The 1,153,433-nt window shown below is 36.8% G+C and overlaps 4 protein-coding genes and 4 pseudogenes across 9 annotated transcripts in view; 7 read left to right on the forward strand and 1 right to left on the reverse strand.

The window, feature by feature from the left end:
• Positions 1–3,559: 3,559 nt before the first annotated feature.
• Positions 3,560–3,853, forward strand: LOC119515283 (28S ribosomal protein S36, mitochondrial-like). Its single transcript, XM_037811150.1, has one exon. It carries the CDS (start codon positions 3,560–3,562, stop codon positions 3,851–3,853), a length of 294 nt encoding a protein of 97 aa, XP_037667078.1.
• Positions 3,854–159,114: 155,261 nt separating this feature from the next.
• Positions 159,115–710,891, forward strand: CHRM3 (cholinergic receptor muscarinic 3). 6 transcript variants are annotated; one of them, XM_037821920.1, is made up of 5 exons: positions 159,115–159,907; positions 332,808–332,919; positions 435,710–436,002; positions 466,240–466,357; positions 707,580–710,891. In XM_037821920.1, the coding sequence occupies exon 5, from the start codon at positions 707,599–707,601 to the stop codon at positions 709,369–709,371; it is 1,773 nt and encodes a 590-aa protein (XP_037677848.1). In that variant the 5' UTR covers positions 159,115–159,907; positions 332,808–332,919; positions 435,710–436,002; positions 466,240–466,357; positions 707,580–707,598; the 3' UTR covers positions 709,372–710,891. The 6 variants fall into 6 exon arrangements, 4 of the variants coding, with proteins under 4 accessions (XP_037677848.1, XP_037677852.1, XP_037677842.1 ...); XM_037821924.1 differs by having other exon boundaries at positions 332,808–332,915; XM_037821914.1 differs by having other exon boundaries at positions 332,808–332,915; positions 435,710–435,772.
• LOC119523162 (protein Churchill-like) lies at positions 621,593–621,928 on the forward strand. Its single transcript, XM_037821947.1, has one exon. The coding sequence runs from the start codon at positions 621,593–621,595 to the stop codon at positions 621,926–621,928; it is 336 nt and encodes a 111-aa protein (XP_037677875.1).
• Positions 710,892–772,641: 61,750 nt separating the features above from the next.
• Positions 772,642–772,962, forward strand: LOC119511175 (annotated as a pseudogene).
• A 35-nt stretch (positions 772,963–772,997) lies between these two features.
• Positions 772,998–782,774, reverse strand: LOC119511180 (annotated as a pseudogene).
• A 16,904-nt stretch (positions 782,775–799,678) lies between these two features.
• The window catches only part of FMN2 (formin 2), a 408,121-nt gene continuing 54,366 nt past the window's right edge, over positions 799,679–1,153,433 (forward strand). Inside the window, exons 1-15 of the mRNA XM_037821962.1 lie at positions 799,679–801,496; positions 839,640–839,806; positions 897,005–897,152; positions 915,587–915,642; positions 936,630–938,584; positions 938,960–939,104; positions 978,099–978,186; positions 1,026,760–1,026,821; positions 1,060,838–1,060,929; positions 1,061,086–1,061,215; positions 1,062,275–1,062,421; positions 1,064,906–1,064,965; positions 1,065,116–1,065,236; positions 1,101,453–1,101,545; positions 1,132,021–1,132,072. Of these exons, the coding sequence (XP_037677890.1) occupies positions 799,915–801,496; positions 839,640–839,806; positions 897,005–897,152; positions 915,587–915,642; positions 936,630–938,584; positions 938,960–939,104; positions 978,099–978,186; positions 1,026,760–1,026,821; positions 1,060,838–1,060,929; positions 1,061,086–1,061,215; positions 1,062,275–1,062,421; positions 1,064,906–1,064,965; positions 1,065,116–1,065,236; positions 1,101,453–1,101,545; positions 1,132,021–1,132,072 (4,898 nt within the window). The 5' untranslated portion in view covers positions 799,679–799,914. The remainder of the gene's footprint in view (positions 801,497–839,639; positions 839,807–897,004; positions 897,153–915,586; positions 915,643–936,629; positions 938,585–938,959; positions 939,105–978,098; positions 978,187–1,026,759; positions 1,026,822–1,060,837; positions 1,060,930–1,061,085; positions 1,061,216–1,062,274; positions 1,062,422–1,064,905; positions 1,064,966–1,065,115; positions 1,065,237–1,101,452; positions 1,101,546–1,132,020; positions 1,132,073–1,153,433) is intronic.
• LOC119523178 lies at positions 878,433–879,248 on the forward strand (annotated as a pseudogene).
• LOC119523171 lies at positions 1,075,476–1,076,957 on the forward strand (annotated as a pseudogene).

Raw genomic sequence — 1,153,433 nt, forward strand, 5'->3', positions numbered from 1 at the left:
GATTAAAGGGTTTCCCCTTGGAAAACCATCTAGTACAAGAAAGGATGCCTACAGGTATTTATGTGTATTTATCCCTCAAAGAAAAGGCCAGATCACCTTCCTGTCCCCTTTATAGTAAAGTCCTCCATGCACTTAAAATTTCCAATCTTGTTTATAATTTTTCAAGCCAAATAAAAACAAACATTAGAGGGAAAAATTGTGAGATCAAATCAAATAGATCAAAGAGTATATCAAAAGAGAAAATGACAATACAAGAAGAAAATTTAATAATTAGAACTGAGATGTTTTATCCATTACAACAGAAGAAAATATGATAAAAAGGAACAGCAAACAATAAAAATGTTATAATTCAAATATGATAACTAATTTAAAACTTAGTAAATTAAATGAAGCTGTTATTGAGGGATTCTTCCAAAAAGTGGATCTACAAGGGAAAAAAGACAGGAAATAGGAGATCATATGCGGTTATAGAATAAACACATTTTCAGACATGCAGTTTCTCAAATATTAACCTCAAAGGCACTATATTCATTCTCATGAAGGTAAAGAAAAAATGTATTCCATTGAAACAGTGTACCAAAAAGATTATTACATAGAGGCAGTAAAGAGAGGATACAACAAAGGATTGAAACAAAGGAATTCCCTGTAGGTGAATGGCAGGTAGAGTCAGAGAACAGATGTGTCCTTTGGCTAGTAAACAGTTGGTCCATTTAGGAACAGAGGATAGAGGCCTCCTAGAGGAGAACTGCAAGAACAAAAATGGAATCAATATTTTACTTTATGAGAAGAGTTAAGAAATCCATAGGAGAATTTGTGGTAAGTTCATAGAAAATTTAGCGCATAAAGAAAAGGGTGGAAGAATATAGACATATAACTTATAAAGTGTTCACATGCAGTTAAATAAAACAAGAAATGAATAATCAAACACAGCATAATAGATAAATGGTATGAAGGGATATTTCACAAAATTGTGAACCCAAATGGCTAATATACATAAGAAAACTCACTGGTAAATAGAGAAATAATTACTTACTGAAATTAAGTTCAAAGCAAAAGTGAGCATCATTTCATACCCATCAAATAGCTAAAAATGTAAAAGTTTGATAATATCAAGTGTTACAAAGAATGAGGAAAAATGGGAATAATCATATGCTGGTTGTAGGAGCATCAATTTGTACAGTCACTTTAGAAAGCAATTAGGTATTATGTAGTAAAGTTGAAGCTGTGCATATTCTTTAACCTAGGATTTACATACTGAAGAATTCTCACAGATGCACAGTGACATATGTATAAAAACATTTACTACAGGGATAGCAATATAATGTGTTGTTTCTGGATACATGCACATTTGTTACAAGTACAAAAACAGGCTTGGCATAATAAACACCAAATTAAAGATCAAGGTTAATTGGGATGAGGGGAAAGGGAAAGGAATAGAATTGTGCTGGGGTGTGGGGCATGTCAACTGAATATGTGAATGCTGTGAGGCAAAAATAGCAAGATATTAAACTGGGTACAGCTACATGGTTGTTTATGATATTATTTTCCATACTTTTATGTATGCTTGAAGTAATTGTTAATTTAAAAAGGCAAACACAGTAAGTAGATCATGACCAAATTGATGTTTGTATCAAAACAGTCTTAACAATGTGGATATGGAAGGAAAGAGTAGGTAGCGTGAGCCAGAAGATTGACGGCAACGAATTGACTCATAAAATATTTCCCAGAGAGGTGAGAATGCCAGGCTCTATTTCAGACAACAGGAAGAAAATAATGTTGAAAGCAACAGAAAATGACTTCCAGGTCACAAGTGAACTTATAAGGATGTGAAATAGTTTCCTCCCAACAATGCCCTGTGGTTAGTGGAAAAATCTCAGGATGGTTGAGCGCTTTCCTGGCTTTGTCCTTCAGAGGTGAAGGGTAACGAGAAAGTTGGTATGTCACCCAAGTCAGTATCCTCAGCTGTAAAAGACTAGTGAGTTCTAGGATACTTAAGTGCTGTAACATTTGCTTTAATGGATTTGTGGCTTCCACCTTAAGAATACACGGAATTACTCTTAGTTAATTAATTACACTGTTTGATTCTTTTAATTACAATAGCAGATTATCAACTACACTATCCACTACAGTATTTTTTCTTCCTAGTATCTCCAGAACAGCATTTTTTAACCTTCTTCTCTTAAAATTACTTAGCCTCTATTCATTTCCAAACTTCGTTTAATTCTTACTTTTTCTACACTAAACAAAATCCACTCTTCTACCTTTTTTTAAGTAGTTGTTTAAATATTTGTTTCTTAAATGCTTGTTTAAATGTTTAAGTGTCTGTTCCAGTACATTAGCAAGAGAACAATTTCTAGAGATGTCTTGGAAACAAATATAAGGAATGGGGTCAAAATACAATGCTACTATTACTCATAACCTGAGATTGACCTATATTCTCTAATCTTGTTAAAAAGAGGATTGTATTATAATTTTATTATGTTATATTGATATCAGGTATTTCCTGTTAAAGGCAAAATAAGCATTAAGAAAACTAGTGTCCTGAGAATTTATTCTGATTTGAAAGATAAAATCAATTCAATCACCAATTAAATTCAACAACAGCTAGAAAAAATATTGTTTACAATTGAAGTGTTGTTTCAAGTCCAAACCATTTGACTTGGGTAAAGTGACATAGAATCTTGACAAACAGATTTCATCCCAACAATTCAAGAATGGTTTTAAGTTCAATATTTACCAAGTTAACTGTATTATTCTATTGGTGCTTCTATAATATACATAAAATATTTGTTTTGCTGTGGTACATACTAAGATGTATATCTGTCAACCTTTTTTAGAATTTAGCTTAGCATTTTCACATCTTCAGACCTTTGTACACATTGGAAATCAAAAGCAAAACAAGCAAGTAAAAAGTGATGAAATGTAACCTAAAAGGACAGCTTCTTTCTTACAAGGATGAATGACGTCTTTGAATAGAGGCTAAACCCCAGTGAAATAAATAAAAATAAATTAAAATAATAAGATTCTACTTAAAGCCAAGAAATTATTTTCACATTGCTTTAGTGATAGTGAGAAAAATATATAATTATAATATTTGAGACTGTGTAATTGCAATGAAGTCTCTTCTTACTCTGTCTGTTTAAACCTCTGTCCATTAGCAGTATTAAGCACCTTGCTGTAGAAACTGTAAATCATTAGGTAAATGAAGTAAAGACAGAAGTACAAGTGTAACATGGATGTAGAATGAGCAATGCAGTGAATTGGTAAGCAAAGAAGAGTAGAAATACTCTCTACTGCTGAATCTCAGACCAGTTTACCCACAAGGGATACTGACTCTCAAGCATTTCTTACCAAGAAGTTTGAAAGTCAGAAAGTTTAGTCATCCAGAATACTCAGATGACTTCTAGAGTTGGCAGCCAATTGAGTGTTATATGTGAACTTAATACTGGGCCTGGTTATATACCATGGAATTCTGTTTCTTTAGATGAAACAAAGGATCAGAAATCTTTAGGCAGTGACAGTCTTTAAAGTGAGTTGACCAGCAGCTTAGTCGGGGGTCATGATGGGCAGCAAGATGGTGTCTGCCAGCAGGGTCGCTCAGGTAGTCAAGCCACATACTCCATTAATAAGTTTCCCTAAACCCAATATATCAGAAGCTCTGAGATCAGCAGGAATGCCATCTCACTCTTCTGCAATTTCACAGCATTCTGTGGGAAGTAAATCACCAAATTTGCTAATGTATCAAGGTTCTCCAGATACTGCAGAAATAATAAAATCATTACCTCAGAAATATAGAAGGAAACCTATGTCTCAAGAAGAAATTGAATTTATCCAACATGGAGGTCCAGAATAATCACTGACAAGGCTGCTGTTTATCATCTGACAATTATCTTTACAATAAAGGACTTCCAAGTGACAAGCAAGCTATTGTACATTAAACAACTTTAATAAAATATTCTGTAAAAAAATGAAAGAAAATTTAGATGGACACTTGTATTTCTTAATTTATGTATCCTGGTCAGCTTCTCCACAAGCTTATCTAAGTATTGATAAGCTTTATAATTATTAAGGTTTACATTTTTGAATGCTAGCCTGTTGTTTTACTCTTACCAAGCTTTACCACTATTGAATTATTAAAAGCACACAACGTCTGGAAAAATATCATAGGTTTCCCCTAATTTCACTTTTCTTTCAGGTGCTGTTTAGATGGAAAAAAATTATCAGCAGAATTGCTGCTGATAAGTATCAGTGAAATAATGACTCCATTATTTGTCCTTAATTCTTTAATGTTTTTACATTGACAAGGTTACTGGAGTATAATTGGCTTAATAAGCATATAATACTCTAAAGGATAAAAATATAGCCAAGGTAAAACAGGTGATTTGTGGTATTGAGATGGTAGAAATAATGCACGAGATTATTATTTGTAACCTATATTCAGAAAAAATGTGAAACAGTATAAAATGGAAAATAAATTGAGTTCAAAATGAACATAGCATAGGAATAAGTGACTAGAAATTGCAATTACATTTTGGTGAGTGTTAAAATGTCACATTCTTTTGGTTTATTTTACCTTTTTGATTTTGATCATATATGCAAATCCTGATAACCAGTAACTTTTTCAAACTTAATATTTGAAAGCCTCATAAAATCAACCTGAAGATTTACCTTATTAAAGCAATTTATGACACTTTAATAAGGTCTTCCTGTGCCAAGAGTATGTTATTATTGTGTAAGTAAAGGCTCACACACACGCAAAAAAGTGAGTTGACCAATAATTATTAATGTGCTCAGTCATTTCTTTGGATTAGAATCTACCAAGAGTCTGGGAATGTTAGAAAAGAATATACGGAAGTATCAGAGAATCAACTACCTTATCTATAATTGCAATGTCCAATACAGTAACCACTAAGTAAAGGTGGCTATGTAAATGAATTAAAATTTAAAAAATTAAACATACAGTCCGTCTGTCACATTTACCACATTTCAAGTGCTCAGTTGCTCTCTAGGCCAATGGTGATCATATTGGACAATGCATATATTGCACATTTTCATCAACTGGACAGTGCCGATCCAGAATCTTGGTACTCAGGTGGTGGTCCATGGATCATTAGCCCTGGCATCGTCTAGAAGGTTTTCAGAAATGCAGAAACTTTTGCCCCACCCCAGACCTACGGAATTAGAAATCACATTTTAATGTGATCTGTGTGCACAGTAAAGTATAAGAAATTCTGGAATGCTCATTCCAGGACCCCAATCATTGAAAGATAAATGGCATGCAAATCAGGAAGCTGAGGCAGAAGTCTGGTCATAATGACTAGGTAAATTGTGTAATGACTATCTATAAGTACAGTTTACTCTGGGTTCATCCAGATAGCACTGGGTATCTGATTTACAGTTTTACAGGTATATCTACTCTTTGTGGAGCTGAGATACCTAATATTCTGTCTACTTTGGTCAGGACTGGCTAGATAACAAATATACAAACAAACAAATAACATTGGCTGAGCACTTACTATTTTCCTGACACTATGCTGGGTGGTTAACAGACATTGTCTAAATTATTCTACATAAATGCCCTTTAAGCAAGGTCCTTTAGGACCACAGTTTTACAGATGATATAGCTGAGCCTTAATGAGGGTGAGAAATGTGTCTAAAATCACACAGCTAATAAATGGTAGAGCCAAATTTGAACAAAAGTACTTTCTTTTAAAAACAACGGAGCATTGGGAAATATTCGTTGTTATTTTTGCTTAGAGGCCTAGCATTTCTATCTATAATTACTACTATAGCAAGAATGAATGTTTATTTGAGAATCAGTACCAAGAAAATATGTTTCAGAAAGATATTGTGCCTGCCTTTAGCAATGGTGAAAGGAAATACTTATAATTTCCTTAAGAGCTTTTTGTCTTCTGAAGAGACTGTAATCTGCATTAGCAGAGGTTCTGCCCTTGGAGTGAAAATCAGTTTTCTCCTCTGAGTATTTAGAAATGTGAATTTCAGTTTCTCTCAACCTCACTTCATGGAGGGCCACCTTTCTGCATGCAATATTAAGTTTAAATCATTCTGTTGTTTCCTCAGAATCAGATACCACTGTGATCTCTCATTAGCTGGCAGAACAGGCTGCAAAATCTTAGTAGTACAGGCATATTGAATATCCAACTGGGAAGCATAGAATTTGATATTGCTACCAAGCTATCATTTCTAGACAACTGTTTGGTAAACATGGTTGTAACACTCTTCAGATGGACCATCATAGATGCTGCTTGTCTGCTTGGCTTATTTATAAAATTTACCTTTACCCAAGTTAAAGTATATTCATTCTTTAAATCGCAAAATCAGCAACCAAAGCTGGTCTTTTACAAGTGACTTTTTAATTTTTAAGCAAAAATACCAGAAAGTATTCTCTCAGTAGAAAATTTCAAGAAACCAGAAGAATATAGAGTCAAAAAGAAAATTTAATGAAGATTAACTATGAAATTCTCGTTAAGTATAGAATAATCCCATTAAAGAATGTGTTATTTGCCCTAAACAATTTATTTCATGTTTCAAATTGTCTTATCATATATTTTGAATATATTGAGTTGTTTATGTTTTTATGATGTATTGCAAATATTCAATATTTTAAATATAAATTTATGATTTTTATAACAGTCAAGTTAGAAGTGGTAGTGTATATGTTTTTACATTGTATACTGGAAATATAATTTCAGAAAGTATCCTTTGTTGACATAAGACAATCAAGTTTGTTGATGAGTTCTGAGAAGTGACTGGGAGAATTAAATATTTTTAGTGAAAGAACAAACCTAAGTTTAAATATTTAATGAACTTTCATGTGGAGAAACTTTGATTTCTTCATGATGTAGATCTAAGATCTGTGAATGATTAGACAATACTGGAGACAAATTCTAAAACAATAATTTCTGGTTTGCTCTTTTAAAAATTGAATAGACTCTCTCTCCAAATAAGTTAAAAACAAACTAGAAATTATTTAAATGTTGGAATTTTGGTCACCTGCTAACCCCTTGTGGGAGTTCATTTTATTCCATCCTCAGGGAGATGAGCTGAAAGACCTGCAGTGTGTCAATGGGCAGGATTTTAGGGGCAAGGATCATAGGAGGGCTAAATGTTCTTCCTTCTTATTTTTGTTCCTTTCCTGTCCTACTACTGTTATCATAAGATTGACCTGAATATTGCTTCTGCTTGTGGTATTCTTACCTTTGGAAGGTAAATGAAGCGGCCCAGTACAAAGACCTAATGTATTGGAAATTAGTTCCTCAGCCTAAGGAGAAAGATGTACGTAATCAATGTGATTTCCAAGGCAATTTGCCTGGAGTTGGCTTCCCTGGCCAACTTCTTGTCCAGGCTTTAAGATAAAGGCAAAGAATAGTCATTCAAGTTCTTTTTATATTGCCTGGCATGTCTTTCCAATGTTAAAAGCCAGTCAAAAAATCTGAGACTGGAACACTCTCTAGTAATAAACAGTACACATTTGCTGAGTATCTATTTATTATGTATTATTTGTTAAAGAAGGAGTCAACTGAAGTAGGATTTGGGGGGAACCTTTAATTAGGGATGATAACCTATTCTATTATCTTTCCATCAGATTATCAGGAAGCATACCCAGGATGGAGTAACAAACAAATTTATGTTCCTTAGTGAAACAGTTTTAAAACACTATATATGAAATAATGGTTTTCGAGACATTGGATATAAGGGCACAAAGGACAGTGACTTTGGGATGGGAAAGATAAGGTGAACTTGCCCCTGCTTACTGCTTGAAGGGAGATTCCAGGCTGTAGTAAAAGTAGGAGAAGACAGGCAGAGCTGGCAAACTCCCTAAATGAGGAGATGAAGCTGAGCATGTCAGGAGACTAAGTTGATTAAAGTTCATAGGGCAGAGTAACGGAGAGGAGAAGTTATACAGGGAGAGAGCTTCAGAGATCTACAGTTTCCCCTGTAATCTTCAGCTAAATAGTAATCAACACATGTGTGAGGAAACTACCTGAGGCTTGTGAAAGAAATACATGGAAGGATTAAAGAGAAATATTCTCAGAGTTCATATGGAGTTGGTAATAATTCCTGTCCCCACCAGCCACATAGGAAATTTTATAATTCATGGGGCATCAGGTAGTGTACTTAGAAGGGTTTTGCCTCATTAATGGAGCAAAGTTAGTCTCAGCTAAAGTTCTTCTTGTCCCAAGTAGCAAAACTTGAATGCAAGAACCAAAATGTCAAACTGTTTCCAATAACCTGACTACCCTCTAAGATGAAGCTCAGGAATATTTATAAGAATACAAAAATATTCAGCACCCACAGTATCCATTGTGAATTGTAAAACGTTGCCAGACATTCAGAGAGGCATAAAAATGTGACTCATGATGAAGATAAAAATAAATAAATTTAAAACAATCCCCAAAGACACAGATGGTAGAATGAGTAGACAAGAATATTAAAACATTTGTTATGAGTGCATTCCATATATTCATAAGTTAGGGAAAAGATTGAGTATGCTAAGTTAAGATATAAATGTATTAAACACATCCAAATTAAGCTTCTAGAGATGAAAATTATAATACATGAGATTTTTAAAAATACATACCAGGTGGAATTATCAGCAGGCTAGAGACTAGAGAAGAAAAGATTAGTGAACTTGAAGACATAGCAATAAAAGTTACCAAAATGAAATTCAATAAAAAAAAGAAAAACAAGCAAACAAAAACTACAGCCTTAGTTTCCAACATCTATAATCAGCCAAAAACATATCATGAGCCGCTGAAGGTGAGAGAACAAAGGAGAAAATATACTTGAAGAAATTATGGATTTTCTAAATTTGATGAAAACTACTAACCCACAGATACAACTTAAACAACTCCATTATAAGAAATGTGAAACAAATGTACAAGGTACATAATAATCAATTTGTACAAAATCAGTTCTAAAGAGAAAATATTAAAATCAGAAACATTTTAGGTACAGAGAAACAAAATAACAAATTAAAAAAATCTCTCATCAGAAAAAAAGGTATAAGACAATGGAACAACATAGTTAAAGTCCTGGAAGAAAAATATCATCAATCTAGATTTATAAGAGGAAAAAAATATTTCAAAAATGAAAAGGAAATACAGATTTTCCAAACATACAAAAGCTGAAAGGATTCATAACCATTACACTTGCCATGTTACTCTACTTTGAAAATTCTACAGAATATATAAAAGATCTATTAGAAATAATAAATGAGTTTAGCCAGATCATAAGCTATAAGATTAAAATACCAACGCCTATTTTATTTCTATATACTACTGTTTATGTTTTCTTGGCTGTGCAAGCAAATACCATGAAATGGGCTGGCTTAAGCAATGGGAATTTTAAAAACTCATGGTTTTGAGGTTAAGAAAAAGTCCAAATCAAGGCATCATCAACACTTTCTCCCTGAAAACTGTGACATTCTAGAGCTGGCTGCTGGAGATCTGTGGTCCTTTGCTTGTCACATGGCAAGGCACATGGTGGCATTTCCCAGTCTCTCCCTTCTCTTCCAGGTTCTGTTGAATTTCAGCTACAAGACCCATCCTTATTGAGGTGGGCCACACCATAACTGAAGTAACCTCATAAAAATGTTCTACCTACAGTGGGCTCATGCCCACAGGAATGTATTAAATTTAACACCATGTTTTTCTGGGATACGTTCAGCTCCAAACCACCACAAATAGCTATAAAATAATCTGAAATTGCAATTTAAAAAATACCATTTGCAATAGCATAAAAAGTATAAAAAGCTTAAGGTTAAATTTGTAGAAAGATCTGGAAGACGTGTTCTGGAAATTATAAAACCCTGTGGAGATGAGATAATTACCTAAATAAATGAAGAGATATATCTTATTCATGGACCAAAAGATTCAGTAATTTTTATGTGACAATTCTCCCCCAAATAATCCATAGATTCATCATATCCCAATCAGTATATCCCTTCAGACTTCTTTGAAGAAATTGACAAGCAATTTAAAAATTTAAAAATTCATGTGGATCTATAAGTCTTTAGTAATCGTGACTGTGATATTTAAATTAAAAATAAACAGATAAATAAAAAGAATGAACTGTTATTGGTATAAGCAATGATACGGATGAATCTCAAAATAATATTGAGTGAAACACACAGAAGATTACATACTATATTATTCCATATATATAAAAATCTAGGAAATTCAAATTAATCTCTAGTGGCAGAAAGTATATCAGTGATTGCATAGGGATGGGGTAGAAAAGCAGGGTGGGAGGGAGGGACCACAAACGGACATGAGGAAACATTTGAGGTCACACTTAATGTTCATTTTATTCATTGTTGCAGTGTTTTACTTGTATAGACATATCTCAAAACTTATCATACACTTTCAGTACATACAGCTTTAATAAATTATGCTTCACACATAGAAAGAAATGTTAAGTCTTTACACTTCACACTTCATTTTTTTTTAATTTTTTATTAGAAGAATTGTGGATTTACAGAACAATCATGCATAAAATGCAGGATTCCAGTATACCACCCCACCACCAACACCTGCATTGGTGTGGAATATTTGTTACAATTGTTAATAACACTTTTTTTTGTAATTCTAGTATTTTTAACAGTAGTTATATTACAATTGATGAAAACTTATTAAAGTAATACTATATCTATTGTCAATAGTTTACATAGAGGTATTTTTTCCCCATATTCCCAGCCTATTATTTTTTTTCATGCATGTCTTTATTTAATTACTAATTGTGCTAGTTTGGATATATCATGTCCCACCAAAAGCCGTAGTCCTCACTATAATCTTGCGGGGGCAGACGTATTAGTGTTGATTAGGTTAGAATATTTGACTAGGTTGCTTCCACGGAGATGCGACCCACCCAACTGTGAGTGACACCATTGGTTAGGGTGTGACCTCTGATTGTTTCCATGGAGGTGTGGCCCTGCCCATCCAGCCTGGGCCCTGATCAATTCACTGGAGTCTTATAAAGGGGTTCACAAACTGAAGGTCCTCAGAGCTGCAGCTTAGAGAACATTTTGAAGATGGCTGTTGAAAGCTGACACAGACATTTTGGAGGACGCCATTTTGAAACACAACCTGGGAGCAAGCAGACACTAGCCATGCACCTTCCCAGCTAACAGAGGTTTTCTGGATGCCAATGGCCTCTCTCCAGCGGAGGTGTATTTGGGTGTATTTGTGTTGATGCCTTAATTTGGACATTGTCACAGCCCTCAACTGCAAATTTGTAGCCAAATAAACCCCCTCTATAAAAGCCAACCCATCTCCGGAATTCTGCAAAACAGCAGCACCAGCAAACAGGAACACTAATCTACCCATACACTGGATAAAGGGAGTGTCAGTCACAAGGTTTTTACAATCACATGGTCACAAGATGAAAGCTATATAGTTATACAAGCATTATCAAAGATCAGAGCTGCAGGATTACAGTTCAACAATTTCAGGTGTTTCCTTCTGGCTCTTCCGATACACTAGAAACTAAAAAGAAATATCTGGATAATGAGTCAGTAGTCACAGTCATTTGTTAAATCCTAACTTCTCAGTTACAGCTCCTCCCTCTCATTTGGTCTTTCTCTCAGTCTTCAGGGATATCTGGGCAGTGACCATTCTACCTTCTTTGTGCTGAAAAGGGGTGTCAATATTATGGGGTAGAAGAATGAAACTAGTTGATATTCTTGGAGAGAATTATACCTCTGGGTTTCAGGGCTTATCTGGCATAGGAGCCATCTGGAGGCTTTAAGTTTCTGAGAAAATGAACTTAGTAGGTATTCTGGTTTGCTAAAGCTGCTGGAATGCAAAACACCAGAAATGGGCCGGCTTCCACAATGGGGATTCATTAGTTCACAAATTCAGAGTTCTAAGGCCATGAAAATGTAACCAATCAAGGCATCAACAGGCCAATACCTTCCCTGAGGAGAGGCCGATGGCACCCGGGGTTCCTCTGTCACATGTGAAGGCACATGGCTGGAGTCTGCTGGGCCTCCTCAGGGTTAGCTTCTGGTTTCTGTTGCTTTCTCCAAAATGTCTCTGGGATTCTGTCTTAGCTTCTCTCTCTCTCACCTCCTCTGCATCTGTGCTTGTTTCTCCCAGCGCATTTCTCTCTAAGTATCTGGGGGTCCTCTCTTAGCTTCTGTGGGACAAACTCTGGATTTCATCTCTTAGCTTCTCTCCTGGTTTTGGTTTCAACGGCTGTCTCCAAGATATCTCTGAGCATTTTCTCTCTATGCATCTCTGAGCTCTCTTCAAAATGTCTCTGCCTTTTATCCTCTCATAGAGGACACCAGTAAACCAATCAAGACCCACCTTGAATGGACGGGGTCACATATCCACGGACACAATGCAATCAAAATTTCCCACCCACAATTGGGTGGGTCACATCCCCATGGAAACAACCCAACCGAAAGGTCCCACCCACAATAGATCTGCCCCCACAAGAGTGTGTTAAAAGAACATGGCTTCTTTGGGGTACACAGCAAACCCAAACCAGCACAATAGGTAAAACTTTTATATCATCTTAGATACAGCCCTGGGTATTCTTTAGGGTTTTTAGGAATACTGTTGGTTGGAGCTTGGTATACTGTGGCAATTTGCAGTATCTGGCTGAAGCTTACAAGAGTAACCTCCAGAATAACCTCTTGACTCCATTTCAAGTCTCTTGGCCACTAAAAATTTATTTTGTTTCATTTCTCTTCCATCTTTTGGTCAAGAAGTCTTTCTCAATCCCACGATGCCAGGGCCAGGGTGTAAGTCTTCCTGCCATTTTCCAGGGAGACTTACACCCCTGGGAGTCATGTCTCACATAGTGGGGAGGGCAGTGAGTTTACCTGCAGAGTTGGCTTAGTGAGACAGGCCACATCTGTGCAACAAAAGAGGCCCTCTGGGGGTAACTCGGAACAATTAATAAGTAGGCTTAGGCTCTCTGTTGCAGCAACCAGTTTCATAAGGGCAAGCTCAAGATTGAGGGCTTGGCTTATTAAATTGGGAGTTTCTAAGTAAGCATCTTTTTTTTGTTTTGTTTTTCTAGAAAGCCATCAAAGCAAGTATGCTGAAATCTGTTACCAATTCTCTCCTAACTGCCCCATTTTTCCAGGACAAACACTTCTTATTTGGACTGCCCCCCACCCCCACTGGATCCTTCCTCAGATTGAGTTTTTTGTTTTGTTTTTTTTCCTTTTTTTTTTCCTTTTTAATTTTTATTGGTATTGTTCAGATACCATATAATTATCCAAAGATCCAAAGTGTACAATCACTTGCTTCTGGGTACCCTCATACAGCTGTGCATCCATCACCACACTTAATTTTTGTTCAATTTTTAGAAACTTTTCATTACTCCCGACAAGAAATAAAATGAAAGATGAAAAAAGAAAAAAAGAAAAGGAAACTCGAATCCTCCCCTATCCCTAACCAACTCCCCTTAATTGTTGACTCGTAGTGTTGGTATAGTACATTTGTTACTGTTTATGCAAGAATGTTGAAATACTACTAACTGTAGTATATAGTTTGCAATAGGTATATATTTCTTCCCTATATGCCCCTCTATTATTAACTTCTAATCGTATTGTCATACATTTTTTCTGGTTCATGGAAGCGATTTCAGTATTTGTACAGTAGATCATGGACATTGTCCACCATAGGATTCAGTTTTATACATTCCCATCTTTGATCTCCAACTTTCCTTCTGGTGACATATATGACTCTGAGCTTCCCCTTTCCACCTAATTCACACACCATTTGGCACTGTTAGTTATTCTCACATCTTGCTACTGACATGTCTGTTCATTTCCAAGCATTTAAGTTCATCCTAGTTGAACATTCTGCTCATACTAAGCAAACGCTCCCCATTCTTAAGCCTCGTCCTATATCTTGGTACCTTATATTTCATGTCTATGAGTTTACATATTATAATTAGTTCTTGTCAGTGAGACCCTGCAATAATTGTCCTTATGTGTCTGGCTTATTTCACTCAGTATATTGCCCTCGAGGTTTTGTCATCAACCCATTTTTTTTTATATGGTTTTGTTCACTCACCATACATTCCATCCTAAGTAAATAATCGATGGTTCTCTGTATGGACATATATTTATGTGTTCACCACCTTCACCACTATCTATATAAGGGCATCTACATTTCTTCCACAAGGCAGGAGGGAGAGTCAAAGAAGGTAGAGAGGCAAAAGAAAGAGGAAAAAAAATGACAGCTAGGAAGCAGCAAAAGGAAAAATAACCTTAAATCAAAGTAGAGTAAAGAATCAGACAATACCACCAATGTCAAGTGTCTAACATGCCTCCTCATCCCCCCCCCCTTAGCTGCATTTACCTTGGTATATCACCTTTGTTACATTAAAGGAAGCATAATACAATGATTCTATTAGTTACAGTCTCTAGTTTGTGCTGATTACATCCCTCCCCCAATGCCTCCCCATTTTTAACACCGTGCAAGGTTGACATTTGCTTGTTTTCCCTCGTAAAAGAACATGTTTGTATATTTTATCACAATTGTTGAACACTCTAGATTTCACCAAGTTACACAGTCCCAGTCTTTATCTTTTCTCCTTTCTTCTGGTGTCTCACATGCTCCCTACCTTCCTCTCTCAACTGTATTCATAGTTATCTTCGTTCAGTGTACTTACATTGTTGTGCTACCATCTCCCAAAATTGTGTTCCAAACCACACACTCCTGTCTTCTATCATTCTGTAGTGCTCCCTTTGATATTTCCTGTAGGGTAGGTGTCTTGTTCACAAAGTCTCATTGTCTGTTTGTCAGAAAATATTTTGAGCTCTCCCTCATATTTGAAGGACAGCTTTGCTGGATATAGGATTCCTGGCTGGTGGTTTTTCTCTTTCAGTATCTTAAATATATCACACCACTTCCTTCTTGCCTCCATGGTTTCTGCTGAGAGATACACACATGGTCTTATTAAGCTTCCTTTGTATGTAATGGATTGCTTTTCTCTTGCTGCTTTCAGGACTCTCTCTTTGTCTTTGACATTCGATAATCTGATTATTAAGTGTCTTGGTGTAGGCCTATTCATATCTCTTCTGTTTGGAGTATGCTGCGCTTCCTGGATCTGTAATTTGATGTCTTTCATAAGAGATGGGAAATTTTCATTAATTATTTCCTCTATTATTGCTTCTGCCCCTTTTCCCTTCTCTTCTCCTTCTGGGACACCAATGATACGTACATTATTGTATTTTGTTTCATCCTTAAGTTCCCGGAGATGTTGCTCCTATTTTTTCATTCTTTTCTCCATCTGCTCCTTTGCATGTAGGCTTTCAGGTGTTTTGCTCTCCAGTTCTTGAGTGTTTTCTTCTGCCTCTTGAGATCTGCTGTTGTATGTTTCCATTGTGTCTTTCATCTCTTGTGTTGTGCCTTTCATTTCCATAGATTCTACTAGTAGGTTTTTTGAACTTTTCATTTCTGCCGTATACATGTCCAGTGCTTCCTTTACAGCCTCTATCTCTTTTGCAATATCTTCTCTAAACTTTTTGAATTGATTTAGCATTAGTTGTTTAAATTCCTGTATCTCAGTTGAAGTGTATATTTGTTCCTTTGACTGGGCCATAAGTTTGTTTTTCTTAATGTAGGTTGTAATTTTCTGTTGTCTAGGCATGGTTTCCTTGGTTATCCAAATCAGTTTTTCCCAGACCAGAACAGGCTCAGGTCCCAGAGGGAAGACATATTCAGTATCTGGTTTCCCTGAGGGTGTGTCTTAGAAAATTGCTTTTTCTAAGGTCACTGTGCTTTTCTGCCCAGCAGGTGATGCCTGTTAGCCTATAATTCTTGACTGGTGTGAGGAGGTATGTCTGTGTTCCCCCAGGCTCTGGGATCTGGTTCTGAATGGAAAGGGCCCCACCCATTTCCTCTTAGGAAAGATGGACCCCCTAGGGGGAGGTCATTAGCATTTCAGTGGTCTCTCTCTCTGCTTGTGCTGTCTCCACCCTTCCCCGAGTCAAAGCCCTGGAAACTGAAAATGACTGGGGCTTTCTCCACTGAGCCAAAAAAGAAACAGATAGTCCCCTTCAGACCCAGTCCAAGGCGACCCTCCGGCTCTCCAAGGTCAGTCGCCACCCAAGGCCTCTGTCTGTTTTTTGGGGATTTGTACCTGTAGTGAGCAGTTCACACTCACTACTTAAAACCCCAGTTGGAGCTCAGCTGAGCTATATTCACTTGCTGGGAGAGAGCTTCTCTCTGGCACCACGAGGCTTTGTAGCTCGGGCTATGGGGGAGGGGGTCTCGCAACTTGGATCTGCAGGTTTTACTTACAGATTTTATGCTGTGATCTTGGGCATTCCTCCCTATTCAGTTTGGTGTATGATGAGTGGACAGTCTCGTTTGTCCCCCCGCAGTTATTCTGGATTATTTACTAGTTGTTTCTGGTTTTTTTTAGTTGTTCCAGGGGGATGACTTAGCTTCCACTCCTCTCTATGCCGCCATCTTGCCCAAGCACTCACACTTCTTTTTAATGAAACTGCCTAATTATGCTTTAATAAAGCTACTAAAACAAAAGATAGTCAAACAATTTGAATTCTTAGATAGGAATTTAGAATAGATTACCTAGAATCATACAATTAGTCCACAGATTTATGTGATTTTTGAATTTTCTGTACAACATCATGCTCAGAGGATTGTATATTTCAGGTTTAGTGGACTTACCACCTTCCAAGAAAACTCATAATGTCCTGACATCCTGAAGAGTTTGTCAAGGATCCATGAGTGAAAGCCATAGAGTTCATTATTTTGGCTCCTTATAATCAAGACTTTCTCAAAATTTCTAAAAACTGTCAGACATTTTTTATGTGTGAAATACATTAAATTTAACTTCTTCAAATGTTTTCTAGAAAAAAGAATGACTCCATGAGTTTTTCTTCCATAGAATAAACAGTTCCAGATATTTCATTCACTAAAAATGTATTGATCACCTATTGTGTTCCACACTTTTTCATGGCACTGGAAATAGAGTGGTAATAAAAGAATATGACATCTCTGATATCATGAAAGAGAAGATAAAGATTAAATAATTAATGAAATTTAATGACTGATAGTATATGGGATAAGAGCATGGTCAAAATGATGAGAACATATTACAATGTTTAGAATCTAGTCTAGGGGTCAGGGAAGGTCTCTCAGAAGATGTCATGTTTAAACTGAAACCTGAAAGATGAATAAAAGCTATTCATACTGAGATGGGTTTTAAGAATGTTCTAGCCATTGGATACCATAAGTGAAGGTATAAATGTAAGAGAAAGCAAAGAAATCTAAGGAATTAAAATGAATTTTCTCTAAACATATCTTATATAAAACAGCTTTTAGTTCTTAAAATATCTTACACCTCCATTTTAGCATACACCATTACTTTCTACATTAGCTTTAAAATGAGAATTCCTTTACTGAGACTATATACTTTTCACTTAAACTTTTATTCACTCATTGGTGCCCAGATTTGATTACTAATATTTGGTAATAAATTTTCATTCTAGAATCCAGCTGGCTTTGCTGTAAATCCTTGTGTCTTTTAACATGTGTTCCTGTTAAGTTACGTTTCTGTTATCCTGTAATTATGCAGTTTTATTAAAAAGGAAATGTAAGGTTTGAAGACTTGACATTTCCTCTCTCTCTCTCTCTCTATCTGTATGTGAATACACAAACATACACACATATATACATCCAAGCATTTAACTGAAGTTATATGTTTATATGAATATATTATTTGTATTGTCAATGTACCACATGTGATACTTAAGGTCATGTGTCAGCTTGGCCAGATATGGTGTCCAGTTGTTTGATCAAGCCCCACTGGCCTGATTGTTACTGTTAGGATATTTTGTTGATTTAAATTATTAGTCGGTTGATTGAGTGAGTCTATGGCTGATTAAATCTACAATCAACAAGGGAGCTTACATTCAACAATGAGAGGTCTCATGCATTCAGGTGAAGGCCTTACAAGGAGAGCTGTTTATTTTAGCAGTCAGAAAGAAGAATTTCTCTATCTCTACTTCAGCCAGTCAGCTTCTCCTAGGGAATTGACGAAAATTTTCATCAGTGTTTTCAGCTTGTGGCCTGCCCTATGGAATTTGGACTTGCCAGTCCGCAAAGTTGCATGAGCCAATTCCTATGATAAATCTCATAACATTTACATATGTATATATAATTATATATCCTTTCAGTTCTGTTTCATTGGAGAACCGAACTAATACATCACATTTTTCTGGTATTCTGGCCAGGTCAATTCTAATGTTAATATTTAATGTTTATTAATTGAAATTTATTATTATTCTTTGTATGTGTATACTACCAAGTTCAAAAATTATGCAGAACTAAACTAGTTCTTTTATATCAGTTCCTTATAAAGGCGAAGTTAAATTTTTATGAATATATAGGTATTCAACAAATATCAAAAATAAATTCCATAATTTACATTAAATACATTTAGCAGTTCAGAACATTTCATAACTTATATTAAACAATACATTTGACAGATCAGAACAAGGTACTATGCATGTTATTTCTCATTGTATTGTTTCCCAAGTATATGGCAATTACAAATATAAAGTCATTGTCATATTGCTGAATGTTCTTCCCATTTATAAAAGACATTATCATTTCATTGTATAGGCCTTAGTAAAGTGTAGAAGTTCAAATGCATTTGTTTCTAAAGTAATCACCCCAAATTACTAATCATTGATTATATTCTCTGAATAACTGATTAATTCATTTATTAAATTATTGTGCAGTTGATTATACCACAGTTTTGACAGGGAGTTAAGTAAAGACAGTAGCCATGTGGAAAAAACATTAAAACATTGCAACCCTTTCTCAGTTGCCTGTCATCAGTATTGTTAGTCAGACTTAGAAATAGTTGAGTTGGTTGCATTTTTATATACAAAGTTCTTTGTTTAAATAGCAGACCACCCACTAGAGCATATCTAAATTCTCATTTGATAATTTGTAAGTAAAAGAAAATGAGGGCAGTAGAGTGGCAGCTATGAGAAAATAGAAGACATTTACAACAGTGGGACATTACTAACTGCTTAATATGCATGACATTTACATGTAACATACATTAATGTAATTGTCATAACAACTATAGGAAGAAATTATTATTATTACCATGTTCAACTGAGGCTAGAGTCTGATTGCTATATTTGCTGGCTTGAACATACTATGTCCCCCAGAAAAAGCCATATTCTTTGATGCAATCTTGTGGGGCAGACATATTAGTGGTGATTAAGTTGGAACATTTGGATTAGGTTGTTTGCATGGGAATGCACCCCACCCAACTGTAGGTGATAACTCTAATGAGTTATTTCCATGGAGGCGTGGCCCCACACATTCAGGGTGGGCCTTCATCAGTGGAGCCATATAAATGAGCTGACAAACAGAAGGAACTCAGTGCAGCTGTGAGGGACATTTTGAAGAGGCACTACAGCTAAGAGGGACACTTTGAAGAATGCACAGAAGCTGAGAGAATAGCTGCAGATGAGAGACAGTTTGAAGAAAGCCGTTGAAAGCAGACTTCTGCTCCGGAGAAGCTAAGAGAGGACAAACGCCACAAGAGCAACTGAGAGTGACATTTTTGAGGAACTGCAGCCTAGAGAGGAATGTCCTGGGAGAAAGCCATTTTGAACCCAGAACTTCGGAGCAGATGCCAGCCACGTGCCTTCCCAGCTATCAGAGGTTTTCCAGACACCACTGGCCATCCTCCAGTGAAGGTACCTGATTGTTAATGTGTTACCTTGGACACTTTATGGCCTTAAGACTGTAACTGTGTAACCAAATAAACCCCCTTTTATAAAAGCCAATCCATTTCTAGTGTTTTGCATTCTGGCAGCATTCGCAAACTAGAACACTATAAGACAGTGTTAAACTTAAACCCAAATATCTTAACCCTAAAGCCCATACTCTCAAAAAACTTGTACTACTGACATCCAATCAGCATTTCGTTATTGATATTAACAATAAGGATGCCTTCAAGATGGGCAAATGAATAAAGCAAAAATCTATGTAAAACTAACTCTTAGGTATTGCAGAAGATACTACAGACCACACACTGAATGAGTTAATAGAAGTCATATTTTTTTGTTTATAGAAAGGTTAACTGTAGTTCCACTTCCAGTAAAGACTCAGGAGGATATGAAAGACTTTCACTCCATGGTAGCAGCAAGACAAAATTTGATATAATAAAGCACATAATTTTATAATGCTATTGAAGAACAGTGGAAAAAGGATGACTTGATGAAATAAATTGCTGAGAGGGATGAGCCTTTCATAGGTGATCAAAGTGTCATTTCAACAGCTGGTGTCAAGGGCCGTGTGTGGGAATCAGTAGGTAGAAGAGTGGGCCTGCCATAAACTGAGAGCCTTGCAGAGACAAAGTGAAACCAGCCAATTTTATAATGAAAGATCGGAATAAGAGAAGTCTCCAGTTAACAACAACAACAAAATCTTGGGCTGTCAATTCTCCCACTCCCCTTTTGAGAATATTGCTGAGTAAATGCAGTGGATATTAGGCTGAAAAGGAGAAAATCTTCCATCTTGTGCAGCTACATAGTACTTACATTCCAAGGATCACCTGGAATAGACTCCAACAGAGAATCAAAACTACTTAAAAGTACAGTCCAATTCACTCCCACCTCCAATCCTGACAAAAAAAAAAAAAAAAAAAGCTGAAGAGTAAGAGAGACTGTCTTAATCCATTTCTAAACCAAAGGTTTTACAATCAATTTAAGATTACAGGACACACAAACTCAAGTTAACTTTTTATAGAATCTGAAAAAATCATCAATTATATTACTAGCCTCTGAGAAGAATGGGTTTGAACTCTTTAGGAAAGATGATAGTAACACAAAACAACAACAATACTATATTTCAATCTCTACTCTTTTTAATGTAAATGCCCAACATAAAATTAACAGAAAAATAAGTAGAGAATATTGCCATAAAATAAAAGATAATCAACAGAGGCAGACCAACAAATGACCTAGTAATTGGAATTAGCAGGCAGAAATTTCAAATAACTGGTAAATATGTTAAAGAATTTATACACACACACACACACACACACATGCACACAAAGATAGATACACTGGGTAAAGAGATGGGGAATTAATGAAGAGAAAAGGACATTCTAAAAGTTAAAAATACAATATCTGAAATGAAAAACATTTTTAAAATGAGAAGCTTGTTGAATTCCCCCTCCAATCCTTTGTGATATTTTTGCATATAGTTTGAACACAGCAAAAGAGTCAGTGAACTTGCGGAGAGATTGTTAGAAGTTGTCCAAATTAAAGCACAGAGAAACAAGAATAAATTTTAAAAAGTGGATAGAGAATAAATGATCTGTAGGAAAATATCAAATTATTTAACCTATGTATAATTGGAGTCCAGAAGCAGAGAAGAGTGAGAATGTGGCAGAAAAAAAATTATGAAATAATGACTAAAAATGATGCATATTTGCTATAAAAGGTCAACATACATTTCCAAGGAGTATAAGAAACCCAAACTCAGTAGATATATAAGCACACCTAAGCACATCAAAGTCAAACAGCTAAAAACCTAAAATAATTTTAAAATTTTGAATGAGGACTTTGAAAAAAGGACACATTGTATAGAAAGGAAAAGCAATAAGAATAATTTAGCTTTTCATCATATACAATGAAATGAAAAGAAATCAACCTTTCACCCAATACTTGGCCAAAATGTCCTTCAAAAATGGAGGCAAAATAAAGAAATTTTCAGATAATCAAAAGCTGGGAGAATTCGTTGGCATCGAAACCAACCTAATAAAATATACCAAAGGAAGCTCTTCAGATCACCAAGGGAATCCAAAGTTATCTTTAAAATAATACAAGAAAGTCCAGGAGACAAGACTAATCTACAAAAATTAATTGCCTTACAGCATAAGAGCAGCAAATAATTGGAGAATGATTTTTTTAAGAGCCATGTAACTTAGTATCAAAATATAAAACATTTAGAAATAAATTTATTAAATGATATACACAAACTCATCAATGACATATACAAAAATATTAAAGTTGGCTTAAATGAAGATATGCCATGTTTATGAAGTATAATCATTATTGTTAAGATATCAATTCTCAAATTAAATTGTAGATTTGATGCTATCTAGATAAAAACCCCTTCACCTTTTTTGTATAAATTGAAAACATGCTTTTAAAATTTATAGCTAATTGGAAAGGATCTGGTATCTCTAAACTAAAATAATCTAGAAGAAGAAAAACAAATTTGGACTGCTTTCCCTACTTGGTTTCAAGATAGCATACTAGATCATAAGATACATTTACTTCCTAATTGCAATTTATACAATAAAATGACATTAATTTTGACAACATGATATTGTCGTAAGGATAGAGAAAGAGATCAATAGAACAGAATATATGGTCATAAGACCCAGTGAAATTCAGTGAGAAAAGGAAAGTCTGGCATAAATGGTGTTGGAACAAGTGAGCACAGAACCTTGGCACTTTTTCACATCATTCAAAAAGTTAATTCCAGATGGATCATAGACCTGAGTATAAAAGTTAAAAAATAAGCTCTAGAAGAAATCTTAAGAAAATATTTTATCAATCCTGTTGTAGGCAAATATTTTGTAGATACGGCATTAAAAACCATCAACTTCAAGAGAAAGAGTTGAAATACTGCTTATCAAAAGGCACCATTAAGAAAAAAAGAGAGGAAAAGCCACAGAGTGGGAGAAAAGGTTCACAATACCATTTATCTAACAAAAGGCATATCCAAATTACATAAGGAACCCCTACAACTCCATAATACAGAACAAATAGCCTCCCAAAATAGGCCAAAGACTTGAATGTCAGTTCCCCAGATAAGATATACTACTGGCTAATAAATGTGCGAAAAGGTGCTCAATATCATTAGGCATCAGGGAAACCCAAATTTAAGCCTGCATCAGGATACTACTTACACTAAAATAAAAACTATTAAAAAGGCAGTCATTAAAAAGGCAGTCATAAAATAACAACAATAAAAAGTTGTTATTAAGGATATGAAGCAACTGCAACTTTCACGTATTTCTGGGGATAGAGTTAAAATAGTGCAATCATTTTGCAAAACTCATGGACAGTTTCTTATAAAGTTAAACATATAGTATGTGCCAGCAGTTACTTTCTAGGTATAAACCCAGAGATATGAAAGGTATAAATGGACAAATGCAAAGTATAGCAGGAAATATCCATCAATAAAGAATGGTAAGTAAGTAGAATGCAGTACTCAGCAAAAAAAAAGAACGAACTATAGACACAAAAGAATAAATGAATCTTGAAAACATTATGTTGGCTAAAATAATCTAGAAGTGAGAGTATACACTGTGTTATTATATTTATATGGAGTTCAATAAAAAGCAAAATTAAAGTATAGTGATAGAATTCAAAATAGTGTTCACTCAAGAAGTCAGGGTTGGCCCTTGATTGAAAAGACACAGAGGAAATTATGTGGTGATAAACACATTCTGTCTCTCGATTAAGGTTTTAGTTACATGGATTTTTAAATTTGCCAAGATTCGTCAAGCTATTCATTTAAGATCTGTGCCTTATAAAAATTACAACTGAATTTTAAAATGCCTGAAAGATTACTTGGATGAAGGGGTGAGGGGCATGATAGGGATGCAGAGCCCCAAAAAACAGGAGTGACTCCTTAGAAAATGTCCAGAACTAGTCAAATCTTATTCTTTATTATGTCCATCCCAAGTCTTCTTGCTTAAAACTGATTTGAAAAAAAAGAAAAAGAAAAACAACAAAAACAAGCAGTAGGTTAACAGGTTATGGAAAGCCATTATTAAAAAATTAAAATTTAAAATATATTCTTTTTAGTATTTTGACTTACTGCAAAATCCCCCCCAAAACACATTTGAGATTACCAATCCTTCCCTGTAGGGCCTAGATCCCATCTAGCTCCTAAGTAGTGGAAATTTTGATTCTTTTAGAAATTCAGTATCACGTCATTTAGTCTTCACACTAATCCTGTTTGGGTCTAGTATTTGGATTCTGCCTATTTGTCTATGACTAATAAGACTCATTCTTTATCTTTTACCCTCAGTTTCTAAAAGTTTACTTAATTTCAAAGTGATTTAGTTATCTTGTGCTCAAGTTTCATTCAGGATTGAAATTTTCTCTACAGTTCACTTGACAACTGTTATGAGTTTACTTTGTGCCAGACTCTGTATAATAAGCACTGGATATACTTCAGACAATAAGAGACAGACATACATCTACTGTCTAGTTCCTAAGGAAAAGGAATTAAGTCTTTGAATGGAGAGTGTGCATGTCTATTTGAACAGTAATCTTTATTCATTATAAGCACATGAAAAAAGTCAGGCCTCCAAACCATGAAGAGAAAATTGCAAAATCAAAATGAACATTCATTTGAATATCTGTAGAATGAAACAGTTTCATCTGTAGTTGTCAATTTACTATTCATTAAAGTGCAATAAAGATAGTCGGCGATTTTTAGTTTAAACTTTTACTTTACAAAAACTCCCAGGTTTATATTCTATGAAAAGAACATATAGCCAATTTATATTAAAGATGTTCATGTAGACATACTTTTAAAATCATAGTCATAGAAATCCTTTCAAAACTTTGTAGAAAATATTTTAATATGGAATGTGTATTACATATAATATGGAATGTCTTTTAATATGCCTGATATGTTGGATTAGTTGGGGTAGGCTAGGCTGAAGTAACAAAAGGGGCCAGAAATGTAATGAGTCAATAAAATAGAAGTTTTTAATTTTTATACATTTTAACAGTCTATGGTGATTTTAGCTTAGTGGGAAAGTGGAGGGGAGTTTAAACTGCTTTATTTTAACTGTCAGAACAGGACAAATAACATAAGCCATGCACATAGGATTGTTTTTAATGACTCGTATCACTTTGGTCCATTCCATTGACTAGAGTTCAGTCACTTGGCTTCACACAGGCTGGGACATGAAGACTACCGTGTACCCAGGGAGAACAGAAAACAGAGAAGGGTGAACAGATTAGTAGTCCCTAGGCCATGGGGCTGCCCTAGAGACAAGAAGGCTGTAAAATTCCCTTACTGACTGTTAACACTGCTCTTTAAATCATGCATTTTTTTATTACCTCTGTCTGAGACTTAGATATATTTTCCATCCCTTTTTATAACAGAAATATCTCATTGTTTTCATATTTTTAAAAAGGAGTAGATAAGTGAATTTATGTTATACAGTTCGTTTGTGTTATCACTGAGTAAAAATAATTTAAATCTCTTCATACTTCCTTAAAAATGAAACAGACAAATAAACTTAAACTCATGTGTGTACAGAATAGGAGACTACATCTTAAACCTACTTTTCCTTCCACCAGCCCAGGGCCCTATTCCCATAGTGATATTCCTTAATGTTTGTTAAACAAATTAGCATTGCCTGAAGAAAGCAAGCTATGTGATGTCTTCAGTGATTTTATATAATAAAACTACTTAAGAAAATCATTGTCCATCTCCAAGGATGATCAAAAGTGCTTTTTATTATGCAATATTATTTTATTGTTTGTTGTCTACAATATGCAAGACACAGTGCTTGATACTAGAAGACATGCAGAGACCTCTAAGACATTGATCCCTGAACTTAAATAGTTCACTGTGGAAACCAGCAAGAATGCTGGTTTGATTATAACAGTGAATTAACAGTTGAACAAGTTAACAAGAAGGTGTACAGTTGATGAGAACATTTTTAAAATAGAATATTAATTACCTGTCTTAGAATTTGTAGTCATTTGCTTCTCTGGAAATAAAACTAGTTAACTTGTGAATATCTCATTAATTCCTGACTCTAAGTATTATAAAATGCTGTTCCATATTTTGAAAATATATTCCCAAAACTTTTCTTCCAGTTGACTTATTATAATGGTTAGACCACAAACCCACATTCATCTCAATTATTTCATTAACTTGAAACACATTAGGAAAAGCATATCTAATGAAGTCATCAAAAGAGACTCAATTAATGGAGCAGTAGTTCATGGGATTGCATTAAAAATTATTTCTCATTTAAGTGCTGTTTAATACAGGGTTTGCTTCAGTGAGGGAGAAAGAAAATGGACTCAAAACGGAAGTGCTGGTTCTTTGTCCTTAGTAGTATTCCAATAGCAATAAATTATTTTTGACCCTTGGTGTTAATACTGATTCAGGAATCCCTAGTGAATCACAGGTGCAAGTAAAAACTCATAGTGTATGATAGATTACAGACAGCTGCAAATTATCATTCCTTCTGAGACATGGAGTTTTGTTCACTTCCCGTTGAATCTGGACTGACCCTATGACCACTTGACCCTTCAGACAGGTTTTGCCTGTGCTTCTGCCAGGTGCCCCAAGGTTTTCACTGACCAAAACCATTTTATGTTTCCTTTTGCCCATAAGGCATCCTGAATAATTTAGTATAAATTTACTCTATTCTCTGTAAGACACAGAGACATGATTATGTTTCTCACAGGACTGAGGCAGCTTAACAACTTCCTGGAATGCTTTGTTCTATTGAAGGTACAGCACTCTAAGAATCTTACTACAGGGGTGTCAGTTACAAGTGCTGCCTTACAAATATTAAAGGCCCTGTCTCCTCTCCTGGTTACTGGTCAGGTAACTTCTAACTCTTTTTAGGCCTTCTGTAACAAATCAGCTCACCTCTTACTGCTTTGTTTGCTTGTTTGTTTGTTCGTCCAGCTCTGGCACCTGGAAATTTATGTTCTTTATATTTTTTGTTATTAAGTTATCCAATCATTCTAGGTGTTTAAAGTAGGAGTTTTAGCTTGAATCCACCATTTCATATCAACAATAAGTTTTCCTGACATACTTTTTGATTTAATTATTGCTGCTGTGTGGGAAATAGAATAAAACAAGTTAAGAATAATATTTGAGGAAGTAAACCCTTTTCTTCAGTGTGAATGAATGGTTCAATAATTTCTCAAAGTTCCATGTTTTTATGAAGCTTACAATCAAGGCAGTAACCATATTATTTTTTAAGTCCTCTGACAATTTAAGCATAAAGACATATGCCTGCAGGTTTTAGCCAAATTTCATAATGGTCAATTTAATCATATTTTACCTGTCTGTTTCACTTCCTGGGCTTGAAATAATGTGCTGCTTTGCTTGCAACATGACAGATGATAGGATTTACTGCTGGTGCAATATAGCTATTATTAAATTAACTCCCCTTAGTAAACAACTTCTTAAAACACTCCTGAGAGAAAAAAGTTGTACAAGTTGACATGTATTCTAATTTTAAAAATCCGAATGTAAAAGATATTTAAAAAAAAATTCCTACTGGTTTCTTTGGCCAATAATAATTAAATGAGGTTGCTGGAGAAGGTGTGGCCCTTATGTCTCTGGACAACTGGGGGACTTCAAAGGTATTATTTTTGAAAATCTTTTTGTCTCTTTTCTGTGCTGTATCAAAGAATCATGTAGTCCTTTCTCATGTCCCTTCACTATCTTTATCTAGCAAGAGTAGCCTTCAGAGATAATAAGAGTTCTATCCAGGAGAAATGGAGTTAAAGGATTTGCTTCTTACATAGTGTAGGAAAAGAGTTCTGATGAATTTAAGGATATATTAGTGACAGACTCTTGATATAGTAGCCAGAGCATGGAATTAATAGTAAGTAGTAAAGATGTTATAGGAAGTCTACAGAGGGATTTAGCATTTTTATCCCAGGTTGAAGGAAGAGTATTACTAAAGGAGATCAATGTTTAACTTTGGAATTTTAGACATGCTAGTGATTTTCTATCTCTTCCTGTGATTGTGGTTCATGATTACAAATAGTCATATATAATATGGAGGTAATCATGTGTTTCCCCCTGAGAACAAAGAAAAACCCATCAGATGAAATTGAAATGGAGCCCATTGGTAGCTCATTTAGACATGAGAACTTTGTGTTTCTATTTAAATTCAGTCAAGAATACCAGAATTATCCAGGAATTATTACTAATTCATGAAAAAAACAGGAAATTTAGAACTTTTCCCTGTAACTGCAGTGTTTAATCAAATGGTTCAAGTAATAATATATAAAAATTAATACAGAATATATTGATTGATAAGTTCATCGTAGAAAAGATGAAGTATTTATAGACTTAGCATAGTGTCTGGCTGATAGCAGCTGGTTAATAATTATCAGTTGCATTAGCAAATTAGTCAAAAAACTAATCAACAAATTATTGAACTCATAGGTCCCAGAAGATGGTACAAACAAACATTTAATTGTTCATAATAGGTGCCCAACAAATTTTTGTTGAGTTGATTCGAATTTAAAGCTCCCTATGTAATGACATATCAGGCAACTTCAAGCAGTGTTCCTAATTTCCACATCTGGGAGCACTTAAAGCCCCAAAGCTTTGGAGCCAGTACCATTTGTAGACAGGGAAAAACGGAATCCCTTAGTTACTATTTCATTGCTGAACTTGAAGTTAGCTTTACTCTTGGTGCCTTTCTAATCATGTAGCCCAGTTCAATTTGAATAATTATATTGTTATATTTCCCTTGTGACCCACTTCCCAACTTTATTCTATTGTTCTTTGTTTTAGTTTGCTAATGCTGCCAGAACGCAAAACACCAGAGATGGATTGGCTTTTATAAAAGGGGATTTATTTGGTTACACAGTTACAGTCTTAAGGCCACAAGGTGTCCAAGGTAACACATCAGCAATCGGGTACCTTCACTGGACGATGACCAGTGGCGTCCAGAAAACCTGTTAGCTGGGAAGGCACATGGCTGGCATCTGCTCCAAGTTCTGGTTCAAAATGGCTTTCTCCCAGGACGTTCCTCTCTAGGCTTCAGCTCCTCAAAAATGTCACTCTTAGTTGCTCTTGGGGCATTTTTCCTCTCTTAGCTTCTCCAGAGCAAGAGTCTGCTTTCAACGGCTGTCTTCAAACTGTCTCTCATCTGCAGCTCCTGTGCTTTCTTCAAAGTGTCCCTCTTGGCTGTAGCTCCTCTTCAAAATGTCACTCACAGCTGTACTGAGTTCCCTCTGCCTGTCAGCTCATTTATATGGGCTGATCAAGGCCCACCCTAAATGGGTGGGGCCACACCTCCATGGAAATATCCAATCAGAGTCATCACCCACAGCTAGGTGGGGCGCATCTCCAAAGAAACACTAAAAGAAATCTAATCAAAGACTACATCAAAGATAATGGTGTTTGGGGGACAATACATTCAAACTGGCACATCCTTTAAACCTGAGAACCAACAGATAGACTAGCTTTCAGAATTGTTTTCTTTCTAGCTCCAGAAGCAAAAACATCTATCAATAATTAGTTACTGGACATTTTTATTATCCATAGTCAGGGGAACATTAAATACGCCATCATGTGACAAATCTTTAGGGATACACCTTTTTCACTTCAATGAAAATATTAATAAATTTTACTAATTTGCCTATAGTTAATTGGATAAATAGTTTTGGTCATAAAGCATACTAGTAGGCCACTGCAGGTCTCAACATAAACTGGAAATAGAAGGTGAAACATGATGTTTTCCTGTTTCTCTGGAATTGCATCTAAGGCATGAAGTTGAGAGCAACAGGAACTAGTCATAAAATCCTCTTCAAATTTTATGGGGTCAACATTTTCAAGAACCACCAATTTTCTAACCTATAGTCTCATCCAGCCCAGGTTATATGAGGAAATTACAGAATGGTGACAAGGTGACTGAAATTCTGGAAAGTGCAGTGAGCATGGAGGGAAGATATTTAATAGATACAGGGAGGGAAGCTGCAACAGAGTTACTCTTGGAGATTGGACATGCATATCAGGAGGATTAAATGGTATTTCTTTCATCAGACTGGATTTCTGATTACCAAGGACTTTTTGATACAGCCAACTGCTATCTGAGAAGAGGAAATAATCATTAGTAAGAGAAGGATTGGTGGGGCTTACCAAGCAAAGTGGAAACCAGGATTGGCATCCCTAATCCCCCACTGTCACATTGAGCAAGATGATTACTGCTTGACAGTTGACCATTGGATTTGTTGGTTGGTTGGTTGGTTGAGAGGTAAATCAACAGAATATGCTTTTCAAGAATCACTGCAGCATTGATTGGGGAAGTGGGAGGGAGTTGTAAATGTGGTGCATATGCCAGAGGGATGTTGCATGGATCTGTACCTGAAGCGTCAGTTAGAAGGGGTGATTAAGTCTTGCAAAAATGGAAAGTGCTTATAGAATTTGCATAGGAATGACCTTAATTACCAGAAGGAAAATATTCTAGCAACTAAAGGTGAGTGAAATTTTCTAGAATTTGACCAAGATGTTGTTAAGAAAAATGGTAATGAACAAGAAATAGGGAGCAATATAGGGCAGGAGGGGAGCAGTTATTGGAACAAATGGAACACTTTCTTGTTTATCTCATCATATTGAGATTCCTCATTAGATTGATTAAAAGTTGGAATGTGTTCTTATGCCAGACAGGATTAGAGGTAGGATTTATAAGTTTTAAAGATTTCAGGTTGATCCTAAGAAGAGATTGACTTCATGTTTGATTTTACTTGTTGTTATCAAGGAAATGGGGAGTATAGAATCATTCTACTTCCGTAACTAGAAATTATTGCAACCAAAATAAGCTTCAGTCTGCTGTAAAAGCATCATTTAATTTACCATATATTCTCCCCTACTTCATCAACCAAGGATATATTTCATAGAGCCCTCTCCGTTTTCTTTCCAAAATACGTGATATGGCTCTAATACAATAAAGAAACAATCAGGTGATTTATGGAAATTAATCTCAGTACTTTATTCTCATTTCTTACTATTTTTTTCACCTTGGATTCAAGTGATGACTTTAATGGAGGCTTTGTTTGTTTCTTTGTTTTGCTTATGAATCATAAGATTTCAGAGCTAGAAGAACCTTAGATTTTATTGTAAATATCCAAAAGTCAGTGAAAAAAGTCAGAGTTGGTCAGATATTTATTCATTCACTGGACAAACATTTTTCACAAACTTCTATAAACAGTGTACTAGGCCAGACTCTATGGGAGCTTCTTTGAAGAAGCAATTATTACAAATTTAGTGGATTAAATTAACAATGTATGATCTCAGTTTCTGTGAATTAAGGCATAGATAGGAGCTGGCTGGTTCCTCTGCTCAGGGTCTCAGTAGACTGAAATGAAGTTGTTGGCCTGGTCTGTTTTCTCAACCTGGGCTCAGGGTCCTCATCATTGACAGAATTCAGTTCCTTGGGGTTGTAAGAATGAGGTCCCTATTTTCTTGCTGGCTTTTGGCAAGGAGTTGCTCTCAGCTCCTAGAAGGCCTCGGGTCCCAGCCATGTGGCCTTCTCACAATATGGCATTTTATAACTTCCAAACCAGTCAGAGACTCTTTTTTGCTTAGAACCTCTCCTCCAGAATGCCAAGTCAGAGTCTTGTATGATGTAACCTAATCAAGGTTTTGACTGTCCATCATGTTCAGATGTCCTGCTCACGCTGAAGGTGAGATCATCACACAGCATACAGTACAGGGTATATTTACAGATATCTCCTATCAGCTCTATTTCTCTAGAGAACCCCACTTAACATAGGGGGGTGGAATCTAAGGTGCTCTGCTTCACTGACTATTAAAACACTTTCATGGCAAAGGAAAGAAGAGATTTTCCTAAACAGCCATGATGTAAAATCCAATCCCTGTATTGGTACGTCCTTCCTACATTTTCAAATAAAACAACTCAATGTGAGCATTAAATATTTAAAATATAATCATATATATATTAAATGCACCATAGTAATTAAGCAATTATTTGCTAAAAGTTGAGGCTAACATATTTAATTGTTATGCTATTTCTTCAAACTGAACAAAATTCTCTGAACCGCAGAATAACGGGTTCTTCTTGCTCTAAATCTTCTTGTCCTCTGCCTGCTAAAACTCCTAATTCCTATATATGCTCACATTATAGATCTGTAACTTTCTCTGTGCATGGATGGATCTGATGAAGGACAGCCTGTCTTATACACCTTATCTTAGGGCTGTCACTGCAGCCACTAAATTTGTTGAGACTTCAGCTGACATGGTCTAGGCTCTCCCCTGGAGAGCCTTTGGTTCTCCATGCAGTACAAACTCTTCTTCTAAATGCAGACACCTAAATTTTTCTCCTAGCAGATTCACCTCATATGAAATCCTTTAATTGACTGCTTCCCACTTGATATCCATTAATGTAATTCTCTCAATCCAACCATAATCCTTCCTCTCTTGGAGGAAAGTGAGATCCATGACTGCTTGTCCCTCATTCAAGAACTTCCTACCCCTTCGATGGATCTCAGAGGCACCCCCCCCCTCCGAAGTCTGGATCTGATTCTTTTCACAGATGGAGCTTACCTTAGGACTGAAAGAGGTAACTGTCACAGGGAGTAGGCTACTTCCCAGAAAATCCGGAATGTACACTTATCTGAGGTTAAGTCAGCCCAGGTGGCTGAATTAATATCTTTGACTAGAGCTTATAAATTGGCAGACTCTCAGAGAGTGAATATATACACAGATAGTAGATATGCCTTTGATGTAGTCCATGACTATGGGCATATGGCATATGGAAATAAAGGTGATTCATGACATCTGCAGGAACGCCCATAAAAAAATGGCCTTCCAGTAAATGACTTCCTCAAGGCTCTAAAATACTCAAGAGAGGTATCTGTTATAAAAATAGAAGCTCACTCAAGTAGAGACACAAAGGAACATAAAGGAAATTCTTTGACTAACTTCTATGCTAAAAGGAGAGCACAAACAACAATGTTGTTATCAACAGCTTATGATTTTAAAACCTGTACACACAATTAAGAAGGATTTCAAGGGTCACTGAGTACAATTCAACAATAAGCTTCTGAAATTGACAAATTTGTCTCAGAGCTGGATGTACCCTCCACTCTGATGGGCTCTGGTGCTCCCAGGATGGACACCTGGTAGCACCTGAGTCCCTAAAATGGCCCATAACCAAGATCTTATATTAACACACCCATCATTTCCCTAGTTTAAACTCTAAAAATCATTTGTAGGGAGACTTTAAACAAGAAACAAAGCAAGTATATGAATCATGCTCTATCTGTTAATTACATAACCCTGGTAAAACTGTAAAAGTGGAACAAGGTCAAATATCTCAACTGAAAGGGCCCTTTGAACATCTTCAAATGGACTTTATACAGGTACCGCCCTCTATGGGATATGAATAAGTCCTTGTCATCATATGTCTAGTCTCTGAATGGATAAAGGCTTTTCCTTACTGTAAGGCTACTGCCCTCACAGTATCTAAAAGCTGTTAGACATTGTTTTCCCCACTTGAGAAATTCCTGCTAATCTCTCAAGTGATAGAAGCACCCATTTCACTGTAACCATATTCACAGAACTTTGCAAGATCTGACACATCAACCAAATGTTTCACTGTCCCTACCACCCTCAGTCATCAAGAAAGTAGAAAGAACAAATGGTGTCTTAAAACTTAAATTAGCTAAATTATCTGAATCTCTCCCTCTGTCTTGACCTAAGATTCTTCCCTGAGATTTGATGGCCGTGAGATTTAGTCCCTCAGGAAGACACCATATGCCCCCCTTTGAAATCATAAAGGTAAGACCCCTGAGGCTCATTAACTTCTCCTACTACACCAGGCTCCAATCTACTACAATATGAAGTTTCTAGTTATTGTAAGTGACTATTAGCATATACTCAGTTCCATCATTCACAGATCCAGACTGGCTTTCCCAAGATTTCTCTCCAGGAGACTCTATATGATCTTCAACCCAGAGACCTGTTATATGGAAGGGTTATCAATGAAGGACTGCTTTAGAATCTAGATGGAAAGGACTTTGTCAAGCCTTATTGACCATCACTACAGCAGTAAAACTACAGGAATGACCCCTGGGTCTACATGTCACAACCAAAATGTATTCTAAGCCCCTGGGAGGTCACACCCATTTTGGACCTCGAACGAAAATTGATATGAGGGTTCCAGAAGCAGACAGCATCTGATGAAGTCAGCTTCAGTCCAAGATTTTGGAACAAGTAGATGATGCCCATGATCCCTGCCTAGATTTCCCTAACTTATTCCCTGTCTGTTCATATCACCATCTGCCTAAACATTCTATTATTCATTCTATACCCCTTACACTGCTCAATCTCCATCCCCACTAATATCCTACCTTCACAATGATTTTCTTTTATATCTTCTCGGCCTTTTTCCGTCCTATATATACTTCCTTGAACACAATTCCTTCATCCTTCTAGCATATAAGATAGCAAATGAAACCAGTCAGAGTAACTGTGGGTCTGTGCCAACCCTTCACTTAATCCCAAAACTGGCATTCCTTTAATAACCAGCCTCTCTTACATTTGTAGATTTGTCCCTGACAGGAAGCATCATAAATACCCATCAGATAGATCTCCTTTTTAGAATGACTCTGGGTTGTGCTTTAAAGGTCCACAGGAGTGCAATTAACAATGTGGTCAAGGAATGTGGTGTTCTACTAGAAACCAGACAGACAATAATGGCCACCATGTTAGGCATACTAAATGTTCAGTTTCTATATGGCAAGACTCCTTTTACTTCCATGAGACAGGAGCGTACTATAGCGGCCAAATCCCCTTTAGTGACACCATTTTTCTCTAAGCAACCCCAAGGTTTTAATAACATAAGAACTTACCTGGTGGACTGAAGGGTCAAGCAAAGGAAGTTTTTGGTTAAATGGGACCAAGATATCAGATAACAATGAAGAGGATGATGGTCATGATCTTCCTTGTGGAGTTTACATGCAACTAGCTGTATAAGCCACTATCCCATTCCTTACAAGTAATAGATACCTTTTTATACTCTTCAAAGACATTATTTTGCATGTGTACACAAGGCATACAAAGTACTACCTGCAAGGTGGTTTGTATTTTTTACGTGACTTTTCTGTAAGCCTACAACCTCTCTAATTAAAAATAAATAATTTTTAAAAAGCCTTAGGCTAAGTGCAAGAAACCAGACAAAGTACTACATATTGTATGATTCCATTTATATAAAATGCAAATATAAATAAATTTACAGAGACAGAATTAGATTAGTGGCTATGTAGGGCTAGGAAAGGATGGAGGGATTGAGAAGTGACTGATAAGGGATATGGGCTTTTCTTTTTTGTAGTAATGAAAATGTTCTAAAATTGACTGTGCTGATGAATGCACAGCTCTGTGATACTAAAAGCCATAGGACATTTTGGATTGATTGTATGGTGTGTGAATATATCTTAAAAAAAAAAAAACTGCTTTAAGAAATAAGTACCACCCATTAATTGGGTTGGTTCCTGTTATATAGATAATGCTGTTCCACAAATAGCTATTTATTATAAGTTTCCAAATGGTAAAATTAGAAAAATGAGGATTCTTATGACCTATTCCCATACTAGGGAAACCCAGGAAGAGACTATTATCAAGCAAAAGACAGTTCAAATGGATCATGGGAAAAACACCATTAACCCAGGCTAAACTTACAGGGTGTTCTGTTCTTGGTATTGTTCCCCTTGTCACTGGAGCACCTATCTCCAGTGTTGGAAGATACACTATAAGGCTACAGATCATATTAGAAAAGGTAGCTTTAGAGTTAGAAAAATCTGTCTCCCGCCTAAGGCAGGCTATCTACTTACTAGCCAATAAGGTATTATAACTTCCTAAAATGACTAAAAAATCGATGGACACTAGACTATATTCTAGCTTCCCAAAGAGGGAAGTACAAAGTAGTGGGTACATAGTACTGTGTATTTTTAAATGACAGTCAAAAGGAAATTTACCAAGCGGTAGTGGCAATAGAAGCCCATGATAGAGAAGCAGCCAGATCAGCTTATGCACCTCCTAAATGTGATTGGTCTGATTCTAACTGGCTTCTAGGCTCCTGGAAACCTTGGCATAAAGATGGCCTAAAAGGGGCAATTGCTATCCTTTTAATCATAATATTCATAATATCCCTCATTCATTATCTGATCTCTTGACTCTAAATGCTACTGCGCAGCCACTAGCTGCAAATGACACGACTAAAGATACAAAACCAGCATGAACGGGATGATGAAAATCTTGAACTTCAGTTAATTCGTGAAACCAGCAATGATGCACAAGAGACTTTAGTGGTGAATGAGAAGCTAACATCATCTTTGGCAAAGCCCTTGTAACTGAGGGAATGGCCATAAAAGGGAAAATTTATCAAGTTGCATGGAGACCCCTCAGAAACAAAACAAAAATAAACAAACAAAAATCATGCCCTTCTTCCTCTTTGAATGCCCTCTTAAGTTTATATATATTTGGAATTTGAAATCTCCACCAAGGTGAGCCACCTAGATAGCCAGTCAAGCCCTAGTTTATTTCCTTGGCCCAGTAAAAATTATAGCCCACCTGCCCTAAACCAATCCTTGTAAGATGGACAAACTCCTATCCAATCAATAAGAATCAAGTTAACTTCCTTTTTATGGGTATAAAAATTGTTTGCCATTCTAGAAGATCAAAGCTACTTCAGTTTTTGTGACTGATCTTGTTTCCTTGATGAAGCAAAACTTTAGGTATCCCTAATAAAATGCTGTAATCTGCAAACATGACTGATTTTTTTTTTGAAACTAACTTCTGGTGATTTGCTGACAATCCCTTGGTTTCAAACACTGCCTCAGTTGCCACATGGCATTCTCCCCTGTATTTTTCTCTCTCTTCATGTGGCATTCTCCCCTCCTGTGTCTGTGTTCAAATTTCCTCTTCTTTAAGGACACCAGTCACATGAGATTAAGAGCCCACGCTACTTCATCACGACCTCATTTTACCTTGCCTGATACCATCTACAATGACCCTATTTCCAAATAAGATCAATTTCTGATTAGGACTTCAGTGTATCTTTTGGAGAGGGGGACACAGTTCAACCCATAACATAGTTTTATTTTCTAATTTAAATATTTGACTAGATAAATTCTCAGCACAGGTTAAATGATGTGACTATTTTATGGCTATTTGTATGTATTGTCAAGTTGCTTTACAAAAGTGCATACCAGTTAGAGTAGCACCAGTAATGTACAACTGGGAGAGCTGGTAAGTCACTGCTGTTGTCTAAGTTTGGAAAAAAATCCTACATGGCAACTTATGTTAAAAAAAATTACTGAATGATCATGTGCCTGGCCCCATGGAAGTATTGAAAGGGATCTGGCAATTCATCAGTTTCAGTGTCTTAATTCTACAGGTGAAGAACTTGAATTGTCAAGAGGTGTAATGTGACTGTTCAGTGTCACACAGCTAACAGTTGTCAAATACAGGATGAAAAAGTAGCCCTATCATGCTCAGCCCATTTCCTTTACATTTTGGAAGTGCTTCCCAAACTTTGGTGGCCCTCAGAGAATTTCTTGGGGGATTTTTTAAAAATACCAAAGCGAAGGGCCTACTCTTATGGATTCTGAACCAATAAATATGTTCTGTGGAAGCACACATCTGATTTGGATACAAACTCAGCCACTGCACTCAGTAATTTGCATCTAATAATCAAACGATTATGTATCTGGAGAAATACCAAACCACTTAAGTGAGAAAAAGAAATGACACCAAGGTTTGGAGCCAGCCCTCAGTTTAATTTAGGATTAATTTCATTTTTGTTTGTTTTCTTCCCTAACAAGTCCGGGTAAAACAGATTTAATGTATTTATTTATTTTTCTTGTCTTAAAGACAGCAGAAATATTTCTTGTTTTCTTATCCAGGTAACACAAGTTAGTTATAACAAATTTCAACACGATAAAATGATATTAAGTGGGAAAAAAAAAAAAAGAAAAACTTCTTCCTACCTCAAGTAAGATTTCCCAGAGGCAACTTCTGTGAACTGAATATCATTTCTTCTTTTAGGCATATTTTCTCAATAAATGCTGGGAGACTATATGAATTGTTCTGCAACTCCCTTTTCCCAACTTATATTTTAGACCTCATTTTAGTGTAAGTACAAATAGGTGTATATTTTTCTATAGTTGTATAGTATATGGATGTATCATAATTTTTTATACAATTTTATTGAGATATATTCACATGCCATACAATCATCCAAAGTGTACAACTAATTGTTCACAGTATCATCATATAGTTGTGCATTTATCAACACAATCAATTTTTGAACATTCTCACTACTTCATTAAATAAAGAAATAAACAAAACAATCAAAATATAAATAAAAGTAGAAAAAAACACTCAAAATATCCCATACTCCCATACCCCCAAATTATTCATTTACTTTTTGTCCCTGTTTTTCTGTTCATTTGAAATGTAAGTTTGTTCCTTTGGGCCATATCTTCATTTTTCCTCATGTGACTCATAACTTTTTGTTGTTTAGCTATCTGGTTTCCTTGATTACCTCATTCAGATTTTCCCAGACCAGATGGGCCTAGGTCTCGGGAGAAGAGAGTAATCAGTGTCAAGTTTCCCTGAGAATTAGACCCAGAAGACTGTCAGATTTTCCTGTGAGGCCTCTAGATTCTGTATCTTTCTTATCATGCCCAGCAGGTGGTGCTTGTCAGCCCACAGAGGTGTAGTGCCTTTAATTCTCAGCAGACCCTGTCCCTGTGAGGGACCAAGGGTGAGTCAGAAGCCAAGCTTAAGATGTTTCTGCCCACCACCCCTCCCCAGGCTCTGGTGTCTGAATTCTCTGACAGAGAGCTGCCACTTGAGCTAGACCCTGTCCCCCACCCCCCACCCCCCTTTTAGGGAAGATATACCTTTTAGGGAATTAGCTCCTTTACTTGACTTATTTCTTTGTCTCTTACTATCTTAACGCCACCCTTGCCTTGGGTCAGCACTGGCAATTGAAAGTGCCTTAGGCTTTCTCTAATGAGATACTTAGAATGAAAGAGAAAAAAAGAAAAAAGAAAGAAATCCCCTTTTCAGAGCCAGTCTCCACCCCCCAGTTTTGCTAGTTAAGAGCCTGAGTTGGCACCTGGTTCTATGGGCCCCTTTTGTTAGGACACAGCCCTTTTCCAGTATTCTGAGCTCAGCTGACTCCAAAAGCCTCTGTTTTTATTTATTTATTTATTTATTTTCCCATCAGCCCCACCTCCTCTCTGCTGGGAGAGACCTCAGGTTCCCTTCCTGCTTGCTCTGTGTTTATCCGTGCTTGTAGCTTGGACTCAGCAGTCCGTATTTGTTAATTAAAACCACAGTTGGAGCTTGGTTGAGCTACCTTTCCTTATATTTGCCCAGTTTCTTCTTTATATCCTTCTTCTCTTTTGCTATATCTTCCTTCAACTCGTTGATTTGATTTTTGAATTGATTTAGCATATTTGTTTGAACATCTTTAATTAGTAATTTCAACTCCTGGTAGAGACAGCTCTCCTTTCCCACAGGGGAGTATTCCAACTCACCCTGCCATGCCAGTGGGGTAGGGATGCCAGCCTCTGCCTTCTGGTGGGGGGGGGGGGGGAGCTTTACTTACAGTTCCTATGCTGAGATCTCGGCCATTCCACCCATTCCTGACTGGTGTACAATGTGTGTATGGGTTGCGGATGTCCCCCAAACAGTTGTTTCAGACTATTTACTAGTTGTTCCTGGCTACTTAGTACCTAATCCAGAGGACTAACTAAATTCCACACCTCCCTATGCCACCATCCTGCCCCACCTCTTCCATCTTAGTTTTTTAACCAGTGTCCTGTAACTATATGTTCAGCCTTTCTTCTCTTCATTTTTGGTTATTACAAACAATGCTTTAGTGAATATCATCTTGGACATTTAATTTTTAGTTTTGGTATGAATATAATAATTATATGGTATTTTTTAAAGTAGCATATCTGGAGGTCAAAATACATATTCATTTAAAAATGCCATGAAAAAATCAGCTCCAATTTCTAATGCAGTAGTATCTGAGAGTGCTGTTTCCTTTCACCATTACCAATATAGAGTGTCATCGATCTCTTCAATATGTATCCTTATGGTATATGTAGTGGGTTGAATGGTGGCCTCAAAAAAATATGTCCAAATCCTAACCCTCAGAGCCTGTGCATGTGATCTTATTTGGAAATAAAGTCTTTGCAGATGTAATTAAGGCTCAAGACGAAATCATCCTGGATTTGGCATAAGTCCAGTGACAGGTGCCCTTATAAGAGGAGGGAAGGACACAAAGAAGAGGGTGATGGGACAAAGGAGGCAGAAGGTGTGGTGACGTATATTCAAGCTAAGGAACACTAAGGATTACAAGCACTAGAAACTAGGAGAGGGGAATGGAATGGATTCTCCTTCAGATTTTTTAAAAACAACCAATCCTACCAAATCCTTACTTCCAGACTTTTGGTCCCCAAAAACATGAGAGAATAAATGTCTGTTGCTTTAAGCCACCCAGTTTTTTGTAATTTGTTACAGCAACCCTAAGAAACCTACATAATTGGTAAAATGTGTCATAATAATGATAGCTTATGCAGTACTCATCTGCTAAACATCTCATAAATGCTTATGAATATTTACTTATTTAATCCTTGTGCTGCTTTGAAGCTGTTATGTACCCCAGAAAAGGCCATGCTCTTTTAATCCATTTCTTTGGAGGCAGACCTATTGTGGACAGGACCCTTTGATTAGGTTGTTTCAATTGATTTGTGACCCACCTAATTCATGGTGGGTCTTAATCCTTTACTGGAGACCTTATGAAGATAAAAGAGAGCTCAGAGAGAGAAACACCCAGAGAGCTGGAGAGAAAGCTCCCAGAGGAGCTGACGGAAGGAGCCACTGAAGCCAGAAAGTAAGAGCAATGAAACCCGGGAAAAAAGGACCAGGAGATACTGGTCATGTGCCTTACCATGTAACCAAGATGTCACAGATGTCAAGAGCCTTTCTTTGACTCCAAGTAGCTTCCTGTTAATGCCTTGAATTGGACATTTTCATGACCTAAGAACTTTAGTTTGCAAGTTAATAAATCCCCATTGTAAAAGCCATCCCATTTCTGGTATATTTCATTCTGGCAGCTTTAGCAAACCAAAACAATCCTCAAAACACTCCTACCCTATAAGTTGTTATTATCCCTGTTTTGCAGATGAAGACTCTGAGATACTCTGGTTTGGTAGCAAACCAGAAAAGGTAACTGAGTGGTCCGAGATCATAAGAACAGTTAAGCTTTTTTTAAAGCAGTTTTATTGAGATATATTCATACACCATACAATCCATCCAAAGTGTACAAAATGAAGGAGAGTTTTCCCAGATAAAGAATTCTTGGCTAGCAGATTTGTTCTTTCAGTACCTTAAATTTATCATACCACTGCCTTCTCACCTCCATGGTTTCTGATGAGAAATCAGTACTTAATCTTATTGCAGTTTTCCTGTGTGTGATGAATTGCTTTACTCTTGCTGCTTTCAGGATCCTGTTTATCTTTTGCATTTGACATACTGATTAGTATGTGTCTCAGAGTAGGTCTACAGAGATTTATTCCATTTTAAACAGTGGCCTGTCCATGCAGGGTTAAACCACAGGCTCAAAGCCCTGTCCCTAGCGATCACAATTTGCCAATCAAAAGCCGTCATCAGTACACAGCCAGGCCCTCTGACCACCCTTTCCCTTCTTGGGGAAGAGGTCTTTCATGTCTCTCTCCATCCGAAGCAGCCAACCAGGGACTATTTCAAGGCAAATAGCCTTAAGAGTGGGGTTGAGCACTGGATGTCGCTGCTGAATGCTTTACTCACATTTCTATACTGCAGTATCTCAGCCTTTTTGTCCCGCTCTACCTGGATGCTGTACAATGCTCCCCTAGCCTCCAGAGCCCAAGAACATTTGTTTCAGTTTTTGCCTGTGCACTTGCTGTTTTGGGAGGAGAACTGAGTACTTTAGCGCCCTACTCCACCATCTTCCCCAGAAATCTGAGCAGTTAAGTTTTAAAGTTAAGATTTCTACACAGAATGTCTGATTGTCTTACTCCAGAGTCATTACTTTTAATAACAGCATTATAGTTAATTTGAATTTCTTAAATTTGGGAATAATATTTTATAAACTTTATAAAGGTTCAAAAACATGTACTTATTCATTGAACTTTTCTTTCGATTTTTCTCTTTGAAATTCCTATTCCTGTCCTTGCCCAGCTTTACGCTTTTATCAGAACTCTCTATAACTAAGGAAACTAGAAAATGTTCCCATTTTTAATATCTCTTTTTATTTTTCTTAGGCTAATTTTTTAATATGCTCATTTGAAAGTTTTATTTGTCTTATCATCACCTTTTTCTTTGACATCTCAGCTTGTTTTTACATTATAAAGATATTCATTTATGTTTTTAATATTTTTAAATAATTTCAAGTTTCACTTTTAAATAAACATTAAAAACACATATTTGTGTGTTAACTTCTATTAATAGAAATAATGGCTTAAAAATAGGTTACAAGTATTTTGTTTTAGTCAAATATTGCTATCTATATGACCCAAAAGAGGATTCTGGTATACAATATGTAATATTTCAATAGTAAATTCAATATAAATTTGATCTAATATAATTTAACTATGTAAATTATATTATTGAGAAAAAACATTTGAAGAAATATAACTTACGACAACGTTTTATAATGATGGGATTATGAATATTTTTTTTTTAATTTTCACCTTTCCTCCCACTAATTATTTCTAATATTTTGAAATGCCCTCAACTTTTCAGTTGATTTTCTGATAGTAATGTAGATAGAGGGAAAAAAAGATTGCTTTTTCTTAACTTGTAGTAAATGTCATAGGAATATATATAATTATTCTCTAATAAATGGGTCTCAAATAACTATGTTCTTAATACGATGTCTAAAAATATGAGGTGCAGTATAATTTTCCTGTTACTTTTCTGCATTCCCTGAAATAAAAGTCTGTTTATAAGTATTTTTAAATAAAAATGATATTTACTAAAAAGGAAAATATAACAAAGAGATTGTAATTTAATATAATATAAGAGCTGTGTGGCAGAGTGAGGAATGCTGCAGACCAGCCTTCCGACTAGAGACCCAAGCCAGTGGTGCCCAGTGTCAGGACCTCAGTCTTAACATAAGCTGGCCTCTGCGACAGGCACTAAGCAAAGAGGCAGTTTAAAATGATAGCTGCAAAACGCAGAGTGACTTTAACAAGGTCACCAAGTGTCATATTCCCTTAAGAAGAACATATTTTTTGTGAAGTAGGAACATGCATCCCCATTCTCAAGAGCAGCAGCTCTATTGGAAGTGAGAAGTTGTTTTGTTGTTCTTAAAGAAGATTCTTAAAGAGCACAAGACCTCAAAATATTAGATAAGACATACTTATTTTAAAATAGTTTACATATGTAAAAAGATATATATATGTATATGATTTTTAAGGCATGCATATATATATGAGTAAAATCTTTGCATTTTTTTCTTAGCCACCTATATAACTCCATTCTTGCATGTCCAAGTGACTTTTTCTCTCCCCATTTATGGAATTTTTTTTTTTTGTCTTTTCTAAATATTTGAGATTTTTTTCTTATGTGACCTTATTAAATATTTCTCCCATATGTCAGTGGCTCTATTAAATGGGTTAACTATCCCTGTGCTAAAGTGAGAAACATATAGATCACTAATTTAGTGAACTAGAGTAAAGCAAATGTTAGTAAAGTCATTGCTGTCTTATTTTTTTCCATTTATATTTTTCACATTTGATTAGGTAAGAGCAAAAGTTCTTTCACAATCAGTGTAAATTTCCACTGTCACTGGAAAGAACAATAAGACTTTGGATTTACCTGTTTTATAAGGAAAATTCTTGGAATATGGTAATCAAATCCCCAGGCTTAAAACTAATACTAGGTCAACAGGATAACAAATGTTCTAGGAGCCCAAAGCAGCAATAGCTTATTTGGTCAAGACAGTAAAAAATATTACAGATTTCAAATCTCCCACATATGTCCTCCTTCATTAAAATTTAGCTTCTTTGTGGCTTAAGTCCCCTTGGTGCTATGTGCCCGAGCCATTTAAGTCAACTTGACATCTGCTTAAAATTAGTCACCAGGCACACTAGGTCTAACGATGTATTCACTCAAGTGGAAAGCAAGCAGTCTTCCTAGATATAGTTGTATTCTACTCTATTCTGCCTCTATTCAGGGCAGAATTGCCTCCCAAAACAGCATATAGAGTTTCCAAAGACTGCCCTCTCAAAAATGTGCAAGGGTAAAAGTTAACTGAGTAAAAGTGCAGCTTCCCCCAGGGTTTGAGTCAGATCCTGAAACCACACTCCATTACCAACATTTTTAAACATATTTTTCTCATCAATATTCACTGAAAATAATGAGATATTAAAAAATAAAAAAAAAAAAAAAAAAAAGAAATAAACAAGTGCTGCCTTTCACTGCATCCAGGCCAGCCTAATTAGAGAAATCTTGTGGACTGGGTAAACAAATCTAGGCACTCACAAAATTATTCACCAGCCTGAAAAATGTTCCCTGATGGTGTCATGATGGAAGACCGATAGCCTTACTATATGCTTTGGCTTAAAAGTCCCTCTGCCTACAATGATTATCTCCACTGCCGGTCAACATTGATTGCTTAATGTCTTTGGAGTTTGGATGTTATCAGTTCTTAAGGATTCTTTATTAAAGTCAACTATGTGGGGCTATATAATGCAAGCAAATGGATATTAGTTATCAGCTACCGCTTTAAAGGAATGGCTTACTTCTACCAGAGCAAAGAGGCACAGAAATAGTGGGCACAAGATGCAAAACTTAGATGGGGGAAAAAGTGTTTGGATGGAGCAAAAGTTTTGAAAACTTGGAGAAACTAATGATAAACCAAACCTACTTCACAAGTTACCTTGATATGTACTCACCTTCTTTACTAGAACAGACAGCCACCACAAGAGTTGCTAAAGGGCACATCTCCCATCATTGACTTTAATGTTCTAGCTCGATCAAATTGAAGTCTGGAGTAAAATTTTAGAAATCTGGCTTGGGTCCTATTATGAAGATTAGTATGATAATTTGGTACTCTCAAAGACTAAAATTTAATGTGGATCTTAGAGTAACCCTGAAACTCTAAGGTGACCTAAAACCATCTAGAATCATGAAGTTCCTTCCAAGAGGAAAGGAAGTTTGAAATGTTGATATATAGTCACACTGGCATATTAAAATGCAGACCAGAGCCTTCTCAAATGTACCGAATCCTCTAGATGGGGATAAGGCTACATTTTAATTGCTGTTTGCTCTGAAACATTTTTACAACATGAAGCCCAAGGGAAGTTTTTAATGTATTTCTCATATGTACAAATTCCAATGAAAACATATATAACTAGTAAAAATGAGTGATAGTTAAAAGATTTGAAGGGCATCCTGGCAAGATATTCAGTAAAAGCACCAAAAATAGTGCCAGTGAGGACTGTAAATTATTAATAGAAATCCTGCAGGTGAAGCTGTTATTATTGGTTAAGTCACTTTGTAAAAGATTTAAAGACTATTTGTTCTTGTAACTTTGAAAAAAATTAGCAACCCCTTTTTGGGAATTCTACATCTCTTTCTATCAGGTGTTCTTCCAAAAGTTTACTTGCAAGACTAGAAAAGTGACAACGGGCTTACTCAAGAAAGCAACTAACTCTTAGGTTCTAATAAAAACAAAACAAAACAAAACACAAAAAAACTGAAACACTCCTTTTAAACCCACCTTTGTTTGCCATATGTTGCCAAATAATATATGATATGATATACACACACACAGATAATCCTTGGTGTTCCTTGGCTTGTGGCAGTATAATTCAAACTTTGCCTCTGTTACATAGCTGTCTTCCCTATATCTCTCTTTCTATGTTCAATTTCCCCCTTTTTGTATGGACATGATTAATACTGGATTAGGGTTCACCATAAACCAGTTTGTCCCAATTTTAACTAATAATATTTTCAAAGATTGTATTTCTAAATAAGATCACATTAACAATATCAGGCATTAACCTGTAAACATGTCTTTTGGGGGGATCCAGTTCAATCCATAACATCTATTAATGTGGTAAATTGCATTTATAGATGGTGCTAATGGCCAGAATGTATATTTATCACAAAATGTTTGCAAAGGTTCATAAAGAGACGTACACAGATCATCACTATATTTTTGCGTGTGGTATGATACTTTGAAGCAATCCATAAATAAGAAACTGATAAATACAATGTGATAGATTCATAATTGAAAGAGTATGTAGCAGTACAAAACATTGAACTCAATGAATACATATTATCATGGCTGGAACTTCAAAACAGCATTGTATTAGTCAGGATTCTCTAGGGAAACAGAACAGACAGGAGATATATCTGTAAATATTATGAGATTTTATAACATTGTCTCACACAACTGTGGAAATGAATGAGTCCAAATTCCATAGGGCAGGCTGGAAGCTGGGAAACAGATGGTTTTCAACAAATTCCCCAGGAGAAGCTGGCCAACTGAAGTAGAAATGAAAATGCTCTCTTATCTCTGCTGGAGTCATCACTTCTCCTTTTAAAGCCTTCAACTGATTGGATGCAATGCTCTCATTGCTGAAGGCAGTCTCCTCAGTTGACTGCAGATGTAATCAGCCATAGACGCAATCAACTTACTGATGATTTAAATCCAGTAATAGACCAGTGCTTGCTTGACCAAACAATTGGGCACCATTACCTGGCCAAGTTGACACATGAGCCTAACTATCACAAGCACTGAGGAATAAAAATAGAAAACAGAATGAAAAGTATAGCACAATATGATATATGTTAAAATATATACTTACATAAATGAGACTTCATGTATTTAAAGGATTCATACACATCGAATATAATACATATCTTAGGTATATGATATATGGTAAATCTATTGGGAGGGGTTTCGGGGTTGGTACCAGTGAAAAACGGGAAAAATAAAATCACAAGCCAGTATCCTTATATAAAATAAAGAGTTGATATACTCTGAATTGAGGAGTATGCAAATTCAACTCTCTGAACTTCAGGAACACAAAAAATTTTTAAACGAAAATAAAATGGGAAGAAATGCCATTTCAAACTGTACTCAATCTCCCTTCCTCCTGTACTTGATAATTTTCTACAGACCTTTAAAGGTACATTGTATTACAACATTTTTAAATTTCTCTTTATTCATCTTCAATATTATGCTCTTATGGAAACTTGAGATGCAATTCTAAATGTTAATTTGAGTCAACCTCCAAATCTTTACACTCAAAAAACAACCTACAAAATTATGAACAAAATTATCAAGACATCAGTGGTGAATTTGGGTTAAAGTGACACAAATCTCAAGAAACCAAATAGGCTCTTTTAATTGTTTTTATACTACTGTGAATCAACCAGGCTTCAGATTTCTGACATTGCTGTAGAAAGGTGGTTTTATGTATGCATCTGTACTCAGAGATTTACTTCATTTTGTGACTATTATCTCAATTCATCTTCTTGGGAATTAGTTTATTTGCATATATCTTCATAGATGCAAATATGTACAGTGAGTAGATAATTTTAGGTAGACAATTGATAGGTTCATATGGGAATAATAGTTTATTATTAACAAAAGTTTTCTCAATTTTTATTTAGTTGTGAACTGCTAACTTTAACTTGTACTCTTTAATACACTTTCAGTAACTATAACTCATTCATTTTAGCATGCTCCTGTTTCAGACATGCTGTAAACCTTAGTTTTTCCTTATAATTTCCAAATATTAAGTCAACTTTCTCAACAAAACAATACTCTCTCTAATGCCCCTTGGGGAGTTTGGACCACACAGTCAATATTACATTCCTTTGAAATACCAGTTTTGCTGTTTGAATATTTAAGCCATAGTGGAAGACGTCAAAAAAAAAAAAAATTAAAAATTAAAACATCAGCTAAACTTGTAAAAAAGCAGGTAGGTGATATTGCAAATTTGTAAGTTTTGCAAAGGAATTTCCCCTCATAGTTCTTTTCTACTTTCCTCCTCTCCCATCTGTGGTTTAACATGTGTGTCTGGGAATTAACTAGACTTCTTGACTGAGTTTACTTGCCTGATCCCCTGTTGTCATTTGCATCACCTTTGATCTTGGCCCCAGAACACAAGAACCTTTATTTCTCTCAGCACTGTTAGCTCTTCATGAACCTCACCACTTCCACTCTTTCAAGTTAAAAGGCAGTCTGACCAACTGTCCTGGAAGGCCACCCACTATGCACCTTTATATTTCAGCCACTTTAGCCTTCAATTTTTCTCTTTCACAGATAAGCAAATGTGTTTGCCATAAAACTTGCATACTCTTGAAACAAAATATTTTGAAAGTGTATGCATTTCCATGTGCATGTATTTTATCATGTTTTCTTCTAAACAGGTCTTGCAATGTAGGCAAAAGGACAGTAAAGACTTAGATAATTATATTAGTAACACAAACAAGACTCTTTATTCCCCAAATCATATAATCCATGAGAAAAAAAGTCAAAGACCTTTATCAGCTTTGTAGTCTTGGATAAATTCTTTAACTCTTACCATCATCAGTTAAATACAGGTGATAATATATTTTGCGGAGTAATTTGGTGATTATATAGGTAAAGTGGATGTACAAAAAATGGTAGCTATTACTGTCATTAACTTTCCCTCCAGGAAGGATTAAAGAACATCATCCCAGTTGATGATCTCTTCTGTGTGACCCACAAACCAGCACTCCAGGATAAGCAAAGAAACCTCAACTCTCTCCTCCTTCAGATTTTTCCCTTCCCATAGGAGAAATGCTTTTAGTATTCGGTCAGCTTTGTCCCTTGCTGGTTGTTCAAGGGTCTTGACCCTGGAATTCAGGTACAAAGTCACCATCATTATCTTTCCCATGAGAATTACTCTATTTGGATTTTGATAACATGAAATTTTCCATGTAAGCATGCAAATTAGACAATCCCACTCTCCCTAAAATATATTATTTATTTATTGGAAGCATGTATCTTGAGATTTTGTCTTTCAGTTTTTCACTGAATTGAGACATGTAGGTAGTTGAGCTTGAGCAGATTTTTTCATATCCCTACTAAGAGTGCTACCTAAATGGCAAAGAAGTCAGCAGCAAAATCCAGGAGTTGGAGATGAAATAGGGTGGTAACATAGAGTTAGAGCCAGATCCTGTTGCCATGTGGGCACCTGCTACACTGAGAGAAACAAAAGGGGTGTGCATTAACTGGAGTAATAGAGACAGCCAACACACAGTGGACTAGGCCTTACTCATTCAGTAGAGAAGTTTGCCCTTTCAAAGACCTGTCCCTCTTCCATGCCTCTCGATTCTGGAGGAACTGGAGTGTGATAGAAGAGAGGACTTGTTGAGAGCATGCCAAGTCCCTCTCCAATCCAAGCACTTCCAGCTAGCCCTCAGAAGGGGAAGAGAAGGGCTTTGAATTGGATATTAAGTCAGAATTTTAAATGAGTGAACTATTTCAATAATAAAAAAATGACAGAGGAGTTACAGAAGGGATGCTTGATGTCAACAAGGTGCTTGGGACCCAGCCCGGAAGAGAGGTTTGACACAGTAGATTTGAAAGCAATGATTGAAACAAAAATAAAATGTTTCATGTTTGTATCCCCAAAGTAGTTGAGATGCCACCATAAGCCAATTGGTCATATAATCAATCCTACTATTCTAATAAATAATATTCATCATTATGTATAATGCCTAAAAGCAGGATCCAAAATATTTGCAAATTATGATTACATTTATGTAAAATAGGCATAAAGTAGGAGTTTCAATTGAAACAAATTAATGTTCTTAAAGAAGTTATGTGTGGATAGTAGGATTCTGTTTGTCTTTTTTTTCCATTGATCACATATTACATAAAGTGGCTATATTGGTTTTTAAAGTAAAATATAATTTTAAAAATAATAAGGATCATTTAAAATTATTTAATCCTCTCACTTGAGTTCATTTAACTGACATAAAGCCTCTATCCTAACCTTCTTACCCAAATTCCTTACCCTTGCTCTCTCTACTTTTCCCATTCTCATGCTGACTCTAGCTTTTGCCTTTGAAAATGTACACAGCCTATCTCTTTTTAAGACAGCTTTATTTTTGTATAATTCACATTCAATACAGTCTATCCATTTAAAGTATACAATTCAATGGTTTTTAATATATTCACAGAAATGTGCAACTATTGCCACAATTCTAAAACATTTTCATTACCTGAAAAAGAAACCCCCTACCCTTTAGCTATTGCAACACTATACCCCCATTCCACCAGCCTTAAGCAACCACTGATCTACCTTCTGTCTCTATACATTTGCCAATTCTGGACATTTCATATAAATGGAAACCTATGTGTTTTTTTTCGCATGTGTGACTGGCTTCGTTCACTCAGCATAATGTTTTATTTATTAGAGAAATAGTAGGTTGACAGAAAAATCATGCAAAAAATACAGAGTTCCCTTATTACCCATCCCACAGTTTTCCCTGTTACTAAGGTGATGATATCACTATTCTCAAACCATTCCATAGCCACAGGAGTAACAGTAAATCTGACCATGTCCACTCTCCTTTTCAAAACCTGTCAGTGGTTTCTCATTCCCATATTATAAGGACTTTATTCTTTCATTTGAAGTATCTCTCTCTGTCTCTTGCTTGCTGGCTCTCACTCACAAACTCTCTAGCATGCTGTCTCCCTCCTTTTGATCTCTTTCCTGCCTGACTCTTTAGCCTCACCACTCACCTCTTCTTTTTTTTTTTCAAAATATTTGTTCCAATAACATTGGTCTGATTACACAGTTACCTTCAAACATTATCAGACACATTGCTCTATTTTCCTTCCATACTACAGAAATGTTTCCCTTCTTGCAAGGAATGTTCCTGCCCTTCTCTTCTCTTCAGCAAGATTTCCTCAATCATCTTGAGAGTTTGGCTCATCTAGGAAACCTATCCTGAGTCTCAAATGATTGTTTAAGTGCTCTTCCTTTGTGCTCCCATTTCTAGCACTAAAATCATTACAGAATCATTATTGTTGCTTTGTTTGTCTGCATCCTCCACTGGACTACAACCAGTGTAAGAAAAGAGATGATGTCTTATACTTCTTTATATCTCTGGTGTTTAGAATATGGCCTGACACATAATAGAATTTGGGATTTTTTTTTTAATTTAATTTTGTTGAGATATATTCACATATGATACAGCCATCCACAGTGTACAATCAATTGTTCATAGTACCATTATATAGTTGTGCATTCATCACCACAATGTATTTTTGAACATTTTCATTACTGCACACACAAAACAATAAGAATAAAAGTTAAAGTAAAAAAGAACACCCAAAACATCCCATACTTCCCATCCCTCCCTATTATTCATTTACTTTTTGCCCACATTATTCTATTCATCTGTTCTTAAACTGGAGTGGGCGCCACAGAGTTTTCACAATCACACAGTCACACCATATAAGCTATATAGTTATACAGTCATCTTCAGGAATAAAGTCTACTTGTTGCAGTTCAACAGTTTCAGGTATTTCCTTCTAGCTTTTCCAATACACTAAAAACTAAAAAGGGATATCTATGTAATGCATAAGAGTAACCTCCAGAATGACCTTTCTACTCTATTTGAAATATCTCAGCCATTGAAACTTGATATTTGCTGTATGGGGTAATGCTGACATTCATAGCTACTGGATTCTGGCTCTGTCTCAGGTGTCAGATACCCAAAGTTCCAGGGACTGACCAGGTTATATACAAAGAGCTCAGCATCTCAGAATTTAGAAATAGCCATTACAACTCAGGAATAGATGTAACTGCTGTTAAGAGTTTACAATCTAGGAACCTTTACAATAAGCCTTCCCCTGAAAACCTAGGCTCTCAGACTCAATTCTGAGAGTTTGCACATTACATTTAGTCCATATTAATGAAGCATTATAATGTTTTTCTTTTCAGTTTTGGTTTATTTCACTCAACATACTGTCCTCAATGTCCGTTCACCTCACAACTTCACTCCGTGTAGCAGCTGAATATTCCATTGTATGTGTACACCACAGTTCACCATTCCATTCATCAGTCGAGGTACACTTAGGTCACCTACATCCACTGCAAATCATGAATACTGACACCATAAACCCCACTGTACAATGTCCATTCATGTCCCTCTTTTCCGTACTTCCAAGTATATACCCGATAACCAAGTTGCAGGACATATGGCAGCCCCATGCTTGGCTTCCTCTGGAACCACCACACTACCCTTCACATGGGCTGCACCATTCTACTTCCCCACCAATGGTGAATAGGTACATCCCTTTCTCCACATTTTCTCCAGCACTTGTATCCCATCCTTCTGTTTATTTTTTAAGATGGTTTTATTCACACACCATACAGTCCATCCTTAGTAAATAATCAGTGGTTCCCTGTATAGTCACAGAGTTATGCATTCACTACCACATTTACATTTCTCCCACAAAGAAAGAGGAAGAGGCAATAAAAGTAAAAAGAAAAAAGAAAAGAAGGAAAAAAAATGACAACTAAAAAGCAACAAAAGAAAAAATAAAATTAAAATAAAATACAATTAAAAATTCAGACACCACCACCAATGCCAAGAATACCATACCCCTCCCTTAATCCCCCTCTTATAGACATTTAGCTTTGGAATATTGCCTTTGTTAGAATTAATGAAGGCATATTGCAATGCTGCTGTTAACTACAGACTCTAGTTTGCATTGATTATATTTTTCTCACCAATACCACACCATTTTTTAACACTTTGCAAAGTTGACATTCATTTTAACACCTTGCAAAGTTGACATTCTCCCTCATGTAAAAACATTCTTATATTTGTACCTTTAATCACAATCATTGATCACTCAAGGTTTCACTAAGTTACACAGCCCCAGTCTTTATCTTCTATCTTTCCTTCTGGTGTCCTACATGCCCTTAACCCTCCTCTTTCAACTGTACTCACAATCATCTTTGTTCAGTATACTTAAAATATTGTGCTAGCAAAACCCAATATTTTGCTCCAAACTTCTCTCTCCTGTCTTTTCCTATCTGCCTGTAGTGTTCCTGTAGAGCCGGTATCTTGTTCACAAACTCTCTCAGTGTCTGTTTGTCTTAGAATATTTTAAACTCTCCCTCATTTTTGAAGGACAGTTTTGCCAGATATAGAATTCTTTGTTGGCAGTTTTTCTTTCAGTATCATAAATATGTCATACCACTGACTTCTTTCCTCCGTGGTTTCTACTGAGACATCCACACATAGTCTTATCAAGCTTCTCTTGTATGTGATGAATCAGTTTTCTCTTGCTGCTTTCAGAATTCTCTGTCTTTGATATTTGATAATCTGATTATTAGGTGTCTTGGAGTAGGTCTACTCAGATCTATTCTGTTGGGGATACGCTGTGCTTCTTGGATCTGTAATTTTATGTTTTTCATAAGAGACGGGAAATTTTCAGTGATTATTTCCTCCATTATTGTTTTTGCCCCTTTTCCCACCTCTTCTCCCTTCTGGGACACCCATTACATGTATATTCATGTGCTTCATGTTGTCATTCATTTCCCTGAGATGCTGCTCATATTTTTCCATTCTTTTCCTTATCTGTTCTTTTGTGCATAGGATTTCAGATGTCCTGTCCTCCAGTTCATGAATTATTTCTCCTGCCTCTTCAAATCTGCTCTTATTTGTCTTGATTGTGTTTTTCATCTCTTGTATTGTGCCTTTCATTCCCATAAGCTCTGCCAATTGTTTTTTCAAACTTTTGAGTTCTTCCTTTTGTTCTCCCAATGTTTTCTTTATATCCGTCATCTCTTTTGCCATATCATTCCTCAACTCATTGATTTGATTTTTGAATTGATTTAGCATATTTGTTTGAACATCTTTAATTAGTTGTTTTAACTTCTGTATCTCATTTGAAGTATAAGTTTGTTCCTTTGACTGGGGCCATGTCTTTGTTTTTTCCTAATGTGACTCATAATTTTTTGTTGTCCAGGCATTTGGTTTCCTTGATTACCCCAATCAGTTTTCCAAGACCAGAAGGGCCCAGGTCTCAGGAAGAAGTGTGCTCAGTATCACATTTCCCTAGGATGAGACCCAGCAGTTTGTCAGACCTTCCTGTGAGGACTGACTCTGTGCTCTTCCTATCCTGTCCAACAGGTGGCGCTTGTCAGCATGCAGCTCCCCATTGGTGTAAGGAGGTGCAGTCCCTTTAATTCTCAGTGGACTCTTGTCTTGGCCAGGGGTTGAAGGTGTCAGAAGCCAAGCTTAAGTTGTTTCTGTTTTGTTCCCCCTCCCTCCAAGACCTTGGGTCTGAATTCTCTGAGGGAGGCAGCCACTTGAGCTGTGCCCTGCCCCTGTTTTCTTAGGGAAGACACACTCTTTAGGGAGTTACCTCCTACACTTGAATTCCTCCTTTGTCTCTCTGACTCTGTTAACTCCGCCTTTGTCTGGGTCAGTGCTGACAATTGAATATGTCTGAAACTTTCTCTAATGAGCTACTTGGAGTGGGAGAAAAAAAAGGAAAAAGAGAGAAAGTGCCTTTACAGAGCCAGTCCCCAGACCCCCTGTTTCGCTGGTCAGCCTGTATTGGTATCAGTTCTCTCTGCCCCTTTTCTTGGAACACAGCCTTTTTCCAGTTTTCTGAACTCAGCCATCTCCAAAAGCCTCTGTTTTTATTTTTTATTTTTTTTCCATCAGGCCTGCCTCCTCTCTGCCAGAATAGACCTCAAGTTTCCTTTCCTGCTTGCTCTGGGTTTATCTGTGCTTGTAGCTTGTATTCAATAGTCCACATTTGTTAATTACAACCACAGTTGTAGCTTGTTTGAGTTACTTTCCCTCGCTCCAGGTAGCTACTTCTTTTTTCCACAAGAAAGTGTTACAACTCAGCCTCCTGTGCTGCTTAGGGGGAGGGGTGGCAGCTCTGCAGTTTGGGGGGCTTTACCTACAGTTCTATGCTGTGATCTCAGCCATTCTTCCCATTCCTGACTGGTGTACAATATGTGACCAGTCATGGATATCCCCCAACAGTTGCTCCAGATTATTTACTAGTTGTTCCTGGCTATTTACTATTGCTCTAGAGGACTAACTAAATTCCATACCTTTGTATGCCACCATCTTGCCCCACCTCCCAGAACTTTGGATTTTTGAAATGAAAGAATTTAATCATCAAATAGCATTTGTAAGATGTATTTTAGTGCAGCCACCTTGATTTAGCAACATTGACCTGCACTAATGCCCAAAGATATTGGAGGGAAGCAGCCACTTGAGGTGAGGGTGGGAGTATGTTTTCCTCTGTCTTAGAGTCTCCCACTTGCCTATCAACCATTCCAGTGCCAAGAAACTGGGCTGGTTTGGATAAAGGCTAGGCTGTGGTCTGGGTTGCAGAACTATGCTTCTGGGAAGGTAACTGGACTTCACCCTTCTTGCCCTTTACACTTTCCTCAGAGTGGAATGGGGGAAAGTTCTTGGTATAATATTAAATGGGAAAGATACAGGTTGAGATGTCTTCTTTGGGGTGAATCTGGAGCTCAAAATCTTTTAATCTTTTGTCTTTTGACTTTTTTGCTGCCCTCCAGGTGACTGGGAATAAAGATTAGCATTTTCTTGCTCTTAGAGGCAGTGATTGCCTCACCAGTTCTGCCTCAAGAACTGGGTGAATAGCTAAATCAAGACTAGCCTTTTTTTTTCATTCAGATGCTTGCTAATCCTGCTTTTCTTTCTACTGCTCTCCCTTTTACTCTGGGCAGTTAAAAAATGACACATATTATGTACATTCCTATGAATAAAGACTGAACAAAAAAGAAAAATAGGATACATTCATTCTGCTACTATGAATTTGCTTAAGAGTACTGTCATATAGCTTATATTTTGGTTTATGATCCAAAAAGATCTCAAAATAAATTTCATTAGATGCTCTGAGGTAATGGATGGTGATGATAGCACAACATTGTGAATGTAATTAACAGCACTGAGATATGTATCTGAATGTAGATAAAAGCAGGAATGTTACATTTTCTATACACACACACACACACACACACACACACACACACACACACATATATAGAAAAAAATTAAAAAAAACAATCCAACTGCACTATACAAAGATCCCTAAGTTAAGCCATGAACTATAGTTAATAGTCAGTTATAAAAATGTGTTTTCATCAATTGTAACAAATGTACCACACCAATATATTGTGTAAATAATAAAGTGGTATATGGGGATCCTGTATTTTATGCATGATTGTTCTTTAAACCCACAACTTCTCTAATAAAAAATAGATAAATAAAATGACAACACTCTGACTATATTATTCCCTCATGTACCACATTAGAAACTCCATTGAAAGTGGAAATGATCAGTGTCTATTTTGATCCCTTACATGGCCCAAGTGGGACCCATTTAACTGTTCCTTCTACATCCTGCAACGTGATTCAAAAACATGAACCTCGATAAAGAATGTGAATCATCTTTTTTCCGTCCACTTAGCGTTGGGGCAGTCCATTTCTACTCTCCCTAATTTGAGACTCCTCTCCTCTTCCAGTGGAAATGACTTAATCTCAACAAGGATTTAATAATGGGGGATTTTCCTTATTCTTTGTAAACCCTTACCATCTATCTTGGGCAGTAATTGTGTGTCTTACACCTGTGATTTTTCTTGTTTCTTCTCTTTTTACCAAACCTTTATTTAGGTGGTTAATAAAGTTCATAAATTCTTCCCTAGAAGTCATTGTTGGCTCTTACTGCTACCCTTCAGTGTTTCCTGTAGCACTCTTTTCTGTACTCTTTGCTTTGCCATTTAAGTGTTCTTCCTATTGACAACCAATGGTGTGTGTGTATGTCGTATAATTCCAAACATAGTGTAGGGCAGGGATTGTAGTCCACTATTGTCACTCTTACAGTGTATTCATTCAACAAATATATATTTTTTCCATTTTTCAGAAATCATGTTTTATGTTCTTACTGTGTGCCACCAATAAGCTGGGCTTTCAAGGTACAAAGATGGGGAGAAACTGGAATGTCATAATGAATAACATCTCAGCTTAGTTTCCCTCAAAAAAACATAGCCAGAGACAAGGGATTGTATAGAGGTAGCTTATTTGTGGAAGTAATTTCAAGGGACAAAAGTGGGGTCTGGGCAGCATGAAACAGGGTATTTTTTTTTTGCCCTAGGGCTGCTATAACAAAGTGCCACAAATTGGATGGCTTAAAACTACAGAAATATATTCTCTCACAGTTCTGGAGGCTAGAAGGCAAAATCAAGGTGTCAGCAGGGCCATGCTCTCTCTTAAGGCTCCAGGAGAGGATCCTTCGTACTATTAACTGGGTTCTGGCAGTTACCAGCAATGGTTGGTGTTCCTCGGCTGTGCCAGCATCACGCCAGTCCCTGCCTTCTTCTTCACGTGGCCATCTTCCCTCTGTGTCTGCCTGTGTCCCTGTGTCCACACTTCCCTCTTCTTATATGGACTCCAGTCATACTAGCTGTAGGGCCTATCCTAATCCAGTATGGCCTCATCTTAACTAATTACATCTGTCAAGGTCCTATTTCCAAATTAGATCACATTCCCAGATACTGGGGTTTAGGTCCTGAATATATCTTTTAGGGGACACAGTTCAACTTCAGCAAAGAGAAAAAGAGTGAAAGCCAATCCAATGGTGTGGTTTTAAACTGCTTACTGCTGTGGCAGTGGGGGTCAATTCCACTGGGTCTCCTCAGAATCATCCATCTTTGTAATGGAAGCAGTGTGTAATTATCCATTGATTCCTGCCCCCTCACAATGAGTAAGGGGTTCCTCACAGTTCTTGGTTTGTTCTTACTTCAGAAAGGCTTAGTGGGTTCCTGCAGGCACCCATGTGAGGGCAGCACAGAATTCTCAACAGAAAAAGTGAGAAATCTGTGATGCAGCTGCAGCCAAGGCACAGTATTTTCAGGTTACACCTGCCGAATGGTGACAACACAAAGACTAGGATAAAATAGTGAATGAAAGAAGGTGAAGTGGGGCAGAAAAGGTGTCTGAACTAAGCTATCATGGCACATGTCTTGTGTTCAGTGGGAGAACAAATGAAGAAATGGTCCATCTCCCTAGGGCAGGGAAGGACAAACATTGCAGATGGAGTGATGGCTTTTTTGCACAAAATATCGGCTTCAAACTCAATGAATTAGTGTAGTACAGAATGAAATACTTTGGCAAAGTCAATGAATAAAATGGAGTAATTTTTATATTTCCCTTCTTCAGCATCTTACTTACAGGAATAATTTCATTTTGCCTCTGCTTAATGAGTTTTATGACCCTGGGCAAGTGAACAACTTGGCTGGACTCCAATTTCTTCATTTATAAAATGAGATGATCACTGAGCTCCATTATGGCTTTAACATTATGATTCTCTGAATCTATGTTTACAAAATACATTAGAGCTGAAATGTATTTCTAGAAGTATGCACATGTGTATTATTGCACATTGTTGTCCTGTTGGATTCTCTGCTAGCATTTTTCCAGGACCTGGAGATGACACTAAGATTCATTTTTCTTTCTTAGGTTCTACATGCTGATTATAATAATAGGTGAATTGCTTTTGAATTTCCTGAATATATATAGTAAAAAGTTTATAAAGAATATAGCCATGAAAAAAAATAGTTTACATGGATATCATGAAAACCTTAGCATGTATGCTTTTGGAACTGTTGACTTACAGTTGCACGCTAAATACTAAATTTCCAGAGCTATCCCATGGCCACCAGATTATACAAAATCTGACTGACTAACTCTGCTCCCTCATTTCTCCTCTTCCTTTCCTAAGTTCTAGCCACACTGGCCTGCTTTCTTCTCCTTGACGATGCTTAGTGCATCTTCTCTTTTAGGGTCTTAATATTCATGTTCTTCCTGATTGGAGCACTCAACTGTGTCTCCTCCTTCTCACCATTTGTCCCTCAGAGTGAGCATCACATCCTCAGAGAGGCCTGACCTGGTCATCTCGTCTAAATTTGCTCCCGTCACTCTATTACTTTACTTTGTTTTATTTTTCTTCCCAGGCTCATCACTGTTTTATAGATTTTTAGTTCAATGTATGTATGCATTTAATTATTGCCTATCCCTAGTAAAATATAAACTTCATGGAAAGGGGATGTTATCTATGTGGTCGTCATTGAATCCCCAGTGTCTAGAAGAATATCTGGAACATGACAGATGTTAAATAAATATTTGTTGGACAAATAAATGACTGCTGAATGGCACATGGTCAATATTTGAACAAAAAAGAACAAGTACTGAACTTGAAACTAGAACTCTTGTTTAAGCTATTTCTGATATGAGAATAATAATATCCGTCCTGACTACCTCATAGGTTATTGCATAAAGTTTAGTTATCTGAGATATTTTACTTCCAGAATATTCTAGAGGAATTAATTCATTCTTTCAGGTTTTATGCTTTGAGAGATAAGTATAGTGGCTAGGAAAATGGGCTTAGATTCTGAAACCCAGCTTCATTTGCTAGCTGAGAAAACTTGTGCAAGTTTTGTAACTTCCCTAAGCCTCTGTTCCTCATCTATAAAACAATAACAACAATACCTACCTCAGATATAATATCCAGATTATTTAAATAGCACCTGATACATAGTAAGCATTATAAAAATGTTAGCTACTATATTTTTCATTATGTATCAGCTCCTTTCCCTATTAATAAATCTGATTACTCCTAACCATCCTTTGAGGTGGCACTGGCACTCAAATACGAGGTCTTCTGTGAAGCCTTTCCTCATATCACCATTTGCCTTTTCCTTCCCCAACCATAATCTAAAGAGCATTAATTTTTTACATTCTATTCTCTTAGTAAACCCTTCAATACTTGTTTGTTTGCTTATTATTTAGTTTTGTAACAAAGACTTAAGTATCATAAATTTTTCCAGTACATTCTTAATGCAACTTTATTTATGGATAAATATAATTTTCTCCCAATAGATGGAATTAAACCTCACTGCTTCAATTTACCAAAAGAAATTTATTTTAAAAATTTGTTTAAAACAATCCTCTTTGTGATCATCATTGGTCTTCATGAATAGAGGAGTAAATATCATGTCTATTTTTTTTCAAATCATTATTTTCCTTTGACTTCAAGATACTTCAAAAACAGGTGCATTCTTATTGGACTAGAATTTATTTATTAGAATTCAGAAAGAGAATTTTGAAGGAAAATGTTATTGAAGTTAATGAAAAAAAAAATTCTCTATGTCTGATCTCAAATGGATGTGTGTAAGTTGTTTTTTGTTTTTTTTTCCAGAGACTGTCAACTTGAAAAATATATTAAACTCAATAATTTCAGGGTATTTCTTGGTAAAGGAAAAATGCTTTTGGCAAATAATCAAGTGCTGAGCCAAATATTATACCAAAATCTTAGCTTACCTATAATTTTCCAGTTAAAATCAACAGTATTGATTTCTTACTAAGAACTTCATATGCTTCATTTTCAAATAATAGGAATATAGCTAAAACTTCAAACAAATCTCCTAAATGTATTTAGAAGATGAACAAACATAAAGCCATCATTTATTTCAAATCGACTATCTTTCCCATTTACTCTAATAACTGATCTAAACCTTTATCACTTACCCCAATTTCCCAGCTATATATCTGCAGAGACATTCAATTGCAGATAAACTAGGACCATCAGATATAAACCTTTCTATTTCCCTCTGCTTCTGGTCACAAAAATCTCTGTATTCACTTATATTTACTTTCTTTCCTTCTGTGTAAGATAAAACAAAGATATCTTATTTTCAAACCCAACCCCTTCTACCACTTGGCATGGGAGAGTAAAAGAGTATTAGTGTTGGATTTGGATATTCCTGAGTATGAATCACAGTGTATGGGAAATGGGCAGATTATTGAAGTTTTCTGAGTCTCTTCTTTTCTTAAGTATAAACTGAGGATAGTAAATACTACCTCATAGAATGTTTATTGTAAATAATATTATAAATTATATAATATGTTTTAAACAACCAGCATTGTACACACTCAGGCCCTAAATAAATTGGTTTCCTTCCCCTGCTTCCTTTCTCTCTTAAACTCACAACTCTCTAGGGCCTTAATTGTCATTGTTTCTTAGTCGCTGCTCAAGTGGGGAAATTCCTTTCTCTTTTGTTCCTCTCTAATATCTTCAGTCTCTCCTCTTATCTTCATTTTGTCCTTCTACAAATTATGTCCATACCTCCTCTATCCTAAACTTAAATTCAAACAAGGACCTTTTCTTACCCCTTCTCTCCTTCGTGTCACAGCCACATTTCTCAAAAGAGAACGCAGTTTACTTTGTCTCCATTTCCGTACCTCCCATGCATCCTTCTGGGTACTTTAAGCTGGCTCACACACCAGTCATACTATGGAAACTTCCATTTGCAGGATTAGCTATGATCAACTGCCGTTGATTACTGTTTTCTTTTATTACCCTTCCTACTGCTTTCTCCTTATCTTTGAGGGCTTTGATTATATGAGGTCATTTTTTCCTCCTAATTCAGTGAATTTCCTTAATCTCACTCATTGGCTACCCTACCTCTAATCATAAATATAAGTATGCTCCAGCATCTTGTTATTTATCTTGTTTGTACCATACCTTTGCTAATTGAGGAATATCGTTAAGTTCCCATAACATGATTAATTTCCTATCTGCTGCTGTCTTCTAAATAAAACTCTACAGCCAAGCATAACAACTGGTTAACTGGCATTTAACCTTGAATATTCTGTATGACACACAAATTAACATCTAGAACCATGATCTCTCTTATTCCCTTAATCCTATTGCTCTTACTTTTCCATATATTGATTAAGGGAATAAATAGCTCTCAAATGCCCAAACCAGAGGCAATGAAACTTCCTAGATTGCTCTCTGTCCATCCCTAAGCCCTGTCTATAGTAAACTGTATCTCATAAACATCATTACAGTTTTGCTTTCTACTTTTTTCTATTACTTAAATTTAAAGGCTCAGTATGTCCTACTCATACTGTTGCCATAGTATCTCATTTGATCTCCTTAACCTTTAATTTCTTTTACTGGTCATTCTCCACAATGCTACCAGAGTGTTAACATTCTAAAAGACATTTTAAAAGTAAAGTCCTTTATAAACTCTAATAAATCTGAGTTCGTCAATGGCCTAATATATATTAGTAGAGTCTGGTGGGTCAGAAAGAAGATTTGAAGAAAACTATAAATACTTCATGAGAAGCTCAAAAATATATACACTTCTAAGAAGTTCAACAACTCCAAACACAAGAAAAATTAAGGAAACCACACAAAATTGCTTAGAAGTAGTGTGAAGAAAACATCTGAAAATAAGCAGAGAAAAAGTTCAAATAGCATACAAATGAACAAAGATATGGATGACAGAAAATGTCTTGTTGGATATTAATGAGAGCCAAAAAATGGTGAAGAAAAATATTGATGGTACTGAAAGAGAAAATTCCCATCAGCCTAGTAGTCTACATTCAAGAAAAATCATAATTCATAAGCAGAGACAAAATAAAAACTTTTTAAGACCAGTAGCCCTACACTACAAGATATGTTAAAGTTACTCTTTCAGGAAAAAGGCAAATAAAATAATAAGAATGGATTATGGGTTTTATAACATACATCAAAGGTAAAATGTATGACAAAAAAAGTGCAAAGAGCAGGAAGGAAGGGAGAATCTGCAATATACTCTTGTAAGGTTCTTATACTATAGAGATAGTGGTATAATCTCACCTTGTGGTAGACTGTATTAAGTCAAAAGTATACATTATAAACCCTAAAGCAACTATTAAAATAATGCAACAAACTGTTATAGTTCAAAATCTTACAAAGGACATGAAATGGAGCCATAAAAAAAATACCCAAGGAATCAAAAAGATGGTGGGAAAAGAGGAAAATTGAATAAAATGCACATGGGTAAAATAGGAAATAAATAGAAGGATGGTATATTTAAGCTTAACAATATCAATAATCACATGAAATATAAATGGTCTGCCTGCTCATTGTAAAAGGCAGAGAATTTCATATTAGCTAAAAAGCATGTCCCAATTGTATACCACCTAAAAGAAACCCATTTTAAATGTAAAACACAGAAGGGTTAAAAGTGAGGTATGGGATGTTAACACTAATCCAAAGTAAGCCAGAGTAGCTACATTAATATCATAAAAAGTATACTTCAGAACAAAGAATAGTACCAGGAATAAAGAGGATCATTTTATAATGACAAAGTAGTCAATCCATAAAAAGAACATAAAATCCTAATGATTATGCACCTAATAATAGAGCATCAAAATTTACAAAAGAAATTCATGAAAGTGCTAACAATTTTAAGAGATTTTGAGTCAAAGTATGTTCTCTGATTGCTATAGAATTAAATATTAAATACTATACATCACATATCTGAAACAAATTTGTATCCCAAACATATACAGAACTCTCAGTCTCAACAGTAATATAATAAACAAACCAATTAAAATAATGGGCAAAGGATTTGAACAGATAATTTCCTGATAGAAGCATATGCATGGCAAATAAACACATGAAAAGATGCTTAGCAGCATTAGTCACTAGGAAAGTATAAGTTAAAACCACAATGATATATCCCTATATATGTATTTAAAAGGCTCAAACCAAAAGAAAAAAAAAAAAGCTTCTACCATACCAAATGTTGGCTAGGCTATGAAGCAACTTGAATTCCCATACATTCCCATACACTACTTTGGAAAACAGTCTGACAGTTTCCTGAAAGTGTAAACAAACACCACATGGTCTTACCATTCTGTTCACAGGTATTTGTCTAAGAGAAATGAAAGCATATGTCTATACACTTGTACATGAATGTTCATAGGAGCTTTGTAATAGCCCCAAACTGGAAAAAAAACACACACATACCATCCACAGTTGAAACAATACATAAATTGTTAAATACACATATGAAGAAATACTACTCAGCAATAAAAAGAATGAGTATTGATATATTTGAAAAACGTGGATGAATCACAACATAATTATGCTAAGTGAAAGAAGCCAGAACAGCAAAATTCACATATTCTGTGTTTCCATTTATTATAAGATTTTTTGAAAATGCAAATGAATCTATAGTAACAGAAGATCAGTGGTTGCCTGAGAAAGAAGGTTAGGGCTTTGCAGGAGGGAGGAATTACAAAGGGACATGAGGAAATATTTTCTTTATTGTATGGATGGTTTCACAAGTGTATACATGTGTCAACATTTGTCAAATTGTACACTCTAAAAATGTTTTAAAAATTAAACTTTGGACGTTAATTTTACCCCCAATAAGGCTGTTAAAAGTTTCAGTTTTTGGGGGTTTTTTTTTTGTAAATTCTATGGTGAAGTTTCTCAGCATGTTATGAAATGTGCTGTCCTGCAGTTATAGCCCTAACTGCTAGTTCCCGTATGCATACACCTAATACTCTAATCACACTACATCACTTCCTGATTTCCTTGCCACTCTTCCTTCATATCTAGGCCTTCTTTCTAGAATAGACTTTACCCCTTAATTGGAAAATACCCAATTATCCCTCAAGTTTCAATTCAAATGCCAATGACAGAGCACAATCCAGACAGTAAACAATATTAGTGGGCAATGTCTTGGTCTGCCCAAACTGAGTCCCACAGTCTTTACATTAACAAGCAATGAAAGCCTAGCCAATCCATAACCAAATCTAAAGGGTTCTTTACTCTGAAATTTTTAAAGGCAAGAAAAATATCAGTTGAGAATGACTAACTCCCCACTAGGAATTAATACAATAGAGATTTTACTAAAGAACTAAATTACACATACCTGTAGAGGTAAATTTTATAGAGTAAGTATTGTGTCCTGAACACAGATTATTATCTCACTTAATGCAGAAAAACATTACATTAGGTATACATTTTTATTACATGCATTTTATAAACAGGTAAACTGAGGTTTAAACATGTAAGTTGGCTTTCCCAATGTCTCATAGCTAGTGAAAATAAGAAAACTGGAATGTGCACCTAAATAGCCTAAATTCAGAGATTTCAATTTTTCACAATACCCTGACGTTCAGCAGTGCAGTGGATTACAGTGTGGTTCTGATCAGAATTTCTAAAACCTCTTCACTCAGGAATTGGTGAAACCTGAAGCCAGGTATAGCTAAGTGAAATGTCTCTGCCTTGGTTTTTCAGGAATTTGTTAATTTCCTGTTCATATTCTACATTATGTTCCAAACTTTTTGTTTTCCCTTATGCCTAAATGATAGAATGAGATTTTCTAGTATTAGGGCTACTGAACTAATTTTAGAAAGTTTTATATTTCTGTCTGCTCCAAGTCAAGCTCTGAATGTGCATCCCTCATTAACTGCATTCACCTTGTTTCACATATCCCTGTCTCTCGTTGATACTGCATGAGTCTACGTAATGCCAAAATCTCCAAAGTTTCCTCTGCAGCATGCCAGTGTCACTTGCCTCCTAGATAAAGTCAGGCTCTATCTGTCTGGATGTACTCAGCAGCACCCAGAGCAATATTAATGACAGTGGGAGGAATTTTGTGGTCATCCCAGCTTTAAACAGGAAAAGAACATCTTCCAGACTAAATTTCACTAGAAAAGTCTCCCCTACTCAACAGAAAATTTATTTGTGGTCACTTACTGCATAATATTTTCAAATATTTGCCTTAGCTCTTAACAGTTTTTCATATCAGCCCTTAAATGGTTATATCACATTTTCTCTGCCCTCTTTCCCATCCCCTCAGTCAGAATTACCACCCATCCCCTCTGTGTTTTCCTGGCTCTGTACTCATAACTCTTTAATAAAACTTTCCATGTTGGAGTCTACTGGAGAATTAATTACTTACTCCCAGGGAAGGGCCTTGTCTCATTTCTTTCATATGGTAAAGCCAGTGGTGATTTCTTATTTGAACTACCAGCAGCATTTGAAAATCTTGGTTCTCCTTCCTCCTTGAAACACTTCCTCATCTGACTTTCATGACACCACACTCTTAGCTTCACTATTACTGACCCACCTATTACTGCTTTTCAGGCTCTTTATTGTCCAGGTGAGTGACACCTGCTGGAGTTCTGCAGCACAGGGATCAATCCTTTGAGCATTTCTTATTCTATTGACTTTAATTCTTTTATGATCGTATTTGGTTCTGTAGCTTTGCAAAATATCTGTATACTTTACAAAATATCTGTTTACCTCCAGCTCAGACTTCTCCCCTGAAACCAGCCTCTTATATTTATCTACCTGCCCGACATTTCCATTTGCACAGAATAAGCATCCCAATCTTTACACTACTTAAACTGAGCCCTCAATCTTCTCTGCTCCCAACCTTCCCCTCCACAGGCTTTCACGTTTCAGTAAAAGCAGTTGCATTTCTCTAATTGCACAGGCTGAAAGGCCCAGCATCATTTCTGACTCCGCTCTTTTGTCTCATACAATATAGCCAATTCATTAACAAATTCTCTTAGTTCTATCTTCAGATTATATTCTGAGGCCACACACTTTACACCTCCTCCACTGCTGTCAGGTTGGGCCAAACCACCATCATCTCTGACCTGAATTATTGTAGTAACTTCCATATTTTCCCAGCCAATACCCTTCCTATCTTCAACCTACTTTAAACAAGGCAGCTAAAGTGATCCTGTTGCTCAGAATCCACTCATGGCTTCACATCTCACTGAGAGTAAAAGTCAAATTATGGCAATGGCCTAGAAGGTCTTTCAGGATTGTTCCCCCATCTCCAGCCCATTTTGTCTACTCTTCCCTTCCTTGCTCACTCTTATCCACAATGGCTTCCTTAGTGTTGTATGAACACTCCCGGCACAGTCCTTTGTTCTTCCTGTCCCCTCTGCCTGGAACACTCTTCTCCCAAATATCTACACGGCTCATTCTCGTTTTCTGTCTGGTGAGAGAGAACTCACGGAGAACTTGAATTTTATCTTCTTCGAGGCCTTCCCTGATCCTCTCTAACAAGTTGAGACTCCCCTAACCACCTTTTTCTCCCTTTCTTCTTAATCTTTTCCATAAAATTTATCAATGTGTAGCCTTTTATAGATTTTATGTATTTAATTAAGTAAATGTATGTATTTATGTATTTAATTAATTTGTCTCTCTCCTCTCTCCAGAAGGCAGCGACTTGTTTTTATTCATTGTTGTTTTGCCAGCACCTGGAACAATGCCTAGTGCATAAAAAACACTCAAAAAGTATTTGTAGAATTTGTAAAAGTTGAAGCGAGTGAATGAATGTGTAATTTCCAGGACTTAAGGCCAATCTTACAATATGTAACTAACTCAGCAAATATTTATTGAAATGAAAAGGAAAGCTCAAACAAATAGGTTATTGAGAAGTTAAAATGAGGAAAAGGAAGTGAACAATGGAGGAGGACAAAAGTAAAATACAATATTATTTTCTTCCTGGTCTTCACATCTGATTTAGGAAAAGGAGGATTGTTTCAGACAACTTATATTATTCTTTATTTCAGCACAAACACTGACTTTTCCTTTCATTTTCCAAGTTCCCTGTCATCTACTTTCTTTATGTTTGCAAATAACAATGGTTCGCCTCTTGAGTTGGCTTCTGTCAGCTCTCCTGACCTTTGCTGTTTGAGGGACCCTACCATGCTGAGAAGACATTTAGATTTAAATCTCTGCTAAACAAGCCAAGTAGAATAAGACAGTTTCTGTCTGAAGAGATTATATATTGTTCTCAGAGAATAAAAGAGAAAAACTATTTAAAGGATAGTGGAGAAATAACTGTTTTCTCTCTCTCTCTCTCTCTCTCTCTCTCTCTCTCTCTCTCTCTCTCTCTCTCTCTCTCTATATATATATATATATATATATATATGTATAGTTTCTTTTTACCTTTATCTATAATCATACTTTAGCCATGGGACATCAGGAACATTTCCAAAAATTTTTCCTCACTTCACAGAAGTTAGGTTATCAGGATTTTAATAGAATAAAACTGAAGATGAATTCATCTGTGCTTGTTTGACCAGGTTTGTAGAGACTCTCATATTATTACTACAAAATCCAGTCCTTTATGAAGAGCATACTGTATGCAAACCTCCTGGTATTTCTGTAAGTTAGAGGATATTTTAGCTATTTCCAACTTGATTATGATTTGAAGATGTTCTGTCAAAGCACTAAAGAAAATTACTAGTCAATCTGCAATTATTTATTGGGCAGAGCCTGTGCCCCCAATGAGCTAATGATCCAACATATTTATCAGCTATATGCCTAGGATTATAGTATTCAGATTCATAGCACATTGTTATTACAAACAGAAATGCTACTGTAACCCATATGTAAGTGGACATGAAACAGAGGTTACCTTGCAACCCCACTGAGACAGCAAGAAGGCAATTTCCTTCTACCGGGAGTCTGGAGTAAAGCACAAAACTGATTAAGTTAGGGAATAACCAAAAGGGAAACAGATAATTGAGTGTATTTGCTATTAAAACAGGGGTCAGATGAAAATTAAGGCTCATCTAAAGCCCGAGAGGAGTGCAAACCACCCCTCCCTCCCATGAAAAGACAACTGAGCCATTCACAGGCAGCACTGTCTTAATTTGAAGAGGATAAAATTTGCATAAAGGGGAAGAATGGAGACAGTCTGTAGTAATGGGAAATAACCAGTCTGCAAAGAGGATCCTGACACTGAGGCTGAAGAAGGGAATTCACCTAAGGGACTGACCTGAGAAATTCTGCCTCCTCCCAGGCTCTTATTACTTGGAAGACTCAAGAATCAGGGGACTCCACAGGGCATTGTGTTCCATCTATTTTTCTTCTGACTCTGCTTTCCCCTGATGGGTTTTGGGGGAACAACAGGATGACCTGGGTGTGTATGCCTCAGAAATAAGACTGGGCACTAGTGCTAACGTAGCTTCCTGTCTTTCAAGTCATTAGAAATCTCACATCTCTGAATTGTAAGATATCAGATCTATTCTCTGCCCATCTCCTGCTCTGTTCTACATCTCAGGAAACTATATTTTCATGCTCCTTTGTCCACTGCCTGTCTCAGCCTCCCCAAATCTCCTCAGTAGCTTCATCTCACAATGGATTGACCTGTCTTTGTGATCACCACTCCCACCAGGCAGCTAACTTCATGTTCTCTGTTCTTGCCTGTCTTCCCTGGCTTCTGAGATCTCTTAACACTAACTCTGCTTGTATTTCCAGTCTTAGGGCTGGGAGGGCTTCATATCATACCTAAATTATGGGTTGCCTTATTATCTTTCTTTGGCTCATCAGGTCTTTCATCATCTATGTTAGCAAATTTCTTGTAATAAGTTATTTTTATTTAGAAGGAGTTTGTGTCAATTCTATTTTGATGCTGGAGACTGGTTTACAGGTAGTCAATCAAGTTGGATCTCTTCAACTTTCTTTTCAGCTGGAGTGGCTAAACCATAGGAGAGGGCGTATTAAATCTAACACTGATTATTTTCTCAATCCAGAAAATCTCAACACTGTCTAATGGGTTATAAGCCTTGCTGACTATAGGTTTTTTCTTTTAGATTATCTTCACAACTATTCTATAAGATGGTTGGCAGAAGAGATGAAAGAAAATGTTAGCAACATTCTTCTGGAAACCAAAGTTTTTTAAATGTCACTGGTCACCCTGATGCCATCTTCCTTAATGGTCATTCCTAATTTTAATCAGTCTTATAAGGACTCAGCCTGAAACAACTTCTCTCTCATGCTCAGCCTAATTTCTTGGTCTCCCATTTCACAAAGAAAATAGAGTCAACTATTGGTGAATTTCTTGAATTTCCTATCCTCCCCCTAACCTCCACAAAATGTTCTAACCCTGTATCCTCAGAGAATGTGGCATCTGCTCCAAACTTCTGTATGCCTAACCGTTCTGCACTTTTTCTTTTGACTCTTCTCAGTCTAAGAGGGTTCAAGTCTTCTCATCTTTAAACAGATGTTTACCTCGGCTGTGTGTCCCATCTCCCTCTCTCTTTCCTTTTAAACACAAGCTTCAGGGGCTAAAAAGCACGCTTTCTAGTTTGTCACCACTTGCTCCATTGTAGTCTGGTTTATGCCTCCTCTTTCTACTAGCTATGGTCTCGGATCACCTCCCAGTAAACTGCTTTGTAAATGTTTTTCTGCGTGTGCAGTATTGAATGCCTTCAACTACCCTCTCTTCCTTGAATTTAGGTAACATTACCTCTCTTGAGTTGCAGATTGCTTCTTTTTAATCACCTTCCTTGTTTCCTCTTCCTCCCTGTTTGTTCTTTGAATTTTGCAGTTCACTGGGTCTCTTCCTTTGTCATTCTCTAAAATGCATTCATCTACCTTCCTGGCCAAAAGTAGGCCCCTCCAAATTGCCATCCTTAGAGTTATACCATTGGTTTAAGCCAGCTTTCTTCAACAGGTACAAAAGGTAAATATATGCAAATATCTACACTTGCAGAAATGCCATAAAAGAATCTTTTCTTTGGTCAGAGAAGTTTGGATAACAATTGACTAGAGAAACGTAAACAGAAAGCATAACTTGGATGCACCATTTCTAAAAATTATAGAGAGAGAGAGAGAGAGAGGGAGAGAGAGGGAGAGAGAGAGAATGCATTATCATCTTTGGGCAGTACTGTCATGCAGAAGCCAGTTTAGGAAATGCTGGTTCATAGCACTCTCAGGAGGAGCACTATATAAATTTGCACTAAGATACACTCGTTTATTAGTATTCTCTAATAAACATCCACATCCATTGTAGGCAATAATAACACAGTGTCTATTATACTGGAACATTTGATAAAAAGGAAGACACAGGCCTGAGTCAAGGGAGTATCATGAGAAGACACCGAGTTGGGTTATCAGTCTCAGAACTTCAGAATGCCAAATGCCTGCAATGAGGTAGCAGACAAGCCAAAGGAATGAAAGATTGAGTACAGAGTATTATTCTGGTCCAGTCCTGAAAGAATGAGAAACAGTTAAAAATAAAAAATAAAAAAAATTTTTTTTAATTTTGTGGGTTAATGAAAGAAACCTTTCATACTATGTACAACTTCTCTCCACCAGTTTCATCCAAAGGTAAGAATAGTAAGAGAAAACCTTTGAAAAACTAAAAAGTGCCTCTTTTCCTTATAAACAATTTTATTTTCCTTCACAAATGATAAGGGTATAACTAATTCAATTTACAAAAAGAGAAACACAGTTTTGAAAGATGATTGAATTTTTGATATTATATCCACAGAACTAGTTTTTGTTTTCCTTGAAGGCATGATTAGAAATAGGAAACTGTAGAAACAAAATTGAATTTTAGCTAAGGAACATATGAAAGTTTTCGTTATAAACATTTTGTATGTTGTCCAGCTTCAAACTCCAGTGAATACTTTTTAAAGTTATTGCATTTGTTTTGGACTGGTGTTTATGGAGTGTTGCCCAAAATCCAAGAACAGGTAAAATTTTTAGAATATCTACATCTCAACTTGACATAGGAAATTTAGTTTTTAATTGTCCCTTTTCAAAATTGTAATAAAACTTATCAATTTTTTAAACCACTATCATTTAAACAATTACACAAAAATACAACAATTATAAATATCATCTTTTAGCTTTTCCACTCCAGGCATACACAACATTAGGATTTATTTGTTGACAGGGAAATGCCCATTTCAAATTGTGCTATTAAAAAAAGCAGAATATGGTATTATATATCTCATAAAAACATATCCCAGATATTTCAAGACAATATTTATGGAAATTTGTTTATTTCTGATGACATACACATATGCTTTAAATGTATGATGCTGACTATGGGGTTCAAACATTACATACTTTGCCATATAAATGTTTTACAACTCTTTTAAGTGTATGTATTAAAAGTTTACATGACATTTTAAAGTTTAAAGAAATATTCACTCAGTCAGCATTACTAAAATAAAAAAGCACTAAAATGCATGGGCATTTTCATTTCAAATTTATTTATGAAAGAAGGTTTGCTATCTGTGCCGGTTTGAAACTGTTATGAACCCCAGAAGAACCATGAACTTTTAACCCAATCTTTTTGGGTGGAACATTTGATTCAGTGTTTCCATGGTGATGTGACTGACCCAACTCTGGGTGACAACTTTGATTGGATTATTTTCATGGAGGTATGGACCCCCGACCACTCATTTATTAGTTCACTGGAGTACTTAGAGCTCAGGAGCCAACACAGATGCTGACACTTGGAGATGCAGAAAGAAGGACATTTGGAGATGCTAATCTAAGAGATGAAGCCCACAGTTTGCCCCAGAGAAGCTAAGAGAGGATTCCCAGATGCTTAGAGAGAAATGCCCCAGGAGAACCAAGAAGAGAGCTGAGAGAAGCTAAGAGAGACAGAAGGCCAGAGACATTTTGGAGAAGGCCATTTTGAAACACAAACTGGGAACAAAGGACCAGCAGACACCAGCTATGAGCCTTCCTAGCTGACAGAGGTGTTCCAGACACCATCAGCCATTCTTCAGTGAAGGTATCCTCCTGTTGATGCCTTAGTTTGGACAATTTTATGGCCTTAGAACTGTAAATTAGTGACATAATAAATCCCCTTTATGAAAGCCAATCCATTTCTGGTATTTTACATAAGAGTAGCATTAGCAAACCAGAACACTATCCTTTCAAAATTTGGTGGTACTATTCTCAAAGGACAAATTACTTCTCTTAGATCCCTTCTGTGAGTATCTATCTACTTAGCATCTGTCCCTGTTCCCAGCTTCACTCCTGAATGTCACAACTTCACTTATGTTAAAATATAACATCCTTCCCCCGGCAATGCAGGATATGACTCCCGGGGATGAATCTGGACCAGGTACCATGGGATTAAGAACATCTTCTTGACCAAAAGGGGGATGCAAAATGAAACAAAATAAAGTTTCAGTGGCCGAGAGATTCCAAATGGAGTAGAGAGGTCCCTCTAGTGGGCATTCTTATGCACTATATAGATCCCTTTTTAGGTTTTAGTGTATTGGAATAGCTAGAAGTAAATACCTGAAACTATCAAACTGCAACCCAGTAGCCTTGACTCTTGAAGACGATTGTATAGCAATGCAGATTACAAGGAGTTACAGTGTGATTGTGAAAACCTTGTGGATCGCACTCCATTTATCCAGTATATGGATGGATGAGTAGAAAAATGAGGACAAAAACTAAATGAAAAATAGGGTGGGATGAGGGGGATGATTTGGGTGGTCTTTTTTTACTTTTATTTTTTATTCTTATTTTTATTCTTTCTGGTGTAAGGAGAATGTTCATAAATAGATGGGAGTGATGAATGCACAACTGTATGATGGTACTGTGAGCAGTTGATTGTATACCATGGATGATTGTATGGTATGTGAATATATCTCAATAAAACTGAATTTTTAAAAAAAAGTAGGCCACAGGCATAAGGAGAGTCATTCTCAGGCACCACAGCCACCAGGAAGAGCAGAAAAAAGCTATACACTGTGCTTGTACCTTGCTCACTGAGGCTGAAATGTCTATGAAAGAAAATGAAAAAGAAGAAATTTGTGTTTTGTGAACACGGAATAATTTGGCCAACCTGTAATCCTTCAGATTATGTAAAATGTTAAGCTACTGCTTTACTCTGATAAACATGTATTTGAAGATGGTTTGATGGAAATATTACTGTAGAAACTCTTTAATTTATATGCTACTGGTTGACTCTTAGAATCACCCAGAATTCTCCATTCTCCCTATATAAATACTGATACAGTCCTAGTCACCTGAGGCCTGATGCCAGAGCCCCTCTGCTCTCATCTGTTTATACCATCTACTCATTATTTTCATTATGCATTTTAATTAGACAATACAAAATCCAATGAAACATAGGTGTATAAAGAAAGGGATTTTCATCAAGAAAAGTAAGTTAAATACTTAGCAATTTAGGAAAGGCAAGTTCATGTTACTCTCCTCTACTACCACCTCCTAAATTTACTTATAAAGTGAGTTATGGAAGATATTAACTGTAAAATGTGAGTAAACATTGTAAAAACTTGCTGAATTCTTTGCACAATTTGCTTCACAAGTTTTTATAAGCTTTTACTTGATATTTAAAAATTAAAAATGGAAATTTTTAACAATGGTTGTGAATATGGTTACTGCAAGAAAGACCAAGAGAAATCCATCAGTGGATGTCTGTCTATTCAAAGACTTTGATCCTACATCAAAAGATGGGAAAATGAGGGTACACTGATATCTTTTAAGGTACAAAAAGATGTTAAGCCACTAGGTCAGGCTATTTTGTTTATTGCCTCTACACTTTGAATCTGGTATAATTATCCCTATTTTATAGAAGAGAAAAGTTCTGAAAGGACAGAAACTTGGCCAAGATCACATTAGGTAAACTCAGATTTGAATCAAAACTGCTTGAATCCAAAACCAGTATAGGCAAATGTTGAATTTCTTCCTTAGATGAAAAAAGACTATGATATATTCATATCACTGACAGTGGTTACTTTGGAAACAAGTATACGTAAATAGAAAACATACATTCTCTCAAGAAAACCATGTTGATTTTAACTTTGGATTGCTATGAATCAAACAGAGGAAAAAATCATTTTAAGATTAATATCTGTTACCAATTAAATTATAATGATTTCTGTTGAATTGGAATACATTTATTTATATCCTGGATAATAACGTATTTACTAAATATATACAGTTGCTAAGGAACAGATTAAATGCAACCCACCTCAATGATTCTAAACAATGGATACTTGTCACCAGTTTTTAAATAGAAATTGTTCAATAACATAGGGTGCTCAGCTATTGGATCTTGAGTTGCATTATGACTGAAAAACTTCTCTTTTCAACTTTCCAGCTATGAAAGCTGTCCTCTTTTCCCCAGCCTTCTTATTTGAAATAGCATTTCCTTTACCTTAATATCCTCCTCATATAAGAAATCTTAGATATGTACACAGAAAAAATGTGAAGGCTCTTTAGCAGAAATTATTGCTTAACCATGGAAAGATTTTTAAGACCAAATGGTAAAAGATCATGTATTCATCTTGTTGGAGATTAAAAACTTATTTATTTTTTATATAAATTATTTTGTTGTGTCATTCAAAAATATCAAATATTATTAAATAAGATAAATAATAGTCCTTTCTCACTTCAAGCTGTACATTTTTTGCTTATTTCCAATAGACGTATAATCTTAGGGTTTAAAGACCCATACCATAAGATATATATACACCTTCTTTTTACTTTAGAAATATTCCCCCACTGTATAAGAACAGTAACTTTTTAATTAAACAGTCTCTTTACCACATTCAATGGCTATTTAGCAAGATACATTCATATTGCTTTATTGAGAAGTCTTATATCTCCCAGAGTTATGCCTCATTTTAGGAAAAAAACATTTTGAAAAACCACCAGTTAAGAGAAAACGATAACATGTACATAATACTCTTGTGCAAGTCCAACCAGCTTCTTAATTATGTACAAATCTGTAGCTTATTACAAATCAATAGCGGCAAATACCCTTTAATGTACTATCAGCCCCACAGACTGTAATCAAACAGATGACAATTAGTATATTTACATTAAGGAACAAAGGGCCCAACATTAGTAGGGAGGCCAACTGCTTTTAACTTGTATGTTTGGTTCTTAAAGAATGCTTAGTCCAGATAAGACTTCATCTCCAAGAAAATGCACCTTTGTATTATGTTTGTTTCTCTGTTTCTCTTCTCCTTCTCTCTCTCTTCCTCCCTCCCTCCCTCCCTCCCCTTCCCTCCCCTCCCATCCCCTCCTCTCTCCCTTTCTCTCTCCTCTCTCTCTCTCTCTCTTCCTCTCCCCCCTCTGTTTCTCTCTCTTTCTTTTTCTTTCTTTCTTTCGAAAACTACTTAGTTTTGGCTTCATTCTTGGTTAGGTTTATATTTTCATCCAGAGTAAAATGTATTTGCTTTGTAGGAACACATTTCCATTTTTATAATGAAACTTAGTAAGAACTTAAATTTTCAGATTTTTTTTTTTTTTTAAAGTTAATTTAACATCTAGCTGTGCTCGAACAAGTCTCTCTCTACATAGGGATTGATACCACAACCTGATGAATGACTTGGAATTTGATTTCACTACAGAACCTGTACAGTTTAAATTTACTGTCACTCTCACTCTTCTTGACTTTGCATGTGCAGATTTTGGGGTTGGGGAGGTTAATTCCAGACATGAAGTTGAAGACTTTTCATAGTGCCCAAGTTATTCAACTGTGGTAAATTTTTCACTTTTGAAAAGCGCCTTAACTCTTTCATACCACTGAGAAGCTGCTTCGGAAATAACTTCTGCATTTAAAACGGATACATAGGGAATGTTTCTGCCTCACCTGTTACCTGAATAGACAGCTCAGCTATCACCACTAACTTTCTAATCTCCACATCCCATGGCCTTTTCAGTCTTCCCCTTCCTCAGTCCTTTGCATCACTTACCCCTGTTGATTATCCTTTCTTTGACATTCCTCCACAAGCACTCTCTAACACTGCTTTTTTGTCCCTGTCAATCATTCTTGTTATCCCTTATATCCCCTAAGTGGCAGTTCTCCCAGTTTCTTTCCACCGCCTTTTATGCTCCTGATTTCTTATTCTGTGAGGTCTTCCCTTCCTGTGGCTCCTACTGTGTCTTTTATGCAGATGATATCAGCCCCACATTCCACATCCACATCCCCAGCTTTCCTGGAGGTTTCCTTAACAGCTCAGACTTGGACTTCTTCACAATCCATGCACTCCTTTCACTCTTTGCTCCCTACCTTATTCCATGCTTCAGCCAAACTGAATTACTCACCATTTCGTAAACACAGCTTATTCATCCCTTTGACCTTTTGTCCACTCTGTTCTCTCTGGTCATAATGTTTTGTGAATTCTCTCAAATAAATCCTTTAGACAAAATGTTTCTGATCAATGCTCTGTAATTCTGTAGTGTTTCCTTTGTAAACTCCTTAGGTCCTCATGGTTCTCTGCTTTCATTATGAATATTTATGTCATGACATCTTTTCTGATCAAGAGCCTAAGTTTCTTGTGGGCAGGAAACTTCATTTCCTCCACTGTGCCTTGTGTCAGGTTCTCAACAGATGCTGCACAGGTAAACAGGGAAATCCTCTCATTGCTCTTGAAACAGATGAATTCTCTTCTTGCTTTGGAAAACTGAGCTCCACTCCAAACTCTTTGAAAGAGAGAATTCTAATGGTAACCTGAAAGAGTAAATTTGCTTTCAAAATCCTGTGATAAATCCCCAAGGAGGGTATACTGTACCCTGAGATGTTCTGGCTCAGTATTTAAGATTGAAAGCCATTATATTTGCATTTGCATTTTTAATTAAACTACTGTTAAGCTACACATTTTCATATGCATAACTGTTTTAGAAAAAATCATAGCTGAAAATACATAAAAGCATGCTTCTTCTACATAATATTTAGTTTCAAGCAACATAGCTTTGTTTAGGCAGAGTAATGCTTATTGTCCAAATTCCAGAGCAACCAGTTTTATTTTTATATTGCAGAAATTTAAAGAGTGCTAATTTTCCTTATCATTTTCAACAGATCTAAAAATATCATTTTCAAACAAATTATTATGAAATATCCAGAGAATTGGGGAAATATTTACATCATTTGAATGCATCATACAAAGTTCAGATACCTCAGCAACATCTGAATTCATCATTTTTCATTCGAAGGAATAAATTTCCATCAAAAAATAAACATCATCTAAAAATCTTAAATAGCATTATACAGGTTTTTAAGAGACAGTGATTGGATGATTGTAATTGTTCCCATAAATGTTGTTTCATATTATGTACTATATTATTCACCAGGTCCTAATAATTTAATATATAATACACTGTTTATCAGAGTTCTGGTTTGTGAGTCACAGTTTTATTTTGATATTTTAGGTGCCCTAATTTTTTTCTCTGTAAACTGATCTCTTCAAAAAGTTCTCTTTCTTTCTTTGTTTTTCTTCAAGAATAGTGGCAGGCTTTGAAGTACATGTAAATATACACGATTCCTATTTGGAATGATGGAAATGTTTTGGTGATGGAGGGTGGTGATGGTAGCACAACATTGTGAATGTAATTAGCAGCATTGAAATAAATATATAAATGTGATTAAAAGGGGAAATGTTAGCTTATATATATGATAACTGAATAAATTTTTTAAAAAAATCCATGGAATGGCACTACACAGACAGTGAACCCTAAGTTAAACCATGGACTATAGTTAATAGTATAGTTATAAAAATGTGCTATCATTAATTGTAACAAATGTTCCACACCAATGCAAGGTGTTAATAATAGAGTGGTATATGGAAAGCCTATATTTTAAGCATGATTGTTCTGTAAACCCATGACTTCTCTAATAAATAAGAAGAAGAAGAAAAAAAAAGAACAGTGGCAGACTTGAAGTTCATGTGGGAGAAGAATTTATGGGAATCTGTGACTTTTTTCCCTTTTTTTTCTTGATTTGTAGCAAAAGAATAAATAACTTCATCTTGAGAAAAGATAATGTTACATATTTTCACTGCAACCTAGAAATTAAGTCTCCTGAATTAGTGTTCCTGTCCATAAGAGAAAAGTTATGTCAAGAGTTACAAACATGCTTCCAGCTCTAGAGGGCGACCAAGACTTCTCCACCTTCCTCCATATCCTTACCTCCGAGGCAGGACATTGGTTACTGACTTGGTTCAAAGCCAAAGATGTGATTGGTGCCAGAGCACGGAATTTGGGGTGGTGGTGGGGTAGAGTAAAGGTTCTAAAACAAATTATTCCCTGTTGTTTTTAGGAGCAACCACTTTGAGGATTAATCTCTTGGGCTCTACCTCTTTTGTAAGCCTTCCCTCTTGAAGGGTTCTTTTGGATTGCTGCTATTTCTTCTCCTTTTGTCCCTAATCAAGGTCACTTCCTGCTGATACAATGCATGCCACTCATCTGTTTAGAAAACCACGTGGGAAATAGGGTGACGGCCAGGGAAAGAAAACGTGGGGTAGGAAGCATAGGCTTGTCTCTACTCCTGACAGTGGCAATTCCCCACTCAACATGTAGTTTGTTCCAGTTCCTTAAATAGAAGTTCTCCTCAAAATTGGAGGCCGAAGCCAAAATGTTAAAGTTAATTTTATTCTAGGGTTTCCCATATGTCCAACTCACTCAAAAATTAAGAAATTTTAGTTAGCTGAAGGGGGCTTAGGTATTCCGGATGCTAGCCTTCTGTCTTTACAGACTCTACTCAGGAAAAAGATGAAGACCAAGGGCCAGAGTCATTTATATGAGGGAGCCTGGAGCAAAGAGGGAAAGAGCTTCTGGGGATTAGAGAAATTTGGAGACCTCAGGCTTAGTCTAGACCCTCTTATATGAAGGGAAGATAAAGCTCTAATACTAAAGCCACCCATGATCTGATACAGGGAGAATTTAAGAGTGTACAAAGAGAGCTGAAATGGACCATGCCAAATGGACCCTTCCCGAATGTTCAGGGAATTCTTAAAGGGCCCCGAAAATGAGTCTAAAGCAATGTTAATTACCCTGATATTCTAAAGATAGGTCCCCAAATTGGAATTAGATGTATTAAGAGCTTACTTAGAGGTGGGGGAATGAACCCTGTCAAACCCAGTATCACCTCAATCCAACAATTTAAAAGAATGCTGAGACATTGAGAGAAGGGAAGAAGTCATCAGGACTCCACAGACAAGATGCATCTTCTAATCCTCTAAATAGGAGAAGAAAGGAGGAGGAACTCTCCCTCCCCTCTGGAGTCAAGTGAGGGTAGCTCCAAGAGAATTCTTTATGAAGTTTGGAGATGCCTTCCAAAAAAGGATCCTGCTATCTCATTCCCCCATGTGAACATCACACTGGCTGAGTCCCTAGCTAAGCAGGGGAAGGGTATCTGGAGAGAGATAACAGTGCAGTCTTGGTGGGATCAAGTTGTTTAAGTGTACCAGCAGCCAAGGGTGATTGAAGAAAGTAGACAATTTTTCCAGAGGCAAGAGGTGGCAGACAAAGAAGAACTGGAGTAAAAAGGACCAAACTGGAGCTAGATCTCCTACATCAGGGAAGAGTTGTGGGGGGCCCTGAAGAACTTACAAAAGGGCCCCACAGGTGAGCTGGCATTTGAGCTCTTGCCCCAAAAAGTTGGCAGGCAGTGGGTATGAGCCAGACAAGAAGGCACAGCATCAAGATGAGTACTCTGATAGTGGCCTGTCCAATAAAGCAGTATTTTTTTCTTCCCTCTTTTCTCCTGGCTCTAACTTACTGGAGAAACTTAGCTGGAAGAGGGAGGGCAGGGAGAAAGTGTCTTAGGAAGAGGGAGCTTGACCATGCCTATCTCCTTCAAGTCAGTATTGCCACTGGTAGGAAGAGATTATAATCAAGTTTGAGATTGAAATTTTTAACTAGACTGAGTTATACTAACATGACTAAAAACGTTCAGAGTCTTACAAAGTGTCATTAAGGGACAGGAAAGCAATTCAAGAAAGTTGAGGGGAAAGCAATCACTATAGAAAAATAAAGTTGCTCCAGTTATAACCTTTGAGTTTAGAATGCTAGATAGACTGGTTACAAGTAAAGACTCAGAATCTCAAACCAGAGTAGTGTCCTGCTATGCAGCTGTGGTACATCCCTGCTCTGACTAATGAGTCTGCCATTTATAAACCTGAGCATAAAGCTTCCTAGGATAATTCAAGAATTGATGGATGGAAAATAGATGCTGGAAGTATAGGTTTTCTGCAGCCAGAAAGTGAGGTACATCCTCTCCATTTTCTTTTCTAGGGCAGATCTCAGGAGGGGCTTTGGTTACAAAGCCTCATTTTGGAGAAATGTTTTCCAGCCCTGAAAGAATTTGACTTTTGACACCTAGTTTGACCTCAGTTTCCCAGTAGGTTCTTGGACCTCCTTTTGCAGAGGCATGATTTGGAGAAAACATTTTGAGTGATTAGGCAAGCATGGCCTGGTAGAGGATACTTACAGATTCCATTGTACCAAATTTCAGCTAATAGAGCTGTCAGATGGCCAGAAGACTCTTAAAAGAGGGAATAGTTTGGCGGTCCACCTGATATTTATTCCTCATAAACTAATGCTAGTAACATTAAGATGATTAACAACTAGCCCCATATCTAAAAACAGTGAATAAAAGATAATTTTCGGAATGTATCACTGAAGCCGTTCTTAAAAATCAATCAAGATCAACATAAAATTCTTACAGTGATAGGGTCAAAGCCAAAGTGATGTTGAACTTTGTAATGCCTATCACTAAATTTGTCTCACTTACTTTATAAATTCTTAGAAATGCTTACTTACAAATATCACAAAGAGCAGGCAACAAAATGAAAAACTGAACTAGTTGCCAAGACTGTTTTATCTCTTCCTTTTATTCCTCCTTGTTTTCATTATTCATGTCAAATTGTCATGACTTACATGGATTTGCTTTCGATAGAGTTAAAACTCATAGAATAAACACCTGACTTGCCGCTTTACTTTTTGTTGTATAATGTTTATTTATGGTTGAATTTTTAAAAAAGGCCTGCATTAAAACTGGAGTGGCCAATGACTGTTACTAAATATACAAATATAAAAATGTTTTTTCATGTGGGAAAGCAAATGAATGTCAACCATGTAGAAATTTGAAAAGGGGATGGTAGTCAGGAAAAAACATAATCAAAGCAAACTGGAGTCTATGGTCAACAGTAACATTGTAATATACCTCCATTAAATGTAACAAAGGCAGTATGCCAATGCTAAATGTATATGAGAGGGGGATGTAGGGGAGGAATATGGGATTCTTGGTAGCAGTGTTATTTGCTGTCCTTACTAGTGTATTGTATGACATGTTATTTTTCTTTTTATCATTTTTTTTCTTATTGCTAAAAAAAAAACAATTTTTCTTGTAGTAATCAGTATGTTCAAGTGCTGATTGTGGTGATAAATGTACAACTTTATGATGATACCATGAACAACTGATTGTACACTGTGGATAAATGTATGGTATGTGAACATAACTCTATAAAATTCTAGGAAAATATATATATAGGAGTAAAAGTGTTGGAGAAAATATGGTGAGAGGGATGATGCCTCACCAATATGGACTAACTACAATGTGTAAACTCAGAATTGAATCTTAGAACATAGCCTAACGTGGACATAATAATTGTAATAGTCCCTAGATTGTAAGCTCTTACAGCAGTTAACTCTATCCCTGAATTGTAATGCCTTTCTCTAAACTTTGAGATGCTGATCCCCTAGCGTATAACCTGATTGGTCTCTGGAACAATGCATATCTCTGAGACACCTGAAACTCAGAGCTAGAGCTTGGCAGATATGAATGTCAGTATTAGTGCATGCAGCCACTGTCAAAAAAAAAAAAAAAAAAAAAAGCTGAAAAAGAGCCCAGACTTCAATTAGTGATATGAATGAACCAGGTCTGGTTAAGACCAGGGCAAGCCAGGACAAAGGGTAAAGGTTGAAACTGATTGTGTTTTAAAACTTCAACTTCCATATGAGACCAAGGGAATAGATATCTATTTGGTACAGGATCTAAATTTTCTAAATGGTACAACTCTACAGTCGATTTGTTCAAACACCACAATTGCATGGAACTTTGAATAGGAAGTGAGATATGGTAGGTTAGTATAGGCTGGAGTGAAATAGTGACACATCCCAGAGTAATTTGGGCAGATAATAAAAATATATTTACAGCCTCCCCCTCCCCAGCCCCAAGGATCTGGGGGAAGGTGCGGATGTGTTGGACATCCTCACCTGGGCTGGTGTTGATGTTGTCACAAACATTGGGACTGGCGGTTTGATGTGCTGAGCCCTCCAGCATGGGACTTGCCCTTATGAAGCTCATTACCACAAAGGAGAGTCTAAACTTGCATGTAGTGGTGCCTAAGAGTCTCCCCGAGTACCTCTTTGTTGCTCAGATGTGGCCCTCTCTCTCTCTAACTGAGCCATCTCGACAGGTGAACTCGCTGCCCTTCCCTCTACGTGGGACCCGACCCCCAGGGGTGTAAATCTCCCTGGCAATGCAGAGTATGACTCCCGGGGATGAATGTGGACCTGGCATCGTGGGACTGAGAGTATCTTCTTGACCAAAAGGGGGATGCAAAATGAGACGAAATAGTTTCAGTGGCTGAGAGATTCCAAATGGAGTCGAGAGGTCACTCTGGTGAACATTCTTATGCACTATATAGATAACACCTCTTAGGTTTTAATGTATTGGAATAGCTAGAAGTAAATACCTGAAACTACCAAACTCCAACCCAACAGTCTGGACTCCTGAAGACAATTATATAATAATGTAGATTACAAGGGGTGACAGTGTGATTGTGAAGACGTTGTGGGTCACACCCCCTTTATCTAGTGTATGGATGAGTAGAAAAATGGGGATAAAAACTAAAGGATAAATAGGGTGGGATGGGGGGATGATTTGGGTGTCCTTTTTTCACTTTTATTTTTTATTCTTGTTCTGGTTCTTTCTGATGTAAGGAAAATGTTCAGAGATAGATTGTGGTGATGAATGCATAACTGTTATCATACTGTGGACAGTGGATTGTATACCATGGATGATTGTATGGTGTGTGAATGTATTTCAATAAAACTGAATTTAATGTAAAAAAAAAAAAAAAAACAGGCCTGCATTAGGTTTTAGATATTATTAGATATTGTTTAGATATTGTTCCAGAATCAGAGTTCAGTGTTCCGTTCACTGTAAAAACTCAATAAATGCCTATTGATAATCTCAAAAGAGGTAGTGGGCCAAGTAGTGTACTTGGATTCAAGTCCTAGCTGACAATTATTTGCTGTGAGGGCTCCACCATGTCATATGACCTCTCAGGTGTTTCCATTGTAAAATGAAGAGAATGAGCTCAAACGTCCACCTTGAGGTGGCAAACCCTACATTACTTGGAGTGTTTTTCTCAGTTTAAGAGGTCCAGCCCAAGCATTTTTCCAGGGTGGGCAGTGTCTTAGCTGAATCTCTAAATACCAGGTTATTTATATTAAATATCAGAATCCTTTCTTATACTGGTGAAATAAACACAATTTAGACTTTATAAAAAGAGCTGAAAGTCTGCTTTACCTTGGCCCTGGAATAGGCTTCTCCTTATGAACCTACCAGGACCATCTCTGGTTGACTAAGATGAAGATGTCTCTCGAAAAAGCCACCCTTACCTTGAGAACAGAGTACACCAAAACAGTGATTATCAATGAATTCTTAATATCAGTGAATATCAATCGAGCAAATCATATGTCTGGTATATTATATTGAAGAAATGGTATTGGGAATCTAAGGTGAGTGGAATTAGAAATATCAGAATCCTAATACACATTTTCTGTTGATATATATCTGTATTCTTCCTTTACTGAATTTTGTTTCCTAACCTCCAAAGAAATGCTTGGCCATTTTTAGTAAAACAAAAAATACAATTTTCTCTGGTCAGTTCTGCCTTTGTGCAATCAGTAATTCACATTTGGATTCTTTCTCCCTGAGCATTTAAAAAATTATATGATACCACTACCCTATATTGTAAATATGATTAATTATTTAGTTATATATTTTGGGAAGGGAAAATAAATTGTAGTATATAAACCCAATTGATACTTGTTTGACAGCGACAATATATTTGACTACCATCTGCTGATGGTGGTTTGCTTGATGCATCCAATCAATGATTTCCTCTGTCCACATTAACCTTTAACACAAAACTTGCCTTGGTATTTGTTGGGTTAAGACTGGCAAAAGCACAACTTATTTGAACATCTCATTTCTGCTTATTAACCAGCATAGACATCTTCCTAAAGATATTTTCCTAAATCTTTCTCCCTGTAGAAAACTCATTCCTTGAAAAGATTAAGAAACCAAGGAAACTATTACGAAATAATCTCGCTTCTTTAAAGTAACACCTTAGAGTTTAAAAAAAAAAAATTAGCCATAGAATGCCATAGAGAGTTCCAGTTGTGAATAATGTTTGAACATAAAACCCTATTTTTCTGAGACCACTATTATGGTCTTCATAAGACCACTTTTATTATCTTCATTATCTTCATAACCCTCAAATTTATTCTTTGACCACATCCCACAAAAGATAATTTGTTTAATGATTAGAAAAAGGGAAGTGTGGAATGAGTTTCACTTCAAATAACTGTCCCACATAGCACTGACCTGATAACTGGTTATCGAAAGCTACAGGTCTGAGCTATTAACAATTAACTAAGGTAGGCTGCAGTTGTGACCTGTGATAAGAATGACCTTGTTTAATAATAGAATTCACAGGTGAGCAGTAATGATTAAGTAGCTCTAAGTTTGGAATAAGTTCCAAATAAATACTAAGATATGTGCACATAAAACTTATAATATGCAACAACTTTATTGAAAGATTTACAAGAAATTTTATTATTCACTGACAGTATCTGTCATAAGGAAGTTTATTTTTGCATGCTTGGATTTCATAAAATAATATCATCCACTATACTTCCTTATATGAACTAAAGTAAGTCTTTGTGGAGTGACTTCAGGAACACTACTGCATCTGAAATATTTGGTCTTCAAAAGATTTTGACTCCCTCAAATCAATTATTTTTTTGCATTCCACAGTAAGAATTCAATTAAGCATTTCAAAACATCCTCAACATCTGTTCTTTCTACCATAGACGTACAAAGGGAAAATCATAAATGTTACAGCATTTGTTCAATGGCCAAAATGAATCACCCAACCTGACACTCTATTTTTACATTCTGACTTGAGCAATCATCCAGATTTTGATTGATTAGATATTTTGAACTGCAGTGATGATTTTTCACTGCAGAAAAAAAAAAAGGAGTGAGGACCTATTTGCCATTTAAGAAATTTTAAAAGGTGAGTATCTATTCTTCCACTGAGTCACTTGAGCAACCACGCAAGGACCATAATACAAGATAAAGTTACCCAAGTACCAGGGGGTCTCTGTTCTGTGCTTACTGAGTATTTACAGGGGCCGTGAGAAGATAGATAAACAAAGACACCAGCAGATACCCCAAACGTGTTTTGAAAACATTGGCTTAAACAGGTTTCTGTACTGCAGGATTTTTGAAAGCATTTAATATGCTTTGTGTACTTATCTCCAAATGGAGGATAGAGCAAGCAGAATCCTAAAATTTATGTCCAATGGAAACATTTTTTGTTGCTGTTGTTGAATTACTGTTACTATCTTGAGGAACACTAGCATTCTACATATACAGTTTGGGGAATGCTGGGGCTAGAGATCGGTATTTGGGAGTAATCGATACTCATGTGGTAATTAAATCCTTGTAATTAAAAGAGATAGCTCATGGGCAAAAGACAGACAAGAACAGAAACTTGCAAAGCATCAAAAGTTAAGGGAGAGGCATATTATTATATTGAATTAATTAGGCACACTAGTAGACTCATAGAGTTTTTAATTTGAAGTAAGAATAGAGAGCATATAGCTCAACTACCTCACTTCGTATTTAGGGCAATTAAGAACTGAGAAATTAGATTACTTGTCTAAAGTTACATAGCTTGTTTCCTAGTTGCTAGTCATATAGAAAATACATTATCCTAAGGAAATTTGCCCTGAACAAAATCAGCCATTTCTTGTAGTAAGTTACTGCATATGTTACATATGTACAATATGAAGGACTCAACTAGGGCCTCTGTCTTCATGTAATTTTTCATAATGAGGGAGGAATTGTTTTAGTTAACAAAGTAGACCAAAACCGTGTTGGAAAAAACCACCCAATGAGAGTGCTCATGTCCCTAATAAGGAAACAAAGAAAGAGAAAGTCCCTTTGGTTTTTAGACTTATGGTAGCCTTTTGTTCTTTCGTTCCAGAGCATTTTATGTAAAAGAAAATAGAGAAATAGAGTAATTAGGTTTTGTTTTTCCTCATTAACAATTACAGTCAACTGATGTAGGAGAAAGATTTTTTTCTTTCTAGCAGAGGTCTTTGTGTTCAGTGTATTTATATTGCTGTTAAAAAAATGCTTTACATAAAACAACTGAAAATTATATGATAACCACTTTCCAGCAGCATTTTATTCCCATTTTCACATTCATACGTAACAAAAAATAACCGATGACTTGCAACCTATTTAACATACCATTAAAAACCACTGTAATTTTGGTATAAGAAGCTGTTGGAAATCTAGTTTCTTGTTCTCACAGTTAACAATGTTTGCTCCAATAAAACAGGCCACTGCACCTCTAATTGCTTCACAACTGTACCTTTGATCTGTTCTCATTTTCTGTCTAATTAAATGTAAATATTATTTCAAATTGTAAGTCAATGGAACTAGGTGTCAGTTTTCCACCATTCTCCTCCACATCCTCTTTACTTCCTAGAACAGGTGTCATAAAAGACATTCAGTACAAATGCCTATAAAATTGAGATAACAATAATATCTCCCCCATAGGTTTATTGATAGGCTTAAGTGAGATAATATATTATATGAACATACTCTTTGGAAAGAATAAAGCCCTATTTAATAATTATGGATTATGATTGTGATTACTAATGTTAACATTAATTACAAGACACTGCTGTAAGCATTGTGATGAATATTAAAAAAAGAATCAGCGCATTTATAAAACAACAGTAACATTGCTTGGTATATAGTAATTCCTCAAAAATACTGGTTGAATCAAATATAAAATCAATATAGTACAAATGGAAGGCAGTGATCTGGGGGTACAGTGAAAAGGATGGGTCAGAGTCCCATAAATAAATGTGAGAAATGAATGTTAAACTAATTTTAAAAAGGGTGAGAGACATAGACTCATGATTTGGTGGAGAAGATAACATAAGGAAGATAGCACTGGCAAAACCAAAAAATGGCAGTCGTAGTTATGAGCAGGGACTTACATGAACAAGGAATCAAGCAGTAATTAAAGTAGCATAATCAAGAAAACTGTTTGTGATGATAAAGTTGGAAACTTCTGTGATGTAAAGGTAAGATAAAAGAGGTAAGGTAATTCAGTAACTGGAAACAGCAGTGATTAAAAAGCAGTGATCTTCCACACAAGTGTATCAATTCGGCCATCTTTTCACTTTAAAGGTAGTGTCTCACTTATTTTCCAGTCCAGTCTCTCCCTTTAAACCAGAATTAGACATCTAATTACATATTAGCATCCACATTTAAATGACTAATATAAACCTCAAAATTAACATATCCAAGAAAGAACTCTTGATTCCCTGCACCCAAAACCTTGGCTGTCTGAGTCTTCTCTGGCAACACCATTCACCTAGTCATTCAGGCTAAAATCTTTGGAATCCTCAACTCTTTTGTTTTGCTTATACCCCAGATCCAAACCACCAGCAAATTCAAATATTTTTTATCATCAAATTACATCCTGAATCCATGAATTCATCATTTTATTCTTTATTCCTCTACTATGGTTCTAGTCAAACCCATAAAATATATCAGTCTCTTGGTTTTCCCTCTTGCCCCACTACTGTCCATATTCCAAATGATAGCCTGAGAATACTTTTTAAATGTTAAAGAGTTAATGTCACTCTCCTGCCCACAGCATTGCAATCACACTTAAAGTCCAAACCTCTTACCATAGCCTAAATAACACATGAACCTGAACTTTGCTTTCCTCTCTTACCTTGCCTCCTCTACCACTGTTCACCCCTTAGCTTCTTGCTCTCAGCCACAGTGGCCTCCCTCGTACTCCTAGAGGACACGAGGCAGCACCTTCCCACTTTGGGGCCTTTTCACTTGCTTTTCTTTCTGTCTGGCACTCTCTTCCCCCAGTCAGTCACATGCTTCCTACAAGTCCTTGCTCAGATGATACCTCTTGAGAAAGGTCTTCTTTGATATTTCATCTAAATAATAACCTCAAACAGCTACTACTCCTTTATCCAGCTTTCTTTTTGTTCATTGCTTTTATCACTACAGATCTTGCCCTATGTAGAATTTGTTTATTTCCTTATAGCAGGTTTCCTCCACTATAAATTAAGATCCACAGAGGATGTCATCTGTCTTGCTCATTGCTGTATTAAAAGCAGCAGTGCCTGGACTTTAATGGGAACTCACTATATGTTTGCATAATGACACTTATTAGTTCCCAGAATGCTACCTTTTATTGAAGACAATAAGTGTTTGACATTTATGATTGTTATATATTACCATCATTTGGAGAAGAAAAAAAAAACTAACTGAATTCTGCAAATTTTCACCAATACCCGTAGGGCATACATTAAGCTCCTTCAGTAGGGCTCTGGATCATAGAAGTCAGTCATTATCTGTCCTCTGCCACACACCCTTCTAAAAGAATCCGTTCTCACCATACAGTTGTGTGAACAATTGATTGTATGCTTTTTATGACTGTATGGTATGTGACTATATCGCAATAAAATTGAATTATCAAAAAAAAAAAAAAAAGAATCCATTCTCTATACCATTGCTTGTGCAGAGCAAAGTTCTGTACCACATGAACCTGTGGGCCCACCAAGGCTTATTGTCTTAGGACTGGTCACTGGACCCATAGTCAGCCCCACACATCACCTGACTCAAAAAGATAAGCAGAACCAATCATATTCATCTCTTGAGAGTTTACAAATGGGAAATTGTTAGATTGAAATGAGCAGAGCTGAATGATTTTAAGCTGTAATAAGAGTAAGGTCTTGTGCAAGCAACCACAAAGAATAGGATAATGAGCAGATGTGCTGAGAGATGCCGAGATTCTGAGTGAGCTTCCAGGAAAACTCTACGAAGGAGACAGAAAAGAGGGCACCTCTTCTAGATTCAGTGTCCCAATTCAGCTCCAGCATATGTTAATCTTGAAAATTAATCCCCTTTTTCTTTAGGCAAGAGGACTTTTCTAGTGTACCTGAGAACTATGTCATAATCTGTCTAATTATAGGCTAAGGAATGCAGAAGAAGCAATATCATCTTCTTTTGCTCTCAACCAAGGGCAATTGCAGAGGTTAAGTGGCACAGTCTCAATGACAGTCTATCAGCGCTGATGCAGCTTCAAGTTCACGCATAGTCACACAAGACATTTTACCTTCCTTCTCGTTGTACATGAACTTAAATGATGTGTTCACCTTATAAAATATAGATGTTTTATTCACCTTATAAAAATATAATGAATTAGCTGCTGATTAAAGTTCCAGGAATGAATGTTTGATTTGGAGTGTATCAGGCTATTTGCTGCCTTAAGCCATGCTTTCCTAAGTTAACTTTCAATTAGCAAAGTATGGATTCAAACCAATTGTCTGGATAATTTAAGCAAAAACATTGCTTTGACTTGAAGTGCCTGGATAATTGCAAGTTAGTAATCTCTTCAGTATTGACTTCCTAGCAAGTCAATTTTCCAGGTAATAGACAAAAATCATGGTGGTAGCTTTAAATATCCGGTCAATTGCATGCTTGCTCTCCTCCACCTTGTCAACAAGACCTGGCTATGAGGTAAAACACTTTAGTGAAGAAGTGACATGAATTAATAGCAAAGGCCAGGCCTATCAGTAGGAGGTGAAACACGCACAGGGAAAAACTCAAGAAGGCTTTGTTAGGGTATACAAACTGTCCAGAGCACCAGGCACTGCTCAAGAAGTGGGCAGCCATGAATGCAATGTGAAGGTAATGTCACTTTATGGGAAAGGGGATGGGGAGGGAGCACGGTGGGGATATTCTACTGATGAGATATTTTCGGTATTTTCATAGATGGGAGATATCTTGGTGAATAGAATGGCCTTTTAAAACCCCAAAGAGTCATTATGCTACAAGTTTAGCTGTTAACACAATAAAAGAATATTAAGGAACCCCTAAATTTGATATAGTATTACTTTATGGCCTTAGGCATTTAATAATATAAAGTGAACAATTAGTAAAATTCTACTCAAGCTACTAAAAGCATGAAGAAACATTCTGCACTAATATCTTTTTTCCATAGACCTGTTTTTTAGTACGATTTCCGCAATCAACCTCTCTCCAAGGCCAGCTGTAGGAGGTGGAAAAATAAAGTGAATTTTAAATATGAATAATCTGTCCTTTATAATTTAATAATGACTACATTTCCACAGCTGAGTGCATTCTACTTATGAAATACTGACTCTACACCTATATTGCTTTAAATCAAGTTGCCAGTAAAACAGTATCTACTGAAGGGCTGTCCTGCGAGACTCGGGACATTTATATTATGAAGGTTATATATTTTAAGATTAATTTATTAATTTATCATATTCACTCAAGAAATTTTTATTACACACCTACAATGTGAGAGGTAATGTGCTTTCCTGTTTATCTCCTGCATTTATTTGCACCACAAAGCAAGCTGTATATCATTGTTGCCTCTCACCATGTACTACTTTATTTTCCATTCCCACAGCTATAGCTTCTATATTAAAATAAAACAGAAATCAAAACAAGACAATGATATATGGGAAAGAGAACTGGACTTTGGATATTAGTTCAAGCTCTGCCAATAACTATGTTTTCTCTTCAATACCATTAGTATGTTGATATATAATGTTTAAGTTATCCCCCTACTAAAAATTCTGACTCTATCCCTTTATTATTCATAAATCAACAATAAACTGTGTGTTATCAATGTCAATATTTTTTATTTATAATCTTGCCTAAGTCTTTTTCCTAACATTTGATGAGTCCAGTGAATCTATATGACCCCACTGGCAACAGATCTGCTTCTGTGAAAGAATGATTTTGTGAATGAAATCTAAAATATGTGATTAAGAGAGTGGTTTGGAATTACCTTGAGATTTTGGTTGGATTTTTAAGACTCGTTTCTGCTTCTAATTATTAGGTATCTTATCAATTATAGTATAATGGAAATTTGTCCAAATTACTTATATCACAGTATGATTTAGACCTATGCCTTCCTCTTGAATGGATTAGTCTAAATTGCCAGTGTTCCTTACCTTTTATTTTAGAACACATATATTCATGTTTGAGGACTCATATTTCAAATGTAATGTTCCTGTTTAATGCACACTATATCCAATATTGATACTATGTGGATGAATTACTCAAGGTCGTGAAAACGGCTATTAAGGGCAAGCAGTGAAACCTTATCAGGGTAAATCAGCAAGGCATGGCACAGCTTTGAGTTTACGAAAGAGGAAGCAGAAGGGTACAAATAATTGATATGCCAAATCAGGTTAGGAATCAGCTCTAGAAACCACAGTGCTCTATATAAACAGCATGTGTTTGTTCAGACGTCTGTCTTGATCATTTTCCTCCTTTTTTGTTCAATGGATGCAAAACCTTCAGGCTGACTGATCCCAGGAAGGAAGTCAAATGGGCTGTATGAACTACTTTGTGGTTCAGTTACTAATACCACAAGGGCAATTCAAGTCAATTAGGTGCCACTGATCAGGTCGTTTCTACTGGCTCTTTTAAACCTCTCCTTTCTCTCTCCCCTTCTTTCTCTCCACTGATCACTGACTGCTCTGTAGTTTTCTTATGTAGTCACGCTCTGCAGTAGGCATTTATGTTGGCCCCTGGCATTTTTGTTACATTGAACACTCTGTCAACATTTTCATTGTGAAACCATTTGAAGGCTTTATTAGGAAGGCATTCACATTTGCATTTGTTTCAGTTTGGCTCAGACTAGAGACACGATTGTTCTTAGATTTTATTTTAACTGCTCTTCATGTTGCAGAGGAAGTTGGATGACATTTATTTTAAGTTGTCTATTTTTTTCTCCCTAGAGCAGCAAAAGGAAGGATACTTTTAAGAATAATTTTTTAGATAATGATATCTACAAGCAAAAGCTTTTTCATATTTTTGAATAATGGCCTTTGTAAAGTAGATTATTTAACTTTGAAATATAGCTACTATACACACTTAACTACTTTCCATCGCAAATTTTTACTGTATAGGCTGTCCCATGCTACATACTATTTTATAAAAAGACTAGTATTCCTCAAAAGTCCATTGATAACCTAAAGAGTTCTTGGAACTATTAATGAAAAATACCTTTCTCTTCCCTAATTTTTACATTGAAAACTATCATGAGACAAACTGACAAAAGTAAATTTTGAGCTGAATTTTACATCTTAGATCTATAATGGATGCTACATTTGTTTGTTTGTTTAAGTATGACATTTCATTTTCCTTGTTTTTCTTCAAATATTTGAGCAGCTGCTGTGTGCAAGACTGACTCTGGTACACAAAGGTTACAAGTATACAAAACGTACAAAATATATACATTCAGTCTCAATCCTCAAGGAATTTATAATCTATTATGAAAAATAAACTATATACACAAATACCTTGCCTTCAGGCACACAAAATAAAGCACAATATGAGAATAGGAGTATAAATGAGGAAAAGATGACTTCTAAGTGGAAGATCTGAGGAAGATTCCTAGAGGGTATGATATTTGAGCTAGAAGATAGTTAGGATTTCCACATGTGACAGTACAGGTTGGGACACAGAGGCACAGAGACTAGCATGAGCATAGTGGTTCTCTGATTGATCAAATCTGAGCCTCCTACTCAAATCTGAAATCAGGGGTGAAGTCAACTGCATTCAAAATGTCTTGATGGAAACTGGGAAGACATGCTTCCACAAAGAAAGATTTGGTTATTCACAAAGAGAAGGATACATGGATTCCAGGATAGGAAAAAAAAAAAAAAAAAAAAAAAAAAAAAAGCCTATCAATATATGGAGAAGAAACAATCAGTAGGATGTAATGAGGAAACTGTCAGGAGCTGTTAGAGGTGGAAGACAAATTTCAAAAAATAAATTCAAGGATACATCAGAAATAGAGGCAGCAAGAATAAATTAATTTGGATGTGTTTGAAGAGAAATATATGCCAAATTTTTGCACATAATTTTAAATACTGAGTTACTCCAGTCATAAAACTCCTTGCATTTGAAGGATGAATAGTAATAAAAAGGATAAGTTGGCATTTATTCAATAATTGAAGATTTCATTCATTATTTGGGTAACTTCCATGGGCTAGATACCATTCAAAGTATTGGAGTAGAGTAGTGAACACAACAGGGTCAAGGAAGATAGAAAATGAACAAATACATTATAAAGAGATTGTATATTAATGGTAGTGGTAAGTGCAATGGAAAAAACAATGCAAGGTAAGAAAACAAGGTTACAGGGGACAGGAGACATTTTAAAGAGGATGATCAGTGAAGGAAAGCCTAAGAAGCTAACATTTCAACAGATATTTAAAATAAATAAGCAATTGCCCTTGTGAATACCTCGGGCAGGAGCCCTGTAGATAAAAGGAATAGCTAGTGTAAAGACTTTGGATATTGGATATTCTAGGAAAGCAAGAATAGTAGCCAGGGTGGAGGGAACTGGTCAATTCAAAGTGTGACAACAGAGGGTTTGGAGATATAGGCAGAGACCTTTTGAGCTAAGGAGTTTCTGATTTAGCCTGACTGTGATAGGAAGCCATGGATATAGGGGTGGATTTTTGAATTGAGGAAATTCACTGGATGCTGTGTAAACTGCAGGTGGGCATAAGTAGAAGTAGTTTATAAGTTAGGAGGCTAATGGGATATTCCAGGAAAATAGATCATGGCAGTGTGATTTTTAGTATAAAGGAAGGGTAAAAAGTAGTCAAATTCAGAATGAGTTCTGAAGATAGAACTTACAAACTTGGCAATGAATAAGTTGTGAGTTGTGAGGAAAAGAGCAGAATAAAAGAGGACTCCCAGGTTTCATGCTTAAGTAATTGGGTAAGTGATGATGTCGTTATCCAAGATGGAAAATACTGGAGAAAATTGAGAAGGATAGGGATTTGAGGAAAATAAGAGTTCATTTTTGGGCATAAGTTTGAAAATACTATTACACATCTAAGTAAGTAGACCTAGGAGGAATTTAGAGTCCAGAAAGGAAATTGAAATATGAAATATATATATAAATATAAAGAGTAGAGGATAAGATAAGATGGGATAAAGGGCATGACAGCAACATTTTCAAAGTTTATTTTCCTTGAAATAAGTTGCCTTTTTTACATAAAATATCTTGACTGGGCTATTTGCAATCTTTAATCCCAGGTTTAAGTAATGTATAACATAATATAGACATATTCCAGTCCTAGATTATCCAGCTAGAAGCAAATAGAGGAGAGCAGAGTCCTCTCCTACAATTAATGACCTTGCCAAATCATGTTCTTCTACAATTAAGCCTTGCTGAAATACCAGGGCCTAATTCTCAATTTCACTTGCAGTCTGTATGAATTGGATGCACTGACTGAAGAGTGATGTCACAGCAATGGATTACAGAGTTCTGAAGCTCGCCAAAGAATTTAGTGACAGTGACCTCAAGATCCCAAGTACCCTTCTGGGTGGTGACTGAGTAGATAATGGGTCTCATAGTGAAGTACAAAAAGCCAAGGAGATTAGAAAAAAAAGACTTCATGCCACCTCATTCAGCCTTGAAATAAACACTGGTGGGTGTGATCAATCCCAGAGCAGACAGACACTATATAAGTTTTGTGGTATCAATTAATAGCAAAATGAATCCTATAGGATTTCCTGGGAAGATGGCAGAGTAGAGTGCTCCAGGACTCTGTTCTCCTACCAAAACAACTATTAAACAAGCAGCAACTGTCTGAAACAACCAGTTTGAAACTCCAGAGGCCAGAAAAACACTGTGCAGCATCCAGGGAAGAGCGGGAGGAAGAGGCCGATACATTATGGTAAAGAACTACAAATTGTTCTCTCCATGCAGCAGTGTCTGGCACCCATCCCACACTCTTGTGGAAAGCCCCTGCAGGGTGCAACCCCTGGCTAGCTCTGCAGACATAAAGGGACAAGAAACTCCTCTTTCCCAAGAAAAGGCATGTGCACCGATCATGAATTTTGATTAGCAAATTTGGATCGCTGGGTCCCAGCTTTGAGGGCAGCCATTGTTTCAACCCCACCCCAGACAGGGGTAGAAATGGTAGAGATTTAAAGCTGAACGGCATCCTCAGGGTAGTGGGGAAAGGTTAACTGAAGAGCTTTATTTGCTGGGCAGATGAGGAAGGCTCAGCTTTGAGGAGCCATTGGAATAGTTTTGGCAACCTTCCTGACCCAGCAAGGACTCTTGGAGCCAATCTGCACCCCTTCATGAGTCATTGGTATTGCTATGGCTGGGAAAGACCAAATTGGGAAAGTTCCCCCGGGTAACCCTACTCCCCCAGAATTTGCCCTCTCAGCAAAAACAGTGTGAGACAATGAAAGGAATGTAAAAAAATATAGAGGCAGACAGGCTGGGACAAAGGCCTGCTGACTTCAAATACATGGGAAAGGGAAGTTTGTTACCTGAGAAACAGAGTGGACAACCAAACTCCTGTAAGTAGGAGAATTCCAAAACAACTAACAAGCAAAAGCCCAGGAAAAGAAAGATGCCCAGTAAGACAGGGTAAACCCAGCATACTGCATCACTTTGGGCAGACTTTCCTGATAGGAGGGCAGAAGCTCCAGAAAATCTCCATCTTATTATCAGCTGGTTACACAACCAAGAACAGACATCCCAGGGAGTAAATCCCAGGGTGTGTGAGGGAAGGGAATAAAACAAAGAAATGGGAAATGATGCCCCATCCAAAAGAAGAGGATAAAAATATAGAAAACACCAATGAAGAGATGAAAATGTGGACATACTGAACAGAGATGTAAAGAAAATGATCTTAAAAATACTTAAGGAGATGAAGGAAAAAGAACTACAAAGAAGCAAAAGAACTACAGGATAATAGGAAAACAATGAAAGAACAATATGAGAGTCTAAGTAAACAGACAGAAATTTTATAAAGGAGCCAAACAGAATTACTGGAGTTGAAGACCACAATAACTGAAATGAAAAATTCCTGGGAGGGTTTCGAGAGCAGATTTGAGCAGGCAGAAGAAAGAAATAAGTGAACTTGAAGATAAGAACTTGAAATTAGTCAAAAGCAGAAAGAAAAAAAAATACTAAAAGCTAAAATATCCCAAGACAGCCATGGGACACCATCAAGTGCATGAATATACAAGTTACGGGAGTCCTGAAAGAGAGAAAGGGACAGAAGGAATAGTCAAAGAAATAACGACAGAGAACTTCTCCAACTTAGCCAAAGATATGGATATGCATATCCAAGAAGCTCAGAGAATACCAAACAGGATAAACATGAAGAAAAATACAGCCCAACGTATATCAATTACACTGTCAAATGCAAAAGACAAGGAGAGAGGTCTGAGAGTTGCAAGAGAAAAGCAATCTGTTACAAATAAGGGAATCCCAATTTCTCATCAGAAAGCATGGAAGCAAGAAGGCAGTGGGTTGAAATACTTAAATTATTAAAGGAAAACAACTGCCAGTCAAGAATTTTATCTCCAGTGAGACTTTCTTCAAAAATGAGGGAGAGATTAAGACACTCTCAGATAAACAAAAGCTGAGAGAATACATCTCCACTGACCTTCCCTACAAACAATGCTAAAGGGAATTCTTTAGTGAAACAAAGGGACACTAGACAGTGGTTCAAAGCACCATAAAGAAATAAAGACCTGCAGAAAGGCTAACTGGGTAATTATAAATGCCAGAGTTATTGTACTGTATTATATGGTATGTAACTCCACTTCTAACATCCTACAAGTGCTAAAATGCAAATGTATAAAAAGTAATGAGAAATCTAGGATTTTGGACATACAGTGTACAAAGATATAAGTGGTAACAAGTAAAAAAATGGTGTGGGGGGAAGACATACTGGAAAAATATATGTGCCTGCTATCAAAGACAAGTTGGTATCAAACCAAATATAACTTTTATATTTAGGAGATTAAATTTCAACGTATGATTCCACAAAGAAAAGAGATGAAAAACATATCCAGATATAAATGAAAAGGCACTCAATATGGTACAACACAAGAAAGCAAATAAGTGTAGGCTTTAACAGAAGTGAGGGACAAAAAAGATACGACTTACAAAGACTAAGTAGCAAAATGGCATAAGAAAGTCCTGCATTTTCAGTAGTGACTTTAAATGTAAATAGATTGAACTCTACAGTCAAAAGACAGAGGTTGGAAGAATGGATAAAAAAGCATGACAAAAAAAACTCTGCTGTCTGCAAGACACTCACCTTAAAGTCAAAGATACAAGTAGGTTTAGAATGAAACAATAGAAAAAATTGTACCATGTGTTCCAGTTTGCTAATGCTACCATTTGCAAAACACCAGAAAATGGAATGGCTTTTATAAAGGGGGTTTATTTGGTTACAAAGTTACACTCTTAAGGCCATCAAGTGTCTGAGGTAAGCCATCAACAACAGGGTACCTTCAATGAAGGATGACCAATGGCATACGAAAACCTCCATTAACTCAGAAGGCACGAGGTTGGCATCTTCTTACTCCCAGGTTGCATTTCAAAATGGCGTTCTCCAAAATGTGAGCGTCAGCTTCTAACAGCTGGCTTCAAAATGTGTCTCTCAGCTGTAGCTCCTCCAAAATGTCACTCTTAGTTGCTCTGAGATCCTTCTGTCTGTGAACTCTTTTATAGGACTCCAGTGATTCAATTAACACCCACCCTGAATGGGTGGGGTAATACCTCCATGGAAGTTATCCAATCAAACATTTCACTCACAGTTGATTGAGTCACATCTCCATGGAAACACTCAATCAAAGGATTCCAATCTAATCAACACTAATACATCTGCCCCCACAAGACTGCATCAAAGAACATGGCATTTGGGGAGACAAAATACATCCAAACTGGCACACCATGCAAGTACTAACCAAAGAGCAGGCTGGCTATACTAGTATCAGACAAAATGGACTTTAAGTCTAAAACAGTTATGAGGGAAAAAGATGGTCATTACATACTGATAAAGGAACAATTCAGAAGAAGATGTAACAATTATAAGTATACATTGACCTAACAGTATATGTGTGTGTGTGTGTGTGTGTGTGTGTGTGTGTGTGTGTGTGTGTGTATGTATATACACACACACACACATATAGTTGGGGAAGTATTAGATTTTATATATGGTAAAAATGAAATTTTTTTAAAAAATACTTGGAACTACACTACACAAACAATGAACCCTCAGTTCAACCATGAACTTTTAATTACTAGTGAAATTATAAAAACATGCTATGATCAATTGTAAAAAAATGCTCCACATGAATGCAAGGTGTTGGTGGTGGGGTAGTATATAGGAATCCTGTGTTTTATTCACAGTTTTTCTATAAACCCACAACTTCTCTACTAAAGTGAAAAAAAATGAATCCTAAAAATGTAAATGCCAGAAAAGTGTAAGATTTTGTATAGTCAATGACAGGAAACATACCTTAAACTAGGGGGAAACTAAATCGTACTTGTTTCAAACCAATAAATTTACAAGCCTCCAGTCCTTAGGCATTGCCAAAGCCCAGGTAGAAAGGATGTTGGCATAAATTTTATGTGAACTGTTAAGGAATGTTCCCCCCAGGACAAGTTGTGAAGGACACTAGACAAGATAAATTCTCTACTAGGCAGAATTGAGAATGGGAAGATATGTTCACCAATGAACTCACACTAATGCCATAGAAGTCTCAATGAACCAAACTGCTTGTCCTATCATTTATTAGTCACCAACAAATTCATTAATCCAACAAAAAGTATTTGAGCATGCACTGTAGATAGAATAGTTAACATAAAAGACAAAATTCCTGTATTTGTGGCCTCCTTTCTAATGAGATGTGACAGGCAATAAACATAATATATATAAATAATGATAAGTAAATTATATGTTAGAAGAATAAGTACTGTGTAAAAAATGAAGTAGATTGTGAAATGGGGTAGAGTTGGGGAGGAATTAGAATTTGAAATAAGAAGAGTGAGGGTGGCCTCAAAGAAAATATGATATCTAAGCAAAGACTTGGAGAAGGGGGTGCAAAGTGTTTTGCACTATAACCAACATGCTCTAGTAGGGATTTTATCGTTTTCTTATATTTCTCTACCATATTTACTTAGGTGAGTTTTGTGTAGTGTGTGTTGAGGTAGTTAAAATTACTGTTGTCTTCAAAAGACATGGCATAAAATGGGACAATTTTGAGGTCACATGAGAAAAGATATCATCATTTAGATATGGTGGAATCATTCAGAGTGACCCCAGGGCACACTCTGAACACAGAAACTTGATTAGAATGTCTCATATTAGTGGGAGAGCAGTGAACTGAATTTGACATTGTTCATGAGATGGTTGAATAATGTTGGAGACGAGCATCTTTGGATGCTTGCTGGGGGTTGGGCACAAGCAAGCAAAGTGACAGCCCAGTCACCTTTGAATCTGATAGATCTCATTTATTTGAGAAATACTTTCATTTCTCAGAAATGGGCCCCTGGTGCCCTGTTTTTGCGTGCCCATGCATTGAGGCCATTGCTGGGTAGATGAGCAAATAGGGATATTCACATAACCCATGCTGGGGTCATCAGAATCTCTCCAGGAATTTGGATTTGGAATGTCTCTCATATGGTTAAACACAAGCATTTATGAAATGGGGAACTAAGGAATATCCATGTACTTATAAAAGCAAACATAGTCCACAAAATAGGAAGGATAATAATGTTATACAGAGAGAAGAAAAGATTAAGATATCACATAACTATAATAAGAAAGAGCTTGAGAAAGTTTTAGTCCTTCATAGCATTTATATCCCACTTCCCACCCCTCATAGAGCCCAGCAGCATAGTCTACCCAAAGGACTGGTTTATCCTTGTGTCTATTTAATAAATGCACACACAGGATCATATGTCATAACTCTCCCTTTTCTTTTCTTTTCTGTTCTTTTCATCTTTTATTTTATTAAGGTATGTAGAGCTTTTTTTAACTTTTGAATTTAGAAACATGGATAAGAACAGAGATGAAAAGGGACTCTAGTCAAGCACTTACATACATATCTGAATAAATAGCAATGGCTCTTAAAAGCAGTAAATGAAGAAAGGCCAAAGATATTCAGTGCCATATATGGCATGGTGTAAAGGTCTGAAGCTAAAGAGTAAAGGAGGCTAAGAATAGCCAATAGGAAAATGGAAAACATAACTAGTGGAGGGAAAGTCATTTGGCACATTTCTGCATTACAGGGTCTTCTGCCAGAATAGAGTGTAGCTGTCAGCTACAGCATTTTAGAGTATGACAGATTGGATCACAACATCTCAGCGTTGAAATCTTAGATTTTAATTTTTTTTCATGTGTGTGTTTTTTTAGGTAAAGGAAAGGGTTTCTAAATGCATCCTTATTTAACAAAGGTCAAAGAGAGAATGTGATACCTTTTAAGCTCTATTGACAACTGAATCCTGAGGCCATTTCAAGATGATACATTAACTATAGAATGAATGTGGTCTACAAGAGTTCTCAACTTTTAATGAGCATAAAATAACCTGGGGAACGTGGTTAAAATGCTGTCTTCTTAGACTTCAGTTCCATACAATTTGATTTAGTAGATCAGGTATGATTTAAGAATCCCAGCAATTCTGATTCAGGGAATCCTTGAACCAAGTCTTTGATGTAGGGTGTAATCACCAGCCTGCCTGCCAGAAGTTACAATGTTTCTGAGGCTATTTATTCATATTAAGAAATATCAATCCCATCCTTCTCATCTCAGTTATTGTAAAGTTAAAATAATTTAATACATGGTGATTATTATATTCATAGATCACTGTTATCAAATCATCAGAGTGAAAACATAGTGATTCCATAGGAAAGTGTTCTGAATATCAAAGTACTACTTAACTGCAATTGTGAACAGGTATGAATTAGTAAAATCAGATGTTTACAGAAGAAAAGAAACAACTCATTGTTTTGATATGAACTTGGTTTCCTTTCTCAAGCCCCATACTTTCTCTATGGCCAAGGGTTAACAAAACTATGACATTTCCAGGTATTCTTCTCACTTGGGGAGTTTAAAACTTAGCTTCCATTGGGTAAATATTCAGTAAAATTCAAGTATTATTATTTCCATCACTATCCACAGTGCCTTCCTTCCTCCCTGTCTCAAGGTCTTACCCTCCTGGTCTTCTTTCACAGGGCCCCCCGTGTCCCATCCCACTCTGGTTGCAAGCAGAAAAGAGGAGTCTGTGAATGTGATTATCCTCCCTTCCAGGAATGCTACTGCATATCTTTTCTGTGAGATCCTTTTGTTTTCTGCTGTCACTGTCCTGAGCCAGTCTCTGGGATAGACAATGCCCAGTTGCTTCTCTTAGCCCGAACGACATCCGAAACTGGCTTCAGCACATGGAACATTCTGTGTCTGTAGACCCAGCTGGGCCCAGTGCAGCATCCTAAGAAAGCTTGGCTGCCTTCCTCAAAATCCACTCCAGGAAGAGTTCTGTCCCAGAGCCTGTCATGATAGAGCTCCCTTGGTACAATGAGTAGCCCAGTGTGGTGCTGGGAAGATGGCTCATCCTTCCATTTCTTTTTTACAGGCTACCATGAACCCATTGGAAACTATTATTCTCTACCAAGCCGTATTATCTCTGTAGGAAATTGAGTTATCCTTGTCCTTTTCCACCAACTTATGTCTCTCTCCAAACTCTGCTCTCCACATTCCCAAATTACTAGACTTATCTTATAATTCATGTTCTGTTGCCAAGTACTCATTCCTGGACACCAGTCGCATATTTCCAGAATAACTCCACCTAATGTCCAGATAGTGCCTTTAGTGATCCCCATTTTTAAGGAGAGTCATGCTGAATGCTTTTCCCACAGGCCCCAAGAAAGTTTCTTTCTCCAACTTTCTTCTCTACTATTTTTCTTTTTCCCAACCTAGACTATATTTTTCTTTCTTGCTGTAATAAAATAAAAAGAACAAATTTTGCCTCATTCCAACTGGGTATGAATCATGGGCTTCTGACACCGGTCTGGGGTCTTCTTTGAATGTTAAAAACTATTCTTTGGAAAACCTGTTACTCGTAATTTCATTTGCTCCAAAAGCCTCTATTCCACCCTTCACCTTCTCACAATTGCTCCATCTTCTTGCCTCTGTGCTGCTGCTCGTGGTGGTCATTCTGCCAGCCTTTCTCAATTCAACCCCCAACTTCTACTCCCCAGCATGATACAGTACTTCCTCCAAGGAAGCTTCCCAGAAGCCCACTATATTGTTCAGGGTTCTTCCTGTGAACTCCTGAGATACTCCCAACATACACCTGTCCATGTCTCTATAATTGTAATCAGCACATTATGTTATGTACTTACAATGGAATTTACAGAGCACCATGGAGAGAAAGAAGGGCAAACCTTACTCAGGCATGCAAGCGAAACATTTACCCAGAGAGCAGACTTAAAGATGAATAAGAGTTTGCCAAAGTAACAGATGTTTCAGCATGTGTCTATGCAGGGAGATGATAAAAAGCCCAGCATGTCTGAGAATCACTGAGGGCTTTGGTGCAACAGGGACATGATTTATGTTGGCTTTGGCAGAGGGATAAGGTGGGAAAGAATCTTCACATGACACACAAAGCTAATAACAAAAAGAATATTATCGGTTCATTTATGAGTGCCTACCATGTTTAGGAAATTATGCTGGAAGTATATGCTATGTGTTTATCTTTACTCAGTCTTCACAACAACCATGAGTATCCATTGACAGTTTATGTAGATGAAAGTTTTAGGCAGAGATTAAGTGCATTGTCCATCATTACACAGCTACTAAGTAGCAGAGCCAGAAATTGAAACAAGGCTCCCTGGCTCCAAAATCAATTCCATCTTGGAAGAAATGATGGATGTCATGAGGTCATTTAGAAAGACATTTGTCCTACCCACTTTTTGAGTCACCTTAATTTATCAAGAAACATTTTTAAGGACTAATTATTGATGTCTACAAAGTGTTTTAATGCTGAGTGAAGTTCTTGGGAAAGATTTTCGTTTTCTATTTTTTTTTTTTTCCAACTCTCTGTACCAGTGTCATATCTTAGAAGTACACCATATAAGAACCTATCTATATTTGTAGTGCAGATCTGTGGGATATATGCCTTTAAACAACCTCTTTCAATCCTACTTGCCTTCAATACAGCTCTGATACTTACAATCCCATTAACAGATAATCCTCACCCTTATACATTCACCATCATTAACATATCTGAACATATTACTTGATCATTCCCCCTCACTAGCTTCTGTCTATCACTAGGTCCCGAATATTCTACATAATAAGACATTGATTTTACGTGTACAGGAGTTTCTAGAAATGGTATGAACTTTATTTTTTCTCCTAAGGCTCAATCTGTACATCTGTTTATTGGGAAAACATTTCTTTTATTAAGGCTTTTTTAAAGAGTAACTTGGTTAATTGAGTAATTAGTTTAGTCATACTGAATTATCTAGTGTTGTTCTATTGGTGAAATACAAGAAATCTTAGATTTTTTTCTTTTCTTTAAAATAGTAGTCTCTGAGGTAAACATATTGATCATATAATGTGACTGGGTGCACTTGAAAGAAAATTTATTTGATGTGTAAGAGGAAAGCTGAAGAAAAGACAAAATTTCCCTTGGTAGTTGCATCATCAATTATCAAGAAATAGAATATCATGTTGGGGAATTGGCGGAAATTTGTAATTCAGACTATACTTCATAGAAAATTTAGATCAGAATGGAAGATTATTGGAGACAATATGAGTATAGTTTTCTGCATAATTTTTTTCATTCTCTTTTCTATGTCTGCTCATGTGCCTGTCTTTGCCCCATTCCATGGCATCAAACAAAAGTTGATTAATATTCATTAGGTTTATTGATTATGTAAATTCTGACTGTCTTTATACTTCAGTTGTGATTGTTAAAAAACCTGAAGGCTGCAAGTTCATCCCTTTCTAGCTTTCAAGCAATTAAGAACCAATCCTATGAATACATATGAGTCCTAGTCTCACCTTTGAATGAGATCTACAGAATTTTGTAGAATCTTTGAAGATCATCCTAGATTATCCAGGTGGGCCCAATGTAATCACAAGAGTCTTATATGAAAAAGGTAGGAGATTAAGAGTCAGAACAGGAGATATTATGATAGAAGAAGAGGTTGGAATGGTGTGCTTAGAAGATAGTGGAAAACCACAAACCATGAAACACAGGCAGCTTCCAGAAGCTGGAAAAGACAAGAAAACAGATTCTCCCCCTGGATCTTCCAAAACACAGTCCTGCCAATATTCATTTTGAATGATCTCCAGAACTATAAGAAAATAAATTTGTGTTTCTCTAAACCAAAAAAATTGTGATGGTAATTTGTAATAGCAGCAATGGAAAATTAATACACTGCTACGTCTTGCTAAAAGAAAAGCAAATGAATGTTATATAGGACAGAAAAATACTTCAACTGTTTAAAGCTTGTTTTAAAAGAGAATTTACAGAATTCTACTTCCAAAAATTACAGTAACTAGTACTGAACTGGCCAGAGTATATGGTACACACTTTCAACTGCTTCAAGCACTGAACCATAAGCAGCATAAGACTATAATCCTCAAGAGAAGGGAAATGTAAAATCTGAGATACACTGGAGTTCCATCCAGCATGAATGGTACAACTTCACCAAACACCTGGGGAATTCAAGTGAGAAGTCATAAATTTCATGACTTAGGAGTAAGGGAAATGTGCTAGAAGTGTTGTCCTAGAATATGAGTCATACTTAAGGGTGAGTTTTAAAATGAAATAATCACACCCAAAAAAAAAAGAATAAAACAAGCCTGACAGAAAAATATATAACTGCCTCACATAACAAAATTTTTATCTTTTAAAGGCATATGACAGAATCCAGACCCCCCACAACATATCATACACAATATGCAGCAGTCACAATTATTCAGGAAAAACAACATATCCTGTAATGTAGGGGGAAACAAAGCATCCCAATATAAACTGACAATGATATAACGCAGATGTTGTAATTAGTTAGCGAGAATTTTAACAGCTATTATAAATATGTTGAAGGACTGAAAAGAAAAGATGGCCATAGTAAAGAAACAGACAAGGAATGTTAATACTGATATGAAAATAATATGTGAAAAAAGGAAATTCTAGAGCTTAAAATTATATTATTTGAAACAAGAAATTCACTGGAAGGAGTTCTGTAGGTAGCAGGCTTCAGGAGAATGGATTTGTGAATTTGAAGAAAGGTCAACAGAAAATATCCAATATGAAGATGATAGAGGTTAAAAAAAAAGAGCCTCATTGACATAGTGGAAAATATCAAACAGGTTATATGTTAATATATGGAATTGGAGTACCATTGTTATTGGAGAGAAAGAGAATAGGACAGAAAAAATTTTAAGAAATAATGACAAAATTTTGCAAATATGATTTAAAGCATCCACTCAGGTATCCAATAATCTTAGCAACCTTGAAATAGTATAAATAAAAAAGAGAACTACACCTAAGGGACATTATATTTGAAATGCTTAAAACAAGAAATGAAGAGAAAAATCTTAAAATGAGCCAGAGAGGGGAACAAAAGTGACATATTACACAAAGTGAAATAAAAATATGAGTGAGACTGGTTTCTCATTAGGAACAGTGAGGACAAAAGAACAATGGAACAATGTATTCAAAGAAATGTAAAGGAAAAAAATGCTGTGACCCAAAAGTCTATGTATAGGGAAAATATATTTCAAAAAATAAGTAAAGAAAAGCTGAGATAATCTATCATCTGAAGACAGAACTATGTGAAATCTAAAGGAAGTTCTTCATTCTAAACTGAATGGTGCCGCATTAAAACTCAAATCTACAGTAAGAAATGAAGATACCCAGAATGTAAGTATGGAGTACTTACATTAACAATAAAGGAATATTTGGAAATTAAACTTCACACTATCAAATAACTCTTTAGTAAAAAAAGTCACAAGAGAAGATAGAAAGTATCTGTGAGTGAATGATAAGGAACACAAAAGCTTGGTAATGGATGGTGGTGATGGTAGCACAACATTGTGAATGTAATTAACAACAATGAATTATATATTAGAATGTGGTTAAAAGGGAAAGTCTTAGGTTGTACACTAGAATAAAATTTTTTATAAAGCCATAGACCAGTGACCCTTCCTACGAGGACATGGGAGAGACTGTGTGAATCAAGAAGCTACGCCCCTTCTTCCCCAACCGGTGGAGCAGTGAGGAGTGTCTAAGACAGATGGGGAAACTCCTGACAGAATGCTGGGCTCATAGTCTTGCCTAGAGGCTGACAGCCCTCCGTGTTAAGGAAACACTTGCAAAAATGTCCGAGTCCAGGATATTAAACTCTGACTTGACAGGAAAAGTGAGCATATCCTAAAAAAAGCCAGTAGATATTTTTCTGTTTGTGGGCAGAGCAAAAGACGTTAAAGAAGCATCCATAGTGTAAGCCTTGAACATCGTCCTGCTTGACAGTGGGTTCAGACCTCACCTCTCAGGGAGAGCCCTGGGCAAAGACAGAGAAGTTCCCATAAACATAGATTCATCCATGTCTGCTTGTAGGAGGGAGAAACCACTGGGGTAACTTGTTCAAGATATGATGCATGTTGCTTTCTGAGAAAGCCCTATATTTTAGGATTGCCTTTTGTTTTTAATTTTAAGATACTTTAATTTTGCCAAAATAAAACAAATAATGTAAAAAAAAAAATCCATAGGACTGTTCACAAATAGTAAACCCTAATATAATATAAATCTGGACTATAGTTCATAGTACAATTATAATGGCATTCTTTCCTCAATTGTAACAAAGATACCACATTAATGCAAAGTGTTAATAATAGAAAAGATGGTAGATAGTAACTGTATTTTCCGCATGATGTTTCTGTAAACATACAATTTCTCTAATAGAAAAATCATAAAAATGACTGCAATGAACATTAAAAGTAAGATTAGAGGGACATATATAGCTTTTAATGCTTAAATTATTATGAAGAGAAGAAAGATTTAAATCAATTTTTTTAACATTTCACCTTAAGAATCTATGAAAAAAAATGAGCAAGTTAAACCTAAAATAAGTGGAAGGAATGAAATAATGAGCGTAAGGATACATTTAAATGATATAGAAAAGAAAAAAACTAATAAAAATATCAAAAGTCATTTCTTTGGAAAACTAATGAAATTAATAAACCTCTTGTAAGAGTCTGCTGCCCCCATTCAAAAAAAAGGGGAAGACAAAAATTACTGGTATTTGAATGAAAGAGGGGGTATCAATTCAAGCACTAAAAGCATTAAAAGTCATTATTAAACCAACATTATGTAAAAAATTTGAAACTTTAATGCACATATTCCTTGAAAAACAAAAATTGCCAAAAATAAAATAATGAATAAAATATCTAAAGAGCCCCATATTAATTAAAATAATTAAATTAGTGATAAAAAGCCTTTAACACAAAGAAAACTACAGGTGCAAATAGTTTCACCAGTGAATTTCTAGCCAACATAATGGAGAAATAATTCATTATTACACAAACTCTTTCAGAAAATAAAGGAATTATTTTCCTCTCATTTTAAGATGTCAGCAATACCCTGATATCAAATCCAGAAAATATAAAAGGTAAGAAACTGTAAACCAGTACCTAAGAAACATATGCAAAACTCCTTAACAAAATATTAGCAAAAATATTCTAGCATTATATAAAAAGGAAATGCATCAGGATAAAATGAGGTTTCTCCAGGAATGTAAGGTTCATTTAACATTACAATAATCAATCAATTTAATTTACCACATTGATTGAATAAAGGATTAAAATAATTATCAGATAAAGCATCTGATGAAAAGATTACAGGATGCAATTTAAAAATACAAAAAACATTTGTATTTCTATATAGAAGAAACAAGAATTGAAACATTAAATAAAACATAATTCATTAACAGTACCAGCAATTATATAAAATACTTAAGATTAAATTTAATGAAGATGTGTAAGACTTCTAAACTGAAAACTAGTAAACAGTGATGAAATAGTTTTAAAAGGCCTAAATAAATTAAGAGCTATACCAAGTCAATTGAATCAAAATCTCAATATTGTTAAAAGGTCAGTTCTCTCCAAATTATATTTATAAATTCAATACAACCCAATCAAAATCCCACCAGATTTTTGGTTTTAGAATTTCATATATTGATTCTCAAATTTCTATAAAAATGTGAAGAAACTAGAAATACCAAATCAAAGCTATCAGAAGCCTCAGTCAAATTTCAAATTCTGTTATATATCTGCAGTAATTATGACAGTGGATTTTGTAACAGAGTAGACAAATGAAATGAAATAGACTCTGGGGTTAGGCCTATACATATGAAGCAGCTAGTTTTCAAAAAAAAAATGAAAGAAATTCAACAGGAAAAAGAAATTCTTTTCCCAAAGTGGCCTAGAACAACTGGATAAACATATGGAAAAAATTAAAATTGAGCCCTGAATCATACCATATACAAATATTAATTCATGATGGATCATAGTCACTAAGATTAAACACTAAAACTATAAAGCTTTTAGAAGATATGAAAGAATAGCTTCATGATTTGGGGTTAAACAAAAACATTCTTAGTATGAAAAAAGTATTAGCCATAAAATTTTTCAAATGAAAAATTAGATTTCATTAAAACACCTGCTAATCAAAAATATGCCATTTAAAAATGAAATGGCAAATCATAGGCTGGGAGAAAATACAATAAATACATATGAAAAATGACTGATATCCAGAATATATAAAGGAAGTCATCAGAAGAAATAATATAAGGAAAACTTGTATTCAGAATATATAAAGAATTCCTACAAAGAAATCATAAAAAGAAATAAATAATTAAAATTGGGCAAAATATTTGAAAAGACACCACAAAGGAAGATATATAAATGTCCAATAAGCACATTAAAATGTGTCCAACATTATTAGTCATCAGGAAGTGAAAATTAAAACCAAACTTAGATACATTTGCCAACCACTCAAATGTCTAAAGTTTTAAAAGGAGGTCAACGTCAAATATTAGTACTATATAGAGCAACTGGAACACACATACATGGCTGGAGGCGGGGGGGTGTAAATTGGTACAAACACTTTGGAAAACTTTATCAGTTTTTTTTAATTAAATATGCATCTACTAGAAAACCTACGATTGCCCTCCTAGAATCCACAAAAGGGAAATGAACACACATGTCCTCAAAAACCATTGTAATGTTCATAGCATCTTGGCTCATTACAGCACAAAACTGGAATCAACCCAAATTCCCATCAACAGATAAATGGATAAACAAATTGTGGTGGAGCCATCCAATGAATACTACTCAGCATTTAGAAAAGAATGAACTAAAGTAACTCTCCTCAAAGTACTTCTTAATAGCAAAGGGCAAAATAATTCCACAGAAGAAAGACTGACATACACCATTTTAACCAGGTATTCAGTTAACTTTGCAAATAGTAGGACAAAATGACATCATCAGCTTCCTGATATGGTGCACTGAGAAGAATACAAAATCACGTCTGTAATATTCCTGCCCCCCAAAAATGCATAGCCTGAATCTAAAAATTCGGAAATATCAGAAAAACAACAAATTTCTCTACTCTTAAAAAAATGACCTGGTTATAAAAGAAAAAAGTAAAACTGAGGAAAGTTTCCTAATACAAAGATAACTGACAACTAAATGCAATACTTGATCCTGTATTGAATCATGAACCAAATACATATATTTCTATGAAGGACAATGTTAGTGAATTTGAATTTAGTGAATATGAAAAGGTATCTAGATTAGATTTTAGTATTGTATCAGTGTTGTTTTTCTGACTTTGATAATTGCACTGTGAGTCCTTAAGAGAATGCTGTTTCGAGGAAATACACACGGAAGTATTTAGGGGTGAAAAAGCATAAGTTCTACACCTTCCCTCACATGGTTCAAAAGGAGAAAGTTAGAGCAAATACAGTAAAATGCTGACAACTGGGAACCTGGTTGAATGGTGTACAGTAACTATTTGAAATATTCTTGCAACTTCTCTATACATTTGAAATAAGTTTTTTAAAGAAAAAAACCGATACACACAATAACATGGACAAATGACATACTTATTACATTGAGTGAAAGAAGCCAAACACAAAAGTGTATACCCTGCATTTCAGAACAAGCAAAACTAATCTATGGTGTTAAATTCAGACTAGTATTTTGCTATGGGCATTGGGGGTTGACTGGAAAAGGGTACTAGAAAACTGAGATAAAAACAAATAAAATGGGGCCATATCAGATCATATTTTTCAATAAAGCAGGAAATTAGAAGGTACTAAATCAAGCTCCTCTCCAGACCTACATTAACTAAGTTAACTGTTTTGTGATAGTTAATCAAATAGAATAGCTGTCTTTTAAGGTTGTCACATACAGCTAAAAGATACTGAAGAATTTCGATGTTTCTTATCTTACTGGTTTCAAGTATTAATTTCTCAGATAAATGAAATTGGAGAAGCTGTTTTTTCCCTAAAATTAAATATCTTTAAAAAGGAAACAAGTGCTTTATTATGTGTAAAACATTTGAACACCCCCTTCTTCCCACAATTCTTTCTCATTCAGTTTCCATGACTAAATTGATTCTCCTTCTGTCTCCCTGATCATCCCTTTAATGTTCGTCACTGATTTATTTTCTCTTGTCTCCCTCTTAACATTTACATACCACATATTCAAGTCTCTTGCTTTCTTCTCCATTTTTGGGAGTGTGTTCGTTCTCACTGCTAAGTTGTCCTTTTGATGGAACTGTACTAGACAGCGGGTCAGGACTGATCTTTGAACCTTCTCTGGGCCTCAAATCTTTTCATTTGTCATTGATGAATATTTATCTTTAAGGTAACTTTTAGCTCTAAAACGTTAAGTTGACACTGAAATCAGCATTTCTGATACTTCCAACTGGCCATTTGCACTTAGATGTTCCACTGCTTTTTCAAATCAACATGACTAAAATCAAGCCCTTCTTTCCCCTCCTAACTTTTATCTCTCCAGTTGACTCCACCATTACTTCCTCTCCCTGTTTTCCTACACCTATACTCTCTCCCATCTGTCCTAATTTTCATTAAATATTGTTTTTGTCATGGTACTTTGCTCCCCCAAAAACTCAATTTACTTCATATTGTTAAAGACATTGAAATTAAATGTTTTCTCACCTTCAATACCTGCTGTAACCTGGTCACAGTATATATGTCAAATAAGTTTTCTACTATTGCCTTTCATTCTCTGCATTTTTAGCACCAATTCCCGAAACGCTTAGAAACATACTCTTGTTCACCCCTACTTCTGTAGTTTTGCTTATATTATTCTCATATTGTTCTCCTGTCTGAAATTCTCTCCAATCCCCTAGTTATCTCAATACTGTATTTAAAAAACTTTTCCTCCATGAAATCTGCTTAAACTGATCCTGATCTTCAATCATTCCACTCTCTGAAATCCTGTTCAACTAGTGCTTAACATATCAATTATTGCTAAAAAGAGTTTACAATTCACATTTTAGGACTCATTTTAGGAATTGTGTATTGTCTTGAATGGTTTGCTAATGGTTACATATGAGTGAGTGTGCATTTTCCAATTTCCTTAAGGCCGTCTGGGAGAATTTCCATGCTATTGTTTCTATCAATTGTCAATCACCTGTTATTCACCAGGCTCCAAGCTAAATGGAAGCATAACTAGCAGCAATGCTTTCTAAAACTAGGTAAATTGATATTACTTTTCAAAAATGTTATTGTTGAAAACAATGAGGTTCGGAGAGATTGGGTGATTAATTCAAATTCAGACAGTGACTAAGTGTGAGAGCTAAAACTTAAATCTAAATCAGCCTGACTTTAAAGTCCAGACTTTAGCTTGTTGCTGAACATAGTAAAGAGCCTTGGAAAACACTCATTGATTGAATAGTGTCACCAGCTCTGTGTACCCATGGAGAGCAAGAGAAACATAATGCAACTCATATAACTGAAATTCTTTTTACTCAGAAACAAACTTAAACCTAACTTGAAACTATAAGTAGGAAATGCCTCAATATTGCCAAATAACAAAACATTTTTAGTATTTCAAAAATCGAGTCTATGTCAGCTTTTGACTTATTGGACAATATAGTGATGCTTTTGTCTTAAGAGTAAATTCATCTTTTTATAATATACCATTTGCTCTATGCTATGAATAAAGGAAGGGGGAAATAAAAAATCAGGTTCACAGAATTATTAGTGCACAAATATGATATATTAAATATGTGAAAAAAATACCATCTCACCTGATAAAATTGTAGTTAAAGATTTGGAAGAAATTTTAGTTATGCAATTAAAAACTTCTGTAAATATGTGTATGTAAGAGGCACAAATATATATCAAAGTCAAAGGTGTTATATTTTGTTTAGGGCTTCTTTTTTATCTTCTCTTCATACTTCTTTCGTAGCCATCCTTAACTTAGTACAAAAATAACACAGACCAGTTTTATATTAGGATCCAGTAGCCTACGTTTCAGATAAATCATCTATGAAAACATCTGGTTTGAAAAAGAAAATTATGACAACAAAAATAGAGCTTTCTTTTGTATTTGCCAGTAGGGACAATGAGGAGGTAAATGTGAAAACTCAAAGAGGGTATAGGATTGTTCAGTATCTACTGACACCTGGAAAAGAAATAAGAGGAAGCTGACATAGCAAGCGATATCGCCACTGAGTCTGAGCTTCAGCTCCTGGTAGATAGTGATGTTGGCCAGATTTGTTCATTCGCTTTCTTGAAAAGATCACATAATTTGAATTAGGGAACACAATTTACATAGTTAATGCACCTCTGTCAGAGCAAATGAAACTGAAGTGAATTTCATACCAATGATCTTAGAAATCTAACTCTGCTAAGAAACAAGTTATCATATAAAATCTGTTTATTCACTTCAATAAACACTGGGTGAACACCTATTCTGTGCCAAATGCTATATCAAATGCTGTTGATGGGGAACATTATCAAGACTGGACCTCGCCTCAAGGATCTCACAATCTAAATGAGAAATTAAAATGTGGATTATAAGGTGACTATACTATGGGAAAAGATATAGCAAAGGAACTTGTAAGCAAGATGAATAAACTAATTCACTTCTTATGGAGTCAGGATTTGAGCTAAGCGTTGATTGAAGAGTAAAGGTACTGAAGAGAACTTACTAACATGTTTATAGTGAAATGTATATCTTGCAGAATAGTTTATAATACAATTACTATTACTGTCATACCAAGTTCAGTGTTACATGCCCAGTAGTATGAATAAAATATTTTCTCAATGTAGTTTTTATCCACATCCTCTCTGGAGATGCAGGGAGATACAAAGTGCCTTAAATATTTAGGCTTACATTGCACAGTGTAAAAGGAAAATTAAGCACATTTGATAATCATAACTATGTTCATAAAGCACATTATGGCTTTCAAACCAAGTTAACGTATAATTTTCACCAAAAAATGGCATATGAGTAATTAGCAAGAGAATAACAAAACACTTTCAAGAGCGTTGGTAATTATGGGATAGTATAGGAATTCAGTCTGTTATCAGAAGATTGAAATGAAATACCACACTTGCCACAAATAAGCCACAGGCCTCTGAGCATTCCACCTTTATGAGGTTCAATATCCTGGTCATTAAAAAGATGATATAATATATACATTGCAGGGTTGTTGTGAGAACTAGGAGAAGGGGGAAAGAGGGAGAGAGGAGGTTGGGGAATCTTACATATGTCTTCTTATGCATATCTTAACAAAGTTAAAAATACAGTTGCTTTTCAGATCCTGAAATCTGATGCTATTCTAGAAGCAGATTAATTATTTTTCAGGATAAAGAGATCACAACTTTTCTCCATTTAGTAAAGTATCATACTCTAGGTAAGCGCTTTTGCCAAATATTTGAAATATAACTTGTTTAAAATTGAAGACATGAAATCAGTGTCTAGTTGAGTGGGCTGTCTTCACTTCTGAATAACACAGGAAGCAAGTAAAACATTCTTGAACCATTTCTCCAGTACTTTATAAACATTAGTATTTTCAGCATTCACGTTGGAAAGAACAATAAGTATGCATCTCACCTATGAAGCTTGTGCAAAATTTGGGTATAAGGACATGAAAGGAGAAAAAAGCGGGCTGGGAGCGAAGTTTTATTCTGAATACTAAGTTTTAAAAGTAATAACAGTAAGATGTCCAACATGTCCCAAGATTGACCAACTCCTAAACTATGAAATTAAAAAAAAAACCTATTCGATCCTATTGACAAATTTAGGAATAGAACATATGCTTCACATTCCTGGCATTCAGCACTATGAAACCCACATTCTTGTAATGTTGGCTCAGACCTTTTTTCATTCAAGACTCAAACACGTTTGCATGGAATTAATAATTCTCACATTCTCTTGTGAGGGGGAAGGAGGCACAACAGTACTTACGTACATCTTACAGGGTTGGCAAGGTTCTGTTATAATGTTATCCAAAGCTGTAGAGATTGTTGCCAAGACTATAGTTGATATTAGAACTGCAGTTAAATTGTAGTCATTCTGACTCTAAGAATCCTCTGTGACTGTAATCATCTCAAAATAAAAAAATTTGTAATTAAAATTTTATCCTGCAGAAATATGGTAAAAAAATAATTTTCTTAGCTGGGCAACCAATATGCTTGAGTAAAAGTTGTTCATAGTAAAACTGAAAAAGTTAAATCAAAATCCTAAAATTAGAAACTGAATATTTTATTCCATCCCCAATATTAATTGAAGGTCTTTTATAACCTATCCCCCAGCTTCAAATAGCGGAGATACAGAAACTCATATAAACCTTATGGATTTATGGTGAAGTTTAGAGATAATCTAGTCATACAAAGGAAAAGATAACTAATGGTATAAGACAGTAATAATAAGAATTATAGCTTTAATTTGCAGTGTTCCTATTATGTCTAGGTGTTTTTAAATCATCATATTGTTCAATCCTCACACTGACCTTTTAAAATAGGCCTTTACTGCACAATCCAGATGAAGAAATGAATTTATAAAGGTTATGTAATTTGCCTAAGTTCTTGCAGTTAGAAGTGATAAAGCCCATATCAAAACCAGTTCTGTTGGATGAAAAGACCTGATTTTTTCTGAATAGACCATGAGAGGTATTTACATACATGCTATCAGACATTTTAAAAAAAGAGATGTTCAAACACCACAATTACAAGGAACTTTGAATAGGAAGTGAGATATGGTAGGTCTGTGTAGGTTAGAGTGAAATAGCAACATATCCCAAAGTAGTTTGGGTAGAGAACGAAAATATATATTTGGGGCCTCCCTGAGGAGCTGGGAGAGGATGCGTAGGTTTTGGACTTCTTCACCTGGATTGCTGCTGATGTTCTCACAAATACTGGGGACTGACAGCTTGACATGCTGAGCCCTCTGTCTTGGGGCTTGCCCCTATGAAGCTCGTTACTGCAAAGGAGAGGCTAAACCTGCTTATAATTGTGCCTATGAGTCTCCCCCAAATGCTTCTTTGTTGCTCACATGTGGCCCTCTCTCTCTCTAACTGGGCCACCTTGGCAGGTGATCTCACTGCCCTCACCCCTGCGTGGGATCTGACTCCCAGGGGTGTAAATCTCCCTGGCAACACAGGATATGACTCCCAGGGATGAATCTGGACCCGGCATCGTGGGATTGAGAACATCTTCTTGACCAAAAGGGGGATGTGAAATGAAACAAAATAAAGCTTCAGTGGCTGAGAAATTTCAAATGGAGTCAAGAGGTCACTCTGGTGGACATTCTTATGCACTATATAGATAAGCTTTTTAGGTTTTAATGTATTGGAATAGCTAGAAGTAAATACCTGAAACTACCAAACTCCAACCCAATAGCCTTGACTCTTGAAGACGATTGTATAACAATATAGCTTACAAAGGGTGATTGTGAAAACCTTGTGTATTGCACTTCCTTTATCCAGTGTACGGATGGATGAGTAGATAAATGGGGACAAAAACTAAATGAAAAATAGAGTGGGATGGGGGGGTGATTTGGGTGTTCTTTTTTATTTTTATTTTTTATTCTTATTCTGTTTCTTTCTGGTATAGGGAAAATGTTCAAGAATGGATTGGGGTGATGAATGCACAACTGTGTGATGGTTCTGTGAATAGTTGGTTGTACAACATGGATGATTATATGGTATGTGAATATATCTCAATAAAACTGAATTTGAGAGAGAGATAGAAAGATGGGTTGGTTACCTAAGGCCTGAATTGAGCCTTTATAAACAGATAGGAGACATATATATAGAAGAGTTTCCAGCTGGGGATACGCTTGAGCAAAAATATGAAGCATCCCTGTGACTTCACTGCAGCAACTCATGGTGTCTCCACAAATGGTTTGGGAACCTTAGGATGAGTGATTAAAGATCAAGCAAAAGGCTTCAATAGGAGATATTGAAATACAAGAAGTTAAATCATGGGCACATGGATTAGTTTGGTGGTAGTAATGAGAAAAAAGGAGAGCTGGCAAAGCGGAACATTATGAAGGATTAAGGTCTTGGTGATAAGTGAATAACAACAACAACAAAAAAAAAACAAGAAAGAGAAAGGTGTTAAATGTTTCAGTTTTCTAGATTTTCCCCCTACAATGTATTTATTGTTCTGCTTTTGTTCTAACAGAAGAGGTATTTTTTAGATCGGGAATAGTCACTTTACCTCTTTTATCTCAAGAATAGTCACCTGTAAAATGAAGCATTTGGTCAAAATAATCCTTACAGATGTGCGTTTCAATGATGTTTTGCTTAGAGGGTGCTCAACAAATATTTCTTGAATAAATGCTATCTCCCCCACCCCCCACACATGTGGGAATTCATTATAAATGGATATATGTAAGACATTGAACCAAGTACAGGGAGATTTCAAATAATGGTGAGTGTGTTTCAGAGCACTGGAGCCATTTGCCTTTCAATGAGCAAAATAAATTAGAGAATTCAAAGTAAATTATAAGGCATGTTAAATTTCATATTTAATAGGAATAAACAAGCAATCAAAATAGCACTCATTTCAGGATCAGCTCTTTCTTTTTGTAGATTCAGTGGTTTTCCTTGGCAGAGCTGCTCCTATTAGTAGTAAATGTCACTCAAAAAAGTCACTGTATGATTAACAGCATGGAAAATGACATCGAACTATTCATCAAAGCACTGAGATTCCCAGTTGATAGTGAAAAAAAGTTACAAATAAAGAAATTATAAGAGTCAAAGACTTTGTCCCAAAGCATAAATTCATCTCTTCAGCTAATTAAAACTCAAAGAAAAGCTGAAATAAAATGGATGGAAATGATCATAATAATCCCATGAATTTTACCCTCTGAGAACAAAGTTCTATAGGTAATGCTATAGATGTTTATAATATTGCCTCAGCGATGTTGGTGTCCTTTCAGAGTTTTCAAGAGATTTTTAAGGAAAATTAAGAGACATAATAGTTGATGAAAAGAAAAAAAGAACTTGGGTTGCATAATAGTTAAAGCAAAAATTTAGCAGTTAAAAATGGCAATGGGAATGGAAAAAAATAGAGTCGATGAGAAAATCAGTATTATCTTTTTGGTAATATCAAATACACTTAGGGGGTCACCCAATCACTTAAGTATTGGGTCAGTGGAGCCTTTGTGGGCAAACCTGGCTTCTTAGAACAACTAAAGCAACTCTGATACTTCTACCATTGGTTACGAGGAATGCTGTAAAACAGAATGGATTTGGATGGTTCAGATCATCCTCAATATGAACGAAGGCATGCTCTTATAATCATCATTGATGACAGTGATCTGAAAATCCTTGAATGTTAACCAGACTTACAGGATTCACCTCATATATTAGAAGAGCAATATATGTATGTATTATTGAAAATACCAAGAGTAAAGGCAAGTAGAGATCAGAGTTCTACATAATTCTTGGTGGTTTGACTGATGAGGGTTTCAATGAGAATTCTCACTTGGCTTTTTTCTATCTTAAAAACTTGCATAACATCTCTTTAAATACGTAAGAGAATTGAATTAAAAGAGAAGTCTCTCTTCCTTGTAATTAATCAAAAGCCTGCCTCCTTTTATTACTTTATCTCCTAATTAACTAATCAGTCTTTATTACAGGGAACACTGTAATACATAATGGAGAACACACTTCTTTCCCATCCAAAATGGCAAGGAATAAAAGCAGCACATTCTTTGTAGTGCATGGTTCAGTTTATAGATCTTGGCTTTCCTTCTGTACTTTGTGTAACTGTTACTGAAGCCTTCAACCTTTCCATGACCATGCAAGGAAATATCATTTTTCAATTTAATAGAGATGTAATTCTATTTTAACCCTACAGTGGAACCCTACACAATTCATATCAACAATCCAATCCTCCTCTTCTATATTCCTTCCTTTAAAAAATGAGAATATTAACTCAAAATTGCTGATAAATTGTCATTTCTAGTTTACCAATTACAAAAGTCTATCTCAAATCATAAGGCAAAAATGATAATAAGAACAGTGTAATAATTTTCATAGCTTCTATGATATCCTGGGCACTGATCTAAATTCTAAATGCTGTGTTAACATATCTGGTACTCAAGCTCATTTAATCATTGAGAAACTAAGGAAGTAAGTAACTCACCAAATGTTACACAATTACACAGCAGAGCCAGAATTTAATCCCAGGTACTTTGGATCTGATTCTGTGTTCCTAACCACTATTGGACTGCAATGGGCAATGTGCCAGTTTGAATGTATTATGTCTCCCAGAAAAAGCCAGATTCTTTGATGCAATCTTGTGGGGACAGATATATTAGTGTTGATTAGATTGTAATTCTTTGAGTGTTTCCATGGAGATGTGACTCACCCAACTGTAAGTGATAACTCTGATTAGATAATTTCCATGGAGGTATGGCCCCACTCATTCAGCATTGGCCTTGATTAATTTACTAGAGCACTATATAAGCTCAGACAGAGGAAACGAGCTTGCTACAGCCAAGAGGGACACTTTGAAGAATGCATGGGAGCTGAGAGAGGAAGATCCTGGGAGAAAGCCATTTTGAAACCAGGACTCTGGAACAGGTATTAGCCACATGCCTTCCCAGCTAAAAGAGGTTTTCTGGACGCCATTGGCCATCATCCAGTGAAGGTACCCAATGTTGACACCTTATCTTGGACACGTTATGGCCTGAAGACTGTAACTGGGTAACCAAATAAACCCCCTTTTAAAAAAGCCAATCCATTTCTGGTGATTTGCATTATGGCAGCATTAGCAAACCAAAACAGGCAGCTTAAGCAAATATCAGAATTTCAAGGCCCAGATACTACTTTTTATCTTAAGAGTGGGGTGAAAGCAGGCACTCTTAAGAACGTTATAAACATCAAAAAATAAATGAGTGTGTTCCCTTTTATTTATTTTTGCGAAGGAATAAGTGATCATGAGGTTTTTCATAAAGTTAACTGTTATAATACATTTTGACTCCTCATTATAAATACCTAACAACCAGAAATTTAATTGAAAAATAATCCCAGCTTGAGAACTTTTGTAAGTCCCTGATTATTCAGGTTTATTTTTTATTTCTAATATAATCAATAGAGGAATTCCTTTATAATTGGAAAATAATATAATTTGTACTAGGCCAAACCTGTTTGAAATTCAGTAGAATATTTGATATCATGTTTTTAATTTAGCCTTTGCTTTAGATTAAATATCAAGAATTTGTATTTATTATCACTAATTTGGGGGCCAAAGTTAGATTTCTACTCATTTCTGTGTTTTTTTCTACAATCTGCATTCTTGGCCTTGACCTATTTTCAATCTAAAGAGGAAAAAATTTTATACAGTTGACCAAGGTGAGCTTCAAATTTTTCTATAAAGTAAAATTCGCTAAAAGGAAAAAAAAAGAATCTAGAGAAATGACAGTATTCAGGCCAGGCCTAAAATGAAGAACAACAGCAGCTCTAATAAGTAAGAATTTCAGTAGAAATAGGAATCACATATTTAACAGTAGTCACAGATGATATGGGATGACTTTGATATGTGATAGCTCAAAGTCTTGTGGACGGCACTGTTTAATTTCTCTAAGGTTGTTTCATATTTTTGAGAATGAAAGAGAACCACAAGAAGGTAAGAATTGAAATGGTGGAACTGTAACCTATACATCCTTTGAGATTTGTTCTACAGGTATTTATTAAATTGTAATTTTAAAGTTATCACCTTTTTGTATGTATGTTATATTTCACAGTAAGGAAATAACTGAAACTATGGTACTGTAACTCATAGCATTTTTGGAAAAAGAAAAAAAAGGGAGCCACAAATATCCAAAGGTTTAAATTCAGATAACCCAGAAACAAACACAGCCCTATTTATGTAATTCTGAAAAGGTAAAAAAAAAAAATTATTGTATTTCTCACTAAAAAGTACTTGCATTGTTTCTGGCTGATCTCAAGAGCTATAATTTAATTCCAAGAAATATATATGTTAAAAGATATTGATAAATAATATCAAGTTAGTTCTTCGTGAACAATGTCATGTGCAGGGCAATGAAAATTCAAGATATATAAGAACCTTTCCCCAAAATGTGCCACAATAAACCATAGGAAATTGATTAAATTTCTCATTATTGACATTACAAAATATTGGATTTACTATAACTTATGTAATGTCAACCAAAGTATTTTCTGTTATCCTTCATGTTGGCAGATTTCAGAAATAACTAAATGAGAATAATGATCCTTTTATTAATCTAACCATGTTCTTATATTCTCTAACTTAATAAATACTGTGTTTTCCTTATTAGAAGAATAACTCAAATGCTTTGGCAGGACTTAATAAATTGAGGAAAATACTGAAGACCCAGTTATACCATACTGTATTTAGTTTTTATAATCATATATAGTATTTTCAAGTGGGTCAGCTTGACCTTAAACCACTTAAAAAGTGGTTCTTCCATGTTTTAAACACAGCCTAAGATTATGTCAGGAAGAAATGCTAACTGGAATAACCAACAAGAAGACCCCATGCTTACAAAGGAATCTAGCTTCATTTCCTTTCTAAAAAACAAAATGTATAGGTAGATATGCCTGCCAGAATATTGTTTAGCTTTGTCATATTATTTCACTAAAATTAGAAATGTGACACAACACTCTCAGTGGAATGAAAACCTTCTTGTTTAGTTAAATATTCCTGTTGGTCAAGTATATGTCCTCACTAAGCCATTATTTAATATACAATACCATGGTTTTTACTACTGCACATAAATAATCATAAAGAAAAATGCTTAAGTAGTTAAATGTGCTATACAGTAATTCACTATGGCAATATAAATAACCTTTGATTATGCACAGAGTATATGTACATTTACACTTTGGGAGAAACAAATAATGTAAAATAAATGTGAGAAATCAGAAGCCAATTTATTCATTTTTTCTTGTTACAGCACAGAGTGTCAGTTTACATAGATGATACATTAAAATCTTTGTTATTTCTTCCAAACGAACACGAAGAGCACCTAATGCTCGGAAAGAGCATGCAGGTAATTATAACCACCATTCTCCATATGAGCTTCAGAAACAAAGAGTAGTTTCCTAACTACCCAAGAGTCATTGGTCATTTGCACTTTTCCATGGGGATGGCAGGAATAGAGAACTATCTTTTCATTTCTGCCTAGTGCCCTAGCTTCACTAAAATTAATACATGCTACTTCTTACTATATTTGAAAGGAGACCAAAAAAGAGAGAAGGATCATTGGAAGAATAAGAGAAAGAACTGGAGTATGAGATGACATGAAATGGAAGCCAAGAAAATTGTTTCAAGAAGGCTGATGTTACCTAGTCTAGAAAAAAAAAAAAATGCCCCCTGAAACTTAATGGCTTAAAAGAGCAACCGTTTATTTTCTCATGGTTCTTTGGGTTGGCACTTTGGGCTGTACTCAGCAGGAGGGATTGTCACTGCTCACTCTTGTGTTTGGTCCTCCGTCTGGACAGCTAGGATGACTAGGGCCTCTCTCTCCTTGTGCTTTCTCATTCTCCATGAGGCAAACCTGGGATGTTTGCTTATTTTGTTTTATTTTTTAATGGTGCAATGGTATCAGATGAGAGCTTCCCCCTTGACCAAGTCCTCTTCAAATATCTACTGGCATTGCATTATCCAACATCCCATTGGCCAAGCCCAGAGTAAATGTAGGAAAGGTTCACACAAGGGCATGAGTGAGGGGAAGCGTGAGTCATCGGGTGTAGTTATTTTAACAATCTACCTCAGATGATAAAGATCACATGGTCATAGGCTGAGAAAAAGGTTTAAATAGGTGGAGGCTGAGAAATGGTCACTGGAACACAGAGACAAGTTTTAATAGTGAGAGAGAGGCAAAATCAGATTATGTATCCAAAAAAGAGAGAGTGGGAAGGGGTTCCCAAACAACTAAGAATATGCTCTTCTTCTGTTAGTAATGTGGTGACAAAGGAAAGAAAGAAATGTGACAAAGCCAGAATAGACAGAAACATTAAGGGAAGGTTTGTCAGTTTGCTTATTTTTTTTTTTTTTATTGTTTATTTAGGCTGAAGTGATTTCAGCAGTCTTGTCTGAGAAGAGACATGTTCAGGAAGACATAAAGTTTCAAAGAAACAAGTGCAGATATTCCCTTCTCAAAGATTGTAGATAAAACAAAACAAAAAAACAACTAGAGGTTTAACTTCAGGCTCCTGAAGCCCAGCCTGACTGAAGTGTGAAGATCTGGAAATTGTATGCCTACATGTTAATGATTAGATGTGGTAATAATGTCGGAAGGTGTTTATTTGCACTGTGTTATAACTGGCACTCAAAGAAGCTTCCTTGGATATCTCCCTTACCGTACATCTCTTTGTAACTGTGGAAGTCTCAGCAGCCCTGGGAGAATTACCTGACTTGCCATCTGCCATAATTGGATTATCAGAAGCAACAACATTATAAGGCCCTGTCCGAGCAGTTTCTCGGGATGATTTTCGATTTACTGTCTTCCTGATTGAGGGAAACACCCGAGTTTACACTTGGAAACTTAAGGAAATAGTCTCTCTTAAAAAATAACAAAATAAAAAGCATATATGTGGTATTTATGTATTTTCAGTTGGCCTAAAAGTCAAGTATCATTTATCATTAAAAATAAAATATGTTTAGTGTTTTACACAATATAAATAGCTTAACTTTCTTAGTATCACATTTCTTTATCCCATCAAACACTATTGACACTATTGTTAGTAAACTACATGAAAAAATAAGACCTGGTTCTTGCCCTTTGATGATTTGGAATGTTAAAAATAGGGTGTTGGTTGATCACTCTCCTGACACAAGGTTTACATAACTATCTCCCACATTTCCCATGCAGTTGTGATATGAATAGCTTCAGGAAAAAGATCTAACTCCTAGTCAAAGTATTTTGTAAAATCAATAAAATAGCATAATCATTTTTTTTAAGTGGAGTGGGTGAGACTAAAGAAAAGAAATTCACCTTGTCACTATGTGTCAGAAAATCTCTCTATCACCACTTTTGTTTCCAAAACTGGAGAAGCAAAATGAAAAACCTAGAATACTGTTTCAGAAATGAAAAATCCCATAAAATTCCCAAAAGTAGCAGGTTAAAGCTATAAAAACCAAACCTACATGGAGGAAAGAAAGCATCATTTTCATCAATATTTAAAGCAATCTGAGAACCCTTTTGCATTTCAAAAAGTGGCACCTGGGAGGGTATAGAGCAATATTTTTCAGATTTGCTTAGGCACAAAAAATATATAAGGACCATGTTTGTAAAAGTGGTGATTTCTGACCCCCTCATCCCCTTCCTAAAGATTCTGGATTGTTGAAAGCACCTTTAGTAATTATATTGAAGGTGTTTCTAGGTCAGAACTTTGAGAAATGCAAACTAAAAGTGAGGGAGAGTTACTTCAATATGCATATAAGCATTTGCTCCATTATTTCCAAGTCTACAGCTTGAAGAACATGAGGAGCTCTTCAGATATTTAATGACCGCACTGGGACTCTGCAGACTTTGCAATGGAGTGCTGAGGCAGATGCTCCACTTGCATTCTTTTAGGAGTTTTATGGTTCTTCTCTTTGGGCCTTTCATCTATTTGAGATGATTTTTGTAAATGGTGAGAGGTGGGGGTCTACCTTCCTTCCTTTGCATATGGACATCCAGTTTTCCCAGCACCATTTGTTGAAGAGACTGCTTTCCCAATTGAGTGGACTTGGCACACTTGTCAAAAATCAATTGGCTATATAAGAGTCTCTCCCTGAGTGCCTCTCTGTTGCTCAGATGTGGCCGTCTCTCTCTAACTAAGCCACCTGGGCAGGTGATCTTGCTGACCTCCCCCCTACATGGGACCTGACTCCCAGGGGTGTAAATCTCCCTGACAAAGCAGGATATGACTCCTGAAGATGAATCTGGACCCGGCATCGTGGGATTGAGAACATCTTCTTGACCAAATGGGGGATACGAAATGAAATGAAAGTAAAGTTTCAGTGGCTGTGAGATTCCAAATGGAGTCGAGAGGTCACTCAGGTGGACATTCTTACACACTATATAAATAACACTTTTTAGGTTTTAATGTATTGGAATAGCTAGAAGTAAATACCTGAAACTACCAAATTCCAACCCAGTAGCCTTGACTCTTGAAGATGATTGTATAACAATGTAGCTTACAAGAGGTGACAGTGTGATTGGAAAAAGCAGTGGATCACACTCCCTTTATCCAGTATATGGATGGATGAGTAGAAAAATGGGGACAAAAACTAAATGAAAAACAGGGTGGAATGGGGGGAATGATGTGGGTGTTCTTTTTATTTTTATTTTTTATTCTTATTCTGATTCTTTCTGGTATAAGGAAAATGTTCAAAAATAGATTGGGGTGATGAATGCACAACTATATGATGGTACTGTGAACAGTTGATTGTACACCATGGATGATTGTATGGTATGTGACTATATCTCAATAAAAATGAATTTTAAAAAATCAGTTGGCTATGGATTGGAGGGTTTATTTCTTAAATCTCAATTTGATTTCATTTTTCTATATATCTGTCCTTGTGCCAGTACCATGCTGTTTTGATTACTATAGTTTTGTAATAAGATTTAAAACCAGGAAGTGTGAGTTATTCAGCTTTCTTCTTTTTCAAGATGACTGTGGCTATTGAGGGCAACTTATTTTTCCATTTAAATTTGATAATTGACTTTTCCATTTCTGAGAAGAAGGCTTTTGTAACTTTGTTTGGTTTGCTTTGAATCTGTAAATCACTTTGAATAGAATTTGCGTATTAACAATATTTAGTCTTCCAATCCATGAAAATGGAATATCATTCCATATATTTAGTTCTTCTTTGCTATCTTATAGCAATGTTTTATAGTGTGCTCTATACAAGTCCTTTATATTCTTGATTAGCTTTCCTAAATATTTCATTCTTTTAGTTGCTATTTTAAATAGAATTTATTCTTGGTTTCTTCTTCTGATTGTTCATTGCTAGTTTATAGAAACCCTTCTGATTTTTGCATGTCAGCCTTGCACCATACCACTTTGCTCAATTTTTTTATTGTCTCTTGTAGCTTTATTGGCTGTTTTTCAAACTTTCTTATATTGAATCATGTCATCTTCCAATAGGGAAACTTTTATTTCTTCCTTTTGAGTTTGGATGACTTTCATTTCTTTTTCTTGCTAATTACTCTGGTCAGAACTTCCAGCACAATGGTGAATAACAGTGGTGACATTGGCATCATTATTTTTTTCCTTATCTCAGGGGGAAAGCATTCAGTCCTTCACTACTAAGTAGGATGTTAATTGTGGGTTTTTCATATAAGCTCTTTACCATGTTAAGGAAGTTTCCTTCTATCCCTAGAGTTCCAAGTGTTTTTATCAAGAAGGGGTTCTGGTCACTGTTTGGTGGTGCTGTGAACAGTTGTTTTTACAGGGTGGATGATTGTATGGTGTGTGAATGTGTCTCAATAGAACTGAATTTTTTAAAAAAAGAAGGGGTACTGGATTTTGTCAAATGCCTTTTCTACATCAATTGTGATGATCATGTGGATTTTTTCCTTTGTTCTGTTACTGTGTTGTACTTCATTAATTGATATTCTTATATGGAACCACCTCTGCATACCTGGGATAAAATCCATTTGATCATAGTGTATAATTCTTTTAATGTGCTGTTTGTTGGATTCAATTTGCTAGTATTTTGTGAAGGATTTTTGCATCTATATTCATAAGGTATATTCTGTAATTTTCTTGTGTAATCTTTTTCTGGCCTTGGTATGAGTGTAATGTTGGCCTCATGGAATGATTTAGGGAGTGTTCCTTCTTCATTTTTTTAAAAAGAGTTTTAATAGAATTGGTGTTAATTCTTCTTCGAATTTTGGTTAGATTCCCCAGTGAAGCCATTTGGTCCTGGGCTTTTCTTTAATGGGATATTTTTGATTACTGATTCAATCTCTTTACTAGTTATTGGTCTGTTGAGGTCTTCTATATCTGTTTGTGTCAATGTAAGTAGTGTATGTGTTTCTAGGAATTTGTCCATTTCATCTAGGTTATCTAATTTATTGGCTAGAGCTGTTCATAGTATCCTCTTTTAATCCTTTTCATATCTGTGGGGTTCGTAGTAATGCCCCCCCTTTCATTTTTAATTTTAGCTATTTCTGCTCTATTTTTTTCTTTGTCATTCTAGCTAATGATTTGTCATTTTATTTTTCCTTTCAAAGAAACAACTTTTGGTCTTGTTGATTCTATCATTTTTTTTAATTCTCAATTTCATTTATCTCCTGTCTAATCTTTGTTATTTCCTTCCTACTGTTCCCTTTGGTTTTAGTTTGTTCTTCCTTTTTTGCATATTCTCCAGTTGTGAAGTTAGGTCACTGATTTGAGATCTTTCTTCTTTTTTACTGTAATCAGTAGAGCTATAAATTTCATTCTTAGCACTGCCTTTGCTTAATCCCATAAATTTTGGTATGCTGTTTTTTCATTTCAATTCACTTCAAGATATTTCATAGATTTCTTCACTGACTCATTGATTAAGAATATCTTGTTTAATTTCTGAATATTTGTGAATTTTCCAATTCTCTCTCATTGATTTCTAGCTTCATTTTATTGTGGGCAAAGGAGATATATTGCATTATTTCAATATTTTTTAATTTACTGAGACATGTTTTGTGACCTAACATATGGTCTAACCTAGAGAATGATCAATGTACACTAGGGGAAAATGTGCATCATGCTGTTTCTGGGTAAAGTGTTGTATATATGTCTGTTAGTTATATTTGATTTAGAGGTATAAATACCTCTTGGAATAAAGGCTTATATGCTAATAGGTGCCATAAAAAAGTAGAGTTTTAATACTTGCAAAATGTCTGTGCAAAGAAACAAATGTGTAAACACATTACTGCTACACTAAGTTTTCTATTTCCTTACTGATCTTTTGCCTATATGCTCTTTCCAGTATTGAACATTGTGTATTGAAGTAGTCTACTAATAATTTAGAACCATCTATTTCTCCCTTCAAATCTGTCACTATTTGCTTCATATATTCTAGGGCTCAGACATTATATGCATATATATTTATAATTGCTATGTCTTCTTGTCAAATTGACTGCTTTATCAGTATATAGTGACCTTATTTGTCTCTAAAAAGTCTTTTACTTAAAGACTATTATATCTGATATTAGTATAGCTACTCCAGCTCCCTTTTGTTTACAATTTGCATGGTATATCTTTACCAGCCTTTCACTTTAAACCTATTTGTGTCTTTGAATTTAAGGTAGTCTCTTGTAAACATCATATAGTTTGTCATACTTTTTTATCCATTCTGCCAGTCTCTGCCTTTTGACTGTAGGTTTTAAACCATTCACATTTAAAGTTACTACTGATAACGCAAGTCTTTGTTCTTCCATTTTACTATTTAGTCTTTGTAATCTTAGACCTTTTTTAACACCCAATTCTTCCATTAATGGCTACTATCCTATTTATTTGATGTTTTACATTGTACTATTTTGAGTCCCTTTTCATTTGTTTCTGCATATGTTTTTCATATTGTTCCTTTGTAGTTACCATGGGGCTAAAATTAATATCTTAAATCTATAATAATGTTTCATTTGATACCATCTTAACATCAATATCATATACATATGCTGTTCTTATACAGCTTCCCCCCCACCTGTTTTTGCATTTGTTACAAATTATATCTTCATGCATTGTACATTCAAAAACCATAGATTTGTCAGTATGTTTTATGCTTTTTCATTTTTGAAACTGTAAAAAGTAAAATATGGAGTTACATGTTAAAATGGCAATACGAAAGTACTGACATTTATAATTACCCATATGGTTACCTTTACCAAAGATGTTTATTTCTTTATGCAGCTTCGGTCCACTGTCTGGTGTTCTTTCCTTCAGTCTGAAGAACTCTCTTTAGTATTGCTTGTAGGGTAGTACTAGTGATAATGAATTCCCACAGCTTTTGCTTATTTGGAAATGTCTTAATCTCACCCCTATTTTTGAAATAAAGTCTCACCAGCTATAAAATTCTTGGTTGGCAATTTTTTTTTTTTTTTCAGCAATTTAAACATTTTGTTCCATTACTTTCTGGCTTCCATGGTTTCTGATAACAAATTTGCACTTAATCTTATTGAGATTCTTTTGTACAAAATACATTACTTTTCTGTAGAAGCTTTGAGAACTTTCTCCTTGTCCTTCACATTGGATAGTTTCATTACCATGTGTCTGGGCATGGTTCTCTTTGAGTTTATTTTGTTTGGGGTTTCTTAGGCTTCTTGAATATGCATGCTCATGTCTTTTGTTAAATTTGGGAAGCTTTCTACCATTGTTTCTTTGCATAGTCCTTCTGCTCCTTTCTTTCTTCTCCTTCTTGGACTCCCATAATATACATATTGGTACACCTGATAGTGTCCCACAGATTTCTTAGGCTCTGTTCACTTTTCTTAATTCTTTTTTCTTTATGCTCCTTGGCCTGAATCATTTCAATTATATTGTCTTCATGATCACTGATTGTTTCTTCTACCAGTTCCAGTCTGCTTTTGAAACTTTCTAGGGAATTTTTCATTTCATTTATGGTTTTCAACTCCAGCACTTCTGTTCATTTCCTATTGTGAATATCAAAGAGATCATCATATTGTCAATTCATTGTTTTCCTCATATCCTTTAGTTCTTCCTCCATGTTTTTCTATAGCTCCTTGAGCATATTGAGAATCATTTTTGAAGTCTTTTTCTTGTATGTCCATTTCCTATTTCTTTGTTTGTCTTTTAATCTTTTGTTGCATACTGTATATTTTAATATTTTAAAGTGTTAACCCTGGAATTTAGCCCCTAAGATGACTGTTTCTTAAGTTTCTTAAGTTTATATTCAGCTAGTGATATGACAGAATTTCCTTTAATGCCAGGAGCAAACCAAAACAAACCAAAGTGAAAAGCATCCTTCACAGTCTTTGCAAATTGGCTCTGCCTTGGCTGGTAGTTTCCTTTAGGACTTAGCCCTGCTATCAAGAAGATTAGCCCAAGGTGAATGCAAAGTGCAGGACCTCTTTCCTAACTGAGCCTGTGGAACGGTGGAGATTGCTTCTTCTTCTAGGCTTGTGGCCTCTTGTTCATGGCACCAGGAATTTTCCTGTTTAGAGTTTACAGGAGTGCAAATCTCATCCCCCAGCCCCTTCCACTTCCTTTGAAATAGACTCTTAACACTTCTATATGCCCTGTTATTTGTTCTCTGCTTCAGAGCACTTCAGTCCATTTATTTTTTTCTTACACTTCTCTAACTGTTTTCAAGTTGCTTCTTTGCCTTCAGGACAAATTCTGGGAAGGCAAGCCCTAGACAAGTTTCGTGGTTCAGTCTTTAGGCTCCCAATGTATAGACTGGCACAGACATACAGGCACCTCAGTATGCACATAGGAGCTACTCTCCTCCCTCTGGAACATGGCCATGGACCCACAATGAGAACACAGGCTGACTCCACATTGCTCAGGGAGGGGTGGAGAAGATTCTAGCAAGGGCACTATGAGCTTTGCCTAACAATGTCCAGGCTATTTTTTCATTATTTGGCACTTGCCCAATTGCTGCAACCCCTTAATTATTTTCCAGAGTTTTGAGGAAGAAGGCTCTGCCAGTTTTTGCTAATTCTGTGAGGGACAGCACCCACCCTGGAGCACCTTACAGTGCCATCTTGGTCAACACTTGTCCCAGTGTTATTTGTCCTTTTTTTTTTTTTTTTAAATAATAGGAAAAAAGAGAATACAAAATATAAATAAGTCCCTTATTAATCTTTTCTGATGTGTATGGTTAAATTGATTCAGTTCTAATTTAGAGTCATGTGAGTAAAAAATGGATTTCCCCAACTTAAGAAAAAAGTGTTTATTGAAATGTATCATAAACTTGAGGACTAAGACACATTTTAGAGAAGTTTAGAGCCATCTAGTTTTTCTCTAGCCCTTGAATTGTAAATTTCAAGGAATATCTAGTTGTATTCTAGGTATATTAAAATATATATCTACTTACATTTGTATACACACACGTTCACATTGGTGAAGTGGCTGATCCCAGGACTAGGGCAGCTGAAGTGCCAGAAGAGCTTGGAGCACCTTGTGGAACTGGAAAGTAAGAAAGTGCTTAAGAAGAAACAGGATGAGTACATGTCAAAAGGCATAGGGAGCAACCTAAGATAGTCTTCAATAGTCAAAGATGGAATAATTTGAACCCTAAAAAATAATAATAGTACTGAATCATAACCTTTAGAATAAAATAAATATCCATGAGTACTTAGTAATATAAATAAATGTGGGAGAAGAATGATTCTTCCTTACAGAAAAATTCCAGTAATTAAATATAAAAGGAAGGAGAGAAATAAAAAAGATCACTATAAGAACACCACAGTAGTAATTTATGCAGGCAAGATTAACTGATGATGCTAAAATTAGTGGGCAAATGTTTGAAGAAAAACATATATTTGCATAGTCTAAATATCTCCCCCAACATATTATTAATTACATTAAAAATATAGTATTTTCACAGTGGGGAAACCTGTGTAGCAGACATGACCTTCACCAAGTGATCAAATTTAAGATAACCAAGAATAAGGCATAGTGATATCTTATAGCTCTAAGAAGATTGCATCACTTCTGTGGTATTCGCTAAAAATGCAAATACTTAATCTAAGCATGAGAAAACCCCAGACAAATCCATACTGACAGACACTCTCCAAAACAACTTATCTGAGCTCTTCAAAAGTATTAGTGTCACAAAAGGAAAGACTGTGGGATTGTCACAGATTAGAGGAGACTAAGGAAACATAACAAATAAATGTAATATGGAATCCTGGATAGGACTCTGAAACAGCAACAAACAAACAAAACAATAACAACACAAAAATAGAGGACATTAGTGGAAAACCTGGTGAAATCCAAATAAGTCTATAGTTTGGTTAACAGTATTGTACTTTGGTTAACTTATTGGTTTTACTAACTTACTGTGATTATTAAGTCTTTACTATTGGAGGAAGCTGTGTAAAAGATATACAGAAACACTCTATACTATTTTTACAACTTTTCTCTAAATACGAAATTATTGAAAAGAAAAAACAACAAAAAACTAATCGGGTGCAGATAAAGCACAGAGGGCCTCTACAGCGGCTAATACGTATTCTCCATGTACAGTTGCCCGTGAAGCACAATGCCTCCCACGCAAAGCTGGAACCGCCGTTAAAAGTGCAAGTCTTGGCAGAAAAGAAGCTTCCATGAAGGAGTGTTCCCAGACTCAGCCAAAGGAGAATTTGAACCTAAAATTTAGGAAAATAGATCATTATGAAGGAGACTTTAAAGGAAGTACACATCAAATGTTTAAAGGAGTTAAAAAAAAAAACAACTAAAAAACAAGAGAAGAATGGGAGATGATGAAAATTTAAGCAAACATAACAAAACCAAAAATAAATCCAGAAAGAAAAATAAAGGAATTTAAAAACAGACCTATACACACACGCTCAACAGATAATCTAGTATTTTAGTCAGAACTGAATAAATAATAATTATAGCAATTTAATTAATATATTTTATACTGTTTATATCTTCATAAAACATTTTGCAAGTCTCTCACTGTGTATGTGTGACAAAATAGCATGTTAATAATGGACCTCTTAACGGGTAGAATAGGAGAAATTACCCATTCATTTGGTAAAAAGAATGTACCTCACATAATACATTAATTATTCCTAAATATAGGAGAATTTATTCATGATCTTGGAGCAGGTAGCCATGAAAGGACAATTTACAATTTTGACAATATAAGATTAAAATATTTGGTTCAGCAAAAGAAAAAGAAAATGCTGGGGGAAAGATTTTTTAAAATGGCAACAAAGGATAAAGGCCTGGATGGCTGAAATCCCTTATGTATAAATCACCTTCTAAGACATTGATTCACTTATTCAACAAATATTGGGAAGTTACTTTGTGTCAAGCATGGATAAAAACACTGGAGGTGCAACTGTGAAGAAATTACACATGATCTCTTTCCCTTATGAAACCTAGACTTTGTGGAATAGGCATAATTATTTTTAAATAAAAGAGTGACTGAATAAGTTTTAAGAGAGAATAAAATAAGTATCTGAAAAAAATAAACTTCACAGGAGAACCCAATAGGTAGGATGATCTGAAAAGTTCTGTATGAAGCAGTGGCAATTTAGCTAAAAACAAAATAATAAAAGTATCCAGCCATCTGAAAAATGGAGGGAAGAATGTTCAAGCCCCCTTGAACAGCAAAGTTCCCAAGGCAGTCAAATTTTGTTTTGTTGTAAGAATTCAAAACCAAAATGGTTGGAGTGAATTAAAGAAATGATGGCTCATGTTTATTGAGAAATAGGCAGTTACCATGTAGGATATGGTAAGTCTGCATTTTACTCCAAGTGCTGTGGAGAACTATTAAATGTTTTAGGTGTGGCAGTGGTTTGATGTGGTTTTCCTTCTTTTTTCTACCTGTGAGGAAACAGGATTGGTGGGGTGGAAGAATGGAGACAGGAAATTCGGCTAAGAGACTAATACAGACATGTGTTGTGGACAAAGGTGGTGTGAACCTTAAGGTATATCTTGAGGATTGAATCCACAATGGTTTTTGATGAACATGCTGTGTAAGAATGTACCTAGGTTTTTGGCTTCAGTATAAATGTATAAGTAAAAATAATTTAAAATAAGGCAAAGGACATCGTTAGATTAGTTACAGGATAGGAAATATAAATGCTCAGCAAACCTATTAATGAATCCTCTACCTTCTAGTACTAAAAGTATGATAATTTTTAAAAAGATACGTTTTCCCAGTTACCCCCCCAAAAGTAAAAATAAATATAAAAAGATTAATAGTATATAATATTGACATAGATGTAGAATAATGGGCATTCTCATATAGGAAGTACAATTGGCTTAACCTCTCTGGAAAATAATGTGCCAACATTTATTTGATCCAGCAATCCAACATCAAAAAATTTATTTTAGTAAAATAAAAGTCTGTCCATAGCCTATTTACACAAAGGTACTTATATTAAAAAATATTTCTTGCAGCATTGTAGGACAAAGGGGAAAAATGGAAAAAGTGTGAATACCTATAAATAAGAAATGTCTGAATAAAAATGATGTTACTTTTGTATATAGATTAAACTAGGTTTTGAGACAGTTATTACAATGGTTCAAGAAAATTTCATTTCTCTCCCTTCTGGGCATGAGGTATACTTGTTCTTTCCCACCTCCTTGAAGGCAGGCATTGCTATGTCTTCTTTTGGTTAATGAAAGAACTGATATGTTCGTCAGAAGTCTTAAAGCCTGTGTACAATTAGTGTTTTCTTTCCCTCTGCCACAGATGTAGTTTGCTCCATCAGCCTGAGTCAGGACAATGTGGAATAGAGCCCCAGGCAACCTTAATAAATATATAGTTGAGCAAGAATCACTCAAATTTGGAAACGGTTTATTGTCTGTTTCTGAAGAATAATCTAGCCTCGCAAAACTGATAAAAGTCTCTTGATGAACTTAAAATATGGTCATGATATATGAAAGTGAAGAAACAAGTTGCAAAATTACATGCATATTAGGATCCCATTAAAAAAATAGAAAAAATATATGTTTATATGAGATAGGAAAATTTATGACAGGGTAGACATGAAAATGTTGACAGTTGGTAACCTCTGGAATGTAAGAAATTTTGAAGAGGAGATGTAGAGTATTCACTTTTTCCTATATACATCATATTTTTAGTTTTTAAAACAAGAATCAGGTATCATTTCTGAACTTTAAAAAATAGTTATCCTCACCCTACCAGACAACAAACTGCACTGTATTTCTATATTTATTGAACTTATTGAATATGTATAAAAATTAAAAGATCAGTGAAGTTAAATAGGGAGTACAGAAACAGACTCAAATAGTTTGAGTACGTGATAAGTTTGTCATTTCAATTCTGTGCAGAAAGAAATGGCTATTCAGTGAATTGTTTAACCATTTGAAAGAAAATTAAGTGATATCAATACCTATCCCTTTTAACAAAATAAAGTTCAGATCAATTACAGTAATAAATATAATAAAATAATAAACATAGACAAATGGTATATGCCTAGTGGATTGGGATATATTTCTAATTATGATGTGAAGGCCAGAAAGAATTATGAATAAATGTGTATAAAATAAATAAATAAACTATAAAATAAATAAATAAACAGAAGGAGAGAGAGACAGAGAGAAGAGGAGGAGGAGGAGGAAGAGGTGAAGAAGAAAGAGAAGAAAAGAAAATAAGATCACATAAGTGTTCAGTCAAAACTGTGTGAGTCTACCATATAGCACAGCAATTACGTATCAATGTATAATTTACCAAAGAACACAGTATTTTTTTTTGCACTGGTGGACCATTAGGGGCAGTCTCTGTGCCCATCCCTGTGAGCCTAGAAACATAAAATGTGATTAACTGACAGCATAGAATATTTTGCTAAAGTCTTAGGCAATCAACTAGATATATACCTAGCAATATGGATTAATCTTTTTATGAACATAGTGAGGAATGAAAAATTGAGAAAGAGAATGCAATCTATTACATAACATATTTATCTAAAGTAAGTACAAATGTACACAAAACAACAACACATATCCAGGAGCATGTAAAAAATCTGATAGACATTAAGTACTTGAGAAGAACGTGTAGACAGAGATGGGAAATATGGATATAAACAAAACAAAACAAAACAGGAATTTTTTTTTTTTGCAGACACCAATGATAATAATGTGCATTGCCACTGATGAATACAACTGACTCAACTCAGTACACCTGAAGTTCAAAAAAGTATGTATATATCACCACTATTGAAAAGAAAAAAGGTTAAGGATGTGTGTGAATAAAATAGTAGGTAAGAAATATGAATAGGTAATACATATATGAAAAAGTGTTCACTCTTACTAGCAATTATTTACATATTATTACGAAAATTGATACTTGCTCATTTAATTATTGATTAGTTCATTGAGAAATGTGGGGGAAAGATATATAGTAAAAAGTCTCGTTCCTAACCATTGCTAATAGCACTAAAAAGTGGTACAGCCTTCAATGGACCATTAGCACAAGTACAAAGCAATACTTGAACAGAAGTGTTTATTGCAATATTGATTATAAATGCTAAAAGTTGGAGGGAAATATGCAACACTTGGACTTTGGGCAAACAAATTTTACATCAAACAATGGAATATTATATAGCCATTTAGAATTGATTAAGTGGATGTATTTTGTTCTTTGTCACTGTATTCTTAAATCTTTCAACAATTAATATGCATTGTCTTCTACAAAATATTTGTTAGCAATAAGTAGATCAAATTTATGATAAAATAAATATTAGGATGCTTCAAAAATGGATCTCTTCTAGAAAAAAAACTATGGTTAAAGTCTGGTCTATGACAAAGTAAATGTTATAAGTTTAATGCATTTTATTTTATTTGCGTTTTACATAGATAACTTTAATTTGGCTTTAGTAGCTTGTGACTGCACACATTCACATCCCACAATTAAGAATTAATTGTGATTGCTATTAAAACTCTACATACATTCATACTACAGCTAGATGGAGAAAATAATTGCATTTTTATGTATTTAAAAGGATTTTTAAAATATGTACTAAACCAGGCTAAAAAGTTTCTTGGACAAGAAATGGAATAAAAGGGTCCCCCCCCATTAAATTATTGCAGCATTATATTTTGATAAAACACAAAATAAAATAATTGTAAGTTTGAAGTATTTAATGTGAATTCTTTTTGGGGGGTAAATAGTAAAATTTATGACCAGCAATAATTTTCCCCTAAATCTAATCAGGATCTTCAGGTATCTAATATTGAATATCCCAAACCTTAATAACTATTATTGCCTATGATATGGAAAATATTTTTCATTCTGAGACAAATGTGAAGAGACTTTTTGCATGTCTTTGGCTTTCTCATTCTATTTGCCAGTGAATGTGTCGTTTACATGGACAATTGTAAATTGTCCAAACAAGGCTGTATATCCTCTGATATAATTCCCTTTTCCTGATGTTAGATTTATTTACTCTTTAAGATGTTTGTGCTATTTCCATTAACACAGTCTTCCTCAAAGAAACAGATAACTAAGCTGTGTATAAAAGATCCCCAGATGGTAGAGTGGGCTAGCTGTGTGAGGCGAGGAGACAAGAGCAGACAGGCTGGAGCAGAGTTTTGTCCTTATGGGAGAGGTTATGCCACCCCCCCTCCACCTGCAGCTATGAGGAATGAAGAATTCACTCTATTTGTGGTCTGATGAGAGTATAAAGTTTTACTGAGGATGTGGTCATGCAATGGTAATCTGCAACCCACACACAAAGCATACCACTAAAATCTTTATAATTAACTGCTATGATTTAGCAGGGTCATTTGCAAAGATGATTCATCAGCAGTAGGTGTAAACTGGTTCACTAAAACAAATGCTTAGAGCAAAGAAAAGATAGAATAGTTTCTTTTTTATGTATTTTTTATTGAAGAAGTATCTTTACAGAAAAATCATGCAGAAAATACAGAGTTCCCATATACCCCTACTCACATACAGAGTTTTCCCTATTATTAATAATTTGCATGAGTGTGGTACCATGGCTAAAATTGATAAAAAATGTTATTATAATTACACTATGATTTATATTCCATAGTTTATATTTGAGTTCACTGTTTCTGTTGTATCATCCTATGTTTTTTAAAAATTTTATTCTACCAACATATATAAAACCTAAAATTTCCACCTTTAACCACATTCAAACAAATAATTTAGTGGAGGTAATTACATTCACAATATTATACTACCACCACCACCATCCATTACCAAAACATTTCCATTACCCTAAAGAAACTCTGTACCAATTAAGCATGAACACCCCACTCCCTACCCTCACCCTGACCTTGGTAACCTGAATTCTAGTTTCTGACTATACGAATTTCCTTATTCTAATTATTCCCTATCAGGAAGATCATACAATACTTGTCCTTTTATGTCTGACGTATTTCAATTAATGTGATGTCTTCAGTGGTTCATCTATGTTCTCACACAAATTAGAAGTTCATTCATATTTACAGCTCAATACTATCCGACTGCATGAATATACCACATTTTGTTCATCCATTCATCTGTTGGTGGACCTTGGGTTACTTCCATCTTTTGCCAATTGTGAATAACGCTTCTTTGAAAATCAGTTTGAAACTGTTTGAGTTCCCGCTTTCAGTTCTTTTGGGTATGTACCTAGAAGTGGGGTTGCAAGGTCATATGGTAATTCTACACTTAGCTTTGTGAGGACCCACCAAACTGTCTTCCACAGGGGCTGCTTGAATTTATATTCCAACCACCAATGAATGGTGTTCCCATATCTCCAAATCCTCTCCCATCACTGGTAATTTTCCATTTTTTTTAATAGGAGCCATTCTACTGGGTGTGAAATTCTATCTCAATATGATTCTGATTTGCATTTTCATAATGGCTAAAGATGTTGAACAACTTTTTAAAATGTGTGTTTTAGCCATTTGTACTTCTTTGAAGAAATGTCTATTCAAGTCTTTTACCCATTTTTAAAATTGATTTTTTTGATGTTGAATCATAGGAGTTACATATGTATTCTAGAAACTAAACCTTTGTTAGATATGTGGTTTCAAAATATTTTCTATCATTCTGTAGGTTGCATTTTTACTTTTATGATGATGCCCTTTCATGCACAAAAGTTTTTAATTTTGATGAAGTCTCATTTATTACTTTTCTTTTGTGACTCATGCTTTTGGTGTAAAGTCTAAGAAACCATCGCCTAACACAAGGTCCTGAAGAGGCTTCCCTATGTTTTCCTCCAGGAGTTTTCTAGTTGTGCTTATTATCTTCAGGTTTATCCCTATGGTTTCTTCCAGGAGTTTTATATTTCTGGTTATTATATTTAGGTGTTTGATATATTTTGAGTTAATTTTTATATATGGTATGAGGTAGGGGTCCACATTCATACTTTTGCAAGAGGTTATCCAGTTTTCCCAGCACCGTCTGTTAAAGAGACTATTCTTTTGCCATTAGGTGGACTTGGCACACTTGTCAAAAAATCAATTGCCCTTAGGTATGAGGGTTTATTTCTAAACTCTCAAATCAATTCCATTGATCTATATGTATGTCCTTGGGGCAGTATCTTGCTCTTTTGATTACAGTAGCTTTGTAATAAGATCTAAAATTGGAAAGTGTGAGTCCTCGGTCTTCATTCTTTGTTTTCAAAATGGTTTTTGCTAGTCAGGGCCCCTTAGCCTTCCATATAAATTTGATTATTGGCTTTTTCATTTCTGGGAGGAAGGCTGTTGGAATTTTAATTGGAATTGTGTTGAATCTGTAAATCACTTTAGGTAGAATTAATATCTTAACAATACTTAGTATTTTAATATGAAAATGGAATGTCATTCCATATATTTAGGTGTTCTTTGGTTTCTTATAGCAGTGTTTTATAGCTTGTTCTGTACAATTCCTTTACATCCTTAGTTTTCCTAGATATTTGATTCTTTTAGTTGCTATTTTAAATAGAATTCTATTCTTAATTTCTCCTTCTGATTGTTCCTTTCTAGTTTATAGAAACATTTCTGATTTTGTGGTGTTGATCTTGTACCCTGCCACTTTGCTGAATTCCTTTATTAGCTCTAGGAGCTTTGTCATGGGTTTTTCAGGATCTTCTGTGTATAGGATCCTATCATCTGCAAATAGGGAAAGTTTTACTTCTTGCTTTCCAATTTTGGTATCTTGTTTCTTTTTCTGTCCTAATTGCTCTGAGTAGATCTTCCAGCACAATGTTTGAAAACAGTGGTGACAGTGGACAACCTTGTTTTACTCCTGATCTTAGAGGGAAAGCTTTTAGTCTTTCACCATTGAGCATGATGTTGACTGTGAGTTTTTCATATATGCCCTTTATCACATTGAGTAAGTTTCCTTCTACTCCTAGTTTTCTAAGGTTTTGTTTTTTTTTGTTTTTTTTTTTTTTAAATCAAGAAAGTGGTGCTTTTTGTTGGTTCTTTCTATTGTTTTTATTTTATTCTTAGTTTCATTTATCCCCACTCCAATTCTATTTTTCCCTTTGTTCTGCATTCTCTGGGTTTAGTTTGCTCTTCTTCCACATCTTCTAGTGATAAGGTTAGGTCCCATATTTAAGAACTTTCTCCTTTTAAAATGTAAGCATTTTGAGCTATAAAATTCCTTCTCAGCACTGCTTTGCTGCATCCCATAAGTTTTGATACATTGGTTTTTGTTTTAATTTGCCTCAAGATATTTCCTAATTTTCCTGTTCAAAGACACTGAAGTTAAGAAGTTAAGGTGAGTTCCTTGTAAGCATTGGTCATGCTTTGTTTAATCCATTCTGCCAACATCTTCCTTTTTAACAGATAGTTTAATCCATTTACATTTAAATAACAACTAATAACATAGGACTTTATTCTGTCATTTTATTATCTGGTCTTTGTAGTCCTATACCTTTTTGGACCCACAATTTATCCATTAATGCTTATTTTTATATTTATTTAATTTTTTATATTGCAACATTTTGAGTCCCTTCTCCTTTCCTTCTGTAAATATTTTTCACAAAATTTCTTTGTGATGGCCATGGGGCTTAAATTTATATCCTAAATCTATAAAAATCACATTTGATTTAATACCAACTTAACTTCCATAGCAGAGTCATACTCTGTTCCTATAACCCTCCATCCCCCCACCTATTTGTTTTGACACAAATTATATATTTTACATTGTATTTCCCAAGCCATAAATTTTTCATTACTTTTTGTACATTTGATTTCAGAATACATAAGAAGCAAAAACTGGAAACTGCATGCCAAGAAATACAAAACAATGGTACTGGCACTTATAATTACTCATATGTTTTGCCTTTACAAGAGGCCTAATTTCTTTATGCTGCTTTTACGCATTGTCCAGTGTCCTCTCTTTTGAGTCTGAAGAATTCCTTTAAGCATTGTTTGTAGGGGAGTTCTGGTGGTGACAATCTCCCTCAGTTTTTGTTTATCTGAGAATGTCTTAATTTCTCCCGCATTTCTGAAAGATACTCTTGTTGGATATAGAAGTCTTGGTTGGCAGTTGTTTTCTTTCAGCACATTAAATATTTTGTCCCACTGCCTTCTTGCCTCCATAGTTTCTGATGACAATTGGCACTTAATGTTGCACACCCTTGTATATAACATATTGCTTTTCTCTTGCAACTTTCAGGACTCTCCCCTTGTCCTTGGCATTCAATAAGTTGATTACTATGTATCTGGGCATTGTTCTCTTTGAGTGCATCCTTTTTGGGGTTTTTAGGGCATCTTGAATGTACATATCCACGTTTTTTCTTAAGTTTTGGAAGCTGTCTGCCATTATTTCTTTGAATATTCCTTCTACCCCATTCTCATTCTCACTCTCTTCTCCTTCTAGAACTCCAATAGTTAATATATTGGTATGCCTGATAGCGTTCCATAGGTGTCTTGGGCTCTGTTCACTTTTTTCACTTTTTTCTCTTTCTGCTCCCTCAGTCTTAATGATTTCAATTGACTTGTCTTCAGGTTCACTGACTCTTTCTTCTGCCAGCTCCAATCTACCTTTGAAACCCCCTAGACAATTTTTCATTTAAGTTATAGTAATGTTCTTCAATTCCATTATTCTGTTTGGTTCCTTTATTATTTCTACCACTTTATTAAGAGTCTCATATTGTTCATTCATTGCTTTCCTCATACATTGGCTCTTTCTCAATGTTTCCTTTATCTCCATGAGCTAATTGAAAATCCTTTTTTTTTTTTTTTTTTAAGTCTTTTTCTGGTATGTCTAAAGACTGGTTTTCATGGTTGAAGTGTTTTTTTGTTTTTTTGTTTGTTTGTTTGTTTTGGATTTTTATCTCATTCCTTGAGATGGACAATTGATTGTTTCCTGTTTCTTTGCAAGTGTTAACTCTTGGATTTAATCCCTGAGCTATCTGTTCCTTAAGTTTTATCCAGCTAGTGATATGACAGGAGCTAGCAACAGCAACAAAACTGATGCAAAATACACCTTCACATTCTTTGCAAATTTGATGAGTTGGTTGATGCTCTTTTTCAGGATTTAGCCCTCCTACCAATCAGATCAGTCCAAGGTGAAAGTGAAGTGCAGGTTCCTCTCTATCTTTTCTGAGCATGTGTTCCCTCCTAATCTTAGAAATTTCCCTGTTTACAGGAGTTAGAACCCTTTCTATTCCCTAGGCAATAGACTCTTCCCCCCTTCAGGGTACTATATTGTATTTCTTAAATCAGAAAATCCTTTGCACCAGGCTGCTTCAATTTATTTGTTTCTTATACTGCTTTATCTGTCTGGAAATTGTTTCTGCCTGCCAGGAAAATTCTGGTAGGTTGAACCAGATAGGAGTGGCCTGATTCAGTCTTTCAGGTTACTACCCAATGGATTGCCATTGATATATGGGCACCCCTGTATGTGCTTAGTGGTTTACTCTGCTCACTCTGGAACAGGGCCATGAACGCACAATGGGTGCACAGGCTGACTCTACACAATGTTGGGGAGGGCATGGGGAAGAGAACAGCAAGAACAAGATGTGTTTCTCCTACTATTTTTAAAGCTATATTAGGCATGTGCCTAGTTACTGTAACTCTTTAGCTATTTTATGGAATTCTGAGCAAGATGGCTCTGCCAGGTTTTGCTAGTTGTTCAAAGATTCTGTCTGTGTAGCTTGGAGTGTCTTACACTGCCATCTTGATGACCAGTGAGCTAGAATAATTTTTTCTTTCCATTTTAGTCTCATAGGTAATACAGAATACTTAAGAGCCTTGATTCAGGCAGACTTCATTTCTTACCACTCATAGGCTGCCAGAGTTTCATGCCAATCATATCATCTTTCCATGCCTCAGCTATGTAAATCTCTAAAATAATCTTTCTAACAGGGGTCTTGGGTCTGTGTATAAGCCCATGCCTGAAAGTACTTTTATTTTTCTTCATTTTACTTTGGATTTGAATGCATCTGATTTTGTTTAGGTATTTTTCCCCAGTTTTATTGCACATTTTGACAACATTGTGAAGTGAGCACTACTTTTCTTTGCTGCCTTTCCATCTCCTTGCTGATTGGTACAGGCCCAATCTTCTTTATGCCACCTGAGCCCTGGGAGCTCAGAGAATTCAATTATGACAGAATAAAAAGTCATTAACCTTTTCTCTATAAACTCTGCTTTCAGCAAGCTGCCAATTACAAAAGCTCTGAAAATCTCATCCTCTAAATTGTTAGTAGTTCACCATAATTCACTATTACTCTCCTCAAAAGACTTTGCATGTAAAAGAGAATGGAACCTTGACTTTAGGCAGTGTTCCCCAGGTAAGGGCAGCAAAGTCAAATGGAATGAATTTTTAGAAATACAGAATCCCATGGTTGACTGATAGGTTTGTACACTTTCAAGAATCTCTGGCATGAGAATCATTTGCCTATAGGAATCAGAGACTCAGCCACAGATTTAGGGTAAAGATTTTTGTAGATGTCACAGACTGCCAAAAGAGAATCTGCTAAGGCATAGAGATTTTGGCATCCCTCAAATAGTTTCTACCACATTTCTTTAACATGTTTTGTATCTAATGTATATATCATATCATATGGGTGCTATAATTCGGCCTTAGGCCAAATGCCAAGGAGAATAAAGTCAAATGATGAGCATTATCCTTCCATTGCAACCTCTGAGATAAACTATATCTATGGTCAGTTTAGGTTTAAGTGTTATAACATCCCATTGAATGTATATTGCAAAGTGGCTAAATATCTTATTTTGAGGAAATTACTTTTTGTTCACCACTACAGTTACACTTTTTTGATACCACTGATCTTCTGGAAAGTCCAACATGCAGTGGTTTTTCAAATTTTTGTTACTGTCAATGTTTGTATTGGTACTGGTATTGTTTTCTATTTCAAAAGTAGTGTATGATTTTAGAATAAACAGAAAATACAATAGAATAATCTCTGATATTTCTATTACCATTCTCAATATTTTAATGATTATCCTTTCATTCATCCATTCATCCATTCAACAAATATTCTGGGCACTGCTCTAAGCCCTGTGAACAAGCCACATAATGCCTCCATACTTATAGATACCATTCTAATATCTGTGTAGGGAGAAAGAGGTGTTAGATAATAATGAAACAAATAAATAAAGGCCACAAGACGATTCTTTCATATTGTCATAAATTTGATGAAAAAGAAAAACTTGATTAATGGGACTAAGTGGGTTTAGGGAGGGAGTGCTACTTTCGATTGGTTGGTAATGGGGTCAGGGAAGATATTTTTAAGAAGTTAGTAATTGAGCTGATATAGGAATGATGTTAAGGAGCCTGTTCAGAGAAGCTCTGGGATATCAAAGCCTAGCTATAGGAGCTGGCAATACAAAAATACCTAAGCTGGGAATAAACTTGTGGAAAGTTAATATTTTAGTTCAATAATAACTGGTTTCTTAAAACTCAAGAAATTTGAAAATAGCCAAACTGAAAAATGTAAACCCATTTTAGACAGAATAGTAAGAATAAATTTACTAGCTCAACTGTAACTGGGCCCAATCAAGCTTCAGATATAGATTGTCACATTTGAGAAACAGAGGAAGGTCAGTTTGGCTGAAGTATGAGAAAAGATGTGGAGATGGATAACAACCAAGGTGGAAGAAGTAATTAGGGCTAAATCACATTAGAACTGTGCTGTCCAAAAGGGATCCACTAGCCATGTGTGGCTACTGAGCACTTGAAATGAAGCTAGCTCCATTTGATATGTGACCTAAGAACAAAATAAAAATACACCCTGGGTTTTGAAGACTTAGTACAAAAAATTATATAGGTCTCACTAATGATTTTTATGTTGATATTATATTGATGTAGTAACTTTTGGATATATTGGGTTAAGTAAAATATATTAATTCACTTGTTTTGGTTTATTTTTTACAGTGCCCACCAGAAAATTTTAAATTATATATGTGGCTCACCTTGTGTTTCTAAGGACAGTGCCAATGTAGAACTTCGCATGTCCTGGGAAGAAGTTTGACTTTTGTTTTAAGAACTATTTAGAAGATTTTAAGGAAGTGCTGCAATGTGATTCATTATTCTTAACACTCACGGATCCATTTCAATCTCGAGACTCATGTCCTTAATTTTGGGGAATTTTCTGTTTTTTTGTTGTTTGTCTGCTTTTGTTTTTTTAATTTCCTCCTCTTCAATGTCTATTTTCTCTCATTCTGAAATCCCTCTTATTTGGACATTGCCTGAATTGTTCCTACGGTGATCACACCTTTCTTTCTATTCCATTTATTTGCCTTTATAGTCTCAATTTCTAAGAGTTTTCCTAGACTTGAATGCCAAAAGTTTTTTGCTATTTTAAAAAAAGTTTAACATGTTATTCTTTTATTTCCTAGTGCTTTTGAGTCCAAAATTTCTTATGTCTCTGAGTATGTTAATTACAGTTTCTTTGAAGTTTCCTTTCCTTTCAAGGTTGCCCCTGCCTCTTCTGAACTAACTGTTTATTATTTGTTGGTTTCTACTTTTTATGTTGGAGGCTTCCCTAAGTTGTTTTGAGATACTTACCTATATGTCACATTTAAAGGTAGTTTTACGTTCTGAGTTATTGGCAAAGCTTCCTGACTGGTAGGGGCCATTAGAGATCACTAAATGGCAGTCTCTAAGTTTTCTCCCTGGGGTGGCTCAATTTGTCTAGGAGAGGACCTCCCAAACTTTTGATTTCTTGTGTAAGGCAGACTACTGGTCTCTATATCCAGGTAGGAGAAAGAGATGAGGGGCGGGGGCAATTAATCATTTACTGTGTGGATTCCATCTGACGCTCCTGTTTTAATCTTTCACTTCACTCCTACATTTTTCTGTGCTGGTTTCCCTTAATCTTTGCCTTTCTGGTTCAATTTCTCCAGATAACATGTTTACCATTCCTGCAAAATCTGGAAAGTTGTAGTTATCTAACTGTGTATGAGGTGGAGTTATGACCCAGGGATCTGACTGTTTCTTATGTACACTTCCAAATTATCCCTGGCTTACATCCTTTATTCAATCATATTCCTTTCTATAGGCATGGTGACTCAGGTTCGTAAGACTTTCCAGGATTCTAAAGAACAAATCATCTTTCTTCTCACTGGTACCCCCTTTGCTAAATTACCTTGCTCAGTAGTTTAGCATTTCTACATATTCTTTCCATCTTTAGACATTGTAGAATTATAGATTCTTTTTAGTTAAATAACATAGGAAATCATCTTTTCTTTTGAAGGAAGCAGAAACATTGTGAGGTTGACATCTTTTACTAAGATTGATTACCTTTCAGAAAGATTAACTTATTGCTAATATTTTGAAGTGTTCTACCTCCCCATATCCATGTTTAGTATTAACATTTATTCTAAATGTTAGTCAGTGTAATAGGCAACGAATTGCATCTTGTTTGAATTTGGATATTTAAAATCTAGATGTGTTTTTTTTCCTAGAAGAGAAAGAGAGAGAAGGAAGGAAGGAAAGAAAAATCTTTAGAGCCAGAGTAGAAAGCAACTTATTCTTCTTTCCTGGTGAAACAAGGAAGATGTCATAAAGGAACTTATCTTTGACCTATATCTTGAAATATTTACCTACATTTTTTATAAAGGCATTTCAAAAAGAGGGAATTATATACCACAAGGGAATATAAGCAAAAAGGGTGCTCAGAGAATGGTGAGTAGTTTAGGAGGGCAAAAAGAGATAATGCATGAGACAGGATTTTGAGAAAAGTAAAATGTTTATTCAAAGAAACATTATTTTCATTGATATTGATTCTAGCTCCTTCCTGTAATGTTATCAATGAGTAATATATATGCATAATGGTCTAGTTTACATAGAACCCACAAATCTACTTTAAGAGAGCCCTAGAAGAGATTTCATTCCAATTGCACAAGAATTACTACTTGATAAAGAACTCATGAAAATAGTCCTTTGTTTTTCACAGTTGAAAAATAGGCTGTAGCCAGTGCATTGTGCAAAATTCTCTGAGCCCAGCCTTGAGGGAGCAAAGCAGAGGGGCACTCATGATATAAGACCCTGGCAATGTGCATGGAGCTGTGTGTCCCTCTGCTTTGCTCCCTCAAGGCCTTTTTCTAAGCAACTGGAGGCCACTCACCTGTAAGCCAGCTTGAACTGGAAAGGTGGAGGATAATCCTCCGGGAGCAGTTCTCAGCAAGTGAAAACAGCAGTCTTGATAAGTGCCCCCAGTCTTCCCATCCTCTGAGAGGACATATATTTAACAAATATGCACCTCTATTCTTAACCTGTTCTTATCAACTCTACATCATTTGCAGGCACTCAGCTTTTCCATTTCTTTATCTTAAAGACTGAAGAATAACTAAAAATTATCACCAGTTTTTTTTTTTTTTTTAATTTGTTCGTTTTGATTACTTATATTTTGGAAGGAATATTTGACAGTGATACATAAAGCAAAAACACTCAATTAAAACAAACAGATTAAAAAAAACAAAAAATTTTAGTCACAGAATTTAGTATCTAGTAATGAGACCATATGAAAATCGTTTTATCTCTCTAAATCTGTTTCCTGATTTATTGAAATGAAGGAGCTGATTCAAAAGATTATTCTGAAGCATTGATTTTTTTTTTTTTATTCCATAAACTTAAAAGGGATTTTTAATTAGACAAAGCTTTAGACGAAGCTGTAAATTCGTCATGTTAATACATGGGCACTTTTGGAGTTTTGCTGTACCCATGGCCTGCCATTCTTATGCCTGGAGCCACATCCCACTAGCATCTGGGCTGAAACTATCCTGTACTCGGATAATCCCTAATGCCTCACTAGCCTATGGTTTTATATGTATACCTAATTAAATTATGTAAACCTCAGTTTTTGTCTGCTTCTAAAGATGATTTCTAATATAACAAAGTAAAACACACTAATAGGAAATTAAGTAAGGAGGACAAGCTCAGAGGTCTCAGGCTAACTCCAATTTCTTCTTTTCTTATACAACCCTCTTAGGTGACACACATGAATGTTAAGTGTGATCTTCTCCATACCACTCACATGACTTTGTATTGTTACTCAATAATGACTCCAAAGGTGAAGTTTCAAGAGAAAAGGGAGGAGGAGAGGAGTGGTGGGGCGGTGCTTTACTGCACTTTCCAAATCTTCCCAGCTAATTGGTTGCCAATTTGATTATACCTAGGACAGGCTCTGACAGAAGGCATTAAAAGGACAAAGTAAAATAGTTCCTTTGTTCTGACTTTAGAAATGCTGAAAGGAAATTCCTGTTAAGAGCAGGTGATTAAACCAGGTTTATTGGAGGCCACTATGTGGCAATAGTCACTGATGATGCTTTGTTGCAATAAAATATTTCATTTTCCCATGTTTTGCACTCTCAACTTTCAAATAATATTAACGAGATTTATCAAAAATTTGTTAACTCCAAACTGACTGCCAGAATTCTATATGGAGACTTTTACAACTTGTTCTCTTACAGCAGTAAAACTCAAAGTTAGCCACCAAATATCCCTTAAGACAGAGTAGAATGCATTTGTATTTTGAGAGGCTGACCATATTGCTCCAAGTGTCTAATTACAAACATGAGATTTCTCCAAAGTCTCTCCTTCACCTTAAAAATTCATATGAATTTTGCCTTCTATTCAGAAATAAGCCTGAACTCATGTGAATTTCAACATAACATATGACATTATTTACCAATTATTTTAACTACCGCCATCAAAAATTTTAAGGAAGCATATGTAATTTGGAGTTTGTGTTTTCTTCTTATATTTTTCATCTATCTTTCTGAGTAAAATAGAAATGTTTCTCTTTCTTCTTGTGATACCTCTAAACTATTCTCATAGTAAATATTTAGCCCAGGAGATAGACTTCCCTCATTAATTATACGGCATGTTTTTCTGCATCTGAAATCCTATACCATTTCTAAATATGAAATTCATATGTCAACTCCATTATCCTTGCCAGAGAAACATAAGGATAAAAATTGTCTTTATATCTTCAGACTTCATAACTCTTAAATGTTTAGTATGATATCCTACACCTGTTGACAAGCCCAGAAATTATGTTTTGCTCCCAAAATCTGAAGTCTTGAAATATCTTGGGTAAGGTTCTAGGTGAGCAGAATGTGCAAAGGAACACTCATTTCTCTCCCTATATTCCTTTTACTTTCGTTTATACCACAAACCCATTCTTTCACTTCACAAATTATCCTTACTTTCCTTCTCCTCCTTTTATTTCATAAATGCATCACTGCCCTCTTCAGAGCACATATTTTTTTGTAAATTTTTTTCTACTCTACATTTTCCCTCTCTGATAGAAATCATCACATTTCCTTGTCTAATCAGTTATTACCCTGTTATACATAAATTAAGTAAATTTGATGGCAAAGATCTGCCAGGTGCTTTTGGTATCACAGAATTAAAGCCCCTATATAAATGTCTGCTATGATTTCTCTTACAGCATGAAAACACTTTAGGATATGTTTTATTGGCCCATTAATAAATGACTTGAGTGGTTAAGATATCTGGCTAGAAGCCCTGGTTCTTGCAAGCAAAAAGATGTGGTTTAATGGAACAATTTAACATACTTTAATGTCTCAGGACTGTAATAGTATGGGATAAAGGTAATTGAACTACTAAAAAGAAGAGACAAATGTAAATACAAAGAAATAAGATTAACTTTTGTGCATGTGGTGAGGAATTATATGATGGAATTTCAAACGTTGGCATTTTATAGGGTACCCGAATTAATCTCTTTAAACCTTTCCTTCTCAAAATCATTATCGTCTTTTACTGAGGCTAAGGAATCATAACATGGAGAAATTATCCTCCAAATGAAGCAGACAACAGGCCAGTATTAGGGAAATAGTGGTCAAAAACATTTTAAGGAATGTTAGGGCTTTTTGGATTATGACCCATTGTTGTAATAAGGCTATTGTGAAGTCATTGAAGACTTTGGGGGTTTCTAAAATTAAGTGCAGGTAGTTCCTAAGGACACCATGTTCTTAGGAAGTACAGGATCAAGTCTTGGCCATTGTTGTATCACTGCCATCTTCCACAGGGTTGCCTTGTAGTGCTTGTTTGCCAAATAAATGTTTGCCTTCTTCTCTGCCCAGTTTCAAAAAAAAAAAAAAAAAAAAAAAAGAAAGAAAGAAAAGAAAAGAAAAAGGAAAAAATAAGACAGGAGAATCAATAGAAGAAGAGAATCAAAATAGTATCTTGATCTTTGGCCATGCTAAGTTGGAGGATGAAGTTTGATGTAACATTTAGCCACCCTGACCTCAATAGCATTACTCCCAGAACTCTCACCTTCTTTGTCTCTCTTCCTTTCCTCCCCAGCTTGTTTCTAATGGCTGAACATTTAGATTCCCATCTCTTCAGCCTTCCTGATTCCTTTACACTCCTGCTTCTACCATCGAAGCCCAGACTAGAAGCTGAGGGTTGCTACAAATAACTACAAACCATAAGGGTTTGCAGTATTCACACTTAGCTGAACCCTCAGAGCAATCTCTAAAAATTTTGCTTTTTTTTTTCCAGCTTGTTCTCCCATTTCCCTCAATGACTTTCCTAAAGGTTCCTTTCCTTTATTTCTCTCCCTATACTCCCTATTCAAATTCCATCTTCCACACCATCAGTAAAAACTTGTCTCTTACTTCATATGAGTTCAGTTTAGCCATCATAGATTATCTTTTACCATGTTCATCCCACCAACTACAAATTGTTTGTATGTGTATATAATTGGCTTAAGTTCAGTACTAAAGGAGTTTGGTAGCCAAAAGAATCCCAATGTTTTGTTCAAGAGCATTTGCTATCTATGCAGAATTCCCTAGAGGAAATAGTAAAATGATTATAAAAATAGCAAAATTTCCTAAAACTTTACCAAATCCCCACTAATCTTTATAGCTACTGTCCCCAATTCTCTCTTTTCTTGTTCTCTAAAACTTTTAGCTTGTTTCTACTTCCCCATTTGGGTTAAGACTACCTCTCCTGGAATATCACCATGTACTTGAGTAATTCAGTTAGTGAGGATGACACTTCCAAACCACACTGCAAAGAATCCTTGAGGCAAGCCATGGAGCTGGCAGAAGTTTCTTCATATAGTGGAATGACAATAGGAAGATGTTATGAGTATTTAAGTTTCTCCATTCATGCTTAACTTTGACTTTCCTCCTGTTTGTTGAAGACAATTTGCCAGCTCCTTTCGACCAATCCCACCCTCTATTCCCATGACCACATGCCTTTCTACCTCTAAGAAATGACTCTTTCAGGATTCTTCTCTGAGCCCTCCATACTCAGAATATATAAAGAGTTTGCTAAACTCATAAATAAGAAAAAAATAGGCAAAATAATTGAACTGATATTTCACCAAAGATGGCAAAATGCACATGAAAAAATGCTCTATCTCAATAATCATAGGGAAATACACATAAAAACCACCATAAACACCACTACACACCTATTAGGGTGCCTAAAATTAAAAGGTCCGACCAAAATCGAGTGTAGGTGAGCATGGGGAGGAAGTGGAACTCTCTTACACTGCTGGTGGGAATGTAAAATGGTACAAAGAGTTTGGCAGTTTTTAAAAAGTTAAACATGCATGTTTTGAATGATTAAGCACCTTCCATCCTAGGTATTTAGCCTAGAGAAAATGAAAGCATATGTCCCTAAGTGGAGCTGTACACAAATGTTCAAATAACTTTTGTTGTAATAGCCAAAACCTGGAAGGAACCCAAATGTCCATCAGCAGATGACTAGATAAACAAATGGTGCTACTCAGCTCTAAAACAGGAAATCAACTATTGAGAAATACTACAGCATGGATATATCTCAAAATACTATGCTGAATGAAAGAAGCCAGACCAACAAGAGAGTACATACTGTATGACTCTACTGATACAAAATTTTAGAAAATAGGTCTGTGGTTGTCCAGGGACAGAGTGGGGTGAGGGACAAAGAGGGGCAAGAGGGAGGTATTACGAAAGTCAAGAGGAAACTTTTGAGAGGATAGATATGTTCATTCTCTTTATTGTGGTTATGGTCTCATGGATACACACATACATATATACACATATGGGTATATTTACATAATGCACATACATAGACATGCATATATGCCTATGTATGCATACATACACTAAACTTATCAAATAGCATACTTTAAATATTAACACTTCATTGTATGTCAATTATACCTCAATAAATCTTTAAAAAAATTTATGTACACTTGCTTCTCTGTTCATTTCTTAACCCATTAAAATTTTTTATATATATCCATATCACTTTAAACAGTTTCAATAAGATCTTCGATAATGTTTGAATTCCCAAAAAAACAAAACATTTTAAATCCTTGCTTTACTAGACATCTGTACTACATTTTATACTGTGATTATTCTCACTTCTTGAATTGCTTTACTTGGCTGGTTTCTGTGATACTGCACTCGTCCAGTTCTACTGAGATCTCTCTGAGTTATATCTGAGTAATATCTTTCTAGTTTTTAAGAAAGATACAGAATATCTTCCTTCTGTATGTACTCCCTTCCTTTTCTGACTTGTGTACTGTGGTTATTTACCGAGATTCCACTGACACATCATTTCAACCTAAACAATCTTCTTACGTATTCTCCTCAACTCTCATTGTTCCATCTGTCGCATTCATCCCAATCATCCCCACATCTACATTCCTTAGTATGAGACCTCTAATTTTCAGTTTTATTTCCAAATGCTTGATTGGCATCTCCTCTTTCATTTCCTGAAGAAAACCTGACATGACAAGTTAAAACTGAATTCACTGTCTTTACTTTTAAACAAAATCATCCTCCAGCACTAACAGCCCAGGTTTGAAGTATCATCACCTTCCTATCACCAGAGGAATCATCCTTGAGTTTTCCTTTTTCCTCACTACCCAGTTCCAGCCAATCACTTAGCTCTGCCAAATTTACATGCTCTCTCTATTGATTACTATCATATTCATGCCCTCCTTCTGTACTGACCCTATATTAGCTCCCCATTTCTTCTTTATATCACTGAAACAGTTTCCTAAGTAATCCCTCTGCTTCAAGTCATGCCATCTTCAAGTCCATATTCTATATAACAGCTGCCCATTTTATCTCCCTGCAAAAACCCTCTGCCTCTCTGAACCACAAGATGAAAACCAGATACCTTATCATGGCAATCAAAACCCAACTCTTCAAAAGTCTGGCTCTTATCTATCTTGTCAGCAAACATCTATATTTACTTTCTGCTGCAAATACTCTGCTCTGGCTATATCAAACAGTTTTTAGTTCTCCATACACACGGTGCTACATATTACTACCATGCCAACATTCCCATTATCCTTCCTGTCGGTAATGCTCTTTCATTTTCTACTTTTCTGGATAACTTCTACTTTTCTATTTAGATGAAGAATAGCTTTAACTACCCCCAAACCCTTGCTTTATTACTCATTACTTCAACCACACCACACTCACATCTGTTAGGTTCAGAAGTCATTTTCAGTGCTCCTAAAATATCTAAACCACTCTACTAGTTATTTAATTGTGATGTAATAAATTTTAGCATTTAATTATTTTTATTGGTAATATTTATTTCATCTTGGGTACTGTGATAATAGCTGTATAGTCAATTATTCCTCAAAACATCCCCTTGAATTAAGCATCCCCATTTTTTAAGGAATAATTTAAGAAATTGAAACTTAAAGGGGTTAATTAAATAACTTGACCAGTTGTTAGGTGGGGGGTATGAGATTTGAACTCTTGTCTATATAACTGTAGAAACTAAACTCTTAATCATTATTCTATACCCACTCTTCTTTCTTTCTCTCTCTCTCTCTCTCTTTCTTTCTTTCCCTCTCCATCATCTTCTCCCTCTCTTGTAAGTCAGAAATCAGATCTTCATCTTAGTAGCTCCAGTAATAGGGCCTAACACAGCTGACATTCAACAAGCATTTCTCCAGTGATGGGTCAATTTTGACTTCTAGTTCAATTTCTTTCCAAAGCATTATTTACTGCCATTAGAGTAAAATTGGAAAAAAAAAAAAACAAACTTTTATTAGGAACAACTCTGAAAACTTATCTGGTACAATTTGGTCACAGTTTCATATTAAGTAATGAAATTAATATCAATATTTCTGAAAAATTTCATACTTCACTGACTCCATTCATTCCTCAAACTTAAAAATGGAATAATATGGCATGGAACAATATGAAGAAATCCCAAATAAAATACATTCTGATAACTGGGAAGGGACTGAAAATATAATGGTTTCTGCTAGATTGGATCATGTTAAGAAGGATTAGCTGGTTGCAGAATTTGGGAATGGGTATAGAAATAAAGAGAGAGAGAGTCTGAGAAATTAACACTGAGAAAGGTTGGGTAAGACAATGTCTTAATATCTTAAGAAACATTCGAAAGGTCTAGCAAACTTCAAGGAAGTTTAAAAAAAACAAATTGACTCAACATGAAAGAATGATATGTGGTGATGTATAATGCCAATAGTGTTTGTGAATCCACATACTTTCCCCCAAAATCTTGAAGCAGTATGCCTTAACTGAGCTTGAAAGAGTTCAGAGATAAGAAATTTTGTGAGTTTTGAACATTGTTTTATCTTTGGTTCGAAGAAAATTTAATTTTGACCTGTAGTGAAAGCTGACAAAATGCATATAGCTATACATGCTTACTAAAAGGTACATTTCTTAAAAAGCAAGCCCATTGCATTGCAGAAGGTACAAATACAGGGCTAAAAGAATCAGCTGTTAATGTTAGAAAACTCAGGTCACTAGTATCTGTGATAGCTCCTCAACTTCTGAGAGCCTTGAAAGAATTTCTGCTCTTTTACAATTAATTTGTATTTTCATTTTTCATTATGACTACTTTTATTGATTATATGAGAGTTGAGAAAGGTAAGGTAAGCCATAACCATTGTCATTGACAAGTGTAATAGCAACTTCTTTTTAAGCCTCCCCTATATGATGATAATCCTTAATTTAAAATGGTTTTGGACTTGTTGAATACATGACCTTCAAATATAAAACTCCATTATTGACTTCCATAATGGAATCAAACCAACATTCCGAAGGAGAACAACTAAACATTATAGATACGATTTTTAAAAATTGAAAGCATTAAACTGTTTCCAATGAAACCTGGACTCAGGGACCAAAATCACAGAGAAGAGGAAAGCACATTTAGGTGAGTTTGACATGCTGCACCACTTTTCACTTATCTGTGTTTGCTGATTACAGTGTCTCCTGAATCAAGTAGCTGAGAGCTGTGCAGAAATCAGGGTCTAAAAAGTTAAGTAGTAGAGTGGAGTTTCCATAAATCTCTGCTTGCTGGGAAAACTAAAATTCAGGTTCAGGGCTGGCCAAGTAGGAGAGTCCCTGGTAAACATATCAAGCATTCAGTTGGAGTCCCTGTAGGACTAAACTCTAGAAGTTACGGCAAACTGGAAATAGTGAAACCTTTTCCAAGGTTGAAACTGAGCTTCAAATCAACTTTAAATCAATGGGCATAGAATTCTAGTTTGATAGGTTTTTGGGAGGAGGGGTTGTTCCTTTCAGTAACTGAAACATGTCTTTCCTATTGTTTTCTGGCTTCCATTGTTTTTTTGTTGAAGTCAGCATTCATTCATATTGTTCACCTGAAGGTGACTTTTTTCTTCTGACTGCTTTAATTTTTTTCTTTATCTTTGGTTTTCAGAAAGTCAACTATCATGGGTCTAGGTGAGGTTTTCTTTGCTCAGGATTCACTGAGCTTGAATCTCTCAGCTGATAGCATTCAACAAATACAGAAAGCTCTTGGCCACTATTTCTTCAAGCATTATTTCTGTTCCATTCTCTCTCCTCTTTCTTGATTTTTCTATCGACTTGCATTTAAGAGTGTTAATCCTGTCATCTTCTAGCCAGCTTTTAATCCTATCTAATTAGTTCTTGATTTAGTAGTTCAACAAAGTTCATTGATTCTTTTTTAAAGTCAGTCTGCTGAAATACTCTCTTTTCATTGATTTGCACATTTCTATTTTATTTAATATATTATTAATCACAGTTATTTTCAAAGTCCTTGCCTACTAATTCCAATATCTAGATCAGTTCTTGGTCTCTGTCTTTTGACTGTATTATCTTTTAATCACTAGTCACCTTTATCTGCCTCTTTGTAGGTTTAATAAGTTTTTATTGCATGCTATACTTGGAGAAGTTCTAACTTATGTTTTCTTCCTCTAAAAAATTTTTAGTTGTGTTCTAGCAGGTATTTAGATTATTGTTGAATCACCTTGATCCCACAAAGGCCTGGTTATAGTTTTATTAGGGCAAATCTATTTCAATTTTGTTCTTTCTCCTAGAATATCATCCCTTACATCTAGTGATTGTTCTTCACAGATCTCAACTTACTGTCCAAGATGTTCCCCAAGTTTTTTCACTCTCATTGGGACTAAACTCCAACATGTTCCCTAAACTGTGATTTTCAGAATCTACTCACATCTCAGTTTCTCAGAGACCTGTCCTCCTGACCCATGCCTCTGTGGACATTCAGCCAGGACTTTCACTAAGGAACTGAGGAGAATTTCCATATAGAATTCTATGGTTTTTCTCTGCATACCCTCCTCTTTGCTTCTGTGCCTCCCAAATCTCAGCTACCTTGGCAGCTCCCAACTTTTTGGCTATCCCTCTTCTGCCTAGTGAGAATGCAGCTCCATTCCTGAGCTCAACCTCCCTATGCTTTTGCTGTAAAAAAAAATGTTCCCAAGGAAAGAATTGGGAAAAACAAGCTCATCTTCTATGCCTCCTGTCACTCAAAGATTGCAGCCCATTTGTTTACTGTTTATAACTGTAAATATTACTTTATATATTTTGACTTAGTTTCAGAGTTATTTAAAGTAAAAGGGTAAGTGTGCTACTAGCTAACTCTCTTGGCTGTAAACAGTCTCTTTTAATAATTGAATAAATTAACAAATCCTAGGCTAATCCTGTGAATTAAAAAAAATAACTTAAAATGTAGAATTTCAAAACGTATTTCAGCTCTAGTTTATCTCTTTGTTTTGGATGAACTTCCAAAGTGAAATACAATTTGGGTTCTGATTTTTGGCATCTTATAAATTAGCATTGCCCCTAGTTTGGTTCATTCTCAAATCTAATATTTCCTGTTTATATTTTCCTCTAACTTTCTAAATCTGCTGGACACCAAGCTCAGAACCAAACACTGTACTGCAACCCAGCATAGATCCACTTTTCAAGACATTTGGGCCAGCTGTGTTCAAACCGTTAAGTTTTGTAGCTTGTTCAGTACAAAGACGCAATTTACATATATCTTGCCCATAATGATAATGGGAAGATTGTCTGGAATTGGGAAGCACCGTATTTTTATCATTGACTTTACCTAAGAGTTTAGGGGCTATTTACAAAGAGAAATGAGGTTAGTCTGATATTTTTGCAAAATGCTAGCTGTTTGCTTTTCTTTTATAACTACTCAAATTATTCTATGATCTTTTCTAGAATATTGTTGCCAGGGGTCAAGTAGATACCAAAATCAAACTTTTGTTTTTGTTTTTTGAAAACTAGAATTTTTCTGGCCCTGTGTCTACTTTATATGGGCTCACCACTTTTTATGGGCTCACTACATCTTTATTGAAGGTACAGCTGTCTCCATAGGCAAATAGGAATCCTGTGTCATGAAAAAGATACTGTTACATTTGAATTCATGTTCCTTTTACTACTGTATAATGGGCAATTTATTTAATTCCTTAAATTCTTGCCTTTCTCCTTTATTAAATGGGGGATAAAATATTTGTTTGAATGTTTGCTTTGAAGCTTAGGGAAAAAGATGAGGCAGCTAACATATTGCTACCTGAGATGTGTCCAAACAGGATAGTTACTATATTAATGTTATTTTCATTCCAGGACCATGCATGTAATTCACCAGACCCTGAATAATTGAATTAAAGTAGCCACATACTTTGTCACTAACTGTTTTCCATATTATGACCTCAATTCTCTCTAAATATCATTTAGTTTCTTCTCCACTATATAAAGATTGTTCTACTTCTGTATATCTATTCTCTTAACATTCCTAATTTTTCAAAGAGCAGCTCTTTTCCTGTTCGTCTTGAGCCAAACAGAATTAACAAAATCATTTTGATGCCTTTACTATGTTGTTAAAAGTTTCAGTTCATCCTGTGCTCTAACAACTTTTCCTTTTCTTCTCCTCCTCTTCCTTTCCCTTGTCTTCCTTCTTTTTCTTTTTCTTTTTTATAATGACCATTATCACGTGTGTCCTTCCTTATGGGATTCTCCCACCGAATTTCCTTACATGTTCTTTTTAAAAATAGGGGTAGCTCTTTGCATCTCCATGTTTTCCTTATTTGGTTAGCTCATAATAGTATAGTAAGAAGTTAATGTTATTATTTGGAGCTTCTCATTCCTTTTGAATTATAGATGAGCTTTAAAATCCTCAGGTAGTAAGATCATACCTTTAATTTTCTGATTTAAAAAATTAAGTGGGTGAGTGTGTCTGTGTATGTTCGTTTGTGTGTGTATGCCTGTGTCTTTTTCATGAATGCTTTTCTTATTGTCTTTCTTTCACTCTTGTGAAATTGTCTTGCAATTCCTAGGGATTGAAAACCAAACGTACTCTACTACCTTGTTCTACATAAAGGAACTTTTTCATTAAATGTCAAAAAACGGACGCACCAGTCCCCTCGGTACAGGAGGTTTCCAATAGGGTAGTATATTAAAACTGAGCTGGGTTTCTCCTCTCATCAATAAGTTGTGTCCAAAGAATTGACTTCCTTCCAGTTCTCTAAGCAGTCCAGGAAAACCAAGCCAGAAAACAGAACTAAACTAACCAACAAAAATCTGCCCTTGGAGCACCAGAGGCACAATTTGGGAACACGTGTAGCCGTGCTTGGTGGGTGAGGCTCTCTGTCGAGCTTCCTCTGCCTTTAGAGAGCGCACCCTCAGGGTGCTCTGGGATCTCCCACAGCTCGGACTGAGAGACAAGGAGCGGAGCAAGCACTCAGGAGTTGAGCGAGTCTCCCGCGACGCAACTGGGCATGCTCAGAAGCCGGGCAGGTTTGGGTCTCAACCAGGCGGCTTGTGCATTACACCAGCGTTAGCAGCACTGGGAGGAGGAGGAGGAGAGAGAGGAAGAAGGGTAGGAGGAGCGGCCAGCAATAGCCACGATCGCCACCACCAGGCAGAGGAAGAGTTTTGGGGCAGGAAAAGACCTTTCTTCCACTTACAGCGCCTTGTGTCTTTTGGGAGGAAAAAAAAAAAAGCATACCAGCAGATAAAGGAGGAGACGGAAAGAAAAAGAAGAGGAGGAAGAAAAGCGTGTGTGTGCAGGGGGAGACAGAGGGACAAAAGAACGTGAGAAGAAAGGGCCGGAGTGTGCAAAGGGAGCCCGAGGCGCGGGGGCGGTAGTGCGGAGCCGCGAGCGCTGTCGCTTGGGCAGGTGCCGCCGCCGCTGCCGGGAGGCGGCATGTGACGCGCGGCCTCAGCTGCCGGCGGGCGGAACGCTCTCGGACCCGGGAGTGCACACCCGGGGCAACTCCGTGCCAACCCGAAATCCCGCGCACCTCGTCGGTTTGCTGTAGCTGTAGCAGCCCTTCTGGAAAGACCCGCGATGAACCTAAGGGCGGCTCCGGGCAGAGGCGCGCGTTCCTAGGACATTCGCTCTCTAAAAGCCGACCAGGAGACGCGAAGGCACGGTAAACCCGGAGCCCCCCCGTCTGTCAAGGAACCGCGAAGGAACGCTGTGAGACGGCCACCTGGAGCGCAGCTGCCAGGTAAGGACGGCGCCCGCCACCCGGGTGCTGGGCAAAGCGGGTGGCGGTAGCGGCTGACCTGGTTTCTTGCCTTATCGCGTTGCGAAAGGAGGAAAAAGTTTTTTAGCGCCGGTAGTTTAAAGAGGGGACTGGAAAGGACATGAGAAGCTCCTCTGTTAGTTTTGGGCCTGGGGGGTGTGGGGAGCGGGGCTCGAACCTCGACAGCGCGAGCTGGTGCAAAGTTGGGGCTCCCGAGTTAAGGGTGGTGGATCCCGGGGTGACATCAAGTGCCGGGAAAGGGACCGGAGTGATGCGAGCTGTGGTCGCGGCAGAGCCGGGGATGCCCCATCTTCTTCTCCTCCTCTTTGATTATGTCTCCCCCAATACCCAATCAAAGCACCAAGTGTCAGGGCAAGAAAGGCTGCTCCGCGCAGTGTGTGCTTGCGTGTGCGCCCCGCCGCCACATTTGATTTCCTACTATTTTAAAGAAGGCTAAGGCAGAGACCGGCTCATTTCGCTGCAGGGCCTCTTGTTCATATTGCATTTGAGGGGACAAAGAGGCAAATTTGGCACTTAGAGTAACACCTGAGCGAAGGTTACACAGCTTCGGTGCGCGTCTTTACTGACCCCGAGAGTTTAAACTAGCGAAGCAGCGTTGACTGCACCAGATCCCTTATCTGGAACCCTTTCCCAGCGCAGCCTCTTTACGGCAGCGTTAATTTCTGCGTGTTTTTAAACCGGCGGGGGCGGGTGGTAGGCAGTTAACTCGTGCAGCAACATTCAGTTGCCTGCCCGGCGCTCTGCGTGTTGGGATTGTGAACCTGTTCTGCATGCTTGTGCGTGTGTGCGACGCTCCTTACACGCGGGTTGAAAGTGGTAGAGGAAGCAGGGGTTTGCGAGTTGCATCCATATGGACAGATTTCAAGAATGCATGGGGTCATTTGTCTGCAAGTGTTATTTGAACCTCTCGGGTGGCTATAAGGATATGTTTCCCTCCCACCGCAGGTATTTGCAATGTGCAAGGATGGCTCTCCTCCTTAGCAGGGAGAGGTATTTATCAGAGTGATTATGTTAAGGACACAGGTTATTTCACTTTATACTTTTTAAGGAAGGATCTTTCATCTCTCTCTTGGCTTCTTAGTTCCGTCTAGACGTATAATCAAATCCCTCATTTTGGCGCTCTTTCGATGTTACTGTTTGAAAAATGTTTTTTTTAAATGTGTTTAATGATTATACAGTCCCCGATAATTTTTATATTATATTATAACACATAAACCATTTATCACAAGTCTTTGTATTTAAAACAATGCCTATGTATTTACTTAAGAGAGATACCCTGCTTAAAAATATACACTTCAGAGATGGGAGAGCTCAACCTACAACAAATTCATGCAGGTAGGTAGGATTGTAATGGAAGCATATTAATAAAAAATCTGAAAATGGCTTTCCATTCCAAATATCATAGGATAGATACTGTGTGGGATGCACCCTCTTGTTATAAGAGCCGGTATTGTGAGGTATAAATGTAGGTAGAACATGCCTGGAGTCTCTAATGTGTGTTCCAGCATGCAACAGTAATGTGATTTGGCTCGTGTACTCTTAGCTCTGAATAACCTATCTTCAGATTTTGTTTACTTGGTTTGTCTCAATTAGCTTAATATATAATTAGCTGTTGTTGAGTTAGAGAGCACTTTATTTCTGAAATTGTTTCCATATGGAAATATAACTTTAGCTTAAATTACTAATTTAAATTTAATTAAATTGCAATTCTGATTTAGACTGTTTTCTGTAGGGTGTTTCTAAGTACTGACTTCTTGTTTGGGGTGATGCAGTCAGATTGTATTTAGCATGAATTAGATGCATTAAACACTGTTGTTTTTAAAAATAATGGCAAATATTATTCAAATGGACCTGAAATTTGAAAAAGAAAATCAGAAAGTAAATTTTAAAGAAAACTGGCTAAGTAAATCTTTTGCATTGAAATTGTAAGAGAAAAGTGTACTTCAGCAAAGAGAAGCATGTGTGGAATTGCTCAAGATTTAGAGAAAGGCTGAGAGTTTTATAATAAGAGTAGCTCTGTATTAAACCTACATTTAAACTTATTTAGGAAACATTCATCTAAAGTTTAGGAAAGGTATGACTATTCATTATTCTTTTTCTTCCAGAGGAAAAAAATAAAATGTCATTTTTAAAGTATTATTTACTTCTAAAGATTATTTAGGCATGCTTAAAAGTTCTTTAGAGTGTATCTTCTCATTTTCTTTTCCTTATTATAAAAACAAGTGGATTATTTTCGTACAAAAAGAAAATTTGCTTTTTATTTTACTCTATGGCATGTGAAAATATGGACTTCATTTAATGTTAGTTTAGCTTTTCATTACAGGCAACCTGTTGAAAATGAGCCTGGAAAAATGTGAAATTGGCAGAAATAGAATTGCTTGGATCCAAACCAGTAATTTGAATAAACAGAAAATTAAACGATATGATTAAAAGCAAAGTTGCCTTTTGTATATGAAAATTATAAGGTAATAAATTTCTTTCAGATTTTCACCTAAAATTTCCTCTGTAATTTCCTGAGCCAACATATTGTTCTTGCCTGATGTTAACATTGGCAGAATTAGTTGCTTACCCCTAAATGGCCCGGACGTTTTCAGTGTAAGTATTAAGAAACTGGGTCTTGTTTGCTGTGCAGGGAAGTTTATATTGAGAACAGCTGTGGTGTAGTGGCACTTCAGATGATGAGATGAATGAACCGTGAATCATAGGAAGATGGAGACTCTGATCGGTCTGCAGAGAAATACATCTGTCCTTCACTTATGAAATCTAATTTTATGTTAAACATATTATGACTAATAGCATTATTCTCACATTGTGATTTTGAAGTATCTGTGAGTAATTGGAAATATTTACTTCATACAATGCATTTGTGACTTTGAAATATGTTTTCTTTATAGAAGAATATGAATAAGATATATACGGTTCCAATAAAAAAAGTTACTCAAATTCTTCCACCTTGTTGACTTTAAAAAAATCAATCAACATAATGAAGTGCTTAATAGAGTACTTTCATTGATATGATGTCATCAAAGTGCTTTGGAATCCCTATCCTGCAATTCTTATCCTTTGGGATATAATTTCAACCTCATTGGAAAGTTCTGATTTGGGGTAAAAATTATGAAGAAATTATCTCGTCAATCTGACAAGAGACAAAGCCAGTCAAATTACACGTTAATTTCTGGTGTCTTCCAGATCGTATCTTGTCCTTTAAGGAAATAGTCCTTGTTCAGATTGATTTCAGAGCAGATTCCCTATCCTAAGTCATAAAATCATTGTACTTCGCCCTCCACCGGCACTCCACGTAAAGGCTGAGCAGGTGAGAAAAGCGCGCCATTAAAGTTGTAGAAATAGCACCTGGAGGGCTCTGTTAGAATTCTACATTCCCTAAATGTTGCATATTCTGCTGTATGCATCTCAGTTAGCATTGTCTTCAAACAATGAAACAAGAATAGTTTTTTTTTTTTTTTTTTTTGCAGTGAAGCTATTGAAAATAATGAATCACATTGTGTCTTATATTAAAACTCCTGAAGCAATCCCTACCCCACCCCACCCCCACACCACCCATTGTAGGAATGGAGATAATAGCATTTACCCTGTCCAAATCACAAGATGGTTTTGAGGGTCAAATGACATAATGCATGTGGAAGTGCTTTTTTGAACAAACTCTAAAGCACTATGAAAATGCAAGGCGTGATTTGAACCCACACCCACCCCAGCATTTCTTGATGTGGAGCAGAGAGAGCCAGTGTGTAGGTGTCCCTCTGGCTTCATAGTTGGATGCTGTGTTTTCCTTTTTGTCTAGAAGTTTGGCATCTTGCAGAGTCCCCAAGCATCTGGCTGGCTCTTCCCTTCAGGCTGGCAATTTGTGTTCTCCCACCTGTTGAAACTTCCTGCTCATGCCTTCTTGGGGGCCAAGTACTCTGGCTGATGTTCACCTTCTTAGATCTTCATGGCTGAGGCTGCAGCTGCTGCCTGCCACATTGACAGACCTGGAATCTGCTAGCTATGACAGGAAGCAAATTGAAGGAATTATTTGAGCCACTGCCATCTTCTCCTCACCAATTGTGCCAGCTTATCCTGCAGCCAAGGAGAATATGAACAGTTTGAGAGGAAACAATGGTAGAAAAAAACTACTGAATAGAAACTAGACAAACAGTAGCAAGTAGATGCATCCTGGACTGTTCCTGTGAGCCCTTGCCTTCCCCAGCCCTGCTCAGCATGAGACTTTGGGCCCTGGCCTTCCTGATTCTTCAGCCAGAGCAGACTGCAAATGAAGGGAGTCCAAGATTGGTTAACCTGCCTTAAGTCTAGTTAGCTCTAGTAATTTCCATGCCCATCTAGACTCAGTTTCTTTAATTCCTATCATATTTGCCATTTCTGAGGAGTAGACTCCTCTTGTGTTTTCAATTTGCATTTTCAGTATTGAACTAAATTCCTGTTGGAAAAACTTTAGCTATGACCTTGACAGCATTGCTCTTGCCAAGAACTTCTCTCCAGGAGCAAGGACTTCTCCCCATTCTATCTATTCTCAGCTTCTGATTCATCCCCAATGTGGACAAACCTCCCGGAACTCTAAGGCACAGCCACCCTCTGACAGTGTATCATTTCTGCCTGGAGACTTGTGCTGCCAAGTTCCTCTTGACAAATAAAATCTCCTTGTCTCTCGTTGGCAGGATCAAATCACAGTTCTCCACACCCCTTCTGGCCACTGTAATTTGAGTTGCTGACTATCCACTACAGAATTAATCCTTCATTAGGTCATTTGTTCTAGCCCAACCTGCCTATTTCCTGTCCCCACTGTTCCCTTGAAATCCGGCATACAGCTAAGCCATGAAATTATCTACCTTCAGTCACCTCTACCACAGGAAGTGGTACTAGCTTAGCTATCCCAGGTCAGGCATGAGATACTCCAACTGGGGCTGCGCAGACAAAATTCAGGTGAGTTTAAACAAAAGCAACACAGTATCAACCTGTTTCAGAGAGGATGTGTCTGAACTGCAGAGGACCTTGCATTTGGGGTTGCTAGGTACTCTGAGGTTTCTCTGCTGAAATCTTTCTAATTTATCACAGGTAGCTATGGCCATGGAATTAATATTCATAAAAAAATAAGCTGTCTGTAAACCATGGGAAAAAGGATATGCTGACAACCTTTGTCTACATTTTTAACTTGTCTCTTTGGAGTGTATTCGCTCCTCACTAGAATTGCCTGTGGGATCGATCCAGACTGGAGAGATTTCTGGTGTTATGAACTGAGTTGTGTCTTCTAGAAAGACATGTTCGAGTCCTAACCCCTGTTCCTGTGAATGTGATCCTATTTGGAAATAGATGAAGATATACTTAGTTAAGATGAGGACAGACTGGATTAGGATGGGTCCTAATGCCATATAGCTGGTGTCCTTAGGAGAGGAAATTTGGACGCAGCCAGTAGGAGGCAGACATGAAGAAGATGGCCATGTGAGGGAGGCAGAGACTGAGTTATGTCACAGATTGCTGGCAAGCCACCGCCAGAACCCTAGGGACTGCAGAGGGAGCATGGCCTGCAGACGCCTTGATTTCAGAACACTAACTTCCAAAACTGTTAGACAAGAAGTTGCTGTTTCAAGCTATCCGGTTTGTGGTACTTTATTATGACACATAGTGCAAACTAGGACATCTGGTTACTCCTCACTAAGCACCAGTCCTTGTCACAGACATTTGAAATTTTTTCAAGTCTTCAAGTCATCTCCATTGGATCTCAATCTAGTGTTATTTAATAGACTCAGAATCCATAAAAATTTCAGGTATTATTGAGTTCTGTGTTTTAAATGTATGTATATATGTATATTCACACACACAGAATTATATCTATATTAATTGATATGTATATATAGTCATTCATAGTAATTGAACTCCAATTTTTTGTGACTTTGAATTTTCTTAGTGCAAAATTGTCTAAAAGCACAACTTCTATCATGTGGAGATCTCTCAGATCATTTACATTGAAAAGAGATTCTCATACACAAAATGGATGAGATGTATTCTCCTGTCCTCTCTGTTTGTTTTTTCTCACATACAAAATAATATGTGCTACATGCATTACCTTTTGTGAAGGGAGAGGTGAAAGGGAACTTTGGAATTGTCATGATGTTTCTTTTTCCTCTCCTTAGTCCAAATCCTTTCCATCATGCAAGGGCCAGTCAGCTTTCTCCAGCTTTCCTTGACCGCAGCCATCACTCTGCTTTTTCTGTGATAAATTACCTAATATGCTTAATTAATTTGATTATTAGAAGCTGAAAACTTATCTGACTAAGCAACTAAAGTTATATTTCTCTCCTCTGAATTTTGGTTGTACTTACTATCTTTAATATTAAATTTGAAACTCATGGATAACCCAAGTTGTGTTTATTTAGATTCTGTCCAGTGAAGTTAACTTCATGAGCTAGAGTTTATAATAAATAGATTTTTAATGAATACTTGTTTGATTTGAGTGAATCTGAATATATTGACATATATTATACATGTGTGTATGTGTCTGTATATATGTGTTTGTGTGTATATATATATATATGTAATGTGTGTGTGCATGTCTAACATAGTATATCTCTGTAGTAACTCTCTCCCGTTAGCATTATCTAATGCACAGGCACTATGACATTCTGTTTTAAATACATAGGAAGAGTGAGTCAGGGTCCCTGCCCTCCAGGAGCATATGATCGACATGAGATAAGAGCAGTTCAAAAAAATCTCAGCTGTAATAGGATATGAGATGTCATCATTGAACAACTTTTTACTTTGTGATCCCCCTTGGTGATCTTCCAAATGCACAGTCTGAGTACTTTGAGAACCTTAATGTTTACAAAGTGATCCGTTCCATTTTCAGAGAGCAGTGAGAAGCAGATCTTACTTACGTTGAGCCAGAAAGCTAATTCTTATCTACTGTGCTTGTTTGCCTTCTTAATAATTCTGAGAATTATAAGAATATTTCTGATCCTTCTTCCATAAGAAAACTACTAAAATTTGAAAGTTTAAAGTCATTTCAACCTTGTCTTCCTTGTCTTGTGTCACTTGTACATTTTCATTTTCATCCTTACTCTTTTATACTCGGTGAGTGGCATTCACAACCCCTAATCTTATTACCCTCTGATTCTAAGCCTTTGCCTCCAGGCTTACATCCTCACAAGGCTCACAGAAACCACTTTTCCAAAGGTCATTGGTAACCTCTTAGTTATAAAATGAGTGATCCTTCCTCAGGTATCATCACCTTTAATCTCTCAGCAACATCTTTAACTTCTCTTAATTCTCAAAGCATTGTACTTCCCCGGTTCTCCTCTCCCCTGTTTCCTTTTCCTCTTTCCAATTTCCCCACCCTATCTCCTGCTCAAAGTGAGGCTCTCCAAGAATTTTTCATTGGTTGTCTCTCACATTTTTCTCCCTTTCTCTCCTTTTGTAAATCCACCTGTTTTCAAGGTTTCAACTCCCTTTCAATGTGGATCATATTCATTTATTTTTTTTATCTCCAAGCCTGACTCGGCTTCTGCAATGAGCATATTTACCTGCTTGTTGGATATATGGCACGGCCTTTGTATGCTTCCTCCTATATCTGTTCCTTTCCTAAAATTTCCTATTTCTGTGAATAGCATGGCCATCCTACAGCTCAAAATTTCTGAGTACTCTTGATTTATTCTCTTCCCTTGCCTCCTACATTTAGTCAGATACCAAATTCTAATAATTTACCGAGTCGTATCTCAAACCTCTCTTCTTTTTCTTTCCTACTCCCAATACCTTAATGGTTCTCAAACTTTAATGTGCATTCAAATCTCATAGGAATTTTGTTAAAATGCAGATTTTGATCCATTATTTTGCAGTGGAGCATTTCTACCAAGCTCCCAGGTATTGAAGATGCTGATGGTCGGTCCTCAGACCACATGTAGTAGAAGTGCCTTAAGTCGTACCTTTATAACTCTCTCTGAGCTTCTCAGATGATGTCAGGGACTATACTTTTTCCTTCCAGTCCATTCTATACTGATTAATCTTATTGAAGACCAAACCTGATAATTTTTCTCCTAGCTCAGTAACTTTCTTTATTCCCTTTTATTACCCATTGAACAAAGACTTACACCAGAATTCAGTTGTTCCATGGCTTGCCTTTACATTTTCATTTTCACATTTTAAGATTACCCTTCACTTTACCTTCAGTACTTGCTGTTATGTTTATTCTCTGCCATTTTCTTGACTTCACATATTTTCTCATGCATCTTAGAATGCTCTTTCTTCCATATCTTCATGAATTCAGATTTCAGCAGTTTGTCAAGGACTGCTTGAAAAGACACTCCTCTGTGAATAAATCTTTGAGTAGTTTATCTGAATCTTGGTTAGACACTGATTGCATTCACTCTTGTATTTCTTTTTGCACATTCACTGTTTCAAATACCATATAGTGAAGTCCTTGAAGTTAAGATGCCATGTGCAATTTGTCTTTAATTTCCCTAAAGCATCCAGCATAGAATCTTCCCCATAAACATTTAATATATTCATTGACATATAAAATATGTTGATATAGTGTTTTTTGCTGTTTCCCTCACTATAAAAATAATATATATTACACAAAATTCAAACATTACAGAAATCTGTAATGTAGAAAACAAAAGTCCACCATGACTTAACGCCCCTAAAGATAATAGGGTTAACATTTAATTCACAGTTCTCTGATATTTTTCTTTGTATATCCTAACATTTACTTTATATAAAACTGGGATTATAACAGACTGTTGTAACTTGACTTTAAATGTAAATCTGCCTTATTATTTTAAAAATCTACAGTGTGTTCCAAAAGATTAACTTATGTAACTAAATAAAAATATAAAAAGCAATCCACTCAAAATAGTTCAGCAGTATAGAAATATGTTTGTTTTGAATTTCTAATCAGTTAATCACATCATTATTCTGTACTTCCTCTTCACCTAGGATTGTGCTATACACTTTGGTTTGTAAGAGTAAGACACAAATTGTGCCCCAGAAGTTGTAAGCTATTCTCATATATTCAGGCTAATCTTGGGTGATAGATCCATGAAGAGATAGTTATCACTCATCTTTGATACCAGATTAAAATCAAAATGCTTGATGACATGTATTCTCAGATTGCTGAATTTCTGTTGAAATTTCAGCTTTCAAAATCTTTAGATTTGTAAAAGACAGGTGACTCATTTTTTAATTCTGCATGTGTATATGTTTATATTTTTATCATAATATGCACACTAGTTTTGTTTATTGAATGAATACAAACTTGGGGAAAAACACAGATAATCTTTAACAAAAAATTAACAGAATCCTTTTATGTATTAAACAAAGCTACAACTTTGAGAGAAGCAATGTGAAAAACAAAAGTAAAACATCATCTGAGCTGTGTTTTTGAATGTCAATAATTGAAGGCACAATATAAGACTTTTATTGAAAATAAATATTTATTATTGCTACCCTATTTGTAATTTTTCAGAAAATTAATTTTCTGGTAGAATTCTGGAAGATTGTTTCCTTTGTAGAAGGAAGGCAGAGGTATCTTTGACAAACCTAGGTTTGTCTGCAAAACTTGCCATGTTTGTGGAGAAGAAATTGCAAACTAGAACACCAGATGATAAGGGGCTACAGCTTTGAAATAGTATCAGACTTTTGCTGTATAGGTTAGAGAAATTATATAAAGACTAGTATATCATAAATATATATAAATATTATATAATTATATTATGTAATAGAGCCACTGAAAACATTAGCCATCATTTATTTGATATCTCTTTCTTAAGATGTCATATAATTTTTTTTTTAGAATTTAGTACCAGTAAAAAGTGAACCTCTTTTGGAATAAAGGAAGCAATTATCAGATAATGAAATTAAGCCATCTTTTTTTTTTTTTTCTATTTTCATATTGGCCACTAGGAAGCTCAGACCTAAAAATAATACTCAAACACAGTAGCCAGATATGCCCAGTTATTAAGGTAAAAAAATAAATAAATAAACAAGAGAGTGAAAAAAAATAAACTGAAAATAAATAATAAAATAAATAATATTTTTAAAGCAAATCTAATGAGACAAAGAAGTGTGTTGAGATCAAGGCCTCTTTGGAGGCTCAAAAAATATAGCATCAACCATGGACAAAGGAAGTAATTTCTAGGTCAATGCAGAATATCCTGAAGAACATCAGTTTAATAACAGTGATTATGATGACAATAATTGCTGATATTTTGTAAAGATTATTATTTTCAGACAATCTCTCATTCAATCAGCAACTCTTTAATTTGTGATTGTTATTATACGCTTTTACACGGAAAAGGAAACTGAAACTTATTGAGATAAGGAACTTGCCCAGTTTAATCAGCTAAAAGGGAAAGAAGGTTAATGAATCCAGGTCTTATGCATTATCTTGCTTTTCAATTCTTTGGCATAATATATAGACATGTGTTCCTCACCAGAAACAAGGAACTGGAAAGGAAAGAACAACGCAGGGATCTAGGCTTGAAGAGAATATTAAGAAGTAGATTCTGGGAGGGATTAACATATTTCTACAATCTTGGGGACAGGCTAGTCCTGGTTAAATCATTGATGAAATTCTGCCCTAGCCATGTCAAGCCTCAGTTCATATCAGTCTGGGAAAAAAACTGGTATTCAGGTCAGAAGGCTGTGCCATGTCATGTAATCTGTTGCCCGTCTCCAGCTCCTTCATGGAAAGGAATCTGTGTTCCATGACACTTTCCTGAACCTCATAACTCCTACTTCCCACCTTGTATTTTCCGTGTGTTCCTCTCTTCAAGATGTTTTCCCTTTGACTATGATGTGTTTCCTTTCCCTTTTTCAAAGCACCTTTCCTTAGTCCAGCAACTTTTCAATTTTTTATTCTATGTTTTATCTTTTCTTTATTCCTAAATTTCTCTTTCCATCTTTCTTTTTGTTTTCCAGTCCTATGTAACATAGACACTCTATCACTCTTTGGGATTTATCACCTGATGCTATCCATTCACTTTTTGGAATTTATCATCTGACGGTATCCATTCACTCTTTGGAACTTGTCACCTGATGCTACACATTAACACACTCATTGACAAAGTTAAAATTCCCCACCCAGTTATCTTCCATCTTGAGCTCTCCACAGCATTTCCCCTCCTTTCCCTACCTGTGGTTCTCCTTCATTCCTTGACTTCTGAGATGATGACTTCTCATGGCTTCCCCACCTCTCTAATTCTCCTTTTCAGTCTCCTTCACCAGTTCTTCTTCCTTTACCTTAAATGTACACTCTTAATAACATCATCAAATTTAGACTTTAAAGGGATGTTTGAGATTATCTAATTTGGGCTCTTAATTTATATGTGAGGAACTGAGATCCCAAAGTTTGAGTGATTCATCCAAGGCCACAAAATTAATAAGCCTGGATCTTTTGACCCTTTTGACTCTCTGCGTAGGCTTCTCTATTCTTTCATGCTAATTCACTTCCCACGGATCAGCTCTCCTCTTTTCTCATTCTACATTCTCTCTCTTGGTGATCTCATCTATGCTCATGGCTTCAAGTGTTAGTAGACACAGAAATCTCTTGTCTCAGCCTCTTCGTCTGAGGTCTAGGTATCCATTTATGGCACACTATTAGACATTTCCACAAAGTATATCAACAAGGCACCTCTAATGTACCACTGTATTTGGACATTGGAACCCATTACTTTGTCTCCAGAATATACTAGTCCTCGTAAGTTTCCTATATCGTTTTATTGCATCATAATCATCCTAGCATCTCAGACTTGAACCCTTTTGATTCTTCATTTCCTTCCCTACCCTCACTATTTACATGCAGTCCTAAATCCTTTTGGGTTTCCCTGAACTGTCTCACATCCATCTCTTCCCTTCTATAAACTGCTACCACTTCCTTGATTCAGGTCTTTTCTTATCTATGCCTTGGATGGGTGCTGTAGCATTTACTTGTCTCCTGCTTCCAGACTCTTTTTGCTTTCATCTATTCTACAATGAGATCAAAGTCATTTACAGTTTTACTTCTACCTAACTTTGAGTTCCAGCTCCCTTTGCTACCTCCGCTATGGCACTGTGTAGCCGCATCAGCCTACCTGGGGTTCCTTGGATGTACCCATAACTCTCCTGCTGGTAGATTTCTCTAGAGACCCTTCACAGTTTGAAATGTGCTCTCTCTAGCTTTGGCTATAGCAGTCCTACAAATATTTATAGTAGTATTACAAATATTATGAGTCAGTCTTTCCTAAGGAAATTCATCTTTTCAATCTTCATGCACCTTTTAGTATATTATTTTCATATCTATTATAATATTTACCACACTTGTTTGTATTAGCATGAATTATGTAAATAACATTCTTTTTCGTTAGATTTTAAGTATCTACTTAGGAGCCACCCATTATTTATTTCTCTATGCCCAGTACTTTACACACTGTAGAAGCTCACTGAATGGAATCATGCTTTAGACCCCTGTGAGGACAGAGATTATTATCTGCTTTACTTACTGATAGGTCTTAACAGCCTAAAACAATGCTCGGCCCATAACAGACTCTCAGTATGTATTTGTTGTTGAGTGAGTTCCTTCTTATTATTCCTTCTGGGGGATAAAAGGAATCTGGGTTTCACAGTTTTCAATGTATCTTGATAATGATAAAATATTTAAAATATTAGGGAACAGTAAGCTGTACATGATGAGTGTCATGCAGAACATAATAGAATTATTCTGATTCAGACTCAGAGCTTCACTTGACTAGATGATTGTATAGTTATACAATTATAGTGGTGACCCTTACTTTTTTTAGAAGGGTGGTCCTTTCAGAAAACACCTACCAAATTATGACAGCTCTCATCAGCTAGTTCCAATGGCCAATACTTGGCCAGTAGTCATTATTGGTTGATCATCAGCTGCCACAAGTAGCTAGATCTTCTGAGGACTTCCTAGTAACCACTGGAAAGTGTTCTATCACAGGGATTTAGGTGCTGTTTCTAAAACCATGATCCAGGATTTTATAAACCAGAATCATTTGGGGAAGTTGTTAAAAATGCAGTCTTGGAATTCAAACTAGAGCAGCTGAATCAGAATGGGGGAGGGTCTATTAATCAGCATTTTAAATAAATCCTTCAGGTGCTACTTATGCTTGCTAAACTGTAAAGGCCCACCTATTGAAGAATAACCAAAAAAGGGGGGTGGGGTGTACATGGGGAGACATTTTCTATTTTCTCTGATTTAATAGCCTGGATTGGCAAGGGGTACATTATCTGAGGCCATTCGCTTTGGTAAGATGAATCATATTCAATTTAGGGTGTTTTTTCAGGCTTTGAGGAAGGGTGGAGTGCTCTTTCCCACTGGAAACACAATTGAATAAGGACTGAGATTTCAGGTGTTGAGTTAAGATGAAACTCTTTCCATCAAATGTACCATACTCTAGTAAATATATAGTTTTTTGAAAAATATAACTAGTAATGTTCATAAAGTGGCATAAAAATAGAAGTTATCTCATAGGCAGTCCTTAATATTTTTTGTTTCTTGAGTTATGAAGCATATAATTGTAAGCAGATCATATTTTTGCATATGTATAATGCTATATTTAAGGGTTACATTTCTGAGAAAATATCACATGTATTATTAATATGAACAATAGGTTGTCAAGAAAGCAAAGATAAAATTATCTAAAACTGCTGCCTATTATATATTAGTTCCAGTTTATGAATGTTCTAAAAAATGGGCATAGATTGGATTTGGCCATCAATAAGAGGATATTCTGTATAGAGTTTACACGAAAACATAAATAAGAAAAATCATATCTAATACAATTAATACTGTTTCGCAAAGTTAATGTTGAATAGTACTATATTAATTATGTAGTAGATAGTTAATTCAGTAGGATATTTTTTAAAGAATTTAAAAAATTCACAATCACTCTGTTCTTTAGAATTTTAGAAATTCCAGAAAAGACCCTGCAGTCAGGTCACCCACATTCTGGTCTATTTCCCATTCTGCCTCTGCCCATTCACTTGTTCATTAAATTTATTAAGTTCTTGAACAGTGTCAGGCACTATTCTATATGCTGGGGATAAAGGGATGAACAAGTAAGGCAAGATGCTGCCTTCATGGAACTTATATTCTTGTGGAAATCCATGGGACTGGATTAAATTTCCAAGGGAATTTCTAATCAAACATGTTCCTTCCTTGTGTCCAAGCTCAGAGGAGATGGGTGCATTTGGCTGGTGTGGCCAACTAGATGTGTGAACTTGACCTTCCTTAGATCTTGCTTTCCCCCCACCTCTTAAACGTGCGGCTCAGATTGCATTTTTCTAAAAAACAAACTAACAAAATAAATCCACAATTGACCCTGCTTTCTAGAAAAAAAATAGACTGCTGAGCTGATTTTTGCCACTAGATGGCAGACACCTGCATTTGCATGTCTAGTGAGTGAGTCATGTTTTGAAAAATTAAAATAAGGTTCACAATGAACCACTTGGAATGAAAAAAAAATGTTATCAGTTTCACATGAGTGAGAGGTAGGAATTGCTGTTATGTTCCATGGATTCTAAAAGACTTATTGGGAATAAATGTGTTCTCAAACTCTCCTTTTTTGGTTGTTTCTTTTGCTATCTCATCAAAGAATTTTTGTGCTGTTAACATGAAATTTTTATTGTTTTAAATATGATCATTCATTTACTTCCTGACGCTTTACTTTCAATTGCGCCACCTTTTCCGTTCCTTTTCATACGGAGAACACAGTGAATCTCTTTTTGAGAGTTACATGGATTCCTAAAGTTGACGTACAATAGAGACTCTCCAATGAACCTTGACAGTATTCTATTTATATGAAAAAGTTAAAATAAACTTTGAAAATTGAGATATAGATTAATATACTTGGTTGTTCTAGGGAATGTGCTACTTCTCAGATAAACGAGAAACCATTGTTTGATTTTTCTGTGGTGAGAGAAGAAACAAAGATACTAGATACTCTCAGTCAGAATACTTAACTTGATACACTGTTAGTACAGGAATCCAAAGACAATTGAAATATGAACCAAAGATATATCGGACAAGTCAGAGGTACAGACCAAGATTTTCATCACCATTACAGAACCAAAAGCTGGCCCAAATCCCATTGAGGAGCCTGTGCAAATAAATAATCAATCAAAGCAAAAAGCTCAGCTTGTTTTCTGAAAGGCTGATGGCATCGTATTGTGTGTTTTACAAAAAATACAAACCAGACTAAACCTCTGAAGCAGTAGTGACCACTGAGTTGGTGCTGGTAATCCCACAGCAACTACATATGTTGCTTTGGCTTCTTAAACAGCTTGACCAAGATCTTTGTAAGGCACTTAGCTTCAGTTGAGGCTATAAAAATTTGTGGCAAATTCTTTAACCTAGATGGTATTTATATTCTATTAATATGTTAAGTTGGAAAATAAACGTTATCTGAGCCAAGTTGTCCTTGAGACTCAAGAGATGGAAAAGTCAAATCTTGTTGGACAAATACCAGGAATTTCTTCTTTTAAGGATTTTCACTTGGAAGATACTTTAAAGGAGGGGAGGTGTAAATAAATGGAGATACAGGGTAGAATATACAGGCAAAGCCTATCTTAACGAATGAAAGCATCCTGCTTTTCCCTTGTCGTCGTTTTACTATACCAATAACATTATACCTCAGGGCCTTTGCACTTTCTATTCTATCTATTTGAAGCACTAATTTAGAAATCTATGTGGCCTGCATCCTCACTTCCTTTAGACTTTTCTCAAATGTCACCTAATCAATCAGGGCATTTCTTTGTGATCACCTTAGCTAAAATAGTGTGCATTCTGTTCCATCATTTGCCATCTCAACCTGCTGTATTTTCTTCTTAGCATATATCACCACCTGACATACTATGTATATATTTTTATTTTTTTACTTACTATCTGTTTACCCCCACTAGAACATAAGCTCTATGAGACAAAGGGCTTAACCTGTATTTTTTTATAATTGCTAAATCTCCATTTCTTAGAACACTGCTTGGCCCAGGATAGACTGATAACAAATGCTTATTGAATGCATGAATACTCAACATCACTTTTTTAACCTTATGCAGAAAGAAAAACTGACAAACCCACCTGTATTAGTTAGGGTTCTCTAGGGAAACAGAATCAATATGAGATATTTGTAAATATAAGATTTTATAAAGTGTTTCATGCAACTGTGGGGATGCATGAGTCCAAATTCCATAGGGCAGGCAACAAACTGGCAACTCCAGTGAAGGTGTTCATTGAACTCCTTGGGCAGCAAACTGGCAACTCTTGTGAAGTGTTTGATGAACTCCTCAGGAAATGCTTCGCTGGCTAGCTGAAGAAGAAGTGAAGGTCCCCTTTCTTTCTTAAAAGTCTTCAACTGATTAGATTAATTCCAGCTGATTGAATTCACTCATTGCAGAAGACACACCTTTCATTGATGTAATCAGTCACAGCTGCAGTCAATTGACTGATGACTTAATAAACCAGCCCTCTGGCTCATCAACCAGCACAGATGTCCTTGCAGTAACAGGCCAGTGCTGACTTGACCAGACACCTGGGCACCATCACCTGGCCAAGTTGACACATGAACCTAACCATTATACCACTCCATACTGTCCTTTTACCCAATGCCTCTTCCTTTTCACATTCATATTGAAATCATCACGAATATTATCATTTACAATGAATTATAGGATTATAGTCCTGAAGAACAATAAAGTGAATTAGTACATTCAAGCAAATGTATTTGAACATGCCTAGCATTAATTGTTTCAATAATGCTATTTTAACCTATTTTTTCTATAAGGAGTAGATAGGAGAGAACCAATTTGTTACCTCCTAATTTAAAAAAAATCTAATTTGTAAATGCTCAGTTGCTTAATTATGACCATATGCATTAAAAAGGAGGTCAAGAATTTCCTCAGATCATAAAATGGAAGAGGAAGATGGAGCAGGGTTTTTATGAATTTGGGATTCTGTGGCAAACGTTAGATAATCAATGGTTGAGTACCTAACGTGTTGCTCAGGAAAATGTGATAGGTAATCAAGAGTATGTTGACCTGGGATGCTCTTGATAAGCCACAAATACTTTAAAACTTTGTCAAATTACTCACTAATATGATTTCTAGGCTCTGAGTTACTCTGAGGCACTTTAAAATAACTAAATATTATACTCTATTAGATCTTGCACATTAAATCTAGGTCTAGGTATATTGCTAAATGAATTTGAAATAATTCATTTTTATTTTATTTAAAAATTTTTCATTCATCAAATATTTATTGAGCACCTATTAAGGCCAGGATCCTACACTATACCCTTGATTCAGTGATGAGGGAAAAAGACAGGTTCTTGCCATCCTGGAGCTTAAGGTTTAGTGGGACTTCAGTGGACATACTAATTTTACTGACTATTGAGAAGTAGCTTAATAATGTATATTACAGTGAAATAATCTGGTTTGAAGGATGCTGAAATGGGCACCATAATCTGAATTTAAATTATACATTGGTGTGTTAGGATTCTCCAGGGAAACAGAACTGACTGTGTGTGTGTGTGTAAATATTGTAAGATTGTTGTAGGCATTGACAAGTCCTAATTCTGTAGGGCAGGCCAGAAGCTGTGAACTCTGATGAAGTTTTTGATGAATTCCGCAGGAGAAGCTGCCTAGTTGAAGTAGAGAGAGAAATGTCTCTTTCTGACTGCTGAAATCAATTCTCCCTTTAAACCTTCAACTGATGGAATGAGACCTCTCACATTGTTGAAGGCAGTCTTCTTTGTTTATTGTAGATGTAATCAGCCATAAATGCAATCAGCAGACATGATTTAAATCCACAAAATACTCTTACAATAACAATCAGGCAGGGCTTGCTTGACCAAACAACTGAACATCATAACCTGGCCAAGTTGACATATAAACTTAACCGTCACAGCTGGTTTCCTTTAATAATGTTCCACATTTGTTTGATTCAGTCAGCTCCTTCAATGTATTATGAATGAACCTATCTAACATAAAAGACAATGAGTGGCTGTGTTGAAACAAAGAACTCACTTGTCTAGGTGATTTATTTATTTACATGAAAAGGCTCAAGGTCAAGAAGGTTTTGATGTTAGTTTGCAACTGGTGTGATTTTGAAAGCAGAGGATACACATTCACACACATGTACTGGTTTTTAAAATAAAGAAATAAATTTTAGTTTGTTTTTCATTGTCTTTGTAAATGTTTGCTTTGGTGGTCTTAAATCACAATGAGGATAACAGAATAATATAGATCCAAGTGCGAGGTTTTGTAGAAGAGAAGCCAGGGTTCCTGATGAAAAGAATTTGAATTTTAGATTTTGCTGAGCCCTTGTCCTTTGTGGTAATTTTATAAGCAATCCCATGTTGCCATTTGAGATTAGCAACAGGTGCTGTCTCTACAGTAAAAAAGCTAAATGTGTTTGTGTCTGAATGTTGGGGCACTAATATGCCTCATCACTGCTATGCTCTTTGTTTCTTCTACTCCTTTGCCTTCTCCTCTTCACAACTAATTTTGTATTGAAATGCATGCTTTGATGACAGTTAAATCCTTTTCTTGGACATACATGAGAAGAATAATACTAAACTGAGTCACACAAGTGGTCTACTTTCTATTTAACTGGTAATCTCTTCCTCAGTTTGATTTCAATCATCTTAAGTAGCTTTGAATATTCATTTAGGTTGTATCTACCTAAGGCAAGTGTTTTCCGCAGTTTGATGTTATTTGGAACAGACCATTTTCCTTCCTTTTCAGTCTGTCTGTGCTATGTGACATTAAGCAAACAACGTCACCCTGTCCCTTATGTTTGTTCCAAAGCAGGTAGTAGGAAATCTGGAACAGAAAAAAAATTCTTAGCTCAGATAACCCAGATTTTGAAAAGCTAGCCTGGCATAGACAGTCTGCTATATTTTAGATATTTCCTTAAATTAATTCCAGTTGAGAGTAAGGATGATGAATTTAATGTATGAATTAATTAATGTAGAATTAATTCTACCCTGAAGGAGCATAAGGCTAGTAATGGAAATACAACCAGAGCATATAAAACCACAGTTCTAGCATTTTATACAGAAAAACAAACTAGTAATATTATCAGTATTAATATTTACAAAATTGCATGATTGCTCTACATCAGAACAGCTGTAAGTACTTGTCTTGTAATATCTCATTTAATCCTTAAAGCAATATTGCAAGGTGGGTATTATCTCTGAGTATAATGAACTGCAGATAGGCTAAATAATTTGCCCAGACCAGGTTTCAAACCTGTAACTGACTGACTGGTTCTGGTTAAAGGTGTTTGTGGTTTCTGGACTAAAAAAAGAATCTCACGGACAGAGATTAAAGGAAAAAAAAATCCAAGTCATTTCATAGATGATACTTTGTAAATTCCTTATAATTTGTTGCAATAACAACTCAATGAAGTAAAAAACAAATTAAGAGCCAGATAAAAATACAAAAAGTAGGGAAATAAAGAAACTGGAGGAAAAAATATAGTTGTAAACAAGTCAGGGACCCAGATTTGCTCAGGGAATTTTTTAATGTATCTAAAGTTGTAGTTCTTTATCTACCTTGCTGTGATATTTTCAACATTATCGCTTTTCATTAGCAAATGAAACTAGAGCAAGAAAGACTAGTAACTGCTTCAGCAAAGTAGCTAGAGGGAAAAAAAAGTCTTTAAAGTTAGACATATAACAAGATTCCGATAATGTCATTTTATTCATCTAAGTAGAGTTATTGTATTAAGTGAAATGTGCTCTCTGTACAACTTAAATATTGATGTAGTGGTATTATGTAAATAATGCATTGTTGATATAAAAGATGACAGTAGAAATCTCCAATTTCTGTCTGGCATAGATTTTCTGAGCAAAGATTAAGGGAAGAAAACTAAATTTTGTCAAATTTGTACATTTGCTGGTGGGACACTGCCATTCTGTCTAGCTGCTATGATTACCAGCTGTTTGATCTGAATTTCAGATATTTGATCTGAATTTCAAAATGTGTTTTAAAGAAATAAAACCTTAGAGACCACATTTCATAACATTTTCCAATGATCATAGACTGGGTTTTATCATAGAATAGTTTTATTTTGTGGGCTTGTTTTTTTAGCAAGCTCTGACACTGATTTTTCCCCTGAAGTTTAGATTCAAATAAGTGACAGTATATTATTAATACAGGAACTACCATTGGTGTATGTAGTAAAGTAGAGGATTTTTCTGCCTTGATAAACAGAGAGAAGATTTCTCTGTTGAACTCTGGAATTAGGAGTAGAGCATCTGACAGGCAGTTCATTCACTTTTCATCAAATCTTACTGTTCTGAATGATGATATTCAGCAATGTGATCTAGAATGAAATATACTTGTATCTTCTTTCCAATGAAAATATATTGGTCTATATTAATGACTATGAGATGTGAGTAGCAGTTTTGAATTTGGTCTTTTATTTTTTGCTGCCACTTTCTAATTAACATTTTCCTTTTTTTCAAGAAGTGATTTGAAGGATTGTTCATTTGTAAGCCAAGGCAAGATGAAGCAGGTTTAAAGTGAAGAAAAATACAATTTAATAAGGAATATTGTTTTAGATTTCAGACTTATTCTATAGTTGATGGAATAGCAGACACTCTATAAAGGTCTGTATATAATTTTCCTCCTCTCCCAGTAAATTAGAAATATATACGGTTTGGCAGCCCAGATTACTACCAGACTGTAAGCTTCTTCAGCTCTCTCTAGGTATGAGGATGTACAGGAAAATAAAATGATAAACCAGACCATGGTCATTGTGGATGAGGGTGAGGCAGGAGCAACAGTGGAGCAGAAAGTGGTTGCAAAAATTATTTCATGGATTAAGGGTACACTGGGATAGACCATGAAGTCTTGAGAATTTTGGGGGCTCATTTGCAAGAAAAAAAAAAAAACCAGCCTGAAAATGACAGTATCCCATGGTATCAAAGGCTAATTAATAACAGACTAACTAGGTTATTTTGGAATAAGCCTTACCATCTGGTTCTGAGTTTAGAAAAGAAGGATGCATGTGAACTTTTCATCATCTTTCTAAGATGTGAAGAAAACAATTTCAGCTGTGAATATGTGTTGCTCACACATGCTGTTTTCAAAAGCAAAAATGTGTGAATGGGGATAAATTTTATGACATGAAATTCATAGCCTTCATAATGGCATAAAGAATATACTCTAGTACATTTTAGAACAAGTAGTCTGTGCTTCTGGGTAAATTTTGACTTTGCTCCACTTGGTTCTGTAAAGAAAAGAAAAATAATAGTTCCTGCGTGCTCTTCTAAATGGCTCCCTCCTACAGGCCAGGCATCACATCTTTTACTTCAGCAGTTTACTATAGGGGTTGATGAAATGTTAGCTTCATAATGCATAATAAATGACCATTTTATTGTGGTATGTTTGTTATCCTAGACACTCATCAGGTATAAGAGATTGAGAAATTAAGTAAAATCAATTTGTGTTCTTTTCATAATTTATATACTTATATATTGATATATTTTTAGAATGTTATTTGGTCTCAGAAATTATTTTTGACTACCTCAAGACCATGGTTTCAGATATTCCTAATTTTAAATCTTCAAAGTCCACAAGAAAATATTTTATTAGTCTTGATTCTATAATTTTCCCTCTTTACACTAAAGACAATTTTAAAAATAGAGCAAGTCTTGGACTCTGGACAAATGAATGCAAGGAAAGAAAAAAGTAATTAAGGTAATGAATTTTGTTATAACTGTTTGATAGAAGATAACCAATTATAACAGATTTCTTCTCTTTTCAGTGGAGTCTTTATTTACCATCATCAAACATTTGCTTCTGAGGTTAAACCTACTGAAGATAGAAAACTGTTTTAGTTTGCCAGAACTGTTAGGACAGATACCACACCCTGGTTGGTTTAAACAACTCCAGTTTATTTTCTCACTGTTCTAGAAGCTAGAAGTTCAAAATCAAAGTGTCAACAGACCATGCCTTCTCCTAGAGCCTGTAGCCTTCTGGTGGCGGCTGTCCTCTGTCACGTGGCCATCCCTCTCTCTCCTTGAGTCTGCTGCTCTGGCTGCTCTGACCGTAACAGGGTTTCCTTTCTTCATAAAGCTTGTAGTAAAACAGATTAAGGCCCACTCTGATTCAGTTTGGCCACACCTCAATCAGATCTTAGAAGATCCAGTCACAAATGAGTCTACACCGTAACTGTTAACAACAGCTTCAAAGGTCCTGTTTATAATCGGTTCACACCAACAGGAATGCAGATATAGACGAGCATGGCTTTTGTTGGGGAGGTCATTCAACAGATGCGAATATGTTTCTTTTTTTTATTTTTTTTGTACAATATTATTATTAAATTTTCAAGACCCTATAAATCCCAACTCAATGAGAACACTTGGGATGCTCAGTCTGAGTTCAATAGCAAGTACACTAATTAAAGCTGTACCACTAAAATATCATTTTCTTAATAATCCTTGCTTCACTAGTTATCTGTGACCCCAAGTATATTGAAATTATATTCCCAAACCTAGAATTGTTAAAGGTCTTTTCACCTATAACACCGGTACATAATAAAGATAAGATTTAAGACATCATTTTTGATTAAAATATATATAGAATGTATCTTAAGGTATTACCTTAAAAGTACCAATTATGACATACATCTGAAGACTTTCAATTTAGTACATGATGATTTGAAAATTTGAGTGTGCAATGATGGCATGAAATATTAAATCGTACTGTGCTATAACCTATAAAGATTAGAAGTGACATATTTTAGTGTCATTAACAATTAACTTTTTTTTTTACATTTCTTCTTTTATTCAGGTATAGATAGTGAATTTTAATGAAAATCTTAATTGAAACATGACCATGGGAAGCAGGTTCTGTATTGTAAAGTGTTTTTTTTTTTAACTGCCTTAGTTTATTTTATGTTTTTTTAATTGAGATTGTTCACATACCATACAATTATCCAAAGATCCAAAGTATACAATCAGTTGCCCATGGTACCATCATACAGCTGTGCATCCATCACCACAATTATTTTTTCAATTTTTAGAACACTTCCATTACTCCAGAAAAGAAATAGACAGAAAAAGGAAATTCAAATCTTCCCGTAACCCTAACCACCCCCCCTCCATTATTGGTTCATAGTTTTGGTATTGTACATTTGTTACTGTTGATGAAAGAATGTTAAAATACTACTAACTGTAGTATATAGTTTGCAATAGGTATATATTTTTTTCCTATATGCCCCTCTATTATTAACTTCTAGTTATACTGTCATATATTTGTTCTAGTTCATGAGAGAGATTTCTAATATTTGTAGTTAATGATGGACATCATCCACCACAAGATTCACTGTTTTATCCATTCCCATCTTTTAACCTCCAGCTTTCCTTCTGGTGACATACATGACTCTAAGCTTCCCCTTTCCACCACCTTCACACACCATTCAGCACTGTTAGTTATGCTCACAACGTGTTACCATCACCTCTGTCCATTTCCAAACGTTTACGTTCATCCTAGTTGAATATTCTGCTCATAATAAGCAGCCACTCCCCATTCTTGAGCCTCGTTCTATATCCTAGTAACTTATATTTCATGTCTATGAGTTTACATATTATAATTAATTCATATCGAGACCTGCACTATTTGTCCTCGTGTCTGTCTTATTTCACTCAATATAATGCCCTCAAGGTTTCTTCATCAACCCATTTTTTATAACGACAGTTTTGTTCACACAGCATACATTCTGTCCTAAGTAAACAATCATTGGTTCCCTGTATAGTCACATATTTATGTATTTAGCCACTATCTATATAAGAACATCTCCATTTTTTCCACAAAGAAGGAGGAAGGGTCAAAGAAGATAGAGGGACAAAAGAAAAAAAAAGAGAAGAAAAAAACATGACAGATAGAAAGCAACAAAAGGAAAGATAGCATTAAACTGAAGTAGAATAAAGAGTCAGACACCACTACCAATGCCAGAAGTCCCATACCCTTCCCCTACATCTCCCCCCGCCATATGCATTTAGCTTTAGTTTATTGCCTTTGTTATATTAAAGGAAGAATACAATGTTTCCATAAATTATGGTCTCTAGTTTGCATTGATTGTATTTTCCCCTCAATCCCACCCTATTTCTAACACCTTGCAAGGTTGACATTCATCTGTTCTACCTCATGTGAAAACATATTTGTACCTTTTATTACAATCATTGCACACCCTAGGTTTCACTGAGTTATACAGTCCCAGTCCTTATCGTTCATCTTTCGTTCTGGTGTCCCACATGGTCCTAACCTTCCTCTTTGAACCATGCTCACAGTCATCTTTGTTCAGTGTACTTAGATTGCTGTGCTACTGTCTCCCAAAATTGTTTTCCAAACCTCTCACTCCTGTCTTTTCCTTTCTGTCTGTAGTGCTTCCTTTAGTTTTTCCTGTAGAGTAGGTATCTGGTTCACAAACTCTGTCATTGTCTGTTTGTCAGAGAATATTTTACGCTCTCCCTCATATTTGAAGAACAGTTTTGCCGGATATAGGATTCTTGGTTGGTGGTTTTTCTCTTTCAGTATCTTAAATATATCACCCCACTTCCTTCTTGCCTCCATGGTTTCTGTTGAGAAATCCACACATAGTCTTATCAAGCTTCCTTTGTATATGATGAATCGCTTTTCTCTTGCTGCTTTCAGGATTCTCTCTTTATCTTTGATGTTTGATAATCTGATTATTAAGTGTCTTTGCGTAGGTCTATTCAGATCTATTCTGTTTGGGGTATGCTGCACTTCTTGGATCTGTAATTTTATGTCTTTCATAAGAGATGGGAAATTTTCATTGATTATTTCCTCTGTTATTTTTTCTGCGCCTTTTCCCTTCTCTTCTCTTTCTTGGACACCAGTAATATGTACATTCCTGCATTTTGTTTTGTCCTTAAGTTCCTGAAGATGTTGCTCCTATTTTTCCATTCTTTTCTCTATCTGTTCTTTTGCGTGTAGGCTTTCAGGTGCCTTGTTCTCCAGTTCCTGAGTGTTTTCTTCTGCCTCTTGAGATCTGCTGTTATATGTTTTCATTATGTCTTTCATCTCTTGTGTTGTACCTTTCATTTCCTTAGATTCTGCCGGTTTTTTTGAACTTTCGATTTCTACCTTATGTATGCCCAGTGTTTTCATTATACGCTTCATCTCTTGTGCCATATCTTCCCTGAACTTTTTAAGTTGGTTTAGTATCAGTTGTTTAAATTCCGGTATCTCAGTTGAAGTGTAAGTTTGTTCCTTTGACTGGGCCATAACTTTGTTTTTCTTAGTGTAGGTTGTAGTTTTCTGTTGCCTAGGCATCTGGTTTCCTTGGTTACCCTAATCAGATTTTCCCAGACCAGAACGGGCTCAGATCTTGGAAGGAGGGAATAATATCCAGTTTCCTTGAAGGTGAAGATTGGTAAACCTTATGAGGTCTCAAATCACTGTGCTTTTCCACCCAGCAGGTGGTGCCTGTCTGCCTGCAGCTTCAGACTGGTATAAGGAGGTATGGCCCGTGGCTGTTTTTCCCCAGGCTCTGGGGGCTGGTTCTGGATGGAAGGCAGGTAGTAGAGCTTGGTATCACCTTCTTTCTCTTAGGGAAGATACACCACCTAGGGAGAGGTCATTACATTTGAATAGTCTCTCTGCCTGTGCTGTCTCCACCCTTGTCTGGGTCAGAGCACTGGGAGCTGAAAATGGCTGAGGCTTTCTCCACTGAGCAGAAGAAGGGACAAAAAGCCCCCTTCAGGGCCAGTCCATGGCCACCCTCTGGCTCTCCAAGGTCAGTCATCACCAAAAGCCTCTGTCTCCTCTGTCTCCTTGTTGGGGGATTTGTAGCTTGTATTGAGCAGTCCATGTTTATTAATTAAAACCCCAGTTGCTTGCTCAGAGAGTGCTCCTCTCTAGTGCCACAAGGCTTTGCAGTATGGGCCGGGAGGGGAGGGGGGAGATTTTATGCTGCTATCTTGGGCATTCCTCCCAATTCAGGTTAGTGTATGATGAGTGCACAGTCACATTCGTCCCCCCGCAGTTATTCCTGATTATTTACTAGCTGATCCTGGTTGTTTATTAGTTGTTTCTGGGGAACAAACTAATTTCCACTCTTCATTTTTAATCATTAACATTTTTAAAACATACAATTTAATATTTTTAACTTAACATTTTTTAGAAAGTCAAATTTCTAAACCCTCGACATTAATGTTCATTTCAAAGGCTGTGCTAGTGGGAAACCAAACCTTGTATACAGTACAGGAGAAGAGTTGAACAGCTTTTGAACGGCTTCTCTAAAAAATGACTTGTTGGTCAATTATCCTTCATCTTGCTCTGTGCTTTAATTTTGTTTGCACTGCAGTTTTTCACTGTGGGACCGCCATCTTATCCTGCAGCTCCTCATTGACTTTTTTAAACCTTATTTCCTAGCAGTTTCCCCTCCAAACAGAAACCATCGCCAGCTAGCTTTCTTGATTCTTGAACACCCAGGCATTCTCTCTCCTTGGGGACTTTCTATCAGCTATTCCATCTGCAACAACTTCCACCAGTGTCCTGATGGTCTCACTCCCTCATTTCCTTCAGGTCGTTACTCAAGTGTTACTTTCTAGTTAGGCCTTCCCTCATAATCCTATTTAAATCTGTACCCAAGTACTCCTAATCGCCCTTCTCTGCTTTATTTTTCCCCAGTAGAATTTGTTTTTGTTTATACTTTGCTCCACCAGCTAAAGTCCATGAAGGTATGAATGTAAATTCATAAATAAATAAATGAATATATGGACTAGTATCAGGTCCAGCTATCACTGAGCCTTAGTTAAAAGGGCATGAATCAACAGAGAAGGAACAAGTTTGTAATTTTACCCTCAAATACCTCTTTATAGCAAGCATCAAAGCTTAAAATGATATGCAAGTCTGTTCTTCAATAATTAGAGAAAGTCACACTAGAGCACTTTTTATTCATAAATAAGACCCTATAAAATTAAAAGCAGGTAAGCCCCCATTTTAAAGAAAGGGACTATCAGCAATATGCCATTTAAAATTGCAAACTATTTTTTTAATGAAAGAGAGATGGGAGTATGCCAGCTTCTCAGATTTCTGTCAAGCAGTGTAATGAATACACAGTCATACGATGCCACCACTTCAGAATTTCCAAGTTGCCTCTGAATATGGGTGAAGAGCCCAATTTATTCTCTTCTGGAAAAGGTACATCATCAAATATGAGAACGTAACATTCAGATCCCCACCCCCCCCCCCCCCACGGCCACACTGCAGAAGTAACTACCATGCCTCCTTTTATGCCTATGTTTGCAGTGTGTATTCCAACTTGTATTTCCCATTCGGATTCAGTAGTACTGTTAGTTTCATCATCTCTTCCTTCAGCTTCATATAGAAGAAGGTGATAATTGCACACATCACATTAAAGAGGCATTTCAGCTTGGTCATTAGAGATGCTTCAGATGTACTTGATTTTAGTTTTAAACGGAAGAGTCTCCTGGAGAGTTTTGACTGTGGTGCCACAGTCATGAGGATGGTAGAAAAACTTGTAACCATCTGGTACAACATAGGTTACAGAGCAGTTATCTCTTAAAAACACTTTTCTGGGGTCCATATACAAATTGTGAAATACTGTGGTTTTAATCCTGGCATAGAACCAAAAGTTGATGCATTTTACTTGCATGGCTGACCAATCCCCATCACAATTCCATATCAAGGACAGAAGGATAAACAGCTCTCTTAACCCTAGAAAAGTCTTCATTGTCCCAGCATGGAAGCCAGATCCCACTCAGGAAAACCTGCCACTGTGTTTTGATAAAAATTAAGGCTGACTATCAGATTTCCTATATTGTAATGCCTGCTTTATTAACTAAATGTTATGGAGAGGGGTTTGATGAAATGTATACATTTAGGAGTTGAAGCGGGGTGCTAAACCCAGATACGTACAGCTGTGAGACAGTGGGCTAAGTGAGGTGCAAATGTGCCCCTGGGAGAGAGTGGGGACTTGGGCAAAGCAGAGAAGTGGTATGCCCTTCTGAAAGTGACACACTGCTGGCCTGAATCTGTCATTGCAACACAAGATTGTTGACCCTGTTTTCTCAGATCTTCTGTGTTTTCAAGCAACACTTAAAATCAAGTTGTTAATATAAATTTAACAAATTTTTAAATAAAACTTAATAAGTAATAGATTTTTTTTAATTATTAGAAAAATATCACATGGACAAAGAAATTATTTCTGTGGTATGGATGTATCTGCTGGACAGCCAGTTTGTCTACTCTATCTTAAGGGACTAATAGCTCTGTGTAGTCTGTGAGACTGCACACAAAATGTTCTATTACTTGGACTATAACCTGTATTTTAGAAGCATTTGTGAATTTGAATCCATTGATCTTTGATATTTTGGTGAGGAATTTGAGTTTTTAATGATTATCTTTCTGGTGTCTTGAAAACCTTGAAAGGTTTTTAATGATTAAAAATGCAGTTCTGAAACATCTGTTGGCTTTTTAGAAAAATACAGAATCTAAAATTTTCAATATATTCTTCCTTTTACCCCCAAACTGTTTCTCAGGGAAAAAAAATTGTTGATATTGATATAGCGGTGGGGTAAAATTTAACTCTTGAGAAAGAAAACATCACCAATGATAATCAGTCATTTGGATGGCTGGTTTCCTTATCGCTGCTTCATGGGACAGGGGGATGTGACCTAGTTCTTTAATGAGATATGCATTTATGGACAGAAACAGCAAATCCATTGTGTATTAAGCATGAATGTGTCATTTGAAATAGACCTTGGATTTGTAGGCTTTCACAGGCAGAGATGTTGTTTATAGGGAAGGGTATGCAGAGAGGCTATGGTAGGTGTGTTTGGGGAAGGAATGTAGCTCAATTTGTGTAAAACACAGACTAAAAGTCTTAGGGAAGGAAGTGAAAGACAAGACTAATAGGCACATGCTAGTCTAAGGCCCTTGTATTGCTTCTCTCTCTAGTTTCGTGTGTCTCTCTGACTGGTTATATTTTTGAGGGCAGATACACCTATAATTTTTTCTATCACTCAGTTTTGCTTCAGTGAATTTGTTGATTTGACTTGTTCTGATTTTAGATGTACAGCTCTCAAGGGGGGTTTTGTAAGTACAGTCTACTGACGATGGTCAAAAAATTTTAGTACCAATAATTCCTGCTACCTTTTAATATGATTTACCTTATTTGGAAGAGTTTGGGAAGAACACTAAAATTATGCTTCTTATATCTTTAATCCTGTGGAGACATAACTTGTGCTGAAATTTGGATTTTTCTTTAAGTTTGTAACTACGTGTACAAATTGGATTTAAGAGTCGACGTCAGGAAATCACAAGGAAAGAAGACATAAGGTTGTTTAGTTGATCTACCTGTAATTTTGAAGGATGCTTATTAAAAAACTGATCAGATTGTGTATGATTAAAACTTTTAGAAGATTGTGGAAAGATGGTGGAATAGGAAATTCTAGAATTCAATCCTTCCACCAGAATATCTATTAAATAGACAGGAACTGTGAAACAACTATTTTGAAACTCTGGGGGCCACTGTATAGCATCCAGTGAAAAGCAGGAGGAAGAGGCTGGTAAATTGTGCTAAAGACCAGTAAATTGCTCTCTCTGTGTGACAGCTACCAGTGCCCATCCCCTACTTTCATGGCAGTCTGCCTTGGGGTCCAGCCCTAGCTAGCTCTCTGCTGACAGAAAGGGAAGTAAAAATTCTCTTCCACAAGACCAGGGGTGGGCATGGCCAATTACTGATCACAGCTTTTGATTAGCAACTTCAGATCGCTGAGGGCCCTGCTCTGAGGAAGGCCGTTGCAAAGACGCTAAGCTTCCTTGGGACAGGGGAGGACAGTTAGTTGAGGGCCGCATTTGCTGGGCAGGTCAGGAAGGCTCAGCTGTGGGGAGCCTTGGAAGAGATTCCTGGTGCCTTTTCTGATCTCCTCCCCCAGGGAAATTTGGAGCTGATCTGTGCCTCCTTCATGAGTCCCTGGCCCTGTTTCAGCTAGAAAAGATTTACCTGGGAAGATTCTCTCCATCGTGCCTCCCCACTCTCAGAATTTGCCCTCCAGGAGGAAGCAGTTTGAGACAATGAAAGAAGTGTAGGAAACTATAGATGCTGGCAGTCTAGGGCAAAGGCTTGCCTGCTTTAAACACTCTGGAGAGGGAGAGCTGCCTCCTGGAAAATAGAGGGGACATTCAAACTCCTGTAAACAGGGGGAGCTACAAAAAAATGAACAACCACAAGCCCAGGACAAGACACAGGCCCAGAAAGAGGGAAAACCCTGCACACTGCGCTCTCCATGAACAGACCTTCCAGATAGGGGGGCTGAAGCTCAGGAAAATCTGTTTCATACCCAACCAGTTACAAAACCAAGAACTGTACATCTCAGGGAATAAATCCCAGAGTTAACTTCTTAAAATATTAAAATATAAGGTGTATAAGAAAAGTGTACATGGCAAACAAAGAAACAGGAAATGATGACCCATCCAAAGGAAAAGGATAAAAATCCAGAAAACACCAATAAAGAAAACTGGAATGTGAACATACCAAACAAAGACTTTAAGAAAATGATCTTAAAAATGATAAATGAGATGAAGGAAAATACAGAGAAAGAACTAAAGGATATCAGGAAACAATGAATGAGAAATATAAGAATCTTAGTTAGAGGCGGGGCAAGATGGCAGACTGGTGAGCTGTATGTTTTAGTTACTCCTCCAGGAAAGTAGGTAAAAAGCCAGGAACTGCGTGGATTGGACACCACAGAGCAATCTGTCTTTGGGCATACTTCATACAACACTCATGAAAACGTGGAACTGCTGAGATCAGCGAAATCTGTAAGTTTTTGCGGCCAGGGGACCCGCGCCCCTCCCTGCCAGGCTCAGTCCCGGGGGAGGAGGGGCTGTCAGCTCCAGGAAGGAGAAGGGAGAATTGCAGTGGCTGCTCTTACCGGAAACTCATTCTACTGATTCAAACTCCAACCATAGATAGACTGAGGCCAGACACCAGAGACTCTGAGAGCAGCCAGCCCAGCAGAGAGGAGACAGGCATAGAAAAAAAACAACACGAAAAACTCCAAAATAAAAGCAGAGGATTTTTGGAGTTCTGGTGAACACAGAAAGGGGAAGGGCGGAGATCAGGCCTTGAGGCGCATATGCAAATCCCGAAGCAAGGCTGATCTCTCTGCCCTGGGCACTTTTCCTTAATGGCCCTGGTTGCTTTGTCTATTAGCATTTCAATAACCCATTAGATCTCTGAGGAGGGCCGTTTTTTTTTTTTTTTTTAAATCCTTTTTGCTTTTTCTAAAACAATTACTCTAAGAAGCTCAATACAGAAAGCTTCAAAGAATTGAAATTTGGGCACATCAAGTCAAGAGCAGAACTAAGAGAGCTCTGAGACAAAAGGCAATAATCCAGTGGCTGAGAAAATTCACTAAACAACACAACTTCCCAAGAAAAGGGGGGTGTCCGCTCACAGCCACCATCCTGGTGGACAGGAAACACTCCTGCCCATCACCAGCCCCATAGCCCAGAGCTGCCCCAGACAACACAGTGTGACGGAAGTGCTTCAAATAACAGGCACACACCACAAAACTGGGCGTGGACATCAGCCTTCCCTGCAACCTCAGCTGAATGTCCCAGAGCTGGGAAGGGGGAGCAGTGTGAATTAACAGAGCCCCATTCAGCCATCATTTCAGCAGACTGGGAGCCTCCCAACACAGCCCAGCAGCCCAGAACTGCCCTGGGGGGACGGCACTCACCTGTGACATAGCACAGTCATCCCTCAACAGAGGACCCGGGGTGCACAGCCTGGAAGAGGGGCCCACTTGCAAGTCTCAGGAGCCATACGCCAATACCAAAGACTTGTGGGTCAGTGGCAGAGACAAACTGTGGCAGGACTGAACTGAAGGATTAGACTATTGCAGTAGCTTTAAAACTCTAGGATCATCAGGGAGATTTGATTGTTAGGGCCACCCCCCTCCCCGACTGCCCAGAAACACGCCCCACATACAGGGCAGGCAACACCAACTACACACGCAAGCTTGGGACACCAATTGGGCCCCACAAGACTCACTCCCCCACTCACCAAAAAGGCTAAGTAGGGGAGATCTGGCTTGTGGAGAACAGGTGGCTCGTGGACGCCACCTGCTGGTTAGTTAGAGAAAGTGTACTCCACGAAGCTGTAGATCTGATAAATTAGAGATAAGGACTTCAACTGGTCTACAAACCCTAAAAGAACCCTATCAAGGTCAGCAAATGCCACGAGGCCAAAAACAACAGAAAATTATAAAGCATATGAAAAAACCAGACGATATGGATAACCCAAGCCCAAGCACCCAAATCAAAAGACCAGAAGAGACACACCTAGAGCAGCTACTCAAAGAACTAAAGATGAACAATGAGACCCTAGTACGGGATATGAAGGAAATCAAGAAGACCCTAGAAGAGCATAAAGAAGACATTGCAAGACTAAATAAAAAAATGGATGATCTTATGGAAATTAAAGAAACTGTTGACCAAATTAAAAAGATTCTGGACACTCATAGTACAAGACTAGAGGAAGTTGAACAACGAATCAGTGACCTGGAAGATGACAGAATGGAAAATGAAAACATAAAAGAAAGAATGGGGAAAAAAATTGAAAAACTCGAAATGGACCTCAGGGATATGATAGATAATATGAAACGTCCGAATATAAGACTCATTGGTGTCCCAGAAGGGGAAGAAAAGGGTAAAGGTCTAGGAAGAGTATTCAAAGAAATTGTTGGGGAAAACTTCCCAAATCTTCTAAACAACATAAATACACAAATCATAAATGCTCAGCGAACTCCAAATAGAATAAATCCAAAAAAACCCACTCCGAGACATATACTGATCACACTGTCAAACATAGAAGAGAAGGAGCAAGTTCTGAAAGCAGCAAGAGAAAAGCAATTCACCACATACAAAGGAAACAGCATAAGACTAAGTAGTGACTACTCAGCAGCCACCATGGAGGCGAGAAGGCAGTGGCACGATATATTTAAAATTCTGAGTGAGAGGAATTTCCAGCCAAGAATACTTTATCCAGCAAAGCTCTCCTTCAAATTTGAGGGAGAGCTTAAATTTTTCACAGACAAAGAAATGCTGAGAGAATTTGCTAACAAGAGACCTGCCCTACTGGAGATACTCAAGGGAGCCCTACAGACAGAGAAACAAAGACAGGACAGAGAGACTTGGAGAAAGGTTCAGTACTAAAGAGATTCGGTATGGGTACAATAAAGGATATTAATAGAGAGAGGGAAAAATATGGCAAACATAATCCAAAGGATAAGATGGCCGATTCAAGAAATGCCTTCACGGTTTTAACGTTGAATGTAAATGGATTAAACTCCCCAATTAAAAGATATAGATTCGCAGAATGGATCAAAAAAAATGAACCATCAATATGTTGCATACAAGAGACTCATCTTAGACACAGGGACACAAAGAAACTGAAAGTGAAAGGATGGAAAAAAATATTTCATGCAAGCTACAGCCAAAAGAAAGCAGGTGTAGCAATATTAATCTCAGATAAAATAGACTTCAAATGCAGGGATGTTTTGAGAGACAAAGAAGGCCACTACATACTAATAAAAGGGGCAATTCAGCAAGAAGAAATAACAATCGTAAATGTCTATGCACCCAATCAAGGTGCCACAAAATACATGAGAGAAACATTGGCAAAACTAAAGGAAGCAATTGATGTTTCCACAATAATTGTGGGAGACTTCAACACAACACTCTCTCCTATAGATAGATCAACCAGACAGAAGACCAATAAGGAAATTGAAAACCTAAACAATCTGATAAATGAATTAGATTTAACAGACATCTACAGGACATTACATCCCAAATCAACAGGATACACATACTTTTCTAGTGCTCACGGAACTTTCTCCAGAATAGATCATATGCTGGGACATAAAACAAGCCTCAATAAATTTAAAAAGATTGAAATTATTCAAAGCACATTCTCTGACCACAATGGAATACAATTAGAAGTCAATAACCATCAGAGACTTAGAAAATTCACAAATACCTGGAGGTTAAACAACACACTCCTAAACAATCAGTGGGTTAAAGAAGAAATAGCAAGAGAAATTGCTAAATATATAGAGACGAATGAAAATGAGAACACAACATACCAAAACCTATGGGATGCAGCAAAAGCAGTGCTAAGGGGGAAATTTATAGCACTAAACGCATATATTAAAAAGGAAGAAAGAGCCAAAATCAAAGAACTAATGGATCAACTGAAGAAGCTAGAAAATGAACAGCAAACCAATCCTAAACCAAGTAGAAGAAAAGAAATAACAAGGATTAAAGCAGAAATAAATGACATAGAGAACAAAAAAACAATAGAAAGGATAAATATCACCAAAAGTTGGTTCTTTGAGAAGATCAACAAGATTGACAAGCCCCTAGCTAGACTGACAAAATCAAAAAGAGAGAAGACCCATATAAACAAAATAATGAATGAAAAAGGTGACATAACTGCAGATCCTGAAGAAATTAAAAAAATTATAAGAGGATATTATGAACAACTGTATGGCAACAAACTGGATAATGTAGAAGAAATGGACAATTTCCTGGAAACATATGAACAACCTAGACTGACCAGAGAAGAAATAGAAGACCTCAACCAACCCATCACAAGCAAAGAGATCCAATCAGTCATCAAAAATCTTCCCACAAATAAATGCCCAGGGCCAGATGGCTTCACAGGGGAATTCTACCAAACTTTCCAGAAAGAACTGACACCAATCTTACTCAAACTCTTTCAAAACATTGAAAAAAATGGAACACTACCTAATTCATTTTATGAAGCTAACATCAATCTAATACCAAAACCAGGCAAAGATGCTACAAAAAAGGAAAACTACCGGCCAATCTCCCTAATGAATATAGATGCAAAAATCCTCAACAAAATACTTGCAAATCGAATCCAAAGACACATTAAAAAAATCATTCACCATGACCAAGTGGGGTTCATTCCAGGCATGCAAGGATGGTTCAACATAAGAAAAACAATCAATGTATTACAACACATTAAAAACTCGAAAGGGAAAAATCAATTGATCATCTCAATAGATGCTGAAAAAGCATTTGACAAAATCCAACATCCGTTTTTGATAAAAACACTTCAAAAGGTAGGAATTGAAGGAAACTTCCTCAACATGATAAAGAGCATATATGAAAAACCCACAGCCAGCATAGTACTCAATGGTGAGAGACTGAAAGCCTTCCCTCTAAGATCAGGAACAAGACAAGGATGCCCGCTGTCACCACTGTTATTCAACATTGTGCTGGAAGTGCTAGCCAGGGCAATCCGGCAAGACAAAGAAATAAAGGCATCCAAATTGGAAAAGAAGAAGTAAAACTGTCATTGTTTGCAGATGATATGATCTTATATCTAGAAAACCCTGAGAAATCAACGATACACCTACTAGAGCTAATAAACAAATTTAGCAAAGTAGCGGGATACAAGATTAATGCACATAAGTCAGTAATGTTTCTATATGCTAGAAATGAACAAACTGAAGAGACACTCAAGAAAAAGATACCATTTTCAATAGCAACTAAAAAAATCAAGTACCTAGGAATAAACTTAACCAAAGATGTAAAAGACCTATACAAAGAAAACTACATAACTCTACTAAAAGAAATAGAAGGGGACCTTAAAAGATGGAAAAATATTCCATGTTCATGGATAGGAAGGCTAAATGTCATTAAGATGTCAATTCTACCCAAACTCATCTACAGATTCAATGCAATCCCAATCAAAATTCCAACAACCTACTTTGCAGACTTGGAAAAGCTAGTTATCAAATTTATTTGGAAAGGGAAGATGCCTCGAATTGCTAAAGACACTTTAAAAAAGAAAAACGAAGTGGGAGGACTTACACTCCCTGACTTTGAAGCTTATTATAAAGCCACAGTTGCCAAAACAGCATGGTACTGGCACAAAGATAGACATATAGATCAATGGAATCGAATTGAGAATTCAGAGATAGACCCTCAGATCTATGGCCGACTGATCTTTGATAAGGCCCCCAAAGTCACCGAACTGAGCCATAATGGTCTTTTCAACAAATGGGGCTGGGAGAGTTGGATATCCATATCCAAAAGAATGAAAGAGGACCCCTACCTCACCCCCTACACAAAAATTAACTCAAAATGGACCAAAGATCTCAATATAAAAGAAAGTACCATTAAACTCCTAGAAGATAATGTAGGAAAACATCTTCAAGACCTTGTATTAGGAGGCCACTTCCTAGACTTTACACCCAAAGCACAAGCAACAAAAGAGAAAATAGATAAATGGGAACTCCTCAAGCTTAGAAGTTTCTGCACCTCAAAGGAATTTCTCAAAAAGGTAAAGAGGCAGCCAACTCAATGGGAAAAAATTTTTGGAAACCATGTATCTGACAAAAGACTGATATCTTGCATATACAAAGAAATCCTACAACTCAATGACAATAGTACAGTCGGCCCAATTATAAAATGGGCAAAAGATATGAAAAGACAGTTCTCTGAAGAGGAAATACAAATGGCCAAGAAACACATGAAAAAATGTTCAGCTTCACTAGCTATTAGAGAGATGCAAATTAAGACCACAATGAGATACCATCTAACACCGGTTAGAATGGCTGCCATTAAACAAACAGGAAACTACAAATGCTGGAGGGGATGTGGAGAAATTGGAACTCTTATTCATTGTTGGTGGGACTGTATAATGGTTCAGCCACTCTGGAAGTCAGTCTGGCAGTTCCTTAGAAAACTAGAGATAGAGCTACCATTCGATCCAGCGATTGCACTTCTCGGGATATACCCGGAAGATCGGAAAGCAGTGACACGAACAGATATCTGCACGCCAATGTTCATAGCAGCATTATTCACAATTGCCAAGAGATGGAAACAACCCAAATGTCCATCAACAGATGAGTGGATAAATAAAATGTGGTATATACACACGATGGAATACTACGCGGCAGTAAGAAGGAATGATCTGGTGAAACATATGACAACATGGATGAACCTTGAAGACATAATGCTGAGCGAAATAAGCCAGGCACAAAAAGAGAAATATTATATGCTACCACTAATGTGAACTTTGAAAAATGTAAAACAAATGGTTTATAATGTAGTATGTAGGGGAACTAGCAGTAGAGAGCAATTAAGGAAGGGGGAACAATAATCCAAGAAGAACAGATAAGCTATTTAACGTTCTGGGGATGCCCAGAAATGACTATGGTCTGTTAATTTCTGATGGATGTAGTAGGAACAAGTTCACTGAAATGTTGCTATAGTATGTAACTTTCTTGGGGTAAAGTAGGAACATGTTGGAAGTTAAGCAGTTATCTTAGGTTAGTTGTCTTTTTCTTACTCCCTTGCTATGGTCTCTTTGAAATGTTCTTTTATTGTATGTTTGTTTTTTTTTGTTTTCTTTTTAACTTTTTTTTTCATACAGTTGATTTGAAAAAAGAAGGGAAAGTTAGAAAGGAAAAAAAAAGAAGACAAACAAGGAAAAAAAAAAAAAAAAAAACGATGTAGTGCCCCCTTGAGGAGCCTGTGGAGAATGCAGGGGTATTCGCCTACCCCACCTCCATGGTTGCTAACATGACCACAGACATAGGGGACTGGTGGTTTGATGGGTTGAGCCCTCTACCATAAGTTTTACCCTTGGGAAGACGGTTGCTGCAAAGGAGAGGCTAGGCCTCCCTGTATTTGTGCCTAAGAGTCTCCTCCTGAATGCCTCTTTGTTGCTCAGATGTGGCCCTCTCTCTCTGGCTAAGCCAACTTGAAAGGTGAAATCACTGCCCTCCCCCCTACGTGGGATCAGACACCCAGGGAAGTGAATCTCCCTGGCAACGTGGAATATGACTCCCGGGGAGGAATGTAGACCCGGCATCGTGGGATGGAGAACATCTTCTTGACCAAAAGGGGGATGTGAAAGGAAATGAAATAAGCTTCAGTGGCAGAGAGATTCCAAAACGAGCCGAGAGATCACTCTGGTGGGCACTCTTACGCACACTTTAGACAACCTTTTTTAGGTTCTAAAGAATTGGGGTAGCTGGTGGTGGATACCTGAAACTATTAAACTACAACCCAGAACCCACGAATCTCGAAGACAGTTGTATAAAAATGTAGCTTATGAGGGGTGACAGTGGGATTGGGAATGCCATAAGGACCAAACTCCACTTTGTCTAGTTTATGGATCGATGTGTAGAAAAGTAGGGGAAGCAAACAAACAGACAAAGGTACCTAGTGTTCTTTTTTACTTCAATTGCTCTTTTTCACTCTAATTATTATTCTTGTTATTTTTGTGTGTGTGCTAATGAAGGTGTCAGGGATTGATTTAGGTGATGAATGTACAACTATGTAATGGTACTGTAAACAATCGAAAGTACAATTTGTTTTGTATGACTGCGTGGTATGTGAATATATCTCAATAAAATGATTATTAAAAAAAAAAAAAAAAAAAAAAAAAAAAAAAAGAATCTTAGTTAAAAGGTAGAAATTTTAAAAAGGAACCAAACAGAGCTGTTGGAGTTGAAGACCACAATAACTGAAATGAAGAATTCCCAGGAGGGTTTCAAGAGCAGATTGGAGCTGACAGAAGAAAGAATCAGTGAACTGAAAGGCAAGACGATTGAAATGAGTCAGGCTGAGGAACAGAAAGAAAAAAGAATTATAAAAAGTGAAAATAGCCAAAGACATCTCTGGGGCACCATCGAGAATATCAATATATATGCATTATGGGAGTCCCAGGAGAAGAAGAAAGAGAGAAAGAGGCAGAAGGAATATTCAAAGAAATGATGACAGAGAACTTCCAAAATTTAGTAAAAGACATGAATATGTACATCAGAGAAGCTCAGAGAACACCAAATAGGATAAACATGAAGAAAAATACACCCCATCATATACTGATCACACTCTCAAAAGCTAAAAACAAGGAGAGTTCTGAAAGCGGCAAAAGAGAAACAACATGTTACGTACACAGGAGTCCCAATTAGATTGTGTACTGATTTCTCATCAGACACCATGAAGGCAATGAAGGCAAGAAAGCATGAGGTTGAAATACTTAAAGTGCTGAAAGAAAACTGCCAACCAAAAATTTTACATCTGATGATACTTTCTTTCAAAAATAAGGCAGAGATAAAGCCATTCCCAGATAAACAAAAGCTGAGGGAGTTCATCACCACTAACCTGCCCTATAAAGCAATAATAAAGGGAATTCATCAGACTGAAAGGAAAGGACATTAGACAGTGGTTCAAAGTGGTATAAAGAAATAAATACATCTGGGTAATATAGAAATAACCATTTGGGTAATTATAAATGCCAGCATTATGAATCGTTTGGTAGGTAACTCCACTTATTACTTCTTACAGATGTTAAAATGGAAATGCATAAAATGAAATGATTAATCTATGGTATTGGCCATATAATGTACACAGATATAAGTGGTAACAAGTACAAAAATGGTGGGGGATGGAAGGTTATAGGAAAAGTATATGTGTATGCTATTGAAGTCAAGTTGGTATCTAGCCAAATATGATTGCTATACATTTAAGTGTTAAATTTTAACACCATGGTAACAACAAAGAAAGTATATGAAAAATATATACAAATAGAAAAGAAAAGGCATTCAATATGCTATGACCCAAAAAATCAAATAAATATAAAAGTAGGCATTAATGGAAGAATTGCAGGCATAAGATTTACAAAGGCAAAATGGTAGAAGAAAAGGCGCATTATCAGTAGCAACTTTAAATGCAAATGGATTAAATTCTCCAGTCAAAAGGTGGAGATTGGCAGAATGGATAAAAAAGCATGACTGAACTATAAGGCTGTCTGCGAGAGACTCGCCTTAAATTCAAAGATGCAAGTCGGTTGAAAGCAGAAGGATGTAAAAAACTATACCACACAAGTAGTAACCAAAAGAGAGCTAAGGTAACTATACTAATATCAGATAAAATAGACTTCAAGTCTAAAACAATTATGAAGGAAAAAGAAGGTCATTAATTACCAATAAAGGGATCAATTAATAACAAGGTATAACAATTATAAATATATATTTACCTAAGAGCAGAGCCCCAAAATTTATGAAGCAAATACTGACAGATTTGAAGGAAGAAATTGACAGTTCTCCATCACTGATAGGAGACTTTAATGTATCATTTTCAATAATGCATAGAACATATAGTCAGAAGATCCATAAGGAAATATAAGACTTGAAAAATGTTCTAAACCTACAAGACTAATGGGCATATACTTCATAACACTTAACCCAACAACAACAGAATACACATTCCTTTTGAGTGCATATGGATCATTCTCCAGGATAGACCATATGTTAAAGCAAAACAAGCCTCCCTCAATAACTTCAAAAATATTGAAATAATAAAATGAATCTTCTGTGACCACAAGGGAATAAAGCTAGAAATAAATAACAGAAGAGAAATGGAAAACTCAAAAATATTCAGAAATTAAACAACATACTCTTAAATGACCAATGTGTTTAAAAGGAAATCAAAAGGTAAATTAGGAAATATGTTCGGGAGAGTGAAAATGAAAATGAAAATACAACATACCCAAACCTATGTGATGCAGCAAAGGCAATGCTGAGAGGCATATTTATAGCTTGAAATGCTTACATTAAAAAAGAGGAAAGAGTTCAAATCAGAGACCTAACCTCCAAACAGGAAGAACCAGAAAAAGAAGAGCTAACTAAACCCAAAGCAAGCAGAAGGAAGGAAATAACAAAACTCTGAGTGGAAATAAATGAATTAGAGAACAACAACAAAAAAAAAGATTGAGAGAATGAACAAAACCGAAAGTTGGTTCTTCGAAAAGATCAATAACATTGACAAACCCTTGGCTAGACTGACAAAGAAAAAAAGACAGAGGATACAAATAATGTAAATCAGAAATGAAAAGGGGAACATTACACCTGCCCTTGTTGAAATAAAAAGGACTATAAGAGGATACTATGAACAACGGTATGCCAACAAATTAAATAACCTAGATAAAATGGACAAATTCTTAGAAAACAAACAAGCAGCCTACACTGACTCAAGAGTAAACAGAAGATCTGCACAAACTAATTACGAGTAAAGAGGTTGTATCGGTATTAAAAAACCTCCCCCAAAAAGAAAGGCACAGAACCAGAGGGCTACCAGATACAATCCCAATCAAAATTCCAATAGTCTTTGGAGAAATGGAAAAGCCAATCATTAAATATTTATGGAAGGTAAGGGGCCATAACTAGCTAGAGCCATTTTGAAAAAGAAGAATGAATGTGGAGGACTCACACTTCCCATTCTTAAAACTTACTACAAAACCACCGTAATCAAAACAGCATGGTGCTGGCATAAAGACAGACATATGGACCAATTGAATCAAATTGAAAGCTCAGATATCAACCCTCCTATTTATGAACAGATGATTTTTGGCAAGGGGCAAAGACCAGTCAATTGGGAAAAAATAGTCTCTTCAACAAATGGTTCTAGGAAAACTAGATCTCCATTTGCAAAAGAAGGAAGATCCCTACCTAACACCTTATATAAAAATCAACTCAGAATGGATCAAAGACCTAAATGTAAGAGCCAGAACTATCAAACTCCTAGAAGAAAATGTAGGGAAGCATCTTCAGGACCTTGTGTTCAGCAGTGGTTTCTTAGACTTTACACCCAAATCACAAACAATGAATGAAAAAATAGATAAATGGGACCTCACCAAAAAAAAAAAAAATCTTTTGATCCTCAAAGGACTATCATGAAAGTACAATGACAACCTACACAATGGTAGAAAATATTTGGAAACCATATATCCAGTAAAGAATTAATATCCAGTATATATAAAGAAATCCTTCAACTTAACAACAAAAAGATAAACAAGCCAATTAAAAAACAGGCAAAAGACTGAAACAGACATCTCTCCAAAGAAGAGATACAAATGACCAGGAAGCACATGAAAAAGATGCTCAAAATCATTAGCCGTCAGGGAAATGCAAATTAAAATCACAATGAGATACCGTTTCACCCCCATTAGATTGGCTGCTATTTTTAAAAAATGGAAAATTATAAGTGTTAGGATGTGGAGAAAGAGGAACACTCATTACTGCAGGTGGCAATGTATAATGGTGCAGCCACTGTGAAAGATGTTTTGGCAGTTCCTAAGAAAGTTAAGTATAGAATTACCATATGACCCAGAAGTCCCTCTACTAGGTATATACCCCCAAAAATTAAAAGCAGGGACTCGAACAGATATTTGCACACCAATGTTCGTAGAAGCATTATTCTCTCTACTACGTAAGAAATCAAAATTACAATACCTTCAGTGTTTTCATTCTACATTGTGTCATTCTTCATGGTATTATTTTTACCATACTTTATCTAGAGAAGCATTATATGGAACAAGCACATCTTGCATGGTGCCAGTAGCAATTTTTATTTATGTCTTTTCTCCCATTGCCCCTTTATGTCATCTTAGTGAAACTCAGCATTCCCCTACCCCTCTATGAAAATTTAGGAGTCCAATGACTTTCTGGTTCTCCTTTTGTGTACGTGGTCTCAAGTTAATCATTAGGCTGTCTAGTCCATATAGTGTTCAAAGTTCTAACTGGTTAAAAGGCTAGGTCTTCTCTTCTTTAGCTCAGGCCTGTTCAGGAGCAGAGAAGCCTCTAGTCAGAGAAGGAGAGTGAGTAAAGCTTCTGTCGACAGAAGTTCAGAGACTTGAGCTCTCTCTCGCCCCACATTTGCTTCAGATGTCCTTCTTCATTGCTCCTGAGAATGTTCTGTTAGCTTACCTCTGCCTTAGCAGATAATGCTGGATTATATCCAACTCTTTCCCCTCTTAAAGGACTTAATTAGTCTGCATCCTTGTACAGTTACATCCTTTAATGTAATGTTTCGGTATCCTTAAATAGTATCTGGAATGTGGTAGATACCAGGGAATAGACTCATTACTGTAGATCTCAAACCTCTTGTGGAACTTTTAAGAAATTCATATCCCCTGACACCATCCAGGAGATTTTGAGTCAATAGATTTTTAAAGTTCCATGGTGGATTCTGATTCACAGCAGAGTTGAGAGCCACTGAGCTAGGTGTTTAATTTTTGTAACTTGGAACATTTCAATTTAACCTAAAAAATGGTTCCATAATAATAAATATCATGAGGTTTTTCCAGTTCTTTACTCATTCTGAATAAGACTACTAAAAATACCTTCTTTCTTTTAAGACTGATAGATAGGTATTTGTTTTAGTATAAATCTGCCAGAACAGCTACCCCACCTTTCACAGTTACTCCATTTTAATAACTTTTATGCTCATTGTTCAAAATTTTAAATGTATTTCTTATTTCAGTATATCTTTATTTATTAGGAAGTAAAATAAATCTTTTATAACCTGATGATATTAAAATATTAAAACACCAGCATACTATTATGCAAGTTGTTTACCCTTCTCTTACTTTGAGAGTGCCTATAGACCTGTGTAACAATTTTATAACACTTCATCTAATCTCTTACATGTTATTCTACTTTTTAAAGAATTCACATTTTTAATGGGAAAAAATGCAAAACAATCCCTAAAGCTTTCATAAAAAACTCTGGAATAGATGTTATGCTAGGTAGAGGTAGATTGTTTTGTTTTTAAGGAAATGAATGATAATGTATCCCAGATTTATTGATTCTTTATGAGAAAACCAACATTTCTTTACTAACTTAACAAATATTCATGTATCATTAAGGCATACTATACATTTGGTTGTCGTAAAATGGCAGGGTTTTGCTAGATGTATAGAATGCCTGCTAAAAAGAATTCTTGATTTTAATGCTTTTTATTTTTGGGGTATAGTAGGCAGTTATCTTGGAAACATGCCTTCATAGTTACATGTAGTACAACTTCTATGTCCATTTCATTTTCTGACTCCTTTATATAAAACACTACAGTGTTTTAAGTTTTTATTTGGTTGTAATAGTGTTTCTGTTAGAGTAAAATGACTCAGGTATAAATTTGCATTCAGTTGTATAAGCTTAACTATCTATTTACTAATAAATATGTATTATTTAATTAAATTTAAATATAAAACTCCATCTTAGACTACCCTGTAAATAATGTTAGCGTTTTAAACTGAACTTATTTACTGCCTTTCATATGTTTGCCTAGCTTTGCTACTTATAAAAAGTTTATTTGCTCTCCAAAGATGTTAACTGATTTCTCATTCTTGATTTGACCTTCAAAACACGATTTAGGAGCTATTAAATATTCTTATCCTTTTATACAAAAATCCCAGCTATCAGTATGCAACTTGTGCTGTAGAATGCTTCATCTCTAATGTATTCTTTCTGTCCATTTCTCTATATTAGGTCAGTTTTATAGTCGCAAGTCCTCATTGCCAAACCACACCAGATTTTGTCTTGGACAAAAGACTATGCTTAATTAGTTTTTCTTTTGTTTTCCTTTTAAGTTGTCTAGAATATAGGTTATGATTTATATTACACTGTGGAATGTGCAGAAATTAAATAATTATAAGATAGCCAGATGTATTTCTGCTCTTTTGATGACATAACTTAAGTTATAACGCACACCACGTTACAGGAAAGTGAGGGCTGTGTGATGCCTTAGCCAAGAGATAATAAATGATGGAAGAAACAGCTTACCTAGTATGGCAAAAGAAAGTTGGAGTTTATCTTTCTTTTATATTTTATAAAATGTTTTTACTTAACGCAAGAATAAGAAATGATTTTAACAATACTACTGAATGGAAGTTTTGAAATTACAATATTTAGGCATAGACTATATTTTTCCCATGGCATACTTGGCCAAGGTTTCAGAGTTTTACTTTGTGCAGCAAACTTCATGTTGTAGACTCTGTATGTCCTGTGAAAGTTAAGTGTCCAGTACACAAATTTAGGGAGTTCCTGGGAGGTCACTGTCATTTCTTTTAATTTCCATTTTGTTTATTTCCTATTTTACTTTTTTTCTTCAGAACAAGCATTGGAAAAATATGTATTTCAGTTGGACTATGTCAAGGATCACATTTTTATTTTTTAAAGAAAATCTCATGCAATTAACAAGATAAAAATTTTATATTGAAGATAACTTGTTTATGAAGCATTTTGACAAGCATAACACCCATCTGGCGCGTTAAATTAGTGATCATGTAGAAAAGCATTTGGAAGATAGTTTCTCAATGAAGGAAATATAAGTATGACGGGAGGGGATGGGCTTTGAGATTAGAAAGTTCTGGGTGCCAGTCCTGTCTGATCGTGGCCAAGTTTCATACATTTTGTTTGATCCTTGGTTTTCTGATCTGTTAAATGAAGATTACAGTGTCAATCACAGAGGACTGGAGCTAGGATCCAATAAAGTAAAGCAGGTTTTGAATTATCTGCACACTGCCTGCATGTAAGGATTTCTGGGAAATTGATTGAAATTCCAAAGAAAGTTCATTTCTTCCTCAGTTTTCCTTGGTCTTTTTAGGACATGCATTGAAAAAAAATATGTACAGCAGGTGCGTAATGTTGATCCTCATATTTTTGCATTTAAAAGAAAATCACACCCAATTAAGAAGTTAAAATTCTCATGATAATGATAACTTGTTTATGGAACATTTCGGCTGGAATAGAGCCTGTCTACCACATATGCTCAGAGAACACCTGGATTCCATTTATTCAAAGGTATATATTAAACACTTAGCTTGGATCTAGCACTGCAGTATGGAGGAGGACAGAGTGGGAATGCAGATGTTAATACAATATCAGATTGCAGCTTTTGAGCAGTATTTTGGGGAGCCAAGTCATTGTGTGAAAACAAGTTAAATAACAATTATGCACTACATATTTGAGTGGAATTTTATTATAAGACTGCGTTTCTAAATTTAGAGTCAAAAAAGCATTAGTAAATCTATATAAATCTCTCTCAGAGTGACTGATACAGAGTAGAAACTCTACTAGTATAGGGATATACATATATAAATATATATATACATATTTATGTACATATAAAAATCATAATTTTTCTAATAAATAAGAAAAGTTTTAAGAGGGAAGCCTAATAAACCCAGGCCAAATGCTTGTCCTTTATAATGCTTTATTGATTATTCAGACACTATTAATTTACTTCTTCATTATGCTTCCATATATTAGCTATACCTCACACATAACATTACAATTAATGGTATATCTTTTTGGCAATACTAGGCATTCCTCAGGGGTGCTGCAAGGATGTTATGTAGATGTATAGTCTGTGTCCCTAACAAAGGACCTGGAACATAATAATTTGTTAGTGAATATTTTTTGAATGAAATAATGGGTTTAAGGCTGAGCATGGAAAGAAATGTTAGATTTGAATTGATAGGGGGAAAAGTGAGGTCACTTCAGGAATGAGAACAGTCTTTAAGGATGTGGAGGTTGAAATGAGTGTGGCATTTTGTTCATTCATTCAACAAACACCTATTATAAGCAGCTATTTTGTGCCAAACACTTGAGTTAAAACAGATATAGCCTCTCCCTCTGGGACTTAGAGACCAGTGGGAAAGATAAACATTAATCAAATAATTTTAAGAGTAAGTACACATTTACAACTGTGGTAAATTCTACAAGGGAGAGGTCCATGGTGCTCTGAGATAGGGTTGACCTCATCACAGAGGACAGAGTATATGTGGAATTAGGAGACAAGGAAAGGAAAGAGGGTTCCTACCAAGAAGTGGTGTATGTGAAGACTATTTGATGGGTGAGAGCAAGACAAGCACAATGGCCTAAGCTACAGCTGGTGGCCGCACAAGGAATTGAAGAGAGGGTGGTGGAATGTTAGACTGAAGAAGGTGTAGGGACCAGAGCATATAGGGCAAAACATTAAGGAGTTTTGACTTTACTATTAGAAAAACCTAAACCATCAGGAAACCCTAAATCTTAAATGAGTGATATAGATATGGGGGAAAGCATCATATTTTCATATTGGAGTTTTTAAAAGGTCACTCTGGCTGCTGCATGGAGAATGCACTGGAGTTGGTCCAGGATGGATTCTGACAGAGGGATGAAGAGGCTGTTGACAGATGATGGAAACCTAGACAAAAGTTTTGGTAATGAAGACAGAAGTAGACGGATGCAGTAGCAAAAATTAAAATTGATAACTTCACCACAAGTGAGTTAGGAGTACTAAGAATTAAGTTTGAATATTGAGACCAGGTGATGAAGCACTTAGCCTGTTATGTCTGGTAGATCAAACCCAGTACTCACTGGGTTTTCACATATCTTTCACATCTCTGCCTTTATGCAAGTGTTCCTTTTAATTCATTCACTCAGTGATTTATTTATTGAATCATTTATTTAATTATTGATTCATTAACTCAATGAATATTTATTGGCTGCCTAGTATGAGCTAAGCGCTATACCAAGTGCTCCTGGTTAACCATGATTACCCTTTCCATTGTCTCTCAATTTATAACAATTGTTCTCACCAAAGTGGAGCCTATTCTTCCAAGAGCCCTTTGCCAGTTTTCCAAATAAGAAATAAGTGACCTTCACTGACCCATCCCCCTGTGCAGAAACATTATATTCCATGTACCTCTCAAGCATGAAGTAGTTTTCTTTTGCCATTAGTTGCTGCACAAATAACTTCTTCACATTTGGTTCCTCACATTAGAACAGAGACTCAAAAGATACAGGCACATGGTAAATGATTGTTCAATGGGGTTAAAAGAAATTAAAGAATACAAAGCTGAGAAACTTCATGAAACAAAAACAAAATTAACTTGTCTCCAAATGAGTATCAGATTCTGATGATGCCCCTAGCTATGTGTGTGTGTGGGTGTGTAGGGATTAAATTAGCATATATATGCGTATGCAGGTAGCAGTGGTTGGGTACTATTTTAATACCTATCAGAAAAAAGTGAAATTCTGTTATTTTCATTTTGCACTTCATTCATTCAATGATTTATTCAACTAGTGCACTTACTGGTGCTTTTAGCAGGCATTTAGGCCTCTCTCGAGTTGGTGGCAAACTAGTTGTTAAGAGACCAACAGGGATTCCTGTACTAAACTAAAGTAGAAGCTGTGCAGCTGGAAAGGAGAAGTGGTTTATAGGGGGTAAAATCAAGAGTACTTGATAACAGGTGAGAGAGGGTGAGGAATAGAAGATAATTGCCAAGTTTCTCGATTGTGCAGGTGGGTGGATGGTTGTCTGTTCTCTCGGATGAGAATATAGGCAGAGAAATGGGTTGAAGGGAGGTGTGGGTGTGGCAGGCAGAGGTGGGTAAAGGAGATGAATTCAATTTGGGGCATGTTAATTTGATGTTATCTTAGAATACTTGAAGGCACTTTGAAATATGTGTTTGGAAATTGGAAAAAAAATTGGGCAATGGTGATTTTAAAGTCATCATCATGTGGTGGTAATTAAAGCAGAATGAGAATAATATGGAATATTTGTCAGGCTCCCCACAGGAAACGTACCCTATTCAAATGGAGTAATTAAGGAGAATTTGATCAATGAGACTATTCATAAAAGTTATGGGCAGGATTAAGGAATCCAGCCAGGAAGGATGAAACACACTGAGGCTAGCGACAGTGGAGAGCTGTTACTTCTCCAAGGTCTGGAAGGCCAGAAGGAAGGAGCATTTAGAAGATGGAAAAGCAGACGAATCAGTAGGTGTGGCTGTAGGAGAGGTTTTCCCAGTATGCCTTGTAGTATTCAGTAGAAGACTTTGGCCACTGCCAGCCAATGGCCTAGCCTAAAAGGAGCCAGGGCAGTAATACCTCTTGTGACTGCCCTCTATTCCCACCCCCCGATGGCAGCCACCCATTGGCCACATCCAACATGAAGCCAAAGGGCAAGGAGGTGCCGTGATGCCCCCTAGTGGTTTACCTCCTGGGTCACAGAGCAAAGTAGAGAAGGGTGGATGGATAATGGGTCTAGAATGGCAAATGAAAAATAACCAGTGAGATGGTCTTAAGAGACTGAGATAGGACAGAACCTTGAGAAGCACCAATATTTAATGAACAGTAGAAAGAAGGTGCCTGAGAAGTGGCATCCATTGAGATTGGATGAAAACCAGTCTTTCTGAAAGAAAGAGAACATTTTAAGAGGAGGTAATCCACACTGTCACATGTAAAAGGAAAGTCTACTACAAAAAACAAAAACAAAGGGTGCCCAGAAAATTAGCCATTTAGGGTCTTTGGTGACTACTTTAATTTCATATTGAGATGTGCACAAGTGAGATTATTAAATTAGGGGCAGCCACAAGGCACAGATTTGCAAAACTCAGTATCATGTTATTTTGTCTAGCATGAAGAGAGGGTTAGAAAGTTTGTCACCCTAAATGGTGGACTCCGCCTCACTCTCTGTTCTGCCTGTTCCATCTATGGCACTGACTCCAAAAGTACATTCTTGAAGGATTATGAGGAGAATGGGGTAATCACAGATGCAGTCAGCCACCACATTATCCAAGAAAAGAAGTCAGAGGCAACATGTTGCAAATACAGTAGCCTGTTCCTTTCTGCAGTTCTCTTGGAGATTGATAGCAGCAGAAAGAAGAGCAAGAGATCAAGTATTTTCCATTTCAGAAACAGTAAGTAGTGAGTTATTTTACATAAATGATTTATGTTAATTTATCAAACTTAGATGCAGTAAAATTTAGTCATAAGAATTCTTTATAGTAAGAAAATGTTTTCATCTTACACTGTTTGGCATCCTATCAGATGTTTTAGTTTCTTAGGCTGCTCAAAGCAAATACTATGAAATGGGTTGGGTTAAAATTGGGAGTTATTCACTTATGGTTTTGAGGCTGGGCAAATGTCCAAATCAAGGCATCATAAAGGTGATGCTTTCTTCCTGAAGACCAGCCGCCAGCAATCCTTGGCTCCTCTGTCACATGGCAAGGCTCATGGCGGTGTCTACTGGTCTCTCCCTTCTCTTCTGGGTTGCCTTGATTTCAGTTTCTTGAGTTTGTGGCTTTCCCCCTTCTTTGTGAATCTCATTCTCTTATAAAGAACTCCAGTGAAAAGATTAAGACACATCCTGATCGAGGTTGGTCACCCTTTAACTGAAGTAGCCTTATCAAAACGGGTTTACACCCACAGGATTGGATTAATTTTAAGAACATGTTTTTCTGGGGTATATATAGCTTCAATCCACCATACCAAAGGATTACGAAAAGTAGCATTTTGTTTTTTCTATTATAAAATATAGCTCCATTAATGAAATAACTACAATACAAATTTCCAACATGCCAACATAACCATATTTACCACTTTAATAAAGTTCTTTCAAGACTTTTATACTGTATGAGCTCTTTTCCTACATATTTTAAATACAATAATATATTGTATTTCCTTACTCTCTTTCCATGATGGGCAGTCTCCATTTTACTTTACTACTATCATTTTTAGTGGCTGAATCATAGCCCAACTAGTAAATGCCTTATATGGTGTTCTTAGCTATTGCGCTGTTACTATTTATGTTGTTTCAGGTTCTTCACTTTTATAAATATACATGTGATGAGGGTCTTGATACCCAGAGTTTTTTCCCACTGAATTCGGGTTGTTTCCCTAGGAATCTGTTCTTTTGGATTGCCTGGAATCAAGTTACTATGTCCTAGAGCAAAAGAATTGTTAATGGATCTTAATACAATTTAAGGCAGTTTTGATATTACTGTTTCTTAAGTTCGCCTTTAATTTCTTTAGCTTTTTGCATGTCAAACCACTCTCTCCCCTAAGCAAACCTAGTCATTTTATCTATGGGCCTGCTAAATGCAAATGATGGTAGTTCTTGGTAAGAGGGAAATTAACAGTCACTCAAGACCCATTATACCTTATGTATAAAGTTTACAAGTGTGTTGATTTTTCATACTTGGTGTTTTTATTTGGTTAAACTGATGGCATTTTCCCTCTCTTTTCATTTCTAATTTTTTAGTCTTTTCTGGCAGTTTTTATGCCCATGTTCATCAATTTTGAGTTTTCTCCATCTGACATCCCAGTGGCAGTTCATTTAAGTTTTCCCAAACTTCTTACGCTCAGATTCTGCCATTTTTATGCTTCTTAAACTTAGGTAAAAATAAATAAAATAAGTAACTCAAATTGCACAAACTATTTCCCAGGTATATAAAAATAGTCACAAACAGACCATAATTGGCCAATATTCTGGGTACCCTTTTGTTTTTAGATTTTTCTCTTCCATATGATAGTGTTGATTACTTCCTCTTAAAATGTTCTCCTTCCTGTCAACCAAAGTAGTCACTCTGGTTTTCATGTAACCTTTCTGGATGTCACTTCTCAGTCATCTTCCTTCTACCTGTCTTTTAAATGTTGGTGCTTCTCAAGGTTCTGATGAGTTTATCTTTAATAATTCTTTAAACATTTTTCACTGTACAAAATAGGTGAAATATTTTACTTTACACATTTAAAAAATGTTCACTTTTGATTTGAGGAATTAAGTAAATAAATGCCCCAAATGCATAGTTTTGTAAATTCTCACAAACTGCCACTGTGCACAACATTGTGTAAATTCTCACAAACTACCACTGTAAAACATTTACAAGTTTATAGGTATAGTTTTCACATAACCATTGGACAGTTTATATTCATTACATGAAGTGTCATAGGAAAAACCACATTCAGCTGAATCTTGGGAAAACATTGATATAGATAACTGGCTAAGCATTAAATTTGGTAGACTCAATTTTTAAAAAGCAATTGCCATACCTAAAATCGTAAGTTTCTTTATATCACTGTTAAAAGGTGGCTTGGTATCTGGCCCACCACTATTTTTATTATTATTAATTAATATTACTATTTTGCATTAGGATGTTGCCTAGTACATTGATTTTTTTCTACAGTGAGTAAATTTGCTGTAACACAGGAGTTTTCAGAGCATGAGAGGAGAGATGGCAAAGGAGATCTTGGTTACTTTTTTAAAAAAATGTTTAGGGAGGCTTTATTCATAATAGCCAAAAACTAGAAACAACTCAAATATCCATCAATGGAAGAAGAGATAAATAAATTGTAGATTATTCATACAAAGGAATACTATACAGCAATATCAATAATCTATTTGTACACTCAATGGCATGGATGAATCTCACAAACATAAGGTACAGAGAAAGAAGAGACACAAAAGAATATATACTGCATGACTCCAGTAACATGTTCTTCTAAAACAGGCAAAACTAACTTATGGTAGTTACATTTAAGGGAGGGTATTTACTCAAAGAGGGGTATGAAGAAAATTTTTGGAGTGCTGGAGATGTATACCTCCATCTGGGTGGTAGTTACAAGGTAGTATTCATTTGTGATACTTCATTGAGTTGTACACTTAACATGTGTTATACTTCAATTTAAAAAATATTTATCAAAAAAAAGTTGCATCTTTTTCCCTTTATGTGCCACAGAGATTTTATTTTGGACAAAGTATTGATAAAGAGCCTATGCTGCTTCAACAACTTCCATATGTTGTCTCCGATAGAACAAGGTCTGTTTATAATTTAAGCACGTTACCTGCTGGTTCACTTTAACAAAGGAGCAGATATGGCTCTTCACAATTATTCGATAATTTGGGGGTGGATATTGGAGGCCTCCAATAGTCACTGGTAGGGGAGGGCTTTGGGGCTCCACCCAGCAACCTCACTCTCAGGTGGGTTTTTTTTTTTTTTTTACAATGAGTGCGGGTCTCAGACAAGATTCCACTACATGTTAAAATATTCATTAGTAAGTAGATATACAAACAATTCTACAGCCCATTCCTGAAGCTCAGGGCAGCCTGGATTTCTGGCTTTCAGGCATTGGAATACACTGTGCACATGCAAAATAGAAAAGTCTAGTGAGCCCAGCATCTTTCAGAGTGGCACTCTTGGCCTGGAGCTTTGATTAACTTGAGTATTCTGCCACTTAGTGGTAGATTCTATTGTATGATACTAGCCCAAAGGCTAGAAATTTGTTACATCTGCCTTGCATAAGCATTTCATGCATTTATCCCCCCCTCTAATATTAAAGTTCAGATTGGAATGGCATCTCCACTTTGAAACCATTTGAGCTGGTATGACACTCCAGGCTGCTGAGGACTCGGGTTCTTTCTTTCTTATTTGCTGTAACTATGGTGTTACTTTCACTTGCTTGGTCCAATTTTGGACACTACCACATCCACATTACAGCTGGTAGGAAGAGGGTAAAGGAGGTAAGAGAACAATCTCATTCACTTTTAAAATGAACTGGAATTTGTGCACATCGGTTCCAGCCAGAACTTAGTCATATTGTCTTACTTGGCTACAAGGAAGGCTGTAAAGTGTAGTTTTTATTTCTGATTGGCCATGCACTTGGTTAAAGATCAAGAGTTTTATTCTTACAGAAGAAGGAGAGAGCCTATATTGGGGGATAAATAAGTCTCCACCATAATGACGAAATTGGCTTAGGTCAGTCTGGAATCCTTCTCAGCAGAATTTACTCAGTTTGTTCCTTGAAACATGTCTCCTTTTTAGCTTCTGTGGCTAAAGGGACTCTGCTTACTCAGTGTTTCAGTTTCCTTGGCTGCTCAAGCAAATACCATGCAATGGGTTGGCTTAAACAGTGGGAATTTATTGACTTATGGTTGTGAGGCTAGGAAAATGTGCAAATCAAGGTGTCATCAAAGCGATGCTTTCTTCCCAAAGACTGGTGTCCTGGGGCTGGCTGCCAGTGATCTTTCGTCCTGGGCTCCTCTGTTACATGACAATGTGCATGGCAGCCTCTCCTGGCATCTCCCTTCTTTTCCAGGTTCCGTTGACCTTCAGCTTCTTGCTTTCCATGGCTGTCTTTCTGTCTGAATATCATTCTGCTTACACAGGACTCTAATAGGATTAAGACCCATCCTCATCGAATTGGGCCACAACTTAACTGAAGTAATCTCATCAGAAAGTCCTACTTCCAATGGGTTCATAACCACAAGAAGGAATTAAGTTGAAGAACATGCTTTTCTAGGTCTCCAAACCATTATACTCTGCCGTCTATACAGGCTTCTTTTCCTCTATCCAACATCCAAAATGTTAGAATATGAGAGGGTCATCTTGGAGCCTCATCTTTTCTGTCTATATCCTGTGTATTAGAGTTCATCTAAAATGCCATGACTTTAAATGTCTTCTATATCTAGTAACTCCACAATTTCTATTTCCAACCCCTACTTGTCTAAGTTCCAAACTCATAGGCGAACTTTCTACCTGACATCTCCAAATGGATGTCTAATAGGCATTTCAAATTAAATGTCTCTATTAGAACAACACCATTACTCTGCACTAATTTTTCTGGGGTGGGGGCTGGAAACCACCTCTTTTTCATTGGAAATGTGGGGACAATTTTTTATTGCTCCAGTTACTGGGGTTGCTACATATGTCTTGTGAAACGTCCTTTTTTTACAAAAAGGATTTCATCCATGTCAATGCATGTAGATCTGGTTTATTTGTTTCCATCCTTATATTGCTTAATTAAATCAGAATTTAGTTACCCATTGTTTTGTGGTGAACATTTAGCTGATTTCCAATTCCTTGCGTTATACACCATGCCATTATCAATCTTCTTCATTTTGCTATTGTTATTTATTTATCAGAGAAGTTGTAGGTTTACATAAAGGTTGTGTGAAAAATACAACATTCCCATATACTTTGCATTGATGTTGTACCTGTGTTACAATTTTAAAAGAATATTAAAAATATTACTGTTAATTGTAGTCCATACATTAGGTATATTTTCCCCTCTAACCCCCTATTATTTTTTCTTCACTTTTTTTTTTTGGTTTTTCTTTTGTTTTTTTATTCAATTTTATTGACATATATTCACATACCATACAATCATCCAAAGTGTACAATCAGTTGTTCACAGTACCATCATATAGTTGTGCATTCATCACCCCAATCTATTTTTTGAACATTTTCCTTGTACCAGAAAAAGTGAAAATAAGAATAAAAAATAAATGTAAAGAATACCCAAAACATCCCCCCACCCCATTTTTCATTTAGTTTTTTGTCCCCATTTTTCTACTCATCCATCCATACACTGGATAAAAGGACTGTGATCCACAAGGCTTTCACTATCACACTGTCACCTCTTCTAAGCTACATTGCTCTACAATTATCTTCAAGAATCAAGGCTACTGGGTTGCAGTTTGATAGTTTCAGGTATTTACTTCTAGCTATTCCAATGCATTAAAACCTAAAAAGGGTTATCTATATAGTGCATAAGAATGCCCACCAGAGTGACCTCTCAACTCCATTTGGAATCTCTCAGCCACTGAAACTTAATTTCATTTTTGGTCAAGAAGGTGTTCTCAGTCCCACAATGCTGGGTCCAGATTCATCCCCGGGAGTCATATCCTGCATCGCCTGGGAGATTTACACCCCCAGGAGTCAGGTCCCACGTAGAGGGGAGGACAGTGAGTTCACCCACTGAGTTGGTTTAGCTGGAGAGAGAGGGCATCTGAGCAAGAAAGAGGTACTCAGGGGGAAACTGTTAGGCACAGTTATAAGCAGGTTTAGCCTCTCCTTTGCAGTGACAAGCTTCATAAGGGCAAGTCCCATGACAGAAGGCTCAGCATATCAAACCACGAGTTCTCAATGTTTGTGAGAACATCAGCAACAATCCAGGTAAGGAAGCCCATCCTCAGAAAGGCCCTGCATATATATTTTTATTCTCTGTCTAAATTACTTTGTCTAACCCCCTATTATTAACACCTGATAATGGTGTTGTATATTTGTTGTAGCTCGTCAAAGAACATTCTTACATTTGTACTGTTATCCACAGTCCCTTGTCCACAAAAGGACTGTTATACAGTCTCATGTTTTATCCTGTAGCTTTTCTTCTAGTAACATACATGACCTAAAACTTCCCCCTTTTAACCATATTCACCAACATAATTCATCGCTGTTAATTACACTCATAATAATGTTCTACCATCACCATTATCCATTCCCAAACATTTACAATAAACCTAAAAAGAAATTCTGCACAAATTAAGCACCAGCTCCCCTTTCTCTACCCCCATTTTATCCCCTGGTAACCTATATTCTAAATTCTAACTCTATAACTTTGCTTATTATAATTAGTTCATATCAGTGAGATCATACAATATTTGTCCTTTGGTTGTCTGACTTATTTCATGCAACATAATATTCTCAAGGTTCACCCATGTTGTTGCATGCATCAAGACATCATTTCTTCTTGGAACTGAATAGTGTTCCATCATACATATACACCACATTTTGTTTAACCATTCATCTATTGGGGGGAAACTTGGTTTGCTTCCATCTTTTGGCAATTGTGAATAATGCCGCTATGAACAGCAATGTGAAAATGTCTGTTCAAGTTCCTGCTTTCAATTCTTCTGGGTATATACATAGTAGCGGGGTTGCTGGATCATATTGCAATTCTATACTTACTTCCTAAGGAACCACCAAACTGTCTTCCACAGTGGCTGCACCATTTTACATTCCCAACAGCAGTGAATGAGTGTTCCTATTGCTTCACATCCTCTCCAATGCTTTCAGTTTTCTATTTTTTTAATAGTGGCCATTCTAGTAGGTGTGAAATGATATCTCACCATGGGTTTGATTGGCATTTCCTTAATAGCTAGTTATGTTGAGTATCTTTTCATCTGCTATTTAGCCATTGTATTTCCTCTTTGAAAAACTATCTATTCAAGTTTTTGCTCATTTTTAATTGGGTTGTTTGTCTTTATTTTTGAGTTGTAGGATTTCTTTATATTCTGGATATTAAGCCCTTGTATGTGTGGTTTCCAAATATTTTCTCCCACTGAGTAGGTTGCCTTTTCAGTTTCTTGACAAAGTCCTTTGAAACAAAAAAGTTTATAATTTAGAGGTGATCACATTTACCTATTTTTTCTTTCATTGCTTGTGATTTGGGTGTAAAGTCTAAGAAACCACCACCTACCACAGGATCTTGAAGATGCTTCCCTATATTTTCTTCTAGGAGTTTTATAGTCCTGGTTCTTATATTTAGGTCTTTGATCCATTTTCAGTTAATTTTTGTATATGATGTGAGATAGAGGTCCTCTTTCGTTCTTTTGCATATGTATATCCAATTCTCCTAGCACCACTTGTTGAAGAGACTATTCTCTCCCAGTTGAGTGGACTTCACTGCCTTGTCAACTCTCAATTGGCCATAGATGTGAGGGTCTGTTTCTGAACTTTCAGTTAGGTTCCATTGGTCAGTATATCTAGATTTATGCCTGTACCATGCTGTTTTGACCACTGTAGCTTTGTAATATGCTTTAAAGTCAGGAAGTGTGAGTCTTCCAACTTAGTTCTTCTTTTTCAAGATATTTTTGGCTATTCAGGGTCACTTACCCTTCCAAATAAATTTGATAATTGGCTTTTCCATTTTGTAAAGTAGGCTGTTGGAATTTTGATTGGGATTGCATTGTATCTATAAATCAGTCTGGGTAGAATTGACATATTAACTATATTTAATTTTCCAGTCCATGAACACAGTATGTCCTTCCATTTATTTAGGTTTTCCTTGATTTCTTTTAGCAGTGTTTTGTAGTATTCTGTGTATAGGTCTTTAATGTCCTTGGTTAAATGTATTCCTAAATATTTGATTCTTTTTGTTGCTTTTGTAAATGGAATTTTTTTCTTCATTTCTTCCTTAGATTGCTCGTTACTAGTGTGTAGAAACACTACTGATTTTTGCATGTTGATCCTGTATCCTGCCACTTTGCTGTACTCGTTTATTAGCTCTAGTAGCTTCACTCTAATGTTTTTGGATTTTCTGCATATGGAATCATGCTGTCTGCAAATAGGAAAAGTTTTACTTCTTCCTTTCCAATTTGGATGCCTTTTATTTCTTTTTCTTGCCTAACTGCTCTAGCTAGAACGTCTAGCACAATGTGGAATAGCAGTCGTGACAGTGGTCATCCTTATCTTGTTCCATATCTTAGAGGAAACAAGTATGATGTTAGCTGTGTGCTTTTTTCATTTAAGCACTTGTTGAGAAATTTTCCTTCTATACCTACCTTTCTAAGTGTTTTTATCAAGAAAGGATGCTGAATTTTGCCAAATGCCTTTTCTGCATTGGTCGACATTATCATGTGGTTTTTCTCCTCCAATTTGTTAATGTAGTGTATTACATTATTCAGTTTTCTTATGTTGGACCATGCTTGCATACCTGGGATGAAACACCCTTAATCATGGTATATAACTCTTATAATGTGCCTTTGGATTTAATTTGCACGTATTTTGCTGAGGATTTTTCCATCTCTGTTCATCAGAGAAATTGGTCTGTAAGTTTCTTTTCCTGTAGTATCTTTATCTGGCTTTGGGATTAGGGTAATGTTGGCTTCATAGAACAAGGTAGATATTATTCCCTCTTTGCCAGTTTTTTGGAAGAATTTTAGAAGGATTAATATTAATTCTTCTTAGAATGATTGGTAGAATTGCCCTGTGAAGCCAACTGGTCCTGGACTTTTCTTTGTTGGGAGGTTTTTGATTACTGATTCTGTCTGTACTTGTAACTGTTCTGTGGAGGTCTTCTATGTATTCTAGAGTCAGTGCAGGTTGTTTGTGTGTTTCTAGGAATTTATCCATTTAATCTAAGTTGTCTAATTTGTTGGCATATTGTTGTTCAATAAATGTCCTCTTATAATCCTTTTTTTTTTCCTGTGGTGTCAATAGTAATGCCCCCCGTCTCATTTTTAATTTTATTTATTTGCATATTTTTTTCTTTAGCAGTCTAGCTACAGGTTTGTCAATTTTATTGATCTTTTCAAAGAACCAACTTTTATTGTTTTTTTAATTCTCTCTATTGTTTTTTATTTTTAATTTCATTTATTTCTGCTCTAATATTTGCTATTTCTTTCCTTCTGCTTGATTTAGGATTAGCTCTTTTTCTAGTTCCAACACATGTGCAGTTACATCTTTGATTTTAGCACTTTATTCTCTTTTAATGTGGGCATTTAGGGCTATACATTTCCGTCTCAGTGCTGCCTTCACTGCATCCCATACATTGTGATATGTTGTTACCATTTTTATTTGTCTTGAGATATTTATTAATTTCTCTTGCAATTTCTTCTTTGACCCACTGATTAAGAGTGTTGTTTTACCTCTCTCTATTTGTGAATTTTCCAGTTCTCTGCCTATTATTGATTTCCAGCTTCATTACATGTGGTCTTAGAGAGTGCTTTGTATATTGTCAGTCTTTCTACATTTATTGAGATTAGTTTTGTGACCCAACATGTGGTCTATCCTAGAGAATGATCCATGAGCATTTGAGAAGAATGTATGTCCTGCTGTTGTAGGGTGTAATGTATATCCAACTGTTATAGGGTACAATGTTAGTTCTAGTTCATTTATCATATTATTCAAGTTCTCTCTTTCTTTATTGATCCACTGTCTAGATGTTCTATCTATTGATGAGAGTGTGTCTTGAAATCTCTGATTGTTATTGTAGAGATGTCTCTTTCTCCTTTCAGTTTTGGCAGTGTTTGCCTTATGTATTTGGGGCACCATGGTTAGGTGCATAAATGTTTATGATTATTATTTCTTCTTGGCTGATTGCCCCCTTTATTAATTTATCATATCCTTCTTTGTCTCTAATATCAGTTTTGCATTCAAAGTCTATTTTGTCCAATATTGGTATAGCTACCCCTGCTCTTTTTTGGTGACTTTTTGCATGGAATAACTTTTTCCAACCATTCACTTTCAACCTATTTGTGTCTTTGGGCATTAGGCGAGTCTCTTATAGATGGCATATAGTTAGATCATACTTTTTTATCCATTCTGACACTACTTGTCTTTTGGCTGGGGAGTTTAATCATTAGCATTCAATGTTACTACTGTAAAGGCAGTACTTATTCAACCATTTTTTTCCTTTGATTTTTATATGCCATATATTATTTTTGTGTCTCTTATTATCCTTTTAGTTACCCTTACTGATAATCTGTGTTTCTACACGCTCGCTCCAGTATTTTCCTTTCAGCCTGCAGAACTCCCTTTTGTATTTCTTTTTGGGTAGGTCTCTTGTTGACGAACTGTCTCAGTTTCTGTTTATTTGTGAATATTTTAAACTCTCCCTCATCATTGAAGGACAGTTTTGCTGGATAAAGAATTCTTGGCTGGCAGTTTTTCTCTTTCAGTACTTTAAATGTATCATACCACTGCCCTATCACCTCCATGGTTTCTGATGAGAAATCGGCACTTAATTGGCAGTTCTGTTGTATATGATGAATTGCTTTCCTCTTGCTGCTTTCAGGATTCTTTCTTTATCTTTGGCATTTGACATTCTGATTGGTATGTGTCTCAGAGTAAGTCAGCTTATTCTAGACCTTTAGAATTGCCCATGTTTGATCAGATTTATTCAGCTCTTCATCTGATTCTTGCCCTGGGTATGCAATACAATTTTTAAGATTTCACTGTGCAATTGTTTCAGCCCAAGGAGAAAACTTCCTTTCCTCTGTTCCTGCTCTGGGAATCTTGATCTGCTCTGTTTCATTGTTTTGACTCTATAGTTTTACTTTTTTACTCTCCTTTCCTTGCATCTAGCTGCTTTTTCCTGGAGAGCAAATTCTAGGAGGACAGTCACCCAGAAAGGACTTTCCCAAGTTAGTATTTCCCATCTAAAAAAGGTCCATGGACCCACTAAAGGGGCACAGATCAGTTCCAAAGAGCCCTGGGGAGAGGGCCAGGGAAGACACCAAAAAAGCCTGTTTGACAGCTCCCCGAAGCTGCACTTCCCTGGCCTGCCCAGAAAATGGCACTGTTCAGCAAACTTTTCCTCACAGCCCTAAGAAGGCCCTGCATCTTTAAACCTCCACTGCCTTTGCTCATGTAGGGTGTGGGGTTGAAGCAGTGGCCACAGCAGTCCCTATCCGGGGCTGGCTAAAACAGTTCAGAGCAGGACCTAGTGATCTAAATTTGCTGGTGAAAAGCCATGAAAAGTACTTGGCCTTGTCCCACCCCCCATTCTTGGGGAAGAGGGCTTCCATGACTCTCTGTGTCAGCAGCCGGCCCAGGATGGGGCCTAGGAGCCTTGCCTCAAGAGTGGGGGATGGGCACTGGCAGCCACCAGAGAGCAAAATACAGTTTTTTACCACAGGTTTTCTTCTCTTTGTCCCACTCATCCCTGGATGCTATACAGTGCTCCCCTGGCTTCTGAACCCCTGAACAGTTGTTTCAGGCAGTTTTTGCCTGTCCACTAGCTGTTTTTGGAGGGAGATTGACTCCTAGAGCTCCCTACTCTGTCATCTTCCCTGGAAGTTCTCTTCTCAGTTACTTTTAATAATAAGTAAATAATGAAAAACTATTCTAACATACTGTAAATCGTAACAGCTGTTACTTTTAGTTGGCATCGGAGTGTGTTTTAAACCAATCTGCCTCCGATCCATTCAACATTATCCTTGTTCTTGTACTTGGCACTACTGTGCCAGTCTTTCACTGTGAATGAGAAAGTAGAGCCTCCATAATCTTTACATATTGTAAAGTCTGATTGAATGCATTCATTTATTAACTTGTTCAAAAATTATAGGCACATACTATGCCTGTAAAATGCTGTAAGTTATATAAGGAGTAAAATTAATTTATATAATAAATCTATGCAAATTATTTTATCTTCATCCTAAAATAAATTAATAAAGTTCATAAGGATCATATAACCTTTTTTTTGTTCTCTCTTTCCTCCACAGATTATCAGATCCGCTTCATTGATTTTCATTTTCAGGAAAAAGATTGTTAAAGGCTATAAAATAGATATTAAAATGCCCGAGGATATAACTAGGCATGCCAAATAATGAAATTCCAAGGTTCAGTGAATCCACATGACACAATGCCCTCTTTATTAGCAAGGAAATAAATATCCCTGAAATGTACTATGTGATGACTTAGATTGGAGCAAAAATAAACTCAGTGTTCAAAGTCAGACACTGCTCTTTGAAGGGATACCCTTTCTGTCTGTTAGGGTAAATTCCCTGAGGTCCCTTGCCTTTCCCATGTTCTTTATTTTATAGCAAAGGATAATGTCAGTTATCTCTTGAGTGATCAATAATTCGTTTTATTTGTTTCATGCTTATTAAGTACTATGAGATATATAAAGACATGGAGTATATAGTTTTGTTATTCTCTTAAGAAATTAAGCTATCAAGGTACCTTTTCCTAATCTAGGGATTTTGAAATGCTAATTAGCTAACTAAACTTCTGGGCTCTGACCCAAACCAAATTTTATTTCCATCTTCCTGGATCCACATACTTCCCCCTGCACCCCCATAAGCTCGAACAATTGCCTGATTAGGGTGCTAGAAACTGTAGCTATGAACAGACAATAAAAACTCAGCAGGCCCCTGTTGTGGGTGGAGAGTGGGGAACAGGGCTCTACTTAATGCTTATACAAGGCACACCCATTCCTTATCACCATCTCCCTCATCCTTGAAGAATGTTGAAGTGAGAGTAATCACAAAGGGAGAAAATGTCATCCTGAGATGGTTTGTGGATGGTGACTGTCAAGGAGGGTCTTTATATTCTGATTATATTTTAAAAACATTCTGGTTACTTAGAGCCATCTCCATTCAGACAAGGCCAGAAGACAAGATGGGAAAGGGGAGGAAAATAAGTGGGTTTCAAACTCAAAATGGTATTAGGAAGAGCCACCTTTGGTGATTACACACTCAGTCATCCCTCATAAGCACTTTTCTTATCTGTTGGTAAATTCTTGGACCATCTTGTTAATGGTTGATAACTTCTCAGGGGCATTAAGTCAACCAGTTTCTGTTCCTGCTGATTTGACATGATCGATTTGAAAGGTAATTCTTTGTTTATATTGAAATGTATTAATCATCCTCTTTAGTGATCTGGGTTTCATTTGTGTTTAATCTTACCTAATTAGTTGGCAGTGTGCTTGTTGCTTTTTGCTGTATGAAGAGTGAATGGAGAAAATGTGATATATGTCTATTGTGAGCAGCCTTGTTTTTACAAAACTGAACTAATATGGGCTTAAATTGACCCCAACATATGTCATTTATTGTGTTTTGTTAGCACATCTGCTTTGTTCACTTTGGTTTTGATACTCATTATGAAAATATGAAAATGTGAAAGGATAAACAAGATAAAAGAATTTATGCAAGTCAATTATGGTATCATTTAATCTTATTTTAAGAGAAGATTGAATTTTCTTTGGCACTTCAAAATTGAAAGAGAAACTGTCAAGTTAAGTCAAATGTATTTGGATCCAAAGATGATAACAGTCTTTTAAATAATATACATGTTTCACTTTCTCAACTACTTTCATGGGTTCCTTTATTTTCAACTATTGGTACTTCAAAAGATATTATTCTTGGTCATCTCAATAATTCAACAATTATTTATCCATTTCTGTCCCTTTTCCCTGCTGTCTCTGGGATGGCTTATCTCCAGTCTTGATTTTATCAACAATGGCTTCAGCTCTGCCCTCATCTCTATATTTGTGTTCCCCTCTGTCCACTGGACAGACCCATCATATGCCCCAAACCCCCAGTTTAAACTCATGACCCTGACTTTTCCCTAAATACTAGAACCTATATTTCTACCTTATCCGTGGTTATAATAAATGGAACTAACACTTCTCAGGTACTTGATTCAGAAAACTCACAGGCAGCTTAAATCCCCCATCCCCCACTGTTCTTTCCTCCCCTCTGCAGTCATTCAACCTTGCCAATTCTATGTCCAAAATGTCTCTGTTATCCACTCCCTTTTCTTTGAAATCACCTGAGTTGCCTTTGTTCATGCTCTTCTCATCTCTTATCTAAACAAATGTAATTAATCCCTAATTAGGCCTTAGGCTGCCAGTCTTTTCCACTCCCAGATCCTACTTCAAAACTGACTTCTGAATCTTTCAGCCTGATCTGATTACTGCCTTGTTTAAAATTCTTCAACCTTTTCCCATCAGTTATGCTTGAGCCCTAATACCTGATAACTTTTGTCCCCTCAGGTCTACACAAGTCTGTCTCTAGTTCAGCAGACAGTGTATTGTGATTTCATACACCTCCATTTCCTCTACTTGAAAGGCCCTCTCTTTCCTTGTTTATCTAGTTAATTCCTACACTTCTTTCATAACTCTCGACAAACATCATCTTTTCTTGGATATTTCACAAGACAATCCATATACGTGAAAGTAGAATTACTACGCTGCTCTTTTGTATTCCAAGAACATTGTGTGCATGCCTCTTATAATTTACCACATATATTTATATGATAATCTTGTCTGTTTCCTCAAATAGATAGTGACTGCCTTGACTGCAGGAACTGAGAGTGTTTATCATACTTTTCCCAATAACGGGCATATTCAGTTCAAGTCAACAAATATTTATTGAGCACCTATTATGTGCCAGACACAGATTGCTTGCAACATATCAATAAACAAAATGAACAGAAATTCCTGCCTACATGAATTTATATTGTAGCATATAAAATTTGCTCAGTCTTAAGAGAGAGAGAGAGGGAAGGAATGAGGGAGAGAAAATAAGATGGACTGAGATTGAATTATAAGATTACAATTGCTTTGAACGGAAATAATAATGGATATTCTGACTAGGTATCTTAGGTTTCCAAACCATCAGCCTATAGAAGGGGACATAGGCCCCTGTGAGGTCTATTCAAACTGTTTTCTTCTCATAGTACCTATTTTTTTCATAACTTCATTACAGGGCTGTACTTCCTGTAGATGCCAATACTGTTCCCATTTCTTTCCTATTAATATATGTTTCTAAAAAACAGTAGTCTAATTTTTAAAAATTAAATAAAATTAGTTAATAATACTCAACAATTTTAAAGGTATAATAAAAAGTTCTTCTGCTATTACTGGTGGGATTGTCCCGTGGTATTATCCTGAGGAAATACTAAGAAATAAATGAATGAATGCCTGTATTTACAGCTTTTCCTCCAAATCAATATCTGATGCAGGTTAGGCATTTTGAGGTTTTGAATTTATTTTTGGTAAGCATCCATACTTTTAGAAATGCGCTCAGTGTTTTCCATGCATTAGAGATATTGTCCTAGTGGTAGTGAATTCCAACATGGTTAGAAACAGTGCCTTGATTTCATTTTGAACTCAAATGAACTTTGCTATTCCAGGAAAGTGTTTTATAACCATGATTTTTCCTTTTCCACATTTCCATAGTGTGACTTTATTTTTTTGCACTGTTAGGGCTATATGGCATTGTTGGGAAGATAGTGAATTAAAGGCATATGGTATTCATTAAACAAATTTGAAAGACAGCATAAATGATTATCATATGAGACAAATACCTTTAAAAATGAATTCATGTATGTGTGTGTGCATACACGTATATGTTCGTGGGCACATAGGAAAGAGAGGCAGAGAAATCTTGGCTATTTAGCTTAGTACTTTAAAAGGCAGTAAAACTGGTTCTGGAGAGTGTTCTTGATAGTTTTCCATTAGATTGCAAATACATTAATTGAAGAGGTGCCACTTTGGGCCAGTCAAGGCATCTGTGAGCTGGCAAATCAGAGGGATACAAGCTGCTTGGAATTAGGAGGTCCTGATGTACGTCTGCCTGGGACTTTCCGGAGCAGGGGCTGCAGCTTGTGCTCCTGCCTTCCTCACCATAAACAGTGCTGTGTGTTCTTTGCTGCTCTCACTAGACCATTAATAAATCAGTGGGCAAGTTGCCTCTGCTCCTTCACATTTTAACTGGGGCCGTGCAGAAGTGTGTGCAGTCCAGAGATAACATGGTTTTATTTGTTCCTTTGTATCTACTGCCTAGTTGTTCATCTATCTCACCAGCTGTCAGAGCCAGCTGGGGGATATTCACTGGTCCTTATATTGACTGAAAGCAGGGAAGCTTTATGAATTTCTCTCACATTCTTTGTGCTTAGATATTTTTTCTGTATGGCGTTATGTGGAGCCCTTTACCCTCAAATGCTTTACATTCAGAAACCTCAAAGTAATTGAGAGTTACTTTTTCTTGGGCAAGCATATTAATTTTAATAGAAGTGTGAGGGTCTGTTCTTTTCCCCAGCACACCTCCCAAATAAAAGTCTCACTTGAGTGTTGCTATTAATTCATCTTTTGGGGGAATGCACTTTACCTACCCATTTTCTGTTGTTTTTATCATTGAGGTACCCCCAAAGAAGTGACCTCCCATGGGATTTTCAATTCCAGACCTACACATGAATGACTCACCAGGCACAGCATATCTCACAAAGGGGCTTTAAATAATAATAATAATAATAATAATAATAATAAATGCCCTGACATATACAATCTAGTGAGCAATGAAAGTTTTTGTTTCCTTTCCAGTTACATAATTATGAATGCCTTTGTAATGTTTCTTTCAAAGCTTTGACATACTGTCTTAGTCTCTTTTCTGGGATGCTGTCTGCTGCCCTAATAGTGCTGGATCACTTGGGGTTTGATTCCATAGAGAACCTTTCTTATTTAGACCTGTGCACACCATTGAAGTGCAGGAAGAGGAAAGTTGATAAGATAGAAATGAGAGTCCAAAAGGTTCTCCAAACTACTCTGGGAATTTGAGACTGAAATATGAAATTAGGGTCCATTGATAGGATTTATTAGCTGTTACTAAAAGAACAAAGAATCTTATATGGATTTAAGATAAAAACTAGAAGCATTTAAAATTATACTTGCAAATTTCTGGGGTTTTTTTTTTATGTTCCTAATGCTTTACCTAGTGAGTGACTGATCTTCATTGGGAATATGGAGTAATTTGACATAGAGAATGGAAGAACCGCATGGAGAAGATCACATATAACAGAAATGGCAGGTACAACCATAGACCTTAAAACCCATTAATGGGCTTGTTCACTGCATTTTTCCTTCAGCTGTAATAAAATTACATTTTAAAATACAATAAAACATGCTAGAGTTCTCACCTAAACCATTTTTCATTATAATACATTTTAAGTACATTTACATCTCTTAATAGTTAAGAAAGATTTGCTCTCTAAAACTATAGCTGAAGTCCTGCACAGATATAGGCACCAGTCAAGGGAAGCTAGCTCAATGTTTGATTTCAAGCCCACATCTGACTGAAAATGGAGTTGGGCTGTATAAAGCAACCAGAAGGACAAGATTCTGCTCTGATTTAGTAAAGCTAAATGGGACATGGGCATGGCCACTTGATGTTACACTGCTCTATCTTGGCATGTTGACCCTGGTAGGGTCCGTTTCTATACCACAGCTTGTCATATAATCTTCATTGTTGAGGTTTTTCCTTGTGATACGGAGTCACAGTGAACCATGTGGTTACTGTGAACTTCTTTTTGAGATTCAGGAAGCCTTAAAAGATCTCTCTTCTAGAAGAGATAATGCTGCTCTTTATGAAATTATGAATCCATTGTAAAGAATAATGAAGCTTTCTGATTAGGTATGCAATCGAAGAAAAAGATATTTTTCTGTACACTATGTTTCAATAGTGAGGTCCTTCTGAGATCTATTCAAGAATCTGATATTACGTAAGCAAAATGTTGCTAAATGTACCCCAGGCATCAAAAGATAGAAAGCCAAATGGAGATGTCTTAGGGATTCTGGAAACAAAGAATATTTCGTATGGCATGCAAAGTTCAGGTCTAAGGAAAGTTTCCTTAATGAACATAATAAACCCCCTCCTAAATAGTTGTACAAGTTGGGCCTGGTTTCACATCCAATTTCTAAAACAGTTGCAGCAGTATCTTCTATTGGTATACTTAGTGTGAAAGTCTACAGGTTCATGTAACTTAGTGACAGGTACTGAAGAGGCGTTTTGTGCCCTGGGTTGACTAGTAATTCTACTAAAGGCCACTAGACAGAGGACAGTAAAAATACAGTTTTGAAGCATACTTCTTGAGTTTGTGTTGGATTGTAATTCCTCAGTCGTCCACCTAGGACATTTCTGGGTAGGAACTATCTAGTCAGTTCAAGATGGGAACTTATCTCCTGACACCTAAATTTGAATAGCTCTGCTGACATTAATAATAATAATGACACCAGCATGTCATAGCTTTTCTATTTAATTACCCATGGGAAAATGTAAATAGAATCAAAAGAGGAGAATATTAGAATTTAAAGTACTTCTGAGGAAAAGTAGCTCTGATGGAGGGTTAAATACAGAGCTTTGAACTAGAAGGAACATCAGGAAATTGTACACCTGAAAGTTCGTAAGAGCAATGAAGTGGGGGATAGGGGGATTGGAATAGGATACAAAGAAGGCTAAGCGAGGACTTGGACAAATTCTGTTTATTTATTAGTTTTTCTTAGAATGATGGAGAAAGCCATCAGCCAATGTACTACTAAACTTTTCTATTAAAAAACTATGTTATTACAATTCCTTTAAACTCAGATTTCATTGGTTTATAATGTAATATGGTTATTGCAATATTCTGCACCTGAATGTTGTGGCTTGGTCAAGTCTAGGTCACAGAGCTCTAGCTAACCAACAAGGCAGAGTTGTCAGTATAGGGAACGTTCACTAGGGAGCAATAGGCAGTCATCATGCCCTTCATTAGGGCGTGGCATCAAACTATTAGATTTTAAAAAATAGTGTGCAAGAAGATGGTAGCAGGAAGCTTAAAGGACCTCTTTTTGGGTCCAGGGATTTAGCTGGAGCCTGGCAAATTTAGTTAGGCGTGAGTGAAAAGAGTAGCAAGTGGTTCTTGATAGTATTTCACAGTTGAAAGAGAATAGAGAATAGGAGACCAGAAAATGCAACTAGGACACTGAGCTGTTGATCTTGGCCAATATACATATACCCTGTTTAATAGAAGTACTAGAATTAAGGGCAGTATTGACTCAGGGGTTAAGCCATTCCAACTTGGAGATTAGATCAATACAGAGCGATCATTTAAGTGATGGTTTAGTTCGATCTTTCTTGTTGAAAGATCCAACTTTCTTGTCTCATTGTAGATACTCAATATTTTGTTGAACACATTATTTTTCTAGAACAGGTCTTTGCCATAGTTTCTTGCTCAGTTAACAAATATATCCTTTATAACAGGACTAAAATGGTACAATCCCTCAAATGTACCTAATTTCTTAAAACTTGTCTGGAAATCGTCAATTTTAGCTCAGGCATCTTTGTGGTTCAACTATATAAAGAGCTGTCTGTCATAGATGTTTGAATTTGCATTTACTGTTTGTAAGGCAGAAGTGATTCTGGGTGCCATTTCACTTTGACAATCTTTCGATGTGCTTAGTACTTCTAGTGTTGATAGCTAAAAAAAAAACCTTAATTTTTTTTTCTGATAGCTACTGATTAATAATTAGTGATGGGTTAACCAAAATTCTTGGTTGTTATTTTAAGCATGTATGATCATTTGTTGATAAGTAGATCTTAAATTTTATGTATATGAACATTTATAATTAGGGTAAAATTATTCAAACCTTTGATTCCTGGCTGAGATAAACAAAAGTAAGACAAAACAATTAAACAAAAACAAAATTATTACCTAAATTGGAGCCAGTGTTTCTGCTTTTCTATGCCATTGTAAGATCCTAAATACTTTCAATTAAGATGTTTTAAAATCTCTTGTTTCTGTAAAAAGTCAGCGGGTGAATTGGAATTTCCATTGCTTCATTTTTCATTCAAAACTTCCAGTGTTTTCTACATTTGAAAAGGATTTAATCCACAAAGGGAGGGTGCAGAAATTAACAGACTTATGGTTGGTCTATCTGTCTGCAAACCAGTAGACTGGGCCTGTTCAAATGCTGAGCTAGGGATGGTGTTGGGGAAAGGACACTGAGACCATCCAAAACCAACTGCCAGCACGTTTTGAAAAGGTTCATTGACAATGTCAATGCTGTTTCCGACTTGTGATAAAGTAATGAAGATTCTTTGAAATAAGTCCTTGTGGGAATTGATAAAGACTTTCCCAAGTTGTTAGTGTTTCGACTTTTCTGTTCGAGCTAATAATTTTAAATAAAACAAAGTTTTCTTCAAATCTTGCCATAACCAATTTGTTTATGAAGCTGTTTGTGTGACAAAAATCTGTACACTTCTCATCAGCTGAACTATTGCTTCATCTTGCCATGCTCGGATGATGGCTTTTAAATCCTAGATAACAAATAAATTTTTAGTGAGAATTAAGATAAAACTCCAAATGTACTGTTTCTGTTTCTAGCATACAATTTATTTAAATATCATTGTATACCTAGAAAAGAGACAGCCCTTATATTAATTTTCAAACAATATGTTTAATATGTATTTTTTCTGAAATGCTTTTGATTCAAATGGCAGGGTTGAATTTCAGGTTCTCCGAGGATGTCACGTAGCATTAAACACAGATTAAATATATGTTAGCTGTTTGTATCATGTATGTATATGTAGAGCCTTTTTTTCTTCTTTGTATTCTTCAGGTTGAAGCACTTTTCTGACTGAGAGATATGGACTGTCTCTGGAAACAAATGTTTTCAGGGGCAACAACTGGTTATGTTTCTTCACTCTATAAATAGTAACTTGAAGCATAAATGGAAAATTTGGGTTGGACTCTTGCAGGTTGCCTTGAGAGAGGACGCTGTCACTATTTTGTTTTGCTCTGATTAGAAAAAAAAAGAGAAAAAGTATAAGCAAGAAACTTTAAAAAGTTGATTCAGCTTATGACCCAGGTTTTATTTTTGAGTTTGGAAGGAGCCTGGAAGTGGCAGAGGCTTAAACTTTCTCACATGGACAACAGACACAAGAGGAGAAAATTAAAAACATTCATTTCATACTTAGAGCCCATTGTAGGTTCTTTTCTAGTGAATTTTCTGTGTTATTCACCTTTCTTTACCTGGCAGTGGACCAGCAGTGGTCACTATGAACAAATCCTTGGCTGCAGGATGGAAAAAAAGATGGCTGCATTTAAATCAAGTCTGAGGGGGGAAAACATTCACAAATAAGGATGAAATACTGATATTGGTAGATGCACCTATCCTTAACATTTTTATTTGATAGTGCAGAGTATTGCTGCATGATGGTTTTATGTGTTTATTATGAGATAACAAAGCTTATTTTATTCCATTTAATGGTGAATTACAGATGTCTGAGGTAATTGTCCTCACTTATAAAAATATTTTAAGTGAATTTACAATATTTTTCTCCTTCCATACATGACTTGTAACTTTTGGTATTCATAGAGGATGAAAGTCATTTATGGAACAGTCGTGTATTTGAGGAATTATGTCACAATTGTATAATTTATCATTAGTCATCTAGTCTGCAATTATGGTCTTAAAATGAATATTACTTATTCATATCTTTGGCAGTTTACTAAGGAAAGATTCTCTTTGTAGTGTTATGAATATAAAATTATCAATTTCTTTACATAAATGAGAATATCAAAACGGGAAAAGTACCAAAAAATTGCATTTACGTAAGTACAAATGAAGTTGAAATTGCAGTGATCACATCAAAGTGTCTGAAAGAATTATTATTGTTGGATAATTTTTCTCAAGATGTTTAAGGTGTGACATTGAAAAGCTACATATAATAAATCCAGAGTATTTTGTAGGGAAGTACTTACTTTAATGAAGAATCTGAAGAAATGATTAGGAAATTACAATGGTAGGGAAAATATTTTTCTTAGTTTTAGCATTGGTCACAAAATTATTTTAACTCCTCAAAAGCTAGATATAGCTAAAATTATTTGAGTGAAACCTCAGTCCTTAGAGAGAATTTGAGACTGTAATGAACCAGATCATGGAAGACATGTCATGATAAAAAGTGCATTTGATTCTTTGTTACCAGAGAATTTGGGGGGTGGGGGGAATCAACTAGATGATATAAGTCGAATTTTAATTTTGATGAAAAGATATGAAATGTATTAGATGAAAAAAATAAATCAAAGGGACCATAGAATATTGCATGAAAGGAAGAAGACACTTCTTAAGGTAGAAGGGATTTAATTTGATAATGTTTGCTTGTGAGGGTAGTCATTAGTGACAGGGAAGACAGAAGGATTTGCAGGTTTAGGGGGATAGAGGGTGATTTTGGTTTTGTGCAGCCGCCAGACTAGTGGATTTGGCAATGAACAGATCATTAACATTGGAGGAAGTATCTTAATAAATGCTGCTCAGATTGTAATGTTGAAGAATATATAAAAGTTGGGAAGTCAAAGCATGTAGATACAAAGTTTGTTTAAGAAGTTGTCTAGCTTGGCAAAAGAGATAATGATTATATGGGCGATGTAGCAATGCTAAGTGTTCTACTAATAATGATGATGTTGATGATAATGACTAATAATTATTGAGCACTTGCGAGGTCCCAGGTAATACCCTTAAGTACTTCCCCATTTACTTCTCCTAGGGTCCTTATGAGGTAGACTATATTTTTTCCCCTTCCTACTGATGAAGGAAAAAAGCCACAGGAAACTTAATGGAGAATTATCAGCCATATGACATTTTTCAAGATGAAGGCATCTGAGCCTGGGGGTAAGAAAATGGATTCGCAATAGGAGCAGCATTAGATTGAGGATGTCATTAATATTTCATAACCCTTTATGTACCCCTCCACTTTACAAGTGCTGGTGGACAGAGCAGCCATCATCTGAGAAATGAGGTGGAGAAAAGTTTTACAAGAATCCTCTAGTGCCCCTTCACTAATTACAAAAGCAGGATCTATAAAGTGGAGTTCTGACTCTTTCCCAGAGAGTGTGCTATATAAATTTGATTAAGAATAGAGACTTTTATGAATCAATGAGTAATTACTTATAAATGTTATTGCAACTTAATGAATAAGAAGCCATGTAACTATTAAGCATTATTATTATTACCTTCCTAGTCCTTGTGTCAATCCATATAGCCACTACATATGGGATGCTATTTACTATTAAGAAATCAATAAGCATCTCATTAATTAGTGTCAATATATGTGACCAGCCATTTAGTAGGTAGGAATCAAGATGTCTAAACAGAACCAAAAACATAACAACTTAAACAACAATCAGAAAAATACAAATTAAAGCCATTGTGGGCTAACTTTTAATTCTGCAAATTAGATACACATTACAAAGAAATTCTCAGTGATTGCCAATGTGCAATGAAGTGGGCTAGCTCACGTCTAACAATAGTATAAATGGTATCATCCTTTAAACAAACAGCTTGGCAACATGTAAGTCTGCATTTGAGGGCCTGTTCTACTAAAATAATATTAAATATGGTATGAAGGCAATATGCATTTTCCTTTTAGTGCTGTAAAAATGGGGTAAAATTGGAGGACTCTAAATGTCCATCTAGAAGTAGGAATTGATTAAGTATTCAATGGCTCCAAAGGGCCAATTAAAAGGATGTTAGTAATGTTTATTTAATAGCATGGAAATTTCTCACATCATAATATTAAATAAATAATGCATGACTAAAATAATGTCTGTGAAAATGACTTAAAATATAGACATTGAAAAAAAAGATAGGATTTTTAAAAATTTGCCAGTTTTAGGTAGGAGGTCTATAAGCTCCTTTGTTTATCTTTCAGTTTTTCCATAATTTATAAATTTTATATGATTGGAATCAGACTCATAAGTGTAAAAGTATGAAATCAGTTTCACCACCAACTTGTATTTATTAGAATTTAATAATATTCACTAAATTATTTCATTTTGATTTTTCAGAATAACTTGTTCATTAGATAGGGCTGACATTGCAATTTCCTTTTTAGTGATAAAGAAACTAGGGTTCATAAATGCCTAATATTAAGGAATATTATTTTTTTCAAGTCTTAAGAATCTTTAAGGTAAAAAAGAGAGAGAGAGGATTAAGTGTAAGGAAAAACTTTTCCAAGTTATTTTCCAGGTATCTCTTAGATTATCCCAAGAAGTGAGGGGAGCGGGGAAAGAAGACAGGGCAGAAAGGAAAGTACTAGAGGAAAAATAATGTGTGGTTGGTTTTCTTCAAAAGCACCTGGGTGCCGGAAAAACAAAGAAATAGCAACTTTTGGTTCACATAGGAAAGGAGAGCCTTAAAATGGAAATCAGTTTATTATTGAGTAGGCATTGTTGGAGTTGACATTATGAAGTAAAGTGTTTTTCTTGGCATCAACAACCCTTTTATTATTGTCTTGATTTTGCTGAGTTTTGTGTGTAATCATTCAGTGCTAGATCCATCCCAGCTACATTGCTGAGTGTAAATCCAACCCAGCAGTGTCCTTGAAAAAATATGCATGTCAGGTCAGACAGACACGGATTCCAGTCAGGGATGTGCCATTTTATTGTTAGATGGCCTTGGGCAAACTGTTCAGGCTCTCTAAGCCTCAGTGTCTTGCTTTTAAACGGAAGACACTACCTAATAAAGTGTTTGGGGGGATGGAGTAAGATAACATAGGAAAAGATTTAGCTGTGTTTTACACATAGTACATGCTTAAACAAATGTGCCTTTCCTAAATCAGCCACTTGTGTTCCTGGAAGTGGGTACATTGTTCCTATATAATTCATTTTCTACAACAGTGTCTTGGGAGGTTGAATCAAATTATTCAATTTAATACTAAATCATTGTAGAGAGACTAAAATATGCTTGGTAATTTATTAATACCTTAGGTTGGAGTCTAGCATATATTTCATTAAAGAGTTCTCAAATTTAGTGAATTATGCCAAGTTATTGAGAAATGGCATGTAATGTCTGTTATCATATTTGGGTAAAATATCTGACTTTTAAAAATACGTGACCCCATGATAAATGTACAGCTTTATGATGATACCATGAACAACTGATTGTACACTGTGGATAAATGTATGGCATGTGAATATAACTCTATAAAATTGTAGGAAAATATATATATAGGAGTAAAAGTGTTGGAGAAAACATGGTGAGAGGGATGATGCTTCACCAATATGGACTAACTACAATGTGTAAACTCAGAATTGAATCTTAGAACATAGCCTAACATGGACATAATAATTGTAATAGTCCCTAGATTATAAGCTCTTACAGCAGTTAACTCTATCCCTGAATTGTAATGCCTGTCTCTAAACTTTGAGATGTTGATCCCCTAGCGTATAACCTGATTGGTCTCTGGAACAATGCATATCTCTGAGACACCTGAAACTCAGAGCTGGAGCTCGGCAGATATGAACGTCAGTATTAGTGCATACAGCCACTGTCAAAAAAAAAAAAAAAAAAAAGCTGAAAAAGAGCCCAGACTTCAATTAGTGATATGAATGAAGCAGGTCTGGTTAAGACCAGGACAAGCCAGGCCAAAGGGCAAAGGTTGAAACTGATTGTGTTTTAAAACTTCAGCTTCCATATGAGACCAAGGGAAGAGATATCTATTTGTGCAGGATCTAAGTTTTCTAAACGGTACAATTCTACAGTCAATTGGTTCAAACACCACAGTTGCATGGAACTTTGAATAGGAAGTGAGATACGGTAGGTTAGTATAGGCTGGAGTGAAATATTGACACATCCCGGAGTAATTGGGGCAGATAATAAAAAATATATTTACAGCCTCCCCCTCCCCAGCCCCGAGGATCTGGGGGAAGTTGCGGATGTGTTGGACATCCTCACCTGGGCTGGTGTTGATGTTGTCACAAACATTGGGACTTGCGGTTTGATGTGCTGAGCCCTCGAGCATGGGACTTGCCCTTATGAAGCTTGTTACCGCAAAGGAGAGTCTAAACTTGCATGTAATTGTGCCTAAGAGTCTCCCCCTGAGTACCTCTTTGTTGCTCAGATGTGGCCCTCTCTCTCTCTAACTGAGCCATCTTGACAGGTGAACTCGCTGCCCTCCCCTCTACATGGGACCCAACTCCCAGGGTTGTAAATCTCCCTGGCAATGAAGAATATGACTCCCGGGGATGAATGTGGACCCAGCATCATGGGACTGAGAGTATCTTCTTGACCAAAAGGGGGATGCAAAATGAGACGAAATAGTCTCAATGGCTGAGAGATTTCAAATGGAGTCGAGAGGTCACTGTGGTGGACATTCTTATGCACTATATAGATAACACCTCTTACGTTTTAATGTATAGAATAGCTAGAAGTAAATACCTGAAACTACCAAACTCCAACCCAGCAGTCTGGACTCCTGAAGACAATTATATAATTAGATTACAAGGGGTGACAGTGTGATTGTGAAGACGTTGTGGATCACACCCCCTTTATCTAGTGTATGGATGAGTAGAAAAATGGGGATAAAAACTAAAGGACAAATGGGTGGGATGGGGGGGATGATTTGGGTGTTCTTTTTTTCACTTTTATTTTTTATTCTTGTTCTGGTTCTTTCTGATGTAAGGAAAATGTTCAGAGATAGATTCTGGTGATGAACGCATAACTATGTTATCATACTGTGGACAGTGGATAGTATACCATGGATGATTGTATGATGTGTGAATGTATTTCAATAAAACTGAATTTAATAAAAAACAACAACAACAAAAAAGAGTGTGTGACCCCAAATGCAAATATTTTATCAAGTTTGCTGCAGGTATTGAGCCTGGTTTTAACTTAAATGAGAAATATTTAAATAAGTTGTCTAAAATTTGAAATAAATGTTGCTTATAAACATTCAAAATGATGTATTAACAAATTTCCCTCTTCATGACTATAATATTGCTCTTGTTACAAGATAATTTTAAAAGAAGAGAGTATTAATGATAATAAGAATTAGTATAAAATACACAAGTAGTTTTATTACAGGCAAAAATTAATTTTTTTCAATCTGGTTCCAAACTCAGCTAAACCATGAAAACAAATACTTCATGGTGGACTAGATGTAAAAAAATTACATCTAGTAATTAGGCCAAAATTCTTTATAGATTAACACAGTATTAGGAATTGAGGACCTTTCTAGTTTTAAAATACTGTGGTCTGTGAGTCTTCATTATCACACTGCCTAAGTTGAGGAATATCAGATTCTTTTCAACCAGAGGATGAACACTGAGTCTTCTATTTGATTTTAACACAAGGGCTCTGTTTATTATAACCGTTTGTTACCATAAAAGTATAAACTGAAAGGTAGCAATGATGGGTTAGTGTAATATATTATGTTACATAAACTTGTCCTGTGTGCAGTACATGGAAAACTCTGTTTACATTACAGTAAGCTGTTTTCTGCTGCATTTACAATTCTGCTGTGCAAATAAATTAAGAGGTCTTATGATAGCTACATTTCATTTGTCTGGTTAAACCCCAAAGTCATTATTATTATAATTTTAGCATATTTAACTCATTTTGGTACTTAATAATGCAATAATCAACCTCATATTTTTAAAGAAAAAAATGTTTTAGCTGATCATTTAGAAAAAGAACAAAAGTTATAGAGATTCCAATGACCACTTAAAATTGCTGGATGAAAACTTAGAAAATATGTTCCAACATACATCAAACTTTATATTCAAAGAAGGTAAATATGAAGTAATGAGCTTGAAGGCCTTAAAAATGAAAGAGTTTGTAATATATACAAATATTTTTTCAGACTCCTTTCCACAGGCTGATAAAGGTAACAACTTTGGCTTTGCCCCACAGTTAAAGTGGGCAAGGGTGGAGATTGCAAATGGTTCTAAATTCCCTTTTGTATTAAGTAGAATAAATGCAACTAATAAAAAAAAATTCCTTAATTACAGTATTTGCTAGACCAGACTTAATTTTCTCAGTTTTTATGACTTAGGATGTTGTCACTTTCTGGTTTATGTATAATTGTAACTTAGAGAGGCATGGCTTGTTTGGTAAAGGAAAACCCAAATTCAAGTCCCTGCTCAGCCTTTCTGTTAGGCAGGTGATCATTTCAGCAATGGAAATTATTGGGGGCTTAGTTCAGTAACTCAAATTCTGTTAACCCAAAAGTATTTGGGAAATATGGGCAAACTGGGCTGGTTAATCATATTGGAACCTGTGCAACTTATGAATTTGTTGTCCTTTTAAGTCAATATTTTTTAAGTTGCCCTCCAGCCAAATAGATCATGTCTTCAGCATCTTTTTTACCAAGATCACCTTTCTGCCTTCTCCTTGGGGTTTCTGTCATTTGATGCCCATCTCACACATGCCCTCTGTTCTAAAGCTTTTCTCCAGGGCAGTTTTAGTTATCTCTTCTTTTGCTTAAAAAATAGTATTTACTGATTATAAAATATAAGTTTACTGATTCTACATATAAATTTTAGAAAAATACAGAAAATAAAAATCCATCATAAATCCCATGAACCAGGATACATATCATTGATATTTTAGTATATTTCCTTCCTATCTTTATTTTTGGTATACCCATCCCCTGATTGGTACAGGGATTTTTTTGGCAGTGATGGAAAAGTTTTAGTAATGGGCATGGTGATGCTAGCACAACATTGTGAATGTAATTAACAACACTGAATTATATATTTGAATGTGGTTAAAAGGAGAAATTTTAGTTTGTATATATGTTAAAAGAATGAAGTTTTTAAAATAGGACTAATATAAACTGTGAACTATAGTTAATAATATAGTTATAATAATATGGTTTCAGCAGTTTTAACAAAGGTATCACACTAATACAAAGTGTTAAAATAGAGAAAATTGTATGTGTGAGGGGAGGTATATGGAAACTTTGTATTTTCTGCAAGCCTATAACATTTTTAAGAACAACAACAACAAAACCTGGAGAACCGATGTGTATATACTTTCATATTGTGTTCCACTTAATACTAGAACATGTGCCTTTTCTCATATCCTTATATATTCTTGGAAAACATGATTTCCATAGCTTCATAGTAGGCCATCACACATGTAGAATATAATTAAGGTAGCAGTCTTTTCCCTGTTGGCCATTGAGGCTGTTTAAAATGCTTTGCTTTTATAAGTCATCCTTATAAATAATTCTGGTGCATATCTAATACTACTTCTGGTAGAGTAAATTCCTAGAAGAAGAATTCCTGGGTATGTACATTTTTAATACCTTTAAAATATACTGCCAAATAAGTCTCCAAGGAGACTGCATCATTTTACACTTCTGCCAGCAGTATATGGTAGTGCCTATTTTCACAGGCTCTTCCTGCAAGAAGAACAGTACACGTCACATTAGATTGTAATGATTTATTTACTTGTCTCTCTCCCTTAATAGACTGTAAACTCCCAGGTGACAGGAGCTGTACCTTACTCATTTTGAATCCTAAGGTCTGACACAGAGCCTGCATAAAACAAGTGCTGAGTCAGTATTTGTAAGATAAATAGTAAATTTCCAATTTTTTCTAAATCTATGTAGTTTATACTTCTGTGGGATTCTTCTTGACTGGTTGTAGATGATACTAAAAATGTGCAATTCTACCATTTCTGCCACTTCACTGATCAGCCTTTTAATTTCAATGTGTTAATATTGGGTCTGGCTTTGTTCTGGTCTAGGACATGAGAAGTCCTCTCCTACAGCATGTAGGAGAATAAATATGATCATATAAAGTATGTGTCTATTCCACAGTCTATTATGAAATTTTAGAAAAAAATTCATGAGACTAGATATAAAAATACGTATTTTTAAAAAAAGGGTCTAAACTTTCTTTATAATGCCTGGAAGTCTCATGCTGATTATTGGGTGAGTCCACGTAACTTAGGCTTGTCAACTTCCATACTGGTTATACATTACATTTCATCCTGTAGAACTGTAAGATATTGATAATTTACCTTTCGTTAGTTGTCTCTTCTTAAGTCTTTCAATCATTCTTCTCAAGCTAGTTATAAAATGTTAAAACATTTCTAGATCTGATCCTAAAAATTACACTACAGTGATGAATTGATAGATAAATTCAGTTTTCAAGTAGCAGTATCATTTTTTAATTTGTGGGTTGTATATTATAGGCCTCCAAATGCTCAGTGAATAAAAGAAGCACACCATAGTAGTCTGAATTTGAATTAAAATAAAACAGATTGTATTTCATAGTTCTGAAGAATTAGATTAGTTAACTGTATAAGACAACCATATCATACAATAAGAAGAGTATTAGTAGGAATGAATATTAAGGCAAGAAGAGTCCTATCAAGTCAAGAATGTGGAGAGCTGGCTCCTCAGTGGTAAGAGCGCAGGCTCTGGAGCTGATTGCTCAGATTCCCATGCAGGAGCTGCATGGCCATGGGGCGTTACTTTAGCACTTGTGCTTTAGTTTCTTCATTTGTAAAAAGGAGTAATGATAATACCCATGCACAGGTATCATATAGATTAAATGAATTCATGCATGTACAATGCTTAAAACAGTGCATGGAACACTTTTTTTTAAATCAGGCTGTTTCAGATTTTATACTGAATCAAGATTACAAACCTCAGTACGATAGTTTTAATAAATTTAACCTGGCAAACAGTTGGAAAACATCCAGCCAAGGGATAGGAGAAAGAAAATAAAATGTATTTTAAAATGCAGTTTTATCAAATTTGAAATATACTAGGAAAGTAGTTCAAAATAACATAGTATGACATGTTTGATCTTGTTTTCCTAACTTCTATTGCCTTTCTAATTGAATACTATATCTTAAAATATATACTTACAGATTTTTTTAATAAAATCATTAATGAAGTGATTAAATGTAACATTTTGAGTTAAATATATGGAATTTAAACAGATTATCCTGTATCTTTATTTGTATTCTTGTATGCACAACATTGCTACTTAAAGGTACTTTCCATGAAATAATGTATTAATCCTTTAAAAGATGATGCTTATCTGTTTCCCAAAAATATAAAATACAAACTGACACCTGAATGTATAACCTCGAATACCCTACATTTTATCTTGATTTGGGCCACATAAAGAAAAATCACATGTTAAAATAATTGTAAACACAGAAGTTTGCATTATTTTAAACTTTGGTTTGAATTCTCACTAATGTAGCAGATATCACTGGCCATTTATAGGAGCTAATTTTGATTTGTTTCTTCACAAGTTTATTATTAAGCAATTAACAATTACTGTCATTATCCAACCATGGCTATCCATAGCAGTAAGTAACTGATGACAGGTGTGCTGGTTTGAAACTGTTATGTACCCCAAAGAAGCCGTGTACTTTTAGTCCAGTCTTGTGGGTGCAGACTTATTGTGGGTGGGATCTTTCGATTAGGTTGTTTCCATGGAGATGTGATCCCACCCATTCAAGGTGGGTCTTAGTTTACTGGAGTCCCTAAGAGAGCTCAGGGAGAGAAAGATAGATCTCTGAGCCAACACATTCCCAGATGCTTAGAGATGCAGACAGAAAGATGTTTGGAGATGCTAAGAGAGAAACTGAGAGAGACATTTTTGGAGAGAAGCTAATATATGTAAACCAGACTTTGCCCCCAGGAGAAGCAAGGAGGACCCACAGGAGTGAAGAGAAGCAAAGAAGGACACTTAGACAGAAATGCCCTGGGAGAAACAAGCAGAGAAGCTAAGATATATAATTCAGAGTTTGCCACTGGGAGAAGCTGAGACAGAAGCTAAGACAGAAGCTCAAAGACATTTTGGAGAAAGCTACAGGAAACAGAAGCTAAATCCGGGAGAGAACCAGCAGACTCTGGCCGTGTGCCATGTGACAAAAGAAACCCAAATGGCATCAGCCTTTCTTCGGAGACGGTAGCATCCTGTTGTTGCCTTAATTTGGACATTTTCAAGGCCTTAGAATTGTCAATTTGTGAACTAATAAACCACCATTGTAAAAGCCAGTGCATTTCTTGTATATTGCATTTCTGCAACTTTAGCAAACTGAACCAACAGGTTCTGGGGTAGGGTGGAGGAAGAGGGGGGTGAGACTAGAATGAGAAAAAGACCTAAGGAATTCTAGAAATCAATTGCTTCATTAAGTACAGATTTTAAAGGTGGTTTCCTATTTTAAAAATCACTCCCGAAGAACCACTAAGCTACTAAATATGTTCCAACATTTCCAATAACAATTTTAACTGTAACCAAGCTATTTTACAAAAATGTAAGATCATTGTAATCATGTAGGATTAATCAGAGTATATTACTTGATGTCTGCAAGCAAAGCATTAATGGATGTGTCAAACTCATTACCCAAAGGAAGTATAAATCTTAGCAAAACTCTAGATTAATGTCTGACAGTCATATTTTAAAAGAAAGTCATTCCAATTCACAAAAGCAATGAAAGTTAAAAAGATGAGGCAAGCTCTTTCAGTATTTAGGCTTGCTTCTCATTAAACGGTATGGGATGATAATAGAAACTAAGAAGACAGAGAACCAGTTCAGAAGTCCTTAAACTTCAAGCTCAATATAATATCATAAAGATCATTTATTCTCTCCATCATATTTCAGCTTCACTAAGAAATAAGAAAGAGAAACCCTTAAACTAATAATCTTTTATTCCTACCTCACAATGTTTATCAATATGCAATTATAGCTAATTCAAAATAATAAGTGAAAATGGATTTCTTGCTATCCCATCAGTTATGGTATCAAAAGCTAAACTAAAATGCTTATTTTTAGAGATAGATTAATTTCTTTCAAGTTTTGTGGTTTCATCTAAATATATTCCAGTGTCTACAATAGCACCCATACTCTTATTTTAAACTGTATCTTTGTAGAATTGTTCACAAAATTGTTATGCAAACACATTTTCTGTCATGTTAGAAATAATTCCTGATGTGGCCTCCTTGTGTTTCCACACAATGAAGATGGTTTTGTTCTAATTTGAATAAGGTGCATCAAGATGTTTGATGCAATAGATAAAACATCTTGATGCACCTGTAACAGAAGAATGCAATGAAGATATAAATTATGTGTTGTATTAGACAATCTTAGATACTGCAAAGGTTCTAAAGTAGTTAAACGTGTTATTATTCTCTTTAGCAAATCTGTCAGTTCATAAGCAGGTACCAAGATGGAATTATATGTATGAGAGATTTATTGGGGGACATAAAACCCTTTGAGGGATGAAGGAGGAGAGGTAAGGAGTTGGCAGGAAAGGGCTGCAAACAGCAATGCAAGTCTGGTGTCTGAAGGAAGAGGGGAAGGAATGATTATAATGGAAGAGTTTCAGATGGTAGCACAATTTAGAGAAAGTCTCACCAGGCTGATGGGGAGTCTCTAAGCCAAAGTGTTGGGCAGGAATGCCCTCATGCTAGTCCCCTGCCTTGCTCAGTCCTGGCTGAGAGTCCTGGGAGTAGAGCAGTAGGGGGCTAGGGTTGCTGGAGGAGATTGTGGCCTGGCATGAACACCAGGCAGGTCCAAAAGGACAGCAGATAGAGGCTATCAAGCCACTATCCTTCATGAAGTAAGTTCTTTTGAAGGGAGCTTTGAGTGGGGCCCCTCCGTGGCCACTTTACTTACCAATATGAAAAAGGTAAAAGTACATCTTTTCCACATGGTCAACACTTGAAAGTTTATCTACCTCTAACTTTCTTAATATGTATTTATAGATGTGTACCTTCACTTTTTGGTTTGATGCCTGTTTCAGCTGTCCCATTTCTGGGGCTAGCAATAGATCAAACATCTTGATGCTATTATTCCACAGAACTCCTCAGCTTGATGCATCTTTGACATTTGTGTTAATCTTTCACAGTTCAAACCAGTGAAATGCTTGGGATCTCAAACAGCTCCCCACTCGTCCCTTTTTTTGTGTGGCCATAGGCGGGTTATTTAACTTATTAAACTACATATTTCTCCACTGTAAACTAGAAGTAATAATGTAATCAAGGGTTTAGGGTGGGAATTAGATGAGAGAATACAAATAATCCTCTCAACATGATGCTTGGCCTATGTTGAGCACCTAAAAATATTAGCAATTATGATTTTGATTTAATTTCTGAATATCTTCTCATCTCTACATTTTATACCCTGATCCAGAAATAGCTGGGTTCCCATATGTATTGCATCCAGTTGAGCTGACATGCCTTGTTTTGAAAGCTCTAATTGTGTCCTTCAATTTAATGTTAAGTATAGAATAAATGGTGTCAGACATCTGTGAAGTGCCAAACTAGACCTTTGTCTAAAGCTGTGGATTTCATATTTTAGGTTTTGCCTATTCAAAGGCAAAACCAAAGTTTCCTGACATATGTTATGCTTTAATATTTCTGAGGCACAAAAGTAAAGTTGAGGGCAGTGAGGCTGATAAAAGGAAGCAAGTTCCAGTCTCGATGGTGAACAAGACACCTGCACCTCAGAGATGCCTGGTTTACTAATCGAGAGCGAAAACATTCCCCGTAGGAATAACTGCTTGAGAGTGCTCTTGATGGATAGGAGAAAAAGTGAAGAAGTTTAAGAAAGAGATTATTTATTTTTGTCAGAATATGAAATTTAAGATAAATTTAAGAGTGGGATTGAATAGTTTTTGACATAGATAAAAAAAAAAAAACAAACAAAAAAACAAAAACAAGTGATGTTTAAAACTAATTTGCATGGGCCAGTGATAAAATTCCTCCTCATGTGAAAACATAAATTAGTGGGTATCAATTGAATTTCAGTGATTCTGCTTTGTGTTGTCAAGGAAATTACATTCCACAGTGATAGTTGAAGATTTGTGGCTCAAAAATAACCCCAGCCCTCAAGAAGCTTACATTCTAGGTAAGAGAAGGCAGAAAAGGAGCCATATATATATATATATATGAGTAGAATATATAGAATGCTAGGTTATGATACACGCTTTGGAGAAAAAAGCTGTGGAAAGCCTTTATTGTAAAGTATTATTGTAACACTTCGTTAGTTTTTCACTTTATAATGAACAGATCTGATGATTTTGCCAGGCATACTCAAGCCACTGGATCTGAAGTCCCATATTTCCAAGACAACTGGCTAGGGTTAGGGATGTGGTGTGTGACTGGGAAACAGAGCTATTTACTTGATTGGGTCTTACTGATATCAACTAATTAATAGAACAAGTTGCAGACTATATATATATATATATATATATATATATATATATATATATATGCCAGTTTGAATGTATTGTGTCCCCCAAACGCCATTATCTTTGATGTAGTCTTGTGGGGCAGACATTTTGGTGCTGATTGGATTTGCTTGGAATGTGCCCCACCCAGCTGTGGGTGATGACTCTGATGAGATATTCCCATGGTGGCATGGCCCCACCCGTTCAGGGTGGGTCTTGATCAGTGGAGCCATATAAATGAGCTGACTCAAAGAGAAAGAGCTCAGTGCAGCTGTGAGTGACATTTTGAAGAGGAGCAAGCTTTCTAAAGAGGAACATCCTGGGAGAAAGCCATTTTGAAACCAGAACTTTGGAGCAGACACCAGCCACGTGCCTTCCCAGCTAACAGAAGTTTTCCGGACGCCATTGGCCATCCTCCAGTGAAGGTACCCGAATACTGATGTGTTACCTTGGCCACTTTATGGCCTTAAGACTGTAACTGTTTAGCCAAATAAACCCCCTTTTTATAAAAGCCAATCCATCTCTGGTGTTTTGCATTCTGCAGCATTAGCAAACTAGAACAATATATATATTATTTATGCCAAAGCGGAAGTCCCTACTATTTGAGTACTAAAACAAGAAATTTAAATACATAGTATATTTAAAATTAATACAAGAATGAAGATACATTGGTAAAGTAAAACAGACTAATTAAAATAATAAGGCACCATATTTCTAAATTCCATAAGATATCATAGATATACAAGCTTTATAAACCAAAATGGTTTATTTCATGTATTTTGAAGGAATTTCAACATTTCTTAAATCCTTGACTTAAAGAGTGACTAATTTTAGCCTGCATTAATTTTTTTCTGCAAGGCCCTCATTACAAAAATTATGACATTACTTGCTGTGGTTCTGGAAATACTGATCACGGACTCAAAAATTTAAAATGGGACTCTGCAGTTTATTGCTAATCTGTATATGGGAAGAAATGAGAACAGCATTGATCAGGATCAGCTCCTTAGGCTACTTGGTACCTTATTTACACCCTAATGCAGAAATAGGGTCTTGTTAGAAGAATTACTTTCACTTGTAGGTAGAAGTCTCTTCCTCTCCCTCCACCCTATTAACTTGCCCCTTGACCCCCACCTCCTTCAGTGATTAGGGTTGTAGGATTTCTTGTGACACAAGGGAGTTCTGGACAGAGTATTTTGCAACACAGGCCAGTAGCTGGAGGTGTGGTATGTGTGTGTTCCTATTAGTTTGGCTTAATTCAAAGATAAAATTTAGAGAAGAAAATTCATGATTATATTCTCTGACAAACACTTGAAGCCTAGAAATTGTGTGCCAATGAATAAAGACAGATTGATATGGTTTATAGGTTCTGATCCAGACTTTCTGAAAAATTAAATGCTTATTTTTCCTTTATTACATCATGAGATCTTTATAATTTAGGAACTGTATATGACTTCTTCTGAGAGGAAATATAAACTGGTATATATATTTTTGATAAACATATATAGAAATGCTGCGTTTGAATTTTAAGCCATCTCAGAAAGAAATAAAGACTACAGGATTTGCAGAACCTGATGTTTTATTTATTTTATTTTAATTTTATTTTTTATACATATAAAGTTTGGGAGGTCTGGCTTCCTTTACACTGTCATGATTCCTTAACATATATTTTCTTTCTCTAGTGTTTATGTCTAATGCACATTCTACAGAAGCAAACCTTTAGACAGACAATATGCATGTCTCCATGTATGCAGAAAATTATATCGTTCCCTTGAAAACATTTGCTCCTCAGGTGGTATTTCTGGTTAGTTTGCAGTGCAACTTCAAACATATGCTTTTTCCTATGGAAGGTCACTAATACCATCTTCTAACCTCCTCTTCTCCCAACCATTGCCAAGATTACAGCATATTCCATCTCTTCCTGTCTCATTTGGGGCATCTGCACTGGTTACACTCTCCCTTCATTCTTTTCAACATCTCCCTTTCTCCTAGTGCTTTATCCTCAGTATTCTCAATTATCTCTCATTTTCAAAGGGTAGTGAGTAAAGCAACAGGAAAAGATAACCCTCCAGTGAATCTGTGCCCAAGCCCCCCAGGTCTGAGGTAATACCATTTCTTTCACAGCTGAGTAGAAAGATTAATTTTTAAAAACATTATAAATGAATTTAGTTATGGGTTAAGATTCTGTTTCCTGTATACATTTAAATGGTAAAGAATTGTGGAATTTCTTGTCCTTTTCTCTGAAACATGGAATGTATTTAAAAGCGTTCTTAAATTTAGTCTATTCCTGTGGGCGTGAACCCATTGTAAGTATGACCTTTTGATGAGGTTGCTTCAGTTAAGAAGATGTGGCCCACCTCAATCACAGTGGATCCTAATCCTATTACTGGAGTCCTTTATAAGTGGTGTGAAATTCAGATAGAGAGAGAAAGTCGTAGGAGCAAGGAGCTGAAATTCAATGGAAACTGGAATAGAATGAAGAAGCTGCAATGTGCGTTGCTCTCTGACAGAGCTAAAGGACCAAGGATTACTGGCAGACAGGGAAAGAAAGCCAGGGAAGAAAGAAGCTGAAATTCAACTGAACCCAGAAGAGATGAGAAAGGCCAGGAGAGGCCGCCATGTGTGTTGCCACATGACAAGCTAAGGACTGAGACTCACAAGCAGCCAGCCCCAGAACGTGAGAATCTTCAGAGAGAAAACATCACCTTGATGATGCCTTGATTTGGACTTTTAGCCTCAAAACCACAAGCAAATAAACTCCCATGTTTAACCTGACCCATTTTATAGTATTTGCTTGAGCAGCCTAGGAAACTAAAACACTGAGTGAATAGAAAGTGTACATTGAGTTACACCAGTTTAGTCCTACGAAGGAACCAGTATTTGTTACCCAGAGTTGGTTTATTTCAAATGTCATGATTCTGAAACCTCATTGGTCATCAGAAGAAAAAAGGAAAAGTTTCTTGGATTTATGTTCTTGTGCCTGAACATAAATGCTTTTTTTTGTTTTGTTTTTATAATATAATGCACCCCTAGAATATTAAAAAAAACAGTCAACATTTCATTTTGTATGTTCACACTTTTAAAGCTGCTTGCAGGGTATGTGTAAAAATAACTTGACTAAAAGTTCACTTTTCTGGCAGATTAAGATATCAAAATAGATGATTGATATTAAACTACTCAGAAATTCTATAAAGGAGATATTTAAAAATATGTAAAATAAAATTTTACATTAACTTTATGTAAATACAATGAATTTGAAGCTACAAAAATTTTGTAAGGTTTTAGATTTATTACTCAAGGTTAGTTGACAACGATTTCTGAAAGCCATTTTCCTCATACTCACATTATATTAGTACAGTACTTTAAAATTCCATAGTGTGAAATTTTCTCATCAATGCTCAAGATTTTAGTAGATGATGGGAGGAATGGAAAAAAAGTTGAGTCATAATTCCAGCAAAAGGCAATTTATGCCTGAGTAGCTAAAATACAAGGTTATATTTTTATAAGATTCCAGGCTGTATAACTAATTAATATATTGAACAATGCAGATTATGAAAGCTACAGAATATTACTATAGGGTGGGATCTCAGAGGATCAAAGAAGTTAGGATACTTGAGGTTTGAAGACTAGAATCATAATATCTGGTTGGGAAGGGACCCTAGATTAGGGTTGTTTTAGATTTAAAAATATCTAATAATGCAAGTCTGACTCCTTTTTGAAACATGTATCCCTTTTACAATATCCCTAATAGTATCAAGTCTACTTTCGAGTTATATCCAGACTCCAATAGAGGTTATTCCAAACAAGGAGAATAGTGCCCCCATGGAAAGGAAGGCTAGAATGTGTACACGGCAGTAGGAAGATTAAGTACACCATACGAACAAGATAAGCCAAGCAGAAATAGAGAATGTGCACCGATGAGAAGTAAAATAAGAGACATTGATTTTTCAAAATTCTAGTTTTGAGGACAGATAGGCGATACCTGAGTTTCCATTTGCTGAGAAGAGGCAGTGTGAAAGTAATATTTGCAAAATACTAATACAGTAGTGAGAGATCAGGACTCGGAGAGGCAGGATTCAGAAAGGTCAGCTAGGGTGTATTGGCCTCAGCATTCAATGGGTAGCAGAGTAAGCACAGTTCATATAGGAAAAAAAGAGAAGGAATGAGCAAGGAGGAATAAGGAGAAGCAGGATGGAATATTGTCAAGAAAGTCTTTCAGTGCACACCCTTTAAACTTCACCAAGAAAAATTATGAAAATTAGATTATGTGTAGAAAAATTTTCTGAACTTGATGCAAAAAGAATGCCTCATGTAATTGCAATTCTAATATAATCAGCTACTGTTTGTTGTTTGTTTATCCATCTATTGACTATCAGTGTCGATTAAGTGCCATACTATATGCTAGGTGCTTAGTATTATTTCATTTCATTCTCACATCCCCTAGAAGGGAGGTGGTATTATTCCCCAATTTATAGATGAGTAAATTGAATCTCAGGGAGATTAAGTGTCTAGACCATGGTCCCACAGTTTTGAAATCATATTTGCCTAACCTCATACCCCCTGCAATTTCCATTTTAGTGCACTGTGTCTCCTTTATTGAATGTCTATATGTCAGACATTATGTTAGGGACCTTATATACATTGATTTTAATCCTCACAGCAATTTCCAAGATAAATAAAATTTTATCCATCTTGCATATGAGAAAATAGAGGTCAGATTTCAGCCCAAGCAAGCCATCTATATTCTGGGCTCATTTAGGTTGTGGTGGATTCATCTGTATAAGATCTAAAAGATTATTTGGTGGCTCTTCTAAGATTCCCTTGTCAATACTTTCATTTTCTTAAATTTAAAGAGTCCCCTCATTTTTATATTGTAAACCTCCTGGCTTGTCTTGATCTAGCACTAGTCACCTATCTTGTTTATGTGTGTCCTGATACTACCTGATATGGGTGATCCTCTGCATGCCTGGATCCAGCAGAAAACATTGATTCTGTTAATTTATGCTTCTTTGGAAAAGAGCAGGATCAAGGCCATATTCCACTCTGTAACACTAGTCACCTCATTTTGCCTTATTTCCTTGCACCACAATTCACAGTGGACCAAATCAAGGGCAGAGATTGTGTCTCATTCATTTTTATGTCCTTAGAATGAAGTGTGGTATCTGACAACTGTGGTGAATATTGACCCATGTGCCTAGACACAAATTCCTACTGATTTGAAATCATAGTTAAAACCACAGGGGTTGGGAAATATGAATGATGGGAATTATGGAAAACAATAGAGAGAATAGAGTCTTCTTGATTTTTGTTAATGGATATTTCCCCAAAATGGCAATTTTAAAAAAAAATCCCTCTTTCCTTTCCTTAAGGTAAAGACTGCAATGTGTTCCTGACTCCATCATGTTTTTATTTAAATCTTTCCCTAAAGCTGTGGTCTCAAAGTAGGGTATACAAGACAATTTATTTGGGTGTGGGAAGTAAATACTAGAATATGTACTGTTACTAATTTTTATATGCTTTTAAAATTATATTTGGTATATAATTTATAATATAGTTATACCTGGTTATAATTTATGTATAAATGTACATTCATTTGAGGTATATGCATAAATATTTTTGATGATAGAGTTTAATTGTTAAAAAATTTCAAAGTTCAGGGACCTGAACACTCTGCTTCTATATGTGTATTTGTGTACGTGTACTCCTAAAGGAAGAAGCAAAATTAACTTCTAGTACAGCGTTGTACAGCGTTGCCAGTTCCTGAAATGTAGAGAGGAGCCAAGGAAGGTCTCTCCTTGCAGAATTTAGCAATTCTCAGAGAAGCAACCATCTACTCTATGCTTAGGACTTCCAAATCTCTGCCTCTATTTCATTTGTTCTCCAAAAATTTAATTCAGTTTCTTTGGGTGGTGTGCTGGTTTGGATATATTATGTCCCTTAGAAAAACCATGTTCTTTAATGCAATCTTGTGGGGACAGACTTCCTAGTCTTTTGATTAGATTGGAACCTTTTGATTGAGTGTTTCCATGAAGATGTGACCCACTCAACTGTATGTGAGAACTTTGATTAAATTATTTCTGTGGAGGTGTGGACCCTGCCCATTCAGGGTGGGTCTTGATTAGTTCACTGGAGTACTTAAGAGAGCTCAAGGGCCAACACAGACGCTGATGCTTGCTGACACTTGGAGATGCAGACAGAAGGACATTTGGAGATGCTAAGCTAAAGATGAAGCCCAGAGTTTGCCCCGGAGAAGCTAACAGATGAAGCCCCGAGTTTGCCCCGGAGAAGCTAAGAGAGGAAACCCCGGGTGCTTAGAGAAAAACGCCCTGGGAGAAAGAAACAAGGACACATGGGTGCTGAGAGACAGGAGTGAAGACAGAAGCCCAGAGACATTTTGGAGAAAGCCATTTTCAAATGCAACCCGGGAAAAAAAGACCAACAGATGCCAGCCCCGTGCCGTCCCCAGCTGACAGAGGTGTTCTTGACGCCATCGGCCTTTCTTCAGTGAAGGTTTCTCTTGTAGATGCCTTAGACTGAACACTTTTATGGCCTTAGAACTGTAAATTTGTAACTTAACAAATCCACTTTATAAAAGCCAATCCAGTTCTGGTATTTTGCATAACGGCAGCTTTAGCAAACCGGAACAGGTACTTACAGAATTTTTTTTAATGAATGTTTTACACTTATATGAAAATGTAAAATGGAAATTTGATGTTTTCTAAATTTTCTTTATTTTTAAAGTGAACAAAAAATATTGAACCACCATGATAGGTCACTTTAGCACTGTGTTAAATGCTGACTAGAAAGGTGCTGACTTGCAAGGTGAGACTCCCATCCCTCCTTTCACAGACCATTAGTAAAAAAAAGCTAAGTTCTCCACTCTCTAGAGATAAGTGAAGTAATAGAGAGAACTTTCCAGGCTTATGGGATGGCATAAGGAAAAGCAACAAACTGCTAATGACCTAAGACATTTATAAACCAATGAGCTGTTCATTCGGGCTAAAGCACAGGATATGTGTAAAGAAAAATTCACCCTGAAGTTGGAAAGATGAGATAGAAGTAAGGAGTCCTGAATGTCAGGATGAGTAGCTTAAATCTCTCTTCATATGCAGAGTGGCTCTGACCCAGCCTAGCAAATGCTTTAACAGGGTGCTGGCTGTGATATTATAGTGCTTTGCTCATCAGTGTCCCTATGTATGGTCTTCTCTATGTTTGTCAATTGGTAGTTAATGCTTGTCTTCTCTTTCACAACCAAACTAGGAGGTGCATAACATTAGGGGTCACTTTTTATGCTTCCATATCTCCATGGCCTCATTGCTGAACAGCTAACTCAGATTTAGGTATGCCAGGCTGAGAAATCCTGAACTTTGGAATCTGTGTGTTGAAATAGATTTCTGAGAATACTGTCTCTTCCTTTCAACAAAATAATTATTTAACATTTTATTATTTTAAATTATCAATTACATTTATCGTCAATTTATTTGGGTTAATAATAATTTCATAATTTGGATCTGAGAATGGCATTGTCTGCACTGTAAAAATGAGGAAACCAGGCCAAGAGATTTCAAAAACCTTCTCATGGTTACTTATCTAATTAAGTTTTAGAACTGGTAGCTCAGATCTTTGGATGCTGATCCCTCTGGTTCTTCTAATACATCACCAGTCAGTCATAAAGAAAATCTAATCCTGGTGAAAGAATAATTTTATTTTTGTAAAAATAATAAGGAAGTGTTTCATTGTTGGCTTCTTTAAATAGGTGATTAAGTATACAGAATTCTTTTCCGGTTATTTTTAATTTTTCCTCCACATAGTACACTTAACAATTAAGAAAAGCATAACTTGCAAATGTGTCTGCTTATTTATTTATTTTTTAATTCTCTGTGATGCACAGGCTCTAATGATGAATGACTGAGTATAGATTGTTGAATTTAAATGTCTTTTGATCCTGAGTTAGAGAACACAAACATAAGAAAAAAAATTAGAGGAAGGTTATTGCTGTGGAATTGTATATATTCCATAAGCTTTACCTATTGCTTTATTTTAAAATATGGTGGTAACAACAAATAACATATACAATTTTTTGATGGGACAGTTTGAATCTTAGGTGAATGAGTTTTGATTAATGTCATTCTCTTCTCTTGCTTATGATCACTTTTATATTCTATACTTCTCAGAGTGTCATCCTTAAAATAGAACTCATCATTTTCCCTACCAATCTTCCCTACCCCCTCCCAACTTTATTCCAAAAGGAAAAGATGACAAAATGTGATCATTTGTTTCCTGAGAGTCTGAGGGTGTTAAAGAACTCTGAGTGGTAAAACAGATGGAATTATGCTAAAAGCACATGGTCCCTTATAATTTTTTTTCTTTAAAAAGCTCCCACATTTTGTCTTAGTAATGGAATAGGCTTTGTTATTCCTGTGTAAGGCATAAAGAAATTTCTTTGTCTTCCCATTTTGACTCAGTGTTGTGGTTCAGAAATGTAAATTGCCTCTTTTGCATCAGTTATTGAAACATATACTCTCGTTGCCATTTCTGACAAAAATGACCATGACTTCTAGTTTTATTGGTAAGGGAACTAACGTGTATCAAGTTATAAAATTATTATTAAGCTTTCTTGGAATATTTTGAATAAAGAGAAATATTGAGCTGCCTTTCCCCTTGGAATATGTTTTAAAATAATTCAATTTGTACTAATTTTAAAGGGTGTCTTTATTCCTTTGGAAAATTAAATTTACTGAAGTTAATCTTTGGTGTTATGTTTTTGGCAAAATGAAAGTGATAGCTGCCAATTCACATGAATGAAATCTGCTATTTTAGTAGGAATTTTTGTTAGCTCCTTGAAACAGCAGTCAGGTGTTAAATTCTTTGCTTTAGATGCTGTGCTCAAGTATTTGTAACAGTACCATTGTACTGTTTAGCATTTGATGTATTGAAATTAAAAACAGTAAAAATTGGATTCCATTCCTATGACTTTCTCTTCAAATTTAGTATCATAATATGCTTTAAATGATTAATGTGTTGGGATTTTATATCTTCTCCTGTACAGAAAACACTGTAAGGATTCAGCATGACTCTGCCACTTTAAGAACTCTTATCTGTGGGGACTTCAAACTACAAAACTCCCATATTTACTGTGTATCTTTTTAAGTCCATACTTTTAGCTAGATTAGGAGAGATGTGAAAAGGAGACCAAAGAAAGCAGGAGACAACTCTACACAAACCTAATGCATTCTTTAGCAGACCACTATTAATAAGTAATGTTAATGTACTCATATTTTCCTACAGAAGAAAAATCATATTGAGGATATGAAAGCAAAATTTCATAAGAGAAGACCAGAGGTCACTAACCCCTATGAAAGGCAAATGGTAAAATGGAATATAAATTAGACTAGGGGTGAAAAGTCCTGAGGTCTAGTCTTTAATCACATATTTCCAGCAGGGAAATATGGGTGATTTATTCATATACATATGTATCACAATAGTATAAAAGCAAAAAAAAAGGACTATTGCATATAGAAAGTGGTATACACACACACACACACACACACACACACACACACACACCTACACATATATATGCATATGTGCACTGTATGTGGGTGTATATGTTTGCATATTTGTTTTGTTTACTCTTTTGTCACATGTCATCAGCAACTGGCATAGTAACTGGTGCCTGGTACTGCTCAATGAGTAATTCTAAAAATTATTTCAGAATATAATGAGAGTCACATAATTTAAAATAGAAACAACTTTTAGAATTAATGTAATTTTTCAAAAGTGTAAATGGATACAATTTTATAATATTAGACTTTTTAAATCAAACAAATATAACTTAGACATCTAAATAAGTTCATAATACTAACACTATGCTATTTTAGGCTACAAGGAGAGCCAGTGACACTGCCTACTCACGAACATTAGATTACACTTTATTTTTACTTTTGTATTTGTTTGGGGGCACCAAATTTTGAGACAGATATATACAATTAAGTGGTGGTTAATTAATTAGGAAAATGGGATGATTTAATTCCTAAGTAAAATTAAATTGACAAAAATTGTGTAGTCTGGCTAAGGAATAAGTAAAAAAAAAAATCATCCATGTTGTATCTGTGAAGGTTAGATGCAATTAAGAATATGATATGCTGAAAATAAAGCCATATTAGTAAAAGAGGATTATAAAAATTAATAGTTGTATCAATATCAATAGTGATAAATCATATTGGTTGTATGTTTGCTTGATCTGATGTGATGAAAATGGCTCTGTAGTCTTCCTCCCCCAAACCGCATAACCCCATTCTAATCATGGGAAAAACATTACACAAATTCCAACACTGGGGCATTCTACAAATTTTATGATGAGTACACCTCAAAACTCTCAAAGTCAGCAAAAACAAGGAAAATCTTCAGAAACTGTCACAGCTGAGAGGAGCCTAAGGAGACATGACAGCTAAATGTAATGTGCCCTGGATGGATCCTGGAACAAGTAAATACATTAGTTAAAAACTTAAGACATCTGAATGAACTATGGACTTTGGTTAATAATGTATCAATATTGGTTCATTAATTGTAACAAATGTACCATACTAATACAAGAGGGTTAATAATAGGGAAAACTGGGTGAAGGGGGTGTATGGGAACTCTGAATTATCTTCTCAATTTTTCTATAAACCTAACCTGTTTCTAAAATAAAAAGACTATTTAAAAAATTAATAGTTATGATATTAGCAACTAATTGTAAAGTGTTTTAGTTTGCCCATTGTATTTTCTTATTGTATAGTGAAAGTTTATTAATTTCAATATTGAAAATTAGGTTATAGTGTGGGTGGTAAGAATATAAGATTCTGTGGTTGAGGATTGTGGGGAAATCATCCTTTAGAACTTTCACCATCGTTGTTTATATTTTTCCTTACAAATGACCATTTAGTCTAATGTATTTTATAACATATCATGGAGAAAAAAATGAATATAATTACTTTGGATTCTAAAAGAACAGCAGCTGCTAAACATTTATTTTTCTTATCCAAATCAAATAACAGGGGAACTAAGTTGGCTCCAGTCAGTGGTTATGCTATGGTATACATGGTCTTAGAGTTACTGGTCTTTCACATCCTGAAGACTTCTTAGTAATAAACAAAATGACTTGATCCTTTGTCACATCTGTCATCACATTTTAAAAGTCTATGCAGAAATCCCCTAAGTGAAAAATCTCCCTTCCTAAAATCTGTCAGTGAAGATGTAGATATAGATGTAGCTATGAACAAATTGTTATATACAGGATGTATTAGTTAGGGTTCTCTAGGGAAACAGAATCAACAGGAGATATCTATAAATATAAGATTTATAAAAGTGTCTCACGCAACTGTGGGTATGCACGAATCCAAATTTCTTAGGGCAGACAGCAGACTGGCAACTCCAATGAAGATGTTCGATGAACTACTCAGGCAACGAACTGGCAACTTCAGTGAACTCCTCAGGAAATGTTTTGCTGGTCAGCCAAAGAAGTGAAGGTCCTTTATCTGTCTTGCTTAAAAGTCTTCAACTGATTGGATTAAATCTAGCTGATTGCATTCTCTCATTGTGGAAGACACACCCTTGGTTGACGTCTTCAGTCACAGCTGCAGCCAATTGACTGATGATTTAATAAACCAGCCTTCTGGTTTATTAAGCAACCACAAATGTCCTTGCAGCAACAGTTAGGCCAGTGCTTGCTTGACCAGACACCTGGACACCATCACCTGGCCAACTTGACAAATGAGCCTAACCATCACACTTCAAAGTTGACCGTCAGGATAAATTTACTTTGAAAATATATGTTCATCACATTTTCAAATAATGTGTTCAATATATTTTTCTTCAACCTCCAGATTATTTCAGAAGAAAAAACTCTAAATTTAATAAGTGTTAATCTGAAAGTAAATAGAATAAATAACTACAGAGTAATAAAAAAAGTCTGGAAGCATAAGGAAAATAGAATGATTTGCAAAGGAGTGGAGGGTATAAAGGGCTGCTAAGAGGATAGGATAGTGATTTGGGTATTGGAAGATGAATAGGAATTAGACCCACAGATAGTCCAAGGGAGGGTGATCTGGGCTTTGGGAATGGCATATGCAGTGTTGCTGAGGTAAAGAAGCAGGGCAAACTCAAGGAAGCCCACCAAATTCTGTGTGACTTAAGCTATGATTAAAACAAGAAAGTAATAGTTGAGTAGGTTAGTGCTCCTTAGGTTAAAATCCTTAGTCAACCACTTATTAGCTATTTGAATTGTGCAAGTCATTTAATCCCTGTGTGACTCAGATTCCAACTCTAAAATTGAGGCAAGGCTACTAACAATCCCATAAAATTATGAAGATTGGATACGTTAATATAGAGAAAGCACTTAAATAAGTACCTAGGGAACTTCTACATCAATTAAGGTTTAGAAAATCATAGTCGACTATTGCTACAACCCTAAAAATGAGAATGATCTCAATAACCTATATCATAGGTTTTTAAACCCACGAAAGACTGAGGAAGCAAAGAAACTTAAAGTAACAACACAAAGAGTGATGAAAAGAGACCACCAGCTTATCTCAGCCTTAGAGAAGTAGCAAGAGGGGGAGGAATCTGTTCTTGAGATAGTGAGAAGAAACCAGCTACATTTTCAATAAACTTTTAAAAGCTGCATGGGGGTTCATATGGTGGTATAGAATCTTGAGGAACCATAGCTACAAAATGTGTCTGCATCTACATGCTGACTCTTTCCTAGGGCCTTCACTAATTATACAGGGCCCTGCCAAGTACAAGGTTGAGGCATGGCTGGAAAGCTGAGAGAGATCTTGGAAAGCTGAGAAAAACCCCATTATAGAACCCCAGTCCTTCACTGAGAGCCACACAGTGGATGCTTAAGGGTAGAGGAAAAGTATAAGAGCTCAGAGAGAACTTCTCAAGGCCCTTCAGAACTTTATTCCCTATTCTGCAGACACTGTTAAAGCTGGGGCATGGCAGAGAGAGATGTTCCAAAGTGCAGTAAGCCAGAAATAGGACTGGAGAGAAAGTGAATTCGTCAGTGACACAAAGAGCCGATAACAAGGCTGTAAAGCAGAGAAAGATTCCTCATGGGTAGAAACCAGTGGCTAGGCTGTAAGCTAAAATAATTGTCTAAAGTATTAATGGTGGTAAGTTCCTAAGTTTTCCCAAGTCCTCCTGAAAGGAAAGTTCTGATACCACTCTAAGGAAGTAACTGAAATAAAACTCTAAAAAGCCCAAATAAAGCTCAAATTCAGATAAGACTGACTCAAACCCAAACATAGCTGCCTAACAGAATAATGGGTGTACCCATTTATGTGAGAATATGTTGTTACCCTTACTCCCAGCTCTTTTTTATTATACAGAGATGCAAAATAAAATAGATAATTACAAAATATTGGAGAAGAAAGGAAATGTGATAGATGACCAAAGGAGGAAACAGTCAATAGACACAAACCCTGAAATTTTCCAGATTTCAGAATTATTAGACAAAGAATTAGATGTACCTATCTTAAATATTTTAAATGATCTAGTGGAAAAGGTAGACAATGTGAATCTGCACTTGTGGAATTTCAGCAAAAAAATAGAAACCAAAACAGAACCAAATGGAATTGCTGGAGTTAGAAAATATCATATAAGATATAAAGACTACATTCCATGAGTTTAGCAGATTGGACATAGCATAAGAAGGAACCAGTGAATATTAAGATAGATCATTAGGAATTATTCAAATTAAGACACAATTTGGAAAATGAAGAGTGAAAAATATCCAAAAAAAATATCTGAGAACTGAGGGATAATATCAGTCTTACATTAATATAATAGTAATCCCTTTAGGAGAGGAGAGACAGAATGAAGCAGAAGAAATAATTTAATGCATAATGGCTTATTTTTTTTTAATTAAACAAAGACAACACACAAATCCAATATGCTCAGTAAACCCCAACCAGATGACATGCAAGGAAAACCATGCTTATATACACTATCATCAAACAACTGTAAACCAAAGATAAGAAAATCTTGAAAGCAGCTAAAAAGAAGACATATGACCTACAGGAGAACAAAGATGAGAGTGGCAGCTAACTTCTCAACAGACACAATGGAGGCCAGAAGGTGATGGAATAACAATTTCATAGTGCTGAGAAAAAAATTATGTCAACCTAGAATTCTACATCTAGGAATAAAAAAATACCCTTCAAACATGAGAATTAAAAAAAAGGTTTTCAGAAGGACAAAAATTAAGAATTTTTTACAGTATATATACTCTAAATGAAATACTGATGAAAGATCTTTAAAGGAAAATGATATCAGATGGAAGCTCAGCTCTATAGAATAAAATGAAGTGCAATAGGAGTGACTCAGACCACCAAGGAAACATCTTGGGGTTCAGTTTCCCAGACCCTGGTGCTAATTCCACATTGAGGATTGGGCTTTGTCCCTGCAGGATCCACTGGGGAAGTGCCCACAGCTCTGGGATATCTTGGCACTCTACATAACTGAAAACCCAGAGGAAGATAGCTGTCAGCTGAGCTATTGGCAATGCAGGCACGGGGGATAGTGAACTTGAAAGATGTAGTTATAGACTTCACCCAGGAAGAGTGGTCCCTGATGGACACATCTCAGAAAAAGTTGTTCAGAGATGTGATGCTGGAGAATATCAGTCATCTGGTCTCAGTGGGGCATCTGACCTTCAAATCAGATGTACTTTCCTACTTGGAGCAACAAGAGGAACTGTGGAGAGAAGGAATTGGATTTTTCCAATCCCAGAATTCAGGCAGGGAAAGTTGTCTTAAAAAAACAAGAAATGCTATCCATACAACAGAACTGCAGGAAAGACATGTCTCCCATTATGTCATTGAGGCAGAATTCTCCTATTAAAAAGAATGGCATATGTAGTGAATTGCTGGAAGATTTTACTTATAGATCAAGAGTGACTCAACAGGTGTTACCTCACAATGGAAAGAAATCCCACCTCAGCAATCACGTTGGAAAAGACCTCAGTGACCAGTCATCTCTTAATAAACAAAAGCAAATATGCACTAAAAATATGTCATACGAAGGTTATCTAATTGGTAAATTCTTTATTGAAAGCTCTGCCCTTACACCTTGCAGTGAAACTCACACTAGAGAGAAACCGTATGAATGCCATCTATGTGGGAAAGCTTTCATGCTATTTTCTGCCAAGAGACAGCATGAGAGAACTCACACTGGAGAGAAACAATATCAATGCAATCTATGTGAGAAAGCCTTCATCTGTTGTTCTATGCTTAGGAAACATGAGATGATTCACACTGGAGAGAAGCCCTATGAATGTCATCTATGTGGGAAAACCTTTTCTAATGCTTCTAACATGAGAGAACATGAGAAAATTCACACTGGAGAGAAACCATATGAATGCCATCTATGTGGGAAAGCCTTCAGGCTTTGTTCTTATCTTAGACAACATGAGGAAATTCATACTAGAGAGAAACCATATGAATGCCATCTATGAGGGAAAGCCTTCTGTCTTTATTCTTTTCTTAGACTACATGAGTGAACTCACAGTAGAGAGAAACCATATGAATGCCATCTATGTGGGAAGGCCTTCACTCATTATTCTAGCCTGAGAGAACATAAAAAATCTCACGCTGGAGAGAAGCCATATGAATGCCATGTATGTGGAAAAGCCTTCACTCAGTTTTCTACCCTGAGACAACACAGTAATATTCACACTAGAGAGAAAACATATGAATGTCACCTGTATGGGAAAGCCTTTAATCAATGTTCTGCCCTGAAATGACATGAGAAAATTCACAGTGGATAGTGATCTTATGAATGTCACCTTTGTGGAAAAGCCTTCATTTTAATCCACCTTTAGAAAACTTGGGAAAATTCAATCTGCAGAGATACCAGAGGAGTATCATCTATGTGGGGAAACCTTCACTTATTTCTGTAAACTTAGCATAAACAGAAACAAAACTGGAGAGAAAAACTGTGAATTCCATACATGTGAAAGGCTTCAGTCAATATTTTTAACTTAGATGACATGAGATAACTAATACTAAAAAGGTTTTTTATGTGGATGAGATTTCAACCCTTCAGTAAACCTTTAAAAATGTTAGAAAACTCACACACTGAAAAAAAAAAAAAAAAACACTAATCAATCAGGTAGGGCTTTTAGTCATCCTGACTACTGCATCAATCTAAGCCAAATTAAACTGAGAGGATCAATGTAAATATCATCTCTATATAAAAGCATTTAGTATATGGTAATACAGCAAGGGGCAGGCTTACATAAAGTTTCCTAGATCGTAAGCTCTTACAGCAGTCACATTTATTCATGAGTTGTAACAGTTATTTCTAAATTTTGAGATTCTGAACTGTTTGTGTGCAATGTGGTCAGTCCCTGGAGCTTCGGTTGTCTGTGGCATCTGGGACTCAGAACCAGGATTCTGCAGCTGTGAGTGTTGGCATTGCCCCATGAATCAACTGTTAAAAGAGGCTGAAAATGAGATCAGACCTCAATTGGAGATATGAAAGAAATGGACTTGGTGAGATTGGGGTAAATCAGACTAAAGAGGAGAGGATGATATTAACTGTGTTTTAAAACTTTGTCTTCTGTGTGGGACCAAAGGAAGAGATGGTTATATGGTGCAAAATCTATATTTTCTGTAGCACAGTATATAATTAAACTTGTATGGTCAGTTTACTCAAATGCCATAATCACATGGAACCTTGGCTAGAGAGTAACACATTTTTGTTTGTACAGGTTAGCATGAAGCTCCAATACAACCCAGAGTAATTTGGACAGAAAATAAAAAGTATTTGTAATGCCCCCTTGAGGGACTGTAGGAAAATGTAGCACTATTAAAATTCCCCAGCTGGGGAATTCCTGATATTCTCACAAGCATCGTGGACCACCAGGTTAGTAGGCTGAGCCCTTGATCTTGGGGCTTGCACTTATGAAGCTTGTTACTGCAAAGGAGAGGCTAAGCCTACTCATAATTGTGCCTAACAGTCATCCCCAGAGAGCCTCTTTTGTTGATCAGATGTGGCCTGTCTCTCTAAGCCAACTTGGTGGGTAAACTCACTGCCCTCCTCCCTAGGTGGGTCATGATTTGCAGGGATATAAATCTCCCTGGCAATATGGAGTGTTACTCCTGGGGATGAACCTGGATCCTGCATTGTGTGATTGAGAAAGCCTTCTGTACCAAAAGGAGGAAGAGAATTGAAACAAAATAAAGTTTCAGTGGCTGAGATATTTCAAGTGGAGTTGAGAGGTCATTCTGGAGGTAACTTGTACACATTATATAGATATCCCTTTTTAGTTTTTAGTTTATTAGAATAGTTAGAAGGAAATATCTGAAACTGTTGAGCTGCAATCCAATATCCTTGATTCTCAAAGGTGATCATAAAACTATATAGCTTATATGGTGTGACTGTGTGATTGTGAAAACCTTATGGCTCACACTCCCTTTACCCAGTGTGTGGACAAATGAGTAGCAAAATGGGGATTAAAAAGTTAATGAATAACATGGATAAGGAGGTATGGGACATTTTGGGTGTTCTTTTTACATTTATTTTTATTCTTGTTTTTGTTTCTTGGAGCAATGACTGTGCTCAAAAATTGATTGTGGTGATGAAGGCACAACTATGATGACACTGTGAACAATTGGTTTAAACTTTGCATGATTGTATGATATGTGAGTATATTTCAATTAAAATTTTCAAAAAGTAAATGAAGGGGGAGGAGAGGTATGGGATACTTCGAGTGTTCTCTTATTTTATTTTTATGCTTCATTTTTACTTTTTGGAGTAATGAACATGTTCAAAAATTGATTATGGGGTTGAATGCACAACTAGATGGTGAAACTGTGAGCAATTGTTGTACACCTTGGATGATGGTATGGTATGTGACTATATTTCAATTAAAACGCATTAAAAATACAAGAAAAAAGAAGTGCAATAGAAAGAGTATGTGGATAAAAACAAAGGGGTGTTTTGAATTTATATATATTTCTGTAAATATATACATATTTATATATTTATCTTTAAATGTTATTAGCTGTTTACAGCTCAACAATATACTGTGAGATTCATAGCATATAAGCAGCATCTCACATAATATTTAATATGATCCTAGAAAAATGAGAGAGATCCTTTTTTTTGAGTGTCACCTGTGTGTCAGGTACAGGGTGTTTTATACCTTTTAACTCAGATAATCTTACCATAATCCTTATTATATAGATGAGTTAAGCAAGTTACCTAATATCCTACAGCTACTAAGTTGCACAGCAAGAATTTCAGCCTTTGCTCCCATATACTCCAAAATACATGAAACAAGTTTATAATATTGTTTTTATGAACAAAATGGAGGGGACAATCTACTGTCTACCAATAGGAAACTGTTTTATAAATTATGGTGTTTCCATTCAATAGAATATCATACAGCTGTTAAATAGAATGGAGAAGATACAAATGTGCTGACCTGGAACAATATCCAAGACATCGTTTTAAGTGGAAAAAGTCAGTATGAGTATATTAGAATAATGTATTTCCACATATATATGTACATATATTTATGTGTTTATGCACAAGCATATCCAAATACATGCAGAGAGAATATTTCTTAAAATATGTAAGAGCTGCTAATAATGTTTGAGAAGTATTTTATTTTAGAACTGGGGGTTCAGGGTTGGAAGAGAGACCTAATTTTTACTGTGCTCACTTTTGTTGCTGTTCAGGTTTTTACTAAGCCATAGAATTTTTTCAGTTTTTATTTTTAAAAGCCTGGTTTTTAAATAAATAAAAACTTTGCGCAATTCACTACACTAAATCGTTGGAGGACTCACGCCATAAGCTTAGTAGGAGAAGAGGCCTTTTTTTTTTTATTTATTTCCTTTGTACCACCCAATGGCCTGTAAATAGGCAGGGATATTTGTTTAGATGGCTGTTAGAAGGACATTTGGTGATGATAAAGAGTGAAATTTCACTGAAATTAGTATGAGACAAATGCAGAAATAAATAGGACTGCTCAGAGTAATATTTAATTAGGAGATAATTTGTGAGCTGACTCTTATTGGATGGGTAGTAAGATAGGGGGCCAAAATATGAAATATATCACAACACATAGCAAGAATGATGCACACGTAAATGGGGAGGCAAAAAGTGTAATTAGGTGTTGGTGAAATAGAATGCTTTTGGGGAAATGAGCTGGGAAAGTTAGGTTGGTGCCACATTGTGGAGTGGGATGGTCATTGATAGGTTTTGAACGAAGTGTACCTTAAACGTAACAGTGCTTTAGGAAGATTAATCTTACAAGTAATTCTTTGTTTGGAGCAAATTTGAAGGGCGTACTCTTTTCCATCATAAAGACTCTTTTTTCATTTTCTCTTCTTTCATATTTTTCCAGTATGACCCTCATATCTTCTTATTTCACTTCCTTTTCCTCTCAGTCTCTCTTTTTCTGACACTTCTGTCCCTGCTTTGGGTATGCCAGTAACAGCCTTGTGATACCCACATGCTTTTGTAAACTGCTGTGGTTACTCACAGAACAAATATTTTCTCACACTACTGTGGAATATATCATTTCTCTTTTTGCATGCCTTGTTTGTTAACCTCTGTTCACATGGGTATGCAACTGTGATGGGAAACACTGTGGCCCTTTAGGGGAGAAAAAAACCCACGGGACTTGAAGCCAAAAATAAAAAAAACTGTTTTCAAATTTCTACTTTACAAAATAACAGGTCCGAGTTGGAAAAAATCACATACTCTGGTTGAATGACAGCTTCTTTGATCTGAAAACACAAGATAACCTCTTTGTCTAGAACTTCACCTTTCTCGTTCTCTCCACTCCCACTTCACCTGGCTAACCCGTACCCACCGTTCACATCTCAGAGTAGATAGCACCTCCTCCAGGGAGCCTTCTCTAAGATCCCACACCTGTGTGCTCCTTCATAACCCTGAACTGTACAGTTACCTTATTTCACCAGGGTGCAATTGACTGTTTGTATTCTCCACTAGGCTATACATTTCATTGTCTTTCATCATATCTGTCATATTCATCTTTGTATGGTTAGTACTTTCTTAGTAGTTGGAATATAATAGACTCACAGTAAATATTTGTCATATCAAAGAATGAATGAATGATAATATGATAGAAAAGTAAAGGGAGGTATGCATTATTGTTTTCATTAAACTAAATTCACTAGAACTTTTTTCATGTCTTTGGCATTATTTTCATGTGATTCTAAAGTTGCTTTTCTCCTCTGCAATACTGTACACTGTACTTGATGACAATGTCATAATCATATTTGCAAAGGGCCCTATTTAAATTGAATGGATCTTTTTTGGTTTGCTCTTTTGTTTTGGTTCATTCCCCTTTGAAAATAAATTTGAAGGGAAAAGGAGGTATTTTTGTCAGTAAGTGTTAAAATATTAATAATTAACAGTGTTACTTTACTGTGTCAACATTAAATGTCTTAGAACTATTGCATGTCTTTTATACATTTTCTACATTCTAAGTATTCTAACCTTCATTATACAGGAAGTTATCAAAGATTTACTGATTAAGATGAAGCCCAGAGAATTTTTCCACAGTAGAAGGCTCCTCTTCAGGAGCTGTAATAAGTTCTCGTTGTAATTCTAAACTGCCCTTCTGTAAAATTAAGTAATCATGCTGTCATTGAGTTCCCAGTTTTGTTTCTCCACTCCTGCCTCATCCACCCCATCCTGGAAGAGGCTCTTCACTTTGGGTCTTTCCTATGAGATTGGACCCAAGAAGCCTAAGATTTTCTCCCCTCAGAAGATGGATGGGAGGCCCAAACTTGGGCTTATTTAAGCAAATGGGGCTGATTTGCCTTTCTTTTACAAAGCTTCTTCAACTATGAGAGAGTTTTGACAAGATACTTCGTCACATGCTTGACATCCTTTTTTCTGTTTTTAATGAGGAAGTGACTGGAGGATAATTTAATCTGAATGCTGCCACCTATACAGATAGAGATTAATTGGATTCTGTCTGTAAAATTGTTTGAGCACATCAGAGTCGAAGTCTAAGTAAACAGAAAGTGGTATTAATACTGTAGAAACAAATCATGACTTTTCCATGGCTACTTAACCAGATTGTGGGTAAACCGTTACTCCTACTTTTTGTCTGTCCTTAATTGGATAAAATGTTAATTTGGTATCAGAGCAAATGTAGATTTTATACAACCAGGATGTTGTCTCTTTCTAACAAAGTTATTAATTTGGCTACCTTTTCTCTTGGAGGCTTATTTTGTACAGGAAGGAAAAAATAATTTAACTGCAATGGACTTAGTTGAAAAACAATATTGCTAACAAAATAAATGTTTAGTCTTTTCAGCTTTGAAACATCCCCTCAAGATCTTGAAAAGAGCTATATTTTAAAGTGTTTCCAGGATACAGTCTAACAAAGAGCATAGTTATTACAATAGAAGGTTAGATGTGGAAGTAGGAGACAAGGGTGGACATTGCTTAGGTGGCTGGACATTTGCATGGACAGTCGGAGGCAGGAGCCAAGAGATGGCTGTCATACTCACAGTGAGAAGCTTGTATCCTCAGGCTGATGTTTTGAAAAGCCCAAAATTAAAATCTGAAGGGCTCTTATAACAAAGCTTTCCATAAAATAAAACATTCTTGTATGGCAGCAAAGATTATTGTGCCGGTTTGAATGTATTGTGTCCCCCAAATGCCATTATCTTTGTGGTCTTGTGGGACAGACGTTTTGATACTGGTTAGATTTGCTTGGAATGTGCCCCACCCAGCTGTGGGTGGTGACTTCGGTGGGATACTCCTATGGAGGTGTGACCCCACCCATTCAGGGTGGGCCTTGATCAGTGGAGCCATATAAAACATGCTGACTCAAAGAGACTGAACGGAGTACAGCTGTGAGTGACGTTTTGAAGAAGAGCAAGCTTGCTAGAGAGGAATGTCCTGGGAGAAAGCCATTTTGAAACCAGAACTTTGGAGCAGACGCCAGCCACGTGCCTTCCCAGCTAACAGAGGTTTTCCGGACGCCATTTGCCATCCTCCAGTGAAGGTACCCGATTACTGATGTGTTACTTTGGATACTTTATGGCCTTAAGACTGTAGCTGTATAGCCAAATAAACCCCCTTTTTATAAAAGCCAGTCCATCTCTGGTGTTTAGCATTCTGCAACATTAGCAAACTAAAACAATTATCATTAAATTTATGAGTTTTATAAACTTGTACTTCCACTTATCCAATTTTTTTGGGAGGGGAGGTAGTGCATACCTATGTTTATGGGAAGTCTTGAAATCAAGTTGATTTTTGCTGAACACTTGCCCTGTGCATTATGATGTTCAAGTTCAACAGTGGACCCTTCATATTTTCTTATTATTCTGAAATTAGCATTATTAATTTTAATCTGCATTTATCTGTCTTATCAAGCTATGAAAAGTTAAACTTTATAGGCCAACCCAGCTATCTTAGAATTGCCTGGGACCCCAGCAGTTGCCTACTTCTTTTTCTGGGTCTTGCATAAATAGGATTAGGGTGCAAAACTTCAAATGTTTACATGAGAATCTTATTGTAGGCAAGAAGTTTGCTATTAAACAGGTAACACTCAGGTTTTTAGTCTCAGAGAATATACCACATTCAGCTTTCTTGAAACATGTGGCAATTATGGCCTGTCTTTTTCCTTTTTCTCATTTGATAAGGGATGTGGGAACAGAAAAATACTTCTCTACTAATGAAAAATATAAATTCCAGCTCAGTGAAATAGCAAATGGCACTTGGTCTCAGGGTTTGGGACATAATCAAGGAATGGAGGGGGCTGTGGCACAATGAAGGGTACATGCCCATCTCGAGGGGTGGTTACATTCAGCTCCCACTTGTAACTGCCATGCATGAACAGTGTGCCACGTGGCCAAATCTCCCAATGATTGCATGAGAAAGAGAAATCAGGTTTTCACTTGAAATCTCCTGATTTTATAAGATTGCCCAAGAAAGCATCTTGTGTCAACTATAAGGAATCTCTGCTTAGGTTTTTAGCCTCAGATTCTGTCTAGCTCTGTATTTGCAGGTGTGTGATGAATGTTTTCACTGAGCCCTCTTTGCTTTCATCTGAAATTTAACTTCACTAATGCTAAACTGACTAGTTACTGTCCAGTGTATAAAATCTGCCTCTCCACCTAACGCCTTTATTTCAGTCAATGATCCCACAGTACTTCTTGTAATTTTACTTCCAAGTTCCTCAATATTGTCAGGCAGGGCCTTTATATTTTCTTCATAATTGTCTCAAAAATTATCTTTTCCGTTCCATCTCCACTAACACCCACCTAGTTCTACCATCATTAGTTTACTCCTAAACTAATGTGATCACTTTGGAATTTTTATTCATTATAAGAGAGAAATTCAGGGTGCTCACAGCATGTAAGACCCTGTGTGAGGCTGGGAAAACAAAGATGAATACGCCACATTCCCTCGCTGTAAGGTCCTCATCTAACTTTTTACACTGGTTCTCTCATTCGTCTGTTTTTAAAAATATTCCTACATGGATGTTAGATTTCTCTTTCTTATTTTCTATATTGATCATGCCCTACCTTCTACCAAAGTCTATAAATCCCTCCTGCTACCAAATAAAATCTAAACAGCTGGGAGGAGCATTCAAGGCTTTGCTCAGTCTGCTGTGGTGTGTCCCCTGGTTCAGCCTACGCATATCACAGTGCCCTCTGTGGAGAAGGCTGTCTTCTAACTTAGCTCCCAACCTGCTCCTCCACCAATGCTACCCACTCCCAATCCCTTCTACCATCAATTGCCTTCCCCACCAAACCCCCACAAACAATGGAAAATATCTTTGCGGTAGATTGAATTATGTATCCCAATTTAGAAATGTTCTTAATTTTAATCTTCATTCATGTGGGTGTGAACCCATTATAAAGAGGATCTCTTTAAAATGTTATTGTTAGTTAAGGTGTGGTCCAACTGAATGAGGATGGGTCTATTCCACATTACTGGAGGCCTTATAAAGAGAAGAAACTAGAAGCCAGAAATCAGAGAAGGCCACAGGGAGAAGCTGAAAGTTAGTGGAAACAAAAGGAGAAGACATTGCCCTATGAAAGGAGGCAGAGAGGCAAGCCATGGAGCCCCAAGGACGGCTGCCAGCCAGCCCCAGAAGGCCACAGACTGCGAGGCAAAAGCAGAGCTTTGCCCATGCCTTGATTTGGGACTTCTTTAGGCAGAACCAATAAATTCCTGCTAAGTCAAAACCAGTTAGTAGTATTTGTGACAGCAGCTCTGGTAGACTAAGGTGTTGGTGTTGTTTCCTATCTGTCCTATTCACTTAGAACGGGTGTTGACAAACTTTCCCTTTAAAAGGCTAAATAGTAAATCTTTAAGGCTTTGAGGGCATACAGTGTCTGTCACAACTAATCACCTCTGCTGTTGTAGCACGAAAATAGCCATAGACAAAATGTAAACAAATAAGCTGTGTTCCAATTAAACTTTACAAAACAGGTGGTTCACAGTCCATAGTTTGTCCACCCCAGATTTAGAATATCCTTCGTTATTTCTGTTTTGAACTTTCTGCTTTCTGATGCTTTCTCATTACTGTCACCAGAAATGATCTCTTGTTTCTGATCACCTATGACATTCAACACTTATTGTCTACTGTAGTGAAGATACCTCCTTAACAAGATGGCAAATTCCTGGATGACATGGCTACATTTTATTCTTCTTTATGTCTCCTGTATTCAATAATATTGAATGTATGAAAAAATGAAAAACCATTTATGTCATTGAAATTTCTAGTTTTGATGTGTATTGCAATTCCCAACTTCTAGACTCTACTGTGGGAGAAAAGCAACAGTAGTAATTGATGCAGAGCACATTACACTATTTTTATATTTTATTTTTCTCAAATATGAAAGTAAGTAAGGAAAAGTGCAGTCACCTTATGCAGAACTTTTTAGAGTCAATAAAATCAAAGTAGACCTGAGAAAAGCCCTTGTTTAAGATGCTAGGGTGTAAAAGAAAAGATAGATATTTTCTATGATTTTTGTGCATGATCATTAAGGTGAAGAATATTCAAAACCCCAGTCAAAATGTTCTAGCCTTTCAAATTAACTATAATATCATCTTTATTTTCACATAATATTATCCTCAGCAAACCTGGACACCCCAGTATAAACCAATGAAAGAAAGGAGGGAATTTAGTAAAGGGTCTAATTTTTTAAATATGTGTGTATTTTACAGAATTTAGTAGTTTTAAGATACACAACAAATAAATGCTTAGATTTGTGTAGGAAAGCTCCCATGTCTAACGGCAACTGAAAGGATAGAATACCTAGGAATAAGTTAAATAAGAAATGTGTAGGAGCTATATAGAAAAAACTTCAAACCTCTGCTGAGGACATAAAAGAATGAGTGAATAAATGGAAACACATGGGATGCTTTTAGAAAGGAAGGTTCAGTATTGTGAAAAGGTCAATTCTCCATAAAGTACTCTAAAACTGTATTGTATTCCCAATCAAAAAGCAAAAGAATATTTTATAAATGCTTACAAAGATATTAGAAAAGTACACATAAGATATCAAATTTATCAATAAAATCAAAGTTATAAATCAGTATATAAAGGAATATCTTATTACTTTAAAAAATCTTTACTACTAAAAATACAAGGCAAATGACAGAAGCATGCTGGGAATAATATTTGTGAAAAGAAAGAAAGAAAGAGGAAGAAAAATGTCCACACCATATAAAGAGTGAGAGTGTAAATTGCTGCGAACCCTTTAGTAGAAAATTTGGCTAACTTTCAAAATTTGAAATGTGCATACCCTTTGATTCCTTCTAGGAGTAAAATTCCCTTCCTAGGAAGATTTCATACTTATGTATTATTAAAGGTGCAAAAGGTATTATTGAAATTTCAGTAGACACAATCTAATTGTTTATTAGTAGGGGACCATGGTAGATTGAATCGTGCACCCCAGTTTGGACATATTGTTTGTCTTGGTTCACATTCTGGTGGGTTTGGACACATTGTAAATAAAATCCCTTCAAGATGTTACTTCAGTTAAAGTATGGCCCAGCTGATCAGGTTGTACTTTAATCCCTGTTACTGGAGTCCTTTGTAAGTAGAATGAAGTTCAGAGAGAGAAAGAGAGAGAGAGAGAAGCCATGGAGAGCAGCTGGAAGCTGGAAGACAAGGAACCCAGAAGAAAAAGAATAGGATGCCGCCATGTGCATTGTCATGTGATAGAAAAACCAAGGACCAAAGATCACCAGCAATCAGCCCCAGAATGCCACAGTCTGGGGAGAAAGCATCACCTTGCTGATGTCTCAATTTTGGACGTCGCCTAGCCTCAAAACCATAAGCAAATAAATTCTCTTTGTTCAAACTAACCCATTGTATGGTATTTGTTTTAAATTATGGTTAATCTCTACTGTGGAAAACCATGCAGTTGTTAAAAAGATTCAATAGTTGGTAGTTTTGCAGTTTTGCATGTGTGTGTTTTTTTTTTTTTCCTTTCCAAACAAACGCTCCCCCTTTCCCCCACCCTCTATCCCCTGGTAATCTTTAATCTTTCTATCTCTGTGAATTTGCTATTTCCAGTCATCTCCTATAAGTGATATCATGCAATACTTGTCCTATATGCCTTGCTTATTTCAATGAGCTTAATGATTTCGGAGTTCTTGCATGACATATATGTTGATATAGAACAATCTTCAAACTATAAAGTGAAGAAAGCACAGTACAGAACTGTACATAAGTAACAATTACCTCCATATATGTTGTTTTAAACCTTATGATCATAACAATTTCAGAAGAATTGATAAGGAACTGATGTCTGTAGTTACTTCTTGGTAATAGATTAGGAGAGCATATGGACACTTTTTGTATCTAAATTTATGTGTCTGTTTTAAATTATATTCATATGCTATTTTTGTAATAAAAATCTGGTTCCAAATAAAAATTATCATGATTTTCCTAGATCCTTTGCAGCTATGGAAAGACAGGATAAAATTTTGGAGAACTTGTTTTGAATAAGAAAAATATTTGATAGGTTGGTAACAACACGAGTTTCTTATCCTGGGTATCAACCGTATCACACTAATAAATGCAATCTTAATCTTGAGTTATGTGGAGGAACAAGACATTCAGGCCTTTAGAGAATTTGCCTTCTACTGACATCAGTCGTATTCCAAGTTAATGATAGTTTATAATTTTTTGCTATGTATTTAGTCACTGAGAATAACTTTGGAACATATATGACTATTAAAGGACTAACTGCAATTGGGCCTTTTTTTTCATTCTTTAGCTTTCTTAACCTAGAGGAATGGTATGTCATGTTTCCATGTTTTCAGTGCATGAGTGCAGAACTTATTTGTGAGGTTTTGTTAATAAGAAGTGGTGAAGGTTTCTGACTTTCCTTCTGATTTAGTGTGCAGATGTTTTTATGGGGAGGAAAGGAGAAAAGAATCTGTTCTAATCTCATCCTATACAGTAGACTGTAGCACTAAGGAGAACAGATACTGCAGGTACACTGCCTGGGTTCAATTCCCAGCTCTTCTTTTTCTCCCTGTGGGAATTTCAGCAAGTTATTTAGCTTCTCTGTACATGTTCCCTCAATCGCAAGATATGAAACTATTTTATCTATCCCCTAGGGTTGTCATAGGGATTAAATACGTAAATAAATGCCAAGTACTTGGAATATTACTAGTACATTAATAAATGCTCAATAAATGTTAGCTTTCCTGAGTATTCCTTTTACTGCTTTATCAATTCCTGGTTGAATTTTATTTCAAAATGAGAGTTCTGGTTGTTATTAGCATGCCTTCAGTAGGAATGAAAGTCTAGTGTGTGTTAAGCAGTTGTTTACATAATAAACCTGACTGAAGAGTACTCTCTTGGTGAAAGATCTGGTTTTATTCAAAAGTTTCTGGATGGATTTAAGAAGTAAGTAAAAGGAACAAAGAAAACTCAGTCCTTAGTGGGAGACACCTTGAGACCCCTCTGCTCAGTAGAGATCCATTTACTTACCCGTCACCTCCACTCGAAGGGCAAGGGCTGTTACACCTCCAGTATTGAGCATCATACCTGATAAACAATAAATAGTTCTGGACTTGAGTGCATTTCTGTTTCTGATGCTTTTTTAAACCCAATCTATGTCCTGTGCTTCCAAAACCTTCTGGTTTGTCTTGAAAGCCAGGTAAGAGGGACACCAGAGGAGATGATGTGAAGCAAGCGTACAACAACAAAGCTGGCATACACATACCTCTTGCTAAGTGCTAGCACTGTTCCGAGTGCAGAACGCCCACTAATTTGTTTAATCCACACAAAAGCCCTTTGAAGTTGACAATGAAGAAACTGACATGAAGATATTAAGATGCTAAATAACTTGCTGACGTACACATAGCTAGTAAATGCTAGAGAAAAGTTGAACTCTGGCAGCATCTGTATTCTTAGCCACTCAGCTATGTTGCTTTTCAGGACCAAGAAGTCAGCCAATAACTACCCACCCTGGTGAGCTCTGTCCCACCCGATCTGCATTTTTCACTTCATTTTTGAAAACTTTCCGTACCCCCTCTCTAATTACATGTTTCTCTGCATAGTAGGTTGACTTTGTCAGATATTAAACCCAGGTACTTGTCCCTAAGAAGTGTCTTTACTGTACCTAAGTTTTATTGATCACAGAGAAAGGAAATCATTTGGCTTGGTTACACAGGGCTGACTCATTTAAATAGGACTAACCCATCCTATTCGCTGGATAAGGCAGGAGTCACAGGTAATTTGTTAAAGGAAAATGTTGCTTCCCTAATCCTGATTTCCTTCCTGGAAGAGATATTTTACCCAAACTCTCCTGGCCTCACTCTACCTCCACACAGTCTCCTCCCCCCAGGGAAAGAGTGACTTGGTTGATAAGAAATTTGGGCAGAATAACCTGGCACTTTTTGCTTAGCAGCTCTCTCTCTTCTCTGCCTGTTGAGAGCGGAGCCTTTGCCTCTCTTGGCCTGGCTATGAACTTAGTCCTGGAGCTCCTGCCCTGACTGGGTGTACCTCCCAGGGCTGCATGTGACAAGGTGGGCAGAGGCAGCTTCATTCTGCCTGTTCTCCGGGCCAGTTTCTATCAGTATTCACGGTGGTACAGGCTTCCACCTGCTGACTCTTTTGTCTTACTTCTAATTTGTCCAAAATTATCTGAGTCGGCTTAAAACTATTAAAGAACTATAATGGTCCTGAGAATTCACTATTGCAAACCCAGCAGTTCATGGGTGAAGAAACTGGGACTCCAAAAAGTTTTAAAGTGTGTACAGTTTGAGACAGCTGAGCTGAAACTAGAAGCTAGAGTTGCTACTTTTCCAGTAAGTGACATATTTTGCAAGGAAAAACTAATACTAAAAATCAAAGACTCTTAGGATTTATTTATATTAATGTAACTAAATATTATAAACATGCATTTGATGAAGTTACACACTGATGTAACTTCAAACAAGTTGACCAATAAAATTTCTGTGTCAGATCTAGAGATCCATCTGGGAGTTCCCCAGTTACTATCCGGAGAACTAGACACAATAGGCTAGGCTTTGACTTGGCAGGTTGTAGCCTTTATCGCAACCGTGTCAGATGAATTTAAAAAAAAAATTTGTATCCATCCAGTACTGAAAATATCTCAGCTAAATTAATCTTTATGGGAAGTTGCTCTTATCACATATTTCTAAAATGGAAGTTTATTTATAGTCAAAATTTCTTGAAAACTTTATTTAAAAAATAGATTTTTACAGAAGTTATCTGGATAGACTGCCAAGCACACAGTAGGAATTCCAAAAGCATTAAGGCCAATTAAAATAAGAGTTTTGTGTTTAGTAAATAGGTTCCTACTGAGCAGAATATCTAAATCCTCTACTTTCAATGTTGTTTAACTCTGTAATTATGCATAAGAAGAGATAGGAATTCAAACCATGGGCATTATTTATGCTCAGTTGAAGTCAACTAGCCCAAATACTACTCTTGACTAGTATCCACTAGAGTTCTTAAGCACAAACTACATAATACTACATTATAATGATAAAAACAATAGTTCAGTCTGATGGAATCTATGCTATGTGCAGTTGGGTAGACAATTAACTTAATATTGAATATATGTGTGGATATATATACATATGACACCTGAACAAGTTACCAAAAATATTTGTATAGTTCAGAATTTTACTCCATCTCATTTTCCTTAGGGAAAACCTTTCTCAAAAATAGTTAAGAACAATATCTTTTTCCTGGTTCTCTCTGCATCTTCTTTTTTAATCACCCATCAATTGTAGGACAAAAAGCCAAAATCAAAATAGCAGGCCTAAGGAACAGGCAAACATGTAGATCTCTAGCCATACCCCTCCTTCCCTCTAATTCACTGTCCTTTTAGCCTGCAAGCTTCCCTACCACACCCTAGTGTGTGCCAAGTCATTTGACTCTCTCAGTCCAAGACCCAAAATGCTTATGTTTACTTATCCTAACCTGTACTGTGAATGTGTTTATGCTGTGTGGTCACAGCTGGGATGGGTGATAGGCTTTTTCAGGAGCAGAATACAGTACACACCTGAGAGTCAGCCCACCTACCTTTGAACTGTGTACCAGGTATGTGACCCCAGTTATGTCACTTCAATGCTGAGCTTCAATTTCCTAACCTATAAAATTGAGATGATAACTGATTTTGGAGGGAATAAATGAAAAAATTCATGTAAGGTTCCTGATACATGGTTGAACACTCAATAGATATTAGTTGTTATTATTATTATTATTATATTATTTTTGTACTGTTATTGTTAGTTCCTGAACACCCCATTTTGGATTTCCCTTCTTCAACTAAAGGGCAAACATACTCCCTTCTAGAGTTCATGTCTTATCCATTCCTCCCTATTTTTAGCAGCTTATAAAGTAGTATTACTAGGGCAAAGGAATGGAACACATATCTACTATTACTGGGGAGGGAATGGATGGTGGAACCAAGGATTTTGTAGCAGTATTCCCTGTTACTGCTAAACTGATGCATTATTCTGTGCTGTGTTGGGATTGAAGGAAATTCACTGTCGTTGCATTCTCTAAAATAATGCCTCCACTGCTGCTCATTTTTTTGATATCTATGTGTATTTTTCTTATTTCATAGACATATAGGTGCATAAATCATGAAAGGGGCAAACGAGATGAAAATAGCATAATGGTGTCATCTGAGGGAAGGCTAGTAGAGCTGTCCTTCCATAGGACAGATATTAGTACCATTTTAAAGTTAGCATGTCAAGCTTGGAGAGGCTGAACCAATTACCTACATGCAGTTTCCAGCCCTACATTGCTGGTTTTATGCATTGATTTAACGTTTCCAAGCCTCAGTTTCCCCCTTTGTAAAACATGTATAATACCTATTTTACAGATTGTTTGAGAGATTGAAGAAATATCTGTAGGCATCTATATATAGTAAGCATCTATGCAGAACAAATAGGTATATAATAAAGTTTGCTAAGCTATGGCAACTCTTGTCTCTCTGTTATCTCCAGATTTTACCAGATATTAATCTCATTCTATTATAGTTTAAATAACTTAGAATTTTCTAAGATGCATGGAGTGTTTTGAAAATACCTTTACACAACTTGTATGTGCATACAATAATAAGTTTGAAGGGTTTTAAATTTATTTATTATTAACTTTCTGTAGTGTAGGCTGATGAATCTGCACTGGCATTCTGTGCTGAAGAGAAACTGATGCTGAATCCATTCTCCCTATTCACATTGCCTTTGAAAATTCTGCTTTCCCCTGCCAGTCCTTATCTGTATATGCACAGATGCCAAACTAGACTGCTTATGCTTTTAGTAAGGAATATTTTGGGTTGGGCGTGTACTAAAATTACTAGGCAGATCCAGAAAGTACAGTTGCATTAAAGTTCCCAAATATGGTTCATTGAAAACAGTAACCAAAATCATGTAATTTGGAGAGTAAGGTTTGAGAGAAATGTTATCCCAAGGAATGTCAGTGGTGATAACATTTTAGAACTTTGCCAGATATGATGAGGATGATCAGCATGGTCTTTATTTTTATTAGTTTGGATAAGGGCTCAATGCCCGATTTTCAATTATTTTTCATTTTCTCCAGAGGCATCCAGGGATTGAAAAAAGATTGATTAATGGGCATTCAATTTTAACTGACTTTGATAAAAATAAATCAATAAATACAGTATGAAGCAGTTTTCCAAGGGGTAGGAGTAATGGCAGACAGTACTAGGCAACCCAGTACCAGAGACCGTTTATCACTAAATTTCATGGTATCTATTTGTGCTTCTTTCATTTTCTCATTCCTTTGCTTCCTCATGAACTGTTTCCCTATCACTTCTACTGGATGAGGGAGAAGTAGATCATGGTGTCTATTCTGAGACCTTCTGTTCCTTTTCTAGAAGTTATTGTCTTGAAAGAAAAATGGAAGGTAGAGGGGTTTTTATATACTCTTTTGTTCTTTCTTGTCTCCTCTTTACTTCACAGAGGTGCCAAGAGGTAAAATGGAGGTATAAGACTAGGGCAGAGTAAGGGGATGAAACCTGGCAAGGAAGGAGGCCGCTGCCACTGCTTTGAGAAGATCAGTGGGTTGAAACTGATTTTGGGTAATATATACATTATTTCAAACCCCTGGAATAGTATAGGCAGCAACCAGTCACAGTGGACACAGGCAAGACGGTGGAGCAGGGACCTGGAGGGCTCCCCCCACCCACCCACCCACAATGCTGCTCATTTGATCTTCACCAGAAAAGTTCTAGGTGTCCCAGGATCTGAGCCAGTCTGGGTAGCATGGGGGCAGTTGGGATGCTCGACCCAGTCAGCAGCTGTTTACTAACTGGTTTAAACATATTTTAATAATTTACTCACTGATATGGCTGGATTAGTGCACACCAAATGAATATCAGTGACAGTGGAGGGCATAGTGTTTGGAACTGGTAATATAATATGGACATTCTGTATTGTTGATTTGGGAAATTACCTATTTGCTTTATCCAATTTTTTACTTTATTATTGACATGTAATTACATATCAAGGTATTTGCCTGGTAGAACTAAAAATCTGTCACATATCAGGTTTTTACTGTGCACAGTAACAATTCAATTTGTGAAGATGTGATTTAGAGATTTTGAAATACCTAGTATATTAAATATGATTATTAGTCACATGCATCCTTGCCTTTTGTAATCACCGTATTTATTTAATTTAAATTTTTTATTGCAGTAACATATATTTGTATTGTTTATATATATTATATATATAATACAGTTTGCCATTTTGGTCATTTTTAAGCATACAATTCAGTGTTGTTAATTACTTTTGCTATGTTGTGCTATATCACCACTGTCTATTACCCAATTGTTTGCATCATCCCAAACAGAAACTGTATACATTAGGCAATAACCCCATTCCACCCTCCTCCTGGCCTCTGGTAACCCCTAATCCACTTTTATCTCTATGAATCTGTCCATTCTAGATATTTCATATTTGTAGAATCGTAAAATGTTTGTCCTTTTGTGTCTGGCTTATTTCTCCTTGTATGTTTTCAAGATCATTCATGTTGTAATGTTATCAGAACCTCATATATGGCAGAATAATATTTAATTGTGTATCTATACCGTATTTCAGTTATCCATTTATCTGCTAATGGACATGAGTTGTTTCCTCCTTTTGGCTATTATGAGTAACACAGCTGTGAACATTGCTGTACATGTATTTGTTTTTAAAAATTATCTAGTAATCACAAAAATAGATTGCAGAAACATCTGTTCTATAAAGATGACTTTAATTTAGAAAAACTAAATGTCTACCTAATGAATCCTATATCTTTTTTTTCTGTGTAATTTAAGCTTTCTAAAGGGCAACTGAACCGGCAGAAGACCCACCTTTGTCTTATTCATAAAGCAGAGCAAAGGAACATAAACCACACATATAGACTTTCTGAGAGCTTACAAGAAAACTGTATCTCTGTAACTGATTAATAAATTTTTAATCAGTGGTGTAATGGACATCATCTTAATAATGTGACCTGAAATGTAGGTATCTGCAAAGCATGATGTAGTTTTGTATGTAAACTAATTTTTAATAGCTGCATGTAAAACGTGTCTTTTCCCTTGTGCCTTGCTAGAGAAAAGATAGATAATAAAACCTAAATAGATTAGTTCCAGCTTTTAAGAGTTTACAGTTGCACCCTTGATAGTTTGATCTCTGCTTCCAACTCCCACACCCACACCAATTCTCTCCATTCCCAGGGTATGCTCAACATATTTAAACGTATTTAGAATGTTCCCTTAAAAGCTCTTCTTTTCCTAATAAATGTAAAAATGTGTACATTATAATTATTACATGAGTATAAACCTTTACTTTTATAATTTCTTCAGTGCCTAGCGAAAGGTCTTTACATGTGGAAGCCTGGAGTTCCATGTTCCCTGGTAGGAGTGGCTGGAAGCCAAGTGGGAACATCCGCAACTTGGTTTGTTCCCTCGGATGATCCTACGGTTCAGGAGAGATTCAGCTTCTGGATTTAGGAGATAATGTGGTGGTACTTCATGCCTTTAAGGAGGTACAGATAAAAGACTTATGCCATTCAGACTGCGAGGTTATTTCCAGCTGGAGGATCAGGATTGGCCTTTCAGAGGACATAATATTGGAAATATAAGCTCTCAAGTCAGAATTTCCAGGGTCAAAGCTTGACTCCACTGTGCACCAGGTCTGTATTTTGGGAAAATTTTTGACCTCTTTTGGCCTTGATTTCTTTAGCTTTAAAACTGGGGGTCTCGCTAGTGCTTATGTCTTAGTGTTTTGAGCAATAAATGGAATTAACATATTGAAAAGTGTCTAATGCACAGTAAGTACTCAATAATGCTGTGATGATGATGATGATGTGGATAATGATGATGAGAGAGAGAGAAACATAAGAAGATCACCTTTACATGGGATAAATGTTTACTGTATTATTTTTCCAATACTATGTTTGTAGGCCTGCTTACATGAATAGAATAAAATTCATTGAATTTAGGGAATCAGTCTCATTTATTTTTGTATGCCAAGCACAGCTGTGCTTGTTGGACTGTTTGAAGAACAGGCATTAGAGTGAAAAAAAATTCTATTTTGGACATGTGGGTTTGAGCATGTGAAGGGATATCCCTATAATTTATATAGAAGTCCCTGCAAATGTGAGATTTGTGTATATGAGAAAAGCAAAGATTTGAGTGATAATTGAAGGCACAATTGGATAAAATCTCCATGGTATATGACTGATGAGAGTACAAGCAGAATGCGAAAAGTATTTCAAGCAAAATGCTTGCTATGGAGCCTGAGACTAAAATGATTAATTCTGCCTGGGAAGACAGAAGAGTTCACAGACAAGGTGACACTAGAGCAGGTGTCTCCTTTAAATCTTCAAGAGCCATTGGGAATGAGTGTTAACTATATTCAAATTTATTCCAAAGAAATTAATTGGATCAGCTCTCCCCAAGTTAGTATTCAGAGAAAAGTGAGAGGTGAAGCTCCACAGTTTTGTTTAAGAGTGGTTTAACAGCTGAATTTTGAAGGTCAATTATGAAGTTAGGCAATTTTCTACAATGAAAAGGGGCTCAAACTGTATACCTCAATATTTTCTGGAATTTCGGTGAATTGTCATGATGGTCCCAGGTTCTCATTAAAATGTAAATAATATATTTCGCACCAAATATGAACATTAAAAAATTCTTTGCATTTTTCCTTTGGCTACATCAGTAACACTATTTTAATCCTTTAATTATTTGTGTCCTTGTTGTTTGCAGTTTAATAATTGAAATAATTTGCTCTTTTCAAAGATTTAGGGTAAAAGTGACTCTACATCTTTGGTCTCTGTAAGGAGCTCTCTGAAGTCTGGCCTCTGCCCTTATGACTGCTTAGAATACAATTATCCATAACCTCATATTTGTCATATCCAATGGACACATGCTTATGAAAAGGTCTAGAAGTTTTCAAAAAGGACAAGAATAAGCCCACATTGATCTTACTTCTGAAGTGTGAAACTTAAAGTGTTATAGGACCTCATGAAGAAAGCAACACTAGCTATATTAATGATCTTCTACAATCATATTTCACCTTTCTCCTTTGCTAATCATCTTTCAAAATATTTATCAAAAATATTTATTGAGCATTTTAATATGTGTCAGCATGGTTTTAGCACAAAGGGATTGAATAGTTAGCAAGGCAGACAAGGTCCTTAATGTCTTGGAGCTAACACTTTCGTTTTCTTAAATTTGATGTTTATTACAGTCACCCGGGCTGCTTGTTTAAAATGCAGATTTCTAGGTCTCACTGCAGATCTCTTGCATCACAAACTTGGTATTGATGCCAGATAAACCTAATGGGGAGTTCTGATGTATTAGATCCCCAAACTCTGAAAAATAGGGCACACTCTAAGTGTTTGAATTTGACTTCCATTTTCTTGGTATAACCAACTCACATCTCCCTCTGAGATATTTTTTATGACTTGGGATAGGTCACTTCATCTCCTTCAACTTCAGTTTTCTCGTCTATTGAACTATGTACTCTTTAGGTCCCTTTCAACTGTTTATGGTCAGATGATGGCTTAGGAAATGTGAAAAATATACCAACTCGCAATTTTATGCAGTGGGAAAAACTAGAAGAATTAGGGATTTATTTTTTTTTTATTTTCCAAATAAATATACTAGATAAACAGTAAAAGACTAGATGTCCACTTCACACATACCAATATGTATTCTGCTGTATAAAATGTTTCCAGCTTAACAAACATTTATTGACTATCTGAACGAGGTATTATAATGATAAGGAATTTGTCACTTTGGCGCCAACCACAAGTTCTTCAGAATCAAGCTAGTAGTTTGCTTTCTTGGTTTAATTAAATGATCCAGTGAATATTTTCAAATGAAGAGTAAATATCTTTGATTAATATTGTTTATTGAGAAATATTCCTCCTTGTACCTTCTCTTCAGGGATTCGTTATAGCAAGAATTTTTTCTACTCTTTAGTTACTACAGATCCTATTATAGTCTTCAAACTATTTTAATAGTCTATCAATTAAAGTTATCAGTTATATGTTATTTTTATTTATATGATGAGGAAATTAACCTAGAATTTCCATCCAACAATTTCCATGCTTTGAACTCTGATAAAATTTCTGTGTAAAATGCTTGCAAATGTTCTCCCCAAGGTGCAGCTGGAGCTGGTTTCCATGTGTTCACTCTAACAAAAAACTATAGGAGGCAGACAGAAACTATTTTAAAGGACAGCATGCTTTTCTGAGCTTTGTTTATGCTATTGTAATGCCTATAAGAATAACATTAAGTATTTTTCATGTGTTTTGGGCTAAATTCAGTGCATAAATATATTTCTATGTATTAAATTACTTTCTGATCATTTTACTGCTTAGGAATTATATGTGTTTGTGAGTTTATTTGCTTAGTCAACAATTTAGAAGTTTTAAAAAGTGAAAGCTGTTTACCCTTGTGTTCTAGTTTGCTAATGCTGCCAGAATGCAAAACACCAGAAATGGATTGACTTTCATAAAGGGGGTTTATTTGGTTACACAGTTATAGTCTTAAGGCCATAAAGTGTCCAAGGTAATGCATCAACAATCAGGTACCTTCACTGGAGGATGGCCAGTGGTGTCTGAAAAACTTCTGTTAGCTGGGAAGGCACGTGGCTGGTGTCTGTTCCAAGTTCTGGTTTCAAAATGGCTTTCTCCCAGGATGTTCCTCTCTAGGCTTCAGCTTCTCTCCAAAATGTCACTCTCAGTTGTTCTTGGGGAGTTTGTCATATTTTAGCTTCTCCAGAGCAAGAGTCTGCTTTCAATGGCCGTCTTCAAACTGTGTCTTATCTGCAGCTCCTGTGCTTTCTTCAAAGTGTCCCTCTTGGCTGTAGCAAGCTCGCTCCTTCTGTCTGAGCTTATATAGTGCTCCAGTAATCAAGGCCCACACTGAATGGGTGGGGCCACGCCACCATGGAAATTATCTTATCAGAGTTATCACCTACAGTTAGGTGGGTCATATCTCCACGGAAACACCCAAAGGATTCCAATCCAGTCAGCACTAAAATGTCTGCCCCACGAGATTGCATCAAAGAATATGGCTTTTTCTGGGGGACACAACACATTCAAACCAGCACACCTTGTGTAAGAATTCCGAGATACCATAGAAGAAGCTGTAGTTGTCATTGTGGTCGACTCCTCCAATTCTAGTCTACTCCCAGATTACTAGTAATAGCTAAGGAAGGTAATTCCATTTTCCCTGCTGAATGATTGCTTTAGAAAGGAGCATGGACAGAAATCCAGGCCTGTGAGATATGAATGGAATCAGTGGGGAGCTTCTAGAAATTTTTCTTGCTCTTTAGAAGCAGAAATAGGAAGAAACTGCTCGTTCTTGTTCCTTTGGGTGTTGGGGCCTGAAAATGCTACATCTGTCTTGTAGCTGTGATGGAGGAGCTCATGTTCTGGACGGCACAGCTAAGACAAGGGAACAATCTGGATCTTCGGTAGCATCAACAAGCCTGAGTTGGAATGTGCCTGCTGACCTTTACCCTGAACTTCTTGTAATGTGAGATAATAAATTTCAGCTAGTTTGGGTCTGGTTGTCTTTTACTTGCAATTGAAAGCCTTCTAACAGATACAGAATAGATAATGAAACTTTAAAGGTGAAAGAGAATAGATAAAAAGAACAAAATGAAACAACAGCAACAAAAATGGAAATAGAATATTTAATGTGGAGAGAAATGCCTCTATATGAGAAATAGAATGAAATACCCAAGGACTAATCAAAGAAAGATACTAGATGCAAAGGGTTGAAAAGTCGTCGTCAGTGAACAGCATCACATGTTTATGTGATAATGGTTTATGCACTGTAATGCAAGGTATTGGAGATTGATGTTAATCAAATTCACTGCACACAGCTTTGTTTTACTAACAGCTGTGAATACGTGCTAGAATCATGGATGCAACTTTCTAGATGCTACTAATGGTATCTTTAAAAAAAAATTACACATAAAAATAAGTGAATCATCTATAGCTGTGGAGTTACTGATTACTGTTTCCAGTGTTCAACATTTATTGCCTTGTAGTTGCTTTTAAGATCAAGGCATTGTAAAGGTGAGATTTAGGAATTGCTCTTGTACTTTTGTTAATATGTAACTGAAAGTAAATATTCATTTTCCTTTGGTGAGGTTGTTTTAAAAGATCCAAGTGTAATAATGTCAAATCTAATTTTTATAGTTATTTTCCTCTTTAAAAAATAAAGTTCCAAACGATTAGATCTGTTTATTCCATTTTTTTGTCCTTACTTTATGAAATGATTTCCGCTATGCGGTATTTAAAAAATAAATCAAGCTCAGTTAATTTAGGAGTAGGATCAGATTGAATTGTGAGAAGAGTTTGGAGATTTTTTGCCTGGTGTATAACAAATTAAAACTTTATTTTGATTAACTATAATTCCATGAAATTGAGGCTGATACTCTCAGAGTTATTTCTTGATTGGAATGAAGCATGTTTCATGGGAAATTAAGAGGAAAACCAGAAAAGTTCAAGTCCTACCATTACCAAATGAATGCATCAAGGAAGCAAATGAAATTGTAATGAAGTGAACACTTTGAATTTTTATTGCAAGTATATTTTAAATTCCCTTATTTAAAAAGGAATAATGTAAAGATGTTAATTGGTTGCCATGCGTATGTGGATTGGAGGGATAAGATTGAAAGAAAAAAAGACGGAAGGAGGTACTTATTCTAGATGAGGGTTTGGACAAGGTTATTGACACGGCAACTTGAAGGGAGCAACCAGTGTGAGAAGTGCAGGATTGAGGGCAAGTGCAGGATTGAGGGAGGAATGGAAATACAGAAAATAGACATTTCAGAGATGATGTGTTTTTGGTGGAAATCCCAAGTTACTCTTAGACAGACATTGATATAAAAATGGGATAGCCACGTTGACGCATTCAAGCTGCAGGTAGAATTCAGAGCTAGCAGTCAGGAGAGTGATCAAGAGAGATTTGGGAGTTATGTGAATTCTGGTGCTACCTAAAGGACTTCAATTCAGCTCAACAAATTTTAACTGAAGGAATGCTTACTCTGTTAGGAGATCTCACAAGAAAGTGGCTCAAAGTTAAGGAGGGTGAAGCAGAAGCCTGAGCCTTAGGACTATTTTGCTGACCACCCTTATTTGCTGACACCTCCACTGTTTGCCAAGAATAGAAGGATATTGTTTTGTTTGTTTGTTTGTTTTTAATTAAAATTTCTTCCTGAGTGTTCTTCAGTACTGACTGTAGGGGATCTCTGTCAGCAAATTTTCTCTTCTTTTGAGATCCTATATATCTTGATCTCCCCTTGGGGTCTCTTTCCCAAGCTGCATTCTTGGGCTTCCAACTGCCTAATAAATACAGTTTCCTAATAATGCCAGAGATGCCTCACATTTAACATATCCCAAACTAAGTTATTATCTTTTGAGAGAAACCTTCCTTTTAAATTCCCTATTTTAGCGAGAAAAATTAAAGTCTGCTGGATCCCTCATTGTCTCTGATTTCTACATTTAACTGGTCAGCAAATAATATGATTACACCTTGGAACTGACTTCTGTATGCCATCCTTTCTTGGAATTCCAGCTGGTACAGCATTAGTTTGGAGTCTCATCACTTCACACCTAGACATTAGGTTCGCTGTAGCCACCTGAGTGGGAAATGAGGGTATCAAACAAATAATAGGATCCCATCTTCCCATGTTTAAGGAGTTCCCCAGCTCTCCAGTCTGACTGAATTGAACAAGAGCCTTTTTACCATGTTGGGAAGCCTCTTCACCTGATTATTTCATCACAATTTCTCCTTCCCCTACCCTACCCTATTACACATAGCACTCTCATTTACATTTCTACAATTTCTACATTTCTACACCCCAGCATCTGCAAGGCTCTGTTACCACTGTTAGCTCCTTTCCATTGCCTAATGTGTGGAACTTTGCCTCCATCACCAGAAAAATTGTTTCCTCATTCTTCTGTAAACTCTGTTGGTAGCTTTTTCTTTACCCCTGTTATATTGGCTAGTTGTTACTTTTCTTTAGGAATAATGTGGATAACTCCATAAATAGCAAATTCACCAAACTGTCCAATTCATTGTTTAATTTAATGATTTATAAGGTTTATGGGTACTCATTTTTGATGGGATGGTTTTAACAACTTCTTAGGATCTTGGCAAAGTTATCACCTCTCATTTTGTCTTCTCATCATTTTAAGGAATGTTGAACTTCTCTCTGACTCAGGACCCTTTTTGTCAGAAGGAAAGATGGAGATGGGAGTCAATAAACAGCACAGCACACTGCAGAAGTTGCCTGTCCCAGAGTGGTGCTGCCTGAAGGGCAAAGGACAGAGGAATTGAGAGGCAGCCAGAGGGAGAAGGGTGGGCAATAAATAGGGGATGGTAGGGAGCTAAAAAAGAGAGGATGACTGAAGGGCAAGGAGAATGGGGACAAAGAGGACGGGGAGAGAATGAGTGCAAGAAAAAGAGGGAGACTATACTATACGGAGAGGAAAAAGTTTAGGAAAATTGGGTGAGGGACAGAGAAGGGGAGGCTGGGGGTGCTAAGCAGCATATATCAATAGGAACATAGTCATCATTCATATACCTTTAATTGAGAAGTGTTAAAATGCTTAATCGAGGTGTTACATGTGCATAATTGAAAGTCAAGATTTTGTTCAGAAACCACTTGTATTTACTCCCCTGCCTTTTACTATCTGCCCCGACCATAAATTTGTACATTTGTAAATTTCTCATTCTCTCAGTATGGATATAGCTTTGGTTAGAACAATTTTCAGTGTTGTATATTATTTTATCAATATAAATGCTATTCTAGAAAGAAGTTCAGATATATCAGGAATTGTAATAATTTCTTCTTCCAAAAGAAATCTCTCTCAAATCCTTCTAACCTACTGAAATCTGAACAGTTCCCCTAGACCCCAAACTGATGGATTAGGTTTCTAGGTCAGAAGTAGTTTTCCCACTGAATTTTGAAGACATCGTTCTTTTTTCTTCAAGCTCTCACCATTGCTGCTGAGAAGTCTGATGCCATATTATTCGTGATTTTTTTTTTTTTAAGCCCATAGCCTGCCTATTCTCTTTGGTAGCTTATAGATATTTTTTTCTTTATTTTGTTTTTAATCTTTTCTGTTTCTATTGGATAGACTTTTCCTCCTGCCCTGTTTTCTTGAAGATAAAACTGTCAAAAGGACTTGGCTTTATGTAAAGGTTTCAATTCCAAATCCATGCCTGGGTGGGCTCAGAATTTAACTTCTTTCCCTGAGAAATTAATAGAACCAAGATTCCTGTTTGAAGAGTGAGGCGGATGGGCTAGGGTAGCCATGAGTTTTGTGCCTGCTTATCTGCCCAGCTGTCAGTTTCCTCTATACTTTTGGCTCTGATGATTTCCCGTACTTTTTTGTGATGTAAGTTATGCATTTGGGAAATGTGTATCATATTTTTTTCAGTCCCCAGCATTGATTTATGATTGTTGGTGGGAGGAATTTTACATTTTAAATCATATGGCTTATGTCAGAAATCCCGATTCTGAAAGTTAGTTCAATGCCATCTTATTTTTCAATGATATATTCTTAAATATTTTTATGGATATTGTAAAAAGACGTTAGAAGAGAGCAAGCAGGGTACACTACTAACATTTGCCATCTTAACCTGATCCGTTTTTGGTCTTAATTAGCTTAAAGTTGTCTGTTTTTATTTTGTATTTTTTTTCAAAATAACTTCTTTGTTTTATATATTAATTAATTGATGCTTATATTTTTCAATTTCCTACAAAGTTTCTAAACTTTCTAAAAATTAAAACTAGAAAATTTCATATAGAGAAAAATAAAAAATTTTTAAGTTATCTTTCTATAAATCATTGTTATTTAAAACATTAATTAATTAAGCAATTAATTCAGTCAGTACATTAGTCACATAACAAATATTTATGGCAGCGGGAACAGAATGTTCTAGGCACAGGAGATTTAGTTGTGAACAAACTTCTTGATATGAGGGTGCTTTACATTCTTCTGGAACCAGCACATTTTTACTTTGTTCAACTAGAATTTGATTTCTAAATGAAAATAATATCAAAACTATAACTTAAAGATAACTCCGTTACTAGGTGCATTTTTAAAGCTTATGGTTTCTGGCATTTTCCATGTGCAGAATTTAAATGTTTTGTATACATCACAACTCAGTTTCCCCATCCACTCTGACTGCTCTCTGCTGAATTTGACCTAGAAGACTATTTGGAGGCAGAAATATTTCATTGTTTGGGGTTGTATCATGACAGGAAAACAATTTTGAAATTTGAAGGACTGTCTCAATCCAGCATGTGGTCTTCTCTAAATCCAAATATCACCTGCCAAAAATGAAGATTAAATTAGTCTGTTGAATGTTTGAGAACACACGAATATTTTCCTTTGTCACCATCATCTGTGTTTTTAGATGGTGCTCAAGTGGCAGAATAAAAAGTATAAAGCTTTATTTTTGCAGACTATTTTCTTTCTTCAACAGTGCTATGAAGATATATATATATATAGTGATAAATTGCACCTGAAAATATACTGATTTTCTCCATTAATATATGTGTTTACAGGTAATATTTTTAATGCTGAAAACGGGGCCAGTGTCTGATTACTGTGTATGTATTTCCCTATAAAGAAACTAAATATTTAAATACAAAGTTCTTTAAAGTGCTAATTGAAATGTTAAATAAAATTTTTGTTTAAAAATCAAAGAAGAATACATCTGGGTTATAAATGTTATATTGACTTTGCAAATAAGCATTACGTTAAATAAAATTGTAAGACTCAAAGGCAGAAAATATGTCATATCTCTGTAACTTTTAATGTGGCATCTAGAATAATTTGCTATTTACATTTTTAAAAATTCTCAGATACAGATAGTAGAGGGAGAATATTTTATCTTACCTTAAAGAATTTCACAATACTTATACTTCAAGAAGAGCAATGACTGTTTCAAACCCTCCTTTTTTTGACAGAAAGAAAGGAGGAATTATTTCTCTGGTCTTTAACTTATTTATTTTTCCAAAAACATGATGCATGGCTTCAAAAGTATTTTAGACAATTATTGTGAGAAATGAGAAGTGACATACCATATTTTTAGGCAGGCAGAAATCTGCATCTTGAATGAATAAAATATGATGGAATACACTGAATTCTGACTCGCATCACTTTGAGAAATGGTACGAAATGATTGTGGTTTATTCATTTCACTGTGAATAAGAGCTTAATACCATTAATGACCAGTTACATATCTAAAATGCACTATATTTTATGTTTATTATTTTAAGTTTATCAAAATAAAATCACTGAAATCCTCTGAACTTCTTAGGAGCATGAGTTATAAAATTAAGATTCTACTGCTCTTTGGCTAGCTTGTTGAATGGAACCGTTAGGGGTAATCTTCGTTTTAATAGCTATCAATAACTATCACCACTTTTTCCTCTTTTTCTGTCTAGTTTGCCAAAAAGCTCCAAGGTAATTTTTGTGCTTATTTGTAACAGCCATCCATAGGCTACACATTCTTGTATAATGTTTCCTTCTATTTATTAGGTAAGGTTTGAGGGAATTTGCCATATGAAAAGGACATTCCCAGCAGGGGAGGCATTATAAGCAAACATATTAAATAAGGTGAAATAGCTATTTGTGTTAAGAGATTTGCAAATAGTTTCTGCAACCTTAAAAATGTCACTTCAAAGCTTTGATCTTTAACCTCCTTAGCTGTAAAATGGGCATCATAATACTTACCTCACAAGACTACTGTGAGAATTAGTGTTAATATTGCCTGTGACGATGTGTAACATACAAGATCTCCTTGATAAATATTAATGATATCTACCTTTGGAGCTTTTTTTTTGAGCAATTATTTATTTATCAAAGACCTTTGATACTCCTGTATCAAAGAGTATGATTAAGCCCAGATTGGCTTTCTAGTAGCGGTGAGTTTGTTGAGGTTTCATAACCTTTGAAAGCTTCAGTTCCCTACTTCCAAAATGGGGAGACCACTGCATCAACCTCATAGGGCTTTAGGTGTCTAAAGGAGACTATATATGTAAAACAGTTAATCCTGAAATTGGCACACAGTAAGTGCTTGAAAAAATGCTTGTATCACCAACTATAGTATCTCAATAAATCTTTGACACTTGGGGGTGGTAATTTTCTTCAAATCATAGATGTGAAAACTGAGCTAGAGAGAGGCTAAGGAACTTGCCCGAATTCATAGCTCCTAAGTAAGCCAAGAGTTAAAAGTTTCCCCAGTTTCAAAACCTTGGTTTGCCCATTTATTTTGTATCAGTTGCCATTGCTGTTATTTTCATTTAGACCATAAACGAATTAACAACATGGATTTATGATCAACATAATGTACCTTATAAAGTTGCTCCAGAATTTAATGAAGTGCAATGCAAGTGAAGTATAATTATCAGTTAATGTTAACATAGAGAGGCGTAAAGTTTCAGACCCTCAAGTGAATTCATGGGATTAAGAAAACTTTACATCCTAATTCTATTTTTTATTCCCTCAGAGGCTACTTTTATCTTTAGGAATGAAACATTTTGAAGGGCACATTTTAGGAAGCATTTATTTTGGCTGTCTGTCTTGTATATTCTACACTAAAATAAAGTATGGCAAACTTGGGATAAATAAACAGTGCATCTGATAAGACAGTTTCCACACACATCTTAATTTAATTGCTTTTTAAAGAGCATGAGGGAAGACTAAACAGTCAAATAAATTTTCTAGGCTATCTGTGATAAACAGAAGTAATCAGCTCATTAAATATATGCAGGAGAATAGCAAATATAAACAAACCATTCCCCCGTTTGTGAAAGAGAATCAGGGGAACATGGGTTTCAGCCTATCAAAGTCCATTCTTCACTTAACCCTACTATCCTACTCTGCCACTCCAAAGTATTTCCAACTTAATAAATGGACTGTATGCATAATATAAGTGCAGAAGTAATTTGTGTGTTTCAGTAATGCATTATGCTGTACAGGCTTCCAAACTGAGGTCCACAATACACAGTCCACAAGGGGCTCTTGGCAGGGGATGGAGAAAAGCAGTGTGGTCAACTATAGACAACTGGTCAGCTTAGGTTAAAGCCCTTTCAATTTTTCTGTAGGTCTAAATTTTTTCAAATTAAAAGTTTAGGGGAAAAAAGCAGATGCTATTTCCATGAATTAACTAGTGTTAGAAATTAGCCTGTAAATGCAACAAAGACAGTGGCATCGTTTAGAGTCATCATGGCGAAATCTATACACCAATACTTATGAGGGGAAAGTTTGTGTGCGTAGTTCCCAGTGAGTTTCATTGTCTAAAAGACAAGAGGGATGGTCATTGAACCCCTAAGATACTAGTTTGTCTTCCTTTCTAAAGCTATCTGCCCTATGTTATTCCTTCTCCTCCTCCTGAATTTAGCCCAGTTCATATTTGATACAAAGGCTTCTATGACCACAGAATAGTGGACTAATGGCATTTGCATCATAATGATTTGCCTTTGAAGAGCCTTAAACATATATTTTTGTTTGAGTTGGTATTATTTAAAACTTGAAAAAGCATCTGTTGACAGGATCAAAGAGGAAAAGGTAAGAAAAAAAATGCTATTGACTATGTAAAGGGATCTGGGCAAGTGGAAGTGAAGTGTTACTCGGTGTATGGAACTATGTGTACATGGGTTTTTAGGTTGAAGTAATATCTTTTGCTTTATCTCTTTAGATTATCTCTTTCTTAAGGGTATAATTTCATACTAATTTGAATTTAATTTCTTTGATATAAATAATATAAAAATATTGTGTATTTTTTGTAATTAGGTGAATAGAAGAACATATACAGATTCTGCTCTGTTTTAATTTAAATTGAAATTTTTGGGTTACACAATGTAGTTCAAATAAAGCATCCTTTTTGAGGAATTCTAACCAAATACAGCCTCTTTATATGTTCAAGACATGACAAAATTAAAAGCAAATTTTTTTGTAATTCTTTGATATCAGAAATATAGTTCTTTGTGTTTGACACTTCAATTTTTAGTGATTCATAGATTAAACAGTTCATTAATTGGGTTAAGACAGGCATAAATATTCTTTTTATCTGCAAAATAAGGCCTGTTTTGAAATGAGTCTAAACAATTGTTAACAGAGATGTTGGGAGTAGATAATATTCAATGTTAAGCAAATTTATTTTGACTGTTCAAATATGTTTTTCTTAAGAGAGTTATTCTTACAGTTTCCTTGACATCTGAAATTACTTTGACATTTTCACATGGTTAAAAATGAATTCCTTGGTTCTTATTCTTTTACTTTCCCTATCTCCCAAGGTTCAAAATGTATTGTTTCAATGCAATGTACCAAATTTTTTATTTTATTTGGGCTCAACTGTTGCTGAGGAAAAAAAAATATTTTGTTTAATTCTCTTAATGTATTAATATTCTTATATTCAAGAAGTGATACAAATCTTTAAATTTAAATCAGGAATACTTGGGGATATAAATGTTTCATTATCCTTAAGTATTCTAATACTTAACAGTGATAATAGGAATGTCGTATTTTCAGGCAGATTAATTCCTAAAATAGCATTGTAACCAGGTTCTTCTTGTTCTTACAGCAAAAACCTCTTCTGAGCAGAACCAATATTGACCCCTTTGGGAAAAGCTTTTAGGAAAGCTTTGATGTATTTGCCAAGGCATTTGTTGACTTTCAAAAGGCAACTTCAATTCAAGGCATACAGGGCATACTGTTAGTACAAACTTACGAAAGGTTTAGAATGTATCCTGATAAAAATTATTATCTTTGGAGTTACATAATTATAGAGCATAGGGGAGAAAAACCCAACAACAGTGATTTTACTCAATATGAGCCTGAAAGGATCAGGGTTAGCAGTAAGAGTGCAAAAATGTACATATGCAGGAAATTCTTTGCAATATATTTTGTTATCCAGGTTTGTTTTAAAAGGCATTGGATTAGTTGTTCCTCCCACACTTCTGCAGAAACACATAAAAGTCCAGTCACAAAGACACACCTAGACTTCAGCTGGCAACCAAGGACTGAAGACCCTCCTTTGTAGTTGTCAATGCATAAATCGGTTTCGAGCTCTCCAGTGGGGTTGGCAGATGGTCTTTGCTAGGCTCACTGTTAACCATTATCACTTCCCTTGTGACCTGCAAAGTGACCTATATTCCTGGCCATTAGAAACTCAGAGTTACCACTTCGGTGAAACCAGAGGGCCATGGGTTGTCTTCATGGAGGTCTCTGAAGCTGCAGGACTTCTCTGTCCCCCTGAAAGTAGTTTCCTTCAGAATAGCTAACAGAAACTTTGTGCTCCCCAAAATTCTCTAGAATTCTCAAGTTAACTTGATTATCCTTTCACAAAAATAAAATCAATATAAACTAAGCATTTTTTGTTATTCACTAAATGATTGAACTAATTTCTGATGGGGAAGTATTACAGCATGAATTCTACTAAATTGTCAAAGGATTTTATTAATGTGTTAATTTTATAGAAAGGTAGTGAGATTTCATTGCATGACTATACATATATGTTGATTATATGTTTTGCCCATGGGAGGGATATAAATTGCTTTGGTCGTAGTGCTGCTCTTACAATGTAATGTTGAAACAATTCTATCAAAAGGTGGGAATATGTTCCCTCCCCTCTTACCCTTCTTATATGGACAGACCCTTATAACTGCCTCAACCTATAGAATATGGTGGTTAGTGACTTCCCATCCATATCACCAAAGGCTTTGCAGCATTCACCTTGCTCTCTTGGATTGTTTACAATTAGGGAAACAGACATCATGCCATGATGGTATTGAAGCAACCTTGTGTAGAGAGAGGCCCATGTGGAGCGGAACTGAGGCCATTGGTCAACAGCCAACACCAGTTTGCCAGCCATGTGAGTAAGTCACCTGGGAAGAAGGAGCTCCACCCCAAGCCCCAGCCAAGCATTTAGTGGATCTTTCAGGCCAACCCAACATATGACTGCAATGCATGAAAGACCCGAAACCAGAACAACCCAGCCAAACTCTTCCCAAGTTCCTGTTCAGCTGAAACCACGGAGGCTAATTACATGATTGTTATTGTTTTAAGCCACTATGTTGTGGAGTGATTATTTTATGCAGCAGTAGATAACTGACATCTTGGTTAGTCAGGGCCTGGGATTTAAAGCTCTGCTTTTGTACCTGTGGGGAAATGGGCTTTCTGCGCTGCTGAAAATCAGGAGTTAGAGACAGTGACCAGATAGATGCCTTTAGGCTTTGACTTCATCTTTCCCCTTCTAGGAAATATGTGGCTGTGTGAATGATGAGCTTGGTTTGAGAACAAAAAGATCCCAGCGTTTGCAAACATTCCCCTACAAAAGTTCATATGTCGTTAGTGTAAGTCCTTGTGGAAAGATCATATAAAGCCACAGCAGAAAAAGGTAGTGATCCAACAAAAAATTTGAGCTTTCCAGACCTGGTAACACCTTTCTTAAGTGTAAATCATTACTGCAGCTGGTGGCCTCCATTATGGAAGCCCAGGCTTAGGGAGACTCTGCGGAGACAGGCTGAGTCTGCTCCAGCCTTGTCCTGTTGAGATGGGGCAGCCTTTTTGACTGGATCTGATGATTACTCTAGCCCTCAGTGGGTGGTATTGTATGGATGCCCTTCCACCTATCTAACCCACCTAAGAAGCAACAATGAAAATGAAAATGTCAAAAATAAAATTTTTGCATCTATTTGTGTGTGTGTTTTATTTATATATGCACATATGCAGATAGAAACATGAATATGGCCCTTTATTTTATACACCCCCCACACACTCACACACACCCATACATATAAAGCTTTCACTTACCATTTACAATATACAATATATATCCATTTCCAGTAAGTCAGGGATTACCATACCACCTCATTAAATTCTCTCCAAAATCTAGATAACTACTATTTACATATTTTATAGATGAAGAAACTGAAGCTAAGGAACTTATCTGTACTAGGCCCATCCCATGACCAGTAAGTGTCAGAGCTATGATTTGAAACAAATTGTACATCTTTAAAATCTGCCTGCTATGCCTCAGAAATGTGGATCACTCAGCATCGAGAGATAAAACTGTGTTCATTGGTCTCTTTTAATAAATTTAGGAACTCTATAATATAACTGTGCCTAGCACATAATTGACATTCAAGGAACACCTGTGGAAGGGGTGACTGCGTTTCAAATAGATATGTAATGAAATGTTTTGTATCAAAATCATTCTGAAACATAGGATTAACTTTAGAGAGTAGATCATAGAAAGTATCTTATTCCAAAGCTGTACCAGCTAACTGCCATACCAGAGTAGACATTGATAATGACATCTTAATAGTGATCTGAAGTTCCTTCAGTCATCAAAAGATTTATGTCATTTAGTTTTACTGTTTCATACATTAGATGCTTTACAAATTATTGGATAATAAGACATCTATTTATATAAGGCAGCTTGCTATTAATGAACTGTATTTGATTAAAATATTTCGAACTCTACTGATTCTAAATAGAAGCAAGTATAGTCATTTTTAAAATATTAAAATATGAATAATACCTGCACAGAGCTATGCAAATATTATCCAAAAATTTGCCACAGCTATCTTTTGTGCATTCCGTGGTAGAAGAAATAGGAAATAGTTAAATGAAAATATCATGCTGTTTTCATTTGCAAGTCATTATTGCTGGCTTCCAGAAGTTTATGCACTGCCTTACATGCTCATAGATTTTGCCTTCCACAAATGTGCTAGAAGATAACTTTAAGAAAAGTTAGGTATTATAAATTACAGTTACATTTGGAGTATCTCACTGTCTCTGTAAACTCAGCATATCAAAATGTGATCAGCTAATTCTACTAAGAAATTACAGACAATTCTTCTGATCCAGTTAATTTTCTTTGTTGCCTACATTTCTGAATCTTTCAGTCTGGGGCCTTTTATGATATCTGGCAGTTAGAATGACAGTGGAGGAGTGAATGCAGAGCCACAGAGACAGTCACACAGGATCTGTGTGCTTGTTCAAGTTCCCATTTCCTGGAAAGCTTTTCTTTCGCCTCTTCACATTACTAGCTCACTGTCATCTTTCAGGATGCTGCCCAAATGTAACTCCATTAGAAAGGAATTCCTGACTTTTCCACCTAAAGATACCCCATCCTCTGGTGCTCTATCTCATCTCCCTGTTTACTTTCTTCCTATAACTGTTGAAGTATTTGTTTGCTTGTGTATTGCCTAGCTTCCCCACTAGTATGTCAGCTCCACATCATCAGGAACAAGTGCATTTTATTCCCTATATATCCCTAGGTCCTAGTCGGGGGCCTGGTACACAGTGGTACTCAACACATATTTGGTGAATTAATGAATGCTTGGATTGTATTTGAGCCTGTTGTTTCATGGACTGGGTTATTTTCCAATACTTTATGGTAAACTGAGCACTTCTACTGTATACTGGCTGGGCCGTTCTCACTAAGGAAGGTGTGACACTAAGAATCTTGGTTTCTAGGATCTTGAAGCTTCAATTAACCTTATGATCACTTTAGTCCTGTGCTGTCATTTAATGGCTGAGGTTACAGATGTTTATAAAGGTAAAGGAACTGCTGAGGATGAGGACACCACAGCAGAAGCACAATACAGCGCAAAACAAGGTTGCCTAGCTCACAGGCCAGTACCTCAGATGCCAGCTTGACACTGGGAAACTTCTCAGCAGTGATGTTTTGCAAATGAAAATACCCGTTAAAATTTACAGATAAGCTGATGAATACGAATAAGCAGAGTGGCAGATGTGGTTTAAGATAAAAATAAAATCTGGATCCATTGTCCCCAGTGTGTGAAAATGTTTTATGTTGTTTCGTGTATCTTGGTGATTTGGGATGTAATGTCCTGTATATGTCTGTTAAATCTAATTCATTTATCAGATTGTTTAGGTTTTCAGTTTCCTTATTGGTCCTCTGTCTGGTTGATCTATCTATAGGAGAGAGTGATGTGTTGAAGTCTCCCACAATTATTGTGGAAACATCAATTGCTTCCTTTATTTTTGCCAGTGTTTCTCTCATGTATTTTGTGGCACCTTGATTGGGTGCATAGACATTTACGATTGTTATTTCCTCTTGTTGAATTGCCCCTTTTATTAGTATGTAGTGGCCTTCTTTGTCTCTCAAAACATCCCTGCATTTAAAGTCTATTTTATCTGAGATTAATATTGCTACACCTGCTTTCTTTTGGCTGTAGCTGGCATGAAATATTTTTTTCCATCCTTTCACTTTCAATTTCTTTGTGTCCCTGTGTCTAAGATGAGTCTCTTGTATGCAACATATTGATGGTTAATTTTTTTTGATCCATTCTGCGAATCTATATCTTTTTATTGGAGAGTTTAATCCATTTACATTCAACATTATAACCGTGAAGGCATTTCTTGAATCAGCCATCTTATCCTTTGGTTTATGTTTGTCATATTTTTCCCCTCTGTCTATTAATATCCTTAATTGTACCCATACCGAATCTCTTTAGTACTGAACCTTTCTCCAAGTCTCTCTGTCCTTTCTTTGTTTCTCTGTCTGTAGGGCTTCCTTTAGTATCTCCAGTAGGGCAGGTCTCTTGTTAGCAAATTCTCAGCATTTGTTTGTCTGTGAAAAATTTAAGCTCTCCCTCAAATTTGAAGGAGAGCTTTGCTGGATAAAGTATTCTTGGTTGGAAATTTTTCTCACTCAGAATCTTAAATATATCGTGCCACTGCTTTCTTGCCTCCATGGTGGCTGCTGAGTAGTCACTACTTAGTCTTATGCTGTTTCCTTTGTATGTGGTGAATTGCTTTTCTCTTGCTGCTTTCAGAACTTGCTCCTTCTCTTCCGTGTTTGACAGTGTGATCAGAATATGTCTCGGAGTGGGTTTATTTGGATTTATTCTATTTGGAGTTCGCTGAGCATTTATGATTTGTGTATTTATGTTGTTTAGAAGATTTGGGAGGTTTTCCCCAACAATTTCTTTGAATATTCTTCCTAGACCTTTAACCTTTTCTTCCCCTTCTGGAACACCAATGAGTCTTATATTCAGACGTTTTATGTTATCTATCATATCCCTGAGGTCTGTTTCGATTTTTTCAATTTTTTTCCCCATTCTTTCTTTTATGCTTTCATTTTCCACTCTGTCATCTTCTAGGTCACTGATTCGTTGTTCAACTTCCTCTAGTCTTGTACTATGAGTGTCTAGAATCTTTTTAATTTGGTCAACAGTTTCTTTAATTTCCATAAGATCATCTATTTTTTTATTTAGTCCTGCAATGTCTTCTTTATGCTCTTCTAGGGTCCTCTTGATATCCTTTGTATCCCATACTATGGTCTCATTGTTCATCTTTAGTTCTTTGAGTAGCTGCTCTAGGTGCTGTGTCTCTTCTGAGCTTTTGATTTCGGTGCTTGGGCTTGGGTTGTCCATATCGTCTGTTTTTTTCATATGCTTTATAATTTTCTGTTGTTTTTGGCCTCTTGGCATTTGCTGAACTTGATAGGGCTCTTTTAGGATTTGTAGACCAATTGTAGTCCTTATCTCTAATTTATCAGATCTACAGCTTCGTGGAGTACACTTTCTCTAACTAACCAGCAGGTGGCGTCCACGAGCCACCTGTTCTCCACAAGCCAGTTCTCCCCTGCTTAGCCTTTTTGGTGAGTGGGGGAGTGAGTCTTGTGGGGTCCAATTGGTGTACCAAGCTTGTGTGTGTAGTTGGTGTTGCCCACCCTGTATGTGGGGCGTGTTTCTGGGCAGTCAGGGAGGGGGGGTGACTCTAACAATCAAATCTCCCTGGTGATCCTGGAGTTTTAAAGCTGCTGCAATAGTCTAATCCTTCAGTTCAGTCCTGCCACAGTTTGTCTCTGCCATTGACCCACAAGTCCTTGGTATTGGCGTATGGCTCCTGAGACTTGTAAGTAGGCCCCTCTTCCAGGCTGTGCAACCCCTGGTCCTCTGTTGAGGGATGACTGTGCTATGTCACAGGTGAGTGCCGTCCCCCCAGGGCGGTTCTGGGCTGCTGGGCTGTGTAGGGAGGCTCCCAGTCTGCTGAAATGATGGCTGAATGGGGCTTTGTTAATTCACACTGCTCCACCTTCCCAACTCTGGGACAATCAGCTGAGGTTGCAGGGAAGGCTAATGTCCACGCCCAGTTTTGTGGTGTGTGCCTGTTATTTGAAGCACTTCCGTCACACTGGGTTGTCTGGGGCAGCTCTGGGCTATGGGGCTGGCGATGGGCAAGAGTGTTTCCTGTCCACCAGGATGATGGCTGTGAGCGGACACCCCCCTTTTCTTGGGAAGTTGTGGTGTTTAGTGAATTTTCTCAGCCACTGGATTATTGCCTTTTGTCTCAGAGCTCTCTTAGTTCTGCTGTTGTCTTGACCTGCCCAAATTGCACGTCTTTGAAGCTTTCTGTATTGGGCTTCTTAGAGTAATTGTTTTAGAAAAAGAAAAAAGGATTAACCAAAAAAAAAAAAAAAAAGGGGCCCTCCTCAGAGATCTAATGGGTTATTGAAATGCTAAGAGACAAAGCAATTAGGGCCATTAAAGAAAGGTCCACAGGGCAGAGAGATCAGCTTTTCTTCAGGATTTGCATATGAGCCTCAGGGCCTGAGCTCTGCCCTTCCCCTTTCTATGTTCACCAGAACTCCAAAAATCCTCCGCTTTTATTTTGGAGTTTTTCGTGTTGTTTTTTTCTATGCCTGTTTCCTCTCTGCTGTGCTGGCTGCTCTCAGATTCTCTGGTGTCTGGTCTCAGTCTATCTATGGTTGGAGTTTGGATCAGTAGAATGAGTTTCCGATAAGGGCTGCCACTGCAGTTCTCCTTTCTCCTTCCTGGAGCTGGCAGCCCCTCCTCCCACAGGACTAAGCCTGGCAGGGAGGGGTGCGGGTCCCCTGGCCACAAAAACTTACAGATTTCGCTGATCTCAGCAGTTCCATATTTTCATGAGTGTTGTATGAAGTATGCCCAAAGTCAGATTGCTCTGTGGTGTCCAGTCCACGCAGTGCCTGGCTTTCTACCTACTTTCCTGGAGGAATAACTAAAACATACAACTCACCAGTCTGCCATCTTGCCCCGCCTCCTCTATGTTGTTTTTTTTAAATTTCCATTAGATGCCTCTCTGATATTGTCATATTGTAATTCTGATTTGGTTCTATTTTCTGCATCAAAACAGAGAGCCAGGAAAAAAAACTATGTACCATAGTGCTATCCAATAACAATTTAGTGAGCAACTATTGTATGTTTGATGGAACAGTATGTTACAGAAGAGCTGAAAGTATAGCTGAGGTGCTAGAAGATACAAATAAAATTAATGGGGAATAGAATAGTGTATGGAATCAAATAAAACATTTTGGTTTATATTTTTATGAGTTAATGCAGAGGTTACAATCAGAAAAGTAGTGGTAAGTCAGGAAATTGAATAAGTAAAAGAATAAATTAATGAATGAAATATTCACAATGTGAAACCATACAGTATAACAAATCAATTAGGTTTATTAAAAAGTAGGGTCTATATGGTGGAATTGATAATAAAGAGGGTCTGAATTCTTGTCTTGTAAAATTTAAAACCGTATTTCTCAGCTTATTAAGTATTTAATACAAAATATCTATCCAAAAAAAACAAACAGAAAAAAACACCAAAAACCCCTCACCCCACCTTTTTAACAGTTAAGGAACCCCAAAAACCCTTCGTAGATTAATTCTAGATTCCAACTGATTTAAAGAATATATACTCCAATGTCTTACATCATTTGCATTTTTTCCTTTTTTAAAAAAACAGGCCTTCTGTAGTTTTTAAAATAAGTACAAATTTTACTGACAGCATATATTTTTATCTCCTCAAGAAGACAGTTCCTTGTCATTGTTCTTTCCAACAATCTGCCATTGGATTTAAGCAACCTATTCTCCATTTTATAACCCTTGAGCTATCATTCCAGCAAAATTGCTGTTTATCACTATAGAATGATGTTTTTTTTGAAAATATGGACAGTGAGTTGTTGCCAAGTTTATTCTCAGGGTTGGTTAACAAAATACCCACCTAAAATTTGATAAATGTGACTAATAAACTGTTGTAGAAGTTTTTATATTAAATACAATCAGTGAATTTCACAGACTGGATTTTAGAACCTGAGTATAAAAACCAAGTTTCCTTTCCATTTTACAATTTAATCAGGCAAACCATACCTTGCCCTAAAAATAAGAGTAAATAAAATTAAATTATTAAGCAAACATAAAAAGTTTGAAAAAAGAAAATAAGATAAGCTGATTCTTAGCGTTTCCGCTTCTTCATTGTTTTTCCTGGTGATCTGGCGTATGTCAGAGACCTGGTCGAGAAAGATTGCTTGTAGCCATTACTCTAATTTTTCTTAAATCTATAATTTTTTTGAAGCATGCAGTACAATTTCTTTATATTTATCTTTACGGTATATTTTCCAAGCTTCAATAATTAAATGTAAATGTTGGTGGGTGAGTATTTTATGGATTACACAAATAGAACTATGAAGAAAAATTCCTGGTGGTTACCATTTCTTCCTGATATTTGCTGGGGTCCTTACACCAACCACACTTTTATCTTCCTTTTATTATCATAGTCTATAAAAGGATTTTTAGTTTATGCAATAGATATATTATTTTAAAGTGCATATGCATATATAATTTATATTAATCTAATAATTAAAGTATGTGTTGTAGTTCTGTGGCATATTTTTTAGAAAAATTACTATCTGCTATTCTAGTATTTGGATAAATTTGGAATTGTTTTCTATGCTGAGTTTCTGTAAAGTGAAAAACAGAGCAAGTTCAAACATTCCAATCTGTTAACATACAGATCCTTTACAATGTAATCAGAATACGTTATTGTAGACTTTGTTTCATTTTTCTTATACAAATTTCCACCTGTTAAGATAGTCCACACAGTTTTTACTTTCACAGCCACATAATATCATGTTACTGTATCCTAATTTGATTAGCAGTTTTTGTATTGTTAAGCATTTTGGTTTTCTTTTTCTCCCTTCCCTCTGCTTTCTTTTCTTTTCTCTTTTCTTTTCTCTTTTCTTTTCTTTTCTTTTCTTTTTTCTTTCTTTCTTTCCTCTCTTTCTTACTGTTAATCATATATAATATGAACACCTATGTATAGATTAAGGCATTTTGGGGGGATTTAATCCCAAAAGTTTAACACAAAGTTGAAGAATACCAATTATAATATATTCCCAAATTGTTCTTCAGAAAAATGAATTAACTGGCGATATATGTATATATACCAATTTGCTTTCCCCCATTCACTATGTCATTTCCGTTTAAAAGTTTTTATTTTCATGCCTTAAAGTACATAAAATTTTTGTTTCTTTAGTTGCTCTCCAGGTGACACATTTTTCACAGAACAATTTTCAATAGAAAGTAGGTGGGAAATGAGAATACAGTCGACAATAGATTCCCTATCCCAATGATCCTCAGTTTTGGCTACAAATTATAATCAACTGAGGAGCTTTTAGAAACCTCAATACCTAGGCCATACAATTCCAATTAAATCACATCTGCTGAAGGTGGAACTCAGGCATCAGTAATTTCATCAATAGGCTTGCTGAGGCCACTTGGGTCGGGTTTGGGAACCACTGTGCTAGGTCCACCCAGGGGTCTCAGTTGAGTTTGATGGGTGATAACAAGGAGATAAGTGGTTTTAGCTCCATCATTACTGGGCAGTCAGAAGTAAGCTGTGCTACTTGTCCCGCCTGGATATAGTCTACAGAAGCAAACCCTGTGACAGCCCTGGATCTGCTCTTATTCCCTACCTCGTTGTCTCTCTCAGCCTCCTCATTTTGGAATACCCCATGAGACTGGTCTTCTGACCTAATCTACCCTACAGTCAGTCTCATTAGTGCCTTATCTCCTACATACTTGCTTTTCTCAGTCCCTTTCTCTATAGAACTAAATCTTGCTTCCTGGACGTCCGAACTCTGGCTGAAATTGTACTCTCAATGGATAGTTCTTTGAGTTGCAACAATTCCACTTCATCCTTGATGTTTTTAACAGCTACTAAATTCAACCTCTGTGCTGGATACCAACACTGACCTGGGCTGCAGTACCTGCTAGAGGCCCGTGGCTGGGTTGGTCCCTCAATAGCATTAGCAAGCAAGACTCCATCTGGCCTCAGCAGGCCCACTGCTGCTCTGATTCCTTTACCTCCCTTAATAAGGGCAAGTGAATGTATCACATTTTGATGCTGTACTTGCTAGGCCCAAATTCCTGGAACAGAGAAAAGAGCCCTTTTTCATATTAGAACTTTTTTTTTTTTTACATTTTATTTTCCACAGCTGCAGACCAACTGGATCTCTTCCGTGATGACAATAACCATATTAATAAGAATAACTAGATTTCACTAGTTATTATTATATATTATATTATTACTCGCTAGTTATTAATTAGTTTCACGTTTTACATGTAAATACCATCAGAAGTGCTGTCTCATTTACCACTAACAACTTATGAAATAATATCTATTCTTATTCCCGTTTTTCAGTTGAAGAAATAGTGGGTAGATGATGTTTCTTGTCCAGGGTGACATATTTAATAAAGACAGAGCTTGATACAAATCTACAAGTGTTTAATTCCCAGAGTATGAACTGTTAGCCATTGTGTTATAAAAACTGGATTTTGTAAAATAAAATACATAAGTCCCTTAAAAACTCTAATCCCAAACTATGTTTATAGCCTTCTGTGATGTAAAGTTTCATGTGTTAACTTGGCCAGGTGATGGTGCCCAGTTGCCTGGTCAAGCAAGCACTGCCCTAATGGTTACTGCAAAGATATTTGTGGTTGGTTAATAAACCAGAAGGCTGGTTTATCAAATCATCAGTCAATTGATTGCATCTGTGGCGGATTACATCAATGAAGGGAGTGTCTTCTGCAATGAGAGAATTCAGTCAGCTGGATTTAATCCAATCAGTTGAAGACTTTTAAGGGAAAAGAGAAAGAACTTTCATTTCTTCTTCAGCCAGTCAGCCTCTCCTGGGAAGTTCGCAGAAGACCTTCATCAGAGTTGCCAGCTCGTCGCCTGCCCTACAGAATTTGGACTTGGGCATCTCCACAGTTGCATGAGACACTTGTATAAATCTCATATTTACAGATATCTCCTGTTGGTTCTATTTCCCTAGAGAACCCTGATGAATACACCTCTATGCTCTCATGTACTCACATTTTCACCTACCCTTTCCTCAAGAAATACTGACTTACTAGTTGTTCCCTGAACTGTGAGAATTCCATGTCTGTTGACACATATACTCAACTGCATAGTTAGAGTAAGCATTTGAAAAACTATTAACCATTTTTTTCTCTCACCATCTCATTGTACTATAATTTATTAAAAATAATTTTTCTCATGGTTACTTTCTACAGGGTAGGCATTACTACGTACTTATATTTTGTATTTCCATATTTTATATAGTGCTTGGCACAGAATGAAGCCTTGTAGGCCCCTCCATCTCTAAAATGAAAATTCTTAAGGGTTTGGTATGAGGATTAAAAGAAAACGTAAAACTGATTAGCATAGTACCTGACACAAAGAAAGTCTTTAATACATGTCAACAACAATCATTATTTAATAAGTTTGGTAAGTAGATGAATGAATTCAAGAAAGAGTAAAATTCTTTCGTGTCACTACTTTCTCTTATACCGAGACGATGGCTAATTAGTTGTCGTGTCAGTTATCTTACAGAGAGATTATCTGTGGGTGGTGGGATATGTGTTAAAGTTTTGTCTTATTCATACTCAGAAGAATTGATCCTGCTGTTTCTCAGGAAGTAATGTGTTGATCAGTAAGAGGTCTGGCAAATCTTCCTGACATGTCTCCTCTGACAATTGGATAAACACTTTCCATGGATCCTTTATGTTCTGTGCTGGACTTTTGGCTGACCGTCTGTTTGAAGGTGCAGTGCATTATGATGACAGAGTTAATTAGATGACTTTCTGCAAATTCTGGTGATCCAACTATGGTAAATGTTGAAACATGACTAAACAATGAATCTGACAATCTGTTTCAAATAGAATCTTCAGGTCCTGAAGTAGCAGAAGTGGAAGATGAAAATAAAAGGGCAGTAATTAAGTTTGGGGTGGAGGCAACCATAATAAAATCTTTTTCTGAAATGACGCCAAAACCAATATGGATATTCCCATCCTCATCTAGGCTTCACTTGTTGGATCCGCTTCCTCATGTCCCATTGACTTTTCAACCCACTGATATCTTTTTCTAGTACTTAATGGAGTGGTTTGGCAATGGCTGCCTTTTGGAGAAGAGAATAAGATTTAAAAATTGTAGGTAATGAGGAGTTACAGCTTAAATTGTACAGAGTTTCTATTCAGTTTGATGGTAACATTTTGGTAACGGATGGTGCTGATGGTAGCACAACCCATGAAACTAATTAATGCTAAATCACATACTTTAATGTGGTAAAATGGGGAAATTTCAGGTTGCATATATATGTTACTAGAATCAAAATTTAAAAATAAGCATAACATAAGACCCTACATCACAGTACACCTTATTGTAAATGATGGACTATAGTTAAGAGTACATTTATAAAAATGTTCTTTCATGAATTGTAAGAAATGTACTACACTAATGCAAGTGTACCACTAATAGAGTGGTATTTGGGAGCTCTGTATTTTATGCATGGTTTTTCTGTAAACCTATAGTGAAATTGCTTTTCAGTATAATTCATTAGTTTTAAAGAAGCTAAATTGTTTCTATATTTTTGCAAAATAATCCCTTAATGAAAACCTTAAATTAAATAATTTTAAAGAATCCTCTAATTGTCCACAACACTCTGATGTAATTAATATATTTCGAAGCATTAGACTCATCCATTCAAAAATATTCAGTGAGCACCTACTCTGTGCAAGTTGCCGAGATACAGCAGCGAACAAGATCCCTGCTCCCATGCAGCTTGTAAATGTTAGGTGACTCATTCAGCATTTGCTGTCTGAACTTGTACAGCTTTCTTTCACCAAGTAAGTATGGTTTTAATCAGAACTTCAGAAGTTGAATTAATTCTAACACCAAATGTCCCCAGGGCTCTCACTTTTTTTTTTAAAAAAAAAAGTATTTATTCTTTTCAGTTTGGTAACATATATTTAAAAAGAAGAGCTCAGCAAAAATTCAGTGAAAATTCTGAGGAAAGGGAGGTAGACAGAGAAAAATTTGGCATTCATTAGGATGCAGTCAGTCGGTGACTGGCCAGAATCCACTTCCTGTGGATTTAAACTCAAGTGGTAGAAATCTTCTAAAAAAGGTCATATTACTATTATGCACTTATCCTATTTGGGGCAAATAGCTACCAAGGCATGCGATCTTCTCTCACAGAGAGTGGAGCTCATCTACCACCTTATGAAGTTTAGAAAATTGTAGTGGTGCCCCAGTCACCAGTTCGTACTTGAGAGATCTTTCTTTCCTTTCTAGTATGTTTTAAATCTTTCATTTTCCTTTTTGCCTTTAGGCCTCGTGTTTTTGGCAGTGCTCTGTGGGCTCTACCTTGTGAAAATGCTTTCACGCTCTTGTGAGCAACTTCTTCAGGCTTTTGTGTTGTATTTGGCTTTTGCTTAGACCTGAGAAACCTGTCCTAGAGGGAAGATATTTTTTTCCTCATCCCTACATTTGTTTCTTCTTGGGAATCTCCCTAAGATTCCTGACTTGAGCTGTTGGTCCTTGTGACATTTGTCCCCCAGGGTTAGTCACCCTAAGGGAGGTCATTGGCTGTTTATGGGCAGAGCCACAGTTTAGATGTGAACAAAGGTGTGAGTGGCTAAAGAGGCTGTTGACTTGGGCCTTTGGACATAGGCTGCTGCAGCTTGACCTTAAACCGGAGAAATGCTGCATGGTCTGGAATTGCTGGTGAGACTGAAGGAGACTAGATATTTTAGGCATAAGTAGTTGAACAATGAACACTGCTTTCAAGCTGCAAGCCTGTGGAGTGTCAGAGTCTACTTGCTCTCCGTCTTTGCATTACTAGTTCTAAGTCCAGAAGACGGCTTAAGTTTGTTGTCCCCAATTCCATTCTGCATTTGAAGTCAAGGAAGCAGGGAAAATACTGGAGATAGTTGGATGGATAGATAGAGAGATGATAGATTAGAGAGAGAGAGAGATGGGCTGACGTAGAATATATTCATGCTTTCAAGTTTGCTATGATTGAATGAATTACTTAAGTCCTAACCTTGGTTTTGGTTTTCCAATTTCTAAATTGTACAGTGTCCTGAGGAGCATGTGGCCTAAGTACCTTCCATTCTACCTTTCTAATATATTTAGAAGTTCTATCTGGAGGACATGGTTACTCATAGTCTCTTGACTGAAGAGTCATTCTCCTCCTACGGCAAACAGTTTTTATTTACATGGAGAACTTAATTTCAAGATGAATACCTATGAGCTGTGAATGAGGAAGAGGGCAACTTTGCAGAGATTGCAATCAATCAACTGACCCTGGCAGTTAATGGTGAGGGTGCCAATTAGTGTTTGTATGTCCATCAGGCAGGTATACACTTTACGATATTCGGTAGATACCTGTGATGATGAATAATCTTCATAGCTGTCTTCACTATATAAACACATAGCTTCTGAACAGCCCATACAAACAAGCATGTGGTGGAGGAGTTCCTGTCCAAAACCTTTATGCCTCAGCACTTTAAGACTATCAGTTGTACTTTGTTTCCTAATTCGTTTCTAAATATCAATTTGTAACTTACCTAGAAACCTACTTTCTCTAATACATAAGTGGAAAGGACTTCCTTTTATCCACATTTAGAATAATATTTCCCTTGCTTAAATGCTATAGATAGAGAGGACTTGGACCAAGAGATAGCTGCTGAAGCTTTATGCACTGAAACCTGAAATGCATTTTTCCATAGGCAAAACTTGCTGCTGTTTTAAGCTATGAGGATGTCTTCTTTCTACCCTGAGAGCAGTGTCCTATTGTCCTGTGTCAACACAGGCTTTACTGTGACTGTAGTCTTCCTTACTTGGTGAAGAGAGTGCTTCTTACTGCAGTTTTATTTAACTCTGCCCTGACATTAAAGGGTTAGCTTAAAAAATATTTAATTTGTATATATTCTAATTCCAAGACATACCTGAGACACCTCTGTAGAGAAAATTCTAGTAAACTATCATCTTTTTGAAAGTCAGTATATCCGCTTGAGGCAACTGTTTGATTCCTGGATCATACATCATTTATTTCAAAGATAAAACTAGTAAAGTATCCACAGCCATTTATGAAGATAGCCACCTAAATATCCAGGCTGGTAATGTTAAAACACAAGAAGCCAGCCTTAATGTTTTCTATGTTCTTTTGGCTGCCTTCCCTCTTTACTGTGCTTCCAGGAAAACCAACACCTTTTCAGGTTTTGGAATCACCCTGTGCACTGGGTTTTTGAATACTTGAATCATGCATTCTAGTGGGCAGTTTAGGAGGGGTTGTAAGGGGACCGTATCTATTTCCATGTAACATGCATATTTTGCCGCTGTTGAAGTATTCCGGTAGAAAGTTCCAGCCTTCCAGTAGTGGTTTCCATGAGGTCCTAGGATGATAATTAAGCTTGTTTTTATTTTGTTTCTTAGGCTTCAAAGATGGATTTTTGAGTTTCCTTTCCTTGGGCTCTATCCTGGTATGCCTAGCAGAGTTCAAGTGGCTTAAGGTATTCATAGAATGATGGCCAGTTGTTGTTGCAGTTGCTGAAGAAACATGCCTTTCACCACTCCCAGTCTAAACATCCCCTGATCTAGGGACAGTCGTGTTTCTTTTTATGGAACTAAATTAACTGGCACTTTGGCACCAGTAATGGCCTCTCCTAACATTAAGGTTCAGAAATTAATTACGTTTTTCCTAAGTTTTATTTGCTTTTATTTTAAGAATGTTTAGTCAAGTAGCTCTCTAATATGCAGCTATGTCCTCGAGGGAAGCTTAATTCAGCTTCCAAACTCCTACCTTTCTGCTGCGCCCACTCCCCCATCCTCATCTCTTACAGGCACTGGGCCTGTGATGCTACACTGGCTTCTGTATTCACAGAGTCCTACTCCAGGGAATCTTTCTTTTATTGATAAAAGAATCAGACAGATTACGGTTTGATTCCTACCTTTGCCCACTCACTGGCTAGTTGACACTGAAATCCAATTTATATGAACCTCCATTTCTATGAAGTAAGTATAATAATGACTGTGCGGAGGATTATGAAAAGATAAAACTATACATGGAAAGCATCGTAAAGTACTTGGGGCTTGGGCAGGTACTTGGACAATGTTGATTATGCTATTACTCCTGCTGAAAAGGATGGGGAGAAAGAAGAGAGAGAGGAAGTGAAGGAGGGGGGGAGAAGCAGATGTCGAGAAAAGGGAAGCAGCAGCAGCATGCGATGGCTGACAAATGATATTTGGGGTCAGGCTTTTGGGACTTTTTCCCAAGCACCCTTCCTTTATTTACGTAGTTTTCAACTTCAGTTCAGTTACAAAGCATGAGGTGAATCTCTGTGAAAGTTTTTTTTTTTTCCCCCTCAGGAGGATTCTAATAGAAAATGCTTCCCACTTTCACTATGGTGGCCTTTTGCCCTAACTTCTGTCCTCCTTTCTGCATTAGCTAACCTCCACCATGCCCCTCGATCAAACAGTCTGGTCATTTCCTACCGTCATGACAGCTCCGAGTCACAAGGCAGCCGTTTATCTACTGTCTGCCAAATGGATGTTTCAATGCAATTAGATAATCTTGGAGTTAGATTTAAAATTTAAATAGATTCAGAAACTGCTGTCTCTATTTTGTAAATTATATATGTAAAAAAATCCACTGATTTTTGCCTAGTTAACCTAACTGGCCTTACTTAAAATTAATAGAGAAGAGTAATTGGGACACCAGGACAGCAAGTGTGGAATAAACATAGAAGTTAATTTTCAGCACAACTGGTCTTTAAAGTTAATAGCCAATGAATATAAACACGAAGTGACAGTTGCCTCATTACAAATGTAAATAACATATAAACCTACCCAGCAGAAATTTGAAACAGACTTAGAAATACACCTCCTACTTTGATTATGCCTGAGCATTTTTCATCAAGGATATCTTTCTCTTTGATTTATTATTTCCTGTCTCACCACAGTGGCTATCAATAATAGGTACTAAAATCGTTCTTTCTAATGAAAAATAGCTTTAGGATCCTAACATAAAAAGGAAAAAAAAAAGTTCAGTAACCATTTAAATTACAAAAACTCAGCTGAAATGTGGATTTTCATCCAGAGTATTGCCATTTGTCCCTGGAGCTAACCTTTGGTGTCTTGAACAGTGGACATATCAGGTGTTATCAGCCATTGTTGTCAGAAAGAAAAGCCGCCCCTTCATGCTGATCTAGTCATGCTTCTGATTCCCTGATGAGTGGGTTTTATAGCTATAAAATCAAGGTCACTTTTCTGCACTTTTTTTTGATAGAAGGTGCTTTTGATTAAACAGAATTCTTTCCATTTTTTTGTGCCTTTGTTCCATTATAATGTGAAAAGAATAAGAACATAGGTTGCTTCATGAGTTAGTGACACCAGTTGCAACTGCCTTCAGGTAAAAGTCTGAAGTTAGATAAGCTGTGAGCTGTACTTCCCCTAGCAGGTTTCCTTTGGTTAGTTATCTGAGCACAAATCAACTCTTTGAGTCTCTATTGTTGGCTCTTGTCAATTATCCTAAGCGCTTTTTGTGAAAAGCTTTTGTCACTATTCTTTTTGTGGTTCTTCTAAAATAATGTGCACTCTTTCTCTCTCTTCCTCTCTTTCTCTCTGTCTCAGTGTATGTATATGTGTGTATGTGTATGTGTCTGTGTGTATGATGAAATAAATTACTTTTCTGTATGGTTGATTATTTTCATCTTGACAAAATGTTAACCTAATTTAACCTTTGTGTACAGGAGTTAGCGTCATAACATGTTGATCGTTTATTTTAATGGAAACATTAAAGTAAACCTTGTAGATTTTAAGTGGAATAGATGGTTTATATGGCTCCATTTCAAAGAAAACTTCATTTCAGTAATTATATTTTTTAAATCTGCCTCTAAATGCTTCCATTCCCAATAGTTAATGAAATAAATAAGTGGACAAACAAATACCTCTTACTAAAACAACAGTAATTTATTATCTTGCCCAGAGAAGAAAAAAGATTTCAAATGTAAAGGTCTGGGATGTTACCATCACATTTGGAAATTTATACACTTTACTGTTGTGTTGTTCTGATTTTTTTTTCAAGATAAATTTGGACTCAAGCAATTTGCACTTTTTCAAAGAAATTGATGCATTTCAAATAAGTTACGCAGAATCAAACATCTGTGATTATTTTCATCACAACTGTCTTCGATTTTTTATTAATGTATCATGCGTGAAGTTGCCTGTAATTTAGTTAGCTTATACACAGTATTTTGTATTTTTCTCTATTATACACATTTCCTTATGTCAGGGTAACTTCCATATGCATTATTTAAATTTAATGGTTTAACATTCCATAGTGTTAAACTGCTTCCCTTTTATTGGGTTATGCTGTTAATAATAGCAAAAAGGACAACTACCTTTTATTGTTTGTTTGCACATAAATGTTCTAGTAACAGCATCTTCTAACAAAGTGGAGAACAAGCTTGGTTTGTTCTATGGAAATGCCTAGACTTTAGATTTCTGCTCTCTATGTCGAAGTAGTTGTTGAGAACTACTCTTAAAGTTGATTTACTCAAATCTATGAAATGAAGAATTTTATACTATTTTGTGCATATTTCCAGATGGATCACCAGGATAATTATACAGGCAGAGCTACTAGCAATAAGCTAAGTGCTCATTTTTTATATACCAATTCCTCACCATGTTTTCCTGTTTTCCTTTCCATCATTCATTTTTTTGTTCATTTTTCATTTATTCCTTCAACAAATAATAAAGAGCCTGTTGTGCACCAAGCAGTTCTGAAGTCACTATTGGATCCCAGGTTGAGGCTGGGATGAAGGAGGTGCCATTTATACCTACCAGCAGTTCTCTTGCCATTGGTGGGTTCAACAAGAGAGAAAAGACCCTTGTGCATTCTCCATTCGGCTAGGATACTGAATAGGCAGAAATATACTCACACACATTATTTTTATGTTTGTCTTCTCTGTGAGGCCATGTCCTGGTTATCTTAATATATCATATGATATTTCATATCAGATCATACCATTCTATCATGTCAATTGTATTATATCATATATAATATCATATCATCATGTATCATTCAAGATGAACAAGACAAGGCCTCCTAGGAACACGGACATAAATTGGTAATAATACAATATGATGTTTAATCATAATAGATTTAAACACATTATATTGTGGAAGTATATGTATGCCTAAGGCATTAAGAATGGTTTTCAGAATTTATTTCTGAATTAAATTTTTTTCAAGTTAATACCAGTTTACCAATTATCTGGGAAAGGATTAAATTCAGAAGGCTTGGGATGCTCAAACCCTGCACATTCTAAAGAAGGCCTTCTTCAGGACTGACCCCCCGCCAGGTCCTGGGAGATAATGTCTGAGACCTTGGAAAATTCTGCCTGTTATGAGTGTTTTTCATATGCCTGAGGCCTTAGACTCTGCTGTATTTATGGTGACTGCTTGTGGTTTTTTTTGGGACCTGCTGTATTAGTTTGACCAAATATGTTTATCCTAACAATGTGATTTATGGTGAACATGTGTCTTTGCCCTGGAGGGAACTGGACACCGAGGCTCAGGTGAGCTTCCCTGGTGGGCAGCACTCTGCATGTGTCGTAACATATGATCTCTGGGAGAATTAAGTGCATCCCTATTTAACTCCACTGGGAGGGGACCCCTGGAAACTTGGACCTGGTTTCTCTTGGACTTGACCCCATGTATCTTTTCCCTTTACTGATTTTGACCTCAATCCTTTCATTGTAATAAACCTTAATAGTGCATGTAATAGCTTCTGAATCCTGTGAATCCTTCTAGAAAATCATTGAGCATGAAGGTGGTCTTGTGGATCTCCAACATACCAGTTAAAAAAGTAGAGAAGGGTCCAAAGTTAAAAGGTAGAGCCTGCCCAGAGAAAACAGAAGGTGCAAAGTCAAGTATGAAAGCATGGGAGACACCTGCATGTTCTGGCAAACATTTTCTTATAGCTGTAATAATTATGGTGAGTGGATAAGGATTAGAGGATGAGGGTGAGAAAGTAGGTTGGGACCAAACTTGAAAGGTAAAAGGGGAAGCTGGAAAATACTGTACCTCCCGTGTGGCAGGCAGAATGCCGGAAATTAGATGCATGTTTTGTCATATAACTCTCAGCATTATCCTATTTTAGAGGTGATGGATGTGAGGCTTTGACTCTTAAGTAACTTGTACAAGGTCATTCAAAAAGAAAATGGGGAAATTGGTATTCAAAGCCAAATCGTCTAGATTTTTTTTAAAATCCCATCTTTTTTTCACCAAGATGCAGTTAATACTTAAATGGAAAACCACATAGGCGTCCTCCCATTTATTTGGATATAATTAACTTCTCTGCTCTGAAGATAAATCTTTGGAATTTTTTTTCTGTGTTGTCTCAGATTTTATTGAGAGCACAAAGCAGATGCTCTACAAAACTTATTTTAATTTCCTCTGATGTCTTTCAAAAATAAATACTTCTCCATAAAGGGGGATATGCATTCCTTGTGTTACTTAGCAGATTCTTTTTTACAGCCTTCATGCTTTGTTGGTTTTGATTCTTTACTCTTTTATCCATCCTTAGATTAGGCCCACTATTTGCCCTTAAGTGGAGGTGGGTGGAGTCTCTTTTAACCTGCTTAGGGTTGTGCTTTTTGCTCTTTTAATATTCTTTCTCAGACCTTCAGCAAGAGGGCTGCCCATGGTGGCCCAGCTTGTATGCCAGATTCGGGATGTGGCTGAGTCTGATCTCCTTTTTGGTGACTTCTCCAGGGAAAAGCCTCTCTGTCTCTGTCCCCAGAAAAAGCCCTGCCATGCTAGCTATAGCTATTGCACTGCCACTGGAGCTTTTGATCCTGTAAAGTGATCTCGATCACCTGCCATAAAACACCACTCTCTCCTCTACCCCAATACCTTCTAAATTGGGAACTAACAATCCTCTAGGCCAGAGGTCAGCAAACAGTTTCTCTAAAGGGTCTGATGATAAACAGTAAATATTTTAGGCTTTGTGGTCCATATGGCCTATGTCCCAACTACTTAACTCTGCCATTGTAGCATGGAAGCAGCCACAGACAGTAGTAAATGAATGACTATGGTTGTAGTCCAATATAAATTTATTTATAGACACTAAATTTTAATTTCATGTAATTTATATTCATCACAAAAAAATTCTTTTGATTTCTTTCAACCGTTTAAAAATGTAAAAACCATTCTTAGCATGGGCTGTACAAACATAGGCAGTGAGCTGCAGTTTGCCGACTCTTGCTCTAAACAGCTAGCCAGTGCTACCACACTGCTTTCTCTGCAGGGTGAATTGGAATCTGACCATTGGTGTCTCCAATCTGGATGCTTCTCAGTGGCATCTCCAATCCAGAGCAGATTTCCTGCTTCCTTTGTGTAGTCATTCCACTTGGGATCTAGGAATAGGGAAGATGTTTAGGTCCAGTTAACAAGCTGATATCTGATCTAGAAGTAAAAGATGGATTTGATTTCTCTCTCTGGAACATTGCTTTGTGATTTACTTTTATCTATGTTTCAGAACATCTTTTGAACTAAATTAAACTGAGTACTAACTAGTGTGTAAATTTTTTAAATGAACATAGAACTTCATTCACATGATTTTTCAAATTATTCTTCCTATTCTTCTTAAAATCATGTTGCCTACAGGGACATAACTTTGGCAAGTAAATTAAAGACTTGACCAAAAAAAAGGTGTGAATTAAGTAAAACAAAATATACCAAAGTCTGCTTTTTTGTTGTTATTGTTCATTCAATCATATACCTAATCAAATATTTATATGTGCCAGACACTGAATCCCCAAGTGAGATCTCACTTTATATCTTGACTGCCAAAGATGAATAGCATACTATGCTTGTTTTCCAGAGAACTATAGGGGAGACAAAGAACCAATGAGAGATGCCTTTCTATAATACCCCTTGATATATATTACTCACAATATAAGACATAGGAAGCACAAGTAAGCATAGAAAAACAGCAGAGGAAGTGCATGCTCTGCACAATCCATACGATATGGTGAAGGAATATGAACTGGAGTGTTAAAAGAGCCTTGGGCAAATTAGCTTTGGGTAAATTGCTTTACTCTACCCTAAGCCTAAAATTCGCAAAGTATGGTGATTATCTACCTTGCAGCTTTCTTGTAAAGATTAAACAGACTTACTATAGTGTTCAACATATAGACCCTTAAAAATTTCATATTTTCCCAATGACTTTCATCATTTCATTAAAGTTATATTTTCACTGATTCTTCAAAACTAAGTAGGAATTAACTAGAACTACAAGTGGGTTATAAAAAGAATCTCCTTGGTTGACCAAAAGGGGGAAAAAATGAAACAAAGTAAAGTTTCAGTGGTTAAGAGATTTCAAATAGAATCAAGAGGTCATTCTGGAGGTTATTATTATGCAATATATTGATATTCCTTTAATTTTCTTGTATATTAGAATAACTAAAAGGAAATACCTGAAACTGTTGAACTGTAAAGAACTAGCCTTGATTCTTGATGATGATTGTATAACTATATAGCTTTTATCATGTGACGGTATGATTGTGAAAACCTTGTGAATGACACTCCCTGGATCCAGTGTATGGGCAGATGAGAAATAAATGAAACACACAAAAAAATGTATAAATAATAGGAGGGATAAGGAGTACAGAATGTTTTGGGTGTCCTTTTATATTTATATTTTTGTAATTTTGTATTTTTTATTTTTGGAGGAATGAAAATTTCTAAAGATGATTGTGGTGATGAATGCACAACTATATGATGAAACTGTGAGTCATTGATTGTATACTTTGGATGGATTATATGCATATAAAAAAATCTCCTTGATTATCTTTTAACAGGCTAAAAATGTAAAATGTAAAAATGTAAATTGTTTTTGTTTTTTAATGGGCTGGCTTTATTTAATTGTAATTCTAAGCCCCAGTTGGCTCACAAAAGGCCCTGAGTTTATGTGTACACATAGGTACATATAAGACATTAAGAGTTGGTAATTTATATTTTTATAAAAACGTGTAGTTGAGAGGTAGGAAGCCAGGAACTGCGTGGACTGGACACCACAGAGCAATCTGACTTTGGGCATACTTCATACAACACTCATGAAAATGTGCAACTGCTGAGATCAGCAAATATTCTAAACAACATAAATACACAAATCATAAATGCTCAGCGAACTCCAAATAGAATAAATCCAAATAAACCCACTCCGAGACATACTCTGATCACACTGTCAAACATGGAAGAGAAGGAGCAAGTTCTGAAAGCAGCAAGAGAAAAGCAATTCACCACATACAAAGGAAACAGCATAAGACTAAGTAGTGACTACTCAGCAGCCACCATGGAGGAGAGAAGGCAGTGGCATGATATATTTAAAATTCTGAGTGAGAAAAATTTCCAACCAAGAATACTTTATCCAGCAAAGCTCTCCTTCAAATTTGAGGGAGAGCTTAAATTTTTCACAGACAAACAAATGCTGAGAGAATTTGCTAACAAGAGACCTGCCCTACTGGAGATACTACAGGGAGCCCTACAGACAGAGAAACAAAGAAAGGACAGAGAGACTTGGAGAAAGGTTCAGTACTAAAGAGATTCGGTATGGGTACAATAAAGGATATTAATAGAAAGAGGGGAAAAATATATATGACAAACATAAACCAAAGGATAAGATGGCTGATTCAAGAAATGCCTTCACGGTTATAACGTTGAATGTAAATGGATTAAACTCCCCAATTAAAAGATATAGATTCGCAGAATGGATCAAAAAAAAATGAACCATCAATATGTTGCATACAAGAGACTCATCTTAGACACAGGGACACAAAGAAATTGAAAGTGAAAGGATGGAAAAAAATATTTCATGCAAGCTACAGCCAAAAGAAAGCAAGTGTAGCAATATTAATCTCAGATAAAATAGACTTTAAATGCAGGGATGTTTTGAGAGACAAAGAAGGCCACTACATACTAATAAAAGGGGCAGTTCAACAAGAAGAAATAACAATCATAAATGTCTCTGCACCCAATCAAGGTGCCACAAAATACATGAGAGAAACACTGGCAAAACTAAAGGAAGCAATTGATGTTTCCACAATAATTGTGGGAGACTTCAACACATCACTCTCTCCTATAGATAGATCAACCACACAGAGGACCAATAAGGAAATTGAAAACCTAAACAATCTGATAAATGAATTAGATTTAACAGACATATACAGAACATTACATCCCAAATCACCAGGATACACATACTTTTCTAGTGCTCATGGAACTTTCTCCAGAATAGATCATATGCTGGGACATAAAACAAGCCTCAATAAATTTAAAAAGATTGGAATTATTCAAAGCACATTCTCTGACCACAATGGAATACAATTAGAAGTCAATAACCATCAGAGACTTAGAAAATTCACAAATACCTGGAGGTTAAACAACACACTCCTAAACAATCAGTGGGTTAAAGAAGAAATAGCAAGAGAAATTGCTAAATATATAGAGACGAATGAAAATGAGAACACAACATACCAAAACCTATGGGATGTAGCAAAAGCAGAGCTGAGGGGGAAATTTATAGCACTAAATGCATATATTAAAAAGGAAGAAAGAGCCAAAATCAAAGAACTAACGGATCAACTGAAGAAGCTAGAAAATGAACAGCAAACCAATCCTAAACCAAGTAGAAGAAAAGAAATAACAAGGATTAAAGCCGAAATAAATGACATAGAGAACAAAAAAACAATAGAGAGGATAAATATCACCAAAAGTTGGTTCTTTGAGAAGATCAACAAGATTGACAAGCCCCTAGCTACACTGACAAAATCAAAAAGAGAAAAGACCCATGTAAACAAAATAATGAATGAAAAAGGTGACATCACTGCAGATCCTGAAGAAATGAAAAAAATTATAAGAGGATACTATGAACAACTGTATGGCAACAAACTGGATAATTTAGAGGAAATGGACAATTTCCTGGAAACATATGAACAACCTAGACTGACCAGAGAAGAAATAGAGGACCTCAACCAACCCATCACAAGCAAAGAGATCCAATCAGTCATGAAAAATCTTCCCACAAATAAATGCCCAGGGCCAGATGGCTTCACAGGGGAATTCTACCAAACTTTCCAGAAAGAACTGACACCAATCTTACTCAAACTCTTTCAAAACATTGAAGAAAATGGAACACTACCTAACTCATTTTATGAAGCTAACATCAATCTAATACCAAAACCAGGCAAAGATGCTACAAAAAAGGAAAACTACCGGCCAATCTCCCTAATGAATATAGATGCAAAAATCCTCAACAAAATACTTGCAAATCGAATCCAAAGACACATTAAAAAAATCATACACCATGACCAAGTGGGGTTCATTCCAGGCATGCAAGGATGGTTCAACATAAGAAAATCAATCAATGTACTACAACACATTAACAAGTCAAAAGGGAAAAATCAATTGATCATCTCAATGGATGCTGAAAAAGCATTTGACAAAATCCAACATCCCTTTTTGATAAAAACACTTCAAAAGGTAGGAATTGAAGGAAACTTCCTCAACATGATAAAGAGCATATATGAAAAACCCACAGCCAGCATAGTACTCAATGGTGAGAGACTGAAAGCCTTCCCTCTAAGATCAGGAACAAGACAAGGATGCCCGCTGTCACCACTGTTATTCAACATTGTGCTGGAAGTGCTAGCCAGGGCAATCCGGCAAGACAAAGAAATAAAAGGCATCCAAATTGGAAAAGAAGAAGTAAAACTGTCATTGTTTGCAGATGATATGATCTTATATCTAGAAAACCCTGAGAAATCGACGATACAGCTACTAGAGCTAATAAACAAATTTAGCAAAGTAGCGGGATACAAGATTAATGCACATAAGTCAGTAATGTTTCTATATGCTAGGAATGAACAAACTGAAGAGACACTCAAGAAAAAGATACCATTTTCAACAGCAACTAAAAAAATCAAGTACCTAGGAATAAACTTAACCAAAGATGTAAAAGACCTATACAAAGAAAACTACATAACTCTACTAAAAGAAATAGAAGAGGACCTTAAAAGATGGAAAAATATTCCATGTTCATGGATAGGAAGGCTAAATGTCATTAAGATGTCAATTCTACCCAAACTCATCTACAGATTCAATGCAATCCCAATCAAAATTCCAACAACCTACTTTGCAGACTTGAAAAAGCTAGTTATCAAATTTATTTGGAAAGGGTAGATGCCTCGAATTGCTAAAGACACTCTAAAAAAGAAAAACGAAGTGGGAGGACTTACACTCCCTGACTTTGAAGCTTATTATAAAGCCACAGTTGCCAAAACAGCATGGTACTGGCACAAAGATAGACATATAGATCAATGGAATCGAATTGAGAATTCGGAGATAGACCCTCAGATCTATGGCCGACTGATCTTTGATAAGGCCCCCAAAGTCACTGAACTGAGTCATAATGGTCTGTTCAACCAATGGGACTGGGAGAGTTGGATATCCATATCCAAAAGAATGAAAGAGGACCCCTACCTCACACCCTACACAAAAATTAACTCAAAATGGATGAAAGATCTCAATATAAGAGAAAGTACCATAAAACTCCTAGAAGATAATGTAGGAAAACATCTTCAAGACCTTGTATTAGGCGGCCACTTCCTAGACTTTACACCCAAAGCACAAGCAACAAAAGAAAAAATAGATAAATGGGAACTCCTCAAGCTTAGAAGTTTCTGCACCTCAAAGGAATTTCTCAGAAAGGTAAAGAGGCAGCCAACTCAATGGGAAAACATTTTTGGAAACCATGTATCTGACAAAAGACTGATATCTTGCATATATAAAGAAATCCTACAACTCAATGGCAATAGTACAGACGGCCCAATTATAAAATGGGCAAAAGATATGAAAAGACAGTTCTCTGAAGAGGAAATACAAATGGCCAAGAAACACATGAAAAAATGTTCAGCTTCACTAGCTATTAGAGAGATGCAAATTAAGACCACAATGAGATACCATCTCACACCGATTAGAATGGCTGCCATTAAACAAACAGGAAACTACAAATGCTGGAGGGGATGTGGAGAAATTGGAACTCTTATTCATTGTTGGTGGGACTGTATAATGGTTCAGCCACTCTGGAAGTCAGTCTGGCAGTTCCTTAGAAAACTAGATATAGAGTTACCATTCGATCCAGCGATTGCACTTCTCGGTGTATACCCAGAAAATCGGAAAGCAGTGACACGAACAGATATCTGCACACCAATGTTCATAGCAGCATTATTCACAATTGCCAAGAGATGGAAACAACCCAAATGTCCTTCAACAGATGAGTGGATAAATAAAATGTGGTATATACACACGATGGAATACTACGCGGCAGTAAGAAGGAACAACCTCGTGAAACATATGACAACATGGATGAACCTTGAAGACATAATGCTGAGTGAAATAAGCCAGGCACAAAAAGAGAAATATTATATGCTACCACTAATATGAACTTTGAAAAATGTAAAACGAATGGTTTATAATGTAGAATGTAGGGGAACTAGCAATGGAGAGCAATTAAGGAAGGGGGAACAGTAATCCACAAAGAACAGATATGCTATTTAACGTTCTGGGGATGCCCAGGAATGACTATGGTCTGTTAATTTCTGATGGATATAGTAGGAGCAAGTTCACAGAAATGTTGTTATATTATGTAACTTTCTTGGGGTAAAGTGGGAACAGGTTGGAAGTAAAGCAGTTATCTTAGGTTAGTTGTCTTTTTCTTACTCCCTTGTTGTGGTCTCTTTGAACTGTTCTTTTATTGTATGTTTTTCTTTTTTGTTTTTTTTTTTTAATTTTTTTTTCCATACAGTTCATTTAAAAAGGAAAAAAAGGTTAAAAAAAAAAAACAAGGAAAAAAATACGTAGTGCCCCCTTGAGGAGCCTGTGGAGAATGCAGGGGTATTGGCCTACCCCACCTCGATGGTTGCCAACATGACCACAGACATAGGGAACTGGTGGTTTGATGGGTTGAGCCCTCTACCGTAGGTTTTACCCTTGGGAAGACGGTTGCTGCAAAGGAGAGGCTAGGCCTCCCTATATTTGTGCCTAAGAGCCTCCTCCCGAATGCCTCTTTGTTGCTCAGATGTGGCGCTCTCTCTCTAGCTAAGCCAACTTGAAAGGTGAAATCACTGCCCTCCCCACTACGTGGGTTCAGACACCCAGGGGAGTGAATCTCCCTGGCAACGTGGAATATGACTCCCAGGGAGGAATGTAGACCTGGCATCGTGGGATGGAGAACATCTTCTTGACCAAAAGGGGGATGTGAAAGGAAATGAAATAAGCTTCAGTAGCAGAGAGATTCCAAAAGGAGCCGAGAGGTCACTCTGGTGGGCACTCTTACGCACACTTTAGACAACCCTTTTTAGGTTCTAAAGAATTGGGGTAGCTGGTGGTGGATACCTGAAACTATCAAACTACAACCCAGAACCCATGAATCTTGAAGACAGTTGTATAAAAATGTAGCTTCTGAGGGGTGAGAATGGGATTGGGAAAGCCATAAGGACCACACTCCACTTTGTCTAGTTTATGGATGGATGAGTAGAAAAATAGGGGAAGGAAACAAACAAACCAAACAGACAGAGGTACCCAGTGTTCTTTTTTACTTCAATTGCTCTTTTTCACTTTAATTATTATTCTTATTATTTTTGTGTGTGTGCTAATGAAGGTGTCAGGGATTGATTTAGGTGATGAATGTACAACTATGTAATGGTACTGTGAACAATCAAATGTACGATTTGTTTTGTATGACTGCGTGGTATGTGAATCTATCTCAATAAAATGAAGTTAAAAAAAACGTATAGTTGAATTAAATTCTATTCATTTAGCATTGTTTATAAATTAGAACTCTTAAAGAAAAGTGAGGAGGATCTAAGATGGTGGCATAGAGAGGAGTGGAAGCTAAGTAGTTCCCCTGGAACAACTGAAAAAAAAAAAAAAACCGGAAACAGCTAGTAAATAATCCAGAATAACTGCAAGAGGACAGACGTGAACATCCAATCTTCATACACCAATCTGAATTGGGAGGAATGCCCGAGATCACAGCACAAAATTTGTAAGTAAGAACTGGGGATCCAAATTGGGAGACCCCTCCCCCATAGCCCGAGTTACAAAGCCTCGTGGTACCAGAGAGAAGTTTTCTCCCAGTGAGCGAATATAGCTCAGCTGAGCTCCAACTGGGGTTTTAATTAGCGAGTGTGAACTGCTCACTATGAGGTGTGAATCCCCAACAAGTAGACAGAGGCTTTGGGTGACAAGTAACCTTGTAAAGCCAGAGGGTCGCCTCGGACTGGCTCTGTTCCTTTTTCAGCTCAGTGGAGAAAGCCTTGGCCATTTTGATTTTCCAGTTCTGTGACCCAGACAAGGGTGTGGCACAGGCAGAGAAAGACCATTGAAATGCTAATGACCTCCCCCTAAGGCATCCATCTTCTCTAAAGAGGAAAGGGATGGGGCCCAGCTTTACTGCCTGCCTTTCATTCAGAACTTATACCAGTCAAGAATTATAGGTTAATCTTTGCATCAGGCAGACAGCGTCCTTGCACGGCCCGGCAGCCCGGGGCTTCCTTGAGGGACGACGTACACAGCCTTCCCTTAGCAGAGGTCCTGGAAGATCACAGCTGAGAAGGGGGGCCCGCTTGGAAGACCCAAGGATGCTATGTCAATGCCAGTGGTATGTGGGTCAGTGACAGAAAATCTGGGGCAAAACTGAAATGAAGGCTTAGACTCTTGTGGCAGCCTTAAATCTCTGGGAACCTGGGGGATTTGAATATTAAAGCTGCCCTTCCTCCCTGGCCACCCATACACACACCCCACATTCAGAGTGGACACACCCAAACTGAGTTCTCCAACTGAACCCTACAAGAATCATTTCCCCACATACCACAGAGACAGAGTTGGGGATAACTGACTGGAGGCATACAGGTGACTCGCAGATACCATCTGCTGGTTAGTTAGACAAAGTGTACACCAACAAAGAGTGTTTCTGAAAAATTAGATCGGTATCTTTTTTTTTACAACTTGAAAGAACCCTATCAAGCAAAGCAAATGCCAAGAGGCCCAAAACAACAGAAAATCCTAATGCATATGATAAAACCAGACAATATGGAGAATCCAACTCCAAACTCCCAATCAAAATATCGGAAGAAACACAGTAGTTAGCAAAATTGATCAAAGAACTACAATCGAGGAACAAAAACATGGCAAAGGATTTAAAGGACATCAAGAAGACCATGGCCCAGGATATAAGCGACATAAAGAAGACACTAGAAGAGCATAGAGAAGACATTGCAAGAGTAAATAAAAAAATAGAAGATCTCATGGAAATAAAAGAAACTGTTGGCCAATTTGAAAAGACTCCATACAAGATTAGAGGAAGTTGAACAACGTCTCAGTGTCCTAGAAGTCCACAGAACAGAAAATGAAAGAACAAAAGAAAGAATGGAGAAAAAAATTGAAAAAATCAAAGTGGATCTCAGGGATACGATAGATAAAATAAAATGTCCAAACTTAAGACTCATTGGTGTCCAAGAAGGGGAAGAGAAGGGTAAAGGTCTAGAAAGAGTATTCAAAGAAATTGTTGGGGAAAACTTCCCCAACCTTCTACACAATATAAATACACAAAGCATAAATGCCCAGTGAACTCCGAATAGAATAAATCCAAATAAACCCACTCCAAGATGTATTCTGATCAGACTCTCAAATACTGAAGAGAAGGAGCAAGTTCTGAAAGCAGTAAGAGAAAAGCAATTCACCACATACAAAGGAAACAACATAAGACTAAGTTGTGACTACTCAGCAGCCACCATGGAGGCGAGAAGGCAGTGGCATGACATATTTGAAATTCTGAGAGAGAAAAACTTCCAACGAAGAATACTTTATCCAGGAAAACTCTCTTTCAAATTCGAGGGAGAGCTTAAATTTTTCACAAACAAATGTTGAGAGACTTTGCCAATAAAAGACCTGCCCTACTTCAGATTCTAAAGGGAGCCCTACCAACAGAGAAACAAAGAAAGGAGAAGGATATAGAGAATTTTAACAGACATATATAGTACCTTACGTCCCAAAGTACCAGGACACTCATTTTTCTATAGTGATCACAGATCTTTCTCCAGAAGGAACCATAAGCTGGGACATAAAACAAGCCTCAAGAATTTAAAAAAAAAAAAAAAATGAATATACTCAAAGCACATTCTCCAACCACAATGGAATACAAATAGAAGTCAATAATTTTTGAACTGTAACTCCACTATTTACTTCCTACATGATATAAATTACACGAACTCTAATGACAAATCAGTGGTTTTGAACTCAGTGTAAAATATGTAATTTTAGACAACTATATAAGGTGGGGGAATGGAGGAGTATAGGAACATAGTTTATGTGTCCTATTGAAGTGAAGGTGGTATGAAAGAAAAACAAAACTAATATGGATTTAAGAGATTAATTTTAATCCCCACAGCAAACATAAAGAAACTATCAGAGAATGACCATAGAGATGAAAAGTAGAGTTTGGGTTAAGAGAAATGGGGGAAGGGGCAATGGGGAGTTAAGAAATGAGTGTGGAGTTGCTGTTTGAGGTGAAGGGAAATTTCTAGTAATGAATGGTGGGAAAGAGCATTACAGCATTCTAAATGTGATTAATCCCACTAATGGAAGGCTAGGGAGGGGGTGGAATGGGAAGATTTAGGCAGTATATATGTTTCCACAACTGAAAAAAAAAAAAAAGTCTAAATAGATGACAATTGAATGCCAAGGATGAACTTGGATGGGATTGGAGGATAGAGGACAGGTGGCTCAAAGGGACACAGTTGAGACATAAGGTAAAGGAAATATAGAATGTAAGCTTTGTTGCATTGTTGAATCTCTTGTACTTCGTAGCTGTGCTTAATGGGATTTCATGAAATCATGTTCTTATTCATAGGAAGTGTATACATGAATTATAGTGTATGTTCAACGATGTGTGCAGCTAGCTTTCATATGATCAGAAGACAGCAATAGATGATGGATGATGGATAGCAAGGGAGGAAGGGAGGGAAAGAAATAGCGACGTGACAGTATGTTAAAGTTGGTGGATTGAGCTATCGGGGGAGGGGGGTCAGGATATGATGGAATTCTTTGTATGGGGTTAGTATTGTTTTTGCAACTGTTCCTATAACTTTGAATTTATTTCAAAAGAAAAAAAAAAAGAAAAGTGAAGTAGTTAGCACCAATTTTGTCATTCATGTGCCGTTTTGGAATTTCTCGTGTATTTATTATTTTATTGCTATATGTTTAACAATAGAAATGGAAAAACTATACCATCATTTTAACAAATATTCAGCTCAGTACAGAATTCTGAGATTTGAAATGTTTATCTAAGGGCATTTGTTTTAATTATAAAGGATATTTTTAAACAGATAGAACTGTACACAGTTCATGCATACTTTGGCATATAATAGAAAAGCCTTCAAGATGATTAGAACAAATATGTTTTTCAAAAAAGAACAACCCAAAGTCAAAACATTTTCAGGAACATGTTTCAGCAATTCTACTTTATAGCAATATTAAATAAACCTGATAATTTTTTGTTAACACTAGATTTTTTTAAAAAATAGAAAATCTTTTTTGATGTAAACTAAATGGTGTTTATCGTATTTGTGTTATATGTGGATTTGATGCATTCTATGTAATTCCGTTTGTTTTTTCCTAAATACCAGCACATATTTCTTTATGTTGTTTGCCATCTGTGCCTTTCCTAAATGTTTGTTACTAATATACATTGAACTGCACTTAAAAAATTGATGCATCTTTATAAGCAATTATTTGTATGCTAGTGAAACCTGTAAAGAAGAAAACAATGTTCTTATCCTCAGCATGCAGAAATTAGTGTTAATATGTCAATATATTCTTCCCTGTCTTTTCTGCCTACATTACTTTTTTTTCACGCATGTCTTTATTACTCTTCTACCCATACACTGGATAAAGGGGGTGTCAGTCACAAGGTTTCTTAAATCACACAGTCACAAAATAAAAGCTATACAGTTACACAAACATTATCAAAGATCAAGGCTACTGGATTACTGTTCAACATTTTCAGGTATTTCCTCTGGCTACTCTAATACACTAGAAAATAAAAAGAAATATCTATATAATGAGTCAGTAGTCACAATCATTTTTTAAATCCTAACTTCTCAGTTACACCTCCTCCCTTTCATTTGATCGTTCTCTTAATCTTCAGGGATATCTGGGCAATGACCATGCTAATTTCTTCATGCTGTAAAGGGGTGGCAACATTATGGGGTACAGGAATGCAACTGGTTCAGGAATACTGTTGTTTGGGGCTTGGCATACTGTGGCAATTTGCAATGTCTTCTGGAAGTTTGCATAAGAGTGACCTCCAGAAAGACATCTCAATTCTTATTTGAAAACTCTTAGCCACTGAAACTCTATTTTGTTTAACTTCTTTCACCCTTTTGGTCAAGAAGACATTCTCAATCCCATGATGCCAGAGCCAGGCCCATTCATGGGGGTTACAACCCATGTTGCCAGGGAAACTTACACACCCGGGAGTCATGTCCCATGTTGCCAGGGAGATTTACATCCCTGGGAGTCATGTCCCACGTATGGGAGAGGCAGTGAGTTTACCTACCAAGTTGGCTTAGAGAGAGGGCCACATCTGAGCAAAAAAGAGGTTCTCTGGGAGTGACTCTTAGGCATAATTATAAGTAGGCTTAGCTTCGCCATTAAGTTTCATTAGTGTGAGCCTCAAGATCGAGGGCTTGGCTTATTAAATAGAGAGTCCCTAATGCTTGAGAGAATATCAGAAATTCCCCAGGTGGGGAAGTTTAATGGCTCTCATTTTTTTCTGCAGTCCCTCTAGGGACTTTGCATATACTTTTTTTATTTTCTGCCCAAAATATACACTGGAATTTATCAGGGTATTACATTAATCTGTACAGAATAAAAAAGATCTCATTCCCTTCTCTAGGTTCCATGTAATTAGAGTGTTTAAAAAACTGACCAGATAGGTTAAGTTAGATAGTGTGCTACAAGAAATTTAAATTTTGGACAAAATAAACATCTCTTATTTTGGTCTCACACAGAAGTTGAAGTTTTAAAATACAGACAATATCATCCTTTACCCTGTATTCTGATTTACCTAAATTCTAACCAGAGTAACTTCATTCATATCTGTAATTGAAGTCTAACCTCTTTTTCAGGTTCTTTAACAATTGCTGTATGGAGTAATGCTGACTTTCGGGCATCAGACACATACCCAAACTTCCAGGGAACTACAGGATAGACACAGAGAGCACAGCATCTCAGAATTTTAGAGATAACAGTTAAAACTCAGGAATTAGTGTGACTGCTGTAAGAGCTTACAATCTAGGAACCTTTACAGTGAGCCTTATGGAACATTCTGTACTCCTTAATCATTGATTGACAATCTCTGCCCACTTGCTGTCTCCTGATAACCTACACTCTTGAATTTAATTCTCAGAGTTTGCTCATTATAGTTAATACTAGTGAGACCATACAATATTTGTCCTTTTTCTGGCTTATTTCACTCAGCATAATGTCCTCAAGGTTCATTCACCTCATTGCATGCTTCACAACTTCATTCCTTTCTGCAGCCACTCCATATTCCATCATATGTATACACCATAGTTCACCCTTCCACTCATCAGTCAATATACCCTTGAGCCACATCCATCCATTAGCAATCATGAATAACACAGCCATAAAAACCAGTGTGCAAATGTCTGTTCATGCCACTGCTTTCAGTTCTTCCAAGTATATTCCTAGTAACTGGATTGCAGGATCATATGGAAACCCTATACTTAGCCTTCTGTGGAACTGCCACACTGCCCTCCAGATGGGCTTCACCATTCTACTTACCTGCCAACAGTGAACAGGTATATCTCTCTCTCCACATCTTCTTCAGCTCTTGTGTCTTTCTGTTTACACACCATATCATCCATCCTAAGTATACAATCAATGGCTCCAGGTATAATCACATAGTTATGCATTCACCACTGCAATCTATATGAGAACATTTCCATTTCTTCTGCCAAGAAAGAAGGAAAAGAAAAAAAGAAAAAGGAAAAGAAAGAAAGAAAGATCTCATATCCTTCCTTTGTATCCCCTTATTAACATTTATTTTTGGTATATTACTTTATTACAATGAATGAAAGAATATTACAGTATTACTGTTAACTATAGACCCTCATTTGCATTAATTGTATTTTTCCCATATACGTCCCATTTTTAACACCCAGCAATGATGACATATGTTTCTTCTCGCTCAATGTAAAACCTTCTTATGTTTGTACATTTAATCACTGTCATTGTCATTAGGTTTCACTAAGTTTTATGGTCCCAGTTTTTATCCTTCTGGCCTCATACACACCCTTAGCCTTCCTCTTTCAGCTATACTCACAATCAGCTTTGTTGAGAGTACTTAAAATATTGTGCTACCATCACACAATACTGTGCTATCCATTTCTGGATCTATACAATCAATCTTGTAAAACATTCTGTAGACCCTGATATGTGGATACTTTCCAAATATTGTCTCCCATTGAGTAGGCTGCATTTTTACTTTTCTGGAAAAGTCCTTTGATGCACAGAAGTATTCAATTTTGAGGTGATCCCATTTATCTCTTTCTTCTTTTATTGCTTGCCTTTTTGCTGTAAGGTCCAGGAAACTACCTCCTACTACAATATCATTAAATATTTCCCAACATTTTCTTCAAAAAGTTTTACATTCTTAGCTCTAATGTTTAGGACTTTGATCCATTTTGAGTTAATTTTTGTATGAGGTGTGAGATAGAGGTCATCTTTCATTCTTTTAGATATGGATATCCAGTTCTCCAAGCACCATTTGTTGAAGAGGCTGTTCTGTCCCAGTTGAGTGGGCTTGGTAAGGGTCTATTTCTTAAATCTCAGTTCAATTCCATTGATCAGTATATCTATCTTTATGCCAGTACCATGCTGTTTGACCACTGTAGCTTTGTAGTATGCTTTAAAGTCAGGTAGTATGAGACCTCCCACTTCATTCCTCTGTCTCAAGATATTTTTTGCTATCTGAGCGCACCCTGTCCTTCCAAATGAATTTGATTTTTGGTTTTTCTGTTCTGCAAAGTAAGTTGTTAGGATTTTGATTAGTATTGCATTGATTCTATAAATCAATTTGAGTAGAATCAACATCTTAACTGTATTTAGTCTCAATCCATAAATGTTGTATGTCCTTCCATATATTTAGATCTTCCTTGATTTCGTTTGCAATATTTTGTAGTTTTCTGGGTATGAATCTTTTATATCCTTGGTTAAATTTATTCCTAAATATTTGATTTTTTTAGTTGCTTTTGTAAATGGATTTTTTTTTGTTGATTTCCTCCTCAGATTGCTCATTACTAGTGTATAGAGAAAATCAACAAAACCAGAAGAGTTACTGAGTTTTGCATGTTGGTGTTGTATCCAGCCACTTTACTGTATTTGTTTATTAGCTCTAGTAGTTTTACTGTAGATTTTTCAGGATTCTCTACATATAGGGTCATGTCATCTGAGAACAGTATAAGTTTTACTTTTTCCTTTCCAATTGGATGCCCTTCATTTCTTTTTCTTGCCTAGTTACTCTAACTAGAACTTTCAGCACAATGTTGAATAACAATGGTGACAGTGGGCATTCTTATCTTGTTCTAGATCTTAGAGGGAGAGCTTTCTGTCTTTCCTCATTGAATATGATGTTAGCTGTGGGCTTTCATATATTCCCTTTATCATGTTCAGGAAGGTCCCTTCTATTCCTATCCTTTGAAGTGTTTTCATCAAGAAGGGATGCTGATTTTTGTTGAATGCTACTTCTGCATCAACCAAGATGATCATGTGTTTTTTCCCCTTTGATTTATTGATGTGATGTATTACATTAATTGATTTTCTTGCATTGAACCACCTTTGCATACCTGGAATAAAACCCACTTGGTCATGGTGTATAATTCTGTTAATGTGCTGCTGGATTTGATTTGCAGTTATTTTTTGAGGTTTTTGCATCCATTTCCATTAAAGAGATTGGTCTGTAATTTTCTTTTCTTGTAATATCTTTGTCTGGCTTTGGTATTAGGATGATTTTGGTTTCATAGAATGAGTTAGAGAGCCTTCCCTCCTCTTCATTTTTTTTGAAGGGGTTGAGCAGGCTTGGTACTAATTCTCTCTTGTATGCTTAGTGGAATTCACCTCTGATGTCATTTGGTCCAGTACATTTCCTTCTTTGTAGGTTTTTGATGACCAGTTTCTTTTCTTTTGATTGGTTTGTTGAGGTCTCTTCTATTTCTTCTCAAGTTCAATGTTAGTTGTTCATACTTTTCTAGGAAATTGTCCATTTCATCTAGGTTGTCTAGTGGTTAGCATATAATTGCTCATAGAATCCTCTCATTATCTCCTTTATTTCTGTAGGGTCAGTAGTTATGCCCCCGCTCCCATTTTTTATTTTGTCAGCCTAGGTGAGTGTCATTGATTCATTGATTTATTGATTTTCTCAAAGAATCAACTTCTGGTTTTGTTGATTTCCTCTGTTTGTTTTCATGTTCTCAATTTCATTTATTTCTATACCGACATTTGTTCTTTCTTTCCTTCTGTTTGCTTTAGGGTTAGTTTGCTGTTCTTTCTTTAGTTCCTCCAGGTGAGCAGTTAAGTCCTCAATTTTTGCTCTTTCTTTTTTCATATAAGCATTTGGAGCAATAAATTTCCCCTCTCAACACTGTCTTCACTGCATCCCAGAGGTTTTGATATGTTGCGTTCTCATTTTCATTTGCCTCAAGATATTTACTGATTTTTCTTGTAATTTCTTCCTTGACCCACTGGTTGTTTAAGAGTGTGTTGTTTAGCTTCCATATACTTGTGAATTTTCCATCCCTCTTCCTATTATTGATTTCCAGCTTCATTCCATTATGATCTGAGAAAGTGTTTTTAATAATTTTAATCTTTATAAATTTATTAAGACCTGCTTTGTGACCCAACATGTGGTCTAATCTTGAGAATGACCCATGAGCACGTGAGAAAAATTTATGTCTTGCTGTTGTGGGGTGCCATGTTCTGTAAGTATCTGTTAAGTTTCGTTCTTTTATCATATTATTCAAGATCTCTGTTTCCCTTTTGATCTTTTGTCTAGATGTTCTATCCATTGATGAGAGTGGTGTATTGAAGTCACAAGCTCTTATTGTAGAGGTATCTACTTCTCCCTTCAGTGTTGTCAGTGTTTGCCTCATATTTTTGGGGGCACTGTACCTAGATGCATAAATATTTATGATCGTTTTTTCTTCTTGATGAATTGTCCCTTTTATTAAAACATAGTGTCCTCCTTTGTCTCTTTTGTTTTACATTTGAAGTCTTAATTTGTCTGATATTAGTATAGCTGTTCCCACTCTTTTCTGGTTGTTGTTTACATGAAATATCTTTCCAACCTTTCACTTTCAACCTATTTTTGTCCTTCTGTCTAAACTGAGTCTCTTGTTGACATAATATAGATAGATCCTTTTTTTTTTTTATTTGTGGTCCATTCTGCTAATCTATGTCTTTTAATTGGGGAATTTAATCCATTAACATTTAATGTTATTACTGTAAAGGCAGTACTTTCTTCAACCATTTTTCCCTTTGGATTTTATATGTCATTTCTTTTTCTTTTCTCTCTTTTTAACCTGTTACCCTTACTGATAGTCTTCATTTCTAAACTCTTCTCCAAACCTCTCTCTCCTGTCTTTTCCTATCTGCCTGTAATACTCCTCTTAATATTTCTTGTAGAACAGGTATCTTGTTCCCAAACTGTCTCAGTATCTGTTTGTCTGAAAATATTTTAAGCTCTCCCTCATTTTTGAAGGACAGTTTTGCCATATGTAGAATTCTGGTTGGCAATTTTTCTCTTTCAGTATCATAAATATATCATACCACTGCCTTTTCACCTCCAGGGTTTCTGTTGAGAAATCTTCACTTAGTCTTATGGAGCTTCCCTTGCATATGATTGACCATTTATCTCTTGCTGCTTTCAGAATTCTCTCTTTGTAAGGGACAATCTCATTAGTAAGGGTCTTGGAGTAGGTCTATTTGGATCTATTAGGTATGGGGTATGCTGCACTTCTTGTACTTGTAATTTTATGTCATTCATAAAAATTGAGAAATTTTCAGTGATTTTTCCTTAATTATTCTATCTGTCCCTTTTAACATTACTTTTAAAATGTTTTTTTAATTTATTTCCCTTTTTAATTTGATTTTCCTTTTTATGCATTGATAGACAATCATTGTAGAAAAATAGAAAATTTAAATAAGCATAAGGAAGAAGTTACACATAATATTCACTGTGAAGTAGCTACCATTAATATTTTTTACACCTCAAATATTCTTTTCCTTCATATACATTTTTATGAAAATGAATTCCTTTTGTTGAAATTTTACAACTTTTTTAAGAAGTCAATAATTATCATGAACATTTAGGAAAGAAAATATTTTTTAGATGTTTACTATAATTTAAATAATTTTATCATGCTAGGTATTTGTTAGAAATAATACTGCAGAAAAATCCATTATAACTATTTATGTATTTCTTACTGATAAATTTCTAGAAGTATAATTGCTGGATCAGAGGATATTAATTTTGTTATTTCTTATTGATTGATTTATAGCCTTTCAGAAATGTCAGGCCAGTTGGCTACTAAATTTATTTCTTAATCAGATTTAATCAACTTTTACTGACTATATAGTATGTTCCCATCGCTGCTGTAAATATTGTTTGGAAAGTAGAGGTGTGTGATAATAAGGTTCTCCTATTGGATTGCTCATCAATTATCTGTTTTTAAACTTGCAATATTTATACAATATATAATGTCTTGTGTAAATGACAGTAACATTTATTGACTGATTTTGCCATCTTTTTTGTGTATCTATTTAGATATGAAGAATAATGGAATATATTTTGATTACAACTTGCTCTGCGGATCTAGTATTGAATGAACTGTATCAATCACAACATGATGTACAACATCAAAGTTCTTCACTAGTAGGTATTTTCTACTTAATATTTACATGGTTATATATTGCAATTTTTAGCAGAGTTTATATTTGTAATGGAAAAGTATTCATGTTGATGCTATAAAATAAGTCTAGATTTAGTATGTTTATTGACCAACTAATTGCAAAATGAAGGACTACATTAAAATGTTATCTATTTGTGTGTGTGTGTGTGTGTGTGTGTGTTATTATTGTAGTATTTATATATCTATATAGCCTCTCTTTTAATTAGAAAAAAAAAGTCACTGGAAGGTTCATCATCTTCTTGTTCTTTAATGTACAGATCTGGCTAGCCTCAACATAGAACCCAAATTTTGACCTAGTTTAGTATTTTCAAACAGTTCTATTTTATTGCAATTTCATTCAACAGGGTATCTGCTGGGTCTCCACTTAGGTATGCATATTATGGATTTTTGACATATGTTTCAAATTGTATGATATGTATGGTGTAATGGAAAGAGAATTATACTCAATGTCAGAAGGCCTTAATTTTAATTCTAGGTTCAAATTTATCATACTTTTAATTCTTTAATCTATAGGCCTCAGTTTCCTCATCTGCAAAATGAGAGGAATCCAATTCATAGGATTACTTTTAAGGTCAAATGAAGTAATTAAAGTGAAATTATTTATTAACTGTAAAATCCCATAAAAATAGATGGCATCCTCTATGGCCAACTAATATTAGAAACAGGGAGCTGGAAAAAAATTGTTACTGTAATTTTTTTAATTGATTAATGCAGTTTTATATTTTGTAAGTTATTCACCTAAGAGAGAAATGATAAAAATCATGCTTAATTTTAATTCATGACCCAAGTCAATTTTGTGTATTGGAGAAATTATATTTAAATAAAATATGAGGAAAACACTTATTTCTCACTCACACATATGCATACCAATCCCCACCAACCACAAAGAGTACGTTTCTGCTTCTGCTCTCTTACTAGATTTTATTTATTAGTTATTTGCACTTGGAAGAGAAAAGAGACATTAGGTAGTTTACCATGTATAGTTTAATTTCAGGATACAAAAGGAACAATGTAGAAATTAGATCACATAGTGTTCATTCAGCTTAATATAAAATTTAATTTCCTCCGTCACTGAAATCTCATTAGCATCTCATGTGACCATTCTCTTTTGCTAAGAGAATACAGCTGTCTTGTTTAAAATAAAGACTGAAAGTGAAAATCTTAAATAAGTTCAATAATGTAGAAACAGACTCTTCCACAAAAATTAAATAAGTTATTATATCACCAGGCCCATGCAATGAAATTGGTTTGCAGATTATTTCCCAGAAATTAGATGTTTTGATTAAAGGGGTGATGTCTTACTACATGAATAGCATGTTTGTATATAAGTGAAACAAACAACTTAATAAAAGGTGATATATACTCCCTTGCTGATATTGCAGCACAGAACCTAAGTATGCAGGGCCTGGGGTCAGACTAACTGAGATTGCAACCCAATTCTACCGTTTTCCAGTTTTGTAACATTCAACACTTCGTCTAAGCTCTTTGAGCCTTAGGTTACTCATTTGTGTAATGGAGATAATAATAAGGGTAACCACCTCCTGGAATCGATCATTGTGTGGATTACATGAGTTAATATGGTCAAGTGTTTAGGAACACCGTGTGACACTTAGAAAGTAATCGATCAGTACTAGTGATTATTATTCACTGGGTGATTGTGGAATGCAAACCCATTTATTAATTAATTGTGGGACCTAAAGTAAGTTAGAACCTCTTGAAGTCTCAGTTGCTCAGAGGTAAAATGGGAATAATTATAATGTGCCCCCTTCTGCTTTTGTTAGTATGGCTTAACACAGCATTTGGCAATGAATGGTAACTATTATCTTCATTGAAACTTGTAAAGACAAATCACAAATTATTATATAGTGCAATTTTAAAGTAATGTAAATCAAGGATTATCTGAATATGAAAATATCCTTGTCATATCTTATATTTCAGGGATTTTTAAAAATGTGCCCAATTGTAACATTTTTGTGAGATCTAGAATTTCAGAAAAGACAAACAGATAATTGAAATCAAATTAAAAACACAAGCATAACTTGAATATGGTATCCTGATTTGAAAAAAATAAAAATTACAAAAATCCATTGGCTTTTTTTAAGACCTATCCATGGAATATCATAGCAGTGCTTATTTTGCTATGAAGATTGGGCTGTTACCATATTTTTAATGAGCTTTTTATTTTCAGAAAAAAAAAAGGGAAAAGAGAAAGGAGGTGGATATGTAGAACAAGTGTCACAAAGTAATGAATGTAGTATGGGCTTGAATTTCCCTTTTTATAATAATGTGTTCTAAATCAGGTTGTATACTTGTTTTTCTTACGAATAAACTTAAGGTATTGTTTTTGGGGCTTGTATTGGACAAAATTCAGTGGTTACAATGGGTGGAGTTTTTCAAATGAGTCATAATTTGTTCCCAGTGTGGGAGGTACTGATAACTTAGGACGATAACCTCAGCCAAGAGGGTGAGCTCATATATTATGTCCATCTCTCCATTACAGCTGATAGCCTGGCTGATATGTATCACACAGACCAGAAAGCTGAATCTCTCACATGTTAATTATAAACCAATCTGAAACAATGACGGTGTTTAGTTTATGTCCATCTATCTGTCCATCCATAATCTGCAACCAGAGAGTCATTCTAACTTGTTTTTATAATTCAGATTATACGTCATCTAATGCTGTTTGCACACTCCTTTTGATTCTTTCTATTATTTATTTTTGCAGTAGCTTTATCCTTGGTAGAATTTGCCCATGTTGACAGTAGTATTGGTTGAGGGGAGGCTTTTGGGGGTTAAGTGTCTAGTAGTGTTTTCTAGGAAAGAACCTACGTAATGTAGACATGGGAATGTGACCAGGTGGCTGCTGCACTTGATCAGGAGCACCTGGAGAACCTGGGTAAGAGATGACAGTAGTCTTTATTCTGCCCTGTTTCTCCAGAGCCCTGTATTATTCTATAACATTAGTCCTTCATTATGACAAGCATCCACTAGATTTTCATGTTAGGCTTTAGGGTACAATAAAAACGCAAGGTAAAGTCATGGTGTATTTGAATGCCAGCCCTACTGTAGATTCTCATGGTTTCCCACTTATTTTCATGATTTTATGGCCATTATATATTTGTACTGTTGACCTTTAATATTACTTGTGACTTTAGAAGTATCTCCAAAAACTAAAGTGTTCCACTCAATATCGCAATATCAGAGTTTGGAGGAGACATGGGGTATTCAGACCTCAAGCCGAACATTTATGAGTGGACCTTTAAGAATAGTTGGGCTTAGATAGGCCCAAACTTTAATCATAATATAAACATGGTAAGAAGAATAGTGTAAGCCAGGAACAGAGTTATGAATGAGTAGGATGTGTTGTGGGACAAGCAAAAGATGAGTCCTTTAAGCCAAGTGCCTGCTTAAGAGGGACTGGAAGTAGAATTAGATGAGCTGTGAATGTCCAGACAGGTTTATGGGACCATCTCTGGTTTGTCTGCTGTAGATCTCCTCTGTGTCTTTGCCAACCATGCCCCACCTGCAACTGTTCCTGTCTTACCTGAGTGTCAGGACACCATGGGCCTCCATGTACTTGCATATACTGTCCATCTAACAGGAGTTTGTTCAATCAAACTCCTGTTAATCCTTCCAAACTCATTTTATATGCTCTGTCTTCTGTGAAAATTTTTCATAATGTTCTTTTTAAAATTGACTATTCTCTCTCTTTTTTTCCATCTCTTCACTCTGTACATACCTCTATTATAGACCAAATTAATCTGTTTTGCAATAAATCATTCACATAGGCATCTATCCATTACACCGTTGGCTTACTGAGAGCAATCCCTGTTCTATTCAGCATCATATTCCTGGTGTCTAACATGAAAAAAGTTGTTACAGATTAAATTAATGATTGAAACAATTGATAACATCCTTTGTTCTCAGATTGAACAGGAAGAAATTGCAATTGCTTTGTTAAATAAATTTCTTTGAAATGTCTTTCAATATGGATATGAACTTAAACTTGTTATTAATGTAAGCCTGTATAAAGTATAACCAGAAAATGAAAACTGGCAACGTTTGACATGCAATGATATTTATATCGTTTTTAACATTTTTAGCAAAGATAACAGGAGTTTTAAAAATGTATAACCGACTCTATTAACTTCCTTATTAGTTTATCAAGTGTATTATTTTTAGACCAGCATTTCAACAGGGATGAGAAATTATTTGACTTCATGTTAACTGAGGGTAGAATCATAATAAAGCTAACTCCATTCCAATAGTAACTTCCTCCATATGAGTAAGAAAAAAAAAATAAGGAAAATAATTCTTAAGGTTTTATTTTATAATAATTATTATATTTATTTCAATTAATTTTGTCCAACACTCGAGACCTGAATTCATCATGAACTATTAAAAAGTGTGTGTTTGTGTATGTGTGTTTGTGTCTATGTTGTATCCATGAAAGGACCCTACTATTAATCTGAATTGGGAAAGGTGGATAATGTGTATGTTAAAATGTGCTGTGAGTTTGAGCTGCTTTAAAAAAAAAAATAGAGACAAAACCAACCAAACCAAAAAAAGCTCTCTAAGTCAATAAATAAAACCCTAATCACATGACCCTTGAAATGTTATCTGAAATTTATTTTGGTATCTGTATGTCACTCAGAGGAGGACTTTAAATGGTTTAATTTAAAAAGTTATTATTGAATTGTACCGTTTCAACAGGAAAGACTACCGAATTCACTAAAATAGTTTTTGTGTTTTTTTTTTAACACTCTTCACTCTTCTTTATTACTTATCTGACGTCATCATTTACACTGGAGTCAATAGGTACTAACTAGGTAGAGTTGTGTTTTTTTCTTATTTGAATGGGATTTTTTGTGTGTGTGAATTTTAACATATATACATAACAGTGATAACTTTCAAAGTAAGATTTCACAAGTAGTTAGAAAGCAAATTTGAAAGAATGTCATGGGTCACAGTTCCACAACTTCAGCCATTTCCATTGTTGTAAAATGTAACATACCTCCAGAAAGGTGTCATCTCTTGATGCACAGCACAACAAGCAGTCATATAGGTAATTTCAAAAATTGTGATGGGTTACAGTTCCACAGTTTCAGTTCTTTCCTTATTATGCAATACAACGTATATACAGAAGAAAATCTTCAAGGCACAATTCAACAAGCAGCTATAGAGCAAATCCCAAGGGATGCTATAGGCTACAGTTCCACCATGTCATTTACCTCCTTTCAGCCATTCCAACACCCGACATCCAAAAAAATATATATAATTATATAAAGTTTCATTATTCATAGACCTTTATTAAATCTTACCTTCTTTGTTGCTACCCCTTCCTCTCACTTAATCTCTTTCTCCATCCTCAGGGGTATCTAGGCTGTGAGCACCCTAGCTTGTTCATATTGAAAGTGGTTGTCAACAGCATGTGGAAGGGGCTGCATCTGTTAATTGATCTTAAAGAGGCTGTTGCCTCTGGGCTTTAGGACTTGTCTGGTATAGGAACACTCTGGTGGATTTGAGTTTCTGAAAGATAAAACTTAGTGAGTGCATCTTTTATAGAATCTCAGGTAGGGACCTAGGTATTTGGGGCACGCTTTTGGTAAGGGCATGGCATACTGTGGCCATTTGGGATATCTAGCTGGAACTTATGTAAGAGAAACCTCCACAATAGCCTCTCAGTTCTATTTGGGATCTCGCAGCCACTATGAACTCAGCTTGTTACCTTTCTTTTTTTTTTTTCCCCTGTACCTTTTAGTCAAGTAGGCATTTTCAATCCCTCCTGGCAGGCTCATTCCTGGGAATCATGTCCCACGTCACCAGGGAGATTCACTCCCCTGGGAGTCATGTCCATCATGGGGGGTGGGGGAGAGGAGGTTAATGAATTTATTTGCCAAGTTGGGCTTCAAGAGAGAAAGGCCACATCTGAACAGCAAAAGAGGTTCCCTGGAGGTGCCTCTCAGGCATAATTATAGGAGGGCTCAGCCTCCTATTTACAACCGTAAATTTCACAACAGCAAGCCTCAAGTCTAGGGCTTGATATATTAAGTAGTGGGTTCCTAACTTCACTTAATATATATTCTAACCCAAGATAAACAGCCAATTTCTTACATTATCTTCACTTAGTTTAACAATCATCACCATTCTCAACTTTAAACAATTATCATAACATAATACATACCAGAACTCTTACCAGCTGCTAATTATTCATCCCTAGTATTAGTATAGATTGGTAAGATATTCCTATCAAATGCAGTCATTAATACATAATGGGTAGTTTTTCCATACCACTTTGTTGTTAACCCTCTACACCAGTGTGACACCTTATAAGTGTATCATGCTAACACTTATTTAGGTTTGTGGTGCTACTCTGTGGGTTGCATGCCTTTAAACAACTATTTATGAACATTTTCACCTTCAATGAACCATTGATACTTATAATCCCATTAACGAACCATAGTCACACCTGACCATTCCCATACCATTATATTCACCCTCATTGTCATATCTGTACATATTAGATTATCATTCCCCCTTCATTAGCTTCTGACTATCTTTAGGTCCCCTGTATTCTAAATTATAAGACACTTAATTTTACATTTTTCACAGAGTTCATATTAGTGGTAACAAATGATATCTCTCCTTTTGTGTCTGGCTTATTTCACTCAGCATCATGTCTTCAAGGTTCATCCATGTTGTCATATGTTTCACGACCTCATTCCTTCTTACTGCCGCGTAGTATTCCATCATGTGTATATACCACATTTTGTTTATCCACTCATCTGCTGAAAGACATTTGGATTGTTTCCATCTCTTGGCAATTGTGAATAATGCCACTATGAACATTGGTGTGCAAATATCTGTTTGTTTCACTACTTTCAGATCTTCTGGGTATATACTGAGAAGTGAAATTGCTGGATCATAGGGTAACTTGATATTTAGTTTTCTGAGAAACCAACAAACTGTCTTCTAGAGTGACTATACAGTCCCACCAGCAATGAATAAGGGTTCCAATTTCAATACAGCCTCTCCAGCATTTGTAGTTTCCTGTTTGTTTAATGGCAGCCATTCTTACTGGTATGGGATGATATCTCATTGTGGTCTTAATTTGCTTCTCCCTAGTAGCTAGTGAAGATGAACATTTTTTCATGTGTTTTTTAGACAGATGTATTTCCTCTTCAGAGAAATGTCTTTTAATATATTTGCCTGTTTTATAATTGGACTATTTGTACTATTATTATTGAGTTGTACAATATCTTTATATATGCAAGATATCAGTCTCTTGTTGGGTACATGGTTTTCCATTGAGTTGGCTGCCTCTTCACCTTTTTGACAAATTCCTTTGAGGTACAGAAGGTTTTAATTTTGAGGAGTTCCCATTTATCTGTTTTTTCTTTCGTTGCTTGTGCTTTGGGTGTAAGGTCTAAGAAGCAACTTCCTAATACTTGGTCTTGAAGATGTTTCTTCTAGGAGTTTTATGGTACTGTCTCTTATATTTAGGTCTTTGATCCACTTTGAGTTAATTTTTGTATAGGGTGTGAGGTAGGGGTCCTCTTTCATTCTTTTGGATATGGATATCCAGTTCTCTAAGCCCCATTTGTTGAAGGGACTGTTATGTCCCTGTTCAGTGGACTTGGGGACCTTATCACAAATCAGTCAACTGTAGATCTGGCGATCTAATTCCAAATTCTCAATTCAATTCCATTGATCAATATGTCTATCTTTGTACAAATACCATGCTCTTTTGACTACTGTGGCTTTATCATAGGCTGCAAAGTCAAGAGAGTAAGTCCTCCTACTTTGTTTTTCTTTTCTAGAATGTTTTTAGCAATTCGAGTCATCTTTCCCTTCCAAATAAATTTGATAACTAGCTTTTCCAAGTCTGCAAAGCAGGTTGATGGAATTGTGATTGGAATTGCATTGAATCTGTAGATCAGTTTGGGTAGGATGGGCATCTTAACAACATTTAGCCTTCCTATCCATGAACAAGGACTATCTTTCCATCTCTTTAAGTCCCGTTTTATTTCTTTTTGCGAAGTTATGTAATTTTCTGTATAGAGATCTTTTACATCCTTGGTTAAGTTTATTCCTGGGTTCTTGATTTTTTAGTTGCTATTGAGAATGGAATATTTTTCTTGAGTGTCTCTTCAGTTAGGCCATTTCTAGTGTAATGGAACATTACAGACTTATGTGCATTAATCTTGTATCCCTCCACTCTCCTAAATTTATTAGCGCAAGTAGCTGTGTCGTCAATTTCTCAGGGTTTTCCAAATATAAGATCACATCATCTGCAAATAATGACAGTTTTACTTCTTCCTTTCCAATTTGGATGCCTTTCATTTCTTTGTCTTGCCAGATTGCTCTGGCTAGAACTTCCAGCACGATGCTGAATAACAGTGGTGACAGTAGGTATCATTGTCTCATTCCTGATCTTAAAGGAAAGGCTTTCAGTCTCTCACCATTGAGTACATGCTGGCTGTGGGTTTTTCATATATATCCTTTATCATATTGAGGAAGTTTCCTTCAATTCCTACCTTTTGAAGTGTTTTTAATCAAAAAGGATGCTGAATTTTTTCAGATGCTTTTTCCACATCTATTGAGATGATCATTTGATTTTTCCCTTTTGATTTGTTAATGTATTGTATTACATTGATTGATTTTCTTATGTTGAACTACCCTTGCATGCCTGGAATGAACCCCACTTGATCATGGTGTATAATTTTTTTAATGTGTCTTTGGGTTCGATTTGCAAGCATTTTGTTGAGAATTTTTGCATCTATATTCATTAGGGAGTTTGGCCTGTAGTTTTCCTTTCTTGTAGCATCTTTATCTGGTTTTGGTAAGAGAGTAATACTGGTTTCATAAAATGAGTTAGGTAGTGTTCCATTTTCTTAATTTTTTGAAAGAGTTTAAGTAGGATTAGTGTCATTTCTTTTTGGAAAGTGGTAGAATTCCCCCTTTGAAGCAATCTGGCTATGAGCTTTTATTTGTAGGAAGCTTTTTGATGACTGATTGGATCTCTTTTCTTCTAAGTTGGTTCTGTTTCTTCTCTGGTCAGTCTAGGTGGTTCATGTGTTACCAGGAAATTATCCAATTCCTCTAAATTATGTAGTTCATTGGCATATAGTTGTTCATAGTATCCTCTTATGTTTTGTTTTGTTTTTTAATTTTTCAGGATCCACAGTAATGTCTCTACTCTCATATATTATATTATTTGGGTCTTCTGTCTTTTTGACCTTGTCAGACTAGCCTAAGGGTTTGTCAACCTTGTTGATCATCTCAAAGAACCAACTTTTGGTTTTATATATGCTCTCTATTATTTTTTTGTTCTCCATATCATGTATTTCTGCTTTAATCCTTGTTATTTCTTTTCTTCTACTTCCTTTAGGATCATTTTCTAGCTTCTTCAGTTCCATTAGTTCTTTAATTTTAGCTCTTTCTTCTTTTTTAATGTATGCATTTAGAGCTATAAATTTCCCCCTCAGTACCGCCTTCACTGCATCCCATAAATTTTGATATGTTGTATTCTTGTTTTTATTTGTCTCTATATATTTAGCAGTTTCTCTTGCAATTTCTTCTTTCACCCTTTTTTTTTAGGAGTGTGTTGTTTAACCTCCAGATATTTGTAAATGGTTCTAGATCTTTGGTGGCTATTGACTTCTGCTTGCATTCCATTGTGGACAGAGATGTGTTTTGAATAATTTCAATCTTTTTAAATTTATTGAGGCTTGTTTTTTGCCCCAGCATATGATGTATCCTGGTAAAAGTCCCATGAGCACTAAATAAGAATGTATATCCTGGTATTTTAGGATGTAATACTCTATATATGTCTGTTAAGTCTTAATTTGTTTGTCACATTGTTTAGGTTATCAGTTTCCTTATTGGTCCTCTTTATGGTTGATCTATCTATAGGAGAGAATGATGTATTGAAGTCTCCCACAGTTGTTGTGGAAACATCTGTTGCTTCCTTCAATTTTGCCAATGTTTGTCTCATGTACTTTGGAGCACCTTGACTGGGTGCATAAACATTTATAATTGTTATTTCTTCTTGTTGAATTGTCCCTTTTATTGGTATATAGTGTCTTTCTTTATCACTTACGACATCCTTGCACTTAAAGTCTATTTTATCAGAAATTAGTATTTCTACCCCTGCTTTCTTGGCTGTAGCTTGCATGGAGTATTTTTTCCATCCTTTCCCATTCAATTTTTTTTTGTGTAGCTGGGTCTAAGATGAGTCTCTTGTAAACAACATATTGATGGTTCATATTTTTTAATCCACTCTGCCAGTCTATATCTTTTAATTGGGAAGTTTAGTCCATTCGCGTTCAATGTCAGTACTGTGAAGGCAGTTCTTGAATCAGCCATCTTATCCTTTGGTTTTTATTTGTCAGATGTATTTTCTCCCCTCTCTCTTTATTTCCTTTAAGGTACCTTTACTAAAACTCTTCAGTTATGTGTTCTTCTCCAGACCTCTCTCTCCTTTCTTTTTTTCTCAGCCAGTCAAGCTACCTTTAGTATTTCTTGTAGGACAGGTCTCTTGTTAGCAAATTATCTCAGCATTTATTTGTCTGTGAAAGTTTTAAGCTCTCCCTCAATTTTGAAGGAGAACATTGCTGGATAAAGTATTCTTGGTTGGAAATTTTTCTCTCTCAGAATTTTAAATATTCCATGCCACTGCCTTCTCACCTCCATGGTGCCCACTGAGCAGTCAGTACTAAGTCTTATGTTGTTTCCCTTGTATGTGGTGAATCACGTCTCCCTTGCTGCTTTCAGAATTTTCTAATTCTCTTCAGCATTTGACAGTCTGATCAGAATATGTCTTGGAGTGCGTTTATTTGGAGTTCATTGGGCATCTTTGATTTGCATATTTATATTGTTTAGAAGAGTTGGGAAGTTTTCCCCAATAACGTCTTCAAATACTCTTCCTAGCCCTTTACTCTTTATTCCCCTTCAGGAACACCAATGAATTTTATATTTGTGCACTTCTTGTTGTTCATGAGTTCCCTGAGATCCATTTCAAATGTTTCAATTTTTTTCACCATTCATTCTTTTGTGCTTTCACTTTCCAATACCCTATCCTTGAGTTCACTAATTCTTTCCTCTTCCTGTTCAAATCTGGTGTTATGTGTCTCAAGAATCTTTTTAATTTGATCAAGAGTATTTTTTATTTCCATTAGATATGCTATTTTTTAAATGTACTCTTTCAAATTCTTCTTTATGCTCTTCTAGGGTCTTCTTCATGTCCTTTATATCCTGAACTATGATATTGACATTTGCATATACTTCTTTGATTAATTGCTCCAAGTTTGGTATCTCCTCTGGCTTTTTAATTTGGACGTTTGGGTTATCCATATCTTCTAGCTTCTTCATATGCTTTATAATTTTCTGTTGTTTTTGGCCTCTTAGCATTGGCTTATCTTGACAGGGTTTTTTTTTAAGGATATGCAGGCTTATTTGAACATTTATCTATAATTTGGAAGAGCTACAGCTTTGTGGAGTGCACTTTTCCTAACCTACCAGCAGATGGCATCCTGAACCACCTCTTACCTTCAAGGCAGTTCTCCCCAACTTCATCTGTGCAGTGAGTAGGGGTCCAAACTATGGGAAGGTCCAATCAGTGCACCAATTTTCCATGTGCACTGGGGACCACCAGCCCTGTGGTTGGGGGGGGGGGGCAGGCATGCCCTGCACAGTTTGGCAGGGAGTCTGCTCCAGGACACATGGTCCCAGCCATTCCTGGAGCTGCAGGTGGAGTACTCTGAGGCTGCGCAGCTGCCTCACATTCCAGCTCAAATGTCCCACAGTCCCTCTCTGCCATGAGCCCACAGGTCCCTGGGATTGAGGAAGTGCTCCTGGCACTTCCATGCGGCAACCTGGCCCTTAGGCTGTGCACACCACGGTCTTCCATGGAGGAAGAATGGACACTGTCACAAGCCCGCTGTATCCCAAATTCCCTCAAGAAAGCTCTTGGCCATGGGGCTGTGAAGGTTTGTCTCCCAGTTGGCTGCAAAGATGGCTGCACTGGGCATGGAAAGCTAATCCATTCCACTATCATCCACCTTCTCCAATGGCCAGTCCCAGGATCAGGGGCTCCTGGCTATGGGTTTGTGAAGGGTTATCACCCACACCAGTACTGAGGAGGGTGCCCGGGGCATGGAAGGTCACTCCCCTTCCATCATCAGCTGGCTCCAGCCACCCATTCCCCAGCAGCGTTCCAGGATGAACACTCACCCATCGATAAATGCAGCCTCTCAGTTTCTCCAAGTGCACACTCACCATGGGTGTAGAAGTTCCTGCCTAGCCAGTGGAACCCTGGGACTGCTGTTGTGGAGCACTTTCTGTCCTTTATCTAGTGTTTTTCATGGAGGAGAATTTTGCTCTCTCTCTCCTAATCCACCAACTTGGATCCTCAGGTAGAGTTTTAAGTAGCACAAATTATCTCAAGTGACTCAGCTTTCATGAATGGCTGTAGATAGGAGTGGAGACATAAAGCTAATAAACCTACTCTAAGAGAGGGAAGTGGATCTTGACAGTGCTCTAGTTTTCAATACATGAGCAATTTTAGACTGACATGCTTCAAGCAAAAGGGGCAATGTTTGAACTATATATCAAGAATATTCACCCAGCTGTGTAAGTAGAAATGTAATGGGGTAATGTAGGTATTATCACATTATTAAAGCTTTGATATGCTCAAGTAGGTAAAGCAATACAGCAAGAATAATGGGTTATTGAAAGAAGGGGAATTTTCATTATTCCCAAAGGTGACACTTGACAAAATACCAGGTTGTTTCTTAACTTTTTCATTTTTTATTTTATTTCTTGGAAGATTAAGCTGTCTTGTTCACACTGTCTAACATTCTTTTTAGCTGAAGTCCTTAACATTTGTATGTTGAAATTTAATAACTAATGACTTCCATTTACTGAGCTTATAAGTGTGTATGGGGTTTCCCCTGCCACATCATCATTTGACCTTCACAACGGCTCTGCACAGTAAGCATTATATTCTTTTTACAAATGAGATGTATAATGTGTGGTGTACTCTAATGATTCACATGCATACTTATATAATCTAAATTAGTAACATTCATTTCAAAATGCTCCATAAGAAAATCAGCCTCACCACTCTAACACAGACACCTAAATATGGAAGTATATAATATTTTATATGTGGAATTAGAAATTGCCATTAATTTTGACAATATAACATGCATAAAATTTTAAGTCATGCTTATTTAATATCCTGAAGAACAAATAGCTTATAAAATTATAATTAAGGATTTCCCCTTAAATAATTCTTCAGTAACTGATATGAATAAAAATGAGTATCTGCATATATTTGAGACACTTCCTCAGTAGCAGATACAAGCAGATTGTCTTTAAGGAGAATAGATTAGTCATTTTTATGATTGGACAAATTAACTATGAAAATCAAATAATAATTTAACCTGTTTTCTTATGTCTTATTTCTTTCACTTTAATGGTGAGTGTAAATGCCATGGAATCAGTGTGCACGTCATGTAGCTGATGGATTCCACACAGTGAAGACTGAATTACTTGGTTTCAACAAGTGCTTCCTGTATGCCAGGAACCATGCTAGATGCTTTCATATTAACTCTCCTTTCAACATAAATTAGTCAAAAAGAATTTTGTTGATTCACCTCATATTTTGCTTATCCCAGTAGTTGACATTTTTCCTGGGGTTTTACTGTCTCATCGGTGTGCACCCCACTGTGCCATTTACCCAGACATTAGTGTAGGAACACATAAGCCCAGGCAGCTGAGACAGTTTTGAAGAACTAATGGTTTTGTAACTGGCATTTTAGTAAAGAAGGTAATTGCAATATTTTGAAGTCATTTGAAAGTTGAGGGAATTAAATTATCTGAAAAGAAATCATGTTTAAATTACTTACTTCAGTTTGAATAATTGAAGCAAAAAAACTCAGGTTTTTTATTTAATTGAAATTTATTCATTAAATAAATATTTATTGACCACCTACTATGTAGTATGCCCTGAGGCAGTGAACAAAATAGATAAAATCCTTGTCCTTGTGGAGTTTACATTTCCAGGTAACTGGTGGATAGAGACTGGGAATGGGAATGATGGGAATAGAAGATACACACACACACACACACACACACACACACACACACACATAGTTTTAAATACACATATATGAAAGTAATGTATATGGAAGTAGTAATGATTCTAATTTTATAGCAAAAAACAAATTCTTGTGTTCTACTTTCTCTAAAGTATAATTTTAGATTTCAAAGTTTGAAATTTTTATTCACCAAAACATCATCTTTTGATCATTTCCAGAAATGAAAACTTTAATAAATCATCTTTGTCTTTGTTTAAAATTGGTTTATGTGTTTCCTATTTTATTTTCATTATTCATTCTAATAATATTTGTAGGTGTTCTAGAATGTAAAGGAAAAATATCCAAGACTGTTTTGTACATCATCAGATTGCACTAAGATTTGGTTATGGGGACTTATGGGAGCTAGAAAAGCTGAACAGTTTAAGACCTAAAAGGGAAAAAATTGTAACCATTACGCCAAAGGAAGAGAAGCAAATCCCAAACTTTTGTGTTTTTTTACCTGAATTTTAAAACCTGTCAGTGATGAAGCATGGATTTTTATTATCTAATCACATCAGAGTTGGTTGTGGACCCAGACTTGTTGATTCATGTACACTGCTTAATTAGAAATATCATATGTGATTGGGCTTAGAGCTTGTGACAAAAGGAACAATTCAAAAATTAGAAAAATAATATGCCAGCCATGCACTGTACTGAACATTGCACTGAATTTTCCAACTAGAAATTGAAATAATCTTTCTTAGTGATTTTTGAACATAATATAATTAGTTCTTTATTAATCTAAGCAAGTAAGGAGGTATCAAATGCTGTTTACTTAGTTTGCAATGATAGATAAATTAACTCATTCCTCTTAGAGCAAATGAAAAGTATAAGTATATACATACATTTTTTTTTAAGTTCACCTTCTTACCGTGTAGTACAAATTCATGCTTGAACATTTACCTACTTCTTAGGTTCTTTTTTTTTTTTAATTAAATTCAGATTTATTGAAATACATTCACACACCATACAATCATCCATGGTATACAATCCACTGTCCACAGTATGATAACATAGTTATGCGTTCATCACCACAATGTATCTCTGAACATTTTCCTTACATCAGAAAGAACCAGAACAAGAATAAAAAATAAAAGTGAAAAAAGAACACCCAAATCATCCCCCCATCCCACCCCATTTCTCCTTTAGTTTTTATCCCCATTTTTCTACTCATCCGTACACTAGATAAAGGGGGTGTGATCCACAAGGTCTTCACAATCACACTGTCACCCCTTGTAATCTACATTATTATATAATTGTCTTCAGGAGTCCAGACTGCTGGGTTGGAGTTTGGTAGTTTCAGGTATTTACTTCTAGCTATTCCAATACATTAAAACCTAAGAGGTGTTATCTATATAGTGCATAAGAATGTCCACCAGAGTGACCTCTCGACTCCATTTTAAATCTCTCAGCCACTGAAACTATTTCGTCTCATTTTGCATCCCCCTTTTGGTCAAGAAGATACTCTCAGTCCCACGATGCCGGGTCCACATTCATCCCCGGGAGTCATATCCTGCATTGCCAGGGAGATTTACACCCCTGGGAGTCAGGTCCCACGTAGGGGGGAGGGCAGCGAGTTCACCTGTCAAGATGGCTCAGTTAGAGAGAGGGCCACATCTAAGCAACAAAGAGGTACTCAGGTGGAGACTCTTAGGCACCATTACATGCACGTTTAGACTCTCCTTTGTGGTAATGAGCTTCATAAGGGCAAGTCCCATGCTCGAGGGCTCAGCACATCAAACCTCCAGTCCCAATGTTTGTGACAACATCAACACCAGCCCAGGTGAGGATGTCCAATACATCTGCACCTTCCCCCAGATCCTCGGGGCTGGGGAGGGGGAGGCTGTAAATATATTTTTTATTATCTGCACAAATTACTCTGGGATGTGTCACTATTTCACTCCAGCCTATACTAACCTACCGTATCTCACTTCCTATTCAAAGTTCCATGCAATTGTGGTGTTTGAACAAATCAACTGTAGAGTTGTACCATTTAGAAAATTTAGATCCTTTACCAAATAGGTATCTGTTCCCTTGGTTTCATATGGAAGCTGAAGTTTTAAAACACAGTCAGTTTCAACCTTTACCCTTCGGCCTGGCTTGCCCTGGTCTTAACCAGACCTGCTTCATTCATATCACTAATTGAAGTCTGGGCTCTTTTTCAGCTTTTTTTTTTTTTTTTTTTTGACAGTGGCTGTATGCACTAATACTGGCATTCATATCTGCCGAGCTCTAGCTCTGAGTTTCAGGTGTCTCAGAGATATGCATTGTTCCAGAGACCAATCAGGTTATACGCTAGGGGATCAGCATCTCAAAGTTTAGAGATAGGCCTTACAATTCAGGGATAGAGTTAACTGCTGTAAGAGCTTACAATCTAGGGACTATTACAATTATTGTGTCCCCGTTAGGCTATGTTCTAAGATTCAATTCTGAGTTTACACATTGTAGTTAGTCCATATTGGTGAGGCATCATCCCTCTCACCATGTTTTCTCCAACACTTTTACTCCTATATATATATTTTCCTACAATTTTATAGAGTTATATTCGCATACCATACATTTATCCACAGTGTACAATCAGTTGTTCATGGTATCATCATAAAGTTGTACATTTATCACCACAATCAGCACTTGAACATACTGATTACTACAAGAAAAATTGTTTTTTTTTTTAGCAATAAGAAAAAAAATGATAAAAAGAAAAATAACATGTCATACAATACAATATACTAGTAAGGACAGCAAATAACACCGCTACCAAGAATCCCATATTCCTCCCCTATATCCCCCTCTCATATACATTTAGCATTGGCATATTGCCTTTGTTACTTTTAATGGAGGTATATTACAATGTTACTGTTGACCATAGACCAGTTTGCCTTGATTATGTTTTTTCCTGAATAGCATCCCCTTTTCAAATTTCTACATGGTTGACATTCATTTGCTTTCCCACATGCAAAACCACTTTTATATTTGTATATTTAGTAACAGTCATTGGCCATCCAGTTTTTGACACGTTATACAGTCCCAGTCTTTATCATCTATCTTTACCTCTGGTGTCATACATTCTCCTATCCCATCTCTTTCAGCTTTACTCACAGACATCTTTGTTCAGTGTACTTACAATACCGTGCTACCATCACACAGTATTATGCTATCTATTTCTGGATCTATGCAATCAATCCTAAACATTCTGTAGTCCTTCAGCATCAAATGGCTGGTCTCTGCCCTCTTTCTATCTCCTGGTCGCCTGTGTTGTCAGCTTTTATCTCCCAAAGTTTGTTCATTAATGTCTGTTCATATTAGTGAGACCATACAGAATCTGTCCTTTTGTTTCTGGCTAACTTCACTCAGCATAATGTCCTCAAGGTTCGTCCACATTCTTACACGATCCATGTCTTTGTTCTGTCTTACAGCTGCATAATATTCCATCATGTGCATATACCACAGTTTGTTTATCCACTCGTCCTTTAATGGACATTTGGGCTGTTTCCATCTCTTGGCAATTGTGAATAATGCTGCGATAAACATTGGTGTACAAATGTCTGTTTGTGTCTTAAGTTTCAGTTCCTCTGAGTATATACCTAGCAATGGAATAGCTGGGTCATATGGCAAATGTATATTTAGCTTCCTGAGGAACCTCCATACTGTCTTCCAGAGTGGTTGCACCATTCTACATTCCCACCAACAGTGAATAAGTGTGCCCCTTTCTCCACATCCTCTCCAGCACTTGTCATTTTCTGTTTTTTGGATAATGACCATTCTGATAGGTGTGAGATGATATCTCATTGTGGTTTTGATTTGCATTTCCTTAATAGCCAGTGAAGTTGAGCATTTTTTTCATATGTTTTTGAGCCATTTGTATTTCCTCTTCAGAAAAATGTCTGTTCATGTCTTTTGCCCCTTTTTTAATTGGATTGTTTGTCTTTCTGTTATTGAGATGCAGGATTCCTTAATATATTTGGGATATTAAACCCTTATCTGATATGATATCTCCCATTGTGTAGGTTGCCTTTTTACTTTTCTGACAAAGTCCTTTGATGTACAAAAGTGTTTAATTTTGAGGAGATCCCATTTGTCTATTTGTTCTTTGGTTGCTCGTGCCTTAGGTATGAGGTCTAAGAAACCACCTCCTATCACAAGATCTTTAAGATATTGCTCTACATTTTCTTCTAAGAGTTTTATGGTCTTGGTGCTAATGTTTAGGTCTTTGATCCACTTTGAGTTAATTTTGGTATAAGGTGTGAGATGGACATCCTCTTTCATTCTTTTGGAAATGGATATCCAGTTCTCCAAACACCATTTATTGAACAGGCTGCTCTTTCCCAGTTGCTTCAGCTTCACTGCCTTATCAAAGATCAGTTGTCCGTAGATGCGAGGGTCTACTTCTGAACACTCAGTTCGATTCCATTGATCTGTATATCTGTCCTTATGCCAGTACCATGCAGTTTTGAACACTGTAGCTTTGTAATATGCTTCAAAGTCGGGTAGTGTGAGACCTCCCACTTCATTGCTCTTTCTCAAGATATTTTTGGCTATTTGGGGCACCTTACCATTCCAAATAAATTTAGTTATTGGTTTTTCTATTTCTGTAAAGTAAGTTGTCGGGATTTGAATTGGTATTGCATTGAATCTGTAAATCAGTTTAGGTAAAATTGCCATCTTAACTATATTTAGTCTTCCAATCCATGAACATGGTATGTTCTTCCATTTTTTCAGGTCTTGTTCAATTTCTTTTAGCAGTTTCTTATAGTTTTCTATGTAAAGGTCTTTTGTGTCCTTGGTTAAGTTTATTCCTAAATACTTGATTCTTTTGGTTGCTATTGTAAATGGGATTTTTTTCTTGATTTCTTCCTCTTGTTGCACATTACTTGTGTATAGGAACACTACAGATTTTTGCTTGTTGATCTTGCAGCCTGCTACTTTGCTGTATTCATTGACTAGTTCTAGTCGCTTTGCTGTAGATTTTTCTGGATTTCCTACATATAGAATCACGTCATCTGCAAATAGTGAAAGTTTTACTTCTTCCTCTCCAATTTGGATGCCTTTTATTTCTTTTTCTTGCCTAATTGCTCTAGCTAGAACTTCCAGCACAATGTTGGATAACAATGGTGATAGTGGGCATCCCTGTCTTGTTCCTGATCTTAGAGGAAAAGCTTTCAGTCTCTCCCCATTGAATGTGATGTTAGCTGTGGGTTTTTCATATATTGCCTTTATCATATTGAAAAAGTTCCCTTCTATTCCTATCCTTTGAAGTGTTTTCATCAGGAAAGGATGTTGAATTTTGTCAAATGCCTTTTCTGCATCAATTGAGATGATCATGTGGTTCTTCTGCTTTGATTTATTGATGTGGTGTATTACATTAATTGATTTTCTTGTGTTGAACCAGCCTTGCATACCTGGAATAAATCCCACCTGGTCGTGGTGTATAATTCTTTTAATGTGCTGCTGGATTTGATTTGCGAGTATTTTGTTGAGGATTTTTGCGTCTATATTCATTAAAGAGATTGGTCTATAATTTTCTCTTTTTTTTTGTAGTATCTTTGTCTGGTTTTGGTATTAGGGTGATGTTGGCTTCATAGAAAGAGTTAGGTAGCTTTCCCTCTTCAATTTTTTGAAGAGTTTGAGCAGGATAGGTACTAATTTGTTCCTGAATTCTTGGTAGAATTCACATGTGAAACCATCTGGTCCTGGGCTTTTCCTTTTTGGGAGCTTTTTGATGACTGACTCAGTCTCTTTACTTGTGATTGGTTTGTTGAAGTCATCTATTTCTTCTTGAGTTAATGTTGGTTGTTTATGCTTTTCTAGGAAGTTGTCCATTTCATCTAAGTTGTCTAGTTTATTAGCATATAGTTGCTCATAGTATCTTCTCATTATCTCCTTAATTTCTGCAGGGTTGGTAGTTATATTTCCTTTCCCATTTCTGATTGCATTTATTTGCATCTGCTCTCTCTCTCTTTTTTTTTTTTTTTTTTTTGTTAGCCTAGCCAGTGGTCCATCGATTTTATTGATTTTCTCAAAGAACTGACTTCTGGTTTTGTTGATTCTCTCTATTGTTTTCCTCTATTGCATTTATTTCTGCTCTAATCTTTGTTATTTCTTCCCTTCTGCTTGCTTTGGGGTTAGTTTGCTATTCTTTCTCTAATTCCTCCAGGTGAGCAGTTAACTCTTCAATTTTTGCTCTCTCTTCTCTTTTAATATAGGCATTTAGGGCAATAAATCTCCCTCTCAGCACTGCCTTTGCTGCATCTCATAAGTTTTGATAAGTTGTGTTTTCATTGTCATTTACCTCGAGGTATTTACTAATTTCTCTTGTAATTTCTTCCTTTACCCACTGGTTTTCTAAGAGGGTGTTGTTGAGCCTCCACATGTTTGTGAATTTTATGACCTTCTGCCTTTTATTTATTTCCAACTTCATTCCATTGTGGTCTGAGAAAGTTGTTTTGTATAATATCAATATTTTTAAATTTGTTGAGACTTGCTTTGTGACCCAACATGTGGTCTATCGTATAGAATATTCCATGAGCACTTGAGAAAAAAGTATATCCTGCTGTTGTTGAATGTAGTGTTCTATAAATGTCTGTCAAGTCTAGTTCATTTATCATAGAATTCAACATGTCTGTTTCTTTAGTGATCCTCTTTCTAGATGTTCTATCCATTGATGAGAGTGGTGTATTGAAGTCTCCAACTATTATTGTAGAGGTATCGATTTCTCCTTTCAGTGATCGTAGTGTTTGCCTCATGAATTTTGGGGCATTCTGGCTTGTTGCATAAATATTTATGATTGTTATGCTTTCTTGATGAATTCACCCTTTTATTAATATATAGTGTCCTTCTTTGTCTCTTTTAATTGTTTTTCTTTTGAAGTCTAACTTGTCTGATATTAATATAGCTCCTCCTGCTTTTTTCTGGTTGTTGTTTGCATGAAATATCTTTTTCCAACCTTTCACTTTCAGTCTATGTTTGTCCTTGTGTCTAAGGTGAGTTTCTTGTAGACAGCATATACATGGGTCCTGTTTTTTAATCCATTCTGCCAGTCTGTGTCTTTTTATTGGGGAGTTTAATCCGTTTACGTTTAGTGTTATTACTGTAAGGGCAGTACTTTCTACTACCATTTTGTTTTTTGCAATTTATATGTCATATCTTATTTTTTCCTCTCCTTTTACCTTTCCTGATAATCTTCATTTCTGCACTCTTCTCCAACTCTCTCTCTCCTGTCTTTTCCTATCAGCCTGTAGCACTCCCTTTAGTATTTCTTGTAGTGCTGGTCTCTTATTCACAAACTCTCTCAGTGTCTGTTTGTCTGAAAATGTTTTAATCTCTCCGTCATTTTTGAAGGAAAGTTTTGCTGGATATAGAATTCTTGGTTGGCAGTTTTTCTCTTTCAGTATCTTAAAAATATCATGCCCCTGTCTTCTTGCCTCCATGGTTTCTGCAGAGAAATCTGTACATAGTCTTATAGACTTTCCCTTGTATGTGATGGATCGCTTTTCTCTTGCTGCTTTCAGAATCCTCTCTTTTTCTTTGACATTGGACAATCTGACCAGTAAGTGTCTTGGAGTAAGCCTATTGGGATCTATTGTATTTGGGGTATGTTGTACTTCTTGAATCTCTAATTTTCTGTCTTTTATAAGAGTTGGGAAATTTTCAGTGAATATGTATTCTGTTACTCTTTCTGCCCCTTTCCCCCTCTCTTCTCCTTCTGGGATACCTATAACATGTATATTTGTGCGTTTCATGTTGTCACTCAGCTCCTTAAGACCCTGCTCATATTTTTCCATTTTTTTCACCATCTGTTCTTTTGTGTGTATGAATTCGAATGACCTCTCTTCCAGTTCACTGATCCTTTCTTCTGCCTGTTCAAATCTACTGTTGTGTCCCTCCATTGTGTTTTTCACCTCCTCCATTGTGGCCTTCATTCCCATGAGTTCTGCCATTTGTTTTTTTAAGTTTATGAATTCTTCTTATGGTCATCCAGTGTCTTCTTTATATCCTTCAGCTCTTTTGCTATATCTTACTTAATTTCATTGAATTTATTTAGCATTAGTTGCCTCCACTCCTGTGTCTCAGCTGAGCTATTAGTTTGTTCCTTTGGCTGGTCCATGTTTTCGTGTTTCCTGGTGTGGCTTGTTATCTTAAGTTGTCTAGGCATCTGATTTTCTTGATTAGTTTATTTTGGAGCTTGTTTTCTATCTTTTACCTAGTGGTTTTCTTGTTGGTTGGCTTTGTTCTCTGGTCTCTGTTATTCAGTTCAACTTATTCTAGACCTCTAACTTAGGTTCTATTTAGTTGATCAGAATTTTTCCCCTCTTCTTTTTTCTGTTTCTTGCTCTGCCTCTGTGTAACCTTTTTTGTGAGTGGGTCTCCTCAGATATGGTCGACCCTAGTCATATTTTCCCAGTCTAGTGAGGCCCAGGTCTCATTGGGAGGGTATGGAGTTTTCCTGAGAATGAGACCCTCCTATGAGGCCTTTAGAATTGGTGCTTTTCCTCTCCTGTCCAGCAGGTGGCGCTTGCCAGCCCACAGCTCCCCCATGAGTATAAGGAGGTATGGAGACTTGAGTTCTCCTGGTGACTCTGATCCTGTGGGGCACGTGGCTGACTGAAGCCGGAATCTGAATTCCAGCCCCTGGGGTCTGAGTTCCCAGAAGGAGGACTGCCAGTTGAGCTGGACCTCCCTCCACTCTCCCAATCCTCAGAACTCCAGTTTTCTCTCATGGGCACTATTCCCTTCTCCCCTCTCCTCTTTGGGGCCTGTCCAGGTAGATTCCTTGGTCAGCCTGAGTTGCCAATTAAAGACGGGGTGGGGGCCTTCAGTAGTGAATACGGAACTCAAAGACACTGTGGGTACTCTGTCTCCCCCCAAGCCCAGCCTAATCCCTCAACCTGGGCTTTCCGATAGAAAATAACCACATATATTACTTTTAGATTAAAAAAAAAAAAAAGAAAAGAAAAACAAGAAAAAGACAAAAGAAAAAAAAAAAAAGTCTCTTTTAAAAGTCTTTCCCCAGCCTGGAAGTTCTGTCAGTGTCATAATAGAGCATTTAAAGATATGCTTTGGGCTATTGTCTGATAATTACTCTCCAACAGCTTCAGTTCCACCCCTGTGGGGGGCTATTGAAATGCAAAAATAAGGGATCAGTGAGAAGCCAGAAGGGACAAAATGTAGGGGGAAAAAAAATGGCTTTTTTGGAGTCTGGGAATGGGTGCCCGCTTTTACGTGCCCCCACTTCTCAGAGCCCAGCCCTTCTTTAGCACCCCAGCTCCCAAAATTAGTTAATTAATTTGTTAATTAATTCTGCAGTTGAGGCTGGGTTGAGCCTCCCTTCTTGCCCTCAGCAGATCGCTGTTTTTTGGTTTTTTTCCCCCCCCCCTTTCAGGGAGCCAGCAGCAAGACAGTCTGTGAGGTCTGGGTGGGGAGGGGCGCCAGACCCCTGGTCTGGGGAACTTACAATGTTCGCTGCGATCTCAGCTTTTCCTCCAATTCCAAACTTGTGTCCAGTGTGTGACTGGTTACTGGAGACCCCGAAAACACTGTTTCATATAGTTCTTGGGTAATTGACAGCTGCTGTAGGGAGAGATGAAATTCTGCTCCTCACCACTCCGCCATCTTGCCCCACCCTCTTAGGTTCTTAAATATATGATTTTAGTGATTTTCCCAAATGAAATTTAATTATCTTTTATTCCATTGCTGTAAAAATGAGTACTTGATATACAAATGAACTTCAAAAGATTTTGGCCTCATTATTTATAATTCACATTTTTTTTTAATTTTAAATTTTAAAACCCAGATTTTTTGAAGTATAGCCAAAGGATAATGGTTAAGGCTTTTTGATGATGGGTCAACACAGTGTTGGGATGGTGGAGCACAAATAGTGTCTCAATGTTGGTATTGGCTTTTTTCCTTCTATTCCGCATAAGGAGTAAAAATAAAAAAATTTCTGGCAAAGTAAATATTATTGGCAAAGTAAGAATCATTGAGTCCCCCGAGTAAGTACTGTCAGTCAGGAAAGTGCAGCACCCTAAAAATTGTGAAATTAAATATCCATTCAGGGTCTAATTACTCCTAATATTAAAGTTATTAAAAATACATGAAACAGGATGTAGTAATGGCAGACACCTGCTGATGCTGGAGATTACCCACACCTTTCTGCTAGAGAGGTACATCAGATAAGTTGCAAGTTAGAAATGCTATGAGTCTATAGCAAGGAAAAAAAAATTATATCTAAAGCATTTTAGGTTATTTGTTTATTTCAGCTTTATTATTTGCTCCCCCTGAAAAATTAGCACAAAGCAGGGCACATAGGAGGAAGCATATTAATGTTAGTTGAATTGAATGGAATCCAATCAAATTGAATTGCACTAAGCGGAATTGGATTGAATGATGCTCCTATTTATTAATTTCTTTGAGAGGTTAGTTACAAGCTTAGAATATATTATTAAATAATCTTTTTGCTTTAAAAAAATAACTGGATCATGGGCTTTAATCTCATTCTGGCCTTTGTGCCCAGGGCTAGGAGACTCTTAAGGGTTGTATTGAGTAAGGTAAAGAGTACTCAAGCCCAAGAGGGAGTCATCTTCCTTTGTTCTGATTCTCTGGTTGCCTGCAAATGATAAAGGCAACTGATTGCTTTGCTCCTGACAGGCAATCCTCTGTGTTCAGCAATCTGCCAAACAAAATTAGTCTGTCTACCTGAGTTTTCTCTGTGTTGTTCAAACGTCAGGGGATAACCTATGAATCAATCATACAATCAATTTTGTAGATTGCTGTTCCAGGTTGCTAATGCTGTCATTACGCAAAATACCAGAAATGGATAGGCTTTTATAAAGGGGATTTATTAGGTCACAAATTTACAGTTCTGAGGCCATAAAAGTGTCCATACTAAGGCATCAACTAGAGGGTACCTTCACTGAAGAATGGCCTATGGCGTCTGGAACACCTCTGTCAGCCGGGAAGGCACGTGGCTGGTGTCTACTGGTCCTTTACTCCTGGGTTGTGTTTCAAAATGACTTTCTCCAAAATGTCTCTGGGCTTCCTCTTGTAGCTTAGCATCTCCAAACATCCTTCTGTCTGCATCGCCAAGCATCTCCAAGCATCAGCGTGCGTCTGGGTCTGCTTCTAGCATCTCTGTCAGCTCCCAAGCATCTCTTATAGGACTCCAGTGATTTAATTAAGATCCACTCTGAATGGGAGGGACCACACCTTCATGGAAATAGCTAATCAAAATGTTTCACCTGCATTTGGGTGAGTCACATCTCCACAGAAACAACGTAATCCAAATACCCCACAGGACTGGATTAAAACATGGCTCTTGGAGGACATAATACATCCTAACCGGCACAATTGTCATCAACATTTTAAATGAAATAGAATAAAATGAAAATAGTGTATTATATCTTTTTTATGAAATTTTCATTTCATTTGTGCATGTATATATGTGTGTTCTGGGTCACCGTGTAAATTGTCATTCTTATTAAGGGTCACAGTCAAAAAGGTTAGAAAACCACAGTTTTTGATCCAGTCCATCTCATTCTTCTGAGTCCTTGTCTTCTTAAGTTAATTTTTCATTTGAATCCCATACTTTTTCAAAATCTTCATCTTCATTTACTCTTTTTGTCAGCTTAGCTCTGCAGGTTTCTTGGTATCTCCATTTTTGTATCCACATAGTGCTCACTGGTAGAATGTGCCCACTAAATATTTGCTGTTTGAAATAATGAATAAATGGTATTCTATAAGCAGTAAAAATTGTATAACTGCAGTGTCAATTTATTTTTTAATCCCACCCCCTTCATCTTTCCTTAAACCCTATTGTGACTAGTACATTAGTTATCCCATTAGACTTTCTGAATCATTTTCTAAGCCCTCTTGCCTCTGTCATGATAATGAGTGACCAATTCAGGGGATTCTATTACTAAATAACTTTTGAAACTATCCCTTTCTCTGCCTTGCCATGACTACTGTTCATTCCTGTGGTTTTACTCCAAGACTATTGGATCTAACTTTTTAATGAACTGACTCCAGCATTATTCCCTTCCAGTATGTCCTTTCCCTTGCCATAAGAGGTCTTTTCTAACAAACAAATCTGTATATTTTACTCTGTATAAATATCCTACATTGCTACACTCCCTTTGCATTGAGATTAAAATCCTAGAAACATTTGAATTAGAATGAAAGGTCCTACAATATCTGATTTCAAAAAATTCTAATTCATATCCGGTCATGCCCTCTCACACACCTGATATTTGACCTGGGTCACCATTCTCAACAATCAAACAAACAAACAAAAAAAGCCCTTTTTTTGTTTGTTGGCCCTTGGACCAGCCCATATTCTTCTTTTGGCCTTCCCTTTCTCTTCTGCCTGTCAAATGCCTGCTCACCCGTTATACTGGTCAAAAATTTTTGCCTCTGAGTCACCTGAGTCAGCTCCTCTGCTGTTACTTACTTATTATTTAGGAACTGAAATAATTTACTGTCTATATATTTATATCCCTGCCCCTAATTAGACTCTGAGATCCTCTTGCATTTATATTGCCAATTCTCCTTGTAACCCTAGATTGGACCTGTCATAGTTCCCAGCTCTTGGAGGATGCTCAGTTAAGAGTGTGCAGAGTGAATTCTTGTACCAGGAACATCTAGGACATCTACTAGTCTTCCTCTATCCATATGGACTTCCTTATTCCCACTTCTTACCACTGATATAGATTCTTGCTAGACTTATGATATGACACAAAATGGTATGCACAACATACCATACTATCAATTTTCCTTATCTTAAGTCTTTTTCATCTTAGTAAAAGGCTCATCTTTCCCAGGAGCTCGTGGCAAAAGCCTACATATTGCTCTTTAATTTTCATTTTCCCCCATTCTCTACATTCAATTAAAGAGTAAATTTTATTGAATCAGTATCTGAAGCACATCCTCAACCTACCCTCTTTCTTCCCACCCTCCCAGTACCATTCTCGTCCTAGTCCTGACTACTATAGTTGTCGTGCACCTGCTCTTCCTACTACCACTCTTGCACCTTCCTTGATCACTTCTGCATGGAGCAACCCATACGAAATTTTAAGACCATAAATCTGACCATGTTAGCCTTTACTTAAAATCCTTCAGTGCCTTTCAGAATAACACAATAAAATCCAAACTCTTCTAAGGCCAACAGGGCCATGTATGACCAAGCCCCGCATGGCATCCCGCCTTCGTCTCCTACCACCTCTTCTCACATTATGCATTTACCACACCAGCTTCTTCCTGCTCTCACAACTTCAGATGCTCTCGCCTCCCTTTTATTCAGTGGAAGTATTATATGCTCTCAGAGGCTTGCCTGCCTACCTAGAGTGAAAAGAGCTCTCCAGTCACTTTCAAACAGACCTCCACCTTTAGTTTTCTTCATGGCACATATTATCTCTTAATTATTTACTTATTCCAAATGGGTTCACAGAATCTTGGTTTTTATACTGACGGTGATCCAAGTTCAAGGAAAGAGGCAAAAAAGTTCACTGAAAAAATTGTGTTTTGTGACTTTTAATTAAAGGAAGGTAGGTATAGTGAGCTGGGGGGTCTCTATTTGTGGTTAAATATGTGCAGGAAGCTAAGTACACATTTGACAAGAGGCTATTTGTAGGAGGCTAATTTTGAATGGAAACAAATAGTTGTGAAAGATGAGGAAATCCTGCTTGAAAAAAAGTGCGGCAGGATCACATCAAATAAGAGTGTTAGAGTAATTTACTATTCTAGGAAATCCAGCAGCTGGTTTATCTAAAGCATTCCTCTTTTTCATGAGCACTGGAAAAAGGACAGGAAATGGTTCAAAAACACATTGACTTTAACAGATTTCTCTAAAAGTTTAACAGCATAAAGCAATTTTCTGAAGCTCAATTCTTATACTTTTGGGGGACTTTTTAAAATGAAAAAAAAAAGAAACTTAAAAAAAAGAAAATAAATAAAATGAAACTGCATCTATTTCTAACTTTAGTTGGTTGGAAGTTATACTAGAATGAAGAATTCCAAATTGCAGGAAGATAATGGGAAATAAATTTCTGCTTATGTCATTCATTTAAAGTATACTATGTTGAACATATCACTTAGAATTAGTTTTACAGAATAATATTTAAGCTAAAATTGAAAAAATAATTCAGAAACCTAATGTAAAGTAAAAACTTACCAAATTTTATAAAACTGCACTTAATTGTTCTAAATAAGGAGATAGTAAGACAACATTAGAAACTTGAAAAGGTACATCACGAAAAGATACAAGAACTAGTATAGACAAAGAAATCATACTTAAATTGCACAATTTAAAAATATATCTAGAGGGAACCTAGAAGTAACAAAAATTCATTGCTGATTGGAATTTTAACCTTTGTCTTGCTCTAGATTCATTAAAGAGATACAGCTATGCAAGAAGAAATGTGAACATTTTCTAAGAGGTATACTACTACTCAAACAATATTCTTCTTGATTCTACACTATTTTGGTTAGGAGGAAAAAAAATAAAATGCTCACATTAGTTTCTTATTACCACTTTTTCAAATTACCAAAAACGTGATGGCTTGAAACAACAGACATTCTGTTCTTCCACAGTTCTGGAAGCCAGAAGTCTGCAGAGTGTCAGTAAACAGGACCCTGCTCCCTCCAGAGACGTGCTCGGGAGAATCGATTCTTTGTCTCTTCCAGTTCCGGATGGCTGCCGGCATTCCTCGGCTTGTGGCCAGATCCCTCCAGTCTTCACGTCACCTTCTCTGTGTGTGTGTAGTCAGATGTCCCTCTGGTGATGGCATTTAGGGCCCATCTGGATAATCCCACACCATGTCCCCATCTCAACAACCTAATTTAATCACATCTGAAAAGACCCCTTTTTTCCCCCAAATAAGGTAATATTACAGGTACCAGGGATTGAGACCTGATATCTTTGGGGCCATTACTCAGCCCATGAAATGCTGTAACATGTTGTATACTATTCTCTAAAGGCTTTAAATCTAATGGTGTTTGTGGAATATATTGGAATGCAAGTGTTAACTAGAGTTGTTAGTTTAATTGAACTTATCAAAGCTACCATAGTAGCAATAGTCCAGGATAGAAGGTATTTTGGGTGAAAAAAATTAGATTGTACCTAAATGACTTTGGACTCCAAATACTTTATTTGGTCTCAATATAGAGATCATAGTATAGAAACTCTAATGTTCTATGCTAATTAAATGCTGCAGAAATCACTTTTTAAATGTTTCAGTAAAAATCAATTTGTTTTTCTTTTAGAAATTTCTATTACAAGGTTTTTTGTTATATTTTGCTTAAACTGTCCTTGATATGTATATTAGAAATACAATGGAATACTGGCTATTGGCATCTGTCAAGTTCCACAATTAAGTGAATTATTCTTCTTGTTTGGGAATGATAATTTTTCTCACATTCAGGTAATTTGTTAACACTATAGAGAAATTAAGAAGATAAAGTAACAGCTCTGATCTGGCTCTGTTTTATAGTATGCCCAACCGAGAAAATGAAATTTGTTTTAAAAACTACTTGGGCAAAACACTGTTTTCTTTCCAAGTTTCTTTAATTTTGATTTGGCAGCATGTCTGCGAGAGCAGACCAAGCTATAGATATTAATATGAATCCGGAGATTATGTCATTGTTTCTGGTATTATGTTAATCAGCTTAAGTGAATTACCAATGTCCAGAAAGACATTACTCACTTTGGAATGCATTCCACTAGCAATTTATCATGGTAATAAGAGGTAGAAAAGGCATATTAGTTCCTTAAGGGGCAGCAATTATACCTGCTAATGGAGAGGGAAACTGTAGTTATTAAAACCCATTATGTATTTTGTGTCAGAGTTGTTCATCTTTACTTAGAAGCCTAATTTCAGTTCTTTTTTATTCAGACTCTTCTGTTTATGTTGATTTTGTTTGAAGAATTATTTGGACTCAGGTTAATTATTTACTTTTTATCCTGAATTGAAGTTAAATTCTATGGGATATTAATTCCTGGTGGAGTATGATGATTTCTCCTAGGAATATAGATATGAAGGGAATTTTGAAGAGATTTCCATGCTTCCATGACCACCTTTCATGGAGAGATGCCTTCACTCTAGTGTGGAATTTGGGGGTCTTCAAAGCATTACCAGGCACCCACAGCTAAATGGAATGGTAGATCCAATAACAGAGAAAAAGCCCTAAGAAGATGCCCTAAAAACTCAACTTTCTCCCAATTAAAATATGATTCCTTCCACTAACCACAAATGCATCCTGGCTCCAGTGTATTCACAATAACTGATTCACAAATTTTGTGCAAAATTATACCAAATTTATATGGAGTTAGATTAACTGGATCTGGATCTTCTGTAGTCTGAAATGACTGGCTTATGCTAAGAAAAATAACTCTTTATTTGAATGACTGAATGAAATGATTGTAGATTCTATAAGTCTTTCAGGAATTTAAGATTAAGCCTTTGCCAAAATTTTATGATTGCCCTCTCCCATCAGTAAACAAAGTTGGAATATCCTATCAAAGAAATGCTTAAGAATGACTATTAGGGAGAATTTAGCCAGCCTATAACCTCGTTAAAACTGATAGCCTCTCTTTTCTCTCAAATTTCCAAAAACAACTTGATAAAATCCTCTGTGCGATGCAGTTAAAACTTCCTCAGTACAATGCAGATGTACAGAGAAAATACATTTCCCTCATTTTGGCTCTAAACTGCTGGTAAGAGGGAAAACTTTTTTTTAACTTTTAGATTTATTGCGTTTAAAACTTATTTTGATGTAATAATTTGAAGGCTGCCTTAAGTACCACTCATTCTCTAGGGGAAAGGTCAGTCTGGAGCCACCCTAGGGGACAAGCTTGCTTCTGGGTGTGGAGGCAAGGGTATGTCCCCCATTGCGTCTGAGATATATGATGCATGTCATTGGGTACAAGGGCCTTCCATTGGCTTCATTTGACCCCAGGATGCTGTCCACACTTGTCTGTTGGGTTGAAGGATGAAATTTAGATAAGTGGTAACAGAGAGGCTGGTGTGTTTGGGCTTGGTCAGAGCCTGGTGGCTCTCTCTGACTGATTGTACCTCTCCTTTGGCACCTGCCGGTGGGATCTGTCTAGAACTCCGTAAGGTCTGTGCTTTGATTCACTCCGCTCACCTGAACTCACACTCTGTAGTCCCTTTGCCCCTCCTGTGACAGTCTGCTCTGGCTAATGTGCAGCCAACCTCTCAGCCACTTTGGATTCCTCTCCACCTCACAAGAACTGAGGAAGTCCAAGCAGTGTAAACTTCAAGGTCTCTGTCACCCAGTCATGTTGGGCAACTAAGCTTACTTTCGTATGGCTGTACCCCAGGTTTGTGAGGACAGCCTCTGGGGCAGCCTCCTTCCAGAGTCCCAACTGGGTGAGAGGGGCAGAAGCCTCTCTCTGCCTTTGGGGATTTGCTTTCTTCTTTAACCTCATCTCCCATTCCAAGGAAAAAGCCCAGGGAAGGAAACATAGGTCCATGGATCACTTACCGTTCTTTCCTTCTCTCCTTTATCTTTGGCCTCCCTTCTTCCACCATTCCCCAGGACTCACAAAAGGACAGTTATTCCTAGATCATATATTTATTATTCTGGGTATGTTTTAGGTTTAAAAACAAACAAGGAAAGATCAGATGGTGCTTCACTAAAATGTAAAGGTCAGCAGTGCCTGCTCTCCCTGGTGTGAGGGAGTGATAAACGCTCCTGCTCTCCCTCGTGTGATAGATGTAGAAAATCTCCTCCATTTACTTGCTTCGTGTTGGTTACTAACATCAAATGGCATAGTGGTTTGTGAATGGCCAATTTGTTGATGTACTCAAGTATAGATTAATGCTTTCAGATTATTTTTATTTGCTTGAGGCTGAGCATTGGTTATGTCCATTGTTTCAAGTAATTGACCACAGAAGATGCCTTCCAAGTAAAAATGATGAAATGATGCAGGATATTCACTAAATCATATAATCTGTTAGAAAATATGAGGTAGTCTTATGTTAAATAATCTCTGGAGAGAAGTAAGTTACTTAGAGGTTGCCTTGGTAAATTGTGCACATTTATTTAGATCATCTGAACCAGTAGTTTTAAGATAGCGGAAAGATATTTCCAATCATTTCTCATCTAGAGAATTACTTGCAAACAAAACAAATAATAATAAGTAAACTAAAACTCCCTTTTCTATGAAATTAGGAGATACCAATTATTCAGGGAAAATGGAAGGAGAAGCAGGTGCTTGATTAAATACAGAGGCTCACGTCAAAGTCTGCAGGGTGGACTTTGAGACATCTGCCCAGCCCCAGATGTCCATAGACAACTGACTGATATGGGGATGCTGGGAAATCTTTCTCTGGATAAACTGGATATACCCAGAGAAAAGACCTAACACAATGACAACTAAGGAGCCATCAGTTAAAATTCTGTCTGAGCCTCTAATCTCCCTACCATGAAATGGACAAACCCCAGCTATGTGACAGACCTTCCAATCAGCTTGTTAGAGCCCTGCAAGTAAATAAAAACAGTCAAGGACCACCAGCTATTTGAGGGAAGCCCTAATATAACCATTCCAGAAGGTTAGTGAAGAGGAAATTGGGATGGAAAGGGGGAGGGAGGAATTTAACAAAGAAATAATACAAGAATATTGCTCAGAGCTAAAGGACATGAGTCTCTAGATTGAAAGGCACACAAACTGTCCAGCACTTTAATTTAATTAAGTTCCATGCTGAGGTACACCATGGTGAAATTTCAGAGCACCTTGGACTCCTAGTCTTTTGGGTGTAAAGCAATCTTAGAGCCATGTCCTCCCTTGAAACCTCATTGCCTGTTTTTAGGATGGCTAGGTCATGACAAGGTCTACCACCAGCTGTCTCTTGCTCCCGGAGTAATAATCCCTGAGGCCCCTGTGTCCTTGTACCATGTCAAAACACTGCTTTCAGCTGTTTTTGCTCTTATGGCGATTTTTGTCTCCCACATTTAGTTAATCTTTCTTGCCCTTGTCAGGGCAATCCCCATCCATCAAAGAAGTCTCCAATATATCAAACTTTGAAGAAAAGCAGTCAGAGCTCCAGTTCCTTTTCTCTTAGAAGTAGCTTTTGCACTTATACTTCTATGCAAATAGAAATATAAGCATTGGGCATTTGCATATTTCTTCCTAACAGAATTCAACCTCTTGATACTGTGGAACTTATTGGAGCAGGGTGGACTTTTTTGACTCCTTCTACCTAGCCCTGACTCAGCCAGTATGTCTTTTCAACTTTATAACCATTAAGTTATAAAATTACCATGCAACAGATACCATGGTAAGTAATTTATGTGTAATATCCAAATAATCTTCATTAGCATTCATGAGCTACAGGAGGTTCATATGAGTTGCACCATAGGACTTACTTGTGTCCACTAGAATCCAGATGCAGGTGCTAGGAGGAAATGCTTTTTACCCATGATGATTTTGGGTGCATTGGATTTTTATAGTGACGACTGCAGAGTTTCTGAACCGCACTGAAAAAATGGAGAAGAGATTCCAATGTAAAATTTTTTCAAGGATTCTCTCATCTTCAGGCATTTAGGTGGAAAACAGATAATGCTCATTTTCTGCATGAAGCTGAGAAGCTTGATTCGTAATTTTTAGACTGTAAGTAAATTTTTATCAGAAATGTGACATTGATAAAGGTAATATTGCATGAGATTTCCTAATTCATTGTAATCATGCTTCGACATAATTTATGTTTTCCACCCAGTGTCCATCATAGTTAATAATCATCAGCAAAGAGCAGATCATTAGGCTTATATTTGTCTTCATTGCTGTTTTAAACCAGTTTATTTAAATAATAGCTTCTGCTTCCATTAGGTAACATATTTCAACTCTCTTTTCGCAAGGATTACTGGATTTTTGTACATCATTTTGACATAATGATGTTTCCTGGTCCTATAGTTAAGTAAATAGTGACCACTAATGCCAGTCCTTAAAGGATGTGATCTGGGGTGAATATTTATATAATATAATTTATCTTTCAGATAACAAATAAAATCATGTTATTAAGGATTTCACAAAACATTTCAAAGTAAAAACAAATAATGAATAATTTACATATAGCTCTCCCTGCCTGTGATTATTTATTCACATCCATCTTAGAATTTAGCTTTCAGTTCCAACACTCTTTAAAACTTTCTTACTTTTTGCTTTACTTAGTGGGTATTGATTATCCTCATATTTTCTCCCAAGCTTCCAAGAGTTATTTGGCATTTGGGGGACTTTGACTTGACCCTGTGTTCCTATAGGCATATATGGCACAAATGGCCCCTAACTTCTCTGCCATTCCATGCTCCTTTCCATAAGGCTTGTCTTCTTTTCCAGCATTCTTTTCCTCCTGCCATTTAGTGCCAATTCTTATCCAATGTTTGCTTCCCCTTTTCTACCTCTGATCCCTTCTGCCATTCAATGCTTACGCTGATTAACTAACCTATCGTTTTTACTGAGAGCCTTCTGTATTATGAAAATCAAAGTGATGAGGATGCTGACTAATATAATATTTTGTTGAAATATAGTCAAGGACAGATACTCTGGAAAAAGTTCCTTTGGTTATTTAACATTAATGCCTCCCAAGGTCAAAGCCATGACCTGCTGTGTCCCCTGAAATTCTCTTCCTTAATTCATGTTCTTTTTGGATCTGCTACTAAAGCTCTTTGATGATTTTCTACATGGGATAGAGTTACTGAAATAAGAAAAAAATATTAAATGCACATAGTCTATATTAAACACAAACAAAAATAAACTTACAGAGCCCCATACAATAATGTGTTGGACATCCCCGTAGACCATGCTTTTTATCCCCCATTACTTCCATCTGCTGGTAGCTATTCTGGCCAAAGTCTCTTTTAGCTGGCTCCCAGGCCCCAAATGAAATCTGTTCACTCTATATACATCTTGTTCTTTCCCAAACAATACTGGGTTTTGCTCACAGCATTTCTCTGAGTTAAAAATCCCCAATTTTGTAAGTATATTAATCTTATTCTTTTAAATTCAGATTTCTGAACTCACAGTTTCCATGTAACTTTTTCCCCTTAGCTTCTTCTGGACCTTGTCTTCCACACTAGGTCCCCCTATCACACTTCAGAAAGGCTTCTAGTCAGTTAAGTATTTAGTTAGTTGTGAAGGTTGGATCTGATCTCTTATCTCTTTGTCTGCTGCTCTTTGCAGAGTACAGTTATGAAACTAATATTCTCATATCTAAAAGCAATCCACACTAACTTCCCTGACAGTTGAAAATTAGTCCTTTATCTACACGCAATTATTTCTTGCCCTATTTTAGTTTATTCTCAGCAAAGGGGCCAAAGTGATCCTTGTAAAATATAAACTGGCGCATGCTACTTCTCTGCCCAAATTCCAGCTGTGTCTCCCCATTTCACTCCGGGTAAAAGCCAAAGTCTTTACAGAGCTCTGAAGGCTGACATGATTTGGATGTCCATTTCCTATCTGTCCTCCTCTCCCACTTCTGCCTTTCACTTCTCTCCAGCTTTCCCATCCTGCTGGTCTTCATCCATGCCATGTCTGCTTTCACCTCAGGGCCCTTGCTCCAGCTCTCGGCCTCCAGCACACTTCTCCCAGTTGTGCACTGGACCACTTCCCTCCCAGATCTCACCTGCTTAACGAGACCTACCTAGACTACCCTACTTAAAAGAACACCTCCCTCCCCTTCCTCCCCATCCCAGGCACTTTTCCCAACAGGTTTGACTAACTCTACTTTTTTTTTTTTTTTTTTTGGTTATATTCCTTATCACTGTCTGACATACTTTGTAATTTACTTTTTTACTGGTTTTACAATTTCTTGTCTTTGTTCATTCACCATGCCATAATTCAAGTTCAATGAGGGCAAGATTTTCGTTTGCTTTTTATTTTTATTTTCTATTATTACTATTATACTGTAATTATTAATTTGACCTGGAACAGTGCCTGGCATATTAAATGTTCAAAAATTATTTGTTGAATGGAATAATTAATCTTACCCAATTGATGATCTGGCCTTGATGTTATCTGATATGATGAAAAGCGTCGTTCCAGAATTTATTAATGCTGATTTTATAGTGGCAGAAACTAGGCCTGGATTCTGATGCAAAATAAATGTCAATATAATGGAATCCTTTAAATCTCATATATCCTAAAATAAGGGCTAAAGGACCTAAATTAAGGAGACCAAGTTTTTGTTTTGTTTTTGTTTCCCAACTGGCATATCTTTATATGTGTGCTTAAGTTTCTCCTTCTGTAAAAAGAGATTGGTTTCTCTTTTCAGTTGCGTAGCCTAAAGAGGTGTTTATGGCTATTGCTTACACCTCCATTTGACCAAAATCCTCAGCCTATTGTGAATGGAGAGAGAAAAATTGCCAGTCTTAATAAAGGACAGGGACAACCAAGATACTCTGTATTATTTTATTCCAAATATCCTCCAAGAATCCCGGAGCAGGAACCAGAGTATTCATTTGACTTATTGTGTGTCTAAATCCATTGCATGTCACCAAAGTGCTGCTAGAGAAACTAGAATACCTTTGAGAGCAATTTAGCTTCACTTCATGCCCTGGACATCTGGTTAATTCTGATTCCTGATTTAGGCCCCTGTTCACTAGATGTAGGTCTGAACCAGAGGGTCCTGAATGCTTTGTGGGGGTGTCTTGCAAAGCAGACACTGTTTTCCTCAAAGTTTCTAGATCAGAGATTTACTATTCCATGCTTGACAACTAGAAGCTATGCTGTTGATTCCATTCTAGGGGTTTGGAAGACCAGGGAATATCAGAGTCAGAGAGGTTCCTGGCATATCCAGGAAGGCCTCCTGTCCAACACAGACAGCTCTAGTCAGCGCATGCTACAGGGAGCCAGCCATCCACCCAATCCTTGAGTGGGACAAATGTGCAATGACATGCAGGATCTTGAAAACCCATGTTTGCTGTTGCACAGGGTTTTCTATCTTTAAGTTTGTGAGGCTGGAACCAATAAAAGTCATGGGATTTCCCAACCTTTCTCCTCCAACTCCACCCTGGCTTCCCAGGGATCATAGTTAATGGCATGTGTAAATGAAATTATAGTGGTTATGTGGTGTGGTTGAGGTTATTCAAAAAGTGACATCAAGAGAGCATGAGAATGAGTCCTATTGTAAAGTGAGATTGAAGGAAGCAGCTGGCAAGCAGTTTGATTCATGTTGAGTAAATATGAACATTCACCATTTCTGCACAGCTACTATGGGTTACAAGTATTTTGTCGCAGCAAAGAGATCAACAGCCCCTCTGTATGTCACTCTGAAAAACGCACATTGTGCAACGCAGACACAAACAAAGCCCTTCTCAGTAATGGTTAAATGCATAAAGATTTTAGCTTTAAAACTGTTCTACTTATTTTTCCATATAAAAATATTTCCAAAGGAGGAAAATTGCCCAAACAGTCCAGCATTCTCAAGGACATTTTTGAGGTATTTAAGGTAAAAGGAAAATATTGAAAATTTAGTGATTGTGTCTCTAGAATTTGTAAAGGACTGGAATCCAAAGGATTTCTGACTAGGTTCTGTTGTGTTCATCTTGTCTTGCCTTGCCTTTTCTTTCCTTCTTTCTTTTCTTTCCTTTTTTTCTTTTCTCTGTCTTCCTCTGCCTGCCCTTCTTTCCTTCCTTCCTTCCATCTTTATTCAATGTTAGCATTATAGTATGAAAATGAGAAATGCTTCATTATTGATTCAAATTCATTTTGAAAAAAAAGATAGTGGAAAACAAGCTGTTCAGAGAAAATACATAGTGAATGCAGTTCTCAGATCTGAGATAAGGATGGGTTAAACCTGTGAGGCAGTCTCTGTTGGGATTCACACATAACCTTCTCGTGCAAGTGGACAAAATGGCAAGTGTTTTTCCATCACGACCACATGTTTTATCCCCTCCCTTGCCTTGTAGTTACAGAATGATTGGTTATATAAATGTTTGCAATTTTGCAAGTGTTAACTATTGCTTCAGAGCACAAATTGCTTTATGTTTCATTGGTACCGAATCCTTTAATTTGGGTGTAGCATCCTAATGTTTTTTCAAAACAAAGGCACTACCATCTTGTCAGATTTACATATTGGTCACCATTTCCTGTATGCCTAAGTCATGCATTATTTTGAAGGAGGAGAGTGCTGTTTGCAGTCCTCTCTCTTATTCTTTCATAGGTGTTGCCTAAAGTGCCCATACAGGCATTCTGATCCCTTATGAGAATCATTAGACCTCTAGCAAAACCCTGCTCATGAAGGACATGACAGACTTATTGATGTGAAGGCGTGAATACCTGAGAGGACTTATGTCATTCTTCTCAAGGATATATTTATTTTTGTAATGGTCAGTGCTATAACCCTGAGGAAGGGAAAACTAATGTTTAGATTTTGAGAGTCTACAGTAGGCCAAGAAAATGAGATATTTTGTAAAGTGAGGCTCCCGAGAGCCCCTGAAGTCGTATCACGCAAATGGTTGTCTCTATAGACGACCAGCTAGGCCTGTTGGTACATTCCAGCCATTTACAGCTCCATCTGTGTGTACAATCATATTAAATAAATTCATGAACCTGTGCTATTCGACCTTGCAATTACTTGTCCAAGAAATGTGTTGCCTACTGTATGTTTATATGTGTGAATACATGTTTCTATTTACCAGAGGTATTTACTCAGTTTTACAGAGATAAACTATATATATTGCAGTTATGCTACGTTGTTCAGAAAAATCATTACCCAGTTGATCACGTGCCTTATTCATCTCATTTCATTCTTAATAATTTTGGATTATTTCTAAAAATCAAATCCATCAGTTAGGGTCAAGATTTACTATCGTGGTCAACATTTAAAAGACAACAGTGAAGAAACTGAAGGCAATTCCAAAAGAAATGTTTTATGTTTGAATCAAATGATATTGTGTTTGGCATTAGTGTATAACCCTTCCTATGTGATTAGAAAAAAAATGGATACCATTACCACAGGATTATGCCACTCATTAATCATTATCTTTTCAGATATTCCCAAACCCAGATGAATATCAAAATCACCTGAGGAGCATTTTGCAGTAAGAAATAACCAGGATCTCCCCAGAACCCTGAACCAGAACCTCCAGCTCTGCTTCCTGGAATGCTTTTTTTAAAATTGGTTCCCCAAGTGATTCATATACAGCTAGCCTAGCACCTATTGGTAGACCTTGGGGAAAGAACCATTAATTTACACAGTTGCCCCAGTTCAGAAACTTGGTGTAATCCTAGACTTTCTCATCTGCCTTCTATTAAGTAACTAGCTCCTACTAATTTTATGTCTTAACCATTTCACTGTCCGAGCACTACATTTATTAGCATCAATATCCCACTACTCCTCTTAAATATGGGAGTCTGGTTGTCTTATAGCATAATTTTAGCATTTATCAAATATTTGTTGAAGGAATGATGAAATTAATTACTGAAAGAATTGGAACATGTCATTTTCCAGAATTGTAGTTTCTCTTGGTGTTTTATATATTGTTTTAAATATCACCAGCCATAGCTAAGTATTTTCATTTGTGGCTTCTCTCAGTATCCCCAAAGGTAATTCATGTGAGGCTAGGGTTCTGAGGTTTAGATTTCAACACAGTAATTTTCACATTCATCCAGAAGTTCTTTCTTCTTGACAGAGAAGACAAAAATATATAAGTGTTAGAGGGTTTTCACTTTCTATTTTTCATCCAGTAACATAACTCCATTGGCCAAAGTCAGGCAGTACATTTGGGCTTTCTTACTTCAAGCAGGATTTTTCTTGCTTTCTTGTGGGCATTGTTCTTAGTGCCTTATATGTATCAACTCTTTTAAACTTCACAAGAACATTATGAGATAGGTAATTTATTATTAGCACCATTTTACAGCAGAGTAAAACAAAACCCACTTAAATTAAGCAATTTTCCAAGGATCCTACAGATATCTGAGTTGAGATTTGAACTTTGATAGTCTGGCTCCAAAGTCAGTATTCTTAACCACTACACCAGACAACCTCTTTGCTTAGTGGTCCTCATTTATGAATTAATGAAAGCTATCATGACAGACCTTGCTATGTCTGCTGACCTCCAGTTTTATTATAGTCAACATTTCCCTAGGTTACTAGTGTACCATTCTTAACAAAGAAAATAATTAAGTTAGTTTGACATATTCTGGTTTTACTCATTCTAACTGGTTCTTAGGGATTCCCCAGTAACTCATCATAATACTTGCTGTTGTGCCAATCCATTATAGAATCATTTCTGAAAAATCTTACACACATATTTGGAAATGGCCTTGCTTTTAGAGAATTGAGACATGTCATTTTGCATCCATCTCTTGGTAGTATGTAAACTCACTGAAGAATTCCTTATGCCTGCAGGTGGTTTGATTAATTACCTACACCTTCCTCTTTCACTACAAGAATTTGTGAATACACAGACAGCATTACTTCCCAAGTTTCTTGCACCTGGTCTTGTGCTTTACAGAAAGCACACACAAATCCACACACACACTCATTCTCTCTCAGACATACACAACATATTGTAAGTTAAAAACTAATTGTCCTAATGTATTCAGAGATTTATTATTGCTAGTTTCCATTTTTTCTTCTTTTAATCAAATTGTTAGTGTGTTGTTATCTAACAAGGAGGAAACTAAAATTCCTCCATTCTGTTCACACTTTTCAGCTATTTATATAATCTTCTGTCTTGGCAAAGAGTTTAGCCATTGTTTATTCCTTATTGGAAAGTCGCTGTTATTCTCACTCAAGAAAAGAAAAAACTGTTACGTGATTGATTTGTCATCTAGAATTTATCAAAACTACTGGTACAAACAGGTGTTTCTGATCTGATCTCCGTATCTATTCTCAGAATACCCACCAGTGTTCCTTGTTGTTATTTGTATGTGATTTTTGATGTGTAACTTTGCCCAATCATAAAATACTTAGATATAGTATGCAGTACATGCATTGTTGAAAAACAAGTCTTACACAGTTTTAACATGCAGACATTTTTAGGGTGTTTCTTCTAATTGGTTTTTAAGATTGGCACATTCTACAGTGTTGTAGACAAGGAATCTTTGTCTATAGGTTATTTGGCTAACTACATGTAGGCTATTTGGATCCTACGTAAGGTGTGCAGTACAGAGGAGTTGGCTGGGTCCCAAGGAGATAGACAGCTGGGATGGCATGACACCACCACAAGTGACAGGCTCCTTGATATGAACACATGCATGGAAACCATCACCCTTTCCACAGACTTCAAGCTACTACAAAGTTGCATTTAGTTAGCTTCTTTTTTTTAATCTTCTCAAGCTGACCCTTGGTGTTCATTTTAAATTTAGGATTTTTTAGCAGAAAGATAGAATATGAGCCATATATTACCAATATATAGATGCAGACCCTGCATTTTTATATGTATGGTTTTGTTCCTCAAATAATAATATTAAGAATGTGAAGAAGAAGCAGAATGAGAAGGAGGAAGAGGAAAGAGAAGGGAAGAAGAGGAAGAACGGGAGGGAGAGAAGGAAGATACATTGAGCACTTATAAAAAAGTGATCATAAATTTTGAAATATCCTTTCAAAGTAGATATTGTTATTGTTATTTTAAAGACTGGGAAATCAAGCTTAGAGGGTAAGGACTTGTCCAAACTCTCTTGGCTACTAAGTGGTGTGCCTGTTTGAATGTATTATGTCCCCAAAATGCCATTATCTTTGATGTAATCTTGTGTGGGCAGACATATCAGTGTTGATTAGATTGTGATTCTTTGAGTGTTTCCATGGAGATGTGACCCACCCAACTGTGGGCCCGCCCATTCAGCATGAGTCTTGATTAGTTCATCGGAGCCCTATAAAAGCTCAGACAGAAGGAGCGAGCTTGTTACAGCCAAGAGGAACACTTTGAAGGATGCACAGAAGCTGAGAGAGTAGCTGTAGATGAGAGACAGTTTGAAGATAGCCGTTGAAAGCAGACTCTTGCTCCAAAGAAGCTAAGAGAGGACATACACCCCAGGAGCAACTAAGAGTGACATTTTTAAGGAGCTGAAGTCTAGAGTGGAACGTCCTGGGAGAAAGCCATTTTGAAACCAGAACTTGGAGCAGATGCCAGCCACATGCCTTCCCAGCTAACAGAGGTTTTACAGACACCATTGGCCATCCTCCAAGTGAAGGTACCTGATTGTTGATGTGTTACCTTGGACACTTTATGGCCTTAAGACTATAATTGTGTAACCAAATAAACCCCCTTTATAAAAGCCAATCAATTTCTGGTGTTTTGTGATCTGGCAGCATTAACAAACTAGAACAAGTGGCAAAGCTAGTATTCAAATCCAGATCTGACAAACACCAATGCTCTTTCTTCTTAGGGATGTTACTGCTGAGATTAGCCTGGTGTATGTGTGTGTGTGCGTACATGTGTGCGTGCATGCGTAAAATGCATACAAGGTTTACATTCTATAATATTTATTATTGGGAACTTGCAAAGTTGAAATCCTGTGCTGGTCACCTTTTTGGTTCTGAGGTGATTAAGAATCAACAGTTAACTGAACAATTTACAATGACTAACCATATGTTGAGTAATTTATATGTGACCAGCACTATGCAAATGTGTTAAGTACATTATCTCATTTAATCCTCACAGTAATCCTAAAAGGTAGATGATAAACTGAAGTTTTGAAGATTGTTACTATGCCATTTCATAAATGGCAGAGCCAAAGCTGGATTTGAATTCCAGCTTTGCCACTTAATAGCTCTGCCACTTGAACCCAGGTTGACTGACTCTAAAACCTGGGTGTCTATTTTGAAAAGGAATTAGGAAAAAACTTTCATAATTTCAACTATTCTACAAATGATTTGTGATAGCTTTCTTTTTATCCTATTTCATGTCTGCCATAATGTTTAACAATAACATAAAGAATATATGTAAATATCCAATATTTGTAGGATTTTTAACCTAAACAGTCTGCTAATACATGACATATTTTAAGTAACTAAAACTTTTTTTTCCCCTGACTGCCTTTTTTTTAAATTCAGTTTTACGGAGATATATTCACATAGCATACAATCATCCATGGTGTACAATCAGCTGTTCACAGTACCATCATATAGTTGTGCATTAATCACCCCAATCTATTTTTGAACATTTTCCTTATACCAGAAAGAATCGGAATAAGAATAAAAAATAAAAATAAAAAAGAACACCCAAATCATCCCCCCATCCCACCCTATTTTTCATTTAGTTTTTGTCCCCATTTTTCTACTCATCCATCCATACACTGGATAAAGGGAGTGCAATCCACAAGGTTTTCATAATCACACTGTCATCCCTTGTAATCTACATTGTTATACAGTCATCTTAAAGAGTCAAGCCTACTGGGTTGGAGTTTGGTAGTTTCGGGTATTTACTTCTAACTGTTCCAATACAATAAAGGCTAAAATGTTTTATCTATATAGTGTGTAAGAATGTCTGCCAGAGTGACCTCTCGACTCCATTTGAAATCTCTCAGCCACTAAAACTTTATTTCGTTTCATTTTGCATCCCCCTTTTGGTCAAGAAGATGTTCTCAATCCCACGATGCTGGGTCCAGATTCATCCCTGGGAGTCATATCCTGCATTGCCAGGGAGATTTACATCCCCTGGGAGTCAGGTCCCATATAGGGGGGAGGGCAGTGAATAACTAAAATTTTTAAATGTGTTGTTAGAGGGCAAAGTGGAGCTAAGTTGTGTGCTGAGTAAAACCATAGTTTATGTACTGTAGACTTAGAATACTATGGAGTAGTACAAAGTTTGCCGAACTGCTAACCTTTATGATTTTTCTTGTTAACCATAGAACTTTGAAGTAAAGAAGAGGACTTTAACTGACCTTTAAGCTTAGAGAATTAGTAGGCTCTCAAACTATGTTCATGGTTAGTGTAGATCTCCCAAGTGCCAGAATGGTATATCCAGTATTTTAGTGTCTGGCACCCTTTGTGAGTACACAAAGGGTCTCAAAATCAAACACAACATATCCAACGCTCACCATGTAGTTTTCTCCCTTCCTCTCAAATTAATATCTCCAATGCCGTCCTAACCCACAGCACCATTTTCTCTCACTTGAATTATTGAAACAGCAACACAGCCAGTCTCTTAACTATGTCTCTCTACTCTAGATCATTCTTCACCCAACTCATGTGGTCTTTTCAGTGGGATCAAGCCATGAGTTCACTTTTATCTCTTCAGTGTCTTCCACTGTGATCAATCCAGTTGCTTTGGTTTGAACATAGGCACTCTGATGTGGACTCCAGAAAGCCACTCTCCCTCTTCTGTGCTATACCCCACCAGTCTGCACTTTGTTCAGTTTTCTGATGTGGTGCTCACTCAGACTTGTGCTGTGGCATGAGCTGGCGGACTGCTCTGGCTAACTCTTCCCATCATCATATAAAGTTCCCATACCATTCATTACTCACCATATTTTGGAGTCATTGATAGTTTAATATCTGTTTTCCCTGGAATGAACCTGTATGAATGTATGAATGAATGAACCATATGGGTAGCCCATATGTTAATATTGTTTGTGTATTTTTTATTAAAGATGCATATTTATTTGTATAAAACTGAATTATAAATTATTTTCTGAGTGTATTAAACACAGAACTAGTCAAATATATTATCAGTCTCAAAGTATGTTTATTAGGTGCTTACTAAATGCTAGACGTAAAAAAGAATACATTTATTCAACAAATATTCAGTAAATACCTCTATTTTGCCAGGTATTGTGCCATATATAACAGATGGAAGGCATAGTCTGTGTCTTCAAAGTTCTGAACAATTTAGTTGGGAAGACAGGACATAAAAACAAAGAGCTATGCTAATGTTGGTCAATTTAATACAGTGGTACTAGGTCTGAGAATGTATTCCTTCTGAATACTTCCTTAGCTAAGAACTGCTTTGAAAGTCATTTCACTAATTTTGACTTGCTTCTCTCTCTTTCTCCTCCTGCACACCCACTTTTCTGAGCAGAAATGTGAGATTTATTTAATATCCTTCATTTGGCATCATGACAGCATAAAGTCATCAGTGTAATCACCATAAGAGGACTTTGTTTTATTTTTTATCACCCAGCACATTTTTATTGTCAGAATAGTTACTAATCATTCATTTTTATTTACTCTAGCTGGGGAAGTTTAGCAAAAATCTTGTGACTATTTAGAAAAAATGCTTTAAATTATGGGTTCTCTCCTACCCTGCTGGCCAGTTCAACATGCCACAGCCTTAAACCTCCTGCATCCAGTAGATGAGGGCTTTGGTTATGGGCAAGGTCTGCTTCACCCCTTGCCAACTGGGGCCCCCTGATCCCGGAGCCCCTTTGCCTCCATCCAGACACATGCTCTATATCAGAATGTCAGGATTGATTGGAATAGTCATCCTTGGAGGCAGAAATAGAAAACAAGTAAAGATCCGGATGATTAGGGTCTATTATAAACTCTTGGACTCTTGATATTTTTAAAAAATAAATGTTTTATACATTTGTTAAAACTGAATTCAAATATTTGGTTGTGTATTTAATAGAATATATAAGAAGAGAGAGCTAGGATAAGAGTAAATAGTAAATAGACTTTTACAAAGCTGTGAATTCTCTGGAATTCTCTGGAGCTGATGGTGATGAATAAAACCTTGCCTTAAGACTAGAGCCAGGGAGACTTGGGATTAGAGAGATGCTTGTTCCCATTTAGATCATTGGTCATATCTGGATCATTAGTTTACAGATTTAGCCAGCTATAAGTGCCAAGTGCAGGGAGGTCTTCTCCCTTTAGCTTTTTTAGGATGTGTTTCTCATAATCTGGGTCAAAATGCCAGTTTGAAAAATGCCTGTTGGTTGTGTAGACATTGTGTTGGCTGGCAGTATGTAAATTGTAGCTCCCGATACTCATGAAGCTCATCAAGCCTTCAAATTTATGTTCACTAGGATATCAATGTTATCATCTTAAAGCCAAATTAATTTTGTGTACTTTGGAATTAGGTTCTGGTTAGAATGATTCAGATAGGCCAATGACTTACCTCTATAAGAGGCAATAGTTCTTCAAGCAAGCAGCAAAATAAAACTTGAAAAATTATATATATGTGTGTTTGTGGATTGTATGGAGATACAGTGAATATATATAAATCTAGACATACTTTCTTATACATAAGTACACACAAAGACTAGTGACTTTTGATACTAAGAGGATAATAATCTGGAAATTTCACTTGAATAAGGGATGGTTGTCCTTCCTCTCTCTCTCAGTTGCTTTGTCTTGGGGAAAAAGAGATGCTCACTACCTTCAAGAGAGAAGGGTTTATCAAACTGGTATGAATTGAGGGATATTTGAAGCTGAGGTTAAATAGCAAAGAATTGGAGAAGTTGTGTCTAAGATAACTAGAGGAAGTGACTAATATTATCAAAGGAATTGAAGATGCATTGCAGTCATGGAAAAGGATCTTCTGTAACTATTTGTAAGTCAAAGATGTTTAAGAGAAACACCTCACCTTATCATCTTGTCCTAAAGGTCAACCATCAGCTTTTCCCTTGACAGCAGTATCAGAGAGTAAAGATGGAGCTGAAGGGCTCTAATATAGCCTGTATCTAACGATCACAGTTTAATGTGGATGTAAATGCTTGGCAGTATATTACTACTCTACTTATCAGGCCAAATGTTAAGGAAGACCATGGAGATTTGCATTTAAATAAGTCATTGTTCTTTTAAAAGGAGAGATACCATATGAATTGCAAATGGCCATATAAGGATTAATTTGGTTTTTAAAACACAGTAACCACCATCTATCAAATTTCACAAAATATGCAAGGAGAAAGGAAAAGAACTAGATGTTAATTTGCACTTATTACTTTCCAGGCACTTTCCTTTGATTATTTTATTTTATTTTATTTTATTTTTCCTTTGCAATTTTGGTTTTATTTATCATTCCCATTTTTAAGATGAGACTATTTAGCCCTATTGGAGTAAAATAACCTTGACTAAGGGCACTCAATTAATAAATCATGATGCAGATCCCAAGCTGATGGATCCACAGCCCCTCTTCCTTCTACTCCACCATGCTGCCTCTCTGAAAGAATAATTTCTGTCTCCTCCCTGCTCTTGCTCAGAAAGCAGACAGCACCAGTGACCTCTGTCATCTGTGAATTAATGTGCTAAAGATGTTTAGATTCTTTATAAAACAATATCTGAGGCCAACCTGAGTCAGAACTGATGGAAAGTTACATAGGTGTTTTTTGTTGCTGTCTTTTAGTGGATTTATCTCTGGAATTACACCAAAACCTATTAATATATAACTGTGGTCCACACAGCCATAAAGGTCTCTATGTGAAAGCTGGCGGAGGTGAGCTTGGACTGCAGCCTATTTTTTGCAGCATGGAAGTTTCTCAAAGCAAATGCCAGGGCTTTGAACACTCATGAATCAAAACACAGACAGAAATAAAATTTTAGATACCTCTTAGAACCCAAAGTAGAAGCCAAAAAATAACCCCCTTCCCATCCTTCAGTGTCTCAAGGAGATTATTCTTAAATTCACGTTAATTTATCTGTAAAGTATTCAGCTGTGCCTTGAGGAAACATTTCAGTTCTTTTTATTTTATAATTTTAGACATTATAGAGGAGACATGTTTTACAATTTCCTCTGATTTTTGTGTGAAAACTGTAATTTTGACGGTCAAACAGAAAACGGTGCTATGAGACTCTTTACAATTTTGAGTACATTAAAATTAATTTCTTGCACTGTATGTCACAATCTCTGAGTTGCCGCCAGTTCTGTGGTTGATACTAGAGCTTTGGGGTACCCATGTTGTTGCTTCTTCTCCTTTCTAGATTCTATCTGATACAGAAAAAGAGAAAAAGGGAGGCTGAAACTTTAGCTTCACTTATGATAGATATTGTGCATCTCCCAAATTACAGATCTTTCTGGTAAAGCTGAATTTGAAAACATGGGTGGTGGAGAAAGCTGAGGCTGCAAAGCAGAGTTCCTAGTAACTCCTCAAATCTGGACCCTATGTGTGTGGGGACAGCTGAATGTGTGTCCTTTTACCTGGTTGGGGAGAAGGTTGACCTCAGGTTTTCCAACCCTAAATGGCAAGCAACAAAGTCATTTTTCCAGGGCACAATTCTGGAATTATAGCCAAGTTACAGAACTATGTTTTGGCAGAGAAAAACATTTTCTCAGACTCAGATATAAGGACACTTTTTCATTTGCTAAGCAACAAAAGAAGCTTTATATTCACCTAAATTTTGCAGATATGATTTAACCAATATAGTTTTCTCACACACGCTAATTATACTTTTATTAGAACAGTAAACAAGCTTATGTGTTCTGATTATATTCTTTTTATTATTTCACACAAAAGTTTCTGAAATTTGGTTTTTGAACATTCTGTCAGACCAATAGATATTACACATCTCTGCTCTCTTAATTCAAAACATGCAGCTAATTTTTAATTTCATGTGAATGCTGCATAAGAATTTTTGAATACATTATGCCATTTTCTAATTTTAAACAAACTTGATTTAAGCATGTATGCAGATTGTTGCCTTTGCTAATTAGAATACCATCCCCATAGTTCCCAGTGAGTAGATGAGCCTAGGGACAATGTTTATGAAACTATAGTTTAGAATATTGACCAGCCTTTATACTGTCCAATTTACTGTGTGGTCTGTTGGAAATGAGGTAATGTTTATGAAAGTGCTTTGCAAATCATAAAGTGCCTCTTTACTGTACAGTGGTATTTTTATTATTATTAACAAAATTTCCAGTTCTAGAATTCATAGACCTCCATCCAGTATGTAGCACAGTGCATGGCACATGAGAGAAGCTCAACAAATAATTGTTAACTGAATGAATGCTTATTACTCTCAATGGCCATAATCAAGACCCCAGTAGAAACACTCATGCCCTTTTCATTTTACATTTTCAGAAGCTGTATTGCAGTGATTTAGTACATAAGCATCTTACTTCTGTGAATTGAAGACAATTTTGAAAATTAAGAGGAAATTAAAGAGCAGTAAGGCACTTTAAAAATATGTATTTTTAACTGTGTCTCAGCGTCTGCACTGTGACAAAAGGACCATAAGGCTGGCTGTACCTACCGTACAGGCTGCACTGCCTGGAGAAAATGCTGCTAACAACAGGTACAATTTGTATCTGTATAGAGCATTGCCGTGTATAAAATACTGTGCACAGGTTTTGGATATTTAGAGCAGTGGAATGAATATACACACACACATATATGATATTTAACTAATACTCAGAACACTGTAGAAAAGGAAGTCACAGTTTTTAAAACCACCTTAGACCTGCAGGTGTTACAAGAAAGCAAAAAACTGTTTCCTAGGTTAATTACTGAAGCATCTTTAAAAGTGAAAACTGAAAAGTGTATTAAATCTTATAAATAGTCAATGTGCTGATTACAATGGAGAACCAAATTTAATATCTAACTAAATCATTCAACTGAGTGAAAACAGCCTCCTCATGTGTAGACAAAATCAATATTCAGTATTCAAAATATCAATATTCAAGATGCTAAATGCAAGCACTGTTCATGAAAAAATTACATATTAGTACATGAAAATGATATGAAACTATGTATTTTGGATTTTGCATCTGAAGTACTATATAAGTCCTCCTTAAACACACAAATTTAGAAACAAGAGCATTTACATTTGAATGTGATAAAATGCCTTAGTGATAAATATAAAATAATAGGAGCGCTTTTATTTTTATACTGAAAACCCACATTTTAAGCATTACTATTTTTAAAATCTTCTATTATTTTAAAGTTCTCTCTAAGGCATATTGTGATGTTTAAATTTTAATGGTCTTGGACCTAAAATCATTCATGTAATGGATCCACAGGCCTCAAAGCCCCTCCCATACATCATCTGGTCTGACTCCACCCTTCTCATCATCCCCGCAGAGGTCAAAAGCGTGGCTTTGACCCCTGGAATTCTAGCTCTGCCTGGTGCATAGTAGGGGCTTGTTGACAAAATTACTGAATTCCTTCCTCTCATACAGCCCCTTCAGTGCATGCATTGGTTTAAGTCAACCATTAAGCATTTGTTTAAGTGCCCATTATATACCTGGGGATATAAAAACTAAGAAGATGTGATTCCTGTCCACAAGAGCTTTACAGTCTAGCAGAGATGGAAGACAAATGAGCCAGTATGACAATGCATATTATAGATATTACAGCCTAGGTATTACACCCAAAGGAAGGGTGATCAGCTATCCTTGAGTCAGGGATAAAAGTTTCTTTACAGGATTATGTTTTAACCATTTTTAATATGATGAAACTTTCTAATTAAAAAAGTTGAAAAATAGAAACCTGTTCCAGCTTTTCTGACCCTTCCTTTAAGAAATTCTTTATATCTTACTCAAATCCTTCATAATACATTTTTAACTGAAGTTCCTTAGTTTCTCCAGGGAAGATAGAAAGCAACTGATTGGTATCCCTTATTTAGCAATCTGAATTTTTGGCAGGCTGAATTGCTGGATCAAAACCAAAAAGATTAAATATAACAGGAATAAACATAAAATCCTATATTTAAATTAAAGTTTTTATCATACAGATAAAAGACAACAGAAGCACTGATAAATGTAGAAAAAGGTCTGACGATTTTAGTTGGCTACAAAATAAAATAAAAGCCCATTGTAAGATGTGGCTTCTAAAAACCTAACTCAGTCTCTTGATCAAAATTGACGTTTATGGAAATGGGGCCTGAAACACAGTATCATGTTCATTATACTGGGAATTGGTCAGAACACATTTGAAAATTAATAGGTTTGGTTCTGTGTGTTACATTTAAAGTTATAGACAAACCTGAAAGCTTCTTATTAAGAAGACATCCAAATATGGATCGCTAGACTCCTGCCCTCCATCTTAATATTAAGTTTCAACCAACTGCTAAGCATCTCACATTCTAATTCATAACAGTTCATATTCTTTAAAATTGAATTGATCCTCCTTCTCTGAGAAAAGCTCCTCTCCCTGGAATGTGATATGTGTGTGTGTGTGTGTGTGTGTGTATATATATGACTAGCCCTACTGCTCTAATATCTACCCAAATGGAAAACCTTGATTTTTTTTAACTTCTTCTCCTTTTCCTCTAATTTCCAGTCTCTAAAGCCAGGTTGAATCTTTTGGAGTCATATCTTTTGCATCTGCTCCTCCCTTTGCATTTTATATCTCCTCCTTATTTCAGATTATTACCTTATATCATGAGATTTGAAATAGGTTTATGATGACCTCAGCCCTTCTATGTCTTCCTAATAAATTTCTTCTTTTACACTGCTTCCACATTATCTCATGTGCAATTGTGGTAGGATAAGTCACTTGATCAAAAAACTTTAAATGACCTTCTATTACCTATCACAAAGTCATCATTCTGAAATTCAAGACAATATACCTAAGAAATAGCAGAAGTCTATCATGGTAGCTATCCAATATGTCTCCACTGACAGTGGTATCTATGCTGAAACCAAGTAAATGCAGTGTTTTCTATTTCTCAAATATCCCCCAAATGTTCATCAGCCTTCTCTCTATACATCCTTCACATGCCATTTGATGCTTCCTCCTCCTTAACAAGAAGTAGGCTTGTCCCCTATTGCGACAACATAGCACACCATATCTTCCTACCTCTGGTAAAGGATAAGTTCTTTGAGGTCAAGTAGTATCTCTGTATCACCTAGTGAAGGCCTCTTATTAATTTAAAGGACCTCACTAGTGAGGAGCCTGACATCCTTCATAAAGGAGAAATAGGTTAAGGACCATTCTCCAAGATGTATTTCAAGTAACAATGGTCCCATGAAATATGCATGTGTTTCGGTGGTCATACAAGTCTGGGAAACATAGCATATTATATTTTCTTCTCTGAGAAGCTCTAGAAAAGGAAACTTGATTTACTCTTCTCAATCCAGTATTTCCCAAACAAATTTGCCCTCGGAATACTGTTCTGGATTAAAACAATGATTTCAACCTTTGTGTCCTGCTTCCGTATAAATGAAACCTATATGACACTCCTATCGGTAACAGCTCTATCACACAGGGTAATTCTCATTGACATGAATGTCACCCTCCTGGCGCTACCTGCTTCCCCTGCCTTGATCATTTTGCAGTATTAATTCTTCAGTCACACCTACTGAAGAGTTACTACTTCTCAAATTGGGCTTTGAGAAATACTAAGTTGAAGAAACTGAGAAGTAGTATTTTGACAAATAGAAGTACAGAAAAGGTGTAATTGTTGTCTTTAAATATTTTAGAGGCTGCTCTGTGGGAGAAGGAATAGTTATTATATTGTTCCAAAGAGCAATACCAGGACTAAAGGGAGGAAAGGAAAAAAGATTTCTGGAATTTTCCAATAATTAATGTTATTGAACAATAAAATATGGAACCTGATGAAGCAGATATCAGAGGACCCAACATATGTCACGTATGATTCCTACTCAGGGAGAAACTGGATTTTTGTGACATCTCAAAACACATCTAACGTTAATATTACATCATTCTCAATTGCCCTTATTTTGTCTTTTGAATCCTAGAAGTTATTTATTCTCGGAACACCCCCAAATAAGGATAACTGAATGTGGACAAAGAAAAGCCTTATTTAGAATTCTCAAAAATTTCTCACTACACCTTGATCAAACTGAAGACGATGTTGTCTTATTCCATTTGAAAGGAAAGATAGCAGGGAGGGAGATAAGTCAAATTGAGTGCATAGCCATGGACTCAGCTAACAAGGCAGACATAAGGAAGTGAGGTCCTCAGTTCAGCATTTGTAATAACTATTGTGTATTAAGCTTTTCATATATAGTCATCACTTCATACCCATTACCTCATTCAATCCTCACTTTCTATTATCTACAAGTGAATAGCAAAGTCAATCACTCTGAAATTGAAGAAGATATCCATATGATATAGCGGAAGTCAAGTTTGGTGATGCCTGGTGTTTCTATCACCTCCATTTCACAAATGAGCATACCCAGGGATCAGAGGAGCTAAGTGCCTTGCATAAAGTGACAAGCTTGTGTCTCACATCGTTATAGGACTCCGAGTTGACAGAGGGGACAGAGTACCACAGTCGAGGTCTCTGGAGCGTATAGTCGTATAGGAACCAGTAGAAAAGTTTCTGCCTTTAAGGAAAACTGTTTCTTGAGCCCCTTCCTTCTTGGCCAGTACTTTTTGAGATGAAGGATTCATAAACATGTTATCGGCCCAGGCTTCCTTTCTTTCAGAATCTGCTAGCCAGGATGGATAAGGATGCAGGCAGCCATGTCTTTTGCTCCCTTACTGGGCAGGGACCTTGTTACAGGGGGTGCTACAGAGGCTGATATAGCTCTTCTGACATTCCCTTGTACCAGAGATGGGGCTCACACACTTCATCATTTTGCTGATAGCTATAATTATCCTGTTCTTTTATCTCTTGTCCAAAGCTAAAGTGGAAGAAGATACCCAAACCATCTCAATATGCTAAAGCAATGACTTAAGTTTACATATTTGGAAGCATTCTTTCTTCTCATTTTAAAGTAAAGACTGCAGCAAAATTTACCTTGCATGAAGTCTTTGAGGAAAAAAAAAAAACAGAGAAAAGTCACTCTGAACTGTATTCTAAACTGTAATTTTCATAGCCATTTAAGTAAATATATGGGCTGACATTTGAAAGTTCAGAGTAATTGAGTTCCTAATGTTACTGGACCATGAATCTGAGAATGTAGTAAAGTAGCACAGTTTGAAATGTTATTGAAGTAGTAGAAACCTGCCACCAAATTTTATGTCCTGAAAAGTGATAGCACTTTGTCTATTTTTATAAGGAAAAGGGGTGCCATTTCCATTAACTCAAGAGAGAGCACAAGAAGTGATATGGCAGACAGCTGCCTTGGTTCAGGCCTAGGAAGGAAAGGTTCAAAAGCTTTGGAAAAGTTCAAGGCCCTTGGTTGCTAGCCCACTTGGAACCCTGGATCTTTGCTCTAGAGGTCTGAGTTGGCAGAAAAAAATTGTTCCATGATTCCAGAGTTCTAGTCTGTTATTTTCTCTGTTGTGAGGTGGCTTGCTTTCTTAAGTGGTGCTTATTCATTTGAATTAGACCTTCTCATTGTGTCTTTATTAAAAATAGATGAATCCATGATACGTGACATCAGTACATACACTTAGTGTCCTAGATATTATATTGTTATGGCTATATTAAAGGTGAATTTTACTCTCAGAAAACTATTTCAATGAATTGGTCTTTGCTCTTTTCATTAAAAATATAGCTCATGTGAAAATATATGCCCTTATAATTTTTTGAGCATGAAGTGATCTACCATGATTGACCTTAAAACCAAAATTTTTCCAAAAACAAATGGCCATGATTTTGCTTAATTTTCTTTTATGTTTGCAAAATTTTTTAAGAGTAGGTACTTAGGGACCAATGCATAAACAGAAGATCGCTATTTTCAACTTGTTGCCTATTTGTAGCTGCACTCTAGAGAACATAGGCATTTCTTTATCAGGCTAAGAATTTCTTCAGAAACATATGTTAGAGTAATTCTGAGTTAAATGATGAATAATATCAGAGCTATGAGTAGTCCAATAAGGTAGTGTTTCTCAACTTGAGTGTGCAGTGTCTCTTTCCCAGTGAACCTTGCCAGGTAATCAAAGCCTCCCGATACAGGTCATCACTCAGTCTGAAGGAGAGCAGAAGTCATTCATGTATCTGACATGTTATTACCATTGTTCATTACAAGCTTGTTCAGTATCTATCCTCAGCATTCCTATAACCCTTCCTCAAAAGCAGTCACCATTAAGTTTTAAATAAATCTTCAGAATTGTAATTAAACCCTGATGTTCAAATCCATGGATATGCAGGTTCATCATTTACTGCTGTATATAACCATTTTAATTGTGCTCTTAGGTATTTTCCATATTATTAGCATCCTTTTTTTTTCTGCTGAGCGGTATTAATGATTATCATCAGTCATGAATTAAGCAACATAAGCAGATAATCATATTCTCCCTTTTAATGTCTAAACTATTTTGCTAGTCATAAGTTGTTTCTGTATTCTGTGTTATGGCAAAATTTAACATTATTAGCTTTAACTTCTAGGAATCAGAAGTGAAGTATTTTTCTAATGACTAGTTCAGTTTATCAGCAAGGGAACAAAACTACATTTTTAAAGGCAAACACGTTTGATTAGCACGGTTATAATACTTGGCAATTTGTTGACTTTTGTTAAGGGGGCCAGAAAGCAGCAGTAGCAAAGTTTTCTCCAAATTATTGGATTTTTCCATATGTAGTATGCAGTATGAGACAAAATAGCAAAAAATGTATTTTGCAAGATGGTTTGTGTTTATAAGAAGCACTGTTTGTATCCATATGGAAATATCCTTATTGCAAACATAGTAGTGATATTGTCATACCTGTAGATAAATTCCAGTCTAAAATTATGAATTCCTTGTTATGAAATCAGTTTGTCATTGGTTAAAAAAAAAAAAAAGGGTCTTCTTTTAAGTTCAAAGTCTACAGTGAGACTGTCTTCAATGTTTCAAACTTTTAAGGTGTTTTGAGAAAGTACAATTTTTTTCTGCCAACTCAGACCTCTAGTTTGATCAAAGTCTCAATATTTCATTTTTGATAGCTAGAATTCCAGTGGTATGAAGAAAACTGATGGAATAAATGATTAAAAGAAAGGAAGTGTTATAATTTTGAGTAACTGAAAGAAAAATGTCTTCAGGAATGTATTAAGGTATTAATGTATTAAACTATACCTCTACTTTCTTAATCATTTATCTATGTTTTCTTAACGAAATGCAAATCATTGGATTTATTTAAGTATTTGGAAAGCATGTATTTCTTAGACATTTGCTTACTTTTTCTGTGTTACAACAGAGGATTTTCTGAACTTCTCTCTCAATTCTCTAATTCTCCCAAGATGGTGAGCATTCTAAGTACTCTGGAAATAAATTCAGAATTTGCTTATTTGGGCAGAAGAGATTAAAATTTTCTTTAGACAAACAAATCTAACCCTACTTTAACCATTTCACTCTGAAATGGTAAAATTAGCTCCAGTGTTGAAAACTGAATTGTGTACCAAAAGAGAGATATTCTGATTTAAACATCAATGCCAAAATTGAGTCCTATTATTCTCTTTTATTCTTTATTTCTTTAATTTGAGTTGATTTTCAGAATTCTTCAAGTTTTTGCAAATAGTCCCATAATATTAAATACAAAAAATACTATTAGAACAGTTTTTTTTTTAATTATATGTGATTAGTTTTTCAAACAGCACTTTGCCTAAAACATATAGCAATGTTATACAAGAATTAGTGTTAATTCATGCTTATTATTTTTAATTGGAGCAATAAAATATACTTTAAAGTGTGTTTCACCTGGATAGATTTGGAAAATTTGAAGTTTAAGCAATTTAATACCAAGTATTTCTCCCAGGTATTTTCTCTAGACTCTTTCAAGTCTCAGAGAAAAAATCAATGTTGAAATAACCCTTCTTCTGCCTCCTTTTTCATTCTTTAAACCTAGTAATTTTCCATCTCTGTCTCTTTACGTGAAAAGTATTTACTGCTCCTAAGACATATCTGTTGACACTTCAGAAACCTCCAACTCTGTGTAGGTGTTTTGAAGTAAATTTGAAACATGGAGGTGGAAGAAAAACCATATGTCCCTAAAAGTTTTATTATTTTTTTTAAGTGAGAGGAGAGTTGCAAGTATGAAAGGAAAGCTGGTATGCAGCTTGTACAATGAGGAAAGTATCTAAAATAGGAACTAAAGTAAATTCTATATTGTTTAAAAAATTCTTAGAAAAATTATAAACCACTGTTTTGCTAATTGAAGAATATGACAAATTAAAAAAATAACTACATAACTATGCTTTGTTTTTTGATGGATAAAAATGTATCATCAAGGGTGATAACATCAATTAATAAATTGATTGATTTTAACTCAGAAAATGGACTCTGGGTTCAATCATCATGCTTTGAGAAGGATGCTGTTGTGCAATAATGTATATTACAGTGTTCCAGAATATAAAACACATCTTGAGGACACAGATGTGGTCTCTGGGATGTGATAATTTTAAAATAGGGTAATATGTAATAGATAAGTGGGCACAAAATGGAGTTTCTCTGAGTATCTGCACATTTATACAAATACTATACATACTTGTAAATGCTGCCCAAGTGACCAAAACATATTTTTTAAGAAAGCACAGGACACAGTAAGTAAAAGAAGCTTCATTTTCTATATGTGCCTATGAAAGGAGAGGGGCTAGATCTGAGAACATGAATCTTTTTAAAAAGAAAATAACTATTTAAAGAGTTTCCAAATAGCTCAAATTTAAGCAGAGGAATAAAAACAAAAAGCAAAATAAATACATTTAAATCAATAAAATGAAATAAGCCAAAAAAAACTTTATGGACTAAAATTTGTTATAATTCACTTCAACCTATGTTATGGGGGCTATTCTTTTTATATCATCCTACTGTTTTGCAAGCCTCATCAAATTGCATTTTTGGACATTTAATCTGAGGTGGGCACTGGAGATACAAGGAATGTAGGGTATGTTGCCATTCTACCCTCTAACCATTCTGTCTGATTTTTCATATTACAAAAAAAAAAAAAAAAAAATTTGCACCTTCGTTTTTATTTTCAGTGGTTTTATCAAGAGGGGAATATATTTCTGAATACTAAAGTGGTATATAATAGCACAGTCACCAGTAGCTAAACTAGCAGATGCTGATACTCTTTCAAGGTACAAACTGAAACCACAGTTAAAAAACTATGGTTTCTGAAGTTTCTGATCTGGTCATTTTCCTTTTCAATGAAATGGCTACAGTTACCTTTCTCATGAATTGTTTCAAATTATATCCTTTGATTTTATTCTTTCATCTCTTAATAAAACCAGGTCAAATTATTGTTTATTCTCCCTACTTTCTCTTTGACCCCTCTTCAAACATATAGCCCTGCTTCAGTCAGTATATTCTTACCTTCAACATTTTCTTCATCTTCTATAATAAAAGCCCGACCTTGCTGATGGGATTTTGCTACTGTGTATCTGTGACTGCAACAAGAGGAGAGGAAAAAAAAAGATTTGTTAGAGCCTTCCCATCCCCCAAAATAAAAACAAAAAAACTCAGACAACTGGGGTCTCTGAGAACAGAGGTCCCTGTGTAACTCAGTGCAGTGTCAGGGGACATGGCAAGAGTGCAGAGGAAGTGCAGTTCCTAATCATAAAAATAACTTCTGTACCTAAACAGAGCACAGAGAAGACAGAGCTCTTGACCTAGCAGGAAAACCAGTGCAGACAGATCACAAATGACTACCAGGTAGATGAGCCTCTGTCTTTTTTTTTTTTTTTTTTTTTAACTTAAGAAATTTTGGGGGGGGTTACAGAAAAATCATGCTTAAAATACAGGGTTCACATCTACCACCCTCCCTATTATTAACACCTTGCATTAGTATGGTACATTTGTTACACTTCATGAAATAACATTTTTGTAGTTCTATAATTAACTAAAGTCAGTGATTTACCTTAGGGTTCACAGTTTGTGTTGTATAGTCCTGTTTTGTTTTTTTGCTATGTGTTGTTTTTAATTTTTATTCTTCTAACATAAATACAGCCTAAAAATTTCTCTTTTAACTACATTCAAATGTATAATTCTGTGCTTTTAATTATGCTCACAATGTTGTGCTACTGTCACCATCCATTACTAAAACACGTCCACCATTCCAAATAGAGACTCTGTACAATTTAAGCCTTAACTCTGTATTCCCTACCCCAATTCCATCCCGTGGTAATCTGTATTCTAGATTCTGACTCGATGAGTTTGCTTATTCTAATTATTTCTTATTGGTGAGTTCATACAATATTTGTCCTTTTGTGTCTGGCTTATTTCATTCAAAATGATGTTGTCAAGATTCATCTGTGTTGCTCATGTGTCAGAACTTCATTTCTGTCCACAGCTGAAGAATACTCCATTATGTTTATATACCACATTTTATCATATTCATTAGTTGATGGACACTTGGGTTACTTCCAACATTTGGGAATTGTGAATAATGCCTTGGTGAACATCAGTGTGAAAATATCTTTTTTGAGTCCCTGCTTTCAATTTTTTTTTTATATACCTAGAAGTGGGATTGCCAGGGCAAATGGTAGTTCTGTACTTACCTTTCTGAGAAACCACCAAACTGTCTTCCACAGAGGCAGCACCATTTTATATTCCCACCAACAATTAATGAGTGTTCCTGTTTTCTCCACATCCTCTCCAACACTTGTAGATTTTCTGTTTTTTTTTTTTTAATAGTAGCCATTCTAGTGGGTGTGAAATGGCATCTTGTTCAAGTTTTGATTTGCATGTCCCTAGTGGCTAATGATGTTGAGCATCTTTTCATGTGCTTTATGTCCACTAGTTTATCTTCTTTGGAGAAATGTCTGTACAAATCTTTTGCCCATCATGTAATTGGGTTGTTTGTCTTCCTGTTGTTGAATTGTATTATTTATTTATTCTGCATATTAAAACCTTATTAAGTATGTGGCTTCTAAATATTTTCTACCATTGTAAAGGTTGTCATTTTACTTTCACGATAAAGTCCTTTGAGGCACAAAAGTTTTAAATTTTGATGAGATCCCATTTATCTATTTTTTTTCTTTTGTTGCTCATGCTTTTGGTGTAAAAGTCTAAGAAACCATTGCCTAACACAAGGTCCTGAAGATACTCCCCTAGGTTTTCTTCTAGGAGTTCTGTAGTTCTGATTTTTATATTTAGGTCTATGATCCATTTTTAATTTATTTTGTCTATTTGGTGTGAGGAAGGAGTCCACCTTCATTCTTTTGCATATGGAGATCCAGTTTTTGCAGCACCATTTGTTCAAAAAACTATTCTTTCCCAGTTGAGTGGTCTTTGCATCCTTGTCAAAAATCAGTTGGCCATAAATATGAGGATTGATTTCTGAACTCTCAGTTTAATTCCATTGTCTATATGTCTATCCTTGTGCCAGTGCTGTACTTTTTTAAATATTGTAGCTTTGTAATAAGTTTTAAGATCAGTAAGTGTGATTCCTCCAACTTTATTTTTCTTTTTTCAATATGGCTTTGGTGATCTGGGGACCCTTACCCTTTCATATAAATTTGATGAATGGCTTTTCCAGTTCTACAAAGAAGGCTGTTGGAATTTTCATTGCAATTGTGTTGAATCATTTTAGGTACAATTGACGTCTTCATATTTCATCTTCCAGTCCATGAACATGAATGTCCTTCCATGTATTTAGGTTTTCTTTGATTTCTTTTTGTAGTTTTCTGTTTATAAGTCTTTTACATGCTTGTTTAGATTTATCCCCAGATATTTGATCCTTTAATTTGCTATTGTAAATGGAATTTTTTTCTTGATTTCTTGTTCCAATTGTTCATTACTAGTGTATGGACATGCTACTGATTTTTGTTTGTTAATCTTATGCCCTGCCTCCCTGCTGAATTCATTTATTACCTCTGGGAGCTTTTTGTGGATTTCTCCATGTTTTTTGTATATAGGATCATGTCATCTACAAATAGGGAAAGATTTACTTCTTCCTTTCCCATTTGAATGCCTTTTATTTCTTTTTCTGTCCTAATTGCTCTGACTAGAAATTCCAGTACAATGTTGAATAACTGTGGGAACAGTGGACATCCTTTTCTTTTTCCTGATCTTAGAGAGGAAGCTGATCTCATCACCAAATCCACTGGACATTTTTCCATCCTTATCTTGTTTCAGTTGTCTTTCACATGTGACACTGTAGATTACCCTCTCCTTCCATGGCTTCTCCTATTTCTCATAATTTTTATTCTCTTTTGCAGGCTTCTGTTGTCTTTTTTCTTCTCCTGGAAAAGTAATTTTTCCCAGGGTTCCTCCTTTACCCTCTTCTTTCTGATACTATATCCAAGGGATTCTCATCCTTTCCCTTGACTTTAACGTCTATCCATTTGTTGATTATGCCCAGTATTTGCCTGTAACACTGACTGAGGGTGTGCAAAAACCATGACCAGTATCTTACAGGATATGCCCACTTGGCTGTACCACAGGTTTCTCAGATATAATATACATATGTAAGAAATAATTTTTCCCTTCAACCTGCATTTTAGCCTGTGTTCCCTCTGCTGATTAAAAGCATTGCCACAGGGGACTCGGGCAAGATGGCGGCATAGAGAGGAGTGGAAGCTAAGTAGTCCCCCTGGAACAACTACAAAAAAACAGAAACAACTAGTAAATAATCCAGAATAACTGCGGGGGGACAAACGAGACTATCCACTCATCATACACCAACCTGAATTGGGAGGAATACCCAAGAACACAGCATAAAGTCTGTAAGTAAAACCTGCGGAACCAAGTCATGAGACCCCCTCCCCCATACCCTGAGCTGCAAAGCCTCGTGGTGCCAGAGAGAAGCTCTCTCCCAGCAAGCGAATATAGCTCAGCTGAGCTCCAACTGGGGTTTTAAGTAGCAAGTGTGAACTGCTCACTACAGGTACAAATCCCCAAAAAACAGACAGAGGCTTTGGGTGACGACTGACCTGGGCAGAAAAGCACAGTGACCTGAGGCATCAAAGGGTGGAGCAATTTTCTAAGACACACCCACAGGGAAACCAGATACTGAATATTTCTTCCCTCTGGGACCTGAGCCTGTTCTGGTCTGGGAAAACCTGATTTGGATAACCAAGGAAACCATGCCTAGACAACAGAAAATTAAAACCTACACTAAGAAAAACAAAGTTATGGCCCAGTCAAAGGAACAAACGTACACTTCAACTGAGATACAGGAATTTAAACAACTAATGCTAAATCAGTTCAAAAAGTTTAGAGAAGATATTGCAAAAGAGATAGAGGCTGTAAAGGAAGCACTGGACATGTATATGGCAGAAATCAAAAGTTCAAAAAAACAACTAGAAGAATCTATGGAAATGAAAGGCACAACACAAGAGATGAAAGACACAATGGAAACATACAACAGCAGATCTCAAGAGGCAGAAGAAAACACCCAGGAACTGGAGAACAAAACACCTGAAAGCCTACACGCAAAGGAGCAGATGGAGAAAAGAATGAAAAAATATGAGCAACGTCTCCGGGAACTCAAGGATGAAACAAAGTACAATAATGTATGTATCATAAGTGTCCCAGAAGGGGAAGAGAAGGGAAAAGGGGCAGAAGCAATAATAGAGGAAATAATTAATGAAAATTTCCCATCTCTTATGAAAGACATAAAATTACAGATCCAAGAAGCGCAGCATACTCCAAACAGAAGAGATATGAATAGGCCTACGCCAAGACACTTAATAATCAGATTATCAAATGTCAAAGACAAAGAGAGAATCCTGAAAGCAGCAAGAGAAAAGCGATCCATTACATACAAAGGAAGCTTAATAAGACTATGTGCAGATCTCTCAGCAGAAACCATGGAGGCAAGAAGGAAGTGGTGTGATATATTTAAGATACTGAAAGAGAAAAACCACCAACCAAGAATCCTGTATCCAGCAAAGCTGTCCTTCAAATATGAGGGAGAGCTCAAAATATTTTCTGACAAACAGACAATGAGAGACTTTGTGAACAAGACACCTGCCCTACAGGAAATACTAAAGGGAGCACTACAGGGTGATAGAAGACAGGAGTGCGTGGTTTGGAACACAATTTTGGGAGATGGTAGCACAACAATGTAAGTACACTGAACAAAGGTAACTATGAATATGGTTGAGAGAGGAAGGTGGGGAGCATGTGAGACACCACAAGAAAGGAGGAAAGATAAAGACTGGGACTGTGTAACTTGGTGAAATCTAGAGTATTCAACAATTGTGATAAAATGTACAAATATGTTGTTTTACGAGGGAGAACAAGCAAATGTCAACCTTGCAAGGTGTTAAAAATGGGGAGGCATTGGGGGAGGGATGCAGTCAATATAAACTAGAGACTGTAACTAATAGAATCATTGTATTATGCTTCCTTTAATGTAACAAAGGTGATATACCAAGGTGAATGCAGATAAGAGGTGGGGATAGGGGAGGCATGTTAGACACTTGACATTGGTGGTATTGTCTGATTCTTTATTCTACTTTGATTTAAGGTTATTTTTCCTTTTGCTGCTTCCTAGCTGTCATTTTTTTTTCCTCTTTCTTTTGCCTCTCTACCTTCTTTGACTCTCCCTCCTGCCTTGTGGAAGAAATGTAGATGCTCTTATATAGATAGTGGTGAAGGTGGTGAACACATAAATGTATGACCATGCAGAAAACCATCGATTATTTACTTGGGATGGAATGTATGGTGAGTGAACAAAACCATATTAAAAAAAAAAAAATGGGTTGATGACAAAACCTCGAGGGCAATATACTGAGTGAAATAAGCCAGACACATTAGGACAATTATTGCAGGGTCTCACTGACAGGAACTAATTATAATATGTAAACTCATAGACATGAAATATAAGGTACCAAGATATAGGACGAGGCTTAAGAATGGGGAGTGGTTGCTTAATATGAGGAGAATGTTGAATTAGGATGAACTCAAATGTTTGGAAATGAACAGGGGTGTTGGTAGCAAGATGTGAGAATAACTAACAGTGCCGAATGGTGTGTGAATGAGGTGGAAAGGGGAAGCTCAGAGTCATATATGTCACCAGAAGGAAAGTTGGAGGTCAAAAGATGGGAATGTATAAAACTGAATCCTATGGTGGGCAATGTCCATGATCAACTGTACAAATACTAGAAATGGCTTCCATGAACCAGAACAAATGTATGACAATACAATTAGAAGTTAATAATAGAGGGGCATATAGGGAAGAACTATATACCTATTACAAACTATATACTACAGTTAGTAGTATTTCAACATTTTTTCATAAACAGTAACAAATGTACTACATCAATACTACAAGTCAACAATTGAGGGGGGTTGGTTAGGGATAGTGGAGGATTAGAGTTACCTTTTCTTTTTTTCTTTTTTCATCTTTCACTGTATTTCTTGTCTGGAGTAATGAAAAGTTTCTAAAAATTGAACAAAAATTAAGTGTGATGGATGCACAGCTGTATGAAGGTACCCAGGGGCAAGTGATTGTACACTTTGGATCTTTGGAAAATTGTATGGTATCTGAACAATCTCAATAAAAATGAAAAAAAAAAAACAAAAAAAAAGCATTGCCACACTCTGTTTAAGCTATCTGTATGCCTTCCCCATGCAAACCACTGTGGAAATTCATAAGTCCTCTTTCAGATTGTGTTACTTAGGTCAATATCCTGGTAAAGGGATGGAAACCAGAAAGATGACCTGTCTCCTCAGAAGATTGTTCCAGTTTGCTAATGCTGCCGTTAAGCAAAATACCAGAAATGGATTGGCTTTTATAAAGGGAGTTATTTGGTTACAAAATTGCAGTCTTAAGGCACAAAGTGTCCAAGGTAAGGGGATATCTTCACTGAAGGATGGCCAGTGGTGTCCAGAAAACCTCTGTTAGCTGGGAAGGCACGAGGCTGGCATCTGCTCCAGAGTTCTGGTTTCAAAATGGCTTTCTCCCAGGACGTTCCTCTCTAGGCTGCAGCTCCTCAAAAATGTCACTTTTAATTGCTCTTGGGGCATTTGCCCTCTCTTAGCTTCTTCAGAGCAGAAGTCTGCTTTCAAAGGCCGTCTCCAAAATGTCTCCTGTAAGCTGCAGCTCCTATGCATCCTTCAAAGTGTCCCTCTTGGCTGTAGCAAGCTTGCTTCTTCTATCTGAGCTTATATAGTGCTCCAGTAAACTAATCAAGGCCCATGCTGAATGGGCGGAGCCACACCTCCATGGAAATTATTTAATCAGAGTTATTGCTTACAGTTGGGTGGGTTGCATCTCCATGGAAGCACTCAAAGAATTACAATCTAATCAACACTAATATGTCTGCCCACACAAGATTGCATCAAAGATAATGGCATTTTGGGGGACATAATACATTCAAACTGGCACAATGGTGAATTAGAAAAAATGATGGGTTACTCACTGAAGCTTAAGAGGAAAGTATTTTTTCACATATGCAGCAACCTCTGTCTCTGTCAAAGGATTATTTCTCCTCTCTTCCTTCCTTCCTCCCTTCCTTCCTTCCTTCCTCCCTTCCTTCCTCCCGTCCCTCCTTCATTCCCTCCCTCCCTCCCTCCTTCCTTTCTTCCTTCTTTCCTTCCTTCCTTCTTTCTCTCCTTCCTTCCCTTCTTTCCTTCTCTATCTATTCTCCACTTTTCACTTCCCATGAGTCTCTGGATATAACTTAAGTGATAATTTCCCTCATTATAGTACAGTGAAGCATGTTTAAGAATTTTAAACTCTTTGATTTCAAGTATGTGGGGGAAAGAGAAATTTTAAAGCCAAATGATAAGAGGGAGGAATGTTCTTTTATATTTGAAAAATTACCTTAGAGGATCAGATGGAGAAGCTTGTGTAATTTCCTTAAGTGGATCTTCATATTTCAGGAATGATATTAATTGTCCTAAGGGAGAAAATCCCTAGCTGGAACTTTCCTTTTAGTCAGTTCCCCTTATCTTCCACTCTTAAATCTTATGTCTTCCCCAGTTAATTTGCTGAGGTCCAGGCTGGTTGGTGATTGATGGGAGGGTTTTAGAGAGGAATGGAATGTGGTGATGGTGATATGAGTAATGACAATGTTGGGTTGCTTCCTGATCCATAAAACAAGGAAATAACTTTTGTGGCCTCCCTGGTCCCCTCTGATGGAAGTGGTTTTAAAATTGTGTATTCTTAAAAGAAATATCAATATGCATGAAAATCTGTTGGGACTTATTATTGAGTAATAAAGTGAAAAGGAATGCAAATGAGGTTGGAGCCAGAAAAAGGGCATCATGTTAGAGAAACTTCTAGGCCTATCACAGATGTATCCTCAGAGCAATTAAGAAAAAAATGAATGGTAGTTTCATGGATACTGTGGTAGTTTGAAGCTATCTGTACTCCAGAAAAAAAACATGTTTTTAAAATTAATCCATTCCTGTGGGTGTGAGCCCATTGTAAGTAGGACCATTTGATGAGGTTACTTCAGTTAAGGTGTTGCCCAGCCCAATCAGGATAGGTCTGAATCCTAATGAGATTCCGACACAGTAAAAGAAAGCCCCAGAGAGCAAAAGGCTGGACATTGATGGAACCCAGAAGAGAAGAGAGAGACTAGAAGATGCCGCCATGTGCATCGTCATGTGGTAGAGGTGCCAGAGATCCCCAGCAGCCAGCCCCAGCATGCCAACGTCTTCGGGAAGAAAGCATCACCTTGATGATGCCTTGATTTGGACATTTTTCCCAGCCTCAAACCATCAGTGAATAAATTCCCATCATTTAGCACAGCCCATTTCTTGGTATCTGCTTTTGAGCAGCCTACAAATCTAGAACAATTTTTGTAACAGGAGAATAGAGTGCTGCTATTGCAAATACCAAAATGTGGAAACAGCTCTGAAATTGGGTAATGGGTAGAGGCTGGAGGAATTGTGAGGTGAGGTGGTTCATAAAAAGAGGCCTACATTGTTTTGAGGAAACCGTTGGTAGAAATATGGATGCTAAAGGTCCTTCTGATAAGGACTTAGATGGAAATTATGAATGTGTTATTGGAAACTGGAAGAAAGGTGATCCTTGTTTTAAAGTGGCAGAGCATGTGGCAAAATTGAGTTCTGATATAGAACGGAAGGCAGAACTTGAAAGCAATGAACTTGGATATTTAACTGAGGAAATTTCCAAGCTTAGTGTGGAAAGTACAGCCTGTTTTCTCTTTGCAGCTTATAGTAAAATGCAAGAGGCAAGGGATCCCTGGGCACAAAGAATCCAGACATTGATGGTTTGGAAAATCTGAGTTTCCAGAAAGTGAGTACGCAGAGAATAGTGCTCTAGGTGAGGGTTTAACTAAACATGGAACCGGACAGCAATTTCTATGCCAGTCAAGATTGGAAATGCAGTTATCCAGGAAGGATCTGTGGAAGGTCATAACTGTGTGGTGGTGCAGGACCCAGAGAACTGCATGCAAAACCAACACTTTTTTTGCATATTTTGGTTGAACGGAACAAGCCTGGACTAAAAGGGGTGGGGAAGGGACAAAATGAAGGAAAAATCACTTCAAGGGCAGAACCATGGAAATTGAGGTCTAGATCGAAGACATCTTCTTGGTTCAAGGGAGTAGGCCCACCCATATATGTAGAAAGGATGAGTCTGCCCCAGTGCTTGAAGAGTGCAAGCCTTCCACCCCATTGTTCAGGAAGATTGTTGCTACCCCAGTACTCAGAAAGGGTGGAACCTGTGCCCCGGGGACTGCAGAGAGCCTGGCCACCATCCCACTGCTCAGGGAGCTTGATGCCTGTTCCCCAGTATTCAGGGTTAATATGGCCACTGTGCAAGCACTTGGAGGGGGTAGGGCTGCTGATTAATCAGGACTGACTGGAGACCAAAACATCATTCCGTTGATGACTCTCAGACCTTGAAATCTAATGGAGAGTGCCCTGCTGGGTTTTGGAATTGTTTGGGACCCATGACCCCTGTTTTCCTTCCAGTTTCTCCCTGTGATGTTTATCCTGTGTCTGCCCCTCCATTGTATATTGGAAGCAGATAACTTGTTTTCTAGGTCCACAGCTAGAGGGGAATTTTGCCCCAGCACAAACCACATCCATGACCAATTTTCATGAGACTCTGTAGTAAGCATTTTTTCTGAAATGACTTAAGACTTTTGGGATATTATGATGGAGAATGTATTTTGCATCTAGAAACATGGAAAGGGTGGGGTGTGATGGTTTGTAGCTGTATGTGTCCAGAAAAACATTTTCTGAAATTTAATCCATTTCTGTGGGTGTGAACTCATTGTAAGTAGGACCCTGTGATGAGGTTACTTCAGTTAAGGTGTGGCCCACCTCAAACAGGATGGGTCTTAGTCCTATTACTGAAATCTTTTTTAAGTGTAATGATTTTCAGACCTTAGGAGACAAAGCCATAGGAAGTAAGAATTTGGGCATCGGCGAAACCTAGAAAAGAAGGAGAAGACCAGGCGATGTCATCATGTGCCTTACCAAGTGACAGAAGAGCCAAGGATCTCCAGAAGCCAGCCCCAGAATGCCACAGACTTTGGGAAGAAAGCATCGCCTTGATGATGCCTTGATTTGGACTTTTTCCCAGCCTCAAACCATGAGCGAATAAATTCCCATTGTTTAACCCGACCCATTTCATGGGTATTTGCTTGAGCATCCTAGGAACAAAAAAGACACCAATCCTGTGACATTGGATAAGTTACTTAAACTCTCTGGGCCTCAGTCCTATTTTTTTAATAGGGGAAATTGCCTACTATTTGTATTTATTTTGATTAAATAAAATAGATAACCTGTCAAATATCTAATAGAGTGCAAAACATGAGTATTCAATAAGCAGATAAATAGTAACTCCTGCTGCCGTGCCTGCAGCTGCTGTTGTAACTATTATTTAGAAATTTTGTGCTTTTCAGGATTTTCTGTTTCTATCCTTGTCATGTAAATTTGGCCAACATCCCTTTGTTCTCAGTTATGCAGTAACTGTTTTCCACCCGGTTTGTTTTCAGTTTAGGTTTCCATAGTGTCTTCCCTCTTTCTTCTCACAATGCCTTAAATTTATAAATGCCTACATTGTCAATAAATTGGTCCCTTTTATTTGTTTTGTTTTGTTTTAAACCATGTTTTCAGTAAGAGAAGCTACTTCTGATTTTAAGGTTATAATTTTATAATAGAAACCCATTCTAGTAACAAATCTGGGCAATTTTAGGCTTTGTTAGATTGAAGTGTCCATTTCAGATCATGAGTTTTGATATGAAAAGAATGTAAATAACTGTTTGGGAGTAGTTGCACAGTGGAATGCTGAATTACCAAGGGGTTTTCATTAGTGGCGAGTTTGGATGGGTGAGGACAGATTGTCTACCTGGCCTGAAGAGTCCAAACTAAACTAGACTAAACTAGACTAAACTTAAACCGAACTTAACTAAACTAAAGTAAACCGTCCATTGATAGACCTTTAGTCAATAAAAAGTAGCATTTCAAACAACAGGCACATAATAGGTGCTTAATAAATATTTGTTGAATTAATATTCACTGAACAAATAGTTACCTAAGAAGCCTGTGGAACTCATGCCTTTATAGGACTAGAAGCACTTTACTAAAATCTATGGAAAAATTCATATTTCAAAGTCATTTGCAATAACAGTGTAGGGAACTTTCATCTGGTCTTGAATGGTTAGAAATCTTTTTTTTTTTCTACTTTTATTTTGTGTTTTTATTTTCATCAGAAGTCTTATTGCATGCATTCTTATGAAATCATCTGTCAAATTTACATTTAAAATATAGAATTCTTTTTTTAAAATTTGTATTTTAATACATTCTACAGTGAACATCATGTTAACTTTTGTTTCTTTTGGGTTTTTTTGTTATAATAAACTGGTAGCATAAAAATATTTAATAGTCCCCTATCACAATAGGTTAATATATTTTTAAGTCTAATGCTTCTTAATTTATTCATCTCAAGTCTTTTTAATGCAAGGAATCCCTATTATTGAGGAATTCCTATGAAAGGCTAGAACTCAGACAATTTGGGAATAGTTAAATAAAGCAAGATAGATATTGAAGCAATAATTTCAACAGTATCTAAGTTTTTCTAAACAGATGCCACCCCTACCCCCTTCAGTGCAGGCTGCATATTCTGGTGGGCATTCTGTTGCCTTGCACAAAGCAGACACAGGCTATAATGGATGGGTCATTACCATGTTCTCAGTTGTAGTTGGTAGTTCAGTCTGCCTGAGCCTTTGGGATGAAATTTGCTCTAAAACTAAGTAACATGTATAGTCAGAGCCAACAAGCTATTAATTTAAATCAGTACCATTTAAATACTGGTACTAAAAATATTGGTTTTCTTGCTTGAAAGCACTTCAATGGCACATTTATTTGTTCCCACAATTCTATGTGGGACCTCCAAATAAACTGTTGTGTCCCTAAGTTGTGATGATCCTTCGAACACACCCAATCCAGCTTCAACATTTAAAAGAATAAGGAAATTGCAGTGGGTTCTAGGTGGTTTGACATTTTTATAGCCAAGGTTTTTTGTTTTGTTTCTGTTTTTATATCTGGATCTAGAAACTGACCCTCTTCTTTTTCAGCAAAAATATATTCAGCGTACCTTGGGAATAGCTTTATATGATAGTGCACAAGGGAGCTCACAGGGGACTTCAAAGGTAATCTGAGTCTTGGGTGCATGGGTGTTTATTTTTAAATTCTCTAAGTTTTAATTATTCATTATGGACAGTTTGTAGATATGATAAATTCCACAATAAAAAAGTTAATAGCTTTATATTAAGTTCTGTTTAGGGTGAAGGTAAAATAATTTTCAGTAGTTTAGTCATTTCCTACTATGGTGACAGTATATTATGACCCAAATTCTATTTCATTTTCTTAAGTTGTATTATGAAGTTTCACTCACGTGGTAGGAAAGGACTTTTTATTTATTTATTTATTTTTAGCTTTGTCTATTGTCCTTTTATTCAATAAACAAGCAGGGTGAAGTGCACCACCAAGTAATCAGAGTCATTAGAGAATCTAGCAACACAAATAATATTTCAACAGTCCTGAGAAAGTCCTGCTATGCTGTAGGCATGTGCTAGCCTTTGAGTATACAAGGTCGAATAATAAAGTCGGTCCTGTACATTGAGGACTCATGGCTTGGTGGGTGAAAACAGACACAAATAGCTTACAGCAACTCTTTCCAGCCATTGGAAGGCTTTAGTATTGAGTATCCTGTTAGGTTGGTATTTCTCAGGTTTGTTTTCTGAACACTGACCACAGAATAATGTGGCTTTGGCTTTATATCTGAGTCTCTGGTCCCTGGCAGCACCTTAGTCTAACACAGAGATCTCTTTCCACCTCTTCGTTGAGTTTCTATTCCACCAGCCTAACTAATCCCCAGTTGTCCTGGAAGGCCCTGTTTTGTACTAGTAAGTCTCCTTCTAACTACCCAGTGTTGGTGGTTCTGACCTAAACTCCATCCCACTGTCTGGCCCTGATACCCTTTAGACACACCTCACTGATTCCCACTGCCCATCTGTCTGAACTCTTACACACTCCCCACTCCAATTCACTTTTTTTTAATATTCATTTTATTGAGATATGTTCACATACCACGCAGTCATACAAAACAAATCGTACATTTGATTATTCACAGTACCATTACATAGTTGTACATTCATCACCAAAATCAATCCCTGACACCTTCATTACCAGGAAAGGACTTTTATAAGAACCACAAGGTACCCAGTTTTATGTTATTTTGAAATGAAGATGGTTTATAAAATATAAAATTAAAAATTTAATTACAATAAAAAGTCTGTGCTGGTTTGGATGTATTATGACCCCCCAAACCCCGTTATCTTTGATGCAGTCTTGTGGGGGGTGGTGCATTAGTGTTGATTGGGTTGGAACCTTTTGATTAGATGTTTCCATGGAGATGTGACCCACCCAACTGTGGGTGATAGCTCTGATTGGATAGCTTCCATGGAAGTGTGGCCCTGCCCATTTGGTGTGGGCCTAGATTAGTCACTGGAGCCCTATAAAAGCTCAGACAGGAGGAACTCACTGCTGGAGCAGCTCTGAGTGACATTTTGAAAAGCAGCTGCAGTCAAGGGAGGACAAAACGCCCCAAGAGTAACACTTTGGAGAACGCCATCTTGAAATGCAACCTGGGAGCAAGCAGACGCCAGCCACGTGCCTTCTAAGTTAGCAGAGTTTTTTCCGAATGCCAATGGCCATCCTTCAGTGAAGGTACCCTGTTGTTGGACACTTTATGTCCTTCAGACTGTAACTCTGTAACCAAATAAACCCCCTTTATAAAAGCCAATCCATTTCCTGGTATTTTGCAAATGGCAGCATTGGCAAACTGGAACACTTTCCATATGTTGAGCCTTTCCCTTTGAATTAAAAATGCTCTTTTCTGCTTTCAAATTTGAGATTTAGATGATAGATTTAACATATTTCATGCCTGTGCTTTTGTATTCCATGGGTTAAAGGTGGTAATTATTTAAAAGAATTAGCTTTTATTAAATTGGAAATTTAATAAAACTTAAAATAGGTTAGAAAACTCAGCACATTTGAAGACACTGAGGTTGGATTTTTTTCATGGTACCCACAAAAGCAGTCTGAAAATAAAAATTTCTAAATACAAATTTAGGATATTGCCATAATGTTCTTTCATTCTATTTGTTGCATCTCCCCCATTTCTATACATCTTGGGCTAGAAGAACTCTTAAACACATTCTTACCTCTCTTAGAATATGACTGAAATTATTAAGAAATGGAAAATTTTTCTACAATGTCTTACGTATGCTCAACAGTATGCTTATTTCCCTGAGATTTAAGTCCAGAGCCAAGTGAATCGCAGCTGCTCACTGTGCCCCTGACACTCAGTGTGTCAGGTGGCAGCTGCCCTCTAATGAAATGACAGACTGTGGATCTCCAGGGACTGGGAGTTACTTTCTGTGGCTTACAAATAATCCAAGAGAAATAGGTCCCAACATAGATGTCATCTGAAACTTTTCAACCTGGGAATTTTCAGATACTTTCATTGTTCTCTTAATCTAGGGATTTGCAGATATTTTTCCTCTAAAGCCATATAAGCTCAAGAGAAAGGAAAGTCAACTGATATTTTTAAATTTCGATTTCCATACTTTTTAAAGATTGTTAAACCATTTCTTGACTCTTTAATTTCAAAAAGTAAGTTTTTTTTTTCCATTTTACTTTCCTAATCAATGATAATAAGGGTTAATTTCATTGAGGGTCTCCTTATTTCCAATCAAAATGCCATATTTAAGGAATAATATTTTTAATATAAAAAGTATGATTTAACATTATTTTTTATAAAGTTAGGACAAATTATATACCTCCTGAGATCATTTATGGGTTGAGTTACACCAGGTTACCCAGAAAGAACCACATGAGCTATCCAAAATTCAATAGGTAACATTTTAAATATCCATATGTGTTGTGTGGTCCAGATAATATGAATGAAATGAAGTATTGCTGTCCAGTTGAAAGGTCTTAAGGTAAGGAGACATTTATATATCTTAATATCCAGATATATTCAAAATCCAATCAAGCCATCAGACTGTGTGAGAGTTTCAGACTTATTTGCATAGAAGGAAAAAATAGGTTATGTTCATAATTGAATTTCAGGGCCATGGGCTACATGTTTTCTCCGCTCATGGTGGTATGGGGTAACTGATATAATGACTATGTAGGGGTTTAGTGTTTCTGATTACAGCAGTGACCAGAATCTCAGGAGAGCCTTGGCCAAAGGAGCAGGTCAAAAGGAATCTCAATTAGCTGAGAAGGTAATTGTCATCCTTACAAAGAAGTATAGGAATGTTTAATAGAATCAAGGCCATAGTATTAATATTTTTGTTTGAAGAATCTGTGCATATTTGATAACTGACAGATGTAATTTTAAGAGAATTTGTCCTATTAGAGTTATCATATGATAATTCCAATTTAAAATGTATAATCATGTAATTCATTTAGACTAGATTTTGAGCAGCAAAATCCATTATTGAGCAGCAAAATAGTCTATGTTCTCCATTAGAATATTTGAGATTACTCAAGGTTCATGGCATTTCTAAGATTAATTTATTAGATGTGTAGTAACTATTTAAGTGCCTAAGAAGGGGTTCCATTCAGGCATTTATAATGTATATGAAGAATTATGCATATCAATTGGTAACAAGCGTCATTCAAGATCATGTAAGGATCAGTTCTTGAAGTGTGCTCTAGGGACTCCTGGGGGTCCCGTAGGCCCTTTCAGGTGTTTCACGTGGTCAAAACTATTTTCACAATACTGCTAAGACATTATTTGCCATTTTTACTGTCATTTTCTCAAGAGTGTACAGTGGACTTGCCCAGAAGCTACATGATGTGTGATGTTGCAATAGATAAAACGCAGAAGCAGATGTAAGAATCCTGTTGTCTTCTGTTAAGCCAGACATTAAAGAGATTGGCAGAAATGTATAATAGTGTCACTCTTCTTACTACATTTTGTTTTCTTTTGGAAAATATGGTTATTTTTCATAAAAATATATTATTTAGGTTAGTGTATAATGGATTTATTATTTTAATATAAATAAAAGAAATATTTTTAAATTTTCTAGTTTTAATTTCTAATACAGTAATACCTATAGCTGTCAAATACATAAAGAAAAGCTCTGTTGAGGCCTCAGTAATTTTAAGAGTGTAAAGGGATCTTGAGACCCAAAAACTTGAGACCCACTACTCTAGGTTGAGTGCTAAAATTACCAGGCTTATAAGATGGCACAGGCTAGCATAAAGTCTAAGGAAGTCATGGTTTTGATTTATAACTTTAATGAATTGAAAATTATTAAAACCAAAGTAAACCTCCAAATAATCTCTTCCGTGCACCAAAAATGCCTGTAAGGGCATTAAAAATGTCTCACCACATAAAACAAGCAGCACTCAAGATTTCAGCACCCAGTCTCTAGCCCTATTACATACTCCCCAAGAGGGATGTGGGGGTCTCAGTCCTCTCTGCCGGTCTCCACTCCCTTTTGGTGGTGAGCTTCCATGTAGGTGAAAATGTGTGATTTTCTAAATGAAAATAGCAGAAAAAGTTTCCCCATAAAACAATGATTAATGCTGTTGTGGGCAAGACTGGCAGCCTAACCCTGTTCTTTCCTCAGGACAAGTTATTTAAATTATTTATCACTCTGTGCCTCTATTTTCTTAATAATAATACCTAAATCACAGGATTGTTGTGAGAATTAAATGAATTAATACATTTAAGGTATTGAGAAGAATGCCTAATAATGCCAACTGCATGAAAACAGTTAGATGTTTTTGTGTTTTTTTTGTAAGTTAAAAAAATAGTTGCCAAATTTTATTTTTAAAAACTTACAAGCATTTGATGGAACAACTGTTTCTTGGATTGGAAACTGCTTGTAGTCCTTGCTTTTATGTCCCTCAGGAATATAAAGCACATATGAAACTGAAATTAATAATGGTTTCCATTTTTCAATAGTTTGTAGTATTTACAAATAAAAACATCCTGACTCAGCTTTGTATTTACCATAGGAAATTGATTTTTTAATCTCACTGGAATGTCATCAATATATGAAAAACTAAAAAAAGGCTTAATCTAATCATATATACACACACACACACACATTTGTGTATGTTTGTATATGTGTGTATATAATAGATATATATGTATGCATATATAACAATTGCCCAAATTAACTTTGGACGTTATTACTTACTTGACCTTAAAATTTCACCAAACCTAACTTATACTCCATTGAAATGCAAAACATGGTTGTACTATTTCAAAATTATAATGCTTGTGTTTTTGCTTTTATTTATTTAATAATTAAAAATGCTCCACATTATATTCTGCATTCTGCTTTCTGTTTTAAGATTATTTAGTTGGCATTCATAAGGTAAAGCTTTCATTAGTGAACTACTCATTGCCTTTTAGAAGTTTATGCCTTTTAAAAGGAACATGTTTTTTTTTTCCACTGGAAGGAACACCCAATTATTTATTAAGAAGCAAAGCTGTTTTCTTACTTTTTGAAGTCCTAAATGACCTTATTTTTATAGGCCCCACCTGATACCATAATATGATAAACTGAACCCACACCCAATACTAGATATAATTTTTGTTATAATAAAATTTGAAAGTTTATTTATAATTTCGTTTTGAATTTATTTAGTTACAAATGAATCCATTTCTTCATAGTAGATGTAAGATAAAACCCAAGCATTCTGCAGCCTGAGTCATTGTGTACATGTCAATGTCTCCCTATTGTTAAAAGTTTGCTTTTAAAAATGTTTCCCACATACTAATTGTTTAAAAGAACTTTTGTGGGCTTTAATAAATTAGAGTTTCTGAAAAGACCTGTTCTGACAAAATTTTTATTTGCAAGGATATTTCCTCCAATGTAACCATCTATTTTAATTGTTCTGCGTGGCCTAAAATAAGCAACATGAATAATTTTACATGTAAGAAAGTGCTGTAGCAACTCTTGCAAAAACCACAAAACGTTAAACCTTGATATTCTGTATTTTAGAAGATTGAAAAGTTCCTTCCTTATATTTGAGCCCCACCTTGTAAATGCAGTAGAATGGCAATGCTACTGCGAAACCAACAGCACACATGAGAACTTCAACGAAAATCAACATTTGTGAGTTCTAGTACTTAATTCTGGGGAGAATGTGGTGCAAATGTTTTAAATATACAACTATGGGACATAATGTTCATTCAAACAAGAATTTTAACTTCACAAATAGATTAGAAATGCTATATATGGTATTCAATGAAAAGTCGTTTTCCTTGTAGAACATTTTTTTCTTTATTTGCTGTTTTTATTAATTGAAGAATATTGATAAATACTATACCTTGATGCACACAGCTGGTTTATTGGTGTTTTTTTACAACTTTATTGAGATATAATTGATAATACTATAAATTACATGCCTTTAAAATGATTTGAAGCGTTTTGACATATGTTTACACCTGTATTGAAACCATCAACACAAGCATGATAAAGAACTTTTCATCACTTTGTAATCCTTTCCTCCATCCCATCCCATGGCAACCACTGATATGCTCTCTGCCCGTATAGATTAGTTTGAATTTTCTAGACTTTTATGTAAATGCAATGGGACAACATTACTTTTTGTCTTTTCTTCTTCTTCCTTTTTTTTTTTTGAGTCTGGCTTCTTTGGTAGTATTCCGTGATACCAAATATCATAATTTGTTTATCCATTCACCACTTGATAAACATTTGGCTGCTTGCAGTACTGGGCTATTAAAATAAAACTGCCATAAATAGTCGTGTGCTTGTCTTTGTGTGGACAAATGCATTTACCTTTATACCTAAATACCAAGATGTAGCATGGCTGGGTGGCATGGTAGATGTATGTTTAATGTTTGGGGAAACTGCTACCCTGTCTTTCAAAGTGGTCTTGGCATTTTACTTGCCCAGCAGTAGCACACAGAAGTACCAATTGCTCAACATCTTTGCCAACACACTGTATAGTCACTGTTTTTAATTTTAGTCATTCTATTGATGTGCAGTGTTGCTCATCGTTGTTTTAATTTGCATTTCTCTAATGGCTAATGATGTTGGGCATCTTGTCATGTTTTCTTTACCATAGATCTGTCTTCTTTAGTGAGGTGTCTGTTTAAATCTTCTGTCCATGTTTTCTATAGGGTTATTTGTCTTCTTCTTATTCAGTTGTAAGAGTTCTTGAAGTCCTTTGTATTTATATGGGAAAATTCCATAAACTGAAACATAAAGCTGATTTGTTGCTGTTTAAATGGCCCTTATTTATCCATGCAATTTATCAAATTAAATTTCTGAATCCTATAAAATTGACCTTAAAAGAATGATCCTAAATGTGAATCAATTCTAGTATTGCTATCCCTGCTTATAGGACTGTGACATCAATATATGTCCTCTTACTTTTTAAGATACATGTCTCATATTCACATTAAATTATAAATTATTTTAAATGGTATATTACTGTCCCATTTCTCACTTTGTCATTGGGTAAATATGTTATGGTTATCGTGTTCTCTCTAATGCTCTTCCTGATCTGGAATATTTGTATAAAACTGTCATTTTATATAGAAACAATAATAGCTAAAACTAAATAGCACTTTTTTTTGCCAGTCACTATTCTTAGCCCCCTACAAACATTGAAAAATTTTATCTTCACAGAAAACTGAGGTATGGAAAGGAAAGACACAACTAAGAAATAGCAGAGCTAAGATTTGCACTGAGACTGATTCCGTAATCCACACTCTCTGCTTCTTCTGAAGGCCTATAATTTCTCTTTAAAAATGATCTGGACAATAATCAATTTTTATCAGCAAATTATAAATTGTGACTTAAATTTCCCCTCCAATTTACCTTTGTACAAATCAAATAAATAAATTTCAGTTCTAACATTCTATCTTTTTAGCAATATAATTGCCAAAATTTATGAAGTAGGACAAAAGAAAAAAATTAAACTTATTGCAGAATCTATAAATTAGAAGCTGAGTTACCATCCATTATATTCATTGAGTGTGCTACACTCTATCCTCATTTTTAGAACATGGGTTTCAAGATTATAATTCTGTATGAACAGACAATCAGTTAAACACTAGTTAAATCCAGGATATTATAAGTGACATTTTTTGTGACTGAGAGAAAATTTAAGATAGGTCTTTTCTCTCTGAATGGTAAAATTTCTGTACACTCCTATTAGAGCTGTGACAAAATTCTATAACGTGGTAGGTTCAGACAAATCTCCCTAAAATTTATTTTAAGTGGGTTGTAAATAAAAGCTCATGATATTAATGTTGATGAAAATGAAGTGAAGGGAAAAATTTTGATAAATTTTAATAATTCTAAAAACAGCTTATAAAATTCTAATTCCTGTAAATGAATTCATACACATAGACACATTCACAAATTGACTTAGCTATAGGGTCACAGAATTAGCTTGCTCTGTGACTCTAATCTGGCTCATTGCCTTCATCTCCGTATCAACCTGGGAATAAATTTCTCTCTCTACTTGAACATATTCAGGGATACAAACACCATGCCCTTTTTTGATCATAAGTTGAGTATTTCATCATATCAAAGGAACAATCACAATTTTTCCTGCTCTAACCTTTGAAGAGGGTAGACTCTTAGAAAGCTTGGGCCAGATTCTTTAATTGTATTTTAATTACTATGACCCAAGACATAATACCACATATAATTCAGAACTATTGCTTAATTTTTATTAAATAATTTTATTAGTACATAACTGTAGTGTGCATTTTTATTGAATTGCCACTTTTATAAACCAAGGATAGCAACACCTTCAGAGTTTTGCAGAGTCCTCTTTATGACTTAAAACTTTCCATTAAATCAGAAAGTATCTTTTCCCCCGTTGAGTGAATTGCATGCCTTCTTCTTCAGACAGATAAGGAAAAGCAGTCAACCCACAGATGAACAGAAACAGGCCCTATTTCTCACTGCCTGCCAACCTCACTCTTCATCAAGCACTGAGAAAGGTGTAGTTGAACAGGGATTATTCTGGCATTCCCAGAAGCCATTTATTTCTAGTTGTTGTTTTCTTCTTCTCCAGTATTTCTTTTCCCACTTCCCATAGGCATGCACCTGAAAGGATGTTGGCAACTGTCTCACACTTCCACCAACCCACCGTGGAGCTTACTCCCAGCTTTATGTTTCTTTGTGAAGTGAGGTGGGATGAACCTGCCAGGCAGCAGGGTAGAATAACCTCGGTGATCAGGAGCCCCAGCTCTGCAGCTGGACTGCCTGGGTTCAAATGCTACCACCACCACTTTCCCCCTGTGCTCTTGGCGAGCTTCTCAACCTTTCTGAAGCTCAGTTTTCTTGTCTGTGGGTGATGGTCACAGGCAATATCATAGGAGTGACAATAATAGGACATTCACCAGAGTTATTGGGAAGATTGCATGAGGTCATCCATGAAAACTTCCTGGCATAAGTAAATACTATATATGTGTGCTATTTTTATCTTTTTGACCTAAACTTCAAATTAGGAGGATATGGCCTCAAACTATGCAACAAAGGAGGCAGGTGTGAGTTGAAGTGTCCTATTGTCATCTTCCATGGGGCTCTTCCAGCTCTCCTAGGAAGCCCTAAGCAGGCAGTGACAAAGTGATGTGATATTTCATGAAGCCCAACATGGTGCTAAACCAAGTCCAGGCTGCACTTACTGTGCACCAGCTAAGGCTAAACGTTAGATCACTCTTAAGGATATTTCTTTGTCATGCTGTGGAGTAAACTAATGACTTAGAACAGATCAGGCAGTTTAAGAGCATGAAACTACTCTGTGTCTGTGTTTTAATAGAATTAAGACAATGTACATCTTTATGCATTTTTAAAAACAGGTTTTGTAGTTATAGAGAAATGAGGATCCCACAGCTTGTGGATTGGGTAAGCCTCTAAATCTCAAATACCTCATAATATATCATAATTCATGTTCAGCCCCTCCATACACACGCAACAAGTAGAAACCAAAAGAGGTACAGGCCCTAAAACAAGTAATGTTCGATGGTGGAAGATCTGTAGTTGAAAGAAAAATGAAAACAAAAGAGGCCATAGTGTGCTCAGAGAAGAAAAGCAAATACCATTTTCATGCATGTATCTGTCTGTCTGTCTCTCTCTGTCAGACTTGCTTTCTCTGTGTGTTTCTTATTCTTTATTTCTCTGTTTCATTCTGTCTCACTCTCTCTTTATTTGTGTCTCTCTCATACACATGTGTACATGCACAGATCAGAAATGTAAATGATGACAGCAATAATCAAGAACGGTGCAATACCACTATTAAGAGAAAAAGCAGAAAAAAGAGTAGGATAGTAATGTCCAGTTACAGAACACTTTCTACATGTCAGACATTTGCTACACACTGTATATGTGTTATCTTATTTAACACATCAAATGTCAAATGGAGTAGGTATCCAACTCTGTTTTACAGAAACTGAGACTCATAGAAGTTTTACTTGTCCAAGGGCACACAGCTACTGCCGGATTTTTCAGTGCCATCAGGTTAGTTTGATTCCAAAGCCTGTGCTTTTAATTACTCTGCTCTGCTCTCTCCCACTGTTTTACCTTAGTTAATTTAGTGTATTTTGCTTTTTTTCCCTTTGTATTTATTATTTATAACTGTAATGTGATTAGGGTTTTGTTTTTTCCCCTTTTTTTTTTTTTTTTTTTTAATCACCGATAGGCCCTCTGAAGAGGCTAGGGTAGTGACTCCTTATGTGTGTTTTTACCACACCTGACACTATACCAGGCAAGCAGTAGGCCCCTGGGTCAGTCAGGCTGAGGAAAAAAACTGAAGGCCCTTTAAGTTGGGAAATTTGAGAAGAGCTATTTACTATTTGTGGCCAGACTCAAGAGAAAGCACCAAGTGCAGTATCCGAAGGCTAGAAACTGCTCCCAGGCCTGAGGGAGTAATGGGAGGGAGTAGTGAGAGAGAGGGGGTGGGGGGGATGGGGAATGGGAGAGGAAAGGGAAGGGAAGGGAGAAGAGAGATATGGGCAGTGAGAGGAGGGCAGTGGCCGAGAGGAGCTGGGGGAAACTCGGCCAATTCTCAAAAATGAGTCAGGGAATAAATACCTCAGTCTTCCTCTCCTCCCTCCCTCCAGAATCCTGCTGGAACCAGCCAGGAGGCAGAAAGCAAGGGATCCCCTGTGGCGTGCCTGGAGGTCAGCCTTTGCAGCACCGGGCAGGGTGGAGAAGTGTGGAGAGTGGATCCATGCAGGGGACAGATGGATGGTCCCCAACACAACCCCCAAACCATTCTTTGAATGAATGAACCATTCTCTCCCTTTCCCTACTGTGTAGATTTGCTAGTAGGGGAGGTTAACACAACATTAAAGGAAGGAGTTTCATGTATTCTGAACCTGGTTAATTCTCCAGGTTAAAATGATGAAACTTTTCGTAAGGCAAAATGTATTTAATTTAAAAGATACTATTATTCTCAGGTTATGTTCTTCCTAATTCTTTATGTAAAAATGTGTATTATTTTACAAAGTAAGTGTCATTTTTTGATATATTAGAAGAAGGAAAAAACAATTGTCTGTATGTAATTTTCCATTTTATTTTTTGGAAAATCTCATCTTTTTAATCTAAAATCCAGGTGGCCCTCCAGTTAAACTGTCAAGATTTAGTAGGGCAGACCTGGACACTTCCCTGATGTCAGCTTTAAATCAGGAAAAAGCTCCACCATTGGCCCAGCCCTGTGGTGCTCCGTGGGGGAGATGACACTTCCTTCTGTTGAAAGAACTCTTTGCTCATCCAGCATTGAGACTGTAAGATACTCCAGAGTGCTTTTGGTTAGAAAGACCAGGTTATGGCCTTGGTTATTAGAATGCATTGATTGTTCAACCATAAACACAGGCCAAAGCAATATACAGTTTTGTTAGTTATTTGTAAGATTTTAATCTGGGAACTCATAAATTAAAGAGAATCACAATATCTAACTGGGAAAGAAAAATGGTACTACACTAATAAAACATCTCCATTGTTTAATGCTATATATACATATATAATTGACGTTATCTTTTTGCTCTGTTACTTAATTCTATATATCCATATGTAATTGACATTATTTTTTGCTCCATGACTTGAGACCAAATTGATGACAGTCTTTCAGACTGTATGCAGCATTTCTTTCTCTAATCTCTGGCAGGATCCTTTCCTACATGCCAGTTTCTCACCCTTATGGTGAGATGTTGGACTCCTAATACAACATCCAGAACCTTCATTCTGTTTCCGTATTTTCCTCTCCAATAAGCAACATAATCTTTTAATTAATATGCCTTTGCCTCTTTTTTAAAAACCAAAAAAGAAATGTCTTTTTTTAAACCAATGAATTCTCACCGTGAATATTTGAGAAAATAAGTGGAAACATAAAAAAAAAAAAAATCATTATTCTACCCCCTAGTGATAACCACAATTAAAGTTTTGATCTGCAAGTTGAACTCCTTGAAATTGCTGGTACTTGACTGTTTTTTGGCCTGCACAAACAGCAAGTTCACATGATTAAACTTGGAATTTTCTCTCTTTTAAAAATATTTTGTGTATATATTTGTGTTTATAAGATGGTGGACATGTCCGCTTAATTTCATATCAAGTTGCTTTTTTTCTTTTCCACTTAATGTAACATAGAGGACAGTTTGCCATGTAACTATTCTTTTAAAAACGTAAGTTTTAATTGAGGGTTTCTTTTACGCCACTTCTCATCTGTGCATTTCCTTTGTAGATACGGGGTGCCCTGGAGTCCCAGTAGGCTGTTATTCGGCACCACATGTTAACCATTTACCAACCAAAGGTGATTTCTTTACCCACTGGGGAAAATAGCTATCATAACTCAGGACATTTGAGCATTGCCTGAAAGATATTTAACAAGAAAAACTCCAGGAAAACCAATTAAATATGTTATTTACACCACTAGTTGGTGTTATATTTCCTAAGAACAGCGGTACAATACGAATTGCCAAAATTATAATTCATCACATCACAATTGACCTTTGCAAATATTTAAGAGGTTGAAATTTTAGCTATGTGCAGTTTCCAGGAGCTCATTAGATTTTCAAGAGTGTATCTAAGAATGTCATCATTGCATTTCAAAATGTGGTATTAGAAAATATGTGTTTCTAAGTGATGCTATCAAATAGTTTTTTTATATCCCAAATCAATTAGTATTTTCAGTTTTTCTTGTGCAACATGGTATGCAAGATTTCCTTTTTAGTAAGGTAAATTGATTTTCATGATATTGTAGAGTCTATGAATTTTAGGGAAATACTTATCGTGACTCAAAAGCAAATTCATTTTCAGATTAGGCTAGACTCTGAAAAACAGATTTTTCTTCTCTTCTAAAGTAGATAAGAATCCTGTGCTGTTTGTGCAATGCAGCATTTCCCACTAGCATTTATCTAGTTCTCCTAAGAAAACTTCCCCGGGTCAAACAAGAGCAGGAAAAGCCAGCATCAAATATATCAGCCTTTAGGAAATTCACAATGAACATCTCAGTTTTAACATTTCTCAGTAATTCTATTTTAAAGATAATGGCATGGCAGTATTTATACCGGTACTTCCCAAATTTATTTGAGCATCAAATCCCTTTTTTGAATCTTGTAGAGCTTCCAGGACATGGAATACAGTCTAGAAAATATAGTCAAGACCTAGGATGTGTCTTGCAAAAGCTACATTACTTGCTTTTGCCTACTCTACACAGTAGAGTTCTCTACACAGAGTTCAGTTTTGTCAAAATGATAGTGTTCTGTTGAAAAATGTTGAATCTACAATATGACTTTAAAGTACCTATAGTTTTACAATAAGCACAATTACAAAAAACAAACTGTAACATATGCAGAGTTCCAATATTAATTCCCAATGCCTTCCTCACTCACAAAAAAATTGGTAACAATCTATAGATAAGATGACCACTGTAATTGTCTGCGAGAGGTTTCTTTTGTGTCTGTATTGAATAGCTTGTGACAGTCCCTTTTATGTCCCCATACTATTGTTGTTTCATGGCAGTATCTCTAACTATCCCTGTTTATCTAGTATCTTATAATATCATTTATAAATCTTCAGAGTCTCTGCCTGCTGTTGTTCAATTTTTTTTTATTTTTTTGTCTAGTATGTTCCTAAGCAGTATAGCTTAGCTGCAGTACAACCAGAAATGCCTGCAGCTGAGGATTTACCAGGCATGGATTCTTTTATATTATTTTATTTTTCCTTTAAATTTTTTATTGGAGAAGTTGTAGATTGATGGAAAAAGTCATGCAGAAAATACAGAGTTCCCTTAGACCATCCCCTCACACACATAGTTTAACCTAGTATTAACATTTTGTATTAGTTTGTTAACGCTTATTTTATACTAGTAAATATAGTGCATACTATTAAATATACATTAGGATTCACTGTTTGGTTGTACAGACTTATGGTTTTTTTAATTTTTTTATTCTAAAAAATTTAAATTTTTTATTCTTTATTTTATTCTAGTGACATATGTACCACCTAAAATTACCTCTTTTAACCACATTCAAATATGATTCAGTGATTACATTGACAATGTTGTACTGCCATCACTACCATCCACTACCAAAACTTTTCCATCACATCAAACAGAAACTCTGAACCAATTATGCATAAACTTCCCATTTCCTACCCCAGTCTGGCTCCTAGCAACCTGTATTCTAGTTTCTGACTCTAAGAATTTGCTTATTCTAATTATTTCCTGTCAATGAGATCATACAATATTTGTTCTTTTTGTCTGACTTATTTCACTCAGTATGACATCTTCAGGGTTCATTCAGGTTCTTGTATGTATCAGAACTTCATCCCTTTTTATAATTGAATAATATTCTGTGGTATGTATATACCACATTTTGTTTATCCATTCATTGGTTGATGGACACTTGGGTTACATCCATCTTTTAGCAATTGTGAATAATGCTACTGTGAAAATCAGTGTGTAAATAAATATATGTTCGAGTCCCTACTTTCAGTTCTTTGGGGTATATACCTGGAAGTAGAATTGCCATGTCACCTGGTAATTCTATATTTAACTTTACGGAATACTGCCAAACTGTTTTCCACAAGGCTGAACGATCAGTGATGAATGCATGATTGTATTTCTCCAGATCCTCTCCAACACTTGTTATTTTCTTTTTGGTGTTTGCTTGTTTGTTTTTCATAGTAGCAATTCTAGTGGGTGTGAAATGGTATCTCATTGAGATTGTGATTTGCATTTCTCTAATGGCTAAGGCTGTTGAGTGTCTTTTCATTTGCTTTTTGATCTTTTGTGTATCTTCTCTGAAGAAATGTCTGTTTAAGGCATTTGCCCATTTTGAAATTGGGTTGTTACTCTTTTTGTTGTTGAGTTGTAGGATTTATTTATATATTCTAGAAATTAGACCTTTATCAGACATGAGCTTTTAAAATATTTCCTCACATTCTGTAGCTTGTCTTTTTTACTTTCATAATGAAGTTCTTTGGTGCACAAAAGTTTTAAATTTTGATATAGTCCCATTTATCTATATTTTCTTATGTTGCTCATGGCTTTGGTGTAAAGTCAGAGAAACCATTGCCTAACACAAGGTCCTGAAGGTGCTTCTCTAGGTTTTCCTCTAGGAGTTTTATTGTTTTGGTTCTTATATTTTGGTGTTTCATTTGTTTTGGGTCAACTTTTGCATATGGTGTGAGGTAGGAGTCCACTTTCCTTCTTTTACATATGGATATCCAGTGGCCACAGCACCGTTTGTGGAAGAGACTGTCTATTCCATATTGAGTGAACTTGGCACCTTTGTCAAAAATCAGATGGCAGTTGACATGAGTGTTTATTTCTGAACTTTCAATTCAATTCCATCAGTCTATATGTTTATCCATGTGCTACTACCATGCTCTTTTGGTACTGTAGCTTTGTTAATAAGATTTAAAATCAGAAAGTATGAGTTCTCCAACTTTGTTCCTCTTTTTCAAGATGGTTTTGGCTATTCAGGGCCCCATACATATCAATATAAATTTGATGATTGGCTTTTCCATTTCAGCAAAGAAGGCTGCTGGGATGTTATTGGGATGGTATTGATAATGTTGGATAGAATTGGCATATTGACAATATTTCATCTTCCATTTCATGAACACAGAATGTCCTTCCATTTATTTACGTCCTCTTTGTTTTTTTTTCGGCAAACTTTTGTAGTACTCATGTATAAGTCCTTTACATGCTTAGTTAGATTTATCCCTAGATAGTTGATTATTTTAGTTGCTATTATAAATGGAATTTTTTCATGATTTCCTCTTCAGCTTGTTAATTATCAGTATATAGAAACCATACTGATTTTTTGCATTTGATCTTATACCTCGCCACATTGCTGAATTCATTTGTTAGTTCTAGTAGTAGCTTTGCTGGAGAATTTTCAGGAGTTCCTACATATAGGATCCTGTCCTTGGAAAACAGGGAAAAATTTACATTTCCCTTTCAAATTTGGATACCTCATTTCTTTTTCTTGCCTAATCACTCTGGTAAGAACTTCCAGTAAAATGTTGAATAACAGAGGCACATTGGGCATCCTTGTCTTTTTCCTGATCTCAGGGGGTAAGCTTTCATTATTCATCATTGAATATGTTAGCTGTGGGTTTTCATATATGCCCTGTATCATGTTGAAGTAGTTTCCTTCCTAGTTTCTAAAAGTTTTTTTCAAGAAGGGGTGTGTTGGATTTTGTTAAATGCCTTTTCTGCAACAATTATAATGATCTTGCATTTTTTTCTGTCATAGTATTAATTTATTGTATTACGTTAGTTGAGTTCTATGTTGAAAAACTCTTGCATAACTAGGATAAATTCCATTTGATCATAGAATATAATTCTTTTAATGCACTGTTGGATTTAGTTTCCTAGTATTTTATTGAGGATTTTTGCATCTATATTTATAAGGTCATGTTGGTCTGTATTTTTCTTTTCTTGAGTTATCTTTATTTACTTTGCTATTAGGGTGCTATCGACCTCACAGAATGAGTTAGGAAATGTTCCCTCTTCTTCAGTTTTTTGGAAGAGTTCAAGCAGCATTGGAGTTAATACTTCTTGGAATATTTGGTAAAATTCACTAGGGAAGAAGTCTGATCCTAGAATTTTCTTTGTGGGGAGGTTTTTTATTACTCATTCAAACTCTTGTTATTGTTATGTTAAGGTCTTCTAATTCTTCTTGAATCAGTGTAGGTAGTGTGTGTTTCTAGAAATGCATCCATTTCATCTTGTTTATCTAATTTGATGGTGTAGAGTTATTCATAGTGTCCTCTAATAATCTTCTTTATTTCTGTGGGATTAGTAGTAATGGTCCCCCCTTTCCTTTCTGATTTCAATTTAGTTCTTTCTGTCCTCTCTTTTTTTCTTTGTCAGTCAAGCTAGCAATTTATCTATTTTATTGAATTTCAAATAACCAACTTTTGGTTTTGTGGATTCTCTGTTTTGTTTTTTATTCTCTATTTCATGTATCTCCACTCTAATCTTTGTTATTTCCTTCCTTCTGGTCATGTTGTGTTTAGTTTGCTAGTTCTCTGAGGTTTTGAGACTAGGTCTCTGATTTGAAATTTTTTTCTTTTTTTAATTGAGCATTTAGAGCTATAGATGTCCCTCTTGGCACTGCCCTTGCTGAATCCCATAAGCTTTGGTATGGTGCATTTTCATTTTCATTTACCTCGATATATTTTCCTACCCTTGTGATTTTCTCTTTACCGTATTAGCTGTTTAAAGGTACATTATTTAATTTCCACATACTTGCAGTTTTTCCTTTTCTACCTCTTTTAAGATTCCTAGCTTCTTTCCATTGTGGTCAGTGAGGGGACTCTGAATGATTTCAGTATTTTAAAATTCATTGAAACATGCTTTATGACCTAATATATGGTTTGTCCTGGAGAGTGATTTATGTGACTCAAAAAGAATGTGTATTCTGCTGCTGTTGGCTGAAGTTTTCTATATATGTCTGCTAGGTCTAGCTGATCTAGTGTCACAAAAGTCTTCTACTGCCTTGTTGATCTTATCTCTACATGTTCTTCCCATTATTGAAAGTGGTGTGTTGAAGTCTCCCAGTATTAATGTAGGAGACCCCCTTCAAATCTGTCAATATTTGCTCCATATATTTTGGAGCTCTACTGTTAGGTGCACTTATTTTTATAATTGTTATGTCTTCTTGTTGAATTGACCTCTTTATTGGTATATATTGATGTTGTCCCTTATAACAGTTTTTTGACCTAAAATCTACTTTATCTAATATTATTATACTTATCCCAGCTCTCTTTGGTTACTATTTGCATGGTATATATTTTTTCATCCCTTCATTTTCAACCTACTTGATCTCTGCCTTTTGACAGTTGAGTTTAATCTATTTACATTTAAGGTAACTGCTGATAATGCAGAACTTTCTTCTGCCATTTTGCTATTTGGTCTTTATAAATCTTATACCTTTTTCGTTCCTCAGTTCTTCCATTAATGCTTTCTCTCATATTTATTTGAATTATTTTTAGTGTTCCATCTTTCTCTATATATTTTTAATATATTTTCTTTGTGGTTACCATGGGGTTAAAATTAATATCCTAAATCTGTAGTCATGTTTCACCTGATACCAAGTTAATTTCAGTAGCACATGCAATCACTGTTCTTATATCCTTTTTGTCCCCTTATCTTTTTGTTGTATTCATTACAGATTATATCTTTTACAGTGTATGTCCAAAACCATAGATTTATCATTACTTTTTATGCATTTGCCTTTCAGCATCTGTAAGAAATAAAAAGTCATGTTTCATATCAAAGAATACAATAGAACAGAATTGGCATTTATAATTACCCATATGGTTTCCTTTTACTGGAGGTCTTTATTTCTTTGTGCTGCTTCAATGCATTGTCATTGTGCTTTATTTTCAGTCTGAAGACCTCCCTTTAGCATTGCTTTTAGGGAAGGTCTAGGGGTGATGAATTCCTTCAGCTTTTGTTTATCTGTGAATGTCTTAATCTCACCCTCATTTTTGAAAGACAGTATTGCTGGATATAAAATTAATGGTTGGCAATTGTTTTTTCAGCACTTTAAATATTTCTTCCCCTTTCCTTCTTGCCTCTGTGGTTTCTGATGAGAAATCAGCAATTAATCTTTTTGGGGCTCCCTTGTATATAACACACTGCTTTTCTCTTACAGCTTTCAAAATTCTTTTCTTGTCCTTGGCATTCAATAGTTTGACTACTGTTCTAGTTTGCTAATGCTGCCAGAATGCAAAACACCAGAGACGGATTGGCTTTTATAAAAGGGGATTTATTTGGTTACACAGTTACAGTCTTAAGGCCATAAAGTGTCCAAGTAACACACCAGCAATTGGGTACCTTCACTGGAAGATGACCAGTGGCGTCCGGAAAATCTCTGTTAGCTGGGAAGGCATGTGGCTGGCATCTGCTCCAAAGTTCTGGTTTCAAAATGGCTTTCTCCCAGGACGTTCCTCTCTAGGCAGCAGTTCCTCAAAAATGTCACTCTTAGTTGCACTTGGGGTGGTTGTCCTCTCTTAGTTTCTCCGGAGCAATAGTCTGCTTTCAATGGCTGTCTTCAAAATGTCTCTCATCTGCAGTTCCTATGCTTTCTTCAAAGTGTCCCCCTTGGCTGTAGCTCCTCTTCAAAATGTCACTCACAGCTGCACTGAGTTATCTCTACCTGTTGGCTCATTTATATAGCTCCACTGATCAAGGCCCACCTTGAATGGGTGGGGCCACACCTCCATGGAAATACCTAATCAGAGTTATCACCTACAGTTGGGTGGGGCACATTCCATGGAAACACTCAAAGAATTCCAATCTAATCAGCACTAAAATGTCTGCCCCACAAGATTGCATCAAAGATAATGGCATTTGGGGGACATAATACATTCAAACTGGCACAACTACCATGTGTCTGGCTGTGTTTCTCTTCATGTTTATCCTGTTTGGTGTTTTCTGGGCATTTTGGATATGAATATTTATATCTTCTGCTAAGTTTGGGAAGTTTTCTGTCATTATGTCTTTGAAAATTCTTTCTGCTCCTTTCTCTCTCTCTTTTCCTTCTGGGATTCTCATAATGTGCATATTGGTGTGCTTGCTGGTGTCCTGTAGTTCTCTTAGGCTTAGTCACTTTTTTTCCATTTTTTCTTCTTTATGCTCCTCAACTGAATCATTTCAATTGTCTTGTCTTAGAGTTCACTGATTCTTTCTTCTATCAGCTCCAATCTGCTGTTGAAACCATCTAAGGAATTTTTCATTTCAGTTATTATTGTTTTCAACTCCAGTATTTCTGTTTGGTTCCTTTTAAAACTTTCTCTTTATTGATATTATCATATTGTTCATTCATTGTTTTCCTGATATCCTTTAGTTATTTCTCTGTGTTTTCCTTTGTATCCTTGGAGCATATGGAGGATCATTTTTGAAAAATGTGTCCAGATTATCCAAAGACTGGTCCTCTTCATTGATGGTCTCTGGACTTTTATCTTGTTCCTTAGGTTGGGCCATCACTTCTGTTTCTTTGTTTGTCTTCTAATCTTTTGTAGCCCACTGCACACCTAAATATTTTAAATTATTAACTCTGGGATATAGTCACTGAGCTGTCTGTTCCTTAAGTTTTTATCCAAGTAGTGATATGACAGAGATTTCCTTGAGTGCCAGGAGATAATAGAAACAAACAAACCAATATGAAGAATGCCTTTCAGTCTTTGCAAATTATCTCTGTGTTGGCTGGTGTTCTCCTTCAGAGTAGCAATTTGAAAGTCCTCTCTTCTCCCCATGCAGTAGATTTTTCCACCCTACAGGGTGCTCTATTGTATTTCTTAAGGCTGGTAATCCTTTGCCCCAGGTAGCTTTGACTTTAATGTCTTTTACACAGCTTTAGCTGTCTGCACGCTACTTCTGTTTGCAGGACAAGTTCTGGGAGGGTGAGCCAGAGATGAAAGTTCCGGTCAGGCTTTCAGGCTGACACCCAATAAATGGGCCCTGACCTACATGTACCCCTATATGTGCATAGGTGCGTCTCTACACCCTCCAGAACAGGTCTGGGGATCCACAATGGGAACATAGACTGGCTCCACCCATGCAGGGAGGGGCTGGCAAGGGTTCCATGAGCTTCTCCTACCCTTTATAAAGCTCTATTTTCTTGATTTGACACTCTTCCAGTTACTGCAACCCTTTAACTGTTTCCTAGCATTTTGAGGAAGATGGCTTTGCCAGTTAATGTAGTTGGTCAACGATTCTTTGAGGGAACAGAAACCTGGAGCATTTTATGCCACTGACTTGGTTGACCAGAAGCTCTGTATTATCCAGTCTTGATTTGTTTTTCTCTGGTCTTAGCAGTATGTCCACCTTGTCAGAAGTGTAGCTTAAAGCACTTCTTTCAGGCACGTAGTTCTTACACTCAATCCTGTGAAAGAAAAAAACACATGGGTAGATAAATTGCAATAACATTTATTTACAAGGAAAGTAGTATATCATAGAAGTAACCTAAAGCACAGAAGTGAAGTGCATTGAGAGATAAAATTAGCATGGCTGGCAGACCTCTCTAACATGGAGAGGAGTTTGGGCTTCATCTCATAGCTGATTTTTTTAAGTCACTTTTTCATTAGAATGTAATGTATGCCCATTCAAAACAAAACAAAACAAAGCTTGGGAACAAGAATACTAGATAGAAAAAAGGAATCACACAGTTCTCAAAAGTTAAAAAAAAACAACAGCCAAATTAACGTTTTGATAGAGTACTTCCTGTCTCTTTTTTTATAAGGTATAATTATTTTATTATTCCTCAGAGGTAAGTTGATGGTTTTAACTTCAGTCTATAGATGAGAAAACCAAGGCACAGAATCTGGTGACTGTCCAAAGTCCAGACTAAGGTATTGCTAATTCAGCATGGAAATTTTCCGTCATAATATAATAAAGAGTGGAAAAAGAAAAAAGAAAGAATAAACATTATCCTTTTAATCAAGAAAATCCTTAGTTTAGATTAAAAATCTACCTTCATTTTTTATTTTAATTTTTAAGAATATATTTCCCTAAGGTGTTTTTTTTTAAAATTCAGTTTTATTGATATATATTCACATACCATACAGTCATCTGTGGTGTACAATCAGTTGTTCACAGTACCATCATATAGTTGTGCATTCATCATCCCAATCTATTTTTTGAACATTTTCCTTATACCAGAAAAAGTAAAAATAAGAATAAAAAATAAAAGTAAAAAGAACACCCAAATCATCCCCCCGTATTTTTCATTTAGCTTTTGTCCCCATTTTTCTACTCTTCCATCCATACACTGGGTAGAAGGAGTGTGAGCCACAAGGCTTTCACAATCATGCTGTCACCCCTTGTAAGCTACATTTCTATACAATCTTCTTCAAGAGTCAAGGCTACTGGGTTGCAGTTTGATAGTTTCAGGTATTTACTTCCAGCTGTTCCAATACCTTAAAACCTAAAAAGGGTGTCTACATAGTGTGTAAGAGTGCCCACCTGAGTGACCCCTTGACTCCATTTGGAATCTCTCAGCTGCTGAAATGCCTAAAGTGTTTTAAATTGAGTCAATAACAAGACTAATTCTTCATCTCTTAATCAATGCCGAAGTATGATTGGTGAGAACAATTACAAAGGAGAAATCTATGGCTGCAAAATTCACCCAGTGGTCCTTTAAAACAAAAGTATCTTATTGAGAATTTAAATAACATGTACATTTTTTTTTAAATCAGTTCCTCAAATCCCTGTAAACACTAATGAAATATTAAGTATTTAATCAGCTCTGTAATACCGATTTGACCAAAAACAAGAAATCTTTCTTCCTTTCTTTTACATTCATATTATGTCCTAACTTGAGATTAGAGGTGGGGGGGGGGGGAGGAATAGTCTGCTGAATTTAAAGACTGTAATTATAAGCCACCTGAGTTGGGACTGCTGCAAGGTTACATGAAGAAAAGGGTGATTAACGTTTCTGAGCATCTGAACTGAACCAGCTCTGCCTAAAAGAGTTGCATTTTAAAGTTGTAATATTGTTTATAAAATTAAGGAGCTTCAAGCCTGGACCTTTTCCTTTGTTACAGATTTTCTTTTTTTTTTTTTCTTTTTTTTTTTTTTTTTTGAATTTTAAAGGTAAGAGGAAACTATTTAATGAGTTGGATACTTATTTAAATTGTGGTTTTATGGGGAAAATAATAGCACTGACTTTTAGATCACAATGTCTTTTTCCATCGAGAGCAGCTTACTGAATAGGGCACTTAGGGAGTTTTCATTCCATAGGGCACAAGACTTTTTAAATCTTGTCTCTGAAGAGTAATTACTTTGGCTTTTCCCAAAATATGTTTTTGCAAGGGTTATCTCTCCTTCATGCCACAATATCAGAGCATTGGCCAAAGCTTGTTTGTTTGCCCTCAGTACACAGCTGTCTCTGAGGCCCCACAGACAATAAATAGCTACTGCTGAGAACAAGATTTTTCTTGTCAAAAATTAGATAGGCAGATAGAGATTAAGATAGCTAGCTAGCTATTTAGATAAAGAGATTAGAGAAAGAAAGGAAGGAAGGAAAGAAGGGATGGTGGGAGAGAGGAAGGAAGGAAGGAAATAAGGGAGGGAGGGAGGGAAGGAAGGAAGGAAGGAAGGAAGGAAATCCAATTATTGCAAGGAAAAAGAAAAAAAAATTCTACAACCTTTTCTGATATCTGGCAATGTGCACTAAAATTTAAAATATGAATGCCCTTTGACTCATAAATCATATTTTTAGGAAAAAGTCATTAAAAAATTAATGTACATATACACAAGGACTGTTATTGCCATATTGTTTATAATAGACAAAAAGGAAACAACCTTAACCCCTTAAAGAGTAAAAGGATTGAGTAATTGTTGGTGCACAGATGCAAAGGTAGTTTACTAGCTTTTACAAAGAATGAGTTAGAGCCACATAGATTAACAAAATGTGTTTTATCCTTTAGTGAGAAAAGGTATGCATGGTAATGTGAATGATAGGATAATTATAAAGGAAGTGGGTATATTTGAATGATAAGAGAAAGCATATGAAAAGATAAATATCAAACTGTTTTCATTCAAAGGAAGTATTTGGGAGTGAGAATGAGGGAAAAGAAAGATCAATTTTTTCCTTTATTTAACTAGGTATTGTTTAGTTCATTTAATGAACTTGGATTACATTCATAATTTAAAAAGTAAAAAGAAAAGCATTTTATAATGTATTATTGTGATGGTTAAATTCATGAGTCAACTTGGCTAGATTATTAGGTCAAGCAAGCTCTGGCCTGATTATTAGGGTAAGGTTATTTAGTGGGTTTAAATCATTAGACAATTGACTGCATCTATGGCTGATTACATCTACAGTCAACAAAGGAGATTGTCTTCAACAATGAGAAAAGTCTCATCCAATCAGTTAAAGGCCTTAAATGGAGAACTGATGATTTCAGTAGTCCGAAGAAGAATTTCTATCTCCACCTCAGGCAAGCAGCTTCTTTTGGGGAATTCATCTGAAACCTTCATTGCTGCCAGACCTTCTGAATTCAGAGTTGCCAGTCTCCATGATCACATGAGAAATTCCTGTAATACATCTCATAATATATGTATACATGAAAAAAGTCAACCCTGGGAGGCAGTAAGCCTTCTAGACTCTGAAACCGTGAACCAACAATTCCCGTTGTTTAAGGCAACCCATTGTGTGGTATTTGTTTTAGCAGCCAGAAGACTAAAACAATTATTATACTTTTGTGTTAATTTTCAAAGTTGTTGGGTTGCCTAGAATTCAGGCTGACAGAGGCTAAGTGAAGACCCAAGAACAAAAGGTTAATGTCAGAATTAAGAGAATCAGTACAGTCTCTTGCCCCACTTAGTAATCTTTCTGTCCTGTTTCCATAGTCCCCTTAAAATTACAAATAAGTGAGTTTTTTAGACGAACCCATGAATGCATGTGTCAACTCATAAATAGATGTATATCCAATGAGAATAAGAGGATAAAATGTAATAGTTTGACAATATGAAAGGAAAAGTGAAATGGTATAAACCCATTCCTCTTTCTTTCCACCTCATTTCTACTAGTAATACTGATCAGCTACCTTTTGGCCACTTTATCTCACCAGTTTTAGAAAATATCATGAGGAATTAGATGCAGTAAATGACTCCTTCACTCTTTAATTCAGATATAGACCCCATAATGTCCAATTGTTTTCCTATTAATTAACGCTGGGACTTGGACTAGGTGATTCTTGGTGTCTTTTCTGCTCAATCATCTTACAACTACATGTGGATGTAAAGGTAGAGATTATCTCCTGTTGGCTTTTGTTCACATTAGAACTGAATGTCAAATTGGGAGGAAAATAAAGATAAAATGCTACAGGATACTAAAGGCATGTGTATTTTATTTTATGCTAAGTTTCTCCTTTCTGAATTTTTATATTTAACATATGTGACATATATGCAAATGTCTTTCTAAAAAGTGATATTGAACTATGTCATTTAAAAAAAAAAATTCTCCTGCTTTTAAAACAGCTTGATGCTGAAGAGAACTGAGTAAAGCTTGGTTAGATGCCTGATATCATCAGTTTCAGTTATGTAACTGGCACTGTAGAAATGCTAGTTATTTGTTTTAAAATATTTTTGATTTTTTTCTAATTTATAAACAAAATTACATGGACAAACACAGAAATCACATGTAATTATGGAAAAAGCCAACCAACACACATTAATATAGCTGGTGACGTTCCTTTTAGCCACTTTTCTATGCACATAGGGTGAAATGCAAATTTACAAAGTTTGGATAATTCTTTTCACACTGTTTTGATAATTCTTTTCACACTTTGGTTTGATCACCAAGTTTGAATTTTTAAAGTCTTACTACCCACCACTTTTTATCTCAACAGTATGAGATTAGGTCTGCTGAAATTGAACAGCCAGTCCTTTGCCATGTCCAAGGGTAAAATTTTCTCCTCCCCTTACTACTTTCTGCCAAAATTGAAATTGAGAACAATGCTTTTGTTTTCATTTATTGTCTGTTGACACTGCCTCGAATTTCTAGAACTCTTATGAGAGTCTTGGTATCCACCCCATGCAGGCCTCAGCTCCAGGGAGGTCTACGGAGCTGTAAGAATTGAAGGCTGTCAGCCTGCAGACTCAGCCCTGCCCAGTCTCTGAGCAGTAAATAGGGAGATTCATCCCCTCCAGCTGGTGGATTCTGAGAATTGTGTAACCTCAAAGATGTATAGAGTGGGGCTGGGTGAGCCAGTTAGAATTCACCTCTTCTTCAAACCCTTGTTTGCTCTCTCCATTCTTATTTAAAATAGCCCCACCTACCACCCCTAAAGGTCAAGACCCTAAGGATCTGCTTCACCATTACCAGTTGCTGGGGATTGAATAATACTCCCCATGAAAAGACATGTTCATGTCTTAGTTCTCATTTCTGTGCATGTCCTATTTGTAAATAGGACCTTTGGAGATGTTATTATTAGTGAGGGTGTGGACTCATTCATGAATTGGATCTTCCAAGATTCTATATAGATTAGGCCAAATTGAATTAGGATGGACCTTAATCCATACGGCTGGCATTCTTATAAGAAAAAGAAATTCAGACACAGTCAGAAAAAAACAGAAGTGAATGGAAATCAGGAGTAGTCATAAGGAGAGAGAGATCACTGTGTGATGGAGGATTGCCGAAACGTTGTAGATTCCAGGAGAAAGCAAACTCTGCCAATACCTTGATGTTGGGTTTTTAGCTTCCAAGACCGTGAGACAGTAAATTTCTGTTCATTGAGCCACTGCATTGTGCAGTATATGTCATAGTACCCTTGACAAACTGAGTCACCTGTCCACTCATCCCAATATGCTAAATCTCGCCTGTATTCCCGGCTGCTGTGTTCTCATCAGCTTATACGGACCACTGAGTCTGCCTCCATCCTGATGACAAGCATTGACTCTACCTCAAGACTTCTGAAGATGTTTTCCCCATCCCCCAAACTGGTTCATTAAACGTCAGCCTGGTTTGCTGTATCTCCTTAGACACTGCACTCAAAGATGATGGCTACACTCCTTGAGAGAAAACCCCTAAACTGGATGACTTTCTTTAGCTCTAGAATGCTGTCTTTTCCCATTTACTGTCTTCCCCTTCTGGGTCAGTGTAGTAGTCTCAGAAATACTCAGGTGGAGCCTATGTATCTTAGGACATTCATTATCCGTTAGGAAGAGCTGCTGTGCTGCTCTGACCAAGGCCCATTGAATATTAAAACAACTGGAAACATGCAATGAGGTGAATGGATCCTGTACGCAGCATTTGAATGAAGTGTGCCAGAAATAAAGGCAGACACTATAATGCCTCACCAATATGGACTATCTACAATGTGTAAACTCAGAAATGAATCTTAGAACACAGCCTAACAGGGAAATGATTGTTGTAATGATCCCTAGATTGTAAGCTCTTATAGCAGTCAACTCTATTCCTGAATTGTGATTGCTGTCTCCAAACTTTGAGATGCTGATCCCTTAGTGTATAACCTGATTGGTCTCTGGAACATTGGATAACTCTATGACGCCTGAAACTCAGAGCTGGAGCTCGGCAGATATGAATGTCAGTATTGGTGCATACAGCAACTGTTGAAAAGAAAAAGAAAAAAAAAATGCTGAAAAAGAGCCCAGACTTCAATTAGTGATATGAATGAAGCAGATCTGGTTAAGACTAGGGCAAACCAGGCCAAAGGGTAAAGGTCGAAACTGACTGTTTTAATACTTCAACTTCCATGTGGAAACCAAGGGAAGAAATGTCTATTTGGTGCAGGATCTATATTTTCTAAACAGTATAACTCTACAGTCAGTTTGTTCAAACACCACAATTACATGGAACTTTGAATAGGAAGTGAAATACTGTAGGTTAGTATAGGTTAGAGTGAAACAGTGACACATCCCAAAGTAATTTGGGCAAGAATAAAAATACATTTACAGCCCCCCCCCCCGCCACCCCCCAGGAGCTGGGGAAAAGTGGGGAAGTGTTGGACTTCCTCACCTGGACTGATGTTCATGTCACAAACATTGAGGATTGGTGGTTTGATGTGCTGAGCCGTCTATCATGAGACTTGCCCTTATGAAGCTCGTTACTGCGAATGAGAGGCTAAACTTGCATATAATTGTGCCTAAGAGTCTCCCCCTGAACCTCTTTGTTGCTCAGATGTGGCCCTCTCTCTCTCTAACTGAGCCACCTCGGCAGGTGAACTCACTACCCTCCCCGCTATGTGAGACCCGACTTCCAGGGGTGTAAATCTCCCTGGCAATGCAGGATATGACTCCCGGGGATGAATCTGGACCTGGCATCGTGAGACTGAGAGTATCTTCTTGACCAAAAGGGGGATGCAAAATGAGATGATATAGTTTCAGTGGCTGAGAGATTTCAAATGGAGTCGAGAGGTCACTCTGGTGGACATTCTTACTCACTATATAGATAACACCTCTTAGGTTTTAATGTATTGGAATAGCTACAATTAAATACCTGAAGCTATCAAACTCCAACCCAGTAGTCTGGACTCCTGAAGACGATTGTATAACAATGTAGATTACAAGAGGTGACAGTGTCATTGTGAAAACCTTGTGGACCACTCTCCCTTTATCTAGTGGATGGATGGATGAGTAGAAAAATGGGGACAAAAACTAAATGAAAAAATAGGCTGGGATGGGGGGGTGATTCGGGTGTTCTTTTTTACTTTTATTTTTTATTCTTATTCTGATTCTTTCTAATGTAAGGAAAATGTTCAGAAATAGATTGTGGTGATGAATGCATAACTATATGATCGTACTATGAACAGTTGATTGTACACCATGGATGATGGTATGGTATGTGAATATATTTCAATAAAACTGAATTTAATTAAAAAAAAACAACTGGAAACAAATTCTCAAAAATTTAGAGATTACTGGACCAATTGACGTCTACCCATTCAAACCTAAAGATGTGTTAATTTTCAACCTTAGGGGAAGTAAAATGAGAAAGAATGGACAGAAAAGGGGAATGATGAAATGGAGAATGATATAGTAAAACCATGTTTGATCTCAGTAATCCCTGTAGAGCTATGGTTTTTCTGACACAGTGCAAGCAAGTATCTATTTCTTCCTCTATAAAATGCACAGAACAATAGTATCTACCTCATAGAGTTATGATGATTAAATGAGTGGTTGTAGGTAAAGGACTTGGAATAGTTCCTGAAATATGGTGAGCACTCAGTAAATATTAGTTGTTGTTTTCACTACTATTACTGTTTGGAATAAAAGGATCCAAGCTTACATACTGGCTTTACCAATTATATACTGGTAACTTTGGCAAAACTATTTACCTCTGAGCCTCATCTGCTCAGATATAGGCCCCATAATAATAGCCCAGCACACGGAAAACAGTTCTTATTTTCCCAATACCCTTCACCAGCTATTATTTTTATTTCCCTTAGTTACAATAGGAATGAATGAAGAACCGTTTCATGCCTTAAGTATTTCTGTCTCCCTCTGTTTAGATGGGATGACTAAAAATGAATTGATTTACACTGATGGGTCCAAATCAGAGCATAACATGATATCTGAATAGGTGCAGAAATTTAGCGAAAGTGGTTTTTCAATAAAAACTTAATGTAAACCAGACTCAGAGGAATATAATACATTTCTTGAACTATATTCATCCTATTCCCATAGAACAGGCTGTCAGGCTTAACTTTGTCCAAGCACTTGCTATTTTGATCTTCAGATAAGGCAGCTAAGAATCTAAAGGTATATTCTGAAATTAAAAAGGAGAATGTTGTACGTCATCCCTAAGAATCTGGAACCTAATTTCAGCTGAATACAAGAAATAAAATTAGTTAAGTTTATTTATTTCAAGACTGTGAACAGGTATAATTGTGTCTAAACCAGATGGCTACAGATTCATTTATCACTTAGACTGTGAAACCTATCAGGCCAAAATAATTAGACATCAGGCACATGTGATTTTTAGGAAAGTTTTAGGGAAATGGAACTGTTCAAGTATTATCACTCTAGATGTCCAAAACTGCAAAATTATCAGTTGTTCAACTCAGAGTCAACACTCCCCAAATACCTGATGGTCTATCAGAAAAAAACTACTATTTGAAAGTGATTAACAAAATATCCTACCTTTTGCTGTATACATCTTGAATGATAGTGATGTTTTTTATTGGCCTATTGAAACAAGTCTCCCATATGGCTTTCCATAATTATTATTCTGTGTGTAGTTTTGTTTTCCTCTTTATTTGGCTAACAGCATAATTATGACAACAATCTCTGGAGTTGCCAGTCATTTTTTGATTATGTAACCTTTTGAAACACACTCACTGGGATTTGGAGACGTCTGTCATCTATACTCGGAGATTTGAAGCTCATCTGTAAATGAATGCCATATAAATTTAATTCGCAGTATAACAAATTAGAAGCTAGGACAAAAGCCATTTCCTTCACTGGTTTTCAAAATGAATGCTTTGCTCCCGACTCTAATGCTAGACAAACTTAATCAGAGAAACTTCAGTGTGTTTTCAATCTCATTTATTGTTCTCCAATTCATTTAGTGATCCAGATATTTATATTAGCAGACAGTTTAATAACTGAGTGAGAGAGATGTATTTACTTAAAATTATCTGAATCTCCACATGTAGGCATGTTGGCACTGCCAATTATAAATTAGACAAAGGTGTTTTATATGTTTATTATTTTAAATTATAAAATCCATGTAGTAAATACTTAATGAGAAACTAATATGTACAAGGCAGTTAGTAGACTGCTGTCAAAGGATTGGCAAGTACTTAAATGGAATTGAGTACTTCCTCTTCAACTTATTAGATTCTGTAAGGATATTTATAGTGAAAGATGAATTCCAGGCTCAATAGCATTCCCTATATGGCAGGCAATGTCTATTTGTTAGCTGGAGAGGAGAGAGAGAAATGATAATATCCTCCCACTGAAGTATTGTTTGGTAACTTTCCTTCCTTACATATGATTTACCCATCACTTCCTCTATTAATAATGGTTGGGTTGATATGGTTGAGCTTGCTCTTGAAGTTCCAGTTGTGTATACATTATTTCATGAGGAGGTGCTAGTATCTCAAGGAGACAGAGTGGTTAGTAGAAAGAGTCAGACAGAATTGGATTCAGGTTCTGGTCTGTGGTCACTTATTCCTCAGCCTCAGTTTCCCTCATTTCTCAGGAAATGATCAGCTCCAGTCCTTTTTCTGCCTTCAGACACACTTCTCAGATTGGGGCCCCTGGGAGAGGATCTCCTGAAAGGCCTGTCTTGAGTTAGGTGCCCTCCCTTTGTCCAGAGGGGAAGAGGGACCTTTGATTGTTTCACCAACACTGGAAGCAACACAGAGGAAGAAGCCCTAAAGGAGGAAGTGATACTGTGATGGCAAAAACAGCAGATGTTCCCCAAGACAGAGCTTCTCAAACCAATGAAAGACCAATGGTTTTTCCTTAGCCTTAGCAGACTGATACTTCAAACAAATAAATCAGTAAATGAAAAAAAAAAAAGACATGCAAAATACAAATCTATTTTTTATTATCAGTTTTAACAGAAAAATTACATTGCCCACTTGCTATATAAGTTTCTAAACATTTGCTCTCAATCTCTGTGCTTATCATGTCACCCATCAACGACAGCTTCCGAATTGGCACCTGTCTGTGGACCACACTAGCTGAGGCTGCACTAAGCTCGTCTCTCTGAGAGAAATCCCCTACATGCCCCTCTAGGGGCCTCTGCTTCCTTAACTTGCAGCCTCTTCTCGTCCTCTAGTAATCTGACTTCATGTCCAGCGCTCTGTGGAAACTGCAAGTCTTCCTTTTAAAAATGCGGTGGTGTCTTATCAGGCCTCACCCTGCATTCTCCCATAGCCCTTAGTGTTCTGTTATCACATTCTGTCCTCAGCCAACGTCCTTCACAATACCCTTCCTTCCTTCTCCTCTCATGGAACTTGGCTCTTTTTCTTTCACTAGGTCAACCTTCTGAAAGAGATGCTTTTCTAAGATTCTGGTCTACATGTATGGTTTTGTACACTTCAAATAGGTGACCATCAGTGTCCAAAATGGGGTTAGGAGATTTTCTTTAAGATGTTATTAATACTGTCTGGGAGAAGATGGTGGGCTGGACCATCTGAGGGATCACACCCCTCTGAAAGTAGACAGCACTAACGTTCACTAAAAGGAAGCCACCAGTTACTAGATGTAGCATTAAGGAATGAGCAGCTTCTTTTGTTTTCTCGTATTCTCACTGTACGTCTCTTTGTTATGAAGCAGCTGTGGGAAGTTCTGAGGAGTAAAGCTATATAGAAAGTCTCTTTGGTAGGAAGTCAATAGGTAAGTTTCTATTTCTGATGGCAGCAGGTACCTTAACTTCCCTGACCCTCGGGTTGTTCAGTTATATGAGGGGGTTAAACACCATGTTCTGTGAGGTTCTTTTCAACTTGAAAATTCTGTAATTTTCTTTCACTCTCTTAGACTATTAAGAGTGTAAACTATTGATTTTCCTTTTTCCAGAACCTTCATTATATGCTAATCCCATTTTCTGGTTCTTTTCTAGCACCTGTGTTCTGATTAGTGGCCAAATAAATGACATATAAAACTTCAGCTAAGGTACTGTAAGGTAAGAGTCTTTTTCCAGTAAAATGCTTTGCTTGAAAAAAATTTTGACGATTTCATCTGTGAGAACAAATTAATGAGGAATAAGAACTTACAAATGGTGTTTTTCAACATGATTTGCAGTTGCTACTGTGTGCATCTTAATATGAACATACAGTTGTGCTCTAGTGTTTGTGTCACTTAATGAAGACATGATGTGCCCATTTGCTCTTCAGATTCAAAATTAGAATGAAGGTATGTTTACTGAGATTTGAAATAAACTTATTTTATTTCAAATGCTCATTTGTATCTTAACTGTAGCAGTGTGAAGTTGTTTTCAATCTGTGTAAATATCTGAGCTTTTAGCATATCTATTGGACCTTGTGGGTTGTCTGATTCTTAGAAGTGTTAGTATTATTCCTTGATTTATATTGCCTTTATTAAGAATGCCATGCAAAATCTGATTGCGAATGTGAAGAAAGAGCAACATAGAGAGTATTCCAACACAGAAAGCAATCCTTTCTAGATTTTATTATACAATACTTTCTCTATTCAGCCGATACTGCTAATAGCCTACCCAATATCTGTTCTCTCTTTCTTCCTTCCTAACAAGATCCTGATATTCTGAAGGGCTGCAGTGTGCCCAGTTAAAAAAAAAAGCCCTTGTCTTTTTTATTCATATAGATATTCACAGCTGGCTGTGACCAAGTGACTCAGTTCTGGCCAGTGAGCTTTCAGTGATTGGCCCTGAAGGGAGCTTCCCTTATTGATTTAATACAGCAGAGCATCAAGAGGAGAATTTTTTTTAACTTTATTTTCTTTGTGCTCACCCTACTTTTCTACCTGGAAAGAACAGCCCCCTTCTTGCAATCACAAGGACAAAGCCACAACTAACAGTAATGGAACAGGGATATAAAAGAGCTTGACTGCTTGAGCTCTGGTGTGGGCTACTATCATATTTTTTATGACATGAGACATTTGTCAGGTCTTCTGTCACTCAGAGCTGAACATACTCTTAGTTAATTCACTAGCATCAGAGATCTGGACATCATGCTAGGCAAGTGGATGAACCTTAAGTCATCTACACAACAGTGCTATCAGGTTCGCTATCGTTATCCCCCATTTTACAGACAAGGAAACTGATGATCCGAGATGTTAAGCAACTTGTCCTAATGGTAGTAAGTGGCTGCAGTGATGTTTGAATTTGGATCTGTCAGGCTTACTTCCCTGTAGTCTGCTGGGTTTGTCCTGACCATGCCAGGAGCCTGAGCTGTTGCTGATTACGTTCTATCGCTAGTCAGTGGGCATTCTCAGTTCACCCACCCTCTGAATATAATTCAATATCTCAGATTTTCCATTAGACTATCCATTTATAAAACGAAGTGAACTGAGTATATTCCATATATGAATAAAAAAAGGACAGGAAGTGAAACCTCTGCTTGATTTAGGTAAATTAGTATGACTTGCAATTATCTGCGAAAGCAAATGAAAGTAATATTAATTCTGAGTGGCTTCTGTTTTTTTTAAATAAAAGTTTAGAGCTAATGGTTTAAGTGTGATCACCAAAACCCCAGCTTTTATCTGACAGTCCTAATTTTAAATACTGTCCTTCTAAACAATCTCCATTACTTCACCTATGCTTATTAGATCAGAGAAAAAAAAAAGTAATAAAGTCAAAAGGTAAGTTATATAATGAAATTCCTTTCTAAAGAAGATAATGCAAGGCATTGAGTAAGTTGCTGAGCTGAGTCAGGGGAGAGGAAGTGCTGGATAATGGAAAAATCCGTGAACTAGAAAATGAGAGACAGGAAATACAGGTGAGAGCCCAGCTCTTTTGTGGCTTAAAAAAGCCATTTTACCTTGCCAGACTGTTATTCTTTATCTATAAAGTTGAGGGTGTAATACTGGATGGTCTTATCACTTCCCTCTAAGGTAATCTGTTAATATAAACCTCCCTGGGTCTCCTTTGCTAATGCAGGGAAATGCTGTTATCTATTCATGCCAAATTTTTCTTTATGGCTATTGACCTTAGGAGTTATCAGTTATTTTCCTTTTCCCTCATTTTCTTCCAAAATACATCCTGAACTTCTTCATTTCTTTCTATCACCTCTGTTACAACCTAGTCCAAGCCATCTGTTCACCCACCTTCCTTTCTTGACATACCCAAATACATGCTGTGTACAATATTCACCATAATCTTTGGGAAACATAAATCAGATCATATTGAAAAGTACTCAAAACCCTTCCATGCCTTCCCCCTACATTTAGAATAAAACCCAAATGCAATACTATGACTTATAAACCCAATATAATCTGGTTTCTATTTGTACCTTTCCTCCCTTGCTTCTTAACCTCCAATATCCCTGGATTTTTTCCACCTGTTCCCTGCATATTTCTTTCTGTTCTTTCCCCTTTGGGGCCTCAGGGCCTTTGCACTGCACTCCCCTGACTCCTGGTGCTCTGATCTCGGCAGTTGGTTCCACTTGGCCCTTCCCGTTCATATGTCAGCTACTGAGAACTTCCTTAAGAACTCTCAAAGCAAGCACCGTATCAGGCACCCAGGTTTAATTCCTTTTAAAAACTGAAAGTTTTATTTTTAAGCATATTAAACTTCCCTCATATCAACAAAATACTTACATATATAGCCTAAGGGATTTAGGCTAGACATGAAGAATTCCATTATATTGTTTATATTTTATCGCCATGATATGAGCTAAGCTCCATGGAGGCAGGGACTGTCACTCTTTTCTTTGCTGATGAAACCAGGATGCCTGGCTTCCAACAATGCCTTGTCCCTGGGAGACTGGATGAATGGATGAATGAATGGATAAAGAGTCAGAAAATGTCATAGGTCAAATGTCCCCCCAAAAATAGAGCAGTGCTACTGGATGTCACTGACATGTCTATTGCATGGACAGGAAAGAAGACAAGGAAAAAAATAAGTGAAAAAAAAAGAAAGAATCTGGAAAGAGGGACAGTTGGACACACAGAGGTGCAAACAGATGATAGCGGTAAATCCTCAGAGGTGCTGCTTCAGGTGTTTTTACTTAGTGGTATTTCTGGTCTTTGATGATGGTCGACAGGGCCCAATTCTTTGGTTCTTACACAGATTTATTGACCAAGACTGGCACATAGACAATGTTTGTTGGGTGAAGGCCTAAAAGAATGAAATAATAAATTATTGAACTGCTAAGAGTGAAATGTTGCCTCTCTCTTTTTTTTTATGGACATCATAATATTCCTTTGATGCCAATATGTAGCCCATGTTAGTAAGATACAATCAAAATATGAGTGTGAAAAATGTTCCGTGAAACAAAATTCAGTTACTGTGTTAGGAATCTCCCTTAGAGCATTTCAGAGTTTATTCCATCTTCAAGTAAATTGTCACAGTGAATATACAGAATGGCACACCGTACAAATGTATTAAAAATGCTGAAAGGAAAATGGAAACTAGGAAAATGTCTTATCTGTCAATTAAATGACTGTAGCCTCATGGTTAGATTACGCTATTCGGGGGCTTTTTGTTTTCTATCAATTGAGATTTGACAGCTGTTTATAAAATATTTACATTCTGATTTCAGTCACATTGACAGCACTGTGGGTCTTTGGAACATGATAATTATATGTTAGGGAAATGTTAAAAAATTTGAAGCTAATCTGTTGAGGGAAAAATCTGTTTTTTTTTTTTAAATTTTGCAAAGGAAGGGCACCCACTTTATTGAAGGATATACTTCAGAGAAAATCAGAAATAGTAGACATTGGTGATCCAAAAGACCTGCTACATTATAATAGGGAGTAATGTCCTTTCCAATCCTGTCTGTGCTGGGTACTCACCTTTCTTAATCAGCTCTGTCTAGATGGATACATGCTGATCACCCTTTTTCACTTCATGGTACACATTAAGATGGTAGTATTTGTATGGTACATTGAATGGAAATTTTTGGTATTTTTATGAAATTTGGTGAAAAAAATTCAATGCACATTCCTAGTATTAGAAGAAAAGAAAGAAAAAGTAATGGGTCAAGTACTAGGTATTGAACTTATATAAGAAATTCTGAAAAAAATATTTCCAAATGTTTTAATGGGTAATTTAAGGTCATATATAACTTTCGATTATCAGGTTATTATATTAGAAATGGTGACCTGCAATTCTTGATCAATGATCACTTCAAAGTCTTGATAGTCATTCTCTATGGGATACTTTGCAAGAACAAATAGATGATAGAAAATTTAAAATCATTTTTATAGCCAGTCAAAAGTATCCAGTATTTGAAATTATATTTAAAGAATCTAAGCACTATTACTCTTCCTTCATTGACAAACTTAATGTTGTCATTTCTTAGAACAAGGCAAATGTTCTGGAATCCAACCTAACTTTTTCTGATCAAATATTTCAAAATAATAACAAAGTACTCATTTGTGGAAAGCATACACTTTTTTTATAGCTGTCACCCTGCACATAGCTTGGACCCCACTGAAAGGGCATATTAGCTACAAATGGACAGATATGGGCTCTACACTGACAAGTATGGATACCAAAAGCAAGAGTGCAAATGGAGGTCCTTGGCCCACCCTCACCTCCCTTCCATCCCTGGCCATACCGTCCACCAGCGGTCTCAGCTTGGTGCTTGCATATGGACACCCCGCCTGGAAATCCAGCATACCTCCAACCCAATGGGTAAATAGCTGTCCCTTGGCCACCTGGGTCCAGTGCACAGAGCAGGATGCTCCTGGGGACAAGACCTCCATACTACATGGAAGTGAGCAAGCTCTGTGATTTGGGTCAGGGGCTTTGGTGGGTTCTAGGTACCTGAATCATGGTCTACAAGGAAGCCAACTCTCAAGGGGCATGGCCAGAGGAAGGTCAGAGTGGGCCCTCTGATGCAGCCCTTGTCAAACAACAATGCGTGTGTGTGTTCAATTACCTGTTAAAAGTACAGGTTCAGATTCAGAAGGAATGAGAGTGGGCCTAAGATTTTTGCCTTTTGAACAAGCTCCCAGATGAAGGTGATGCTGACCATCCTTTGAGTAGCAAGACCATAATACCCAAAGTCAAGGCAGTATTGGATGGAAGTATTTGCTTCAGTTGAAAACAGAAAAGTGGAGCCACTATCCAGAGCTGCACTTACCAAGAGCCCTAGCTTGGATTTCCCGCCCCTTACTCCTTATTCTACACGTTTGCCCCTTGGGAACCTGTGACTCCGGTTCCTCCACCACCACACAGATGCTTATATGTACTGGGCAGCAGCACACTCTGTGGCCGGGTACTCAAATTGGAGCCTGGATGGGCAAACGAGTGTGCCTGGGCTATGCTCAGAACATCAAGGGGGAACAGTAGGTGCCAGGTGTCCCCATCATGCTTGAAGGCTGAGACCTGGGCACAGCATCAGACTCCCATGAGCCTACGCCTCCATCTCAGGACCGGGCTGGTTCAGCCAGAGTCAACCCAGTCGGCCCAGTGCCCCCTGCTCAGACCCAACAGGCCACACTGAGGTCTGAGCACAGCCACATCTCCCTTGTACACCAGGGCACTATGGCACACGTGCAGAAAGCTGTAACATTAGGTTCTAAAGGACACCATGGCAGAGTTAGTCAATTTAACAGTTCTCTAGCAACATTTGAACACATTACATGAGACAGATTAAAAAGCAAAATTAAACATTTCAGAAATGACCCAGATGAAACAGAAGCATCTTCAAGAAACCATGCTTAAATTCTCAGAGCAAAGTTTGGACTAAAAAAGAAAGAAAATACAAACCAGAACAAAAAATAAAACAAAATCATATGGACAGTATGTTAAATGAAAGGAATATTTGAGAAACAAATATGTGTGTTATGCTACACAGAAAAGAAATAAAATGCAAAAAAACACAAAATATATTACAGAATAGTATTAAAGAACAAAATAGTATCAGAATATGAATATCAAAAATAAAAGAAATTTTGTTGAATGACTCTAAAAAACTTTAATGAATGAGCAGTTATAGAAAACCAGGAATAATTATAGGCTATTAATTTCATAAAAAATCTAAATTTGGAGTTTGTAGATGATAATCGTTTAACTAAAAGAGAGTTTTGGCAGTTTAATATACTATATTCCAGGAGAAATGAGAGAGGTCTTAGGTTTACAATGGAAAAAAATTAGAAATGGAAGTGAAAATTAGAGGCACAGCTTTCCCAGCAAACATGCAGCATACAAGCATGTACAAGAAGAAATAAATTCAAACACGTGTAAAAATGCCTTGAGAAAAAAGCTTGTAAAGTGATAAAAGGAAAAAGCTGTGGAAGTGCTATATTTATTTACATTCTACCATATCATGGAAAAAAAGAAAATTTCAATTCAGGCAGTTTCTTACTCTGAGACTGCATGTACTATCCAATTTTGACATGTCCTTTCAGCAAAATAGTTACTCGGTTTCTGCTGTATGTTCCCAAGATAGAAATTTTAGATGATCGGTATTAACATTTTCATTACACAGCCTCTATCCTCCAAGAGCTTACAGTCTAGTTTGAAGAACAAGTTACACACATTTTAAAATGTTATGAGTGTTAAAAATAAGACCAGATACAAGTGACATAACTAACAGTTTAAGTACCAAAGACACCATGTCTTTTGGTTGGTATGGACTATATCTTTATCTTGCTTGTATCCCTGATGCTTTCCACAGAGCATGGCACAGAGAAACATTTGGAAAATGTTTATGCAAAGGATGTATGGATGACATGCCAAGGAAGTGTAAAAGGTGATACTATTATATGGCTTCAGGGCCATAGAGAGACCCATCTATAAAAAGGAGCACCATAGTATGAGATATTGAAAAAGGGTCAGATTTAGATAGACAGGTAGAAACCAGAGGGCACTGCAAGGGAGCATGGGTGTGAGTTGGAAGGCAGTTGAGAACTTCAGGATTATGGTGTGTGTGGATGTGGGGAGAGCTGAACATAGGGATGCAAAGGTAGGTAAGACCAGATAAGAAGGGCGTGGAATGTGTTTCTAAAGGAACAGGACTTCATCACTGAAAGAACCTGAGCAGAGAAATAGCCTAAGGAAGACTGATTGGGCAAAAATATGTGGAAATTTACTGAAGGTGGGAAAATATGTAGATCCCTTTTTTCTCAGATGAGAAGACATTAAAGCCTAAACAAGAAAGCTGCCAGTAGGAGAGAGAGGGAAAAACAGATTCAAAAGGCATCATGAAAAAGTCTGGATTTTATTCCTTCCTACATCAGTTTTGTGTTTGCTCTTTGCTGTGTCTTCAAACTTTTTAGTTCTTTTGCCTTCCATGGGTAAATGTAAAACGCATTCAAGTCATAAAGAAAAAAAAAAAAAAATACCTTGGCCTAGGTTCTCTTGGAATCTGTCTCTCCCTCATTCCCTCCCACCCTCTTTGCTTCATCTCCTCATCTTTTCACTCCTAAACTTGCTGCAGTCTGGCTTCCATCACACCACTTCACTCACACTGCATTTTACCAAAATGGACAGTGATCTCCTTGTTGATAAACTCAAAGAATTTTGGGTCCTTCTCTTTCTTGTCTTCTCTGCAACAGATTTTACCATTGACCTTTTGGAAATTTTCTCTTTCTTTGGCTTCCAAAGAACCTCTGTCTCCTAAATCTTTCTACCTTGCTCTTCATTCATTGTTTTTATTTTTTTCTTTTTTTTAAATAATTCAGTTTTATTGAGATATATTCACATACCATGCAGTCAGACAAAACGTACATTTAATTGTTCACAGTACCACCATATAGTTGTGGGTCCATCACCAAAATTAATTTTTGAACATTTTCATTGCTGCACACACGAAAGTAATAAGAATAAAAATTAAAGTGAAAAAGAACAATTAAAGTAAAAAAGAGCAGTGGGTGTTTTTTTCTTTTTTTGCCCCCATTTTTCTACTCATCCATCCATATACTAGACAAAGGTGAGTGTGGTCCTTATGGCTTTCCCAATCACATTGTCTCCCCTCATAAGCTACATTTTTATACTATCCCCTTCAAGATTCAAGGGTTCTGGGTTGTAGTTTGATGGTTTCAGGTATTTACTGCTAGCTATTCCAATTCATTCAAACCTAAAAAGGATTGTCTATATTGTGTGTAAGAGTGCCCACCAGAGTGACCTCTCGGTTCCTTTTGGAATCTCTCAGCCACAAAACTTATTGCATTTCATTTCACATCCCCCTTTTGATGAAGAAGACATTCTCCATCTCACAATGTCGGGTCTAGATTCCTCCCCAGGAGTCATATTCCACGCTGCCAGGGGTATTTCCATGCCTGGGTGTCTGATCCCACGTAGAGGGGAGGGCAGTGATTTCACCTTTCAAGTTGGCTTAGCCAGAGAGAGAGGGCCACATCTGAGCAACAAAGAGGCATTCAGGAGGAGGCTCTTAGGCACAATTGTAGGGAGGCCTAGGCTTTTTCTTTTTGCTACTTTCCTTTTTGTTTTTGTTTTTTTTTTGTCTTGTTTTGTTTTTACTTTACTTCTGTCTACTGCTTAAGTGTACCCTCTGCCCCCTGCTCCAAGTTTCTGTTCAGAATTCTTATCTTCTTAATTCATGTGATTTTCAGACTTAAACTAGGACCTTTATTCCATTGATCTAAAGTTTGGGCCTCCAGTCCAACCTCATTTCCTAGCCCACATCATATGTCCAACTGGACAACTTCATATGGGTTTTTGACACATACCCCAAAATCAAAACAGCAACACTGAACTCCTCTGCTGCTCCTGACCCTCCCCACTTCTCTGGCTTTCCATTCTACCCTTAAATGCATTATGCATTTGTGGTCTTGAAACGCTAGGCTTCTATCATTCAGAAATGAAAATCTAATCAAAATTCAAATTGAACCACTTCCTGGCCTTGTGACCTTCAGAAAATTGCTTAACTTCTATCTTTCTCTGTTTTCTTCTCTATTCAATCACAAAAATAATAGTTTTTACCCCCAGAGCATGAAGATAACTAGCACATTGTAAGTCCTCAATAAATATTAACTATTTCATTACTTGTAATAATCATTCTATTGTTGTTAAAAACACAAATTAGTGTTCTTAGCACATTAAACATCTTTGTTGTGTGATTTGCCTAATTCTTAAACTACATTTCTCACCATTTCCTAACTTTGTCCCTATCCTCTACCCTTAAAGAAAGAATCCTCTATGATGCGATGTTCCATCCCCCACCCCCACCCCCAAGCTTGGTGTGCCTCTTCTTGTTGCTAGTTTATGGCTTAGCCTTGATAATTTTCATTGATCCTCCAAAGAATATGTGGAGTATCTCTAAATTAGTTTTCCCTCCTAAGCTCTTAGAGAATCTTTATCTAAGAGATTGTTTGCTCTGCATTGCCATTGTCTATGCAACTTTATCTGCCACTCTATACTATAAGTTCCTTGATGGTAGGGGATGCATTATTTATCTTTATGTGCAAATGGTATTGAGGGGAAGAACAACTTTAGGGTGTGGACAGCAAAAGAGAATAAGCAGTAGGATGTACCAGTTGTACATCTATAAATGGCTCACAAAGCAGAGGTGAGCCAAGCCCTCTTTTTTCATCCATTTAAGTTTGGGACTTCTGAAGAGAAGAGGAGAAAGCAAAAAGGAATATGGTGATATCAAGGAAAAGCTAAGCTTTGGTTAAAACAGACACAAAGGAAAAAATTGAAGCCAGTTGGTATTTTGTTCACAGTGGATTAAAGATTCCATAGGCACAGAGGAAGGGTCTAACAAAGGAGCAGATGGCGAGAGAAGAACTTTTGCTGACCTGGTTTTCAGTCTCAATAATGCGGAAAGTTCAAGATTAATACATAAATCGATAGCATATAGAAATCAGAGACAGTCATGTAGACATTTACACACAGTTGGAATGAGTCCACAGTATTTTCTTGTTATGGATTATATATACTTATGTTTTTACATATATATGTATATGTGTATTTATATGGGTATTTGCATTTATATATAGTAACATAATAGCATATATTCAATGTATCTTTTGTATATTTTGATTATAAGAATAGCACAATGTTTATTATAGAAATGTTGGCAGTCATAGAAAAACATAAGTCTGACTTGACGTGGGGTTAAAAACTATGGGAAATAAGGAAGTAGAATCAGCTAGTATAGACAATTTTAGGTAAGCTTGATTTTAAGAGGGAGGAGGAAAAATGTGATGCAGTAGTTGTGGTAGGGATGGAAGAGACAGGACCAAGCAAGGATGGAAGCGAGGGCTTTCTTAAGCTATTAGATATGAAAGCCTGTTTGTCAAATGATGGAAATAATCCAAGAAAGCAGGATAAACTGATGATGGGTGAAAGAGTGGTACAATTGCAGGTGCCAAAGACCTTGAGCAGATGAGAAGAAACAAAGAACCTTGTGAAGACCCAGTGCGGGGCATAGGGGAACTGGGAAGCAGGTTGGCTGTAAGTAGGTGCAGGGAGGGAAAGCAAAGTACATAGGCCCAGAAGCTGGTGGGTTAAAACGTAATGATGGTCAGAAAGGGAGGCGTTTCTCAAATAATTATTCCCTTTTTCTTTTTTCCCCCCAACTATGAGAGATTGGTCAGTAGCAGCATCCTGTGCCACATTAAGCTGAAACAAGATAAAGATTGAAAAGTACCCATTGTATTTAGAATGGCTTTGAAGAAGGAAAACTGTGTGTACAATGATTAAGCTCAGGGTCTTTGTTTTCAGACAGACCTCTGTGTGCAGCCTTGGCTACCTTCCTCCCAGCTGTTGGGACCCTTACCAAGTTAGCTAGGAGGCATAGCGGGTAAGAACATGGAGATTATAGTGTCTCCTAACTCATAAGTTGGCCTAAGCATTAAATGAGAATGCTGTGAAATTCTTAGAATCGAACCAGCTATATATAATTTGTGCCCAATATATGTTAGTGATTATTGTTTAATCTCTCTAGGCCTTAGTTTCTATCTGTAAAAGGGGAACAGTAATGTACCTGTCATACATGGTAGTGGTGAGAAGAAAGGAGAAATTGCACATAAAGTTCCTAGCATAGAACAAGTAAATATAAAGAAAATAAAAGCATGAGCAAGTACCAGGAATGGTTTTTCTTTCACCTTGAAAGAAAAAAAATCATATTTACCTCCAGGCATGGACTTACAGATTGATCTAATAATCTGATTGGTGTCAGCAGGGCTTCTGGGGGAGAAAATTTTGCTAGTTCGCCTTATGGGAAGGTGTTACAGTCTTCTTGGAGGAAATAGCACAAAAAGAAACTGAGGCAGAAAAACTTGAAGCCTATGCAGGGACAAGAGAGAAGATAACTTGGGAAACACCAGATTGCACAAGGTTGGTGAAGGAGAATGGGTTATAAAGGTAGGTTGTTGGGATCAGAATTTGCAGGAATTGATGGTTCTTTTCCTAATTTCCCTATAACCGCTAGTGATAAACTGGTTTTGAGCTAGGAACTGTCATGATAAGCACTGTGACTTCAGAATATTTATCAGGCATCTATGTGTGAGTTGGAATAAAGCAGGAGTAAGTAGGGAGACAAAATTAGAGGAGATATATGGCCCAGGAAAAGTATTAAGATCCCGAGCTGAATTTCTAAATAAGAATGGAAGGAAAAGGACAGTTGGAAACACATGCCTTTCTAACAGGTTCACATTGACTCCTTCATGTCAACAAAAAGTCTCAATATTATAGGAAAATAAAAATCACTTCATACCGGGCTTTATTCTTGCCAAGTCCCATCTTTAGATATTTTTTAAAAGTTGGTGTGAGTTGAAGTACTAATATATTAGTTTTTTGTTCTATTTTTATGTCCCTGTGCAGGGAAAGAGGAAAAAGGAAGAGTTCTATTCATGTGTCATACTCTGAGACTTATGGTAGTTTGCTAATTATAAGTTCTATTGTCTTGGTCTCAGAAGGAATTCAGAAGCTGAACCAAGTATAGTAAGGTCTTCCAGACCCCAGTGATTACACAGCTGCAAAATTTGTAGCCGAAATGTCAGCCTGCCTTAGTAGTTTTGCAGGCCAAAAGGCCAAGTAAAGAAAGTCAAACTGTTTCTTTTCTTCTTACAAAAATTTGCAAGATCTAACAATAGAGCTCAAGACTGAATCCATAACTTTAGTCCCTTTTTTTGACCTCTTGGACTGTTGGTTGAGCCCGGTTTTTCCATCTGTTGAATGGAGGATAATCCTACTTTCATCTATCCCTGCCTTTCTTACAAAGCTTTTTGAGCTCCCTGGTTTCAAGATATTTTCATAGAGTCCAAAATTAGAAAAACATACTTTGGATATCCTCATACACATGGCTCCTGGTGTAGTTCCTTCAGAGAAGGATTGGCTGCCTTCATCTCACTTACTCTCAGTAGTTAACTGCCCACCTGTCTTCTCATCTCTGAAGTTAGTTCACTTTCAGGCATAATATCAGTGTTACCTTGAAATGCTTCGTCTGTGTCGTCAGTCTTTCTATAGGCTTCCCAAGTAATACGAAATGAGACAAATGACTTAATGCCATCCCTGTTTTGTAAAAATAGATATTATGAATAGGTGATTTTTTTTAATGTTTGTATTTTTTCTTTGTTTCAAAATCCCGATAATGAACAAATATTCCTTATAAGAGTTTTAAAGTTTTAAAAATTATTTTAAAACACATTTTTTCTAATCATACTAAACATACTTCATAGTTATAGCATCTGTATTTTACTTTTAAAATACATATTCCTTGAAATGTTTTGATGATTTTGTGTATCAGAGATGCTGTGTTCTATGTCAATGGTTCTCAAAAAATTGGGGTTTCAAAATAGCTTAGGAGACTGAGACAGAATTATGAATTTTGGGTTTTGAAAATGAGGGTCATAAAAAAGCAACTACTCTTTACTGTCAACATTTTTGAGAAAAAGGAAGGATTTTATAACACTATTATAATACAAGGACCTAAACTTAGAGTAGAAAAGGGCCTTTCATAAGAAGCCAACAGGCAGCACATTTGCACAAACATATATGTATGGTATAGTCATATGTGTATATAAAATTTCAAATCCAATAAATTTCTCTTTAATGATATTATAATGCATAGAATTATTTGGGGGGGGCAGCCATTTCACAATGGAGCATGAAAGGGAGCATTACTGACCCAAAATATTCTGATGCTCTCTCTGTGTCACTACCATTATACAATTATACAGCTTTATGTAAGCATAATGAGGAAAATGGAAGCAATATTCTTAATACTTTTGCACTCAATTTAGAATATTCCAGGTAAACTGAGAATTACCAAGGTACAACCAACCATCCTGCCAAATTTTCTCCCTGCAGAGCCTGGAACTAAGGAGCCAGGGTGGGCTTAGCAAATGTGGCCCCTGAAGACACAGCTTACATGAGAAGTACACATCATACCTGTGAACTGTTGATCAAGGTCTGTCCCAGAATAGGCATTTGAGAAACCTTTTTCTTCCCTAATTTCCTTTTTGTACTCTGACATTTTTTTCCTCTCTCAGAAATATATTCCAGATACTAAATCTTATGATAAAGCCATTTCAACACCATTTTGATTCTTTGGCTTTGAAGCATAGACAGGTGAGTCATAAGACCTCAGAAAATGTTCACATTGTTAGGTTGCCTTTTAAAGTAAAGTAAAATCCTGTTAATAACATTATCTATTTCCAATGCCCTTGAATACTTTTGTGGACTTCATGTGTCCTAGTATATCCACATACTTCCTTCACCATTCTTAGGTGACAAAGTGTAATTTTTCCTTTTTCTCTGATATCTTTGTGGTGGCATAATTCCTGAAAAACTAAGAACAATAGAATATACCTTATTGGGGTTACTTTTTTTTTACTTGATCCTGTCTGTGCCCCTCTTGTTAATTTTAATTTGCAACTCTTAACTTGCTCCGATTATGGCTTTACCTGTCAGAAAGGAAAAAGTCCCTGAGAACCAGAGTTAAGTATCCAAGAGAGTTGAGACTAGCTATTGAGGTCTAGTTTTTTATTCTGCATGATGGATTTTGACTCTTTGCACTTCGATGAGTAAGATGAGTTTATTATCATGAAATAAACCTGCAGCTTGACCATGGGCTTCCTTTGTAGTCCTCACTATACGATTCTAATATTAGTTTTGCCAGATTTACAAATAGTTTTTACTTTTCATACTAACTGTAGGTTGAATAGTGAGTGTTGTATTGAAAAGGATCTCAAGTTTTCTTTGGACTCCACCATCAAGAATGTCAGGATTGGTTGATGATGTCTAAGGGACAAAAGCCATAAATCACAGTATAAGTGCCAGGAGAAGGCCATACCTAACTTAAGATAGTATTTTAAAAATGTGATCTATAATTTAGCACTTGGTTATATTTTTCTTTAAGTCTTTCCTGTAAGTCCAAACTCTCCAACTTGATTGTCAATTTTCTCAGAGTACCTGATATATGGGAACCCAACTAATAATAACAATTGACTGGTCAATTAATGACTATTCATATTAACAAAGATTTTGTCACCTGAAAGTCACCAAGTCATAAAAAGCATCTTTATACCTTCTAGTGCAACCTCATGGCTTCTTCAAGATAATTTTACTAATTCGATTTTCAACAATTACATTCATTCCAGATCCAGTTTATAAAGTACCAGTCCAGTCTCACTCCCTCATTCTTAATAGTTGTTTCCCCTCCTGATCCAGGTTAACAAGAATGAGTTCCTGCATCTTCAACTCTAAATGCTTTGTTTCTGTACATGTCCTCTGCTCCTTACATCTCTGGCAAGGAGGGTACTTTTCTCCTTCACCTCAAAGTTCATCGCTCCACTACTGTTATCTTATTCTGTCCCTCCTGTTATCTTGCTACTTCAGTTGTTCCTAGGTTTTCTAATAACTGCAATATGTTCCTGTTGTCTGGCCCTTCCCCCCTCCATAAGGCTACCAGTCTCTTCTGTTTCAGCACAAACTTAACGACACCTGGCTGTTATGTCACTCACCTCCAGCTACCGTCCCATTTCTGCCCTTTCATAGGGACACCTCTAGCATTTAGATCCTCTAGGCCCCAGTGCCATCCAACAGAACTCTCTGTGATGACAGAAATGTTCTGAATCTGTGTTGCCCAATACAGTAGCCACTAGGCACACAGGTTATTTAGCACTTGAAATTCAACTAGTATGCTTGAAGAATTGAAGTTTTATTGTTTTCTTTTAATTTAAATTTTGTAAACACTTTATATTGTATAAAATTAAATTTTAAAACAGCCACATATGGCAAGAGGCAACCATATTGGGCAATAGCTAGACTTTCTCAATTAGTGTTCTTCATCAGAGCATAGAACACAGAAAACTATCTGATTGACTTCTTCTTCTAAGGATGTTACTCTACTGGCATTCCAAGATGCCTAGAAGAGAAGTTAATTCATTACACGCAATGGATACATGGGGGCATTAGGACTTTATTCTCTCTGCTTAGGTGAATCTTTCTTTCATGCCCATTGAAAGAGGAAGTTCAAATATCTATCATTTGCAAAGATCAGTAGTGACCTTCTAAAAGGCTGTTTAGTATAAATTTCTCAATTCTAGCCCCTAATTCCCTGACTTTAAACAAAGTGATCACTGTCCTTCAAATGCTACTTACACTTTTCTACTTTTCAGCCTAGTATTATGATATCTCCTCAGCCTGTTGTATCTTTCTTCTTCCCACTTGCCAAATCACATGCATTCTTCAAGGCTCATGACTTGGCTTTTCTAAGAAGCTTCCACAGACCAAATAAGGTCATGAAAATTGCAGTCCTTTCTGAAAGCCTTCAGTCAATCAAAAAAAATACTTATTGAGTTCTTACTTTGTTCCAAGCACGCACTGAGGAATGCGTAATTTCAGTTAATTCTCATAGATATTAATATTGTATAAATCTTACAAATGAGGAGACTGAGACAAAAAATAACTTGCTCACATCTCATGATTAAAAAGTGACAGAAAACTCCTCCTCTTATAGAGTTTATATCATGGCCCTTGCCAATTCCTCTTATCTGTCAATAGTAATTAAAGGATTCCTATTTTGTCAGATCTCTTTTATTTTTTGTTTGTTGTTACTTTTTTGTTATTAATATTTTGTTATTTGACAGTTCACATATGTAGATCTCTCCTCCCCAACAAAATTCTAAACTTCTGGGTATTTGTCCCAAAAGCATCTAATTATTTCAGGCAGTATTTTTTAAACAATCTATTAATAGGTTTGAAATCAGTTTAGTGGGTCCATAACTCAATTTTTTAATGGAATAGAAAGTAATAGAATAGAAAACATCTAAGCACAACATACATTGTAGGAATAAATGTTGTTTCAAGAAACACTTGGGTTGCAATATAATATATTCTTACTATATATAGGATGTCAGAAATGTTTGAATGCCACTGGTTGAGAGATATATTGTAAACATGCAGTATCTATTTGCTAGCTGATTGAAAAGGCGTCTTAGAATTCTAATAATGATTGTAAACCTGCCTCACTTAAGTAGGAACAATCATTTACCCATGGACTTCAGTGAGAATGAAATGTAATGGGTGTAACATATCTAGTTTCTAAAATGGTTGACTGTGACAGTTAACAGGAAAATTTTATGAAAACCTTTAACCGTGCAAATAAAATTAACCCAAAATGGGTATATGACAAATTGATTTTATTCTCTACCTCTTAGGTTCACTGATATTTTACTTGATATATTTTTTAGAGGCAGGACATTTTTCCGTGTTCCTGTTTGGGTGTGGTAGCTTCCTATTCAAGTTTTGGTAAAATGTTGTGAATGTCTTGATTTTTCCTTTTAATTCAGCGTGACTGTCTTATAAACTCAAAACAATAATAGTGTTTAGGAAATGCTTGAAATATACCATGAATGTGAAAACTCTGTTTATTTGGTTCACACTATTGCCTCCCAGTCTTGCTCAAGACAGAGACTCAGTAAATATAAATCCACTTTTTTAAGTGACTCAAGCTAGTAGTTTTCTGCAATTGTCATTAATAAAGTATGAGTGTTATTTGATGGATTTATTGTTTTTGATTTTGTTTTTAAAGCATCTCTCTTGGATTAGTGTGTTTGGGGGGCAGAAGTTCTTAACCTAGTAGCCATGTGCCCTCTTACGTTGGGACCACATGCCTTTCAAGCTTACTTCTTTTGTTCTACCACTTTTTTGGGGACTCTTTGAATGCACTTCACTATATGAGCTTTGGCTTTTACCTCTGCTAACTTAAGAGGATAGCAAAAGAGTTAATACATTGCATTTTGTGAACGTTTGCTAAACCCCTGGAACCCACATAATCCACACTGAACTTGCTCAAATGCCCTTCCCTTGCTGCACACCCCCAGGAGAGGGAAACAAGAATGCTTTGCTGTGGCAAATATACTGAAGATAGTCTCTTGACATCTCAATCCATAGTAATCGATGGAATGAAATCTTAAGAAAAAAAATAGAACATACGTTAGGAAATTAATTTTTAGATTATTGTCTAGTTATCATTAGGCCTGTTTATATTTTTAAGAAGAATAACAAAACTAAACCCTGCATATAGTATGTCCAAAAGAAATAAAAGATAGTCTTATGTCAGTGACTCAAGATGAGTGATGCCAGTACACTCTTAAATTTTGTACAATGCCAATCAAAATATACTTATTTTGCACTTTGTTAATTATAGTCAGTCCTTACCAGTAGTACATTCTTTCAGTATTCCTTTAGAGACTTTTTGAAAAATACAGATGCCTGTGCCCTATCCCAGGCTCCCGAAATAGAATATCTGGAGATAGTACCCAGAAATCTATTCCTTTAAAGGAATCTCTGGAGAATTCTGATGAGTTAGCCAGGCTAGGGAACTGGTGGTATATAATTTTGGTTGGTAAATGACAGTCACTTAAAAGTCAAAACAATTTTCCAAACTTCTAATAACACTTAAAGAAAAAATTAATTTTTTTCCTTAGTCCTGAAGCTGAGTACCACACATAAAATATTTACTCAAATTTATCTTCTAGGTCTCCTTTTTGGTTCTCATGAAGAATTAAAAGGTATAAAAATTGTAATGTAGTCTTGATTTTTTAATATTTATATGACAATAGAAAGCAATAAATGACTAAAAATCCTCTGTCTGCAAATATTTACAGAGAGTTATTTCCTACTAATCATGAAGCGGTATTTTCATGTAAGTCATCATGTTAAATCCAACACTATTCTTGTACACTGCCTGGGAAGGAAATTAGCTTTTATTCCTTTTTTGATTTACCACTGATTCACTAGTATCAAAGAATTTCTTTAAAAATTCCTGCTTGTGTGTGGCCCTTGTTTTCTGCAAAGAAAGTTATAGGGATACTGATCTTGCTTCCTTAAAACTAGTAGGTCCTTCTCTCTTTATATATGCATATCTGAATTACTTACTTTCCAAACATTTTATTTCTTATTCTGTGAAATGGAGAAACAGTAGCCCTTGTCCTTTTCAAGAAAGAACTCATAATTTTTGGAAAAGATTATGTTTTTTCCTCCCATACTCCATATCTTCTGAATTTCCCCTCATGAATTCTGGGCTCCTTTTCCTCCTCAAAGTCACCAGTAGAGACTTGGTGAGTCCCCTTCTGTCCACAGTGGGTCCCTTGTGCAGCTCCCTCAGTGATACCCTCTCTGATACTCCAGCCCCTCTTGCTCCTTAAATCCTCTGCTGGGCTCTCACTGTTTCCCCCCTTGAAGCCTTCTCCTCTCATCTTTTGGTGTCACAAAAGTTTACTGGAAAGGGTGCTCTCTCTGACTGACATGTGAAACTAAGTGTCTGTAGACTGGCTCTGAAAGGGGGCTTTCTTTCCCTTTTTCTCTCTCTCAACCTGAGTGGCTCAGTGGAGAAAGCCCCAGACATTTTCATTTCTCAGTACTCTGACCCAGACGGGGGTGGAGTTAACAGAGTCAGAGAGACAAAGGAGGAATTCAAATGCAGAAGATAACTCTCTAGGGGTATATCTTCCCTAAGATGAAGGAGGTAGGGCCCAGCTCTAGTGCTGGCCTTCACTTCAGAACTCAGAACCAGGGCCTGAGGGAAAACAGTCAAACAGAAACAACCTAAGCTGAGAAATAAGGGGGCCACACCTCCTTACACTAGTCAGGTTAGGAAAAGCGCAGCAACTAGAGGCCCCACAGGAAAGTCTGTCAGTCTTCTAAGAAACACCCGCAGGGAGACTTGACACTGAATATAGCCCCATTCTGATATCTGAACCCATTCTGGTCTGGGAAAATCTGATTGGGGTAACCAGGGAAACCAGGTGCCCAGACAACAGAAAACTACAAATTACACTAGGAAAAATGAAGATATGGCCCAAAGGAACAAATTCACACCTCAGTTAAGATACCATTGAGATATTGTTTCACTTTAATGAAACAATCAGTTAAAGATTTTCAAAGAAATATGCTAAATCAAATCAAAAACCAAATCAATGAGTTCAGGGAAGATATGGCAGAAGAGATGAGTGATATAAAGGCAACACTGGGCGAACATCAGGTAGAAATCAAAAGTTTGGAAAAACAACTGGCAGAACCTATGGAAATGAAAGGCACAACACAAAAGATGAAAAACACAATGGAGACATACAACAGCAGATCTCCAGAGGCAGAAGAAAATACTCAGGAACTGGGGAACAAGACACCTGAAATCCTACACACAGAAGAACAGAATGGAAAAATATGAGCAACCGCTCAGGGAATTGAATGACAACATGAAGCACATAAATGTATGTGTCATGGGTGTCCCAGAAGGAGAAGAGAAGAGAAAAGGGGCAGAAACATAATACAGGAAATAATCAATGAAAATTTCCCATCTCTTATGAAAGACATAAAATTACAGATCCAAGAAGCGCATACTCCAAACAGAATAGATCTGAATAGACCTACGCCAAGACACTTAATAATCAGGTTATCAAACTTCAGAGACAAAGAGAGAATCCTGAAAGCAGCAAGAGAAAAGTGATCCATCACATTCAAAGGAAGCTTGATAAGACTTTGTGCGGATTTCTCAGTAGAAACCATGGTGGCAAGAAGGAAGTGGTGTGACTTATTTAAGATACAGGGAGAGAAAAACCACTAACAAAGAATCCTATATCTGGCAAAACTGTCCTTCAAATATGAGGGAGAGTTTAAAATATTCTCTGACAGACAATGAGAGAATTTGTGAACAAGATACCTGCTCTACAGGAAATACTAAAGGGGCACCACAGACAGATAGGACAAGACAGGAGTGAGAGTTTTGGAACACAGTTTTGGATTATGGTAGCACAGCAATCTAAGTACACTGAACAAAGATGACTGTGAGTAAGGTTGAAAGAGGAAGGTTAGGAGCATGTGGGACACCAGAAGGAAAGAGGAAAGATAAAGACTGGGACTGTATAACTCAGTGAAACCTAGAGTGCTCAACAATTATGATAAAATGTACAAATATGTTTTTACATGAGGAAGAACAAATGAATGTCAACCTTGCAAGGGGTTAAAATGGGGTGGTAGTGAGGAAAAAAAATACAATCAATACAAACTAAAAAAAAAAAAATGTTCATTGGAGAAACCCACAAGCCTTGTAGACAAGGCCCGTTATAAATGTCTTCCTTGCTTTCTCATCACACATTGTTTGCTTTTCACAATTGACTTAGTCTCCTCTTCACAGTGGATTTGCCAGAAGTTTCCTCTCACTTCATGCCTCTAATTCTATACATTGCTCTTCAAACCAAAAGTCTCTTAGATGACCTCATCGCCTGCTTTTCTGAGAAACCTAGAGCCCCCACGTACAGCTGCACTCAAGTCCTGCCTCTATTTTACTCAGTCTTTCATCATTCCCTCTGTGTCTGAAGAAGTAATATCCCTTCAACTAAAACATTAACTTTTCCACCTGAACTCTCCACTCTTTCTCTCTTGCCTTCACCATCTTCTCTTTTAGTCCATTTATTGACTTCTTTCCCTTATATTTCAAACAGGCATATATCTCCTTGCTCTGAAAAAATGTTCTTGACCTCACCTCCCTGTCTCCTTTTACTCATTCAAAAATAGTTGCCTGCCCACTGTGTGCAGAGTTATGTCTCTTTTAGTTAGTGTATGTTTTTGTTCTCTCCTTTCACTTTTCCAATTCTTCAGTGTAGTCTGAACCTACTGCCTGCATTTCCCTGTTGTCCCCTCTCATCTTTAATTCTTTGCCAGTTTGCTTCTACCCCTAAATGATCCTGAAACGTCAGCTTAAAGGGTATCATCAAGCTCTTCTCTTTTTGTTCTATTTCTTCTTTCAGTTTTCTACTTGGAAACTTCTTAGATCTTGATGCCATTGCTACTTGTGACATTGCTCCCCCACTCCAAATCAGGAATGCCTCAGGATCCTTGAGGTCTTCCAGTTCCTCTTCTTGTTTCCTGTGTTTTGTGCTGGATTTTTCTTTTCCGACTCTGTTCCCCTGAAATAGTATTCCCTAAGACTTAATCCTCTGCCTTTCCTGTTCTACACTCTCTCTTCTTCCCATTCTACATCTCTTTTCTCAAATCACTCCTTTGCATCTGAATATTTTAATCTTTAAGCTTATTCTCTCCAAAACTTAATTTCTGTTTTTCACTTGCTGATATCCCTAGCTGAATGGACCATCCTCACACCAATCTCAGTACCTCTAAACTACGTATTTATTTATGATCATTCCCAAAGTACACACACACACACACACACACACACATATACATTCATGCATTTCCTTATTTCCTTTCCCTTTATCTCAAAGGAATTACTATTCTCCTCATTCATTATCCTTTAAAAAATGTGAATATTTTCCTTTTTCTTCTATATGTAGTCAGTTAAGAAGTCTAGTTAATTCTTTCTTCATGATGTTCTTTGACAACTTCCCCCTAGATTCCAACTTTACCTCCAATATCTGTATCCCTGGCCATGTCTACTAAATTCCTTCAAGACCTTGTCTTTTCTTATGACTCCCACCATAATTGTTCCTGATCACCCTACTTCAACACTCTCAGTTACATATTATCACTCAACTTTCTGACAGGTCTTCAATGTGAATCCAAACCAATGAAATTTAGAGCTCTATCAGAAAACTGAAGCCTAAAGGAAAGAAGTAATTTTCTCACAGAAGTATCCTTTCTTTCTCTCCCTCTACATATATATACACCTCCCTTAAGTGTATATGCAACAGTCAGACTACCTGAAAATGTTCTCTGCTGCAGGCCTTTGTATGCTTTCCTGTGTGTTTATCAATGTCTGAATCCCCCTTTTCCAATCTCCTCTTGGTCTATAGTCAGATCCCTTTCCTTGGATGCCCTTAACTTCTTTTAAATGTGAAGAGTTTTACAAGAAGATAAAGTTAAATTTCAAAGGAATTGTGTCTGAGAAAAATTAGAGTTCTACAGTAATAGAATTATGTATTGCCTCTGTACAGCCCGGACTCTTAAATATGCTGATGTTTTGCTGTTCTAGAATAACAGTAAAAAGTGTTCCCACTTCATCAATAATGTGTTGTTTTCTTGACAGCAAAATTCTAACTTATTAAGTCAAAGTGTGATTGCAGAACCTGTGTTCTTTGCTGGTTATTAAGTACATGTTTATTGTCCAGGCTTGCTCCTTAGAAAGACAGTTTAGGGTCTTATTCAGAGAAAGAACAGGTAGTTCTAGAAATAATAGGATCAGGGAGAAAATGCCATATTCCATTTTCTGCAGTGTAACAAAACTGAAAGAGACATTAATTTCTCTAAAGGGCATCCCTGCCTACATAGTTGATCACAACTCTTTATATCCTAAGTCATTTTCTATTCTGACTGACTTCATCCTGAGCTTCAACATCCTGAAGAGTCCACGAGGCACTGTCAGCATGGGGCCTGTTCACACAGGTGGGGCTTGCAGCCCGGAAAGGGTTCAGCCCCTCTGGATCCCTGCCCCACTCCTGTGACTAGGAGCCTGGAGCCAACTTTCCCCCAAATTAGGCAAGAATTCCAGTGCCTTGAAAGGAAAAGTAGGGTGAATATAATTAAGTCTAATTTCCCTTCTTTTTTAATTTCTTTATACTGTCTCCATCTTCATGGTCATTGTGTTGAATTGGCTTCTTTTTTCTGATCAAACAACTTGCAGGCAAGCCTGTTATTCACTTCAGTTAATAAAGTGGTGTTTCTCTACATGTTACTTCGTATATTCCTAAAAAGGATTCATTCAGAATGCCAGAATTTACTGTTTGTTTGTTTTTTTAATAATCTGCTAAATGAAATCTTCAAGGGCACTGAAATTCATTATTATTTAATATAAAGGATCAGACCCAGATTTAACTACTTTCTTTAAATTGTTTAGGTCTTGACCTATTCATGTCACACAAGTTGATTCTAAGATGAAAGCTGTTGTAGACTAAATCAATCAAGGGATAAAAAGAAAAAAAATAAGGGATGGCATAAAAAAAGTAAGAAAACTTTAGAAAGAGCAGGAGGTATTGGGATTAGTGGACGGAGAGTGTTGGTTAAAACAGATTCTAAATCTAATTGATATACTAATGATAGTATTTAAATTAAAGAAATACAACCCACTAGACTTTTTAAACTTTTTAAATAGAAAAGTTCAAACATACTAGAAAGTAGAGAAAATAGTATGATTAACCCCTCTCCCCTGTACCCATCAGTAATTAGCAACTCATGCCCAATCTGTTTCTTCTCTTGAGCACCCCCGTCCCACAAACACTGGATTATTTTGAAACAAATGCCAGATATATCATTTTACCTATAAATATTTCAGTATGTTCTTAAATTAATATTCTAAAATAGAAATTACTTTTTAAACAAAATATTGAATTTTTAAGAGATCAGCTCTGATATTTAAAAAAGAATAGGATTATTCAATATAATAGGCTGGCAACCCAGGTAAAGTTTTATTTTAAGCAAGTATGCTGTATAAGGCACAATAAAATGCATCATTTGCCATGTGCATTTGGATGAGATTAGACACATTGAACCACCTATGTTACTATGACTGAATCAAGTTCTAGTGCATTTAAAACACCTAGAAATTTCCCTTTACTCCTTCCCAGTTAATTCACCACCACCCCATACCCTAGCACGGGACACTGATCTGCTTCTGGCCCCAGAGATTTCTTTTTTCTAGATTTTCATTAAAAATATGTATTTTTGTGTCCAGCTTCTTTTGCTAAGCATAATATTTTGATATTTATCCATGATGTTGTGAATATCAGTAGTTCATTCCTTTGTATTGCATTTTTTAATGCATTGTATGGCAATATCAAGATTTGTTTATCCATTTCACCAGTTGATGAACGCTACCATTTTTTGAATTTAGGGCTATTATAAATAAAGCTTTTGTGAACACTCATGGACAAGTTTCTGTGTAGATGTATATTTTAACCTTTCTTTGGAAAATAATTAGGAGTGTAATTGCTGAGCTTTATGGTAAGTATATATTTAACAGTTAAGAAAAATGAGAAACTGTTTTCCAAAATGGTCATACCATTTTGCATTCTAATCCATAGTATATGATAGTTGTAGTTGCTTTATATCTTTGCCAAAATGATATGGTCAGTCTTTTTAATTTTAGCCATTCTTGTGGGTATGTGGTGCATCTTGTGGTTCTGTTTCCCTAATGGCTAACATTGTTGAGCATGTTTTCATGTGCTTATTGGACTCCTCACACTTGAATCTTCATCTCATCAACTCCAGGAGGCAGCAAACCTCTGCTTGGATTTCACTTCTTGTGCCCACTTTCCAGAATTTCCTTCAGGTGGAAAACAGATGTTTTCTCATTGACTCCCCTTCCTTCAGTCATCACAGTTTTGTACGGCCTGTTGTTCAATTTGTGGAAGGAGTTATTATATTTTATATAATTTTCTAAGTTTCTTTTCTGGAGGGTGGGGTAGGGTAGGGAGGTGGTAGGTTCAAGTCAATCTATCCTTTATACTCCGTCATGGCTATAAATGGAAATAGAGGTTAGTTTTTAAGAAGGAATTTTCTAGACTTTTTGGTTTGTTAGTAGCCAAGCCAGGAAAACTCAGGTCATATTGTAGAGAAGAAAATCCTTCAACTGTCTGTATCTCAGTTCATTTTTTGGTAGTAGGAGACTATGAGAACAAGGAAGAAAAAGAAAAGCATGCCTCTTTTCTGAGTCTGGGGAATTCAACAAAACAAGAACATAGGGAAAGGAAGGAGAACAAAGCAGTCTAAAACATGCCTCCCAATTTTCTCACTTGGAGTTTTAGACCAAAGAATGAGAGGTGGGTTAGTTAAAATGAGGTGTGCACCAAGAGAGGGGACTGTTTGATATGCAGGCCTCTACCACCATGGTAGTGAACTTGGTAATTCAGCTTGGTCAGCTGGAGGGAAGTTTTGAAATTTAGGTTCTGGTGTGGCATAGATAGGGCTTTGGGGTAGCTGGTGAATTTTTCCGCGGGAATAGATGCCACAATATGGGTGAAGGTGGTTCTTAACTGAGAGTTACTTCATTCCGCACAGCCCAGAGCTCACAAGAGGTGTCTTTATTAGCAGGAGGCAAGATGAGGCTGAATTAAACAGGGAGTACTACTAAACTCTAAAAGATCATGAAAAAGCAAATGCAGGTGACACACTTAGCCTTAAATGCCAGAAGGACTGGAAGCACCCAGGTGGATAAGTGACCTGTTTCACAGCTTGGAGGGAGAGAAAATCATGTCTGGGCACCCAGACTCCTCCTTCTGTTCATGAGTTCATTTAGGCTGCTTCTGTCTCCACTATATATATATATATATTTTTTTTTTTTGAAAGAAAGAGTGAGAGAGGGGAGTTAACAGAGAGGCTAATTTACCCAAAAGAAATTGAACAGTGCCTGAATTTGGGTTTTTTTAAATACATATACATAGACAGTGCAGGGAGTGGAGTGGCAAAGGATGTGGTTTTGTGAATGTCTGATGATTTGTGAGATTTATAAACTTAGGAAGTTCCTTTGTTCTCCAAAAATTATTGACTCAAGGGGTGGGCAACAAAGTTTCTTCAGCTTCGTTTCCCTCCTAAAAGACAGGAGGTATTGAGGAAGTGAATGCTAGGAATTTCCTGCCTAAAACCATGTAGGAGACCAAGAATATACAGATGAATAGAGACCTTTATGAGAGAGATGATGAGCACTCCTTAACTCACCTTTATGTTTAGAAGCAAACAGGTAAAATTAGCTTTGGATTCTTCAAATGTACCTTCTGCCTACCCAGCCGAAGACAAAATGGTTTCCCCAAACTGGAGGAGACCTTGCTGAGAACACGGGCTATGTCTTAAAGCAGAGAATGAAGGAGTGGAACAATTCTGCAGCTCAGCCATTTTCTTTAGCTTCCCCTACCCAACCCCCGAGAAAATAGGATGGAGGGAAAGTGAGAAGATGAAAACCTGTGGTGTAGGGTGGGAGAGACTGTTGGTCATGGATCTGTTTTAAATCATATTCAATAGCAACTCTGACAGCAAATCTTCATGTTTTTGAAAGATTATCTTATTTTTCTATGCACTGCTATTATTTATAAAAACTGACTCTCTTCGTTCTGCTTATACTTATGTTATCCCAACATTACACTAAATGTATCCCCTTCACTCTTCTTCCACTAGCAAATCACTAATGACATAAAAATATATTGTGTATGCTGGGAACCATTTAATCATGTAAACACACCCCCCATGTTTATCACGCTTGTGTGTCTATATTTTCATTCAAAAGATATTTTAAATGAGTACAGTTTAAAAATATGTTGTTAAAATGTGATTTAAGATTTCTTCATACATTCATTATCTATCCTGGCACAACTATTTTCATTTTCTCTACTCTCCCTGCTACTGTTTATTCATTTATATATTTCATATTTATTTATAATCAAAGCATACACTTTTATATTCTGCTTTCAATATGATTATCTATATTGCTACTTATTTGTTACTTTAATGGCTCCTTAATATACAATGCAGTTAATCTACCAACATTTTCTTAAATGTCCCTCTGTTGCATGCACAAATAGTTTCTGGTTTTCACTGTTACAAATTATGCTACAATGAACATTTTCCTAAGTATAACATTTTCTAATTTTGAATTATTTCCTTTTGTTTGATAGTGAGACAGTAGGTCCAAAGCTACCTATTGTTTGCTGTTTTATAATTAGTTTAGCTTAATTAGAAACAACACAAGTATCAGATAGGCATAAGACTCAAATTCCAACTCAGTTCACTTCCTGTTGTGTATTAAGGGAATTAGCCTCTCACAAAATAGATTTTTCATGTGTAAAGTGCTGACAGTGGCATCCACTTTACAGGTTGTTGCAGTGATGAGATTAGTGGCCACTGCCTGGTGAGTTAGTGGTCAAGCAGGAAAGTATTACTTCTCTCTGCCCTCCATCTCTGCCCCCCTCATCTACCAGCCCTCTCACCCCTGACTTCATGCATGGTGTCTTGGTTTGCCAGGTCTGCTAGAATATACACCACAGACTGCCTGGCTTCCACAAGAGGAATTTATTGTCACATAGTTTCGGAGGCTAGAAGTCCAAAATTAAGATGTCGGCAAGACCATGCTCTCTCTGAAGTCTGTAGTGTTCTGGGGTGGTGGTTCTGTGGCAATCCACAACTCAGTCTGTGCCTCTGTCACACGGCCATATCTCTCCCCATCTATCTCTTACTACTGTGTACAAGTTTCCTCTGCTTAAAAGGATAACAGTCACACTGCATCCTCCCTGATGGAGTTTGGCCTCATCTTAACTAATAGGATCTTTGAGGATTCTGTTAACAAATGAGTTCACATCCACAGGACTGAAGTTTAGGGCTTGAACAAGTCTTTGTGGAGGACGTGATTCAATCCTTAGTGCATGGATTATCTATTCAAGTTCTTTTGGTATAAAGTTTCATAGAACATGCTTTCTCATTCTAGCTTTTGCATCTACAAGTGCAAATTATTAATATTCTCTAGAGACATGATCTCCATCTTGGCAGCAATTGAATTAGATTGCAAATTTCTGAGGTCTGATCTGTTGGGCTCCATGAATTGATTCAAGTGCTCATACAACTAAATGGGAAATACATTTGAAATAAACATTTTCCATAAATTGACTATTTTAGAATTCTGTAGTATAGTCCAATTTTTCTTGTAAATACGTTTTGCAAGTTTCCTCCCATTAGGTTTCTCTGTGACATTTTGATTTGCTTATTTGCTTCTTTGTTTTGGTCTGAGGTAATACCTTGGCTTAATCTTCCATATACTGCTTCCTATTCCACAGCAAGCTTACTTCTTGTGGTAGTGTTAGTTTGTCAAGCAACTGTAAGACAAGGTAATTGTCAGAAGTTGCATATCTGGATGGCGTTGCCGCCCAGATTTTGTCTGACTTTCACCTGTGTCTATATTCAAGGCATCATTTCTCATTTGTTGCTTAGAAATTGGTTTCTGTCTTGAGGGACTTTGCCTTTTTAAGCAGTCGGTCTACTTTAAAGCCAAAGTAATTCCTAATATGTCCTAAGGTATCGGAAAGCCTATAAAAGACATACATTTTCTCAATTGGAAAAGCATTGAGAATATATATTTCTGCTTTCATTCATGAGGGCAAGGCAGTTTGGGGTTGCCAAAAGATTTTCCAGTCTCTCACCTTCATGATGAGAAATTGAATTGAGTAAGATTATTCTAAGCATTTCCACTTCAGAAGTTTAAAGGAGAGAAAGAGAAAAAAATAAGAGGAAGAAGGAGAAAAATAATCCTCTACAATCTTTCCCAGATTCAGCAACTTTTTTTCCTGATTCTCTGGTGAATCCCTCAGGCTTCTTTAGATTTTTTCTCCCTTATATAAGCCTCCCCTTTATGTATCATAGACTGGGTTTCATAATTTTTACATTATTAAATCTGTTCTTCACTCATCTCCATGCCCACTCTCCCCCTCCCCTCCTTTTTTTTTTTTTTTTTTTTACATTTACAAATAAGTGCAGGCCTCTTTTTTCCATCTGAATAAATATTAGAGTCCTACCTTATTATCTACATCGAAACTCCTTATCCCCACAATACACCAGCAAAGTTATTAAAGAACTGACAATTTCAGAAGCAAAACCACCAGGTCTGAGAGAAGCTCATACGTAAAATTAAGTCCAAGGCAGAATTTGAGAATCCGAGCTAGAGTTAGAGAGAAAGAGCAGTTTCTCCATTGTTGCTGTACTGTTTTCAGTAGCCAGATGCGTCTGCAATATGTCTGTACAGAGAAGTCTATTACTGAAAGTACCTAAAAGTCACAAGTTGAAAACATCAGGACCAAATCAGTCTTGCATTTTTCGCCCTATGCTTTCATTTGTGTAACTGGAAATAGGGAGGGTGTTAGTGAAAACTGTCCCTTTGTGCCCAGAGCCTGCTCTGCAGTACACAACAGCAGAGCACTTTCTGTCAGGAAAGAGGACGGTGACTGTAATGGCCTCGTGGGCTCGCTTCTTCCAGAACCTTGGCCTCACAGCTGTCCCTCTGGCAGTTTTGTGGAGATGGAGACGCGCTCTCAGCAATGGCCTGCAGGCCCAATTGCACTAACTCACTTTATGATCCTGAGCAAGTCCCTGAACCTCAGTTTCCTCCAATACATGGTGGAGGTTGTGTTCCCCTGTCCTACCTCCCAGAGAGATTATGAAGCCAGAAGAAGGTAAAGTGTGTATAGGATTTTGGAAAGAGTTTCAAATTCTATCAAAATATTTGGGTAGATGCTTTTGTGTATTGTTAGGCCTGTTTACAGTAATTTAAATCTGTAAAAGGGTGTTCTGCCATTGCATTTGTGTACTTTGTTTCCCTCTCATTATTTGCCATAAGCCCCATTGAGGCAGCTTTCGGAACATGCCGTTCTCCCTCACAGCTTCCTACATTTGATCATGCTGCCTGAGTTTCTTTGTCCTCCCTCCCCGCCCCATCTCCCTTTGTCCTTTGTCACTCTCCCACTCAACCTCAAAGACTCAATTTAAAGACAGTCTGCTCTGCTGCACCACCTCCTGTACCCTCACTACCATGAATGGGCAAGAGCTTAGCACTTGTCACCCTGTAATGGGATGAGCTGTTTCCGAGTTGGCCTGCCCCACGTGCCTACAGTTGAGCTTTTTTGAGGGTAGGACCATATCCCATTCATCTTTTTAAGCAAATACCTGGTTATATTGGTGGAACTATTGAGTGGCTGTCATATCCTCATTGCAATGAAATAAATTGAATTAGTAAGATGAGTGAGATTCCTAAATTATTGGCTATAAAACTTGTGAGGGAAAATTCACACTTAGCTTTATATGTAATATAGATATGTATATTATGTGTACAGAGTAGCGGAAACACTTATATAGTACTCCCTAGTTACTGAAAGTGTCAAGCTGAGGGTATGTGACCATATTAACAGAGACCATAAGATGTGGCATTCACTCAAATAGCAGGATTTTAATAGGCACTGTAGAATAAAAAGGTTCTGGATAAAGTAAGTACATTTGGAAAGTGCTGGGCTAAATCTCCCTTTATGAAATCTATCATTTAATTAAAATTCCCTCTCACAGTTTAATGATCCAAGTGTCCTACATGCTCTTTTATCTTCTTTTAGATTCATTTTCCCCCTCCTTATTTGTTTGACGTTCTGCTTTTGTGGTGATGTGCTACAAGAAAAGTTCAGCACCTAGTACAGTCCACATTGAGTTGGTTTGATGATCCACCTGGAATAGGTATGTAAAACTTACAATATACACTTATGATACATCCTTATGTGTCATACCTGTGGATGTATAACCATTTTTATTGTTGTTGTTGTTTTTGTTTGCCAAGAATGGAATTTGTTCTGAGGAGTTAAATTCATGGGTCAGAGATGCCGTCTGTCCCTTCTATTGAGTAAGAAGTGTTTTTATTATGACATCAGAGATTCCCGCAAACCCTTTCATTTTCTGTATTTTGTGATAAATGCAAATTTAAGGATACATTCATTCCAGGGCATGGGGCAAATTTAATTGTTATATGATTTTGAAAATAAGATTTTTCCACAACTCAATGGAAATCAGATATATGAAATATGACTGACACTCTGGTATGTTTATAATAATTGTAGTATCTGTAGTTTAAAATTCTAACAGAAAGAAATCAGTTTTTAAAATTTTTCATAGATTAGTGCAGGCTTAGACAAAACTGAGTACTAAATTATGGGCTAAATGACTACACAAGTGCAGTAATTATTGATCCCTTGATCTTCACGATTTTGACAATTACTCCCTTGGTGTATCATGACATAAACATGACATAAAAACAGAAAATATAGTTTGACAGTTTTATAGTTCCAGGACCATAAATGAATCCTCTTGAAGGGAATGGTCTGAAATTATACTCTCATAATTATATAAGCCTTGTAGCTCGAGTTAGTACCATTCAGACTGTACTGAGACGAGCACTGTATATGTACATTTGTATGGTATCTATATATATATATATCACATTATATATATATATATATGGGTGAGTTCGCATGTATGTGTATATGATGTATAATGACTCAGTTATACTTTCTTACAAAGTTCATTGATTCCTTCTATTTAACTTCTAAAATATGATTTGGAATATTAAGAGGTTTGTTGAACTGTTGACACATTTTAAAAAGGGTCCCATCTATATAAATTGTATGTCCAAAAATTAAACTTGATCACAATTTTTCTTCCCCATTCCCCCATCCCCCTCCAAAAAAGTCTGCTGAAAACCACATTTGTGAAGTAGCAAAGACTTGAAACTTACTCAGATATGAGTTGAAAACCTAGCTCAGCTACTTATTTACCCATGACTTTTGGCTAGAAAGAGTGTTATTTAATTCCAACAGAAATGAAGGAAGGAAGGGAGGGTGGAGGGAAAGGGAGAGAGAGACAGAGAAACAGAGGCGAGGATATGAATCAATCCACAATTGCAGCATCCCAAATGCCCCAGGCCACCTTTATTCTTAACATGAGCTATTAGGTACTTAATGGATGTGTTTCCAAGGAGCTCCAAAGATTTTCACTCCTACTTGCTGCCAGAGTCCTAAATCCTTAACCTCTCTGATTTAAGGCAAAGGTACAACCGATTATCTATATGTTGGATCTGTCTTAGTTTGTTTTGTCGATTTTGTTTGTTTGTTTGTTTGTTTTACTTACCCAGAATTGAAATGTATGGTGTTAAATATTTATTTATTGCCAAATCAAAAGATCAAGAGAGTTTGCATAAAAAGCCTGGGTTCCCAGTCTTCTCTTTCTCTGCAAATGGCACTGCGAATAAATAGTTGCTCAAGCCAGAAATCTAGTTGTCATATAAGATCTTTCCCTCTTCTTCACCTCTCAACCTCTAACCCATTAAGTCCTCCAGAGCATTATCTCTGACCCAGGGTTCTCAACTCTTGCTGTGAAAAGATGTTGATGTTCAGGCTTCATCTTGGAATATTAAATCAACACCTCTGAGGATGGAGCGCAGGCATCAGAATTTTTTAAAAGCTCCTTAGATCATTCTCATGTGCAGCCTGGGTTTAGAACCACTGCTCTCATGTCTTTGTTTCTCCCTGTCTCAGCTGTCATCACCTTAGTCTAAGTCACATTCATCACTTTCTCCTCTCGCCAGCCTTTTACAATAGTTCATCAGTTATCTCATTTCTATTCTTGACCCCATTCAATCCGTTCCCCACCCAGGGTAATTGTTTATAAATGAAAAAATACCAGGTCAGTTTCCTGCTTAAACCTCTTCAATAATAATAGCAGTAATAATAATAACCTATAATGATCACTTATATATGGATTAAATAAAGAATCTGAGCTCAGACTTTGTTGAAGGATCAAGGCAATGAGACATTAAGTTTCAGGAACAAAAAGGGGGAAAGAGCATGAAAGGAATATCTGAAGATACCAAGGCAATTTTATTCTACTCCCACGTCTGGCCTGTTGCCTAATCTGATGGTCCTTCTGCTTGGTTTGCCTCCTCCAGGCAGTGACCCATAGGTTAAAATTATTGCTGACCTCTCACACGTTGCCAGCCCCTCATTGTACTGATCTCAGGTGACCAAAGGGATTCTATAATTTGACAGTGACACCATTATGAGATTAATTTTGCAGCATGGCTACTGACGTTTATTAAATGTCACACCTTCACCATTTTCTCAAGATTCAGCAAGCAAATAAATTGATATTGGTAGATTTTAGGCATAATAGCAGAGTTAGAAGTGGAGGAGGGAGATTTTATACGTGGTATTTCCCCTTGCTGCTCAAACCATATAGAGGACCTTCCTTTTCACCAATAAATAATGTAAATCCAGTTGCAGTGAAGACATTTTTCTCTGAATGACTGCATGCATCTATTGTTTTAGACACTGAAATCTCTCCATTAGACTTTTATACACCATGTAATTGTAGATGTTGCCCTTCCCATTGAAAGGGAAGAAGATGGGTGGCATCAGAAAGGTTTCATTAGAAAAGACATTCTTAGTGGTATAGTGATATTATTTTAATCAGGCTTTGAAAGGAAATCAATAAATGCATACAGCAGTGAAGCCGACAGGAAACTTGAATCCGTGTCAGTACCCTCTGTACATGGTACAATCAGCCTTTATTTTACACTGTTGACAGTTTTTGTTTTCAATATAAAACTGTCAATGTTTCACCATTTAGACTATGAAAAGTTCAAGGCCCTATGTTTAAGAACACAACAAAAATGTGCACATGACATTCAGGTAATTGAGATTAATGAAGGTATTATAAACTCAGTTACTTAGGCATCAAATTAATGCTGGAAACAGAGTTGATTTCTTTACCCTAAACTATTTTCATCAGTGAAGGTAAAAGGTGTTTGGGGACCTAATTTGCCCAAACAATATGTTTGTGCAGAGCTATCCTAAATTTAAGAAAACAGCTGATGTTTTAAGTTTACAGCTAAGTATTTATTTGGGAAAAAAAGGAAACAAAATACACAGAGAGACATATAAGCATAAGCACACCGCAGCATCCTTAGATTAGAAAATAGTACTTATTAATGGATGCCTTTTGTTATTTCCTTTGGAGGTCATGGCATCCTGGCCTTGTGTTCAGTTCTTTTCCATGATGAGTAGAGCTGTAATAAGGTTACAAATTCTTCATATGCCATTTTAGGAATTTCTCTGAGAGCATTCAGGCAGTGATACCCCTTACATTTTAGGGTATACATTAGTTTGAACAAAACTTTTCAAATAACATAAAGCCATTTTTCTCAATTCCCTGTATCTCTGAATGTCTGGATTTAGGACAGAGGGAAATTAAAATCTCTAGAAAATCCATCATATTGCCCCCATATGAAATAGCTACTGAGAGAGAAATTAATAGTATCTGAAATGAATCTTGGTTTAAGTGTACTTCACCTTGCATTTTCTGCTACTTTTTTCATTTGCCTTTAACGAGAGAGAGTCCCTTAAACTGACATAGAAATTTGTTGTTCATTTAAAAAAATCTAATGTAAAAAATAAATGTGTTTTGTAATTATTATAGGGCAGACACAATATAGGAACTTGATAATATCAAGTTTATTGTGAAGATTTGTATTATTTTATATTAATAGATCAGATAGCTCTAAGATATACATGCTTGTGCTTGCTATAGATATCTACTATTACATCAAGCCTTTTTTATCCCTATCATTTCTCAAGCCCCTTGTGTTTACTCTTGAGTGTGACTATTTTGGAGCAAAGGTAATATTCTTTTGGCATCTACCCTGCTTGGACCATATTAGACTTCAGTAAATATTTGTGGAATAAGTGAATGTATAATTAAAATGCATTTTTATTTTATTTTAAGCACAAGCAAATGAAATTACACCAAAGCTAGGAAGCTTACTTAGCCAATGAACTTTATACATAAAGTAATGTGCAATAAAAATTGTAATTCATCAGACTATACCTGGTATGCTCTGCTGAAGCAGAGATTAGCATCTTTTAAAAAAGGATTTGAACTAAGTCAGAGGACCAACAAGGCTAACATTTTGGTTGGCAGCTCATCCTGATTTTATTAAGAATGGCTGTGTTCTCTTCCCTTTTCCTTCACCATTATTTCCATCTTTAATTAAAAACTTTTTTTTTTCCACCATGTTTAGGACACTTTGTAGTTTTAAAGACTTCTGATTGAGGAATCTTATTTTTAACTTTTCTGGAGTTGTGAAGGCAAACATTAAGAGGTAAAATACTACAGCTTCATGGAAAACATCAGCCTATTATAAAAACAGCTGCACTTGTGAATAACTGAATAGCTTCCAGTGTTGCCCAATCAGCTGCTGTGCTGCCCAAACAGACTCTCCAGATAGCACTCATTCCCATGCCCTTGTTTACAGATCTATTAAATCTCTGACCTATTTTCTCAAACCCAATTAAGATGATAAGATTTACATTGCTTTACTTTTGCACTTTAGAAAGAAAAAGTAGATGGTTCAATGGATGTGATGGTCTTATCAACATAGTATCAGACTTTCATATGTAAAATTATTTTTCTCAACAGTGTGTAATCATTTCACATAGAAATTAAATTTCATTTCTTGGTATAAGAAGATAATATGCCTAGAGAATAAGTAATTCATGTATTTAGAATTCTTCAATCACATTCCCGTAATGGGGGTGGGGGGACAGATTTCAAAAACAAACTATTTTTTTATCATAATATTAATAATATGACTAATGATAAATTTGAGTATAAGAATCTGAAATCAAGAACTTTCCCCAAATTTACTTGGCCATTCTATTTTTCAAACATATTTTTCTTTAAGTGTTTTGAATATTTTACTTTAAATATTTTACTTTAAATATTTAAAGTAGTATTTTTATTTATGTGTCTCTCCCCTGCCTAATTGCACAAAAGATTTCAGGTGGGTTACAACAAAAATAGAATGCAATAATTGTAAATGAAATAGAATATTTGGACAGGAGAAAAATCAGTAAAACTGGAAAGTCAAGAGAGATAAATAAATATCAGTAGAATTAGGCAGCCAGAGACCAATGGTTGCTACTGTTAATCTTCAGACTTGACTCTAAGCTTCTTAATAGCTAAAACAAAATTAGGTTACATAATATTGCCATCTTAAAAAGAAAAAAATCTTCAAGAAAAACAATACTTCACCTACCATTAACATTTCATTCTGTAATGAAGAGAAATTGTACACCTGGTATGAAAGGAGTAATAAAGAATACTGAGGATATTATACGGCCATTGGACTCATTTTCAAGATTCACCCTAATGGAAAAGAGATATGGCCTGTCCTGAAACATGAGTATTTATCATCAGTTCTTTTTTATCTGTATGTGTAGTCATGTTTTATCAGTTAATGTTTCAAAGAAATCCATTAAAGTCAGAATTTAATATATTGAATTCCACTGTCATTTTAACCTCAATGGACTCAGAAGTCTTGCTTTTATTTTCTCTTCTGTACCACTCTCAGCATTAAATTTTGAATAGTGTTTTATGGAATTGACTTGAACTTTCAAAATTGATGTACAGGTTCTCATGAAAGTGGGTAGTTTTACCATTTCAAATCTTGTAGTTTATTTCATTTGATGTAAGAATGTCAGTTTGTCTGACACCGCTTTTACTTATTACATTGAATACCAGTAGATATATCTGTTTTTAATTTTTTACTCTTTAAGCTGTTGAAAAAAATGGGCATATCTTTATTTCTTCTTTTATTGACAGAGACAGTTGAACAAGCAAACTGCTATTTATTTTCCTAAATTGCAACTTGGAGTAATGGCACTAACATTATATCACTATTCTGGTTTTGAAGTCTGCCTTAATTTTAAATCTGTCAATTGCATTCCAATGTAAAAATGCTGTGGTTGATTCTCATAAAAGAATAACACATGATTTTTTCATCTTAAAAAGGAAAAAAACAGAATCACATAATTTTACAAGCAACATGCTATAAGATAAAGGATTTAGAAAGCCCTATGCCTGAATTCTGATTTTAAAATATTTAAAATACCATTTTCAATGTAAAAACTTAAATAGAGGTGGATCTGTAAGAAAAGGAAACAGCCCTCTCCTCTTGGGAAATGACTTGTATAGCTATATTAATGTATACCTTATTTCCAGATATGTATTCTGATCTACACAAACTATTTAAACAATGGTGGCAAATAAGACCAAGTATGAGTGCCAGAGATCTTAAATTTATCTTCTTCCATTAGTCAACTGTGACTTTGAACATATTCCTTAACTTCTGGTTGCAATAATTTTATTTCCTGTTTAAAATACAGAAAAAGGCATTTGAGAGCCAGTCTCAAAGTTGTAAACAAAATGTCATCACAGTGATGCTGAAAGCTGTCCTTCTGGGACATTTTTCCAAGTAGTAAAGTCCATTTTAAAGCAAACAGATTACTTGTGCACAGCAAAGCAATTAACGAAATTGAGTCTCCCCTTTAATCAATTCAACTAGCTCACATTTACAGGGCACAGTTGTGCGCTATGCACAAATCCCTATATGTGGACTGTTCCTTCATACTACCTAATTTAATTTTCAAAGCAGCCCTGTGAGGTAGGTAATATCATTCTCACTTTATATTTAACAGAAAAAAAAAGTCATGAGTAATTTCCCATCTACTTTCCAAGAAGGTTAAAAAGTGTGATAAATGTTCCTTTGGGAATGTAAAGCCATTGTCCTCTAAATCAGTCATTCTCAGCCAGCAGTGACTTTGTCCTCTAGGGGATAGTTGATGATGAGTGGGGACAGGTTCGGTTGCTGCTGAGTAGAGAGATGCTACTGGGAAAGAGTGAGTAGAGGCCACGGGTGCTGCAAACATCCCACAATGGCAAGACAGCCCCCACGACACGATGCCAGTAATACTCAGGAGAAACCCTGCTCAAAATACTTGCATTAAGGGAAATATTGAGTAATGGATGAAAGGATACACGTGAATAAAAAAGGAAGGTATATGGAGAGAGGGTGACAATATTCTGAACAGGGACCCTGGTGAGAGTGAGACTGGAGATGGTGGGGGAGGGGACAAAAGAGGTGGCCCTTGCCAATGGAGCCGAGAAGAGCCACCTGTGAAGAGATGTATAAAAATAATTGTTTTTGTTTTTGAATACAAGAATGCCAAGATAAACAAGACATGGTGTCCATCCTTAACACTCTCATATCCTTTTGAGGGAGACAAATGTAGAAATAGTCTCTCTCCATTTTTAACTCTTCTCATTTGGATGATACTATTTCCAAAAACTGGACTATTCCTACCTTCGTTCATATCTTTGGTCGTGCCCTTCTCTTGTCCCACCGCACTCGCCGTTTCACTGGCATCGTTCTTTTTTCCTCTGCCTATCTTCTCTGCTTTCACAGGGCAGTTAGGATCTAACAGCTGTCATGATCCATTACACATTGAGTGGCTCTTACTCAACAACACTTCGGTTGTAGCAATCGTTAAACCCCAGCCAGGACCTTGGTGGTTATATAATTTGAGAAAAGATAATTAACTTCTCTGAGCTTTGGCTTCCTCATTTATTACAATGAAAATAATATTTTCTTCTCAGGATGGTTATAAGGAATAAATGGATATTTACCACAAAGCAAATTCTTCTTAAATATCTTATCACCTCCATTCCCTTTAGGTGGTATTTCATTGATTTTCTCAGAAGAAAGGACTGTAACCAGCAGTTCTCTGTATTTTGTCATGCATGCTCATGTGTAGGCAGAAATGATAATAAAATAAATTTAAAAATGTAAAAAAGATAATAAAACTCTCCTGCTCTTCCCACAATCTGGGTCTTGGTATCTCTATAACTTTTGTTCTATCTTTGATTCACGCTGCAGTGCCCTGCTTCTGCTACTGCCTCATCATCTCAATTGAATGATTGTAATATCCTCTTCAATAATTTCCTTAATTATCTCTCTGGCCCCAGTTTTACCTCACATTAATCCTTCCTCAACATTGATTCCACCCAGAATGATCTTTATTTTTAAAAATGGACTGGATAATGTTACTCCCCTACCTTAAAATCTCTGTTGACCCAGTTGTATCTTTAGGCCTCATAAGATGGTAGACTTTCTATGCAAGCTTACCTTTACCAGCTCCCTTCCATGATTCCTCTGAACGCTCTTCCACTCTAATGTCTCGCTATTTCCTGAGAATTATCCAAACACTGCGCTTGCACTTGCTGCTCCTTCTGCCTGTAGTACCCTGAATTTTCTCTGCTGGCAAATTCCTATTTATTTTCAAGATCCAGATTAAATGTCACCTCTTCTGTGATGCCATTCAGCAGAGTTAAGTACTCCATGTTTCTTCCCCAAATCTCTTCCTTCGTATCTACAAGAGTACTTACCATTCTATGTTGTAACTTACTGATTTCCTTGACTGTTTCCCCTTCAGACTTTATCTGCCTTGAGGACTGGGACCTCCACCATATTCATCATAATATTCCTAATGGGCAGTAGAAAATGGTCACTAAACAATTCATTGTTGAGCAAATGCTAAGTGATCCATTACTGTCTCCTGATGTATCGTTCTCTTACAGCTAGGGAAATGATGCAATATATCAATTTGCCCAACATTCTGGGGCATCCAGAGGATTAGCAGTGAGTTTCACTAAAGTGGGTTCTCTTTTATTTGGAAAAAGTTCAAATAGAGGAAACTGTAATGTACCCTCCTCCTGGAACTTTAACACTTTTTATAAGAGGAGGTATTCTACAATTTTCTTCAGATTTTGTTAATGGAAGTGCTTAAGGAAAAATCTTGGATACTGTAATAGTCTCTCAAAACAAAAACAAAAACACAGCTATCACAAATGTCACCTGTCACCCATTTGTTCACTAGATTCAATATTGATTGGCCAATATGTGCCAGATTATGTGGAACATTATTATTTTACTAATACTGTATTCATAATATGAACCAGGATTTTACTTTAAAATTAGTAGATGTATCCTCTAATGCTAATATATAATTTATTGATTCATATTTACTGATAAGTATGCACAAGGTTTATTTTTATTTATATTATATTTAAATGTATTTGTTAATAAACTCCTTTAATGGAAACTGATGCTACCTGTGTAACTCTGGTGCTGGGATCAGACATTATTTATCACTATGATTTATGAGTGAAAACATTCCAGGACAGCATTATGTAGTACTGGCACAGCAGCATCTTTCTGAGTAAATTGCATCATGTTGATATTTAGAAATATTGGGGAAGAAAGATCAGTTCATTGCATAGTAATAAGTAAGTTTCAATAGTAAATTTCAAACTCTTCAACATTAAACTAATTTAGCACATCTGTGGTCTTCATATCACAAAATTCCAAAATGCCACTTTTCATAGATAAGAATGTGACATATTGTAACTTGTGCAATTGAAAGATACATGTATTGGAGTTTGCAACTATACTCTTACCACCATCACATACTACTGTTATTAGTACATCATGCCATACTAGTCGTTTGATATTAATACACAAAACTGTCTGCTCTTAAGGTAATTGACAATCTGAAAAAATAATTGAAAGTTTTAATACTTTTTATTTTTTTCTTTCATATATATTTTCATTGATCTATTTCCAGAAGAGATTAAAAAAAATAATAATTCTTTTGGTTTTCCCAAAGTATTTTACCATACTGCTTTTCAACAAAGACTTAATGACTTTCTTGAACTTAATTCAAATTATGTCATCAGTACATGTTTAATACTTTAGGCACTGGTATTTTTTAGTGTTAAGATTATTCAAACCCACTTACATCATATCATATTTGTTTTTACACGTGGCTGTCTTCCTCTAAGACCAATATCTTATGGTCATGTATTCATGATTTAAAATTACTAGCTTATAGTAGTATAGCATAGTGATTATGGGCATACTTAGCAGCCCTGAGTTCAAGTCCTGAATTAAAACCTACTTAGCTCTGTATCCATGTGTCTTATCTGGCCCGCTGCATTCCTGTGCAGCAATAAGGATAATAAGGTCCATCCTACGGACCACTGAAAGGAGTGAATGAGGTGAGGTGTATAGAAAGAGCTTGGCACTGTGCCCGGAGCATGGTAAGAGTTCAGAGAGTCGTGATGTTAATTTGACTTCCCAGAAGTCATTACTAGTTCAATGCAAGTCAAAGGAAGGGAGGAAAAGAAGGCAGAAGGGAGGAATGGAAGGAGAGAGAAAGAAAATGGTGCCCACAGAGATTGTAAGGTGTCTGGCTCCAGGTCACACAGCTTTGGGGTCTCAGGGTGAAGGCTACTCACCCACCCTGGCCACTGCCACCAGCCTGTGAGCTGTGGGGGGGCCTGACTGGTCTTTACATCCTCTACATTCTGAAACATAGGAAGAACTTCAGAAAATAAAATTTACCAGTTTAACAATTTTAAGAATTCCTGTTGAGAATGAATAATTTTAAGAATTCCTGTTGTTGAACCACCCAAGGGCAGTCTGTTGACTTCTTGCTGAGATTCTGTTGTTCCCACACTTCAAGGGTAAGAATCCTCAATTACTTGTTTTTACATTCCGGTACTTAAGATAATGCCTAGTCAGTAAGAAGGAACGGTGTCATGAAACATATGACAACATGGATGAACCTTGAAGACATAATGCTGAGCAAAATAAGTCAGGCACAAAAAGAAATATTATATGCTACCACTAATGTGAACTTTGAAAAATGTAAAACAAATGGTTTGTAATGTAGAATGTAGAGGAACTAGCAATAGAGAGCAGTTAAGGAAGGGGGAAAGATAATCCAATAAGAACAGATAAGCTATCTTGGGTAAATTTAACGTTCTGGGAATGTCCAGGAATGATTATGGTCTGTTAATTTCTGATGGGTATAGTAGGAACAAGTTCACAGAAATGTTGCTATATTAGGCTACTTTCTTGGGGTAGAGTAGGAACATGTTGGAAGTAAAGTAGTTATCTTAGGTTAGTTGTCTTTTTCTTACTCCCTTGTTATGGTCTGTTTGAAATGTTATTTTATTGTATGTTTTTTTAAATTTTTTTTATTTTTTATACAGTTGATTTGGAAAAAAAAGAGTTAATTTAAAAAAAACAAAAAACAAACAAAAAAGATAATGCCTAGTGTAACGCTCAATAATGTTTGTTTGAAAGCTCAATAAATAAACAGATGAATGTGAATAATTGAGAATTGCTTTAATAATTTTTTTTTAAATATCATCTAACTTTTTAGCTACTAAAGTTTTCAAAATAATGTATGCTTTTGGATCTGTTTTTATTCTGAAGTTTGTATTCTTCTGTTCAACATTCAGTCTAAAATTCTACAATGACTGTAATTTTTTCCTTAGTTTTTCCTTTTATTTTTCTTGTTTATAAACCTCTGGTCTTATCTTCTCAATATTCTTAATATTTTTAATCTTTTTCTTAAGATATCTTTGTGGCAATAATATAAAACTTGCCCGATGTACACTAAATTAATAGCCAGCCCAGAGAAATTTAGAGTTTTTGTTTGGTTTTATACATATGATGTAACTCAAATTCAGGTAACAAAGTATTGGGTTGTCAGTGGTGCTTTTCAGGAATCTGTATTAATTGGTGAAAAAGAAAAAAAAGAAAAAAAAAAGAATGGTACTCAAAGAGCCTAACAACTTTGGATAGGGATGCTTCTAAAGTACTTCAAATCATTTTTTATTCTTAGGCTAATTAAACTTGTACTGCAATCTTATTTATTCTCTTGTTGTTGTTTTTTTTTTTTATTTTAAGATGAAGGAATATATCATTTTAGTCCCCAGTACTATTAGACATTTTAATCAACAAAGTCACAAATAAGGGCTGCGATTCAATGATTCAAAGACAAAAAGTTAAAGATAATATTTAATAGATTTTTTTTATGTATTACTGCTATGTTCATTTAAAAATTATATAAAACCCTCCAATTCTTTCCATGGAAGTCTTATATAACAATTACAGTGAAAAGCTGAGCTGTTTAAATTTTACCAATTTGTTTTGTTGAAAAAAATAGAGATGAGATGTTTCTCAGTTTTTTTTGTTTTTTAAAGGTGAGGATTCTATATTAAAATGTCAAATTTAAGATGCAGGAAGAATGCTGAGTAATAAAATATTAATGGAACCAATTGCTGCCTTGGCTTTGAGCACATCTCTTGTGTACAGAAAAATTTACATTTGGGCTTAGTCTATGTAAACCTTTGCATAAAAAGGTGAAAAGAACACATATAAAGATGTAAATTTTTCGGATTAGAGTGTTTTTTAGAGTCAAAAGAATTGTAAAATAGTCAGGCTTGTGAATTAGATTTTTGATAATGGTTCACATTTAAAAACATAAAATTGTAAAACTAATTTGTGAGAGTTTTTTCTCTGTACTCCATCACCTTGCAGTGTGTCTTCAAAGTGAATATGCTTCCTCTTTCTGAGATCCTAAAACAGGGATATTTTTTAACTACATACACCATGCCAGTCTCCCTTTTAAGCACTGAGGCTATGATGCAAATAAAACAGTTAATTCTGTGTCTTTACGGAGGTTATAATCTCATTGAGGGACAGAAAGGACAGAAATATGCACTTAAATATACAGTGTCCAGGGAGGTAAATCTTGGAGAACAGAGAATCATGGTGGGGAGTGTGGTAGAAAGTGTTTTTTTATATATGTGTTCAAGAAAGTCCTTTCTTGTAAGGTCACACTGGAGGAGAAACCAGAAGAAACCCTGGTAGAGGAACCAGCAGAGCAGGCTTGGGGTGTTGGAGGAGTGCCAGGGAGAAGCCAGTGTGCCTGGAGCAGAGACCAGAAGGTTATGAGAAATGGAACCAGATGGGAGATTTTCAGGGAGACCACAGATTATACAAGCCCAAGTAGACCATTCTAAGGACCTTGAATTCTTACACCAAGTGACCTGGGAAGCCATTGAAGGACTTTAAGCAAATGAGTGACCTAATCTGAGGATATTTTAGAAGGGGCATTCTGGCTGTTCTGTGAAGAATAGATGGGGGATAGGGTTGCAATTGATTAATAATGTATGGCAGTGTGAGAAGTAGGAGTGAAAATGTATCTTTCTTGCATAGTTTTAGCTTCAGAGTCCCTCAGTTGCAGAAACCCCAGTGAGTGCTGTGAGTTGTAAGGTGTCTTAAGGCTTTTTTTTTTTGGTTGGAGGTAAAACATATTGCAATGAGAACTGGGAACTGCTGGAGATCTCAGAAAACAGGGTATTATTGTAATTTATTTTCTCACTCCAAATACATATATACCTTCATATCTTATTTTTATTCATAATTTTGTCTTCCCTCTCCTCCCCCCATCCCCAGCCCCAAATTATGTAAGTGTCAAGACTCATAAATTTGCATTTGTCACTATCTGGTGTATGCTATTACATGAACAATTTCTGTTTAGCAAAATTCAATGTCTCTGGCAAAATCCTGGTCTCAGAAATGCTTTAATAGACACCCTTTAAAAGAGTGACTGTTTTTGTTGATTTGTAGGTACAAAGATGTTCTGTTTTTTCACTTATCCTCTTTTTTCCCCACTTATCCTCATTTTCTGATGATAGGGAAAGTCCCTAAATTGGAAATTTCAACTTCAGGGTCACCATGAAGCTGAGAGAATCCATGAAACCCCCAAGAAATCATTTATAAAAGCTGTGTGTGTGTCTGTGTATATGAGTATGAACATTTTTCTTTACCAGCTCATGGCTCCACCGATAAAGTGGTCTCAGTGTGTTCTATTTCTGAAAAATGTTTGGAATCATTGCTCTAAAGGCTTACCATTTCACTTTTTCATATTCACTTTTCTTTTAACATTAGGCAAGTATCAAAAATGACAACAATATAAAAAAACAAGAAAACTAGGTGACAAATTCATTTCCCCTTTTGAATCATAATACATATTGGGATTCAAATTTTTTTTTAAATGTAATGGCCTAATTCTTCTATGTTTCTGACTCAGTCGTTCCTCGGGCTTAAAGAAAAAAAAATGTCCAGAAGTTCTTAAGTCCTGTTTTTGAAGAATCCAACCAATTGTTACATATACTTATTAAAATATGAACATGTTTACTCTAAGGCACAATGGGGTGTTTTTCTCACAACCCAGAGACGTTCATTGTCTTTCCTAGCATCTTTCCCTCCATCAATCTAGTTCTTTACAGGTACTAGTGGGATTGAATTTGGAGCCCACAGTTAATACTTCTTAGATGTTCTGATTCATTGGCCCTTTTCTTAGAAAAAAGCCCTAAAGGAACCAAATTTGCCTGTCAAAATATAGAAGCACATTGAAACATTCTCTTACTCCCCTCAAAAGCTTTTGGCTGCTTGCCCAATTAGTTCAGATTGCAAAAGTTCAAAAGCTATGTCTGTTCCTGACCTAAGCCAAAAGGAGCTGTTAGTGCATAGATGGTGGTGTTGGGTTAGGTAGAATATTGGGCCATCTGTTTAATAGGGTCCCAAATAAAAGGAAGTTATTTCTCTCTCACATAAATGTTTAAGGTAGAAGACAAGCCAGAGTGGTAGGTTGCTCTACATCATGAGATTATCCAGGAACCCAGTCTCTTTCCAATCTGTTTGCTCTGTCTTCCTCTAGGAGCTTGACTCAGCCATTGTTGGATGCTTCCAAGGCATCTGGGAAGGGAGAAAGAGCAAAGTTTCAGTGACTGAGAGACTCCAAAAGGAGCCGAGAGGTCACTCTGGTGGGCACTCTTACACACAGTATAGGTAACCCTTTTTAGGTTCTAATGAATTGGAATAGCTAGCAGTAAATACCTGAAACTATCAAACTGTAACCAGAACCCTTGAATCTTGAAGATGATTGTATAACAATATAGCTTATGAGGGGTGACAATGTGATTGGGAAAGCCGTATGGACCACACTCCCCTTTGTCCAGTGTATGGATGGGTGAGTAGAAAAATGGGGGGAAAAAAAGCTAAAGGAAGAATGGGGGTGAGGACAATTTGGGTGTTCTGTTTTGCTCTTGTTGTTTTTATTCTTGCTTTCACTTTTTCTGGTACAAGGAAAATGTTAAAAAAATTGATCAGGGTGATGAATGAACAACTATATGATGGTAATGTGATCAATAGATTATATGCTTTGGATGATTGTATGGTATGTGAATAAATCTTAATAAAAAAAATCCTTTAAGCTTAAAAAAGAAAAAAACATCATTTAAAACAGGTGCATGTGGTTGTATTTGTAGTATTCCTAAAAATTCAAAATATTTGTGTGACATGTAGTGTCTGAGATTTTAAAACATATTTATTCATCCGCTAGTAATAAAATATAAGCTTATATGTATACTGATCCAAGAAGACAGGAATCCGGAGGATTAATAAAAAGTTGTAAAATGTTTTAAGTTGAAGTGATTATATGTTTGGATCCCAGCTGAAGGTAGCAGAAGCAGAACCCTTTGGTTAGCTCATGGCCTCTAGGCGGGACCAAGGGAGCTAAGGAACCAGCATCACTGAGGAAAGTTTACTTGCTCTACAGAGAGGCTGGTTACCAGGCTTGGCTGGGAGCTGTAATGGGCTTAGATGGAAGAAGCATCTCTGGGGTTGGAGAAGCTAGGAGAAAGTCCCGTTCAGGTGACAGTCACAGAGCATGAACTAGACAGTGAGAGCGTTGAAGGTCAGACTAGAGATTTCTAGGAATCAGTTGGCTTTTATTTTAAACTTGTAAGAGCCCATCAATGTCCAAAGAGAGGATATTGGCAAGTACAGTTAAGAACTTTCAAAGATTTGGTTCTGTTACTAATTATTTTTAAATATTATGGTTATGATTTTGTTTGCTCTAAGAATTTTACTTAACATGTTGTTAGAACATTTTCCTGATTCTTACAAAAAAGAAAAAGAAAATATTTTAAAGTTCAAAGGCTACAGGCTTTTAATCATTTAGCCCAGAGACATGGATAATATAGTCCGTGCATTCAGTTTAATTTAAATAAAATGTCACTTGAGAGAGTACCTACTAAGCAATTATCTGGAGATAGATCAGAGTGACATTAAGCCGCGTCTCTCGTGCCTATCTGAGGATTCATCCATTTTATTTAAATATTGTTGCTAGGGAGAAAATAGTTGGTCATAATTTTAAATGAACTCTAAATGTTTTATCCTGTAGTAACCTTTTCTCTTCAGTCATGCTAATGTATCCTAATTTGGATATGTATATATGTAGTGGATGAAAGCCCTCTCCATTTTTTGATGTGAAATAGAACGTCCACCCTTAGACTCCAGGCTTAAACAAACCATCGGAGGATTTTCCCCCAAGACCAAATGTCTAGAAAGATCAATTGTGAAGTAATGAAATCAAAGAGTACTTATTTCAGTATTTTGACAAGGATCCTGAAGGAAGGGACCCCAGAGGACCAAACTATCTCAAAATGAATTCGCAATTTCAAATGTCAGTGTATTTTACATCAGTTCCCTTTAGGCTAGTTTCCTGGAATCTGCCTCAGGTTCTTTTTCTTGTTTCTGAAAGATGGTCTTGCTTCTAGGCATCTTGACTGAACAGTAATAATCTTCCAATAGATATTCAGAGGCTTGAATCAGTTGGGCAGGGAAAGAAGCTTGGGTATCCATCTTGAAGAAATTGGCCTTGTTGATGATGGGAGCTTTGTATATATATATATGGACTGAGCCATTCTGTGAGGCAATGTGTCTACAGAGCTTTAAGAGGATTAAGGTCCAAGAATCAACACAAAGGAATTATCTAGTTAGAGAAGATTTACATATCAAAAGTAATTGACAACTTGTGGTTAGATACAACTTCGGAAAAAAAAAAAAAAAGAACCCTCCTTGAATAAGAAATAGCAGCTGAGGTTAAGTAAGGAACTGTTGTGCCTTGCTGTTTTGAAATTTTGCCAGCTATTTTCAAAAATAGCACGGACTGCAAGATAATCCTGCTGTTATGTTCAATACTGATGAGACCCTAATGAGTATATTGGTTTCATAACTCAAGAGGAAGGTGGAGAATTTGCAAAGGTTTTGAAAGATAATCACAAAGATGAGTAACAACAAAAGGCAGGGAAAGTTATGAAAACTGAAGTGTTCGCCAAGAGTAAATTCAACAGTCTTTAAACTCATAGCTACTTGACAGTAGGTGATCTTTTACTGCAAGGGACAAAACAGAAAGCAACCATAGGCTTGAGGAATTCAGAATGGAGGAAGGAAACCGTCTCTAGATAGTGACAATTGTGAAACAGAGGTGGGAGCTAAAAGAGATTAAGTTTAATTGTCAAAGATTGTGGTGAGGGGAAGATTTATTTCCATTTGTTTGCTTTGGCCTCGGTAAGTTCTCACCAAAGTTACAAAGGTAGCTTAGACTGCCTTTTTAATCTTTGCTGACCATTTGTATGACTTTTGATGCGTGTTGTCCAGAGAAATGAATCTTAGGTACATTTAGGAGTAGAAATTGAATGTGCACAGTGTTCATATTTTTATTCTGCATTCATCCACCTCTGTTTCCTCTGTATTTCTTCTCACAGCTTTGTAAGAAAAGTTCTGTGATTGTTACTTTTGGCTCGTTTCAGAATCATGATCACACAGTTCAAAATAGACTCTCTCCACCCCTTTTATTTCTCAAGGTTATATTTGTTCTTTGACTTTTCAGAGGAAAGCTTATTCCTTAACTGTCATAATCTCATTAGTCTTGAGTTGGTTTAATTAGAAGGAGCCTTAGAAGCTAGAGAAGTCTTCTCATAATTGTATCCGTAGAGGTGAGAAATGGAGGGACTAGTGGCAGTGGGGGGAGGATGACAGTGGTGAGAAAGGCTTGAGGGTGGTCACCTTCAACTGCTTCTCTCCAGAATAAAAACAGAGGCTTGGGTTATGCCATACAACGGAAGTGCTGGAGCACCCTTTAAACTGGACTCATTTAATGCTTTGGTGGTATTAGATCAGGAGATAAACTTATAGGGTTTCCTTCTATTTTATACCCGTGGGGCTTATTTTTCCAATATTAAAAAATGATGGGTAAGCCTCCGGCCAATTTGTGAGTAACAGAAAACCATATTTCAGAAAGACGATTTTCTGTCTCTTTCACATAGAAATAATTCATATACTCGATACTGGGTATTAGGATGATGGAGTCTAGTTTGTACTGTTTGCATGATATGCAAGTTTCAGATCATTAAATATTAATGGAGTTTAGGAGAATTAAGCGCAACAATTCAAAATTCAGGAAATTAAAATCTGATTAAAGAAGATGGACATATCAAAAATAATTGAAGATTTGTCATTGATAATAGAAGATAAGTGATGTGATGCCTACTTCCAGTATAATAGGAAGTTAGCTAAAGAAGGCATTAGTTAGGAATAAAGCTGTTTGGAAGACACTTGAATTTAGCCATATTTTGCTTCCTCTTTTTTTTTCTCACTGTTTAAACATTCTGTTCATATATTTAAGTATTCTTGCAGATCAAAATAGTTGCTCACTAAATGTATTACTTGAATGAGTGAATGTCCACAGTGAAAGACTAAGATCAGTAACAGATTTCAGTATAAGAGCTGACTCAAAGACCAGTGATTGGCTACAAATGCTTGTTATTTAGTGTAGAAAATTCTAAACACTGGTTGGAGTCAACATGATATGACAAATTTAGAGAATTTTCAGGCTTTGCATTTATTGAGCTCTGGAAAATTCTAAGTTTTGCATTTATTAATTTCTCTTTTCCTTTTAGTGGGCCTCCTATGAGGTAAGCCCTGTTATCGTCATGCCAATTTTTCAGCAGAGGAAGTAAAGGCCTGAAGATAAGATATTGCATTTGGTGTAAGGTTACGTATCTAGCAGGTCTCAGTGACAGAAGTTGAAACCACGCGTTCTGAGTTGATGCCTGTTCTAGTCCATATGCCTCACACCAGCCCATGAACTTCCTTCTCTGCCTCTTAAATTTGTCTTATTTGTAGATAATCAGATCAATATGAACCCGAAAACTTATGGTTTTGCTAAGAAGACAACTTTACACTATTTTAAGGTATAAAGTCACATAAGGAATGCAAGCTCCTCTTCTACCTCCCTGTCCAGCAGTGTGCTTGTGAGCTCCACTGGGTCAGAAAGAATAAGGAATGCATCCTTTGCTGCAGATTATGGGGAGCTCCACCATAGCAGCATATAGTTGTGCCTCACCTTCAACACAGTGGCCTTGTGTAAATGACCCATCTAAGTTCTGAATTTCTAAAACAAGGTTAGATATTCTAGGAAATAAGAAAATTATAATTACTGAAATTATTCTAGAATATAAGTTTGCTCTTTCTAAAGTACCATGATGGCATGTTAATATTTTTCTGGTTGATGTTAGAACAGTAGAGATTATTTCCCTCCTTCTGTTTTAAAAAGTATTGTACTTTGTTTTACTTAACTATATTTTATTATTTTTACCTTGAGACTCTGAACTTAAAATCAAAAGAATTAAAGTATTCTGTTCACTTGCCATGAATGAGCATATAAAAATGGAATTGAAGAAAAAAACACTAGTATTGATTTGTATTTTAACATAAGCGTAACATCCTAAAATTATCACAACGGATCTTGATTTGCATCCTTAATGTAAAAAAGCGTCATTTATTTCATCACCCTACTCTGTGTTCAACTACAGTCATTCGCTATCAAGCAGTCAAGGCTAAAACTCCTATTATGAGCTTTAGTGATAAAAATTCAAGCTTGTGCCACAAGAATTTATAAAACCTACTGTTTTGTAATACTTATTTGAACTGATTTTTCCCTCAGAAATGAAAATGAATTTTCTCTTCATACATTTTAAAAAGTATTTTTAAGAATCAGAAAAAAAAATTATTTTCTTTATTTTGGACTTCAGCTTTGCTATCCTGTAATTAAATTTTGAGCTAGCCATACAGTTATTTAACTTCACCTGTTTAGGAACATGCTAAAAAATACACACAATTCAAGTACCTTAATTGCTTCTCTATCATTTATCTTGATTACTTTTTTCTTTTTTAGTGAATGGATTGCCTCTGTAGGCATCATAATACATGAAAAACATTACCTCTAAATTAAACATCTTTTCCACCCTTTCTACATTATTAACATATTCTCCGTGAGGAACAGTATTTAACACAGAGACAACATTGAAACCATCTTTACCAGGTGGAATATAGAAAGCACGCATTTGAACTTGGGGCCAGAAGTTCTGATGTTTCTTCCTGCTAAATGTCTGACCTTGGGTAAGGCGCCTTTACCTCCCCAAACCTAGTTTCTGCATCATTAAAATAGAGCTAATGACACTTGCCCTGTGGCCCATATAGAATTCTTATGTCTGAAATACAAGTCCTCTATTTTGTAAACTGCAAAGTACTGTAAAAATGCAAGCTTTCCTTGGGAGACAGTGTAGATGTGGTGGCTAAAGTATAGACTTGGTGCTCACCTACTAGGAACTATCTCTCACCTCTGACCTTGTGACCTAGGGTAAGATCTTTAACCTCAGTGAATTTTGGTTTCTCAGTCTTTAAAATTGTGAAAATACCACCACACAGGCTAATGTGAAATTCAAACATGTAAATGCATGTACAGCTCTTATAGAAGTGCCTGACACGTAAACAGCATAATATAAATAAAAATTGTTAATATTTTCTTCTTTTAACATTCTTTTAGCATTATTTGGCTGAATCTGACATGTTTTTGTAGATGGCATTTGTAGTACATGCTCAGAGTAGCATGTGTGGTAAGCAGGAAAAGAAAAGATGATCTCTAGTTTTGATTTTTATAATATTTATTTTCTCTATTCATTAAGTAATACATATTTGCTGTGAAAACTTGGAAAATAAAGAACTACATAAAGAATAAAAAAATCACCAGCAAACCATTTAAAATGTAATTGCTCTCATATTTCAGAAGGAAATACTTGAACAAAAATGATTTTAGGGAAAATAAAGGTGCATAGATGATAAAGATAGAGCAATGGAGGATTGGGTTGCAGAGAAACTGGCCCCTAAGAATGGAAACCAGTGAATAGGGAGAAATTCAGGAAGTATAAGAGAGGGATGCAGTAGAATTTTACAACTGTAGTAATTTTAACAAAGCTAAGAATTACTCTGATGTTTCAGAGTCTACATAAATAAAACATATACCCTTGCTTAAGGTGGAGGCACACTGATTTCTCTGTGGCCCCCCATAGTATTCAGCTAGCTTATTAGCAGGGAGGTCTCCAGAGCTGGTTTATAGAGATACCCCCATGCACAGAGGGAAGGGATCAAGAGATACACATATAGTCCACTTCCCAGTCCTTTCCGAAGAAGAACAAAATAGGAAAATAAAGATGACTTAATTCTGCTGAATTGTTCCCTTCGTACTTGTGGCATCAGAACCCTGCTCTGACAGATGGTGAGAGAGAACAGACCACATGAAAGACTACAAAGAGAAGGTGACTCAATTTAAGTCCTTGGCTTTATACTTACGGAACTGGAGAATGAAATACTCATACACAGGCACAATTCTAAAAAGATTCTAAGAAAGAAATGACAAATCTGATTTGTCCAATTCATCTTCTAAAAACAGGCATTAAAAGGTTATTATTTTGTAAAAATATGCACCATGACAGGTATTTTGAATGCTTTGTGGTATCTACACTTGACGTTACATTATTAGGAATAAATTATTTTGAATCTTAAGAAATCACTCTCCTATTTCCTTCTCAAAGATCATTATTCATAAGTCATTAATCTAAAATGAAATATTATGATATTTGAATAGTATATGTGAAAATAGCTTGAAATTTTAAATCGGGTGTATTCTGTACATGCCACAGTAATTTAATTTACAGTTGTGGATCCCTCAAAGGACAGAATCATGTCTACTTAATATGCCTCACGTTAGGGAATTCTACACAACACTTCACTGACAATGAGTGAGGTGGAGCAATTGTGTTTTTGTTTTGGAAATGGAATTCATATGGCCCTAACCCGTCAAATAGCCAGAGTCACAGTTGTCTGTCTCTCTTGCTCCCTAGAGCTAGTCGTACCACAAAGAACAGGTAGCACAACCTCAATCAGTTCCTCTTGCTGAGCTGATTAGCTGGTGTATCTCCAGTAAACTAATTATTTTAATGCAATTTTAAAGTTGTATATACATGAATAATATGTTACATCTGCATGCATAATTTTATAAGTTGTATATACATATATACATAAAAATCTGGAAAGTACAAGTTTTCAAAAAAGAAAAGAAAAAAAAAAAGTTAAAAAACTTTTCATATGATAAATCTTATCATACTAACACAACCACATTCAGTATTTTGGTGTCTTTCTTTGAAGATTTTCTTTTTTTCTTTTCACTGTGTCTAGATGTTTTTACTGTTATTTAAATTTTTTTTTGTTAGAGAATGTGTGGGTTTACAGACCTATTATTATTATTATTATTTTCATGTATGCCTTTATTTTATTACTCATCTACCCATACAATGGATAAAGGGCGTGTCACTCACAAGGTTCTTAAAATCACGCAGTCACAACATAAAAACTCTACAGTTATACAATCATTATCAAAGATTAAGGCTACTGGTTAGAGTTCACACAATTTTAGGCACTTCCTTCTGGCTATTCCAATACACTAGCAACTAAAAAGAAGTATCCATATAATGATTCAGTAGTCATAATCATTTACTGAATCCTAAATTTTCAGTTTCACTTCCTCCCTCTCCCTGGATTTTTCTCTCAGTCTTCAGGGATATCTGGGCAATGACCATTATCACTTCTTCATGTTGGAAAGGGTTGTCAACCTTATGGGGTAGAGGAATGAGCCTGGATGATGTTCTTAGAGAGATTGGTACCTCTGGGTTTCACGGCTTATCTGGCACAGGAAGAATCTGGAGACCTTAAGTTTCTGAAAAAATTAAGTTACTAAGTAAAACATTTATAGAGTCTTAGGGCACAGGGTCTTCTTTAGGGCTTTCAGGAGTACTGTTGGTTGGGGCTTGGCATACTGTGGCAATTTGCAATGTCTAGCTGAACCTTGCATAAGAGTAACCTCCAGAATGACCTCTCAACTCTATTTGAAATCTCTTAGCCACTGAAACTTTATTTTGTTTCATTTCTCTTCCCCCTTTTGTTCAAGAAAGCTTTCACAGTCCCACAATGCCAGGGCCAGGCTCATCCCTGGGAATCATGTCCCACGTTTCCAACGAGATTTACATCCGCGGGAGTCATTTCCCACATAGGGGGAAAGTTATTCACTGTGATTTTAATAATATTTTATGTATAAGTTTTGTACCCTACTCTTTATTTAATATATATCAAAAGTATGTTCACTTTTGTTACATTAAACTTGTAAAACTTATTGTTGAGTGGCTGTATCATATACTGTTATGTAATTTCTCATTATTAACAATTAATATCATTGTGATGAACCTCTTTGCACATAAAGTGTTTTTCTGTATTTTGCATTACTTGTGCCATTTCTCAGAAGTGAAATTATTTGCTCAAAGACCAGAACACTTGCTAGGGGTTTATAAATTGGTTGTACCAAAGTACATAGCCAAAGAGAACATGGAAAAAGCATCTTTTCAACCACATCCTAAACAGCATTGAATGTGAATGTAAACATGACCCAACTCTCTGCATACGAATTAGGATATCAGAACTACATCCAAGAGCAGTCATAGAAAAGTAGGAAAGAAATTTAGATTTATTTTCTGTTTTCTCTCCTTTCCCCTACTCTCAGTTTTCTTCCCATTCAGCACAATTTTATTTTCCTTCACTCTGGAAGGAAAAAAAAATCTGGATCCCTGTACCTTCAAGTTTTTAATTTGTTCTTTCAAATGAGAAAGCTGATATCTGACAAACAGATTCTCAGGGAAGAAGTACGAGATAACAGCTACTCAGCTGTTTCCTCAACTTCTGTACCCTTCTGTCAGGGTACAGATGTCCTTTTCCATTCTCCCCCAGTTGAAGCCTTGATGCCACCTAATCTGAGAATCTTCGATGTGGAAAGGATCTTAGAGGCTATCACCCTAACTTCCTGTCTAATATGTATTATTTCCTCTCTAACCTCTTTAGCCAATTATTCATTTAAACTCAGAGTGAGCACCTTCAGTGATAGGAAGCTCTCTGTCTCACAAGTCAGTCTGATTTACTGATATTCACCTCTGCCTCTCGGAAAATTGCCCCAAGTATAAGTCCAAAATTCTGAAACTTCTGCCCATTAATACTGGTACTGCCCTCTGCTGGGATCATGAAGAAAAAACCTAATTCCACTTTCCCTTGCAAACCCTTCAGAAATTTGAAAAAGGGCTACCAAACAAGCCTTCTGGGTAAATATCAGTTCATCCCCTGTCCCCTAGGTGAAATGACTTTTAAGTCTCATTTGTGAAAGTCCTGCCACATTCTGAATGCTGTCCCTATGCTGCTAAAGCAGAAGTCATACCCTGCAACCCACCTTCTAGTCCTTGAATATTTTGGAGGGAATAAAGAAAGAATATGATGGGATTTGTCTTTTTACTTTGACACACTTCTCACCCCCCCTGTTTTCTTACTCCTGGAAATTTTTACCCACCTAAGTTACCTGCCTGATTCCTGGGAGGATTTCAGTTTGTGACATCTTTCTTAAATGGCAGCTCCCTCAACTAAAGATGACTCTAGCTGTGATCTGAGATCTTGAAATAAAAGGAAACTATCATCTGCCTTATTCTAATTATATTCCATGAATGGGTTAAAATCATTAGCAGCTGTTAATACACTTAACTGTTATTTATCCTTTGACTCTCTTCATAATAATAACTAAAGTTCCTGAGACTTTTTTTCACAGTGTAACAATCCTTCTAGCTCATTTCTCTGTTACCTTTTTCTTGCACAGTTATTTTTTGAATCTAAGCATTGAGCTACTACTGAGCATCATTTTCCTCAAGTCATATCATTAAGGCAGACTTTTGAGAGTTTTTTTCTGTCCTCTTTGGGTCAGTGTTTCACAGAATTATGTTATCTGCAGAAAGCTTTCTATTTCTATCATGTCCTGATCAACTGGCAAATAGGACCTGACGGAGGGGACATCCAGAAGTGGGATGCTAAACGTCTTCCTCCTCCCCCCGGGATTCTACAAGCTGTCACCAGGGTCTGCAAGATCTGACTTTAAAATACCTTCAGGTTCTCCTTTGCATTATCTCACAGTTGATCACTGCCCTCATCAAGTTATGCTTAGAGTTTTTTCCAAATAATTACCTGGCTCATCTAGTTGACTCTCATCTCTGACTTCCAATCCATCTTGCATAATCTTGCCAGATCATTTTCCTAAAATACCACATTTGTTCATGCCCTGCTCATGATCTTTTAATAGCTTCCAGTTGCACATGCAAATTCCTCTCTATTGGGGTGCATGGCCTCACTTCATCTCATCCGTTTCTAACCCATCCATGTGTTATGCTGCACCAGGCAGGCTGGACACTTAGAGTCTTAAATATGTTAGCTTATTTTCACTCCACTACTTGCTCATACTATTTCTTTCACCTGGAATATTCTTTATATGCTAATCTTGCTTAAAGATTAGATTAGATTATTAGATTAAAGATTAGATTATTAATCTAATCTAATCTTTAAGGCCCAAATTTAAACTCTTTCCTCTATGTAATTTATTCACTCTGGTCCACACTAATCAACCTTAAGTCAACTCTTAATGTCTAGACAATGATTATTCTATTACCTCTTCCTTAATAGTTCCAGTTATGTTAGGTTTCTTCTTCCAGGCTGAAGGATAACCTCCTTGAGAAGGGGCCATGTCATTTAATGCTTTGGTATAAACTACTTTTCTTGAAATAGCTTATACGCATGGTTGATGCTTGGAAATATTGCTTTCTGGGTAACATGTTTACCTTTTAAGGGAAGGCAGTGCTTAAATTAATCATTGATGGTAGAATTTCAAACTGAGGAAAACATACTGAGACAATCAATTTATGTCCAGCCCTTCTAACAATACTTCTGAAGAGCAGTCTGCTTGACCATTAACCTGACTATCTTAAATCCAATTCTGGCATTCCAATCAAAGAGGGCACTCTAGGTAATTCTTATTATAAAAAAAACTCAATATACAACTTCTTCCCTTTTTTGAGTAGTCTGTCCCTGGGCTTTACTCTGAGTGACCTTTTAAAAATGTTCATTTACAACATATATAATGTGTTTTCACTTTAAGTCTAGAAAAGCAAAAATTGTCTTTTTCTCTGAGTTCTTGGTTTTGTTTTGTTTTGTTTTTTTTCACTTTAAAATGTCTGAAGAATGCATATTTCCCACCCATTGAAATCCTCTGAGTTGGAGGACTTAGCTTTCACTATTGCAGTGCCTATTGACAAAAAGCAAATGTGAATCAATTCCAAGATTCCAGTCACATATGGGAAGTGTCACATTAAAGAAAACATTAAAAGATTAATATTTATTATTCTGTTTTTATTTTTGTTGTTTTGGGGAGAAGGGTGGGAAATGACTAGAGTACACATAAAGAAATTCATAAAGGCAGCCAGCTGATCACTGTACTTGGTAGTCTATCATTTTCTCTTCTTTTATTTTTTAACTCCAAGACATAAGTCCTTTTATTCCAGTTAAAGCAAGAAAAGTCTTCTTGTGTTTGTTAAATGGTAACATAATAAGCATTAAATTCAATCTATCCAATTTTGAGATAACCTGTTCTCAAAGCTGTAGGCTAAAAATTGTTTGATCAAATTATAAAACAAATTATTCCATTGCATCTCACACCTAACACCTTTATAACACTTAGAACATTGGATCATATTTGCCTTTTACAGAGAGGCTGCATTTCCTTTAGGGAAGAAACTGTTTCTTTTCGGTTGTATATTTCTCTGTGCACAGCACAATTCTTGATATGCAGGCAGTAGATATTAGGGTCGTTACTGAGTAGTAATCAAAAGGACTTGCTCTAGAGAAAACATGTAATATTTTATAATCAATTATAAGATTAGATGGAATTAAACCTAACCCAATATGTTTAAATGTAAAAAAAAAAGGAATCTACTCTTTAAGGGAAAGTTGTGATGAATTCTTGCATAAAATGAAATATCATATGGCAATTTGAGTAGTACAGAAAGATAGATTAAATCTCAAAGGAAGCCAGTGTTCATCTATATTTTACATATATGAAAATACTGTGGACAGAGAAGTGAGGTAACTTGTCCTAGCTCCTCTAGCTACCTAGAGCCAAAGTGGGACTAACATACAAGTTGTGTACTTACATTTTCCAAAATGTTGTCAAATTTTGAATTTTTGTGTCCCAGACTTTTCTTATTGTCAACATGCATAGTTCCCATTGCATTTATAAGGGGCGATGAAAGAAAATAAAAATGATTTTTGCCAACAATTTGTTAGCTATTTAATTTCTTGTACTCTTGCTTAGTATTTCAGATCACAATGACAGAGGTCTAATTATAAAAAACCTTGGCCTTCAGCTCAAGAAGTCTTTTCACTGGGTGTTTGTTTCTCTGGTACTTCTCAAATGTTTCTTGCTCCTCATCTTCCCAGACACTTCGTCCTGCCTTGCATATCCCTGAACTTCTAGATACATGTGTACATCCATTTCTGGCATGTCCCACACATACATCATAAATACTTCCAAGGCAGGGGACTGTCTCCTGGTACCTACACATTGCTTCTGATAGAGAGCTATGCTTGCAGTTGGCGCTAAATAATTGAGTATAATAGAATGTCTTTTTAGTGATCTATAGTGTCATGCAGTCCTCCACCTGACCAAAACAGAGGTGAATGTTTCAAACTTACATGTAGTTCCCTAACAATTATTGTTAATTTTGGAACAAAAGCAATTGGATGAGTTTCCAAATTGGTCAAATGAGATACCTGATTTGGGAAGTCCAGCCCACTCCATCTGTTTCCTCTTTCTTACTCTCATTCCAGTGCTTCCAAGATCACATTTACCATATGCCATAACCATCCATTTGTCTTTCATTTCATGAGCATGTGTGTTTCTGGAAGCCAGGGGTAGTATTTCATGCAGTTTTCAATCATAACTAGCAGTACCTGATGTATGGTAGGTGCTTTAAAAATGTTTGCTGAATTTCTGTCATCTAACTGGCTCTATTGATGCTGTCAGGTTGAATTCTTGATAGCAGCAGTAGTGAAGTTGAAAGAGATTCTAAATAAACCTGCAAAGGCACATGAATAGAATTATGCAGGAAGAAATTGAAAAAACTCACAGGGTTCTGTTGTAGAGTATCTAACATCCACTTCAGTCCCAAAAAGGCACTTTTATGTAGGGTTTGAACCTAGAATTTAACTAGAGGCAAAAATTGCTCTAAGAAAATGCTTCTAAAGTACTATAAATTGTGTTTTTTCTTTTTTACTCCAGAAAAATGATGGTAAAAACTTCTAATTAAAAAATATCAACTGTGTAAGAAAAATGTTCAAAAATAGATTGGGGTGATGAATGCATGACTATATGATGGTACTGTGAACAGTTGATTGTACACCATGGCTGATTGTAAGCTATGTGAATATATTTCATTAAAACTGAATTTAATTTAAAAAATCAACTAAAAAAGAGCAACACAAATTGATAGATACATTGAAGTGGTAATGTCATCCTGTAAGAATAGTTGGCGAGTCCTCTTGAAATTTGATTCACTCTTATTCAGAATACTCTACATATGCAAACTATTGATATCCATAGCACTTATTACGCAGTTTGCTCTGTCAGGTTTTGGAGTCATAAAGGCAAATATGACGCATTTTCTCCTCCTGAGGAATAAAATCTAGTGGTGAAAGCAGACATGTACCCAGTGGCTTCAGCAAACAAACAGAAAACCGGTTTAATGGAAGGGCAGTTGGAAACACAGATTGATTGGTTTATTAATTAATGGAAAAAATCTCATTTTTACATCAAACTTGACATTTAAACTGGAGAGAAGTGAAATAAATTTGGAGGAGTAGTTCTTCAGGATATTAATAAGCATTTGTTCTTTATGATTTTTATAAAGATCACAAAGAAGCTTTATGCAGCTTTGATGATTTTAAAGAATAGTGTTAAGGAAAGGTTGTAAAATGCCTCCTCAGAGCTCTTTATAAATACTCTATATGGATGTGATCTCTGAGCCAATAATTTCAAAGATAATTCAAGTAAGAAGAGCTGAAACATCTGTATATATGAACCAAATGCATATATAAATGTTAAAGTGGTGTCTTTGCATTATGTGCCAGCTGAGAGGTGTGGCCCCGGAAATTATAAGTGAATGGGAAATTTTTTCTTCCATTTAGCTGGTGAATTAGTCAAAGAAGAATTTTTGGAAGAATTGTGACTTGAATTTTTGTATTGATGACAAAAAGGGAGAAGATTTAACTTGGAAGATTTAGGAAAGAATAAGTGAGCAAAAGTGTGTACTTTAACTTCTTATCATAGAAGCAGGGACACAATTCACTGCAACCTTTTCCCAAGTTACTAAGCCATGCTTGCACATTTCCAGTGACAAAGTAAATACTGAGGACCTTCTCTGTGCAAAGCTCTCAGCTCAGCACTGTGAGTAGTACCAAAAAGAGGAAGACTTCATCCTTACCCTAAGGGACTTGGTTTATTTTGGAGAAAGATAAGAGATGTATACAAGTACTAATGAAAGGTGGAATGTGTTAATATTTATAATAAAGATACAAATAAAGTGCTAGAGGGAGGTGAAGACAAATAAATTTATTCTGGCCAGTAAGAAAAGTTTATGTGGAAGTGATCTTTAAGATAATTAGAAATTCTCTAGGCATATACAGAAAGAAAAGACACTCCAAATAGACTTAGAAAAGAGAAAGGTATGGAATCTGATTGGGGAAAAGCATATAGCCCTATTTGTGCATAATTTGAGGTACGTGAAGGAGAAAAAAAAGAAAACTAAGCTGGAAAATAAATTCACTATAGATAAGTGGTCTTGATGCTCAAAATAAGGAATATTGACATTATTTTAGGCAGCAGGACTCCATGGCCAATTTGTGCCATGTGATAAAATTACCTCATAAAACTAAATCAAGTTTATATTTGTATAGAACTGGTATGCAAAGTTGTGAAATAATTGATAGAGATAAAGAGATTGAAGATAAAAAAGAGATTAGAATTCAATATTATGAGTCTGAGATGAGGAGTTTGGGTGTTAATGGTGATGGCTAATTTATGAAGAGATGCACAGAAAGTTTACTGAGGGAGAGAATAACTGCATTCAACTTTTAAGAGATGAAAACCTGGACACAGCAAGGGCCTGCCACACATACACATGCCTAATATAGCAAATGCTAGTGGGCTACATGCACAGAACTAGATTTGTTATCATAACTAATTTCCAGGAATAGTTTAAAAACAGGTTATTTTTCAATTTCAATGAGAAAAGAGAAGGCAGTTTATAGTAGTATAAGAAGCACAGACTTTGGAGTCTTACACCGACTTGCGCATGAACTCTACAAACCATGTTGTAGGTGGCTGTGGGCAAATGTGCTAATCTTACAAACTGATTAGAGTGGGGTTTAAGGCAGGAATAAAAGTATACTTATTTGGAAGTGTAGATTAAATAAGCCATCTAAAAAACACCATGAATGGTACCTATCCCTTTCATTGTTATTAATTCCATAGTTTAATAACCAAATGGATTCTAGAAGTTTCTTTCTATAAATTTAAGCAGGTACTGTGCACAGACTGACTTCCTATTTTTTCAGTAGTTGAAAATAAATTAGTTAGCTAATTAAAAATCAATCAGAATTTTTACATAGTAAAACATGACTGTTTCTTTGAAACTGTGATGCTTTTACATCACTGTTTGGATAAAGTTTCCTTAAGTCATTTAGTTTTGCCAGCCTGGCTGTTCTGAATACTGAGATACCTGTTTGGGAAGTAAATAAAAGTCTCCCTTTTCTTATGAATATACTGGTGCTCGTTGGAAGAAAACTTAAGGGAAAATTCTTAACTTTTTATGTAATTGTGTGATATTGGGACTCCAAAGACATATAATAACACTAAAGCATTGGTTTTGAAATAGAACGTAAATGAAACATCCTCTTTTTCTCATTGCTTTTGTATTTTTTTGTGCTCAATAATTCCAATAGACATTTTCTGGGCAACAGGGTTTGTCAGCAATTATTCTGTTGAGAATCTAGAAAAGAAAACAATAATTAAATACCTTCACTTATTCTACTTTATCCCTGAATCTGTAGCTAAACTTAAGCATAGATTAAAAATAAACATACCTTAAAATAACTTAGTACAGAAAAGTATTGGGTATCCTTGGCCTTGAAGCAATTTTTTATACTGTGATGGACATTAAATGTCTCTCTATGTGTACTATTCAAGCTCTTCTCTTCAATTGTATCTGTAACTTGATAAATAAATACTCTGGATTGTTTTATTACCTGTTCATCTCCTTAAAGGCTGGCTATGGCAAAAATTGAATGTAGTAATTTTGCAACATGAAGGGGATGTGGCCTGAAGGATATTTGAGTCTACAATAATAACACATTGTTTTATGGATAAAACAAAATAAACAGAAAAAAATATATAACAATACCACAATATCTTTTTAGAAAACAGGAAAGAAATATGTAATTTCACTCAGCTATTAACATTTTTTTGTCTTTTTCCTAGTTATGATCAGAGTATGTGTAAAAGTTTACAACATATTTTTGAACCATGTTGCTTCATTAAGTTCATAGCTATCATTTCATAGATATATAATATTTTAGCAAATAGAGTCCTTCATTTAATTAAATAGTTCCCTACCATCCAGCATTTAAAATAATCTCAATGCTTCAATATCTTCAAAAGTGTAAATAACCTTTTAGTGAGTGCCCCCTTATTTAGTTGTCAATTGATGTTATAAATATCGCCTTAGAATACACTTCCTGAGGTTGGTTCAGTTTTCCACATCTCAGAACCAAGAAGGAAAATTTATTTCAAAATTGCAGATATCTTGGCACATTTAATATGAATGCATGTGAATTTTCGGAAAAAAAGAAAAAAACTTCAACATAATCCGTTTTCGTTTTCTGTACTATGGGTTGCCTTAAACAACAGGAATTTATTGGTTCATGGTTTTGAGGCTAGGAGAAGTTCACAGTTGAGGTGTCATCAAGGTGATGCTTTCTTCCAGAAGACTGTAGTGTTCCGGGGCTGGCTGCTGGTGATCCTTGGTCCTTGGCTTTTCTGTCACATGGCAGTGCTCGTGACGGCATCCTCTCCTTTCACTTCTGGGTTCCACTGTGGCTATTCTCTGCGACTTTCCCTCTCTTTCTACCTGAATCTCAGCTGCTTACAAAGGGCTCCAGTAATCTGGATTAAACACCAACCTGATTCATTTAGGCCACCCTTTAGCTGATGTCACATCTTCAAGAGATCCTATTTTCCTGTTTACGCTGGCTGGACACCTACTAGAATGCAGACCGAGACCAAGAACACGTCCCGACTGGGGTACACAATCCAGTCCACCACATAATTCTTAAACATTCCAAGAAGGAATGACAGATTTAATTTTATGAGAAATTTGGATACCCGAAAGTAATTTGGTATTATTTTGTGGGCCTAAGCAAAAAATAGACAAAAAAGCTTTTCTTCTTCCTGAAAGTGGGTATTTTGAGAGAGTAAGATGAATATTTGAATCTCTTTTATGAAATATGCGGGGTAATTTGAGGTAGCTAGTCCTCAGAGGCAAAAGAATGCTTAATTAATAAAGTATCTTTTAAAAGATACTTGTCCTCCATCTTAGGTGTAAATGTGGTTTATGAGGAAAAGAAATGAGCAAAGGTGGACTGGGCACGCAACCCTACTTTTGCTCTCTCAGGAATTGAAGGAATGACCCCCCCAATCCCCAATTCCAGAGCATCCTTCTCCTTACTGTCTTCGTCCACAGTTAGAGCAGGGCTCGTTAAGAACTGGGGTTTTGAATGCTGTTCCAGATATTCTAACCAAAAAAGTTTGCATCACGGATGGTCGATGTGTGCATATTAGGGATTGCCGTATACCCTAAGGCTATCTATTTTTTCCACCTGGAGATGTGGTTTAGGTGAAAGCCCAGGCACTGTGATCCCAGACCTGGATTCCAGTTCCAGCTCTGTTACTACTAACTGTGTGGCCTTAAACAAGTTACTGAATCTCCCTGAGCTTCAGATTCCTCCTCTCTGTATTAGGACTCTTTATAGCTTACAAGATTGTTGAGAATTACTGAGGTAGCATATGAAGAGTGAACAGGCTCATAATAGACAGTTGGTACATATTAGTTCCTTTTCCCCTCTTTACACCCCATAATGACATCTAAAAATTTTAACTAATATTTCCAGTGATTACATGTTGTCTGTTCAAGATGAGTTATGTTGGTTTTAAAGATTTTAACCAAAGAACCATATATGAAAACATTGAATCCTATAAGAATGTCTTTAAGGGGGAATCTTTGTATAGAAGAGATGGTTTTTCTTTAAATGTATTTTAGTTACCCACTGTGGCTATTATCCACATAGAACCTGCAACAAAAAAATATAGAACTAGTTTATAGTAAACATTTGTTTTAAGATAATTACTAATGTTAAGCATTATGTAATTACATGCAATTCCCAGAGAAGTACATTTTCAAACCCATTTAATTTAGTCAGTGACTAACATTGATAAATAATATTTAGAATGAGATAGAAATGGAATATAGTACCTCTTGGCATGGTATAATGATCAAAATTAATATTGTATTGTATTTAATGCTCTTTTGTTACTTCTCTGAGCTAGATTCCTAACAGAGAAAACTCTTCCGTGATGTATAAGACTGAAGCAGTTTTCCAAGGCTTGCTGCCTGGAATTGCTCATTACAACTTGGAATCACCTAAACACTGACTGCACTGACCAAACCAAGCTTAGACACACTCGAGGCTCCATCCTCTCTGCTAATTCACTTTCCTTCTACCTAAAATATGAAGAGCATAATTCTGCATCCTGAATACCAAAATACTGTATTAAGTAAATACATCTTGATAGCAATTAATAATTATTATTTTATTAATGAATCATCTTTATCATGTACTCTTGAGCAATTAAAATCCTAATGTTTTAAAAAAGCTTTATCAGATTAGGGAAATAATGATAAGAAATTGTGATGGTTCTTGGGTTAGGTCAGGGCACAGCAGGGGGCATTCCATCCCTACCTGAAAAGCTTCCCTTAGCTGAATCTCCTTGATGATTGTCTAATCTGGTAACATGCCCATCCAATGATCAGCTCTGGGTCCACGTCTCACTTGACTTCTCAGCAGCATTTGACACATTTGCTCTTCCCTTCCTCACTGAAACTCTTACTTCATGTGGTTTCCAGAGCACACTCTCTTGTGGTTCTCCTTCTTATCAGAATGCACCATTGTTTAGCACTTGGATCTCTTATCTATTTTCACTGAATCCCTGGGTGATCTCATCCGGTTTTATGATACATACCATTTATATGTGATCTTCTCTGTCTTACACAATGACAGCATTCCTCTAGATGTTCAAGCCAAAAACCTTGGAGTCATCCTTGAATGCTCTCTTCTTTCATACTTTCCATCCAATTCAGCAGGACTCCTGTCAGCTCTATCCAGAATCCAACAAATCCTCATTATTTATTCTAGTCCAAGCTACCATTAGCTCTTAGCTGAATTATTGCTGGAGACTTCTAGTTGTTCTCCCTGCTTTAACATTTGTTCCCTTTCAGCCTATCCTTAACACAACAGTTGGAGTGGTGCTTGAAAATGTACTCCTCTGCTCGAAATCCTTCCATGGCTTCTCATCTTTCCTTATTAAAGAGGATTGCATAACCATCTCACATTAAAGAGCATCACCCTCACCTCCACCTTGGTTTTTGCTAAGCCCCTTACCTTCCTTTATTTTTTTCAAAGCACCATTCACCATCATCTTACATATTTACGTGTTTGTTTATATGCATATCCACAAGAAAATACAAGCCCCATCAGGAAATGGATTTTCTTTGTCAAGATTTCACTGTGCCCTGTGCCTGGAACAGGGCCAAACACATAGTAAGCTCTCAATAAATGCTGATTAAATTCTGAGTTTTTTTGGTTTGGTTTAAATATTTTATTTCAGTGTTTGGGACATGAAGATTCCATGGTACTGCTGGTTGACTCATTAGTGGACAAATATGGAAGTTTCAAACTTTTCATCTTTCCCTTTCCTCAGTGTCAGTCACCAATATATAAAATAAACTTATTGTGCCTGTTTGGATATATTATGCCCCCCAGGAAAAGTCATGTTCTTTGATTCAGTCTTCTGGGGGCAGACATATTAGTGTTGATTATGTTGGAACCTATTGATTGTTTCCATGGAGATGTGACCTAATCAGCTGTGGATAAGACCTTTGATTGGATAATTTCTGTGGAGGTGCTACCCCACCCATTCAGGATGTGTCTTAATTACACCACTGGAGCCATATAAAACAGCTGAAAAACAGAAGGAACTCAGAGCTGCAACTTACAGAGACATTTTGAAGACGGCCGTTGCAAGCAGAGTTTTGCTGACACTTTGGAGGGACTAGCCCAGAGTTTGCCCCAAGAAGCTGATACAGAGACATTCTGGAGAACACCATTTTGAAATGCAACCTGAGAGCAAGCAGATGCCAGCCACGTGCCTTCCCAGCTATCAGAGATTTTCCAGATGCCATTGGCCACCCTCCAGTGAAGGTACCCTGTTGTTGACGCCTTAGCTTGGACCCTTTATGGCCTTAAGACTGTAACTGTGTAACCAAATAAACCCCCTTTATAAAAGCCAATCCATCTCTGGTGTTTTGCAAACAACAGCATTAGCAGACCAGAACACTTATCATTAAAATTCCATTTCATTTTTAAATCAAAGATATTTAATCATCCTATGCTGAATTGTTTGCTGTGTTCAGAAGGTCAAAGCCTTCATTTTGGTGGCAATATAAATGGTATATCTGCCTTCCACCCACTCTCCTGTTTAAAAAAGAGAGATGTTAGCTAAAAATATACCTCCCTAAAACATATTTTTTTCTAATTTGTCACACCTTGTTATTTGCATGTCTTAATAATATGTTTCCTCTTGCTTTCTATTTTTCTGCACCTGAGTTCAGTATTTATCAGAGGTTTTTAGCACTCAATCCCAGTACAGTTATACTGGCCTTCCTGCAGTTTCTGGAGCCTTTGAAGCATGTTTCTATCTCAGGCCTTTGTTCTCTCTGTTCCCTCCTCTGGAATTCTTTCCGCAGGCTGCCTCTTGGTGAGCAGGTATCTGCTCGAATACTTTTACCTGGATGAGGTTTACATGAACCACCAGATCTAAAATAGTCATACTCCCCACCATCACTCCTGTTTCCCACATACCTGCCTTAATTTTTGCAATAACACACCTCATGTTACCTTATGAATTCAGTTGCATTTTTTGTGTCCCCCTCTAGAATAAACGCCTTTGAATCAATGACTTTGTTTACTACATCCTTATGTCCCCAGGTATAATAGTCCTTGCTATAGGGCAACAGCCCTTGGCCCATATTTTAACGAATGGATGAGTGAAATCCTTTTAACCTGTTGTCAAAGGCTGATTTGGGAAATACCATTGTCAGGGTCAGGCTTTTGAGAGTTCTCAGCCTATAAGACAATTTCTAGCAATGTCTTATAAGTTGAAAAGTTATTGTTAAGTAGCTAAGTTTCAAATACATTTAAAGAAGATAACATCAAAGGTATGTCTAAATTCTTTATCACTAGCAAATATTATTTGATAGCAAAGCTACCTTATTTATTTTATCTTTAAAGCCTTAATTGGTTTCATAATTCCAAACAATACCCACATTGTGTACGTTAGAAACGATATTGCCATGACATGAAATGTCAATGAATCATCAGAAACTGCTAAAAAGAACCTCTGTAATCCTTCTATACCTCTGTCATATAAGGAAGGAACTAATTGTGATACTTGTAATGGTAGCTTCTTTTTGTCATAACGTAGGCCCTGCAAGCTAGTTACTGTTGTTGAACTCGCCCTGGGAGCCCAGGAACAAGTTAATAGCATGATGAAAAATTAAAAGATAAACAAGCTTTCCTTCTATAGCTATATCAATATATCGTCTAGAACTATAACTGTATCCATATAATTGAAGAATAACCATTGCTAGATTTCTTGATCTAAGTTGGACAGATATTTTTTAGAAGCTTGGTAATTCCATATCAGTTAGCATGGAGATAATGCAAGGACATCACAACAATCTAAATAATGACAGTACTGAAAATGATTAAAAATATTAAAGCAGTACAGATAGATGTGCTATTGGTTTGTGTATGTGGGAGGGGGACAGTTGAAGGGGTCTGGATTCACTGCAGACACAAGCTTCAATCAAGCATTTAAATTAAAATAATTTATTGAATATTATTTAGTTATTTAGCCAGGTTTAATGCTGATACTTTGATAAATGCAATTGAGTAAAGACCTAGATTAATTAATCTCATAAAGTTTCTTCTATCTCAGTTCTTGAGAAATTGCTTTGTCCTAAGCATAAAGAAAATAAGTAGAGCCTTTCAGTGCTGTCTCTGCCCATTCCTCAGCCATGCACCCCATACCTCTCACCGCTCTCCAGACAACCTCTATGTGTTCCTGACTGACTTCCTTCATTCATGCTAAAAAGTCCATCCCCTTCTTTCCACTTTTGTTCAGCTACAATTTAGGAAAATAAAAGGATACTGTCCGGAGTTTTCAAAATTATTGACCACTCATACTCTCCCAACAAGAACTAACAAAAATGCTACCTCCCTGTGAAATGCCCCTGAATCCACAGGTAGAATAAGCAGATCTTTCTTGGGTGCCCTCATGACATCGTGACACAGGGCAGATCATTTAGGTTTAGTTCATTGCTGCTCATCTGCCGCTCCCTCCCTCCTGAGAGGTTTGGTGGTCATGCATGGATTGTGTCTATAACCCAGAGGAAAAGTTGGAGTTGTTCTGCTTTTCTGAGAGTTGGTAAAATTTATTCACCCTCATCCAATTTTGATCCTGCTAGAGTGCAGAGTTTTCCGCTCAAGTCCTGAAGTGTATTTCTGAGCATGCGCCAGTGTGTGAACTCCTACTTCCATGTGTCTGGAGTCTGCTCTATCACCCAGACCAGGCATTCTGTCCCTCCACAATATCTACTTTCTACAGAATTTAATGAGATTGATTAATAATTTATTAAAAATTTGAGGAAGGCACAAAATGCACCAAATCTTCTTCAACCAAATCTTCAGCCCAGTGCCACTCTCCCTTTCTCTTTTTCCCTCCCTTTTTCCCTCTTTAAAGCTAGGGTCAGATTCCTCTCCACTGGGCACACAGGGCCGCTCCTTCCAGGCTTAAGGCACCGCAAGATCTCAGCTTCTACCCACAGCAAGCTTCTTTAGGAATATTCTCAGCAAAGAAAGGTCTCCTTTTAAGAGAAACTTTCAGACTACCCAAAAAGAGAATAATTTTTTCCTGTCTCAATTACATGTCTTATTCATCTTTGTCATGAGCGTAAGATCAAGGGTATTGTAGATGTTAAAACAACAAGACTTTTTTTGGCTGTTATTGTCTCTGTTATCTTGGGCCTTGATCACCTTCAGGTTACCTTAGATGTCTTCTATTTTAGTTACCCTTGGCTGTAATTTGAACCACCTTAATTGATCTATGTGCTATTTTAATTATCCCTTTGTCCTTGACAAAGTTCTCTCCAGATCAGAAGAGAAAAAAAGATTGTGCAGAAATCATCTCTTATTCAGGAAATGTTTATGTAAAAAGGGAAATATATTTTAAAAAAACTAAAATTATAAAAATTGACCTTTGAGTTTTATCTATGGGACTTTTACTAATAGAACTATGTAGTTAGAATGAATGAAAACTCAGAGGTCCTTGTCACTTGGGGTATCTTTGACTACTGAAAATACTCTACATTTTAATGAACCCCTCTTGCCAGCCTTTAGGAGAATATAAGCATGATAGCACATTTCCACTGACACTCTAATTGAAATCTCAAAAACTATTTCCCTTAAGAACTTGAGAACAGTGATTAATCTATTTTGTAAAGACTGAAAAAGAAGCCCAAAGCTCTAATAAATTAGAATTCATTTGTTAATGGTAAAGCAAAATATTTCATTGTGGGTAAAATATCCACACTGTGTAATAGATATGGTCTGTTACCCTGGAGGTGTAGTGACCATGTTTGGACGATTTCATTACTCCTCTGAAGTGGAATTTGACCATAAAGTAAAAGGGCATATTTAAGGCCTTTTAATTTACCCCAGATTTAAACATAGGTATGATACAATGACGAGCCAATCAGAAAGCCACAGATGTGTTTGACATTCTACAGCTCCTTTTCAGCCTCCTTGTCACGGGGCCAGTTCACAGTGCCTAAAAAGGAAGTCGACACAGGCAGCACAAATACTGCCTGCCGAGTCTGGGCAGAGTCTGCTTCTGCAAAGATTGTGTAAACGTACTTCACAGGCATTTCTACATGGTAGTAGACAAGAGCATAAAATACATTTAAGTGTGTCATCTCCATTTTGGGAGGCAGCTTGGGGAAATGAATTGAGCTCTGAACTGGAAATCTGAAGATCTGAGTTACTGTTCCAGTTACGCAGTTTATTGTCTGCATAACCTTGACCAAGTCATTTATGAGCTCTGGGTGTCAGTTTCTTCATCTGTAAATATGGACATTACTACTTAACTTATAATTAATTAGAGATTTTCTGAGGATGGTTCATATTTTTTTTTCCTTCATATCTGCAATTGTGCCAGACCCAGTGCTCAGTGAATACCTTGTGAGAAATTGAGTTAGGGTTTGTTATGGGGATCAAAAAGAATTATAAACAGAACAAGCTCCAGATAAAAATTTAGAATTATTAAGCCTATTATAATATGTCATACATATTGCTTTAATGAACACACAATACTTGTTCTACAATTTGCACAGACACCAAGACAACATTACAAAGAAGCCTTCTTTATAATGCATTTCGTTATTCTGTTACTCCAATGACAGTTCCCCATGAACAGAGAATTTTACATTTACTTATTCTGTTCTGCTGTGTCAGCTAAACTAGAGTGACCACATGCCAAAATATGCCAGGGACAGCCACAGTTTACCAATATTGTTCTGGCATAATTATTAATAGCACCCTGTTTCACTGACAGGCATACCTCAGTTTGGATGATAAATTATGTGCACACCCTATTTGAGCATAAATAATGATGTTCTATTAAGCTCTTTATGGAATGGAGACAAACCATAAAACTAGGGAAATGTACAGAGCTCTTTAAGGTTTTAAACCTTGATCTTTCAACTAGGCATAACATTAAGACAGCCGATTGCTTCATATATCATTTTGGTAATTCATCTATCTATGCCTAACCGGCAGTGTTTAGAAAATCAGATGATATTTCTGTTAGGACTTATTTTCTTGCTTGCCTGCAGGAAATCTAGTCTTCTACCAGTTTCTCTACCTGAAGAACTTTTGGAAATTCTCAGGATCTGCATTCAGTCATGCATGGATGCAGTAAATATTCCTGGGCCTACTATGTGCTAGCATGACAGAAGTTGCTAGGCATGCAGTGGTGAGCAAGAGTGCACAGTCTCAGCACACCTTGAGCTGTCTAAAGGCAGAAACAGATACTAATAATCACACACACAAATATAAAGTTGAAACTCTGATAACGTTTCAAAAGAGAAATTCAGGTGGCTGGTGCTCTGAGAGTCGATAATTGAGGGATCTCAGCTGGTCATAGATGCTCAGGGAAAATGTCTTTGTGGAAGCTACAATTGAGCCAAGATCAGAAAGGTAAGTCAGAGTTACCTGGGTGAGGAGGGAAGGACAGAAGTCAGAAGACAGCTATGCCTAGGCCCTGTGGTGGGATGAACCTGGGCACAGTCCTGGGAGTCTGCAAAAAATGGCCAGAATGGCTGTCACACAGCAGGCAGGGAAAGCCTGGTGAGAAATGAAGCTGCAGAGGTATCTCAAGAGGTAGGGAAGATTCCAAAAGGAGCCGAGAGGTCACTCTGGTGGGCACTCTTACGCACAATTTAGACAACCCTCTTTAGGTTCTAAAGAATTGGGGTAGCTGGTGGTGGATACCTGAAACTATCAAACTACAACCCAGAACCCATGAATCTCAAAGACAATTGTATAAAAATGTAGCTTATGAGGGGTGACAATGGGATTGGGAAAGCCATAAGGACCACACTCCACTTTGTCTAGTTTATGGATGGATGAGTAGAAAAATAGGGGAAGGAAGGAAACAAACAGACAAAGGCACCCAGTGTTCTTTTTTACTTTAATTGTTCTTTTTTATTTTAATTATTATTCTTGTTATTTTTGTGTGTGTGCTAATGAAGGTGTCAGGGATTGATTTAGGTGATGAATGTACAACTATGTAATGGTACTGTGAACAATCAAATGTACGATTTGTTTTGTAAAAAAAAAAAAAACAAAAACAAACAAACAAAAGGATATGTAAGTGCAAATGTTCAAAAATTAATTTCGGTGATGAACGCACAACTATATAATGGTACTGTGAACAAATGAATGTACACTTTGTATGACTGCATGGTATGTGAATGTATCTCAATAAAAATGAATTAAAAAAAAAAAAGAGGTAGGGAAGAAACTGAAGTGTTTTAAGCCAGGGGTGATATAATCAAATTTATACTTGGAAAATACCAGCTCAGGCAAGTTGTGAAGAATAGATTTAAGGGAAACAGGGGAACCAGAGTATGTGAGATGATAAGGTAGGTGGCTTTCATCGTGGTCCTGGCTAGAGATAAGGTGAGTTGAACAGGAAGGACTGATTGCAAATGGAGAGCAAAAGTGCGCTGATTTGATACTCATGAGGTGAAATCTATAGGTCATGGTGATGGATTGGATATGGAAAGTGAAGAAGAAAGAGGAGCCAATGATGACCTCCAGTTTCCGCCTTGAGCAATTTCATGGTTCACAAATGCAACCTGGACCTCTTTCACCATTTTCCATGGCCAGCCATCTGACACCAACCTTGTGATCATGTGGCTGCAGGTTACCTGGTAGTGTCCCAAACAGTGGGCAAAGATCCTTATCTTGATTCCCGAGGAAGATAGCTGAGATACATTTCTTTCCTTTACAAAACTATAGTGAAGTTAAGGGAAAATAAAAAGGAACTATAACCCAGAGAGTAACTTAAAAATACCCATATGTAGCTACTTTGGGAGCCCCAAATTCCAGACTCATCCTCTTGGTGTTCATACAATGTGCCTCCTTACTTACCTAGAAAATGCCAGCGTATTTTAAGGGTCACTTTACTTTCACCAGTGGGAGTAACCTCACACAGGAAGATGCTTCTTGGAGTTAAATTCTGTAGGAAGAGAATGTCTTTCTTCCTCCATGATAAGGTTCTCAGCCCTCATTTCCTTTCCTAGGATCACCCTCTTCCCATAACTGACTATGAAAATGAGCACCTCCATCAGGGAAAAACTGACCTCTTAGCCGTAGGGATGTGTTCTTATCTAGTGACCTCAATAGGTCAAATAGTTTGCCCCTAGACTAGTTGGCTTAAGCAACAGGAATTTATTTTCTCACAGTTTGGGTGGCTGGAAATCTAACATCAAGGTGTCAGCAGACCATACTTTTTCTGAAGTCTCTAGCTTCTGGTGGTGGCTTGCTGGCAATTCATAACTCATTTCTGTCTCTGTCACATGGCTCGCTCTCTCCCTGTCTCTCTCCTACTGTGTGTCCAAATTTCTTCTGCTTGTTAGAACACTAGTCATATTTGGATCTAGGCCCATATTAATCCAGTTTGGCCTCACCTTAACTAATAAGATCCTATTTAAAATAGGGACTTCAAAGGTGCTATTTACAAATGGGTTCATATTCACAGGACTGGGAGTTAAGACTTGAATATGTCTTTTAGGAGGGCAAGATGCAATCCTTAACAGATGAGAACACAATATGAGAACATTCTGGGATATTCAGACTTAAATAACACCTTGTGGTTGAGCCTTGAAGTTTTGGGTGTCATAATCAGATGTGCATTTCATAAAGCTTTCTTTGGCTGCTGTATGGAAGATGGACTGGAGAAGGACAGGGCTAGATATATGCAGATCAGTTAAGAGACTTCTGTAAAAATCCTAGCAAGATAAAATGAGGACCTGCACCAAGGTGACAATAATGAGGAAGAGACATAGTAAAAATCAGGTTAAGCCTTAATGAAAGCATAGTGAAAACTTTGGAGACAACAAATCTAGGCTCTGGAATTGGTTTACTATGTACTAGTAATGTGGTCTGAGAATATTATTTACTTTCTCTAACCCCTAGTTACCTCTTCTGTAAAGTGAGGGTAATAATACCTATATCACTATATTATTCTGAGGATTAAAGGAAGTAATGTTACAAAGCACTTCATCCAGTGCTTAGCACAGAGTAAGTATTTGATGAACGCTAGCTACAAGTACTCATGTTATATAAATGTTGATGTTCATCATGATGATGATGAATTTATTTGTTACTCAATATGAGCCATATGAGAAAGGAAGAAATCTAGATGACTCCCAGTATTTGTTTTTGAATTAGAAAACTAAGCCTTGATCATTGAAGATTAGATTGAGGAAGAAATTTTATGTGCTGTATTTGATGAATTTGTGGGCCCCGTTTCTTGGACCATCTAAATGGACAATTATACAATGGTAACTATAGCTCATGAAAAAAGTGGGAGAGAGGTGGCTTTTTTTGAAACTAGTCAAAGCCATTGACTGAGGAGTAAGATTCAACTAAGGAAGATACAGAGTTAAAGAAAATCTAAAGAGAGAGCACTTGGGAAGAACTTGTTAAAGGGTGAGCAAATGAAAATACCCTGAAGACGGCCCTGAGAGATGGGATGACCAGAGATTAAGAGGAAACTTAGGAGGTGGTGATGTCCTAGCAGTCACAGCAAGAGAGAATTATAAGGAGGTAGTGTCCAAACACAGATAGGTTAAATTATTAAAAACTGAAAGGTATTCATTGATTTGCTAACTAAGAGTTTACTGATTACCTTGGAAAGATCAACTTCAGTGAAGAACTTGTAGCAATAGAAGGCATATTTAGATCAGTTAGGAGGACAATGGAGTATGCATGACATCTCCAAGTAGTTAGAACATAAAAGGAAAGAAATAAGAAAGTATAACTAGAAAAGGAGGTAGATTAGATGAAGGGATTTTGTCCCTGTTTATGTTTGCTTTGTTCTGAGCAAGTTTATATGCAATGGTGTGCTGATAAACCAGATCTTCTGGGGAGAGGAGAGAGCCTGGTTTGTAGCTTTTGCCAATCACCATGGCCAAGGTTATGCTACCAATGTAACATCACTAACTTTAGATTTGGGAAGAGATACCTGGATTCAGCCACCAACTTCAGTGCACCACTGCATAAAAGCCAGTGGAAAGGGAAAGGTTGAAATTTATAAGAGAAATGGGATCTCTAATAGAACAGATAGAGAGGATACAAAATAAAGGTGTAAGAGTTATGGTTGGACAAGAGAAAAATATATCTCTTCCAGTGAATTGGGAGGCAAAGAATTGGGTTGGAATAAATTCGTAGAGAGTGGAGGAAATTAAAAGAGTTCTCACCTGGTGGATTATTTTGCCTGTCAATTAGGAAATGATACTTGTTTTTGAGAGTGTTGAATTGGTGGTTGGCCTATGATGTTGTATTTAAAGGAATAGTAAAGATTTGAAGGAAAAGGAGATGTGGAAGGAGAGAGTGGTACAGCCTTGAAGTCCCAGTGATTTTTAAAGACCAGGAGTTTGTACCAGTACTCTGCTGCTGGGTCACATGGTATTTATCTAGCATTTAATAGCACAGGTATAGGAATACGGAAATAAAATGATACAATTCGTCTTGGATTGAAATTTTGCTGGAGGATGTGAAGAATGGCAAGTATTCAAGGCCATGGTGTATATGACCAAAAGATGTTTGAAGTGATAGACTATGAAATCTAGAAGGGAGAGACAGAAGGGAACTTTTAGGCTAGAAAAAGATGCTACCATTAAGGCATTTGATGTTTTACTGAAGCTGTAGAACAGCTGTAGTAGAAATAAGAAATGAGAGAGCTGACAAATAGGAGGTGCCGGTCAGAGAATGATATTACAGAGTGAACAAGTAGAGAGGTGGAGAAGTGTTGGGTTGTCGTCAGTGTGACTGACTGAAGCAGAGTGGAAGTGAAGATCATTATGGTGAAATACCAGGGAACCCTAAAACGGGGTGTCGGATGGTTTTTCAACAGGACGTTGAAAGTCACACAGGATCTGGGGTTGGAGATTAAGACTTTTAACCATGTACCAAAGTCTTTATTAAATACAGGAGGGCTTACTAGGATACCAGGCATTAGCAGGGGAAAAAAAGGTATAGCTAAACGATGTGAGCCTCAAAAGAGTATTTTTAGGGCGAGTTAAGAATAATGTTTCAAGGGTGGTGATGAAGAAAACTAGCCATTGAGTCCTGTGGTGATGGGGCTTTTTTTAAAAAAAAAAAAACAGCCTACACTTTAGAAAGCATCAGTGGACACTTAGGGAAGACCCTAGATCAGATAAGGTAAAGAGAGGGAGAAGGCTGCTCTCGGTGAAGATGAGACTATAGAAGAGGCTTTTGGTTTGTTTTTACTCTAACCATATGAGCATATTTGGAGAATATATGTTCCAGAAGATGGTTATGGTATTACACATTTCTAAGGGACAGTAATTAAAATATCTTTAGTACCAGAAAACATAGATATCCTTAACCGTCTTCATTTTTTTACATGGAAAAAAATTTGCCGTGAGTACGTCTCTCCAAAAAAAAAGAAAAAGTTGAAGTGTGAGATCTGAGATTAATTATGCGCTTCCCAAATAGAATTTTCAGATTCATTTCTCAACTTCAAATTCAAATCCTGAATAAGGCGTCTATACGTGTGGAACCTGTGTCCTTGCTGAGGAAATAGCTTTGGGCACTTTCTGGCCTTGAGAGCAACCACTTGTGTTTACTTTATTGTGCTGGCACCAGGAAAGGGTCTTACAGATCCCGTTGAGAAACCAGAACCATGCTGGCAACTACATCGAGGGGAGGGAGGGCCATTTATTTGGCAGAAATTGAAATATTTTTCTTAAAGTAGTTCCTTCACCATTGGAAAGTCCTAATACAGGACTTAATAAAGGACACATATTTTCAGTAGTGTCAACACACATATTTTGTCCTTACGATGTTAGTAAAAAAATGACTAGGTATAAACATTGATTGTTAACATTAATTGGTTAAGGGAACGCGGAGGTATATGAGAAATGATCTGAGCAGTGACGTAAGTGGTAAGGTCTTTGTGTGACAAACTTTGGAGCAGGGAATGCTAACTACTTGCTTTCTTAAGGTATAGTTTACTCTTTTATGCCACCTGCCATTCCTGGCTTAAACTTTGCCCAGGAAATTCACCCACACTGAACAAAGAACCAGCTCCTTTACTTGGGCTTTATCCTTCCTCTTCTAGAATTGACACTCCTTGAGACTACATCCTGAAGTGACTTGTCCTACTCTAACTAAATGGTAGTAATCTGTGTTTAACTCCAGAAGTTTATCAAGCTATCTCATTTGATGCCTGTCAGTGTATTGAGAGTGGCATATGATACAACAGGTTATGGAAGTTGATTTCTCTTCATGTCTGTTTCATTTGCAACATGATTTTGCTTGCTGACAAGCAACTGGCATAGGTGTAGGAAAGGAATAGCAACCATTATATTATTTTGCCAGAGTTCTCATGTTACAGTATCAAAAAAATGCCAAGAAAGATGGGATGGTGTGTGTTATAATGTTCCTTTCAAATAATAGCAAAGCTTTAATCAGCTGATACACGGGCACACTCAAGATTGAAATGCAGCCTAAAAGGGTGAAACATGACATGCAGGTCATTGAACACTGCACAGAAGGTAAATGAAGTATATTTTCCAATCACATTTGGAATTTTAAGTGAGTGGAATGGAATAAACTCAGTTTGGAATTTGAAATAAATTCAGCTTGGAATGTGTCTTAGAGACTAAGGTTTACATAAGGGCTGTACAAACCTCTCAGTGTGAAACATGACACAAGGTGAAATTTTCCTGGCATCTTAGACCAGATATGGATTTCTGAAGGACCAGGGCACAGATCTTTGGTAAAGAGCTATTCATTTCTACTTGGGGAAGGAAACATCGATGTTTAAATAATACCCTGAAATGGGAGTGATATTTCACCTGTCAGTGGGGTTGTGTACACTTTCTCAAAAATGTAGCATTTTCAGTTTGGTATTACCAATACCATATTTTCATCAGATTTCCATTTTTCTTTCTCCTTATTTCTGCTTCCATAGTTCTAGGTAGCTTCATATATCATACACAATAGAACTGATTAGTAAAAGTGAGAAGTAGTTGTGTGAACATGAGGAAAAAGTCAACTTCCAGTATTTCAGAAGTAACCACTAGTAAAAATTTACCTGCCCTGTTGACAAAGCTATTTTCTCAAACTGGATTCTCGTGAGCTAGCAAGAGAATCACAAAGAGAAATAAACTTTTATGCAATGCTCAGGAAGTGAATGATAACTAACAATACATCTTTTTCTAAGGTAAATTTAAGGGCACAAAAAGACTTTTAATCCGCAGAGAGTTGAAGAATTTATATATTTCTTAGGGGCTTAGAAACATTGGGTTGGTTGAGGTTCCAGGGACATGTAAGATACTAGACTCTGAAGAACAAATTATCTGTAGATTAACACCCTGGAGAAGGAGGGTGGCTCAAAAATAGAAGAGAAAATAAAAGGGGTCTATTAGGTATTCCTTGTGAGAGCTTTTGTGTTCATAAAATGATGATGAAGTAGGTGAGCTCCAGGAATGCAGGATATGTTGAATTAGAAATCAGGTATGGTAGTTTGCTTGTTCTAGGCATACAGTTGTTTGGGGGGATGGAATTAGTCCCTTGTACCGCATGTTACACTTTCCTCTTTAAACAGTAGCTTGTGATTATTTAACCCTAGTTTGCATTCAAGTAAAACCAAGATAGAGTCCCATAATTCAGCAAATATTTGTTTTCCTGGCAGTGACAGACCAGCCAGTATTACAGTTTCAGGGGTAGTTCTACGATGTTTACAGTTTCCACTGCTTGGAGCTTTCTGTACATTTATCCCTGGATTAGACTAAAAGTAAGCTGATTTTATCAAGCTGCCGGATAATTCTGACCATTTCATCTTGAGTACTCTATAATTGCAACTGACCTGCATATGTAAAGAATTAATGGGTCATCAGCTCACGGAAACGTGTCGATCATGAACACAACTTTCAGCATGTGTCCACTGAAGGTAAGGGGAAAGGAAGATTGTATGATCTACTTAATGCCAAATTTAATTAAATGAAAGTGGGATTTGGGGCCTGGCCAGGTTGTATCTTCTTAAATCTGAGTAGTATAGCAGCAACTCAGTGTAGAAACAAGAGGTCTTTGAAGAATAACTGAGCATTCAGATGAAGCAACTGTGTCCTTCAAACCACATCCTTCCTGTTGCCTGTGGGAAAGGGGTGGTATTTGTGTTGCACGCTGAGCACATGCAGAATAGATCTGTGTGTATTTCTATAAATAAAAGGACATTGTGTGTGTGTTTGGCACCTGTGATGGCAAGAGCACTTGATTGCTTCTGCAAGCCTTTGTTCCAGCTCAAGAATCAGCAAAGTTTTTAAGCACAGAACTGGGAACTGGGCACTAAAACTCCATACAGGATAGACCCATTTTAGCACTAAGTTTTGAAGAGCAGAGGTAATACTTGCAAACTGTGTTATATTTGTATTGTTAGTCTGTTTATTATGGTTCTGTGGAAGGGATCTGACAGGCTATAAATCCAACCTACAGGTTGAATCTGTTGTAATAACATTTTTAGATATTTTGTGTTGTTTCAATGAGGATAATCCAGAATATATAGAATATGAGCTTATCTTGTGCTATAACTATAACCTTTCCCCTGTCTGTTTTCTTTATTTATATTGTTAATTTGTTTCTCATATTCCCAGGTGAATAAAGCCGCTACTAATTAATAATTCTGTCGTTTACTTAGAAGTGAAAATATATAACTATTTTTAACCAGAAATTACAGACACAATTAAAAGTTTTATTACAAATCGTTTTCATTGTTAATATGAAACTGTAGTGCTCTCATGCCATTCAGCTCCAGGATTCAGCAGGGTGCAGGTCAGGGCCTTTACATGTTGCAAAGAGCTACCAAGTGAGCAAAGAGCTAAGCGTGAACATATGTTAAATGCTCCTGATACTTGCATGCTTAATCCCAAGCATAAGGGGATTTGCCTATTTAGATATGAAAAATGTGAAGGGTGTATTTTCTTTTTCTTTAATTTTTCTATTCAGTGATTCTCCAGAGCTTTTACTACAAAATGAATGAACAGACACCATTTATAAAGAACCCAAAATATTATGTAATTCATGTTAGAAATCATAAATATCATTACATATGACCAAAGTGATCATCTCCTTGAACAAAATGAAAATGGTAAGAACCAATAGCCCCTTAGATTTTCCTGAATGAATAAAATTCCCTTCTTTGAACGTCTGTGGCAAGGGAGTGATTTTGTTGAGAGGCTATATACATTTTAAATTTTATTTTTGTTTTATATACAGACAACTGAAATTGATTTGAGAAAAACGTTTATTTAAGTAAGGATCTCCATAAATTATTATAGTATGATAATTGTGTATTGTGAAATTTTTAATAATCGTAGTTTTATTCAAGTGATCCAATCAAAGGGGCTCTCAACTGGAAATGTGACAAAAGTTCAAACTATGCAGAACAATAACGCAGATTTCTCAGAAAACCCAGTGAAATTTTTAGTTCTTAGAACGGAACAGGAAAAGGCTACCTACCTAATAATTCTGTGAGAGAAATTCCCTTTAGAGGGAATGCTGAATCCAGAGATGAGACTGGGTACGGATGTGAAAGAAATGCCCCACTCCAGTTTCTTCTTAAAGTAGGAGTCACGTACTTTCCCTCTCTCAGAAAGCTCTACTTAGATTAGAACCCCAGGTATTTCAGGATCAAGTAGAATCAAACAACACGTATATGCTAGGCATGGGATTTAATCTGAGATGTGGCATTTTTTATTGAGTAATCATTAATTCTCTCAAAGCTTTTTAAAACATAATAAAGAATATGTATTCCTTGGATAATATAAATTCATTTCCTTAGCAGACAATAGAAAGTTATAAGCTAAAAGTAAGAAAAACTAGGAGTTTATATGTTAATGAAATACAAAAAACTGCACTCTTAGATGAACTAAAGATTTCTTTTGCATACTGTCAGTACAAATGAGAACATTTCATAGAAAGGCTCCCTATATTGTGACTTAATCATGCAATAGCCAATATGTATTCTCTTTCTACAATAGGGGAATTACAAAAGAAATGTTAAGTGTATAATATGTTTGGGGACATGGGACTCACACTCATGAAACAATTGGAGGAAAATACTCAAGACAAAACAATATAACAGTGTGGTGTGAAAAAATAAATGTTGCAGAAGTTCAAAGAGGGGAACCAGCAGTAAGGAGGGAGAATTCCAGGAGAGTGAGGTATTTTTAAGATAGGCCTTGAAGAGTTAAAATTTGTCTCTGTAACAGGGATAGGGAAAGACATTCCACACCACAGAATCCTAGAAGAAAATAAAAAATAATTAATTTGCCAATTCATGTTCAGCTTTTGGTTCAAGAGACAAGCATTTAGATATAATGCAACTTATTTGATGTTCTCCTGCATAAATCAGTCAATTTCTTTAATGTTTCAGCCAAAGTCTGTGAAGCAATGTAACCACTTGATTTTGCCAGGCGATTTATAAAGATGTAGTCACCTGGAAAATGCTAAAAGGATTGACTGAAAACAATTTTCTTCCACTCTTGTGAAATGTGCCTTTGTTTTAATCAGATTGACTTGATAACTAACAAAGCAAGAAACCTGAAAGGCATGTTTCTTAGAGCTCATTGGCCACATGCACTTATCCACTCACATACACTCCATTAGTTGCATAACAGATAGTATTGCTTATCTTTACAAACTTATAAAATCTTTCCTCGTGCAGTTTGATGGTAAAAAAGGCACAAACAACATCTGAAGACTTAGGTTCTAGTTTTGACTTTATTGTCTACTGCATTTTCATTTATGTCATTAAGCACATTTAGCAATACAAATGAGTTTTCCTCAATTCAGGTATTGGAAATAAGAATCTTCATTTTATAAGAGTAGTAAACAGAACTTTGTACAAATCATAGATTTCATTCAGCGCTAAATCAGTGTAACTGAAGAATGACCTTCATGGTGACCATTCAGTGGATACTCTCTGGACTGGGCAAGCTATAGCGTAAACATGTTTATGCTGCATTGAATCTGCCTTTTTATCTTGGATTCTTAAATGTGTGCATTTTCAAAGGTAGCTATAGAGCAGATATCAGTTAGAGACTATAAAAAATTTAACGCGAAATAATAGCCAAGCAAAGATTGATTGGGTCAAAACTATATTAATTGGCTTTCATTAAAGTTTGACAGTTCCTTGTCGATGCATATATTGTATCCAAATTAGCACTTCAAGTCAATAGATACTTTTGAGTTTGTTTGATATCTACTGCTTTCTACCTCCTATGTCCTCTGTGTAATGTAAGAAATATCGCTGAGTTGGAATGTCAGTGTATCTAAATCTGCTTCATAAAGAAGTCATTACTTCAATTTATTTAACCACATTCAGGGCATCATCACTCAATTACTTTCCAGAAATGCTAAATATATGAAACACTTCCCTTCAGTAAGCATGAATCAGTCTTTAAACAATTTCTATAGATACTCTGAGAATAAAATAAAGAAAAAAATAAGTGTTTTATAAAGTATAATTGAATTGGAGCTTTCATTTTTTAAAGTATTAATGTCTTATCAATACTGTGTTTTGAAAGGTCAAGAGTTTATGTTGTCTCTGATAGCAATCATATAAATAGAATTAGATGTTGTCTTATTGTGGAGTTGCTGTTTTCAACTCTATCTTTAAAATGAATAATGGGTCAATAAAACCTGGCAAATTCAACAATTTAGCAAATGTTTATTGAGCTCCCATACTGCTATTACTGAACTACACTACTACAACTAATAAAAATGAAAATAATGACTAATATATTGAACAATTCCTGTGTGCCACACACTGTGCTTAGTACTTCATATGCTCTATCTCAATTAACTAATCACTTGTAGGATATAAGGGGATAAAATACGATCCCTAGCCTCTGGGGAAAATTTTATGAGATATTTCTAGAATTAGATTGGGAGTTGCCATGGGGCAATGTGATTGACCCAAGACTAATATAGCCCCATTTGTGGACTTCCTCTTCTCACCACTTAGCCTCTGTGCTGCTGACCTTAAAAATGAGGACCCAGGTTGTAGGCCAGTAGCATTTTGCCTCCTGGAAGCACCAGTTCAATCAAGTGCCAGGTTGCAGAGCCTGCCAGAAATCTCAGGGCTTTCACCACAAGAAGTCGGGAAATGAATTCCATTTTATGAATGGGTATATTTTGGCCCTGAATTGATATTCACTGAAGCCACGATCCTTCTGTTACTTTCAAATATGGATGAAAACCCACAATTCTGTCTCTTTGTCTCTCCCCAAATCAATATTTGCTCAAGGCTAGAAGCCTTGCCTTTGTTGTCTTCTTGTAGACACTGGGCCAGTGTCGACTCAGCAGGAGTGTTGGCTTCAGAGGGCATGTACACATTTCAGTTCTTACAAACCTCCCAAATTTATACAGGCACTTCTTTAGCTCTTAGTGGAGTGAAATAAGTTAATCCCGTCTATCAAGTCATTTGTAGAGCAAAGACACATGACGAAGTCCAAACAGTACACCTGTATACTAACATTGGCCAAAATAACAAATTTCTGTAGTAGTCTTCAATTTGAACCTTTTTTCTTGCCGCAATATTTGGTAGTGATTAAGAGTTGATTTTAGAATTATGAATTGTGTCCATGTCCAGGCTTTGCTGTTTAATTGTGTGTGCTTTGGAAAGTTAATTAACCTCATAAGACTTTAAAATGCCTTACCTTTAAAATGTGTACGCTATTAGCAGGATGCCTCAGAAAGCTATTGTGAGAATTCACTGAAATTATACATGTCACATGCTTATTAGCACAGTGCCTGGTACATAGAACACAATTCATAATGCTAGTGTTAGAACAGTTTCTGATAATAATTCTCTAATATGGCATTTTCTCCATATGGATTTTCCAAATATACCTCAAAGAGAGCTCCTTCATCTTCTTCCTCCCCAAATCCATTTGTATTTCTGCATGTCATATTTCAACCTTTCACCAAATCATGAGTTAGAAATTCTAGTTGATCCCTCTTCATTCCTAATTCCCCACATATAATCAATTACAAAGGCCTGGTGATGTTACCATCTCAATAATCTTAATAACCTTATTTCAGGTTCTTACCATCTCTGGGCTTGATTATTCCAGTTTCTTATTCTTACAGCTAACCTTGCCTAGGATTCTCCCAGTGTTGTAGTTTGTCACTATCCTCCAATACCACAGTGTTGACTATGTCACTCTTCCTGTCTCCCATAAATGTAAGTCTAACATAGGAGCACATCTTCCCTGATCTAGTTGCTGCCTCCTGCTCCAAACTAATTTCCTCCCACAACCTACTTTGCATTTTGGAAGGTACTTAGTAAATGATTATTTTAAAAGTATTTTGTGATTAGAAAATTTCTGCCTTTATCATTGGGGAATAATGGCAATGAATTCCCATTTGCTTTTGTAGTATAATACTAGTATATTTTATCAAACGAATGTGTCCTTTTTCTACCATCATAAAGGTTAAATTGAAGCCTGGAGAACTAATATTAAATAAGGGTCCTAAATCAGTAAATTACTGACCATTTGTTTCCCCAGTATTATAAGTTCAATGAGTAAATACATTAGGCAAAAAATATGCATATTTAAACTAAAATTGAATATACTTCCACTGAGAATGGATACAGTGAAGTTTTTTATATGCTAGACTAATTACACCCCATGCAGCATGATATACTTTTTTGCTTCTTGTTGCTGAACATACTGGTATTTTCTATAGCTGCTCTTAATTTTTATGCCAAACGTCTGCATAAATAAACATAATATAATTGCCTCATCTATTAGATTTTAAGCTTCCTGACAACAGGAAGACTGTCTTACAAATATGAATTCACACTGTGTTTAGAACAGGGCAAACTACTTTGAAATTAAGCAGAAAATACTTGTTGATTGACCGATTCATAGCTACGTCATGAATTTGAATGTTTAACCAACAGTAGTGAGAGTTTTGCTTTCTGAATGCTTTCTAAAGACTCCTTGTCCTAAAAGGTGGCCTATAATTTACACACTATTTCAAGGGTGTGAAGGTGGATTGGTAACAAATGGCTGATGATTTGAATTCAAGTGAGCTAATTTGTAGCTTGATGAATGAAATGTGCACATTTTCACTTTTTAAAATTATTATTAAACAATATTATAAAATATTAAAAACACTGGTGTAAATGTCTTTAAACTCCCCCATATTCCCACATTCTAGCACAGGGGTCAGCAAATCATTGCTTTCAGGCCAAACCTGACCTGCTGCCTGTTTTTATAAATAAAGTTTTGTCGGAACACAGTCACGCTCATTCATATACTTACTGTCTGTAATTAGTTTTGTGCAAAAAATGGCAGAGATGAACTGGTCGCAACAGAGACTAAATTATTAAATCTCAGGCCCTTCACTGAAAAGGTTTGCTGACACCTGATGTAGAATATTAACTGTTCTCATTCTTTTTTGTCTCGATGTAGTTATAGCAATATGTAATTTTGGTTTATTGTTAGTTAGTATATGTTTTATCTCTGTATTACAAATAATGATCATGTTAGTACTGAACTTTTGAATTGAAAATGATGGTAAGTGCATTCTATCCCATGAAATCAATGTGCCAAATACTACTAGTCTCATTTGTTAGGTTTTTGGTATGTATGTGTGCTTCTATTTTTCCTGACCCTGATTTACCTTTTGAAAAATAGGTTTACCGTTTGCCTTATAACTCAGTTAAGGTTTAAAAGTATTAAAGTAGCTCCTACATCTAGAGAAGTCTATCAAGTGATTGTATCAGGTCTTTTTTTGTTCAGAACTGACAGTTATGGCTTCAGCTAACACATTCCTGACCCTCTAGAAGAAGCATGGTGAGATCCTAGTAGACAAAACACTTGGCTGAAATCAGTGGCAGTAAACCTGTTTTCCACTAAGTGTAAAATCCTGGACAGTCCCTCTTTTAACTTTCCTTCTGTGAAAACAGATAAGGCAAACCAACCGACTCCTAACCAACTCCAAGAAATGATGTGCTAATAAAAGTATGTGTTTGTTGAGGATAAGAACTCTTTCTATTCATTATCGTAATGCCAGTGTCTATCAGTGCCTGAGGGATAATGATGCATATTAGATAATTATTGTCTAAATTAATATAATGTAATATAGAATCATAGAAATCAGAGATGTTCTGGAAGACTGCTGTAAGAAAACTTAGGAAGGTAGCTTCTGGAGTTAGTAGCCCTAGGTTTGGTTACTGGCTCCACCATTTACTACCAATAACTTTAAGGAAATTACTCAAACTCTAAGACGCAGTTTTCTTATCTGTACAATAAGGATAATAATAGCACCTACCTCATAGTGTTAATGTGAAGATCTAATGACATAACCCAAATAAAGCAAATGTGGAGAGCTATAGCCTGCTTTGAAGGTAATTCTTCCTGGAAGGTCTTCATCTTCTGTTTGGATATAGTTATTATGAGTAAGACTGACCCGACCCCAAAAGAATGAATATGAAAATGTTCTCTCATTTCAAAATACCAGGTTCATAATTTCTCCGCCAATTGAACTGTCCACAGTGAGGCACTCTCTCTGACCTTTTTTGGTATCACCAATTGTTTAAATGTCTCCATTTAATTTTAAAGAGCTTTTGTGCTGTTTTTCCTTGATGCTTATTATAGGTTTGGAATCATGTTCTATAAAAAGCATTTGTCTGTATGCACTTTTATAATGAAAGTAATTTAATTGGGCACTCTGCCTCCACAGACCAGCAAGGGTCAAAATGACTTTTTTAAGCCTACATGAGAAAAGTATTACAGAAGTGGGGGAAATTAACCCACCATTTGTTTTTAGCACTGAACTATGCATGCTTCACTAATGCCAATGGCGAGCCTTGCATCTCATGTATTTGCAAACCTGCTTTGCTGACAGACGAGTTCTCCACATGTGTTCTCCTAGAATGGACACTAATCACCCCACATCTGTTTAGTTTGTACCTGGACTATTTGACAATCCTGGGACAAGGGCACCTTAACTGTACTATACAAAATACACTTACTCGTTATTTTGTCAGGAATTCTTGCTGCCCTTGAAGTTTTCTTGTTGGACTTTTTTTTCAAGTTTATACGTGTCATCCTGTAAGGGTACAAGCACAACTTATCTTTCTTAATGATGGGATACACCAGCAGATTTAATTTGCATACTCTACTTCCTTTTCACCCAATGCCAGCAGATTTATGGAGCTAACCACCTCTCTGCCCTCTTTCCCATCGGAGTAAACACCGTGCCTTCCTCTGAGCATGCACACACTTCTTGCCTCCCCCACTGAGAGAAGCTGAATTTAACAATAATGTTCAGGGTTATGTGCTGGAAGAATGAGATTGGGATAGAAGAGAATGAAACCTTAGGGATTCTGGCAAGAATTCTGGGTTTCTGCCTCATGTAACATTTTAGGACATAGCTACTCTGTGGCCAAATCTCTGGTAAAAGAAGTAATATAGATTCAGTTATATTAGTGGGGGGCTGGATCTCCCAGGGACACACCATGTACATCCGTCAATATTCCTGACTCATTTTGGTAGAAGGGAGTCTTTTAAAGCTGTGAATCTTTGGTTGTCCCATATTATTTAATTGTATAATGATAATTCAGTTATGTAGATTAATTAATTGTTCTTCAAAATAATTAGAATAATGTTAATTTATAAGCCTCTAAAAATTGAAGCAAAAAATATTATGATATTTCCCTCTAGCTGAAAATGGTGCAGTAAATGGAATAATTTGGTTCTTTCCCTTTAGGCATTCATAATATATTCCAAATCAGAATGGAAATTTTTGACACAAATCTCTTGTTCTTTGACTCAAGAGTCTACTGAACCTTTTTTTCAAGCAGGCAAGGTCTCCGTTGTGAACAGACATGCATTCATGCACACACACCAGATATATATATGTTTGTGATGGTGGGTAGATAGATGGCTAGAGATATACTTTGAACCATCACAGGACTATCATTATTTTCATAAATGAAACCAATATGGATATATTCATGCAATCCTTCATTCAACATGTTTTGCATGCCCATAATATTTTGGGCATCATGTAGATCAGCAGTTCTCTAAGTCTGGTCTGTTGAAAGCTTCCAGGGAGTAAATGAGGTCAAAACTATTTTCATTATAATACTAAGATGATAGGCACTGTGTTGAAATGTATACTGATGGTGTAAAAACAATAGTAAGTAAAATTGCTGGTTTCTTAGCACGGATCAAGGCAGCAACACAAAGCTGTACTAGTAGTCACTGTGTTCTTTACTACCAGATGCCCACGCAACACGTATTTCATTTAAGAATTTTTCAATGAAGCAGTAAAAAAAAAAAATTTATTTAATCTCAGTCCTTAAGTGCACATCTTTTTAATAGTCTGTGTGTACCATGTGAGTACATATAAAAATTCTGTTTCCTACTGAAGTATAGTGGCTGTCTTGAAGGAAAGCACTTGAATGTGTGTTTTAGATGCAAGCTGAACCAACTTAATTTTTCATGGAAAACCATTTGTACTTGAAAGAACAACCAACAGGCAACTCTGGTTATTCAAGCTTGAGTATTTGGAGACATTTTCTTGAAAATAAATGAAATGAGCTGTCACTTCAAAGAAAATAGTGACAGTACTTACTGCCAATGATAAAATCTGAGATTTCAAGCAAAACTTAGAATTTTTAAAAACTTGTGTCCACCACAGTTCACCTGAAAACTTCCAAATATTTAAAATTTTTCTGATGAGATTGATGGTAATATTAACAAATGTGTATGTCAAAATTTGGAACATTTTCATAACTCTGTGAACTAGTGTGCTGGTTTGAATGTATTATGTCCCCCACAAAAAGCCATATTCTTTGATGCAATCTTGTGGGGCAGACATTTTAGTGCTGATTAGTTTGGAATTCTTTGAGTGTTTCCCACCCAACTGTAGGTGATAACTCTGATGAGATATTTCCATGGAGGTGTGGCCCCACCCATTCACGGTAGGCCTTGATCAGTGGAGCCATATAAATGGGCTGACAAACAGAAGGAACTCATTGCAGCTGAGAGCAACATTTTGAAGAGGAGCTACAGCCAAGAGGGACACTTTGAAGAAAGCATAGGAGCTGCAGATGAGAGACAGTTTGAAGACGGCCGTTGAAAGCAGACTCTTGCTCCAGAGAAGCTAAGAGAGGACAAATACCCGAAGTGCAACTAAGAGTGACATTTTTGAGGAACTGCAGCCTAGAGAGGAACATCCTGGGAGAAAGCCATATTGAAACCAGAACTTTGGAGCAGACGCCAGCCACGTGCCTTCCCAGGTAACAGAGGTTTTCCGGACACCATTGGCCACCTCCAGTGAAGGTACCCGATTGCTGATGTGTTACCTTGGACACTTTATGGCCTTAAGACTGTAACTGTGTAACCAAATAAACCCCCTTTTGTAAAAGCCGATCCATTTCTGGTGTTTTGCATTCCGGCAGCATTAGCAAACTAGAACAACTAGTGTTTTTAAAAAACGTCAATGCATGATGTTAAAAAATCACTCATGGTAAAAGACCCATTAAAAAGTGCAAATTAGATTAATGGATTTAATATAATGTGGTGTGAAAACCATAGATGTGGTTTTAGATGCCAAATTGCATCTCATATTTTAAAAACCATATTGTCAAGTCTGTGTATATTTTCCAAGTAAAATAGTCACAAGTATCTGAGAAGGCCATAAAATATACTCTCCTTTCAGCTATGTATCTGTGTAATGCTGGACTTTATTTATTTATGTCAACCAAAACATCTCTCTTAACAGATGAATTGAGAAACAGAAATGAGCATCTAAATGTTTTCTATTAAACCAGACATAAAAGAGATTTGTAAAAATGTAAAACAGTATCACTCTTTTCATTGATTTTTTGTTTAAAAAATAGTTATTTTTCATTTATGTTATTTGTATTAACATGTAATGGGTTTGCTATTTGTTTTAAATATAAAAAAAATATTATTTTAAAGTCACTGTTTTAATTTTTTTTAATTTTTATTTTGAAATAAATTCAAAGTTACAGTAACAGTTGCAAAAATAATACAAACCCCATACACAGAACTCCAGTATACACCAACCCTCCTCCCCCGATACCCCGATCTACCAACTTTAATATTTTGTCACTTTACCATTTCTTTCTTTCGCTCCCTGTCTATCATCCATCATGTATTGCTCTGTCTTCTGACCATATGAGAGCAAGTTGCACACATCCTTGAACAAATAATATAATTCACATATACATTTCCTATGAACAAGAATATTCATTTATGTAATCACATTAAGTGTAGTTAAGAAGTTCAAGAAATTTAACATTGATAAAAAGCTTACATTCTGTATTTCATTTTTTTCCTATGTCCCAATTGTGTCCTTTTGAGCCTTTTTCTCTTCTATTCTTAGATCTCATCCAGGATCACTATGGCATTTAATTGTCATTATCTATTTAGACTGTCTTTTTTTTCAAGTGTGGAAACATATATACAGCATAAATCTTCCCATTCCAACCCCTCCCAAGTATTCCATTTAGTGGGATTAATCACATTCACAATGTTGCAATGCCATCACCTTCCCACCATCCATTACTAGAAATTTCCCTTCACTCCAAACAGAAACCCTACACTCATTTCTTATTAACTCCCCATTGCCCCTTCCCCCACTTCTCGTAACCCATACTCTACTCTTCATCTCTATGATCATATTCTCCGATACTTTCTTTGTGTTTACCGTGGGGCTTAAATTTAACATCTTAAGTCTATTAACAATCTTGTTTTCTTTGATACCAACTTAACTTCAATAGGACACATAAACTATCTTCCTATACTCCTCCATTCCCCCACCTTTATATGGTTCTTGTCAAAAATTACATATTTTACATTGAGTCCAAAATCACTGATTTATCATTACAGTTTATGTATTTTAGATCCTGTAGGAAGTAAATAGTGGAGTTACAAATCAAAAATACAGTAGTATTGGTATTTATATTTACTGTGTGATCTTTACTGGAAATCTTTATTTCTTCATGTGGTTTCAGTCAGTTGTTTAGTGTCCCTTCCTTTCAGCCTGCTCAACTCCCTTTAGCATTTCTTATAGGACTGATCTACTGGTGTTGAAGTCCCTCAGCTTTTGATTATCCGGGAATGTTTTCATCTCCCGCTCATTTTTAATCTCCAGGTGTTTGTGAATTTTCTAAGTCTCTGATGGTTATTGACTTCTATTTGTATTCCATTGTGGTCAGAGAATGTGCTTTGAATAATTTCAATTTTTTTAAATTTATTGAGGCTTATTTTATGTCCCAGCCTATGATCTATTCTGGAGAAAGTTCCATGATCACTAGAGAAGAATGTGTATCCTGGTGATTTGGGATGTAATGTTCTATATATGTCTGTTAAATTTCTCTACCTCTCTCTCTCCTTTCTTTGTTTCTCTGTTGGTAGGGCTCCTTTAGTATCTGAAGTAGGGCCAGGTCTTTCATTAGCAAAATCTCTCAGCATTTGTTTGTCTGTGAAAAATTTAAGCTCTCCCTCAAATTTGAAGGAGAGTTTTGCTAGATAAAGTATTCTTGGTTGGAAATTTTTCTCTCTCAGAATTTTAAATATGTCATGCCACTACCTTCTCGCCTCCATGGTGGCTGCTGAGTAGTCACTACTTAGTCTTATGTTGTTTCCTTTGTATGTGGTGAATTGCTTTTCTCTTGCTGCTTTCAGAACTTACTCCTTCTCTTCAGTATTTGAGAGTCTGATCAGAATATGTCTTGGAGTGGGTTTATTTGGATTTATTCTATTTGGAATTTGCTGGGCATTTATGCTTTGTGTATTTATATTGTGTAGAAGGTTGGGGAAGTTTTCCCCAACAATTTCTTTGAATACTCTTTCTAGACCTTTACCTTTCTTTCCCCTTCTGGGATACCGATGAGTCTTGTATTTGGACATTTTATTTTATCTGTCATATCCCTGAGATCCATTTCGATTTTTTTGATCTTTTTCCCCATTCTTTTGTTCTTTCATTTTCAGTTCTGTGGTTCTCGAGGTCACTGAGTCATTGTTCAGCTTCCTCTAGTCTTGTACTATGAGTATCCAGAATCTTTTTAATTTGGTCAACAGTTTATTTCTATAAGATCATCTATTCTTTTATTTATGCTTGCAATTTCTTTTTTATGCTCTTCTAGGGTCTTCTTCATGTCTTTTATATCCTGTGCCATGCTCTCATTGTTTGTCTTTAGTTCTTTGATTAATTGCTCCAAGTACTGTGTTTCCTCTTATCTTTTGATTTGGGTGCTTGGGTTTGGCTTATCCATATTGTCTGTTTTTTTCATATGCTTTAAAATTTTCTGTTGTTTTTGGGCTCTTGGCATTTGCTTTACTTGATAGGGTTCTTTCAGGATATGAAGGATTATTCAGACACCAGTCTCTAATTTGTCAGATCTACAGCTTGGTGGCGTACACTTTCTCTAACTAACCAGCAGATGGCGTCCGCGAGTCACCTATTCCCCGCAAGTCAGTTCTTCCCAACTTTGTCTTTGTGGTGTGTGGGTGTCTGCTTCTTGTGGGGTCCAATTGGTGCCAAGTTTGGGTTTGTTGTTGGTGCTGTCCCCCCGAATGTGGGGCATGTGTCTGAGCAGTTAGGGAGGCAGGGCAGCTTTAATAATCAAACCTCCCGGGTGTTCCTGGAGATTTAAGGCTGTTGCAAGAGTCTAAACCTTTATTTCAGTCTCGCCACAGATTGTCCCTGCTGCTGACCCACAAGTCCTTGTTATTGGCATAGGGTCCCTGGGATTTCCAGGTGGGTTCCCCTTCCCAGCTGAGCCCTTCTAGGGCCTTTGCTGAGGGAAGGCTGTGTGCTACGTCATAAGTGCACGCCAGCCCTCCAGAGAAGCCCTGGGCCACTGGGCTGTGCAGGGGCCTTCCCAGCCAGCTATAAGGATGGCTGAATGGGGCGTGTTAATTTCCCCCTTTTCGCACAGCTCCACCTTCCCAGCTCCAGGACAATTAGCTGTGGGTGCGCAAAAGGCTATTGTCCATGCCCAATATTGTGGCGTGTGCGCGGTATTGCCAGAAACACTTCCCATCACACTGGGTCCCTTGGCACGGCTCTGGGCTGTGGCTCCAGTGCCGGGCAGGAGCGTTTCCAGCCCACCAGGAAGATGGCTGCAAGGTGCATGGTTTTTTTCCCCTTTTGGCTCACCTCTGCCTTCCTCGCTCCGAGACAACTAACAGTGGGCGCACAAAAGGCTTTCTTCCATGCCAGATATTGAGGCATTCTCACAGCCCTTTCCTGCCGTGCTTCACTGTGTGCTTCTTGCTGCCATATGTGCAGCCGCTTTTGAATTTTTTTAAAAAAGAACTAGTTCACCTCCAAACACCAACCCTCGGTTTCCCCACACCGCAGCGTGGCTGCCAGACACTCAGCAAGCTTATTCACTCATTTCGGAATGCAGACTCCTGGTTTCACCAAGTGCATGGTCTCTGTGGCTTTAGCAGACCTTGTCCAGCTGGTGCATTGCTGGAACTGGTGTTCAGGTCACTTTCTGGCCTCTATCTAGTTTTTTTAATGGAGGTGTTTTTTTGCCCTGTCTCTCCTAGCCACCATCTTAGGTTCTCTCTGTTTTAATTTTTAAGATGGTAAATACTGATATATATATATATATCCCAATAAATGAAAACCCTTTGGGGTACTCAATTTTATAGTGTAAAGAGGAATTAAGACCAAAAATTTTGAGAACCCATGTTTTACATACTGGAAATGCAGAATCCCCACCCTCACAGTTTAATAGAGGAGGTAAAACAAATAATATAACTATCTCAATTCATGTGATGTTGAGATAGGAATCTGTAAAAGGTGCTTTGGGAAGATAGGGACAGGATTTCTAACAATTTACAGAAGTGGGACAAGGAAGGCTCTTACAAAATAAATAAATATTGTTGTATCTGAATCTTGGATTTTATCTGAATATTAAAGTTCAAGTATATGTTAGGCTGATAAGGAGAAAGTGGACAATCTTACAGACAGAATAGTCTGTTCAGAAAAACTGGCTCTACGAGAACTTGCCATACTCTGAGAACTGCAAGTCTGGGTTGCATGTGCAGTCATGGGTGCCAAAGCTGGAGCGATGGACTGAGAGCTGTAAGAAGCACTTGCACATGGTCCTGACAAAGGGTGGGGATGGGTGTCACTGAAAGATTCCCATTTTAGAAAAACAACTCTTGCAATAGCATAGAGGCTCATGGAAGGTGAAGGAAGGTGGAGGAAAGCAGAAAGACTAGCAGAGAGAGAAATAATGTAGGACTCTACCACATGGTCTGAGTGAGGATTGATGAAAGCCTATATAAAAGCAGCAGCTTTGGGAGGAAAACAAAAAAGAGGAAGGAACTGAGCAGTGGTAATGAGGTAAAATTTATACTGCCTTGATTCGTGCTATGGAAACAGTAGTTTCAATTAAAATCATTTTTACACCATCAGGCAGGGCAAATATCAACACAGTGGTTATTATCTTAGCATTATAATGAGAATAGTTTTGACCTCATGTTTTCTCTGAAACAAACTTGAAGTTTAGAATTTATAGGTGGCCGTCTAAATGCAGAGGTTGAATAAGATGGAGGAAAAAATTAGCTTAAGTTTTTGGCTTGGGTGGTTGGGTGAACAGTGGTGCCATTCTTTGAGAAAAAAAGAGGAAACAAATTGGAGAAGGAGGGTATTGATAATTTTACTTAAACATTTTGAATGTTAAGTAACTGTGGGTCATCAGATGGAGATAGCCAGTAGGGCAGTTGGATGTACAAGTTTCCTAAGAGAAACAGAGGCTAAAAGTAAAGATTCGGAAGGCATCGGTATATAGGTGTCAGCTAAAGCCATTGAGATCACCCAGACAGTGGGTGCAGGATGAGAACAGAGCAAGTCTGAGGATATTGAGATTGAAGACATGAACAGGGGAATAGGAATTAGATTGCAAATCGACCTAATAATGGAATGCAAGTAGTTTTATTTAAAGTAGGGTTTATTTTTCAACCATCAGTTAACCTAATGTTTAGGAAAGTTCTCAGTTGATGATGTTCATAACTGAAAATGATTCAGTGATTGACTCTCTATCTGAGTTTTCATGTGTTATTGGTTTATTGGTATTATGCATTTTTGCATGTAAGTGAGACCAAGAACAAGAAGCAGGGGAGAGAGGGGGTACGGGGAGGGAGGATGGCATGCACTGAGTATGAACGCATATGAAAACTGAATATTTCCTAGTACAAATCTTCCCTTTTTAAATATCTGGCAGCACTTAGATAATTTTTAACATTTTAATTTTGGTTTAGACTCAAATGCATCTTTTGCCAACCATTTATGATCCATAAATAGCCGTTAAGATTGTTCCCTCAGAAACACTTAAAAATCTTCATTGCTGGCCTCAATGTTTTGGCAGGAAAATGACAGTCCAAAACTGACAAATTAACCAGTAGTTGGCCATATGTGCTTGTGTTTCATACTTTTATATATACATTAAACTGTTTTGTGAGGCCTTTGTTTCTAAAATCTAAAGAGTAGATTTAAATCATTAAGACCAATCACAATTATTTAGCAACTGGTAAATTTTAGTTCTAACTCAAAAGAATCCTTGAGTCTAGAAAATACTCTTGTGAGCAGTGGTATAGCAATGGGACAGAACTTATGTCCCCCAGGAAAAGCCATATTCTTTAATGTAGTCTTGTGGGGGCAGACCTATTAGTGTTGATTAGGTTGTAGTCTTTAGATGAGGTTGTTTCCATGTAGATGTGCCCACCCTGTGGGTAATACCTTTGATTAGATATTTCCATGGAGGTGTGGCCCCGCCCATTCAGCCTAGGTCTTGATTAGTTTACTGGAGCCCTGTAAGGGCTCAGACAGAGGAGCTCAGTGTGGCAGCTGAAAGAGACATTTTGGAGGTGGCCTGGAAAGCAGACTTTTGCTAACCCAGAGTTTGCTCCAGGGACACTAAGAGAGATGAAACCCAGGGTTTGCCCCAGGATATGCTAAGACAGATCCTCCAGGCGCTTAGAGAGAAAGTCTTGAGAGAAAGCCATTTTGAAACCAGAACCCTGGAGCAGACCCCAGCCACGTGCCTTCCCAGCTGACAGAGATTTTCCCAATGCCATTGGCCATCCTTCAGTGAAGGTACCCTGTTGTTGATTCCTTAGTTTGGACATTTTTATGGTCTTAGGACCATAACTTTCTAACCAAATAAATCCCCTTTATAAAAGCCAATCCATTTCTGTTATTTTGCACAATGGCAGCACTTGCAAACTGGAACAAGGTATTAAATTGTACTTAACTTGATTCTAGATGTTACAGATCCAAATTTAATTTTTATTTAAGCCATTTTATGAATGACAGACATTACTCTACAGTGCAGACTTCTGGTACTTTTACCCAGTGTGGAAAATTCTAGTCAATCATCAGTTATTTTCATCCATAACATTACCTCCTTCTCTGACTATGCAAACAAAATTTTTACTCAAGAAAGGCAACTGATGTAATAGCAATGAGTACTACAAGCATTCAGACTGTGCCCTCTGAAACGATTTACCATTTAAAAGAAATAGGTCTTCTTGGAAAAATGACTACTTCCAGGTCAGGGGCAGGAAATGGTTAGGATGAGTCTAAGAGTATGTTGTTGGACCAGAAAACAAGGAAACCAGAGACTGCTGGGATGGTGCCAAGAAGACTCAGAGCCAACCTGAACAGATTTCAACTGGCAAAAGATGAGACAATTTGAAAATCAAAAAGAATATTCAGAGTGACTTGAAATGCATTAAATGTACTAAAATTCCATGAATTTACAATAATACTGGAAAATTAGTAACCTTTGGAAAATACTAGGGACCCAACTCAATATTCTGAAAACTGGTAAAAGGGAAGAATCAAGTATTATTCCTGCATTTCATTTGCAATTTGTAAGTCAGGCTGTACCAAGTAATTGATGAGGGAAATGTCTTCACTGAAATAAATGATGATGAAATGATAAACTTAGATCATCAGCACTTTTAAACCCTTAAATTAAATACTGAATTGGACAACGATCATCAATTGCAGTCAAAACCATTAACGGAAAAGCTCATGAAACTTACACATAAGTAAATCAGGATCTTTTGCAAAGGAAAAGAAGAGAAGGAACTTATAGATTAAAAGAAACCTAAGAAATATATCAAACAAATGCAATATGGGACCCTATTTTGGTTCTGATTTGAACAAACCAGTGAAATTTTATTAGTATTAGGGAATTTTTGTTTAATTTTTCAAGTATGTTACTGGTATAGTGATTATATATTTTTAAAACAGTCCTTATCTTTTAGAGATACATGCTGATGAGTTGGTAGATAAAATGATGTGAAATCTGGGATTTGCTTCAAAACTATCCAAGGGAGAGAGAAGTAGGTAGGGATTTAGAAGATTTTCATATGTTGGTAATTGTTGAAGCTGGGTGATAGTGTTCATTGCAATGTTTTCTCTACATCTGAATATGTTGGTGTGCCACTTCAATGTATTTGTGTCCCCCAAAATGCCATTATCTTTGATGCAGTCTTGTGTGGGCAGACGTATGAGTGTTGATTAGATTTTGGAATCCTTTGGGTGTTTCCATGGAGATGTGATTCAATCAACTGTGGACAAGACCTTTGGTTGGATAATTTCAATGGAGGTGTTACCCCACCCATTCAGGGTGGGTCTGAATTAAATTACAGGAGCACCATATGAGCTCAGACAGAAGGAGCAAGCTTGCTACAGCCAAGAGGGACACTTTGAGGAACACAGTGGAAATGAGAGAGGAGCTTCAGCTTACAGAGACATTTTGGAGATGGCCTTTGAAAGCAAACTTGCTCTGGAGAAGCTAAGAGAGAACAAACACCCCAAGAGCAACTAAGAGTGACATTTTGAAGAGGAGCTGCAGCCTAGAGAGGAACATCCTGGGAGAAAGCCATTTGAAAGCAGAACTCTGGAGCAGATGCCAACCACGTGTCTTCCCAGCTAACAGAGGTTTTCTGGATGCCATTGGCGATCCTCCAGTGAAGGTACCCAATTGTTGATGTGTTACCTTGGACACTTTGTTACCTGAAGACTGTAACTGTGTAACCAAATAAACCCCCTTTTATAAAAGCCAATCCATTTCTGGTGCTTTGCATTCTGGCAGCATTAGCAAACTAGAACAGTTGGTAATTTCTCATTATTTAGAACTTATTTTTCTTGTTCCATAGAGTGTGCTCACTTGAAATATGTAACATTTGCATTTGCTCCTAAAGGGTGGTTATGTTAGAACAGGAAAAGAATTAACATATATAGTTAGCTCTTTTCTTTAAGGGAGAATATATGTGTGATTATGTGTGAATATTTGTGCTCAGAGAGAGAAACAGACAAGTTTATTCTAAAATCAACATAACTTGAGTTTATCATCTCTAAGGCCGAGATAAGTGTGACTGCGGTGTAACTCCAGTTGCCCTTCAGGGTCTTCTTTCAAAGGAAAAGTCAAATGGTTTCTATCACCCACAGTATAGATGACGCTGATTTGCACAGTGCCTGTGACCATTTCCTGTGCTGCCAAATAATCGTGTTCAGCACTTGCCTCTTCTACCATCCGCTGCAACTAGAGATGTTTCGTGTAGCTGACAAAATTTAAATGAGAGGCAGAGTTTTTCCTGCTTTTATTCTTCCTTTAGAAATGATAAGTGAACTCTAAAATCTTGGAATAATTTGGAATGTTTTTGTTCAAAAGGTCACTGCCAAACTTTTATTTCCCATTTGCAGATTCATTGCTTTTTGAATCAAATGAAAGTGGTGAGTAAAAATGATATATAATAAAGGAAGCACTACTGTGTATAGAGGTGTAAATTGCTGTCACCTTTTCTTTTTCCAACCATTATTTGATCATTGCCTTCTGAGGACTGAATTTGTTTCTGTTATGTCCTTTGCCCTTGAGAATGTAGCACCCAGAGAAAACTGCACCCTCCCTCCCCCACTTGGAAGAATGCTGACAAATTGATGTTATTATGCAATTTGCACTAACCAGGCACGCATTAGAACAGCAGCTATGCAGAAATAATTTAGCAACTGAGACCACACAGGAGAGTTTCCTTGGAGATGTATGGATGTGCCATAATGCTTTCATGTCACATGAGGGAGTCCTTCTGTAAACACTATGGAAAAATCCATAAACGATCTTTTGATTCCCATCTTCACCCCAAATAACCCTGCCTTGAGATTTGAGCCTAGATGGCAATAACTAAACCAAACCTCATGTCATTATACTCTTAACTATATAATGGCAGCTAGTACATACTACATTCTTCCCATGCATAGATCTAATGCTTTATATACATTAACACATTTAATCTTCACAACAATCCCATGATGAGGTATTGTTTATTACTGCAGGTGTATATGTCATATGAGGAAATAGTGGTATAGAAAGTAAGTAAACTGTCCCAAAGCCCACAAGCTAGATGGTGGTAGAACCAGGATTTGATCCAGGCAATTTGAGCTGAGCTCTGCACTTTTAGTTTCTACTCCGTACTACCTCTTTGAGGATGAATGGATTATTACTATCAACTAAAGAAAGGGGAAGTTAAAAACTTAACTAATTACCGAAAATTATTAGTTTTATTATTATTTAAAATGTGTTCATACATCATTATTTAAATCCATCTCCATTCACATACTGCCCTGAAAAAAAATGACACCAGCTACAATTGCATTCTACCTAGTGTGTGTCTGAATTTTCTTGCTATGAGAATGAAGAATTTATTTTAAGATATATTCCAGATGTTGAACTTAATGACTATAAGACTAATACAGGATGCTACAGATTTTGCTTTATCATATAGATTTGAATGTCATCTCATTTTTTGTTTTTGAAATTTTTCCAAGATTAACTACTGATCTTGCTGATGCTAGTTCCAGAACAGATGATGCCAATGATATTGGCATTTCCAGTATTGCATTGGCAGCCTTGTGCTGTTAATGTTTTGTTTCCTTAAATATAATAAGGTGTGATAAAGTAACTTCTAAAGAAATTACCTATAAAAATGGCTACAACTTAGAATCCAGTTAAAATATTCCATTGGGTAATCACAGAAATTGATTCTCTGCTCTTAATTTAGTTTTGCAGGAAAGTTCAGTCTTGCTGAAAATGTGTGAATACACTTATATAACACATTTATATTTGTATAGAATTACTGCTACTGCAGAATTATTTTAAAATAGTTTATTGTTTTAAGTTCATTTCAGGGATTTTTTTTTCCCAAAAACCAACTTCTAGGCAAGTTAGTATATATTTACCTATATATATTAATATATATATATTATTTCTACAATGTATCACACTAAAACACACATATTTAGTGTGTTGTGCCTGAAGCCACTCAAAATCGTTAGTCATCTGGGACATATTCATTTTAGTGCATTATTTACCAGAATATTCAACCATAGTCTAATAAAATAAAAAAATAACTTTTACAATTAAATTATCGTCAGCACCATAACCAGAGAGTAAAGTCACGTTGTAGTGATCCGTTTTGACAAATTAATTTTCCACAGATAATCTGAGCAAATAATGGAACTTAAATCTAACCACTAAATCCAAGATCAGCCTTGGAAAGTGTAACAATATGACTGTTGAGATGAGTGCTACAAATCCTTTAATGGAAAAAACAAACAAACAAACAAAAAACAAATAAATAAAAACCCATGATGAACATAGTTACAAGTTTTCAAATATTTCAAATGGCATTTATCAAAGTCCCAAACTGGATTATTCAAAAATAAAGCTCTGCCAAGTAGTTCGAACCTTGTTGGGTTTTTCAGATATTATTCTCTGTGGTTTACCCTTAAGATATAACAACTTTCTTCTCCCACATTTGTCTCACAACTTCTTGGTTGCTTGGATCTGGCACTGTGGGTTGACCTGGAGTATCAAAGTGTTTTCCAGAGTAGCGCTGATACTGTTTGCCATGCGTGCTCTTCTGTCCTTTACTTTGATTTGTTTGAGGTAACAGATTACTCATAAAACTCTGCCTAAATGTCCTGACTAGAAGAGAATCGTGGTGGATTACAGAGATACTTGTCAAGGTATCTGGGTGCCCTCAACTCAGAGAACTGAAGTAAGCTGGCCTTTCAGAACACTTGAAAATAGCCTCAATTTTTTTGTCTTGGGCAGTTGATTAGAGAATAACAACTCCAAAACTGTCAGCAACAGATTCAATTAGCTATTTCTGTTTGTTCTTCAACCTGAACAACCTCAGCACATATTGGCGACAACAGCAAATAATTACTTGTGAACGTAGCGTCTTTAGTTTGTCGGCATTTTATTAACAGCAGGAATTATGAGAACCACTTAAATAACTAAGAAGGGCTTTGGACTCACATGTTTAGCCCCATTGCATTTTTGCAGCAAAGCATCAACATGTTTAATTTTTTTCATTAATTATATCTCATACCCACATTTTGGAAATAAGCTTCTGGCCCCTTCTCTCAGCCCATATCCTCATCTCTGGCAACCCCATGCCCTTCATTTCTCACTGAGGACATCCTGAGTTGTGGGATCTACCTCTGTTTATACAGAATTAGTGAGAAACCGGATTCCTCAGCACAAAGCCATCTCTATTTGAAAAGTCCTGGCTTGCAGTCAGCGCTGGGGCTTAAAGGCAGTGACAGGAGGTGATCCTAGCTAGCCAGATGGGGATTATCGTCCCCAGGGTCAGGCTCAGATAGGGATTTGGAGCCCAGGGATCATGCACAAATGGGAGATTGGGGATAGACTAATCCCAGAGTGACAAAAAGCCCACTCCTCATTGGGACAGTGTGATTCTGATCTTGGGCAAAAGGATGTGGTCAGTTTTTTAGAAACTTGTTAAATAGATGGTCAGAAAAGAGGAATGCAGTGAGAGAATGAGCAGAAGCTGAGTTGGAGCATAGCCATAACTTTCTTCTCCCATTTCTTGTGTACAGATAACAGAAACTTAAAATTAACCGTTTTTGTACAAATCTGCTCTCTCAGAGGGGTCAGTAGAGTATACACTAGTTACTCGGAAAAGCACTGTTTAACAATAGATATTATTCAGGTAGTCATATATCTATTAGGAAAACATTACAGAGTCCACTTATGGATAGATCTGGAAAGGAGAGGTTTCATTTAAGATTTGCTTTTGAGATGGGAATATAGGTCACTGATAAAAGCACGTTATACGTAATGTGATGTTGTTGCTGGTGGATTTGGGCACTCCCTCCCCTCCCCACCTCCACACACTCACCACCCCTACCTTTTCCCATAGATTTCAAGAGTTTTGTTACTGTTCACTACAGGAAGCACCTAAGAATAGACTTGCTGCTCTGAGCAGATTCTATCTTGGAACATGATGGATGGAGAACAGCCAAGAACATTGTACCAAATAGGTGCCCAGTTGGGCTTTTCAATATTATGTATTTCACAGGGCACAGCAGCACCAGCAGGCATTGGCATTGGAAAAACGCATTGCCCAGTTCTGTTTGAAAGCTCCCTGTCATTTCAGAAGCACTTGAAGATGGGCGTGCACTGGGCTTTGCTGCTGCACTTGCAGGGACTATTTATAGGAGTTCAAGACTTGTACTTGTATTGCCCTTTTTATCTGAGGAAAAAAAAAGATTCAAAAGCTTTCTTGTTCAAAAACAGTACCAATCAAACCAAACTGCAATAATCTATCAACATGACATCACACGTGTTAAAACTTTAGTCCGGAGAGCTTAATTGTATTGCTTTGAAGGCAAGATGCTTCCTCAATGTGCACAAGATATTTACGATTCATATTGAATGAACATGGTGAATGCTGAGTTCCCACCCAGTCTGGGAAACAGCCAGCCCCGCTATAATGCTGGGGCATTGTATTATTCTGAAGAGTAGGCTATCATATACCCCCAGACATTCTCAGTCACATGAATAAGGAGTTTTTTTGAATTTTGCTAGTTTTAAATACTATACTGAAAAAATAGGTCCAATTATTTTGGTGAACATGATGTCAAAAACTTATTGTATATTTTCTTTAGCAATCTAATGTCCTCCGAAGATTTTAGTATGTTCTGATTTCTTTTGTATCTGCTAGTTTGGGGGTGCTGGGCACCTGGTGGCCATTTGGCTCTGCTCTTTGCCCTGGATCTTGATGGAAAACTTGAGATGCTTTGCATTGGGAGAACTGCCTGAGGAGATGTGTGTTTGTATGGGGCACCTCTTCTCTATGGGCCTTAATGGCATAAATGTGCAAGCCAAGGAATCAGAAGGGCTGAAGGGAAGGAAAATATTCTTAAAAGGGGAGCGCACATATGACTAACTCTGACGGAGAATAGTCAGCCTGCTTCAGGGTATTCGGGGTGTCTTTTGTAAGGTCTCTTTCTGTCATACAATCTTCTACTTCCTGTCTGGAATAGGATGTTCTCCAGTCCAAGAATTTTAGAGGTTAAAACTGAAGTTAAAAAAAATTATTATCTTTTACCACAACAATGGGAAATGTCTTCAAAATAATACCGTGAAGTGTTTTGCCTAGGATTTGAAGGGAAATAATTTCTTTTTCTTTTTACTATTGTTTGCTGATTTTCAAAGCTGAAAGTTTGGAATTTTGACAGGATGCTCTAGGCTAAAAATGAGCTGTGTAAGCAGGAAACACGAGTGTGCCTTGCTCTGAGATACCACTGGCTACCAAGGGAGTTGACATTGCAGATGTTTTTATAAACATGCACAGAGGTGAGGGTGAAGATTAAATTTAGTCAAGTAAATCATCATTTCTAAAAATGATTCAGCTTAATCGTATTACCATTTCCCAATTTTCTTTTTTCCTGTTGTATTATATATTTTCTTCTCTGTTGTTTGTATGTGCTTTGTAAGCCCTCTCATACCTTTTCTGGAAGGCATCTCAGTTTGAACAAATCATGCATAAAATACCCTCCTCTACCACCACCATCTTGCAGTGGTGTGGAACATTTGTTACAACCGTTGTTAGCACTTTTTTATAATTATACTATTTTTTAACAATAGTTATATGTGTTACAATTGATGAAAGATTATTAAAATAGTATTAGCTATTGTCTATAGTTTACATTAGGTTTATTTTTCCCGATGTACCTCCCTATTATTAACACCTTGTATTAGTGTCATAATTTGTTTTAATTCATGAAAGAACATTCTTATACTTGTACAATTAACTACTGTCCTTTGTCTACAATAGGGTTCACTATGTTATACAGTTCTGTGTTTTATCCCTCAACTTTTATTCTAGTAACATAAATATCCCAAAGTTTCCCCTTTTAACCACCTCACCCATACAGCTCAGTGCTGTTGACTGTACTCAAAATAATGTGTGGCTGAATTCACTAAGACCATTTTAATTTTTTTGACAATTAAGCACCAACACTCTACACAAATATACTCTACACATGCATATTATTGACCTTCACAAAGACAGAGGTTGTGAGAGTTACAAAGAAGGAAATAGGCTTGTCTTTTGAAAATGAATCTGATTTCATTTTTCCCATCAACCTCATTCCCACCTGTTCCTCAAAAACTCTTTTTAATGAAGTGAGGTCAGCTCCCTACACCATAGTAGTTCGGGCTTCTTCACATTTCTTGATCCTTTCACTTCCTCCCGTCACACTCACTGCATCCTCTGCAGATCCCCTTGTCATGGTCAAAGCTCTCTTACCCTGCTCCAACCTGCAGGGCTCTCTTGTTCTTCTGAAGGTCTGCTGCGTTTAGATGTTGACCTATCTGCCCTAGCTGTTAGCAGTATTTCTTCCTTAGATAATAAGATTTTGCTACTTTCTTCAACTTTCTTCTACATCTTATGCTTCTCAGATCAAAGTACCTGCTAAGTATCTAAAAGGAATCTAACGATTTCAGTTAGCTGAGAACTAATATAAGAGTTGGTTTTATAATACACTTTTGGAGAAATTCTCTAAAGTTTTTAATTTCTTCAGTGAGATGATGAATCCAGTTTTTTTTTCCTGAAAATAGAAAGAGGAAGAATGATAAATCAAAACAATTGCTATGTGTATTTGTCCTGCACAGAGTTACAGTTCTTGCCTTCTCACTGAAGCATGCATTCATTTTTGTTCCTTCTCTGTTTATATAGCTTTGATTGAGCATGACACAAGGGAAATTTTATATCAAAATGACATAATTAGAAGATAAGATATTCTCACTATTAAATACATAAATTATTTGAAGAACTGATATCTCAGTTTTCTATTCCTATGTAACAGTGCGCCCCAAAATTTAGTAATTTAAAGCAGTAGCCATTTACTTGCTCATGTTTCTGCAATTTGTGGTGATCTCAGCTGGTCAGGTCTTCTGCTGAGCTTATCTGGCTCATACTCATGCAGCTTCAATCATCTAGAGGTTCAACTGGAGTCAGATCCCCCAAGACTGTCTCATTCACATGTGTGACAGTGGAGACTGTCTGCAGAGGTTTCGGTTCTCCTCCACATGGCCAATCCAGCAAGATAAGCCAGGTGTTAGGGCAGTGCTGACAGTCTAAGAGGGTGAGAGCTGGAGTTTCATGCCTCTTGAGGTACAGGCTCAGAAGTCACCTCCATCACGTCCTTCACAATCTGGTTTTTCAAGGCAAGCCAGCTGCATTTCAAGACTCCCTTGCAGCAAATAATTTATGTCCATGCTTAATCTAATGTAATCATCTTAATTTTTGCAGAATTCATTGAATTTGCAGTAGATATGCAAATAAGAGAAATAACATTTTCATGTTGCATTAGTAAAAATTAAGGAAACAAGACCCTGGTGTCATTTTTAAGTCTCCAGCAAGATTCATTCACAAACTGTGGCCCTTGATAGTTAAAAGAAAATTGAAGTTACAGTGCTGTTTTCCATTTTCGCTTATATTTACCATCATCTGTCTCCACCTAAACCTCATAGACTAAATATTGATCTTTTTAGAACGCTACCAGTTTCTATAACATATTGAAAGGAGAAATAGTTTCAGGATATGTTGAATGTGCTATTAACTGAAGCCATGACTTTGAGCCCAAAGTAAAACCTATCAAAAAAGTAAATGACACATTTAAATGGAAAATTTAACAATTGTTTGGGTAATGAAGATGGCTTTCTTTTGCTTCTGTTTTTTTAATTTAAAATTTGAACCCAAAATTCAAATAAGTTTCCAAAAAGTTTTCACACTAGCAACAGGTGACCATTGAATGCGTTTCATCATCACTTCTTATAGTATTTTAGATGTTCTTTCAGTATATACTTTTGTAAAATAGTTAAGCCTAAATATTCTTTAATCATTATAAAATTCATATTTTCTTACCGAGAAGAACCAATTACTATAAAAATCAATACAAAACTATCAACACCACATTTTCATGAAATGTGGCAGTGAGATGAAGGCATGGAAGAAACACTAGAGAATGAGCCTCATTATTTTAAATGGTAGCTGGCTGTTAGAAACACAGCATATATTAATTTGCTGGGAAGAGTTTTCCTCACCTCTGCCACAAAATCAACAGCATTCTGAATTACAAATTTAATACTTCAGATCAGATAAATAAAAAGTCAGTTTGAATCAGTAAAAACAAATCTGAATATTTCATCTTAAAAGTGAATAATTAGGAAGAATATTACCTTTTATTATACAATTTACTTTAGATCTACACAGCCCTCCTGGGAAAAGGTGTTACTATCTTCTTATTCAGGTGATAAAACTGAGCCTCAGCGTCATCTAGTAACTTGCTCCAGGTCCAGAGTTAGTAAATGACAGGCTAGGATTTTAGCTCACATGGAACTTTTCCAACCAAACCCTTATGCCTTATTTTAATTCACACTTTTTATGTGTTTATTTTTTTTTTTTTTTTTTTACCTTTCAAGGCTTTATCTACACTTTCCTGTTCTTCTTAAAATGCCTTTGCCTTTATTTGCATATGGCATAAAAATAGTTTGATGTCCCTCCAATCAGTTTCTTTATTCCTTGAATTTTGAGGAAGGAAATGGCAGCCTTAATAAACACCACATAAAAAGTATTTTGAGTGTCCAGAAATGACATATCCTTAAGAAAAAAACTGCTTTGGTGGGGGCAGCTGAACAAGTGATCCTGGATCTATTCTCCTGAAGTTTTTCTGTTCTCTCCTCATTTGGAGGGTAGGAGAGTCTCTTTGCTTTTAACCCTAATCCAGGCTACGATGGTTTCTTTCACAGACTTTCCTTTTTGTTTCTTCGTTAAAGGACTTTAAGTTTGATTTCTGTAAGGAGCAATCACCTGAAGGCTCGCTATTATAAAGTGAGCTAATGATAAAACCATCACATCAGCAGCTACTGCCACTAATATGTATTGAGTGCCTATCGCACTTTACAGCAGCTATCCTTTTTAATCCCATTAGACAGTCTGAAGGATCATCAAAGTTATGAAACTTGCTCAGGGTCACACAGAGCCCAGATTTGAGCCTCATATGTTTACCTCCTGCTTACCTTTTAGAAATAAGGTCAAAAGTGTCACCTTCCCTCAGTCTTCCTCTGCCAGCCCCATTTGAGTTTCCGTGTTGTGCAGAGATGGCCCCTCTCACTCTGCTCTCCTTGTTGGTGTGTTTGTCCTTCTCCTCCATTGTCTGGTGTCAATTTTCTGAGGTCAGGGGCCATTTCTCATTTGCATTTTAATTCCCAATGGCAAACACAGAGCCCAAGTTTTGTTACACCTGTTCCTTAATAATAAAACTATAGAAATCTTAAGTGATGTGGTCTTAATGGGGGAGACCCGAAACTAAGAGTCCTGGGAGCTGGTTCTGATCCTAGTAACATCTGACACTGATGGAGCCCTTCACATGTGAGCGAGTTGAGGCGTACAGGCTCAGAAACAGGTAGAAGAGCTAGTACGTGGCAGCTCGTAACCATCAGGATTTACTCCTTTTTTTTCCAGCTAGTCAGAACTCATGACTCAATTTTTCCCTGCCTCTGTGCCCTCAATTTAATGGCAAAAGTAATACCTCTTTCATTAAACATAGAAATTCATTGAGGAACTATATGTCCTGGGCACTATTTTAGGCACCTAGACTCTGGGGGTTCAGCATGGAACAAAAACTGACCTAGTCTATACCATCAAGAAACTTAAATTCTAATCGTGGGTACAGACAAAAAATAAATAAATAGGTAAAATATAGTATATTAGTAGATGATAAATACTATGGGAAAAATTAAGAAAAGGGAATACTTGCCTGTGGGGTGGGGGTGGCAACAGGGGAAACAGCAGATTGCAATTTTAGACAGTAAAGTCCAGGAGTGATTCACTCAGAAGGTAACAGTTGAGCAAAGATTAAGAAAAGATCTGTAGGTGTGGAGAGAAATGCCACTTGGGAGAAAAGATGATCCCAGCTGAGGGATTGCCAGGTGCAAATGCCCCGAGGCAAGAGCGTGAATGACTTATTTAAAAAAGAGCAAGGAGGCCGTTGTGCTGGAGGGCAGTCAGAAAGGGGAGATTTACAGAGACTGGTAAACACTGGGAGAGGACAGGTTGGAAGGGAGTGTTTGTTTTAGATGTTTTAACTTGAGATGCTGATTAAACGTTCGTTTGGAAATGAGAAAGAGGTGCAAAGATAGAGATTAGAATCTGGAGTACAAGGAAGACATCGGGGCTGGTATATACATGTGGAAGGCATCAGATCATAGAGAGTGTTTAAAACTGGGAACTCAGAGGGAAGGAAAGAAACAAACTTTTGGGGGATGTGCCCAGGAAGAGATGACATCTGAGCTGGATCCTGAAGAACTTGCATGAGCTCAAGAGGCAGATTTGGGGAAGAGACATTTCAGGCAAAGGGATTGGCTTTGTGCAGTGACGTTGAGTGATGAAAGGTTCGGAGTGTTGAGGAAGTAGGGAGTGGTAAGATGTGGCTGTATTGCAAGATATGGAGAAGGAGGAGAGGCTGTGGGAGAGAGGGTAGTGATGAGGTTAGAGAAACAGATTGAAGAGACAGATTGCTAATGTCTTTCTATGACATGATAAAGAATGTAGTCATTTTTCTACAACCAGATGAGAGCTATTGAAGATTTTTAAGGAGGAATGTGACATGATCAGATGCATCATTTAGAAAAGAACCTGGCAGTAAGGTGAAGGTTAAATTGGAGAGCAGAAGGACTTGAGACATACACCATAATAACTGTCACAATGTTGAAAATGGTGATCACAAAGATGTGCAAGTCAAGTGCTATGGAAAATTTATATGTACCTTTTCATGCTGAAAAACTTTCCTAAAAGGACAAATAGTGACCTATGCTTAAAATTACTTGTGTCATACTTTTTGTTAGAGCATAATCTGAAATGACTGTCTTCCTTTTCTTTAAAGCCTTTCTTATCTTGATAATTTTCCTTCTAAAGTCATAATCTACTTTAAAATGTGAGCGCACTGTAAATATTCCCATCTGCTGACACAGGGCTGGATCTCAGCTGTCCCACTAACTAATCATTTAACTTGGTTCCTAAACAAACCAATCCAACTTACATGTGATTAAACTCCCATTTTGATTTAATATATTGAGAAAGAAAGGTCATAATTCAGAAATGCCCTCATGTTCTCTGTCTTAGAAGAGCATCGCCCGTGTAATACTGATCAGAAAGCATCATTTCATTTTAGAAAAACACTGGTACTTTCTGCCCAAACATAGATTTTAATGGTTGCTAATGGGACTCCTCATAATTCAAATATGAGCTTATTCTTGGTATTGCTAGAGACTGAATGGAAAACCATATTTTTTGTGTGTTTCTACTCTGTGCCTGGTACTTGAACATGAATTTTCATTTGCTTTTCAAAACCCTGTTGTGATCTAGCTATAATTTTACATGTGAAAAAAAACCTGAAGCTCAGAGATTTAATAACTTGCCTAAGAAAAAACAGCTATCTTATACAAAATAATCATTACTTCCATTTTACCACTGCTTGACTTGTTACGGAAAAATGTACTTGATGTGTAGAGCAAAGTGTACATAGACAGGGAGAGAAATCCTATGAAAGTTGTTTCACATAGAAAGCTTTGAATAGTTTTATGAAGATTAATCCATCTCAAGAATAAACATCAATTTTCTTTCTTTCTAAGTGTTCCTTTCTATCCTTGGTCATGCTTTAGGTATAAGGGTGAAGGGTCATAAATTTATTTAAGTAAGGAGATTGTTTTTTCTCTGTTTGCCCTCCCAGATTTTAAAAGCCTCACTTAAAGGTTAGGCTTTATTACTCTAAATATTTCTATACATTGAAAAGATATTTGGTAACTTTTGATGATAATTGATGAAATTAAAAGAAAAATCCAAATGAACTCTGTATATTGTAAAAATATAAATTAGTGGAAATTTCCCACCTTACTATTGTACTTAAGTGTACTGTTGTTTCCTTAGCAAGGGACTCAATAAATATCATTCATTCCACAAATTTTTACTGAGCACCTATTATCTACCAGGCATTTTTCAGACAACTGGTTAGAGAACACTAAACAAAATACAAACAGTAATCCCTGCCTTTTGGGAACACACGTTCAGTTTAAGCTTGCTGTGTGTTCAACCAAAGATGTACATCAGCTTTACCCACAGAGCATTTAAAAGAGGACTTCCCATGAGAATCCTAGGATGTTTGTATGTTTTAAAAGCTTCACAGGAGATTCTGATTAGAACCCTGATTGAGAAACTTTTGTAGGAGGACATGGTGGCTGTTCATGTTATTCCTCCATTAAAACCATTCTCACTCCTCTTTTCATATCAAACATCTACCCTTTGGTCAAGCATGGTGAGTTATTTTCTGACAACACAGAACACAGAATTCTTGCTTTGAGAATATGTGGTTTGCTATGCATTTTGCACATACTAACAAAATGTGTTAAATCAATGTTTGTAAGTAGCATGATACTTTTAACCAATTAGAACCATTGTTTAAATGCTTAAAAGAACACCATCAAAGTAGGAATGTGGAAAGATCTGATTTTAATTTCAGTGTTTTTAAAAAGTGCACTAGCTTGCCAAGTGTTGGGTTATCTTAAACCACCACTCAGTAAGAAAGTGTATACCTTCTCGTTATCTGTACTAATTTAAGATATTGGATAGTAACTACATTTAAAAATTAATTTCCATTTTAAGAGTCATATTCCTCATTTTTAAATTTTGATTTTTAAAACATCAATTTTCTCTTATTATGAGGATATAGTTTTATTAGACCTTCTTTCTAATTCTAGTCTGACTGTTTCCCCTTTCACTGCAACTCTAGGGTGGGCTTTGCTCAGCTATTCTGGAAAGGGCTAAATCATAATGCTCTTTTTAATTTCATAGAATTTTTAAAACATACAGTGTTTTTCCATTAATGAAATGTTTAGACAGTGAGTAGTAAATTCTGTGCAGAAGTCACTTTCCAGGTCAGGAAATTTTTAAGAAGAGCTTAGTAACTGGAATTAATCTGCATATATCTTGCTTCATTTGCATTTCTTACCTCACTGTTAGGAAGGAAGGAAGGAAGAAATAGCCAGGGAATATATGATTAGTCCAAAATGAATGGATTTAATTCATTTGATAAATATAATTATTCTTCAAACACCAACTTCATTTTATACAAGGAACAATTTGTAGAAGACAAAGGAAGTTTATGTAAATTCTGGTGTGCCTTCTATTTTAAAGTTATCTCTTCTCTAGATTTGTGCAGTGCTGAGATTACTTGACCATCATATTGAGTGGGTGGCTTTACAGAGGGAAAATTTTTTCTGTGGAACACAAGGACTTTACTGGTAGCACAGTGAAAGCTATTTACATCTGTGAAAATGGGTGCTGAAATGAGCATCAGCTAAATACTCAGCAAAGATGACTTCTTCTCAAGATGCAGGGAGGGAAAACCTGGGGAAATGCGCAGTGAGGTAACCAGGAGCAAAGCCTCTTTGTGTTTCTCAAAAGTTCAGAAGGCCAAATACACATTTCTTTTTCTCCTCTAAAAGTTTGCTTTCTTTTTTTAGTAAAACTTGGGTTAGGCATTATTTGGTAAAGAAAGAGGAATCATTACGGGTAGTAAAACTTTTCCTTGTGGCCCTTGACAATTTTGCAGCAATGAACTTAAGTTGAATATTTTTCTCTTTTAAGAGATGGTTTATTCAGACCATTGTGCTTGGCTATAGTCTTCCAGATAAGCCCTAAAGTAGGAGAGCAGAAATATCCTCATTATCACACTGATCTTTGAAGTGCTCTGCAGGAAGTTCAGAGGGTAGCTTTGCATATTGCATGAGCATCTGAGCTTTGGGGTACAGGAGGCTCATTTTCACAAGGGCAGTTTAATCACTAACCAGAATTTCTATATTTGGTTAAATAAAAGTTTCTGTTTTAAACAAATTAAAAGTTAGGTATGAGTATCCCAATCTCAGACTATAAAATAGTCCATTTTGGGTATTGAAGAAGTTACATGACTCTTGATTTCTAACCAGATTGTGAATAAGATAACCTAGGATACTTCATAACATATTTAAGAAGCACTTATTCAAAGACTGATTTTTTTAATGGGGGTAGTACTTGTCCTGTTACATCAAATTTTATCTTAAAGAGCACCCATTCTGGAATGCCTTCTCCTACCACTCTCTTCTGAGCACCCCCTTTCCTAACGTAATGACCTCTACATACCTTCAACCTTGCACCTGTAACTCAGCATTGGAGCTTGCAACTTCCTTGATGAGCACAGGATTTAGTAAATGTGTGAGGAATGATAGCGGAAGAATGATAGATGAATATAAATATATAATGCACTTGGAAGAAAGTACATGAAATTATATAACAATTAAATGAAAAAAAGCATACATGGGATCTGATGAGCAAATACTCTAGGGTACCGTCAAATGTATTTTTGCAATTTGTAAGTTTCTTTCTCTGCCAACTTGTCTTGCTTCCACCGTTCAATCAACTCTTCAAATTCCATCTCCATGTGAAGACTTCTCATTCAAGGAATATATTACCACCCCTGAACATGTTCTTCTTACCAATCACCCCCGATGGATCCTTTCATCTTATCCTTAATGAAGAATAAAGGGACCCTTTAAAGATTTCTTACTAACATCAAGATGTATTATTTTCTTTGATTATCCCTTGAAGGGATGTTCATCGAAGCGATATTCATTGCTACCTCCAAAATGCATATTTTGTGTTGTGCTAGGAGAAAACCAGGGATAAGGTTTCTGGGATAAAGGTGCCAACCACCCAGTAACTTTCTGCGATTTAACCCACATCAGTTATCGCGAACTGACTTGTACTGCTAAGCACAAGTGGACATTGATCATCTAAATGAAGTTCATATTATTTTGGAAGTCTTATGAACCTTTTTACTCATAACATTGTTTCTTTTAGATCCTGGACCTGTGGGCCACTGCTCATTTATGTAACTTGCTAATGTAATGCCAGAGAAGCAAAGAGTGATCAAGTCAGAACAAAATTCATAGACACTCAGTCAGACTGACTGGGTTTATCATCTCAGTTTCACCAAGTTATTCAAGGATCTTCAATTTCCTTTTCTACAAAACGAGGATAACAAGGGGTTCTACCTGATTGAGTGTGTGGTGATTAAACAGGATGATACAGGTAAAGTGCTTAGCATTGGGTCTAACATAGATTAAACTTTTTTAAAAATGGGACTTACAATAATATGAATATATGATTGGTTTAAAGATATTTGAGAAGACACAAAATAGAATTAATTTCCTAAGGAGTTCATCAGGACTATGTATTATATAGGTAATGCCAAGCTGCTCTAATGAAATATGCCCAGTAGCTCAGTGGCTTAAGGAATACAGATGTTTGTGTATTGTTTGCTGAAAACTCCAAACCAGTGAGTGCTACCCTATACCATCATCTTCAAGGTCTCTGGTTAATATCATTCCAGCCCAGGAGAAGGAGGAAAGAACATGGAAGTGCAGATGTGGGGGATTTGGGGGTCAGTAATGAAAGTAGCTACTGTCATATATGCTCATATTGCACTGGGGAAAACAGATCTGTGAATCCGAGGCATACGTGTGCCATGTGCACGGTAGTCACAAAGCTTTAGACAACTCAAAGGAAAACTGGGCAGTTGAGTATAGCAGGCAGCCATTTGCCAGCCACAGTTCTTTTTCTATGGAAGAAGAGGAGACTGAACTTTCTTTGGCCATCAGCCATCTAAGAGTGATTGCCAGAACCTGCACAGACCTTAGGAAAATTGCCTACTTTTAGAGTTTTTAAGTCAAGCCTGTCTACAGTTGAGAGTTCTGTGATTTTCCTTTTATTAAATGAGAGAATGGGAATAAACAATTTCTAAGATTGCTTCCAGTGGATAATACTGAGTTGTTAGCAAAATACCACCTGGGTTAAATATTGTTCCCAATTGAAAAATTGCCTACAAATGTGTAGGGTAAGTACTATGTGGATTTTGTTTCTGTTTCCATTTACAAATGAGAATAATAGTAAAACAAATTATAACAATTGCCAAATTTATTCATTCCAACATTTTTAAAAACAGATTTCCTAAGCTGTTTTTTAAAAATAATAATACCTATGCATGTTTATTAAATATGATATTTATTCCTTTTTACTATTTTTCCAGTAAGCATAGCTAGTGTGGAGTTAAAATCAGAAATCAAGTTTAGCCTCTTCATGTCTTGGTAAAGAGAATATGAAGTTTTGAGATATACATCATTTTATTGATATTTAAGTATATTTAGATTTAAGGATATACATGATATTTTTTCCTCTTTTGGACACCATAGTATTTGCTTGGAAGAACTACTTTGATAAACAGAGCACAGGATTAGAATAATTTATATTCTTTCTGAAATTTACTGCAGTGAGGTTACACACTCCCAAAGAGATTATCACCTGGGTGGACTTCGGGTCAAAAATACATAAAAGTCGTTGTAGCTCCCTGTGGATAGATATAGTAAGTCCTCATACTTTGTTGAATTACTAAATAAATGCAGGCAAAAATCAATATCAGGGGACCTCAGCTGACTATTGGGTTATATAAGCAAGCTGCAGGTTGGGAGTGTTATTTAGCAAATGACTGTAGTTGCTAAAAAGACAACAGTGGGTATTTCCCAAGATAGATTTTTTTGAAAGTCATTTTTAGACAGAGTAAGAAAAGTAACTCAATAAAGGCAGATAATTCCCCCTGTTTATCTTTGAACATCTTAAATCATATGTGCCAGAGACCATTTCTGTTGGGTTTTAAGAGGTATTCGATGGTAGGTAGAGACTTGGCTGTGTTCATTCAGTTACTTACTTGTTTTTTCAGTATCTGTTTAGGCCAGTTGCTGTGCTTAGCACTGGGATTACAGTAGCCAACAAAAGGGGCAAGGACCTTGCCCTCATGAGACCTATAGTTTTGTGGGCAAATCCTGACAGTTCACTAGTAATTAAGTATATACAGTCTATGTAATATAAAGGCTCCAAGGAAATTTCTTTCAATTGTGGTGGTTGTTAAAAAGAATATATCTACAATGACTACAATTATAAAGTATAAATATTTGTGCTCCACATGAACAAATAATTTAGAACCTAAACATCTTCTATATATTGACTCAGCAACTATTGAATGGGATTTCCATTAGTGCTGGCCTCACTTTAACATATCTGCTTTTGTTGGGGGGCTGGTGGTAGTGGTGGCAGTGGTGGTTTCCACAGACATTTTACAGCTGTGTCTAAAATAATTCTCATTTGGGGGCAGAACCACCCTCCAGGAGGAATGGAAATATGTTGGGGCATTTTCTGTTCTCAGAGTAAGTGGCGACGCCTGAGCAAGGGCCAGGATTCCCAAATGCCCTAGTGGACAAGACAGCTGAGTACCAGGGAGAATTATTCTACCCAAAGTATAACTAGCTCCCTGTTGAGAAGCACTGGCTGGGAGAACTCGTTATTTTTTATTTTTTTTTTTTTCTCCTTTCTGTTTTGAAGATCTGCTTTAGACATCTGTCTCAGGCCAAGCATTTTAAAAGGCAATCCATTCACACATTGGTGCATGGAAGAGAGAGCTATCCCAGAATCTGTGAACTGGTGCTATATTCCTAGGAGGGTCATGATCCCTGTGTTAAGCCTACCCAGAGGACAGTGAGGAATGAAATCCTTCAACCCATAAGTGCATTAGGCTACTCCTCCAGAGGCCGTAAGAGGCACAAAGTAGGATGGAAGATTTCCTTTCATAATTTATCTGATTGTGGAAAAAAATACCCAATCTAATTCTCATGCTCAGATCACTAAAGATTTTCAAATGTACAGACCCAAGGCTATCCTATCCTGTCTTAAAAGGATTATGGATTGGATTAAGGGACTTTTCAGTTCCATCAAAGCTTACAGGAGCTTTCCTATTTTATTGAGGTAGAATTCTCTTTAATTTTAATGAGATTTATACTTTCTTTGTTCTCTTAAAACTGAATCGAAAGCATGGCCTTATCAATGCTTCTTTTACCCAAGTTAAGTGTTTTAGAGGACTCTACCCTCTGTTTTGTTTTGTTTTTTTACAGGAAATCTGCCCAAAACCACTTGGGATGCTATGATAAACATTCTGAGAGATTTCATTTACCTTAAACAAGTCAGGCAACCCCCAGGCTAAATTTTGTAAGGCATTGTGTTTTATTTTAGTAACACAATAAAACCTCACTTATCAGGAAGTGACTTATCTGTGAACCTCAAATATCTAGGGCATAGTAAACCCCAAGCAACAAAGTTCCTAATTTTTATGCCAAGAACAGAAAACCTTCCCAGGTTCTTCTCAGAGTCAGTCAATTTCTTTTCATTACATACACACAAATTCTAGGAAGCTTAGTTATTTGGTTCTTTACCTCACAGCAGTATGGACGAAGAACAGCTAGAGACATGGTTAGTTCAGGTTGATCACAGGAGCAGGAGACTGCATGTAGCCTAGCAAGAAGATTGAAAAAAAAAAAGGTACTGAACATTTATTTGAAAACAATAAAGCTCCAAAACCGCAATCATCTGGGAGCAGGTTGGTACGTTGTGAGGGACTATCCAATATGGTAGACCCTGAGGGACTACTGATTTCCAGCCAAATACAGTCAGTGATGAGCAAGATAACCACACTGTAAGAAATGAGGGAAATTTGTAGCACATTTTGCAAGGTTTCCCTCAAATCTGTAATTATTTTAAGTTTTGTTAATTATAAGATGAAGATATAATTGTCTGGGGAAAAGAATCACTTATCTAGAAAAGCTCATTCACTGATAAAACTAGATGAGAGAGGCAATTGTATGTGGAATTCAGTTCAGAAATCCAGGTTTGTAAGTCAGAACTGTTCAAAACAGAAAACAGCAAGTTCTGTATATTCTTGTACTCTCCAAAAAATGCAAGGGCCTATCTGTCTTACAGACATCGTTGTACTGTAGTTCACTTGATGTTCCTTGTGTGCATTTGGGTACAGTAATGACTCAATCTCACTAAAACATACATAGTCAGACTGGTTCATGCATTTATGGCCATTATTTCCCAATACTCATTAAAATGGAAGGAGCCTCTCCTACTCACTTTGCATTACTATACATAAAGAGGATTGAGAAATCAGGCTAAAACCAAATACTACCAAAATGAGAACTATTCTCTTACATAATATTTAGAATGTATTTGAAATTTTTTTTATATTTTTAAAATAACTCTTAGTTTAATATAATTGCATTTGTATTTGTGCAGTAGGCCTCTGCTTATAAATGTGAGAGGGAATAATCATCGCTGATAGCGTGAAATGCATTAGCACGAAAATGCTTGTATATTCTGGACAACTATTGTTCTAATCCCCCAAATCTGATGAGGAAGAAAAGAGTTAACTGAAATAATGATAAGCAAGGGGTGCCCTGAGGGAATGAACTGGGTGCTAGGAAAGCAAAACATAGTAGGAGATAGGGGCTGACTGTTTTCTCTCCGAAGTTTTTAGTGATAGAATCATCCAGTTGCAACTAAAATTTTGATGCCCAAAGTGGGCAATGTAGATAAACTCTTTTCCTTACCCAAGGCCACCATTTTTTGCCTTACTCTTTCCTGAGTTTGGTACATGGTATTTCTGCCCTTTACTGCAGAGAGATAAATTTTTGAGACTGTTTATATGTGATTTATGAGGCAATTCTGAGATGTAGGTTATCATTGGCATTTTTCAGCATTAAACAAGTGACTTATAATCATTAAAGAGTATTATAATTATACATAGTCTACTGAATGGAATCTAAAAATAGACCATATGTCTTATTGTCTCCTATTTCTCATTGGAGAATAAAATTTACCATTTTTCTCTCACATGAGGATATTGTAAATATTATTTGTAATGGAATTTGAGAATTTCAAAATAAAGATGCTATATATTTTCAATTTAAAAATCAATAGTTACAATTTTTAATGTACCTCCCTCATCTATGAAAGTGTCAAAGTAATATTTATCCCAAATTTCATCTAGTTGTTAAATCAAGGCATAAGATACTGAAAGTTCCAGTGTTTATATTTCTTCTCTTTTCCTGTTTTATTAATGAATTTATATTGGGTCTCCATTAAATATATAAACCTATTTTAAAATAGCTCTGAAGGAAGACATCATTATTAAGAATGTCTGAATGGTAGCTGCGAAAGTAATTTTTATGTACTTGCCAGTGGCTCCATAAAGTAGAAGTTCAATAGAAGCAATCCATTTTAATCCCTTGCTTTCTTACTCCTCTGTTCAATAAACATTTGGTAAATGAAAGTTGAATGTTAATGCATTCTGCCCATCTCATGAAATAGACAAAAGGAAGCAGGTACCTTAATAACAGCAGTGGTAACTTAAGCACTTAATCCTGGTGGTATAGAGATGTTTAAATGCAACTCACTCTTCCTGAATAACTCTAGGTCAAAGCAGTCAGTCACTTTCAAACACCTTATGTACAGTTAATAAATCCAAGTTAATATGTAGAATTAAATAATTCCAAGCACTGCCCAACAAAGTTGTGCTAGATCTTAGCAGTTTGCTGTAGAAATAATAATTGATACTGGCTTATCACTTTGAGTATCCTACACAACTGTCTTTGACTTGCTATGGACTGTCCAGTTACCATGGAAACTGCCCAGTTCCATTGGCCATTATATTAGAAAATAATATATTTCAAAGGAATTCTTTTGCTGGCCACCGATGTAACTTTAGGTTCTGACTTTATCACCAAAATTTGCAAATATGAATATGAAAATGTAGCAAATTATTTAGATTTTCAAGTGTCAAATACCAGATTTAATTTAAATCTTTTGTTGGGGTTTAGCAGGGAAGAAGCTTGCCTTGATCTGATAAAATGATTTCAAAGAATTATAGCTCTTGAAACTAGGTCAATATCTAAAAATATTATTTAGGAAAGAGCCCTTTTTAGCCAATATCTTAATGGCTGCCTACTAAATGGCCCATAGGAAATATATTTTGTTCATTTTTGCATTCCTCTGCAGCATTGACCTCTCCACCTGTGCATAGCAGCTCTTCATAAATGCATGTGGAGTGAATCCATGAGTGTGTGGTCAGCCACATGGTGTCTCCCCTCCCCACCCCCACCAAACAAGATGGTAGGAAGTAGTGATTGTAATGATATTGTAGGAGAAGCAGCACATTTACATAAAAATGGTGAGCTATTGCTTATTGGGATATGATGCTATAAATAGCAGATATGTAAATGACTCCAAGTTTATCCAACATTTTAGGAGTTGTCTTCATGCTTCATAATTTTTGAGTTTACTGAAATTTTTAAATGTCTGAACTTTCTTTTTTTTAATTGGCTTGTCTATTAAAAGCAGTTCTGAATATAACTGGTTCAAAGGAATGATTGTTTTTTATAGGGCCTTGATTTTTTTCCTTAGTTAGGAAAACTCTTAGTTTCCAGAGTTTATTGTGGCTTTTCGTGATATTATCTCTACTGAGGAATTTCAGAAGTAGACAACTTTGTTCTGTAGATATTCATGTAGTAGAGCTGGGACTTCATGAAAATAAAAGTGAGACAGGGAAGCGAGTCTTGGTTCTTGCGCGTCCGTCTATTTCAGACCTCCTGCCAGGAAACACAAAGCCTGAGGCATCTTGTCTCAGAAGTCAGGGAATCAGCGCTCAGTGGTACTTGACCCTTAAATTTGTGACATTTTTCCACAGTGTTTGGAATTAAGCATCCAGATTTATTAAATAGCTCCATACATAAATCATAAAGGCCAAGACAGAAGACCAATCAGAACTTGGGCATTTTCGTCCTGATCCTTGTGTTTAGTTTACGGGGCTTATCCAGAATGCCTGTGGGCTTCACCAGAGAGGAATCTCATTTTTAGAACCATGTGCGTATACACTTTTGGCTGAATATTAACTCAATAAAAAGTATGTGATTTTGGAATAAGCTGTTTCGTATATTATCTATTTAATTTTTACTACGGTTTCAGTTTTATCTTAATTTATCAAAGTGGAAGTGAGGCTGATATGGATGCCATTCATAATTTCAGAGAGGAACTGTAACAGGCTTTTTGGTATGCCAGATGAATCTTAACCCTGTAATGACAAAAACAAAAGTGACTAGAGAATTAAACAAACTGCAGCATTATACAGCCTTTTTATCATTGAAGATGACACAGAGCTGACCATGTCGTTTCAGACATCAAAATTTATTCTTAAGTCTGTGTATAAAAATATCGAGCAAAAATAATCATACTGTTACTTTAAACTTGTTTTGGAATGAACTGTACAGTTATGAGATTTTGAAACTGCAAGCAGATGTGGTTGTGCCATGTTTTGTACATCGTTAATATAGCCAATAAGTGGCAGAGCCTGTGAAAGCAGGGCTCCTGCTCTTTCTACTGTAAGGAAATGTTGAGTACTTAATTAAGAAGTCAGAACACCTAGATAGGCTTAGTTGGATAATTTATAATGAATTTCAAAATTGTGTCCTTTAATGTCTATTAATATATTTACACAAACTGTATATATTTTAAAAAATTTTTAATTACTCTTCTTGCAAACATTTGTCTCACCAGTTTTCCTTTCTTAATTCAGATCAAGGTTTCCAAAATACTCTGAATCATATCACACTCCATTTAAAAATCCTCACTAAAATCCCACCTTGCTTGAAAAAAAATAAAGTTTCTGTACAGCCTCTTTGACCTGCTACTAACCTATCTTTCCACCCTTATGTCCAATTCTATCCCCTCTGTTTACTCCACTCGGTATCACCCATTTCCCATCTGTTTCCTGAATTTGCAGTGCCTTTCTTCTCCTACACACCTTTTCCTAGACCATCCTCTTCTCCATCTATGAACTCCTTTGCGTCTCTGTATATTACCTTCATATTTGAACGATATTTTCTCCAGCTATAGAATCCTAGGTTGACAGGTTGTTTTGTTTTGTTTTCCTTCAAATAGTTTAAAGATGCTGCTCTACTAACTTGGATTTACATCATTTCTGACAAAAAGTCTACTGTTATTCTTACCCATGCCCCTCTGTAATTGGCTTCACCAAATTCAGAACATTTTTAACCATTATTTCTTCACGTATTTTACCTGCTTCACTCCCGATACCCCACCCCCAACCATCGCCATCTCTCTCCTCTCCTTCTGGGACTTCAATTACCCATATATTTGGCTGCTTGATGATGTCCCGATGCTCACTCAAGCTCTGTTCATTCTTTCTTCAGTTTTTTTTTTTTTTTTGCATCTGCTTTCATTTGAATAGTTTATGTTGTTATGGCTTCAATAATATTTTCTTCTGCAGATTCTAATCTGCTATTAATCCCAGATAGTGTATTTTTCCTTTCAGACATATATTTCATCTCTAGAAATTTGATTTGGTTCTTTTAATATCTTATATAATTTTCCTTATCATGTTCATGCTCTCCTTTGCCTTCTTGAACATTTAAAGTACTTATATATTATCTATTTTGATGTCCTTGTCTACTAATGATATCATCTGTGTAATGTGTAGATACATTTCTATTGATTGATTTTGCTCCTCGTTAGAGGGTATATTTCCTGCTTCTTTGCATGCCCAGTGTTCTTGGGTTTTTAGTTGTTGTTCTTTTTTTTTGAAATTTGATGCCAGACATTGTGAATGTTATATTGTTGGGTACTGGAATTTTTTGTATTCCTTAAAAATTTTTTATGTTTGTTCCAGATGCAGTTAGTTTGGAAAAAGTTCAGGCTCTGCAAGGTTTGCTTTTAATTTTAAACTTTGATAGAGATGAACAAAAAAGCCTTTAGTCTAAGGCTAACTTGGCCCTATTCCTGAAAATACTCTTCCAGGTACTCTGCCTGATGCCCTGTGTGTTAGGAGCACTTTCCACTCTGGCTTGTGGAAATACGGACAACTCCTGTTGTGTGGGCTCTGAAGGTGGGTCTTGGCTGCTCCTTTCCCTGTCCTTTGGTAGTTTCCTCACGTGTGTGTGCTGATCAGTCACAACTGAAGTCTCAGGGGGACTTTGGACAGACTTTTGGGCCTCTCTCTGCAGATCTGGTATGCTGCCTGTGGATTCTAGCCTCTTTGGTCTCCCAGAATTCTCAACTCTGTCCCTTCAACTTAGGGAGAGCCCTGGGCTCTGTTTGGATTTTCCCTTCCTGCACTGCAGCTCCGGAGGTCTCTCCAGGCATTTCCCTGGGCAACAGTAGGGCTCAGGTCATTTGTTTCCCATCTTATGAAGCTTTCTGTACTGCGCTGCCTGTTGCCCAATGTCTGAAAACCATTGCTTCATTTACCTTGTCCAGTTTTGTAGTTGTTTAAGGCAGTTGAGTAAATCCAGACTCTGTTACTCCGTCATGGCCAGTAGTGGAAATTTAATTTATCCTTTTCATCTCCTTCAACTCTTGTTAACTATCACATCCCTAAGAAAGTTTGTGAATCCCTTTTATCCCCAATAAAATTGATGGTGACTTTGTCTGCCGTCTCTCAGTTCTCTTCCTCTAGCATTATGGCACATCTTCATTCTGTTTTATAGTATTCCTTGAGGCTTACAGTTACCTCTCACTAGGTGGTAACCTTCTTGAGAGCAGGATCCACGTCACATCCAATTTTTAATCCCTCATTGCACATAATAACGTATGTGGTACATAAAGGTCCTTAATAAATGTCAGTGGAATGAATGAATAAAGTGTCTCAAAAGAATTTATTACATACACAAATCTATTAGTACGAGTGAATTTGGGCCTGTTTTTAACATTGCAGATAAATTAAATGCATTTGCCTGTATTTGCATTGGTTCTGCTTACCCCTTTTAGTCTTCCTACACAATTTAGCAGTGACAGGGATGAAGGAATAATAAGCAAGTTCATTAAATTTGTAGGTGATACCCAAATCCAAAGAGTACCATAATCTCAACTATAAGGAGATAGGATTAAGGCTAATATAGCCTTGGAAGTAGGATGAGTGATATAGGATTAAGACTAATTATAGCCTTGGAAGTAGGATGAGTGATCACAAATAAAGTACGTGAAATTAAATGAAACTTAGAAGGTATTAAATTTTAGAAGGGAAATAAGCCGCCTTTCATGGTAGAAATGTTCGGATGCAAGTAAGATTGTAGGAGCCATCATGATCACAAGTTGAAAATGAGTCAAAAATAAATTTTCCTGTTGTTATAAGATGCTATATAAGAATAGCAAGGGTAATTATGCTTTTGTAGTCATAATTGTAAAGCCCTTATAAAATATTGTGGCATTTTTGAGGTCCGTTTTTATTTTAATAGCAATAGAAAACAAAGGGTTATAAAAAGAGAGCTATTAAAATGCTGCAAATGGACTCCATGAGGAAACTTGATTCCTTTTTCCTTTTTCATGTGTCTGTGAGAACAAGGTACATATCCAGAAAATTAGCATGTTGTAACAAGGAAAACATGCAAACAAAGAAGAATAATCACTGACCTAAACTGAAACAAAAGCTATTGCTTGGTATTGAGAGGCAGTAAATGAAAACATGACAAAAAGCTATTAGCATTTACTAGGTCTCCTGTGAGTCTATACCGACTGCTTTTGAGGCATACAAAAGAATGCCTAGCATTCAAATAACTCTTACATTTTCAATGTATCATGAATATGTATTTAAACCTCATAGTATTCTGTGGAATATTTTTTCCCATTTTACAGATCATAAAACTGAGTCACACGTAACTCATTTCCTTCAAGACAAGTAGCTAATTAGCAGCATTGCCTAGACAAAATATAGAGGTCACTACAGGACTATGTAGAACAAATAGTGATCCCTAATGCAAGAATACATGGAGGATTGTTTTGAAAGCACCAAAGTGCTACAAAATGAAGGTGGTAAATATTATCTGTGCTCTGGAGGGCTAACCTTCCTGAAGAAAGTACTGTCGTGAACTCCCATGAATTCATTCAACATTCAGAAAAAAATACTTATTAATTATTTTCCATGTTCTGGTACTAAGAATATTATAAATAAACCATCTGAGGCCTGGCTTTCAGTGAGCATGGATCTCATTAAATTCTTGGGAAGGGGGAAGGGGATAAGCTGATTATGCTGCCAACTCCTTCCCCATTTTGCTAGAGAGTTAGTAATTTATGTTGTCATTCAGCCTCTGTTTATTTCTTTATTTTTATGTTGTTTTGTATTCCTCTTTGCAAATTATAGGTTGATAATAGGGCTCCTTTGAAGGAGCTGTTGGAAATTTGGGTAAGAAAGGGTAAAATTGATGCCAAGTTGGAAGAATTATCCTTAGTTTGAAGGTGAGTTTCCTTTTCCAAGGAAACAAAAGGAAAAAAGAAAGAATTAGGCAGGAACTAGGTGGTGGATGGGCATTGAGTGAGTTCCCTGATTGAAGTTTTCTGCTTTCTCAGTGAATTAGAAGGGCAGTTCAGCTGCTCAGAATGTGTGTTTTGGGCATGGGACTTGGGTATGGGTAAGGTAGTAAGATGGAATAGAGGTTGGAGGAAATCCAAAGAAGTATTATTTAACAGCTGTGGAAAACCCCTCTTCTCTGAATTGTTTTATTGCATGTCCCTGTGTGCATAAAGATGTTTATTACAGTATTTCATAAGCAAAAATAATTATGATAATATCTAAATACCAAAACTAAAGCACAACAGGTTGACAAATTAGGCTTTGTTAACTCAGTGGACTAATTTTATCAAAAAGAGGCTATTTTCTAGCCACTTCTCATCAGATTTATCTATTGGCTGGACAAATTCTGAACTTATAGCAACGTCTTCCACAGTTACAGTTGAAGAAGGTTTGTCCAATAGCCAGAATTTGTCTTTTGTTTGATAACAAATGTGATCATGTGAAGGAATTCAGTCACGCAATTGACTAGCTACACCAGTGATGAATTTATGTAATTCTAGAAAGTCTGCTCTGCCTTTTTCTATACTCTACAACTCAAAGTATTCCAGAAAAAAATTCCTAGGCCTGTCTGGAATCATAGACATGTAACAGTCTGGAAATGAAAGGTAGCTCAGAGATTTTATTCCCACATTTTAGAGAGGAAGAATCTGTACCAGTCGTGGCACGCTCTATTAAGTTCTGTTCAGGGTCAGGTCTGGTTAATGCTTTATTATTTCCCAGTTATGATGTTTGTAAAACTAATTGTTTATAGCAACAGACAGTAGGAACCTATGCAGACTTGCTTTTGACAGTCTGTGACATTTGACAGAAATAAACTGAACACGCTTGTAGGACAAAAGCCCAGTAGTTGAATCTTTTGACGATGCTGGTGCCATCAAATGTTTATATATTAAATTAACAACCTAATATTTAATTAGCAATTCAACTTCAATTGATCCCTACATCTTTCCTTACATAATAAAGGCTTTATAAGGGAAAAGCCCAACGCCTTAATTTTAGCTCATTTATTTGATGGAAGAATGTATGAAACACATGAGAAAGACCTTCGTGAGGTTGATATGTTCAGCGTACATTTTGGTGGTCAAAGTGGGAAAAAATTCAAACTGGCAATGAAATAAGGTTAATAAAATTAACGAGTATTTTCTTAAAAATAAATGCTGGTGGTATAAGTAAGAAATATCAGTGTGTATAAATAACTGAAACCCTGAGAGCTTATCAAATGTGGGATTACCATAAGTGGATATTATGCCGTATGGTGAAAAATAAAATGGAGGGAAAACGAGAGAAAAAGCAATATATGTATCACAGTGTAGTGTCTCACCACGATTTGTTGAAATTCGCAATGAATAACAAGGATCACTTAAGCATAGTAAATAAATATAGCCTACCAGTCCTGTGGATAAAGAAGTTTAAAACATTATCCTGTTCAGTTTTAGGATGCTGTAAACTCTTAGTATCATTTTTGTTTTCCTTGACATTTATTAAGCATACAGAGGGACCAGTAGAAAGCTCATAAAGTACATGGGATTTCCTTTCAGAGATTGTGCTTTCTCTGTGGTATGGGATAGAGGGAATTCAGATGAAATTACATCCATTCTCTTCCAGTCATCAGCCACACCTACTCCTGGCCAGGTGGAAGGAGAAATGGTTTGTGGGTAAGAAATGCAGTCAAGCTTCCAAGAAGTTAAGCTGCCTTAAGAACTCACAGGCTCTCACACTTCAAATCAAAACTCGCAGAAGACATAATGCTGATGCAATTGTAAGCTTAGCAAAGGAATGGAATGCAAAAAAAAAAAAAAAAAAAAAAAAAAAACCAGAGTTCTTATCCTGGCTTTGCCTGTAAAACATTGTGTGTCCATTAGCAAGTCCCTTAATCCTCCAAAGCCTCTGATTCACCCTATTAAAAAAAATACACACACACACACACACACACACACACACACACTATGTGTATCCCTTCTACCTCTAGGGAAATAACGTGATATTTAAATAGAGATAATTGTGAAAGGACTTTCTGAGCATTTTAAAATATAGTTTATATATATATATTTCATATATCTTTTATATATATAATATCTAAATATATAATATAGAGAAGATAATTGAGAGCTAGATTGAAACATAATGTCCTAGGACTTTATAATCCTAAGAAAAATAAATAAATGTGTTTTGGCCATTTAAAGCATTCCAGGGTCAAAATACAAATGGAGTTAGAAGAATATATGTTTAACAATGTAGCAAAAATAGAAAAAGCAAACAGTAAGGAGTTTTGCTTGCTAATCAATTTTTTTTTTATCACTTAGCTTCCCTTCCTCCCCCGCTGACTTTCATATATTTTTCTTTTAGATAATAGCTCAGTAAATCTCTGTGACATGCAACATGGAAGTCAGGCTGGTGTGATTTTTTTAAATGAATATTGTTTATACATGCCCAAGATAAATTGAAGTTGAATTGCTAATTAAATATTAGGTTATTAATTTAAAGTCATAAACTGTGTGGTCCTCAGGAATCTAGACATTTAAGGCGTGAGACAATTTCCTATTCTGTGTCCTCCATTTCTCCTGCAGAAGGAAGAAGGATGCAATCAAAAGAGAAACATCTCAGACTTATGTGTGTAAAACAACTTTTACATAAATTCAACTTTTATGTAAAACAACTTCCTATGCCTCTTAAAGTATAGGTCCCTATAATGAAAACAGCTCCTTTAAAGAGGAAATAAAAGGATCTTTCAGAGCTATGAATGTCTTATTCATTGCAGTAAACATAATAACCTTCTAGAATGAATACAATTAACAAATCAATTCTTGTGATTGTTTGCAATGAAAAACTGTAATATATTGCGTAACATATAACAGGTAAAGTATATGTAGAGCATGAATAATAAGCATGCTATTCATTGCTATAATTTATTTGGTATTTATTATGTGATTTACATATATATCTTATTTAATAAGATACGCATTTATGTGAGATACGCATTTTCTAACGGGAGATCACACAAATTGTGATTGATAGAATCAGATGGCTCTATCTGATTCCAAAACTAAAAGTCTTTTCCACTATATCAGAGTTTCCTCAAGTGTGCCCTATAATCTTTGATGTCTGTCTGTGTGTGAATCACCCAGGGATCTTGTTAAAATGCTCTGATTCAGTAGGTCTGGGATGAGGCCAGAGATTATGCATTTCTAACAAGTTCCTGCATGACCATCAATTCTGCTAGACCATCTATGCTGTAGAGAAAAATAATTTTGGAGTATATCAATAGATAAGATTAAAACAACAAAAAAAAAGTGTTCCTGTTTAACATGATAGGAAAGACTGGTATAAACAGGAGTGAACTGATATCTTCATTACAGGTCTCCTCAGAGCCTTTAATTTGCTGATATGCATTGTAACTCTCAGAAGGAGAATACAGAATGCCCCATTTTTCAAATCTATTTGACAATAGAATTTTTTTCATAAAGCGTATCTCAGGACTGTTGTTCACTTTGGAAGCATTGTACTCCAGCAAGCTGACTGTTTAAAGGTACTGCCTTTTTGGGAAAACACTGAAAGAAAGCCTTCAGAGTAGGCAGAATAAGGTGAACATGTAACTACTAGTGTGCCTAATATATGCCAGGTAAACACTGAAGATGAGGTGGGATGGGGTGAATACGGGATTAAAAATGATGAAAAAATAGGACTCGTGCCTTCACGGAGACTGCAGTATATTGGTAAAAACAAACATGTAAAAAACTAAATTCAGGGTAGAATTAAGTAAATTCTAAATGCAGGTAGAGAAAAAAACCATGCCGTCAGAAAAAGAGGGGATATTGTTAATTCTAAACATTCATTAGTAGTTTTGAACTCTTCTTTTTTTCCTTATCTGACACTTCTTTGATGAAAATCCTTAGACACTACGGTGATTGATTGCTTGTGAAGAAATATAGAGGGCTGAAAACATTTTCCAGATTTAACATTGTCCCTTATGAAGTCTGCTCTTTGGCCTCTCGCCTTATTTCTCCATAGGGGCCAGGCTAGAAATTCTTTAGAATATGCTCTGCATGATTTTGCACGTCCATGTTTCCAGTTTCTTTAATTCAGTATGCTTTATGAGAAACATGATACCTTTCTGTTTCCCTCCCAGGATAAGGACAAGGTAGGATTCAGGAGCAGAGGACTGCTGTGTGTCACCACCTGTGCCCACAGCATCCTTGGCTGGCCTAATGGGCCATTGATCTGTCCTTTCTGCAGTTCCCTGGATCTGATCCCAAAGGGCTCAGGCAGAGGCATCGATGTTACTGTTATATGCCAAACCTGTAAGACTTGGCTCCAGAATTATATAAGGATTTTAGCGTCAAAGATGCTAGTTCTCACAGATTGAAAGAGCCCCCAAAATATTCTTTGCTTTAAAATGTGAATTTCGGTAAAGTGGTTATTGACCTATTCAGCCTGTAGAAGGTTTAAGCACCGTGTTCCAAAAGAAATTGTGACATTTTGCTATCAGCTTTGTTGCTAATTTTTTTCTAGCTCACTGGCTTAGTCCATCGCATTTTCTCCCCAGGGCTCAGAACTCCTTGGTTTAGAGCCTATTCCTCTCCACCTATTCTTTCCAGGACCACATTCAGCTTTCTTTAGGCAAAGACTCTTTCTCTCTTAAAAATTGCAAAAGCAAACAAACAAAAACAACCAAATGTAATAAAATCTAATTCTTTCGTACTTTTTAGATTTTAGAACAATTTTTTTTTAAAAAAAGCTCTACATTAAAACATGTTGAACGTTGCTGCGAAAAAATCCACAGGCCTTGGAGAGTACAGACGACTTATGGCATTTTCAGATTTTTTGGCTTTCATTTTAACCATGCTTTGTTGCTGTCAATATCAAATGACATATAAGTTTTGTGGAGGCCTAAATCTGAATGCCAGGGCCCCACAGCAGCCTAGACAGTGTCCGAGTCTGCATCCACGTGTGACTTCATGCTCCTCTGCTAATCTTTGTTAATCGGTAATCCCTGTGGCATAGTAAATTTATTTCTATGTGAAAAAAGGCCTTCAAGTGAAAGAGACAATTTTGGTGAAATATGAAAATATGTTTAATTTGTGGTGTGAGGATATGCACAGGAAATATGTGACTTCTATGGAAACATGATTCAGAAGAAAGCTAGGAGTCTGGATAAACATTTCAATAGTCATGAATGTTGGGGGGAGGTGGATGCAAGACCGTTTGCCTTAGAAATGTACCTGTTTTTATGGTGGATAAGGGAAAGGGTTGTAGGAAGGACAGCTGCCTGGTGACCCAGGGGAGGTGCGTGATGCTCGGAAGACGGGGGAGACAGCAGGGTCACTGCAGTCACACGTGGAACTCCTGGAATTAAAATGTAGACGCTGAGATTGGTGATGTTGTTAACTCCTCCTTTCCTCACTGCCTTCATCGTACACACCATTCTCAGTACTTCCTCCTGAATGTCTCTTCAATTCTTCTTCCTTTCCCCATTCTCACGTTTGGACTTTCCTCATCTCTTGCCTGGGTTGTTGGAGAAGCCACCTCATCGATCTGTTTGCCCCAAGACTTCTTGCTCCAGACTGTTCTCCACACTGCCACCAGGAGTCCACAAAGAGAGGGTGGCAGGGGAATTTGTTAATTCAGCACGTCCCCTTCTAGGAAACTCTCCTACAGAAATACACACCTAAGAGCACAGAGGTACATGTTTCAAGATGTTCATTGCAGCTTTATTTGTCACACAAAAAAACTGGGTGACCTAAATGACAAGATGGAAATATAAATTTAGTGTAGTATATACATATTATCAGCCAGGGATCAGCAAATTTTTTCTGTAGAAGAAAAGATACTAACATTTTGGATTTTGTAGGCTATACAGTCTCTATCGCAATTACTCAATGCTGCTGTCATATTGAGAAAACAGCCACAGATGACAGATAAACGAATGGGCATGGCTGTGTTCCAATAAAGCTTTATTTACTAAAACAGGTGATGCGTCAGATTTGACCTGCAGGCCCATAGTTTGCCAGGACCTGTTCTGGATTACTCTGCAGATATTAAAAGCAATGATGTGATTCTTTATGTGCTGATAGGGAAGGATGTCCATAATATACTCTCAGGTAAAAAACAGTACCCTACAAAAATATCCTGTCTTTGTAGTTCCCTCTTTCTTTGTGATCCTTTGTTTGTTTAAAAGATAGATACATAGAAAAATAGATGGAAAAAGATAGATCATACAGCATGCATAAACACAAAAATCAAGAAGTATGCACACCAAATGGTAGTAGAAGTTATCTCTGAGATAGGATGTATGTGAAGACAGAGGACCTTTCCATTTTTATGTATACACTTCTGCATTGTTTAAAGTTTTACATGTTTTTTTCTTATATTTATATTATAGAAAAAAACATTTAAGTAATGGTTTCCCAAAATCTAATCCTACTTAAATCTCTCCATTATTTAAAGACCTTCTATTTTTCTGCATTGTCTACAGAATAAACTCTCAGCAGTTTATCAGAACATCCAAGGCCTTTCACCTGCCCACCCGGCAAATTCTCCCTAGTCCCACGCTATTTTATGCCTTTCTGTAACTCTCCCTATATATACAAATATTGCTCCATTTCTCTGAATGGTCTTTGCCCTGCCTCACTTCCCAACAAACTCTTACTCATATTTCAGGGCCCCAACCAGATGTCCCTTCCTCACACACATCATTCCTGTCTCCCACAGGCAGAAATTGCTCCCCAAGCATTATTTCACTGTATACTTATTTCCATTTTCTGTATCCGCTATAAGGATGAGTTTCTTCAAGTAAAGATGTTGTCTTGTCATTTCTGAATCCCCACATTCAGCACAGAGCTAGTACATAGTAAACACTTGTTAAACATATGCAGATGAAAACTTCTAGTTAAGAAAATATTTAGAGATTCTTAGTGATATGATCATGGATCTTTGTTCAAAAAAGTATACAAGACAGACACATGGCAAAATTGTTAAGTATCCCAGTGCAACGAAGGGTTATTTCTTTTTTTTTTTTTTTTTTTTTTAATACATCATGACCAAACGGGATTTATTCCAGGGTGCAAGGCTTGATTTATATATTTTTTTTTTTAATCATCATTTTATTGAGATATATTCACATACCACGCAGTCATACAAAACAAATTGTACTTTCGATTGTTTACAGTACCATTACATAGTTGTACATTCATCAAGGGGTTATTTCTTAATGTCTGTAGTGGATGGTCCCTATTTCAGTCTGTTTTGCTGCCTGGTGAGCCTAGGTGTTTTTCAGCCTCATCTAAGTAGCAGACACAAACAAAACCTTTTAAAATTGTTGGTCAAACAGCACATTCTTTTCTAAGAGGTTGACTTTGTAGCTATATTTGTAATGAATGCATTCAATGGCAAGTAACAGATTACACAATTGACAATAACCTCAACAATTAAGTGTTTACATGTCTCAAGTATGAAGAGTTCTGGAGATAGGCAGTTGCTGATCTTGGTTTAACTGCTCAGTAATGTCATCAGAGCAAATGGTTCTTTCCATCTTTTGCTGTTTCTAATCATGTTGGCAACTTTGTTACCTCATGGTTGCAGGATGGCTACTGGACTACCAGGAATCATGTCCACATTCCAGACAAGAATTAAGGTATAGGTGCAAAAGACCGTCTTGTCTACTTTTTTTTTTTCTTTTTTTATTGTGATTTGTCACATACCATACAATTATCCAAAGATCCAAAGTATACAATCAGTTGCCCCCGGTGCCTTCATACAGCTGTACATCCATCACCACAATTAAGTTTTGTTCAATTTTTAGAACATTTTCATTTCTCCAGAAAAGAAATAAAGACAAAAAAAGAAAGGAAACTCAAATCCTCCCATACCCAATGGGAGACTCCATTGTTGACTCATTCTACTTTGTCTTTTAATTCTCTCACAAAGAGTCTTCCCCTTCTCTTTCCCTGGCCCCTTAGGCGTGGCTACTTATGTATCAATTGCTTGTGGAGGGAAATGAGATAAGGTAACTAGTTTCAATCAAGCCTGACCCAACCTCTAGATCTGGGGGAGGAGCGTGCCCTCCCTTAATTAAATGCTTAAATGCCTGTCTACCTGTTACCGCGACATACAGGGATTTTTGTTAGCATGGAACAAGGAGAGAAAATGAGTCTTTGGTAAGCAAAAACTGTTTACTACAATGTTGTTTAGCTATTGCCAGATTGGTAGACAATTGGACCTAAATAGACTACAAAAAAAAATCATGAGATTTGAATGTGATGTTAGCAGGAACAATTCCAATTCTACTAAATGCCAGCAATGTGAACCTGAGAAAATTACTTAAATCTATAAAACAGGAGAAAATAGCATGTATCTCCTGAGATTACCATGTGGACTAAATCAAGATGCCCTAACATCAAAGCCACCACTAGGCTTGCTACATGGTAGGCATCTCAGTAAACCAGAACCCTCCTTTAGTGGTCCAGGAACAGGGATTGAACTCAGTTGCTCTTTTATGTCCTTGAGTTTCAGTCTCCAATTGAGTCTGCTTGCACCACTGTACTTTGTACATCATAGCTGGGTCAGTTAGACATAAATAGGTGGTTTTAAAGTGCTAAGGATGTATGTAAATAGAGTAGAAATATGTGAGCAATGTGTTTACTGACAGAGAAGGTTAGGTGCTCACAATACAGAAGTTCCTGTGCTGCTTAATCATGAAACCTAATAATTCTTTCTTGGTGAGGAAAAGAAAGATCTGTACAATCAAGATGTACAAAAAGAAAATTTAATTTAGGAGCCAAATCAAAATGAAATTTCTTTGGAGGCTAAAGTCCTTGGATGGCATAGCTTTGATAAAATACTTTTGTTCATCAACAATGACAGGCATTCCATTAAAATAAAATAATGAGTCTGAGGGATTGCATCATTTCAGAATACTGTTGTCAGTCCTGGGCTCTTCATCCATCCTTTTCCTCTGGCAGCAGTCTCCAAAACCTGTGATTGTACTGGGTCACAGAAGGATGTGGGGTAAGTCCCTCAATGTAGAAACAAGAATTATCATATCCTGCTTTGACAGGTATTTCTACTAATAAAAATGATTAGTGGCTAAGAGGTTTCAAATAGAGTCGAGAGGTCATTCTGGCAGTTACTCTTATGCAAGCTTCAACCAGATATTACAAAATGACACGGTATGCCAAGCCCCAACCAATGATATTCCTGAAAGCCCTAAAGACTACCCTGGGCTCTATCTAAGAGTCTACAAGTTTTACTTATTAAGTTTAGTTTTTCAGAAACTTAAAGCTTCCAGATGGCTCCTATGCCAGATAAGCCCTGAAACCCAAAGGTACCAGTTTCTCCAAAAACATCAACCAGTTGCATTCCTGTACCCTATAATGTTGACACCCCTTTTCAGCATGAAGAAGTTAGAATAGTCATGGCTCAAATATCCCTGAAGATTGAAAGAATGCTCAAATGAGAAGGAGGAGTTTTAACAAAGAAGATAGGATTTTAAAAATGATTATGACTACTGAATTATCATATAGATATTTCTCTTTAGCTTCTATCTAGTGTGTTAGAACAGCCAGAAGGAAATACCTGAAATTGTTGAACTGTAACCCAGTAGGCTTCATCTTTGGTAATGAATGTATAATTATGCAGTTTTTATCTTGCGACTGTGTGATTGGAAAAACCTTGTGACTGATACCCCCTTTATCTAGGGTATGGGAAGATGAGTAATAAAATAAAGACATGCATGGGGAATAAAATGATCAGGAAGTTTTTCCCTTCACAGATGAAAGGGACACTCTTTATCAATATCAGACATTTCCTGGCAGCTACTCTGAGATGCAGAGTAAGGGATGTAGGGGAAGAGGAAGTATTTTCCATAGGCCTCAGTATGAAATAGTTAGTGAATCCTTCCTGTCATGAGAAAGAGAATCAAGCTCCATGGAGAAAAGGGATCTGAAAAATAAACCAAAAAAAACACAACTGTGTATTTTCTTTATATGATTTCTGTCTTTTTGGAGACCCTACTGAACTGAAAGTTTGCAAAAAGTGCCATTTGATCCTTTCCACCCCTACCCCCATCTGACAGCCTCCCTTATTGGATCTAACTTGGAGTCTATTTTATGGCCGTAAAACAAAGGTGGGGTTTTTTGTTTGTTTGTTTGTTTTGGTTTTGTTTGTTTGTTTGTTTTTTGCTTTTTAGGTAAGTAAAAAAAAAAAAAAAAAAAAAAGAATTCTGCTTAGTTTTAAGATTTACTAAAATACCAACAAGTAATTTTATCTTTGATAACCACACCAATAGTTATCGCTTTTGTATCAATTGTTACAGAAGTACTTTGAAGCTTGAAAGTTTTCCCACTTAGACCTCTCGATTAATATTTGAGTAGTGGCTTTAAACAATTAGGTTCTCTTCTCTGAAAAGTTCTTACTTGGGAAACTCCAGATACTCTTGTTATATGTAGTACTCTCAGCTTTTTAAGAGGTGCAGGATTGTCTGTGAAAATGTTCAGGATTCTATCCTGATGGGGGGACGGATTTTTCAGTTTTCAAAACCTCACCTAAAAGAATTCTGCTGTGAAAAGGACTTAAAAACACATATTATCTTTTGTAATATTAATAGAGAAGTGTCCTGGGGTCTCCTTAAACAGAAAGTTCTTACTTTAAGAACTCCCCAAATTTCAATGCAAAGTAGTGGTTACTGTTTTCCCTGGGGGCAGGTGGATGGCAATGCCCACAGCATTTTATATCCTGATTCCATTCTAGGCTGCCTGGTGGAAGAAAGCACATGGTATTAAGAAAAATAAATTGTAGAATAGCATTGTTTTATGGAACAAAATGTGGCATATTGTGTCATTCGTTATATAATCTGGGGGAAATGAGGGAGGAAAACAGAGTATCATATGGCAGGACGGGAAGAGAAGCAACCTGAGGCTTATTAGGCCTACTACTAGTGATGACAGAAGTGGGAGAAATGAAGGAGGTATCCAGGAAAAACTGATTTAGCTATAGTGCCCTGTTGCAACATCTCAACTCCAGGAGGACATATAACTCTTACAGGTATTTCTTGACCTGAAGTTACACCAAGTTTTATACATGTTCAGAAAGAGAAGTCTGATGTGTTTTGTACCTACCTCCCTCCTTTCTTTTGTGCTTTTTATCTATTTGTTTCTCCATTCTTTTTCTTTGTATTGTCTTTGATGAGAGGGGCATCCAATGATCATTTGACTTCTGTGGACATTTTCCCTGTTATTTTCATAGCAGCTTAGTATAGTTGTTTAAAGCACAAACTCTGGAGCCAGTTAATGATTGTATATGACCTAGAGAAGGTACTTTATCTTTTTGTGTCTAAGTTTTATCATCTGTAACATGAGGATAATAATAGTGTCTACTTTATAAAGTTGTTATACCAGTTATTAATGATTGTAAAGTCCTTAGAACAATGTCTAGGGCATAATAAGCATTATATAAGTGTATCTTAATAAAATTTTAAAACATGGCACCAATTATAAAATAGGATAATAATATAAAAAGGATTGTTCATTATATTCTCGTTTCTCTCACTGTGACTATTCAGAACTAGATGCCATGCTCCATATCTCCCTTGCCCCTGATATATAGTAAGCCCTTCATAAAAGTTTATGGAAGGAAGAGAAGGAAAAGAGAGGAAGGAAAGGCAGGAAAGAATCTGCCCCCTGGGAAAGGATCCACTAAATGAGCACCATGCCAGGGAACTGACCATATTAGAATGTAAGGTAGCGGATCCCTCATCCATGATTTCAGTCAGTAATTCACTCAAGCAAAGGTTTTTGGCTGTCTGCTCTATGAAATGCACTGTGCTATGTGTATTCTAGAAAATGTTACTAAACAGATGGCTGTAAAAATGAGGAAAAGAGGATGAACCTAGAGATAAACAAGAATCCACCAAAAAAAAAAAAAAAATCAAGTCAAAACAATATCATCTGTTTGATAGAACAGACTAGTAGAGTAGAACATTGTGGTAGATTAATGGACCTTTTCATCAGAAAGACATTTGGCAAAGTTTCTCAGGGCACTGTGATTGGAAAAAAGTGGAGTGCTTCATAATGCAATGAGATTGATGTTTAATTAGCTCAATAACTATTAAAAAGAAAATGAACATTATTGCATAAAACTCTGTTCTGGTATCTGTGTTATTCAGGGTGGGATATTATAATCAACTGAATGGCAATACAGACTTATGAAACATTAAATCTGTGACATTAAATCAGTGAAGATGAAGCCCCAAGTTTCTAGAAGGCACAAAGCTTTTGTTTAAGGGAATTAGGGGGCCAGGTGGTACACAAAGGTGAATAAAACACAGCTTACTCCAATTTGTCTGAGCAGACAGGCTATGAGACCGACTAATGATTTCTGTTATTCAGATACAAATGAAGTACCACAAGAACAAAGAAATGAGCATTCATAGAGAGCCAACTCTATTCTAGGTTTTAGGCAAGACATTAGATTAGTGCTGATTCCTTCAAATCCTTGAAGACTATATTTTTGATACCTGTATAATATGCCTTTGGCTAGTTTCTTTTCTTCAGGGAATGATAAATACAGCTCTGGGGTTGACCTTTGGCCATTGTTCTAGTTTGCTAATGCTGCCGGAATGCAAAACACCAGAGATGGATTGGCTTTCATAAAAGGGGGTTTATTTGGATACACAGTTACAGTCTTAAGGCCATAAAGTGTCCAAGGTAATGCATCAACAATTGGGTACCTTCACTGGAGGATGGCCAGTGGTGTCCAGAAAACCTCTGTTAGCTGGAAAAGTACGTGGCTGGCATCTGCTCCAGAGTTCTGGTTTCAAAATGGCTTTCTCCCTGGACGTTCCTCTCTGGGCTTCAGCTTCTCTCCAAAATGTCACTCTCAGTTGCTCTTGGGGCATTTGTCCTATCGTAGCTTCTTCAGAGCAAGAGTCTGCTTTCAATGGCCATCTCCAAAATGTCTCTGTAAACTGCAGCTCCTCTCTCACCTCCTGTGCATTCTTCAAAGTGTCCCTCTTGGCTGTAGCAAGCTTGCTCCTTCTGTCTGAGCTTATATAGTGCTCCAGTAAACTAATCAAGGCCCATGCTGAGTGGGAAGGGCCACAACTCCACGGAAACTGTCCAATCAGAGTTATCACCCACAGTTGGGTGGGTTGCATCTCCATGGAAACACTCAAAGAATTACAATCTAATCAACACTGATACGTCTGCCCACACAAGATTGCCTCAAAGATAATGGCGTTTTGGGGGACATAATACATTCAAACCATCACAGCAATCTACCCCAGTATTCTGCTTAACAGCAGCACATCAAGCAGTGCCATATCCCTAAACTCAAAAGTACAGGGACATATTCTCAAAACATTCTACTTTAGCTTGATAATAAAAATTGAGCTATTATACTTGAAATTTCCTATCTTTTGGAGTTCTTTATGTTTTCAACTTGTACCAATTTTTGAGGTAATAAAGTGACAAAATTTTACTATATGCAGTTTAAACAGTACTTTTATTTGTCCTATATTTACTTCTGAATTCTCCAAAGCATCACCTCCACCTCCTTCTCCCCCAAATCATATATCAGCATCTGGTTTAAAGTTCCGTGTTTACCTTACCTGTGCCCTTTGGATTTTATAGATTTCCATCATCTCCCTCCTCCACATTCATTGTGGCAGACAAGAGTTTATACAAATTTAACAGTCTGCTCCCGACCTTGATCATTTCCACAGCCTTTCTCTGGCATTTCTTCAACAACATGATAGCTTTCTCTTAGGGCACTAACAAGAAATGCAGGTCTTTTCCTGTGAGGTGGATGATCATGAATCTGGTGGTTGGCATAGTGTTTTCCTGATAGCAGGTAGAGCATTTGGATTGGATTCAGAAATGACTTGGTCATTACCCACGCATGAGCAACCCTGTAATTCCTCACCTTAGAGCCACAATTACAGGGGATGCCAGCTCCTGTTCATTTTGGCCTTTTTTGTCCAACTTTTCTTTCTCTGATTATAAACATCTACAATGACCTTATGAAGTCCTTTCCTTCAAGGAGACTTGCTTGTAGTTTCAGGAAGGTGATGTCTCTGATTGTGGTTCCATTTTCATTCTTATTTCTTCAAAGAGGGTGATCTAACAATATCTTCTTGTCACTACTTAGGTGGAAAGAAAGATAAGTAGACCATTTCTTCTGTCTTTATATTTACAGCGATCCCTTACTGAGGAATCTGATTACGGGAGTTTTTGTTTTGCTTTTGTTTGTATTTTTAGCGACAGAATTAACTTATTAGCAACATGACCTTACCCAAGTCATTTGAGCTCTCTAAATCTTTCTCCTTCCTTGATAAATTGTGGGAGTAAATGCTTTCTAATGTCCCTTCCAGCTCTTATTTTTCAGTGATTTTTAGTTTCTTTTTTTTTTATTGCTTGCTAGATTTGCATACCAAATTGTTAATTAAAGCCAAGCTGTATTGTATCCTGCAGTTGTCTGGCATTCCCATTGTTTTCTCGGTTGCCTTGCTCTCTTTCCCATTTGCCATCTGTGAGTTTGCTGACTTGGCAATATCTCCACTATCCGCACAGCAGCTTTGCAACCTCTCAGTGAGGGTCGCTGCTCCTTCCGCACGATTTGAGGGTCTATGTATAAATAGAACCAGGGATGCAGAGGGAAGACTTCCAGCTTCTGCAGTGTGATTGATTCCCTATAAAACCAAGCACTTCAGGGCCAGCATCCTCTTAGCCCATGATCATAGTTGACTTCCCTGTGGCTTAATTTAGCAGTATGTGATTTTTAAAGATCCAGAGAAATGGCTGGAGAGAGGAAACATACAGCCAAGTTCTATGACTTCTTAAAAAGTTAAATTGTGGGTTATGAACACTGAGTTATTTTAAATAAAGTTTGGAATTTAGTTGAGATGATTATTTGAGTAGGTAAAAATGGAGAAACAAATCATTTAAGCCCGTATGTTCTATCCATCCATGGAGACCACACAGAGAGCTTGTTTTCTTCTGTGACAGTCTCATCAACTTCTCTCCTCTCTTTAATTTTTTTCTCCAAATTTGCCCTGCCCTCTTCTCTTCTTTCAGCATGAGATTTCTTCCTCCTACTCCTTCTCCTCATCTTGGGATGTCTACCTTGTTTCTTATTATCTCTATTGATGTATTGGGAATTTCTCAGCTCTTTCTTCCCTTGGACAACATCTTCTAAACCCACGGGTGTCATCTGTAATTGAGAAGAGTTAGTTCCTTCATGAAAATAAAGGTACTGAACCAACTGGTGGAAAAAGCTGTCATCACTAGGCTATAGTTTTTATTTTAATCTTCATGGAAAGATTTAATCTGCAAGTCCTTCCTGCTTTGAGACTGAGGAGCTCTTCCTATGCAAGTGGAAATATTTTCTTTGGGTAAAATTAGATAAAAGTAAATCTTGTTGAATGTCTGTGTGTGTTGGCGCATGTGTACACAGACACATGGGTTTAAGTGGCCTTGGAAGTAAGTTTAATTATTTTACAATACCAGCCAAGCTATTATTTTAAATATATTATCTCAGGTGATTTGAGTACACCATACACTGAGGGGTTCATCAGCTGCACTTTTAATCCATTTTCTTTTATTTCCTCTATAATAGCATTAGCCTATAGTTCTCCAGATGTCCATTTAATTTCAGAAGGACTGGATATTACTTTAGTTAAGATGTAGTTTGATTTAATTTTTTAATTCAACTTTATTGAGATAGGTTCACATACCGTACAATCATCCACAGTGTACAGTTCTTCACTGTACCATTCTATAGTTGTGCATTCATCACAATCAATTTTTGAACATTTTCATTATCACATGCAAAAAAGATTAAGATTAAAAATTAAAGTAAAAAAAAGAACACCCAAAACATCCCATACCCTCCATCCCTCCCTATTAGTCATTTACTTTTTGTCCTCATTTTCCTACTCATCTGTCCATACACTGGATAAAGGGAGTGGGAGCCACAAGGTTTTCAAAATCACACGGTCACACAGTGTAAGCAATATAGTTATATAATCATCTTCAAGAATCAAGGCTACTGAATTGCATTTCAGCAGTTTCAGGTATTTCCTTCTAGCTATTCCAATACACTAAAAACTAAAAAGGGATCATATATATATATATATATATATATATATAGTATAAGAATACCCTCCAGAATGACCTCACAACTATTTGAAGTCTCTCAGTCACTGAAACTTTAATTTGTTTTATTTCTCTTCCCCCTTTCCAAGAAGGCTTTCTTAATCCCATGATGCCAGGGCCAAGTTCATCCCCAGGGGTCATGTCCCATGTTGCCAGGGAGATTTACACCCCTGGTAAGCATGGCCCGTGTGGGGAGAGGACAGTGAGTTTACCTGCAGCGTTGGCTTAGAGACACAGGCCACATCTGAGCAATAGAAGAGGTTCTCTGGGGGTGACTCTGAGGAACAGTTACAGGTAGGCTTAGCCTCTCCTCTACAGTAACAAACTTCATAAGGGCAAGCCCCAAGATGGAGGGCTCGTCTTTCTAAATTGTTCATTCCCAATGCTTGTGAGAATATCATTAATTCCCCAGGTGGGGAAATTTAGTATTTCCACATTTTCCCCCAGACCTCAAGGGGACTTTGCAAATACATTTTTGGTCTCTGCCCAAATTACTCTGAGATGTATTGGGGCTTCACACTAACCTGTACAAACCAACCAGATTTCACTCCTTATTTGAAGTTCCATGTAATTATGGTGTTTGAATAAACTGACCGTACAAGTTAAATTATATAGTGTGTTACAAAAAATATAGATTTTGTACCTAATAAACAGCTCTTCTTTTGGTCTCAGACAAAAGTTGAAGTTTTAAAAACATTGCCAATATCGTCCTTTACCCTTTAGTCTGATTTACCTTAGTTCTAACCAAGTCCATTTTGTTCATATCTCTAATTGAAGTCTGATCTCTTTTTCAGACTCTTTAATGTTTGCTGTATGTGGTAATGCTGACATTCATAACTGCCAGACACTGGCTCTGAGTCTCAGCTGTCACACAAATACCCGAAGGTCCAGAGGCCAACCAGATTATACATAAACAGCTCAGCATCTCAGAGTTTAGAATAAAACTCAGAAATAGATGTAACTGCTGTAAGAGCTTGCAGTCTATGAACCTTTGCAATAAGCCTTCCCCTGATAACCAGTGCTCTCAAATTCAATTCTCAGAGTTTGCACATTATAGATAGTCCATATTAGTGAGGCATTATAATGTTTTTCATTTCATTTCTGGTTTATTTCACTCAACATACTGTCCTCGATGTCCATTTACCTCACTCCTTCTTGTAGCAGCTCAATATTCCATTGTAGGTATACACCACAGTTCACCATTCCATTCATCGGTCAGTGTTCCCTTAGGCCACCTGCATCTCCGGCAAATTATGAATACTGCCACCATAAACCCCACTGTGCAAATGTCCATTCGTGTCCCTCTTTTCAGTTCTTTCAAGTACATAACCAATAACATATGGCAACCCCATGCTTAGCTTCCTGTGGAACCACCACACTGCCCTCCAGCTAGGCTCCACCATTCTGCTTCCCTACCAGTGGTGATTAGGTACGTCCCTTTCTCTACATTTTCTCTAGCACCTGTATCCCTCTGTTTATTTTTTAGACAGTTTTATTCACACACCATACAATCCATCCTAAATAAACAATCAGTGGTTCCCTGTATAATCACATAGCTAAGCAGTCACCATCATTATCTATATGAGGACATTTCCGTTTCTTCTACAAAGAAAGAGGAAGAGGTGAGAAAAAAGAAAAAAAGAAAGTGAGAGGAAAAAATGACAACTAAAAAGCAACAAAAGAAAAAATAAAATTAAAATTAAATGCAATTTAAAAAGTCAGACACCACCACCAATGCTAAGAATCACATACCCCTATCTTATATCCCCCTCTTACAGACATTTAGCTTTGGTATATTGCCTTTGTTAAAATTAATAGAAGCATATTACAATGTTACTGTTAACTATAGACTCTAGTTTCCATTGATTGTATTTTTTCCCCAATACTTCCCATTTTTAACACCTTGCAATTCATTTGTTCTCCCTCATGTAAAAGCATTCTTATATTTGTACATTTAATCACAATCATTGACTACTCTAGTTTCGCTAAGTTATACAGTCCCAGTCTTTATCTTCTGTCTTTCTGTCTGGTGTCCTACATGCCCCTAACCATCCTCTTTCAACCATATTCACAGTCATCTTTATTCATTGTATTTACAATATTGTGCTACCATCAACCACTATTGTGCTATCCATTTCTGGATCTATACAATCAATCCTGTTGAACATTCTATACTCCTTCAACCACAAATGCCCGATCTCTACCCTCTTTCTATCTCCTGCTATCTTCATTTCTACACTATTCTCCAAACTTCTCTCTCCTATCTTTCCTTATCTGTCTGTAGCACTCCATTTAGTATTTCTTGTAAAGGAGATCTCCTGTTCATGAACTCTCTCAGTGTCTGTTTATCTGTAAATATTTAAACTCTTCCTCATTTTTGAAGGGCAGTTTTGTCAGATATAGAATTCTTGATTGGCAGTTTTGCTCTTTCAGTATCTTAAATATATCATACCACTGCCTTCTCCCCTCCATGTTTTTTACTGAGAAATATGCACATAGTCTTATTGAGCTTCCCTTGTATGTGATTGATTGCCTTTCTCTTGTGGCTTTCAAAATCTCTCTTTGTCTTTTAGATTTGACAATCTTATTAGTAAATGTCTTGGAGTAGGTCTATTTGGATCAGTTCTGTTTGGGATATGCTGTGCTTTTTGGACCTGTAATTTTATGTCTTTCATAAGAGTTGGAAATTTTTCATTGATTATTTCCTCTATTATTCCTTCTGCCCCTTTTCCTTTCTCTTCTCCTTCTAAGACATCTATAACGCATATATTTGTGTGCTTCCTGTTTTCATTCAGTTCCCTGAGCCCCTGATGATATTTTTCCATTCTTTTCCCTATCTGTTCTTTTGTGTGTAGTAATTAAGATGTTCTATCCTCTAATTCAGTAATCCTTTCTTTTGCTCTCCAAGTCTGCTGTTGTATGTCTCCATTGTGTTTTTCATCTCTTCTATTGTGCCTTTCTTCCCTATAAGTTCTGCCATTTGTTTTTTCAAGCTTACTTGAAAAAGTAAGCTTATAATCACCTAGTGTCTTCTTTATATCCTTCCCTGTGTTCACCCAATGTCTTCCTTATATCCTTCATCTCTTTTGTCACATTTTCTTTCTTGTTGATTTGATTTAGAAGATTTGTTTGAACATCTTTAATTAGTTGTTTCAACTCTTGAATCTCAGTTGAGGTGTTAGTTTGTTCCTTTGAGTGGGCCATATCTTTGTGTTTCTTGGTGTGGCTCATGATTTTTTGCTGTCTAGGTATCTGATTTTCTTGATTAGTTTATTCTGGAGGTTGTTTTCTCTCTTTTGCCTTGGTTTTTCTTGTAGGTTTTCTTTGATCTCTGTATTTCTTTGTTTCTCTTGCTAGTCAATTTTCAGATTGGCTCTGTCCCCCAGTCTTCCCCCAAAATCAGGCACTCACTATGGCCTGCCACAGGGATGGGAGGTAGGTACTGGGCACCCCAGCAAGTTCACTGCTGTGGTAATATAGATCTGCTGGCTTCTAGTGGTCCTCTGTTTTCTGCTGTTCAGCAAGACCTGGGTTTGTTTTAGAGCCCTGCTTTGACAGTTGGGTTTTCCTATTTCTCAGCCAAAACTGGGCTGGATTTCTGTGCAGGGTATGTAGACCAGCTCCTGTGGTCCTAATAAAGGTTCTGAAGCATCTTTTTAAATGGGTTTCTATTCCCTTGCACTTTCTGGACTGTCCAGCAGATGATGCTGTTCAGTAACTTAATTGTCCTCATAGATTGCTTTGCCTCCCGGCACAGGCTGCATCTGCACAGAGAGCTGAAACTGCAGGATTCCCATGCCCTCACTTCGCTGGCCAAAATCTGGCTCGATGTGTGTCTACACCTGTGGCAGGGTACTCCCGCAGCTGACCCAGTACTCCATCCATCCCAAGGCAAGGAAACGGCTGCCAACTGCTCCTTCCCTCAAGGGTGGGGGGAGGGTTTTCAGACCCAGGGCTGGAAACACAATCTCTGTCCACATTTTCTCAGTCTCTTTGTCCCTCACTGACCTGAGCCTTGAAATGTCCTCCCCTATCCCCTGGGTCTTCAAACAGTGGGGGTATGTCTCACTGCTGTGAGAGATTTTAAAATCTGTGTTCTTATTGGGAGGGGTCCTGTCTGCTGATTCTGTGCCTTTCCGGCACTGAGCCCGAGTCAGGGGTAGGGGAGAGAACTGACTGGTCTGGGACGGAAGATTCCTACCTGATATTTCTTCTCTTTCTGCAATTCAGCATCTGCAGGGTCCTTATCCAGTCTATATCTTCCTCCAGAGTTTCAAACAATTCAGAATTGTCCTTTTTTGTTGTTGAATGTCTGGAGAGGAGTTTTCAGTAGCTATTTACATTGCCATGGAGATCATGATACCCCTGATTTAATTTTATATTCAAAAGAAACCCTAAAAGCTCTCCCCCAACTCTGTATAATTCATTATATTAGTATTTTCTATTCACTCTGCTAGGCTAAGGTGAGGCAAAGACAAATCAAAATTACTACCAATACTTATAAAGTGCTATTTGCCAAGCACCACTCTGAGGGCTTTACATGTATTAATTCACTTGATCCTCATTAACATTCCTATGAAATGAATACCCTTATTATTCCCATCTCATACATAAGAAAATTGAGGCACAGAGAGGATAAGGAATTTGCCCAGAGACATGCAGCTAATGAATCATGGAAGATTAATCTAAGCATCTGACTTGCAAATCTCTATGTTTGGCCTCTAAGCTAAACTACTGAAGTAGTCTGGGATGGGCCTTGCCTACAAAGCCCACGCCAAGAGGACAGTGCCTTGTGGCAGTTGTTACCACATAGTGATGTACTCAGAGTGCTGGGAACCTGTGGAACCTTCCCTCCGTGCACAGAGAGCAAAAGGAATACGGCTTTTGAGACAAAAGAGACAAGACTTGTGTTGAACAATTTTAGGGAATCATTTCACAAAATGGAAGGCAGGATAAGAATGAAGTGAACAGAGTGCAGGAGAGCAGTTTGGAGAGGAAAGTCGGATAGTGGAAAATCTTGTAGCTAACTGGGGGAGTTTGAAGTCATCGGGAGCCCTTGAAGGTCATCATGCAAGCAATTCAGTGATGAGATTTATATTTTAGAAAGAGCACTCTGGTTCCAGAATGGAGAATGTTTGGCAGCGGGGCTGGGCGGGACACAGGAAGACTAATCAATGGGTGATGGCAATAAACCCGGGGTACCCGAGGAGAAGATTCAAATCTAGTATATCACCCATAAATGTGGCTTTTGTAAATCGGTGAATTATACCAACTCAGATAAAGAACACAAGATGACCAGTTGGAAGGGAAAGATTGTGTGTTCAATTTTGGATTTCTTGAATCTGAATTGCCACGGTCATCAAATAATGGCATCCACCAGGCAGCTGAAGAGCCTTGTCTAGAACTCAGAAGATACCTGATTTGAAGAAACAGAGTTCCACACAGAGGTGGTTGGATGAGGGCATGGATGAGGGCAGTTTGGGTAAAGCTACCATGAATGGAATGAGAAGTTCGAGGGGTGGAAAAAGGAGCCTTGAGCAGTAAGGCTGCAGTAGAAGCCGTGTGGGAGCTTGAAAGAAGCGTGAAAGAAAAGAAGGATGTCAGTAGAGAATCATATCTTAGATGCAAAAAAACAAAAGAGTTTCCAGTGGAGGGAATGATCAATAATTTAGATTCCTGAGAGGTAAAATAAGGGGTAAAAAAAGGAAGGGTCTGTTAGATTTGGCAGTTCAGAGGTCATTGTGACCTTAGAATAGTTCAGTGGAATGAAACAACAACAACAAAAACAATTGTATGTGTTTTTGCTGGCACGTGTTGAGAAATGGGAACAACTATCTCAAACTACTCTTCTAACGGAAATGAACATGATAATCCACGTAATGAATTCACATTCCAGCTTTATCATCTCGAGTTCTCTGATCTTAGGTAAATGACTTAGCACACCTTATCCCAGTTTTCCAACCTGTGAAGGTAATAATATGTACTTCAAAGAATATTTGGGGGTTTAAATATGTGTAAAAGTATTTTGTACTTCTATATGTATTAAGTACGTCATTAATGTGAACAGTTGTTATTTTCACTGTAATTCTTAGAGTAAATGGTTAAGCGCTTTTCTTCCCCTGAATCGCAAGTGGGGAATATTTCAACACTGGAAAATAAGACAACCACCAAGCTCCAGCAACAGAACTTTGTTTTTCTGTTTTTATATTTGCATTCCCATGCCATTTTGAATTGTCAACAGATATCTTTCAAGTCTCTTCTAATGCCTGCTTTGATGGTCCTTTTGAGAGAAATAATGTTTCAAATGATGATCCTGAATGGCAAATTCTGCGATACAGGTGGAATCACCAAAGAAAGATAACATTCCTTTCAATTGCAGAGTGAAGTATATTTTATGCTGTGCTATTTTATTCTTTGAAAATATTGAACATGCACTAATGGTAATCTGGCTGGTACAACTGATAAATTCCAGGAAATTAGTGGACTAAAACAATATTAACTTATATTTTTACTTATGTGAGAGTCCACGTTAAATCTTTCTGGTCAGGCACTCTTCTCTGAGCAATGATTTGAGAATCATTCCACCCTCTGACTCTCCCATTCCAAGATCACTCTAGGGAGTGTCTCCATTGCAGCCATTTGAAAGAGGAAATGAGCATGTAAGATTAGTCAATAGGAGAGTACAGTGGGCCAGGCCTTAAAGCAGCGCATATAACTTTTGCCCGTTTCCCATTGGTCAGTACTCAGGCCATACCTAATTGCAAAGGAGGCTGGGAAATGTAGTCTAGCTGTATGCTCAGGAGGAAGAGGAAATTACTTTGGTAAAGACTAGCCAGTCTATGCAACAATATGTAAGTGATTAAAAAAAAAAAAGGGGGGGAGCTTTTTTTTTTAATGTTATTAACCAGAATACCACATTTCTAGCCACATTTAATAAATATGGAGTAAATTCCATTATTCAGATACCTCATTAGTCTTCTGAGGATTTCTTAAGGTAAATATCCTTTCATTATCTTGGCATTTGTGGAAAACTAAGTAGAGATAACCATAAAATTGTCAGTAGCAGAACTGAGAGTGGAAGATAAGTTCCTGACCTCTTGCACAGAATATTAGTTCCTAAGTCACATTAAACTCCTAGAGCACGAAGATCATAGAGTGAAGACTGGGTTTGTGCCTCAAAATACAGCTTTATTGACAATATAATCAGTTAAATAGTGTAGTCTCATCTACACTGTAACTGTACTAAGCAAGTAAGTTTGCTAAAAGAACTGTTAAAAAGAAAATTTACTATGCAGTTATTCACAGATAAACAAGATATTTTGTTTTATTTCATTTTTTACTTGTAAAATTCCACCAAAAATATAGGAAAATATCTGCAGGAGTCTCTTTTGAAGAAAAAAAAAAGCTCAGTCTTTTTGCTTGTCAAGATCAATAGCAATTTCCTTAAAAGGGTCACATTGAGCAATTTCAGTAATGTCATTAAAGGATCTGCTGAGCAAGGAGAATTGAGAAGAGCAGTTAGGTCTGGGTATCTGCATCTTTAGCGGCCATAGAAACACTACTGCTGGCATTTCTGTTTTTCTAGTCAATTTTATTTTCTCATGTCTGAGGCAATGATACATTCTCTCTCCCATCCAAAGACTTACATAGCCCTGGAAGATCAAAAACCAATGGAAGGCCCAATACAACCTGCCAGTTCTGGGAGTGTCAGGGGAGAAAAAAAGGTATTGAATTAGGTACCAACACTAAGATGGTTTGGAAAAGAGGAAACAGGTCTTCACGGAGTTAGGTAAAGACACAGAATTTAAAAGACTATGGGTTTAACCGTGCAGATGAGAAAGTGATGGGGGCATGTGATACCAGAAACACAGTTTCGACAATGGTTATAAGTACAAGGAGGCCAACAATATTGTGTTTATGTGTGTATAAATATATGTATTTAATCTTAGAAATCTTACTCAGAAAACTGATTTTTTTTGTTGTTGTTTTTTTAATATTCCATTGAGAAGGAGAGGCACTTGGATAGGTCAGAGTGTAGACAAGATCCCTTCGCTCCCCACTCCTCTCTCCCACCCCCACCCCCCAGACTACCTTAAGGCTGCTGCTTCACAGCTCCCACTGTCTTCCATCATCTCTCTCTCCCTGAGCTCTTTAGCCACTGGGTACCCCGGTTAAAGAAGAAAACATCCTACATCTTCCTGGGCTGTTTCTTCCTTGCTGATTTGCATTACCAAGATAATGTAGGGGAGAAAGCTCCATTATTTATTTGTTTGTTTCTTTTCATATATTAGTGAGCATCTACTGTGTGCCAGGCTGCCAGGCATTGTACCAGACACCAGGAAAACAAAGATGAACAAAACAGAGGTCCCTGCACACCAAGAGCTTGCAATATATTCATCCAAAGCTTCTGAGATGTAGAATTAACGTTCATACATCAGCTAGAGAAAGCCTATATGCTAAGCTATGGAGTAGGCTTTGAAGTAGACAGAGATTAAAGTCCCTTTCTCACCCTCAAAGAGGTCTCAGTCAAAACAAACCCTGAGAAACTTTCAATATTAACTTATATTTTAATATTGACAGATTGATGAGATCATTTTATTAAATTTTCCTTGCATTCAACATACTATAAATTAGATGATTTCAAAATTCATTGTTTTCTCATTTTTTAGCAATGTTTTACAACCAAATGAATTCCTATAAAGCCATAGCATGTTAGCATTTGAATGGATTTTAAACATGATAAAGTTCAAGGCTCAGAGAGGTTAACTTATTCTTCCCAAGGTCATTCAGTTGATAGATGACAGAATCAAGTTTAAAACCCCAGCCTTGCACCCTGGGCTTGATTGAGGTTTGTTCATCAAAGTATGTAGTTGCTAGTGCCTTCTATAAATTATAACATGATTGAATGACACATCTGTCATTTGCATTTTACAGCAAAAGCCCAACCTTTGTATGTGACTTGCCTAATAAGAGATGTAACTAAATAGAAAATGATTATCTTTTATAATATGAGTGCCAAAAGGAAATCAAATCCTGAACTTGCTGGCTGTTCTTCTCTGCTAGATGTAGAGTTTGACTTGCCTTACAGTTATTTTCCAAGAAATACTATAACTGTGCTTTAATAATTCATCATTATTTGTCACACACTTAGATCTTTTCCCAATGTTATTTGTCACACACTTAGATCTTTTCCCAATGTTAGAATGATATGAACTACTTAGTAAAATATTTTCGTCTTTTTGTTTGGCCTTTTTAAAATGAGTAACAATTCTAAAAGATATGGTGTTCTAACGGTCATTTCTTAAATTCTCTCAGGATTACTTCATGATTGTTTGTTTAAAATAGTTTTGTCTTTTGTTTCAAGAAGTAAAGATTTTGTCTGTCCTTGGAAGAGTGAGGAAGTAAAATTACCATGACCCAGTCCCTTCCTGGGATAAAATTGCCAGGGAGGGCACAGTCAAGATCCACTGACTTCCCTTTGATGGGAATCACCTCTCTGATTCTCCACCAAGTTCTCATCATTCGAGAAAAGTTTGAGGGGAAGCAAGTCTACCTTAGGGATTCTTTGAAAACTGGTGGTGAGCAATAATTCCATAAGGTTGAAGAAAACCGACTTCTAGCAACACCCAAAATTTCACCTAACTGTTCAGACATAAGAATTAAAGATGCTGTAGATACTCTTGTTATATTTTGAGCTTTTGAGCATAATAACATTTCATCAACTAGAATGAAAACAGAGCCTCCTACATGTTGGAAAGTTGGTATATCTCCTCAACTTTTTGAGGAGTTTAGGGAATTCCACTTTATCACAACCTTCTGTGTCAGAAGGGAGCAAATTTATAACTCACAGGAAATGAAATGTTTCCTTCCTCCTCAGATGATTTGTGGTCACTGTAAAGTGTTTATGTCAGAAAATTCTTATTTTCTCCACAGAAAATATTTCTGAATGGAGAGTGTAGAGATTGCAGTTAAACAAATGATATACCAACTATTAGCTCTAACATTTCTGACTGGAGGCAAAATAATGCACATGGTGAAATAAATGATATACTAAACATTAGAACTAACATTGTCATAAACTTGGGTGAGGATAAACCTTACAAGTACAGCAAACATCTTAGAATTAACTATTGTTTTATCTCTCCCACTTATTAACTTGTTCCTTTTGTGTCTTTTTTCCCTTGGTTAGAAACATACTTTGTATTAGGTTTATTTTATTACTGTCCCATGACTAAATAGATGTATCAATAACATGCAAGAACTCAGACATTAGAGCCAAAGGATGGTAATCAAGAATAGAACATTATGTACATCCTGCATTTGGTTTTAATTAGTGTCAGATGTACACTTGATAGTTAATCTCTCTGGGTTTTTATTTTCCCACCAATAAAATCAGAGAGTTGGGCTACACAGACTCAGAGGTCTCTTTTGACTCTAACCCTCTGTGTGTGTGTGTGTGTGTGTGTGTGTGTGTGTGTGTGTGTGTGTGTGTGTGTGTGTGTATTTTTTACTGAGATTGTTCACATACCATACAGCTATCCAAAGATCTAAAGTGTACTATCAGTTGCCCATGGTACCATCATACAGCTGTGCATCCATCACCAAAATTAATTCTTTTTCAATTTTTAGAACACTTTCATTACTCTAGGAAAGAAATAAAGACAAAAAAGGAAACTCAAATTCTCCCATACCCCTAACCACCCGCTCTCCGTTAATGATACACTGTTTTGGTATAGTACATTTGTTATTGTTGATGAAAGAATGTTAAAATACTACTAACTTTAGTATATAGTTTTCAATAGCTCTGTATTTTTTCCTATATGCCTGTCTATTATTAACTTCCAGTTATAGTGTCATACATTTGTTCTAGTTCATGAGAGAGAATTCTAATATTTGTACAGTTAATCACAGACATTGTCCAACACAAGATTCACTGTTTTATATATTCCCATCTTTTAACCTCCAACTTTCCTACTGATGACATATGTGACTCTGAACTTACCCTTTGCATCACCTTCACACACCTTTCAGCACTGTTAATTATTCTTACAACATGCTATCATCACCTCTGTCCATTTCCAAACATCTAAGTTCATGGTAATTGAACATTCTGCTCCTAATAAGCAACCACTCCCCATTCTTTAGCCTCATTCTATATCCTGGTAACTTATAGTTCATGTCTATGAGTTTACATATTATAATTAGTTCATTTCAGTGAGATCCTGCAATATCTGTCCTTATGTGTCTGTCTTATTTCATTCAATATAGTGCCCTCAAGTTTTCTTCATCAACACATTTTTTTTAAGAAGGTTTTGTTCACGCACCATACATTCTGTCCTAAGTAAACAATCATTGGTTCCCTGTATAGTCTTGTGTTTATGTATTCAGCACCATCACCACTATATAAGGACATCTCCATGTCTTCTACAAAGAAGGAGGAAGAGTCAAAGAAGGCAGAGAGACAAAGGAAGAAGAAAAGGGAGAGAGAAAGAGAGAAAAAAAAAAAAAAACATGACAGCTAGAAAGCAACAAAAGGAAAGACAGCATTAACCTAAAGTAGAATAAAGAGTCAGACAACATCACCAATGCCAAGAATCCCATACCCTTCCCCTTTCCTCCCCACCATATGCATTTAGCTTTGGTATATTGCCTTTGTTATGCTAAAGGAAGCATAATACAATGTTTCTGTTAATTATAGTCTCTAGTTTGCATTGATTGTATTTTCCCCCCAATCCCACCCTACTTTTTAACACCTTGCAATGTTGACATTCATTTGTTCTACCTCATGAAAGACATATTTCTTCCTTTTATTACAATTGTTGAGCATCCTAGGTTTCCCTGAGTTATACAGTCCCAGTCTTTATCTTCCATCTTTTCTTCTGGTGTCCCACATGATCCTAACCTTTCTCTTTCAGCCATACTCACAGTCATCTTTGTTCAGTGTACTTACATTACTATGCTACTATTTCCCAAAATTGTTTTCCAAACCTCTCACTCCTGTCTTTTCCTTTCTGTCTGCAGTGCTTCCTTTAGTGTTTCCTGTAGAGGAGGTATCTTGTTCACAAGCTCTGTCATTGTTTGTCTGAGAATATTTTAAGCCCTCCCTCATATTTGAAGGAAAGTTTTGCCATATATAGGATTCTTGGTTGGTGGTTTTTCTCTTTCAGTATTTAAATATATCATCCCACTTCCTTCTTGCCTCCATAGTTTCTGCTGAGAAATCCGCACATAGTCTTATCAAGCTTCCTTTGTATGTGATGGATCGCTTTTCTTTTGCTGCTTTCAGGATTCTCTTTTTATCTTTGATGTTTGATAATCTGATTATTAAGTGTCTTGGTGTAGGCCTATTCAGAGCTATTCTGTTTGGGGTATGCTGCGCTTCTTGGATCTGTAGTTTTATGTCTTTCATGAGATGGGAAATTTTCATTGATTATTTCCTCCATTATTGCTTCTGCCCCTTTTCCCTTCTCTTCTCCTTCTGGGACACCAGTAACATACACATTCCTGCTTTTCATTTTGTCCTTAAGTTCCCGGAGACATTGCTCATATTTTTCCATTCTTTTCTCTATCTGTTCTTTTGTGTGTAGGCTTTAAGGTGCCTTGTTCTCCAGTTCCTGAGTGTTTTCTTCTACCTCTTGAGATCTGCTGTTGTATGTTTCCATTGTGACTTTCATCTCTTGTGTTGTGCCTTTCATTTCCATAGATTCTGCCAGTTGATTTTTTGAACTTTCAATTTCTACCTTACGTATGCCCAGTGTTTTCATTATATGGTTCATCTCTTTTGCCATGTCTTCCCTAAACTTTTTGAATTGATTTAGCATTAGTTGTTTAAATTCCTGTATCTCAGTTGAAGTGTAAGTTTGTCCTTTGACTGGACCATAACTTCATTTTTCTTAGTTTAGGTTGTAGTTTTCTGTTGTGTAGGCATGGTTTCCTTGTTTACCCCAATCAGGTTTTCCCAGACCAAAATGGGCTCAGGTCCCAGAAGGAAGAACTATTCAGTATTCGGTTTCCCTTAAGGTGTGTCTTAGAAAATTGGTACACCCTGTGAGGCCTCAGGTCACTGTGCTTTTCTGCCCAGCAGGTGGTACCTGTCAGCCTGTAACTCCAGACTGGTGTAAGGTGTGGCCAGTGTCTGTTTTCCCCCAGGCTCTGGGGTCTGGTTCTGAATGGAAGGCAGGTAGTAGAGCTGGGCCCCACCCCTTTCCTCTTAGGGAAGATAGACCCCCTAGGAAGAGATCATTAGCATTTCAATGGTCTCTTTCTGCCTGTGCTATTTCCACCCTTGTCTGGGTCAGAGCACTGGGAACTGAAAATGGCTGAGGCTTTCTCCACTGAGCCGAAACAGGGACAGAAAGACCCCTTCAGGGCCAGTCCGTGGCCACCCTTCGGCTCTCCAAGGTCAGTCTTCACCCAAAGCCTCTGTCTGCTTATTGGGGATTTGTATTGAGCAGTCCACACTTGTTAATGAAAACCCCAGTTGGAGCTCCACTGAGCTGTATTCGCTTGCTCAGAGAGAGCTGCTCTCCAGCGCCACGAGGCTTTGCAGCTCAGTCTATGGGGGGAGGGGGCTCCTGGCTTAGATCCACAGTTTTTACTTACAGATTTTATGCTGCAATCTCAGGCATTCCTCCCAATTCAGTTTGGTATATGATGAGCGATTGTCACGTTTGTCCCCCCACAATTATTCTGGATTATTTACTAGTTGTTCCTGGTTGTTTATTAGTTGTTCCAGGGTGATTAACTAGCTTCCACTCCTCTCTATGTCCCCGTCTTAGAGACCCCACTCTGTGCTTTTAATTACCACCTTCTCAACAAGCAGTTGGGTTTAATAATTTGCAAGTTTTATTAGACATTAAGCCACTTTGGTTTCAGTAAGTAATTAATTTTACATTGATATATCTTGGTTCCTTCATTTTTCTCTTCCATTGCATATCCTTGAGATGTTTCTGGTTGTATCATTATGATTCATAAACTTTGTAGGTCTTTTAAACAGCCTAATAGATAACTATGTTGGCCAGATGACAGTACCTATTTTGTTATCACATCTCTGTAAATATCCAATATCTCATAATTTCCAAAGATGCTTATATTATCCACAGATGATAAATTATTAATCCATTAATTAACTCACGCTTGGGAACTATTGATGTTCAAAATCTTTACAGTATTATGTATTGGTTATTCTTAAGAGGGTAGAATTGCCTTTAATAAATATTTTGCTTTTTTGCTGGAACAACAAACTAATATATTTGCAGCCAAAGCCAAATTTTTTTTACCAAAAGTTAAGAAATGATTAGCTTTTCTGGTATTCTCTAAAGCCCTTTGACTGATTTGTTGAGTAGCAATTGAAAATGAGGTAGCATAAAAAATAGGTAGCAGATAATGGATATTTTTATTGATGATTTTTAAAAAGTAATTTTGCTCAAAGTACGTAGATTTAATGGATATTTTTTGATGATTCTTAAAAGTAATTTTGTCTCAGAATGTTCCAAGAGAATAAATGCATTTGACCAAGGTGACTCTAAATTTTGTTCACCAATGAAGTTTCATTGCATTGAGAGTGACTTGTACAATTTCTTGTCATTTCAACCCCTTATGCTGTAAGTTAACACATCAGTGTCTCGGGGATGTTCTCTGATTCATCTTTTGTAAAGCAGATTTCCTCCATGGTGTCTAATTTGGCTGTCCTTCAGTCCTTGTTAACTGTCCAAATACACTGAAGACAGGCAGGAATGATTCCCTGTTTCAGAATGAAGACCCTTCTCTTAATTTCTTAAATTTTTCCATCTTCCTGTAAAGCACTTAATCTGTGATAATAATGTATTTCTTGGGTGAATTTATTTAGCCACAAAAGTTGAGAAAATGTTGAAACAATTCACAACATTTTGATCAAAAGTTGATCATTCTGATATTTATGAGGACAGGGGATATTTTTTCAGATTTGGAGGGTTCACATTTTGAAATAACTGTTTTTTTTTTTCTTTTGCCTAGCTGGCAGCAAATTAGACCTGACCAATTCTTCTTAGTCTGTGCTGAGTATAAAATATCGTCTCCTACACAATAAAGTATAGAAGGAGTTTTTGCTGATATTTTTATATCGACTGTGTTCAGTGACATTTATTCTCTGGTATGGATAACACAGAAAAGATATTTCTTGGAGTCTTTGGCTATGTGTATTTTTAAGTTCTTTGAAAAAAGGCATAATATTGAAAATCCTATTGCTATTACATTTCATCTAGGACATTTGTTCATACTGCTGCTTTGAAGAATTATGTACTAAATATGCACCTGAATGGAACCTCATTTTGCTAGAAGAGCAGTATAAGTTGCACTTATATAAAAGGTGCTGGATTTGGGGTGTTTTGCTCCTTTTCTATGCTCTATCTTTTGCAGAAGAGTTAAAGAAAGAAAATGGAATAATGATGAAGTGAGGTGGAGTGCAGTCACAGAGGGAAAAAGGAAAGTGGAAAACACTGATTTTTACCTGTCAATCACATGGGAGAGAAAAATCACAATACCTTTTAAGGGGACAGAGGTCTCGTAAAGTAATTATATAATACAAAAGACCCTGTCAGATATTCAGAGTTTTGGTGTAACTCCCTAATTATTTCATAAACAGTAAATGAAAACTGGAAATCAGTTGTGTAGGCTCCATGTACATTTTGGGGCCATTAGTTGCATGGTTTAAATTCTTGTGTATACTTGCAGATGTCCATGATGAAAGCATTTGACTGGGCCACTTCTCAGGGGCTTTCTTTCTGTTGTCATAGAGAAGGTAGGCTCCTAGCATGTTTTCTTGGCATCTGCCAAGCAATACTACCATACAGGTCACCTGCTATTGTTTGTAAGCAAAATATCATCAATTATATATTTGACCTGCCACTAAACTGATTTTTTTTGCATAAAGAGTAGAATAAAATGTCCTAATTGCTCTAGAATATTGATTTAAAACTGTGAAAATGATTAGGCAAGGTTGAAAGAATAATACTATATTTTATTTGTGTGTGTGTATATATATATATATATGTGTGTGTGTGTGTATATATATATATATATATATGTATATATATATGGCACTTGACATGGTGGATGGCTGTTTGCAGTGGATAGCATGCGAAAGAGTGGTAGCTGTTTGTGTGATCTGCCTCATTCCTTCCCCTGTAGAATTTATTACATTTTTCTATAGTTTTTTAAAAGCTGTATTTTCAGGACACTGGTCTAAGAGTAAGGCAACTAGGACATATATAACAAATTGCCTCCTTGATTTCTCCTTGATTTCTTCACACACCTCAAACTTAAAAAGTCCAAATTCTGCATTTCTCCTTCAATCTCTTGACACCTTCTATTCTTCAAATGTTCAGGCCCCAGATTTTGGGGTCATCCTTGTTTCTTGCTCAATCTTTTGAAAAACGTAATATCTGACCATTACTTACCAACTCTGCACCTCCCTCCTGACCCACCTCACCATCAGCTGTCACCTCAACTATTTTAATAGTCTTCTAAATGCGCTCCTTGCTTCCATCTTTGAATCCGCAGGTGTCTCCAAACTATTCTCAACTCAGCAGCTGAAGTGATTCTTTTAAAATGTAAGCCAGATCACAGCACTCAAAACTCTCCAGTGGCGTGTCTCTCAGCTTGTGCTCAGACCGATGGCCGTCCGTGCTCTGGTGCCTGCTGACTCTCCAAGTCCATCTCCTACCATGTCCCCTTCATGTGCTGCCTTGCCCACACTGGCTTCATCCCCGTGGCCCCTACACAGCAATAACCCACCTTTCACAGTCCCTGGAATGGTCTTCCTGCAGTTGTCTTTATGACTTGCTGTCTCTTCCTTTAGATTTCTGCTCAGTATTAGTCTACCAGAGAGGCCCTACCCAATGCAGCCCTCCACTACAAATGCATCTTTTCCCTCCCCCTTGCTTTTCTTTATTTTTCTTTATTGTGCTTATAACCTCCGATACATTTTTTTATTGGCTGATCCCCCTTCTATTCCAGAATATAAAGCTACTTGACGGCAAGCACTTTTTGTGGGCTGCTCTATCCACAGCACCTAGAACAGTGCCTGATACAGAGTAAATACTGAATAAGTATTTGTAGAATGAGCGAATAATGCAAGGCAGAAATGTCACTCTGCATAACATCAAACTTTTCTTGATGCCACACTGTCTTAGGGAGAAAACAATGACTCTGTGAAATACTGAAGAGCATTTATTCCTTTGCAAATCTCAACTGGCACCCTGCAGTAGGGACAGAGAGGTTGTTCTTGGGTTAGAGGTCATTGAAAGCTCCACAGTGGAGATAAAACTTGAGCTCAGCCTGGGATTATGTGTAGTGTTCAGATTGAGATGCAGGTAAGTGGTCAGTCATCAATCATATGCAAATGCCTGGCATGCAGTGGGAGATTTATTATCTGATACTCAGAAAAAACTCAAATTTTGATATGTGTATTTGGGAGGCATTTGCAAGAAAATATTGTTTGAGGATATTGCAGTGGATCAGCATCTAAAAATGCAAGTGTAGCTAAAGTGAGGCAAGGACTGGACCTGGGAAGTAGTGTATTTAACTGACATGGTGAAGGGAGTCAAGTCATTCGAGAAATAGAGAAGTGTTCTCTATTTCTTTCTTGGAAAGAAGCAGACTAATAAGGTGCCAAAGGAAGAGAGTGCTTTAAAAAAAGAAACAACAGCAAAAACTTCTTCAAATAGTGAAGTCAAGTCTAGTAGAAGAAGACCTATAAGAAGGCCTTTGAAGTTGGAACTAAGAAGTCATTGGGAGTAGGACAGTTTGATTTAAGTGATGGAGGGAGTGCGAGCCAGATAGAATGGACTTGAAAGCGAGCATGGGGGAAGGCAGGGTGGCTGTTACTGATAATATATTCATGAACTTAGGCAAGAAAAGGACCAAGACATCATCAGTTCCATCGAGGAATGGTGCCAGAGTTAAGGGACCTTGGCTTCTAAAGGGCAGGAGAGAACACCCTCTTTTCCCTCCCAAGGCCAGGAGATACAAAGCTGCCTCTTCAGAGAATCACTCAGGCCCATCCTCTCACATATTGCACTGGTTCTGTTATAATCTTCCTCTTCCCCAATGTGCCTACATCCACAGTTGACTCCTCATCACCATTGTCATGTTTAGGGACACAGCTCCACTTCTAGACATCAGGAGAAGCAGTCAGGTTGGGCTTCCATTTACTTTATGATTTTTCCGCCAAGGCCATCTTTCATTAACAGTGCAGATCCCCTTGTTTTCAGGCGAAAATGTCACTCTGCACAACATCAAACTTTAACTGCTCAACACTGTACTGTCTTGGGAAGAAAACAATAACTCTGTGAAATACCAAAAAGTATTCATTTCCTTGCAACTCTAAATGACCTATGAATTACAAGCCACAGAGCCAAATGAGAGCATGTTGGAAACTTGCAGGTGTCTTCAATATACAGACAACTCATTATGCACCCTAAGGATTGCCTTAGGAAAACTGCCTTATTGTCCTCTTATGATGGATTTTTATTTCTTCTTCATACCAGGTAGGTTTATTTTTTTTTTCCTACGTTCATTAATGAGATGTGTAAGAATGTAGGAGTAATTGATGAGAACACTGAAGAATTTTTTAATAGGGCAGCAGATAGGTAGGGAAGTGGAGAAAAGGATATAAAGAAAGGAGGATTCTAAGACCTCCAGGTTAAGATCACTGTCTCCTTATGTTCCCTCCTCTTACAAGATAGATAATCTCTGTAAGAATAGCTGAGTAGGTTTCTGATTTAACAGATGCCAGGTTTCCATGGTACTTAGTCCCAACTAGGAAACCACAGACATCAAATTTTTTAGTAGAATTTTAGACCCTCAAGAGGTGGGAACATATGTTAATCTCTGTGTCCCCTGTATTACCTAGCACACTGCCAGGCCCCTATTTTATGCTCAGTAATGTTTATTAATTTCCCCCTTACTTAATCATAGCATGGTCAGTGCTTCTTGGCTTTGATGTCCATACAGATCACCTGGGGATCTTTTTTTTTTTTAATTCAGTTTTATTGAGATATATTCACATGCCATACAATCATCCATGGTGTACAGTCAAATGTTCACTGTGCCATCATATAGTTGTGCATTCATCACCCCAATCTGTTTTTGAACATTTTCCTTATTGCAGAAAGAATCAGAATTAGAATAAAAAATAAAAAAAGAACACCCAAATCATCCACCCCATCCCACTCTATTTTTCATTCAGTTTTTGTCCCCATTTTTCTACTCATCCATCCATACACTGGATAAAGGGAATGCGATCCACAAGGCTTTCACAATCACACTGTCACCCCTTGTAATCTACATTGTTACACAATTGTCTTCAAGAGTCAAGGCTACTGGATTGGAGTTTGATGGTTTCAGGTATTTACTTGTAGCTATTCCAATACACTAAAACCTAAAAAGTGTTATGTATATAGTGCGTAAGAATGTCCACAAGAGTGACCTCTCGACTCCATTTGATATCTCGCAGCCATTGAAGCTTTATTTCATTTCATTTTGCATCCCCCTTTTGGTCAAGAAGATGTTCTCAATCCCATGATGCCGGGTCCAGATTCATCCCCCGGAGTCTGTGATCATGCCAGGGAGATCTACACCCCTGGGAGTCGGGTCCCACATTGTGGGGAGGGCAGCGAGATCACCCACCAAGGTGGCTTAGTTAGAGAGAGAGAGGGCCACATCTGAGCAACAAAGAGACACTCAGGGGGAGACTCCCAGGCACAATTATAAGCAGGTTTAGCCTCTTCTTGCAGCAACAAGCTTCATAGGGGCCAGCCCCAAGACAGAGGGCTCAGCACATCAAGCCGTCAGCTGGGGATCTTTTTAAAAGGCAGTTCTGCTCATGTGGGTCTGCTGTGAAGCCTGAGATTCTGCATTTCTAACAAGCACCATGGGGGTGTTGATGCAACTGGTCTGTGGACCACAGGTTGAGCAGCAGGGAAATAATGCAGTGCACCCACAAGGCCACACATACTACTGTGGATGGGCTGGGGGATGGGGAATGATCAGAGCTCATCTTCCTGCTGTGTCAAATGTGAGTAAAATAATTTGAGCTATGGTATTTTTTTGAATATTTAAACAGAGATTTATTATAGAGTATATGCAAAGTTTGACTAAGAAATATGAGGAAAAGTAAGCTTCTAAAGGAATTGTTTTGCAGGTAATGACTTCCCTTTCAGATTACATTCCTAACTGGCCTCCAGAGGATACAGTTACTGTCTTCTGCTTATTTAGTCCCAGTGAAGAAATAGAAACCCAGGTGGTCTCAAATAGCTAGTAAACCTAATAACGATATTGATGCCAACAACTCACATCTCTTGGGCTCTTACCATTAGCCAAGCACGGTGCAAAATATTTCATGTGCACGATCACATTTAATATTCACAGCAGTCCATATTATGGTTGTTCCCATTTTGGAGATGAGCAAATGAGCAGTAGGTAATTTGCCCCAGAACACACCTCTACTTGATAGCAAAGTATGTGCTGTCAACCACAGTGTGTTAGGGCCTCCAGAAGTAGGTGCAGTCAGTGCTTGGACTCAGACTATCTCACTCCTGCCCAGAACTCATTTTTCAAGATGTCACTGTTTTTCACAGAAAAGCTGAGTGAAAGCAGCTTGGTACAATTTGGCAGCACCAGGTGTTTCCAAGGAATGTCTTTGAAAATTACAGAAATTTTGCCTTTTATCAATCCGAATATTTACTCCTCCCTGGTTTCTCTTATGATAACAATAAGAAGATTAACTATGTTTTCAGTTCAGTACCTGAGCCATGGTTCAAGACTCCTAGAAAATCAGTACTTTCTCACTAATGTGTATTTTTCCTGCCAAAGCAGCCATCAGAGTTAAATGAAAAGGGTGTCTATAATGAGCTTTTATAAATTGCATTGCTAGGTGACAGTTAATGGATTTCATTCCTTACACAAATGGAATTAAAAAGGGTAGCACCTGGAGTGATATAAAGAATGAATTCTCTATGTCTGCACATTTCAGCTCAGCATTGTGGAAGCTATGCAGACAAGCTCTTCGGAATACTTTCCCTTGCTTGCAATACCACTACGCCCATGTTTGTGATACCAAGTATGCACCGAGCTCACCCTGGGACAAGGACACACATGCCTTCTGCCCACAGATACCCAGGGACCCAGAGCATCTGCAGCAGGAGATTCCTCAGCCCGTGGCAGGCCAATTTCTCTTAGGCATATTGCTCTCCAGTCTATAAAAACAGACTTAATTCCACCCTCTTCCCTGTAATGAATTCCTGACATTTCCAAAAATGAGCAACTCTGGATCACATCTATGAAGTGACACTTTGTAGAGGTTTGGGTTTGAATGAAGCCATGTGGCTTTCAAATTACAAAAGCTGACATTGCAGATACCATCGGGAGATCCCAGAGTAAGCAGAAACCCTGAAGTTTTGCACCTCTCTCTTTCAAGGTAATAATAGCCAGGAAGCCATGTGCTAAAGGAACAAATATTCTGAACTACACGTTATCATCATTTCAAGATACATTTTGTTATTTATTTAAGAATATGCAACAATTTAACACAGCTCATTAAGCAAGAAAGACAGTGGGAGCTGACAGAGCCAGCTTGGTGAGACAAGATAAGCTCAGAACACTGCTACCCCTGTGAGTGATACAAAGAGCCCATCAAACAGCTTAGCAGTGCCCTCTGTTGTCTAACAGTAGCAGTAGAGCTGCACATAACAGTTGTGAGGAAAAGAAGCCTAGGGTCCCAGGACACCCTTTCCACGTAAATGGCATCAGTGGTTGTCTCTCTGGGGCTTGATTTGAGAGGCCCAGGGAGGCTGCCTCACAGGAAGGTATCTCCTCCAATGAAGCCTAAAATCCACCACATGCCATCTATGCTAAACCTGGCTGTATTCTTTCCATGGTTTTAAAATTCAAATAGCCTTGAGAAAGGTGACCTATTAAGTTACTCACATTGCAGTATGAATATCTATCATACAGTCTTCAAAAAGATAGTGTTTGTCCAAACAACTAGACACCACACCTACTCAGGTTAAAATAAAAATTAATTATCACCCTTTCTTTCCACTTTTGGGTAGAGCAAGCCTCCATGGTGTCAATACATTTTGACCGTCCATTATTGCAACGCAAATGTTTAAAACATGACAACAAATTAAGAGAACCATTTTCTTAGAGCTCATCCTCGTGGTAAATTTATGCACATATTTGTATATGATTTAATTGCATGGCAGTGGTGGAGAAAATTGAAAGAACAAATACTTTTAAAATGCAGAGCAAGCAACTCCAACATCACACTCCCTGCAAAACCATGAATTGATTTACCAAATTCATTTTTAAAGACATGCATTTTCCAGGAGAGTACATTATTTGGCTATGCTAGGCTAGAGTTCTGGGGAATGTTTCCTTTCTTATCAGCTGGAGCTAATACAGAGAGCTTTGAATTTCATGCATTGCCTGGTCTCTCTACCTATCCTCACTGATCCTGATCATTTCCTCATCAAATTTCATCATAGATTAAATTCTTAAAGGTCAACCTTTTTTTCTTAGTATGAATTTGATCAGTTTTGCTGTTAAAATCAAGTCTAGAAGAGATGAGGTAGGTGATCAAGGTCAAGAAATCAGTGATGACAGCAAGCTAAGCATATGCCCTACCCTAGCAAAAGGAGCAGGCAAAAGGTGTCGACTTTGACAGGTGGTAAAAAAAAAAAAAAAAAAAAAAATTTCAGTAGATCATGAATATAACTGTCATCTCTTGAAACGGTTGGAAAATAATGATTCAGTGTAAAGAAGTCCAAACTATGCTACAAAGTGAAACAAATCTAGGCAACAGTAATGCTCAAAGTAACAAAAAAAAAGAGGAGGAGGAGGAGGAGAAGGAAGGAAGGAAGGGAGGGAGGGAGGGAGGGAAGGAAAAGAGAGAAAGAAAAGAAAGAAAGGAAAGAACAAAGAAGAGCAGGTCTCCCACCAAGGAAAGCAGGGCACCAAGCAGCCCTTTCAGAATTGCTTGGTATAGATCCCAGTAACTGTGCTAAGTTGGAGCACTGCTTGTCTGAATTTAACTCTGCAAGGTAGTCCTGGATACATCAGCAGACAGACTGGTCTCCTGCCATCCTGAGACGTGCAAGAATTAGCAGCCAAACCAATTTACCTCTTAAACTATAGCAATAAGAGAATTTGTAGCCTCCGGGAGCGGTAGGCATTGTGGTAACGGAGGCAGTTTCCATCTCTCAGGGACGTGTTCTCTCTCCTCAGTGGTGAAAGCTTTATGGTTTTACTGTGAAAATCCATAGAAGGTGCCTTTACAAAATCAACAGTCTTTTGAGATATTTCCAGGGGCAATGGCACAAGAAAGAGGAACCATATTATGAAAGAGGAGCTGAATAAAATTGAGGAGTAAAAAAGAAATGTTATTACCACGAAGGGAAATTGACAGCTTTCCTTCCATTCATCCCATTGTGTCCTCAAATGTCAGTTATTGTATTTCTTTATTCATAATGGATCATAGTGTGACAGTTGATCTGCCTATGAGTAAGACCTGCATTTTTTGTTTGACATCGTCTCCCAGAAAATTGTTGAAGTTAAGAGATTTGGCAGCTATATCGTTCCCACTCTCCGTAGATCAAGGGCACATCTACCACTTATTCTTGCTGCAAGTCTTCTTTTCATTTGAATCAGCACCACCTTTTGTATATAAGGAGGTTTGTTTCTCACTGGGGTTTCAAAGGGAAATAAGCTGATGAAGCCATGAACTTCACAGTCTTTTCACACAGTCATATCAGTCCATGGGGCATGTGCAAGTTCATCTCCAAATCCTGTGACTCAGCTTGAGCTAAATGCAAGTCCCTCCTCCTAAATGGTGCTGAGGCGGCAACAGAAGACAGAGTGATCATCCTTCAAAATCTTCTTCCCGTGCCTCTCACATTAATCCTTTTCTCTGTTGCTTGGCACTCATATGTATTTTTTCCGTTAATTTCTTTCTCTCTGGATGTGACTAGTGCGAGCTCTTCTCTTCTCAGTAAAATGCTCTCCTTCACCACATCCTTGTATTACCATTTCTAATATTTGGACTCTACTAATTTTTCTATAAAATCATTAACTCACTCTTCCACCTCCTACTCCACGATCCAAACTCCTCTTCTGCCTCTTTCCTTAACCTTTACATGTTTCCTTTCTGGACCTAAAACAAATAATAACAGCAATAGTTACTGTATGTTGAAATCTACTCTGTTTCAGGACACACTGGGCTACACACTTCACATTTATCTAAATGAAAGGAAGGCATCATCGCCTTTTTATGGATGAGACCCAGTGAGGTCCATACAGCAATCAACTGGCCGAGCTGCTATTCCAGGCCAGGTTTATCTGCCTCCTGATGTGCCAAACAGGACAGGTTTGCTTAACTATGAGCTATGAGTCATAGCCCTGGGATGAAGTTTGACAAATATTTACACTATTTCACTGTGGATCATTCATTGACCCAAATCCATTAACACAAATAAGTGCCTTTAACTGAAATTTTATCGATAAGTATTTATTGAGTCTTTATCATGAGAAACCCATAAATTTAGATATTATCAATAGACGTAGTGGAGTTTGGGGAGCAGAAAGTGAAGAGAAGGTGTGTCGGTTTGCTAAAGCTGCCGGAATGCAATATACCAGAAATGGGTTGGCTTTTTCAATGGGGATTTATTTGTTTGCAAATTTACAGTTCTAAGGCCATGAAAATGTCCAAATTAAGGCATCAAGAGGTAGACACCTTCTCTGAGAAAAGGTTGATGGAATCCGGGGTTCCTCTGTCACATGGGAAGGCACATGGTGACATCTGCTGGTCCTACTTCTCCTGGGTTCTGGTTTCAGAATGGCTTTCTCCAAAATGTCTCTGGGCATTTACTCTCTAAGCATTTCCTAGCTTTCTCATTTTTATCTGTCTTTTATCCTCTCATAGAGGACTCCAAGCAAGGGGATTAAGACCCACCTTGAATGGGCTGGGTCATATCTCCATGGAAACAACCGAATCAAAAGGTTCCATCCAACAATAATTCTGGCCCCACAAGATTGGATTTAAAAAATGTGGCTTTTCTGGGGTACATATCAGATTCATATTGGCACAGGAGGGGACAATAGAATGAGCTGGGAGAGAAAAAAAAAAGAGAGAAAGAGAAGAACTGGCCCCTCCATGATTTTAAAGCCTCTGCTCCAACCGAGCTCTCCTGAAGTTTGGGGCAGTGGTGGGAGGTGAGATGGGGTGACAAGGGCCATATTGTGGTTAGACAGGGAATGGGCTAATTCATCTTGGTCCTGCCTGCACCCCTCCCCGTGAAACTGTAGAATATTGCTTCCTGCCGTAAAGAAAGCTGCAAATATATGTTTAACCTGTTTAAGTTGATTTACCTAATTATAAAAATTCACAAAGTTGGTTTTTGTTCAAAATGTACAGCAGACATATGTAGTCCAAAATCATACTGTTCTGATCCCAACCAGTGAGGCAGGTCACCTTGTTGCATGTCTCCTCCCCTCAGCTATACTACCACCTAATAAACTCCAAATCCATCATGGAAGAATTAAATTAACTTATAGGGAAAAGGGTTAAGAAGCAGTGTAAACATTAATGGAAAACACCTGTGTTGGAGTCCCAGCTAATTTAAAAATTATATATATATATATATATATATATAATCTCCTTTAGTATCATTTTTCTAAATAATAGGAAAACTAATGCCATATACCTCATCATAATATTGTAAGAACTACATGAACTAGGGTCCTTTAAAATGTTTCTTAAAGTATAGAACACTCCAAGGAATGTTATAATTAGCATCATCATTTTTATTATTAACTATGCTAATTTCAAAGCACTTAATTTCCTTTATCGATTAATTCTAAAATGCGTTGCTTCCCTTCTGTTTCTTCCCAGAGTCTTAATTTTAAAAAAAGAAAAAATATCTCTCCATCTTCCCTGGAGCTTGATTCTGTATTTTTAGTTTTTTATTCCCTGGACCATCCAGAACCCAGCACGCTCAGACACCTTTAGCACAGCCCCAAAGAAAGCCCCATCCTGCTCCTGCCTGTAAATCCCTGAGAGAAGTCCTGAGATGTTGTAATGAGCCTTCAGGTGCCAGCCAACAAATTCAGTGGTTCTTTTGCTTAGCTTTGAGCAACCATCTAATGAACAAGAGAACTGAAAACCTCTAAATTTCTGTCATTCTGTTGTCCTGCCTGCCTGCCTAAAATTGCTTTGGCCTCATTCACTTACAAAGCCACTTGTGTGCACAGGTGTTAAGCAAGGCTCTGCAATATCAGATGGAGTTACACACTGGATATACATTTGTGGACATCCCAGAGATTAATTGTTGAGTCGATCCAGAGCAGATGGACATGCTTAGTGAGAGAATGCAATTGCAGGAATTAAAATGAGAGCAGTGTTAAGTGAATTAGTAGGCTAGACGCATTAAGAGTGAGAATTTGTGCCGTGCATGGTTCAGGTCACGTGACTGAAGAGGGTTTGGGCAGACGAGGTTCAGTCTGGAAATTGGCACGTCACTGCGTTCACTCATAGCAGTGCGTAGATGGTAGAAAACAAATACATATCCACATACGGTCTTCCCTTCTAAAAAAAACAGATAATTTTAAACCTTTTTTTTTTTCATGTTAATTTTCAGAATAAATAGTGCTAGTCAGGGGGAGAAACATTAAAAGAAGAGCTGGAAACATAAAGTATGTAGCAATATTAAGTGCATTTCCATTTTCTTTCAAGACATAAAGATAATAAACTGTTCACAGAGGAATCTGAAAAGTTACATTCTGTTTTGAGAGTAGCACCTGTCGCTGCTCTAGGCTGCCTCCTGGTCCGAGTGAAAGAATATTCTGTACAGTGGTGACTCTAAATAAATTTTGACAGTGATGATAATGAACACTCCCATTAATCTAATTTCTTGATTTGAGGATAGCACTGAATGATTGTGTCTAGCAAAATATGAGGATTTTACAAATATATTCTGCAGGTTTTGGATGCTAACAATGGAAATGTAAGTGAGAGAAGAGACAAAAGTCTTTCTTGGGTAGAAGATGGTGTGATGTTTCCCATTTTTAAAAAAAATCAGTTATTTTTTACTTCTTTATAAAAAGAAAAGTTGTTCAAACTCCTTAATATGTCATTGTAAATTATTATACTTCTGGCCTTTTTATTAGTAGGCTTTAATTTATAGTTCTAAGGCAAGAATAATGTTTATAGATTGGCCCAACCTGAAAAAAATCACCTTGTTTAAAACTGACCTACCATTTAAATATCATCATTTTGGCAGTGCACGCCTTCTAAATTTATCCTTCTCGATTGTGGGCATTAGGCCCATAAATAGGAATGCTAAAGGGGGAAAAGGCAGGGCAGGAGAAGGGGTTACTTCCAGGAGAAGAGAAGCTTTGGAGAAGTGAATGGAAAATGTTGCCTCTGTTTAGCATGAATGAGCCTGGGATTTAAATAACATTCTTCAGACCAGATAAATAGTTTTTCTTTGGCTTAGGAATCATGCATTGCATTCACATATTTAAGTGAAATGTTTTCTGGCTTTCCTCACTTCATCTTTGATCTTTACATGTTTTGTTTTATTTTTACTCATTAGCTTCATCAAATAAAATATCTAATCTATGCTTTTTAGTACATGTAAGAGAGGCAAATATGCGTTAAGACATTAGGGAGTATGTGTAATCGAGTTTCTTTTTGTTTTACACACATACATATCCCAAAATGCTGGAATGATAAAAATAATTGCCACTTGGAGATTACATCAGAAATGATTATGATTACCCTATTTATTTTTTTATTCTGTCTCCAAGCAGTATTGCAATGGATATGCATTACTTATATAAAAAAATGAAGAGGCATATTCCAAAATTCATTTGAATTTTTGTCAGTAATCATCAACCATTTGCCATTTTGAGATACCAGTTGGTTTGACCCATACCTGAGTAGCCCCAAGCTTGTTTGCAACCAGGCTCCCATAAATTGTCCACTGAGGGGGAGTCAGAGAAAGACAACCTTACAGAAAGCTCTCATGCAGGCATACATCCATGACAAGTAATAGCTGAAGTTGGATGAGCAGAAAGGAATTGTAATTCTCTTTTTCATTTCTCCTCCTATGTGACCTTTCAGCAAGGTAAATCAGTACAGCCTTGATATCACTCAATAAGATGTGAAGTTATTTTATGGGCAGGATTAATCTGCAGCAGAGAAGGTAGGAATTCACGATGGGCATTTGAAAAAAGGGAAACAAATAGAATTTGCCCTAGAATGGTGCTGTGGATAAGAAGACAACCTCCTGCTGCCTTAATTACATGCTGTGTGATCTATTTTCACTCTTAAACGGGTGGTCTTGACTACGTATAGTGATATATCAAATCTAAAGGAATGCAGAATAAAGATTCTTAGTTGTCACCTCGAAACTGTCATGGTAGTGGTAGCATGCTAGACGTTCTCTCGTGGTAGTCAGCACCATTTCCCTGGGCCTGATGAATCAAGGGTGACAAAACTACCAGCTCTCTGTTTTCTGTAACTAGAAGCAGATCACCAAGAAAAACCCCAGGTGAACCACTGACTTTATTCACAACCTTAGATATTACATAGACCCTTTATAATAACCTTCTGGACAATTGCTCAAAGTATTTTCATTTCCTAGAAATACGCTGATTATACGAAGAATTAAATCAGCATTCTTTTATGAAAGCCACTGTAGATAACTGCTTGTGTTGATCCAGTGGATAAGCGGTTATTGAAAAGTCTTATTTACAGTACTGCCTTTTCCTATTAGCAACTTCTTGATAAGTTCCCAGTTAAGCATTACATGTTAATCTTTACAAAAGGGGGAAATATGGAAGTTTATGAGTTGGTGCCTCCCTCACCCCATCCAGGTCTGTTCCAGGGGTCTATGAATCTAAAGTCCTTATATCTCCAAAAGGTCTTGAAAAGACCGGCTTTGTACCCATAGGATTTTAGTTCTGAAGTCTCTCTCTCTCCCTCCCTTGACTCTCACATCTTTCCTCTCACCCCTGTGCCCCCGTGATGTCTCCCCTTCCCAGGAGTAAACCTTCTATCCACTCATAGTTGATTTTGTGGGGTTTTATTCTTTCTTTGACTTTTTGCTTCGCCAAAGGCACCCTTTGCCTTTTCAACTGAGTTGATTTACCCCTTGGAAAGATAAGGAAGCCACACACGTCTGCACCTGGGTCAATAGAGAGGTTCAGGAAAGGTGAAGGTATATGCACGACCAAAGAGGAGCAGGTGTTTGTGGCACCTTGGCAGTTTTTTGTTTGGGGACTAGCAAAGGTTCCTTGACTGCCTTGAGATTTAATGTGCTCAGGAGGTCCTTGTGTGGAATGTGGCCACTGTTATTCTTGTCTTTATCAGCATGCCAAAGCCACAAGCTTGGGGGACATAAGCTGATCTATGTGCTGCAGCTGCCAGCGTGCAATAACCATTTGTCTAAATATCCTTTTGCAATCCCTGGAGCTGTGATGAAATGCCAGCTGTAAGGTAATCCTCACCCAAAAGGGATTGGGGCTGCTTTGCATTCCCAGGCTATTAAGGGGATGCCAGAGAACTTGAGGCCCTGCTTTGCTGTCATGCTGAAGCTCTGCTGCAGAAAGAGCCCACAGACACGTGAGGACTAAGGCACAGCCTGTCACCTCCCTGTGGCCAAGGGGACTATGCTGCTTGTCTTCCCAAGGACAGAGAGTCTAAACAGAGCGGTGCGGACTTCCTGCTGTGAGATCAAAGAAAGGCTCCTCTGGGGTTTCACACCCCAAGGTCTTCAAGGGGAAAGAGACCAAAGGACTGGGAAGGGGGAGGATTTTCCAAGTGTGTCCTTAGGATCCCAGACCTTAAACCTGTGCCACTGAGGTCATGTGATATTTTCCTGGGATTTACTGGAAGATTCATTTCCCAATAGCTATCAGTGGAGGTGAATGACAAATGTTAAGAATAAGAGTCCTTATCACCTGAAGTCATTAGTGTGTCCTTAGCCGAGTCCAAAGGCACCTTGATCATTTGTTAGTGATAGCGAACAACTGGGGCTAGACTTCTTAGTTGTGATTAAACACTGCCATCTGCTTATCAACCCTTTGAGGTTAACAAACGTTGTTGTCCTCATTTGACCATTCACGCCCTGTAATACGCCCTAGTCCCATTTCGGGAAAACGACCATCTGTAAGTGTAAAGTTCACTGCCAAGTACCTGTACCTGTGGGTGATTTCTAACTGAGCCACTGCTTCAAAACTTATTCTTAGAATTGCCATAAATTTTGCTTCTAAAGGCATAGAGCAACCTTCCTATCTTGCATATTCAAGTCGTAATCAAGCAAATATATATGCATGGATTAAGTCTCTTTCCTTTTAAAATGATACAAAGTTTATGAATTTGAACTTGTCTGTGATTTTAGTTTGTTGGTAAAAGCCATCTGGATTCAAAGTCTCAATTGCATTTCAAGATATCATTGAGAATGCTTTGTCTGTGAACTGTGAACAGATCAACACTATAGTGAGGTTCTTGCTTTTTGTGTTTCTTAGGTAGTCTGTGATTAGATTTGTTTTAGCACTTACGATGTGGCAGCTCAATTAGCACAGGATAGCGCTGACCACAAGACCCATTGTCTCCCATTCAGGCAGTCCATGACTGCTATGAAAATTATCTTCCTTGCCAGCCACTTTGATCTTGTCACTCCCTCACTGAAAGCTTCTCACTGTTTCCTAAAGCCCTTTATATTGGCCTCAGCCTCCTCACTCTGGCTATTGCAGCTTGGCCATTCCCGAACCAGAGATTTTCTCTTACCTTCCCTTGATCTCCCGTCATCTGCTTTGCTCCAGACAAATGAAACTATTCTCAGATTCCTTTGACACAGCCTGACACTTTCGATGCCTTGCTTTCACCAGTGCAGTCCTCCAAAGTAGAATGAGGGCACCGGTAAACCGAAGTCCCTGTCTAGCAGGTGCGAGTTCCATAGTCTGCCCCACGTTTAGAAGTTAGGAAATAACACCTGCATGCTGACTCATCTTAGCATATTTTATATGCCTGTCAGGCCTCCTATCATCAAAAGTTCCTCCAAGGGAAGTTTCTAGTGGGAGAAGGAACTGTTCCATATTATTTTAAGTACAGTTTAAGGATTTTTTTTTTAAAAAAAAAGATAAAAGGGAATTTATAGCAGCAAAAATTGCCACAATATGAGGCAACAACCACAGCGATCAAAGGAAAAGCTATTCGGTGACCAGTGGATTTTGCAATTAAGTAACATGGAATGAAGTACAAGGCACAAATTAGTTTCTGACATCAATTCACTTATTGAATCATTCATCTATTTAACAAAAATATGTTGAGAGCTTGATGTATTAGGTTCTTTTTTAACCTCTGGAACTCAAAAGATAAAAAAAAGTGTGGTCCCTACTCTCCACGACTAGCAAGACCAGTTATTGTTTCCAGGAAAAAAGGACATAACAGATACACTGGGGACACAGAGGGTCCCCAGTTAAGCCTTTTTCAGGAGGTCTATTTCTTTTAAATTTTATTTAAGGTTCATAGTTTATACTAAGGAAACTGTGGATGAGTTTTACAATGATACTCAGCTCTTTGCAGCTGTATCTATGCATTATTTTTCAGTCCATTTCTTAGATCTTTGGGTATCCATGTGTGTGGATTCCATCTAGACTACAAGTTTGACCATGAAACCATGGCTACCAGCTCAGCAACACAGATCCTGAGTTCAACACAAGGAGCGAAGCTTGATTTCATTTCAGTCATGCATGAACTGGCCGACTGCCACCTTCCTGGTGAGGCATTTCTTTCCCCCGGAGTTCCTTGCTGTAATTTTCTATGTCAGTGCATGGAAACCTCACTTCTCGAGGATCCGGTTCTGCTGTTATGTTGAGCAACCAGCAATAAGAAGACTGGGTTTACTAAGCAACAGGAGTGTGGGGCCCACTGGGGCACCCTCAGAACTGATGGTGAAACTTGGGGGAAATCCCTTAGCCGCTTTTTGTTTGCGCCTTCCCCTGCCAAATGGAGAATAATCCTGTACACGTGTATTTGTTCACCAATAAGATGCATGCAGTAGGGCTTCCCAAAAACTATAGAGAATATGTTGTTAAACATTTTCACAGAGAAAAACAAACAAAAAGATATCAATTTGTTAATTTTTACAAAGAATTCAAGTATGTGCCAAACAAAGTGCCAAACCCAATTTGAGCAATTGGCACTAAGAAAAATTCCCCAACCTACTGCATAGGATAACATAAGGAGCTACTTAAAATGAGAGTTAAGTACAAAGAGATTCAAAGGTTCTCTGTATAATTAAGTACAAAGAGTGTTATAGAGGATGGCTTAATTTTGAAAGATTCCATTAGACATAAGTTTGTATAAAGGTCCATGAGAGGCTCACTTATATGGCAACTGATCTCATTTTTCTACCATCACCAAAAAAATGTCTACTGCATCCATATGATTATAAAGAGCAAACCATAAACTCATCATGTAAATGAAAATAATGATATAGCCCCCATCTCTGGAGTGCCTAACTGTGCTAGCACTGTGTCAAGCACACCTACCTGATTTCCAATCCAGCAAGGAGAACGTACAGAGTATTTTATTCTATGGATGAGGCAAAAGGCTCACGGGGTTAGGTCAAGTGCCCAAGGTAGCATAGGTAGGAAATGGCAGGGTCAGGTTCTTTGCTCAAATCTGTCTCCCTCCAAAACCTGCACTGTTTCCATTCCTGCAACATTTCCTGAAGGATCTTCTACATAAAGCTAGTCCCATTAAATTTCCTTTAGAAAAATGAAAAGTGAAGTGGTAAAGGATGCCGTTTGTATCCTCTGCTCAGAGATTCACAATACAGATTAGTATAGTCGTGGTTTTAAGAAGTAAAAGCTACAGTTTAAAGAAAGAGTAAAAAGCTAATTTGAGCACACCAGCCTTTCAAAGACTTGTTTGACCAAAAAACCCTTTTTCCATTAATTAATTTTGGCATATGTTCTTCTTTTTCGTGTGCCTTACCAAGTGCCTTTTCTCCTACTCCTGGTCTTGTCCAAAAGGGAGGGGAACAAGTGGGAAAATCCCAGCAAAGTGAAGTAATGGCAACTCTCAAACCTATAGTTACAGACTGCCCAACCATTGGCTAAGCTCTTTTGTTTTACTCAAACCCAATTTTCACAACAATTCTGTGAAAACTTATTAACTTGCTTCAAAAAAAATTAATGAGGACCTCAGAAGGCCAATTTGGGATGTTTTTGACTATGTAAGTACAAATTTAAATGAGAGATTATAATCATTTTAGGTCTTCATAGACAAGAAATCAAATGATTAATTTCTAAGTGAGAATGAAGTTTAGTGTGGGTTTCCTCTCCTTCCCTCCCTCTCCCCTCTCCCATCCTCTCCCCCTTCTCTCTTTCTTTTTAAATATCATAAAATGCATACACATTATCCAGGTCTTGCTCATGGGAGACAAAGCTTGGTTTTCAAGAAGGGCCCTGTAGATTTTGTTTGATATATTTCCCAGCCAACCGTACCTTTACAGTGTTGGCTGATTTTACTCTTAGTCACACACAGGAGAAATACCAGTGAGTCACATCAAAGCTGCACAGGGCTGGAGATTAATTTAATGTGCATTTCAAGAGGAATCCAGAGCTTCCTTTCCCTCCGGCGCCCCCGCCCCAGGAAGGAATGCACCTGTTTCCCTTTTATCTGTGGTAATTGCCACGTGTACCTGCTGGCGCCTTCAGCATTATGGATGGGAGTGAGACTGCCTTTAACGCTGATTCAGTCATCCAAAGGATGAGGCAAGTTGATGAGAGACGGTGCCAGCTAGAAAGAAATTCCACAGAAAGCGCCACACAATAATCTTATAAATGATACATTGTGTTTCAGCCCAGCAAGTGTTTCTCAGGGTGACTCACAGTCAGCCTCAGAGGTTGGAACATGATTGCGGCCCCTCCTGATTTTTCACGTTACCGTGCACACAGTTCTTTCAGGAGAGAGGTGTTTAAGGAGGATGCACACTCCTGAGTTTATTTCCAATTAAAAGCCAGAAACGTTTGTTTCCATAGCAGCCAATACTTGCTAACTCTCGGGTTGATGAACTACTCTTGGGTTATTCAGGCTATTTGCTTTTCTTTCTCTTTCCTCTCGCAAACTACCCATTAATCTTTTCTTTTTCTTTATACATGTTGGCACTTTATGCATTTTGGCACTTATCAGAAGGTAGAGACAAAGTAAATTTTGCCAACTGAAAAGGATTTATGAATAAAACTTCAAACCGCTGTGCTGATTTATCTGTGCTTTCCTCTGTACTGTCAACAGCAAATCAGAGTTTACCCATTCTCATGATTCACACACTAGGACTTTGAGTTACACATTTAAGCGCTTTTAACTTTGTTTTGTGGGGTTTTTTTACCCTTCCATTTACTTTTAATTAAGTTTCTTTATTTGTAAAGTGAAAGGACTTGTCTAAACCTCTCTAAGGCCCCTTTTGCCTTTTCCTCTGGTTCCGTAAACTTGCATAAATCCATATATTCATTCAAATGGCATTATACTAGCTTTGGAAGCAATTAAAATAAAGGATATAGTGCAACCTTTCCAAATGCTTATATCTTGCAAAAAAAAAAAAAAAAAAAAAAAACTGGTATGAAAAATTGGAGGCGGTGAGTTCAGAGAGCCAACATATGAAAATGCAAGAATATTTACCATAGGGACAGCTCAGCCTACAGGCAATCAAATTAAATATAAAACAAAATTATGTTATTTGAAAATGGAAAGTAATAAAATGGAGGTAAATTGACTTTGGGTGGAGGAGAAAGACACTTTCATCTTGGGAGCTGTATTTAATCTTGGGTCTAATGCTACACCTTGGGTCCAAGTTTTATGTGTCTTTAAATTACAGTTTTAATTGACTCTTCTCCAGATGAATGATGTGCAGTGACAGCACTTCAGCAAAATCAATACAACACTTTTATCTCAGTGACAAATTAGACAGTATCTCTAGGTCATTGCTGCTCATCAACTATCAATATAATTCAGTCTGGTTTATCTTTTTTTTTTTCCTTCTTTTTAAGATTTTTTATTAAGAAAAAAAACAGTCTTCCACTGCAACTTAGTCGTCTCAGACTCGTCCTCCCAGTGTCATGTATTCAGAGGATTCACCCACTAGTTGCTTCTACCCAAATGGTCCTGTAGCTGACAGAGCCCCAGAGCTGCAGAGAAGCATCTAGAATGCAGAGAAGGCGGCACTGCTGCATGATTGATGTCTGCTGCTGCCCTTCTCCTGGAGGCTGATTCAGGCTTAGGGAATGTGTTTGTCTCTCTTCAAAGAGATGGTCTTTCCTAATACAGTCTTGCTTTACTACTCCAGCCAGGCTAGTCCTTTTGTCTTAATCCACATAATCCTGTTTTCCTGAGGAGCTTTATTAATAACTTCTACGCATTCCCTCGCTAATCCCCACAGAGAGTCTACAAGTAAGATCTAGGTTTTAATGACACTGTTTAATGAAAGGCAAACAGAGACACAGGTGAAGTAAGAAAGGATTCAATCTCCAGCCTCCTGATGACACCAAGCCTAGAACTTTGCTCTCTATGTTTGACTGTCCTGGTCCAGGAGGTATAGAGAAAAGTGAGTTTGTTCAAGAAACCACCAGACGGTGTATTCTAGTGGTTAGGCACAGTGGAGTGAGACTGCTTGGGCTGTGTTACCTCAGAAACAATATCCAATGTCTCTGTGCTTCAGTTTCCTTATCTAGAAACCAGGGATAATTTTAGTACCTACCTCACAAGCGTTATATGAGAGTTAGGTGAGCTCATGTATGTCAAAAGCTTTGCACAATACTTAGACATAGCCGGTGCTACACAAGGGTTTTTTGTGACCATTACCCTCTCCTACTGAGGCAGGAATACCCACCCCTTCTGCAGAATTATCTTATCTCTTCTTACTCCTCCGTTCCCAGTTAGAATTTACCAGTCAATTTGATATGATTCACATGACAATTTGAAATTGTTCCACCCCCAGAACTGCCCAAATCTTCAAGGCAGGACAGCCCCACTGAAGCCCCTATTTGCCAGAGGTCCCCCTGTGACCTCGGACCCCCTACAACTTTCAGAGGCTTGTAAAAAACCTTCCTATGGGCTACTGGTGGCTCCGTCTTTGGGATTCCTCATCTTTACTTCTGCCCAGTTCTTCTCAACTGATGCCTGCCCCACCTATGCATAAGCCACGTGCACAACTCCCTTCTCCCTGCCAAAAAACCCCCTTCTTTACGTCTACCTCCTCCCTCCCTCTCTCCCCTCCCCCCATTAAAATGCCAGCATTTGTAGTTGTATGACTTTAGGTAAATTACTTTCTCAGAGCCTGCTTCTGTATCATTTTCTCACAGAGAGGCTTTTGGAATCAAATGAGCTAACACTATGCAAGTTCATTGAATTTAGCACGTCCTAGGTGCACACTAAGTGGCATTCACCGTCCTCCATCCTGTGCTCCTCCCAACCTCTGGCAGCACCTTGGTTTCCAGTCCTAAAATTAAATGCATGTGTCCTAGAGATCTGCCTCAAGTGCAACTTAGAGCACTGCACCCTGCCTTGCTCCTCACAGCTGGAGACCTCTGTGCTCCTGGGAGCACGTCACGTCCTAGCCTTGCCTGTGCCCAAGTCCGTCATCATCTCAGGTCCCTGCCACTCACACACACTGCGAGTGCCTTACTAGAGCCCCTGGTCAAGGCTGGTGGAGTTGTGCTTCCATAGAGACTCCGCCTTATTCAGCTTGCACCCCTGCCCTGTCCTCCCTCCAGCCAGTGTCACCTGAACTAAGTGACGCTGGTGGGCTTGGACCCCACAATTGAAGGTGGGTAATATTTCTAGATATTGTTAATCATTTTAGTGCCTGTCAGACAAAAATAATGAACCAGTGGGCTCACCGTTCCTTGCCCAGTTCACCTGCATCTGTCCTCAGTTTTCCATTATTTCTTATCAGGGTCAAGAATAATAGTTAAAGGCATTGAGCTGCATATATGTTTAAAGAATCAGGGAAAGGTTGAGCAGAAAGTTCAAATAAATTACAAAGCCTGTAGGAAAGATAAGGGAAAAATTTTTTTGTAATGATGAAAGATGGCTGTGGGAAGTTTTTGCTGTGCTGTCACATTCATTGAAGAAACTTATTTGGTAAAAATGTCAATAAAACACCATTACCATGAGCTTAGACATATGTAGAACTGCTACATCAAAACACCATCTTCTTGTGGATGTGTTGTTTGTAATGAGGTTTGAAATATGGAGCGGGCTCAGAGTATCTGCACAGCTTCTTTCCTTCCAGTCACTTGTGGTTTCCATAGAATTAGAGGTTATGAGACTGTGTCTGGGAATCCCTACTCCCCTTCTGCCTGATCATTGCCCTCCTCAAACCTCTGCTCACGGCTTCATTCACTGACCCACTTTCTATACTCAAGCCTGTCTAAGGAGCTGCCCTGACGGCCGCTGCCTGCCCTGGCACTCACTGTGGGGTGAAAACAGCTGAGACAGGACCCTGCACTTAGCACATGGGTTAAACCTCCAGGGTTTTCACCTAACCCATTTCTGTGTCCCTGAGCCCAACCAGGACCAGTAGCCCTAACACAGAGTAAATAGGACAATGCCACAATGGTTCTAATAATAGAACCATTAGCCAAAAATTGTGCCCTTGCTTTTCTGGATTGCAGAAGAAACTGTGTATTTCTTAAACAATTATATTGAAGTTATTCAGAAAATGGCCATTTTAAAATGATGGTATTTTGATTTATATGTTGTTCATTAGGGCTTTGCACAATGGGGGCATTGAGCAAGGTTTCTTTTTTTCAGTACTTATGTAATCATCCTCTTACATGGTCAAAGAGAGGGCACAATGGGAAAGTCAAACCTCCTCATGATTTATGTGGGCTTGTTACCATTTTATTATGTACCTGTTGGTGGTATCACCAGACCACCCAAGAAGAACATCGGAAAGAGCCACATGAGTTAAGGGGCCATCCTGAAACTAGAAAAAAAACGTTCTCTAGTATAATTGTTGTAAAAGTTCAAAGCACCTTATTTACTTTATGGTGTTTTCCAACACCCAGGATAAGGTCTGCCAACATTTTCAGTGATAGTATAGTTATACTCTGTAGTCAGCCATATAAACATTGACCTCTGATCTAAAAGAACAGGGGCATATGGGATCTTCTGCCCCAGTTAACCTATATTAGCATAAGCAGTAGATCTCAGTTGCTTCCTAGAACATAGGGCAAACTGGAGCCCACTTTGGTGTCATTACTGATCTCTAAGTGCCTCTGTAGTCACATCAGCCATCAGAGTACTCACCCCAAGAAAATTCACTGGTGCACATTTTGGCTAAAATACCATATTCTCGTGTTAGCAGAGTGCATGCAATACCCAGTGCTGGGTTGGAAACAGGAAGCAAGTGTCATAAAATGGGATCCTGGATGGGTGCCATGGGACTATCCATGGAGAAGCGACACGGAGAGTGGAGAAAGCAGGCCCAGTCACTGGGATGGAGACTTGCACACTGGCACTCAATTCCTTATGGATTAAAAACTGGTCAAATATGAATCTAATTGATTGGATGCTAAATTTAGGTGAAACAAAATTTTATAATTCCAGAATCAGAAAACAGTTTTCTAAACTGTATTTTGAGCCCTCTGAAGGTAATGGATTAGAGAAGAGGTCTAACTTAAGTGTTTCTGTATGGAAATCTAATTATAGCACCACAACCAACACAAATTATATTTAGCATCCTTTGCCCTCAGATAACCAACAAACTATATGTATAACTTAGTTCTAATACTGTGACTCCTGGAGAGTGTGTGGTACTTTGCGCCTACATTTCTAAAATCGGGATTGAGAGGCAGTGCAAAGAAAACTAAATTGAATACCACCATGTAGAGAGAAGCCTTTCTACTTTCTAGGGTTGGTGCATTTAACCAGAATCTGCCTCAACACATCTGAAGGTAGTTTTACAGTGTTGGTAGTGATTTATGCAGCATAAAATATGAGCATATTGAAGAATAGTATTCTTCAGAAACCAGATCAATATCTCTTCTATAAATTTTACAACTAGAAAAATTACTAACAAAGATTAAAGAATTTAGTTTGAGACCCAGATCTTACTTTTTGATACCAATCCAGGAAGACAACTTTCTGGTTACGTTTAATAATTTATTCTAATCCTAAAAACACAGAGACTGTCCACCCCCACATTTACCCTAACATGCAAAAGAATGTAAGTAATCATTAGAAGTTAAATGTGTGCTATGGACACTAGCACCACTGCTGATAAGTGAAACATAGGAAAGAACTTTTCATGAATTGTGCCTTAGAAGGGCCTAGAGGATTTGCAATTTTTGCATCATTACCTAAGTAATATAGGTACATGAAAGTAACAATGGTAAGGGGAAAATGGACATGTAGTTTCCCCGCAGTTATAAAGTGGGGAAGAAATAGACTTGAACTCTAGTCTTTACAAAAAAAAATAAGTTTTCATCAGAAAGTATTGTTCAACCAGTTTACTTGACAGTTTGAGAGTGAATTATTACAAACCAATGTTAGAAAGTTTGTCACAGATTTATGCCAAGGTGAGATAATTATCCTTGTATAAAACCTAATAATCTCATTGGTACAACATTTTATATATACGTCTCAAAGCACTATGCCTTACATCATCTTACTGATTGTCAAGGAAACTCCATGAAGGAGGCAGATAAAGTAATATCCCTAGGGGAACTGAGGCTTGGAATTGGCAACATAGTCATTTTCAATTAGGAACGTAAAAACCAACAGCGTTTTCGAATAATAGAGCTGGAAGAGGCCTTCAGGCACTGTATGATCATGCTTCATACCTTTAAGCTGGATGATATCCAGTGCTCCCAAGGAAACTGACAGACAAGCTGATTGTAACAGATGCTCCTCACTTTCACCCAGGAGGGCCCACCCAGGAGGGCCTCGGGTTTTACTGCAGTCCCTGCCCTCCTCTCCTACAGCCTCAAGTCAGTACATTTGAAATAATATACTAGAATTGATAATTTAAAATATCCTCAATTTAATAATTTACTAATAAATCAGGGTCCTCTTTAAGAAGCAATTCAGAAAATAGTTATAAATTTTATTATAGGGATAATTTATCTCATATATATGTGATTTATATGAGACTGTGAAATAGGAAGGGCATAAAAAGTGGCCAACTCAAGAAAGCAGAAGCATCTTTTGTGTTTTTTTAAGTACAGTGACAAAATAAGACCAAAATAGTTTTCCAAAAGGAATTGAAGAGAAAATTGGCAAGCAGATAGAAGGTCAAATGATGCTGAGAGAGACAAGTGCAGTCAAGAAAGCTACAACTGTGCAACTATAGGTAACATCAGATCAGACACTGACCTTTCACAAACACCTGAAGGGAACAGCTCCCAGATAATAACTGGGGAAAGTGGCTCGAGAAGTCCCCCCGTTTGCCCGTGCCTGGGACTCCCGAGCATGAGCCACAGCCATCTGCTACCCCGGCCCGGCAGCTGGGCTGTGGACGGTGTCCCTAGCCCCCAGCAGCGAGGCCTCACTTCACCCCAGGCCCTCCTGCCTGGCTCCACGTGCCTTTGTTCTCTAAAACAGGTCCGTTCATTTCAAATCCTGAGTCTACAAAAAAAAAACTGAATTTTATCACCAAAGACCCCATACCCATGACTAGACACTGTAGAGAACAACAGTCAGCAAATGTGTTTATCATCTCCCATGTTAGGAGCAAAAACACAAGGTGGACTTGACGCCTTGAGCTGAGGTGTTTCATTGCGGAAGTGTAGCCTAAACTTCCTTTCCTTGTTTGACATTTAAGACTATCAAATCTCAACATGCAATACTTGTAAAACGCTAATAGAATTTCACTTATTGCTTTTGTATAATCATGAAGTTAGGCAAAAAATAAAAGCTTCTGTTGTTTGTAGATCAAGAGAAGATAATTAGTGAATGTATTGATTCTTTTTTCCTGTAAGAGATACAGGCTGACCTAAGGGGGAAAAAAAACCAATTAACATATCCATTAATTACAATCAGTATCCCTTATAATTATGAGTATCAATGTGAAAATTTTAAATACAAGTGAGCATTTAAAACAAAGTATTAACTAAGAACATGTCTAAGGCTGAGGGAAAGTAACACTAGCTAAGACATTCATCAGCTATAAAAAGTTAAAGCAACTCAAAACAAACTAACACATTTTTGGTGTTAGCAATAGATATGAACAAAATCCTAACCAAAGAATTCCACCGTTTTCCCCTCAGATTCTTCTTAACATGTTTCAGATCCAATATCTTGTTTATTTCTTATAGCTATTGGCAGTCAGGCCCAATTCCTTCAAACAAAAACCCTCAACTTCCCACAACTCCAGATTTCTCCTTTAGGCCCTGTTCATCAGCAAGGCTCATCCCTTGGAGTTTGTTCATTTATTCACGTATTTGACAAATATTTATTGAGGACCTATAGGTGCAAGCCCCGTGCTAGGCACTGGGCTGCAGTTGGGAGAGAAGCAGACATCACTCAGGCCTGCCCTCCCAGGACGTACAGTCCAGTGAATGCCTCTTTCTGAGAAACTCAGAATTTCTTCATTGTCTTGATTACTTTGTGAAAATTTTAAAATCACAGTGTTCAATGTTTTCTATCAATGATTGAGCATTCTCATTTTTCCAAGCCAGTTCTGTATGTTCTAGCCTAGAAAATGACCCATCACTTACTCCACCCACCATATCACTCATGTCCCAACTTTTATGATTGTGCTGTGGACAATACTAACATGCCAAATGCCCTCCCTCTCTCTTCTCTTTCAAATCTTACCTCTTGCCACCTTGAGAAGTGCAGCGCAACAATTCCCTTTTCTGCAAAGTTCCCATCTGGCTTCAGTCTTAATTAGTTCAGGGCTTCCCATGACATTCTTAGCACTTGTGTACAGCTGTAAGTTCTCATTGTGTAGATGTCATTGTCATTGTTCTTTTGAGCTTTTTAAATTACTCAAGCTCATCCCCCAGCCCCATTTAGTTGCAAATAATTGGGGGGCCTTGCCTTTTGCTATCTTATAATCTTAGTTATCTCTTGTGTTCTCTAAACTTTGAAGACATTAAGTAAACAAAAATGTCTGGTAGACATTCTTGAATATGACTGCAAAATGACACTACCCAAAAAAGGGGGGAGCAGGTGGAGAGAGAGAATTTTTTTTCAATATTAAAGTACTTCTGACCTTCTTCCTCTGGTTTCAGTGTTATAGATAGTCACAGTGTGGGTAAACCAAGGTCAGTGTACCCTAAATTTTAAGAAGACTGTAGCAAATAACTAAATAAGCAAAAAATACCTTAATTGACAGAACTGAAAAAATGAAAAGAACCAGATAAAGTCATCAATGTGATAAATACAGAAGCAGGCCATTGTATTAAATAGATTTTTGATAAAAGGTGGAAGAAAGCACAATCATGAATAAAAGAAACCGATGAGAAATATAAGAAATATAGATGAATAATAAGATTGAAGAAAGTGCATCAAGATTTTGAGGAGAAATGCAAGATTTCATTTCTAAAATGGAAGGAAAGACATGAATCAATGGAAATAACAATATATTTCTTTCAAGGCCAACTCTAAACATAAGTTGCAGAGCTGGCCTGTGGTGGAATCACAAGTTTTATTGGCAATATATGTGAAGAGACAAAAAGTAGCATATGGAGAAATACAAAAATATACTCCCTAGAGAAACTGCCTCTTCAGATGTCAAGAAAAACCTGGATGAAGTACAGCAAGAATGGCACGCTGCAAAGCTACAAATTCAAGGCCACCCACAGAATGGAACAGTAAGAATTAGGCAACTTATTACCTAATAAATATGAAATAGTCCCTTTCTTTGAGGCTTAGTAGAAGACTCTAGGGGACATAAATGGGGAATTTGGGATTGCTCTATAATACTTATTGATTCCATCATTAAAACAGGAATTAAAAACGGAAAGAGGAACTGCTTTCCCAGTTGTTATTCCTGGTTTTCTTTTCCCCAGGTGGAACCTGGCATCGTGTCCACTCTTGTGTTACAGGTCTATCTATGCTTTGATCCCATAAAGGCAAACATTGCATCATTATTTTATATAATTGTTACTTAACTCAGTATCTGGCACACTGTAGGTACTCAAAAGGTGATTTTTTAATGAAAAATGGATGACTGAAAGAAAGAGTGGACGAGCTGTCATTTGTGTCTTGTCTCCATTGCTAATTACCTGTGTGGCTTTGCTTAAGATATTTAACTCCCTGTACCTAAGTTTCCTGACTGGTAAATTGAAGGTAATAATAATTCCTACTTCTGAAGTTTTTGGAGGATTAAGCTAATTAGTACAGGTATAGACTTATATACAACCTTATACCTTATATACTGCTTAGAAATAGCAGTCTCAATAAATATTAGCTACTACTCATATTATTTGTGCCAAATGATCTGATAAACCCAATAACTGTTCTGTATTTCTTTATACACAGAGAATAAGAAGTAAAATGCATACATTTAATCCCAGAAAAAAAAAATATCAACATAGTTTCTACCTCAGAGTAAAACCTCAACTGTTTAGGATAATTTTAACATGTTTTAAATCAAAAATCATTATAAGGTACACCATGTAATTCTTTACCTTCTTTTAATAATATATGGGAGGTAATTAAACTTTCTTTTTGCATTTCAGATTCACTATCATGATCATAAAGTATTCATTCCTCACTCATTTGGCACATTTTTTATCAAGCACCTTTCTATCTAGTTCCAGGCATTGTTTTAGGCCTCAAAGGAGACAGTGGTAAATTAAACAAACACAGCCCCTGCTCTCGTGGAGCTTTTATACTTGTGAGAAAAATCAAATACACACTCACATAGACACACAGATACACACAATGTCACCAGGCAATAGTTTCCAAGCCTCAGTTTCCTCAATTATAAAGAAAGAAAAACTACTAGCTCTGAGAGTCTATGGCTCTCCTATGAGAAGCTATAGTATTGGTGTTGGTTTGTTCAAAGGCTTTCCCACTTGGCATAGCCAGCTAGTTTAATTGGCTCTAGGGCTCAATTATTATCTTTTTTTTTTCTGGTCACCAACGAATATTGGAATTTTTAAAGTTTGCTCACACAGTACCATTGAGGTAAAGAATTATGCCATAAATCTTAGGATGTTAAACACCTACTATCCTTTAACAAATTTTACTTTCTATATTTAAAAACATATGTAATGTCAGATAAATTTTAACATATCAATCTTTGGTGTTCTTTTTTACACCAGCCTTACTAAAAACAGCTCAACTTGCATTGTCTACAGGTTGGAAATGGGGCTAGGAATGGTAACACACACACACACACACACACACACACACACAAATGGATAAAGCAGAGTCTCTGGAGCCAAACATCCTGGATTTGAAACCCAGTCTGCCACTTGCTAGCTGTGTGACACTGGACAAATTATTCAACCTCTCTGTGCTCAGCTTCCCCATCTCTAAAGTGGGAATAACAACAGTAACTCCCTGAGAATTGCTGTCAGAGTCAAATGAGTTAGTGTCTGGTGAGCACTAGGAGCATTGCCTGATACAGAAACACTAAAAGGAAGGGTTCCTTTTAATTACTATTCCTTGCCCCTACTGAAATCCTGTACCCAACTCTACTTGTAAAGAATTTGAAAAGTGCTTCGTATTTAGAATATCTGTTTCCCTTGAAAACAAAAATTAATGTTTCAGAGGACGTTCCCTGTTTAGGCGTCGTGATGTGTGGGGACTGTGTGGAGACGGAATATCCCAATCGGGGTAATACCTGCTTGGAGAATGGATCTTTTTTACTGAACTTTACAGGCTGTGCAGTATGCAACAAATGGGACTTTATGCTGGTCACAAACAAATCCTTGAAAGAGGAAGATGGAGAAGAAATAGTTACCTATGATCATTTGTGTAGGAATTGTCATGTAGTAGCCAGGCATGAGTACACATTCAGCATCATGGATGAATTTCAGGAATATACCATGCTGTGTCTGTTATGTGGCAAAGCCAAAGTTACTGTCAGTATTCTCCCTAATGACCCCCAGCAGATGACTCTGTTATTCTAAGCATCCTTCTGCAGTTCTGTTGTAATTATGTCTGGTTGGTTTACAATACCAGCAAGCCTGATGGTTTGTTTTACTTAGTTCCTATTGAAAAGTCTTTGCTTTTTTTTTTGGCTTGAACTTATCTATTCTTTGAAAGAGAAAGTAATTTAGGGAATTGCTACTCGCTAGGGCTGGGATCTTCTGCTGATGTTCCTAGTTCATATTAGTGCAACCAAAATCAAGTGTCTTTATTAGCTGATTTGTGGCAAAAAAAAAAAAAAAAAAAAAAAAAAATCGCTAGAATGAGAAACTAAAGTCTTGATTTCTAATGTCATTTTCTGAGAAAAGGAACCAGGGGCTCCTAGAGAAATGGCTGATTCTAGGAGGGCAGGAATTATGCAAGATGTGCCTGAAACATCTTGTAGTGCCACAAAGTAAGGAAGTGTCAAAACAAAACAAATAACAACAACAATGACAATAACAAAAACCCACAGTGGTAGGAATGTATCACAGGGCTATAGAAGCCAACTGAAACAATTTCCAATGACTAGAGCTGGGACAATTTTAGCAATAGACTAAAGTAGTGTTGGATTATAACCCAAATTATAAAATAAATATCTATGAGTCCATACTGATACAAAAAAAAATGATTGAATGAATAAATAAATGGGGAGAATAGACCAATATCCCATGCAGTAGAATTCCAAATAATTTAGGTAGTACTCCACTCCTAAGGAGGTGGAACATAACTACCCACTCCTTAAGTGTGGGCTGCACACAGTGACTTCCTGCCAAAGAGTACCATATGGAAAGGGGGGAATCAAAAGAGTAACTTCATAGTGGAGAAAAAAAAGCTTCATAGTGGAGAAAAAACTACCTCAGCCAGGAGATCATGGTTAAAAACATCAATGATAAGTCATTTTGATAGCATGTACCCTTGATACGATGTGATGAGAAGGGCACTTTATCTTTGTGGTCTTTCTCCCCAAAACCTAAAATCCCAGTCTCATCATGAGAAAAACATCAGACAAATCCCATTTGAGGGGCATACCGCAAAGTAGCTGACCAGTACTCAAAACTTGGAAGGTCATCAAAAAAAAGGAAAGTCTGGGAAACTGTCACAGCCAAGAAGAGCTTGAGACAGGGTGACTAAATGTAATGTGGGCTCCTGCACCAGAAAAAGGGCATTAAGTAAAAACTAAGGAAATCTGAGTAAAGTATGGATTTTAGTTCATAGAAGTAAATAAATAGAATTATTTCAACTGCTCCAAAGGGATCTTAAAATAGTTGAAAGAGCATTGGTTTGGGGGTCATAAACCCTGGCATTAGTCCTCTGCTATTTGGACTTCAGTGTCCCGATTCTATAAAACTGGGCTTATAAAAATTGATCTACTTCCTCCATAGTCTTTTTAGGGGATCCAAATGAATTAATGAATGTAAAACGCTTTGGAAAGCATGTCAAATTCTGGATTCAAAAAAAAATTAATGTTAAAATGATACCCATACCCTGGAACTGTTTGTGAAATGTGCCTTTTTAGGCACCGTGAACTTGCAAATCAGAAAGGACTTGTTTAAGCCAGTCCCTCTTAGATATTAGCTTTAAGAATTTGGGAAAATTCTTTCTAAGCTTCAATTCCTACAACTGTGAAATAAAGTTTAAACTATGTACTTTCCAAAGTTGTAAGAATTAAAAGATAATATATCCAAAATGCTGAAAAAATATTACATTCTTTACCCTTCGACCTTCCATCCATAGTCCGTATATGTGTAACATAAACAATGTATGTAAAATTTAGCAGGATGGTCCCGAGGTTGAGAAATGAAATATTTCTGTGGTGCATGCTTGGATGAGCCTTACTTTTACAAGAAAGTGAGGCCATATATGGCAACACCACTTGTGGGCAAAAGGGGCAGGTGATGTCCCTGAGCTGTGGGCACTGCCAGGTTCCCACAGGTGATCTCTGCAGGACCACCCCATAGCCTCTCGCTGCCCTGAAACAACCAAAGTTTTTATTTGGTGCTTCCTCAGTCCTAATTCCAGAACGTTTAGTACCAATCGGCTGGGGAGGCAGAAAATGCCCCTATTCATTTCGGTAGGAGATTTTCAAAATTGTCTTTCTTTCTATTGGGGATTTCTTTTTTTAATGTGGGCCTTGTATTTTAAAAGCACATTTAAGAAATGGTAGCACTACACCGTTTTATTATTTACTTTCTCATCACATTTCACTCAGAGAGGCAAAAGGCAGCATTGCGGAAAGGAAAGAACACTGGTCCACGAATCGGGAGATGTGCACCTGACCCCAACACCACCACTAATTAGCTGGAAGCTCTTGGATAAGCCATTTAACCTCTGTGTTTTCTCACCTCTAAATGGAAGATTTTCAATATGATGCTTCTAAGGTCTTCTTTCCAGCTATGATCATTTGATTCCCTGTGATGACTTGAGTTGAACGGTGGCAGTCAGGGGACGTGCCCAGGGCGTGTGTACACCAAGAGAACGAGCACAGCCTGGTGTTCCCTGAGATTCCTTCCATCAAAGCCCTTCGTCCCGGAGTTCCTTATAAATATCTGCTTGACAGGCTTGCGGGAACACATTATCAGACTATTGGAAGGAACAATTTCTTTATGTATATTAATTTTTAAAAATACATTTCCTATTCCTGACCCTATAGAGGAAAGTTTTCTGGCTGTCTTAACAGACATGAGCAGAGAAATGAGAACTCATCCTCCAGATTCTCTAGATACAGAAAGAATATCAAAGAGACTCATCCAACTGTTCAGAGTCCTAAGGAAAGGAGTAGTTTGTGGTTTCAAAGTTTGCTTGACACCTCCCCCCTACGTGGGATCAGACACCCAGGGGAGTGAATCTCCCTGGCAACATGGAATACGACTCCCGGGGAGGAATGTAGACCTGGCATCGTGGGACGGAGAACATCTTCTTGACCAAAAGGGGGATGTGAAAGGAAATGAAATAAGCTTCAGTGGCAGAGAGATTCCAAAAGGAGCCGAGAGGTCACTCTGGTGGGCACTCTTATGTACACTTTAGACAACCCTTTTTAGGTTCTAAAGAATTGGGGTAGCTGGTGGTGGATACCTGAAACTATCAAACTACAACCCAGAACCCATGAATCTCGAAGACAGTTGTATAAAAATGTAGCTTATGAGGGGTGACAATGGGATTGGGAAAGCCATAAGGACCACACTCCACTTTGTCTAGTTTATGGATGGATGAGTAGAAAAATAGGGGAAGGAAACAAACAGACAAAGGTACCCAGTGTTCTTTTTTACTTCAATTGCTCTTTTTCACTCTAATTATTATTCTTGTTATTTTTGTGTGTGTGCTAATGAAGGTGTCAGGGATTGATTTGGGTGATGAATGTACCACTATGTAATGGTACTGTAAACAATCGAAAGTACGATTTGTTTTGTATGACTGCGTGGTATGTGAATATATCTCAATAAAATGAAGATTAAAAAAAAAAAAAAGTTTGCTTGACAAATACCCATGCTCAGAAAATTAACCCAGAAGTTCAGCAGCAAACGTGAGGTCTCTTCTGACCCAGAGATAGCTGACATGTGGGAGCAAGAGGCTCTTTGCCAGCAGCATTCTGGGAACATAATTCCCTAAGTGCCACGGTTGATGAAATCAGGTGTCAAATAGATTAAAGGCAATATTTCAGGATTTTATCAGGAATTGAGCAGTAAGACTTTTAAAGCAGTTAAACATTTCTTTATCCCTCTGGAAGCATCATGTTCAGAAGGCGAATAGAAATTGGTGTTCTTTATGTGGTATGCTTTCTCTATTTATTCACTGAAAGACCATTAAATTTTTGTCTCAGCTGTAATGCTCATTTTTTTGTTCATGACCTTTATGGAAAATGAGGAAAAGAATTAATTCTACCTGCTTGTGGTCAAAGACAGAATCTATCACGTAGTGTTTTGTGGTAAAAATCACCTGAGAGAAAACTGTGAGTGGACTTGCATGTTCTCTCCTCCATAACATCAACCTCCGCACTTCTGGAGGAAGCAGTGCTTCTCTACGGGTTAGTTGCCAACTAATTACCTTTTGTCATTCTCTTGTTCATCATTTATAATTTTGTCAAACTGAGAAAAAAACCGCAGCATCTTTTGAAAAGCAGACAATCATTAGAGTATTTTGCTGACCATGAGGATATCTAGATTTTCCTGCATACTTGTTCAACTTTGATTTGCTTTTTCCTCCACAAAATCCAATAGTGTTTCTTGTCTTCACTCTTAGAAAAGCAGGCACTCTCCACAGTATCCATTCCTTCCTGGAATGTTCACCTTCGTCTTCTCTCACAATGGGGGAGTTTGGCCCTCAGTCCATTCATTGTTCTGGCACAATTTCGTAACTACAAAACTGCATGCTCTCAGCCCTCACGGGGGTTTTGGTGAAGTTACTCGTATATTCACTTGATTTTATTTCCACCTCCCTGCTTGTAGAACTGGGCCAGGGCTGGGCCGGAGGCTAAAATGGCTGGGTCACTCCCCTTAGAACTGCAGCTTATTCCCTGCTTGGAACTTATTTTACTCCTCTTTAGGGATGAGTTCTAGCTCAGCGGACTTGATTACTCATGCAAAGAGAGCCCAGCCTTGTCCAATTACTAAGATGAATGCAGCCAAGGTCCAAGATGGGGGCTCCTACAACACAGAGCTTGACGACCTCCAAGATTAAGAGCTAGCCCACCTGAAAGAAAGCGCTAGGAAAGATGAGCAGTTTCCAGGTTGTGAGTTCTCAGATCCTGTTTTGCTATGGTCTTCACACTATATCCCAGTGGAGGTCAAGGCAGAACACCTCAAAGGAGGCTAATAGTGCTAGACTGAGTGTGTCATGGCATTCTGCCTCTATCTCAGACTTCACTGTTACCAGCAGTGGAATTCTGGCTGAGAAGATTTTTGTATTTAAATCTCCAAGGAGGCGATAGCCTTCTACATGTGTGTTGTGCATGACTAGATGTAAAAGGTGTGCCAATGGAGTCAGTCTGCTCCTGCTAGTGGTTACTTTTGGTGTACAACTGCCTCCTTACCAAGGCCTTCTGCTGCTTCTGTAGTTCAGTTCCCTCAGAAAGTGTCCAAATCAAAGCTACCTTTATACCAATTTCCTCTGTGTCCCGAATAGTGAGATTATTGGGTACACCCACTTGCTCCCACACTTCCTTCCTGTTCAATTTAAATAAGCATTGAGCTGTTTTTCTTTTTGACTAAGAGTCAGTCTATACAACAGCAGCAGGAAGATTCCTTTCTATCTATATGCAAATAAGCTGAATTCTCTCCAATCCCCAGGACAAGACCCTTTTAACCAAATAACTTATACTTCTGTTTCTACATGTACAAAACTAGTGGTTTGGGGATAAATAGCCTGAGTTCCCTTCCTGCTGCATAATTCCACAGCACATTCATTGGGAGGACAAGATTTGCACACATTCAACAATTAGAGAATAAACAAAGTGGCGCATGTTTAAATGCCCAATAAATACCTAAACACACTACCATGATACTCAAGTTTCTTCTCAACTTGATAACAACTTATTTCTGCTTCACATGCACCATAAACCTTAAACAACCAGAACACAAACCCCGCTAATCAATCCCCAAAGCATCCTGCACTTGTGTGCTGTTGGCAACCAAGTTCCTATAGTCCCCACTAACCTGAATGCCACTTGCCCTTCTACCCTTGGTGACACCCGCTCAGTTTTCAAAGCCTGCTTAAACATCACCTTGTCTTCCCCAGGACTCTACTTCTCACTCTCACCAGAAAGAGTAGCTCTGTCTTCTGTGTAGCTGATGACTCTTGCTTAGACCTATGATATGGGTACTTGAAAATGTGGTGTCACAGCTTACTGTATACGTGGCTGCCTCCACCAGCTACACTGGGCTCTTCAGGTTTCACATACCTTTCTGCCACCCTGATGCAGCACCATACCTGACACAGAGCAAGTCCTCGATGGCACTTACTGGGTAAAGCTTAATGAATAAGTTCTGTTAGAGAAAGGTTTTTAAGAATAAATATATTCAGGCTACAGTTTAATATATACACCCAGCTGTATGTCTAAAGACCATACTATAGGAAAAGCAAATGAAAATAAAGGCAAGCTTTGTTCCTGGCCAATTAGTTCATTTTCATTATTTGGAGATATTAGAGGGCAACTTTGCTGAAGATTCAGGTGATGGGTCCAGGGGTCAGGAAAGAGTGCTGCACTACCTTAAATTGCCATTTTGATTTAAACATGTTTCCCCTTTAGCAATGTTTTGTCTAGTAGTGATAAAACATAAATCACATGGAGCTCTCACCTGCCCACATGAGACTCAAGCAGATCTTCAGCCTTTTCAGATTCTCAGTGCCAGCACCTTCCCGTACCTTGTGTTTGAAGATGAACAGAGCTGACTCTGCCTTTCTTCCTTTTTTCCTTTCCTTATTCTTTTCTTCAATGAAGACATTAAAGACTGAATTTTTTGTAGATTTCTGTAGTACTTCAGCAGGCAACTGTCCAGTGCTCACTGTGTTATCTACTCCACACAAAGTACAGAGGGGAAATCAAAGACTGTTCAGGCACTGTTGTTCGAGAAATGATTCCTTTTACTTGAGAAAAAAAATATATTTGTTTAACAACACGTCTTGACTTTCTCCTATGTGCAGAGAAGGCATTATAAAAGAAAGCCATGAATAAAGCATGGTTCTCACACTCCAAGTCCTTCCAGTTTCAAACAGTAGTTTTCAAATTTCATGTCATGAAATCAACTTAGTAGATCAGGAACAGCTATTTTTATTTATTTAGAGCAGAATGGATTAGAAAACATCAGAGTGCATCACATGAGGTAAGAGTATTATCTCATGAAATTTGTTCTCAGTTGGGTATGTCTGTGTGTGCGTTGGGTCACAATGTAAGTGTACTTCTTACCATAGGCACAGTCTAAAATAAAATTAGAAGCCCACTGATTCAGAATGATCAATGAGCATGTACACAAATTACTGCAGTTCAGATTTTAAGAAATTGAAGGTGAGAAGGGCAGTGGGAGTAGGGAGGGCTCAATGTCAAATGAAAAGTTCAAGGATCCAGGTTGCCAAAATTGCATCATGTTTGTGCCACTTTGAAATTCCCTTCCCAGGACCAGTGCACTCTGTCTTGAAGCGTTACCTCTAAGCATCCTATCGTGGAATACTGGCCTTGGTTGAAGTGATGCTTTGAATTTACTGTTCCAACTGTTAGTGCTAATAAGAGGTAGGAGGGCACTGATGAAAGATTTCACCTGTGTGTTCTGGCATATAATTAATATGTATTGCCGTTTTTATAATTAAAGCAATAATATATTTATCATATTACATTGCATCATGTAAAAAAGAAGCTATAACCCCATTTCTCAGAGATAATCACCTTTAGTGTTTTTCTTGAGGTAGTTTTCTGGGCATACATATACTATACATTAATATGCAAACCACTTTCTTGGATCTCTATGTGTTTCTGAGAAAAGTTCATTTATTCAGGCTTCTTAAAGGACTAACCATGGCCCTGTTCTGTCTTTTACAACAGTCAAAAGAAAACCTCCAAGATTTTAAAGATAATAACCTTTAGTGTTCCATTTTCAAATTAAATGTGACAAATATTAATTAACCTCTGAAGTGTTAAGCACCAGGAGTACAGAGCAATATAAGACATGTACCTTGCCTTTAAAGGGTTCATAATCTAGTAGGGGGAAGAGAAAGGCAAATCACCAAAGTAAAACACAATGAGGTAAGTGCAAAAAAAAGAAGGATGAACCAGATGCAGAGGAAAAAGTGGCCCAAATTCTCTGAGCGGGAATCAGGGGAGCTTCCCAGAGAGAGTTCGGTGGAGACAGGTTGCCAGGCAGACAGGGAGACCTACCTGATAAAAAGACCATTCGAGAGCCATTTCCAATCCTAGGAGCAGTGTGTGAAACCAGCTAAGAAGAGCAAACTGCAAGGAGGGGATATACCAGACCCTTGATTTCGCCTTTGGATTCATAGATCCCTGCTTATGTCCCTGAAAACCAATTTATCTTCTCTGAGAAAAGTCCATCTACTCGCCCAGTAAATAATAACCAGGCACAGCCCATAAAGTCAATGCAAAATGGCATGTGCTTGAGAAGAAATAGATTTGGATGGATTGTATGGTGTGAATAAAACTGCTTTGAAAAAAAATGACATGTGCACACATACACAATAATATATTCAGTGAGGAAAGAATGTAATCAGGCAGGGTTATTTCGAGAAAGGCTTCTTTGGAGGTGATAGAGATAAATTAGTAGCAAGAAGGAGGTGAATGCCTTGTGTGCACAGGCAGGAATGGGTATTGTGTGGCCTCTTGTTTCAACAAGGGGTGGAGGGAGGGTTGCTTCATACTGATGAAGCTCCTCTGACCTGTTCCCCAGCCAGCATATCCACAAAGGAGCAGTAAGGACCCTTACAACATAAGGACATGCGATTTTTTTAAGTCATGTTTCTTCTCAAAATCAAAGTATTATCCTCAGACCGCAGAAGGGTGTAGCTATAGAGGAGGTGTATTTTTCTACATTCTGTCATGTAACCAACCATAGGAGCCTGGCACAGTCTTTGCTGAGTGAAGGCAAGTGCACCATTGCCAATAAGACATATCAAATCTTTCTCTTTTTTTAAAACAAGCAGACTATAAATACATTTCAATTGATAAAAATGTAAGAAATCCTTGATTATGTTATTTCTATTCCAGTATTTTTCTTGGACTGGGTGGCTGCAATAAGAGCCAATTCTGTCCTTATCCTGCTCACGAGAAGGGAAGGATCCCAGTTCATTCCTACCATTCTTATACACAAACCGGGAGCTCCTTTTCACCTCAGAGCAGATCCACATAGGCCATGCATGATTCTTAGAACCCTATCAACTTGTGCAGGAAGCAGTAGCAAAAAGAAAGTTTTTTGAAGTATAAAATGGAAGCTAGGGATGGGGCTGGGAGGAGATTGGGGTTGGGAATCATTTGACCACACAATCAAAATCATTTCCTGCTGTCAAAATGCGTGATAAATAGGGTTGTAAGAGAAGAAACTGAATGTTTTTGCCTTGTGCTTCATGGATCATCCACTGAAATGCTAGCTAATCCATGAGCTGAGAATCTGTCATTCTTTATAAAGTATGAGGCAGAGACAGCACATCTTACTTTTCTGTTAGTTCCATGCTTGCACTTTGAGGAGTCCATTTAGAGCCAATAAAATGATACATTTGACACGTCAGAATTATAGATCCTGTTAGAGCCAGAGAAATATTCAAGGGTCTGGAATTGCAAAATTAGAGTGGATCTGTAAAGGCCATCAAATCCAGATCTTCATGTTCCTCACATTGCCAATTCTTTTTAAACTGGAAGGGACCCTGGAGAGGGGATCAGGTGTTTTCCTGGCCATTTCCCTCTCTTTCATTGTTAAGATGCCAACCAGGACAGATATTTGCAAACAATTAGCTCCATAGACTTAATGACCACATTATACTATGTAATTTTTAAGTTAGAGTCCACAGAACTTAAGGTGAACCACAGCAGTATGAACTTTTTGGCAGTAGTAAATTTGAATTCCAGAAAACTGTCTTCATACTTGAGAACTTAACTAAATGAGTAAGTAGTCATTACTAGCCATGCCTCCTGCAGAACTTCATAGATTACTTATTTTACATAGTTAGCTCAAATCCCAGCCTCCTAAGGAGTGATAGAGTGGGCTCTCTTTTTGATATTTTCTTATCTTTATCCACTGAGTTCATACCCTCTTATTTATTCATTCATTGCACATTCACTGAATCTAAAGTGCAACACACTGGGCCCAGCTCTGTGGGTACTATGAGGCTGAAACAGGCTGAGTTCTACCCAAGAATTTACAGTGTAATTGAGAAGGTAAATAATGTGCACAGAAACAACACTGCAAGGTATAAACAGTAAAACCACAAAGATCTGTGGAATTTGAAAAGAGAGAGAGCACTTCTGAATGTAGGATCCAGAGAAAGATCAAGAAGGAAGTGACATGTGGACTGTCTTAAGGGTAGGGACATATATAAAAGTGGGAGAGAACATTCTGGAAACGTCCAGGAATATGTGGTGAGTGAGACATAGTTTATTTTGACTAAGGAATGGGTTTTATAAATAGAACTATGGGAAATAAGGTTGGAAGAGTAGTTTTACAGTTAGACAATACCAGGCAACTTATACTCGATTCTTGATTGTGGTGAGCTGTTGAAGGGTTTTGGGCCGGAATGAGTGATTTGATCAGTGTCAAATGTTTGTGATTAGCAGTTCCAAACTACACCACAAATACCATCTGTTCTCATACAGTTTTGGATAACTCTACAATATGTAGCTATCATACTGGGTGTAAAATTGACAAACAGAACATATGATAAACACATTACTTCTTTCATTGTTCCTCTTAACATTTGTAAAACTCAATAAGATTGTCACAATCCTATGACATTTTGTCCTTATTTTATAAATGATGAGGTCCATGCTCAAGGGGCTTAGGTGATTTGTCTTTGGGTCACATAGCTAGTTATTGACAAGTGGACACTGGAAGTTTCTCCTTCCAGATCCAGGGAATTTTCTATTATATGACAGGGTCCCCAGTTCACACTTCTCATTGTGCTGCTAACCATGAGACTTGTAAAATATGATGGTCCTTTTTGTGTAAAACATTGTAATAGGCAAAGAAGAGAGGTCTTATTGTAGGAATTCAAAACTCTTTTCTGGGAAAATGACACTTCTCAAAAATGCTAGTAGATATTTTATATTTTATATGATATATTTTATATATTCAGAGAAGAATCAAGTAAATTCAGACAGGACAAAGAAGTTGTCAAGCAAAATGTTATGTCCTCAACAAAATAAAAGCTTGGATGGGGATGGATTTTTCAAGAGGACAAATAAAAAGAGGGGGAGCATGCTCATCCAAGAAAATACAGAATGCAAGATACAAAACCCCTTCCATTTGGCTCTTCACAGAAGTTTCAAAACACTTGATACTCCAAATAACCCCATAAGGTAGACAGAGTAGATACTGTTATTACCCTTTGTCAAATGAGAATATCAGGGCTAATTGACATGCCCCAAAAATCACAACACTAGGGACTAGGACTCAGGTAAGACTTGTAGCTCTTAATTCAAAGCCACTTCCACTTTTCCTAGAGCTATGTCACCACTAATGGTGATTGAGATAATTAAATAATGAGATGTTTTTAATATGTTTTTATTTGGGATGCAAAATTCATTCCAGTGGCTTTGTATATTGATCAACCGTATCTTTAGATTGTACTGGTACTGTTAAAAGAAATAAAATAGAGTTTTTATGGATAAAAGGTTTAAAATGGAGTCAGGAGGTCATTCTGGATGTCACCCTTATGCAAATCTCAACCAGATGTCCAAACTGCCGAAGTATACAAAGCCTTGTGCAACAATGTTCCTCAAAACCCCAAGGACATCCAGACACCATAAAACAAACCACAAGATAAAAAAAAACTCAGTTGACTATCAACTTGAAGGACAATTAGAGTACCCTAAATATTTGCCAATCACAAAGAACTTGTCTAATCTTCTCCTTTAAAAATTCTTGCCTGGAAATGCCAAGACAAGACACGATTTGGGTTGCTACCTGAATCTCTGCTTCCCAAATTGCAACTTTAGGAAACCAAATAAATGCCTTGGTTGCCTTGCAGTTTAATTTGCTATTTCTAAGTTGATATTATGGATCTTTGTTTGGCCTTTGGGAAGCACTGCCCAAGTCAGAATATGATGCTTAGGAGCAGCATTACCATTTATGTTCCAAACTGTTTAAATGTTTTAAAAGATTCAAGGCTAATGATGAGAACCTCCTGAAGGTCCACCTGTTCATATCCATTCTTTAAATATAGAGAAAAGGGTGGGTGGGTGTTTTAGTTTCCTTGGCTGCTCAAGCAAGTGACATGCAATGGGCTGGCTTAAACAATAGGGATTTATTTGCCCATGGTTTTGAGGCTAAGAGAAAGTCCAAATCGAGGCATCATCAAGGTGATGCTCTTCTGAAGACTGGCGTTCCGGGGCCGGCTGCCAGTGATCCTTGGTCCTGGGCTCCTGTCACATGGCAAGCAATGGCAGCCTCTCCTGGCCTCTCCATTCTCTTCTGGGTTCCATTGAATTTTAGCTTCTTGCTTCCCATGCCTTTCTCCTCTTTTGTCTGAATTTCACTCTCTTTACAAAGGGCTCCACCAATATCATCGAGACCCATCCTAATTGAGGTGGGCCGCACCATAACTGAAGTCCCTTATCAAAAGGTCCTGCTTAAAATGCATTCACATCCACAGGAATGCACTAGGTTTAAGAACATGTTTTGGGGGGGGGGCACATACAGCTCCAAGCCAACACAGATGACATTCAAAAGGACAGCCAATACCATCAGTACTTTGGGACGTTTGTTATTAAATGCCGTGAGGGTGTGAGCAGTCCTTTAGATTATTAGCCAACTCACATCTGGAGTGGAAGTGAAGAGAGGAATGCATATAGAAATAAGGTCATCTCCCAGTATATAAGAGTAAGAATTCCATTCCCTAGTACAGAGAGCAGTCCAGCTGATGCTTCATTTTTAAGTCATCAATGAAATTTTTATAAAATATATTTATTTTTTATTTCAATAATAATGAGTGAGTTCATGCTTGCCATAAAAACTGCAAACAAGAGAGACAGGACTGTCTCCTTTGACCAGCACTCAATCTCACGCTCCTCCTTCAAAGTAACCACACTCAATTTGGTGTATATCCATACAGAAGTTGTCTATAAATTGACCTATATCTTATATGTACATTTAGAAATACATAGGCTCATTTTGCTTGTGGGCATTTTTTTTTTTACATCACATTAAAGATATTTTAAAAAGTTAATTACTTTCAAAAACTGAGTGAATTAAAGAGTTCACCCCATCAACCTGCTCTCTGTGCCCCATAACTCACTGACAGCCAATCCCTGGCCTGAAGCACTCACATGCTTCACAGTATTGATTTCATATCCTAATCATGCCCAAAGAAGAAATCTGGTTCTGCTCTCCTCATTTAACTCCTATTAAGCCTATATTTGGAGAAAAGAGACAGATAGGATGCAAAAGAGTATTCCAAGTCTGTGAGCAAGCAAATGACATTTGGTGTTAAAATATATTCTACTAGCCCGAAGGAGAAGGCTTAGGCAGCAGTAGTACGCACCATTCATCTATGACAGGATGTTAGATTTAGAATGGTTGGTATTGACTGTTATTGTGGGATAAAGAGAAAACACTTTAAAGATCTGACTTTAAAATCCAAACCAAACCAAATCTTTAAGAATACAACAGAAATCTCATTTTTGCATTTGTATATTCCCCCAAAAATGTGTATATTGTCCGTTAGAATAAGAAAAATAATTACCGTGCTATTTTCGATTCAAGACTTCCAAGATTATTTGAATTTGTAGTATGTTATTCAGGAATTGAGCAGTCACTGTTTGTTCCATTTCTTTGTGATTAATATTCATCGCTGTCACCCTGGCATATGAAGTGATTGTCCCTTGATTCACTGTGCACGTGTGGGCAGCAGCAGACACTGAGAAAGCATCATAATTTCAGGCCATTTACAAAGGCCTTGCTACCAGAGCAGATTGCTCGGAGGCCACCCACCCACATTGTACTTTCAAGACACCCTGTCTCTGTCTGCTCTAAAATGACCTGAGCTGTCCTCTTTATTAGTGAGCAAAGATTAAGTGAGAATGTATTGTGTTGCCTTTCACTGATCCTTAATGATTGAGAAATGGCTTTAGATATGATAGGGATGCCATAGACTTGCCTCTGATTTTTTCTCATGGAATCAGCCTCTCCCTGAATAATACCAAGTTAGTATATGTTAGATATTGGCACTTAGGGGACAATTTGCCAGGACTTTCAGAATAAGCTTTAAGCTAGTATGCTCAGGAGATGAATTTAGAAGAAATACAGGATTTGGTGGGGCATGTCTGAAAATGGTGTTGCATTTTGGTGAAACAGAATCATGTTCATTTCCTACTGGTCTACTGGGATTCAGTGTAGAATTTTATTGTGTGCAAATTTTCAAACCACCAGCTGTCTTTTCTAAAGGGGGAAAATAAAGAGGAAAACTCTATTATTGTTGACTTGTTATTTTTCATTAGACCATAGGGACCCAATTTTTTTCTGCCACAAGAAAAAAGTTCCATGTTGTTAGGAAACTGAAAGGCTATGGGACTTAGTATTCTAAATCCACTGATAATTAAAGTATAACTTGAATTCCAGGAGTCAGGTTGCCAAGGCCCAGGCAGCTGACTAGATTTGCCTCATTGTCTACTCAGAGTCCTGAGTGGTATGTGACTCTCTGTGCCGGTTTGAATGTATTATGTCCCCCAAAACACCATTATCTTTGATGCAATCTTGTGTGGGCAGATGTATTAGTGTTGATTAGATTGTAATTCTTTGAGTGTTTCCATGTTGATGCGATCCATCCAACTGTGGGTAATGACTCTGATTGGATAATTTTCATGGAGGCATGGCCCTGCCCACTCAGCATGGGCCTTGATTAATTTACTAGAGCCCTATATAAGCTCAGACAGAAGGAGCAAGCTTGCTACAGCCAAGAGGGACACTTTGAAGAACACATAGGAGCTGAGAGAAGAGCTGCAGATGAGAGACAGTTTGAAGACAGCTATTGAAAGCAGACTCTTGCTCCAGAGAAGCTAAGAGAAGACAAATGACCCAAGAGCAACTGAGAATGACATTTTGAGGAGGAGCTGCAGCCTAGAGAAGAACGTCGTGGGAGGAAGCCATTTTGAAACCAGAACTTTGGAGCAGACGCCAGCCACGTGCCTTCCCAGCTAACAGAGGTTTTCTGGACACTGTTGGCCATTCTCCAGTGAAGGTGCTCCATAGACAGACACAGCTGTCCTCCCACCTCCTGAGTACCAGCTTCAGGATGGTCCAATCCATCTTCCCATTGAGGAGTGACTGTGGTTCACCTCAAGTGTGATCTACATGGAGGATCCTCATGTGCTAGGACAGGAAAACTGGACTCAGCCCTCCATAGACACCTCCATGGCACATCCTGCCTTTTACCTAGCAGACCCAACCCCCCACACCCCCAGAAGCTGTGGTTAACTTCTCTGTTTCTGATCCCGAACTTACTGCTGAGTTAAACCTGGACCCCAATTCCATAATTCCATTGGAAAGACTAGTGCATATCACAGCCCCTGGACTCATGACACACCCCTGTATAAAAGCCAATTCATTTCTAGTATTTTGCTTAATGGCAGCTTTAGCAAACTGGAACAACTGGTTGCATGACATTGAAATAACTAGTTTCTTATTTTCCTTTCCAGTTGGAGGATGGCCCCAAACAATAGCCTCAAAAGCTCCAGAAAGTCAACTCCATCTTTAGTAGCTGAAAACTGGAAGTAAACAGGGTAGAATGAGGACTGACTTGGAAAGAAATGTGCAAAAGGAAATTTTAGGGTAATAAAACTTTAAATCTGGAAGTTCAGTCAGTCCAGGGGATTTTCAACCAGGGTGGGTAGTGGCAGGGTCGGAGTGGGGCTTACAGGGGGAAGCTATATCACAATCTTGGGCAGTAGATTGAAAATCCCTTCTACATGATGCTGAAACCCCTCATTTTACTAAAGCAGTTCAAAAATCTTACAAGAATTATTTGAGATCATACAACTAATAACAAAGCTAGAATTTAAATCCATGTCATCGTGTCCCCAAGTGCTATTGTTATTGCATATCATGAAATTATATTTCACCTTTAAATCCCGTTTTCTTCTTTTTCCTTTTCAACAATTGATGGGGAGTGTTGGAGGAAAAGCTGGAAGAGAAAAGGACTGATAAACAGATTAGAAGAGTGCAGAACTATAAAGGCATCTTTTGTGCCCCAAATGTTTTCATGTAGACATATCAAGAATTAAAGTGTCTTCATAAAATCTCAGAGTTAGGTGGATCATCTGGGCTATCCCAGCATCTTCACACAGACACACACACACACACACACTCACTAGACATGAAGAATAGCAGCAAATAAGAAAAAATGCTAAAACTGTAACAACGGATTTCAGGAACTCATAGGTTCTCTTCCCACGGATTCAGAATTCTCGTCCTGGATTCAGACTTTCATCACCCCTCAGACTGCATCCCCAGGCATCTAAATGGCCTTCCTGCCTCCTGACCCTCCAGGTTTCCTGGCCATCCTTTGCATCGTAGCTAAAGTACCCCTCCTCAAGTGTTGTTCTCATCTCATTCCTCTCCTCTGTAAACTTCAGAGTATCTGATCACACCACTAACTGAACAAGTCCAAAACCATTTAGTCTGGATTTCTGGTCCCTTGTTGCTTTTGTGGCTGTTTAGGCCTTTTCACTCCTTGCTTTCTAGTTAATATAACTTTGCTGCCCCCAAACATTGGCCATTCTTTAGTGACTCAGTGGCTTTGTTTGTATTAACTCCACAGCTCTTATTATATTCCCACTTCCGTTTATCAAGCTCCTGTCCATCTGTCAAAACCTACCACAGATGTACAATGTGAAATTTACCTCCTCTATTCACTCTTTAACAGTATTGTTGCAATACCCAAGAACCTGAGCTGACTTAGGTTATAATCATTTATGGATATTTCTTACCTACTCTATTAGATTATAAGCACTGTTGGATTCTCTGTTTTATTGGCACACCTCTAAGGCCTTATTTGCTGTGCACATAGCAGATTAGCTGGAGGCATGAATGATTCAGCAATGGTCTTACAGAGGCAGAGGGAAGAGATCCAGTAGATTTAGTTATCAATAAAAGAGAAGAATATCCCACACTGAAATGTTTAACCCGGTACCTCCAGTCTGAAAGAAAGTGGAGGATCTTGAGATTAAGGTGGCACCTCCACGTGTTACCAGCTGACAAAACTTCAGCTATCCACATGTAAGTACCCTGCTTCCTCCCCAAAAAAAGAGACAAACAGGTAAATTTTTAAAAACCAGGGTGTAAAGGTGCTAATTTCCCTTTCAACCGATCCTAGACAGGTAATTTCTATCTAGAAGAGTCAACACTTCTTGAAATTATATGTCTTTAAACTGAGGATTGGAGGGATAGAATGTAAGATTCTATACTTGGATGCAAAAATCAGGATTTAGGGATTTTATGTACCGATAAGCTCAATATGAGTCATTGACATGATGTGGCCATTATTTTTTTCTGAAAAATGTGATCCTGGACTACAGAGAAAGAAATAGAGTATCTAGAATAAAGGAGGTGATAGTAAATCTCTTCTCCACACAGATCAAACTATATTGTTCAATTCGAGACTATGTTTAAGATGAAACTTGACTGATTTGCTCCCAGATAGCACTGGAACCAATAGGTGACATTTTAACTCAAATCCAGGAAGAATTTCCTGAGAATCAGAGCCACATAATGATGAAAGGAATCATCTTTGCTAATATTTATTGAGTGCTTATGATAGGGCAAATTGTAATTTGTGATTCCATTTAATGCTTCCAATAAGGAGATTCTATTATTTCCAAGCCCATTTTACAGATAAAGATATCAAGATGCAGAGAAACTGAGTAAGTATCCTGGGTTACTTGGTGAGTACCTGGCACAGCAGATAGTCACACCCATGCATCTGACTGTAGAGTCCATGCTCTTGACCAAGATACTGATAGTTGTTTTGGTAATTCAAAGTGGAGGAAGGAGAAATGCGGAGAAGATAGGCAGAGAAAGTTGAAGATGGAATGCAATGCAAACAAAGAAAAGGAGCTTATAGAAGATGTCTTAAAATGCCTTCCAAGTCCCAGATTCAAGCAGGACTTAATCTGCCTCTAGAAAACATGCCTGTTTTAAAGGTGGCAGTGATCACAGATGGGCCCAGTGGCATGAAATTAGTAGATATGAGATTGCAAATGGTTCATAATAGGTCTTTCTTTACACTCCACTCAGTAATAATGTAATGAAGCTACATAATGCATGTGAGAGAGCCAATTAACAAAGAGATACTGGAAAATTGTAGAAAATGCTTCCTCCTGATAAGCAGAATAAGGAAATAGGATGGTAGAAACTAGAAGTAGCAAACTGGTGCCTTGGATCAAATTAGATAGATATATAGATATAGCTACTTAAATATATGTGTGTGTGTGTGTGTGTGTGTGTGTGTGTGTGTATACACATACATAGAGAGAGGTTCCATTTGATTGTTACCCTGTTAGTTTTTTTGGTTTTTTAAATAATGAGTTGCTAATATTTTAAAATCAGGATATTTACATGGTTTTCTTGAAAAGTCAAATCTGGCACTACTGGGCCTAAGTCCATAGGATGACAATTTACTGTTTGCAGAAGGCTCCCACTGTGTCCTGTCATCTTATATCTTGTCTGCCTCCTCGGGTATGTCATCTGCCAGACCTTATGGGTATTTCACCTTAGACCCATCATTTATTCCAGCTTTAGGAATATTTTTTAACTTGCAGGAGGTCATGAAATAAACAGCCATAATTTTATTTCTGAAACAATTTTGCTTAAAGAGGCATAAAAAAAAAATCCTCTGTTAATCTAAAAGAACAACAACAACAACAAAGAAAAAACAGTTAAAAACTTAGGTCTTGCATACCAAATTATAGCTTCTGGCCTGTTTCACAGATACATGCTAAAGCTTCAAGAGCAGATATTTATGTATCACTGTAAGCAATACAATTCCAGATGGCTCCTTGCTTACTCTTTTTAACTTACATTATTTTTGCTTTTCCAAAAAAAGGATTACTCTTAGGCATTGCTTTTATGGAAATGGATCTGAAGTTTTATTGATTTTACAGAATAAAGGTTTGCTAGAAAGTAATTTTTCTATAGAAAGGTGGGAAAATAAAGTGCACACTGATAAAATTGTAACTGTTGAAGAAGAAGAAAATGTGTCTTGATAAGCTTATCTCAGATCAGTGATTTTTAAAGTTTATCTTATAACTTTTTTTAAAAAGCTATGATTTAATAGACATTTTCTGGGCCAGTGCTCTTGTTGATGTAATAAATCTGTGCTATGTTTCCTTGTGAATTTTCTTTCTGACATAGATGGTAGTGTCAATGTCATTTTTAAAGTAAATTGCAGAAAATGCTTTCTCTTGAAAGGCCTATAACAAAAATTATATTCCTGGGACTACTATTGTTACTGGCTATTTGAGACTAAAGCATTTATCTAGACATAAAGGAAAAAATATTACTCCTAGTAGATACCTAGTAATTTTTTTGGTATAAACTCAAACAAATCCAACAGAATTTATCTAAATTCAGTAACGTTAAGTACTTCCGTATCAAAGAAAGAAAGGATTCTCAGTCTAATGCACCAAAAGACAAGACAATGCAAAAATATACAGAGTGACAGCTTTGCCAAGATCTCAGATAAAAACTGAGACAGGTTCACCTAAGTAGCAATGGTGAGGAAAAGGCAGAGTGATACAGAAAATTCCTGACAAATGCTAATTCAGAGCCACAGCAACATAGATCAGCATTTCCCTAAGTGTGTTGTGTGGAAGGAATACTAACAACGCAGAATATTAATAGATATTGTAACCCCCAGCCCCAAAAATCTGTGGTTATATAAGTTTGGAAAATATTGAGTTACTGAAGCCAAACAAATTTTCCTTTTATTACAGGATTTCTCTGAGTTTTTATTAAGTCATTATGTTAATGTATTTGGTGAATTCCCAGGAAAGATCCATTATATACAGGAATTCTTAAAAGAAATAGAGCATCTCTTGGGATGAGTACTCTGTATAAAATACTTTGTATTAAATTCATCTGCAGGAGACAAGACACTGAATTTCATTAATAATGACTTATTTCTCTTACATGTAAAAGAAGTTTAGAAGGAGGCTAGCCTGGTAATAGGGGACCCAAGCTCCTTCCTATGTTCTCTCCAATCTCCGTAGAATTTGGTCCATGTTATTATGATCCAAAATAGTTGCTGGGGCTCCAACTGCCACATCTGTATTTCAGGAAATAAGACTAAAAGGACGGGGAAGAGTATGCCACTTCTAAGAAGACTTTCCAGAAGTACCAATCAATGCTTCCTTTAACTTCTCAGTGGCTGGGACTTGATCTGACTGCCAGGGAAGTTGGAAATGTGGTCTTTTAGCTGGTTCGTCATATGCACAGCTCAACTTGAGGATCCATTTATTTCAGAGAGAAAAGGAAAATGGATGTTTTGTTGCCAATAGAATCTGTGCCATAGCTTGGAAATCACTGAATGAGATAACCCAATATAATATATAACATAAATATCATTTGTATCTGACTTAAACATATGTAAATATTATTTACAATGGCTTTGAACTCATAACCAAGAAAAGAAGGTGTGGGAGATGGCTATAGGATTGAACTACATGGGAAAAGTAAGTAAAGGTGAAGGGAACTGCAGGGATTCTAGCTGGTAGCCAGAAGCTGATCTTATTTTCCGAAGTATATAGGAGATAATCACCATTTAAAGAAGTTTTCACTATCATATTATAAATGTCTTTTTGTTAAGACTCTTCTGCATAAATTTGCCTAATTGCAGTAGATACATCCATCCACCCAAGCTATTCAGTAATAAAATTAGCTCTGACTCAAACTAAGCAGTAAATCATTACCCAAATGTTTATAAAAAAGAGGGGGAGGAGTTGTGACAAATTTTTTTCCTCATTCAAAGTCATTCTGGAAAATTCAGAAAATTAAAAAAAAAAATGTGACCTCAAAATTATCTCTTACTTGGTTCAGTCATTTGTTCTCCTATGTTCAAATCCATAGTAAATTACAATATACTTTATCTGCCAGTACATGTTCAAATCCGTAGTAAATTACAATATACTTTATCTGCCAATACATGATAAACTTGGTATATAACCTGGTATTGTAGCTGATTTTATAACATTTTAATGATTCTCAAAAAGTAATTACAGAAAATAGTTATCATTCACTGACTGCTAGGTATTGCATTAAATGGTCTTTATAGATGATATTGCAGTAGTTGCATAAAATTTTATTCCCATTTTTCAGATGTGGAAACCGAGGCACAGAGTTTTAATAACTTGACTAGGTTACACGTCTAGGAAGTAGCCGGGGCATGCTTTTATCCTAGTCTCTGAACCCGTGTTGTATTTCCTTAGCTTGGAAAGAGACTATTCATCCATTCAGATGTGCTTATACTATTCAAATTTATTTCTGCTAGAGAAATTCAATATTCCATGTTCGTGTGTAGCATAACAAAGGAATCTACTGATTATTATCAAGACTAGATTAGAATGTAGCTTGATGCATTAAACTAACTATAGTATAAATATGTCGTGGTGTTTCCACAGCATGTATAGGAAAACAATTCTGAATATTCTTGGTCCTAAAAGATTGAAAATAATTTGACCATCTGCAAATAATTTCACCAATTACTGTTACAGTATAGTTAGAGTTTTCAAAATAAATTATTCCAGCTTCACCATGGAATCTTTGAGACTAAGTTCTCATGGATAAAATTTTAACAATTTTAAGAAAAGAGGTTGAATGCTAGTTTCAGCTGATTATGTAAAATAGTGATGATGGATAAATGGTCTTTTAAAAATCAACATCTGTTCCCTATGTATCCTCTAGTCCTATTTGCTTAGTTTACAATTCAGGCACAATCTGGGCTGTTTTTAGCAAAGCCAACACATCAGTGGATAAAGATTGCTGAATACAATTCTGATTTTGAATATTTGCATCACTAGCCTAGGAGTCGATGATTCAAGTATCATTGTAGCACAAAGATAAGATCAGCAGCTATATTATTCCATCTAATAGACATTTCCTACTATAGGTGCAGTACACTCTCGAGGATTGAGTCTTAAAACAGACCTAAAATCCTGACTGCTTGTAGGGGTTGCTTCCTTCATCTGTTTGAATACTAGGAAAATTGTCATGAATAGATAATATTTACAAGAAATAAAACATAGATATTTATTATGTAGCAAAAGACAGAGAGATCCTTTTAAAATATTTTGGTATGTGCCCCATTTTCTAACATAGTGGTTAAAAGGAGACTTTAAAGCAAGTTCATCTTGATTTGAATCCCGAGCTCCTCCTTTTGCTAGCAGTGTGACTTTGGGCAAACTGATGATCCTCTTGTTTCCTCAGATCATCATCTATAAAATGAGATAATAATGGGACTTGCCTCATAGCATTTGGGGGAGAAATAAGAGAGTTGATGTAAGGAAAGCTCTTAGTAAGTGCCCAGTAAATGTTAGCTCTTCTTGTTATTATTAGTACTAAGTATAATTCATATCTTTGCTCGTGATCCCTGGTTTTCTTATTGAAGTGCATCTGCTCCTGATTTTACACTTGGAGTACTCTCCTAATATAAATATGTTTAAATCCCTAGAAAGCTACCTAAGAAATGTAAATCTTTTCAAAACTTGCATGCCATTTGCTGGGAAATCTGTTATAATCAGTGATCTGTGAAGAGTAGGTTTCTGATTATGGGACATGCTAGCTTCTAACAATATTATTTGCCTCATTTACTTGTGGTATTCTTTACTTCTTTCCATTCTTTACTCTGCTTTTCATTCTGAAGTCTATTAAATCTGTTACAAACCTGAAGATTCAGGCCCTATATCCCAAGGGACAATGAAGCTGGGAGCGGGGTATGAGTAAATCAAGGCTAGCCTGGCTTAGGAAAAATAATATTGATGAGAAAAACTCACTGTTATTACTTCCAAATAAAGTACATAAAATGAGCTGGATAAATGAAAAATTACAGTTCATTTTGAAGAGTAATGGCAACCTAGAAAATTTGATCATTGGTCTCAGAAATGAAGGAAAATTTGAAGAAAGCAATCCGTGTTTTTAATTCTTCATTATGAATCTTCGGCTATTTTGCTTGGAATTTCCATCACTCTTCTGAAAGATCCTGGAAATTCTAAGGAAAAAAATGGTTTTCATCTTTTTATTTAAGAATAATTGTATACCTTTGCTAACTTTTTGCTAATATAGCTAAAGTGTTTTTTATTTTGTTTTCAAGTACTTTGCTCTATATAATAACAATTTCCAGACAAACAAAATGTGGGTCCTTAAGAACACAAATTTTATTTTAACCACATTTGATACAGATTTTCCTGAAACATATTATATGCTCAGAACCCTTTTCAAACAGGAAACAAATGAGCAAAATCTGTCACCATCTTGAGGACCCAGAATCATGGCAATGCAGAGATGGTTGTGCATGTGTTCTCAGCAGTGGCTTAGAATTTAATTTATGGAAAATGTTGCCATCTGCCTGCCTGTTGACCTTTTGTCTCTTTAGAGGAAAGGTATAGTTTCCTTACCTCCATGGATAGCTCTCTACAAAATAAGTTGCTGAATGATTGTCTCCCAAGGGGCTGCATGAGCATAACCTGGAGCTTGTTGGAAATGAAGCGTCTCTATTCAGCACAGGCCTATTGAATTAGAGTGTCCGTTTAACAAGAAACCCACGTGATTCATAGGCACCCTGAAGTGTGAGATGAGATCATCTTCTTCCTCACTATCATCCTTGCTGTCCTTTAACTCATTTGCAGAAACATAGGAGAACAGGCATCTCAAATTCAACTCCATTTAACATGTTTCTTTCTTTATTTACATTGAATTTATTGAAGGGTATACAGGAAATTTTTCCCTCACCAATTCAAGGAAACTTGCTAGAGTATTTGGGGAAAGGCTTATTTTTTAAACCCATGTTTGTTTTTTAAAGGAATGGTGGAGGAGAAGGTGCAGCCTGCCAACATTGGAAAAGCAGTGAATTAGGCATCATTTAATGGATGTGAGCTTGGGCTAGGCATTATAACTGAGTCTGTCTCCCCTTATGGAAACTGCTAAAGTCTCTTCCAACATTAACAGCCACAGTTAAGCACTTGAAGAGGCATAATAATCAGGCCATTTGTTTTCAAGTTCTCAATGATTTTCTTTGAACAGAATTTCAGGTACCAAGCAATATCATGTCCTTCAGGAAGGGGAGTTTCTCATTTGTAATAAAGATGGCCAAAGTAGTAGTTAGTAGTGAAGACTAGACCCCAGATCTCTTGATTCAACGTTGAGACCCACAATGTCAATAATAAGTCATAAATTCTTCATAAAATAATATGTAAATGAAAAAGCTCATAAATCTTGAATTTTGGCCAATCTAAATCTTTTTAATTGCCCATATATTATCAGTTCTTTGGCTACTCCAAAATTATTCTGCAAATACTTTTTCTTTAATTCAAAACAGAGATTATTTTCAGGAGATTAACTTTTTTAAAAATGTTGACACTTGGTCACATCATGGGTGATTTTATTTGTATTTTTGTCTTCTAAGAAATTAAAATATTCTGTTGACTTTTTGGACTATTCCCATGTTTGTTTTTTGTTTTTCTGTTTTCAAATGCCTTTACCTTTTTATTTTCATAGATGTTTCTCCTCCTGCCCCTTGAGTGCTAGGATATTTATTTTCTTTGTTGCTCTTAATATAATGAAACCATTCATGCCTAAAACTCATTCTCTCAATAAAGCTTTGATCTCATCCTATGAGTTTTTAATTTATATTTTTTACTTCAATTATTTCCTCCATGGAAAAAAATAGATATTTGGGAAGGTGGTTTTATATATCTAGGAGTTTAAATATTTCTTTTCATTTTCTTTTAAATTTCTAGTTTAACTGGAGTAAATTTAATGGCAGATTCTGAGGTAAAGTGAATTTTTTTATTTTGACACTCACCTAAATTTTAGAATGTAAATCCAACAGTTTGAAATGGTTTTCCTTTCAATGCCAATAGTTTATCAGTGGCTTATAAAATGCAATTTCCATAACAGCTGTTTTTGTTGTTAAATGAACTGTTAAATTTTCCTTTAATTTAAATATATCTCCAACTTCCAACATTATAAAATATTGGCTTTGCTGTAGGATTTCATTTTTTTTAATTTGAAAGAAAAATAAATACTCTTTTTACCACCTCTACTGTTTATTTGTGTACGAGTTAGTCAGTGTGTCTGTATTGCTGCCTGAATTACAACTTTTCATCTTTGGCATGCATGTCGGATACACCTGATTCCTCTCTTTTATGCAAAGCTCAGTAGAATATCAATACTTACTGAAATAGATTAAGTTGAAAGGAAAAGGGATAATGGAAGAAATTATATCTGTCTTCCAAGCCTATAAAAAACTTAATTTTAGAACTGATCTTATTGACCTTTGTTTCTATCCTTTTCACATTATAAAGGCCTAGAACTAAATTTTGAAAGAAAGAATTTAATTAAGGGGGAGAATATGATCTGGTTTGCTTAAAGTTTTGATACAGGCCCACCTTGGTAGAGAAGTCTTCGAATAAATTGCTATCTGTTTAACAGTTTTGCCTACATAACAGTGAATTCATTCTTCTTTAGAATTTTGAAATTTACATTAAAAGAGGCTACAACAGGCAAAATTAGCGAAGAGACAATCAATAATTACATTTATAGAATAGTACCCATGCTTTTAGGATATGATTTTAATATCTTCAATCCTTCTGAAATGGAAAAGTTCCATATTTACTTACAGTATTCATTCATTTATTCATTCATTTGTCAAATACTGACTGATCTCCTACTATGTGCCAGGCACCATTCTTGACACTGGTGTTGCAGTCGTGAACAAAAGAAACATCCCTTCCCTTGTGGAGCTTACAAGTGATCTTGTGTACAGAAAGAAATGACTGGGAGCAAGAAAGCACACCATGAAATGCAAGTGAGGAAAAAGAATATAAAAGGAAGAACAAATACTAACTGCTAGCAATGGTATGATAAGTAATAAACGTTATCCAGAAAACTAAGTTCTGAGAGAAGAATACAGTAGGGCCAGAATTGGAAACAGAAGAAAATGAATACAAATTGTTTTTTATTTTCATTAACTTTCATTCAAAATGTTGGCTTTGGAGGTTCTTAGGGCAAACAGTCGAAAGTATTGTTTCCTGAATCCTAAAGTGGATAAAATGTAAACCATTTGAATTGAATGCTGGAGAACAAAATATGAGTTATTAAAATATGGTATAGAAGACAAATGTTATGCATGTATATTTCAGAGAATGATACCTCAGGAGAAAGGTTTAAAATAAACTGGCCAAAAACATGTAATGTTTGTAGATATAGATATACATCTACAAATACAAAGTATATATAGAAACATATAGATATAGATATATGAAGAGGCAGAATCATTTAAAATATACTTATGGTGTATACTAAAGGGCAGTTTAACATATTTGAGTCACAAATAGATTTGTCGAAGTAATTTTCGAGAGGATTTTTTAATGAATTAATCTTATGTTAATAGATAAATAAATAAATAAATAAATAAATAAATAAATAAATGCAGTTACTATATAACGGCTTTTTAGAAGGCTGATCAATTCACACAGTGTTATATTGATATACATATGGAATGAATAAGGAAGGAATGTAGGAAAGGGCTTGAATTAAGTTACTTATATTTCAACAAGGGTCAATGAAAGATTGGAATCTTTATTCCAAAATATAGACCAAAAGATTTTACATTGGAAGTTACTTCAGATCATAACATGTAATTTTATTTTTTTTTATTTTTTTTTGGAGAAAGTTTTTAAGATATATTCACATACCACACAGTCATCCAAAATGTAAAATCAGTTGTTCACAGTATTATCACATAGTGGTGTATTCATCACCACAATCAATTTTTTAAACATTTTCATTACTCCGAAAAATAAGAATAAGAATAAAAATTAAAATGAAAGTAAAAAAGAACACCCAATAGTTCTCTGTAGATTGGAATGGAATAGCAATGCATCCTAGGGTAATTTGGGTGGAGAATATATATTCAGGGCCCCCATAGGGAGCTGGGGGAGAATGCAGAGGTGTTGGACTTCCTCACCTGGATTGTTGCTGATGTTTTCACAAACGTTGGGGACTGACGGCTTGATGTGCAGAGCCCTCTGCCTTGGGGCTGGCCCCTATGAAGCTTGTTGCTGCAAGGAGAGGCTACACCTGCTTATAATTGTGCCTAAGAGTCTCCCCCTGAGTGCCTTTTTGTTGCTCAGATGTGGCCCTCTCTCTCTAGCTAAGGCACCTTGGTGGGTGATCTCGCTGCCCTCCCTTCTGCATGGGACCTGACTCCCAGGGGTGTAGATTCTCTGGCAACACAGGATATGACTCCTGGAGATGAATCTGGACCCGGCATCGTGGGATTGAGAACATCTTCTTGACCAAAAGGAGGATGCGAAATGAAATGAAATAGAGCTTCAGTGGCTGAGAGATTTCGGGTGGAGCCGAAAGATCACTCTAGTGGACATTCTTGTGTGCTATGTGGATGACACTTTTTAGGTTTTGGTGTGTTGGAGTGGCTGGAGGTAGGTGCCTGAGGCCTTGACTCTTGAGGACGATTGTGTGGCAATGTGGCTTGCAGGGGGTGTCAGTGTAGTTGTGAGGGCCCTGTGGGTCACGCTCCCTTTGTCCCGTGTATGGATGGACAGGTAGAAGGGTGGGGACAGGACCTGGAAGAGAAGTGGAGTGGGATGGGGGTGGGATTTGGGTGTTCTTTTTTTATTTTTATTTTTTATTCTGATTCTGATTCTTTCTGGTGTAGGGAAGGTGTTCAGGGGTGGATTGGGGTGATGAGTGCACAACTGTAGGATGGTGCTGTGAACGGTTGATTGTGCACCGTGGATGATTGTATGGTGTCTGGGTGTATCTCATTAAAACTGAATTAAAAAAAAAAAGTTATTCAAGAACATAAAAATAAAAAAAGAACACCCAAAACATCTCATACTTCTTTTTCCTCCTATTATTCATTTACTTTTTGTCCCCCTTTTTTCTACTCATTTGTCCATACACTGGATAAAGGGAGTGTGAGCCACAAGGTTTTCACAATCACAAAGTCACTCCATATAAGCTATATAATTATACAGTCATCTTCAAGAATCAAGGATACTGGATTGCAGTTCAATAGTTTCAGGTATTTCCTTCTAGTTATTCTAGTACACTAAAAGCCAAAAATGTTTATCTATATAATGCATAAGAGAGTAACCTCCAGAATGACCTCTGGACTCCATTTGAAATCTCTCAGCCACTGAAAATTTATTTTGTTTAATTTCTCTTCCCTCTTTTGGTCTGGAAGTCTTTCTCAATCCCACAATGCTGGGTCCAGGCTCATGCCCAGGAGTCATGTCCCACATTACCAGGGAGATTTATACCCCTGGGAGATAACGTGTAACTTTAAAAGTCATCTTACAAGGTTATCAGATTTGCAAGTCGTTACTAGGAGGAATGTAGTACAGATACACATTGAGAGTCTGCTGTGTATAGTGAGTATTCTCAAATGTATTTAAATAAAATAAATTAGCAAATGCAAAATCATTCATGTCATTCCTTTCCAATTAACATCGAAAATAGAGCCAAAATAATGATAAAACTACAAAGATGATTTGAAAATTGAGTTCTCTGATTCCTGCTTTTTTCTCTCATTTATGCAAGTCTAGAGATATTTATCAAAAAGGAAATTTGACAATTCAGTTCCTATGTAAGATATTCAATAAGTATACATTCAATTTAATTTGCCCACTTTAATCCCTTTCTTCCATCATCTTTCGAACCCTCCCATTTCTTTAGAGGTCTGACCTATACAAAGATCAATCATGCATTTGTAACTGTTAGGAGAGAAGATTTTCAAGCAAATGTATCAATTCTGTATATTTCTGGGTCTCAACAACAATGAATTGCTGTAGTCTATGCTGCCCTCATTGCCCTCACTAATACTCTCTTATACTGGATCTTTTGTTGGCCACTATTTGTTTCCAACCAGATTTTAAACTCTTCAAGGACCATACAGTGTGCTTTTTGTTTCTCTTATGTTTCAACATAGCACTGGACACAGAGTTGGCCGTTCACAACCACTTGATTGATTATTTGAAATGCATGTGGTTTATGAACTGAGCTGTCAGTGATTTATGAAGACTTAAGCAGGTTGTTTCCTGGTTACCCTTAAGATCATATCTTCTTCTATGTGCAAGTCTCTTTGTTGATAACAGCCGGAGAATTCTTGGTCATAACCTACAGGTCCAAAAGTAAAAAAGTTAAAGGAATAAGCAGTCATTTCATTTGAAGGCTTTTATGTGTTAGTACTATCTCTGACATCTCTGTGGTTTGAGGGCATTAAACGATACCATCTGTCATGGTGGGCATGGTCCGATAATGAGGGAATTTGGCAAGTTATATTTGAGACAACAGGTTGAAAGGTTGCATTTGATCTTTACCCATGTGCAAAAGCTTACAGTGGGCACATTTTTTAAAATGCAAGTACCATAGCGCACACATTTTATGGGCTACAAATCATAGGTGATTTGTAGAAGATGTAAAAGCCATCCTTTGCTAATGACTCATAGTCCACCTGGGTTCAAAACGAAAAAGCCTAAATCTTGAGCCTTTCCAAATTGCCTGTTGCCTTGTCTTTCATTCCTATAGAATCATATCCAGCATGAAACATGGACTCCTTGCCATTATTATTTCCAAGTAAGAAATATACTCCCAAAGACTTTACAAATCTATTCATTAACAATCACTATGACTATTAGGAATTTCAGAAATTTCCTATGTGAAAATACTGAAAATTTACCTTATGTTCTAGCTGGTTTTCTTCATTCTTTTAAGGCTTGACACTGGATGACTCAGAAAAATTCAGATAAGTGGAAGGCATTTTAAATTTAATTGCTTCATTTTACAAATTGCATTGCTCAGATTCAAGAATAAAAGCCATTTCCTAGTTTTTGTCGTGTATTCTTTCACTGTGTATCAGATGTCATTTCATTCATAAGGTCTGCAGTGATTTAACAGGCTTATTACGCGGTTGTTTCTGGTAATGCCCTTCACTCTTGACTTTGCAAATTGAAATATGTTTTATTGATTCGAATGCATTAACTGGTTCAGACTCTCTTCAGCATATTCCACCTTGCTAGCAGTTACTTTAGGAATACCTGCTTGAATATCAATGTGTCCCTTAAATAAACCTTTGCCTTCCAATAATTGTTTTTCATGGTAAAATGATCACAACTCATTGTACATTCCCAAAACATTTCTTAATATTTGAGCAAAAAAATAACATAGGGGTTTTCAGGTTTGAAGTTCATCATTTTTGATTAACAGCAATAATAATAATAATAATAATAATAATAATAATAACATAGGGGTTTTTGGGTTTGAAGTTCATTGTTTTTGATTAGCAGTTTCATTGTGAAACTTGTTCAGAAACTATGTGTTTTGGTTTGCTAAAGTTGCCAGAATGCAATATAGCAGAAATGGGTTGGCTTTTACAATGGGGACTCTTTAGCTTGCAAATTTACAGTTCTAAGGCCATGAAAATGTTCAAATTAAGGCATCAAGAGGACGATGCCTTCTCTGAAGAAGGCTGCCAGCATCTGGGACACTTCTGTTACATGGAAAGGCACATGGCTGGCATCAGCTGGTCTTTCTCTCCCAGATTATGTTGCTTCCAACTTCTGGCTTCAGTGGTTTCCTATCTCAGCTTCTGTGTGGGTGTGTTCTTGCCTCTTCACTTCTCTGGGGCTTCTCTGAGCTCTCTGTGTTTTTTCTGTGTGTCCTTTATCCTCTTATAATGGACTCCAGTAGGGGATTAAGATCCACCTTGAATGGGGTGGGTCACATCTCTATTGAAATAAACTAATCAAAAGGTCCCACCCACAACAGGTCTGCACCCACAGGAATGGATTAAAAGAACATGGCCTTTTCTGGGGTACATAATAGCATCAAACTAACACAGTATGTAACACAATTTTATGTAAAATATTTTCATTTAAGCTTCAGATGAATCAGTATTTCCAAAACTCTCTACCCATTTAACAAGAGTTTTCTTTACCACATAAAGACAAGGCAGGCTGCAAGTTAGGTGAATGCATTTTAGTCTGATGTATCAATATGTCCTTTGAACTAGTCAAAATTAGTGCATTGTTCTAAAAAATGGACCTTTGTTCAGATTCACAAAACTCACACATGTACACATACACACATGTGCACAAGGGGCATTATTGACAGGTCATAGTATGTTTGTAGACTAACCAGCAGGTAAATATCTTATCTCTTTTTTTGTCCTTTTACATCAAAACTAGCATTTTCTCCATCATTGATTTTCAAACACAAAGAAAAGTTGGAAGAATTTTACTCTGAATACTCATAACTGCCCCGTAATCTGTAATTAACAGTTTGTTATATTTGCTTTCTCACTTATCTATCTATATCCACCCAACAATCCGTCATATTTATCTGATGCATTTCAAAGTTAATTGCAGACAACAGTATACTTCCCCCTAAATAATTCTGTAGGCATAGCCACACAGCCAGTTTTTTTAATGTTTTTGTGCTTTTTTGTAACAATTTCCTGGAAGGGATAATTTCAGGTGCTCTTAAATATTATAAACTACACAAAATTTCCGTCTAGTTGTGCATGCCCTGCACGGATCCAGTATTCTTCCTTCTCTTTTTTGGCTTCCACCGTTACTCCCTTGAGCCTGGTGTGAATTGGCCCCATCTCTGTCCTTTCCATTGTAGCACAATGACTTATTTATACAACCATGAATCGGACAGAATCCTTAAAACCCAAGGTGCTCATAGTTATGTAGGTAGTATGACATCACTACCAGCAAGGCATTTAGTAGCCATAGAATATTACAAACCCTGAAATTCAGGGACAATTTACAAAATGCTGAGCACAGTGTCTGGCACATCAATAGTACTTAATAAATATTTATGGAAGGAAGGAGGGAAAGAGAAGGGGAGGGGGCGTCGCTACAGTGAAAGCTTCTTGGAAGAGCTGACATTTGTTTGAGTGGGATTTTGTAAAGAAGGTGGGTAAAACTCATCTCAGTAGAACATTTTAGCCAAACCCCCAAATGGACATAATCTCTCTAGCATATTAGTAGAAATGAATCGCTTACTTAATTAAAAGTAGATAAGGTCAGTGAGTTCTTGTATCCTTTGTGGCAGAAACTTGGCTGGAGAAAGCTTCCTGAAAACAAGTAGCAATTCAAGAATGTCTTTACAACTTCAGTGATTCTGTTGGAGACTATATAAGGGGCTTGAAATTCAGATAGAAGCCACAAGAGTAGAAATGAGGGAGTGGCAATGGCAATATTTGGCCATAAAGAAAATAGTGAAAGCAAATAACATAGAGAAAGAACTTTGAGTCACTGATCCCAGTATTTAGAAGGAAGATTATAAGGTCTCAACACATCCCATGGGCAAAAAACCAGAATAAAAATATTTTTGATCTTTCCATTTGGAACTAGAATTTCTAATATGTGGTATATGAAAACTAAACAACCTTTCCTAAGTCAATTTATAATGATACTCCAACATATAGGCATAATATTAGTCTTTTCACTAAAGATAAGGTGTATTGCTTTCCAGGATGGAAAATTATACAATAAAAATGTGTGTGAGTGTGTATTATATGTAATGAAAATGATAAAAATGAAACATCTTTCTAAAATTTATTTTATAATTCCTAATGGTGTTGAAGGTCTTTGGAAACTGAACTAGTTTGTGCATTTGTTTTAAGTGGCACATTTTAAAATTATTTTTATTATTTGGTGATGATAAAGTGTTCTCTTGGAGTAATTTGGAGTATCACTTGAAGAACCTCTGTTGCTCGTTGTCTACGTCCATGACAGGACTTGGAAGGCAGCTAGATAATCATAATGCATGAAAGCATAATTCGGTCATACACAAAGATTAAGATAGTTATCAGCTGAAAAAGGATTTTTTCAATTATCCATATGTCTTTAATTATGTTTTACCACTAGTGCTACCTATTGGAAATTTTAGGCATCTGATGTTTTGTGGCAACATGATTATTTGCATCAGGCATTATGTTGTGTGTTCCCTCAGAGAAACAGACACATAAATGATATAAACATCAATTAAAAATAGTTCATCCTTTAGGAATATGGCTATATATATATATATATATATATATATATGTTCATACATGGTAGAGATTACAGAATTCATACTGAGTCTCACCATAACTCTTATTGCTTGCCAAAAAGCAGATGACTTCAAATTAATTCACTTAATGATGCATTGGATCACTTCATTAGATGGCAAGAAACATCAACAATTAAATTCATTGACTCGATTTCAACAGCTCTCACAAACTGGCATCCTTTTTGTCGTTTCATGATGTTGCATGTTCTTGTTCTTTCATCACACACATGAATGTATTCACCGTAAGTAGACATTTGATCATCTGCTTCCTTCTCCACACTTCCCTCTTGTAGCTAGCCCTTAGCTTTTGTCATCACTTTAATCAAATCTAAGAACTGCATAAAAACAATAAAAGAAGAAGAATATTATTATATAGTTACTTGTGTGTATGTTCTGAAATCAAATTTCCTAGATTTCCATTTTGGCACTTCCACTACCTGCAGGACCTGGAGCAAGATCCTTTACCTTTCTTAGTCTTAATACCTTCTTCTGCTAGAACTGAGATAATTATCACAGTTGCCTCATGCAGTTTTTTAACAAGGAGAGTAAATAATAGGTAATACATAATGCATGCCAAATGCCAGTCTTTGTTATAAGTTTTTATATATTTATTTGTGTGTATATATATATAATTTAATCTTGTAATAGGTATAATATTATTATACATAAAGCTTTTAGAACAGTACTTTGCACATAGTAAATGTGAGTTAGAAGAGAAAAACAGAGAGCATGAGTATAGAAAAGAACTCTCTCTTTCATTCCTTATTATTTACACCATTGATTAACATTTATGATAAATAATATGATTGTTATTTTTATTCCATTCACAATTGCATACCCACAGGATCTCAAAGTTTTCCTCCTATACTTTCTGACTATGAGCATATCCCAGGGGTAAGAGGACTACTTCATTGCTACAATTACTTTTTTTTAATGTATATATATATATTTTTAATTGAGGTTGTTCACGTATCATACAACTATCCGAAGATCCAAAGTGCACACTCAATTGCCCATGGTACCATCATACAGCTGTGCATCCATCAACACAATTTTTTTCCAATTTTTAGAACATTTTCATTACTCCAGAAGAGAAATAAAGACAGAAAAAAGAAACTCAAATCCTCCCATCCCCCTAACCACCTCCCCTCCTTTATTGATTCATAGTTTTGGTATAGTACATTTGTTACTGTTGATGAAAGAATGTTAAAATACTACTAACTATAGTATATAGTTTGCAATAGGTATATATTTTTTTCCTATATGCCTGTCTATTATTAACTTCTAGTTATAGTGTCATACATTTGTTCTAGTCTATGAGAGAGATTTCTAATATTTGTACAGTTAATTACAGACATTGTCCACCACAAGATTCACTGTTTTATACACTCCCATCTTTTAACCTCCAACTTTCCTTCTGGTGACATGCGTGACTCTGAGCTTCCCCTTTCCACCACATTCACAGACTATTGAGCACTGTTAGTCATTCTCAGAATGTGCTACCATCACCTCTGTCCATTTCCAAACATTTAAGTTCACCCTAATTGAACATTCTCCTCATAATAAGCAACCACTCCCCATTCTTTAGCTCATTCTATACCCTGGTAACTTATATTTCATGTCTAGGAGTTTACATATTATAATCAGTTCATATCAGTGAGACCCTGCAATATTTGCCTTTATATGTCTGTCTTTTCACTCAGTATAGTGCCCTTAAGGTTTCTTCATCAACCCATTTCTTTTAAGATGGTTTTGTTCACACACCATACATTCCATCCTAAGTAAACAATCGTTGGTTCCCTGTATAGTCACGTATTTATGTATTCAGCACCATTGCCACTATCTGTCTAAGGATATTCCATTTCTTCCACAAAGAAGGAGGAAGAGTCAAAGAAGGTAGAGGGACAAAAGAAAAAGAAAATAGAAAGCGAGAGAGAGAAAACAAACAAACAAAAAAACACAAAAATTGACAGCTAGAATGCAACAAAAGGAAAGACAGCATTAACCTAAAGTAGAATAAAGAGTCAGACAACATCACCAATGCCAGGAGTCCCATACCCTTCCCCTAATCCCCCCTCCCCCCATATGCATTTAGCTTTGGTATATTGCCTTTGTTACATTAAAGGAAGCATAATACAATGTTTCTGTTAATTATAGTCTCTAGTTTGCAGTGATTGTATTTTCCCCCCAATCCCACCCTATTTTTAACACCTTGCCATGTTGACATTCATTTGTTCTGCCTCATGTAAAAACATATTTTTACCTTTTATTACAATTGTTGAGCACCCTAGGTTTCCCTGAGTTACACAGTCCCAGTCTTTATCCTTCGTCTTATGTTCTGGTGTCCCACATGGTACGAACCTTCCTCTTTCAACCATACTCACAGTCATCTTTGTTCAGTGTGCTTGCATTGCTGTGCTACTATCTCCCAAAATTGTGTTCCAAACCTCTCACTCCTGTCTTTTCCCTTCTGTCTGCAGTGCTGCCTTAATATTTCCTGTAGAACAGGTATCTTGTTCACAAACTCTATCATTGTCTGATTGTCAGAGAATATTTTAAGCTCTCCCTCATATTTGAAGGATAGTTTTGCCGGATATAGGATTCTTAGTTGGTGGTTTTTCTCTTTCAGTATCTTAAATATATCACCCCACTTCCTTCTTGCCTTCATGGTTTCTATTGAGAAATCCGCACATAGTCTTATCAAGCTTCCTTTGTATGTGATGGATTGCTTTTCTCTTGCTGCTTTCAGGATTCTCTCTTTATCTTTGATGTTGGATAATCTGATTATTAAGTGTCTTGGTGAAGGCCTATTCAGATCTATTCTGTTTGGGGTATGCTGTGCTTCTTGGATCCGTAGTTTTATGTCTTTCATAAGAGATGGGAAATTTTCATTGATTATTTCCTCTATTATTGCTTCTGCCCCTTTTTCCTTCTCTTCCCCTTCTGGGACACCAATGACATGTACATTCAGGCTTTTCGTTTTGTCCTTAAGTTCACAGAGATGTTGCTCATATTTTTCCATTCTTTTCTCTATCTGTTCTTTTGTGTATAGGTTTTAAGGTGCCTTGTTCTCCAGTTCTTGAGTGTTTTCTTCTGCCTCTTGAGATCTGCTGTTGTATGTTTCCATTGTGTCTTTCATCTCTTGTGTTGTGCTTTTCATTTCTATTGATTCTGTCGGTTGGTTTTTTGAACTTTCAATTTCTACCTTATGTATGCCTGGTGTTTTCATTATAGAGTTCATCTCTCTTGCCATATCTCCCCTAAACTTTTTGAATTGACTTATTACTAGTTTTTCAATCCCTGTATCTCAGTTGAAGTGTAAGTTTGTTCCTTTGACTGGGCCATAACTTTGTTTTTCGTAATGTAGATTGTAGTTTTCTGTTATCTAGGCATGGTTTCCTTGGTTACCCCAATCAGGTTTTCCCAGACCAGAATGGGCTCAGGTCTCAGATGGAAGAAATATTCAGTATCTGTTTTCCCTGGGAGTGTTTCTTAGAAAATTGGTACACTCTGTGATGTCTCAGGTCACTGTGCTTTTCTGCCCAGCAGGTGGCACCTGTCAGCCTGTAACTCCAGACTGGTGTAAGGAGTTGTGGCCCATGGCTGTTTTCCCCCAGGCTCTGGGGTCTGGTTCTGAATGGAAGGCAGGTAGTAGAGCTGGGCCCCACCCCTTTCCTCTTAGGGAAGATAGACCCCCTAGGGAGAGTCATTAGCATTTGAATAGACTCTGCCTGTGCTATCTCCACCCTTGTCAGGGTCAGAGTACTGGGAACTGAAAATGGCTGAGGCTTTCTCTGCTGAGCTGAAACAGGGACAGAAAGCCACCCTCTGGCTCTCCAAAGTCAGTCATCACCCAAAGCCTCTGTCTGCTTGTTGGGGATTCATAGCTCATAGCAAGCAGTCATGCTAGCTAATTAAAACCCCTGTTGGAGCTCAGCTGAGCTATATTTGCTTGCTGGGAAAGAGCTTCTCTCTAGCACCATGAGGCTTTGCAGTTCGGGCTGTCAGGGGAGGGGGCTCCCGGCTTGGATCCGCAGTTTTTACTTACAGATTTTATGCAGTGATCTCGGGCATTCCTCCCAATTCAGACTGATATATGATGAGTGGACAGTCACATTTGTCCCCCCGCAGTTATTCTGGATTATTTACTAGTTGTTCCTGGTTGTTTATCAGTTGTTCCAGGGGGACTAACTAGCTTCCATTCCTCTCTATGCCACCATCTTTGATCTCTCTACAATTACTTTTAATTCATCAACAATTAGTATTTTGTTCTTAAGGTATACCAGAACTGTGTTTAAGCTTTGCTTGTACATAAACCTGAAAGAAATTTGAGCCCATTTATATGTTCATTTTTTCATTCATTCACTCAGGAAATGTGTATCAAGCCTATAATATGCCAAGAATTGTTCTAGGGACTTTGGAATAGCAATTTACAAAACAGAGAGGGGACCTTCCTTTTGGAGCTTAATTACATTCTTGGGGTGGAAAACAAACAATTAAAAAATGGTTAAGTAAATAAATTGCACATTTTATGGTGGTGAGTACTAGGGAAAAAAAGAAGGAAAGAAGGGGGAAATGAGTATCAAGTAGCACAGTTAAGGTTTGGGAGTTAGTGAGGAGTTTAAATAGATGATCCAAAGGCCTTATTGCGAAGGTAACATCAAGTCGTGTCCCACTGCACCTCACCCGAGTTTCTCCTCCTTTCCCTCCTTCCTCTTTAGAATCCCCCATCTAGGAAGCCAAGGAAGGGTGATGGAGGGGTGGTAAGCAGCACTGCAAAGACAAGTGTTATTCTAGTGTGTTTGAAAAGTGGCATTGATTTTCTAGTTAATCAAACTCCAGACATGAACCATAAATTCAGCCACTTCTTTAAAACTGCTATCAGGGGAAACCCACATCTTTTTTTTTTTTTCTCATTCCCTATCATAATTTTGAAGAAAAGTGAGAGCATTACTATTTTTTTCTTTCTTTAGTATTTGCATATGATTCAAAGATTAGGTTGTTCCATTTATCACAGCCCTTTTATAGTAGCCAGAAATGCAAAATTTGCCACTTGCAGGGACATTTCAGCAAACCAAAACAACTTAATTTTTCAGAAATGTCCAATTCAGCTATGAATAAGCAATAGTGTCCCAAAAATGCACCTAACATTAGGGGTTAGAGTAAAAAATACTTATCAGCACAGACAGGGTTGGGTACTAACCAGTCAGCAAAGATTCTGGCCTTGAACAGTGCTGTGGCCATGACAATGTGTATCAACTGGATGCACACCTTGTCTAAGATCATTCTCGCTTATTTACTTATATCCTCTTGCATGAAATAAAGAGACAGGGTATATTGGGAAGAACTTAGACCCAGACTGACTTGGCTTTGGTTCTGGTTCTGGCATTAAGATGCCCGGCCTTGAGCCAATCGATTATCTGGATATAATAACACCTATTGGGCAGGGTTGCTGTGAAATTTACAAATAATGGATAAAAAGAATCCAGGACAGCATCTGAATGGAGTAGGCACTCAATACTTTAGAGTGATGTAACTGTTGTGCTTGTGTTGGTGGTTGCTGATAACATCTGGCCAAAATCCCTCCGGAGATGGCCTGTCCCCAGGGTATGCACTAAAAGACCTTCAGGAACACTCTGAAAATAGCCTCAAACAATGCAGAGTCTGAAATGTGCAGCTCGGAGGACTTGATACTCAGCTGTTGGAGAGGAAGTCTCCTCTTCACTAAATTATATGCAGCCACAATGAGAAGAAAGTTGCCCAAAGAATTGGTAGCTAGTGTGAATTGCTCCTGGAATAGCAGCACAGTACTAAACTCCTAATCAGAAGATCTCTGTTCAAGCGTCAGCTCTGCATTTACTAGTCTGTGACTTTGGACGATTCACTTAATCACTAATCTATTAGCTCATGTACAAAATAGGATCACTACAATGTCTCTGAAAATTCCTTTTAAACTATAAAGGACCATGTAAAAACAGTACTGTTATTAAACGTGTGAACAGCTACATTTCCACATTTAACAGCAGGCCCAGTATCAAAAGTGAATAAGCCTTTCAAAATTATAAATTACCATGAATATGTTTACCTTATCCATTACCTATTACTAAATATACATATAGCAACTGATGGGCTAGAATTGAGAAATTAGTCTGTGCAGCTGAAATTCTTACAGTCAAATACAGAATGGTATAGTTTATCAAAGAATTTTGAAGCATTTCAAATACCCATTAAAGTAATCCTCAGCATTTGCACCCATATCTATTATTTTCTTCTTATAATATCCTTTGGGGTCTATAATTATTATTTACATTTAGAGAGTAAGAAAATTAAAGACCAAAGAAATGTACTCCCCAGTATCTTACAAGTCACTTAGTGAGGGAACAAGGAATAAAAATCAGGGAGTTGCTTTTCTTTCTGTCATTAATATTTGTCACTAATAACATTCAATTTATATTCTATTGTATATATTCTAGGAGTTTGGCCCTCTGCTAGACTCTCAAGATCTGATGTTGACCAAAACCAAAAGTAATGACGTTTATAAGGGAAAGAGAGTGATTAGTCCAATAACCACACGAACAAACTTTAATCGCAATTGGAGAAAAGTTCTTTGAAGGTGAGCACTTTTATTCTATGAGAGCCTACATTGGGAGATTGACTTAAAGGATTGGGACAGGTCTCTCAAGGAAGTAATAACTTAGCTGAAATATGAAGGACAACTGTCTATCAACTCAGCAGGGATTAACAGAATGAAGTTTGGCAGTTCCCAAAAAGTTAACCATAGAATTTGCATATGACCCAGCAATTCCACTACTAGGTAAATATCCCAAAGAATTGAAGGCAGGGACTCAAACAGGTATTGTACACTGATTTTGTAGCAGCATTATTTACAATAACCAAAAGGTTTGTAGAAGCAACCCAAGTGTCCATCATCAGATGAATGGATAAACAAAACGTAGTATATACACACAGGGCAATTTTACTCTGCCATAAAATGGAATGAAGTTCTGCTACATGCTACAACATAGATGAACCTTAAAAACATTATGCTAAGTGAAAAGGACAAATATTATATGATTCCACTTTATGAGGTATCTAGGATAGGTAATTCATAGAGACAGAAAGTTGAATAGAGGTACTAGGGTCTGGAGGGAAAGAGAGATGGGAGTTTTTGCTTCACAGATACTGAGTTGTTATTTGGGGTGATGAAAAAGTTCTGGAAATAGTGGTGATGGTTACACAACATGGTGAATGAACTTAATACCACTGAATTGTGTCCTTAAGAATGGTTGAGATGATATGTTTTAAGTTATATATATTTTACTATATTAAAAAAAGAAAAACAAAAAGAAAAAATATATGGAAAGAACAGTCCAGGCAGGGAAAACAATGTGAGCAAAGGCTGTGTGGTGAAAAGGAACTGACTTGTGTTCTAGTTTGCTAAAGCTGCCGGAATGCAAAACACCAGAGATGGATTGGCTTTTATAAAGGGGGGTTTATTTGGTTACACAGTTACAGTCTTAAGGCCATAAAGTGTCCAAGGTAACAAGGGTACCTTCACTGGAGGATGGCCAATGGCATCCAGAAAACCTCTGTTAGCTGGGAAGGCATGTGGCTGGCATCTGCTCCAAAGTTCTGGTTTCAAAATGGCTTTCTCCCAGGATGCGCCTCTCTAGGCTGCAGTTCCTCAAAAATGTCACTCTTAGTTGTTCTTGGGGCATTTGTCCTCTCTTAGCTTCTCCAGAGCAAGAGTCTGCCTTCAACGGCTGTCTTCAAACTATCTCTCATCTGCAGCTACTCTCTCAGCTTCAAAGTGTCCTTCTTGGCTATAGCTCCTTTTCAAAATGTCAATTTCAGCTGCACTGCGTTCCTTCTGTTTGTCAGCTCATTTATATGGCTCCAGTGATTTAATTTAGACCCACCCTGAATGGGCGGGGCCATACCTCCATGGAAGTTATCCAATCAGAGTCATCACCTGCAGTTGGGTGGGGCACATCTCCAGGGAAACACTCAAAGAATTACAATCTAATCAACACTGATACATCTGCCCATACAAGATTACATCAAAGATAATGGCGTTTTGGGGAACCTAATACATTCAAACCCGCACAGCTTGTGTTAGGGAGTGAAAGATGACGGAGGGGTTGGAGTGTGAGGATGGGGAGGAGGAAAGGTCCAGGGTAAGGCTGGGGAGGTAGGCAAGGGTCAGCTCATACTGGGTCACACAGAGCCGTGGGACTCAGTGGGCCCGGGCTCAGCATAGGGGATGGTAAGCAGTTTTTCAAGGGACACAGAGTCACCAACCCCCTTTCATGAGCTCCTGAGAAGTGAAAGGACTTCTCCAAGGCCTTTGGAAGTTTCCCGAACAAAAGCAGATTGAGATATTCCAAGCCAGTGTTTCATGTTGTTTTCTAGTTATAGGCGTTCGTAGTTGAAGTCATTTTAGTAATTGGTTAAACTGTTCAAATAATAGGGAAAAAAGGAGTAAAAGTTGTTTAGTTGAAAGACAAGAATGTCTTTTAAGAGAGAAGCAATTTTTATGTAGGAAATTGAATTCTCTAAAATAGGCCTCTGTTTTGAGGCTATCTGTGGCGCCCAAGCTAAGGCCATCAGGAAAAAAAACACTTAGACCAGCTTTATGCAGTAAATCACCTTCTGCCTCTGGATTCCAGCAGAAAAAATGGCACGATACTCTCTGGACACTCGCCTCTCGGTTTAGAAGGGATCGCTTGTTTTAATAAAGGCTATGGAATCAGGAAAGGGGCTACCAAGCTTTCTGAAAGCTATAGAATTCTTCCCATTATTTTTCAGTATCATTTACTATGTAAACACAAGAGGAAGATTGCTAAGTTTCTCAATAACTATGCAGGCTTACAGAAAACACAGATTTTATGCTAGTTTGTTTCCATCTTATGTGAGAAATTTAGTGTATTAAAAAAGGAAGAGGGATCAGAAAATCAAAACATTCCTGAAGCATAACGTGCTGGACAGTTGTCATCCTTCGACTCCATTCACAGATTAAATTGAAGAGAAACTCTCATAAAGACAGGCTTTTCAAAGTAAATAACCAGTGCAGTGGTGATAAGTCCTTGAGAGTCATTAAATGACAATTCTAATGATACCATGTTTTTTTTTCCTTTGCTAAGTCCCAGAAGGAAGGAAAAAAAAAAAAAAGAGATTGAAATTTATAAATAGAACTTAAAGGTAGAGATTTGCAGGTAGAATGTGTTTGAACTTGTAAGCAAATAATTAAATTTAATGTTTTGATAGTTATTAATTTGAATTCTTTAAGTTGTCTGTTACTTCGTAACATTGTGAAAATAAATATGACTAAGATTCCTAGACTGCTTTATTATGGAGAAAGCAAAATAAGGAGACCATAGGCTTTGAATCACTTCAAATGCAGCCTGGGTTCATGGAACCTTCTTCCCATGGATTCTTTATAGATCAAAGCATATATTCCAGTAAAACTAAGGGATGCTCCAAGGAAACACAACAGTTTCCTAAGTTATTTTTGGGCTTGTAATTCTAAATGAAGAGCCTGTGATGACAGAATTCTAGAAAGCCTTCCCTAACTTTTGGTCATTGAGATGGATGTTATGTTACAGAATCTATGTATGTAAATAAATATTTTTGAGCCTAGTGTATTAGGACTGTTTGCCCGAGGGAACTTACAGTCTAGTTGTGAGTGTTGGGGTGAGTGCTAGTAGGCTAATAGAGGATCAAGTCAGAACTCACAGCAGGCCTATTCGATTCCAAGTACTGTGCTCCTAAGGGCTAAACTATATCATCTCATGTTCTTTAGGTTCTTACATTTTAAGGAAGAGACACTTGGAATTGAGCTCTGATTGTATTGCTTGAAGGTGGAGTGACACGTTCAGCAGTCCTCTAAGAGGACAGGGTCAATGGCTTGTCTTCATTCTGCTATGGCAGCAGCTCTAGGGACTCTCCAGCCTCAGCACCCGCTGTGACCCACCTGTCCCCTGGTGATGCTCTTAACAGCCAGGGTCATGTTCTCTCTGTTTCTTCTGTGTGGGCAGCTCAAATTCAGAATCCCCAAGAGAAGATTACATCAAGCTGTATGTCACTTTGCAACATGAAGGGCCTTAGTGTACACAACTTTGTCCAAAGCCCCTGTGTCCAGTGCCTTGATGGTCACCCCATGGAATCAATCCTACTCTAATCAATAGCAGCCAAGAGAGCAAACAGAACCAGCAGTGACTAGTTCCTTAGAATGGGGCCACTAAAAGCACCAGGTCTAGACATTTTCAAACAGGAGTTCTAACAAATCTTTTTAGAACTGTTGGTCCCAATCCTGTTAAAACTATTCCAGAGCATAGAAGAGGCAGTGGGTTGGGGAGGGGGAGGCAGCTCTCAAGTTTTCTTTTTTAAATGGAAGCATAACAATGGTACAAAACTACTCAACAAGGAAAGAAAACTGCAAAACTGTTTTATTTTTGAAAACTGATGGATTAATCCTAAGTATAATAGTAGCAAACACAAGACAGCAGTATATTAGAAGAACACACACCAGGGCCAAGTGGGGGTTATTCCAGGAATGTAAGGATGGCTCATCATTGTGAAGCTTATTAACATAATTCAATGTACTAAGAGATCTAGGGAGAAAAATAATATGAGCTCCTCCACAGATGCTGAAAAGGCATTTGATAAAATTCAGTCCATTCTTGATTTTTAAAAAAACTCTTAAAAAATATAGAAACTTAACATCTTAACCTCAAAATTAGTATCATGCTTATTAAAGGGAAAAGACAGAAACATTCTCATTAAAATCAGAAATAAGCCAAGGATCATCACTATCCTTATTGTTCTAAAATTGTTCTGAAGTTGCTGCAATCACACAAGAGAAAGAAACTAGAAAAACGGAAGTTTGTCAGTTGATTCTCTTTGATTCTCTAGGTATAGAATCATATGCAAATTAAACCATCCCGAGATATCATTTTTTATCAGATTGGAGAAGAGTAAAAAGCATGATGACACATTACGTTGAAAAGAACATGAAGAAACTGGTATTCCCACCTGTTGCTGATGAGTGTAAATTGATAGATACATCTTCTACAATGGAGAATGTGGCAGTTATCTATCAAAATCACAAACGCCTATACTCTTTGACCATCAATTCCACTTCTGGGTATACTTAAACCTGTTAAGAACACATGTTACCATGTACAAAATGAGGAATACACATTGCAGCATTGTGTATGATGGTAAAAAAATGGAAACAACCTAAATGGCTGCTGGTTGACTAAATTATACTCCATCCACATGGTGGTGTCGAGTCTAATATAGTCATAAAGGAAAATGAGCAGTCTCCTTGTGAGCAGACGTGAGATCAACTCCATAATATATTGTTATGTGAAAAAAGCAAGATGGAAAAGAATGTCTACAGCATACTCCTATTTGTGTACAGCATGCTCCTATTTGTGTAAACAGAAGAAAAGTAGAACGTATACATTTGTACCTGTGGAAAATATCTCTGAAAGCAATCACAAAACACTGAAAACACTGGTTGTCTCTGGGGCAGAACCCTGGGTATCTGGGAGATAAGGATGTCAGGGAAACATTTTCATTTGTAGTTTTTGAATTTTAAACCATCTGAATGCATTACCTTTTCAAAAAATAAGTAAACAAAATGTGAATTAAGGAAGGAATGAGGAGGTGGAGTTGGGGAGCATGGAAAGAACTTGGAATTTAATGACTTATCCAACACAGGTAGCTGGAAGGAGGCATCGTTTGGGGTAGTCATGGGAGGCAGAGAGAGCAGTGTGGGAGTTCCAAGTGGTGGCAACTCCAGGGCAGAGTTGCAGAGCTGGGAAAGTGTGGGGGCTGTTCAGTAGTCAACAGGAACTAAAGTTTGACCAAAGAGAGAGCAGAGCAAGAATCAAAGGTAGAAATATTGGGACAGCACTGTACCAGGGATAAGGTACCAGACTTGGGGGGGCTGCATTTTATTTGGCAGAAAATGGGAGGCTGCTAGATGCTTTTCACTTAAGTGACATGATCAAAACTGTTCTATTAAAAGCGTAGCTTGTTTCCAACAGAATAGAAAGGATTAAAGGAGAAGGCGGTCCGTGTCGGCTCCTTGGGCACAGAGCCTCGGGCATGTTCACCGCTGCAGCCCCTGCACCTAGCAAGAGCAGGTAGAGCAGGTAGATGCAGGCAGGGATAGGGTGGATGTTTGCCACAAGCCCTGTGCCAGACACTGTTCTTAGGGCTTTAAACATAGTCTAACTGACTGAATCCTGGCGACAACCAAATGAGCTGTTTCTCCTGTTACATTTTACATTTAAAGAAATTGAGGCTATTTAATGTGCCCAAAGTCACAGCCAGTAATGGGGTGAAGGAAGGGATTCAACCAGGCATTCTGTTTGTAGAGTCCCTACTCTTAAAGAACATTAAGCTATGCTTTAATTGCTTCTGTAAACTAGTTCTGTGGCAGGGGGAATGAAAAGGAGAGCAAGGATTCAGAAGAAAGAAGAGCACACTAAGATAGGAGATCTTAGAATCAATCTTTACATTTACTATTAAAATAGATAATGAATGTGAATGTATTTTAAGGAGTAAGAAATGATACTGCTGCACTCATTCAACAAATATTAATTGTTGTATGCAAGGAAATTCACTTGACCAAGTAAGATGACTAAAGTGCTAGCCCTACTTTTACAAAGCCACTTATTAAAAATACTAGTAAATATAATTTATTAGACACCTGGGATTAATAGATTCTTACTTGGAATTTTGAATACATCCTACCATTTGATCCCCACAGTCATTCTGTAAAATAGATATCACTACCCCCATTTTACATAGGAAAAATGGATATTTTTCAGTGAAAAGCACTTTGCCAAATATCATACAGCTGCTGTGTGGTGTAACCACACTGCAAAATCAGATCCGTCTGACTCGAGGCCATGCCCTGCACGACAGCACTGGGCTGCCACCAGTTTCCTGCCATCCTCAGAGCTGTAGAATTTACACAGAGAGCCGTATTTTCTAACTAAGAGATAAAGCATCAGTCAGGCACCCAGAGAATGGAAGGACATTGTTCAAATCCAAATAGAGTTGTAAAATAAATACATGTAATACAGACCCTTTCCCCTGACGCCAAGCCTGCACAGGATTTCTAAATGAAGATTGTGTGCTGAACAGCAAAGCATTTACATATGGAACCAGTGCCCTCTGTCTCTATGATATTGTTCTGTGACTTTGAGAAATGAATCTAAGTAATGCTGAAAGTCATATACAGGTATGCCATGTGGTGAAAGAACCTAAGGCCATACCTGAGAGATACAGTGTATTCTTACAGCTATGTCTGTAGCCATGTCTGTTGGGGCTGGGTGAGGGGGGACCACACATGCCTCCTCTCCCACCAAAGTAGCCTTAGATTGTGGAACTCATGAAGGACACCAGTCCCCGGAAGTGACGGGAAGGCACATTCATCCCGGCATACATTTTGGAGGAACCTGCTGTCAGCTGTCTTGTATTTAGTCAGTCGTGGGCGAGCACAGGAGGAAAAGGAAGTAGGGGGCAAAGAACACTAATGCAAGCTCAGGCAACCCCTGCTCCAAATGCTTAATTACCTTGCCCTCTAGTGACTTCCGTACACCGTAAAGAAATATGGAACACACAGACCTCTGAAGTTGTTCCCAGTGGAGTGCTGTTACCTGGGTGAGAAATTGAATTGCTCAGCCACAGCCTCGGGTGCTTTCAGGGAACAGAAGGGAACTGCCATAGCATGATGCCAAAAGTGGCCTCCCGTGATCTTAAATGATGATGCTGCGTCAGGGTACACTGGTTCAAATTTCCACCAGGCATGTTTATTTTACAGCTGTCACTAAATAACACATTCCTGTGTTCGCCGGGTGCCATTGGACTGCCACCCAGCGAGCACACGAGACTGCTGTTCGTTCTCTCTCTCTCTCTCTCAGTGGCCGCTTATGACATTAAAGGAGAATTGAGGTAGATATGCGTACCTCAGACACCTCAAACAAAGATCACTTTGCTATTATTTTTAAGCTGCAGTTTTCCCTTACCATAGCTACAAGCCAAGCTCTTTGACCCATCCTGGGAACTTCTCAAGTTCATTCTCAAGACCATAAGGTACTCAACACCCTCCCCTACCCCCCACCTCGCGAGGTGACAACTTTTGCCTCCCTGCCAAGCTGAATAGAAGAAAATACTCCTTTTCCACTGCAGAGTCAGCTATGAATTAGTGAAAAGACCCCGGATCCTGGAGTCAGATCTCAGACCTGCGGGAAGATTAGATGAGTTTATGAAAGTATGAGGCTGAGAACTGAGCCTTGGCTGAAATTAAGCCCTGTTACTATGACTGATGGTGTGACTTCGTGTCTTTGAGCCTCAGTTTCAAGATTTATAAAATGTGTGTAATAACCTGCCTCACATAAAATAAGAGGTATTGTGAAATCACAGTTGTTAGGTGGAGTTCCCTAGAAGCAGGACCTGGGGCAGGGACTCCTGTGCAGGCAACTAATTCGTTCTGGGAATGCTGTCAGAACAAGGACCCAGGGAGCTGGAGAAGGCAGGAGTCAAGGCCAAGCAAGAATGGGTCTTAGCTGAAATGATGGAAGCAAGTCAACTAAATGGATGAACAAAATGTGGTATACATACAATGGAATATTATTCAGCATCAAAAAGGAATGAAGTTCTGGTTCATGCGACAACATGGATGAACCTTGACAGACTATGCTGTGCAAAATAAGCCAGACACAAAAGGACAAATACTGTATGATCTCACTGATATGAACTAATTAGAATAAGCAAACTCATAGAGTTGGAATCTAAATATAGGTTACCAGGGGCTGGGAAATGGGGAGTTAATGCTTAATTTGTACAAAATTTCTATTTAGGTTGATTGTAACATTTTGGAAATGGATGATGGTGATGGTAGTGATACTAAACAAATGCAGGGTTCTCTGCTGATGCACATAAAACCAACCCCAGACACCAGGTTTCAAAGAGAGAGTTTATTGTTAAGCACAAAGCAGATCAGATGACCTGTCAGCCCAAAAATCTGTCTCCCCAAACTGCATTAAGTGGTAATTTTATGGTATATCAAAAGATTGGCAGGTTTTAGGATAATGAGCACAATGGCTTGAGATGACAAGGTTAGAGATGATCTAATTATTGAGCATGCTCAGATTGATTCTGTGCTTAGTAACAGAACGTATGTAAGACAATGGTGGTTTTAGTATGATGATGGGCATGATTCTTAGTATTATAATGAGGTATTTCATTTAAAAGTTTAAGATACTGTACATGTCAGGTGAGCCAATTTTGGATAGATCCAGCACTGTCTAACAAGATATTTTTGGAATTGGGGTGGGTTAGTTCTGGGCTGACCCAAGGTCCTTCACTGAAAACCTTAGAGGCTATCTTTAGTGATCATTAAGAGTCTCAAGTTGAAAAGCAGGATAATTGCGTCAGAGTTGCTCCCACCCTGAGCAAGCCCCCGGGGGGAGCAGCTGTGAGCTGTCACCCGGCAATACCCACAGCAGGGGGTGGTGCATGGGGTAAATGGAGGGGCCTGTGCAAGTGGGCTCCGGGCAGCGCAGCAGCAACGTCCACTAAAAGGAGCCATATGAGCACAGTATTTACCATGTGCAACCACTATGATGCAAACTGAAAGCTTAGGCAATCCTCCAGAGGTGTGCAGGGCACCGGGCTACTGAAGATGAAGGAGTTGAAAATCAGGATCCACTTGCTCCCTAAAACAATAACAGAAGGCAAGCCAAAATGGGGCTTATTCGAGCCCCGAGAACAAGCCAATAATTCTTTCTCACTTCCGGCTTTACCTTCTCCTCCAGAAAAAAATAATCCACATTCAGGAACCAGTCTTGTGAGCCTGGAACATGATAATTAGGCAATTAGATGGGACATTGAATTCGTTTACCCCGAGGCCTGCAGCTTAGTTAGTGGAGGGAAGCCTCTAAATGGCCTCCTGGGCGGGCTGCAGAGTCAGACCACGGAGGGAGAAAAGACCATCCCCACCCCCGAGCTGTGGCTCCCCCGCAGAGTGGACGGGCCACACCCCTCAGAAGGAGGACGTCCCTCACCCTGACCCTACCCTTCTATCAAGTGTTCCTTCCTTCCTCTGACCCCCAGAGCTCTTAATTAGTATCTATACAGTATTTATTGCCTCTTTTATTAGGGATTATCTTTTCACGTGCATTATGTCTTTATATCCCCAAATTGCAAGCTCCTGTAGGGAGGGACTGTGTCCAAATTTCTTTTTATGCCTTGTTCTCTACTCTCTACTTTATGTGGGTGTTTGGTAAATATTAGTTGATTGGACCGTTCATTATTTGATTTGTAGACTGCCAAAAGTTTCAGTCAGCACAAGGGGAAATTTCACAGAAGGGGAGAATCTGACCGTAAGGAGGTTCAGAGTCACTTTCAAGTCACTGATTTTGGTGTTAGGGGACATTGTTTTCTGTTCAGAACAGATCATTTGGGGCTTATTGTTTCAACTACCATGTGCCCATTAAGTTTGGGGGCCACTCTGCAGTTCTCATTAGTGAGTCATTCCTTAGTACTTGAAGCTAAATAGAATTAAGGCACATTCTGTGAGGTACCCCTGGAAAGGTTCTTAATGTGTAGCTGGCACAGTCTTTGCACACGAGGGGTTTATTCTCCAAAAAGAGAAAGAATAGGCATTTGTATGCAATGCTGACAGAAGGAAACAAACCAAGAAGTCACATCCATATACGGTCACATGTTTATACACAGGGAAGTTAAGAGAGGCAAGAAGTGAACAACTGAGCAGCCGTCCATTTCCCAGGTCGGTTCTAGTTGTCCAAATAAGTAGAATTATACCTTCCGGGCAGGGAGGACAGATGAAACCTTGTGTGCTGGTTTCCTCTGCAGGCCTTCAATTAAGTCATATGATAAGGATTAATATTGTTTGTTGAGTGTCAGCAATGTGCCAGACATATGACACCATCCCTTCCTGGGAGCCATAGACAGACGAACAATTCAAACATAAAATGGATCAGCTGACAAGGCGGCTCAGTCTCAGAGGTGAGCAATTTCAGAGTTCTGGTTGTTGTTTTATTGTTTGCTGGTTCTTCGAGTATTTTTCCCCAGTGCTTCCCGGGAGTTCTGGGAAGGAAAAAAGGGCCTCCTGCACTGAGCAGTCACTGAGGTTATGCTTATAGAATAACTGTCAACCTCGTAAGCCACCTTCCCTTAATATTAAAATCTGTCCTAAAGCAGAACTGTTCTAAGGAGATTCTGCTTTTCTTATATTCTCACTGGGGGATTAAATAGGTGAGCGATCACAGGTACTGGGTGTGTTTATTCTCTTTTTCACTCAAATGATACTCATTAGTTTTCGCCTGAGGCATACCTCAAAGCTAGGTTCACTTCTAGTGAGCCAGGATAAAAAATGATAGCAGAGGTAGAGCTGCTTTTATGCTTTATTTCTCTTTGTATTATCCATACTCACGGTTAATGTGCCATCATTCTCATCTAAGGTATCATGTCTGACCCACCCCCCGGCAATGTTTCCACTTTGAGAAGTATTCCCAGTGGGTGCTGCTAAGTCAGGATTGTAGCATCACTCCAAACTTGCAGCCAGAGAGATGATCAAGAAAGTGGGAAAGCTGGCATTGTAATGGTATTTATTTAAACACATAATATTACATTTAAAGAAGATTTGTGGGTTGAGAGATTGCAGGGTGGCTGAGAAGTGCTACAGACTAGGCAATGGGATTATTATATTATTTTCTATGTCATGTGTGGTTTGATTGTACGTAAGTACTTCAGTAAATCAGAATACATGACTAGTGGCTTATTTCTTTTCTCCCCCTTGCTATTGTTAGTTTGTTCATTTGTAATATCTCCTTGTTGTCATATTTTGTATATGTACTTGGTGTTTATATGACATGTTTCAGTGAGCTATCCAGCTCAAAGGTATTCAGAGGCTCTAAAGATGACTGCTTTAGACCTTAAATAAGTGCCTTAACCTAGGATGGTTTCTCCTTTCCTCATTAGTAAAAGGCAGTATTCCCAAATATTGGCCAAATGCAAGGGATGCGCTGAAAATTTTAACTGCATCCAAGAATGAAAAAAGTCCTTGAGCCACAAATATGCCCATGTTATATACAGCCGCTACCTCTCTCTTACCATTTTTAACAATTGTGTTCATTGAGTTCTGAAAATACAGACAGAAGCAATTAGTCCATGCTTATTCTGATAAATTTTGTAATTTGAATTTCCCCTTCCCCACCAAAGCCACTTTGGGATCTGCTGGTGTTTGTTAGATAGACGTGGTCTGTGGTGGTTCTCCACATGTGGCCTGTGGCCCTGGCCCGTTCTGACTTGAAACTATTTGTTCTACACTAAGTAGGTAATATTGAGGCTCAAGTGTCTGGAAAGGTGACAGCATAGTGTGTGGTTGAAATACACGTTTTCTGTGAGTCAGAAAAGGTCTGAACCTTTGGCATCTTTGCCACTTCTCAGTTTTGGACATGTCAACTTAAAACATGTGGAGGGGAGCTTCCGGGGAAGATGGTGGAGTAGGGAACTACAGGACACAGTCCTCCTACAAAAACAGCTAGTGGACAGGCAGAAACCATCTGAATCAATGGTTCTGGGGTTCCAGAAACCAAGGGAGCACTATACGGCATGCAGGAAGCAGCGGGATGGGGAGACTGAGGAACTGCAGCAAAAACTGTGAATGACTCACTCCAGCAGCAGTGGCCAGCACCCACCCCCACCCCCAGGGCTTGCCTTGTGTATGGGCCATGGCTGGCTGCTGCAGACAGAGAGGGTCGTGGAGGACTTCCTCCCCAGGAACAGGAGGGGCACGGTCAGTTGCCGAGCATGGCTTCTGATCAGTGAGTTTTGACTGCTGGGTTCTAGCTTTCCATTGTGGTTCTAGCCTATCTGGAACAGGGATCCTACAGCCATTGTCTCAACATCTGATGGAGGCTGAAAAAATGCATACCTTCCTTAGGCTGGGGGAAAGGTTTGCCAAAGTGTGCCATCTGCTGGGCAGGCCAGGAACTTACAACTTTGGGGGGGGAGGGGTGCTTTGGGGCATCTTTCCTGACCTGCAAACCCCAGGGCTCTTTGGAACTGATCTGTGCCCCCTTCATGGGTCCCTGGTCCTGTTTTGATCTGCTAAACTCAGGCAATTCTAAAGATCTAGAATAAGTTGAACCAAGTGTCAAAGAAGAGGCTTAAAGCTAATCAACAGTAAAACCCTAGGCAAGAGAGAAACCAACCATCAGCGTACACATCAGGATAAGATGCTTGGATATCAGCAAAATATAACAAGCCATACTAAGAAACAGGAGGATATGGCCCAAAGTAGCAATCTAAAAAGTGAGAGGAGACACAGAATTTGGAACAACTAATCAAAGATGTTCAAACAAATCTCCTAAATCAGTTCAAGGAGTTGAAGGAAAATGTGGCTTAATTGGTGAAGGATATTAAGAAGACACTGAGTAAGCATAAAGAAGAATTTGAAGGCATGCAAAGAAACATAACAAAACTTATGGGAATAAAATAACAGAACTTATGGGAATAAGTTAAAAATACAGTAGAGGCATACAACAGATTTGAACAGGCATAAGGAAAGACCAAATTAGAAGACAGGACATCCAAAATCATATAGACAGAAGAACAGAGAGAGAAAAGAATGGAAAAAGTTGAGCAGATTCTCAAGGAAATCAATGACAGCCCAAAGCACATAAATATACACATCATGGGTGTCTCAGAAGGAGAAGAGAAAAGAGACAGAATATTTGAGGAAATAATGGCCCAAAATTTTTCAACTCCTATGAAAGACATAAATATACATGCTGACGAAGCTCAACATACTCCAAACAGAAAAAATACAAATACACCTACTCTAAGACACATACTAATCAGAATGTCAAATGCCAAAAATAAAGAGAGAATCCTGAAAGCAGCAAGAAATAAGCAATTCATCACTTGCAAGGGATGCTCAATAAGACTAAGCAAAAATTTCTCATCAGAAACCATGGAGGCAAGAAGGCAGTGGTATATTTAAGATGCTGAAAGAAAAAAACTGCCAACCAAGAATTCTTTATCCAGCCAAACTGTCCTTCAAAAATTATGAAGAATTCAAAACATTCACAGATAAACAGAAACTGAGAGAGTTTGTTAAAAAGAGACCTGCCCAGTAAGAAATACTAAAGGAAGTGTGGCAGGCTAAAAGGAAAACACAGGAGAGAGAGACTTGGAGAGGAGTTTAGAAATGAAGATTAACAGTAAGGATAACTAAAAAGGGTAAAAAGAGAGGCAAAAATAAGATATGACATGTAAAAGCCAAAGGATGAAATGATTTACGTGCTGCCTTTATAGTAATAACATTGAATATTAATGGATTAAATGCTCCAATCAAAAGACAGAGATAGGCAGAATGGATTTTAAAAACATATAATCCATCTATATACTGTTTACAAGAGACTCACCATAAACCAAAGGACTAAATAGGTTGAAAGTGAAACGCCGGAAAAAGATATTTGACACAAATAGTAACAAAAAAAGAGCTGGGTAGCCGTATTAATATTGGACAGAGTAGACTTTCAATGCAAAACTGTTATAAGAGACAAAGAAGGACATTATATATTAATAATAGGGGCAACCCACCAAGAAGAAATAACAATCATAAATATTTATGCACCTAACCAGGGTGCTCCAAAATACATGAGGCAAACACTGGCCAAACAAGGGAGAAACAGATGCCTATACAATAATAGTTGGAGACATCAATACACCACTGTCATCAATAGGTAGAACATCTAGACAGAGGATCAATATGGAAACAGAGAACTTGAATAACATGATAAATTGCACCCCAAAACAGCAGGATATATATTCTTCTCAAGTGTTCATGGATCATTCTCCAAGATAACCCACATGTTGGGTCACAAAACAGTTCTCAGCAAATTTTAAAAGACTGAAATTATACAAAGCACATATTCTGTTCATAATGGAATGAAGCTGGAAATCAACATGTGGAGAACTGGAAAATTCACAAATATATGGAGGTTAAACAACACACTCATAAACAATCAATGTGTGAAAGAAGAAGTTGCAAGAGAAATCAGTAAATATGTCGAGATGAATGAAAACTAGAACACAACTTATCAAAACTTATAGGATGCAGTGAAGGCAGTGCAGAGAAAGAAATTTATAGCCTCAAACCCCTACAAGAAGAAAGAAGAAAGAACTAAAATCAAAGACCTAACTGCACACCTGGAGGAACTAGATAAAGAACAGCACTCTAATCTTAAAGGAAACAGAAGGAAAGAAATAACTAAGATTGGAGCAGAAATAAGTGCAATTGAGAACAAAAAAAAAAAAAAAATAGAATCAACAAAACTGAAAGTTGTTTCTTTGAGAAGATCAATAAAATTGACAAAGAAAACTGACAAAGACAAGAGAGAAGATGCAAATAAATAAAATCAGAAATGAAAGGGGGAACATTACTACTAACCCTACAGGAATAAAAAAGATCATAGGAGCATACTGTGAAAACCATATGCCAACAAATTAGACAACTTAGAGGAAATGGACAATTTCTTAGAAACACAAGAACAACCTACACTGACTCTAGAAGAACTAGAAAACTCTAATAAACGAATCACAAGTAGAGATTGAATCAGTCATCAAAATCCTCCCAATGGAGAAAAGCCCAGGACCAGATGGCTTCACAGGTGGATTCTACCAATCATTCCAAGAAGAATTGATATCAGTCCTGCTCAAAGTCTTCCATAAAACTTAAGAAGAGAGAAAACAACCTGACTCATTCTATGAAGCCAACATCATCCTAATACCAAAGCCAGAGAAAGATACTACAGGAAAAGAAAATTACAGACCAATTTTTTTTTATGAATATACATGCAAAAATCCTAAGCAAAATACTTGCAAATTGAATCCAACAGCACACCAAAAGAATTATACATTATGATCAAGTGGGTTTTATCCCAGGTATGCAATGGTGGCTCAACACAAGAAAATTGATTAATTTAATACTCCATATTAACAAATCAAAGGGCGGGGGGAACCACATGATCATCTTGTTTGGTGCAGAAAAGGCATTTGACAAAATCCAGCATCCTTTCTTGATCAAAACACTTCAAAAGATGGTAATAGAAGGAAACTTCCTCAGCATAATAGAGGGCATATGTGAAAAACCCACAGCTAACTTCATGCCAAGTGGTCAAAGACTGAAAGCTTTCCTTCTTAGATCAGGAATAAGACAGTAATGCCCACTGTCACCACTGTCATTCACTGTCATTCACTAGAAATTCTAGCTAGAGCAGTTAGGCAAGAAAAAGAAAGAAAAGGCATCCAAATCAGAAAGGAAAAAGCAAAACTTTCACTATTTGCAGATGACATGATCCTGTACCAAGAAAGTCCCAAAAAAATCTTCGACAAAGCTACTAGAGCTAATAAATGAGTTCAGCAAAGTGATGGGATACAAGATCAACACACAAAAATCGTTAGTGTTTCTATACACTAGTAATGAGCAATCTAAGGAGGAAATCAAGAAAAAAATTCCATTTAAAATAGCAATGAACACAATCAAATATCTAGGAATAAATGTAACCAAGCATGTAAAAGCACTTTTACACAGAAAACTACAAAACATTGCTGAAAGTAATCAAAGAAGACCCAAACAAATGGAGGGGCATTCCATGTTCATGAATTGGAAGGCTATTGTTAAGATGTCAATTCTACCCAAATCGCTTTACAGATTTGATGCAATTCCAATCAAAATTCCAACAGCCTACTTTGCAGAAATGGAAAAACCAATTATCAAATTTATCTGGAAGGGTAATGAGCCCCTCAAAACATCTTGAAAAAGAACAAAATTTGAAGACTTGCACTTCCTGACTTTAAATCATATTACAAAGCTACAGTGGTCAAAACAGCATGGTACTGTCATAAATTTAGACATATTGATCAGTAGAATTGAATTGAGAGTTCAGAAATAGACCCTCACATCTATGGTGAATTGATTTTGACAAGGATGCTGAGTCCACTCAACTGGGACAGAATGGTCTCTTCAGCAAATGGTGCTGGGAAAACTGGGTATCCATATCCAGAAGAATGAAAGAGGACTCCTATCTTACACCTTATACAAAAACCAACTCAAAATGGATCAGAGACCTAAATGTAAGAGCCAAGACCATAGAACTCCTAGAAGAAAATATAGAAGATCTTGTGGTAGACAATGGTTTCTAAGAGTTTACACCCAAAGCACAAGCAATGAAAGAAAAAATAGGTAAATGGGATCTCCTCAAATTGAAGATTTTGTGCTTCAAAGGACTTTGTCAAAAAAGTGAAAAGGCAAGCTATTCAATGGGATAAAATATTTGGAAATCACATATCAGATAAGAGGTTAGTATCCAGGATATATAAAGCAATCCTACAACTCAACAATAAAAAGACAACCCAATTAAAAAATGAGCAAAAGACTTGAATAGGCACTTTTCCAAAGAGGAAATACAAATGGCCAAAAACACATGAAAAGATGCTCAACATCACTAGCTGTTAGGGAAATGCAAATCAAAATCACAATGAATTATCATTTCACAACTACTAGAATGGCCACTATTTAAAAACCAGAAAACCACACTGCTGGTGGAAATGTAAAATGGTACAGCCACTGTGGAAGACAGTTTGGCAATTTCTCAGGAAGCTAAGTATAGAATTGCCATAAGATCCAGCAATCTCCCTATTAGGTCTATACTCAGAAGAACTGAAAGCATGGACGCAAACAGACATTTTGTACACCAGTATTCATAGCAGCATTATTCACAACTGCCAAAAGATGGAAAAAAGTATCCATCAACCGATGAATGGATAAACAATACATGGCATACATATACAATGGAATATTATTCAGCTGTAAGAAGAAATGAAGTCCTGATACATGTGACAAGGTGGATGTGCGTTTAGGACATTATGTTTAGTGAAATAAGCCAGACACAAAAGGACAAATAGTGTATGATCTCACTACTATGAACTAATTATAATGAGCAAATTCATGGAGTTAATTTGCAGAATATAGGTTACCAGAAGTTAGAATGAGGGTAGAGAATAGGAATCTGATGCTTAATTTGTGCAGAATTTTCATTAAGGTTGATTTTAAATGTTCGGAAATGAATAGAGGTGATGGTAGCACATTATCTTGAGTGTAATTGACAGCACTATATTATGGATGTGATTGTGGCTGAAAGGGGAACTTTATGGTCATGTATGGCCCTAAAAGGAAAGCTAAAGGATGAAACATGGGACTGTATAACATAGTCAACCCTGTTATGGATGATGAATGTGGCTTATAGTACAAATATAAGAAAGTTCTTCTATGAACCAGAACAATATATGTCACTATTATGAGGTGTTAATAATGGGTGGTATATATGGGTGTTAACTATGGACTGTAGTTAACAGTAATATTTTAATATTCTCTCATCAACTGTAAGAAAGGTACCACACCAATGCTAAGTGTCAATAATAGGGGGGCATAAGGGGAATGGGGTTTTCCTTTTTGGAGCAATGAAAATGTTCTAAAATTAATTGTAGCGATGAATGCACAACTCCATGTTTATACTGAGATCCATTGATTGTACACTTTGGAGGGATTGTATAGTATGTGAAGAAAACTGTTTTTAAAAAGATACTTTGAAAAAAAGATACTTTGGTTCCATCTGTTGGAAAATTATCATAATATATTTTGTTTTATAGGAACAGGGCACTTGGCTGCCATCTTCTAGGACATTTTTTTACAATAAATACTCAAATCTACAATTTAAAAAAAAAAAGCACTTAAAGAAAAAACAGTGTTCATCCCTGTAAAATCAGGTTAAGGACCAGAATGTCCAGAGTAATTCCCAGCTCAGATACTCTATGACAAATCACAGCAGCAATACGTACCCAGCAGTCCTGCAGGGATGGTCTACAACAAGATGGGACAGCTGTGGTGAGAAGTGGCACTCCTCCCCAAGAGAAGTAACTCACTCCATGTGTAAGACAGGCCTGAATCCCAAATCAGCTTCACAAATGAGCACCTGGGGCTAAGTGATTTCTCCAGAAAAACTGAGAAAAGACTGGATACAACTCCAATCCTTCCCCAAGGCAGCCCTGCTTAAGCCTTAGTCCATGCAATCTACCTTTATAAAGAAAAACACAATAATGATAAACAGTCAACGTGTGAAAATGTCCAAATATCAGCAGGAAGTATAAAAATCAGAATATAACATCTGACAGCCTGCAATCATGCTAGACGATGGAGTGTTTTTAGCATGGTGGGTATGTTTCTCCAAGTAATATACATGCTGTGATAGACGTCATGAACAGACCTCAAAGTCAGTGGGCTCAGAATCCCTCAGAGCATAGAGCCACCTGCATAAAACAATGTTTTAATCAAAGTTTTCCTTGTTCAGTTTAAAAGTTTTGCAGAACAATCCTCCAATTATTTTTTTTATTTCGTAAATTGCATGCAGAATCTGGGACCAGAAGATTGTTGTCTCCTGAAGGTACTTTTGAAGTGACCCAGTACAGGGATTACCAGTGAAGCACAACTATTTGTAGGATCCCCAAATAGAGATGTGTGTGTATATGTCTGTATGAACACACTGGGTGTATTCAAGGCTAGAATTGTGAAGCTACAAGACCACACTAGTTACATGGCAATATGAAAGGAAACTTTCTAAGCACTGCTTTGCATCTGTCACTTCCCGTTGAAAAACCTTTAGCAGCTCTGTTATTTTGAGATGATAGTCAAAACTCTGAAACCAGGCACAGAAGATCCTGCACAGTTTGGTTTTCCACTGCTTCTCTAGTCTTTCTCACATTTCTCTATGCACGAACGCTTCACTGCTGCCACACTTGTCAGTTTTCCCCTCATGTGCCAAGTATGTCCGGATCCCTGCCTGCCCTCTCCAATGCATGAACTGGTGCTTTAAAGCCCAGCTGCTGTCCCACCTTCTCCTCACCGCTCTGCCTAAGTCATCCTGCACATAATGCTCACACTCTCTCCTGCGCATCTGCTCTCTGAGGTATGCATTGTACTCACAATAGGAGACTAGCACCTATTTAATGCATACCATGTGCCCAGCACTGGATTAGGAATTTTATATACATTGTTTTATTTTGTTCTCAGAGTAACCCAAAGAGGTAGTAGTATCTCCATTTTATAGATGAGGAAACTGAACTCAGGAGGATACATGGAACTGATCATATATTTAAAACAGACTGGTTTTGAACTCATTCTGCCTATATTTCACCGTGTGTGCTTCCTACACATAGCTCCCTCACAGCTTTACTTTCTTGTGTATATATGAGCACGCGCACATATGTGTATGTGTTTCAGGTCCGTAGTTAAACCTAATGGCAGGGTCAGCTTATTATATATCTTTGTATCTCCTCTGACTAGCAGAATGCCGAAAAGGTAGTTGGTGATGATTCACTCATTCAGCAGATAAATTTGAGTGCTAACTCTGTGCAAAGCATTGTGTTGCATGCCGAATAAACAGCACTAGCAAGACCAACGTGATTTTTGCCCTTCAGCACCATAAGATTTGAGTGTAGATGTGGGTTTCAAAGTGGGCTGAACAGGAATCTATGACATGGGTCAACAAACATTTTCCATAAAGAGCCTGAGGGCCAGAGAGTAAATATTTTACTTTTCGCCACCATATAGTCTCAGACGCAATTATTCAACTCTGCTGTTTAACTGCAATAACAACCACAGACAATATGTACATAAATGAGCACTTCTGTATTCCAGTAAACTTTATTTGTGGACACTGAACTTGAAGTTCATATACTTTTCACGTGTCACAAAACATTACTGTTTGATTTTTTTTCAACCATTCAAAAACGTAAATACCGTTCTTAGCTCCTGGGCCTTACAAAATTAGGCAACATGCTGGATTTGGTGGGCAGCCAACCCATTCTATGGTGTCATATAACAAGGACCTAATTGGATTGGGCTGTTTATCGACAATCATGATGTAAGGGACTATATCTTAAGACAATGTTGTGTTGTCATTCTTGCTTTGCATTCAATTTGCCTCAAATTTGTTGGTCTTCCTTATTTGATTTAGTGTGTTTAAGGAAATGATTAGTAATTAGCAATTGGTCAGAACATACTGAAAGCTAATAATTTTCTATCTTTAACTCTTCTTGTGGTTTCTCTGTTCTTCCTTCCAAAACAGTATCCCCGTCTCCAAATCAGGGTTCTGACCCCCAAATTAGTGCTCTTATTGCCATCTCCCCAAACATCCCTCCTTGGAGGTAGTTTTACACAATTTTGTAGAAGTAAATAGTGTCCCCAATACTTGACTATGCTTTAATCTTGGAAATATGGAAATGGGGTCATCAAAAATGCTGATTTCCATACCTTTCCCACTGGTAACATTCTGAATACCTCCACTTTTGTTATTCAAAACTGAATAGTGATGGAATCAGAATTTGTTCACAGTTTCAGCCCTCTTTTAGATCTTAAGATTATTAGCCCATTAGATAGGAATTATTTAAATAATGAGCTTTACTTTAAGGGGTCTACATGCATAACTCAAATATGAGTTCTGCATAGAGCTAAAGACCCACAGCCTTAACGTTGATCTGATTGCTAAATGTTTAAATATTTGTATGTATTTATTGTTGACAACAAAACTGCTTACGGCTCATGCAATTATCAATCACAGAAACCAGCTGGAGATGGTGTAAGCAAAAAGGAGACATAGCGATATTGATAGGGAGGGATGCAGGAACCCAAGCAGAGCCGTGTACAGCTGGGCCTGTGTCCTCTCTCTGCACCAACTCTCTGTGTCTCCTAAATGGTAAGCAGGAGATGATATCCCATAGCACTGGGTGTACATCTCCTCTGTGCATGAGATGAGCCTCCACCCACTGCCCAGCTCCCTTTCTGTTCCAGATACATATTCCTGAGAGGGAGGAGGCCATCAGTCCCCTCCGGTCGATTGCTCACCCCTGGCCAGTCAGATGTGCCAGCAAGATGGCGTTAAACTAGAAAACTCAAGGGATTTTTACTGAGGTTATTCTACATTTGGGGTATGCAGTATGATTTGGGGGATTATACCAACACTCCCAACAATATTTATTCATCATTTGCTTCATGACCCTCAGTATTATTAGCTTAGCTAGTGGATTCACCAAAGAGTTTTCACAAAGCAAGCACATTTGCAAGAAGTTATTTGCTTATTGAGCAACTCTCAGGGTGAGACAAATGTCATTTTGTTTTCAACTTCCATGAGTCTTAGTTGATATGTTCGACAGAGACAGCAAGTGCAAAATGTCTAAATAATTGCTGCATTGGAAGGGGCTTACAGAAAAGGGAGCAAATTTATGATGAAATTGCCCCTACTTTCTCCCTCTCTCTCTTTCTCTCTCTCGCTCTTCCTATCTCTCTCTCTCTCCCCCTTTTCTTATTCCCTTCCTCCTTCTCTTCCTCCAACTTCTTCTCTGTCTCTCTCAGAAATACAAACATACACATGGAGAACCACCATGTTTGCTTGCAATTTTAATCTATAAAAGACACTCTCCGGTAATTTAGATCCCAGTTACCTATTCTATCATAATGATGCCTTCAGAACCTAATTGAATGATTTTTATTTTGAAACAACAAGGCATTTTTCTTTACCATCTGTAGTCAGTCAGGGGCTTTAGGGTAACCCGCATTCCTGTTTTTAAAAAGAACAAAATAAATTGCTTTCAGCTAAATAGTAAATAAACTCTAAACTGGTAAAATAATAACAACACTTGCCATTTATTTAGCACCAATTATATGCTAGATACAACTGTACATTCTTCAAAACTGTTGCAGCACTTTCTAATATAAACCGTGTGGTCAGTTTATTTAAACAACATAGTTGCATGGAACCTAGAATGGGAATGAGATCTTGTTATTCTGTACAGGTTCGATGTACTCCAGAGTACTTTGGGCAGAAAATAAAAAAGTATTTGCAAAGTCCCCTTGAGGGACTGGGGATAAATGTGGAAATATTAAACTTCCTCACCTAGGGAATTCCTGATACTCCCACAAGCATTAGGGACTCCAAATTTAATAAGGTAAACCCTTGATCTTGGGGCTTGCCCTTATGAAACTTATTCTTGCAAAGGAGAAGCTAAGCCTATGTATAATTATGCCTAAGAGTCACCCCCAGAGTACCTCTTTTGTTGCTCAGATGTGGCCCCTTTCTTTCAGGCAACTCTGCAAATAAACTCACTATCCTCCCCGCTATGTGGGACATGACTCTCAGGGTTGTAAGTCTCCCTGACAATGAGGGACAGGACTCCCAGGGATGAGCCTGGCCTTAGCATCGTGGGATTGAGAAAGCTGTCTTGACCAAAAGGGGGAGAAATAAATGAAATAAGAAATTTTCTGTGTCTGAGACATCTCAGAGTCAAGAGGTCAATCTGGAGGTTATTCCTATGTGTTATATAGATATTCCTTTTTAGTTTCTAGCATATTAGAATAGCTAGAGGAAATACCTGAATCTGTTGAACAGTAATCCAGTAGACTTGATTCTTGATGATAATTGTGTAACTGTATAGTTTTTATCATGTGACCATTGTGATAGTGAAAACCTGGTGACTGACACTCCCTTTACCCAGACGAGTAATAAAATAAAATAAAATAATGACAAAAATATATTTAAATAATAGGAGGGATAAGGGGTATGGGAGGGTTTGGGTTTTCTTTTTTATTTATTTATTTTTTATATATATTTTTATTATTTTTTTCTTTATTTTGGAGTAATGAAAATGCTTGAAAATTGATTGTGGTGATGAATGCAGAACTATATGATGATACTATGAGCCACTGATTGTACACTTTGGATAGATTATATGGTGTGTGAGTATATCTCAGTAAAATTTGCGCTTTTTAAAACTGCTGCAGAAAGTTCATATCTCCATTTTACAGATGCAGAGACTGAGGCTAAGAGAGGTGAGTTGAGTTGCCTACAAACACATGGTTTGTGAAGGCATTGAGACCCAGAGTTCCATTGACTACTCCCTGCTTCTTCCCAAGAGGGAAGAATCTGGAAAATTGCTTTTTTTCAGAAAATTTTGTATGATGACTATCATCTCAGTATTTTTAAAAATCATTTGATTTTTTAATATCATCTTTAATAAAAAAAAAATCTCTACCTTCTTTCACCCGCATACCCTGATATCTGTTCATCTGTTATCTCTGTGCCATGCAGCTGGTTAGACATTAGGGAAAAGGAGATGACTAAGGCAAGGCTTCTGCCCTCGAGATAATCACAGGTACTAAGGGAGGAGGGAATCAGACAGTTAAAATGCAGTTTGGTTGGATCATTGCATGGAAGGTGGGAATATATGCTGGGTGCTGGGACACCTAACTCAGCCTGAGCAGGAAGGAGTCCCGGCATCTTCCTGGGGGGGAGTGGGTGACAGTGGGAGGGGAGGCAGGACTTTCCAGTGACGGTGCAGAAGAGCAGCAGACGACGAATACAGACTCCTTTAAGCCAGGGGGTCTCCAGCTTATTAAAACGACGATTGCTGAGCCCCACGCCCAGAGTTTCTGATTCAGTAGGTCTAGGATGGGGCCCAAGAATCTGCAGTCCTAGCATGTTCCCAGGTGATGCTAATGGTGCTGGACCACACTTAAGAACCACTGCTTTGAATCTGACAGCCAGAACAGCCTCTTGAGGTCATTAGACCTGGCTAGGTCATGCTTTCCAGTTTGGTTTTCATAGCCAGGTGTTACCTCCAAAACCAACTTTACATTGCTTATGCTTACTAAGACAGCCATAAAACTGTCAGGTTTCATTTTTTTTGATCTGAAAAATCCCCAGGCAAAGAAGCCATGAATCATCTCATTGAAAATCGGGCTCCCTGGTGAACTGGCTGGTTCAGGAAAACGTCAGGGGGGCAGTGGCCTGCCGCTCAGCTGTGAGCGGCCACAGCCTGGCAGGGCTGGGTGTGCCAGCACCGGAAGCCATCAGAGCAAGAGAGAGAAGTGCCACCTTCCTTCTCGCTCTCTTCAGGTTCCAAACAAAGCCAATCAAGCCGCACATCTGTCCATGCAGAAGCAGCTCCGTGTCCGGTCACTCTGTTGCAATAAAAATCACCCCTCCCCACTCACAACAGCAACATCAGGTATCCTTAAAAGTATGCCTGTTCCTGAGGCCAATTAAAACACAATGGACAATTTCAAACATTTGTAGCTATTAATTTGTATGATAGCCCTGTGAGTACAGAAGAAGACACGTAGCAGCAATCCTTATTTTTCAGAGCAGGGTAAAATATTTAATAATGACAACAGCAAGAAAGTCTAAACCAAAGAATAGCAGCCCCTGAATCGGAGGTTAGTGCTGGTTGCGAAAGCTGCCTCCAAGGGGCCTGATAAGAGAAAGTGGGAGAGGGGAGAGAAAGGTAAAGGAAAAAAAATGAAACAAATGGGGAAAAAATGAAACAAAAAGACAAATCGTTTGGAGTTCCATCCACAAAAATATCTGGGCTATCAGGCCAGTAACCATCAAGTGGCTCACTCTTCCCTAGGTCACAGTTTCACCAAAGCTTCCTTTGTCCTAAATCAAAGAGAAAAAATCAACATCTCCAGACTTTGCATTAATTTTCCCAGAATTCTTTCCCAAACCACTGACTTGGAACTCATACTCAACCATCTGCTTCGTATGCCCTTTCAATAACTATTTAAAGTAGGTTGTTTGAGCTGAAGTGTCACCAATGGAGGGAGCGCTTGTTTTTGAGCTTCTTTTAAATGCAAAAAGTCTCTTTTTTTGCCCCTTCCCCCCACCATAATTCCAAGACTTTTTATAGTTATTTCCCTCCAAGGCATAAGAAAAATTTGACCATCAGTGAAGTTCTAGAGCACCATAAGCCCTGAGGAATTTAGAAACAGAGTTCTACAAAGTTGCAACTGAAGAACTCAATACCTTTAATGTCCTCATTTTACCTATGAAAAAGCTGAGGCCTAAAGGGTGAAAAAGACTTGCCTCATATCATATGCTAATTAGCGGCCCAGCTGCTCCAGTGTGCCATTCCTGGGACTTGAGTGTTATTTGTTGTTTTGTTTTATTTTGTTTTGTTTTGAATTAAGAGGTTTCCTGCTGACACTAGTATTAATAACAATAACCATCTAACACTTATCAAGCCTTCTATGTGCCAGACACTGCTAAATACATGTATTAATTCATCTAATCCCTTCACAATACTATGAGGTAAATGCCGTTAGCATCTCTACTTTATAGCTAAGGAAACCGAGGTATATATATATAGAGAGAGTAACTTGCTGTCCTTGGCATAGTTATCATGCCTATTTAGGAAAAATTGACAATGGCTCAACTGCTAACTGACATGGGAACAGTGAGGAGGCAAATTTGAAGGAAAATCTAATCTGTACTACATTACAAACTGAAATGTCCATATCTTTATAATATCATATGTGACCACTACTGCATGCAGCCCAGTGTGTCATCAGAGGACCTAGTGCAGGACACTGGGCTGCACAGCACCTAAGTGTTTAATAAGCCTCTGGTGAATTCAAATTTACAAGTAGGTGTGATTTGTATTCTAAGAGACTCCACAGCTCAGGGACCCACATTTTGCACAGAAAGGATTCTTTTCAAGATTATTTTAGGTTCATCTTACCCCAGGTTTTAGTTTCCTAGGCTGCTTAAATCCATTAGCATGAACTGGTTCAACTTAAACAATGGGACTTTATTTGCTCACTGTTGGAGTCTAGGAAAATGATGTCCAAATCAAGGCATAATCATGGTGTCATCAAGATGATGCTTTCTTCCCAAAGGGGCTGGCTGTTGGCAATCCTTTGCCTCTCTGCCACATGACAAGGTCCATGGTGGGGTCTGCTGGTGTTTCCCTCTCTTCCTAGTTTTGTTGCTTTCCACTTCTTGCTTCCTTGGCTGTCTCTCTCCCCTCTCCCCTCCTCCTCCTCCTTTTCTCTGTCTTTCTCTCTCCCCATCTCCATCTCTCTGCATCTCTCTATAGAGATATATAAACATACACATATGACATATCTCTATAGAGAGAGGAGGAGAGAGAGAATATGTGTGTGTGTATATGTATATATATACATTCCATTTATAAAGGACTCCAGGAAGGAGTAACTGAAGTAGCCTCAGCAAAAGATCCCATCTACAATGGGTCCATAACCAAGGGATGAAATTAAATCCAAGAACATGTTTTTCTGGAGTACATACAGTTTCAAACCAGCACCTTCCATCCTCTGGACCCTAAAAAGATATGTTCTTTCAACAGCAGTTCACCTCTTTTGTGTAAATGAATAGTTAAGGGTAAGAAAAAGAATTAGCTCACTTCAGGCATCTTGAGGTTTCTTTTTTCTTTCATTTACTCTAGCTTTAATGTGCCTTACCTGTACATGTATATTAAACCAGCAATTGTATAGTGCTTACTAGAAATTTCTAAATATTACTCTTCCTAGGCAGCCATTCAGTAGGTCTTGATTAAAGGTCAGCTCTGGCTGTCACTACATTAAGCATTGTGAAAGGCAATCAGAACGGAAGCCTGTTTATAACTTAAATGCTTCTGACTGTTTCATTCTTTTCAGTTGGACCATAATTCCTTGAGCTAAATAAAATACATATCTTGAAGTTTGTTAAATATCTCTCAAAACCCTTAGCTTGCTGAATTCCAAAGAAAGATGCACAGTGAACTCTGGTTAAATAGTTGGTAGCAATCAAGTGGAATATGCTTTGACAGGCCCCATCAACAGATTTTTTTAAACAGATATAATGCATAAATCATGGTAGTGTTCTTGATTCCCTCTTACCATCAGAGTTTGCGTTCTAACTGGCTGTTTAGAATCTTATTTGATTGAGAAGAATTGGGGTTGAGGGAGGGGACCAGTAGGAATGCCTGCAGAGAATTTTGAGAGCTCATTAGAGAAACTGAAACAGGCAAGTGCCTTGGAAGAAATTGAAAATAATTGATATCCCTGATATACCCAAAGCTACCTGCAAACAGGTAAAATAGAAAACACGTGCTAATCATCTAGGACAGTGGTTCTCAAACCCTAGTGTGTATCAGAATCCCCTTGGGGGGGCTTGTGAAAACACTGATTGCTGCACCCCACCCCAGAGTTTCTGATTCAGCAGCTCTGGAGCGGGGCCCAAGTGGTGCTGACGTTGCTGGTTGGAACCACTGGTCTAGGAGACTCAAGTGAGTCAAATGTATAGTGATCTCTCATTAAATTCATTGGTTTGTTGACAGTTATTTGGGGTCATTTCTTACCCTGAGAACAGTATCACTAAATGTTTTTTGTGCTGAAGCCCTATTTTTATTTTTATTTTTATCAGCAGACGAGTGTATTTGGTGACAACTTTTGGTACAAACGATTACTTTTCAGATAGGTACGCCAGCGAGGGCACTGTGCTTTAACCAAGCGATGGGCACACCTGCTCCTGCTTCCCACACACTTACAGTGGCTAAGCTTGTAATCCTCTGTAAACTCAACACCTGTACTGGCCTTGCCCTTAAAGACCCCATAGGGAATCTTTAGCTTTCTATTAGGCTCATTCCGATAGAGTCCAAGGTGGCCCTGATCTAGATAGCTGACTGAGCCAGGTGCACTGGGTTAAAATTTGTCAAATTTGAAAGTGTTTCTCCTTCTGTGATCTGCCAAATGGAAACTAACCTCACTAGCTTGTTGAAGGAGATGCTGATTAAAATGCTCTCGTCACTATTTCCAAGTGATCAACAAAGTTCTGTTAAAATATTTAGTATAACATAAGCTGCTTCCCTGATTTCTCCTAAATGTGTTTTGTTATTTCAAGCCAGGATAAGTCACATGATGATGATATTTTTGAGGGAGCAAGGAAGATAAAAAAGATTCCTAATGCTTATTGAGGCAAAATAGAGTTTGTGTCTTGAATTTCACCCAGACCTTGACGAAGTAAGGAAGGAAAGTACCGAGTTGCAAGTGTAGACAGCGAGAGAACGTATTTTGAGCCATAGATGGCCATCAAAGGAGGAGCCGCCGCAGGACGGGAGGCTGCTAAAGACCATCGATAGTACTTTCTGGTATGCGTGCTGAGGGTTTCCAACTGATGGAGATGGATCCTAGTTTAAAATATCACAGAGAAGAAAAAAAGAGAGAGAGACATTCCCATGGAAACATTTTCTCAAGGCAAGCTCTTCTGTCTCATTATCATATCATATTTAAATATTTCCTGGAATCCATTTAAACGTAATCATTCTTTGTGTCTTCCATCTTCAGTGGCCATGGATAATAAAACATCTGGTCAGAGGTTTTCTTTAAATAAATTGTCTCACTGTAGGCAGATATCTTTATTTCCACATGTCTGCCTGTGCTTACATGAGTTGCAAATTTAATATTGTGTGAGAATTCGATTAACATCCATTTCCAGATCCCTAATTAAGAATTTTAGGTTGGCTGAACCTAACATTCCTTCAGGAACCACAATAGGCACCTGCCTGAAACTGGATATGGGATCATTTGTCGCTACATTTGCTAACAGTGTTCCAGCCACTTTCCAACCAATACTACTGTGCCTCTGTATGAGCACTGTATGAGCTCCACTGTGCCAAATAGGAGGAGAAAAATTCCCCATAAACATCACCTTGACGTATGATTTTATCAGTTACTTCCTCTTTATTATTCTTAATCATTCTTCAGAAACAACCAAGTCCCCCAAAAGTGATGTTTACATGTCCTGATTTGTTCCTTTGTCCTTCTTAAACAACCACTTCTGAGACTCACAATTCCTTGATGTTCCCTGTGTTTACAAATTGGCCCCTTTAATTCTGGCTCCACATTGACATCAGGTGCAGCAGAGGGAATTCTCTCTTCTCTTTTTTTTTCCTTTTATGAGTGTGATAATTTGATGGTGCACAGTGGGAACTCAGGGGTTCTCAAATAATTTTAAAAGCTAATTAAAAGTTTGGGAACATAATTATTTGGAATACATTACACCTGAGCAAGTTGGCGTTTCTTCCTCAGCCTCAGTATTTCTTGCCATTCCATTTGTGAATGTTGAGATGTTTTAGAAGAGAATTTCATTACCTCTCTATCATAGGATATATAATGTATCACACATATAACTTTATTTAGTAATATCTGGCATTTTTAAAACTTCCAATATCTCAGCCATAACTAGGTCATCTAGATTTTTACTGGGATCAGGAGATTTACTGTGAAGCTATTAAAGCTAAAATTTCAAGGCCCCTGACTTGCACAAGCCTCTGCGGGAGGGGGGAGTGATGGTATTTAATATTCATAACTTTGTATTCTTTGTGTTAAAATGAAATGGTCTCAGTCCCCCACAAAGTCTGTATCTGCCTCTGATTGGAATATACTGAAATATAGCTTTTATAAAAACCTCTTCTTTCCTACACTGTGTGTATAGTTGAAAGGTTTTGTTGTTGTTGAGTGATGGTGTTGATGGCCATTGTCTTGTCTTCTCTAGAAACAAATAGGTTGTGACATCAACACTGATGTGTCAATAAGAATGCCAACAAAAAATAGACTAGATAAGGTGGGGTCACCTTATTTATTATTTCTGATGTCATGGTCAGTGCTTCCGTGGAGAAGCAAGTAATATTTTAATCAGCTTCCCTGCACAATTCATTTTCATTAATAGCTTCCCACACCCAGATTCCCTAATTTACTAAGGTCAAAGGGAAGGAAGGAAATGATCTTACTATAGCTTCGTCTCCCACGGAAGCAATAAATAGACTTACTGGCTCAGTGGACTTAGTTTACCTAAGGGTAGGGCTCCAACAACAGCTTGTGCAGACTGATTCTAACCAGGCTTTACTTGCAATCAAAGCCATGGGGTACTTTCGTCATTTCCATAGTCCACTGGTAACCAGAAGCCAGTTCATTCACTTTTTCAGGGTTTCAGAGGGTGTGATATGTGAGCCAGTCAGTCCCGGACATTCGAGCTGGAGAAATGTTGAGCTAATCATCCCTGTCTGATATTTAACAAATTCTAAATGACTGTCTGGCCAGAGAGCATGCAGTATCTTGCTGGTGGTAAGAATGAGAAAGACAATGCTTCCATTGAGGAGTATACTTTTAAATTCAGGAAGGGCTTTTAATCTTTAATCTCTTGTGGCCCGTCTCCTTGTTCACCTATCGCAGAGCAAAGAGGAATCGAAACTCTGCAGAATCTAGAACTCTAGAACGAGTGATGTATGGACATAAGAGTATGGTGAATGGCGAATGCCCTAGGACCCCATGAGATTGTAGGTTAAACCAATGGAGAGGATGTGTTAGTGACAAGTTCTAGCACTGCTGCTTAACAAGTTGTATGTCCCTGTGGCAAGTTTGTTAACCCTTCTGAGACTTAGTTGCCTCGTATATAAAATATTGAAATTAATATCTACCTTACAAGGTTATAATAAGAGTTTAATCTAATGAATGTATATCCCCCATATTGAATGGCTCATGGTAAGCCCTCAATATATGCTGGTTATTATCAAGTAATATGCAGAGTTATAACAGGGGTCACATTGTAGAGCCTGAAATATAACAATTCAACTGTGCAAGATGCATTGCAATTTCAACTATTAACATGACATAGCATGTTGAATCTGTATGGCATCAAAAAAAGACTTTAAAATCATTTAATCATTTACAAAAATAATTCCTTCAGGGAAGCATGACCACTCCATTGTGGAAAATTAATTCTATAAAGTGTTTGTTGCACTTTATCAACAGGAGGACACAATTAATAATAGTATTTACCATAGATGGACACTTCACCATATCTCAGCCCGAGTTATGTGCTTTACATACACTATCCAAGGAAGGGAAAGTACAAACCTCAAAGTGTAAACTACTCTGCCCAGCAAGGTATGCCTGGCTCCAAATCGCGCACCTGCTGGGTTATTGATTCATATCTGCCCCATTCCCTGCCCTCGGCGGGGGCTTCGAGGCAAATGTGGGACATGGTACACTTGTACTTTTCATGGCACGGTAACCTACATGCCCAGATTCCCGTGTGCATCACAGGCTGCGAGTGCTGTATCACCCACAGGAGGTACAATTTGATGGGGTCTTCTAAAAATAATTCCAGGCCCCAAACCTCAGCAGTTGACATGTTGTTATTTTTTGCTTTTATTCATAACCTCGATATAATTCCTTCTTTTCTGCCTGAGTCATCTTTTCATTTGTATTGATTTCACCCTTTCGGCATTTAATTTTTTCATTCGTATTCCTCTCATGCTTTTGCATAAGGATTCACACTGGTTTGTTTGACTGGCTCAACTTTATTGCTTTGCCTCTTTGTTTGTAGTATCATAGAGCCAGAATTAATAGTGATATGAGCTTTAGTTTCCGTTTCAGGAAATTCAAAACAAGAGATCATTGTTTTCTAATATTTAATTATAACGACTGTGCCAAAATATATATTTTTATTATTGTTTTGATTCTCACAGTTTTTCTACTCATTGTTTCATTTTCACAGACAGGTAGTACTTTAAATATAATGATCACCTTTAAACTTGTGTATCAAATTGAAAGAATTTGCTTTACCTTTTAATTTTTAATGAAAATTTGAAAATGCCTTTGGAGTTTGGGTCTTAAGAACAGAGTCGTTTAAGTTCCTGATCCACTTTGTTCTTTATCAGAGTTCTCGCACATTTATTCACTTATTTGATTTACTATACAATTTTGTGATATGAGCCAAATATTCAGTGTCTTGTTGCTTTACACATTGGTAAACTGAAGCATGGACTTTAACTACTTACCAAAATGGCAACAGAATTACTGGAGGAAAATGGGTCTAGAAAGTAGGTATTTGATTTTCTAAGTATCTTAGAGATTTGAATTGGCCTCTCTGTTGCTGAGCTCTGAAATACTTCCCTTAAAAGAGACTTTAGCAAACACAAGCACATGCATTTTCCTACCCTAAAAATTCTGTTTGAGCCCTGGATATATTGTGCCAAATGCTGACTCCTGGAAAGTACTCTTTATGTTTGGGGGTTGCTTATAAAGCATGGGTGACATGTGGATTTATTTTCACTGAATAATTCAGGAAAGATGTCCTTGAAATATTGATGAATGAGAAAAGCAATTTAGGGAACATAAAGTATGTTGAGTAATTGAGAGCAAAAGTCTTGAGTCAGACCGCCTTGGTTCAAGTCTTAGCTCAGCTACCTAGGAGCTGTGTGACCCTGGCCAAGTCACTTAGCCTCTCTGTGCTTCAGTTTTCTCATCTGGTTAGTAAATAGTATATTCTTAATTCACGGACAGGATTGTTGTGAGTACTAAATGACTTAATCTGTGTGAGCACAGAGAACAATGCCTGGCACATAGTGAGTACTTTAAAAAAAACACGTATATAATTTTGCAAAAAGAAATTCTGGGAGGACATATCCATTCATCTAACAAATATTTACTTATTAAGTAAACTGTTAACAGTGGTTACCTCTAGGGTATGGGAATGAGAGCGGCAAGGGCCAGAGGACTGAGTTTCTGCTTTATACACTTAGGTATTGTTTGAAAATTTTGCTTGTTCATGACAGATCTGCTTAGTAGGGTCACGGTTAAGAATAGGCTTGGGAGCCAGCCTGCCTGTGTTGGTGTCCTGGGTCTGCAACTTACAATTAGCTGCGTGACTTTTGGCAGATTATTTTGGCGCATCAGTTTCTTCATCCTTAAAATGGAAAGCATGCTAGTACCCGCCTCATATAGTTACTGTGAGGATTAAATGACTTTATCCCTTGGAAGAGTACTGCAACCTCAAAGACAGACATTTTCAGTAGCCCTTGAATAAAGGAACCAGTGAGGTCAAACCCTGAAGTGCTCTGAGGTCATCACAATGTTTGTCTTGAAAATAAAATTTTAAAAAGAATTTAGAAAGCATGTCCCTGACAGGACAATAGAAATCAAAATACAATTGTGGTGTGTCTTGTTTTCATTTCTGTAGTTTCCTATCCTTCCCGTAAGGCTTCTAATATCTTAGCCACTTATAAAATTCTTTGCTGAACACCTAAAGCTATCTTGCTAGATTACGTTTGGTTTTGTTTTGTTTTTCTTTTTCCGTAATTGGTGGGGTTTTTCCACTTTGCATCACCTCCTTCACCTCTTTCTCTGTTTCTCCCTCTCCTTCTTTGTCATTTTGACCTTAAGGGCTTTTTGTTCTCAGGTTGTTGAGAGGAATCACAATCACTATTTCCTGCCTACTTTGCTGTAGTAAGGAAAATTAAATCATATTATTAATAACCATATGCATCACATATTGATCCACTAGACATTTACTCTACTGTGGAGCTGCTTTATTTTAATCACAGTTAGGAATTCTAAAGCAGACTTGGAAACAAACAAACAGAAGCCTTTGTTACCGTCCTCAAGAGATTTGCCCCCTAATAGTAAAATGACAATACAGATATGCAAGAAGTGATATTCCAAATATTTATCCATGGACGGCACCAATGCCTGCCAATTCAAAGGTGCCTCACTGTGGTCACCTTGCTAGCACATTCCAGGGGAACTCAGCTCCTTCCGGGTATGTGCATGAAGCAGGAGAGGAGACCCATTTATAAAATACCTACCCAGCAATGGCAGTTGTGTCAGTTGCTTTATGTATTACCTCATTTAATCCTCTTAACAATCATATGATTGTTAGTATTTGTGGGGCAAGTTGCATTGCAGGAACACAGGTTCAGGGCACAACAGAAACTTTCAGCAAATGATCTCTTTATGACTTGCCCAGTGTAAAGAGTCCAGAGAGAGCAGATAATCTCCTTGTTACCTACACCGTGCAAAGAGCCCAGAAGAGCAGGGGAAGAAATCCCACGGCGGCCAGTCCAGGGGTGGCCAAAAACTGCTCAGTTCCGGGTCAGTAGATGGCAGCTCTGTATGCCCCACTTGGTGTCAGAGGAGTGAGACAAATCTATGCCGTTTGAATATGACATTTATCCACCCCCGGGGTAGGGGGCCCTGCCACTGAAAATTCCTGCCTTGATTAACATCTGGGGCTGCTTGTTCCTGGTTTCCTGGTTGAAGGTTTGGCCGGGCCTTTTCATTAGACTTGACATCTCCCCCAGGTTGTAGCATGGAGGCGGTAGAAAAGGAGGTGGGGGTAGTGGAAAGCCGGAGGATGACGGCTTAGTGTGTGTTCGTGACTTCCCCAGAGAAGGAGGTGGGGGTAGGTGAGGTCTGGGCGATGGCCACTTAACAGGTATCTGTGACTTCTCTAACAGTATTCTTAATTTTCTGATGAGGATACTGAGGACCCCAGAGCTTTAATAACTAACCTGAGGCCCCACAGCTCGCAAATGGTGAACTAGGACACCAAGCCAGGCTAACTTTGCCTCCCAGGGACCTTGGGAGTTCAGTGCATGGGCTCGAGAGTAAATTCAGCAAAGAGAAACCATAAAATAATTTTTGTATCTATGTGATTCTGGTTTTCCTCTGAAAACTCAAGCTCTCTGGTGTCCATGACCAGATGGCCACTTTAAGAGATGTAACAATGATGTGGCAATTCTTAAAATCAGCTCTCTTTCTCTGTAGTGGTAAAAAGTCACTGCCACAGTCCCTAGACAACTTTCCAGTTGTTTAGGGAATGCCTCTCTTTCCTGGCTATTTCATCTTCTTCTTGTCTTGAAAAATGGATTCCACTGAATTCTTTCTTTTCTTGGGTCAGTTCCAGGTTTATGCCCCGATATCTGAGTTTCCCCCAAAGCACCTCCTCAGCCTCTGGAGCTGCCCGCCCTGTGTTCTCATTCTCTTCAAGTTGGTGCTTATCAAATGTGACCATTTATTCCTGCCACTTCTATCTTTTCTCCAATTTTGTCTCCTTGAGCCCTTCTGTTACCAGTTCTCCCCGTTCCAAACTGGAACTAATGCTAATCTCAATAAGGACGGAGTGGAGGAAATAGTTGGAGTACAAAGATACATAGGAGAAGATGGACCTTTCCTCAAAGGGCCCACGGTGTACTGAGAGAGACAAATTTGAAATGCTGTTTGCTCTCACGGAAACGCGAGCGAGATGTGCCAGGAGCACACTGTTCCCTCTGCCTATAATGCTGTGCGCTGGTCTTTACTTCTTGGCAAAGTCTTTCTTACTCCTCAAGACTTACAAAATACCCTTTCTTTGCTAAACCCCCTCACCAACTCAAGCAAGGCTAATTATTCACACTCCTGAACTGTGTGTAAATTTCTCTGTTGCACTTAAGGGCCTTCAGTCATTTTGCAATCATTTTGTTTACTGGATGGTGTCACCAACAAGTGATCCCTGAAAAGCAAGGTCTGGCTCCCCAGTCTAAGGCCTACAGTAACTGCTCAAACTAATTTACTATCTGCAATAATGACTGAAGGTTTGAATAATTGAATATGGGATTCATTTTTGAGGGAAGGGGAACAATTGATTTCCAGAGAAGTTAAGTCAGAGCTGCTTCTTGAAGAGTCAATGAGTTTGCCAGGTTAGTAAGTGTCGGGACATTTTCCAGATTTTCCTGGCAAACAGAGAACATTGATCATTTTTCTGGATCTCTTACTAATATGTCTCTTTATACCAGAATTTCTCAACCTTGAAACTATTGCCATCTTAGGCTGGCTAATTCTTTGTTGTTGGAGCTGTGCTGTGCATGGTAGGATGTTTATCAGCGCCTTAGTCTCTGCCTGCTAGATGCCAGTACCACATTCTCCCCAAGTTGTAACAACCATAAATGTCTCCAGACATGGCCAGATGTCCCCTGGGGGACAAGGTCACCCAAGTTGGGGACCAGTTCTTTACATTCTGTAGATCTCAGCTCTTGTTAGCCATGAAAAAGGCCATTCTATAAAATCTACCAATCACAGAAGCTTAGTTAAATAATCTTACCATTTTGAGAAACTGCTATGAACCAGTCCATATAGTCAAGCTATCCTGAATGCTTTATACAAATTCTATCTAATCCTTAAGTTTTCCCCATTTTATAGAGGAGGAAGCAGGATCAGAGTGTTTAGGAAATTTGTTCATGTGGCAGAATCAGTTACATGTTCTGACCCTAATGTGCTATAGCAGAGCTTGTTATGCTGTTTTCTACATACCACCTGCATTATGTCTGTTTTCTTTTGCAAAGGTACAGTTGTATGTGCATGTATGAATTAGGAGGTTCAAAGAAGCTGAAGTTTAAAAAGAAACCGGATGTGTGGAATATGTCCAGATAGAAAAGTAAATATTCTGATAAATATGGAACTTGAAAAAATTGTAACTAGTCTAAATAAAATTAATCATAAAAGCGTAAATATTAAGCCAAAAGAACTTTCTTCACCAGGTGTCCTTTCAGTACATAAACTGACATATTAGAAATATTTAGTCCAAATGCCTGTTTTCATTAGAATATTTTTAATCAGGATTATTTATACAGTATATTAACTATAATGGTATTTTAGAGGAATGTTCCTTTCCCTCCATTACAAAAACATGGTATTCCAGATAAAAAAAAAAACAATAAATAAGTCCTGAGATTGTGGAAGAAACAACAACTCTTACCTTGGAGAGGTTTTCAATAGAACAGAATCCAGCTGCATGTTTTCCCTTTTCTCGCTCAGCAGAGAATAACCCTTCTCTGGGGGAAGTGGCCTTGCTAATTTTTAAAAAGAACTGCCTTGCATTTGTTTTTTCACGTGCTGCCATTACACTAGAAATTCTAATTTACAAGATTTGAGACTTGAGAGTATTAATGCAGATAATCATTAGTCCAATTTAGATTTGTGTTTTTGAGGTAAAACTGTGTTATTTTAGCAGCAGCTGCTATTCATAAACAGTCCTGATGCAATTGCGTTTCCAACCATCCTTCATTTTTGTTGTCAGACTGAATAAAACCTATGAAAGGCTGCAGCAAAGGGAGGCAGCATGACACACAAACTTTTTTTAAGAGGCAAGCTTTCTCTGTTTTAGATGGAATTGTATTCCAGTTTTGGCATACTGAAATGTTTTTTCACATCATGAGCAAGCAATTGCACCATATTAGGGCATATCTTTTTCCCCCTTGCAGCTTGAAATGAATAACAAGAGCTAAGTTCACAAAGTTTGATTCTGACTGTACGAGTCTGAAGAAGTTTGATTCCCTTTAAAGACACGTTTGATTGCAAAGGCTTTGTTGACCCTGTTTGATATCCTCCGCGGACTGTGTGACTGAGCTAAGCTGAAGTTCCTAATCACCAGCTTGGAGAAGCCCTAGGCTGCTTTGGCGCCTGTTAAGTGGTTCTCCAAGTCAGTTTTGCCATCTAGTGGCCAGCCATGGGAGCGCCTTTTACCAGACCTCCAAAATAGCTTTGGAAAAAGCCATTTTAGCTGTTGAATGCTGTAATGAATTGTGACGGAAAACAGAGACACTCTTAGCAAAGAGGGCAGTCAAAGGGAGACCCAAAACAAGCTCTGAGAAATAGGGATTCCAAATAGGGAAGAAGGACTCAATAGTTCATCGTAGAAAAAAAGCATGATTACAAACTGCGAATATTTTATTTTTTCTTGGCTCTTCATGGGGGGAAAAATAGAGATAGAATTAATTTATACTTCTAGAAAACAAAGAAGTGTACAAATTTTTAACCAGTTCGGGGGTGGGGGGAGTGTAAAATTGAGAGCAGGTACTGCCAAGATGGCTTAGAGGAAATAAAATGAGCTTGTCTCCCAGAAGTTCATCATGATCAAAATGCCTTATATTTCTATTGGCCTTTTAGATTTCTCTAAGCACTTTTACATGTGTTTTGGCATTAGATCTGTACACATTTTTTATTTTAAAAAATTATCTGTTTTACAGATTTACAACTTTTATTCCATAACTAGGGGGGGAAGGGATACATTTACCATAATTATCTTTCACTTTCTCCTAAACTTGGCACTCTCAAATTCTTTGGTTTTTTTTCTTCACATTTTTTCTCACCCCCTTTTCTTAAATATTAATAAAAGATGTCAACATATCCACTGCAATGGCTTTCAAACATTTTGGACCACAATCCACAGTAAGAAATACATTTTACATCATGTCTACAAACAAGAATACGTGTGGGTGCATGCCTATGTATAAATCAAAAGTTTCACAAAACTATGTGATATGCATTCTGACATATTCTATTCAATTTTATTTCTTTTCTTTTTTATTCTGGTATTGAACACATTGATCAATCCCTGACTTGCATTTTTGAGAACTTAGTGGATCAATTCTGTACCTGATCCTAAATGCAATGTAAAAATGGTCTGGAAAATACATATACTCAGAGATGAAATCAGAAACTGATATACACAAATGTATCTAACCTGCACGTTCAAACATGGTAGGATAAGACTGAAACCTTCACAGCGCCCTCCTCCCCATGAGTGCCCTCAAGGGCCCTCATGAGCCCCCACCCCCACCCCAAACCCAGCAGGATCGTGTTCAGTCTTGTACTCCTTGCCCGAGTTTCGGAGCCTGGGACACTTCGATAGCCATGCCCTGAATATCCCAACTCCAGCTTACAGGATTCCCAATTCCTTTGGGAACACCAGCACTTGACAGGAAGGGCAATTGTTCTGGATTCAGACAGGGGCCAGGCACCTGCTCGCTGGTCCATTCCTACCTGGCTAGCCCATTTGTCCTTTTTCAGGCTGCATTCCTAGAGTTCCTGCCTGGGATTTCTTAAAAAGGTGGCTGGCCCCCAAAAGTGAGTTCCTAATTAATCCATGTTCTTCCCAGACTCTGGTAACAGACCACTGGATGTGGCATCATGGAATCATGGCTGAAGCCCCCTTCAGGCCACAGGTTTGCTTTCTCTGCTTTCCATTCCCTCCTTACGAAGTATCCCCAGAGAAGTTGGGCAGCTCCCTTGCACATTCTGCAGCTACAAGAAACCAGTGGAGCCACTGCCTTGGGTTCTCTCAGCCTGGAACCTCACACAGCCATGGGTGCTCGATGCTGCCTTGTCGTGGTGACACGGTGCCCTCTGATCAGCCGCCACCTCTGGGCACCAGACAGGGAGCGAGTGAGGCACAGAGCTCCTTTGACTCTTGCATCACCAATATTATCATTTTTTTCCTCTAACACCCCCCCCCCATTTAGAAACAACACTAAGGTAGAGGGCAAGATTCAAGCCCTTCTTGGTGACCATTAGCAATATCTTCCCCTTTTAACTCTCATCTCCACTTCCCTCTGGCTTTGGAAACTTTCCGGGTTTTTTGTTTGTTTGTTTGTTTTTTCTCATTAGGAACATTACAGATTAGGCTAAAGGCTACTTTGTCCCTCACCCTCAATCCTAATCATCTTCCCCCTCCAAGACATCACCACTAATATATGATTTTCATGCATCTTTCCATCCTCTTATAATTTTAAATATAAATATTTATCTAAGATCTATACTATTGTTTTCCATGTTCTATTGTTAGCTAAATTGTACTGTGTTGTATTTATCATCCTGCAGCTTGCGTTTTTCGCAACATATTTTTAGAACTTTCTATGCTAATACATAGATTTCTTGTTGATTCCTATTATCTGCTGTATAGATTCCGCTTCATGTATCATCCCATTTTTTCATCTTCTCCCAACTGATGGACTTTTAGATTTTCCTAATTTTAGATTTTCCTAATTTTTGTCGTAACAAAAAATGCTTCAGCACACATCCTTGTGCACCTCCCCTTGTATGCATATGTATGCAAGATTTGTAGAATCAAATTGCTGGATCATGATGGATTTGCATTTTCAGTGCTAATTGACACAACCAAATCACCTTTTATAGTAGTTGCCATCAATTTATTTAGTCTGGATGGGTGAGTTGGGGGCAAGCTTTATTCCCTAATGTTTAGGCTAGGCCACCATTCCTTGATACTCAAAAGACCTAAGCATTTGCAGCTTAAAAGACCTTATTTCTAATGCCCTTATCTCTACCAGAGTCTAAAGTCTCTTTTAAAAAGCAAAAATTGAGCATGGACTGGTTTCTTTCTTCCTACATTTCTGCAGAAACAATCTAATCCTGAGAACATGAAAAGTTGGCATTGGGGGAAGAAAGGCATCATATCAGTGAATACATCAGATTATGAGCCGAGCACACCATAATGTTCTTACCCTCTCTATAACCTACAGAGTAAGTGGTAGTATTCCAGTTTTATAGATGAAGAAATGTAGTCTCAGAGAAGTTCAACAGTTTGTCAAGTTTATACTTTCTGGGTCAACCTAGAACTCAAACCCAAATCAGCCAGGCTCCAAATACCATGTTTTCAACTGCTTTGCCACTTTCCAATGAAAAGTTATTAATGATGACAAGAGCATCATAAGTATTAATAGAAGTGGTATTAATTTATTTCATAAAACATCTTAGATGACTGCCCATGATTTTCTAGACATTTCTGTCTTCGGAGCTACAAGTCATAATGAGTTTTAATAATGTGCTTTCTTATACTTTCTGCTTCCTATTCAAAAGGATTTCTTTTCCTCAATGTCATGTTCATCTACACTTCCTTCTTTTTGGTTTTATATATGAAGTTATTAGAAGTTGAGACTCTAGTCTTAACATCGAAGTGTCATGGCTATTAACTATTACCTTAATAATTATTGTCCATTGGATGTTCCATCTGATGGGTGAGCAAGTGGCTACAGACCGCTCCCCTTTAATGCTTATTTTGTAGCACTAAAATTGTGGCTCAGCCCAAAATCTATATCCTTTGCACAAATGACAGGACTAGACCATTTAAAAAATAAGAATAAGCACATCTTTGAGACTTCCAGGAGGTATTAGATGTTGAATTAATGTTGAATTATCAAAAGAATGATGGCCACTGATAGATATGCCAAAGAATATAGGTCAAAGATCACCTGTCTGGCAGTTTGTGATTCAAAGGTTTACTAATGATTAGTGAAGAATTCCTGAGACTCCAAGGGCAACAGACCAGGTATTTAATGAATCCAATACATAGTGCCAAATTTTATCCGTAGTTGTCCTTCTTCAATTCTGGTTCCTTTTATTTTTCTGCATTCCAACAAAGTATAATTGGACCTGAATAGTTCACATTTTGTGATGATCTACAGATTCCTAGGATGAAATGAACTAAAAGAAATGACCTTAAGTTTATTCCCAAAATTCTTATATTTTTCACTAATGTCAGACAACTGTATAAATTAAGTTGCTATTAAATTTTTACAAACATAATGTGTGAGTGCCCATAGAGAGTAATCTGACATTGCCCAAATAACTTGCTGCTTTTTAAAATTATTTATTCATGACCCATCCCCAACCTTGGGGGTAGGTTCATGGAGAGCACAAGCTGTGAATTATTGAATTCAACATCTCCAATTATAATAACCTGTATCTGGTAGTGGTTCAGTGAGCATGTGCTGATATTGATGAAGATAGATATGTTAGTCAGGATCCTTTGAGTTGCAGGTAACAGAAACCTATCTCAGGTAGCCCAGGCAACAACGGAAATGTTTTGACTCCTGTAAACAGCAATGTGAAGGAGGTGGTGTTGGCTTCAGGAATGGCTAGATCCAGAGTTTTGAAGGCACCATCTTCATGCCGTCTCTGTTTCCCGCATTCCCTCCTAGGCCTCTTCTTCCTCCATGTCTTTCTTCTATGTTTGTTTGTTTCTCAGGTTTTCCATGTGATTATAAATATGGCCATCAGCATCTAGCAATCTCAAAGATAAGAGAATTACTCTCTTGTTCCCAGCATCAATATCAATCCCTGAGTCAACTCTTACTGCTCCTGCTTGGGTCTTCCGCAGACGCACTGCTGTCGTAGAGGAATCAAGACCCTGTGACTGACACCCATCCAGAAATACAGTCTATGGGTGTTGGGCCATTTCCAAAAGAATGACGAAAGCAAAGACAAATAACAGGCATCTCTTGCAAGCCTAGGAGAGGGAGAGGAAAAAGAGACGAAAGAAGACAAATGTACCATCAGCACAAATATAAGACTCAAAGATTATTGGACATTTTATTAAAAATAAAATCGGTATGGCATGAGAGATGAAAAGGAGGCTACAGAAGAGGATCCATTCCCATGGGCGGTGGGGTATGAAAGCAGAGGCTTGGGAAGTGTTTTGATTGTTAGGAGCTTTAAAAGTTGCTGTGAGAAATTTATGTGAGATTCATAGGACGCCGGGGGTAGGATGCGGTGGGAAAGTAGAGGGGAATGGAGGACGGTGAAAAGGGTGACAACACAAATCAAGAAATGGGTAAGGAAGCTTACCTACTGTGTCCAGGACTCTTTGGAGTGAAAGAGATGTTGTAAAATTAAGGCTATTCAGAGACCATTTCTTTATAAGAAATTAGCAAGGGTTTGGTGTCAGAAAAAAGAGAAATGGGTGAATAAGAGTAATAATGTAAAGAAGACAAAAAATAAGATTTACCTGAACATATAGAGTGGTGAGCATGAGAGGCATCCTGGATCCCCCAGTAGAATAGTGGTTAATAACTTCAAAGACGGGGTTGAGCTAAGGTGTCTCATAAGGACAAATCTGTTCTATTCCATCTATGTAGTTGCAAATGGGGAAAGGATGACACCAAGACAAACACCTCTAGAACTATTGTAAACTGGGATCTAGATGGAGGGAGAGAGAATAGATAAATCTATGTATGTGTTTTGGAAGAAACCATAAATTCACTCCTCCAAAATGGGCATCCCCTCAGTGAGGGAGACATGGAGATAAGGATGAGTTGAAAACACCTAATAAAACCCAAAAGAAGGAAACAAGAAAACAACCCATCAACTTCCTACAAGTGGAAATTAGCATAGTGCAGGAGATTTCATCTGTAGGAAAACGGTGATGGATTATACGGAATTCTGAAGAATTTAAGAGGTGATGGCTGAATCAGACCTTACAATTTGGCTGCAAGAAGATCACCAAGGAAGATAAGATGCAATGGCCCAATCAGAATATAAGGTTGTGAAAAGTAAAACTTGAAAGCAGTTTTTATAGTGTAACTTCAACTTAAAATAAAAGAAGGAAAGAAAGGGAACAAGAAAAGAAACCATTTATATTGGGATACACTGAAATTTGAATGGAAATACTCCAAAATGATTATAATTTTTATCTCTGGATGTTAAGATTCTGGATGATTTTCATGTTATTCTTTTACATTATTGAGTTTTCTCACTATTTTATGGAATATGAATGTATTTTTTTGATTTATTTAACTCTTCATTTAAATTCTTTTACAAATATAATGCTTGCTGTAACAAATTCAAATAATATGAAATGTATAAAGTAGAAAGTAAAAGCCACCTTCCCCCCATACTTCACCACTGCAATTTTTCCATGCTTATTCAAAAACATACATATATATGCGTATAATTATTTGCAGTTTCTTTAATTTTTCATGGGGGTAGCATTTTGCATTTTATTTAATTAAACTGTCATGGATATTATTCCAAATCAGAGCAAACTGAATTAATCATTAATTTTAATTTAATAGTATGTAGTGTCCACTGTAGGGTGTGACAATTTTTTACTATTTCAAAGAGTGCTGAAGTGAATATATGTATGTATATACATACACATAGAGGGAGAATGAGAAAGTGTCAGAGAGCTCTTAGAAGTGGGATCCTGGATTTTGTGCATTTTTATTTAGATAGATACTGCCAGATTGCCTTTCAAATGATTGTACTAATTGACACTCCAACCTAGATCACGAAACTGATTATTTCCTTTGCATTGTTGTCAACACTGGATGTATTAAATCATTCAAATTTTTGCAAATCTGTTAGATGAGAAAGAGTATCTCATTAAGTTTTCAATACACATCCATTCCATTTTAGAGATGTGTATAATGATTTTTTTCTTAACTAATTAGGAAGGACCACTTGTGTCTGACACCTGAAATGAGTTGGTAAAAAGGCAGTGTAGCATTACAGTTAAAAATGGAGCCTGTGGGCTCAGATTGTCTGGGTTTGAAGCCCACTCACTACCCCCCACTGACCCCTGCCTTACCATGTGTTAGCTCAGGTCCTTGGGTGGATTACTTCATTCTTTGTGTCTCTGTTTCCTGTAAAATATGAGTTATTTTAAGGATTAAATAAAAAATGTATAAAATGCACTTGCACAATGTGTACTTCATACTTATTACACAATAAATATTCTCTATTACCATTCATAATTGCACTAAATTTAGCTCTGAGCATCCTGGCAGCCAAAGCAGAGTGAGTTCATTGTTCAATAAAAAGAATAATAAAATAATAATAGTAAATACATAGCACTTACTGTGTGCCAGGCACTCTTCTAAACATTTTACACATTTTTTAATATTTTGGTAAAAGAAGGTTTCTTTGAGCATTTATTGAATTCTAGGAGGTATTTATCAACAATTAATTCCATTATACAGAAAGTTACCATTCCTTTTCTTCTAATGAGCAAACTAAGGCTCAGAGAGGTTAAATTATACCCAAGATCCCACTGCCAGTAAGTGGTTGACCTGAGATTTGAAGCTTGCCAACTCTAACGTCTTCCTACTACACCACAAGCCTTCCAAATGACTCTGTGATTCTCACTGCACTCCTTCTACAGCTACTTGGACATCAATATCTGAAGTCGTCTTTATTCAGGACTCTTGTTGCTTGCAGGTGTACACATATTTATATGTAAACATATGTAGTGAAGACTTCCAACCAAGACCATAGAAACCACAGAATTGTTCTCAATATATTTTTGCTATGATTATCAAACTTTGAATTCATAGAATGACACTCACTAAGGAATGATGTACTGAATGTAACAGTCCACAGTGGGTGGTGGTATCAGAACTCCTGCCCAGTGGTGGCCTGGCACTGCCACCCTGGAGCTTCCGAGAGGACGGAGCAAATCACAACCGAGGCTTGCAGTGACACTACACGGGCTCACTGGTGACACAAGAATTGTAATGATTCTTAGTTGTTTATATATTTTGGTAACGAGTGTTTTGAAAGCACCAAATTAGTTTTGTGACTATGGATATAAGAATGTATGTGTGTGTGTGATGTGGTAAAATACTTTTTCATTTTTGGAGTTAAAAATATCTAAATACTAGAAATATTCAAAACCAGTTTGGTCAATTTGAAACATTCTGATAAAGGTGCTTCTGCCTGTTATGAAACATGAGATACCTGCCTTATAGAGATATCATTTTACCGACCATTTCAAGGAATAAATACATAATTTTTTCATCTGGGTTTTAAAGAGGTAGTGAAATGTGAATAGATTTATGCTTATTTTCTCCCTTGCTCTGGATTGATGTTACTCATTCTAGTGAGGTTCAACTAGCTGGGATCACTTTAAGGTTGCAAATGTTGAAGCCTGGGATCAGTGAATGCGTGGATGGATAAAATGCAAAAGCATAAAATTAACATAACAAGTAGTGTGATGGCTATGCTGGATACATAACCTATAATTGTTTAATATTTCCCCTTGGCCAAACAAGAAAAATAAGGAAGATTTTGTTTAATAACAATATTATGGTTAATGTGGGAAAAAGCACACTACATTTCCACACTAGCAAATTGTGCTGCGCTAGACTCCTCAGCTTTAAAATAGGAGAATGGATTTGATATTTTTGACCTCTTCAAGATTTAGCAACCTATAATAGGTTTTACATGTCTTTGAAAGTATGCAATTAATGCAAAGAACACACCAAACTAAAGCAGAAATTTTCCTAACTCCATCTTTTCTCTCTTTTTCCCCAGACTATGTCAGAGAGTCACAATGACCTTGCACAGTAACAGTACAGCCTTGCCTTTGTTTCCAAACATCAGCTCTTCCTGGATACATGGCCCTCCAGACCCAGGGCTGCCCCCAGGAACAGTCACTCATTTTGGCAGCTACAACATTTCCCAAGCAGCTGGGAACTTCTCCTCTCCAAATGTCACCACCAGTGATCCTCTGGGAGGTCATACCGTCTGGCAAGTGGTCTTCATCGCCTTCTTAACGGGCTCCCTGGCCTTGGTGACCATCATTGGCAACATCCTAGTAATCGTGGCATTTAAGGTCAACAAGCAGCTGAAGACGGTCAACAACTACTTCCTCTTGAGCCTAGCCTGTGCTGATCTCATCATTGGGGTCATTTCAATGAATCTGTTTACTACCTACATCATCATGAATCGATGGGCTTTAGGGAACTTGGCCTGTGACCTCTGGCTTTCCATTGACTACGTGGCTAGCAATGCCTCCGTCATGAACCTGCTGGTCATTAGCTTTGACAGGTACTTTTCCATCACGAGGCCGCTCACATACCGAGCCAAACGAACAACAAAGAGAGCTGGCGTGATGATTGGTCTGGCTTGGGTCATCTCTTTTATCCTTTGGGCTCCCGCCATCTTGTTCTGGCAATACTTTGTTGGGAAGAGAACTGTGCCCCCAGAGGAGTGTTTCATTCAGTTCCTCAGCGAGCCCACCATTACCTTCGGCACGGCCATTGCTGCCTTTTATATGCCTGTCACCATTATGACTATTTTATACTGGAGAATCTATAAGGAGACCGAAAAACGTACCAAAGAGCTTGCTGGACTGCAAGCCTCTGGGACAGAAGCAGAGGCAGAAAACTTTGTCCACCCCACGGGCAGTTCTCGAAGCTGCAGCAGCTATGAGCTCCAACAGCAAAGCATGAAACGCTCAGCCAGGAGGAAGTACGGCCGCTGCCACTTCTGGTTCACAACGAAGAGCTGGAAGCCCAGTGCTGAGCAGATGGACCAAGACCACAGCAGTAGCGACAGCTGGAACAACAACGATGCTGCTGCCTCCCTGGAAAACTCGGCCTCCTCTGACGAGGAGGACATTGGCTCAGAGACAAGAGCCATCTACTCAATCGTGCTCAAGCTTCCAGGTCACAGCACCATCCTCAACTCCACCAAATTACCCTCATCAGACAATTTGCAGGTGCCCGAGGAGGAGCTAGTGAAAGCAGACTTGGAGAGGAAAACCAACAAGCTGCAGGCTCAGAAGAGCATGGATGATGGAGACAGTTTTCAAAAAAGCTTCTCTCAGCTCCCCATCCAGTTAGAGTCCGCCATGGACACAGCCAAGACCTCTGACGTCAACTCCTCGCTGGGTAAGGCCACGGCCACTCTTCCTCTGTCCTTCAAGGAAGCTACCCTGGCCAAGAGGTTCGCTCTGAAGACCAGAAGTCAGATCACTAAGCGGAAAAGAATGTCCCTCATCAAGGAGAAGAAAGCAGCCCAGACCCTCAGTGCGATCCTCCTTGCCTTCATCATCACCTGGACCCCGTACAATATTATGGTTCTGGTGAACACCTTTTGTGACAGCTGCATACCCAAAACCTATTGGAATCTGGGCTACTGGCTGTGCTACATCAACAGCACCGTGAACCCCGTGTGCTATGCACTGTGCAACAAAACATTCAGAACCACGTTCAAGATGCTGTTGCTATGCCAGTGTGACAAAAGGAAGAGGCGCAAGCAGCAGTACCAGCAGAGACAGTCCGTCATCTTCCACAGGCGGGTGCCCGAGCAGGCCTTGTAGAGTAAGAGTTTCATAATAGCCGTGACCTAACACACACAGCAACCCACAAACCTTAGGGAGGAGCAAGGTGAGGGTAGGGGTGATCTCTGGTGATGACAAAAATGTTTCATCACCCAGATGTGAAAGAAGCTGCCTGTTTACTGATCCTTTGAATAAACCCATTTTCATATAAAAGTCAAGTACAAATTCAGCAAAACACACACACACACACACACACACACACACACACAAAGCTTACTACTGAATATAAAGAAATTTATTCTGAAATAAAGACTTTCAGTGTTTTTTTTCTTAAAAAGGAAAAAAAGTTGCTTCACAGCAATTATACACCCACATTGCTCTGCCTGGGTCTCTTAGTTCACATTAGCTGTAGAATGTCCGATGAGCATAGCTAGCTGGCCCAGTTGCCACCTTCTTTCCAAGGATCCCGAATGTGTTGCTCCAGACCCCATGGGGAACACAACAGGCTAGTGGAACCATGGTTCCGAAATTATTTCATACATGGCAAAGCTGAACTCCTTGTCCCAATAGAGCTTCCTGTCTTCTCTTTGGTGTGTTGTTAAACTCTATTTGTGGACTTGAATCTTGCAAAGTACTGTTTTGTGCAGTTCAAGTTTCATGCAAATAAAAATATATAAGTATATATATATGTGTGTGTGAGTTCTGCATGCACACACATAGTGTATATAATGTACTGGGAAACACTGAACTGGCAAATTATTCCTGCAATATATGCTTTCAGTACTTTGGTAACTGAAGTCCTCTAGGATCCTAATACCACGTAAAAGTAAAATAAATCCACCTTAATGTTTTTGAAACCAGGGAAGTTTTCCACAACCCCCCTGGAGAATTTTCAGCACAGAGCAGCCAGGCCCTGTGGCAGGCTGTGTAGAGCGGACGGCCTCTGGAGTCAGGTTGACTGCCGTGCATTGACCCAACTCAGAGTGTAAACAATTTCCTTTGTTGGTATCTTCCTCACCATAGCTAAATCTGGACCCCTCTGAGCTCAAAGAATGAACCACAACCACGTTTGAATTTAGAGGTAGTCCATATCTGAATATGATTCAAAACACAAGTTCTGCTATCTCAACTGCTTGAAACTCAATAATAGTGACGCACGAATGTTGAACACAGTGATCTCTGTGGCAAAATGAAAGAAAAATTATAAGGGGGCAGGGTGAGGGAGAACACGGTTTTCGATTTCTTACTACCTGGCACCTTCTAAAAAAGAAAAGGGCTTAAACCTTTGTTACTTAGCTGTGGCCGGCACTTTCTGTTGTTCATTGTATGAGCTTCACCCAGAAGCGGTGGAGTTTGTGAAGTTATGTGTCCTTGGAAGAAAGAACTACTCTGCAAAGTGTTGCTTCAAACTGATTTACTTACATTTTGAAAAAATAATTTTGCATTACCCTTTAAATTGACCAAAATGGTAAATTTTTACTTGGGGGAGGGAATGGGCTTCTGCTGTTGTTGTGTTGTTTTGCTGCTGCTGTAGTCATTGGAATTCTTTCTTTTCCATTTTTCTGGGGCCTCTGTGGGTAAAGGGGTGGGGGGGGTGGGCTGCAGAGAATTCCTTACCTTTGTACAGGGCATCAGTGTCGTGAACCCAGAGCTGGTGTAGAAGCTGCTTTTGTATTCAGTGTGAAGTGGTGTTTACAGATGACTCTGACAACAGTGGAAGTGTACTTAATGGTGTCTGTGTATCTGAACTATTTAATTTCATGTTATGTTTATATGAAGAAATATTTATGCATACTTCACCAAGTGTTTATTTAATGTTGATAAATATTACTCCTCAGTCTCCAGCCATGGTGTCCTTTTAAAGTGATTCTTTTAGGTCCACTTGAGCAATGACTAGAGTCTATTGAGCTTTCATGTGGCTACGAAGAAAAAGTCACTCTGTTGGCATCACCAAGCATCTAACTCTTTCTAGATAATAAAAAGTCAATTGTGACTTCAACATAAATTTTTTAAACCACTCTTTAGCTAAACCTGATGGGAACTGGACAAAAGAACCCTCTGCCATCAGGTTTGAAATCATATTAAAAGGGAAAGAAGCAAATCAGCATAATTGAAAGAATGATTTTTTTTGCCCATATTCAACCAAAGAACAAGAAAAACCAGAGGCTATTTTCTAAAGTGTAAAGCAAACAATGGAATGTTATGTTACCTGTGAAACATCTAGAAAGCAATTGCATCTATATTTTATTATTCCAGTTGGTCTGACACTAATAAATATATGAATGCTCATGAAAGTCTCCCAGCACTTCAGTAATTCCCAACCTTTTTGAGGCTCCTTATCTGCCTCCCTCTCAAGAGGGTTGTTTGCTGTACTTTTTCAGAATAATTAGATGGAGTTAAGTTTGAGAAATTGAGAAGCCTGAGCTTTGGCAGAACTGTAGTAGTTAATTACAGTTGAAAATAGGCATGATTATCTCCTGATCATTTTTCTTCATGACCCTGATGATGCCAGAAAAGAAGCAAATCTACGACTCTGGCTCTCCCTTTTTGTCACTGGTTTTACTCTGAGTTGTTCTTAAGTTTCGTATTAATGCAAACTGCTTTTGAGTACTGCCTGTTGACTTGGTTTATAGAAAGATATGTCCAACTCTTGGGCCATTTTCAGAGAAGAAAAATAAGCAAAACAGATAAGGAATTTGGAAGTGTAATTGAAGATTTTGTGAGTGTTTATGACAGGACACTAGTTGCAATGTATTTCTCAATGGGCTTGTCAATAGGGAAACATAAGATCAAAATGTCTTTATCCCCAAACTGGGAGTTGAGTTATTCCATCCCATGTGAATGAGTTCTGCAGAGTTTTTAAGATTATCCTCTTGAATTGAAAGAGTGAAATAATCCATCCTAAAATAAACCACACATGTAGAATCAGTCTCCCCCCACCCCACCCCTCCCCACACACACACACTGCAGTAACCAAGATCTAGGAGGCATATCAGCATTCTCTGTCAATTCTCCTGTGTTGCAGATGGACAAGACTCATTACTCTGAAGAAGGGTAAGAGTCCCTCTGCATCAACTGAGAGAAGTAGGAGAGCAGAGCTCTGATGCAAAGGTAGCTCAGCTCTGCCTCAGGTACGGAAGAATGTTGCCAAGGCTCCTGCCATCGTAGTGAGGAAGACTGATATAGATTATGTTGGGGTTACCCAAAGTGTCTTGTACTTACCTGAGTAGAGACAATTCAAGGGTGGGGACATATTTCTGAGTTGTTGAACAGCTCATCACTAACAGCTCTAGAGGATGAGTGAAGGTAGCAGAGTATGGTCAAAGAGGCACTGAAGTTAGAATTAGCATCCTTGATTTCTTGGCACAGTTCTGTCACTATCTAGTTATAGGTCTTCAGTCATACATGTCACTGGACCTTAAACTTCTTGGCTTCTCTCCTTAAACTAAGAAACAAAACTAAGTCATCTCTAGTTGCCTTCTGATAGCAAACAGGTCAAAATTGAAGTATGGAATTAGGTAAATAACTATAATGATGAAGGTAAAATATCTTTTCTGGGGAACCCTTAAAAATTTTTCATTTTTTGTATCCATCAAAGTTATTTACCTATTATATATTTTTTAATTATTTCCAAGTCTTTATTGTCTATACTTTTTAATGCAATTTTATTGAGATATATTCACAGACCATACAATCATTCAAAGTATACCATCAAAATGTAGTTGTGCATTCATCACCACAATCAATTTTTGAACATTTTCATTACTCCAAAATAAAAATAAGAATAAAAATAAAGGTATAAAAGAACACCCAAAACATCCCATACTCCTCCTCCCCCCTATTATTTATTTACTTTTGTGTCCCCAGTTTTCTACTCATCTATCCATATACTAGATAAACGGAGTGTGTTACGTATTATATTTTAACACAATGAAATGTAAGCAATTCTCACAGTTTGTTGGTAAGCCTAGAATTGTATTGTTTCAAATGCCCCCTCCAATCTGGGGACCATCATCTGAAATCTGACAGCCTTAAAAATATTACTGGGTAGGGGGTGTTTGTGTTGTGCTTGCAGTGGTATTTCTTGCAAAGAGATTTAAATTGTATAGACGACAGCTCTCAAAACATTATCTTTTCTTCAATCTAAACAACCCAGCTTCTACCACGTCCTCTGAAAGAGTATTTTTCTCAAATGTAATGTGCAACAAACTTGAACAGTGTAAATTCCAGCCCAGAATGGGCACATGGAAAATTTCACCACTTCCCTTCAAGCTCTCTCTTCTTTTGTTTTCTTGACTCTGTTTTGTAAATATTCAGCCTCCACCAGGATCAGTGCTGTGTGAGTAAATATTCCATACCTAAGAAATCAATTCTGGGGACAGTAACCCAGTGCTCTTTAGAATTGGGGTGTTCCATTTTCTTTTCTGGCTTCAGTGTTGCTATCTGAGAAAGGAGGCTCGTGCCAAGATAATAAAAATTAATAAAGAAAACCAAGTTCATTCAATGATTGTACTCAATATAAGTTTATGACTACAGAGTATTTTGTTCTGGCTCCCAAATAGGCAAATTTTAGTATTATTGTGAAACAACTTCACCCACCTAGATGAGCAATGTTCTTGCACTTAATACGGAGGTGGACATCCAAATGCTGTAGTGTAACATCAGGCCTGTGGTTGCTCTAGTGGAACCCCAAAGACTCAGCCCTTCCACCCTGACCTGGGCAGGGGCCTCCCCAGAGGATCACCCGCAGACAGAGCCAAAGTGGCTCTCATCTTAGTAGCACAAGACATTCTCCGTAAAAGGTAAATGGTAAAGGAAGCCATTCTCTGAATGGCAAAGAAGTATAATAAAACCTTCCCCCCATAGATTAAAATCCGGTCACCTTATCTTAAACTAAAAGAATTATCTCCAGAATATGAAGTGTATTGTTCTTTTCTTGAAATCAAAATTATTTAACAATTCTGCAATTCACATACCAAACCACAAACTATTTTTTTCCTGTATTCTGTTAGTTTCTGAATGATAGAACCTAAATCTTATTCATCTCTCTATCCTGTGACTGGAACAGTGTCCAATAAACAGTAGACATTCAATAAGTGTTGAATGTTTAATAAAATCCTCATTAATTGATATAAAAATATTTATCAAATATGTGCACATCAATGTGCTACATAATTGCTGCAGTCAGAAGATAGCTGGGAAAAAAACTTAAAGGAAAAATGGTTCATAAATATGATGGTTATCTAATAAAATGTTACAAGGTAATGACATATTTTTTAAGTTGATATTTCAATGCATAATTGAGAGTCCAGAAAAGGGGAAAGAAAATCAACTCTCTCTTTTATTCCTTGAACTAACTCGATGGAAACTTTTTACCAGATTGGTCAACAGTGAGAAATTCTGCCTCATCCTCCTTGCTTTGCCCTAATAAGAAAAGCACTGGGAGGGCCTGGGTAGTCCACAAATATGTTCTCTGTTTGTACAAGTTAAGATATGTAGTTTGGCTTGAAACATCCTTGCATGTGGTTTTGCTTGGCATGGAAAGTTAGGAGAGAATCCTTTAACCTGTTCTGCAAGCAATTAAACAAAAGCTTTCACTGATACTCATTCCTTATCAAATACATGGTCATTTTTAGCCTCCTAAGTACAGCATTTCAGAGAAACTTCATTTGGACCTGTGCTTACAGCAATATAAAGCCAATATTTTGAGCAACTTCTTTTTCGTACACATGGAAAGTGTCATCAAGTTTGGTGCAGGCTTGAGGGATAATTAAATGTAAAACGGGCTTCCAAGTTGGTGAACTGGCACATCGATTTCTCTTGGCAGGAAGCTTTCAGGGAAATGTCTAGGAAATGTTTATAAATGTTCACATCCCTCCTATTCCTGAGGGTGTGAAGAGAAACCACTGTCCAAAAAGAGATGAGTATATATTTGCTTTGTAAGCAAAGGACATGTATCATAGTTGTATTTAAAATAGTGTCCACGCCTTTGCCAAAGGCACTGAATTTTACCTTTTTTTTACTGCCTCGTGGCCAGCACTTCTTCAGTAGTCATTTCAGGTATGTCATATGGCATTTTCATTCTTTCTCTCTGAAAACAAATCAATGGTCTGTACTATAAAATGCCTGCAACTTTGTGGTGAATATTATCTCCTAACCAAGTTTAACAGTGGAATAAGTAAATAAAGCTATTATTAAACTAAGAATGTGGTTTGCTTTCATTTTAATCCAAGGTCTATTATGCACCAGTAGATAGATAGTAGATGGATAGATGGATAGATAGATAGATAGATAGATGATAGATAGATAGAAGATAGATATAGTATAGAGGTCTGAACAAATTCTGAAACAGACTGTCATTTGCACTGATTTCCCTTTCTTTTCTACATACAGTAGAGCTTTCTTCAGCAACCACTGCTTCCATCATAAGCCCGAAAACACTTGCTCATTGTGTGTTTAGGAGTACGTATTAAGCAGGTTAATGCTACATATGGGCTACATATACATATATATGTAGCCCTTTTTCCAAGAGAGTATATGTAGAAAAATATTTACTCTAAATGCCACATTTAAAGGGAGCTCTTTTTTTCTCTGTTTAAAAGAAACACATTATTACTATTATTATTTTGTTAAGAGTTGCTTTTTGTTTCTTTTGGAACCATCAGAAAATGCTTTTCTACTGGGAAAAAAAATCAAGCTCAATAATTTTATTGCACTGATTTTAAAGTTACTACAAGTATATGTATAAACTGAAGTTTCTCTCTCAGCAAGAACAATGAAATTTTTCCGATGACATGCTGGTAAATTGATGGCTAGTTTACTGTCTCACAGCCTGCAGCACACAAAGAAACTGCCCACCTGCCACACTTCCAGCTTCCTGCTGGCAAATAAAGAGCAGGAAAGATTCCCTCTCTCTCTCTCTCTCTCTCTCTCTCTCTCTCTCTCTCTCTCTCTGTCTCTCTCCTTTCCTTCCCCCCACCCTCTTTCTCTCTCAACTCTGTCGCTTTTTTGTGCCTAGCCCAACTGTCTGTCATTAAATCCTTTCTCAGTTACTACTTGGAGATGTGCTCCCTCCTGTCAAGTCTAAGGCAACTCCTCTCTGTGTTGCCATTTCTTTCTATTATGATTACCATTTGGATCTATATAGGTCACCAGAAAATAGACTGCTTTTCCCTTTACCCTGTGATAATAGATACATTTATAGGAAATTCATACAGAGATTGAAGCAAGAAAAGTTTTCTATCATGTTAAAGCCTTCCATAATTTGCTACATGAATATAGTCCATATTAAAAACAATGGCTTACAGCATGACGAATTAATAAAGCATAAGGGTATGTTAATGTTGAAAAGATCAACTAGGGATCAATGGATTTTTAACTGACAAGTAATTTGGTGGGAGATGATAAACAGTTTTGAGGGGTAACTGCCACTTTCTTATCCACATGATTACAATAGGGACACAATTTTATAAAACATGACTCAGCTCTCTTGGGCACAGTTAATTGGTCCAAGGATTGGCACCTGATTGGACTAAACACAAAATTTCCCATAGAACTTTGAATTTGAGAGATAAAGACCATAAGGCCAGTTTCACCCCCCCTGGCCGGGACTGTGGACTCCGGAGCTCTCGGCAGCCATGTTTCCACCACGGGAGCTGAGGCTCCTCAGAAGCTGGTCTGGAAGGAAAGAGAGGAACGAACCCGAGTCAGAGAGAACCGGAGGTAAGAGAAGGACGCCATCCACCCCTGACCGTCCTGAAGCCCAGCTGCAAATACACACTTCTCTAAGCTTGGTTATTCACATATTTTTTACTTGTCCCCTATATTCATCAATTTAATATTTTGGTTTAAACTATTTGGGTTCTAATATCGATTACTTGCAACTAGAACAGCTCTACCTAATATAAACTAAGTGAACTGGTTGATACAACTGTGATTGTGGAGTCTTAATCCTCTTTCAATTTGAAAAAGAGAGATTGGTCATTTTGGCTGAATTTACAATTCAATTGATTTAAATATTCTTCTCTTTTTTTTTTTTTTAATTTCACTGAACTGGGACATTTCACCCTGGAAATAGATGGTTTATTATTGTTATCTTCTAACAGCAACCATCTATTTCTAATGAAAATCATAATACAATTTTTTTAACTATCCAGCGCATTTCTAAAAGGCAATAAAAATGAACATTGTTTAAGCAATGAGCATGCTGATCTTTTTCTTAAATTATACTTTACAAACATGAGAATTTGGAAGAGTAAGAGCATAGTCCCTTTATAAAAAAGACATCCTGTGGTCCAGAACATATACAGAGTTATAAAGAGAGTGTAATCAACTACTGTTTTAAAATGGAAGTTTCTTTGTCTAATTGTGGTCATTGTTTGGCATTTTTGCCTACCCCCCCCCCCCCCCCCCCCCCCCCCCCCCCGCTGCCCCACTTTTGTCCCAATTTTGTTTCAGTTTCTTGGAGACACCATGTGTAGATCTCAGTGTAACTTGCTATTCTCCATAAGAATTAACCAACAGCATGCAGGTTATGAAAAGGCATAAGAATCTTTCATACTAATATTCTGTGAAGATCAATTTTCATTTGTTGTAGGGAGGCTATTGATGAGAATTATATTGGAATGAGAGCCTCAGAGGTTGTGGAAGTTCTAACTCTCTTCAGCAGTATGTTTCTAAGGAGAGTTTATCTATAGTTCATATGAGTAGAAGTGAGTTTAAGCTTGAAACAGTGGAAAGAATGAAAAGATCATAGAGCTAGTTAGAGATGCAGCTGAGATTTAAACACACATCTCTCCTACCCCCAAGCTCCTGTTCTGTTTATTTTGACACCATTCATTTCACAATTAGCTATTGGAAAACATTTGACAGAGCAGAAATCTGTAGAGGGAGAAAAAGGAAAGATTCTTCCACAGGCTAGATATTTTGATTAGGGTGCAGAATCTGCCTTGAGGGACCTGGGCTGCAGATGCAGAGACTGACCTGACTATTTTGCATGTGCTCTGAACCCCGGGGGACTCCCAAAATGAGACAGGCTGGTCAGGATTTCAGCTAAGACAGACAAAAAATGATGCTTGCACAAGTTTTTCATCTTTTTGAAGGTACCTTCATGTGTATAATTTTTTTAAATGATTGCAGCATGTTTCTCTTCACTTGAATAAAGAATTCAAGATAATGTAATGAGTAGAATGTTTTAAGTAAAAATCCAATATAAATGCTCCGGATTCACAAAATGATGTGGCTCATAATAATATCTTGTCTGTAATGCATGTATCCATTATACTTACTCCTTAACTCATATTACAAGCTGTCCTTTTTCATTTAAAAAAAATATGAGTTTAAAATGTCTTTTACTTGTTGTATTTGAGGACAGCTATTTGTGATACCCGTGTAGGCCTTGTCTGGAATTTAGGATTCAACCATGCTATGCAGTGTGTTTGTTTCCATGACTACTACTAAACCCTGCTTCTCTTAACTAACTTACCTTTCTGAATCAAACCATTTTCCTCCAAGCAATTAATTCATGGAGATGACAAATTTGTCATTTATGTTTCTGATATTGATAGCCACTTAGAAGCTATGAAAACAGAGAAAATGGTGCCTGTGGTATATTCATAAAGGCAGCAGAGGGATGATTCTTTGATGTGGCCAATGCATTTTTTATAATCTTTTCTTTCATTAACTCTCTGGCACATGTATCCAAACAGATCTTTCTACATGACACAGTTCCCCACACTGGCTTCTGGAACACAATGAGCCTTCAGAAACCCAGCTGTTTTATCAGATTCTATCTGCAGGGGAGAGTACCTAAAAATTGTTGACAACACTGTGTTGTTGCCCAGGCTAGCTTGAAATGGCAAGAATCAGTAAAGGCTTGGAATAAATATAGGAGAAGGTCAAACTAATAGAAAAGGAGTGCCAGGACTACCTACCAACTTCAGTGAGACCCTTTAACTGTGACGTCTCAAGAAAAGAAATCCTATGAAATTAAGTTCTGAACAATATACAAAGGCCAGTCCTTTGCCAAAAGGCCGGAAGTAAATATTTCCCTAGATACCATTGTGTAAAATCATTCCCACCCTTGCCTTGGAATCAGTGACATTATCTTTAGTTGTTCAGAGTAGTTATGGGAATAGTTGTGGGGCTTTAGAAAGTGATAAGATATAAGATGACTCCAGCCACACCTCCTACCTCACACCACTAAACCACACCCCCTCCAGTGCCAAGATTGGACTTCCTAGAGACTTCTATGAAAATACAGGTAGGCCTGTAGGCTTGCCAAAATTTTATTCCCTTTTTTATTGTGTGAGAAACAAACAGTCCATGCCTAAGAACTTTTCTTATCAGTGGGGGGACTTAGTTAACACACCACACCTTCTCTCTGCTATCCCTGTCCACCCCACCCCAATTCCTTTCTTCCTGCCCTGTGAACCCCTTGAACCAAAAGTAAGTCTCACCTTGCTGGGACCATTATGTAAGTTTCATATGTACCTTCTAACCCAATTTAAGACTTTCCTGCTTCTGAAGTAAAACAAATCAATTTTTACTGTTAAACAAATTACGTCTCCTGTTAGGTAGTAGGAAGCAAATTTGTTGACTTCAGAAGATAGAACCAATGTATAAAAACAGAAAGATAAGATACAGGAAAAGAAAATAGATATTGACTGATTATTAAGAGACAGTGCATTCCTTTTTCATTTTTTTTCTTTTGGGATTCCAAAATAAGATTAAGAGCCTAATGCACTCCAAAATTTGAGGAACTCTGGATAGAATATCTTAGATCTTTGAGTTGGGAAGGACCCTTTAAATATTCTCCTGTGGAATTTGTACTCAATTCAAGGATCTGTCCTTCTGTAGCATCCTTAACAAGTGACTGCCCAGATTCTGTGTAAATAATTCCATTGACAAGAAACGCAGTAAATGAAGCAGGCCACTTTGTGTTAGGAGAGTTTTGTTTTCATTACACTTTATCCATAGTTTCTAGCCTTGCCGTCAAGGAGCATTGGTGTTCAAACTGCAATATGAGGATACCTGGGAACACATAAGGAGCTTTCCAGGAGTATTAAAGTTTGGTCAATCAAGGTAGACGTTTTTCAGATCCTCAGCTGCCATAAATACCCTTTCCCAAAAGTGAACTGTTGAAAAGGTCATCCCCTCCTTTACAACTGCTTTCTCTAACTTTCCCTGATGAACCTCTTACTCAGCCTGAATCTGAACAATAGTGCATTGCTCCAGTGCACAAAAAATCTGGACAACAAACAAAAGGACAGTTTCAAAATGCATAGTTCCTGAGAGAATGCTATGGAAGAAAAGCAAATAGAGCCTCAGTAAAAATTATTGAAGAGAGCAGAGCCTTGTTTCATCCAGAGAGCAAACTCAAGTGTCTATGCCTCTATCTATTTATCATCTGTCTATCTCTGCTTATCTATCCATTCATCTTTCCATACATCCAACCATTCATCCATCCATTCATCTACTTATGAATTAGAATTCAAAGATGAGGTGTTTGTCATAAAAATACATATTAATGCATTTATTTGAATTGGAAAATTAGGTCAGATATTTTTCTAACAAAAAGTCAATGTAATTTGGCTGATTAGTTTGACAATGAAGACTGGCTTTGGCAATTGGATTATATGGTAGACAGTTCCCATAAATTGAATGAGAAAATCTGCACTACAAGGTTTTGATAAAATATATTTAATGAACAGAGACAATATGCCAATGCAGAAATTACATTCTTTGAACCGTATGACAATTGTTTGGAGGACGAATTAAAAACTTGTAAAGGGCATATAACTTTTAAAAATTCTTTTGAGTATACAGGATCAAAAATCTTCAAAGAGCACTTTTGTAGAGAAAATCAGAATGACAGTCTCCCTCTTATATGACAGTTCTCTGACTATCTGAAGACAACTCTCTTTTGTCCCCTCAGACTACTTATTCACCACTTTAAATCTCACTGATGACCTCAGCCATCTCTCATGATGGACATTCAAAGGCATCACTGAGGTGGCCGGGAATTAGTAGTTAGTAATTGTAGCAAGCCAAAGCTCTGTCTTTCCTGAGCTCCAGCTCTCACTCTGACATATCCCTCACCATATACTTCAGGCTCAGTCACTGGCTTGTCAAACCTCACTGCCCACACCACAAGCAGCCAACATAAAACTACTGCAGTGTAACACCCACTTCTTCCAATAAGCCAACAAGTGCCGGGAACATAAGAAATTCTTACCCTAACTCTGGTTAATCTCACACATGAGGTGCTGTGGCAACCTCAAGACCTAATCTAAAAGTAGAGGACGGCCGATGGGAACATTAACTTTCTTGAGTCCAAACTTCTTTACCAAACAACAAGAGAAAGGGAAAACAGACTCAGGATGAATTGAAGCAGGTGCAGAGTAATCCAGAATTCTCTAAATAGCACCAATAGGAGAGGATCAGGGTAGAGGAGTTTCCTTAGTTACAAGTGAAGCAGGCTACAAACACATGCCTTTTGGGCTACCTGTGATTTCTACCTAGAATCTGCCTCTCCCAGATATCCATGCAGCTTTTTTTATGGTTTATGTCTCTGCTCAGATATTGACTAATCTGAGCAAACTTCCTAGTCCTCCTATCTAAAATAGCGCCTTCTGTTCCACTCTCAACTATTTACACTACTTTATTTTTCTACATAGTGCTTATTACTTCTTGACACATTTTTAAATCCTTCTATTGCTTATTTTCCGTCACTAGCATGTAAGCTCCATGGGAACTGAGTTTTTGTTTGTTTTTCCTGTTTTTGTTTCTCCCCCCAATATATATAGAGAGGGCTTAGAAAAGCACTTTTGATGTTTTGGAACTAGATAGAGATGGTGGTTACACAACAGGCTGAATGTATTTAATGCCACTGAATTGTTCACTTTAAAATGGTTAATTATAGGTTATGCAAATTTCACCTCAATAAAAAAAGAAAAAAGGCAGGCACTCATTATGTATTCGTTGAGTGAATAAAATTCAACAGCCCATTTTTAAACTACCACATTTCAACTGATCTGAATTATTCTTTCAATATATGTAGCTTCCTATCCAGTGTGTGATCAATAAGACTTCAAGCCATGATGTAATAGGAAATCCAGACCTCTCACACTAGCCAAAAAACTAACAATTCTCTCCATTCTCCAAATCAAGGCCCTTCTTTGCAGGATGTGCTATGATTTCTAATATTTTTGTTCTTGTTTCTAGAGACCAGAAATAACAAAGAGCTCATTTCAATGACAGCTTAGAAGATATATAATATCACCTATTTAGTAATGATGTGACTTTTTAAATTGTCTATATATATTTTCAGATCATGAGAATAAAGTTGTACATTTGTTTCAAGACCTTATATTGAAATACATTCATATTTAGAAAATGTCTGTCACTATGTAAAATGCTTATATAGTACACTTTTTATCATATTTAATGCTTTTCATATATGTATATAAATATATATAATTTATTGATGTCAATTATTTCTATGTCAGTCATAAAAACATGAAATTGTTCTTTATATTATTTTCAGGTATGATTTTTGAACTCCTCAATTTTGACACTATTGTCTTTTTCCTTTCATCCTTCAAACCTCATGCTATTTCTTTTTTCCTGCCTTAGACTCATTCCAGCTTGAAGCTAGTTGAACACCAAAACCAATAATGATCACCATAAACACTTTCAGTTTCCATATTTTCCTTTTATGTTTTATAAGAAACCACTACAAACGATAACTCTCTTCCACTAACAGCTCCGACACTTCAGGCAGCAGAATCACAATTAAACCTTCCAGGACTTGATCGTCTGGGGTATCTACCACACTCCCTCCCCTGACTGAGATGTTTTCTTGCAATCAAGTACAGTTGATTCACCATTTCCAGACTTCCTTCTATTGTAGAGGGATATGAGCAAATTGCACATTTTTCACTTCTTTCTCAAAAAGCAAAGTCTGATCATTTAAAGGTGTGTTTTGCCACTGAAAAAGAAAGACGGTGTGAATACCTTGGAAACTACAATGAAACGCAAAGGGTGCCTGTGCCAAGGTGCACCCGTCCACGTGGGGCACTGCGCTATGCAGCTGGGCCAGAGGATGCCGTGCCACCCTCATCATTTGAAGGGAGCCTTCATGGTTTGTTTTGTTTAGGTTCCTTTGTTTCCTTTGTTTCGTTTAATCTGGTAGTTCTTGTGGTTATTTCCAGATAAGAAAAAAGAAAACGTAAAATAGCTGAAGTTCATATTTAGGCATTTTTGCTGCCTTTTACCTTGTTGTACCTTTTCTCCCAAGATCCTCTTATTCCAGGCGTGTACTGACTTGGAAGAAATTATGTGCTAAATTAACTCACAATAAGGCCTGAGTGGCACCTTAGTGTTCTATCACTGTTGTAACAAATTACCACAAACCTAGTGGCTGAAAACCATCCATGTTTATGGTCTCACCGTTCTGGAGGTCAGAAATCCAGATTGAATCCCACTGGGCTAAAGTCCAGGTGTGGGGGGCTGCATTCCTTCTGGCTCTCTTCTGGGGGAGAAGCCGTGCCTTTGTCTTTTCCAGCTTCTCGAGGCTGCGTGCGTTCCTCAGGCTGCAGCCCCCTTCCATCTCCAGAGCCAGCACTGGCATTGCTTCAGCCTCTGCTTCACTCACCACATCTCCTCTGTCTCTCTGGCCTCCCTCTCTCATTCATACCCTAAAGACCTTTGCGTTGCATCAGAGTCCACCCAAATAATCCAGGATAATCTCCCCTTCTCAAGATCCTTAATGTAATATCTGAACATTTTAACATCTGCAAAGTCCCTTTTGCTGTGTAAGGTAACATAGTCACAGGATGGAAGCATGAGCATATTTGGGAAGCCATTATTCTGCTTACCACAAGCCATAATGTGCCATTCAGTCTCCCAGTCTCCTCAGGAGGACAGATGTTTGCACTTCAAAAAAAAAGAAACCTCTACAGATGATTGCCAAGGATAGAACTCAAAGCATGCCATGGGTGTGAAATAGGAATTTAAGAGAAGGTGGGATCTTCCTAGCATTGTTTTTAAAATTGCTATGTAAATGTCTATCTAATTACCACACTGATCTTGTAGGTGAATATGGTATCACAAAACCTGGGTTCCACAGCTGCACTCTAATTGTTTTATGAGATGAAATGTATATGGATTATCCCATTAATTAAAATAACGTACATTAAGTTTGAACATCCAATGTATTTTCATAGCTACCTGAGCCTCCCAAATTGTTATAAATTCATTTTTAGCACTAAGTGCTGATTTTGATTAAAAGAATACTCAAAAATCCCAGGTATGCGTGAATCATTGAAACAAGACAGCTTCCATTTTGTTGAATATTTGCCATGAGCAAAGCACTATGCTGACAAATTAACATCTAATGTATTTCTTTACAATCAAAATGAAATAGTTATTCTACAAAAGGTAAATTGAGGTTCAGAGATGTTATTTGCCTATGATCACATAATTATAGAATGCTTGATCCCAAATTCAAATATTTGACTCTAAAGCCCAAGGTGGCTTTTAGTACCTCTTCCCTTAAAAATGTGATTGGGGAAGCCATATGGACCACACTCCCCTTTGTCTAGTTTATGGATAGATGAGTAGAAAAATGGAGGAAGGAAAAAAACAAACAAACAAAGGCACCCAGTGTTCTTTTTTTACTTTAATTGCCCGTTTTCACTTTAATTATTATTCTTGTTAATTTTGTGTGTGTGGTAATGAAGGTATCAGGGATTGATTTTGGGGATAAATGCACAACTACGTAATGGTACTGTGAACAATCGAATGTACGATTTGTTTTGTATGACTGCATGGTATGTGAATATATCTCAATAAAATGATTTTTTTTTTAAATGTGTATTCTTTGTTAGTGGGTCTTTTTAGCTTTCCTAACCCCATTTTTTGTCATTTCTCCCTTTTACTTCCTCCATGCATACCATATAGTACTTTTTAGGTAATATTCATAACCAGAGTAATCCTCTTTGGGGATTGTGAGAAGGCCTATTAATGAAGTTGGGTAAGCACAAAATGCTCCATGCAAATGCAGATGAGATGTGGGTGTGGTTGAGTCATAGAATTGGAACCAGTTCTCCCCTTAGCAGAAAATTAAAATCCCCAGATTCAGGGGGCATTTAAATTAGTGTCGTCCAGTGAGTCCCCACACCTGTTGCCTAGTCTGTTTGACCTTGACTGGCAAGGTTTTCTGGGCTCCCGACCTTTGGCCATTTGCCTGCGTAGTCCCTTGTTGGCTCCTGGACTCTTCTGACAGCTAATATAGAGACTTACCCTGCTAGACGCTGCCTACATCATCCCTCGCCCTTGGCTTGTGTTAATCTTTCCAGGTCTCTGTCTCTTGCCTCTCAGGCCCTGTCTGCCCCAGGCTGCCCAGTGCTGGCTTTAAGCTAACAAGACATATAAATAGGAAGAATGAGAAAGTGTAAACTTCAGAACAATGCATTTTTCTTTATTGTATAAAAGTTCTATAATTTCAAAATGTATGAAAAATTTTTACTTAAATCAACTTTATCCCTAACATTAAATAGAGATAATAAAATATGTGTTGCATTGTACTATATCCTCCCAAACTCAGTTTGGATAAAAGTGAGGGTGGGAGAGGGCTGTTGGTGATGAGAAAAGCATTACTGTGTTGATTAATTCTGCAACTCACGTTTTTTCACAGTTTCAGACGTATCCGAAATTGTATCGTAAATCACTGGTGGCCGGGTGGCAGTTGTGACTTGGTCACCCTTGCCTGTGAGTCTGTGAATTTGGCTACTATTACTGGTGACCTGTTTGGACAATGGCAACCACCCGACACATGAATCAACAAACCATGGAAGGACACTGGAGAAAGAATAAGTGATCTAGTTGTGTATAAAATCATTTTGACATCTGATAAGATGAACAAAGGGCTAGCAATAAAATTTGCAGAATGAAGAAAAATATCCCGGCAACTAAAGTGGGGCATGCTTTTAAAAGCTATCGCATCACCAAGGTTCTTGATAGCACAGAGAGTATTAAAACATGAAAATGGACATCACTGACCATGATTCTGAAAAGTTGGGCACTGAACATCAAGAAGCTTTGGGAATGCCTTAAACAATTTATTCTGCTTATAGTCACTCTTTTATATATGCATAATAGGGATAGATGTTAAAAATCAATGTCTAAATTCTCTAAGAGCTCTTTGACTAACTGACAAATAATAATTTTAGTGATTAAAAAGCACCAGATTCTGTAAACCTAGAACTGTTCTAAAATAAAAAGATTAATTTGAACAAAGAAACTTTGGGCAATAGTACAATTAGAGGAATTTTTCTTTGTTAGTGATACATAAAATAATATTTTTGCAATTGATGTCTTAGATTCAATGAAATGTGCTTGGTTTTGAGTCATTTTGCTACAAAATATGAAAATAATAAATTCCTTCAACAAGAGAGTGATTTTTTAAATTTTATTTTATGTTAATGTTTTAAGAAAAGATTATCTTTTTTTTTACTTTTGCACAAAATAGAAAATGAAACAAATTATCTTAACAGAAAAGCTATGTAAAGTAAATAAACTATTCTCTGGTACAGTAATAAATATGTAATGTTTTGTGTTTTATGTATCTCTATACTAAGAAGTCACATTGCATATTTCTGTTTACCATAAAGGAGGTAAAACTGATGATGATATCTTGAGTTAAATTTTGAGAATTTTCCTAGATTAGTAAAGGATATATTTCTTGAACAGACTCACTAGCCTTTGAGATGTAAATGAATAGGACCTTTGATAATCACCAGTTTTCTAAATATAAAATTTGCTCTTCATAGATTTCAATGTATGACATTATTTATGTGATAAGTTTTCAAAAATACACCTATTTCCATCTCTATAGCAGTTGATTCAGGATTTCGAATGGCATATAATTTGTAATATTGAAAAAATTCTGCATCAAAATCAAACAGAAAAGAGCATGATTTTTGTCATGATATAGAAAAATAAAATTCTGCGTGTTCAAAGCTTTTTCTGGTTTTAACCAGAAAATCTGTGTTCAATGCCTATGTTTCATCTTTACTCAAAATTTGGCTTATGTAACTGAAGGCTGCTCTGCTTCCTAGGGATGCTTGCTCTGCAAAACGGTGTTTGGGGAACTGATGAGTGATGAAATGTACTTAGAATCATCTTTAGGCCAAAAATTTTAATTATAGTTCTTTTTAAATCCTCTTTTCATCCATTCAGCAAATATTTATTGTCTACTGTAAGCTATGCACTCTTCTGTTAAAATCACTTAACAAAGGCAACTAAATAAATCAATATTTATATTAGGGTTAAAAGTACCAAACCTTAAACAAAGCTGCTAATTTAGTTATTATTAAGACAAGCTGTGACCAATATATTTGACATCTGTACACAAAGATAAAACAGTTCATTGTCCTTCCAGGGAGAGCTGACAAAGTGATCAAATTTTCACCAAATTAAAAATATTTATCCAGTTGTTTCCTAGATTTCCTGAAATACCCACCATTACATTCATTTTTGTTATTAAGGAAGGGTTTTCTAAACAGTGGCCCATGGAAAACTGTGCCTCACAAAACCTAGAGGATTCACCACCAGTAGATCTGCACTGTAAGAAATACTGAAAGAAATTCTTCAGGCTGAAGAAAATTTTTCTGATTGAAATCACAGAACTGCAGGAAGGAATGAAAAGCACCACAAGATTAAATAAATAGGTAAATATGAATGAATGTTAATTTTTTGGAAATAGTAATTGTAATAATATGTAATTGGACTAAATAAAATACATAAAAGTAAAACATATGAGAGTAACAGCACAAATGGCAGAAAAGGGATACATAGATTTAATGAATCTTTAATTTTTTGGATTGTTGAGAAGAGGTAAAAGTATTAATTTAAGCTACACTATTATAAGTCAAGATAAATACTAAATCCTAGGATAATGGCTAAATTAATTAAAATAAAATAATTATATAAATTTATATATATAATCTAATAGAGGAGAAAAATGGATTCATAAAAAATACTTAATCCAAAAGAAAATCAGAAGGGAAAGCATATCTCAAGGGTACCCACCAAATGAATAATAGCAATTATTATTAATAGAGAGATAAGATACAGAGTTGAAAAGCTAATAGAGGAGAAAACTAGAATAACTAAAAATGATTTAAAGTAAAGCAAGAAAGGAGAAATTGAGGAACAAGAAAGATGGGTCAAAAAAAAAATAGAGTCAAGAAGGTGAACATAAATACAACTATCTCAACAATTATATTAAATGTAAATGGACTTACGAAAAACAAATCAAATTCAAAAATTGTCGGATTGAAAGAAAAAGGAAAACTCAACTATATGCTGCTTACAAGTAGCACTTGCAGATTGACACAGAAAATAAAAGGATAGAAAAAGATATGCCTTGCAAACAATTACCAAAAGAAAACTGTGTAGCTATATTGCTATAAGACAAAGCAGACTTCTAGTGAAGAAGAGTTATCAGAGATAAAGAGGAATATTATTATTTCCTAATTTTAAAAGGGTCAATCAATGATATAAAAATCCTAAATTTGTATGTGCATAAAAAAATAGCTTCAAAATAAAAGAAGAGATAGACAAATTGGAAACCATGGTAGGAGATTTTCACATACTTCTCTAACCAACTGATAGAACAAGCAGCCAAAATACCAGTAAGGATATAGAGGACTAGAATAAGATTAACCAACTTGACCTAATATATAAAACAATACACCAACAACTGCAAAATATTCATTGTTTTCAATTGCAAAAGAAATATTTACCAAAATAGACCATAAGCTGAATCATAAAGCAAGCCAACAAATTCCAAAAGACTAAAATTATACTGAGCATATTTTCTAACTACAATGGAATTAAACTGGAAATCAATAACAGAAGGAGGACTAGAAAATCCCTTACCGTTTGTAAACAAAGCCATATACTTCTGCATGATCCATGGGTCAAACATCACAATGAAATTTAGAAAATATTTTGAATAGTAATAAAAATACAATATGCTAATCCTTGTGGGATGTAACTTAGAGGAAAAATCATAGCTGCAAATGCATATATTAGGAAAGAAGAAATGGTGAAAAAGTTATCTAAACTTCTATCAAATGATAGAAGTGAAAGAATAGCAAATTAAACTAAAGAAATTAGGAGCAACCAAATAATAATGATAAAAGTAGAAATCAGTTAATAGAAAGCAAATTTACAATAGAGGATATCAATAAAGCTGAAAATTGATACTTTGAAAAAAATAATGGCATTGATTTTAAAAAAAGTTTGTACCTAGAAGAGATAAGCTTTGTCAGGGATCATAACTGAGATCAAGGAAGTCCTGGAACATGAAACTCTGTCCAGGGCGGTCAACATAAAAACAAGTACACGTGGTTAAGCAGCTCAGCAATGTCTTGTCCAGCATCTTAGTGATTCTCTTGCCACTTCCTTCATGGGCACAAAATGGCTGCCACAGCTCTAGAATTTAGTGCAACCGCCACTGCTACTATTACTAATGTCACTTTTTTGTCAGTAATGCGTTTTTGCAATCCTTGACACTTCCAAAAGCCAGAAACTTGTGCATCGATGTTGCCCGCAAAATACAGAGGCTCCTTCCTTAAGTAACTTATTTCTGAATTGCAATCCCCTGACATGAGTCACTATTGGAGCTTGTCCCTTCAGCTGCTAAGGAGGTTTGCTGAGGCAAGTTACCTGTGTTCTATTTTGGGCAGCCAGGACTAGTCTGAAAATTATTCTGTCATAGAGAAGTGTTTTCAAAGTTGCCAAGCAGCATGAAGCTTAACAATTGTCCAGTGTAAATGGTCTTCTATAAATACATCTCCTCCAAGGATCAAATAAAAGGATATTTTTACAGGTATAATTAAAGGCAGTAATTCTAGAGAAACATCATTATCATTTCACTTTATTAATGATACACATAATTGAAAATTTGGGTAAAAGTCCTTTGTGACAAAATTATTGTGTTTTTTTAAGGGATCAAATATTGTTTTAAAACACCCAGAAGTTTAATGAAATTTATGTATTTTAATGGAAGCTATTACCTTTGTGGTTTAATTATATGCTTCATATTCCTGAAGAATTTTATTTCCTGACATGGTAACTGGTAAGTATTCCCTCATGCTATTGCTCCAGAGGTTTTCAAAGGATATGATTGGAAGTACTCTTTAATGGCAGGGCTACTGAATTTGGCTAAACCAGCATCCATTCTCCCATCACTTTCTCTCTTGTCTGTCACTGCACAGAGGAAGAGAAAACTCAATATTTACTTTCCTAGCTACCTGAAGAGTGGCAATAGGACAATGTTTTGATTAATGAGATATAAACTGCTAGGATATTTTTGCTTTCCAGATAAAAGTTTAGGCATTACTGCTGCTGACCCTTCCCTCTTTGAATATGTAACAGGGCAACAACTGTGTCTTTGAGGGTCACGTGGGCTGTGGCAGTGAATTACCGATCAAACCATTTCTGCAGTAGTGGAAATTTGGCCTCAAGTTTAGTTCTGGAAGCTTAGTCTCAACTCTAGTTTTCCAACATTCCCAACAATATGGTGAGCTAGCAAATGTTATTTGAATAAACATTTTCTGATTAAAGAGCCGGAGTCAGTCACCTTTGCTTCCATCTAAAAATCCTGGTGATTCAATATGCAACATAATCATTCACAGCAAAATTTTACTGGACACTTACAATGTACATGACCTGGTGCTAGACTCATTCAGAAATTAACGAGATGTAGTTCTTAGCCCATAGGTGCATTCAGCTGCAAGCAGTTATCAATTTATTGCCTCTCAGCTGAAAATCTTTGCCTTGCTTTTTTTTTTTAGTTCAGTTTTCTGAGATATATTTACATACCATACAATCATCCATGGTGTACAATCAACTGTTCACAGTACCATCTTATAGTTGTGCATTCATCACCCCAATCTATTTTTGAACATTTTCCTTACCCTAGAAAGAGTCAGAATCAGAATACAAAATAAAAATAGAAGTAAAAAAAGAACAACCGAATCACCCCCCCCACCCCACCCTATTTTCCATTTAGGTTTTGTCCCCATTTTTATATTCATCCATCTATACACTAGATAAAGGAAGTGTGATCCACAAGGTTTTCACAATCACACTGTCACCCCTTGTAATCTACATTGTTATACAATCATCTTCAAGAGTCAAGGCTACTGGATTGGAGTTTGGTAGTTTCAGGTATTCACTTCTAGCTATTCCAATATATTAAAACCTAAAACATGTTCTCTATATAGTGCATAAGAATGTCCACCAGAGTGACCTCTTGACTCCATTTGAAATCTCGCAGCCACTGAAGCTTTATTTCATTTCATTCCACAACCCCCTTTTGGTCAAGAAGATGTTTGCAATCCCACGATGCCGGGTCCAGATTCATCCCTGGGAGTCATATCCTGCATTGCCAGGGGGATTTACACCCCTGGGAGTCAGGTCCCACATAGAGGGGAGGGCAGCGAGATCACCCACCAAGACGGCTTAGTTAGAGAGAGAGGGCCACATTTTGCCTTGCTTTTTGATAATGAAGCTGGACTCTATATAAACATTTCTCCTTTGCCCACTGGCCCAGTGTCCAGTTTTGTTACTAGAGGGCAGTGGAAAGATTTTGGAAGAGAAAGGGGCTTCTGTTTCTTGGTTCCGATGTGCTTTTTCCTGTTTATCTTGCAGCAGAGGACATGCAAGTGGGAGACCAGTGGTGCCACCCTTTTGCAAGTTTTGTGGGCACCCTGATGGGAACCTCCCTACTTGCCATCCCCAGTCCAAGGCCTCGCTGCTTGCCAGTCCTGCTGGCTCGCAGCTTCTGTCCATCAGACCCAAGTTTCCAGTGGGTGGAGTCATGCACCTCAGACTGGCCTGGGGAAACCCGGAGAACTTCACAACTCTCAGACAAGGTTTAAATCTCAGCCTTGCAAGTGGGCACTTCCTCCAAGTGTGTTCCTCCCTTGGAGACTTCCCTTTAGTCCCAATGGTAATACCCCCTCCCTAAATTTACCATTCTCATATTCTTTAGAGTTCTCTTTAAGCCCTCTTGGTAATCACCTTTGACCAGTTAATGACTCATCCTATTAAATTATCCCTGTTCAAATTACTGGTGTGTTTCTGCTTCCTGGCTACGCCCTGACTGCTACACTTTCTTATCAGGATTAGCATTCTGGATTTGACTTTTCTGGCTGGCATAAAGTGTAACAGATCTCTGAGTTATTTTTTTTAAGATTACATAAGATATTGGTATTAGGTTATGGTATGACTCATATGCCCAGAAGTTGTACAATTGAATGTAAAACATAAGCTGCATATTTTGCATTGCATATTTTTTATAATTTTGTTGTTACGTATTTTTATTGAATGTTCTCAATACATTTTTGAACTCATCTTGAAACCAAGTAATGTGAATCCTGCAATCTTGTTTTTAAAGTTATTTTGGCTATTTTAGGTCTTTCAGCAATGCATGTTTAATTACTCTAAGCTTTGGTCACCTTTTACTTAAAATCAAAGTGATAATTGCTATTTTGTAATAAATCAATTAACAGTGAATTTAAAATTATCTAGCACAATAGAAGGTTCAGATAAAATATTGGTTTCCATCCCTTTGTTTTTTTCTTTCTCTTTCCTTCTCTCCCTGAAAACCTAACAGATTTGTATATGAGAAAAACAGCCTTTCTTTTTTGCAGGTTTCCCTGAGTTACAGAAAATATAAGACAACCAAAATAAACAGAAAAGGAGAAAGTTCTATAAATTTTCACTGTTTTCACACTAGTTCTTTTTAAAACCTTTTTATTTTAGGATTTCATAACTCAGATCAACAATTTCTTATTTGACCCATTTTGTGGCCAAATTTTCAATGGGTGCTTATGTCCATTTGCCTTCTCAAAAATGTTAGCTAACTCCAATGCCATGAGGGAATTAGGGTTCACAAACCTGGCTGAGCATCCAAACCACCTAGAGAGGGTTTTTCAAATATGTCTGGGCTTTATTAACTATGGTAATGGAATGTTGGTGAGAAACTGGTATTGCCCCATGGAGCAGACCAATAAGTACCAGAAAGGAAAGGCAGATTTTGAAAAGCCTCCTAAAGTAGTGTGCCTTCTACCTTTAAATCAACTTTGAAAATAGTTATGCAATATACTAAATCCACCCTAGACCAATGCGACCTTTTTTGAAGCTGGCATAAATAGCAAGCTTTCATGCCCTGAGGCCCTTCCCCTGGCTCCCTGTGAGAGCTTGTCTGTCACTGTTTCCATCTGCGGAGGCCCGTGGGGACAGTCAGCACAACGCTCTGCCTTCTGTCCTTCAGTCGTCCTTGAATTTGCTCATGTTGTTCGTTCTCCCTGAGATGTCTACCTCCCTACTCCATTACTGTCTGCCAAATTATTTCCTTTAATAACGTGACTTAAATAGGACTTCCTCCCTAGGAACAATTATGACCATATATACTCCGGACTTTGAAATCTAATGGAGTTTGCCCTTTAGGGTTTCGGAACTGTCTTGGACTGGTGACCCCTGATTTCCTTCCAACCTCTCCCTATGGAAGTGGGAACATTTATCCTATGACTGTCAATCCTTTGTATATTAGAAGCAAATAACTGGTTCTAAGTTTCACCTGTCCACAGCTGGAGAACAGACCACACCTGTAACTGATTTTGATGAGACTTTGTACTTAATATTGTTACTGAAATGATTTAAGGCTTTTGGGATATTGTGATGGAATGAATGTATTTTGCATATGGAAATAACATGTCTTTTGGGATCTAGAGAGTGGAAGATGGTAGTTTGAAGCTGACTGGACCCCAGAAGCTCATGTTCTTAAAACTAATCCATTCCTTTGGGTGTAAGCCTATTACGGGAGGGACATTTTGATCAGGTTATTTCAATTGAGGCATGTCCCAGGTGGGTCTTAAATCCTCTTACTTTATAAGAGGATGAAATTCAGAGAAGAACATGAGAGAAAGACACAGAAGCTAAGAGAGAAAGCCACGGAAGAAAAAAAGCTGAAAGCAACAATGCCTGGACAAGAAGGGAGAAAACAGCAGATGCCTCCATGTGCCTTGCCATCTGGCAGAGGAGTCCAGGTAACGACTTGTTGATACCTTGATCTGGTCATTTTCATGGCCTCAGAACTGTAAGCTTGTAAGCCAGCCCATTCCTGGTATATTCCATTTTGGCAGCCAAGCCGTCTCAAACACCTGCCCTATAAGAAATGCTAAAGTAGTTCTTCAGGTTGAAAGGAAAGGACACTAGACAGTCACTAAAAGCCACATGAAGAAATAAAGATCTCTAGTATAGGAAACTACATGGGTAAATAAACAATTAACTTACAGAAAGCTTAGCTGTTGCAATCCCCACTTCTGTAGCTGATTACAAGGCTTAGTTTGTAATCACAGCTGCCATAAATCATTCATTAAATTTTCTCCATACATTTTGCCAGCAAATGGTCTGGATGGGGATTTTCACCTGGTTGGTGACCCAAAACTTAATTCCTGAAGGATCTGAGTCTTGTCTTTATATGGTTGTGATAAGAGCAGCCTCCAAAATCCAAAGAGGCCCACAAAATATTGTTTCTCCTTCTTGGTGCTGGGTGGTGCAAAGTGCAGCAAATTGTCTTTTACTTTAGAAATGATATTTTAACATTATTCAGACCACTGGACCCCTCATAACTTTGCTAATATTGCAGTCACATTAATTTCCCCAGGGTTTGTCTCCCCACTTCCAGTATTCCTAAGTATTACCAAGGCGTCAAGGTACTTGCTACTTTTCTCCAGTAAAGTCCAGTTAGCATTATGTCATCGATGTAATGGATCCACACTGATCACCAAGATGATCAAGTGCCCTTCTATCTATATTACGTCCCAGAGCAGGAGAACTCACATAACTCTGGAACAATGTAGAAAAAGAATACTATTAAATCTGCAATGCACATGTAAACTGCTTCTGATTTTCCTTAGTGATAGGAAGAGAAAAGGAAATATTCACTAGACTAATAAAAAGGACAGTAGCTAAATCCTGTGCTGACTTGTTCTAAAAGAGGCATATAGAATCACAGCTGCAGTTGCCATCACTGCCTGATTAAGTTTGCAGATACCTACTGTCATTCTCCATGACCCATCTGACATTTACATAGGCCAAAAAGACAAGTAAAATGAGCAACAGTAGGAATCATCAACTCTGCATCTCTCCAGTGTTTGACGGCGTTAATCTCTCCAATTTTCCCCATGGATGTGGGATTGCTTTGGGTTTATTATGAAGGAGAGGGTAGTTTCAGAGTCCTCGAATCCTTACTCTTAGGTTCAGGGAACCAATAGGGAAATTCTACCAGTTGCTAAGTGTGTCTATTCCCATTATGCATTCTGCAGCTGGAGATGATAGTAGGGAATGAGGGAAGTGGCAGGGATCAGGTGGCTGTGCTGAGAAAAGATGCAACCAATTAACACAGCAGACACAATGGGACAGAATAGGGAATTGGAGAGAATTCCATCTGTGGGGACCTGTAGTGATGGATAATTGGTCAAGCATCTCTAGAAATGAAATTGATGGGTATCCTATTAAGAAAAATAATTCCAGATATAGTTGTTGCTATAGCCAGGATTTGGGGTCTCTTATCTAGTTATGAGGCCTAAGGCAGTAATTGACTCAGAGCCTCTGAACTGCAGGAGAGAGTAGAGCCCTTTGGGGAATGTCCCTGTGATGTGGTCCCAGATGTGTGCCAGGAATCCTCTTCCTCAGTTTTCCCTGTACAGAGCTGTAGACATTTGCCAGTGTGACCATACTCTGGAAAAAGGGAAATAAACACACTTTCTGGGGACTTTTATATACTGGTTCTGAACTTAAGCTGATTCCCAAAGATCTGAAGTGCTACCTGGTCCATCAGTCAGTTTGGGGAGGTTTTTGGAAGTCAAGCAATAGAAGGTGTCTTGGCCCAGATTCAACAGTTCATTCAGTGGAACCACGTGCTTTACTCATCCTGTGCTTGTTTCTCCAGTTTCAGAATGTATAACAGGAATAGACATATTTAGCAACTTGCAGAATTCATTGGCATAGTGTACTCGCTAGGGATTTGGGATTTAAAGAGCTCTTCAAGGATGCTGGTGCCTCGCTTGCCAATGCATTTTTTAATGCTTTGGTGAAGGGAGTAAGCTCTGATTCCTCCCAGCATGCGTGAGGAGAGATGGCTAGGGAGATCACATAGAGTAGAGCAATTCCAACGTTCCTTTCCCTTATGAGCTCTGACTCCTTCTTCAACAATATGCCAAAGAAATTCCAGCATTTTGACTTCGTTAACAGTAGGCCATTATGGGGTCCAGACCATTAACATTACTTCCCAGTGGTTGAGTCAACACTTTAAATCCCAAATCCTTAGTGAGGGCATCCATGCCAATGAATTCAGCCCAGTCAAAACTTTTGTATTCTCCCCTTGATCTGCCACCCTTGGCAACCCCTCTGACATGTGCTGTCCAGGCTTTTGACAACACAGATTCACAGATTCTGTAGAATTTCAGTGTAGAGTCCCCCTCCTCCCAGGACAGTCCTCTTAACTTTCTGTCCTTGTTATTTTAAGATACATCTTTATATCAAACTCTTATTATGGGCTTCTACCAATACATATTGGCAAGGTCAAGCATTTCTTTCATTCTATAGACTATCTTCTCTCAGAGCAAAGAGTGCATCTGGAGGGACAAACAGAAGTTATCAGCCCATAAAGCTAGGTGTTTTCCTAAAGTACTTTAAAAAGTCCTCTTTCCCAGGATGACAAAGATCCACAAAGAATGCCCCAAACCTTAAAAAATTTTTAAATATGAACCCAGTCAGCAGAATTTCGGGGAATTTGTGGCATGAAGAAAGGGTGCAGGCTGCCCAGAGTCTCAGCCACTTTGGGTTGGCCCCTTTCTCTGGACACTAGTCCTACATTTCCAGAGAAATCATATTTAACTAAGGAATTGAGACTTAAACTCCCAGCCAAGATGGAGTAGGCGAGACCAGATTTATCTCCCCCCACCTTCCCCGTGCACACACACTTTAAACAATTAAAAAAAAAAAAAACCATAAAAACTATCTCAAACAAGTTGATATATGCAACAGGATGAACTCAGTTATGCTGGGAGAAAGGCACCAGACAAAAAAAGAGTACATATTATATGATTCTACTTTTATAAAATTCTAAAAAATGCAAACCGATCTACAGTAACAGAAAGGAGATCAGTGGTTTCCTGGAAACAAGGGGTAGTGGGGAAGGAAGGAATGGATTATAAAGGGGCATGAAAAATCTTTGGGGGTGATGGATATGAGCATTAACCTTAATTGTGGTGATAGTTTCATGGGTGTATTCACTGTGTCAAAACTCATAAAATTACACATTTTAAATGTATGCAGTTTCTTGTTCCAACAAGTATACCTCAAAAAGATGTTTAAAAGGATTTAGATGAAAGATGAAGCCATCTAGAAGTCTGTGCACCCTGGAATTATCAATGTGAACTATCTATTAAACAACTCATTTCAGGAATATTATCGTTGTAATGAGAAATTCTGGTAGGCTAGAAGAATTGCATATAATGGAATAAAAAAAAATAAGGTTACTAATTTATAGGAAACTAGAATTTAATATGTTTAAGTCATATTTATTCAGTTTCCTTCTTGACAATAATCTTAAATTCCAAATTTAAAATGTCATCTGAATGAAAGATTAAATAAAAATCAATTGCAAAATTATCAGGGAAGTTAGAAGTTCTTGGAGGTAAATAACAATAAGGTATAATAAGCAAAAGGAAAAAAACTCTACAAAACTTAAGTTTCATAAGAATTTTAGCTTTTCAGAAGGATTCTCATTAAAGTACATTATAAAGGCAAACTTTACTTGAAAATTAAAAAAATTTTCTTGACAAATTTTTACAGTGGAATTGAAAGTCATCTAACTTATGTACAAAATATATTAAGAAATGCTATGCAGCCATTACAATCATATTTTCAGAAAACAATTAATGACATGGATAAGTATTCATGCCATAATATTAAGTGAGTGGGGAATACAGGATGGCCCCAATTTTGGAAAAATTATATATCTATATTGAGTATAGAGATATGTTAAATTATCATTTTCATATTTTCTCAAACGTTTTATTGTCTTTATAACCAGAAGGATTCCATAACATCTTAATATGCTTGGGTATATAATACTATTTTCTTTAAGCCAGACATATACGACATATGTCTAGCTGTAAAATAGATCAGATTACATTTTCCCACTAATGCCTGCAAGTCCTGTAAAGCAACGACCTTGTCTCTATTTACTGCCCTCCAGTCACTCCGGTGCTCAGTACACACTGAAAGAGTGCGTTGGAAAGAGGCCTATTTTTTACATAGTGTGAAATGACAAAACAATTCCTTGCACTAGAAGGCACTCAAAAGACGTTGACTCTTAAAGAACTTGGTTTTAGATGTCAGCTGCGTTTGCTTACCAGACACAAGAAGCCCTGCAGCATTCATGCCATTTTCTCATGTAACCACCAGATGGCAGTGCTTGCCTGGTTATAACTATGCCATTGCTCTACTTTGGAAATTTTAACTATTAAATGACCATACAACGTGAAAGCTGAACCTTATTGTAAACGTGGACTATAAATAATAGTACAATTATAAAAACGTTCCTTCATGAATTTTAACAAATGTACCACAGTAATGCAAGGTGTTAATAATAGGATGATATATGGAAGCTCTGTATTTTATGCATGAGTTTTCTGTAAACCCACAACTTCTGTAAAAAAAAAATGAATGAATCAATGAATTAATAAATTTAAAGAATTTTAAAACTTAAAAAAAAGAACCTGTTTTATAACCTTAGAGAATATCTTTAGGGAATATTTATTTGCTTTTGACATATAATTTCATCTGGAGGCTAATGAAAATTCCCTACCAGAAACAAATATAAGGTGATCCATTAACTTGTAGATGAACCGTGTGACAGAGGCAGACATGCAAAATTACATATACAACGATCTCATCTGTGTACTAGTCCCTTCTTTCCTTTATCTATAACCATCTGTCTATCTAAACCAAGTATCTTTTGATAATTTGATGAAACACATGATTAAATGTATTTACAATCACACTGCTCCTTCCTCGTGATATGAGTCTTTAGGAAACAAGTTACTCGCTCACAGGAGGGCAGGAAAGAATGGATGAAATCCTAAAGGTGATGTTCAGGTCTCAGCATCAGTCTGTCAAAGTGGGGAATCTCATGTTTAGCATAGCCAAGGTCTGGCATACATTGTCTGCTATACATTGTCTACTACCCCCAAAGCACTATACCCCTTGGGAGCTTTGTTAAAATCCTTTATGGTTAGAGTGAAATAGTGACACATCCCAAAGTAATTTGGGCAGAGAATAAAAATATACTTGCAGCGCCCCCTGAGGAGCTGGGGAAAGGGTGAAGTATTGGACTTCCTCACCTGGACTGATGTTGATGTTGTCACAAACACTAGGACTGGTGGTTTGATGTGCCGAGCCCTCTGTCATGGGACTTGCCCTTATGAAGCTCATTACTGCAAAGGAGAGGCTAAACGTGCATATAATTGTACCTGAGATTCTCCTCCTGAGTACCTATTTGTTGCTCAGATGTGGCCCTCTCTCTCTCTCTAATTAAGCCACCTCGGCGGGTGAACTCACTGCCCTCCCCCCTACATGGGACCTGACTCCCAGGGGTGTAAATCTCCCTGGAAACACAGGATATGACTCCTGGGGATGAATCTGTACCTGGCTTCGGGGATTGAGAACATCTTCTGGACCAAAAGGGGGATGCAAAATGAAATGAAATAAGGCTTCAGTGGCTGTGAGATTTCAAATGGAGTCGAGAGGTCACTCTGGTGGACATTATTACGCACTATATAGATAACACTTTTTAGGTTTTAATATATTGGAATAGTTAGAAGTAAATACCTGAATCTACCAAACTCCAACCCAGTAGTCTGGACTCCTGAAGACAGTTGTATAACAATGTAGATTACAAGGGGTGACAGTGTGATTGTGAAAACCTTGTGGGTCACACCACCTTTTTCCAGGCTATGGATAGATGAGTAGAAAAACAGGTACAAAACCTAAATGAAAAATAGGGTGGGATGGAGGGAGATGATTTGAGTGTTCTTTTTTACTTTTACTTTTTATTCTTATTCTGATTCTTTCTGATGTAAGGAAAATGTTCAGAAATAGATAGGGGTGACGAATGCACAACTATACGATGGTACTGTGAACGGGTTATTGTACACCACGGATGATTGTATGTTATGTGAACATATTTCAGTAAAACTGAATTTAATTCAAAAAAATCCTTTATGTCCTAAAAGAGGCTCAGGGTCAGAATGCTGAAAAAGGGTCATAAAGGTTTGGAGGGAGAGGCAGGGCTCTGGTTTTCATTAGCTGGTATTCCCCCTGTAACAGTGCATCAGTGTTGGCCTCTTGGAGAGCTGGGTGTCTACCTTGGTTCTGACTATATCACTGGCCCCTGACTCAGCCCCTGGCAAATCATAGGTGCCAAATATGACTGGAGTAGTGAACTCGGGATGCAAGATCTGACTGGCTTGAGAAGACTATTTGAAAATGGGACCTGCCTAGAATAGCCCAGATATGAGGTCATCATAAACTTGCTGCTAAATGACTTCCAGCCACTTCTGGCTCTTTAAACCTGATTGCTTCCCACAGCAGCCCTCAACCAGGACAGGCCTTGTCCCAGGTGTTTCCCCAGAATCACCATCCTGCTCTGACTTCTCTTGCTTATTTTGACCTCCCTGATGCTCCCACTGGGCACTTCTCTGCTCTAAGTCTTGGGGGTTACCTCTGATCCTCCCAGATAGTCTTTTGGGTCTCCCTTCTCCGGCTGATGTGCCCTTGCCCTGCTCTGGTTCTGGGCACCTCTTTCTTGCAGGCTCAGCTGCAGCTCGGTTAAAAGGCACCCCGTGCTCTGAAACTGCACACCCCACCCCTTCCAATGGCTCCACCAGGAACAGGGGATTCAGACGCCTACAAATTTGCAAGGAAGAAAAGAGGTCTCACTCCATCTTAGCTAGAAAATAATCCTCTATTCCTGACCAATTAGGGGAAAATGGCATGCCTTATTATTCCTGCTTCTTGGAGTAAGAACACTCGATGGAAAAAAACAAACATAAAACGCCGATATTCTGAGGCAAATTACAAATAAGAATTTAACAAAGTGACCGTATATCTATGCCTTTATTTTAGCTTTATGACTCTATGATTTAAAAAGAATATATGGAACTTAATGTAAAGCTAACTCTGCTTTCTGAGGATGGCTAGAATGAGAAAGTTCTATTACTTGTTCAAAATGCTTTTTAACCCAAAATGGACCTCAGAAGCCACCTTGTCAAATCCTCTCATTTTACAGATGAGGCGACTGAGGCCAAGAGAAACAATGTGTTTTTTCCCACTGTTGCTCATGGTTGCCAATCCGTTCGCCCACCTTGGAAGACTGGACCATATCTTATTCATCTCAGTGGCTCCAGATTCCAGGTGAGTGCCTTTTAAACAGTAGGTGCTCAATAAATCTAGTTGAGCAGAACTGAACTATACTTGACACTTTTAATAATGTTTTCAGATTTCCTTACTGCTAGTTTACTTCTAGTTCCCCTTTGGTTCTGAGTTAACCATGTCAAAATAAAGTTTCTTGAGCCCAGTGATTTGAAATAAACAGGTCCCCTTTTCTGACACTGAGCAGAGAGGAATTACACTGACAGTTCTGATTAGCTTTCTGTTTCCTCCCTGAGAAGCAGGACTCTAAAATAATCTTGGCTGGGCTTGGAGCAGCCCAGACTCTAATATTATTTGCCAATTTAATTGAAGGCATGAAGTCAGTTCTGCTGCCCAACCCAGACACAAGCACAGACTTCAGAGTGCCCTTATCCATCACCAGGATGGCTGAACTCAGAGGGTCTCCGAGGCTTGCTTTTCCTCTTGGTCAGGACCTTGGACTGTTCCAAATATGAGATTTAGGAATATTAAAAGAGCTTCGTGTCACTATTAGAAGGTAGGTCTTTATGAATATTCAATTCTATGGAATTAAAGCTTAATGATAGGACTTAATTTACAAAACAATAATTACATGCACAAATAAAGCTTGATGCGGCTGTATCTTAATGATGTTGTTTCTTTAGAACAATTAGTTTTAACCTAAGATGGCCTCAAAAAAATTTTTTTTCAGAGAAATGAGCATGCTTGGTGGATTTTAACCCTTCTCTGCTGATGCTCTAAAAGACCTGTTCTTCTGGAAAAAGAACAGAAGTAAATTATATCAGCATACTGTACAATATAGAATTTTACTTCCCACATTGCATGATAATTCTGAAAGCTGCTATTATCAAATTTTGCTAGAGTAACTACAAAAAAAGTATGGACTCAATATTGGCCTTTCGCAATTCCTAATGCTCAGATGTAAAAATCAGAGGTTTGTGTTCTCATCTTAATTGTCTGCTTTGTACAAGTAGTGTTATATTGTATAATATATAGAAATATCAGCTTACTCTTTTAGGAAAATTAGAATTTACATGATCAAATCTCAAAAAAAGAAAACAAATGACTGTCTTTGTCAACTGAGGTTTTTTTATCTGAACCAAAGGACCCAGGAAGTTATTTGAATGACTAGTTTCTTATTTCTCCCAAGGATGGCCCATAACTGGAACCACGCTAGGTGCTGTGGAGCCTTCGTGCATTAGGGCTTCTGTCCTGGAACCCTTGGTGGGAAAGCCGAGTAGATGGGCCTCATCAAGTCAGGAATAAAAATGACTTGCAATTTAAACTAAAAGTTTTATGGCTCTATTTCAAGGGCGAGGGAGGCTTATCTGTAGGTTTTCTTGATGACAATTTTAGGGTTCTTCTCTAGCGGACATATGATATGCTAGAGCTTATAGGGTGCTGCTCATGCAGTCTCCAGATTGTCTGTGCTTCTTCTCAAGGCTCACAGTCATTAACCAACCTAGCACTAAGGTCCTTAATTCTCAACACAAAATGAAAGCATATAAGGAGACTCAGCAAGGGAGTTGTTATTAATTCACCATGAAATTGAAATTCACATTGATTTAACATGACAGTGGGTAGATTTTTAAGTTTTTCTTCCTAATGAAAAGTGCACCTTGGCTTGGCAGAAACCAGAGAAATAACATTTGGAGATGAAGTGCAAATTATTTTCTTAGTACTAAGGCAAAACCAGACATATTATTTTAGTTGTATAGTTCACTAACTAACAAGTGAATATTGAAAATTGTTCTGTTTTTTATCAGAATAGAGCTCTAATTTTTTAACTCCTATATTGAGATATAAATCACAAAGCATACAATTCACCAATTTAAATTGTACCTGATTTTTAGTATATTCACAGAGTTTTACAACCATCACCATGATCAAATATAGAACATTTTTATCACCTGAAAAAGAAACTCTGTACCCATATGCAGTCATTACCCATTTCTCCTCAGCCTATCCCCCGCTCCAAAACACTGGCAACCATGCATCTACTTTCTATTTCTATAGATTTACATATTCTAGACATTTCTTGTGAATGGAATCCTACATTATGAGGGCTTTGGTGATTGGCTTCTTTCTCTCAGCATAATGTTTTCAAGGTCAATCCAAGTTGCAGCATCCATCAGTACTTCACTCCTTTTTATGACTAAATAATATTCTGTTGTATGGGCACACCACCTTTCATTTATCTATTCATCATGGATGGACATTTGGGTTGGTTCCACTTTTTGGCTATTATGAATAGTGCTGCTATGAATATTCATGTACAAGTTTATATGTGGACATAGGTTTTCATTTCTCTTGGGTATATATGTAGGGGTGGAATTGCTGGGTCATAAGGTATCTCCATGTTTTACATTTTGAGGTACCACAAAACTGTTTTCCAAAGAGGTAGAGCCCTCATGTTTTAAAAGCCAAATTGTCTACAAAACAGAAAGCCTCCATGACATACTTCCAGGAGAGCCATTCTACACCTACTTCAGCCTATCCAAATGCATCTCATGATGATTAATCTTATATATCCTTACCATTCCTGAAATTCCTATTTCTTATGCAAAAAAGAAAAGCTGACACTTTCCTCCCTTTTACATTTAAAAAACTCTTCACATAAAATCAATGCCAAGTTAAAACTTAAATATATTCCTCTTTTAATTGAAGGCACTCAGAAAATGACCCCTAGGAATTTCAGCAGATTGTCCTTTGAATGTTAAAACAAAGTCAAAATGCTTCTAAATGTCTCTCCGGCAGTAGATTACTTGAGGGCCTTTGTGGATGCCAAGCCTTGGGATTACCATGTCTGGTAAATAAAGCTGGTGGTGGACCATTTCTTTCCCTGATACCTCCTTCTTAATTTCTCAGTTTTCCAGCACTACTTTAATCTATCTTTTCAAAATATCTGTGGAGTTCAGATTTAAAATTAACTCTATTTGTAAAGAAGTTTAGCAAAATGATTTGCTCCCTAGTAAAAAGTACTTACAATTATGTCAATATGTACTTTTGCAATATTCTCCTTCATGAACAACTTATTGAAGGACAAGTTGAGTTTCTCATAAAAAGGACTAGGCATGGCTACAAATGAAATTCAAATCTGCTGTTATTTAAATATACCCTAATTTAACCAATATTCCCTGTAAAAGAATGAAAAAAGATGAGGAGTTGCTGCTTATTAGTGTCTCAAACATTAATCGTATAAACCATGTGGCCACCAGGGCCCACAGTAAAAATATTGGAAAGAAATCCCTCATATTTACTTGTTGGGAAATACTGGAATAACCAACATGAATTCAATCCTAAACCCTAGATATAAATGGAAACTTTGTTTATTCGGGTTGGTCTTTTTTAGTTTACTCTGCTTATTTGACGAATTATTTTAAAGGTAATAGGAATCTCTGCATTTAGTTTATTTGCCATCTTCTGTTGGGGAACTGAATAAAGTATATAATTTCCTTTTAGCATTGAGTGGTTTATGCTGTGAAGTTCGTGGGTTACTACATAAACCAAGGACTAAGAACATTTTGATTTGAAAAGAAACATCTGCTCTCATTAGGAAAAAAAAAAGGAAAGGCGATCAAATCTATTCTAAGAATTTGGAGTTTTATTTTCTGCAGCATCTAGGAAGCTTGATAGCCTTAGTATATGGGTGTGGGGTGATGGTTTTACATGAGATACATAAATAACATCTACTCCAATACCCTTTTTCATGGCTGATAAAGAGACAACCTCAATGAAAGAAAGGCTTTCCTGCTCTGTTCTGTGATGAGTGGCTCTAATCTCTTGTCCTTCGCATAGACGTGAAGCACATTGGGTTCCTCCATTCATCATTTTGGTTTTCAGTCTGACTTTTCATTTGGGGGAAAAAAAAAAGATACATAAAAAAGAAAAAGGCTCCCTCATTGTTTGGCTCCAGTGCTTTATGGAGCTCTCCAGATGGTGGGTATAAGTTTCCCACAGCCTGATTCACTGATCTTTGTTGGGTCCATAGAAATTTTGCTCCCAGAGGCACTTCTGAGTTCTGAAATGCAAAATGTTGGGGAGGAGAAATAAATGAAAAATAATGCTCTGGACAATGTTTGTGGTGAGTGTGTTGATGGGTAAAGAAAGCAAGTTGATCCCTGCTTTGTTCCCGGATTGAGATGTCATAGATCTCTGTTTCAAGTATCTGCCGCCTCTCTGTACCACAAACCCCCCAGCCTCACCCCGGTTACTACTCTCTAATCCTCAGGAATGTCTAGGCAGCTCAGGAGATAACTTTCATATGACTCTCCTATTCCTTATTTTATTTCTTCTTTAGATAATAAGTAAATTGAAAGGAGAATCCTCTTTATTACTCAATAGCACTCTGGAGGTAGACAGTCTATACTGAAGTCTCAGTTTCACTACTTAATAACTGAGTAACCGTTCTTTGTCTCAAGTGCCTTGTAAAATAGAGATAAAAATGATTTTGAGGATTAAGGAACAATCCAGGTAAAGCACTAGTCATAGTGCTTGTATATAATAAATAGGCAGTAATTTAGTTGTTTTTTAAAAAATTATCCACTAGATTTTAAACTCTAGGAGGCAGGCATCATCTGTGGTATATTTGCCAGTGTAGACCAGTGCCTAGCAGGGTGCCTGGTACATAGTAGGTGCTCAGTAAATGGACTGAATACGTAGTGAATACATGAATGATTAAATTTGTATCCCGAGTCACGTAGCACAAGACCATGGGCATAGTAGGAACTTAAAAGACATTTTATATTAAATTCAGTCTTCTTTCTTTCCATACCTCTGACCAAAGTTATTTTTTTCTTCAGATTCTGAACATACTTAAAGAGTAACTTTTAACTCTCTACCAGAAGTCACAAAACGCATAAAGTCAAGAATCATCCAGACATTTCTATATTAAGAAAGTTGTTATGAAGCACATTATTAAAATTGGATTTTCAAAAAAAGGATGTCCCTAACGTGGAAACTTCTACTAACATTGTAGAAAGATTACAAAGCCTAATCTTTTCAATGTAATTCAAGGAAATCATTATAAGAATATGGCCTCAGTGCTTGACTTGGAAGTAAAATGAAAACTCAGGAAATGTAAAACAAACAAAAGCCACTTGCATGATAAACTCCTAAAGGACCACAGAATTAAGAAATTAAAAAGAAGTTGAAATCTGTACTGTTTGTTCTCCTCTCAGACCATGTTGGCTTGATAACACTGTCTCTGCAGTTCACTTTGTCTCTTCAGGTGTTAAGAATGAAAATTATTGTTAACCGTGAGGTTTTTATGAATGCTAAATAGTTAGGATTACTTTTGCTTTGGAGAATCTTGGTCTAGAAACTGCACATAAAGATAATATATGAAAGCATTTACATATTTATTGCGCGGTGTTCAAATAATGACAATAAACAACTTGGGGAAATGGATTCAATTTTCTGATTTTGGATTTGAAATAGGAAGCCAAAGTGTAAAACATGCCAAAAGCTGGCTGTTTTAAGGGTTTTTTTTTTTTTAAGGGTCAGGAAGGATTCAGAAAGTCATAGTACATGCTTTTAATGGCATAGTTTTGAATTCTGAGTACTCTGAAGTTGGTGTATAAGATTTATTTGGTTAGCTGGTAAACCTACCAGCTGGCATCTGTATTCAATCCAGTTTTATTTATTGGTTTTCCTATTTTCTCTTGCATATATAATAACTCCAGTGAAGTCCTGAAGGCCTTCAGGATATTTCTCTCATAAAGGCCAAGATGTACCTTTATATACTCACACATATCAGACAAAATTAAAAAGGATGGAGAAGCAGAAATAAAAATGTAAATGGACAGCAAGTACTCTTGGTCACTGTGCCAGTTTGAATGTGTTGTGTCCCCCAAATGCCATTATCTTTGCAATCTTGTGGGGCAGACAGAATAGTGGGGATTAAGTTGGAATGTTTGGATTAGGTTGTTTGCATGGAGATGTGCCCCACCCAGATGTGGGAGGTGACTCTGGTGGGATACTCCCATGGAGGTGTGGCCCCACCCATTCGGGGTGGGCCTTGATCAGTGGAGCCATATAAATGAGCTGGCTCAAGGAGAGGAAACGGAGTGCATCTGTGAGTGACGTTTTGAAGAGGAGCAAGCTTGCTAGAGAGGAACGTCCTGGGAGAAAGCCATTTTGAAACCAGAACTTTGGAGCAGATGCCAGCCACGTGCCTTCCCAGCTAACAGAGGTTTTCCAGACGCCATTGGCCATCCTCCAGTGAAGGTACCCGATTACTGATGTGTTACTTTGGATACTTTATGGCCTTAAGACTGTAACTGTATAGCCAAATAAACCCTCTTTTTATAAAAGCCTATCCATCTCTGGTGTTTTGCATTCTGCAGCATTAGCAAACTAGAACAGTCACCAAGGATGACAGGAACTCAAGGGCAGGCCTATAGGCACCTACTGAGTAGGGAAAGTAGAGTAAATCTACAATAGGGTTGGAAATGAGAAAACCAACCCAAAGGTGACAGAAAAAAATTTTTTTTAAACCAGTGGAAATATACTACACAAACAGTGAGCCCTGAGTTAAACCATGGGCTCTAATTAATAGTACAATTATAGAAATGTGCTATCATCAATTATAACAAATGTTTCACACCAATGCAAGGTTTGGTGCTGGAATGGTATATGGAAATCCTATAATTTATGCATGATTGTTCTTTAAACCCACAATCTCTTTTAAAAACAGGAAAAAAAAAACCAAAAAAAAAAAAAAAAAAAAAATCCCACCAAAGCCAGATATCTGCTTTCAGAGATGAGGCCCTGATGTGGACCTTTGGCTTCATTCTCATTAGCTCAGGGACTGAGCAAGACCAGTCCTGCTGGGGAGAGGTGGAGCGGGCAGAGGCCAAAGGTACCCTCAGATTCCACAAACATCTAAGTTATTTCTTGTTCTTGCAATGACTTAAAAACAGATCCTCACTCTTAAACAAATATCTTAAATCCCAAAGTAGTAGAAACGGGCTTTTGTAGTGACTTTACTCCCTTGGATCTGGGGCCATGATTGTTTTCCTCTTAGGGAGTTACTGGGTCTTATTTAGCTCTTGGTTAGCTCTACCAAATTAGAGCTGGTTCTTAACTAAATGCGGAAAGTATCTACAATGATCAGCAAATCTTTTATTTGCTTTTCTTTTGTTGTTTTTTCTTTGTTCTTTATTTGATTTATTTTGTGTTCACTTTGTCAGTTATTGCTCACATATTTGTGTGCATAGAGTTTTGAAACACAAGGTGACCTTGTAAATGCACAACCAGCTTTAGGCACGAAATATAGTTCAGATTACCCCCTGCCCGACGATCCCACAAACCACCATCAGAGGTTCTTTTTTTGTTTTTTTCTGTTAAGGCATTGTGTCTCCAAGAGGGTTTGTTTAAATAAAAACCCTTCTGCATAAATTAATAACAAATGAACACCTATTATGTGTCAGGCATTTATGGAATAGATAGAGTTCCATTTTACAGAGAAAACTGAGATTTAGAGAGAAACAGTAACATTCCCTAGATCATAAGGATAGTGAATAGTTAACCTTGAATTAGAAGCAGGTCTGTTTGTGCCCATCTAGAAAGATCATCTTCCTAGATTAAGCAATTGTCGATCTTTTTTCTGACTTGGTTCTGGACACACTGAAGTCTCTTAAGAGGAGTAGGTTGTTTTAATGGGAGGAAGGGTTGATGCCAGGCTGGGCTGAGCACGGTGGAGAGGCTGACAACCCTTGTCCTTGAAAGAGGGGCACTGATTGTACACTGACCCCGCTTTTAATTGATTCCTTCATTTCTGGTTTTATGGTCTCGCCTTAATCAACTATGTCCCCAGATTCTAGGTAAACCAGAGAGAGTTGTTGCATTTAGTTGTCCAGTTAATAAGGGTTAATGATGGCAAAATCAGATACCAGAGTACAAATTAGGACAGAGATTCTGGACTGCAGACTATCAGAGCAGGTCACGGAAAGTAGGTAATAACATGATTCCAAGTAGACAAACCTGTATTAAAGGTTCTGGGGCTCAGCAACATCAGGGAGAGCCAAGGAGGAAGCAAAGACCCAAGAATTTACTTAGGACCCCACATCTGAATAGATTGGTCCATGAAATTAACAAACCAGGTGAAAGCCTGAGGAACTAGGGGTAGTGACTCCCCCAAGGGCACCGATAGCGGTAAGGCCGGTGCCCAGGACTGATGAGTCAGAGCCTGTGCTGGAGTAATTGATGCATGGCGAATATTTTCAGTGTCATCCCACATTAGCAGGGACCCAAATCCACTGGAAGACATATTCCTAAAGCAGGGAAAATAGAGACCAGAAAATCTGCATGGATATGAAATTTTTAAAAGGAGGAGAGGTTTCAAAATAAGTGGTCAAAGTTAAAAACTCTCACCTGAGAACATTCACCATCAGTAAATGTTCCCACTTAATGTGGGCTGTCAAGGATTAGAAAATGAGCACTGGTAGCCAAAAAGTTCTAATTCTAGAAACTGTTATTTGCTTGAGTGAAGCACAATACTTGGCACTTAGTAAGCACTCAGTATATATCTGTTGAGTGCAGAAAAGCAACTTGAATTCCTAGAAAATTTTTAACCATTGTGATTTTCTCAGTAACATTGCTTTATAAGTGCTTAGCAGAATAGCAGAATATTACACTACTAATAAAGTACAACAAATTATTAATGCCATTATAAACTTACTTTTTAAATAACCCCTCTGTTGAAATTAAATGATCTTGACTTTATTCTGACCATCAATTGTTTAATAGAAATGAGTAGCCAGGTGCTAAAATGACATGAGAAATATTTATTAAAAATCTTGATTGATTCATAATCAAATTTGAACGTATCAAATGCTGACTTCTTAAGGACTTAAGGGATATATAATTCAGTGTAGCTAGTTAATGTCTAAGTATGTCCCTGATTCTCCATTCCTACCCCAAATCTTCCCCAGCGAAGTGCCAATGGCAACTATTGCAATGCTCTTTGTCTGCCCACTAGACTGCAAACTACATGAAAACAGAGATTTGTCTAATTGACCTTTGCACCCCTGGCTTCTGCTATGCTGATTGAATTGCCATGGTAGGCACTCGATAGACTGTTATTACATGAATGAAGATTGGCCAAAAGCAATACTCTGATTATTTACCTTTTACATGTACAACATTTTAATACCATGATAATAGATCATCTGTTACTGATTAAATATTAATCTATACTTTACTATGAGGAATGAAACTCTTATATTTAATGGAATGAGACAGGGCTGTGTATAATTTTCTAAAACCTTTGGGAAAAGATAATATAATTGGCTGGATTTTAAAACTATGTTTAAGTTAAAAAGTATTTCAAATATTCTAGGAATATATGAAGCATTAGTGATTTCTCTTTCAAAAAATAGCAAGACTTAGAAAGCTTTATGTTATGAGGACATTGATTTCCAAAGTTCTGCCTTTAAGTTAGAATTACCTGCACAAGTAATATATATTTATTGCAGAATTCTTTAAAACTGTAAACAAGCCAGAGGATTCAAATTAATAGAAATAATCCATAATCCAAAACCCAGAGATAATATATACATATATTTGTCTATATCCTTATTTCTCTCTGTGTGACTTTCTTTATATATGTGTATATATGTGTTGCATATATATGTATTCATATGTATACTATATATTAAATATTTATATTTATGTATTTATATATATATTCAATGTAGGTACAAAGTTCTGTTTCAAAATCTAGTTCTCTTTTCAAGGTGCCACTATAGACAAAGGAAATGTGTTGGCAGTGGAGTTGTGAATAAAGGAAAGATTAGCTGTGCTCCTTTTCAGGAAGAGAGAGAGCCAGTCTTGATTGTCAGGCATGTGTGTCTGAGTCAAAACGTAAGTTAGGTTTTAATCCTCAAATATAAATGCTGTATCTTTCAAAGAGTGATGTCTGGGGAAAAATGTGGTTAGTCATTTTTGTATTTTCTGGAAGCTTTACTATTTCATCTGAAACTCTTTCAACATTTGCTCAAAGAGCTGCTTTTTACAGAATGTTTGAAGGCAGAGGCTGTGAGGGTGGCATGTTAGAAAAACGAAGTCACTTCACACGGCTGGTCTATAGGTGGCAGCGCTCACCACCAGGCATCTGTGAAAGGCACTGAAAGGTCAGGTTTAAAAACAAAATCTCAGCAGAGACGCTCTAAAAAAAAATTCTAAAAACTCTGCTCATGATTATGCAACCATGTAACTTGTAAAAACGTTACAGAAAATTATACATCTTTTTCTTTCAGATTCTTCCCAGTCTTTTTCCAGATAAATTCGAACGCTGGGAAAACAACCCTGCAATTCTGTTCCCTTCTCTTGCATCCTTTCTCCACTTTCAGTAATAAGAACATTCTGAAGGGCACTACCACCGAGCTCTGCAATGTGTAGCATGAGTGTTTGATGTTGACGCCATAGAGTAGAGTACAGATTTCACTATACAACTGCTTACAAATTCATTTTTCTTAGCTATACCAGTTTAGATTTCTGAGCCTGTTATTTCTGAGGCCCAAGCTTGGGCCTGTTATTCTTATGTCTTTAGGAAATGGTGCTGATCACTGGGTATCACTAAAAAAATACCATACCTCAGTTAACATTTCCTGTATATCATATATATATTAATATGTATATTATATATAGGCTTATATATTACATATAGTACTATCTGTAATATATATGATATAATATATATCACAAAAATAAATTATTCTAAAAATGTTTTATAATCTATTTTTTCACATGGTAATATGCCATGAATCTTATTTCAGCTGACCAGATCTTAGATTTTGAATACCTGTAGCACATGTTCTGCTTTGAGTTATTAGGATAATTGTCTCAGGGATGTCATGCTTTGCCAACTGGCTCAAAGATGGATTTAAAAGTAGAATTTGTGTTGTTCCTCCCCTACCCCTTGATGGAGTGATAGGTGTATTAAGGCTATTTAATAAGTGATTATAGAATTAAATTAATGAATGGCCTGGTATCTAGCTGACTAGTCTTTCATATTTAAGTGTTAAGGACTGAAAATTTACAAGGTAAACAAGAAGGTGTATGAGTGCTGAAGCTTGAATCTTGTCCCCCATAAATACACGTTCACATTCTAACCCCGGGTCCTGTGGATGTGATCCCATTTGCATATAGGACTCTGAAGATGTTCAGGTGTGGCCAAACTGAATCAGGGTGGACCTTAGTGAAATATGACTGGAATCTTTATAAGCAAAGGAAATTGGACACAGACAGAGAAACAAGAGAAGCCAGACAAGGAGAGAGAGAGCAATCTGTGACGGAAGCAGAGATGCTTCTACGGGCAAGCTACCACCAGAGCACTACAGGCTCCAGGAGAAAACATGGCCTGGCAATGCCTTTACATTGGACTTCTGGCCTCCAAAACTCTGAGAAAATAAATTCTTGTTGTTTAAGCTAACCCACTGTGTGCTATTTGTCATCACAGCCCTGGCTAACCAAGGTTGAGGTCTGCATAAAACAAAACCCTAACAGATTATAAATCATTTCTATTCCCATCTGCATATCACAGTTTTATCCTCAAAAATTAGTTCTAGTGAACATGACATTTAAAATCTTTAATATCAATACAAGGATACAGAAGGAAGGTGACACTGAGGGCCTAGCCCAATATAACTTTCAAAGTCTGAAAATTCCTTGATATTTTCAGGATTCACAATAAATTAAAAATCAGGCTCATGATTCTGCCTTTTATAATTTTAAAAAAGTATACAGTTAATATCAATCTGTAGTGAAAATATAAGTAGGTGACTGTAAAGATTAAAAATGATAAAGATGCTCTTTTGGCTGCATCTACTGTGAGAATGAAGGTCATTGTCAGCAACCAGACTGTGACATTCTAGAAAATGTCATTCCCAGAGGAACACTGCGGAAGGACTTCAATCCATCAATGTAGAACTCAGTCTCCTTGGGAAGAAAAAGAAGAGACTTCCGTTTGGCAAATGGTGAACTTGCTACAATTCACTATCTGTAGTCACTTACAGAACACGATCAAGGGTGTTACTCTGGGCTTCCATTACAAGATGAGGTCTGTGTATGCTCACATCCCCATCAACGTCATTATTCAGGAGAGTGGGTCTCTTGATGAAATCCAAAATTTGTTGGATGAAAAACATATCTCAAGGTTCAGGTAAGGGCAGGCGTTGCTTGTTCAATACCTCAAGCCCAGAAAGATGAGTTAATTCTTAAAAGAAATGATATTGAACTTGTATCAAATTCAGCTGCTTTGATTGAGCAAGCACAACAGTTAAAAACAAGGATATCAGAAAAATTTTGGATACCTATGTCTCTGAAAAAAGAGCAGTTCAGCAGGCTAATGAATAAGACTTAATTGTCCAACAATGGGAACAACAAGATGCCAGACCTATCTGATATTTTAAAGATGCAATAATAGTCATCTGTTAAAAACAATGATAAAGATATTGTGTTTTCTAACTCTATCCTTAGGCCATGGTACATTTGCATTCCGTATTTAAACAGCAAAGAAAATCGAGATAACTTAAACCTCTAAAGAAGCTTTATAAATCCTTTATTATTTGTAAGAAAAACAAACAGTTTTACCTAATACAATGAAACTGGGCAGAGATTTCCTCAAGAATATTAATTTATTCAGTCAAAAATATCACTGTATCACTCCTTAATAGCGGAAACAGCTTCCATTTGAAATGAGCAGTCATTAGAATTTTCTTGCAGAAAGAACTGAAACAAAACAAACAAACAAACCCCCAGCATTTTGTTTGTTTGTTTTCTTTGTTATTTGGTGAAATAAGTAATTCTCAAATATGCTTCTCTTCTAGAGTTTCATTTTCAGTTAACATATGGTATTCCTTTTGGGGAAACTATATTTGGAAAATCAATTCTATTTCAACAAATTTCATTACAAAAATAGTTTATGTGAAATGCAGTTATTTTCTTTTTACATCAGATGGTCCAAAGACCACCACAATATTGAAGTACTGATGTACTGTATTGGCAAAAAATATTTTTTAACAAACTCTTTTTATAACATGTTCTTCCACTCTTATGCTAACGGTTTGAGACGGAGAAAGACTAGAAAAGAGAAAAGCAAAGTCGAGCTGATACTGAGCTATTCCACTGACTTTCTCCTCTAGACCTCAAAATCACAAATATCCTAGCTAGAAACACCTAGACTTTTAAACCAGGCAGAAAATAAACCAAGAGCTAGTAGCTAAGAGACAAGTTCTCACTTATGATTTAGCCTGTAAGGAAAATTTTCCACTGATAGCAGCACTTGCTTAAGAGATGCAAAAACTGAATACTGTGCTTTAGTAAATTGTTCTAACAGGCTAAAGCTACCAAAGAGCCTTGAATCTGGAGTGACCCTGGAATGACTAATCCTTGGAGACCTAGCCAAAGACTCTTTCCTGACCAATGAACAGTGGAATTTGCTTAAGCCAATCTTGCAGAGACCTATGGATTTATTCCTCCCTATCCAGAGTGTTGGTTTTCAAACCTAAATCAGCATTAACCACAATGGAGGCTCTTTCTTGCCTATACAAGCCCTTGTCTTGTTCTCCTCAGAACTGCTGAGTGAATTTCTTCACTGCTATGTATTTCCTTGAAAGACAGGATCATAAACTCAGCTTTGATTTTTACTGTACTGTTGCTGTTAGCTTTGCCGGCCTTTGTTTTATACCTGCTTTGTTCCTAATCACATCATGATTTCCATTTCTCTGTTACAATCATTGTTTAAAATTTTAAATAGTTTTGACCTCTACCACCCTTATTAATGATAGCAACTTTAATTTTTTTTAGCACTTAGGTGTCACATATACTGTTATATGCATTTCCTTATTTTGTCGTCACAAAATATCTATAGCGTTGTTGGAATAAAGTATTGTCTGGGTTTCTGTTTGGGTAGTGCTTCCCAGCATCAAAACCCCTTTTCTAAGGTGGGAGAACCTTCTTTCATGTGAGTTGTCATGAGAGCCCTGATTTTTGTTACCACTATGGAAATTGCAAAGGAGAGGACACTTCCATTCCTCCCCCTGCCAGCCTGACCATGGCACTATCTGAGACCTCTGCGTGGAGCTTTTAATATTGAGAGTTACAAAGGCAAACCTTTTGCTAGATTGATTTTCCAGTGGCTATATCCTGAGATGGCTGCAACATGTAGCTACTGATGTGGGATACAGCACCAGAGGAGATGGCCAGATTGTTCTACAGCCTAGATTCCCTTTTAGCTTGCCCATTTTTAAGCTCTTCATCAGTTTTGTGAGCTACTGATAGTATTCCAAAAAATTCATTTTTTTACTCGTTATTCTGTTGTTTCCAATCAAGGAGTCTAACTGATACAGAAAGACTGAATATGATCTGAGTTGTTGGACAACAGATCCTCAGAGAAGGGTGGAGAATCTGGGATTTGTTAATCTGGCTAGTTATAGGTTGAAGACCAGGAAAAACAGGCATGAGTCTCTAAAGACTCACAATATAAAGTGGCAAAACTATTAATTAAATTATAGCTTCTCATCACCTGAAGTAATATGCTCTCTGAAAGTAATACTTTGAAGGACCATGCTGAACTTTCCAGAGAAGAAGATACAGGGCAAGAAGTCAAAGCCTGTAGTTTGTCTAACCATAGCAGAACTGAAACTGGAAAGCTTAAAGAAAGAGAGTAGCAAGCTAAAATCCTTCAATTCTATCTCAAGACAGAGAAAAATGTAGCAATTTTCTGTGATTGTCTTGAAGTATTATCTCTTATGCCTCAGGGTAGTTAAAAACTAAACTCAAATTTTGATCCAGATGGTCCTTGAATTATATCAGTTGAATTTATAGGCCCTGCTGGTATCTTATGTGAAAGTTAGGGCCTGGAAAAGGAAAGAATGTAATTCCAAGAATGGGGATTTATTGGAGCATGCAGAGGACACCCAAGAACCTCAGCTTCCCAAACCCACCAAAGCAGCCCTTCACTCATGTCTAACAAAACAATTTCTCCTTTAATAGAAGTCACTATTCCTCCCTCACATGAGGAAGGTGACATGCAAATGAGAACCATCTGTGGGTGATGACTCTGATTGGATAATTTCCATGGAGGTGTTACCCCACCCATTCAGGGTGGGTCTAAATTAAATCACTGGAGCCATATAAACGAGCTGACAAACAGAAGGAACTCAGTGCTGCTGAGAGTGACATTTTGAAGAGCAACTAAGAGTAACATTTTGGAGAGAAGCTGCAGCCTAGAGAGGAACGTCCTGGGAGAAAGCCATTTTGAAACCAGAACTTGGAGCAGATGCCAGCCACGTGCCTTCCCAGCTAACAGAGGTTTTCTGGACACCATTGGCCATCCTCCAGTGAAGGTACCCGATTGCTGAGGTGTTACCTTGGACGTTTTGTGGCCTTAAGACTGTAACTGTGTAGTGAAATAAACCCCCGTTTTATAAAAGCCTATCCATCTCTGGTGTTTTGCATTCCGCGGCATTAGCAAACTAGAACACTAGACTAAAAAGCTGCTCAGCCGTCCACCAAACACACCTAAAGACCAGGACCCAAAAGGATCAAACTCTTTCTAAGCAACTTAACCACATTCAAGAAGAAAGCTAAAGAATCTATCAGTCAAAATTTCCCCTAGAATTAACAAAGATGATACAATCAGTGAGCAAATAATTTAAAACAGTATTATAACTAAATTCTCTATGTTCAATATACTAGAGGAGAGATTGAACACGTTAAGTCGATACCTGGCAGACTTAAAAAAAAGACTCAAACTTCTAGAAATGAAAAATACAATGTGTGAGATGAAAAAATACATTAATGGGATTAATGGCAGAGTTTTACATTGCAAAAGAGGAAAATATTTGTGAACTTGAAGATATGGCAATAGAAGCTACACAAAGTAGATGAAAATATGGGGAGGAAAAAAGAATTTTATAAAATGAACATCAGTGAGCTGTGGAATAATTTCAAGTGTTTTGATTTATCTGTAATTAGAGTCCCTGAAGGAAGTAACAGAGACATATTAACCAGGAATGAATGAAACCTATTATGTATTTGAGAGAACTATGTGGTGACAGAAATATGGGACCTGACTAGAGTTAGCATTGACTGTTCAACCCCTGAGGCAATCTCCAGTCTCACCATTTAGGCCAAAAATAATTGGATAGCAAAAGGGTTGTTTACCCCAGAAATTATCTATTCCCAATACAGCTCTCTGAATGGCCATCAAGGATTTTTCTAAAGAGCAGAAACGGGCTGACATTAGATTTGTTAATTAGGGAATTTATTACATTGTAAAGGGTATTTGCTACAGAGCAGGGCTGGGACCTAGGTACAGCAAGGGAGGTATTCACCTCTGGCACAAAATTTAAGGGGAGCACCAAAAAAAAAAATTCAATGAACAAGATAAATAACATTTTAATGCAATATAAAAAAATCTAAGTTAATGCAAAAAATCCACAATGGAACAAAATCTCAAAATTTAAGTACAAATCAGCTTTACAGATTTTCCCTTTTGCTTCAGGCTCCATTTGGGTTGGCTTGGCTCTGCAATAGAGAGTTGTTTCTTATTTTCCCCTTTCTCAAATCTTTTACTATCAATATCTAATTCTGTCCATCATTTTATTTTGAGTGTGTTTGTAACAGACAACCTGGTCTTACAGCTATAGTTCATCAAGTATAAGGTGCCAAATGCAGACCTGCCAGAGAAAAAGGCTTATCCCCAGAGATGGTGGGCTTTAAGTGGAATGCAGAAATCAGATAAGGTTTGGGGATTGTCTCTCTAGGAAGAGGTAAATGCTTATCATGGAGGATTGAACAGCACTTTTGAAGTGGCATATGGAAAGAAGTGTGTATACAGATGACGTTTAGCTAAAGGAGTACTGTGGGGGACACTGGTGGCTGCTTACTTCACAGCATCCTCCCCAGCCAATGAGATTAGGCTGAAATTCTTGAACTGTGTCTTTGCCTAGCTGCTTCCCAAGCCCTAGTGTGCTTTCCTCACTCCCTTACAATTTCATCTGGGCGCACACCCTCAATGAATCACCTACACAAACTTAGGTTTTCTTAAAAACCCAACCCAACACCACATCACTGTACTCCAAAAAAATGCAAAGATCCTCTCCCTCTGGACTTCTCGTTAGACAAATGATAGATGTCACCTTTAACCCATTCTTCAGTTTTTCCTGATACAGGAAAAGAATAGCATGATAACCAGTTCCAGCCATATAACAATTTCCTAAATAAGGAATATGAAGTCTATCCATGGTTCCTTTCTTATGATATCATATAAATATTTACATTGTAAAATTAATTTCACCTTTCTTTTCATGCCTCTTTTTCACAACTATTATACACGGAATTTGTATGTGATGGTTAAATTCAATATTATTCCATAAATGCATAAACAAGATCAAGAACTGAGTGGTTCCAGAGCCCAAGCTTTTAACTTCTATCCTATACAGGTGTGCATTAAGTTTAACATTATTATTTTAGTGTCATAAGAGTAGCTCCATTAGGTAGTATAGTATTTCCAATTGCTGCTATAACAAATAATCACAAATGAGTGGCTTAAAACAACACAAATTTATTATCTTATAGTTATGCAGGTCAAAAGTAAAAAAAAATGGGTCTCAACTGGATGAAGATCAAGGTGCAGGCATGGCTGCATTCCTTTCTGGAGGCTCTAAGGAGAATTTGTTTTTCTTGCCTTTTCCAGATCCTAGATGTTGCTCACATTCTTTGGCTCATGGCTTCCTTCTGGCTTCAAAGCCAGCAATGGCCAGTTGAGTCTTCTCCCTCTTTTACTTTAAAGGATCCTTCTGATTATATTGGGCACACCCAGATAATCCAGGATAATTTCCCTATTTTGAGGTCAGTTGATTAATCAGCCTTAATTCCAACTAAACCTTAATTCCTCCTTGTTGTGTAAGGTAACACAGACACAGGTTCCCGGGTTGACATCCTGGGGCTGGGGGTGGAGTGGAGCATTATTCTGTGCAACACAAGTAGCTACGCTACAAATATCGCTCCTTTAGTCTGCAAATCAGACAGTGTGTTGACCAATTCTTCAGCTTTCTAGCTCTCACCTATGTGATATTTAGTATATTTATACTCCTGTTTTCTTAATTCTACGAAGACAAACTTTGATATTCTTAAACAAAGCCATTACCAAAGCCTGAAACATGGGCAAAGGATTGAGCTGAATGTTGCATCAAGATATATTTTCTAACCCCCCACCAGTCTGAACGAGTAGTGCTCACTGCAATGGTCCGTCAAATTTATGCTGATGCCTAGAATACTGTGGTGGTTTGAAGCTGTATGTAGCCCAGAAACACATGTTCCTGGATTTCATCCATCCCTGTGGGTGTGGACTCGTTGTAGGTGGGACCTTTTGATGAGGTTACTTCAGTTAAATTGTGACCCACCTCATTCAGCATGGGTCTTATTCCTCTTACTAGTGTCCTTTATAAACGGAATGAATATAGAGAGAGACAAAAAGCCTTGGAAGCAAGAAGCTGAAAGCAAAGAAACCTGGAATAGAAGGGAGAGACCAGAAGATCCCACCATGTGCCTTGCCATGTGGCAGAGGAGCCAAAAGATTGTTGGCAGCCAGTATTCAGGAAGAAAGTGTCGCCTTGATGGGATCCTGATTTGGACATTTTCACAGCCTCAAAACCGTAAACTTGTAAGCTAGTAAATTCCCATTGTTTACGCTGAACCATTTCATGGTATCTGCTTTGAGCAGTCTAAGAAACTAACAGAAATACATGAAACCATGGGGAAGAATTAGAGGGGGCATTATCACCTATTTTCTGGACATCAGAGGCTTGATCAGCCATGGAACATTATTGCAAATGGAGAGCTCTCAAACGCATTGTCTGATAGTGGGCTATAGAGTGGCTACAAGATAATTTTGGTATATTCTTGGAAATGAAAAATATGTATTTTAATTTTTACTTTGTAGACTAGAGGAGGAACATTAGATTACTAAATTAAGAAAGTCATTTCAGGCTGCAGATAAAACTGCAATAGAAAAGTTCTTCAACTCACTAGCCCTTTCCCTACATTTTGTCACATCTAGATATTTATATTCCTAGTTATAAAATGAAAAGTAGGAAATAATAATATGAAAGCATGCTTTGTACTCTTCAGTTTCTAACTTTAAAAGTAAATAAATAATTTATTTCTAATGATACAAAGGTTAGAAAATGCCGATAAGTAAAGAGAAAATAACTCTCACATAGTCCAACCATTTAGAGATGCCAAATGTTAACTTTTTGGCATATTCTGTCAGGATCCTGACAGGAGGAGTTGCACAATCAAAATAATTAGCCAATAAAATTATTGTTTTCAAAGTTGTGGGCAGAGAGTATAGGGAAACCACAAGAACTAGTGTAACTCCTCAAGTCTGGTAAGAGCTGGGCCCAATATGCTCGCAGTTTTGAAAGAGTGAAGGGAGGGAGCAATTATTATCCTGTAGAGGGAATGAGAAACAGAGGAGAGAAAGAGACAGACATATCAAAGAGCAAACTGCCTGGCAGCAAATGTGACTTTAAGACAGGAGACACAGCCTATGCTGATCCCACTGATGGGGTGTCTTAGCTTGCCAGGCTGCTATGACAACTACCACTCAATGGGTTGGCTGAAAGCAGGAATTGATTGACTCACAGTTTGGAAGGCTAGAAGTCCAAAGTCAAGGTGTCAGCAAGGCCATAGTTTCTCCCAGAGTCTGTAGCATTCTGGTGCTGGCCTGCCACAACCCTTGGGGTTCTCTGGCTTCTGTCACATGAAGGACTCTGTCCTTGGGTCTGCTCTTCTGGTTTCGCAGGCTTCTAGCTTCTTGATCCTCCTGTAGCTTTCTTTGACTCCTAGCTTACAGTTTCATCTCTTTATGAGGCCTCCAGTAGCAGGGAGTAAGGCCCATCCTGTTGCCACTGGCCACATCTAAAGAGGACCTTTGACGACTGTTCTAGTTTGCTAATGCTGCTGGAATGAAAAACACCAGAAATGGATTGGCTTTTATAAAAGGGGGTTTATTTGGTTACACAGTTACAGTCTTAAGGCCATAAAATGTCCAAGGTAACACACCAGCAATTGAGTACCTTCACTGGAGGATGGCCAATGGTGTCCGGAAAACCTCTGTTAGCTGGGAAGGCACGTGGCTGGCATCTGCTCCAAAGTTCTGGTTTCAAAATGGCTTTCTCCCAGGACATTCCTCTCTAGGCTGCAGTTCGTCAAAAATGTCACTCTTAGTTGCACTTGGGGTATTTGTCCTCTCTTAGCTTCTCTGGAGCAAGAGTCTGCTTTCAACGGCCATCTTCAAAATATCTCTCATCTGCAGCTCCTGTGCTTTCTTCAAAGTGTCCCTCTTGGCTGTAGCTCCTCTTCAAAACATCACTCACAGCTGCACTGAGTTCCCTCTGCCTGTACTCATTTACATGGCTCCACTGATCAAGGCCCACCCAATGGGAGGGCCAACACTCCATGGAAATTATCCAATCAGAGTCATCACCCACAGCTGGGTGGGGCGCATTCCAAAGAAACACTCAAAGAAATCTATTCAACACTGATAACTTCTGCCCACACAAGATTACATCAAAGATAATGGTGTTTGGGGGACACGATATATTCAAACGGGCACAACGACTATCCTGCTCATAAATGAGTTCATAACCTGGCTCACCATAACATATTCAAAGTTACTATTTACAAATGGTTTCACACCCACAGGATTATGGATTGAGATTAAAAACCAGTCCTTTCTCGGAGTGCATAATTTAATCTACCACAGAGGGGGGAGGAATAAGAACTTGATTATCACCTTTCCCACTCTCTCAGGCTCCTGCCATTGCTTGTCATTGACCAAAATCAACTGGCCTGGAGGACAGAGCAGGCCTTGGATGTGGTCCACAGAGCAGGGTGGGGAGTGACGAAGAGCGGCTCTAGAGGAGGAATGGAAGATGTCCAGCAATGTGCACGTGTGTGTGTGTGTGCGTGTACATCCGCTCATTCATGTACTGATGGAGCAATTCACCAAAGGATACAGTAGTGAAACAGACCATCAAAAACCATGCCATCATGGAGTTCAAAATTTTTTCTTTAGTGGTATCTTTCTGCATATAAGAATGTGTCATCTATTTGTTATAAATGATATTTTTGTGGATATCTGCCATTTTTTGCCTGCCCAAACTTCATTCCCTCCTCTTTTGATAGCAGCACCCCAATTTTCCTACTGGGGGATCAGGCCTCTCCATACTCAGTCCATGTGACCAGCATCATTGACCCCACCCCAGCTCCAAGTGTGGGTTATAACCCAAGCCTCGCCCATCGCTCTAGCCACAATACTTATTCCAGGAATGGGAACATGATCAAGTTTTAACCCATGAGGGTCAGGCTCAAGGATTTGGCTGACAAAATTGAAATGGAGTTGTCATTCCTCTGGTCTTAGAGATGGTAGGATGAAGGTGCAGACTTGCTGCAGGTCACCACTTACAGCAGCAAGAGCATTACCCCAAGATGGAGAAAGAAAGAGGAAAATCAAATCCTGGCATCATCCAAGTCTCTGGATCTATCTCTGTCCAAGGCCAGATTTATACCTAGACTTTTGAGTTACATGAGAGAATCTATTTTGATTAAGCCAGTTTGATTTGGGTTTGGAGTTACTTGAAATTTAGAGTACAGAAAGATGAGGAAAGATAGCATAAACACATTTCTACGTAAATAAACACAGAGGCACACTGCAATTGTCAGTGGCTGTTACTGTCACCCAATACAGGAATGGGCCTTAACTCATTTAAACAAACCACAGTTTTTGGACATTTAGGCTATTTTCAACTTGTCCATGGTATAACAATTCTCTGATTTCCTTGGTATAAATTCCTACAAACACATTTTGGAAATAAAGGCTGTGAATATTTTTTTTAGGCTTATGATGCATGCTGCTTTTGTTTTCTTAAATATCACTAAAACAAAAGTATCAAAATCTTCTTCTAAATTCTAAAAATGTTAACAGCTATTTTGGAAAATAAAATGCACAATATCTGCTCTCACAGCTAATGTATATAAAAAGAGCCCTCAAAGTCAAATTGAAGAAAGCAAAAAGTCTAAACAATCTCAGGGCTTTGTCTAAAATGTGCAACATGGAAAGCTTCTTTCTTCTCAAAATAAAATTCTGATGACTCATTTAGTGTTCTAAAACTTCATATCATATTCCACTGGCCACTTTGACATTTCTCAAAAGCTAGAACATTGGTTTTCGTACCATCTTATTTGCTTGGGAGAGAGAGAGAGACAAAAACAGAGAGAAAGAAAGTTCTATCTTGGCTTGCTTTATAAATTCTCACACAAGGTCCTAAGAGGCGAAAAAATGTTAAGGACTTTTGAGAGTGGGTGGGAAAGTAGGCGGTTGTGAAACTTCTCATGAAATGTGAGGGCCAGAGAGAAGGCTGTGCTCTGGAGTATTGTGCATATCCATCAGTAGAGACCACAGAGAATTTTGTGGAGGTTTAAAACTCAGCTCAGAATTTCTAGTTCTCCATCTAAACAAGGGGTTGGCAAGCTATGGCCTGTGGGCTGGCCGTCTATGTTGGTAAATAAAGTGAAACTGGAACACAGCCACTCATTCATTTACATGTGATCTACAGCTGCTGTCACACTACAAACACAGTTTCCAGCATTTTCCATAGAGACCCTATGACCCACAAAGCCTAATTTACTATCTGGCCTTAAACAGAAAACCTTAGCCATCCCTGATCTAAACAGTAGAGGAGTGTCTGAGGGAAATGAGAGGGGGCCATCGTATGATCTAAATGTCTCCACCTAGAACTTGGATCTGAGGGTAACTGTAGTATTAGGAAATGATCCAACTCAGAAATGTCATCATGGAGGACAGGAGTGACAGACATCTAGCTATTAAAATAATGCTCTGCTATCCCAAACTCTGTTTACAGAATGTTAGCAATAACTTCAAAAGCTTTATAAATCACATTTTCATTCAGTGCCCACTTCACCTAAACTTGCTAGAGGTACAGAACCCATTCACTGAAGATTTCTACCTCTATCTTTTTGGGTAATTACTCTCTCATCTACAGTCAGCTAGAAGACTGTTCAAAAGTCCTCCTGTTTTCTTCTTAACACAAATACCCCCCCAAGTAGCCCCTTAAGGGGGAGATGGAGCTCTGATTTTCTTCAGATTAAGGAAAGTAAGAATCTATGTGGAAAGCTTTGCCTAGATGATCTAGTAACTATCCATGCCCTACATCAGGCTTTTATAATCTGGAAATGCAGGGAAAAAAAAAAACAATGTCAATATCAAAGATATTACTACAATTACTCGAGAATGGTAACCTTCTAAAATGTGATCTTGATATCATGATTATAGATAATGCTAAATTTACAGTACTTTGAAAAGGGAATGTATCTTTAACCATGGAATGACTTTCATTTAATAGCAATAATTCCAATGGTAAATAACTTTGTGTAGGGTTCTTAAGTCCTAAACTTACTTTCTTAATATGAAATGTATTTTACATCAGATTTTTTGGAGAGTCTCAGAGTATGATTAAAAACCACATAGAGTGCATTTAAAATACCACATGCAGTATGTACATGCAATAGAATATTATTCAGCTATAAAAAAGAGGGAAGTTCTGATACATGCCAAAACATGGAGAACCCCAAAAACATCATGTTGAGTGAAATAAGTCAGACACAAACGGATGGATAGTGTATGATTCCACTTACATGAAATACCTATAATATGAAAATTCAGAGTAAGAAATTACAATACAGGTTACTGGGGGTGGAGGATGGGGGGCTGGGGAGTCAATTCTTAATGGGTGCAGAGTTCCTGTTTGGGGTGATGGAAAAGTTTTGGTAATTGATGGTGGTGACAGTAGCACGATGTTGTAAATGTAATTCATACCACTGAATTTTACATTTGAAAGTGGTTAAAATGGGAATTTTTATGTTGTATATATTACCACAGTTAAAAAATCACATGCGAATTGTTTTAGTCTGCTAGACTGCTGAAATGCAATATACCGGAAATGGGTTGGCTTTTACAATGGGAATTTATTAACTCACAGGCTTACAGTCTGAGACTATAAGAATGTCCAAATCAAGGCATCATCAAGGGGCTGTTTTCTCCCTGAGGACCAGCAATCCTGGACTCCTGTGTCACATGGCGAGGCACATGGTGGCATCTGCTGTCTCTCCCTTCTCTTCCAAATTTCATTGCTTTCAGCTTCTTGGTTTTGTGGCTTTCTCTTTCAGTTTCTGGGGCTTTCTCTCTATGTCTTTCTCTCCATATTCACCCTGTTTATAAAGGACTCAAGCAAGAGGATTAATACACACACTCTGCCGCACCCCACCTGGAGTAACCTAATAAAAAAGTTCACACCCACAGGAATTCATTAGCTTTAAGAACATAATTTTCTGGAGTCCATAAAGCTTCCAAACCATCGCAGATATTTTCTTCAAGGAAAAGAGTCATCTTTGAAAACTATATAAATAAATTAAATGTGGAATAGTCAAAGAATATATGGAACAATATCTGAATTTCTCCCTCTCAATTATACCATCCACCTATATTCCAACTGGTAAACGCTAGCCTTCTCCCAAACCCTGCTTTTCTCCAGGTACTGTGTATCTAGGAAAAAGCAAAATGCTAATGAAGATTTTTTTTTTCTCCACATTGCCTATCTCATTACCCCTCAGTACGCTTCATACAGATTTTTCTTCCTTTCTGCTCCCCTTGCTTTCTGGATGGATGTGATACTGTGACAGTGGCCCCTTTGGAGTAGTCTACAACGGTACAGAAAGTGCTATGGAATCACAGATAAAATGCTAACTTTCTGCAAGAACCATGGAAGAACTCACCAGGGAGGTGACAGTAGCAGAGTCTTGCAAGTAAGAAGGAGTTCAGTAAGCACAGAAAGGGGAATCCAGAGATAGGGTTTACTATGACAAAAGGGAAGTTGAACTGGAGGTGAGCAAAGCTGGACAATGATAGTCATTATATAGACATAATGAGAGCCAATGCAAGCATGATAACTGCTGGATTTAAACGAATTATTATAAGAGAGATGAAAAGCAGGGAATGGACTGAGACAAAATTCTAAGGTAGAAAAAATAAGTATAGGAGTTGAGTGGGAGAGAGAAGGGGAAATCATTCATTCCAATACTTAGAGGTCACTAGCATGTGTGTCTGGATGGTGAGGCCATTAAACAAAACAAAGAAGATGTGTCACCAGTGGCTAGTGGTTACCATATTGGACAGCTCAGGCTTGACAACATAGGTAAACCCCATCTTTTGGTTGTTGATAACAAAGTAACAACTGCAAACTTCCTGTTTGTAAAAGAATTGGGATAAAGTTCAACCGGAGCGTAACATGGGAAAGTTATAATCAGTGCTTTCCTAGCCATGCATTCAATGCCGTTGATGTCCCCAAATACTTTTTTTCTGTCATTACAGCAAAGTTACCCCCCCAAATCCATCATCTCTAAAATGCAGCCAGCAAGGAGAACCGGAGGTCCCCTGCCTGCTCGTCACTAGCATATGGGCCTCAATCCTTCCACAGTGATGCCAAAGAAAGTTTTCCCATGCAAAATGACCCACTGCTCTTCAGCAATTGCTAGAAAGTTGGCAATGGCAAAGAAGTTTCTTACTGGCTAGGCATAAACAGTGTCAGACATGGGGGAAATCTGGGTTTAGCTATTGCTGAGATTTAGAAGTAGAAACAGTAGAGAGAAATAAAAGTATAACAAAAGATATAGATATTAAAAAGAACTGCAACCTTTTGTTGATTGGGTGTAATAGGTCAAGGAACTTCTCACTAGGTAAAGAAGGTGGTGGTAACCAACAGGACATGAGACAGAGAAGCCTTTTCCTTAAGTGTCAAATTTCCATTTATCTTTGAAGCTGAGTGGTGAAGTCTGTTTCTCTGACTGTTGGGTGACGGTTCATGCAGTGGTTCAGAGTCCAAGCCCTGGAGTTAGATAGTCCAGGTCCAACAACTTCTAGCCATCTGATCCTGATCATATTATTAATCTTACCAAGCCTCAGTTTCACTGTATATAAACTGCATAGAATCATAAAATCTGCCTTACTGGGCTGGTGATTAAATTAGATAAGGCCTGTAAAAACTCAGCAATGCTCTTTATGAGTGTGAGTCCTGTTGACTACTTGCATTATTATTATGATCATTGTTATCACTACTACTAGGTGCATAGTGAGTGTACAGAAGCAAAGAGCCCAGCTTTCCTCTGCTGATAGAGAATGTGTAGAGAGAAGCAAGAGAGCTGTAGATAGAACTACATGCAACATTTAAACCTAAGCAAAAGAGGAAGAGTCATCAAGGGAAATGGAGGTAAATGAGGAGGAAGGAAAACCAGGAGGGAAAAGTACCTGAGAAGGAAAAGAGAAAAAGGGTGTTAAGAAGGAGGTAGTTGGCATTATAAAAAAATTCACATAGCTCCAGTGGGATAAAGATTGAACGACTACTGGATTTGGTAATAAGAAAACTACTGATGACTTAAACAAAGGAAACAAATAAAATTTATTGAATAACTATGGTGTACACTGGTAAATGACTGCATATAATAAGGTGAAAACAACTGTAGCTGATTAGTGTTGGACTGAATCATGTCCCCACAAAGACATGTTCACGTCCTAATCTCTGATCCTGTGGATGTGAGCACATTTGTGAATACATTTGTGAACAGGATCTTTGAAGATGGTGTTAGTTAAGGTGAGGTCAAACTGAATTAGTGTGAGGCTTAATCCTATATGTCTGAAGCCCTTATAAGCGGAGGACATTTGGAAGCAGGAGGAGACAGTGAGAGGGACAACCATATGACGGAGGCAGAGCTTGAGTTATGGATTGCCAGCAAGCCACCAACAGAATGCTACAGACATCAGAGGAAGCGTGGCTTACTGACTCCTTCATGTTAAACTTTTAACCTCCAAAACTCTGAGACAATAAATCGGTGTCATATAAGCCAACTACTCTGTGGCATTTTGTTACAGGAGCCCTGGCAAACCAAGACAATTAGGGAGGAGAGCGCATACTAGATTACTGTTAGTTAAGGAGTAAATGGAATGTTAGAAAGTGGGAGTGACATGTATACTTTGTTTTTTAAGAAGTTCAATAATAAAGCTAAGGTCAGTCAGACACAAAGTTGAAAAGGGAGCAGATCTAAAGAAGGCAGACTGAAGATTTAAAGAGAAACTTTGTAGCAGAAGACCAGTGCCCTGGAGGGAATTATATAAATAATCATAGGTGGGAAAAAATATTTCTTAAACAGTGGCAGTTTAAAAATGGCACATTATGGCTCTCAGCAAATGATTCTAGAGAAAAGAAATGGTGACCGTGAGGTGAAAGGTCAGGAAAACAACACTTAATAGCTTTTATTTTCTATAGTATGTCAACAGGCCGTTATTTATTATGAATGGGGAAGATAGATGGGGTTAAAAAACCTGGAGGAGAGAGGTAAAGGGTTGGAATACCTGTGAAAGGAAATGAAAAAAGAAGCCAACAGTTGCCTTTTGAAAGGATTGAGGTGTAACACAAAGGCCTGGATAAATTTGCAAGCAATGCATTAAAACTTATATGGTTACATTACTTCATCAGGCATAACCTGGGTTAAGTGGTAGCAATGAAAGAAAGCAGATAGTGGAATTAATCCAGTGTTTCGGGTGGACAAAACAATTTAAAATTGATGTTTGTTCCAGTAGTTGTCATTTTCACTCTTTTTATTGTTTAATTTAAATTTTGGTTTTAATTTGAAAATTGCTTTTTAGAAATTGGTGGAATGTATATGTATATTAGCCATCTATTCCTGTTTAGCAAATTCTGCGAAGTTTAGGGGTTTAAAACAATAAACGTGTTATCTCATAGTTTCTATGGGGCAGGAATCTGGTGCAGCTTAGCTGAGTGCCTCTGGCTCAGGCTCTCTCATGCGGTTGCAGTTAAGCTGTCAGTCACAGCTGTGGTCTCATCTAAAGTCTTCAATCAGGGAGAATCTGCCTCTAAGCTCTTTAATGTGGTTGTTGGCAGGATTAGGGCCTCCGCCCCTTGCTACTGTTGGCTGGAGACCTCTCTTAGTTCCTTGTTACATGGGCCTCTTCATAGGGCAGCTTACAGCAGGAAGAGTTCCCATAGATAGAGGACTGGCAGGCAAAGAGCAAAGGGAGAAAGGAGGCATTAAAGAAAGTATTTAGGTGCGGTTGGGGTTTAGGGGGTGTGCTGGTTTGGATGTATTATGTCCCTGCAAATGCCCTTATCTTTGATGCAGTCTTGTGTGGGCTGGAAACATATAGGTGTTGATTGGGTTGGAGACTTTTGATTGGATGTTTCTGTGGAGATGTGTTCGCTCAACTATGGGCAAGATCTTTCACTGGATAATTTCCATGGAGGTGTGGCCCGGCCCATTCAGGGTGGGCCTTGATTAGTTTACTGGAGCACTACATAAGCTCAGACAGAAGCAGTGAGCTTGCTACAGCCAAGAGGGACACTTTGAAGAATGCACGGAAGCGGAGAGAGTAGCTGCAGATGAGAGACAGTTTGAAGACGACTGTTGAAAGCAGACTTTTGCTCTGGAGAAGCTAAGACAGGAAAAACACCCCAAGAGCAACTAAGAGTGATGTTTTTGAGGAACTGCAGCCTAGAGAGGAACATCCTGGGAGAAAGCCATTTTGAAACCAGAATTCTGGAGCAGATGCCAGCCACGTGCCTTCTCAGCTAACAGAGGTTTTCCGGACACCATTGGCTACCTCCAGTGAAGGGACCCGACTGTTGATGCGTTACCTTGGACACTTCATGGCCTTAAGACTGTAACTGTGTAACCAAATACACCCCCTTTATAAAAGCTGATCCATTTCTGGTGTTTTGCAAAAAGGCTGTATTACCAAACTGGAACAGCGGTTATTGTGCCAGTTTGAATGTATTGTGTCCCCCAAATGCCATTATCTTTGTAGTCTTGTGTAGGGTAGATGTTTTGGTGCTGGTTAGATTTGCTTGGAACGTGCTCCACCCAGCTGTGGGTAATGATTCTGATGGGATGGTCCCATGGAGGTGTGGCCCCACCCATTCAGGGTGGGCCTTGATCAGTGGAGCTATATAAATGAGCTGACTCGGGGGGAGGAAACAGAGTGTAGCTGGGAGTGATGTTTTAAAAGAGGAGCAAGCTTGCTGGAGAGGAACGTCCTGGGAGAAAGCCGTTTTGAGGCCGGAGCTTTGGAGCAGATGCCAGCTGCCTTCCTAGCTGGCAGAGGTTTTCTGGACACCATTGGCCAACCTCCGGTGAAGCTACCCGATGGCTGAGGTGTTACCTTGGACGTTTTGTGACCTTAAGACTGTAACTGTGTAGCGAAATAAACCCCCGTTTTATAAAAGCCTATCCATCTCTGGTGTTTTGCATTCTGCAGCATTGGCGAACTAGAACAGGTATGTTAGTCAGGTTTCCCCGGAAAGTGGAGAAGAGGAATTGCCTCATGTGACCGTGGGAATTGGAAAGTCCAAATTCCATAGGGCAGGCCACAAGTTGGAAACTCTGATGAAGGTTTTGATGAATTTCCCAGATGAAGCAGGCTGGCTAAGGTAGAGAGAGAAATTCTTTTTTTTGACTGCCAAAATCATCAGTTTTCTCTTTGAGGCCTTCAACTGATTGGATGGGACTTCTTTCAATGCTGAAAACAATCTCCTGTGTTGATCCTAGGTGTAATCAGCCATAGATGCAATTAACGACTGATTATTTAAATCTACACAACACTCTCACAGTAACAGTCAGGCCAGTGCTTGCTTGACCAAACAACTGGATACCATAACTTGACCAATTTGACAGATGAAGTTAACTGTCACAGGGGGCACAGGGCCAGTGGTGGAGATGAAGCTGGAATGATGGGAAGTGGCCAGATAGTAAAGGGACTGTGTGTCCTGCTAAGGAGTTTATATTACATTTTACGTTAAGGGGAGACTCTAAAAAATTTTAAACAGAAAAGTTTAAAAACATGAAAAGATTAAAAACATGAAAAGATTTGGCAACAATTTTCAGTCTGGAATGGACAGCTTGAGTGGTAGATGGACCAGTTAGACAGTTACAGATACGGTCAATATAAGAATTAATTAGGGCCCAAATTAATCATGGAATGAAAAAGTAAAGAGGAACCATGCTACGGTTTATGTTCAAAGATCAAATCAACCAGACTTAGTAAAGCTTGGACACTGGTGATGAAGTCTAGGGAGAACATGATGCTGGGTGGGTGATGGGGCCGTTTTTCCATGTGGGAAAAGAAACAGCAACAGGTGAGGGGAAGGAAGGGCATCTAAATTCATAGTAGTAAGAACTCCGTAAATGTTTGTGGAATATGTGATGAATAAAGGTCAGAACATTTTTCTTTTAAAACATTCTTCTAGCAACATTCAAACCAATCATGCCAAAGTGGATTGAGAGAGGCTATGAAAGCTTCAAGCCATTATTTCTGAAGCACAAATCAAATCTTGGCATAGTAACTTCAGAAAGCCATTATACTTGCTGGGTCTTCATTTCTTAATCCAGAATACAATAGACAGGTTTTTGTGCTGTCCTTGTTTATGATTCTATTAACCTGTGATTTATTAAACAACTTTGATTTTCTAATTCTCATAATCACCTTGGCTGGCCTTTCCCTTAACATTTTATTTTCATTGTGCTACCACTTCTCTTAATATTCTATTGACAACCTTTTTCCCATATGTCTTAGTTCTCATTTAAATACCTATTTTGGCCCAGTTTGTCCAAAACTTCGCAGAGAAGGCCCCAGTGCTGCTCAACACTGCTGTGACTTACTCAAAGCCTCGATTGGCCACATTTTGGCATTACACCAAAGTTAAGCTGTTTCCTCCAACCCATGCTGAGATCCCTACAGCTATTCAGAGCTCGAAAAAAATAGTCAATAGTGCTCAGACTGGTAGTTTCAAACAGCTCACAGTTAAGGAAGCTCTGCTGAATGGTTTGGTGGCCACTGAAGGGTGGATGTGGTTTTAAATCGGTGAGATCAGAGGCAAGCGCGTCATCATTGGCTATGATGTTTGACGACAAATCTTTACCATCTGATTATATTTGGTTTATTATTTAAGTGTTTTTGGACCATGTGTGATCAGGCTGCTATCTGAAAAAATAAGATGTATGAAAAAAAATTTTTTTAGAGGTTTTCAGAGAGTTTCTAAGGAAGGTGAAATTAAGCAAAATATTTAATGCTGCTTTTCAAGTCTACCCTTCCCAAAGTTTGGGGCCAAAGGGTACATATGCAGATGTGTATAGGGTAAGTAAATAATCTGGAATTTTTCTAACTCAATAATTTTATATCTAATAACTTTATAACAACTTTTATAATAAAAAATTAAGGAATGAAAATATACTCAGTGAAATAGGAAGGACACATAAGGACAAAACTTGTATGATATCATTTGTAAGAGATGACTAGAAATAACAAAATTGCAGAGATAGAAAACAGATTAAAGGCTACCAGAGGAAAGGGTATGGGGGAGGTGATAAGCGATCAGGGAGAGTGCTGTTTTTGTTTAAAAAGCAAAACAAAACAAAAACAATAGTGCCTTCAACTCTATTTAAGTGTACCTCACTTCACACTGATGTGCCCCAGGCAGCACCTGGCTAATAGTAGATATTCAGTAGTGTTTATTGAATTAAATGGAAAAGTTGCATTTAAGTTGAAATTTTTGGAAAATAAAAGCATGTTTAAATGTACAGGGAGAATTTACCAAATGTCATATTCATTATATTATGTTTGGCAAAAGGGAAATTTAAAAAAAACTACAGAGCCAGCTCTATACAGTGAACATTTAGCAATTTTCATAGTACTCTAAAGGGGGTTACAACTATTAAAAGAACAGTTTAAATTCTGAAGCGTGGAGGTGCAAGTGCTGCATATCCAGTGGCACTCTCCTAGGTTAACTGTTGAAAAGACTCTGCAAAGCCACTGGGACCCTTAGGGAGTATCCCTAGCAATATATTCTCCTTTAATATATTGAAGATAAAAGTGTCTGTTAGAAAAAAGACAGAAACTTTTCTCCAGAGTGAGGCTACCATATTATACACATTCAAAATCTAGATGGAAACATTCATTTCCACACAAGGAAAAATGTTTCCCAGACATTTATTAAAGTGATATTTTTTTCCTGGTCTGTCATTGACAGAAAACTTCCAGTGTACAGAGCTTGTTAATGTGGCATGGACTAAGCACTTAATGGATTATATTTCAGTGGTAATGATGTAAGACCATTGATTGAGTCCAGAACTTGAGGATTAATTAGCAAAGATTCTGTTGTGTCTTAGAAATTGCATCAATAACAACCAAAGATCTATGTGGCAATGGTGTTTACTCAAGACAGACAGGGTCTAATTGAGGAACGATATGTTTTTCTTCTTTTCCTACTCACTGATGTGATACAAAGATCTTAGTGTGAACACTAAGGAGCAGAAATGCCCCTACAGCCCCACACAACAGCAGATCCTCATTCCCTCTTTTGTAACTGGTCAAGGGCTGGCAAGCTGGCAGACTGGGACATGAAGCTGCAGTAATACCATTGGGATCCACTGCCTTTGCGTGACCTTTTTTTTAAGTAACAGTTTTACTGAGATATAAATCACATTCCATACAATGTACCATTTAAGGTGTACAATTCACAGACTTGTGCCACCATCACTACAATCAATTTTAGAACATTTTCATCACCCCCAAAAGAAACCTGTACCTACTAGCAGTCACTCCCTGTTTCTCCTCAATCCAACCCCTTCCAGCCCCAGGCAACCACTAATCTACTTTATGACTCTGTGGATTTGCCTATTCTGGACATTTTGTATAAATGGACTCATATGATATTTAAGAATTTTTGTTCTGAAGGAAGGGATAGGAAAGAGTGGTGGTCTGCTTTTTTTTATTACTGTGAGTTTCTTGTCTTACTTGAATTCTTCTGTTCCTAAATACTCTCTTCTTATCTCCTATCCCAGCTGGCAATAGGAGGGAGGATGGTTCCTAGCTGATTCTCTGTGATGTTTCCCATCAGTGAAAACTGGCGTCTCATTGGTCAAAGTGCATGCTCCCTGCTGACATTGTGGGAGTGGGAGAGTGTACCAAACTCCTCCACTTGATGGGCTCCCCAGCAGACTAAATCACCTGCCAAAATAATCCAGAGTAGAAGTGTAAATCTAAGCTGAAAGTCTGTGAGAAAGAGTTGAGAGCCAAACACCAGAGAAGTTAGTTCAAACATCAAATAAAAGTAGACAGACAGGATTGGAGTCACAGCGGAATAACAGTGGGTAAAAAAACAAGCAATTAGTGTCAATAATGTTAGTCAAAGCCCTCTGATACTCTGAATGAAGAACCTATGGGCTCTAAGGGGAAATGGTGTAGAACTACTGAAATTTTGATGCCTTTGTGTTTTTGTAGGATGGGCAGACAGTGTTGGTTTTCTTTACAGTAGACATCTCCCCCTAAAATGCTGACTAGGTATAGTTCAGAAAATGTCAGGTATTATATCCCCATTCTCCCCTACAGGTAGGGCCTAAGCATGAGATCCAATCACTGCCAATGTGACCTGACTGGAAGATTGTTGGGGACTTCTTCAGATAGATTTCCTCCCTAATAAAAAAAAAAATTCATAAAACAACAACAACAACATTTGTTTGGGGAAGACATTGTTGGGTTTTTGTGTGATGCCTGGAAGTGAGACCATGACTGTGAGGGACAAGACAAAGGATGGCAGAATGGGATTACAGAATGCCCTGTGTCCTTGATGTCAATGTCGTGCCTCTGATTTGCCAACCTTAGGATACCTTCTCTAAACTTTTTGGTATGTGAGTTTAAGCTATTTTCAATTGAGTATTTGATACTATTTTATAGTGTCTTAAAATGTTATATTGGAACAAACATACTACTTTCAGAGGACCATTGGTTATGAATCTTTTCAATTATGCAGTGTACTTCTGGTGTGATGGCAATTCCTTTGATTTCCGGTCTAAACAATCTTCTGAGCAAGTGCCATACTTGGTCAATATTCCAAAGACTTCTTCAGAACTGGTGGCATTACTTGTATGTTTACTTGGCAATGACTGCTTCCTCAGAAAAGGTGGAAACATGGAAACACCAAGGTATAGTGGCAAAGATGTCACGGAGCGTATCAACTCCCTCCAGTTGGTAGGGGGAGGTTGAGTGCAGGGAGGGAAGTTGATTTTCTTTGTGATATGTGTCTCAAATTCCAGGTTTCCATCTGTACCAGTAGTGCTTTGGGTTCAGTTACAGCTGGGTCCACTGACTGGAGCCTTGTCTATACAAATTTTGCTTTCCTATAATCCACGTCTATAAAGTTTTAAAGGCAGGTCTTGGCTGGTAACCACAACATATCATTTTGATTAAGGTTGTGGGTTCAGCAAAGGATTAAAGTAAGACTCCAAGTCTCCCTGGAAAGGGGGTGTGTACACTCCCTTCATGCAAGTATCTCCACCTTCAAGCCAGAGTTTGTTCTCCACAAGTCTCTTTGGAGGATTCTAGCTAAATGCAAAGTACCTCAGCCTATGCCCAGAACATGTTGTCAATGGTCTTGACACAACTCTGCCTCTGCAGACACCTGAGACAATGCAAATTCTATGCTTTTAGTCTCCCACACAACAGATAGGCAATGTGGATTTATTTTAAAAAATTATAGTTGTGATGTGGTTTGCTGGATTTCATGTGAATATTATGTCGTGGAGAACAGGAACAAAGCTTGGATCTTAAAGCGTCTGAAAACATCAGCCAAGCAGCTCCATCGAGTTATTTAATAAGTTGGACAAAACACTGTACACCAGATATTAGGAATCCGCATTTCTTCTCTTTGTGCCATACTTCACAGGGTGAGGGATTGAGCATCATGAAAAATTTATCCATGTTGCCAAGCATGTATGGTAGCATTCCTGTAACAAGCAGTTCAGAGGAAAATGTCCTAATCCCCTTTCTCAGAAGGTCAAGCTGGCTTAGTCAAGTTGTTGGCCTAGCAGTTGGTGCTTGTGTTGATCTTGGAGGCATGGGGTAGGTGGTGGTGGCGGCAATGTGTATCTTATCAGAGATAAACAGGAGCAGAGGAAGGTAGAGGAGAAAGCTAGATCCAAAGGTCAAAGCTACAAATAACACAGCAAGTATGGGGGGTGGGGGGTAGGTTGGGGTGGCGTGAGTAGATAAGTAGCCAAATTACCATAAGGCAATTCACCATATGCTATAATAGAAGTCCTTAGAAGAGGAAATGATGAAATGTATTTGGAGAGGATGGGAGTGGTGATGATTTGAGAAGGCTCTGCATAGGAAATACAATTGGAGCTGATAGGAAATTAAGTAGGAAGTTGTCCTGGGGTGTAAGGATAGGAAAGGCTGTTAAGGCAGAGGTAAATTAGTAGTTCACATAAAATCATGAATATCAGCCTCTATTCATTGTATTTAGGGCACCATGAGTATTTCAGACAGAGAGTAGCATATTTTATATTCAAGAAAACTTTCATATTTTGGAATTAAAACAGGATCATGGTGGTGGGGAGTGGATAAAGATATGATGGAAAGATAAGCTGAGGATCCATTATAAAAGGCTGTGAATGGCATGCCCAGGAAAATGGTTGGGAAACTAATGAAGGTTTCTACTCTGGTGACATAAGTCGATACCTGTGCATCGAGGTTCTCTAACTCATGTGCCTACAGAGGCCACACACTGAAGGTAAAGGGAAGAAGCTCCTGAAGGAGATAGTGCTGAACAATGCCCACCTAAAGGGGGCAGTGTCACCCAGTTCCAGGGGAATTTTACCATTCAAGAATATAGGCCAATGTTTTCAGATCTTTAAACATTTAAAAAGAATCCAGAAATACAGCCACATGAAATTCCTAACTATTAAATGTTGGCAACTAATTTAAAACCAACGTTTTCAACAATCTAGTGGACAAAGCATTTCAACAACCTGGATTTCTCTGAATCTGAAGGGTTCCAGATCATCACTCTTCACTAATCAATGCTGCAAAGTAGAAAAATTGGTGTGTGTGTGTGTGTGTGTGTGTGTGTGTGTGTGTGTGTGGTCCCTTTTTCATAGTTTCATCACATTGAATTTTTAAACCAGATTTGAAAACCCCACATATTTAAAGCATCAATTAATGGCAATACTGCTCAGGGGACAGGTTTCACATAACGACTCTGAGGTTAGAACTCTAGCCCTAGAACTGTAATGATTTATTTAGTGAGCTTGAAAAAGGCCATTAACCACGAGTCAGCCTGAGCACCTCCATCTATAACATAGAGATAGCAACTGCTAGCTACCATAAGAAGATATAAATGAAATGATAATAAAACACTTAGTTCCCTCCCAAATAATTGCTTCAATAATTCACAGTAACCTCTGTCACTAATTTTAAAGTTTGTCTCATTTGAACAGTTCCCATGAATTTTACCAAAATTATCAGCACACTACAATGCCTGAAAATGACAATTAGGCATTTTCAGCTGAATGCAAGCTTTATAGCATCATTAAAAATAGGTACTTTAAAAACTGCAACATACATTTCCCAGTAAGAGTACTTTCCAGTTGTTGCCAATCATTTTTTTTCAATCCCTTAGGCTCTGAAGCCTAAAGCAAAGTAGAAAAATGAAAACAGTCAATATTTTAAGCCTCATTTCTCATAAGCAAATAATTTGGGGGAAACAGCTAATATGTACTTCTTTGTCCATTCAGGTGGGCTGCATTTGAAGTTTTGAATATGAAATAACTGCATATGCCCATGGAGTTGAGGCTGTGAAGATCCTCATTTAAGCTCTTCCTTATTAGGTGGACACATACAGTTAACTATAATGGGCTCTTTTTCATTGCAATGGTAAATATATTTGTTATTCCATGTGGTATTTTATGAATCTAGAGAAGTACAAATTAAGTATAATTTTAGCAGTTTCAGTTCAGTTAACAAATTCTATATATTCCAAAATGACTGCATGGTATATGGTACTGTAATTTCTCTATTTGCCAGTAAAAAAAAGAAATCTTTCTCTTTTGATATTGTTTCCTTTTGGTCTTTAGAAACTCTTTCAATCTTATCCAATCTATAAATGGCATTAGAAATAAATTCTTGCATTTCTCACTTGCAAACTTTATGATTTTTCTTCTGTATTTTAAATTAGCTTAAAGCTCTTCTTGAACACCTACAGCTATTTTCTCTAAAGAATATAAAGAATTCACCTTACAAAATCAATGTGCACACTCCATTTTTGTGAGTTTTCATTGTAACTATTGTGACATATTTACCAATGCATCCCCACTTTCACCTCTCCCCTGTTCTCTTCAGCCACAGATCACATCTCCAATAATTTCCCCCTTGGTTTGCTATATTCCTAATTGCTTCCTTTTCTCAGCATTCCTCTGCTTCATATAGATTTGACTCAATTGGCATCTGTCTACATTTCTGACCCTTCAGCCTCCCACACTCGGCTTGCTCCGTATTCTGCCCAAGCCTGTCTTCTGACGGCACGCTTTGTCTCCCTCACCCACTTCCAAACTCCATTCCTTCTTTCTCTTTGACCTTTATGCTCAGAACCACCTCCCACAAACATTCACAAACCTCCTTACTGTGCTCCTTCAAATCACTTCCCGCAAACGGCTTTCTAGCCTGTAGAGTGTCTCTGCTTTTGTGCCTGAATGTCACACCCTTAGCTGTTCCTGGCCCATTTATATCAATTCACTTTCCTTCTCTGAAAGATTTTATTTAGTCTTAACTTTTTCTGGGTAGTTTCTTTACAGGAGTCGTCAGGGAAATTGCAGCAGTATATGTTAAATAAACATGTGTAACATTTGTTTTTAAGTATATAAAGCAAAAACTTGGGCAGGATTGGTACTATTGCCTGGTAGACACTTGGACCAGTGAAAGCAGAACCAAAATTGTTTCTCACACACATGCAAACTTACATTTTTGTTATAATATTTTAATAACCACTACTAACAGGAATTTTGAATTAATTAATGAAATTGCCAGGTTCACAGTCTAAAGGCTTTTTGGAAATGTCTTTATTATAGACATAAGAATACCTGATTCTTAGAATCCTTGGGTAGTTTCACTCTATACAGTATATAAGGCTTGAATTGAATGAAATAGTATGTCTTTAAATCTCTTTGAAAGCAAACACTAGTATTAAATATTTTTCAACTAGAGCAATTACTAAGCTAGCTTTTGGAGGAAACAGTTATCATCTACTTGTTAAAATAAGTACTCACGCTGTTTTAAAAAACCTGAAACTCTGTACCTGTCTACATTCATTGAGAACAGATATGAACTAAATCCAATAATAATAATAACTAATAGAAATTCTAAGCACAGCATTTGTTGCAAACTAAGGTTATAGGCAGGCTGCCAAGCCTCTCCAGAATGATAGCTCCCATTGACACGAAATAAGTAGTTCACTCTGCCTTGCCCAAGGGCTCAAAGGTTCATTTGCCCTGAACTGTAAAAAATACTGAAGAGAGAATGTGGAGGTTCAAGGTCTTCATTTGGTCTTCTCCAATCATTCCATCTATCCTTATCTCCACTCTCTCTAAACTTCTATTGTTCTTATACTCTGTGCCACTTATTTTCACACTTAATCATATAGTCATTTCTTCCCATGTGCATTTGTCTTCCTGTCACATTCTTATGTGGAATTGCTAAAAGCAGGGACCATAGAGCATATTATCTTCTCTTGTCACTCCAGCATTAGCACAATGCGAATGGGAGATGCATTTATTCATTCAATGCACAATTGTTGCGTATCTACTAGTTGCCTGGCACTGCACAAGTTCTTAAAGACAATGGTGAACAAGACATGGTTCTGTCCTCAGAGAACTTAAATCTAGTGAGAGAGACAGACAAGTACCAAACGATGTGATTAATGCCATAATTAAAGCCAAAACTAGGGGTCATGAAAGTGCATTTGAGCTGGCCATAAGAAGTCCAGAATGAGTTCTTGGATGAAATGACATTTAACCTGAAATCTGGAGGTCAGTAGAACTTAGCACAGTAAACAAGGGGGGATGAGAGAATTTTCCAGACAGATTAACGTGCATCCCCAGAGGTGAGAAAGAGCATAATACATTTAAGGAACAATAAATAGTTCTGTATATTTGGAGCCTAGTGGTGGAGGGGGTTGGAAGTGAGGGAATGATGTATTGTACAATCTATAAATGAGGTTCTGTTGTGGTTTGAATCATGTCCCCCACAAAGATATGCTCAATTCCTAACCCTCAGTCCTGGGGATGTGAACTCATTTGTAAATAGGATCTTTAAAGATCTTTTTAAGATGAGGCTAAATGGATTCAGGGTGAGCCTTAATCTAGCATGATTGGAGTCTTTATAAACTGAGGAAATCTGGATTCATTCAGGAGTAGGGCACAGAAGAAAAGAGACCATCAAGTGACAGATGTAGAGATTGAATTATGGATTATGGGCAAGCTACCACCAGAACGTTACAGACTTCAAAGAAAGCACAGTCCTGCCAAGAGCTTCATTTTCACATTTAGCCACTGAAATTGTGACAATAAATTGCTGTCATTTAAGTCAGTCTGTGGTCTTTGTTATAGCAGCCCTGGCAAACTAAGACCAGATCTAAAGATGAGCAGAGTCTAAGAGACCCAAGAAGTTTAGTCTGACATGCTGAGGATAACAGAGAGTAGTTGAAGGTTCTAAGCAGGTGTGTGGCATGACAGTCAGTGACTGGGCTTTGGAAAGCTCTTTCTGACTGCACTGCAGAGAAATGGCTGGGAGGACCACTTTGGTGGCTGAGACAGTGATCCAGATGAGAGGCATGAGGGCCTGAACTAGGGTAATGGCATAGTGGCTGTACTCCATTGTTACTTAGCATGTAGAAAAAGTGGGAAAGACTGGGTGGATGATTGTATGTGTGGAGGATGTGAGAGGAGAGGGGTCTGCAGAGCAATCATGTTTCCTGTTTAGTCAATTGAATGAAGGCACATAATTCTAGAGCAATAGTTCTCAAAGTGCAGATTAGCAGTAGAAGCATCACCTACTATCTGGTGATAAATGCAAATTCTCTGAATACCACTGAATCAGAAACTCTGAAGGTAGGACCCAGCAATCTGTGTTATAACAAGCCCTCCAGGTGATTATGGTGCACACGCAAGTTTGAGAGCTGCTATTCCAGCACACTGGTCTTCAAAATATTTTGTTCAGTATCTCAAACAACTTTTGACAAAAATATATACCCTTCACCCATTTTAAATTTGAAATCTAAGAGTTTCCTTTATAAGTATAAAGAGTTGCAGAGGTTATAATTTCCAGGATATTAAAAAGCAATGACTCTTTTGAACCAAAATACTCTAGCAATTTGGTTCCCACCATCGCACTTTAAAAAAAAAAAAAAAGTGAAGCTCTTATTTTTGAGAGGGTAGCCTGGGCTACTTGTGGGGGACGAAGCAGCAGGAGTGCCTGGATGCCAGGCCACAAGCCGGCGGTGCTTCAAGGGCCTATAAGTGATGGAGAACTTGCCCAGGTAGTGACCGGTCATGTTGCGCTTGATTGCAACCTGTTTGGAAGTCTCCATGGTGGACGCCCACCATGCTGCCCCACCACGTCAGGCAGGATGATCATGTCGAGCTGGTGCTTCTTTACCACCTCCGGCCTCTGCACGGTCAGTGCCTCCTTCTTGGCTGTGCACTAGAGCTCCTTTGGCTGCAGGCCACGGTTCAGCCTTCGCACCACCCCCGCCCCCCTTGGGCTTCCGCACCCCCAGGCGCTGAGTAGCTGCATCAGCTGCTGGTAGGACGCGCCAGCCCCTGGTGGAGGTCCCCGCCGCGGTAGGTGATCTGTGGCACCGCCGCTTCTTTTGCTCCGTTTCCACCATCTTGTCGGTTCTTTGAAAGGCAAGAAGCTCTTTTTTTTCTTTTTATCTGAAATTTTATAACATACTTACATTCTTTGAATATTTATGTCCTTTTCATTTCCCCAACAGAATTTTTTCCTATATTTTATTAATCTATCATACTTATCTGCAACAAAAATGTGACTGCAGTATTCTCGATTATCACATTATTTTAGTACATAATTGATAAAAACAACATAACTTTTTAAAATTTTGATAATATTTAACATAAAAAGTAAAACATTCTTGAAATCTATTTCCTAATGAGATAAATAGGGCTTTAAAATAATTTGTTCATGTATCTGTGAACGAATATTACTTATTAAAATTAGACAAGTTGCGGCATCAAGTCTATGCATACTTTTATTTTTAGAAATGTGTTTTAAAAAACGAAACCAAACACCCTGTTCATATAATAAGTAGCAGGGATGAAAGGAGTTTTATTACAATTCCATTTAATTCTCCTTTGAGAGTATATGCCAAAATATCAGAGTTACCAATCACCAAAAATGTTTCATGATCTAAATTCCGTGCCTCCTCTCCATTTTCCCCGCCTTGCAATTCGGTTGAAAGCAATGAAGTAGAAATGACCTGACTTGCAATAGGATTTGCTAAGCAGTTTTTGGAGATAGTAGGATTTTTCATGAGAGACTGAATATATTAATGGACAATACCTAGACCATATATGACAACAGAACTCTGACCCACAAACTCCCTAGCAGTCCACCCAGAATGGTCAGGACTTGGTTATTGTCTACCAGCTTCCTTATTTTTTTGCCCCACCCCCACCCCTGCCAACTCAGAACCAACCAGAGAAAGCCAAATATGCCTTTCCAACCCAATCACATAGGATGTCTTGCTTCTAGTTAGCCTGCCTCCACCTTCCTTGTGTCAACAATGTCTAATCAGAGCAAACTTGAGGTCTTACCTTTTTTTATTCGCCAAGAAGCTTTCCCACTCCCTCACTTATCTTTGAGTCTCTGCCAAATGCAAGAGATGGTGACTAACTCCCTTGCTATAGCAAGCTCTGAATAGATAGGGTCTGTCCTCACTTGGATGGTCTTTGTTTATTTCCACGCTTCTTTTCTCAACAACACCAACAATCAGCACTCTTTAGAATTTTCCCTTATTTGGCTTGCCAGAGGTTTTTATACTCCAGGACAAAGCTACATATTAAGATTTAGGTTGGGTGTAAACTATGCTTTGTTTTGTAAAAAGAGAAAAAGATAATTGACAAGATGGAGGTGGGAAAGTAAAGGAGCATATCTTGATCTTGAAGCCTGTTTTCTGACAAATTGATTTTAGAAGAATGAGCATGGAAGTTAAAGTTCAGGAAAAGGATCCCTAAGATTCATCTTGCTTAGGAGCCTCTTGAAAAGAGTTCAGGAATGCCCAGGGGTGTGCCTGCCATGTTTGAAAACCAGTAGTCTAAAACAAAGGTGAATGGCTTTCCTTAAACAAGAGGAGGGACACTTCTTCCTTTGTGAAGAAAAGAATGGGTGTTCATACAAGTAAATGTGTAGGTTTGATGACAATCTTTGTCCCCTCTGCCTGTATGCTTTTCCTTACAACTCTACTACTTACCTTCTCATAGTAGGCTCTTTTTTTTTCCTGTTCTTCACATCTCATCTTAAATGTCATCTCTTCAGAGAAGCTTCCCTGACTACCCCCTCTTAAGTAGCTGTATAGTCTATTATCATGTATTCTCAACATGGTGGTTTTCACTGTCTGATATTTTCCTTCTCTTCCTACCTCCCACTCTTCTTCCTTCCTTCCCTATTTCTTATTTTTCTTTTGATCTGTGTCCCCCTGGAATGTCAACTCTATTAGGCAGGAACTATTTTATCTACAAAATCCAGGACAGTGATGTAGCCCATAGTTTGAAACTCAATTTATATTTGATGAATAAATAAGTGGGGGAAAGAAAAAGAATGCCATTAAGTTGAGAATCTTCCTGTCTGGAGGCTTATAATTTCTTTGTGAAGAAGGAGGCCAATTTGTCTGTTGACATAAAGGTAGAGATGGTGAGTGGGAAAATTGAGGAGAGTGGAGTTTGAGGAGGAAGGGAGTAGAAGAGAGAAATGACATAGGGAACACCAGTGAATTGTTACGCAGCATTTAGGTCTGGTATGCTAAAGATATAAACAATTAATAATTGCAGGAATAAATGTCATTCTGCTGCTGCCTCTTTGGAATGGATTTCTGAGAAATTAAACTAAGATTAGCCACAGAATATCAGCGGTAGACTGAATAACGGCCCCCTAAAGATGTCTACTCCTAGTTCCCTGAACCTGTGAATGTTACTTTACATGGCCAAAGACAGATGTGATTAAGTTTAAAGATCTTGACATGGGGAGAGTGTCCTGGATTATCCACGTGGGCCCAATGTAATCACAAGGGCTTTTATAAGGGAAAGAAGGAGAGTCAGAGAAGGAGATATGACCATGGAAGTAAAGGTCAGAGTAGCTCATGGAAGGGCCTAAGAGCCAAGGGATGCTGGTGGCTTCTAGAACCTGAAAATGCAAGGAAACAGATTATCTCCTAGTGCCTACAGAAGGAACTCAGCCCTGTGGATATATTATTGACTTCAGGAGTTCTGACCTCCAGAAATATAAGATAATAAGTTTGTGCTATTTTAAATCACTAAACTTGTGGTAATTTGGTACAGTAGCAATAGGAAAAGAATACAGTATCTTAAAAAAACAACAACAACAAGTAATCTCCATGGTGCATGGATTATCCTCAGAAGGACTTAAAATTTAGCCTTCAGATCATGCTCATTAGGAAATTTTATGTCTTTAAAGACAGGAAAAAGCTTTAAGAGATTTTTGGGAAAAGGATGTTGCTTGCCTCCTGTTTCCATGCTGGGCACTAGACTCTTGGGTGTTATACAAAGTGTTCTCTGACTGGGGGTTGTAATTTATAAAATTCTTTTAATAACAACAGTCCTCCAACTCTATCATAGTATATGGTGACACAGTCAATTATAAAAGAAAGTCTTATAAGATAAAAATTTATCAGAAGATGAACTGCGTAACTCTTGGGGAGGAAGACATCAGGTTCTGGACAGTGCAGTTGATGGAAAAGAGACCTGGAATGGTGGGGGTCAGTTTGGCACCATGAGTAAAGCCGACTGAGGGTAAATCTGGCCTCTGTGGAGTAAACCTGTGCCCTAGGATAAAATCATGAAACTCTGAATCAAATTATGTCTGAAGCCTATATTACCTTGGGCATTTTCAATTATGTCAGTAAATAAATCCCCCTTATTATTTAATATATTTAAATTGGGTTTTATTTTACTATCAGTCATAATCCATAACCCTACCTTCTACTTTACACTTGAGCACAACCAAGTTAATGTGCGTCTGTGGACACTTTATGCTGTGTTTATTCATTATTCATGTATTCATCCATTTTCTCAAAAAATGATTATCACACTATACAACATGTCTGGCCCTGTTCTAGGCCAAATTATTCTGTGTGACTTTGTACCTACTGCATTCCTTACAGAAATTCCTTTCTCCATTAGTTGCCAATATTTGCCTATTCCGCATTATAAAGTTTTCAGCCCTCAAGTACTCTAAAAACACATACATGATACCTTTCCTCCCCAAGAGTTAGGCAGTTCATCTTCTGATAAATTTTTATCTTATATGAGTTTCTTTTATAATTGACTGTATCACCATATACTATGATAGAGTTGGAGGACCGTTGTTATTAAAAGAACTTTATAAATTACAACCCCCAGTCAGAGAACACTTTGTATAACACCCAAGATTCAAATAAATACGACTTTAATACCTGTCACTTTTATGTGAGTCTCTGAAATATATAAATGCATTCAGCATTTCAGAAAGGTTTAGAGATCTTTACATGTAAAGGGAAAACACTGACATATCTTAAAAGCCAAGGCCATGCAAAATCCAATTGTGTGATCAACTTGTGTGGGCTGCAGAGTTTTGTAAAAGACTTAAGAATTTGATGAGATATATATCTTCAATCTTGGGGCATGGCTTACCTCTTGAAGTTATGAAGCCTTCCTGGAGATTGGTTAGCCCATTGAGAAATCCTGTTAACAGAGATGGTTACTCTCTTTCTTAGTGGATAAACATCTTCTTAACTTCCTGAAATTCCTAAATATTTAAGGAAAAAAAAGAGTATTTATATTTTTGCATCAACGAATATGCATAATTTTAAAAATTTATTTGTAATATGTTAAGTAATTTGGCTTATTAGAACATCCACGTTATAATTCTATAATGTGTGACTGAGTGAGTGATTTAGACTTGTGCTTTTAAGTTGAAATCTTCCTGAGATGAAACATTTATGTGTTCTTAAATTTCACTGTATTTATAAGTTCAATTCATTAAATTTATGAGTTACTTAATATTCAGGAATGTTTCATTTCTAGGTCAAAATACTTAAGAAGGAAATAGACTATATTAAATTTATAAATGCAGTATAGAGTTGCTAAATGGGGCCAGACTTGGGATTACTAACAGGCCCCCTAGAAGTGACAACAGTTGTTCAAAATAAAATACAAAGATTTATAAGCTGAACTTAAAAACTTAAGAGTTTGAATTTGTGACATGATAAATTGAACATTAATTTACAAATATATCTTAATAGGCTTTTTGGTACATACAAATTGTGTCTGAGGCAAAACCAAACCAAACCTCTCATATTTAACACCCTCTTTATCTAGAGTCAATAATCCCTTCCTTAGATCTTTCAAACTTCTTCTATAATTGTATACAGATTTTTTATTGCATTTCTCTCTTTTCTACCACAGAGTAAAATCCCAAAGTGTAGGGATTGTGTCTTATTTATACTGGATTCTACAGCATGGTGTTTTGGCACACAGTAGGTGCTCACTAAACACTAGTAAAACACAATACAAAGTTTGAGGTGGGAAATGCCTCAAATTTATATTTGCTCACTGTAAGTGGATTAAAGGAATTTGCTTCACACTAGAGGTATATCCAAGATGATTTGAAAATGTAATTCATGAAAATCATTTTAGTTAAGTCTCAAAATGGTAATACCCAGCAGCTCATCTCTGTTCCCACCCACTCTCATGCCAGTTAAATTCCATAGGAGTTGCTGTTGGACTTTAAATCACACTTGCAGCCTCATGTCCTCGAGTAACATGAATACTTCTCAAACTCATTGACACTTGGTTGGTTTAGGATCATGATTGTAAACGTTAATTGTATCAGAGTGGAAAGAACTTAAAAACAAAATCTTGACCTGAAGTCCTGATTTTGCCATAAAAACAGATATAACAGACCAGCTATAAAGTCTGGGCCAATCGCTTACCCTTTCTGAATATCATTTTCTTTGGTGGTGTAAAGGAATGCTATAGATGCCTGATAGCATTTCTTTGATTCTCAGATGCACTAGTAATTTATGAACTTGAGAAAACTACACAAATGAAAGATATATATGCTGTCTGTCTACAATAACATTGCCTCTCATATGTCTTGAAGTTGCCCTTTAGATTCTTCCTAATTAGAGTGTGGTCTGTGGATCAGCAGCACTGGCCTCACCTGGGAGCTTGTTAGAGATGCAGAATCTCTGATCTCACCACCCCAGACCTACCAAATTAAAGGGTGCACTTTAACAAGATCCCAGGTATGGAAGTGCTATGGATAAAAGATCTATAATGTGTGCAGCTTCTCGTACCTGGCTTCTCTCGCAAATGAGAAAAGTGTCACGTCACTTGATTCCCAATGCAAACGACGGGAACGTCTTATGTTTGTCCTTGATTCCTATTGCGAACAATGGGAATGTCTTGCAGTGTTTGTACTTGATTCCGGTCGCAAAGGATGGGAACATCTTGCCTTGTTACATTCAAGCACTCAGTACATTTCTCTCCTAAGGCCGGGCTTATCCATTATCAGCATGCCTGCCAATTTTAGTTTCTTAAAATTCAGCACATCCTGCCTCCCTTCCTGCCTTCCCAATCAGCCTTGAGTTCCAGCATTGTCTCCCTGCCCTGAAAATCTCAATAAAAGCTGAGATGAGCATTGCTTGGGAGAATACTATCCCTTGAGCTGTTCTCGCTCTTGCAACTTGTGATTCAGTCTCAAGTTATTTTTGCTGCGTCACTGTGAGTCCAGCTGGTCCGGTTCCCACACCCAGGTGACTACACATTACAGTTTGGTCTACATCTAGCTGAAGGAGTGAGTGTATTAGTTTCCTTTTGCTGCTGTAACAAATTACTGCAAACCTAGTGGTGTAAAACAACTCAAATTTATTTTCATATATATTCTGGAGATCAGAAGTCCAAAATGGGTTTCACTGGTCCAAAATCAAAGTGTTGGCAGGGCTGTGTTCCCTTTGGAGGCTGTAGAGGAGAATCTGTTTCTTTGCCTTTTCTAGCTTCTCAAGGACATTTGCATTCCTTGGCTCCTGGCCCCTTCTTTCATCTTCAAAGCCAGCATTGGGCCTACTGGTATAACCCAGGTTAATCTCTTTATTTGAAAGTCAGTTGATTGGCAACCTTAATTCCGTCTAAAACCCTTAATCCCTCCTTGCTGTGTAACATACATATAGGCAGTTTCCAAGGATTAGGACATGGAGGACATTGTGGAGGTGGGGTGGGGCATTCCCCTGCCTACCACAGTGGGCCTGTGTGACCATGACAAACCTTGGGACCCTTCTGTCCTGGCCTCAGCTGATTGGATCAGGGTGGACACTGGACAGTGGTGGAGCAGTTCTTAGTTGGGTAAGTCAAGTGGTGCTGAGTACTTGAACTTAAAGGTTATGTAGGGCCTGGCTTTGCTCAGCCATTTTAGGACATGAGCATGCTGCTTAGAAAGCGGAGAAACAGGAGATTATAGATATGTGGAGAGAAGTAGAGGCAAGAGACAGACAGAGAAAGTGGCTGTTGGATGACTTTTAAGTCACTGTTTATGGCCTAGGGTTCTTTGTTTCCTGTCCTTGGAAGTCCATACAAATGCCTATTGTATCTTTAGGAAAAAACATCCTTTATCTGTATCTTGAGTGAGTTTTGGTTCCTTGTAACATATTCCTTAACTGAGACTATTGATAAACATTCTTGAAGAAATTGATCATTACTTAGTGCAGACAAGGGGATTAGAAAACACTTAAAACTTGGAATTTGAATTTATTTTCCCACTCCACTTTTTTCTTTCCCTTTTCATGGCTAAATAATTCAGGAATGATTCCTTGCTGGGGTCTAAGACATTTAATAGTCTCTACGACTCCCACCAGAAGTCTTTACATTTTTGGTTCATTGTGCAGCATAGCACTTTTGGAGAACATTTCATTCTCTTCAGCTTGTCTTTTGTTAAAGAGAAATATTTAAGTATTTGGGGGCTGGAGACATGATATCAAATATATAATGTGTATACCAGCTGACCCATTACTGTCAATAAAACATGAAAATAAAATCCCAATCAGAGGGACTTTCCAGCTTAATTGGTTGTTTAGTGAGACAACTCACTCCTGAGTAGCCTCAGCCATTATTTCCTTGGAGCATTCGGCTCTGGAACATACTTTGGGAAAATTCATGTATTGCCTTTTGGACCCAAGAAGTGAATTTAATTTGGGCACCCAGACTAAGGCTGCTTGCAATGAGACTTAGGCCATTTTTCATCGGGAAAACACCATCTTTAAACTGAGGCCCAAAGTGAGAACTATTCCTTTTTTTTTAATTAAAAATTTTTACGGTTTTGTTGAAGCCTAATTTAAATATCAAAAAATTCACCCGTTTTAATTCAGTGATTTTTCATGTATCTACAGAGTTGTATAACTATCAACACAATGTAATTTTAAAATGTTTCCCTCACTCCAGAAAGAAACCTCGTGGTCATTTGCAGTCATTTTCCACACCTTCCCCCTACCCCAGGCAACCGCAAATCTACTTTCTGTTAATTCACTGAGTGCTAAGGAAACCTGCCAGGCATGAGAAGTTGGACATTCTCAGACTTTGTTGCTAGGTATTCTGACTTGTCAACAGAGACAAGTTGCCTTTTCTGTACAAATCTATATTATACAACAAATCATACAATATGTGGTCTTTTGTGTCTGGCTCCTTTCACTTAGCACATTTTCAAGATTCATATACATTGTAGCATGTCAGTATTTCCTTTTTATTGCCAAATAGTATTCCATTATATGGATATACCACACTTTGCTTATCCATTTACTGGAACTATTGGTTTTCACTACTAGATCATGCTCAGAAAATTTATTCTGAGGAACTTGCCAGATATAGTCAATCTGGGGTACCTAGGATGGATTTGTGTCTATCCATTGTTCAGACCCCAAATCTTGTCATACTTGGGAATTCTTGGATAAACATCCTATACCCAAAGTGGAATTAAATCTTGGCTCAATCTGAATCTTTTGTTTAGGTGTGCGAAGTACACGGACTCGGGACTCAGTCTCTCCTAGCCCACATCCATGAGGCTGTGGTGGATGAAATCCAGCATTTAGGGGCAGGGAAACACTGGACCAATCAGAAAAAGCCCTTATTCCTTGGCAAACATCTGAGGGTGGCATAAGTAGAGGGTCTCTGTTGACAAGTCAGAATACCTAGCAACAAAGTCTGAGAATGTCCAACTTCTCATGCCTGGCAGGTTTCCTTAGTACTCAGTGAATTAACAATTACTGCCTTTATGTGTTTCTAGGGTACCTTGGCCATAAGAGGCCTGGAACTATTTGGGTTACATAACTGGCTCTTTTTTCTTTAACTCAATGTTTATTGAACACTTAATATACACTAGGCTATTTGCATACATTATCTAATTAAATCCTTACAATAATTATCATACAAAATAGATGCTATTATACTTATTTTACAGATGAGGAAATTGAATGTCAGAGAGATTATTTGTCCAAAGTCACCCAGGCAAAAAGTGGTAAAGTCAAGATTGGAACCCACTTACTCTAAGGCCTATTTTCCCTACTGTCTAACAAGTCTCTTTAAACAAGTAGCATTAAAAAAAGAAAAAAGAATTAATTATGGTAAATGGTGAAGGAGAAAGAAGGAGGTGGTTAAAACAGATCTTTTCCCAATGGTTTTCGGGACAGAAAGAGGACAGAAGCTGAATACCTATTAGTATTAGGGAGATAGGGAGGGAGGGAAGGGAGAACTCTAGGAAGAGTACACCTGTTTATTTGAAGGTGCTCCTAAGATGATTCGATTAATCTGTCTTTCCCATTCTACCCTATTGCTTGGCTCATTCCCTAGCTTTATAAATAATTGCAAGAACAAGATTGTTCTTAAAAGATATTAAATAATTAATCCTCTATTCTGTTGAATTGAAAATAGGTGATAAATGGAAACATAAAATATTTAGAGACTTCTCAGGAACTTAGATGCTAGGAAAGTAACGTGATAGATCCTTAAACATAGAACTACCTTACCATTTGCTTTTATCAATAAACTACTTGGCTTCAGAACCTTAATTCAGATTTTTCAAACTCTGATACTCTTTGCTCGGTTGAATCCTTCTCAGCCTCCATTTCTCATCATAAATATCAGGTCTTCAGAGAGACCTTCCCTGACCATCTACTTTAAAGTGGGTTATTTCCTCTCCTAACCATAGCACCCATTCATAGCCTCCAGCTCCTTGATCACAATTTGTAATTACATATATGTTTATTGTCTTGTTCTTGTTCTTTGTTTCCCCCTTCCTCCATTAAGCTGCAAGTTCCATGAGGACAGGGAGCAAGTCTGTTTTGTTCACCACTATATACCCACCTCCTAGCAGAGTATTTAGCACTTAAAGAACCTTATTGATTATTAACAATAACACAAAGAGATCAGACTTCACGCAATAACTACTAAGCCTGCATCTGAGTTCCTTTACATATGGAAGGGAGTTGCCACTCTGTGGTAGTTCATGTAACAAATTTTGTACACCAGCAGGCTGCAAGGGACAAAAGGGTTGAGCTGTATCTGACCCACTTCAATCAGGGAAGCTTCCATCAGCCAGTTGAAAGCACTCCAATCCGTCATTGCCTGAGGCCCTTAGAGCTTTTTTTTTTTTTTTTTTTTTTTTTTTTTAAGGAGATAAATTAGCATACCTGGGGCCTTTCTCTTCAGGCATTCCTATTGGACAACTCCAGGAAATCCAAGGCAAGGAGGGACATTTTATTAAATTGTAAAAGAAACCATTTAATTGCTCAATAGTTATTTTAATTTTTCCTGTCATTTTTAATCATATATTTACATCGACCTTAAATGAAGCCCCAGAGCTTTAGAGAGGTAGAGGAAGAAATGCCTAGAAAATGTTTCCTTGACTTAGAAAGCATCTAGAAGGCTGTTAAAGCACTTAAAGAGCTCTAGCAATCTTTAATGTATTGTCAAGGGCAAGGAAGGGCAGACTCCCAAATCAGTTTTCTTTTCTTGCCTCCCTAATCTCGGAGAGAGGAAAGATTTAAAGTGCTGTGGTAGTACTGAAAAATTAGTTCCTAGTAAGCAAGTAAAGTGATACCATTTCCCTGAAACTCTGGTGCCAAGTTTTTTTATACTATTATGAGAAAAACTACTTGTGTTATCGAGGGTAAAATCTCCCTCTTCCCTAGCGATGACCCTGAGATCACGTGTACAACTGAAGCTTCAGTGCAGGTGAGTGGAATCAATTCTCTCATTAGTCTTTCCTGCTCTTACTAGAAAAATGAAGTTGATGCAAAGTTCCTTGCTGAAGCCATCACTTTGCATTGCAAATATAAAAAAAGACAACCATTTCCTTGAGAAGTGGAAATAATCTGAGGACAATTCCTCGGAAGGAATTGTAGCAAGAGATGTAAATTTCCAACTTCCTTTGGATCCATTTCTGATCAGAACAAGTTTTTAGTATCTCTGAGGAAGTGCAAAGGATAAAGGTATTTGTTTTATAATAAGTTGGAAAATCGTTGCTCTTAATCTGAAACATTTATCTACTCTTTTTCACCCTTTCTGGCCTTATTTCCATATTGCGATAATTAGCCAAATTGGCTCTTATATTCCAAGAGAAAGTGCTGACACTTTAAATTCAATGTAAAAGACTTTTTTTGTTGTTGTTAATAATGAAGATTTTAGGGATCAATGTGATTTAAATTAAGATCATCTCTGAGGATACGAAATATGCATGGGTAAACTGATATATCTTAGAAAAAAATACACGTGTATGCGTGCTGTCCTTGCGATTCTGACTTCATGAAAATCCATGTGTTTAGCCTAATTTTTGTGGATAACTCTTATTGTTTTAGTGGTTGAGGCAGAGAAATGATTACTAAAAATGGAGGGCTCTCTGGGATATAGATTCTGCTCTTCTGTCCATGTTTATGCTAGAAGCATTTTTCCTCCTTCCCTTTCTCCCATGGTCCTTCTTATGTGAATTGTTTATCTCAGTGGGATCAAGAGGTACTTGCCCCTATTAAACCTCTGTTAAACTCAGTGTTAAAAAATAGGATGTAATTTCCCTCCCACAAAATATTAAATAAGGATGTTTATGCTTACATGTGAAAAATAGTGTTCTCATATATTTCTACATATAATGATAACTTTTAGTCCACCAAAATACATAATACCATTTTAAAATATCTCAACAACCGCTTTGGATACGCCATTGCTGATTCTAAAAGTTGCTCAAGAAGCTCTGAAAATCTAAGGCTAAGACTCCATTGTTCTGTACAGTAACCATTAGGCTTGTGTGGCTATCGAGCAATTGAAATGTGGCTAGTCTGACTGGAAATGTTGCTGGAATTGTAAAATACACATCAGATTCCAAAGACTTAGTATGGAAAAAAGAATGTAAAATAGCTCATCCATTTTTAATTGATACTTTATTAAAACAGTATTTTGAATATATTGGGTTAAATAAAATACATTATTAAAATTATATTTAGCTGTTCACTTTTTTTAAATGTGGTTACTAGGAAATTTAAAATTACATATGACATTATATTTCTATTGGTCAGCACTGCTCTAAGGCCAAGGATTGGCTTCCTCTACTGTAATTTCCTGTTGACTCTGTCTTTAGAATACTTCTTGTCATTTTTAGCATCCAGCAAGGTCCATTATGGGCTGAGTCACTTTCAGTGGTCTTTCTGTAGGTAATTCTGAATGGTTGTGACAACTCACTGTAATTCCCGGAATCATTCCTTCCAATTAATAGGGCCAAATTTACTTACAAGGACATGCTTAGAGACTCAACCCATGAATGATTTAACTAAGTAGATGATTCTTTGTGACATGAGAACAACATAAATGTTCCCATTTCTACCTTTGTTTCTCAGTTGCAAATAATCTTATATGTCAAGAACTGAAGTAAGCCTACAAATCCAAGAGGGAAGTTTTCAAAGGAAACTGAGTTTTCCAGAGGTTAGGAAATAAGGTCCTCTATATTCCATTTGTTGCAGGGAGGAGCACTGGTAACCTAGAGAAAAATATACCTATATATCTTACTTTAAGTCCTTTCTAATATAGAAACCAATTTGTAGTGCATTCTTACATTGCTTGGAGAAAGTAATATTTTACTTCTCTATTTTGTAAACATTTCAAAATGGTAGTGAAAATTGAAAGCAACATTAACTACTTGTTTGTCATGCACCCAGTCATCACTATAAAAAGAACTCTGCAAAGTTCTATCCTTGTTATCAGAAAATTTTTGGTAAGATTAAGTACTTTTTATAATGTTATCAAGTATGTGGAGAATTGGTGTATTTATGCATATTGCCCATCGTTTTATGGAACTACAAATGTCTCAGAGAAGAGCTAGTTCCCCATTTAAGATGTTTAGCACTGTAGATATAGTGCCTTGAAGTTTCTAATTTAGATTGAGAAATATAACTTATTTTCTTAATTCTTTTATTCATTCAGTAAACATTTATTGACCATCTGCTTTGAAAGCCTTCACGATAAAGCAGGTTTCTCCACAATGACATTCTTGATGTTTGGGCCATATAGTTCTTTTTTTGTGGTGGGATGTTCTGTGCATTGCAGGATGTTTAGCAGGATTCCTGGCTTCTACCCATTAGATGTCAGTAGCACCTCTCCTAAATTGTAACAACCAAAAATGTCTCTTAACAGTGCCTAATGTCCCCTGGAAAGCAAAATCGCCCCAGGTTGAGAATCACTGATAAAAAAGAGAGGAAACATACGGGAGTTGGAAGCAGGGGGTGGGAGCAAGAAAAGAAATGATGTTTTCCCGAATTAGGGAATGGGCGGTTGGGTTGGGAGACATGAATGGATTTGAGAGAGATTGAACAGGAGGAATAGAGAAGTCTCTGTGACTGGCAGGTTGCTGGGGCTGACGGAGCAACAATTCTGGTTTGTACAACTGGAGAGATTATTGTGCTTTTCTTGAAGGAAAAAATTAAAGGAGAAGCAAATACTCAAGAGAAGATGAGTTCAATTTCAGATATATTGGGATTGAATGGGAGAATGGCGGTAGACGTGTTTCCTACTCAAGTGTCTTCATGGGTCTGGAGTGTAGGAGTGAAGTCTGACGGGAGGATTTGGGAGGTGAATGCTTAGTAGCTGACACCAGCACCAAAGAGTTCTCTTTTTTTAAGGGAAGGTCATTCACCTGCTGGAGAAAAGGATGAGTTGGATGATTAAAATGCAACACAGTTGTTCTGTTAGAGATTATCAAATATTTCACTAAGGATGAGTAGAGAGAAAAACAAAAAAAAAAGCATCAAAATCATTTCATTATATTTTGTAGTCAATTATGAGAGTGATGGAGGAGGAGAGCTGAGAGAAATGGAAATGTGTCATTCAGACAAACAGGAAAAGGGAAGAAAAGAGGACTGTTCATTCGTTTGTTCGTTTATTCATTCAGTGTTTGAGTGCTTGCTAAAAGTTATAGGGGATTTAAAAGTAAATAAGGCATCTCAAGGAGTTTCTACCTGGTCTTTAGATCCTAGTTTGTGCCATAAATGAGCAGACTAAGTGGAAACTCAGGTAAGGATGAAAATTCAGAGGCAAGTTTAAGTACATCAATTGGGCCTTGAAAAATTGGTTAGCACGCTGTAAGATCCATTTATAAATGGACCATTTTGTTTAGAATCACCATTAACTGTTATATAATATTAATTTTTTTAAAAAGCTGGGAAACTGACATTTTTGCAACCCACTTTCTTCCCCCAATGTTTTAATATGAAAATTTTCAAACATCCAGAAAAGGTGAAAGAATTTTACAGTAAACCCATATTCCCACCACCTAGTTTATGCAATTAACATTTTACCATACTTGCTTTATCTATCCATGTATCTACCCATTAATACATTGCATTATTTGACGATTGTTGGAGTAAGTTGCAGAGGTCAGTACACTTACCCCAACTATGTCAACATATAGATTATGAACTAAAGTTCAGTATTTGCTTACAGTTTTCCAAACCGCTTTTACTTATTTTTTAGATTTCATATCCAACTTCCTCAGCTGGAAAATAGATAATGTTACGTTTTATTTTATTACAGTTTTTGTGACTTTTTTGGGATGCTGATACTGAAGACTTTTAGCAGCAAACTAAACTAGATACTTGAAGGTAGAGACCAACCACATATACCTATTTCTCTTTGGTATCCCTGTACCTAGTATGTGACTAGGCACAAGTTACAACCTCTAATTATTTGTAAAATGCATTTTTGCAAACACAGATCTGCTATTCTTGATCAAATGGAGTCAAGCTTAGGCCATGTCCCAGGCATCTTTTGGACCAATACTGAATACCAAGCAATGCATTGACAGCCTTGGCTGCTTCCCTTTATAAAGCTCTCAGCAGTCCCCCAAAGAATAAACTGTGTACTATTGTTAGTTAAAAAGAATTTGGGATCTAAATTTGTAGGTGCAAGTACTGCCTATGCTAGTTTGTAACTTTGGACAAATCTCTTAGCCTCTCTGAGCTTATTCATTAATTGCATTGGGTTGATAGTACCCACCTACATTTGATACCCATTTGTGAATTTCAAATGAGACTTTGCATGTAATAGAGCTTTGTAAACTGTGCCTGCTACACAACTGTCACCTACTGTTCCACATTCAGAGGATGTGAAAAAATCAGCAGTTCTCTTTCTGAGATCTCCCCCTTCCTTCCTCTTTCCTTCTCTTCTTCCCTGTTTCCTTATCTCCCTCCCTGTCTCCTTTCCCCCTTCCCTCCTTCTCTTTTTATTTTCTGAACTTCTAGAATATATCACAGAAAAAAACACTAAGGAAACATATAGTCCTGTCAAAAAAAGAGCAAAAATCAAGATTCAGAGTATCCTCTGTAATCAAAAGAGCAGAAAATTCTAATAGCTGCAGACAAAGTATGCCTCTGAGGAGCCTAGATTCTGGGAGAAAGAAGAGAGCAGCATTGTGAAAGAGGTGAAACAAAGGTTTTTCAAGTAATTCAGCATGGCTCAGTGCCTGGGATATTACCCTGGCAAAGTTATTAAAGTTAATTTCTCCAAACCAAACTCAAAATGACTACCTATGGACAACTGACTACCTGCCTTTAAGTTATCACGTATTTTTATGCATATAGTTTGAAAAAGGTTAGTAAATTATTGGCACATAATGCTTTTATCTGAAAGACTTATAGGACTGATTTTTTTTTTTTTACATAAAGATTTAAAGATATTTAAAGGAAGATTCACAAAGGAACACCATTTACTTGCTGCATTTAAATTGCATCATATAATACGTAGTGCTTTTCTTCCTTTGGGTTTACTTTAAAAATATTAGCATGTTGGGTAGCTATTCCATAATCTCAAAGTGGCTAACAAGGAACTTCTAATTTAAATATTTGCAACATTTATTGATAAATGCTATTTAATCTTAGTTTAGTTTACTGCTTGGAGCTTATTGAGATACCAATGATGTGTAACAGATGCCTTTTTAATATAGGTAACTAAATTTTATAAGCAATCAAAATAATGACATCATTAAAAATGAGGAAAATTGTTTATGCTGATATTGAAGCCAGAATGTTAAGGAAGCTTCACTACAGTAAACTGCAGACTTTTACTAGGAAGACAAGGAGAAAGTTTGCCTTGAAGAGTAGTTTGGGAAAGTGGTGGTTTATAGAACATCTGATTTCCTGTGTTTGTGCCATGGGTGTTTCCTTTTTGTCTTTTTCTTTTTTAATGGCAGCAAGAATAGTGACTGTGTTTAATATTGATGAGTTTGACCTCCTGGGAATTATCATACATGCATTCCTTTTGAATACAAATGCTTTTTGATTTATATGGTAAATACTTAGAATTTTGGAGATTAACATTTTAATCGACTCTAATCTAGTATCTTCTGTTTCCCTCACCTAGCCTTTTCTGTCATAAAGCTTGAAAAAAATGAACTTTTGAAAATGACAGCTAATGGTCTCAGGGACAATCAAGGTCTGCATGAAACATACACACAGCACAGTGTGTAGTAATCACTCCCAAACCATATGCTGAAGTACATTAACAGAGTTCAAGAAGATCAATTATTCAAAAAACAAGAACAATCCATTCGTTCAACAAATACTTATTGAAGAGCCATGCTTCATCTACAGGCAGATTCTTGGGAGGATTGTATATGGCTGTGATATTTTGGCACTTCTAAACTGTAATTTGGCTTCAGTTTTTCCCCGTTTAAACTTGTCTTTTCTTTTCTTTTTTAACTTCTCTCGTGGCAGGTCCGGGAGCTTTGAAGTTCTGTGTGCATCTTACATCTGACAAGCTCTTCGGGAGGGGACAATGCATCCAATTCACACGGTTGAGATCAAAGTGCCCGAGATAGAAGAAACGTTTTTCGTGCCCCGATTCAGCCAGGAGCCAAGCGGTGGCAGAGGGGGCGGTGGCGCCCCGCGGGGAGCGAGGCCAGGGCCGCCGCTGCGTCGGGCGCAGCCATTGGCAGGAGGCGTCTGCGGCGCGGCGCGCTGCACTGAGCATGTTCGCGCCCTGTCGGCCCCGGGCCGCAGCCGCAGCAGCGACGACAGCCGCGGGAGCCGCCGCGCATTATGCAAAGCGGCTGCCGCGGCAGACGCCAAAAGAGGCAGCTGGGCTCCTGTTGGCCTCCCGGGTCAGCGGCTCGCACCTGGCTTGTCCCGGGCGCTCCCGCCGCTCGGGTCGGGGGCTGAGGAGGACCAGGATGGCCTGACTACCGGAGGTGCGGCGCAGCAGGGGGATTGCAACATGGGAAACCAGGATGGGAAGCTGAAGAGGAGCGCAGGTGATGTTTCGCACGAAGGCGGCGGCGGCGGCGGCGCCGAGGATGCTGTTGGGCCCAGAGATGTGGAAGCCACAAAGAAGGGAAGCGGGAGCAAGAAGGCGCTGGGCAAACATGGCAAGGGCGGAGGGGGCGGCGTTGGGGAGCCGGGCAAGAAGAAGAGCAAGTCGGACTCCAGAGCCTCAGTGTTCTCCAACCTGCGGATCAGGAAGAACCTGTCCAAGGGGAAAGGCGCTGGCGGCTCTCGAGAGGATGTGCTGGACTCCCAGACCCTGCAGACCGGGGAGCTGGACAGCGCTCACTCCTTGGTCACCAAGACCCCAGACCTCAGCCTCTCTGCTGACGAAACGGGCCTGTCGGATACCGAGTGCGCGGACCCTTTTGAGGTGACGCGTCCAAGTGGTCCTGGGCCCTCAGAGACTGTGATCGGGGTCCGAGCGGTCGTTGAGGACTTAGAAACTGCTGCAGGGACTCAGGATGGACCAAGGACCAGTTCGGGCTCGGACACGGACATCTATAGCTTTCACTCGGCTACGGAGCAAGAAGATTTGCTCTCTGACATTCAGCAGGCTATTCGCCTGCAACAACAGCAGCAGCAGCAGCAGCAGCAGCAACAAGGCTCGGAGGAAACTGCAGCGACCCCCACCGCCGCCCCCCTTCAGCCCGGGGCCTTCCTGGGCCTGGACCGATTCCTGCTGGGGCCGATCGGCGGGGCTGGGGGGGCTCCCGGCAGTCCGGACACAGAGCAGGCTCTGTCTGCGCTCTCGGACCTGCCCGAGAGCCTGGCCGCGGAGCCCCCGCTGCCCGAGCAGCCACCGCCCCCCAGCGGATGCCTGGATTTAGAGGCCCCCTCCATCGCGGCGGCCCAGCCCGCGGCCTCAGACTCGCCTTCGTCTACGGCCTTCGCGTTTCCCGAGTTCGGGCCGCGGGAGAGCGAGGCTGAAGCCCCTGTGCTAGGGGCTGGGGACACAGATGAGGAAGGGGAGGAGGATGCTTTTGAGGATGCTCCTAGAGGCTCTCCGGGAGAGGAGTGGGGCCAGGGAGTCCGAGAGGCCCCTCAGAGGTTGGGAGAAGAGCCGGAGGTGGGGGCCGTAGAGCCCCGGGTACCCGCGGCTGCTTCGCTCCCGGGCAGCCCGGCGCCCAGCCCGCGCTGCTTCAAGCCCTACCCGCTTATCACCCCCTGCTACATCAAGACCACGACTCGGCAGCTCAGCTCGCCCAATCACTCCCCGTCTCAGTCCCCTAGCCAGAGCCCCAGGATCAAGAGGCGGCTGGAGTCCTCCCAAAGCCGGGGACCGAGAACTGCTCTCGCTTCCACAGTCGCTCCAGCCAAAAAGCACAGGGCGGACAGCGGCCTTGCAGGCGGCCTCAGCCGTTCGGCCGACTGGACGGAGGAACTGGGCGCCCGCGAGCCCAGGGTGGGAGGCTCTGCGGACCTGCTGGAGCGCACGGCAGCCTCGGAAGGCGTCAGCGGGGCGTCCCCCACGCTGGCCAGCAAATCGTCGGGGGCGCAAGCGGCTGCGGATGGCTTCCAGAACGTGTTCACAGGTGAGCGCGCCCTACCGCCTCCAGGTGGTAGGTAGCCGGTCGCCTGCCAATCAGAGGCCTTCGCTTGCCATCCCCTCCCCCGGCTCTGAAAGGCTGGGATCTGTTCCGTTCATCTCGTTTGCTCAGTGAAATGCCTTGAATGTATTTGTTGGTTTTATATTTTCTTACAAGGTTTTGAAGGAACAAATTAACCATGTCTGGCCTCAGCCATTTCAAGAAAGGGTTGCTCTGCCCATTTCTTCAGAGTATCTGCTTGCTGTTCTCTCTGTCCAGGGTCATGTCAAGAAGATAAACTTTTTTTTTTTTTTTTTTTTTTTTTTTAAATCTTATAACCTAGCCATCATTCTTCTCTTCCCTTCCTCATCCCCACAGCATTAAAAAGTACGAATTTGTTCATGGTCCTTTCACAAGGGTCAGTGTTAAAGAAACAAATAATGTATTCTGTACTATCCAAAGGTGATCTCTGACCACTCTAAAACATGTATGTGTGGGTATACATATGTATATATGTATGTATAAGTATGGGTATATATATTTATATATGTATTTATATGTATACACATATATGTATATAATAGGAAGTTTCTATCTTCTTGCAATCTGGGTATGACTATTCTGAGTTTCAGTGGTCACCTCTTTGCTGATGCAAGCAAATCTGATTCATGCTATTAAAATTAATAATGAAATGGAATATTAGGGATAATTTTCATTTGGCTTCATGGTCTAATCAGTACAGGGTGTAGTTGGAGACAGTGAAGATGAGGACAAGAGTACAGTTATCCAACTGGTAGCTCTCCTCCTTAGCATTCGTTATCGACTCACACACAGGTCACCCAAAGCACAACAAAAGGTTCAATTTATTTTGTACATGTCAAGAAGTATAATGAGTTTTATCCTTTCTTATAGGCTTTTAGGTCCCAAGAGCTTACTTTAAGAGCCTCCTGAAAAAGTGTCAGTTATTTCATGTTTACATAATAGCTTCTACCCTTTATTACTGAATGAAATAGTGAGCCTAAGAATTTAATGAATAGAAAAAAATAAAAATTTATTTAAGTACTGTTTCTTGTACATGTGATAGTAGACTAAAAATTTGAAATGCAACTTGAAAAGTTAAAAATCTTATGTTCTATTTTAGTTTTATTTTATGTATGAGATAGCTTCATATATAAAACATTACTTGGATGAAATTTCTCAGTAAGGATGGATGGTTACTTCTTAGTTGACTAAATGCTGTTAATGTTGTAGAAATTACTCTTGTTGACCACATTTTAATTTTCATCTATGGTTGATCTTTTATTTTGCATTTAAAGACTCTCATTCTTTAGAGTAGCCTCTTATATTAATTTTACATGCTCTCTTTTTTTTTTCCCACTTTGTTTCCTACCTTGGCTTCTCTTTATTGCATAGATTAAGTTAAAAAAGAATGTATATAGTCTTTTACCCATTTGATAAGTTGTGGGAAAAAAATAAAGCCTGTTTTTGATGGAAGAATATTGGAAAGTTCTTGAGTTAATTTTTGTGAATTTGATGTTGGTGAGAAATCATTTTCTCTTTAGGCAAAATTCATTTGTATGTTATTTTTCTAAAAATGAAAATAGCTCACCTTAATTAAGACTATCATTCATTGATATTGATGATTGATGGTTCCTATTAGCATAAAACTTTGGAAATTTGTTCATTTCATTCATTTAACAGACATGCATATACACATACACATACACATATGGCAGCCATATTGAACCAGGCAATATGCTAGCTGGTAGGTAATACAAATATCATTAAATCATGATTCTGCCTTTCCGAGGCTCATTGACTAAGTGAAGAGGGAGACATGAAGTAATTATAGTGTGTGGGAATAAATATAGATATGCAGTACAGTGCAGTGGGAGCATCAAGAATCCAGTGACTTATCTCCTTGGCAGGGGGTGAGAGAGGATTATTTGAACAGAGTCCTGAAAGAAACTAGGACTCTTAAATAATTTGAAGTTTTGTTTTCCTTAAAAAAAAAAAAAAAAAAAAAAAGTTTTCTTGGGACTTGTCTTGTATTTCGTTTTAATTTCCTAAGTATTTGCCAATTTGAAATTTGGGACTCTTAATGGAATCCTGTTCAGAAAGCTCCTGGATTTTGTTAACCTCTCCAGGCAGAATACTTACTGTGCAGGGTAAAAGTGAATTTTGTTGTTTTGATAGGAATATCACCTACTTTGTATTTGATAGTTGAATATAGGTGGTCTGTGTCCAGGAGGTATATTTTTGTGCAGCAGCTTTGATATATTTATCTCATCTACTCAGCATTGTTTTCTGAAGAAAAGAAGTGATAGTTTTAACCTAGCTTTGTAACTGATGGGAAAATGGAGGAGAGAGAGGTGAAATAACTTTCTCAAGGTCATATTGTGATTCATTCAGAGGCAGAGCCAGAAATAGAAGCTGAGTCTACTGATTCAAGTCTGAATGTCCTTGCTTATTACTCATGTTTGGTTGTTCAACACAATAAGACAATATATAGAGTTAAAAAAATATTTTAAATAAATGTTTTAGGATTTAAAGCCTTCACCTTTTTTAAAAAAATAAGTTGTACTACTTTAATTGTTTAACGTGTGGCCTTCCTTGGGCTGGATAAAGGGCCCAAAGTGAACCACATTTCCTCTAGGCTGCTCTCATGGAAACTGCTCTTATGGTGATGGAGTGAATTCAGATTGATGGAGAGGACCTTGCTTCTTAGCTGTTGACTGTTTTCTTGTCATCTGGCATCCCATTTGAATCTTTATTGTTATCTACCATTTTATGGGTGTCCCTGAAATTACCAGAGGCCTGGTGAACACTAGCATTGTCCTTAGGGAATTTTTTTTTTTTTTGGCCTTACTTTTGAATGTATTTGGGTCAGTTAATAGCCAGCTGCCTTTGAAAGCAGTTGATCATAATATCTATAAGCTTCCATAAAAATCTTTTATTTTTAAACCATCGAATGAGGGTTGTCAGCTCTGCAGGGAGGGACAGATGTTTTTCACTTTTTACTGCCTTCAAAATGTGGGGAGAAAATTAAAGTGACTAGGGATCTCAATTGGCATGTGCTTGCATCTCTTTGGTGGATATAAAAACATTTAGCGATGATTGGAGACCAAAACTTTATCTTATTTTAGCTATTAAGAAACTGAGGGTGTCTTAGGCCCTTGCACTGAAATATTTCAGTTAATTTGTTTGAAGTAAATCTTTTTCAGTGTTTAGTAGGAAAAATTTGAAAGGTTCCTTTACATTTTAAGTGCAGCACAAGCTTGTTAATAGCATTGTGCTGTTAATTAAAGTTTATACATCTTAAAAGGTTAAAACTGTGACATTAAATCACTTTTGATAGGTATCTTTCCAAATTCATTTATGTACTTACCTGTCTTTTTAAACACATGGAATAAAAGCTTAATCTGTTTAAATAGCTTAATATCATCTTCAGGCACATCATAGTTACATCCTGTGAAAACACTTGTGTGATGTCCTCAATGGCTATTGAAGTGTGTAGGCTGGTGCTTTCAATCTGCTGTTTGAGTTTTTGTGTGTGGAGTTTTCTTGACTCTTTCTTAGTTGTTAGCTATTTATTCTTAGATTTCTCTTTAGCCTCGTTCTCCCAATTCCTTCTAATGTGATTTTTCTAATCAATTTGTTATTGGCTTGCAAATTTTATAATTATGATGTTAGTTATATTTATTGCACATCAGCTAAATGCCAGGCTATGTATTGGTACATTACATAATTATCTTTAATCCTTAAAATATTCTTGAAGTATAACTGTTTATTTTCTCAATGAGCAAACCGAGGCTCAGACAAGTGAAATTGCTTAACGGGCATTCAACTAGTAGGTGGCCCATCCAGGCTATGTTAGCAAACCGAATCTGTTATTAATGTGTGTAAAATAAAACCAAGTGGATTCTCAGTGAGCTTCTGGAGCTAATTAATAAAGGACCAGGGCTTTAATGCTTGGATTGTGTGACCCTCCTTTTGGTTTTCCAGAAGGTATCTTGATTTTTGTATCAGTAGAGAGAAAGGCCCAATATATGGAGTACATGTTTTCTCATATAGCTTGTTAAATTGTTACACTGTGAATTTTTTAAGACCAGAAGCAGTTTTATTTCTAGCAATGGCACCTGACAGAGTGTAGATGTCCAGTTAATGTCCTGGAGTGAATGAAAGTCGGAATTCATCCCTCATGTATCTAATGTACCAGTCTTATTATAACATGAAAGGAGGTAACTGGGCAGCTATCCTTCTGCAAAACATTGCCTTCCTGGGTTCCGTATATTAGGATAGAATTTGATAACTTAAACTGGGACTGGAAGCACTGTTCTTTAATCATTTTAGTTTTGTCTGGAACATCCTTTCTTGTAGTTTCTTTCCGTTTGTGGTATTCAGTCTGTTGGTTTGGATTGAAGTCAAGTACCCCAATAGCTTCAGCGATGGGTTTTAATGACTGCTTTATGAGCTGAGAACTGGCCTAGTTTTAAGTGCATTTAGGCATTTGGTTATAAGCTATTTGGGTTTGAAATGGAGCAGGAGTCTTTAGAGCTGAATTTCCTTCAGATGCTGTTAAGAAGGTGCTGAAAATATACAGGTGGATAGTAGTTGCAGTAATTGTTCTAACTTTTGGATTTAAGTGAATGGAAAATCATAGCTACCTCAGAGCCCATTTGAGACAGAGAGTAGGTTTGAAGGGTTTGCTTTAGTTGTTTTGTTTAATAAAGTTCTTCGAGTAGTGTAATAAGTCAAAAGAGCATGCTCTTTTTTAGTAATTTTGCATACTAGCTTTGCAATTTAGCTAAGTAACCCTCCACAAGTAAATTGTTCTCATCTGTATGACAGTGGAGGAGTAATTTCAAATTAAAAATGTTAAGATTAAATGAAATAGTATATATAAAGCCTCTACAATGCTGCCTGGTATATAAGAGGCACTCAAAAATTGCTATTTGCTTTCCTGCCCTGGTTTAATTGTCTAATAAACTTCATTATTCAAAGTAATCTGAACAAAATTTGTTAAAACAAAACACTCTGAATTGAATACAAAAACTTGGCAGGATATGAATTAATCACATTGTAGTTGAAAATTATGTTTAGTCACTAGTTTTTCAGAATTTGTTTATTTTATGTATGCTTTTTGCATTTTCTATGATTGTATACATTTTTGTCTATCAGAAATTTTGATTTTCTTAGAGATTTGGATGAGGAAGGCACAGGATGGTCATAGGCCTGTGTGATTAGGGGGAGTTGCAGATTTTTGAATTAGGGGTAGGGAAGGTAGGGCAGCAGGCTGACACTCTTCAGTGTTTTAAGTTCTACACAGCATCTGGCTACAATTGCCTGACTTTTATAGCCTTACCTCCCACGATTTCTTTCATACACTCTACGTCAGACAACCTGATCTGCTTACTATTCTTGGAACATGCATTTCATTTTCCTGACTTTGTGCCTTTGTCTTGCAGTTTTACGCTTTTGGAACACATTGTCTAGCTTGCATCTGCAAAAAGCTGATTGAATTACCATTTACTTAATGTTTTTTTTCTAGCTAAATCTAACTAGTAATCATCTCTTTGTCTTCTATACTTACTGTACTTATAAGTATATATACCTACTTATATATGCTTCTTGGATTCACAGATCCTGTTGCTCTTCTTTCTTGTCTCCTCTATCTTTCCTTTCTTCTTGCCTGCATGCCTGGTTCCATCCATTCATCAGCCATTCTTCTGCCAGTCCATCAAGGTATATTTATTTGGTGACTGCTGTGTGCCAGGCAAAGTGATAGGCACTGAACATTTTGAGCTCTTTTTACTTGTTTGCCTTTTTTTGCCATACACTGAAACTGGGTATCCAGGCTTCCAATTAGCAACTAAAACTAGTTGAATTTAAGCTGGGAAATTGCTAATGTTTTTGGATAATTGAAATTAATTATTATCAATTACAGTGTGATTAATCAGCAGTAGAGGTAGAATGATTCTTTCACAGAACTTGTGTTGAGCAAATAATATCTATTCTTAGTTTTGTTGGTTAATTTTTTATGCAATTTTTTTGAGATATATTTACAAATGAGATAATCATCCAAAGTGTACAACAGTGGTTCCTGGTATCATCATATAGTTGTGCAGTCATCAACACGATCAATTGTTGAACATTTTCATTACTCCAAAAAAAAAAAAAGAATAAAAATAAAAATGAATACACCAAACATCCTATATCCCTTATCCTCCCCTATTATTTATTTATTTTTTTTGTCTTTATTTTCTTACTCATCTGTCCATATACTGGTAAAAGGAGTGTCAGCCGTGTTGGTTAATTTTTAAGTAACAATGATAGTGTAGTCACAATAAGCCCTCAAATATAAATCTTGTTGATCATGAAAGAAAAGGTAAAGGAAATAGAGACAATTTTATTCCTCTGTTCATTCCTACATTTGCATTATAAATAATAATATGATGTGAATGCAATTGAGCGTTAAGGGACCATTATTAAGAAATAAGTACTGCTTTCTAACTTGATAGTTATTGGATATAATTTTATTGACTGTGAAAATTTTCTAAGGCTTTTCTAAATAGACTTCATTTTTTAGAGCAGTTTTAGGTATACTGAAAAATTAGGCAAAAGTACCGTTTCCATATACCCCTTCTCCTACCACAGTTTCTCCTACTGTTAACATTTTGCATTTGTGTAGTACATTTGTTACAACCAATGAACCAATATTGATACATTAGTATTATCTAAAATGCATTGTTTACATAAGGGTTTACTCTTTATGTTGTACAGTTCTGTGGGTTTTGAAAATGTGCAATGTCATGTGTCTACTACTATAATATCATATAGATTAGTTTCACTGCCCTAAAATTTCTCTGTTCTCCATTTATTCATCCCCTTTTCTTCTCCCTGAAACTTGGCAACCACTGATCTTTTTATTATCTTCATAGTTTTACCTTTTCCAGAATGTCATGCAGTTGAAATCATACAGTATGTAGCTTTTTCAGACGGGCTTTTTTCACTTACAGTATGCATTGTGTAGCTTGATAACTCAAATTTCTTTATCACTGAATAATACTCCATTATATGGATTTACCAAAGTTTGTTTCTCCATTCACTTATTGAAGGACGTCTTGGTTGCTTTCAATCTTTGGCATTATGAATAAAACTTCTATAAACTTTCATATGCAGGTTTTTGCATGCACATAAGGTTTTAACTCACTTGCGTAAGTCCTTAGGAGCACGTTACAGCATCATATGGTAAGCCCATGCTAACCTTTGTAAGAAACTGCCAGACTGTATACCAAAGTGGCTATACTATTTTGCATTTCTTCCAGCAATGAATGAAAGTGCCTGTTGTGCCACATTCTCATCAGCTTTTGATTTTGTCAACATATTGGATTTTAGCCATTCTAAGAAGTACGTAGTGATCTCTTGTTTTAATTTGCAACTCCCTAATAATATGATATCCAGCATCTTTTGCCACCTGTCTTAATTTTCCAGGACTGCTATGACAAACACCACACACTATTTGATTTAAACAAAATGAAGTTTTTGCTCACAGCTGTCAAGGATACAAAGTCCAAAATCAGGGTCTTGATAGGTCGTGGTTTCTCCTAGAGTCTGTATGTTCTGGTGCCATGATCCTTGGGGTTCTTTGGCTTGAATCCCTGCCTCTGTCAGTACATGGTGATCTCCCTCATTCTTTGGCTTCTTCTGACTTCTGGCTTCTACTTCTGTGTCCAGTTTCCTTTGCTTATAAGGACTTCAACCTTAGTGGATTAAGGCCCACCCTGATTCAATGTGGCTTATCTAAATTGGATCTTTGAAGATCCTATTTAGAGATGAGTTCATCCCGTAACTAACAGAAACACTTTCAGAGGTCCTATTTATAAGTGCGTTCATACCCACAGGACACGGGGTTAGGACTTGAACATATCTTTCTGGGGGACATGATTCAAATCCCTAATACCATCTGTATATTTTCTTTGGTGAGGTGTTTGTTCAGATCTTTTGCCCATTTTTAAATTGGGTTGATTATTTTCTAGTTGTTGAATTGTCAGCTTTCTCTGTATATTTGGGATACAAGTCCTTTATCAAATATATATTTTGCAAATATTTTCTCCTAGGCTGTGGCTTGTGTTTTCATCCTCTTAACGCTGCCTTTCACAGAGTAGAAGTTTTAAATTTTAATGAAGTCCAATTTATAAGATTTTTCTTTTATGAATTGTGCTTTTGATATTATATCTAAAAACTGTTACCAAACCTAAGGTCACCTAGATTTTCCCCAGTGTTATCTTCTAGAAGTTGTATGGTTTTGTGCTTTATAGTGAGGTCTGTGATCTTTTGCGTTAGTTTTTGTGAAAATATAAGGTGTGCATCAAGATTCTTTTTTTGCATGTGGACATTCAGCTGTTCCAGGACCATTTGTTAAAAGCTCTATCCTTTCTTTTTTGGATTAATTGTCTTTGCTCTTCTGTCAAAGATCAGTTGACTGTATTTGCCTGGGTCTATTTCTGGGCACTCTGTTCCGTTCCTTTGATCTATTTGTCTTTTCTTTCACCAGTACCACTCTGTCTTGATCACAATAGCTTTATAGTAAGTTTTGAAGTTGAGTAGTGCCAGTTTTCTGACTCCTTTCTTCTTCAGTATTGTATTGGTCATTCTGAGTGTTTTGTTTTCCTTATAAACTTTAGAATCACTTTATCAATATTCGCAAAATAACTTCCTGGGATTTTGACTGGGATGCACTGAATGTACAGATCAAGTTAAGAAGAATTGACGTCTTAATAATATTAAGTGTTACTATCCATGAACATGGAATAGCTCTCCATTTATTTAGCTCTTATTTGATTTCTCTGATCAGAGTTTTATAATTTTCTTCATACAGTTCTTGTATGTATTTTGCTAGATACATACATTAGTATTTAATTTTTTGTTGCTAATGTAAATTGTATTGTGTTTTTAATTTCAAATTCCAATTGTTCATTGCTGGTATGTAGGAAAGCAGTTGACTTTTGTAAATTCACCTTGTATCCTGCAAACTTGATATTATTGCTTATTCCAAGAGATTTTTGATTCTTTGGTATTTTCTGCATAGACAATCACATCTGTGAACAAAGACAATTTTATTTTTTCCTTCCCAATCTGTGTATTTTTAATGTCTTTTCTCGTCTTACTGTTAGTTGGGGCTTCCAGTGAGGTGTTGAATAAGAGTGGTAAGAGAAGACATCCTTGTTCTGTTCCTGATCCTAGGGAGGAAGAAAAATCAATATTTTTCTTTTTTTTTCTTTTTTATGATCATCTTGACATCTGATTTGATTAACTCAGATTTACTAAAAAATATCTGGGGACATACCAAGTCAGGAAAAAGGAAAACATCATTTCTGAAATAATCCTCCATACCTAGTAGAGATAGAGGGAATTTGTTAAAGTAAGTAAGACTTAGTATGGATATGAAATTTACTATTAGAGTTCAGTTTGAGCTTATTTCAATGTACAGACTTTTTAAAATCTATTTAAGGGAAGCATGATAAGATAATGGAAAGCACAGACTTTGGTGTAACCTACTTTCTTAGAGTAGCTCCAAAACTTATCAGCTGAATGACTAGGCAAATTACTTTATTTTACCAATAATAATTATTATCTCAGAATTATTTGACCTTTAATTGAGTTAACATATGAATAAATTAGCATATTGTATGGCACATATAATACACTCAATAAGTGTCATTTCTACTTTAATAATTACAGGTAATATCATTAAGTCCTTATTATATCCCTGGATAAATTCTTTACATGGGCATCTCTTTTCATTCTTTCAATAACCTTTTGAGATTTGTTTATTCCCACTTTATGAATAAGGAAAGGTGTTATTTCCTGCTTTACAAGTAAGGATTAAAGGTGTTAACTTACCCATTATCATGTAACTAATAAGTAATATATAGTGGATAGTTTTTCCATATACCACTCTGTTGTTAACTCTTTGTACCAGTGTCACACCTTAGAAGTATATCATCCAAACACTAATTTATATTTGTAGTGTACTCTGTGGGTTACATGCCTTTAAACAACATTTTTGATTATGTTCGCCTTCAATACAGTACTGATACTTATAATGCCATTAACGAACCAACAATGATGTTTTGACCTTGATAGTTTTGATTAGTTTTTGATTGATGCTAAAGGAAATTTATATCAATTGGATTGCCATTATATGATGTGAAGTTAATACTTGGTAGTTTTGTACACTAAAGTAGTGATTGTGTGGGGTGGCTGATCCTGTTTCAGAAATACCAAAAGGGAAAGCTGTGCTGTGCAATGTATGATCCAAGGAATTAGACTATAAGGAGTTTAATATTGGCATCAAATATACTGAGCAAATCCTTTCAGATTCATTATCTTGTATTCTTGGGTGGATTATAGGCTTTGCATTTTTCCTTTATTATTTAAAGGCCATGACTATTAATAAAACTAGTACTATTAATTCTCTTATTTTAATGTATTGGCTTTTATGTTTTCAATTTCCCATACTATTACATATGCTTACTCAAATAATTTTTATAAGTCTAGAATATTCTATTTAGAACTTTGCATTGACATAAAAATTTCCTATAAACTAGAAGGACAAAAAGTTCTGAGAGCTCCTAGGTTTTTTAATTAAATTTTTTTAAACTGTTATTGTCCTTAAACAAGTGCCTTTTGTTCAAGCCCATTAAAAAACAAATGAACTAGAATAAAACTATTTCAGGATTCCAAATAAATGAGTTTGGATACTCTGTAAAAGTTTTGTAAGCAATGATTCTCTTCATTGTTAACTTAAAATTCTTGCTTTTTGAAAGAGTAGGAAAGGCAAAGGGATAACAATAGGGATAATCTTTTACAAATCATTTTTTAACCTATGTACTTGTAGACAATTGGCTCTGCTATTTATTTTTCTTTTTTTAAGCTCTAGAACAGTACTTGTCTTTTGGAGAGGAAAAGGCATATGAATTCTCTATGAGAGGTGTTACATTTTACAGCTACTCAAGATGTACTTATGCAAGTGATTATGTTTTACTGTCCTTGCATGCTATTTTGGTTAAATGGCTTTGGGTATGTAAAATGTTTGGATAGTATCCTAACAGTTGATTTTAGGATATAGAGTTTGATCAGTCTCTCTTTTAGTTAAAACCTGGAAGAGTGTTGACTCTGTTGGACCCAATATTATGGGTTGTGTATGTTGGGTTGAATAAGAACTGCAATAATTTAGGTGGAGAAATTTGTCAAGTTGAAAATGTGATATAAGTGAGGGCATGATCCTAGAAGCCTTTACTGTCTTTATTCCCTTATTCATCTCCTCTCCTCTCAACTCCTTTCTCCTAAGTCTTCCAATAGAAACACCACCGTCCAGTCTTTTCATATTCCTTGATTCCTCATTCTTCTCCTACTCAACACCCAATTAATCTTTACAGTTTCTTTATTATTTTCTTAAATATCTCTTTAATATAGCTTCTAATTTCTGTTCCCATTTCCTCTATCCTTCCTAATTCAGGTAACTGTCAGTGTCTCCTCAGCATTCTCCCTGTTTACAGTCTGGCTCTTCTCCAATCCATTCTCTACAAGGCAGGCAGAGTAAACTGTTTAAAATACTAATATGAGCTGGTCAATCCCAGTTTTGAAGCATTTTGGTGATTCCCTATTGCTCATATTAAAGTTTAAATTCTTTAATATGGCTTATAATGCTCTGTAGTTTTGTCTGTTCCTTGTTGGTCAATCTTTCTACCATCCCTTACCCTGTCTTCATTGTGTCAGTCACTGTTCACATATCTATGTTCTTTCTGTATACTCCTAGGTAATATTGCCTCTCTGTCCCTGGTTCTCAGGAAAAAAATAGCTCATTTATTCATATTCCCCAGTTCATAACACACTCTAATCATTAGTCCATGCAAAACTCTTCATTTTTTCTTGTTTGTTTATTCCTAGACATCTTCATTTCTCATTCTGATTCCCTTATCAGACAAGGGAACTGCTTTTATGTGTTGGATTAGTATCTTTGAAATGTATGTATTTTTTGAAAGTATATAGTTATTTCTGTGTATGTTTAGTTTTAATCTGTACAAACACTCTGAGCTGCAGACCTCATTCTATTGTTTTTGTTTTTGTTTTTTTTTTTTTTAAACTCAGAAACCTTTGAAAAAACTATAAATTTTCTGGGTGAATATTTATGTAGTTGATTGCTTCTTATGGCTGTATGGTATTCCAAAAGATGAGAGTACTAGTGGGTTAGTTAACACCAGGGGGTGCCATTTACCTTTTATTTTATGTGAATAAAGCCCTCTAGAATTGTGCAATGTTGTGGTTCTAGGTGCATTCCATATTTTTATTTAGGTATTTGCACAGTGATGGACATCTCAATTTCTGTGTTCCCTATCACCACAGATAATACTGATGAATATTCCCAGTGGGATCCTATGCGAAATTTCTCTGGAAATTCTATGTTGCTAGGTCATAAAATAAACATTTACTTAATTTGTTGAAGTTCTTCCAGATTCGTTTCCAGAATATGTCCCCCAATTTATGCCCCATTAGCACAGAAATTGGCATTATCTAATTTTCTGAATTTCACTAATCCAATGAGTGGAAGTGGTATCTTATTGCTTTACTTTTTATGATGTGTTTATCTGATGCCTTTGAGAAAATCTTTGTATATTTTTAGCCATTTGGGTTTACACTTCTGTGAACTGCCTGTTCATAACGTTTGTACATTTTTCTATACGATTTCTTGATTTTTCTTGTTTATTCACAGGGGTTTCTTGTATGTTCTAAGTATTATTCTATTACCATTATTAGGGATATGATGGATTGGCACTAAGCATCTGGTCTACCCTTCTTCTGGTCTTCTTTCCTAAAAGTGGCATTTCTCAGAATCCCTTGCAAGTTGCATTCCAGATGTGATTTTGCTTTGGCCAGTCAGATCAATAATTCACACCAGATGTGGAAGGCCTAAATGAGGCCTAGGGCTGACTCCTATAGTTTATACTTGGAAGCATAACTGAGGAGCCGTCTGATTCTTTCAGTGTTAGCAGAAATAGAGGTCTACTGTCTAGGCACTAGTTTTCCTTATGGGTCAGGGTGTGGTGCATCCACTGAGCTCTGGCTGGCAGCAGTGGCAGCAGCAGTAGTCCAGGTCATGCAGACTTCCTGACCTAGCAGCACTGCTTTTAGAGCCAAGGACTCAGATCACAGAAGAAGCAGGAGCTTCTTTGGTGGCCTGGTTCTATGCTGTGGCATTGTGAGTAATTTCTAAAAAGATTCTAAAACTTTTTTTTTCAGCCCTTCCAAGATTCCGTAAACCAAGTAATCCTTAGGAGATAAATCTCTTCCAATTTAACTATTTGGAGCGGGTTCAATTCTATGTGATCATTGAATCTTGACACATAAAATCAGTTTTAAATATTGCAGTTATCTTCTAATATTTCAATCCTCTTTTAAATTTGTAGTGTCATATTTTGAACAGAAATACTTAATACCTAAGATATTTTTCACTTATGGGTTATGCTGCTTTTGGTCTTATTTAAGAAATTCTTTCTTCTCATTAATCTGCTATTTGCTTTATCATTTCTTCTTTTATATTTAAACTTGTGGTCTAGGTAGACACCTTCTGAGTGTACGTGTAATGTAGGGATCCAGTTTTATTTTTCTCCCTATGGAAAGTTATTTTTCCAACATCTTTTACTGAATAGTATCCTTTACTCATTGACTTTTTTTAAAAATTTTAATACAATATATTTTTTTTCATTTTTATTGAGATTGTTCAGATACCATACAATTATCCAAAGATCCAAAGTGTACAATCACTTGCCCTTGGGTACCCTCATACAGCTGTGCGTCCATCACACTTAATTTTTGTTCAATTTTTAGAAACTTTTCATTACTCCAGGCAAGAAATAAAGTGAAAGATGAAAAAAGAAAAAAAGAAAAGGAAACTCTAATCCTCCCTGTTCTAGTTTGCTAATGCTGCAGAATGCAAAACACCAGAGATGGATTGGCTTTTATAAAAAGAGGGTTTCTTTGGCTATACAGTTACAGTCTTAAGGCTATAAAGTATCCAAAGTAACACATCAGTAATCGGGTACCTTCACTGGAGGATGGCCGATGGCGTCCGGAAAACCTCTGTTAGCTGGGAAGGCACGTGGCTGGCGTCTGCTCCAAAGTTCTGGTTTCAAAATGGCTTTCTCCCAGGACATTCCTCTCTAGCAAGCTTGCTCTTCTTCAAAACGTCACTCACAGCTGTACTCCTTCAGTCTCTTTGAGCCAGCACATTTATATGGCTCCAGTGATCAAGGCCCACCCCGAATGGGTGGGGCCACACCTCCGTGGAAATATCCCATCAGTTATCATCTACAGTTGGGTGGGGCGTATCTCCGAATCCAAACATTCCAACTTAATCCCCACTATTATGTCTGCAATCTGGGGGACATAATACATTCAAACCGGCACACTCCCCTATCCCTAACCAACCCCCCTCAATTGTTGACTCGTAGTATTGATATAGTACATTTGTTACTGTTTATGAAAAAATGTTGAAATATTACTAACTGTAGTATATAGTTTGCAATAGGTATATAGTTCTTCCCTATATGCCCCTCTATTATTAACTTCTAATTGTATTGTCATACATTTGTTCTGGTTCATGGAAGCGATTTCTAGTATTTGTACAGTTGATCATGGACATTACCCACCATAGGATTCAGTTTTATACATTCCCATCTTTTGACCTCCAACTTTCCTTCTGGTGACGTATATGACTCTGAGCTTCCCCTTTCGACCTCATTCACACACCATTCGGCACTGTTAGTTATTCTCACATCTTGCTACCAACACCCCTGTTCATTTCCAAACATTTAAGTTCATCCTAATTGAACATTCTGCTCATACTATGCAACCACTCCCCATTCTTAAGCCTCGTCCTATATCTTGGTACCTTATATTTCATTACACATTGACTTTTTTTAAAAATTAAGCTCAGTTTTATTGAAATATATTCTCATTCCATACAATCATCCATGGTGTACGATCAGCTGTTCACAGTACCATCATATAGTTATGCATTCATCACCCCAATCTATTTTTGAACATTTTCCTTACATCAGAAAGAATCAGAATAAGAATTAAAAAAAAGTAAAAAAGAATACTCAAATTACCCCCATCCCACCCTATTTTTCATTTAGTTTTTGTCCCCATTTTTCTACTGATCCATCCACACACTAAATAAAGGGAGTGCGATCCACAAGATTTTCACAATCACATTGTCACCCCTTGTAAGCTACATTGTTATACAATCGTCTTCAAGAGTCCAGGCTACTAGGTTGGTGTGCTGGTTTGAATGTATTATGACTGCCAGAAAAAGCCATATTCTTTGATGAGGATTAAGTTGGAACGTTTGGATTAGGTTGTTTGCATGGAAACAACAACGTTTGGATTAGGTTGTTTGCATGGAAACAACTGTAGGTGATAACTCTGATGAGATATTTCCATGGAGGCGTAACCCCACCCATTCAGGGTGGGCCTTGATCAGTGGAGCCATATAAATGAGCTGACAAACAGAAGGAACTCAGTGCAGCTGTGAGTGACATTTTGAAGAGGAGCTACAACCAAGAGGGACACTCTGAAGAATGCACTGGAACTGAGAGAGGAGCTTCAGCTTTCAGAGACATTTTGAAGACGGCCGTTGAAAGCAGACTCTTGCTCTGGAGAAGCTAAGAAAGGACAAATACCCCAAGTGAAACTAAGAGTGACATTTTTGAGGAACTGCAGCCTAGAGAGGAATGTCCTGGGAGAAAGCCGTTTTGGAACCAGAACTTTGGAGCAGATACCAGCCACGTACCTTCCCAGCCAACAGAGGTTTTCTGGACACCATTGGCCATCCTCCTGAAGGTATCTGATTGCTGATGTGTTACCTTGGACACTTTATGACCTTAAGACTGTAACTGTGTAAACAAATAAACCCCTTTTTATAAAAGCCAATCTGTCTCTGGTGTTTTGCATTCCGGCAGCAATAGCAAACTAGAACAGCTGGAGTTTAATAGTTTCAGGTATTTACTTCTAGTTATTCCAGTACATTAAAACCTAAAAAGTGTTATCTGTATAGTGCATAAGAATGTCCACCAGAGTGACCTCTCGACTCCATTTGAGATCTCTCAGTCACTGAAACTTCATTTCGTTTCATTTTGCATCCCCCTTTTGGTCGAGAAGATGTTCTTAATTCCATGATGTTGGGTCCAGATTCATCCCTGGGAGTCGTATCCTGCGTTGCCATGGAGATTTACATCCCTGGGAGTCAGGTCCCATGTAGGGGGGAGGACAGTGAGTTCACCTGCCAAGGTGACTTAGTTAGAGAGAGAGAGAAGGCCACATCTGAGCAATAAGAGGTACTCAGGGGGATACTCTTAGGCACAATTATATGCAGGTTTAGCCTCTCCTTCGCAGTAATGAGCATCGTAAGGGCAAGTCCCATGATAGAGGGCTTGGCACATCAAACCGCCAGTCCTCAATGTTTGTGAGAACATCAGCATTAGTCCAGGTGAGGAAGTCCAACACTTCTGCATTTTCCCCCAGCTCCTCAGGGGGGCCATGCATATATATTTTTATCCTCTTCCCAAATTACTTTGGGTTGTGTCACTATTTCACTCTAACCTATACAAACATACCATATCTCACTTCCTATTCAAAGTTCCAAGTAATTGTGGTGTTTGAACAAACTGACTCTAGAAGTTATGCTGTTTCGAAAATATAGATCCTGCACCAAATAAGCATCTCTTCCCTTGGTCTCACATGGAAGTTGAAGTTTTAACACACAATTAGTTCAACGTTCATCCTTTGGCCCAATCTGCCCTAGTCTTAGCCAGATCTTCTTCATTCGTATCTCTAATTGAAGTCTGGGTTCTTTTCAGCTTCTTTTTTTCTTTTTTCTAACAGTTGCTGTATGCTCTAATACTGACATTCATATCTCCTGAGTTCTAGCTCTGAGTTTCAGGTGTCACACAGATACCCAGAGTTCCAGAGACCAATCAGGTTATACACAAAGGGATCAGCATCGCAGAGTTTGGAGACAGCCATTACAATTCAGGAATAGATTTGACTGCTGTTAAGAGCTTACCATCTAGGGACCATTACAATAATTGTTCCCCTGTTAAGCTGTGTTCTAAGATTCAATTTTGAGTTTACACATTGCTGTTAGTCCTTATTGGTGAGGCATTATAGTGTTTGCCTTTGTTCCTGGTGTGCTTCACTCAAAATGCTGTGTACAGGATCCATTCACCTTGTTGCGTGTTTCACAGCTTCATTCCTTCTCATAGTTGCTCAATATTCCATAGTATGCACACACCACAGTTCACCATTCTGTTCCTCAGTCTGTGTAGCCTTGGGCCACCTCCACCCATTGCAATTCATGACTACTGCCCCCATGAACACCAGTGTGCAAATGTCCATTCATGTCTCTGCTCTCAGATCTTCCAGTTGCATGCCCCATAATGAGGTTGCAGGACCTTATGGCCCCCACATACTTAGCTTTCTGTGGAACCACCACACTGACCTCCAGAAAGCCTACACCATTCTGCCTCCTCATCAACTCATTGACTTTTGATGCCATTCCCGTACACAGATAAATCTGTCTCTGAGTTCTCTTTTCCTTTTATGTCTGTTCTTCTGTCTTCCTACCGTATGGTATTTATTTATTTATTTATTTAACTTATTTGTTATTGGTTTTAATAAGTGTGGCTCTGCAATGTGTCTGATTCTCTTGAAGCAAAGTGACCCCTTTTCATTTTCAGAGTTGACTTAGCTAACAATGGCCTTGTGGTCTTCCATATAAATTTAGAATGCACTGAGTTTCTTAAAAAGTCACAGTGTTTTTTTTTTTATTATTTATTATATTTTTATGGAAGTTTTTTTTTTAATTTAATAAATTTTATTTTGAAATAAATGCAATCTTACAGGAACAGTTGCAAAAACAGTACAAACCCCATACATAGAACTCCATCATACCCTGATCCCCCTCCCCTGCTACCCTGATCCACCACCACCTTTAACATCCTGTCACATCACCGTTTCTTTCTTTCCCTCCCTCCCTCCCTATCTATCATCCATCATCTATTGCTCTGTCCTCTGAACATATGAGAGCAAGCTGCACATATCTTTGAACAAACAATATAATTCACATATACCTTTCCCATGGACAAGAACATTCTTGTATGCAATTTCATTAAGCGCAGCTAAGAAGTTCAAGAAATTCAACATTGATATAAAGCTTACACTCTATATTTCCTTTTTTTTTTCTTGTGTCCCATCTGTGTCCTTTTGAGCCTCCTCTCCCCCATCCTCAGATCCCATCCAGGATCATCCTTGGCATTTAATTGTCATCTATTTAGACTTTTTTTTTCAATTGTGGAAACATATATACAGCCTAAATCTTCCCATTCCACCCCCTCCCTAGCATTCAATTAGTGGGATTAATCACATTTAGAATGTTGCAATGCTATCACCTTCCCACCATCCCTTTCTAGAAGTTTCCCTTCACCCCAAACAGAAACCCTACTCTCATTTCTTAACTCCCCATTGCCCCTTCCACCACTTCTTGGAACCCTACTCTAGTTTTCATCTCTATGGTCATATTCTCTGATACTTTCTTTGTGTTTACCATGGGGCTTAAATTTAACATCTTAAATCTATAACAATCTTGTTTTTCTTTGATACCAACTTAACTTCAATAGGACACATAAACTATGTTCCTATACTCCATCATTCTCCCACCTTTATGTAGTTCTTGTCAAAAATTACATATTTTACATTGAGTCCAAAACAAATGATTTATCATTACAGTTTATGTATTTTAGATCCTGTAGGAAATAAATAGTGGAGTTATAAGTCAAAAATACAGTAATATTGGTATTTATATTTATCATGTGATCTTTACTGGAAATCTTTAGTTCTTCATGTAGTTTCAGTCAATTTAGTGTGCCTTCCTTTCAGCCTGCTCAACTCCCTTTAGCATTTCTTATAGGACTGATTACTGGTGATGACGTCCCTTAGCTTTTGATTATCCAGGAATGTTTTCATCTCCCCCTCATTTTTATCCTCCAGGTGTTTGTGAATTCTCCAAGTTTCTGATGGTTATTGACTTCTATGTGTATTCCATTGTGGTCAGAGAATGTGCTTGAACAAATTCATTTTTTTTTAATTTTTTATTTTATTGAGGCTTGTTTTTATGTCCCAGCATACGGTGCACTCTGGAGAAAGATCCGTGGTCACTAGAGAAGAATGTGTGTCCCGGTGACCTGGGATGTAATATTCTATATATGTCTGTTAAAATTCTCTATATCTCTCTCTCCTTTCTTTGTTCTTCTGTTGGTAGGGCTCTCTTTAGTATCTGAAGTAGGGCAGATCTTTTATTAGCAAAATCTCTCAGCATTTGTTTGTGAAAAATTTAAGCTCTCCCTCAAATTTGAAGGAGAAATTTGCTGGATAAAGTATTCTTGGTTGGAAATTTTTCTCTCTCAGAATTTTAAATATGTCATGCCACTGCCTTCTCACCTCCATGGTGGCCACTGAGTAGTCACTAATAAGTCTTATGTTGTTTCCTTTGTATGTGGTGAATTGCTTTTCTCTTGCATTTTCAGAACTTGCTCCTTCTCTTCAGTATTTGACAGTCTGATCAGAATATGTCTTGGAGTGGGTTTATTTGGATTTATTCTATTTGGAGTTCGCTGGGCATTTATGCTTTGTGTATTTATATTGTGTAGAGGGTTTGGGAAGTTTTCCCCAACTATTTCTTTGAATACTCTTTCTAGACTTTTACCCTTCTCTTCCCCTTCTGGGACACCAATGAGTCTTAAATTTGGACGTTTTATTTTATCTATCATATCCCTGAGATCCTTTTCGATTTTTTCAATTTTTTTCCCCGTTCTTTCTTCTGTTCTTTCATTTTCTGTTCTGTGGTCCTCAAGAGGGGAGGCTGAGTTGTTGTTCAACTTCCTTTAATCTTGTGTTATGAGACTCCAGAGTCTTTTTAATTTGGCCAACATTTTCTTTAATTTCCATAAGATCTTCTATTTTTTTTATTTACTCTTGCAATTTCTTCTTTATGCTCTTCTAGGGTCTTCTTTATGTCTTTTATATCCTGTGCCATGCCCTTCTTCATTTCCTTTATATGCTATGCCATGCTCTTGTTGCCTGTCTGTAGTTCTTTGATTAATTGCACCAAGTACTGTGTGTCTTCTGATCTTTTGATTTGGGTGTTTGGGTTTGGGTTCTCCATATCATCTGGTTTTATCATCATATGCTTTAAGATTTTCTGTTGTTTTTGGCCTCTTGGCATTTGCTTTACTTGATCTTCAATTTGTCAGAATTGCAGCTTGGTGTTGTACACTTTCTCTAACCAGCAGATGGCGTCTGTGAGTCACCTATTCCCCTCAAGTCAGTTCTCCCCAACTTTGTCTTTGTGGTGTGTGGGGATCTGATTCTTGTGGGGTCCAATTGGTGCACTTAATTTTGGTGTGTTGTCAGTGCTGTCCGCCCTGAATGAGGGGCGTGTGTCTGAGTGGTTAGGGAGGAAGGGCAGCTTTAGTAATCAAACTTCCCAGGTGTTCCCAGAGATTAAAGGCTGTTCTCTGCCGCTGACCCAAAAGTCTTTGGTATCGGCATAGGTTCCCTGGGATTTCTGAGTGGTTCCCCCTTCCCTGCTGTGTTCTTCCAGGACCTCTGCTGAGGGAGGGAGGGCCGTGCCATGTCACTAGTGCATGCTGGCCCGCCAGGAAGCCCTGGGTCTCTGGGCCATGCAGGGGCGTTCCCAGCCCGCTTCAAAGATGGTTGAATGGGACGTGTTAACTTCCCTCTTTCCGCACAGCTCCACCCTCCCAGCTCTGGGACAATCAGCCGTGGCTGTATTAAAGGCCACTGTCCACGGCCGATATTGTGGTGTGTGTGTGGTGCTGCGGGAAAAGACTCCCTGTCACACTGGGTTTCTTGGCATGGCTCTGTGCTGTGGGTCCAGCCCTGGGCAGGAGTGCCCCTACCCGCTGGGGAGATGGCTGCAAGTCATGCATTTTTTTCTTATTTTGGCTCCCCTTTGCTCCCCTGGGCCCGAGACAGTCAGCAGTGGGTGTGGGAAGGGGTATCCTCCACGCCAGACACCGAGGCGTTAGCCCAGCCTGCTCCCGTCTGTCTGCAGCTGCTCCCAGGCTTTTTTCTTTTTAAAGAACTAGTCCATCTCCAAATGCCAACCCACTGTTTCCCCACACTGCAGCGTGGCCAAAGGACTTTCAGCTGACTCACTCACTCGTTTCAGAATGCAGACTCCTGGTTTCCCCAAATGCATGGTCCCTGTAGATTTAGCAGACCTTGTCTGCCTGGTGCTACTCTGGAAGTGGTGTTCTGGGTCACTTTCTGGTTTTTATCTAGTATTTTTCATGGAGGTGTTTTTTTGCCCTGTCTCACCTAGCTGCCATCTTAGGTTCCCTCTGCACAGTGTTGTTTTGATTGGAATTTTATTAAATGTATGGATTAAATTGAGGACCTATTGGCAGTTTTAAAATGTCGTCTTATCCCAGAATATGGAAAACCTCTTTGTTTATTTGGATAATCATTTATGTCCTTTTAATTGAGTTTTAAACTTTCCTGCACAGAGGTTTGTGTTTTCTTTTCTTAGCTAGTTTCTGGATTCTTCATATATTTGTTGCTAATGGGAATAGTATCTCATTTTGTATTATTTCTAATTGATTATCTTGGGAAAGAAATGTTTCAGTGTTTTTCAGTTCTAAGTATTGTAGGATTTCCTTTGTGAGCTGTTTTTTTTTTTAAGCCTAAAGGTTATTTAATAGTATGTATAGTTTATAGTCATACGGTATTTTAAAGGCAGTCTTTTAATTTTTTTACAGCAAAATAATTGAAACATGATTATAGAGCATAGTATACATTGTGTAGATTCTTTTAAAATTGTTATGGCTTTCTTTTTGACCTGATATATGATCAGTCTTTATGAATCTTCTATGCTCTCTTTGGGAAGCAAAAATCCTAAAATCCAGACACATTATTAACATTTTAATTTAGTAGGACGTGCTTTATACGCAACATTAATAAAAATTTCTCTAATTATTAAAAATGTTTCAAAAGCATCATTTTAACAATTGTATAATAAATACTCTATCCAATCAGAAAAAAACACCCATCCCTTGGTTTCCATTATATCCTTCTCCTCTAGCTGCCTTTTACCTTTGGGGCTGCTTTTAAAATGCCTTTGCATGGTCCTCTCCTTTTTCTTAACCCCTACCAACTAAATGCTGTTCTTCAGATGTAATCCATCTTAATGTTCACCCTGGAGAACCTTTTCTATGTGTGTTGAGGACTCCCGGATTCAATTTTCTGGCTCAGATCTCTCTTGTGAATTCCAGATAGAAATTTTCCGTTGCCTTCCCAACATCTTTATATAGATGTGAGAATAGTTCCACACTGAAGTTATCTTTCCTCTAACCCCAGCCTCCCTTACTTATTGCTGGCCTAGGTGGTTGGCACTACCATCCAGCACAATTCTTTGGCCAGTTTCTTAAGTCAGAAACCGGGGGTTCTGCAAGTCAGCTATGCTACCTCACATTATCTTCTTCCCATATGCATTCAGTCTTTAGATACTGTTAAAATATACCTCCAAAAATGTTTTTAAAATTAGTCATCCCCTCCTTTCCAGGATGATTTGTAATGCTTTTATCAAAAGTGTTTAGTGTCTCCCTATGGACTAACAGGGAAACATTTGAAACCAGAGATTTATATTCAAGTAAAACATTAGATGAGTTCAGGATGGAGGAGTTGGATTTGCTAGCATTTCATATGATTTCAACTTAACATAAGGGAGGCTGTCCCTCATAGAACACCCAGATGTGGAACAGGTGATCTTGACTGGAGTGCGCAGACAGAGACGATGAAGATCTGTTGAGGTGGTCACAACATTGGGGAGGCAGGACTCGATGGCCATTAACTTTCCTTCCAACTAGAAGAATCAGTGATGTTTGACTTAAACAGTAAGAGCAGAAGGTATGGTCTGTATGACTCATTGCTTTTAAATGAGCCTTCTTTAAATATGTAAAACTTTCCTTAGTCAGTGGTATTTTAGAAACTACCATCTATTAGATTGCCTTTTATGGATTTAACTTAATAAATTAAAACTAAGTTTTTCCTCTTCTTTTAAAGCATTTTCCTTCTGACATTTCTATAATTTTTTTCTTTGAACCTTAATTTGTATCAAGAGCTTTTTTTTAAAAAAAGGTCAAAGAAATCCATAATCTATCATAGATCTTCAAAAGTGGTCACTAGTTATTGTCATATATGTTCTATGACATTCCTTTGCCAATTTTATTAGATTAAATTTCTCAAATTATTCTTGTCATTTTCAGACCTTGATGAATTGAAGTTACATAATTTCTTTTTTTTCTGTTCCCAGAAAAAATCCTTGATGGATGCCAAAGTTAAAATTCAGATTAATATAAATTTTAATAAACTGTGTTTTGACTAATCAAGGAACTCTTTATACCAGTTGCTTTTTCAATGATCTATCTCAGTGTAGACATATTTACTATAATTAATGCTAATCACATTCTTTTACTACTCTTCTCCAAGTGAAGAAACATAAATGTATCAAATGTGGGTCTCAGTTCACTACACAGAGCAGTCAAGTTCCTCAATACAATTATAAAGACATGTTATAAGCACTTACTATTGAGGATTCAGAAAACCAGCAAATCTGCACCCTATCTGTGTTTTATAGAGTTTAAAATATCTAGATTATTCCTTCCTAACCAAAATTTTGAGCTTAACAATGGGATCAGAGGAAGGGATCTACTTGTAAGAGTGTCTTATATGAGATACACCAAGTATAAAGTTTGGTGAGTTCAGATGACTCCATTGGGCGTAGAGAAAATGTCAACCTCCTTTTTGTCTCAATTCCTTCATGAGCTGTGGTCATAGACTCTGTAGTTGAGGGAAGGGGTTTGTTCTCCTCCTATGCTCTGTGATTGTTTTTCCTTATTGGTTCAGCCGTTGGCTACATGTTTGTTTTCCTTGGTGGAGACAATCTTTGACTTCTATATTGTCAGACTTTTACTACTGTAAAAGTCTTCCGCTTACTGTAAAATTTACAGCACTTTGGACCTGAAAATAGACATGTTAATTTCTCTTTGATCATAATTAACCTTCCTCATCTGTTTTTTCTTATTTAGTCAATATATTAGTTAGGGTTCTCTAGGGAAATAGAATCAACAAGAGATATCTATAAATACATGATTTTATAAAAGTGTCTCACGCAACTGTGGGGATGCATGGGTCCAAATTCTGTAGGGCAGGCAGCAAACTGGCAACTCCAATGAAGATGAACGTCACTGAACTTCGATGAACTCCTCAGGAAACGCTGGTCAGCTGAAGAAGTGAGGGTCCTCTATCTGTCTCACTTAAGAGTCTTCAACTGATTGGATTAAATCCAGCTGATTGCATTCTCTCATTGTGGAAGACATGCCCTTTGTTGATGTAATCAGTCACAGCTGCAGCCAATTGCCTGATGATTTAATAAATAGTCTTCTGGTTTATTAACCAGCCACAGATGTCCTTGCAGTAACTGTTAGGCCAGTACTTGCTTGACTGGACACCTGTACACCATCACCTGGCCAAGTTGACACATGAACCTAACCATCATAGTTAGTATAGGCCATCAATGTATAATACATATTTTGTGATGTATTTGTGTTCACTGACATCATAAACTTAAGCAATTGCTTGTCAACAGCCTTGTACCCTTCTGTTATTTCAACTGATAAATAATGTGGGAATTTAGGGTCAGTTTATTAGCTAGATATGTCTGAGCTATAAGATCAAAGAAAAGTTTAACCCAATGCAACATCTGTTTAATTCTCATTTTGCAAAAGATATAGAGCCTAGAAGAAACAGAAACTTATATTGACACTTCAAAATATAATAGTTATATTCTGTCCATCTTTTGGTCATAAAAAAAGACAAAAAGGAAGAATATCAATGATGCATTTGTAGTCTGTCAAATATGGTTTTTTTAGAAAAGGATGATTAAAAATGAATGCTATTATAGGACACAAAGCTGACCACAAAACTCACATTTAGTCCTCCCCCAGTATGAGTTTGAACATATCACTCAGATCTTTGGACCTTTATTTCTTCACAGGCAAAATTAGAGAATTGAGCTAAATGATCTCTTAGGTTTCTCTAAAAAGCTGAAAATTAAAAATAGTGAACTGACACTAAGTAATTTAATACTGATACTGATAAAACATTATTGGTCTTTGGGAATCAATAAAAACAAAAAAGTTACATATGTTTTCAAGGGTAGTAGGAAAAAATATCCTGTTTCCTCTAGGGGAAGATTTCAGTATTAAGATTCTGTTCCACTTCAGACATTTTATTGTCTCAGGCAAATGGAACAGGCTCTCCCTGTTCAGTTTATCACCACTTACGAACCTGTCCTGTGCACCTCTTCTACAAAAATATTCCATCTACACTGTCTAATAGTATTATTCTTAATTACAGGGAGGGGGTGTTTGTTCTTCCTGAGTATATCCTCTGGTGGGCCTAGGACAGCCTTTGGCACATGATAGACTCAAAAGTGCTTAGTTATATCTTGTCTTTGTTGTTGTTTTTTTTTTCCTCAATTCCGCTAAGGAAGTTTAGTTAAGATAGTGTGTTCTAAAACAGACTGTTCCTTCTTGGGCTTTGGTTTTGTAACAAGGTTGTTAGCCACTGCTGGGTGTGACCACATGGTCTGTTTCTTTTATATCTTAGTACAGAATGTTGGTCAGGAGCTTTTCCCAGAGTTGTTGGCTGACTCAGAAGTAGAAGATCTCTGGAATAAAAATTAGGAGGCCAGCATATGCACACAGTTTTGGCATTGCCACTTTCTAGTCTTATGACCTCAGGCAGATTCTTGAACCTTTGCATTCCTCAGTTGGTTTCTTTGAAATTTTCATGATCAGCCTTGCTCTGCTTATTTCACACAGCTAACAGGAGGGTCAGAGCTGATAGTAGATGTGGAAATGCATTTTACATTATATAGTTTTGTTCAAATAAAAGGTTTTCTATTCATTTATAGTGTCACTGGTTACTAGCTCAATAGAACTCTTGAGTGCAAGGTCCCAGTTTACTCTTCATTGCCTGGGCACAGGATTCCTGCATTTGCTAAGATTGTCAGTAGTCTTCTCCATTTGTCTCTTAGCTGTTGTTTTCATGTTTATGTAGCCCTGTGAGTTTTACTTAGCAATGAAGGTTTTGCTTATTTGTGGATAATGTGTGTCTACGAAACTGACTCCACATGCTTTGCTCTTCATTAACTAGGCTGTATATGTATGTGGGGGGAGGGGATTAGCGTAAATATCAGTGGAGAACATTAAGTAATGATTAATAAGCTCCCTATTATTGAATGAATATTATTTTTAACATGAATATAACAAATATAGTAAAACAAGTAATGAAAGTTTTTTTTATTATCAGAGAAGTTGTAGGTTTACAGAAAAATCGTGCAGAAGGTACAAAGTTCCCATATTCCCCCTCACACACACAATTTTCTCTATTATTAACACTTTGCATTAGTGTAGTACTCTTGTTATAACTGATGAAACAATATTATTATAATTTTACTATTAACTGTAGTCCATAGTTTACATTAGGGTTCACTGTGGTACAGTTCTATGTGTTTTTTTTTTTAATTTAATTTTATTGAGATTGTTCACATACCATACAATCATCCAAAGATCCAAAGTACACAATCAGTTGCCCATGGTACTATCATACAGCTGTGCATCCATCATCACAATTATTTTTTTTTCCAATTTTTAGAACATTTTAATTACTCCAGAAAAGAAATAAAGACTAAAAAGAAAACTCAGTTCCTCCCCTACCCCTAACCACCCCCCTCCATTATTGACTCATAGTATTGGTGTAATACATTTGTTACTGTTGATGAAAGAATGTTAAAATACTGTTAACTGTAGTACATCATTTGCAACAGGTATATTTTTTCCCTATATACCCCTCTATTATTAGCTTCTAGTTATAGTTTCATGCATTTGTTCTAGTTCATGAAAGAGATTTCTAATATTTGTACAGTTAGTCATGGGCATTGTTCACCACAAGATTTACTGTTTTATACATACCCATATGTTAACCTCCAACTTTCCTTCTGGTGACATACGTGATTCTAAGCTTCCCCTTTCCACCACATTCATACACCTTTCAGCACTGTTAGTTATTCTCACAATAACATGCTACCATCACCTCTGTCCACTTCAAACACTTAGGTTCAACCTAGTTGAACATTCTGCTCATAATAAGCAACTGTTCCCCATTGTTTAGCCTTGTTCTATATCCCGTTAACTTATATTTCACGTCTATATGTTTACGTATTATAATTAGTTCTTATCAGTGAGACCACGCAATATTTGTTCTTATGTGTCTGACTAATTTCACTCAATGTAGTGCCCTCAAGCTTTCTTCATCACCCTTTTTTTGTTTTAAGACAGTTTTGTTCACCACCATACTTTCTATCCTAAGTAAACAAGTGATGGTTCCCTGTATAGTTACAGATTTACGTATTCACCACCATCACCACTGTCTATAAAAGGACATCTCCATTTCTTCCACAAAGAAGGAGGAAGAGTCAAAGAAGGTAGAGAGACAAAAGAAAAAGAAAAAGAAAGAAAGAAAAAAAACATGACAGCTAAAATGCAATGAAAGGAAAGAAATAATTAAACTAAAGTAGAATAAAAGAATCAGGCAACATTACCAATGCCAAGAGTCCCATACTCCTCCCTTATGTCCCCCTCTTAAAGGCATTTAGCTTTGGTATGTTGCCTTTGTTACATTAAAAGAAGCATATTACAAAGTTTCTGTTAAATATAGTTTCTAGTTTGCATTGATTGTATTTTTTCCCCAATACCACCCTGTTTTTAACACCTTGCAAGATTGACATTCATTTGTTCTCCTTCATGTAAAAGCATATTTGTACATTTTATCACAATTGTTGAGCACTCTAGGTTTTAGTGAGTAATACAGTCCCAGTCTTTATATTTCCTCTTTCCTTCTGGTGTCCTGCATGCTCCTAACCTTCCTCTTTCAACCATACTCACAGTCATCTTTGTTCAGTGTACTTACATTGCTGTGCTACTATCTCCCAAAATGTGTTCCAAACCTCTCACCCGTGTCTTTTCCTATCTGTCCTTAGTGCTCCCTTTAGTATTTCCTATAGCGCAGGTATATTGTTCACAAACTCTCTCATTGTCTGTTTGTGAGAGAATATTTTAAGCTCTCCCTCAAATTTGAAGGATAGTTTTGCCAGATATAGGATTCTTGGTTGGTGGTTTTTCTCTTTTAGTATCTTAAATATATCACACCACTTCCTTCTTGCCTCCAAGGTTTCTACTGAGAAATCTGCACACAGTCTTATCAAGTTTCCTTTGTTTGTGATGGTTTGCTTTTCTCTTGCTGCTTTCAGGATTCTCTTTGTCTTTAACATTTAATAATCTGATTTTTAAGTGTCTTGGAATAGGTATATTCACATCTGTTCTGTTTGGGGTACGCTGTGCTTCTTGGATCTGTAATTTTATGTCTTTCATAAGAAATGGGAAATTTTCATTGATTAGTTCCTCTATTATTACTTCTGCCCTTTTTCTATTCTCTTCTCCTTCTGGGACACCCAAGACACATACATTCAAATGCTTCATGTTGTCATTCAATTCCCTGAGACGTTACCCATATTTTTCCATTCTTTTCCCTATCTTTTCTTTTGTGTATAGGCTTTCAGGGTGTCTTGTTCTCCAGTTCCTGAGTGTTTTCTTCTTCCTCTTGGGATCTGTTGTATGTCTCCATTGTGTTTTTCATCTCTTATGTTGTGCCTTTCATTTCCATAGATTCTGCCAGTTGTTTTTTCAAACTTTTGATTTCTACCTTATGTTCACCCAGAGTATTCTTTATAGCTTTCATCTCTTTTGTTATATCTTCTCTGAACTTGTTGATTTGGTTTTTCATTTGATTTAGCATATTTCCCTGAAAATCTTTAATAGATTGTTTCATTAAAGTGAAACAGTATCTCAGCTGTATCTTGATTGAGGTGTAAGTTTGTTCCTTTGACTGGGCCATGTCTTCATTTTTCCTAGTATAGATTGTAGTTTCCTGTTGTCTAGGCATCTGGTTTCCTTGGTTACCCCAGTCAGATTTTTCCAGACCAGAAAGGGTTCAGGTCTCAGAATGGGGTTATATTCAGGGTGTTTTTTAGAGGAATGACAGACTTTCCTGTGAAGTTTCCAGTTGCTGTGCTTTTTCTAGCCTGCCCAGCAGGTGGCACGTGTCCGCCTGTTGCTCCTGACTGGTATAAGGAGATATGGCCCCCTTAGTTTCTGTTTTGGCTGTTTCACCCCAGGCTCTGGGGTCTGGTTCTCATGGGAAAGCTGGGCTCCATCTCCTTACTCTTAGGAAGATACACCGCCTAGGGAGTTATCACCTGCATTTGAATAGTCTCTCTGACTGTTATCTCCACCCCTGTCTGGGTCAGAGCACTGCGAACTGAAAACAGCTGCGGCTCTCTCTTCTGAGCCCCTCAGATTGAGAGAGAGAAAAAGGGACAGAAAGCCCTCTCCCCCTTTTGGAGCCAGTACACAGCCTCCCAGTTTCACTCGTCGGCCAGAGGTAACACCCAGTCTTCTGGGCTCCCCCTCCCAGGACAGAGAAGTCTTCTGGTTCTTTAAGGTCAGTCATCACTAAAAGCATCCGTCTGCTTGTTGGAGGTTTGTAGCTTGTACTGAGCAGTCCACATTTGTTAATTAAAACCCTAGTTGGAGCTCAGCTGAGCTATATTTGCTCGCTCAGAGAGTGCTTCTAGTTTCTACCACAGCGAGGTTTTGCAGCAAAGCCTGCGGTAGGGGAAGGGGACTCTTGGCACGGTTCTACAGCTTTTGCTTACAGATACTATGCTGCGATATCAGGCATTCCTCCCAGTCCAGGTTGGTGTGCGAGGTGTTATTCCAGTTGTTCCAGGTGACTGACTAAATTCCACTACTCTCTATGCCACCATCTTGCCCCTCTGCCCAGTTCTATGGTTTTTAAAATTTTTTTGTCTGGTAACATATATACAACCAAAAGTTTCCATTTTAACCACTTTCAAATATAGAACTCATTGGTGTTAATTAAAATGACCCTGTTGTGCTACCGTCACCACCATCCATTAACCAAAACTTTTCCATCACCCCACCACAGGAACTGTGTACCAATTAAGCATTAACTCCTCATCTCCCTCCTTCCCACCCCACAGTATTCTAGTTTCTGTCTCTATGAATTTAATGCAGGCTTTTAAAAATAGAGGTAGGAATTCTAGCAAGCTGGGACTTAAATATTAATTTGTTGATATAATTAAGATCCCCCTGAATGTCCAAAAAAAAACAACCCACAAAATTTGGTGAACAAAATATTTTCATCTATAACCCTCTTGCTTTTTATCGTACTATTTCAAATGTTTTTAGAACCAAGATTTGATTATGGGTACATTCATATTTTTCCATTATTTACTTATTATTTCTTCTTTTAAATTTAACCAAATTTGTAATTATCATCACATTTGCAAGTACAGAGTCTTTGAACTATATCTTGATAATAATAATAGGTAACATTTATTGAGTATTTGCTACATGTTGGGAACTACTATTAAGCCTGTTACAAAAATTATTTCACTTAATTCTCACAGCAATCCTAGGAGGTAATGAGAATGATTATTGTCAGTTTATAGATGAGGAAACTAAGGCTTAAGAGAGGTTAAATAACTGTCTAAGGTTATAGCTGGAAAACGGTAGAATCAGGATTTGAACCAAGGAAGTCTGCTTCCATAACTTATGCTCACAACTTCTACACATATGTCTTGAATCACTTAGATGCACTTCATAAAGTTTTGTGAGAGAGTCCATATATTTTCAGTGGAAAAGAAAATGAGAAACACTGTTTATTCTATAAAGAAAGAATAAAAGAATTATCCATGGGTACCCTCTTATTTCTGAATTTTTCAGGCTATATATTAGATAAAAGGTGCGTGATAAATGAGATGGATCTTTACTAGAAAGTGTTACTTTGGGCAAGACACCTAACTAACATCCCTGGCATGAAATGGCAGTTAGAGGCTGGATTTGAAGAACAGGAAGATTGTCATTCTCATTGGATCTTTCTTTTTCTTTTTCTTTTTTCTTTTTGATGGGCAGGAGAGAGGGAGAGCCTAAGAAGCTTTCCCCTCTCTTGCCCTTGTACTTACAGAGTTATAAATTCACCGGAAACTAGTTTCTGTGTACTTATGAAGTTTATCACAATTTGTGTTATGTAAGGTGATTTTATTGGCTCTTGAGAATTTTCTAAAGTTTTAGTGCTACCATAGCTGCTAGAGGAGTCTAGACTCCTCTAGACTCTGTTTCCTGGTCTTAGCAGTTTGTTCGGCTGGATAGTATTAGGTTGGGTTTAGAAGGCTTCAGTTCAGCCCTTTCTCTCCAGTTTAGCTTTAGGAAATCCCATGTAGTATGTCAGTGTGACTAGATTAAATCCTAGTCATTAAGTGCAGGAAGAAAAATGGATTAATGTTCATGTCTCTGTCAACTCTCCCTTGACTCCTCCCTCCAAATTATATCCCCTCATTGGAAGGGGAGTTCAGTATAGCCCAGCAGAAGTGCAGTTCCTAGAAAAAATAAAAACTTTTCACATTTCTACCATGGTGGTTTGACTCTTTTAATAAATTGGATTAATGTCTATTGTTTTTAAAAAATTGGGAACATATTTTGCTTAGCTTATAATCTTGATTCACATAATATTTGTGACACATTTTCCCATGTCATTAAACCTTTTTAATGTTGTGATTTAAACATTTGTATTATGAAAACTTTGAGCATATACAAAAGTAGAGGTATTGTGTGTTCCCATGGACCCATTGTCTAGCTTCAATGATTATCAATATTTTGCCATAAAAGTTCCATCTTCCTCTTCCTTTGGCACCTTTTTGGGGAGTTAAGTGCTAGGCATCATATTATTTTAACCTCAAATACTTCAATATGCATCTGAAAAGGAACATTTTTTTTTGTATGCCACAATGCTGTTATATCAAATGCAAATAGAAGCATTTGTTTAATATTTTCTGGTAACTATTCCATTTCAGAATTCTCTGGTACCCTAGACTGGAAGTTAGATCCAAACATATAGTTAAATTTATGCCCTATTCTTTACTTTCTTTTTTTTCCTCAGAGCTTGGGGAGGGCGTGTTCTTGATATTTTTCGTATATATATGGTGAAATATACATCTATATGAACTGTAAAAATATATATATTGTATACTATGTGTGTGTGTATATATATAGTATTTTGTGTTTGTGTATATGTGTGTGTGTGTGTATGTATCCATCAAGTATACTTGATATTTTATACAAGGGATGTGTACTTTATAACCTATTGTGTCAGGAAGCCCATCATGTATGATTTTCTTATATAGTTATGAATAGTTAGTGGATCTGGGGATGACAACTTGATTCCTTTTAGATTTTCAATTGACCTTTTCTCTAATGGGTTTCCCATCCATTGAATGATAGAATCATATCATTAGGGATCACAAGATGTTGATTTTCTTGTTCTGTTACTTATTTTGCATTTTTTGTTTGGATTTTTTTCTGTAGTGAAAAGCTTCCCTTTATTTTCTAGGTGCATTTTATTACCCTGAAATCCAGTTCATACTGGAAAGGCAGGATAAATGTTTCATGATTTCCCATTATGTCTGTGATGACTGGTGTCCTAACATTCCCCAGAGTTAACATATATATTTTATTTTTCTTTGTCCTTTTGGTATATGCAATATGTTTAAATCAATTGGATTATTCTTTTTGGAGTAGCATGATTTTTAATAGCTGTATAGTTAGCTCTCATTTGTTTAAAATTATAATTTTAAACTATTTCTTTATTTTTAGTTTATTTCATTTTTTTTACTTATTAATAATCCATTAATTATTGTATTGGGGTCTGTGCTAAGCACTTTATATAGAATATTTCGTTTAATTCTCACAATAATCCTATGATGCCTTACTCTGAATATACCTTTGAATATTTTCCTAGGGTATATTTTTAGAAGTTAAATTCTTGAGTCAAAAGGAGTGAATTTTTTAAGATCTTTAACACATGTTGCTGAGTTGCATCCTAGAGCTTTCTCTGTCAGCACTGATGTCCACTTCTGGGTTTCAGGTTGCCTTGAATCTAGGGTGGGGGATGCTAGAGGAAAAAAATGGGAAAACTCTTCACTGGTTTGGTGGTTCTTTGAATTCTCATCTTCTTCCCCATCCCTCCTTCTGATACAGTCTCCAGAATCGTCACATAGCTGCCTTGTGCATTCTCTCATAACTGTGTTTAGTGGGTGAGACAGGGTGTGTGATTACTTCATTGTACCTAGAACTGAAGCTCTATTGAATCTTACCTTTAAAAAAGTCTTTGTAGAATTAATTGGTGAAAAGGTTTTCTGGTTGTGGGGCATTTTATTACATGGTTTTTGGCCATTTATATTTCTTCCATGGTTTGTCAGTTCATGTGTCTTCTCTTTTGAGGAACTGGAATGGACAGAGTTCTAACAATGAAATAGGTGTTGTGGTTAAAATAAAGACAATCAGATAGAGACAAATGGTATAAGTTCCCTTTAATTAGGCTAAAGGATAGAGCTTACCTCACACAGAAGGGCCAAAGTTCAGGAGAGGCATGGCATCCCCCCTCAAGGGCAAGCTCTCCTCTCTTCTTTCCAGTCCTCATGAGGGTACTGCTCAGTGACACTGACTAATTGGGCGGTCAAGATTCCATTATGTCTCTCCAGGGGCTCTCATTGCACTTCTCCTGGTGGTGGACCTGTGGACTAATGAGTTGCCCAGCTTCCCTGATCTGGAGAGCTGGACTAACAAGGCATCAGGTACAAGTGATTGGTAACTAGCAGTGTTTGCTGTGCGGCCATTTGGGTTTAACAAATCACCCGAAACTTACTGGCACAAAGCCATCATTTGTTTTCAGTCTTGGTTTTGGGGGCTGACTGGGCTGAGCTTCATGGTTCTGACTTGTGGTCTCACATGTGGCTGCGATCAGAGGGTGGCTGGTGCTGGAGCCACCTTGAAGACTTCCTTATTCATACCTCTGGTGCCTGGGGGGTGGAACAGCTGGGTCTCCCTGGGAACCTCTGTCTATCTGTATGTGTGATCTCGCCACAAGATCCTCTAGCATTGCAGCTCAGGACTCCAAAGTTCCGGGGGTAGGGGAGAGAGTGAGAGTTGCCTCACCTTTTATAACCTAGCCTTCAAAATCACATAGTATCACTTCTGCCATACTCTTTTAGTTGATGCAGTCACAAAGACCAGTCCAGTTTCAAGGAGAGGGGTATTTAAAGACTGGGTGAGATTATAGGGAGAGAATATAGATTGAGTTGAGAGAATAGGCTGTGGGATGAGCCTTAAAGCACTCCTACGTTTACTTTGTTGGGTAGAGAAGCCAGTAAAAGGGACTTGAGAGAAACGAACAGCAAGGTAGGAAAAAATAGGAGACTGGTAGGGAAGATGAGAGGAATGTGTCTCAACGACTAGGAGTCAGTCAACAGTAAAATTTTTCTGAGAGGTTGAGAAATTGAGTACAGTGAAAACGGAGAAGTGTCCATTGGTAACATGCTGGGTACCAGTTTCTTTTGCTACTTTTTGCATGACGGGAACATTTTTTTTTGCATTGTGGGGATGGAAGTCAGATCATGGTGGGCTGAGCAATGAATGAAAGTGAGAAGGTGGAGGCAGCAAATGCAGTTAACTAAGGCAAGTAGTTTTGATGTGAAGGGAGGAAAAGAAGCAAGACAGTAGCTGGGGGTGGGGCACAGAGGGCTCATAGTGGGTTTTTTTTTTTTTTTTTAAATGTTTCTGTGATAATGGGAATGACTTGTAAAGAGAGAGATGTTTGTGATTCAGGAAAGAGAAGGTATAACTGAAGAAGTCAAATCCTGTGTATCCAACAAGGAGTGTGACTCAGAACACAAGAGGAAGAACTTACTTTTGTTTTGATCAGTATCTATTTCTCTTGACAGGAAGAAGGCAGAGAAGATGGATAAAGGTACAAATTTTTGTATATTTGCAATGTACCTTGGACTGTCCAACTTCTCAAGAAATTATTTGAGAAGAATATCATTTTGTCATTGGAAAGAGTGGATGGGGGGGGAATGTACAAAATTGTATTGGAGATCGTAGCATGCGAGTAGTGTTGGGCCTAATTGAATTTTATAATCATGATCCTAAAGTAAAAAGAGTCAACACATATGTGTGTCTTTGACAATGTCCAGTTGCAGGCAAAAAGAATGTGGGTGACTAGACAGGGACAAGTTGTGGTTTTACCATGCAAGCATGATGGAAAGCTAGAAGGATGAGGAAACTGAAGTGTTTGCAAGGAGTTAATTGTAATGGTGGAATATGGAATATAAGATGGTAAAGAAGGAAGTAAAGGCATATGCAGATGATGGATTGTGCCTAATGTTAGGGACAATAGATTTAAGGTCTATGTGGTGGGTGGATTTTTAGAGGCAATTCTAGAGTAAGAGCTAAAAGAATAGAAAGTAACTGTCCAGGATTAGGTGTTCCACCCAGGCATTTGTGCTTATGTATATGTGTATGTGTATATATTCATTCATGATAAAAAAATTAATTGTTCACCTACTCTGTGCCTGGTTATCAGGTGGTGAACAAACAGCAGAATGTATGCTGAAATGAAGTTTATAATCCAGTATATCCAGGAGGAGACAGATTGCCAACTTACATATATCCAAGTGCTGAGCTCTTTGAAGAAGAATAAAAGGAAAAAATGGAAAAAAAGTGTGACAGAGTGTGTTATTTTAGACAGGGTGGTCAGGAAAATCTCTCTGTGGAAATGACATTTGAGCAAAGACTGAATGAAATGAAAGGGTGAGTCATTTAGCCATCTGGGGGAGGAGAGTTCTAGTGCAAAGTCTCTAATGTGAGAGTGAGCTCAGTGTGTTCATGAGTGAGGGAGAGTGGTAAGAGGGAGCAGGTGGGCAGAGGCCTCTTCACTCATGGTGAGGAGTTTGGTTTTATTCTGTGTGTATTGAGAAGCCACTGGAGGGTTTGGAGGAGGCTTTGAAATTGAGATTCTGGAGGTGTTACTGCTCTTGAAAATGTCATATTTAAGAGTGTGAGCATAGAATTGGGTAGGGAATGTGGGTTGGAGGAAAAGTTGACTGGAGTCAAGGAATCAAGGACTGCCATGAGTTATATACCTGTGTGTTGGTTTGATCATCCATGTGGTGTCAACATCACTGAGAATGAAGGTAAGAGTAGAGTAGAGATATAAAGGAGGATAGTGAGTCAGGAGGTGAATAATTTAGTGAATGAGAGTGAGTGACAAGAGGTTGATGGATTACAGAAAGGAGCAGGGATAGCAGGTCATCTAGTCAGACGGCTGGAGTTTCAAAGGAAATAATGGTTTTGAAGGAGAATAAATTATTTGAAAGTGTTTGTGAGGATCAAGGAAGATAACAATCTACTTCCTGTTCCTAAGATATATGGGATTTGACATAACATGCCTTCACCAGAGAAGATTATAGAAAGGGGATGGATATTCTTAGGGGCAGCTAGAGTATTGATAATGCAAGAAGGTGAAGTTCCCTTATAGAGATAAATTCAGGCAGTGATTCTTAACTTGGGCAGTTTTGTCCCCCCAAGGACATATGGCATAGTTTGCCAACATTTTTGGTTGTTGCAACTGAGCGTGGGATGTGCTACTCACTTCTAGTGAGTAGTAGCCAGGGCTGCTGCTAAACATCCTACAATGCCTAAGATAGTCCTCCAAAACAAATTTTCCAGCCCACAGTGTTAATAGTGTTGTTGTTGAGAAACTCTGGATTAAGCATTTAGGGGCATCTGCTCATCATAGAATTGGATGTGTCCAGAGGGACATCCCTCTGTTCCACGTTGTCCAGTAACCCTGAACAACATACATATATGATATGTATTAGGCACATTTACTCACAAGCTCACTCACACATGCAAGGTCCTTTCTCCCATATTCTCTGTCATATACAATACCTGAGTTACAGGAATGAACAAATTCATTTGTGGCTATTTTCAGTCATTCTGTAAGATGTGCACAATGGATATACTATTATGATTGTTAACCACTTGAGAATTGAAGGATGTGGTTTCCTAGATGGAGGCAAACTGAAGTTCTGTAGGAAAAAAAAATCCTTTACTTCCTCTCAAAAAATGTCCTGGAAAACCAAAGAATGTTCTCTAGTGTCCTGAAGGAACAAGGACAATTTTTTTTGCCCTTCTCTTTCACTTCCATATCAGAGTGACAGATTTTAAGATGTTTTTATTTTTAAACACAGGAAAAGGCAAAAAAATTGTGAGACTAGTGTCATGACAGAATTGTCCTCTTCTCATGTCGTGCCTCTCTTCTCTAGTCTCTTTTAGGGAAATAATAAAAGACTTATTCTTGGACCTAACCTAGAGTTATGTTTCTGAGGGTCATCTGAGAAAATTTGGAATTTCTCTTTAGGGTGACTTTAATAAAAAATAATTTTTTTAAAGATTTTTTTGCTGGCCAGTTCTCTTCTCTTCTCATGGGGTGGTGACCTTGCGGAGCCGCTGTCTGCCTTCCTGTCTCTGCATTCTCTGCCGCTCCCCATTGCCATGCCTGAGACTGAATGTCAGTCATTGACATTTCTTAGACTTAAAGGTAGAATATTGGGTTGCTAAGTACTTCTTAGAGAAATATCTGCAGGAAAACAAAGAAGGAGGAGGATTACCAATTAAATCCAATAGAATAAGGGGTTCTCTAACTTGGTTCATTCTCTTCTGGGGTAGAAAGTATTTTGGGGGATGGGGGAGCAACAAGCTCTGCCCTTCATTTGTGGTGTCTCAGGCCCCAAGACCTCAGTTCTCTCTCTGAGAGGCTCCTTTTCCATGCATGTCAGCAGTCTTGGAAACGGTGTTGCTCTTTAACTGTGTTTACTCAGCTTCTCTCCACTGGGACTGTTCTGAGCCTAGTGATGTGATCTGGGAGTGTTCTCTCCTAATAACTGTGTTTTCATCTGCAGGGCGAACTCTGTTGGAGAAGCTGTTCAGCCAGCAGGAGAACGCACCTCCAGAAGAAGCAGAGAAGTTTTGCTCACGGATCATTGCTATGGGTCTTCTACTTCCTTTTAGTGACTGCTTCAGGGAGCCGTGTAATCAGAGTGCCCAGTCAAGTTCAGCTCCGTTTGATGTAAGTAGGGGAATTTACGTCTGTCTGTAAGGCAGATTGCAACAGAAATAGCAATTGTGCTGTGTGTCTTCCCAGTCACCCTGTAATTTAAAAACAACATGTGATACATGCCTTCCTCCCCTCAGCCATTCAACAGTGTATCTGTTTCTACATTTTCCTTTTTGACTAGGGTATTTTTAAGTATATTTTCCAAACTTCCTTTTCTTAACAGAGGACTACTCTGGATAGTTTTCTAGTCTGCTTTAATCAGTGATGATTTTAAAGTTGCTTTATGTCAGTTTTTCTGAGTTTGCAGGTGCACAGATGTGCTTTCAGATGCAACTCCATAGGGCAGGATTATTGGTCCCAGTGGGCCCCAGGTTTCCATGGGTCCTCGAATGCTATTTCACTATGTTCCTAACACATTAATGTTTTAAATATTGACATGAAGCAGCATTGTCTGCTTTCTCCCTTAGCTCCCATTCACCAAGAGAGTTAATACTGCGGAACAGTAACGCAAAGACATGTTCATAATTCATAACGAATATCAGCCCAGCTGGATTATCATTTCCAGGCCAGAGTATTGCTAATCTTTCTCAGGTATGTGGTACATTTGTGACATTGGTTGTGACGAGTGTGCATCCAGAACCTAGATATGTACGAATTCTCATATATGAATTTCTGAAGAAAATTGAAGGTCTGGTTAGCTTAGTTGTGTGGAACCCAGTATTCATGAGGAGAGTAATGGGTTATTTTCCAAAAGGCTTAATTACGTTTGTTCCATTGCTTCCAGTTGCACCCCTTTTCTGTATAACCCTCTTAATTATTTATGCTGCTGATCAAAGGAGTGAAATAATGAATTTTGAAAGGCAATGAAAATGAGTCTTGGCTGAGATCAATATGTGATAGTGAATAATAAAGTGTATTTATTTGTCTGGTTTTATTCTTCCTCTTCTTACCCATTGCATATCTGTTGTCTTCCTTGATCTCTCTGCAGTATTAGGAAAATAAATCAGTGGTTCTATAAAATATTTTGAGATCTTCTTTATATTTCCATTTGAAAGTAAATTCCCTAGGATATGCCATGACTTGTGAAACTTTGCTTCTTAACATATTTTTTTCTTACTGTAAAGTACTTTTGTTTTCAATGACGTGGCAGGTAATCCCTGCTAGGTAGATCTCCTATGGGAGGAATTAGATTAATTTTTTCCTCCTTTCTCCTCTGTGAGAGATGTGTGTTATTTTAGGGACAGAAACTGAGGACTATGGTAGAGCTGTTTTCTAGAAGATCCATCAATTTGGCAAGTTAGAATTATAATAAATAAAATAGAGTACAAAGGCAAACTCTAGCCATATGTAGCACTTTTTGCTTAAAACTATTCCCCAATTAACTGCATTTTTCCTCTTAAACCTCAGAAATAAAGAGCCTTATTGGTCAGTAAATGTGGAATTGGAATAAACTGAAAAGAATAGGGTACTCATTTTCATATTTTAAAAAATGTTAATCAAATAAGGGGGCTGCTTCTTTTGCTCCACTTCCCTCCATCCTTATGTTAGAGAGACTAGTAACTCCTTCCAGCCATGTTATTTTGGATGGCAGTTGGAGGTGGGCTGGAGAGTGAAAAGCAAACAATAAGTGAATAAGATTCCTTAAAATTGTATATGGTACTTTCCTCCAAAAGGGAAAACTCCTTTTCTCCAACTTTATGTGATTTGTTCATTGACCCTATACTACCCTTCCACCCTCTTCCCAAGGTGAACACAAAACAAATTAAAGATACTATAGTAAGAAACTTAATTCAATATACTGAAGTACCTCTTCAATAGAGAACTGTGCATTTGTTGTAAACATAGGCAATATTTTCTTCAAAATCCAGAAAAGGTAACAATGGAGTAGACTGAAGTATTAATGAGCATATGAGGAGGAATGTAGTTACCTGTAGGGAGAGAAGTTTGTGCTAATTGGTCTCTCTGCTGATTACTGGAAAATAGCTCTTGGGAGGGTTTATAACGAAAAATTCTCTTGAGCTTAGTTGCCCTTTGAGATAGAGAACACTGTGGGAATAAGCTCCTAACTGGTGCTCTTTCCACCCCCTGACATTGCATCCATCCTTTCTCCCCTCTCTCTTCTCCTCTCTCCATTTACTCACGTAAGTAAAGCATTGAACATCTCTGATTTGGGGATTTTACTGATGCAATTGATTGATTGGTGTACTTCAACCAACCCTTTGAGTTTCAGTCCCATGTTAGTTATACATGCATCAGGGCCTAACAGTTTACTTTTTAGAGTGCCATAGAAAATCTGAAAGGATTTCATGTTTTCTCTCACTCTTTTAACTGATTCAAGTTTAAAGAACTTTAAAAGGTGAAGATGGCTTTGAGTGATAATGGTAATTCATTTACAAATATTTACCAAATACATTCTACATGCCAGGCAGTGTTTTAGGCTTTGGAGATATGATAGTGAGCAAGACAAATAAGATTCATGTTCTCTTGAAACATATGCCATTTAGGGTGAGAAAAGACAGGTAAAAGACAAATACAAGCAAAGGTAAATTAATTTATATCAGACACTAGTAAAAGCTGTGAAGGAAATAAACCAGAATAATATGATGGAGTGATTGAGGTAGGGGATGTTAAGAGGGAAGCCTCTCTAAGGACTTTGTGAATGATGAGAAGAAGCTGTGAGGTGAGATCTGAGGAAAGCCATTGCAGGAAGAGCAAGCAGCAAGTACCAAGGGCCTGGGGAGAGCACAAGCCTGAACTATGTGAGGAACAGTCTGAGGGTCTGTGTAGCTGAAGCTTCATGAGATGAGGACAGAAAGGTCCAAGGAGCCAGAACATGCAGGGTCTGGCCAAGGAAGGCAAATGGAATTTTTTTTTTTTAAGTGGGAACTTCTGGAAGATTTTTTTTTGAATGCAGTGGGAGTTGGGGGTGGCTTATAAATTTGCTCTGTATTTTACATGGATCACTCTGTCTGGTCTTTGCGTAAGACTGTGAGGAAAAGCATCGTTCCTGAGTTTTTTTTTTTTTTTTTTAAATCAGATTCCCAATACTTGGAAATGCAAAACCTGTTGTTAATGCTCTATAAAATTTAAAGCTTGTGGCCACTGCCGTGCTCCCTGTGGACAAGACACACCAGTCTTCAGTATGTTGCTGACCATGAGTCCATGATTATTGCCTATTGGGTTGTAGATTTGGGTGGTTATTTTTGCAAGAATAAAGCCAGTACAGGATCTCCTTAAGACTCCTTTTCCTTTGAGTGCCTTTATTCATAACTAGATACCATTTTTTTTGGTCATATTCATCAGTAGCTGTTTTTCAGCAAACCACAATTATCTTACACAATTGTTGATTACCTGTTAACAAGCCTTTAGGATTTATTCAGTCATAACTCTCAGATATCACATTATCTATTTACATCACAAATAATAAGGCAAGTTTTAATTAGCCTGAGGATTTTGAGTATATGGTTATACCTATCTAATCCTTTATGAATTGTTAGATCTTAAATATCTTTCTAGCACAATATTTTTGGATGTAGCACATATTTTTAAATGTTGGACTTTTTTAGGTTTTGCAGATCTGCTGATTTTGCTAAATGTGTAGTGATCCCGTGCTTACCAGCTAGGTGGAAGTTCCTTAGTATATATGTAAATGGACTTAGGTTTGGATGAGTATATTAGTGAGGCTAGAAATTTCGAGAAGGAAGAATGAAAAATCAGGTCAGAAAGGAGCAAAGGAAACATGATCATGAACCTGTTGAAAGTAAGTTGTTTATCAAAACCAATAGCAACCACTACCAGAAAATTAATGAAATGTACTCTACTTCCCATCACCAGTAGTAAGAAAGAAGACTTAAATGAACAAATAGAAATGATTATTTGTGTTTGAATTCATTTTGTTTTTAGAGCAGGAAGAATACCTAGATGCTATTTAGTCAGATCTTTTCCAGAAAAGCAACAGAAAACCATGACACATCTCTTAGCTCTAAGAGAATGTAAATAAATATTGGGGTTTTCTTAAATTTAAAAATTAATTTATTTATTTTTTAAATATATATTGTTTTTGTCATATTTTTATTTTTGAAACATGTACAATATTAACCAGCAGAAACTTGTTTTTATTTTAAATGTGATGTTAAAATTATGCTTAATTTTCATACCAGCTTTTAATATTATTTTGGCTGACGTTTTTTTTTTTCCTTGCAAACATATCTCTAATCACAACATAGAAGTCAGTAGTAAAATTACTGAATTAATTGAAATTCATTTTGTAGCCATGTTTTACATCTACTCCATTAGTTGGATAATCAGATTGCATAAATCCATGCTGATGATAACAAAATCAGATTGAAACTGAAACCCCTTTCCTTAATTTTACTCATTTTTTTTTCATTTTAAGAACTTAAAAATAGTAGTAAAGTACTATGTTCATATGATTAAAAAGTCAAGTAGTAGATAGTCTACAATGACAAGCAGCAGACCAAGCTTGCCTCAGTCCCCCCAGTTTTATCCTGTTCCCTGGTGTGGTACCCCTTACTCTTGTTTAGCTAGTTTTGATTTGGGATATTTTAAGTGTGCAGATGATATTATCAACATTCCTGTTGCCTTCTCACTATCAGAAATGAGGATTTAGCTCACTTAAACCCCATCCCTGTCCCTCCCCATTCCTTCTCTTTAGTAATTCCTCTTTGTACTTTAAATAACTGTGCTAGTTTGGATATATTACGTTCCCCAGAAAAAGCCATGTTCTTTAATGCAGTCTTGTGGGGCAGATGTATTAGTGTTGATTAGGTAGGAATCTTTTGATTGAGTGTTTCCATGGAGATGTGACTCAATCAACTGTGGGTGAAAGGTTTGATTACATTATTTCCATGGTGATATGGGCCCTGCACATTCAAGGTAGGTTTTGGTTTAATCACTGGAGCCCTATAAAAGAGCTCTTAAACAGAAGGAGCTCAGAGCAGCTGAGAGGGACATTTTGGAGAGAAGCTAAAAGCTGACACTGACACTATCACTGGCACTTGGAGATGATAGCCTAGTGTTTGCTCTGGAGAAGCTAAGAGAGGACCCTGATGCTTAGATGCAGAGGAGCCGAAGAGGCTAAGAGAGATCCAGAGACATTTTGGAGACTGCCATTTTGAAAGCAACTGGGGCAGAGGAAGAGCAGACACCAGCCACGTGTCTGCCGGTAGAGGTGTTCCAGACGCCATTGGCCATTGGCCATTCTTCAGTGAAGGTATCATCATGTTGCTGATGCCTTAGTTTGGACACTTTCATGGCCTTAGAACTGTAAACTTGTAACCAAATAAACCCCCTTTATAAAAGTTAATCCATTTCTGGTATTTTTCATAATGGCAGCATTAGCACCCAGAACAATGACATACCTAAGATTTTTTTTTGTTGTTGTACTATCAAATTCAGATAATTCTTGCTTCCCCACCTACCATGTAAAATTAGGCTAGTTGTGCCTCTACCTTTCTCTCCATTTATTCTGAATTCCTTTTACCTCTCAGCTTCTACCAGATGTACTTTTATCTTTAGGGTATATATAAATTTTTTTAAATTCAGTTTTATTGAGATATATTCACATACCATGCAGTCATCCATGATGTACAATCAGCTGTTCACATTACCATCATATTTTTGTGCGTTCGTCACCCCAACCTATTTTTGAACATTTTCTTTACACTAGAAAGAAACAGAATAAGAATAAACAATAAAAGTAAAAAAGAACACCCAAATCATCACCCCCATCCCATCCTGTTTTTCATTTAGTTTTTGTCCCCATTTTTCTGCTCATCCATCCATACACTGGATAAAGGGAGTGCGATCCACAAGGTTTCCAAATCACACTGTCACCCTTGTAATCTACATTGTTATACAGTTGTCTTCAAGAGTCAAGGCTACTGGGTTGGAGCTTGATAGTTTCAGGTATTTACTTCTAGCTATTCCAATACACTAAAAATTACAAAGGGATATCTATATAGTGCATAAAAATACCCTCCAGAATGACTTCTCTACTCCATTTGAAATCTCTCAGCCACTGAAGCTTTATTTCATTTCGTTTCACATCCCTCTTTTGGTCAAGAAGATGTTCTCAATCCCACGATGCAGGCAGGGTCCAGATTCATCCCTGGGAGTCATATCCTATGTTGTCAGGGAGATTTACACTCCTGGGAGTCAGGTCCCACGTAGGGGGGAGGGCAGCTAGATCACCCACCAAGGTGGCTTTGTTAGAGAGAGAGGGCCCCATCTGAGCAACGAAGAGGCACTCAGGGGGAGACTCTTAGGCACAATTATAAGCAGGTTTATCCTCTCCTTTGTAGTAACAAGCTTCATAGGGGTGAGCCCCAAGACAGAGGGCTTAGCATATCAAACTGTCAGTCCTCAATGTTTGTGAGAATATCAACAATCCAGGTGTGGAAGTCCAACACCTTTGCATCCTCCCCCAGCTCTTCAGGGGGGCCTCAAATATATATTTGTATTCTCTGCCCAAATTATTTGGGATGTATTGCTATTTCATTTAGGGTATATTTTTGAAGTTGATGTTGTTGTGTGTACAGGTTTATTCTAAAAATTGAAAAACATATGGACACCATGTAAATACTGTACTATAGAGGCAAGTAAAGTGCTCTGATTACAGTTTCTTTCTTAGGAGTCCCAGTATTATAACTCGCACACCACTTAAAGAAGGATGTTGCTCAGGTCAAATTAAAATGGATTCTTTTTCTTATAAATGATCACTTGCTCAAAAATATCACATATTTAGTTGATTTAATATTGGTTCATTCCTTTTGTTGTACAGTCTCCCCTCTGTCCCTAATCCAGCTCCACAAAATTTTGTTTGCCCCTTGTTTTCTTTTTTGGGAGCAGAAAATTGCTTAATTTCTCAAATTTCAGTTTCTTCTTCTGTGAAATGAGGAATAAGATAGTCGTTTCTGAGTGAGAGGAAAGCAGGAATACAAGTAAAACATTTTTCATACTACTGGGCATATAGTAAATGTTAAATGTGTGTTAACTATCATCACATATTGTTTTAGTTTATGAAATGCAATATACCAGAAATGGGTTGGCTTGGAATTTATTAACTTAAAAGCTTACAATTCTCAGGCTGTGAAAATGTCCAAATCAAGGCATCAATAGGATGATACCTTCTCTCTGAAGATTGGCTACTTGTTATCTTCACCTCTTCTGTCACGTGGCCAGGCACATGGCGACATCTGCTGGTCTCTCCCTTCTCTCCTGGGTTTCCTTGCTTTCGGCTTTAGGCTGCTTCTTTCTCAGCTTCTCTGTGTCTTTTTTCTGTCGTCTATCCTCTTATGAAGGATTCTAGTAAGAGAATTAAGACTCACCCTGAATGAGGTGGGTCACTTCTCAACTTGAGATCGTACTGATCAAAAGATTCTGTTTACAGTGGGTCCACAGACACAAGAATGGATTAGCTTTAAGAACACACTTTATTCTGAGTACGTACAACTTTAAACTACCACACATATCATAATCATATTTGGGGTCCAAGGCTGTAGGGAAAGTATAGGGGAAGGATTAAATCTCCTTGGTGACTCACGGCAAAATACTTGGGCTTATATTTGAGGGATCAGTAGGAGTTTGCTGAAGGGGGACAGCTATAAAGGGATGTCTTTATATTAGGCATTGCATGTAAAGGCATGGAGATGCATGTAAGTGTCGTTTATAAGTATTTCTGGAGTGTAAATCAGGAGAATGACAGATAGAAAGGAGGCTATACAGGTAAAGAAGGGCCTTTATATCACCTTAGGGACGCATTTGGATAATCTTGATCAGTTAAACCATAAATAGATTTGCATTTGTAAAATACCACTCTGATGGCAGAGTGGAGAATGGATTGAAGAAAGTTAAATAAAATTAGTGGTAAAAGTGAAACATGGCTACTGAGTAATGCTTTCTTAAAGTAAAACAAAGGCAGTAGGAATGGAAAAGAGACAGTTATAGGGAATTTTAGATTTGGAATGGTCAGAACTTGTGATTTGATTGGATTTGGGGGAAGTGAAGGAGTAGATGATTTCTTTGAGTATCTGATCTGCATTTCCAGGTAGATGGTGATACTTTACTAGGTATTTTAAGAAGGAACAATTGCCAAGAAGATGATAATTTTTCATTTAGACATCTGGAATTTGGGCTCTTTGGGACATAATGGGCAATTCCTAAAAGGCAAAGGAACTGATATTGCTGGCATAGACCATGGATTATGTGCTAAAAGGTTAAGTAAATAAATCGAGAAAATTAAGACAAAGCAGAGGACTCGAAAGATTAAAGTTCTTTACGATAATGAAGAACATGTGTAATGGGAGTATAGAGAGAATGGATTCATGGGAGGTTGTGGCCAGATGGAAGAATATTGGTGTTAAAGATTTCAGAGGTGGGCCATTCTACAGATTCAGTGAAATGGAATGCCCATTGTCATTAGAGTCGAGAAGCTCAGAGTGTTGGCTGAGACTTCATGTTCCAGAGGATTGTGGAGGTGTAGGTATTGAGAAGTAGACACAGGATCATGTGACAAAGTCCTTGATGAGTGTAACTCTGGGCTGAGGACATCAGTAAATGTCTGAGATGAGGAGGGACAGATGCTGATACTACTGGATGATATGGGTTTTAAAGGTGGAGATGTTTTTGCACAGAGTAGAATAAGAATATTCTCTAAATGATTATGGAGGGATAGATTATGAGGCCATATTATATAGGAGTCAGAGAAAAGAACAATTACCAGGTTCAGTTATCACTTACTTGAATTACTGCATTGGCCTTTTGACTATACCTGTTACTAGTCTCCAGTCCAATCTGCTTATTCTAGCCCAGTAATTCTCAATTGGGGGTGATTTTGTTCCTCCCCCTCTCCCTCCATGGAACCTTTGGCAATGTCTAGAGACATTTTTGGTTTTCATAATGGGAGTGTGGTATGACTGGCATCTAGTGGCTAAAGGCCAGAGATACTGTTCAACATCCTACAGTATACAGGACAGCCCCCCACGACAGTGAATGATCCTGTCCAAAATGTAAGTAGTGCAGAGGTTGAGAAACCTTGCTATGTACATCTGATTGTATCATTTTCTTACATGCAGCTTTCAGTGGTTTCTCTGTCAGAATGAAGTCCAAATTCCTTGGACCTCCATTATCTTCTTCCTGCCACTTTCATACTTCTCCAGCTCATGACCCACTTCTCCTGTTCCTCCAAACCTTTTTCTTCACCATATTGTGGTGCTGTCAGTTTTCCCAACTGTCCATGCTTGGGACAACTGCTGTGGCTCTGTAGGTACAACTACTTCTGTTCCCACCCGTTATTTCCCAGTTAAGTTCTATTCTTTTTCTTAGAATGCTGTTCAGAATTAGATGTCCTTCCTTCCATGAAGCCTTCTATAACCATGTAAGTTTGTATTTTCCCTTCCAAAAGACTTATCACGTGTTTTTAACTGGCTGATTACTCTGTAAAGCCATTTCTTCATTTCCCAGCTGCTAAGAGAAATACAACGAAACAGATTGGCTTAAACAATGGGAATTTATTGACTCACAGCTTTGTGGCTTGAAGTCCAAAACCTCAGCATCAGCAAGGCGATGCTTTCTCCCTGAAGACTATGGTGTTTCAGGGCTGGATGCCTGCAATCATTGGCTTCTTGGCTTTTCCATCACATGGTGGTGCACATGGAGGTGTCTTCTCCTTTCTCTTCCAGATTCTGTTGATGTCCAGTTTCTGCTCCTCCATGAATCATTGTCTTCATAAAGTCTTCAGTAATAGGATTAAGACCTAACCTCATTCAGTTGGGCCACACCTTGATTAAAAATAATGTTTTCAAAAGGTCCTATTTACAATGGGTTCATAACCAGAGGAATGGGTTAAGATTAAGAATATGTTCTTTTCTGGGGTACATAATTCAACCTACCACATGCTCCATTGAAAATCAAATTTTATGTGAAGTTTTTTCTTGAGTGGTGCAATGCTATGTCCTTGTGTTTACCTGATAGGTCTCCCCAAAAGACTGTGCAGAGTGGTTAAGAGTGGACTCTTAGACTATGGATTTCATTAACATCTCCTTGGCTGACTTAATAGGTTAGGACATTTGCCCAAGGTCACAGATTAAATTTTTCATCTAGTAATAATAGTGCTGACCTCTGGGCTTATCTTGGCAATTAAATGCGATTAATGTATAAAGTACTTTGCACCGTGTCTAGCACGTAATTAGCATTCAGTAAATGTTAGCAATTATTACTTTTAATTATTGTCAAGTTCCTATCACAGAACCTGATATAGCCGTTCGATAAATATGCATTGATTTCATGAAGAAGAGGGTTTTAAAAGAAGCCATATTGAATGAGAAGAGGAACTGGAGAATCTATGAAGTGAAAGCTGTTGAATGACCAAGGGTTAACTATATTTAATAATATTGAAAATACTTGGAAGGAGAGAAGAAGGAGGGTGGGATGGAATGTGGATTAGCTCAGGAATTGGCTCGGGAGTTGACTCTATTGGATCTCTGTATTGGATAGTTTCTGGGCTCTTTGCCATCCTTTTTAATCCATTTACTACTCTTGATTTTACTGCTGTAACCACCACATTCTTACCCCAACTTTCCATTCCCCACATCTTTCTGGGTGATGATGGAATGGAATGGGAAGAGAGAGACAGTAGGAAAAGCCATGGGTGACGTGACTGCAAATTGTGAAGGTAAGTCAGTTGTGCCCACTTGGTGTCAATTTTCACTCCTTCAAAGTGAATACATACTTTGCTTGGTTTTGTCTGTAGATACATTACCTTCAGATATTGGCACATAATTTACTTATTTCTGGCTTGTGCTCTGTGTATGTGTGTGTATGAGAGTCTGGTATTCTTTATAGAGAAATGTGGCATGAGTGAATGGAAGCCCCACTTTCTGTAACACCACCCCAATGAAGAAGGGCATCTTATTTCATTCAGAATTCCTGAGACAGAGAGAGAAACCAAAAAGGGACTGAGATTGATTTACTGTATTTTCAAAGAACCCTACCACATGGAAGAAGTTTGATTTTCTTGGTTTGACAGTTCTTGTGGGATAAAACTACTGATGGGAACAATCAGTAAATATAAACAGGTAGAAACTTACTGCTTAGTTTTCTCCAATGGGTGTGTTCCATGCCTATTTTTAGTTGTAAAATAGGTTCATATCATAAAGAATATAAGATATGTGTTGAAGGCTATATACTTGCTGTATGGTTATAAAACTTGCCTTATATTATTAACCTTTCTTTACTACAGTATTGATTGTATGGTGGATGAAATGATATTTTCTGTTTTTTGTAGTCATACAGTTCGGTTCGGTCTGAAGTAGAAGGCCATATATATATATTTAATTGTTATTTCTCTGGATTCCATCATTTTGAAAGGACTCTGTCACATGTATCTTTATCCTATTTACAGTAATTTATCCCCAGTTACCATTCAATGAATGGTTGTATGACTGGATCCTCTAGTAATCAGTATCCCAGATTTTATACGTATGAGTTTAAGCACATATATTTTGGGATTATTTTACTTTTTGATCTGAAATTTATTTAGTAAATTTTAGTACAGTTCTAATATGTGCTGCTCTTTGTGTATTTTATTATAGAAGGTAAAACAAGTGATTTTTTTCTCATGATCAATGCAAGAATATTGATGCAAGAACAATAATGGTAATTATTATTGTTCCCCTTATCACATAATTTATGAGCTTGGAGAAAATGCTACGTATACTTTTGAAAATTTTAGAAAAATCCCCAACCATAATTGAAGTTTAGAAAAGTAGGTTTTTAAAACACATTAGTGACAATCACACTTTTTAAGGCAGTGACATACTTTCTTTTTCGTGATTTGTTTTTCCTGATTTAAGAGGATTATGCTGTTTCAGATACTCATTTTGGCTTTCATAACTGGTACTTTTTATCGCTTATTTGGCAAACAGTGTTGGGTGACTCAGAACTCATTTTGAATTTATTTGATGGACTTTTATTAAAATGAGTGACTCAGCCCAACTTTTCTGTTGTGGTTTTCTTTTCTTATTCTCTTCCTGAGAATGCTTTGAATTTTAATTAGTTCTATTGATGTGACTGGCATTGCTTGTGGCTTCCCTTCCCTTATCTCAAGAGCCAGAGGAAGTATAGAATTGTGAATGTACGACAAGTTGAAGGTATACCTTTTACTGAGAAAACGTAACCCAAAAAAGAGTTTAAAAGTTTTTTATTTTTCATTTTTAATTATTTTTTAATGAGCTTTGGAACCTGAAAGAAGGTTTATTCTTTATTGCCTAAGTCAGGGTTGGCAAAGATTTTCTATAAAGAGCCAGATAGCAAATATTTTTGGCTTAAATCAATATTTAACAATTTCTGTAACAACTACTCAACTCTGATGTTGTAGTGTGAAAGCAGCCATAGACAGTATGTAAATGAATAAGCATGGCTGTGTTTCCTAATAAAATTTTATTTATAAAAACTGTCAGCTTGCCAGATTTGGCCCTCTAGCCATAGTTTCCTGACCCCTGGTCTAATACTCAGGTGATGTATAAAAGTGATTTTATTCTGTTGTTTGATTCTTTTATCCTCTTTCTCTAACCACATGTCTCCAAACGTTGTTTATTGAAAGCTCTGGAAAATGCAGAGGCTCTTCCTGCTCTCCTGTAGCTTACTGTCTAAAGGGGGTAAGCTAGATGAACAGACACAATAGCACAATGTTTAATGGGGGTGATAGAAGCATTTGTAGATTTTGAGTGGTTAGTATGACTGGAGCATGGATTACAGAGTGAGGAAGATGGGGCAGAGGAAGTATCTTAAGAAGAGATGCCGGATGACGCAGAAGCCATTTATGAAGGCTTTCAAAAGGAGAGTTCAGGAATTGCATCTTAATCCTGGAGCGGGAGGGAGCCATTTAAAGGGCTTTTGGTGGAGGAGTGTGATGTGTTAAGATTCATGTTATAGTGAGAGCATTCTGGGTGTTTGTGGAGTGTGGATTGAGTGGTGTGCTAGTGGGTATGATTTGGAGGCTGGAGGCCTATTAGTAGGCCGTGGTGGTAATCCAGGAGAGAGGAGACCCGGCCTCAACTATGAAAGCAGTAGGTAGTGGGGATGAAAAAAGCGGACAAGGTAGTGGTTCTGTCAGAATCAGTAGGAGGGCTTTTTTAAACAGGCAATTTCTAGGCCCAGATTTACTAGATCTGGGGAGGGGCCCAAGAATATGCATTTCTAACAGGTTCACCAGTGATTCTGATGTAGCTGATCCAGGGACCCACTTTGAGAAGCACTACTTTAGGAGGAAAAAATGACAAGCCTTGGGGATTTGATTGTATAAAGTTGATGGAGAAGGCAGAGACAAGTAGGATATGCCCAGGTTTCTGGCTTGATCAGTGGGGTATAGGATGATGCTATTTACTGTGTAGAAGATACAGGAGGAGGGGTAGGTTGGGAGGAAGTTACTTCAATTTAGGTCTTATTGAATTTTTAAGGGTATCTACTTAAAGATATGCAAAAAGCAATTGGTTATTTGTGTCTAGGGGTTAAGGGAGAGAGCCTAGGGGGATAGAAATTAAGGAATCTTCAGTGGCTAGATACTTGAAGCTGTTATGCATTGAGAAGTTCATATTTAGAGTGAGAAGAGAGAAGGGTGTGAAAATATATGTAATGGGCAAGGAGAAAAAGTTGCAAGGAGAAGATAAGGAGCAGTCAGAGAAAAAGAGGTTTTTAAAAAAGAAATATAGAGTACTATGTGATATAAAATGTTGCCAAGAGGTCAAGTAAGATTAAGACTAAACAGTAGTCATTGAATTTACCAGTTTGACGTTAAGAACTTTGAAGAGAGGAATTTGAGTGTAGTGCTGAGAGCAGTGTCCAGATTTCAGCAGGTTAAGGCTTGAAGGGAAGGGTGCGAGCAGGAGGTGGTGAGGAGATGGGAGGTGGAATCTGTGCACGTATATGATTAGTTTAAGAAGTTTTGTGTTACGGGAGAAGGAAAATAAGAGTGGTTTATGAGTGGGGAAGGGGAGCTTTTTTTAAAAAAAAAAGCATGGAAGTGCTTAGAGTATTATTTTTAGATGCCATAGGAGGAAATGAATGGAAGGAAATGTCGAAGATGAAGGAGAGGAAGGATAATTGATAGGATGTGGTCCTGATAAAGCCAGAGGGGGTTGAGGGGGGTGGGGTGGGAGCCAGAGCAGGGAGGGATTGGCCTTGAACAGGAACAGGAACACCTGAACCCCAGTAACAAAGGAGGAAGGGAGGGCACAGTGGGCCTTTTGGGTTTAATGACTGGAAGTTGAGGGAGTGCTTCTTTGCTTCTATGTTCTCTGTAAATTTGGAGGCATCACCATCTGCAGTGGGTGAAGAGAGCCCTGTGGGCTGGATACTTAAAAATTGTGTGAAAAATGTGCCATTTAGACACCACAACATGGGAATGAGAGCTGACTAGAATAACAGAGGGATGGGTGCTGAGGGCCACCTAAGGATGAAGAGGTATGGCAAAGGCAAAAATTTGGACTGATCTCAAGTTGACTTTTTTTTAAATCATATTTTTTATTGTAGAATATAACATGCATACATAGAAGTGATAACTTTCCATGTGAAATTTAACAGCTAGTTAGAGAACAAATTTCAAAGACTGTTATGGGTTACACTTCCACGGTTTCAGTTATTTTCTTATTGTGGAGCATAACATATATACAAAAAGAAAATATCTTTCAAAGTATGATTTAACAAGTAGCTATATAGGAAATTTCCAAAACTATTATGAGTTACAGCTCCATAGTTTCAGTTATTTCCTCTTTGAGAAATATATATATATACAAAAAGGTGATAACTTTCAAATTACAATTTAACAAGTAGCTATAGAAGAAATTTCAAAGGATGCTATGGGTCACAGTTCTACCATTTCAATTCTTTCCTTCTAGCTATTCTAGTACCCTAGAACTAAGAAAAAGGAAATTATATGGAGATTCAATTTTCATAAATCCTTTGTTAAGTTCCATCTTGGCTGTTGCTACTCCTTCCTCTAGTTTTATCACTTTCCAGATCTTCAGGGATGTCTAGGCAGTGACCAACCTAACTTGTTCATGTTGAAAAGGGGTGTCAACTTTATAGGAAAAGGGTACACATCTGGTTGATGTTCTTGAAGAGGCTATTGCCTCTGGATTTTGGGTCTCAGCTGTCATAGGAGTTTTCTGAAGGACTTAAGTTTCTGAAGAATAAATTTGGTGAATGAAACTTTAACGAGTCTCAGATAGGGACTGGGTATTCTTCTGGGACTACTGTTAACTTGGACTTATCATACTGTGGCCATCCTGAAGATGTTTCCTTATATCATCTACTAAGAGTTTTACTGTGCTTCTCTTATATTAAGGTCTGTGATCCACTTGGAGTTAATTTTTGTATATGGTGTGAGGTAGGGGTCCTCTTTCATTCTTTTTGTTATGGCTATCCAGTTCTTCCAGCCATTTTGTTGAAGAGACTGTTCTGTCCCAGTTATGTGGGTTTAGGGGCCTTAGGAAAAATCAGTTGACCATATATCTGGGGGTCTATTTCTGAACTCTCAATTTGATTCCATTGATCAGTATGTCTATCTTTGTGCCAATACCATGCTGTTTTGACCAGTATGGTTTTATAGTAGGCTTCCGAGTCTGGAAGTGTGAGTCCTCCCACTTTATTCTTCTTTTTCAGGATGTTTTTGGTAATTCAGGGCCCCTTTCCCTTCCAAATAAAGTTGATAAATAGCTTTTCCAAGTCTGCAAAGTAGGTTGTTGGGGTTGTTATTGGAATTGCATTGAATCTATAGATCAGTTTGGGTAGAATTGACATCTTAACTATGTTTAGTCTTCCCATCCATGAGCATGGAATATTTTTCCACCTATTTAGGTCCTTTTTTATTTCTTTTAGTGTAATTTTGTAATTTTGTGTGTCAAGGTCTTTTATGTGCTTGCTTAAATTTATTCCTAGGTGCTTGATTTTTTTAGTTGCTATTGTGAATGCAATTTTTTTATTGCCTCTTCAATTAGGTCATTACTAGTGTATAGGAACATTACTGATTATGTGCATTAATTTTGTATCTTGCCACTCTGTTGAATTTTTTTTTTTATTAGCTCAAGTAGCTTTGTTGTCAAATTCTCAGGATTTTCCAAATGTAAGACCCTATCATCTGTAAATAATAACAGTTTTACTACTTCCTTTCCAATTTGGATATCTTTTATTTCTTTGTCTTGGCGAAGTGCTCTGGCTAGAACTTCTAGCACAATGTTGAATAACAGAGGTGACAGTGCGCATTCCTATCTCACCCCCAATCTTAGGGGGAAGGTTTTCAGCCTGTCACCATTGAGTACTATGCTGGCTGTGGGTTTTTCATATATGCCCTTTATCATATTGAGGAAGGTTCCCTCAATTCCTACCTTTTGAAATGTTTTTATCAAAAAGGGATGTTGAATTTTGTCAAATGCTTTTTCAGCATCTATTGAAATGATCATTTGATTTTTTTCCCTTTTGATTTGTTAATGTGTTTAATTACACTAATTGATGTTCTTATGTTGAACTACTCTTGCATGCCAGGAATGACCCACACTTGGTTGTGATGTATGATTCTTTTAATGTGCCTTCGGATTCGATTTGCAAGTATTTTGTTTAGGATTTTTGCATCTGTATTCATTGGGGAGATTGACCTATAGTTTTCCTTTTTTGTAGTGTCTTTATCTGGTTTTGGTATCAGAGTGATATTAGCTTCATAAAATGAGTAAGTAGTGTTCCTTTTTCTTCAAATTTTTGAAAGAGTTTGAGCAGGAATGGTGTCAGTTCTTTTTGGAAAGTTTGGTAAAGCTCCCCTGTGAAGCCATCTGGCCCTGAGCTTTTATTTGTAGGAAGTTTTTTGATGACTGATTGTATCTCTTGTGATTGGTTTGTTGAGGTCTTCTATTTCTTCTCTGGTCAGTCTAGGTTGTTCATATGTTTCCAGGAAGTTGTCCATTTCCTCTAAATTATCTAGTTTGTTGGAGTACAGTTGTTCATAGTATCCTCTTAACGGTTTTTTAAAAAAATTTCTTCAGAATCTGCAGTAATATCCCCTCTCTCATTTATTATTTTGTTTATTTGGGTCTTCTCTCATTTTGATTTTGTCAGCCTAGCTAAGGGCTTGTCAATATTGTTGGTCTTCTCAAAGAATCTATTTTTGTTCTTATTCATTCTCTATTTTTTTTTAGCTTGTTGGCTTACAGTTGTTCATAGTATCTTCTTATGATTTTTTAAATTTCTTCATGGTCTGTAGTAACTATCTCCTTTTCATTTCTGATTCTGTTTATTTGGATCTTCTCTCTTTTTGACTTCTTCAGTTTAGCTAAGGGTCTGTCAATCTTGTTGATCTTTTCAAAAAACCAATTTTAGTTTTATTTATTCTATTGTTTTTTCTTTGTTCTCCAGCTCATTTATTTCGCTTTATTCTTTGTTATTTCTTTTCTTCTACTTGCTTTAGGGTTAGTTTGCTGATTATTCTCTAACCTTTTTAGTTGTTCAGTTAGGTCTTTGGTTTTAGCTCTTTATTGCTTTTTGATGTATGTGTTTAGAGCTATAAATTTCCCTCTCACCACTGCCTTTGCTGCATTCCACAGGTTTTGATATGTTGTGTTCTTGTTTTCATTCATCTCTGGATATTTACCAGTTTCTCCTTTGTCCAACAGGTTGTTTACAAGTGTGTTGTTTAACCTCCATATATTTGTGAAAGATCTGGTTCTTTTGTGGTTATTGATTTCTAGTTGCATGCCATTGTTGTCAGAGAATGTGCTTTGAATATTTTCAGTCTTTTTAATTTATTAAGACTTGTTTTGTGCCCCAGCATATGATCTATCCTGGAGAACCTTCCATGGGCACTAGAGAAGAATATATATCCTGGTACTTTGGGGTATAATGATCTATATATGTCTGTTAAGTCTAATTCATTTCTCATATTGTTTAGGTTCTCAATTTCCTTATTGGTCCTCTGTCTAGTTGTTTTATCTATAGAAGAGAGCAGTGTATTTAAGTCTCCCACTATTATTGTAGACCTGTCTACTGCTCCCTTCAGTTTAGCTAATGGTTGTCTCATGTATTTTGGAGCTCCTTGATTGGGTGTGTAAACATTTATAATTATTATTTCTTCTTGGTGAATTGTTCCTTTTATTAATTTATAGTGTCCTTCTTTGTCTCTTATGATATCTTTGCATTTAAATTCTATATGTCCTGCATTTGTATAGCTACCTCAGCTTTCTTTTGGTTGTAGTTTGCATAGAATATTTTTTTCCCAACCTTTCACTTTCAGTCTCTTTGTGTCTCAGGGTCTAAAATGAGTCTCTTGTAAACAGCATATCAAGGGGTCATACTTTTAAATCCTTTCTACCAGTCTGTATCTTTTAATTGGAGAATTTAATACATTCACATTCATAGTTATTACTGTGAAGGGAGTTCTTGAACCAGCCATCTTATCCTTTGGTTTTTAGTTATTAGATCTATTTTTACCTCCCTTTCTCTCTCTTTTCCTTTAAGTTACCCTCACTTAAACTCTTCAATTATGTGCCCTTCTCCAGGCCTTTCTCTCCTTTCTTTTTTTCCTCAACTGGTAAAGCTCCATTTAATATTTATTGTAGGGCAGGTCTCTTGTTAAAAAATTCTCATCATTTGTAAAAATTTAAACTCTTCCTCAATATTGAAGGAGAACTTTGCTGAGTAAAGAATTCTTAGCTGGCAATTTTTCTCTTTCAGAATCTTAACTATGTCATACCACTGCCTTCTGAGCTCCATAGTGCCCGCTGAGTGGTCAGTACTTAGTCTTACGTTGTTTCCCTTATACGTGGTGAATCGCTTCTCTCTTGCTGCTTTCAGAACTTTCTCCTTCTCTTCAGCATTTGATAATCTAATCAGTATATGTTTTGGAGTAGGTTTATTTGGATTTATTCTATTTGGAGTTTGCTGGGCATCTTTGATTTGCATATTTATGTCTTTTAGAAGGGTTTAGAAGTTTTTCCAAACTATGCCTTGAAACGCTTTTCCTAGTCCTTTACCTGTCTCTTCTCCTTCTGGGACAGCAATGATTATGTTTGTTCACTTCATATTGTCCATCATTTCTCTGAGATCCATTTCACATTTTTCTGTTTTTTTCACCATTTGTTCTTCTGTGTGTTCGCATCAATTACCCTGTCTTCTAATTCACCTATTCTTTCTTCTGCCTCTTCAAATCTGCTGTTGGGTGTCTGTAGTATACTTTCAATTTGATTCACAGTGTCTTTTATTTCCATAAGATCTGCTATTTTTTTAATTTACTCTTTCAAATTCTTCTTTATGCTCTTCTAGAGTCTTCTTGATTTCCTTTATGTCTTTAGCCTCTCATTGAAGTTGTTTTGGAGATTTGTTTGTACTTCTTTAATTAATTGCTGCAAATTTTGTGTCTCCTGGCTTTTTAATTTGTTTGTTTTGTCCATATCTTCTAGATTATTCAAGTGTTTTGTGATTTTCTGTTGGCTTCAGGGCATTTGCTTTTATTGATAAGATTATTTTGGGAAATGCAGTATTATTTGAGATTTTATATATATCCTGTTCTGCCTCACCTACTCTGCCATCTTCTCAAGTTGACTTTTTCCCAGGTGGATGCATCTGAAAGTTAGTAAGGGTGGAAAGTGAGAATGTTGGTTTTAGAATGGTGAAATAGTGGCCTACAAAGTCAGGAGACAAGACAGAGGGGATTGATGGTAGAAAGTAAGAGTCAAGATTCTCAAGGTCTGGAGGATGAGGAGGTCAGAGTAGAATGTCTGAATTTGCTGTTTAACAGTAAAAGTGGTTCTTGGTGATGAACTGAGTGTTTGAGTATGTGGCCTGGTGAGTAGCTGTCTGACTGAGGTTATGTCAAAGGTGATATCAAGGTATACAGTGGTTTATTCATGTGGACAGTAGTTCACCTGATATGATGATGAATGGGAAAACTTAGTTTTAGAAGAGGTCCTTTAATTTTTGGCAACAAACGGTTTGATTTAGAATAATTCATACATGGAAACAAGTATATTAATTTTATAAAGCCAAAAAACAATGAATTACATAGGCAATAAATACAATTGAAATATAGGTGGTTTTATTTTAATCTTTGTCCCTTCTTGATATGAAATTGTGGTAAAACCCCAGGCAAGGTATGGCTGGGAGCTGTATTTTTATTCTTGAGCTTGGATATACTTCACTCTCACTTTTTTCCTTTCCTTCTCTGGAAATAAATTATTTGCTGTTGTTGGTCCCATTCTATTCTGTGGCCAGTCTGCATGGGCATTGTCAATTCTTTTTACTAGTGCTTTATTTTCCCTTATTGTCTTCAATATTTAAAAAGCTTTATATTATGCTTACTGTGTACCAGGCACTATTCTAAGCAGTTTACAAATATTAGATCATTTTGTCTTCATAACAGCTCTAATGAGATAGGTGTTGGCCTCTTTTTACAGAAGGAGAAACTGAAGCACAGGAAAATTATGTTCGTTTCTCTTTCACTTAATGCTCAGGTATAAGCACAAAGCCTTCCATGTCATTTTTACTGTTCTGGGTATCTCTGGCCCTAACTTGCCACACTGCACAGGTCCATTCTGTGCTGAAACACCAGGCAGTTCCTCTTTTGGTTGCATATTCTGTAAAATGATGTCATAGCCAGTTATTTTCCTGAAATGCCTTTTCTTTTGCATTGTGCTTTTGCTTTGATGTGGACAGGACTTTGTATGGTGTCTTGACTTTAATGTACAATAGCTGAAGTACAGTAGCTTCCAGGCTAAATACTTTGTGAAAAAGTCTCCCCTACTTAGCTGAAGTTACTGATTTGTGGTATTTCCTGGGTCACATGATTGGATACTCCCTCAGGCTATGGGAAGGATTTTCTTGTTTTAACAATTTCAAGTCAGGTATCTGCAGTGTATCTGATTAATTTTCTCTTTTGAGATGGGATAATAAAAGATCAAAACTGGAGAAGATCTTAGAGATCATTTAATTTAGCTTAATTCTTTTAAATTGACAAATGAGAACACTCAGAAATGTGAAACAACTTCTGTCTATCTGAAATAGCTTGACAGAGCCAGAATCTCAGTCTTCTTACACCCAGGTCAATTTGCTTTGCCCCACGCCACTTTGCCTCCCTTTAAAGAAGGAAAATTTCTTCCATTTGAAATAGATTGTAACTTTCCCCAGGTTGTTGGTGGCTAATGGTCCCTGTGCATTCATTAAATGTAGTTAATGAGTATTTCTTTAGCAAACTAATTATGTGGGTAAGGTAAATATGTTCTGAAGAATCCTGGACATTTTTAGAAGTCTTTGGAAGAGATGTTGGGGATACTTTTAAGAAGATGGAGGGAGTAGAGTTTTGTATTAGTAGCTTGAGAAATCTGGCTACTAAGATTAAAAATCTTACTTTTAATAAGGACAGGAGGCTGTACTTTAAATGCTATGGTGAAATGAGAATTTTTTAAATGAGAATTTTAAACAGTCCTTTTTTGTATTTTGCATAATATGGAATGATTCTTTTTTTAAATACAATTTTATTGAGATATATTCACATACCATACAGTCATCCAAAGTGTACTATCAGTTGTTCACAGTATCATCATATAGTTGTGCATTCATCTCCACAATCAATTTTTGGACATTTTCATTATTGCAAAAAATAAGAAGAATAAAGATAAGAATAAAAGTAAAAAAGAATACCCAAAACATCCCCTATCCCCATCCCCTTTATTATTCATTCACTTTTTGTCCCCATTTTTCTCATCTGTCCATAAACCAGATAAAGGAAGTATGAGCCACAAGGTTTTCACAATCACACCGTCACACTGTATAAGCTATACAGTAGTCTTCAAGAATCCAGGCTACTGGATTGCAGTTCAACAGTTTCAGATATTTCCTTCTAGCTATTCTAATACACTAAAAATTAAAAAGGGATATCTATATAATGCATAAGAATAACGTCCAGAATGATCTCTCAATTCCTTTTGAGATCTGTCAGCCACTGAAACTTTTTGTTTCATTTCTCTTCCCCCTTTTGGTCAGGAAGGTTTTCTCAATCCCATGATACTGGGTCCAGGCTCATCCCCAGGAATCTTGTCTCATGTTGCCAGGGAGATTCACACCCCTGGGAGTCATGTCCCACTTAGAGGGGAGGGCAGTGAGTTCACCTGCCGAGTGGGCTTAGAGAGAGAGGCCACATCTGAGCAACAGCAGAGGTTCTCTGGGGGTGACTCTTAGGCACCATTATGAGAAGGCTTAGCCTCTCCTTTGCAGTAACAAGTTTCATAAGGGCAAGCCTCAAGATTGAGGTCTTGGCCTTCTAAGTTGGTAGTCCCCAATACTTGTGAGAATATCATGAATTCCCCAGGTGGGGAAGTTTAATATTTCCACATTTTCTCCCAGTCTGTCAAGGGGGCTTTGCAGTTGCTGATTCTTGATTTAATGTGACTCTGTAGTATGTGGAGTAGTGCCTCACAGGTGGTTTCTGAGAGAGCTTCTCAGAGGCTGGGGGTTTGAATTGGGACATTCAGCTCAGGAAATTGGGTGCTCAAAACCAAACCTGAAATGGAGCCACAATTCCTAAGGGAGTTCAGACTCGAGATTCTATAATGCTCTGTATAAAACGCTGGCTTCACTGGTTCATTTGGGAATGCTGCTGAGAAGAGGACCATTTTCATCAGAGACTGAAGGGATGGATCGTTAGTTCAGATCAGAAATGTGTTAGAAATTCCTGACATCCCAAAGTTAGAAGGACCTTATTTAAGCGTGTAGGTGAGTCAGGTGTCCTTGTTGTTTTCTAATGTTAAGCTTCTCAAGGTACCAGTTAGGCTGTATCAGGGGTCCTTTTGAGCCAACAGGGGCATAAAAACAGGGTACATGTGAAAGAAAGCATCTAATGCAAAACCAAAATGTAACTGAACTATTTTGAAACTGGGAATTCCCTAACAGTGTAGTAAATACTGATTGTGTTGAATATTTTGTATGAAAGGTAAGTGGAGGGAAAAGTACTACTTCTGAACAAGCAGAGAAGAGCTATGATCCTTGGAGAAAAACGTTTCTATTTAGTATTATATTCCAAATTCAACAAGTATGTTCTAAAATCTAAGGTAATTGACTTATTCAAAGTAGATGGCAGAACAAGCCAAGCCAAGTCCAAAGCAGAAATCCTGTGTTATGTACCTTAAAATGCTACAGTACTTGAAACAATACCTTACAAGTAGGAGGTGGTCAGGAGACAGGTTCTGAGAACAGTGCATGAAGTAACCGGAGGTCTTTGAGGTTGTCATCTGTTGGTGCATTTAATCACTCTTCCCAGGTGAACATTGTGAAACTGAAAGTGGTCTAGACAGGCTTCTTTCCAAAGTGATTTTAGAAAGTATATTTGCAAGAGTATAGTGCCTGATTTGCCATTTTAGTAAGAAAGAATGTCCTCAATTTAGGCTATATCTACTTGATAATTAAGAACTTGCCCCTGAATTAACAGATACCCATCTGATACCACTATTGTGTCATTTTATAGGGTGTGTCCTTTAAAATGGTCTTTTGACAAAATGGGAATATTGGATTCATTTTGGAGGTAGGCTGTGAAAACCTAATGTTAGGTGATATTTACCTCAGAGTAAGAAGGAAAACGGGAGAGGGGGCAATTAGTTCCTGTGGAGAATACAGATTAGTGAATCCAAGATGAGTCTGTTTGGATTCCTCCGTTCAGATAGCAGGAATGGGTGAGAGAGTCATAGAAAATGGAACTTTTTATTTCTTGTTTCTTTATCCCGTGATATTCAGTACTGTAGATTTTGTGTGGCTTGGATAGGCCATCATAACAAAACTAAATTGTTTCAGTTGTTATATATTACACTTCCCTTTCTTTTTTTTTCTTTTTCTTTTTTTTTTTTTTGGAAAAAATAAATTCCTCAGCAACAGTATGGAAAACTGAAAGTGGTCTTGGTTTCTCATACCTGTCATCAGGGGAGAGTCTCCCTCCTTTTCTCATATATCTTTATCTTCTCAGTGCATTGCCCAGAATAGGCCTTGATAGAATTCTCTTTTTTGCAGGAGCATCAATAACAATAAAAAGACAATGAATAACGATCAACATTTAGTCAGTGCTTACTAAGTGCCAAGTAATGGATTACTTTAAGTAATTTTAGCTTAAATAAGTTATTTACTTAATCCTGACTTCATTTTATGATATGAAAACTGAGACTTAGATTAAGTAACTTGCTCAGAGTCAGATAGTTTTGTAAGCAGCAGAGTTAGAATTCAAACCCAAGAAAGCTAACTTTGTGCCCTTGTTTTCATTCTCCATGCCAATCTGTTGCTAAATTCTGTCGATTCAAAAATATATCTAGAAACCTTGGCCTTTTGTTCCTTTCCATTGCCCACTCCCTGGTCTAAGCCACCTTTGTCTTGGGCATAGACTAATGCATAGTTTCATTGTTAGTCTCCACGGTTCCCATCTTGCCCCTCTGATTCTCTGGAGTGTGTTACACGTGCTTGAGATGCTTTACCCTTAGAATAATATCAAAGCTCTCATTCTTGGTCTACAAGGCCCTCCGTTAGCTAGCTCCTGGCCAGGTCTCCACATTGCTATGCTGCCTGGGAGTTTTTTTAAAAACACAGTGTCCAGGGCCCCACATGTGGAAAGTCTGATTGACCAAGTATGAGTATACGGTCTGGAAAACTGGGTTTTTGATCAGCTGGTTTTGGGAAAGCCTTGTTCTAGAAAATTGTTCTGTGAATATTAGTTTCTACTTAGGGGATGTGGGAGCTATTCTTGGCATTTTTCTTTAACTCAAAGGAGGCCCCTACCTTTTAATTCTCAAATGTTATCTTGAGATAACACAAGATAGCACAACTGATGGAAGATACTGTGCTAAAACTAAGCTTAATGAAGGAACATTTTCCCTGGATTGCTCATTAAGGCTTTGTTAACTTTTGTGTGTAATTGAGAAACTGCTCAGCTGAGAGACAGACTGAGTTGGTCTCCAGGTGGCTGACAGAATCTTCAATGGAATCAATACCAGTTTTTATTTCTTACAAGAACTTCCTTTGTTTTACTCTTTCATTTCCCTTATATGAAAAAACAAACAAAACTCCCAAACAAGATTTAAAATGCAAGGGTTCAGATCTGGAAATGAAACTGAATAAATACCTTATCTTTAAAAAAGAGTATATTTAATATTATTCATTATTTACTGTGACCCATAGGCCCAAATCTTGGGAATTTTTTTTGGCTTCTTTCTTTACATACTTATAAGCGTATTCTTTTGAAGTGTACTTTTAAAATATAGAGTTATGAAATATTAAGATTGGTAATCTATAATTATAAATAATTTATTAATTTATCAAAATTTCAGACAACCCTTTTTTAAAAACTTTTTCAATAGCCCTGCCTCTAGAGTAAGTACTCTAGATTATGAAGTTATTGTGTAATATATATATACACATACAAAATTGAGCAGCCTGTATGAAGTGTTTCATATATATGAGAGAAGGGTAATGAATTATAGTTCACTTTTTACAGATATTTTTATCACTACCTTTATCACTTATACCAAGTATTTCAGGCATTTCTGATGTGATTTGTATGTTATTTAATTGTACCTCATTTATATGCATAAAATTAGTAAGGTACTATTGTTATATTATTCCATTTCGTTATTCTGTTAATGTAATTATTTCTACTGCATTAAGTTATTCTATTGCAGTGCTGATTTTTACCTCCAACTTGTACAGAAGAGAATATTATGTTGACATTTATTTTTGGCATGTTTCTAAGTTCAGCAAATACAGCAACTGAGGTGCTAAATTTCAGGCAAAAATAGAACTCATCAGCCTTATTTTGGAAATTTCTTTTCATTCATGCAAGGTGATCCAAATATCAAATCTTTAGCTCTGACCTCCACTGGTCATTTCAGATTATGCAAGGGAAGTTCTCAGAATATTTATTCCCAAATTTACAGTTGTGGGAAGACATCTTAAAATTGCAGTAGTGCAAAATATATTCACTGTTAAATTAATCATGATTATTTTTATTTTTAAAATTCTTTCACTTAGATGAATTTTTAAAAATGGAAAGAAATGGAAGCTTCTTTATATTGCTCAAGAAAATAGCATTTGTGGTTGTCTTTTTCCAAGTATAAATGAAAACAAATATGTATATAGAGTTAAGGTTATAATAACACTAAATGATATAATCAGATGTGCATAATATGTTGGACTTGCCTGACACAGCACTTATTCAGGTGGCATTCCAAGTTCCCAAGTCAATGAAGACCCTTGATATCCCCTTTAAGTTTTAGATTAAAATAGCACATATTAATTTTCAGATAAACCAGGTTCTTCATTAAGTTGAATTTACTCAAGGATGATCTTCCTTAAAGGATTAATTCCTATTGAAATATTCTTTTACTTTCAGGCATTTGCAGTAAACATTGTTTAACAGCTTATATAAAGAAATAAAGATCATGGATACCTTGAATATGATGGTCTACAACTGAAAACTGGAGATCAACTATCCAACAGATATGATCAACATATAGTGTATCTGGACACTAGTTAGTCTCTTCTGTAGCTAACTGTAAAATGACTATTGATTAAACAAGATATCAGGCAATCCCTTGTTTTCCATAGCCAGGGACAAGAAACAGTGTCTCTGTAAGCGTGAGGAAAGGGTTTCACAAGGTAAAATCAAATGGAACACACTATTAAGGCATATCCTGTTCACAGTCTTCCTGGATCATGTCTTTAATTAAGGTCACACTCACATTTAATAATAATTCGAGACTAAACCAAGCTAAAGGGCACTGAGCTAGGTCATGAAAATTGGTTTTGTTTCCAAACTCTGTCCCTAATTGTGTGACCTCCCTGGTGGGTGAAATGAAATTGAACTAAATATCTCTAATGACTCTCAATAGCAATAGTTTCCGTATTTCTTTGCTCACAGTATAACACACATCATTTTATCCTTATAATATGCCTTTGGAGTTATTATTAGGTCCATTTTAGAGAGGAGACTGGACATAGTAATTAGCAGAATAATAATTGAAAACCAGGTCTGTTGGACTCCGAAATGCCTGTTCTTTACAATTGTGTCTGTTAGGTAGAAGTCTCTGAATCTATCTAGAATAATCATTTCAAGACATGAATATGAATGTGTTAGCATTTCACAAGTATGTTCAAAGGCAGTGGCACAAGTTCTATCAGAGGCCTATATTTTGTCTGTAGCTTCAGAAAGTAGTATCTAGTAGAAACAAGATTATACTAATAGTGATTTTCCTGGTGGGACTATACAAGAACCCAGTATTGATAAATTTGCTGGTTCCTAAATCCCAGTTGTTAAATTAGTTTAAGAACTTGGTTTTAAAAATCAAAGCACCATGTATGAAGTCAGGCCTTGTTTTTAAACAATGATAATGATAACTGTAACCATAATGACAATATATTTTATTGAGTCAATTCCTATTCTAAGCTCTGACTGGGTACGCCACAGTTTGATTTGCTTAAAGAACAGGAATTTATTGTCTCATGGTTTTGAAGGTTAGAAGTCCAAAATCAAGGTGTTGGCAGGGCCATGCTTTCTCTGAAATCTGTAGTGTTCTGTTGGTGGCTTGTGGCAATTTATAACGCAGTCTCTACCTCTGTCACGTTACATCTGTCTCCCTCTGTCTCCTGCTCCTTTGTCCAAGTTTCCTCTGCTTATAAGGACTCCATTCATATTGAATTGAAGCCCACCCTGATTCAGCTTGGCCTCACTTTAATAACACCTTCAGAGATCCTTTTTATGGGTTTACATCTGTGGGGCCAGAGCTTAGGGCTTGAACATGTCTTTGTGGGGGACATGATCAATCCATAACAGCATTCTATTCTGTAAGTAATTGAGCTCATCACACATTCCTTTCTCAGTTCCAGTTTGCTTCTTGTGCTTTAAGTTGTTGGTGACAGATTTTAAGGTTTAGCCTTTATTTTAGCTTCTCTTTCTGTGAAAAGAAACTGAACAAACAGCTTTAGTATATGTGCTACTTGTGCTTGATATGTGTTTTCCTGGAGCAAATGTTGAAACTTCACATTCATCTAGCACCTTTGAGAAAATGTAAGGTCTTGTGTGTGAAGTCTGGATTCTGAGTGAGGGGAATCTTACAAAATCATTCATGCAGTTTCTGTAGCACTTCCTTCTGCTTAAGAAAGTCTTCCTTTGGGGCATTTTAGACACCATCCCTCCCCCTTCAGTTTGAGACTTGTCAGAATCTAATTATAAGACTGAATTGCTAAAGAGTGAAGTCTATCTCTTGTTGAGAACTATCTATGTAGCACCAGTGGAGAGACCAATGAACTTGTTTAAAAAAACAATTTATTGTAGTAATTTATATACAATACAGAATTTTCCATTTTAACCACTTACATGTATACAATTTGGTGATATTCTAAACATTCAAAATATTGTACTACCATCACAATCATCCATTACCAAAACATTTTCATCACCCCAAACAGCAACTCTGTACCCATGAAACAATAACTTCCCATTGCCTCTCATCCCCTTTCCTGGCCCCTGGTAACCTGCAATCCATTCTCTGTCTCTGAACTTGCTAATTCTAGGTATTTCATATGTAAGAGATAATACAATATTTGTCTTTTTGTGTTTGGCTTATTTCACTTGACATGATGTCATCAAGGTTCATCCAGGTCATAGCACATCTATTGGGGCTTGGTTCCTTTTATGGCTGAATGATATTCCATTGTATGGATATAGTACTTCCCTTTGTTTATTCATTCATCTGCGGATTGACACTTGGGTTGACCAATGAACTTTTAATAAGTGACACTTCTGAATTGCCTCCCCCTCTCAGCACTCATTCTTTTTTTATAGGTAGTTACTACTGTGGGTTCTGACATTTAGTTTGCACATAATTTTTCCCTCCATCAAATTCCGTCCTAATCCTCTGCCCTGTCCAGTCCCAATCTATATGTCCTACTCTGGACAATTTTGATACTATGATCTCATTTTAAAAAATATGAGCTAATTTTTCTCCTAAAAATTCCTTTCACTTCTTTCCCTTAAATCAAAATTGGTTTCCTTTCATAATACAATAGTTTTTTGAAATCTATTCCACTGTAAGCCTTTTCTCTGAATCTTCTTATCTCATAGTGCCAGGAGGGTGTCTGTGTGTGTGTAGGTTCCCGTATACTTGATTCTTAGCTTCTGTTTCCAAATTTGTTACAGCAGTAGTATCATACAGTACCTTCACAACAGCCCCTCTGCTTCTTGAGCCTGCTCACATATAGCTCTGCAACCTAAGCAAAATGGTCCTATTGCGTGTCCCTCTGCTTCTGGTGTGAAATGGGTGATTAAGTACTAATAGCATCACTAGAAATGAAGTCCTGCTAGAATACCAGTTTAGAAAATTCTATTTCTGGAATCCTTGCTGCTCTAATAAGTAGATATATGCAGAAATAAGCTAGCTACTATCTTAGCATTTCTCAGCATTTTGACCTTCTGGAATTTCTACTGTGTTACCAAGCCCCTCCTGCTCCTTACTCAGAGCTGTCAGACATATTGGAGAAAGCCACAAAATGGTGGGAACAAAATCCACCAAACTTTCAAGTGGCCCAGTGTGAGCTGCCTGCTTACTCCTTAATTGCTTGCCAGACATTTCATTTCCCACAATCATTGCCTGCTCTTGGCCCTTTCCTGTTCAAATGCCTTTCTTTCTCCTCAGCAACCATTCTACTCAGTCTAAGCTGTGACTCTATCTCTAATTTTACCGGCAAGTTTGCAGTTCTGTGTGAGTTTCCTCAACTTACCTCTTCTTGCAAAATTACTAGAAAAATTGTTTCTACTTTATGCCTATTCTTTAGGCTCTTATTAACTAATTCCTGGTCCCATTGATGTACTTAAGATATTTCTGAAAAATATATATGTTCCCTTAGTTTTGAGAATTCACTTTCTGTTACTTCCAGTATGATTTGATACAATTAACCAATACTTCTTGAAAACTCCTTTTTCTCTTGGCTTGCTGAGAAACGCTATTTGTCTTTTTTCTTCCTGATGCTAATATGTAGATGTTTTTCAATATATAGTCCTTAGATTTCTCCTTCTTTCCCCCCTGCTCTCCTTTTTATCTGTATGTAAACACTTGTACTTGCATACTTCCTTTTATTTCAATAAAATTGCTTTTGCGAGCTCTAATTGTGCATCTCTGTCTGCCTGCTAAAAATCTCACCTGGGTGTTCTACTGGCATCTTAGATTAAACATATTTCAAATGAGGCTCCTCAAAATTTCATCCAGTGTTCCCTCTTGCTGAGAGTGGTATGACTATTCTCTCTTACATGCAGGCGCAAAACCCTGGAGTCTTCACTGATGGTACTGTCTTTTCTCACCTGTATCGAGTCTGCTGCTTGTGGGTTCTTCTCCAGCCCCTCGGGTGCCAGCACAACTCTGATTTAGGCCTCTTGCCTGGATTAGCTGCACTTTCTATCTCACTACTAGTTATTAGTTATTTTTACAATGACCAGATCCGATTTATTTCACTTTAATTCTCAAGCATCATTGAGGGTTCCCCATTCCTACTGAATTTAATATATTCCCTGACTACATTGGAGGCTCTCTACACTCCTTACATCTCTGGTTTGACTTTCCCTGCTTGGTTAATCAGATTCACTGTTCTCATGCACAACCCTAAATTTTCTGTTCCCGTGATTTGCTGATTTTGTCCTTTTCCTGAATGCTCTTCATCCATTGTTTACTGTTCAGCATATTACTTTTCCAATTTTTTAAGTTTCAAATTTTACTTTTCAAATGCTGTTAAAACTTCTCATCTCTGAGGAAGGTTTTCCTGATAACCTTAAGCAGAGAGTATCTTACTTTATTTTCAATTACCATAGCACAGGTATTTTTTCCTGAGGTACATATTTTATAGTGTGTTTGTACCATTCTTAATAAGTAGTGGGATTTTGACTGAAGGACTATTGGATTTTAAGTTTAGAAATACTTAAATTTGAATCCTAATTTGGTCACCCTGTGGCTATATGACTCTGGGCAAGTTACTTATCTTATTTGAGCCTCAGTTTTCTTCATATATAAAATGAGAAAAGTGAAAAAGGATTTTGCTGAGGATCGGATAAAATATTAGGCACTTAGGTATGAAAAGTACCATTTTAAAGTATATGGTAGAATCCCCAACTGGGCTTGAATTTTGGCCTTGCCGTGTATTTACTATATGGATTTGATCAGATCACTTGTCCTCTATGGGCCTTCGTTTCTTAGGTGAGGTTGGGGAGGTTATTAACTCTTACTATGTGGATTGTAAAGTGGCAGTGAAATTCCTGATATATAATGGGTGCTCAGTAAATGCCAACACCATTTTATTATGGCTGTTGTTATTGTACTCGTGCCAGGATGTTTCCAGGCAACAGTCAAATATCATCTCATTTAATCTCATGTAGTTCTCAGAGGGAGCCCCTCCAACCCTTTTGCCATGAGATTGTTGTATTACCATTTTATAGGCAAGGAAGCCAAGGTTCCATAGATTTTCTGCAGCCAGAAAGAGATGGAGCTCTGATTTAAACCCAGAGGTTGCCTGGCTTAGATTTCATGCATATTTTGTTAGATCACAATCAAGCTAACATGTACTAAGGATTCAGTGAATGCTAATACATAGGGTCTAGTTCTCAAGATAGAAACACAAAAAAATAGTTCATAGTCCATATCTTAGAAATCTTATGGTCTAATTGGGGGTGGGGAATGGGTAGGCAAAATTCAAAAAAGTAATTGTTGTTCCAGATATTACAGTGTGCTCTGAGAACACAGAAAATGAATCAATTAACTCTGCCTGGGAAAGTTGAATAAGACTCCACTCTGGAGAGATGGCATTTGAACCAGCACTTGAAGGTTAAGTAGGAATTAACTTGGTGACAATTTGCCAGGTGAAAAAGGCAAGTTGTTCTTGGGAGAACTAACTTCTGCTTCAAAGTCATGGGGCACCGAAAGATCCTGGTATACTCAGGAAATGGTGACCAATCCAGGGCAGCAGAAACAAAGGGTAAAGGAGAGGAAGAAGAGAGTGATAGGCAGATAGTTTAAGGTCCCCATTATTATGGCTTCTCTCACATAACAGATCTGTTGTCTAATTCTATCTCAGGATCACTGGAGAGCCCAAAGATTTTTATCAGCAGGAAATAAACATGTTCGTCTTTGCTTTTATGAGGATGGCTTACTGCAGAATGGAAGATGAGCTACAGGGATGGAGACTGGCGATGGAATGGTAGGCATAAGGGATTATTGAAATCTTTTAAACTGAAAGAGCCTACCTTGGTTGGGAAGAATGAGAGGCTAAGTCTGAGATGGAAATGATTAGTTTTGGTGACTCACTGGGTATAGGAGGTATAGGGTGGTCAGATATCAAGGTTTCTAGTTTGAGAAACTGGATGGGAGATGCTTTATTGAGTAATGATTTTTTAAGTAATTCATACTCTCAAAATTTTTGATGAACGATTCACAATTTGTTTGTCTATAAAAGGATTCCTTAGCCGTATCATAAAAAAAGCTGACCATATGAATTATGGCACATCAGATCTAATTAGATATGTTTTTTTTAATAGTGGCTGAACCTAAGGGTTTTTATAAATGTGTATTACCCTGAAAAGAGCCTTATGCAGAGGGAATTATTCAGCTAGGTTAGAGGCAGATGAAAACCGTTTGTTTAAATTCCAAAGCAGTCACCATTTTATGATATTTTATTTTAGGATACTTAAAAGTGATTGATTACCTTCTCAAGATGCAAGTCTCTGCAGAGGAGTTTCTTTTTAATCCATCCTTGTGGCTCATGTTGCATTTTGAAAGGAAGCACTGAGGAGGTGCTGCTGAGTCAGGAAAACTGTAATGGTGTGGGAAGCAGTAATGGCAGGTTTTAGTCTGTGAATTAGAGAACATGAACTTGCTTCGTGGGAGGGAATTTTTTTTTTTTAATACTTCCAACAGCAGCAATAGAGCAGGCTAAACCTGGCAGGCTGGAGATCCTGGTTGGCCCTGGGATGGTGAAAGACATACTCCACTGTTGTTGGGGGGAAGGCCTCATGCAAAATAGAAAAAGTCTGTTAGGACCTGTCTTCAGAAGAGATGAAGCAAAATGTTGTGATCAAGAAGATGGAATTTGAACATCTGCAGGTTAGTAAGAATGTCTGAAGAAGTCTGGTATATAGAAGAATGTCTGGTTAATAGACACAATCTTTAATTGTCTGAGTAGTAATACATGGGAAAAACAAGAAGAAAAATAAGTTGTAGAAATAAACAGATTTACTTTCCTACTTGAGCAGGTTTTGGAAAACTTTAGAAAGAGTGGCAGAACAAAAGAATTATTTAATTTTATGTTTGTTTACTCTTAGTTACACTTGCTGAAATTATTGAAATTTAGAAAATGGAAGTTAAGAAAAAACTTTTTTGGTCACAGAAGGCATGTAACTATTGACTTTAGAAAACTATAGATATACAAACTCTACATTTATAACAGCTCACTTTGTTTAATATGACAAATTATTACATTTCTCCTAAAATGCTGTTCTGTTTGTTAATAGTTTATATGATGACTATCTTCTGAAGCTGTAGAAATGTTTGTAACTTTATAGCATTTCCCAGTGTATCTGGTATAAAGTGGTTGCTTAAAATTAATTATTCCCAAGAACTGAAGTTTGTGTATGGTAGTAAGAAATCTGTGGGAGTGTATGACTTCATTAAAATAGTGCTTTCTTAATCATCATTATATGAATTTAGTGCTTTCCTTGAAGTGTCAGTCATTGAAAGATATAGTAGCTTCTGTTATGGCTATGTACTGCTATATTTTGCATGATTTATTTTCACTTTTTTCAGAAGAAACATTGTCATAGAGCATTCAGACATTAGTTGGTCTCCAGCCATTCCAATGACACTGAATGCTTCATGTCTGTGTTATTTTTAAGGTGAATTAGTGAATGATTGTAATATTAATTGGTACCAGTGACTGAATTGTTACATTTTATTTAACACTTACTAGATATTGAGGCACCATGACTTGCAAAAATTATCTTGTAACATCCCCATTTTACAGTGGGAGAATTGGGACTCAGGGAGATTAAGTAATTTGTTCAAATAAGAGTAGGAACCAGGATTTAAAATTAATTTTTTTTTTTAACTCCAAAAGTATCCTTCTAATTGCAACAAGATCCCATCTCTCCCATTTAAGTTTTATTTCTTTTGGCTGGATAATGCTAGAATGCAAAGTTAAATTCAACTTGGATTTTTTTTAAACCAGTATTTCTAAAGGCCTCTGTATGAGTTCTGTGTATTACATGAAGACTTATATGCTTAACTGGGGGTAGGAAAACCTTGCTTCCTTTCTCTGTATTTGCCATGACCTTGGACAAGTCACCTGACCTCTGTGGGTGGTGTCAGTGCATTACTGATGTTATATAATCTGTATAACAAGTGAAGTCGGTTAGATATGTTTCCTCCCTAATGTATACTTCGGAGACATTTAGAGTTAGGTGTTTGTTTGTTTGTTTTTGTTTTTAACTACAAGGTCAAGCACCAATTCAGATGTGAAGTGGAAGAGAAATGATCTTCCAAATATAGGTCACATGCTTTAAAAAAACCCTATATCTGCATCTCCTTCCACCATGCCCAAATTAAATCCTCCCACTAAGAAGCTCTCCATTGGTACTTTCCCGGCTCGCTTGTCAGGTCATTGCTGATACAGCGCACCTGTGCACTTGTCGTGCATTCTGTCCTGCTTAATTACTAATGAATTTCCTTCTGAACCCTTATGAGTCCCATTTTGTTCACATTTTCTTAAACCTTAGTTGATGCATGGATAAACTGAATATTGCTAATTTAAATATTTCAATTTAGATGTAACAGCTCTTGAAATTTGAGCTAGTTATTTGTTTGTTTCATGTTATATTTGCTACTCATTCTTTGTTATGTTAATTCTTTCATTTCTTCTCATGTGAATACCCCACCTCCCCAACCAAATGTAATGGTGGTTGTGGCTGGCGAAGAACTCATGTTAAATTCTTTCCAGTTGATTTCTTCAGTATTTGGAAGGACATCAGTTATAGTATGACCAATCACACCCTCTATAAAGATAATAAGAAACAGCACTGCACTATTTCCAGTTTCTTATCTTTAGTTTCTGTGGGATTAGCTCAAACACTATATAATATTTAAATATATTCTTTTATCTGGAGCCAACAAAAAGTTTTGAGAAAAGTCATTATAAAAATTCTTTCCCTTCCAATCTGACTTTTTTTTTCCCTTTAATCTTGGGATTCTACCTTATTTGTATGTTATCCACATTATGTAGCTGATGGCAGAATATTCTTGTGATACAATAAAGTCAGGTATTTACAAGAAATTTTGAGAAGATGGTCTATTTGTCCAACTAATACAAAATTATAAAGACTGCCTTTTCATGTGGTTTTCTAAACGTACCCCATGACAGCTCTGTTTATGTCTATTCTCCTTCTGATACACTGGAGTTTAAAGTGTGTTGCTATGGCCTCATTAAAAATCAAATGTGTCATATCGGTGTCCTCCATATGACCTCTAATAATTTTGAAGGTGTTCTCTATTTTTTTTCAGGCTGGATACTCCGTTTTTTCATTGCTCTTATTTATAACTAGTTTTTCTATTGGACAGTTACAGCCCCACTTCCAAAAAACCTGAACCATCATCGTTCTTTTTCTTTTTTTGTTTATGGAGTCCAGAATGCTATTTCTCACACACACATCTAAGTGTCAGGTGGTACTTTGTTTTGACTTCTTGTGAGAAGTAGAAGTCGAGTGAAATAATCTAATAGGATCTTCAAAGTGAAAGAGACCTTATTACAAACTCATAACCAAGCCAGAAAGCCCCTAGCATCTATCATTGCAGGCTCAGAGTGGAGAGTGTGGGGAGATCCTGTTCTATTTATGGACATCTCAGCCTCCCATTTATTGTTTATAGTTTTAAGGACCAAAAACACAGAAAAAGAGAAGAACCACAACAGGGCAAACTGAAAGACAATATTAAAAGAGAACATGTATGTGTTTTTATACATACACGTATATAATTAATTTCTGTTCACTGAAAGGATTTGAACATTTGTAAAAACCCAAGGTTATGGCAGTATGGATATTTGTACTCTATCTTGAGCTTTTATGTAATTTTTCAAATCCTCCCAGTGAACAAGAATTGTTTTTATATATATATATGTGCATGTACATACACATGTCCCCTTTTAGTATTATCTTCTGTTTGCTCTTTTTTTTTTTTTTTTTTTTTTTTTTTAACTTTTTGTCTTTAATAAAACAAGATTGTTAAAACAAATAAAACTCTGGGACCAGGTGACTTCATTGGTGAATTCTACCAAACATTTAAAGAAGAAATAATACCAGTCCTACATAAGCGCTTTCAGAAAATAGAGGAGGAGGGAGTAGTGTCCAACTTATTTTGTGGCCAGAATTACCTAGATACTAGAACCAGACAAAATCATTAGAAAACTTTAGATAGCATCCATCATGAGCATAAATAAAAATTTTCTGACAAAATATTTTCAAATTTAATCCATCAATATATTAAAAGGAATGGAAGGTTGGCTTAACTTTTGAAAAGCAATCAAATAATAAAGGAGAAAAATTATGTGATCATCTCACTGGGTACAGAAAAACTCTTTGAGAAAACTCAACAACCATTCATAATAAAACTCTTGGTAAACCAGGGACAGAAGGGAATGGCCCCACCTCGGTAAATGGCACTTATGTAAAATCTACAGCTGGCATTATGTTTAATGGTGAAAGATTGAATGCTTTCTAAGAATAGGAACAAGGCAAAGATGCACACTCTCAAACTGCTACTCAGCATTATACTGGAGAGTCTAGCCATTGCATGAATGCAAGAAAAAAATAAAAGGCAGACATTGCAAGAGAGAAGTAAAACTATCTCTATGTGCAGATGACATGATTGTTTATGTAGAAAATTCTGAGGACTATACAAAACAACCTTTAGAATAGATATGAATGTAGGAAGGTCCTGGAACAAAGGTCAAAATAAAAAAAAAAAGTTTTTGTTTCCTTGTACCAGCAACAAACAAATGGAAACTGAAATTGAAGAGACAATATCAACTAAAATTGCATCAAAAACATGAAATAGGTGAAGATAAATTTAGCACGATATGTGCAAGATCTATCAAATGAAAACACCTAACATTGCTCAGGTTGATTAAAAAAGGCCCTAAGTAGGTAGGAGCTGTACCAAAATGGACTGGAAGATCAGTATTAAGATGCCAGTTCTGAGCAGACCTATAGATTCAACACAATCCCAATAAAAATCCCAGCAGGCATTTTGTAGAAATTGAAAAGTTGATTTAAAAATGTTTATGAAAATGCAGTGGAATAGTTTTTACAATAGTTTTAGAATAGCTAAAATAGTTTTTGACAAAACAATAACAAAATTGGTGAACTTACAGATGCTATTTAATTTATTATGACAATGGGGTATGGGCATAAAAATAAACATACTGCCAGATCAATGGAAAGGAATAGAAGTTCCATATGTGAGTTTATCTTTCAAAATATGTGTCAATGCAATTCAATGTCTTTTTTTTTTAACTGTTAATGGGAAATGCAGCTTACATATAGAAAGGTATACAATAATAGCTCAATAAATTGTTACAGATCACATGTGTGACTCTTACACTGGTCAAAAAATAGAACACTGACAGAATCTTAGAAAATTCCTCTCATTACTCCATTCCTTGCTGCTAAAGATGACAAATTCCCTGACTTTTATGGTAATCGCATCCTTGCTTTTCTTTATTGTCTTGTCACCTTAATATGTAGTCCTAAAACACTGTGGTTTAATTTTACCTGTTTTTGTGTCTAGCTTGTTTTGCACTACGCTATGTTTGAGTGAAGTTGCACTTTCATTTTTGTATAGTTCTTCACGTTATATAAATATTCCATATTTTATTGGCTGTTCTGCTGTTGATGAACATACCTGTTGTCTTCTGTTTTGATTGATTACAAGCAATGCTCTTATGGACATTCTTGAACATGTCTGTTAATGCACATGAACACATGTCTGTTGGGTATATACCTAGCAGATTTGCTGGGTCATTCATAGCAGCATTATTCACAAAAGCCAAAAGGTGGAAGTAACCCAAGTGTCCAATGGTGGAAGTAACTCAACAAATGAGTGGATAACTAAAATGTGCTGTCTATACAACGTAGTACTATTTGGCCATAAGAAAGAATGAAGTTCTGAGACATGCTGAAACATAGATGAACCATGAAAACATGATGCTGAGTGAAATGAACAAGGCACGTAAGGATGAATGTTGTGTGATGTCATTTATAAGAGATATCTAGAAATAGCAAATTTGCAGAAACAGAGAGATTAAAGGTTCTCATGGGATGAGAGGAGGGGGAAAGAGATGTTTTTACTTGATGGGTATAGAGTGTTGGTAATAAAAATCAGAGGGGGCAGGGCGAGGCAGGGCCGGGCATGGTAGGGGCTGGGAAACCGAGGGGGCTGGGCCCGAGGGAGGCTGAGGAACCAGTGCCCGCCGCCGCCGCTGCTGCTTCCCTTCCAGCCTGTTGCGCGTGCCTCCCGCGGGTCCCGTCTCGGCCATGATGGTCCATGGTTTCCAGAGCAGCCACCAGGACTTCTCCTTCGGGCCCTGGAAGCTGACGGGAGCCAAGACCCACATCGTGAAGTCAGCGGATGTGGAGGTTAGCTGATGAGTTGCATATGCCATCTCTCCCTGAAGTGATGTTTGGAAACAATGTTTTAAGAATCCAGCATGGCTCTGACTTTGGGATTGAGTTCAATGCTACAGATGCCTTAAGATGTGTAAATAACTACCCAGTTATGCTCAAAGTAGCCTGTGCTAAAGAGTGGCAGGAAAGCGGGATGGAAGGTGAACACTCCAAAGATGTTATTAAACCATACGATTGGACTATACAACAGCTTATAAGGGAACATTACTTGGAGAATCACTTAAGTTAAAGGTTGTACCTACAACAGATCATACAGATACAGAGAAACTAAAAGCCAGAGAACAGATTAAGTGTTTTGAAGAAGTTCTTCTGTTTGAGGATGAACTTCATGATCATGGAGTTTCAAGTCTGAGTGTGAAAATTAGAGTAATGCCTTCTAGCTTTTTCCTGCTGTTACGGTTTTTCTTGAGAATTGATGGGGTGCTTATCAGGATGAATGATACAAGACTTTACCATGAGGCCGGCAAGACCTATGTGTTATGAGAATGTACATCCCGAGAGAGCAAAATTGCTAATTTATTGCATGTTTCACCTTCCCTGTTCATGGAACCTAATGAAATATCCCAGCATTTACCAATAAAGGAGCCCATTTCTGAGAAGCTGATGTTTCCAGAAAAAATTGATCCTAACCCTGCAGACTCACAAGAAAGTACACTTGTGGAATAGAGTGGGATACAACATGCACTCACCATGGAATCTGACTGGAGACCTTGGCTTGTTAGTAGTGGGGTACTTTTACTCTGAGAATTAATTGCCTTGTTTATGTACAGATTTTCTGTAGCCTTAAAGGACAAATAATAAAAGATTGTTGCAGGCAGGTACCATTCAACTAATTGGTGTTTGTACCGTCTATCTTCAAATTCATATCCCAGATTTCTATTTTCTGGAGTTAAATTTGGCTTTCTAAATTGTCACAAAGTGGTACTTCAGCAGTAGTGATGTATCTGTCGCAGTGAGCAGTGGGCATACTCTGCTTCTAACATGAAGCATGAGGAAGTTAATTTAAATCCCTGAATTGCAATACCTTGTGAATTTCTTAGGATTTCCTGATTGTGCATGTCAAATGGTACTGGCTCTTCACTTTCTGATGCTTTTTCTACTTCTGGAGAGTTGTGACTTGCCACCTATAAAGTTGATCTCATACTTTAATGATTATCATCCACAAATTTTTTTTATGTTTCCCCCCTCTAAATTTGAATTTAAATTTTCTTTTGAAAACTAAAGAAAGTGTTAGACAGTGAACCAAAAATAACTAGTGCCTTTGGAGAACTTAAGCTTTTTTGTCCATGGAAACACATGAACATGGTTTACCACTGATAGGTAGGATGTCAGAGCTGCAGAGCTGTCTTTCTTCATCTTTCAGTGCTTTTTCTTATATTGATTTCTCTTGTATTGACATTTCTGTACTCCCCCTTTCCATGAAACCTCAGAGTGAATAAATCCCTTGAATTTGATACTGGTCCTAAAAGATTTGAAGGGCTTATAGGGATTTTTTTTTTAGGAAATATTACATTAATACCTAAAACAAGCAGATTGATATTCTGCTTAAAATACTTGGGAAGTATGTGTGGAGGGTGGTGGGACTTATTTTAAAATATAAAAGCCAGTTTTTCTATTTTAATATTCATCTTTCTAACATTATAGGGACCCAGTAAAATGTAATTAATTAGCACAGGACCCAGGTAGATTCTATAGAAAGTACAAAAAATAAATTTAAAATCCTCTTGGCTGTTTTAATGATGACCCTTTAAACATTTTATGTACTTTTCTGCCTTTCTATGTGGTCTTTATAAAGTGAATGAACAGTGGTTATAAGACACCAAGTAAAATGTGGGGGGAAAAAAAAACCCCCTTTTTTCTGATTGAAAATAACTTGTACATATTTCTACTTGATGGGTAAATCATTAAATAGGAATATTTAGTTTAAAGTATTAGCAAAGCTATTCAGGTATTACCTTGAAGATAAATTTTAGTGAAATATGTACACCTGGATATTCATCACTGCCTAAACTAGTATATTATGAACCAAACTGGCAGGATGTATGTTATCAGTAAATTAGCTAAATTTGATCATAAATGATTTTGGTATTTATCTGCCTTCTGCTGCATCACCTTCATGGTATAGAAAATCAGGATTTTGTTGGCTTTAAGAAAATACATGGCATGGTCACTGTATATTAACTATACCTATATTTTCTCTTAGGACAGGAAAATGTATATGTTGTACTTAGCTTTCTGCATTTTATTTGCCATGAAGATTTGAATAGAGACAGAACTTTATTCATGCAAGTTATACAAAATGAAGACCTGTAAGACTATTTATTAGTTGGAGTTTCTGGCCTACATCATATCTTTTGTATGTACATATAATTTTTTTAAACTTGTTGATTCAGATGTCTTAGTTCCTGAGTCAGTCTTAGATTACTTAGGGATTCCATTGTTAAAAATTGTAGAGAATTAAAAGAATTGACCTTTTTTCTAGAGGGTGGCATGTCAGTAGGATGAGTGTGCTTCTGAAAACTTTATTAGTGTATTACTGTGGAGAATAAAAGAAAACTTCTTTTGGCCCATTGCTAAATAAGACATACATTTTGTATTTATTTGTCCCAAGTGTCTTTTTGTAAAAGGAGAATAAAAATAAGGAATTACTGATCTAAAAAAATAAAAAAAAAAAAAGAAAATCAATAAGTAAAGAAAAAAATAAAAAAATTAATGGCTGGGTCATAAGATATGCATGTATTTGACTTTATAAGATGTGGCTAAATGCTTCTCCAGAGTGGTTTTATTCCACTTGATAGTCCCATAAGCAGTGTAGGAGAATTCCCATTGCCCTACATTCTTGGCAATTTTGGTGTTGTCAGTCTTTTACTTTTTTTATGATTTTAATCATTGATGAATATGCCGTGTTCTCTCATTGTGGTTTTAATTTATCTTTCTGTGATTGTTAATGTAGTTGATAACTTTTTCACCTGTTCACTCGCCATTTATGTATCCTCCTCTATGAAGTTTCTTGCTCATTTTTTCTATGGGTTGATTGTATTTTTCTTGGCAAGTGTAGCAATTCTTTATATATTATGGATTCAAATCCTTAGTTGGGTATGCTTTTTACTTTAAGGTGTCTTTTAATGATTACCTTTAATGTGGTTGAAATTATCAGTCTTTTCCTTTATAGCTAGTGTATTGTGTGTACTGTTGAAGAGGGTTTTGCCTACAGTACAGTAGATAAGTAATAGTAATATGATAGTAAGAAGATATCCTCCTATATTACATTCCAGAAACTGTTGTTTTGTCTTTCACATTTAGTTCCATATATAATCCTTCTAGAAAAAGTTTGTTTGTAAGAGGTCAACTTTCTTTTTTTCCCATATGAATATGCAGTTAACCCCACTTCATTTATTATTAAGTCTCCACTACAATGTTTTTCAGTGCCAACTTTGCCATTAATCACCTGTCTATATAGATGTGAATCTCTTTGCTCTCTCTTCCATTCCATTGTCTGCTTGTGTATCTTTGCACCAGTGTTAAAGTGATTAATCAATGTTCCATTATAGTATCTGAAATAGTAAGTCTCTCCACTTTGATTTTTAAAAAAATATTCTCTGCTATTCTAGGCTCTTTCAATAAAATCTTTTTTTTTCTTTTCTCAATTGTGGAAACATGTGTACAGCCTAAATGTTCCCATTCCACCCCCTCCCTAGCATTCCATTAGTGGGATTAATCACATTTAGAATGTTGTAATACAATCACCTTCCCACCATGCATTACTAGAAATTTCCCTTCACCTCAAACAGCAACCTTACACTCATTTCTTAACTCCCCATTGTCCCTTCCCCCAGTTCTCTTAACCCATACTCTACTTTTCATCTCTATGGTCATATTCTCTGATAATTTCTTTATGTTTACTGTGGGGCTTAAAATTAACCTCTTAAATCCATAACTGTCTTGTTTTTCTTTGATACCAACTTAATTTCAGTAGGACACATAAACTATGTACTTATGCTCCTCCATTCCCCCACCTTTATATAGTTCTTGTCAAAAATTACATATTTTACATTGAGTTCAAAACCACTGATTTGTCATTAGAGTTTGTGTATTTTATATCATGTAGGACGTAAATAGTGGAGTTACAGTTCAAAAATTATTGACTTCTATTTGTATTCCATTGTGGTCAGAGATTGTGCTTTGAATATATTCATTTTTTTTCTTTTTTAATTTATTGAGGCTTGTTTTATGTCCCAGCATATGGTCTGTTCTGGAGAAAGATCAGTGATTACTAGAGAAAAATGAGTGTCCTGGTGATTTGGGATGTAAGGTTCTATACATGTCTGTTAAAATTCTCTATATCTCTTTCTCCTTTCTTTGTTTCTCTGTCGGTAGGGCTCCCTTTAGTATCTGAAGTAGGGCAGGTTTTTTATTGGCAAACTCTCTCAGCGTATGTTTGTCTGTGAAAAATTTAAGCTCTCCCTCAGATTTGAAGGAGAGTTTTGCCGGATAAAGTATTCTTGGTTGGAAATTTATCTCTCTCAGAATTTTAAATATGCCATGCCACTGCCTTCTCACCTCCATGGTGGCCGCTGAGTAGTCACTACTTAGTCTTATGTTGTTTCCTTTGTATGTGGTGAATTGCTCTTCTCTTGCTGCTTTCAGAACTTGCTCCTTCTCTTCAGTATTTGAGAGTCTGATCAGAATATGTCTTGGAGTGTGTTTATTTGGATTTATTCTATTTGGAGTTCGCTGGGCATTTATGCTTTGTGTATTTATATTGTGTAGAAGGTTGGGGAAGTTTTCCCCAACAATTTCTTTGAATATTCTTTCTAGACCTTTACCCTTGTCTTCCCCTTCTGGGACGCCAATGAGTCTTAAATTTGGATGTTTTATTTTGTCTATCATATCCCTGAGATCCTTTTCAATTTTTTCGATTTTTTTCTCCATTCTTTCTTTTGTTCTTTCATTTTCTGTTCTGTGGACCTTTAGGAAACTGAGTCATTGTTCAACTTCCTCTAATCTTGTATTATGAGTATCCAGAGTCTTTTTAATTTGGCCAACAATTTCTTTTATTTCCATAAGATCTATTTTTTAATTTAATCTTGCAATTTCTTCTTTGTGCTCTTCTAGGGTCTTCTTTATGTCCCTTTTATCCCACTCCATGGTCTTCTTCATGTCTTTTATATCCTGTGCCATGTTTTTGTTCCTCGATTGTAATTGTTTGATTAATTGTGCCAAGTACTGTGTCTCTTCTGATATTTTGATTTGGGTGTTTGGGATCAGGTTCTCCATATTGTCTGGTTTTATCATATGCATTAAGATTTTCTGTTGTTTTTGGCCTCTTGGCATTTGCTTTGCTTGATAGGGTTCTTTCAAGTTGTAAGAAAAAAAAAAAACCTATCTAATTTTTCAGAAATACAAGTTGGTGGCGTACATTTTCTCCAGCTAACCAGCAGATGGTGTCTGTGAGTCACCTATACCCCTCACGTCAATTCTCCCCAACTCTGTCTCTGTGGTGTGTGGGGAAATGATTTTTGTGGAGTTCAGTTGGTGAACTCAGTTTGGGTTTGTTGTTGGAGCTGTCTGCCATGAATATGGGGCATGTGTCTGGGTGGTTAGGCAGGCAGGGCAGCTTTAATATTCAAACCCCCCAGGTGTTCCCGGAGATTCAAGGCTGTCAGAAGAGTCTAAGCCTTCATTTCAGTTTTGCCCCAGATTTGCTCTGTCACTGACCCTCAAACCACCAGCATTGACGTAGTGTCCCTGGGTTTTCCAAGAGGGCCCCCCTTCTCAGCTATGGTCTTCCAGGACCTCTGCCGAGGTAAGGCTGTGCTACGTCATTAGTGTGCGTTGTCCCTCAAGGGAAGCCTCAGGCCCCTGGGCCATGCAGGGGTGCTCTGTGCCTGATGCAAAGATTAGCCTATAATTCTTGACTGGTGCAAGTTCTGAACAAAAGGCAGGTAGCAGAGCTGGGCCCCACCCCTTTCCTCTCAGAGAAGATAGACGCCTTGGGGGAGGTCATTAGCATTTCAGTGGTCTCTCTCTGCCTGTGCTATACCCTTGTCTGGGTCACAGAACTGGGAACTGAAAATTGCTGAGGCTTTCTCCACTGAGTCGAAAAAGGAACAGAGCTAGTCTGTGGCGACTCTCCGGCTGTCCAAGGTCAGTCGTCACCCAAAGCCTCTGTCTACCTGTTGGAGATTCGTACCTCATAGTGAGCAGTTCACACTCGCTAATTAAAACCCCAGTTGGAGCTCAGCTGAGCTATATTTGCTTGCTGGGAGAAAGCTTCTCTCTGGCACCATGAGGCTTTGTAGCTTGGGCTGTGGGGAAGGGGTCTCCCGATTTGGATCCGCAGTTCTTACTTACAGATTTTATGCTGTGATCTTGGGCAATCCTCCCAATTCAGGTTAGTGTATGATGAGTGGACGGTCATGTTTGTCCCCCCGCAGTTATTCTGGATTACTTACTAGTTGTTTCTGTTTTTTTTTTAAGTTGTTCCAGGGGGACTACTTAGCTTCCATTCCTCTCTATGCTGCCATCTTGGATCTTCCCCCTGGGTCCTTCAATAAAATCTTAAAAATAAGTTTGCCTTATCCCACTAAATCACACACATGTACATGGAATGTTGATTAGAATTTCCTTGCCTCTAACCATCAGTTTGGAGAAAAATGAAATAACTGAGACTTCAAATTTACAAACATGGTAAATCCATTCATTTATTTCTCATTTCTCTCATTGACACTGAACAGGTTTCTGCATGGAGAAAATATACCATGCATATTTTCCCATTTTATCTAATATTTCAAATTTGTTTGGTATATAGTTGTTCCTAATATCTTACTGTTTATAAATGTCCATAAGATCTGCATAATTTTCCTTTTTCATATCTGACATTGGTTATTTTTACATTCTCTCTTATTTATTTATATATATTTTTAAAGTTAAATTCAGTTTTATTGAAATATATTCACATACCATACAATCATCCATGATATACAATCAGCAGTTCACAGTGCGTTCGTATAGTTATGCATTCATCACCACAATCTATTTCTGAACATTTTCCTTACATCAATCTCTTATTTATATGATTATATCTATCATGGGTTTTCAATTTTATTAGCTTTTTTAGATGACTTCTTTTGAAGTTATTTTATAATACTTTTGTTTATGTCCTGCTTTCTCCCCTTGGATTAAATTGCTGTTTTTCCCCCTTCATTCTTGAGACAGATATTTAACTTTTTGATATTTCAGTCTTTTATCTTTTTAATAAATGCATTTATACCTAAAAAATTCTCTGTAAACATGACTAACTGTATTCCAAAAGTTATGATATGCTATAGTTTCATTATCATTCATCTAAAAAATATTTTCTAGTTTTGATTTTGTTTTCTTTGAGTAACAGATGATTTGGAATTATGTTGCATGATTTCTAAACATGTGAGGCTTTCTTTTATCTTTTTATTACTGATTTCTATTTTTTAATTGTATTATTAAGTGAACATACTCTGCATCATTTCTAATGTTGCCATTTGCTGACATTTTCCTTATAGCCCAGGTTGTGGTCAATTTTCATAAATGTTCTGGGTGTGCTTGAAAAGAATGTAATGGGTTATATATTCTACTTAAGTACATTTGTAAATTTGCTGATCATGTTTTGTCAGATCTTCCTTATTCTTATTAAAGTTTTTTTTTTTTTTTTGGTTCCAGCAGTTATTGGGAAAATTATCTCCAATATCTTTGTGGAGGTATCTTTTTCCCCTTATAGCTTTGTCAATTTTAGCTGAATATATTTTGAGGCAAAGTTATTAGATGCCTACACATTTAGAATTATATATTTTCCATTTGAATTAAGACTTTATCAATAAGAAATGCTCCTTTTTATTTCTTAAGATGCTTTTTTTGCATAACAGCCTTATTATTTGATACTAAAATAGTAATGCTTACTTCCTTTGGGCCAGCATTTACATGGTATATCTTTTCCTTCCTAGTACAGTTAGTTTTTTATATATCCTTATTTTTTAAATCGCATCCCTTTAAAGAACATAGGTTTGGAGTTTGCTTTTTATACAGTCTTACATTATCGTATTTTTTAATTGAAGTATTGAGTACATTTTTTTATAATCATTTTATTGAGATATATTCACATACCACGCAGTCATACAAAACAAATCGCACTTTCGATTGTTCACAGTACCATGAGTACATTTTTATTTAATATAATTGCTTAAGTGCTTTGTCTAAAATACTATTTTATTATGTATTTTCTATTTGTCTCATCTGATCTATTACCTTTTTCTTTTGTTTTGTGTAAAGTCATCAAGCAATTTTTATTACTTTACTTTTCCCTCTAGAAGTTTGGAAATTATATACTTTTACTATTCTTTTAGTGTTTACCTTTGGAAATGACACACATTTTTGCTTTATTTTGATATATTAACTTCTTCCAGACAAATTAAAGAACATTAAAATTCTTTAATTTACTCCACTCCCACCTTCCATGTTCTTTGATTTTAATTCTCTCTATGCATCAAACCCCACAAGGAATTAATAATAATGTATATATTGTCAGTATTTATTTAATCAACTAATATATTTATCTTTTCTCTTGGCTCTCGCTTTCTTCCTGTGTCCCTAGGCTTCTATTTTTGCATTTCCTTTGGGTGACAAATTCTTTTAGCTTTTTTTTTTGGCTTAAAATATGTTTCTTTCACTTTCCTTCTTTAAAATTATTTGTACAAGGTGTAGCATTCTAGTAGACAGTTTTAACATTTAAAAAAAATAATTCTTTTATTGTCTAGCTTCCAGTGACACTGACTTCTTAACATAAAGTCTAATTATTGCTTCATTGATGATAATCTGTTTTTTTGGGTGGCTGCTTTTCTTTTTAGCCTTTTCTCCAAACAGTTTTTCTATTACGCACCCATGTGTGGTTTTCTTTATATTTATTCTGCTGAGTCTCATAGGTAGGGCTTCTAGAATCTGTGGCTTGATATCTTCTTTCATTTTACAATGCCCTCAGCCATGATCTCTCTTCAAATGATGCATCTGTGATGTTCTCTCCATGTTATCCTTTCCTTCTGGGTCTCCAATTACACATAGATTAGAATTTCTAACTGTATCCTTTATGTTTCTTATTCTTTCTTCAGTATTTCCCATTCTTTTGACTCTGGGCACATTCTGATTTTTCTTTTGGTCTCCCTTCTAATGCACTAAATCTTTACTCAGCTGATTCTGATCTACCAATAAACCAGCATGCCAAGATTTTAATTTAGGCCATTTTATTTTTCAGTTCTAAAATTTCCTAATTTTTAAAATTGTTTCCAGTTTTATCTTCTTGAAGTGATTAAATATAGTTATTTAAAAATAAGTGTCTGACAATATCAGTATCTGGGGCTCCTGCATATTTTTTTTGTGTTCTTATTATCTGTTTTCTATTGGTTTTATTTCATTCTTTGCTTCTGTCTTTATGTTTCTAGTTATTTTTGATTTTATGCTGTGCAGAAGCCTAAGTTGATATCATCTTGCAGATAGAATTTATATTTGTTTATTCAGACATCTGGGGCTGTAACCCTCCAGGATCACTTTGAACTACTTTCAGGTAGTTAGATGAATTGAAATAAAATTCTAGCACCTGGGAAGATCTGTCTGCTTCTGGTTTACCTTTATTCCTAGTATGATGGTCTTTTGGGTCCTAATCTGAGAGGGCCAACCCCCCTTGAAGAGCATCATCCTCCAAACCCTTTTCCCTGATTGTCCTCCAACTCTCTCAGGAACCCTCAGGGAAAAAGTGAACCCATGAGCTAAGGTCCACACCCTAGGTCTGCGTCCTCTACCAGATACTGACTTGCTAATTCTTCCTTAATTTATCAATTAATTCTCGCCTTAAAAAATATGTATATGTGTATAGACATATATATAAAGATATGTATATTAATGAATATATATGTACACACAAACACACATATTTGTTCTAATGCCCTCTTCTGCCATTACCGCATGCATTTTTATAGTGTACGCACAATTTTACAGCCATCTACTTTGACTTGGCAGCATTTCATGACTAGATTTTATGTGGCCTTTTATGTGGCATTTTATTTAATATAATTTTATTTGCTCTTGTTCACTCCACTATTTGTACATATTGTAAAATTTTATTCATTCTGTTATTTTTGTAAATCCTGCTTTTTTTCCTTTTTTCCCAACATACAAAACACTGTGTTAAATATATTCTAGTACATGAATATTTTTTATATCACTGATTTTTTTTCCAGAGGGAAAATGTCTATAAATTGAATTGTAGGTTCAAAAGGTACTGGTTTTTAAATTCTCTTGATACTTAATTTCCCTTCAGAAAATTTGGATGAATTTGTAATCTTACTGATCAGTGCTTCTTTTAAACATAACTAACAAAAACGCCCCTTTGTGTTCTCAAAATTTTTCCGAGTTTTAGGTCATCCTGAGATTTACTCTTCTTGACATTATTCTTATTGTGCTTTTGTATTTGCTATTTCTATAACTCTTTCATTTAAATGTGAACCAGAGATGCTTTGGGCAATTACCTTTATGTGTTCTAGCTGATTAAATGTCTATATTACAGTGGTAACTGTGTCAAGATTGTGGCAGAAATGTAAATGATAAGTGTGAAGACAATGCAATGACTCAAAAATATTTACAGTACGTTATTTATAAAACATGTGCACTGTGATTACAGCTACATAAATCATTCAGAAAAGATTAGCAAATAATATACCAGAGCATGTTGTTGTATTATGGTACCAATCAGTTCTTTTTTTAAATTCCCCCATCAAAAACAAAACACAGTATAACACATGCTATAGTGTTGTGGTATTTTTTTATAGTTAAAGAATAAATGCAAATCAAAATATCAGTTCAATTCATTCTACTATCAGAGGGATCTATCTTTTTATAAAAACGCAGCCCATCATCTTAAATATGATTTCAGATCTCACCGATTTGAAACAATTAGAATGATTGATTCATAGACTCAGAAGCTAGAATATAGGTTACAACATTGTGATTGCAATGAACTGTGCTTAAATATATATCTGAATATGACTAAAAGGAGAAATGTTAGATTGTATATATGGTAACAGGATAAAAATTTTGAAAAATCCATGGAACTATGCTGCACAGTGAACCCTAAGTTAAACCATTGGACTTTAATTAATAGTACAATTATAAAAACATGCTATCGTCAATTGTGAAAATTGTTCCACACCAATGCAAGTTGTTGGTGGTGGAGTATTATATGGGAATCCTGTATTTTTTGCATGATTGTTCTGTAAACCCACAATTTCTCTAATAAAAGGAAAAAAATGCAAAACAGCAACAAAAAACAAAACTGGGGAAAACAGAAAATGGAACCAGGAATGAGGCCAATCAAATATGTATATTCTAGAATCCCCAAAATGTATAACAGGTGATTTTCTAATAGAACAAAAAAGAAACGTGATCAACACAGTTCACCTCATCCATAAGATTAAAAGAAAAGCACAAAGAAACTCAAGATACTGTCCATCTAATTACTTCTTCAGGAGAAGCTGTAAGATTCCAAGATAAGAAATAAATTTATCTTTGTAGCCTTCATAAAGAAAACATTGTATAATGCAATGGAGATTTTCAGCAATCTTCTTAGGTTATATTTAACTATCTTTTTTCTTAGAGTTCACACCCAAATACAGTTCAGTTATAGCAATTCTGGAGATAAGTATGGTAAAGTGTATGGAAAGAGCCCTCTGCTGGCCTGAGAGTTTACTTAATCAATCTTGGGTAGATTTTAAAGCATACATTAAGAAAGGGGTAAACTGCATATCTTTTAGGCAGTTTTTTAAAATTCAGTTTTATTGTGATATATTCACATACCATATAATCAGTTGTTCACAGTGCCATCATATAGTTGTGCATTCATTGCCACAATCAATTTTTAAACATTTTCATAACCCCCCCAAAAAAAGAATAAAAATAAAAGTAAAAAAAGAACACCTAACCATCCCATGCCCCCATCTCACCCTATTTTCCCCTTAATTTTTGTCCCCATTTTTCTACTCATTTGTCCATACACTGGATGAAGGGAGTGTGAGCCACAAGGTTTTCACAATCACACAGTCACTCTGTGAAAGCTACATAGTTATACAATCATCTTTAAGAATCAGGTCTACTGGGTTGCAGTTTGACAGTTTTCAGGTATTTCCTTCGAGCTATTCCAATACACTAAAAACTACAGAAGAATATCTATATAGCATATAAGAATACCCTCCAGAATGACCTCTCAACTCTATTTGAAATCTCTCAGCCACTGAAACTTTATTTTGTTTCATTTCTCTTCCCCCTTTTGGTCAAGAAGATTTTCTCAATTCCACGATGCCGGGTCCAGGCTCATCCCCGGGAGTCATGTTCCACATAGAGGGGAGGGCACTTTACCTGTTAGGCAAGTTTTTACATTTTTTTTCTTTCAAGCAAACTTTTTTTTTTTAACGTTTTATTTTGAAATAATTTCAAACTTACTGGACAGTTGCAAAATTAATACAAAATCCATACAGAGAATTCCAGCATACCACTCACCTGGATACTCAGATCCACTGACTTTTAATATTTTCTACCTTTGCTGTATCATTCTATCTATCTTTTTATCCTTTTTGTTGTAGTAACATATATACAGTTCAAATGTTTCCATTTGAACTACTTTCAAGTGTACAATTCAGTGTTATTAATTACATTAAAATACTGTGTACCATTGCCAACATCCATTACCCAGAGTTTTCATCACCTCAGTCAGAAACTCTGTACCCATTAAACAGTAAATCCCCATTTCCCTCACCCTTGGCCCTTAGTAACCTGTAATCTACTGTCTTTCTCCATGAATTTGCTTATTTTAGGTATTTTATATAAATAGTATCATACAATATTTGTCTTTTGTGTCTGGCTTATTTTACTCAACAAGATGTCTTCAGGATTCATCCATGTCATAACATGTATCAGAACTTCATTCCTGTTTATGGCTGGATAATATTCTGTTGTGTGTGTGTACAACATTTTGTTTATCCATTCATCCCTTGATAGATTCTTGTGTTGCTTCCACCTTTTGGTTATTGTGAACAAATATCTGTCCAAGTCTGTGTTTTCCATTCTTTTAGAAATATACCTAGAAGTGGGATTGTTGGTTCATGTGGTATAATTCTATGTTTAACTGTCTGAGTAACCACTGAAGTTATTTCCACAGTGGCCATACAATTTTACATTCCCACCAATTATGTATAATAGTTGCAATTTCCTTGCTTCTTTGCCAACATTTTTCAGGCAAACTTTTGATATTTCTTGGGAGATTGTACTTCCTGAAATTTCTGAGATACGGTTCCTATATTTTGTTAGTTAAATATAGATCCATTAGTTTTAAAGATAGTTGAACTAGGGACCATGCTGGTATCTTCTTGGGGAACGTGAGGAACCTGAACAAAGATTTATTCCCACATAGATGAGAAATCTCCATCTCACAGATGGGTCATAGGAATATCAATGGCAAGGGAAACAATTCCCCTAGAAAATAATTTAGATTCTGCTTTACTCTGTCAATTTAAGACCATGGATTATTCTTGTATGTAGCAGTACCAGAAAAATATTAATCTGAAATATTTTAAGGTGATGATGAAACCCTCATCTTGACTATAAAAACCTCAAAAAAGCACTAGCTTTGAGCATTGTTATTTTCTGGCAGACCCTCTAAAATAAATTATTTGTGGACTTTGGCTCTGAGTTATTTGGAGTTTATTATTTATAACTCAATTAAAAGATGAGGAAATACCTGCTAAAAAGGAAATAATCCAGTTCAGCAGAAGACAAAATAGACTTTAAGACAAAACACCCCTTAAGGGAAGGGAGTAGTCGCCGTGGGAAACACATCCCTGTTTTAGCCCATATATAAAACCATGGTTTTATTTGTTAACAGACAATTCTTATCAACTGTGACCCCTGTATTTCCGTAATTCTGACTGCATGGCTTTTATCTGAACAGAATGATATCCTTGTAAAATCACAAGAATATAGAATATGGTACCCAATAGTGAGGAGCCTGTACTTCCTATTTGGGGAAATAACAAGTACATTCCTGAAATGTTAAAAAAACAAAAAACAAAAAGACACCACAGAGTAAAAGGCATACATGAATGTTTGAGGAGATGCCAAAGGTACTTTTTAACTAGAATGCAGAATGGATGATCAGTACAAATGCCCAGAAAACTCAGTTTGCATAACTAACTTCTCATTCTACATGAAGTGTAGAAAGATTTAGGCCTGGTCTGTAGATATATTGATGTGTATATTTGATGAAGATTTTGAATTTCTCTGAATAGGAATTTTTTAAAATCAGAAGACTCATCTCCTGACTATTCTAATCAAACATAGGCTTAAAACCAAATGAAAACAAGTGATGTTCATGGTGAGAGTGTGTTACATTTGAATAACACCATGTAGTTTTTTTCCACATGTCATTTCTCCTGCCTCATGCTAGCCCTATTAAAACGACAAGCGCAGAGATTTTTCCTGATTTACTGATGAGAACATGGAGGCTATGTAAAGTTTAGAGATTTGCCTAGGGTAGAGCACTGATTATATTCCAGGAGTTTTGAAATGATATTCTGTATTTTTATATATACAATATATATTCTAGAATATATATCCTATGTAAGATATAATATAAATATATATTATAGTATATAATATATATATATAATTTTCTTTATCTAATATATTCTATATTCCTGTTTTAGTTTGCTAATGCTGCCGGAATGCAAAACACCAGAAATAGATTGGCTTTTATAAAAGGGGATTTATTTGGTTTTATGGTTACAGTCTTAAGGCCATAAAGTGTCCATCAACAAAGGGTACCTTCACTAGAGAAAGGCCATTGGCATCTGGAAAACCTCTGATAGCTGGGAAGGCACGCGGCTGGCGTCTGCTTGCTCCCAGGTTGTGTTTCAAAATGGCGTTCTCCAAAATGTCAGCTTCAGCTTCAACTTCCAATGGCCATCTTCAAAATGTCTGTCTCAGTTCCAGCTAGCTATGAGCACCTTCTGTTTGAGCTTATGTAGTGCTCCAGTAAACTAAACAAGGCCCATGCTGAATGGGCGGGGCCACGCCTCCAAGGAAATTATCCAGAGTTATCACTACAGTTGGGTGGGTCACATCTCCATGGACACTGAACCAATAGGTTCCAACCCAATCCACACTAATACATCTGCCCTCAGAAGAATGTATTAAAGAATATGGCTTTTTCTGAGGGACATAAATATACAAACCAGTACATATATCAACCATTCTATATTTTTTCTTTATATTCTACAACAGCCAATAGGTTTAGATACAATAGATAATTTGATGCCTTTGTTTTCTACATGACACTACAAAGTACCTTTTGGTACCTTGTTAAGCAAATGAAGAAAATGAGATTACCATTTCCAGCCACAGCTTATATTAACAAAACTGTTATTTCGTTTTATCTGCAAATGTGTTAAATTGACACACATTAAGTGGCTTTTGTGCAATGATCATAGCACTGTTAAGTACTATGGGAGATTTTCAGGGCCTGTACAGGTAGTTCATGTCCTGAAGGAATTTTCAGTTGATTTGAGGAAAGATGATGTACACTCAGGAAAGTGTTAAGGAACAGATCTGGAGAGTATGCCATTATGGGTCATATGGCGAGGGGTGGCAGGCAGACTGTGATAGCCTTCTGATTCAGGAGTGGCTGGCCTAGGGAAGTTGGGGCATAAATTAGACTTTGAGTAATTGATCAGATTCCCATAAATGGGGAGGATTAGGGAAGGTATTCTAGCAGAATGGAGGTTGATTGAGGAAATATCAGAAATGTATTTGGGTGGGTGGATGGAAGGAATATAGAATATTGTAAGTGATATTTAGGTTAAGGATTGGGATTTGATTCTGTAGAAGTTGAGGAGTCATAAAAGTAATGGGTCTTGTTTATTTTCTGCTAGGGGAGCCAAGTGATGAATGAGAGATTTTGACATTATCGCCACAACACTGTAACATATTACAATCCTATGGATACAACTGAAAAAACTGGAGGACTGACCAAAAGTTTACTGGTTTATATGAGATTTTATAGAGTTCTTTTAGGTTATTTTGCCCTTGAGTGAATGATGAAACCCCAAGTAAAACAGTTTATCCTCCTGTTTATCGGTACTGCCTCTTTTATGTGGGGCAAACAATGTCCTTGGCTGAGTGGGTTTGCTACTAGGATGGTGAAGCTCTCTGCAGGACTCCCTTTGCCACCGGTTGGGATGCTCGGTGTGGAGTCTCCCAATCACTCCAACCTCTCTTCTCCCTGCAGTAGGCATTTTACGTATATCATCTCATTGTTTTAACAGCCCTGTGAGGTAAATGTTGTATCAACATTTTACACATGAGGAACAGAGGCTCAGGAGCTTTTAAGTTCTTTCAGCTCCAACCTTCTGCAGTTGCTGCGATAGGACTCCGGGTCTGTCTGGATCCGGTGCTGAGGCTCCTGATCTCCATGTTATACCAGCAATTTGACCAACTCTGTGTGCCCTTCATAGAAGCGCATTGTAGTCAGTCTATTTGATTCTGCTGTACAGGAAACTGTTATGAGGCCAATGGCTGCAGTGATTTAAAACTTTTTGGTGGGGAGGGTGTTTTGAGCTGGGGGGAGTAGGTAATTTCCTGAGGGCAGCAAATATGTATCTTCACCACTAATTGGAGGATGAGGGGGAGGAGAGGGAATTGCATTTCAATGTTTTTCTTGAGCTAGAGCACTATTCATTCATGTCACCTGTTAAGGACCCACCTAAACCACCTTGATCATGCACAGTCCTTGAATGGATAAGGCTTAGCTACTCCCAGACAACCTTACAACTTACTGTATTTTAATGGCAGCAAATCTCAAATGAAATTCTGCCAAAAAATACAGATATTTATTAAACATACAACCATTAATACACACAAAATAGTCCATCTATGCTTCCTGAGATCCCAGGGAATTTCCACCTCATTACCCATGTAGGTGCTTGATAACACCTTACATGAAGGGCTCATGCATATGGGGATAGTTGCTGATATTTCAGCCAACCCATATATATTGAATTTCTTTAATTTGACTAGTGAGAGCTCATTTCTAACATTCCTTATGTTAATTAAACAAGCCATTAATTTCACTGATGAAAAGCATTTTCTAATATATTCAGTATGCTAAATAGCAAAGCCTCTAGTGTTGATGAGGATACAAATAGCTGAAATGCCTAGCCAGGTCTGAAATGTGGCTTTTTCTGATATATTCCTAGCTAAACCCTGGAATCTGAAGTCATGATTAGGGCCAATGCCTGTCCCTATAGGTAAGCTAAAGCTAACTGATATATGCATTGTATCTTGCTGTCAATGCTGAAGAATATTTTATGAATTGTTGAATTAATTCATTAAATAATTTTCAGAAATAGCAATACCTGTTCATTTGTTATTTCAGTTTATTTTATAGTCTCTCAACATGGTGCTTACAGTAAGTTTTATTATTTTTTTTAGATTTGCACTTCACTTCTACCATAGTGTTCTCTTTGCTTTACTTGGTACATTGATCAAAAGATTTAGGGAAATATACCTATAAGTAAGGGAAATGTCACAAAGAGAGCATAGGAAATGCAAATATTGAGCTCAGGCATCTTCAAGAAGTTGCACACATTATTCTGAAATCCTACGAAGCAGTTTTCCAACGTGTTTATAGGCCTCAAAATTACTTTCTTTGTCATGAGTTTTTGCCTCCTGGCACTAGGTGTAGTTACGAGCCTTCTACACATTCTGTCCAGATTCTGTTAGTTTGCAGCTGGAAAGGCCTTTCTTTGCCTAAAGATCCCTGTCCAATTCTTCTATTCTTGGCAGGTTCATTTATTTTTTCCAGGTTTCTCTCTCAAACAGTTCCCAATGTGGACCTAAGATAAGTCAGTTTCCCGGTTCTTTTATTGTAGAAGGCAAGGAAACCATTATTGTCCAGCAGTGCTCAAGTACAGCCTGTCCTTCAACTTTCCCACAAGTGTATAAACAATTTTTTAAATGGACATCATATTCAAATGTATTAAAGATGCTAGTTCATGGAGTGCTCAGATTAATTCCCTGTAGGCCTGCATAGGGTCTCTGCTTCCAAATAAAGAGGCTTTGCTTAGAAAAGAAGTTGAGACAAATATGTTTATGAAAATGGAGTGACTATGTAAAAGAATAATGTTTATGCTATGAATGTATACTGAATAGTATAAAATTTGTTTTAATGTTTATGCATACATGTATTCATATACATATACATACATGATTTGCAGAGATATTATAGTATTATCGGTCAAAAGGACTTCATTGTTCTCATGATTTAATTATAGTTTAATTTTTTTTTTTTTAAATAGCAAGATCAACTTTATACCTGGGCTGCAGTTAGTCAACCCACGCACTCCCTGGATTATACAGAAGGGCAGTTTCCCCGGAGAACCCCATCTGTTTGGCCACCATCTAAACCTCCTGATGAAGAGCACAGGCCCAAGGATGCTGAAACAGGTAGGATACTGGGAGCAGTGAGTGTTCTGAAAGTATATTGGCATAAAGTATCTTTGCAATGCTTCCTGGATAATGAGACTGTGTTTCTCATCTAAGTTCCCTTAGAGTATAATCTGCAAATAACCAACTAAAATAACTGAGAGACTTGTTAAATTGAAGATTCTTGTGTCCCACCTCCCAGGCTACTGAGTTAGAATTTTGGGAAATGGGACAATGGAATTCTCCAGTAATTATTATGTATGCTAATGTTTGAGAACCACTACCTCCTGGTGTCCAGCTTTAGACACAACTAGAAGGTGAAGCTCTCGTTATTTCTGCTAAGAAAGACCTGAAGGGACATTTCTGTCTCTTCTCTTCAAAGGGGTGGCTGCTACCTTATCTCTTCCTCTGATTCTCTTCCTGTATTACTTTATTTGTGCTTTTCTTAACCTTCAGAGATAACTGGGAGAGGCAGATAGAGAAGTGAGTTCTATTTAAGCAGTTTCTTTTTGCTAATTATATAGCATTCACTGTAATCTTTTTTTTGTTTAAAAATTTTCTTTTTCATTCTTTGTAGCTTATCATCTTAAGGTATTTTTGTGTTATGGGCTGGGAAGATTGCATGAGATATGCATCAGCTTTATTTGGAGGAGTTCAGTAGGATGATGATCTCTGAGCCTGATTTTAGGAAGCACTTTATATTTGTCATAAAGAATTGAAAATCATTTTTGTGGACCAATGTTTTGTGGAATTTGGATGTCTTACCCCTTGTTTTTAATTTTTTTCTGGAATAATAAATTCCCAACTTCCTCTTGGTAGACTGTCTAGGAACACTGAATTCTGGTCTGAAAATGAAAAGTAAATAGAAGGGTATTATTTCTATTTACAAGTCTCTTCCCCATCATGTTTTCCTAAAAAGGAAGCATGATTATTGGAGTTCAGCATTTTGATTTTACCCCCCTCCCCCCAACTTGGCTCATAGAAAGAAAGACTGTCATTGGAAACCTAATTTGTGGTAACAGAGCATAATGTAAGTTAAGATTGTGGAGTCTGGGCTCTGCCACTTACCAGCTTATCAGTTTTATAACTTTTGGAAAGTTTCCTAACCATTATGCCTCAGTTTCCTCATCTGTTTCCTTTTAATGTTAAAAGGAAAAGCACACAACTAAAAGTGTTAGTCCCATTATATATACTCTTCTGTTTGATTATGTTAAAAATTAGATATTGTGAGGATAACCAGATGTTGATAAAGTAGAATTCATTAATATTTTTTTCAGAGTTTGAAAAAACCACATTTTAATGTAAAATAAATCTAATATTCCGTTCCATTTAAAATCCTTTAAATACATCTGAATGACAAAGGTGGGGTGTTCCTATGGTTTGAAGCTTTTTTTTCTCTATTTTTTTTTATTGTGAACTTTAACATATATACATAACAGTGATAACTTTCAATGTACGATTTCACAAGTAGAGAGCAAATCTCAAAGAATGTCATGGGTCACAGTTCCACAACTTCAGCCATTTCCATTACTGTAAAATATAACATACATCCAGAAAGGTGTCATCTCTCAATGTACAGCTCAACAAGCAGTCATATAGGTAATTTCAAAAATTGTTACAGGTTACAGTTCCACAATTTCAGTTCTTTCCTTATTATGCAATACAAGATGTATACAGAAGGGTGAAGACCTTCAAGGCACAATTCAACGAGCAGCTATAGAGCAAATCCCAAGGGATGCTATAGGCTACAGTTCCACCACGTCATTTACCTCCTTCCAGCCATTTCAACACCTTAGCCTTCAAAAATATATGTATATAATTATATAAGTTTCAGTATTCACAAACCTTTGTTCAGTCTTATCTTGTTTGTTGCTACTCCTTTTCACTTAATCTCTTTCTCCATCTGCAGGGGTGTCTAGGCAGTGAGCACCCTAACTTGTTCATATTAAAAGGGGGTATTGACAGTATGGGAAAGGGGGCCACATCTGATAATTGATCTTAAAGAGGCTGTTGTCCCTGGGTTTTAGGGCTTGTCTGGTATAGGAACACTCTAGTGGATTTAAGTTTCTGAAAGATAAAACTTAGTGAGTGCATCTTTTATAGAATCTCAGGTAGTGTTCTAGTTTGCTAATGCTGGAGAATGCAAAACACCAGAGATGGATAGGCTTTTATAAAACGGGGGTTTATTTCACTACGCAGTTACAGTCTTAAGGCCACAAAATGTCCAAGGTAACACCTCAGCAATCGGGTACCTTCACTGGAGGATGGCCAATGACGTCTGGAAAACCTCTGCTAGCTAGGAAGGCAGCTGGAGTCTGCTCCAAAGCTCCGGCCTCAAAACGGCTTTCTCCCAGGATGTTCCTCTCCAGCAAGCTTGCTCCTCTTCAAAACATGACTCCCAGCTGCACTCTCTTCCCTCTCTTTGAGTCAGCTCATTTATATAGCCCCACTTATCAAGGCCCACCCTGAATGGGCGGGGCCATGCCTCCATGGGAACATCTCATCAAAATCATCTCCCACAGCTGAGTGGGGCACATTCCAAGCAAATCCAACCAGCACCAAAAACGTCTGCCCCACACAAGACCACAAAGATAATGGCATTTGGGGGACACAATACATTCAAACTGGCACAGGTAGGGACCTAGATATTTGGCGACTACTTTTGGTAAGGGCGTGGGCATACTGTGGCCAGTTGGGGTGTCTAGCTGGAGATTGTGTAAGAGAAACCTCCAGGATAGCCTCTCAACTCTATTTGGGATCTCCCATCCACTGTGAACTCAGCTTGTTGTGTTTCTTTACTTTCCCCTTTTAGTCAAGTAGGCATTTTCAATCCTTACTGCCAGAGCCATGCTCATTCCTGGGAATCATATTCCATGTTGCCAGGGAGATTCATTCCCCCAAGAGTCATGTCCCTCATCGGGGGAAGGGGGTGTACTGAGAATTCATTAATGTTATTGAGATCACTCTCAACAGTTGTTAATATCCTGTATTTTGTATCATTGATTAGTGTGATTCTTTCAAGTTTTTTCTTTCCTATTATGTGTATCTTTCTCAAATTTTCCGAAGAAACATTTGTTTTATACTTTAAAATTTTAGGGAACTATTGAAACATTTGATTTTATTTGGTTTTTGTATACTGGAGGAATACTTGCTTGAAAATTAATTGGCCATAATCTGAATTTAAGTTTTTAAAAGATACATGGAGTTTGTAATGTAGTTTTCTTCTTCATTATTTGATGTAGCTTATAAAATGCCAGCACAAGTAATTTTTAATGCATTGATTTGTCTCTTTTTAAAATATGCATTCTTGCAGACGATGCTGAAGAGATGTAGAAAATAATTTATCTTAGTGACTTGTTTTTCTCCAGTTGATCTCTTATGAGCCCCAACAGCAATATGGCCATTCTTCTGTCGAAAGTTAAGATCTAACAGTTCTTTCAAAATGTTTACTGCTGTGACTCCATGACATTCACTTGGGCAGGCTCATTCCCGGGAGCCACACCTCCTCTCCCAGTCAGGAAGTCAGTTGTAAAAGTGAGAGTGACGATATTATAGGAAATACTTTCTACAGAATCTAATGTTCATTTTTTAAAAATATGTCAATTGCAAACTTTATTCCAACAATTAATAGTATTAAGTTATTTGCTATGTACTGAACAACATTATTGTGTAATGACATAATGGTTAAATCACTTTTGCACCTTGTGGCCCCTTTCAATTTTAATTTATGGTAAATGGATTCAATTATTTTCTTCTATTTGAAGAAGACAAACTTTCTGTTCCATTTTAGAAAATTGAGAACTTTTTTTTGCTTCATTTTTATTTCTTCTGGCTATTCCCAATATTGTTTATTAATTCCCCTGTCCAGCTAATCTAGATTCATGGAGCTGCCTCTTACGCCTTTCTCACTGTATTAGTTAGGGTTGTCTAGGGAAACAGAATCAACAAGAGATATCTATAAATATAAGATTTATAAGTTTGGGGATAAAAACAGTAATCTATCAATAAACCTACCCTCTGCTCAGTTAAAAAAAAAAAAAAGATTTATAAAAGTGTCTCACGCAACTGTGGGTATGCACGAGTCCATATTCTGTAGGGCAGGCAGCAAACTGGCAACTCCAATGAAGATGTTTGAAGAACTCTTCAGGCAGCGAACTGGCAACTTCAGTGAACTCAGCAGGAAATGCTTCACTGGTTAGCCAAAGAAGTGAAGGTCCTTTATCTGTCTCACTTAAAAGTCTTCAACTGATTGGTTTAAATCGAGCTGATTGAATTCTCTCATTGTGGAAGCAATGCCCTTTGTTGATGTAATCATTCACAGCTGCAGCCAATTGATGATTTAATAAACCAGCCTTCTGGATCATTAACCAGCCACAAATGTCCTTGCAGTAGCAGTTAGGCCAGTGCTTGCTTGATCAGACACCTTGACACCATCATCTGGCCAAGTTGACACATGAACCTAACCATCACTCTCATGTATCTCACTGTCATCTTTTTATGACTTGTTCTGTGAAAGAGATTTTTCTCTACCTTCAAGAGAGTATATTGAAGGAGGACTGACCCTCCTTTTTATGATTTTGAGTGCTGAGGCCAAGGTGTAGCCTTGGTGACTTTCCCCACTAGAGAGGGGCATAAAGGCCACAGATTCCTATACATTCTTGACCAGTCATCCTTTGCTTCCATCCTGGGTCCCTACACAGTTGGCATTGTCTCCACAGATGGGCCAAAGGGTGTTAAAATCTACCTATAGAGTGCCTCCTGGAAGGATAAGTCTAGGTGGAAAGAAGTTAAGAAGCAATGTGCTCTAAAAGTTGGTGGCAGAAATGTTGATGAGAAGAAAATCTTTCCATTTATTTTGTTTTCTCCTTATTGTCTCTCCATTTCCCCTTCCTTATACGCTCCTGACTGCTACCCCTCCCCACCAGCCTCACATGGTTGTTCTATTTTCTGGAGTCCCATAGCACTTTATTCATATCTCTATCATTTGAATTATTTGTGCAGTGCAATTTATCTGCATATATTATATGTCTTTCCTGTAGACTTCCAGCATTTCAAGACAAAGACATTTTGACATATAGTTGAAAAGAATCTAAATAAATCCAATAGCTACTCAGCACACGAATGCAGCAGAGTTGGGGAAGAGGTTTTTGTTCGTGCTGAAAAAGGCTGTGGATCATTTTTGGAGCTCAATACCAAGTTTTTAAAACTCATTTGATAGTTTTTATATAAAATCAAAGATAAAATGAATGCTAGTTTTCAAATTCATGGAAGATAGGAGGAGATATATAGATGTGAATGGAGACTTGATTATTCTTATTGCATCTATGTAAACTTAAATCCCTTACCTTTCCTGAAAAATGTGAATGGCCAAGAATGCGAACAGAGGACTGATTTTAGTACAGTACAGCAAGTCCTAGAGAAAAATATATGGAAGGAGAGCTGATAGAAAAGTGGCAGAAACTTTTTTTGTGTAGAAATCTTGAAAAATATCTAAGATGTGCAAAAGGATTATCACAAAAGAAAATAGATCAAACTGAAAGGAATTTAAGAGGCAACAATAAAATCAAGCTAAGATAAGCTAGCACACTGAAATGTATTTCAGAAGGACCTGCAGAGTTTTTTTAATGCAATCTTATTGAGGTACTTTACATACCATACAGTCATCCAAAGTGTACAATCAGTTGTTCACAGTATCACCATATAGTTGTGCATTCATCGTTACATTCAATTTTTGAACCTTTTCATCACTCCAGAAAATAAAAATAAAACTAAGAATTAAGAAAGAGAAGAAAAAAGAGCACCCAAAACATCCCATACCTCTTATATCCCCTATTATTCATTTACTTTCTGTTTCCATTTTCCTCTTCATCTGTCCATATGTTGGATAAAGGGAGTATGAGCCACAAGGTTTACACAATCACATGGTCACACCATATAAGCTATTTAGTTATATGATTGTCTTCAAGAATCAAGGATACTGGGTTGTAGTTCAACAGTTTCAGGTATTTCCTTCTAGGTATTCTACTACACTAAAAACTAAAAAAGGATATCTATATAATGCATAAAAATAACCTCCAGAATGACCTCATGAAATCTGTCAGCCACTGAAACTTTATTTTGTTTCATTTCTCTTCCCCCTTTTGATCCAAAAGGCTTCCTCAATCCCATAATGCCAGGTCCCGGCTCATCCCTGGGAGTCATGACCCACATTGCCAGGGAGATTGATAACTCTGGGAGTCATGACCCACATTGTAGGGGAAGGCAGCAAGTCCACCTGCTGAGTTGGCTCAGAGAGAGAGAAACCACATCTGAGCAACAAAAGAGGCCCTAGCCTCTCCTTTGCAGTAACAGGCTTCATAAGGGCAAGTCCCAAGATCGAGGGCTTGGCATGCCAAACTGGCAGTCCCCAGTGCTTGCGAGAATATCAGGAATTCCCCAGGTGGGGAAGTTAAATGTTTCTGCATTTTTCCCCGTCCCTCAAGGGGGCTTTGCAAACTTTTTATTTTCTGCCCAAATTACTGTGGGATGTATCAGGGCTTCATGCTGACCTGTACAAACCAACCATATCTCACTCCCTATTCAAGGTTCCATGTAATTATGGTGTTTGAATAAGCTGACCATACAAGTTAAATTATATAGTGAGCTACAGAACATGTAGCTTTTTGCACCAAATAAACATCTCTTCCTTTGGTTTCACATGGAAGTTGAAGTTTTAAAACACAGTCAATATCATCCTTTACCCTTTAGTCTGATTTGTCTTAGTCCTAACCAAGTCCATTTCATTCATATCTATAACTGAAGTCTGATCTTTTTTTCAGCTTCTTTGACAGTTGCTGTACAGGGTAATGCTGACATTCATAGCTGCTGAACTCTGGCTCTGAGTCTCAGGCATCACAAAGATACCTGAAGTTCCAGGGACTGACCAGGTTATACACAAACAGCTCAACATCTCAAAATTTAGAAATAACAGTTACAACTCATGAATTGATTTGACTGCTTGTAGGAGCTTACAATTTAGGAACCTTTACAATAAGCCTTCCCTTGATAACCTATGCTCTCATATTCTATTCTCAGAGTTTGCATATTATAGTTAGTCCATATTAATGAGGTGTTACAATGTTTGTCTTTTTGTTTCTGGCTTATTTCACTCAAGATACTATCCTCAAGGTCCATTCACCTAGTTGCATACCTCATAACTTCATTCCTTCTTGCTGCCATTTAGTATTCCATGGTATGAATACATCACAGTTAATCTTTCTGTTTTTCAGTCAATGGACCCTTAGATCACCACCATCCATTAAAAATCTTGAATACTGCTGCCATAAACACCAGTGTGCAAATGTTCATTCATGTCCCTGCCCTCAGTTCTTCCAAGTATATACCCAATAACAGGGTTGAAGGACCATATGGCAACTCTATACTTAGCTTCCTGTGGAACCACCACACTGCCCTCCAGGTGGGCCATTCTGCTTCTTCACCAACAGTGAATAGGAACATCAGTCTCTCGACATTTTCTCCAGCACTTGTATCCTTCTGTTTAATTTTTAAACACAGTTTTATTCACACACCATACAATCCATCCTTAGTAAAGAATGAATGATTCCTGGTATAATCACATAGTTATGCATTCACCACAACAATCTATATGAGGACATCTCCATTTCTTTCACAAAGAAAGAAGAAGAGGAGGAAAAAAAAGAGAAGAATAAAAAAATTAAAGATAGAAGAAATAATAAAAATAAAGTAAAATACAGTGAAAAGATCAGATAACAATACCACCAAGAATCCCTTACCACTCCCTTATATCCCCCTCTTATGGACATTTAGCTTTGGTAAATTGCCTTTGTTACAATTAATGGAAGCTATTACATTGCTACTGTTAACTATAGACTCTAGTTTGCATTGATTTTATTTTTCCCCATACCATCCAATTTTCAACACCTTGCAATGCTGACATTCATTTGTTCTCCCTCATTGTGATGGTTTGGATATATTGTGTCCCCCACGAAAATCATGCTCTTTTAACCCAATCTTGTTGGGTTGAAACTCTTGATTGAGTGTTTCCATGGAGATATGACTCGTCCAACTGTGGGTGGTGCCTTTGATTAAATTATTTCCATGGAGGTGTGGACCCCACCCACTCATGGTGGATCTTGATTGGTTCCCTGGATTACTTAAGAGAACTCAAGAGCCAAAACAGATGCTTGCTGATGCAAGGTGTTGGATATGCAGACAGAAGGACGTTTAGAGAGTCAGAGCTCTGTTGTCTTGCCTCCTTGGTTTCTACTGAGAAATCCACACTAGTCTTATCGAGTTTCCCTTGAATGTCATGGATCACTTTTCTGTTGCTGCTTTCAGAATTCTCTGTCTTTGACATTTGATAATTTGATTGTTAAGTGTCTTGGAGTAGGTCTATTCAGGTCTATTCTTTTTTGGGTACACTGCCCTTCTTGGATCTGTAATTTTATGTCTTTTATAAGAGATGGGAAATTTTCAGTGATTATTTCTTTCATTATTCTTTCTGCACCTCTCCCCTTCTCTTCTCTTTCTGGAACACCCATGACATGTGTATTCATGTGCTTCATGTTGTCATTCAGTTCCCTGAGACCCTGCTCATATTTTTCCATTCTTTTCCTTATCTGTTCTTTTGTGTGTAGGATTTCAGATGTCCTGTCTTCTAGTTCATGAATCCTTTATTCTGTATCTTCAAATCTGCTGTTGTATGTCTCCATTGTGTTTTTCATCTCTTCCATTGTGCCTTTTGTTCCCATAAGTTCTGCTAATAGTTTTTTCAAACTTTTGAGTTCTTCCTTATGTTCGGCCAATATCTTCTTTATATCCTTCATCTCTTTTGCCTTATCTCCCCTCAACTTGTTGATTTGATTTTTGAATTGATTTAGCATATTTATTTGAACATCTTTAATTAGTTGTTTCAACTCCTGTATCTTATTTGAAGTGTAAGTTTGTTCCTTTGGGCCATATCTTTGTTTTTCCTAGTGTGACTCATAAGTTTTTTTTGCCTAGGCATCTTGTTTCCTTGATTACCCCAATCAGATTTTCCCAGACCAGACAGGCCCAGGTCTCAAGAGGAGTGTGTAATCAGTATCAAGTTTCCCTGAGGATGAGACTCAGCAGATTGACGCACTTTCCCATGAGGCCTCTAGACTCTGCTTTTCCTATCCTGTCCAGTAAGTGGTTCTTCTCAGCCTGCAGTTCCCCACTGGCATAAAGAGGTGCATTACCTTTAATTCTCAGCAGACCCTGTCCAGTTATATGCTTAGATCTCAGCCATTCTATTCATTCCAGACTGGTGTAAAATGTGTGTCTGGTCACAGATGTCCCCAAACAGTTGTTCCAGACTATTTACTAGTTGTTCCTGGCTATTTACTAGTTGCTTTAGAGGACTAACTAAATTCCACATCTCCCTGTGCCACCATCTTGCCCTTCCTCTTGCATGGTTTTTAAAGGTAATTGGAAATTTACCTCTCAGGTTCAAAGCAGAAAGGGAAATGTGAACAATTGTGTATCATCCCCTGTGTCTATAAGATTATAAACAACAGTCACTTGGACAAATGCAATTTTTCAGACCTCTGATATAAAAAAGAGATGTCTTTAATAGTTCTTAATAAAAGAGATTCTGTGATGTAATTCAGATACAATATTATTGAGGAGGATCTAAGATGGTGGCATAGAGAGGAGTGGAAGCTAAGTAGTCCCCCTGGAACAACTAGAAAAAAAACAGGAACAACTAGTAAATAATCCAGGATAACTGTGGGGGGACAAACGTGACCGTCCACTCATCATACACAAACCTGAATTGGGAGGAATGCCCGAGATCACAGCATAAAATCTGTAAGTAAAAACTGTGGTTCCAAATCGGGAGACCCCTCCCCCACAGCCCGAGCTACAAAGCCTCATGGTGCCAGAGAGAAGCTTTCTCCCAGCAAGCAAATATAGCTCAGCTGAGCTCCAACAAGAGTTTTAATTAGCGAGTATGAACTGCTCACTACGAGGTATGAATCTCCAACAAGTAGACAGAGGCTTTGGGTGACGACTGACCTTGGAGAGCTGGAGGGTCGCCTTGTACTAGCTCTGTTCCTTTTTCAACTCAGTGGAGAAAGCCTCAGCCATTTTCAGTTCCCAGTTCTGTGACCCAGACAAGGGTATAACACAGGCAGAGAGAGACCATTGAAATGCTAATGACCTCCCCCTAGGGTGTCTGTCTTCTCTAAGAGGAAAGGGGTGGGGCCCAGATCTACTACCTGCCTTTCATTCAGAACTTCCACCAGTCAAGAATTATAGGTTGACAGGCACTGCCTGCTGGGCAGAAAAGCACAGTGACCAAGACATCAGAGGGTGTACCAATTTTCTAAGACACACCCTCAGGGAAACCAGGTACTGAATATTTCTTCCTTCTGGGACCTTAGCCCATTCTCATCTGGGGAGGCCTTGTTGGGTTAACCAAGGAAACCATGCCTAGACAACAGAAAACTACAACCTACACCAAGAAAAATGAGATTATGGCCTGGTCAAGGGAACAAACTTGCACTTCAGCTGTGATGCAGGAATTGAAACAACTAATAATAAGTGAATTCAAAAAGTTTAGGGAAGATATGGCAAAAGAGATGAACCGTATAATGAAAACACAGGACGTACATGAGGTAGAAATTGAAAGTTCAGAAAACCAACTGGCGGAATCTATGGAAATGAAAGGCACAACACAAGAGCTGAACAACACACTGGAAGCATACAACAGCAGATCTCAAGAGGCAGAAGAAAACACTCAGGAACTGGAGAACAAGGCACCTGAAAGCCTACACACAAAAGAACAGATAGAGAAAAGAATGGAAAAATACGAGCGTCATCTCCGGGAACTTAAAGACAAAACGAAAAGCAAGAATTTACACGTCATTGGTGTCCCAGAAGGGGAAGAGAAGGGAAAAGGGGCAGAAGCAATAATAGAGGAAATAATCAATGAAAATTTCCTGTCTCTTATGAAAGACATAAAATTACAGGTCCAAGAAGTGTAGCGTATCCCAAACAGAATAGATCTGAATAGGCCTATGCCAAGATGCTTAATAATCAGATTATCAAGCATCAAAGATAAAGAGAGACTCCTGAAAGCAGCAAGAGAGAAACGATTTATCACATACAAAGGAAGCTTGTTAAGATTATGTGTGGGTTTCTCAACAGAAACCATGGAGGCAAGAAGGAAGTGGGGTGATATATTTAAGATACTGAAAGAGAAAAACCACTAACCAAGATTCCTATATCTGGCAAAACTATCCTTCAGATATGAGGGAAAGCTTAAAATACTCTCTGACAAACAGACAATGACCGAGTTTGTGAACAAGAAACCTGTTCTACAGGAAACACTAAAGGAAGCACTGCAGACAGAAAGAAAAAGACAGGAGTGAGAGGTTTGGAAAACAATTTTGGGAGATAGTAGCACAGCAATGTAAGTACACTGAACAAAGATGACTGTGAACATGGTTGAAAGAGGAAGGCTGGGATCATGTGGGACACCAGAATAAAAGACGAATGATAAAGACTGGGGGGGGCTGTGTAACTCAGGGAAACCTAGGATGCTCAACGATTGTAATAAAAGATACAAATATGTTTTTACATGAGGTAGAACAAATGAGTGTCAACATGGCAAGGTGTTAAAAATAGGGTGGGATGGGGGGAAAATACAATCAATGCAAACTAGAGGCTAGAATTAACAGAAACATTGTAATATGCTTCCTTTAATGTAACGAAAGCAATAAACCAAAGCTAAATGCATATGGCGGAAGGGGGGAATAGGGGAAGGGTATGGGACTCCAGGCATTGGCGATGTTGTCTGACTCTTTATTCTGCTTTAGGTTAATGCTATCTTTCCTTTTTGTCACCTAGCTACTAAGTTTTTTTGTTTGTTTGTTTTTCTCTCTTTCTCTTCCCTTTTTCTCTTGCCTCTCTGCCTTCTTTGACTCTTCCTCCGTCTTTGTGGAAGAAATGTCCTTATATAGAGAATGGTGATGGTGCTAAATACATAAATACATGACTATATGGGGAACCAATATAGGATGGAATGTATAGTGTTTGAACAGAACCATCTTAAAAGAAATGGGTTGATGAAGAAACGTTGAGGGCACTATATTGAGTGAAATAAGACAGACACATAAAGGCAAATATTGCAGGGTCTCACTGATATGAACTGATTATAATATGTAAACTCATAGACATGAAATATAAGTTACCAGGTTATAGAATGAGGCTAAAGAATGGGGAGCGGTTGCTTATTATGAGCAGAATGTTCAACTAGGGTGAACTTAAATATTTGGAAATGGACAGAGGTGATGGTAGCATGTAATGAGAATAACTAACAATGCTGAATGGTCTGTGAAGGTGGTGGAAATGGTAAGCTCAGAGTCATGTATGTCACCAGAAGGAAAGTTGGAGGTTAAAAGATGGGAATGTATAAAACAGTGAATCTTGTGGTGGACAATGTCCGTGATTAACTATACAAATATTAGAAATCTCTCTCACGAACTAGAACAAATGTATGTCACTGTAACTAGAGGTTAATAATAGAGAGGCATATAGGGAAAAAATATATACCTATTGCAAACTATATACTATAGTTAGTAGTATTTTAACATTCTTTCATCAACAGTAACAAATGTATTATATCAAAACTATGAATCAATAAGGGGGGGCATGGTTAGGGGTATGGGAGGATGTGAGTTTCCTTTTTTTTTGTCTTTGTTTCTTTTCTGGAGTAGTGAAAATGTTCTAAAAATTGAGAGAAAAATAATTGTGTTGATGGATTCACAGCTGTATGGTGGTGCTGTGGGCAACTGATTGTATACTTTGGATCTTTGGATAGTTGTATGGTATCTGAACAATCTCAATTAAAAAAATTAAAAAAAAATGAACATGTGTCATTTTTTATTAAAAAAAATGAAGCCATTTTAAGAGGGCTGTTGTTTTCTTTTCTTTTCTTAACATGCACAGAGAAATACTGCCATACCATTTCCAAATGCTTTGAAGTGCTCCATTTTTTCTGCGTTGGTTTCTGCACACCTCTTTCGGCTGGCCAGTTAAGTGGCACTTCCTTCTGAGCACTGTTCAAGGCATGTTTTCAGGTGAAAATAAAGGTACTGTAGATAGGGAGCCAATATGTTCCTTCATTTTAGAAGGCATAGTTGAGTTATATTAACAAGTCATGAAGCCTTTGTAAAAAAAACATCTTAAAGGTATTTTGTTTTCCAGGTTACTTTGTCAGGCCTCTCTAAAGATGGCAAAAATGGTCATTGTGAAAAGAGTGATCATGGGTTTCAGTGTGTGGGCTGTTTCTGGCATCATCAAAAGAAAGTGTGTCTTTCAAATGGAGTCGAGAGTTCACTCTGGTGGACATTCTTATGCACTATATAGGTAACCGTTTTTAGGTTTTAATGTATTGGAATAGCTAGAAGTAAATACCTGAAACTATCAAACTCCAACCCTGGACTCTTGAAGATGATTGTATAACAATGTAGCTTACAAGGGTGACAGTGTGATTGTGAAAACCTTGTGGATCTCACTCCCTTTATCCAGTGTATGGATGTATGAGTAGGAAAATGGGGACAAAAACTAAATGAAAAATAGGGTGGGATGGGAGGAGGGGATGATTTGGGTGTTCCTTTTTACTTTTATTTTTTATTCTTACCCTTTCTGGTATAAGGAAAATGTTCAAAAATAGATTGGGGTGATAAATGCACAGCTATATGATGGTACTGTAAACAGTGGATTGTACACCATGGATGACTGTATGGTATGTGAATATATCTCAATAAAACTGAATTGGAAAAAAATACGATATTGTCAAATCACTTCTAGGTTTTGCTCAACCTCTTTTTAACAGATGTTATGTTTAGGTGGCACAGATGTTCTATGAGGGATGAAGGGAGAGTTGATAACATTCTAGTTCTTTGAGCTTCTTACTCTGATCCAGTGATGAACTGTACTAGAATGGATTGATTGCATCTCCTACAGATAATTTTCCATTTTCAGTTTTTATTTGGTGAAATCAGCTAGCAGTTTACCCTTACATATGCTAGCTAAAGCCCCAAGTATAGCTATTTTTTTTGTTGCCAATGAGCGGCAGATCTATATTATTAAATAATCAAATAAGTAGAATACAGAGTTGGCCCTTTTTAGGGACATTAAATGTTTAACCCCTTCTTCATTGTGTAAAGATGTGGTAGCATAGAATTAAATACATCTACCATATTATTAAACAGCCAATGATAAGTAAAATCTTTAGAGACCACTTAATTCATATTTTTAGAAAGCATATTTTATGTATTTAAAGGGGTGATTTCATTTCTTTTCCATTTTTAGCAGAAAGGCATATCCTTCTTATTGTTTTATTGTCTTCTCTCTGCAAATATAAAACTCATGTGTTCTCATTTGCTAAAGCTGCTGGAATGCAAAATACCAGAAATTAATCAAGTTTTACAATAGAGGTATATTAGTTCACAGATTTACAGTTCCAAGGCCATAAAAGTGTCCAAACTAAGGCATCAGGAGGATACCTTCACTGAAGAAATTCCAGTGGTGTCTGTAACACCTCTGTCAGCTGGGAAGGCACATGGCTGGTGTTTGCAGGTTGCACTGCTTTCAGCTTCTGATTCCAGTGGCTCTCTCTCTCTAACCGTCTGTGGATCCTCTCTTAGCTTCTCTGGAGCAAATTCTGGATTTCCTTTCTTGGCTTCTCTGGGCTCTCTCCTGGTTCTGGTTTCAGTGGCTATCTCCAAAGTGTCTCTGGGTTTTTTCTCTCTAAGCATCTCTGAGCTCTCTTCAAAATGTCTCTGCCTTTTATCTTCTCATAGAGGATGCCAGTAAACTAAGACCCACCCTAAATAGGCAGGGTTTCATCTCCATGGAAATAATCTAATTGAAAGATCCCACCCACAATAGGTCTGCACCACAAGAGTGGATAAAAAGAACAGTCTTTTATGGGGTACATAACAGATTCAAACCAGCACATCATCCACGTATGCTTTGTTTCATTTGGAATTGTAGGGATCCCAGAATTTAAGATTATTCTCAGAATTTTATGAGGTACCTTTTAAAAATGGAGCATTTAAAGTTTTGTCAAGAATGTTCTTTCTTCCTCTTTGTGCCATAATAATATTAAAAAAAAAAAAGTCTAGTTTCGTAATTGTTAAGAATAAGAAGTGAAAGAGGTGGCGGTTTTAAATGGACCCTTGAGAGAACTCTAACTGGATTATTCCTTAAAAACAATCTTCCTAGATGAGTATTTAATGGAGCCTGTCTGTCAGTCCCGGTGCTGGCTCTAAGGCAGTTCCTGAAAGCATTTCACGATCTTTAGAGAAAGGAGGAGAGGTACTGGCTGGCCCCTTGCACCGTGGGAGTTTATTTGAAGGATGGCCACTTTCAATTAGTGAACTTTAAGAATGTTAGAACTAGGGCTGATTTCCCAAATATGCCTGCCAAATAACTCTAGTCTTTAATTTTACTCAGAAGCCAGTTTACTTTTCCTTCAATCCTAGCATCCCATCTTCTCTCCACTACTTCTTGCCATTTTTCATATTTCCCTTTACTTTTTATCCTTCCTGTTACTTTCTTCTTTTTCTCTTTTGTTGTCTCCCTAGTATTTATTTTTGTTTCCTGTTTTATTTATTCTCATTAATTTCCCTTTATTTTGCAGTACAATTATTTTGTATATTTCTTTTATCTTAAAAGCTTGATCCTTTAGAATGCCTATATTCCAGCTTATGATTTTGATGAGAATATTTTGTCATATACGTTTCTCTTTTAATACAGTAATTAAAGGAAATGAAAAGCTTCTTGAAAGGGATGGTGTTTTAGTTTCCTCGTTGCTAAAGCAAATACCATGAATTGGGTTGGCTTATCAATGGGAATTTATTGGCTCATGGTTTTGAGGCTGGAGAAGTCCAAATCAAGGCATCATCAAGACAATGCTTTCTTCCCAAAAGTGGCCTTCTGGGGCTGGCTGCCAGTGATCCTTGGTCCTGGGATCCTCTGTCACATAGCAATGTGCATGGTGGCCTCTGCCTTCTCTTCTGGATTCTGTTGACTTTCAGCTTCCTGCTTCTTGTGGCTTTTTCTCTGTCTGAATTTCATTCTGCTTATACAGGACTCAAGTAATAGGTTTAAGACCCACCCTGATTGAGGCGGGCCATATATAAAGTGAAGTAATCTCATCAAAAGTCCCTACTTAAAATGGGTTCACACCCACAGGAATGGCCTAAGTTTAAGAACATATTTTTTGGGGGGTACATAGCAACAAACAATCACAGATGGGTGTAGAAGAATGAATTTAATTCAGGCAACCTTTGTCTTACAGGGAAACTGAAAATATTGAAGGATATATCTTTCTAGTTCATTGTTCTGATTAATTGTACATGTCCTTATTTAACATGAGCACCCAGAAAATTGTGCATTTTCTGGGAGGTTACCAGGCTAAGGGCTATAGAATAAAACTAGAAAAATATTGTATACATTTCTAATGTAAAATATTATTAGTATACCACTCAGAAATCCTTTGGGTATTGGTGCTGTCTGAATAGAGAGAAGGAGAGAAACTTTTCTATGTCTACAGAAAACCTCAGTTGTGAGTCTATTATGTTTGAGAGAATTTGGATGTGACTAAAAACAAAAGAGTGTTCCACAGTTTGGATTTGCTTTAATATTAACTGTTGGCTAGCTTTTATGTTAAAGATCTTTATTCAAAATTGGCTATCTAACTCTGGTGTTAAGTTCAGAGTAGAGATTTGTTAATATAAGAGAAAATTCCTTTTTGATGAGCCCAATATGATACTGTCATTTTGAAATGTTTTTAAGACCATTTGTTTATATTCTATTGCCACAGTGACATCTGTTGGTGACTATTTTATTCTATTTTTAATGATTTTTGCTTTAAAAGATATTCTCATAGCTGAGGTACAGGAAGTAGCTAAAGGCAGAGTAGTATCTTTATTACTCCTTATAAAATTCTTACTTCTTTCCTAATTTCATGGTTTGACCATTCTCTTGATCTTTCAGTTATTCCTTTATTCACTGCTACAATTATTCAAGAAATGTTTTGAGCACTGACTATGTGGTGGGCACTATTTTATGTGCTTTCACAAATAGTGAAAATAATAGACAAAAATTCCGTATTTCAGTTACTTATTCAGTCATGGAGCTTATAATCCAGTGGAATAAGAGGTAATCGAGAACTAGGGACATAAATGAATTATATAGTATGGTGATGATCCATATTGTGAAGAAAGTAAGGGAAGAAGAATAGGGAAGGTAGGTAGAATGGCCAGGGAGGAGAAAATGGGGAAAGGTGGAGGTGGTTAGAGGGGTTAGGACGTGTGGGGTACGTGAAACAAGGCCTTTTGGGCCATTGTAAAGGCTGTGACTTTAATGAGTGAAATGAAAACTTTCAATACAACTTAAAAGTATGTTATGCAATTTAAATGACAAAAACTGTTTATTTTTCTATAGGTTGGTTATATAAACCAGTTAAAATGCTGTTACGTTGGCGATGTATAAATTATCATTAAGAGTGACTGCCATATCTTGTGTCGATTATCTAGTCTGTGTGCAAGACAGGGAAGAAGCAATGTGACAGTCAGAAGACCTAAATTCTAGGCTTCAGCTTGCACTAACTGCTTGTGTTATGGGCCTCAGGTTTCTCATCTGTAAAATGAGGAGGATGGGCTAGATTAGTGATTTTTAGATTTTGCCCAATGGAATACTGGGGATTCCTGAAGCCCCCTTTATTTTTATGTTTTCAAACTTCTATATTAGCATCACTAGGAAAAAAGTGTCCCCTAGTTAAAAAAAAAAAAAAAAGCCCAACATAAACCTGTACTATGTTATCCCTTAGGTCCTCCAGCATTATGAATTTGCTATCTTATAGAATACCAGATGTCACAACTCTAAAGAGCAAAATCCCTTCACAATCCCAGATTACTAAGCAGCACTTGGGGACAGTGTTTGTTATATCTCATTGAAATCAGAAGGTAATTTGTCAATAGTTAGATAAGGCTTTTGAGATCCTGTCCACTCAGATTGGGATTGGTGAGTTGGCTTCTGTCATAGTACAGACTTCAGCTAAGTGAATTATATAGTAAGTAAAAGTCTTAGCAGCAGGAACTTCCTGGCACAATATAGAAACTAGCAATTGAGAAACATAATTATAGTTGATGTACAAAGAAAGGCATAGGACTATTCTATTTCTAAAAATAACTAATGGCATGATTGCTTGTCATTATAGCTGTTAAATATACTGAAAAGTAGTCATGTTCTTACACTCGGGTAGTATTAAAAGAAAAGCTGGGTATTTTTGGTACTTAAGGTTAAAGGTATATTTAAAAACTTTATTTTCTGATTGAGGAAATAGGAAGATTTGTGCTTTAACATATTGACTCTCTGCTTCCTTTCCAATTCAGAATCTCAATCTGCTGTTTTGGAAACTCCGAAAAAATGTTCAGATGCTGTCCAGCAGGTAAGAAGATCTTATTAGGATGTCTAATCCCCATATCTTAATTGAGTTAAATTTGTGACATATTCTGTGACTTATCTTCCCATCTGCCCAGCTAGCTAGGCAGCCCTTGTTTTCCTAAAGCCTGCAGGGGAATCCAATCAAGCGGAAGGGGATGTTGTCTTCCACTTATACTTTGCAGAGAAAATCAGCCTTGAAGTGGAACTGAGTATAAGCTTTTCAGAAGCTGCATCATTCTATATCCAGCTAAAGAGTTGGGCCCAGACAACAGCTGCCTCCAGCAGGAAATGGTGGCTTCTCCAGGAGATGTCCACACAGGGATGTGCCTGGCTGAATTTAAAAAATCTCTGTCAGAGCCTTTCTAGAATTAAATAAGGTTCCAGGTTGCTATTTGTTGGATGAAACATTAGTTAGTATCTGTTTAACTTTTATGGAACAATGTTTCTGATGCTAAAGAAGACAAGTTTTGTGTATTTTTCTCTTGTACCAAAATGGACTTACTATAAGAAAATGAAAGCAAGGAAGCTAGTAACACTTACATGGAGTAGTAATTGTGGATAGCAGTTGCGCTTTTGGATATAAAACCATTTTTAATGTATTTATAGTTTGGTTCAACTATGTTTTTTAAAACAACTATTATAAGAATCACTGAATGCATTAGAAATCTTGCATGTGGTTTAATAGAAACTGAAAGACTTGTACCTCGGTTCTAGGACCAGGTCTGTTTCTGATTAGTGTGACAACATACTTAGCCTGTCTGGGACATAGTGTTCTTTTTGTGAAATAAAAGAATTAGATAATCTTTGAAAATTTTTCCAAGCATAGAATGACTTCCCTTTTAAAAAAGAGACCATGGGTCCCTCCCTGTTCAAGATGGAGTAGTAAGATGCTTAAGGGCTCCATTCTTCCACAGAAGCTTTGACCAACCAGTAAGAACTGGCAGAGACATCTTTCTCAAGGCTATAGCAAACAGTTAAAGGACTACAGTAAAAGAGTGAGAACTGAATCAAGAAAAAGATTACTTAAAAGCCATAGGTGCCCTAGCTGGACCCTATCCCACCCCTTACGGGCTCAGCGTGGAGCCAGCCCAGGGTCCCAGTGCCAGCCCCTGGTCCCAGTTCCCGAGAGAGCAGGATAACCCTTTTGGGAGTATGTATTTCTGCCCATCTGTCTGGTGGTAGTCTGAGGGACTCCATTCCAGAACTTGTCCCGTGTGTGGAAGGCAGCTCAAGGAACTCTCTTGTAGAATGCTATGGGAAAGTAGTCAAATCGTGCTACTTGGGGCAAGAGATTACCGGCTCTAGGACATACAGTGCAGTGCCTGGGACTGTGAGGAAACTATTTCTCGGGAAGAGAGAGGGGCATTGGGAACTGGGTAAACAGAGAAATTCCTAGGGCCATGCACACATGCCCCAGACAAGATGATTCCATAGAGAGGATCAGGGAGGTCCCTACACTTTGCCTGGAGCTATTCTCATGCACCCCTTCATGGATAAGCCCTCAAGGAGAGCACTTGCACAAGTCCATCTGCAAAGACTAGGAAAGGTGGTTTTTGTTGTTGTTGGTTTTTGTGTTTGTTTGTTTTGTTTTTGTTCGCTCCTAGCAATCAAGGAAAGCTCTGTCTATATGTTAGTTGGATATAGTGTAGGGAACACATGCATCAGACTCTAAATTCCAGCAATAACACATTAAAATATCAAAATGTCCAGGGTTCAACAAAAGGTCTCAAAACATTCAAAGAAACAGAAAGTGATGGCCCAGGCAAAGAAGTTTAAAGCATTAGAAACCATCAATGAGGAAGAACAGAACTGGAACATACTAGACAAAGAATTAAAAAAAAAAAGTTTCTAAATATACTCAAAGAACTAAAGGAAAATACAGATGGAGAACTAAAGGAAACCAGGAACATGATAGATGACACAAAGGGAATATCAGTAGAGAGATGAGAATTATGAAACAGAACCAAAGAAAACTGAAGATCATAGAGACAGAAATTAAAAATTTCCTAGAGAGGCTCAACAGCCAATTGGAGCTGGTAGAAGAAAGATGCAGAGAATCTGAAGATAAGACATTCAGTCTTAGGAGCAGAAAGAAGAAAATGAGGAAAAGTGAACAGCTTGAGGAACCTGTGGGGCACCATTATGTTTACCAATATATGTGTTGTGGAAGTATCAGAAGGAACGAAAAGGGAGAAAGGGACAGAGACAATAAAAAAAAATAAATAATGGCTGACAACTTCTGAAATTTAGCAGAAGATAGGAATATACACATCTAAGATGCTCAACAAATTCCAAAAAGGATAAATCCAAATAGACCCATACCATGGCATGTTCTAATCAAAATGGAGAATGCCAAAGGTAAAGAGAAAATTCTGAAAGCTGAATGAGAGAAGCAACATATCACATACAAGGGAGCTTCAATGAAATTAAGTTCCGATTTCTCATTGGAAACCCAGAAGGCAGTGGGATGATATATGTAAAGTGCTGACAGCAAAAGAACTGCCAACCAAGAATTCTATATCCAGCAAAACTGTCTTTTGAAATTGAAAGAGTAAGACATTCTCAGATAAACAAAAGCTGAGAGAGTTTGTCGCCACTAGACCAGCCCTACAAGAGATCCTAAAGCAAGTTCTGCAGGTTGAAAGGAAAGGACAGTATACGCTAGACTGAAGCTTCATGAGGAAATAAAGATCTCTGGTGAAGGTAATGACAGGAGTAAATATAAATGTCAGAACTATTGTATTTTTGGTTTGTGTCTTCACTTTTTACTTCCCACAGGATCTAAAAGGCAAATGCATAAAATCTAATGATAAACCAGTGTTCTTGACTCATAAGTTATGAACATGTGATTTGTGACAAGAACTACATAAAAGTGGGAAGTAGGGGCATAGGAACATAGCTTGTGTATATTATTGAAGTTAGGTTGGTATCACAGCAAATAAGATTATAATAGACTTAGGATGTTAAATTTAAGTAGCATGGCTAACAAAGAAAATATTGAAGAATATGCAGACTCATAGAGACTAATTAATTAGAGTACTGGTTGCCAGGGGTGGTGGCAGGGGTGATGGGGAGTTGATGCATCATGAGTGTAGGGATTCTGTTTGGGGAGATGGGAATGTTTTTGTAATGCAAGATGGTGAGGGTACCACAATATTGTGAAAGTGTTTAATCCCATTGAATGTTATACTTGGGAGTGGGTGAGATAGGAAAGTTTACATTGTATCCATGTTCCCACATTACAAAAAAGAGAGAGAGCAACTATGGCATCATTGACAATTTAATGAAATACCTAATTCTGGATGGAATCTAGCAATGGAAGAGAAAAGGCTCTAAGGAATATTATTAGGACATCTGAAAAAATTGGAATAAAAACTGTAAACTTTTATATCAATGTTAGATTTCTTGAACTTGATAACTGCACTTAAGTTAGTTATATAAGTGAGTACCCGTGTTCTTAGGAAATGTACATGACAGTTCTAAATGTTGAAGGAGCATGAAGTATGCAACCTACACTGAAGTATTCAGAAAATTTATTGATAGCTGATAGAAAGATGGATAGAACAATATGGCAAATGTGGCAAAAGATTAAAATTTGTGATCTGTGTATCTGGGGTGGCAAGTGTATGTTAGTCTTCTCTCTATGGGGTTTGTATTATTTTTGTAGCTACTGTAATTTGGAAGTATTTCAAAATAAAAAAAAAAAAAAAAAAAAGGAAAGACAAAGAACCACATCATTTATGGAAGTTGTGCTCCCCCTGGAGGTGAAATATAGGTATAATATTGATAGAGTGATTTTATGGTTGGTTCATCAGTACTTTTCAAAAGTACAGGTATGGCTATTATTGTAAAAGTAAAGCTACCATTATGGATAGTGTCATTAAAAAAAACACAAAAACAACCACCTAAATTTTCCCACCTTCTTTTTATGAGAGCAGAGACCTTCCACAAGCTAGGAGCAGTTAGAGAAGTATGGTGGACTCAGCTGATAGTTACTTAATTAACCATGTAATGATTAGCCAATAGTGAATAAGATAAAGATAAAAAGGGATATAAAAGAAATAGCAATAATTAAGAAAATTTTTGCCTCAAAATATCCTATCATTTATAGGTTTCTTTTTTTTTTTTTAAGTATGGTTAAATTGTGATCTGAAATATTATTGTACAAGATATTTCTTAATCTTTATATCCAGGACATGTATGACTGAATTTTTTGGTACATATGATAATGCCAAAGAGAACCTGGATAAGAAGTATTCCATAATATCAACAATGATAAAATATGTCCAACATTGTCTATATTTTAAGATTCTAGCTGCAATATTTAAAGATATATGTTCATGTGTGAAAAATTATAGAGTAATTTTTTATTTTCCTCAAGACCTATGAACCATGGTAAAAGACACTGCAATAATCAGAAAACCTGATAAAAGAAACCGGGTGATTTAAAAACACCTGGTCTAACAGCTTGAACACTCAAGGGTGAGACAGATTGATTTAAATTTCACATCTTCTCCTTTCCTTGTTGGTAGTGAAGTGTCCAGGAGCCAGGAAATAAAATAAATTGATAATTGAAAAGTAACAATATTCAGAAGTAATTGAGGTTATGCACTCAAAAAAGGCATCACTTAGTTTTGAAACCTTTGACTTGGTTGTCATAAATTTATTTTATGGGCTCATTTTCTTCCTAGATGGTACATGTATGTTTCATGAGAGCCTAAAGTAACTGGCCCTAAAGGGGGGATGCAGGCTTCATTATCAATCTACTGTGCACCTATTCTTTTACTGTATTATCTTACGTGATCCTTACACTACTCCTTTAAAGTAACCGTTATAATTCACTTTTAAAGAAAATGATGTTCATAGAGTTCAGTAACTTGACTTAAGTCACAAAATTGATAAAGATTAGAGCCAAGATTTGTTTGTTTTTATAGCTCATGTTCTTTCAACTATGATAAAAATTATACTTTTATGTGGGTAATCACCCTTTGGCTATATAATACTTTCTCATGCCAAAACCATCACATGCATTGAGATGAGAAGTTCATTTTAAGGTATTCTATTATAGTTAAACTATACGATTTATTAGATTTAGTTATCAAGATACATTTTAAAGGTGTAGAGATGTCATTTGATAATCCAAAAAAAAAAAAAAGGCTGATTAATTCACCTATACATTTTGAAGTTTTACTACAACTTTGGTGTGTTTAATGTGTCAATTTTACTTATGTTAGTGCATCACTATTTTTTTAAAGTACAATTTTATTTTTTCATTTAAAGCACCTTGCTTTCTTCTTCTTAGTCACTAGATGGCAGTTCTGTATCTCTGTATATTACTACTGCAGAAGGAAATTGGAGGTTTTAAGCCACAGTCTGCTCTGTATAAATCATGAGCATAAAAGGTTTTCTGGTCCACTACAGGCTACCTGCATTATTTGTTGTCGTAATGCGAGATCTCCAGGATTGCTTAGTCAGAGTCGTGAAGCAGAATTGGAAAGCATCCTGTAAGCTTTTCTTCAGATGTGAATTCAGACACCTGTTCTCTCAATCTGAGTGCACTGGAATTTACTGAATGAGTTTTGACTTCTACTCTTTCCCTGTAGTTAATAATTCTGAGAGCTCAATATCCCTAGAAAAAACACATGACTCATAAAGCCTTTTCTCAACTAAGAGGAATTGAAGGCTCTGCTGTTGCCAGAGAGTCTGATGCCTAAAACAAATACAGCTGGCACTGATGTGGAAAGAAAGGATAACAGCAGCTCCTTGAATGCTTTTATTGATGGCCCTACGGAATTAGGAAGTTTTAAAATAAAACCACATTCTTAAGACCCACTTATTTTAATTTCAAGTAATATGCTCTGAAAATCTTCTATGTCTAAAGAATTATTTCATAAAACTGGGAAAGGGCTGTTTTTCAATTCTGTTTATTATCCTTTGGTGTTTGAAATGCTATTTAAACTAAGTCATTTTACACTTCATAGAATATAAATAGCAAATATCAATTATTGTTTTGAAAGAGTTTACTCCTAAGTTAAAGATTAATATATGGTAGCATGATTTACCTGGTTACCCCTCAATTTTTAACTTATCTTTTGCCTTTGAAGTTATATATAAAATTTGTGTTTAAAGAGTAAAAGAAGTATTGGTGAGGTCAAAAGAAAGGTGTGGGGTGAAAGTAATTCTGAAGAAATAATGATGAATATACATAAAAACAAGAAGCAGTTTGAATTGGGTTGGAATGTATTGGGCATGTTGAAGGATTGGGAAACATTTATTTAATTTGTGCTCCCTCTAAACTCTAAGGCAAAATATAATATGAAGTTAATTTACAAAGGTAATTTACAAACGTAATTGTAAGGCAACAAAAGAACAATCAACAAGACAAGTAAACTAAAATGTAAGCCAAATTGGACTTAGAGAGGGAGAAAACTGGACTTAGAAAGGGAGCCTGGGGAGGGGCAAGGTGAGAGATGTTGGGAAGGGAAGAGGAGCATGGACAGCCTTGTAGAAGCACCAGCTTTGAAAGATGGATAACATATCGCCACGGTGTTAATCATAGTATGTTAAGGGGAAGAAAGGATTTTTCTGGAAAGAACACTTTTATGTTATGGAAGCCCCAGGTGGGTTAGAGAAAAATTTAGACATTTTAGTTTTAGAAACAAAGAAAAAAGAACAACTATTTCATGAGTTTTAAGAATGAAAACCAGGTACTGTTTGGCAACAATTAGAATTTGAGATGAGAACGTGGAGGATGAATTAGATATAACGTATTTTTTTGTTTCTCTATAGGGTGGTTAGAGGTGAATGAAATGAAATTATGTCTTTGTTTTATTGAGTTTTAAGATGGTGTAAAACTAGTTTGTGCTATGCAATATTGTAAATGATCTGTGGAGAAAGGCAGTCAGTTCAAGCAGCTGATCTAAAGAGATAACTGAACAGGTAAAAGTTTTTTCATAAATTATCTCTTATAAAAGATGCTTATACTTTATCAAACATTCATTGACCTACTGACATACTCTGCCAACTATTTTTGGTAGGTATTGAAGGAAATACAAAGAATTCTAAGATGAGGTCCTGTGCATATGGAAGCAGAAGTCAAGTTAGACAAATATCTCTCTTTTGTGTATGTGAAATGATTTTCAAGATGTAATATAATTCTGCCAAGATATTTAGTATATGCTGTAAGTAATGTAGAAATTCAAAAAAGGAAAGATTGTTGGGAAACTGTAATTAAGGTCAGTGTCTTAGAAAAGGTGAAACCTTAGATCAAGTCCTCAAAGTGATAATTTTTGGACAGATTGCAAGAAGAAAAGTAATATTTTAGACTAGAGAAGAGAGTAAAGATTCAGAAGTGGAAGTGAAGAGCATGGCATGTTGGGCAGCAGGAGTAGGGGAGGGGCACTCAGTAGTCCCAGCGGCGTGAGAGGCTTCTCGGTTTATTCCACCTTCTAGACCTCTTCTGCATCCAGACCGCCAGTGCCTTAGTTTAGAGCCTCGTCTTATCTGGATTACTGCAGTAGTCTCCTAACAGATCTCTGTACTTCCAGTCTTAATGCCTTCTAATCTCTCCTCCACAATGCCTCCAGGGTTGTCTTTCTAAAAGCCAAATTTGCTTATGTCTAGTATCTGCTTAGACTTATTCAATTACTACTCATGACTTTTGAGAAAGTAAAATTCAGCCTCCTGAGTTTGACACATGAGACTTTTCCTTGTCTTCCAGTTTCTTCAGCCTTTAAATCCACTACTTCCTATGTGTTTGGTTTGTTCCACCTTTAAAGATACTCTGGTTTTCGGCAAGCTTTAACATCCTTCGTATCTGTTTTTACATATGTATTTCTTATGAATCCCTACTCTCCCTTTTTTTATTCATCTACTTAATTATTTCTCAATTTAAACTCATGTTAAGCTTTACTTCCTCTTAGACCTTCTCTGAGAGCCCTCAATCTAGAAACTCCCTTTATTGCTCCTACTCTGTGACCCCCTCTATTAATCATACTTTTCTTTAATTGTTGAATTATGTATGTATCACATACATAATTATGTATGTATGTATCACATACATAATTATATATGTATGTATGTATGTATGTAATTACATACATAATTATGTATGTATGTATGTATGTATGTATCACAGACAATTGAGCTCCTTTGTTAAGGCTATGCTTGTTTTCTTTGTCTCTCTAGTATCTCTAGTATCTTAGAAAATGTTTGATGAAATGAATAAATGTGTGGGAGAGAACACTGATTAGAGCAGAGGGTGCTTATTTGTTGCTTATTTTCCTCATCTGTAAAATGGAGATAGAAATAATTTCTATTTCATAGAGTTTTTGTGAGTTTTAATGTCCTAGGTAAGACATTCACCATTTACCATCTATTCTAATAGTCTCTTTTATCAACTCAAACTTGAAATTGATTGTACTTTATTTTTGTGCATCATCCTATCAGTTTAGAGTCTGATTTTCTTTTATGTAGATGTAGCCTATTGGAAATCTGGATTGTCATTGGTTTGTTCCAAAGCTTTAGAATATTTTAGAATTTAAAACATGGGCAAATAGAGAATTTGTATCTTTCTGTGAAGAATAGAATTCCCATTTTACAGATGTATAGAGTTATTCTACCTTGTCAGCAATGAGGTCTTAGAATTTAGGAGAACTTGAAAATTGGAGTATGGTAGAAATTAATTTATCTACCTTATATTAAAATATACAAAATACATATTTATAATATTAACTTAGCACTGAGCAGTTTTTAAATTCTAGGCTCTGAAAGTATTCTGCTTACATAATAAACATAAAGTTTCAAAGATGAGCAAATTCACTTCTCAGCAAAATCGTTACCTTAGTGTCTTGGCCTTCTTTCTGACAATAGTGACCTTAATGTTAGTAATGTTTTATTATTTCTGGGAATCAGATAATCCTGTATTTGGGAAAATATTTTTGGTGAGCATTTTATTTTTTAATGGTCACTTGTATTTTGTGAGATGTAAGAGTTTAAACAATTTATAAGAACTAACCATCAACACCCATGTGTAAAATTATACAGGAATGGAAGAATTTTGGCTGACTTATTGTATAAAATTTATCAGCCAAAGCAGTTGGTTGGCTCTTTAACCACTTAAAATGAGTTAGAGTTTTGAAACAATATTTATAAATACAAATAATCTCAAAAATTGATAACAGATAAAGTTTATTACTTATTGTGTAGGCTCATTAAAAATAGATTTGATTTTTAGCCTTCCTGTATTTATATTTAGAAGTATTCATCCATTATATAGATTCTAGACAAAATTGTAAAGATCTTTTTTTCCTCCTTTAAAAATTTTTATTTGTTTTAATTTTTAATGGTAAGAACTATTAGTATTGGGTGGACAAAATTACTGAAAATACTGAAAGTCTTTTTGAAAGTGTAAAAGTCTAAAGATAATGAAAATTTCATTTCTCCAATGTCAAGTTCTTTGAGAATCTGAGAGGCCTCTAGTTGTACCCTGAAGGGATGGAATATTAATTACCAGGAATGGAAAACATACAAGGGAACTGGTTTTGTTAGTGAGTGGGCCCCTGCAGATCTTTACTTTATTTGGGTTCTTTGAGAGCAAGTCATTTGCTTAAATGGTCAAGGAATAGACAACACTTTTTTTTCTTGATAATAACTAATATTTAGTATGAATTCTCTTTATTAATCCTTGAAAATAGTAAAAAATATAACCCATATAGCAATCAACTCTTAATGTTTCTTACTGACAAGAAACTCTTTTGATGACTTTAAAGAAAAAGTGCTAACTTTGTGAACTGGTGCTCTATGAGAGCCAGCTTCTCCTTGGCTGATAACCCTGGATAAGAAAGACCAAATAAAATTCTTTGTAGACTCTAAACTAAATACAGAACCAAAAATCCCACATACATTTGTCTACTTTGTGATAGTGGATGGTGGGCCTTACTTTACAGACTAGTCCATCTGTATTAGATATGTAATTCAATAAAAAAAGTCATTTAGTGTTTCTTTGCTTTAGTGCCTTAATATTTATCAATTAATTTGATTTTGTCAGAGTCTATACCACTAATGTTAAAGCATTGCCAGATATCTTCCCAAGAGATGCACTGAGTTTTTTGGATCTTGTTTTGCTTCAAGTATCACTCTGTTATCTCTATTGATTTTTATTTTATGTCTCTTTTTTTGATTCTTATTGATGGGAAGAAGATTGTGACTAAAGACAAATGTCTAAAATTGTACCATTGATTTGACGTTTATTGTCATGTATAATTAGACATGTATATATTGTATGTATTATATATATTTTGTAATGTGTATATTATACAAATTATATATACATTCACACATTTTATGCAGGAATATTTCTTCTGACTTCCTGCTCCATTCCTACTAGATTATAAGCTATTCCGAATGGAAATTGAATTCCTTTGTATCTGTAATAGCATGTACAACAATGCCTCCCTTCCATATAACAGGTACTTAGATATTTTTAGGTTAAGTTCGACACAGTATGAGAAAAGACAACCATGGGAAAAGTGTTATCTAGCAGTCGACTTCTCTAGATCAGTGATACTCCAAGTGTGTTCTGTTGCCCAGCTGTATGTTTGCACACCATGAAGAGATAAGTACAGTATTTATTAGTAAGCATTTAGACAGTTTTGTAGCAAATTGACATTGCTGCAAATTTTCAGTGCATAATCATTTTTCTAGTGATTCATTTTCATTGTATTTTAAAGCAGTATCTGTCTGACAGTATGGTGGAGATAAATAATCCTTCACTGGTTAGAAAATACTAGTCTAGGTCAGTGCTTCTTCAGCTTCGGTTTTCCAGCAGATCACTCTGGGATTTTATTGAAATGCAGACTGTGATTTAGGCAGTGTGAAGTGGAGCCTAAGAGTCTGCATTTCTACCAGTGCAGATGCCCATGCTGCTGGATCTTGGATCACATGTTGATTAGCAAGAGTCTAGATTTATTTATTGGTCTTGAACATGGAGGTTCTGTAGAACACATTTGTAATTCTTGTATATGTGATCATCATGTTGTTTAGCCTCCTGTGATATTGTTTATACTCCCTTCTCTCCCCATGGAAGTACTCATCACTGGACATGATGGGGATTGGGCTGGTAGAATTTCCGCCTGATTTATCTAATTCTTAGGTTACACAGATATCAAAGATATATTGGATACTATCAGCAGTACAGTCTTTCAGTGCAGCATTAGAGTGCTGGGACTAGAATTTTATTTAGGAGAGAGAAACTAATCCAAGGCTAGATAATAAGTAGTTCATTTAAAATAAATATTTGGTGTGGCATGTTGCTGCAAGGCTGCACTGAGATCACCAGAGAGGGAATGGTTCTTTTCTTTTGTGTGGCCATGTTCTCATTTTACCCATCCATAGCAGCTTTCAGGAGAAATACAAAGATGCAGCTTCTGCATTTTTGTTTGAAATGATACTCTCTGTTTAACTTACCCAAAAGGTAGAAGTTTGGCAGTGTTAATCAGGCAGAAAACAACTATTCAGATATATAGATCATTCTTGGTGCTTTTAGACATTTTAAATAGGGAAAAACTTAAGATTCTTTGTTCATTCATTCAATTATTAAATATTTATAGAAAGTATAAAATGGAAAAGCCCTCACTTGCCTTCCAGTGAAGGGGTGATGGGCAGTCTTCCCTCACTGTTTAGCAGGGTGTGGAAGTCCAGGCTCCCCACTCATCCTCTGTCCATACCTTGGGGTTGCTGGGGAAGTGAGTAGAGATAAATTGCCAGGGGCACTCAGAGCAGGGGAAGGTGAACCTCTTTGTTAGGCCTACAATAGAAAACTGGCCATGGACTTCAAGCTAGCTAATCCCTGATTTGTTGATTAATTCATTCACTGAAGACCCCACAAAGTTTTACTCACAGCTTTTAGTCCCAGAGACTCTAAAACAAAAAGAGTTCAGTCATCACTTTCAAGGAACTCGGTCTAGTGAGATATACAACCATATAAAACAGATGATTCTAATGCTAGGAAGTATATGAAGTGAAAGTGTTATATTCATAGGGTGTTATAAAAATACAGAGGAAAGATACATAATCCAACCTAGAGCCGTTCTGGGGAGGTTTGCCCTAAAAGCTAAGTTTTTGAAGAGGAGGAGGAGGAGAATAACAAATAATGATAATACTTAATTCCTTTTGAACACATCATATGCCAGCAACCATTCTAAGTGCTTTATGTGTGCTAACTATATCTACCTCTCTTAATCTGATGAGCTGGAAACACAGAGACCTTAATTAACCTGCCTAAGGTCACACTGTTAGTAAGTGGAAGAATAAGGATTCAGACACAGGCAGTCTGTCTCCAGAACCCGTATTTTGAGTCACTTATGGACAGGTGGCAGAGTACAGGCCTAGGGCATAGCCTATAGATGGTATTTTAAGTGAGAAAATGGAGTAAAATCACTCATGGTTATTGTATACATTGAGAAGAACTGTAGGCTAAGTACAGAACTCAGGTAAACATCATATTTCAGGAAGGGAAATACATGAAGAATACAGAGAGAGAATAGTTTTGAGAACTGTGAGAACTGACAGGAGAGCCAGTAATTAGCTCAGAATGGGTGGAGACCATTTCAGTAGAAAGTGAATGACAACAAAGGCAGTGGAGACTTTCTATAGGTAAATACTAAAACTTGTCAGTTGGATTTGTCAGTTAGGAAGCCACTGATAATTTTAATGACAGCAGTTTCAATAGACTAATGGGATAAGCTCCAGATGGTCATAAATTGAAAAATGAGTGGGGAGAAGAAATGAAGCAAATGAATTTGGTAACTTCACTGGGAAAATGCAATGAGAAGTAGAGAAGATGAGAAGACAGTATCAATATAGGGATTTCTATGATGGGAGAAAGAGACTTAGGGAAAAAGAAGATTTTAATAGAGCATGAAAGAGAGGGAGTATTAATAGTATGGAGTCTTCAAGGAGATGGTTAAGTATCAGGCTGTATGTAATAATGGTAAGAGCTTAGGCTCTGGGGTCCAATCCCTGACCACTTTATTCTGTCTCCACCATTTATTGGATAGGTTACTGCCCCTCTCTGAGCTATGGTTTCCTCATCTGTAAAATAAGAATTGTAAAAGTACCTAATTCAGAATTGTGAGGATTACATGAATAATTACATAATATCCTTAGTGCGGTTTCTTGAAGGTGATAAGTATTGAATACATGTTAGCTCTATATTAGCAATGATACTATTATTACATTAATGTTGAAAGTATGAGAGCTGGGATGGAGGGGTTGATTTTGAACCTGTGAAGAGATATTTCATCTTCTGAGACTTGAGGAAAGAAATGAGAACTGGTAAGAGATATTGATAAGTTTATAGGTGGGGGTGGAAGTTACAGAGTCATAGTAAGTGGTATAGATTTTCTTGAGGAAATGGAGGGCAAACGGTTTGTAGTTTTTTTTTGAAGTTAATTTACAAGCACTCTATATCTTCCAAATATACAATCCCCCTTTCTTCCAACCTCCTTTCCCTGGTAACCTTTAATCTACTTTCTGACTCTGCAAGCTTGTCATTTCTAGTCATCCTTTGTAAGTGCCATCTTACAATATTTTATGTGACTTACTTATTTCCCTGAGCATAATGTTTCCAAGGTTCTTCCATGTTGCAGTATATCTCAGAACTTCATTCTTTCTTATTGCCAAATAATATTTCATTGTGTGCATTTTATTTGTCCATTCATTTGTTGATGAACACTTTGTTGTTTCCATCTTTTAACTATTTTGAATAATGCTTGTATAAACATTGGTGTACAAGTATTTGAGAGCCTGTTTTCACTTTCTTTGGGTATATACCTAGAATTGGAATGGCCCCGTCGTATGGTAACACATAAATTCCAATTTCTCAGCCTGCACTCCAACACTTGTTATTTTCCCTTTTCTTTTTTTAATAATTGCCATCCTTGCTGGTGTGAAGTGGTATCTCATTGTGGTTCTGATTTGCATTTCCGTAATGGCTAATGATGTTGAGTATCTTTTCATATGCTAATTATCCATTTCTATATCTTCTTTGTAAAATGGGTATCCAAATCCTTTGCCCATTTTTTAATTGGGTTGCTTGTCTTTTTGTTGTTGCCTTGTAAAAGTTCTTTATATATATTCTAGATATTAAGCCCTTATCTGATAATATAGTTTGCAACTATTTTATCTCATTCTGTAGGTGGTCTTTTCATTTTCTTAATAATGTCCCTCAATGTACAAAAGTTTTTTTAAATTTGATGAAGTTGAGTTTATCTATTTCTTTGGTGTCTTGTGCTTTCGATGTCATATCTAAGAATCCATTACCAAATCCCAGGTCATGAAGGTCTGCCACTATTCTATCTTCTAAGAGTTTTATAGTTTTAATTCTTATATTTAGAGTTAATTTTTGTATGTGGTGTGAGCATGGGTCTTACTCCATTCTTTTGCTTGTGGATATCCAATTTGCCCAACACTATTTGATGAGAAGACTAGTCTTTCCCCATTGTGTGTACTTAGTATCCTTGTTAAAAATCAATTGGCCATAAATGTATGGGTCATTTATTGGCTCTAGCAGTTTTCTTGTGGATTCCTTTGGATTTGTTTTATACAAGTTCATATTGTCTGCAAATAGAGATAGTTTTACTTCTTCCTTTCCAATGTGGATACCTTTTATTTCTTTTTCTTGCCTAATTACTCTGGCAAATGTATTTTGACTATAAGCTTTAGAAGAGAATTTTGGTGAAGTTACTGACTGGAACGAGAGAAATAATGTATTGATGGAGAGCACTGCAGGTGTAGTTAAGGCTTGAGATTGGCTTAATTGTTCTGCTTTCCTGGAATGGAAAAGGTGGATTTTAGTATTGATTTAGGCCTGGGGTTTTATGGCGCAATTAAAGGTAGAGTCATGAGGGTAGTAAAATTTTTAGCAAGTTGTCTTTGTTCTCTTTACAGTGGGAATAATGTGAGGAGCAGGTAGTTTCTCAACCAATTTTTCTTCCCTGTTCTATATCTATAAAAGTTCTCTATAAGAAAATTTTCTCTGTCAATCTATTATATTTACAATCTGTTTATTATCATTGTTATAAATTCTTTGAGTCTGCCACTTTCCTGATACCCCAGTGCTAGCCATTGCCATATTCTATTATATGACGGTTTCTGAATTTAGTTTTGTTATCCCTATTTCCTTTACCACCTTTTAGTTGCAGTTATTATATCTTACATTTGAAAACTGAGTATTGGTTTCTTAATTTGTTAAAATTTTATTACCTAAGTGTCCTCAATTATCACATTGTTTTAAAAATGGAGAAGCCTACATAACAGAGCACTGTATACTAAAAACTAATAATATCACTTACAAAATTAGATCCAAACCCAAATCCCTCCCCACTTCAACATGAAACATTTGTTACTTTCCATCATAATTTAGATTTTTAATGCAATTTTATTGAGATATATTCACACACCATACAAACCATCCAAAGTATAAATCAGTGGCACACAGTATCATCACATGGTGGTGCATAGATCCCCATGATCAATTTTAGAACATTTTCATTACTCCAGAAAAGAAATGAAAATAAAAATGAAAACCCAAATCCTCCCATACCCTTTATGTCCCCCCATACTGACCCATAGTATTGATGTGGTACATTGTTACTGTTGATGAAAGGATATTAAAATGTAGCTCTTAACTATAATCATAGGTACGTTTTCCTGATATACCCCTCTATTATTAACTCCTTGTAATAGTGTCATACATTTGTTCTAGTTCATAAAAGAACTTTTTTACAGTTGATCACAGTCATTGTCCATCAACAGTTCACTGTTTTATACATTCCCATGTTTTAACCTCCAGCTTTCCTTCTGGTGACATACATGACTCTAAACTTCCCCTTTCAACCACATTCACACACCATTCAGTACTGTTAAATATTCTCACAAAAATGTGCTATCATCATCTCTGCCCATTTCTAAATGTTTTAAGTTCAACCTCATTAAACATTCTGCACATATTAAGCAACCATTTCTCATTCTTTAGCCTTATTCTATATCCTGGTAACCTGTAGTCTACATTTTATGTCTATGAGTTTACATGTTATAATTAGTTCACATCAGTGAGATCATACAATATTTGTCTTTTTGTGACTGACTTATTTCACTTAACATAATGTCCTCAAGGTTCCTCCATGTTGTCACGTGCTTTAAGACTTAATTCCTTCTTATTGCTTAATAATACTCCATTGTATGTATACAGGACATTTTGTTTATCCATTCTTCTGTTGATGGACACTTGGATTGTGTCCATCTTTTGGCAATTGTGAAAACTGCTATGAATCTCGGTGTGCAAATGTCTGTTCGTGTCCCTGCTTTCCGATCTTCTGGGTATATCCTGAGTAGTGGGATTGCCAGGTTGTAAGGCAACTCTATACTTAGTTTCGTGAGGAAAACCATCCTTCATAGCAGCTGTACCATTTTACATTCCCACCAGCAGTGAATAAGTGTTCCAATTTCTCCACATCCACTCCAACACTTGTAGTTTCCAGTTTGTTTAATAGTGGCCATTCTAGTAGGTGTGAGATGGTATCTCATTGTGGTTTTGATTTGCATTTCCCTAATAGCTAGTGAAACTGAGCATCTTTTCTTGTGCTTTTTAGCCATCTAAATTTCCTCTTTGGAAAAACGTCTCTTCAGGTCCCCTGCCCATTTTTTAATTGGGTTGCTTCTCTTTTTATTGTTGAGTTGTAGGATTTTGTTATATATTCTAGATATAAAACTCTTGTCAGATATGTGATTTCTAAATATTTCCTCCCATTGAGTCAGTTGCTTTTCCACCCTTTTGACAAAGTCCTTGGTAATATGAAAGTATTCGATTTTGAAGAGTTCCCATTTATCTATTTTTTATTTCATTGCTTGTGCTTTGGGTATAAAGTTTAAGCAGCTATTGCCTATCACTAGATCTTGATGTTTCCCTACGTTTTCTTCTAGGAGTTTTATGATACTGCTTCTTATATTTAGGTCTTTGATTCATTTTGAGTTAAATTTTTTATAGGGTGTGAGATAGGGGTTCTCTTGACACATCATTGTTTAATTTGGGCAGGGTCAGTTTATTAGTGATTTTTGGATGTTTTAAATCACACAATATAAATCCAATGCATGGTAAAATTTTTAATCTTATAGAAGTTTCAGGATTCCTGAAGTCAGGGAAGGTGATGGTTGAGAAATTTGAGTCACATGAAATTTATTGATTGTGAGCACCTGGAAGAGTTAGTTAATTTGGAAAGGATGATGATGTGACAGATATGTTGAAATGATTAATCTTCATGTTGGGATTGTGAGATACCATTGAGAAAATAGATGAAGTTCTAAAATATTACAAAAAGTTACTGTTTTTTCATAAATGATGTCATATATCATAGCATCACATAATTTTGTCCGAAAAATTACACTGAAAAAATTAATGCTTGCTTTCTTTTAATTCTAAGGATTTGTGTGTGCTTGCCATTAAGATAAAAAATTTTTAGAAATAAGTGACCTACATGTAGTTTTAATTTTTAATTTCATCTTTTAGGAAAAAAGGAAAAGTTTTACACAATTTGTTCTGAAATATTGCTACCTGGCTATATTAGTCATGCTTTATTGCGGGAAAGAGATACCACCCTAGGTATATTTAACAGAAAGGTTTCTTACTTGGAATTTGATGTTTACATATTGTTGAAAAGGCTGCAAAATCCATTTCTAGGCTGAAACTCTTCAAAGGAAACATACAATTCATCTAGCAGGGGAATAAAACTTTTGAGGCCACCATTGGATTTTGATTCCTGATCCAAGAAGCTACTGCCATCAAAAATGTATCCCATACCCAAGAAAATATGTTCCATAGATTGGAAAGTCAGATTAAGAAGCCACTGCTGCTGCTTCCACCACTGCTTCCTGACTCTCAGAAGTTGAGAGTGGATATTGGAATGCTGTTCCATGAAAACGTCAAGTTCTCAGATGTTGATTGCTAACAGGCCATCAAGACATGCAGGAGTATAGGCCCCACTTTCTAAATCTCTCTGTGACTGCTTCTAATTGGATAAAGGTCCTAATTTGCATCAAGAACCCTAGCTGCTATGGGGTATGGGAATGTAGTTTCTCACCCCAGTTCTGTAAATAAAAGGAGAGGGATGGAGGTTGGGAGAGTGATCCAAAGTAACTACCAAATTGTTTTAAGAGGATTTCACTTAAGAAGCCTTCTTTTTTGGTGGACCAATTATCTTGTGCAGTGAGATCCTCTTTTATCTTTTCTGAGTGGCTTTGTGAATTAGAGATACTAAATATCCTGGTTATCTTCCCAGTCACTTATACTTTTACCTTCATTACCATTGGCTTTGGGAGCTGAGATTCACTAATTGGCTAGGAAACAGGGGAACATAAATCCACATAGAAAGAGGTATAGTAATTGCTATTGTGCTAGGCTGTCAGGATTTTTTTTCTAAATGTCCTTTAAATGTTATTCTTCTTTCTTTATATATTTGAATCTATGATTAAAAAAGAGCTGGCCTAGGTAATAAAACATTTAAGAACTGAGATTTGGAAAACTCCTCCAGAGTCTTAATCTTGCATGTTGTTCATTATATTGTTTTTATAAGATCATCATTAATGGGAAAATGAGAAACTTATTTATGTATCAGGATAACTCAACACATAATAAAATGACAAAATGTCACTTTTAAGAGTATGTTGGAAAAATGAAAATAATTTATACATTTTACTAATCCAGTATAATGAAGAAATATTGAATAGTTGTACTTTTTTTAGGATGAACTTGGGAGTTAATTTTTTGGCTTCTAGTTTCTTCTTGACTTACTACCATCACAACTGAAGTCTGTAGTTAAGTATAGTGGCCAAACATGATATTAGAAATTGTTTATTAAAAATATTTCTTTTACTATGGACTACTTAGAAAATACATGACATAATTTTCCAAATAGTACATTGTCTTTAGTCTTTTGGGTAGACATTGGTGAAAAATAGTGACTTAAGGTATTTAAATAAATAAATATATACTTATATTTATATATAAATATAAAGTACCTCTCAAAATCTTGCCTAGCAATTTAAAGTGTATTAGGTTCCATTATTAGTTACAAAGTAAATGATTTTCCCTTTTCAGTTTTCTTTCACAATAAAAGCTGCTTCATATTTTTTATATTAGACAGGAAAAATAAGAAAAAAAATACCTTGCACAGGGTCTTTGTCTCTGAAGTTACAAGTTCTCTTCAGCTCAGCCCTCAAGAAGCTTTATAATTAACCTTTAGTAAATTAAATGTAGCAAATGATATAGTTTCCAGAGAAGGAGCAGGGATTAGGGTCAAGTCTACTAAGCTTATATCTACTAGCCCCTGACTCCTCTGCTCTGTAAAACAAAACAAACAAAATACCAGCTCTGAGGATTTTTATCAACTGTATCCAAGGCATCAAAAATGTTACAGTTTAGTAAACGCCCATTTTTGCCTTGTCCACTTGAAGTTTTGGTACTGCACATGGGTTGGATGTTTGTTTGGGACTGAATAAAGACTAAAGAAAACATTTGTTTACAAAACTTTTGGAGACATTTCTTGGATCCAGATTTTAACCTTGCACAAGTAGGATAAGAATTTAGTTTCATATTTACTGTGATCTGTGTATTACCTCTTAACTGTTCTTCCACAATGTGTAAAAAGCTGGTCTGGAGTGTCATCTTCAGGCTCCTGTATGTGGAAAATAGCAGATATCTGTACTCTGGGGCTATTGCTTTCTACAGTAGCTTCTATTGATCCCCAATGGTCTTAGTTTCCCACATGTTTTGACAGATACCACACAATGGGTCACTTAAACAATGGAAACTTACTGGCTCATGGTTTCAGAGGCTTGAAGGCCTGCTTCCTCCCAGGGTCAGTAGCATTCTGGCATAACATCTGCAAAGGTCCTGTATACAAATGGGTTTACACCCACAGGACCAGCGGCTGGGACCATTTTATGAGGGGCATAATTCAATCCCCAACAGAGATCATCTGTATGAAACTCTGGAACACTCTGAAGAAACAGTTTTCAACTCTACAATTCTCTCACTCTCTTTTCAACTTTTGTTCTGGCCTTGAGTGAGCAAATCCACCTCTGTATAGGCAATTGCCTGACATTGCAGCTTTTGCACAGCTGGGACCTGTCTTCCCTTCTCATCTATGTTCTATTATTTCTGTTTTTTCCTCCTTTCTCTTTACTCATTCCTCTTCCTCTGTTTCCCTTTTATTCATCTTTTATTCTTACTTAATTTACCTTCTTTCCACCAAAAACATTTTTTTCTTGAAGTTTCCCTGATCTGTTGTTTGTCTTGTGAAAGGAAGACACTATTTAGATGTGAGGGTGTCTGATAAATTAGCATAATAGTTATCTGTCATCTTTGTAAATTTAGAATAACCATAAATGTGTCATTTTTTGAAATGCCCTCGGTAAAATATAAAAATTATAGGAAATGTGATAAAAGTGGTAAGATGCATGCTCACAAGATATATGCCCATGCCCATATGAATTGCTGAGTGTTTCACAGATTCTTATTGGAGACTCATTCAGTAATTACCTTTTAAAAGGTCATATATTTCAGGAACATCTTAATAGCAAATATTATTAAGCAGGGAAGAGAGAACGCTACCATAGAAATAAATTGATTTGTCACTCAGATTTTTCCCCCTACCTGTTTGATGGATTCTGTTATCTAATTGTCTTCAATTCTGTCATTTCAAAGGTTAGACAGACAAGAGGCATTAGGATTCTATGTTAATGCATGTAAACCATTGAAATCTGAGGGTGGTAAAGAAGGTCACTTCTAAATACTAATAGTATTTTTCTATGGGGAGATCTTTCTGGAAGCATGTTAAACAAACATGATTTTGTTTAATTTATTGTATGTCTTTTTGTGGTGTTTGATTTTTTCCTTATTTCGTATTAACTACATGTGTTCTTGCTGCTCCTCAGGACGTTTTTGACATGAAATCTGAGGGACAGGCAACTGTAATTCAACAGCTGGAACAGACTATTGAGGATCTGAGGACCAAAATAGCTGAACTAGAGAAGCAGTACCCTGCTTTGGACATGGAGGTGGCCAGTGGCCGGCATGGGGCTGTGAATGGACTGACACTCTCACAAGAGGTTTCTTTTGAAGCTCTCAGGTTAGGAGAAAAGGAAGTACGGCATCAAAGGATTTTACAGGCGAAATCAATACAGACTTCCCCGACAGAAGAGGGCGCGATACCGCCAGTACCTTTTGTTAATACACTGCCAGAGCGCCCTCCAGGCCCTCCTGGGGATGAAAGTGGAGAGACAGCTGTGCCGTCCTCAGCTTCTGGACCTCAGACAAAATTCTGTTCGGAGATTTCTTTGATTGTGTCTCCAAGGCTAATATCAGTACAGCTTGACGCCCGTCAGTCTGAACAGAGTGTATCACAGCCTCCGCCTCTGCCTCCTCAGTCCATTCCTTGCTCTGAGGTTCACGGACAGTCTGGATCACAGCCTTCCCATCTGTCTCTTAGTACTGAGTTTGGAACCAGCCATGAACTGCCTGTTTTCTCACCCTGCGATAACAGTTGTAACATCCCACCCCCACCGCCTCTGCCTTGCACAGAATCCTCCAGTTCTATGCCTGACCTGGGCTTGGTGATTCCCCCACCTCTCCCTCTCCCTGGCATGACAGTGCCAGCTCCGCCCAGCTCAGCAGTTTCCCCACCTCCTCCTTTGCCGGGTACAGAAATGCTGCCTTCCCTTCCCCCACCTTTGCCTGGTGAAGGAATACCTCCTCCCCGACCTCTACCAGGTGTCCAAATTCCACCTCCTGCCCCTCCTCTCCCGGGGGTGGGAATACCTCCTCCTCCTCTCCCGGGGGTGGGAATACCTCCCGCGCCTCCTCTCCCCGGGGTGGCAATACCTCCCGCGCCTCCTCTCCCGGGGGTGGGAATACCTTCCCCTCCTCCTCTCCCCGGGGTGGCAATACCTCCCCCGCCTCCTCTCCCCGGGGTGGCAATACCTCCCCCGCCTCCTCTCCCGGGGGTGGGAATACCTCCCCCTCCTCCTCTCCCCGGGGTGGCAATACCTCCCCCGCCTCCTCTCCCGGGGGTGGGAATACCTTCCCCTCCTCCTCTCCCCGGGGTGGCAATACCTCCCCCGCCTCCTCTCCCCGGGGTGGCAATACCTCCCCCGCCTCCTCTCCCGGGGGTGGGAATACCTCCCCCTCCTCCTCTCCCCGGGGTGGCAATACCTCCCCCGCCTCCTCTCCCCGGGGTGGCAATACCTCCCCCGCCTCCTCTCCCGGGGGTGGGAATACCTCCCCCGCCTCCTCTCCCGGGGGTGGGAATACCGGCCCCTCCTCCTCTCCCCGGGGTGGGAATACCTTCCCCTCCTCCTCTCCCCGGGGTGGGAATACCTCCCCCGCCTCCTCTCCCCGGGGTGGGAATACCTCCCGCGCCTCCTCTCCCCGGGGTGGGAATACTTCCCGCGCCTCCTCTCCCGGGGGTGGGAATACCTCCCCCGCCTCCTCTCCCCGGGGTGGGAATACCTCCCCCGCCGCCTCCTCTGCCTGCAGTCGGAATTCCCCCACCTCCCCCTCCTCTGCCTGGGGCTGGGATTCTCCCACCTCCTCCTTTGCCAGGTACGTTGATTCCACCTGCCCCAGCTCCACCTCCCCCTCCTCTTGGGACAGGAGTCCTTCCACCCCTACCACCTCCTCTACCCTCTGGATCTGGCCCTCGCCTCCCACCAGAAGTTGGGAGTAGCTCTTTTCCAGCATCACAAGCGTGTGGATTTCTCCCTCCTCCATTGCCAGCTGGCTTGTTTGGATTAGGAATGAATCAGGAAAAGGGGAGTAGGAAGCAGCCCATAGAGCCTTGTCGACCAATGAAGCCTCTTTACTGGACAAGAATTCAACTACATAGTAAAAGGTAACGTGAAAGTGAGCTCATCGTTGAACATTTTGTCAATACAAGCGAAATATTTCTTTTATGTTTTTATATAGTGACTTGTTAACTTAGAATTCTGAAAATCATTGTTTCTAAGACATAGGTTTCGTTATTTCTTCATGGTATTCTAACTTTCTCACCAAGTTGATAAAACAAATGGTGGTCTTAAAGAAATTTAGTCTTCTTCCCTCCCTCCCCCGCTTCTTTCCATTCTTCTCAACTTCCTTTTATCCTTTTTTCTTTTGCTCTTCTTTCCTTCCCTTCTTCCTTTCTGTTTTATGCTCACCATGCTGTCTTGTAGCCACCTACATTTTGATGGTCTTTTCATTGGTTTTTGTTTGTTTCGCTTAACTTTAGAGACTCCAGTCCTTCACTTATTTGGGAAAAAATTGAAGAGCCATCTATAGATTGTCATGAATTTGAGGAACTATTTTCTAAAACTGCAGTAAAGGAGAGAAAGAAACCTATTTCTGACACCATCACAAAGACCAAGGCTAAACAAGTGAGTAACCTTGTGCTTTCTGAAATTGGACAGTGCTTCTGGCATAGGTATGAACCTTTAATTGGAGAAAAATTTTGAAATAGTTTCTGGGTTGTGTAAACCTCCATAGACTTTAAACAGATAACAAAGATTAGAATTTTAAAACAGTTAAGACCATTTCAGATAGAATGACAAATAATTATCTTCCTCAAATGATATACTATTTTTTTATAACCTCCAAATACATATTTCCCAAATCTCAGTAATGGCTGTTTCTAGAATTAGTTGCCTAGAAATGTATTGTCACTTGATTTAAATTATCTTAGTGAAAGTATGGATGGAAGGGCAGGAAAGGATAGGCAAAGAAAAATGAGCAAGAAATTGGCCCAATCCTTTGGAAACTGGTAATCTGTTTGATCGTTTGTTGTATTATAACTTCAGCCAATGTTATTGGAACCCAGCTAAACTATTACACTGAATTTAAAATATGGAAAAAAATCTTTATGTCCAAATCCAGCATACCCATTCTGTTAGGGCAGCCCTCTCTCCAACCTGTGACATCTGTGTCAGAAAAAGGAAGAATTTGGAGAAAAACATCTCTAAGAAACATTTTTCAACTGGTGTGTCAGTTGGACTTGATCATAAAATGATATTGCTATAAATTTCTCATGAGTGTCATTTAGGAACAAATAGTAAAATCCCACAATAATGAGCCTCAGATAGAAAGTATTGGCTGTTGGTGTCCATCTTTTACCTAAAATAGGGAGAGGCTATATTTCTTATCTTCTGCAGGGACAGGGAAAGGATAAGGGAAGGAGTGTGTGAGGCAAGGAAATGACAGTCAGCTCAGTATTGGGAGGGGGAAAGGGAGAGATGAAGCTCCCTGTCTTCCCTGACTCAGTCTCCCAAAATGGGTACCAAATTGTGGGTTGATTCCGTGAACTTTTTCATCTGACCTAGAAGCTGTAGCTAGCCACATACCCTGGAGTTATTCCCATTAATAGTTATTTCAGAGCAGACAGCTCCCATCAGATGGACACTGCCAAATCCAGCTGGGAAAAGAAGTTCTTGGATAGCCAGCTAGCCTCTTGGAACTCCTAGCCAAGCTCAACCCATGCATTTCATTACTCTCAGATTAATGCAGGCCCAAATATTATAAAGTTGAATTTTTCCGAACATTTATTGCACTACAGCTGGTAACCTTAGTTCAATAACTGTGGTAAATGGAACAGTACCTGGCACATGGTAAGCATTCAATCAGTATTTACTAATTAAAAAAAAACAAACCAGCTGACTGATGGAGGAAGACTTAAAAAATATCAGTGACTGTACCCAGTAGTGATTAAAAACTAGATTATCATTCATGCCATAATAATCAGTAACGTCACGGGGACAACCTTAGGAGGAATAAAGGCGAATGGAAAACCACATTTTCGCAGGCAGAGGTAAATATTTTAAAAATCGTTTCTACTTCTATTTACACATAACACTTTCAGGCTGAGTTATCATGTCTCTTCTCATGACTGCATAAAAAACTACAGAAAAGGCTGCCTGCTCCTGGGTTATGGGTGGAGAGCACAGACTTCGGGGAGACACAGGCAGCCAGAATTGTTGACTGGGCAGATACAGCCTGGGGTGTCTCTTGCTCCGGGAAGCAAACCATAGCTTCCCACCTCCCATCACTGCTTTTTCTGCCAAGAGAACACAGGATAGGGAAGATGCCTCTTGTTGCCTGAGGCTAAAGGCTTTCATGCTTTATTTGACATAGTATTCAGTTTTTAGCATACTCAAATGATTTATGTCTAAATCATCAAGACTTGAAATTAAATTGGTTGGCATGCAATGGGATGAACTACATCTGAATTGAACATCATCTAAACATAATCACTTCCCTCTCTTGTTAAGACATTTCATAGTCTGTAGATAAAAGACTTTGCCAGTGTCATGGTTTAGACTTACTGATACTGATACTGCTATTGACCTTGAACTTCAAATAGGGTCTGTAAGACTGTCTCCATCATGACTACTAATAAGCTTGGTCAGCAGTTTCTTGGCTTGGGTCTTGTACTGAGCTGTGCATTTTAGGTCTGGTTTTGTAGGGGTCAAAGTGTTTTTTTGTCTGTATATTGGAGAGATTAAAAAAAAAAAACTGTTGCAAAGTGATATATTGCTGAAAAAACCTAGTTTTATTTACCTTCATTGTATTTGGAAGAAAAATCTATCCGTTCCATTTACTTGTGACATTTAAAATTTTGTTTAAATTAAGTGTATTTTCAGGGTGCATACACATAGTCCCATTTTTATGGGAAAGGTATACTGATTGTATGTGCAGACATTTTGGTACCTCATGATTCATTTCTAGTCAAATTAATAGCCTTTAATGCTGTGGCATATGTTTATGGAGTTATTTCAAGCAATTCTTCTTGAAATATACAATGGAAGCTAGAAGTTCTGTTTTCTTTAAATATTTAAAAATAGGCAAATAATTTTTCTGTGATCTGTCATCTTCTTTAATGTAAGACTGTGGTCTAATGTACTGGTATTTAATGAGGTGCCTGGGCTGTTTTTACTCTTACAGCAGAGGTTATTTCAGTGTGATAATTGAAGATTCTGCTACTGGATACATTGCTGTTTGGCCTAAGGAGAAAGAGAGTTATTCTCTGGCTGCCTAGGTTAAAAGTAATGATGTATTCTTGTGTTCCAAAATATCCTTTTTCTTCCAATGAATCTATGACAAAGGACTGTATATCTTTGTAATGGAACATATGTTGGAATTTATGCTGAGATGTTTCTTATTCTTTATTTTGACGTATCAAATATAGGAGATTAGCTGAGAAGGTGTATGATAGTTTATTGTACCATGGCTTGACATATTCTTAAGCAAATGAGTGTGACAGTTATACTTAAGATTTAAATATTAAGCTGTTAATAAAAAATAACAAGCAACAACCTTGTCGCAGAAGGAATAAAGAAGGAAATAGAAAAAGCAATCTCATATAATACTCATGTTTAAACATACAGATACCCACTTGCCCATTTTGAAGGAATGGTCTAGAGGCAGTAAACATTCAGGCCAATCTCCTTTCTATTTCCAGGATGAGTCAGTGATTATTGATGTTGACCCTATGACATCTCAGGGTATCCTGTGATCAAATAAAAACTAAATTAAATTTAACCCAAGCTTATGAACAAACAAGTGAGAGAATTGACTTTGAAAGGATTTTGATAATAAAGATTGTATCAAAAGGAAATTTCTGATTAAACCTGTGTCAAATATGTTCATAAATAAATATATTTTGTTAAATGCAGTGGTAATAGTAATGGTATAAAAATAATAACAGTAATAACCATGGAAACCACAAGTCATTTTATCCTTTATTTACCACATGCCAGTCACTAGTTTTTAGTACTTTTCTTTTATTAACTCATTTAATCCTCATAATCCTATAAGATAGACACCATTATCCCAAGTTTATACTACAGAAAAGTGAGGTATCGAAGGATTAAGTAATGTTCCCAAGCTAGTAAGTAGCAGAGCCAGAGTTCAGACTCCAGTTGTCTGGCTCTGGAGTCTGCGTTCTTAATAGCTACATCATAAGTGTGGATGTGAAATGTTTTATATGAGCTTAAATATAGTATTTTATTTACATGGAGACCAGAATATATACTTTTAAAAGAGAATTAGAATTTAGATTGTTTTGATATATGCCCAATATTTAAGCAGCTAGTTATAATTATGAAATTGTAAGTGGAAATTTTAAAGCCTTTTCTATACCTAACAAACTTTGACAACTACATAAATTATGATGCCACCAAACATGGTGTTTGCCCAGTTAAATAAAAGTTTATCTCAGTAATGTAAGATTTAGACATATTAGCTTCTGTAAGCAATAAAAAGGAGAGCCATTTGCTTGTGTGGCATACAAATAGTGGTTAGAAGTGACAGCAACTGCGGTTCAGCCTCACCAAATGTCACGTGATGATCCTTTTTATTCATTTTTATTCACAAAAGGGAACTATCTCTGTAAAATATGCTTTAAATAAATAATGTCTAATCATGTCTAAAAGATCTGTAAAGGACCATATTACCCACAAAGTAAATTTGCATGCAGAAGTGAACAAGAGCTAATAAGAAGAATCTATGTTAATTTTGAAATCCTCAACTGACATTTGTATAACCATTTAATGTTACACAAATGAGTATCTTCATGGGTTTCTTGTGTTCCATTTGTCAGATTAAAATTCTCTGTCGAAAGAGAATAGTTAATAGTTAAATATTTGTTAAGCTTCAGCCTCTGGAAAAATGATTAGAAAAATAGATAGTTAAATCTGTTACTTATTATAAGAGAGGTAATGAAAGGAATCATTAGAATGCACATTTAGTGCAGATGTAATTGTTAAGAAATTAGACATTTGGTATCTTTTTCAATCTTTCCATTGTGCTTGATGACCTAACCTCCAAAAAGATTTTTTTAATGTTATAAAAATTCATAATAGTGATGGGAAAAGAAATTTTCATAATTCAGATGTTCTTATATAGGAGTGTATGACATAATAATGTCTCTAAATGTCCATTCTTACATGAAATAGTAATTACTATAAAAAGGCTTCCTCCTGCAGTGTTGGGGAATTGGGAAAACTTTCGTGCTATACTTCAAATATTATCTTCTGTTATAATATTTATTGTTCTAAAAAGGAAAAAAAAAAGGTTGTGTGTTTTACCCATAAATCTCTGTTTTACTTTTATTTACTTATTATAAATATTTGTTTTTTATGTTTTTTTATAATAAATGCATATTTGAGTGTTCAAAGGGTGATTGAATGATAATCTGAGTACTAAAAGTATATTTTTTTTGTATTGGTATTAATTTTTCCAGTTGTAGCTGGCAAGAGTGTGTTTTGTTTAATTTGGACAGATATATGTTGTTTAGATTGAAGTCCTGAAATAATGTCTGAAATAGCAAATATCTTATAATAAGACAATTTAGTTTTGTTTTGGGGATACATAATAAACATTTGGTACTTTGTAACTTTTAACATGACATCTGCTTTTAATAGAATACATTCCTATTGCAAGCCTTAAAAATGTATTTACATAGAAAACCACATCAAAATACAAACCTATAATTAGACAAACATAGGTTTTGTGGAATCTGGATTTGGTTTAGATGTTGAAAGATTTATTATTTTTTGAAGATGCTATTCCTATAACTATTTGTAGAGCATACCCAATCAATTCAAAGAATGCAATTATAATAACCACTATTTTTTTATTTTCTTTCAGCCAAGAAATTGTTTTATACTTCTAAGTATAAAGCTGAAAAAATCCAGCAGCATAATGAAAAGGAAATATAATTAAGCTAATGATCCTTGACCTTGCTGATTATGCATTGGGGAAATTTTATTTGATTAATTGCACTTTGGAATTGCATAAATCTCATAATGCTGAAGATTATTTCTTTTTGAATTTATATGCCTATTCTATTATGGTATTAAAATTATGTTTGACTAGTTGTATAAGAAAAGGGTATTGATTTTTCAATGGCTGGAATGTTCGTTTATAATGGTGCCTATTAATTGAAGAAAGTTGCTTGGAGAATTCCTTCAGGATTCATTACCTTATTATGATATCTCTGAAAACTAATCATCCTAGCAAAAGTAATGGCGATTTTTGGGTAATTTACGGAGTAGAAATTCTATATGGAGCAGATGATGGGAAAGTGTTTTCTTAATACTGCAGGTACGGAATGGAGCATCTACTATAGAGAAACCTGGAAAATTAAAGGGAGTACAAATCACTTTCAGTGTTGCACCCCTTTCTCGATATATGGTAGCAAGGTTTGTCCATTGCAGCAGGGGATACAGCAGAGAAAATAAGTTAATATACCTGTGAGGGCACAGAGTTTCTCTGAAGAGCTAATTTATTACGGCACAACCTAAGACAGACAGTATTAGGTAATTCAAGTGACTGAACTTGAATTATCTGTCAAGTTCCACATTACATACTAACACAGCAAGTGTTGTGGGTGGGTAGGAATTGAATAGAGTGCATTGACTTAACTTGGAGGTTGAGGGCTGTGTGGAGGAGATGAGTTGAGTGGGCCTTGAAGAATTTATTTGGCTTTTATATAGAGAGAGGATTAAGGGATAATTTTTGAGAATAGCACCATGAACAAAGTTTTCCCTGCAGTTTACTTAAAATCATGGTAAATCAGCCAACATTGTAACAGAATTCTCTCTATATAGGCAGCTCCCATCTGAAGGGATCAGGAATATGTGTCTCGACAGTATGTATTAATTTCTCTTAGCTGAATGTGTTTCCCCTTCATCCTCCTAGCAAAACTCCTTAGGTTTGTCATGTAAGAAATAAGATGGGGAATTAAACTTGGATAAATTTGACCTGAAGTTTAGTTTGCTGTCTGGGTAATAAGTAGTGGAATGTACATTTCTTTACCATGGACAGCAACAGTATTTTGGATAATCCCAGAACAAAGGAGAATTTTATTCCTTATTTGATTTACATTGTTTACAGTTATGATAGCTCTTACTTTTTGCCTATAGGAAGGAATGCTGGTGACACTGGTCTGATTACTCATAATGTACCTCAGCCTGACCTAAGCTGAAAAATGGTTCCAGTTATTTGAGGACATGAGTTCAAGACTGAGAAGAAAAAGTAATGTTCTTATTTATGTTTCTAGTTTTAAAATTAAACATTTTTATTTAAATAGGAATATAAAATTGATTTTCTTTTTTAAAATCATGTTCATAATGAAATATTTCTGAACATTTCTGTGTAAATTTTTTTGTCAAGTGTTAATATATTAATCTTTAAAATTACTTAATTTGTAACTTGAAACTATCTTTAGTATTACTTTAGAAAGATTGTTTGGAAACGGAACTTCTGGAATGACAGCAAAACAGCAATTTCATTGGTGAAAATTATTCAAAAAATAATTTTCAGTCTTTGGAAATTGTCCTAAGGGCATGCAGGAAATGGAGAAACATTCATTCAAAAAATCTACTAAATCTCAGTAAGAACAGTGAGACTTTGTGGAATTTGAACTATGGCCTGCTCAGTTACCACCTGACCTCCAGCTCCTTGTTATGGATGCTCTATCCTATGCATGGGCAGCAAGAAGATGGGAACTCCTCCCCTAAGCTCTGTCTGAGACTATGGTTTCACCGTGGAGAGGGAAATGGCATTTCTCATTTTCCCCAGTCCTGTGTTGCAGAAGCTCTTTTCCAGGAAAGCATGGAGAAATAGAGAAAGTGACAGCCAAGAAAGACCCTCCTGGGATCCCAGTCAACTCTGAGGATTTGGAAGGCTATGCACTTGTGCTAAGCTTCACTCACTCAGGAGCTGTCAGAGCAAGATGTGGGGCAATTTGAAAGCATTCCCCAAGCCTCATACATGCCCATCAATGTGGAGTGGAAGCTTCCAAGCACAGGGGCTTAAATATAGTCTTGAACCAAACACTGAAAAATACACTACTCTGACCCAGGGGGAACTCCTAGGAAAAAAGTCTTAAAAATAATATCATATTCATCCCTGGCTGTCTGGAGGCTGTGTGATTGCCCAAGGCTGAACCCTCTCATGAGCAGTTGAGAGGGATAATCCAAGCTCATAGTTCCTGACTGAATGTGGGGAAAAACATGTAAACTCTCTGAACTGTGATAGCAGCCTCCAACTTCCTCCTCCTCCCTATACACATAAAGTGTTTAAGGTTTAAAATGTAAATGGTTAAGAGGACTTAAGCACAAGCTTTGACCAGATACTGGATTGTCCCCATCTAGGGGGTGACCCCTAGGTAGCCAGGCTGAAAGATAACAACTTGGGGAAAATTTAAGCAGGAATATCAGACTATACACAGCAGTAGAGTAGACTTCATTGAAATAGTTCAGCTAAATCACTAAAGAAATAAACAAGCAAACAACAAAATCATCAAGTTCTGGGCAAGTAGGGGTGAATCAGTGTCCAAAGTTGCTGCAGTATAGTACCGGAAATGTCCATTATCCGACAGTAACAAAAAAGAGACTTGCAAAGAATCAGCAGTGTGTGACCCATAGACAGTGGGGAAAAAGGTAATAGAAATTGCTTTAGAAGGGGACAAGGTATTGGATTTAGCAGACAAAGACTTCAAAGCAGCCATTCTAAATATGTCCAAAGAACTGAACTATTTTTAAGAATTGAAGGTATGATGACACTATCTAATCAGAGACTATCAATAAAGAAATGGAAATTATAAAGGAGTTGAAATTATAATGGAGTTGAAAAGTACAGTAAACACAATGAAAAAATCATTAGATGACTTAGCAGTAGATTTATGGTGGCAGGAGACAGAATCAGCAAACTTGAAGATAGATCAACAGAGATTTTGCAATGTGAAGAAAAGAGAGAAAAAGGAATGAAAAAAATATGACAAAGCCTTAAAAAGTGTGGGACATCGTTAAATGCATTAATATATATGAAATGGAAGTGTCAGAAGGAGAGGAAAGTGAGAAAGAAGCAGAAAGATAATTGAATAAATAATGACTGAAACCTTCCTAAATGTGATGAAAAACATTGACCTACACATCAGAGAGAAGTTCAGTGAACTCCAAGTAGATAAACAAAAGAAATCCACACCCTGATATATCATAGTCAAAATATTGAAAGCCAAAGATAAAAAAATCTTGAAAGCAATAAAAGAAAAACAGCTTATTACATACAAGGAATCCCAGTAGGATTTATAGCAGACTTCTCAGCAGGAACAATGGAAGCCAGGGGATAGTGTGACATATTCAAAGTGCTGGAAGTGAAAAGCTGTCAAACAGAATCTTATATCCAGCAAAACTGTGTTTTAAAAATGAAGACAAAATGAAAACATTCCCACATAAAGAAAAATTGAGAGAATTTTTTGCCAAGAGACCTGCTTTGGAAGAAATACTAGCAAGAGGAAATTCTTCAGGCTGAAAGCAAATGAGAACTAGACGATGAATCAAATTCACACCAAAAACCAAAGAGCACTGTTAAACGTGATTATGTAGGTAATTACAAAAGATAATATAATTGTATGTTTTTCTCACATTTTCCCTTGTCTGTTTTTAAAAATGATTGCTTAAAACAATATGCATATAATTGTATTAGTGAGTCTATAATATACAGAAATGCAGTATATTTGACAATAACAACATGAAGGAGATGGGAACAAAGGTATATTAGAGTAAGGAAGTTACACCAGATGATAACTCAAATCTTTTGGAAGAAATGAAAAGAATCAGAAAAAGTGAATAAAAGGTTAATATAGCAAACTCAATTTGTATATATATATATATATATATGTATCTATATCCTTTCTTATCTCTGCCTCTTTAAAAGGCATAAGACTATATAAACTAATCATTACAACAGTTTGTAACATATATGTAACAGTATTAACACAAAAAGTTGGGAAGGGAATGAAGCTATAGAGGAATAAAGTTTAAAGTTTTTGAATTTCAATGAAATTAAGTCACTATAAATCTGAAGTAAATTTTGAGGTTAAGATATGTATTGTAAATCCTAGAGTAACCACTAAGAAAGCTCAAGAATATAGTTACAAAATCACAACAGAAATTAAAATGTTGCACTAGAAAATATCCATTTAATACTAAGGAAGACAATAAAGGATGAATAAAAAAAATGATATGAGACATGCAGAAAACAAAATGCAACATGGCAGATATAAATCCAACCATATCAATAATAGCATAAAATGCAAATGGATTAAACAGTCCAGTAAAAATGCAGACATCATCAGATTGGATTAAAAACCCAAGGTCCAAATATATACTGTAAATAGGAGACACATGTTAGATTAAAAAATACAAATAGATTGAAAGTAAAAGGTTGGAACAACCTTTAACAATCATTAGAGAAATGGAATAGATCTCTCTGTCTCTGTCTCTGTCTCTCTCGTTCTCTCAAAATAGAACCAAAATGCATTGTTCCCATTGGATAGTTCCTGGGGGCTTTGTTGTTCAACATACATAATTTGAGAAATACCAAGAATCTTCTTAATTTCACTGACCATCTTTAACATAACCTCTACAGGAATCTCGTTAGCTCTTACAGGTATACCAGTCATGAAGTCACTGGTAATAAAGGTTCGTATAATCACAGATCTCTGACATAAAGCCTATTGGAAGTGGGTCCCGATCAAAATATAATGGTGTCAAAATCACTGGTATCTGGCTGATTTTCTCAGTACACCCAGACTCCCTGAGAATGTATGTTCATCAAAATCAGCTTTGTGTAAAGTACTGAGCACTCCTGTTGTCAAGAAAGTGGGAGTAACATCTCTGGGAGTTTCTTTAACTGGTGGACCAAATATATATAGACAGTTCTGTTAAAGTTGTTACACATTCAAGGTATGTCTAGTCTGGAAAATAAGAGATTTGCAGTCAGGCTCATTTTTACTGGGGATTCCACGGTGACGGAATGACAGTCACCCTGTACACCTATAGTTTAATTGGTAGCAAAAAGGAACTTGGTGAATGCAAACTCACAATTTACTTTACCTTCTGATTCTCTTTGTAACAGTGTATGTGGCCTCTTAGCATTTGCAGCTACATTAATGTCAGACGAAACAGGTTTAAATAATTATTATTAGAGAGAAAGAAAGTCATTTTGTAATGGTAAAAGGATCAATCTACTAGGAAGATAATACAATTATAAACATATAGGACCCCAGCAATAGAGCCCTATAGTTGGAGACTTCAGTGCCCCACTTTCAATAATGGATAGAACAATTAGGCAGAAAATCAACAAAAATATAGAAGACTTGAACAATACTCTGAACAAACTAGATCTAACATATTTATAGAACACTAAACGGCAGCAAAATACACAATTGTCTCAAGCTCACACAGAACATTCTTTAGTATAGATGCTATGCTAGGCCACAAAATAAACCGTAATAAATTAAAAAGGGTTGAAGTGTTAATAAATTAAAAGAGATTGAAAAAAAATGTTTCCAACTACAATGAAATTAAATTCAAGTCAACAGAAGTTACAGGAATTCACAAATATGTAGAAATGAAACAACATACTCCTAAATAACCAATGGATCAAAGAAGAAATCACAGGAAAGTTAGAAAACACTATAAAGGGAATATAAATAAAATCATAACATACCAAAACTTATATGTGGCATTGAAAACAGCATTCAGAGAAAAATTTATAGCTCTAAACACTTACATTAAAAAAGGAAGAATGATGTCAAATCAGTAACATAACCTTTCACCTTAAGAAAACAAAAAAGTAAAGCCAGCTAAACCCAAAGCAAGCAGAAATAAGGAAATAAACATATAGGGACATAAATGAGATAGAGAATAAAAATACTATAGAGAAAAATCAACTAAGCTAAAAATTTAGTTCTTTGAAAAGTTTAACAAAACTGACAAACCTTTAGCTAGACTGACCAAGACAAAAAGAGAGAAGAATCAAATTACTAAAAGCAGGAATGGAAGAGGAGACACCACTACTGTCCTTACAGAGATTAAAAAGAACGATAAAGAAATTCTGATAACTGTGTGTCAATACATTAGATAACCTAGACAAAATGGACATATTCTTAGAAAACTGAATAGCCTATAACAAGTTAAGATATTTGATTATTAATAATAATAATTAAAAAAAAAAAGCTGCCCAAAGAGAAAGATACAGGGTCCCAGACGGCTTCTTCCACAAATTCTACCGAATAGTCAAGAAGAATTAACCGCAATCCGTCTTAAACTCTTCCAAAGAACAGAATAGGAGAGAACACCTCTCAATTCTTTCTGTGTGGCTAGTATTACTCCAATTTCAAGACCAGATGAATTCATCACAATTAAGAAAAACCTCCAGATCAATATCCCTTATGAATATAGACACAAAAATCCTGAAAATATATTAGCAACCTGAATCCAGCAACATATACAAAGGATTATACATGGTGAGTAAGTGAGATTTATATTCGGCATGCAAGATTTAGCTCTGAAAATTAATAAATGTCAATAGAATAAAGGATAAAAACCACATAATTATTTTAGTTGATGCAGAAAAAGCTTTTGGCAAACTCTAATACTCTTTCCACAATTAAAAATTACAAACTAGGAGTAGGAAAGAATTTCCTCAACTTTATAGTATTAATAAAAAGCCCACACCTAACATCAAGGTTAATGGTGAAAGACTGAATGCTCTTCCCCTAAGATCAGGAATAAAACAAGGATGGATGCTCCTGGCACTTCTGTTTAACAGTATACTGGAGATTCTAGCCAGGGTATTTAGGCAAGCCAAACAAGCAAACAAACGAAAAACAGCAACAAAATACAAAAAAAGGCATCTGGAATTGAAAGGAATAATTAAAACTATCTCTATTTTGCAGATGACATGATTCTGCATGTAAAATGTCCAAAGAAATTCACTAAAAATCTTTTGGAACAAATAAAGGAGTTCATCAAGGTTGCAAAATATACAAACAACACAGAAAAATTAATTGTATTTCTATACACTAACAATTAATATTCTGAAAATATAGCTAAGTGAACAGTTCCACTTAAAATAGCATCAAAAAGAGTAAAAAACTTAGGCATAAGTTTAACAAAAGAAGTACAAGACTTGTACACTGAATGCCAAGAAAACACTGTTGAGGGAAATTTAAGGAGGATCTAAATAAATGGAAAGACATCCTGTGTCTATGGATTGGAAGACTTAATACTCTTAAGGTGGCAATAGTCACTAAATTGACCCACAGATTCAATACAATCTCTGTCAACATCCCAGCTGCCTTATTTGTTTTTATTTTTTGGCTGCCATTGACAAGCTGATCTTAAAAATTCATATGATAATGTAAGGGACTCAGAATAGCCAAAATAATCTTGAAAAAGAGGAACAAATTTGGAGGAGGTCTATCCCTTCTGAGTTCAAAGTTTACTACAAAACTAAAGTAATTAAGACAGTGTGATACTGATGTAAGTATTGACAAACAGGTCCATAGAATAGAATTGAAAGTCTAGAGATGAACCCTTGTGTTTGTGGTATATTGATTTTTGACAATGATGATATGACATTAAAAGAGAGAAAGAACAGCATTTTCAACAAATGTTGGGACAACTGTCCACATGCAAAGGAATGAAATTCAATGTATATCTCATACCATTCACAAAAGTTAACTCCAAATGGATCATAGGCTTAAATGTAATAGCTAAAACTATAAATCTCTTAGAAGAAAACATAAGAGTAAATCTTTGTGAACTTTGGTTAGGCAACAGTTTAATACAACTCCAAAAGGACATACAACAAGAAAAACAGATGAAGTGGAACTTTATTAAAATTAAAAACTTTTGTGCTGCAAACTTGTGCACTTTTCAACCCACAGAATGTGAGAAAACATTTGCAAATTATATATCTGATAAAGGATGTATATCCAGAATATATAAAGAACAATTATAACTCAATGAGAAAAAGACAACCCAGTTAATAAAATGGTTAAAGGATTTGAATAGACATATTTCCAGTGGCCAACAAGTACATGAAAGGATGCTGCGCATCATTACCATTAGGGAAATGCAAATCAAAACCACAGTGTAGTACTACTTCACATCTAGTAGGATGGCTAAAATTGAAACGACAGTAACAAGTGCTTATAAGGATGTAGAGACATTGGAACTCTCATACATTGCTGATGGGAACATAAAATGTTGCAGCCTCTTTGCAGAACAGTCTGGCATTTTCTCAAAAAGTTTAATGTGCTGGCTCTGCTTTGATGAATACCACAGACTGGTTGGCAGGAATTTATTGTCTCAGTTTTGAGACTTAGGCTAGAAGTTCATAATCAGAGTATCGGAAGGCTATACTTTGGATTTCTCTGAAATGAGTAGTCTTTGCTGGTGGCTCAATATCTGTCTCTGTCACCTGGTGATCTGTCTGCCTTCTCCTCTGGATTCTACTTCTGCTCAGTTGTCTGTGTCTCTGTCTAGACTTCCTCTCCTTATATATGTTTAAAGCCCATCATGATTAAATCGGTCTCATCTAAATAAGATCTCTGAAGATCTTTTAGAAATGAGTCCACATCCATAGAACTGGGGGTTAGGATTTGAACATGTTTTTGAGAGGGCATGATTCAATCTACCATATCAGATGACTGAGCAATTCCACTCTTAATTATATACCCAAAATAAATGAAAACATAAGTCCATGGAAAAACTTGTACGTGAATGTTCATAGTAGCATTACTCATAATAGCCAAAATATAGGAACAACCTAAATGCCCATTAACTGGTAAAAGGATAAATAATATATGGTATAGCCATATAATGGAATATTATTTGGCAATAAAAAGAAATGAAGTAATTTTAGATGGTGCAATGTGGATGAACTAGAAAAATTATGCTAAGTGAAAGAAGCCAGTCACAAAAGACCACATGTTGTATGATTTCATTTATGTGAAATGTCTGGAATAGACACATCTATAGATCAGAAAGTAGATTGGTAGTAGCCAGGGAATGTTGGTGGGGAAGAATGGAGATTTCTTTTAGGAGCACAAAAAATGTTCTATAATTTGATTATGGTGGTGATCATACAACCTGTGACTATATTAAAAATCATTGAATTGTCCCCTTTAAATGGGTCAATTGTATGGTCTGTGAACTATGTCTCAACAGAGTTTTCGTTTTCTAAGGTTGTTTGAAATCTTATATTTCTTTGCAATTGACACAAGGAAAGTATATTTGAACTTTTTATGGATATAATTTTGAATGGATTAATTTTTTCTTGTTTGCATCTTTGAAAGGTGACGAAGGAATTTTAGAAGCAAAATTAGAGAATTCTACATATTTATCCATTTATGGACATCTTTGCCAGTAGTTATCTATTTTTCATAAGAGAGTAAATATTTTTTCAGTAGCTTTAGTTACTCAGAGTAATCATGAGGTCAGGCTATTATTTTTTGGATACATAATATTGTTTTTGAAGCAGAACATTTTAAGATGTATTTTCCCCCTCTAAAAATATATAGTAAAAAATGTAAGCTATTCATAACTTAAAGAACAATATAGTTTTTAGGCAAGAGTTCATTAACTTCTGAAAGAAAAATTTATGTCCTTTCTCTTTGCTTCTGATGAAGGACTGCAATTTTTCTGTTTAGGAGTATGGACTCTGTAACTAAAACCCCTTTAAAAAACTCTAACTGGCCTTCCAGTAAATGCTGTTGGAGATAGTCACATAAAGTCACTAAAATCTCCCAGAAAATAAATTTTCTATCTTTATGCAAACTGTTGGTTTAACTTTTAGTATTAACTGGTTTGTTGCTTGTTTTGATAAAACTTTTGAAGAATATTTCTTCCCTCATGTCCTTTTATAGGAAAGAGGATTGAAAGCAATATTTAAAGACCTCTGTGTTTTTAACTTACATATTGCACAGATATATGTGGTGGAGGAGATTTGCCTTATTGTATCTAAATTTAAATGCAGAAATTAAAATTTTCCATACTGGCATTCTTCAGCACCATTCTCCCCTCCCACTGCCCCCAGAATTGGTTAGTAATGTATTCATAAAAGAACCAGGGCTTAATTTGCATCTACAGATGGTATCAAAACATAAAAATGACTAAGTCTGGTTGTTCTGTTAAATTATTTTATATGCGGTTGTTGCAGGATTAAAAATACATATGAAATGCCTTTCTAATATTTTCATAGTTGACAAATTTTAACTTAGGACAAGAAAAGTGACTTTAAATATCATTTTAGAAAACACATTTTAGGAGACTATAGTATAAATCTTGCTACCCAAAAGTTTTGGGGAAAGAAAAAGAGAGTAGTATAAATGAAGATGAAATGAGAACAGAAAGAGCTGAAATCAGCCAAGGCTTTGCAGAGTGTTCAGGCATCATTTTTTCTCATCCCCCCCCCCCCCACCCCGTAACCATAAAAATCATTGTGTTTTGAGATGTATATTAGCAGGAATGTAGGCAGGGTTTTTCTTTAATTGATCCATATGGCAGTCTTTATGTATGGGCTTATGTATTTCTCCACATGGATTCTAATGTCGTTAAAACTTTTCACAGAAGATAAATAGGTCATTTTTAATAGTTTCTTAGTCCTAAGTATAGTACAAAATAACTATTCTTTTTGGACTTTTCTTTATAATGTTGTTGATGTTTTTATTTGTAGCCCCTTCTACTAAGATTTTAAGTACTTTAATCAGTTACTGTTATACATCAAGTTTTTCATAATTAGCATGGAATTTCTCCTGCTTTTTTCTAGTGCCAAAAAAATGAAGTTAGCATGTTCTTCAAGCATCACTAGAAGCTAGAATTTGAGTTGAGCTCCACTTGAAGCTGAGTGCTTTTTAAATTATCAGCCTTTCTTTTATGGCCTAGATTGGCACAGAGCTCCATAAAAATTGGATTTGAGCTAGTCTCCTTCCTGTGAACTGGCATGGAAAGACAGAGTAACCCTTTTGATTTGAAAGTTAGGTTGCATTAATGCCTGGGTGATGTCAGACTGACTTGGCCATTTTATTTTTTGTAAGTGAATACTTCTGTCTTACAGTAATGCCAGCTTCCTTATGAAGGTTGCCGCACATGAAGCAGAGAAGTCCCCTATATTCCATAAACAAACAAACAACAAAATCAGTATCATTTGGCTGTCTCTTTGCACTCTATGTCGTCTTTCAAAAATGAAACAATGCAAAGAAGCCGAAAATAAGACCAAAACAGAAGTTTTCCCTTTTAAATAGATAAGAAATATTTCCCCCTTCTCTACCAAGTATGGACAAAATTTTATCATTATAAAATATGCATGAAGAAAATACTCTAAAGGCAAGGTGATTTCAGTTCTGAATGTTTTGGTACCGCAAAAAGTTAAACAGGAAGGAAACAGGTGTTAATTAAAATAGACAGTTTTAAAGTAAATTATACTCTTGGCTAAATTAAAATAATATATTTAAGTAGGAGGGAAAAACGTAGCTTCTTAATAGTTATTTGAAGACACAGAAATTTGAGACCCTGGTCTATTAAATCCAGAGTGATATCTCAGGGGTTTGGAGTGAATACAGAGATGACCTGAAATAATTTTAATAAAGTTTTGAACTGGTTTGACAATATGCATTTTCACTTCAGATTTAGTTTATTGAGAAGTTTTCCATCTAACCAGAGAAAAGCCTTTGTTAAAGGTGATCCTTTTTGCTGCCATATTTTTCAAGAAATATCTTCAAGGACCCCAAAACAGTAGTTAAGAATAAGACCTCTTGTCAGACTTACCGGGCTTTATCATCTTTCCTCCGAGTTGCTCCCTTTAAAAAAATTCCCCTCTTCTCTAAACCATTTCTAGGTACTTCTTGAACTCATTTATCCTCAATGCTTGGTTTCCTTCCTGGTAACATGTTCCATATGCTTTCTTCATTTTTTTTTTCAGGAAATAGTATTACTGATATTCTGTATTTACCATGGGTATCCTAACATTTATGTGATTGAATCTCTTCTATTTGTTCAGTTGTCATCTTTTTTTGAAATTGTGTAACAGTATGGAGTTGAAAATCTACTTAAATATTTTTCCATGTATTTATAAACTTATTGTTAGCCAGGCCATCTCAGCTTCTGTCATTTCCAGGATGAATGAGCCCTGCTCTCTTAAGTGCACTTAAAATTTCAGATTGGTTAAGAATCTGTATTCTTTTCTATATGTTTTGCTGAGATACGATTAGCATGTCGTGTATGGCAACCATACACAACCATTTTGTCATATGCAGAATTCTAGAAAGGATATGTAGTACATGATTTGTATCAAACAGTAACTTGTTTGTTTTTAGTTAGTCCTCTTTTTTTTTTAATGCAGCTTAACAAATCATGTTTGCCATTTTTGAGGTTAAAGTATGGTTTTCACAGATTTCACTTCTCTATTTTAGTAACCTTATCACTCCATCCTCATAAAAGTCTACTATACATTTTTTTTTCACTGGGCCATGCAGGTCTATATTGAATCTATCATTGTCATCACTGTCTTTCTTACTCACTTTGCTGTGGTCTTGTTTTGTTTTCATATATTTGATCTCTTCCATGTGTTTACTCACACCAATATTGTATTTAAAAAATATAAGCGGTTGTAAGTTTTCAGTGGTATATGTATTACTCATGCTTTTTTTCATTCACTCACTCAACTTTCACTGGCACTTAATAAATTCAGATTATTAGAAAGCTAATGTGTAGGGGTCTATCTTGCTTTAAAGTTTCCTTTTCAAAGCATGTGAAATCTTCTCTCTCTCCTAATGTTATTTTATTCACTTTTTTCAACTCCAGAGAAATCATGCTGTTATTATAGACTCATGCTAAGTTTCAGAAAAAAAGTTGACATTTGAAAAGATTGTTACTTTTTCTGAAAAACTCAATTAAGTACTTTATAAGGAGTAAGACCCTGACTCCCTAACTAATTAGGGATAAAACCAGACTATTATGTTCTTTCTCTTTCTGTATGTACATAAAAACAAAACAACACAACACAAAACAAAAACCCAGAAGGAAGGGACCGATCTTTTCGAATATTGCACACTGATCCCCTTCCCACCTTGACAAATAAAGCAGGCCATTCCAGTATCTGGGAACTTTGTAAATGGGTCATCACAACTCTTGATAATACTTACTGGTAGGAGGCTGTATATTTCATATAATTTTAAAATCTAGGGCATATGTAAGTGAACCTTTCAGATGGGTGAAAGAGATGTGGGCAGGGACAGAATTGCTAGAGTGCATGAATTAATTTTCTCCTGGATCCTTTTTATTGATAAATATTTTAACTCTGTGATAGACATGATAATAAGTTCATTCATTTTCACCCATTCCAATCAGACTATCTTACAGCCAGTTTTTCTAGGGGGACAAAGTGAAAAAAAAAAGGCAGAAAAAATTCGAACAGATTATTGAATTTTTTTTGCATTAACAACCTCCTCAGGTGACACTCAACCCCCCTACCCTCGCCATGATTCTTACCTTCTTCCTGATGACCCCTGAAAAGAGGAGAAAAAGGTGAGAATGGCCAAAGAAATTTTTCACACTGGGCAGAACTTCTGTCGAAGAAGATATCAAGGGTGTAGAGAACTTCCAGAAAAGGGAAAACCCATTGTAGAAGAAAGGGAAAGAGGCCTTGGAAAGGGTGAGTGCCCCTGAGCATTATATGTGAAGATGCCAATTTTTGTCTCTTTAAGCCCAAATGCAGTCTGAGTTTGCATGCCTTTGTTTCTTTTCTACCAAAAAGAGACATATATCTGTCATAGTTGTGATGTTGGATGATAATCTTATGACTCTGCTCTAGAAATTGTTACTTCTTTTAGCTGAATATTTTAGGGGAATGCTCAAAAAGCTTCCTGCATTCACCAAAAAGATATGTGTGTATCAGTGTCTCTACGAATTAATTATAATTAAAAAACCATAATGAATCACATGAGGGTAATTCCAGTATTCCCTGTGATTCTTCTGAGGAAGCTGGGGAGTTATTCTGTTCTTTACTAGCTTGCTTCCTGACCTTATTACCTTATTCATGTTTTATAAACCCAATTATACAAACTCAAGTCCTTCTCTTTCCTGCTTCTACTTTAGTTACCAGTTTTCTAGTCTCTAGTTCAAAAATTAGAAAAGGAGGAAAGGAGGATTCCTGGGATATTACACTAAGCCAGGAATAACTCCTTACTAGCCCCACGGTATCCTACATACAAGTTGAGAAAAAGTTCCTGGATATCATCACTGCATAATTAAATAGAGGGACTTCTAGACCAAGATATCACTCTGAGATGAAGTTACAACTTGTTTCTAGAATTGCCGTGATACTCATTTACAGTTGTTTTTCTTTAAGGACTTGTTTCATTTAGATGAGTTAAATGTGTAATGTTGCATACTGAAGGGCATGAGGGTCAAGATTTTCATGTCTTCAAGTGTAGAAGTCAATTAATACTTCTGAGAATAAGTATTCTTACTAATTTTGTGTCCCCCTAGTCCCCAAATTAAAGGTGGGATGGCAGATGGCAGAAAGAATCCCACCCAGAAAGACACTGCTAATTATTTATATATTCTTTTTTTAAAAGTTTTTATAATTTTAAGTACGTTAGATTATTCATGTCTTTTATTCATGCCTATTCATGTCAATTTTTTTTTTCCAGGAGACTGTTTTTGGTGTAAAAATACCTTGTGCTTACAATGGGGATGGATATAAAGGATGTAGTGTCTGTGATTCATATTCAAGCAAATATAGTCCACCAGTGATTTCTCTTGCAAGCTGAGACATGCAGTTCTGCTGAGAGTTATGTTTTTGGCATGGCTGTGGTTCTTTGCACACACTTAGTGCCATTGGTATAAAGGTGATTTCCTTTCAGATGATTACCTGAAAATGAATTTTTCTCTCCCATCACAAGCAGTATCCATTCTTTTTTTTAAGATGGAAGCTTTTTGCTTCATTGATTCTAACCAAACCTAAGAGCAGGCCCAGAAGAACCATGAGACACCCCGTATCTGGGTCTGTCATTAGCCTTAAGAATGAATTATTTCTTAATCATTAGGCATTTTGAAAAGGCCATATATAAATTCAACTGATTTATGGGTGTCTTTTGGGAATTTTGTTTTTCTCTTTTCGGCTACTGTGGGTTTAGTCGAAAGGCATTTTTGGAAATGCCTTTAGAAAGTTGAAAGTGACTTTTCCATATATTTAGCAGATTCAGTGTTGCTATCACTAAGAGGAGTTAACAATGAAAGTACTACAGGTAAGGAGGGATGTGATCTTTTAGACATCTGGGAACAGTCATGGAAGGGGCTAGGATTTGGATCTCCAGTCCTTGGTCATATTCTACCTTTTGTCTCATAAAATAAAACAAACAAACAAACAAACAAAAAAACGGTTTGAAGCCTAGGGTAAGAGCTCTGTCTTCATAAGAGTTAATCCATTTATTTGACTGCCAGTGTGCTTTGTTGATGATTTTTGAGCAATTTACAGATATAATCAAATGAGTGCCACCAACTTAGAAAATGGTTAGTTCATTCTGGGCTTAGCTATGCAAATCAGCTGCCATTGCTCTCATCTCACCCCTTAGCACAGACCACGGGATTTTATGCATTTGGGTCTTGCTCATTATCAGTTTCCTTCCCTTCAGAATTGTTATTCATTTTGTTTATTGCTGTTTAGTTTTTGTTATATTTCCCTTCTCTGGATTTTTAAAATAGGCTAATTGAACAGCTCAGCTGGCCATTTGTTAAAACTAGGATGGAATCACTTATAGAGTGGGAAACAAAATGCTTCCCTTCAGATTGAGTCATTGTGTAGTGATAAAAAGGAATTTCATGGGAGCAGTAATATAACCAGAGATTCCATGTGGCAGCAATACACTCCATGACTATTTATTGAACACTTACTCTGCACCAAGCGCTGAGCCTAGTACTTTAGCTTTTGGGGGATACACTGGGCTTTGGAGGAAGGACAGAGTTGAACCCTACATGTAGAATTCCAGTGGATATGTGAGTTTCTTTGCCTTTTTGCTGTTTTAAGCTCACTGGAAGGTAGAGACTTTTGTAATCCCCAAGAAGCATCTGATTCTTTTGACTTTTGAATGAATCTTTTAAAAGATAATATGCTTCCTTGTGATTTGGATCAGGTTTAGGTTAAAATTAGTCTTCTATGAACATATTACCCACAGGTTGTAGGAGTGAAGCAGCATGAATTGGCAGGGGAAACCCAACCTGGAGATACACATTTGCCATTCTTTCAAAGAATGTTTGTATGCTCAAAGATAATTCAGAAGTACTTCTAATCAAACATTTTTATAGTGGCTTATTATGGAATTCTAGGGAAGATAAAGATGCTCAAATGAAGGTACTGACTGAGAAGAAAGGATTGATTTAAGGCACATTTAGGAATTAAAAGCTATGTAATTTAGCTGCCCATTAGAAATTTATTCAATAGTTATATTTATGGACATTTAAAATATTTATAACACTGTGTATCCCTGTATCACTGCTTATGTATGTTAAGTCAGTGATCATGGAAAAAGGAACTAAAACTTAATTTGGTGAATATCTAAGTAAGTTTGATACACTTAGTGAGTGTACCTCTCCTTCTTGTGTGTATTTTTGTAGGTGTGATGCTGGGAATTACTGAAATGCCAATGGTTTTCCAAAACACATACCTGGTTTACAGGCTCTTGGTTGGCTTTAATATTGTGATTTTATTCTGAGATATTTAATAACTTCAACATAACTGTGTTTGTAAATCTTTAAGAAAATTATTGAAAAGGACTAAGTTTTATTTGTTCATTTGGTTAGTGAGTCTACTGAAGTTCCAAACAAGTAAACTATCTTGGAAAACTGTTTGGTAGTAAATGCTGAAGTCCAATATATATACCCTGTGACCCTGCAGTTTTGTTCTTAGGTGTGTATAGCCAAGAGAAACGAGTTCATATGCCCATAAAAAGACACTTGTAAGAATGCTCCTAGTAGTACTGTTTATAACAGTTCTAAACTGGAAACTCTCTGAAAGTACATGCAATGGAATATTAAAAAGCAACGAAAAATAACAGCCTAATGGTATACTTAACAACACTGATGGATTTCATTGACAAAGTCCAATACAAATAGTATGTTCTGATTTATATGATGTTCAAGAACAAGCAAAAGTGATCTGGTGGCAATAGAAGTTAAAATGGGACTTTCTAGAGGAGTGTTGAGAAAGAGGAACTATGAAAGGAGAGCCCTCTATATGTTGATCAGAGTGATGGCTACAAATTTGTATACATTTACAAAAAGTTAACTATACACTTAAATGTTTTTTACTATAGTTATACTTCAGTACAAATATTTTTAATTAGATTTTTAAATAGTATCCAGTTTAGAAAGACTATTTAACAGCAAACCACCAACTTGTGACTTTGGGGACAACAGAATGAGGATGTCTTCAGGGATATAAATAATTAATGGTTTGACAGGTTATGTGACAGAATTATTCGGTATATGTTGATAACTTTCTTTAAATGGAATTGTTGAAAAAACGAAAAATGCTAAATATACAATCCCTGAAAGTGGTGCCATCAGAAAGAAGACTAAAAATTACATATTGATTTTAAGTCTGTAAAGACTTAAAATAACATATTGAAACTTTTATTCTCTAAAAATGAGCATCATAAATTAGCTCACTGACAAGTCAGTGTTTATCTTCTTTACTTCCAAACTCTAGGAGGTCTTTGGAAAATCAGTCAGTTGCTTAGTCAGTATGTCATTTCCAAAAACAGACGTTGTACACTTGCAAGAAAGCTGGAAATGTGTTCCTCCATGGGGTAAATTAAATGTAATTGCACTTCTGTGTCTTCATGGTGGTAAGAGCACCAGGATACTCAACAGATAGAGCCAGAAATCAAGTTTAGTTTCTATAGAAGGGCCAAAAGTAATGCCATTCTAATGGCTAGAGAGCAGAAGGGAAGCAGAATGCCTGAATGACGCACAAACTGAATAATCATTCACTGAATTATTAAAAGTTGATTATACAATTCTATTCAATAAACTTATGCTAGGTGGTTATTCATTTCCTGAATATTTAACTTCTTCCCCATAATACTTTCAATCTAAATGTATCACTGCCATTTTGTTGTTGTTATAACTATAAAGGAAAGGAGCTGTTTTGTTTTTTTTTTGTTTTTCATATTTTCCTTGAAACTGAGTAATTCTTAAGGAAGAGTATTCAGACTGGGCTTATTGTCAAAGGTTTGCTTTTTAAACTAACAATTTGAAAATAATTTTTTCTCTTTATGTTTTATCTGCCCTTAATTGAAGAAAAAGTGGGGAAAAATGAGGCATGGTGTTTGAGATTCCTTGGCAGTAGTGTGCTTTCCATATGGAAGGTTAGAGGGGTGGAGGTTAGTGACTGAGAGTGAGGGCTTTGGAGCCAGATTGCCTGGGTTCCCATCTTGACTTAATAACTATGTGACCTTGAGCAGGTCACTTCCACTGTAAAATGAGGCCAGTGCAAGTGCCCACTTTGAGTTTTTGTGGTGATTAAAAGAATGAATAATATAAAGCCCTTTGATTATTATCTGCTACATAATATTCACTAGTTCCCATTATAATAATATAATAATAATAATAATACATGTGAAAAAGTTCTCAAAAAGAATCTCTTTTTTGTGTTGTCATTGACTATATGATTTCATCTGTATCATATTTTATATTTCTGATAATTAACATCTATTCAGATAATACTGAAATATGAAGTGTGATGCTAATGCCCATATTCTGTAGACCTATTTTTAAGACCAAAATAGTTTGGTAATATCCTGCATATTAGAGTTCTCTAGGGAAACAGAACCAACAGGAGGTATATGTGTGTGTGTGTGTGTGTGTGTAAATAAAATATAAATATTATGATTTTTAAAATTTTTTTGGTAGGTATTGGCTCACACAACTGTGGGGATGGGCAAATCCAAATTCCATAAGGCAGACTGCAAGCTGGGAACTCTGATGAAGGTTTTTGATGAATTCCCCAGGAGAAGCTGACTGGCTGAAGGCTGAAGTAGAGATGTTAATTCTCTCTTCTGACTGCTGAAATCATTACTTCTCTTTTTAAGACTTTCAGCTGATTGGACGAGACTTCTCTCCAGGTTGAAGGCAGTCTCCTCAGTTGATTGTAGACATAATCAGCCATAGATGCAATCAACTTTCTGATGATTTAAATCTATGAAACACCCTACAGTAACAATCAGGCCAATCTCCAGACAATTGGAGATGTCCATGACCGGCCAAGTTGACACATGAATTCAACGATCATATCATGTAACTTATATGTCTCACTCACAGTAAAGGTTTCCTGATGCTTTATTTCTAATACTAATATATATAGTTTCCATTGAGTTTTAAATGCTAAAAACAATGTTAAGGTTGTGGATAAGACACATAAATCAAATTTTCAGAGGGCATTTTGAAGGGGAAGATACAACTGAGCAGGCTTGCATGCCGTCAGATAGATGAACACTTCTCTAATTTAACAAGAGATTTGAAATGGTGAAGGGGCAATTTATATCTTGTATATATTCTACATGACAAAACCAGCTAAGTGGATAAAACATTATGCTCACAGAATATGAAAGAGAATATTGTGTATTTTTTCAAATTCAAGGAGTTTAAACACCTCTGCATGTTTTTAAATACATTTTAAATAAATGGAGAATGAGGATCTAGCGTAGTTGGTTTTAATTAGATAAGTATTTTATTTTAAGAGTCTAGTAGTATTTATTTAAACTTTAAATTGTGTTACTGTAAATAATGTTTTAAAAAATGAAATGAGAAATTCGAAATGCAACTCAGTAGAATAAAAATTTTGTTAATATATCTACCTAATGCCATTGTTTTTTCTTTGGTGTGTCTGAGATTAGTTTGAGCTCTTGTTTTATTTATTGGTTTTGCATTTTTACAAATCAAGGTCATCCTAAATGTTCCCATTTTTTCTATGAAAGAAGTTAATTTAATACACAAGGAATTAAAAAGTCAAAATCATCCTAAATGCTCCAGTTTAGTCTAAGAAAGAAGTTAAAAAATAAGTTATAAATTTAATTTCTAATCTTTTATTCCTTTAAAAACTATCAAAAAGCTCAAGAACTTCCTTTGTGTTTTTCTTTAGAGAATTCTTGTGCTGTATTTGGTACTCTGTAACTTAAAGGTTGCCTATAAAAGGTGTATGTGTGTGCATATGGCTAAAGTAGCCTAGAGCAGGGGAAAACAAGTGGGCTTTGGACTTAGGCAGAGGTGAGTGGCAATCCCAACCTGCCCTTCATTGTCTTGGGTCTTTTGGTAATTTACCATCCTGAGCATTGATTTCTTCTGTGAATCACTGCATAATAGTTATTTTTTTGGCAGGTATGATTTGAATATGTTATATGCCTAAAGCTGTTGGGTTGTATAATTACTCCATTCAATTTGAATTTATTTAGAACAGGTATGTAACTTGCTCTTCTTCTTTAATAATATGCATTCTAAGATACAGGAGAGAAGAAACAAATCATTGATTGGATAAATTTAGCTGATCTTGTAGGTTAGATAGTTACCATCCTCTCTTTTGTTTGAGGTGCACGTTTCTTATTGTGTACCTGTCTACCACTTAAGATACGTATTTCTTAGAGTTGTTTACCAAATCACTTTTATATAACAATCATTTGCTTTTTTATGGCATGAATTGTATTTTTGACTTGATTTCTGATCTAACATTGATTTATAATGGTTTATTGAATGACAAAAGAAAGTAGAGGGGGATATTAAATAATAAACAATTTCTAGCCAGATGAGTAATAGTTTTTAATTTGATGAAATGATGTCCCATAGACTTATTTGTAATTATTTAAATTTCTTGCTGCCTGGGATATGTAACCAGGAGACCAGTATCAGGATCATGGGCTAAATTAGAATAAAAGCAACCGTGAAGATGGTGCCGGGAGAGGCTGAGACATTTAATCTGATCAGTTGAGGAACAGTAGCACCCAAATTCTATTAGAACCAAGAGGCACAGCTTGCAAAGCTGTAGTCTGAAATTTCCATCAAAACAACCAAGCAATAGAGACAGACAGGCTGGGAAAGCTCAGATAGATTCTTGTTGGCAACCTCACTAAATACCACAGCTTTCAGTCTCCTTCTGAGGCAGACTCAGACTCAAGGCAAGACCGAGGAAGCAAGAGGCTTCTGCCTTTGCCATAGCTTGACACCTACGCCAAGAGGCACATTTGGGAACAAGTTAAGAAGCAGGTAAACCTTGTCAAAGTTGAATATGCTTTATTTTGAAGGTGGACTTCTAGATTCTCAATCAGGGAGAGATGCCAAATGTCATCTCACCAATTAGCAAACTGTGCCTGTTTTGCTTCTGAGATTGTGCCTGGGCTACCCAAGTAGATAGGGTTGTCTGGTGCCAAGCAGGTAGACAGGAGATATCCCTCCTGGGCATGGTCAATGTCAGTGCCCTCTGTGGTCTGCTGTGTCTTGGAATGCTGTTGGATGCCTGTGAGGGCTGCCACCCTGCCCTGAGGCTTAGCAGTAATCTGAATAGGAGAAGTTGATAGTGTAAATAAAACTGCTATCCTCCTTGGTTGTGGGGTAGACTGAAAAACCTGATTAACCTCTTGCTCTGCAAAATCTCATACAAGCATTCTTCACTTTTGAGTGTAGACGATTTAAGATGTCTTCTGTTTCCATGAAATATGTCAGGCAGTTTGGAGGGGGGCTCTTATTTCCTAATGCTAATTTGATCAGAAACCTAGGGATGAATTTATCTTTCCAAAATAAGAAAATCAAATCCAAATCAAAGTTATTGAATGGCCTACAGTTTGTCTAAAGAGTTCTTATCTAAACTTTATACCTTCCCAAGGGGGTGGGGATCAGCCAATGTGTGGGTTTATTAATTCTAGGGATTTATTCTTTATCTTTTTCAATTATTTCTCTTTTTGGAATAAGTGCAAATGCTCTTAACAGCATTTTAAAATATAGCTGCTAGTTGTTGAATTACTTAATATAAACCAACACTTTGCATATGCAGGATGTTTTATACTTTACAAAATATTTCACATTTGTTACCATGTTTGATTGTCCAAAATTATGGGAATATTGCCTATGATTATTAACTGTATTATACAAATGGGTAAATTGAGCTCCACAGGCTAAAGAACTTTTCCGAATTTATGTAGCTGCTAATTTAGGCAAAGAACGTGAGCTGAAATACAGATCTGCCACTTCCATACGAATCAAATCATTGGAAATCCTGAGTCTGGGAATTGTTCCCTCTTCCTGTCTCCTTCCATTCTTAAGCTTCTTGTTAGTTTAGTTTTACTATTTCATATTGTTCATAATTGTGTGTTAACCTTCTCGTTAGTGTTCTTGACTACTTTTTACATCTGTTGACCATTGCTTGCATACCACATGATAGATGTCCTTGTGCTCTAATATCTGTGTGAGAAGCACCAGTTTTTACATGCTATAATTCTGCTTTGGAACTTACCTTTACCTAATCTCTATAGTTGACTCTTATTTTACCCTCCTCAGAAAAGGATTTGCATTATTGGGTCTGGTCATTTATCCCTCTAATCTAATATCCAGTTTCTAGCAAGGCCATGCTAACTGTTTCAGAGGAAAGCAAGTGTACTCCTGGGACTAGGAATTAGAAAATAAAATCCTTGTTGTGACTCTGCATTTAGACCCTGAGCAAATTATTTAATTTCTTTCTTTAGTGTGTGATTTCACTAGATTGAAGGAAACTGAAAAACTTCAGGTTATCTCTTTATTGAATATTTAATATGGAGCTCCTTGATGCATTATCTTAATTACCTAGGATTCCACTTGAAATATATAAAATGCATATATTTTTAAAAGTCCTGTATTAAAAACAAACGCCTTTTGCTGATTGACTACATGATTATTTAAATGTAGTTTTGGTTACTTAAATAATAAATATAGTTTACTTCAGCTTTCTACTATGTCTTGTCATGATTCTGAAGCCAATTATGTAAGTTTATATCTTGCAGTTGTCAACTTGAGTTCAATTGTCAACTTGAGTTCAGTAGTTCAATTGTCAGCTTGAGTTCAGCAGTAGGATCACAGCTCAACCATAATTTGAATACTTCATCTTCAGTGGTTTCTAAATCTGTATATCATCATCACCTGTGTGGTTTTAAAATACACATATTCCAGGGCTCTACCCTCATGAAAAATGATTTTGGGGTTGGAGAACAGGAACCTTTCTTTCTGTAAGAAGTTAACTAAGTGATTCTGATGCCCAGCCAAGAGTGGGAACTATTTTTCCAATGTTATTGGGGGCTTCTAAGTTAGGCACGGTAGTTTAGATAAGGTTCACTTATTCAGCATACATTCATAGAACCTCTGTGAGGTATCGTATCAATCATTGTGCTAGGGACTTAAGTGCACCGAGATAAATGTGATACAGACCCTGTCTAGAGGTGCTTGTATTTTAGTGATAATTACCCCAATAATTGCATTATAGTGTGTATATTATAACAGGAAAATATTCAATCTTATGAGGGTAAGAAAGAGGCTCCTCCCAAGTCTGCCCTTTCAGAGTTATGTTAGAGCTGGTGGGTGGGGGGCTGTTCAGGAAGTGTGTCAGAGGAATGGTACTTTAACATTCATGTTCGGGGAGTATTCAGGCTTTGTCCTTTGACAATGTATAATAGAGCAGCAAAGTAAGGAGCCATTAAACTTATTTTAAAGGGGAGTGACATGATGAAAGCAGTGTTTAAAGAAAGAGCAGAACTGGGATTCTGGAGGCAGAAGTCTCCTTCTGTAACTGTGTTGAGATGGTAAGAACTAGCACTAGGGTGGTGGTAGTGAAAGAGAGGAAGGGAAGATAAGGAACATAAGTGGAATGTAATGTGTGAGTAGATACCGGAGAGGAAGAGGAGGAATGAGTCAAAGGTTTCCATCCTGAAGATGGGGGGTGGGTTGATGGTGGAGGGGAGTGGTGGTGTCACTGACCCGAGATTCAGAGGTTGTGAAATAGAGCTGGTTGGGTAGAGGATGATGAATTTCTTAGTCTTTGTCTTTTGTGCATTTATCCCAAGGTCTAGCACAATGCCTGATGCTGAGTAAATGTAATGGTTAAAATATTGGCTTGGCTGTCTCTACAGTGAATTAAACAAAGTGAAAGATTAATTTCTCTCTTTCACACAGAAGTCTGAATAGTTAGGTATCTGGGAAGGTAGGGTGGCTCTGTTCCACCAGGTTGTTCTGGGATTCATTTTCCAGCTCTCTTGTTGCTTCACTGTCCCTTGTGTGTAGTTTGGCTGAGGACGGCTCATTTCCGTAATAGTTCTAGTCTGAGAGAAGAAGGAAAAAAGAAATGGAGGACAAGCAGCTTCCTTTTTTGATGCTTTACTGTACTGCTTTTGTCTATAATGTGGTCACATGGCTGCACCTAAATATAAGGTAGGTTGTGGAAAATGTTGTTAGTTGGTCAGCCAAAGTCCTGACTAAATAGGTGTTCTATTGCTTAAAAGGATGAAGGGGATATTGTGACAGATTCTTCGACATGGGATCTGCCACATACATCCTTACTTTGGTTGAGTGAATGGGCTTAGAATTTGGTAATGTTGAGTTTCAGGAAGAGGGAAGGCATCCAAGTAGAAATGCCCAGGAGGCAGATAGAGACTAAATAGTGATTCAGAACAGTGAACTAAACATGAAGTATAGATATACGTGGCCATTCAAAAGGTTATGGCTGTAATTGTTAGACTGTGGAGAAAAGCAATAAAAAAGGAGCAGAAGAGAGGCCTTGGAGAGAGTGCTTGTAAGTTAGGTAGTAAGAAGTGTAGGAGGGAGAATCCAGGGAAACATTTGGAAAAGTCACCATCTAAGGAAACAGAAAAATACAGAAACATAAAATGATGATATTGTGGAAAGTACAAAAAGTTAAGATGACAAAAATAAAAGATGTGGGGGCCAAGCAATGTGAGGATAAAGAAAAAGACTGTGGAACATGCAGGAAATTTTAGTTAAGATTTATAAATGCCAAGTTTTGTTAAACTTTATACAGAGCATCATATCAGACAGGGCCAGTCTGCAGGGGGAATATGATTTGTTAGAGAAGGAAATTTTTTAGAAGAAATTCAGTAGAGGAAAGGTTCTATCAAAGGTATAGAAATATATTCAGAAAACTGTTGCTAGTGCTTGTATCTGAGGATTGATATTAGGATGGAACTTACTATTACAGTTCTGGAATTGACATTTTTAAATAACAATGATTAGATAGGATTTCTATGAAGAGTAAAAAATTTGATATAATTTCTGTAAGTAGTTTTATCTAGGTTAATTTTCGTAATCAACAAATAATGTGAATTACATTTGATTAACAGGGAAGTTCAAATCTAGGTCCAACTAAATAAGTAGTGGTTTGTCTGGAGTTGGATCTTCTAGACCAGTGCTGTCCAATACAAATGTAATGCAAGATACATATGTAGTTAAAGATTTTCCAGGAGCCCATTAAAAAAAAGTAAAAAGAAAGATGAAATTAATGTTGACAATATATTCTACTTAATACAAAGTTTCCAAATATTATAATTTTAACAGGTAATCAGTATGAAAATTTAATGAGATATTTTCCTTTTTTTTCCTTTCAATTAAGTCTTTGAAATCTCTTCATATTTCAAGTGTGCAGTTAGTCACGTGGCTGGTTGCTGCCATATTGGTCAGCTCAATTCTAGAAAATTTGATTAGTAGTTTTTGTCCTTTCCTTATTTTAATGTTGTCACTAGTGGTTTGTTGCCTGCAGGTCTACCATTAAGGGTTTTCCCCTAATTTTAATTGCAGGAATTTTATTAAGCACTAATGCTAATGCGCATGTTTAGTGAATTAGTACTCTATTGTGTTAGTTTTTGACCACTGTATTTAGGAGGTACAGCAAGTGAGTGAAAAGTAAGGATCTTTCTTTCCCTCCCAAAGTACTTAACTTTAAATGTGACCTAAGAGATTTTGATTATATTTAAAATTACTGGTTGACAGATATATGAAAAGCAAAGTGTGAGGTAGTTTTTCTCACCCTTTAAATACTCTCAGTACTCCAATAGATACTGTCTTCATTATCCACTCTGTTGTGATGGTTTTATAGGCAGACATTCAAGGGAAAATGAGTTGTCTGGAGAAGATGAGTTAGCATTATTCCATTACAGTTTGAGAGTATTTTTAAACTCACAATTTAGATTTTCCCCATGCCCCCCCCCCACATTTAACTACACAGTTTTTATTTCATGGTGGTACTGGTATTAGTCCTTCTTGTATTGTTGTGATCAATTATTGAATCTTTGAAAAAAAATTACAGATTTCTGAAGCAGTAATTGTTTCTGTTAAGTATTTTTTTACCCTTCACTTTTTTTTTTCTCATTTATTCAGGGTTGAAAAGGAACAATTCCTTTGTTTTTCTTTAAGATTGAAAAGCTGATAAATTATTCCTGAATTAGTAAGTTGTTCTGTGTCATCTTGCCTTGGTTTCCTCCCCTTAAAATTGTTTTTCTGATTCATGTTAGAGGGATGAACTATGATTTAAAATGACTTTAATATCAAATCTGAGGCTTTGCCTAGGGTTTTGTGAGCTGGAGGTGACAAGGTAGCATGGCCTTTCATCTGGGGACACCTGGGGGCCTGTAGTCTCACTGGGAGTTCTGCTTCTGTCCTTATCCCCGTGGGAAATCAGTCAGAGTCATCTTATTATTCTGGACTTGCTTCCCCAGGTACTGTCCTTTGTACCTGGGGCAGTGCTTAGTACAAGTGCTTCTCACACTATCTTTGGTGAATGACCAGCTTTTAATTTCTAATCCATCATGTCCTGATACTTACATAAAATACAAAATATATTAGTTACTAGAAAAATGAAATTAAAAAACCACAAAAACAAAAACACACACAACTTGATTCAGCTGGCAGAATATTAATCCACCAGGTTGCTATAAAATTTCTGATACTTGCTGTCATTTTCTGTATTTATTTATCCTTTTGTGGGCCAGTAACAAAGCTCACAGACCAGCAGTGTCCTGCAGTCTGCGTTTTGAATAGCAATGCTTTACATCTGCCCTAATCCTCATATCTACAACGCTGTGAATTATGTCCTCTGTTTTGTAAATCAGGAAACTGAGAAGCAGAGAGATTAAGTAATATGCCCAAGGACATTCAGGTACCAGAGCTGGAATTTAGACCCAGAGTTGCAGTTAATCCCTAAGGAGTCCTTGCTAGAATTAGGAAAAGATATCCCTTCACCTGAGAGCTGGCTGGATTCCAGCCTTCACTCCCACACAGGGTAACCTTGTGTAGAACACAACCTGAATCACTGAATAATGTGGTGCTGTTCGATACCTACCTGTGCTCTCCCTCCCTCCCTTAGTAGGGTCGGGGAGCCAGCAGTGGGAAGGAGAGGGCAAGCAGAGGGTAAGACTTGTCTCTTGGTCATTTTATTGTGCATTTTTTATGGAATAATAGTTGAAGTTGAGAAAGAAAGCAGAACTCAACTTGAAAATCAAGGTTAAAATTGATAGTTTTGGATATTTCTAGTCAAGTTGTGGTTAACCTTGTTTTGGGGTTATCTATTAATGTTATGTATATGGCCATGAGATTCCCATTATTAGAAATTTCTATGTAAAGTGAGCCAGTTAGTTAATGGGGGCTCAAGGTAACACAGAAATACAACTAAATATGTGTGACTACAACCCCGTTATCCATACTGTTTCTGTGTCATACTTGTATCACAAATTCCCAGTAGTGGCTTAGTTTACAAATTAAATGAAGAAATAAAAATATTTACATGTTGGAAAATAGACCAAGGATATCTCCTTGATGCAACAATCATTCAGGTGAAAAGTGAGTTAATGTTAATTTTGAATATATTTCTAGTTTAGCAACCTAATTGCGTTAAATATATTAGGGTCCTAAACGTTTTGACTTGGACCACATGTTTGGTTTTATTCTCCCCTGTCCAAATATTTCACCTGGTCAAAGCAGATGTGTCTTTGGTCATGTGGAATCGGGGAAGCAAATTTAAATGAAGATATCATATGCAGCTACTGAAGACCTACCCTTTGCTAAAGTGGTCTCAGTTTTTAGGAAATTAAATGGGGAGGAAGGAAGGATGAATCATTCTTTTGTATATTTAAACTTTATAGTGCATTTATCAGTTTTCTTCCTTAGTAGCATATGAATTAGTATCTCAGTGGTGTGAATCACTAAGTGAATCAGCATTTGATAAAAGTTTCCAAACATTTTATTTTTGCAAAACATTTAAAATTCCTGTCTAGGTATTTTTCTTATAGTTACCATTTATTGCAATAAACAAACTACATGTTAGGGGCATTGCTAAGAGTGTCATGTGTATTAGTACCCTGAAATATCTGCTACAGCTTTTTGAAGTTGATGTTGTTATTGCTTTTTCTTTTTTTAGCCAAAGAAACTGTGGCTTAAGGATGTTTGAATGACTTTTCCAGGACACAAAGAACTCAAGTAGCAGAAACTTAGACCCCTGTGATCTGCAGGCCAGAAGCCCCACTCTAGACCTAGGAATCAGAATCTGCATTTTAAAATGATCCCAGATGATTAATGAAGTTTGAGAAATCTTGCTTTATTTCTATAGACTCCATGTTCATAGCCTCTCCCTCCAGGGAAGTCCGAGCTAATAATTGAGAGAATTATTTGAATCCAATGTGACTTTAGGAGAGAATCAAAGTAATCCTTATATGTTCTCATTCTGTAGATTTCAAGTTTGCTAATTTTGCATTTTCCTCCTTTCAGCTAAGGGTTCTGAAATCATCTTAGAAGAGCCTACCTTTTCTTCCCCACTGTATTTGTTATCACTTAATTTTAAGAATGTTCACTTTCGGTATCTTTGGGGTCTCGTTAATGGTTCATAATACAAAGGTTGAGTTACTTTAGGGACCTGTGGAGTCCATTGTTTTAGGTATCTGTCCTCTTCTTAATATATTCTTTTTTGTTTTTTAATGATAATGACTCATTTATTCTGCCGGACAATGTCCATATACATTTTTTAAAAATATAAATGCCAGCACTATTGTATTTTTGGTTATATCTCCACTTTATATTCCTACAGGTTCTAAAAGGCAAATGCATAAAATGTAATAATAAATCAGTGGTTTGAGATTCATAATGTAAGAACAAGTAATTTGTTGCAAGATCTACATAAAGGTGGGGGAATGAGGGATGTAGAAATACAGTTTGTGTATACTACTGAAGTTAAGTTGGTATCAAAGCAAACTAGATTGTTATACATATAGGAAGTTATTTAAGGCACATAATAATTACAAAGAAAGTATCAGAGAATAGGCAAGCTCACAGACAAAAGTTACAGCCCAGGTTGCCAGGGACCAGCAGCAGGAGAAATGGGGGGATTTAATACATAATGGGTGTAGGGTTTCTGTTTGGGGAGATGGGAAGTTTTAGTAATGGAAGGTGGTGAGGGTACCACAATATTGTGACTTGATTAATTCTATTGAATGGTATGCTTGGGAGTCATTGAGGTGGGAAAGTTGGTGTTGTGTACACATATGTTCCCACAATTGAAAAAAAACAAAAAGAAGAAAGAACTAAAGAGATAATGACAATTAAATGCAATACATGATCCTAGGTGGGATCTAGCAAGGAAGGAGAAAAAGCTCAAAGGGATATTATTGAGACACAGGAAAAAATAGAAAATAGACTGTAAGGTTTATATCAATGTTCAATTTCTTGAATTTATAACTGCATTTAAGGTGGTTACATAAGTGAATATCCTTGTTCTTAGGAAATATACATGGCCATGTTAACTGTTTAGGGAGCATAATGTATTCAACCTACACTCAAGTGTTCAGAAAATGGATTAATAAAAAGACAGGCAGATAAATAGATGGATTAATAGAATGATACATAAAGATGGTAAAATGGTAAAATGGATTGATCTGGATATCTGGAGTAGGGGTAAGGATATGTTGGAGTTCTCTGTATAGGGATGGTATTATTTATTTATTTTTTTAATAATTCAGTTTTATTGAGATATATTCACATACCCTACAGTCATACAAAGCGTACAATCTGTTGTTCACAGTACCTCCATATAGTTGTGCATCCATCACCAAAATTAATTTTTGAACATTTTCATTACTATACATACAAAAGTAATAAGAATAAAAGTTAAAGTGAAAAAGAACAATTAAAGTAAAAAAGATCACTGGGTGCTTTTTTTTTTTTTTTTGCCCCTGTTTTTCTACTCATCCATCCATACACTGTACAAAGGGGAGTGTGGTCTATATGGCTTTCCCAATCACATTGTCACCCCTCATAAGCTACATTTTTATACAATCGTCTTCAAGATTCAAGGGTTCTGGGTTGTAGTTTGATAGTTTCAGGTATTTGCTGCTAGCTATTCCAATTCATTAGAACCTAAAAAGGGTTGTCTATATTACGCGTAAGAGTGCCCACCAGAGTGACCTCTCGGCTCCTTTTGGAATCTCTCAGCCACTGAAACTTATTTCATTTCATTTCACATCCCCCTTTTGGTCAAGAAGATGTTCTCCGTCCCACGATGCCAGGTCTACATTCCTCTCCAGGAGTCATATTCCACGTTGCCAGGGAGATTCACTCCCCTGGGTGTCAGATCCCATGTAGTAATTTCATCTGCCAAGTTGGCTTAGCAAGAGAGAGAGAGGGCCACATCTGAGCAACAAAGAGGCATTCAGGAGGAGACACTTAGGCACAATTATAAGCAGGCCTAGCCTCTCCTTTGCAGTAACAGTCTTCCCAAGGGCAAGTCCCGTGACTGAGGGCTCAGCCCATCAAACCACCAGTCCCCTGTGTCTGTGAGCGCATCAGCAACCATCGAGGTGGGGAAGCCCAGCACACTTGCATTCTCCCCCAGCAGTGTTTGCATTAGTGGTAGCAAATAATATTTCTCTTTTTGTGCCTGGCTTATTTTGCTCAACATTATGTCTTCAAGGTTCATCCAAGTTGTCATATGTTTCATGACATCGTTCCTTCTTACTGCTGCAGAGTATTCCATTGTGTGTATATGCCACGTTTTATTTATCCACTCATCTGTTGAAGAACATTTGGGTTGTTTCCATCTCTTGGCAATTGTGAATATATTCCTTCTTGAAGGGTGATGGATAATTACTGTTCCTACTTATAAATTTAGGAATTTAAATATAAAATACAGTTTGTCATCAAGTGCATTTGAATTATATAGAAAAAGCAAGTTCCAAGAATGAACTGTGAAGCTTTAAAAACACAGATTTTTGGTTCCTACCCCTGGAATTTCTAACTCGTAGGCTTGTGGTAGGGACTGAGAATTTGCATTTTTAATAAGCTTCCAAGTGATGACGATGCCTCTGGTCTGGGGAAGCACAAGTTGCAAACCACTTGGGATAGATTTTGGGAGACCAAATGGTATTCTGTTGCATTGATCTATATAAGATATAATATAGGCCTAAACACTGACAATAGAGTTGGGAAGGAGGGATGGATTCCAGTAATATCAAGGAGCTACAAATTAACTTGTGCAAGGGACTGGAATAAGCTGTGAAGGAGAGATAGGAGTCTAGACTGATATCTAGATTTCTAATGGATGGAGGATGGTGGTACCATTATCACAACATATAGAATAAAGGATAGGAAGCTGGCTGAGGTTTTGGAGCCTGGAAATGATAATGAATTTGGTTTTAGACATGTCAAATGGAGATTTATGTGGGTAATTTAAGTGGAGATATCTTTTAAGAAAGTAGGATTCTGCTGAGTTGAAGATGCAATTGTAAGAATACAGTTAGGAGAGCAGGCATGTATGTCTGTAGAGAAGAAATCATAGATCATAAAGTGAAGGGAATGAGATACTGAAAACAGAACTCAGGGATATACTAGTATTTAAGGTGAAATTAGAATAAATCAGCTTCAGAAAGAACTGAGAAGGACTGGCAAGAGCCCTGGAATAGAGAGTTTTATAACAGAGTGATCAACATGTCCACACTAAAGGGAGGTCAAATAATATATTAATTCAAATGCATCCATTGAATTTAGTAACCAGAAGACCATAGGAAACCTTAGTAAAAGTTTAGTGAAACTCATTTTAGCAGAATAGCACTGATGGAACCCAGAAACTGCTTTTCAAGGCAGAGTACATGCCTTTTGTTTTTCTTATAGTACATTTCTTTTTGTTTCCAGCTCTGAAGAAAATAATGCTATTTATAGAAATAATTTGGTAAATGAGTGGATTTGTATACATTTTAAGCTGATTTTTCCAGGTGAAATTTGATAAAGCATTTAAAAAGCAATTTTAGAATCAGCATTTCTATGTAGTTTTTTCCAGCCTAGCAGTAATCTTTGAGAAAGCACCAGCTCCTGTGAGGCATGGCCCCTCACCACATGACACTTTCATGAATGACAGTGGAGGCTTTTGTGGTTGGTCCTTCTGAAAGTGTTTTGTTTATTCCCATGCCTGCTGGGAAACCAAGAATGCTTTTATTACTATTAAGAATATTGTTTTACTCTATGACTCTGTGTGACAGCTGGGTGAGACTGTTTTCATAAATTAATTTCCTGATGGACCCAGTTTAAACCAAAAAGGAAGACATGGTCAACAATTGTGATAGCTGTTAAGGCAACTGTCACTTCGGGTAATTTGAGCATAACTATTTTTCTTTCCTTTCCCTGTAGTGTTTTTCTTAGCAGATTAAAACAAAACACTGAAAGTAAATAGAAATTGCTGCCCTTCACGTGATCAGGATTTGGGATAATGGTTTCATAAGCAGGACTTATTGGTGGTGTGTTATAGTCTGGGAAATATATTTCAAACTTGTCCATTCTGTAGCAGAATGCCTATGACTGTTTCAGGAAATCTCGTGGAATTGTATGGACAGACTCTTCAAGACTTTTTGGAAAGCCAGATTTGAGATTGAGCTGATGCATCCCTTATTGGATTTGATGCTTGTAGGCCTCTATTAATTAGTTGGAAGGTTTTCTACAAAATGTGGGCCAAGTGCAGAAAGAGAGGAATTGCCAGTAATATAGTCAGCTTTCCAAAAGACCCAAATAAAAGCACATTTTCTGTTTTGTGGTAAAACTAATCTGATCTAACAAATTCTTTATGTGCATATTTTTATTTTACCCTTCACTGTTGAACAGTGTTTCAAGGGACCACATTGAAAAAAAGAATACTTTTTAAATCTCAGGTTGCAAATTATCAATGTGTAATTCATTATTTTATAGAGACCAAACAAATTTATTAAACATCAGAAATTTTACTTGTTGACGTACCGGGCTATTGAAAAACTGGTAAAGAACATGGCATTGAGGTTGATGGTGAATACTGGGAGGAACAGTGGTAGATTTGAAGATTCATGGTATAAAATCCAAAGGTTCTCTTCAAAAAAAGTTTTGAATAATTTAAGACACAAATTATTTTCTCCTTATTTGTTTTTCATTTCAGATTTTAAAAACATGCATATCATTGGAATTCAAGTTAACGTTTCCCACTTTTCCTTTCTTGAATAGGTTGTCAAGTTATTAAGCAACAAAAGATCACAAGCCGTTGGAATATTAATGTCTAGTCTTCATTTAGATATGAAAGACATACAACATGGTAAGCAGAAAAATAAAAATCCAGCTTTTGAATGCTAAAATTTGGGCTCAAGGATGTGCTGTTTGGTGGTAAAATTATTTCAAATTTAGTTTCTGTGTATATTGAGGTTAATATGTTTCCTGTAAGTGCTACTAAACTATCTTCCATGATTTTATCTTAAAGTGTTATATTAATTTAACATTTCTATTATTTCTATAATCTGTTAAGAGCCTAATTCCCATTTGATATATTCTGGCTGCATTAACAAATTTTTAATTTTAATATCATACAAAGTAGTAGTCCCACTGTACTCTATCACTGGGTTAGAGCACATCTGAAGCATCTACTTCATCTTAGGGTGTCTGATACACACTAGTGAGAGCCAGATAGTAGGGTATCTGTTGTCTATGTTATATGAAACTCAGGGAAAATAGAGAGGAAATATTTTGAGATGTAGCATGCCCTCAAATATTTGATGAGCTAATACAAAGAAGTGCAAATAGACCTATAGCTTTCTACCAGATCAGCTTCAACCAGTGTGGGAGTTACAGGGGAACATGTTTTAAGAATGTTTTTAAGATGAGACATGTCAAATAGTAAACTGGATTGCAGTGGTTAGTGATGAAATGAAAATTCAAAACTATTCTAGAGACCGAATGATCATTTGTCTCATTTGTCTCAGATATCTTTAAAAGGGCTATTGCATTGGATAGGAGATGGGGCATGTTCTTGTAGTCTTCCTGTTCAAAGATACTGTGAGATGCCGAAGTGGTTGCTGAAGAAAATTCATTGTAGATAACTATAGGATGGAAAACTGGCCTCTTTTCTTCTGATTATTTGGGATGTATTTATAGTGTGAACCCTTGGCTTTTCTACACATAGAAAGATTGAACTATTTTTTCTAATAACTGTCAAAGATGGTTTCAAATTGTTCCTACCCACTTCGTATTATTGCTGATGATCCAGACACATGGAAGCAGTACCATCATGAGCTTTAGTTATTTCTTTTATGTTGTTGTTCTAACGCACATCTTTATCCAGGCTTATAAAATATTTTCTGTGTTTGGAACTAGGATGATTTTAAAGAAGCATTTTCTAAGGGGCTTTAGTGTCAATAGTTTAACAATGGAATTCTCCACAACAATTGACACGTGATTCTGTGCCATATCCTCCTGTCACATTTATGCTGAGAGATATTGCCTAAAGGTGACGAGAGGAATTAAATTTATGTACAGAATGTCCCTTATGCAGCCCAGAGCCTTAGAATACATTTAAAGCAGATTGAATTATCCAAAGGAATGCCAGTTTACCTATTAAAGAAATATGGTTTCAAGTATAACACAGACCTTATAAATCACAAAAACATTTAACCGGCTTTCTAGTGTACCCCTTTATGAATGTGGATTCTATTTGTAAGGCTTCAAATATTGTGTAGAATAATTCATAAATAGCATAAGCTTGGTATGCCCTGTGTTAATTGATGAGTAACTCTTAATCACAATTTAAGTTTTTATTAAACTGTTTTGATGATGCAGAGACTTCCTCAAGCTAAAACATTTAGGGTAGTAGTCATAGAGGAGGACGCCAAGACTGGCGCCAAGAAGTACTTGGTGTTTCTAAAGCTGGCAGATGTAACCCAGTTAAGTCATAGAATGAAATCTGAAAATAATGATATGGTCCTTTCCTTCAGTCAAATATTCAACTTGGTTTGAGTTAATAATGAGAACCTTATGAACAAAGGAGTCCGCCTAACATCTGCGTCTGTGGTAAAGCCAGCGAGAGTTCATTGAAAATTTGCTAGCTTAACATGCAATGCTAACAACAACATGGCATGAACATCAGTAGTTGAAGGGGTTATATAGAATTATGCATAAACTTTATCCCATTATAATGTGCAGTGATTGCTTGGGTCTCTGAAACCCTGTACACCATTTTCTAAAAAACAATCCCCTTAAAGGCCTAAAAAAGCAGTTCTGTCTTTCTGTAGATGAAGTCCTCTTCTGCCTTGATGTGTTGTCTTGAACCATGATTTACATGTGTGAATCACTTGTGGCCTTTAAAATAAACTTGACTTCTATCAGTTATGCCTCCACTGAGAAATCCACAGAAGCATAAACATTATTGGCTTTTGGATCTAGAAGCAGCAACAGAATGTATCCAGACCTCCAGTGTCATTCTATAGAAGGGAAAACTAAGACCTTTTAATGGTCATGTTTCTTTCTCAAGGTCATGCAGCTCATTAATGGTTCAGACTGAACTTCACTCACCAGTCCTAGTCTTTTCATTAAATTATGCCACTTTTCAGACTTTGTCCTTTTCCAGCAACTAGCATTAGTATCTTGAAAGCAAAGTATATATAATCTTTTGTAATAGACAATAGGAATTATTTTCTGTCCTTTTCTTTGTCAAAACTCTAAAAGAGCCTGGAATCAAATTTACTTTGTAGTGTTTCTATATTAAAGTACTTATTAGAGTAGTTGGTCTGTACGGTTTGGATTACAGATGTCAAAGGTCTAATTGTGGTCTCAGCACCATATCCACTGAGTACCACATCACATTCAGATTCTAAGGTAAATACAATTTGTTTCCCACAACAGCAGATGTAAAGAGCCTCCCTGTCACATAGAGTTAAACGTCAGAGGGGAGAAAAGGGATTGCTTTCTTGACTGTTTATTAATGTGCCAAATATGACAGAGGCAGCCCCAAATAATGAACTCTTTGTGTGTGTGCAACCGTGTGTGTAAAGGTTACAACGAAGCCTAGAGCTGCTGGGATGCAGTAGTGAATTTTATCTAGTAACTTGTAAATTATCCAGCAGGAGGTAACAATTTTTCGATGTGGCGTGCCACCTCTAAAAAATCCCATTGAATGTTTCAGAATTTGTAGTCTAGGATAAAGGTGACTTTCTTCAGAGAGGATTTGCCCTTGTTTCTCCTAGGGTCTGGGGACAATATGGATTTAGGATCACCTGCACCTAAATCAAGTTAAAGAAATACCTGGAGGTAGTACCAAGTGCAAGTTTGCTGCATGGGTTAGTTTCTCTGAGGATATAGCCCTTTGGAATCCCAGTTTATTGTAGGGAGGGTTTGCCTTAGAGGACTTTGGGTGGGTTCAGGGCTTTGATTTTTGTCCCTTGGACCCCATGAAGCTGACGATAGAAAGTTCAGATATGTTGGAACGAGCAAATACCCTCAAGGCAAAAGCAGTTTTTAAGCTGGTTCACTTCTTGTGTTTTTTCCCTTCTGTTTTAGCATGATAATTCCTTTCTCTCTTGTCAATTCTTGAACATCTTTCAGATATTTTACAAATGTATTTTATTCAGCACTTTTAGTTCTTCCTGGTTATCCCTGGAGATTGGTATTATGAAAGTATCCTGCAGCTCTGTTGTGGGAATTTCACTGGATTTTGTATATAACATTTGATCCATATTTTAGGGGTCAATGTGGTATTCACAATTCTTGGGTCCATCTTAGTAGAGAATAATAGCTGCAAAATAATTTCAAGTTTCATGTTTCTCAACATTAACTCCCACAGTCTCACTACACATCTCATTGTCTGTGTAATTTACCATCCAAACTGGAATACTTTTTTTTTTTTTTAATTAAATTCAGTTTTATTGAAATACATTCACACACCATACAATCATCCATGGTATGCAATCTGCTGTCCACTGTATGATAACATAGTTATGCGTTCATCACCACAATCTGTCTCTGAACATTTTCCTTACCTCAGAAAGAACCAGAACAAGAATAAAAAATAAAAGTGAAAAAAGAACACCCAAATCATCCCCCCATCCCACCCCATTTGTCCTTTAGTTTTTATCCCCATTTTTCTACTCATCCATACACTAGATAAAAGGGGGTGTGATCCACAAGGTCTTCACAATCACACTGTCACCCCTTGTAATCTACATTATTATATAATTGTCTTCAGGAGTCCAGACTGCTGGGTTGGAGTTTGGTAGTTTCAGGTATTTACTTCTAGCTATTCCAATACATTAAAACCTAAGAGGTGTTATCTATATAGTGCATAAGAATGTCCACCAGAGTGACCTCTTGACTCCATTTGAAATCTCTTAGCCACTGAAACTATTTCGTCTCATTTTGCATCCCACTTTTGGTCAAGAAGATACTCTCAGTCCCACGATGCCGGGTCCACATTCATCCCCGGGAGTCATATTCTGCATTGCCAGGGAGATTTACAACCCTGGGAGTCGGGTCCCACGTAGGGGGGAGGGCAGCGAGTTCACCTGTCAAGATGGCTCAGTTAGAGAGAGAGAGGGCCACATCTGAGCAACAAAGAGGTACTCAGGGGGAGACTCTTAGGCACAATTACATGCAGGTTTAGACTCTCCTTTGCAGTAACAAGCTTCATAAGGGCAAGTCCCATGCTCGAGGGCTCAGCACATCAAACCGCCAGTCCCAATGTTTGTGACAACATCAACACCAGTCCAGGTGAGGATGTCCAACACATCCACACCTTCCCCCAGATCCTCGGGGCTGGGGACAAACTGGGATACTTTTGAGAGTGGATGGTAGTGTTATTAATAATACTGCAAGGATAACAAGTGTAAAGTGGAAAATTCCTAAGCAAACCAGTAGTATAATCACCTTATAACAAGACCAAAATGAAAAAAGTTTCAATCTAATTCTCTCTCATAAGCAGATATTTATTAAACAAACATTTTTAGACCCAATGGAAACAAAACAATTTGGAAAACCTGCTTTATACACAGATTGTCTAGCTTTTTGTCCTTATTATACACTTGCCACTACCTGTCTGAAAGGTTTGCTCCAGACAGTTGGGAAAACATCACAGATACAAGAATCTGTTACTCTTATATCTGCAGCAGACAACCAGAGAGCCTTCTTATCCTGGAGTCAGACTGTTCCAGTTTGCTAAAGCTGCCAAAATACCATATACCTGAAATGAACTGGTTTTTGACAATGGAGATTTATTAGCTTAGAAATTACAGTTCTTATGCCGTGAAAATGTCTAAATTAAGGCATCAAGAGAAAGACAGCTTCTCTGAAGAAAGGCTGGTTGTGTCTGGGGTTCCTCCATCAAATAGCAAGGTACATACCCAGCATCTGCTGTTTCTTTGCTCCCGGGTTTTGCTGCTTTCAGCTCCTGGTTCCAGTGGTCTCCTCTTTGAGCTTCTGTGGGTCCTCTCTTAGCATCTCTGGGGTTTTTCTCTCTATGCTCTGTCAGCTTTTTCTTTCCTTTATCCTCTCATAAAGGACTCCAGTAAAAGGATTAGGACCCACCTTGAATGGGCTGGGTCACATTTCAACTGAAACAACCTAATTAAAAGGTTCTACCCACAATAGGTCTGCATACACAGAAGTGGATTAAAAGAGCATGGCATTTTCTGGGGTATATAACAGTTCCAAACCAGCACATGGATTCAGGACGACGCCTCAGGTCACCCTCCATAAAGGTCCAGGCTTTAGCCTCTACTGGATTCTCATACACTATCTGTGGAAGGGCAGGGACACCTTTAAGATATTTTACCTAATTCACATATCTTGAATACTTGTAGTTTCACCAATGAAAACCCATTTCAGACATTGTATGCTAATTAGAAAAACCTAAGTTATTGACTAAGATATGGGTAGCTGAGGAGCTTGCGGTAGCTGCCCCTGGAGTATGGCCTTTCATACAGCGTGCTGGCTAACCAACCCTGGGTGTGGATCCTTGTTATTAAGGACAGTTGACTACCCTTAAAGTTGAAGCTTTATCTCGCTCAGACAAAATATGTAATATACAAACATACTTAAAAATAAATTATAGCCATTGTATTAAAGGATACCTGATATGTATTTATTGATCCCAATCTTAAAAATAAGTTCCCTACACTTTTAGGGATGGATCTTTTGTGTCATTAATGTCTGTTATATCTAGTGCTGTCCTTATTGAAATTTCTATCTCATTTAAACATGTTTTATCAAGCTCATATTTCTTGGCATTAAATGAGGTAATTATGCAAACTACTTCTGCCAGAAATATAGTTGATACAACCAATAAAATCATGGTTATTTTTATTCTTTGGTCTCTAAGCCTAATTATCATTTTTCAAACATTTAAAAAAATATATAGTTAGGAGTACCTTACAAGGACAATAAACATACTTTTAGATACAGATCAGAATTCCAGTGAAATCTCAGTCTGTTTGTGAATCCTCATTGGAACTGGCAGCATATTGCAGTTCTTTTGATTCTCTGTTATTAAACTCTCTCAAAGGGGTTCAAAACTGAAGAACCCTATCCTGATAATTGCTAGGAAGAAATTACCTAAGGTAGCAAATACTTAAAAAGAGAATTGCTACTGGTAAACGAGATACATAATTCTAAGGTCATTTATTGCACCTCCTTTTTCTCCCCCCACCTTTCCCTCTACTGCTATTGCTGATGGTTGTGTAAAATGGTCCAGAGGAAGAGAGTTAATAAGTTCCATTTTACAGTAGAGGGAATGGAGGCTTACAGCTCAAGCCTGCCTGGGGCTTCACCTTAATAGAGCCAGAACAGCCTCCAGTTTCTGTGACTCCTAGTTCAGAAGTTTCTGCAGTGTATGTTATAGAGTAAGGAATTACGTTATCTAATAAAATGAGAATATTCATCATTTTCAAAACCAAATCAAAAGGACGTCATCAATTATTTTCTTTTTTAGAGCTATTAAAACATTGGAAAATATAAATTTAGCAGATTTCTTTTATTGCTTTGTCATTTTATGCAAATTTCCCAGGTTGCTTATTGACTTTGTTTCTTAGAGAAATGAAGTTGTGAAATTTTTCACATTTGTGAATAAGATAAGGGAAAAAAAATTTAAAGAAAATGATTAATGAATTTGCTTGTTTATGATTTAGATATGTAAAGATAAATGAAATTCCTGTAGAGAAAAAAAGCAGTCTGGGCTTACTCTATCAGTTAATTAAAGGAGATCGTGATTACTTGTAAAAAGTTCTCAGTGTGTGGGCATGGAACTTACTGTGCTTCTTTTACTAGGAAAATGTAAAGTATCACCCTCATAATATTTTGTATTTTATTGGTGATGCTTGCTTTTATTTTGTATCCACTTTTTTGGCATAGTCTTTTTCCCTTGTGCCTCTGTAGTGCTTATACTTCCTTGAGTTTTTCCTCTACTTATGAGTGTAGTATAACAAGCAAGAGCATGGGTTCTGAGGATAAGATGCTTGGATTTGAATCCCAGCCCTGCCACTTGCTAGCCGAGTATACCTCGGTAAGTTACTTCATATCTCTATGCCTCAGTTTCCTTGTTTGTAAAAAGGGCTCTTAAAAAAGTTATTCCCTGTAAACACGTACACGTACAAACTTAGAACATTACCGAGATATATTAAGCACTCAAGCAGTGCTAGTTCTCCTCTCCTTCCTGAATTTCTTGGGAAGTGAGCTATGTGTTTGAATCTTGGAGGCTGGATTACCATTGAGGAGGGAGTTCTTAAAGAGTACATTCCTCCTTTCATTACTCTGAACAGGTTCTACTACAAGCCCTCACCATGGGCTCAAAGAGGGAATAGAATGCCTGGAGCTGCTTTTTCTGATGAGGTGCTTGGGAGCGAGATGGGAGGGGAGAAAGGGGAATTTAAAGTTCAAGGGGAGCATATCTGAGGCAGAGATAACTATGTTTTTTCTGTAGTTTGGGTTTTGGGTGAGTGTTACTGAAATGAAGTTAGTATGGGGCTGCATCTGCTTCCATTTCTGTTTTCTGAATGGAGCGAAATATGAGAATTATTTAGTTATATTAACAGCTCTTAGAAGTTGAGCATGGCTATGTCTTTGGACTAAGTTTTATCTGTAAGGAGAGCAATTTGTTTTGGAAACTTGAAAGGCTGAGGTCTCCCGTTGTTGCGTCGTTTCTTAAACATTGTCTCTATGCTGTGGGAGGCAGTCACATTCGTGGTTGCTGGCTCTGGGTGGCATGTGAAGGTGTAGGTGCAAAGGAAGTTGGCTTTGTGGGTGAAATAACTCCTTGGTGTGGGACATGAGTGGAATCTAAGTAGAGAATGGACAACTACCTCTATTTCTTGTTTGACATATTATTTTTCCTGGTTGTTAAGCTGATTTCTACCTTTGAATAAAAAGTTGAAGTAGACTTCTTTTAAAACTCTGAAAATAATCCTTTATGAACTCTGGGCGCTTTGAAGGATTGTTCTATGGTCTTTTCACATGTATTTTGATAACCTACACATATAGCTGTTCTTTTATCCTATTGGGCTGCCCCTGAGTAATGTTTTTCTTATGAAATTTCTACCAAATAATTTGTAGATTACAAACTCCAGGTCTTTTTGGTGGAGTTTCTGGTTTCATTCTTGGAGACATAAGCATTTTCATTTGCCTATTAATTACAAGACAGTTTATCCATAATCATTTGTTTATTTTTGTAATATTCTCAGAAATTGAGTTCAGTTTGGGTACTGTTGTTTTTTTCCCCACTAGGTTTTCCAGTGTCTGGTTTCTTTATGAAACTCAAGTTTACTAAGGCTTGCTTAGAAATTGCCTTATGCCCTTTTTTTACCTTTATGTTAAGTGTTTTCCTCACATGGGATATGGAGTTTTAAGACCTGTTTATTATATTTACTGAGACATTAAAAATGTAGGAAATGCTGTTGGGAGGTTTAGGGAATGGATTTCATTGAAATATAAAGTCACTTAGAATTAGAAATTTGAGAAGAAAGTAGGCTCCAGTGAGCCTTGTGTAACCTTTTCATCAGTTGTATCCTTGTAGTGGAAAAAAGCACGTTAGATAGGTACGCTTTCGTTAAAACCTACTTCCAGAAATTTAATATCATAATATGCTTTACTTTAAAATATAAGTTCATTACTTAGAGTTCCTTATAAAAAGAACGATCTCATAAATCATTTTAAATCACACATAGATATTAAATCAAGGTAAAATGAATTATTATAAGTTTTTCAAGGCTCAGCAAAAACCTGGGTTGAACTTAGCTTGTTTTTATGACATTGTTCCACGGTGGACTTTTTGAGTATACTTTTATGGGAAGCAGAAACATAATACTTTGGGGCTATTCTGAAGCTGTGAGCTTTGTATATGATTACTGTTTTCCTTCATTGCACTTACTGTCTGCAATATGTATCATTCATTTGTTTGAGTCTTTATTTTTACTGTCTTCCCATATCCCACCAACCCTTACCACGCAGCACTGGAACGTAAGCTCTGTGCAGCATTGGAGACAGACCCCACTGCGGCTCAAGGCATTTTCCTCTTTAATGCTACATAAGTTCTTCACAGTCACTGGGTGATTGTTAACAGAATAATTTCCCAGGACTGACCACATGAGGAATGCATGAAGGTGGAGCCCAGACTGAGAATAGAACACTATGTGAGCTCATAATTAACCACATCAGCTTTGGCCTTTGACCCACTGTGTGTTCAAGGTGTGGGTTTTGCAGAGATACTCACTTTGAGTAATGCTTGGGAGGGGTGGAGATTTGGCAGCTAGAATCTTTTTTGTGTTTCAGAATTGGCTTTTTAAAGTTCTATTTGTTTGGATAGTGTTTTTCTGACACCACAAAGTGGCCACTCTAGAGACACTTTCTGGTCGTCTGTAGCCAGTCAGATGAAGTGAGGATCAGAGAGCAATGCTGGGACTGTACACTTTTCCCTAATAGAAAAGTGTCCTATTTCCACCTGGCACTGAGACATCAGATGAAAAGACTAAAATACCAATGTTATGTCATGGCACTTTATCTTTTAACACGACTGCAATAATGGTATTTCATGCTGAGACTACCTTGCATCTTCCTTTATAGTCAAACATGAGTACAATGAGATCTCTACTTTTTCCATAGCACTTTTCAGTCAAATACCGCTAAATGAATCTTTAAATTAATTAAACAATTGAAATAAAATTATTTTAAAAAATCAAGTAGTACAGAAAAGGTTTACAATGAAAAACCAAAATTCCTGATCTCCTGCATGAACTTGTCATGGCTCTGATAGATAGTAAAGAACTGATTTTTCTCTGTTTGAGCTACTGTTGAATAGTGGCAGGCTGATTTAAGGAAATGGTGTAATTTAAGATATTCCTCTATCATTCTTATTGATATTATGGCCTTCTCATAAATAAAGCTGTTGTAAAAGGAATTTCTGAATTGAGTGAGAGCTGGCACTAGATTTTCTGCAAGGTTCCTTTTAATTCTAAGATTCTGTGATTTCTAATTTAAAGATACACAATTACTGATAATAATAGCTAACACAGTTAGTCATTACTGTGTGATAGGCCTGCAACAACTCTATGAGGTAGATGATGTTATTATCCCCATTTTAGGGTTGAATAAACTGAGATGTAGAATAGCAAAGAAACTTAAACAGCAGGTGGTGGGACTATAATTTAAAACAGGGGCAGTCTGGGATCTAGAGTCTGTGCTCTGAACTTATGAACTCTCAATGTTAGTGATTAGTGTAGGTGGAAAAATGATGCTTTATTTCTTTCTTCCTGGTTCATAACTCTAAAGCCAGTTTACTGGCTAGTGATTAGAGTTGCTATTTGTAGTACTATATTGTCATGCCATATATCTAGAATATACATTCATATGTGTGCTTGGGTGGGGGCAGGGACATATATAGAGAAAAAGACTGCTGGGAAGGCTACAGAGAGGTTGTTTGATGATATCCTAGATGATTTGCTTTAAATGTCCTTTGTTATCACTACCTGTTTTATCTTCTGTCTGAGTTCTATAATTCAATTGACCCTCAGGTAAGCTTTGCCAGAGAAAGCTAAAGAGTTGAGTGTATCTCCATGGCAGTTAATGGGATAAGGAAGAGAATATATTCAAAAAGTATGATCACCTTAATAAAACATTTTCATAAGAATGTTAGGATTTTTACTGTGACCAGTTTTCCATAGCTCCTGCACTTACTACAAATAAAGTGTTGGCATTGACATTAGCATTAGGAAGGTCAGGATTTTTCTATTCCTTCTGCCTTCTTTCTTCCAACATTTAGTCATTTCACTTATCTATTTCCTGCATGCCTACTTTGTGCCAGGCTCCATTCCTAGCACTGGGATACAGAAATGAAAATGAAACAGATAAAAATCAGTGCCTATATGGATCTTACAATCTAGGGTGTGTGTGTATGCGGGGGGGGGGGGCAATAAAAAAAATAAGCAAAATATATGGTATGTCAAATTGTGGTAAGTGCCATGGAGGAAATAAACAAAATCAGGGAAAGGAAATGTGGTTTACCGAGTGAAAGGTGAGGGCAGGGTCAGAGAAAACCTCAGTGAGGTTTGCAGGGAAAAGTGGATGGACCAACAAAGAGAGAAGTTGCTAGTAAGGTAGGAGGTAGGAGGAAAACCAAGAGAGTGTTTGGGCTTGTAATGACGTGAAGAAAGTTTTTCTAGGGAAAAAGGGTGATGAGCTTTGTCGGAGGTTGCTGGTAGGTCAAGTCAGGATTGAAGTAGGTGGTAGTCATTGGGGACCTTGACAAGAACAGTTTGATGAAATCATGGGTGCCAGAGCATTATTTGAAGAAGGTTTGATAGAGAATTGGAAGAGAGTGATTTGAAGACCACGGCTATTGACTCTTTGAGAAGTTTTTCTGAGATGAAGTGCAGGAAGCTGGCTCAGTAGCCAGTGGGGAGGATTGAGGTCAAGAGAAGGTGTTTTTAAGTAGAGAGAAATTATAGCATGTTTGTTAGCCAAGTGAATTATTTCCTTAGGAATGAAAGAATTGAGTGTATAGAAGAGGGGGGTCATTGCTGGAGTGATGTCCCTGAGTAGGGGAAGACGGAGGAAATGAAACTATTATCCATGTGGATAGGGCACTGACAGTTCATCTATAGGAACAGAAGAGTGGGGAGGATATCCAGCACAGAGTCAGTGAGACTGGCAGAAGTGGTGATAAGGGCTTTTGGGAGTTTTCTTTTAACTGTGTCTGTTTTCTCAGCCAAGTAAGAACAGGGTCATTAACTGAGAATCAGGAGTTTGAAGGAGCTGTTAGAGGTTTAAGGAGAGAAGAGAAAGCATTTCTCAGCAGAGGGAGAATGACTGGGCTAGGGAATTGTAGTAGGATTGCCGGGCAGCAACCAGGGTCCACTTGAGGTTGGTGGTCATGATTTAAGGGTGGTTTGTATTTTTTTGGTGATGTTCAGCTGTTCTGTATGCAGTTGTGTACAGTAGCTGAAGAAGTGGTTTCAACAAGGGTTGAGATTTTGCGAAGTGAGTGTGGCACCTCAAACAAAATGTATTGGAGTTGAAGGGTATATGCAAGGGAGGGAATTGATTATGGAGCAAGGCTAAGAATGTACATTAGAACATAAGGGAAGGAGGTGAGGGACTATATAATGGCAGTTGGATTAGTGGATCATACATCCTGCTGAGACTGACAAGAATGTTGGATGAAGAGAAAACTTGGAATGCACTTGGGCTTATGTAGAGGATAATCATGTACTTCAGGTGAGCCATTCAGCTAAGATTATCACAGGAACCCTAGTTTCACCGAAGGAGAAGGAAGATGCATAATCAACATTGGTATTGGTAGTGGTAGATACGATTATTTTCGGGGGTGTGCTTCAATTGTTTTGTTCCTTCCCCAAACTCCTTTTCTGAACAAGATGCCATTTGCCATCATGGTCCTCAGGGCCTGGGCTACACAATGCTACTCAGTGTCCTTCAAGTAGGTTGGTTTTTCACAACACCATAAGGATTATATTCTTCTGGAAACTACAATGATGATGGTTATAGAGTGTTCTGGATTGGTTGGAAATTAGATCAACTGGAAACTGAAGGGCAAAGAGAGATGTATTCTGTTTTGAGCATGTTGTATATTTTAGTGGCTCTGTCTAAAAGGAGGCAGACTGTTCGAGATTTTCTCATTTGTTCATCAAGCTTGACACTAGCTCAAAAAGAAGTTGACTTTTAGGATAGGTAATTGGAAGTTGCTTTAAAATTGGGTTTTGTATTTGCATTGTTTCTACTAAGCAGCTAATTCTATTAACAATTTCTAACATAAGAAGGAACATAAACATGAAGCAGCTTTTCTTGATTTGCTAATGTTTATGTAAGGAAAAATTAGAAATATTTATACCTATAGATAAAATAGTAGAAATGAAGTATGAAAAGAAAATTAGATTTCCATTATGGTGGACTGTTTGATAACATTGAGAATTAGTGTCTTTGTCATAACAGCCATTTGGAAGAGAGTAAAAATTGAGTAATTTGTGGTGTCTATGTTGAAATTATTTTCTTTGGAAACAAATGCATTCTTTTTTTTTAGGAAAAAAAAAAGGCAGTTTAATTGAGATATATTCACATACCATGCAATCCAAAGTATACAGTTTTAATTGAGATATATTCTCATATCGTGCAATCCATTCAAAGTGTACAATCAGTGGCTTTTGGTATTCACAGAGTTGTGCATTTGCAACCACAGTCAATTTTAGAACATATTCATTATTCCAAAAAGAAAAACCCCGTACCCCTCAGCTGTCACCTCTCAGTCCCGCCTTCCTTCCCCATCCCTACATAACCACTAATCTATTTCTGTCTCTATAGATTTATTTATATTTGCATTTTATATAAATGGAATAATATAATACATACTATTTTGTGTCTGGTTTCTTTCACATAGGATAATGTTTTTTAAAAACATATTATTGTTTTTTTTTTTCAAAATCTGATTTTTTAAAAATTGAGATTCTTCACATACCATACAATTATCCAGAGATCCAACATGTACCATCAGTTGCCCCTGGTACCATCATACAGCTGTGCATCCATTACCACAATTAATTTTTTTTTCAATTTTTAGAACATTATCATTACTCCAGAAAAGAAATAAAGACAAAAAAAGGAAACTCAAATCTTCCCATTCCCCTAACCACCCCCCCTCCATTACTGACTCATAGTGTTGGTATAGTACATTTGTTACTGTTGATGAAAGAACATTAAAATACTACTAACTGTAGTATATAGTTTGCAATAGGTTATAGTTTTCCCTATATGATCCTCTATTATTAACTTCTAGTTATAGTGTCATACATTTGTTCTGGTTCATGAAAGACATTTCTAATATTTGTTTAGTTTATCACAGGCATTGCCCACCACAAGGTTCACTGTTTTACACATTCCCATCTTTTAACCTCCAACTTTCTTTTTGGTGACATATGTGACTCAGAGCTTCCCCTTTGCACCACGTTCATGCACCATTCCACACTGTTAGTTATTCTCAACTATGTGCTACCATCATCTCTGTCCATTTCCAAACATTGAAGTTCACCCTAGTTGAACATTCTGCTCATAATAAGCAACCACTCCCCATTCTTTAGCCTCGTTCTGTATCCTGGTAACTTATATTTCATGTCTATGAGTTTATATATTATAATTAGTTCATATCAGTGAGACCCTGCAATATTTGTCCTTATGTGTCTGACTTATTTCACTCAATATAGTGCCCTCAAGGTTTCTTCATCAACTCTTTTTTTTTTTTTAGGGTGGTTTTGTTCACACACCATACATGCTGTCCTAAGTAAACAGTTGATGGTTTCCTGTATAGTCACGTATTTATATATTCACCACCACCCCCACCATCTATATAAGGACATCTCCATTTCTTCCACAAAGCAGGAGGAAGGGTCAAAGAAGGTAAAGAGACAAAAGAAAAAGAAAAAAGAAAGAAAAAAAACTCCAAAACATGACAGCTAGGAAACAACAAAAGAAAAGATAGCATTAAACTAAAGTAGAATAAAGAGTCAGATAACATTACCAATGCCAAGAGTCCCATAATTGTGTTCCAAACCTCTACTGTCTCTTCCTATCTGTCTGTAGTGCTCCCTTTAGTGTTTCCTGTAGAGCAGGTATCTTGTTCACAAGCTCTGTCATTGACTTTTGTCAGATAATATTTTAAACTCTCTCTCATATCTGAAGGATAGTTTTGCCAGATATAGGATTCTTGGTTGGCAGTTTTAATCTTTCAGTATCTTAAATATATCACAGCACTTCCTTCTTGCCTCCATGGTTTCTGCTGAGAAATCTGCACAGTCTTATCAAGCTTCCTTTTTATGTGATGGATCGTTTTTCTCTTCCTGCTTTCAGGATTCTCTCTTTGTCTTTGACATTTGCTAATCTGATTATTAAGTGTCTTGGCGTAAGCCTATTTGTTTGGAGTATGCTGCACTTCTTGGATCTGTAATTTTATGTCTTTGATAAGAAATGGGATATTTTCAGTGATAATGTCCTCTAATATTGCTTCTGCTACTTTTTCCTTCTCTTCTCCTTCTGGGACACCCATGACGTACTTTGATGCATTTCTTGTTGTCATTCAATTCTGTGAAACATTGCTCATATATTCCCACTCTTTTCCCTATCTGTTCTTTTGTGTGTAGGCTTTCAAGTATCTTGTTCTCCAGTTCCTGAGTATTTACTTCCACATCTTAGATCTGCTGTTGTATGTTTCCATTGTGTCTTTCATCTTTTGTGATGTGCCTTTCATTTCCATAGATTCTGTCAGTTGTTTTTTTGAACTTTCGATTTCTACCTTATGTATACCCAGTGTTTTCTTTATAGGCTTCATCTCTTTTGTGATAGCCTCCCTAAACTTTTTGAATTGATTTAGCGTTAGTTGTTCCAATTCCTGTATCTCAGTTGAAGTGTAAGTTTGTTCCTTTGGGCCATAACTTCGTTTTTCTTAGTGTAGGTTGTAGTTTTCTGTTGTCTAGGCACCTGGTTTCCTTGGTTACCCCAATCAGGTTTTCCCAGACCAGAACAGGCTCAGGTCCCAGAAGGAAGAAATATTCAGTATCCGGTTTCCCTGGGGGTGTGTCTTAGGAAATTGGTACACCCTGTGATGCCCTCAAGTCACTGTGCTTTTCTGCCCAGCAGGTGGCGCCTGTCAGCCTGTCACTCCTAACTGGTGTAAGGAGGTGTGGCCTCCTTAGTTTCTGTTTTGGCTGTTTTCCCCCAGGCTCTGGGATCTGGTTCTGAAAGGAAGGCAGGTAGTAGAGCTAGGTACCACCTCTTTCCACTTAGGGAAGATACACCCCCTAGGGAGTCATCATTTGCATTTAAATAGGTTCTTTGTCTCTCTGACTCTGCTGTCTCCACCCTTGTCTGGATCAGAGAGCTGCAAGCTGAAAATGGCTGAGGCTTTCTCCACTGCAGGTTGCTGTGAACTGAAAATGGCTAAGGCTTTCTCCACTGAGCTGCTCAGGTTGAAAGGAAAAGGGACAGAAAGTCCCCTTTCAGGGCTAGTCCATGGCCCCCAGTTTCACCCATTGGCCAGAGATAGCACCTGGTCCTTTGTGCGACCCCTCCTGGGACAAAGAAGTCCCCTGGCTCTTCAAAGTCAGTTGTCACTAAAAGCCTCTGTCTGCTTGTTGGAGATTTGTAGCTTGCATTGAGCAGTCCCCATTTGCCAATTAAAACCCCAGTTGTAGCTGGACTGAGATATATTCACTTGTTCAGAGAGTGCTGCTTTCTGTCACAGTGAGGCTTTTCAGTTCAGACTGCCATTGGCGGAGGGGGCTCCTGGCTCAAGTCCAAAGTTTCTACTCACAGATTCCATGCTGAGATCTCAGCCATTCCTCCCAATCCAGGTTGGTGCACGATGTGTGGACAGTCACGGTTGTCCCCCAGCAGTTAATCCAGATCATTTACTAGTTGCTCCTGGTTGTTTATTAGTTGCTCCAGGGAGACTAACTAACTTCCACTCCTCTCTATGCCACCATCTTCTTCCATCTCTATTATTGATTTTTAATTAGAGAAGTTGTAGGTTTACAGAAGAGTTTGCATCTTACAATTAATTCGTATCAATGAAATCATGCAATATTTGTCCTTTTGTGCCTGATTTAATTCACTCAGGATAATGTCCTCAAAGTTCATCCATGTTGTTGCATGTATCAGAACTTCATTTTTTTTAAAGGCTGAGTAATATTCCATTGTTTGTATATACCACATTTTTTTATCCATTCATCTATTGATGGATACTTGGTTTGCTTCCACTTTTCTGTTGTTGTGAATAATGCTGCTTATGGACATTGGTGTGCAAATATCTGTTTGAGTCCCTGCTTCCAGTCTCTTTGGGTACATTCCTAATAGTCTGATTGCTGGGTCAGATGGTAATCGGTGCTTATTTTTTGAGGAACTGCCATAATGTTTTCCACAGCAGCCATACCATTTTACATTCCCATCAACAGTGAATGAGTGTTCCAATTTCTTCACATCCTCTCCAACACTTATTTTCTGTTTTTTAAATAGTAGCCATTCTAATAGGTGTGAAATGTTATTTCATTGGGGCTTTAACTTGCATTTTCCTAATGGCTAAGGATGTCGAGCCTCTGTTCATGTGCTTTTTGGCCATTTATATCTTCTTTGGAGAAATATCTATTCAAGTCCTTTGTCCATTTTAAAATTGGGTCGTTTGTCTTTTTGTTGTGGAGTTGTAGGATTTTTGAAAAATATATTCTGGATATTAAATCCTTAACAGGTACATGATTTCCAAATGTTTTCTCTTATGGTGTAGTTGTCTTTTTACTTTCATGATGAAGTCCTTTGATGCACAAAAGTTTTAAATTTTGATGAGGTCCCCTTTCTCTGTTTTTTCTTTTGTTGCTTGTGCTTTTGGTGTAAAGTCTAAGGAACCATTGCCCAACACAAGATTCTGAAGATGCTTCCCTATTTTTCTTCTATGAGTTTTATAGTCCTGGCTCTTATATTTAGGTCTTTGATCCATTTTGAGTTAATTTTTGTATACGGTATGAGAGACAGGGGACCTCTTTCATTCTTTTCCGTATAGTATCCAGTTCTCCCAGCACCATTTGCTGAAGAGACTACTCTTTCCCAGTTGAGTGGACTTGGCAGCCTTGTGAAAAATCAAGGGTCTATTTCTGAAGTATCATTTTGATTCCATTGGTCAATGTATCTATACTTGTGCCAGTATCATGCTGTTTTGACCACCATAGCTTTGTAATATGCTTTAACATCAGGAAGTGTGAGTCCTTTAACTTTGCTTTTCTTCTTCAAGATATTTATGGCTGCTCTGGGCCCCTTACCCTTCCAAATGAATTTGATAATTTGCTTTTCCATTTCTGCAAGGTAGGCTGTTGGAATTTTGTTGGGATTGTATTGAATCTGTAAAACATTGGATAGGATTGATCTTAATGATATTTTGTCTTCCAGTCTATGAACATGGAATGTCCTTCAATTTATTTAGGTCTTCTTTGATTTCTTTTAGCAATGTTTTGTAGTTTTCTCTGTAGAAGTCCTTTACATCCTTGGTTAAATTTATTCCAAGATATTTGCTTCTTTTAGTTGCTATTGTAAATAGAATTGTTTTCTTGATTTCCTCCTCAGCTTCCTCATTACTAGTTACAAACACAACTCATTTTTGGCTATTGATCTTGTACCCCACCACTCTGATGAACTCATTTATTAACTCTACAAGCTTTGTTGTTAATTTTTCTGGACTTTCTATGTGTAAGATCATGTCCTCTGCAAATAAAGGAAGTTGTACTTCTTTCTTTCCAGTTTGGGTGCCTTTTATTTCTTTTTCTGGCCTTATTGCTCTGGCTAGAACTGGCAGTGCAGTGTTGAATAACAGTGGTGATAGTAGGCATCCTCATCTTTTTCCTGATCTTAGAAGGAAAGCTTTCAGTCTTTTGCCATTGAGTATTATGTTAGCTCTGGGTTTTTCATATACGCCCCTTATCATGTTGAGGAAGTTTCCTTCTATTCCTATTTTTCTAAGTGTTTTTATCAAGAAAGGATACTGAATTTTGTCAAATGCCTTTTCTGCATCAATTGAGATGCTCATATGGTTTTTTCCTTTGTTTTGTTGATGAGATGTATTACATTAATTGATTTTCTTATGTTGAATCATCCTTGCATACCTGAGGTAAAACGCACTTGATCATTGTGTATAATTCTTTTGAGGTTTTGTTGGATTTGATTTGCAAGTATTTTGTTAATGATTTTTGTATCTCTATTCATAAGAGAAATTGGTCTATCTTTTTTTTTCTGGTAGTATCTTTATCTGGCTTTTGTATTAGGGTGATATTGGCCTCAAAGAATGAGTTAGGTAGTGTTTCCTGCTCTTCAATTTTTTGGAAGAGTTTGAGCAACATTGTTATTAAATCTTGGAATGTTCAGTAGAATTCACCTGTGAAGTCATCTTGTCCCAGGCTTTTCTTTGTTGGGAGGATTTTGGCGAGTGATTCTTATAATTGGTCTGTTGAAGTCTTCTGTTTCTTTTAGGATATGTAGGTGGTTTGTGTGTTTCCAGGAATTTTTCCATTTCATCTTGGTTGTCTAATTTGTTTGCATACAGTTGTTCATAATATCCTCTTATGATCCTTTTTTTTTCCTGTGGGGTAAGTACTAATTCCCTTCTCTCATTTCTGGTTTCATTTGTTTGCATCTTCTCTCTCTCTCTCTCTCTCTCTTTTTTTTTTTTTTTTTTTTTTTCAGTGTGGCTAACGGTTGTCAATTTTGTTGATCTTTTCTAAGAACAGATTTTTGGTTTTGTTAATTCCCTCTAATGTTTTATTATTCTCAATTTCATTTATTTCTGCTCTAATCTTTGTTGTTTCTTTCCTTCTGCTTGCTTTGGGGTTAGTTTGCTTTTTCTAGTTATTCTGGTTGTGCAGTTAGGTCTTTGATTTTAGCCCTCCTTTTTTAATGTTAGTGTTTAGGGCTATAAATTTTCCTCTCAGCACTGTCTTTGCTGCATCCCTTAAGTTTTGATCTGTTGTGTTCTGGTTTTCATCTCAAGATATTTACTGATTTCCCTTGCAATTTCTTCTTTGACTCACTGATTGTTTAAGTGAGTGTTACTTAATTTCCATTTATTTGTGGATTTTCCATTTCTCTGCCTGTTATTGATTTCCAGTTTCATTCCATTATGGTCAGAGAAGATGCTTTCTATGATTTAAATCTTTCTAAATTTATTGAGACTTGTTTTCTGACCCAACATGTGGTCTATACTGGAGAATGATCCATGTGCACTTGAGAAGAATGTATATCCTCCTGTTTTGGAGTGCATTGTTCTGCGTATGTCTGTTAGGTCTAGTTCAGTAACCATATTTATTCAAGTTCTCTGTTTTCTTATTGATCTTCCTCCTAGATGTTGTCTCTATTGATGGGAGTGGTATATCAAAGTCTTCAAATATTATTGTACAGGTGTCTGTTTCTCCTTTCAGTTTTGTCAGTATTTTCCCCATATATTTTTGGGCACTGTGGTTTGGTGCATAAATACATATGCTTGTTATTTCTTCTTGTTGGGTTGTCCTTTTTATTAATATATAGTGTCCTTCTTTGTCTCTTATAATGGCTTTTGACTTCAAGTCTATTTTGTCTGATATTAGTGTTGCTACCCCAGCTCTTTTTTGGTTACTATTTGCCTGGAATATCTTTTTCCATCCTCTTACTTTCAACCTATTTGTGTCCTTGGGTCTAAGGTGAGTCTATTGTAAACAACATGTAGTTAGATCATACTTTTTTATCCATTCTGCTAACCAGTGTATGTTTATTGGGGAGTTTAATCCATTAACATTCAGTGTTATTACTGTAAAGGCAGTACTTGCTGCAGCCATTTTGTCCTTTGGTTTTTTATTTCATATTTTCTAATTTTTTTGGTCTATCTTTTCCCTTATTGCAGTGTCCTTTTATGTATATTTGATCTTTTGTTGATGCATCTGCCTTACCCTTTCTCATTTCAGTTTCAGTATATATTTTAAGTTCTTTCTTTCTGATTATCCTGGAGCTTATGTTATACAACTTATGTCTATAACATACTAAGTTGAAAAGATACAAACTTAGCTTCAGTAGCATACACATTATCTTCTCCTATATCCCTCTGTTTCTCCTCTTTATATTGTTTTTCTGTCTTTATCACCTTATATTTTGCATGTTGGTTATCAGGAAATAGGCCTTTCTCTTGTTCAGTTGTATTCTGATTCTTATATGTATTAAAGGGTAGTTTTGTATATTGAGGATACAGTAATAATTGGGTTTTCCATTTACCTTTTAGTTGCCCTTACTGATGATCTCCATTTCTTCACACCACTCCAAGCCACTCTTTCCTGTCTTTTACTTTCAACCTGCAGAACTTCCTTTAGTAATTCTTGTGGGACAGCTCTCTTGCTGACAGTCTTTCTCAGATTCTGCTTATTTGTGAAAATTTTAAATACTCCCTCATTTTTGAAGGATATTTTTGCCAGATAAAGAATTTGGGGCTGGCAGTTTTTTCTTTCAGTACCTTAAATATGTCATACCACTGCCTTCTTGCCTCCATGGTTTCTGATGAGAAACCTAGAACTTAGTCTTATTGAGGAGCCCTTGTATGGGATGAGTCACTTTTCTCTTTCTGCTTTCAGAATTTTCTCTTTGTCTGGAATTTGACATTCTGATTAGTATGTGTCTCAGAGTATGTCTATTAGGATTTATTGTTTGGAGTACACTGAGCTTCTTGGACATGTGTACTTGTGTCTTTCATAAGAGTTGGGAAATTTTCATCCATTATTTCTGAAATATTTTTTCTGTACCTTTTCTTTTCTCTTCTTTTGTGACACCCATGATGCATATGTTTGTGTGCTTCATGCTGCCACTCAGATATCTGAGGCACTGCTCATTTTTTTCTGTTCCTTTCTCTATGTTTTCTTCTGACTGTATGATTTCAATTGTCCTGTCTTCTAGGTCAAGATTTTTTCCTTCTGCCTTTTCAAATCTGCTGTTGTACACCTCTAGTGTATTTTTTTCCAAAGAATTTTTTTCTTTTCTTACTTCCAGCTTAATTCAGATATAGTGTCTAAATGATATAGACACAAATAAAAAAACACATTGCCACTAGTTTTCAAAATATTCATTTATAAAACAGAAATACTAAACATTAAAACACAAAAGCTTCGTTAACTCACTTCACAAAAGCATCAACAGAGGATGCATCCCTTCCAAAAAAACTATTTAAAGACATGCAGAGTTAACAATAACATGAATTGTAAATACAGGAATACTTAATTGTTAAGGATTCAAAATCTCTACTTTGACAACGTTGTAATGGCAGCTAAGAAACTATTGAATTCATGGAATCCCAAACATGGATTATTGATTTCCAGTTTCATTCCATTATGGTCAGAGAATATGCTTTCTATGATTTCAGTCTTTCTAAATTTATTGAGACTTTTTTTCTGACCCTCTTTTTGTCAAGAAGGTGTTCTCAATCCTCTGATGCCAGGGCCACGCTCATCCCTTGGAGTCATGTCCCATGTAGGAATGGGGGGAGCGAGTTAATTCACAAAGTTGGCTTAGAGATGCAGGCCACATCTGAGCAACAAAAGAGGTTCTCTGGGGTTAACTCTTAAGCATAGTTATAAGTAGGGTCAGCTTCACCAATGGAGAGATAAGTGTCATAAGGGCAAGCCTCTAGATCAAGGGCTTGACATATTAAATTGGGAACCCCTATTGCTTAAGAGAATAGCAGGAATTCCCAAGATGGGGAAGTTTAGTAGTTCTACATTTTCCCCAAGGGGACTTTGTAAATGCTTTTTTATTTTCTGCTCAAAATATCTGGATATATTAGGGTATTACATTAGCCTGTGCAGAATAACAAGATCTCTTTCCCTATTCTAGGTTCCATGTAATTACATTGTTTAAATAAGCTGACCAGATAGGTTAAATCAGATAATGTGCTATAAAAAATATAAAATTTTGTACCAAATAAACCTCTCTTCCTTTGGTGTCACATAGAAGTTGGAGTTTTAAAATACATTTAATATCATTCTGTACCCTGTATTCTAATTTACCTTAGTCCTAACCAAGTCCATTTCATTCGTATCTCTAATTGTAATCTGATCTCTTTTTCAGCTTCTTTGACAGTTGCTGTATGGAGTAATGCTGGCTTTCAGAGCTGCAGAACTCTAACGCTGAGTCTCAGGTGTCACACCCATACCCAAATTTCGTTGGAATTACCAGGTTATACACATAGAGCTAAGCATCTCAGAATTTAGAAATAACAGTTACAACTCAGGAATAGAGGTGACTGCTATAAGAACTTACAATCTAAGCAACCTTTACAATAAGCCTTATTGAACATTCTTTTCTCTTTAGTCATTGATTGCTCATTCCCTGCCCCCATTCTATCCCCAGATAACCTATGCTCTCAAATTCAACTCTCAGTGTTTGCTCATTAAAATTAGTTTATATTAGCAAGGCCTTACAATATTTGTCCCTTCATTTTTGGCTTATTTCACTCAACCTAGTGTCCTTAAGATTCATTCACCTAGTTGCAGGCCTCACAACTTCAGTCCTTCTTGCAGCTGCTTAGTATTCCATTGTATGTATACACCGCAGTTCCACCTTTCGTTCATCCATTGATGTACCCTTAGGCCACCTCCACCTGTTGCAAATCATGAATAATGCTGCCATAAACATCAGTGTACAAATGCTTATTTGTTTCCCTGCTTTCAGTTCTTCAAGTATATACACATAATGGTGTTGTAGGATCATATGGCAGCCTTATACCCTACCTCCTGTGGGAGCACCACACTGTCCTCCAGAGGGGCTGCAATGTTCTACTTCCTTACCAACAGAAAATAGGTGTATCTCTCTCTCCACATCTTCTCCAGCACTTGTATCTTTCTGTTTATTTTTTAAAGTTTATTCATACCATACAGTGCATCCTAAGTGAAATATCAGTGGCTCCTGGTATAATCACATAGGTATACATTCACCACCACAGTCTATGTGAGAGCATTTCCATTTCTTCTGCAAAGAAAGAAGAGGGAAAAAAATTTAAAAATAAAGAATAATAAAAAAATAAAAAGGAGAGACATCCCCCACCAAAGACATTTAGCTTTGATATATTGCCTTTGTTACAATTAATGGAAGCACATTACAATGGTACTGTTAATTATAGACTTTATTTTGCATTGATTATATTTTTCCCCATTACCATCGCATTTTCAACACCTTGCAAAGTTGACATACATTTGCTCTCCCACATGTAAAAACATTCTTATATGGTATATTTAATCACCATCATTGACCACTCTGTTTCGCTAAGTTATAGAGTCCCAGTTTGTATCTGTCCTGGTGTCATACATGCCCCTAGTCTTCCTCTTTCAACTACACTCACACTCAGCTTTGTTCATTATACCTACAGTATTGTGCTGCCATCAGATAGTATTGTGCTTTCCATTCTGCATCATTACAATCAATCCTGTTGAACATTCTGTTCTCCTTCAGCATCAAGTCCCCAGTCTCCACCCTCTTTATATCTCCTGATAACCTGTGTTCTTAACTTTAGCTCTCAGAGTTTGCTCATTATAGTTAGTTCATATTAGTAAGACCATACAGTATTTGACCTTTTGTTTCTGCTCATTTTGCTCAACATAATGTCCTCAATGTTCATCCACATTGTTATATGTCATGACTTTATTCCATCTTACAGCTCATTATATTCCGTCTTATGTGTATACTACAGTTTGTTTATCCACTCATCTGTTGATGGACATTTGGGCTGTTTCCATCTCTTAGCAATCATGAATAATGCCGCTATAAGCATCAGAGTACAAATGTCTATTCATGTCCTAGCCTTTATTCCTCTGAGTATATACCTAGTAATGGGATTGCAGGATCATATGGCAATTCTCTACTTAGCTTCCTGAGGCACTGCCAGACTGCCTTCCAGAGTGGTTACAACATTCTGCATTCCCACTAATATCTCATTGTGGTTTTGATTTGCATTTCCCTAATTGCTAGTGAAGTTCAGCATCTTTTCATATGTTTTTGAACCATTTGTATTTCCTCTTTGGAAAAGTGTCTGCCCATGTCTTTTGCCCATTTTTAAACTGGGTCCTTTGTCTTTTTGTTTTTAAGTTCTATGATCTCTTTATATATTCTGGATATTAAACCCTTATTTGATACATGGATTCCAAATATTGTCTCCTGTTGCATAGGCTGCTTTTTGCTTTCCTGACAAAGTCCTTTGATGCACAAGTGTTCAATTTTGAGATCTCCTTTGTCTATTTCTTCTTTCATTGCTCATGCTTTTGGTGTAAGGTCTAGGAAACCACCTCCTATCACAAGATTTTTAAGGTATTTTCCCTACATTTTCTTCTAATAGTTTAATGTTTAGGTTTTTTTAATCCATTTTGAGTTAATTTTTGTATAAGGTGTGAGATGGTGGTCCTCTTTCATTCTTTTGGATATGGATATCCGGTTCTCCAAGCACCATTTGTTGAAGAGGCTACTCTGTCCCAGTTGAATTGACTTGATTGCCTTATCAAAGATCAGTTTTACATTTGTTCAGTATATTTTTATGCCAGTACCATGCTGTTTTGACCACTTAGATTTGTAATATGCTTTAAAGTCAGTAGTGTGAGACCTCACTTCATTTTCTTTCTCAAAAGATATTTTTAGCTACTTGGGCCACCCTGCCCTTCCAAACAAATTTGCTTATTGGTTTTTCTATTTCTGCAAAGTAAATTGTTTGGACTTGGATTGAATCTGTAAATCAATTTGGGCAGAATTGACAACTTAACTATATTTAGTCTTCCAGTCCATGACCAAAGTATGTCCTTCTATTTATTTAGATCTTCCTTGATTTAGCAAGTTTTTTTGCAGTTTTTTGTGTATAGGTATTTTATGTCTTTGGTTAAATTTATTCCTAAATATTTGATTTTTTTGGGTTGCTATCATAAACTGATTTTTTTTCGTGATTTCCTCCTCAGATTGCTTGTTAGTAGTGTATAGAAACAGTACTGATTTTTGTGTGTTGATTTTTGTATCCTGCCACTTTGCTGTACTTATTTATAGGCTCTAGTAGCTTTGCTATATATTTTTCTGTATTTTCTACAAATTGGATCATGTCATCTGTAAACAGTGAAAGTTTTACTTCTTTCTTTACAATTTTAATACCTTTTATTTCTTTTTCTTGCCTAATTGCCTGAGGTAGAACTTCTAGTGCAATGCTGAATAACGGTGGTGACAGTGGGCATCCTTGTCTTGTTCCTGATTTTAGAGGGAAAGCTTTCAGTTTTTCCCCATTGAATATGCTATTAGCTGTGGGTTTTTCATATATTCTCTTTATCATGTTGAGGAAGTTTCCTTCTATTCGTATTCTTTGAAGTGTTTTTATCAAGAAGGGATATTGAATTTTGTCACATGGTTTTCTGCATCAATCAAGATGATCATGTTTTTTTTTTTTCCCTTTGATTTATTGATGTGGTATATTACGTTATTTGATTTTCTTGTGTTGAACTACCCTTGCATACCTGGGATAAAGCCTACTTGATCATGGCATATAATTCTTTTAATGTGCTGCTGGATTCAATTTGCAAGTTTTTTTTTTTTTTTGAGGATTTATGCATCTATATTCATTAAAAGGATTGGTCTATAAGTTTCTTTTCATGTAGTATCTTCATCTGGCTTTGGTATTAGGGTTTTTATTAACTTCATATAATGAATTAGGTAGCTTTCCCTTCTCTTCGATGTTTTTGAAGAGTTTGAGCAAGATTGGTACTAATTCTTTCTTGAATGCTTGGGTAGAATTCACATGTGATGCCACCTGTTCCTGGAGTTTTCTTTTTTGGGGAGGTTTTTGATGACTAATTCAATCTCTTTACTTGTGGTTGGTTTGTTGATGTCTTCTATTTCCTCTCGAGTCAGTGTGGTTGTTCATACTTTTCTAGAAAGTTGTCCGTTTCATCTAAGTTTTCTATTTTGCTAGCGTGTAGTTGCTCACAGTATCATCTCATTATCTCCTTTATTTCTGCAGGGACAGTAATTACGTCCTCCCTCCCATTTCTGATTTTCTTTATTTACATCCCCCCCCCCCCTTTCTGTCAGCCTAGCTAAGGGTACATCAATTTTATTGATTTTCTCAAAAAACCAACTTCTGGCTTTGTTGATTCTATTGTTTTCATTTTCTCAATTTCATTTATTTCTGCTCTAATCTTTGTTTCTTCCTTCTTTCTGTTTGCTTTGGTTTTATTTTGCTATTCTTTCTCTAGTTCCTCCAGGTGAGCAGTTAACTCCTTAACTTTTGCTCTTTTTCTTTTTTAATATAGGCATTTAGGACAATAAATTTCCATTTCTGCACTACCTTTGCTGCATCCCATAAGTTTTGATATGTTCTGTTCTCATTTTCATTTGCCTCAAGATACTTGCTGATTTTTCTTGTAATTTCTTCTTTGTAGAAGGAAGTTATTAAGTTTGTTGTTTAGCCTCCATATATTTGTGAATTTTCCTGCCTTCTGCCTGTTATTGATTTCCAACTTCATTCCATTATGATCTGAAAAAATTTTTATATATTTTTGATATTTTTAAATTTATTGAGACTTGCTTTGTGACCCAACATGTAGTCTTTCCTGGAGAATGATCCATGAACACTTGAGAAAAGTATGTATCCTACTGTTGTGGAGTGCAATGTTCTGTAAATGTCTGTCAAGTCGAGTTCATTTATCATACTATTCAGAATCTCTGTTTCCTTATTGATCCTCTGCCTAGATGTTCTATCCATTGATAGGAGTGGTGTATTGAAGTCACCAGCTATCATTGTAGAAGTGCCTTCTTCAATGCTGACAGTGTTTGCTTCATGTATTTTCAGGCACTTTGTCTTGGTGCGTAAATATTTATGAGTATGTCTTTTTAATGAATTGTCCCTTTTATTAATCTTAATGTCCTTCTTTGTCTCTTTTGATTGTTTTACATTTGAATCTACTTTGTGTGATGTTAGTATAGCTATTCCCACTCTTTTCTGGTTGTTATTTGCATGAAATACCTTTTTCCAACCTTTCACTTTCTGCCTATTTTTGTCTTTGGGTCTAAAGTAAGTATCTCATAGATAGCATATAGATGGGTCTTGTTTTTTAATCCATTCTGTCAGTCTATGTCTGCTGATTGGGGAGTTTAATTCATTAGCATTTAATGTTACTGTACAGGCAGTACTTTCTTCTGCCATTTTTCTTTTGGATTTGTATGTCATATCTTATTCTTTTTCTCTCTTTTTCCCCTTACTGGTAATCTCCATTTCTACACTCTTCTCCAAACCTCTCTCTCTTGTCTTTTGCTATCTGCCTGTAGTGCTCCCTTAAGCATTTCTTCTAGAGTAGGTCTCTTGTTCACAAACTTTCTCAGTGTCTGTTTGTTTGAAAACATTTTAAACTCTCCCTCATTTTTGAAGGACAGTTTTGCTGAGTATATAATTCTTGGTTGGCAGTTTTTCTCTTTCAGTATTTTCAATATACCATACCATTGCCTTCTTGCCTCCATGGTTTCTACTGAGAAATCCACTATCGAGCTTCCCTTGTATGTGGTGGATTGCTATTCTCTTGCTGCTTTCAAAATTCTCTGTCTTTGACATTTGAATATCTGATTAGTAAGTGTCTTGGTGTAGGTCCATTTGGATCTATTCTGTTTGGGGTATGCTGTGCGTCTTGTATTTATAATTTTATTTCTTTCTTAAGGGTTGGGAAATTTTCAGTGATTACTTCCTCCATTCTTCCTGCCCCTTTTCCCTTCTCTTCTCCTTCTGGGACACTGATAACACATATATTCATGTGCTTCATGTTGTCATTCAGTTCCCTGAGACCCTCTTCATATTTTTCCATACTTTTCCCCATCTGTTCTTTTGTGTGTATGATTCAGATATCTTGTCTTTTAGTTCACTGATCCTTTCTTCTGCCTCTTCAAATCTGCTGTTTTATGTCTCCATTGTGTTTTTCATCTCTTTTCTCATGACTTTCATTCCCATAAGTTCTGCCATTTGTTTTTCCAAGTTTTTGAGTTCTGCTGCATGGACACCCTGTGTCTTCTTTATGTCCTTTATCTCTTTTGCCACATTTTCCTTCAGCTCATTGAATTGATTTAAAAGATTTTTTGAACATCTTTAATTAGTTGTTTCAACTCCTGTATCTCAGTTAAGGTCTTAATTTGTTCCTTTGACTGGGCCATATCTTCATGCTTTCTAGTATGAATTGTGATATTTTTGCTGGATTCTAGGCATGTGATTTCCTTGATTAGTTTATTCTGCTCTTTGTTTTCTTTCTTTTATCTAGTGCTTTTTGTTGGTTGGCTTTGCTCTCTATCTGTTCTTTGGCATTCCGTTCAATTTATTCTAGACCTCTAGCATAGCTTCTGATGAGAATTTCACAGCTCTTGTTCTTCTTGCTCTTTCCCTGCCTATATGGAAGTTTTTTTGTTTGTTTGTTTGTTTTTGTTTGTTTTTTTGAGGAGGGTCTCCCCAGATAGGATCTACTCCACCCCAGCCAGATCTTCCCAGACAAGAGAGGCCCAGTGCTCAGGAAGAGGGTATAATCGGTATCAAGGTTCTGTGGGGAGGAGACCCTGCAGAGTGCCAGTCTTTCCTGTGAAAACTCTTAATTCTTTGCTTTTCCTACCCTGCCCAGCAGGTGGTGCTTGTCAGCCCACAGATCCCCACTGGTGTAAAGTATGGTGCCCTTAATTCTCAGCAGGCCCTGCTACTGCTAGGGGCTTGTTTGAGTCAGAGGCTGAGGTAGAGGACACGCTTAAACTTTTTCTGTTTTCCAGCCCCTGGTGTCTGAGTTCTCTGAATGAGAGTCGTCACATGTGCTGGGCCCTGCTGCCCCCCTTTCTTGGAGAAGATATTCCCTTCAGGAAATTCTCTCCTTCACCTGACTAGTTACTTTATCTTTCAGAACACATCTTAGCTCTGCCCTTGCCTGTGTCAGTGCTGACAACTGAAAAATCTTGCTGCTTTTTTAATTCTAAAAATTAAAAAAAAAAAAAGTCCTTTTCAGACCCAGTCCCTAGCTCCCAGGTTTTCCATTCAAGAGCCAGAGTTGTTTCCCAATTCTGTGTGTCCCTTTTCTTGGGGCACCACCTTTTTCCAGTATTCTAAGCTCATCCAACTCCAAGAGCTTCTATTTTCTTTCTTTTTCTTTTCCCACCAACCTGCCTTCTCTCTGCAGAGGAGCTACCTCTGGTTTCCTTTTTGCTTGCTCTGGGTTTATCTCTGGAGCTTGTAGTCAACAGTTCAAATTTGTTGATTAAATACACAATTGGAGCTTGCTTGAGCCATCCTTCCCTAATTCCTAATAGGGACTGCTTCTTTTTCCTCCAGGGAAGTGATTCCAAAGCAGCCTACCATGCCAGTGGGGAAGGGGCACCAGCCTTCAAGCCTGGGAGATTTACTTACAGTTCTGCACTGTGATCTCAGCGCTTCCATCCATTCCAGACTGATGTACAATGTGTGTCTGGTCACAGAAGTCCCCTAAACATTTGTTCCTGACAGTTTTTGGCTATTTACTTGCTGCCCTAGAGGACGAATTAAATTCCACATCTCCCTACGCCATCATCTTGCCCTGCTTCCTCCTGCCTCTAGCGTATTTTTTTTTTAATTCAGTTCTATTGAAATACATTCACACATCATACAATCATCCATGAATATGCAATCCACTGTCCACAGTATGATAACATAGTTATGCGTTCATCACCACAATCTATCTCTGAACATTTTCCTTACATCAGAAAGAACCAGAACAAGAATAAAAAATAAAAGTGAAAAAAAAAACACCCAAATCATCCCCCCATCCCACCCCATTTGTCCTTTAGTTTTTATCCCCATTCCTCCACTCATCCATACACTAGATAAAGGGGGTGTGATCCACAAGGTCTTCAAAATCACACTGCCTCTAGCGTATTTTTAATCTCTACTATTTGCCTTTTGTCCCCATAATTTCTGTTGTATTTCTTCTTATACTTTCAAATTCTTCTCTATGCTTACACATAGAAGGTTGGGTGACTTCAGAAAATTCCGTTTTTCCTTTAGGTGTCCAGCTAACTGAATCTGGATAGAGTGAGGGTACAATGTTCTTAGCAGCCTTTCTGTCACTATTTGCACATATTGTCAATGATATCAAGGAATGGTAGGAAGTTCTTAAAATGAAAATAATTTAATCAAAAAGCCACGAGAATGGATGATTGTATCTTGCTAATTAAATCAAAGTGTGTGGGGCCTTGTAGCTGCATAAATGCTGAAAGTCACTGGATGTTTAAAGGAATGAAGCAGGAAAGGGTGGGAGAAGTAAAATTCTTACGGTTTTCTTTATAGAGGCATCACACCGCACTCCAAAGAATGGGGGAGTGTGAGGGAAGGACAGTAAATACAAAAAGGAAAATTCCTTCAACAGGGGCTTTCATTCACATATTCTTGTGGAAGTTTAAAGCTCAAAAGGATGAGTGAAGAAATTAGAACAAGGCAATTCTATTTTCTATTTGAAATATTTCTTGAGTGAAGAAATTAGAACAAGGCAATTCTATCTTCTATTTGAAATATTTCTATGTTATATGGTAGAAACTTTTTATTTTTTAAAATAGAATCAGAGAAATCTTAATATTTGAAATACCTCTTCATAGTTAACAGAGCCCTCATTCCTCTGGACACTGAAACATTAAACTAATCCTTGCACACAAATACATACATAAAAAGAGAAAAAAAGAAAAATCATCATTAATTGAACAAATGTGAAATAAGATTTATCATATACATAAACCGGCACATAACATTTTTGTGCACATTAACTACATGTTGATTTAAGTAAACCATGAAATTAATCTAAGGGAATCATGTGCTCTTTAGATTTTTAATGTTTTTAAATATTTTGAAAATATTTAGATCATCTTTATAATACAATGAAAGATTACTGCAGCATGTCAAATTTTATATGGAAACTCTGAGCTTCTTAGTCATATAAATTCATAACTAAGTTTTATTTTTTGATGAATTTTTTATTTTCAGTGACTAAACCCATTTGTTCTTGGTTGCTTCCCCTACGTTAGTATGGCTGCCAAGATATAAATGGTAAATATACTAAGGAAGCTGATATTTAAGTAAATGTTTAGGTGCATTATTTCAAAAAGGAATTTTTTTCCTTTAAAACCATGATTATAATCATCATGTTTGTAAATTCGGCTTTTTTGCTTTGGGTTTCTTTCAAAGTGAGACATATCTGTGTAGAATAACATTGAAAAAAATGTATGATTATAATCTGTGTAAAACTTATTTTGGCATAAGGCATTTCTGAAAGATTCTCTATATATGAAGCAATATATGTGTTTACACTCAAAATAAAATTTAATTCTGTTCCCCTTTTAGATCATGTGTTAGAGAACAGTGGCAAAATGTGATCCCCAAGGAAACTCACGAAGCTCTATTTTACAAGAGCATAAATGTTTAAGTAAGCAAGAAGGTAAAGTCCGTTATGCCCAATAAAGGACATTTTGCAGTGCTGGTTTTTAAAATTCAACAGACAGTGGATGTTTTATACAAAGTACAGTATGTTGTTTGAAACTATTTGCTCATCTATACACTACGCTTAAAATAAACAGTATCTGGGAATATGCCAGTCTTTTCTTCAACCTCCCTTTTTCCACACCCTAGATTTTGTCACCTGCCAAAGTCAAATAAATCTTATCTAAACAGTTGAGATAAGCACTGAGTAGTACTCATATGGTCAAATCAACAAACCTCTCCAAAAACAGAAATGTAATACAATATCGCTAGATTAAACAGTCTACAATGGCAATCATGTTTGCATTTAAAGGTTTTATTCCAAAAGGATTACAGTCTTGGTATCCATTTTTTTTCCTGCCTAGACAAGAAGGCGACACACTGACTCAAACAAAATATATTTGTTCTCTAACAATTTAACTTGTACAGCTCTTATAAACAAGGCCCATAGGTGTATGAAGCCTACCGACTTAATCAGTAACTTATGTCGTTAACCTTGTATAAGCAAGTATGCTTGAGATGTACCAGTGGTGGATTGTGAATGAGATTTATTTTTTTTTTACACAAGAAAGCTTTTCTTTGTATAGCCTAAGTATAAAATTTGTAGAATTCTGACATTGTATTGTCTGACCCTTACAACGGTGCCTCAACGTATTAAACTGCCTGAAGACAGAAATATAAATGAATGCAATTTATAAATTATAGAATATTATAAAAACATCACTTTCTTCCTAAGCCATAAATCATTTTAATTGTTTGTTGGTAGAGTGTAAACTCCACCAAGGCAGTAGCTGTGTCTGTCAGGTTTATCACTGCTTCCTTAAGGCCGAGAAGGGTGCTTGGCACACAGTTGGAACTCTGTGAATGTTTGTTCGATGAATGAATGAATGAATGAATGATGTTTTCAAGAAGATACTCTGCTTTCTTTGTGGATAGAGAGAAATATTTTGTAACTATTGCATCAATTTATTATAATTGAAAACATATTTCTGAAGTGAATGCATTTTATCTTATTGTTAAATGGTTCCCTCTCAATGCATAGTTAATTAGTAAATTTTTATTATGTAGTAAGGAATGGACAGATGTTTTTATGTCATTTGATTGCTTTTTCTGAGGCAACATATTCTCTTAGGTGTTGCTGATGTTTGGCATTTCTTACTGCTGTGTGGTGTTGTTGAATTGAAAATAACCCTTTTTCTTACTGCTCTTTGAGCATATCTTCACATACTTTAGTTCAGCCTTCAGCAAAGCTGGGAATTAGTCCAATTGGATACAGACTTGTGATGCTAATGTGCTGCCTCTTTTTAATTTTAAGGTCCCAGAAATAATATGAAATACATGCTTTTGCTTGAGTAAATATGTTGTAAAGGTATGATATTTAGACATTTAGAGAGAACTAAGAACCTTCCATTTTTGGGTTCCTGCTACCCCAAAAACTGTGTTCCACACAAAGGAAGAATTATCTTTAATTTTTCCAATAACCATTTGAGAGAGATATTAATATTACTATTAATGTACCCATTTCACATGTGAATAAACTGAAGCTCAAAGAGTGTACAGAGTCTCTCAAGGGGTACCTAATAGTCAAAGAATTATGTTTTTAATTCAGGGTTCTCTTGATCCAAAGTGCAAGGTTTAAGGTTTCAAGTAAACTTGGAGAAAACCAAGGCTTTTGAATTGTTATTTCAGTAAATTGAAACTTCTCAATAAACATGTTCATGTGTAAACTGGGAACTTGAATGGAAAGAGCAATAATAAAATTTAGAAGTCTTATGAATATAATGAATGAAATGCCACTATTTTAATTTAGAATAGAAAGAAAAGACACTATTGGCATATTTGCCATTTAATTTATTGTGGTCTTCACCTATTCCAAAATTACTTGAACTGTCATTCACAAACATGAGTTTAACATGCATGTTAAGACTGCCTAGTGACATATCTTCTGGCAAATTTTGCACAGTGTGGTCAGCCTGTGTTTGTGTGCATGTACAGTGAGCCCACACTTCTGGCTACTTAAGCACATTTAGTGGCAAGGACTGGAAAAAGAATGCAAATGTGGTGTTTCCTTTCATCCTATTATCAAGCATAAAATGGCAGATGAACATGGTACTAAGTGTCTCCCTCTCTCTGAGAAATTTTAGTTTTAATAAATTGTGGGATATGTTCAGTTAGCTAAGCCAAGCAAAACCTAACAAAATTTCAAGAATTGCTGGATTGTACTTTTAGCAAGTCTTTGTTATATAATCCATTTTGACAGAATTTTAAGTAGCTCCCCAGGTGTGCAGATTTTCAGTTGGGGATTAACACATCAGTGTTGCCTTATAAAGGAATGCTGTATGTGATTCTTGACTCCAGTATCATCAAATTGCACAGTAACATGCACTTACCAAAGGTTTCTGTGTTTTATTGGATTTCAAATAAAAATTTAGGGATAAAAACTCTATGCATGTCCACCAAATTGATTTCTTTTTCTTTCTTCTTCCTTTTTATATCTTCCTGGCAGGGCAATTAAGGAAGGACTTAGAAACTCCTAAATGTGTAAAAATTGACTGTTTGCATCCACATCAAATTGTAGGTATGGAGGCTAAGGAGGAAGCGCCTCCCTTAGAAATTTCTTTCTTTTACTCTTTAATTTGTATTTGCTCCCTTCATTATCACTTAGATGGTATGCTTATAATACTGTTTGCAGGAAATATTTTTGCCCATGCCAGTATTTGGCTCTTGCATTTTCAGGTCTTGTTTCCTTTGTAGATGTATGTGACCAACAGGGAGATACATGACCTCTAGTGTCTCTTTAAGGTTAGCAATTAAGGCTTATCTCTGAAAGTTCAGTATTGGCTTTCATTTTTCAGACTGCAAACATTTATTCAGGGCATTGTGGTGTGATCCAGTGATATCTAAGACAAGATTCTGCTATCAGCCTCTTTAAATCTTTTGGGAGGGACATAGCATATATTTAACATTAAAAAGAAGGAATACCTGAAATCTATTAAATGACTTGTACTTATGTCAAAGGATGAAATTGAGAGGTGTTGAAAGTCATTCTGAGCCATAGTAGTCAGGGACAGTTTCAGAGATTACTTATGCTGGAGCTTGAAATTGGTATTTTGTTACAGTTAGCAGTTTGTTCACATTTAGAATAATACTTTTTAGCTTCCCTTCCATCAAAGGTGCCTATGGAAAACTATTCTGGACAATGAATCATAAATAGATATCTGATAAGAATTCATGATTAATAGGCTTTGCACATTCCTTCTTGTTGCTTTCCCTTTTTCTCCTTCATTCTGCCTGGAATGTCAATGTGATGGATGGAGCTGGAGTGGTTATTTTTCCACATAAGGAAACGGCCAAGACCATTTAAAAATTGGGGGCCCTAGCATTTCTTTTAGCCCCTGAATCAGTGTTGACCTATTTCAGTTTTAAGTTACTGTTTATTCTGATATTTTTCACTACAGCTAGGGACAATTTTTAACTGATAAAAATATATTTAAGATTTTGTAGTGTTGCCAAGTGGGTAATTGTCCCAAATTGATTTCAAATATCTTCCCCACTACACTTGAACGAGACTCTCGCATTACTCCCTAAAGAAGCAACACTGAGATATTTAATAAACATGAACAAATAACATTTTCCCCCCATCTAATTCTTGTGTTCTTCATTTTACTTCCTAATAAGCATTAAGATGTTGGAATTCAACTCTTATTTCTCTTTAATTCCATCGCAATACACATGATTTCCTTTTTTTAAATCCCCCTCCCTTCCCCAAATGTCCTCAATTTGTGCTTCTCTTTCTTGCACTTCTTCATCAGCTATTAAAGTACTCCTCCACATTTTATTTAGCTCATAAGAGCTGGAGACAAGCATAGACTTAGCTGGGTAAGAAGAGGGAAATATTTCTATTAGATAAGGGCTTACAGGAGAAGATAAGCTGAAAAAATTGCTAAATTATGGTCTGTCTTCTAGCTTCAGAGTCCCTGAAAGTTTTTAAGAGCCCTTTTTGAGGAGTGGCCAACATCATGTAGAATTCTGCCAACATAGCGATCACCAAGAGTCATGGCATCTGGCCAGACTAGAGTGTGAAGATGCTGTATGTCTGGCAGAAATGAGTTCAGAGGTAATGTGTTCCTATGTAGTTTTTGCTTCTGAACTCACTAGGTTGTACTCTCAGGAGCTGGTCAAAACTCTTAATTTTTTTTTTTTCTCTTAAACTCCTATTATTTGGATGTTGAACTTCCTGAATTGGCTTAATTTTCTTAACTCTATCTCCCTTTTTACTTTTGGGAAATTTCTTCAAGTTTATTTTCCAAACCTTCTATTGACTTTTTCTATTCCTATTATCATGTTTTTTGTTTGTTTGTTTGTTTGAAAAACCGTTTTGGTCTCTGAATGTTGCTTTTTATCACCCAGTTCTTATTTTTGCCACTCCCTGCTTCACCCTCAATTGGAGAGGTACCTAGTGCTGTCAGGCCTTGCTCAGGTGGGTTGGTTCTCAGCTTTCCCCATTGACAGCTTTGGAGTTATCATTTTCAGATCTGTTAAATCAGGTTCAGTTAGCTTCCATATTTTGTTGTCATCTTCTCTCCTTCTTTCTCCCACTCCTTGTGGGTTTATCTTTAAAAAAAATTACTGCAATTTAGTGGAATTCAGGAGGGAGCAGAATTAAATTTTGTATTTATCCTGCCATCTTAACCAAAGATGCCTCCTATCAGCATACATGCATCACAGTTCAATTAAAGCAAGGCAATTTGAATGTCAGGTGATGCTTTGAGTTTACCATCTATTATATATTTGCTTTCAAACTCAGTTTTTTTTGAGGATCTTCTCTACCTGACAACTCCATCCTTTACGCCTCCCATATGCATATGCTCTACAAGGTTCTTATGTTGTATTACAATTATGTGTTGATATATCTTTCCACCTCACCATATTATGGGCTCCTCTAGAGAGGGAAACTTGCACATCTCCAGATCCCCAGATTGTTTTATGGTGCATTTACAAAAGAGATACTCAATAAATATTGGAAAAATCAAATAGCAACCACTTACTCCCCAAAACTGAAATATGTGGTGAGATAGAAAACAACTTCACATAGTTCCTCCTTTACAGGATTTTACAGCTACTTTCAGTTCCTTAAAGAGATTCATAAGAAAATTTTTGTAACAGGTGGTTAGGGTAAGATGACAAATTGGGAACCGTTGGGTTTCTACCGAAACAAACGTCTTTGCTTCTCAGCAATTTTCATCTAACTTCATCTTACCTTTTCCTGTGGCTTCTGAATTCCAAATGGAGAAAGATGGTTTCACTAAGCCCTTATACTTTTTCTTACTCTGTCAGTGAGAAGAGGGCATGAACTGTAAATATGGATTGATTTGTACTCATTTTGGGTTTCAGCTTCTGCTGATTCTGCTTCCCTTCCCATATACCTTAACCAAAATCAATGTTGATTGTTTCACTGCGGGTACTTGTTTAGTCTCCCATGTTACTATCACTGCAACTGAAGCTGTCATTTTTCTATTTGCTGAGTATGTTTTCAAACTACTTTGTCTAAAACTTCTCAAACAAGATACTGATTTGAAGGGATAACATTTCCCAAAAGGAGTATTAAAGGAGCCATAATGATAACGACTGCAACTAACATTTTGAGTGTTTACTGTGTGTTTCTAAGTATTTTGGTTGTATTATTTAATCTCCTGTAAGAATCCTTTAGAGTAGGTAATCTTATTAGGTCCATCTTGCAGTTGAGTAAATTGAATGCTCTCAGTTACACGGGTAATAATTTTTGGAGCCAATCTGATATCAGAGCCCACTGTGTTTCACTGTCTTCCAGTGCAGTTTGTCAGTTGATGATGTGACATTGTATATTATCTTTGAATTTTACACTTTTGAACTATAAAGTAAGCTAGAATGAAATTAGTTGTTTGTGAAAGGGCAGTGAGTAGAGTGATCTCAAGTTATAGTCAGTTTATCTAGTAAAGTTAATGTTTATTTTCAGGAATTACTAAACTCAGCTTGTTACAGCCTTTCAACATTTAACAAAGATGTTTTTTCAAGCCTCTTATGTACCACGTTCTCCTAGATAGAACACCAGGCTTTGGGAGTCTTAGCTGATTTGATTGGTTAAACATATATGAGAAGTTGGCTTTCTTGAGTAGTCCATTTCTTCTTTCCACTGAGTCCTGATGGGCTCCCTGAATCCTCTGTGTACTTAGAGCCTAATAGGAAATTGGAGATACTCACATCAATGAAATTAATATAGGGTAGAGAGCAATACAGAACCACAAGTTGGGTTTTGAAGACTAAGGCACAAACAGCCATGGGTTAGGGCTGCCCCCAAAGAGCCCCACCTCCTGGTTTTCATACCCTGTTTAATCCCCTCCACTTGAGTATGGGCTAGACCTAGTGACTAATAATGAATAGAATAGCAAAAGTGATGGGATGTCGCTTCCAAGATTAGGTTACAAAAAATTATGTCTTGGTCTCTCCCACCCTTTCTAACTCCCTCTGAAGGCCCATGTGGTAAGAAGCTGAGGGTAGCTGACAGCTAACAGCCAGTGAGGAACTAAGGCCCCCAGTCTGAGGAACTACCCCCTGCCAACAACTGCATGAGTGAGCTTAGAAGCAGGGAAGCTTGGCTCCCACAGAGCCTTGAGATGAGACCATACCCCAGCTAACACTTTAATTGCAGTCTTGTGAGAGACCCTGAGGGAAAGGCCCAACTAAACTGCCCTTGGATAATAAATGTTTGTTGTTTCAAGCTGCTGAGATTTGGTTATTATGCAGAAATAGATGACTAATATACCTGGTAATAAGCATTGTGAGGTTTTCTCCTTTTGCAGGGGTCTCTCCCTCCAGTTTATCAGATCACATAAGAAGGATAAAGGCAGGAGATCACAGTGTCTGGAATAAGGGGAGGGAAGAGGCCATTGGATGCAGTGGTGGGGGTCCTTTGGCATATAGTACAATTGAGGAGACCCAAGATTTAAAAAGTCAAGGTTGGAGTAAGGTATGTGCTTTACTCCATGGCTGAAAATGTCACATTCAACAGGAGTAATAATATTGATTACTACTTTTTGTGTGGTTCTCCTACTCCAAATAAAGTAAACTACTTCATCTGGCTACTCAAAATATGTAAAGGATCTGTAAATTTGGCTATTAATGAATGTTGTATGATTTTTTTTTAATTTGTTTTTAAATGAGTTTGTGTTAAAGCAAGCCCCTAAAGTATGATCATTTCCTTTCTGTTCAGTTCTTTGGTGGAAGGCACACAGACAGGAATATTTTTATATTTTATTGTGCAAACATTCAAGCAAATATCTTACATTGTTCTCTAATCCATGGATGTATTAAGTCAGAATAAGAAGCATTTTTGGTCCTGAAGAAGGAGAGAATGGAGGCTACATTAGTAGCAAAGACCAAGTGTTCAGGGGGTATAATATAAATGTATGGCCGTCACCTACTAATATACAAGTGTGCATGATGTCATGTGTCCATGTAAAACCAATGTTGCCTACACTGGCTCTGTAATCCTTGGGTCTTTTTGAATTGTTCTTTCTATAATTCTTATGTAGTGCAATATCTTAAAATCAAAAGAAAACAGATTTTTCTGTTTGGACATTTTATTTTGAGAAATTTTTAATATCTTAGGTTAGTATTAACTTGACTGCTTCACTTCTAAAATAGACTATTTCATTTTTCATTTTTTAACAGCATGCTTTAGTGAAAAAATGCATTGATTCTCAACAAACTTTTATTATTGGAGTAAATGAAGAAAAGCACTATTTATGGTTTCAGCTTTTGATTATTGAAGGCAAATGTTTACTCCTGAACCTATTTTTAATTTAGCACACTCCCAGCTCTGTCTCTAGTTTCTAACAAATGTGTTCATAGAGAATATACATTTTTAAACTACATGAATTATTCCAAGGTTTCCTGAATTATCCTTCTTACTTATTGTTCTGGTTTGCTAATACTGCCATTATGCAAAATACTAGAAACAGATTATCTTTTATAAAGGGGTTTATTTGGCTATAAATTTAGAGTTCTAAGGCCATAAAAGTATCCAAACTAAGGCATCAACAAGAGGATACCTTTACTGAAGAAAGGCTGATAGTGTCTGAAACACCTCTGTCAGCTGGGAAGGCACATGGCTGGCATCTGCTGGTCCTTTGCTCCCAGGTTGCATTTCAAAATGGTGTTCTCCAAAATGTCTCTGAGTCTCTCTCAGCTTCTCTGGGGCAAACTCTGGCCTTCATCTCTTAGCTTAGCATCTCCAAACATCCTTCTGTCCATATCTCCAACCATCTCTGAGTGTCAACAAGCATCTGGGTCTCTGTAGGCTCTTAGCTTCTCTCTTAAATACTCCAGTGAACTAATCAGACCCACCCTGAATGGGCAGGGCCACACCTGCATGGAAGTGTCACCCACAGTGGGGTGAGTCACATCTCCTTGGAAACAATCAAAAGTTTCCACCCTAATCAAAAGACTAATAAGTCTGCCCCCACAAGATTGCAAGAATATGGCTTTTCTGAGAGACATAATATATCCATGCTGGCACATTTCCTTTACCCACATGATAAACATTTACTATTTACAAAAGTTATTATCTCACTTGATAAATAAAGTCTCAGAGAAGCTTAGTGACTTGATCAAAGACATAGCGTTAGTATTAAAGCCAGAAAGAGTACTCTGTTCTTCTAATTTTCTAATACATCATTGGCATTTTATAAAATTTTAGGCTTAAAAAATAAAATTGCTGTCCATTTTGGTCTGTAGCGATTATTAACACATGATGTGTTCACATTGTTTAAAAAGAGTGGTAAAAATCTCCTGGAAAGAAAAAATTAATCCTGGAAAGTTAGCATATTTTACAAATATGTGAATAATCTTTTAAAGTGCAAAGAAAGGCAGTATTTCTTCCTAATCTTCCTTACTGCTTGTGCCTTTCCACATTAAAAAAAAAAACAAAAAACAGATGCTATTTGGTTGAATGAGAAGTAACATTTATTTGTATATTTTTGGGAGAGTGAGTAAAAGTGCTTTATAGACCTGTAGGGGGTGGGTAGGGTGTGATGAGTCCCAGACAATGACACATGTTTCTAAGTGTCTTCGAACATAGAGAAGCAAATGAATGTGAAGTAGTTGACCTCTACTCTAAAATATAATTATATCAGCAGTTAGTTGAGTATTAGTGGATAACGTAATCTGAAGTAAAGCTTTACCACTGAGTATCCTTCTAAATTTTGGATTCATTTATGTTCTGAAATCTACTCTTATGCATAGTATTTACAAGATAAATAAATAAGACAGGCTAATGAAAACAATCCAATAGCAATATGTCAGGCTATACGTGTAGCTATAATAGTCCATTATTCAGCTAAGAGTGCATGTGGTGGTTTGGAGCTGTACATACTTCAGAAAAACATGTTCTTAAACTTAATCCATTCCTGTGGGTGTGAACCCAAAGTAAGTAGGACCTTTTGATGAGGCCAACCTCAATCAGGATGGGTCTAAATCCTGTTACTGGAGTCCTTTATAAGAGGAGAGAAAGCCACAGGAAGCAAGAAGCTGAAACTCAGTGGAACCCAGCAGAGAACAGAGAGGCCGGGAGAGGCCACTGTGTGCCAATATTGCCATGTGCAGAGGAGCCAAGAACCAAGGATCACTGACAGCCAGCCCCAGAACACCAGTCTTTGGGAATAAAGCATTGCCTCAGTGATGCCTTGATTTGGAATTTCTCTTGCCTCAAAATTGTAAGCTAATAAATTCCCATTGTTTAAGCTGACCATCTGCATGGTATTTGCTTGAGATGCCAAAGGAAATGAAAACAGTGCTATACTTCAGTAGATCCAACTGATCTTTTATCTGTTTGATATGTGAGGAAACTAAAACACAAATAGAAAAAAAAGTAACTAGGTTAACCATGGGTTACAAAATAAGGTTTATTATTCTTAGAACCAGAGGATCTTCTAAGAGTTGAACTTTGTGAAATGGGGAAAAAAACATTAAACGACCATCTGCCAGAACTTTTTACATGTTATTGCTTTTGCTCCTCATTAAAAAAAAAAAAAAAAACAACAAAAAATAAAACCTCACTAATATTTTCCATTATTCCCCTTCTCTCCCCTGTCTACCCACCCCCCATCACATATAAAGGAACTGAAACTTAGCAAGCTAAGTAGCTTATTCAAAGTAATTCAGCAAGTCAAAATGATTTAATCCAGTTAAATCTGATTCTGTGTTCTTTCCACATTAGTAAAATCCATCCCATGAAAATAGTATTACCTTTCAATGGAATAGAGAAAAGACCACCTTGATATAATCTTACTACTCAAGTGTTTTCCTCCCACAGAAGGCTGAAATTTTTGACCTGGGAACCAAGAAATTTCTGAGGCACTTTTATCTTGGATTTTTTACCATCTTTAAAAAAAGCTATGGGATTAGATGGCTGAGTGAGATGCTTCAGGGCGCCTCCTTCCACAAAGAACCAGCAAGAACTGTCAGAGACATCTTTGTCAGGGCTCCGGAAGGCAGTTAAAGGGCTGCAGTAACAGGGCGAGTGCCAGATCAAGAAAAAGGCTTCTTAAAAGCAGTAGGATCTCGTGGCACCCTGGCAGACCCCGCCCCACCCCTCACCAGGTTGATGTAGAGCCCACCTGGACTCTCAGCACGGATCCCTGATCTTGGTCCAGAGGAAGCAGAGTGATCCTCATGCCCATGCTGGGAGCATGTGTGTCTGGTGCAGTCAGTCCTGTGGTGGCCCGAGGGACTCACCCACTAAGAAATTGCCCCTCATGTGGAAGCAGCTCAGAGCGTTCTCCAACAGAACATCATGGGAGAGCAGTCAAGTCATGCTGCCTGGAGCAGGGGATTGCTGACTGTAGGACATGCAGTGCAGTGCCTGGGACCTTGAGGAAAATGTTTACTAGGGAGGAGTAGACATTTGGAACAATGTAAACAGGAATTACTAAGGATATAGGTGCATGCCCAGGACAAAACACATGCACAGAAAGGATCTGGGAAGCCCCTACCCTTTGGCCTGGAGCTATTCTCATACAACTCATTGTATGAGTAAGTCCTGAAGAAGAGCACTTCGTACAGGGCAATATGCAAAGACTAAGAAAGGTGTTTTATTTTTTCCTTCTTCCTTTTTTTTTTGGTTAGCTCCTGGCATTCAGGGAAAACTCAGTTATAACACCAGTTGGACACAAGCTTAAGAAGCAGATGCCTCAGAGTCTAAATTCCAGTGATAACACTTTAAAATATCAGAATGTCCAGGTTTCAACAAAAGGTTACAAAGCATAATAAGAAACAGGAAAGGAGGGCTCAGGTAAAGGAGATTAAGCATTAGAAACCATCGATGAGGAGGACCAGACCTGGAACATATCAGAAAAAGGCCTTAAAAAAATGGTCCTAAATGTGAATATGCTTAAAGAGTGAAAGGTAAACAAGGACAAAAAACTGAAGGAATGCAGGAAAATAGGAAAACGATAGATGAACATGAAGAGAATATCAAATATAGAGATGTAAATTATGAAAAGAAGTCAAACATAGATAAAGAGCACAGTAATAGAATTTAAACATTCCCTAGAGGGGTTCAACAATAGCTTGGAGCTTGGAGCTGGCAGAAGAAAGGATCAGTGAACTTGAAAATAAGACAATTGAAATCACTCAGTCTGAGGAGCAGAAAGAAAAAAAATGAAAAAAAAAAAAAGTGAACAGAGCCTTAAGAACCTGTGGGCCACCATCAGCTGTACCAGTATATGCATTGTGAGAGATCCAGAGGAGAAAACAGAGAGAAGGCAAGAGAGAATATTCAAGGAAATAATGACTGAAAATTTCCCAAAGTTAATGAAAGACATGAATATGCATATCCAAGATGCTCAACAGATTCTGAACAGCATAAATCCAAATAGATTCATGCCACAGCATATTATAATCAAAATGCTGAATGCCAAAGACAAAGAGAAAACTCTGAAATCTGCAAGAGAGAAGCAGCTTATCACATCCAAGGGAGCCTCAATAAGATTAAATGCTGATTTATCATTGGAAACCATAGGGGCAAGAAGGCCATGGGATGATATATTTAAAGTGCTGAAAGCAAAAAACTGCCAACTGAGATTTCTATACCCAGCAAAACTGTCCTGCAAAAAATGAGGGTGAGATTAGGACATCCCCCAATAAAAAAAGCTCAGGGAGTACTTTACCACTAGACTGATCCTGCAAGAGATGTCACAGATTGAAAGGAAAGAACAATAGACAATAGATCTCACTTTTCACTTCCTATAAGATCTGAAAGGCAAATTCATGAAATCTAATGATTAAATCAGTGGTTTTGGACTCAGAATGTAAAAACATATAATTTGTCATAAGAAATACATAAATGTGGGGAGAGAGAGGGATATAGGAACATATTTTATGTATAGTATTGAAGTTAAGTTGGTATCAAAGCAAATGAGATTAATATAAATTTAGGATGTTAAACTTAAGTCCCATGGATTTTGAAGAATATGTAAGAGAATATACAGGCTCATAGAGACTGAAATTATAGTATGGGTTGCCAGGAGTGGATAGCAGGGGAAATGGGCAGTTATGGCATGATGGGTGTGCTGGTTTGGATGTGTTATGCACCCCATAAAAGGCCATGTTCTTTTAATCCATTCTTCTGAGTGCAGACTTATTATGGGTGGGATCTTTTGATTAGGTTGTTTCCATGGAGATGTGACCCACCCAGTTGTGGGTGGGATCTTTTGATAGATTATTTCCATGGAAACATGAACCCACCCATTCAAGGTGGGTCTTAATTAGTGTACTAGAGTCCTTAAGAGAGCTCAGGGAGAGAGAGCGAGCTAGAGCCAATACAGACGCAGATGTTTGGAGATGCTAAGCTCAAAGATGAAGCCCAGAGTTTGCCCCAGAGAAGCCAGGTGAGAACCCACAGATACTTAAAGAGAAAGCCCCTGGAATCAGAAACTGAAACAACCCAGGAATAAAGGACCAGCAGACACCAGTCATGTGCCTTCCCAGTTGACAGAGGTGTTCTGGATGCCATCAGCGTTTCTTCAGTGAAGGTATCCTCTTGTTGATGCTTTGGTTTGGACACTTTTATGGCCATAGAACTGTAAATTTATAACCTAATAAATCTCCTTTATAAAAGCCAATCCATTTCTGGTATATTGCATTCCAGCAGCTTTAGCAAACCGGAACAATGGGTATAGGGTTTCTTTTGGGAAGATGGAAAAGTTTTAGTAATGGAAGATGGTGAGGGTGCCACAATATTGTGATTGATTAATCCCATTTAATGGAATGCTTGGGAGTGTTTGAGATGGGGAAGTTTATATTAAGTATATTACCACAATTAAAATTAAAAACAAGAAGAACAACTAAAGAGATAATGACAATTAAATGCAATATGTGATCCTGAATGGGTTCTAGCAAGGGAGGAAAAAAGGCTCAAAGAGACGTCATTGGGACATATAAAAAATTGGAATATAGAATGTGAGCTTTTTATCAAAGTTAAATTTCTTGGACTTGATAACTGCACTTAAAGTGGTTACATAAGTGAATATCTTTGTTCATAGGAAGTGTAGTATTATGTGTTCAAGGGGCATGATGTATATAACTTACACTAAAGTGTTCAGAAAATGGATGATGAATAGACAGGTAGATGGGTAGGGAGGGAGGGAGGGAGGTAGATAGATAGAATGGATGATATGGCAGATGTAGCAAAAAGTTAAAATTGGTGGATCTGGGTATCTGCAGGGGTGGGTAGTGGATGCTGGATTTCTCTGTATGGGGTTTGTATTATTATTGTAATTGTCCTATAAGTTTGAATGTATTTCAAAGTAAAAAGTTAACTCCAGACCCCCAACCCCCCAAAAAGCTGTGATTCCTTAGCATGACCATAACTAGATTGGTGTGGTCTCTGTTTGTAACTAATTGTCTGGAGAATTTCAGGGCTGTGTGATCAGGTACCTTCCTATCCAATAACCCGCTACTCAAATTCCTGTAAACTAGCATAGTGCCTGATGTATAAGAAACACTCTATTTGTTGAGTGAATGCATTATCTTATTGATTTTATCCATTGAAAATGTATGATCAACCTTATCACAAATTTTAAGGGAGTGCTGTTGACACTATTAAAAGTATAGAAACATGCATTTTAAATATCAAAATGTGTTTTTTATTTGAAGAAATACCACCCCCTAACTATAGCCTTTTAATGTGATTCCTTAACCTTTTCAAAATTACATCATTTACCTTTATTTCCTATCTAAAACTTCTCTCATTGTTTATATTCATCTGCCAGTATCTAATCTTCCTTTCTTTCAGCTCCGTAAGCTTGATAGTGTTCCCTCAAAACTGCTGATTCCCATTTGAATTGGGTTAACCTCTCTCAGGTGTGAAGCCAACCAAGGGAAAATTGAGTGGGGAAATATTAATGGTATTGCTTTTCAGTGAGATTTCCTGTGGACATCTAAAAAAAATTAAATTTTATGGTTTAGGACCTTTTGATGACTTGGGTCATACCCATATGATATTTATTAAGATGTTCTTGGGTATATGACATTTCATAAGATAAAAAGATGGGAACCCCTAGTATATTCACAAGTAAAGTTTCTTGTGGGGAAAAATGAAGAAAAATAGTATGTTTTAAAATGAGGGAGAAAGAGGACAATTACATCCTTTATGGGTTTTGACTTGAGTATGAATGATTTTATTGTGCTTCTTTGCCTTGTTCTGAGATGAAATCTTACACTAAGTTGATTACTAACATTTCTTTCTTAGATTCTTCTGCAGTCTCTCAAAATACCCACCAAAGGAATGGAGAGAATTACTGGATTGATTATTAGCTAGCTAATGATCTGCAAAGTCAGAGATCTTTAGTGTCATCATAAGCTTTGAAGGACTGGACTCTACACATATTTTATGGGAGTAATTCCATACATGAATTTGCTACCTTTATTTGGGGATTATGCATTTTGTTACATTATTTTTAGCCATATTATCCGCCAGAGAAAATGTTACTTAATCCCTTTTAATTATTTGAAATGTGGTCAAAGTGTATTGGACTATGTTTTTACCACTTTGAAACATTAGTTTGTGATATGGTTACCTTATAGTCCAAGGAGCAAGAAGGTTTGTATCAGAATCTTAACCAAACTCTTAGATTTATATGAGGTCTATTTTTTTTGTTTTTTTTGAAATTCAGATAGTGGAATATTTAAATTAGAGTGGGAGTATCATATGCTACTTGGTATGATATTTGTTGGTGAATTTGGCCTCTGCTTTCAGTCGCCAACAGAGATGCTAAATTATCTTGGTCAGATTTCTGAGCCACCCTATGCCTCAGTTTCACTCTTGACTTTCCTAATTCTTCCTTGGGATTTTGCCAGAGTCAACTAGAAAATGTCTCACATGTACTTTAGGCTTTGGGAGAAAAGACATTATAAAATGCCTCAATTATCTAAATGAACCTAACCAACTTATGATTATCGACTTTGAGATTTTTCTCCTAGAAAATCCCATAAGAGCTTCCGTGGCTACTTGGCACAAATCTTTTCAAAGCAAATTTATCTCATTTCTAGTTACTGTGTACTCAGGAGACACAGAATAATTTTGATTAGCCTATGCTTGAACCAAATGAGGTACACCTACTCTAAGATACAAAACGTTTCCCAGCCCCCCCACCCACCAAATGCATTTAAAGGATATTTTCCCAGTTTTTGATTAATAACTGTTTTTTTTTTTTACTTTTTCCTTTTATATGCAAAGGTAGTTTGTATTTTAAGAATCAATATTTACAGATGGATCTGTGATACTCACAATCGTAGATCAAAGAATTGTCCTTTATAAAATTTTAGGTGATTATAGTAGGAAATGCATTTGTTATTTCTGTATTAATTCCATCAGTTTAGTGTTAGAAGATTTAACCTTTGTCAAATGTCTTTAAATAAATTGGCAAATGTGAACATTTACTGGTATAAAGCTAGGATGCAGCCATGACAGAAGTGATTTGCCTGTTTTTCTGGTATTAGGCAAATTTTCACATGCATTCAGTTGGTCTTTGAAAGACTGATGCAAAGTTTCTTTCTGACCCTTGACTTGGGTTATACTCACAGGATTTTGTATTTGTGGAGCAAGTAGAAGCTTTAACACTTAACACCTGGCCCATTGGAATGCCTGGAGCACTCTTTTTGTAATGAGGCAAGTGGAAGGAAGCCTTGCTGAGCCCCTCTGCTCTCTGACTGCTGAGTTATGAATGCTATTCCTGGTTATAGTCAAGCATTGTTTTATAGCTGGCTTATGGCAGTTTATGTTCTTTCCTTTGTCTTTTTTCACAGCTGTTGTGAACTTGGACAATTCTGTGGTTGACCTGGAGACCCTTCAAGCTCTCTATGAGAATGTGAGTAATAGAAGGAATTTTATGTGAGTATATAATACCTACACAATACCTGTCTATGGACACATGTAGGCTTGTTGCTTTAATGGACTCTATAGAAGCTTAATCTGGGGGCACTGAATTTATGTAATTATAGGTTTGTTAAAATACTTTCTAGGAACGTACTGGACAAATGTGTGGTCTCATAGTTTTAAAGATTGTGATTAAAAACATGTTGTATGTGAAGTGACACATTCCTTCTTTTGGAATACTAATAGTAGTCAGTCCTTTTATGGAGGCTAATTTGAGTCAAGCATTTTCTTACACAGCTCACATGTTAACTCATTTAATCTTACATGAAAATTATGGGAAGCACTGTTATTAACCCCTTTTTACAGATCAGGTAATTTAGGCATAGGAGGTTAGGTGACTTGCTCAGTCACACAGCTAGTATTGTGATGTAGCAGGGATTTGATTCAGTTCGTTTCTCTATGCTGCCAGAGTTCACTTCACTTCAAGTGTCAGGGAATGTAGCCTTTCTTTTACATAGCACTTTTTCTTAAGATGATAGGAAAAGGGAGTAAGGTATCGAAGAATAACTATAGCATGCTGCAGTCAGTGCTTTGGGACCGTGTGATATGTGCAAATGTAAATGAGATGATTTTAGTAAAGGCATGGCATTAAGTAACATTGATTCTTGTAAGAAAGTGATGCCCTTTTATTTTTCAGTGCTTTGATTACAATAAGGAGAAAGGCTCGGCGTGGCCCTATTTTGTCTTTAATATTTTTAGGTTCTTTTTTCATTTTGTTTCTGCTATTGTTTGTGATCAGGGGCCTCTGCGCTCCATGGGGCATGGTCTTAGTTCATCCTTAACCTTTCTTTCCCAAATCAAGGATGCAGACTCTCTTCCCTTGAGGACTGTGTATTCAACTTCCTTGTCTATAATTGCATTTGGTAATTTTTAAATGTAGGTAAATATGGTCTCCCTTGTGAGAGTGAGACCTCTGTAAGAGAAAATATTCTTCATTGTGCATCCCACAGTATGTATAGATCTAAGCACAGAACTTATATCAAGGAAACTGTAAAATCTTATTGAAGGTTGCAGAACTAGATCTGAATAAATAGAATGACTTACCATATTCTTGGATGAAGAGAGACTTAATATCATTACTATTTATTTCTCTGAAAATCAGTACATTCATATTATTTCAATTAGAATGCCAACAGATTTTTCAAGGTGTTAAAATGATCTTTTTGTCCTCAAAGAAGAATAAATTATCTGATAACAGTCAAGAAATATTTAAAAATATTTTGAGGGGAACTTGATTAGATAATAGAATGTACTACAAATCCCCTAAAATAACATCAGTAGTGCATTGGCATAAAAACTGTCAAATTCTCCATTTGGAATAAAATTTTAAAAATCCAGAAAAAGAATGTATTTGTGATAGTTCAATACATGATGAAATTGGTATTTCAGTTCATTGTAGAAATCATACTTCATTGAATAAACCATAGTATCCCGTGGTTATCTATCTGTAAGAAAATAAAGGACTCCTATCTTATACATTTACAAAACTAATTTCCCTATGAATTGAAATTTAAATGTATTTCCTTTTAAGAGTTTTATTTGTTTTTATAGGGGAGCATAAGTATAAGAAAGATGATATATACCCTCCCAATGAGACCTGGGCCTCACTAGGATGGGAAAATCTGACTAGGGTCGACCATATCTGAGGAGACCCACTCACAAAAAGGTTGCATAGAGGCAGAGCAAGAAACAGAAAAATCAAGAGGGGAAAAATTCTGATCAACTAAATAGAACCTAAGTTAGAGGTCTAGAATAAGTTGAACTGAATAACAGAGACCAGAGAACAAAGCCAACCAACAAGAAAACCACTAGGTAAAAAAGATAGAAAACAAGCTGCAAAATAAACTAATCAAGAGAATCAGATGCCTAGACAACTTAAGATAACAAGCCATACCAGGAAACACGAAAACATGGACCAGCCAAAGGAACAAGCTAATAGCTCAGCTGAGATACAGGAGTGGAGGCAACTAATGCTAAATAAATTCGATGAAATGAAGGAAGATATGGCAAAAGAGCTGAAGGATATAAAGAAGACACTGGATGACCATAAAGAAGAATTCCTAAACTTAAAAAAACAAATGGCAGAACTCATGGGAATGAAGGCCACAATGGAGGAGATGAAAAACACAATGGAGGGACACAACAGTAGATTTGAACAGGCAGAAGAAGGGATCAGTGAACTGGAAGACAGGTCATTCAAATTCATACACACAAAAGAACAGATGGTGAAAAAAATGGAAAAATATGAGCAGGGTTTTAGGGAGCTGAGTGACAACATGAAACACACAAATATACGTGTTATGGGTATCCCAGAAGGAGAAGAGAGGGGAAAGGGGGCAGAAAGAGTAATAGAAGACATATTCACTGAAAATTTCCCAACTCTTATAAAAGACAGAAAATTAGAGATTCAAGAAGTACAACGTACCCCAAATAGAATAGATCCCAATAGACCTACTCCAAGACACTTACTGGTCAGCTTGTCCAATGTCAAAGACAAAGAGAAGATTCTGAAAGTAGCAATAGAGAAGCGATCCATCACATACAAGGGAAGGTCAATAAGACTATGTACAGATTTCTCTGCAGAAACCATGGAGGCAAGAAGACAGTGGCATGCTATATTTAAGATACTGAAAGAGAAAAACTGCCAACCAAGAATTGTATATCCAGAAAAACTTTCCTTCAAAAATGAGGGAGAGATTAAAACATTTTCAGACAGACACTGAGAGAGTTTGTGAATAAGAGACCGGCACTACAAGAAATACTAAAGGGAGTGCTACAGGCTGATAGGAAAAGACAGGAGAGAGAGAGTTGGAGAAGAGTGCAGAAATGAAGATTATCAGGAAAGGTAAAAGGAGAGGAAAAAATAAGATATGACATATAAATTCCAAAAAACAAAACGGTAATAGAAAGTACTGCCCTTACAGTAATAACACTAAACGTAAATGGATTAAACTCCCCAATAAAAAGACACAGACTGGCAGAATGGATTAAAAAACAGGACCCATCTATATGCTGTCTACAAGAAACTCACTTTAGACACAAGGACAAAAATAGACTGAAAGTGAAAGGTTGGAAAAAGATATTTCATGCGAACAACAACCAGAAAAAAGAAGTAGCTATATTAATATCAGACAAGTTAGACTTCAAAAGCGAAACAATTAAAAGAGACAAAGGACACTATATATTAATAAAAGGGTCAATTCATCAAGAAAACATAACAATCAGAAATATTTATGCACCAAGCCAGAGTGCCCCAAAATTCATGAGGCAAACACTGCGATCACTGAAAGGAGAAATAGATAACTCTACAATAATAGTTGGAGACTTCAGTACACCACTCTCATCAATGGATAGAACATCTAGACAGAGGATCACTAAAGAAACAGATGTTGAATTGTATGATAAATGAACTAGACTTGACAGACATTTATAGAACACTACAACCAACAACAGCAGGATACACTTTTTTCTCAAGTGCTGGTGGAACATTCTCTAGGATAGACCACATGTTGGGTCACAAAGCAAGTCTCTACAAATTTAAAAATATTGATATTATACAAAACACTTTCTCAGACCACAATGGAATGAAGTTGGAAATAAATAAAAGGCAGAAGGTCATAAAATTCACAAACATATGGAGGCTAAACAACACCGTCTTAGAAAACCAGGGGGTAAAGGAAGAAATTACAAGAGAAATTAGTAAATACCTCGAGGCAAATGACAATGAAAACACAACTTATCAAAACTTATGGGATGCAGCAAAGGCAGTGCTGAGAGGGAAATTTATTGCCCTAAATGCCTATATTAAAAGAGAAGAGAGAGCAAAAATTGAAGAGTTAACTGCTTACCTGAAGGAATTAGAGAAAGAACAGCAAACTAACCCCAAAGCAAGCAGAAGGGAAGAAATAACAAAGATTAGAGCAGAAATAAATGCAATTGAGAACAGGAAAACAATAGAGAGAATCAACAAAACCAGAAGTTGGTTCTTTGAGAAAATCAATAAAATCGATGGACCACTGGCTAGGCTAACAAAAAAAGAAGAGAGAGCAGATGCAAATAAATGCAATCGGAAATGGGAAATGAAATATAACTACCGACCCTGCAGAAATTAAGGAGATAATGAGAAGATACTATGAGCAACTATATGCTAATAAACTAGACAACTTAGATGAAATGGACAACTTCCTAGAAAAGCATAAACAACCAACATTAACTCAAGAAGAAATAGATGACCTCAACAAACCAATCACAAGTAAAGAGATTGAGTCAGTCATCAAAAAGCTCCCAAAAAGGAAAAGCTCAGGACCAGATGGTTTCACATGTGAATTCTACCAAGCATTCAAGAACGAATTAGTACCAATCCTGCTCAATCTCTTCAAAAAATCGAAGAAGAGGGAAAGCTACCTAACTCTTTCTATGAAGCCATCATCACCCTAATACCAAAACCAGGCAAAGATACTACAAAAAAAAGAAAATTATAGACCAATTTCTTTAATAAATATAGATGCAAAAATCCTCAACAAAATACTCGCAAATCGAATCCAGCAGCACATTAAAAGAATTATACACCACGACTAGGTGGGATTTATTCCAGGTATGCAAGGCTGGTTCAACACAAGAAAATCAATTAGTGTAATACACCACATCAATAAATCAAAGCAGAAGAACCACATGATCATCTCGACTGATGCAGAAAAGGCATTTGACAAAATTCAACATCCTTTCCTGATGAAAACACTTCAAAGGATAGGAATAGAAGGGAACTTTTTCAATATGATAAAGGCAATATATGAAAAACCCACAGCTAACATCACACTCAATGGGGAGAGACTGAAAGCTTTTCCTCTAAGATCAGGAACAAGACAGGGATGCCCACTATCACCATTGTTATTCAATATTGTGCTGGAAGTTGTGGCTAGAGTAATTAGGCAAGAAAAAGAAATAAAAGGCATCCAGATTGGAGAGGAAGAAGTAAAACTTTCACTATTTGCAGATGACATGATTCTATAGGTAGGAAATCCAGAAAAATCTACAGCAAAGCTACTAGAACTAGTCAGTGAATACAGCAAAGTAGCAGGCTACAAGATCATCACACAAAAATCTGTAGTGTTCCTATACACAAGTAATGTGCAACAAGAGGAGGAAATCAAGAAAAAAATCCCATTTACAATAGCAACCAAAAGAATCAAGTATTTAGGAATAAACTTAACCAAGGACACAAAAGACCTTTACATAGAAAACTATAAGAAACTGCTAAAAGAAATTGAACAAGACCTAAAAAAATGGAAGAACATACCATGTTCATGGATTGGAAGACTAAATATAGTTAAAATGGCCATTTTGCCTAAACTGATTTACAGATTCAATGCAATACCAATTCAAATCCCAACAACTTACTTTACAGAAATAGAAAAACCAATAACTAAATTTATTTGGAAGAGTAGGGTGCCCCGAATAGCCAAAAGTATCTTGAGAAAGAGGAATGAAGTGGGAGGTCTCACACTACCTGACTTTGAAGCATATTACAAAGCTACAGTGCTCAAAACAGCATGATACTGGCATAAGGTCAGATATACTGATCAATGGAATCAAATTGAGTGTTCAGAAGTAGACCCTCGCATCTACGGACAACTGATCTTTGATAAGGCAGTGAAGCCGAAGCAACTGGGAAAGAGCAGCCTCTTCAATAAATGGTGTTTGGAGAACTGGATATCCATTTCCAAAAGAATGAAAGAGGATGTCCATCTCACACCTTCTACCAAAATTAACTCAAAGTGGATCAAAGACCTAAACATTAGCACCAAGACCATAAAACTCTTAGAAGAAAATGTAGGGCAATATCTTAAAGATCTTGTGATAGGAAGTGGTTTCTTAGACCTCACACCCAAGGCATGAGCAACCAAAGAACAAATAGACAAATGGGATCTCCTCAAAATTAAACACTTTTGTACATCAAAGGACTTTGTCAGAAAAGTAAAAAGGCAACCTACAAAATGGGAGATGATATTTGGAAACCACATATCAGATAAGGGTTTAATATCCCGAATATATAAAGGAATCCTGCATCTCAATAACAGAAAGACAAACAATCCAATTAAAAAATGGGCAAAAGACATGAACAGACATTTTTCTGAAGAGGAAATACAAATGGCTCAAAAGCATATGAAAAAATGCTCAACTTCACTGGCTATTAAGGAAATGCAAATCAAAACCACAATGAGATATCATCTCACACCTACCAGAATGGCCATTATCCAAAAAAAAAACAGAAAATGACAAGTGCTGGAGAGGATGTGGAAAAAGAGGCACACTTATGCATTGTTGGTGGGAATGTAGAATGGTGCAACCACTCTGGAAGACAGTGTGGAGGTTCCTCAGGAAGCTAAATATAGATTTGTCATATGACTGAGCTATTCCATTGCTAGGTATATACTCAGAGGAACTGAAACTTAAGACACAAACAGACATTTTTAAACTGATGTTTATTGCAGCATTATTCACAATTGCCAAGAGATGGAAACAGCCCAAATGTCCGTCAAAGGACGAATGGATAAACAAACTGTGGTATATACACATGATAGAATATTATGCAGCTGTGAGACAGAACAAAGACATGGATCATGTAATAATGTGGATGAACCTTGAGGACATTATGTTGAGTGAAGTTAGCCAGAAACAAAAGGACAGATTCTGTGTGGTCTCACTAATATGAACAGACATTAATGAGCAAACTTTGGGAGTTAAAAGCTGACAACACAGGCGACCAGGAGATAGAAAGAGGGCAGAGACCAGCCATGTGATGCTGAAGGACTTCAGAATGTTTAGTTTTGATTGCATAGATCCAGAAATAGATAGCATAATATTGTGTGATGGTAGCACAGTCTTGTAAGTGCACTGAACAAAGATGTCTGTGAGTAAAGCTGAAAGAGGTGGGATAGGAGAATGTATGACACCAGAGGTAAAGATAGATGATAAAGACTGGGACTGTATAACGTGGCAAAAACTGGAGTGGCCAATGACTGTTACTAAATATACAAATATAAAAATGTTTTTGCATGTGGGAAAGCAAATGAATGTCAACCATGTAGAGAGTTGAAAAGGGGATGGTATTCAGGAAAAAACATAATCAAAGCAAACTGGAGTCTGTGGTCAACACTAATATTGTAATATACCTCTGTTAAATGTCACAAAGGCAATATGACAATGCTAAATGTATATAAGAGGGGGATATAGGGGAGGAATATGGGATTCTTGATAGAGGTGTTATTTGCTGTCCTTACTAGTATATTGTATTGTATGACATGTTATTTTTCTTTTTATCATTTTTTTCTTATTGCTAAAAAAAAAAAACAAATTTTCTTGTAGTAATCAATATGTTCAAGTGCTGATTGTAGTGATAAATGTACAACTTTACGATGATACCATGAACAACTGATTGTATACTGTGGATAAATGTATGGTATGTGACTTTAACTCTATAAAATTGTAGGAAAATATATATATAGGAGTAAAAGTGTTGGAGAAAACATGGTGAGAGGGATGATGTCTCACCAATATGGACTAACTACAATGTGTAAACTCAGAATTGAATCTTAGAACATAGCCTAACATGGACATAATAATTGTAAAAGTCCCTAGATTGTAAGCTCTTATAGGAGTTAACTCTATCCCTGAATTGTAATGCCTGTCTCTAAATTTTGAGATGCTGATCCCCTAGCATATAACCTGATTGGTCTCTGGAACAATGCATATCTCTGAGACACCTGAAACTCAGGCTAGGAAAAAAAAAAAAAAAAAAAAAAAAAGAGGGTATGAAATATTTTGTCAAACACTGTAAAATGAGGGGTGAAAATCAGCCATTAAGTTTGGGAAGATGTGACAGCACATAACTTTGTTGAGATTAGATTCTGTAGAATAGTGATAAAAGCTCAATTCTGCTGATTCAGGTGTAAACAAATGGGTTTTCTAGAATTAGATACATTTACAGTTTTTAAAACATCCTGTGCTGTGAAGAAAAAAAATTGCAATAAAGAGAATGGAGATTGCCCAGGGTGATGGGTACAATATTAAATAGGGTTGTTAGGAGGCAAGATGATGGATTGGTGAGGTGTATGTTTTAGTTACTCCTCCAGGGAAGTAGGTAGAAAGCCAGGAACTGCGTGGACTGGACACCATAGAGCATTCTGACTTTGGGCATACTTCATACAACACTCCTGAAAATGTGGAACTGCTGAGATCAGCGAAATCTGTAAGTTTTTGTGGCCAGGGGACCCGCGCCCCTCCCTGCCAGGCTCAGTCCCGTGGGAGGAGGGGCTGTCAGCTCCAGGAAGGAGAAGGGAGAACTGCAGTGGCAGCTCTTATCAGAAACTCATTCTACTGATCCAAACTCCAACCATAGATAGACTGAGACCAGACACCAGAGAATCTGAGAGCAGCCAACCCAGCAGAGAGGAGATAGGCACAGCAAAAAAACAGCAAGACAAACTCAAAAATAAAAGCAGATGCTTTTTGGAGTTCTGGTGAACATAGAAAGGGGAAGGGCAGAGCTCAGGCCCGCAGGCTCATTTGCAAAACCCCAAGAAAAACTGATCTCTCTGCCCCCTGGATCTTTCCTTAATAGCCCTAATTGCTTTGTCTCTTAGCATTTCAATAATGCATTAGATCTGCTGGGAGGGCCCTTTCTTTCTTTTTTTTTTTTTTTAAATCTTTTTTTCATTTTCTAAAACAACTACTCTAAGAAGCCCAATACAGAAAGCCTCAAAGACTTGCAGTTTGGGCAGGTCAAGACAAGAGCAGAACTGAGAGCTCTGAGACAAAAGGCAATAATCCAGTGGCTGAGAAAATTCACTAAACACCACAACTTCCCAAGAACAGGGGGGTGTCCTCTCAAAGCCATCATCCTGGTGGACAGGAAACACTCCTGCCCGTCACCAGCCCAGAGCTGCCCCAGACAACTGAATGTGACAGAAGTGCTTACAATAACACACATACACCACAAAACTGGGCATGGACATTAGCCTTCCCTGCACCCTCAGCTGGTTGTCCCAGACTTGGGAAGGTGAAGCAGTGGGAATTAACAAGCCCCATTCAGACATCATTTCAGCAGACTGGGAGCCTCCCTACATAGACCGGCAGCCCAGAACCACTCTGGGGGTTGGCACTCACCTGTGACATAGCACAGTCATCCCTCAACAGAGGACCACAGTGTGCAAGGCCTGAAAGAGGGACCCACTTGCAAGTCTCAGGGGCCACATGCCAATTCCAAGGACTTGTGGGTCAGTGGCAGAGACAAACTGTGGCAGGACTGAACTGAAGGATTAGACTGTTGCAGCAGCTTTAAAACTCCAGGAACACCAGGGAGATTTGGTTGTTAGAGCCACCCCCCTCCCTGATCGCCCGGACACACGCCCCTTATACAGGGCAGGCAACACCAACTACACATGCAACCTTGGTACACCATCTGGACCCCACAAGACTTACTCCCCCACTTACCACAGAGGCAAAGCGGGGGAGAACTGGCTTGAGGGAAACAGGTGGCTCGCAGATGCCACCTGCTGGTTAGTCACAGAAAGTGTACTCCACGAAGATGTAGACCTGACAAATTAGAGAGAAGGATTTCAATTGGTCTACAAATCCTAGAAGAACCCTACCAAGTTAAGCAAATGCCAAGAGGCCCAAAACAACAGAAAATTTTAAAGCACATGAAAAAACCAGACGATATGGATAACCCAAGCACCCAAATCGAAAGATCAGAAGAAATACAATACTTAGAGCAACTAATTAAAGAACTAAAGATGAACGATGAGACCATGACACGGGATATAAAGGACATCAAGAAGAGCATGGAACAGGATATAAAGGACATCAAGAAGACCCTAGAAGAGCATAAAGAAGACATTGCAAGAATAAATAAAAAAATAGATGATCTTATGGAAATTAAAGAAACTGTTGACCAAATTAAAAAGATTCTGGATAGTCATAGTATAAGACTAGAGGAAGTTGAACAATGAATCAGTGACCTGGAAGATGACAGAATGGAAAATGAAAGCACAAAAGAAAGAATGGGGAAAAAATCAAAAAAATTGAAATGGACCTCGGGGATATGATAGATAATATAAAACATCCAAATATAAGACTCATTGGTGTTCCAGAAGGGGAAGAAAAGGGTAAAGGTCTAGGAAGAGTATTCAAAGAAATTGTTGGGTAAAACTTCCCAAATCTTCTAAACAACATAAATACACAAATCATAAATGCCCAGTGAACTCCAAATAGAATAAATCCAAATAAACCCACTCCAAGACATATTCTGATCACACTGTCAAATACCAAAGAGAAGGAGCAAGTTCTGAAAGCAGCAAGAGAAAAGCAATTCACCACATACAAAAGAAACAGCATAAGACTAAGTAGTGACTACTCAGCAGCCACCATGGAGGCTAGAAGGCAGTGGCACGACATATTTAAAATTCTGAGTGAGAAAAATTTCCAACCAAGAATACTTTATCCAGCAAAGCTCTCCTTCAAATTTGAGGGAGAGCTTAAATTTTTCACAGACAAACAGATGCTGAGAGAATTTGCTAACAAGAGACCTGCCCTACTGGAGATACTACAGGGAGCCCTACAGACAGAGAAACAAAGAAAGGAGAGAGAGACATGGAGAAAGGTTCAGTACTAAAGAGATTCGGTATGAGTATATTAAAGGATATTAATAGAGAGAGGGAAAAATATATACGACCAACATAAACCAAAGGATAAGATGGCTGATTCAAGAAATGCCTTCATGGTTATAACGTTGAATGTAAATGGATTAAACTCACCAATTAAAAGGTATACATTTGCAGAATGGATCAAAAAAAATGAACCATCAATATGCTGCATACAAGAGACTCATCGTAGAGAAAGGGACACAAAGAAATTGAAAGTGAAAGGATGGAAAAAAATATTTCATGCCAGCTACAGCCAAAAGAAAGCAGGTGTAGCAATATTAATCTCAGATAAAATAGACTTTAAATGCAGGGATGTTTTGAGAGACAAAGAAGGTCACCACATACTAATAAAAGGGGCATTTCAACAAGAAGAAATAACAATCATAAATGTTTATGCACCCAATCAAGGTGCCACAAAATACATGAGAGAAACACTGGCAAAACTAAAGGAAGCAATGGATGTTTCTACAATAATTGTGGGAGACTTCAACACATCACTCTCTCCTATAGATAGATCCACCAGACAGAAGACCAATAAGGAAATTGAAAACCTAAACAATCTGATAAATGAATTGGATTTAACAGACATATATAGAACATTACATCCCAAATCACCAGGATACACATACTTCTCTAGTGCTCATGGGACTTTCTCCAGAATAGATCATATGCTAGGATATAAAACAAGGCTCAATAAATTTAAAAAGATTGAAATTATTCAAAGCACATTCTCTGACCACAATGGAATACAATTAGAAGTCAATAACCAGCAGAGACTTAGAAAATTCACAAATACCTGGAGGTTAAACAACACACTCCTAAACAATCAGTGGGTTCAAGAAGAAATAGCAAGAGAAATTGCCAAATATATAGAGAAGAATGAAAATGAGAACACAACATACCAAAACCTATGGGATGCAGCAAAAGCGGTACTGAGGGGGAAATTTATAGCACTAAATGCATATATTAAAAAGGAAGAAAGAGCCAAAATCAAAGAACTAATGGATCAACTGAAGAAGCTAGAAAATGAACAGCAAACCAATCCTAAACCAAGTAGAAGAAAAGAAATAACAAGGATTAAAGCTGAAATAAATGACATAGAGAACAAAAAAACAATAGAGAGGATAAATAATGCCAAAAGTTGGTTCTTTGAGAAGATTGACAAGCCCCTAGCTAGACTGACAAAATCAAAAAGAGAGAAGACCCATAGAAACAAAATACTGAATGAGAAAGGTGACATTACAGCAGATCCCGAGGAAATTAAAAAAATTATAAGAGGGTACTATGAACAACTGTATGGCAACAAACTGGATAATGTAGAGGAAATGGACAATTTCCTGGAAACATATGAACAACCTAGAATGACCAGAGAAGAAACAGAAGACCTCAGCCAACCAGTCACAATCAAAGAGATCCAATCAGTCATCAAAAAGCTTCCCACAAATAAATGCCCAGGGCCAGATGGCTTCACAGGGGAATTCTACGAAACTTTCCAAAAAGAATTGACACCAGTCTTACATAACTCTTTCAAAACATTGAAGAAAATGGAACACTACCTAACTCATTTTATGAAGCTAACATGAATCTAATACCAAAACCAGGCAAAGATGCTACAAAAAAGGAAAACTACTGGCCAATCTCCCTAATGAATATAGATGCAAAAATCCTCAACAAAATACTTGCAAACCGAATCCAAAGACACATTAAAAAAATCATACACCATGACCAAGTGGGGTTCATTCCAGGCATGCAAGGATGGTTCAATGTAAGAAAATCAATCAATGTATTACAACACATTAACAAATCAAATGGGGAAAATCAAATGATCATCTCAATAGATGCTGAAAAAGCATTTGACAAAATCCAACATCCATTTTTGATAAAAACACTTCAAAAGGTAGGAATTGAAGGAAACTTCCTCAACATGATAAAGAGCATATATGAAAAACCCACAGCCAGCATAGTACTCAATGGTGAGAGACTGAAAGCCTTCCTCCTAAGATCAGGAACAAGACAAGGATGCCCGCTGTCACCACTGTTAATCAACATTTTGCTGGAAGTGCTAGCCAGGGCAATCCAGCAAGACAAAGAAATAAAAGGCATCCAAATTGGAAAGGAAGAAGTAAAACTGTCATTGTTTGCAGATGATATGATCTTATATCTGGAAACCCCCGAGAAATCGACCATACAGCTACTAGAGCTAATAAACAAATTTAGCAAAGTAGCAGGATACAAGATTAATGCACATAAGTCAGTAATGTTTGTATATGCTAGAAATGAACAAACTGAAGAGACACTCAAGAAAAAGATACCATTTTTAATAGCAACTAAAAAAATCAAGTACCTAGGAATAAACTTAACCAAAGATGTAAAAGACCTATACAAAGAAAACTACATAACTCTACTAAAAGAAATAGAAGGGGACCTTAAAAGATGGAAAATTATTCCATGTTCATGGATAGGAAGGCTAAATGTCATTAAGATGTCAATTCTACCCAAACTCATCTACAGATTCAATGCAATCCCAATCAAAATTCCATCAACCTACTTTGCAGACTTGGAAAAGCTAGTTATCAAATTTATTTGGAAAGAGAAGATGCCTCGAATTGCTAAAGACATTCTAAAAAAGAAAAACGAAGTGGGAGGACTTACACTCCCTGACTTTGAAGCTTATTTTAAAGCCACAGTTGTCAAAACAGCATGGTACTGGCACAAAGATAGACATATAGATCAGTGGAATTGAATTGAGAATTCGGAGATAGACCCCCAGATCTATGGCCGACTGATCTTTGATAAGGCCCTCAAAGTCGCTGAACTGGGTCATAAAGGTCTTTTCAACAAATGGGGCTGGGAGAGTTGGATATCCATATCCAAAAGAATGAAAGAGGACCCCTACCTCACACCCTACACAAAAATTAACTCAAAATGGACCAAAGATCTCAATATAAAAGAAAGCACCATAAAATTCCTGGAAGATAATGTAGGAAAACATCTTCAAGACCTTGTATTAGGTGGCCACTTCCTAGACTTTACACCCAAAGCACAAGCAACAAAAGAAAAACTAGATAAATGGGAACTCCTCAAGCTTAGAAGTTTCTGTACCTGAAAGGAATTTCTCAAAAAGGTAAAGAGGCAGCCAACTCAATGGGAAAAAATTTTTGGAAACCATGTATCTGACAAAAGACTGATATCTTGCATATATAAAGAAATCCTACAAGTCAATGACGATAGTGTAGACAGGCCAATTATAAAATGGGCAAAAGATATGAAAAGACAGTTCTCTGAAGAGGAAATACAAATGGCCAAGAAACACATGAAAAAATGTTCAGCTTCACTAGCTATTAGAGAGATGCAAATTAAGACCACAATGAGATACCATCTCACACCTATTAGAATGGCTGCCATTAAACAAATAGGAAACTACAAATGCTGGAGGGAATGTGGAGAAATTGGAACTTTGATTCATTGTTGGTGGGACTGTATAATGGTTTAGCCACTCTGGCAGTCAGTCTGGCAGTTCCTTAGAAAACTAGATATAGAGATACCCTTCGATCTAGCAATTGCAATTCTCGGTATATACCCGGAAGATCGGAGAGCAGTGACACGAACAGATATCTGCACGCCAATGTTCATACCAGCGTTATTCACAATTGCCAAGAGATGGAAATAACCCAAATGTCCTTCAACAGGTGTGTGGATAAATAAAATGTGGTATATACACACGATGGAATACTGCACGACAGTAAGAAAGAACGATGTTGTGAAACATATAACAACATGGATGAACCTTGAAGACGTAATGCTGAGCGAAATAAGCCAGGCACAAAAAGAGAAATATTATATGCTACCACTAATGTGAACTTTGAAAAATGTAAAACAAATGGTTTATAATGTAGAATGTAGGGGAACTAGCAGTAGAGAGCAATCAAGGAAGGGGGAACAATAATCCAAGAAGAACAGATAAGCTATCATGGGTAAATTTAATGTTCTGGTAATGCCCAGGAATGACTATGGTCTGTTAATTTCTGATGGGTATAGTAGGACCAAGTTCACAGAAATGTAGCTATATTAGGTTACTTTCTTGGGGTAGAGTAAGAACACGTTGGAAGTAAAGTAGTTATCTTAGGTTAGTTGTCTTTTTCTTACTCCCTTGTTATGGTCTCTTTGAAATGTTCTTTTATTGTACGTTAGTTTTTTTTTTTAATTCTGTTTTAATTTTTTTTATTTTTCATTTAGTTGATTTAGAAAAGAAAAAAAAGTTTAAAAAAAAAAAAAAACAAGGAAAAAAATATGCAGAGCCCCCTTGAGGAGCTGGTGGAGAATGCAGGGTTATTGGCCTGCCCTACCTCGATGGTTGCTAACATGCCCACAGACATAGGGGTCTGGTGGTTTGATGGATTGAGCCCTCTACCATGGAATTTGCCCTTGGGAAGACTGTTGCTGCAAAGGAGAGGCTAGGCCCCCCCTGTAATTGTGCCTAAGAGCCTCCTCCCGAATGCCTCTTTGTTGCTCAGATGTGGCCCTCTCTCTTTAGCTAAGCCAACTTGAAAGGTGAAATCACTGCCCTCTCCCTATGTGGGATCAGACACCCAGGGGAGTGAATCTCCCTGCAACGTGGGACATGACTCCTGGGGAGGAATGTAGACCCGGCATCGTGGGATGGAGAATATCTTCTTGACCAAAAGGGGAATGTGAAAGGAAATGAAATAAGCTTCAGTGGCAGAGAGATTCCAAAAGGAGCCGAGAGGTCACTCTGGTGGGCACTCTTATGCACAATATAAACAACCCTTTTTAGGTTCTAAAGAATTGGGGTAGCTGGTGGTGGATGCCTGAAACTATCAAACTACAACCCAGAACCCATGAATCTTGAAGACAATTGTATAAAAATGTGGCTTATGAGAGGGGACAGTGGGATTGGGGGGGCATAGGGATCACACTCCCGTTTGTCTAGTTTGTGGATGGATGAGTGGAAAGGTGGGGGAAGGAAACAAACAAACAAACAAACAGACAAGGGCGCTCAGTGTTCTTTTTTACTTTAGTTGCTCTTTTTCACTTTAATTATTATTCTGGTTATTTTTGTGTGTGTGGTAATGAGGGTGTCGGGGATTGATTTTGGTAATGAATGTACAACTATGTAATGGTACTGTGAACAATCAAATGTACGATTTGTTTTGTATGACTGCGTGGTATGTGAATATATCTCAATAAAATGAATAAAAAAATAAATAAATAGGGTTGTTAATTAAAGATGACATTTGAACAAGGAATTGCAGGAGGTGAGAAAGAGAAGCCATGTGGATATCTAAGGGAAGATACTCTTCCTCAGGTGGGAGCATGCCTGATGTACTCAAGGAACAGCAAGAAGGCCTGAATGGCTGAAAGATTGCAAGGAAGGGGAAACCAGTAGGAGATCATCACAGATGTATGTGGATGTATTGTGGGGAACAGCTCTTATAGGGTCTCATAGGCCTTTGTAGGATCTTAACTTTTACTCTGAATAAAATAGGAAGCCAATGCAAGGGTTTCAGCAGGGGAGTGGTAATGAGCTGATTTGTGTCTTAGAAGGAAAACTGTGGCTACTGAAGAACAGATTGTGGGGAGGCACTGTGAAACAACAGAGATGGTATGAGCAAGAGATGATAATGACTCTGGCCATAGTGGAAGCAGTGGAGCTGGTGAAAAGTGGTCAGATTCTGAAAATATTTTGAAGAAAAAGCAATAGAATTTGCTGTTGTATTGGATGTGGACTATGAGAAAATTAAAAAAAAGAGGATAATCCCAAGGTTTGGGTCCTAAGCAGTAGGAAGGATGGGATTTCCATTAATATGTGGGAGCATGTTTGGTGAATTCATTCACTTGCATTTGTGACTATAGAAGTCTAGTGGGCTCAAGGCAGAAAGTGGAGGCTGAGGCTGAGTGTTAGAAGTTATGTTTCAGTCAGGGTCCGATCAGGTGAGAGAAACCACAGAGTAATTTAAACAGGGAAGTTTAATACAAAGAATTATTAACCTATAATAGGAGAGTATAAACATATAAAAATAACTAAATGTACTCCAGGGCTAAGGGGGAGTACCCAAGGAAGGATAAAATTGGAAGGGGGGCTCCCTTCTTAAGGCTGGGAAACAGACCTTGCTGGAGAAAGCGTGAGTGCGGCCCACCGGTTTACCTGGACCAGAGCTGGTTCACAGTCCTGGGCAAGCAAGAAGTAAATTTCTGGGGTACAGGTGAGCTACAACGTGAAATATGGTGTGCCAGAATCAGGAAGAGGAGTGCCTCCTACTGGCAAAGCTTAACATCATATTCACTGTAAAGGAGGAAATGATGTGTCTAGTCCATTATCGGAGTAGGTTCTACAGGGTGAATTGAGGCAGTTAATTGATAACTGGCACAGACAGTGGAGTGCAGGGTGGTGGAGGCCTGGGATATATAGGCTTACTTGGTGTGTAAAGGACTCACTTGTGACCCCTTAGGCATGATCTTGATCACATGAAGGTGTAACTAGCAGCAAAAAGTGATGTGCACATGCTTAGACATGGCTAGGGCTCTCTGAGAAATTTTCAAACCTTATTGTATCAGTATAACTGTAATTTTTTTATTTCAGATCTGAAACAGTGTTTGAAAGTTATCCAAAGTGTCTTAATTTTGCCTTAAGTGTTTGCGTGGCATTTGAGAAGACATGTAAATTTTGTCTAAAAAAAAACTAATGTTTAAAACAAATTTTTTGTTATTAAATATATGAGGAATAATCTTATTAAGCATTCCACTACTTATCCTTGGGGACAAAAATTATAGCTAATCTGAATCCTTTTCCCTAAATGTGTGCTTGCTTTTTGCCAGATGCTTAAATGTCATTGGGCTGTTTTAAAGAAGTTCTATTTGATCTCTGTGAAACAGATGGAAGTATTTGTTATACAAACCTTATTTAGAATGTAATCTTTTTTTCTCCCCTGATTGCATATGTTTGGCAGTAAGCTTTCTCTTCTAGATGTGAATGAATTTTGGGCAGTCTCCAAATCTAAACACACCCTAATTTCAAAAGCCACAAACCTGAGGGCCCAATTCCTGTTTACTGAGAAATTAAAGCCTAGTTAAACCACATAGTTACTAAATACAGTACATCATAGTGATTTTTTAAAAACAAAATATCTTTAAAATTTATTTAGGGCTATTGATTATCATTGAGTTCAGAAAGTAAAGTTTTTTTCACAAGCAATGTATAATATTTACAGTTGGGTTAAATATATCTATTGCTTCCAGTTCATAAACTATACTCCTTTTATGTGTTTGGGGGTGGGTGGGAAGGGGAATAATGGATTGAAGGATGAGGAATGGGGGAGAAATTGAGACAAATTCCTTATTTTTTCTATAGTGTGTTGAATGATTTAACAGGAGGTAAAAACTGTGTCTTTAGAAATTCTATGTATCATTATCAATTTGTGTTTTTCAGATAATTGTTCATCTTTTCATTTAAATCATACTCAGAAACTAAAGGAAACCTTAAATATTAAGCACGAAACAAAACCAAAAACCCTGGAAGTGAATCTTATTAGAAATTCAGTTGAAGAAAAAAATAAAAAAGATAAGAAGGGGAAAAATTCCATACCCCTTTGTAATTAAACATCTCTAATCCAATTAGGAGGGAAAGAAAAGCAGGTAGGGTTGAGAGAATTAGCTGAATTTACACTTCTCAGGATTGGATTTCACAGGCATGCTTTATAGTTTTAGTAATCTTTACTTAGTGTAGTAGTTGACATACCATAAACTTTAATCTGGAAGGAGGATATAGTGCATGTCACATGATACAGCATCCTCAAAAGTCTATACCATTATTACATTAATGAAAATGAATCGGATTAACCATCTGTGTTCCCATAATTTGCTAGAGGAATTTAATTGATTCATGTTTTAGGCAACATTTAGTCATCTGTTTCTTTAAACAAATGTGAGTGGAGTATTGACTTTCTCCATGTAGCTCTTTTAAAACCTAAGTCTCATATTTCATTGTTTCATTGAGTTAGTTCATGGAATCCCTGTAAGAATATTCATTTTCAACTATAAACATGCTTACGGTGAATTTCAGAATTTTACAAAATCTTTAGATCTTTACTTACAGCCTGAATCTATAGATTTAATAAAAGCCAGAAATTATTTTTTTTCTTTTTCATCCAGAATGTGATATTGCCTGCCAAATCAAAGTATCAACTAATTTTTTTTGTTTGTTTGGTAGCTATGCTTCTTTTCAGTAAACCAACTCTATCCCATGGATTCCTGGAAAATGAAATTAAAAATGATTAACACTACTGCAGTGGAAATAAATGACTTTTTATTTTTAATATGACACTTCAATTTGACTGCTTTTGATATCAGAAAGGTTGAATTATTGGAGAATAGCTAATATTTTCATGTTCACTATTAGCTTACAGCTATGTTTTTGCAGGTTTGTGTTTTGAGCACTTTCACATTTTGTTCTAAGTCTTGCATGGTTTGGCTTCTGTCTGTTTTACCATCTTGCAGTGAGCTCCCAGCTCTCTGTTCTTCAGCTACTTCTCAGATCCCACCCCTACAAGACATTAACAAAGGTTGTTCTTTCTGGCAGGAAACTTCTGTGTACTATTTCCTCCTAGTAAATGTCTACCGAACTTCAGTTCTCAACCACTCCTCCTTTCCTCAGGAGTCCTGCCCGGTGTCAAATCTTATTGTTGCCTTTTTTAGCAACATGTACCTCACCGTTAGAGTACTTGTCGGGGTAGACATTTCATCGTATCCATGTGATTATCTTTACTACTTGTTCTTTCCAGTAGGATGGAAGTGCTATGTCTCTTTTCCCCTCCATGTCTGTATCTTCTTGGAATATAGTAAATACTACAAAGATATTTACCAAATGGATGCAGTTAATTATTTTTGGTAATTAGAGCACTAACCTTGACTACCTCTCTTAAATAAAATTTCTTTAAGAATATTAAGGTTGGATCATGATTTTAATGATGGCTGTTATGGATCGAATCATGTTCCCCACAAAGACATGTTCAAGTTCTACCTCCGGACCTGTGGATATGAACTCATTTATAAATACAATCGTCACATTTCCTGTTAGTCAAGGTGAGACCAAACTGAATCATGGTGGGCCTTAATCCAATATGACAGAAGTTCTTATAAGCAGAAGAAATTTGGTCACAGAAGAGGAGACAGATGGCTATATGATGAAGGCAGAGATTGAGTTCTGGATTGCCAGAAAACCACCACCAGAGCACTGCAAACTTCAAAGAAAGCATGATCCTTCTGAAACTTTAATTCTGGACTTCTAGCCTCCAAAACTGTGAAGAAATGAATTCCTATTGTCTAAGCCAACCAGGCTGTGGTACTTTGTTATAGCCGCCATAGAAAACCAAGGCAATGGCATATGTTTCATGGAGGAAAGAGTAACTTCGTGATCAGATTTTCTACAAAGTTGATTTTGGGGTTGGTTTCTACTTTTACATTTGAAATAAATATCATTGTGACAGAAAGCCATCTCACTTTCAGATTCTAATTGTATATTATAGAATTTGTTACCTGCAGTAATATGCAGTTCTTAAACTGAGTGAGTTAAGGTCCTATACACTTGACCTGAGCATTTACCTATTTGCATGTCAAGATTCTTGTCTTATATTTCAAAAAAGCTGACTTAAGGAGAGATTATTTTCAGAACTCCATGGTACTTCTTCCTATTCCTGACCCCCTCCTTCTCACCACCCACCTCCTCATCTTGTCTTAAATTAGCAGCTGCACTGCAGAAATTAATCACTTGAAATTATGTTACTTCACATTGTGACGTGTACTCTTAAGGCAACCAGTGTTACCACCTGTCCTTTCCTTTTTGAGGTCTTTCCTAAGTGAGTTGCCTACAGAAAGATGAGTTTTCCTGGATGGGTATCTCTTACACTAGGCGATTGGTTCTCAACTCTGTCCAAACAGTGCTTCCTTTTTCTAACAATATTTATTATGTCCCCTTTTCTATCACAGAAAAAAAATTAATGCATACTATAACCCGTCTACACACATAACTTAAATCACCTATGTCTGCACTATGATATAAAACAGAAATAACAGCATAATTTATAGTATTATAGGATATATTTAATTATGAAAATACTTGAGCCAGAAGATATAATGAAGTACACAAAGTATAATGAAATAGTGTCATATTTGTTCTGTATTTGTAAAAATCACCTTGGATACAGCAACTAAAAATGACTTTATTGCCCCATTATGATTTTCCAAAATGGTAAACACTTGGTAACATTAAAGGTATGGTTTTTCTTAGATATGCCTGGTGGCTGCATTCCTGGAAAATTCCATGTATATTAATGCCCTGAAAAAATACTTTAGTATGTATATATAAAATGGAGTTAGGGTCTAGGCTTAGTAAATTACAAGCATTTTTTCACCTGTGTGAATGCAGGAACATTCAGGGATATGAGGCAATTCTTCATTTTTCAGGCTGGCCCACACACTGAAGGTTGTCTAAAATCTCTGGACCCTGCTATTTGGCAGTAGACCATCAAATCACTGTGACAACAAAAAAACACTTCCCTACTTCCAAAATGCCCTCTAGGGGGCAGCCCACCTCCCTTAAGAACTATTCTACTGGACAAATACATTTTTTTTTCTCCAACTTATGTTTTTGTACAGAGTATTCTGCTAAGTAATATGCTGGGTAGCTGTGTTGGGTAAGCTAAAATATGCATAAATTTTAATTATCATATTAGATTCAAGTTCTAACATTTTATGAAATAATAGTTTAAAACAAAATATATCATAAGACACTTGTTTTAGGAGGTGGGTCTTAAAGATCATAAAGGCTGTGAGTTCTGAGGAGGAGGGGTATGGCCTCTGTAGCAGAAAGTGCAAATATGCCTATGCCAGACTTCATATTTGACTGCCCTAGTGTAAATCACAGGCCTCTCTTCAATATGTACTGATCTAAAACTAAGCTATGCACAAGGAAACTACTATAGAAAAAGAGAGAGGGGAAGAAAAAAGATTGCTATGCTAGTATTGTCCTCAAATTCTTTCTAAATTAGGTGAAGAATAAGTCCTTAACCAATTTAAAAAAAAACAAACAAACATTTTTAGAATGACTTATGTTGGTTTAGCACTAGCTTTGATCCTTGCTGCTATTTTTTTCTTGTCTTTTAGTTTTAAATGTAAACCTTGTTCGATAATGGAAACACTTGTTTCCTTCTCCTTTCATTACAGTTTCTTTTAGTCCCTTAGGAGGTCTCTCCTTAGAAGAAACTCACATCCCTATGTGTGGGGCCAACTTGTTTATAAGTACCCTGTCTGCCTCTACCAGCCATTGTTTTTATATAAAATACTATTCTTCTGTGATCTACCTCTTGATTCTCTCTTTAAAAACATTAACAATCCTTTTAGTTTGGTAGAGTACAGAAAGTGTTCCTTTCACATTCACTCTTTAATAACAGTTCAGCTCTCCTGGGAGGACAGTCTCTTCTGACACACGTATACTAAATATTTACCAGTAATTTTCCATGATGATAGGCATGCATTTGAGAAACGGCACTGTTGGTTAGCAACCACAATAAATTTTGCCGACCCGAAGCCATAAATGTTCGCTAGAACTTTTCTTTTAAATTTGTTTATTCCACTTATGCTAGAGGAATGTATTTAAAACTAGGAATATCCTTGTTTGTGTAGAAGACTTTCAGGTTTAGTCATACAAACTAGAGGTTTTTGAATGGCACCAAATGTGACTGGTGTAAATTCCTGCTAAGATCCTTGATTATTACTTAAGCTGGGTCCTGACTTGAAGTTATGCATAAATAGTAATAACATTTGATGGTTTTGATGTATTATGCTTCAGAGGGCCATCAACCTTCCCTGTTTTTTGCCTGTGATTGCAAAAGTGGAACTTTAACTGGGAAGTAAATTTATTAAAGGATTAAATAGTCATCTCTCAGCAAGGATGTAAAACTCCTATCATATTTTTCTTGATATAAGTTATTTAGGAAGTTGAATGATTCTAAATGGTAGCCCATGTGGATTTGGCTTTGAATTTCTTGTTTGCTCATGTATTTGCCAACATACATTAGGTGTTGAAGATTTTCAGGTTTCTGAGTTGCCGTTCAGCTACAACTTTAGGTTACCATGATGTATGTGGCCACCATTTTGCAAATTCCCCTCAGCTCTTGGCATTTAAATATATTCCACTTGTTAATTGTATCTGGGCAAGAAAGAGCTGTAGAACTGTAATGTGCATCTGTGGATCATAAAAAGTCTATTCTCTTGAAAATCTAGTTTTCAAGATTAGAGGAAATATGAACTAACAAATAGTATATAGACCACCCTCAAGCTCTTGAATGTGTAATGTGCAAAAGTGCATTTTAATTGGTCTTTTGATATGCAGAAACATTTTCCCTAAAAGTTCTGGGAAGTCCCCAGTCCAACACACTGAAAGTCTATTTAATCCATAGCCTTACTTAAGTGTCGATATATTTACTCAAATAAAATGATAGAACCTAACCATAAGATGTAACACTTTTTCTAGAAAATATTTAAAGTATACCTGTTGTATGCCAGGCACTATCCTAGTTGATAATGTTATAAAAATAAATGCTTTGGATAAAATGTGGGTGATAAATATGAAAAATTGCACCATAATGTGATAAGAGCTAGGATAGAGTGAAAGGAGCAGGAGACTCCCTGAAAAGGAGACAATTATTTGACCCTGGGGGGAGCTGGGAGAGTCTTCATAGAAGAGCCAAAATTTGAGGTTGTTCTTAAACCTTGCACAGTAATATGCTTGAGAGAAAGATGAAAGGACTTCCCAGCAGATGGAGCAGAATGATCCAAGGCATACATGTGGAAAACTGTAATTTACTATGGGTAAATTTTGGAAAATAGTGCATGTGGGGATTGGAGCTGGAGGAGGGGCAGGGGTAGAGACTGACAGGGATGAATGTAGTCAGATCACTCTAGGGTACCAGTGAGACTGGAGAGGGAGAAAGCAATTTCTGAGATTTTTTTCAGGGTTGGACCCAACAAGACTTGTTGCCTAAATAAATTTGGGAGGGGAGAGATTGGAAACATGTTTCTTTCTTGATTTTTGGATCAGATGACCATAAACTGAGATTAGGTATTCAAAACAATGCACAGATTTGAGGACCGAAAGGAATAGGTGATCAGCTGGCCATTTTCATTTTGAAATAATTATAGACTTGTGAGATTGCAAAAATACTACAGAGAAATCCTGTGTAGCCTTCACCCAGTTTCTTCAATCCACAGGTCTTATTCAGATTTCACCAGTTTGATTTTCACTGATTTGTGTGTGTATGCACACATGTTCATAGTTCTATGTATTTTATCATGTGTAGATTCATGTAACCAACACCAGTGAAGATTGAGAACTGTTTCACCTCCACAAAGATCCCTTCTGCTACTCCTTACACCACCCCCTTCCTTGTTTTCTGTCCCTAACCCTTGGTAACCACTAGCTTTTTTCACTCAGTATAATACCCTTGAGATCCATGCAAGTGTTGCATCTATCAGTAAGTTTTTTTTTTTTTTAATTGCCGAGTAGTATTATATGATATGAATGTACCATAAAATTTGTTTCTTTGTTCACACACTGAAGGATATTTGAGTTGTTTTCAGTTTTTAGCTGTTATAAATAAAGCTGTTAGGAACATTTGTGTACCTGTTTTCTGTGGACTTAACATTTTCTTTCCCTGGGATAAATTTTCTTAGGACTTAAATTTTCTTGGGTCTTGTGGTAAGTGTATATTTAATTTTTTAAGAAACTGACAAACTAATTTTCAGAGTGTCTGTACTGTTTTACAGAATTGAGAGATCCAACTTCTGGTTACCCTTGACAGAATTTAATGTTAATATTTTTTTTCCAGCTATCTAATAGGTGTGTAGTGACATATCACTGTAGCTTTGATTTGCGTTTAATGGCCAATGATGTTGAATAGCTTTTCATGTGATTATTTGCCGTATATGTGTTCTCTTTGGTGAAATGTCTGTTTATGTGCTTTGCCCATTTTCTTGTAAAACTGAGGTGCCGGCTGGATCCCGCTCACACCACTTCATCCTGCCTCAGTTCTTCCAGGTGAGGGTGGAAGTTCAGCTCTCCTCTCGGCCATGCTGACACCATAGGGTTGACAGATTTCATTTGGTGTTTGGCTGGAGTAATTGGGTATTAAGAGAAAGATTTTCTGTTCTGCCTTGTCATCTTTTTCCCAACCCTTTGGCTAGAGGGGACTGACTTTTCTGTTTTTTTGTGTTTCCTTTTTGTCTGTGTCTGTTGGTGGTTTGGGTTGCAGGCCTCTCCAGTGTCCCATCTGTAAAATATGAGAGGCAAAAAGAAAATCTGTGGCACTTACCACCATGTTGTTTCTCAAGTCCCAAGGTCCTTGGCCAGTCTGCCTCCTTCTTTCCATCTTTCAGTGTCTTCCTGTATTCATTGTATTACATCCAGGGTATTTTAGTTTTAAGACGAAGAAATGGTGGGGAATGAAGCAGTAACATCTCGGTACCTGTGCTGGTTTTTAAGGATCTGAGACCCTTTTCAGATAGTCAGAGACTCAGTAGAAGGTTCTGTGGAAAGACAAGGATATAGGACCGTTGACATCAGGAAATAATGGGTAGGGTCTTGAGGGTCACTCCAACTTTGAGTAGGCCTTGGCTATTCTACTTAACTAGTTAAGATGTTAAGATTCAGCCTTTTCTTAAAAATAGGGAAGAAGGAGGTGGAGGAGGAGGAGGAGGAGGAAGAGGAGAAAGAGGGAAAAATGCCCATAAGGGCTACTGTAAGGATTAAATGAGATTGTACATGTAAACAGTGTGCCTGACAGATACCAACTGCTCAATAAATACTAGCTATTGAATTTTCTTCATACGAACCAGCTGTCTGTAAGAAGATCATTGTTGAACTTGGAGAGAATTGTTTAAACAGGAACAAAAGGCAGATTGCAGGAATTCAGAAACTGAAAAATAAGATGAGGAAAAAGTCAGTATGCCTTCAGGACACTATGTTGGAAAAGTAGAGGAAGAGAGAGGGGGTAAAGAGGGAGGGATAGAGGGATGTTGGTGGGGGGAGAAATGAGATTGAGGTTTATGTAGGAATGGTGAAAGGACATGGATTTTTTTTTTTTTTTTAGAGAAGTTGTAGGTTTACAGAAAAATCAGGTAGAAAATAACAAGTTTCCCAAATACATACAAACTGCACACACACACAGTTTTCTGACTATAAATTTGCTTATTCTAATTATTTCATATCAGTGAGATCATATGATATTTGTCCTTTTGTGTCTGGCTTATTTCACTCAACTTGATGTTTTCAGGGTTCATATGTTGTTGCATGTATCAGAATTTCATTTTTTTAAAGGCTGAATAATATTCCATTGTTTGTATATACCACGTTTTGTTTATTCATTGAACTGTTGATAGATGCTTAGGTTGCTTCCATTTTTCTCTTGTTGTGAAAAATGCTGCTTATGGACATTGGTGTGCAAAAATCTGTTTGAGCCCCTGTTTTCAGTTCTTTTGGGTACATGCCTAGTAGTCTGATTGCTGGGTCAAATGGTAATTCGGTGCTTATTTTCTGAGGAACTGCCAAACTGTTTTCCACAGCAGCTATATCATTTTACATTCCCATCAACAATGAATGAGTGTTCCTATTTCTCTACATCCTCTCCAACACTTATTTTCTCTTTTTAAAATAGTAGTCCTTGTAGTAGGTATGAAATGTTATTTCATTGGGGTTTTAACTTGCACTTCCCTAATGGCTAAGGATGTTGCGCACCTGTTCATGTATTTTTTGGCCATTTGTATATCTTATTTGGAGAAATATCTATTCAGCTTCTTTGTCCACTTTTAAATTGGGTTGTTTGTCTTTTTATTGTGGAGTTGTAGGTTTTCCTTATACATTCTGTATATTAAACTCTTACCAGATACGTGGTTTCAAAATGTTTTCTCTCATGGTGTAGGTTGTCTTTTTACTTTCTGATGAAGTCCTTTATGTACAAAAGTTTTAAATTTTGATGAGGTCCCATTTATCTATTTGTGTTTTTGTTGCTCATGCTTTTGGTGTAAAGTCTAAGAAGCCATTGCCTAACACAGGATTCTGAAGATGCTTCCCTATTACCAAGCTGTTTTGATTAGTTTAGCTTTCTCATAAGTTTTAAAATCAGAGGTGTGTATCCTACTACTTTGTTTTCCTTTTACAAGATGGTTTTGGCTGTGCAGAACATCGTAACCTTCCGTATAAATTTGCTGATTGGCTTTTCCGTTTCTTCAAGGAAGGCTGTTAGAATTTGAATCTGTAAATTACTTTGAGTAGAACTGACATTTTAGCATTTAGTCTTTCAATCCATGAACATGATATGTACTTCCTTTTATTTAGTTCTTTGATTTCTTTCAGCAATGTTTTATAGTTTTCCATGTGTAAGTCCTTTACATCCATGGTTAAATTTATTCCTAGATACTTGATTTTTTTAGTTGCTATTGTAAATGGAAGTTTTTGTCTTGATTTCCTTTTCAGATTGTTCAATGCTAGTGTGTAGAAACACTACTCATTTTTGCATGCTTATCTTGTACCACACCATTTTGCTGAATACATTTATTATCTCTAGTAGCTTTGTTATGGATTTTTCAGAATTATCTATTTATAGGGTTGTGTCATCTGCAAATAGGGAAAGTTTTAATTCTTCTTTTCCAGTTGGGTGCCTTTTATTTCTTTTACTTGCCTGATTGGTCTGGCTAGAATGTCCAACACAATTTGGATAAATGGTGACATGGGCATCTTTGTCTTGTTCCTGGTCTCAGAGGGAAAGCTTTCAGGTTTTCACCATCGAATATGATGTTCACTGTGGGTATTTCTTATATTCCCTTTATCATACTGAGGAAGTTTCCTCCTACTCCTAGTTTTTTTCCTCAGTATTTTTTTCAAGAAGGGCTGCTGGATTTTCTCAAATGCTTTTTTTTTATTTTTTATTTTTTCATCAGCTGAGATGATCATGTGTTTTCTTTTCTATTAATGTGATGTGTTCCATGAATTAATTTTCTTATGTTGAATCACCCTTGTATACCTGGTATAAATCCCACTCTATCATGGTGTATAATTCTTTTAATATGCTGTTGGATTTGGTTTGCTAGCATTTTGTTGAGGATTTTTACATATATATTCACAAGGGATATTGGTCTATAATTTTACTTTCTTGTGGTGTCTTTATCTGGCTTTGGTATTAGAATAATGCTGGCCTCATATATTAAGTCAGTGAGTGTTTCCTCCCCTTCAATGTCTTGCAAGAGTTTGAGCAGGATTAGTATTATTTCTTTTCAGAATGTTTGGTAAGATTCACCAGTGAAGATAGCTGGTCCTGGGGTTTTCTGTCTTGATAAGCTTATGATGACTTATTCAATCTCTTTACTTCTTATTGGTCTATTGATATCTTCTTTCTTCTTCTGTCTGTGTAGGTAGTTTGTGTTTTTCAAGGAATTTGTTCATTTCATCTAGGTTATCTTATTTGTTGGTATACAGTTTTTCATAGTATCCTCTTATAATCCTTTAGTTCTGTGAAGTTGGTAGCAATATCCTCCCTTTCATTTCTGATTTTAATTATTTGAATCCTCTTTTTTTTCTGTCAATGTAGCTAAATATTTGTCAATTTTATTGAACTTTTTCAAAGAAACAATTTTTGGTTTTTCTGATTCTCTAAACAATTTTTTTTTTTACTTTATTTCCTTTATCTGTACTCTAATATTTGTTATTTTCTTCCTTCTGCTCACTTTGGGTTTAATTTGCTCTTCTTTTGGATCCTCAAGTTGTGTAGTTCAGTCTCTGGTTTAAGGTCTTTCCTTTTTAATGTGAGCATTTTGAACTATGAATTTCCCTCTGCACTGTCCCATAAGTTGTGTTATGTTCTGTTTTTGTTTTCATTCACTTCAAGATATTTTCTAATTTCCCATGTGATTTCTTCTTTGACCCATTGGTTGCTGAGCAGTGCATTGTTTATGTCTACATATTTGCTTGAATTTTCCAGTTCTTCCTCTGTTATTGATTCCTAGTTTTATTCCTTTGGAGTTGTAGAAGATGCTTTGGAAGACTTTATTATTTTAAAACCTATTGAGACTTACTTTGTGACCTAACGTATGGTGGATCCTTGAGAATGACCCATGTGCTCTAGAGAGAATGAACATTCTGCTGTTTTTTGTGAAGTATTCTTTATATGTCTTTTTGGTCTGGATACACACAATGGGAGAGCAAGCTAGCTCTTCACCACACTGCACACAGGGATGGGGTGGAGGAGGGGCCAACAAGAGCTCCTGGAGCTTCTCCTACTGTTTCTAAAACTTTGTTTTCTAGATTTGGCACTTGCCCAGTTACTGCAAACTTTAAAGTGTTTTCCAGAGTTTTGAAGAAGATGGTTCTCCCAATTTTTGTTAGTTGTTCAAAGATTGGTCAACTGAAATTCAAGGAGGGACTTTTTAATAAAATAGACTTGAACATGTTCCTGGACTGAGGTAGAAAATTTAGTAGGGAGAGGGAGAAATGAAAGGGATAGTTTTAGAAAGAGTAAGTCACTATTGTTTCATCAGATTTTTATTAGTGCCTGTTTTATTTCAGGTATTTTTCTCTGTGCTGTGGATAAAGTGATGAACAAAAATTCTTTTTAATATGGGAGTCAAACCTTTAGTAAATAAATATGAATTTACATTTGTGATATGTTATGAAGGAAAGGTTCATTCTACAATGAAGACATTGTAGATGATATAAGTAGGATGATTTAAGATAGATGAGGATTAAAAAAGACCTCCCCAGTGTAGAGATATTAAAACTGAAATAAGGAGGTGGCAGGTCATGTGAAAGATAAATTTAGGGAAGGTTTTAGGCACAGGGAGCAGCATTTATACAGGAGGACCCTGATCTAGTTCAACTGAAGGCAAACCACTGAGAATGGAATGTATTCAGCACTTGGGAGCATGGCATGAGCTGGAATGGAGAGAAACACAAGATGCAAACCATATGGGACATATTAATGCTTGTTGTATTATTTGAAAAACAATTGTCAGCCATTAAAGAGTTTTAAGTGGAGTTTAAATGTTTGGATTAGCAGGTTCTAAAGAACTGCATTGGACATTGTGTAGAACATATATTGGAGAAAGCCAAGGATGATTATGAGGAGACGAGGTGGGATATAGAAGAGTTGACTTGAGAGATGGTGGTAGTTGGTTGTTGTCATTGGAAATGGAGAGAAGTAGGTTGATCCGAGACTTAGTGATTAATTTGATGTTGAAGGCAAGTAGAGTGAGATGTATAGATGACTCCTAGCTTTGGCATGTATGGATGGGTGACTTGTTTCCAGTTTGCTGGGGGATTGCTGAAGGTTATAGGGAAGAAAATATGTTAGTTTTGTACATGTTTTATTTGAGATGCTTGTGAGATATTCAGGTAAACCAATGAGAAAGTAGTTGCTTATTTGGATATGAAGCTCAGAAAGGAAACATGGACTGAGGCTGTTTGTCGTAGAGTGAACTGATAATGGATGAAGATCTGGCAGTGGGAACTGAATGATCAGCAGAGGTATAGGAGGAAATCCAAGGAAAGGGGATATAATATAATCAAAGGATTAGGAGACAGGATCACCTAATAAACCTAAAAGTGACTGGGGTGATGGTATTTGAGGAGAGAGGCAAAGATTAAAGTAACTACCTTGTGGGCATAGAGAGAAACTGAATAAAAGAACTGGTTAAATTTTGACCTGGCACAATGTTTTCATTTTGTATCCTTTAAAACACTAGTTCCTTGGGATAGTAGCACCTCTCTCTCTCTCTCTCTCTCTCTCTCTCTCTCCCTCTCCCTCTCCCTCTCCCCTTCTCTTTACACACACACGAGTTTTGTAATCAACTAAGTATGAAGAACATTGTTAAACAAAATTAAATAGCTTTTTCTACTGGATAAGCATATTTAGTATTTGTGTCTTTAAGAGAAAAACGAATATAGTGCACAACAATTTCTAATGAGTCTCAGGAATCTAAGTTAGTGTTCTTTGGAATACCATTTGTAAAACATTTGCTTAGCCTCAGAATTAGGAAACAGTCAATCTCAATATCCTTCCCTGCCTCCCTCTCCCCCTGCTCTCCTTCTCCCTCTCTCTTCATTTCTTTTTCGCTGTAGAAGTCACAATTACTCCTAGGAATTGGAGTGATAGAGTTCAGTTGTAGTGGGAGTCTGGGCCTGACGAGTGGTGGTCAAAATACTTGGTGAAATAAGTGATGAGAACTAGGAATCTGGTCTGTACAGGTCTGTGCTTGGGGGAAGAGTGTGCCTGGGTTTTAAGATGATGAATCTTGGGATCCAGTGACAACATTCAAGTCAGCAGGAGTTGGAATCAATTTCATTTGTAGGCAAACACAGTAAATCTTGAGAAAGTAATATTTTGGTCCAAATTTTCTGCAGATGACAAGCGGGGAGGGCCAGGGTGTGGGTAGGAAGGGGTATGCATAAAATAAAAAAGCACGTAAAGCTAATCCTTGTGGTACCAGATTCTGAAATGATTTACTCTTGGAAGGGATGTTTGACATAAAGCATTTCTGCTATATACTAAAGCTAAGTGGTTATTTTGAGAAAAAGCACTTAAAAATATAAAAAATAGAATTCAGCTAACTTACTCTCTAATTGTGGAGAGTCTTTAACAGTGAATACTTGTTGCTTGTCTACAATTTATTGGGGTAAATACAGGCTATGAGGGTAGTTCTAAAATATGTCAAGGACTTTAGAGATTGGTGCCCCTGTTTCTTTAAGATGACTAATGTTTAAAATTCATATTGTCTATTGGTCTGGGTGTGAGAAGGGGGATGTTTTTTGAAGTAATTGGTTAAAGAGGGAAAATTGAAGGTGATTAATAGTATATTCATGTGATTGTCTGTCTGACTATCTAATTATCTGTTTGAGAGTGAAAGTGACAGATCATCTAAAGTGGAGCAACTAAGCTTTAGGGAGAAAAAGAATGAAGAGACAGCATCATGCACATACAGCTGTGGGAAAGAGGAAGAAAGCGGTTTATGAGGCATGGATAACAGTCACCCATAGTTCTCTCTACTAGCCATAAAGTAGCACTGTCAGTCTAGGATAGCTCTGTTTCTTTCTAAAGTGAGCAGAAAGGGTCTTAGACGGTGCAGGATATAGAAGAATATGCAATTAGTAATCCAAGTGAACTGGTGGTACTGCCAGCCAGTCGCTTTGTTCTGAAGACACTGAGGAATTTTATACTCCTCACCTTTAATTATTCTTGCAATTTATCTTGTCCCTATTTTTTATCTTGTAGCTGTTGCTTGAGATTTTTTTAAGGCCCAGGGTGCTTTGCTGGACCCATGGAGTAGACTTCTAGTCATCCGGCCCCTGGCACCAACACTCAACTAGACTGAGACCATGTCAAGTTATCTAGAGTTAAAAAACAAAACGACAACCACCAAAAATCAAAATCAGGCCAACCAACAAACATAATTTCTTCACTAGGCTATAGCAAGGTGGTGGTGTGTTTTGTTTGTTTGTTTGTTTTGTTTTTTGTGTGTTTTTTGGTGAGGTTTGGGTTTAGAATGAGTTTGGGCTCATAGATATCAGACTAACCAACCACTCTGGTAGACTAACCAACCACTCTGGTAGAAGCTCTATTTCTTTCAAAAGAAGATAGAAATTGTAGGATTGAAAGTTTTTATATGGTATACTTTTGGTATGGACTTGTGTCCTAAAACAACCCTTGACATATTGATATTCTTAATTTGATATTCTTTTATAATATTACCTTGGCTACTCTTTTGCCAGAAAGATGGGTGTGGTTATTATTAAAATATCATCTTGTAATGAAGATTTAAGTGGTTTTCTGATTATATATGTCAGTCTGATTTTCATAGGTAACTATGATAAGTAAATGAGGTAGTGATTAGTCCTCTAAAATTCTTGGGCAGGATCACCATCAACTGGGAGAAAAAGTAAGATCATTATGCAGTTGAAATTCTAGAAGTTTCTTAAGTTTTGGAATAACTTAGGTTATTTGCAATGACACTTCTTTGTGTCCTTTTGATGCATCACATTCCAAAAGCCAAATTTATCAAACTGTTGGAGGATTGACTTTTCTCTTTGACTATTCTGTCATCAGTTGCTATAACATGTTAAAAGATGCTTCTTTTGAGGTAATAGGTCTTTGTTAGTTACTCCCATCAACTGGAAACTTGTAGTTCAAAATAATTAGTGAATGCAAAGGAGAAGATAGCTTTGTTTACATGATGTCTATAGATTCTCTAGACATGCATCAGGCACTATCTTCTGCAACAGTTCTTGGCTGAGCTGCTTTTCTGTTCAAACAAAAAGTAATGTTGAAGGTATTTTAAGTTCTGAGGGTTAGACTCAAATTCAAGATGTGGTAATCTACTCACACTCTTTAATTCATTTAGAAAATTCAATATGTTGGCTTTTTTTGAAACATCTTTGTCAGTTGTAAAATAAAGGTAAGACTACAAATAAAAATCATCCAAATGCTCTGCTAAGACGAATAAATTTGTGCTTCTTAAAGTCTATAAAATCTTCTACTTTTTGTTAAAAATGCAGAAGATATCCCATAAAGGAACAAGTTTGGGATGACAGATTTTTAGTTTAGACTATAAAGGGTAAAAGAAGATACTTTGGAAAAAAATAAACTGGAGCAGAACCAAAACCTTTTTTTTTTTTTTTTTTTTTTTTGGTAATGATTCAGTCATTCAATTGTACTTTTCTTTTCTGTAAATGTAATTAGCATAGTAATTATTTGCCATAATAAATATTTTATTTTTCTTTTAAAATGTTATAAAACCTTTAGGATTAAGTTAATTCCAAATTAGCTTGATTTATTTCTGAATAAGGAGTGAATTTCTAAAATGAAATTATTATATTCTGGAGACAGTATTATGAGCAGCCAAAATAAAAAGAAAGAAAATCTATATTGTTTTAAATCATACTTGATAATATTTTATGGATCACTAATAGTAACAGTATTTGGAAGTCAGTAGCATTATTTAGAGATGATCTGACTTGCACTAAATGTGTTTACACTTTAAAATGCCTTGTTAATTAAGTGAAGCCTTGTAACAAACAGATGCTAAGAAATATGAAAATGTATAATTTTGCTGTATTTAGTATCATCATTATCTAAGGGATTCAATTGACTAGATTTTGAAACACTGCTAGCTTTTTTTTCTTCCCCTCCAGAGAGCACAGTCAGAGGAACTGGAAAAAATTGAAAAGCATGGCCGGTCATCCAAAGACAAGGAAAATGCCAAGTCTTTGGACAAACCTGAACAGTAAGCACATCTTATAACCAACCATGTAGAAGTCAGCCACCCTACGTGTGGGTTCTTTCCATTTGGAAAATGCGGTGTCTTGTTATGAATGCTATGAGGATTAGCATCTCTTTATATAAGTTCTATTTTCCTCTTAACTTGACTTTATTTCCTTAGGTTCCTTTATGAACTGTCACTAATCCCCAACTTTTCAGAGCGAGTGTTTTGCATCCTGTTCCAGTCAACATTTTCAGAAAGCATTTGCTCAATTCGTCGCAAACTGGAATTATTGCAGAAATTGTGTGAGGTGGGTTCTGATCCATAGAAAGCTGAAGCTTGATTTCTGAAATTTAATCTTATTCAGTCACATTCTTATTTCAAAAAGTTTCCTTTTTTTTACTGTAAGTATTCATTAAATATGAAGGATAGCAGTCCCAAAGAATGGAACATTTTATGATTATGTTTCAAGATCAAAGCAAGTGTTCATATTTGGTGCTCTGGGCTGCACTACAGCATTGCTCGAGTGTGGCCAGTGTACACAACCTCTGGAAAATGCTCTACCTTCTGCCTTTTCCACAACAAAATCTCCACTTTTCGTGATCTTCTCAAACATCAGACTTCTAAATGAATGCAATTCAAAGGCATTTTATTTACTTTCCTTTATTTTTGGAAGGACCACTGAACAAATTGTTAATAATATTCTAACCAAATGCTTTAGGAACGACCATATAACTCAGGAGAAAATAAATATTTTTATGAAAACGAATAAGAAAATTCAACACAGAATACCCATGTTAAAATTTACACCAATTTGTCAAAAATCAGTAATAGCGTTCATTCTGGTTGTGGTGTATCATTTTGAAAAGTAGAAAAATATTATTAAAGACTCAAAGTTTGGGAGGAAATGAAATGCAAATTTAAGTTAAACAGTGTTTTGGAAGAATGAATGAATTTTTTGGGGGGGTTCTAATTTTGAAAATTAATCTCTATAACTACTTTTTGCTTTCATATAAATTATGCCAACCATTTGTATCATCCAGAGGTTGGTAAAATTAGGATGATGGCAGTGACATTATTTTGTAGTAGTCCTCATTTCACAGCTCTGTTTTTTTCCTTGCAGTTACATCATAGACATGAGACTAGATTGGTATCTCTTAGCTCATCAAAGCGCACCTGCATGATTGTTGGTGGTGTGTCTTTTTTAAAGTTAATTTTGAAGTCAGTGTTCTTAAAATATGCCTTATAATGAGCAATGATACAGTTGTGACCCCAAACTACTATACCATGAATACCTGGCATTGATTGAAAATGATTCAAACATAACCTCGTGTAAGTAAAAAAAAATGTTCTTTATCCTGTTTTACAGACATTAAAAAATGGCCCAGGGGTTATGCAGGTTCTGGGTCTGGTTCTTGCCTTTGGCAACTACATGAATGGTGGAAATAAGACCCGGGGACAGGCAGATGGCTTTGGATTAGACATCCTTCCAAAGCTGAAAGATGTCAAAAGCAGTGTAAGTATTTTGTTTGAATGAATGTAGGCAAATTGAGGATAAGATGTTTTGTTTAACAATAGATTTAATTGTAGACCATTTGTAATCAGTGATTCTGAGGTCAAATGTTTTTTTATATTCTTAGGTAAGTAAAAGCAATGTGATTTAGTGAATAATAATGATTCCTAAAGTGAATAATTTTGAATCCCATGTCTAATGAATAATAGAGTAGACAATATTTTAAAATAAAAATAATTTTTTTCACTTCTGTCTTTATTATGACTGCTAATATTCATCTTTTTAAGCTCTAAAAGACTGATTTCCATGAATAAGATAGTGTATCCCTTACTTTCTTCCTTTCCATATTAAGCAATAAAAATAAACAGGCTCATGTTTTGAAAACAAAGATGAGTGTAAGTAGTTTATAAATAAAATATAAAATATGATCCTGCTTTTCTACTTATCATTCTCTCCATGAAACTGCTATGCATGGGAATGTCCAAGATTTCTGTGGACCTGATTTTTTTTATCTTACTTGTAGAGTTGTGTTTGTTTAAAATTAAGACCTAAGAGATTATGACAGTGCCAGTAGAAACTAAGATTAGTGAAACAACAAGATTGGTCAAAGTCACAGACTAAAGTTCTTGATTGTAAACTAAGAAAATGAAAGGGTTCTTTTTCTCTGATAAAAGAACCACCACACAGAACAAACACTACGATGAAGGAAATTATGGGCATATTTTTAAAATATTAAGTTTAGGTAAACAATTGTCTTTATAGCAGTAAATATATATAGAATTGTCCTTAGATAATGAAAAAATCTCACTTGTAAGAGAGAGGCATTTCTTTGGTCTTTTCTGTCAGTCACAACTCTTTCATTTTTTCATTTATTCATGCATCCACTCATACATTCACTCAACATTCTCTCATTGTGCTTCAGCGAAATGTCAGACACTGCTTTTCCAAAGTTAATTCAAATATAATTCTTCCTTGGTACACCAGCAGCATATATTTAGTTCAAGTGTTGCTTTATTTGTAGGGTTTACATTTCATAGGAACCTACAATATATGGACCTGATAAATCAAAAGTAAAAGCTCTGCTCTAAACACATGGTCATTATTGAACAGGTCTTAGCAACTGCTTGTTGTTTTAAAGCAAATAACTTTTGCAAATAACATGGGATTAGAGGTATCATCAATATAATGTTTAACTTATTGAAATGGATCTGAAGTAGAATGAATAAGGGATCATTGGTAATTGTTTGTGTTGGTTGATATATCTTAGTCAACTCCCCATTAATTAAATTCCATTCATTTAAATTATGAAGGAATAATCTATATATGAATTAAATACTGAATTAAGAAGCAAAATATTTTTATTATTTTTTGAGCACTCAGAAAAGCTATGCAAAGCCTTCCTGACTTTGTTCTTTCATTGTAAAACAAATATAACTACACCTCTTCTGAATACTATTTGTAGACCTTCATGGAGGGAGCTGGTATTCAGATCACTCAGAATTTTCTCTCAACGTGAATAGCAGCAGACCTTTAATAAATGTTTTGTTAATTGATTCAGGGACCACTGACCATTTCATTAATTCACAAGTTAGAAAAGAGAAGTCAAGCTAATTAAATCATTTTAAAACAAATCCTGTCTAATAAGGAAAGTCTCTAGTAGAAATATTACTGTGTCATATCTAACTTGATTATGATTATGTTCTTTTTATAAATAGAAAAATCATGATTAGATTAAACATTCTATAGGATTTGCTTTTCAAATGAAACAATAAATATATTTGGTCTCTCACATTTAGGTTTTCTAGTATTTATTTTAAGCAACAAAAAAATTAAATTAAAATTAATGCCTCTGAATGCCTTTAAAAGCTACTCTTTGAAGACTGGTAGATATAAAACAACTTTACATTTTTTCTATAGAATTATATATGTTATATTATTGCTAGTTGCATGTGTATTAATTCTTGAATTTAAGCTGCTAAGGTAATGTGTAATGTGCATGCACATTATAAAAGATCCCATTTACTTGAGATGATATTTAACTTTCTTAGTTCCCTAATTTAAATACTGATGAGTCTCAATCAAACTTACCAGTATAATGGTACCTGCCAGTCCAGTTGTATAAAAATGCTGGCAATGTTCAATTATTTCATTTAAGGTGGTAGTTATACATTTTAGTAATAAAACATTACAAATTAACAAACTAAATTTCTGGTTAAGGAGGGTAAAAATAGAATGGTATTTATAGTTGAGACTCCACCATTATAACAGCTGGGCTTTGTCTTAGAGCTAACATGGGAACACTGGGAAAAAAGATCTTCTATGCAGTTAAACTTCTTAGATACATTGAGGTAATTTGAAATGGAGACTTTCACATTTCATTCTAAATATTCTCATGCATATATGTGGATTCACTAGAATTTATACTAACACTGTATCTTTAATAATTTTAAAAATATATTGTATAATTACTTTGGTCTTTCTGCCTAGGACAATAGCAGAAGCCTTTTGTCATATATTGTTTCATATTATCTTCGAAATTTTGATGAGGTAAGACAATTTTTAAATATAGGCATTTTAAAAAATTCTTTATTAGTTGGTTGATTTGGCAATGTTTTTATTTTTGCCATTGTTGCTACTGTATTATTCATATTTATATTGATGATGATTAGTTTAAAATTCATGTTTCTTGCTAATTAGGATGCTGGAAAAGAACAGTGTGTCTTCCCACTACCAGAACCCCAGGACCTTTTTCAAGCCTCACAGATGAAATTTGAAGATTTTCAAAAAGATCTCAGAAAACTAAAGAAAGACTTGAAAGGTAACTTATAATCTTAAAGAAACTAAGATTTTGAATGTATGCTTTTTTAATGGGAGAAAGGCAAACTTTTCAATGTTTTGAAGAAAATTTATTAAACTTGTATAGCCTTGTAGAACTAAACTTTTTGTGGCAAAAGAAAAATTTTACCAATATTCTGTTTAAAAAGTTATCTGTATCATATATTTAATCATAGAATTGTATCTTGGTTACTCGAATAGCAATCTATTTCATCAGGAGCGAGTTTGATCATGCTGTTTCTGTTTTATAGCCAAGAACAGTTGGACATTCATAATGTCATAGTTGGATATAGATCATATCATTGTTAAAAGATAAATAGTTCCTCTCTAGTCTCCCGTGGTATACTTCCCCTAGATTTTGTGGCTTGTGAACTTTCCTGGGAACAAAATATCTACTTACACATATTTTGTCAAAAAACACATGCAGGTATGTTGTTTCATAATTATTCACAAAGCCTTATGACAAATCATCTTGAAGGTAAATAGTTTGAAAATCTTCAAATTTATAAATTAAAAGTAAGAGTTATACAACTGGGAGGAGTTATATATCACAACATTTTGCCAAAAAATTCAATATTTTCCAAGTAAAATCCTTTTTATTCCCCTTTCATGAGGTGATTCTTATTGTTGAGGAGGTGGGAACACCTCAGCCATCTATCTAAGTCTCTTTTTCTAACTCTATTAAGCACAGACAGGGAGTGAACAAATTTATGTGAGATTTTCATATGATAAATTGTTACTAAATGAAAGAAGAGGCCTTGCTACCAATGTCTAGAAACCAAAAATTGATATAATTTTTAAGAGACTCTCTCCCAATTTTTAGATGTGTTTATCCAGAAATACTGATATGTAGTCAAATTCATGGAAACCTTATGTTCTGGTCACAGATGTTTTTATATGGATTTAAATCACCATCTTAATATTATGTAGTTTGCTCACAGTTCTCGTGTATTCGGCAGTGTTTATTGGGCTTGGTACATATTTGCTATGTATACAGATATTTGCTATATGTACTGTGAATACACATAGCTACAGTCATTGATTTCAAGGAGGGGTACACTTCTGTGGCTTATCTGCACCTCCTTAGAGCCTTGTACCTAGGTGCTCATTGATTGAACTCAAGAATAACTGCTTTGTTTTAATAAATTAATAATGAATAAACCAATGTTAAATTTGTGTAATACTATGTTAATACGTATTTAAGTTGACAACAAAGCAAACTGTTCATGGATTAGCTTTTATCTTACTTCAAAATTATGGCACGTATCTTAGTTTGCTTATGAAAGTTTATATATACACGCACACAAGGATGTGGTGCTAGGGATATTTCTAGAGGTTCTGGAAAATACTTCACACTTTAATCAACAATTCAGTCTTGTAAAGTAGGATTTCATAGTTTACAGATGATTTGATAAATTCTGAGAAGAATGGTAATGTTATTACCAGGGGATTAATGTTTGCTTCAGTTTGTGCATCACTTTGGATTGTTGTTCCATTTTGTTTTAGTATCTACATGCTTTTTTACTATAAGTATTAAATATACATGTAGCCATGAAAATGACAAGTTCTCATAAGACTTGGAGCTAAAAAGAGAGAACTGACACTAGATAATAGCTTTGAAAAGGATGAGTTGCCAGTGACTCTGAATACTATTTCCTCTTACACATTTATCTTTTAGAGAAATGTGACAGCTAGAGCAGATTAAATATTGGAGGAGCATTTTAGCAATTTCTGAGTGCCTCAGAGGTTAAGAAAGTGATGATTTTAAACAACATGAGGGTTTTCACTGTTACACATGGGTGAGATGAATTATCTGAAAGGGCTATTCCCTCAACTAGCAAGCATAACCTTTGCCTAGCACAGTAAGTTGTTACAGTTTGGTCCTCTAGAAAATAAAAGTGGTGGTGATGGAGGGGGGTTGGGGTTTCATGACCAAATGAATACGGAAATTGTTGGGCTAAATTAAACTTAAAAGAGTTCTTTACTGCAGGAATTCGTAGTCTCTAAAAAAAGATTTGCAGCAGTTCTCCAGCTTATATGGCCATGGAACACTCTTTTGTCCATATCTGATTGAATCTCTAGTCAGTGGATCACATTTTGAAAAAAACGCAAGCCTGGTACCATGCTGGCACTGAAGCGTGAAGTTTGCTTCTGAGGAGCTTACAGTGGAAGTAGGGAAATGAAACATAGTTCAGAAAATAATGTAATTATATATTATTGATCTTGTAAAATGAGATCAGCTTGAAGAGCTGTTTACAAGGTGGAAGACTGCATTATCCGTTAGAAACTAACAAAAATCATAATTCGCCTCATTTATTCTTTTCCAATATTTGATTTTTTCCATAGAAAATAAGATGTTTTGTGACATAAGGAAGGAAATCTTGTGAACTGAAATTTTAAATTCAATTTTTAGGAAGGGTTAGCACAAATGTAGCATTTCTTGCCAACAAGACATAAAATAAAGCTGCCTCATGTTTTTCGGAGTCAGGTGGGTATAATTAGATATATGTCTGTCTGACTAAATGGGAGTCAAAATGGGAGATTTTTGGATTATGTTATTTTGAATATAAGTATTTTTAAAATAATATCTACATTTGATAAATATAGCCTATTAAAAATGATTCCTTTTAAGGAGTCAAATTAGGAAATTCATTTAAGAAGATTCAAATAGCCTGTTCACATTTTTTTCAGAAGCAAGTTGGTTTAAAAATGCTTAGAAAATGAGATAATATATGTAAAGCTATCCCAGTGCCTTCCATATAGTAAATAATCCCATAAATATTGTTTATTCATGATAAGGTTAAAAAATAAAATAAGCAGTGTGATTAATTTGATAAAGATAGATAAGCTATAGCCATTAAATCACTCATCTGCTGCCTATATGTCTTCTGTTTCTGCTTAGACACTTGGATTTATTTCTAAGGAAAGGCTAAGAAATAATATGTTATGGCTCAGACATTTTAATAAGATGACTGAAACTCATTTCAGCTTTTTATAAGAAAATCCATTACTCTGGGGTTTTATTCTTTCTCCCAAGATTTCCATAGCTCCTCAGTGTACTCCCCCATCTTTCTGAGCTCAGTGACATGTAGTTTGTTAAGCAACCTGATCTGCTTTTGATCTCTTCTGGCTGTCAGCAGCTATTCTTGTTGCAGTCATGCCCAATGATGACTTCTGTTCCAGTGTCATTCTTGGGTAGAAATTGTGGCACTTGCCACAGGAGTAAAATCAACTCAGTATGTACAGAGCATTGAGTAATTAAGTTACTGGAATTGGGCAAGAATGTTCTCATGCAAATTCCTCCCCGTGTCATACATCTTTCTCTGTTCCTCCCGACCTCACACCCCCATACCTGACTTGAAAATACGTTTAAAATTTATTAACTGTGTCTTCAAGCTCAGGCAATGTTTGCATGCAAAGATGTATTAGTAAAACCAGTCATTAAACTTTTTTGTTAATTTATTACCTTATAGTTACTAGTTTGTAACATTACATTTATAATTGTAAGCCTTTTTTTTTTGAGGAGAGAAAAAATGAAGTTGTAAACTCAGGTGAAATGCCATCAGTGAGCTTTTTTTGTTAATAAATTTTTATTCTGATTTGTAAATTCATATCAGTTCACAGAGGAGAAAATGTATTTTCCTGTAATCCTACAGCCCAATGATAAACTATGTTAATATTTTGGTAGATTTTTATCTTATCTTTGTGTATAAATGTGTTGCACATGAATTATAGAGTTGGGACCATGGTGTCTATAGTTTTTGTAATTTTTGTCCAGTCTTACAGATTTTGCTTTATAGTAGGAGAATTTAATTTATTTTCATTTACATTCTGTCTTCTTTCTGGTTTTCTATTGTCTTGACAAAGTTTTCAGTATTCCCTTCCTGCTTCTCCATTAACTTTTTGGAAACTATATATCGTGTTCCTATTAATTTGCTGACTGATCTTAAATGTTAACATACTTCCTTAACTATATAATTTTGCAACATGGTATACATTTATTTAGCATCTTATCACCCTTTTTTTATGAGTTGGGGAGCCAGTCACTGCTCTGGGTTTTTAGTAGTAAAACTGGTTCCATTACCTGCTGTGGTATGCTCTCCTCCCATCCCTACACAAGACAAACTCACTTCCTCTCCTGTACATTCAGAGTCCTCTCGTGACCTGTCGCTTCAGCCTGTTCAGAATCTTAGTCTACCCTACTCTTTCTTGTCCAAGGAAATACTCACATTTTTTTGTTTTGTTTTTACAAAGCACACTTTGTTTATTTAGCTTTCTCTTTTTATGTTTTTATCATACTTTATGTGTTTTCAATAGAGGGAAACCTCAGTCTATGAATTCATCATTCCATTTGCTTGGATATCTGTATTCACTTAGATATCTTACATTTTTTCCCGACACTAAAAATTATAGCACAACCGTTTTCTCATACCATTTAATATATTTCAAAAAATCATTGAAAATAGTTTTATAATACTCTATCTCATGACTGTATCCTCATTTAGAAGTGATTTGATTGTTGAAGGAAATTAGGCTCTGCAGTTTTCGCTACTCTTAAGTAATCATGTTGTACAAGTTTACCCATAAACCTTTTTACCATATCTCTGATTATTTTCTTAATAAAGATTCTTAGAATAATAATTACTGGATCAGAGGCAAGAAACATTTGGGGGGGGGGTGTTGATATTTATTACCACAGTGCTTTCCAGAAAGGCAACTAATGAATTTTAATAGGTGGATTGTCTCTTAAAATATAGAGCAGAATAATAAAATTTATGAGATTTAGAAGAGTAAGGAATCTTAGAGATAGTGTAATCTAATACCTTGTTATCATGCAACAAATGTTTGCTAGGTTAATAGAAAATTTAAAAAATGAAAACATAGACCCTTTCCTCATAGCTCGTAGAATAACAAGAGCACCACTGGTTATACGCAAGTAATATAACAGTTATAACAAGTACTTTTTGATTATGTAAACAGAGGACTGTGGAAACATGGAAGAGGTAGTTATTAAGTGTACTTGGAAGTTATATTTAAATTTGCCTCTAAAAGGTCAGTAAAATTCTCTCAGGGGAAAAAGTAGAATTTCCAGCATAGAGAAGAGCATGAACAAAGTCACCAGTCTTGTGCCTTTGGCCTTTGATTGTCTACTGATCCATTAGCCCAGGGATTTCTCAATTTGTATAAGATTTATATTTGAGGGAAACAAAATAGCGACACTTGCGATTTGGCTCATTGCAGCAGAATTCTAAACCAAGATCAGGTTTGCGCAAGTATCTAGTTTGAGAAAGCCCCCCAAGCCTGTAATTATGATATGGACGTCAAGGTAGCTTGTTGTCCTGGTTTGAATGTATTATGTCCTCCAGAAAAAGCCGTATTTTTTGATGCAATCTTGTGGGGCAGACGTATTAGTGGGGATTAAGTTGGAACGTTTGCATTAGGTTGTTTGCAGGGAAATGCGCCCCGCCCAACTGTAGGTGATAACTCTGATGAGATATTCCCATGGAGGCATGGCCCCACCCATTCAGGGTGGGCCTTGATCAGTGGAGCCGTATAAATGAGCTGACAAACAGAAGGAACTCAGTGCAGCTGTGAGTGACATTTTGAAGAGGAGCTTCAGCCAAGAGGGACACTTTGAAGAAAGCACAGGAGCAGCAGATGAGACAGTTTGAAAACGGCTGTTGTAAGCAGACTCTTGCTTTGGAGAAGCTGAGAGAGAACAGATATCCCAAGTGCAACTAAGAGTGACATTTTTGAGGAACTGCAGCCTAGAGAGGAACATCCTGGGAGAAAGCCATTTTGAAACCAGAACTTTGGAGCAGATGCCAGCCACATGCCTTCCCAGCTAACAGAGGTTTTCCGGACACCATTGGCCATCCTCCAGTGAAGGTACCCGATTGATGATGTGTTACCTTGGACACTTTATGGCCTTAAGACTGTAATTGTATAACCAAATAAACCCCCCTTTATAAAAGCCAATCCATCTCTGGTGTTTTGCATTCCAGCAGCATTACCAAACTAGAACAGATTTTGGTACCAGAGAAGTGGGGTGCTTTTGCTGCTGAGTTTGAAATACCAAACATGTTGGAATGGCTTTTGAAATGGATAAGGGGAAGATTCTGGAAGAATTGTGAGAAGCTTGATAGAAAAGGCCTAAACTGCTTTGAAGAGACTGTTTGTGGAAATATGGACTCTAAAGATACTTCTGACGAGGCCTTGAACAGAAATGATGAATGTGTTGTTGCAAACTGGAGGAAAGGTGATCCTTGCTTTAAAGTGGTGGAGAATTTGGCAAAATTGAGTCCTGGTGTCAGATGGAAGGAAGAATTTGAAAGCAACAACCTGGAATACTTAGCTGAGGAGATCTAAAGACTACGTGTGGAGGATGTACCCTGGCTTTTCCTTGCAGCTTATAGTAAAATGCGAGTGGAGAGAGATAAACTTAGAACTGAACTCTTGAGTTCAAAGAAACCAGAAGCTGATGGCTTGGAAAATTATGAGCTTCCAGGGGGTGGAATGTGTCAGTTTGAATGTATTATGTCCCCCGAAATGCCATTATCTTTGATGTAATCTTGTGTGGGCAGACCTATCAGTGTTAATTAGATTGTAATTCTTTGAGTGTTTCCATGGAGATGTGCCCCACCCAACTGTGGGTGATGACTCTGACTGGATAAGTTCCATGGAGGTGTTGGCCTACCCATTCAGGGTGGGTCTGAATTAAATTACTGGAGCACTATATAAGCTCAGACAGAAGGAGCAAGCTTGCTACAGCCAAGAGGGACACTTTGAAGAGTGCACAGGAGCTGCAGATGAGAGCTATTTTGAAGATGGCCTTTGGAAGCAGACCCTTGCTCCAGAGACGCTAAGAGAGGACAAACACCCCAAGTGCACCTAAGAGTGACATTTTTGAGGAACTACAGCCTAGAGAGGAACATCCTGGGAGAAAGCCATTTTGAAACCAGAACTGTGGAGCAGACGCCAGCCACGTGCCTTCCCAGCTAACAGAGGTTTTCCAGACACCATTGGCCATCCTCCAGTGAAGGTACCCGATTGCTGATGTGTTACCTTGGACACTTTATGGCCTTAAGACTATAACTATGTAACCAAATAAACCCCCTTTTATAAAAGCCAATCCTTCTCTGGTGTTTTGCATTCCGGCAGCATTAGGAAACCAAAACACTTGTTATGCCTTCTCTCTGCCAGTGTTTTACCTGCTTTAAATCATTTAATCCCTACGATGTAGCGATGTAGATGTTATCATTAATGTTCTCTTTAGTGATTAGGTAACTGAAAGTTAGAGATATAAAAAACCCTTCAAAAGTTCACATAGTAAGAGCAGGAGCTCAATTTGGACCTTGGGAACCCGATGCAGAGCTCACACTCACCCATAACAGTAGCACCACCTCCTGCTGAGACTCACCATAAGGAATGTCAGAGAAGGCTTGATGATTTATCTTCTATTCTGAGCTCTTAGCATATGCCTGACACAATCAGGCAATAACAATCTGAATTCAGTAAGTTAGTAAGGGAATAAAGAAACAGACAAACAAATGGATAATAAAGTGTGCTGTGACTAACATAAAGGACGTTCTGGGGAGTGGAAATGGAAGAGGGTGGTGTGTCATTGTGAAGAGTGTTGAGGACTGACCGAGCTGTTTGGGCTTTTTTCTGCATTCATTGGTTAGCCATAGCAGTGTTTCTGAGTAGGGATGTGACTTGCTTGGAAACGTAATTTTGAAAGGGCATCCTGAGGAATTTGTGAATGGGTTAGAGGGGAGACCAGAAGCAGGAAATCTCACAGATCAGAGATGATGAGGACATGAATTAAAATCCCTGTGGTAGGAACAAAGAGGCAGAAGAGATCTGGGGGCCTTTAGAAGATACACAGGAGCAGGATTCTGTAATGGCTTTGATATTTGGGGTAAGGGAGGGAGTGAGTATGAGATGATTCTTTGTTTTTAGCTTGTGTACCTGTATGGATGCTGAAGTCCCTCCTGAAGGAAGGAGTGGACGGAGATAGAAGGAAAAAAGACTTTAATTTTAGGCACACTTATTTAAGATCCTTTAATATTAGAGGAAAATATGTAAGAATAAAGTAAAAAATATGCATCTAGAATGAAAAGCCTACAGTCTTATGAAGGGCACCATGCTGAGTCAGTGTTAGATACTCAGTCTTCACATAATCATGTCAGTCACTTTCCACACCACCCCAATATTTTGATTCAACTGTACCTCACCCACTGACAGTGAAAAATGAATTCCACTGTCCATTTTCTATTATATCTAGAATTATTAGATAATAATAACAATCAGGTGCATTCTTAGCATTAAAATGATATAACTTAAAAATTTCTATTTTAAGAAATATTTTAATTAGAAAATTGGTAAGACCCAGAATCTTTCAAATTAAAATGTCATTTAACATGGTATATGAAGGGATACTAATAAAGTCACACATTAGTTGTTGAGTTCTACTCTTTCTTTTATATGGTGTTTCCATATGACTGCCTTTGGTTACATTGTATGTATATGTAAATGCAATGTAATTTTTTTACAAGGAAACTATTATTGTATTTTTTCTTATATTCTCATTTAACACATTGGAGCTGTATTTTCACTGCATGTAATTATTTTTGTTGGAATTTTAGTAGGTGTCAGGCATGTCTTTAAAGCACTGAGCCTGGTACTGTTTAAGTCAAAGTTTATCCAAATATGTGTTCTCCTTAAACGTAATTGAACTCAGAATTAGTATTTATTGAGTGTTTTATATTGCCAAGATATTTTGCTCAATGCTAGGAGAGAAAAGGTGAACACAAATGGTCCTTTTACTTAAAAAATTCACAGTGTCATTAGAAGCCAAACAGGCAAGCAGTTAGTTACACTGTGGTACAGTGAAACCCTTGACAAATAGTAACAGGAAGCAGAAGGAAAGATGAGTCTGATTCTAAAATGGTTAAAGAAGGTTTGAATGAGAAATTACCATTAGAATTGAATCATGACTTACGCATATTTTACCAGGTAAAAAAATTTATGGAAGGAAATTTGAACAGATGATGAATCACCAAGTTCAATGAAATTCCTGGAATTGCAGGCAATCCCCTACATGACTCAAATGGATGAGTGGAGGGAAACAGAGAGTGATAAAGTCATGGAGATATGTAGAGGCCAATTCATGAAAGCCCACATAGGGCATGTTAGGCAATAAGACTCTAAACGGGGGAGAGGAGTGTGCATATGGAGAATGGGTGGGTAGGAGGAAGGGGAAGTGGCAAAGAAGCATTTTAGGTAGAGGAAATGTACAAATGCCCTAGTGTTCTTAAAGCACTGTGAGCATGAAATGAAAGTTTTCTGATCTTGCAGGCTCTAGAAGTTTATACAGAGTTTACATTTTATTACAATGCGATATCTAGCCACTGAAGGATTTTACTCAGGAAACTGCAGTGATATGATATATATCTTGAAAATAGTGCTTTGGCAGGCATAGAATTTGGGAGACCAGTTAGGAGGCAACTCCAGTAAAAGATGTTAGTGAATTTGATCAAGGAGGCAACAGAGAATATGCAAAGAACTAAACAAATCTCTCTCATTTTTTTCAGGTGGGAGGTAAGGGTGGTACAAAGTAACTATTTACAATTTTCTGTATACTAGGTAATATATGTGTGTCTTAATAAGTTCTATCATTTCATAATTTCCTTCAAGTCAATACTTCTGTAGGTTATTATATTGTTTTATGTTTGAGATGTTTACATTTTTTATATATGCTTTAAGAGAAATGTTTTCACTTGTGATATTTTTTCAAAGTTGATAAGCTGCAAATACCTCCCCTTCTCTCTCCTTTCACCCTGCCCTCCTCACCACCCACAACCCACCTCCCTGCAACTAACATGTACATGTAGTTAGTTCATATAAACATTTTTCTGAATTCTTAGACTTTGTATACTGTTTATCTTTGAGTCTCTGCTTATTTCAGTGTTAATTTTGCTAGTGGAAGGAAGAACTAATGAGAAGAAAATCAAGTCATTGGTCATTCATTTATAACATTTGATGTCATTTATTGATATTTGAAAAAAATAGTAAAATTGCACTTATCATTTTTACTAAGACTTGCTTTTCTGAGCCTGATGCCTTGCAAAAACCATAGCTAATTAAAGGTGATTAGTACTCTGGGCTCTTTCGCCCTGGACATGGAGGCTGCGCTGCTGGGAAGCGGCGAGGTCAGACGATGTCCTGGGTGCTCAAGATGGACGAGGTGATCAAGTCTGGGCTGGTGCATGACTTCCATGCCAGCCTCTTGGGTATTAGGCAGACGTTGGGCACTGGTGTCTACAGCCTGAGCAATGTGTTGGCATTGCCCATTTTCAAACAGGAAGATTCCAGCCTTCCATTGGATGGTGAATTGAAACACCCACCCTTTCAGTATGTGATGTGTGCCACAACATCACCAGCAGTAAAACTGCATGATAGAGCATTCACTCACTTGAACCAAGGTCAATCTTATGAAATTCAGGTGCTGGATAATCAGAAAATGTGAGATACACCTGAAATTAGTGGAAGATTTCTAAAGATTATAATAAGAGTCATATTCCATGCTAGACAGCTACAATGTACAGAGCATAAGCCAACTTGAAGGTTGGAAGTGGAATCACCCAGGAGACAGACTTCTTGATTTATATATTCCAATGTCTGTGGGAATAATTAACACAAGGACAAATCTAAGCCAGTTAAATGCAGTTGAAGTTCTGTGGGACCCTGCAAAACACACATCTGCTTTCATTCAGGTACATTGCATCAGCACAGAATTTACTCTAGGGAAGCACAGAGGTGAATAGAGCGTGCCTTTTAGGATGCAGGTTGACACCTTTAAGCAGAATGAAAATGGGGAATACATAGATCATCTGCACTCAGCTACCTGCCAAATCAAAGTGTTTAAGCCTAAGGAAGCAGACAGAAAATGAAAAGCAGACCGAGAAAAGATGGAGAAGAGAACTGCCCACTAAAAAGAAGAATACCAGCCGTCCTATGATACAACAATCATCACAGAATGTTCTCCGTGGCCTGATGTCCCCACAGCCTATATGAATAACAGTGCTTCCTCAGTGCCCACTTTCATCTCCCCACAGCAGAGCACTTGCAGTGTCCCGGGCAGCAGTTCATCTTCTGCAAACCAGATGGAGTGTCACAGGCCTCTGGCGAACTATTTCAGCCTTCTGCCACAATTCAGGAAACATGGCAATGGCTGCTCAAAAACATTCTCTTCCTACACAAGATTGTTTTCCAGATTTTCAGGTGCTGACTTATTGAAACTGGCAAAGGAAGATTTACTACAAGTTTGTGGTGCAGCTGATGGAATTTGGCTCTATAATTCACAGAAGTCAAGGCTGGTTAGGCCCCATGTAACCATCTATGTCTTCCAGGAGCAGCTGAGCCCTCTGTAGCAGACTGCAGGCAGTGGAGGCGAGAATGGCAGTGGGACACCCTGTGTTTACCATGCAATCTACTTGGAAGAAGTGGTTGCCTCAGAAGTGGCTCAAAAACTTGCATAGGTCTTTAAAATTCCTTTGCACCAGATTAACCAGACAGGGCCTTCGGGGATTCACATCCTCGTTAGTGATCAGATGGTTCAGAACTTTGAAGACAAGAGTTGTTTTTATTCTACACAGTAAAAGCTAAAAATGGTGGTGTTATCCACATAATTTTGAAGTGATGTCTTATGTAGACTGAACTATATTCAGTACCAAATAAACTCACACTTAAAAGTGTGTGAAGACTGAATCTAAGAAGTCTTGGGATTGGATTTTACCATATAAAATGTTTCATATTGAAAGCACAAGAAGACCTTTCTAATGCGCAGTATGAGAGGCAAATCTCCTCACTGTCACTGCCATAGCCAAGCCTCCTTGTGGGAGTAAGCACAGGAGACAGTGAGTATCTGGCTGTGGAGAACACGGTGCAGGCAGACTACCTTCTTCTCTGGCAGAGGCCAGTAGATGATACAGTTCCCAGAAGCAGCCTTTGCTGTCTTTTTACACTGTATGTGGTTTGAAAATGAATATAAAGACTTACCGTGGACATTTAACTTTCTGTGCCAATTTGGCTTTTATTGCCTGAACTTCATGCTCAACTGGGGCAGGGGTGGAGACAGTGCTGCTGCAGAGCTTGAGGTGATTTGTCTGTGGAGAGCTGTGCTGACATGGTGCACAGTGGTCAGGTAAGAGAGACACTGCACCCTCTCAGAGGAAACCATGTCTACGAGTCTATGTCTGATGTGATCATGCCAGATCAGGGAAGAGCCAAGCCAGAAAGGTAGGCTTGAAGCAAACTGCATTATCAGAAGTACCTTGGTGAGAGGATCAGTGTAAATCCAATAGGTACAAAGACTTTCCTGTTTTTTGCTTTGTCACAGATTTATTGACAAACTTTTTGGTTGTGTTTCCATTTTTAAAAAATTGTTTTATTTTCATTTTTGAAGTCCCATTGCCTTTTTAACTCGTGGTTTTCTTTTTCTCTTCCTTCCCTTTCTCCATTAACACCCCTCTCCACCCCCATACATCCTGCTCTGTTGCCTACTTTTCATTTTAAACATTTTTAAAGCCCTGCTCCAGACATTGAAAATGGGTGACCTAAGCAGGGGGACAAAAAGTATTCTTGCTTATAGCTTCTGACTTGGTGTTAAGGGACTTCTATTATCAACAAGATGAAATAGTTTATGGAACACTAGATGTCATTAATCAAACACTAACATGTACCATAAAAACCCCTTATGCGTCTCCTCAAATATTGAGCTTTAGTACAATCATGGATAAACATTCTGGTTATTAATATGAGCTTTTTATACACCACATAATAGCTTCTTTCTATAAAAAGAGTTCCTCTTTCACAGAACCAAATGCTTGTCTGCCAGTGTCCTTTTCAAAGGAAATCCACTATTTTCTATTTTTCTCTTATACCTTTGTCTTCCCTTCACCCAAAACATTCCCAGATTTCATCAGCAAGCATTTTTGAGGACTGTGGTCTAGCAGACCAATTTTTTTTTATTCTACTTTAATTACAGTGTATCTATTTGACCAAATAGTATATCTATGTGAATGTACTATTTGGATTTCATCTTTGTTCATGTGGAAATAGGGGTGAACAATTTTGAGTTTGAATTCTTTCCCAGAAGATGAAGTATTTCACTGGGTAAAAGCTTTGACATTTTATATTTAATTCATAAATTGGATTAATTTTTTGATACAAAGAAGTACTGTCTCAAGGTATTTCCACCTTCAGTTTGAAAATGTCTGCAACTCCTGCAGACCATATAGAAACAGAGCTTTCTTTTCTGTCTTTTTCCTGTGCTTTTGTATGATGAAACGTTTTCTGTACCATTCACTCTTAATCTCAGGTCTCTCTTAATCATTTTAGATTTTTGCTTGTCTACTTAGCATTCCTTTTAGGGTCTCAAGATATATGGAACAATAAATGCAGTTTAATGCTAAAGAAAAAGAAGACTCTAGGAGAAGATAAAGAACAATTTGAAAGAGTACATTTAAAAAATAGCAGATCTTATGGAAATAAAAGATACTGTTGATCAAATTAAAAATATACTAGAGACACACAACAGCAGATTTGAAGGGGCAGAAGAAAGAATAAGTGAACTAGAGAGCAGGGCAATTGAATGCAAATACACAAAAGAACAAATGGTGAAAAAAATCGAAAAATTTGAACTGGATCTCAGGGAAGCAATGGACAACATGAAGCGCACAAATATAAGAATTGTTGTCCCAGAAGGAGAAGAGTAAAGGGCTAGGAAGAGTATTTGAAGACATAGTTGGGGAAAACTTCCCAAATCTTCTAAAAGACTTGAATATACAAAATAAAGATGCCCACCAAACTTGAAATAGAATAAATACAAATAAACTCACTCTGAGGCATATACTAATTAGATTGTCAAATGCTGAAGAGAAGGAGAAGGTCCTGAAAACAGCAAGAGAGAAGTGATTCACCACATACAAGGGAAACCACATAAGACTAAGTACTTACTACTCAGAGGGCACCATGGAGGTGAGAAGGCAGTGGCGTGACATATTTAAGATTCTGAAAGAGAAAAATTTTCAGCCAAGAATTCTTTAGCCAGCAAAGCTCTCCTTAAGAGTTTAAAATTTTCACAGACAAACAAATGCCAAGAAATTTTTTTTAACAAGAGAACTTCCCTGCAAGAAACATTAAAGGGAGTTCTACTGGCTGAGAAAAAAAGACAGGATAGAGAGATCTGGAGAGGGCAGAGAACTAAAAAATATTAATAAGGGTAACTTAAAGGAAAAAAAATGAGGGGGCAGGGACAGATCTGACAACTAAAAACCAAAGGATAAGATGGCTGATTCAAAAACTGCCTTCACAGTAATAACATTGAATGTGAATGGATTAAACTACCCAGTCAAAAGATACAGATTGGCAGAATGGATTTAAAAGTATGAACCATCAATATGCTGAGACTCATCTTAGACCCAGTGACACAATGATTAAAAGTGTAAGGATGGGAAAAAATATTCCATGCAAGCTATAGGCAAAAGAAAGCAGGGGTAGCAATACTAATATCAGATAAACTAGACTTCAAATGCAAAGATGTCATAAGAGACAAAGAAGGGCACTGTATATTAATAAAAGGGACAATTTACCAAGAAGAAATAACAATCATAAATGTTTATACACCCAACCAAGTTGCTCCAAAGTACCTGAGATAAACATTGGCAAAACTGAAGGAAGCAATAGATGTTTCTACAATAATAATGGGAGACTTCAATACACCACTTTCTTCTCTATATAGAACACCTAGACAGATGACCAATAAGGAAGCTGAGAACCTAAACAATGTGATAAAGGAATTAGACTTAGTAGATATCTAGAGAGCATTACATCCCGAATTACCAGGATATACATTCTTCTCTAGTGCTTATGGAACACTCTCCAGGATAGATCATATGCTGGGGCACAAAACAAACTTCATTAAATTTAAAAAGATTGAAATTATTCAAAGCACATTCTCTGACCATAATGGAATGCAACTAGAAGTCACTAACCATGAAAGAACCAGAACATTCACAAATATAAGAGTTATTGCTGTCCCAGAAGGAGAATAGTAAAGTGAAGGGCTAGGGAGAGTATGGGTTACAATTAAATAATCAGTGTGTAAAAGAAGAAATTGCAAGAGAAATGGATAAATATCTAGAGATGAATGAAAATGAGAACACAAAATATCAAAACCAGTGGGATGAAATGCAGAATAGGATGGAAGAAGATGGCAGCATAGAGAGGAGTGGAATTTAATCCCTGCAGACCAACTAATAAACCATGAGGAACAACTAGTAAATGATCTGGAGTAACTGCTGGGGTTCAACTGTGAGTGTCCACACATCGTGCACCAACCTTGATTGGGAGGAATGCCTGAGACCGCAGTGAGGAATGTGTGAGTGGAAACTGCAGATGCAAGCTGGGAACCCCTTCCCCCCATGACAATACAGACTGAAAAGCCTCATTGTGATAGAGAGCAGCACTCTGAACAAGCGAATATATCTCAGGCAAGCTCCAGCTGAGTTTTAATTCGTGGACGTGGACTGCTCAATGCAAGCTGCAAATTCCCAACAAGAAGAAAGAGGCTTTTAAAGACGACTGACCTTGAAGAGCCAGGGGACTTCTCTATCTTAGGAGGGGGAGCCTAGAGGACCAGGGGTTAGCTCTGGCCAAAGGGGGAAACTGGGGCCTATGAACTGACTCTGAAAGGGGGATTTCTGTCCCTTTTTCTCTTTATCAACTTGAGCAGCTCACTGTAGAAAGCTTCAGCCATTTTCAGTTTGCAGCACTCTGCAATGGAGAAAACCTCAGCCGTTTTCAGTTCCCAGTGCTCTGACCCAGACAAGAGTGGAGATAGTGGAGTCAGAGAGACAAAGAACCTATTTAACTGCCAACGAAAATTCCCTAGGGAGTGTATCTTCCCTAAAAGGAAAGAGGTGGTGCCCAGCCCTACTACCCACCTTCCATTCAGAACAAGACCCCAGGGCCTGGGGGAAAACAATCAAACCAGAAACAACTTAAGCTGAGAATTAAAGGGGCCACACCTCCTTACACCAGTTGGGAGGAACAGGCTGTTGGGCACCACCTGCTGAGCAGGTTAGGAAAAGCACAGCACCTTGAGGTCTCACAGGGTGTGTCAATCTTCTAAGACACACCCTCAGGGAAACTTGGTGCTGAATATTTCCTCATTTTGGGACCTGAGCCCATTCTGGTCTGGGAAAACCTGACTGGGGTAAGCAAGGAAACCAGATGCCTAGATAACAGAAAATTACAACCTACACTAAGAAAAGCGAAGGTATGGCCCAGTCAAAGGAACAAACTTACACTTCAACTGAGATATAGGAATTGAAACAACTAGTACTATATCAATTCAAAAAGTTTAGGGAAGATATGACAAAAGAGATGAAACATATAATGAAAACACTGGGTGTACATAAGGTAGAAATTGAAAGTTCGAAAAAACAATTGGCAGAATCTGTGGAAATGAAAGGCACAACACGAGATGAAAGACACAATGGAGACATACAACAGCAGATCTCAAGACACAGGAGAAAACACTCAGGAACTGGAGAACAAGGCACCTGAAATCTTATACACAGAAGAACAGATGGGGAAAAGAATGGAAAAATACAAGCAACATCTCAGGGAATTGAATGACAACATGAGACGCTTGAATGTACATATCATGGGTGTCCCAGAGAGAGAAGAGAAGGGAAAAGGGGCAGAAACAATAATAGAAGAAATAATCAATGAAATTCCCCATCTCTTATGAAAGGCATAAAATTATAGATCCAAGAAGTGTAGCACACCCCAAACAGAATAGATATGGACAGGTCTCTGCCAAGACACTTAATAATCAGATTTTCAAACTCAAAGACAGAGAATCCTGAAAGCAGCGAGTGAAAAGTGATCCGTCGCATACAAAGGAAGCTTTATAAGACTATGCGCAGATTTCTCAGCAGAAACCATGGAGGCAAGAAGGAAGTGGCGTGATATATTCAAGATACTAAAAGAGAAAAACTGCCAACCAAGAATTCTATATCTGGCAAAACTGTCCTTCAAATATGAGGGAGAGTTTAAAATATTCTTTGACAAACAGACAATGACAGAGATTGTGAACAAGATACCTGCTCTATAGGGAATACTAAAGGGAGCACTACATACAGATAGGAAAAAAACAGGAGTGAGAGGTTTGGAAAATTGGGTTATGGTAGCACAGCAATGTAAGTATGCTGAACAAAGATGACTGTGAGTATGATTGAAAGAGGAAGGTTAGGAGCATGTGGGACACTAGAAGGAAAGAGGAAAGATAAAGACTGGGACTGTCTAACTCAGTGAAACCTAGAGTGCTCAACAATTGTGATAAAATGTACAAATATGTTTTTCATGAGGGAGAACAACTGAATGTCAACCTTGCAAGGTGTTAAAAATAGATATTGGGGGAAAATACAATCAATGCAAACTAGAGACTATAATTAACAGAAACGTTGTATTATGCTTCTTTTAATGTAACAAAGGCAATATACCAAAGCTTAAATGCATATAAGAGGAGGACATCAGGGAGGGGTATGGGACTCTTGGCATTGGTAATGTTATCTAACTCTTTATTCTACTTTAATGCTTTCTTTCCTTTTGTTGCTTCCCAGCTGTCATGTTGTTTTTTTTTTCTTTCTCTTTTGTCTTTTTCTTTTGTCTCTCTACCTTCTTTGACTCTTCCTCCTGCTTTGTGGAAGAAATGGAGATGTCTTTGTATAGAGAGTGGTGAAGGTGGTGAATACATAAATATGTGACTACAGTAAACAACCATCAGTTGTTTACTCAGGATGGAATGTATGGTGTGTGAACAAAGCTGTCTTAAAAGACATGGGTTGATGAAGAAACCTTGAGGGCACTACATTGAGTGAAATAAGTCAGATACATAAGGACAAATATTGCAGGGTCTCACTGATATGAACTAATTATAATATGTAAACCGATAGACACAAAGTGTAAGTTACCAGAATATAGAGTGAGGCTAAAGAATGGGGAGTGGTTGCTTATTACTAGCAGAACTTTCAACTAGGTTGAACTTAAATGTTTGGAAATGAACAGAAGTGACGGTAGCACTTTGTGAGAATAACTAACAGTGCTGAATGGTGCGTGAATGTGGTGGAAAGGGGAAGCTCAGAGTCACATATGTCACCAGAAGGAAAGTAGGAAGTTAAAAGATGGGAATATATGAAACTTTGAACCTTGTGGTGGGCAATGTCCATGATTAACTATACAAATATTAGAAATCTCTTTCATGAACCAGAACAAATGTATGATATTATAACTAGAAGTTAACAATAGAGGGTGTGTTGGGAAAAAAATAGACCTATTGCAAACTATATACCATAGTTAGTAGTGTTTTAATGTTCTTTCATCAACAGTAATAAATGTACTATACCAATTCTATGAGTCAACAATGGAGGGGAGGGTGGTTAGGGGTATGGGAGGATTTGAGTTTCCTTTTTTTGTCTTCATTTCTTTTCTGGAGTAATGAAAATATTCTAAAAATTGAAAAAAAAATTGTGATGGATGCACAGCTGTATGATGGTACTGGGGGCAATTGACTGTACACTTTAGATCTTTGGATAATTGTATGGTATGTGAACAATGTCAATTAAAAAAAAAAGTAAACACAGAATATATGTTATGCCTCTCAATAAGGAAATAACTGAAATTGTGGAACTGTGACCCATAACATTCTTTGAATTTTGCTCTCTAACTACTTGTTAAATAATACTTTGAAAGTTATCACTTTTCTGTTTTTGTGTTATATTTCACAATAAAAAAAAAAACCTATGGGATGTAGTGAAGGCAGTGCTGAGGGGGGAATTTATAGCTCTAAATGCATATATTAAAAAGGACGAAACAGCTAGAATCAAAGACCTAAGGGAACAACTGAAGAAGCTAGAGAATGATCAGCAAACTAATCCTAAAGCAAGTGGAAGAACAGAAATAAGGATTAAAGTAGAAATAAATGATATGGAGAACAAAAAACAGTAGAGAATAAGTAAAAGCAAAAGTTGGTTCTTTGAGAAGGCAAACCCTTAGCTAGACTGACAAAGTTCAAAAAAGAAGATCCAAACAGACAAAATCATAAATGAGAGGAAGGACATTACTGTGTATCTAGAAGAAATTTTAAAAAATCATAAGAGGATACTATGAACAACTGTATGCCAACAAACTGGACAATTTAGAGTAAAAGGATAATTTCCTGGAAACACATGAACAGCCTAGACTGACCTGAGAAGAAATAGAAGACTTCAACAAAGCAATCAGAAGTAAAGAGATCCAATAAGTCATCAATAAGCTTCCTACAAATAAAAGCCCAGGGCTAGATGGTTTCACAGGGGAATTTTACCAAACTTTCCTAAAATAACTGACACCATGCCTGCTCAATCTCTTTCAAAAAATTGAAGAAAAAGGAGCACTAACTCATTTTGCAAAGCTAACATCACTCTAATTCCAAAACCCAGGTAAAGATACTACAAGAAAGAAAAACTACAGGCCAATCACCCTAATGAATATAAGTGCAAAACATCTCAACAAAATACTTGTAAATGGAATCCAAAGATACATGTAAAAAATCATACATCATGACCAAGTACACTTCATTCCAGGCATGCAAGGATGGTTCAACCCAAGAAAACCGATCAATGTAATATAACACTTTAACAAACTGAAAGGGAAAAATCATATGATCCTCTCAATAGGTGCTGAAAAAACATTCAACTTTTGATAAAATCACTTCAAAAGGTAGGAATTGAAGGAAACTTCTTCAATATGATAAAGGGCATATATGAAAAACCCACAGTGGGCATAGTACTCAATGGTGAGCTGTAACCCATAACATTCTTTGAAATTTGCTCTATAGCTACACGTTAAATTGTACTTTGAAAGTTATCACCTTTCTGTATATATGTTGTATATCACAATAAGGAAATAATTTTTGATACTGTGGAAGTATAACCCATAACACTCTTTGAAATTGCCTATGTAACTACTTGTTAAACCGTACTTTGAAAGTTATCATTGTTCTGTATACATATTATATTTCACAAAAAAATTTTTTTTAAAAAGAAATATACATAATTGAGTGAGGGCAAGACAATAAAAAGACTGAGGGAGATGAAATATTTATTTTTCTATTTCTAAAAATTTTCTATGGAGGACATAAACAGAAGATTCAGGAATCACAAAAAGTCCCAAATATCATAAAATGAAATCTCCACCCTAGACACATTTTATTGTAAGAACAGAACACCTGGGTCAAAGATCAGTTCTTGAAAGCAGCCAGGGGACAAATTAGATAACCATCAAAGAAAGAACTGGTAAATTCAACTAAAAAAAAAGTAAGAATTTCTTTTAACTAAGAGAGACAGTAAAAAAAGAGAAGTGACAGACAAGAATTGGGTGGATTCATTTCATATGTGTGGAACACAAATAGCTGGTAAACAAGTGAAAAGCCGGCCTCATTAATAATCAAGGAAATGACAATTAGAATCACAAACAGTCCACTTGCCGTTTCGCCCAACCGGATTGGCAAAGTTTTAAAAGATCAGACAGTGGGAAATATTGGCAAAGATGTGAATTAATGAGAACTCTTTTACACTGATGATGGAAGTGTAAATGGATGAAATTTCTTTGGAAAACCATCTGGTAATACCTCGTTACAATAAAAAGGACCACACTCTCTGACCTAGCACGTGGACACTAGCATCTACCCCAGTTCACAAGTGACCAGGTGAAATGTACAACTATGTTCATATTTATAGGAGAAGCACCAACCCCCCTCTCTGATGTTTTTCAACAAAATAAAAATTGAATAAATTATGGTATCTTCTTTTAAAGGGCATCTAGTGATTGAACTACTTACCTGCCTTAAAAATGGATAAATCTCATCAACACAATTTTGAGAAACAGCCAGGCATAGGAAAAGTACATGATTTCATTTTCTAAAGTTAAATTATATAAAAAACAAAACAATTACTTGTTTAAGGATATCAAGGGGATGAGAAATACAAAATTGAAGGTAGTGGTTACTCCTTAGGCCCAGGAAGGGATTTAGGAGACACATAGGGCTCTTGAGAAGTATTGATGATATTTTGTTTCTTAACTTGGAAACTGGATGTAAGGGTGATCATTTAATTCTTCTTTATATCTTGTGTACATGCTGTATTTATTCCGGTACACGTATGACATCTTTGATAATTTCATTTGAGAGGCAAGTAAAATAGGCAACCCTCAGGAATTTGTTTGAAATAGAGTTGAAATTTAATCATCTGGTTCCACTAATTTAAAATGTGTCATAATTCAGCCTTTTTTAGCCTTTATGAAGAAATTATATAGCTTAGGAAATTCAAGAATAAACACAATTTTAATGAACATGAAATTTAATTAAAGAAACAAATTATGTTTAAGAAGACTTTATATCTTTGCAAAATGGTTAACAATAATAATATAAAATGTTTTTTTAAAAGGAAAAAAAACTTAATCTGAAAAACCGGTATATTTTATGATTAACAATTCAGACAGATATTATTTATGAGCAATCAGTAAAAATAAAATTAGTTACTAGTGCCAGAAGCCTGTTGAGTAGTTAGAAAAACATAATGTATTTAATCTTGGTTACTGCTTCTCCTAGTTCTGAATGAAATTAGGGAGATAGAAACCACACATTATTTTAATAGGCAGAATTTAACATAGGGAATTAGGTTAACACATATTGGAGGATTAAAAAAGCAAAAAGGGAATTTTGAGGTAAATGTAGGAAGCAGCTACCACCCCTATCAAGAACATCTAAACTGTTTTCTAAAAGTTGCAATCTCAGAGAAACTAGTGCCTTTTCTAATTAATAAAAGTAAACAAGAGAGCTGCTGGCAGGCAAGATGGCGGCATAGAGAGGAGTGGAAGCTAAGCAGTCCCCCTGAAACAACTACAAAAAACCAGAAACAACTAGTAAATAATCCAGAATAACTGCGGGGGGACAAACGAGACCATCCACTCATCATACACCAACCTGAATTGGGAGGAATGCCCGAGAACACAGCATAAAATCTGTAAGTAAAACCTGTGGAACCAAGTCGTGAGACCCCCTCCCCCATAGCCTGAGCTGCGGAGCCTCGTGGTGCCAGAGAGAAGCTCTCGCCCAGCAAGCGAATACAGCTCAGCTGAGCTCCAACTGGGGTTTTAAGTAGCGAGTGTGAACTGCTCACTACAGGTACGCAGCCCCAAAAAACAGACGGAGGCTTTGGGTGACGACTGACCTGGGAGAGCCGGAGGGTCGCCTTGACTGGGTCTGAAGGGGACTATCTGTTTCTTTTTCGGCTCAGTGGAGAAAGCCCCAGTCATTTTAAGTTTCCAGGGCTGTGACTCGGGGAAGGGCGGAGACACCACAAGCAGAGAGGGAGACCATTGAAATGCTAATGACCTCCACCTGGGGGGCTCTGTCTTCTCTAGGAGGAAAGGGGTGGGGCCCTTTCCATTCAGAACCAGACCCCAGAGCCTGGGGGAACACGGCCATACCTCCTCACACCGGTCAAGAATTATAGGCTAACAGGCGTCACCTGCTGGGCAGAAAAGCACAGTGACCCAAGGCATCAAAGGGTGGAGCAATTTTCTAAGACACACCCGCAGGGAAACCAGATACTGAATATTTCTTCCCTCTGTTCTGGTCTGGGAAAACCTGATTTGGATAAACAAGGAAACCATGACTAGACAACAGAAAATTACAACCTACACTAAGAAAAACAAAGTTATGGCCCAGTCAAAGGAACAAACGTACACTTCAACTGAGATACAGGAATTTAAACAACTAATGCTAAATCAATTCAAAAAGTTTAGAGAAGATATTGCAAAAGAGATAGAGGCTGTAAAGGAAGCACTGGACCTGTATACGGCAGAAATCAAAAGTTCAAAAAACCTACTGGTAGAATCTATGGAAATGAAAGGCACAACACAAGAGATGAAAGACACAATGGAAACATACAACAACAGATCTCAAGAGGCAGAAGAAAACACTCAGGAACTGGAGAACAAAACACCTGAAAGCCTACACACAAAGGAGCAGATGGAGAAAAGAATGAAAAAATATGAGCAATGTCTCCGGGAACTCAAGGGTGAAACAAAGTACAATAATGTACGTATCATTGGTGTCCCAGAAGGAGAAGAGAGGGGAAAGGGGGCAGAAGCAATAATAGAGGAAATAATTCATGAAAATTTCCCATCTCTTAAGAAAGACATAAAATTACAGATCCAAGAAGCGCAGCGTACTCCAAACAGAAGAGATATGAATAGGCCTATGCCAAGACACTTAATAATCAGATTATCAAATGTCAAAGACAAAGAGAGAATCCTGAAAGCAGCAAGAGAAAAGCAATCCATTACATACAAAGGTAGCTTAATAAGACTATGTGCGGATCTCTCAGTAGAAACCATGGAGGCAAGAAGGAAGTGGTGTGATATGTTTAAGATACTGAAAGAGAAAAACCACCAACCAAGAATCCTGTATCCAGCAAAGCTGTCCTTCAAATATGAGGGAGAGCTCAAAATATTTTCTGACAAACAGACAATGAGAGACTTTGTGAACAAGATACCTGCCCTACAGGAAATACTAAAGGGAGCACTACAGGGTGATAGAAGACAGGAGTGTGTGGTTTGGAACACAATTTTGGGAGATGGTAGCACAACAATGTAAGTACACTGAACAAAGGTAACTATGAATACGGTTGAGAGAGGAAGATGGGGAGCACGTGAGACACCACAGGAAAGGAGGAAAGATAATGACTGGGACTGTGTAACTTGGTGAAATCTAGAGTATTCAACAATTGTGATAAAATGTACAAATATGTTCTTTTACGAGGGAGAACAAGCAAATGTCAACCTTGCAAGGTGTTAAAAATGGGGAGGCATTGGGGGAGGGGTGCAATCAGCATAAACTAGAGACTGTAACTAATAGAATCATTGTATTATGCTTCCTTTAATGTAACAAAGGTGATATACCAAGGTGAATGCAGATAAGGGGGGGGGATAGGAGAGGCATGTTAGACACTTGACATTGGTGGTATTGTCTGATTCTTTGTGGTGGGTAATGTCCATGATCAACTGTACAAATACTAGAAATCACTTCATGAACCAGAACAAATGTATGACAATACAATTAGAAGTTAATAATAGAGGGGCATATAGGAAAGAACTATATACCTATTACAAACTATATACTACAGTTAGTAGTATTTCAACATTTTTTCATAAACAGTAACAAACGTACTATATCAATACTAGGAGTCAACAATTGAGGGGGGTTGGTTAGGGATAGGGGAGGATTAGAGTTTCCTTTTCTTTTTTTCTTTTTTCATCTTTCACTTTATTTCTTGTCCGGAGTAATGAAAAGTTTCTAAAAATTGAACAAAAATTAAGTGTGATGGATGCACAGCTGTATGAGGGTACCCAGGGGCAAGTGATTGTACACTTTGGATCTTTGGATAATTGTATGGTATCTGAACAATCTCAATAAAAATGAAAAAAAAAAAAAAAAGTAAACAAGAATAACAACATTTATTGAGACACTAGCATAAACTCTGTGCATCTCACATACGTTTCTCTCTTGCATCGAGCCTACTCTGCATAAGGTTGCTATCTTTATGTTGCAAATGAGAAAATGAGTTAGTGAAATGCAGGAACTTTTATCCAAGGTCTTTCAGGTAATGGAAGGTAGAGGTGCAGTTCAAATCAATTTCTATCTCTTTCCAAGGCCGGTTTATTAACTATTGTGGTATGCTGCTTCTCTGTTGGATCTTATAAAAATACCTTCAATTTCTTCATCTCAGTTAATGGAATATTAAATGATATTAAATGAATATTAAGCAATCCATGAGACTCCTAGGTAAATTTGGACAATTTCCATATAATTTCCCTCTTAACTGAATGGGGTATGTTAGAGGTTATTACAACTGTGTTGATAAATTGCTTTTGAATTCCCAGAATAGCTTTAAATGTTTAAGTCAGAGTTACCATTCTTTTTCTTTTGAGAACTATTTAGTAGACTTTGAAGCTTCCCCAAATTTAAAACCCATAAATCCTCTAAATCCTTGACTTCATTTCTCTCTGACATTTATCATTCTTTTGAGTGAGACTAGATGGTGCCTCCTTAAGCATTTCAGTAACTCACTTTACATTTCAAATGCTTTATAATTTTCTTATAATTTCTTTTTTTTAAATTAAAAAAAAATTTTTTTTATTGAGATTGTTCAGATACCATACAACTATCCAAAGAGTACAATCAATTGCCCACGGCACCACCATACAGCTGTGCATCCATTAACACAATTAATTTTTTTTTCAATTTTTAGAACATTTTCACTACTCCAGAAAAGAAATAAAGACAAAAAAAGGAAACTCAGATCCTCCCATATCATAACCGTGCCCCCCTCCATTATTGATTCATAGTTTTGGTATAGTACATTTGTTACTGTTGATGAAAGAATGTTAAAATACTACTAACTGTAGTATATAGTTTGCAATAGGCATATATTTTTCCCTATATGCCTGTCTGTTATTAACTTCTAGTTATAGTGACATACATTTGTTCTAGTTCATGGGAGAGATTTCTAATATTTGTATAGTTACTCACGGATATTGTCCACCACAAGATTCACTGTTTTATACATTCCCATCTTTTAACCTCCAACTTTCCTTCTGGTGACATGTGTGACTCTGAGCTTACCATTTCCACCACCTTCACACACTATTCAGCACTGTTAGTTATTCTCACAACGTGCTACCATCACCTCTGTCCATTTCCAAACATTTAAGTTCACCCTAGTTGAACATTCTGCTCATAATAAGCAACTGCTTCCCATTCTTTAGCCTCATTTCTATATCCTGGTAACTTATATTTCACGTCTAGGAGTTTACATATTATAATTAGTTCATGTCAGTGAGACCCTGCAATATTTGTCCTTATGTGTCTGACTTGTTTCCTCAATATAGTGCCCTCAGGGTTTCTTCATCAACCCATTTCTTTTAAGATGGTTTTGTTCACACACCGTACATTCTGTCATAAGTAAACAATCTTTGGTTCCCCATATAGTCATGTATTTATGTATTGAGCACCATTGCCGCTCTCTATGTAAGGACATCTCCATTTCTTCCATAAAGATGAAGGAAGAGTCAAAGAAGGCAGAGAGGCAATAGAAAAAGAGAAAGAGAGAAAAACAAACAAACAAAAAAGCCAAAACTTGATAGCTAGGAAGTGACAAAAGGAAAGATAGCATTAACCTAAAGTAGAATAAAAAGTCAGACAACATCACCAATGCCAGGAGTCACATACTCTTCCCCTATTCCCCACCCCCCCCATAGGCATTTAGCTTTGGTATATTGCCTTTGTTACATTAAAGGAAGCATAATACAAGGTTTCTGTTAATTATAGCCTCTAGTTTGCATTGATTGTATTTTCCCCCCAATCCCACCCTATTTTTAACACCTTGCAATGTTGACATTCATTTGTTCTACCTCATGTAAAAACATATTTGTACCTTTTATTACAATCATTGAGCACCCTAGGTTTCCCTGAGTTACACAGTCCCAGTCTTTATCATTTGTTTTTTGTTCTGATGTCACACATGGTCCCAGCCTTCCTCTTTCAACCATATACACAGTCATCTTTGTTCAGTTTACTTACATTGCTGTGCTACCATCTCCCAAAATTGTTTTCCAAACATCACACTCCTGTCTTTTTCTTTCTGTCTGCAGTGCTTCCTTTAGTGTTTCCTGTAGAGCAGGTATCTTGTTCACAAACTCTCTCATTGTCTGTCAGAGAATATTTTAAACTCTCCCTCATATCTGAAGGATAGTTTTGCTGGATATAGGATTCTTGGTTGGTGGTTTTTCTCTTTCAGTATCTTAAATATATCACCCCACTTCCTTCTTGCCTCCACGGTTTCTATTGAGAAATCTGCACATAGTCTTAACAAGCTTCCTTTGTATGTGATAGATCGCTTTTCTCTTGCTGCTTTCAGGATTCTCTCTTTATCTTTGATGTTTGATAATCTGATTATTAAGTATCTTGGTGTAGGCCTATTCAGATCTGTTCTGTTTGGGGTATGCTGCGCTTCTTGGATCTGAAATTTTATGTCTTTCATAAGAGATGGGAAATTTTCATTGATTATTTCCTCTATTATTGTTTCTGCCCCTTCTCCCTTCTCTTCTCCCTCTGGGACATTCATGATATGTACATTCAAGCGTTTCATATTGTCATTCAATTCCCTGAGATGTTGCTCATATTTTTCCATTCTTTTCCCCATCTGTTCTTCTGTGTGTAGGCTTTCAGGTGCCTTATTCTCCAATTCCTGAGTGTTTTCTTCTGCCTCTTGAGATCTGCTGTTGTATGTTTCCATTGTGTCTCTCATCTCTTGTGTTGTGCCTTTCATTTCCATAGATTCTGCCAGTTGGTTTTTCGAACTTTCAATTTCTATCTATTAACGTCCAGTGTTTTCATTATATGGTTCAGCTCTTTCACCATATCTAAACTTTTTGAATTGACTTATTATTAGTTGTTTCAATTCCTATATCTCAGTTGAAGTATAAGTTTGTTCCTTTGACTGGGCCACAACTTCATTTTGCTTAGTTAGGTTGTAGTTTTCTCTTGTTTAGGCATGGTTTCCTTGGTTATCCCAATCAGGTTTTCCCAGACCAGAATGGGCCCAGGTCACAGAAGGAAGAAATATTTAGTATCCAGTTTCCCAGAAGGTGTGTCTTAGAAAATTGGTACACCCTGTGATGCCTCAGGTCACTGTGCTTTTCTGCCCAGCAGGTGGCACCTGTCAGCCTGTAATTCTAGACTGATGTAAGGAGGTGTGGCCTGTGGCTGTTTTCCCCAGGCTCTGGGGTCTGGTTCTGAATGGAAGGCAGGTAGTAGAGCTGGGCCCCACCCCTTTCCTCTTAGAGAAGATGGACCCTCTAGGGGGAGGTCATTCACATTTCAATGGTATCTCTCTGCCTCTGATCTATCCACCCTTGTCTGGATCAGAGCACTGGGAACTGAAAATGGCTGAGGCTTTCTCCACTGAACTGAAAAAAGAACAGAAAGTCCCCTTCAGGGCTAGTCTGCGGCGACCCTCTGGCTCTTCAAGGTCAGTCATCACCCAAAGCCTCTGTCTGCTTGTTGGGGATTTGTAGCTCTTAGTGAGCAGTCCACACTCTCTAATTAAAAGCCCAATTGGAGCTCAGCTGAGCTATATTTGCTTGCTGGGAGAGAGCTTCTCTCTGGTACCACAGTGCTTTGCAGCTCAGGCTGTGGCGGGGAGGGATCTCCTGGCTTGGAGCCGCAGTTTTTTACTTACATATTTTATGCTGTGATCTTGGGCATTCCTCCCAATTCAGGTTGGTGTATGATGAGTGAACGGTCATGTTTGTCTCCCCACAGTTACTCTGCATTGTTTACTAGTTGTTTCTGTTTTTTTTTTAGTTGTTCCAGGGGGACTACTTAGCTTCCACTCCTCTCTATGCTGCCATCTTTATGATTACTTTTAATACTCTTTCCTCACCATGTATATATGTTCTTTTTCCTTCTTTTATGTGGTTCTTTCCATACCTCCTGCCTTCTCTCATGCTGTAAATTTAGAAAACCCAAACCTATAAGACCTTTGAGTCCCACCACTTTACTTTGTTTTAAATGTACCTTTTATTAATTCTGTGAACCTATCAGCCCAAAGAAGTTAAGCAGCAAACTAGAAAATATTTTAATCTGGAGGGGGTCTGTATTGAATTTTGACTTATTAAACTCTAGACAAACCGTTGCTTTATCTCTTAAAAACACACACACAAGACTTTTGCTTCTTGAAAAAAATATGCTTTACCACTGAGTACTTTTAAATAAGTTAGTTTCATACTACAATGGAGCCCGCCACCAAGACAACTTTCCTGAAGCAAACAGCCCCAGTGGCATCTGTTTCAGTTGACAGATGTCATTCATTGCAGCCTGATTGCATGGTGCATTTCCAAAACACCCTTTATGTAGATAGAATACCTGCTGTGTCAGTTACTCCTTACAGTTCCAACATCAATGCATGTCATACTGGAATCTGAAGATTTTGGCAACCTGCAGTGACTGTTCTACTCCACAGACTCTGAAGGGGCCTCTGAGATTTGGGTACCTTTCCTTGCTCAGTCACAGATGTCAGCAGTTACACTTTAAGTCTCCATTTAGTGACATTTTTGGGGGTGGCAAGATTCTGCATAAGCTTATCACTCCCTTGATAAACATTATCATGTAGTCCTACAGATATGATTTGACATTTCTTAGAAAATGTCGGAGGATAAGTTCATATATGCAATGTATTAGCGTGCATTGTACAATATTTTAGTTTTATATTCAAGGTAAGACCTTAAAAAAACCTTTATATAATTTTATTCTTAGAATTTAAACTTTATTCTTTGAATTTAAGTTATTTGTACAGATCCTAAATGTTTGAGCAACTTGTTAATTATTCAGAATATTATGGTTTACAATGAACATATTTGAAGAATCCTAGAACTGTATGTAAAATATTATGAGCAAGTTAATTTTTGGTTAGGGTACTTTTATTATTTGATTATAAAATGCTGCATCTATCTTCTTAAATATGGCTTAGGATAATGAGTAATAATCTTCTTAGTACTGTCTTAGAAAAGTTGAATATTTTTACTGTTGCAGGAGAGTGGAGCTTTTAAGTAATCTTTAAAAATCTGGTTGGTGTTGTTACTAATGCATTTACTGTCACCCTGAAGCAACAAGGAAATCATCAGGGAAAGAGGTACTTGCATATGCAGCTGGACAGCCCACAGACTCTTAAATTAAAACTAAGCTTTACAGGATAGGTGAGGCATGCTGGATTGTCCTTAACACTCCAAACTAGGAAGTGGACAGGAGCCCCTGACCCTGAGCTCCTTTTTTTATAAGTCTTAGAAGTCCACGTATGATAAATTGGGAAACCCTGCCATTCTTTTGTTGTTGTTGTTGTTCCTATTTGTTAATTTAATTTGGGTGATTTTTTTTCTTGGTTCATGCTGTATCTCTGCCCTAATATTCTTCCCTTTACCTGTTAAAAGTCCTTTTAAAACTTGAGCTTTAGCTCAGGTGTCACCATTTCAAGGAAGCCCTCCCTGACACATTTCTTTCTTTGGGCTGTGTCCCATTGTATCCCATGTATCTATTTTATTGTTAAAATCATTATCATGAATTGTGTATATATCTTTCTTTTCCTACCTTAGGGAAATTTTTGCATGTGATTATAGCACAACCTTCAGCTCTGGTCTGGACAATCACAGGATAATCATGAAAGTAGAGAGTACCTGCAGCACTTAGACAACCACATCTCATCAAAACTATACATGATGGACCATTATATGTTAAATTAATTCTCTTTAAGGGTAAAGTGAGTTTGCATAAAAAGCATTTGTTGTTTTTTTCAACATGACAAACATGACAAATAAAACTTGAGTCCTTTTTAACTGTCTTACTTAGTCTCTTCCCCCCATCCCTTTGCAATGAATTTGGTGTATAAACTTGTAATATATATTTTTTGATCATTCTCCATATCTCGCAAGCATGCCCACACACACACACACACACACACACACACACACACACACACACACATACATATACATGCACATATATTCATGTCATAAAGTATAGTTTTGAATCTGTGTTTTTAATTGTTTTTATTAATTCAATCATTCTACCATCCTGCAATTTGTGTTACTCATCAATGTTTTTTAGTTCTAACCCTATACGTAGAAAATCTATTTAGTTTTGTTTTTGTTTATGTAGTATTCTATTGTGTTTATATTACCATTTACCCATTTTCCTTTTGATCAGTGTTTAAATTCTTAGTTTTTGTACTAAAAATAGTGGTGCCATGAAAATCCATGAACATCACTTTTTGAACACATTTGAGTATTTCCCTTATGTCCATCGAGAAGTTGCAAACTAAGCTGCATGGCAACAAAGATGTTTACTTGGGGTCTTAGAATTGCAATTCGGGGAGCATGGATTCAGGTAGTAACCCAAATAGTGTTCTGTCTTGGCACCTCCAGGCAAGGGTTTTTGTAGGAAAAGAAAAAGATTACATAAGTTGTTTGTGATTGGTGGATATTCGGGTTCTCCAAATGTCCTTCAGGTTAGATAGTTTACTGAGTTCCTTATCTTGTGGTTTGTTCTAGTGTCTGGATGTCCTTAGGGTTTTGAAGAACATTGTTTCTTTTGGCTTTGATACTTCAGCAGTTTGTGATATTGGACTGAGATTTGCATAAGAATAACCTCCAGAATGACCCCTGGAATCCATTTTAAATCTCTTAGCCACAGTAACACTATTTTGTTTTAATTCTTTTTGCAATACCTAGAAGTAGAATAGCTGCACTATAAGGTACACAGCTTCAGTCTTAATGAGTAACAAATTGCCCTCCAAAATGGCTGAATCGATTTATACTTTCAACAGCAGTATTTTTACACATGGTCGTACACACTTGCATATTGTTTCATGTCTGCCAGTCAGATAGGTAAAAATGAATTCCATTCTTTTTTTAATGTTACCTGCGTTACGGGTAACATTAAATATTTTCCTGTGTTCATTTACCTTTTACATATCTTCTGCAACTTGCCTTTTTCTTATTAATTTGTTAAACTTGTTATATATTTTGAGTAATTATCTTTTGTGTATTATATACAGCTGCTTATAAGTTCTTCAAGTCTTAGCTTTTTTTTTTTTCAGTGCTTTTTCTGTCTTCTTTTAAAAGACTTGACCCATCTTGAGGTTATACTTTCCTTACTCTATTCTTTAGAAATATGTGGACTCCTTAAAAGACACATAGTGGTGGTTTTAAAGCAAAATGAAAGTGTATTTCTAAAATATGGTCATGATTTAAATAATGCAAGCGCCATTCCTATTGGCCAATCAGAGCTTCTTTATGTTTTCATCATTTATTTAGGTAACCCAGTTATCTCAGTTATGTCCTCCAGTGATTAGTAGAAAGTATTGAATGCTGACTTTCTGAATATGTCTTCCTCATCTATGCCAGCCTTTTGGTGCATCTTCCTATATTTCAGAGGCTGGAATGCCCAAAACAATATTTCCCAGACTCCCTTGGAGTTTTGGTTCTACATGTGATTGTAGCTCTTGCCAGTACATTTACTCATGAGAAGTGGTGAGACGGACACCATTTTTTGCTGCTTCTGTGTTGTTCTGCTGGCAAGAGAAGTTGGGGTTTTCTGAGGCAATGTTCCAGTGCCCATGCAGAGCACTGACACAATTGTCTATTTGATGGTGAGGAGTTAGCAGGTGAGGTTTGACTCTAAAGCCAACACTTGATTCTGTGTGCCCACTGCATGGCATAGGTGGTATTTTCTTGCAAACAAAAGTCCCTGTGTGGCCTCTTTGACCACCTTCCTGATTATAGTGTAGGTAGCAGCTTCTTGGCAGGACAGTTCTGTGGTTTTGTTCTGGGAACAATCCCTCAAGACCAAGTGTAGCGACCAATCTTCCTGCCCCTTTAACAATTTTGTAAGCAGTTCATTGTCTGCACTGACCCTCTATGTTCTTTGAGTAGCTCGAGTGATTTCTGTTTCCTGAAAATGAACCCAATATGATATACAAACCTGGCTTACGTGGGAAACAATTTGGTTTCCGGAGAGTGGATTTTCTGATCTGATCAGTCTTGTTCTACTTTGTATCTGTTATGTGGCTTCCTTCAAACTTGCTGAGGCAGGTTTGTTGATGCCAGTGAAGCCTTCGGGAAGCTAACAGAGACTCTAAACTGTGATTAACATTGATTCAACTTGAAGACTTGCATAAGTTACAGCTGGAATATTCCAATTCCCTAAAAAATGAAAAAATAAAAAACAGACTCTTCGTGATCATGGTTCATTTCAGAGAGTGGCACGTGAAGTTCTTGCTTTAATCAGACAGTGATAAAATGGCATTTGCTATATCCTATAACATGCCAATCTATGGATGCCATTGATGTGTTGGAACCCATTTCTCAGTGGGAATATCTGAGAGAACTTTGTTCGTCCTTTTCTCTAGCTGGATTTTCCTTTGTATTTGGAAGTCTAACTCATGGTTTTCAATATTAGCTCTTTAACATAACACAAAATCTTTTTGGATCAGAAAGGTCTTTATATTAAACAAAAACTGATTGGAATTACTAAGTTATGCCAACAGCCTCCTAACAAATGTTTTTAAGTATTTGGATTTGTTTGTAATGCACGTTTTCCAGGGACTTTATCTTTGTTCTGTTTTTAATAATGTTTCTAAATGGTCCTTCAAGTTTTGTAAGATTGTAGTGCTTGGTTTTTTTTTTTGTTTGTTTGTTTGTTTTAATTTACATAGTTACATACTAAACTCTAAGAAGATAAGTAATAGCCAGGATGATATGTTATGTACCATGAGTTAAGAGAAAAGAATGGGGCCCAATCTTCCAAAGAAATTTCCCAATTCCTTATATGTTATCTTAGCACATTGAACAAATTCGTATGTAGTATTGATTAAGAATATATAAACTCTAGAACTTGGACCAAGGACATTTTAAAAATTCAGTATGAATAAATTTAAATTATGAAATATTTAAAAAGATGAAAAATTTTGGCACACTTTAGAAGACTTTGTAATGGTCAGCCTCTGATCTAACTGCTTTTCTACCTGACAGAAATCCTCCATTAAGGTACAAGACCCTTTAGATTAACTTTTGCAAGTTCCTGGTGTTAGGCTGTTCTTATAGCATGCTAGACCTCCAGACCCTGTAGAGAAGCATGAAGAAAAAGATGGTTATCACATCCTTTTTTCTAATAAAAAAGTAGGAAATGAAACAATTGTTACTGTCTTAGTTTGCCAAGATTTCTATAACAAATACAACAGACTTGTTGCTTTAAACAACCAGAATTATTGTCTCAGATATTTGGGGACTAGAAGTCCAAAATCAAGGTGTCAGCAGTATCACGTTTTCTCTGCAGTCTGGCGTTCCAGTAGTGGTTTGCTGGCAATTCATAACTCAATCTCTGCCTCCATGTCTCCTCTCTTCTACTGACTCCCTGTGTCTAAATTTTCTCTGCTTCTCAGGACTCTAGTCATACTGCATTAAGGCCCATACTGATTCATTTTGGCCTTAAAAGCCTCTGATGGTGGAGACTAGAGGAAAGCAGGTGATGTGGAAGTGATTAGGAAGTGCTTAATAGGGGCAGTTACGACTGAGATAAGTCATCAGGTATTAGTGGAAATTAATAAGTTAAAAGATGTGGGTAGGGAGAGAAGCGTTTTAAGCAAAGGAGACAAGAGAAGCAAGAGAGCTTGCATTGATTCAGCAAAAAATGTTACTGGGGAGGGTAAGGGGGAAAGAGAGATGATTTGTGGGTAGAGTACTGTGGAAAGTAATATATTTTGTATTATAGGTTTTGAAATTTTTCCTATATTCAGGGTGTGGCTGTGTGGGCAGAGGTCAGCAGACAATTTTAAGTAATTAGTCAGGTGTCTTTGAATGTCTTTTAAAGCTCAGAGGAAGGGCAGGCATGGATCTCTGGAAGATTGGATGTAGGAAACTCAAATAAGAGGTTTTTAAAGTAGCCCCCATGAGAACTTTAAGGCTATGTTGTATCAGAATAGAGAAAAAATGGAGAATAGAGTTTGTTTAGTACATTAAATCAACAGGATATTGGGATAAGGATAAGGGAGTGAAGAACTCTCTTGTTTTGGCTTGAGTTATTTAGGGTGGATGGTGGTACCACTATGGGAGGGAGAGTAAGGGAGGTAGCAAGTTTAGAGAAGGTTGTGATGAGTTCTGTATTAAATATGCTGAGTGTTTGATGTCTCTGGAATTTTAATCTATGAGTCTGGACTATGAGGTAACTTGGCTAGAGATGTAGATTGGACAGTCACCGGCAGTCAGTTAGCAAGATTGCTCAGGCAGAGAGTGAAGCTTATAGGGGCAGATGAGCAGAGAGAACCCAAGATGTACATAAAATGGTCTTATATTTTACTAAGCCTAATTGTCTTTTGTGTTTGATGGGGAGAATGTGTGCTCACAATACTGTTCTGTATTCTCCTGCTTAGGCAAGCTAATGTCCTGAAGGAAGACAAATGGGGAAAAAAATTGTTTTATAAGAGAAATAAAAGATCTTAAGAAGTAAAATTACAAAGGGTCCTTGGAGAATTGACAACCTTGCTTTAGGAACTGCAGTGAGATTATGTTTTCTTGAGCCAGTTATGTATTTGTCCTAAGTGTTGTCTTTTAAATACTTTTCAAGTTTGAATTATGTTCTTCTGGGCTCACATTTCTTGCTGCCACCACAATGCCAGAGATTTATTTAGGATTTTTCTTAGAAATACTTCTTAATGAACCCAGAGTTGAATCTATGCTTAGGACATTTTTGACACCACAGCTTATCGTAGAGAGAATACAAACTGCGAAATCAGATCAGGATTTCAATTACGGATATGCTACTTATTATCTGTAGACCCTTGAGCAAATTAGCACCCCCTCTGAGCTTTAATTTTTTCAGCTGTAAAATGAATGTAATAATATCTATTTACTATCTTATTCTAAAGATTAAGTAAATAGTAGGTAAAAGGCATCTGGCATGATGCTCCATAATTATTGGTGCTATACTAATATTATCACCACTATTCTTCCTTATTTTTCAGAAATTTTGACTTTAATTGGGAATAAACTTGCATGAGAAATCAGTCGATGATGGTGATGATGATGATGATGATGATAAGAATGAGAAATACTGATATAGTGCTTACCATGCAGCAGGCACTGTTCTAACACTTTATTAACTGATTTGATCCTTATAATAGCACTGAGGTAGGCTCTTTCTACAGATGAAGAGCCTGAATTGCAGAGGTTAAGTAACTTGACCAAGGCTACAATTCTTAAGATCCTTAAGAATTTCCTTTTATGGTTCCCCAAAATGAAGCCTTGGTCTCAGGTTCCTTTTGTCAGTATTCAGATGTTTCCAAAATATATGTAGAACATATGACAGTTAGTGTGGTTACTGAATTTTCTTACTGTTAGTATGTTTATAAAAATTGCTTTAATGCCCCATTCACACTGTGATGTTCTAAACAATATCTCTCTTTAATTTCAGCCTGTGAGGTTGAAGCGGGGAAAGTGTACCAGGTATCCTCAAAAGAGCACATCCAACCTTTCAAAGAAAATATGGAACAGTTTATTATTCAAGGTAAATTCCAAAAAGAGGTATTGTATTTTCCTCCCTTTCAGTAGAAAGGTTGAGGCAATTTTTTTGTACACATTGACTTAAAAGAGATTATTTTGTTGTTACAGGAAAACAGATTAAGTGCGATCATGAATCACACAGTTGTGAGAGAAGAGCAATTTTCTGTACATGCTATGTTGTATGTAATGCTCATTATTATTGGGTTTTCTTTTGCATGACAGTAAATAAAATAGTTATTGGTTAAAGTAGTTCATATTTATAAAGACATTAAAATTTTATGCTTTCTTGATGGACAATTAAATATTCTTGTAAGTTTTAACTATGTTTGTGACTTCAGTTCAATATGGTATATCTTTGGTTTGTCAAAGCATTGTACCAAAAGAACAGACTATATTGATGATTTTCAGATCTCCAAAACATTATTTGCTATTTTTTAATAGGATACATTAATACCTCTGGGTAACATCTTTCTTACAAGGAGCTTAAAGACTTTATATATATTATCTCATTGACTTTTCCTACATTTCTGTGAAATAAGTGGAGATGGAACATTTCATAAGATACTAGAGAAACAAGATTTTTTTCAAAAGGGAAAAATCTATACAAAGTCATCTGCTTGAAATCATTGAAACTTGGAATTATATGAAAGCTTTTACCACTCAAAACAATTCCGCTTTGGAATGTTACGTCTCTTTTAAAGACCAGATTTGCATCATGCCATGCTCTGGGAAAGTTCTTACTGTTTGAGGGATTCTCCTAGAGGCCCATGTGGCATGAGACTGAGTCTAAGCAGTGCTCTGAAGAGTGACTCCATCTACTGTTTATTGGGCTATGGTTTTTATAGGTTGTTCAAGTGCTATTAACAATGATTTACAATGAAATTAATCATACTGGAATTTGATTAAATCTTGAACTCTTTTTAGATAAGAAAATACTATTTCATCATTTAAGACAATCATGAATATTGAAACAAATTTGGTCAAATTTATATATCAAAGTGATTGTTATTTTCAATTTCTCAGGGCCTTATGACTTGGAGTGTTTGGCAAATCTACTCATTGGTTCTAAATTGTCCTTTTGACTGAAATCATTAATCCTGTAGTTACATATTAGAGGGCCCTGTAAGCTCGCTCCAGTTTAGTAGTGAATAAAGATGTCTTGCTTTTTCCATCCAGTGGGGTTTTAGGATCAAGAATATGTAACTTTAGAAAACTACACAAGTTAAAGCATGAGATATTCTTTTTTTTGCCTATGGAAAAAAAGGAGTCCTTAATTCTATAACTCATTCAAAAAAGAAGCCCAACAATTTTTTGGATTTCACATTTAAAATATAAACAAATATTCTTATATTGTTCCTTATATGTAATTTATTATATAATATTCTGAATCTTTTTTTTTGTAGACGAGTCATTAAGATTTTTAAAATGACTGTCTCTTAGTCATTATTTTGAATGAAGAAAGAAATTATTTTTGCAACCCAGTTGGAATATAGGAATCATGCTTATAAATCACCCATGATCAGCTGTATCTGATGTCTTTGGTAATCATTTATGATGATTCAAAGGGTAGGTAGAGGTCTCTAAGAGTTTTCTAGTAATTCACTCTTCAGGAAGACAGGATTGCCCCAGTCATACTAAACAGATAAGTATTTCTTCAGATGTTAATGGTATTTCAGGAATATCTTTTAACCCCCTTAGTATGAAATGTAGATACTAATATTCTTATACTTCTCCATGTTAAATGAAAACATCTGTATATCAGTGTTTTGAGGGTCATAAACCACATATTCTTATGGCTATGAAATGCCTCACCTTTATGCCATTAGGTTGAACAATCCCAGTAAGATGAATCTTTTTCTTCATGGCATCTTTTCCAACACATTCAATTATCTCTTTATTTTTTCTGTGGTCCTGTTCAACTGTTCTATGATTGTTCATTAAAAAAATTTTTTTGAATGCCTCCTGTAGGCCAAGGCACTTTTTTGGGTATTGATTTTGCAGCAGTGAATAAGAAAATGAACATGTCTTAATGGATATTGCATTGTATATTATCTTGAAGCAAGATAGTAACAACATAAACAAAAACAACAAATCCTTTGGGAAAACTAATGTAGATCCAAAGCTTATCAAAATGTGGAAGAAAAAAAAAGTCCAGCTTTCAACATTGTCACTTTCAAGCCAATTATATTCAGTGACATGTAGTGAAAACAATAGATTTCAAAATAGCTTTCTTTTATAATTCATTTTTAAGAATGTAGCCAGTTTTTCTTGCCCCATATTTCTTCTGGTTATCAAGGCAAAATTCTAACATTAAACTTATAAATTAAAGAAAATATGTACCTCCTTAGTACAAATAATATGTATCAAATCTTTGCTTATAATTAGATTTTTCTTAATAATAGTATTCTTACCTCAATTTCTGTGCTGACACTAATTTACATAGTTATATTCCTGTTTATATGTCCAATCAAAGTCTTTTTTTAATGTGTCCCCCACTCTCAAATTTCAAAGCCTCTTTCAAACAAATTGAGATTACACAAAATACCAGCCAAATGTTTTTGTTGCCTTTGTTCCCACAATATAATATAAACATCTATTAGCCCTATATTTCAGCTGTTGTGTGCATTGTGGACCACACTCTGACAATCTTTGAATTGCATCATGCCCTGCAATCCATTGATTCACCTACCTTGTCTTCCCATTCCTTCCCAAGCAGATATTTCATGGTCTCTGCTTAATTGACACCTCCTCCTTGGACACTTCCTTCTTTGCCACTTTGAAATAGCCACCTTTAGATAATTTAGCCCTAATGCCATAAGGTATTCATTGTTTTCAATGAATTAGGTTTTTCCTATGTATCTAGAATGGTGCTAGCTGTGTAACTTCCTTAGGAGATTTGAGAATATATTCACTCAAATAATTTTCTTACCTCTGCCCAGATTTACATTCCTTATAATGCTTATCACTGTCTGAAATTATATTATTCATTTGTCCCTCCAACAGCGTAAGCTTCATGAAGAGGGTACCTTTGTTTTGCTTCTCACTTTTCTCCTCTTCCTACAAAAGTGCCCAACACACAGTATACACTCTCTTGCCTTTCTGTCTTGCTCCCCAGGCAAAAGCCTAACCTTCTTTGAAAGCACCTCTCTGCTTTCTCCGTATTTGCATCAGAGCAGCTGAACATTTATTGGGGTGGGAGAGGGAGGTGGAAAGGAAATCTCACAACCACACTGACTGGCCTCATTTTAAATTCATGACCACAGACCTCCCATTGGAATGTGTTTCTACCCAGCAATGCTGTAAGATTTCCCTTGCAAATTTAGCTGTCTCAGTTTCTTGTAATAGTTCATATCTTCTCTTCTCACCACAATCCCCTTGTTCCAGTTATCCCTGTCTTCATCTCATACTCCAGTGAGAAAACAAATGCTATTACACAGAAGCTCCCACACCTACCCACCACCACCACATCTACACATCAATAGCATCTGAACCCATATTTTCTGCCATATCTCCCATTTCAAGGGGAGGAAAACCATGCTCCCATTAAATGCAGAATCCTCCACATGTGTTCTTGATCTGATACTTCTGTCTTTATCCAGGAATCCACTCTTGCAGTTACCTCCTCTCTCTCTCACCTGAATCACACATTTTCGTTCTCAGCTTGAGCTTTTTCTCAGCACCCAGATGTACTTTATATTATATAATATAAAACTATAGGAAAACTACTAAATACATACTTGTGGAGAGGGTAAATCTTTCACTGCCAGTAATATTTGATTATTGAGAGATGAATAAGAGTTTACCAGTTAGAAAAATGCTTTGTGAGCAGGTGAATCTAACTTAAAAAGATGAAAACATAGATGCAAAGTTATAAACACATAAGCGAGTTGGTAATTGCATTGGGGGAAGAGGGTTTAGCTTCTGATGAGGCCAGATGGAGTGGCAGCACCATTCTGTATGGGGCCATATATTCTTGACAGAGGAATGTGGACTTCATTCTGAAGTCTTAGGGAACAAAGGTTTAAAGATTTAAGAAAAGTTACACTGGCAGGTTGGATTGGAGGCAGGAAACCATTTATTAAATTGGAATAGTATACTATTAGAGAAATTTTGAGGCCTGATACTAAGGAAGTTGTGATGGTTCTAAAGAACAGAGGATATATTGAAGGATTAATAAAATAAAACAGAAATGACTTAGTGTCCAAATGGATATAGAAATGATGGATAGGTAAGAAAGAATAATGTCCAGATAACAGGTTTGAGTGGCTGGGTAAGTAGTGGTGCTAATTATTGAGAAAGAGAATTTAAGTATAGGAAAAGATGTGAATAGAAAGCATGATGCCTATATAGTGGACATACAAGTGGAGATACCGTACGTAGGCAGGTAGAAATATGAGTTGACTTGGGAGAGAAGTCTGAGATTGAAGATTGGGCAAGGTAGAATTGAAATGGATATGGTCACCAAGGAAGATAAGTAAAGAATAGAGTCAAGAATAGAATTCTGGAGGAAAACAACGTTTATAGGCTGGACAGAAGAAGAGAAGCCCCCATGGGTCTTAGTAGTGAGATACATAGGAAGAAAACCGAAAGAGGTTGTGATGGAAATCAAAGTTGGAAAGAATTTCAGGAAGGAGCAAATGATCAGTGTTATGTGTTTAAATGGGCTGAGTAAATGTAAACTGAAAAACATCTAGGATTGTGAATATAAAGTCGGAGGTCATTGATAACCTGGTCGAAACATTTTTCTTTGATTGGCAATGGACTGTGAGAAAGTAGAAGGGTACAACTCTGCAACAATTTGAACACAACTCTGCAACATTTGAAAAGGTATTGTGGGGCAAGTTTAACTGATGTATAAATGTTTGACTTCTCTGTTTATTCAAAGTTACAGTTACTTATCTTCAACTTATGGCAACATATGTGGTAATTTTATTTTTGTGCACATATGTGAAGAAAACTAATTGTTAATCTACAAATGGTTGTTCAGCATTTATTTGCAGTTTTTGGTACATTTTATTTTGTACCTTTTTTTTAAGAAGTAGAAAATGTGATTAGAAAGACTAGACAAAGGAGAGCACTAAGGAATCTCATCCTAATATTTCTATTAGAACTCAGCATACCTTTTCCTTTTTCTTTTTTTCTTTCCTCATTTTTGAACCCAAGACAAAGCATGCAAACAAAAAGCACATTTTTGTAGAGACATAAGGAACTATAAATGCAGTGATTTGCCTTTCTGTGTATATCTTCTTCTATTGTGGTCACTGGGAAAGAAATAGGAGCCTAGTTCTCTTTTGTTAGCCTTCACAGCCATTATACTCATGATATTTTTCAGTAAGTATATACTTAAAATTTATATTTTCTACTTTTTTAGGGGCATGGCAAATAAATTATTAAAAGAAGCAGTTTCTCTCCATGCTATTAAATGAAGTACAGTCCCTATTTGTGATTTCATGAATCAAAAATAGCTAATGGGATTTTTCCTTAGCCTTGCTCTCCATACATTCTCTCCTCTTTTCCCAAACATTCTTCCTTAAACTAAACATGGTTATTTGTAGCTGAACTGGAGAACTAGAACTAATATGAAAATGAATAAATCTGTAATCAAATGCTTTTTATTAAAAGGTTGCTGAAACCTCAATTCTTAAATATACAATCTTTAGTATTGGTAATACTATACTTGAGAATGAAGAGATGTTGAAAGCAGTGGGTATTAACGGTGCTAAAGAGTAAGAGGTTTTTAGGAGTCATTACCTTTTGTTGGAAATGGTAGTGTTCCATATTCATAGTGACCATGTTTGATCTTGCTTTTATTTCTTTTTCTGAAAATATCATATGAGAACTTTTTCAGTAGTAAAAACATATGAGTTTGATTTTCTGAAGTAATCTTTTGTTGACCATTTAAAATATAAAAAGTATGCTAATTGTTTTTTAAGTAAACACCTTCTACTTCTTATCTCTATGATAGTAATAGTAAGCATTAATAATATTTTTGTTTTGCTTAAGAATTAACAAATGTTTTTTCATACCCCACATGATTTTAGTCTCATAACTCTTAAGGACAAGTAGAACAGCCATTATTATCCCCATTTTACAGATGAGGAAATAAAAGCTCAGGGTGTTTAATACTTGACCGAAATCACACACAGAAATGACAAAGTCAGTTGTAAGTTAGGCCTTCTATAAGAGACTGGAGGTATGTTTTATTTTAATTTAAATGATTATACTGTAGTAAGAGTCCCAGAGAAGTAGTGGCAAGGCAGTTTTACACTTCAGGTGGTAGAAACCATATACACAATGAAATCCCACATAAGGTCTTCAATTAAACTCAAAAGTCACTAATAACAAGACTGGAAAATGGGAACCCTTTTGGATCAATGCAGTGTGCATGCGGATGCCTTGCATCAGATAAACAAAGCCCTTCCTTCTGACTCATTGATAAATTATGATTCCATTTTAGATTCCACCGTACCCTTCCTGTCTCCCTTAACATTTTAGAGGCATGAATTTGAAGTTATTCTTCTGAAAAGAATAATTTATATTACCACCTCTCTTTGAGGTTTAGTTTTCTAACAGCTCCAAATATTCATTATACTACTGTAAGTAAGAAATCATCAAAGAGCCTCCAAAGAGGGGGGGATAAATTCCATATGGGAGTCCCTGATAACTGCTTCTTGCATATTTTTACTTGGTTGTTCCTGCTGAAACCTCATGGTAAACATTTCTGTGCCAGTTTGAATGTATTATGTCCCCCAAAACTCCATTATCTTTGATGCAGTCTTGTGTAGGCAGGAAATGTTTTGGTGTTGATTGGGTTGGAGACTTTTGATTGGATGTTTCCTTTGAGATGTGATCACTCAACTGTGGGTGAGATCTTTCATTGGATAATTTCCATGGAGATGTGGCCTTGATTAGTTCACTGGAGCACCATATAAGCTCAGAAAGAAGGAGCGAGCTTGCTACAGCCAAGAAGGACACTTTGAAGAATGCAAAGAAGCTGAGAGAATGGCTGCAGATGAGAGACAGTTTGAAGATGGCCGTTGAAAGCAGACTTTTGCTCCAGAGAAGCTAAGAGATGACAAATACCTCAAGAGCAACTAAGAGTGACATTTTGAAGAGGAGCTGCGGCCTAGAGAGGAACATCCTGGGAGAAAGCCATTTTGAAACCAGAACTTGGAGCAGATGCCAGCCATGTGCCTTCCCAGCTAACAGAGGTTTTCCAGACACCATTGGCCATCCTTAAGTGAAGGTACCTGATTACTGATGTGTTACCTTGGACACTTTATGGCCTTAAGACTGTAACTGTGTAACCAAATAAACCCCCTTTATAAAAGTCAATGCATTTCTGGTATTTTGCATAATGGGCAGCATTAGCAAACTGGAACAATTTCCAAATTTTGTTCTATCCTCAGCACTCAATACGTAATAGACTCCAAATAAATATGTATTTCATAGATGACTACATTAATGAATGAATGAATGAACAACACTATCAATTCAACTCAAGCTACTCAGCTCCTTTGCCCCCGTTGTGTTCCCTGTCATTGTGAATAGTCCTGCCATCCATGCAATTATCCAAGATAGAAACTTTGACCTCATTCTTTATTTTTAACAAATAAATGAATGAAATAATTTTTAAATAATACTATACATCTATTATAAAATTCAGGGTATGTAATGGAATGTATATCTTACTATTACTTTGTTTTACTTTCCTTTATTTTAACCAATTTTATGTTCTATATATATCCTCGTAGAAATAATCTCTGCATATAAGCATGTGTATATACGTATACATACTTGGACATTTGTATATAAGTATATTTTTACAAATGGTCACATATTCTACCTGTTGTTTTGCCCTTGATTTTTCATTTTTATTATAGAATGTTTATTTGTTTATGTTTTATGTTTATGTTAGATAAATAAATACAAACATAATATCAGTATATACATCTGTATAGTTTATATATGTACACCTATACAGATAACATAAAATCTTGTATGTATTTTGTAATCTTTATATATATACAAAAATAAATGTAACATTTATTATTCTTCATAATATATATTTTTGAGGCATACATATGCTCGGCATATATAATATAAATAATATTGTATTATATATGTCTATATTGTAAACTAAAAGAAGTCTGAACAATTATAATGAAATGAACAGCCAAATACTCCCAGCTCAAGGAATATAACATGATTAATATCTTCACCTCTTCTGTTTATCCTTCCCTAGTCTTATGCGTTTGTCCCCTTCACAGAAGATCTCTGTCCTGAATTTTGTGTTTCCATACTTCCTCTTTACAGTTTTGCCAAGTATTGTAAATTGCAATGAATTTGTTGTTTTGTTTTACAATTTGTGAATTTTGTATAAGTAAGAATATTAATGTACTCTTCTGTGACTTGTTTTTTTTTCCTCCGTTGAACACTGTTTTTGAGATTCTTCCACACTTATACATATGCTTCTGTTCCATTCATTTTGAGTTGAAATGTCATCTTGTACAATGGCATGATTAGAGATATGGAAGGAATTATTTTGGTCATCTTCATAAACAATCTACCACAAGTTGAAGATTTTTTTTCCTCATTTGGTTTTTCCGTTCTACTACTTTGCAGACCTTTGATATTTTAATGTGATTATTTAACAAAATCTATTCTTACTTCCTTCTGAACAATACAAATCCTTAGAATGCTTTAATTTCATCCATTTATACTTAAAGGCCATTCTTTTCCAGTATTTTAGTTCTAGCTTATATTTTATAACTCCTCAAATTAGAATTATGATTGCTTTATTGAATTCATTATTTTGATTTAAGTTTAATCAATTGTTTACAATTTTCTTTAATTTCCATTCCTTCCTAGGCCTTCCATCTAAGACTTTTTCCTTCTTTCTGAAGTACAACCTTTAAAAGTTACTGGATTGTAAATTCTTTTATTTTTGATAGATAGATTTGCTAATTATGAAATTCTGGATTGAGAGCAAATTCCTTTCAGCAGTCTGAAGGTCTCTGAGTCTTCACGTCTCTTATTGCATTGACAACTCTGCTGTTGGTCCAATTTTTGTTTCTGTGCTTATAATCTAAATTTTCTCTCAGGCTCTTTTATCTTTTTCTTTTACTCTTTATGTTTGTTTTGGCTAATTGTCTGGGGGCACTACCAACCAAGAGCTATTTTAAAATAAATTCCTGCTTTGCATTTTAGGATCACCCATTGTTAGGCAGTACTGTGTGACTTGCCTGTTTCTGTTATGGGATTCTTAAATAATAGGGTTTCCCTCCACCCAAAGCCATGGGTGAAATGGACATGTTTCCTCAATGACTGCTTTAGAGAGGTGATACTTTTCAGTTCCCTCTTTTACTGAGGGAGTATCTCTTTTGCCATCTTCGGTGGATTCTCAGCCTGTTTAAAGTTTTCCTGTATGGCCTTTCAACTTAAAGCTCTAGGTTGCTGGGTTTAGTGATGTCCTCAAGGCACTGCTGGTTTATACCTCTTTGGATTCTTGGTTCCGTTTGTTTTTATGGCCTCAGAGAATTTTCCTTATATTTTTTAGCCAACTCAGCCATGCGTTAAATTTTATTTTAACCTAGCATCTTTATGCCCTTTGTTGTAAAGCTTTTTAAATATCTAATCCATAGTATTGCTGAAAATAGAGGTCTTATTTTTTAATTAAAGTATCTTTGAGATAATTTCATATTAGTACATTCTTATTAGCAACTTATTAGTATTCCATTGTTCAAATGCACCAAACTTATTTACTTGTTTCTCTACTTATATATCTTTTTATAGACAATTCAAAACAATTCACAACATTGTTTTTTAAAGAAAAAGATTGTATGAATACATAGATAAATTTCTGAAAATGCATAGTTGTACAATCAATTCCTATGCCCAATTTCTTTGGCATTGGACCGTTAGGGGCATTAGAATTGAGGATCTGGTCCATGTGGAATGTGTCCAATAACCTATCTCTACCCGAAGATAAGCAACACTTGTTACACATAAATTTACAGCATGAAGAAGTATATAGGTATAACTACCCCTTTCTCCATTGTAAATGAGTACTATCTTAGTGAGACATTCATAAAGCATGTTAACTTATGAAAGAGATCCTCTAACCTGTATAGCAAATGGATCTCATCGCATGTGCCAAAGAGGATATATTGACAGTGGCTTCTTGAAGGCTTGTTTTGAAGGTGATCCTTAGGCCTTATCTTGACTCTTGGGCTTGAAAGAGTACCAAGAGTAATTTAGTGATGCCTTACATGGTAAATGGAGGAATGATTAAAAGCATGTATTTTTCCTCCAGTATGTCCTTGTTTTTATTGTATGCATATGAATATGTATGTATTCATATATATAAAATTCATAAAGTTTTTATTATATATGCAAGGAAAGCAAAATCTAAATAATTTTTTTCATTTGTTTTTGTTAAAGCTGTTACGGTTTTTCAGAAAAGTCATGCAAAAAGAACAGAATTCCCTTATAACCCACCACGCACACACACACCACAGTTTTCCCTTTAAATAACATTTTGCATTATTTTGGTACCTTTGTTAAATCACTTCTTATGAGTGAGCACATAAAATATTTCTCCTTTTGTATATGGCTTATATTCATAAAACTGAATATCTCAGAATTCATCCATGTTAAAGCCCGTATAAGAACTACGTTACTCTTTTGACTGAATGATCTTCCATTTCATGTAGAGATAATATTTGGCCTGTCTATTCATCACTTGATAGACACTTGGGTTGCTTCCACCATTTGGCAATTGGGAATAATACCACTATGAATATCAGTGTGCACATACTTGTTCAAATTTGTGCTTTCATTGATTTGGGGTATATACCTGAAAGTGGGATTACAGGCTCATAAGACAAACATATATTTAAATGTATGAGGAACAGCCACAATGGCTGCACCATTTTACTTTCCCAGCAACATTGTGTGAGGGTTCCTGTTCCTTCACGTTGTCGCCAACATTTGTTATTTTCTTTTTTAAAAAAAATTCACATCTATTCTAATGGTTATGAAATCATATTTCATTGTGATTTTGATTGATATTTCCCTAAAATCAATTTGCCATACATAAAGGCTTCTTTGAACTCTAAGTTCAATTCCATTGATCTATATGTTTGTTCTTGTGACAGTACCAGGCTGTTTTGAATCCTATAGGTTTGTAATATGTTTTAAAATCAGTAAGGCTGAGCCCATCAACTTTGTTCTTTTTCAAGATGCCTTTGGCAATTCAGGACCCCCTACCCTGGAATATGAATTTGACAATTGACTTTTCGATTACTGCAAAGAAGGCTATTGGGATTTTGATTGCAATAGCATTGGATCTGTAAATAGCTTTGAGTAGAATTGACACCATAACAATATTTAGCCTTAGCAATATTTAGCCTTCCAATCCATGAACATAGAATATCCTTCCATTTATTTTGGTCTTCTTTAATTTGTTTCAACAATATTTTATAGTTTTTCATGTTCAAGTCCTTTACACCCTTATTAATTATATTCCTAGATCTATACAGCCTCTAAGTGTTCAAGTGAAAAGAAGAGTTGCATGTGTCTCACTTTAAATCAAAAGCTGGAGTTATTAAACTTAGTGGAAGACATGTTGATAGCCAAGATAGTCTGAAATCTAGGTTTCTTTCACCAATCTGTTAGCCAAGTTGTGAATGAAAGGAAAATTTCTTGAAGAAAATCAAGTGCTACTCAGGCGAATACATGAATGGTAAAGTGAAACAGCCTTATTGCTGATATGGAGAAAGCTTTAGTGGTCTGGATAGAAGATTAAACCAGCTACAACATTCCTGCAAGCCAAAGTCTAATCCAGAGAAAGAAGAATCTCTTCAATTCTACGAAGGCTGAAAGAGTTGCGGAAGCTGCAGAAGAAAATTTTGAAGCTAGCAGAGCTTGGTTCATGAGGTTTAAGGAAATAGCCATTTCCATAACATCAAAATTCAAGATATAGCAGCAAATAGTGATGTAGAAGCTGCAGCAAGTTATCCAGAAGATCTAGCTAAGAAAAGTGATATAGGTGGCTAACACTAAACAACAGATTTTCAATGTAGACGAAACAGCCTTCTATTGGAAAACGATGCCACCGAGGACTTTCATAGCTAGAGAGAAGTCAGTGCCTGGCCTCAAAGCTTCACAGGACAGGCTGGCTCTCTTTTTAGAGGCTAATGCAGGTGGTGACTTTAAGTAGAAACTAATGCTAATTTAACATTCTGAAAATCCTAGGGCCCTTAAGAATATGGTAAATCTGCTCTGTCTGTAAATGGAACAACAAAGCCTGGATGATAGCACATCTGTTGACAACATGGTTTACTGAATATTTTAAGCCCAGTGTTGCAAACTACTGCTCAAAAAAAAAAGAGATTTCTTTCAAAACATTACTGCTCATCAACAATGCACCTGGTCACCCAAGAGCTCCTGTGGAGATGTACAAGATGAATATTTTCATTCCTGCTAACACAACATCCATTCTTCAGCCCATGGATCAAAGAGTCATTTCTAATTACAAGTCTTAATTATTTAAGAATTACATTCTATAAGGCTATAGCTGCCATAGCTAGAGATCCCTCTGATGGATCTGGGCAAAGTCAATTGAAAACTTTCTGAAAAGGTTTCACCATTCTAGATGCTGTTAAGAACATTCATAATTTGTGGGAGGTCAAAATATCAACATGAACAAGAGTTTGGAAGAAGTTGATTCCAATTTTAATAGATGACGTTGAGGGGTTCAAGAGTGCAGTAAGTAACTGCAGATGTGATGGAAATAGCAAGGGAACTAGAATTAGAAGTGGAGACTGAATTGCTGTGATTTCATGATAAAACTTTAATGGATAAGGAATTGCTGCTTATGGATGAGCAAAGCAAGTGGTTTCTTCAGATGGAATCTACTTCTGGTGAAGATGTTTACTGCAGTGGTCCGGAACTGAGCCGACAATGTCTCCAAGGTATGCGTGTCTTCCTGTCCTAAGTATACTTCCATACTTCCATATTTCTTCCTGAACTTAAAATGCCAATAGAAAGGATTTCTTCACCTCCGTTAGGGCCACACCTCAGGTCAAGAAAGCAGGGGTTTTCATCTTGGCTGTTCAGGCTCCTCTTTAAAATCACCAGATCCTGGCTTACAATCCCATGGTTCCCTGGACTTTGTGTCTGCTCCCCCTGCACAGTTCTGTCTCTGGTTTTGTTCCCTGATCCTGGGCCGAGACCCTCTCCTCCTCATGGTCCCACTTTCCCTCAAGGCTCCCACAGGAGTGTGGCTGTCACAGAGCTTAGCTCCTCCAGTCCCAGCCAGCCTGGTGCACCCCAGAACAGGCAGCCCCAGCAACTTCTCCCAAAGTCCCAGGTCCAAGACCATCCCGGGTGGAAAGGAGGCTGTAAGTCCGAGCCCTGCATGGGGCATCTCAGGAAGAGGCCAAAATTGTGTGGCAAGTCAGTCTCCAGTCCTTGGTCATGGTCTCCATTCCATTGCCTCCAGTCAATCCAAACTCCACACTCTCTAAATAATTTTTATGGGAAAATTTCAGTTTCTTTTAAGGTGGTTTTAAAAGCCTTAACAATTGGATATTTTAGGTGGGCTGAAGAGGAAAGTTATAATACATACTAAATAATTCTAAGAAAATTTATGGAAATGTCCTTGCTGTTTAATTAAACAAAGTATATAGGGATATTTATTGCTAGAATCATCAAACAAAATATGTGTTTTCTTTGATTTTCCTGTTCCCACCTATTTCCCAAGATGAAATTTCAGAGGCACTCGATCCTCTGTTTCTTTCAATTCCTTCTCTCAATTATCTCTCACATGTGTCTTCACTTGTCATCTATGTCTACCCCTGTTATTATCATAATAGCATCTCAGTTGAAGTCTCTGATTCCAGCTTCTACCCCCTTCAATTCACCTCCAGCTACAAGAGTGGCCTTTCAAATATCCAGAGTTTTGCCTATGTTTCTATTGATTTGGTAGTGTTGTTCAAGTCTTCTATATCCTTACTGATTTTCTGTCTACTTGTTTTATCGTACCGAAAGAAGAGCATTAAAATCTCCAGCTTAATTGTTCTGATTTACTTTTCCTTCCACTTTTCTCTATTTTTGGAATTCTGTCTATTTTTCCTTTTGGTTTTTCTGTTTTTGCTTGGTGTATTTTGAAACTCTGTTTTTGGGTCCACACACAGTTAGAATTGTCATGTCTTCTTGTTGAATTGCTCTCTATAGCACATAAATTTCCTTTTTTTCCTGGTAATATTTTTCCTGTTCTGAAGTGTAATTTGTCTGATATAGCCGCTTAAGCTCTATTGTGATTAGTGTCTGAATAATATACTTTTTTTTAATCCTTTTACTTTAATTGAACTGTGTATATGCTAAATAGGTTTCTTCTAGAGAGCATATCATTGAGTCTTTTTCCTTTGGAGAGTTTAGGCTATTTATATTTAATGAAATTTTCAACGTAGTTAGATTTAATCTCCCATCTTGATATTTGTCCCTATTTGACTCATCTGTTATTCCCTCCTCTTTTCTATTTCCCTGACTTCTTATGGATTAGTTGAGTATTTTTTAGTATTCCATTTTATTTCCATCATTGACTTATAAGCTATACTTCTTTGTTTTTTAGGGCTGCTCTAAGGTTTACACTGTGGCTCTTTCAGTAATATTTTGCAACTTCACATATAAGAACTTTACAACAGTATGTCTCCATTCTTCCTCTGCTCTTTATGCTATTGTCATTGTATATTTTACTTCTGCATATATTATAACCGAAACAATGTATTATTACTTTTGCTTTTAACAGCCAATTATCTTTTTAAGAAATTTTAAAATGAGGAAAACATCTTTTATATTCATCCACACATGTAGCATTTCCAGTTGTTTTCATTCATTTTTATAGATCCAAGTTTCCGTCTGGTATCATTTTCCTTTTGCCTAAAGAACTTCCTTTAGCATTTCTTGTTGTGTAGATCTGCATGTGCCAAATTCTTTTAGCAATTGATTGTTTGAAAAGTTTTATTATTTATTGATTTAGCCTCCATTTTTGAAAGATATTTTCATTGGATAGGATATTATGAGTGAAAATCATTGCCTTTTTTTTCCTTTCCACGCTTTAAAAATTTTGTCCTTTTGACTTCTTGCATAATTTCTGATGAGAAATCTGTATTAATTTCCTATAGGTGCTATAACAAATTATCAAAAACCTGGTAGCTTACAACAACACATTTATCATCTTATAGTTACAGAAGTCAGAAGTCAAAAATGGGTCTCACTGAGTTAAAGTCAAGATATCAGCAGATCTGAATTCTTTCTGGAGGCTCTAGGGGAATCTGCCTTTTCCAGATTCTAGAGGTTGTCCACATTCCCTGGCTTGTGGCTTCCTTTCATGTTCAAAGCCAGCAGTGGCTGGTTGGGTCTCTCATACTGCGTTGTTCTGACACTGGCTGTCCTGCTTCCCATTTTCACCTATAAGGACCACTGTGATTACAGTGGGCCCACCTGAATAATCCAGGATGATCTTCATTTCTGCAGGTTAGTTGATTTGCAACCTTAATTCCAGCTGCAACCTTATTTCCCTCTTGTCATGTTACATAGAATAATCACAAGTTCTGGGGATTAGGTGTGGATACTTTTAAAGGACCATTATTTTGCCTGCCACAGACTTTTGTAATTATTATTTTTGCTCCTTTGTACAAAAATGTATTTTTGTCACTTCCCAAGTCCCAAGGAGGGAAAATACACACACACACACACGCGCACACACACACACACACACACACACCCTTCCTGGCTGCTTTGAAAGATTTGTCTTTATCACTGAACTTTAGGAATTTGATTATGATGTGCAATGGTGTGTGTGTGTGTGTGTGTGTGCGTGCGTGAACACACTTATCCTGCGTGGAGTTACTTGAGCTCTTGGATCCGTGAATGTATAGTTTTTTGTTTTTTTTTTTTTTTTAAATTCAGTTTTATTGAAATATATTCACATACCATATAATCATCCATGGTATACAATCAACTGTTCACAGTATGATCATATAGTTATGCATTCATCACCACAATCTATTTCTGAACATTTTCCTTACATCAGGAAGAATCAGAATAAGAATAAAAAATAAAAGTGAGAAAAGAACACGCAAACCATCCCCCCCATCCCACCCTATTTGTCATTTAGTTTTTGTCCCCATTTTTCTATTCATCCATCCATACACTGGATAAAGGGAACGTGATCCACAAGGTTTTCACAATCACTGTCACCCCTTGTAAGCTACATTGTTATACATTCGTCTTCAGGAGTCCAGACTACTGGGTTGTAGTTTGGTAGTTTCAGGTATTTACTCCTAGCTACTCCAATACATTAAAACCTAAGAGGTGTTATCTATATAGTGCATAAGAATGTCCACCAGAGTGACTTCTTGACTCCATTTGAAATCTCTCAGCCACTGAAACTATTTTGTCTCATTTTGCATCCCCCTTTTGGTCAAGAAGATATTCTCAATCCCACGATGCTGGGTCCAGATGCATCCCTGGGAGTCATATCTGGCGTTGCCAGGGAGATTTACATCCCTGGGAGTCGGGTCCCACGTAGGGGGGAGGGCAGTGAGTTTACCTGCTGAGGTGGCTCAGTTAGAGAGAGAGAGGGCCACATCTGAGCAACAAAGAGGTACTCAGGGGGAGACTCTTAGGCAAAATTATATGCAAGTTTAGCCTCTCCTTTGCAGTAACAAGCTTCATAAGGGCAAGTCTCATGATTGAGGGCTCGGCACATCAAACCGCCAGTCTCAATGTTTGTGACAGTATAGTTTTTTTATCGATTTGTAAAACTTTGGGCTATTATTTCTTCAATTATTTTTTCTGTTTCCTTTTCTCTCCTTTTCTTCTGGGACTAATTAAACATATGCTGAGTGCTTATTGTACAAGGTCACCAAGGTTCTATTTATGTTTTTTTGTTTTTTTTTCTCTATGTTCTTCAGTTGGGATAGACCCTGTTATTATGTCTTTAAGGTCATTGTTCTTTTCTTCTGAGCTGTCTAATATTATGTTGTTTCCATCTAGTGAATTTTTCATTTCAGATATTTTTTGTATTTTTCATTTCTAGAAATTGCACTTGGTTCTTTTTTTATAGCTTCCATTTTTTCTCCTCATTATATCCATGGTTTCCTTTAATATTTGAGCATGGTTATAATAATTGCTTTAATTTTAATGTCTTATTTGCTAGCTCATCTCTGTCATTCCTGAGTCTTTTTCAATTGACTGATCTTTCTTCCTGTAATTGGTCACATTTTCCTGATACTTCTGTTTTTCATTAAATGCTAGACACTATGAATGTTATTCTGCTGAGTGCCTGGACTTTGTGTATTCCTGTAAGAGTGTTTTGCTTTGTTGGGACATGTAATTTAAATTACTTGTGGCTCGGTTTGATCCCTTCAAACCCTGTTTTTAAGCTTTGCTGTTGGTAGTTTAGAGTCTCTCTCATATTAGTGATAACTCAGCCCTACCAATAGAGGATGTCGCTGCTGGGATCTCCAATGACTATAATATTCCTGGTGATTAACGATAGCTCTCCACTCTGACTCTCCAGCATTCAAACATATTGACCCATTGTAAGCTCTGGGAATTGTTCTGTTTATAGCTCCTTGATTGTTTTTTGCTTGACTTGTAGAGTTTCACTTTATCCATGTTTGGCCTAATACTCAGTAAAAACTCAGAGAGACTTGAAAGCAGATTTCAAACCCTTCTTTTCTATGAGGCTAGTTCCTCTCTTGAACTCTGCCCTACAACTTTCAGCCCTCTCAGCCTCTCAGAATGTCCTGTCTCTAATTCCTAAACTTAGCAAGACTGGTTAGTATATATTGATTCTCTTTCCCAGTGCCCATGATCTGGAAACTACTTTCAGCCAGAAATCCAGAGAGATTTTAGGGCTTAAGTAATTTATTTACATTCTTTCAGCGATCATATTCCTGTGCTGCCTGGTATGCAGTACATGAAAACAATTGTTTAATATATTTCATCCAGTTTTCTTGTTGCTCATAGTGGGAGGTTGATTTTGTCTTTGTTAATCAATTCTAGAAGTGGAAGTCTCTTTCCATTGGTTTAAAGCGAATGCAGTTCAGTCTCATTTGCTTTGCTTGTCAAAATATCACACCATAAGAGGCTGTACTGCCTATGTGCCCAGCTTTCTTGCCAGCTATTGTAGTCCCATCTTGTCTCCTTTATATTCTTCTTATTGACACTGGACTATTATATACTTTCTTTCTTTTTTTTTTTATTAATAATAAATTTTATTTTGAAATAAGTTCAATCTTACAGGAACAGTTGTAAAAACAGTACAAACCCCCTACATAGAATTCCATCATACCCTGACACCCCTCCCCTGATACCCTGATCCATCGCCTTTAAGATCGTGTCACACCACTCTTTCTTTCCCTCCCTCTCTCCCTCCCTCCCTCCCTAACACCCATCACCTATTGCTCTATCTTCTGAACATATGGGAGCAAGCTGCACATATCTTTGAACAGGCAATATAATTCACATATACCTTTCCCATGGACAAGAGCATTATTTTATGCAATCTCATTAAACACAGCTAAGAAGTTCAAGAAATTCAACATTGATATAAAGCTTACATTCTATATTTCCTTTTTTTTTTTTTTTTTTTCCTTGTGTCCCAGCTGTGTCCCTTTGAGCCTCCTCTCCTCTGGCCTCAGATCCCGTCCAGGATCATCCTTGGCATTTAATTGTCGTCTATTTAGACTGTCTTATTTTTTTTTTCAATTTTGGAAAGATATATATAGCCTAAATCTTCCTATTCCATCCCTCCCTAGCATTCTCTTAGTGGGATTAATCACATTTAGAATGTTGCAATGCTATCACCTTCCAACCATCCATTTCTAGAAGTTTCCTTCACCGCAAACCAAAACCCCTAGTCTCATTTCTTAACTCCCCATTGCCCCTTCCCCCACTTCTTGGAACCCCTACCCTACTTTTCATCTCTTTGGTCATATTCTTTGATACTTTCTTTGTGTTTACCGTGGGGCTTAAATTTAACCTCTTAAATCTATAACAATCTTGTTTTTCTTTGAAACCAACTTAACTTCAATAGGACATGTAAACTGTGTTCCTATACTCCTCCATTCCCCCACCTTTATGTAGTTCTTGTCAAGAATTACATATTTTACATTGAGTCCAAAACCACCGATTTATCATTACAGTTTATGTATTTTAGATCCTGTAGGAAGTAAAAAGTGGAGTTATAAATCAACCATACAGTAGTATTGGTCTTTATATTTGATCTTTACTGGAGATCTTTATTTCTTCATGTGGTTTCAGTCAATTTTTTAGTGTCCCTTCCTTTCAGCCTGCTTAGGACTGATCTACTGGTGATGAAGTTCCTCAGCTTTTGATTGTCCGGGAATGTTTTCATCTCCCCCTCATTTTTATCTTTCAGGTGTTTGTGAATTCTCCAAGTCTCTGATGGTTATTGACTTCTATTTGTATTCCATTGTGGGCAGAGAATGTTCTTTGAACAAATTCATTTTTATATTTTTTATTTTATTGAGGCTTGTTTTTATGTCCCCGCATACAGTCCATTCTGGAGAAAGATCCGTGATCGCTAGTGAAGAATGTGTGTCCCAGTGACCTGGGATGTAATATTCTATATATGTCTGTTAAAAGTCTCTATATCTCTCCTTCATTTCTTTGTTTCTCTGTCAGTAGGGCTCGCTTTAGTATCTGAAGTAGGGCAGGTCTTTTATTAGCAAACTCTCTCAGCATTTGTTTGTCTGTGAAAAATTTAAGCTCTCCCTCAAATTTGAAGGAGAGTTTTGCTGGATAAAGTATTCTTGGTTGGAAATTTTCCTCTCTCAGAGTTTTAAATATGTCATGCCACTGCCTTCTCGCCTCCATGGTGGCCGCTGAGTAGTCATTACTTAGTCTTATGTTGTTTTCTTTGTATGTGGTGAATTGCTTTTCTCTTGCTGCTTTCAGAACTTGCTCCTTCTCTTCAGTATTTGACAGTCTGATCAGAATATGTCTTGGAGTGGGTTTGTTTGAATTTATTCTGTTTGGACTTTGCTGGGCATTTATGCTTTGTGTCTTTATATTGTGTAGAATGTTTGGGAAGTTTTCCCCAACTATTTCTTTGAATACTCGTTCTAGACCTTTACCCTTCTCTTCCCCTTCTGGGACACCAATGAGTCTTAAATTTGGACGTTTTATTTTATCTGTCATATCCCTGAGATCCATTTCGATTTTTTCAAATTTTTTCCCCATTCTTTCTTTTGTTCTTTCATTTTCTGTTCTGTGCTCCTCGAGGAGGTTGAGTTGTTGTTCAGCTTCCTCTAATCTTGTATTATGAGTATCCAGAGTCTTTTTAGTTTCGCCTACATTTTTTAATTTCCGTAAGATCTTCTATTTTTTTATTTACTCTTGCAATATCTTCTTTATGCTCTTCTAGGGTCTTTTTTATGTCTTTCATATTCTGTGCCATGCTGTTCTTCAAGTCTTTTATATCCCGTGCCATGCTCTCTTTGCCTGTCTGTAGTTCTTTGATTAATTCTGCCAGGAATTGTGTGTCTTCAGATCTTTTGATTTGAGTCTTTGGGTTCGGGTTCTCCATGTCGTCTGGTTTTATTATATGCTTTAAGATTTTCTGTTGTTTTTGGCCTCTTGGCATTTGCTTTACTTGATCTTTAATTTGTTAGAATTGCAGTTTGGTGACATACACTTTCTCTAACTAACCAGCAGATGGCATCCGTGAGTCACTTATTCCCCTCAAGTCAGTTCTCCCCAACTTTGTGTTATGTGGGGATCTGATTCTTTTGGGGTCTGATTGGTGCCTTAATTTGGGTGTGTTGTCGGTGCTGTCTGCCCTCAATGAGGGGCGTGTGCCTGAGTGGTTAGGGAGGAAGGGCAGGTTTAACAATCAAACCTCCCAGGTGTTCCCAGAGATTTAAGGTTGTTCTCTGCCGCTGACACAAAAGTCCTTGGTATTGGCGTAGGTTCCCTGGGATTTCTGAGCGGTTCCCCCCTCCCTGCTGTGCTTTTCCAGGACCTCTGTTGAGTGGGGGAGGGCTGTGCCACGTCACAAGTGAGCGCCGGCCTCCAGGGAAGCCCTGGGCCGCCGGGCTGTGTAGGTGCGTTCCCGGCCCACTTCAAAGATGGTTGAATGGGATGCGTTAACTTCCCCCTTTCTGCACAGCTCTGCTTTCCCAGCTCCAGGACAATCAGCCATGGGTGTATTCAAGGCCACTGTCCACGACCGATATTGTGTTGTGTGAGCGGTGCTGCGGGAAAGACTCCCTGTCAGGCTGGATTTCTTGTCTCAGTTCTGTGCTGTGTGTTCGGCCCCGGGCAGGAGCAGCACTGTGTGCTGCGGTGATGGCTGCGAGGCTGGGCCTCTTGGCTTGGCTCTGCGCTGTGTGCTTGGCCCCGGGCAGGAGCAGCCCCACCCACTGGGGTGACGGCTGCAAGGCTGGGCCTCTCGGAAGGGCTCTGTGCTGCGTGCTCACCCAGGGCAGGAGCAGCCATGCCTGCTGGGGTGACAGCTGCGAGGCTGGGCCTCTCGGAAGGGCTCTGTGCTGCGTGCTCGCCCCAGGCAGGAGCAGCCACGCCCGCTGGGGTGACGGCTGTGAGGCTGGGCCTCTCAGCTCAGCTCTGTGCTGTGCGCTTGGCCCCAGGCAGGAGCAGCCCCGCCCGCTGGGGTGACAGCTGTGAGGCTGGGCCTCTCGGCTCGGCTCTGCGCTGCATGCTTGGCCCCGTGCTGTGTGCTCAGCCCTGGGCAGGAGCAGCCCCACCCTCTGGGGAGACGGCTGCAAGTCATGTGTCTCCTCTTTGTGTCCCTGGACCCGAGACAATCTGCAGTGGGTGTGGGAAGGGGTATCCTCCACCCCAGACACTGAGGTGTTAGTCCAGACCGCTCCCATCTTATCTGCAGCTGTTCTCGGGCTTCTCTCTTTTTTGAAAAAAAAAACAATGCCAGCCCAGCGTCTCCCCCCACTGCAGTGTGGCCGACGGATCAGCCTACTCACTCACTCGTTTCAGAATGCAGACTCCTGGTTTCACCAAATGCACGCTCCCTGTGACTTCAGCAGAACCTGTCCGGCTGGTGCTACTTTGGAAGTGGTGTTCTGGGTCCTTTCTGGTTTTTTATCTACTGTTTTCCACGGAGGTGTTTTTTTCTCTGTCTCACCTAGTCGCCATCTTAGGTTCCTCCTCCTATTATATACTTTCAATCCTCTGTATGTTTGTTCCCACTAATCATTATTTTAATAATAAATACTAAATTATCTACAATTGAGCCCTCTTCAGTCTTCACCCCCTTTTTTCACTTGACAAAGTCCTGTTCATCATTTTAGTCCCAACTCAAATGTATTGCCTTTGCCTTTTCTTTACTGATTTTTCTCTCAATTGGCACATGAAGGTTTCACTTAACTGTGCTTAACTGACTTGAAAGGATGACTTTGGAGTTATCTAACTGCTAACTTCTTCATTGTAAAATGGGAATACTGATAATGCCTTTCTATCTTGGTTTGCCAGGCTGCTGGGACAAATATCACACAATGGGTTGGCTTAAACAACAAGAATTTATTGGCTCATTGTTTCAGAGTTAGAAGTCTAAAATAAATGCATTGGCAAGACAATGCTTTCTCCCCAAAGTCTGCAGCATTCTGTTGCTGGCTTCCCTCAGGCCTTGGGTTCCTTGGCTTGCATCTCTGTGTACCATCACATGGTGATCTTCTTCCTCTGGTTTCCACAGAGTTTCAGCTTATGGCTCCTCCCTGTGGCTTTCTCTGACTTCTGACTCCCAGTTTCGTCTCTTTATTAGATCTCCAGTCATATGGATTAAGACCATCTCTGATTTAGTTGGCCACACCTCAGCTAAAAATAACTTCTTGAGAAGGTCATATTTGCAGTGGGTTCACACCCATAAGAACACCGATTAAGAACATGATTCTGCAAAGTACAGCTTCAGTGGCGGAGAGATTCCAAATGGAGACACATAAATAATCATGCAGCAATGTAAATTTATATAGACATTTCTAATGGGAATGTCCATATGGATAGTGCTTGCATTACTATTCTAATACTTTACATATATTAACTCTATAACTCTGGTGGGCATTCTTACACACTATATAGATAACCCTTTTCAGATTTTAGTGTATTGGAATAGCTAGAAGTAAAAACCTGAAACTATGAAACTCCAACCCAGTAGCCTTGACTCTTGAAAATGCTTGTATGGCAATGTAGCTTATAAGGGGTGACAGTGTGATTGTGAAAACCCTGTGCTTGCACTCCCTTTATCCAGTGTGTAGATGGATGAGTAGATCAATGGGGACAAAAACTAAATGAAAAATAGAGTGGGGGATGATTTCGGTGTTTCTTTTTACTTTTATTTTTCATTCTTATTCTGATTCTTTCTTGTGTAAGGAAAATGTTCAAAAATAGATTGGGGTGATGAATGCACAACTATATGATAGTACTGTGAACAGTTGATTGTACACCAGAGATGACTGTATGTTATGTGAATGTCTCTCAGTAAACCTGAATTTTTTTTTTAAAAAAGAACATGTTTGTGTTAGGGTATATATTTCAATGTACCACACTTTCTCTCAGGGTTTTCTTATTATTTAGTTAACATATGTAAAGTATTAGAATAGTAATACAAACATTATCCATATGGACATTACCATTAGAAATGTCTGTATAAATTTTACTTTGCTGCATGATTATTTATGTGTCTCTCTCCCCATCTAGACTATAATATTCATGAAGGTAAAGCCTATGTAAAATTTATCTATATGTGAGCTGTTAAAAAAGTATCTGAAACATACTGGACATGCAAATATTGATTGAAGGATTGTAACATTAAATTATGTGCCTTTGTTTCTAGAATTGGAATGCCCAGGCTTCCTAATGTAATTCAAGCAGTATTTTATCATGTAACATATGGAAAAAAGTCACATCAGGAGAGAGGTTTTTGGTTTTCAGATTTTTATTTCAAACAGTTTTGTGTTTTGATATTTTGAATCCACAAATTAGAATTAATTTGTATTTCATTTATTATTGAAAGCTTAGTCTTAAAACATGCATTTGAAGATTTTTAGTTAAAGGTTTATAGAGATTTTTTGTTTTATCTGAAGGATCCTAATTTAAGTTTACCTTGGAATTAGTAAGTGAGTTTGCTTGATTATCTTCTTCAATAAGTAGTTGTTGCTTGGTAAAGTAAAAGGAAATGAATTAGTCCTGAGTATGTCTCTTTTCATGGTACATTAGTGAAAGTCCATGGGAAATGTGATTAGGCTTAATCTGGAGTAATATATAGTTTTAGGGTATGATTTGACATGAGAAATTAGGTAAACAATTTTCCAGTTGGAAATCAGCAGCTCCTATACACTGTACCATGCACAGAATGTAAAATTCATGCATTCATATAATATGTTTTCCCATGTACTTTCCACTTTGGGTTTAAAATGAAGATTTTATAAAAGAATTTAACTGAGGATCACTTCAATAAGTACATAAGATTAAGTAATAACAGCTCATCGCTTCCCTGTATTTTAAGTTTGGCCAGAAACTATGTGTATCAAATTTTTGAACTATGCGTCATTTACTATTATGTGTTTGTTACATGATTTTTTTATAGCAAGCACATATATGTTATCTTTATATGCAACTATATTTCTATGAACACAAGTGGTTTGTATTTTTATGCACAAAGTTGAAATAACCCTCATTATTAAAAGGTGGCTGTGAATTATTGCAAAGGTTCAGTTGTAATTTTAGACTTCATAGATATTGGCTTTCTTCCTCCCAGGAGTATTCCACAGCATTTGTTTTATTGTCCTAAGAACATTTGCAGCAGTCTCTAGGAGGGAGTACATTGGGGCTTAGATATTTCTTCTGCTATCTAGGGAAAGAAATTCTAATATTCGTACTCTGTCTGGCATGCATAAACTACCTAAATTTACTTGAATTTTAGTTCATTGTCAAAAGGAGCAGTGTCTCAAAAATCTCAAAACTAAAAAAAACAATATATCTACCATTAAATGACAACTTTAAATGACTCAGAAGAAAGGCACTACATCTGTCTGAAAAATAACCCATACTGGCTGTACTTAAAAGCAGTTGAAGTGCACATTCATGGCTAATTATAAACAAAAACTAGTTAACACTTTAAATAAAAGAAAAATAGCAAAAAGATTTAGAGCCTAGACAAGCAGATGAAAGGGTTCTAAGTCGCCTTCCATCTGATATTACTCAAATGCAACTCTGTCTCCAATTACCTGAGAATATGTGGTATTCCCTTATGAAAGCTCAAGATCTGAAAGGGCGTCCGTTCCGTGCCTCTGCTTACTCACAGTCATTTGGAACAGGTTCAGCAGAAATATTTCACATTGCAAAAGAGTCTGGAGCCAGACAGCGACTACAGACACTAATCACTGGGTCAGAACAGTAACTTAGTAGGACAGCAATCACCAGAAGATATTTTGTGGAGACAGAGATTTTAGAGAGAAAATATTAGTGCTGTTGGAAAAAAGATCACCCAATGCTAAAATGCTGCAACGGGACCATTAAAATACTATTTTTAACCAGTTGCATGTTTAGCGAAGTAGGACCAACTAAACCAATGATCTGTTCAGTAGAATCAACCTAAAAGATAATCTTGTGTACAAACCCTAAAATAAATAATGGATGGAAAGGAAACTAACCAAATAAATAAATAAAGACTGTACCCTAAAAAGTTCAGTATTTTTGTTATATGGTTTCAACCACCGGCTCTCTCTGCCTCAGATTGTAGATCACTAGCTCCGGAGATTTGGGGGTAGGGAGGAAACACCAACACTGCAATGACAGTTGCAATGTTCTGATCAATAGCTAAGGCCCAGTTCACCCCTGAAGGGCAACAGTTGACTGATTAACTTCTCTAAGGTCCATTTATCTCTAAAATTTTAGGTTTTAGGTCTGTTAAAGTGAGTTACTGATATTCTCTGAACATTGCCATTACAAACCACTTTTTACTTTCCCTTCTTTCTTACACTACATGCCCTTTTCCTTCCCTCCTGTATCAGGAGAGAATTGATAGTTTTTATTTCACCATCTTGATCCCCACTCTATTCAACTTTTCTCATTTATGTCAGTATACTCAATCTCAGAACATTTTCTTGACAATGGATCTCAAACATCTGCTAGATATGAATGGTTACACATAGTATGTCTAGAATAAAAATGTGTGTTTTAGAGGAGCATTGCAAATTTTTTTACAAAATAATTTTATCTTTTAGACTTCATTAGGCTTTTGCTAAATTTACCAAGGGCACTGTTTTCTCCCATATAGCAGTTTCATTTACTCTGCTTAAAAAAAAAGAAAGAAAAAAAGAGAAAGAAGTTGTTAGCTTCCACTTAAATTATAAGCATTGGGAATTCTTTATTCTAGGCATAATAAAACAGCTACACACATAAATTAAGTAGAAAGAAAAATAAAGAAAAGCTATTAAATATATTTAATGTTCATTCCCTGATTTTGTAAAGGTCTTTTGAGTCTACCATGAGATCTCTTGGTCCATAATTTCTGTATTTGCTATAAAGAGGCACCCTTATTCTAGCAAAGTGAATGTTTAAAAAGGAGATAAATGGATGCTCCTACAATAGAAGACTTTTGACATTTTAGAAGAAATGAATCCACATCCCTTTCTTAGTAATGCTGATGTGGAGAGGAGAGGAAGTTAGGAAGAGTAGAGTATTACTGCCTGCTGAGTGGTTTCTATATTATTTTACTTAATCATCAAACAACTCAGTGAAAAAGAAATTAGCATTTTAATATTGAAGAAATTGAGGTTCAGTGCTCTTAAAATCTAGCACAACTTAGTGGCTAAACTAGAATTCAAACTAAGGACTGCATGACTCTAAAATCCATGTTCTAGTCCAGAACACTGGCCCTGGTAGGATTTGTAAATGAGAAGCTGAGCAGTAAGAACACCTGGCAGAGGAAGTGCAGGTGTGTGAGGTGCTGGAGAGATCTTGCTCCTAAAGAGCTGAAGCCCTTGGGCAGTGGTGTAGATTAGGAGTCCAACAAATGCCTCTGTAGAGGGTGATCAAGCCTTCTGGGGAGGATGTGACACAGGGAGCCTCTGGCAATTTAATGACAACTCCTTGAAGATCACTACAAACCAAGCCTTGTGCTTGTCTATTTTAAATGCTCTCCAGCTTTCCTGTGGTTATCTTTATTAGGAATGATAGAAGGCAGCATCATTATTTATATCAAAAAATAAATGAACTATATACTATAAAGAATGGGAAAGGTAATCTATATACTAAAAAGAATGAAAAAATCAGAATTGTATATATCTCATATAATTCATTTAGCATGCTGTATTGTAAAGTCCATTGATAATGGATTGTAGATATGTATGAAACTGATGGTAAAAGTACCACTGACTTTCAAAGTTTTTCACAAACCTCTCTATGTCATTAGAAATAATTTTTATATTTCTGATTAATAGATCAGGCAATAAATTAATTAACAGTACAATATTTACATTGCATACAGAAAACTCTTTTATATTCTGTGTCCCCTTGAGCAGGCTATGGTTGAAACCTGTACATATAACACTGGTGGCACATGGCCTGTCAAAATGGTTATTCAAACGGAAATACTGTTGGTCAAAGATTTTGGTCACTTAATGTGATTAGCTTGGATATTCCCTAAATGAATGGCAGAGTTATTTTATTTCTAGAAGATATCAGAAAGAATAAAATAAAAGATATCATAATTTTCACTAATTGAATTAAGTTTTGCTTTAGTTTGGTAGATTCATCTTTGCTAAAAAAAAATAGCTTTTGAATCAGGATTTTAGCAAAAACAACCAAATAATGCATTTGTCACTAAGTTAACATCATAACTTTGTTTCAAAGAATGCTGACAATAAATATGATGCATAATATCCAAGCAGCATGTTGGAAAATGGTGTCTCAGTTGTACCCCAGCTTTTAGAGGATTTTTTCTGATTGCCATGCAAAGGAAAATCTGTTCATTTCATTTGATGACTCTACAAGGATCAAAATGTATCTCTAATGTAGTTTCTTTGATTTTTCCTTTGACTGTTTATCAGAGCTGATCAAAATTTGAATGCACAAATTCACTTAGCTTCAAAATCATTAAAAAATAATGGATAATAGAGCATTTTTATAATATTTTCTGCTACTCCAATTTGGCTTTACAATTGCAATGTGGCAATTAGACTTGATAAGATGGTTTCTTTTTATGTTTTGTTCCTTTGGTAAGAACCACTCTTCTGCCACGTTGGATTAAAGTGTTTTATCAGCCAGACTCACTCATGCAATGAAGCAAGAGCTGTTTTAGTGCACATTGTACATCAAAAGGAATCATTATGAACAAGTGAAACTCACTTTATTGTTTTCATCACAGTTTAGAAGCTTATGCTTTCAGAAAAACTGTAACTAAGTGCTTTCTTTCTTGCGTGTAATATTGAAACATAACAAAATAGCAGTTGACTGGTTCAATTAAACTTATAATCAAGCATTATATAGCTTTAAGAATTTCAAGAGCTTCTCGCCCATCATTTTTAAAGGAAAATAACATTTATTTAGTACCTGCTAATTATTGGAGGCGCTATGCTACATATTATATCTACGTTAACAGATTAATTTATTTGCCTGTCGTAAAGCTAATTTTAGTGGCAGAATCAGAAATAGGATCCATATCTCTGGCATCTCAATCTAGTACATTTTAAATTTCTTGTCATTTATTTCATTCTTGTAAAATAGTCCATAAATTCTTCCAATCTCCGTTTGAATCTCTGTATTTTACAAAAGGAAAAAAATAGATATATGACGATAATTGTAAAAATGTCCTCACTGAAAATAGTATGCATTGTGGTGCATTTTTGTTTTCCCTTAAACTAACTTTATATGGTTCTAAAATTGCTTCTGGAAGCATTTTTTTTTTAAACTAGGCAGTCCAGAGCAGATTTTTATAAGACAATATGTTCATGTTGAGCCTTTTCAAAGTAAAATCATGGAATATCTATTCTACTTTTTAAATATAGCAAACAAACAATTGACCCATAAATTTATGTAAAGAACCTAAAGTACAAAAAGGGAGAGGAAAAAAAGAAAGCAAAAACCTCCATCTGCTGCTAGCTCAAATGATGCTGTTAAATTCTGGCAATCCTGGCAAAGAGTGGCGGCATGACACTTAGTTATGACTTTGCAGATACTATACAGACTCTTTGAAAACACTGTCTTGAGGTTGTAAAACATTAACCAGCCCAAGATGTACTGTTGTGTTTTAAGTAGTGAAAGAAACACTTTGACAATTCCCAAGTGACAGTGGGTTTTATTTGTGCACAGTTCCAATTTTTTATAATCAGTGTGCCTTGCTCCACTTTGTCTTCTAAGTTCTCCAAATGGCCATAAGTGTGACCCAAAGGAGAATGATTATAAAGAGACAACTTTTCTTTCACTAGTCCCAGGAATTTTTTTTTAATTTTTTTTTTTTCTTTTTGTCCCATAGCTCAGCGTTTTTCCAACTGCTGGTCATAAACTCTTAGTGGGATATGAAATCAATTTAGTAGGGCACAACTAATGTTTTTAAAATCTAATGAAATAGACTAAAATATTCGACATCATTTTATGAAGAATATTTTTGAAACTTTTGTGTCAAACATATATGTGTGTGTATATATGTGTCTGGAGTAAGAGTTTGACAGTATTGATGCAATCTCCTTCCCAAATTTGCTCTTTTGGTTTGTATCTGGCTACCATTCTTTATCTTAGACAAAGACTGGAACAAATAAATGAATAACACTATTATCCGCCCCCTTTAAATTAATAGAAAATATCATTAGTTTATCTTGCAGTTTTGTAGAAATTTTTGAATCTGTTCAACTGTGATATGATGTGGCAATCACTGTTGAAAAGAGTTCAGAATGCTTACCGTGTACCGGAAGTTTACATAGCTTTCTTGTTATCTTTTTGACCTGGTATTTATTCCTTTAATTAGAGAATTATTTTTATCTAATAATTGGGGGTTGTTAAATCCCTGACAAACACATTCAATGTAAATATGAAATTTGCTAGTATTTTGTTTTCTCCAGTTATTGTGACTAATTTAAAGAAATTACTTAAAATCTGAAAAGTTTGATTGGTTATATAATATATCTTGTCTGTGTCAGTATAATAGTAATAACCTAATGACAGTTCAAAATAATATTTTCTATCATCTGTGATATTCAAAGATTTAAAATAAACTTCTGACTGGAGTATACATTAGGCTTTTTAATTACTAGCAGATGCTTAAGAATAAATAAGTATCAAGCTTCTCCATATTCCCTAAAATTAATAATGACTTAAAATAAATTTTATATTATTTGGATCATGCTTTGCTTGGGATTGTATAACTATTTATCTTTCATCTCATATGTCTTTCTCTTTTGCATTTTCAGCTAAAATTGACCAAGAGGCAGAAGAAAATTCACTGACAGAGACACATAAATGGTGAGAAACTACTTTACTTTTATATGATATTTCTTCTCAGAATAGATGTCTGGTTCTTCGTATTTTCATCTCAAGGAACCAATTATTAGTTCAACTTTTGTGTGCAGTGACACATTTATATCATAAAATTAGCCATTTTAACCCTTTTTATGTGTACATTTCAGTGATTAAGTGCATTCACAATGTTGGGCTACCATCACCTCCATTCATTACCAGAACTTTTAGTTACTCCAAACCAGAAACTCTGTACTTATTAAGCAATAACTCCCTCTGCCTTCTACTCCCCAACCCCTGGTGACTTCTAATCTACTTTCTGTCTCTGTTCTGGTTTGCTAATGCTGCCATTATGCAAAATACCAGAAATGAATTGGCTTTTATAGAGGGGGTTGATTTGGTTACAAAGTTACAGTACTAAGACCATAGAAGTTTCCAAACTAAGGCGTGAACACTAGGGTATATTCACTGAAGAACAGCCAATGGTGTCTGGAAAACCTCTGTCAGCTGGGAAGGCACGTGGCTGGCGTCTGCTCCAGAGTTCTGGTTTCAAAATGGTTTTCTCCCAGGAGATTTCTCTTTAAGCGTCTGCGGATGTTCTCTGAGTTTCTCCCAGGCAAATTCTGGGCTAGCAAAAGTCTGCTTTCAACGGCCATCTTTGAAATATCTCTCTCAGCTGCAGCAACAATCTCCTGTCTCTGTGCTCTTACAGGATCCGTTGATTTAATTAAGACCCACATTGAATGGGTGGGGTAATACCTCCATGGAAATAATCTAATCAAAGGTATTACCCACAGTTGGGTGAGTCACATCTTCATGGAAACATTCAATTAAGAGGTCTTACCCTAATCAAAAAGATAATCAATCTGCCCTTCCCCCCCAAGATTGCATTAAAGAATATGGCTTTTTCTGGGGGACATAATATATCCAAACCACCGTCTCTATGAGTTTTCTTCTGGTTGTTTCATGTAAGAGGAATCATACAATATTTGTCCTTATATGCCTTGCTTATTTATCTCAGCATAATATTTTGAAGGTTCATTTCTTCTTATGGGTATATAATATTCCTCTGGATGTATATTACCACTTACTGTTTATCCATTCATCTGTTAATGGACTTGGGTGGTGTCCACCTTTTGTGTATTGTGAATAATGCTGCTATGAACATCATTGTGCAAATATTATTCAAGTCCCTGCTTTCAATTCCTTTGAGTGTATATATTTAACTTTTTGAGAACCACCAAACTTTCTATAGCAACTGTACCATTTTACAGGTAGGAAGCCCTCAGTTTCCCTTGGATATCCCTTGAGTTTCAGAGCAGAGATTTGCATCTGTGTGAGCACAGAAAAATGTCCCAGAAATCTCCCTGCTTCTCCACTTCAATTTTCTCTGCCTCTCCTTTCTCTCAGAAGAGAAATCTGATTATTCTTGAGGAAAAATTTGATTAAAAAAGTTCTTTACCATTACTATATTAGGCAATATCCTTTATATTCTGTGAATAGATAAATTCAGATGTTTAGTGTTTGTTGATTTGATATAAAATATTGTCCTGGGCAAATTGGTAAACAGAATTGACCAGTTTCTACAAAAAGCAAAAAATGAGGCCAAAATGTTAAATTTATTGCATGGAGAAATTTCCATCAGTTGCATGCAGAAAATACTGACTAATGACAAAATTGCTAGTAAGAGTCATATTTTATAATTAAACAATTAAATTTGAAATTCAAAAGTAAAAATAGAGTAATGGGTTATATGAAACATTTCTCCTAAGAAATAGCTCTCTTCCCCATTTTCTCAGCAGTCCTTCATAATTTGGACAATAGTTAGTAACTCCATGCAGGAAAACAGTGTAATCCTGGACCCATGTTCTTTTGATACTGAATCCTGCCTCTCAGGTGTGATAGCTCTGTGACTCTGGACCAGTACCTTAATCTCTCTCAAACCCAGTATAACAATAGTTACTTTGTAGGTAAGAATGAATGAGACAGTCCTTGCAGATGCTTAGTATTTAGTAAGTAAACAATAACTGTTAATTACTGTATTATTTTCACATTATTATCATGATCAGAGTTTGGTAGTAGTGGAGATGAGAGTCAAATTGCAGATGCAGACCAAGCAGTTCTTTGCTCATTTTGTTGTTCTCACTTTTTCCATTGAATCTTGTGTTGGATGGCATGGTGTGGTTATGGGGCACAGACCTTGATATCAGTTCTGTATTCCTGTATTCCTGTGCCTCCTCCAAATGTGTGCTATGCTATGACTCCAAACGTTTACCTCAACTTTTGAATTCATGTTCTTATCTGTGAAATAGGAGAAACAATGCCTACATCATAAGTGGTGTTGATCAGTTAGTAAGTAAATTAAGTGAATTAATATATAAGCAGAACACATACATCATAGGGGCTTTTCTAAATTTCCTTCCCTTTTATTTATCAAAATACCTGAGCTTAGGAGAGAGACTGACTTCTGGAATGAACTCTCTCCCAACAAACAGCCATTTGACTGGAGAAAATTATTTAAAAAAAAAACAAAAAAAACAATCAATCATTTGATATTTATATATATTGTCCTAAGGGGAAATAGCAAATGGAGAATCATTCATTCAAGAAACTGTACTAAATCTTGGTAAAAGAATAGTGAGAGTCTATGGCATCTGACCCACAACCCATTCTTCCTCAATCCCCACCCCCACCCCAGGAGTTCTAATCCAGGCTGACCCAGTCAAGAAGATCCCAGCTCCCAGTTTGGGGCTATAGTTTCAGCCTGGATGGGACTGGCCTCCAGCATCTCTTATCCACTCACCTCCTTATTGCAGAGGCTCTGTTCTAGGCCAGTGCAACAGAGTGAACTGGGGCTCCCTTTTCTTAAACAGCCCATTAATAGGGCATAAGCTCTACTGCAGATGCACAGGTTAAGAATATTGGGCTTTGATCACATGCATCCCAGCTCACTGTTGAGGCAGAGGTTTCTCGCTATGAGGGGCAAACAAAGAAGGCTAGGGGTTACCCTGACCTCCAGCTCTGCTTATAGGGCAGAGGTGTCACTCCAGCTTAATTGGACCACCATCCCTGCCCCTGGCTGTGGCTCTAGTGCAGTGGTGCAAATGTCCTGTTCAGGGCAGAGGTATGCCAGAGAGGCAGGCCTTAAGGAGACAAGAGCTCTGCAGCTCTGCCTGAGGGACATGACTTTATTTGGAACAGAGCTTGGAGAATTCCTTGCCTAAGAGTGTTGTCAAAAACAACGGAAGATTCTACATGCTCCATTAAATGTCATTTGAGCAGAGAATTCAGTTTTCTTATGTCTAACTCTTCTTTGTGCCAGGGCATGCATTCCCAGAAGAGTAACTGTGCTCTAGGAAACCTTGCTCCTCCCCGGCCAGCATTCTACAAGCTTGATATCTGCCGTGTGTAAGAGGGTGGGTGTGCGTATTAAAAAACAAACAAAATGGAAGTCTTAATGAAGAGCAATTAAGAGGGTGCTCATAGTTCCATAATACAAGTGGCAACAAACAAAAGGGCAGAATAGTCAGAAGTTTAACCAAGAGAACAAGGGAAAGAGCTAGGAAGGGAACAGAGTCAACCCTGAGGGCCTGTGATGTACCAACTCAGGAGCAATTAGACCAGAATTTGGGCCAAACTTAAAAATATTCCCTAAGCTACATAAGGACCCATCAACACAGGTGCAAGTCTCACTGGCACTACTCAGCACAACTTCTGACCAACCACTGTTGAACAAAAAACTACTATGACCCAGGAGCAACACCTAGGAAGCTAGGCTTGAAAATAAAATCACACAAATCCCTGGCAGTCTGGAAGTTTGTGTACACACCCAAGGCTGCACCCTCTCAGGAGCAATTGGAGAGGGAAAAATCCAAGTTTCAGCACCTAGCAAAACATGTGCAAAAATATATAAACTCCTTAACTGTGATAACAGCTTGCAAGCTACACATAAATTTGATGGTAAAGGATAAAAATATAACTGACCGAAGGGGCTTAAGCATAACTCTTTACTAATATTTGGCTTATGGTGACCCAGGGTGACACAAAATAGCCAGGCTAACAGACAAAAATAGGAAAAAAAAATTAAGCAGAGACATCAGAGGCTGCATACTGCAGTGGAAATAGACTTCCCTGAAATAGTTCAGCCTAGTCACTAAACAAATTAACAAACAAGTAACAGTAACATCAAGTACCAGGGTGGAGAGAGAAGGGGAAGAATTGCCATCCAGAGTTGCTACAATATATTGTCTGAAATGTCCAGTTTCAACAATAACCAGAAAATGAACCATACAGAAATACTCGGGAATCTGTGACCCATACACAGGAAAGAAAGCAGGCAACAGAAACTGCTTTGGAATGGTCCCAGATGTTGGACATAGTAGTTAAAAAACTTCAAAGCAGCCATTCTAAATATCTACAAAGAACTAAAGGAATCTATTTCTAAAGAATTAATTTGATGACAATATCTCATCAAATACAGACTATCATTAAAGAAACAGAAACTAGTAAAAGAACCAAATAGAAATTCTGGAGTTGGTAAGTACAATAACTCAAATGAAAAAAAATCACTAGAGGGGCTCAACAGTAGAATTGAGGTGGCAGAAGAAAGAATCAATGAACCTGAGGATAAATCAATAGAGACTGTATCTTCTGAAGAAAATAGACTAAAAAAATTTGAAGAAAAAGGAACAGAGGCCTAGAGAAATGTCATTGTTAAGCACACCAACACATAAAGGGAGTATCAGAAAGAGAGGAGAGACAAATGGCAGAAAAAAATTCAAAGAAATAATGGCTGAAAACTTATCAAATTTGATGAAAAACATTTATCTATACATCTGAGAAACCCCACACAGTCCGAAGAGTATCCACACAAAGAGATCTGCAAACAGACACACCATACTCAGAATACTGAAAGCCAAAGATAAACTCTTGAAAAGAGCAAGAGAACTATGACTCATCATGTGCAAAAGAACCCCAATAAGATTAACAGCTGGCTTAGAAACATTGGGGACCAGAAGACAGTGGGGTGACATATTCAAAGTGCTGAAAGTGAAAAACGTTCAACTAAGATTCTTATATCTAACAGAACTGCCTTTCAACAATGAAAGCAAAATATGTTCCCAGATAAAAGCTAAGAGAATTAGTTGCTAGCAGACTAGCCTTAGAAGAAATACTAAAGGCTGAAAGAAGTGACACCAGATAGTAATATAAGTCCACATGAACAAATAAAGAGTATCAATAAAGGTAATTGTGTAAAAAAATTAGAAAAGAATGTATAAGTGCATATTTCTTTGTCTTTCTTCTAAGTGAGTTAAAGAGTCATTGCATAAAAATATATATATTTATGTATGTAACATAATTGCATTGATGAGTTTCTAGCATATAGAAATGAATATATTTGCCAATAATAGCACAAAGTTGGTGGGTGGAAACAAAACAGTGTTAGAATAAGGAATAAGGAAATGATATAGGAATGGTAATTTGAATCTGTAGGAAGAAATGAAGAGAATCAGAAATGGTAAATAGAGTTAATATAATAAATGCTATAAATATGAACTTGCTCTCCTTTCTTCTAGCTTTTTAAAAAGACATAGATTATATAAAGTAATAATTATAACATGTTTTTGCATTTATAACATATATAAACATAATATGTAAAATAAAAAGGGAGCGGCAAGGAATGGAGTGAAAATTCTGTAGGAATAAAGTTTCCTTATTTCACTGGGATTAAGCCAATATAAATCTGAAGTAGATTTTGATAAGTTTGGTGAACTAAAAATTATTCATTATTTACCATAGTTGTGTTCTGTATAGTTACTAGAACATTAAACTAGGAAATACTGTACAGTTGCTTCTAGGGGAAATACAAGGTTAGTTTACTGCAAGCTCTGGTCACAAAGTTTTTGTCTTCCGATCAGTACATAACCCTGTTTTATGTGTATTTCTGTTTAAAGATACCTTATGTAATATATATTGTTGATTCATTAGCATCAAACTCATGGCCAACAGCATGAGAGAAAGAAGCTTACCTAACACATGTGTTTTCTGTGTAAGACACATCACTGCTTTCTTGGGCTTAGGAAAACCAGGTAGCACATCAGCACTATGCTTGGGGGCCATTTAAACAGTACTTCTTGAGCCCTTTGGATATGTAAAGTTCAAATATGCTTTTAATTAGTTTAAAGAATTTTCTCTTATAGTTTATCAGATTATTTTTACCTTCATCTTTTTCTTCCTTTCTGATATACTTATTTTGTGGATATTGTGCCGTTTATCTTTTCATTTGTAATTCCATCCTTGGATATTTGCTGCAAATTCCGAGGTATTTACTCCATTATATCTTCTAAAATATCAAATAATTTTTGTAGTGTTCATTTTATTTTTCGTGGCCTTTCTCTGGATAGATTAGACAGACAGATAAAAAATCATATGTTTGCATGTGTATTTTTTTACCTTTGCAAATCATATTCTTTTATTATCAAGAACTTTGTCTTGTGTTCACGATGTTCCTTTGGACTACATTCTTAACTTTCCTGAAAGTTTACTTTATAATTTGTTTTTATAATTTTCTCTTCTTCCTTCATTAAATTTTTTCCAATGACAACAGATGTTCTCAAGATCACCAGCATAAATTCAATCAACTGCTCTCCTAGGACCATGTATATAAGTAGACAGACTAATTCTTCCTGGTGAGCTGAGGGATTTTACTCTGTCAGTCTGGCTGGATCCTCTCACAGTTGAGGGAATGTTGGACTTGGACCCTAACTCCCGGGTGTTCAGTCTCTTTCCCACCTCCGAGTCCTTGACCATTTTATACTACCCGCCGTACCCTCCACCCCCAACATGAATCACCAAATATGCTCTCTACCTAGTAGAAACTTCTCTGGAACCCAAAGTCCCAGGCTTTTAGGGAATCCCTTGTTGTGTTTGAATAGGGCAAAAATCCCTCTACCCCTCTCCACACAAAACGAATTTAAAATCAGACACATCCATATCCACATTCACTCTCTATTGATCTCTAAGTAGTTGAATTGTCTTAGAAAGAGGAGAGCAAGGAATATGCATGCGTCTTCCCAGAATCTTATATCCCTCGTTTTATTTTTATGTTATTTTTTATGTTTTGTGCATTATATTAATGTAAGGCACCTAATATCCATTTTGTAAGATGATGCATAAACAAATTTATTCTACTCTTGGTCTATATGCTTAAGTAACTGCAAAACTGATCTTTCTCCTCTTCCATCTTTGTATTGACCCTTTGACTATGAAGCAGAAAATATACAGGGAAGTTTCAGTTGCGTTAATAAAATGAAAGCATTGTAATCAAAGGAGGATTTCTTGTAGATTCCACTTTTATCTCAGTGATGCTCGTTATAGCTCAAAACATTGTAGTTTTACTTCTCACCCTGTGGTAAAAGACCAGTGGCAAATTGGTGACAAATTTATGTGCTTTCATTTTTAGAAATGGCTGTCATTTAAAGATAAGTTTGATAGCTAAGTTGGACTCTCAGATGGCATAAGAATCAATTGAGGATCATAAAATGACTGACCAGCCTATTCTATTTCAAAGAAGAAGTTTCCAAAAAGTTTTGAGGCAATTTAGCATTCCATATGCTCAGCAAGATTACTGTGAAAGAAGGCTAGATAGTGTGGTCAAAGGACCCCGACATTTCCTCTTGGCCTTCACTGCTGCTCCACAAATACAAGTAGATAAACCAAAAAACTGCCAGAGCCTCGGCTCCTTCATTCGTGAAAGGGATTTGACTGCATCCTTCCTGTCATCCTCTAGGGTGGTTGTAGGAATTGAATAATAATTACAAATCCTTGTCTTTGCAATATGCAAATTTTATTCAAGTGTGGCTGATAAGCTTTACTAGAAAAAATATATTCATGTGAAAATTACTGTACAAATATAATTTATCAGCTTGCTTTCAAAGGAATTATGCATATTTGTCTTTATATTCTGGTATTTAAAAAAAAATCTTAGCTCTTAGGCTGGATAAGCCAAACTTTTATTAAGAAAATAATTAAATTCCTTTTTAGAGTAGAATGTTATATGTTTTTCAGATAATTTTACGATTTTATAACTAAATAAAAGTAACCGAAAGAAATAATGGTTAGCATTTTAAAAATCAGATCTTTTTCATATTTGTTAGCATAATAGTTGTGTACCTGAATTGTATCTATATATAAATTTGACTGTATATATGTCACATTTACCATTAATGTGAGAAGTGGAACTTTGAGCTCCAATTTCACATGAACGAAAGTATATAGCATTTGAATAAATAGTTTGACTGAACTCTTCAATTCTCCCAGAAGGGAAGGCAACTGAGCAGATGAGTCTTCAAACATACTCCAAACCCAAATATAAATTGGATGAATATATTCTTCCAGTGATTTCATTGGGCAAGCCAAACTATGATACCTTACTACAAAATGGATTTCAGCAGTGTTGTTAAGATTGTCTGTCTCGCATTGTACGTGTTTATTTCAGCTTCTGCTTTTATTTAATCAATTCGCATACAACTGCTTTCTTCAATTGTGGAAAAGCATCACCAGACCATATATGACTGTTTTTATTTTCCCACAGAACTACCCAGTGTCTGTGTTACAGGCAGAGAATCTAGAAATTATGGATTTGGCTAATAAAAGGCCATTCCTTAACATTTAAAATAAAGAGTAATGAGACTGAGAGTTATAAAACAATTCACAGAGCTACAATTCTAAGCCCATATTTTACTTTATGTTAGGGATAACTTCAAAATTTTCTTTAAATTTCTTCTTCTGTTCCTTTCTTTAAATTCCATGATAAAACCCATATTTTATGATGAAGTTGACCTGTGAACTAGGAAAAGAACAGAGTTTAGAAATACTTTGTTTCAGGTATTAGTGCCTGTGGTTTCATTAAATTTAAATCTGGCATCAATAACGCAGATAGAAATGACTAAAAGTAAAATTTGAATTGTACTGCAAGTATTATATTAAGTAAATTATCCTTGTCAGCTAATTTAGGTGACTTTCTAGATAAAGGCTGAGAAAACTATAATACTTGATAAACCTTTTGTGAGTAAAAGAAAGCAAAGTAATTAGTGAGTACTGCCTTTACCAGTTTAAAGGGATTGTCTCATTTTTATTGGAAGTCTATGACTTTTCCTGGTATTAAATCATGTGTTTTAAAGATGTGTGTATTTTTCAACAAGAAATACATGTCACTAAAATTTTTATATACAACTTTGTGTTTAAAACAGTTTTCAGAATGGAAGTCTTTTTTTAACGGTGCTAAAGACAAATAAAAAGATTAGATGTAAATAGTCTTGTATCATTTGTAAGACTATAGTGAATTTGTTGAATAGAGAAGCAGTTAGCACAATCGTACTTACAGAATTAATAAATTAATATGTCTTATTTGCCACTACCATGTGATGAAGATTTGACTGTATCATTTTTAAATTTACCAAATGTACCTGAGCATATTAAAAAAAAAACCTTAGAGAGGATACACTAGCTTTGCCTACTCTCCCCACTCCCATTTCACTTTAAATAATAGCAAAAGCAGTTGGAAACAACCAGTAATAAAAGGCAAGACATAGTAGTGGAAGAACACACATTCGTGAAAGAACTTTAAATCACACATTTTAAAAAGTAAATACTATTTCTTCATGTAAAATTGCTTGAGTGGTATTTTACCAAAGCCAAGATTGCATAACAAATAGTTGAAATGGAAAATTAATCCTTCATGCAAAATAAAGGGAAAAAAAAAAAAGAAAGAAAAGGAATGTTGGGTCCAATCATTTCGCATAGTATGTAACTATTCATTTGTCATGGAAGAGAAAATATTTAATCAGTCCTGAACTGATGCACACATACTTTATCATGTTTAGTGACTTTTAGAGTGTCAGTTTGTAAAGTGTTTATCCAAGGAATGGACTTCTGGCACATGGATAAAATGAAAAGTGAAATGTTTAGTTCATAATAGGCATATTTTCCAGAATCTTTCTGAGTAACTATCCTGAGATGAATAGAAGGACTACAGGTCTGTGTTTATCTGGCTTATGCTGGCAGACAAGGCAGGCTCCAGCCTGGTATTAAAACTGAAGTGACATGGAATGTCTTTGCAAAAGCCCCCAAACAATTACATCATTCCCTTAACAATATTGATAAAGTAAAACAAAGTTGGAGTTTGTTATTTTCCAATTTAGGTTTCTTAGTTAACTCCTTCAGATCCTGCCAGATTTACAGATTGAAGGCCCATTGGAGTGAAGCTTCATAGGCTTATCAGTAGAAAGCTGGACTTCACACCTTTTCTTAGAGGTCATCTGGAAAATTTTAGGTACAACACTATAGTTTTTGCAGATGGATTTTCTTCTGTAGGTGCATTATTGAAATTAGTTCAAATTCTATTGACTTTTCGTGGGGGATCTTATGATACCCTTCACACGTTTGCTGCTGTTTGTCAGTTACAAAAAGATATTCTGAGGTGGTGGCCTCTCCTGAAGTTTTTTGTTTGTTTGTTTTTGTGTATTCTGACTAGAAGGACTTTAGGATCTTTTGCTTCAGAGAATTTTGGTATGTTTCCTTCCAGTTTGGTTGATAATTATAAGGGAAAAGAAATCCATCAAAGAATTTCTTTCCTTGAAAATAGTTTTGTTTTAAAAATGAAAACTTTTTCATGCTGTATAGGGTTGAGAAGATCTCTCCCACCCCAATAAAACTAGATTTGGGCTTAGTATAGACCAAACTGTTTCCATAAGCTAAGTTCTTCTCCAATTTGATAGAGGTTAGTACTCTTAAACTTTTATCCTCTTAAAGTCAAGAAGAAGAAGAAGAATGGAATTACCATGTTTTGTGTTCTGAGAACATGTGGTATAGGGGATGGAGAGGGTGAAGATAATGCAAGAAAGAAAAGGTATATTACTTTGTCCACTGTTTTGTATTTTTTTTTTAAATAGAGAGTAGAAAGGGTTAGAGCTTAATATATTTGTTAGGTGTATTTATCCATAGCAACATGATTCAAATCCATTAGGGTTTTATGGCTGGAGAAAATATGTTTTTAACACAATAGATATTCTAGAAAAGCCAGTTGAATAAAAATAGTCTAAGATCATTTTCAGAGGAAGGAAACTATTTTTCTGGGTAGAATGAAAATATTAGAAAGTGAAATAATAATGGGTGATTTTGTTTATGTACCATTTCATAAAGCAATAGGGAATCTGCCTTAAAAAATAGTCATTAGAAGGGCTTCTTTGGCTATGAGTATTAGAGAACTACATCAAACTGTTGTGACCCAAAAGGGATTTCTGAGAGCCATCCACAATCCAAGGTAAGGGTAAAGAACCTCTGGAGGGGTGGAGATCAGACAGGTGCAAGCACAGGATCCTGACCTGCACCAGGTGTATAATGGCATGGTTAAATCTCAGCTCTGGCAAAGCAATGCTGGGATTCAAATCCTAGTTTCACCTTTTTTTTTTTTCAAAGTTGTCTCACCTTGGGCAAGTTATTGAAACTTTCCGTACCTCTATTTCCTCACTTCTAAGATGAAGATAATGATGGAACAGTGCCTGGCACGGAGTAAGCACAATATAATTGCTTGATATTATTCTTAGTTCTTAAGGTTCATTGATCTACCACTAATGACTGGTGTGGATTTTCTCTGTGGATATTGTTGCAAATTCTCAAAAGGGTAAATCTGATTGACTCCTAGACAGATGCCATGGGCTCATGAACTAAAGGCTACCCCAGGCCAGGCTATGTTTTATAAAATCAGTATGATGAAAAAATAGTGGCATCTCTAGTACGATGGTACTAGAGATTTTTCTGTGTTAATAATATAGAGAATCTTATACATTTCAAAAACATTTTCCTAGAAATGTTGTGACTAAAGTAGACAATTTTCTAGAATAAAATCCCCAGGATCAAATATGTTAAATGGTTTGTCTAAATTTAGCAGTTATGGGTTCACATTTCTGGCACTTAATGGCTGTGCAACCTTGGAGGAAGTTACTAGTTTTATCAATTGTAAATGGAAATGATAAAAAGTGATTTCTGATAAGATTTTTGTATTAAATGAGATACTGTTTGTAAACTGCTTTATGCACTAACTGATAGGAGTTATGTGTTACTGTATTATTATTATAATTTTTATTATTGGAAGAAGCAATAGATATATTTTCACTACAACCACCATTATCGGTGATACAGTTGGAAAATGGCCAAAGCAACTTATCTTATGCTTAAGACATTTTAGATATAGAATCTCCAACAGACTAGAAAGCATGGAGTTTGCACATGTTTTTCCAGGTTCAATTTTAACATGATATGAAGAGGTATATGTGGAGTGGAGTACATATTGGCATTTTGTAAACACAACTAAGTACATATTTATTTTTGCTTGGAAAAGTTTTATCATGAAACTCTAATTACAGTTAGGTATGTAAGGAAAAAGAGTTATCCTTTTCTAATTTGTTTACATTTATTTTACATGTTTTTCTTTGTTGCTTCGTGGAAAATAAAGGCTACAGATGAAAAGACAATTTGATAAATAGAGAATGAACTTTTGCAAGTTAATTTTTTTAATTTTGAGAATATTTACATCATAAAACATATATTCTCATTTTTTGTTGCCTTATACTGCATACATCAGATATGGGTAACTGTAAATGAAAGGTAATGTGAACAAATTTTTTTGACTGGCTTGCTCATCATTTGTCCTGAAAGGCAATGTAGTTATGAACTTGTACAGTTTAAACTACAGCAGCATTTACTTTATAAGTTTTTAATCAGAGCTAGAGGAGGGAAATAGCCACACAAATACCAGCACCATTGAAATTGTGCCTCTGCAGAGGGAGTCAAGAAGGAGGATGGTAACTATATCTGGGTCTGTGGTAGGTAAATTTATCTTTCTAATCTTAGTTTTCATTGCTTGTTGGAGAATTCAGTGTCATAATGTAAATAATATATTTAGCACAGTAAGCATGCAGTAAATGTAGAATAAACACAGCATTCAGTAAGTGTAGAATAAATGTACAAATAGTATGCATTTTTATACTTTTCATTCCAAGGGCCAAGGTTTTTCACAACTCCTCTTCTGCCTCCTTCACCCCTAAACATCAGCCCATCTGGGTGAGACCAAGGTCATGCTTCACACTGCTGGTCATGGTGTCTCCTGAGGAGAAACATTAGCTTATCTGCAATGAAAATATGTTTTAATCCCTCTGTTATGTTGTGGCATGGAAATTTGCATCTATACTGATTTTTGAAGAAGAAAGGTTATTACTGGCACATGGGACCCTAGATTAGAGTGGATAGATGTAGAAATTGCATGCTGCTTCCAGAAGATTGCCAAACCCTATTGCATATTATTTAACCCCCTGAACAGTTCTCAAAGTGAATGGGAATTATTTTTAAATGTTATGAAAATATACTCTTATGAAATAATTCACAAAGTTTTTTTGTTTGTAGTCTTTACAATGTTAGCAATGAAATCATCAGTATTTATGGGGGGAAAATCATGAAGTAATAAAATTATTTGTTTTGAGAACATCAAAATCAAGATAAAGTGATTGGGAACATTAGACATGGTTTTCAAAATTGGTCTAAAAAGTATAAAAGAAACTAATATAAAGAGGGCATAGAATGGAAAACATAGTAAGAATAACAGGCTAGAAACTAATTTGAGTAAATAGAAAAAAATAGGGAAAATTAGAAAGAGGATATGAGTAAGACATTGCAATATCTTCCCTTTTTTTCTTGTTTTATTCTAGGGTGTTGTAAGTGAATGTCTAGTAGAGAGTATCATTTCCAAAGTTCTTCATGACCTGAAGCAGAGACTTTGCTCTTTTAAGTTGAATTTCATTTTAAACCTTCAATGATAGTTGAAAACATGGTTGTATATTGGTATAGAGATACTTGTACCACTTATTTACAGAACTTAAAATATATATCCATTAAAAATAAGAACCATAAAATTGTTTTTAATGCTCAAACTATGAATCAAGGTACTGGCATAACAAAAGGAAAGAAATATTGAAATCCTATTGTACCTCCAAGTCCACCTTTTAAAACCAAACTTCTTTCACTTTGCTTGAAGCTTTCTTGAAGGCCTTCATATCCTCTGATGGTATCTTATGAAGGAGATCGTACTTTGGAAATTGGCATGCATATTTTTAAAATCTGCATTAAAGACTTTCTGATTTCTATCCTTATTTATATGAATATAAAATGTAGACCTCAATGTTTTCAGTATTCATGCAACTTACCTTTTCTCTTGCCTTTTAGTTACAGTAGCTTCTGTGTTCCAAGTTGGATAAGGAATTTTATTCAAAATATGTGTTTATTAACTCTACTAGTTAAGTGGTTAAGCCATGGTCTCAGATGTAGTCTTACAGAATTTCAACCTCATTTTAAAAACAACCTCTAAAGTTAAGGTTTATATTTGCCTACTGTTAAAAATGTTTTTCGTAAATAGAACCTATAGGAAATGTGAAATTAAGACAATAGATAATGAGATTTAAATACCTACTACAAATATTTGGGAAAAAATTTTTCCCTGTCCTCTCTAATAACTTGTACATGCAGTCGTTTAGCAGTTGTAATATTTCTGTAAACTCCATAAATTATCTTGCATTATAGTATTTTAATATAAATGCCTCTACAATAAGGAAAAAAGGAGCAAGATGTTAGTAATAATTGCCTTTATTGGTTTGCTAAATCTGCAGTTGTTAAGCCCATTGATTTAAGACAATTGTATTCTTTTCATAATCTATCACACATAGTTCAAGGTCAACATGTACTAGCAGTATGAGGAAATTATATCTAAGTAATTTGTTAAGTTAACATGTTAAAAAAAATCCCTAACCAAAAATAATTACCCATTTTAGTGGTTTTTTGACTAGTAACCTCACTAATTTTAAAAGAAACTTACTTGCAAAAATCCAAAACTTCAAAGTGTATCTAAGGTCTAATGTTTACCATTTTAGACAAAATAAATTCAGGGATGTTAATTATGATTCACAGGACAGTGAATAAAGTTGATAATGTCCTGTGATATTTCACTATTTATCAATTTATCCTTCTCTGTTAATTTCTGATTATGGTAATAGTACACAGATTAGAAAAAAACTAGAGAAGGGTTGAGGTTAGCTGTATAAAAAATGTATAGAAAGATTTTTCTATATAATTTTTCTGTAATTTCTTAATCCATCCTTAAAAGGGACATATCGGATCCCAGTTCAGAAGCAAAACACTATTGTTAAGGTTCTGTTTGCATGTTCTCACTAGCTAAATCTAACCAGCAGAAAAAATTGATAGTCAATAAATAGTCAGTGACAGAGCTGCAGAATTGACATTTTGAAATAATGGAAGCAAGATATAAGAATCGGAACGGGAAAATCAACTTTAAGAAAGTGAAATTCTGTTAGACATAGATCTAGATGTCTAGATTTCTACCTCAGATCATCAACCAAATAAATTCTAAGAGGATTACAGTTGTAAAAAACTAAAGTTAAAACTATAAATAACTAGAAGAAAATATTGGGGAATATCTTATATGATTTAGAATGGGGAGAAGCTTTGTAAGTATCACAGCCACAAGATATTAATGTTTATTTTTATTACTTTTAAGTGATTCATTGTTTGTCTTCCATCAAGTAATGAAGTATAGAAGATACATAGTAGTCAAGTTAGTTTAGGAAAGTTTTTAAAGATTGTTGTTTCCCTTACATTTATTATCTCCAGTCCATTTCAGTTTTTAGTAATTTTTATTTCTATCAAAGTTGTAAGTGTAGACATAGTTGAAAAAGTCAGTTAGTTTCACAAGGCCTATAACAAAAAGCAGCAGCCTTGCACCCCACGCTTCCCTGCTCCCACTTGCTTTTCTCTTAGCTGCTTCCTCTATTTTCTGCCATTTTTCTCATTAATAAACTTGAACTGATATTTCACTATTTATCAATTTATCCTTCTCTGTTAATTTCTGATTATGGTAAATATGACTTTAGCTTACCCTTAGTCCCCATCCCACTTCCTCTTCTATCTTTTAATATATTATTTTCATAATATTTTCAGACATGCAAATATGTTTTCTTTACTATCACTAAATCGTTATTCACTGCTCTGCTAGATTTGTACTGTATAGTTGTTTCTTTTTTGTGTAGTTTTAAATTTTTTTCTTGAGGTTTAGAATTGTTTTTTTTCATTTGCTTAGCTTCCTGTGAGTCTATTTTTTAATTCTTCCTAAAAACTCAGGCATAATTCTAAAACCCCTCTCAATAATGTTTTCTACATGGCCAACCATCTCTATTAATTTATTATATTCCATTTCATTTTCCCGTTTGAGCTCTCCATCCTCTTGCTCTGGTCTGCAGGGGTTTATTTGAACTGCTGCTCATATTTCATCCATAGACATCTCTTCCTTAGGTTCTGTGTTTTCCTTTCTCTTGGGTGTTCTCCCATTTTTGGAAGATAGAGTACATCCTACAGTAACTTCTTAGAAAAGGTTGTCTGGGAGATAATATTTTCAGACATGCAAGTTCCCCCAAAATTTATTCTTCCCTTACTCCTCATTGATAATTTATCTAGGCGTAAAATCCTAATACCAAAATATTCTTCATTATCTTCTAGTTTTCAAGGTTGCTTTTAAGAAGTCTGACAACGTTCTTATTGGCAGCTGTATGTGTTTGACCTGTTTTGTTTTTGTTTTTGTTTTTTTTCTCCTCTTAGGGCACTTAGTGTTCTCTCTGTTCAGGTGTGAAAATGCATTTGTTGGGCTTTGATGTGTGCCTTTTCACTTAAGTCTGCTGGAAGTTGGTGAGATTTTTTCTGTTCATAGGCTCACCTCGTATCCTGTTCTGGGTTTGGTCTCAGATGGTCCTCAGAATTCTGTTGTAGGTGAGAGACTATGATGGTGTTTCTAAAATTAAGAAGGGGTAAGATGAGAAGTTTGAGGTATGTATTAGCCAACCAAGTAGAAATGCTAAGTATTTTGTTCAGTGTTAAGTTTGAAGCACAGGTGTGGTTTGGTTGGCAATTGAGTTTTGTAAGTCACCAACTCTAAACGGAGAGAAGCAGAAAGCATGAAAGTACATGAGATCATCCAGGAAGATTGTGTCATGAAACAGTAGACTAAAACCCAAAACATGAGAAGTACTACATTTAAGTTGCTGCTAGAAGGAAAAGAACATGCAATGGAGAGGGAAGTCAATTCAAAGTGATAAGAATTAAAATAGAAGAGTGTTGTGTTATAGAGGTGTAAGTACACTAAAGGTAGCAGAAAAGCCCAAGAATGACTATGACATACAGATAAAGGCAAAATATTGGTTTGTTTTAGTAATGGAAAGGCAATTTGGTACCCTTATCAAAAATAGTTTCATTTGAATAATTTGGTCAAAAGCTGTGTTGCAGTGGGCTGAAGAAAATAAGGAAGTGGAAATTTGGAGGGTGAACTACTTTTATCAGATGTCTGGAGAAGAACAGAAAGAGAGAAATTGGATGGAATACAGAGGGGAATGTGGGGTCAAATATTTTTGGTTGCTGCATCTGAAGATCTAGATATATTAAAGATTATTAGAAAGATAATCTGAATTTTAGGATAGACGATTATTATAATAATCACAAAGCAGAAGAAAAACTATGATCTAATTGCTGGTGGCAATGAGGAAGTTAGAATCATAGAAGAAGTTGAGTAACTATAAGCAATGTCATGAACTTTAAAAAAGATGTGGCTCAATCATGATGAAATAATAGGAAGGGCACTGGAGGACAAGAAATAGGGAGAGACTCCCTTTCTTTACTCCATGAATTTGGAAGGGTAGACATGCAGGAAAATGTAAGGCTTCCACTGAAGAGGATTGTGGATGAAACTGTCATCTCGTGAAAGCTGGGTTTTCATTAAGAAACAATGGCAACTAGACATACTGGAGAAAGAAGGTGTGAAACTACAAAGATGGTCCCCCTAAAATAAACAGGAATCCACAGGGCTTAAGAATGGAGTTTATAGTTAGTCGGTGATGAGTACTGTAGAACTCTAATCCATGAGGATATAAGTACAAGGAGAGGAAGAGGAGTTGGATTTGGAGAGAGTTGTACTTAGGAGGACAAGCATACCTTTCAGTGAGGAAAATTGGGCTGGAGGCTCATAGTTGTAGCACAGGAACGGGAAAGCTGTCTGGGCAGAATTATTTTAATGGTAAGTGCTAATAGGTTGACCCATCCATCCCAAAATGTTGTAGCTAAATCTTGACAACCTGTCCTCCAGATATATTGGGCTTGACTTACCTAGGAATGGCTGATAGAAATCCTGACTGACATTTATATTGCGAGAAGGTCACATTTCCCCAGAGTAATAAGGGAAGAAAGAACAAATAGCTGAAGAAATAGTGGGTTATCTTCATACTGGATAAAAGATTGTATAGGAAGCCTATCAAAATTACTCAGTAACTTGCATTGCCTTGCAGTGGTGTCTTCTTGGTGAAATTTTTTGGTGTGTTTGGAAGGCATAAGAGATAGGCCCTATAGATGTGGATTAGAAATGGAATATTTTTTTCTTTATGTTACAAACTACATTAATATCTTCAGAAATGTTAGGATGCGAAAGAATCTAATTAGCTTGTGAATACTTCTATGGTAATGCTTGTTTTCCACCTCAACAACTACCGTGAGGCTCCTTGCTCACTCTAATTAAAAAGGTATTCCACTCAATCTGGCAATGCTATGCAGTTTTTAACATACCGGGAATACCTTACAGATATTTTTGGGCTAGTGAAGCAAAGTTTTATCCAAGCACTAAAAGTACATTTTTAAAATGCCAAATATTATTTGATTATTGTTATTTTCTTTTCCAGTCTCAGATTTCTCAATTTACCTCTGGGTGAAATTTAGGTCTTCATTGACTCGGTAGTGATGAGTCACTATTACCTGTGAAGGAAGCTTCCTAATATTTCTAATTGTTAATGTCTCAGAATCTAAGACTGTATCTTCGATATTTATCATATTTTCATCTAGGTTGAGGGATGGGAGGGATTTGGGGACCATGGACCACCAGTTCTCACAGTATTCTTAAGAGAAATAAGTGGGATAATCCATACTTCCCATTTTGCATATGAGGAAATGGGGAAAGAAAATTTTACTTCTGTTAAATTGCTTCTCCAGTATCAGGGAGTAAAGTATGACAGAGCCAAGAATGGAATTTAGGCTTCCTTAAAAGTTGAACTTTGAGTGATAGCTTATTGTGAAATCCTAGAATTCAATTATGAAAGTTTAAAGCCAAATGAGTGAAATTCTGGCTTTTATAGGGATGTTTTGCTGCTATTTAATTCTGCCTAATAAAAATTTGTACCTTATTTCTTATAATTTTCCTGCCCTTCCTAATCCCCAATAACTGTGTAAGTATAAAACTAGCAATATATATTAAGATACTTTGTAAATTGTATGGTAAGATAAAAAAATGAGATATTTATGCAGATATTATTTACAATAACATGTGCTATTGTTGGCTTTATGTCAGTGGAGAAACAACAAACAGACAAAAAAACAGTAATTGTAAACTGATGGAAGAATATTATTTTGACTCAGTGTCAGGAGGGCATGGCATTGGAAAGTGGGGCCCACTTGTAGTGGTAACAATTTCTAAAACCAGTGAGAAATCTGCTGTGTCTCAGAAGAGCTTGGCTCCCTCTGTGCATCTTTATCAAGAAAGTAGAAGGAAAATCTGCATAATAGGAGAAAATCATGGCTATTCATATATCTGATAAAGGTTTAATATCTAGAATATATTGACAACTGCTACAACTCAAAACAAAAAGAGAAATAGCCCAATTTAAAAGTGGACAAAGGACTTAATCGGACGTTTCTCCAAAGAATGACCAATAAGCACATGGAAAGTTGCTGCACATTATTGATCATTAGGGAAATACTAATCAAAACCATAATAAGATGCCACTGTATACCTACTTGGAAGGTTATTATTTTTAAAAAACACAAAAATAGAAAATAAATATCATAGAGGATGCAGAGATATTGGAACATTTGTGCATTGTTGGTGGGAACATAAAATGGCAGAGCCACTGTAGAAATGAGTTTTGTGAAATTGAATGTAGAATTACCATATAAAGTGGCAATCCCCGTTTTTTATATAATCCAAAAAAAATGGAAGCAAAGACTTGAATATACACACAAATGCACGCATACACACACACACACACACACACACACACACACACCAATAACCATAGCAGCATTATTCACAATAGCCCAAGGGTAGAAGCAACCCAGCTGTCCTCCCACAGATTAATGCAAATAAAAGAAATGTGATAACACACACACACACACACACACACACACACACATATATATATGCACACAATGGAATAGTATTCATAGTATTCAGCTATAAAAAAGGAATAAAGAGAGCTAGGGTAGGTATACCAATATCAGCTAAAACGGACGTTAAGTCAAAAACTGTTATGAGAGATAAAGAAGTCAATTATATCCTGATAAAAGGGTAAATTCAGCAAGAAGATGTAACAATTATAAATATATATGCACCTAATAGTAGAGCCCCAAAACATATGAAGCAAATATTTAGACATTTGAAAGAAGAAATAGATGGTTCTGCATTATTAATAAATTAATAATAAAAGACTTTAATATATCATTTTCAATAATGAATAGACATCTAGAAGATCAATAAGGAAGTAGAAAATTTGAATATTCTAAACCTAGCAGACATATATAGAATACTTCACCCAACAGCAATGGAATACACATTCTTCTCTAATGCACATTGATCATTCTCCAGAATAGACCATATCTTAGTTCACAAAACAAGTCTCAGTAAATACAAAAATATTGAAATCATACAATGTATCTTAGACCTTAATGGAATGAAGCTAGAAATCAGTAGTGGAGGGATAAATGGAAAATTCACAAATATGTCGAAATTAAACAACATACTCTTAAACAACCAATGACTTAGAGAAATATCTTGAGACAAATAAAAATGAAAACACAACATAACAAAACTTATGGGATGAAAAAAGGCAGTGCTGAGAGGGAAATTAATACTTTTAAATTATATAATAAAAAAGAAGAAAAAAATTCAAATCAGAGATCTAACCTCAAAGCTGGAAGATCTAGAAAAAGAACAAACTAAACCCAAAGGAAGCAGAAGAAAGGATAGCAAAGATTAGATAAATGATCAATGAAATAGAGAATAAGAAAACAATAGAGAAAATCTACACAGCCAAAAGTTGATTCTTTGGAAAGATCAATAAAATTGACAAACCTTTAGCTAGACTGTTGAAGAAAAAAAGAGAGAGAATACAACTAAAATCAGAAATTAAAAGGGGGATGTTATTACTGACCCCAGAGAAGC

Source organism: Choloepus didactylus, chromosome 2, assembly GCF_015220235.1.
Source record: "Choloepus didactylus isolate mChoDid1 chromosome 2, mChoDid1.pri, whole genome shotgun sequence".
NCBI lineage: Eukaryota > Metazoa > Chordata > Mammalia > Pilosa > Megalonychidae > Choloepus > Choloepus didactylus.

Bases quoted from the DNA above. Each gene is read 5' to 3' on its own strand.
- LOC119515283 (XM_037811150.1), top strand. From the start codon at position 3,560: ATGATGGGCAGCAAGATGGTGTCTGCCAGCAGGGTCGCTCAGGTAGTC.
- CHRM3 (XM_037821920.1), top strand. From the start codon at position 707,599: ATGACCTTGCACAGTAACAGTACAGCCTTGCCTTTGTTTCCAAACATC.
- LOC119523162 (XM_037821947.1), top strand. From the start codon at position 621,593: ATGTGTGGGGACTGTGTGGAGACGGAATATCCCAATCGGGGTAATACC.